Here is a 1145941-nt window from a genome sequence, read left to right as displayed (position 1 = left end):
GAGATCGTATCCTGTGCAGTCAGGTCGAGCTCCAGCATTTCCCTGGAGCAGAGCGGGAGCGCGCCACCATGGTCTGTCCTGGAACGGATAAATGAGCCTTTGCAGCTTAAACTCTCAGGCAACAATATAGGAACCAGGCCTGTCAGGTTACAGCCTCCACTGTCTGGAATTCCAGCCCGTGTTTTTTATTATTTTTAGTATTATTATTATTATTGCCTCTCACCTGACTGGGTTGCCACAGGCACTCTGAGGGAATCCAACAAACTAAAACATCAAACATAGGATGGAGACCAGCATTGTGCTACGACCAGCACAGTGCCATTCTTGGGGGTGCTCTAGGGCTGCACAACATCGTTTTGCACTGAGGTCAGCCAAGCACTAAGCAATGCACGCAGTTGTGATGACCATGCGAAAGGGCAGGCTGCAAGGAAGGAGCATTTTGCAGCCTGCATTGCATCCTCAAGCAGAGCCCTTTCAGGGTGACCCAGAGGCTGCTGACTCCCACAGAGGGGAAGGACTCCTGGAGCCCTCGAAGGATCTGTGACCAACTGATGACACATTCTGAGGGCAAAGCCATTCAGTTTTGGAGAGATCAAGATTCTGCAGCAGTTGCAGCCCTGACCAAAATGCCCAGGGCCACAGCCTGTGATATCCACAGGGACCACTTTCAAGTGGTGCAGCCTGATTTCTGTCCCTCTTGGCTTATTAAATCTAGGAAGGTTAGTCGACTGGTTGGGACCAGAGCATGGTCAATGTGCCATGGCTGAGTGAGTGGCCTCTGATGCCTTGAAAGAAGTGGTTGTATTGGCCACATTGTATGGGAGGGGGGTGAACAAACTACTGACCCAAATGTCCCCTATGCCAACATTAATAAAATATGTTGGGGCAGGTAAGTCCTTCCCTGCATAACGAATCACATGACATGGTAGACACACACCATTTGAATGGCAATGCCCACCAACATTTTTGGGAGGGCAGCCCCCTCAAATATTTTATTGGGGTGGGGCAAAGGGACCTTGGTCCCTAGGAGTTGGCTCCTATGCCCACTTTTTAGGGAGGGTGGTGGTGAAGTATCACGAGGGAGTGTTGAGCGAGTGTCTTGGAAGGGATGTGGTCAGATCCAGAGGAGGAGTGGGAGGAGTTCTGTGAGTTGGAATCAGAGAATCCCAGGGAGGGTCCAAGCAAGGTGGAGATGGCCTATTCTGGGCCACAAGAGATCTCTGACCCCCAAGGAGGACCCGCTCCTGTGCCCACTTACCTGAGAGCAAGTCCCATTAAACACAAAGGGACTTACTTCAAAATAGGTATGCATACTATTGTAGGGGTAATTAACTATACCCCCAGGTCCTGCTATGCAAACGCATACAAAATATCACTTATCCAAACATCAAGAATTTGTGCCCTGACCTCACCACAAGAACATCTGATTCAGATGTCCAAACAGCAGGACCTGCCTGTAAACAAATCTCTCAGCGGAAAAGCAGCAAACAGCTTTAAAGAAATCCATTTGGTCTTTTCCTCCCTTGTTAGCTTTTTTGCTGGCTGGAGGCAGCCATTTCAGGTGGCGCTCTCTCTGCTCCCCAGCTCCTTTCCTCAGGGGCAACTTCATCCCCCCGCCTCCCCAGCTCTGGCTGCCAGCTCTCCCCTCCTCTGCCTCTCTTTGCAGGATTGGACCCCATATCCTCCAACATTTCTCTGATGAAAATAGAGACGTACTATTCCATAACAATAATTTTACTATTTATACCCTGCCCATCTGCAGGGCTTGTCCCAGCCACTCTGGGTGGCTACCAGCATAAATGGAAACATAATAAAACATTCAACATGAAAAAAAACCTCCCTATACAGAGCTGCATTCAGATGTCTTCTAAAGGTTGTGTAGTTACTTGTTTCCTTGGCTCATGGTCAGTTAACTCCATACCCTCCAACATTTCTCTGATGAAGATAGGGACGTCCTGTTCAATAATAATTGTTGTTGTTGTTGTTGTTTATTCCCTGCCCATCTGACTGGTTTGCCCCAGCCACTCTGGGCAACATCCAACAAATATAAAAAAATAATTAAGCACACTTAAAAACTTCCCTATGCAGGGCTGCCTTCAAATGTCTTGTAAAGGTTGTGTAGTTATTTATCTCCTTGGCTCTGGGGTCTCATAACTCCATACCCTCCAATATTTCTCTGATGAAAATTGGGAAATCCTAAGGAAAAGCAGGATGTTCCAAGATCAAATCAGAAACAGGCTGTCATGGAAAATAGGGACACTTGGAGGGTATGAATATTGCTTTCTATATGTTGCCATATTTGCTAACATGTTGTTTTCTTAGGTTAGGTTATGAAATTCTTGTGATGGCTAATTTGAGAAGTGTTTCTGTTTTTATCTTGTGAGTTGCTTTGAGCCACCCCAATATCCGAGCAGCAAGACACTCAAGCCGTGTGTGAGCTTTCCCAGGGTTTGGTTTCCTTGGAGCGAAGGTCAGCAAACCCTGTGGGACAGATGGTTTCTGTGAGGTGTGTGTGTGGTTGCTCACAAAGATAACAGCCAGGACTCCGGCCTGTCTTTTACAGGTTTTATTGGGTGCAAAAACTATGGATGGTGCAGAAGTCCAAAATCCATGTCTGCCTTAATCGCTAGCAGATTCTATTGTTCTTCTCAGTGAAAGGGGAGAGGGAAAGGCCTTCCATGTAGCTCTTGCAAGCTCACTCATTCTTTGGGGCGCTGATGGGAACTTAAGTGGCGAGCCGCCCCCTTGACAAAGGAACCGGTTTACCCTTACTGGATACAGGATCACAGGCTGGGAAGGATATCATCCAGACTGACACCCAAAAAACCCCCATAACATTATGAATGAATGAATGAATGAATCCTGATAGTGAAAGGTGGATGAGAAGGAAGAATGGCAATAAATAATGCCCTGACTGGCTCTTCATAAGCTTTTGCCAGTGGGTCTGCTCTCAGCTAAAGTGAGGAGGACCACAATTTATAACTTAATCCCCTCTTGCAGCTAAGACAGAAAGGAAGCAAGGCTACAACTGCTGCCATTTTGACCCGAAAGAGTAAGGATTGCTGCTGTTGTGTGTACACATGTTTTAAAATTATGAGCCACTGTTTTCACAAAATGCAAAGCAGTCCTAGTGGCCACAGGGAGCTCTAGGGCTCCATATTAAATTCCCTGCTTGCCCCCCACCATGCCCATCAAAACCCTTCAAAAGGAAAAGAAACTCAGGTTGTTTCCCCATCCTTAAAACAAAACAACCACCGTTCTTTCATTATTGCAGATTTCTGTGTGACAAAACTAAAGACAGGTTAAATTATCTTAAATGCAACAATCACATTATTTATGTTAATTGTCATTCTTTTGTAACAGGAGGAAAAATTAACCTTGCACTGAAAATAACTAAAGCTCTATGAGAAAGGATTTGCTGGGGGCTCCCTTTGGGGAGTGACAGGCAGGTATAATGAGTGCATGTCTGTGAAGCAGAGATGGGGAAGGAGAGAAGATGGATGGTGCCGGATCATGGTAGTTTGGGGCATTTTGTCAGTCTATTGTGGGTGCAGGCTGAAATCATAAGAAGGGACCCAGAAGATGGCCTCAGGTCCATGGGGCCCTCCCTTTTCAAGCTGCGCCCATCAGCCCATTCACACATTATGCAGAGACCAGGTTGACCTGGGCCAGGTAGACACACCCAGCAGGGCAGGTGCTACCAAGTCTGGGACCCTGGAGTGGGGGTGGGGAGCCCGATATGGGAGCCAGGAAGCTCAGGTTCATCACTTTCACCTTTTCAGCCTTGACAGGAAGCAGCCCCATCCCACTCTCTAGGAAGAAAGAGAGGTAGGGGCTGGTTCCCTTTGAGGTTGGGGAGTCTGAATGAAGGGTGGGGCGGCAAACTGCTTGAACTACTAAAGCAAAAGAAGGGCAAGAGGGTGGGGGGGAGAGGAGGAGGCTAGCAATTGCAGGGGTGGGACTGGTTACATTAAAAAGTTTTTAAAGCTGCTGGCCTTGTTGGCTGTTGGCAAAGTGTTGCATGAGATGCAAGTGAAGGAAGGGGGGAAGATAAGAAGAGGAGGCGTGGGAATGAATATGAAAATAGGGGGCTGTGAAATAGGAAGGGGTAGTTGCTTCAAAACTGGAGGGCAGGTAAAAAGGATGCTTAGTAGTTGAAAGGTGGGAAGGTCCAGGGGGTAACCTTGGGGGGTTGTAGGATATTGGCGGTGGGGGTTGGTGGGAAACACAAGCAGCTTTGGCATCCCCTAGAAATCTATATCTCTGTCTTTGTCTCCATCTCCCAACTGAAGAGAGCCATTCACACATTTGATAGAGTGAGCTTTATCCCTTGGAAGCAACCAATAGCCTTTGGATGTTTTTAGTGGCAGCAAACCGCCATGCCCAACCCTGTGGTAGTTTTTAAAATCAAGGGAGCAGCCGCAGACAGATTGGGGGAGGAGCCTCCCTTGGTGTCAACCACTTATCCAGTGAAATCACTCTTTGCTGAAGGAGTGAATCATCATCATTCTTGACTTCCACTGTTTTCTAAGGCGGTGGATCAAGGACACCAAAACCCAGATGAAATGTCCCCATCTTCTCCACATTCGTAGATTTTTTAACATTTCTGTAACCTGCCCTGGACCTAATGGGGAGCTGAACCGCCAAAAAAAGTCTCCCTTCCCCAACCTGCTGCCCTCACCCCCAGCCTGCATGGCTTTCTGAGGCTGGGTGGGGGGAAACACCCTGCTGTGGAAGGTGGGTGGGACCTGCCGCCCAGAACACCTGGAAGCCGGCGGGTGGAAATGGGCTCTGCTGAGCTGCTTTCCAGTGATTCCAGGAAAGCAGCAGAATTTGAAATCACACGTTGTCAGGTGGGTGACATCCAGGCTGCTGAACCCCCCCCCCCGCTTCTCTTCTTTCATTTCTGCCCCCCTCCTGAGCAAAGCTGGTCACCAGCCGATGCTCTGCTTTCTCCTTGTGATTTCCTCTGATTCGCAGCTCAAACAAGGCGGCATGAATAATGGAGGGAGCTCCCTTCTTCTCGTCTTGCCTTCAGATCCTCAGAGGATGAGTGAGGGCTCTTGTCTGCCTCATTAGTGGCTGTTCAGCCATTTGATTTTTGTAACAATGAGGCTCTCTTGCCAGAATTTTCATACCTATTTGCGTCACGGAGTCAACACCGAGCCGGGTTTTTTCCTGGATCCCCATGAAATTTTAATGGCGTAATCTGCATACTTCTATATTTCAGTGCCGCTCGCTCGCTGGCTCGCCTGCCTCGCTTCGCCTTCCCGACAAAAAACGGGGGCATAACGACCACGAAGACCCACCGACTGCACGGCAGCGAGACCCCATCAAAGGGCCCATTAATAACAAATGGGGGTGTAATGAATAGGAATTGCCTCCAGCATTTGGTGTTTTCAGAGAGCCCCAGATGGAGACAGAGAGGAGAGAGAAATCCAAAATTGTCGGTGCCCAATTAGGGAGAGCCTGTTCATTATTAGTAATCATGGCTTGTCGTGCGGACGGGAAAGGAGAGCAGCCAGTGAGCTGCGCTGTTGCTCGGGTGCCGCAGCAGCCCCCCTTCAGAGAGAGAGGAGGGGCAGCCTCGGAGCGTGTCCTCCCTTGGCAGGGAGCGGAGCCAGGGGCCCATCTAGGGCAGCATCCCCAGTGGGAAACCCACAAGCAGGATGCCGCCGGCACAAGAATGCTCCCCCACTCTGCAGAAGGTGGGGTTCAGTGATGTCTCTTATGCACTGACCCTGAGAGTCCATCATCTCCTAAGAGCACCTTGTCATGATTTCTGTTCACCCTGCCCAGAGGACGTTCTGGTGGGTGGCTGTCCCTCCCAAAAAGTATGGAACTGCAAAAAAGCCCAAACCAAAGGGACACCCAAGTGGATCATTGTAATACCTGTAGGACCTTGGGGGGGGGGTTTCTAGGGGCCCATCTCATCCAGCTTCATCTTCTCACAGTAGCCAACCAGGCAGCCACTCTCCCCGCTAGAGCTCCCCAGCAACATGTGTGCAGAGACTTGCAACCTCTGAGCACCCAGCCACATGGTCGTTTGTCCTGTGGCTTCTAGAATTTTATGTTGATCTTTTATATTTTATTTTATTTATGCTTTATTGAAAATAAAGAAAATATTACCAACAAGCATATATATAGTAGAAACAAAGATACAAAAAAGTTAACAACATTTGTTCTCTATACATTCTTTTTAATTTCCCAGTGACTTCCCGCCACTGATATCTGTCTGTGTGTTCCCACTCATCTTGGAAGAGTCCTGGCTCCTTTTGTATATGTCTAATGTTTGTCTGATTCTCAGGGTTACTGGTTCTCCAATTTTCTGACTCTGTGCCACAAATGGGCAGGGCTGAAGAGGGAGACAATACAAAAAGTGGGCTATTGATTATAGGAACGGGAATGGGATTTCAGGGACCTTCCCCCAAGTAAAATCTGAGCAAAAATCACAAGTCAGAACACCCAGCTCCAGACCAAACTGAAAACAGGGCAAAGAAGTACAGACTGAAGGGAAAGTTTGTCTGGGCCCTGGCAGTGGATAGATAGCAATCATGACTACTGCTGCTGCTGCTGCTGTTAAATTTATTACGAATCCTTTGCCAGCAGTTCCCAGGACAAGTTATAACAATTAAAATTCAGAATTAAAAACATTTGAAACATATGGATTCACAAGAATAGGGATAGTTCCTGAAAAAAACACATCTCAGGTGCCAAACACCAGAGGAAAGAGGTGCATCTTCAGCATTTGCCAAAGGTTGTATAGTGAAGAATCCAGATGCACTTCTGTGGACAGGGAATTCTACTTGCTTTGGGGCTGGTGCAGAGAAGGCTATGCCCCTAAAGAAGAACCTGCCCTCTCCCAGGCCATCAATCCCCCAACTTCTGAGGGAGCAGAAAATACCAGGAGGCTCCCCATTTGTGAGATGCTCTCCTCTGGGATATTCACCTCCTGGCTTCTTCGTTGCTTACCTTTAGGTGCCAGGAGGCGAAAGCATTCCTCTTCTCCTAGGCCTTTGGCTAATTAAACAATCTTAAACTCTTGTTGGGGGTATTGTTTTTGTTTGTTATTCTGCCACTTGTAGGGTTGCCATATGTCCTCTTTTCCCCAGACATGTCCTCTTTTTCAAGACTAAAATTTCTGTCCGGGCAGATTTTTAAAATTTGGTAAAATGTCTGGGGTACCCGGCTAAGCTAGTCTGCAGCAGAGAATCACAACAGAGCAGCATCTTAAACTAGCTGTATACTGTATAAATCCCTTCTCTTGTGGCTGAACTAAAAGAACACTGGCTCAGCTACAAGATCTTGGAGAAAGAGTCTGGAAGGACAGGAGCTAACACCCCCTGCCCTTAAGAAGAGTCCATATATACATGTTAAAACAGTTTAATAAATTGTTCTGTGCACACTTATGTTCACAAAGAAGCGAACATGAGCCCAAATAGTTTCATGTGGCAAGTGAGGGCAATACTGTACGTGTTATTATTATTTCAGACCCTCCAAGTGTTCCTATTTTCCAAGGACGTCCCTGATTTAGAAAAGCCGTCCCGGTTTCTGATTTGATCCTGGAATGTCCCACTTTTCCTTACAATGTCCCTATTTTCATTGGAGAAATGTTGGAGGGTATGAATTTATCCAAGTCCTGAGCCGCCTGAAGGCAATCCTCTATAGGGAAGTTTTTAAAAAATGCTTAATGTTTTATTATGTTTTTATATGTGTTGGCAGCTACCCTGAGTGGCTGGGGTAACCCCTTAAGATGTGTGGAGTATGAATAGTAAAATTATCTTTACGGAATGGGACGTCCCTATTTTCATTGGAGGATGTGTTATTTTGTTTTTGAAAGTTACGAACATTGCTGCTAGCAATATATCACAGCTTCTATAGCCTACATATAGTAGGGATATTTAAAATGAGAGTCGTCAGAGCAATCCATAGTTAAAAGTAGAAGTCAACAAATGTGTCCTCTTTTTTGCTCTTCAAAATATGGCAACCCTGTGTGTGGGATGTATAGCTAGAGCCATCAAGTCCAACATTACCTGTTTGCTAGAATGTGGCCCCACACAGGGAGGAGTTCCTGTCATACCTGTTGGAAGCTACTTCCCCCGAGTGTGACCAGGTTGATAGGCAGGACCCAAGTAAAGCCCAAATACAAGGGCTGGGCACACAGCAACCTCTCTTTGATGCCACACCTCCCTTGCTCCTTCTTGATCCCAGTGTGCATATGCAGCCTCATCCGTAAGAAAGGATGTAGGGCACAAGTTCTCAGCCTGAGACTTATCTCAGAAATCACTTCTCTACATGATCCTGTAACTGCAACTTAAGCCTGCCTTCAGTTTGCTGCTGAATGTGAACGGTGAGTAAACCTTATCCTTATTTGAAGAATACTGTTTTGTGTTATTAATATTTTAAGAGGGAAATAAAGTGGAAATGACTAGGAAGAATCCAGTCTGCACAAAGGGTGATTGTTTACCTAATTAATATATCCTCTCCTATCTTCCTGGTGGCGCTGTGGTCTAAACCACCGAGCCTCTTGGGCTTGCCAATCAGAAGGTTGGTGTGCTTTTGGTGCATTTCCCAGAACGTCACCTAACCCACCCAAGCTGTTCACCTCAGCACAGCTTCATTAGTGTCAGATCCAGTTCTGTGTTCACCCCCGGGACGTTGTCTTTACCCCATGCCTGCTCTCTGCATCCTTGTGACATCACCTTACAGCACAATCCTAAACATGTCCTACTGAATTAATGGGACGCGGGTGGCACTGTGGGTTAAACCACAGAGCCTAGGACTTGCCAATCAGTAGGTCGCCGGTTCAAATCCCCGCGACGGGGTGAGCTCCCGTTGTTGGGTCCCTGCTCCTGCCAACCTAGCAGTTCAAAAGCACGTCAAAGTGCAAGTAGATAAATAGGTACCGCTCCGGTGGGAAGGTAAATGGTATTTCCGTGCGCTGCTCTGGTTTCTCCAGAAGCAGCTTAGTCATGCTGGCCACATGACCCGGAAAAACTCTGCGGACAAATGTCGGCTCCCTTGGCCTATAAAGTGAGATGAGCACCACCACCCCAGAGTCATTCGCGACTGGACTTAACGGTCAAGGGTCCCTTTACCTTTACCTCCTATCTTCCTAAACATTCCTACATCATGTGTTTTGATGATAGAGATGATAGATGATAGATGATGGATAGATAGAAGATATAGATAGATGATTAGATATAGATAGATGATAGATAGATAGATAGATAGATAGATATAGATAGATAGATAGATAGATAGATATAGATAGATGATAGATGATAGATAGATAGATAGATAGATAGATAGATAGATAGATAGATATAGATAGATAGATAGATATAGATAGATAGATAGATGATAGATGATAGATAGATAGATATAGATAGATAGATAGATAGATGATAGATGATAGATATAGATAGAGGATAGATATAGATGATAGATAGATAGATGATAGATGATAGATAGATTAGATAGATAGATAGATAGATAGATAGATAGATAGATGATAGATAGAGATAGATATAGATAGATAGATGATAGATAGAGATAGATAGATGATAGGTAGATAGATGATAGATAGATAGATAGATAGATAGATAGATAGATAGATAGATAGATAGATGATAGATGGTAGATAGATGATAGATAGATGATAGATAGATAGATGATAGGTAGATGATAGATAGATATAGATAAATGATAGATAGATGATAGATAGATAGATAGATATAGATATAGATGATAGATAGATAGATAGATGATAGATAGATAGATATAGATAGATAGATAGATAGATAGATAGATGATAGATAGATAGATAGATAGATAGATAGATAGATAGATAGATAGATAGATAGATAGATATAGAGGATAGATATAGATGATAGATAGATAGATGATTGATAGATAGATAGATAGATAGATAGATAGATGATAGATAGATAGATGATAGATAGAGATAGATATAGATAGACAGATGATAGATAGAGATAGATAGATAGATGATGATAGATAGATAGATAGATAGATAGATAGATAGATAGATGATAGATAGATAGATGATAGATAGATATAGATAAATGATAGATAGATAGATAGATAGATAGATGATAGATGATAGATGATAGATGATAGATAGATAGATAGATAGATAGATATAGATAGATAGATAGATAGATAGATAGATAGATAGATAGATAGATGATAGATAGATGATAGATAGATGATAGATAGATATAGATATAGATGATAGATAGATAGATAGATAGATAGATAATGATAGATAGATAGATAGATGATAGATAGATAGATGATAGATAGATAGATAGATAGATAGATAGATAGATAGATAGATAGATAGATGATAGATAGATAGATGATAGATAGATAGATAGATGATAGATAGATGATAGATAGATATAGATAGATGATAGATAGATAGATAGATAGATAGATAGATAGATGATAGATAATAGATAGATAGATGATATAGATAGATAGATAGATAGATAGATAGATAGATAGATAGATGATAGATAGATATAGATAGATAGATATAGATATAGATGATAGATAGATAGATAGATGATAGATAGATAGATAGATAGATAGATAGATAGATAGATAGATGATAGAAAGATAGATATAGATATAGATGATAGATATAGATAGATGATAGATAGATAGATAGATAGATAGATAGATAGATAGATAGATAGATAGATAGATGATAGATAGATAATGATAGATAGATAGATGATAGATAGATAGATAGATAGATAGATAGATAGATAGATAGATAGATAGATAGATGATAGATAGATACATACATAGATACATAGATAGATACATAGATAGATAGATAGATAGATAGATGATAGATAGATAGATAGATAGATAGATAGATAGATAGATAGATAGATAGATACATAGCTACATAGATGATAGGAAACCACCCTGTGATCCTCAGATGAAGAGTAGTATAGAAATGGTTTTGTGAAATTGACTTTGTTTGTCTGAATCATTAGTTCTTTGGCATGCTTACTCAAGAGTAAGTCCCATTGAACTCATCCTGGGGCCTCCTTCTGGCTGCACTGCTAAACTTTTATTCCCATCCACCTCTACCCCCATGGGCATACAAAGAACATGGGATACAAATTAAACCTTCATTTTGAACCTTCAAATAAAGAATGAATAGAATGAACTCAGGCTTGCTAGAGAGGTTAAAAGCAACAAAAAAGGCTTTTATGGGTATGTTCGTAGCAAAAGGAAGAACAAAGAAACAGTGGGGTCACTCAGAGGAGAAGATGGTGAAATGCAAACGGGACACAGAAAGGGCTGAACTCCTCAATGCCTTCTTTGCCTCAGTCTTCTCTGATAAAGAAAACAATGCCCGACCTGAAGAATTTGGAGCAAATGATTCAGCAGAGGAAACACAGCCCAGAATAAATAAGGAGATAGTACAAGAATACTTGGCTAGCCTAGATGTATTCAAGTCTCCAGGGCCAGATGAACTGCATCCAAGAGTATTAAAAGAACTGGCAGATGTGATCTCAGAACCACTGGCAGTCATCTTTGAGAATTCCTGGAGAACAGGCGAAGTCCCAGCAGACTGGAGGAGGGCAAATGTTGTCCCTATTTTCAAAAAGGGGAAAAGAGAGGACCCAAATAATTACCGCCCAGTCAGTCTGACATCAATACCAGGGAATATTCTGGAGCAGATCATTAAGCAAACAGTCTGTGAGCACCTAGAAAGGAATGCTGTGATCACCAATAGTCAGCATGGATTTGTGAAAAATAAGTCATGTCAGACTAACCTGATCTCGTTTTTTGACAGAATTACAAGCCTGGTAGATGAAGGGAACCTTGATTTCAGCAAGGCATTTGACAAGGTGCCCCATGATATTCTTGTAAAGAAGCTGGTAAAATGCGGTCTTGACTATGCTACCATTCAGTGGATTTGTAACTGGCTGACTGACCGAACCCAAAGGGTGCTCATCAATGATTCCTCTTCATCCTGGAAAAGAGTGACTAGTGGGGTCCCACAGGGTTCTGTCTTGGGCCCGGTCTTATTCAACATCTTTATCAACGACTTGGATGATGGACTCAAGGGCACCCTGATCAAATTTGCAGATGACACCAAACTGGGAGGGGTGGCTAACACCCCAGAGGACAGGATCACACTTCAAAACGACCTTGACAGAACAATTAGAGAACTGGGCCAAAACAAACAAGATGAATTTTAACAGGGAGAAATGTAAAGTATTGCACTTGGGCAAAAAAAAATGAGAGGCGCAAATACAAGATGGGTGACACCTGGCTTGAGAGCAGTACATGTGAAAAGGATCTAGGATTCTTGGTTGACCACAAACTTGACATGAGCCAACATGTGACGCGGCAGCTAAAAAAGCCAATGCAATTCTGGGCTGCATCAATAGGAGTATAGTATCTAGATCAAGGGAAGTAATAGTGCCACTGTATTCTGCTCTGATCAGACCTCACCTGGAGTACTGTGTCCAGTTCTGGGCACCACAGTTCAAGAAGGACACTGACAAACTGGAACGTGTCCAGAGGAGGGCAACCAAAATGGTCAAAGGCCTGGAAACGATGCCTTATGAGGAACGGCTAAGGGAGCTGGGCATGTTTAGCCTGGAGAAGAGGAGGTTAAGGGGTGATATGATAGCCATGTTCAAATATATAAAAGGATGTCACATAGAGGAGGGAGAAAGGTTGTTTTCTGCTGCTCCAGAGAAGCGGACACGGAGCAATGGATCCAAACTACAAGAAAGAAGATTCCACCTAAACATTAGGAAGAACTTCCTGACAGTAAGAGCTGTTTGACAGTGGAATTTGCTGCCAAGGAGTGTGGCGGAGTCTCCTTCTTTGGAGGTCTTTAAGCAGAGGCTTGACAACCATATGTCAGGAGTGCTCTGATGGTGTTTCCTGCTTGGCAGGGGGTTGGACTCGATGGCCCTTGTGGTCTTTTCCAACTCTATGGTTCTATGATTCTATGACAAGAATCTCTGGCAGGGTTGAAATATATTTTTCCTTGTAGTCGAGGATTAAAAAATAAAGCTGCATGGTACAGCACACTTTATATTTTATAGCAAGCCAGCTTCAGTTGCTGCCTTTTCTTGGGAAGGATGTGTAGCTCAGTTGGGTAGAGCATTGTGGTGATAACGCCAAACTTGCAAGTTCGATCTCCGTCTGGGACAGCTGCATATTTCTGCATTGCAGGGGGTTGGACTAGATGATCCTCAGGGCCCTTTCCAACTCTGCAGTTCTCAATGACGGGGGTGAGCGTTAGAAAGTGCTGCAGCGGAGCAACCCTGCAAGGGGAAGGGAAATGGAGTGGGGCGGGGAAGCAGGTAAGTGATCTCCACCAGATAACTAAGTGCAGGTGAAAGGTGCCTGGCAAGCGTTGGGTGTCATTACTGACACTCTGGAGTTATAAACATGCTGACAAGGAGGCGAGCTGGCCTTGTCAAGGGTGGGGAACAATCTGCAAAGGCCTCATTTTTAAGGAAACTTTGGCTGAGCTTTAAAATATAAGGGCCGATTGAAGAAGGAAACCAAGGAAGTCACAGCAGTAGCTGCTGCCAAGAGGAGACTGAGAAGATCCAAGGCGAAGGGAAAGAAAGAGCCCACATGCCTGTCAGGGATGTTGCTCCTTCATCCCAGGATCACAGGGGTCTCTTTCTCCTTAAACCCCAAACCCTTTCCCACCCTCCGCGTAACAAAAGGGATTTCGGTGTCTCTACCAACATTGCAGAGGGCTGTCTGGCTAAGCTGAGCAGATTCCTCAGGAAGACTTTGTTTGACCAAAAGTAGAGCAAAGCGTCTCCCTCAGAGGGAGCCTGTGAAGAACATGCTCCAAGGATTCCTTCTCAACTCATAGTGCAATCCTATGCATGCCTACTAAGTAGTCCCATTAGGTTCAGTGGGACTTGCTCACAGGTGGGCACATATAGGATTGTGGTCTCATCAAGATCTGTGTCACCCTGAAGTAGGGTACAGCTTGGCTCACTTGCTTGAGCCATGCTAAGAAATTAAAGCCAGCTAAAACATCATGCTGTTCCCCTTATTGCCATGAAATGTTACCTTGGAATTAGCCCTGGGTTAACTCAGCACTGGCACAACTCCCAGGGAACCTTCCTGGAAAGTTCCTATTTATCTTTGGTTGTCCATACCCCACTTCTCTTTTAGGGGTTAAGAAACTCAGCTGTGCTGTGCATAAATCTCTGTAACTGAGAGCCACTTGGCAGGGGGCCTACAATTATTATTGACTGCTTTTCATCCAAAGGTCCCAGGGCAGGTTACAACAATTAAAATGCAGTGTTAAAAGCAGTTTAAAACACTTTACAATCACAGAAGGCAGGTCCAATATACTTCTCAATCATTTAAAGCCAGCACAAAGAGGCACATCTTCAGCATTCATCAGAAGCTGAATATTGAAGGAGCTATGTAGATGCACCTCAGTGGGGAGGAGTTCCGCAGCTCAGGGGCTGCTGCAGAGAAGGCCCTCTCCCGGGCTACCAGCAGCCCCGAACTCCTGAGGGATGGCCCCTTCCACCAATCCCAGCACCTGAGAGGGTAGGTAGAGGTGTTGTTCCAAGGGGACGTGGGCTCCGTCTGGGAAGGCTGTTTGGCAGACAAGTGCCCAGGCGCCCAAGACACTTGATGCCACTCTTCCCACCTCTGCCTGCTCTGCTCCCGTGTCGCTCCCCCCTTGCCTCCCCCCCACTCACGCCTTTCCCAGGCAAATGAAATATGGTCCTTCGATCTGAAACGCTGAATGTATCCCTTTGTTTTTAACCTTATCCCACCTTGTTCATAAATTGTCCCCATTTAAAACTCTCCTGGCATCTTGTGACATCCAGCACTAATAAATTTGGGCGAGGGAACATAAATGTCACATGTCATGAATATTGACAGGACCCTAAAAGTAAATTTGGAAAGGGTTCAGGAAACATAAATTAGGACAAATCACATCCACTTTGTGTTGGGAAAAGGGGCACCAAACATGGAAAGCGGGAGTCCCAAGTCCAAGAGGCGCCTTCCAGGAAGCCTGAGCTGCCAGGAGGGACCGTTGCCGCTGCCTTCATTTCCAGGAGGTCAAGAAACAAATCTCCCCAGCCCAGAGGCAGAACCAAGGAGACTCCACAGCCAGCCAGGCAGCTGCCCCTGCAGATGGGCTCCTCTGAGGCGGAGGGGCTGCTGCAGGCATGGCCGGCATTGACGTGTCCGGCTGCGTCTCTTTGCTTTTTACGAAGCACCTGCCTCAAAATGCGATGTGCGCATGTGACAAACAGGGGTCTGAAAACAGGTGAACAAAGCAGGTACCCTCAGCAAAGAGATGGGATTGACCACTGCCCCTTGGTTTGGGGTTTTGTTTTTTAAAAAAATACTGTTTTTATTTATTTTCAAGTTACAGAAGATAAATTTTGAGAAAACAATTGTTACAACGGTAAACAACAAATAACTTGTTCTGATAAAATTACACTTTTGTCATTCCATGAAGTAGAAAGGCTTGAAGAAGAAGCCTTAGTAACTCTGCCCCAATATTCAGCTGGGAAGCCCACCTGCCTGATGCCTAACAGAGCGGGAATTGGGGTGCCTCATTCTTGGGTAGCTTGAGAGGCTGTCAGTGTTTTTCCGCCTCCTGCCTCACGTCTGTGAAGCCAGCACAGCTGAGTTTCAGCCGCTGGGTGAGCAACGCCAGCAGTGGGCTTAGAAGAATGCAAAACTGCAAGCAGCCTTGAACCAGTGGGCACACAGACAAGCCTCCCCCGCTGCAGGGGGTGCCTGGACATGAGGAGCTCCCTCGGCTGGTGGGATGGGTGCTCCGGGTCCTCCTCTGTGGACCTTGGGGGCTGTGCCTGTGCAGCTACTTGCGCTTGTTCCGGGATGCACAGATTGCTTCTCTCCCACAATTCCTGTTTATAAGGGAACAAGTTCAGTTAAAATCAGCTTCAAAATTTAGATTTTGTATGTGTGATTACCAAAGCAACCAGTAGACCACACTAGCCAATCAACTAATACTTTCAATTTTAAGGCATGATTTAGCTTTTTACAAATATTTTGCAATATTTTTGCCATCTCATCCCCTCAATCCACCCTCCCTAAAAAACCAGCAGCAGATAAATTGATAAAGGAAACAGAATGCTGCTGTACCACCTGGAAGATAAATTCTTCTTTTGCAGGAAATGACACTCCTAACCTTTACTCCTGGTGAGGGGATGTCAGGGGTGTGCAAGGGAAAATTTCTTGTGGTTGTTATTTAAATACTCATTTTCAGGACTTTTTTCCAGCTGGAACTCAGTTCCAGCACCTCTCAAGTGAGGGCCATTGCCATTCTAAGAGAACAAGCGTTTGTGGTGAGTTCTGGCACCTCTTTTTCTATCCAGTCCAAATAACTTTATTGTTCTATCCATTGGCCATGACAAATTTGAATCAGAAATAAATACAAGCAAAAGGGGTGTTGCACCACAAATAACGGTCTCTCTTTAGATCTCAGTCTCTCTCTTACAGTTCACTGCTATATTGTCCAGGGTTTTCTCTCTGATCTTTTGTCCACCAAAGCAAAAAGGGCGACTTTAGGAGTCACTGAAGCGTTGACATTGGTAAGAAGTCATAGGACCTTCTCTGCCAGGGAGAGACATCTTTCCTGTATGGATGGTGAGATGTGAAATTGCCTCCTGGGTCCAAAGTATAGTGGGCAATGTAGTAAAGAATGCAAGATGTCTTCCCCCTCTGGTCAGGGCTGTAGCTGGGGGGTGGGGAGGAAGGCCCCTGCCTGGGGCGCAGGTGAGGAGGGGGAGTAAACATGGCTAAAAAAATGCCCATAAATATGTCTGTAAATTAAAAAAAATTGATTACTACCTCATAAGAAAAGGTTTTTAATAGCGGGTCTCTATATATGATATGCGGGCGCCCTGTTTTCCCCTATTTTTCGTCGCTAGGGGGTGCAATCTGGACGGTTCTGCCAAGGGGGCAAGATCACCTGCCTGCAGTTGCCCACATATAGAGTCTGTCTTCGTACGGTACCCTGTTATATCGTCCATCTAGGATGGCAGACCGCATAGCTTGAAAACACAGCTCAGCAAAAGCAAATCTTAGTGAGGTAGGCTGGTGATTCGACAGGTAAATGGGTCTAAAATGGACCGTTTTTAGAAGGACCTGTTTTTCTAGAAACATAGCGCTGCTCATTTTGTTTACTTATCTTTGTGAATTGTGCTTGTTTAGTTTTTCATTCATTCAGTTTATACTTGTTTTGCTCTTCCCATTTGTTGTCATTCTCTTTTCTTTTTTAAAACAATTGTGTCAGATAATTAGGGCCATTGGGGTAAAAGTGGGGGGAGGCAGATGCCAGAGCACCCGCCCACATCAAATATGCTCTCTGAGTCTGACACCCACCCACACTCACAATGCACATGGGAGCAGGCCCCATGGGCCCCTCGGAGCCCCCTCCTCAGCCAGCACCTCTGGGGGGCACCTTTGGTCCAGTCTTGCACTGATGCCGAGGCAAACCCCTCCCCCGCCCAGTGAATACCAATCAGTCCCCCAACACTAATCATTAAGCAATCCACTTCACAAAGGGTGATGGGATAGCCGCTGGAACAATCCTTCAGCAAGCTGCAATAAATATCCAGGGAATCACCTACATTAATTCTGAAAAGGCGTTTTAAATGTGTTATAACACTGTGACACCAGGTGGCACTGTAGAGCCCCCTTCTTTCAGCAACACGATTCCCCATTATGAGGTTTACGATGTGTTTTCCTAAAACATTTTTTGATGTGTCTAGATTCAGCCAAGGTCTCACTTTAAAAAACTGACAGGGAATTTCCCAACTCCAGCAGTTGTTGTTCTGCCTTTTCCCCATACAGGGACTCAAGGGGGCTTAAGTAAATGAAACCTCACAGATAAAAACATAGAGAGAGCCAGTGTGATTTAGCGGTTAGGGAGACAAACTATGAAACCAGGGTTGAAATCCCCACTGCCTCTCAGCCTGCGGGTGGTTGTGGGGATTCAGTAAGGAGGGGGAGAGCCACATGTGCCGCCTTCAGCCCTTGGAGAAAGGGGGGGGTATAAATGCAATCAAGCAATCAATCAACTTTAAATGATGATCGTTACAAAGCAATTAAACTGTAAAAGAATTAAAGCAAAATGAAGAACAAATCTATTAAAATACAGATAATAAAAACAGCACAGCACTATTAAAAGCCCTTCCCTAAAAAAAAGGGGAAAAAGAACACATAAGAGGGAAAGTGTGTTATTTCCATGTCACTCCTGCATGTCTGGTTAGATCCTTCTTACAGAAACCTGAGGTTTGTGTGCATGCACATATGTGCAGAGTCCCAAGGTAGCTGCCTCTGTGTTTTCCAGCTGATTTGGGTAGAAACTGCCTCCTTGACTCTCAAGAGCTGCCTGTGAATACTGAGCATGGAACAGCGAGATTATCGCAAGCTGATGTCAGAGCAAAAGGATTATCGGCCCGGTGATGGATAGAGCAGGACTGATAACAAAGCCAGCCAGCAACTCAGGCAGCATCTCCTGACGATGCCACCAAGGGGAAAGTCAAGATTATGCTGGCTGAGAGATGATCAGAACAACGGATTATAACCGCTTTTGCAATCAATCTGTCCTCCTCTACCTCGGATGGCTTTTTAATTGATTGATTGATTGATTGATTGATTGATTGATAAATAGGTGTGGGGAAATGGTGTGGCACTCTGGGCTCGGGCCAAGCACGAAAAGGTGCTGAGCCGCTCCACATCCAATGCCTCTGCCCCCCCCACGCCCTTCTGCCACCAGCTCTTGAGCTTAGAGTGTGGAACAGGCCCTCCCCTCGCTGTGTTTCATGCATACAAACATGTCAGTCTGCTTCCGCCAAGACTCAGCATGGCAGGCTACATACGTGCCTGTCTGTTAACAGCATGTTAGTCTGAAGGGCTGTTAAGACATCCGGCATGTCAGCAGCTGCATCTCAGGGAAGGCTCTTGCCTCAGCAAGCGAGGGCGGCGGGGGGTGGGGGGGAAGAAGCGGCTGTTTCTGAAGGCCAGAAAGAGATTGTTCTGTTCCTCTAGTTCCTGGCAAAAGTCTCCTCCTTTAACAGTTGAACGGCTGACCAGCAGAAAAATGAAGGCTTCTTTCATTTTCCCCCTCGAGGTGCAGGCAGAGCATTATCAGAAAGAATAGAATGCTACCAATTTAATATTAAATGCCAAATGTTTCCCTTAGATCCTTCTCTGTGGGGGGGGGGGATGCTTCACATCCATATATTTTTTTATCTTCAGGTAGAAGGGGCTGCTTATTTACGGTACTCTGGTTTGGGGCTATCCAATAGTAAAAGGTTCTTAGGCAGCTTATAACAAATGTTTAAACCATCAAATATACCAATGAAATCACGCACTGTTTGGTTTTGAAATGCATTTGTTTCCTTTGCTGTAAGCCACTTTGAGCACATTTTTTTCGTGGAAAAGTGGCATACAAACACAGAATGAAACCACTGAGAGTAGAAGGCGAGTTTGCTCAGGACTCACAGCCACAACAAAAGTTCAACAGATCTTAAAACATCAATAAATATCTATAATCAGTGGTTTTCTTCTGGGGGGGGACGCAAGGGTACACATACACCTAAACATTTTCTGAAACTAAATTTGGCTTCATTGAGGGTCAGTATTTCAATATGAGTAGGAAAATGAGAGTACCCCTAAACATTTTTGTTCAGGGGAAAAGCACTGTCTGTAATCATTAATGATGAAGATTCGGAGATTTAAAGCTTGGGGGAATCCAAAGGTCTTCTTCATGTGAAGTTGACAAGACGGCCATGTAGGTCCCTGGGGAGCCCCTCTTTGGGTCAGGGAGGGCATTCCACGACTGGGGCACCACCACCAAAAAGTCCCTCTCCCCAGGAACTGCCACCACATCCGTCTGCTAGGACTCAGGTGAAGTTCTTGAGGCCAGGTAAGTACAGGTGAGGAGACATCTGCCTTCCCCATTCATTCGTTCATTCTCCACATGCCCCACACTCCTGAAGTGAATGGGGAAGGAATTGCCATTGGCACATGTGTTTATGGGGTGCCCCACACATGCAAAGAACCTCTGGGGATCCGTCAGTCACTGAGTTACAAGGGTCTGCCAGTGCCACACTTAGTTGGGGGCGGATTAAGCTGGACAACAAAGTGTGGGCTCTGCATGGCATGCTCCTCCTCTTCAGGAGCTGGCCCTCCTAAGGAATACTCCGTTCCATTCCCCCTCTCCAGAGTTTTCTGTCCTTCCCACCCCCAGTCCATCAGCACTGAGTGGACACTGAGTATGCTCAGCCCTCATTGGGTTTTCTTTAGTGGACTCTGCCCCCCTCCCCTGTTGCCATTGGTCTCTTAAACGTTTCTTTCTGGGGTGGAGGCATTTTCCAGACCTTGGGGTTCCCCTGAGCCTGCTCAGACTCCCCCCTCTTTGTCCCAGGACGGAGAGGTTTGGGCTCCATCTGGACCAGCCCAGTTTGCTCTTTGTCTAGACACCCTTGAGTTAGCTTGGTTCACTGTGTGACCATCTCCTCCTGGCAGAGAGATTGCTCCAGCCTTGCCACTTTGCCAAAGAGGCCGCCAGTCAGGAGTTTACTGCTTGTGGGCTGAGAGGCTAAGGAGGCCGTCTCGCCTCTCTATGTTCTGTGTTCTAAGCAGGGCCATCAACCATCTGAAGAGTCCTCAGCTGACCATCTGCCTTTGCTGCATAAATCAAGGAATTAACTCCTATTGCCAAACTCTCGGTATATTGAGAATCAACGTCTCAACAAGGACTCTATACTGGCAGGCTCTGTTGTTGGCATCCGCCTGTCTCAAGAGACAATGGAGTGTGACTCCACTGCTTTAGCAGCATGGAGCTGAGCTGCCCAGGGCGCAAGCCCGGCTAGAGCCTATGGAGGTCCTGGGCTACCCATGTGGTCCAAAGGAAAGCAGAGCAAAATGTCTGGCACCAGCTCAGATTTGCACACACATATCCCAAGTGGGCTGTGACTGCCCCTTCTGCACTTTACATTCAAAGCAGTTTCATACAACTTTAAATGGTCAAGGCTTCCCCCAAAAATTCCTGGGAAGTTTAGTTTGTTCAGAGTGGTGTAACTGTCAATCCCTCTTTTCAGGGAATTCTGGGAACTGTAGTTCTGTGAGGAGAATAGGGGGTCTCCTAACAAGTCTCGGCACTCTCAACAAGCTACGCTTCTCAGGAGTCTTTGGGGGGTGTTTGACGTGCTCTCGTAGCACTTTAGGTGCAGGTGAGTTGAGCTAAAGCTTGGCGTGAGATGGGAAGCCCAGAGGCCTGCGATGCTGCTTCAGTCCCGGGTTCTGCCACACCAGGTCACTGAGGGATTGTTAGAATTTCGCATACCATTCTCTTAATCATAAATATTTACCACTTATGACATGCAACGCTGGGGCCATCATCTGCAAAAGTCTGTAGTAAAATCCTCTAATAAATTACCAGGGGCGCAAGCAAACGCGGGTGATTTATAGAGTGGCGTTTGTCTTTAATAATGTTTTGTCTTAGATTTTGTCCTAATTATAAATCATTTGCAAAGACAGCTTAAAATATAAGCAAATCTTACATCGCATTCTTATTATCTACTTTATATCTCAGAACGCAAGATTTACTGGGGCGCATTCTGGGAATTAAGCAAACTCAGAAACTAAGTAATAGAGAAACACAGCAAAAATTATAGTTTTGTCATAAAAGTTTGATTGATCAATGATTATTGTAAAACTGTGGTAACTACGCAGATGCCAGCATAAATCTGCAGTGGGACACGATTTATTACACAAAATACTATATTTCCCCCAATTTTGACCATCGCATTAATATGGGCCTGACAGATTTACTGTGGTTTTAGCTTAATTAACTCTATTTGACTATATGTACCCTTATAATGCATGTTTCCCAAGGTGTTTGGCTTACAGAGGCTGCTCCCCCTTTTTGATTGTAGTTAAAGAAATATTTAATCCTTGCTATAATTCTAAGCCTTTTTTTCCCTTTTGGCCTCAGAGGGGGCTGCATATTTGTGCTGTGTTTTTTCAGGGTGGGGAGCAGGCGCAGGTGCAGGAAGGGAACGGGAAGCAGGTAGATCCTGCAGTTTTGTATTAGACAAGAAGGACATCCTTCTTCTGCCCACAGCTGACTGCACACACCTCAGAGGGTCTTGGGGCAGCCATCTTCCTCCCTCCCTGCCTCCAGGAAGGGGCTACAGCCTGAGGACTTTCTGTCCTGCAAGCAGATGATGATAGATAGATGACAGACAGACAGACAGACAGACACACACACACACACACACATATATATATACTGGATGCTCTGAGCAGATTAAAAATGTTTAGAAAAATAGAGGAGAAGGAAGGCAGCCCTAAATGTTCCTGTGGGTCTCTTCTAAACCTGCAGTCCCGTGTCTGCAGACCTGCTGAGCCGACCAAGCCATTTCCTTTGTGAAGGTGTAAGGCCGCAGCTGACCAGTGAAGTACAGCCATTTATACTGGAAAGAGGCTACCTTGTTGCCATAGAGACAAATGGGGGAGGGACCCCTTCACCTGACTGGAAGCAACATCACCTGGTAAGATGTATAGGTACATACATACATACATATATGTATGTATGTATGTAATTTTATTTTATTTGTATGCTGCCCTTCGACAGTCAAAACCATGCTCAAGGCGGTTTGCAACATGGAAAAAATAGGAACTACAACATAACAAAAGTAGTCATTTATTAAACACTAAAAACAAAACAATTTGCACATAACTCACAACAAAATCTAAACTAAAGATACAAAATACCAGCAGCAACAACTCCCCCCCCCCCAAGACCTCAGCTAGAAGAAGAGCCGGTGCCCCCAAGTGCAGGCACTGCCTGAGTTTTGGGATGCGGGGGCTCCATGCCAGGGGGAAAGAGGCATGTTTTGCTGTGTGCGGGACTCAAGAGCTGTGACTAAGGCTCCCCTGCAACCCTGATGGGGAGGCGAGATCTGCTGGGAGTGTGGGTGCTGTAAGCTCCTCCATCATATTGTGTCTATAAATGAAGCCGTATCTCCTCAAGACACTACGGTCACCACTGACCTCAATTCTAAAGAAACAGAACCCTGAGTAAGAGCTGGAACTTCTGTAGTCTCTCATCGCTCTGAGATTGGGGAAAACAAGTGTATTCTGTCTGCAATATATGTAAAAGTGTGTGGATGAAAGCAGAACAAGAACCAGACGGAGAGAGGCTGACCGGCTCTTCCCTGAGCAGGTGAAGATGCTGCATGGTCACGTGTCTCATGTAACAAGCTCCCTGGGAGAAGGGCTCATAATTGTTCTGCCTTCTATTGTTGCCTCCTTGTCTAGAACCGTCTCGGCATGTGCTGCATCTCCCGGCCGAGATTCTGTGTCACCGGTTTGGAAAGTTTTGAAGGCTGCTGGCAGCCCCGTTCTCTTTGCCAGCTTAGGCTGTCCCAGCCGGGGGGGTCAGCTTCATGGCCTGACCAGGCTGCCCTTAAGCACACTCCAACAAGTCAGGATGCTCAGATAATAATAATAATAATAATAATAATAATAATAATAATAATAATAATAATAATAATAATATAAAACTGCTTATAATTGTGACAGTAACTCACTAGGCCCAAGCTGACATGCCTCTAATTGCTGCTAAAATTGTCACTGTCTTCTAAAGTGCAAATTATCACCCGAAATGACAGGAATAATGAATGAGTAACTCTGATGTAATGCAACAATTAGCCCTTAAAGACACTGTCTAATATGCTAATGCTGAACACCCACTCCTCATTATTAAGTGGCTGATAATTATTTAATTATCTATCTGCCAGGATGATTTACGTGGTTTGTTTAGCTGCAGATGCAGGGCAGCCGCACTCCCCACCCGAGGTCGAGGCTGGCTGTCCCTTCCATTGGGCAGCATGTCCGATTCCTCACCTTGTGTCCAGCTGCCTGGCACTCTCCCTAATCGCTGGTGTCAAGCGAGCCTGCAGAAAAGCAGCCGGGCTCTACCTGGGCGCCCAGGGCCCCCGCTGCGTCCGAGCCGGAGGCACGTCAGAGGTGGCAAGGCCTCTCCTTTGTATTCCGTGCTGTCAGGGAGATGTCCCTCTCTTGGACGGGTGAATCCCAGGAAGTTCCAGGCAGCTGCAGCCGCAGCCCAGCCACTGGGCTGTTTCCAGGCTGGTGTTCTGAAGCTCAAAAAGCCTCGTTGCACTCGGGATGTTTTCCTTCCCTTGATACTCCCGCCACCGCCTGCCTCATATCACGGGTAGAGTCAAGAATGACGGTGGCAGCGTTGGCAGCTATGGCTTCCCTTCCCAACACCCTGAAATTAATTCATGCCAGGCAGGGGGAGGGGTAGTTACACTGGTGGGGGCAGAGTTGCAACCAGGACCCCCCACACACAAAAACCCAACATCCAGATTCTGCACTGAGGCCAAATCTGAATTCTGTGTGACCTTGTGTATATTTCAAGGCCTGAGCTAGGGCTGCCATACGTCCTGATTTTCCAGGACATGTCCTGGAATTCACCTCTGGATATGGTGTCCTGGGTTATTTTTCGAAAAATGGGCAAATGTCCTGGAAAACCAGCAATGGGGTTAAATCATGCCGGAAATGCCTTTAAAAAGCTCCAAAACTCAAAAATTATTGTAGCTTTTACCAAAATCTGATGGTTTCCTTTTTTTAAAAGCTCATCGATTTTGGAGTCTTCTTAAGGAAAAAGTTCAACAACTTTTAGGGTGTCCTGAACTATGGCAACCCAAGCTGTGTCCTGCCACTTTCTTCGGGGAATGGCCTGCTTTGGCTAGTCCTGGTGAGGGAAGGCTTTGGGGGGCAGCAAAGGGGAAACCTCAAATTCACCGGCTATATAGTACATTCAAGCATGCAGCTCTGTGTCCACAAGAGCTAGAAGCTGCTCTTTGGGATTTAAACGAAAGCAGAGATTACAGGAAGATGGATAGCGGAGTCTATTTTAAAAGATTGGAGACCCTTCTACTGACCCAACCCTGCTTCAAAGCTATTTGCAGGTCAATATGCAAGTTAAGTATTTGGCCCTTGGAGGCTGCACACCAAGAAATCTGTTCTGTTCCTCTTCTCATTTCACTGAAGACAAGAAACACCAGAGAAAAAGACAGATTCCTCCTCTTCAAAGTGGAACACGAAGTATTAAGTGTTCCACGGGTGTGTTGCAACCTTTGTTGAGTTGAGGAGAGTGTCAGCCTTTCAGGAGAGTTCCTGCAGGCAGGAAGGGAGGCTTGCAGAAGTCTGCCTGGACTATGTGGTCCTGTTCCTGGCAACTCTGGCACCCATCCGTTTGCTGCGTGCTGTGGCTTCAGATCAGAGGGCGCTGGGCTTGGCTGCCTTGGGGGCAGTCTGCCTCCATTCCCTGGAGGAAGTGATAAATCTGTCAATTTAGGTTTCTTTCACTTTCTCATTTTCCCAGTCTTAAATTTGCCATATTTTCACATCCATTTCTGGGGGTTTTTTTAAGTCCTCACAAAAAAATTATCAGCCTTTCAGTGTTCTTTTCATTAGCAATTTTGTCTTATACACATTTCCCCTGATATAATTCTTAATCTTATTCTCACCAATGCATGAATTTTTAAGGCACAATTTCCTCCCAATATTGACTCTTTGTTGGCTCTTGGCGACAGCATGATAGCAAAAGGCAAGAGACTATGGCCCTGATCCAAATCCCAAACACCCCCTACTCTTTTTGGCCCTAAGGTAGATGCCTGGGTCATCTCCCCAGGCAGAGTAAGGGCATGAAGGGCAAGTAGGAAGACCAGGCAGCCAACCCCAAAGTGATTCTGAACGTTGAACCTGTTGAGGTCCCAAAGTCAATGTGAACTACAGACTGGAGGTGGGGAAGGTGAGGATCACCAAGGGGGCAGGGAGAGAGGCAGCCTCTCTCCAAGGACCCAGGCAGCGGGGCCTCCAAAGTCCCGGTTCCGTGCACTGCTGGAAAAACACACATATTTTTGCAAAGATTTAAATCTTTTCCCCTCCTGCATCTCAGCCTGATGAGACTATATTGTCATGAGTTAGTGCATACTTTAGCAGCCAGGGGCTTTTTAATTAGCAGGGAGCTTTGATACCTTTTGAGATAAATGGACAAGCTTGCCTCCCTTTCTATGACGAACACCCCGAGCATCCCAGAGCCGCAGACCGTAACTCTGCCTGCATCTTCTCTGTGTTCCTCTGACTTCTCTTTGCCTTGCTTAATGAAAGCTCTGTTGAGGGAAAGGGCCAGGGAAAAGCCGGGAGCTGCCTTCTGCCAGGACAGAGGAGATGCCCTTCTAGCTCAGTCCTGTGTACAGTGGTACCTCGGGTTACATATGCTTCAGGTTACATACGCTTCAGGTTACAGACTCCTCTAACCCAGAAATAATACCTCAGTTTAAGAACTTTGCTTCAGGATGAGAACAGAAATCGTGCGGCAGCGGCAGTGGGAGGCCCCATTTGCGAAAGTGGTGCTTCAGGTTAAGAGCAGTTTCAGGTTAAGAACGGACCTCCGGAACGAATTAAGTACTTAACCCGAGGTACCACTGTACTTCCAATGCATTGTTCTCCAGGGCTGGCGGGGACTTCCTGGCATGCTCAGCCAGAGTGAGGTCCCTTCCCTCTCTCCTGCCTCCTGGCCTCTGCAACTGAGCATGCCAGGGACTGAACCTCCGGTGGCCTTCCACATGAAAAAGGTTCATCCCACCACTGAGCTCCCCCCTAGAGAGAAATTCATTGTTTTCTGAATTCTGTTTCCCAATAAGGGGCAGAAAATCTTCGGGAGAGACCTAGTTACCAATTCAGATTGCATCCCACCTGGGCAGCCAGGAGGCAGAAAGAACCCCCCAAACATCTAGTCCAACCCCTGCAATGCAGGAATCTCAACTGAAAGCATCCATGGCAGATGGCCATCCAGCCTTTGTTTGCCAAATTTCTACATCAGTTTGCAATTATTATTATTTTAGCAAAGATTTCGTGAAAATTCACCAGTATTTTAGTGGGCATATCTCCTAAGAGACAGTTTTTGGATGCATTTTTGCCCACAGAGACATTTTTGCAAACAACTTTGTCTAATATGATGCATCTTTGGCATGATATCTTTGACCAGTAGCTGCATCTTGAAGCTCACTTTACCCAGGATGCATTTTTGTTTTGTTTTTTAATAATAATTTTTAATGATTTTCAAAACATACAAAATACACAAAACACCATACAAAAAAAGAAAAACACATACATCAAAAACAAACATCAACAAATAAAATTTGACTTCCCCATACCTCCCTTCCACCACATCCTTGTTTTATCCTTATTCTTTAACAACCCTTCGATCAATTTTCTAATCAACTCTCTTTTGGATCTTCTTAAGATTAACATTTACAGCTGTAATTCTCCATTTCATACCCCTTGACATCTTATCAGTCCAGAATTTTACAACAATTTTTAAGATATACTCTAAATTTCCCCCAGTCCTCCACCGTGTCTTTCCTCTGGTCGCGGATTCTGCCGGTCATCTCTGCCAGTCCCATATATTCCATCACCTTCGTCTGCCATTCTTCAAGAGTAGGTAGTTCTTGCATCTTCCAATACTTTGCCAACAGGATTCTTGCTGCTGTAGTTGCATACATAAAAAATGTCCTGTCCTTTTTTGGTACCAGTTGGCGGTTTCTTTACAAATGTCCACTTAAGGACTTTCTTAATTTCATTATAGATCATTTCCCAGTAGGCCTTAATCTTTGGGCAGGTCCACCAAAGATGGTAAAAAGTTCCTTCAGATTCTTTACATTTCCAACAGTTATTATTGGGCAAGTGATAGATCTTTGCAAGTTTGACTGGGGTCATGTACCACCTGTAAATCATTTTCATTATATTCTCTTTCAAGGCATTACATGCCGTAAACTTAATACCGGTGGTCCATAACTGTTCCCAGTCAGCAAACATAATATCATGACCAATGTCCTGTGCCCATTTAATCATGGCTGATTTCACCGTTTCATCCTGTGTGTTCCATTTCAGCAGCAAGTTATACATTCTAGATAGATTCTTAGTATTGGGTTCTAACAATTCTGTTTCTAGCTTTGACCTCTCCTTCTGAAAACCAAGTTTCCTGTCTTGTTTAAATGTCTCATTTATCTGACGATAATGTAACCAATCTTGAACTTTATGCTTTAGCTTCTCATAACTTTGAAGCTTCAGCTTTTCGCCATCTTGTTCTAGAATTTCACAATATTTTGGCCAATTAGAGTCCATGTTAAGTTTTTTCACTGCCTTTGCTTCCATTGGTGACAACCACCTGGGGGTTTTACTTTCCAACAGATCTTTATATCGGTTCCAAACATTGTACAGTGCTTTCCTCACAATATGGTTTTTAAAACTTTTATACACCTTTGCCTTGTCATACCATAGATATGCATGCCAGCCAAAGTTATTGTCATACCCTTCCAGATCCAAAATATCTGTATCTTCAAGAAGTAGCCATTGCTTCAACCAGCAGAATGCTGCTGATTCATAATAAAGTCTTAAGTCTGGCAGGGCAAAGCCCCCTCTATCTTTTGCATCAGTTAAAATCTTAAATTTTATTCTGGGCTTTTTGCCCTGCCAGACAAATTTAGATATATCTTTCTGCCACTTCTTGAAACAGTCTATCTTGTCTAGGATCTGCAACGTCTGAAACAAAAACAACATTCTCGGCAATACATTCATTTTGATAACAGCAATTCGGCGTAACAAGGAAAGTTTCAGCCTAGACCATATACAGTGGTGCCCCGCAAGACGAACGCCTCGCAAGACGAAAAACCCGCTAGACGAAAGGGTTTTCCGTTTTGGAGGCGCTTCGCAAAACGAATTTCCCTATGGGCTTCCTTCGCAAGACGAAAGCCCATAGGGAAATCTCCAGGGACAGCGGGGAAGTGCAGCACGTCTTCCCCACTGTCCTCGGACCTCCTCCGAAGCCTGGCGATGGGGCGGAGAGCTCTCCGCCCCATCGCCAGCCTCCTCCGAAGGCTTGCGGTGGGAGGAGGGCTTTCCTCCCTACCGCCAACATTCAGAATGCTCCCACCGCAAGTCCCGGGAACAGAGGAGAAGCGCTGCGCGCCTTCCCCTCTGTTCCCGGACCTGTCCTGAAGGCTTGCGGTGGGAGGAGGGCTTTCCTCCCCACCGCCAACATTCAGAATGCTGTTCTGAATGTTGGCGGTGGGGAGGAAAAACCCTCCTCCCACCGCAAGTCCCGGGAACAGAGGAGAAGCGCTGCGCGCCTTCCCCTCTGTTCTCGGACCTGTGCTGAAGGCTTGCGGTGGGGAGAAAAGCCCTTCTCCGCACCGCCAGCCTGGCAAGCGGTCTCCATAGGAACGCATTAATTGATTTTTAATGCATTCCTATGGGAAACCGTGCTTCGCAAGACGAAAAACTCGCAAGACGAAAAAACTTGCGGAACGAATTAATTTCGTCTTGCGAGGCACCACTGTATCTAGATCTTTCTTTACTTCTGACCAACATTTCTCATAATTATCTTTAAATAAGTTCACATTCTTAGATGTTAAATTCACCCCCAGGTACTTAACCTTTTTTGTTATTTCCAACCCAGTTTCACTCTGAAACCTATCTTTTTCTTCAGTTGTTAAATTTTTTTCCAACACCTTTGTTTTCTGTTTATTTAATTTAAATCCTGCTACCTGACCAAATATCTCAATTAACTCTAAAATTCTTTTGGTACTAGCTTCTGGCTGTTGCAAAGTTAACACTAAGTCATCTGCAAATGCCCTTAATTTATACTGTTTGGCTCCGACCTGTATTCCTTTAACCAGCTGGTCCTTTCTGATCATGTTTAACAAAACCTCCAGGACAGATATAAAGAATAGAGGGGATATTGGGCATCCCTGTCGTGTGCCTTTTTTTATTGGTATTTCGTCCATCACCACACTGTTCACAATTAGTTTGGCTCTTTGTTCAGAATATACTGCACCTATACCGTTTTCAAACCCTTGACCTACCCCCATCCCTTGGAGATTCTTCTTCATAAAATTCCAAGAAATATTGTCAAAGGCTTTCTCCGCGTCCACAAAGATCAAAACTGCCTTTTTGTTAATGTCCACCTCCAACAGTTCCAAAATATCTATAATGTTCCTCACATTATCTGACATATGTCTCCCTGGGAGAAAGCCCGTCTGGTCCTTATGAATCTCCTCAACCAATACTTTCTTAAATCTCTTTGCTAAAATGTCTGCAAATATTTTGTAATCCACATTTAATAGTGATATTGGGCGGTAGTTCTTTACTTGATTTTTCCCTTCTTCTGTTTTCGGTACAAGTGAGATGAATGCTTCTTTCCACGATTCGGGAGCCTTTTTCCCCTCCAAAATTTGGTTACATACTTCCTTTAATGGTTGTATTAACCATTCCTTCAGTGCTTTGTAATATTTTGCAGTCAAACCGTCTGGTCCTGGTGATTTCCCCAATTGCATATTCTGAATGGCACCCTCTATGTCTTGTTCTGTAATTTTCTCATTCAAAGTCCTTTTGTTTTGTTCTGAAATCTTTGATAATCCATATTTTTTAACAAATTCCTCTATTTCTTGTTCATTTGATGGCCCTTGTGCGTACAATTTTTTGAAGAAACTTTGAAAACAATTACTTATCTCATTTGGTTTGTTAATAAGTTTCCCATCTACTTCCAAGGATGTCACAGTATTCAACTTTTGTCTCTTTTTCAATTGCCATGACAGCAGTTTCCCACATTTATCTGCCGATTCAAATGTCTTTTGTCTCATTTGCTTTATCTTCCATTCTATTTCTTGATTCATCAGTTCCATATATTGCATCTGGTAATACTTTATTTCTCTTAAAATCTCATGAGACTTTGGTTTAGCTCTCAATTTCTTCTCTCCCTCTTTCATTTGTTTCATTATCTTTTCTTTTCTCTCATTTTGTTTTTTCCTCTTTATAGAATTCTGCTGGATTAGGAAACCACGCATCACGGCCTTGCTTGCGTCCCATACTATTCTTCTCTCCACTTCTGTTCTCATATTTATCTCAAAATAATCCTTCACTGTTTTTTGGGCCTTTTTATAAATTTCTTCATCTCTAAATAGGGTGTCATTCATTCTCCATCTGAAGGTTCCAGCTGTTGTTAATTTCATTTCCATCTTTACTGCATTATGGTCGGAGCAGGTTTTTGGGCAGATTTCTGTTTTTTTAACTCTTGGTGCCAGATTGCTAGAAATCCAGATTTGATCGATTCTGGTCCAGGTCATTTTTGCTTCAGAGAAGAAGGTTCCCTCTCTTTCCAGAGGGTTCCTTGTTCTCCAGATATCAATCAAGTCCATGGTATCAGTCATCTCGAAAAAGGTCTTTGGTAGTCTCCCTTCCTTAGATATTACAAGCCTCTGTGCCTTGTCCATGTTTGTGGAGACAACTCCATTCATATCTCCCAACATTACAATTTTATAATCCAAAAAGTCCATTAAAGTCTCATGAAGCTTCTTGAAGAATTCGGCCTTCCCTTCGTTGGGTGCATAAACTCCTACTATCAAAATTTTTTCTCCTTGAATTTGAATTTCCACTGCCAGGTATCTTCCTTGTTCATCCTTAAATATCATTTTCAGTTCTAATTTTACTTTTACATAAATCACCACCCCTCTTTTCTTAACCTTATCAGATGAAATAAATTCTAGTCCCAATCTCTTGTTTGTCAAAAGCTTCCTGTGCACCCTGGCAATGTGGGTTTCTTGCAGACATTTTAAGTCCAACTGTTCTTTCTTTAAAATATGAAAAACTTGATTTCTTTTTCTGGGAAGGTTCAAGCCATTGCAGTTCCAACTCAAAAGCTTCAGAGACATTTTTGTTACTGGGTGTCTTTTCCGCCGACTGCTCCAAGTTCTTGTTCCTCGTCAGTCGGTGCTGGATTTAATCCAAATGATAGGTTTGCAATATCAGTTGGTTCTCTCTCCCTCACAGTTCCTTTTTGTAAATCCTCAAAATGTCTCTCCAAAAAGTGTTCTTTATCCTGAATTGTTTTTATCTTAATCTTCTTCCCCTTGAAGGACAATCCTTGTGGGAATTCCCACCTGAATGGGATGTTGTTTTCTTTCAGCAGGTCCACTAAGTTTTTAAAGTAGGTTCTTACCTCCAAAATGTATCTAGGAATATCTTTGAAGATCTGTATCTGAGAATTTTTGATAACAAGTGCCTTTTGAAAGTGTAGGTTCAATATTTTATCTCTCTCTTCCTTGGATCTCAGCGTGATTAAACAGTCCCTTGGTTTTTTCCCTTGTCTTCTGCCGAGCCGGAAGGTTGTAGTTATCACAAATTCCTCTTCTTCTCCTTCCAAGTCATCCTGCCAAAATTCTTGAAAATTCTCTGTAAGAAATTCCCCGAGGTTGTCCCCTTCTTCTTCAGGTACAAGTCTTAACTTCAGATTTTTACCCTTTCTCTCCAGTTCCATTAAGGCCAAAGTTGCATCATGTTCATTCACCTTTTTCGCAATTGGCACAAATTTTTCTCTTGTTTCCTCAGCAGTGCACTTAGCACTCTCAGCAATTTTCCTTGTCTCTGCACCTTGCTGTATTAGTCTATTTATAGAGTCTGTATTAGATGATATTGTCGTTGTGTTCAAGTCCAACCTTGCTGTCAGATCTGTCAGTTTCTTTGAATTCTCTGCAGACTGCTTTGTCAAAGTCTCTAAAGATTGATTTATTTTAATCAGTGCCTGTGTCATAGATTCCATTGATGCTTGAGTTATTTTTTCCTGTGCAGCTGGTACTCCTGATATGGAGCCTCTTTTCTTTTGTGCTTGCTTTGCTTTTGATCTTGTTGCAATTTCGTCCACTGGGGCGCTCATAGCCAAGGTCGTTCTCACAGGAAAAGTTTACAAGTGGAAAATCCCACTCTTTCCTCCTTAACAGAACTGTTTCCCTTGTTGTCCCCTAGAGGGGGTAAATTGTATCCATTGGAAATAACTGAAAGTATACTTAGCATGCAGCAAAACAAAGTTCCAAAAGCCTCACATCGGACCCTTACTTTGTTTCAGTCCCAGATGTAGAAAAGAAGTAGCAGTTTAAGTCTGTCGGTATTTGTATCCACTAAAGTCCCGTTACTTTATATTTGATAAAAGGTCTTACTCTGTATCCAATCTATTTGACATCTCACTTTCCAGGCGCCGCTGTTCAGGCAGCCTGACCAGAGGATTAAGCAGTGCAAGGTTCTTTTAACGTACTCCTTTAAAGCAGATTTATAGTCCAATTTTCCTCCCCCCTTCTTCTGCCCGATAGGGGGGAGACCCACTTCCGATGTCAGGTTTCACTAAATAAGAAGTATTTTCTTTTAAAAACAGCTTGCTTTCACGTTGTTTATTTTATCATGCAGTTCCGGGAGGCAGACTTCCTTAATTTTTGCCTTTCCCGCTTTCCGCCAAATGTCAAAATTTAAAGTTCCCTTAATTTATTCCCTTGTTCTTACTCACGGGTGTTGTTGCCAATCTGTAATTTTCAGGAAGGAATCGGCGCTCTCCGTTAATGGCGACACGGCTTCGCTCCGCGGGCTGGGTAGCGATTCTCAGCACCGCGCTCACACCCGATGCCGCTCCGGAGCCTTTAAAAAGGCTCTTTCGCAGTACCGGGGGGCGCAAAGGTGCCCGCCGAATCTCCGTGTTCACAGGCTTCAGCGCCTGTGATTTTAGGGGTCCCCCGCTCGCCGTAGTGGGTAAGACCCGAACTCGCGGAGCAGTCCTGCTTCGGAGCTCGAAGCAAGGACCGCCATTAAACGCTGGCGCCGACCGGAAGTCCCAGGATGCATTTTTGTACTCCCTGTGATTATTTGCTTAGAGACTTCCACTGCAGAATTCAAGGATGTGCAAATTTGAAAGGTGATATGGATTTCTGTTCATGTATTGTTTTGGGGAGCATGAATTGGGTGTTAAAATGGGAGCCGAACCAAATTTCACACACTCTGTGCCTCCTGCGGTGCCAACTTGAATCTCATTGTGTTCTGATTTGTCTCTCTGGGTGAATGTGGGTGGGTGGGTGGGGCATGGATTGTTGCTTCTCCTGCCTGTTGAATGCCATAAGTCTCAGTGTCCTCTGGGCAGCGAGCTTTGTGATATTAAATCATGAACCAACTTTCTCCCCTCCTTGCTATGATATTTTTATATATATATATAATTTTTTATTAAGTTTTTCTTTAACAAATAATTTTGACAACCATGTTTACCAATTTACAGTTTTTGAACTTCCATTTTTCATATCTTTACACATTTTCTATGTAGTATTGCCGATTTGATAATAACCTTCCATCTCAGTTTCTTTCTTACAATATACCTTGGTTTATCACAAAGCCTCTTTAAAACCCACTAGCGTTGTCTGTTCATCACATACAGTTTTCAGATATTCCGTAAACTTTCCCCAGTCCTCAATGAATTTGTGATCTTTCTGATATCTAATTTTTCCAGTCATTTTATCCAATTCTGCATAATCCATAAGTTTCATTCTCCACTCAGTCAAGGTCGGTAGTTCCTCTTGCTTCCATTTTTGGGCCATTAGTATTCTTGCCGCTGTAACTGCATATTGAAACAGTTTATAATCACATCTTTTTATCTCTCTTCCTGTTATTCCTAACAAAAAGGCTTCTGGTTTTTTAACAAACGTATATTTAAACATCTTTTTCAATTCATTGTATATCATTTCCCAGAAACCCTTTACCTTCTTACATTCCCACCACATATGAAAAAATGAACCTTCTTTTTCTTTACATTTCCAACACTTATTACATGTTTTATACATTTTTGCTAACTTTACGGATGTAATATACCATCTGTAAACCATTTTCATAATATTTTCCTTTAACGCCGTACACGCAGTGAATTTCATATTATCATTCCATACCTTTTCCCAATCATCCAGTTGTATATTATAACCAAAATCTCTGGCCCATTGAATAATGACCGACTTTATCTCCTCATCTTTTGTTTGCCATTCCAAAAATATTTTGTACATTTTTGACAATATCTTAACATCATTATCAATTATCTCCGTTTGAAATTTCGATTCTTTCTCTGTAAATCCCCTCTCTTTGAGGTCCATTTTGAACCTTTCATTTACCTGAAGATAATGCAACCAATCATACACATAGTCTTTAACTTGTTCATATGGCTTCATTTTCCATTCCCCCCCCCTTTCATTACTAACTCACCATAAGTTATCCAATTTCCTCTCATATTAATTTTCTTTACACTCAATATCTCTAATGGTGACAACCAGTGTGGAACTTTAGGTTCCAGTATATTTTTGTACCTCTCCCATATTTCTAATATGGAGCTCCTGAAAATATGATTATCAAAACCCTTATGAGTTTTCTTCTTCTCCAACCATAAGTAGGTGTGCCAACCAAATCTATTATCGATACCCTCTAGGTCCAATAGTTTGTTGTTTTTTAGTTTTATCCAGTCCCTTAACCAACAGAGACAAGACGCTTCATAGTATAGTTTCAAGTCCGGCAGGGCAAAACCGCCTCTTTCTTTGGCATCTGTTAGTAACTTAAATTGTATTCTAGGCTTCTTGCCCTGCCAGATATATATTGAAATCATTCTTTGCCACTCTTTGAACACGCTTGTTCCCCTGATTATAGGGATCGTTTGAAACAGAAATAGCATCTTTGGAAGCACACACATTTTAATCGTTGATATTCTGCCCCAAAAAGACAGTTTCATTCTACTCCAAGTTTGTAAGTCTTTCTTAATACCGTTCCACACCGGTATATAGTTGTTCTGATATAAGTCGATATTTTGGGGGGTCAGCCAAATTCCTAGATATTTTATCTTTTTAGCCACTTCAATCCCTGATTCTCGTTGCATTTCTTCTACCAGACTTTGATCTATGTTCTTAACCATTATTTTGGTTTTCCTCTTGTTTAGCGTAAATCCAGCCACTCTACTGAATTGGTCAATTTCACTTAACACCTCATTTAAGCTATTTTTGGGGTCTTCAATCGTTATTACTAGGTCGTCGGCAAAGGCTTTAACTTTATATTCATTTTGACCGACTGTTACTCCTTTTATTATTTCATTATTCCTTATTGAGCACAAAAGGACTTCCAGGACTGTTATAAATAACAGTGGCGATAGAGGACACCCCTGTCTGGTACCTTTTCGTATCTTGACTTCTTCTGTGAGAATATTATTTACAATCGTTTGGCTCTTTGTTCTGAGTAAATTGCCCTTATTCCATTATAAAAGTCATTTCCGACTTCCATCATTTCCACATTTTTTAGCATAAATTCCCACGATATATTATCAAAAGCCTTCTCTGCATCCACAAACATTAGTATAGCTTGTTTCTCATTCCTGGCAGACAGATATTCCAAAATATTTATTATATTTCTAACATTATCTTTCATCTGTCTGCCTGGAAGAAAACCTGCCTGATCTGCATGTATAACTTCCTGCAGAATCTTTTTTAATCTTTTTGCTAATATTCCAGCAAATATCTTGTAGTCTGTGTTCAGCAGAGAAATTGACCTATAATTCTTCACTTGTGTCAAGTCGGAGTCATGCTTGGGAATGAGTGTGATAAAGGCATCTTTCCACGTTTCGGGGATATCTTGTTTCAACATACTATTCATAACTTCCTTCATTGGTGCCATCAAGGTGTGCCTCAATTCTTTATAATAACTTGATGTAAAACCATCCGGTCCTGGTGCCTTTCCTTTTTTCAATTCTTTTATGATCTCAATTATTTCCTCATTTTCGATTGGAGCATTCAGTCTGTCTTTCTTTTCTGTCGGGATCTTTTGCACCTTTTTTTCTCTTAAAAATCTTTCAATTTTCTTCATGTTATTCTTTTCACTGTTATTGTATAAATGATTGTAAAAGTCCAAGAATCCTTTCCTGATGCCCTTTGGATTTTCTACTTCTTCTCCATCCACCATAATTTTGTTAATTGTTTTTTGTTCCTTCCTTTTCTTAATTTGCCATGCGAGCCATCTGCCTGATTTATTGGCGAACTCAAAATTTCTTTGTCTTAACCTTTTAATATTCCATTCCACCTCTTTGTTTATGATCATTGCAAATTGTGTCTGCAGGGCTTTGATATTCTGTTTTATTTTCGAATTATTCGGTTTCTTAATTAATTTTTGTTCATTGTCCATTATTTGTCTTAAGATCTCCTTCCTTCTTTTCTCTCTGTTCTTGTTTTTAATCGCATTCTGTCGGATGAAGAACCCTCGCATTACTGCTTTGCTTGCATCCCAGACTATACTCATTTTTGTGCCTTTATTCATACTGTCCATGAAATATTCCATCAGCTTCTTCCTCGCCTCTTGAATGACTTTTTGGTCATCCAGGAGATAATAATTGAGTCTCCATCTGAAAGATCTTTCTTCATATCCTTTAATCTCCATTTTTATTGGATTATGGTCTGAGATTGTTCTTGGTTGAATTTCGATTTGTCGGATTCTTGGAGTTAATTCATTAGAGACCCAAATTTGATCAATTCTTGACATTGACTGATTTGGTTCTGAATAAAACGTGAACTGTTTCTCCAATGGGTGTCTAAGTCTCCAAATATCGATTAGGTTGCAGTTTTTTGTCATAGAAAAGAAAGTCTTAGGTAATTTCCCTTCCCTGCTTGCCTCTTTTTCTCTTAATCTGTCCATTTCCAATGAAACTACACCGTTCATATCACCCATCAGTATCATTTTCTGATCCATATAATCGAACAGCTTTTCTTCCAAATTTTTGTAAAAATCAGTCTTATTTCCATTAGGTGCATAGATCCTGACAATTATTAATTTTTCGCCTTGCCATTTGACCTGTATTGCAATTATTCTTCCATCTTCATCTTTGAAAATTTGTTGAGCTTCAATATTTTTCTTTACATATAATACGACCCCTCTCTTTTTCCCTTTGTCAGAAGATATAAATTCCTTTCCCAATCTGTTATTGATCAAAAATTTTCTGTGTTTCCTTGCCACATGTGTTTCTTGAAGCCCCTCCTTGCTATGATAAAGAAGAATATTAGATTTGGCAAGGAGCTTAGCTGACTTTAGAGATCCCACGTTTAATGCAGCAATCATCTCTCTCTTTCCTTCACACACAACCTCTCTTTACTTCCTCACAAAGCAGTTCATTATCTGGGCTCTGTCTAGAAAGGATCTTTATCATTAAATTCCTGCAGCAGGGTCAGAATTTAATCTCTCCACAGTAGCTAAGCCAAGGTCACCTGACACCCCCAGCCCTAGAAAGCCCAGCCCAGCTTCTACCACGAATGGAGACACCACATAGTCTGCCTGAAAGTGCAGAGGAAAGCCTTGGAGAGCCAGAGGAATGGATGAGCTGAATGGATGAGCTCAATGGTCTTGGCTGGGCATCTTTTGGGCCTCATCTAGTGCTGTGCCAAATCTGCCTTCCAGATTACTGAACACTTTTTTCCAACATTTCTTCAGAATGTCTATAAGCGATTTGACGCTTACCTTATCATTGCAAAGGGGCAGAGGATGCCGATGATGTGTTCTTGTTTGTTGACTAGCTTTTGACCTGTGCTTCCCATGGGAGCAGGAGTCATTTTATTATTGTTATTATTTATTAGACTTGTATACCACCCTTCAGCAAAAGATCTCAGGGTAGTTCACAAGATAAAAATACACGCTAAAAGCACAAATAGTTAAAACAGAAACAAAACAACCCCCCTCCCTACAAACACATTTAAAAGACTGTAGAATATTAATCAGCCCAAGGCCTGGTTGAAGAGGAACATTTTTGCCTGGCGCCTAAAAATATTTAATGAAGGAGCCAGGGGAGCCTTCCTGGAGAGAGCATTCCACAAGTAGGGAGCCACCACAAAAGGCCCATTTTCGTGTTGCCACCCTATGGACTTCTCATGGAGGGTGCAAAAGAAGAGGACAATTGCATGGTCTAGATCCGTTCATATGGAGAGAGGCAGTCCTTGAGGTGTTTCAGTTCTGAGTCATTTAAGGCTTTATATGTAAAAAACCAGCACTTTGTCACACGAGCTCTTTCTCTGGGCTTCAACTGAAGGGCAGGCACCCAGGAAGGCTGCAAAGAGCCAGCGGCTGGCCAGGTGATTTTCAGAAGGAAATAAAGGGCTCCCCAAAGCACCCATTGGACACTTTCAAAGTAAGGTAAGCATGACAAAAACTCTGCACACCCCCCCCCCAATAATGGCACTGAATTTTTCTCTCCCTTTTGGTAATTATTGACTTCATTTTCTTCTCTTGGAGAATGCAGGGGTGGAGGTTGAGATACAGTTTTGGCACATCCCTCATTTCATCTTCTTCCTCCATCCTTGAGCAATAACCAAGGCCAGAGGCTGTTTGATTTGGTGGCCCAACCTTGGGCAGCCCCCAAAGCGCCACCGAAAAGGAATACAAAAGAGGCTAATTTACATGTACAAATGCAAGCCAAGAAATAATCACTGTAATTACATACATGATTGTATTCTGGCCACTCTTCATTCCACATAACACCAGGGAGGAAGGGAGTGTGATGGGCAGAGTGTCACCACAGAGGAGGCCCTGTCTTGCCTCACCACATGAGGGGCTTCACCCACTGGGGGTGGGGGTTGCTGGGGTCCAGTCTGCTAACTGTTGCTCTCCCTTCAGATGGCTCTTCATCTTGATCCTTTGGTCTGGGAAAGGCCTCTCCCTGCCTGTCCTCAGCTAGATGGACCAAGGATCATCTGACTCAGGATCAGGAAGGGACCCCTTTTTAGTTTGGTGGATCCCCCCTTGTGTCTTTGGCCTGAAATCCACATTTCTCGAAAAGATGTATTTCCCAATTCCAAGGCGGGAGGAGGGGTGGCGTTCTTTTTCTCAACTTTTACCAAATCGATCCTGACTTTTTCTCCCAAGGTTTCCCCCCCCCTTTCTTAATTAACTTAAAAAATAATTAATTTCAAGGAGAATCTTTGAGAGCTCTCCCTGCGTCCGTTCAACCCTTCATCTCCAACAGATCTGAAATGATGGGCAAAATATCAAATGCTATAAGTCAAAAAAACTTGACAGAAATAATAGGCCCAGTCATTCATCTTAGCCCCTCAAAGTGATAACAATTAACTTTTGGACAGCCTGGATTTTCCACATTGAGCATTAATCATGCAGCCACACTTGGAAGGAGGTGGCGTTGCACAATCTTGGCTAAGGAGTGGGAGAAATGGAGCAAGAGAATCGGGCTGGACTGGGGGAGCAGGGGCTGAAAAGTGTCACCACAAGTCCCTCGAGAGCAGGAGCAGCCCATGAGGTGCCTCCAGATGTTGCTGCCCTGTAGCTTCTATCAGCCCCAGCCACCATGGCCAACATCTGGAGAGGGCCAACAGCACCCCTACAGCAAACGAGTCAAGAGAGGCCTGGTTATACCCACCTTTCCCAGCCTGGTTTCCCAGCCCAGGGGTTTGGGACTGGGTCTGAGAGGAGTTGTGGTCCAGTACCAGCTGGGACCCCCCTGCTCCAGCAACTGAGGCTGGGAAGGAGCACCTACTTCACACATAGAAGGTCCAAGTCTGCCTCCATTTAAATGGAGGGCAGAGGGCCTGGTTATGACCTATAAACCCTACCCAGCTTAGGTCCAGGCTTTCTGAAAGACCCTCTTCCATCATAAGAACTTGCCCCAGGCTCTGAGACCTTTGGGGGAAGCCCTTCTCTCAGTCTCAGTCTCACCACCCTCCCAGGCAGGCTGGGTGGGGACGCAGGAGAGGGCCTTCTTGGTGGTGGCTTCTGCCAGGCAACTTTGAAACTCCCTCCCAGGAGAAGCTGGACAGGCTCCCTCCTTGCTGTCCTTCTGACAACAGTTGGAGACTTTTCTTGTTTCAGCAGGCTTTGGGAACTGAATGCTTTTAATGAAAGGGCTGGTGCCGTGCTGTTTCTATTGTAATTATCTGTATGCGCGCGCTCTCTCTCTCTCTCTCACTGTTAAATTGTTTTTAATAATTGTGTTCTCCCCCCTTTTTAGCTGTTCTTTTATCTGTAAGCTGCCTTGTGTCCCTGTCAGGGGAAAGGGTGGGGTATAAATAAATAAATAATAATATTTCTTTTCCAGCCTGAGTTCCACATTCCTTCCTGGGCAGGGATAGAGGCAAAAGAGGCAGAGCAGCAGCAGCAGCAGCAGCAGCAGCTTTTGAACAGCAGGCTACCTTTCAATCCCCACCCCACAAGTCAGAGGTTTCTACACACAGACCTGCATCTCTCCATCCTCCATTGAGGCAAAGAGTCCAAGGGCACATTCCAGGCAGGCCAAAGCGCCTGAGCACAAGGGTGTGCAGCAGGGCCAGAGAGGGCTGGAGAGAGAAGCTTGGAGGCTGCAGGTGGCCTGTGGGCAGAGGTTCCCCCAGCTCAGATTGCAGGAAAGGCTCCTCTCTCCCCCCCCCCCAGACCCTGGGAGCCACTGCTGCTCTTCAGTCACCAAGTTTTCCGGGCACAGGCATGGGGGGAAATCCTGGTGGGGCTGGGAAACAGGCAGGTTGTGTACTGCTGCAGGAAAAGCATGGACCCAGGAGGAGCTGATGGCTAGTCCCATGGGCCAGAGGCTAGTGTGTTGTCAGCTTCCCATCGAGCACATCCTTAGGGATCCTGCCTTCTTCCCTTCTGTGGACATGACCAAGGCAGCGCAGACATCGCAGAAACAAGAGTGCCAACCTGCTGGGAATGTGGGCTTGGGCGTGGGGGGCATCTTTGCTTGAGGCCCTGTCCTGCCATGGGATGCCCAAAATCGTCCTGATGCAGCACATCAGCTTTCTGCAAAATGAGATGCAGGAACTAAGGGTGTGTTTGGTTTCTGTGGGAATGTCGTGGAAGCAACACACCACCTGGGGTCCGTTGACATACAGTTGAGCCTGAAGAAGGGCTGGCCACTTGAAGTCTTGAAGCAAACAACTTGTGGGGGTCAGGAGGTGGCCAGAAGTGCCTTTGGCCCTGGCAGTTCCTCCCCTCCCGTCTCCCTCCCCTTTTTTATCTCCCTGCAGCTACCTTGGAAGCCTCTGCCGTCAGCTGGAATCAGCTTCCTCATGCGTGCCCACTAATAAATTGGAAATGCCACCTTCTCCCAAACTGCATTATTACCGTTTATAATTTTGATTGTTCATTTGCATACGAAAATTAGTCCTGTGACATGCGTGAATTTTATTTTATTCCTGAACTAATTATAAACAAGAATGCCACATTATTTACATAACTAATTATTGTTCCTTCTGTTCTCTCTGCTTCCCCCCTTTTCAGGAAGCCCCCCCCCTTTCTGTGCTGCTTAACGATGCAAATGAACAATCAGAAAACATTTCCAAAGTTTCTGAATTTCTTCTATTTGCATCAAATACAAATTCTTTTGAATGGGAGATGATGTGCGTTTCCATTTTAATGGGCCTAAATTGGCTTGATCTTAATTTGTAGTTAATTGGAATGAATAATTCTTGTCTACCTGGGTAGATTTTTCCCAGCCACTAATTGTAGATACTTATTAACCCATAAATCTGGCGTTCTCTTAGAAGGAAAAGCCCATTTGGTCCGAAGGAAGCGGCTTCCTCCTTGGACGGGGCTCCTCCACCGCCACCGCCCCCCCTCCTTGCACTCTCGTCCAGCTCCTCGGGGCTTTGGCTTCTTCCCTTGCCGGTGCATTTTGTGTGACAAACGAGGACTCCTGTAATTTATTATTTAGATTGCGGCAGCGCCCCCAAGTGCGCCGACCTGTCATTCAGGCAGAGGCTTTCGCAGCGAAGCTGAGATGAAAGGCCCTTTTCAGGCCTTCTTTGTGTCTTTCAGAAAGACAGGGGTGTCCTCTGGGCGGCGGGGGGGGGGGGCTCCAGATGAAAGAGCAGAAGCAAAAGGGTTGGTTTCTGTACCCTTTTCATGAAAATTTATCCTGGAACGGAAACAAACGTGCAGCCATAGACCAAGCACTTCATCCCTGCGTTGCAAATTGTATTCTAGTTTTGCTTTGTTTTGATATGGAAACCCCCTAAGATGGGTGCCCTTGTGGGTTGTTGGCCACAGGAGCGGAGTCTGGATCTTTTGCACAAGGGTGGGGGGAGGCAGACCCCTGCTCCTCCCACTTTTTAAACAAAGGGGGCTTGGAGGGGCCTGGGCTTGCTGCAAAGGGCACTGCCCCTCTGGATCCCAAAGTCCACCACCAGAACACAGGTCCCGGGTCTGGGTGTCCCGGGTCTTTTAAATACCTAATGAATGAATTTACTTTATTCGGTCACAGATCAGCATAAGCAAAACATCTAAATAAATAGTGTAACAGTATGAATCTAAGCGAATAATTATTAAATAAATGGGAGCAAGAACCAATTGTAGATTAAAACATATACATAGAATATTTGATTAAGCATAAATAATGGATGAATAAAAAATAAGAAGAAGAATTTTAAAAGACCCATTAAAACAGCTATATGGGGTGGGGCTTCAGTGATACAGATCTAACGATATGGGCCTTCATTTTAGGACTGATTTGTAGCATAGACCATCCTCCAATGAGTATCATGGCAGCGCAGAATCTGGCAACTGAATATGTGATTTCTGGGCTTTCGTCCTGTAGTAATAGGAAGATGTTGTTGTTCTGAACGCCCTGGGAATGTATATAGGATGGGCTGGATAAACCTGGCTCAAATGTCTATATAATACTGGCAGTGAAGAAGGGTGTGCTCCATTTTCCTGCTGCCCAGAGCCACATGGTCATTTCCTCTCCTCGTATGGTATTTTCCTATAACGGCCTTCCTGAATTGCTGAAGGGAGGGCCTGACAACGGGCCAAGGTGAAAGCCCTTCACTGTTTTGGTTTTGTCCGCTCCCGGTCTTTATGCCAACATCTCCTTTCCAAACATGCCCTGTCTTTTGTGAGAGATCAGCAGCCAAATCTAACAAATACATATTCTTGCTAGTTGGCATGAGAAGGGACTAATGCCACAGAGCTGCATTGCTGATGGGCTGATACTCAGGCCATAGAAATACAATTGGTAGAGAGGGTTCTTTGTGATGTCATTTCCCCTCCCCTCCTGGAGAGGAAGGAGCATGTAGTACTTCCTGTTCCTCCATCTCTCTCTTCCTTTGGCCAGAGTTGGATGCAGACACACATGAGCTTGCTCCGGCTTTAGGCACATGCCCGAAGCTAGTTATAGTGTAAATTTAAGTATTTTGCCTGCATGGATTCTATTGCTGCTATTGCTGTGAAACAATGCAAGATTGTAAGTAAGTAAATTATATTTATAAACTTACTTCCCAAGTTATTGCCTGTAAGAAAGAGGTGCCAGCTTATTTCATAGCTGGAGTTGCTCAAAACAAGGCTTTACAGCCTAATTTATGGAATCATAGAGTCATAGAGTTGGAAGGGACACCAAGGGTCATCTAGCCCAACCGCTTGCAGTGCAGGAATCTCAGCTAAAGCATCCAGGACAGGAGGCCATCCAACCTCTGCTTAGAAACCTCCAAATGTCAGTATAAAGACAAGGAAAAGTTTCTTACAGTTCTTTTTTATTTCAGACCTTACAGAGAGAGCCTCTTGGATAATGGCGCTGTCCCGAGTGGCTCTCCGCCCCCTTCTCTCCCACTTCCTCATTGGTCATCGTCTCCTCTGTGCCCTCTGCCTCTGAGCTCTTTGCTCTCCTACTTTTAAGGCTTGCCGGGTTCTGGGAGATGAAGGGTCTGGAATGCTTTCTAGTGACAATGTGTCAGCCAACTGCTGCTCCGGCTGCCTGCTCCACCTCTCCCGTCATTTCCCAAATTTCCCCTCATCTGCCTCTGAGCTGTGACCTCCCGCAAACCCCTTTGTAAATCTATACTATCTTCCTCTTCCTCCTCCATCGAAGGGTCAGGATGGGGAGGTGGTCTCCACCACTCCTCCTCCTCTGTCCAGCACCTGACATCACCCCCCTTCAGTGTCCTCTTCTGCCCAGTCCCTGACACCAAGGAAGGAGAGTCCACCACCTCCCAAGGGAGACTGTTCCACTGTCGATCAGCTGTTATTGTCAAGAAAGTTTTTCTGAATGTTTAGTTTTAATCTCCTTCCTTGAAACTGGAAGCCATTGGTTCAAGTTTTACCCTCCAGAGCAGGAGAAAACAAGCTTGTTCCCTCTTCCATGTGACAGCCCTTAAGATATTTGAAGATGGCAATCATATCTCCTCTCAGTCTCCTCTTTCGCAGGCTAAACATACCCAGTTCCTTCAAGCGCTCCTCATAAGGCTTGGTTTCCAGACCCTTGATCATCTCTGTCACCCTCCTCTGCACATGTTCCAGCTTGTCAAGATCCTTCTTAAATTGTGGTGCCCAGAATTGGACACAGTATCCCAGGTGTGGTCTGACCAAGGCAGAAGAGTGTGGGACTATATCTTCCCTTGAGCTGGACACTAGACTTCCGTGGAACAAGAAGGAGACAAATTGAAATTGCAGAGTTTTGAGAAATTAAAAGATAAAGTGTGAGACTGGCTTCATTATTATCAAATAAGAGAGGCCTATAATTTGGACAAAAAAATATGGCTTCTAGGTGGAAAAATCAAAATTGGAAACAGAACTGTTAGACCCCAAAACTAAGATACTTTCAAGAATGTATAACTTGCTGTTAAAATGGAATACACAGGATGAAACGGTTAAATCAGCTATGATTAAATGGGCACAAGACATTGGTCATAACATTATGTTTGCTAACTGGGAACAGTTGTGGACCACCGGTATGAAATTCACGGCATGTAATGCCTTAAGAGAGAATATTATGAAAATGATATACAGGTGGTACATGACACCAGTCAAGCTCGCAAAAATATATCATTTGCCCGATAATAAATGTTGGAAATGTAAAGAGAATGAAGGTACACTCTTTCACCTTTGGTGGACGTGCCCAAAGATTAAGGCTTTCTGGGAGATGATCTATAATGAAATGAAAAAGGTATTTAAATATACCTTTCTGAAGAAACCAGAGGCCTTTCTCCTGGGCATAGTCAGCCAATTGGTGTCAAAGAAGGATAGAACTTTCTTCATGTATGCAACAACAGCAGCAAGAATACTTACAGTGGTGCCTCGCAAGACGAAATTAATTCGTTCCGCAAGTTCTTTCGTCTTGCGAGTTTTTCGTCTTGCGAAGCACGGTTTCCCATAGGAATGCATTGAAAATCAATCAATGCATTCCTATGGAAACCGCCTTCAGACCAGGTCCGGGGACAGTGTGTCCCCCGACCTCTTCTGAAGGCTGGGGGGGGACAAGGGCTTTTCTTCGCACCCCCAGCATTTTAAAAAAAACCCGGGACAGCAGAGGACTTCTCCGCTGTCCCGAGGTTTTTTAAAATGCTGGCGGGCGACAGCGCTGCCGCCCGCCAGCATTTTAAGATCGCCCCGGACAGCCTCCGCTGTCTTTGCTCCCCCCGCCTGCCTTCAAAAGCCGTCCGGGGGCTTTTAAATCGCCCAGGGACAGTCCCGGGGCGATTTAAAAGCCCCCGGGAAGGCAGGCAGGGGGGACAAAGACTTTTGCCCCCCGCCCGCCTTCGGAAGAGGTCCAGGACCTCTTCTGAAGGCTGGCGGGGGGCAAAAGTCTTTGCTCCCCCCCGCCTGCCTTCAAAAGCCATCAGGGAGAGCGGAGAATCGCAGCACGTTTTTCCGCTCTCCCAGGAAGGCAGGCAGGGGGGAGCAAAGACTTTCGCCCCCCCGCCGGCCTTCAGAAGAGGTCCAGGACCTCTTCCGAAGGCAGGCGGGGGGGGCAAAAGTCCAGGACCTCTTCTGAAGACCGGCGGGGGGTGAAAGTCTTTGCTCCCCCTCCGCCTGCCTTCAAAAGCCGCCTGGGATAGCGGGAAGCGCTTCCCTGCTATCCCGGACCGCTTTTAAAATGCTGACGGTGGGGAGCAAAACCTTTTGGCCCCCGCCGGCCTTCCTGGACCTCTTCTGAAGGCCGGAGGGGGGGGAAAGGCTTTGCTCCCCACCGCCAGCATTTAAAAGAGGTCCCCGGAGATTTCCCTATGGGCTTTCTTCTTGCGAAGCAAGCCCATAGGGAAATTCGTCTAGCGAAGCAACGCAAAAACCGAAAAACCCTTTCGTCTTGCGGGTTTTTCGTCTTGCGAGGCATTCGTCTTTCGGGGCACCACTGTATTGCAAAGTATTGGAAGACACAAGATCTACCCACTCTGGAAGAGTGGCAGATGAAGGTGATGGACTATATGGAATTGGCGGAATCCGAGACCTGGGAGAAGAGTTGGTGGAAGAAGATTGGAAGAAATTTAAAGACTTTCTGCAGAAACACTGTAAAATTAATGAATGCTAAAATGATGTTGGATTGAAAATAAGTGGCATTAGCAACAAAGTTAATAAGAATATGCAAAAATGAATTGATAATGGATGAAAATATAGAGTTATAATATGTTAAGATATAGAGTTAAGATAAATGAAAGAGGGTAAGGATTTGCTGATTTGATTATGTAAACGTGAATACAAAAAGGGGAGGTGTGAGGAGGTCAAAGAAACAAGCAAATGAGTCTAAAGTTATAAAAAATGGATTTGTTTTTAACTTCTTTTTTATTTTTCTCGTTTTCTGTATTTTGTATTTTTCTTTTTCTTTTTTCTTTTTGTCTTTTTATGCATTTTTGTATCTATGACTTTGTAAAATCTTAATAATAATAATAATAATAATAATAATAATAATAATAATAATTTATTATTTATACCCCGCCCATCTGGCTGGGCCTCCCCAGCCACTCTGGGCGGCTTCCATAAAAACCAAAAATACAGTAAAATATCACACGTTAAAAACTTCCCTGAACAGGGCTGCCTTAAGATGTCTTCTGAATGTCAGGTAGTTGTTTATCGCTTTGACATCTGCTGGAAGGGCGTTCCACAGGGTGGGCGCCACTACCGAGAAGGCCCTCTGCCTGGTTCCCTGTAGCTTTGCTTCTCGCAATGAGGGAACCGCCAGAAGGCCCTCGGCGCTGGACCTCAGCGTCCAGGCAGAATGATGGGGGTGGAGACGCTCCTTCAGGTATACTGGACCGAGGCCGTTTAGGGCTTTAAAGGTCAGCACCAACACTTTGAATTGTGCTCGGAAACATACTGGGAGCCAATGTAGGTCTTTCCAGACCGGTGTTATATAGTCTCGGCGGCCGCTCCCAGTCACCAGTCTAGCTGCCACATTCTGGATTAGTTGTAGTTTCCGAGGCACCTTCAAAGGTAGCCCCACATAGAGTGCATTGCAGTAGTCCAAGCGGGAGATAACCAGAGCATGCACCACTCTGGCGAGACAGTCCGCAGGCAGATAGGGTCTCAGCCTACGTACCAGATGGAGCTGGTAAACAGCTGTCCTGGACACAGATTTGACCTGTGCCTCCATGGACAGCTGTGAGTCCAAAATGACTCCCAGGCTGCGCACCTGGTCCTTCAGGGTCACAGTTACCCCATTCAGGACCAGGGAATACTCCACACCTGCCCGCCTCCTGTCCCCCCAAAACAGTACTTCTGTCTTGTCAGGATTCAACCTCAATCTGTTAGCCGCCATCCATCCTCCAACCGCTTCCAGACACTCACACAGGATCTTCACCGCCTTCACTGGTTCTGATTTAAAAGAAAGGTAGAGCTGGGTATCATCCGCATACTGATGAACACCCAGTCCAAACCCCCTGATGATCTCTCCCAGCGGCTGCATGTAAATGTTGAAAAGCATGGGGGAGAGGACAGAACCCTGAGGCACCCCACAAGTGAGAGCCCAGGGGTCTGAACACTCATCCCCCACCACCACTTTCTGAACACGGCCCAGGAGGAAGGAGCGGAACCACTGTAGGACAGTGCCCCCAGCTCCCAGCCCCTCAAGAAGGTCCAGAAGGATGTTATGGTCGATGGTATCAAACGCCGCTGAGAGATCCAGCAGAACTAGAAAACAGCTCTCACCTTTGTCCCTAGCCCGCCGGAGATCATCAACCAGTGCGACCAAGGCAGTTTCAGTCCCATGGTGAGGCCTGAATCCCGATTGGAAGGGATCCAAATGGTCCGCTTCTTCCAGGCATGCCTGGAGTTGTTCGGCAACCGCTCGCTCTATGACCTCTTAATAAATATTCTTTAAAAAGAGAGAGAGAGTCAAGCAGCACAGCCAGCCAGCAAATTCAGAGCTGAGAGGAGAGTGGAAACCTGAGCCCTGCATGATTTATATCGGGAAACATTTGCTTTGGGGTTTTCTTTTTGCAACTGAAGTTGGAGTGTTAAAATGCCAAACACGTCCACAATTACATACTACGAGGTCCCCTTCTCAAACAGCTGCCAGTGTCTCAGGTTAGGAAGTCCTGGAAGCTCTTGGCCATCTAGAAACACCTGTGCTTCTTTGATGGGGCTCTGATAGAGAATGACCCTTCTGCCTGTATGTTCATTCCACTCATAGATTTTTAAATTCTGCTTTAAAGGAAACCTCACAGAATACTGAAAACCCCCATCGGGAGCCTCTCTCTCAGACACATGCAAAATAACTGGCAAGCCCAGCCTACCCACAACGGCACGCTATACGGAGGGCCAGCTAATTGGCTGTAATGGGATTAGGAACCTAAAATGCTAATGTTTGAATGAGAATTTAATAAACTCTAATGTGATCGTGAAGAGGAGACCTCGGCTTCAAATTTCCTGGCCTGCCAGTGGGGAATAGGCAGCTGCGATTATCCAAACAAAATAGGCTCATTATTGTGCCAGGTACTTCGGCAAATTTGTAATCAAAATATTCAGATACAAAGGGGAATCCATTTGCAAAGAGGCATTGGGCTGAAGGAAGCATGCGGGGGATGCCTGGTTCACCCCCCCCCCAATCTGCACCCGGGGGCCCAGCCTCCCTGGCTCCCCCATGCTCTGCCCTGCTCTGCCTCCACAGTGGGAGACAGCAAGGCTTCTGCATCCCAGCTGGTGGAAACCACAGGAGGGGTGGGTGCGCTGCCCTCAAGTCCTGCTCCTGGTCTACCTGCGCCCCATTGCCTGATCCAAAGGGCTCTTCGTACATTCAGAGATCATGTAAAGAAAGGCAGAAAAGCAGTCTCCTTCAGTCCTTCATAGTCCTGATACTTACAGCAAAATACCAAAACAAAGAAGAAAAAAGGGTTTGCTGACCTTTATAAATGACACCAAGCAAAAAAGAACAACAAAAAACCTTAAGTATATGCAGTTTCACAACTTTGATGACCGACTCACAAACTCAGCCTACCTCACAGGGCTGTTGTGAAGATAAAAGAGGGAATGGGAAAATAGGCATGAGCTCCTGGGATGAAAACCAATACACAAATATACAAGCAACAATATGTGCAGATTAACAATTCTCTTTTTTAAAAATATATTTTATTTTTCATTTTTTAAACAAAATTTGTATATATTCACATCATTTTCAAATTTTGCACTCCTGGGATTACTTAGATACCTCGGACTTCCCCCACCCCCCACCCCTGGTTTCCAAATTTCCCCCTATTTCTTTGCATCTAATTACATTTTTCCAGTTCATTTTTTCACTCTCCCCCCCCCCACTTAACTAATATTACATTATACGTGTTACAATAATCCTGCTAACATTTTTAAATATACACAGTGGTTTTTAAGATATTCTATAAACAATTCCACTCTTGATTGCATTTCTTTTTTTTTCCATATAATTTTTATTAATCCAGAAATAAAACAAAACAAAGTGCATAAATTTCACATCTTTTCCCTTACTTATTTCTCTTTTGTACTTCCCTCAACTGTTCCGTAAATCATTCATAATCGTAATTATAATTACACATTTCTCAAATTTGTATTGACATTATTTATCTCTTTTTTTCTTATTCCCTTTAGACAATACTTCTTACTTTTCTTACAGTGCTTCTTTAAATCCCTTAAGCGTCATCTGTCCTTCACTTAAACATTCCAGATATTCCACAAATTTCCCCCAGTTCTCGATGAACTTTTGGTCTCTTAAGTATCTAATCTTCCCTGTCAATTTGTCTAGCTCTGCATAATCTAACAATTTTATTCTCCACTCTTCTATGGTCGGTATTTCTTGCTGTTTCCAACTCTGGGCCAGTAACACTCTTGCGGCTGTGATTGCGTATCTAAAGAATTTACAGTCTTCCCTTTTTATCTCATTTCCTACCATTCCCAACAGAAAGACTTCTGGTTTTTTCGTAAATGTGTATTTTAAAATCTTCTTTAACTCATTGTATATTTTCTCCCAGAAGTCTTTCACTTTCTTACAATCCCACCACAAATGGAAGAAAGTACCCTCTTTATCCCTGCATTTCCAACACCGATTGCATGTCTTGTACATTTTTGCCAGTTTTACCGGCGTCATGTACCATCTATAGAACATCTTCATCGTGTTTTCTTTTAACGTCATACAAGCAGTGAATTTTAATCCCTCATTCCACAGTTTCTCCCAATCTTCGAATTGTATATTATAACCCACATCCCTGGCCCAGCTGATCATCACCGACTTAACTTCTTCGTCTACCAAATTCCAATATAACAACAGTTTATACATTTTAAATAAATTTTTGCCATCATTATCAATAACCTCACTTTGAAAATTCGATTCCTTATCCGCAAAGCCTCGTTCTTTACCGTCTTTCTTAAACATCTCATTTGTTTGGAAGTAGTGTAGCCAATCGTATACATGTTCTTTTACCTGCTCATACGGTTTTATTTTCCACTTTCCCCCTTCTTTAAATAACAATTGGCCATATGTTATCCAATTACTTCTCATATTGGTTCCCTTTACGCTCATAACTTCTAGAGGTGATAGCCAACGTGGTGTTCTAGGTTCTAATAGATTTTTATACCTGTCCCAAACCTCTATTAAGGGACCTCGGAAGATGTGGTTCTCAAAGCCTTTATGGACTCTCTTTTTCTCCTGCCATAGATAGGCATGCCATCCAAATCTGTTATCGAACCCCTCTAAGTCCAACAATTTGTTATTCTCTAACTTAATCCTCTCCTTCACCCAGCAGAGACATGATGCCTCATAATACAGTTTCAAATCTGGCAGGGCGAAGCCTCCTCTTTCTTTTAAGTCTGTTAATAATTTAAATTGGATTCTCGGTTTTTTGCCCTGCCAGATGTATCTAGAGATCGCTCTCTGCCACTCTTTAAAAATCTTATTCCCCTTAATTATAGGGATAGTCTGAAATAAAAATAATATCTTTGGAAGCACATTCATTTTGATTGTAGAGATCCTTCCCCAAAATGACAATTTCAGCCTCCCCCACACCTCCATGTCCCTTTTTATTTCCTTCCACGCTGGTTTGTAATTGTTTTTAAATAAGTCTATATTTTTGGGAGTTATCCATATTCCCAGGTATTTCACCTTTTTAACCACCTCTATTTGTGTTTGTTGTTGCATTATTTCTATTTGATCTTGATCCATATTCTTCACAATCATTTTTGTTTTTTCCCTATTTAATTTAAAACCTGTCACACTTCCAAACTGTTCCATTTCCTCCAGAACCTCTTTTACCGTACTTATTGGCTCTTCAATCATTATTACCAAGTCATCTGCGAATGCTTTGATCTTATATTCGTTCTGGCCAAGTGTCACCCCCTTTATTTCCTTATTTTGTCTAATCGAATTCAAAAGAACCTCTAATACCGTTATAAAAAGTAGCGGTGAGAGCGGGCACCCCTGTCTCGTTCCCTTTTGTATCCTTATTTCTTCTGTGACTACATTATTTATAATCAATTTGGCTTTTTGTTCTGTGTAAATTGCTTTTATTCCGTTAAAAAACTCTTTGCCGATTTCCATGTATTCCAGATTTCTCAGCATGAAGTCCCATGATATGTTGTCGAATGCCTTTTCGGCATCGACAAACATCATTGTGGCTTGTTTATCAATCCTAACAGACAGATATTCCATCATATTGATTATATTTCTTATATTGTCTTTCAGCTGTCTGTTTGGAAGGAAGCCCGCCTGATCTTTGTGTATGATTTCTGATAAAATCTTTTTCATCCTCTTTGCAAGGATCGCAGCAAATATCTTGTAGTCTAAATTGAGGAGTGAGATCGGCCTGTAGTTTTTGACTTGGGTTGAATCTGAGTCCTGTTTTGGGATAAAAGTAATAAATGCCTCCTTCCATGTTTCCGGGATTTCTCCTTCTCTTAAGATGTTGTTCATCACTTCTTTCAGTGGCGTTACTAAAATAGATTCCATTTCTTTGTAGTAGCAAGCGGTGAATCCATCCGGTCCTGGAGCTTTCCCCCTTTTTAATTCCTTAATCGCCTCTTTTATCTCCTCTATCTCAATTGGGGTATTCAATTGCTCTTTTTTTCTAGTCGGGATCTTTTGCACCTTTTTATCTCTTAAGTATCTCTCTATCTTCCCAGATTATTTCTTTCTCCTTTTTTGTAAAGTCTTCTATAGTAATCCAAAAACCCCTTTCTGATTCCCTTCAGATTAGTTACCTCTTCTCCTTCTACTATGATCTTGTTTATTGTGCTCTGTTCTTTCCTTTTTTTTATTTGCCATGCAAGCCATTTTCCTGATTTATTCGCAAATTCAAAATTTTTTTGTCTCAGTTTCTTTATATTCCATTCTACTTCTCTATTAATTATGATAGCAAACTGTGCTTGTAGAGCTTTGATCTTTTCTTTTATCTTCCCATTGTTTGGTTTTTTAATTAGTTTTTGTTCATTGACCATTATTTGTTCCAAAATTTCTTTTATTCCTTTTTCTCTATTTTTATTTTTAATTGAATTTTGCTGAATTGATTTGCATTTCTTGTCCTCTTGGTGTCTGATCCTCACGGTCATCTTTGCCATTTCGGCATAGTCCATCATCTTGGTTATCCACACTTTTTCTTCCTTCCACTTCTGGGCAAGTAGCATTCGTTGTCGTGTACATAAATAGTCTTTTGAATTCTATTGGTAATTCATCTCCTGTTAACCCTATAGAAAGGCTTCTGGTTTTTTGATAAAAGTTATCTTAAACATTTTTTTCAATTCATTATATATAATTTCCCAGAAGTCTTTTACTATTTTACATGTCCACCACATGTGGTAGAAAGTACTGGTACCTTTCCAGATTGCGCCTCTTCCTTCCTTCCTTCCTTCCTTCCTTCCTTCCTTCCTTCCTTCCTTCCTTCCTTCCTTTTTCTTCTAGCCAAGCTCTTGTACCTTGACTGGCAGAAATTGGCCTGGTGAAGCTTTTTCTGGTCTGCAACACGACCTCCCCCTGGGCTGACCTCTGAGCATCCGTCGGTCACATTCTGTCCTTTTGCCTATCTGAGGACTGCGGGAAGCATTTCTTCGACTCTTGTTCCCAGAGCAAAGCCCACTTCCCTCAGCTTCTCCATAGCAGTTTTTCCTCTGCATTCCCTTCGTCATCTTTCTTGCTCTCTTCGCATTCCCCCAGTGCCTTCCCTCACACAGAAGGCAGCAGTTCGTCATCCCAAGCACCCATGGATAATGCAGTCAGTCAGCTGCAGAATCTATATTTTAAAAATCAATTCCACACTCAAAAGGCACAATAGAAAAAAGCAGAACACTATTTGGGCACCCAGCCTACATGCTTTTGGACACTGGGTGTACCGTTCAGTGTGCTTGTTCAACTAAGTGTTTTTGTCGCTTCGCAGCTGGCTGCATTACTGACCAAGCTGGGGCTATGAAGACCAGTACACTTCCAGACTTGATTGTCTTTGAAGGGTTGCAGCATGCCCTATAGCCTAGGGTCACAGAGGTAGCTTTTGGAGTCCATCAGATTTTGCTTACATTGTCACTTATAAATGGACCTATCAGTTCCTAGTAATTTGCATAATAAACTAGTGTAGCTGGAAACAGCAATTCATAAATCTGCTCTCTCAGTGGGCACAATTGTATTGATGGTAAAAGGATATCTCTGTGGTATTAGCAACCTGGGAAGCTGCTGTAAAGTCGTGTAAACTTGCATTATCTCTGTAAGACACTCCACATTCACCCACTTTGACTGGCATCATTTGAGGGCTGTATCTTGGGAAGCATTTTCAGAGTTTGCTGATACATAATAATACACATTTTGAAAGATGTTCTGCAAACAAATGTGTGGCTTTTATAAAAAGAAAACCTCTAAAAACATTATCTGATAATCTCAAAATTGGCTCCCAAGGAGCCGTTATGTTCTGTGGTAGAAAATATGAATTTTAAAATAGATCCTAAGTAGAGCTTTTAGATGATAGAATGCCACAGCTTACAAAGAGCCGTCAGGCTCCGGCTGGCAGATAATGTGCATCTTCAGCATCATCTCCATGCTGGAGTGATAAATATTGGCCCCGGCTGGTGGGAGAGAGGGGTGGCAGGCTTGGCTATACAGGGGAGGGTGACAGTGGCAACGAGGCCTCTGGCTGAAGAATAGGCAGGGCGAAGGGAGAAGGAGCCCCAGGAGCAGTGGTGTAGCGTGAGGGGTGCAGGGGGGGCCGGCCGCACCGGGCGCAACATCTGGGGGTTAGGGTTAGGGGGTGCAAATCCACGGGTTAGGGGGCGCAAATTACTTGCCTTGCCCCGGGTGCTGACAACCCACGCTATGCCACTGCCTAGGAGCCCCATCAGGGAGCAGGTACTGTGCATGCAGAAGGCCCCAGCTTCAGTTCCAGGTAGGGCATACCCTCCAACATTTCACCAATGAAAATGTTGTTGTTGTTGTTGTTTAGTCGTTTAGTCGTGTCCGACTCTTCGTGACCCCATGGACCAGAGAATGATGTTGAGCTTCAGACCATATTTTGCGCTCTGCTCTTTCACCCTCATTAAAAGGTTCTTTAATTCCTCATCACTTTCTGCCATCAAGGTTGTGTCATCTGCATATCTGAGGTTGTTGATATTTCTTCCGGCAATCTTAATTCCGGCTAGGGATTCATCCAGCCCAGCCTTTCGCATGATGAATTCTGCATATAAGTTAAATAAGCAGGGAGACAATATACAGCCTTGTCGTACTCCTTTCCCAATTTTGAACCAATCAGTTGTTCCATATCCAGTTCTAACTGTAGCTTCTTGTCCCACATAGAGATTTCTCAGGAGACAGATGAGGTGATCAGGCACTCCCATTTCTTTAAGAACTTGCCATAGTTTGCTGTGGTCGACACAGTCAAAGGCTTTTGCATAGTCAATGAAGCAGAACTTTCTGGAACTCTCTAGCTTTCTCCATAATCCAGCGCATGTTGGCAATTTGGTCTCTGGTTCCTCTGCCTCTTCTAAATCCAGCTTGCACTTCTGGGAGTTCTCGGTCCACATACTGCTTGAGCCTGCCTTGTAGAATTTTAAGCATAACCTTGCTAGCGTGTGAAATGAGTGCAATTGTGCAGTAGTTGGAGCATTCTTTGGCACTGCCCTTCATTGGGATTGGGATGTAGACTGATCTTCTCCAATCTTCTGGCCACTGCTGAGTTTTCCAAACTTGCTGGCATATTGAGTGTAGCACCAATGAAAATAGGCATATCCTATTACATAACAACAGCAACAAGAACAACTCTGGCTGGCTTCAAACATATAAAATAACATAATAAAACATTCAACTTTAAAAAAAAACCTTTCCTATGCAGGGCTGCCTTCAGATGTCTTGGGGTTGGATAACTCCATACCCTCCAACATTTCTCCAATGAAAACAGGGAGGTCGTAACGAAAAGCGGGACATTCCGGGATCAAATCCGAAATCGAGATGGCTGCTGTAAATCTGGGACTGTCCCTGGAAAATAGGGACCCTGGGAGGGTCTGCTAGGGCTGGGAATGTGCCCTGCCTGAAAAACTGGGGAGCCGCTGCTGCCAGCCAGTGTAGGCAATACTGTGCAAGATGGCCAAGGGTCCAACTCAGGATAAGGCATCTTCCTAGGATCCCATGTCCCGTTGGAGGGGAATCATCTCAGTGTTTTCCCCAAAACAACCAGCAAAGCAACTAGCTTTTAAAACAAAAAAGACAAAAAGGTGCCTGTATTTGCCATGAAGTTGTTACAGTACACACTTTTAACATGTGGGAGGGAGGAAAGGGGCCGGTGCTATGGACCCATGAGGACCCCCCCAAAAAGCACTGCTAATGGGCCACAACAATCAGGGCAGGCATTGGTAATATTCAGTAGTAGGATGCCCTGAGCATGGCCAACAACTGATACCCCTAAATGGATCTTCTTCGTTATGGGTTTTCTCAATTTTGCACCCCCTCAGGCATCTGAAGCCACAGACCTACTCAGAAGCTCAGGAAGTTCTTCACCTGGAGATGCCTTGTCAATGGCATGATCTGACTCAGAAGTAGGAGCACCTTCCCACAGAGCCGTGTGTTCCTTTATAACCAGGCCTTTGGTAGATTAACATTATATGGCCGTGTTTGTGGGCATGGGGGGGCAGACATTCTTGTGTTTTTTGCTTTTATTCTTGTTTTTATTATGTATTTTGTGTTGTCGTTTTGTATTTTTATGTTGCAAACCTCATTGTGATCTTCAGATGGAGGGCAGTATATGTAATTGATATCATCATCATCATCATCACCAAGCCAAATAAATCCAAAAAAAACAAGAACAATACACCCATGAATATGCCAAAATCACAATGCCCACCCTAAGAATGACAAATCATCAAGAATAGCCAACTAGCATGAAGACAATATTTAAAAACTGGTCCGACACATCCCATGAACGCTTTCACTTGGTGCTGAGAAGATGAAGATGCCCGTGCCTGATGTGCCTGGCTGGGAGGCCAGCAGTGAAAAGACCCTGCCCCTGGCACCATGCGGAGGCTTTGGAAAGGGCTGGCCTGGGTCTCCCTCTGGTCAGGGTCTGGCTCAAGGAAGGGCAGGGGAGAAGCCTTTCATCAAAAGGAGAAGAAATCTTGCTGCTGAGAGACAGGCCTTTTGTGCTTCAGAGGAACTATTTCCAAGCTAGAGCAAGGCAACAACATTGCAGCCCATGAGATATGTTCCAACCTGTGAAACGTGGTTTCGAATCCCTGTTGCTGCTGTGAAGAGATCTGCATCTCCTTGCCCCTGCCCCGATCAGCTGTTGGCTCAGCAGAGCTCCGCGTCCAAGACTGCAGGGTGGTGGTGATGGAAGAGTGCTCCCCACCCCCATATCCAAACTCTGGGTACACTCCAGTAAGGGATGATTCTGCTTAAATGCTCTTGAAGGTGCTCATCTTTCCTATATGCAGAACAAGATACTCACCAAGAAAAGAAAACAGAAAGTGCCAAGTGGACAAAAAACAAACAAACCTTGCAGTTGTTTATGCAAATCAGTGTTTAAAGCAAGCCAAGTATTTTGCATATGGATTTGCATAACCCTATAAAAATTCATGGGCTGAAAAACTGAGCACCATCCGTGGTTTGTGTTTCACGGGTCATCCATTGGGTGGCAAGTTGTCAGGTCTCATTTAGGCCTTTGTGTTTGCTACCTGGACAATGATGCACGCTGCCCAAAGGACATTGAATGTCTATTAATAAAGTATTTTCAAGATGGCTTGCGGCATGTATTTATCTGTTCTTCACAGATAAAATTGCTCAGATTCGGAGGGAGATAGACTCCACTGCAGGGGCAGGGCTGGGGCAGGAGAATGCCAGAGTTCTGTCTAGTCAGGTTGTATGGGATCAGTTCCAACCTGTCACCTCCAAGGATGTGGACAGGCTGCTTGGACGAGTGAAACCAACCACCTGTCTCCGTGATCCTTGCCCATCCTGGCTCATAAAAGCAAGCCGGGAAGGGCTGGGCGATGGGCTCTGCAGGGTGGTGAATGCTTCCCTCTGTGAGGGGGTCTTCCCAGACCTAATTAAAGAAGTGCTTATTAAACTGCTTATTAAAAAATCATCTTTGGACCCAGCCATTATGGCCAACTATCGTCCAGTCTCAAATCTTCCATTCTTGGGCAAGGTGATTGAGCAGGTGGTCACTGAACAACTCCAGGCAAGCCTGGAGGATGCAGACCATTTGGATCCCTTCCAGTCGGGATTCAGACCCCATCGCAGGACTGAAGCTGCCTTGGTTGTGCTGGTCCTCCGGCAGGCTAGAGACAGAGGTGAAATCTGTTTCCCAGTTCTGCTGGATCTCTCAGCAGCTTTTGACACCATTGACCATGGTATCCTTTTGGACCATTTAGAGGAGTTGAGAGCTGGGGGCACTATAATGCTGTGGTTCCCAATACAGGGATTCCTTCAGATGCATTCTAAGAGCTGTGTAAAAACAAAAACAAAAACAAAATGGCAGACCAACACGGCTGCCTATCTGTAATAAGAGCTGTGTAGTTTTTTATCTCCTTGACATCTGGTGGGAGGGCGTTCCACAGGGCAGGCGCCACTACTGAGAAGGCCCTCTGCCTGGTTCCCTGTAACTTCACTTCTCGCAATGAAGGAACTGCCAGAAGGCCTAGGTGTAGCCCGGAAGCCCCAAATCTGAACCTTGTTATCTGCATGATATTTGAGAGAGGAGGGCACCCCCTCCCCCCATATATTTTCTCTCTCCTTCACAAATTTAACATGTGGAACAAAGCTCATCCCAACATCCCCTCATCAGAATATGCCCATTCATCCATTATTTGTTTATTACCCTGCATTTACAGGCAACCCCCAATTTGCATGGTGGTTGCGATCATTGCTCGCTTGTGTGATACCTTGTGCAATTGAAACACTCACTGCCCCCCACCACCACCCCTGCTCCACCCCCACCCCAGGTTGTACATTTAAGCTCTAGGTAGCAAAGCAGAGACAGATTTACAAATTCCTGTGTATGTGTGTGCGTTTGACAATCTCCAGAGGGGCCATCCGGTTATGCTGCAATAGATTGTAACGGATTGCTTTGAAATCATTTCAGAACCGGGGGCGGGGGGGGGTTGCCTCCCAACTCCTCCCACCTCCATTCTGTGATGCAATTTGCCAGAAAATGGTGGTAACCGTAATGGGGCACGAGCCTCTCAGGAAAACCGATGCTGCTTGTTTCTCTCACCATGATAAATGTTTGGCATCCTTTTATCACATAGGTCAATGCAGTGGTGCCCTAACTTGGGGGGGGGGGCATCCTGTCCCTTGGTCCAATTAACTCATCCCCAGTGCCTCCTACCTTATAAAAAGCATTACTCAGAATAGCGTACTGCACAACTCACTAAGGAAGATAACAACGCAATAAAATTCAAAACAGTAACAATTAATTGCACTTTAGTTCAAAATCCAATTAAAACTATTTAGTTCAATTAATTCAACAAAACGGATGAACTTGATCCAGTGATGCCCGCTTTTCAAAGTCTGGTCGTCATTCACACTACATTGCCCACCAGGGGGCATGGCCAGCCACTTTTGGACCCACTGGGTATCGGATCTCGGCCTTGACTTTCCACTCCCCTCACTCAGATTTCTTTTTGGCCCGGCTCATTTAGACAACCAATGATTTAAATTACTATACAAGTGGCATTTGTTGTACTGCAGACTTGACTGTACTCTGTTCGGTTTTCTTGTAGAGGGGTGGGAACTAATGAAATATATTTTAAAATAAAATAAAATAATAAAACACAACAGTAAAACCCTGCAACTCACCCTTGAGAATTCTGGGCCTTCTCGGTAGTGGCGCCTGCCCTGTGGAACGCCCTCCCATCAAATGTCAAGGAAATAAACAACTACAGTATCTGACTTTTAGAAGACATCTGAAGGCAGCCTTGTTTAGGGAAATTTTGAATGTTTGATGTTTTATCGTGTTTTTAATATTCTGTTGGGAGCCACCCAGAGTGACTGGGGAAACCCAGCCAGATGGGCGGGGAATAAATAAATTATTATTATTATTATTATTATTATTATTATTATTATTATTATTATTATTATTATTATTATCAGTACAGTCTCTTTTCTCACACTACCAGTGATGAAGAAGAGCAAAAAAATGCAGGGAAAATTTGGGGCACGGACACAGTACTAATTGGCACCAAAAAGGAGACATTCGGTCAGATCACATGAGCAACATGGTACATGCAAGCTGACAGTGCCAAGCCCCACCGATCTCTCTTTTGTGTGGCAGAGGATGAGCAGTGCATGCTTGGAACAACATTTTAAAAAATGTATTGAAAGTGTTTTGATATATGGTTTTCCACATCCCAAAGAAGAAAAGAGGCATCAACTGAGACTAAAAACTATTTTGTGGGATGGGGTTGGACTCTCTGAGCAAATTGCATTCATCTGATAAAGATGAAGCTCATTTGTTTGGAAATTGATATCTATCAAATTAGTTCTTCAATCAAATTAGCCTATGAAGATAAATAAATTTGGTGGGGTGTGTGTGTTGTGTAGCATGTTTCACTAAAACAGTTGTGGATAGTTAGCTCTATTAATCATTCCCAGTAATTATTTCGGCTTTGACAAAATCATATACACTTTCCTTGCCTATTAATTACCTCAAACGCATCATTTGCTTAATTATAAATGACCCACCATACCCCCTCTCCTCCCCCCCCATGTGTTTGCATCCTGCAGTCAGGACAGGAGTCTGGAAAAGGGGCTGTTTTAAGGCGCATAAACACCTCCCAACCCAGTTTCAGTGTTGTGAGTTTCCTAATTCTGGGCTGACAATTCTATTTAGGAACTTTTGACTGAATTGTGGGGGATGTAACATGCAAAAGAGGGGTAGAAATTCCCTCCCCTTGTTAAAATTGAAGGGGCATGTTGAAATGGAAATTCCACAAGTCTATGCACACTTTCTGCATGCACACACATAGACTACACAGACAGTAGGGTGGGCCTCTGTGGTTGGTGGGGAGGCTTCAGAAAACCAGTTTCTCTACCCCACCCCCTTCTTCTGCAAGTTCTTCATTGCTTGTTCTGTCCTGCAAATAGTTCTGGGGTGCTGGTGGAGATTGGAGGACAGTTGTTGGTATTTTAAATATGCTGATGCCCTCAACAACCACCCCTATGCAGTTCCTGGGGGCAGAGGAAATGGCTGAAGAGATTCTGAAGGAGCGTCTCCACCCCCATCATTCAGCCCGGACACTGAGGTCCAGCTCCGAGGGCCTTCTGGTGGTTCCCTCACTGCAGGAAGTGAAGCTACAGGGAACCAGGCAGAGGGCCTTCTCAGTGGTGGTGCCCTCCCTGTGGAACGTCCTCCCATCCGATGTCAAGGAGATGGGAAGTACTTACAGGTTTGTTGCAATACCATCAGGTAAATGATATATTTAATGGAGATAAAAGAAATCTTGGTTTTGAAAATAAAAAATCTAGATTACAAATTGAATTGCTGGAGGGCAAAGTTAAATTATTGACAAAGATGTACAATTTGTTATTAGAATGGTACACAAAAGACGAGGACACTAAAGAAGTGATGATAAAATGGGCTATAGACTTTGGGTATAATACTATGAATCTTGGTCAAAGTAGTTGAATGAAAATTTAAAATTTACTGCGTGTACAGCCTTAAAAGAGAATGTCATGAAAGTGGTGTATAGGTGGTATTTGACACCAGTGAAACTGGCCAAAATGTATAGAATGAGGAACAAATTGTGTTGGAAATGTAAAGAGAAAGATGGAGATTTTTATCACATGTGGTGGACCTCGTGATAAAGTAAAAGCATTTTGGGAAGCGATTTACAATGAGTTGAAAAAGATTTTTAGATGTAACTTTCCCCCCAAAAAGAAGCATTTTTGTTGGGTTTGATGGGAGAGGAAATTGCAAAGGTTGACCAAAGACTTTTTAAGTACGTCACGACGGCAGCAAGAACTTTCTTAGCTCAAAAGTGGAAAGTGCAGGAATTGCCAACGATTGAGGAGAGGCAGACGAAGATGATGGACTATGCGGGATTAGCCAAGCTGACCGGTAGAATCCGGAACCAAGACGACCAAAAATTTCAAAGAGACTGGAGTAAATTTATTTGGTTTATAAACAATTATTGTAAAAATGTGAAGACATTAGCGGGACTGAAATAAATCCGGCAACGATAAACTTTAAAACTTTTCAGACCAAAGAGACAGAGTTGAGTACAAGAATATTAAGGTCAGAAATTGATAATTTAAAGTGCGATATAAAGCTTTGAAAAGAAAAAAAAAACAGCTGAAAGGACAGAGGGTGGGGTACAAATAATTTCTTCTTCTTCTTCTTCTTCTTCTTCTTCTTCTTCTTCTTCTTCTTCTTCTTCTTCTTCTTCTTCTTCTTCTTCCCTGCCTCCAAGGCAGCCCCTTGCCTCCCCACCCCACTCAGCTTGCCAGTAGGTTCAAGAGGAGAAGGAGAATTGACAAAGGCACTGAGCGTTTGTGGCATATCGAGAGAGGGGGACTTGGATCATTTCCCTGAGGCTCCCAGAAGACAGGAAGCTGCCTCTTCATCCTGAGCCAGGCTCTTGGTCCTTCTTGCAGCATAATGTCTGCTCTGCTGCAGCTCCCCGCGGTTTCAGACCCCGGGGTTTCTCCCAGCCCTGCCAAGAGATGCTGAGGGTGGCCTTTCTGCATCCAAAGCCACAAGATTTGTCCACCAATGCTTCCACAATGGCTCGAGTAATTCTCCTTCTTTACCACCTTGATCTCACTCAGATTTTGCAAATCCCCTGCGAACATATAATCTCATTTTACAGATGGAGGACTAAAGCTTCCCTAACCACTCCCCACAAAGATCTTTGAGGTGGTGGAAGACAAATACAGGAGGCTTAGTGCTCAGGGAGAGTCCCACAAGTGTTGTGCACTGCCGAGGCTTCCTTTGTTGCTTCACGCAGGGAAGGAGCTCCCCACTTTCCTGCAAGGGGAGGCAGGTTTAGGACAATTTCTTACAACCCAGTAGGAATGGAAGCAGAAATTCAGTTTGTATTTAAAGGCAAAACTGTCATATCCACACTTTCTGAAACCATGTGAGGACTGAAACACAGAATCATCCTTTGAAATTTGTACTGAATTTTGTACAGAATCATCCTTTGAAATTTGTACATCTGAATTTCACAATGCAATTCTCCAACCAAACAAGGTTTACAAAAATGCATATATCATGGGGAAGTGTGCATAAAAATATATATTAGTTAAATTAACATACAAAAAAAAGATTGCATTAGGGGAAACTGCTTGGCAAAATGTGCACGTTAGTCGAAACTGCATGCAAAAAGGTGTTTATGAACAGAAATTTGCACTGATATGCCAATGAATTTTCATGAGGATTAAAAAAAGAATCCATGAATTGTTTCAGAAATGTGGAGAACTAAATTTGTGGTTGGAAGAATGGAAAACCAAAAGGACAGAAACTAGCAGCTCCCTTCCATCCTTACAGCAGAGACCTGCTGTCAGGGCCTGGTCAGACTCAGATGCCAGAGACTGTTCTGCCTCTAAAGATGAAGGAATGCAGGGATAGACAGAGCAGCCTCTGACAGAAGAAGAAGGGGAGAGTTTGCCCCCCTCCTTCAACTTTCCCAGTAGTCGATTCAGAGATGGCACAGTCGGGGGAAGAGCTAGATAACTCTGAGTCAATAGCTAGGCAACCAGGAGGGAGTGAGTATTTGGGAGACTCTTCATTTGAGAGCAGCGGGGACTTTCCTCCCAGCCCTCGTTACTAGGAAGTCTGAAAGCATTACAGTTCAATGGAAGTACAGGGATGGGAGAGCTGGATAGTGGCGCACTTCTTGCTGCGGAAGGGGCGGGGATTCAGAGTGAACAACTGAGCTCCTAAAAGGGGGTGGCTCAATGTCGCTCTCTGTGTGTTGTTGTAAATAAAATGGACTATAAACCTGTCAGAGGCTTGTTAATTCTTATAAGAACCTCCCAGAGAGAAGGGGAAACTCCCCTGCCGCATATCTCACAACTTGTTCATTTTGAAACTCCTCACATCAAGTGCCAGAGAAGTATTCAAGGATGTCTGTGGAGCAAGGAAAGGCAGCAGGAGCTCAAGGAGGGACAGGAGAGTGCTGGAGCCGTAAATAGCCAGATGCAGGTACTGTTCCAACAGAATGCCGTGCTAAAGACCCAAGTGGATCAGCTTGTTGGGACGCGTCCGGGGAGGCGGGGGCATTTGGAAGGCCTCCAGCTGGCTCCAGCCACTGCCCGGCAGCCGGGCGAACTCCAGTTCTCGAAACAGCATCACTCAGTGACTCAAGCCTCAGAAACCTTCAGATACTGAGCACGCTCTAATCAGCTGAGTGAATAACTCTTCACAACAGAAGTGGCGCATAGAAGCATATGTAAGCATATTTACAAGCGTTTATTCAGCATCGGGACAAAAGAAAAACATGTCTGCTTCCCTTTGTGTCCAAACAAAAAGCAGCATAGACAAAAGCTATATATAACGGAAGTTCCCAGCAGACCGTGCTGGAACTAAACAGACATGTGACGTACAACAACTCCACATGCCTGTTCCAAAGGTGGAATGGAACTATATCCTAACATCCTCCTCCTTTCCATGTAACCTGTATTACCTGTGGTTCAACCCAATTGCAACCTCTGTACATAAACCTTAAGTTGTTCTCTGTTAACAACCTTAGACAACAGATCTGCAGGATTTTCATTTCCTGGCATGTAGGACACCTGAATGAGTCCTTTCTGAATACACTCTCTTGCATGATGTAACTTAATCTGCAAGTAGAAGTGTGTGTCTCTTCAGCTAGGCACCCAGAGATGAACGGTAAATCAGAGAGGACCAGTGCAATGTTGCAGCAGTACCTTAGGTGTTATGTGAACTATCAGCAAGATGATTGGGTGTCAAAGTTGTCACTGGTGGAGTTCATGTATAATAATGCCCTTCATGCATCTACGCAGCAGACCCCCTTCTTTGCCAGTCATGGGCGACACCCACGTACCTTTCCTTCACAGGCAGACAACCTGTCAGTACCAGCAGCGGAAGAGTTCGTTGAAGAAATGGCCACTATTCAGAGTTTGCTGAAAGAATGGTTGGACTTGGCCAAAGAGGCATACAAAAGGGTGGCAAATGCCCACAGACAACCAGGTAGTGAGATAAAAGTGGGGGACCAGGTGTGGCTGTATACAGAAGATTGGCCCCAGAAAAGTAGATGCAGAAAATTGGATCCACAGAGGGTGGGGCCATTTGAAGTAATAGAGCAGATGAATCCCGTAATGTTCAGACTTAAGTTACCAGCCTCCGTTAAAATATACCCTGTATTCCATAGAGCTGTGTTATCCCCAGTGATCCCTGCACACCCCTACCAGACTCCTAGGGAAGCACCCCCTCCTCCTGTAGTTGTAGAGGGAAAGGAGGTGTTCGAAGTGGAGCAGATGCTGAATTTACGATGGAGGCAGAAGAAGCTGCCATATCTCATAGCATGGAAGGGGTATGGGCCTGAAGATAGGTCATGGGAATATGCAGAGCACGTTCATACCCCAGAGTTACAAAGGGAATTTCACAGTAGCCATCCCAACAAACCTAAACCAAGAGGGTGGAGGGAAGACGAGGAAGAGGAGGAGAGTTCTGGAGAGGGGGGTGATGTCAGGGGTTGGTCAGAATCAGATGCCAGAGACTGCTCTGTCTGCATTTCTTCATCTTCAGAGTCAGAGCATATGAGCTATGTGCTGCCAGTGTATCTCACACCTGTCTATTCCAAGGTTGCATTTATACTGACACCCCTCACAGACCAGCTGCAGGGCCAAGAGGCTTCCAGAACCGTTTGTGTCTCTGCCCTAAGGTAGGATCCTGCCAGCCAGCAGAGGATCAGAAAAGCCCTGGGGGCTGAGAGGGCCCAGGGTGGTGCGCTGCTACCATGAAGCTTCCATCAGAGGCCCAGAAAAGGCCCAGGATGTTCATCGTTCAGGCCCAGGTAAGGCAGTCCTTGGCTAGGATGATCCAATAAGCATTTATTTAAAGAACTCACTCCGGGTGGGGGTGGCAGAGAAGAGGAGGAGGTTGATTATTGCATTTGCTGCCTGTTCCCCAAGGAGCTGAGGAGAGGCAAAGGTTACGGTGCTGTTTACACTCAGTGACATTTCTGTGAACGACTGTTAATGAGCAATTTTCCTTTGGCCTGTATTTCTCACCTCCCCATCTCCCCTGCCAAGGGCTTTAAGCATGCTCCACTCCCAGAAGGCATGCAAAGGGTGGCCCAAATGCAGTTAGCTGTGGTCTGCAGAATGATGTACCTGGCATAAGGAGAGCCCTGCTCCTCTTCCCCTCTTCTCCCAGCCCAAAGCAGGACCCGAGTTCAAGAGCACTGCCCTCCTGCGGCTCCCAGTAACTGGCATTCAGAAATATGGCTGCCTCCAGCTGTGGAAGCAGAGCAAAGCCATCCTGGCCAGTAGCCCTCAAGAGCCTCCTCCATGAATTTGCCTCTTCTAAAGCCATCTGGGCAGGTGGCCATCTCTGCTTCCTGTGGGAGTGAGTGCCATGGCTTAACTATGAGCTGCATGAAGAAGTCCTTTCTTTTGTCTGTCCTGAACCTTCCAAAATTCAGCTTCATTGTTTTCCTCACAACTCTAGAACTTGTAGACATACAAGGAAGCACAAAGAAAAAGGCAAATCCCTACCCATGAACAGCTTATGTTTTTGAGAAGCCCTGTGGGTTGGGCGAAGGTGGGTCTATCCAGACCTGCATCCTGTTTCCAACTGCAGCCAGCCAGTGTCATGGGCTAGGAGTCAACTTTGCCTGCTGAACAGCAGCCTGAAAGGGGGAGAAGGAAGAGTGACTCCACCTGCAGCTGATTAGCCTTCAAGGACGCAGAGGAGAAGGCACTGATCAGAACCAACTGACTTCAGCCTTTTTAAGCAGAGCTTCCAGTAGCAGTCAGATGCTGAAAACAATGCTGCTAGTTCCTGACCCAACCTTACTGCTTCCTGCTCGTCGTGACCCATGACCATTGGATTCTCTGACCTCTGGACTGTCTTGACCATGTGGATTGCTATTCGCCTGACCCTAGGACTGGTCCTGCCTTTGGATACTGACTCTGCCTCCACCAGTACACCTCAAAGGTTCTTCTGGTTGGCGGGCCTCCCACTCCACGAGCTCTGCTTGTTGTTGCTCAGCAGGAAACCACGACCAACAGATGCTTCCAGGAAGCCCACCAGCAAGGCACAAAGAAGACTGCCCTCATCCATTCTTTGTCTTTAGCACCTGCTACATTGAGGTAGACTGCTCTTGAAAATGGTGGGTCCGGATGGTTCTCATGACGCCTAGTTGCTGACACCTAGTAGCTCTCTCTCTCCGCCCCAAGAATGTTCTCCCAGACCTTTTAATATATGTGGCTTTAGAGCATTTAGATTCCTTGAACTTGTTGTTACCCCCCTCAGTGCTGCTTTAATTGGTTCCGATTCCACGATGGCTTCATGGTGGTTTTGTGCTTGGCTTCTGCAGGGCTGTTGCTGTTCTTATGGTTATTCTTTGATTGTTTTCCTTTCTTTTATTAATTTAGATTTGTAAACAGCCCAGAGGAAAAAAAGCAGGCAGCTATTCATCGGGTGGTCAAAATAATAATTCAGAAATGAATAAGTAGATGTCACTCTAAGATGGATGGTTCCATTTAAAGAGCAGGAGACCTTTGCATCATGCAGTTTGGGGTCACAGAACTGGAGGATCAATCATCATAGACCAGGTGATATAACTAGGTAGAGTAAAGCTTTCAGATGCAAAGGTGGCAGAGGGATCTGTGCCCCCAACAATTGCTGCTGCTGCTGCCGCTTCTGAGTCCAGCAAGTTCAAACAGCCGTCAGTTTCAGCATTTGGGGTGTTTTGTAGCAGAAAAACTCAGCACAATGGTCTTCCCTTTTTTGACAAATGAAGGGGGGCTAAAACTTAACACAGCTCCCAGTGGGATGGAATTAAATCAGTTCTATTTCCATCCCCTTTAAAATCAAAGTTTTCATTTTAGTAAATGAAAACTCTCTGGCTCCTGGTCAAAGTGCATTTGTAATCACACAATTATCATTTTGCTAAATTAATATATAAAAATGTTCAAACATTAATTAAACAGATATTTGAGGGAAGCACAGGATTTTTATTTTATTTTAAAAATTTGTGCAGCTCCCCAGGATCTGCCAACCTTTTGCCTCTTCCCCGCCACTGCTCAGGCAGTGCAAAATCAGTGGGATAACTGGATGTTTCATGTTTCCACAAAAGCATCAATGTGTGAGGAGGACCGAGTTGCCCAAAGTTTGTACTGAACTGTGCTGCATAGCTTTGTTAATTAGATGTCTCTCTCTTCCTCCACTCCTCCCTGTGCAGGCATAGCTGAAATGTACAAAAATTGTTGTCAACAAAAATTGTCAAGGTCGTCTCTTGACCTTGGCAGCTCCCTTGAGATGCATGTCTTAGTCTTCATTAGACGAGCCTTTTGACAATGGAACCAGCTACCTAGTGGGGGTGGGGGTGTCCTCTCTCCTTCCCTCCCTCCCCCTTCCCTGGATGTCTTCAAGTGGAGGGTTGGCTCCCATCTGCAGGGGATGCTCTCACGCCGGACTTCCTCAGCCAAGTAGAGGCTGGATGGAGCAGCTGAGTCCAGGATCCTAGCACACACCTGCCAATAAGCCCTCTTGCTACCTGCTCTCACACAGGCAATTACCACCCTGCTAAAAGTCTAGTTGCTAACAGATTTCCTTTCTTTTTTAAAAAAAAATGTTCTCTGCTACAACAAGGTGCGGGGAGGGGGAGGGGTGAGGGAAGGAAGGACTTAAACTCTCGTTGTCCCTCACGTGGTTGTAATTCTGAAGAATATCCAACCAACCAGACATGGCTTCATGTTCTAAGTGATTTAAGGTGTAGCTGGGTTCTTGGACAAGTCTGAAAGGGAGATGACAGTTTCATCAGGGAAAAGAGCTGCAGTGGGGGGGGGTCCATCTCCAGAGGCAGTTTACCTTTGTAACATCTGTTTCTGGGCAGGAAACAGCAGGAGGAGAGTGAGAGTGCCCTCCTCCTGCCCTGGAGGCAGAGGACTGGGCGGGGCCAGAGGCAAAGGTAGGCAGAGCCACACAGGTGACGCTTCAATTTGTACTGCCACTTACACTCTAGCTCTGCAAAACACTGGAGGCTCTCCCCCCCCCCCCAGGCCAGCAAGAGCCCTTGCCACTGTGCAAAGACACCTTCCAGCCATGACAACAAAGTCAAGGAGGCGACACAGCAGAGCCAGCGAGGAGGAGTGTGGCCAGTGGCATAGCATGGGTTGCTGACGCCGGGGGTGGGACAAGTGTTGCACCCCCAGGGGCCTGGGTAGCTGGGGTGGGGGCATGTGGAGGGTGAACGGAGCCTGCCTCCAACAGGCGCCTTGCCCACTGCCTCCATTTTATTTATTTATTTATACATACATACATACATACATACATACATACATACATACCCCGCCCATCTGGCTGGGTTTCCCCAGCCACTCTGGGCAGCTCCCAACAGAATATTAAAAACAGAATAAAACATCAAACATTAAAAACTTGCCTAAACAGGACTGCCTTCAGATGCCTTCTAAAAGTCAGATAGTTGTTTATTTCCTTAACATCAGATGGGAGGGCGTTCCAAAGAGCGGGCACCACCACCGAGAAGGCTCTCTGCCTGGTTCCCTGTAACCTCACATCTTGCAGTGAGGGAACCACCAGAAGGCCCTCGGAACTGGACCTCAGTGTCTGGGCAGAAGGATGGGGTGGAGACGCTCCTTCAGGACGCTCCATCCACCTGCCCGCTAGACCAACGCACCTGCTGCCACACCTGAGCTACCAGAGCTCTATGCCTGTGGTGGGGGCACCTGATTGTGCCCCCAACAATGTGCGCCCAGGGCCCTGGCACCCTGGCCCTACCCCACGCTACACCTCTGCATGTGGTTTGGGTCCAGAGTCTTGCAGGTTGGGTAGGCTGAAGGGTCGGGGGGAAGCTTCTAAACCCTAATGAGCAGCGCACCTCCTTCCTTCTCCACCTCCCCTCCTGCATGCCTTCCACCACTTTTTGTTTGCAGCCTCCTCAGGGCAGGGACTTGACTGTTTGCTGTCACTTGATGTAGAGCCACATCTGAGGGAAGTGCAAGAGTTACGATAGTAGTAATGTTTTTTAAGATGCTGCCTAGGTTTGTCATTGCTTTTCTCCCAAGAAGCAGGCGTCAACACACATTTTCCAATCCCCCTGACCTCCGTTGACTTCCCTTAACTACCATTTCTGGTTTATTACATCAGATGATACATTCTGCTGTTTATATGCAATGTTATGTTATCACATTGTTATACTTCTTGTTCTCTGTAAATAAAGTTGTAAATGTTTATTTAAATCCTGCCAACGAGACCTTTTCTTTCTGTTATTTCTGCACATATATTGTAAAGAGTTCCCATTCTTTTTCAAAGTCACTATTGTCCTTTTCACACAGTTTGTCCGTTAACTTTGCTAACTTTTCTAGCCATTGTGCTTTTGGTGCTACTTCTCCTGTCTTCCAATTTTGAGCTATTAAAATTCTTACCGCTGTAGTAGCATACATGAATAATGTCTTTTTTTCTTTCGACAACACTTGTCCTAAAATACCTAACGATAAAAGCTTCTGGTTTTTTAACAAATGTTATTTTAACCATTTTTTAAAATTTATTGTATATCTGTCAGGACTGCCTCCAGGTCCCAGCTCACAGAGGACCAACGCCCAGTTGATTTAATGTACAAAAGTCTTTATTGAAGTTTAGTTTCCATTTCAAACCCCAGAGCGTGCAGTCCTACGTCTTGACTTCAGATCGGCGAAGTCCCCTCTGAATCACTACCCCTTCCGCACCAGTTTAAGATCCTAGCCCGGCTCCACCTCCTGCGCTGTTCCTTCCTCCGCTGGGTCCTTCTGCCCCCTGGGGTTTCCTCCTTCCTGGACTCTTCTGACGCTGACCCTCCTGAGTCTTGCCCTTCCTTCCGGCGGGCTTTAGGACCTGGCTCCCCATCCGGGCTACCTGCTGTGCCGCTCGCCTGTACATTTGAACTTGGCGCGCGCGCCCAGCCGGTAACCTTCCTCCTGACCGTTCCCCCGCTCTCCGATGTGGGCGTGGTCAACCCTGACTCATCTCCTCTCGCTGGTGGCGAGAACACTGTTCCTGATTCCTGGGACTCCTCCCCCCTACTGTGCTCTGGTGGGGAAGCTGGTCCTGATTTCCAGCTGCTGCTCAAGGAGTCCCCGCTGGTCCCTTCCTTCTGGGGCTTCCCCTTTGGCACCCCCCTTGCCCTGGCCATGGGCGCTCCCTTCTGTGAGTCTTCCGATTCGCTGGTGAGACTCGTGGAATCTCTCTGACCACTGTCACTGCCTACTCCCCCCTCGGATTCCTCCTCCTCGCTCTCCATTTGCTCCCTCTCCTGTGTCTCTGCTCCTGAACCCCTGACAATATCATTTCCCAAAATTTTGTAATAATCTTACAATCCCACCACATATTATAAAATGTACCTTCCCCTTCTTTACACCTCCAACAAGTCTTTTGTTCTGTTCTATACATTTTTGCCAATTTTACCGGTGTAATGTACCACCTATACATCAGGAACAAGCTCTTTCGCAAGGCTGCTGCTTGGCATTGGCTAGCCTGGAGTGACAATCAGTCAGATTTGGAGGGAAGGGCGGGTTCAGCTGCCTAAGCAACAAGCAGTTTGGGTGAGCGCACAAATGCCAATTTTTATTTTTATGACTCCAAAAATGGGAGTGTCCTGTATTTTAAGGGATAGGTGGTACCCCCACGGCCCTGCCCCACTATTGCCTGTAAAGGCCCTTCCCTCCAATGCACACACAAACCCCACCTTCCCAAATGGCCCTTGTCTTGTTTGCAACGTGCCGCCTGGGCCCACAAGCACAGTGGGGTGGAATCCTTGGGGAGCCATCCGAGTTGCTTCTCCACGCTGCCTCCTGTTTCCTCTGTGGTCCTTTGCATGCAAACAGGCTTGTCATGGGCCATCTTGATTCTTCACCAAGAATGGAGAATGAGAACTTTGATATCTTGTCCATGGAGAACGGGGGCTCTGCCAGGCCTTCTCCACTGCCGCAGCACTGGCACTCACAACTCCCCGGCTGGGGCAGTGACACAGGGCCCTACCCTAAGCATAGCTGGAGAGGGCATGGTGGGGGGACGGGCCAGGAGACTTCAGGAGAAAGAACCACATCAAATTCCCAGCAGCAGGAGGCTGTTCAGCTTTAAGAGATAAACCAAATTTGCCGGAGCCCACATTTATGATGACCCTGTTCTGAAACCTGTTTTGATAGTACCAGAACAAAAGGATTCATTGATAAGGCCCCCACGTCCTCACAGAGCAGCTTCCCCCCACCAGTTAGGCCACCCATGCAAGATTTTAGGTCATCCCCCATGGGGGGCCCCCTCCACCTCATTTTAGATATTAATTGCGTGGCAAGTCCCCTCCCCCATGTGAAATGAAGACACTGGACACATTATTTAAGGTTAATGGGCATAAAAAGGCCACAACTTTATTGATTACAGAATTGAAAGGTATAGGCCTTAGGCATTGGCTCCTATTGACTACCCGTCATGGGGACTGGGAAGGGTTATCCACAAGCTGTGGGAGTCCTGTTGAAGTAGGCCAACTAGGATCCCACAGGTGTCACCGCTCGGGGGCATGCCAGAGGCCCTTACCTCCATAGGTTTCGGACAAGGCAACGCCCCCCGGAGTCCTCTACCGGACTACCCTTTTCATTGGGGGAAGGTGATGGCGCTTCCTTCCCCCCATTCATTTGCATAACAATTAACCCCTGCCAATGCCTAACCGCCAATACCACAGAAGTTGTGATGTTTGCTACGAGGTAGGCGAAAAAACCAAAAGGCTAGAAGTGCGCCAAATTGGAAAAATTCCTACCAGGCCCCTTGCGGCGACTAACCGGAGTCCATAGCAAGGTCATATCTAGCTAAGCCTAAAGGGTGGGTGGGATGGGAAAACCGCTCAGCTGGAAGGGGAAAGAGGGATTCCCTGTTCTCGCGGGGGCAAAAGCCCAGCCCCCGCGTGTGTGGGAGGGGGTAGCCTGCAACCCCCTCTCCTCTCAAGCTCGGAAATGGCTCTGCTGAACATGAAATGTTTGCTGTGGTGCACTTGCTGTATATAAATATATATTCGTGAATTTGTTGGGGATATTGGTCAGTTGATCCCAGGATGGGTTGCAACATCATTTAAAACCATTTAAAGCAAAAGTTTTAAAAAATAAAATGAAGAATTCCAGCACAACAATTTGCAGCAGTGGGTCAAAATCCAAAAATGCCCAGGTGAAAAAGGCAGGTTTTAACCTTGTGCTGAAATGTCAGCACCATTGGTGCCAGAGGTAATTCCAAGAGGAGGGCAATCCATAATTAGGGCGCCACCACAGAGAAGGCCTTACTCCCGTCCCCACCCAGTGAACTTCCCCCTGGAGAGGGGGCAACAAGAATGAACACCTCACCCAGAGCTGAGGACTCAGGCTGCTGGGTTCCTTCAGGCAAGTGAGCCCCAAAGCCATTCAGGGTTGTCTAAGTCAGCACCTTGGATTCAGTCTGGAAACAGGCAGCCAATGAGAAGTCTTCAGGGTTGGTGCTCCGCGTTCCCTGAGGGGGCCCCCAGCTGGCATTCGTGCCAGAGCAGCCCCTACTAACTGCCACTTCCAGGTTGTCTGTCAGGGCATCTCTGCACAGAGCACAGGAGGGTCATCCAATGGGAGTTTACGGGAGCAGGACTCACTGCAGACAGGCTCTTTCTGTCCCAGCAAAACAAGGTGAGCAAAGCCCTCCAGGGACTCGCGTGGCTCAAGGAGCACCCTCAGACTCTGCCCCTGGGCTTTCATGGGGAGGACAACCCCATTCAGAACATGCCAGCTAGCCAACAGCTAGAGGGGGATGACTCTGTCTAGTTCTTCTCTTCTTTGGTTCTTCTGTTTCTCCATTTTACTGTCTTAAGCTCAGTTTTCTATCTTTCCACACTTGTACCATTTTAAAAATGCCTCATGAAAATTCACCAGCATTTTAGTGTGAATTTCTCCTAATATAAACATTTCCTGTGTGCAATTTTGCCCAATATGTATATTTTTGCAAATCAGTTTTCCATAATACAATGCAATTTATGTTTTATGCATGTTATGCACATTTTACCCTACTGTTTTTATTTTGGGGTACATTACTTGCCTGGAAAACTGTTTTGCAAAATTCGGAGAAGTGCAACTTTTGAATCATGAAGAATAGTTCTGTGTTTTGGAAAATGAAAGTTAGGGAGGTTGACCTTTGTATGTGAACGGAATTGAATTCTTTCCCCAAGTCAACGTGCTGCTTTGGATTTACCAGGATCCAGACTCAGTTTATTGGTCCACATCCAGTCCATCATTACCTCCAAGTACTTGCTGCTGCTGCTGCTGCTGCTACACATCAGTGGCTTCTGGAACCCTTTGCCACGGGAGGGAGTAATAGCCACCACCAGTGAATTAGAGAAATGTATCCTTTGCAGAAAGGGATGCGGGAGGTGCTGTGGTCTAAACCACTGAGCCTCTTGGACTTGCTGATCAGAAGGTCGGTGGTTCGAATCCCCGTGACGGGGTGAGCCCCCTTTGCTCGGTCCCAGCTCCTGTCAACCTAGCAGTTCAAAAGCACACAAAAAATGCAAATAGATAAATAGGTGCCGCTCCAGCGTGAAGGTGAATGGTGTTTCCGTGCGCTGCTCTGGTTCGCCAGAAGCAGCTCAGTCATGCTGGCCACATGACCCAGAAAAACTGTCTGCAGACAAACACCGGCTCCCTCGGCCTGTAAGGTGAGATGAGCGCCACAACCTCAGAGTCATCTGCGACTGGACTTAACTGTCAGAGGTCCTTTACCTTTTTACCTTTTATCCTTTGCAGATGCACATTTGTGGCCGTAAAAGCTGGATTGAAAACAAGCTGGCTTTCTAGGGGTGCCACTTTCTCTGGTGGAGACCCACGCTCTGCTCGGCTGGCAGAGCTGCCAACTGCTGAGTGCATCAATGGGATTCAGAGGGAAGCAATAGTCCCACTCTATTCTGCCTTGGCCAGACAACATCTGGAATACTGTGTCCAATTCTGGGCACCATAATTTAAGAAGGATGTTGACAAGCTGGAAGGTGTGCAGAGGAGGGCGACCAAGATAGTCAAGGGGCTGGAAACTAAGCCTTACAAGGAGCGCTTGAAGGAGCTGGGTATGTTTAGTCTGGAAAAGAGGAGATATGAGGTGATATGTGGCCATCTCCATCAATTTTATTAATAGGACAACTCTGACCAACACTGAATTTAACCAGAATTCTGTGCTAGTTGAGGTTTCTGAGCTGTCTTCAAGGACAGTTCCATGAATTACACACCACGGTAATCCAGCCTGGGCTCTACCAGAACCTGAGATTACCCCCCTCATTGCCTGTTGGTGCTCTGTACTCATTCCCTTTCACGTTTGCTCCAAGACGCTTCTCTTCCTCTCCCTTGGAACTTCAAATGCTCAGTCACTGATCTGCAGCTGGTCAGGAAGCCCGGTCTCTCCCCTTTGTTTAAAACTTGTGAGGGGGGATGAGGAGGCGCCCTCCTCCCATTCTCCACAGATCATTGGCACAACGCAGAGCGCAACAGCTTTGGTGCCGCTGGCGCCGGGCTGTCAATGTGTACTGAGGGAGCCCTTAATCCATGGGTCGCTGCCGTGATAAACAAGAATGTCTCTTTTGGAGCTGTTATAACTTATCATGTTAATGTGCGGTTTGGGAGCCTTTAATTGGTGATTTGTGCATGGACTGTCACAAAATTTTAAAACACATTTGCCATCATTTCTGGGGCGCTTGAGCAGCAACTGGCTCACGACACCAACAGGGAGCAGCAAACACAGTCACACCTCCAGCTTCCAGAGTCTTTGACTCCGGCAGGCATCTGCGCCCAGCCCTCTCCCTGTCTCTCCATATTCCCATTATGACAGGATTTAGACCTCCCCCTGCTCTGCAGCCCAGAGATGGGACAGTGGCAGCCACACGTGTGAGAATCAGGCCACTCTTTTATCCCAGTGACACTGGATGGAGAGGCAGTTTAAAATACAGGCTTTTACACGTGTTCAAGTGCACTTGTATGGTGTCAAGCCTGGAAGTAGTGCGGAAGGGACAGAAACACCTAAAAGAAGCCGAAAAATCATTTGAAAACAGCTTTTAAGTGGAATCCCGGTCAGAGCCGTCTTTCCCATAGAGCTTAGGGGTGTGTTGCGCCAGGGCGCCGGCCTCTCAGGAGTGCCCCAATGAGTGGGGGAGCTGAGTGGCTTTGCCGGCGGCCTCCCCTTTCCTTGCACGCACGCCAGCTGCACGCCCACCAACCATAAGGCTGGTGGGCGTGCAGCTTCCCTCCCAAGCTTCTGCGGGGATCACTCTCCTCCCGAGGAGGTTTGGGAGGGAAGCTGCGCTCTCCTCCCGTGGAGGCTTGGGAGGGGCGCAACTTCACTCCCAAGCCTCTGCAAGGATCGCTGTCCCGCAGCGGCATGGGGGAGAGTTGTTTCCCCCCTGGATGGCTGGCAGTGCGCAGCTATGGCCACCCCAACACTATGTGTGGTAATTTGGGGGGGTGCTGGGCGGATATTTGCACCCCGGCGCCACATCTGCTAAAGATGGCCCTGATCCCGGGAGCCCTTGCACCAACCTTTGAAGCCTGTGGAGAGTTGGAGTTTGAGGGAGGGAGGAAGCAATTGTGGTGCAATTTGGCAGATTATTGGCGGAGTTTGGAGGAGTTTCTGGAGGAGTTTTTTGAGATTTTTTTTGTTGTTGTTTGGAGAGGTTTTTTTTAAGAGGTGTTTTGTTGTTGTTGTTGTTGTTGTTTTGAGATGACACCTGAACACACGCATCGTCGTCTTCCTCAGGTGATGACAAACCCAAAAGGCAGCGAGTGGTGCCCAGACTGGAGGAGAAGTTGGAAGTACTGGACTGTTTACAGGATGGCATGAGCATTTGTGCTGTGGCACACAGGTTTGGCAGGAATGAATCCATCATAGGTGCCACTAAGATATGGGAGAAATAAATCTGGGCATCAGTGGCAGCGAGTACACCTACAACTGCCAAGGTCCCCAGGTACGTGCGAGACGAGGCCATGGGGAAGGCACATGAGGCCCTGAACCTGTGGCTAGAGGACATGACTCTCCAGCGTATCCCCATTGATGGCAGCACCTTGCGCAAGAAGACTCTCAGGCTGTATGCACACTTCAAGCAGCCTGCAAAGGAGTTCGGAGCCAGATTCAAATGATGTGTCAATCTGAAGAACATTGGCGACCATGTAGAAGCCGCATCCGTGGACCAGGAGGCTGCCTAAGCATGCCCTGACCAGCAGAGGAGACACCAAGTGCGCCCTGACCAGCGGAAAAGACAAAAGCGCCAGCTGCCCATGTTTCTCAGTGAGACACCACCAGCCCCACCAAGTGCATCTGACCCACAGCCAAGCACTTTGGGGTACTGGTCTACCCTGCTTGTCATTGTTTGCAGAATGTCCTCCAATGATGAGGAAGACAGAGCCACCATTGCCCTTGTGTGATGGCTTCCCCGCTGAATTGTGAAGGTTCCATGACATCACAGCAGATCAGCCGATCAGGTACATGTCAAGTCCTGCTAGAAGCAAGGAAGGAAGGATGTCAGCATGTCAGAAAATAGGGATGAGTTCAAACAGACTTCCCCAACTTGGTGCCCTCTGCCTGCTTAGAGCTGTCTGCATGGTGTCTGGGGCTGATGAGCGTTGCAGTCCAAAACTGCCAGAGGGCTCCAGGTTGAGAAAGGCTGAGTTGGAAGGAGGTGTTATTGCTGCAATAGTTCCCAAGGATTCTGCGTATTTCCTTTTTAAAATTCTGGAACTATTCATTATTAGACTAATGAAGGGAAGGAGAGAACAAATAGAAAAGAATGGAAGGCGAGCTGAGTGCTGCCAGGGGTTTGGGGCGGAGGGAAGAAGAGCACAGAGTCCTCCTTCTCCCCCCAGGTTCCTTGTGCTGGTTTCCATCGAAGCATTAATTAAGAGCACCTGCCCTTGTAGTCAAGTTCTTCTTCATTAGGAATAGAGCGTGTGTCAATGTGTAATTAAAATTATGCACATTTTTTTAAAAATAGCTCTTTTGAAATAGAACCCTAGTCATCCATACCTATTAATTTAATCAGCCAATTGAGCTCAGGTGAATTCATCGCTCCTCTCTGTCCCCCCTCCCTCCCTTAATGCTAACAGGAGTGAATTGAGCAGGAGGATTTTAACTGATTAAGTTACCATAGCAATGCAGCTCATCTCTCTCCTTATCACCGTTTCAAGCTTCTCAACCCTGTTAGCCACGGAAACTGAATTCACACAACCAACCTCCAGGTTCCTTCTTCCTTGCAATTTTTCTTCTGCAGAGGAAGTCGTGCCCCATTTTCAGGCAACAGTGAGCCCTGCTCCTGAATTCCATCCGTGAAAATCATTTTGCCATTACCGTTATCTTGGATGGGTTGCAAGTTGGCACTTTCTGTGTACTGAAAAGTAGGAAAAGAGGGAAATTCAGTTTGGTTCACATTTTTATTTGAACCTACCTTGATTCACACTTCTTGAAACAACGTGCACATCAAAATGCAAATTATCTTTTGAAAATCACAGTTGCCAGATTTTGTACCCAAACTGCATATATTAGGAGGAAGTGTGCATAAAATGCAGACAGAGTGAAAATAAAATAGAAATAAAGTATTATACAAAGGGAAATTACTTGCAAAAATGTGTACACGGTGGAAAATTGTCTACAAAAATGTGATTATTAAGAGAAAGGGCATGTGAAGAAAGGGGAAGAGCAAGGAGAGCCTGCTTGCAGTAACGGCCTTGCGCAACCACCTTGCAAGGTGGGCCAGTCATGTCCCAAACTATTCAGTACTTGGTGCTCCCCTTCATGGATCACTGCCTTGCTGTGGCGAAGGGGCTTGAATAACTCAGAGAAGCTATGAGCTATGCCATGCAGGGCCAGCCAAGATGGACAGGTCATAGTGGAGAGTTTTGACCAAATGTGATCCACCTGGAGCAGGAACTGGCACTCCAGTATCCCTGCCAAGAAAACTCCATGGACAAAGACAACAGACATATAAAAGTTATGACACTGGAAGATGAGCCCCTCAGGTCGGAAGGCGTCCAACATGCTACTGAGGAAGAGCGGAGGACAAGTACAAGTAGATCCAGAGCTGATGAAGCGGCTGGGCCAAAGCCGAAAGGACGCTCAGTTGCGGATATGCCTGGAAGCGAAAGGAAAGTCCAATGCTGTAAAGCTTGGAATGTAAGAACCGTGAACATTGGCAAGTTGGATTTGGTCAAAAATGAGATGGCAAGAATAAATATTGACATCCTGGGCATCAGTGAACTAAAATGGACGGGAATGGGCGAATTAAGTTCTGAAGACCATCATATCTACTACTGTGGGCAAGAATCCCATAAAAGAAATGGAGTGACCCTCATAGTCAACAAAAGAGTGGCGAAAGCTGTACTGGGATGCAATCTCAAAAATGATAGAATGATCTCCATACGAATCCAAGGCAGACCTTTTAACATCACAGTAATCCAAGTTTATGCACCAACCACTCGTGCTGAAGAAACTGAAATTGACCACTTCTATGAAGACTCACAACACCTTATAGAAATGACACCAAAGAAGGATGTTCTTCTCATTATAGGAGATTGGAATGCTAAAGTAGGAAGTCAAGAGATAAAAGGAACAACTGGCAAGTTTGGCCTTGGAGTTCAAAACGAAGCAGGGCAAAGGCTAAGAGAGTTCTGCCAAGAGAACAAGCTGGTCATCACAAACACTCTTTTCCAACAACACAAGAGACGACTCTACACATCGACATCACCAGATGGGCAGCATCGAAATCAGATTGATTATATTCTCTGCAGCCAAAGATGGAGAAGCTCTATACAGTCAGCAAAAACAAGACCTGCAGCAGACTGTGGCTCAGATCATCAGCTTCTTATAGCAAAATTCAAGCTTAAACTGAAGAAAGTAGGAAAAACCACTGGGCCGGTAAGATACAATCTAAGTCAAATCCCTTATGAATACACAGTGGAAGTGAGGAACAGGTTTAAGGATTTCATAGAATCATAGAATCATAGAGTTGGAAGAGACCACAAGGGCCATCGAGTCCAACCCCCAGCCAAGCAGGAAACACCATCAGAGCACTCCTGACATATGGTTGTCAAGCCTCTGCTTAAAGACCTCCAAAGAAGGAGACTCCACCACACTCCTTGGCAGCAAATTCCATTGTCGAACAGCTCTTACTGTCAGGAAGTTCTTCCTAATGTTTAGGTGGAATCGTCTTTCTTGTAGTTTGGAACCATTGCTCCGTGTCCGCTTCTCTGGAGCAGCAGAAAACAAACTTTCTCCCTCCTCTATGTGACATCCTTTTATATATTTGAACATGGCTATCATATCACCCCTTAACCTCCTCTTCTCCAGGCTAAACATGCCCAGCTCCCTTAGCCGTTCCTCATAAGGCATCGTTTCCAGGCCTTTGACCATTTTGGCTGCCCTCCTCTGGACATGTTCCATCTTGGCTGATTAGGGAGTGTCCAGATGTTGCGCCTACCCCCCTGGTTGAAATTATCAATTTGTCCCTTGACACGGGGACATTCCCAGGGGAACTGAAGGAAGCAGTGGTGTGTCCACTCTTAAAAAAAACTTCATTAGATCCCTTAGACCTATCCAATTACCGCCCAGTTTCAAATCTTCCATACCTGGGTAAGGTAATTGAGAGAGCGGTTGCCGAACAGCTTGGTAGGTTTCTGGAGGAAACATCGGCATTAGATCCATTTCAGTCCGGTTTCCGTCCTGGTTTTGGGACGGAGACGGCTCTGGTTGCCCTAACAGATGATCTCCGTAGACAACTGGATCGAGGCGGGTCAGTACTGCTGATCCTTTTAGATTTGTCAGCAGCCTTTGACATGGTCGATCATGATCTTCTGGACCACCGCCTTGCAGACGTGGGGATACAGGGCATAGCCCGTAACTGGTTGTGCTCTTTTATCTCTGGTCAGGGACAGAGGGTGGCACTAGGGAGGGAAATGTCGTCGCGCCACTCCTTGGTGTGTGGAGTGCCGCAGGGCGCAATTCTCTCCCCGATGCTTTTTAACATCTTTATGCGCCCCCTTGCCCAGATTATCTGGAGCTTTGGGCTGGGCTGTCACCAATATGCTGATGACACTCAGCTCTATCTGCTGATGGATGGCCACACTGACTCGGCCCCGAACACACTGACCAGATGCTTGGAAGCTGTTGCTGGATGGTTTCATGGGAGCCGATTGAAACTAAATCCTTCGAAGACAGAGGTCCTATGGCATGGGGATTAGTGCCATTGCCTTCCGTTAAGAGTTTCTGTGTAATCCTTGACGCCTCCCTTTCCATGGAGGCGCAAGTTACAGCAACAGCAAAGGCGACATTTTTCCACCTTCGCCGCATCAAGCAGTTGGTCCCTTACCTTTCCCGCCCCGACCTGGCCACAGGGATCCATGCGACGGTCATCTCCAGGCTTGACCACTGTAATTCGCTCTATGCGGGGCTGCCCTTGAAGCTGCCCCAGAAACTCCAGCGGGTACAGAATGCTGCAGCGAGGCTCCTCACGGGGTCTCTGCCATGGGAGCATATTCACCCAGTGCTTTTCAAGCTGCACTGGCTCCCGGTGGAGTACAGGGTCAGATTTAAGGTGCTGCTTTTGACCTTTAAAGCCCTTCACGGCCTAGGACCCTCGTACCTACGGGACCGCCTCTCCCGGTATGCCCCACGGAGAGCCTCAAGGTCCATAAATAGCAACACCCTAGTGGTCCCAGGCCCTAAGGAAGTTAGATTGGCTTCAACCAGAGCCAGGGCCTTTTCAACTCTGGCTCCAGCCTGGTGGAACGCTCTGCCTCATGAGACCAGGGCCCTGCAGGATCTGATTTCTTTCCGCAGGGCCTGTAAGACAGAGTTGTTCCGCCTGGCCTTTGCTTGGAGCCAATTTGATTCCCTCCCTCTCTCTCTCTTTTTCTTTCTTTCTTTCTTTTCCTTCTCCTCCTGCGATGAGGCTACATTTTAATATTTTAATGTTCCATTATTTTGATGTTGTATTTTATTTTTGTTTTTAAGTTGTAATCATTCGTCTTGTTTTTATTATTGCTTGTAAGCCGCTCTGAGCCCGGCCTTGGCTGGGGAGGGCGGGGTATAAATAAAAAAAATATTATTATTATTAATCTGTCAAGGTTGTTTTGAAGTGTGATCCTGTCCTCTGGGGTGTTAATCACCCCTCCCAGTTTGGTGTCATCTGCAAATTTGATCAGGATGCCCTTGAGTCCATCATCCAAGTCGTTGATAAAGATGTTGAATAAGACCGGGCCCAAGACAGAACCCTGTGGCACCCCACTAGTCACTCTTCTCCAGGATGAAGAGGAACCATTGATGAGCACCCTTTGGGTTCGGTCAGTCAGCCAGTTACAAATCCACTGAGTGGTAGCATAGTCAAGACCGCATTTTACCAGCTTCTTTACAAGAATATCATGGGGCACCTTGTCAAATGCCTTGCTGAAATCAAGGTAGGCTACATTCACTGCGTTCCCTTCATCTACCAGGCTTGTAATTCTGTCAAACAAACGAGATCAGGTTAGTCTGACATGAGTTATTTTTCAGAAATCCATGCTGACTATTGGTGATCACAGCATTCCTTTCTAGGTGCTCACAGACTGTTTGCTTAATGATCTGCTCCAGAATCTTCCCTGGTATTGATGTCAGACTGACTGGGCGGTAATTATTTGGGTCCTCTCTTTTCCCCTTTTTGAAAATAGGGACAACATTTGCCCTCCTCCAGTCTGCCGGGACTTCGCCTGTTCTCCAGGAATTCTCAAAGATGACTGCCAGTGGTTCTGAGATCACATCTGCCAGTTCTTTGAATACTCTTGGATGCAGTTCATCTGGCCCTGGAGACTTGAATACATCTAGACTAGCCAAGTATTCTTGTACTATCTCCTTAGTTATTCTGGGCTGTGTTTCCTCTGCTGAATCATTTGCTCCAAATTCTTCAGGTCGGGCATTGTTTTCTTTATCGGAGAAGACTGAGGCAAAGAAGGCATTGAGGAGTTCAGCCCTTTCTGTGTCCCCTGTTTGCATTTCACCATCTTCTCCTCTGAGTGACCCCACTGTTTCTTTGTTCTTCCTTTTGCTACGAACATACCCATAAAAGCCTTTTTTGTTGCTTTTAACCTCTCTAGCAAGCCTGAGTTCATTCTGTGCTTTAGCTTTTCTGACTTTGTGTCTACACGTGCTGGCTATTTGTTTGAATTCCTCTTTGGTGGTTTCCCCCCTTTTCCATTTTTTGTACACATCCTTTTTTAATCTCAACTCAATTAAAAGTTCTTTAGATAGCCACCCTGGCTTCTTTAGGCATGTAGTAATGTTGCCCCCAACCACTTGCCCCTCCCTTCTCCTGTCTCTGCTCTCCGGCCAGACTAGGACGCCCAGGGCAAGGTTGGCAGACGCATTACTTTTTGCAAAACAGAACAAACACGACCCGGTAGGGCTGCCAGCACTCCCTTTTTTCCAGGGGACCCAAAATCACAACCCAGGGAGAAGGCTGCGACCCGTTATCCTGGCTGTCCCCCACTCCACAAGCTGCATCCACAGACTTGCAGACAGAAGTTCTACGGTATAGCGTAACCAAGCGTAAGGCTAGGACTTAGCTATTCCCCCGGGAAGGCACACAAACTAAAACAGTTTCATTTCTTAAAAGTTTTATTTTAAAATAACATAAGAAACATGCTAAGATAGCAGGCACATCTTTTGAACGTTACAGATAAGAAAATAAAGACATTGCATAGTATAGCTAACTCTACATACCCACAAGACTAACATAAGATAGGATAGTTGAAGTCCTTTAAGAATCTGCAAGTTGAATGCTTTTGAAGATCTCCATTTCAAAAGACGAACGACGGCTATTAGGATGGAACATCAGAGCCGGGCATCTATGCGGATTGCAGAGCAATGGCAGAGAGCAAATTCTCAAACAATTCCCTGATCTTTTATTCACAATTTGCACTTGGCGTCGTAACTCTCAAGCCAATCATAAGACCTAAATTATTTTCAAATACACCAATGACCGGCTTGCTGGTCAATCAATTTACCTCTTGACAGCTGGGTCAATTTGGAATCCAAACTTTAAATCAAAGGGTTTCCTCCCTTCCGTGGAAATTAGCCAGATACACATTCCCAAGCAATTCAAGGACAGATAGCATCATTGGGGGGGGGTGTTTACACTCTCAAACCCAGGTGTTAGATCTTTCATTAAATCAGGCTTCCTTGGTTCTAATAAACCTTTCACGCCAAGGAGCCAGCTAGTCTAGAGTTTAAAGAGACACAACTTCCTTCCCAGGGTCCCTTATGGCTGATGGAGTTCCCATAAGGCTTCACTCTTTTTACTTGACCAAAGAATGATTTCTAAATAACACTAACTTTACTATAAGGCACCTTCCATGTTTCCGTCTCATTGGTATTGCCTGAAGTTGTGCTTTTACTATCTCCCTCTTAACAAACTCCCAGCCATCATGAACTCCCTTTCCTTTTAGTATTACTGTCCATGGGATCTCACCCAGCACTTCCCTAAGTTGTATGAAGTCGGCTTTCTTAAAGTCAAGAAATTGAGTCCTAGTATGCTTGGCTGCTCCTTTCCGCTGTATAGTAAACTTCAGAAGAGCATGATCACTCGTGCCTAATGATCCTTCCACTTCTACCCCACTAACCAGGTCATTAACATTGGTTAGGACCAGATCTAAAATGGCTGTTCCTCTTGTTGCTTCTCCCACTTTCTGGACAATGAAGTTGTCTGCAAGGCCAGTGAGGAATCTGTTTGACCTTATGCTCTTGGCTGAGTTTGACATCCAACAAATATTCGGGTAATTGAAGTCCCCCATTACTACTATCTCCCTTCCTTTTGCATGCTTGGCCATCTGTTCCAGGAAGGCATCATCTATGTCTTCCGTTTGGCTTGGGGATCTATAGTAAACTCCCACAATGAGGTCACTGTTATTCTTCTCCCCCTTAATTTTGACCCAAATGCTTTCACTTTGGCTTTGAGGTTCTAAATCTTGGATCTCTTCACAGGTATACACATCCCTGACATATATATACAGACACTGAAGTCCATTAATCATTCGCCCGTGTCTCTTATTTAAGGATTTTTTCCTCCCATCACTTGGTCTGAGTGCTGTTTGCTCCATTTGGTCTATGACATTTGGATGATCATCTTCATCAATTGATAGACTCCTACCTTCAGGAGCACTGTCTCCCTCCCCCACATTAGTCAGTTTAAAGCCCTCCTGATGAGGTTTCTGAGATTTTTGGCAAAAACATTCCTCCCAACCATTGTGAGGTGCAGCCCATCGCTTGCCAGAAGTCCATCTTCAAGAAACTGCAGTCCCTGATCTAAGAATCCAAACCGTTCCTGTTTACACCATTTGCGAAGCCAGCTGTTCACTTCCACTATTTTCCCCTCTCTCCCTGGGCCACGTCGTTCAACTGGGAGGACAGATGAGATGACAATTTGTGCATTTAAGTGCTTCAATTTCCTACCCAGAGCCTCGTAGTCTCTTTTGATCTTCTGGAGGCTATTGCTTGCAGTGTCATTGGTTCCCACATGAACCAAGAGGAAGGGGTATTTGTCAGTGGGTTTTATGATTCCTTGCAGTCGTTCAGTTACATCTTGGATCTTAGCCCCAGGGAGACAGCACACTTCCCGAGACATCTTGTCAGGCCCACAGATCACTGCTTCTGTTCCCCTCAGTAGGGAATCCCTTATCACCACTACACGCCACCTCTTAGGTCTGGTCGGGGTTCTTCCGTGAGCTGTCGGTTCCAAGGTCGCCTGCACATTCCCTGAGGACTGACTTTGCTGCTCGTCTTCATATACCTGATCGACTGTAATGAGGGAGAGATCCTCAAATGGAGTCTGCTCTTCGTCTTCCATGCTAGGGGAGAGGACCTCAAAGCGATTGTGTATTTCTAAACAATCAGAGCGAACCCTGGGCCTCCTACTTCTTTGAGTCACGTTTCTCCATATATCTGGCTCCTGTGTTGGTGATTTAGACTTGGTGGACAGAGTGCCTGAAGAACTATGGGTGGAGGCTCGTAAATTATACAGGAGGCAGCAACGAAAACCATCCCAATGAAAAGGAAATGCAAGAAAGCAAAGTGGCTGTCCAACGAAGCCTTACAAATAGCGGGGGAGAGAAGGCAAGCAAAATGCGATGGAGATAGTGAAAGATACAGGAAATTGAATGCAGAGTTCCAAAAAATAGCAAGGAGAGACCAGAAGGCCTTCTTAAACGAGCAATGCAAAGAAATAGAGGAAAACAACAGAATGGGAAAAACCAGAGATCTGTTCAAGAAAATTGGAGATATGAAAGAAACATTTCGTACAAAGATTACCATAATAAAAGACAAAAGTGGAAAGGACCTAACAGAAGCAGAAGACATCAAGAAGAGGTGGCAAGAATACACAGAGGAATTATACCAGAAAGATATGGATGTCTCGTACACCCCAGGTAGTGTAGTTGCCAACCTTGAGCCAGACATCCTGGAGAGTGAAGTCAAATGGGCCTTAGAAAGCACTGCAAATAACAAGGCCAGTGGAAGTGATGATATTCCAGCTGAACTAATTAAAATTTTGAACAATGATGCTGTTAAGCTGCTACACTCAGTATGTCAGCAAATTTGGAAAACTCAGCAGTGGCCAGAGGATTGGAGAAGATCAGTCTACATCCCAATCCCAAAGAAGGGCAGTGCCAAAGAATGCTCCAACTACCGTACAATTGTACTCATTTCACATGCTAGCAAGGTTATGCTTAAAATTCTACAAGGCAGGCTTAAGCAGTATGTGGACCGAGAACTCCCAGAAGTGCAAGCTGGATTTAGAAGAGGCAGGGGAACCAGAGACCAAATTGCAAACATGCGCTGGATTATGGAGAAAGCTAGAGAGTTCCAGAAAGTCATCTACTTCTGCTTCATTGACAATGCGAAAGCCTTTGACTGTGTCGACCACGGCAAACTATGGCAAGTTCTTAAAGAAATGGGAGTGCCTGATCACCTCATCTGTCTCCTGAGAAATCTCTATGTGGGACAAGAAGCAACAGTTAGAACTGGATATGGAACAACTGAATGGCTCAAAATTGGGAAAGGAGTACGGCAAGGCTGTATATTGTCTCCCTGCTTATTTAACTTATATGCAGAATTCATCATGCGAAAGGCTGGGCTGGATGAATCCCAAGCTGGAATTAAGATTGCTGGAAGAAATATCAACAACCTCAGATATGCAGATGACACAACCTTGATGGCAGAAAGTGAGGAGGAATTAAAGAACCTTTTAATGAGGGTGAAAGAGGAGAGCGCAAAATATGGTCTGAAGCTCAACATCAAAAAAACGAAGATCATGGCCATTGGGCCCATCACCTCCTGGCAAACAGAAGGGGAAGAAATGGAGGCAGTGAGAGATTTTACTTTCTTGGGCTCCATGATCACTGCGGATGGTGACAGCCAGTGGCATAGTGTGGGGGATGCAGGGGGGGCCGGCCGCACCGGGCGCAACATCTGGGAGTTAGGGTTAGGGGGCGCAAATCCATGGGTTAGGGGGCACAAATCAATGGGTTAGGGGGCGCAAATTACTTGCCTTGCCCCGGGTGCTGACAACCCACGCTATGCCACTGATGACAGCAGTCACGAAATTAAAAGACGCCTGCTCCTTGGGAGAAAGGCGATGGCAAACCTAGACATATTAAAAAGCAGAGACATCACCTTGCCAACAAAGGTCCGTATAGTGAAAGCTATGGTTTTCCCAGTAGTGATGTATGGAAGTGAGAGCTGGACCATCAAGAAGGCTGATCCTCGAAGAATTGATGCTTTTGAATTCTGGTGCTGGAAGAGACTCTTGAGAGTTCCATGGACTTCAAGAAGATCAAACCTCTCTATTCTGAAGGAAATCAGCCCTGAGTGCTCACTGGAAGGACAGATCGTGAAGCTGAGGCTCCAATAATTTGGCCACCTCATGAGAAGAGAAGACTCCCTGGAAAAGACCCTGATGTTGGGAAAGATTGAGGGCACTAGGAGAAGGGGACGACAGAGGACAAGTTGGTTGGACAGTGTTCTCGAAGCTACGAACATGAGTCTGACCAAACTGCGGGAGGCAGTGGAAGACAGGAGTGCCTGGCGTGCTCTGGTCCATGGGGTCACAAAGAGTTGGACACGACTAAACGACTAAACAACAACAACACTTGGTGCTACCTCCAGCCCTCTTTGTAGCTACAGCTCTTGGATGGGGCATAGGGAAAGAGAATCTGAAGTTGTTAGGCAAATGTGCAAACAGGGACTTCAATATGGAATCCAGTTTCCTGGCTGCTCCCTGGGGTGAAAGAAACCTGCTTTTTTTCTACTGCAGTCCCTCCTGCAGAGATTCCAGCAGCCTGTCAACCCCAATCCTATACCTCTGTGTAGCATGAACCAAGCATCTTAGGCTTGTGGGGGGTCCTCCACTAACCTTGTGAGTTGCCAACGATGCACACGAGACCCGCCTGTCAAATTATGTCAGGTTTATTAGGAATAAAGAAGACAAGGGAGAGGACAAAGAGATAAAGCAGAATATGGAAAACAAAAGGAGCTCTTGAGCTCAGGTCTAGCTTATACTGAACAAATTACTTACTAGCAGGCTTCTTGCCTCAAGGCAGATGGTCAGTTGCAGGTTTTCTGATGGTCAAGTAGGGCTGAGGGGCATTGGTGGGAGGGGCAAAGCACTGCATGGCCTCCGTCTTTAAGGTTTTCCCACCAATGCTGTGGAAAGTGACAGAAATCACCACCAGGATTTTTCAAACTTCCTACCAAACAAAACCTGTCCTGCATTTGTGAATTTGGGGAGAAGGGTATGCCTGGCTCACTAAGGCGAAAGGGTGGGCAGACAAACAGGGGTTTTTTGCTACAGGGAACACAAAAACATTGGTGAATTTGTGTGAGGATTTTACTTTTAATTTCTCCTCACAGGAGAAAGAGGCGCATTTGAACTATGTGGGTGAACAGGAGTAGCAGAAGACCATTCTCTAGGAACAAACATTAGACAGGCCACCCTGAGCCTAAACAATATATCCTCTCCTACCTTCCTTAACATTCCCACAGAACTGGGGTTGGAAGGTTTTGGCCCAACCTGGCTCAGCTGGAATGAGAGATCAGAAGAGGAAATGAGGCTTTGCAAGAAGAAACCCCCTGGCAGCCCAGGGTCAGTGGCAGGACACTTGGCTAGGCTGGTGCTCAGAGCCAACTTTTGAATATCTGTGGGGTTGCTCCACACAAGCAATGTTTCCTCTCATCTGAAGATCAGTTTACAATGTCAGCAGCAGAAACACACAAGAGGAAGGCACATTTGGCAAACCCTCACCGTGATCAACTCCCAGCCAGAAACCTCTATCCCCACTGTGGAAGGATGTCTGGATCCAGAATTGGCCTCCGCAGTCACCTACGGACTCACTGTTAAGACCGTGTTCATGGAAGACAATCTTACTTGGCTACGAGGGATGACCAAAGAAGAAGAAGAAGGAGGAAAAGAAGATTGGCAGGTTCATCAAGTTATCATCAGTTTCAGGGAAGGACCATAGCTCACCGCACCTGATTGATTTGCAGAAAGTCCCCTGGCTCAATCCCTGGATGAGGGGAAAGATGACCCTCCTCTGCCTGAGGAATCCCTGGAGAGCTGCTGCTCTAGGCATTGAACTGGGCTACAGAGGAATCTCTTTCCTGCACATAGAAACGTGGAAGGACTGAGCCGGCACTTCTCCTGGTGTGCTCTTTTCCCCTGCGTGGAGAGACTCTGCCCAGAACATGCAGATACACATCTCCCCCAGTGCACAGCAAACTGGTCTTGCCTAGGAAAGCTGCTTCATGTAGTCTGCAGAGGGCATAAACTGGTCCTTCTTAGATTGTTTCCCTTTTACCAGGGAGCTGCTGGGCAGCATCACTGCCTACTATAATCTTTTTTGTTAGTAAGGAGAAAAGAACAGCGGCAAAATGCTGAACGGGCCCCTCCTGCTCCTCATGAGGCTTCTGCCAGCGGCACACCCTTTCCAGCCAGCCTGTCAGACTCCCCTGGGCAACTTAATGCCATTGAGAATTGGGAAATGGCAGGTAATACAGAGAACAAGAAAGAAGCTCTCTCCAATTTGCTGTGTCTAAGCCGTCCCCCACAAGACAGGCATGGTCCCACAACCCACAAGCAAATGATCCCTAGATGCAAACCAATTTGATACAAAGGTTCCCTCCTTGACTCCAAGGTTGCCCCCCCCCCCGGGTGCACAGTTATGCCTGGGCGGGTCCCACTGAAATGAGCAGGGGATTATCTGTGGCTGCCGGCATGGAAGAGTGTAGGGAATTTGATGGGACTAGAAAGGCGGGCAGAGGTGGCAGAGCAGAGGTGGAGGGCAAGAAAGATGAGGAAATTGCCTTTGAGAGTATTCATAATCTAAGCAAGCATGAAATGAACCCTACCTGGTGGCGGAGGAGGAGGGGAGAGGGGCGTGCCCAGCAGAGGCTCCTGCAAGACGGGCAGGAAGGGCAGGCTGCCGCCGCCTGTCCCTGCAGCTCATTAGGAATGCGTGGCACATTTCCCTCTAGTGGCGCATTCTGCTGCAAGAAACCCAGAAAAAGACAAGAAAAATGAAGGCAGGTGCAATCTCATTTTCTGAGGGCTGCAAGTCAGCCAGGAAACGGCTATTATTCCATCGACTCTGTCGGCATTAAGTTATTTCCTTCACTAAATACGGGAGTGTTCATGAATATCTATTGAGTTCCAGGTAGTGGCGTCTGGCTGCACGGCGCCTCACTGATTGTAGCTTTATATTCCTCCGACAACACACCTCAATCTCACACTGAAGTGAAAGACAATAGTATTTTAAATTGGTTAATAAATCTCTAGATGGATGCTCCTGAGAGGCCGGGCGACTTCATCTCTATTACATGAATAAAAGTGATAAGGCCTCAGCCATGGAGGGGTGTTTCTGAATTGGGGAGGTTCCTTCCAGAACGCCCCCCATGTGCCCTTCAAGGCAAGCTGCCTCCTTCTCCCACTCAGCTCCAGGAAGGTCTTTGGGTGGAGCAGCCAAAACAAGCTGCCTTCACAGAGGAAGGGAAGGGGTCAGCCAGAAAGGTCCTCTGTTCCCAGAGTCAGGATGGAGCTGATCACACCAGGAAGACAGTATTCCTTTTTTTTTTATAAATATTTATTAGAATTTTTAGAAAAAAGAATACAATAATAATAAACATTATTGCTTTGTTTTAACAAAATTTCATGATATCCTTGAACTTCCTCACGTCTCCCGCTCCCATTTACATCTTTAATAAATTTTTGTCAAGCAAATTATCATCTTATTTCCAAATCTATAACCACTTGCTTAAATACAATAAAATAATTCTCCTACTAATTGTTTCTCTTAATCTCTCTTATCATCAATTCTTAATCTATTTTAGTGATGGCCAATTATTTATAACCAAGCATCCTTCTTAACATTCTACTAAATCACAATATTTCTGCAGGTAAGTCTTGAATTTCTTCCAATCTTCTTCAATCCTTTCTTCTCCCAGGTCTCGGATTCTGCCAGTCATCTCCGCCAGTTGCATATAGTCCATCAGTTGCATCTGCCATTCTTCCAGTGTGGGTAGATCTTGAGTTTTCCAGTTCTTAGCGAGTAGTATCCTTGCTGCTGTTGTTGCGTACATGAAAAATGTTCTATCTTTCTTTAACACCTTCTGGTCGACAATGCCCAGAAGAAAGGCCTCTGGTTTCTTAGTAAAGGTATACTTAAATACCTTTTTCAGCTCATTATATATCATTTCCCAGAAGGCCTTCACTTTGGGGCAAGTCCACCAGAGGTGGAAGAATGTTCCTTCATTTTCTTTACATTTCCAACATTTATTATCAGACGAATGGTATATTTTGGCAAGTTTAACTGGGGTCATGTACCATCTGTATATCATTTTCATTACATTTTCTTTCAAAGCATTACATGCAGTGAAATTCAACCCAGTGGTCCACAACCTTTCCCAGTCCTCAAACATAATGTTATGCCCAATGTCCTGTGCCCATTTTATCATAGCCGACTTAACCATTTCGTCTTGCGTATTCCATTTCAGCAGCAAATTATACATTCTTGAAAGTACCTTAGTCTTAGGTTCTAACAGTTCTGTTTCCAACTTCGATTTCTCCACCTGGAATCCTAGCTTTTTGTCACTTTTAAAAATTTCCTTAATCTGAGCGTAATGTAACCAGTCTCGCACTTTATCCTTCATTTTCTCCATACTCTGCAATTTCCAATTATCCCCATCTTTTTCTAACAGTTCCCAATATTTTGGCCAGTAGGCTTCCATATTGGGTCTTTTCCAAGCCTTAGCTTCCAAGGGTGAAAGCCACCTTGGAGTTTTATTTTCCAATAAGTCTTTGTATTTTGTCCAGACATTAAACACTGCTTTTCTGACAATATGGTTCTTAAAGGCCTTGTTTATCTTAGCTTTGTCATACCACAAATATGCATGCCAACCAAAAGCATTGTTATAACCTTCCAGATCTAACACGTCAGTGTCTTCGAGAAGTAGCCAATCTTTTAGCCAACAGAAAGCTGCGGCTTCATAGTACAGCCTTAAGTCTGGCAGGGCAAAGCCCCCTCTTTCCTTTGCATCTGTTAATATCTTAAACTTAATTCGGGGCTTTTTGCCCTGCCAGACAAATTTGGAAATATCTCTCTGCCACCTCCGGAAACACTCCGTTTTGTCCACAATTTGCAATGTTTGAAACAAGAACAACATCTTTGGCAGCACAGGAAGACAGTATTCCTGAGCAGAACGGGAAGGGAAGGGAAGGGAAGGGGGACCCTTCCTTGGAGGAACAAAACAGAAATAAGCTTGCACAACATTAAGAGAATCATAGAATTGTAGACTTGGAAGCAGCACAAGGGTCATCTAGTCCACCCCCATGGAATGCAGGAAACCTTTGCTCAACGTGGGGTTCAAACCCACAATCCTAAGATTAAGAGTCTTATGCTCTACCAGCTGAGCCATCCCATCTATTTCTTTAGGCTTTCTTCGTTGCTCCAATTCCTCATTCATTTCTACTCAGCATGATGCCTTCTTTGAGGCAGGGCAATTTCACATTTCTCCTGGGTCAAGGATTCCCCACCCCCACCCCCACGCTCATGCAACTCCACAGTGTAGCAGGAGCACCCCACCCCCACCCCCCATCATTCAGTTTGTACAAACTTCACACACACTCACACACTGCATACGCTACGCTTCTGTATAAATTCATAGAAAATCAACCATACATCGGATTTGCACTGTTCCACTTTTATTTTACTCCATGAAGGAAGGACTACAAAATGGGGAAGGTTTGATACAGGCCAGCCATAATCCCTTGAACATCCCAGCACATCCACAGGAGCCCTGCCCAGTGGCTATGCCAACCCTGATGGTCCTAGACAGAAGACAACCAAGATCACAAAGAACTTCCATATGGCAGTGGATTCAGCATGGACTGGAACAAAGGACAATGATCAGATCTTCCCTCAGGGGGCAGGAAACTGCGACTACCTTTTGTCTTCTGAAAATGACTCATGGGGAGGGGGAGAAGGGAACCAGCCAGGTGACAGGACACTCAGGTTACCACCACAACTCCTCCCTCAACCCCTCCTTTCTGTAATGTATGCATGATGTTTCTGGGGGTGGGCTTGACCTAGAGGATGGGAATTTCAAAAGTTTTTATAAGGTCCTGCACACCATTTTTCTGTTACAGATAGGTAGCCGTGTTGGTCTGCCATAGTCAAAACAAAAAGATATCTGAAGAAGTGTGCATGCACACGAAAGCTCATACCAAGAACTAACTGAGTTGGTCTTGTTACGGCAAAAATCTGGGTGCGAGGCTGCTCTGCCACCCAGCTCATCGGACTAAGTCCGTGGGTCCCTGCGGAGGAAAATGAGCTCAGCCGGAGACAGGAGCAAACTGCAGAAGATCCAAGTTTATTGCGCAACAGGTTCAAGGCGAGATTGAACAGCGAGAAAGGGGTGACATGAGTTTTTGAAACTCCCTCCATGTCCCAGAATACAGCGCAAAACACGTCATGAATACATTAAAGAGAGGTTTGGTTACACAGATTACATCATGAATATATTAAAGGGAGGTTGGGTTACACAGATTAACATATGGAGGAGGGAGGGGGGAATATGCAGAGCTGGAGATATGCACAGATAAACACTTCCTGGGGATGAGAAAACAATGGTCCCAAATATGCATAGTCTGCCACCTGACATTGCCTGGAGGAAAGGCTGATCAGAGCAATTTGAAAGGATTAGGGTCTTGACACCTTGCTTGAGGGACCATGCTGGACAGGGGAGGTGCGATGGAGTCCCAGAGCAACCGAGCAAACTGGCACGCTGATTTTCCATGAATTTTATAGATTTTAGTCCCTTTTGACATTGACAATTGGAAATAAATTGATATATTGTAGCGAAGAAGAAGGTGAAGAAGACATGCCCCCCCCCTTCCGTAACAGTCCCCCATTCGGAGATAGATTTGCATTAAAGTTCTGTAAGAACTTGCAAATCTTTTCTCTGTACCCTAAATCTCGGTGAAGGTAGGGGTGCCGTGTGAGTGGGAATAGGCCCTAATGGAAAAGGAGGTTGGTTGAGCAGGGCAACAAAGGAGGGAGCAACACGGACCAATACAATGTATGTTTATGTTATATAGATATGCACTAAATAATAACTTTGTATCTATCGTACTAGATGTGTGGGTTTGTGCAAACCTGAAGGGGACTTGCAAATCATGCCTCTTAAGGCCATTTGCAAGTATAGTAGTGCAGATAGCTGGATATAGGATATCGCATAAAGGAACACCTGTTGTATTTTGTTCAGTAGTGGTCTATGCTTTACATTTAGCAGGAAGGTCCACTATTGACTGGGAAAAAATGCAGTTTGCTTTGCCCCCCGCCATTTTGTGTTCTCAAGTGCCAAGGTAGCTCTTCTGTGGTCTCACGTGTCACAGTAGTGGCAATCCCTGGTGAATCCACTTAGGGCTTTCATATTAGCCATGTTGCCTGGCACCCATCACAGCTGGCACAGGTTTGGACACGTCCTGAGGGAAATGTCCTTGCCTTGGCTTCCTATGGGGTTTTATTATTGCTCTTGCAGTCATGGGAAGTTGCTCACTTGCACTTTAAGGACCAAAAGCTAATTGCAGCCTGGATACACTTGCCCAATTCAAACTGAGTCCAATTTGAATTTATCTTGCCCCATGGTTCTCAACTCTTCAAACCAATCTGTTAAAAGAAAACCATTCTTAAAAGGGCACTTGTCGAAATAAGTCAATTTAACTGTATAAGGGATCATTCCTGCTAAACCAAAGCATATCCACCTTCATGTATCTTAGAAGCTTCTCCTTGGTAAAGTGAGTTTTAGCACATTTTTTAAAATGGGTAGGGAAGTTGGCAGTAGTGCCTGGTGAAACAACGAAATATGGTAATAAATTTATCTAAGTCTAAACATTGGACTACATAATAGCCTGATCTGTTAAAGGTATAAAATGTGTGAGGATCCTCCACTGGGGTGTAAGGAATAAGACATTAGACATAAAACACTTACACACAAAAATAGCCACAAAATAGCCCCCCCATTTGTGGAAATGACACACTGTCAGACACATTTCAACATTCCTACGTAATAATACATAATACAAAACAAACTAATTAAATATCAGTTGCATATCTTGAAACAATTGGGATATTTTATATATGTATCTTGAGGTTCAAAAGTCAGAAAATGTCCTTGCAATTCAACTCCACCCCCCCTTGTCAGCCCCACTCCCCCGGCAGTCTATATCCTTTGAAAGAGATAGCTGTGGCCACTTTGAAACTTTGGTGTCTTCTGTTGTGGTGGCGAAGTACTAACACACTTGTAGAAGTGATATCCTGTAAGGGCAGGGTGGACTTAAAAGACACAGTTAAAATAATAATAAAACACACACACACACACACAATGACCTATGAGGAACCAAAATAAATAAATGCTAAGACACAGAATTTTAAGAAATCTGAAGTAACAATGAAAATAAAAGAGTGTTTCTTGATGTGACAACATCGGCTAGAATGTTAATAGCAAAATACTGGAAAATGACTTAATGGCAATTTAAAGTTGTGCAAGTACCTTGAACTAGCCAAAATGACAGAATTAATAAGAAATGCTCAGGCAAAAGGTAAACAAATACCATTCCACAAACAATGTTTGGTTATGCTTCGATTAATTTCATAGACATCATGGAAAACGGATTAAATAAATGGAAACAGATTATTTGTAACTTTAAAAGTGTCAAAGCCACGAAGAGATGGAAGTCACTAATACAGCAGGGATTTCACAGAACAGAAAGAAAGTTGTTGTGGGAGAAAAAAAAGGGACAAACACTTTGTTATCGGGGTTCACATATCCTGTTAAAAGGGAAAATTATTTCATGTGAGAAGCCTGTCAGGAAATGCTGTTCCTAAAATGCACACAAAGTCTGTGATTTAAATCCCATTGAGGGGTGGAATTCTTTGATATTTACCTGTGAAAAGAATTTGGCATGTTAAGATTTCAAACTTGGGACACATTAAGGGTGATTTCTCTCAATGGTTCCAAGTTTTACATAAACCTCATTCCTCTCTCTCTCTCTCATTTCTTTTCCTATCCTTTTTTTTTTTGCTGATCTAGTCTCTGTGCATGTGTGGAGTTCATGTCTCAGCAAACCTTTTATACTATTGAAATGTTGCATCTTTTGGCAAAATTAGAATTTGAATAAGGGAAGGGTAAGGAGTAGATTTTAAAAGAGGGTTAGATTTAAAACAAAAGAGAGAAACTCAGCAATTGAAGTATTCACCAACAAAAGCTAGCAATTTCAGCCCAAGCAAAGCGACTGCTTCCTTTATGTACAGGAAAGGGCTAATATCCCTCTGGCCATTCGTGGAACAATGCCGCGCCCTTATATATGGGAAAAAATGGCCAGAGAGTCAGAATTCATAGGATTTTTTAATTTAATTTTTTTTAACATTCTAAGTTTTTCGGCCTTACCATTTGCAGACAAAAATTTTCCTGCCCCTTTATTTACAGGATTGGTCAAGGCCCATATGTATTTGTCTGATTTTCAAATAGTAGGCAAAATGATAAACAAAATGATAAACACTGTAATCACTCAAATGCTTGATATTACCAGTTGTGCTTCAAAACATCACAGCTTCACCTCTCACCTTTTTAAAACTAAAGAGCAAAGCTAGGCTGAATTTCAACTCCATCACCACACCAGAATTTAAGAATTACCCTGCAATGCTTGCGGACACATGTCCTTCCACACAGCCACAAATTGGGAGAGTTGAAAGGGAACCTGGGGTCATCTAGTCCAACCCTCCAAAATAAAGGGTTCACAGCAAGATTTCACAGCAAGATTTGTACTACACACACATACTTATGTACACAGGCACTACTGGGGAAGAGAGCACAATCAGTGCTCCTATCATGTACTAAGGAAGAGGAAAATAAAAATTCCCAACTTTATACAGAACCCTTTAGCAGATCTTGAGATTAGTTTGAGTTTACTTCCTTAGACGTGCAAGTTCCTTAGAGTGCAAGTTCCTAGACAAATGATCTTTAAAGAAAGATTGAAGTGAACATTTTCTTAAGATAGGGAGAGGATCTCTTATAAAGCATAGTTAAAACAGCCATAGATTTGATTTAAAGGGAATACAAAAGTGACAATTTTTCCTGAATTTGCAGAGGAATAGTAAGCCTAATCTGAATTTGCAGAGGAATAGTAAACCTAATCTATGCCCCCCCATTTGCAGTTTCCTTTAAAGGAAGCTTACTCGGAAGTAAATTTACCTGGCACAGAAGAAGAGAAAAAAAAATCCTGAAAGAGACAGAATGAAACAAGGGGGGGGCATTTTCTAAGAAAAGAGGCCTGATATCAGGAGCCTTACAATAACTATTCTGTCCAACCAAATAAAAGTTAAAACTGGCCTCAGATATTTTCTTAGAAGGAAGACCATACTTTCATAGGCATGTGCTTCATGAAATAAATACACTGCATTTTAGCTTGAGAGAGCAGTTGTGCTCACCTACGCTTTTGCAGCAGAAACATCTAATTCACATTAGAAACATTCACATTCCAAAATAGACTGTAGACTCACGATCTGAAAAGTTGCGGCAAAGCAAGAGGTGGGGTAAACATTTGCACCCTTCATTCTCATTTTGTCTTATTTAGGACTGATAAGGTCCAGCATAGCTTCCTTAAATTTAAAATTTTGAAGCAAGCTTGCAGTTTAAACTATGCGCGCTTAAGAAAGGCAGTCTGTCAGAGATGGAAGGAACAGACAACACACATCACAGACAACATGTAAACACACATATTCTCATATATGTATTAACACACAACACACATAACAGACAACATGTAAACATATATACTCTCATCCTTTAGTTGGTTATTGCAAGGAGTTGGGCTGCTTCCTTTAGCTTCATTAAGTGAAATTAGTAGGAAGGTCCCACATGGTTTTAAGAGCCTCCTTGCCTCTTCAAACACCACCAGTTAACCAGCCGGCCAACGCAATTCGGGCTTGGCGGAGGCGGTGCTGGCGGGCCAGATTTCAGAGCAGAGGTCCTCTAATTTTGTTTCGATAATAATTTGTGGCCAGGAATCGTCTTCCAATACGTGATGACAAATTGGAGAGGAGAGTCAGGGTCCTTCTGAGACTGAGATGGCTTTCTAGAAGCCTTCTTCCCAGAGTGAGCCCGCTCGCGTTTGGAAGCCTGGGTACCCATTTTATGTTTTACGCGTGTCTAGACAGAAAGAGGGAAGAGAAAGGGCGGTAAGAATTGGTATATCTAGGAGATTGATATACTTAATACGGGATTTATAGTAAAGAGGGGTCTTTAGTCGCTTGGCAACTTCCTTAGAGGGTTTTTAAAGAGCTCTAGCTATCCGGTATTCCTTCCTATTTCCTTAGTCAATAACCTGGGGTCCTTTTCCACTCTGCCGATCCCGCCCAATTCCTCATGGGCTATCCCTCCTGGCAACCTCCTACCTATCGTCAATCTCACGAAAAGGGGCCCTACTGAACGCCCGCGCCGTGCGGTGCCAGATCGGGTGATCCCTGGATAGAGTTTCGAACCGAAAATCCCCCTTGCTTTTGGAAGCGGGCTCACGCACGATACACGTGTTACGTGGCACCGACCAGTGCGGCTGGGATTGGATAGAAAGCCAGACCCCTTCCTGCCCCCTCGGTGAGGACGCTCGGGAAGTTCGGAAGAAGAATTCCAACGCCTTGCTTTCAACTGGGACGTCCGTTGCGGAGAGTCGGCTGTTTTTCAAGTCGGGTCTCTCCGTCTTACTTTCGGACTCCCAATTGGTGCGGCTGGCTGGAGAGGTTTTAGAGAAAGAGATAGAGCTCAGAACCCCCTTTCGGGTCGAGCAGCAGTCCACGGTCTCTCTCACCAACTGGACCAAGAGACAGGCGAGAAGGAGCGATAGAGAGGAGGGCAGAGAATTCAGCTGCCAGGAGATTTCCACCCCTTTCCCACCAGTGCACTGGATTTTCCTTTTCCTTATACTCACGTATCTTCTATGATGATCCCGGGATTGATGAATAAGCTGGCTGGATCCCTCTTTGCTCCCCGGCTGAACTCCTGGGGCTTTCGATTACCGCCCGGAAGATGGCCGGGGGTCCAAAGGATCTTCCCAGGCAAAATGGCCTGGTGCCGGCTGAAGATTTCGGGGGGCCCGGTCAGCAACGCGGGAGAACCGCATGCCCCACGTTGTGGGTGCCAACTGTTACGGCAAAAATCTGGGTGCGAGGCTGCTCTGCCACCCAGCTCATCGGACTAAGTCCGTGGGTCCCTGCGGAGGAAAATGAGCTCAGCCGGAGACAGGAGCAAACTGCAGAAGATCCAAGTTTATTGCGCAACAGGTTCAAGGCGAGATTGAACAGCGAGAAAGGGGTGACATGAGTTTTTGAAACTCCCTCCATGTCCCAGAATACAGTGCAAAACACGTCATGAATACATTAAAGAGAGGTTTGGTTACACAGATTACATCATGAATATATTAAAGGGAGGTTGGGTTACACAGATTAACATATGGAGGAGGGAGGGGGGAATATGCAGAGCTGGAGATATGCACAGATAAACACTTCCTGGGGATGAGAAAACAATGGTCCCAAATATGCATAGTCTGCCACCTGACATTGTCTGGAGGAAAGGCTGATCAGAGCAATTTGAAAGGATTAGGGTCTTGACACCTTGCTTGAGGGACCATGCTGGACAGGGGAGGTGCGATGGAGTCCCAGAGCAACCGAGCAAACTGGCACGCTGATTTTCCATGAATTTTATAGATTTTAGTCCCTTTTGACATTGACAATTGGAAATAAATTGATATATTGTAGCAAAGAAGAAGGTGAAGAAGACATGCCCCCCCCCTTCCGTAACAGTCTTTAAGGTGCTACTGGAAGGAATTTTTTGTTTTGACCATTTTTCTGTGTCTTTCCTCTCTCCTGCAAGTGAGGGGAGCACTCTGTTGCAACAGTTCAATAAAGGAAAGGCCAAGCCTACAGGCTGCTGTTTTGCTCCAAGTTATCCTGGTTGGTGTCTTTGTTTTTGTCCAAGGGAGCCCTCGGATTTTTCCGGTAACAACAGGAAAAAGCTCTCTCCTGTGCACAAGCTCTCTGTGGCTCCCCTTCCTGTGAATGCCTGACAAAGAAGAATCTAATCGGGTTTGCGGCTGTGACAATCAGATCCTCCACTTGAGAGGATTCCCACTCTTCAGGGCACCTTGTCCAAGTTGCCACTTACGCCCTGACTTGTAATGCGTTTCCTTGGCCTGCCTTTGGGCATTGTCCACTTTGAGAGCAGCACTTCTTATTTCAGGAGAGTGGCCATCCTCCCCAGGCAGCCGGCGTCATCTGCAAAGCGCCTGACCTCTCCCTCCGTGCACTCAGGAGCAGGCCTCAGAATGTCATGTCAGCCCACAAAAGAGACAGCCAAGATGGCAGCTACTTTTCGCATGCAGCACAAAGGGTGGCGTGAGGGGGCACCATGGGTTAGGAGGCCACATATTCATTACTGTTAGTGTGATGCTGACAAGGCTCTTGACAGGCAAGCGTCCCTGACTCAGCACATGGCCCAGCTCTTCCAGCCCACACCATGACTTCCCCCTGAGACACAACCAAATAAAGACACCACCACCCCTTTGGCTTTGCTGCAGCTCTGGGGTGGGGCTCCTCTGGAGTTTGGATGCAGAGTGAGACCTTTTCCAGAATGGAAGGAGCTAATCAGAGGGAGATAGGAAGAAACTGAGATTAACTGAAACATCTCTGAGGTGAGAAGAGCTAACAAAAGGCAGGACTGGGAAGAGATTGAGGACTCCTTGTAGCAAAAGTGGGGGGGGGACAATTCTGAATTTGACAGGATTAGGGTCTTGACACCTTACTTGAGGAATTAGGGGGGACAGGGGAGGGGTGATGGAATCCTAGAGAAATTGAGCAAATATATTGTAGTGAAGAAGACATGCCCCCCCTTCCGTAACACCACCTTTGGGACTTTTTAGTTTATAGAAAAGGCAAGTAAGAGGCAGCATGAGAGAAGTTTATAAAATGCCAGGCACAAGCATGGAGAAAATGGATGGAGAAAAGGTTTTCTCCCACTCTCATAACACCAGAACACATGGATAGCTAAGGAAGCTGAATGTTGGAAGATTCAGGGCGCATAAAAGAAGGTACTTCTTCCTGCAGCACAAACTTTGGAACTCCCTCTCGAAGGAGGCAAGGGCTGGTTGCCAACTTCAATGACTTTAAAAGATGAGACAGATTCACGGAGGAGAAGGGCTCTCTCTCAATGGCCACGAACCACAAGCTCTGCCACCAGGGCAGAGGCAGTAATGAACAAAGGGATTTTATAGATAGGGATGAGCAGATCTGATAATATCACTTTCTCTTGGGTTCTCATTTTTCCAACCTGAAATTCAGTTCTCCACATTTCCACATCAGTTTGCATTTCGATGCAATATTCTCTTTATAGGCACATGTTTCTATGTAATTTCTATGCAGTGACTCCTCATTTGACAAAGACTTAAGGATCACCTTGCCAGATCAGAATAAAGGTCCATCTAGACTAGCATCAGGTAGTGCTGAAGGGATTTGATTTATGGGGGTTATTTTATTATTATTTTGCATTTTACAATATTTCAACAGCAAAAATTAAATCTAAACAAATTAAAGCTACATTTCCTTTTACTCCCCCCCCCTGCAGTTCCTTATTTTATATCGTAATCTTACTGCATAACCAATTCAAGCCTACTTACAAGTTTAACCTTTTTACTCCCTTTAAGTTATTTCTTACTGCTCATGTTTAGGTGGCAATCCTGCTTACGTTTTTAATTGTTTACAGTTTTTCTTCATGCATTCAACAATTTTTCCCAATTCTATTTTTAAAAGTCTCTCATCTTAATCTCTTATTCTTCCAGTAAATTTCGCCATCTCTACGTATTCCATCAATTTTCTCAAGATTCTTACCAGATCCTTACCTTCCAAGATTGGAATACTGTGTGGATTGGAATGCTGTATAATTATCCTGAGGATCCTTTGAATTTTGTGATACAGCCCTTATATCACAAAATTTACTCAAACACATCAAAAATGTATATATTGTGATAAAAATTTTAGGATTGGCAGATACTAGGGCTCTCATGAAATTTTCTCTTGGCCACACTTTCAGAATAGCAATTTGCTCACACCGCGTCAATTGTTTTCTTTATCAGAAACATGTTGGAAAACAAAAATAGTGCTACAACACCTTCATAATATGACCATGGGACACCCAGAAAGTATAAAGCAATGTAGCTATAAAAGAACATGAATCATTCCCAAAATACAATTATGAACGAGCCTCTGACATATGTACCTTAAGGTGTGAGCTTGCTTTTGCCAGGCAATCCCATTTAGATCAGCTCTATTTTGAGACAGACAAACTAGACTACCCTGAAATGTTTCAGTGTTTGTGTGATTGTCCTTGAACCTTCCCTCTACACCTGCCATCCTCTCCTGCCACACCCTCTGAGAAGCACGAGACCTGGCTCTTGGGTCTTGTCAGTGGTGGTGTCCTGGTTATGGGATGCCCTCCTCACAGAGGCTCACCTGGCACCTCCCTTGTGTTCTTTTTGACATCAGAGAAGGAACTTCCTGTCCCTTTTATTACAATCCATTTGGGGACTTTAACTTCTGCACCAAATTCACCTGGGTGTTTTATGATGGTATTAATGGTTTTATTTTTATTTTTTTATAATTTTTTATTAAAAAATTTTCATACAAATAAATATTTAACAAACAAAATAAATTTTATAACATCTTTTCATTCTACTTTGGACTCCCTCACGCCTCCCGCTTCCACTTGCATCATTAAAAAAAGAATTTTTCCAAGCAAATTATCGTTTTGTTTAAATCTTAAATCCAATAATTTAGGTTAAACTCTAATATAAAATATAATTTGATGGTAGACAGTTGTTTCTACTCTGGCATCTTTGTTAGCATTCAGCCAAATTACAGTACTTTTGCAGATAAATCTTGAATTTCTTCCAGTCTTCTTCAACCCTCTCTTCTCCCAGGTCGCGGATTCTGCCAGTCATCTCGGCTAGTTGCATATAGTCCATCAGCTGCATCTGCCATTCTTCCAGTGTGGGTAGATCTTGAGTTTTCCAATTCTTAGCAATGAGTATCCTTGCCGCCGTTGTAGCACACATAAAAAATGTTCTGTCCTTCTTTAACACATTCTGGCCGACAATGCCCAGAAGGAAGGCCTCTGGTTTCTTAGTAAAGGTATACTTAAACACCTTTTTTAGCTCATTATAAATCATTTCCCAGAAGGCCTTCACTCTAGGACAGGTCCACCAGAGGTGAAAGAATGTTCCTTCATTTTCCTTACATTTCCAACATTTATTATCAGACGAATGGTATATTTTAGCCAATTTCACTGGGGTCATGTACCATCTATATATCATTTTCATTACATTTTCCTTCAGAGCATTACATGCAGTGAAGTTCAACCCAGTGGTCCACAACCTTTCCCAGTCCTCAAACATTATGTTATGCCCAATATCCTGAGCCCACTTTATCATAGCTGATTTAACCATTTCGTCTTGTGTGTTCCATTTCAGCAGCAAGTTATACATTTTTGAAAGTACCTTGGTCTTAGGTTCTAACAGTTCTGTTTCCAATTTCGATTTCTCCACTTGGAATCCTAGCTTTTTATCATTCTTAAACACTTCTTTAATCTGAGCATAATGTAACCAGTCTCACACTTTATCTTTCATTTTCTCTAAGCTCTGTAATTTCCAATTGTCTCCGTCTCTTTCTAAAATTTCCCAATATTTTGGCCAGTTGGCCTCCATATTGGGTCTTTTTCGGGCCTTAGCCTCCAAGGGTGACAACCACCTCGGTGTTTTGTTCTCCAATAAGTCTTTGTATTTTGTCCAGACATTAAATATTGCTTTTCTGACAATGTGGTTCTTAAAGGCCTTATTAATCTTAACCTTATCATACCATAAGTATGCATGCCATCCAAATGCATTGTTAAAACCTTCCAAATCCAGCACATCCGTGTCCTCAAGAAGTAGCCAATCTTTTAGCCAGCAAAAAGCTGCGGCTTCATAATACAACTTTAAGTCTGGCAGGGCAAAGCCCCCTCTTTCTTTCGCATCCGTTAATATCTTAAACTTGATTCTGGGCTTTTTGCCCTGCCAGACAAATTTAGAGATATCTTTCTGCCACTTCCGGAAGTACTCCGTTTTGTCTACAATCTGCAAAGTCTGAAACAAAAACAACATTTTTGGCAATACATTCATCGTGATGGCAGCTATTCGGCCTAACAATGAAAGTTTTAGTTTTGACCAACTATCCAAGTCTCTCTTAATTTCAGACCAACATTTTTCATAGTTATCTTTAAACAGACTCAGATTTTTTGCTGTTATATTTACCCCTAGGTATTTCACTTTCTTCACCACAGTTAATTCTGTCTCTCTCTGAAACCGTTCCGACTCAATCTCTGTCAAGTTTTTTCCCAACACCTTAGTTTTTTGTTTATTTAGTTTAAATCCCGCCACCCGACCAAAGTCTTGAATCAGTTGTAATACTCTTTTCGTACTAGATTCTGGCTCCTGTAATGTCAAAACTAAGTCATCTGCAAACGCTTTAAGTTTATATTGTTTCGCTCCGACCTGTATCCCTTCCACCAACCGGTCCCCTCTAATCATGTTCAGGAGCACTTCCAGGACCGAAATAAATAATAACGGGGAGATCGGGCAGCCTTGTCGTGTTCCTTTTTCAATTTTAAACTCTTCTGTAACCACATTGTTAACTATCAATTTAGCCTTTTGTTCTGAATAAATTGCATCAATCCCATTCTCAAACCCCCGGCCCACTCCCATTTCTTTTAAATTTCCCTTCATGAACTTCCAGGATATGTTGTCAAAGGCCTTCTCCGCATCTATAAAGATTAAAACTGCTTTAGTGTTTATGTCTGTTTGTAAAAGTTCCAATATATCTATAATGTTCCTTGTATTAGCAGACATATGTCTACCTGGGAGAAAGCCTGCCGGGTCTTTATGAATTACTTTGTTTAAAACCCTCTTAAATCTACTTGCCAAAACATCTGCAAATATTTTGTAATCCACATTTAAAAGGGAGATGGGACGGTAGTTCTTAAGTTGTGTCTTTTCAGTTTCCGATTTTGGTATCAATGTGATGAAAGCTTCCTTCCACGATTCTGGCGCCTTCTTCCCCTCCATAATTTCATTGCTGACCTCCATCAGTGGTTGTATCAGATAATCTTTCAGTGTCTTATAATACTTGGAGGTCAGCCCGTCTGGTCCTGGAGATTTGCCCAATTTCATGTTCTGGATGGCCTGCTCAATCTCTTTTCGTGTTATTTTGCCGTTCAAGATTGTTCTGTTTTCTTCTGACAACTTTGCTAGTCCATTTGTCTCCAAAAATTGTTTAATCTCAGTTTCGTCTTGTGGCCCTTGAGTATATAATTTTTTGAAATATCTCTGGAAACACTTTCTAATCTCTCCGGGGTTCTGGATACATCTTCCTTCAATCTCTAAATTTGTCACTGTATTTAACTTTTGTCTCCTCTTCAACTGCCAAGCTAGCAGTTTTCCACATTTATTAGCCGATTCAAAAGTTTTTTGTTTCATTAATTTAATTTTCCATTCTATTTCCTGGTTTATCAATTTAGAATATTGTGCTTGGTAAAGTTTAATTTCTCTCAGAGTCGGCTGAGACTTCGGGTTGGATCTTAGCTTCTTCTCTAACTCCTTGATTTTTTCCAGAATTTTATCTTTCCTTTCATTTTGTTTCCTTTTCTTTACAGTGTTCTGTTGTATCAGGAACCCCCTCATCACGGCCTTGCTTGCGTCCCAGATAGTTCTTTTTTCCACTGTAGTGTTCATGTTGATCTCAAAGTAGTCCTTTAAGGCTTTTTGGGCCTTCTCAATAATCTCCTGATCTCTAAGCAGGCCATCATTCATCTTCCATCTGAAGGAACCGGTTGGGATCAATGTCATGTCCATTCTCAGTGCGTTATGGTCGGAGCATGTCTTTGGGCAGATTTCCACTTTTCTAATCTTGGGTGCCAGACCTCTAGTTATCCATATTTGGTCGATTCTTGTCCAAGTCAGTTGGGCTTCAGAGAAAAATGTTCTTTCCCTTCCCAAGGGGTTTCTCACTCTCCAAATATCAATCCAATCCATATTGTCTGTCATTTCAAAGAAGGTCTTTGGTAGTCTCCCACCTTTGGTAATATTTTGGTTCTGTGACTTATCCATGTTGGTTGATACAACTCCATTCATATCTCCCATCATGATGATGTTGTTGTAGTCCAGATAATCCAGCATAGTCTCGTGCAATTTCTTGTAGAATTCCAATTTCCCTTCATTTGGAGCATAAATTCCTAATATCAAGATTTTTTCTCCTTGGTATTGTATTTCTATTGCCAAAATTCTTCCATGTTCATCTTTAAACAGAAATTTAGGTGAAAGGCTCTCTTTTGCGTAAATCACCACACCTCTCTTTTTTACTGTGTCCGAAGATATAAATTCCTGACCAAGTCTTTTATTTATTAACACTTTTCTGTGGAGCCTAATCACATGTGTTTCTTGTAAACAGATAATGTCCAAATGTTCCTTATTTAATATGTGAAAGATTTTTCTCCTTTTTTCTGGAATGTTGCAGCCATTTATGTTCCAACTCAAAAGTTGCAGAGACATCCTGAATAAATCTGTTTATTCTTGCTGTGGAGGTACCTTATTCTCCGGTTCTTGAGGATCCGAGGGTGCAGGTTCCCCTGAAGGTTCGGGCCCTGGAGGTAATCCGAGTCCTTTGTGAAGGTGTTCTCCGTGTGCCGCCAAAAACTTGTCTCTGTCCTCCGGCGTTCTAATTTTAATCTTCCTCCCTCTAAAAGTAAACGATAATCCTTGGGGGAACTCCCACCTGAAGATAATTGAGTTGCTCCTTAGCAATTTTGCTAGTTCCGAATAATCAGATCTGAGATCCAACAGTTGTTTAGGAATATCCTTGTAAATTTCAATTCTTTTGTCCAAAATGTCCAGTGACTTTCCGTAGTGCAGGCCCAAAATCTTGTCCCTTTCCTCCTTTGATCTCAGTATTATCAAACAATCTCTGGGCTTCTCTTTCCTTATAAGTCTTCCAAGTCTGAAAGCAGATACTATTTTAAAATCTTTTTCTTCCAGGTTCCAGAACTTGGAGAATTCTTTAGTTAGGAACTCAGTTAAGTTGCCTTCTTCCACTTCTGGTATTGAGCGTATCCTTAAGTTGGCCTCCCTGTTCCGAAGTTCTGTCATAGAGAAGTAGATCTGATGTTCTCCTACTTGTTTGCTGAGTGGTCTTACTTCTTTTTCAAGCTGTCCCAGTCTTTGGCTAGTATCCTCAGCCAATTTCTGATTCTCACCTACAGCCTCCTTCAATTCTCCGATAGATTGAACATTCTGTGCAACTTGTCCAGTTAATCTGTTCAGACTTTCTGTATTTTGATCAATTTTAGCTGTTTGCTGGTCAACCTTTCTGTCCAAAGCCTCCAATTTTTCAAAGATTTTCTCCAAAATAGAGCCACTTGCTCCTGAGGCCATATCTTCCAATTGTAATTCCTCAGTCTCTCCCTCCCCTGACCGTAGCAGGGAAGCCGCTTCTATCTCAGGAGGCAAGGTAGAAGGCAAAGCAGGCACAGATGATCTACGCTGTGAGGCTGCAGATAAAGTTAAAGTTGTTTGGTTCTTCCCCTTTTTCTTGTTCCACTCATTCCAGAGTTATCTATAGACCAAGGTCAAACTGAAATGTTCCCATGAGAAAGCAACGGACCAGATGGTAACAGTCAAACAGGAGGCCGGGAAAGAGAAAGTAAAACAATGTCACTTCTGTAGGTCCAAAATCCTCTAGGGGGAGCTTAAAATGTCTTTAGAGAGGAAGACAAGTCCAATTCAAATTAGTAAATCTAATTCAGTGTCCAAAGACCTCCACAAATATAAATTTTAGCAGAGTTGATACTTAGAACAAAACAATGTTTCCAATAGTGCTTAGACAGCAAGTGTTTCAAAGTTGCAGGTTCAGACTCAGAATATTTCAAAGTTCAGATTCAAAGTAACCAAGTTTGCAGACTGACTGCTCAGTTGCTCTAGCAGCTCCAGCACCTGGGGTTCTTACTTTAATTTGTAATCCAATATCTCAGCAGAAGAAAGGTATCCTTGTCTCAATATAAGTCCAAAAAATCAGCCACTTAAAGTCCTTAATCCGCCCAATAAGACAGTTTAAATAGGTGCCAGGTCAGTTAGTTAAAACGTTACTCTTTGTCTCCACTCCTCCTGCTCTTTACTTTCAAGTTCAGTGTCAGCGGAAGACGGACTTCCTGTTTATCGTCACTCCGCTTTCAGCCAAATTTACAGTCTTAAAAGCCTTAAAATTTGTAGGATCCAAATTACTCACGGGTTGTTACTTTCCAGATTTGGCAGTTTCAAGAAGAAAGGTCGGCGCTCACCGGCAACATGCGAAATGACCTGATACAAAATAATCCTTCCAACTCAGCAGCACCATCCCATTCCCAACAGCAGCCGATATCCGGTGTGTCAGAGGCTTAGTGCTGTCCAGCTGGCCATAGATAAGACTCCGAGCTCCCAGCCAGTTCCAAACAATTGATTTATTTGACAAAGTTCAAACGTACATCTCCAGCGTTTCCATTAACCTCCTTCCCCTTGTGCGCAGTTGCTCCCTCTAATGTTACTTCCTCCTTTTCTGCACCCAGCATGCAAGTCTGCAAAAACTCCTCCCCTTACTTCCTCTGTGTACAGCATGACTTGTCCCAGGCTCATCCTCCTCCCCCTCTACGTCAGACTGACTGTCAGACGACAAGCTGCTGATAATCTCTTTAGGCTCTCTATAATTGCTGGTTTCTGTCCTTTCATCTTTCCCCTTTTGCCTCTCCCTGACACGGTGGTAGAATGCCTCTGAACTTGGAGGTTCTACTAAGCATGATTTGCTAAGAATGTTCATCTTGCTTTCTTGTATCAGACCAGCATCCTGATTCCCACATGGTGAGCCAGATGATGCCTTGGAAGAGGCCCCAAGCAGGACATGGTTCTCCAGACAAAGACTGCAATGCCTCAAGGACTGCCTCTCACCATATGAACCTGTGGTCATCATCTGAGGCCTTTCTTCAGGGGCCTCCTCCAGGAGTGGTCTGGAGGTGGCAACCCTTTCTGCTGGTGATCTAAATCGAGACGCTCGTTGTTTTGATCCTGAGCTCTCAGGGGAGCCAGCTGACCCATGCCAAAGCGTGAGACCAAATAACAAACATCTTTTGGTCTGGCGCTCAGACATGGGCGTAGCCAGGATTTGTGTTATGGGGGACAGCACTTTGTTAGGGTGCAAGCCAAGTGATTTGCACTAGAGCATGAGACCAAATGACGAGACACTCTGGGACCCAGGCAGAATCCGGGAATGGCTTCTATAATTCCAGGATGTCCCATTTAAATGAGGATGGGTGAACAATATTCTGTTGCTCCCCGTTTGTAGGATGCTCCCAAGGAAGGCCTGCCTGGTGCCTTCATTACATATCTTTCTGTGCCAGGTGAAAACGTTTCTCTTTGACCAGGCCTTGGGCTGATTAACAGTCTATGGCCTTCTATTTTTGTTTGTGGAAGGGGGGCTAGTTTTTTATTTTGTGTTTTGTTTTAATAATATTTTTATTAATTTTCTCAATAAACAAAATCATTGCATTAAAGAAAAAAAGAAAAAACATAAAGTAAAAAAAAATATTTTTTAAATGATATTTATTAAGAGTTTAGAGATTACAGAAGAGAGAAAAAGAAAACAAACAACAAAAAAATTAACAACATATACATTACAATATATAAAAAATAGAAAGAAAAATACAGCAATAGTAATAAAAAATTAAAAATAAAACACACATCCAATATTCCATCTCTTTGTCTTTCATTTACTTGTTTCATCGACCTCCTCACACCTCCCTTTTTGTATTCTAGTTTAATTATTTGTTTCAGCAAACTCTTTCCATCTTTCTCAATTTTTATTGGATAGTTTATCTTAACAGTCTAACCTATCAATTAATTCAGCAAATCCTTTTCATATTTCACAATATTCTGTCATTCAATTTACCTTAATTTATTTTAACCTTATCTTACGATAAAATACCTTAAATCCTAAAACTTAATACTTATTTATACATAACTCCTAATATCATTTCTACTAAAGCCAAATGATTTCATTCCACCATTTTTCCTAATTCCCAAAATAAATTTTACCCTAATTCCCAAAATAAATTTTTAAGGCTTTCTTCCAATCTTCATCCGTCTCTTCTTCCTGATCTCGGGTTATGTCAGACCTTACTGTCCATTCCATCTAGTCCATCAACCTGGTAGTCTTATGTCCGAGGCTCTTAAGTCTTTTCCATGTCCCTTCTGCGATTCTTCTTCGTGTTTATACCAGCACTTTGCCTTGTCTTTTGTTGGTCTCTTTCTTAATTTCTTTCCTTTCTCATTGAGGAGTAGGTCTCGGGAAAACTCCAACCCAAAAATATCTCCATCTCCCCTCAACAGATCAGCCCATTCCCCACAGTCCCATTCCCCACAGTCAACCGGGTAGTCCAGAAAATATTTAAATGCATGTTTCAAAGTCCCTCCAAAATTAAGGACCCCCACAACTCCAGACACCCCCCCCCATGGCCCACTCCAGGTTCAATCTTCAAAAACAGCGGCTTATGCTCCTGCAGGGCCTCGGTTCTATCCATTTGTGTTACTTGAGGTCCAACAGCAACCTCCTCCATTATCTTCTGCATTTGCACTTGCCCTGTCAAAACAGGTTCCTGGGTTGGGTCCTGAGTGGTTTCTATATAAGTATTCACTGTTTGTCCAAAATTTTGAACTGCAACAGTCATCAAATTCATCTTCTCATGCATCTGCTCCAGCAAAGCGTTTGTCTTGCAAAAAGCAAGACCAAAACTTCTTCTATATCCATTTTTTTTATATAAAATTTTTATTGATTTTTCGAACACATAATAAAAAACAAACACATCACAAAACAAAAACATACACAACATTAAACATATATCGACTTCCCCATACCTCCCTTTCGCTGCATCCTTATTCCAGAGTTCTTTAGCAACCCTTTAGTCAGTTTATCTAATTAACTTCCTTTTCATTAAATTTCCTTAAATTTATTAGTTACAGCTGTTATTCTCTACTTCTTACCCCTTGACATCCTAGCACTCCTCAATTTTACAACAATTTTTAAGATATATTTTAAATTTCTTCCAGTCCTCTTCCACCGTCTCTTTCCCCTGGTCGCGGATTCTGCCGGTCATCTCTGCCAATCCCATGAAGTCTGTCACCTTTGTCTGCCATTCTTCCAGAGTGGGTAGTTCTTGCATCTTCCAATACTTTGCCAGAAGAATTCTTGCTGCTGTAGTTGCATACATAAAAAAAGTCCTATCCTTTTTTGGCACCATTTGGCCAACCATGCCCATGAGAAAAGCCTCAGGTTTCTTAGGAAAAGTCCATTTAAGGACTTTCTTAATTTCATTATAGATCATTTCCCAAAAGGCTTTAATCTTTGGGCAGGTCCACCAAAGGTGATAAAAAGTACCTTCAGTCTCATTACATTTCCAGCATTTGTTATTGGGCAAATGGTAAATTTTTGCAAGCTTGACTGGCGTCATGTACCACCTGTAAATCATTTTCATTATGTTTTCTTTTAGGGCATTACATGTCGTGAACCAGTGGTCCATAACTGTTCCCAGTCAGCAAACATAATATCATGACCGATATCCTGTGCCCATTTAATCATAGCTGATTTCACCGTTTCATCCTGTGTATTCCATTTCAACAGCAAGTTATACATCCTAGACAAATTTTTGGTATTGGGTTCTAACAGTTCTGTTTATAACTTTGACCTCTCCTTCTGAAATCCTATTTTCCTATCCTGCTTAAATGTCTCATTTATCTGACGGTAATGTAACCAATCTCGAACTTTGGACTTTAGTTTCTCATAACTCTGAAGTTTAAACTTCTCACCATCTTGTTCTAGGATTTCACAGTATTTTGGCCAATTAGAATCCATATTAAGTTTTTTCACCGCCTTAGCTTCCATTGGTGACAACCACCTGGGGGTTTTACTTTCCAACAAGTCTTTATATCGAATCCAAACATTATATAATGCTTTCCTGACAATATGATTTTTGAAACTTTTATACACCTTTACCTTGTCATACCATAAATATGCATGCCAACCGAAGTTATTATCATACCCTTCCAAATCCAAAATGTCTGTATCTTCAAGAAGCAGCCAATGTTTCAACCAGCAAAAAGCTGCTGATTCATAGTAGAGTCTTAAGTCCGGCAGGGCAAAGCCCCCTCTGTCTTTTGCATCCGTTAAAATCTTAAATTTTATTCTGGGCTTTTTGCCCTGCCAGACAAATTTGGATATGTCTTTCTGCCACTTCTTGAAGCAGTCCATCTTGTCTAAAATCTGTAACGTCTGAAACAAAAATAACATTCTAGGCAATACATTCATTTTAATAACAGCAATTCGGCCTAACAAGGAAAGTCTCAATCTAGACCATATTTCTAAATCTTTTTTTACTTCCGTCCAACACTTTTCGTAATTGTCTTTGAATAAATTCACATTCTTAGATGTTAAGTTCACCCCCAGATATTTCACTTTTTTTGTTATTTCCAACCCCGTTTCACTCTGAAATCTCTCTCTTTCTTCCATTGTTAAATTTTTTTCCAACACTTTCGTTTTCTGTTTGTTCAGTTTAAATCCTGCTACTTGACCAAAAGTCTCAATTAATTCTAATACTCTTTTGGTACTAGTGTCTGGCTGTTGCAAAGTTAACACTAGGTCATCTGCAAATGCCCTTAACTTGTAATTTTTGACTCCGACCTGAATACCTTTGACCAACTGGTCCCTTCTAATCATATTTAACAAAACCTCCAGGACTGATATAAAAAGCAAAGGGGATATTGGGCATCCCTGTCGTGTACCTTTTTCTATTGGTATTTCCTCCATTACCACATTGTTTACAATTAACTTAGCTTTTTGTTTAGAGTATATTGCACCTATACCGTTTTCAAAACCTTGGCCTACCCCCATCCCTTGGAGATTCTTCTTCATAAAGCTCCAGCAAATGTTGTCAAAGGCTTTCTCCGCGTCCACAAAAATCAAAACAGCTTTCCTGTTAATGTCCACCTCTAATAACTCCAAAATGTCTATAATGTTCCTCACATTGTCTGACATCTGTCTCCCTGGGAGAAAGCCTGTCTGGTCTTTATGGATCTCCCCTAACAGCACTGTTTTAAGTCTTTTTGCCAGAATGTCTGCAAAAATTTTATAATCCACATTCAGTAAAGATATAGGGCGGTAGTTCCTGACCTGGTTTTTTTCAGTCTCTGTTTTCAGTATAAGTGAGATAAATGCTTCTTTCCATGATTCGGGAGCCTTTTTCCCCTCCAAAATTTCATTGCATACTTCCTTCAGTGGTTGTATTAACCATTCCTTCAACGCTTTGTAATATCTAGCAGTCAAGCCATCTGGTCCTGGTGATTTCCCCAGTTGCATGTTCTGGATGGCACCCTCTATTTCTTGTGCTGTAATTTTCTCATTCAGGATCATTTTGCTTTGTTCTGAAATTTTTGGTAGTCCATATTTTTTAATAAATTCTTCTATTTCTTGTTCATTTACTGGCCCTTGTGCATACAATTTCTTAAAGAAGCTTTGAAAACAATTACTTATCTCGTTCGGCTTGTGGATAATTTTTCCATCCACTTCAAGACATGTCACAGTGTTCAATTTTTGCCTCTTTTTCAGTTGCCATGACAGAAGTTTCCCACATTTATCTGCCGATTCAAAAGTCTTTTGTCTCATTTGCTTTATTTTCCATTCTATTTCTTGATTCATCAGTTCCATATATTGCATCTGATAATATTTTATTTCTTTCAAAATCTCTTGGGACTTTGGTTTGGATCTCAATTTCTTTTCTCCTTCTTTCATTTTCTCCAAAAAAAATTCTTTCTTCTCATTTTGTTTTTTCCTCTTTATGGAGTTCTGCTGAATTAGGAAACCACGCATCACGGCCTTGCTAGCGTCCCAAATTGTTCTTTTCTCCACATCTGTTCTCAAATTTATCTCAAAATAATCTTTCAATGTTTTCTGGGCCTTCTTATAAATCTCTTCATCTCTGAATAGGGTGTCATTCATTCTCCATCTGAAGGATCCAGTTGTTGTCAGTTTCATCTCCATCTTTACCGCGTTATGGTCGGAGCAGGTTTTTGGGCAGATTTCTGTTTTTTTAACTCTTGGCGCCAGGATACTAGTAACCCAAATTTGGTCAATTCTTGTCCATGTCATTTTTGCTTCAGAGAAAAAAGTTCCCTCTCTCTCAAGAGGGTTCCTTGTTCTCCAAGTATCAATAAGGTCCATAGTTTCAGTCATTTCAAAAAAGGTTTTTGGTAATCTTCCTTCCTTAGAGATCACTTGTCTCTGTGCTTTGTCCATGTTTGTGGAGACAACTCCGTTCATATCTCCCATCATTACGATTTTGTAGTCTAAGAAATCCATTAAAGTCTCATGCAACTTCTTAAAGAATTCAGCCTTCCCTTCATTTGGAGCATAGACTCCTACTATCAAAACTTTTTCTCCTTGAATTTGAATTTCAATTGCCAGGTATCTTCCTTGTTCATCTTTAAAGATCATTTTTGGAACCAATTTTTCTTTTGCATAGATCACCACTCCTCTTTTCTTAACTTTATCTGATGAGATAAATTCCTGTCCCAGTCTCTTATTTGTCAATAATTTCCTGTGTATCCTGGCAATATGGGTTTCTTGCAGACATATTATGTCTAATTGTTCTTTCTTCAAAATGTGAAAAACTTGGTGTCTTTTTCGGGGAAGGTTCAAACCGTTACAGTTCCAGCTCAGAAGTTGCAGAGACATTTTGTTGTTATGTACCTTTTCCTCCAACTGCTCCAAGTTTTTGTTCTTCCTCCGATGGTATTGAGGTGAGTCCAAATGATAGGTTTGCAATGTCAGTTGTTTCTTTCTCTCCTACAGTTCCTTTCTGCAGGTCCTCTGAGTATTTCTCCAAAAACTGTTCTTTATCTTGAATTGTTCTTATTTTAATCTTCTTTCCTTTAAAGTTGAAGGACAGTCCTTGTGGAAACTCCCACCTGAATGGGATAGAATTTTTCTTAAGCAAGTCAACCAGATCTTTATAGAGGGTTCTCACCTCCAAAATGTATTTAGGAATATCCTTGAAGATCTGTGTCTGAGAATTCTGGATCACCAGTGCCTTTTGGTAGTGTAGGTTCAATATTCTATCTCTTTCTTCCTTAGATCTCAATGTGATTAGGCAGTCTCTTGGTTTCTTGCCTTGTCTCCTGCCCAGCCGAAAGGCTGTGGTTATTACAATCTCTTCATCTACTTCCAGTTCCTCCTGCCAGAATTCCACAAAGTTCTCTGTAAGGAATTCCACAAGGTTGTCCCCCTCACTTTCAGGAACTAATCTCAATTTCAAATTTTTCTCCTTCCTCTGCAGTTCCATTAAGGCCAGAGTTGCATCATGTTCATTCACTTTTTTTGCAATCGGAATAAACTTTTGCCTTGTCTCCTCTGCAGTACTTTTGGCACTTTCCGCAATTCTTCTTGTTTCTGTGCTTTCTTGAATTAATCTATTTATAGAGTCTGTATTAGATGTCACAGTTGCTGTATTCAAATCCAATCTTGCTGTCAATTCTGTCAGTTTTTTAGAATTATCTGCAGACTGCTTTGTCAGTTCTGCAGACTGCTTTGTCAATACCTCCAAAGACTGGTTTATTTTAAGCAGTGCCTGTGTCATAGAATCCATTGATGCTGTAGTTGTCTTTTCCTGTGCAGCTGGTGTTGCTCCTGATAATGAGCCCCTTTTTTGTGTGCAAGCTTTGCTTTTGATCTGGTTGATATCTCATCCACTAGGGCGCTCATGTCCTCAAGGTCGTTCTCACAGGAAAAGTTTACAAGTGGAAAATCCCACTGTTTCTTCTTCAGTGAAACTGTTTCCCTTTAAACCCTCTAGAGGGAGCATTCAATTGTGTCCAAATGGAAATAGGAAACAAAGAAACAAGGAAACATAGAGCGATGAAAAAGTTCAAGAGTCAAACTGTAAAACCTTACTTTGTTTCAACCAAAAGTTCAACAAAGTAATTCCTCTAAAGTCCCGTAGTTTTATTTCAGATAAAGTCCACTTTGTATCCCAAATTATTCTGACAGCTCACTTTCCCGGTGCCTTATTTAGGCAGCCCGATCCAGGGGGGTTTGGCAGTGAAAGACTTTTTTCCTTCCGCTTATTTTAAATGCAGGTTAACAATGTCCAGTTTCCTCCCCCCTTCTCCTGCCTGATGGGGGGAGTTTAAGTTCAATGTCAGGTTTGACAGGTTAAGAACAAAATTTCCTTTTAAATGCAGCTTATTCTTTCGTTGCTTTGTTTGTCATGCAGTTCGGGGAGGCAGACTTCCTTAATTTAAGCCGTTCCCGTTTTCAGCCAAATGTCAAAATTTAATGTCCCGACAGATCTTTCAGTCTTACTCACGGGTGTTATAGTTGGTCCGTAGTTTCAGGAAGGAATCGGCGCTCTCTGTTGATGGCGACGCGGCTTCACTCCACGGGCTGGGTAGCGACTCTCAGCACCGCGCTCACTCCCGATGCCGCTCCGGAGCCTTTAAAAAGGCTCTTTCGCAGTACCGGGGGGCGCAAAGGTGACCACCGAGTCTCCTTGTTCACAGGCTTCAGCGCCTGTGATTTTAGGGGTCCCCCGCTCGCCGTAGCGGGTCAGACCCGAACTCGTGGAGCAGTCCTGCTTCGGAGCTCGAAGCAAGGACCGCCATTAACGCTGGCGCCGACCGGAAGTCTTCTTCTATATCCATTTTTGTTCAAGATCAGATCTGGACTCACGATCCTAATCTCCACAGCTGTGAAATCCCCAGATCGACTCCAGCAACAATTCAACAAGCTCCCTCTAGAGGGAACAATTTCCATTTGTATCCATCTTTTAAAGGCAGGTCCAGCAAAAGAAAGTTACTTTCATTTTTCAAATTTTTGTTTCTTTTAAATGCAAAAGGTAACTTTGGAATCAATTTGTTTCTCTTCTTTAACTATCTGTCAAAGAACATTCCATTCACAGTTGATGGGCTTCCCCAAAAGTTTCTGTCTCTGACACCCCGTTCCCAGGTTTGAGACGGTGGAAATTTATCTTTCTTTACACTCTCTCCGCAGGCTTAAACAATCAAAATTCCCCCTCTTTTCCCCTGCTTCCAAGAGGGGTTTTGATGGTTAAAAATGAAGGAAATTTAGGTCTTTATATACAACTTTCCAGACTTTGGCTTGCACAATTTTTGCTTCAGTCTATATACAAAAAGCGGAAGGCGGACTTCCTGTTTAGACCTTCCCGCTTCGATGCCAAATTAAAGTGTTTCTTAATCCAATTTTCCGTTCTACTCACGGGTACTTGTTTAGAGTCCAATTGTCCACAGGAAAAAGTCAGCGCTCTCCGGCAACGGCTGTGCGGCTTCACTCTGTAAAAATAGCGGTCGATTCAAGACACCACGCTACTCACCCCACGTCGCTTCGGATCCCCGAAAAAGGGGTTTCCCTGCAAGTAGGGGAGGCGCTCCTGGTGTCAGCCAAATCCCACATTCCCAGGCTTCCTCCGCCTGGGATTTTTAAGGGGTCTCAGCCTTCACCGCGGCGGCAAGACCCAATTTTCACGGAGCGGGTTACTCTGAGTCAGAGGAATTCCGCCATTGCCAATGGCGCTAACCCAGAAGTCCATAAAGTAAAAAATTTAAAACAACTGTATGCACACTTAATATTAGATCCACATTATGGGATGACTTCCCTCCACTCCCTCCCATGGTTCCTTTGTATTATCTTCATTTATGCATATCAATAAAGTCTTTATCTCTAATTACCTCCAAATTTAAACATTATCCATAACATTACAAGTGTTTTAAAATCCTGCTAATGTATTAACTTCCTTACAATGCTTTTGTAAATATGCAATAAACATTTCCCATTCTTACTATATTGTTATGTTATGTTTTATGTTATGTTATGTTTTTTTTATTTTTATAAAATAATATTTATTAAGAATTTAAGAATTACAAAAGGAAAAGGAAAAGAATTAAACATAACAAAACAATACAATACAGAAACAAAAACACTTCACATACATAACAAAACAAGACAAAAACAGTTAAAAATACATCCAATACTTTCATTATTATTATCTTTCATTTACTTGTTTCAGTGACCTCCTCGCACCTCCCTTTTTTGTATTCCACTTCAATTAACTGTTTCAGCAAATCCTTTCCATCTTCCTCAGTTTTCTGTCCTATAATTTATCTTAACACATTCTAACCTTATTTTTCCCTTTAATCCATTTACAATCTATTGTACTTAATTCTTTATAGCATTTCTGCTAAGGCCATGTAACTTCATTCCAACATCTTTCTAACATTCATTAATTTTACAATATTTCTGTAGATAATCTTTAAATTTCTTCCAATCTTCTTCCACCGACTCTTCTCCCTGGTCTTGGATTCTGCCAGTCATTTCCACCAATTCCATATAGTCCATCAACTTCATCTGCCATTCTTTTTTTTAAAAAAGTAATATTTATTGAAGTTTTAAGGTTACAAAAAGAAAAAAGAAAAAACAACAAATTAAACAAAAACAAGACAACACATCACAATAAAAAAACAGATACTCTGGTTTCTCTTCAGATCGTATAAATCTTTCGCCTTTTACGAAACTCTGAAGTTTTAATCTGTCTCCCTCTTGTTCCAAAATTTCCCAATATTTCGGCCATTTGGCCTCCATATTGAGCTTTTTCTGAGCCTTCGCTTCCATTGCTGACAATCACCTTGGGGTTTTATTTTCTAACAAATCCTTGTATCTCATCCAGACATTAAACAGTGCTTTTCTAACAATATGGTTTTTAAACGCTTTGTGTGCTTTAACCTTGTCATACCACAAATATGCATGCCAACCAAATACATTGTTAAAACCTTCTAAGTCCAGCACATCAGTGTTTTCAAGAAGCAGCCATTCTCTCAGCCAGCAAAATGCAGCTGATTCATAATAAAGTTTAAGGTCTGGCAGGGCAAATCCACCTCTTTCTTTAGCATCAGTTAATATCTTAAATTTTATTCGAGACTTCTTGCCCTGCCAGACAAATCTAGAGATATCTCTCTGCCACTTCTTGAAACAGTCCATTTTGTCCAGAATTTGCAATGTTTTTTTTAATAATGATTTTTTATTGATTTTCCAACACAAATTAAAACAAAACAACACAGTACATAGACAAACAAAACATATAAACATGTATAATTTCAAAACCTCTTTTTCATAAACCTTACTTCCCAGACTTCCCCTTACCTCCCCTTTTCTGCATCTCTGTTTCAAAATTTCTTCAACAACCCCTTGCTCCAATTAACTAATTACTCATTTTCTTTTTTAGTTTCTTCTAATACCTAATCAATTACAGCTGTAATTCTATATTTTTCTTTCCCTTGACATTTTAGCACTCATTAATTTTACAACAATTCTTGAGATATACTTTAAATTTCTTCCAGTCTTCTTCCACCGTCTCTTTTTCTTGGTCACGGATTCTGCCTGTCATCTCCACCAGTCCCATGTAGTCAATCACCTTCGTCTGCCATTCTTCCAGAGTGGGTAGTTCTTGTGTCTTCCAATACTTAGCTAAAAGGATCCTTGCTGCTGTAGTAGCGTACATAAAAAACGTCCTATCCTTCCTTGCCACCAATTGGCCGACCATGCCCAGGAGAAGTGCCTCTGGTTTCTTATGAAAAGTACATTTAAGTACCTTCTAAATTTCATTATAAATCATTTCCCAGAAGGCCTTAATCCTCGGGCAAGTCCACCAAAGGTGATAGAAGGTACCTTCAGTCGCATTACATTTCCAACATTTATTATTGGGCAGATGGTAGATTTTTGCAAGCTTGACTGGGGTCATGTACCACCTATAAATCATTTTCATAATATTTTCTCTTAAGGCATTACATGCCGTAAATTTTATACCGGTGGTCCATAACTGTTCCCAGTCAGCAAACATAATGTCATAACCAATGTCTTGTGCCCATTTGATCATAGCTGATTTAACTGTCTCATCTAGTGTATTCCACTTCAACAGCAGGTTGTACATTCTTGACAAATTCTTAGTATTGGGTTCTAACAGTTCTGTTTCTAGTTTTGATCTCTCCATCTGGAAGCCCATTTTCCTGTCTTGTTTAAACACCTCCATTATTTGATGGTAATGAAGCCAATCTCGTACTTTAGACTTCATTTTTTCATAACTCTGTAATTTAATTTTTCCACTCTCTTGCTCTAAAATTTCACAATATTTTGGCCATTTAGATTCCATATTAAGTTTTTTCACCTCCTTAGCTTCCATTGGTGACAGCCACCTAGGGGTTTTATTTTCCAACAAATCCTTATATCGGGTCCAAACATTGTATAGTGCTTTCCTGACAATATGGTTTTTGAAACCTTTATGAATTTTTACCTTGTCATACCATATATATGCATGCCAACCAAATCTGATATCAAACCCTTCCAAATCCAAAATGTCTGTATTCTCAAGAAGTAGCCAGTCTTTCAACCAGCAGAAAGCTGCCGATTCATAATACAGTCTTAGGTCCGGCAGGGCAAACCCCCCTCTGTCTTTTGCATCAGTTAATATCTTAAATTTTATTCTGGGCTTTTTGCCCTGCCAGACAAATTTAGATATATCTTTCTGCCACTTCCTGAAACAGTCCATTCTGTCCACAATCTGTAATGTCTGAAACAAAAATAGCATTCTAGGCAATACATTCATCTTGATTACAGCAATTCGACCTAACAAGGAAAGTCTCAAATTTGACCATATTTCTAGATCTTTCTTTACCTCTGTCCAACATTTATCACAGTTATCTTTAAATAGGTTCACATTCTTGGATGTCATGTTAATCCCCAAATATTTCACTTTCTTTGCCACCATTAATCCAGTTTCACTTTGAAACCTCTCTTTTTCAGCATTTGTTAAATTTTTCTCCAAAACTTTAGTTTTTTGCTTATTCAACTTGAATCCTGCTACCTGACCAAAAATTTGAATTAGTTCTAGAACTCTTTTCGTACTAGTGTCTGGCTGTTGTAAAGTTAAAACTAAATCATCTGCGAAGGCCCTCAATTTATATTGTTTGGCTCCGACCTGAATTCCTTTAACCAGCTGGTCCCCCCTGATCATATTTAACAAAACCTCCAAGACAGATATAAAAAGTAGAATTTGCAATGTTTGAAACAAAAACAGCATCCTTGGCAATATATTCATTTTTATCGCAGCAATTCGGCCTAACAATGATAACTTCAAATTTGACCATATTTCTAAATCCTTTTTCACTTTAATCCAGCATTTTTCATAGTTATCCTTAAATAAATTCACATTCTTGGAAGTCATGTTAACCCCTAAGTATTTCACTTTCTTAACCAATGTTAATCCTGTCTCCTTCTGAAACTTATCTCTCTCTCTCTCTTTTTTTTATAGAATATTTATTAAGGTTTTTAATAATAATACAATAAAGGTAAAAAGAAAATAAAAAATAGTAACAAAAATACAAAAGTAAAAATAATTAAAAAAAAGAAACATGCAGATTTTCCATTTCTCATTTTCCTTTAACATGTTTCCCGGACCTCCTCATACCTCCGTTTTTTGTATTCCGATTCAAATTGTTAGTTCAGCAAATCCTTGCCATTAATTTTTAACCTGTTTCTAAGCCTGTTTCTCATATTCCCTTAAAGCATTACAGCTGGAAACCACTTAATTTCTATCCAACATCATTCTAACATTCATTAATTTTACAATATTTCTGTAGGTAGTCTTTAAATTTCTTCCATTCTTCTTCCGCTGACTCTTCTCCCTGGTCTCGGATTCTGCCGGTCATTTCTGCCAATCCCATATAGTCCATCACCTTCATCTGCCATTCTTCCAGACCGGGTAAATCTTGTGTCTTCCAGTACTTTGCAATAAGTATTCTTGCTGCTGTTGTAGCATACATAAAGAAAGTTCTATCCTTCTTTGGCACCAATTGACCGACCATGCCCAGGAGAAAGGCCTCTGGTTTCTTCAGGAAGGTATATTTAAATACCTTTTTCATTTCATTGTAAATCATTTCCCAGAAAGCCTTAATCCTTGGGCACGTCCAATTTAACTGGGATTGAGAGAGATAAATTTAAACTGAAACTTATCTCTCTCAATCCCAGTTAAATTTTTCTCTAAAACCTTAGTTTTCATCTTGTTCAACTTAAAACCTGCTACCTGACCAAATTCTTAGATCAATTCCAATACCCTTTTGGTACTAGATTCTGGCTCCTGTAAAGTCAATACCAAATCGTCAGCAAAAGCTTTCAGTTTGTACTGTTTAGCTCCCACTTGTATACCTTTAACCAATTGGTCCTTTCTAATCATATTTAGCAGAACCTCCAGGACCGATATAAAAAGCAATGGAGAGATTGGGCAACCTTGCCGTGTTCCTTTCTCAATCTTAAATTCTTCTGTCACTACATTGTTCACAATTAATTTTGCCTTTTGTTCTGAGTAAATTGCACCTATACCATTTTCAAAACCTTGACCTACCCCATCCCCTGTAAATTCTTCTTCATAAAACTCAAAGAAATATTATCAAAGGCTTTCTCCGCATCCACAAATATCAGAACTGCTTTAGTATTAATACTCACTTGTAGTTTTTCTAAGATATTAATTATGTTCCTCATTGTCAGGGAACTGCCATCGGAGCCAGAGGCGGAGGGAAGGCTCCAGAGGGATGCCGGAGAGGGTCCCAGTAGGGAGAGAGGCAGCCCATCTTCTGGGGAAGGAAATCAGCGTAGCACCAGTGCAGAAGGGGGGCAGAAGGGAGAATCGGCGAGGGGGCTCCAGGACTCCTCGCCAGAGACCAGCGGGGAGAGCACAGGTCCTCCACTGCCCACACCCTCCCTGCGCAGAAGACTTCCACGCAGGGAGAGTAGGAGGAGACTAGGCGTCAAATAACTTCTTTGCTGGAAGAAGTTCAAGAAACGTCCACTGACGGATGCTGCCAGCGATTGAGACAGCCACGGGTGAGTGGCTGTCCGGACAGAAAGGGTTCACCCAGGTAACCTAGCCAGGAGTGGCGATAACTTACACACGAGCAACCCCTAGAACCATTACAGCAATCCGTCAGTCACCGACGTTGCTTGTGCGCAGCCCCAGAGAGGCAGCACGATGAGCCAAACCAGGACAGCCAGAGAGACGGAGCAAGCAGCTGGAGTGCAAAGTCTGGTAGAGAGGAACCGAGACTTGGAACAGCATGTAGCTCTCCTGACTGCGCAGCTGGACAAAAGACGGGCTCAGGATGCGCAGGTCAGACCCACCCCCATCGCAAGGAAAGTACCGGAGCTGGTACACAACTACAATGCGTTCCGAACAGAAATAGAGTACGCTTTGGAACTGCAGCATAATGACTTTGCTGATGACGGGGAGAGGGTAGCTTACATTGTGGGGCATCTGGAGGATGGGGCACGCGAATGGATCAGGCCCCTAATGGCGACGCAAAATGATGCCTTGAAGGACCTTAAGAAATTCTTCCAGGCAATGAATGCGATGTATTCCAGTGAAGTGGAGCAAAGTGTGACTCGGCGGGAACTGATGGGGTGCAAGCAGGGGAGCCAGTCAGTTAGAGACTACTGGTCGCACTTTGCGATGTTGATCCACCGGCTCGGCTGGAATCTGGACTCTGAACTGAGACAAATGTTGTTTGAGGAGGGGTTGTCCCCAACTGTGAAGGATGAGTTGTCCCGCGCGCCCCACCCACAGTCGATGGATCAGCTGACCAAGGCTGTGCTTGCGATTGGAGTACGGCAGTAAGCGCGGGCTCAGGAGAAACACGAAGTGAGAGGGGAACGTTTCCATGACTACCGCATTCCTGAAATACCGAGACAGCTTTCCCAGGCGGCTGAGCCAATGGAAATTGATGGCGCGCGTGCGAGGTTTCAAACTCCAGTGAAGGTCGCAAGAGGGAGGGGAAGGATTGGAAAACCACCAAGAAGTGTTTCCTCTGCCAGCGGCCAGGACATTTTGGCAGGGTCTGCCCTCAAAGAAAGGCCTGGCAAGGGATGGTGGGGGCTGCTGGCTGCGAGGAGAAGGGGGAGGAAGGGCAGGTGCAGGGAAATGACAACGCCTGACTGCCAACCAGCAGGGGCAGCAGCCAGGCCAGCAACCAATAGAAGTGCCCCAGCCTGACCCTCCCAAGGCAGATATAGCCATAGAAGTGGTGCTAGAACTCCCGAATGGGCACCCAGTCAATATTGAGGGGCTGCTGGATTCGGGCAGCTGCTGCAATTTCTTCAGCAGGGACTTCGCTCTGGAGCACCAACTCCACCTGCTGCCCCTGGATTTTCCCTTGCAAGTGACCACCATCGATGGCAGGGAACTTCGGGGGGGAGGAGTGACACACCAGACCCCGCCAATGTGAATGAGGGTTGCCAGGCACACGGAGACCATTGCCTTTCACATGGCCACACTGGCAGGACCCCCAATAATACTGGGGATGAGCTGGCTGGCACTGCATGATCCAGTAGTGTCATGGCATCAGCGGTCAGTCACCTTTGGGTCAGCTTACTGCTTGGAACACTGTCTGGGGGGGAGAACCCAAGAATGACAGTGGCCAGGGTGGCTGGGCTGGCTGTGGAACCAAAAGGGGAGGTGCCACCACAATATGCTGACCTAAAGGAAGTCTTCAGTGAGAAGGAGGCGGATAGACTACCCCCCCATAGGCCCTTTGACTGCCAAATCAACTTACTCCCAGGGGCTCAGCTGCTGGTGGGTAAGCTGTATGCCATGTCTGACCGGGAGATGCAGGAGTTGCGGCAATTTATTGACAAGAACCTGAAGAGGGGGTTCATAAAGGAATCAAAGGCTGTGGGAGGCAGTCCGGTGTTCTTCGTGGACAAAAAGGAGACTAATCAGCCCAGGCTAGTCGTGGATTACAGGGCCGTCAACCTGGTGTCAGAAACCGTGACCTTCCCAATGCCCAGGATTGACGACATTTTAACACGGGTGAGGCAGGGGAAAATTTTTACCAAGCTGGACCTCAGGGGAGCGTACAATTTGATTAGGATAAGGTAGGGGGACGAATGGAAAACTACCATGTTCACCCCCCTGGGGGCTTTTGAGTGCTTAGTCATACCATTTGGATTACAATCGGGTTCTGCCTGCTTTCAAGCATTCATGCACCATGTGTTGGGGCCCCTGCTGTACAAGAACTGCGTAGCCTTTTTGGATGACGTCTTTTTTTTATTATTGATTTTAATTCATTTTGCTACATCAAACATTAAAACAAACAAAAGAAACATACATAACACATACACACAAAAAAGAAATACATAAAAAAGAGAAATAATAATAACGAAAACAAAAGAAAAAACATCTCCTAACATAAGATACCAACAAATTAACTTACATTTACTAAATAACACACAACACTCATTGACTTCCCTTCATCTCGGTTTCAGAATATATTATATGATTTTTTATCTGCAGTTTCTTTTCCTCAAAAAACTCTTTACATCACAAGTGTTACGTCACACCTACTGTGATTTTTAGATTTTTTACCTCTGTTTCCATGTATGTCATAAATTTATTCCATTCTTTGTTAAACTTTATATCTTTTTGATTTCTTATTTTCTGTGTCATTTTTGCCAATTCTAAATAATCAAATAGTTTGGATTGCCACTCGTTTATAGTTGGGATTTTTGATGTCTTCCAATTCTGCGCTATTAGAGTTCTGGCAGCCACTGTCGCGTACTGAAAGAGTGTTTGATCTTCCTTTTTGATTTCCTCTCCAATTATCCCCAGCAAAAAGGCTTCAGGTTTTTTTATAAAGGTATATTTGAAGATTTTTTTTTTAGTTCATTGTAAATAGATTCCCAGAATTTTTTGATAGGCTCACACAACCACCACATATGATAAAAATCGCCCTCCTTGATCTTACACTTCCAACATAATTTATCACCAGTTTTATATATTGTTTCCAATTTTACGGGCGTCTTTTTGGATGACGTCTTAATCTATTCGGACAATGAGAAGCAACATGTCAGAGATGTCAGGGAAGTGCTAAAGAGACTGCAGAAGCACCAGTTGTGGGTCGATGGTGGAGAAAGATTGGAAGAAATTTAAAGACTATTTACAAAAGTATTGTAAGATCAATGAATGTTAGAATGATGTTGGAATGAATTTATGTGACTCTAGCAGAAATGTAACAAATATTTAAGAAAAATAGACTGTTAATCGGTGAAAGGAAGGAAAGTAAACTTATATTAGTATTAAGAAAAATTCTCAGGACAAAAATTTGAAAAGAGGGAAAGGATTTGCTGAAATGGATAATTGACTTAGAATACAAGAAAGGGAGGTGTGAGGAGGTCAGGGAAATAAGCTAATGAAAGGAAAGTAATGGGAAGATTTGTTGTATTGTTTCCTTTTTTTCTTCTTGATTCTTCTTTTTGCTTACTGATTTTTCTTTTTTCCTTTTTGTATTTTATTTTTTCTTGTCTAAAAGGATGTTTTTTTATTTCTCTTTTTGTACTTCTAAAACTTTAATAAATATCTTATATAAAAAAAAGAAGCACCAGTTGTGGGTCAAGCTGGAAAAATGCCAATTTCACACCAGAAAGGTCGAGTTTCTGGGGTACAAGTTGTCAGACAAGGGCCTAGCTATGGACCCAAGCAAGGTGCAGGCAGTGCTGGAATGGAAGGCCCCCAAAACCCGGAAGGATGTGCAGAGGTTCTTAGGGTTCAGCAACTTCTACAGGAAGTTCATCAAGAACTTCGCCCACTTGACAGCGTCCATCACAGATTGTCTCAGCAGCAAAAAGAAGTTCGCATGGACAGAAGGTGCCCAGCAATCCTTTGAAAGACTGAAGAAGGCATTCGCTTCGGAAGAGCAGATCCTGCACGTTGATCTGGAGAAGCCCATGAGACTGGAGACGGACGTGCCCGACCGAGCCATTGGAGCGGTCCTTTTGCAGCCAGGGGCCAAGCAGGGCTGGAGGCCGTGTGCCTTTTTCTCGAGGAAACTGAGCAAGTCGGAGCAAAACTATACAGTGTATGACCGCGAACTGCTTGCAATCTATGTGGCGTTTCGCCGATGGAGACATCTGTTAATAGGGGCACAGCACAAGATCCAGGTTTGTACTGACCACAAGAACTTGGAATACTGGAGGACCGCGCGAGTACACAACCAGAGACAGATTCAATGGGCTCAGGAGTTCTCCAGGTTTTCCTTCGAGATCCGATACGTGCCGGGAGAGGAAAACGTAAGAGCAGATGCTCTCTCCTGGAAGCCAGAGTACATGGAAGGAGAGGGACCGCCGGAGATCCGACACGTGTTTCCTGAGAACCGATGGCTGTGTGGGGGAGCGTTGGTTGGGAAACGAGAACTGGTCGGGCTTACTAGAAACGACGCGTTCGCTCAAACGAAAATCAGGGAACTCCGGGATGGAAGGGAAGACCATGGAGGGTTTGAGGAAAAGGAAGGGCTACTGTACTATAAGGGGGCACTGTATGTACCGGGGGAGACCTTGAGGGGGAAGGTACTCAAACAACTCCACGACAACCCAACAGCTGGGCACTTTGGACAGCACAAAACCATGCTGCTCGTCACCAAGCAGTTCTGGTGGCCAAAGGTGAGGGAAGACGTACGGGAATATGTACGGGGGTGCGACCGCTGCCAGAGGGCAAAGGGGGAGAGGACTGCCCCCACAGGGTTACTGGAACCCTTACCCACACCAGGAAGATCCTGGGAGGTGGTGTCCATTGATTTTATGACAGATTTGCCCAGGTCAAGGGGGAAGACAGCAGTCATGGTAGTAGTCGATCTACTGATGAAGATGTGCCATTTCATAGCTTGCTCACATGCGGTGATGGCAGAGGAGACAGCCAGGTTGTTTGTGGATCACATCTTCAGGCTGCATGTGGCTTCCTCGAGGGTCATCTCGGATTGCGGGAAACAATTTACTTCCCGGTTCTGGAGGAAGCTCATGAGCTGGCTGCAGGTCGAGGTGGGCTTCTCAACGGCGAGGCACCCGGAAACCAACGGACAAGCAGAAAGAGCGAACAGTATACTCCAGCAATACCTACGCTGCTACATCAGTGAGAGACAGAACGATTGGGTAGAGAAACTAGCGTTGGCTGAATTTGCGTACAATAACGCTGAACATGTGTCCACGGGAATGAGCCCAATTATGGGTGTCACCCCAGGGCTTTCCGGGGAGGGGGGAGGAAGCATGGAGTGTACCCGCGGCAGAGCAGTTTGTAGAAGAAATGGAGGCCTTGCAGCAGCAACTCAAGATGAACTTGGAGCGTGCCAAGGAAGTTTACAAGAGGCAGGCGGACAAGCACCGTCGGGAGGGGGAAGCCATACGGGTGGGAGACCGGGTGTGGTTGTCAACCCAAGGGTTGCCCCTAAAGGGAGGGTGCAAAAAGTTGCAGCCGAGGCGGCTGGGGCCTTTTGAGGTAACACAGCAGGTGAACCCCGTGGCATTCAAGCTCAAGTTGCCTGACAGCATGAAGATACATCCGGTGTTCCATAGGTCCCTACTTTCACCGTACAGGGAGGGGCGGGAAGTTCCGGGGCGGGAGGGAGGAACACCGCAACCAAGCCACGGAAATACTCGATTCAAGGTGGCGAGGTCGCCAGGTGGAGTACTTGGTAGCTTGGGAGGGAGAACCCAGGTCAGAAAACATGTGGGTCCCCGCTGAATCAATCAAGGACGGCTATCTGGTGGGAGGATTCCACAGTTTGTTCCCGGATAAACCAAAACCACTAGCGAGATTCTGGGGGGAAGAATTTGGGACCTCAGACGACAAAGGGGACTTTCTGGGTTTTCCTGCCTCCGAATAGGAGGAAGGGGAGGTGTCAGAGGGAAAAGAATCAGACTGGGAGGCCCACCCTGCGGGAAGAGATCGGAGCGGGTGGGAAGCGGCTTTTGAATCCTCAGAGGATGGTGACAGCTCCTTCAGGGGATTCCCCGCATCGTTGGCCAAGGCAAGGGACGAGGTTGAATCGGAAAATCGGGCTGGGGGTGGAGGGGGTCCTCTGGGGGAGGTGGTTGTCAGGGAACTGCCATCGGAGCCAGAGGCGTAGGGAAGGCTCCAGAGGGATGCCGGAGAGGGTCCCAGTAGGGAGAGAGGCAGCCCATCTGCTGGGGAAGGAAATCAGCGTAGCACCAGTGGAGAAGGGGGGCAGAAGGGAGAATCGGCGAGGGGGCTCCAGGACTCCTCGCCAGAGACCAGCGGGGAGAGCACGGGTCCTCCGCTGCCCACACCCTCCCTGCGCAGAAGACTTCCACGCAGGGAGAGTAGGAGGAGACTAGGCATCAAAGAACTTCTTTGCTGGAAGAAGTTCAAGACAAGCCCACTGGCGGATGCTGCCAGCGATTGAGACAGCCACGGGTGAGAGGCTGTCCAGACAGAAAGGGTTCACCCAGGTAACCTAGCCAGGAGTGGTGACAATTTACTCACGAGCAACCCCTAGAACCATTACACTTGTGTTGTCAGACAAATGTCTGCCCGGGAGAAAGCCCGCTTGATCTTTATGGATTTCTTCTACCAGCACCTTTTTTAATCTCTTAGCCAAAATATCTGCAAAAAATTTATAATCCACATTAAGCAGCGATATGGGGCGGTAATTCTTAAGCTGTGTCTTTTATGTCTGTTTTCGGTATAAGTGTAATATAAGCTTCCTTCCATGACTCTGGAGCCTTTTCCCTTCCAATATTTCGTTACAGACTTCTTTCAATGGTTGTATTAACCATTCTTTCAAAGATCTGTAGTATCTTGAAGTCAAACCATCCAGTCCTGGAGATTTACCCAATTGCATGTTCTGTATGGCCCCTTCCACTTCCTGATCCGTTATTTTATAATTCAACATTAACTTACTTTCCTGAGATATTTTCTGTAGTCCGTTTATTTTCAGAAATCGATCAATGTCCATCTCTTTCTGCTTCTCAATTGCCCAATTAGGTTTCATATTCACTTTTTTCATGGATATTGCTTCCAGTGGGGAAAGCCACCACAGTATTTTTTTGTAATGGTTGTTAGGGGTTACTTGTGCGTAACCTTACTTCAGTTCAGTTAGCTTGCTTGCCCCAACCATGCCCAGGGTCGGAGCTCGCCCTCCGTGACCTGTTAGTCACTTGCAGAATCTGAGAGTGGGCGTCTCTTGAACCTCTTCCAGCATATGTTTTCTTACTGTTTAAACAAAATTTTAATAAATATTATAATAAATATTATTATAAAAAAATGCAAAAAAATAATGAACCTCTTCCAGCATAAAAGCTGTTTGACCCCGAGTCTCCTCCTATGTTCTCTGCGCGGAACGCGTCTGCGCAAGTAAGGGGAAGGCAGGGGCGTCCCAGCGCTCTCTCCACTATCGTCGGGGGAAGGGTCTTGGAGCCCTGTCACCAATTCCTCCATCTCCCTCTCTTCTCTATGGGTGTTACGTTGAAATCCTTCCCCCCTGCTCGTCCCCTCTCCGGCATCACTGGGTGGCCCTGCCTCCGTCTCTCATTCTGATGGCAGTTCCCTGACATCCACCTCCTCCCCAGGACCCCCTTCACCCCCGGCCTGACCCTGTGACGGGACCTTGTCCCCTTCTTCAGCCAACGATGCCGGGAACCCCCGAAAGGAGCTGCTGTCATCGTCCGTGGACTCAAACACCGCTTCTCACCTGCTCCTATTTCTCACGGTCGGGACTTCCCCATCTGACTCCTCCTCTCCTGACGATTCTCCTCCTTCCTCCTGGGAAGCCGGAAAACCCACGAAATCCTCCTCCTCGTCGTCGGTGGTGGCAAATTGCTCCTCCCAGAATCTCCCGAGGGGTTTGGGCTTCCTCGGATACCTGTTGTGGAACTCTTCCACCAGATATCCATCATCTATTTCCCCTGCAGGCACCCACGTGTTTTCTGACTCGGGTTCCCCCTCCCAAGCCACTAGGTACTCCACCTGCCGCCCTCGCCAGCGCGAATCCAGGATCTCCATTACCTCGTGGTGGCGTTCCCTCTCTTCCATTAGTGGGTGCGTGAGCCCTTCCCCTCCTGCCTCCCGGACCCTCCGCTCCCCTCTGTACGGTGAGAGCAGTGACCTATGAAATACCGGGTGGATCTTCATGCTGTCTGGCAACTTGAGCCGGAACGCCACCGGGTTAACTTGGTGGGTCACCTCAAATGGTCCCAGCCGTCTTGGCCTCAGTTTCTTACACCCGCCCTTGAAAGGTAAGCCTTGTGTGGATAACCACATCCGGTCCCCCACCCTAATGGTCTCCCCTTCCCGGCGGCATTTGTCTGCTTGTCTTTTGTACACTTCCTTGGCCCTATCCAGGTTCATCTTAAGCTCCTGGTGCAGAGCTTCCATTTCTTCCACAAACTGCTCTGCGGCGGGCACGCTCCACCCTTCCTCCCCTCTCCCAGGAAAAGCCCTGGGGTGCAACCCATAATTAGCCATGAACGGGCTCATCCCCGTGGACACATGCTCAGCATTGTTATACGCAAACTCCGCTAGTGCTAGCTTCTCTACCCAATCGTTCTGTCTCTCGTTGACGTAGCAGCGTAGATATTGCTGTAAAATGCTATTCGCCCTCTCTGCTTGCCCGTTGGTCTCCGGGTGTCTCGCCGTCGAGAATCCCACTTCCACCTGCAATAAACTCATGAGTTTCCTCCAGAACCTCGAGGTAAATTGTTTCCCCAGGTCGGAGATAACCCTCGTCGGAGCCCCATGCAACCTGAAAATGTGATCCACAAACAACTGGGCAGTTTCCTCTGCCGTTACTGCATGTGAGCACGCTATAAAATGGCACATTTTGGTTAGCAGATCTACTACTACCATGACAGCTGTCTTCCCTCTAGATTTGGGTAAATCGGTCATGAAATCGATCGACACCTCCCCCCATGGTCTTCCCGGTGTGGGTAAGGGCTCCAGTAACCCCGCCGGGGCCGCCCTCTCTCCCTTGGCCCGTTGGCAGCGGTCACACCCCCGTACATACTCTCGTACATCTTCCCTCACCCTTGGCCACCAGAATTGCCTCGTAACCAGTAACATGGTTTTGTGTTGCCCAAAGTGCCCCGCTGTTGGGTTGTCATGAAGCTGTCTGAGAACCCTTTCTCGCAGGGCTTCCCCGGGCACATACATTGCTCCCCTGTAATACAGCAGTCCTTCCCTCTCCTCAAAGCCTCCCTGATCTCCCCCCGTTCCCCTGAGTTCCCTGATTCTGGTTTGGGCGAATTCGTCCTGGCGAATCAGCTCGGTTAGTTCTCGTTTCCCAACCAACGCTCCCCCGCAAACCCATCGTTCCTCAGGAAACACGTGTCAAGCTTCCGGCGGTCCTTCTCCTTCCGTATACTCGGGCTTCCATGAAAGCGCGTCTGCCCTCACATTCTCTTCCCCCGGCACGTACTTGATCTCAAAGTTGAACTTGGAGAACTCCTGCGCCCATCGAATCTGTGTCTGGTTGAGCACTTGAGCTGTTCTCCAATATTCCAGGTTCTTATGATCCGTGCAAACCTGAATCTTGTGCTGTGCCCCTATTAGGAGATGTCTCCACTGCCGAAACGCTGCATAAATAGCTAACAGTTCGCGATCATACACCGTGTAGTTATGCTCTGATTTGTTCAGTTTCCGTGAGAAGAAGGCGCACGGCCTCCAGGTGTGTTGGCTCCGTCCCGGCTGTAGCAACACTGCTCCAATAGCTCTGTCTGATGCGTCGGTCTCCAGCCTCATCGGCTTCTGCAGATCCACGTGCAGGAGCTGTTCCTCCAAGGCGAACGCCTTCTTTAGTTTTTCGAAGGACCTTTGGGCACTTTCCGTCCAGACGAACTTCTTCTTGCTACTGAGACAATCCGTGATGGGTGCGGTCAAGTGGGCGAAGTTCTTGATGAACTTCCGGTAGAAGTTGCTGAACCCGAGGAACCTCTGCACATCCTTCGGGGTCTTAGGGGCCTTCCATTCCAGCACTGCCTGCATCTTGCAAGGGTCCATGGCAAGTCCTTTGTCCGACAACTTGTATCCCAGGAATTCCACCTCACGGGCGTGAAATTGGCACTTTTCCAGCTTGACCCACAATTGGTGCTCTAGTAGCCTCTTCAGCACTTCCCTGACGTCCTGGATATGCTGCTTTTCATTGTCCGAATAGATCAGTACGTCGTCCAGAAATGCTACACAGTTTTTGTACAGCAGGGGTCCCAGCACATGGTGCATGAAGCTTTGAAAACAGGCTGAGCCCGATTGTAGTCCAAATGGCATGACTAGGTACTCAAAGGCCCCTAGGGGGGTGAACATGGTGGTTTTCCATTTGTCCCCGTTCCTTATTCTAATCAGATTGTATGCTCCCCGGAGGTCCAGCTTGGTGAAGATCTTGCCCTTCCTCACCCTAGTCAGAATATCATCAATTCTGGGCATTGGGAAGGTCACGGGTTCCAATACAAGGTTCAGGCTTCGAAAGTCAACTACAAGCCTCAGCTGATCCATGTTTTTCTTGTCCACAAAAAACACAGGGCTGCCCCCACTGCCTTAGATTCCCTTATGAACCCCCTCTTAAGGTTTTTGTCAATAAAGTCTCGGAACTACTGCATCTCTCTGTCCGACATGGCATACAGCTTACCCACTGGTAGCTGCGCCCCAGGGAGCAGGTTGATCTGGCAGTCGAAGGGCCTATGTGGCGGCAGCTTGTCCGCTTCCCTCTCACTGAAGACTTCCTGTAAATCCATGTACTGTGGCGGCATGTCCGCTCTCTGCTTCAGTGTAGTTGCTGCCACTCTGGCCAACCTCACCCTGGGTTTCACCCCTCCTAGACAGTGTTCCAAACAGTGTGCCGACCCGAAGGTGACTGTCCGTTGGTGCCAGGCTACCACTGGATCATGTAGCACTAGCCAGCTCATGCCCAGTATTATCGGAGGTCCCGCCAGTGTGGCCACATGAAAGGCAATGGTCTCTGTGTGCCTGGAAGCACTCATTCTCATAGGTGGGGTTTGATGTGTCACTTCCCCTCCCAGCAGCTCCCTGCCATCTATCGTGGTCACTTGGAGCGGGAAATCAAGTGGCAGCAGGTGGATCTGGTGCTCCAATGCAAACTCCTTACTAAAAAAATTACAGGAGCTGCCTGAGTCCAGCATTGCTTTCACCTTGACTGGGTGTCCATTTGGGACTTCTAGCACCACCTCTATCGCTATAGAAACCTTGGGTGGGTCCGGTTGGGGCACTTCTGTTATCTGTTCGCTTGGCTGCTGCGCCCCCCTGTGGGCAGTCAAGCGCTGTCGTTTCCCTGCACCTTTTCCTCTGCCCCCTCCTCCTCGCTTCCAGCGGCTCCCACCATCCCTTGCCAAGCCTTTCTTTGAGGACAGACCCTGGCAAAGTGTCCTGGCCGTTGGCAGAGGAAACACTTCTTGGTGCTTTTCCCAGCCTTTCCCTCCCTTTTGCCTCCTTGGTTGGCGCCAGAAACCTCGCACGCCCGCGCTCCATCGATTTCCATGGGCACTACGTCATCGGCGGGCAGCTTAGGCATCTCCGGAATGTGGTAGTCAGAGTGGCGCTCTCCCCTCCCTTCCCGACTTTCCAAAGCACGCGCTTCTTGGCGAGCGCCTATCGCCAGCGCTGCCTTCGTCAGCTGATCCAGAGTCTCCGGGCGGGGCGCGCGGGAGAGCTCATCTTTAACGGTTGGGGACAACCCCTCCTCAAACAGCATCCGTATGGGAGGGCTATCTAGAGCCCATCCGAGCCGGTGTATTAGCATCGCAAAGCGGGACCAGTAGTCTCTCACGGAAAGTTCCCCCTGCTTGCATCTCAGCAGCTCCCTTTGGGTAACGCTCTCCCCCAATTGGCTAGAATACATCGCGTCCATTGCCTGAAGAAACTTCCGAACGTCCTTCATGGCGGGGTTCTGCGAGGCCATTAGGGGTCTAATCCATTCCCTCGCGCTGCCCTCAAGGTGCCCCACGATATACGCCACTTGTGCTGCCTCGTCAGCAAAGTCATCATGCTGCAGCTGCAAGGCGTACTCTATTTCTGTTCGGAATCCATTATATTTCTTGGGCTCCCCCCCAAATTTGTGTACTAGTCCTGGCACCTTCTTTGCCACTGGGGTAGGTCTAACCTGCGCGTCCTGGGTTCGCCTCTCGTCCAGCCGCGCCATCAGCAGTGCCACATGCCGTTCCAGCTCCTGGTTCCTCTTTAGTAGGTCCTGCGCCCCCGCAGCTGGCTCCGCTGCCCCGGCGCCTCCAGTCTGGCTCATGTTTCCACTGCTTGCGCACAAGTAACAGCAGAGACTCTCAGATTGCTGTAATGGTTGTTAGGGGTTACTTGTGCGTAACCTTACTTCAGTTCAGTTAGCTTGCTTGCCCCAACCATGCCCAGGGTCGGAGCTTGCCCTCCGTGACCTGTTAGTCACTTGCAGAATCCGAGAGTGGGCGTCTCTTGAACCTCTTCCAGCATAAAAGCTGTTTGACCCCGAGTCTCCTCCTATGTTCTCTGCGCGGAACGCGTCTGCGCAAGTAAGGGGAAGGCAGGGGCGTCCCAGCGCTCTCTCCACTATCGTCGGGGGAAGGGTCTTGGAGCGCTGTCACCAATTCCTCCATCTCCCTCTCTTCTCTATGGGTGTTACGTTGAAATCCTTCCCCCCTGCTCGTCCCCTCTCCGGCATCGCTGGGTGGCCCTGCCTCCGTCTCTCGTTCTGATGGCAGTTCCCTGACATTTTTGTTCTAACAAAACTTTAAAAATCGCATTTCTTATTATGTGGTTCTGGAAGCTTTTATGTACTTTTGCCTTCTGGTACCACAATTACGCATGGCCAATCAAATCTATTATCATGTCCTTCTAAATCTAAGAAATCTGTGTTTTTTTAATATTATCCAATCCCAGATCCAACAAATGCAAGAAGCTTCATAATATAATTTTATATCTGTTTTGTTTCTGTTTTATTCACTGCATCTGAAGATCACTGCTCTGTGATCTACAGATGCAGGCAGTATTCAAATTTAATAAGTAATAATAAAGTCATACCTCTGGTTACAGACGCTTCAGGTTGCATTTTTTCTGGTTGGGGACCGCCGAAACCCAGAAGTACTGGAACGGGTTAAATCGTGCTTTGTGCATGTGCAGACACGCTGAATCACAATCCACATGTGTGCAGATGAGCCGCTGCGGGTTGCGGACGCTGCGGGTTGCGAATGTGCATCCCGCACGAATCACATTCACAACCTGAGCATCCACTGTACAGCAATAATAAGATATTCCGGGGTGTCTACTTTTTAATGGCACCATTGAAGGAGTCACTGTTATGTGGTATGTACGACAGACAAAAATGAGGTTTTGCTGCAGTGAATTCATATAAAAGTTGGAGAAAGGTAGTGAGCAGCATTCACTGCTTCAGATGCAAGGAGTGTCGCTTTTTTGGAGGGGGTGCCTTTTTCTTGCCCCCCCCCCCCCGGCCGCTCACAGATAGTGCCTGGGAGATGATTCCTTAGTGAGTCTACAAGTGGAATACACAAGAATCTCCTCACGTGCGGATGTTGTTCCTGTTTTCATTCCAAGCAAAGCAGCCTTTGAATTATCTATCTGGGAAGTAACATGAAAGGGAAATTATTCACAGACAGAAGAAGGGGAAAGGCACAGAATTCAATTATGCAAAAAGCGAGAGAAAGCATGAGGGAAAGTGATGCATTTTCCTTAATTCCTCCACATTCAAAGCAGCTGTAAGTGGAGATGGCAAGAGGAGGGTTTTGGTCAGGTTAGCTCTCACATCTCCCCCCCTCCCTCTCTCTCTCTCTCTCTCTCTCTGTGTGTGTGTGTGTGTGATCAGCCCTCCTTGCTTTCTTTAGAAAGGGCTCTTTATCTCATCCTGCTTGCAGTTCCTGGCACCAGGCTGCCACATATGAGGCGTGGGAAGTCCATCGAAGCCCACTGTCCCTGCTGCCCCAGGGTGGCTTTCCCTTCCACCTCCCTTTTTGCCCAGGAGTAACACCTCTGGCTCAGTGAGAATCCAGACAGAGGTTCTGTAGTTTGGCATTCTCAACACTGGGGGGGGGGGCGTTCCCAGGGTTACCAAACTAATATGTTCCTGGCATGGCAACACCTGTGGAGATCCTGAATCCTGCTGGACTCGAGGACATCAGAAGACCCCTGCCTCTCTCCAATAGTCCAGGCCCCAAATAAACATGGCCCTTAAATGAGCCAGGCTATGGTGTCATACAGCTGAGGAAGAACCCCTGGGTTGCTCATAAGTAAGCAATCCCTACTGCTCCTTCCCTGCCACCAGCTGCGGTTCAGGTGTGGCTAGGGTTTCCACCTGTTCCTTGAAAAACTTGATCATCCTTTTTTGGAGAAAAGTGTCCCCTGCCCTGTTTGGCCATCATGAGGCCTGGGGCAGCTGAAAAACTTGGGGCCAACTGTCACAGCACCTTGTGGGAGTGGATTCCATGGTTTATTGATGTGCTGTGTGAAAAAGACCTTTTTACCTGTACTTCATGTTGCACAAACAACTGGCTCTGGCATCTGCACATGTGTGGTCCAGTGCTGGAGGGCTTTGATGTTCCAAGGATCTCTGTCATCCTTTTCTATTTGGGGGTGTTGGGTAAGGTTTAAAGGGGGGTGGATGGAGAGCTCTTACCAACAGTGTGCTGCTCACTTCTAGCTTGGCTCAACGCTTGTGATGCAGACATCAGCTACAGGCACAGAAACTATGATGGCAACTTCAGAACTATGGTTTCTGCCCATACATACAAATTTGATTAGAATCATAGAATCATAGAGTTGGAAGAGACCACAAGGGCCATCAAGTCCAACCCCTGCCAAGCAGGAAACACCATCAGAGCACTCCTGACATATGGTTGTCAAGCCTCTGCTTAAAGACCTCCAAAGAAGGAGACTCCACCACACTCCTTGGCAGCAAATTCCACTGTCAAACAGCTCTTACTGTCAGGAAGTTCTTCCTAATGTTTAGGTGGAATCTTCTTTCTTGTAGTTTGGATCCATTGCTCTGTGTCCACTTCTCTGGAGCAGCAGAAAACAACCTTTCTCCCTCCTCTATGTGACATCCTTTTATATATTTGAATATGGCTATCATAGCACCCCTTAACCTCCTCTTCTCCAGGCTAAACATGCCCAGCTCCCTTAGCCGTTCCTCATAAGGCATCGTTTCCAGGCCTTTGACCATTTTGGTTGCCCTCCTCTGGATACGTTCCAGTTTGTCAGTGTCCTTCTTGAACTGTGGTGCCCAGAACTGGACACAGTACTCCATGTGAGGTCTGACCAGAGCAGAATACAGTGGCACTATTACTTCCCTTGATCTAGATGCTATACTCCTATTGATGCAGCCCAGAATTGCATTGGCTTTTTTAGCTGCCGCATCACACTGTTGGCTCATGTCAAGTTTGTGGTCAACCAAGACTAGATCCTTTTCACATGTACTGCTCTCAAGCCAGGTGTCACCCATCTTGTATTTGTGCCTCTCATTTTTTTTGCCCAAGTGCAATACTTTACATTTCTCCCTGTTAAAATTAATCATGTTTGTTTTGGCCCAGTTCTCTAATCTGTCAAGGTTGTTTTGAAGTGTGATCCTGTCCTCTGGGCTGTTAGCCACCCCTCCCAGTTTGGTGTCATCTGCAAATTTGATCAGGATGCCCTTGAGTCCATCATCCAAGTCGTTGATAAAGATGTTGAATAAGACCGGGCCCAAGACAGAACCCTGTGGCACCCCACTAGTCACTCTTCTCCAGGATGAAGAAGAACCATTGATGAGCACCCTTTGGGTTTGGTCAGTCAGCCAGTTACAAATTGATTGCTTGATTAGTCCAGCTCATGGGATTAATCAGCTAAGGATTCTTTCACCATGCAATTGCCTTACGTCTAGCTTTCCACAAGTGATTTTGGGGACAGAAGTTGTGGGAGGCAAAAGAGTTGCAGGGTGGGGAGAGAATGGTGGAAGAATCTCTACAGATGCAAAAGGCCAGTCATGTAGGGGAAGGACCAGTTGAGGTTAAAAAGCCAAGCTGTGAGCCAGGAAGCTCCCAGTTCCAATCTTGCAATGGTCCTCCTTCCTTGGAGGTTTTTAAGCAGAGGTTGGATGGCCATGTGTCATGGATGCTTTAGCTGAGATTCCTGCACTGCAGGAGGTGGACTAGATGACTCTTGTGGTCCCTTCCAGCTCCACAATTCTATGATTCTATGCTGTTTCCCCAACAATCCCACAAACATTTCCTTTTTTATATATAATATTTTTATTGATTTTCCAACACATATTAAACACAATACAATACACTATACAAAGACAAACAAACACATAAACACACACAAATATAATTTCAAAACCTTCTTTTCATAAACATTGCTTCTCTGACTTCCCCATACCTCTCCTTTCTGCATCCCTATTTCCAAATTTCTTTCAGCAAATCCTCACTTAATTTAACTAATTACTCTTTTTTTCCCTTCTCTCTTACTTAATCATTTACAGCTGTAATCCACTTTTTTCTCTAACCTCGACATTTTAGCACTCATTAATTTTATAATCATTCTTAAGATAAACTTTACATTTCTTCCAATCTTCCTCCACCGTCTCTTTTCCTTGGTCACGGATTCTGCCAGTCATCTCGGCCAGTCCCATGTAGTCAATCACCTTCGTCTGCCATTCTTCCAGAGTGGGTAGTTCTTGTGTCTTCCAATACTTTGCTATAAGTACCCATGCTGCGGAAATATGCAGGGTCACTGATTTTCACCAGAAAAGAAATCTTACCAGCAGCACAGAAGTGACTGCCATTTTCCCTTGAAGCCCCCATTCTGACACCCCCTGCAACAGAGGTCTGGCCTGCCAAAGCCTCTCCAGGTGAAATCCCCAGAGTGTAGATAATAATGGAGCCAATCTCGTACTTTAAACTTCAGTTTCCCATAACTCTGTAATTTCACTTTTTCACCCTCTTGTTCTAAGATTTCACAGTATTTTGGCCATTTAGATTCCATATTAAGTTTTTTCGCCTCCTTGGCTTCCATTGGCGACAACCACCTTGGGGTTTTATTTTCCAACAGATCTTTATAGCGAGTCCAAACATTATATAGAGCTTTCCTAACAATATGGTTTTTAAAACCTTTATGAATTTTTACCTTGTCATACCATATATATGCATGACAACCAAACCTAGTATTGAACCCTTCTAAATCTAAAATGTCTGTGTTCTCAAGAAGAAGCCAGTCTTTCAACCAGCAGAAAGCTGCTGATTCATAGTACAATTTTAAGTCCGGCAGGGCAAATCCCCCTCTTTCTTTTGCATCCGTTAATATCTTCAATTTTATTCTGGGCTTTTTGCCCTGCCAGACAAATTTGGATATATCTTTCTGCCACTTCTTGAAACAGTCCATTTTATCCACAATCTGTAATGTTTGAAACAAAAACAGCATTCTAGGCAAAACATTCATCTTAATAACAGCAATTTGGCCTAACAAGGAAAGTCTCAAATTTGACCATATTTCTAGATCTTTCTTTACTTCTGTCCAGCATTTCTCATAATTGTCTTTAAATAAGTTCACATTCTTAGATGTCATATTAATCCCCAAGTATTTCACTTTCTTGGCTACAGTTAATCCAGTTTCATTCTGAAACCGCTCCCTTTCATTAACTGTTAGATTTTTCTCCAGTACTTTAGTTTTTTGTTTATTTAACTTAAATCCTGCTACTTGACCAAATACTTGAATTAACTCTAAAACTCTTTTCGTACTAGTGTCTGGCTCTTGTAGGGTAAGTACTAAATCATCTGCAAAAGCCCTCTGTTTATATTGTTTAGCTCCGACCTGAACCCCTTTAACCAGCTGGTCCCCTCTTGTCATATTTAGCAAAACCTCCAGAACCGATATAAAAAGTAATGGGGATATTGGGCACCCCTGTCGTGTCCCTTTTTCTATCTGAAATTCTTCAGTAACCACGTTATTTACAATTAACGTTGCCTTTTGTTCAGAATATATTGCACCGATACCATTTTCAAAACCTTGGCCTACCCCCATCCCTTGTAGATTCTTCTTCATAAAACTCCAGGAAATGTTATCAAAAGCTTTCTCCGCGTCCACAAATATCAAAACTGCCTTAGTATTCATATTAACTTCTAATAGCTCCATAATGTCTATTATATTTCTCACATTATCTGATAAATGTCTTCCTGGAAGAAAGCCAGCCTGGTCCTTATGAATCTCTCCCACCAACACTTTTTTCAATCTTTTTGCCAAAATGTCTGCAAAAATTTTGTAATCCACATTAAGTAATGATATAGGGCGGTAGTTCTTAATCTGGGTCTTTTCAGCCTCTGTTTTTGGTATAAGTGTAATGTACGCTTCTTTCCACGATTCAGGTGCCTTTTTCCCCTCTAAAATTTCATTACAGACTTCCTTCAAAGGTTGTACCAACCATTCCTTCAAAGCTTTATAGTATCTGGAAATCAGTCCATCTGGTCCTGGAGATTTTCCCAACTGCGTATTTTGAATGGCACCCTCTATTTCTTGTTCAGTTATTTTCTGATTCAAAACCATTTTACTTTGTTGTAAAAAATTTTGTAATCCACATTTCTTGACAAATTCGTCTATATCTCCTTCGTTCACCGGCCCTTGTGAATAGAGTCTTCTGAAATAACTCTGAAAACAATTTCTAATCTCATTTGGTCTATAAATGTTCTTTCCATCCACCTCTAAACTTGTAACCGTATTTAATTTTTGTCTCTTCTTCAATTGCCATGCCAGAAGTTTCCCACACTTATCTGCTGACTCAAATGTCCTTTGTCTCATTTTCTTAATTTTCCATTCTATCTCTTGATTCATCAGTCCCATATATTGCGTCTGATAAAGCTTGATTTCTCTCAAGATCTCCTGGGACTTTGGTTTAAGCCTCAATTTCTTTTCTCCTTCTTTTATCTTTTCCAAAATCTTATCCTTCTCATTTTGTTTCTTCCTCTTTATAGAGTTCTGTTGTATTAAAAAACCTCGCATCACGGCTTTACTTGCGTCCCAAATTACTCTCTTCTCCACCTCAGTTTTCAGATTTATCTCAAAATAGTCTCTCAAAGTTTTTTGGGCCTTTTTGTAAACCTCTTCATCTCTAAATAGGGTGTCATTCATCCTCCATCTGAAGGAGCCAGCTGTTGTTAATTTCATCTCCATATTTACGGCATTATGGTCGGAGCAAGTCTTTGGGCAGATTTCCACTTTTTTTATCTTTGGAGCCCTCCCACTAGTTACCCATATTTGGTCAATTCTTGTCCATGTCATTTTTGCTTCAGAGTAAAAAGTTCCCTCTCTCTCGAGAGGGTTCTTTGTTCTCCAAATGTCAATCAAGTCCATGTTTTCGGTCATTTCAAAAAAGGTCTTTGGTAGTCTCCTGTCTTTGGAGACCACCTGTCTTTGTGCTTTGTCCATGTTTGTGGAGACAACTCCATTCATGTCTCCCATCATGATTAAATTATTGTCCATATAGTCCATTAAAATCTCATGCAATTTCTTAAAAAATTCTGACTTCCCTTAATTTGGTGCATAAATCCCTATTATCAAAAAATGTTCTCCTTGTGCTTGTATTTCGATTGCCAAAAATCTTCCTTGTTCATCTTTAATCCCACAAACATTTCAGGACAAATCCTCCTCTTCATCACTGCTGCAATGCAACCTGCCACCTTGGCATTCTGTTAGTTTCGCAGTCTGTTTACTCACCCCTGATAAATTTGTCTTCAGCACTCATGGGGGGGGGAGTGAGGGGGTGTGTATCTTCCCTGGGCTGAATGACATGATTTTGACCCAACCCATTAATTAATAGCTCATTAGGAGCCCAAATTTGTGATAGATCAGCAGTGGACTTGGCACACTGGCTTAATTTAATGATTTCTTGCATTACTTTGCTAATCATCTTTAGTCTGATTCAATTCATCTCAATGTGACTATGCTAATTTCTAATTAGGGCTGAAATGCCAATGATGCATATGAACTGCAGGAAACCGTCTTAAGGCAACGGCCGAGGATCCTCTTTTGCCGGCCAAGTTCCTCTCTGGCAAGGTGTATTTGCGTGCTGATGGTGCAAGCAGCCCCCTCTGGCCGCTTCCTTCCTTTCGCTCCTTGCTTGCCGCTTGTCTTGGGAGGGGGGGGAATGTGCAAATGGGTCTCAGCTGCTGAGCTTCTCAGGGAAGGCAGGAAACTTTGCGAGAAAAGTACGCCTGCTAATTCAAAACATTTATGTTAGCCGATATAAATTTATTTAGTGCCATAAATTACATAATTGAATTTTTATTTCCTTCATATATTTGAGTGAAATAACTAATATTTTGAGTCGGCTTGGCCTGCAGATGTCTTTCACAGGAACATATTTCCTGTAATATTATGCCTGTATAAAGCTGACATTTAAACGGTTTAATAAATGAGCAGTTGTTTGACTTGTTTCAGATTCAATACATTCTGGAATATTAATAAAATATATTTCATAAGGCAGCTCAATAGACCATCGTCATACAAAGACCATGATTTATTAGTGATACTTTTGCTATTAGGGAGGGACAGATACTCAAAATGTCATTAAGGTTAAAATAATAATCAATCACACTAATTAGACCCTATTTTTCATATGCAAATATAATTAAGCATACACTTCCCAATAACTTTAAAGAGAATTATTGGAGCGGCGGAAAGGGAGAGAGGGAAGGAGAGAGGGGTCCCCTTTTGCACTAATGGAGCAACCGTTTCCCCACTTGAACATGCAAACAAAACCACTTTGTGTTTTTCCCATAACTCAAAAAAATTCAGGCAGCATCAGGGAATAACGAGGCCTTCGGGGGAAGCTGCTGTGGGGAAGCAGAGGTAAATTCTGAAGTGCAAGAGCCATAATGAGAGGCCCCCACAGCAGCCACAGAACCATGGAGAATGCAAAAATGCAGCCAGCTGCTCCGATCATGTGTATAACACCCACACACCCTAAAGAGCAGCAACACCATAACATCCCAAGATCACAACCCTACACGTTGTTTCCGGGGAGGAAGCTCAACAGACCTCGGATGCATTGACTTCTGACTGCTAAAGTGCAGCTTGTAAAGCACATTGAGCTTTAGCAAAAGATCTTCAGCTAGCTGAAATGTAACCTTTAGCTCTTAATTAGAAGTGCAAACAACCCAGCGAACATGTGTTAACCATTAAAACTGCAAGCATGAAGTAGGAACCCCTTCAAAGAAAAGAGGGGTCCAGCCTCTATCTGACTGTCTTCCTCATCCTCCTTCCATGCTAATCAGTCATAAACAATAGTAAAGCTTAAAAGCCTCATCAAGACCTGATTCACACAGCCAGGAGGGTCTGCGAGGCAGCATGGCACTCCAGCAGATGACACCATTACCCCCGCGCTGAAAAAAATCCCAGACCTGCTCTCCTGCGCTGCACAAGAACATGACAGAGGTGGCTAAAAATCAACAGGGAGAGATAGAGGACAACAGAGGAGGAAGCTCCCAACAAATAAACCAATCCAAGCTACTGTTCTTCAGGGACAAAATGGTTTAATCCATGGTTCAGAATAGAACTGGCACGGAAAACTGCTGGAGTTATCCTTTGAATGGAGTCATCCATATTGCCCCTCCCCGCCCCATTTGCAAGACTTGTAATGCAACATACCAGGTAAAACAATCCCCAGTTCCACTTCTTTACTCTTGGCCGTACCCCCTCTTCTTTCCTGCCTCAGTTTTTTTTGTTGTTTTGTTGTTTTGTTTTTAAATTTCCACTTAGAGAATTAAATAGTCATCCTCGCTGGGTGATGATTTGCAGTGAACAAGGATACTTCCACTCTCTTATTCCATTGCTGCACACCATCTCTGAGTGTGAATAAAGTGAGGACATCCAAAGTCATCAACAGAGCTCCAGCCCAATGATTTAGGATGGCACATGTGATATTAAGGCTTCCCTCCCAGTGGCGTAGCGTGGGTTGTCAGCACCCGGGGCAAGGCAAGTAATTTGCGCCCCCAAACCCATGGATTTGCGCCCCCTAACCCGTGGATTTGCGCCCCCTAACCCTAACCCTCATATGTTGCGCTCGGTGCGGCCGGCCCCCCCTGCACGCCCCACGCTATGCCACTGTTCCCTCCTAATCACATAGGGACGCGGGTGGCGCTGTGGCTTAAACCACTGAGCCTAAGACTTGCCGATCAAAAGGTCGGCGGTTCGAGTCCCTGTGACGGGGTGAGCTCCCGTTGCTCGGTCCCTGCTCCTGCCAAACTAGCAGTTCAAAAGCACGTCAAAGTACAAGTAGATAAATAGGTACCGCTTCGGCGGGAAGGTAAACGCCGTTTCCGTGCACTGCTCTGGTTCACCAGAAGCGGCTTAGTCCTGCTGGCCACATGACCCGGAAGCTGTACGCCAGCTCCCTTGGCCAATAAAGCGAGATGAGCACCACAACCCCAGAGTCGGTCATGACTGGACCTAATGGTCAGGGGTCATGATGGCCAAGATTGCAGAATCCCCATCCTCAGGGTTTAGAGGACCTCTCAGACCAAGAGGAAGCTGTGCCTTCAGTGTTCCTCTCCCCTTCTAGTCCACCCCTGTGCAATGCAGGAATCACAGCTAACCTTTTGAGCTGAGTGAATTTTAGCTTCACCTCTTCTGCAAATCTTGGAGCACCTAAACAGATGTGTGAGTTCATTTTCCATCCTGACTATTCCCCATTATAATTAAATAACTGTGCATTTCCCTACAGAGCAGGGGAAGCCATTCAGAAGAAGCGGCTTAGCCATCTCAGGTTGGAACTTTCCACAACAGATTGTCTGGGTTTTGGGATGCTGGGACTCATGCAAAAGGTTTTCTTCAGTTTTGTGGCAGAGAAGGGTTAATAAGTGATGTTTATTTATGAACTTGGAATATTACTGTTGCATAATTTGAATATAATGCCTGTTCATAGATGTGCATACTCCCCCCTTTATTGCATGCTATAATTTCATTTTTAAAGGTTCCTGTGTACCATCCTTTAAAAATGATATCACAAACAAGAAATAAATTCTTTTCTGCAGCTGTGCTAACTATATGTACCCAAGGGATCCACCGCTCTGTCCTTGACACAACCCTCTGGGGATTTCACCTGGAGAGGCTTTGGCAGGCCAGACCTCTGTTGCAGGGGGTGTCAGAATGGGGGCTTCAAGGGAAAATGGCAGTCACTTCTGTGCTGCTGGTAAGATTTCTTTTCTGGTGAAAATCAGTGACCCTGCATATTTCCGCAACTGCAGGACCAGTTGAGGCAAGACAAACTATGGAGGAGAAAAGGATTTTTCCCCCTTGTTTTTTTGTCATGGAGTTTACTTCTAAATGGGCAGAGGCCACTGCACACACAGAACAGGGGTTCCTCATACTTGAATTGTCACTAAGATCCTTTTCTGTGTAAAAAGTACTATAGCTTTCCTTTTTGTGTTTTCATTTTGTATTCTTCATTTTGTATTTTGCAGTTTTTTTATATGTCATTTTGTATATTTTGTGTTTTTTGTGTTTTCATTTTGTATTTGTACACTATAAATTGCTTTGTTTGGCATGAATGAATGTTTGGAATGGAGGGCAGTATATAAATTTAATAAATAAACGAATGAATGAATGAATGAAGACAGGAAACTGCCACTGCTGCTGCTGCTGCTGCTGCTGCCGCCACATTTCCCGGGGACATTAGTTGAAATCTGGGGACATTCCGGGATGGAATTTGTCCAGGGACAAATTTGCAAATCCAGGGACAGTCTAGTAACCTTCTAGTTTAGCATCCTGACCTCACATTTGCCAACCAGGTGTCACTCTAAAACAGAATAATGTGTGTGCCCGGGAATTCCAAAGCATCCTGTTCACGAATCCATCTCTGCCCACTGCCTTAGCAGTCCCGGCCCAGCCTTCCTTTGGAAATGGCTCCTCATTTTGTATATCTAACTTGGGCACCCCTCCTTTTCCCAACTTCTCCTTGCAAAACTGACACCAGGCATCATGATCATCGCCATGAGAGGAGAGCGCTGCCTTGGTTGGCACAGATGGTGGGAAGGAGGAGACTGCCTTCAGGGCTTCCCCAAGGGGCTCGGCACGTTTTGTTGCTGACGTTGTCTTGTTAGATGTACACCAGCAGCAGGTCTCAGTGTTTTGGAGATGGGTGGCATCTTAGCTGCCCTAACAAGGTGTAACATCGGGAGGCGTGGGATGGGGCGGAACATGAGATGCAGTGGAACAGCAGCCCCCTCAGGGAGCCGGATTAAAGTGAAGATATGGAAATGGGGGAGGGGAAGGAAGATAGGGAGAGGAGGTGGGGAGAGGTTGCATCTGATCTTTCGTGCACATCCATGCCTGAAGATTCAGGCTGGGCCCTGTCTGGATCTGAGCTAGCAAAATACTAGAGATGGGGTTGTTTTCCTGCCTTTAACCATGAGGTAAAACACAGCAGCTTTCCAAGGTGTGGTGAGGTGGCTTTTGTAGAGTGAATGAGCACAGTCTCCTTCAGCAGTGCATCACAGGGTGAGGTTCGGGCACTCATGGGCTCCTTCCCCAGCCTGGTGCCCTCCAGGTGATTTTGGACTGCAACTCCCATCATCCCTAGCTAGCAAAGTTATGCTTCCATTGGCCCTGGCATTATGTGGCTGTGACGGTCGGGGAGCTGGAAGAAAACATTGTTTCAATGGTCTTGGGTTCCACACCCTTGGTTTAAATCAGCCTTCCACAACTTGGGGCTATCCAGATGCTGCATGGGTACAGGAAGAGACCTGGGTTCAAATCCCTACTCAGTAATATAATCATAGAATTATAGTTGGAAGGGACCCAAGGGTCACCTAGTCCAACCCCCTGTTAAAGCATCCATGGCAGGTGGCCGTCGAACTTCTGCTTAAAAACCTCCCAAGGGAGACCGTTCTACTGTGGAGCAGCCCTTGCCATCAGAAAGATTTTCCTGATGTTGAAAAACTCCTTCCTTGTAAATTGAAGCCATTGGTTTCCCTCCAGAGCAGGAGAAAACAAGCTTACTCCATCTTCCATGTGACAGCCCTTAAGATATTGGAAGATGGCTATCCTATCTCCTCCTTCCAGCTTGTCAATATCCCTCCTAAAATGTGGTGCCCAGAACTGGACACAGTATTCCAGGTATGGTTTGACCAAGATTTTAAAGCATTGGGATTGTTTTGCTGCTGCATAACGCTGTTGACTCATGTTCATCGTGTAGCAATCCAGGTGTCCCCCATCTTATACCTGACTCTCCGCAGGCCAGCTGTAACAGGGGATTACACAAATCAGGGGGGGGGGCTTAGGCTGTTAGCTGTGACAGCTCAGTGGGGTTCCTGTTGCTGCTGCATTTGGGCTGCAGACGGTGAGCAGGACACAGACTCCTTCTGACACCTGAAGTGGGGGGGGCACAGTGTGTGGGTGTCCAGCATCACAGCCTTAACTTCCACCCGCGCCATGGAGAGGCTCCGGCTTGCCGTGTTTGGGCCCCAGGGAGCCTCCATGGCTAAAAGACGCTGAACCAGCCCTGCTGCAAACGAGCCTATTAACCTGACTTGCTCTGGGCCTGGGGCGAAGCCAGCGGCTCTGCAGCTCTCAGGCAAGATGAAAGGCGGGCAAGACATCCTCATCTGCAAGTAACGCCAGCCATGAAGCAATCCGATCTGATTACGAAAGGGGAGGGCCCGGCTGGCCCAGGAGAACCAGGAGGTGCTGGGGGAGCAGAAGGCACAGAGGTTGGCCTCCTCCCTTGGAGCAGAGCTGGCCCCTGTGCCCACGTGGGAGTGCAGGATTTGCTTGTTAGCCTCCACTGCACAGGAGGGGGAGGGGGAACCCTGCAAGCCTGGGGTGGCCCTGGCCAGTCTTGTGTGCAAGGTTAATTGGAGGAGGAAGCCTGGGCCAGGTGCAATTACGAGTTTCCTGCCTCTGGTGTCACCTGGGGCCATGTGGATCTGCAGCACAGTGACAGGATGGGGCCCAGATCAGCTGCTGGACTCAGCTAACAGCCGAAGAGGCTCCTTCAGACCTCACTTGCCGCTTCCTCCATTAGAAAGCTTGCCACGAGAGGCTTGAGGAGGTTCAGCTGCAAAGCAGGCAGGAATTCAACACATGTGGCTTTCTCCCTTGCTGCATTTCCACAACAAGCGATGGGCAGGTCCTCCACATGGAGGAAGAGACACTCCTCTTTCTAGGACTATCTTAGAGCACAACCTTCATCAGGTCAGTCAAGATAATTGGGAAATAGTGCGCAAGCTTCTGCGTTCTCTATAGTTCTTCACCTGGCAAAATAGGATGGCGGGAGGAGGAAATATTGGCTGGTGGTAATGGCACATTGCCATTCTGAGACAGAATTTGAGAGAACATAGCGGCCCTTCAAATAAGGTCCTTTTTGGGAGTCATGGAAGGATTTGTGTGACTGCTTTTAAGGATTCCCAGAGGAATCCTGAGGCAGCCGCGGCAGTCTGCTGCAGCAAAGGCCGCCCCGAGCTTTGTGGCACCTGAAAGCCTAGCCCATTATTATGGCATAAACTTCCATTGGATTAGTCTTCCCCAGTCTCCTCCACCTGGAAAGCCAATGGCAGCGGGTCTCTGCCCCCGACCCACCCCACATCGCCCTTTGGCCAAGTCTGTGGCAGCAAACATGCCAGACTTCCCCAAATCCTAGGAATTGTTGTTTGTTAAGGGTGCTGGGAATTGGACCTCTATGAGGGAGAAAGTGCAGTTCCCAGGATTCTTTAAGGGCCAGAATGACCTTTAAATGTCTGGGGTGAGCAGACATCAGGTTTAACACATCTGCTCTGTTTTTGCGAGATTCTCAAGTTCCACCAACAACAGCCAAAGGAGAAGACCTTTTGAACATCTGGGATAGAGCTAGTGGTTTTTTTTTCCAGCCAGAACTCACCTGAACTCAACTCCAGCACCTCTCAGGTAGGCGTCATTGCATTATAAGCAGCATGTCATCAGCAGGCATGAACAATTCCGTATTGGAAAAACTACATTTTTGTGCAACAAACTGTCTGCAGCCTACGTTTGTGTGCCAGCAATACAGGCATGTTTTCTTCTGTCCCTGCTTACCCCCTGCCCCACTTTCCATCCCCCTTTCACTGTTGCCAAACATGAATTGTGTTAAGTTGTGGGTGAACATAGAATAGAATCATAGAATCATAGAGTTGGAAGAGACCACAAGGGCCATCGAGTCCAACCCCCTGCCAAGCAGGAAACACCATCAGAGCACTCCTGACATATGGTTGTCAAGCCCCTGCTTAAAGACCTCCAAAGAAGGAGACTCCACCACACTCCACACTCCTTGGCCGCAAATTCCACTGTCGAACAGCTCTTACTGTCAGGAAGTTCTTCCTAATGCTTAGGTGGAATCTTCTTTCTTGTAGTTTGGATCCATTGCTCCGTGTCCGCTTCTCTGGAGCAGCAGAAAACAACCTTTCTCCCTCCTCTATGTGACATCCTTTTATATATTTGAACATGGCTATTATATCACCCCTTAATCTCCTCTTCTCTAGGCTAAACATGCCCAGCTCCCTTAGCCGTTCCTCATAAGGCATCGTTTCCAGGCCTTTGACCATTTTGGTTGCCCTCCTCTGGACACGTTCCAGTTTGTCAGTGTCCTCCTTGAACTGTGGTGCCCAGAACTGGGCACAGTACTCCAGGTGAGGTCTGACCAGAGCAGAATACAGTGGCACTATTACTTCCCTTGATCTAGATGCTATACTCCTATTGATGCAGCCCAGAATTGCATTGGCTTTTTTAGCTGCCGCGTCACACTGTTGGCTCATGTCAAGTTTGTGGTCAACCAAGACTCCTAGATCCTTTTCACATGCACTGCTCTCAAGCCAGGTGTCACCCATCTTGTATTTGTGCCTCTCATTTTTTTTGCCCAAGTGCAATACTTTACATTTCTTCCTGTTAGAATTCATCTTGTTTGTTTTGGCCCAGTTCTCTAATCTGTCAAGGTCGTTTTGAAGTGTGATCCTGTCCTCTGGGGTGTTAGCCACCCCTCCCAGTTTGGTGTCATCTGCAAATTTGATCAGGATGCCCTTGAGTCCATCATCCAAGTCGTTGATAAAGATGTTGAATAAGACCAGGCCCAAGACAGAACCCTGTGGCACCCCACTAGTCACTCTTCTCCAGGATGAAGGGGAACCATTGATGAGCACCCTTTGGGTTCGGTCAGTCAGCCAGTTACAAATCCACTGAGTGGTAGCATAGTCAAGACCGCATTTTACCAGCTTCTTTACAAGAATATCATGGGGCACCTTGTCAAATGCCTTGCTGAAATCAAGGTAGGCTACATCCACTGCGTTCCCTTCATCTACCAGGCTTGTAATTCTGTCAAAAAACGAGATCAGGTTAGATGACACAGCGATTCTTCAAACATCTCTTGTTTATTCACAGGCCAGAACAGAACTGAACTGAAGGGGTTAGCCAGCCTGCTTATATAGAGCTCCAGTATAATGTAACTTCAGTACATAACAAATTGAGTTTCAAAAAGCAAGCCAATTTGGGCAGGACCCCTGGCCTCTGGTCCTTTGCAAAGCACCACACACTGTGGGGTTCCTTCCCAGATCCACAAGGAACCAACTAATCCTCAAGGCAACTTCTGTGTCTTGACTGCTTCCGGTGGCAAACAGGTCTGTTATTTTTTAAAATCTGCTGGAACATAAGACAAACATACTGGATCAGGCCAATGGCCGATGTAATCCAGCATTTTGTTCAGTGGCCAACCAGATGTCCCAATGGGAATCCTTTAGCAGGATTTGAGCAAGAATCCTGCATCTTCCAACGTTCAGCTTCACTGGATTACCACAAGTTCTAGTATTAGGAGAAAAGATTCTCCCTGTCCACTTTCTAAATGCCATGCGTAATTTATAAACCTCTATCATGTTGCCTCTGACTCCCTTTTCTCAAAACTAAAAAATCCCAGGTGTTTGCAACGTTTCCTCATGGAGGAGCTGCTCCATCCCCTCGATCATTTTGGTTGCCCTTTTTCTGAACCTTTCCCCACTCTACAGTGCCCTGTTTGAGGCAAGCTCAGAGCTGCCCCCCCCCCCGTGCACAGTGACCCCCTCCCCTGCCAGCACACCCTGCTGCCATCGCAAGAAGCTCCAAGGCATTTCCTGGCCTCTATGCCAGGGAGAGTGAGGCGGGAGGCGCCCCTTTGGGTCCATTGCCAATGAGCTGAGATGCTTACAAATCATGGGCCCCGATTCCCTGTCCCGCTGTGCCCCCTGACCTTTCCACCTTCCTCCTGGCAGCAAGCAGAAGGTCAGAGCCTTTGTGTGCCAAGCAGCAAGCGCAGTGAAGTGGCAGAGCAGGTGGGTGTTGTGTGTGCGTGTTCGGAGCCTGCGCAGGTGGAAGGAGCACAGAGTATCTCCCGGCTCGCTCCCAACCTGAATAATTCAGCACGGCCTGGTCTCGGGGGCCCCATCGTCTTCCACGAAGGCAAATGAGCAGCCCGGACAGCCTGTTAAGAGGGCCCCAGCCTGCTGCCACTTTCGGTAAATCAGGATTAATGAGACGGTGGAGGAATCTCAAAGCCCAGCACAGCTCCGACTGGCAGCTTTCTCGCCACGGCAACCCGGCTCTGAAGTGGCTGCTGCTGACTGGATATCCTCAGGCAGTCTCTGAACTACCTGTCAGCAACAGGATAACTAGATATCACCGGCCTCCTCTCTGCCCCGCCCTCCCCACTGCCAGTCCAGGCTCCTCTCCAGAAGTGGCCTCAGGCAGAAGCCCCCAGACTACCCCACTTTTAGGGGGAGATCATCCCAGCCACCTCTGACATCCAGCCTGCCTGCTTTTCCAGATGAGCAGCAAATGACCCCGCCTTGTCTGCACAGTTCATACTGGGGGGGGGGGCAAGGGGATTAGGTGGCTGGTGTTCCTACCCGCTCCCCCCCCCCATGATGGAAGTAGTGGCTTATATGTGCTGCTTGCATTGAGCAGGCCAGGGAGAGGCTGCCTCTGAAAGGGACACCGGCCAACTCTTTGTGCGCAGGAAGTGGCAGCACTCCAGAGTCTTTTGGGTGGGAGCTGTTGGTTCAAGGAAAAAATGGGTACGTAAAAGGATAAATTCCTGGATGCCAAGATCCAGGTTTGGATCTTTGGTGAGAAAAATCACAAAATGAGGGCACTGTGCAAGAGCTAGGCTGACCTTGCTATATTTGAATTGGCAGGCAGTTAAGCATGGAAATATAGGCTGTTAGACTTTGAAAATGTGCCCTTGGGAGTTCCAAAACTTCCCTCTTCCACTAGCATAGAGAAAGACCAAACATTTGGTATGTTTAAAATGGTTTACTTACAAACTCTTCAATGGTCAGGTTAATGGCAGTTGGAGGATGGATGGCGGCTAACAGATTGAGGTTGAATCCTGACAAGACAGAAGTACTGTTTCTGGGGGACAGGAGGCGGGCAGGTGTGGAGGATTCCCTGGTCCTGAATGGGGTAACTGTGCCCCTGAAGGACCAGGTGCGCAGCCTGGGAGTCATTTTGGACTCACAGCTGTCCATGGAGGCACAGGTTAAATCTGTGTCCAGGGCAGCTGTTTACCAGCTCCATCTGGTACGTAGGCTGAGACCCTATCTGCCTGCGGACTGTCTCGCCAGAGTGGTGCATGCTCTGGTTATCTCCCGCTTGGACTACTGCAATGCACTCTACGTGGGGCTACCTTTGAAGGTGACTCGGAAACTACAACTAATCCAGAATGCGGCAGCTAGACTGGTGACTGGGAGCGGCCGCCGAGACCATATAACACCGGTCTTGAAAGACCTACATTGGCTCCCAGTATGTTTCCGAGCACAATTCAAAGTGTTGGTGCTGACCTTTAAAGCCCTAAACGGCCTCGGTCCAGTATACCTGAAGGAGCGTCTCCACCCCCATCATTCTGCCCGGATGCTGAGGTCCAGCGCCGAGGGCCTTCTGGCGGTTCCCTCATTGCGATAAGCAAAGCTACAGGGAACCAGGCAGAGGGCCTTCTCGGTAGTGGTGCCCACCCTGTGGAACGCCCTTCCAGCAGATGTCAAAGCAATAAACAACTACCTGACATTCAGAAGACATCTTAAGGCAGGCCTGTTCAGGGAAGTTTTTAACATGTGATTTTACTGTATTTTTGGTTTTTATGGAAGCCGCCCAGAGTGGCTGGGGAGGCCCAGCCAGATGGGCAGGGTATAAATAATAAATTATTATTATTATTATTATTATTATTATTATTATTATTATTATTATTATTATTAATGTGCTTTTCCATGCAAACTTGCACAGGCAGTAAAACCTGGCTTAATTACTACACAGTGCAAGTTCATAAATTATTGCTATAGGAACTCAAAAGAGTGGCTTGTGAGAGCCATGCACTGAGCTAAACAAGTTGAGCTTCTCAGGTAGAGGAAGGGGAACAAAGGCTTGATTACCTAATCCCTTCCAATATGAGGTAAACCTGACAGGACAGCTTACTCTATGGTTTTAACCCCTTCATACATTAATTAGACTGAAGCATGTTGGTTATATGAGGCTGGTTATACCATGGGAGCTGGGAGCAATGATTCAATTGCAAGTATTGCTTGTTGGTGACAATAAACCTTATACACAAAGAACACTAAACTGCACATGTGGACACATCCCATTCTTAGCCACTGGTGCAATGTGGCATAAATTTTGACGATGATCCTCCACCACTTGCTGCAAGAAGAGTCCCAAAATTCAGGCAGCTGTGTTGATCTCTCTATATATACATCCATATTCACCCAAGGAGCACTAGCACACGGCATGACAATACCCAGTTTATGAGGACCAGCAGTCTCTCATAGAAACTGCTCTGAGGGTTGGGGGGGTATTTTACAACCAAGTGGCATATAAATTTCATGAAATAGATAAATATAAAAGATGAAAGAGGGATATACAATTTGCAAAGCATGCTGCGTGCTAGTAAAAGCTCTTTCACCAGGTGAAATGCAGCATGTCACTTTAAATTTGAAATTCCAAACTAGCCTTGCAAAGAAGTTACCATTTAGCCTGCTGGTGTGAAGTAGAAACCTCCTCAAAAGATCCAGCCGCTCCCTGCCCCCCACCCACATTCTCAGACTTTATCTATGTTAATTTGCAACCCATTATAGGAACATTTGAAAGCCTTGTTATCACCTCATCTTCTTGCCAGAGCAAGGAGGGTCCGTCAGCTATCCTGGTGACATCATGGCTCCAGCCCTACAGCTGAGCTCCCCTCCCCATTGCCCCTCCACTGCCAATACTGGTTTCGGCTTCCCAGCTGGGCTGTGTATACGGACCCAGAGTCATGAGGAAATGCTCGTTTGCCAACTCATTTCGTCTCCATCAAAAATGTGTCCAGCCTGTCCTTCAGCCACTTGTTCACTATCCGTCATCCTTCATCTCCCCCATCACCTTCATCGCCAGCTCCAGGTGATTCATCTTATGGTTAATAAACAAATAAGTTTCTCTCACACGCTGCTGCTGTTTTCAAGCAAGACAAATGGAGAGCAGACCAAGAACCTTGTGCGGAGATGCAGCGGACTCTGCATTTGGTGTAGAAAGCAATAAGGAAAGAGATTGGAAACAATTGTCACTGGCAGATCTACAACACAGGGACGGGGGAAGCGGAAGGAAGACTGGAATTCACTGGAGATGCCAGGCAGAGATGGCCAAGCTGCTTCAGGCTGGCAGGAAGGATGGATCCCAGGGAGCCTTGGGACACTGGTGGGTAATGATGCTCTGGGCACCTGTGCCAGCTGCACAGGGGAGCCATGCCCAGCATTCTTCTTCTTTATTATTTATCTATACATGCATACCTTTCCAAATACAATGTGTTCTCAGGAATACAATTGTTAGGCAAGCGTGCACATAACGAGTCAATGATTTCCATTGATCCCTGCGGTGAAATCTCTCATATGATCACGACCACAGAAAGGACTGGAAAACCTGGGGAAACCCAAGAAAACATTGCAAAAGGCAAACAAAGGGAGAGAAAAATGTTCTCTTATACAGTGGTACCTTGGGTTACAGACGCTTCAGGTTACAGACACTTCAGGTTACAGACTCCGCTAACCCAGAAATAGTACAAAAGGTTAAGAACTTTGCTTTAGGATGAGAACAGAAATTGAGCGGCAGTGGTAGCGGGAGGCCCCATTAGCTAAAGTGGTGCTTCAGGTTAAGAACAGTTTCAGGTTAAGAACGGACCTCCAGAACGAATTCAGTTCTTAACCTGAGGTACCACTGTATGTCTGATCTCTTCTGCTCCCTCCCTACTCCCTCCCACCATGGTTTCTGGTGAAATGGCTGCCATGGACCAGCATAACACCAAAAAGTAAGGCTTGCTTAAGGCTACTTATTTCTTTACAGTATTATACACAGGTTCAGCTGTTTGGATATCTGAATCTGCAGTGTGCGTTGTGAGATTTGGGTACTAATTCCTTATGTTTGGATAAGTGAATTTTCATATTGTGAGCATTTGAATAGTGAGACCTGCATGTACAGCATAGAAATTAAAACAATTCTAAGAATTGCACAATACAATGCAGATTCCCATAAGTGCAACAGCATTAAAAGTGGGGGGGGCAGGGTATCTGAAATACAGAAGACTATATGAATCCCAGATGGTAGCTCTTAATCCTGGCCACCTGCAGAAAATGACAGGCCCTCCTGGCTCGCTCTTGGGAGATTCCCTTTCCCCTCCCAGTCTCTCACCCTGAGAGCTCCACTTCCCTGTTTCTCAATCAGGGTCCTTCCTTAATCTACCTGCCACTTCTGTAGGGGTGCAGCCCTTGGCTCCAGTGGCATCCAAGAGGGGTTAAACCCCCCCCCCGGTCTTCCCCTCAAGATGACACTCACTGGCATTGGCTCACTGCTCTAGCATGGGCCCCCTGAGGGGTTGCAATCTTTGGGTCCAAATCCCCCCTTCCCATGAGGGAGCTATTTCAAACTGCTAACTTCTGTGAAATGAGGAGGAATGAAAACTCCCTTCCTTCACATTTGGAGGCTCTTCAACTCCACACATAACACTTTCTCAGCGTACATTTACTTTTTTAAAAAAAAAGCAATCAATCCCTACACTTAAAAATGCAGGATGTGAACAGAGCAATCTGGTTTTTGCAAGCCACGTATCACACAGCTGTGCTCATCGAGGGAGCCAGGATCTGGGAGTGGCTCCTTGCTGAGTGTACACTCTGTGGGAAATACAGCTTTGTTTCTGTGCAAATGGGTGGAACAGCCCCCTGTGCCGGGCAGAAGGTGGCTACCACTGAGGAGCAAAAGATGGAATGAAGTTTCACAGTTTCAAAATACAGCATAGTTTTGTAATTCAGAAATGTTGAATGCCACTTTAAAGCTTGAATTCAGAGGAACTTTTGACATACTCTTTCAATGTTTTGACTCTTAAGTAAAAAAAATATATTCAGCAATGCTATGCATACATGTGCCAGTGCTTTTTTCAAGAAAAAATAGGTGCCAGTATGAAGTTATTACACTCATTAAAAACAAAAAAAGAGGCTTAGGTGGGCAGGAATAAAAAAGAGAGCAGGAAAATGGGGGGGGCAGAGGGTAAGGAAGTCTAACAAAATTCTGGTTTTTTTCATGATGACTTAAATGCTTTTTTCTTTTTCTTCTTTTTTGAAATATCGAATGCCAAATTCTTTCCCCCAAAATTCTTTTTCTTTTTCTTTTCTTTTCCCATCCCATCCCATTCTTTGCACTTAGGGCTCATCCACACTTTCGTTTGACCTGTATTTTGATTGCATCATGTCCTGATTAATTCTCTCATATCTAATAGCTTTCCTTTTTGCTCCAGGGCTATGCCTTGTGAAAATACCATCTTACCCGCGGAATGAGATCTTATCAGATGCAAGGAAAACCCAGAGAGAGATTTTGCTTAACTGAGCTTCAGTTCAGCTGGCAAGATCAGATTTCTGCAAGGCTGAGCTGCCGAACAACAAGAAAAGCTCTTGGATCCGGGGAAACTAATTGTTACACTAGATGAGCAACATACAGATGAAGTGAAGGTGTGGATGAGCCCTTAGTCTGCCTGTTAGGTGATCCAGCCCTGGGCCAGATGCAGCAACCAGGTTCTCCGTATGCCCAGGTGTGGCTCGTGCTGCAAGGATCTTCTCCTCCCTCCTCGGAAGTGGGGAGCATCTGCATGCAGAAGGCTCCTGCAGGACTAACTACAACCCAAAGGTGTGCAGCAAGGCAAGCTGGAGGGGCAACCCCTCCTGAGAGGATGCACAGTGAGCCACAGAACCCAACCGTCTCCCTTGGGTGGGCAAGAGCTCCACACAGGCTGTCACCTCCCCGCCTGCCTCCCCCCACCCCGCTTGCTGGGTGACGGACGCCGCAGCAGCTTGATTGGGATGCAGAGCCTCGCTTCTGCCTCGCTCCCTAATGAGACAAAATAAATTTACGCCCATGTCGTCGCCAGGCCCCCCTTCCCCAAAGCAGAGGCAGTTTTTACGCTAGTTTAGACAACCTCCGATCTCGCCCGCGCCATGCTTGCGAGCTGCCTGCATTTTTATGAGCTGACTTGTTATATGCCAGCAGAGTATGCAAAATATGTCAGGCCCAAGCGGAGATTGGAATCGAAATGACTCTAATTATGTGTAATAATTTTTGCATTCCTGCATAAAACAATGTTTGGCTTTTTATAAGAGAGAGAGAGATAGAAATAAGGCCTGTGCAATAGTTAAAAGACAAATCATTTAGCAAAGCTCCGGTGTGGAGACTTTATTAGAGCATCTCCTTCCACAGGCAGCCCTGGCAGTCCTTTGGCCGTGGCTGCCAAGCTCTTTTCATCCTAGCACTGGAGGAGGAAGAAGACTCTGGGACAGGGAGTCTGCTCTTGTGCTTGGATCCTGCTTGTGGGTTTCTCACAACTGGCATTGGATTGGCTGTTGTGAGAAGAGGATGCTGGACTCAATGGGCCATGGGCATGATCCAGCAGGCTCTTCTTAGGTTCTTACAGTGCAGGGCAGCCCTAATGGTCAGAGCCTTTGGGTGCTGTTGCTCTTGCTGCATCCAGCAGGGTGCTGCTCCCTTGGGGTGAGACCAATGGCTTGGTTCATTGACTGGTTCCATGCAGGCCAGGCTGCGCCCAGCAGGAAAGGCAGATGTAGCATTTAAAGCCCCTTTTCAGGGGGCAATCAAGGATACGCAGTACCAGCACCTCTTTTTTGTTGTTGTCAAAAAGTATGGCATTTACTGTTAACAACTTCATGGTGAGTAAAGGTAAAGGAACCCCTGAGCATTAGGTCCAGTCGTGGCCAACTCTGGGGTTGCGGCGCTCATCTTGCTTTATTGGCCGAGGAAGCCAGCGTACAGCTTCCGGGTCGTGTGGCCAGCATGACTAAGCCACTTCTGGCAAACCAGAGCAGCACACAGAAACGCCGTTTACCTTCCCGCCAGAGCGGTACCTATTTATCTACTTGCACTTTGACGTGCTTTCGAACTGCTAGGTGGGCAGGAGCTGGGACCGAGCAACGGGAGCTCACCCCATCGCGGGGATTCAAACCGCCGACCTTCTGATCAGCAAGTCCTAGGCTCTGTGGTTTAACCCACAGCACCACCCGTGTCCCTCATGGTGAGTACCGGCACCTATTTTTCTAGAAAAATAGCATTTTTTAAGCCTATAACTCTGTGCTGGAGCACACAACTGTGCTGTGAGTGGGGGGAGCTGGGAGCTTGCAACAAACGTAAATTAGCAACACAGGACACCTTCACCCCGGTGTGACTCCCCTTTATCACATGTACAACTCAACAAGACAATGACCTCTCCCCCCCCCCCCGGCATATGAATCAATATAGCTGATCTGACCCACAAGACACCAGCTTCACACATACAAACAAACAAGCTGTACTGCAACCAACTGAAAGCTCTGGACCCTCTAATCTCTCACAATGCCAATAGCAATATAAATAAATAAATATATAAACAAAGGACCTACCCAAGTGCTGCCGACGTAAACCCCCATATAATCGCTATGCAATAGAATGAAGGAACATTACCCCCCTCCCTCCCCCCCAACCACATGAGGTCTATGACAATATTGTCTCATACCAAACATAAACAAACCGTGAAAAAGGCTCTATGAATAAAAAATGGAGATGCTATGTGTACTTTTCCTTGTTTATTTTGCTTGTTTTGTAACACAAGAAAATCTTCCAAAAAAACCTAATTAAAAGAAACGAAATTATTATTTTTAATCTATAGCTCCATCCATCCACAGAAGACGTTGCCTGTCCCATCTCTGTATGATCTGTGACTTTGGCAGCCCAGATGAGTGATTTAACCCTGAAGGACACAAATAACACTTAAGTGTATACAGTGGTACATTGGTTGTTGAACGTAATCCGTTCCGGAAGACCATTTGATTTCCGAAATGTTCGACAATCGAGGCGCAAAGTCAATGAAAATTGAAAAAACACAGTGGAAGCCATTTGACTCCTGAGGCACGTTTGAAAACGGAAGCATTCACTTCCAGGTTTTCAGCGTTCAAAAACTGAAATGTTCAGCTTCCAAGACGCTCAAAAACCGAGGTACCACTGCACATTCAAAATTAAACCGCAGCCTGGTATTCTTTTTAAAAAATAAAGAAGTCAATGTAGTTTGGATCCATAGACTAGAGAATCCCAAAATCTTCAAATTCTCATCCTTTTCTTGTAGTAGGTCAGCAAGGTCTTTCAATAATCTGGGCAGGGAGAAGGCTTGGAGAGGAGGCCTACGCCCCTCTGGGTGCCCTGCTGCATGAAACGCTTCAGGCTTTGCAGAACCTCTGATAACTCACAACTAAGGGGCCCCAAAGGGATGAGGGTGGCGCTGTGGGTACGGCCAGTAAAGCGAGATGAGCACCGCAACCCCAGAGTCGGTCACAACTGGACCTAATGGTCAGGGGTCCCTTTACCTTTAAGTGGCCCCAAACCAAACCTCAACCCATAAGCAGGCCCTCTCATGTTGTCATTGCCATGGAGATAGCTCAGTCGCTGGAACATGAGACTCTTAATGTCAGGGTTGTGGGTTCGAGTCTCACATTGGGCAAAAGATTCCTGCATTGCAAGGGGTTCGACTACTTGACCTTTGTTATATGATTCGATGATCAATGCCTTCTCTTGAGAGTAAGACTTGCTGAATACAGTTGGTGGAGCATCTCAGCTGATGGGCGGTGGGCAGGGGGTATAGAGACAAAGAATGTGCACTGGAAAGGATCACAGATATGTCATATTTACATAAAATATTAATTTGAAAGCCCAGGTCTGTTTCCTTGGCATCTTTTTGCTAATCCACTATTTACAGTAATGGCTAAGATGCTTGAATTGTTTCAATAGCTAGAGAACACTTTGGCAATTTTTAAAACAAGAGATGCGGCACATTTATGGCACAATATCTCTGTCGCTGTGCATAATGCATGCTCACAATATGCACTGAATTGTGTTTAGATTACGACGCGGGTGAAATATTGCTGAACAAGATGAGCATTATAGCATTATGATGCACATTTGATTAGAGGAATTTGCACTTCAGTGGGATCCAAGGCTGCCTCTTGATGTTTCCCAGGCTAACAAAGGTGCTCCTCCAGTGAGCGGCTGCGGTCTCTAGTATGGGAGCAGCGCAGGCCCCGAGGCAGACTGGGCTGCCTGCCTGCCCTTTGCCCTCCAAACTGCCAGCCCCAGCAAGAAGGCTGCCTCCCAGATGCCTCTTCGCAAACCCAGCTCAGCTCCACACAGGCTGCTTCCAGGGCTCCAGCATCAGGCAGAACACAGTTAAGTCTCCCTCATTCTTGTTCTTGCTCTCTCTTAATGAACATGATGAGTCTGGTTCTGCTGCTAATGAATGCTAGGAATTTCTGCAGCTAAAACAGCCATTAGGTAAAGGTAAATGTACCCCTGCCTGTATGGGCCAGTCGTGTCCGACTCTAGGGTTGTGCGCCCATCTCACTTAAGAGGCCGGGGGCCAGCGCTGTCCGGAGACACTTCCAGGTCACGTGGCCAGCGTGACGAAGCTGCTCTGGCAAGCCAGCACCAATGCAGCACACGGAAACGCCGTTTACCTTCCCGCTATAAAGCAGTACCTATTTATCTACTTGCACTTAGGGGTGCTTTCGAACTGCTAGGTAGGCAGGAGCTGGGACCGAAAGACGGGAGCTCACCCCGCCACGGGGATTCGAACCGCTGACCATGCGATCGGCAAGCCTGAGGCGCTGAGGTTTTACCCACAGCGCCACCCGCGTCCCTAAAACAGCCATTATTTGCTGAAAAAAATTACAAAAAGGCGAAGAGCTGATAACTAATTGCCCTGGAACAGCAAAGAGCATAATAAAATCATTCTCTCTCAAAAGGAGTTTATGGAGTGTGAGTTAAGTATCTGATGAAAGGGGGTTAATCGCCTCCCACTATAATGCATAGCAGTAGCTTGTCCATTGGGGTCAACTAGCCAGTCCTGCGGCCAATCCCACAAGCCTTTACCTGCAGAGCCTGTTTCTCGCTCTGTCTCTCAGTCTCCGCTCTTCGCAGGCATGCCCTGTGTAGGCTGCCCTGCTCATTCCCAGGGTGGAACTGGAGCCAATATATATAAAGGTAAAGGTAAAGGTACCCCTGCCCGTACGGGCCAGTCTTGACAGACTCTGGGGTTGTGCGCCCATCTCACTTAAGAGGCCAGGGGCCAGCGCTGTCCGGAGACACTTCCGGGTCACGTGGCCAGCGTGACATCACTGCTCTGGCGAGCCAGAGCCGCACACGGAAACGCCGTTTACCTTCCCGCTGGTAAGCGGTCCCTATTTATCTACTTGCACCCGGAGGTGCTTTCGAACTGCTAGGTTGGCAGGCGCTGGGACCAAGCAGCGGGAGCGCACCCCGCCGCAGGGATTCGAACCGCTGACCTTTCGATCGGCAAGTCCTAGGCGCTGAGGCTTTAACCCACAGCGCCACCTGTGTCCCTAAATTCTGCCAACCAACAGAAATATATATACCAATATATCTGCCAATATATATACATGCAAATAAATGTACACAGAGATTTCTTTCTGTTGGTTGGCAGAATCTGGGAACCCCATAAGGAATAAATATTAACAATAACCCTTACCACATCTGCAAATGTTTTTGAGTGGCCAAAGCGCTTTCTGAGCATTATCTCCTTGCAATCCAGGGGTGGTAGCCAGAGGTGGCTGGGCTCCCACCCTCTGACCACTGGCCACACTTGCTGGGGCTGGCAGGAGTTGGGCACCCGAGAACCAACATTAAGTTGGCTGCTGTAGTCTCCATCTGGTCATTGCCAAGAAGGGTGGACTATAAGTGACTGATGAATGAATGAATGAATGAACGAGAGTATTATCACACCCATATTTCAGAGGGAAAGACAGGATGAGAGTGAGTGACCGGGCCAGACTTTTGGGACACATGCCATGAAATGTTTCCTGATCTGTTTCAACCTCCCCGCAACTTGTGCCGACTGTTCACGGAAGCATCAAGTTCAGGGGTGGAGAACCTCAGGCCCAGAGACAAAATTCCCCCCTGCCTGCCCCTTGGGACTCCGCCCCACTGTGTCCTCAGATGATACCTCTTGCTCATGTCAATGGAGGATGGAGAGTGGGGTGTGCCCACAAGGAAATGTGGTCTGAGGCTCATCCCAGCCTACTCCAACCACAAGCTTCCTACTGGGACATTAAGGGAGAGATTGTCGCCCCCCCCCCCAGCAGCTGTCCAGTTGCTGTGTGGCAACCTCCAGCAGGGAAGATCGTGCCACCCCTGCAAGTCATTCAAAGGCCTGAGCAATGGAAATGGCATCAGGCTGGGGTCTGGCAGAGCACACCAGAGAGGGCATTCAGCATGCAGGGCACCACAGTGAAGCAGGCCCTGCCACTCGCCAGCCACCCCCTGCAAAGGCAGGGAGCGCACAACAAGGCCAGAAGACCACCCCACCCCTGGAAGGTCCACACAGAGGAAGGCAACAGGCCGGAAGGTCTCGTGGGCCAGGGCTGCTTCCTCTCCAGGTGCCAGGCACTGGCTGGAAGGCTTGCTGCCTGCTCCATGTTGGCAATTGCCAGAGAATGCCCAATACAGCCAGGGCTGCCAAGAAGCCCAGAGTCATCTCCGCGGCAAGGAGAGAGAAGTGTCCCCCCTGCCCCCACCAGTGGAACGTGTTCCTTCTGCAGTCAGGGGTGCCAGGAGTGGGGAGGGTCCACAGCTCATGGGCTGGTGAGGGTGAGGAAAGGGGAGCCAGGGTGGGGCGGAGGCTGAAGCCCATGGCTTATGGTTTGTGACCTGGTACAGATGAAGGGGCTTAGCTGGCCCTCCAGGCTGGCCTAGCTGCCCTCGGCGGGTGGGTGGGGCTGGGACCTTCCTTGCCAGGTGTTAACAGCCCAGCTCCTCTTTCTCCGGAGAAGGAGAGGGCTTCCCCCGCCCCAGCGCCCAGCTCCAGACGCGAGACGCCGGCCAAGCCTCCACCTGGGAGCAGCGGGGAGGGGCGGCAGCAAACTCCAGCGCAGGTGAAGGGGGACCCCGTGTGGAGAGTCCCTGCTTCTGAGCCAGCAGAGAAAAGAAGGCTCCTGGGGAGCGGGGGGGGGGGGCGCAGCTAGCAAGCTTTGCTGGAAGAAGGGGCTCCGTGCGCAGGGATGTTTCCTCTCCCGACCTTTGCTGGGCTGGTGGCTTACGGCTTGACTTTCGCTTCCTCTTGGAATTGTTATTGAAATGTGGGCATTAGGTCATTGAATGGCTCCTGACTGAAACGCACGCTGGGTCCTTGTTTTTAATGTCTGGTGTTCTTGTTGTTCTTGTTGCCCCAACGAAACACAAGTTCTTCTCTAGAAAGCTGCGATTTCCAGGTCGGGGGTGGGGCAGTATTAATTTATTGACTGCATTTACTCGGTGCTTTGGGGGCCAAAGAAAAGATGAGGTGGCATTACTGACATGGATAAAAAGTGCCACAGGTGCCCATACAAAATAACTTTTATGGGGGTAAAAAAAAAGAGGTGCTGCTACCTTGGACCATCACCCCCCAAAATCCCTGCATTTAATCCACATTTCCCTTCACCACAGAAAATCTGGTGAGTAAAAATAATGGGCAGTTTGTGCCATATTTGGTGATGTTTCTTTTTCCTCCTCTCCTGGGCACAACCTCCTCCTTTTGTTTCTGGTGACCGCAGTGCCAAACAAGAGGCTGAAGACCCCCCTGAAATTCAGCACCTGGGTTGCGGGAGCTCATCTCTCAAGGTCCCTGTTGTGTATTGAGTCAAAGGATTTTATATCTGTATTATTATTGTCTGTATTTGCATTAGGGTAAAGTAACTGCCTTTTGGTTCCAGAGGGTACAGCTACTATTGGTTCATTTAAGCTGCTGTATTTGGATCCTCTGTCTTACTGGTTTCCTCCAAAAGGCAGGACTGTGATTGCCTGATATTGTTCCCTCCAAAATGTATCCTTTCTAGCTAGTTCCCTGTCCCTATAAATGTAGCTCTCCCCTCCTCAGTCTCAGTCTTGTTTGCTTGAATAAAGAAGTGTTACTAGAGAACTGTCTCCAGCATATTATGTCAAGAGAGCTGAAATCACAAACCCCACGTCACAACAGTCCCCACGTGGTAAGTGTGTGAGGGTCTGGCCTTAGATGTAAGCAGGGTCCTGTGCATTTGACTTAAAAATAATGCTGATGGTGATCTGCACAAGACCTTGTATTACGATTTCAGTAATTCATTGTTGCTGTGGGTTTTTAGGTGGGGCAGAATTTAGGGCTGTGCTGTTAATGGTAATGGGGACCTATGGGGTATTTCCATATATATATATATATATATATATATATATATATATATATATATATATATATATATGTTTTGGTGTCCTCGGGTGTCTTCCCGTGTAAAAGTTGGGGTGTCTAGGCGACGTTTCGACGAGGTCTCACTCGTCATCTTCAGGCTGGTGCTTTCGGCTTCTTGTTACTGGAACAGAACAAGAAGCCGAAAGCACCAGCCTGAAGATGACGAGTGAGACCTCGTCGAAACGTCGCCTAGACACCCCAACTTTTACACGGGAAGACACCCGAGGACACCAAAACCTGCATTCCTGTACCCGTGAAAATCTACGAAAGCATATATATATATATATATATATATATATATATATATATATATATATATATATATTGCCATACACACCTGCTAAATCACAGAGCAGGTTGATATAGCCAAATATCACTCTGGAGCAAGAACTCAGTATCAAAAATCAAATGGAAATGGCCCTCCTCCTCCTCCTCCTCCTCCTCCTCCTCCTCCCAACAGCACACAACCCCCCCCCCCCCTCGCCCCGCCGCATTATGCTTATTGTGAAATGCAAGAACAAGGGCTGCTAACATTCGCTCTTGTGCACTTCTGGCAAAAAATCTTCTATGTGTTTTTTTAAAAAAGTTTTTTTTGAAGGTGGTACTCACACAAAAAAAGTTCAGAAACACCAGTCTGGAAGCCTGGAATGGAAAAGGCGGTGGAGGAGGAATGATGGTGGGGAAGGCTAGAAAAATGTCCCTCATTCTCCACTCGCTGAGCAAGCAAACAAACAGCTGAACAAACTGAAAGAACAAACCACAAATGTGCAGACATTACTGTGCAGATTGCACAGCTCAAAATATTGGTTCCAAATGGCCTGTTTGTGACAAGAAGCTCTAGCTGCGAGTTCCTTAAGCCATATTTTTATTTAAGTATTCTTTCTAATTATAATTCCCAAACTGTGTATTATTGGAACACTACGTTCCAGGGCTGGGAAAGAACAGCTAATCTTATGAAGAAATGAACTAAATGATTAAAGGGCGCCTGTGACCATGGGCATAGCCAGAATTTTTGTTGGGGGGGCAGACCTTTTGTTAGGGGGAGGTATTTTTACTGATTCTTATTGATTGGGGGGCAACTGCTCCTCGCTGCCCCCCTTGGCTACACCCATGCCCGTGACCCAGGGCACACGCACCCCTCCACTCCAACAAAGGCAGCAGAAGATCCAGAAGGGAAAAAATCCATCCCAATGGATCCATTCCCTTCCAGGGCCATTTTCAACCACAGCAGAGTTTAGAGATGCTGTAACAGGCCCTACATGCGATTACACATCAATAGACTTGAGTTAATTCCAATGTACTTTGACACACAGAATGGAGATGGCCGTGAGGTGGGGGGGGTTGCCAGCAGCTGTATCTGGGCCCCTTCTGACCCATTGCATTCCCATTCCCACATTCATCTGTGATTTTTAAAAGCCCACATGGAAGTCCACTTTTAAATACACATGTAAATATATTTTTAGACTTGTTTTCTCACAAAAGTCACAATCTGATATATCAGGAACTACATTGAAACATTTGGGAAACAGCCAGAGCCTTTGGACAATGAAGTTCTGACCCCAGGCGCAGCGGATCAAGTCCACTGGTATCACAAAGATCAAATTCCACAGTTGTTGTTTAGTTGTTTAGTCGTGTCCGACTCTTCGTGACCCCCTGGACCAGAGCATGCCAGGCCCTCCTGTCTTCCACTGCCTCCCGCAGTTTGGTCAAACTCGTGCTGGTAGCTTCGAGAACACTGTCCAACCATCTCGTCCTCTGTCGTCCCCTTCTCCTTGTGCCCTCCATCTCTCCCAACATCAGGGTCTTTTCCAGGGAGTCTTCTCTTCTCATGAGGTGGCCAAAGAACTGGAGCATCAGCTTCAGGATCTGTCCTTCCAGTGAGCACTCAGAAATGGGTCCTGGAACTGCGGCAATGCCCCTTGCATTCCTGGAGGGAGGGCTCTGCGTGTGTGCCTGACTTCTGTGAAGGGTCACACCCATGGCTCCGCCCACTTGCCCTAGCCCTGCTCTCGACCGCCCCACAGGGCCCAGAGACTTCTCAGGAGTGAAAGTGGCCATCAGGCTGAAAAACATGCCTCACCCTGACTTAGAGTTCTGTTAGTATTAGCTACCAATCTGCTACCATAAGTGCTAGTGGCCCCTGGCTGTGACTGTTGTCCCTCACTGCCATTCAGCTCCCACCTGACCCTTTTCTCCTGCATATTCCTGCCTGCTACGATTTCGCTTGCTGCATTCAAGGTCGCCCTTGTCTGCATGAGCCCAGAGAGCTTGTTAGGTCATCCTCTGTTGATTTACGGTGCCACAAGACTCTTTGTTCTTCATGGTAACATTTATGCTGTTTTTGGGACTCAAAGCGGCCGAAAAGAAACTTTTAAAAACTGCTGCAATATGCTTTGTGGTGGATGTGCCTCCTTCGTCCTTGCACACTTAGCCACAATGAGCTTTCTACAGACTTTGATTCTTTGGAGAATTTGCAAACAACAGAATTGAGGTAGAGGGAGAAGCCGTGTAGGCAAGGCAGGGCCCGTCCCCCTTGGGGCTGAAAGCTTTGCCAGGGACTCTGACCAGCCCGACGGGGGGGGGGGGGGGAGATATTTCCTGCTCCTCAGCTCCCTGCCAGTACCACAATCCACTTAATTGCTGTGTTCATCCAGACTTCTTCTTCATACCCAACAATAATGAGCATATTAGATACGTAATTATTACTATAATAAATGTTCAAATGACGAAACAATAGTAATTGAAATGAAGCCTCCAAAGATGATTCACTGCTGGTATTAATCCTGCTCCCTTCACTCGCGAAGCAGATGCATCGTGCTTTAAAACAAACGATGACATTGCACCAGGGGTAATAATACTGAGATGTAATAATAATTACTGCATGCAATAATTAAAAACTCTGGGATGAGTGTAGGCCACCCTAAAAGAAACACCCGCTGTCAATGTGATGCTGCTCTACATACATTGGGGAGCTCAGTAAAGTTTCGTGAATGGCGGTGAGTGGAAAAGGAAAGTGGGTCTGGAACTGAGCAATCTAGGAAAGTTTATAAACTCTCCTGGCAAATCAAGAGGTGGTGTCAAAATGCAGCCCATCAAACTGGTTTGGGCAAAGACCATTTCAGGTACAGGTGATTTGGAAAAACGAAAGCAAAAACTGAGTAGAGTTCTGAGTCTGCGCTGTCCCACCAACAGGACTCCTGCCCCATGTGTGATCACAGGACAGACAGAAATCCAACAGGTGAAGCCCACCCCATCGCTGGAGGAGGACGCTCCCAGTGGCTTCTACAAGCCCTGCTGGTGATGTTCTGCCTTCGCTGTCAGAGGCAGGATGCCTGAGGAGCAGAAGTGGGGAGGATTCCCTGGTAGAACACAAGGCTTAACCAGCTGAGCCCCATTTGGCCTGATCCTGCTACTCTGCAGCAGGGCTGGATCTCCATTCACGAGCATTCTCAGCCTTCTTGCTCCATTCCCCACCCCCACTCCAGCCCCAAAAGGCCAGAGGCAACACACACACACACACCCCACCGATGCCTCCTCCTTTGTTCTTAAGGACCTTCAAGCCCAACTAAAAACAGCTTGCCTCTCTTTGTGGCTGACCTGAGCAGGAGGCAGAAGAGACTTCTCCAGTGCCCACCTGGTCCACAAGACAAAGCAGGGAGGGCACGCTAGCCTGAAACTTTGCCAGAAGATCCAGTGCCTAGGCCAGCCACCAATGCCCGGCTGATATTTGGAGAACACAAATGGCTGCCCGCCTGGGGGCCTCCCAGGTGCTTTGGATCTGGACCTGCAGCCAGCTCCCAGGGCCCTGGGCCTTGTGGCTCTGGGCACCAGGTTGGGAAAGGCAGCTGCACAACAAGGAGGCTCTTCTTAATGATCCAAGATGGCTCCCAGAGGACCAAGATGGACTCACTGTTTCTCCTCAAGTTGCCTTGGGCAAGAGTGTGGCCATCTTTGACATAGGAAAGTGAGAGCCTCTTAGAGCAGCCTGTTGTGTGCAAAGAAGAAGACAGGCATATTCATTAGTTCCCCTTGAAATAAAGTTGTCGTTTGGCTCAGGACATTTTTGAATGCTCTGTTATGTTAACATTTGTTTGCCACAGCAGTGGGGGGGGGGTTAGTTTTGCTGCATGTTACTGCTACCAGCTTCCACACACTCACACAATGACTGTGCCCCCTACATTGGGAGGGGCAGCACCACTTTCTCAGCCAATCAGGTGATCTACCCTCACATTTGTTTGGTTCCAACTTAATTTTCCCACATGATACAAAATTTCAGCCCATCACTCACTGATGAACTATCGGTTGGAAGGTGCTTGATTCAACTCAGTCCAATTACAAATTGTAATCTCTGTGTAGATAATGGTGAACAAAGTTCCCCTGTAGAATAGTCACTAGCAAGATGATTATTAGCACCTCTTTAATTGCTGTCAATTAATCTTTGCAAACAGCAGGAACCTGGGAAGGTGTGTGAGGAACTATGAGGATGGGATTAGTTCAGCAGGCTTTGGTGTGGGGGCAGGGAATCCAGCTCATCCATTCCCAAAAGCAAACGAAATTCCTTTAAAGGTTCTGATTTATTTGTGTAATTTATTTATTTGTATGATTTCTAGGCCACCCATCGACCAAAGCCCCTCCAGGGGATCTACAAAAGTAAGTTAAAGCTACAAAGATACATTCTAGGGCTCAAGGTTGCAGAAACCACATGCCTAAGTCCCAGACAGGAGGCTTTATGCTATAATTACTCAGTAATGGGGGAAATCTAGTCTGCACGTGGTCAGAGGCCCTCTCAGTTTACCCTCAGCTGGCAGAAGAACAGAAATGGGTGGACATAACACTGTTCCATTCTCAACAAAAAATGTGGGTCCTTGGCAAATGGGTGAGGCTGAGACTGTGTCAGTGGGGAGAATGAAGAGCGGGTTTTGACACATCAAAGAGCCTAGTTGAACGGGAGGGAAAATAAACTCCTGGTCTGATTCTACCAAATAACTGACAGCAAGCCTGAGGCAAAAGACCCAAGTGGGCCATTCAAAGCTCCCCTTGGCACAGGGCAGCTGGAGGAGGTGCAAAGCTGCAGGCTGGAGGGGCTGGCAAGCCGGGGTGGGGGTGTGCCTGGCAGCCAAGCAGATTTGCAGGCCTGGCGGGCTGGTCCTCTCCAGCTGGGCTCTATCCATCAGCCACTAAACAGTTCACTGCTGTAGAGAGAATTACCTTTGCTGGCTTTAAAGGTCAGCCATAATGGAGGCATTATTACCAATGGGAGCTGTAGAAGGAAAGGCAGGGCCAGCCTAGTGACTCCACTTAGTTCTCATTTATGGAAAGGTTGCAGTGTGCCTGGCCCTCGTGAACGGGGACCATTGGGCCATCAGGGTCGCTTGGGTCTTTGCCGATCTCAATATCTCCAGAATGGTGGCAGCAGAGGCAACCCCCAGAGGCTCTCCTCAGAAGGCTTCCAGGCAGTGGTGCAGTGGGGGGGGCACAGGGGCAGTTATGCCGGGTGTAAAATTGTTAAAGGTAAAGGTAAAGGTACCCCTGCCCGTACGGGCCAGTCTTGACAGACTCTGGGGTTGTGCGCCCATCTCACTTCAGGGGCCAGCGCTGTCCGGAGACACTTCCGGGTCACATGGCCAGTGTGACATCGCTGCTCTGGTGAGCCAGAGCTGCACATGGAAACGCCGTTTACCTTCCCGCTGGTAAGCGGTCCCTATTTATCTACTTGCACCCGGAGGTGGTTTCGAACTGCTAGGTTGGCAGGCGCTGGGACCGAGCAGCGGGAGCGCACCCCGCAGCAGGGATTCGAACCGCCGACCTTTCGATCAGCAAGTCCTAGGCGCTGAGGCTTTAACCCACAGCGCCACCTGTGTCCCAGTAAAATTGTTAGGGGTGGATAATTTAACCCCCGGTGCTGCCTCAATACAGCTGCATGCTTCCGTCACTGAGCTGTGTTGAAAACAACTTCTCCTTGCGAACCAGGAAGTGACCTTTCCAGACAATGGAAAGACTCTTCTTTTCTCTGTGGCTGTGATCTCCTGGGTGATGTGGATGTCATTAGACTGTTGAATGAGCATGTGTACTCCATCCGTTTCCCTCCCTTCTACCCCCACCTCTGCATGGCCCCAGGCCCTGCCAACCCACACTATGCCACTACTTCCAGGCAGCAGGACTGGGGCACCTCTGGTCCCACGCGGCCCTCCAGGGCTTCACACAGGCCACGCCCTCCAGCAGACCTGTTCTGCACCCTCAGGTGCTCTTGCTCAACTGGAATAGGCCCTTGTAATATCTCATAGAATCATAGAATCATGGAGTTGAAAGAGACCACAAGGGCCATCGAGTCCAACCCCCTGCCAAGCAGGAAACACCATCAGAGCACTCCTGACATATGGTTGTCAAGCCTCTGCTTAAAGACCTCCAAAGAAGGAGACGCCACCACACTCCTTGGCAGCAAATTCCACTGTCGAACAGCTCTTACTGTCAGGAAGTTCTTCCTAATGTTTAGGTGGAATCTTCTTTCTTGTAGTTTGGATCCATTGCTCCGTGTCCGCTTCTCTGGTCTCGTGCTCACCTGGATGGAGAGAGGGATATGTGGGTGTGTGGGAACCTCTGGCATTTGTGTTTGGAATGTAGCACACTGCAAAGGTAAGCTACACATCCTTTGTTCCACCAACTCTTGCCTCTTGTTCCACCCACCACTGGCTGGTGGACCCTGCAAGGTTACCCAGGTGGCCAACAGGTTGGAAGAGGTTCCCCCACCCGCATCCAACAGGAAAAGGGGGAGAGCGGAACTGCTCCTCCTGCAAGATGTGCTCACATTTGAAATTGCTCTTGTGAGGAGATGCCAGGGAGGAGGAGGTGGGGTAGTACAGCCAAGGCAGACAATTGCTGAGTCTAGCAGAGTCTTGTCTATTCTTGAATCACAGCCGCTGTCCACCCCAGAGACAGCAGCGCTTGAACCCAGAACCCTCTGCATGTTAGGCAGGCTCTCTACTTTTTGCCTATTATTTTTATTGATTTTCCAAATTTTAAGCCAATTATGCAAATTATGCTAGTTATTTACATATTAATACAATTTTGTTAAAGTGGTTTCCCATGAGTTGTTTTGATGTGTCTTTATAATCCACTATTGCTGTGTTTCATATTCTTATTTACTTCTGGTTCCATCCATTTTACAAAAGTATAACTTAATCCACAGCTGCATTCTTAATGATTTCTATTTGTGTTATTATATTATTTAACTTTCCATATAACATCAAGTGAGGAGCAATATTTATTTTCTTCTCAGTCTGCATGTAATCCAATAAATCCAAGCACTGGCATTCATTGGCCTTGTATGTTTGCAACTGATGTTTTTAAACTGCATTCTTCATTGGCTAGTCACAATATTATGGTTCCGTTGTGATTTGGGGCGGAGCTGGTTAGCTCCAATCCTCCTCAGTTCTGCTCTTGTCCCTTCCATCCCATAATAGTTCTTTCTGTTTGTCAACTAGATCAACAAATTCCAGGAAATTGCCATTTTCTCTTCTGTCTGAGGGGGACCTCCTTCCCTCTTCAATCAGAAGCATCAGCACCTCTTCACACATACTGTATTACAATCTAAACCTTCTTTGATGTCAGTTAACATTGACATCACCGACTCCTCAAATTGTGGAGCTTTAGAGCCACGTCTCACGTCTCAGCCTTTCTGAACTCATAATAGCTTAAGAATGTCAAGGTCAGTCTCACAGTCTGGCACAATAAAGGAGAAAAACAAGTTCCTTCCACCAGCCCAAATGCAGCTTCTTTAATCTTCCAAATTAGCTGGATGCCAAAGACAAAAATGGCAAAGAGAAAATTTTCCAATTCTCCCCTTATTCTGAGGAAGGGGGACACTTTTTAGCCAATTCAGAATGTAGACAGGCAGCACAGAAAAGTTTGTAACCAAGTCAGTGGAAACGGAGATTGAATGTTTCCTCTTCCATTGTGACATCACAATGGAGACTAGTCTTCCCTCCCGGGTGGTCCACTGCCAAATGGGGAGGTCTCAATCGTATTCACAGACTTCATAAAGTGATATCCAAGGCACAAATACCCCCTCTTCCCCTGAAGTGGGGGGGTCAAAATTGCTTGCAGGATTTTAAAAGTTTTTCATTCCTTTAAGGCTTCGGTCTTTGTGCACCAATTTTTGCCTTCTCCAACAAAGGGGACCGACCTCCGTTTTTAAGTCTCCCTTTTCTTCCCAATCTTTTCCAAATTAGTTTTTTTAAGTACTTACAGTTCCAAATAGTTCAATCTTTTTTATGAAGGAATTGGCCCCTCACAATCACCAGTCTCGGAGCTTTGCTGCTTTGAAGGAAGCAGTCGTTTCCGCTGTGCTGTGTCTCCACCCCGCTCACTCCCGGGGCTCTTATGAGCTTACCAGGGAGCGGGGGAATCGCTGGAAGGCACCTGCCAGAACACCAGGTCCTCAGAACGCCCGATCTGAGGTTTTTAGTGGGGAACCATGATGCTCTCACGGTCTCCCCAACTTCAAAGAGCTGGGGCTCTTTCAGCCGAAAGAGCTCCCGACTACCATAACCGGGCGACCAACCGGAAGTCCCTGAACCTGTTCTTAACTTGAAGCACCACTTTAGCTAATGGGGCCTCTGGCTGCCGCCACGCCGCCGGAGCACGATTTCTGTTCTCATCCTGAAGCAAAGTTCTTCACCCGAGGTACTATTTCTGGGTTAGTGGAGTCTGTAACCTGAAGCTTATGTAACCCGAGGTACCACTGTACTTTGCAAAATTCCTCTCACCTTCACAGTGACTTTTAAACATAAGTTGTATCTTAACCTTTCTTTAAGCCCAGAGTCTCATTCTAAGTGGAGGGGGATAAGCTCTAGTCTCCAGCACATCCCTAAGCACAACAGAGCTCTCCCCTCCTTCCTTCCTTCCCATCCACACAAAGCTTTAAGTTTTCTTTTATGCAAGTCCGTGGTCTTTAAGTCTTCTTTTAAATATCCAAGTTACATCAAGCCATCCTCACTTGTATCTCTTTATATCTTGTATTTGGAGAGGGCTGCCCAATCATGAACTTAGGGACTTCCATAATATAAAATATAGCAGAGACTGCCCCCCTTCTCCATCCACCACCAACACAGACTAAAATCTTCCCATTTCAAACCTCAGTTCCATGCAGCTGGGTCGTTTGCAGGGCAAGTGTCCGCATCTCTTCCAGTGTGTACCTTTACTTTATGCCAATTATGACCCAAATATTAGGAGAACCTCTGCTTTCGATGGCAGTTCGGGGGGAGGTGTGCATCATGGCAAAGGAGCTTAGCACCAGGCCCTCTGCCCCCCCTTGCTGATCTGCGTGGGAATGAGCCATTGAGGCAACCGAGTCAGCCTGCTCTCCTGTACCTTGGGAGATTTTCAGGGAATGCTTCAACCCCTTTTGTTCCCTTCCCCTTCACCTGTGCCCCTCTCTGATGTTGACGGAGCCACCGCCACGGGACAGGAACCGGAAGCCTAGGCTGGCCCTCTAACACAGAGATATGCTACACAAACTACTGCTGAGGAGTCTTGTCTACTCTAAGGATGGAGGGAAAGTTTGTCTGAGTTCACATGTAAAGGCAAAGTCAGCTATTCCACACTTTCGCAAACAAGAAGCAAAACAAAATGCAGCCACCCTTCAGAATCTGCACTTCTCCGAATTTTGCAGTGTGGTGCTTCAGCCATGGAATGCATTCGAGAATGTGAATGCTGGTGGGAAAGGGGTTGCATCAATGCATGTATTAGTGAAAGTAAACTACAAAAATCACAGTGGAAAACTGAATTTTAAATTAGAAAAAATGAGAAACCGAGACAACCAGAATCAACACATTTCCCCATCTCTAGCCTATTGGTTTAATCTGCTGCTCTCTGGAGAGGCTCTTTGGAAGAGCAGAAAGAAATTTTCAGGTGCTAGAGGCAAAGGCCATAGGAATGCTACTTCTTAAGAGAGCTGAAAGTGGTTTAGGGTTTGTTTTGCTACATGTAATAGACACACAGAGATTTTGACCCGTTGATCTTTTTGATCAAGTCGATTTTTGAAATAAAACCTGTGCAATCTGTTCAGCAAGAGGGCCCAAAGTGGAAGGCGTGTGCATAAGTCAGATGGCCGGCTTCAGTTCTTGGGGGGGGGGCTACAGGAGAATTTTCCTCCACCTCTCAGGGTGAAGCTCCTCACAGCTGTCTCTTGATGAATTCCAGAGCCCAAACTAAGTATACAGACATACTCCACCATCATCCTGAGCAGCTGCCTGTCTTCCTCAGTGCAGCACGTGGAGGGATTCAATTTGGAGTCAATTTAAATTTCAATTGTCTGTGAAATCAAAATCAATAGGCTATAGTTCAACGGTGCTTTAATAAAATAAGGCATAACTGAGGAATTGTTGGGGGATTGCATAGGGTAAGAGACCGCAGAAAGCGGAGGCAAGGTAATCACGGTGGGCCATTAGAGAATTATGCTGAACATTAACAAGTAAACTACAAAGCCTTTGCTCTTCGGGAGAGCAATGAGCAGAGGGGAGTGGACAGTGGGCCCCAGGAAGGACCATCTCTCCACCTTGGGGTGGAGCAGCAAAGCCCAGGGAAGTGGCAGCCAGGGACTTTTTCTGCTTCTTTTAAATATCAGAGTATCTTATTCCCACCTTGTAGGGAGTTGGACTAGATGACCCTCAGGACCCAAATGTGAGCACAGCCTCCTGCTTTACAATCCCATGATTTTATTATCTGTTCTACAGCTTATGTAGCCAGAACAGCAGCACCCATTCCAGACAGGAGCAGCAAGGTAGGCAGGTGGCAAGGTTTGTGGCGTAGGGTGGAATGGAGTGCTCTGTAGAAGGGCATGGCTGATCCACTGTGCGTTCAACATAACAGGATTATGCTAGAGCTGAAATCAAAATGGAAAACTGGATCCCTTAGAAAAACCCGAATCACAATTCTTCTCAGTTCTTTGTTTCAACTTCATTTTTGGGATGCTTTTGAAAGCTCTGATTCTTTCAAGTCTTGCTGATAAAAATAGTATGACTGCTGCATGAGAATGTGTATTCTTGAAGTTCCTCACCTGACAGCATGTCCAAATGGGACCCATGCGAAAGCCTATTTGACTCAGACTGTGTACACACATTTTATTCCAGAAACAATGGGAATCTGCTTGTTTTTTTCTATGTAGCCCCACACAATCTAGAGCAATACCCTTTTCTTTTCTTTTCTTTTCTTTTCTTTCTTGGATTTCTGGGGCAAAAGAACTCAGGGTGGTCCCCATGAAATAGTCCCCCCAAATCACAATGCACCCATAGTGAAACTTCCTGCGGTGGGGATGCTTGCAGAGTAAGGAAAAAGGAGGTGTCATCTGCTTGTCTCCATCGGAGGCAAAGGAAGACTGTGGAGGTGAAATCTGCCAAAGGCCATTGCAAGACTTGGGGCCTGTGAGCTTTGGCAGGTGCCTCCCAGCCCTGCTGGAGGGGCCAAAAGACCATCTCATTCAGCACCCTCCACCCTAGAGTGGCCTGCCAGACACCCTCCACGATACCCACAAGCAAGACAGAAGCACAATCACATTCTTCTTCCCCAGCAACTGGTATGCAGAGCAAAGCCACACCTTTTATCGTGGAGGAAATTCATAGCCATTGTGGCAAATGGTTGTGGGTGCTTTCTTGTCCTCTGTGAATTTGTCCAATCCTCTTTTAAAGCAGTCCAGGTGGGCAGCCATCACGGCCTCTTGTGGGAGCCAATGCTATAGTTTAACTCTGCACTGTGAAGAAGTCCTTCCCTTCACCTGTCCTCCTGAATCTCCCAGCCTTCAGCTTCTCCCCACCATGACTGGCCTTGGTGTCAGACATCAAACAGGACACCCCACTCACCCAAACCTATCTGGTTCCACTTTAGGGTTCAGAAAGGATTCCCCCCCCCCATGCAGAATCCTTATGCAAGCTCCCATCAAGCTCCCATCACACCCAGGTCGCAGAATTGTTTTAATCCCTCACCTGGGGTATAGCAAACAGGCCTCCCCCTGCAAGAGAACCCATATCCAACAAGGCGGTTGTTTCTCTTGATGGCAGCTGACACGCTGCAGCCCTGGGGGGATGGGGGACCCCTTGCCGGCCGGCTGGCAGGACCAGGCCTTAAGAGACGCTTAACTACTCTCACCATGATATATTATCTGCAGTTCACATCTCTCCTCCTAATTTATAGCTTTTCTGTCATTTTCAGCAGCTCCCAAACAGCATTATTTAACTTTTATTTGCATTTAATAATAATTCACTTTTCCTCAGCGCGTAGCAAATTATCATAATCAGACTGGAGCTGAGATTGAATTTCATCAACAGTTGGAGGGCTTTCGTTCCCCCACTCCTCTCTTAGATTAGAGAGTCATCTACATAGAAATGGCTCTTGCGCGATGACAGAAGAGAACACGGCTTATTAACTGGGGAGGGAAGAGGCAGCGTTGCGGCCAGAGCAAAGGGCGGCTTTTGCACGGAGCAATCCAAGAATGCAGAGAGAAGGAATCTGACTGTTGTCTCTGAGGAAATTGGCTGTGGAGTGAAGAGGGCTGCAAGGGTGCAAGGAGGGGTGGATCTGTCTCTTCCAGGTTTGGAGAGTCCAGTTTCTGCAGCTCCAAGGAACCTTCATACAACCTTTGCAGCAGGGCTGTGCACCAGGGAGACTGGGGACAGACCCCAATTCTGGGCTTCAGAAAACAGCCCAATTCAATCTAAAACCCTTTAGTCCAATTCAACTTTGGGTGGGGCCAAAGCCAAATAAGAAACTGAAGCTTTCTGCCTCCATCATTTATTGTTATAGGGTAATCCAGAGAGAGAGAGAGAGAGAATCTAACATAGAATTATAGGGTTGGAAGGCACCCTGGGGGTCATCTAGTCCAACCCCCTGTAATGCAGATGTCTGGAGGGGGGCAGCACAAGACCGAGCCTTTTCTGTGGTGGCTCCCCATTTGGGGAATGCTCTCCCCAGGGAGGCTCACCTGGAGCCTTCCATTACATATCTTTAGGCACCAGGTGAAAATGTTCCTCTTCAATCAGGCCTTTGGCTGATTAACACCCTATGGGCTTTAAAATGGGGGGATGGGAGAGCAGAGGCATTATTGGATGGTTTGTGGTATTTTAATATTTTTTAAAAAATCATTTTCTGCATTGACCATTTGCCTGGAAATTCATTGCTGGGATCAAAGCTGAGGGCGGAAATCCTTTTCCCCGCTGGAAAAATAAAAATGCCAGCCTGGTTGTTTTGCTTCTTCCCTTTTAGCCAAACAGGCTCCAGAGTCTCCTAGAGTCAAATGAAACTTTTAAAAGTCTTGTTCTTACGAATGGCCAGGGATCCTCCAGAGCAGGAGGAGAAATACGGCCGGCCCCATGCTCAGACCTAATGAGAAAAAGAACAAGGCAAGACGGAAGCTTAACAAGAAATACTGGACAAGTCCCCCAAGAAAAACTACACACTGCGATGCAGGGAGGGAGAGAGCGAGCCTGCCAGCAGCCCCTGCCTGGCCGTATTGATCTGGTCCCAAGAAATAAGAGGAGAGGCCTCCAGGCGAGAGATAAATGGCAAGCGATAGCAAGCACCAGGCCTGATGAAAACCCCTGGGCAGAGAAGGGTGGTGGAGATGCAGTTTAAATCAAAGGGCAAATCCACCCAAGGCAATGCGATAAAAGGATTTGTGCTTATGGTTAAAAGGAAGGAGGGGCCAGGAAGGGATGGAGGAGGGAGCCTGGGGTTCCTTGCAGGGGAGAAGGCAAATGTGGCAGAATGCAGCAGCGGTGGGCTTGTGCAGAAGGCAAAAAGAGCAACAGTAAGGTGCAGTGGTTGGGACTTCTGAGACCGGGGTTCAAATCGTCTCTTAGGCCTTAAGCTTGCTGGGCAGTTCTGGGCCAGTCAGCCTAACCTACCTCACAGGGTTGCTGTAAGCATAGATGAGAGAACCATAGGCGGTGGAGAAGCCAAGGCAACCATCACACACACGGGGTGTGGGAGAGAGAGAGAGAGAGAGAGAGAGAGAGAGAGAGAGAGAGAGAGAGAGAGAGAGAGAGAGAGAGAGAGTCTGGTTTCATTTTAAATTAGCTAGTTACAGGTTGTTCGTTTGAGCACAAGCCTGAATTTCAGAGCACGTGCAGAGTTCCTTTCAGAAGAGAGGATCCGAGAGAAAGCACCTTTGGTCAACTGGCTGAGTAGTTCCAAAACACCAAGCACAGAGGCAATGCTTTACCTACTTATGAGAATCTTAGACCAGGAAAAGCTGACCTCTGAATGGGGACAGATGGTTCTTTTGGCCAGCTGTGGGAAACATCCCATGTCGGATGTCAAAGCTCTAGGTCAGGGGCAGGCAAACTAAGGCCCGTGGGCCGGATGCAGCCCATTCGCCTTCTCAATCCAGCCCGCAGATGGTCAAGGAATTGCCGTGTTTTTACATGAGTAGAATGTATGCTTTTATTTAAAATGCATCTCTGGGTTATTTGTGGGGCATAGGAATTTGTTCATTTTTGTTTTTCAAAATATAGTCCAGCCCACCACATGGTCTGAGGGACGGCTGAAAAAGGTTGCTGACCGCTGCTCTAGGTGGCCAAACAGCCATTCATCTAGAGGCTGGGTCCACTGCTTTAAAGGCTGTGCCGTTGCATCCATTCAGGCCAGCTGGGGGGAGGGTAAGGGATTAAAGGGATTAAAGTCCAGGATGTGTGCATGTTCAGGGCTCACAACAACATGGGTGGAAGATCTTAGACACTCAAAGGACCCCTGTGAGTCTGTTCCAAAGATAAGAGTTCACCACAGGTGGAATATAGTCCACCTTTTCTTCCAAGGGAGTCAGGGACATCCTGTTGAATTTCAGGACCCTGTTCAAGACCACAGATGCGCGAGAATCTTCACACAGTGGCCACACTAACTGGAACAGGGCAGGCATCGGGTCCGTGTGGCCCAGAAGACCCACAGCCCATCCTGCCCCCATCCCACTGGGACCCCCTGCCCGGCCACTCACCTCCCCACGTCCTCTGGCCTTCTCTTCTGGCACATCCTGGTTCCACTTTGCAATGGGAGCTGAGCACCAGCTGGGCTCCTGTTCCCCGGTGCCACCTCCCACCAGAGGATCAGGTCTGAGGATGGCAGGAGACTGAGTGGGTAGTGGTGGAAGCAGCCTCAGGAGCAGGGGCCTGATGGGCTAGTGGGGGAGGCAGGTGTGCTTGGGGGGGGCTGTCCGTGGCCTGGCACCGATATGGCCTTTGTGTTAGGCTCGGGTGTGCTTGAGGGACATGGGGATCAGACAAGGAAAGGCAAGTTTTAAGAGGTTAGTGAACACTGGGATAAGTGATCCATCGGTCTTTAACAACAACAAGAAGAATCAGCAAAACTCTTGCAAAAACAACTGCTTGGATCTTGTTTCCAACACAAGGAGGCAGCTTCCTCAAAGGGTGCCCATTTGTGTGCTCTCTCTCTCTCTCTCTTTTTAAAGTAATATTTATTAAAGTTTTAAAGGTTACAACAAGAAAAAAGAGAAAACACCAAATTAAGCAAAAACAAGACAACACATCACAATAAGGAAAAAGAAAGAAAAAGAAAGAAAAAACAGAAAAATAGAAACAATTAAAAAACACAACGAACCTTCCCATAACTTATCTTTCATTTGCTTGTTTCCTTGACCTCCTCACACCTCCCTTTTTTGTATTCTAGTTCAGTTAGCTATATCAGCAAATCCTTTCCATCTTTCCCAGTTTTTGTCCTATAATTTATCTTAATATAATGTAACTTTACTTTCCCTCCTTTCACCAATTAACAGTCTATTTTTACTTAATCCTTTATAATCTCTCTCTCTCTCTCTCTCTCTCTCACCCACACTCACACGCCATCCTTTCAGGTCCCTGTGCCATAAAACAGAGTGCAAAATCACTGAATCTGTGGCTCCCTGGCCCTAAATCGTTCCCATCTGGGAGATGCAGCCAAGAATTATGAGCCCACTCTGGAGAATTTGTAGCTGCTCTTCCGCAGAGACAGTCTGTGCCAGAAGCAGCCCGTGGCAGCACAGGAGAGGGGTCTGGGGTGACACCAAAGGGTCGCAGTGTGCGGCAGGCAGCGCCTTAGATGTGGCCCACTGGCAGAGGCTACAGGGCTGGCAGGCCCCACCGTGAGAAGGAGTGCAGCAGGGGCAGGAAGTGGGCAGAGGTGGGTGTGCCACATGGCCTGCCCTGTGCCCCTAAGTTGGCTTGTGCTGGCCCATTGGCAGTGTCAAAGCAAAAGTGGCATTTTCCAGGTACGTTTTAAAATCTAAACGCACATGCACAAGAGAAAATGCCTGTCAGGTGGGAGACGAGGAGACTTGGTTTCTGCTGGCCCGTTTTCTAGGTGGGGTGGCCTTGACGGAGCGCAGTTACAAGGGCAGCGACTGCAGGAGCCTGCCTTGCTGTGAGTGCTTGTTTGCCTGACCTGGGACAGGGAGGTGCCTGGCAGACTCCAGCTGCTGCTCAGGCGGCCCAGAGACCATTGGTTGCGGGCAAAGGGAACTTTGCTTAGGGGTTCTTGCTGCGGCAAGATGCATCTTTCTTTTGAATACTGTTTTAATTGTTGTAATCTGCCCTGGGACCTTATTATAAATTATGAGGATTAATTTTATGGTGTGTTAATATGAAATGTTTTCTTGCTTATATGATTTAAATTTTGTTATGTCTTGCAATGCTTAGAGGATTTGGACAACCGTCTGATAGACAAGGACTTGATCTCTCCTCTGTTGGCTGTGGCCCATTTGGAAACAGCCCAAGAGGGCAGCCTGCAAAGCAGAAGCTGAAGCTGGAGCTCATTATAAGGGTTTGATTAAACACTTGCAACTAACAAAACAAACTAACAAAATAAATGTAGAAATAGAAATATGAGGTTAGAGTGATAAGACAAGAGTAATAATTATCTAAAAGAATAAGAAATATCCAATAAGCAGGGTGAGATAAAATGCCAAAAAAACAGAAAAGGTAGTTGAGGGACGTCCTGGGGGGATTTATTTTCTATTTGGATTTCTTTTGTGTGAAATATGATGATAAAATTGAAAATAAATATCATTTTTAAAAAGTTGAAGCTCATTATGAAAGGTATATTATTAATAGCAGCTGGTGTTGGGTGAGGAGGACCCAGCCTTGGCAAGTCAGGATCCATCAAGCTGAATGACTCTCTTGCAGTTAGGAGGCGGATAAAGTGCCCCTCCCCTCAGCCTCCGGTCTCCGGACTGGCACAGAGGAACCCTGAGGAGCATCGAGAAGCGAGGGGGGAGGAAACAAATGGGGAAAGAGGCCCCCTGGGGATGCATTTCTTTATTTACTGAGAGATTACTAGACTGCCAGGCAGGGGACACAACTTTCTTCACAAGGTGACATACAAAATTCCTAAAAACAAACAAACCCATAATATATAAAACCATCAAATAATAACCACATTACCCTCTTTAAATAAACAGTAACAATGGAGCCCTAGGACAGCTGTTTAAAAAATGCTAATTGAAATAAAAACACATTGAGATTTCTCTACAAAACTCCCAATGACAGAAGCATGTGTATTTCACCAATATGAGGCCACCACTGAAAAGTCCCTGGTAACCGTCAGTCTCAAGCCTTGCATACTGGCAGGCCAGATGGCAGCCTCAGCTGCTGGCTTTTTCAGGGGCAGATGGTACTTCAGATAACCTGCCCCAAATAATTGAAGATTTTGAGGTCCAAAACCAGCACTTGGGATTGTGCCTGGAAACAGACAGGCAGCCAACAACATAGAATCATAGAGTTGGAAGAGACCACAAGGGCCATCGAGTCCAACCCCCTGCCAAGCAGGAAACACCATCAGAGCACTCCTGACATATGGTTGTCAAGCCTCTGCTTAAAGACCTCCAAAGAAGGAGACTCCACCACACTCCACACTCCTTGGCAGCAAATTCCACTGTCGAACAGCTCTTACTGTCAGGAAGTTCTTCCTAATGTTTAGGTGGAATCTTCTTTCTTGTAGTTTGGATCCATTGCTCCGTGCCCGCTTCTCTGGAGCAGCAGAAAACAACCTTTCTCTCTCCTCTATGTGACATCCTTTTATATATTTGAACATGACTATCATATCACCCCAAACTCCTCTTCTCCAGGCTAAACATGCCCAGCTCCCTTAGCCGTTCCTCATAAGGCATCGTTTCCAGGCCTTTGACCATTTTGGTTGCCCTCCTCTGGACACGTTCCAGTTTGTCAGTGTCCTTCTTGAACTGTGGTGCCCAGAACCGGACACAGTACTCCAGGTGAGGTCTGACCAGAGCAGAATACAGTGGCACTATTACTTCCCTTGATCTAGATGCTATACTCCTATTGATGCAGCCCAGAATTGCATTGGCTTTTTTAGCTGCCGCGTCACACTGTTGGCTCATGTCAAGTTTGTGGTCAACCAATGTAGCACCCTGCTTGTGGTTAACGCTTAGCTGGAATGAAATATTCAACGCAGCAATAGAGAAATTAAAATAATAATTTATTTGTCGGACAAATAAATGAGAGGCTCAGTGGTATATGGTTACCAAGCTCTGGCCTGGGCTCCTGCCATTATGGCCAGCACTTATATTCCCTCAGCCCAGCCTCCTTGCTCCTCCTTTGGCTGCCTCTGTCCAATCAGCCTGGTTGAAATTCCCATTGGCTGTTTGCTAGAACCAATCACAAAAGATACACCCATTTCATATTACCTTTTATGGGAGACAAAAGCTATATATTCTTCTATCTATAAATGACAAATAAGTAGTCATTTATCTTACATTTATCTCAACAAGGAACCTTAATTACCAGCTCACCTCTTGCCCTCCTTGCCCTATTGCCCTCCAAAACAGATTGTTAATAGTTTTAAATTTTTATCTTAAACAGATGTCAAGGATCTTGAGTTCACATTCTCATGCATCATCAATGAAAGATCTCCTTTTGGAGGTCTTTAAACAAAAAGCCTGACAACCATATATCAGGAGTGCTCGATGGCGTCTCCTGTCTGGCAGGGGGCTGGACTCAATGGCCCCTGTGGTCTCTTATAACCATGATTCTATGAAATAAGAATCTAGCATAAGGTTTTAACATTTCTTAGTTTCTAAATCCTTTGCATAATTACATTTAAGCTAATATATTTATACATTATAATAGGTAGCCTTTAACAGAATAAACCTTCTCAAAGTAAAAAGGAACAGTTTACAGCCTCAAAATAAAATAGGAAGAAATCTCTTCTTCTGTTTACACCCCCCTTCCAGCCAGTTGCTTTCTTTTCCATTTGCTCTTGGCCTTTTTAACCTTAGGAAGAAGATATGGCTCATTTTACTATTTACCAATGCTTAATTTGTAGGGTCAGTGTAACCTTGCTCTTAGCCTGTAATTCCCTTTTTACGACTTTGAGAATTGTTTTCTGCTATAAATCAAGGGGCCCCTTGTCCAGGAGGATAAACATCTTGCCAAGGTTTTTAGCCAGCCTAGTTCCTGCCTGGCATGATACATTTATGAATTTGAGCTCATTTTTAAGATACAACCTTGATCAAAATATAAGCTCTCAAGCCAGGTGTCACCCATCTTGTATTTGTGCCTCTCATTCTTTTTGCCCAAGTGCAATACTTTACATTTCTCCCTGTTAAAATTCATCATGTTTGTTTTGGCCCAGTTCTCTAATCTGTCAAGATCGTTTTGAAGTGTGATCCTGTCCTCTGGGGTGTTAGTCACCCCTCCCAGTTTGGTGTCATCTGCAAATTTGATCAGGATGCCCTTGAGTCCATCATCCAAGTCGTTGATAAAGATGTTGAATAAGACCGGGCCCAAGACAGAACCCTGTGGCACCCCACTAGTCACTCTTCTCCAGGATGAAGAGGAACCATTGATGAGCACCCTTTGGGTTCGGTCAGTCAGCCAGTTACAAATCCACTGAGTGGTAGCATAGTCAAGACCGCATTTTACCAGCTTCTTCTTTTTTAAAAAAAAAGTATTATTAAAATTTCAAAAAATTACAAAAGTAAGAAAAAGATAATAAAACAAAAAATTACAAAAAACTGAAAAATAAAAACAATTAAAAACAAATCAATTCCATAACTTGTCTTTCATTTACTTGTTTCCTTGACCTCCTCACACCTCCCTTTTTTGTATTCTTGTTCAGTTAGTTAATTCAGCAAATCCTTTCCATCTTTGTTTTTATCTTAATCATTTATCTTAATATATTATAACTTTACATTCTCACCTGTTGACAACCCATTTTTACATACTCCTTTGTAACATTACTTCTAAAACCACATAACTTCATTCCAGCATCCTTCTAACATTCCTTAATTTTACAATGTTTCTGTAGATAGTCTTTAAATTTCTTCCAATCTTATACTACCGATTCTTCTCCCTGGTCTCGGATTCTGCCAGTCATTTCCGCCAGTTCCATATAGTCCATCACCTTCATCTGCCATTCTTCCTTGGTGGGTAAATCTTGTGTCTTTCTTTTTTTTTAAAATGATATTTATTAAAGTTTCAAAAAAGATTACAAATACAGAAAAATAAAAACAATTAAAAACAAATCAATTTTTCCATTTCTTATCTTTCATTTACTTGTTTCCCTGACCTCCTCACACCTCCCTTTTTTGTATTCCAGTTCAGTTAGTTAATTCAGCAAATCCTTTCCCTCTTTGTTTTTATCTTAATCCTTTATCTTAATATATTATAACTTTACATTTCACCTGTTAACAATCCATTTTTTACATACTCCTTTGTAACGTTACTGCTAAAACCACTTAGCTTCATTCCAACATCATTCTAACATTCATTAATTTTGCAATATTTCTGTAAATAGTCTTTAAATTTTTTCCAATCTTCTTCCACCGACTCTTCTCCCTGGTCTCGGATTCTGCCAGTCATTTCCGCCAGTTCCATATAGTCCATCACCTTCATCTGCCATTCTTCCAAGGTGGGTAGATCTTGTGTCTTCCAATACTTTGCAATGAGTATTCTTGCTGCTGTTGTTGCATACATAAAGAAAGTTCTATCCTTCTTTGACACCAATTGGCCAACCATGCCCAGGAGAAAGGCCTCTGGTTTGTTCAGAAAGGTATATTTAAATACCTTTTTCATTTCATTATAGATCATCTCCCAGAAAGCCTTGATCCCACATGACATGGACGCGAATCGACCAAATATGGATAACTAGAGGACTGGCACCTAAGACTAGAAAAGTGGAAATCTGCCCAAAAACCTGCTCCGACCACAATGCTTTGAGAATGGAACTGAGATTAAACACAACCGGATCTTTCAGATGGAAAATGAATGACGCTTTGTTAAGAGATCAGGAGATTGTTAAGAAGGCCCAAAAAGTTTTAAAGGATTATTTTGAAATAAATTTAAAGACAACTGTGGAGAAAAGAACAATCTGGGACGCAAGTAAAGCAGTTATGAGAGGGTTTCTAATACAGCAGAACACGATCAAAAAAAGGCTCTGGAATGAAAAGAAGGAGAAGATTTTGGAGAAAATAAGAGAAGGAGAGAAAAAACTGAGATCCAGGCCTAAATCGAAGGAAGTGTTGAGAGAAGTGAAGTTTTTCCAGGCACAATATTCGAAATTGATAAATCAAGAGGTGGAATGGAAAATTAAACAAATGAAACAAAGATCCTTTGAATCAGCTAATAAGTGTGGGAAGCTGTTGGCTTGGCAGTTGAAAAAGAGACAAAAGCTTAATACAGTTACAAATCTAGAGATTGAAGGGAGAATGGTTCAGAAACCTGAGGAAATTAGAAAGTGTTTCCAGAGATATTTCAGAGAACTTTATTCACAAAGGCCACAAAAAGATTCGGAGGTGGATCAATTTCTTATAACTAATGGATTACAAAGAATACCTCAGGAAATGAGAGCAACCCTGAACTGTAACATTACGCTCCAAGAAATTGAATGCGCCATTCAGAATCTTCAACTAGGCAAGTCTCCAGGACCAGATGGACTCACCTCCAAATACTATAAGGTATTGAAGGACTCTTTGATACAACCACTGTTGGAAGTTTGCAACCAGATTATGGAGGGGAGGAAGGCACCGGAAACGTGGAAAGAAGCTTTCATCACGTTGATACCAAAATTAGAAACTGAAAAAACTCAACTTAAAAACTACCGTCCTATCTCACTCCTAAATGTGGATTACAAAATCTTTGCAGACATTTTGGCAAGTAGGTTTAAGAAAGTATTAAATGAAGTGATCCATAAGGACCAAGCAGGCTTTCTCCCTGGTAGGCATTTATTTGACAACACAAGAAACATCATTGATATTCTGGAATTTTTACAGACAAATTCAAATACAAGAGCGGTGTTGATCTTTATTGATGCGGAGAAAGCCTTTGACAACATTTCTTGGATGTTTATGAAGAAAAATTTGGAAAGGATGGGAGTAGGGCGGGGGTTTGAAAATGGAATAGAAGCAATCTATTCAGAACAAAAAGCTAAATTGATAGTGAACAACGTGGTGACAGAGGAGTTCAAAATTGAAAAAGGGACACGACAGGGGTGCCCTCTGTCTCCTCTGTTGTTTATCTCAGTCCTGGAGGTGTTATTGAACAAGATTAGAAATGACCGGTTGGCACAGGGAATTGTGGTCGGAGAGAAACAATATAAACTGAAAGCATTTGCAGATGACTTGGTATTAACACTACAGGAGCCAGCCTCTAGTACTAAAAGAGCGTTAGAATTAATTTCTGACTTTGGTCGGGTGGCGGGATTCAAGCTGAATAAACAAAAAACTAAAGTTCTAGCAAAAAATTTGACAACCAATGAAATAGAGGAGTTCAGAAAAGAAACGGAATTAAATGTGGTTAAAAAAGTAAAGTATTTGGGGGTGCACTTGACCTCCAAAAACTTGAATTTGTTTAAGGACAATTATGAGAAATGTTGGTCAGAGATCAAAAGAGATTTGGAAACATGGTCAAGACTGAAACTTTCCTTGTTGGGTAGAATAGCTGCTATAAAGATGAATGTATTGCCGAAAATGCTATTTTTGTTTCAGGCCCTCCAGATCGTGGACAAGGTGGAATGTTTTGGAAAATGGCAGAGGGATATTTCTAAATTTGTCTGGCAGGGCAAAAAGCCCCGAATTAAGTTTAAAATACTAACGGATGCGAAAGAAAGAGGGGGGTTTGCCCTGCCGGACTTGAGGTTATATTATGAATCTGCAGCCCTCTGCTGGTTGAAAGATTGGATTTTATTGGAGAACACCGATGTCCTCGACCTGGAAGGATTTGATAATGCTTTTGGGTGGCATGCATATTTGTGGTATGACAAGGTTAAAGTTCATAGATCATTCAAAAACCATATTGTCAGAAGGGCAATTTTTATGGTCTGGTCAAAATATAAAGACTTATTGGAGAGTAAAACTCCGAGGTGGCTCTCACCGATGGAGGCCAAAGCACGGAAAAGACTCAATATGGAGGCCCACTGGCCTAAATATTGGGAAATAATTGAAAAAATTGGAGATAATTGGAGGCTGCAGAGTATGGAAAAGTTAAAAAACAAGGTGCGAGATTGGTTACATTATGCTCAAATTCAGGAAGTTTTTAAAGCGGACAAAAAAGTGGGTTTCCAGGAGGAAAAGTCGAAATTAGAGACAGAGTTGCTTGAGCCAAAATCTAAGTTAATTTCGAGAATGTACAACTTGTTGCTTAAATGGAATACACAGGATGAGATTGTTAAATCCTCCATGATAAAGTGGGCGCAGGATTTGGGGCACAACATTATGTTGGAAGACTGGGAAAGGTTATGGAACACCGGAATGAAATTTACGGCATGTAGTGCCCTGAAGGAAAATATTATGAAAATGACATACCGGTGGTACATGACCCCAGTCAAGCTTGCAAAGATATACCACCTGTCTGACAACAAATGTTGGAAATGTAAAGAGGAGGAAGGGACATTCTTACACTTCTGGTGGACCTGCCCGAAGGTGAAGGCCTTCTGGGAGATGATACATAATGAACTAAAAAAGGTGCTTAGATTCACCTTACCCAAGAAACCGGAGGCCTTCCTCCTGGGCATGGTGGACCAGAGGGTGGTAAAGAAAGATAGAATTTTCTTTATGTACGCTACTACAGCAGCAAGGATCTTGATGGCAAAGCACTGGAAGACACAAAATCTACCCACATTGGAAGAATGGCAGACGCAGCTGATGGACTATATGGAACTGGCTGAAATGACTGGCAGAATCCGAGACTCGGGAGAAGAAGAAACGGAGGAAGTTTGGGAAAAGCTCAAGGATTATTTGAAAAAGCATTATAAGTTGTATGAATGTTAAAAAATGCTCCTTTTTAGGAAATTACAGCTTCAGCATCGGTTAATTTTTTGAATTGGAAAATAAGGAACAACAAGACAGAAGTGGTGTAATGAAATAATTTTATTGTGTTGAAACTAAAACAATGGAATTAGATTGAAATGTTTAGAGACCAGATATCACGATAAAATGGAAGATATATTATTATGTTTAAAATAAGTTAACAATTTGCTGAGGTTTTAAATTTACAGAGAATGCAGTGTTCGGAAGATGGGGGGAGTCCACTAGATTTATGGAAATAAGTGTTTGGAAGTTGGATTTTGTATACTATAAACTTAATAAAAATTATATTAAAAAAAAAAACAGAAAGCCTTGATCCTTGGGCACGTCCACCAAAGGTGAAAGAATGTACCTTCAGTTTCTTTACATTTCCAACATTTATTATCGGGCAAATGATAGATTTTTGCAAGCTTGACTGGTGTCACGTACCACCTGTATATCATTTTCATTATATTCTCTCTTAAGGCATTACATGCCGTAAATTTCATACCTGTGGTCCATAACTGTTCCCAGTCAGCCATCATAATGTTATGTCCAACATCTTGTGCCCATTTAATCATAGCAGATTTCACCGTTTCATCCTGAGTATTCCATTTCAACAGCAAGTTATACATCCTTGACAGAATCTTAGTTTTGGAATCTAACAGTTCTGTTTCCAATTTTGATTTTTCCACCTGAAAGCCAATTTTCTTGTCCAAATTGTATGCCTCCATTATTTGATAATAATTAAGCCAATCTCGCACTTTGTTTTTAAGTTTTTCAAAGCTCTACAATTTCAATTTATCTCCCTCTTGTTCCAGAATTTCCCAATATTTCGGCCATTTGGCCTCCATATTGAGGTTTTTCTGAGCCTTCGCTTCCATCGGTGACAACCACCTTGGGGTTTTATTTTCAAGTAGGTCCTTATATCTTATCCAGACATTAAACAATGCTTTCCTGACAATATGGTTTTTAAATGCTTTATGTGCTTTGACCTTATCATACCACAAATATGCATGCCACCCAAATACATTATTGAAACCTTCTAAATCCAAAATGTCTGTGTTCTCAAGGAGCAGCCATTCTTTCAGCCAGCAAAATGCAGCTGATTCATAGTAAAGTTTAAGGTCTGGCAGGGCAAATCCACCTCTTTCTTTTGCATCAGTTAGTATTTTAAATTTTATTCTGGGCTTCTTGCCCTGCCAGACAAATCTAGAAATATCTCTCTGCCACTTCTTGAAACAGTCCATTTTGTTTCAGTGTTTGAAACAAAAACAACATTCTTGGCAATACGTTCATTTTTATTACAGCAATACAGCCTAGCTATGAAAGCTTCAAATTTGACCATATTTCTAAATCTTTTTTCACTTCCGTCCAGCATTTTTCATAGTTGTCTTTAAATAAATTCACATTCTTAGTTGTCATATTAACTCTACCAATATTAAACCTGTCTCCTTCTGAAACCTCTCTCTCTCAATCACTGTTAGATTTTTCTCTAAAACCTTAGTTTTTATTAAATCCTGCAACCTGACCAAATTCTTGAATCAGTTCCAATACTCTTTTAGTACTAGATTCTGGCTCCTGTAATGTCAATACTAAGTCATCTGCAAATGCTTTCAATTTGTACTGTTTGGCTCCGACTTGTATACCCTTAACCAATTGGTCCCTTCTAACCATGTTTAAGAGGACCTCCAGGACCGATATAAAAAGCAATGGGGAAATTGGGCAACCTTGTCGTGTCCCTTTCTCTATCTTAAATTCCTCCGTCACCACATTGTTAACAATTAGTTTGGCCTTTTGTTCAGAATATATTGCACTTATACCATTTCCAAAACCTTGACCAACCCCCATACCCTGTAGGTTCTTCTTCATAAAACTCCAGGAAATATTGTCAAAAGCTTTCTCCGCGTCCACAAATATCAAAACTGCCTTGGTATTAATATTCACTTGTAATTTTTCTAAAATGTTAATTATATTGTTCGTGTTATCAGACAAGTGTCTGCCCGGGAGAAAGCCTGCTTGTTCTTTATGTATCTCTTCCACTAATACTTTTTTTTAATCTTTTAGCCAAAATATCTGCAAAAATGTTGTAATCCACATTAAGCAGAGATATGGGGCGGTAATTCTTAAGCTGTGTCTTCTCAGACTCAGTTTTCGGTATAAGTGTAATGTAAGCTTCCTTCCACGACTCTGGTGCTTTTTTCCCCTCCAGAATTTCATTGCAAACTTCCTTTAGTGGTTGTATTATCCAATTTTTCAAGGATCTATAGTATCTTGAAGTTAAGCCGTCCGGCCCTGGAGATTTACCCAATTGCATATTCTGGATGGCACCTTCTACCTCCTGTTCAGTTATTTTATAGTTCAGCATTAGCTTGTTTTCTTGAGAGATTTTTTGTAGTCCATTTACTTTCAAGAATCAATCTATATCAATTTCTTTCTGCTTCTCCTGTGTATAGAGTTGTTTAAAATACCTCTGAAAGCACTTCCTAATCTCCACTGGGTTCTGTATATTCTTTCCATCCACTTCCAAATTTATGATAGTGTTGAGTTTTTGTCTTTTTTTCATTTGCCAGGCCAACAATTTTCCACACTTATTTGCCAATTCAAATGTCTTTTGCCTCATCTGTTTAATTTTCCATTCTATTTCCTGATTCACCATTTTCATATATTGTACTTGATGTAACTTTATTTCTCTCAAAATCTCTTGCGACTTTGGTTTTGCTCTCAGTTTCTTCTCACCTTCCTTTATTTTCTCCAAAATTTTGTCTTTTTTCTCGTTTTGAGTTCTCTTCTTTATTGCATTCTGTTGTATCAGAAACCCTCTCATAACCGCTTTGCTTGCGTCCCAGATTACTCTTTTTTCAACAGTAGTATTCATATTTATCTCAAAATAATCTCTCAAGGTTTTTTTGGGCCTTCTTAGTCACTTCTTCATCCCTAAACAAGGTGTCATTCATCCTCCATCTGAAAGAGCCAATTGGTGTTAGTTTCATCTCCATTTTCACAGCATTGTGGTCGGAGCAAGTTTTAGGGCAAATTTCCACTTTTCTTGTCTTTGGAGCCAGCCCTCTAGTTACCCAAATTTGGTCAATTCTTGTCCATGTCATTTTGGCTTCAGAGAAGAAAGTTCCCTCTCTACCCAGGGGATTCTTTGTTCTCCAAATGTCAACTAAATCCAAGTTGTCAGTCATTTCAAAAAAAGTTTTTGGTAGTCTGCCGTCCTTAGTAACTACCTGTCTCTGTGCCTTGTCCATATTTGTAGATACCACTCCATTCATATCCCCCATCATGATCATATTGTAATCCAAATAGTCCATCAGAGTCTCATGCAATTTTTTAAAGAAGTCTGATTTTCCCTCATTTGGTCCATAAACTCCTACTATCAAAAAATTATCTCCTTGTAATTGAATTTCAATTGCCACAAATCTTCCTTGATCGTCTTTAAATATAAATTTCGGTGATAGGCTCTCCTTTGCATAAATTACTACTCCTCTTTTTTAACTTTGTCTGATGAAATAAACTCTTGGCCCAATCTTTTATTAATCAATACTTTCCTGTGTAGCCTTATCACGTGTGTTTCCTGTAGGCAAATCAAGTCCAATTGTTCCTTTTTTAATAAATGAATGACTCTTTTCTTCTTTCAAGGGGAGTTAAGTCCATTAGTATTCCAGCTTAATAGTTGCAGAGCCATGATGTAGTTACTCTGATATTCCTCCAACTGCACCAAGTATTTGCTCTTGTTCTGTCGGTGGTATTATTGTCACTTTCTCTGGGCAGTCCAATCCAAAAGATAATCTTGTTATGTCTAGTATTCCTCTTTTTAATAATCCTCTGTCCAGTGCTTTTTGTTCTGGTCCTCTGTCTGTCGGATCTCTGTCCAGTGCTCTTGGCTCTTCTCCAGATTCTTTCTGCAAATTTCTCCGTAATATTTCAAGAATTTTTCTTTATCGTCCACTGATCTTATTTTTATCTTTCTTCCTTTAAAGCTAAAAGATAGGCCTTGAGGAAATTCCCACCTAAAGATAATTCTATTCCTTCTCAGCAAGGCAACCAAGTCTCCATAATTGGACCTAAGGTCCAAAAGATGTTTCGGAATATCTTTAAATATTTCCACTCTTGACTGATGTATTTCCAGGGTCTTCTGAAAGTGCAAGCTCAAAATTTTGTCTCTCTCCTCTTTTGTTTGAAGGGTAATCAAACAGTCTCTCACCCTGTTCTTCTTTCCCCCTCTTCCAAGTCTAAAAGCACTCACTATCTTAAATCCTTCTTTCTCCAAATCCAAATCCCAGAAGTCTGCAAATTCCTGCATAAGAAAGTCTGTCAGACGGTCCTTCTCTAATTCAGGCACAGCTCTGATCCTCAAGTTAGTTTGTTTCTCCTTAAGTTCAATCATAGAAAGCATAAACCTGTGATCCTCAACTGGTATCTTCTCTACGGCAGCTGCTTTTTCCTTAGCTTCTTCTGCGGTCTGTCGGGTCAGAGTAGATTCCTGTAGCAATTTCTCTATAGTTTCTGTATTGGTATTCACCTTTTGTCCCAAATTGTTAATGCTTATAGTGTTTTGATCAATTTTAGTTGATGCTTCAACCACTTGTTTACTTAACTTTTCCAGTGATTCGTTTATCTTACCTAATGCAAGTGCTAAAGCTTCTTCAGATGACATACCTTTTGACCTAGATTGTATAGATGCAGCCGCAGATGAGGCAGAAGGGCCAGATGTTGATGCTCTTCGCTGCCACGATTTCCCAGACCTCGTTGTTTTGTCTTGGACCCTCTGACTCCGAGGGACTAGCTCTGCAGAAATCGGGTCTGTACCGCTACGGCGAAGCGGAGACCCTTTAAAAATCACAGGCGGGTGAAGCCTGTGAGCGTGCGACTCGGCGGGCACCCTTTACGCCCCCCCCAAATCGTGAGGAAACCCGACTACGGGCTCCGGAGTGAAGCGGGCGAGTGGTGCGGTGCTGTGAGTCAACTGCTTCTTCCACGGAGCGAAGCCGCACAGCCGTTACCGGAGAGCGCTGACTTTTTCCTGGGACAATTCGACTACAAAAGCAACTACCCGTGAGTAGGATTAATTGAAAAAGGAAGATAAAAAAGGCTTAATTCGGTACCGAATCGGGGAGGCATAAACAGGAAGTCCACCTTCCGCTTTTTGTAAATAGACTAAAGCAAAGAAACTGTAAGCTAAAGCCTGGAAAGTTGATCGGAAAGGACTAAAATTCCAACACCAAAATAAGTGAACTCCCCCCTTGGCTGCAGGAGAGGAGGGGGGGGGAGGCTTGAACTATATTTGCCTGCAAGAGAGAGGGAAGCAAATAAAAATCTACTGCTCAAAACCTGGGAACGGGCTGCCAATGGACAATAAGACTGCCGCATTGTGAAATGCACTGTTTGTGAATAGAGTACTTTTTGACAGCTAGCTCTGCAAGGGAGATACATTGTTTCTGACTGTCTTCTCCTGATCTTAAGTAACTGAAAAGTAACTGAAATTGAAACTGTCTTTCACTTTGTGAAAGGGGGGCTTAAAAAGTGCTATTTTTTAATGCAACAAATACAGACTGTTACTGTGTCCCCCTAGAGGAAGTTTTTGAAATTGTTACAACAAGTGAGCCAGGGGAATTTTCCACTTCAAAACAAATTGTGGCCATGGGATTGACCTTGGGTATTCAGCTAAAGTGTTATGGCAGATGGAAAAGAAAAAGTAAATCTAGTGTCTTCCAATACTTTGCGATGAGTATTCTTGCTGCTGCTGTAGCATACATAAAAAAGGTTCTATCCTTCTTTAACACCGATTGGCCGACCGTGCCCAGGAGAAAGGCCTCTGGTTTCTTCAGAAAGGTATATTTAAATACCTTTTTCATTTCATTATAGATCATCTCCCAGAAAGCCTTAATCCTTGGGCACATCCACCAAAGGTGAAAGAATGCGCATTTTACCAGCTTCTTTACAAGAATATCATGGGGCACCTTGTCAAATGCCTTGCTGAAATCAAGGTAGGCTACATCCACTGCGTTCCCTTCATCTACCAAGCTTGTAATTCTGTCAAAAAACGAGATCAGGTTAGTCTGACATGACTTATTTTTCAGAAATCCATGCTGACTATTGGTGATCACAGCATTCCTTTCTAGGTGCTCACAGACTGTTTGCTTAATGATCTGCTCCAGAATCTTCCCTCATGATTTCCCCCAAGACTGTTTGCAGTCATAAAAACATGAAGGCATCCCCTCTGCAAGACTGTTTGCTCTGAAAGGTGTGAGTATGGACTGCCTCTTGTCACGTAAAACTTTCTGCAGACTGTCTCGGACATGCTGAGGAAAGAAAGACGACAACCTGGGCTAGCCTTACATCGGAGAAGGCTGCTTCCCCTGCATCTCCATTTGGAAATAATGTCTATTGAAGACAATACATCTCACTCTGGTGGGGGCGTTTTCCTCCTCCTCTTCCTCTCCTTGGTGATGGTCCTTTACCTTGGACCAGCCAGCCCTTGCAACAGGATTGCCCTCTGGCAACTCTTCAGACAGATACTAAGCCTGATACTTCCCCCCCCTCCACCGCCCCACAGGTGATGCTAAGGGAGCTCCCCAGTAGCAGCTGCCCTTATATCCTTGGCCCATCTAGCTCAGAATGGTCAAGAGCTCTGAGATCTCAGACCAAGAATCGCTCCCAGCCCTCCTTGGTGATGCTGTTGAGGACTGAACCCAGGATTGTGCAAAGGCCTCCTGGTAAAAGGATGCCGTGTGGGTAGACGTTAAAAGCTGCCACCTTTATTGCCCCCCCCCCCTTGTGTCCTGGAGTCTCATTATTTCCTCACAACTCACCCAGTACTTATCAGCTGAAACTGCCAAAACCAAGAGGATGTAGAACATGCTAAAAATATTCATCTCCAAATGAAAATGACTGTAATTGGATTCCACCTTCGGGGTCGGGTCACCACCACTGCTTTCTCAATCAGGCTTGTCCAGTCAGCAGGGCGTCCCACAAAGCCTTTTCAAATTGAAATGGCGATTGGCTGGCTGAGGTTAATAGGAGTGTTGGAAAATAAATAGGTTATTGATTGATAATAACAATACGCTGACTGCAGACTTACCTTGCTGACCTTCCCTCACCCGATATTACAGAAAATCCAGTTAGCATCTCATTACAGATGGCTGGTTGGCTTGGCAGCGTTGGGGATTAATGAGCAGGTGCAGGTGGGGGGAGGAGGGGGAGGAGAAATTGGGTGCTGCCCACAGGGCACAGTCTTGGAGGGCCAGAGGGCAGTAGCTCAGACCAGGCTCCACTCAGACAGGGCTTTCGGCCTTTGTAACGAGAGCTTTGCAGCAGCTTGTCCAGGAAAAGGAGGCCGGAGGATCCCTGGTCACTGCAGATTCACTGTCAAGACAAAAGCAGTTTGCTTTGTTTAAATTTGCGTCCCAATTTTCTACCACAACAGCTGAAAACAGCAAAATACAAAGTAAATACAACAGTGAACGCATAAAAGCAGCTGCACAAAATATCAATATGATTGATAAAACTGATTAAAAATAACTGCCCATTGGCCCAACGTTTACATTTGCAGTGCTGTCCGCACGAGGGTCTGAGGCCAAAGGGAGGCAATGGGAACAAGAGCCCCAGGGCTCAGCCATGGAGCACATCTGCCCCTCAGCCTACCCTCCCTCAGAGGGTTGTTGTGAGAATGAAATGGCCTCAGCAGGCCACTGTGATTTCTTGGGAGTAAGTCCCAGCTGTAGTGGGCTATGCTGAGCCCCAATGTTTCCTTTTTGCAGGGGGTGCAGCAGGGGGTGGAGCAGACAGAGCAAGCAGGGCTGGCCATGGAAACCACAGGAGAAGAGAGTGATTGGCTCCTGCTTGCTGGACCAGATGGGCCACTGCCATGATCCCGCAAGGTCTTCTTCTGTTCTTATGAAGACTTGGGTTCAAATCTCAGTGCAGACATATCCAGCCCACTATTCTCCAGACTCCGATAGAGGCTAAATAGGAGAGAAATTAAATAAATGGAGGGATGCACATTCAGAAATGCGTCGCCCACTACACAGGTGGTACTTTGCACTGGGCTTGCAAAGGGCACCTCTTCTGAGTCACTCCCATTTCTGGGGGATCATCCAGATTTCCTTTTGTGTCATGTTTCTAGGCAAAGCACACTGAGTGCTGCTTCTTTATTCCTCCTTTTGCCTTTGCCTTTGTGCTTTCTCTGCAAAAACCCACTCTGTTGAAAACCTGAATTCAGTGTTAAAGAGTGGTTTTCCTGGGGAAAGTGAAAGTGGTGGGGGAGCACTCTCTGGATCTCACACTGCTCATCTTCAGAGGAACCAAACAATCCTCTGCTTTTCTCTTGGTCCTCCTCTTCCTGGCCTCTCCTGTGCAAAGCATCTGCTACCAGCAAATCCACATCCAGAAATTTGCACAGCCCCTGCCTGCCTGCCTGCCTGATCTGTGCCAAAGAGAACAGAAATGAAACTCTCAAGTGCAGGAAGGTGCCTAAGCAGTTTCCTTGTGCAAGAGCACCATCTACTGCTTGGTCAGTCTTTTTGAAATTTTGTTTTAGACCAGTAAAAAGCTGTGCCTGATCATCGCTACTGTCATATAGGAATGGAAGCATCAGCCAAAGTCTTTTATTATTATTACTTTAAATAATTTTATTGAACAACAAAAACAGACAATAAAGAATTCTCCCTTCCCAAATCCAGGGGCAAAAATTGTAATTGTAAAACTTAGGTGTATATGACTGATGCCATTTCCCTCTGGACTCGCTGCAGAAAAAGATACTTAAAAGCTGTCCCCTTTTAAGCATTGTGTCCAGCTCAAGGGAAGTCATAGCACTATTCTGTTCTGCCTTGTTCAAACCCCAGCTGGAGTCCTGTGTCAAGTTCTGGGCACCACAATTTAAGAAGGGTGTTGACAAGCTGGAAGGTAGTGGGCAGAGGAGGGCGACCAAGATGATCCAGGGTCTGGAAACCAAGCCTTATGAGGAACGCTTGAAGGAGCTGGGTATGTTTAGCCTGGAAAAGAGGGGACTGAGAGCCGTCTTCAAATATCTCAAGGGCTGTCATATGGAAGAGGGAACAAGTTTGTTTTCTCCTGCTCTGGAGGGTAGGACTGAAACCAATTGTTTTAAGTTACAATAAAGGAGATTCCAACTAAACATCAGGAAGACCTTCCTGATGTTAAGACCTGATGTGACATTTTCGAGCACAATTGAAAATGCTGGTGCTGACCTTTAAAGCCCTAAACGGCCTCGGCCTCAGTATCCCTGAAGGAGCATCTCCACCCCCATCATTCAGCCCAGACACTGAGGTCTTCTTCCAAGGGTCTTCTTGCAGTTCCCTCACTGCGAGAAGGAAGTTTCAGGAAACCAGGCAGAGGGCCTTCTCAGTAGTGGCACCCACCCTGTAGAACACCCTCCTTCAGATGTCAAGGAGATAAAGACCTACACAACTTTTAGAAAACATTTGAAGACATTCCTGTATCAGGAAGGTTTTTAATTTGTAATGTTTTATTATGTTTCTAAACATGTTGGCAGCTGCTCAGAGTGGCTGGGGCAACCCACTCAGATGGGTAGAGAACAAATATTAAAAGTATTATTGTTATTGTTATTATTACTTGGAAGGTGGGGGACTCTCCTTCATTGGAGGCTTCTAAATAGAGGTTGGGTGGCAATCTGTCAGGGTTTGTTTAGATGCCTCACAGTTTTTCTTGTTGGAATTGTTTGTGATTGTGTCTTCAATATCGCACCTTTAAGAAACTCCCATCCTTCATAGATTCCGTTCTCTGAATATTACTGACCATATGATATCATCTTAATTTTAAAAAAACCTTAAGGTTTTTTAAAATCAGCCTTCTTAATGTGTGTGTCTGACTACACTCTGCTTTCCCTTCTCCGTATAATGAACCCCAAAAGCACATGATCACTTATTCCCAAGGTTACCAGTACTTCCACTACGTTGATCAGTGCCTCCTTGTTGGTGAGGACCAGGTCCAAGAGAGGTGACCCCCTTGTTGCTTCTTCCACCTTTGGGGAAATGAAAAGTTCAGTGAGGCAATGGAGAAATTTCTTGGACCTTACATTCTTGGCAGAGTTTGAGTTCCAACAGACATTGGGGAAGTTGAAGTCTCCTGTGGCTACAATTTCTCTCCTTTTTGAATGCTTGGTAATCTGCTCTAGGAAAGCATCATCCAAGTCTTCAGTCTGGCTTGACGGTCTATAACAGACACCCACAGGAAGGTCACTGTTGTTTCTCCCCTTACAGTCTTGATCCATAAACTCTCAGTCTGCCTTCCATGCTCCTCCTGCTGCTTCCTTCTTTTTTTCCTGCCCCATTGCAGATTCCTGCAATAAGGTTATTATCCCTGGTATGTGTCTCTCTGTCCTCTGAATCCTGCCCCTCAGAGTTCAAATTAAAGCTCTACTAATCAGGTTCGGGAGACTTATTAAGTGTATTTGTTTGCCACCCTGAGCTCCTTGGGAAGAAAGGGATATAAATTAAACAAATACATTAAATAAATAAAGTGGTGGGAGGCAGAGCATCTGTGGAATGCAATGTTAAAGGATTTCAGCAGGAAGTTACAGGGGATGCACTGGTTGGAAATGAAGCCGTGTAACCACCCCCAAAACTTTTGCAAACAAATTTAGAAGTGGGTTTGTGTGTGACCATCCATAAAGCATCACGAGCATCAATCAGGAATGCACAATGAATAGATTGCCTAGAAGGGCTCACAGTCTTTAAGGCATCTTGCATGGCTGCTTCTGCTCTGGAAATAGATGCAAGGCATAGCAATTGGCAGACGTCACCGAGTGGCACAGCAGCCGTGTGGCAAGGAGCAGTAGGCCTGCCTGCAGAAGCAAAGCCTCCTTCAGAGTTGCTCAGGTGCCCCCACCTGAGTGTCACCCCCTTCCTGTGGTTTGCAGCAACTGGTATTAAGCAGCTTTACTGAAGAGCTTTCCCAACTGTGTGTCACGACACGTTAATGTGTCAGAGGCAGTGTGTAGGTGTATCACGTGAACGCTCCCTGTGCTCCTCCAGGGGCTGGAAAGGGGTTAATTTGCTAGTAAAACTGAATTACCATGTCACAAAATGATGCATTCTTTAAAAAGTGTGCCACCAACATAAAAAGTTTGGAAAGCTCTGCTTACTGCAACTACGGAAGCAGAGCAGAGCTGGAGGAAGCAATGCTTTTCAGTGCCAGTTTCTGGGAATCACAGGAGTGGAGAATGTTCTTGCATTTAGGTCCTGCTTGTGGGTTTCCTATAATAGGCATCTAGCTGGCCACTGAGACAACAGGATGCTGGACTAGATGGGCCATTGGCCTGATCCAGCAGGCTCTTCTTATCTTCTTATGGCAGCCAGTAAGAATATCCAACGAGCCAGACTGCTGAATCTGGCCTGCAACCAGATCCCTTGAGGCAGTCTTATTCCAAAGGGCTAGTGCCTGTCTCCTGCTACACAGCCATCCTCATGGAGGTGGACCAAAGAAGCGACTCTTCATCAGAAGAGCACACCTGAGCGCAGGTGCTCCAGAGGGTCCTCAGAGGGGCTAAGGCCCCAGAAAGATCAGCTTCTCTCCAGAGTCCATCCCAGCAGCACAGAGCTTGTATTGCAGCACAGTCCAGAATCCACAGCATCATATCATATCCATATAAGCCATATATGGTCCAGAAACACTCATGACAGCGTAGCCCCCCCCCCAGGTACAAGACCACCAGGAGGCATAATGAGGGACAGGGGCAAGTCAACAGGGAGACAGATGTCAGGAGTGCTCTGATGGTGTTTCCTGCTTGGCAGGTGGTTGGACTCGATGGCCCTTGTGGCCTCTTCCAACTCTATGATTCTATGATTCTTCTATGATTCTATGAGATGCCGTTGTCTCTTGCAAGAAGGAGACCAGATATACTATGGCCTCCTAGACCACACCTGAACCCCAGCTAGTGGCAGGGAAGGAGCAGTAGGGATTGCTTACTCACGAGCAGCCCACTGACTTTGAGTTGCTGCTCTGCAGCCTGGCCTTGAAGCTCTTTGCTCTCCAGGATTGGGGGTGGCAGCTCCCACTCCCACCTGCCCTCAGAGGTTCTTCCTCAGTTGTCCAAGTGTGACACCATTATAATTAGCTGTCATTAAGTTACAATCACAGCCTGACTCATAACCCTTTTCTTCTTTTTTTAAAATTCTTTTTATTAAATTCTTCACTGCACAGAAAAAGACATAAAACATTAGAAATAAAACATAACAACACACAAACGAAAGAAAGACAACCAAAAAGAAAACACCAAAAACTAACACACATTACAATTAACAGACAAATCTACTTTAAAACTATAATTGACTTCCCTCCATCTCAGATTGGGCTGTTCAGACCCCATATCTCTCTGCAGTCTATTTCACTAAATCTTTATGTCGCAGGTTTTATATTTCACCTACTGTGGATAAGAAAACAATCTGGGACGCAAGCAAAGCTGTTATGAGGGGGTTTCTGATTCAACAAAATTCTATTAAGAAAAAACTCTGGAATGGGAAAAAAGATAAGATACTAGAGAAGATACGAGATGGTGAAAAGAAGCTTAGACTCAATCCAAAGTCAAAAGAAGTGTTAAGAGAAATTAAGTTTCATCAAGCACAATATGCCAAATTGATAAATCAAGAAGTAGAATGGAAAATTAAACAAATGAGACAAAGATCGTTTGAATCAGCAAATAAATGTGGAAAATTATTAGCATGGCAGTTGAAAAAGAGACACAAATTGAACTTTATCACCAACTTGGAGGTGGATGGAGAAAGTATTCAGAAACCAGAAGAAATTAGAAAGTGCTTCCAGAGATATTTCAAAAAACTATTTACTCAAGGCCCACAGGCGGAGGTTGAGATTATTCAGTTTATAAAAAGTAATGGACTGGAAAAATTATCTCAAGATAAACAAACAACCCTGAATTATAGAATAACACAGCAGGAAATTGAAAGTGCCATTCAGAATATGCAATTGGGGAAATCTCCAGGCCCAGATGGACTTACCTCCAAATATTATAAGGTTCTAAAAGACTATCTGATTCAGCCATTAGTGGAGGTTTGCAATCAAATTATGGAGGGGAAGGGGGCGCCGGAATCGTGGAAAGAAGCATTCATCACCTTGATACCAAAACTGGAATCTGAAAAGACTCAACTCAAGAATTACCGTCCTATTTCACTCCTGAATGTGGATTACAAAATTTTTGCTGATATCTTGGCAAGTAGATTTAAAAAAGTCCTGAATGAAGTAATTCACAAAGACCAAGCAGGCTTTCTCCCTGGTAGACATTTGTCTGACAACACTAGGAATATTATAGACGTTTTGGAGCTATTGCAGACAAATATGAATACGAAAGCTGTATTAATTTTTATAGATGCAGAGAAGGCCTTTGACAATATATCTTGGAAATTTATGAAGAGAAATTTGGAAGGGATGGGAGTGGGAAGGGCGTTTCAAAATGGTATAGAAGCAATTTATTCAGAGCAAAAAGCTAAATTAATAGTGAACAATGTGGTGACAGAAGAGTTTAGAATTGAAAAAGGAACACGACAGGGGTGCCCCCTATCACCCCTGCTATTTATTTCGGTCCTGGAGGTATTGTTGAATTTGATTAGGAAGGACCAGTTGGTGGAAGGAATACAGGTCGGAGGTAAACAATACAAGCTGAAGGCTTTTGCAGATGATCTAGTTTTAACACTACAGGAGCCAGAGTCTAGTACAAAAAGAGCTTTAGAATTAATTTATGAGTTTGGTCGGGTGGCGGGATTCAGGCTGAATAAACAAAAAACAAAGGTTTTGGCGAAAAACCTGACTTCTTCAGAAATAGATGGGTTTCAGAAGGAAACGGAGTTAATGGTGGCTAAAAAAGTGAAATACCTGGGGGTTAATTTGTCTGGGAAAAATTTGAATTTATTTAAAGACAATTATGAAAAATGTTGGATTGAAATTAAAAAGGATTTAGAAATATGGTCAAGATTAAAACTTTCCTTGTTGGGAAGAATTGCAGCTGTAAAGATGAATGTATTGCCAAAGATGTTATTTTTGTTCCAAGCCCTGCAGGTCGTGGACAGAGTGGAGTGTTTTGGAAAGTGGCAGAAGGATATCACGAAATTTGTCTGGCAGAGCAAAAGGCCCCGGATAAAACTTAAAATACTAACAGATGCTAAAGAAAGAGGGGGATTTGCCCTGCCGGACTTAAGGTTATATTATGAGGCAGCATCCTTCTGCTGGCTGAAGGATTGGTTTCTACTAGAAAACACTGATGTCCTAGATCTGGAAGTGTTTAACAACGCTTTTGGATGGCATGCATACTTGTGGTACGACAAGGCAAAGGTCCATAAATTGTTTAAGAGCCATATTGTCAGGAAAGCTTTGTTTAATGTCTGGACTAAATATAAGGACTTACTTGAAAATAAGACGCCGAGGTGGCTATCACCAACGGAGGCTAAGGCCACCAAATTACTTAATATGGAGAGTGGTTGGGCAAAATATTGTGAGATAATAGAAAAAGTTGGAGACAATTGGAGGCTGCAGAGTTTAGAAAAAATAAAGGACAAGGTGCGAGATTGGTTTCACTATGCCCAAATTCAAGAGATCTTTAAAAAAGATAAAAAGATTGGTTTCCAGGTGGAAAAATCAAAATTAGAGACAGAATTACTTGAACCTAAGACGAAAGTGCTTTCAAGAATGTATAATCTGCTGCTTAAATGGATTACACAAGACGAGTTAGTTAAATCAGCTATGATAAAATGGGCTCAAGATATTGGATACAACATCATGTTTGAAGACTGGGAAAGGTTATGGAACACCGGTATGAAATTCACGGCATGTAATGCCTTGAAAGAAAACATTATGAAAATGATATATAGGTGGTACATGACCCCAGTCAAACTTGCAAAGATTTATCATTTGTCTGATAAAAGGTGTTGGAAATGTAAGGAAGCTGAAGGAACATTCTTTCACCTCTGGTGGACATGCCCGAGGGTGAAGGCATTCTGGGAAATGGTTTATAATGAGCTGAAAAAGGTATTTAAGTATACCTTTCACAAGAAACCAGAGGCCTTCCTCCTGGGCATTGTGGGCCAGAGAGTGACAAAGAAGGATAGAACTTTCTTTTTATATGCAACTACAGCAGCAAGAATTCTCTTAGCTAAATACTGGAAGGCACAGGAGCTACCCACGTTGGAAGAGTGGCATACACAACTGATGGACTATATGGAACTGGCCGAAATGACTGGCAGAATCCGAGACCTGGGAGAAGAGGCAGTGGAAGAGGACTGGAAAAAATTTAAGGACTATTTACAAAAACATTATAAGTTATACGAATGTTGAGAATTTGTTAAGTTTTTAGACAACAAGCTTCAGATATCAAACTTTGATTTTGCTGGAACTTAAGTTATGATTGTGAAATGACTAAGGTCTAGGGTAAAGTTTTTATTTTTAGGACTGTTGGAAATGTGAACTAATAATATTTACCCTAAATCCAAAATACAATTGATGAAAGTATAAAAACACAGGAAACAAGGTATTAATTTGCTATTAACTTTCTTTATTGAAAAAGATGCAGGGGATGGAGGATGTGGGGAAGTCCAGTAGATCATGAAAAATTGTTTATAAAGCATGATTTCTTTCTTGTCTAACGACCTTTCTTTTCTCTTTCTGTAAAATCGCTTTTGTTGGATTATTGACGATGTATTTGACCTTGGAAAAAAGCAATAAAATATTATTTTTAAAAAAAATAATAAAGTTAAATCGAAAGAAGGGAAACTACCAAAAACTTTTTTTGATATGGCGGAAAACTGCAATTTGGTGGACATTTGGAGACTGAGGCACCCGTTAGAAAAACAATTTACTTTCTATTCAGAAGTAAATCAAGCGATGTCTCAAATTGACCAGATTTGGGTTTCTGGTGAACTAACTACAAGAATATTGAAGATTGAGATTCAACCCAAAGTATTATCAGACCACAATGCGGTTAAAGCCATATTAAAAGGGAATGAAGAAAGATCTTTCAGGTGGAGACTAAATGAAAACCTTCTGGATGACCAAAAAATTGTGGATAGGGCTAAGAAATGTTTGGTGGACTATTTTGTGAACAACTCTAATAAAGGAACGAAGACGAGTACGGTTTGGGATACCAGCAAAGCTGTAATGAGAGGATTTTTTATTCAACAAAATTCAATTAAAAACAGAATGAGAGAAAAAGGGAAGAAAGAAATTTTAAAACAAATAATGGAAAATGAAAAGAAACTGACTATAAGACCAAATGATGAAAGGGCTAAGCAGAGTATAAAAATGCTTCAGACACAATTTGCAATGATAATTAATAAAGAAGTGGAATGGAACATAAGAAGAATGAAGCAAAAGAATTTTGAATCCGCAAATAAATCTGGAAAATGGCTTGCGTGGCAAATTAAAAAGAGGAAGGAACAAAGTACGATTAATAAAATTAAAATAGAAGATCAAGAGATAGAGAATCCAAAGGGAATAAGGAAAGGATTTGTGGATTTTTATAAAGATCTATATAAAAGAAAAGAGAAGCTTAATATCAAGATAATAGAAGAGTATCTGAAGAAGAAAAAGGTGCAAAAAGTATCAGAAAGTAATAAAATCAAATTGAATGAACCAATAGGATTGGAAGAGATCTCAAGAGCAATAAAGGACCTAAAAAGTGGGAAGGCACCAGGGCCGGACGGATTCAGTGCAAGATATTACAAGGAAATGAAAGACATCCTACTTGTACCGTTGAAAGAAATAATGAATAGGATACTGGAAAAAGGTGAAATACCTGAAACTTGGAAAGAAGCATACATAACGTTAATTCCCAAACAAGATGCGGATTTAATGCAGGTTAAAAACTATAGGCCAATCTCATTATTGAATAATGATTATAAAATGTTTGCAAATATTCTAGCAAATAGGATGAAAAAGGTGTTAAATGAAATGATACATAAGGATCAAGCAGGATTCCTTCCTGGTAGACAAATGAAAGATAACATAAGAAATGTAATTAATATAATTGAATATCTGTCTAGCAGGAAGGATAAACAAGCTATGTTGATTTTTGTGGATGCTGAGAAGGCCTTTGATAATATTTTTTGGGAATTTATGTTAAAGAATTTAGAATATATGGATGTGGGTCAATCCTTTTTGAGTGGTATAAAGGCAATATATTCAGAACAGAGAGCAAAATTAATTGTGAACAATGTTATAACAGAAAATATTGCCATTACGAAGGGTACAAGACAGGGATGTCCGTTGTCTCCGCTGTTATTCATCTCGGTCCTAGAGGTTTTCCTAAGAACAATAAGAAACAATGAAAATATAAAAGGTTAACAGTAGGTGGTAATCAATACAAGGTTAAAGCCTTCCGGAGGCGGCGCGAACGGCAATGGCTGCCCTCTTCTAACCGGGAGAGGGAAGCTCCGCTGAGAACGGGTCGTCCGCTGCGGCGAAGCGGAGACCCATCCCGAAAACCCACAGGCAGCAGAAGCCTGTGGTCCTGAGACCCGGCGGGCGCCAGGAGCAGCCCCCAAAACGTTGAAGGGACCCCGTAAGGGGCTCCGGATCGCGGAGGGGGTAGCGGCGCTGAGGGTCGTTTCGCAATCAACGGAGCGAAGCCGCGTTGCTGTTGCCGGTGAGCGCTGACCTTTCTTCTTGAAACTATTGAATTCGGAAAGCAACAACCCGTGAGTAATTTGGACCTTACAAATTTTGAAACTGCAAAAGACTGAATTTGGCTGAAAGCGGAGTGACAATAAACAGGAAGTCCGTCTTCTGCTGACACTGAACTTGAGAAGTAAAGAGCTGGAGGAGTGGAGACTAAGAACAACTTTTTAACTAACCGTTCTGGCACCTATTTGAACTGTTTTTCCTGGGTGGATTAAGGACTCTGAGTGACTGACTTCTGGATTTATACTGGGGTAAGGAAACCTTTCTTCTGTTGAACCATTGGATTACAAATTAAGTAAGAAACCCAGGTGCCGGAGCTGCCTGAGTAATTGAACAGCTAAGCTGCAAATTTGGATACTTTGAATCTAAACTTTGAATAACTCTGAGGGAGACTGAATTTGCTATTTTGAATCATCTGTTGTCTAAGCACTGCCAGAAACATTGTTCTGTTTCAAGTACCAACTCTGCTAAAATCTATTTGTGTGGAGGTCCCTGGACATTGATTTAGACTTATTAATTTGATTGGATTTGATTGGATTTGACTCCTTCCCGAAAGACATTGTAAGCTCCCCCTAGAGGATTTTGGACTTACAGCAGTGACATTGTTTTACTTTCTATTTCCCAGCCTCCTGTTTGACTGTTATTATTTGGGCCGTTGCTTTCTCATGGGAACAACTCAGCTTGACCTTGGTTTTTAGATAACTTTGGAATGAGTGGCACAAGAAAAAGGGGAAGAACCAGACAAACAACTCAATGTCTGCAGCCTCACAGCGTAGATCATCTGTGCCTGCTTTGCCTTCCACTTTACCTCCTGAGGAAGAAGCAGCCTCCCTGTCAAGGGCAGGGGAGGGTGAAACTGAGGAATTACAACTGGAAGATATTTGCCTCAGGAGCAAGTGGTTCTATCCTAGAGAAAATTTATGAAAAATTGGAGGCTTTGGACAGAAAGGTTGACCAGCAAACAGCTAAAATTGATCAAAACACAGAAAGTTTGAATAGACTAACTGGACAAGTCGCACAGAATGCTCAAGCTATTGGAGAACTAAAGGAGACTGCAGGTGAAAATCGGAAATTGGCGGAGGAGACTAGCCAAAGACTGGGAGAGCTTGAAAAAGAGGTGAGACCACTCAGCAAACAAGTAGGGGAACATCAGATCTATTTGTCTATGACAGAATTGAGGAATAGGGAGGCCAATCTGAGGATACGATCAATACCAGAAGTGGAAGAAGGCAACCTAATTGAGTTTTTGACTAAAGAATTTTCCAAGTTCTGGAACTTAGAGGAAAAAGACTTTAAAATAGTATCTGCTTTCAGGCTTGGAAGACTCATAAGGAAAGAGAAGCCCAGAGACTGTCTGATAATACTAAGATCAAAGGAGGAAAGGGACAAGATTTTAGGCCTGCACTACGGAAGGTCACTGGACATTTTGGGTAAAAGAATTGAAGTCTACAGGGATATTCCTAAACAACTGTTGGACCTTAGATCTGACTATTTGGACCTAGTAAAATTGTTGAGGAGCAACGCAATTATCTTCAGGTGGGAATTTCCACAGGGATTATCCTTTACCTTCAGAGGTAGGAAGATCAAAATCAGAACGCCGGAGGACAGAGACAAGTTTTTGGCTGCACACAGAGAGGACCTTCACAAACGACTTGGACTACCCCCAGGGCCTGAACCCCCAGGGGAGCCTGCACCCCCGGATCCTCAAGAACTGGAGAACAAGGTACCACCCCAGCAAGAATAACCAGATATATTCAGGATGTCTCTACAACTTCTGAGTTGGAACATAAATAGCTGCAACATTCCAGAAAAAAGGAAAAAAATCTTTCACATATTAAAAAAGGAACAATTGGACATTATTTGCTTACAAGAAACACATGTGATTAGGCTCCATAGAAAAGTGTTAATAAACAAAAGACTTGGTCAGGAATTTATATCTTCGGACACAGTAAAAAAGAGAGGTGTGGTGATATACGCAAAAGAGAGCCTTTTACCTAAACTTCTGTTCAAAGATGAGCACGGAAGAATTTTGGCAATAGAGATACAACACCAAGGAGAAAAAATTTTGATATTAGGAATTTATGCTCCAAATGAAGGGAAATCCGAATTCTACAAGAAGCTGCATGAGACAATGCTGGATTATCTGGACTACAACAACATCATCATGATGGGAGATATGAATGGGGTCGTATCAACCAACATGGATAAGTCACAAAACCAAAACGTCACTAAAGATGGAAGACTACCAAAGACTTTTTTCGAAATGACAGACAATATGGACTTGATTGATATTTGGAGAGTGAGAAACCCCCTAGGAAGGGAAGGAACATTTTTCTCTGAAGCCCAACTGACTTGGACAAGAATCGACCAAATATGGATAACTAGAGGTCTGGCACCCAAGATTAGAAAGGTGGAAATCTGCCCAAAGACATGCTCCGACCATAACGCACTGAGAATGGATATGACACTTATCCCAACCGGTTCCTTTAGATGGAAGATGAATGATGGCCTGTTTAGAGATCAGGAGATTGTAAAGAAGGCCCAAAAAGCTTTAAAGGACTATTTCGAGATTAACATGAACACTACGGTGGAAAGAAGAACTATCTGGGACGCAAGTAAGGCTGTGATGAGGGGGTTTCTGATACAACAAAATACTGTAAAGAAAAGGAAACAAAATGAAAGGAAGGATAAAATTCTGGATAAAATTAAAGAGTTAGAGAAGAAGTTAAGATCTAATCCGAAGTCTCAGCCGATTCTGAGAGAAATTAAACTACAAGCACAATATTCCAAACTGATAAACCAAGAAATAGAATGGAAGATTAAACTAATGAGACAAAAAACCTTTGAATCGGCTAATAAATGTGGAAAACTGCTAGCTTGGCAGTTGAAGAGGAGACAAAAATTAAATACAGTGACAAGTTTAGAGATCGAAGGAAGAAGTATTCAGAACCCCGGAGAAATTAGAAAGTGCTTCCAGAGATATTTCAAAAAATTATACACTCAAGGGCCACAAGATGAAACTGAAATTAAGCAATTTGGGGGGGGGGAATGGACTAGCAAAGCTGTCACAAGAAAATAGATCAATTCTGAACAGTAAAGTAACACGTCAAGAGATTGAAAGGCTATCCAGAACTTGAAACTGGGCAAATCCCCAGGGCCAGATGGGCTGACCTCCAAGTATTATAAGATATTGAAAGACTATTTGATACAACCGTTGATGGAGGTCAGCAATGAAATTATGGAGGGGAAGAGGGCGCCGGAATCGTGGAAGGAAGCTTTTATCACATTGATACCAAAATCGGAAACTGAAAAGACACAACTTAAGAACTACCGTCCCATTTCCCTTCTAAATGTGGATTACAAAATATTTGCAGACGTTTTGGCAAGCAGACTTAAGAAGGTCCTGAATGAAGTAATTCATAAAGACCAGGCAGGCTTTCTCCCAGGTAGGCATATGTCTGCGAACACAAGGAACATTATTGACATTTTGGAACTTTTACAAACAGACATAAACACAAAAGCAGTTTTAATTTTTATAGATGCGGAGAAGGCCTTTGATAATATATCTTGGAAATTTATGAAGGAAAATTTAAAAGAATTGGGGGTGGGACGGGGGTTCGAGAATAGGATTGATGCAATATATTCCGAACAAAAGGCTAAATTGATAGTTAACAATGTGGTTCCAGAAGAGTTTAAAATTGAAAAAGGAACACGACAAGGCTGCCCGATCTCCCCGTTGTTATTTATTTCGGTCCTGGAGGTGCTCTTGAACATGATTAGAGGAGACCGGTTGGTGGAAGGGATTCAGGTCGGAGCGAAACAATATAAACTTAAAGCTTTTGCAGATGACCTAGTATTGACATTGCAGGAGCCAGAATCTAGCACGAAAAAAGTGTTACAACTGATTCAAGACTTTGGTCAGGTGGCGGGATTTAAATTAAACAAACAAAAAACTAAGGTGTTGGGAAAAAACTTGACAGACATAGAGTCGGAACGGTTTCAGAGAGAGACAGAACTAACTGTGGTTAAGAAAGTGAAATACCTAGGGGTAAACATAACAGCAAAAAATCTGAGTTTATTTAAGGATAATTATGAAAAATGTTGGTCGGAAATTAAGAGAGACTTGGATAGTTGGTCAAAGTTAAAACTTTCATTGCTAGGCCGTATAGCTGCTATTAAGATGAATGTATTGCCAAAAATGTTGTTTTTGTTTCAAACATTACAAATTGTAGACAAAACGGAGTGCTTCTGGAAGTGGCAGAAAGACATTTCTAAGTTTGTCTGGCAGGGCAAAAAGCCCAGAATTAAGTTTAAGATATTAACGGATGCGAAAGAAAGAGGGGGCTTTGCCCTGCCAGACTTAAAGCTATATTATGAAGCCGCAGCTTTCTGCTGGCTAAAAGACTGGCTACTTCTAGAAGACACGGATGTACTGGATTTGGAAGGTTTTAATAACGCATTTGGATGGCATGCATATCTTTGGTATGATAAGGTTAAGATCAACAAGGCCTTTAAGAACCATATTGTCAGGAAAGCAGTGTTTAATGTCTGGACAAAATACAAAGACTTATTGGAAAATAAAACTCCGAGGTGGCTGTCACCCCTGGAGGCAAAGGCCCGAAAAAGACCCAATATGGAGGCTAATTGGCCAAAATATTGGGAAATATTAGAAAGAGACGGAGACAATTGGAAATTGCAGAGTTTAGAGAAAATGAAAGACAAAGTGCGAGACTGGTTACACTACGCTCAGATTAAAGAAGTGTTTAAGAACGATAAAAAGTTAGGATTCCAGGTGGAGAAATCGAAATTGGAAACAGAATTGTTAGAACCTAAGACCAAAGTACTTTCAAAAATGTATAACTTGCTGTTGAAATGGAACACACAAGACGAAATGGTTAAATCGGCTATGATAAAGTGGGCTCAGGATATTGGGCATAACATCATATTTGAGGATTGGGAAAGGTTGTGGACCACCGGGCTGAACTTCACTGCATGTAATGCTCTGAAGGAAAATGTAATGAAAATGATATATAGATGGTACATGACCCCAGTTAAACTGGCCAAAATATACCATTCGTCTGATAATAAATGTTGGAAATGTAAGGAAAATGAAGGAACATTCTTTCACCTCTGGTGGACTTGCCCTAAAGTGAAGGCCTTCTGGGAAATGATATATAATGAGCTGAAAAAGGTGTTTAAGTATACCTTTACCAAGAAACCAGAGGCCTTTCTTCTGGGCATTGTCGGCCAGAATGTGTTAAAGAAGGACAGAACATTTTTTATGTATGCAACAACGGCAGCAAGAATACTCATTGCTAAGAATTGGAAAACTCAAGAACTACCCACACTGGAAGAATGGCAGATGCAGCTGATGGACTACATGCAACTAGCTGAGATGACTGGCAGAATTCGTGACCTGGGAGAGGAGAGGGTTGAAGAAGACTGGAAGAAATTTAAGACTTACTTACAAAAGTATTGTAATTTGGCTGAATGTTAACAAGGATGTCAGAGTAGAAATAACTGTCTACCATCAAATTATATTTGAGTTAAACCTAAATTATTGGATTTAAGATTGTAAACAAAATGATAATTTGCTTGGAAACAATTTTATAACGATATAAGTGGAAGCGGGAGGCGTGAGGGAGTCCACAGTAGTAATGAAAAGATGTCATAAAAATAATGTGGTTTGTTAAATATGCACTTGTATTAAAAAACCTTAATAAAAATTTACATTTAAAAAAAAGCCTTTGCTGATGACTTGGTCATAACTATAGAAGATCCTATACAGAGTGTCAAAGAGGTGTTAGAAGAAATTGAACATTTTGGTCAGGTGTCGGGTTTTAAATTAAGTAGGAAAAAACCAAAATAATGGTTAAAAACCTAGATCAAGAAGTTATAGAAGAAATACAGCAACAAACAGAAATGAACGTGGTAAAAAAAGTAAAATATTTAGGAATTACGTTAACTCCCAGGAATATTGACCTATTTCAAAACAATTATGTACCAATCTGGAACAAAATCAAATGTGACTTAGATGTATGGGCAAGAATGAGATTATCGTTTTGGGGGAAGAATTGCAACGATAAAAATGAGTGTGCTACTGAAAATGTTGTTTCTGTTTCAAACGATACCAATAATTAAAGGTGTGACAATATTTAAAGAATGGCAAAGAACAGTGTCAAGATATATCTGGCAGGGCAAAAAGCCAAGAATTAAATTTAAGATATTAACAGATGCAAAAGAATGAGGAGGCTTTGCCCTGCCAGACCTAAAGTTATATTATGAAGCTTCGTGTCTTTGCTGGTTGAAAGAATGGATAAAATTAGAGAACACAGAATTATTGGATTTAGAAGGATATGAGAATAGATTCGGGTGGCATGCGTATTTATGGTGTGATAAGAACAGAATGCATAAAGGTTTTGAAAACCATATTTTTAGAGGAATGTTAATCGAAGTGTGGAATAGGTATAAAAACCTATTAGAGCCTAAAATTCCAATGTGGTTATCGCCACTGGAAATAATGAGTATGAAAAAAGTCAATATGACAGGGAACTGGATTACATATGAAAATCTGATAATTAAAGAAGGAGATAAGTGGAATTTGAAACCATATGAAGAGGTTAAAGAAAAGGTGAATGATTGGCTGCAATATTTCCAATTGAATGCAATGTTTAAAAAAGAGATGCGAGATATTAAATAACGATTATAAACTGTTTGCGGATGTAATGGCAGAAAGATTTTAAAAAGGATTAAATAACAGAATCCATAAAGATCAAACGGGCTTCCTTCCAGGGAGACAATTGAAGGACAACGTAAGAAATGTGATAGATATCATTGAATATTTGGAAACCAGAATAGACAAACAAGCCGAAAAGGCCTTTGATAACGTTTCTTGGTGCTTCCTGACAGAAAATCTAAAAACGATGGGGCTGGGTGAAAGATTTAGAAAAGGTATAGAAGCTATCTATAATGAACAAAAAGCTAAGCTAATAATAAATAACATCAGTATTTTTTGACATATCTAAAGGGACTAGACAAGGCTGCCCCCTGTCCCCTCTGTTATTTATAACAGTACTTGAAGTACTTACTAAGAGACTGAGAGAGGCAGCGGAAGTGAAAGGGATTAAGGTAGGGACTAAAGAACATAAGATAAAAGCTTTCGCGGATGATATGGTATTAACTCTAGAAGACCCGAAAAATAGTATGAAAGAAGCCTTGCAAAAATTTGAAGAGTTTGGAGCGGTGTCAGGCCTCAAGATTAATAAAAATAAGACCAAAATGTTGACTAAAAATCTAACTAAGGAAGATATTGTAGAACTAGAACAAAAGACAGGAATTATGACAGCAAAGAAAATGAAATACCTTGGAGTGTGGATATCAGCGAAAAATATTAACCTATATAAGGATAACTATGAAGTCACTTGGAAGAATATTAAGAAAGATCTTGAAATCTGGGAGAGATTGAGGTTATCTTTTTTGGGGAGGATAGCGGTTATCAAAATGAACGTTCTCCCCAGAATGTTATTTTTGTTCCAAACCATTCCGGTACTAAAAGGTCTAAAGCAGTGTAACGAGTGACAAAGAGCCTTAGCGAGATACATCTGGCAAGGCAAACGACCATGAATAAAAATGAAAATATTGGTGGACAAAAAAGAAAGAGGGGGATTCTCTCTACCGTATCTAAGTTTCTATTATGAAGCGGCGTGTTTATTGTGGCTGAAGGATTGGATAAGATTGGAAAATAGGGACATCTTGGACTTGGAAGGTTTCGATAACAGGTACGGGTGGCACTTGTACCTGTGGTACGAAAAGGTGAAAGTTCATAGAGGCTTTCTAAATCATATTTTTAGGGGACCACTATTCCAAGTATGGGAAAGAAATAAAAATATATTGGAAAGGAAGACACCTTGGTGGATTTCACCAATAGAGGTGTTAACTATAAAAAAAATAAACATGGAAGGGAAGAATGCCACTTATGAAGAACTAACTTGGAAGACAGATCAAGGGATTAAACCATATGAAGAGATCAAAAATTTATTTACAGGGTGGTTGCAATACCACCAAGTAAATGACCTGCTAAAAGAAGACAAAAAGAAAGTAGGATTTGAAGATAAAAAATCTAAATTTAATGTAGAAGTTATAGAAGGTAAGAACAAAACACTGTCAAGGATGTATGATATTTTGCTGGAGTGGTATACAAAAGATGAGGAGGTGAAGGAGGCCATGACTAAGTGGGCGATAGACATTGGATATAACATCGATTTTGAGAGGTGGTTGGAACTATGGAACAAGAATATGAGATTTACGGCATGCACGGCACTAAAGGAAAACCTGTGGAAAATGATCTACAGGTGGTATCACACACCAGTGAAATTAGCGAAGATTTATAAGTTGAAGGATAAAAGATGCTGGAATGTAGAGAGGTAGAAGGTGACCTCTAACATATGTGGTGGTCGTGTTGCAAAGTGAGAGGCTTTTGGGAATTGGTTTATAATGAACTTTAAAAAATCTTGAAATATACATTTCCCAAAAAGCCAGAAGCTTTTTTGTTAGGAATGGTCGGTAAAGAAATTAAAAAAGAAGACAAGATCTTGTTTCTATATGCTACGACAGCTGCAAGAATTATGCTAGCACAAAATTGGAAATTAGAAGTAATACCCAACATAAGTGATTGGCAGGTTAAAATGATAAATTATGCTGAGCTTGATAGAATATCAGGAAGATTAAGGGACCAAGACGAACAGAAATTTCATGATAATTGGAAGAAATATTTAACGTATATGGAATCTAAATCTCAGGTGACACTGGCGGGGTTGAAATAACTCTAACAGCGGGAAAGGCCTATCTAAAAGAGTTAAAAAGTACGTGACTATATAATTTATTCGATACTTACCAAAGGAGTGGAGGGAAGTCCAAGGCTCAGTTGAGACTAACTCAGTTATGTATTTTATTTATGATTTGTGAAGTGGATATAATTTGTATAAGGTATGTGGTGGATTTTTTGTTTATGTTTTTCCTGTATATATGTGCAATATGAATAAAAATTTATTTTTTTAAAAAAAGAGAGAGATGCGAGAAAAAGGTTTTTTTAGGGGGAAAATCAAGGTTTCATCAAGAAATTTTGAATAGTGATGTAAAAATATTGTCAAAAATGTATAAATTATTACTTGAATGGCACACAAAAGATGAAGAAGTAAAAACGGTTATGATTCAATGGGCCAAAGATTTTGGTTATAATATACAATTAGAGGAGTGGATAAAACTATGGAAAGAGGGAATGAAATTCACCGCATGTAATACGATAAAGGTAAATGTCATGAAAATGATATATAGATGGTATATAACTCCAGTGATGTTTAAAGTTAGTAATAAATGTTGGAAATGTCAGGAGAAAGAAGGAACATTTTATCACATGTGGTGGGAATGTAAGAAAGTGAAATGCTTTTGGGAAATGATTTATAATGAGATGAAAAAAATGTTGAGATATACTTTTGTTAAGAAACCAGAAGCATTGTTACTAGGTATATTAGGGAATGATGTTGAAAAGAAAGATGTGAAGCTATTTAGATATGCAGTAACAGCAGCCAGAATTTGTTGGCCCAAAAATGGAAACAGGGAGAAATGCCAACGAGGGAAGAATGGAGAATGAAACTGATGGAATATGCAGAAATGGACAAATTAACGGGGAAAATTCGAAACCAACGCGATCAGAGATTCACCGAGGACTGGACTAAATTTACAGAGTATATGAAAACTGTGTGTGATCAGGAAATAACGCTTGTTGGTTTCCAATAAGCTCTGTGAAAAAATAGACTGGAATGTCGCTTAAAAGAGAAGATAAAATAAGGATTGTTAAAGCGCAACACAAATTTAGGAAATGTGAGAAGTTGTGATAAATATGAAAATTGTCAGATAGGCTGATGGAAGTCTAAAAGAATGTATAAGTTAAATTGAATGTTTAATCATAAACGGAATGGTTATTGGAAATTTGAATAAAAATTAATTTAAAAAAAAGGAAAGTCTTTCGTAAAGGATTAAATCTCCATCGGTTAAACTATTAAACCCCCCTTGGAAGCAGGAGAAGAGGGGGGAAACTTTGGATCTAGCGAGCCTGCAGGAGAGAGTGAAAAATTAAATTACCACTGCTCTGAACCTGGAAACGGGCTGCCAGCAGAATAGACGTTTTGGGAGAGTTCATTGACTGTGAACAGAAAGCATGTTGACAGATGGCTAAATAAGAGAAATATATTGTTTCCATTGTCCTCTTCTGTGTTTAAAAAGGAGGAAAAGTAACTGAAAATTGAAACTAACTTTATAATTTAAATTGTGCTTGAAAGGATTGATACAAGTGGAGACTGTTTCCCTCTAGAGGGAGCTTTTGAAACTGTTACAAGAGTGGAGCTGGGAGTTTTCCAGGTGCAAGATAAGAGCTGTGAGAATCAGAGATTGACCTTGGATTTTAAGAATGTTGACAGAAGGAGCCTTAGTGACTGTTTTATGTAAGATAAGCTATTTGTTGGAACAGCTTCACAAGAGGACGGATGTTATGAATACCAAACTTGAGAACTTGGAACAAAAAGTGATAAATTTGGGACAAAAAGTGACCATCAATACAGAAATTGTTCAGGATTTGACACAGGAACCTACTTTGACAGGACAAACGGGAGAAGACGAAGGAGAAAGTTGTTGTTGTTGAACCTAAAGTAATACAAGTGGAAGCCCCAGCCTTACAGAGGCAAATCGAGGACTATAAGTCGAAGCCTTTTATGAATGAATATAGAAAAAGTCAGAATTTGAAGATTGGAGCCCTGCTTGGACTGGAGAAGGAAGGTTGGATAGACTCTTTCATGCAGGGATTTACTGACCTTTGGGTCCTGAATCTGGGTCAGGAGGTGATTGGAGTTGTGGGGGCCTTTGGATCTGGAGGAGCCTATTTGAGATATTGTATGGACTTTGGTTCTAGCTGTGGAGAGTTGGCTGGCCTGTCAAGAGGGAATTGGGGCATGGTTGGGTCGGGCCCCCCCCCCCGAGACTTGCTCTTCAGCATCTTCAGCATCAAAGAATATGAAGAAGAATTGCAGAAAGGACTTGGAAAAGATTTAAGAGCCTCAGACAGAAGATCTCCAGGTTGATGAACTATATGGAATGGACGGAAATGACTGGCAGAATCCGAGACCAGGGAGAAGAGATGATGGTAGAAGATTGGGAAAGTTTAAAGTTTGTATATAGAAATATTCTAAAATTAATGAATGTTTGAAAATTGTTGGAATGAAACTTTATGGCTTTAGCAGAAATGTTATAAGGAGTTAAGTATAAATAAGTACTTTAGTATTAATGGAAAATAAGGTTAAAAATATGTTAAGATATTCATAATGATAAAAATAGAGAAAGATGGAAAGGAATTGCTGAAACAAGTAATAGAAGTGGAATACAAAAAGGGAGGTGAGAGGAGGTCGATGAAATAAGGGAATGAAAGATAGAATAATGAAATGGTATGCTATATGTTTTTAAATTGTTGTTGTTTAGTTTAGTTTAGTTTAGTGTTAAGGTTGTGTTTTGTATTGTTTATTGTATTGTTTTTTCTTTTGTTCTTTTTTCTTGTCTGGTCTATTTTGTCTTTTTCTCCTGCTTTTTCTCTTCTTTTTTCTTTTCTTGTAAGTTTGAAAAGTAATAAAGATTATTTAAAAGAGAGAGAGAGAGAGAGAGAGAGAGAGAGAGAGAGAGAGAGAGAGAGAGAGAGAAGGAATAAAATCATCTTTAGGTGGGAGTTCCCCCAAGTTTCAAAGGAAGGAAAATAAAAATAAGATTAGTAGAAGATAAAGTAAAGTTTTTGTATAAATATGAAGATCTGCAGAAGCGACTTGGAAAAGAGCCAAAAGCATTGGATAGAAGATCACCAGATAGAGGACTAGAGCAAAGAGCATCGGATAGAAGATCACCAAATAGGGGAATATTGGATATATCAGCATTATCCTTTGGATTGGATCTCCCAGTGAACGTGTCACCACCACCACCAACAGAAGAGCAAGCATTGGGTGCAGTTGGAGGAATATCAGTGTAACTACACCATGGCGTTTCAGGTTTTGAGCTGGAATGTAAATGGACTGAATTCCCCAGAAAAAGGCAGATAATCTTTCATTTATTGAAAAAAGAACATTTGGACTTGATTTGTTTACAAGAAACACATGTGATAAGGTTACACAGGATGATATTGAGTAATAAAAGACTGGGCCATGAATTTATCTCATCAGATAAAGTTAAAAAAAGAGGAGTGGTCCTTTATGCAAAGGAGAGCCTATCAGCGAAATTCATATTCAAAGATGACCAAGGAAGATTTGTTGCAATTGAAATTCAATCACAAGGAGAGAAATTCTTGATTGTAGTTATTTATGCACCAAATGAAGGAAAATAGGAGTTTTTTAAGAAGCTACATGAGACTCTGATGGATTATATGGACTATAATATGATTTTGATGGGAGATATGAATGGAGTGGTGTCTACAAATATGGACAAGGCACAGAGACAGGTAGTCACCAAAGATGGTAGACTACCAAAAACCTTTTTTGACATGACTGAAAATATGGACTTAGTTGACATTTGGAGAATGAAGAATCCTCTGGGAAGAGAGGGAACTTTCTTCTCTGAGGCTAAAATGACATGGATAAGAATTGACCAAATCTGGGTAACTAGGGGACTGGTTCCGAAGATCAGCAAAGTGGAGATTTGCCCCAAAACGTGTTCTGACCATAATGCTGTGAAGATGGAAATGAAATTGACGCCAATTGGTTCCTTTAGATGGAGGATGAACGATACTTTGTTCAGGAATGAAGAAGTGACCAAGAAGGCCCAAAAAACTCTAAGAGACTATTTTGAGATAAATATGAATACTACAGTGGGAAAAAGAGTAATTTGGGACGCAAGTAAAGCGGTTATGAGGGAATTCTTAATACAACAGAATGCATTTAAGAAGAGAACTCAAAATGAAAAAAAGGATAAAATCCTGGAGAAAATAAAGGAAGGAGAGAAGAAACTGAGAGCAAAACCAAAGTCACAGGAGATCCTGAAAGAGATAAAGTTATATCAAGTACAATATACGAAGCTGATGAATGAGGAAATAGAATGGAATATTAAACAGATGAGGCAAAAGACATTTGAATTGGCAAATAAGTGTGGAAAATTGTTGGCCTGGCAAATGAAAAAAAGACAAAAACTTAATACTATTATGAATTTGGAAGTGGAAGGAAAGAATATACAGAACCCAGTGGAGATTAGGAAGTGCTTTCAGAGGTATTTTAAACAACTCTATACACAGGAGAAGCAGAAAGAAATGGACATTGATCGATTTTTGAAAATAAATGGACTACATAAAATCTCTCAGGAAAACCAGCTAATGTTGAATTACAAAATAACGGATCAGGAAGTGGAAGGGGCCATCCAGAACATGCAATTAGGTAAATCTCCAGGACCAGATGGTTTGACTTCAAGATATTACAGATCTTTGAAAGAATGGTTAATACAACCATTGAAGGAAGTAGGTGGGTTCAGGTGGGACAGGAGAAGTACTGAGGGGGCTGGGCCCCCAGAGGAAAAGAATTTGGGTACCCAAGTCCCATAGAGTAACTTGGCACATATAGTTGAGAGTTTTAGTTCCTCTTTCCCCTCTTTCCTGCTTGCTTCTGCTGTAGCAAATAGAGGTCCCGCCTGAGCCTTACAGCTGTGCCTGTCTTCCCCGAGGTGAGGAAAGGGCCTTCTTGGCAACACTAGTAACACCTTGTGATCCTGCACATGTTCTGCACTTGCTCAAAAACTCTCTCCTTATATTAGGACAAAGGGGGCCCATTTATTTCAGCATCCTGGTCCCACAGTGGCCAACCCGGGGCTTCTGGGGAGCCTACAAGCTTGGCATGAATGCAACAGTGGTCCCCACACTTGCCATTCCTAGCGATGGACACCCAGGAGCATTCGCTGCCTCCAGCTGCAGAGGTATGGAGGCAGATCTGAGGGACAAGTTACCTGTAAGTATATTAAAGATATGAGCATATGTGGAATTGTAATTAACTTTCTTTTCTTTTGTTCAATTAAACTGTTCTTTAAAAATAAAATAAAATGATTTTTTGAACACCAGGTGTCCCCCATCTTGTATATGTGCAACTAGTTATTCCTGCTCAAGTTTGTCTCCAATGAAATTCATTTTTTTTAGTTTTGGCTTCATTCTCCAGTCTGTTAGTCATCTTGAAGTCTAATTCTGTCTTCTGGGGCATTAGCTATGCCTCCCAGTTTGCTGTCATCTACAAATTTGATGAGCATCTCCTCAATTCCTTTGTCCTAGTAGGTTATAAAGACATTGAACAACAAGAAGCCAGGACAGAACCCTGGGGCACCCCACTTGACACTTTTTTCCAGGATGATGGGGACCTATTAGTGAGCTCTTTTCGGGTTCGGTCAGTCAACCAGCTACAAATCCCCCTCAGTTTACTCATCCAGTGCACGTTTTACCAGCTTCCTCACAAGATCATGGGAGACTTTGTCAAAAGCCTTACTGAAACCAAGACACATTACGTCCACACAATTCCCCAATCCACCAAGCTCATAACCCCAGCCAGATGGGCGGGGTATAAATAATAAATAACTACTACTACTACTTTAAAAATGATTCATCTGGCATAATTTGCTTTTGAGAAACCCATGCTGGGTCTTAGTAGTCACAGCATCCTTTTCCAATTGCTCACAGTCTGACTGTTGAATTATCTGTTGTAGGACCTATCCTGGTATCAATGTCAAACTCACCAGTTGGTAGTTACCTGGGTCTTCTTTCTCCCCCCCCCTTTTTTTTATATGAATATTTATTGGAATTTCTAATAAAAGAAATACAGAAATAAAGACAGCATTACTTTGTTTTTACAAGGTTTCATAACATCTTTAGACTTCCTCACATCTCCCGCTCCCACTTACATCATTAATGAATTTTTATCAAGCAAATTATCATCTTATTTTAATTTTATAACCACCTCTTTAAATACAATATAATAATTCTCCTACAAATTTAGTTTCTCTTAATCTCTCTTATCATCAAATTCTAATCCAATTTAGTGATGGCCAATTATTTATAACCAAGCATCCTTCGTAATATTCCACTAAATCACAATACTTCTGTAGATAAATCTTGAATTTCTTCCATTCCCCCCCCCTTTTTGAAGATGGGGACAACATTTGCCTGCCTCCAGTCTGCAGAGACCTCACCTGTTCTCCAAGAATTCTCAGAGCTGAGAGGCTCTGAGATTACATCCTCAAACTCTTTAGCATCCTTGGTGCAGCTCATCAGGCCCTGGAAATCTGAATTCATTTAAAGTAGCCAAGTATTCCCTTACCACCTATTTTCCTATCTTGGGCTTCAGCTCCTTCCTGGCATCATTAATTCTGTTATCAGCAGTTTGGGCACTGCTTTCCTTTGGGGTGAAGACAGACAAAGTAGGTGCTGGGTTCTTCAACAACTCTGAGGTGGATGCCTTTCTATTTTGTCTTCAGGGCCCAGAACTTCGTTTCTCGTCCTCATGTGGCTCAGTTCCTCGGACTCCCTTCTGGCAAAAGTTAGTTCAGGCACAGGGATCTGTCCTAGAGCTTTCATTGTGCAGACAGGTGCAAAGGCAGCCTTCCCCTTCTCTGCAGTCTCCTCACTCTTCTTTAGTACACCTTTGTGTCCAAGGTCATCCCAAAGCCCAGCTGCCTCCCTAGACCGTCTCCTGAAACTAATATATTCCCATTGGTGATCTTAAATGTTTTTTAGCAAAGTGTTCCTCAAGTTGTTGGGTTTTTTTAAGCATCCCACACTTTCTTGCTTTCACTTCTTTTGCCAAGGTTTGTGTGCCTTTTTGTTCTCTTCACTTGGACGTGACTTTTATTTTTGAGTGAAGCCTTCTTGCTTCTAAGGGTGCTTTTGACTCCAACTGTTAACCATACCAGTGTCCTCTTGGACTCTGTAATACCTTTCCTGATCTGTGGTATATTTTCTCACTGAGCTTCTAATCCTGTGTTTTTAAACAATTCTCAAGCACCTTGAAGAGATCTGACCCTCTTGACTTTGCCTTTCAACTTCCTTTTTTAAGCAATACTCTCATATTGGCTAAGTTTCCTTCTTTCAAGTTAACTGGTCAACTCTGTTGATTTTCCTGGCAATTGTCCATTTACATATAGATTAAATCTGGTAACACGATGGTCACCACTCCCAGTTGGTTCAACCGCATGTCTCACAGCAGGTCCTGGGCACAAAGTGCTGTGCCAGTGGCTCCTAGTCTGCTCCATGGCCCCCTGTTCTAGGCCACTTCTAGGTCATTTAGGGTATCTAGAACTGTTACTTCTTTGTCAAGACTGCAACACATGCATAGCCAGTCTGTTTACAGATAGGTAGCCGTGTTGGTCTGCCATAGTCAAAACAAAAAAAATTCCTTCCAGTAGCACCTTAAAGACCAACTAAGTTAGTTCTTGGTATGAGCTTTTGTGTGCATGCACAAGGAAGCTCATACCAATAACTAACTTGGTTGGTCTTTAAGGTGCTACTGGAAGGAATTTTTTTTGTTATAGCCAGTCTATGTGAGGGTAACCGATGTCAGCCATTACTGTCATTTGTTCCCCTCAATTCTTCTCAACTCCTTCTCACAATCAGCTCTGGGTTTCCTGGCCCCATTTAAAGCCAAGGCCTGAAAACTGCTGGAAGCATTAGATGTAAGCCAGGAACCATCTGTGTGGGGTAAAACAACTCCTGTGTTTGATTGAAAGCACCATTTGTATAACTGATTTCTGTGTCCATTTCATTTCTCATTGCCTCAGAAAATGAAGCTAGTAATTAAGATACAATTTTGATCATGCTTAATAAACTTTGGTGTCTTTTATTACATTTCACATGTGTGAGAGACTATTAAAGACACCCCTAGGTAATTCAGACAGCTAATTTTGTTACTAAAAAAAATCTGTTTTACATTCTTTGCAATAAAATGTAATTGCATTTTCTTCTGCCTGTGCCTAGAATATGTCTCCTACACAGACATCAGCAGAGGAAGCTGCTTTCTGGATAAAGTTACTTCCAGTCCACCAGCCCAGCATTTTACAGGAATTGCTACTTTAAAATACAGGTTCAGAAATATCACATGTTCCCACAGAGACAGTGAGAGCAAGTCAAGGGCTTCCGAATGAGAAAGGAACCAGGGAATGACTCCAGCAACAACAACCTTGTGGCAGGGCAAGACACAGACCTTTGAAAACCACCAGGCAACTGGGGGCAGGTGTTTGAATGTGAGGGAATTTCCCTAGGAGCTTGGGGGCTGGAAGGTGTCGGATCTTGTCCCCAACAGGAGCTGGGGCTGTCAAGGGAGCAGCTAGCCCAAGGATGGAGAGCCTTCCATCCACCAGGCTGTTTTTGCCAAACCATGGCCACCTGCCCCACATCTGATACCACGTGTGGGATAGGCATGGGTGTAGCTCCAAGGTAACCATTCAGAGCTTGAAGTGAACTCTCCACAGTTCCTTTGCAAGTGGGATTCATTGATGGAACACTCAGGATGAAACGGTGAAATCTGCTATGATTAAATGGGCTCAAGACGTTGGACATAACATTATGATGGCTGACTGGGAACAGTTATGGACCACAGGTATGAAGTTCACGGCATGTAATGCCTTAAGAGAGAATATAATGAAAATGATATACAGGTGGTACATGACACCAGTCAAGCTCGCAAAAATCTACCATTTGCCCGATAATAAATGTTGGAAATGTAAAGAGACTGAAGGTACATTCTTTCACCTTTGGTGGACATGCCCAAGGATTAAGGACTTTCTGGGAGATGATCTATAATGAAATGAAAAAGTTAGATAGGTAGCCGTGTTGGTCTGCCATAGTCAAAACAAAAAAAATTCCTTCCAGTAGCACCTTAAAGCACATGTATCTGAAGAAGTGTGCATGCACACGAAAGCTCATACCAAGAACTAACTTAGTTGGTCTTTAAGGTGCTACTGGAAGGAATTTTTTTTGTTTTGAAATGAAAAAGGTATTTAAATATACCTTTCTGAAGAAACCAGAGGCCTTTCTCCTGGGCATGGTCGGCCAATTGATGCCAAAGAAGGATAGAACTTTCTTTATGTATGCAACAACAGCAGCAAGAATACTTATTGCAAAGTACTGGAAGACACAAGATCTACCCACCTTGCAAGAATGGCATATGAAGGTGATGGACTATATGGAACTGGTGGAAATGACTGGCAGAATCCGAGACCAGGGAGAAGAGTCGGTGGAAGAAGATTTAAAGTTTATTTACAGAAACATTGTAAAATTAAGGATGGTTAGAAGGATGTTGGAATGAAGTTATGTGGTTTTAGCAGAAATGTTATAAAGGATTAAGAAAAAATAGACTGTTAATTGGTGAAAGGAGGGAAAGTAAAGTTACATTATATTAAGATAAATTATAGGACAAAAACTGGGAAAGATGGAAAGGATTTGCTGAAATAGCTAACCGAACTAGAATACAAAAAGGGAGGTGTGAGGTCAAGGAAACAAGCAAATGAAAGATAAGTTATGGGAAGGTTCGTTGTGTTTTTTAATTGTTTCTATTTTTCTGTTTTTTCTTTTTTTCTCTTTTTCCTTATTGTGATATGTTGTCTTGTTTTTGTGTAATTTTGTGTTTTCTCTTTTTTCTTTCTGTAACCTTTAAAACTTTAATAAATATTATTTTTTTTAAAAGCAAGTGGGATTCATTGAGCGCTTGTGAAGGCGGACTACCCATCCATTGCTTCTGTTCATTTGAGGTGCAATTTGGTGAGCAAGCATCAACATTTCATCATAACAACACCCCACCCCCTCCTGGCCCTCCAAGTGCCTTTGCGTGTGCCAGGGGCCAGAGTGGCTGCCCTTGCGAGAACAACAGGCAGCTTCCAGTTCCCCCTTGCTCAGCCTGGGGCTGCAACACAATTTCCCAGCAGAAAGCACCCCTGGAAGGAGGAGCTGGGAGAAGGTCTGAGTGGGAGTGGAAGCAAGCGGCTGGGCTCCTCCCAAGAGGGGCCCCGACATCTGCCTGGCATCCTGTTCAATGGCAGAGACATGAAGCCCTCTTGCATCTTGGAGAAGGAAGCCCATGCTGGGTCAGAGGGAGAGGATGAAGGAAGGGGTGGGCCCCACAAAGTCGAGGTGCAGGACAGCCGTGGCTGCCACTCCTCACTTCCAGCTCAGCAGCCAAAGCTCCCCCCCCCCCTTTGTGCGCTGCTGGGGAAGCCAAGAGCCAGTTATGTCAGACAAGGAACACAGGAGCTGAGAGATCTCATGCTTTAATAGACACAAAGGAAATCACAAAGGAGGCGGCCAAATGCCTTAGGAATTGCAATAAAAATATGAAATTCTTTTTACATGGTAAACTTCGTAATATAAAAAGTTTAATGCTGTCTGGAAACGGGAGTTTTAATTTACAAAAAAGTCCATATAGGCCAAACATGGCAAATGCTGCATAAAGATCAGAGAGTGCAGAGGACCAGCCAGCTTTGGACAGGCAGGGAGGCAGCATGTGTCTTTGTGTGTGTGTGTGCCAGGATCCTCCCCTCAAGGGAAGAACACATGACCAAGGGGCAGAGCAGATGGACCACAAGACCCCCAATGGACACAAGCAGGTGGGGGAGGGGCCTCTGGAAACCACCCTCCCCCAGACCTTTCAGTTCTCCAGCATGACCCTAGATTGGGCGAGGGCCTTGGCGCAGGAGGGGAGCGGGCAGCATGCTCTGGCCAGCTCTGGGCCCCACAGAGACCAAAGCCCAGGTGGCTCGGGGACCTCTGCAGCCTTGAGTCAAATGGAAGGGCCCTCTCTTGGCGAGGGGTGTGTGTGTGTGTGTGTGTGCGTGTGTGTGTGTGAGAGGGGAGGGGACTTGTACGTGGCATCACACTGAACGCTTATTGCTCACTGTGAGAAGCAGTGTTGTCACTCAGACATGCACAAACACGACAAGGAGGACGACGAACGAGGAGGGGCTCCACAGGGGAGAGATTCCTGGGGTGCAGAGATATGATCCTTCCTGAATTTCCCCTTATAAGCGACAAACCTGGTCGATTCCTCCTCACGGGGAGCAGAGGAGTGAGGTGAGAGCCAGGGTGGGGGCAGAGGGGTGAGGCTTTGCTGAACGTGGAACTTGAGGCCAAAGGGGCCCTGCAGGGAGCCCCCTCTTCCCCCCTCAAGGGAAGAACTGGCATTCTGAGAAGGCTGGAGGCTGCAGCACCTGGCACCACCAGGAAGCGGGTGGAGGAGGGCGGCAGCCCATGAAAGCACCATTGCTTAGACTTCTGCCTAAGAAGCAAGCAAGGAGGGAAGCACAGAAGCTCTGCAGGCTGCAGGGGGGGCGGGGCTACAGGCCCTCCCAAGATTTTGCAGAAAACCTCCTGCAGCTGCCTGCAGAGTGGCTTTGCATAGAGTAGACGAAGACCAAGAGGTGCTCCCGAGAGCTCGCACCCACGAGGGAAGAGGCTGGGCCTTGGGGGGCAGGCCCACCACACCCACCAGCCAATGGGCAGGACCCCCCCAAGGGTTGGGATCCCACTGATGGGCAAGCGGCCTGCTGGGACCTGCCCTGTCTTCCCACTCTCTGGCTTCCGCCTGCGTCTCCTGGCCTGGACGAAGGCTCCGCCCTCCCCTCGCAGCTGCATAGCTTGGAAATGTGAAGAAAGAAAACCAAAGAAAGGAGAGGAACCCCAACACTTGCTCCCCATGTGGCAGCAAGCTGGGCAACTCCTGGCAACCCCCACACTCCTGCCTTCAGAAACCCAAAGCCCCTGGCACAGTAATAGGGATGTGGGGGAGGAAGGTGGGGAGAGGAGCAGGGGGACCTCTCCTTTGTGCTTGGGACGCGGAGCCTGGTGTCTGACCCAAATCAGGTGAGCAAGGGAAAGCCCCCAGGAGGAGGCAAGGTGGCAAAGGGAGGCAGGAGGCCTGGTGCCAGATGGGGGGCCCTGGACCTCCAGGCCAGCAGCTACTGCCCCAGAGCAGAGTCGCGTCAGCGTTTGCAAAGGACAGAGCCTGCTGTGGTTTGACTCTGCGCCAGCGCCAGCACCCAAGGGATCCTCCTGCCTGTCCCAGCCAGACAAGGTCTCTAGGCGGGGTCTAGTCATTCCAGAGAAGACCCCTGGAGGGCAGGCGACCACAAGACCACACTTGCATCTCCCAGAAAAGGGCAGTGCCAACCCACTTCTAGCAACCCACCTCCCCAGAAGCATCAAATAGAGGCTTGTGCCTCTTCGCCACAGAGAGTTGTTTGTGAATCTTGCCTGCTAGAACACCCTCCTCCCACTCCAGTCCTTGGTGACTCTGGAAGCTGGTATCCGGCACCCGGGGGGGGGGGCTGAGAGGAGGCAAGCTGCCAGCTGGCACCAATCCACAGCTCTGGCCTCTGCCCAGGCAGCTCACTGAGTGCCTGGATCCGCCTCTGCCCACCCCTCCCAGCTCGTTGCCCGAGGTTCTGCCCCATCCAAGGCCCTGGGCTCCTGACCAGCACAGCAGGTGGCCGGGGGCTTCAGCACTTAGAGGAGGGGAAGAACCGTCCTGGCGACAAGAACTTGTAGCCATTCCCAGAGGGCAGCCGGGTGCTGGTGGGGGCTGGGGCCTGTGCCGGGGGGGCCAGGGGGCTGGTGTGTCCATTGGGGGCACCCCTCTGAGGGGAAGAAAGTGGCCGAGGGGCAGATAAGTCCTTCAGCTCCAGTTTGTCGGCCCCTTCCTCCTTGCCGTGCCGCGGAGACAAGTTCAGCAAGCTGAGGACGTCCCTCCTCCCCGAGGAGCTCCGGAAGATCTTGAGGGGCCCCGTGGGGTGCTGAGGGGCGTTTTGCCAGAACATCTTTAGGTTGTGGATGGCCTGCACCTTCTCATCGATGGCGGCCATCTTGAGCTTGTCGAGGGAGGGGGCGTCGGCGGGGCTGGAGCGGGCAGAGCTGGCGGAAGAGTAGGAGAGAGCGGGCGAGGGGGTGCTGCCGGCCGGGGAGTGGTGCCCTGAGCTTGGGGAGGCGTTCCTGGGCGATTTGGAAATGTGGGTGCTGTAGGGGGAGCTGGGGTATTTGAGCCGGAAGGGTGAGGACGACAGAGGCTGCTGCTCCCCGGGCAGGAACCCCCCCTGAGGCTCGGAGGTGGGGGACGGCTGGCTGCTGTGGGGGCCAGCCCCTTCCTCTCGGTGGGAGGCCTCGGAGGTGGTGGGGCTGCTGTAGCCAGAGCTGACTTTCTGCAGGGAGGAGCTCCTGGCAGGGGGCTTTGGCCGGAGGGGGGCAGGGGAGGCCTGGCCCTTGTGGCTGGAGCACCGAGGCCTGCTGAAGGCGCTGGTCTCTGAGGAGCGGAAGGAGGAGGCGCGCCCCGTGGGCAGCAGGGGGGCTCTGGGGAGGGGGTCCAGGCTGCTGCTGCTCTGTGCCAGCTGGCTGCTGCGTTGCAGCTGCTCCACGGCCAGCAGGTGGCTCTGCGTCTCCTCCAGGATCTTCTGGGCCAACTCGCGGGGGTCCAGTGGGGGCGCGCTCTCCTCCTGGGACTTGACGGTGCTGTCTGTCTCAGTGCTGGACTGGTCCGACTCGCCAGTGTCCGAGCTGGCCAGTTTCCCAACCTTTTGGAAAGGGGAGTTTGGGCTGGGAATAAGAGCCATTTTCACAGGGGAGTTGGGAGAGCTGACACTCCCCTTGGAACTGACCGAGACCACAACGCCTCTGCCTCTATGAGTCCGGGAGGGATTGTGGTCAGGGGAAAAGCGCCCCCGCCTGCTGTCCTGGTAGGTCGCCAGAGGCTCGTTGCTGATGATGGAGAAGCCTTCATACTCCTCGTCGTCTTCCTCCTCCTTGCTGGGGACAGCACTGCCTGGAGGCGAGAGCTGCCCGTGGGGCGGGGCAGCCCTTTGGGGATAGGCATTCTTGGGCCTCTCGGGGTCCAGGCGCCCCCTGGAGCCGCCCCCTTCCGCCACGCCACACTCGGGCTTGGAAGCAAAGCTGATGGAAGACGTGATGGAGTTGAGGCTGTAGACGGAGATGGCGTCGGAGCCCAGGCTGTCGGGGCATGGCGGGGAGAAGGGCGGGTTCTGGTAGCCCAGCGGCCCAGGGTTGGAGATGGACTGAGCAGAGGCCAGCGACTCGAGGGAGGAGGAGCTGTCCAGGCTGAGTCGTTTGGGGAGCTCCGTGGAGTCTAGAGAAAGCAGAGAGGGGCATGAAAGCCAAGGAGGCAGCAGGGGGGCTCTCCAGGGCTCAGAGAGGAACAGCCTCAAGCGCTCTTACTGGGGTTGACCCCTTGGAGCCAAGCTGTGAGTCCCCACTGCTCAGCACTCAGGAGCCCCCCGAGGGCCACATGCTGCTGGCTAGCACCCCAGCCCAGTATCTCCAGCTGCTGCCGCTTGTCCTACCGGCCACCCAGGCATGGTTGCCATTTGCCAAAAAGACCAGGCGAAGTTCCAGAGCAACAGCTGAGCAAAGGAGCGGTGGCACCCAGCCCTCCTTTCCCAGCCCCTTGGTGCCCCCGCCCAATCTCTTGGGCAGCTGCTAGAGGACATTCCCCGTGCAGGAAGCTTGTGTTCCCCTGCCCACCATCCCAGCCACAAGACGCCCCTTTCCCAGGCAGAAGCCTCACCAAAAAGCGAGAGAAGCGTCTGCAGAGCAAAGTGCATCGTCCGGCGGCTGGCCTGCTTGCCTGTCTTCAGGATCACCTCCTCCTGGCCAACTTCGCACAGGTCGAAGCCTGCAAGCAAGACGTGGCTTAAGGCCGGGAGCCCACAGGGAGGGGCCCAGTGGGCAGCCCCTGGAGCAGGACCTGTCCTGCCCTCTCTCCCGGCTGGCACCCCAAAGACACACCCCCTGCCTTACCTAGAGCTGCCAGGAACTCGTGGCAGCCTGGCAGTCGCCAAAGCTGGACGCTGATGGAGACCTGGATGGGGGCCAAGGAGAAATCTTGCTCCTTCTCTCCCACCTGGAGCTGCACCAGGACTTGATGGAGCTGGAGTGCAGGAGGAGGAGGAAGGAGAAGCAGTTAGAGGCAGGCCAGCCCAGCTCGACTCTCCTCCCCCTCCCCTGCCCCCTTCCTCTCTGGAGGCCAGCCAAGGGAGGAGCAGGAGGAAGGAAAGAGCAAGGAATGCGCTGCTCCAGGGGACAGGGAGGAAAGCAAGGCTGCGGCTGCTGCTGCTGAAAAGGACACAAAGGAGGGAAGCAGAAGGCTGCCCCCCCACCCCAGAACTCAGGTGCAGGATGGGAGACGGGGGTTGAAGGGAGGGTTCTGATACTCACCATGCCTACCATATTTTTAACAGCCTTTGGGAAGCAGAAAGGAGGAGAGAGAGAGAGAGAGAGAGAGAGAGAGAGAGAGAGAGAGAGAGAGAGAGGGAGGTGTTTAGAGCCAGGAGAGGGCGTGCTCAGGCAGCAGCCTGATGGTCTCCCTTTGCAGCACGCTGGGCGTCAGGCAGCGCTCCTTGTCTGGCCCCAGTGATCACTGCCAGAGGGGCCTGGGGGGGCGGGGTGACACGCCACTCACCCTGCTGATGAGCTGCTCTCCCGTCTCAGAGGCGGTGATGAGCTTGCAGAGGGCCTGAAGGGCAGCATTGGGCAAACCTGCCATGGAGAGAGGCAGAGAGGTCCCATCACTCTGGGGAAAAGTCCCGCCCTCACCCCCACCCCAGGCCCTGGGTGCCCCAGAGGGGCCCAGAGGCTGCCCTGCCCAGCCTCTGCCCGAGCCTCACCCAGCAGGGATTGGAGCGTGGTGCTGCACTGCTGGAGACGGTCCCCGGGGTCTGCGGTGGGAAAGAAGACAGCTGCGGGGAGCCCGCTGGCTGGGGGGTCCAGCCGGAAGCCCACTGCGGTCAGGAGAGCCTGCCAGCCTGGGATCCCGCCCACTTTGTTCTCCACACTCTGCTGGGAGGTGTACATGGAGTTGTGCTGCCCGCTGTGGATCCGTTGCAGGGACTTCTCAACCTATGCACAAAGCAGAGTGTGTGAGCTCCCTCCCGCCTCCCGCCCTGCCCCACCCCAAGCTAGAGGAAGGCTCCTGAGGGGCTCCACATGCCCCGCATCTGGCGAGAGCCCCAGAGAAGCTCAAGGCTTGAAGTGAGCACAGCCAGCCCCTTCCTTGCCGCTTCTCTCGCCACCCACATGCTCAGCTCCTCTGAGGCAGCGGCTGCACCCTCACCAGGTGGAGTAGGACCCGCAGGGCATCGCGCGCCCGCTCTGGGTGCTGCAGGATGTCAGTCAGGGCTTGGCCAACCAGAGAGGAAGGGCTGTTCAGTTTCACGTCGCTCCCAATCAGCATGAAGCCTGCAGCGGGGACAAGTCTCACTCTCAGGGCCTGCCCAAGGCATTTTGGCACCCAAGGCAAACCACAAAATGCTGCCCCCTCCTGCCAGGGAACAAAGGGGGAGTGAAGGTGATCTGCTTTGGGAACAAGGTGGGGCTGCAAAATCACTTGAAGTGGGAATCAGAGGGCATTGTAGGGGCAAAAGCGGCCCACTTTCAATCACGCCGGGCCGGTGCTGAGACTTAGAGACCCCCAAAGGCAGCCCCTGCCACCTCTTCCCAAGGGGTGCACAGATACCAGCAGTCCCTCCTACTCGCCAAAAGGCCACTTATCGAGGCGGCATGGGTGGCACATCCAACCTCCAAGGAATGTGCCATCGTTGCCATTCCTTGGAGGTGAGATCTGCTGTACCTGTGGATCCTGCCGCCTGAGGCAGGCCCCTCACCTTGCCTTATAGGTGGGCTGGCCATGCTTGCCTTGCACATGGTCTCAGGGGTAAGAACCACCCTCTCTGACCCGCGGCAAGGGCAGGGCAGGGGGAGCACCCAGCCCCCCAAGCTGTGCCAGTGCCACCTTCGGCTCATGACATTCACAGCCGCAGTGACCTCCTGGTCTGGGGTGGGCGCCATGTTCAGGAGCCTTCCTCACCTGCCCAGTTGGAGGGGTGGGCAAACTGCTTGCTGCTCTGCACCATCTTCATGGCCTCTCCCAGTGCTGCGCTGGCCTTGAGGCCTCCAAGCAGCGCCGTGTAGAAGCTGTGGACAAACACCTTGGAAGCGGCCGTGGGCACCGGCCAGAGGGAGACCAAGACACAGTGGGCGCCAGCCGCCAGGAAGGCTCTTGTCAGCCCAATCACGCCGTCGGCCGTGACCTTGCCGTTGGACTCCTGGTAGGAGCCCAGCACCACCAGCTTGAGAGGCAAGCGCAGGTCCAGCACGTCGGCTGCCGTGAGCAGAAACTCCTGGAGGGGCGGGCAGTCTGAGATGCTCTCTGCGTCGCTGGTGTCGTCCTGCATGCGCAGAGACTCCGGGATGGTGTAGGAGTTACCGAAAGCACCTTTGCTGCTGGCCGCCAGGCTCTCGGCGTTGGGCGTCAGGACCAGGGCGGCCAGCTTCCACGAGACGTGGGTGGCAAAGTGGGCACACTCGGCCTGGGCCAGGGCGCTCATCACCCGCTCCTTGGTGGCCATGCTGCCCACCAGGGGCTGGCAGCCCAGCAGCTCCGCAACTGTGTAGGCCTCCTCCTCGGCGGAGGGCATGGGCCCCCACAGCCAGCGGTCCATCACCGAGGGGGGCAGCTTGGGGTTGCCGATGACGGCAGCCATGGCAGGGGAGCTGCCGTACGCCGAGGGACCCTTCTTGGCCTGGCTCTGGAAGGGCAGAAGGAGAGGCTGTGTCACCTTCCCCGGGGCTGGACTGCTCACACCAGCAAGCCCCGCACAGGGAATGCCTGACCACGGGGCCACCCCTGCTGGTCGGAGGACCAACTCCCTCGCCCCCTCACTGCCTCCCAGCTGGGCACTTGCACCCTCTACGTGCTGCTGTGGCTTGGCAGGTCCTTGGTTGGTGCTGTTGGCATTGCAAAGTGGGCCAGGGAGCTGTGGGGTGGAAGGGGGAAGAACAGGGGGGCAGACCCAGGGCTATACCTTCCTGCCACTGGAACAAAAGTGGCTTGGGGGTCTTGGAGGGTCACAAGAGGGAGGCAGGGGTGGGGGGTAGGACTCCCTGCCGCTATGGGACAGCAACGGGGCGGCTCTGCCCCACCAGCTTCCCAGAGCCCAGAGGACGCGGAGGAGAAGTGGGGGACCAGGCAGCCTACCTTGGCACTGGGGTTCAGGGCGCGGAGGGAGGGCACTGCAATGAGGCTGAAGCGCTCGTACAGGTACTCGTTGGAGGAGCTGCCCTTGAGGAGAGCAAAAGGGATGAGGTACAGCTCCCCTTCCAGCACCAGGACCAGCTGCCGGTGGCGGCCGACCGGCCCACTGGAGTGCATCAGGCCCTGGGAGGGAGGGAGGGAGGGAGGGAAGAGGGAGAGAGGAGGAGGCAGAGATCTTTTGGAACACACACACACAGAACACACCTGCCCTGCCTCCCAAAGGTGTCTGGGGTGGCACAAAACAAACCAAAGCCATTCAGAATTATTAAAACAGCACCCTCACAGCCAAGTTCCCCAACTGCCAGGCTGAGCTGCATTTTCCTCCTGCACACGCCCCCCGCCACTGCCACCCAGGGAGCCCAGCTGCCCACAACAGAGCAAGGCAGCAAGGCCAAGGGGAGAGGGGACCCAGGTTAGTGGCTAATGAAAGACCCCAAGGCCCAGGAGAAGGAGGTCTGGGGAGAGAGGCAGAGCCACCCACTTCTCCTGCCTGCCTGCCTGCCTGGGACTCTCTCGCAAGCGGCCGAACCAGGACTCTCCCTGACAAGACGTCGCCACCACAGCAGGTGGCCAGGAGGAAGAAGGCAGGAAAGACTTCAGCTCCGTACTTCTCCTTTCTGGAGTGGGACAAAACTGGTGGCCAACCAAGGTTTCATTTACCCTCACATCAGGCCAAAGAGAAGGAATCCCATAAAGGGAAGCCACCCCACCTCGCCCCACCAGGACCCTCTTGCAACCCCCCTCCTGCTTCCCAGCAGTGTCCAGAGTCTTGCAACCCCCCTCCTGCTTCCCAGCAGTGCTATTCCAAGGGAGGCACTGCCCAGGACTTACCCCTTCCATGGGCCCAATCAGCAGGTCATAGAGGGAGCGCAGGGGGGACTTGCTGAAGGAGCTGAGCCGGCGGGGCAAGGAGGAAGAGGAGGAGGCGGCTTCTTTGGCTGGGGACGCTGGGCCTCCTCCGCTGAAGAGGCTGTTCATGCTCTGGCAGCTCCTGTGGAGAGCGGGGAGAGGGAGAGCGCTGCAGGTCTAGAACCCCAACCTCTCTGGCAAAAGCCCAGCAGAAGTGGAGGGCTCTGCTGCCCCTCCTGAGGTGCCCATGGGCACTGGCTGGAATGCAACAGGGGGCAGGGGCTGGGGGGCAGATCAGCCCAGTGCCAGGACCTCCTGGCACCTGCTTCTTCTCCAGAAGCTAGCCCATGCCCCACGGCATTGGCACAACCTCCAGGGGGGAACATTTTGCAGCTGAGCACAAGTGGCTGAGTGAAGCAGCGGTCACCACCTCTGACCTGGGGAGAATGGCATGGGTCCACTTCAAGGGCAGCTGAAGCCCCAGTTGGTGAGAACCCGCAGGATGGAGGCAGCTCCCTCTGCGCCCATGCCAACCACAGCCGATCCCTTCAGTCTGCCCCAAGAGCTGAGCGACCTTGCTAGCTGGGGGCAGGGAGGTGGTCCGTCTCCTAAGCCTGGCTGGAGAGGGGACACCGGGCACTGCCCAGGGAGGCTCCCTCTCCCTCTGCATCTCCTTTCCCAAAGGGCCCAGACTTCATGGCTGCTCACCACACAGAGACGAGTTTGAGATGCAAGAGGAGGAAGCAGCATAGGCTCTGAACAGCCAGCAGGGGGCAGCAGCTCTCCACCCTCCTGCCTTGTTTGTGAGACCAAGAATTTATCCCAGGGACAGGTTGGGGGGGGGGGACAGCTTAATGAAGAGCAAGGGAGGCCTGGCAGGGCGCAAGGCAAGCACGCTCTTCCAGGCCCTGCAAGGTGCTGCTTCCCTCCCCACGGAACGTTGCCGCCAGGAAGACACACGCAGAATGGAGACCTGGACGGGCCCCTTTACTGCCGGTAAAACGACTGCATTTAGTTTTGCCTTTTTTTTGTTTTGGGGGGGGGGGTTCTCTGTTGTGAACTGCCCTGGGATTTGCAGGTGAAGGGCAGTATGTAAATTTAATAAATAACCAAAACAACATCGTTGTAAGAATGTTTATTTTTTGCGTTTTAAATTTTTAAACATTTACTTCATTTTTGTATGGTAACACTGTGAGTCTACAAACTACTTCTAAACCAGATAAAAAACCTTCTTCCATTTTACTGCAGCACTGATGGTTTCTGTTCCCCTTATTCTCCCAACCTCAAAACCTTGGAGCTGCCACCGAAGTTCCTTCAGACACAGCTGCTCTGTCTCAAACACCTGGATAGATTGTTAATTACCCTTTGAACAAAATGAAGCCTTTTATGAGTAGATCACATCTTTCGCTGATTTAACTTTTTGGACCCTGGAGGCTGAGAGGGAGGGTGGGTCAAAAGGAAAATGAATCAATGCGGATTTATATATATCAGTACCTTTGCATTAAGGTAACATTTCTCTACATAGTGGTGTATTTTGTAATATTATTTTGTTTAAGTTGTCTGTTGTTGCTTCAGTTTTCTGCACACCAGTCAGAGATATTTTTGATATATTAAGAAATTAAATAACTAAACAATCAACTTTCACGATCATAGCTTTACACGGATTATCAAAAAATAAATAAATTCTTAGCGGGGGGGGCACAGCTGGCAATCCCAGCAGCCATTGCAAGAGAGTTGTGGTGTGGCTGGAGAGTCAGAGGAGCGTGGTGGAGTTTGCAGCGAGTTGCAGACTGCAGAAGGGCCCCCAAATGCAAGACATCACCATTAACCACTGCTGGGAGAGGGCCTTCTTGGTGGTAGCTGCTCCTAGACTTTAGAACTCCCTCCCTAGAGAAGCTGGACTGGCTCCTTCCCTGCTGTCCTTGCACCGGACAGTAAAGACCTTGTTCCATCAGGTTTTTGAGAACTGACTGCTTTCAATTAAAGGGCTGGTGCCATGTTGTTTTCACTGTAATTACCAGTATGTTTTAAATCAATTTTTTAATGTATTATATATAGTTTAAACTCTATCAATGTTCAATTGTTTTTAATGACTGATTTTCTCCCTATGTTTTTAGCTGTTCTAATTTTATCTGTGAACTGCCATTGGTCCCTGTCAGGGAAAAGGGTGGTCTATAAAGAAGTATAACAAGAACCACAACCAAAAAAGCAAAGAAGCATTGTATGCGTCCAGCATAAGTGCCATCGAGGTGCATGAGAAGCAGATCTGTGGGGCTGTGGCAGCAAGCACACCGCTCACTGCAAAGGTGCCCAGACAGGCCTGGGACAAGGCTTTGATGAAGACAGAGAAGGCACTGAACGTGTGGTTGGAAGACACGAGCCAAAAATGCACTCCTAGGGATGGGAGTGCCTTGTGGCAAAAGGCTCTCAGCCTCCATGAGCACTTCCAACCTTCCACCACAGATGCAGACTAGCCTGCCAAGGACTTTGGAGGCGGCCCCCGCTGGCTTTACAGCTTTGAGCATTGCTTGAGCCTAAAAAATGTCTGCACGACTGGGGTAGCTGCATCTGCAGACAAAGAGGCTACGAACGCATACCCTGAGCAGCTAAAGGGCATATCTTCCAGAGCAAGTCTTCAATGCAGACAAGACAAGGTTCTTCTGGAAGAAAAAGAATCTCCTTCTTGTGCTTTGGCAATCCAACAAAAAGGCCTGGGTGACTTCTTCATCCTATCTGGCCTGGCTCCACAAGTGCTTCATTCCAGAAGTGCGGCATTGCCTTGAGGAGGAGAAGCAGGAGGTCAAACAGCCGCTGCTTGAGGACGATGCTCCTGGGCACCGCAAGGCACTCTGCTGAGCATACAGCGAGGTTGAGGCTGTCTCTCTCCTCCGGCCAATGAGACCTCCCTCATCCAGCATCTGGATCAAGATGGGATTTGCTGCTTCAAGTCTGCTTACACAAAGCTCACCTTCTGCTCCAGATCTTGATCTCATGGCATGCTGGAAGTCCATCAACATTGCCCATTGCATTACTTACATCAAAGAGGCCATGGATGCAGTCGCGCCTGAAACAGTGAGCGCACGCTGGAGGAACTTGTGGAAGGAATGCACACACATTTCAAGGGATTTCCAGGTGGAGGACACCGTGCAGATGGCCAGGGGATGGCCTTCTTGGCCTAATCCAGGAAGAAGTGGAAGGGCTAACTGAGCACCAACAGGCATCAACTGTTGAAGAGCGAGAGGAGCTGGTCAGATCAGGTTCCGAATGTGAGGATGAGGTTGAGGATGGTCAGCAGGATGAGCCAGCGTGTGGGAACCTGCAGAAATTTTCTCACCTCTTCCAAGTCATAACGCAGGCAAATGATCTGACTTGCAGTGTTTGACCCCCTCCATGGAATGCAGTCTGAAGATAATCCGTGGGGTTGCATACTAGGAATTGTTTGACAAACTCAAGAGACAGCAGCAGCAGTTGCCAATCACCCCGTTCCTGGTCAAGAACCCAGCAGCACCATCACCAAATGAGCCAGTGCAACCCACCTCTGGATCTGAACCACAGCCAAGCACTTTTTCTGGCTATCGGTCAACCCTGAAGCAACATCCAGCGAAGAGGAGGAGGGGAGGAAGATGAAGAGCCACATTCACCCATAAGTGCAGCTATTTCTTTTCTTTTTTTACTGTTTTCTAGACTTTATGTGATTTTGCATATACACACAATACTCGTGTAAGAGGTGATTTATGGTATATCTTTAAATTTCATACATATACTAAATGGTTGTTTTCAGGGATACATTTCATGTTCTTAAAGTAGTGAAGCAAGCTTAGCTGTGTTTTTGTTTTGTTTTTAAACAAAGATTGCACTGTGTATGTTCAGCAACTGTCTAAAGTAACTGTTGTTCCTGAATGGGCTGGAATGAGGGGGAAAGCCCAATCCCCACCCATGTGGCTGCAAAAAAAGCCCCAGGAGGTTTCACTTTTCTGCCCAAGCCACGTCTGAATGCCTGCTTCTGCCCCCACCCTGGACAGCGAAGTGGGGGGGGGTCTCAGCAGGCAGAAACCGAGAGGCTAGATAGAAGGAGGGTGGCTGGAGAGAGCCCCACAAGGAGGGCAGGGCAGGGGCCCCCGGGGCTCTCCTCTTCCCTTCACCCTACCTGTTGAAGAGGTTGTTCCTGCTGACCATCCTCAGGAAGCCAGTGGGGTCCGAGGTGGAGTCCAGCTTGTGGCTCATCATCTCAAACTGCTGGTCCATGATGTCTCCTGCCTCACTCTCAGTTTCGCTGCTGGCCGAGGCTCTGGCAGAGGAACAAGAGGCAGGAATGTCAGCAGGAACTGAGAGAACACGGGGGGGGGGGCATCTGTGGTCCCAGCAGCAAGCAGGGCCCAGAGAAATAGCTGGGCAAACAACACAAAAGGAACAGCTGTGGTGAGTTTTTGCTTTTCAAATTCCAGCTTGTTCTCTGCTCCCCCCCCCCCCACAAAAAGCATGATGCTTTCAATCAGTCACAATTCAAAACCTCCCCTTCAGCACATTTGGGGTAATTTCAACTGCAGCTGCCCTTCTCAGAATGCAGCTGGCTTGACCGCCTTCATTTGGCCAGTACAGATCAATTAACAGAGCCCATCTGCATGCTACTCTCCTCCCAACACAGATTTCAGGGCAGCCAACACTCCTGGGGGGTCTCAGAGGTCTGGCCTGCCGCCCCCCCCCCCCCGAGCAGGGGCTGCTGCCAGCCCTGCTGGCATGACTGGGGAGCAGCAGAGCCACCAGCAGCAGAGAACTAGGAGGCACATTGCAGGAGAGGGTGGAGGAATCTTCCTGCTGCTGCCAGAAAGCTCAGGGTGGGGGCTTGGAAGGGAGCTCTGTGTCTGCTGCAAAAGGGAATGCCTCCCCCTCTTCGGCTGGCCATGGAGAGCCCAAGCCCCCACCGCTGCCCCCGATGAATGCAGCTGGCTCAAAGGCCTATGCATGCCAAGGCAGCAGCCTTCACAGGCAGGCAGAGGCTCAGGATGGAGCAGGATCCAAAGAGATTTTCCTGCTCTTCACAGGACAGGAAGGTTCTGCAAGGACCAGGCTGCAGCCTCTGCACTCCAGGCAGGCTCTGACAGCAGCTGTGAGGAAAGGAATCCCATTCACACTCTGCTCACAAATCTCCCCAATTGCCAGGAATCCTCCAAAGAGGCTTGCCTTCCTCCCAGCTGGAATGCCGGCTGTGTTCCTGGGCTCCCTTGGCTCAAATCCTCACAGGCAGCGCCCCCACCCCCTGGCAGCCCCAGGACCTCCTGACGGACCTGCTGGAGAATTGCCTCAGCCAGGAACAATCCCCTCTGAGCCTGCAAGGGGAAGGGGCACTCTCCTGGGCGGTGGCTGCCGGGAGAAAGCTGCCCCCTCTTCTTCTCTGTGGTTCCTCTGCCCCTGAAGCCCCCCCCCCTTACCGCATGTAGTAAGAGTCCACGCCCAGCGCTTCCCGCACACTGGCGCTGAGGTGCTCGAGAGCTGAGCTGGTGACTGCCTGGAGGCTGGCGGTGTTCTCCTGGAAGTCTCCGGAACCCTCGGCCGGGCCCTCACCCAGGTAGCATTCGTGGAACTTCAAGATCCCTGAAAAGGAGTCCCCACATCAGGAGAGCCACAAGGGGCCAAAACCTCCTCCTCCTCCTCCCCAGACCTGCTAGATGGGCCCTGCTCCATCTCTGCTGCAACTGGGCGTGCAAAGGGAAAACGGCCTCTGCTCATCAGCCTGCAAGTGGGAAAAGGCAGGAAGATTTAAAGCCTCAGTTATTCCCAACAATGAACAGGCAGTCAGACCCCCCTCCCCGCAGGAAGGTCACGCTGAGAAACGGCCGCCTTCCCTCTTCCTCACCTCCTGCATCTGGAGAGAATACGAGGAACTGCCACTGACATGGAAAGAGGGTTCTCCAGGGCGCAGCCAGGACCCCCACCCCTTGCTTTGCAGCAGACAGCCTTCCATGAGGAAGCTGAACGAGTGCTGCTAGGAGAGGAGCCTCAGATAAGCCAGGCGCATTCTGCCGGAGTCACCTGTGTCTTCAAGCAGCCCATAAAGAAGGTTTCTCAGAACCCAAATACAGGGTGGTTCTATCAAAGGCTCCTCTGTCTGCCTGACAAATGGTCCTGGTCCAGCTTCCCCAGGCAAAACCACACAGAGAAAGGGAGGGATGGAGGCCAGGAAGTGGTGGCTCAGCAAGGTGTGGCAGGGACCTCCACCCGCTCCACCTCCTCTCCATGGACTTTAAGCTACCTGCAAAGGTGAACCACAGAAAGGCAGGTGAGCGGAGGAGAGCCAGCTTGTAAGTGGGGAGAGCAGAGCCTCTCAGCAATCCTGAGAGGGGGTCTCTCATCCCATGAGGGGAGGGTCCAAGCAGCCAAGGCAGCTGGGGAAGGCATCAGAAGACCCAGAACCAGACGGGCCCAAGCGGCAGCTCAGAGGGGCAGAGGTAAGAAATCAGAGAAGAATGGCAAACGAAGTTTATGGACTATGCTGAAATGGCTAAAATGACCAAAAGAGAGAAATCAGGAAGACCAAAATTGTAATAATGGGAAAACTTATCTTAAAGACCATTGTAAACAGTTAAAATTGTTAGTAGGGTTGGAATAGCACTTGTAGTTTAAGGCCGATTCTGGACGTAATGAAATAATTTGCCCCCTGACACAACAACCAGGGGCTTTCCTCCTCTGCCCGCCAGTGGGGCAGATCAGCTGCAAGGAGGAGGCAGTCACAATTCACCAGCCAGAGAACGCCTGCCCCTCGCTGGGTGAGCCCAGGACACGTGTGCCTACACGGGAGGAGGAAGGGAGGCCTTGAGTCAGCCAAGGTGTGGGGGGGGGTGGAATTCTCCTGGGAACAGGCAGCTGCCCCATGGTGTGCTTCCCTCACCTCTGTGGCATCCCACCCAAGATGGCTGCCACCAGCCTCAAAGAGCACCCCCAGGAACCTCCTTCCATCCAGCCCTGCCAAAAGAAAGCTGAGCACCTCTAAGCAAGGACCCAGGAGGCCCTAGGGCTGGGTGATATATCAATATAAAATCCAAAACCGATTTGAAGTCCATATCGTGATAGCCATTTCATAATTTTAAACCTGGCAATATATCACAAATCTTGATGTGTGTTTGTGTGCGGTATGCAAAAATCCCAATGCGATGTAAACCATGAAGCCAGCCAATGCCTCTCCATAGCTCCATCCTTATTTCAGATATTGTGATATATTGGTATATTGTGATATATTGGTGGTTTCTTCGGTGATACTCATAAATGAGTAAGATTGTCTTCCATGAACATGGTCTTAACAGTGAGTCCGTAGGTGGAGGCCAATTCTGGATCCACACATCCTTCCACAGTGGGGACATAGGTTCCCGGGTGGGAGTTGATCACAATGAGGGTTTACCAAATGTGCCTTCCTCTTTCGTCCTGAGTTCAAACGTTTTCAAAGTCCGTGACACCTTTGGTAAAGGCTGTTCTCCAACTGGAGCGCTCGCAGGCCAGTGTTTCCCAGTTGTCTGTGTTTATACATTTTTTTAGATTTCCCTCGAGAGTCTTTAAACCTCTTTTTTTTACCACTAGCATTACACTATTCATTTTTAAGTTCGGAATAGAGTAGTTGCTTTGGAAGACGATAATCAGGCCTCTGCACAACATGATCAGTCCAATGAAGTTGGTGTTGAAGAATCATTGCTTCGACACTGGTGAGCTTTGCTTCTTCTAGTACACCAAAGTGCTGCACCAACAAACACAAAACAATCCCTCTGCAGCACCACAAATCCAACTCAAAGGTGTAACACTGGAAAATGTTGATCACTTCTCCTACCTGGGCAGTTATCTTTCCACACTGATGCCGAAATCCAGCATCAACTGAGCTCTGCGAGTGTGGCTTTCTCCCAACTGAAGAGCAGTGTGTTTGAACTGGTGATATATCACGATGTTGAAAAGCAGATATATCGCCCAGCCCTACCTGGCACACACACCCCCCCCCCGCCCCTGTGACTTACCTGCCCCAGGAGCCAGGAGCCAGCTGTAAAGGTGCCCTGCAGCCAAGGAATAGTACAGAACCAGCCCCCGCTGCCCGTTCACCACTTCCAGGACCTGATCAACCGTAACAGGGGAATAGGGGTCCGACTCCTGCTGGCCTGTCTGGCGCTCCACCAGCAGGTCAGCAAAGGCTCTTGTGCGGCCTCTCTCTGCCACGGCCAGAGCCTCATCGTGGTGCCCTGTGGGGAGGAAGGAGGCGGAGCCACACGTGAGGCTCATGCTGCCAGGGGGAGGGGTATCCCGGAGCAATGCACCTGCCTGACACGCTTGTGGAAACGAGAAGGTAAGGAGAAACCTGCCCTCCCCACTCACAGCACTGCTAAATCTGCAGCACTCTTCCCCCCGGGCCCAGGGCAGAAAGGTCTGTCCCAAATGCCCCTCCCCCCAGGTGCTGCCCTCTCTTACCTAGACTCACCAGCACCCGCTGCAGGGCCTGGTAGGAGGACGTCTGGAGGTCAAAGAGGGAGAGCTTGTAGTCTGTGCTGAGCTGCACCTCATGCCGGATTGTCTCAAAGAGGGCGGAGGCCCGGTAGAGCTGTGGGGCAAAGGGGAGGGGGCAGCCCATCAAGCGGAGGCAGAATCCTGAAGCTCAGCTGCCAGGACTGCCAAGGGCAGATGGGGCACCACGGAGCATGGCCCATGGATCCTCTGAGATCATCTGCAGGGGCTGAGGGACCTCCTCGCCCGCTCCCTGGTGCTCACCTGGTGCTGAGCCTCCTCCAGATTCCCACTAGCCCAGAGCGAAAGGCCCAGGCCGTGCCGGATCCTGGCTTCATCCTCCCTGCGGCCCAGCTGCTCCGCCAGCCTCAGCCCTGCAGGAGAAAGGAAGGGCAGGGTGAGCCTCGCCCCCTGCTGCAGAAGGCCCCAGCAGCTGTGGGGCTCTGATCTCTGACTCATGCAGATTCTTGAACCAGCCAGACCCAGAAGCCACCCTCCTTGCTTGGCCCCTCCAGCCCCCTTGGCCCAGCTGGCCTCTCAGGAACTGGGAACCTGCCCCTCCCTCTTGTCAGCCACAAGCGGCGGGGCCCCAAGAGCCAGAGGAGGAGCAGGAGCAGTCTCTCCCACAGGATGCAAGAGGTGCCCACAAATCCTGGGTCCCAGCTCCAGCGCAGGGCAGAAAAATGCCCCCGCCCCTCTGGACCCCCAGGAGCCAGGCAAGGGCTCCATGGAGAACAAGACCCGCCCCCCTGCCCACCAGCACTTCCACGCTGCCTCCTGGGCAGGGAATCTACTCAGGGGTCCCGCAGGTAGATAGGGAAGGCAACACCAGCTAACTTGCCAATAGTCATTTTATTAAGGAATCAGAATAGAGGTTGAAGGAGCAGAGGGGAGGGGAGGGGAGGCGGAGGAAGAAGCGGAGGACACGGGATCGGGGGAGGAAGAGGAGGGGGAAGACGTGGAGACTATTGGAAACAGAAGTACTAGAATTTAAATCAGAAACTAGGATAAAGTGTAGTTAGTTATAAACTGAAATGACTCTTAAGTTTTTGTCTTGGAATGTGAACGGCTTTAACGAAAAGTCCAAGAGAAATAAATTTGAGAAAATTATAAAGAAAAAAAATATTGATGTGATTTGTTGCCAAGAAACACATGTTGCCAAAAAACACAAACATATTTTAATAAATAAAAAGTTGGGAATAGAATTCATCAATTCAGATTCTAAGAAAAAAAGAGGGGTAGTAATTTATGTGAAAGAGAAATTAGAACCTAAATTAATATGTAAGGACGAGGAAGGAAGAATCTTAGGAGTACAAATTAACTACCAGGGAGAAAAACCTAACGTGGTAACGGTCTATGCGCCAAATACAAATAAAACGGAGTTTTTTAAAAAATTGGAACAAGTTTTACTAGATCTAGAGAATAACAAATTGGTCCTACTTGGAGATCTAAATGGAGTGCCGATACCAGAATTAGATAGAAGCTCGAAAAGGAAGAATTTAAATCAAGGGAAACTTCCGAGATCGTTTAATGACCTTGAGGAAAATTTAGATTTAATAGATATATGGAGACACAAAAACCCTATGACAAAACAATTCACTCACTTTTCAGAGCCACATCAGAGTTGGAGTAGGCTGGATCAGATATGGATATCAAGAGAATTAACAATAAGTGTCGAAATGTGAGATACAACCCAGAACACTATCTGATCACAGCTCAATAATGTTACATTTAAATTGGAAGACCCAGGGTATGTACAGATGGAGAATGAACGATTATTTATTTGAAAAAGAAGAAGTGATTGAAAAGGCTAAAACCACCTTAAAAGACTATTTTGATTTAAATACCAATAAGGAGACAAATATGGATATAGTTTGGGATGCCAGGAAGGCAGTGCTAAGAGGTTTTCTGATACAACAAAATAGTCAAAGAAAAAAGGTGAGAGAACAAAAAAAAGAAGAGTTAATTACTCAATTAAGAGAATGTGAAAAGAACTTGATAGAAAAACCGAATGATGAAGGGAACAAGCAATTGTATAAGATGTTACAAACACAATACTCAATATTAATAAATCAAGAGGTAGAATGGGGAATTAAGTTAATGAAACAAAAAAAATTCGAATCGGCAAACAAAACTGGAAAATTTCTGGCGTGGCAATTGAAAAAAAGGAGAAAACAAAATGTCATCAATAAAATAAAAGTAGAAGAACAAGTCTTGGAGGATCCTAATGAAATAAAAAAGAGCTTCCTTAAATTCTATGAAAACCTATATAAAAGAGAAGAAGATGCAATAGAAATAGGAAAATATATAGAAGAAAATAGAATTAACAGCATACCGGAAGAGGAAAGAAGTGCATTAAATAAACCCATAAAAGCAGAGGAAATTCAAGAGGCGATAAAGAGGATGAAACTATAAAGTCCTAGAAGAACTTATAACACCGGTGCTATGTGAAGTAATGAATGAGATTTTAAGAGGAGGAAGAATACCAGCGTCCTGGAAAGAGGCATACATTACGCTGATACCGAAACCTGACTCGGATAGACTTAATATTAAGAACTATAGACCGATTTCATTATTGAATAATGATTATAAGATCTTCGCAGACGTAATGGCAAGCCGACTTAAAAAGTGTTTAGTCAATCTTATCCATACTGATCAGGCTGGTTTTTTTACCTAATAGGCAAATAAAAGACAACATAAGACATACAATAGACATCATTGACTACTTAGAATGCAAAAATGAAATTCCCGCAGTTTTAATGTTCATTGACGCCGAAAAGGCTTTTGACAATGTATCCTGGCGTTTTCTTATAAAATGTTTGGAAATGACAGGGATAGAGGGCACATTCCTGGAAGGAATAAAAACAATTTACTCACAACAAAGTGCTAAATTAATTATTAATAATAATTTAACAGAACCCTTTGAAATTTCGAAGGGTACAAGACAGGGGTGCCCTCTGTCACCTCTTTTGTTTATTATGATGTTAGAGATAATCACAAATAAGATAAGGAAAACTCCAGAGATACGCGGAATAAAAATTGGAGTGAAAGAATACAAATTGAAAGCATATGCCGACAATCTTATTTTGTCTTTGGAGGATCCAAAAGAGAGTGTCGGTAAGGTGTTAGATTTGCTAGAAGAATTTGGAAAACTATCTGGCTTTAAATTAAATAGAACAAAAACTAGAATGATGACTAAAAATGTGAAAGAAGAGGTAAAAAACCATCTTGAATCTCAGACTGGAATTAAAGTAACTAAAAAAGTAAAATACCTTGGAATCTGGTTAACGAGGAAGAATGAATATAAATCTGATGGAAGATAACTACACAACCACATGGAAAGAAATAAGGAAGGACCTGGATACTTGGAACAGAATAAAACTTTATTGGTCGGGAAGAATGGCGGCAATTAAGATGAGTTTACTACCGAAATTGCTATTCCTATTCCAAAATATACCGATAATCAGGGGTAGCTCAGTATTCAAAGATTGGCAGAAAATACTCTCTAAATTTATTTGGCAAGGAAAAAGACCAAGAATTAGATTCAAATTACTTACAGATCAAAGAGATAGGGGAGGATTCGTGGTTCCAAATTTAAAGTTGTATTATGAAGCCTCGTGTCTTTGTTGGGTTAAGGATTGGATTGTTATTAAAAATAAAGACCTGTTAGATCTAGAAGGATTTAATATAAGATTTGGTTGGCATGCTTACCTATGGCGTAATAAGGGAAAGGTCCATAAAGGATTTTCTAACCACATTTTTAGAGGGCCACTGCTAGAAGTGTGGGAAAGAAACAAAAAATTACTGGAACAAAATACCCCTTGGTGGTTATCGCCAATTGATATTCTGACAATAAAAAAAACAAACATCAAAGGAGAAAGATGGACCTACGAAGATTTGCTAGTAAAAACAGAGATCGGTTGGAGGATTAGGCCATATGAAGAAATAAAGAAAAAATTGACAGGTTGGATCCAATTTCACCAAATTAATTCTATATGGACTGAAGATAAAAAGAATGGGATGAGTGAGAAAAAATCTAGATTCCAGATTGAAATATTAGAAAGTAAAACCAAACTCCTATCGAAAATGTATAGCCAGTTGCTTGAATAGGACACCAAGGATGAAGAAGTAAAGGAGGTAATGGTGAGATGGGCAATGGACTTTGGATATAACACAGAGTTTGATAAATGGAAGGCATTATGGAATAAAGGTATGAGATTCTCGGCATGTACAACACTCAGGGAAAATATGTATAAAATGATGTACAGGTGGTACATCACGCCTGTAAAATTGGAAAAAATATACAAAACTGGTGATAAATCATGCTGGAAATGTAAGATCAAGGAGGGCAATTTTTATCATATGTGATGGTCGTGTGAGGTAATCAGAAAATTCTGGGAATCTATTTACAATGAACTAAAAAAAATCTTCAAATATACCTTCACAAAAAAACCCGAGGCCTTTCTGCTGGGGATAATTGGAGAGGAAATCAAAAAGGAAGATCAAACACTTTTTCAATACGCAACAGTGGCTGCCAGAACTCTAATAGCGCAGAATTGGAAGACATCAAAAATCCCAACTATAAACGAGTGGCAATCCAAACTATTTGATTATTTAGAACTGGCAAAAATGACACAGAAAATAAGTAACCAAAAAGGCATAAAGTTTAATAACGAATGGAATAAATTTATGGCATACATGGAAACAGAGGTAAAAAAATCTAAAAATCACAGTAGGCGCGATATAACGCTTGTGACGTAAAGAGTTTTTTGAGGAAAAGAAACTGCAAATAGAAAAAAATTATAACACATTCCGAAACCGAGATGAAGGGAAGTCAATTATTGTTGTGTGATTCAGTTATTTAGTTAATGTAAGTTAATTTGTTGGTGTCTTATGTCAGGTGATGCTTTTTTTTTTGTCTTCTTTACTATTATTTCCTTTTTTATGTATTTCTTTTTTGTGTGTCTGTGTTCTGTATGTTTCTTTTGTTTGCTTTAATGTATGATGTGATATAATGAATCAAAATCAATAATAATAATAAAAAAACAGAATAGGATCCACATGGAGGCTCCAGAGATACACTCCTAGTTGCTCAGACTGCCTTGCACCTTCCCCTTCCCTCCCTTCCCTCTGTGTCGAGCCCCTCCCTCTGTCTACAGTGAGCCCCAAGGGACCCTCTGTCTGCTATGTGGAGCAAAGGCTGGATGTGCGAGTGCAAGGAGCTGGCAGGGGGTCTCTGTGGTGAAGCTGCTAAGCCTGACTCCGGTCTTTGGTCTGGGCTGGGGCACCTGCTTGCTTCCTCCTTTTCCTCGCCCTCCAAGCTCCCAGGCTCCAGTAGCTCCCAGCTCTTTCCCTCCTCTGGGTGTGCCCGGTTGTCCACCACCAGGAGCCCAGACCCAAACCCTCTTCCTCTGCGCTTTCCTTGCATCCTGCCCCCAAATTGGCTCTGGGGAGGTCAGAAGACCCCCTCACACACACACACACATCAGCGTGCAAGCTGAAATGCTGGTCCTGATGGAACAGCTGCCACAGTACGATGCTGAGCTCCTCCTCTGCTGCCTCTTCCTCCCCACTGTGGACGCCCCTGTATCCAGTCAGGGTTTCTCAAAGGAGCTCCCTGGACACATACAGGCTATGGAGGGACTACCCACAAGGCCTTGGTTCTCCTGAATATTTCCAGGCAGCCTGGCCTGGCCTGGCCGTGCTGCCCCCCTCCCCCGCCAGCTTGCTCACCTTCCTGCAGGTACATCACGGCTTGGGAGTAGTTCTGGAGGGCATGGTGGGTCCTGCCCAGGCTGCTGTAGGAGGCAGTTTTGGCCACCAGGTCATTCATCTGGGCCGCAATGCTCAGATGCTGCTCCTGGTAGACCACTGCTCTCTCGTAGGTGCCAAGGGACTCGTAGGTCAGGCCCAGGTTGCCGTAGGCCCGGCCCTGGCTGGCCGCATTGTGGGTCTCCTCGGCAATCTGGAGGTCCAGCTGGTGGTACTGCAGGGCCGTGTCGTATTCAGCCATCTGTTGGTAGATGCTGCCCAAGCCGCAGGCGGCGCTCCCCTCCAGGGCCGGATCCTTCATCTCCCGCGCGATGCCCAGCTGGCGCTCCAGGCAGGAGATGGCCTGCTCCGAGTTGCCCAGCTGGCTGTGCAGGGCGCCCAGCTCCCCGTAGGCCTGGGCCTTGTCAAACGCCTCCCCGAGCTCGTGAGCCACCACCAGCCTCTTCTCAAAGCACACCAGGGCCTGCTGCAAGCTCCCCATTGCCCTGGGGGAGGGGGGATACAGCCAGCATTACTCTCACTAGGGCTTTGGGAAGGAAGCTGCCGGGGGCAGGCGGCTTCTGTGCCAGCCTCCTCCCACCCGCCACTGAGCCCTGAAATCCACCCCTTGGGCTCCACGGCAACGGAGGAAGGCAGCCCCTTTCTTTCTATGGGACAGAGCCGGGACCTCCATCCCCCCTCTGGAAAGGCCACATCACCGCCCAGAGCCTTTCCCCCTCCCCTGACCCCTAACTGGGGAGCTGCTCATGCATCCCTTGGGACTCCCCTCCCCGCTGCCTCCGCCTTACCTGTGCCCATTGCCCAGGCCCCGGTAGGCCTTGACCTGGTCCTGCACACGGTTCAGGCTCTGTGCCACGGACAGGTACTGCTCATAGTATTTGACGGCCTCCTCAAAGTCGCCCAGGGCCTCGTAGCAGTCGCCCAGGCTCCCGAAGGCCCTTCCCCGGTCCAGCATGGCCTCCGTGCCACTCAGCTGCTGCAGGGTGGCCAGCTGCTGCTCAAAGTAGCCGATGGCCTCCTCCATGGCGCCCATGTTCATCTTGGTGATGCCCATGTTGCCGTAGACCTGGGCCTCAATGCCGGGGTCCTTCAGCTTCTGCCCCAGCTCCAGCTGCTCCTCGTAGCACTTGAAGGCCATGGTGAACTTGCCCAGGGCCATGTAGACAGCGGCCAGGTGCCCGTGTGCGCGGCACTCGCCCAGGGCCTCGCCCAGCTCCTGGTATACCTCCAGTTCCTGCGTGTGGTAGCCCAGGGCCTTGTCGTGCTTCTGCAGCAGGCGGTAGGCCGAGCCCAGGGCTGCGTAGGCGCTGGCCTCCAGCCTCCGGTCCGTGGCCTGGTGCGCCAGGCTCAGCTGCTGCTCGTAGAACTTGACGGCACCAGCCACGTCCTTCTTGCAGATGGAGAGGTCGCCCAGGTTGCCCAGCGCCCGGAACTTGGCCTGGGCATTGCTGAGCGACTGGGCCAGGGACAGGAGGTACTTCTGGCACTCCTCAGCCTTGCCAAAGCAGGCCAGTGCCTTGAAGGCCAGGCCCAGGTTGCAGTAGGCTTTGGCCTGGCTCAGCTTGTCATGCAGGTCCTTGGCGAGGGCCAGGTCTTGCTCGTAGTACTTGACGGCCTCCTCATAGTTGCCCAGGCAGTAATGGGCATAGCCCAGGTTGTGGCACACCTTGCCCTCCCCCTCCATGTCCTGCAGCTCCGGGGACAGCTGCAGGTACTGCTCATAGTAGGGGGCTGCCTGGGCAAACTCCCCCCGGGAGCAGTGGAAGTTCCCCAGGTTGCCTAGGGCCCGGGCTTCACTCTGGATGTCCCGCAGCTCCCGGGCAATGTTGAGGTGGTTCTGGTAGTGCTGCAGGGCCCGGTCGTGGGCACCCAGGGCTTGGTAGGCCACCGCCAGGTTGCCGTGGGTGGAGGCCTGGGAGGCTCGGTCGTTCACCTCCATGGAGATCTGCAGCTCCTGCCGGTGGTACTTGACCGCCTGGTCAAAGAGGCCCAGGGCATTGTAGGCGTTGCCCATATTCCCGTAGGCCCGACCCTGCGCCGCGTAGTCGTTCAGCTCCTGCGCAATGGAAAGGTGGACCTTGTGCAGCTTCAAGGCCGCCTCGTAGTCGCCCTTCATCTGATGGATGATCCCTGCCAGGAAGGAGCACAAACAGGCTGGCAAAGTTGTTTTTGTAGGCCAGCACAGCAGCTAGAGGACTCTGGGCACCAAAATGGAAAACCCCAGAAATCCCAACCAAGGAGGAAGCTCAAGCTACTCTAGCTACTGGAGTGCTCAGTCTATAGAAGAAGACAATAAAGCCACATAAAATTTCAAGCAGGCATTGACTTACGAGCAATGGAAAGAAAACAGAAAAGATTGTAATATAGGATTTCGGTAAATAGACAGGCAGGAGGGAACCAGAGAGAGAATTAGACCATCACAGAATAAAGGATGGAAAGTCACCAAGGTAAATAAATAAATTTTGATGTAAATTGTATGCCATTTGATCTAATCAGTTTAAAATAATAAATATATTTTCCAAACCAAGAGAAAAGAGTGCAGGTGGGCTCACAGGCTGGGAGCCTCCCTGAACAGCAGGGAAGCACAACCATGAGAGGTGCTGGGCCTTCCTTCCTTGGAGGTTTCTAAGCAGAGGTCGGATGGCCATCTGTCGGGGATGCTTTAGGCCAGAGTCCTGAATTGCAGGGGGTGGACTAGATGATAGCCAGGGTCCCCTTCCAACTCCATGATTCCATGATTCTAGGTCTGTTTTTAAATTCCAGGGAACCCCAAACCCTCCTTAGAAACATCCCAAACTAGGTGCTCCTCTGCCAGCAAATCTGGAAAATTCTGCACACATCCAGAACCTGGTGCTGAGCAGCAGAGGGGGCTGGGGGGGGCTGAAAAGGTCTGATGTGTTCCATGGCTGCCCAGAGACACTCCCCTGCTCCTGCCCCACGCCCAACCCATGGCTGGTGCTGTTGCCTGGAGAAGGGAAGGAGCAGCCGAGGGTCTCTCTCCTCTCTCTCTTGTTCCTGGTCTTCTACAGATGTGAGGATGAGGGGCCACCTCCCTTCTAATTCCCCAGCTGGCACATGCCAATTTCATGCAAATCTGCATCAGTCCTTGAAGTGCCTGTCAAATGGAGCCCCCACATCACAGACCAAGCTCAACAAGCCCCCCGGCCCCCCCGTGGAGCCTTCTGGACAGCCCCACATTGCCCGCCTCCTTATTTTCCGAGGGAGCATCGCTCCCTCCTGCCACCACCTCTGCCCCACAGGGCCCCCTCCTCCTCACTGGGCTGGGGTCAGGCAGAAAGGCAGAAGCAGCTCACCCAGGTTGGAGGAGGCGCGCCCCTGGGCGGCTCGATCCTGCAGGCTCTCGGCGATGCTGAGCTGCTCCCCGTGGTACTGCTTGGCCCGCTCCAGGTCCTGCATGCAGCGGGCAGCGTGGCCCAGGCCGGCGTAGGCACGCATCTCGATGGACTTCTCCTCCAGCTCCCGGGCCAGCTCCAAAACGTGGTTGTGGTAAGACATGGCCTTGTCAAAGTTTCGGCGGTAGTGGTAAGCGCTGCCCAGGTTGCTGTAGGCACGGGCTTCCTCCCGCCGGCAGCCCAGGGCCTTGGCGATGTCCAGGTGCTGCTCGTGGCACTGCACGGCATTCTCAAAGTCGCCCATGGCAATATAGACGGCCCCCATGTTGCCCAGCTCCCGGGCCTCGGAGAGATCGTCCTTCCCTTGCTTGGCCAGGAGCACGCACTGCTTATGGCTGGCCAAGGCGTTGGGGTAGTCCCCAATGGCCGTGTAGACGTGGCCCAGGCTGCTGAGGGCCGAGGAGGCTGCCTGCAGGGGAGAGGCAGAGGGAGCAGAGAAAGGGGTGAGCCCCACAGAACCACCAGGGCTCCCTGCCCTCCAAGCAGCCCTTGCAAGCCCAGACGCGGGGCCAGCACAGGGCAGAGTGGGCAGGAGACAAGGCATGCTGCGGGAAGCTCTTCACAAGCCCATGGAGAGGGCAGCAACTGGGGCGCTGTGCTGCTCCCCTGGCACACATGCACAAAGCCACAGCAGGCCTCCCTTTCTTTCTGTTATCATGGCTAACAAAGCCTCCCGGCTTGGCTGCACTTGGGCAAAGAGGCACCACGTCGCATTCCTGTGCGAAGGACAAACTAGCCCAGCTCTGCTTCTGCAACTGGCGGAACATGCAAATGAGAGACTTCGTGCGAGGAGAGCCAGTGGCAACCCACGCCTGAGGGAAGACCACACACAGCCCTGCAGACATGCCCCCCCCCAAGGACTTGCAAGCGAGTCAGCAACTTCATGGGCTCTCCAGTTGCTTTGTTTTTTGACAGAAGGCGCTGGCGGAGGCAGCTCCCGAGTGACTCAGAACTGAACCCCCCTGGCCAGCCAAGGCTGTCGCTGTCAGCGGCACGGCTGTGCCTCCCCCCTGGCACAGAGCCCCGTGTGCCAAAAGGAGTCAAGGCCCAGCCATCCAGGCCACCCCTGGGGGAAAGTCCCTGGGACAGCCAACAGTGGCGAGGGGCATCTCACGGAGCCCTGGGGGGAGGAGGTGGACCTCTTCTCACCAGGGGAATGTTTATTTATTCCATTTATAAAACATTTGTATACCACTATTCATAAAAATATATACTGATAGCAGCTTATAACAAACCTGCCTAAATACAATAAAAACCATGCAAACATTTAAAAGCAGAGATCAGCTATCATAGACAGGCATTTTCTTAATTTCCTGCATTTCAGAATCCCTGCCAAGCCCAGAAGAGGCCGCCTTAGCCAGCTGGGCAGAAGGGTCAGATTTTTCACCCTGGAGCAAGACCCACCCAATGGTTTGCAACCCGGGGCTGTCCTGGGTGCTGGTGAGACTGAAGGCCAAGAGCAGAGGGCAGGGAGCCTCTGGCACACCCTGCAGCACATGGGCCTGCAACTGACTCCATGTGCCCTTAGAGAAAGCATGGCTCTGGCCGGGCAAACCCTCTGCGAGGCTCTCTCTCTTGGCACTCGCTCCTCTGGGAAGAAAAGGTGCCCCCAGAAGCCCTCCCACCCTGAGGCCGTGCCAGCCTCCATTTCCCTCCACCCCTCGGAAGAGAAAAGGGGGAGGAAGGCAGGAAGGGGCTGGTGGGGCAAAGGGGCCTGTCCACGCCCAGGTGGCTTCAGGTGTGCCCTTGGAGAGGCTGGTGTCTCTGCTTAATCAGTGGCCTCCCTCCGGCATCAACCTCATCCCCCTCCCTTTATCATGTCAGCCCCACACAGGGGGGAAATCCAGAAGGAGGGGGAGGAACCCACTTCAGATCTGCTCCAATCCTGAGGGATGGGAGGGGGGATGCTGTGCAGCGCTGCTGTGCAGTGTCCTGAATCACACACCCCGCCTCCACACCCCCTTGGCCATGCAACTGACTGTGAACAGGTTTCTTTAAAAATAAATAAATAAAACCCTGCTTCCTGCAAATTAGTCATTCAAAGCAAGCTGTTTCCTTGAGGAGCAGGAAGGGGAAGCCAGCTCCGTCTACTGCAACCACCCTCAGCCCACCCCCAAATCAGAGGTGAGTGGAGCGGGGAGGGGAGAGCAGATCTGGCCCTGCTCAGACAGCCTGGGGGTTTTTTTTGGGGGGGACAGAATGGGGAGAGGGGGCGGCTAAGCAGACACTGCCAGGAAGGAGCCAAAATGGCAACACCTGGGGCTGTGAATGGGAACTGGAGGCTCACAGTTCAGCGATTCAACTGCCGTGTGGATGAGCACCCCATGCCCTACAAAAAAAGGTCTCAAGAGCAAATGCTTCCTTGGAGTGTCCCCTCCACACACACTGAATTTTGCCAAAATGCCTAACGCCGCCCTGCCCTGAGATTTCATTTCCTGGTCTGGCTCACCAACTTGCTGACCATCTTCAACCTGTCACCACAAACAGAGAGTGAAATAATGAAGATGCAGGGAGAGTCTCCCCCCCCCGCCCGCCCCCCGCCGCCGCCAGCCAGCAGGGGAGTAAGCTGCAGAGATTAGCGCATGATGGATGCACTTCTGATTGCTCCCTTTGGGGGGCTGAGCACAGCTCTCTCGCCACTCGTTCCTTCCTCCATAGCAGCGCAGAGGGAACCCAGAGTTCTTCCTCCTGGCAGCCCAGACAGAAACCCAACTGGGGAAGCCATGGGGGCAAAGGCAATGGTGAGCCCCTCCCTCTGCAAGGCCTAGGCCTAGAGAAAGGGGTTTCTCTAGGCAGGGACCCTTGCCATTGTGCTGGAATGCAGCAGGCGGCAAATCCGCTCCCCACAGGGTTGACCACAAGGCGGCAGGCCGGCCGGCCAGCCTCTGGCACCTGCAGGCTAGCCTGGGGAGGCCATCACTTCCCCAGCCCCCTGCTCTGTCTTCTCACAGGGGAAGTGCAGAAGAGCCCTGGAGGCCTCCTTCCTCAGCTGTGGTGGTATAAAGGGGGAGCCATTCAGACCTCACACAAGGAAATTTCTGTGGGCACCAAGAGGCCAAGAGAATTTCCCAGGAGTTTCTCTCCTTTTGAATTTTCAGCCAATGCTGAAGGGAGATGGGGGTGGCAGCCTGGATCCTTCGGTCATTCCATCCTTCTCTCTGTATTTTATTTACAGCAAAATGTCACTGGAGCAAGAAGCTCCCTCTTAAAAATTCTGAGCATTTGAGGTCTCAGAAGTGTTTGGCACCCCCCAGAGAAGCTGGCTGTGGGACAGCCACACACAGCTGGTTCTTTTCTGCCACATGCCCCCAGTAAAGGCCCATGCCAACTGGGAAGAGACACATTCACCGCCAAGGCTCACCCCCCCCCCCGAAACACACCCCAATTCTGCAGAGGTGGTAGGTGGCAACCTCGCCCACTGGTGCCAGCACTCCCCTGAAACAGCTGCCTTGGCAAGCGTCAGAGAGGCGACTGAGAGGAATGCCATAACTTTCAAGAGAAAGGAAACGAGCAGCCTGCATCACATCCCCAGAGAGCAGCGGGAGACCGAGTAGCAAAGCAGAGGGATCCAGAGAGAAAAGGCCCCGGATCATCACTAGCCAGGAGGCTCAGGCCTCCTCCCAAGGAGCAAGAGAAGAGCAGGCTGCTCCACCACAGCGGCAGAGCAATTAGGCGGCTGCCAAACTCTGGTGCCGTTCGTCAGGCTCTCCAGCCTTCCCCCATGATTAATGTGCAACACGATGGCCAGACAATGGAGGGGAGAGAGCAGGATTTGCGGGGAGACAGCTGAGCCGAAACAAACAAAGCCCTCCTTCCCTTCAAAATTCAGGGGGCTTCTCTTCCAGCACAAGGCAAGCCTGGCAACATCAGACCCCGCCTCCCTCCCCCCAGCACCATGGCCACACAATCCGTGTGGGGCCCAGCAAGGAAGGGGGCTGGGGGGAGAGGGTGAGGGGGCCACCGCTGCCACCCACTCCAAGCTGCTGCAGGATGCCCCTGCCTTCATAGGCCAAAGCTCCCTCCAAAGGCATCGCAGGCACCGAGAAATGCCCTTGTCCCTCGGACAAAGACGCCATCGAGACTGCAAGGCAGAGAAGTGAGCCCTGCTTGAGATCCCTTTTGCCTAACAAGACCAAAGAGGGTGAGACAGTCAATGTCCTCTGGCAGGTGAGCACCTGGCTCTCACAGCCCTTTGCCCAGAGGCAGCCATCGTCTTCCCCTCAAGGGCCCAGTCCTGCTCCATCCAGACAGGCCTGTGCAGCAGCCAGGGCCCCTCCTCTGCCACCCGCTTCCAAGTAACCCCCTATCTCCGCAGAGCCAGGCTCTAATTCCATCTCACTCTCTTTGCTATTATTAAAAGCAGGGCATCCTGTAATCGGAGCATCCAAAGTAAGGTTACCAGACGTCCCCCTTTCCCAGGGACAGTCCCTGGATTTGCAAATCAGTCCCCTGACAAAATCATTCCTATTGAAGTTGAAAAGTGTCCCCAGATTCATTGAAAAAAATCTGGTAACCTTAGAAAGGCCTGAGAGCTGGGAGAGCTGATTATGTTGCAGCATTTCTGTGGTCTCCGCAGCCACTGTGAGGCAAAGGTTCCAGCGATCTGAACGCTTTGTTTCTGCCACCTCTGGACTCCTGTAGCAGCCAAAGAACACTTCCCAGATAATGGGAAGGGGCATCATTAAGAGCCACCCCCGCCACAGGCCAGTCCTACTCCACCCCCCGATGGAAGCAAGAGTGCTGAGGGGCAGAGGGGGCCATGCCATCGCCCGCTCCTCTCACAGGGCTTGCCTCACCGATTTCCAGCAACTCTGGGCTCAGAGCCTCTCTGATCCCAAAGGAAGCTGGCACAGAACCGTGCCCTTCCTGCTCTCTTTGCTCATTCTGTGGGTGAGGGTGGCCTCCAAACCAGCTTGCACGCTGCTGGTGGGACCCAGAGCCCTCCGGAAACCTCTTCCACATGGCAGAGGGTGCCCAGGAAAAGGCTCTTCCGGGAGGAGCTTGGCCAGCGTTCAAGCTGTGCTTCTTCTTCCTATTCCGGGTGACCATTACCTCATTCCAGGCCAGCCCAGAACAAGCCCTTCTGGTGGAATTCACATCAGCACCGTTGCAACATTATAAGAGTCTGCGTGTTACAGAGAAGTCTGCAGAGGGGGCCAAGAAAAACAGCTGTGCATTCAGAGGAAGCCCTGTGGTCAGGGTGATGTCATCAGAAAGCGCCAAAGCAATTTCCTGTGGTTACATCCACAGGAAATCCAAGAGGCTCGGGGTTCTCACAATCCAAGTAGCCGTTTGTTGTCAATAGCTGCTAATTATGTGCCCAGATGGGCCATAAATGGAAAAAATATTGTGATCAAGCAGAATCCAGATCCACCGGCCTGCACCAAGCCCAAGCAAGCTGGAGATGCACAAAACACCCATCTCCCCCGCCCTCCCCCCCCATAGGCAGTGGGGCGAAGCTGTGCCGTTTGCCAAAGGCAGCTCCCCGTGTTGATCCTGGCTTGCTCAGTCACGGTGCCGGGCGGCCAGCCTCCTCTTGCACAGACACAAGCAGTCAGACTTTCCACTGCTGGCCTGCGCCTGGTCTCCACCCCTGCAAGGATACTTTCCCAGCACCCAAAGGCAGCTGTTCTCCCATGTCCCAAAGCCATTTGGTGAGCGAGGGATTTGTGGCTGGCTCTTAGAAACACAATTCAGAGTCCCCACCCCAGAACCAAAGGCCAGACGTGCCCACTGGGCCCCTTCAGAATCTGCTCTGTTGGCATGGCTCATACATAGGGTGTATTCCAGGGCAACACCCCCAGGCCCTACCATGTCAGCCGCCTCTAAGCTGGCAGAAAGAAGCGGCAGAGACAGCTGAGCCCAGAAGAGCTGCCTCCCTGGAAGTGCAGGACACCCCCAGCCCAGCCAGCACAAACTGCTCCCCCCAGCCCCACCTACCTCTCTGTCCTTGAGTTTCATGGCAAGCATCAGCTGATGTCTGTGGTTTGTCAAGGCCTCCCGGTAATTTCCTTTGGAGAAGAATGCAGAGCCCAAATTGCCGTGAGCTCGGCATTCACCCATCTGGTCACCTGGATGGCAAGCAAGCAGAAACACAAGAGTGAGGAGCAGCCAGAGAGAGACATTTATGCAAATGCATGCAAATTCACATCTAATACCCATGCTCATCTCTTCTCACAGCAAACACACACCCCAGCAACCAGGTGTCTTTCGCTTTCTCCCAGCCCAAATGCCCCAAGAGAGGTGGTCTGCCTGGAGACAAGCGGCACCCCTTCAATGCTCCCCTGCCTGGCCACTACACTTTCAAAGCTAACTGCTGTGTAGGGTGTAGAGGCACAAACAGGATGCCCCACCGCTTGAGGAGGGGGGGCAGCTGTTCCTCACCCCGCTCTCTAGAGACTACAGATTCCGAGGGAGAGGCAGGGTGCTTGGCTGCTCCAGAAAATGAGCCACCCTTTCCACACAAGAATGAGCATGGGTCCAGCCTCCTTGCAGTGTGGGGGGCTATGGAGCAAAGACCCCCTGCAGCCCTCTGAGGGCCTGCTGACACCCCAAGAGAGACCCGGTCGTCACCACCTGCTTCTATGCTGCTGAACATGCCATCCTCCTCCTCCTCCTCCTCCCGCTTGCCCTCTAAGTCGGGACGGGTGGTCCAAACGGCTACCTAAAGTCTTGGCCACGTCCAAGTCCTGCTGCATGTAGCCCGCACTCTTCTCGGTGTTGCCCAGGGACCAGTAGGCGCTGCTCAGGGCTGAGAAGACAGAGCCCCTCAGTTTCAGGCTGCATGTCCCAATCTTCAAGGCTGCTTCCAGGACCACCACCGAGGCCCCGTGGTGGCCGGCCGTCAGCAGCTCCTGGCCAACCACAGAGACCACCACAAAAGGGCTCTTGTCCAGCTTCATCTTCTGCAGCTGCTGGTAGGTTGGCTCCAGGGACTCTGCGAGAGGAAGGGAGACAGGCTTGGAGAAGCAAACACACCCACCCAGGACAGCTGCAGCTGAGGGAAGACTGAGGAGTCTCAGGTTCACACCTGATTCCCAAGAATCCTGAGGCCTTTCTGTTAGGTATAACTGGTCCAGAGCTGCCAAAGGAATTAATTTGTTTACGTATTCTACAACAGTGGCAGGAATAGTCTACGTACAAAAATGGAAAGAAGAACTCCCAACCAAAGAAGAACTGCTCGTGAAGATTTTGGAATATGCTGAGATGGCTATACTAACTGTGAGAATTAAAGAACAAAATGAGGGGGAAAGTCTTGAAGAATGGAAATATTTGGGGGAATATTTGGGGGGAAATACCATGGTTTGGAAGAAATGGATTTGCAAGCCAACTTAGTTAGACCTTCCCTCACCCAGTGGACCAAGATTGGGCTGTGGCCTGGATGTTCCCCACCTCTGATTTTTAGGAAAAGGCCGTGATTCTGAGGCAGAACATCTGCTCTGCCTACAGAAGGCCCCAGATTCAATCCCCAGCAGCATTCCAGGTAGAGTCATAGCATGGGAGAGTTGGAAGGGACTCCTAGCACAGTGTTTCCCAACCTTGTGCCTCCAGCTGTTTTTGAACTACAATTCCCATCATCCCTGACCACTGGTCTTGCTAGCTAGGGATGATGGGAGTTGTAGGCCAAAAACATCTGGAGGCACAAGGTTGGGAAACACTGTCCTAGCAGTACTAGGCCAGGCCTGGGCAGAGTGAAAACCCTCCATCCACAGCAGGAACACACCTGAGAGGCTCCCCAATCAGAGAGATGGACAGAAGACTTCATTTCAACCTCTCTTCAGGGCATCACCACTCAACTCACAAAGAAGGAGGTGGCTGGTGCAAGAGAATATGGAAGGAGGGCAAAAGGACTATTGGGGAGGTGGGAAAACAACCGTGGTAGCCTGGCAGTGCCCCGCATGTCTCAATGCAAAAGGGAGCCCCTTAGGTGGCCGCACTTGTCATTCATGAAGCTGACAACACGGGGGGGGGGGAGGCTGCCCCTACCGACTGCGCTGGGTCCTTGTTTGCATTGGCAAGCACAGTTCCCAAGTTCTGCTGGGGCCAAACACAGGGGAAGCAAGGAAGCAAGCAAGCATGAACCCGTGGGACCTTCCGCATGACACAGTGTAGCCGGCGCTGGGCAGGAATCCCAGGGGCCCTCACTCACCTCGCATGGGAGACTTCATGGCGGCTTCCACCATCCCCACCAGCAGCTGCAGACTCTTGGGATCTTGAGCCAAGCCAGAGGCAAAGGCTGCCAGGGCATCGGCATGGCGCCCAAGGTACTGGAGGGCAACACCCTGTCGGAAGTAGGCCTGCAACAACACAAGGCAAAGGTCAGCAGGGAGCAGCCCAGGAGCCTCAGGGGAAGAGCAGCCTCCTAACGCTCCCAACTACACTCCCCAGCATTCCTTGGGGGAGGCCAGGGCAGCTTAAAGGGGCATGATGCTGCCTTAAGCAGACCATACAGACGGGGCCCTCACCTCATGGGAACGCCATCACGGAAGGCCATTCCATCATGTTTTGTGCTGATTTCCATGCTTAAACTTTGTACACTTACTTAACATCAGATACACACTTATTAAATGGGAAATGTGTGTCTCTCACAAGGGTTTCAGCACATTCATCCACAAAGCAGGCGTAATCTTTTACATGAAATAGTATTTCTATGAACAGAGTTTGCGGCATTTCCCAAGCTGCTTCTATAGCCTGGATGCAAGGCATGTGGCAGGATGCTCTTGCGCGTGCTCTCTCTCTCTCTCTCTCACACACACACACACACGCTTTTGTTGTTACCCAAGTGGAACAGATTTGCAATTAATACCCAAAGTGGCTGTCCATTAGGGCATTCAGGCTTGCTCAGGAGCCAGTCCACGGAGGCAGAGATTAAGAAAAATCAGAAATGACACGGGAAATTTATAGACATGAATTTTTAATCTCTTTTCCATTAGCAAGCGTTGATTGTAGAACCATTTTTAATGAATTGGATGGAAGCAGAATTCATTTCATTAACCTTTAGCATAAATGTGTTATTATTGAACCAAACAGGCCACTGTAGTACAAATCCAGCAGCAGAGCAATTAGATTAGGGCCAGAGGCTTTGACTCGTGAGGAGCCCACTGGGCGGAAGAGGCAGCAGAGAGAACAGAGAGATGGGGAGGGCAGAAAGGCAGCCGGACGGAGGGTGCCAAGGAGCTCACCCAGCCCAGGCTCCAGACCCCTTTGCTGGACCCAAACTGAGCTCACCACCCAAGAGAAGGGCTGAGGACCCTGGCAGAGACAGCTGCTCAAAGCGCTGCCACACGCAGCGTGGAAGACATCTTGGGGCAGGAAAGGGGCACTGCCCCCAGCACAGAGAAGGGAATCAGCTGACCCAGCTCAGCCACATGCTACCCAAACACCCCACCTGCCAATGTCAGCGCGGGTGGGCTGGGCCAAGATCCTCCCAGGCACACCCAAGACCCTAAAAGGCAGCAAATCCCCCAACTCCCCAGCCTTGAGGTGTCACAAAAGATCACCCATCAGGCGTGATTTGACCCCATCCTGTGCCCGATACTGGCAGGGGGGCAGGACGCAGAGTCACCCACAGTGGAAGCAAAGGGCACCAAGCAGGCAGCGCAGGCTGGGCTCAGGGAGAACAATGGCGGACACAGCCCAGCTTCCTGCCAGCAAGGCATGCCTTGTGAGGACGCAGGAGGAAGATCAGGCCGTCCAGGAATAGCAAGAAGGCTCTCCCCAACCCTCCAGGAACAGGCAGTGCGGCCGGGGTGACTCAGGCCTCTTTCCCTGGAGCAGAGCTGGTTCGGAAGGCCCCAGCCCCTGTCTTTGGCTCCAGCAGCAGGAAGGGGACGGGAGAAGAGAATCTCTGCAAGGTGCCTCGCCTTTTGGAAGCACACAAAGCCCAGGAGCCCTTGCCAAGGGGGCTGCCCTCTTGGGCCTCCTTGGCGCTTGGTGGTTCCTTCTCCTTGCCAGCCTCCGGGTCTGACTGGGAGGAAAGGCGTTTGGAGCAGCTACTGCTGGGCATCAGGCAGAGGGAGCCCAGAGGGAAGAGCGGCCCCTCAGCAGCCGCCCACAAGAAAGGGAGCCAAGCTGCAAAACGAAGGGGCGGGGGGAGGGAACACACGCCCCTGGGCACCCCCCTCTCACCATGGGGCCACAAGCGGCAGCAGGAGTCCCCACCAGAGGCCGCTCATCCTGGCAACCATCACTGCATCTTGAGGGAGCGCAGAGAATTTCGTCTCCACACCCCATCTGGCTCCCCAACTGCGGCAACCTTTCTTCACGGGGAGCTACACCAACCCCAGGACCCCCCCTGCTGCCCCTTCCAGAACCTTTTCCAGCTCCACAACATCCTTCCTGTGGTGAGGCGACCAGAACTGTATGTTGTATGTATTCTAAATAGATTTGCACAATGGCACTTTTATTTCCCATTCCTTTCTTACGGATCCCTGGCGGGCATTCGCCTTTGGCACAGCTGCCGCATGCGGGGTCAACGTCTTCACTGAGCTCTCCGCTGTGGCCTGCAAGGTCCTCTTCCTGGCCAGGCTCTGCCAGTTCTCATAGGGGGGCTGGTGGAAGGGACCTGCTTCCAGCCAGGCCATTTTGCCATCTAGCCTGCATTGTCTACTCCACCTGGCATCAACACAGAAGGGCTCATCGACTCCCACACGACTGGGAAACACCAAAGACAGGCGCAGAATCTGGGCTAGCAGCCCCCCCCCCGAGAGTGCCCAATTTGGGCTAGTGGAAAGCGCCCCTTCTCCACCACAGCTTCCAGGCCAGACCCACCAGCCAGGCTGGCAGTGGGAGCAGGAGGAAGCCCCTTTTGCCCCAAAGCCTCTCACAATGTCAGAGTTTCACGTAGGTAAGAGTTCCCAAAGTTTCACTGTTCTTGTACCTCCCCATCTCCCTCCTAAATGTGGATTACAAAATATTTGCAGACATTTTAGCAAGTAGATTTTAAAAAGTGTTAAATGAAGTGATTCACAAGGACCAAGCAGGCTTTCTCCCAGGCAGACATTTGTTTGCTAATACAAGGAACATTATCGATATTTTGGAACTCTTGCAAACAAATATCAATACAAAAGCAGTGTTGATATTTATAGATGCGGAGAAGGCCTTTGATAATATTTCATGGAAGTTTATGAAGAAAAACTTGGAAGGAATGGGAGTGGGGCGGGGGTTTGAGAATGGGATAGAGGCAATCTATTCGGAGCAAAAGGCAAAATTGATAGTGAACAATGTGGTGACGGAAGAGTTTAAAATTGAAAAAGGAACACGATAAGGTTGCCCTATTTCCCCTTTGTTATTTATTTCGGTCCTGGAAGTGCTCTTAAATATGATTAGAGGAGACCGGTTGGTGAAAGGTATTCAGGTCGGAGCAAAACAGTATAAACTCAAAGCATTCGCAGATGACCTAGTATTGACCTTACAGGAGCCAGAGCCAAGTACCAAAAGGGTATTGCAACTGATTTACGAGTTTGGTCGGGTGGCGGGATTCAAACTTAACAAGTAAAAAACCAAGGTTTTGGGAAAAAAATTGACCTCTTTAGAATCAGAAAGGTTTCAGAAAGAGACAGAGCTAAATGTGGTTAAAAAAGTAAAATACCTAGGGGTAAATATAACAGCGAAGAACATGAATTTATTTAAAGACAACTATGAAAAATGCTGGTCTGAAATTAAAAGGGATCTAGAAGTCTGGTCAAGACTGAAACTTTCCTTGTCAGGACGTATTGCTGCTATTAAGATGAATGTATTGCCAAAAATGCTGTTTTTCTTTCAAACTTTGCAGATTGTGGATAAAATGGAGTGTTTTGGGAGGTGGCAGAGAGATATCTCTAAATTTGTCTGGCAGGGCAAAAAGCCCAGAATTAAGTTTAAGATATTAACTGATGCTAAAGTAAGAGGGGGCTTTGCCCTGCCAGACTTAAAGTTGTACTATGAATCAGCAGCTTTCTGCTGGTTGAAGGACTAGCTGCTTCTTGAAAAAACAGATGTTTTAGATTTAGAAGGATTTAACAATGCTTTTGGATGGCATGCATACCTGTGGTATGACAAGGTTAAAATACATAAGGCTTTCAAGAACCATGTTGTCAGAAAAGCAGTGTTTAATGTCTGGACAAAATATAAAGACTTATTGGAAAATAAGACCCCAAGGTGGTTATCACCAATGGAAGCTAAGGCCCCGAAAAGACTCAATATGGAGGCCAAATGGCCGAAATATTGGGAAATAATAGAAAAAGATGGAGATAACTGGAGGTTGCAGAGTTTGGAGAAACTAAAGGATAAAGTGCGAGATTGGTTACATTATGCTCAGATTAAAGAAGTTTTTAAGTCGGACAAAAAGATAGGATTCCAGGTGGAAAAATCAAAGTTAGAAACAGAACTGTTAGAACCCAGTTCTAAGATACTTTCAAGAATGTATAACTTGCTGCTAAAATGGAACACACAAGATGAAACGGTCAAATCAGCTATGATAAAATGGGCACAGGACATAGGGTACAATATCATGTTTGCTGACTGGGAAAAGTTATGGACCACCGGTCTGAGATTCACGGCATGTAATGCCTTGAAAGAAAATATTATGAAAATGATATACAGGTGGTACATGACCCCAGACAAGCTTGCAAAAATATACCATTTGTCTGATAATAAATGTTGGAAATGTAAAGAAACTGAAGGAACGTTCTTTCACCTCTGGTGGACCTGCCCTAGAGTTAAGGCTTTCTGGGAAATGATATATAATGAGCTGAAAAAGGTATTTAAGTATACCTTCCCTAAGAAATCAGAGGCCTTTCTTCTGGGCATTGTCGGCCAGAGGGTGCAAAGGAAAGACCGAACTTTTTTTATGTATGCTACAACAGCAGCAAGGATACTCACTGCTAAATACTGGAAAACCCAAGATTTGCCCACACTGGAAGAATGGCAGATGCAACTGATGGACTATAAGGAACTGGCGGAAATGACTGGCAGAATCCGAGACTTGGGAGAAGAACTGGTGGAGGAGGACTGGAAGAAATTTAAGGACTATTTACAAAAACATTGCAAATTGTATGAATGTTAAGAAAGATGTAAGATTAGCAACAACATGGTACCAACAAATTAGTTAAAAGGAATATGAATCTAAATGCAATTAAAAGAAAAGACAAATTTTGGATAAATATTATGTTAAAACTAAGTCTTTAAAACTGTGATCTAAATTTTCTAAAATTTGAGATTTAATATTGGAAAATTATACTATAAGAATTGAAACAAGTTAATAAATTGCTGGTAAAATTTAAGAGTTTGGAATGCAGGAACAAGAGTTGTGAGGAAGTCCAATGAGGAGAATGAAATGTGGATATTGGAAAATTATATGTTACTCTGTATGTTTTTTACTGTTTAAACAAAATTTTAATAAATATTATTATAAAAAATAAACAAAGTTTCACTGTTCTTGTGACAGGAGAGCCTTTTGCAGGAGACACCAGGATCTAATCTGGGGCCTCCAGACATGGAGAGTCGCCAGCTGTGCTGCATGATGGGCAGTGCCTTGACACTGGAAATCGAAAGGGTTCTCTTGTGAGGAGCATCTGCTGCAGCTGCACAAGGGGCCTCCCGCTACCTGCCGGCTGCTCATTGATCCCAAGGGGGGAGCAAAAACCCCTCCTCCCCCTGTGAGCAGTGCCTTCCCTCCCTTTGGGAAGCAGGGGGGCTGTGGCCACAGCAGCTTAATTGGTGGCAAGAAGGTGACCAGATTACAGGGTTAATCCTGGCAGGAGCCAAGTATAGTTGGCTGCAAAGTGATTGTAGAGCAGAGGCTTAGAAGCTGCAGCTCCCTGCGGAATAAGCTCCACACAAGAAGGTAATGGAACGGATTCAGGGCCCAGCCTCTTCATTAGCATTCACCCTGTAATTTTGTCATGAAAACTGTGCTAGCAGAGTGTGGATCATTTGCATAACAAATTGCTGGCCAATTTGTAAGCAGGCAATGGAGAAGGCAATGCATTGCCAGTACCATACAAAGACAGTCTCAAACCAGCAAGGATTGCTGCAGAGCTTGGAGGGGGAAGAAAAGGCACAGCTCTGAGGAGCTGCTTCCACCATGCAGGGCCTGCACAGCGAGCACCGTGCAATCCAGCCCCTTGCACCGGCTTTGTTCAGCGCTCCTCTGCCGGCTGATGGACGCAAGCCCCACACCTGATACGGTCAAGGTGCATCGCCAGAGAAGAGGACCTGCAGCAGACACTGGGGCCACCCTCTGTGCTGAGCCTTCCTCCTCTGGGTGCAGCACTCCCTGCCATGAAGGGCCAGGCTGCCACTGCAGTGCTATAGTTGGCTCAGGCCTTCGCTCCCCGCTTTCCTGGGGCCAACTCCTCCTCCTTTCCCAGCTTCCAGGTGCTTTAGCTGGGTTGGCTGCTTTGCCTGTGTGTGCCCTGACCAGACACACCTGGAGGTCTCCTTGCTTCGACTTAGGAGCCCTTGCTATGCCTCTTGGGGAGGGTCCTGGAGAGGAAGGGGCACACTTGCCTCACATGTGCCAGAACATGCCCTGTTGTGGGCCTGAGGCTGGCAAATGCTAGGAAGAGGCTGCAGGAGGCCCTTCCCTCAAGGCTCAGTCCAGCCACCCATTTCCATGCAGAACAGAAATTGCATTCTGTTTGCAAAGAGCCTTGGGGTGGACCACCCTTGCCTGTCACTCTTGGTGGGTATCTCAGAATCTCAAATAAAATGTCAGTCCTGCTGGACTAAACACTGAACCATTGTGGTGTTTCCATCAGACAAAGAGGAGGAGAGGGCAGAGGAAAAACCAAAACATCTCTCTGAAGCACTTAATGGTCCAAAAAGCACACAGCCCCACCCCCTGCTTGGCGCACCCCCACATTCCCACCCATTTCTCACTTCCCTTTCCACAGGTGCTCTTCACAGCTCAGAGCCCTTGCGGTTTGACGTTTGCTCCAATTCAGCAGCGGATTCCACCAGAGGGGACGTGGCATGGCAAATGGAAGTGTGGGTAAGCCCCAAGTGAGAGATCCTGGTCAGGGACCAACAACCAAGCACCTCAAAGGCTGTCGCTTCCTGCTGCAAGCCTTCCAGAGGGTTTTCCTGCAAGGGACAGGCAGGAGGCCCACAGACCCGACCGCAGCTGCAGCCGTTTCGCTGTGGCAGAAATAAAAAATGGGCAGCCAAGTACATAATTCCTGCTCAACAGCGTCAGCAAGATGGCCCTCTCCAAAAGGCATGGTGAAAAGCCTTTGGGTGCTTATTATTCCATCTCGAGAGAGCCACTCTGTCTGCCTTTTTAAGAATAAGCCAGCAGCCGAATGCCTGAACTCCAAATCTTTGGAGTTTCCAGTGAAGGAAAAACAAAGGAGGCCTGCTTCAGAGAAGGAAGTCTGGCTTCAAAAGCCACAACATCTTTTACTCTAATTAACATCTTTCTTCCTGGTTGCCTCCTTGCAAGGAGTGATTAAAGATTTCTTCTTGTCCTAAGATCAGTTGCAGCCAGCAATATTTCATTCACATCCTGTGAGGATCAGTTCTGGACCCCTGTCCCCAGGTTGTCCCCTTCTTTGCCTTGATCCTCCAGGCACCCAAACACTGCTGCCCCAGAATGCAGGCACCTTTCCCAGGGCCACGTAGCTCAGGCCCAATTCTGGCATGTGGCACAGAGGCCATTTCACAAGCCCTCGCACTGAAGGGAGCAGCCAAAGCTTCTGCTCATGCCGCTTCTCTCTGCCCAACCATGGCCGCACAAAATCAAGTCTGACGACTCGAGGAGTCCAAAGGGAGGCAATGCCTGGCCCCAGAGACAAGGACCTGAGGCAGCCTGGGAGGCATCAGCCAGGAAGGTTAGCAAAGGGTTGTGGGGTGCCGACCCTCAAAGGCATCACAATCAGTCCTGCAGGGCAGGTCTTGGCCAATCACTCTGTCTCCGCCTTCCTCCTCCTGCGGCTGAGAGGCAATCCCCTCACTACAAACACCAAGGCCCCCTGCCTGCCTGCCTGCCTCCACCACAGGGGCTCCTTACGCCCAGACCCTGCACCACGCAGCAGCGTCTTCATGGACTCTCAAGCCTGCAGCACAAAGGGGAGGAAGGCCTTCACCATGTGCTGCTTTCACTCAGCTCTCCTCCTTTATCGCAAATCTCTGAAGCACCAAATAATGTGGTAGTTGCTATGGCAACTGCTTGTTTTTATTGAACTGTTCTAAAAAGGTCAAGAAACATCAGCTTGGCTGATCCTGCGCAGACCCCTCCTAGCAGAACATCTGCTTTGCTTTAGCTGCCTGCCCCAGAACAGCACACGAGTCTGCAAGAAGCCTCACCGCCCCTTGACCCGGTCCTGCAAGGGGCAACTTGCCTGGGGAGCTGCTCTGCCCACCCAAGGTCCCATGGCCTCAGCCCCTTCCGGTGCCCAAGCCTTGGCAGGGGGTCGGCTGGGGGCTCTTTCAGGAAACCCCCGGCTGACAGCCCTAGGGAGCGTAGACAAAATGGACAATACATCAACCAGCACAGTGACCAAAAACGGAAGCCCAACTCTTCAGGGCTGGGATAGCTCAGTTGGTAGAGCACGAGCCTCTCAATCTCAGGATCGTGGCTTCAAGGCCCACGCTGGGCAAAGGATTCCTGCATTGCAGGGGGTTGGACTAGATGACCCTCATGGGTGACCCTTTCAACTCTAAGTCTCAAACACAAGAGTCACTCTAATAGGATCAACTTTCTGTTCGCTGGTGAGACAGGACCAAGTCTTGGTCCTGCAGCAAAGGTGGGTGGTAGAACAAAAACAGCAACCCCCCCCCCAACGAGGATGCACCCCTTCACCTGAGCACTGTGGATCCCTGGCCCAGCCTTCCTCCTCGGCCTCCTGGGAGCTGCCATGTGCTGCTCCTGAGACTCATCAGAAGCCAAGTGGCAGGTGGGCCCTGGGTGCAATCCGAGGGCAACGGGACCCAGGCTGGCAAACAAATGTCTCAGGTCAGAGACACATTGGCAAGAGGCCAGAGCACACAGGGCCTCCAGATGCCACAGCTCAAACCGGCTGCTGTGGCTTCTTCACTTGCCCCCCCGTCCCAGTGCCTCCCGCAAAAGGGCTTCCATGCCACTCGGGGAACTTTTTGATCGAGTGGTTTCTAAATGAAGATACTCAAGGCTGCAGGTCCTGCCGCCTGACAGCAGCACATCTGCGGCTCCTGCACCCATCGCCCCAGGGCACCTTCTTGTGAATAATTTGCTGCGTGCTTACAGCATGAAGGTGCACATCCATTGAGAATGAAGTCACCGCGTTGAATGGGGCTTGCTCCCAGTTAAGTGGGCACAGGGTTGCAGCCCAGACTTCGGTTTAGGATGACATGGGGGGGAAGCATGGTCCTTTCACCTGCGTGGCAGGCAGGCATTCTACAGGTTAAGCCTTTCCTCATGTGGAAACGCCATTATAGGAAAAGCTTCACCTGTACACCTTCTGTCTGTCGTAAAATTACATGTGTGGATGTACACTCTTTTGAGGCCCTCCACTCCATCTGCAAAAGAAATCCACAAATCTGCACATGACAGAAAGCGCATGCAAATCGTAGGCTAATCTGTGAGTGGGCCAGAGGGCCCGACCCACATACAGTGCACATAAGAACACAGTAAGAGTCATTGGTCAGGCCAATGGCTCATCTAGTCCAGCATCCTGTCCATCGTGGGAAAGCAGGATTTGAGCCCAAGACCCCTCTCTCCTCTTGGGGGCTTCCAGCCACTCCAACAAAATGAAGCCGAACAAAACCAGCAGGATTTCAACTGAGAGCGGCAGGCCCAGTAAAAGCCTCTCCATCGACCGCCATCCCAGTGCAGACACACACACCCGTCAATACTCATTCTCCTGGCCCGCCAGGCATAAGTAATTACCTCCCAGTTCATCCTGTAAATTACAGAAGAATTCCTCATAGTTGAGCTGTCCCATGGGCATCTCTTTCGAGGGAAGGGGCACTTTCTCGGGGCAATGAATGCCCCTCTGCGGCACACCTCAATTAATTACCATATTAAAATACGCTCACATTTATATAGCAAAGAGCTTCTCAACTGATTAGCGGGGAACTGGAGAGGGTTTACTCAAATCCCCAGCCCCCAACTCCCCGCTGCCATTTGCTGCAGGTTTGAAGCCAAGAGCCTCTGATTTCTTTCTGGCAAATGGAAATAAGGACCAAGGAAAAGGAGGCAAAAGGTAGATTCCACAAAGGCTAGACCAGCTGCCTGCTCAGATATCACCCATTCCCCCTTCCAATCTCTCTGCGACTCAAGGGTCTCTTCTTGACAGGCATAAATGCGTCTTCTGATCCCAGACAAAACTATTTCCTGGATTCTCTCTTGGAAGAGAGGTCAGGCCATCCCTCTCCTCTGCTCTGTGTCTCCTGCAAGGGCAGGACAAGGAGCCAGGGGAGAAAGAAGAAAGGAAACCCTGGCCTAATCTGCCCTGGCTCTCCCAGGTGCACCAAAAGCATTCAGAAAAGGGACAAAGACTTAGCTCCTCACCCTACACAGGAGGAAGAGAGATCAGCAGGTGGCTGCTCTAAAAGCAAGGAGCAGGAATGGTTCATGTGAGACCATCCTTTGCGCTTGGAAGGGAAAGGGGAGGCCGGCTGCACTAGGAGCCAATTCTCCAAGGAGCTGAGGAAGAGGAGGCCAGAATACGTGGCCAGCCTGCCGGAAGGGAGCCTTCGCCCTCACCCAGCAGCAGGAGAGGCAGGGAAGAGGCAAGGAGGACACCAGAGCCAGCAGGCCTGGCAATGGGCTGGAGAGATGCTCAGCCAAGGCTCTCTTCTGTTTGGATCCCTAGACAGCAGAGGAATAGCCGAACTCCAGCCTTGGCTTAGAGACATAGCAAGAGGGGGTTGGGGGGCTGTGGGGTGGATTGTTCTTGGCCCCAAAACACATGGAGTTTGCACTGTCCTTCCCAGGGGGCTCTGAGATGGGAATAAAAGAGGGGGCTGGTGGGGAGGGGTTGCAGGAGGTTGCAACCAAGTATGTACTTCACAGATTTGCAACACACCAATTACCGTATTTTTTGCTCTATAAGACTCACTTTTTCCCTCCTAAAAAGTAAGGGGAAAGGTGTGTGCGTCTTATGGGGCAAAATGCAGGCTGCTCAGCTATTCCAGAAGCCAGAACAGCAAGAGATATTGCTGCTTTCACTGTGCAGCGATCCCTCTTGCTGTTCTGGCTTCTGAGATTCAGAATATTTTTTTTCTTGTTTTCCTCCTCCAAAAACTAGGTGCATCTTGTGGTCTGGTGCGTCTTATAGAGCGAAAAATATGGTACTCATCTGCTTGCTAATTCCCTTTCTACCCCACGCAGCAGATGAAGGACCAGCAGCAGCAGCCCACCCTCTCCTTTGGCATTGGGGAAGGGGGTGGCAATGCCTGGGGGTGGCAATCCACACTCTCCGGATCAGTCCCCCCTGCCTGCTGCCCTGGCCCCTGAAGAGAAGGTGCTCAAGAAATGGGATTCTGGCCCTGGAGGCCAACAATCACCTGCTGAAACCTGGAACCAAAGGAGATGGGGGATCCTCTGTGACAGGAATCTTGGTTGCTGCCAATGCAGAATGACAAGATCACCCATCTTGGTGAGATGGACTTAGTTGTGCGCTCATCTGCTCCTCCCAAATGAAGAAAACAGAGATAGAGGACAGCAAGAGGGCTGCAACTTCCACGCAGATGGACGTCCCTGGAACCTTCTGTGGTGTTTGACAAACACAAGACCTTTCTTCTCTGTATGAAACATTATGCTTGCCCACATGAAGAAGGCCTTGCATGTTTCAGAGCTCATCTCTCGTGCGTGAGGAGGACCATGATCCAAGTCTTCTGCTAGGAAAGAGGTGCCTATTTGCCAAATCTGGCTCCACCTTGGCTTTGACAGGAAATTGGCTTGACGCCTTTGGCTCTTGCAAATTAAAATGCTTGTTTTATACAGAGCTCTTCAAGAAAGAGTCTGTGCAGAAATCACATTGCCAATCCCTCACCGGAGAAGCTTTTTGTTTCTTCCCAACTGCAGCTCCAGTTGCTGCCTTGGATTGCTCTGCCATCGCCAGCTAAGCCAACCTGCCTGCCTTTATCTTGTTGGCTGTCTTTAGACTTCCATTGTACTTTATAAAACATGCATTTGCCAGGTGGTTTCTAAGTATCCCTAAATCTTGTGGGCCACAGCTGAGTGGTAGAACATCTGCCTTGCATACAGAAGGTCAAAGGTTCAATCCCTGGTATTGCCAGGTAATGCTGGGAGAGCAATGCTGCCGGAAATCAGGGAGAGCTGCTGCCAGTCAGTGCAGACAAATGCTGAATTGGATGTAAGGCAGCTCCCTGTGTTCCTAAATGCCAGGGCTCTGTGCAGAATTTCAGGAGTGGTCTGGGAGAAAGGAGGGGGTCCCTGAGCCCCAGGATCACACAGTAATGGCCCTCTGGTGATTCAGCCCTCACTAGCTTTAAAATCAGGGGCCCCTGCCAGCTAAAGGCTGGAGAGGGAAAACTGGCTGAGACACCTTTCACCTCTTCTTCCTGCCCTCTTGCAATGACCTGGATACGAGCAGGAGGGAAGGAGAGCTACCTTCCTCTTGGACCAGCCTTGTCCCAGCCCCCCCCCCCCGCCCCCTCAACAGAGGCAGCTGCTAACATGTGGTGTGTTCTGCTCCAGAGGCAGGAATTCAGGGAAAGCCCCTGCCGCCCTGAGATCTGGCAGCTCAGAGGGCTGCATGTAGAATCCACTGCTTGCCCCACTTAGATGGTGGCCTGGAGGAGCTGGGAGCAGGATCCTTTCAGCAAGCCAAAGCACCTCCCTGCGTCCCCAAAGGCTTCTTAGTTGAGACCCCCTGAAAAGCTCCCCAAATAATCTGCCTCCCCCCACCAGAAAGAGCCTTTGACATTCTGCTCCTGCAAGCGAGACATCTCACCATGGCTTAGTGCAGTGATGGGGGGCACATGTGGCCCTCACCCCTCTCTGTCTGGCCCCTGGGACCCTCCCAGGCCACACCCCCACTAGCCTTGCTTTGCCCCTGCTCCTTGAGTGTCCTTGACTAGCTGGGATGGGTCTTTGGACACAGATAAATCTTCCTGCTTGCCTGGGGGAGGAGGGAGCATGTGCAAATCCTGGACTCCTGCACAAAGGTCACCTTCACATGTATTGCTCTGCCCACCTGTGGCCCCTGGAAAGCTGCCCAGAAGGGAATGTGGCCCTCAGGCTGAAATCGCTTCCCCACACCTGATAAGACTAACAGCGAGGAATATTTTCTAAGCACTGGTTTAATCTTCACCAAGAAAGCATGTCTGGGGAACAGCATAAGCTTAAAATAGTACAAACCAGTTTCACAGCAACAAATCCTCTCCCCGGAGCTGCTAGGCGATGCTGTTCAAGAACCTCTGCTTAAATAATTTACTTAAGTGGAAGATATAAAATATTCACTGCTATCACTTGAAGAATCTGGACTTTAAAAGCAGTCACATCCCAATGGGCCCAGGTGTCCTGTGGGTAATGCCGAGGGGTCTAACCTTCCTGCTTTGCCTAATCTGAGGTTGCAGCCTTGAATCCCAAGTGCTCCAAACTGCACCCCACTTCTGTTTGATCCTGAGAAGAGTTGGTGGGAGAGAGGCATTGCGAGGACCAAGCCACAGAGCTCCCTCCATCCCAGAATCCTTTGGCAGTAGAAGTTAGCCTTGTCTAACTTCAAGGGTCATCCAGTGCAAGATTTGGCCCTTGCCCAAATTCTGCTGTGTGATCATGTGAGATGCAACAAGTCTCATCTGGCCCTTCCAGCCAGCAGCCTGATGCGGTGAGGAGGGAGGTGCTTTGCTCTTTGACAATGGTGATACTGCCATCCACCTTCAAGCGGAAATAAGTTTCCACCTGCTTCACCTGTCACAAGGATCTCTGCTCTGATTGGAAGAGTCAAGAGTTTCCCTTCCAACTCTACAATTCCATGATTCGACACTGAGGCCAAACTGTGGGAGAGGCCATCAAGAGAGACCTGACAGACACAAAACGGCCACCTTCCCATGAACGGCTCCTGTCTCAAACCCAACTGCTGGTTGGACAGCAGCGAAACTCCTCTGAAGCTGATTGGTCAAGGAAACAGACTGCAAACACCACCAAGCCAGCTGGAAGAGTCAGCTTTCTATGCAAAACACACACAGAACCCCTAAACTATTTGATACTGATTGAAAAACAAAGCCATGAAGAACATGCCCCCTTCCCCTGGATTCTCTCTGGAGGTGCTCTGAATGTCTTGTGTTTACCTGATTCAGCTACGGATTGTTAAATTTAGTCCAAGGAGGCTGTAAAAAGAATCTACACAGCAATTACGAGCCCTTCCATTAGGCTGGCAAGCAGGGGAATCTCCAGTTGATATAAATCTGAAGGAACGTGGCTCATCCTCCAGGGGAAATCACACCTCAACCTTCACACACAAGTATTTGCCTCTGAAACTTGCTCTGAAACCAGTGAGCACCTGTGACTTCATTCTCCCAAGGAGACCCCACCCACCCATGTCACAGCTGTGGGGGGCCATCTGCTTCCCTCTCCTACAGGACCCCCTTTGTCCTTTCATGGGGGTCCACTCAAAGGAACTCTTCCGTGAGGGAGAGATGCAAACCCCGAAACAAAGAGGGGAATGAGTAGAGCCTGCTCCACTCTTTCCTGGGACTCAGCTTACTTCTTGCAAGGAGCCCGTCTTGTCACAAAATCTCTGCAGACCCCTCAAGTTCCTGCTGGAACCATGCAGCAAATGTAATGCAGCTTCCTCTGAGTGAATAAATGAGGAGGAATAAGTGCAGCTGCCCCTCCAAGGAGGCTACTGGGGGATTGGGTCAGAAAGGCAGAGGGGAAAGGCAAGGGGGGCACCAAGGAGGCACAGGAGGAGGAAGAGGAGGAGAGAGGAATCAACAGGAGCCTCACTGAGGGGGCGGCGAGTGAGGGGGGGAGAAATGCAAGGACGGGCATAGGTGCCATCCACCAGGCAGGGGAGAAGGTGACATCCCCCCACCTCAGCCTGCGATCTGGAAACATGTCTGAGCAGACTATGGAACCATCTGCTCCTTGCTATGGGCCAAGGGTGGGCAGCAGCTACTGAAGCAGGGAGCCAGCAATGCTTTGGCTCATTAATGGGAAAATGCAATGTCAAACTTCCAAGGCGCATCAAAGCTGCCCATCTCCCCTGGCAGGCGTACAGATTTGGGGTCCAGCAATTGGCCATCCTTGCCCCAGTCTTGCTTTGCCTGTACACACAAGCATTTTGTTGATAGCATTTTGTTGATAGCAAGGGAAGCTCTAGAGGAGATGAGAGGGCTGGATGAGAGGGTTGGTTTTATTTCATATGTTAACAGATCTACTCATACCATAATTCCTGCATCCACTCATGGAGACTTCTGTACCCTCTTACATTTCTCTGATGAAAAGAGGGGTGTCCTAAGGAAAAGGATATTCTGGGATCAAATCAGAAACCAGAACGGTTTCTGTAAAACCGTGACTGTCCCTGGAAAATAGGGGCACTTGGGAGGGTCTGTTCACAGCGATTGATATGACAGATGTGCTATGATTCTGTTTTATATTGGTGTTTCTTATTTGTATGTTCAAAAAACCATTCAACAAAAATATTTACAAAAAAGAACAAGGGGCCTTCTTTCCAAAACAGACAGGATCCATGTCCATAATGTTATCCATTGTTAACCTTGAAATGCACAACACATAGCTTTTAAGCATTCAACAAGATGTCCATTAGGGCTGGGCGATACCAGCTTTTCAACATCGCAATGTTGTCGTGATATAGTGATGCGCTGCGATTCTGAAAAGCAGAGGGGGAGAAGCAGCCCCTTGAGGCTCCGGGGTGAAACCACCTCAGCTCCCTCCCTTGGTGGGAGTGGCAGCAGTTTCACCCCAGAGCCTCACAAGGCCGATGCAGCTTGTTCCTCCCTGTGGGCACTGGCAGCAGAGGGACTCAGGAGCAGGCAGGCGCCCCCCGTGATATACCGCTGGGGGAAGGCGCCAATGTGCTCTGGCCCTGAGAGTGATCCTGGGTGATGGATCATCGCCCAGGCCTAGTGTCCATCAGACTACATTTCTGTTTCTAAGAACATCAGAAGAGTCTGGCTACAGCTGGATCCGGCCAAAGGGGCCTCTAGTCCAGCATCCTGTGCAAACAGTGGCCAAGCAGATGCCCACAAGCAGAACCTGAGCACTACAGCAGCAGCCACCGCCATCTCCCCCCACTTGGAGGCCCACTGCCTCCAAGTAAAACGCTACAAAGCTGCCGACGTTGGGCCAGAAAGTGAAAGAGACCACCTGTTAAGAACTGGACACTGTTAAAAGATCGAAGGAGAATCCATCTAACAACCTGTGGGTAGTTTGAAAGTGAAACCAAAAGAACCACCTCTTGAAGTCATGGTTGCAAAAGATAAAGAAAAGAATATTGATGCCCCCCCCGCATTGAAAGCGAAAGCAGAACTTAAGGCTGGAGAGAAGAATTGGGATGGACTCATAGTCGCTGCCCCTTCATGGATCACTGCCTTGCCGTGGCGAAGGGGCTTGAATATCTCAGAGAAGCTATGAGCTATGCCGTGCAGGGCCACCCAAGATGGACAGGTCATAGTGGAGAGTTTTGACCAAACGTGATCCACCTGGAGCAGGAACCGGCAAGCCACTCCAGTATCCCTGCCAAGAAAACTCCATGAACAAAGACAACAGGCATATCAAAGTTATGACACTGGAAGATGAGCCCCTCAGGTCGGAAGGTGTCCAACATGCTACTGAGGAAGAGCGGAGTACAAGTACAAGTAGATTCAGATGAGCGGAGTACAGTGGTGCCCCGCAAGACGAAGGCCTCGCAAGACGAAAAACCCGCTAGACGAAAGGGTTTTCCGTTTTGGAGGCGCTTCGCAAAACGAATTTCCCTATGGGCTTGCTTCACAAGAAGAAAGCCCATAGGGAAATCTCCGGGGACCTCTTATAAATGCTAGCGGTGGGGAGCAAAGCCTTCCCCCCCCCTCCGGCCTTCAGAAGAGGTCCAGGAAGGCCGGCGGGGGCCGAAAGGCTTTGCTCCCCACCGCCAGCATTTTAAAAGCAGTCCGGGATAGCAGGGAAGCGCTTCCCGCTGTCCAGGACGGCTTTTGAAGGCAGGCGGGGGGAGCAAAGACTTTTGCCCCCCGCCCGCCTTCAGAAAAGGTCCTGGACCTCTTCTGAAGGCTGGCGGGGGGCAAAAGTCTTTGTCCCCCCTGCCTGCCTTCCCGGGGGCTTTTAAATCGCCCTGGGACAGCGGAGAATTCCTCCGCTGTCCCGGGGCGATTTTAAAATGCTGGCGGGCGGCAGCGAAGGCTTCGCTGCCGCCCGCCAGCATTTTAAGATCGCCCCGGGACAGCGGAGAAGTCTCCGCTGTCCCGGGAAGGCAGGCGGGGGGGGGAGCAAAGACTTTCGCCCCCCGCCGGCCTTCAGAAGAGTTCGGGGGACAGACTGTCCCCGGACCTGGTCTGAAGGCGGTTTCCATAGGAACGCATTGATTGATTTTCAATGCATTCCTATGGGAAACCGTGCTTCGCAAGACGAAAAACTCGCAAGACGAAAAGACTTGCGGAATGAATTAATTTCGTCTTGTGAGGCACCACTGTACAAGTACAAGTAGATGATGAAGTGGCTGGGCCAAAGCCGAAAGGTCGCTCAGTTGCGGATATGCCTGGAAGCGAAAGGAAAGTCCAATGCTGTAAAGAAAAATATTGCATAGGAAGAAATATCAACAACCTCAGATATGCAGATGACACAACCTTGATGGCAGAAAGTGAGGAGGAATGAAAGAACCTTTTAATGAGGGTGAAAGAGGAGAGCGCAAAATATGGTCTGAAGCTCAACATCAAAAAAACTAAGATCATGGCCACTGGACCCATCACCTCCTGGCAAATAGAAGGGGAAGAAATGGAGGCAGTGAGAGATTTTACTTTCTTGGGCTCCATGATCACTGCAGATGGAGACAGCAGTCACAAAATTAAAAGACACCCGCTTCTTGGGAGAAAAGCAATGACAAACCTAGACAGCATCTTAAAAAGCAGAGACATCACCTTGCCAACAAAGGTCCGTATAGTTAAAGCCATGGTTTTCCCAGTAGTGATGTATGGAAGTGAGAGCTGGACCATAAAGAAGGCTGTTCGCTGAAGAATTGATGCTTTTGAATTATGGTGCTGGAGGAGATTCTTGAGAGTCCCATGGACTGCAAGAAGATCAAACCTATCCATTCTTGAGGAAATCAGCCCTGAATGCTCACTGGAAGGACAGATCCTGAAGCTGAGACTCCAATACTTTGGCCACCTCATGAGAAGAGAAGACTCCCTGGAAAAGACCCTGATGTTGGGAAAGATGGAGGGCACAAGGAGAAGGGGACGTCAGAGGACGAGATGGTTGGACAGTGTTCTCGAAGCTACCAACATGAGTTTGACCAAACTGCGAGAGGCAGTGGAAGACAGGAGTGCCTGGCGTGCTCTGGTCCATGGGGTCACAAACAGTCGGACACGACTAAACGACTAAACAACAACAACATAGTTGCTGAGAGACCCTGAGAGACCTGTCCTCCACAAATTTATCTCATCTTCTTTTACAGCATACAAGGGCTGGCGCCCATCAATATTTATGTGGGGATCAATAATTGCACCACTCCAGCTTCCCCCATGAGAACCAGAAAAAGAAGATGTGTGGAGCCCATCCATGACATCCTCCCTGCAAAAATGCCAAGCAGGCTGGTGTTGTGAGCTTGACAGATACTTCACCCTGAAGAAAGTAAGCATGGAAGACAAGTTGAGGCCCCTCTGCAGCACCTCTGCCCCTCATGAAGCAGCCACACGGAGCCAAGCCACTAAGAGACAGCATGCACACACTCAGCTAAGACCATGTTTCATGGTTTTATTCTTTTTGTAAATCACCTTTGTGTCAATTTACTCCAATAAATACTACAGTCCACTCCACCCCACCCCACGCAGCCTATCTACCAAAATCACCACCCACAATGGCTAACTATGGGGAGTAGAAACATGGCAGTGCTGCTCAGGGGTTCTTCTGGAGGCAGGGTGCTGACTAGTGGGCCCGGCGGGTGCCAGCCAGTGGCCACCATGGTAGATCACATTCTGTTCAATCTTTCCAGTCCTTCCACCCTTTTGTGATCCCAATTCTCCCAGAGATGCTGCCCAGTCCAAAGAGAGGCCTAACGTCCCACCAGAGTGAGCAAGGACAGCTGGTGTTGTGGCCCGCTGCTTCCCAAGTACTCCAGGTCCAATGCCAGTGCCCTTTGGGGAGCCAGCTCCTTGGCTAATGGAAATGGCCACATCCAAAGCAAAGGTGTCAGTGGCAAAGGTTGTACACTTGACCGCAGGAGCACCTCCACACAGCAGAGTGTTTTGCATTACTGATCTGTCTCCTGTTGCCAGGACCCTGACCCAGAGTCCCATCTAGCCTCATGGAAGATGCAGCAAAGGCCTTCCCTGATCCTGCAGCAAGCCGGGGAGTCGGACTGCCCCCAGCCCCAGCAAAGGAATGTGCGACTTGTGGGACCCCAGGCTGCTGAACGGACACCAGTGTTTTAGGGAAGCACCAGAGTGCCGTCCAACTGGCTCCACTGCAGCCCATAGTGGCCCCAGCAGCAGCAGTTGCTAAGAGCAGCTCTTGCCCCCAGTAGAAAGCCTCCTTGCAACTGGCGCATGGCCCTCCACGTTCCGGCTTCATTATTCATGACTCTGGAAGAGCTGAACCTCTCCAAAGCCCTGCAGGGGGCAGGAATCACTTCCAACCCGCCAAGCGCAATTTATGCTGCTGTTTGCTCATGCTGCTGCCGCCACCGCTGCCTTCCTCCTCCAGCCTCATATGCCTCCAGTGCATTTACTACCAAGCAAGGAAATAAAATTGCAATTTCGAAAAAGTCACGTACACAGAGGAGCGGAAGCGTAAAAGGCAAAGGCCTCCTCACAGCCCCACACCCTCCCCTCAAAATGCTTGGGGCAGGCTCCGGCTCCGGCTCCGGAGCAAGCCACTGCAACTCCAGGAGGGCAGGAGACTCCTCTGCACAAGGCAGCGACACCCAGAAGGCTCGCAAGCACCTTTCCTGGCACATGAAGAGGGGGCCCCTTTCCTTCCTCACACACAGGGGAAAGCATCCTCACAATGGAGACCCCTCCAAAACAGAGAATGCAGACCCCGGGGAGGAGAGGCAGCCTCAGATGAAGCGCCTTCTTGGAGGCTGCAACCAGGAGGGGGCTCTGAACCTGGGAAATAGAGGTTGGCTGCAGTCTGGACCCCCTTGGGTAGAAGAAGGGGCTACAGAGGAGCAGGCGGCCTAACTCCACAAGGCTCAGACAGGGCCCTCCAAAGACTGGAGCAGACCAGAAACCCCTACACACCTCCCCAAAGGGTGGCCAACACAAAGGAGGCTGTTCGGGCATGAAGCCTCTTCCTGCAGCTAGGGGGCCCCTCTGACTGCCAGGTCCACATTCCTTCCCCTCCTGCAGTAACAGCAGCTGGCTGAGTGCTGGCTGTAGAAGCCTGCCTGCCGCCCCCCAAGGCCCAGCATCAGCTCTGCCTCTCGAAGGGGTGCCCAGGCAATGCCCAGGGGTGCCCAGGCTGGGGGCACAAGACTCAGGGGTTCTCCACACTTTCTTTCCCTTCTCCCTCTCTTTCTGAAGGTTTCCCTGCAAAAACCTGCTCTTTGAAGCTGAAGTGCAACAAACAGCTATTTGGGTTTTCTGCAGAATTGCAGTTTTCCCCACTCGGACACTGAGCAGTGCAGAGCATGAAAGCACATGTGGATAAGCCCTCAAATGCACACATCACTTTTAAAGGACAGCTCTCACCTGTCAGCCCACAATGGTTCTAAGTGAGAACTCTGTAACTTCTGGCAAAACTGTGGAAAGCTGGGGGCGGTGTCTCTTTTTCCCCACAATGGACTGGACGGTGGCAGACTGGACCCCTTGTCCAGACCCCTTCCCTTCCGCAAGGAAGCTGCCTTCCAGCTCCAAGTGAGGCTCCTGTCCCCATCCACAACACGGCAGGGCAGCCTCTGAAAGGGGGGGTAGGCAGCTATTGGGCAGGCAGGCAAAGGGCTCTTCAACAGCCTCTGCCCTTTGAGGCTATTCCTGCTGCCAAGGCTCCCCCCCCCCCTCCAGGCTGGGCTCCTGCCCTTCAGCCACAAAGGCTGCCTGCGCATTGCACTCTGGACCTCCTTCCGACCACACCTGATGGGCACTCGAAGGTCCCAACCTGATCTTCACGGTCTCTGACTCAAGAGCAAAGCCAGTGGCCCCAAAGCCAAGGCCATGGGAGGGTGGAGCACTTCACTTATTGTTGAGGGTGTGGCTTGGGAGACCTTCCTGCTGCTCACACAAATCCGAGGCCTCTCCTCCTCCTTCTCCAGCAGCTCTTCTCAGGATGTGCACGAGTTCCAAGGAAACCAAACCTCCCAGGCTTTGTGGGCGCTTGGGAGGGGAAATGCCTCAAAATCCTGTAACTGGGCCACTGGATCGCCTTCCCCATAATTACTGGAGGCTGCCCATTAACTAGGAGGAGGAGGAGGAGAGCACGCCTGGCTCTGAGCAAAGCTACATCAGCCACACCAGCTCCATGTGGGTGCCCAAGAAATGCTGGGAGCAGCACATCTGGGAGGTGCATCCCTAGGAAGCCACCCTGCAATTGATGGGGAAGAAAGTGCTGAGCAGGTGGAATCCGAGAGCCACTGAGGCAGAGTGAGCAAGCAGCCAGCAAGAAGGCAGGCTTGGCTGACGATGCAACGCTAGTCCCCCATGAGCCCCCAACCTCATCTTGCCCATCTGAAAACTTGAGAGGATGAAGAGTTTCCACTGAAGGACCACAGCTGCCTCACGGTGGAAGGAGCTCCCTCGGCCCCCGTTCTTGCCTGCTGAGCCACTTTGACTCCTCCTCTGCCCAAGTGCAAAAGCAACGCTTCCCCAGGGACCATCTCTCTCCTGGGTGAGAACTTCCAAAGCATGTCTGGAAACAGGAAGGCTTGTTGAGCCGCTTTGTTGAGTGAGATCCTGCCTTGTGAACTGGGCCAGCTCCTCAGAGGCTCCAGCAACTGTTTCCACCAGGAAAAGGAGCCCCCTTTCTTTGCTGTGCCTGGTCTGGAGGCCTCAGGGCTGTTGCCGCTCTCAAAGTCCTCATGGGTTTTGCCCAGTTGCAACTGGGTGTTGAAGCCACCCGCTGCTCTCTGATTTCTTGTGGCAGAGGGGGGAGCACCAGCCAGGAACAGGCTTTGTAAACAGCTTGCCCAAGACTTTGGCACACACGTTCCTTGTTAATTGTGCGAAAAGTGGGGTGTGAGGAAAGAAAAGCAGAGGAGCATGGTTCAGAATGAAGCATCCCGAAATCAGCCACACTTCATTTCCTTGTCTTCTCTGATCTCTCCCAAAACTGGTCGCAGAAACAAAAGAAAAGAGGTGTGAGGAACTGAGAAGCATTCTTGGCTTGTCAGGCACTTTGAGGGAACCCTCATGCCCCCTTCACATGAAGTCAAGCCCCATGTTAGAGGAGTGGAGTGGAGCATCGAAGGAGCCCATCACCCAACAGCTGGGAGGAGCACCCCTTCTTCAAGGAGCAGGGAGGAAGCGTTTTCCATTCAATGGCAACCGCTCCTCCTTTCTGCCCCTGACATTGGAGAGGAGAAGAGATGGCAAGGCTGGAAAAGGGCCTTGTGAGCCCCACACCCTTCCCTTTTCTGCCACCCATGTTGGGAGGTTGGCAAAGCGCCTGGCACTGCGCTTCCTAAGCTTGGCAACCCCACGCAAGGGTTGCGGAAAAGCAAGTGGTGCAGCCCACCTGTCAATCACGTGGTGACATAGCGCCATCATGCAACAGACATCTTGGTTGCCCTGCCCAACCATCAAAGCTGGTTCCCAGGGTCAAAAGGGCTGCCCACCTCTGCCGTGGAGACTCAGCTCCTCAAGCCCTGGAGCATTCCTGTTGGATTTGGGCCAGACGAAGGCAGAAGGGGAAAGTGGCCCTGGCACTCCTCCTTCCTCGCTGCCTCCACCACCGGGCAGCTCCTTCCCACACAGAAGCCAAGCACCTCTGCCATCCCCATATCACCATCTCCCCACGGAAATGAGACGGGCATCGTGGAGCTTCACAATACGAATCAAAATCCACTTGGTAAGCAGTGGCTGCTTTTCCTGCTCTCACACAGCTCTGTGAGCCCAGAGGATGCGAAGACAGAAACCCAGCACAGCCTTCAAAGGAAAACCCTGAGCAGGGACTCCACTGGCTTCTGCTGGGCAGCACATAAAACTCACACCCACACCCACACCCACACACACACACACCCATAAACACACATCTCCCTGGCTGGAAGGGCAAGGACACTGCTGCTGCTAAGAGATCTCATCTTCACAGAGAGTTTGGGGTCATGGCAGAACTTGCTTTTCCAATGATTTCAGAGCTCTGCTGAAAGATCAGAGCAGGGTGGTACAAAGCAGTAAAAAAGCAGCAGACCTCTAGATCACACCCTGAAGCCCCAAGATGGACTCTTCTTGGCTTTAGGTGTGGACTGGGGAGGTTGTGACACCCCCCAATGTGGGAGATGGAAAGACTAAGAAAAACAGGAGGGGGTCCCAGTGGCAGGGCCAAAGCTAGGAGGTGGTGAGGTGGGCCCCCGCCAGGGTCGCAGGCGAGGGTGTGTGTGCAAATGGGCTTTAAAATATGTCCATAGATATATCTATAAATAAAAATATTATTGCCTCATAAGAAAAGGTTTGAAATAGTGGGTGAATTGAATGGGGGGGTTGGAGGAGAGGCGGAAAGAAGAGCTAATTTGTTAGTGGCTAGGGGGTGCAATCTGGACAGTTCTACCAGGGGTGACCCTGAAGTGGGTCCAGGAGGAAGCAGGACCCCCCCCCACTTCCACCACCTCAGGGGGAGGATTTCCAAGGCTGCATCCAAGGGGCAAAAGCCAGCCATCCTGGAGGGTCTCAGAGCTGGAGCTCTGCTTTGCGCGCCCGTTTCACTGATCAAGAGGAGCTTACAAACCAGAAAGCCAAGCAGAGGAGGAGGAGGAGGAGCCCCCCCATCTCTCTCTCTCTGGCATCCGGCCTGCATGGAAGGAGCAAGAATTCAAAGCAGCCCAACCTTCAGACTGTGCAGCATCTCAGCCCACATTCAGGCTCAGCACCTGCCCCACTCTTCCTCCTCCTCCAGCCCCCCGCCCCCCCCCCCCCGCCCCGGGAGCCCAAGAGAAGGAAGGGTTGCATGACAGTATCATTTCAAATTGTAAGAAGCCACCTTCCTGGTATAAGAATTCCTTTCATTTATTATTTTGAAGCATTTATCAGCCACCTTTTTGGGTAAAACTCTCTCACAGTGGTTGACGTAACAACCGTGTAAAAATACAGCTTCTGCAATAGTGAAATGTAAAAGAATACAAAATACTGAGCAATTTCTGCAAGAGACCCACAACTTTTATAAAACACCAATACTACAAAGCCCCACATTCCGCCCAGAATATAAACACAAAATTCAGCCCAGCCAATAGTGAAAAGGAGCAGCATTAAAAAACGATCCATCCCTCCTGCTTAAGCCACCCCAAACAAACTGGTCTTCAAAGCTATTCTAAGAGACAGGAGCTTTGCAGAGATCAGCTGGCAGTGAACTATGAAGTTGTGGGTCCACCACAGAAAAAGGGCCCTCTCCCCAAGTCCTGCTCACCCATTTCACCCAGGAAAGCCTCCAGCAGGGATCTTAATGTACAGCCAGCCTGATGTGGTTCCAAGGAGCCTTCCTGTAACTTGGGTTTAAACCAAAGTGCCAAGTCGAAATCTCTCTCTAAGTAAGTAAAATCATAGAATCATAGAGTTGGAAGAGACCACAAAGGCCATCGAATCCAACCCCCTGCCAAGCAGGAAACACCATCAGAGCACTCCTGACATATGGTTGTCAAGCCTCTGCTTAAAGTCCTCCAAAGAAGGAGACTCCACCACACTCCTTGGCAGCAAATTCCACTGTCAAACAGCTCTTACTGTCAGGAAGTTCTTCCTAATGTTTAGGTGGAATCTTCTTTCTTGTAGTTTGGATCCATTTCTCCGTGTCCGCTTCTCTGGAGCAGCAGAAAACAACCTTTCTCCCTCCTCTATGTGACATCCTTTTATATATTTGAGCATGGCTATCATATCACCCCTTAACCTCCTCTTCTCCAGGCTAAACATGCCCAGCTCCCTTAGCCGTTCCTCAAAATAAAGGGGGGGGCCCACTTTTCCCACCTGGCTGGAATTCAGGTGTCAGGTGCTGTTAGCCTCCACTGGGAATGGACCCCAAAGAGAAATGACGCCTTTAAGTATTTCATTCAATGGCTGCAATTATGGTTCTTAACAGGAACCAGTTGGGGTGAGGGAAGGAGTGCCATTATCGCAAGCCATTCTTGTGCCCTCCAAAATTCTCCACCATGGCAGGAGGTCAGAGCTTGGTGTCGCTGTGGGGTCAGCAGCAGGGCCTTTGCTCATGAATGCCCATTGCTGGGTGATACCTTCATCACTCTTCCATCTCTGTGGAAAAAAGCCCCCCCCCACTCCCCACAACTCAGCCCCACCATTACAGCCGAGTGGGGTGGGGAAGCAGTCCCCCCCTCCCCTAAGCCCAGCACAGCTCCCCCCTCTCTGTGCTAGGAGTGTGCAATGCCTGAAGGCATTTCTCCTCCAAGGGGCTCTTTTTTCTGAGGGCAATTAGGGAAAACATGGCAACAGCTGTTGCAGAAGCTGCTCAAAGCCAAGCAAAACAGTACAGAGAGCACAAGAATGACCAATGAGCTGCGCCCATAGGATTCTTGGTGAGCTGAAGGGAAAGGCAAGCCAAGCCCCACAATCACCGCCACCGCTTCCCCATCATGGCTGCACAGCCACCCTGGCTAGGCACCCAGCAGCACCCTCCCATCTCCTGCTTCCTCCTTCAGTCTGGAGAACAAGGAGGAGGGTCCCCCCCCAGGCCAGCAAGCAGGCCCAGCAACACGGCACTTGAGAGCCAGCTGCTGTTCTTGGCTGGCTCCAGCACATTTTCAGAGAGGGATGGCTCTGCCCTACATTCAGCACCAAAATGCACAGCCCCCCCCCAGCTGCTGACAGCACAATGATCTGAAGGCAAGGTGACATGCTGCTAGAGGAGTCCATCATCTGCAGGAGAATCTCCATGGAAGAAGATCCCTCCGGCAGCAGAAGACATGGAAGTGGAGAGAGAAAGCCAGAGGGAAGGCACTGCCAGCAGCAGAGAAGACACAAGAGACTTCCCTCCCCCAGCTCTGCCAAGGCAGCTGCCAGACACCCAGCAGGTGCCCTTTGCCCTCCTCCCTCCCCAGCAAAAGCAAGACAGGGATGAAGTGACACATGGCGCTCTCGCTCCCTTCCCTTGCTCTCCGTCTCCCTCATCAGGACCAGGAGAAGCCCAGGTGGGCAGGCAGCCTGTGGGCCTGCAGACAGAAACGGGAACCAGGCAAGATGGACGTGGGGTAGGTTCCCAAGTCCCAGAGTTATTATTGTTATTGTTATTGTTAATTAATTAAATTTGTATACCGCCCTATACCTGCACGTCTTAGGGCAGTTCATAGGATAAAATCAGAATATAAAACCACAAAATACATAATGAAAACAAAAACAACCCAATAACACCCCCCAACACATTTTAAAAGGGCATTGGATGCCAGTCACCCAAAGGCCTGGTTAAAGGAGAGTGTTTTTGCCTGGCACCTAAAGGTGTATAATGAAGGCGCCAGGCGAACCTCCCTGGGGAGAGCATTCCACAGATGGGGAGCCACCACAGAGAAGGCCTGTTCTCGTGTTGTCACCTTCCAGACCTCTCAAGGAGGCAGCACACGAAGAAGGGCCTCAGAACTGGCGGAATTACCTGTTCTTAATGGGGCTGCACCCTGCTTGAAGCAACAGGTACTTCTGAAACCATCTTGACACCTAAGGCCAAGGTGACCTTGGTGACTAGGAGCCTTTATGTCTGGCTTTAGCTAGCCAAATGCAGCAACTACAGCCATTTCTGGACACGGATAGCCTGGCCAGGGATACTCATGCTCAACTACTGTGATGTGCTCTCCATGGAGCTGCTCTTGAAGGCAGCCCAGAAATGCTGCTGCAAGACTGCTGATAGCGACAGCATATTAGCTATCATTTTCTGGGTCCAATTCAAGGTGCTTACTTTGACACTAAAAACCCAAAAAGGCTTGAGATCTAAATAAATATCTGCAAGAACACCTTCATCCATAGTGATCAGCCTGTACTCTAAGATCTGCTCTTAGATCAGTGTGTACAGAACAATTCCTGCTACTTCCCAGAGAAGGAAGAGACGTGACTCCCTACAGAGGGGGACAAAAGCAGCAGTGTGCAGAGGTTTCAGTTGTCTCAACACAAATGCACAGAGTATGGGAAACAAGCAAGAAGAACTGTTAATACAGGATGGCAAATATGACCTAATAGGCATTACTGAAACCTGGTGGGATGAGACCATTAACTGTAATACAGAAGTTGAGAACAGTCTGCTCAAAAGAAATTAACCAAAAAGAGAGGAGTAGCAGCATTATATATAAAGGATGTGCAAGGTGGATGTAGCACTATATAGAAAGGATGTGAAGAGATCCATGACTTGAAGCATGGAAGGTACATCAAGAGTATACAGGTAAAAACTGTAAAAGAGAGAAACACAATGACCTTCCTGTGGGTGCAGCTATAGACTCCCCAAGCCAAACTGAGGACTGGGATGATGCCTTCCTAGAGCAGATTACCAAACATTCAAAAAGGAAGGATAAGCCATGGGAAACTCAAAATACCCCCAATATCTCTTGGAACTCAAATTCTCCAACAAATTTCTCAGTTGCCTCACTGACAATTTCACTTCCCAGAAGGTGAAGGAAGCAACAAGGGGGTTACCTCTCTTGGACCAGGTCCTCACCAACAAGGAGGGACTGATTGATGAAATGGAAGTATTGGGAACCTTGGGAGGAAGTGACCAAAGCCTTTTGGGTTCCATTATACACAGGCAAGGGAAAGCTGATTGTAGTCGGACATGCACTCTGGATTTTAAGAAGGCTGATTTCAAAAAGTGTAAGAAACTACTGGATGTAGTATGGTCAGAGATACTCAAAGATGGATGGGAGTTTCTTAAAAGTGAAATATTGGAGGCACAAAGGCGGAAAGAGGCACAATAAAAGAGAGAGGCATCTATGGCTGCATAGGAAACTTGAAGATGAACTGAGATTTAAGAGCGACATGTATAAGAAATGGGAAACGGGAGAAATCATGAAATAAGAGTATATATGAGTCGCCAGCAATTGCAGGGAGAAGGTCAGGTAGTCCAAAGCTCAGAATGAACTCAGATTTGCAAGGGAGGTTAAAAATAAAAAGGTTTCTTTGGCTTTGGTTCAAAGTACAAGCAATTAGTCGGTCTCTTCCATGAAGACAACAGAGAAATGTTATTGGGTGTCACAGAGGAGGAGGAACTGTTCAACAGCTATTTTGCCTCCGTCTTCACCCCAAAGGAAAGCAGTGCCCAACCTGGTGATAACAGTATAAACGATGCCAGCAAGGACCAGAAGCCCAAGACAGGAAAAATGTGGTAAGAGAACACCTAGCTACTTTAAATGATTTCACATCTCCTGGGCCTGATTTGCTGCACCAAAGGGTACTATAGAGTTTGAGGATGTAATCTCAGAGCCTCTACGCTTTGAGAATTGTTGGAGAACAGGTGAGGTCTCTGCAGACTAGAGGTGGGCAAATGTTGTCCCTATCTTCAAAAAGGGAGGGAAATACCAACTGGTCAGCTTGACACAGATACCAGGAAAGGTCCAGTCTGTCTGTGAGCACTTAGAAAAGGATGTTGTGGCTATTAGCAACCAGCATGGGTTTCTCAAAAACAAGTCATGCCAGACAAATCTCTCTTTTTTCCCAATAGAGTTACCAGTTTGGTGGATCAGGGGGATGCTGTGAATGTAGCGTATCTTAATTTCAGTAAGGCTTCTGACAAAGTCCCTCATGATATTCTTGTGGAGAAGCTGGTAAAATGTGGCCTGGACAAGGTAACTGTTAGGTGGCTTTGCAGCTGGTTGACTGACTGAACCCAAAGAGTACTCATTAATGAGTCCTCGTCATCCTGGAAAAAAGGGACAAGTGGGGTGCCCCAGGGTTCTGTCCTGGGCCTGTTCTTGTTCAACATCTTTATAAATGACTTGCACAAAGGAACTGAGGTGATGCTCATCAAATTTGTACCTGGCACTGAACTGGGAATGGTAGCCAATATATAAATTTTATGAAATAAATCTCACTCCAACCTTGAAGTTCCAGCCTGTGGCCCACGCAGAAAGAGACAAGGCCTCAGAGCAAGGGGGGAGGACGTGCCCAATTCTGCTCTCCCCGCAAAGAAAGCAAGAACTTGCTCCTCCAAGGGAGCAGAACTGCTGTCAAAAGGCCCATCCGAGAGAGGCCTGCCACTCCCCAGACAGACTCCCCACCCCCAAAGCACACCTTTTCTCCTTAAGGAGCAACAGCAGCGCTTGCCCCCAAATCGGAGGAGGCTTTGCAGAGAAAGAAGGGTGCCACAAGGAAGCCTGGGTGCTGCCTCAGTTCCTCCCCTGTTGGCCAGAAGGCATCCCATCTGATTTCAGCCCTGAGCCTCATCACAGCTGTGTGACATGTGGGAACTTCTGAAGGTGGCTTTGCACAGTGTTGATTGGATGGTATTTGTGTCAGTCACAAGGCCACTCCTCACTTAGAGCCAACATCAACATGACATTTAAACAAGGTAGAGAAAGCCTTTTTGAATCACCACCATTATCCTCAAGCCTGCCACAAAACCATTTGGCAGGATAAGGATTCCAAATTCTTTGAAAATTAAACACCAAATGATGGGGGGGGGGGGCAAACAGGGAGAGAAACAGGTGGGGCAGTAGCCAGGATTTGTTCCACAGAATCCAGAATGCGGGCAAAAGCAGGGACAGTGGGAAGCTCCACAGTCAGAACAAAGCAAAACTCAGACCTCCTCCAGTTCTCAGGTAGGCAATGAAGCTCAGTTTACTCTGGAGGCACAGAACAAAGACCTGGCAGAAGAAAATCTGCTCCCAGGTTGACCAGCCCTAGAAAAGACAGTCTTCCCCACACCAGACTCCATTGCCTATCTAGATGTCAAGCCTCCAAGACCACCACCAGCAGCAGCCTTCATGGGTCCCAAACCCCCCTCCCCTCTCCGGGCTCATCATTCGCACACAGGCTTGACTTTCCTTCAGCCCCCAGTCCAATCTCCCTCCCCTTATTTGGCTTTTTGCAAACCCAAAAGCCCCACCCGCAGCTGACAGGAACAAACGAGGAGCCGCCTGTTCAGCCACCCCCCCCCCCAGCCATGCCAGTCGCAGGGAAGCAGAGCAGGGTGTTGCTCAGCCCCTCCACTCTGAAATCTCCACAACACTCAGGAGCCACAGCCATTTGCAGGATTCAGCTTCCAATACACTACAAGGCAACGGAGCCAGAAACAAAATCGCTTGACCTCCTCTCAGCATTTCTGGCTTTTCTGTTAACCTAACTATCCAGAGATTTTCAAAGCACAAACCAGGCTGGTGAATCTTGGGCCTGGCAGGAAGGTGAGGCAGCCTAAGCAAACCTGAACTTCACAGAAAGTGGAAAGCAGTCCAAAGGGAGGCCTCCTGAGATCCTTTGGCTGCAGCTCTGAGCCTTTTCTATGCTGGCTGGGAATGAGGGGAGATGGAGAGCAGGGCTACCTGTGGGGGAGCCAGTGTGCTGCACACAGAAGGGAAAAGAGAGACATGGCAGAATCCATGCCCATACCAAGCATTGTCTATGCCACAACTTCACACAACCGTTTCCCTGAGGACAAACGGGGAGCCCCAGGGATGGCCTGGACCCACCCAGGAGGACATATCGCTGCACCCAAAAGGAAGGAGGCACAACAACCCTGTGCCCTTCTGGCAGGTTTCCCATAATAAGCACCTGGTTGGCCTTGATGAGAGCAGGACTAGAGGGGCCCCCTTTGGCCTAATGCAGCTACAAGGTTTTTCTTAGCCTCTTATGTAGGTGCTCTTCTTCAGGGAGAAGGGGAGCTCCCTGATGGAGGTGCTCAGAGCTTCCATCATGATGGGGCAAGGCACGGCTGGAGCAGCCAGAACCCTGGGGGATGCTCAGCAGAGGCAGGTGGCACCCACAGGGGTTTTGCAAGAGGGCCACACATCCATGCTACCTGCATGGCAGAGGGGTTGCCACTGGAAGCAGAAAGGGGGCAGCATCCCCTCCAGCCGCCACAAGGACTCCTCTTCCTGCTTTGCCCCCACCCATCTCCTGGCAACTCAGCTCAAAGCCAGCAGCAGCTCTCTCCAAAGCTGTCATCTCAAGAGGAAAGAGGTTTTGAAAACAACCCAGAACTCTCCAGCCTGCAATATTTCACAAATGGTGCGAAGAGGAGTCAAGGTGTGTTGCCTCCTGCTGCACAATCCCTGGCAAGAAGAAGGTCAAGCAAGAGATCCCATCTCCTGCTGTTGAATAACATGTCGAATAACATGTTAGTTGAATAACTGCAGCCACAGGCAAAGCAGTGGACAGTCCCAATGCACTGTCACAACTCTGTCCGCCTCACCACAAGGCCCCACATATAGGCAAGGTGAGCTCTGGGGACTCTGGGCAACTCCTTCTCTCACAAAAGAATCTGGCTCACACACTGAGAGCAAACACACATCTACTTCGCTGGAGCAATGAGGCAGCTCCCGATCAATAACCCTTCTGGGGGCAGATGCAGAACTTGCCTGTAAATAACCAAGCTCGGCTAAGGGCAGCGGTGCAAGATGCTGACAGGCTGGCCCTTGGGACCATCACAAGACACTTCCCCCTCCCCTGCCTGGAGCAGAATTTCAAGAAGGGAAAAGAGGGGCTCCTGCGCTTCCTAAGGATTATCTTAGTTTCTAGGATCCTTAGTTTATTTAGTTTAAACAGGCTGTGGTGCTTTTGAATTATGGTGCTGGAGGAGACTCTTGAGAGTCCCATGGACTGCAAGAAGATCAAACGTATCCATTCTTAAGGAAGTCAGCCCTGGAAGGACAGATCCTGAAGCTGAGGCTCCAATACTTCGGCCACCTCATGAGAAGAGAAGACGCCCTGGAAAAGACCCTGATGTTGGGAAAGATGGAAAGCACAAGGAGAAGGGGACGACAGAGGACCAGATGGTTGGACAGTGTTCTCAAAGCTACAAACATGAGTCTGACCAAACTGCGGGAGGCAGTGGAAGACAGGAGTGCCTGGCATGCTCTGGTCCAGGGGGTCACGAAGAGTCGGACACGACAAAATGACTAAACAACAACAACAACAAAGAAAACTAAGAAGAACAAATCACCAGGTCTTGGCCAATTACCTCCAGAATATTATGAAGTATCTGGAGATGTTGCAGGTCAAACATTGCTTAATACCATGGATGAGTGAATGTCAGCCAGGGTAATCCAAGGCTTTGGAGCAGACAAGGACAAATATTGATCCCAAAATCAGGTAGGAACCTAAATGCACATAGTTCCTAAGTACAATTGCATTCTTTTCCAAAGTACCATGGGCATCAGTTTTTAAAATGGCTCCGGTGGGGCATGGCATGACACAAAATGGCAGCCAAATCAAAAACAGAAGGGTGCATCCATGCCTCCTACCCACTGCCACCAGTCAATGGGGGGAACCTGCGTATATTAGCCACTGCCACACAAACAGAAGCCTTTTGCACCTCTCCTCTGTTCAGAATGGGTAGGCTTGAGACTACAGAACCTTTAGTTTATATCAAGGGTACTCAATGTAGTCCAAAACATATGGAGGGCATCACATAAGAGCGTAAGAAAAGCCTGCTGGATCAGGCCTAAGGGGGCCCATCTAGTCTAGCATCCTGTTCTCACAGGGGCCAACCAGAGGCCTATTGTGGAAAACCCACAAGCAGGATCGGAGCACGACAGCACTCTCCCCTCCTGTGGTTTCCAGCAACCAAAATCCCCAAGAGCCTCAGCCAGCATGACTAATGGTCAAGGATGACAGGAGCTGTGGTCCTGGAGGGGGGCACCCTGTTAACCCCAAACAGATTACCGTATCAAATGATGAAGGGACCCAGCCCCCTGCAATGCAGGAATATGCAGCTGTCTCTTATGGGGATCAAGCCTCCAATCTTGGGTATTAGAAGCACCACACTCTAACCAGCTGAGCTAACCAGGATAGCAAATAACTAATAACTAATCAAGAAGAAGAATTTGTCTCCCTGTTCTTTTTCTTATTTATAGTTGTCGGCAGGAGAGGGGAAGAAAAATTCAAGGCAGGAACCTCCTTGAATTAGTGCTGGATTCAGAGCTCTCCCCACACACACACCCCAAAGCAAAACCGCAAGACCCTGTCAAGGGAAAGAAAGACTTGAGAAGGGTTAAGATGAGCCAAAAGAGGATACAGTGGTACCTCGAGTTAAGTACTTAATTCGTTCTGGAGGTCCGTTCTTAACCTGAAACTGTTCTTAACCTGAAGCGCCACTTTAGCTAATGGGGCCTCCTGCTGCTGCTGCGCTGCCGCCGCACGATTTCTATTCTTATCCTGAAGCAAAGTTCTTAACCTGAGGTACTATTTCTGGGTTAGTGGAGTCTGTAACTTGAAGCGTATGTAACCCGAGATACCACTGTACACCTTCTGTGCCTGAAACCCCCCAGAAGCTACATGTACCACAAGGAGGGGCAACTCTGAAACAAGACCACTCCTTTTTCAAGGCCAGCTCCCCAGGGGCCATCTTGGGGGCAGGGGGTTGGTGCCCATCTATTCTTGCCTTTAAGGGATACTGCATGGTGTGGTATTGATGAAAGTGGCATAACTGGTTACAAACAGAAGAGGCGTGCTTTCCATAGGGTGCCCACGCCAGAACCACCAGCTCCAAACGCATGGGCATTTACGGTACACTCTCCCCACCTGCCAGCCTTCCCTTGCCATCCCCGCCCCCCAAACAAAGAGGCTCCTGTAAAACTATGGAGAGCAAGCAACCCACAAGAGGAGTGGGGCAGAGAAGACAGCCCTTTGGAGCAGCTCAGAGCTGACCGTGTTTGGGCTTACCAGGCAAGCGTCTGGGCCTCACCTCAGAGCCAAATGGTGTGGGAACAACGGTCAAGTGCTATTGGTTGGCATCACAGATGGCACCGTCCTGGCACCACTCTTAGTCTGAAGCCGAGCAGGCAGCCCCTTTCACGCCACAAATGCCGCGGGGGCTGCCAACCGCCTGTGCCAGGGAGCTCTTTCCTGCTGTGTCTGAGCAAATGGAGAGGGAGTGTTTCCATCATCTCACAGACCAAGCAGATTCAGGAGACATTTGATAGCCGAGGCCAAGAGCAAAGTGATCTTTCTCCGGCAGAGGGTGGAACCAGCCCTGGTGAGGATTGTGGCTGAGACGTGAGCACAAAGAACAAACTCCAGCCTCTGGTTTTGTGATTAAGCATCGCCTGGGTGAACCGATCCTGCAGAGAGAACCCCGACACTTCGAAGAGCCTCTTCCAGCTGCCAAGAATAATATTTCAGCAGTTTGAGTCAAGGCTTCTGCAATTGCAGCCCAAAGGGGGGGTCCAAAGCGCAAACCACAGGACTTGACTCGGCCAGCTCCACCGAATGACAAAAACAGGCTTTGACAAACATGCTGGAGAGGTGGAGAGGGCACTGCCAGAGGAGGGTGGGTGGGAAGGCAGGCAGGCAGGCAGGCAGGCAGGGTGTGTGCATGGGTGTGAGAAAGGGCGCCCGCCCGCCTGCCCCTTCCCAACTCCCGCACTGAGGCAAAAGGCAGGAAGACCCTGGCAAGCAAAGATAGGCAATGGCCCTGGTTGCGCCAGCTCCGTGGCACAGCAGAGTACCAGGGAAGAGCGATATCTGGTGGCCAGCACAGCTGCAATATGCAGCACAGGGGACTGACGGGTCCTGTTGCTCAGCGGTGAGCCATCCAGGTAAAGCAGCGAGCCGCCCTGGGAACCCCAGGAGCCCCCATCACCCACAGCAGCCGTCCCTTCCCCACCCAGCGCCACAGTTGGCTGGCGCTGCCTGCAGAAGGACGATCAGCTTAGGAAACTCTACTTCCAACAAAGCGGCCATATAAGGAAATGGCCTGAAAGAGGGAGATTTACTGCCAGCTGAGACGTGAGCTCAAAGCAGCAGCAGCAGCCCAGCACAACCGCAGTGGCACACAGAAGGGCAGCCGCCTGGCACGTGCGCAGCGGACAAGGCTGCACCGAGACGGGTCCAGGGGGGCATCCGCTCCCCACGTGGCGGGGCAAAGCGCCTCCCCACCCCGTCTCCCCGCAGGGAAGGAAGGAGCACCGGCCAGCGGATGACAGGACCCTCCCAGCCAGGCGCGGAGTCCGGGCAGCAGGGCCCCCCTTGCCGCTTTAGCCACCTCCCCACACCAGCCCCCCCCCGGGGGGAGATGCCCCGGGACGAGCCCCCTCCCCAGTCTCCTGCCGGGGCCGCGCGCGCTCACCTTCTTCCGGGGCTGCCATTTCATCATATTTGTACAGCCGGGCTCCTGAGCATCAAGCCGGGACGGGGCTGGCGCTGCTGGCGGCGGGCTCAAGGGCTCGGGCAGCGGCACTCATGCTGCCTCCTGCCTGCCCTCGGGGCGGGACAGCTCCGGCTCACGGCGCCCGGGGGCCGGAGCGCGCCGCTGGGCGGCCGCGCGGGGAGTCCGGGAGGCGCGGCATCCTCCGCAGAGCGCCAGGCAGGCCGGAGGGCGAGGGGCGGCGGCCGCGCCGGGAAGCCGCCCTCCCTGCCGCGGCCATGCAAGCCCCGCCGCCGCCGAGCCCGGCCCGCAGGAAAGCCCCACGGACCGCGCGCCCCCGCGGGGCTCCGGGCCCTGCGCGCAGAACAGCCCCCAGCAGCAGCAGCAGCAGCAGCGCCCGCCGGCCCGAGCCCCACATCCACGCCCCGGCCAGCCCGCGGCGCTGCCTCTCCTTCTCCGCCGCCGCCGCCGCCGCCGCCGCACTAATGACTTCCTTCCCTCGCTCCGCGCAGCCCGCCTGCTCCAGCTCGGGAGCGGGGCGCCTCCCGGGCCCTAGTGCTCGCCGCTCCGGAGCCCTCCCTTTGCGGAGTCGGGGAAGCCGCCTCGCCGCCTCGGGACGGCGCCCAGCCGCGTCCCCGGCAGCGCCGCCTGGGCAAGCGGGGCCCGCGCACCCGAGGCTGCCTCCCGCCCAGGTTCGCGCCGGCTTGCCAAGCGCAGCTCCCGAGGGGAGCCCGGCATCGGGGCCGAGCCGAACAAAGGAAAGAGTCCGGCCCAGCACAAAAGAAACCTCTTTCGTCTCCCTAGCAAAGCCACACGTTCCCACTGTCTAGTTTTCCAGGGCTACGATGGCTGTTGTGCAAACACCTCCTGTAAAAGCAGAGCGGGCAGCCCCAGGGGGCTTCCCCAAGGCAGCTTCTCCCAGGCCCAGGCCTGGCTTCTCCGGCGCCCACCTGCCCACAAGGACCTGCCCCCCCGCCGGTCCCCTTCCAGCTGCCCTCAGAGGCCAGGATGGGGAGCCAAGCCCCAGCTGCTCCCCGCAGCACAACTGGGTGGGGCTCAGCCCCCTTTGTATAGCCGGAGCTCCTTGTGTCATCCTCAGCATCAAAGTGGCAGACAGCACTTTCCCCCACTAAATCCGGATTTTCCCAATCTATGGATAATCTGCTAAAGTAAGAAAATCCCATAGAAAAGTGCTGCTGAAGCACATGGAGTGGGCGGGGCTTTTTCCATTGGGGGTGACAGTTTTGCTGGGTGCCATCTCTTGCCCCGAATCCTGCAAAGAAAGGGATGCAGGTGGCTCTTCATGGCCCATTGTTGGTGAAGGCACATTCATTGTGCTTTTATTTTTAAAACAGCTCTTTGCACAGAAGTGCTTTTGCACAAAACAGCTATATTAAAATTAAAAGTAACAATTTCTCCTTGCAAGCACAGGAGGTGGGAAAGGAAGAGACCACATTTCGTGCAAACAATTGCAAAAGCTTGCCTTTCTTGGAGCAACACGTGTTTTTGACCAATTGTTCACTGCTGTTTTGTGCAAATCTGGTATTTCAAGAAATGTGTATTTTAAAAACAATTAAAAGTGTTTTCAAGGTGCGCATGCCAAGCTAAACAAGTCCCCATGCATGCATGCCCTAGCAGCACCTTGTTCCAACACTCAGCCTGTCAGTTTCTTCATCCATTTTAACCCATGACTTACCACCCATTCAAGTAAAAAGTGAGGCCCAGCCTGTTTTTTCAACATTGCTTTAAAGGCAAGTGGGAGAAGGGGCTGCCTCTCCCTCCAGCTCCCCATTGGCCATGAAGCCTCTGTCTGGCTGCACAGAGGCTATCTGGGCTCTGTATAGGGTGACTCACTTCAAAAGGCTGCAAATCACTTTGGAAAAAATACTTTGCTTATCCAGGCAGAATAAAGCTCTTTTCTCAGGGGTATAATCCAGAGACAGGCCTTTGCAAAATGAGGGTCAGTTTATCTGGAAAATTCCCCATCTGACAGGGCAAGAGAGGCTGGGGAAAACTCCCCGCTTAGCACTAATTAGAGAGATGTTGTGTCACTTGGTTCAAGGAGGTGCAGAGCACCCTGCCTGGAGATAAAAGTTGTGCCAGCAGCATTTATCACCAACTGCCAGGCTGGTGGGCTTGAAGGGCTGCTGCAGGGGAGGCTGCTCACTCTCTCACATGCACTCACACACAGGATTATCACAGGGCTCCAGGTGCCTGCCATTAATTGCAATTTATTCAGCTGGGCTGCAAAATGATCAAATAGGTTAATGCAGGATTAAGCTTAATCTTGTTGCAATAGAGAATCGCCTCCCTGCTTGCTACTGATGATGCCCCTGGAAGAGGAGGCAGGGGCTGCCACAGCACGGCGCAGCGCAGCACAGCACAGCCCTCCCTCCCTCCCCTGCAGCTAAGAGAACAGGATGGGGAGGTCTTGGTCGCTGCAGCACTCAGAATGACCCCAACAGATGCGAAACACACAGAGAAAGAAAGATTTGAGAAAGAGCTCTGGGAAACTCTGCCTCTCCCTGAAAGGGTCACTGTACAACATGGAAAGCGAAGAGAAGAGAAACGACCTTGTGGATCCCCACTTCTGATCGTCCCTTCTGCTAAGACCATTTTAGAATCACAGCCAAAACAGGAAGGGCAGAATCCTATAAACTCCCTGGGTCTCATCTCTATCCTGCTTTCAAGAGAAATGTTCACAATGGTCTTTGGCTTTCTGAATTCCCTCTCCTTGCAAAGCTGCCCTGACCTGCCCTTGAGTCACTCTGGGCTTGCAGGAAATCCTGACGATCTTCTGAGCAGATCAGAGGCCAGCCAAGAGCTACGGGGTGCAGCTGACTCCGGGGAGGAAGGAGGGCAGATGAGCGCAAGGCCACAAGAGGCCACCACAAGACCTTCCCATGGGGTAAGGTCACATCCTGCTCTTGCACTCGGTACAGCCATCCTGGAAAAGCTGAGGTTTGGGTGCAACCAGGGATGGGCTAGAATCCAGCCTGAGAGCCCTGGCAGAGAAGGCCAGCTGGCCAGACCTCAGAATACCCTGAGGAAGGGCTGGAGAGGTCTCAAGGCACAAAGGCACAGCTGGAAGGCCTTGGGAAGCTGCCGACATGCACAAGTGAACAGAGCTAAAGAAGTTGGGAAAGCTCAGTTTGTTGAGCATGAGACTCTTAATCTCAGGGTCATGGGCTTGAGCCCCACGTTGGGCAAGAGCCTCCTGGACTGCAGAGGATTGGACTAGATTGGCCTTGCATGACCTTCCAACCCTACCATTCTATGGTCTGGGGGGAAAGCCACTCTGGGAGAAGCCCCATGCTGGCAGCAATCTTGCCCACGGGGACTGAGGGATGGCGGCTGACCCTGCGGTCACCCAGGTAGCCACACTGACCAATGGGAGTTGGAATTTGATGGCATCCAAGGGAGGCTCAGTTCCCTGCTGCCCCAGAAGGTGCTGTCCCGGCAGGGTGGAGCTGTTTTCTGGGGAGCGAGGGCCAAGAGGGACACCCTCCTTCATGGCCTGTAGGGTAAGGGGTGCCCTCCTGCTCCCTCCCACCGCAGCAGTCTCACGACCTGCCTTGAGAGGGCTTCAGCTTCAGGAGAGAGGCTGGAGTGGGAAAATTGGAATTTCCTGGCCGGTGAGGGCTTGTATCCTGAGCTCAGCAGCATTATTTTAATGTGATGTTGTGCCTGTGAATTATTTATGGTAGAGTCCCCAGGCACCCGGTTCATTCCTGCGGTTCACTTGACAGGAAATGGATTTTAACTTCTGTTTTCATTGGAGGCCCAAAATGCGACATCTTCGGGGAGAAGGCGATGGATTTTATGAGCCACATTAATTGTGACCCCATTTTTAAGAGGCTTTGGTTACCTCGCTGAAATTTTTAGGATGCTGAACAGAAAATGCATTGTTTGGAAGGACTCCTTCCCTCCCCCCAACCGCCCCATCATAACTGCCCCTCTCCTCCATTCCTAGAAAGCACACATCCTGTTGCCATGGAAACATTTAATCTGATCAAGATGTGGGTCAAGAACCACTCCCAGTGCAGAAACTCCACCTGACCCCATGGAGCTTCTGCCCTCATGCACGGAGAAAGAGGCTTTGGCTTTCAGCCCAGCTTGGGTCAGTCAAAGGGTCAGACCCCAGGGCTGGGCAGTCTCCACAGAGCCCATGGTTATAGTGAGGCAGTTGTCAACACCCACCTGAGGAAACCTAAGCTCAGTCCAGGAAATGCCACATTATGGGGTGGACAAGCAAAGGTCACGAAGAAGCAAGAAATGAAATTCACAAATGCAGCTTTCACCACAGTGGGGGTGATAGGAGCAGGCCCCTGGTGGCACCAGAAAAAGTGGGGGGCAGCTCTGCTCCATGTGGGTGGGATGGAGGTGGCTTAACCATGCAGGGACTCCTTCCTTCCTTCCTTCCTTCCTTCCTTCCTTCTTCTGCTGCTTCTCTCTCTCTCTCTCTCTCTCTCTCTCTGCTACAGCTCCTCCCTCCCTCCTCCTAGTTCTCCCTGTGGTTGCCAGGCAACCCCAACCCCATTGCTTTAACTATCAACAGAGAGGACCACATCTAGACATGCAGAAATGTATAGTCTGAAACTGTAAAGATCGGGGATGTTCAAAGACAAGGGGGAAAGCCTTCCTTCCCCCACCTCTGTGCCTGCAACTGCAGGCAGACATCAATGTCTGTCTGTCTGTCTTTCTCTGCATCTTTCTGTCCGTCGTCTGTCTGTCTGTCTGTCTGTCTGTCTCTCTCTCTCTCTCTCTCACACACACACACACACACACCAGCTCTTAGCTGCCTGGGGGGCACAGCTTCTTCCAAATGCCAGAAATAACACCACACCCAAACCCCGTGCACAACCACTCAGCCATCAAATACCTGCATTGTTCAGTGGACAGACAATAAGCTCCACCTGCTGCAGGACGAGAGGGAAAGCCGCTCAGCACTGCCACATGAATGCATGCGCACACGCATCCAGCGACACAGCTGCATGTTTCCCACCTGTGCTTCTCCCAGACCTTTGCTGGAAAACGACACATCCATTTTTGTCCGTGCAGACAACAAGGAAATGTGGCTTCTTCTACTTGCACAGCATCTCTGAGGCATACCCAGGGGATCCATGGGGCTCACGTTTGTGCCCACCACATCAGAAAGCTTTCAGTGGCCAGAAGGGGCTAGATGAAGAAGACCGTGGCAGCCCTTGCCAGGAGACCTGCTCCATTTGCTAGGGGAACCTCAGCAGTTAGCAACTGCAGAGGCCACCAATTCACTTCCAGTCAAAAGTCCATAGCTGACCCCAACCATTCATCAGGGGATCAACCTGATCATCAATGGTTTCAGCATCAAGACTTGACAGCCTCTGCTGGGCGTTGTGACAGCTAGATCCTCAGGGCACATGGTCCTGTCAGTTGCAGACTCTGCCTTTCTCTGCTCCGTCTGAAGACCGTTCAGTGCCTGGTTCAGTTTCCACTATGCCTTGAACCTCCATCAACAAAGCGACATGCCTCCTCCTCCTTTAATGGACTTGGGGGGCATTTGGCCAGTGAGGAGGGGCCGAGAAAGAGAGCCTGCTGCCAGCAAGGGGAGGAGAGAGACCTGAGAACTTGCCAAGCCATCAGCCTCATGGCTGGGAGCTGGCCCTGGAATGACCCTTCCCACACATGGCCCCTTCCAAAGGAAACAACCCCCCCCCCGCCAGCTCTTTCAGGCACCCAAGGGAGTTAGTTGGAAGTGTGTGGGTGATCAGATAAAAGTGGCCACCCACAAGTGAAACTGCAGAAGAGAAGAAACCATTTGAGAAAGAACAGCAGGGTGGCTGGCATGATGGCAGACCAGGCCTGGGAAGAAGAAGAACCGGAGATCTGGGTAGGAAGACAAACGGCATTAATTAATTCCCTTTAAGAAACACGACTGGCTGCACTGTGAGATGAATAGTCTCATTTGCAAAGAGCCCCGAGTGACAAAGTCAAACAAATAACTCCATAATTCTTCATTAGCACTTCATCAAACTTAACTATTTCACAGGCTGCACAGGAGAAGGGCAAGTCACATCTTTATATGTTCCAGAGATGCCCCTCTTCCTTGATGCTCTGTTGCTGGGATTCTCTGAGGAAGGGCGCTGGGCTTTGTCCTGCCTAGAAAAAATGGAAAGGAGGCAGTAGAGGGGTCAGTGGGCCTCCAAGACCCTCTTCTGGCAGACACGAAGCCGGGAGGTCAAGATGCCTGTCCGTGGAGAGCGGGCAGCCCCCAGCCAAGGGCAAATGGAGATTTGGAAGAGGAAAGCTGCCTTTATCATAGGGGATCTCAGACTTCCCAAAAAAGAAAATGGATGGAAATTACCGAGGCCCGCCAGTCTCAAAATGGGGGCAGGTGGGTGGAATCAGAGCTCTGCAATTACCAACATTTTCTACTGGCATCGGATCCATCTTTGTAAATTTCTAAATTCTTTGCCACACCATTTCTAGCTCAGCTTTCCTCAAACCTAACTACAGACATTTTGCTTTGGAGGTATTTTGGCCCACCTCTTTATGCAGAATTTGTTCATTCAGAGGCTCTGAATGGAAAAGGTTGACTCTTTCATACATTTCCCTTCCCACCCCATGTGCCTCTCAAAGTATTTTGACTTAGCTCCTTCAACAACTTCTCCCCCGTTATCCTTTCATACTTAACTTGCACTTTATCCTTTCTTTCCCCCAAATGGCCAGGACTCTTTCCTCACGCTCACCTGTAACATCTTTCCTCTATCTATCTATCTATCTATCTATCTATCTATCTATCTTATCTATCTATTTATTGATTTATGTTTGATAACAATGTCAACCTTTTATCTCACTTTCTAATTTCCTTCTCCTTTAGGAGACCTCCCTCCTCCCCACACCCTAACACCTGAAAAGAGGACCAGGCCCAGGGCCTTATCAGACCCTGAACAGGGCAACAAGGGTCACCAAGCGCCTCTCTTGGGGAAAGTATTGCCAAGCTGACAGGGAACGTCCCAGCATCTGCAGCATTTTTGCCATGTGTGCCTTGAGTCCATTGGCATTTACTGAAAGTTTAGGCATAAGCAGTTTAATGCCACAGAATATGGGACATGCCAATGATCTGTCTCCCAGCCCCTTCTACGCAGCGTGCAAGAGGTGGCGGTTGCAGCTGCTGGGATGGGTGCAACAAGGCTGTGGTTGGCCTAGAAAGTGGGGCTGCTAAACGAGGAGACATCAGGCAGGCGGAGGCCCAAAGCCCACCGGGAAGCCGCCCAAGGTTCTCTATGGTTGAGAAGCACCTGCTTGAGCATCCTGCCCTACCTTGCCTTTATCCGCTCTGCAAAGGTGAGAGGGAGTTCTCTGGCTGTTCACTAAGAATCACACAGGTGAGTAGGTACAAATAACCAACAAGTGCCACTCCAGTCCTCGGAGAGAGCAGCAGTCCACTCACTCACTCACTCACTCACTCACTCCCTCTTAGCCTCAAAGAAGTGGGTCTGCAGACCCCAACAACAGCACCCACTCCCTGACACCTGGCTCATTCAAATCCGCCCCATTTGCCCATTAAACCCAGTCCTGCTGGCATCTCAGAGGGGTCGTCTGCAGAAAACCCAACTGCCGTTTGCTCTGATTCAGCAGTAAAATGCAGTTTCCCCAGGGTTAAGCTTCATTAGGGGGAAAAACCCAACACTGCTCAGGCATGGACAGACCTGGAAAGCCCAGAGGTGTGCCTACAAAGCACAGAGCAAAGGTAAGTGTGGATGAGTCCAAAGTGAGGCAACTTTCTCCAGAAACAGGAGTAATGTCCAGGGATACTGAATCACATCTGCTGGCTAAAAGCAGGCAAAACCACCCCATGCTCTGATTTTTTTCTCAAGGCCTGTCCACAATGGAGCATTGTTTAGCTATTATTGTGCTTCTCCCCACATTCAGATTGGACTCTAGCAGTCCAAACCCGCTCACTTTGGTACACGAATAGGAACTTCCAGTTGGGCAGAGACAGCTACACCTCAGGTGTGGGGGGTTGTTTTTTTAGTTTCCCCCATCCAACAAGTGTGTAAAAGCACACAGTAAGGCAGCTATAAATTCTCAGTAAACATTTCTCGGATTGTTGTGCAATATCTGCTGGAGAAATGTAAAACATGGTTTGCTTGTGCAGTTTTCTGGTTTTGTGTAAATCTGAGAGATCCAAAGAAAACCACAGGGAAGGCAAAGCATACTGGAAAGAGTTGCAAGCACAGTGGGAAAAGAAATGAAAGTGACAGTTGAGCCCCCTCCCCAAACGCCTAAAACTAATCACCTATGACCTGAAGTGGAGCAATTTGGAGCCCACTTTCCCACAACTCCCCCATATCAAGTAAACCCAAATTTACAGGGGGGAGTACTAAGATGGGTGTGGTTTGAGGGCCATACGAAGTACGCAAACACAACTGCAAGCCCACAACATACTCCCTTTGCTGAACAAGCCTTTGATGCATCTCTGATCCTCCCAGTGGCCATTTCGGTTCTTCATTGCTTCTCCCCAATTGAGCAGCTGCAGAAATCTCAGCCCTCACAACTGTGGTGAGGAGAACATTCTCCATTCACATGGAGTGTCTGAAAGGAGAACACAGCAAAACGGAAACCTAAGAGCAGAAGGCCTCCTCCTCCTCGTCCTGCAGGTGGGCAGCTCCCTGTAGTTGCTGTGGAGCTGGGCTGCTTGTTTCCAATGCAAATGGACTGAAGGAAAGGTAAGCTTTGCTCAGCTCTCCCTTCCTCAAAAGGCTGCACAATAAAACTATTGTATTGCAAAAGATCTGTTTTGTCTATTCAAAATTCTCCTCCACGCTCTGGAAACATATGGAGGTTACAACATCCATTCTGCTCGTCCTTCCCCAAGGGGTTCTGCACAGGATCCTGTAACAGCCAGCAACCGTTCTCAGGCTCCTCTGCTGCAGAGTCTTCTCTTACTGATCTGCAAGGAGAAGCAAGGTGGCTAGCTGCAAGCTAGGAAGGAGAAAGTGCCCGCTGTCCGCCTGCAGACTCTGCTGGGAAGACATCAGGAAGATGCGAGTGACCACTGCAGCGCCCCATTCATCCCAATCCACATGAAACCTCCCTCCTGTCCATGGGGGAAACTTCTGTGCAGTAGCCATGGCTAAACACTCTGCCAAACCAGTCCCAATTTATACAGAAAACCACGCTGAGAGCAGCTAGCTCCCCCTATCCTCACTAAGGAGGCCATTCCTAAGAAGCAGCTGTGGGTGCAGGGCAAGAGGACTGGTGCCCTGGCCTGTGCCCCCCCCTCCTGAAAAGAGGACCAGGCCCAGGGCCTTATCAGACCCTGAACAGGGCAACAAGGGTCACCAAGCGCCTCTCTTGGGGAAAGTATTGCCAAGCTGACAGGGAACGTCCCAGCATCTGCAGCATTTTTGCCATGTGTGCCTTGAGTCCATTGGCATTTACTGAAAGTTTAGGCATAAGCAGTTTAATGCCACAGAATATGGGACATGCCAATGATCTGTCTGTCCATCTGTCTGTCTCTCTCATGCACAGATCCAAGCTTGCGGAAGACGTCTGCTACCCTTTGGCAGATGCTGCTGCTCCTGCAGCTACAGCCTCTGAGCATTTTCTCTTGGAAGAGCCACCCAAGGGGAGAACCCTCACCTGCTGCCCAGGTGCACAACAGGGCATGGCCCCTGCATTACCTCCAGACACAATTCAACCCAACACTCCCCACTCCCTCCCTGACCAGGTTTGTGGTCAAAGCTACGCGGGTGGCACTGTGGGTTAAACCACAGAGCCTAGGACTTGCCGAACAGAAGGTCGGCGGTTCGAATCCCTGCAACGGGGTGAGCTCCCATTGCTCAGTCCCTGCTCCTGCCAACCTAGCAGTTCGAAAGCACGTCAAAATGCAAGTAGATAAATAGGTACCACTCTGGCGCGAAGGTAAAAAGCTCGCCAGAAGTCATGCTGAGTCCTGCTGGCCACATGACCCGGAAGCTGTACGCCAGCTCCCTCGACCAATAAAGCAAGTTGAGCACCGCAACCTCAGAGCAAGCTTATTTTCTCCTGCTCTTGAGGGCAGAACTTGAACCAATGGCTTCAAGTTACAAAAAAGGAGATTCCGACTCAACATCAGGAAGAACTTTCTGAAGGAAGAGATGCTCCACAGTAGACTGGACACCCTCAGGAGGTGGTGGACTCTCCTCGCTTGGAGGTTTTTAAGCAGTGGTTGGATGGCCACCTGTCATGGATGCTTTAGTTTAGATTCCTCCACTGCAGGGGGTTGGACTAGATGACCCTTGGGGGTCCCTTCCAAATCTACAATTCTATGATTCTATAAGCAGCCTGGAAGAGAAGTAATACTGGCTTCAATCGCTCTGAGATCTTCAGAGACGGAGGCAACACACAGGACCCCTTCCAAAATGAGCAAAGAAGGGGGTGACGGTGGCATCTGCCCAGGGGCCCTCAACACACACACAACAGCCTCTTCCATGAATGCCTTGAAACACCCATATGGCTTCCTCAACCAGACACCTTCACCATCCAGGGGGTGCAGTGCTGGACAATCCAAACACTAGGCCTCCTGTACAGATGACGAATTAAGACTCTGAAAGAGTCAAGAATGCAAAGGGAGGGAGCGGGTGGGGTCCACAGACTGGCCAAAGACACTGTGCTCTGCCCCTTGGCCCCATCGCCACAACCTGTTTAGTCCTTCTCATGACATGGGCCAGCGGTCAGTTGCTGCAGCCCCAGATCTTCCTGCCTTCTCTTCATTTCAATTTAACAGGACTATTGCCTGGAAGCTCTCTTCCTCTCACCTGCAGACAGAAACCTGTCTTTGTTCAGGATGCGCAATTGAAGAATCAAGCAAACTCAGACACTCAGGCCCAAGTCCTGACTGGCATGGGCAGCTTGGCAGTGACCCAAGAGGTCCCCTGGTGTAGTCCTTCCAAAAGCAACACACACAGGAACCGCCTGGCAGGGCCAGAGAAGCCCAGGCTGTAAATCACCCAGACAGAGAGCAAAATAAAACAGAGTTTTGCTCTGTCTTGTTCCCAGAGCGACGCAGGAAGGAGAACAATGCTGACTCAGGTCTTCTGGACAGACGACTCCCAAGCGCTGAACTGACACAGCAGCAGCAGCAGCCCCAAAGGCTGGAGCATCAGGAGGGAGGAGAAAAGGCCTTGGCAGCTGGCTGGGAAGGAGACTGATCCCGTTTCCCTTCCTCCTGCCTTCCCAGGGATGGCAGCTCCCTTCCAGCACATATACATCTGGCTGCGAACAAGCTTGCGGAGCCTGGGGACAGGGGGAGGGATCTTCTGCCACTAGTGACATCATACCCCTGCCTGCCAACCAGTGTTCAGCCACTCTTGAACAGACCATGGAAATAGTGGGGCAGAAACCACTGGTGCCTCCCCCCCTCCACTGGAGCCCCAGTGCTGCTCCTTCACCACTAGATCTTCCCACAGGTTCTTCCAGCCCTGGTTTCTTTTCATTTGTCCAGAAAACACCATTTTCCTCATTGCAAAGCAGTTATTTGCCACCCTGTGCCTTCCTTGGGGCCTCCACACACCCTTTTAAGGGTTCATTTGCCTCCCAATGCATCTCAAAGCCCTCAGAGAGGAACCACCAGGAACTCCCCCCTCCAGTTCATCTTTTTGCAACAAGTGAGCTGTTGGAGGGACCCAGGCGCCTCTTCCAATTTCCAGTCCTGGGTCTAGTCAGAGGATGGAGTTCCTCCTTGAACAAGGATAGGTTCTTGTTCAAAAGGATCTAGGAGTCTTGGTTGACCACAAACTTGACATGAGCCAACAGTGTGGCGCGGCAGCTAAAAAAAGCCAATGCAATTCTGGGCTGCATCAATAGGAGTATAGTATCTAGATCAAGGGAAGTAATAGTGCCACTGTATTCTGCTCTGGTCAGACCTCCCCTGGAGTACTGTGTCCAGTTCTGGGCACCACAGTTCAAGGAGGACACTGACAAACTGGAACGTGTCCAGAGGAGGGCAACCAAAATGGTCAAAGGCCTGGAAACAATGCCTTATGAGGAACGACTAAGGGAACTGGGCATGTTTAGCCTGGAGAAGAGGAGGTTAAGGGGTGATATGATAGCCATGTTCAAATATATAAAAGGATGTCACATAGAGGAGGGAGAAAGGTTGTTTTCTGCTGCTCCAGAGAAGCGGACACGGAGCAATGGATCCAAACTACAAGAAAGAAGATTCCACCTAAACATTAGGAAGAACTTCCTGACAGTAAGAGCTGTTCGACAGTGGAATTTGCTGCCAAGGAGTGTGGTGGAGTCTCCTTCTTTGGAGGTCTTTAAGCAGAGGCTTGACAACCATATGTCAGGAGTGCTCTGATGGTGTTTCCTGCTTGGCAGGGGGTTGGACTCTTACTGTCAGGAAGTTCTTCCTAATGTTTAGATTATGCAAGAAGAAGAAGAAGAAGTCATCTTGAAGTGCATGAATCACTATGGCCAGATCATCTCTGCCCAAGGGTGGCCATAGTTGGCATTCCCGCTGCAGCTGGTAAAAGGCATTCCCAACCATTAAGAAAGAGCACAGCTCCATCCACCATACTGTCCAACATTTCTCCAGTGAAAATAGGGACATTCTTTTCCATAATACCTGGCTCATCTGACAGGGTTGCCCCAGCCACTCTGGGCATCCAACATATATAAAAACATAATAAAACATTAAACATTAAAAAAAACCCCTTCCTTATACAGGGCTGACTTCAGATGTCTTCTGAAGGTTGTATAGCTCCTTGGCTTGGGGGTCAAATAATTCCATACCCGTCAATAATTCTCTGATAAAAATAGGGACGTCCTAAGGAAAAGCAGGGTATGCCAGGATCAAATCAGAAACCGGGACAGCTTCTGTAAATCCAGGACTGTCCCTGGAAAACAGGGGCACTTGGAGGGTCTGACATGTAATGGGGACACATGCAAGGATCACTCCGACAACGACAGGAGCAAGATCCTCACATGGGAGATTCTGGAACAAGCAGCTGGAGGGAGAAAATGCACTGAAGACCAGAACACCACTGCCCCATTCAATTCAGCCCCCAGACCAGAGCCAGTCAAAGTACCCAGAGATCCCATTGTGGAAGCCCTCCTGCTTAAAGCATCATTTGGCCTTCAGCCTAGTCCCAATGGAAACAATCTTTGCTTTAGATTTTCACTGCTTAAAATCACTGAACAGATATTTTGTCCTAATATAGCTGTGAAATCTCTTGCCCATGTACCAACCTGTCAACCCTCTTTCCACAATATGATGCTTCAGTTGGGGAGGAAAATGCCATGTCCCTCCAGCTGACCCTCCAGGAAGCAGTAGGGCCCCTGTCTGGTTGCCCCAGAGGTGTCTCCAGCTTATGCCCACCCTTCCTTTGTGGGTGCCAGTTTCTCATTTGCAGACATGCTATCTACTTTGTTATTTTTATTTTTTAAAATGTATCCTGTATCTGTGCTGCCTCCAAAAAGAGCCCAGGGCAGCAAACACACAAAGAATAAAGCATTTAAAAATGTGTTTAAAAGAATTCTAACACAGATGCTGGCTAGGAAAGAAAGAGCTCCATTGAAAAGGCTTGCTGGAAGAAGGAGATCTGCAGTAGGTCCTGGAAAGGTAGCAGAGACAGCGCCTGCCTCACATCCGTGGACAGGGAGCCACCAAGGGGAAGAGTTACAACCCGATATCCTTTGTGGGAAAGTCAAACAGAGACCCTGAAAACGAACCCATTTTTACATTCTTATACAGTTACATGGAAACACCAGGACCAGATGATGGGAACATGAAATGGGAGTGGGTTGGCCCACGCAGTCTGGCCTGGTCTGACTGTGCTGCCTAGAAGCAGAAGGCTAGAAGGCTGGCTGGCTGGCTGGCGAGGGGATCAGGCTACTGGACTCCTTGATGGACCAAGCTTGCCCTGGGCCACAGGGCTCTTCTGCGGTCCATTTCTGCCAAGGAAGATGCCATTATGTGGTTTGTGACTAGGGGACCACAGCTGGACCACCACTAGGCTGACTTCACATGCAAGACTGTAAAAGCCAGGAGAGCTTCTATTAAGAGCAATTAGAGCAGGGGTCTGCAACCTTTAAGACAAAAAGAGCCACTTGGACCCGTTTCCGAAGGGAAAAAAAACTGGGAGCCGCAAAACTCGTCATTATAAAAATAACTTTTTTGTCACTTTTTTATTATTTCTTTGTTTGACCCCTCAGAATTACTCCTCCTCATAGAAATAAACGTTAAATTAACAAGTTACCTTTTGTGTGTGTGTGTGTTCTTCACTCCCCTTCAAAACAGTGCCCAGCGTACATGCCCCCTTTCAATGCAGTGACCAGCGTACATGCCCCTTACAATGTAGTGGGCGGGTGGGTGGGAAGGTGACGTCGGGACGGTGCGTGACTAACGCACGCACTGCCCCCATGCGACATCACAGCCAGTACACCGCCTGCCACAGTGGGGAGTGTCAGGGCGCACAATGCGCCTCCTCCCCTCGCTAGTATCCACCCTGGAGCCACGGCAAAGGTGTAAAAGAGCCACATGCGGCTCCGGAGCCGCGGGTTGCAGACCCCTGAATTAGAGCATGGTGCTGATCACCCCAAGGTTGCAGGTTAATCCCCATATGAGACAGCAGCATATTCCTGCATTGCAAGGGGTTGGACTAGATGACCCTCAGGGTCCCTTCCAACTCTACAATTCTATGGTTCAATGTGGGGAGCATCAACAGAGGGCTGCAGGGCAGATGAGAGGTCTGTAGAGCTGGTGGCAAGTGGAGTTTGCTGCCCCATATAAGCTCTCCCTCTGCCACCCCATCTCTGTGGGCCCTTTGAAATTAAGCTGAGGGTGGGCCGCAGGCTCCTCACCCCATCTCTAGGACCTTCTGGAAACAAGACATTGCATCTGCCAACACAATATTCTCACTTGTAGCAGGTGATCCAGAAGCTGTGAGACTTAATGCCTAAGAGGCCAAACTTTTACTGGCAATATCCCAGCTGCCGCACTTGATCTCTCCTGGTACATCCTGTGCTCCATCATGAACGCTCTGCCTCCCCCAACCCCAATTCCAGCAGAAAGTCACATCTTGGCCGTCCTCTGCTGAGAGAAAGGGCCTTTGGCTGCCAGCACTAAGTCACCCAGGCTATTGTTAGTGGTGCCCTGGTTTACGCAACCTCATTTAATGGGACGGAGGCACACAAGGGCCTCTTTGAGGCTTAGGCAGGCTGGCCAGAGGACAGCTCCAGCAGTGGCATCCAAAGTCCCCCCTAACTGGCCCACTTTATGCTCCGGCAACCTGAAAGAGCCCTTTGTGGGTCTTTGTATTCTTCTTCAGAAGTACAGGGGTACCTCGGGTTAATAACTTAATTTGTTCTGGAGGTCCGTTCTTAATCTGAAACTGTTCTTAACCTGAGGTACCACTTTAGCTAATGGGGCCTTCCGCTGTGCCGGTGCCACGCGATTCCTGTTCTCATTCTGAAGCAAAGCTCTGAACCTGAGATACTATTTCTGGGCTAGTGGACTCTGTAACCTGAAGCGTATGTAACCCGTATGTAACACTGTACCTGAAAAAGTTAAATTGGAGAGCAAGGTGAGGAGGGGAGAGGAGAGAGAAGAGATCCCTGAAACAAGAGGTGGGTGCCCACTTTGTATTACATGCTGTTTCTTGATGTGTGTGATTAACAGTTGACAGGTTCTCCTGCTCCAGAGAAGCGGACACGGAGCAATGGTTCCAAACTACAAGAAAGAAGATTCCACCTAAACATTAGGAAGAACTTCCTGACAGCAAGAGCTGTTCGACAGCGGAATTTGCTGCCAAGGAGTGTGGTGGAGTCTCCATCGTTGGAGGTCTTTAAGCAGAGGCTTGACAACCATATGTCAGGAGTGCTCTGATGCTGTTTCCTGCTTGGCAGGGGGTTGGACTCGATGGCCCTTGTGGTCTCTTCCAACTCTATGATTCTATGATTCTATGATTCTAGGTTCTGTGAAGTATTTCTGCATTACAGGGTATATATTGATTCTTTTAATTTCTTTAAACCACCTTGCTTCTGACAAGACAGAAACTGAGCTTTCAAAGAGTCAGTCACCACGTCACACATTTTCTTGGCGGAATGAAGTATTTTGGAAGAGTTTTCTGCAATGTAGAGCAATTCAAGGAGAGAGGGAGGTCTTTGATTATAAATTCATGAACTCTTCAGGGGTTGGACGGATTTTACTTTCTGGCGGAGAGCACTGTTAATGCTGCCTTTCTAGGTCATAAGCAGTCTGCAGGGATGCCCTTCCTAGAGGAGAATTGTTTGGCATAACTTCCTTTCAGCCATTAAACAGTGTTTTAATAAGGCGGCAGGATATGAAAGGAAATGCAAGCCATACATATCAGTTGGGACCAGCTCGGCCATGACTCTTCAGAAACACGTAGAGGGCTTTGCAAACAGGATGGAGGCAGCAGGAGATGCCACCCGTAGGTGGCTGCAGGCTCCGCTCTGCCAAGGGCCCTGCTGGGGTCACATCAGAGCCCCGAGAGCTGCAAGTGCAGCTTGTCTGGGATAGGAAAAAGCAACCAGTGGGGAAAGGGAAGCGCTGCTCAGAAGGTTCAGTGCTCTTCCTTTATTTCTGAAACATATTGAGAGGACTACCATGGTCACAAAACACTCTCAAAACTAGGATGGAAAGATCTCTCCATTTCAGTTCTCATAGAATCAAAGAATTACAGAGTTGGAAGGGACTCTGAGGGTCATCTAGCCCAACCCCCTGCAAGGCAGGAACTGCTTCATACGTGACAGATGGAAAACCAAACTCTGCTTTAAAACCTCCAAGAAAGAAGAGTCCACCCACTTCTCATGGGAGTCTGTTCCCTTGTCATTCTTCCTAATGTTTAGTCATAATCTCCTGTCTTGTAATATTGGTTCGGGTCCTACTCTCCAGAGTAGCAGAAAACAAGCTTGCTCCATCTTCCATCACATCACTGTGCTGCACACTTCCTCTTAATACATGTGCTTTTGTAAACATAGTTTGGCTGAAGAACTGCATCACAGCATTCAGGCAACTATGAATTTCAAAGGACGGTTCTGTGTTTCAGTTCACATACTGTTTCAGAAAATGTGAATTTGATCTATTCGGCTTCAGATGAGAATAGAATCAAATTTCTCCCCCACCTGGCTCCAAACCTGCCTCCCCCTCTATGCAGGGCACCAGTCATCAGCTCATGTCCTGAATCAACAAAGCCACTCATCTTTCAGTCCAATGGAGCCTCTTCTCTCCCTGAATGGATCCAGTTCCCCTTTCATCCGGCCCAGACGTCTCTCGCCTGCCCCCCAGGGCAGTGTGTTGCCTTGAACCTCTGCACATGGCACATCTGAAGGCAGACTGTGGCTCAACAGAGCATAGTGAAGCAATGCAATGTTTTTGTAGGATGCCTCACAGAGGCACCCAGATTGAGATGTAGCCTCCTCACTCTAATTAATTACTTGTTTCCCTCTGAAATTGGTTCCAAGAAAATAGAGGGGTTAATGAGAGCTGCTTTTAATAACAGCATGTCCGCCCACCCTATCTCTCCACGGTGCTTCCTCCTGCAACATATGCCACCACCACCCCTTCACAGCATCTCTTCCGACTGTCGCTGCAGCAGCTGTGGGCCAGGGCAGCAACCAGCCAGCACCTCATATCTCTCCCGCTTTGGCAGTTCTGCTCCTCTCTGCTGAAACCAAGATCAGACAGCAAAAGCCAACATGGATCTTCGTTTTTAAACAGTCCTCTTCTTGTTATGTAGAGCTGGCTGCACAAAAGGGGTTCAATTCTTGCAATCAAGGCTGAAGTTCACCCCAACGCTTCACATTCCCCCTCAGAAACACTGCTCCGCCATACGCAGAGAGGGAGGCCAAACCATTTGCTTACAGGAAATGTGGCCAACTGGTGATGGAAACACAGGCTCTTTTCTAGAGCCATGAAATGCTTCCCGGGCAGATGGCACATGACCCTGCTAGCCATGCTTGAGATGCCCCAAACTTGTCCTCCAAACGGTCAACTCTCTGAAAAGACGTCACCAAGAGGCAGGCATGGGAAGCAGAGGCAGCTCTGACCACAAAGGCATCCTGCCACAGCAACCCCGTCCTTGCATTTGCCATTAAGATAGAAAGGGGGAGTTCATTTGTCTTTGACAAGACTTCTTCCATTCTTTGTTCTAGGTTTCTCCCCTGCAACTCTATCTTACGATGCATCCCATAGGTGCCTACTAGAGAAGCCTCTGCCTCTGTGGTGGCTCCCTCCGCCCCACCCCACCCTGCCCCAGAGGCAAGACCCCAGAGGCTGCTTTTCCTCCATGGAGCACAATAAGAGGGGGAGGGGCTCCGTCCCCCAGCCCACCCCTCCACGTCACACCAGACCAGCCACTTAAGGAGGCAGATGCATTTTGTGGGAGAGGGGCAAGGGAGCATTCAGTCCTATCCCCCCCCAAAAAAAACCCCCAATGGTGTGCTCCAAATTCCGCCACACTGGCCGAGCTCACTGCTACACACATGGTTTGGTGTAATATGTACCTTGATCCAGACCAGCTGATGACCAGCTGGGCTATAACTTACTTGGCAGGACAGAGGTCATTTTCTTGGGCACATCTGCAAACTAAGTTTTTCCCACAGCTTAACCTCTGCAAATTTTCCACCAGCCGCCTGCTCCAGTTTAGTGCTAAAATGCCAGAGCGCAAGTGGGAGAAGCTTTGAGGCAGATGCTAGCTGATCTTGGCACCCAGCGGAACAGGTGGCGCTTCCTTCTATTTCAAGCACAGAGAACCCCCAGTCTCAGTCAAGCCTGGGCTCCCCTTCCCAAGAAGGTCCACCCACTGTCTCCTCCTCTCAGCAGCGGAGGAGGTGTCCCAATTCTAGGGAATCAATTGTATGCATGCAGACATTCAACCAAATGGGGAGCTCTTGCCTTACCTGGCACAGATGGAGTCATTTCCTGAGCTCTACGGAGCAGGAGGCATTGCCAGGCCAGACCCAGCCTTTCCTCTCTTGAACAAGCTCCCCCTCCTTTTCCCAACACCATGCAGTAACCAAGGTGAAAAGGACCTTGGGTATGTTCCCAAATGAAGCAACACTCTGGCCTGTGGAACTCCAGACCACCGTAGAATCATAGAATCATACAGTTGGAAGAGACCACAAGGGCCATCGAGTCCAACCCCCTGCCAAGCAGGAAACACCATCAGAGCACTCCTGACATATGGTTGTCAAGCCTCTGCTTAAAGACCTCCACAACACTCCTTGGCAGCAAATTCCACTGTCGAACAGCTCTTACTGTCAGGAAGTTCTTCCTAATGTTTAGGTGGAATCTTCTTTCTTGTAGTTTGGAACCATTGCTCCGTGTCCGCTTCTCTGGAGCAGCAGAAAACAACCTTTCTCCCTCCTCTATGTGACATCCTTTTATATATTTGAACATGGCTATCATATCCCCCCTTAACCTCCTCTTCTCCAGGCTAAACATGCCCAGCTCCCTTAGCCGTTCCTCATAAGGCATTGTTTCCAGGCCTTTGACCATTTTGGTTGCCCTCCTCTGGACACGTTCCAGTTTGTCAGTGTCCTCCTTGAACTGTGGTGCCCAGAACTGGGCACAGTACTCCAGGTGAGGTCTGACCAGAGCAGAATACAGTGGCACTATTACTTCCCTTGATCTAGATGCTATACTCCTATTGATCCAGCCCAGAATTGCATTGGCTTTTTTAGCTGCCGCGTCACACTGTTGGCTCATGTCAAGTTTGTGGTCAACCAAGACTCCTAGATCCTTTTCACATGTACTGCTCTCAAGCCAGGTGTCACCCATCTTGTATTTGTGCCTCTCCTTTTTTTTGCCCAAGTGCAATACTTTACATTTCTCCCTGTTAAAATTCATCTTGTTTGTTTTGGCCCAGTTCTCTAATCTGTCAAGGTCGTTTTGAAGTGTGATCCTGTCCTCTGGGGTGTTAGCCACCCCTCCCAGTTTGGTGTCATCTGCAAATTTGATCAGGATGCCCTTGAGTCCATCATCCAAGTCGTTGATAAAGATGTTGAATAAGACCGGGCCCAAGACAGAACCCTGTGGCACCCCACTAGTCACTCTTCTCCAGGATGAAGAGGAACCATTGATGAGCACCCTTTGGGTTCGGTCAGTCAGCCAGTTACAAATCCACTGAGTGGTAGCATAGTCAAGACCGCATTTTACCAGCTTCTTTACAAGAATATCATGGGGCACCTTGTCAAATGCCTTGCTGAAATCAAGGTAGGCTACATCCACTGCGTTCCCTTCATCTACCAGGCTTGTAATTCTGTCAAAAAATGAGATCAGGTTAGTCTGACATGACTTATTTTTCAGAAATCCATGCTGACTACAGAAATCCATGCTGATCACAGCATGGCAAGGGGCTGATCACAGCATTCCTTTCTAGGTGCTCACAGACTGTTTGCTTAATGATCTGCTCCAGAATCTTCCCTGGTATTGATGTCAGACTGACTGGGCGGTAATTATTTGGGTCCTCTCTTTTCCCCTTTTTGAAAATAGGGACAACATTTGCTCTCCTCCAGTCTGCCGGGACTTCGCCTGTTCTCCAGGAATTCTCAAAGATGACTGCCAGTGGTTCTGAGATCACATCTGCCAGTTCTTTGAATACTCTTGGATGCAGTTCATCTGGCCCTGGAGACTTGAATACATCTAGACTAGCCAAGTATTCTTGTACTATCTCCTTAGTTATTCTGGGCTGTGTTTCCTCTGCAGGTCATCATCTAAAATGGCTGTTCCTCTTGTTGCTTCTCCCACTTTCTGGACAATGAAGTTGTCTGCCAGGCCAGTGAGGAATCTGTTTGACCTTATGCTCTTGGCTGAGTTTGACATCCAACAAATATCCGGGTAATTGAAGTCCCCCATTACTACTATCTCCCTTCCTTTTGCATACTTGGCCATCTGTTCCAGGAAGGCATCATCTATGTCCTCCGTTTGGCTTGGGGATCTATAGTAAACTCCCACAATGAGGTCACTGTTATTCTTCTCTCCCTTAATTTTGACCCAAATGCTCTCACGTTGGCTTTGAGGTTCTAAATCTTGGATCTCTTCACAGGTATACACATCCCTGACATATAACGCCTCTCCTCCTCCTTTCTTGTCTGGTCTGTTTCTCTTTTTTTTATAATATTTATTAAATTTTCCATTATGAACATACAAATACTAAACAAAACAAAAACAAACAAACAAAAAAACAACAAGTATAATTTCCATTCTTATTTTCCAACCTATTTTTCCCGACTTCCTCATACCTCCCCGTTCTGTTTTCTAATTTAATTATCCTGTCAGCAAATCCATTCCCATATTTCCGCAAATTTTTCAATAAATCCATTCCTTTCCTTAATCAAGGTCTCTGAAAAAGCCACAATGTTTTTAAGACCCCTGTCTATCTAACATTCATCAATCTTATAATATTTATTAAGATAGATTTTAAATTTCTTCCAATCTTCTTCCACTGTCTCCTTCTCCTGGTCACGGATTCTGCAGTCCATGATCTAAGAATCCAAACCGTTCCAAGGCTGATGTTTCTATTCCAGACTATCCCTATAATCAAGGGGAGCCGAATCTTTAAAGAGTGGCAAAGAGTGCTCTCAAGATACATCTGGCAGGGAAATTATTAACAGATATAAAAGAAAGGGGGGTTTTTGCCCTGCCAGATGTGAAATTATATTACGAGGCAGTTTGCCTCTGTTGGATAAGAGATTGGGTAAAGTTAGTGAATAGGGAGCTACTCGATTTGGAGGGCTTCGATAACAGATTCGGCTGGCACGCCTATTTATGGCAGAACAAAAGAAAAAAGTACACAAGGGATTTGAAAATCATATTTTCAGAGGGCCACTAATTGAAATATGGGAAAAATATAAAAATCTGTTGGAATCGAAAACACCACACTGGCTTTCACCCCTGGAAGTAATGAGTGTAAAGACTATTAATATGAGAAGTAATTGGGCAACATACAGTCAGCTACTAACTAAAGAAGATGGGAAATGGAAGGTAAGACCATACGAACAAGTTAAGGAGCATGTTTATGATTGGCTACACCACCTTCAGGTGAGTCAGATGTTTAGAAAAGATATTAAAGAAAGAGGTTATGCAGAGAAAGAGTCCAAATTTCAGACGGAGATTATAAATAATGAAGAGAAAATCATATCTAAAATGTATAGGATGTTGTTAGATTGGAACTTGGGAGATGAGGAAGTCAAATCCGTGATGATCCGCTGGGCAAAGGATGTAGGACATAGTATACTATTTGAGGATTGGGAAAAACTTTGGAAGGATGGATTAAATTTTACGGCGTGTATAATGATAAAGGAAAATGTCATGAAGATGTTCTATAGGTGGTATTTAACACCTATGAAACTATCAAAAATGTATAAGGTGGACAACAAGTGCTGGAAATGCAAGGATAAAGAGGGCTCCTTTTACCACATGTGGTGGGAGTGTGGAAAAGTGAAACAGTTTTGGGAAAAAATTTACATTGAATTAAAGAAGATCTTAAAATATACGTTCACAAAGAAATCAGAAATTTTCCTACTTGGGATACTAGGCCAAGAGATAAAAAAGGAAGATTGTAGATTAGTATACTATGCAGTCACAGCTGCAAGGGTAGTGTTAGCCCAGATGTGGAAACAGCAGGAAACACCAACGGTGGAGGAGTGGAGATCAAAGCTGCTAGACTACGCGGAATTGGATAAACTCACAGGAAAAGTCAGGTATATAAGAGACCAAAAGTTCATCAAGGATTGGGGAAAGTACGTAGATTATCTGGAATCTATTAGTGAGGGAAAAACAACGCTAAAGGGATTCAGAGACGCACTGTGATAGACTAGGAGTTATTGTGTAAAGAAAATAGGAGATAGAGAAAGGTACAATGACAATATATGCTAAGAAATGTGTAACCTAAATCATTACTTCGAATGATTTTCGGGCAAGCTAAAGGAAGCCTCGAAAGGGAAGATTATGTAACACTGTTGATGTGAAAATTTTAATTTTGTGTATCTTCTTTTTATCTTTCTTTTCCTTTTCTATTGTTATCTGTTTGTGTAACATTCTTTTTTGTTTGACTGTGTCTTAGTCTTTATCTCTTTTATGGAATGAAGTAATAAAAAGAATTTTCAAAAAAAAAAAAAAGAATCCAAACCATTCCTGTTTACACCATTTGCGAAGCCAGCTGTTCACTTCCACTATTTTTCCCTCTCTCCCTGGGCCACGTCGTTCAACTGGGAGGACAGATGAGATGACAATTTGTGAATTTAATTGCTTCAATTTCCTGCCCAGAGCCTCATAGTCTCTTTTGATCTTCTGGAGGCTATTGCTTGCAGTGTCATTGGTTCCCACATGAACCAAGAGGAAGGGGTATTTGTCAGTGGGTTTTATGATTCCTTGCAGTCGTTCAGTTACATCTTGGATCTTAGCCCCGGGGAGACAGCACACTTCCCGAGACATCTTGCCAGGCCCACAGATCACTGCTTCTGTTCCCCTCAGTAGGGAATCCCCTATCACCACTACACGCCTCCTCTTAGGTTTGGTCGGGGTTCTTCCGTGAGCTGTCGGTTCCAAGGTCGCCTGCACATTCCCTGAGGACTGACTTTGCTGCTCGTCTTCATATACCTGATCGACTGTAATGAGGGAGAGATCCTCAAATGGAGTCTGCTCTTCGTCTTCCATGCTAGGGGAGAGGACCTCAAAGCGATTGTGTATTTCTAAACAATCAGAGCGAACCCTGGGCCTCCTACTTCTTTGAGTCACGTTTCTCCATATATCTGGCTCCTGTGTTGGTGAACTAGCCTCCTTCTCAGGGGAGTCCCCTGTCTCCTCCTTGGTGGAGACGGTGTGCTCTGTTGCTTCCAAGAAGAGCTCCAGCTCTCTAATTCTTTGGAGCGTAGCTACACGTTCCTCCAGTTGCTGGACTTTGTTTTCTAAGAGGGCAATCAACATGCAATTGCTGCAGGGAAAGCTGCCTGCAACCTTTGGCAAGATGGCAAACATTGCGCAGGAACCGCAGGCGACTGCAGCTGTTCCCTCACCCTCCATCTTGAGAACGTGTCGTAGCGCATGAGCAGAATGAGGCAAGTTCCCACCAACTTCGTTGGTGCCCACTGCTGCTCCCCCATGCAACTGAGGATTGTGCCTGTGTGAAGAAGGTGGACCTCTGCCTCTTGCCCCCCCCACCTCTGTCCGAAGGCGTGGCATCCACAAAGGAGGCCACGCAGTGCTCTAGGAGAGGGAGACACCCCCCTCCTGCAATACCTTCACCTCTTCTCCACCTGCCACCTCCAAACCATCACCGCCTCCCTTGGTTGCAGGCACATATTTAGAGTGCAATCAAATCCAAGAAGCCGTCATTTTTTATTTAGTATCCAAGTGCTAGTCATGAAAAATTTACTCCCTCAAAAACAGTTGCTTGCATTTCATGACCAAAAAATGCAGGATAAAATGTAATTTCCTCGAATGCATTTTGCAAAGGGAGGCAAGAAAACCCAAAACAAACATCCCCTAGGTATGCAAAGAATGTCAGTCCTGGCAGTGAAAGCGCTGCCTGGCAACTCAGCAAGCGGAGGAGCACAAGGAGGGCAGCTCTCTTGAGTGCTGGCACACAGAGGGGCACCAGCAGCCCCTGTCCCTGTGGGCTGCTCCCTTCCTCCCTTGCTCAAAAGAAACAGCCCAGTGGGCCTTTGTCCCTCCCAGTCCCCAATGTGGATCAAGTGGGCAACATCTCCCCATAAGCCACAGGGGGTGGGCCAGCCAGATGTTGACTCAAGCAGGAGTCTTTGGCCCCAGAAGAGCTGGGGTGGAGGGATGCAGGTGCCCATGAGACCTTGTGTGCGGGGGGGGGGGGAGAGCGTTGTGCTAAATGCAGATATCACTTAATCATCAGTGGGCAGAGAGAAAGCCATCAGAGCAGCAACAAGAATGTCCTCAGCTCGGGATTCCCCGCTCCTGGAATCCCAGCAGCAGCAGCAGCAGCAGCAGCTGTGCCAAATCAAATGCAACCTGCCTCCTGACTGGAAGGAACAAGAGGTGACTGCAAAGGGATATTTGCATTCTGGGGGAGGAACAACTGCTGAACAAGAAGAAAGACAGTCGTTGTGGACAACACAGAGCTAAATGGACCAATGGTCTGACTTCGTATAAGGCACCTTCCACTCTTGCCCATCCCCTGACAGGAGGGGGGCCACCCTCAGGAGTCCCCGAAGGCACCTGTGCCTGTGAAAAGTGTACCTCTGGTGCCGAGTGTACCTCTGGTGCCTTTGTTCCACCAAAGGAGACACAGGCAACTTCTGGAACAAATGCTATCACACAGAACAACACACACAAACCCCCTTGTACTTCTGATGAACTGTCAGCTTTATTTTAACCATCTTAAAGCATTTGCCTGGCACTTTTTCTAAATCAAATCTTTCTTCTCATTTTATAAACTATCTTGGAGAAGTTGCAGTGAGCTGGCTTCATCACTGACACAAGGGCCTGCCAATCAACACGGTGCAAATCTGACTTCTGCTAAAACTCCACACCAAGATCAGAACGGTGGGAAAAGTTGCAGGAGTGTCCCAACAGTTATCACTGACATTCCCTATGGCTGTATGATGAAATTCTTGCTCAAAACAAAGGCCAGGGCAGGGGCTTAGGGAATGTCCAGCCTCCTATCCTTTCCTTCATTATCTTCCACCAGCAGGAATGAGCATCGGTGAAGTCCTACATCTCTTTAAATCGTTGTGGCCTCCTCTCTGTGACAGGGGCAAAGTTGATGAGCATTTGCTTCTTATTACATTTATGAATCTTCCTTGAAAAGGAACCCAAGAGAATACTTCTATCTTAAAACTGTTAGGAGAAGCAGAGGGAGGCAAAAAGCTCAATTTTTGCCTGTTCAAGCATACACGTTTCATGACAGATGAGGAAGTCACCTGAAAGCCTGACTGTGCCACCATGGATGCCACCTTAGGTTCCTTTGGATGAATAAATCCATAAAATATGCTGGGAGAAGGAATAAGGAGGCCTCCCACAAGCAACAATTGCATTTTGATTTCTCATTTGCAAGGAAGCTGGCCATGGTCCAACTCTGGCTACGGAAATGGCTTGCAGAGCTCTTCCCAAGGTCATGGTGAGGAAACATTTCCCAGCATGCACCTCAAGGAGTGTGGGTGGAGAGCAGCCCATGAGCCAAGCCACACGTTTCCTCGGATACAAGATCTGCAGCAGCCATGGGGGACACCTCAGCCTCCCTCTCAGTGACAGTCCATGCAGGGACACAACTCACAGCAGCAGCAGCAGCACCTCAGGCTGAAAGAGGAGCGGGGGTGGGGCCCTCCGTTGGCCCAGGAAAGGCCAGGCCCTGCTGCTCAAGTGCAGCTGCTAACAGCTGCTTAATTCCTCCCACTGCTGGAGACCAGAAACTTTTCCACCTGGCAATTGCTTTGCTAGCAAAAACTGATCGCTTCACAGTCCAAACTCAATGTGAGTAGAAGACAACTGAGGAATTTCACCCGCCTTGAATGCAAGCACCAGAATCCCAACCTCCTCATGCTTGTTTTTCAGCTGCACCTGAAGGAACCCCAGAAAGCAATGCCCACCCACAGACCCAGGCACCTCTGACAACTTGCAAAAATGATTACTCACACTCAGCATTTATACAACAACAGTGAATTTTCACAGCTCTCCTGACCATCTGTTTGTAAGGTGGGCTGGGATTAATACCCCACTTCTGCCAGCGGGCAGAACAGAGGCCTCCCTAAGGTTGCCCAGCACAAAGCTGGGCTGAGTTTTCAACCTGGGGCTTCCTAGGCTTGAGTTCAGATTCTTTGCCATTACACTACAGAAGAACCCCAGAAACCTCACAATATTAACCACACAGTTAATGCTCATTGTTATGTTCTTGAATCTGTGGTTCCTGCTGTGCTCCAAGACTGCATGCTCAACAAAGCAGTCTCCAGGATCTCTCTCAAATTGCTCCAAGCCCCAACTCCCATCTCCCAAGTCCACGGCCTTGCCTGACTTCCACCGGAAGCAGCAGGGCCTTCTGGGCTGGGCTGCAGGCTGAGTCCCAGACCCCTAGAATGGCCCCCGTGGGTGGATGGGCAGGCAAGACTGCTGCCCATCATTCTCCTTTTTCTGGACCTCAGGGAGTCTGGCCCTCCTGTCAGGGCCATTTACCCATGCTTTTTCTTCTGACTGCTTTGTACTGACATTTGTTGCTTAAACATGTGGTTGATGTTTCTTTTTATTGGGAGGGTTTGCATTTCACTTGGAGACCACGTGTTAAAAAGCAGTATATAAAAGCTATGGACAAAAAAAACAACCTGTATGAAACTGCTTGAGAGCTCAAAGCGACTTCAAGCCTGCTGATCAGCTGCACCTCTGAGCACTATGCAGGGCTCTTTGTATGACGTTAGGTGACTGACAAGTGGGCGGCCCCACCCACCTGTTCCATGTGGCCCCTAAGGGTAGGAGAGATAAGGGCCCCCCAGCCACCGCTGAATTAGCTCAAGCACCTGAAGTGAGCAGTCGCAAGCAAAGTGTGATGATATTAAGATTGCTCCTGAGCAGACACAAGCAATGCATCTTCAAATGCATCCCCTCCCCATGTGAAGTTAACTCATGCACCATCCTGGCCACAAAAATCAAGTTCTGAAGCCCAGAGGGCTTAGCTATGCCTGGAGAGCAAGGCTAAAGATGCATCTGCTATCAGACACAAGCTGCTGGCCAGCACAGACCTACAGTGAGTTTGCTCCATGAAGAAAGAACACTCTTGTGCTCATGTTTTGCTACTTGAAGGTCTCCCAAAACTATCTGGCTGACTCACTTTGGTCTGATCCAGCAGCAGGGCTCTTCCAACACCAGTCCCTACAAAGCACCTGCCTCACCTGATCAGCCTGCCCAGCCACAGGCGGAGGAGGGTCTGCCTAGAATATGGCTCAATGCTCCTGGTCCTAATCAGGTCAGGAAAAATTTGGTTAGGACACAAATTTCATTTAGAGCACAATACTTCCTGGTGCCCCCAGAGCAGTGCCAAAGGAATCCACCACCTGCAGAAACCAGCAGGAGAATTCTCGACAACTGGAGTATCATCAAAGAGGATTCCTTGACCACAAGTCCTGATAACACTTTTTAAATCCATGACTATTCATACAATCCACCATCCACAACCTGGATCCCAGCCAACAATTTGTAAAATCAAAGCCTGAAAACCACAACCAAAGTCCAAAACCAGGAGAAGGAATTACAGTGTCTCCTCTCACATTTCAGCAATTGCATTTTGGGACAGGCACAGGTAATTTAGACTTCCAGAGTACACAAAACATTTCAGAGAAGGGCGGGCAGGAACCCTAATAGCACCAGGTGAAATGGAAGAACAACCACAACTCCTGGAAGAGGCCTCCTTCCACTGTGCAGCAGGAACAGCTCCCTTGGCACATCCCTCACTGGTGGATCCCGAGAAGACGTTCCACTGGGGAGCATGGAAAGGCAGCTTCCAGAAGCCAAATCCCTTAGGATTTCAAAGCAAACAAGATTCCTCTCATCCCTGTGATACATGTTTGGTCACCCTTGAAAACTAACACCAGTACAAGAGGCAGGAGCCAATTCCGTGCACCCTCCTGATGTTTAACAAAGCTGCTCTTCGCATCCCAGGAGCAGAACCCAGCAAACCATTCCGTTCAATGGCAGCAGCTACCACGTCAGCCTTGGCCATCATCTCCATTCAGGAGTGACATGTTGAATGAATACATTTTCTTTTCATTTGAACTGTGATTCTGGTTTTGGGGCTTTCTTTTCTTTTCTCTTTACGCCTGCACACAGCAGTTCTGCATAAAACATTGCATTTCCAAGCTCTGCATTCTTCTCTTCCCCACTTTAGCTCTGATTTCATGACACAGAAATGCAGCTGGAGGAATGCCACTCTCTGAAAAACACACACAAAGCAGCACACAAGGCTATTAAACCTGCTCCAGGACTAGCCCAGAGTTGCCAGATGGCGGCTAGAAAGGCTGTGCAGCGACAGTTTGCTGCAGAGCAGGAGGCTGCAGAAATTGCACACTGGACTCCCACAATTAAGCTGCTAATCAGTGTCAATTCCACACTGATTTGGCAGCTCCTCCTCCCCACTCGTGCCTTCACTTTTAACTCTTTGCCACACATGCTCACAAATAACCTGGAATGCTTCACTCCTTTACAAATCAGCAGGGAAACAAAAAAACCAGGAGACCTGAACAGGTTGTATTACTTTTGGTCGCCCCAATGCAAGCAGGCTCCTGAGAGTTTAGAGTAGTCCTGCCATGGCAGCTTCCTGTTCCCGACCCAAGGCTCACTTCCTATCGCTCAGCAACCACCTCAGTTTTGTACTGAATAAGCAGATAGTTTCTCGAGAGAGAGAATCACTAAAACTGTCTTTTCCTTAATGTGACCTTCCAGGAATCATCCCATCGTTATTTCAAGGACCACAAGATCCGGCCCCTCCAGCCACAGGAGGCCACAACCAGGGTACCTTCTGCTGCTGCTGCTTCCTGCCTTCCTCTATAGTCTACGCTTGAGGAATGAACAGCTCAGTCACCTTCCAAGCATTATTGCTTTAGGAATTAAGGAGGAGATCTTCAAAATATGCTCCACCAGGCAGACAGAGAGCCATGGCTTCTGTGCTCCACCCAGGGCGCCTTGGCTTTGTAGCATAAGACCATAAGAAGAGCCTCTGCAGCATGAGGCCAAAAGGGCCCCCCCAACCCCGCCTCTTGCTCTCATGGTTGCCAACCAGATGGGTCACAAGCAGGACAGGAGCAGCCCCTGTGAGACTCAGCAATGGGGATTTGGAGGGTCTGTTGAGTCAGCTTCAGGATTTGTTATGAAAACAGATTCTTCGTCAAAAAGCACTGCTTTGCTGAGTTCCTGTGCAACCAAATAGAGTACAGTCATACCTTGGGTTAAAGTTACTTCAGGTTAAATCTTTTCAGGTTGCGTCCCGCGGCGACCCGGAAGTAACAGAACAGGTTGCTTTCGGGTTTCGCCACTCGCGCATGCGCAGACATTCAAAATGATGTCACGCACATGCGCAGAAGCAGCGAATCGCGACCCACGCACACGCAGATGCAGGTTGCGTTCTGCTCAGGATGCGAAGGGGCTCCAGAACGGATCCTGTTCATGTCCAGAGGTACCACTGTGTACCTCACGTTAAGTACTTAATTCGTTCTGGAGGTCCGTACTTAACCTGAAACTGTTCTTAACCTGAAGCACCACTTTAGCTAATGGGGCCTCCTGCTGCCGCCGCGCCACCAGAGCACGATTTCTGTTCTCATCCTGAAGCAAAGTTCTTAACCTGAAGCACAATTTCTGGGTTTCTGTAACTGAAGCGTATGTAACCTGAGGTACCACTGTATATTCATGCATACAGATGGTGACCACCTTAAGCGTGACCAATTGATGTGTGAACACCGATGTGCGGGTCCTTTTGGACCTGGAGGAGAGCAGAAGGTGGGTGGGCATGCTTCTATGTGCTTCGCTGACATGCATGGGGGCCAGGAACAGAACTCCCATGCAGAATGGTCACTGCCTGTATTTTCTTCACAGAGAATTCAAACATAAGCAAAATGCACACTCAAGGGAATGGGTTGGCAGGAGGTCCAATCTTCCCTGAGCCAATATTTTATCGATATCATTCCTCATATTTACTTTTTCATGGCAACATGCCGCACGTGTTCCCCATGGGCAACCCCTCTCTTGCTTCCTCTCTGGGCAGCTGAGGATGTCTAAAGGCAGAACAACACAGAAGAAGCAGAGATAGCTGAGTTGGTGAGAGCACAGTACAGTACTAATAATGCCAACCCCGCAAGGGACAGCTGCATATTCCTGCCTTGCAGGGGGTTGGACTAGATGACTCTCAGGCTCCCTTCTAACCCTACAGTTCTACTGGAGGCCAGGCCAGGTGGGAGGGGCCTTCAAACTGGTGTAGCTCACGCTCCCTAGGTCAGCATGAACCACAAACCCAAATCAGCAGTTTCTTCCAACAACTTCAAAGTGTGAATTAAAGCAAACTAGGGTTTGAATTCAGCTCAGTTAAGGTATCGCATTAAACGCACATAGGCGCCGACTCCATGGGGCTTGAGGGGGCCCGAGCCCCCTCAAAAATTCGTTTGGGGGGGCTCCGCCCCCCCAATAATCTCCGGCGCCCCTCCAGCAGAGCGCCATCGCCGCCCCTCCCCCAGCCCAAAATGCACAGGGAGGGGCGGGCTGCATGCCTCCTGCCCTCCCTCCCGAGCAAAAGCTCCACCCAATTTCCTTTGGAGCTGATTAATAGGCGCAGCACGCTCTCCCCTATTCGCTCACGAGGAGGCGGCGCCACTTTATTTGCATATTCATGAGCTTATTTATTATTCATGAGCTTTCCCGGGCCCCCCCAATATTTTTTATAAGTCCGCGTCCCTGTAAACGCACCTAGCTCTAAAAAAGGGATGGGGGGTGTTCAGGCAAAAGAAGAACACAGGGGCCAGCAGAGAAACCTAAGGGCTGCTCCCAGCTGTGAATTTGTTACCCCTCATCCCCACTGAGCCCCCTTATCTCTCCCTCTCCCTCTCCCTCTCCCTCTCTCTCTCTCTCTCTCTCTCTCTCTCTCTCACACACACACACACCCCACAGTCTCAGGTGCCAGACCCAAAGTCTTGAAGCCACAGGAGCAAAGAAGGCACTGCAAGACAGTGCACTGCAGGTGCCGCCTGCAACAGAAGCCAGTCCCATCTCCCAGAGGAAAGGCACGGGGGCCACACAGACTGGCCACCGAGAAAGGCATCGCCAAGGATCAACAGAGAGGCCAGAGCAGCCTGAGAGGCACAAGCTTATTGCAGACTATTCTTAGTGGGGCTCACTCAGCTTTGGAAAAGAGGCTGGCTGGTCAACCTGTTACCTCCTGCAGCAAAAGAGGAAAAACAGGCTACCAAGGGATCTGGCAAAAGGTCTCCCCCCAAGTCTGCCTCGCTGCACTGTGGGAGGAGGAGCAAACATGCGCAGTCTCAGGGTAAACTCTCGCAACCAGCACTCAGGAGGAGCCAAAAAAAACCCATTAAACAGTTTCATGTTTGAAAAACTGGAATGCATCTCTCTGCAAATTAAAGACAGATTGGAAAGAGAGGGACAGACCTGGAAAGTTCTCTGCTCATCAAATTAAAAACAAGAGCCCTATTCATAAAAAATTCTTCAGTGGTCAAGTCACATTCTTCACTCTTGTGTTTTTATGTGCCACAAGGGGGAGCAACATTCTGCCGGTGAGGAGGGCCACTAGGACCAATGTCTTAGCCCCCCCCCCCTTCAGGAGACTAGGCGGGGACACCCATCCTCAAGCCATCCCAAGGATTCTTCACGTGGCCAACAGCTGGGCCCAATTAGCAAGCAAGGAGAAAAGTAAATAGTCCTCCTCAGTATTTTGTTGCATCCTCCAAAATTCACATGACACAACAACAGCAGCAGCAGCAACTCAGAGTGAAGATCAACCCGCCCCTTCCAGGCAATATTCCCAAATCTACAAAGCCAAAAGGAGATGAGAGGATAGTAAACAGTGGGAACTGGAGAAATAAAGCAGAGCAGAGATGCTGGGGAGAGCAAAACCTAGGCAGGCCAGAAGCCACAAGGCGGAGCTTCGCTCACAAGAGGCACTACTTGGCCATCCTGTTTTGCTCAGAGACAGCAGGATGCCAGGCAGTCATACACTGCCCCCCCAAGCTCTCTTTCTGGGTCACTCTATAAAAGCTGGACTTCTGAAAGCCTCCACTTTTCACATCGCTGTGCAGGGTCTCCGAAGAGCTTGTTTTGCCGCAAGAGTGACTTCTGCATCAAATACCAAGGGAAGTGCCCTCATTGCAAATGTGTACATTGCTGGGCTCTCACACGCTTGAAAGGCATCTCTGAAGCAAGCAAGCAATTTCTGGGAGGGAAGGGTGCACCCCCAGAAGACGAGACCAAGAGCAGGAGATGAGCAGAGCATGGCTTGGCAGGGGACCATCTCAGCCAGAATGCCATTTGCACTGGCCAGCCGGACACATCCTGAGGGAGGGAGGGAAAGTGCCCACATGCAGGGAGCCAGGAAAACTTCCTTTTATTTATTTGTTTTGTTTTTATAAATAAAGTAACATGCAGCAGCAGCAGCCGCCATCCTAGGCCTCCTGACATTTGAGCAAAGAGCTCCTGTGCTCCACTTGCTGCCCATTCTTTCTAGAGCTCCTTAAGCTTCCACTTTCCCCTCACTGGATTCATGAGGAAAAGGAGGCTGAGGCTTGCCAAGGCCATCCTCGGAAGCCAGGTCTGCCACGTTCAAGCCCAAACTAAAGAAAACATAGCCTAACAACCCCTCTCTTCTGGGACGCAATGAAAGCAGCTGCCAGAGGAGCATGTATAAAAGAAAAAAACATCCCTTCGAGCCCAAAGCCCACCACTGCACTGCTGCCTCCTGTCCACAGGTGTGACAGACACTCCTTGCACTGACGGGTCACTCAAACAGTTTGGCAAGGCACACGGACCTCAAGGTGCGACCCACAGATCCACAGACTGAAGCGTGGAAGCCACTCGGAAGCCAAGGCAGGAAGCTTCCTCCCCCAGCTCTGCAGGAGCCTCTGGGATGCGGCTGTCTCCACGCCCAGCTGGAGTTTCCTTATTGCAGATGCCTGGAAAGGAAAGCCCAGCCCAGGATCAATGGGCAAGAAAATGCTGTCGTTGGCTGGCAGGCAAAAGGCAACACCGGCTTCTCAAGAGATGCCGAGAGCTAGGCCTCCTTCTTCCTTTTTGGCTAGGATCTGCCTTTGCCCCAGGGGCACGCCCAGAGGTGTTGCTGGGCCTCCACAGAAAAGGCAAGGTGGGAGAGGGAGTCAGGGAAGCCAAACTAGTGTGCAGAGAGGTCGTCCCGTACTTTGGACAGGTGTCAAATCAACATGCAGGTGTGGAGGTGGAAGCAGCGCTGCCTGAGACGTTCTAGAGCCCACCAGGCCCAGAGGATGCTCCAGACAGGATCAGCTGTGCTCCTAACCGCAAGCAGGCGAGGTGGGTTTAAGACTCCATAAGACTCCACGACAGCCTGCAGCCTTCTCCTCCTCAGTGCAACACTGCCTCCCACAGACACAACGCAATTAATGCTGCCCCAAACCCCTCCACTGACCTTGATGGAGACCTGGTGATCAAGGCAAAGAGACCATCATTTGGTGGCTCTGTCTGGGCTGAGCTGGAGCAGAGAAAGACCCTCTGTCACCTGCTTGATCTGAGCAGAAAGCCCCCCGCCTCTGCTTTTTGCGCTCAGGATCCTGATCATCTAGAAACCCCAATGCTCAGGTGGAAGCAAGTGCCAAGTGGCGCTGGGCTGCAGCAGAGGCAAGCATCACAGACCCTCCTTGAAGGCCGCAGTTTGGCTGAGTTGGGGGCAAAAGGAAGACGTTTCTAGAGGGGTACACAAAAAGAGGCACCGAGCTCCCAGGGATGGAGCAACACTTGCTCTGCCACTTGGAGATCACTTCATATCTGCAAAAATACTTTTTGCGCCAGTCTAAGAGACATTCTGGCAGACAACCAAAGCAGACCTCTTAAAACAAGCACCCACCAAGCAGGTCCACTCCGAGGCTCCCGCTGGGCACAAACAAACATGTATGATGTAAGAGACAAGTTCCGAAGCAAGACAGGAAATCTATGAGCAGGTCTGTGCCTTCCCTGGTTGTTTGTTGGGGGGGGGGTAGGTTGCTTCTAAAGATGTTTCTCTGAGCATGTGCAGAATTTATAGCAAAGGCCAGTAGTTTTCAACTGGTGCACTGCTAAACCCATCAGCACCTTTAATGATGGTCAGGATTGTACCACTTATCCCACAAGGGAGCCACAGAAAGAACGTTGTTGGTCAAGGGAGCCGTGGATTCAAAAAGGTTGAAAACCTCTGTATTAAGGTGTTCTGCAAATTAAAATACAAAAATATATACTAGAACCATCCATACAAACTACTAAGAGCAGCAACATAAAGTACAGAAATACAGCAATAAAGCATTACAATATACAGAAAACCAAAGTCTCCAGAATCACTAACAGCAAAAAGGTATCTTTTTGAAAGAGCAGGGAAGGAGTTTGCCAAAGGTCCTGAGAGAGGCAGCACCACACCAGCAGCTTCTCTGGGAATGAAATGCAAAGAAGGCCAAGGATGCTGAACCTCTAAGAGCTGGATATCAAGCCAAGCAGGGACCAAGATGGAGAAACCTCTTGGTTTCATAAGCCCATCTTATTTGAATCCAGCCTCAGCTTCCCCTTGAGCATTCAGCCACCAGCAGCGTCTCTGAACGTGAGACTTTCCAACATTCTTGTCTGGTGTGCTTGGACACCTCGGTGGGCCAGAAAGGCTTTGTTCAAGAGGCCTCCATCAGCTGCCCTACAAGGCAGGAGAGCGGCATCTTCCCCACCCACAAACGCCCAGAACTGCCCAGCCTTCAAGGCTGGCCACCAGTGGCTGCCCTGGCATCTGGCTGACAGCTAAAAAGCTGCTTTCCTTCTTGTGTCACAGGAGCCCTGCTCTTGCCAGAGGAGGCCCCAGTCCTGCGGGAATGACCTGTGTGGTACCCAGCGCAGGGGGCATGACACAGCGCGTCCAGGTCTGTATCAGCTCTGGCCTCAAAGGCCTCACCACATCCACTCTCTGCCTATGGGACTTCAGGAAGGCCTTGCTGGTCTCCTCTGCTTTCCCTGGGAACAGCTGGGGGTCCTGGGGGGCCCAGTCTAGTCAAGAAGCAATACGAGAAGACATGTGGAGAAGCTATTTGCTTCCTCCTTGTCTGAATGCCACAGCAGTACAAAGACCAGCGTTCCTCTCATCACTGCCCTTGCAAAGACCCTCCAAGTGACCCTATTTTCCAGAGACAGTCCCAGATTTACAGAAGCTGCCCCAGTTTCTGATTTGATCCCATAATGTCCTGCTTTTCCTTAGGACGTCCCTATTTTCATAAGAGAAAGTTTGTAATGTATGGCATTCTCCAACTCCCCAAGCAATCTGAAGGCATCCCTGTATAGGTTAGTTTTTTAATGTTTAATGTTTTATTTTGTTTTTATATATGTTGGAAGCTGCCCAGAGTGGCTTGGACAATCCAGTCAGATGAGTGAGGTATAAATATTATTATTGTTCTTATTGAATAGGATGTCCCTACTTTCCTTGGAGAAATGCGGATGGCATGCCCTTAATGGGAAGCAGAGCAGAGCTCAGGAAGGCTCAGACTATGGCTGGTCTTGAGCAAAACAGCTCTCCTTTCCAGCTTCTCCCTTCATCCATTTCTCTCTGGTTATCTGCAGCAATGTATGCACAGAGGATACGGCCCCATCTCAGGCTGCAACCGTCTGGCTCCTGCTGCTCTCAAGCAGCCGTAAACCACCAGGCAGATTTTCTAAAAGGCTGAGGCCCTCGGAAAGGAAAGTTAAAACCTGCAATTTGCCACTGCCCAACATACAGATGCCTCACTGGGAGGAAACAAGCCAGCTAAAAACAGGGTTGAAAAGCGCAGTGCACTGTAACTAGTCCCACATCGAAAGCACCCCCTGGCCTGCCCCACTTGGGCAAACTCACGTGACCTGTTACAGCAGTGAAGCAGAGAACACAGACAACATGGTTTTGGAAACAAAATGGAAGCATGAAAACCACATTATTACTGGAAAGAACCCTGCATGCATGTGAGCAGCAGCCAAATAAATAAGGGGGAGGAAAAATGAGGTGATGTTAAGCTAGTTCTAGGAAGTTTGCAGGGAGGTGTGAGTACAGTGAGAAGGGAATTTGGAAGGGCTCCGCTGTGTTGCCTTTTTGCTGTTAGCTTCTATGTAGAATGTAGATTTTTTCAATTTCGTTGTTCTGTATGGGACAATGACAATAAAGATTATTGTATCGTATCATATCATTCTACCCATCTCTGCTATTTTGCCTTGTAAAAACTGTTTTCTGTTTACTTAAACCTCTGCAGTTGTTTAACATTACCATTTTCCTCTCAATGTCTATATGCCCCTGCTTTACTCTAACTTTTGCCATTGTTTAAAACAGCAACTTTTTTTCCTTTCACTGCTTCTCCCTTTTCACTGAACTCAAACTTCTCCCTCTTCCATTCCTCAACCCCTTCATGTGAGAGAGATAAGGGATGTGGAGTCCTCAAATATTCCATAGCACCATCACATAATGTATTTCACTCCTGGTGATTACTAAATGTAGTAATGTGGAACAGCGAATTTAACAAGCAGAGACCAGTGACATAGCGTGGGGGGTGCAAGGGGGGCCGGCCGCACCGGGCGCAACATCTGGGGGTTAGGGTTAGGGGGCACAAATCCACGGGTTAGGGGGTGCAAATTACTTGCCTTGCCCCGGGTGCTGACAACCCACGCTACGCCACTGGCAGAGAGCCATATATGTAGAACAAGCAAGAACAAGGCATGGAAAGGGGAGCAATATGTGTGTGCAAGGAGGAGCTGAGAAAAGGGGGGGGCATGGACCAAGGGATGAAGGTGAAAACTGGAGCACAGCGTGGCTGCAGAAGGGAAGAGAGAGATGGGGTTGGGAAAGTGGAAAATGAACTCACCAATTGCAGAAGGCAGGAAACTCTTGGGGGTCAATATGGGAGAATGAGAGGGAGGCTGGTGAGGGGAGCAAGCGCAGCCCCTACTATCATCCTATTTGTTACAGATCTGGAATCAATACCAATTTGGAGCCTCTCCCCTTCGGAGTCAATAAAAGATGATACAGTAGTGCCCCGCAAGACGAATGCCTCGCAAGACAAAAAACTCGCTAGACGAAAGGTTTTTTCGTCCGCGATTTGCCTCGCAAGACGAATTCCCCTATGGGCTTGCTTCGCAAAACGAAAACGTCTCGCGACTTTGTTTCCTTTGTGTAAAAACCGTTAAAACCAAGGGTGCTTAGCTTGAGCAGCTGCAGTTGCGACTTGACTTCGAGGAGCAACTGTTAGCACGTGGTTTGGTAGCCTTTTCTCAGACTTTGCTCACTTTTGAAGCTTTTCCAAAACTTTTCCAGAACTTTTCCAGAACTTCTCTTTCATCCATTTGGTAAGTTAAACTTTTAAAACTTTTTTGGGGGGTTTTGGATTTTGGGTTGGGGTGTTTGGGATTCAAGGACTTGGTGTTGGGAAGGGGTTTGCGATAATCTGGGGGCTTGTGGGCCTTTTTTGGGAATTTTTATGATTTTCTGTGACCATTGGGCCAGGTTGTTTTTTTTTTGAAAATTTTTCTGAGTTTGAATTTCTGAGTGCTGGCTGGCTGGGGGAACTGTTGGGGAGGTTTCTGCAGAAATCTGGGACCATGTGGGGTTTTGGGGGAATTTTTATGATTTTCTGTGACCATTGGGCCAGGTTGTTTTTTTTTGAAAATTTTTCTGAGTTTGAATTTCTGAGTGCTGGCTGGCTGGGGGAACAGTTGGGGAGGTTTCTGCAGAAATCTGGGACCATGTGGGGTTTTTGGGGAATTTTTATGATTTTCTGTGACCATTGGGCCAGGTTGTTTTTTTTTGAAAATTTTTCTGAGTTTGAATTTCTGAGTGCTGGCTGGCTGGGGGAACAGTTGGGGAGGTTTCTGCAGAAATCTGGGACCATGTGGGGTTTTTGGGGAATTTTTATGATTTTCTGTGACCATTGGGCCAGGTTGTTTTTTTTTTGAAAATTTTTCTGAGTTTGAATTTCTGAGTGCTGGCTGGCTGGGGGAACAGTTGGGGAGGTTTCTGCAGAAATCTGGGACCATGTGGGGTTTTTGGGGAATTTTTATGATTTTCTGTGACCATTGGGCCAGGTTGTTTTTTTTTGAAAATTTTTCTGAGTTTGAATTTCTGAGTGCTGGCTGGCTGGGGGAACAGTTGGGGAGGTTTCTGCAGAAATCTGGGACCATGTGGGGTTTTTGGGGAATTTTTATGATTTTCCGTGACCATTGGGCCAGGTTGTTTTTTTTTGAAAATTTTTCTGAGTTTGAATTTCTGAGTGCTGGCTGGCTGGGGGAACAGTTGGGGAGGTTTCTGCAGAAATCTGGGACCATGTGGGGGTTTTTTGGGAATTTTTATGATTTTCTGTGACCATTGGGCCAGGTTGTTTTTTTTCAAAAAAATTTTTCTGAGTTTGAATTTCTGAGTGCTGGCCATGTTGTTATTTTTTGAAATTTTTTTTGTCTGGGTGGGGAAGCAGTTGGGGAGGGGTTTGCAGCAGTTGGGGAGGGGCTGGGGGAGCAGTTGGGGAGGGGTTTGCAATTTCTGTGTTGTGGGTGGGTTGGTGCGTGTCCGTGGGAGCAGTTGAGGTTTTTGAAGACATTGGTGATTTTTGAAGCTTTTCCTAAACTTATTTTGCAGCCATTTGAGGTTTCTGAGGACTTCGGTGGTTGATTGTTGAAGCTTTTCCAGAACTTCTCTTTCATCCATTTGGTAAGCTAAACTTTTAAAACTTTTTTGGGGGTTTTTGGATTTTGGATTTGGGGTTGGGGTGCTTGGGATTCAAGGCCTTGGTTCTGGGTTTTAATTTCTGTGTGGTGGGTGGCTGGCTGCTTTTGTATTTTTTGGGTTTGAAGCACATCACTGATTTTTTTTTCTGTTTCTGAGTTTACGAAGGTAGGAGCTGTGCTGCCATGGGACCCAAGAAGACTGCTGCTGCGGTGGCCGGCGAGAGGAAGAAGGAGAAGGTGACGCTGGAAATGAAGAAGGAGATCATCTGGAAGCACGACGGCGGAATGCGTGTGACGGACATCGCCAGGGAGTACGGCAGGAACCCATCGACCATCGGGACCATCCTGAAGATGAGGGAGAAGATCCTGGCGACTGATGCAGCCAAGGGAGTCACCAGGATTGTGAAGAACCGCCCAGCTGTCCTGGAGGAGGTCGAGAAGTTGCTGCTCATCTGGATAGAAGAGAAGCAGCGTGCAGGGGACACAGTGTCTGAGGCCGTCATTTGTGAGAAGGCCAAGGCCTTGCACGCTGACCTCATCCGGGAACAGCCAGGAACCTCAGGCGAGCCAGAAGTCTTCAAGGCTAGCAGAGGTTGGTTTGACCGGTTCAAGACAAGATCTGGCATCCACAGCGTGGTCAGGCATGGAGAGGCTGCCAGTTCTGATGTTCCTGCGGCTGAAGACTTTGCAGCGGAGTTCCTGGAGCTTGTGAAGACGGAGGGCTACGTTCCGCAGCAGGTCTTCAACTGCGACGAGACCGGGCTGTTTTGGAAGAGGATGCCCAAAAGGACTTTCATCACTCAGGAGGAGTCCAGGCTGCCTGGCCACAAGCCCATGAAGGACCGCCTGACCCTGCTCTTCTGTGCCAACGCAAGCGGCGACCTGAAGATCAAGCCCCTGCTGGTGTACCACTCGGAGAACCCACGGGCCTTCAAGAGACACAAGATCGACAAGGAGCGGCTGAGTGTCATGTGGCGATCCAACAGCAAGGCTTGGGTCACACGTGTGCTGTTTGTGGACTGGGTCAATCTTGCTTTTGGCCCTGCTGTCAAGCAGTACCTGCTGGACAACGACCTGCCGCTGAAGGCTTTGCTTCTGATGGACAATGCTCCTGCCCATCCTAAAGGCCTTGAGGTGGACTTGTTGGAGGAGTTCAGCTTCATCAACATCATGTTCCTGCCGCCTAACACCACGCCACTGCTCCAGCCGATGGATCAGCAGGTCATCGCCAATTTCAAAAAACTCTACACCAAGGAGCTTTTCAGGCGATGCTTCGAGGTGACTGACTGCACCACCATCACCCTGCGGGAATTCTGGAAGGACCACTTCGACATCGTCACCTGCTTGAAGATGGTCAACACGGCCTGGAAAGGGATCAGCCAGAGAAATTTGAATTGCGCTTGGCGCAGCCTGTGGCCGGACTGTGTGGCACCAAGTGACTCTGATGCACCAGAGTCAACAGTGGTGCAGGACATTGTTGCCTTGGGGAGGACCATGGGCCTGGAGGTCACGGAGGAGGACGTCTGCGAGCTGGTGGAGGGGCACGACGACGAGCTGACCACCGTGGAGCTGGTCGAACTGCAGGCAGAGGCTGCGCAGGAGCAGGCCTCACTGGAAGAGGAGGAAGCAACTGAGGAACGGCTGTCCTCCAAAAGACTGAGGGACATTTGCCAGAAGTGGAAGGAGGTGCAGACTTTTGCAGATCTACACCACCCTGAGAAGCACGTGGCACATGACGCTGGGAACTTTTATGATACGAGGGTCATGTCGTCTTTCAGGGAGCTGCTGAAAAGGCGGATAAAGCAGCAGACTATGGACAGGTTCTTGACCAAGAAGCAAAGAGTGGAAGAGGAGCCTTCTTCGAGTGGTCCCCCAGAGTCTTAGAAAATGTATGTACTGTGCACTTTGTTGATTTTTAAATGTTTTTCTGTCATGTTTATAAAGTTAATTTATTTTCCCTTCAATTTTTGAACTGCTCTTTACAGTATGTGTGACTTTAAAGAGCAGTTAATAAACTGTTGTTGTACCAAATTTGGCTTTGTTTGGACTTTTTTTGACCATAGGAACGCATTAATTGATTTTCAATGCATTCCTATGGGATTTCGTGCTTCGCAAGACGAAAAATTCGCTAGACGACAAAAATTGCGGAATGAATTAATTTCGTCTTGCGGGGCACCACTGTATAAAGCATTGGTAGGCAAACTAAGGCCCAGGGGCTGGATCCGGCCCAATCGCCTTCTCAATCCGGCCCGCAGACGGTCTGGGAATCAGCATGTTTTTACATGAGTAGAATAAATGCATCTCTGGGTTATTTGTGGGGCATAGGAATTTGTTCATTTTTTTTTTTATTTTTCAAAATATAGTCCAGCCCACCACATGGTCTGAGGGACGGTGGACCAGCCCCCTGCTGAAAAAGTTTGCTCAGCCCTGATATAAAGGCAATAGCAGGTTCCCAAATGGGGAAGGATCATAATCATTTCAGGGTTAAAGCTCTTATGACTCAACGTTCAATGATTCCATAGTTAAAGACTTTGGAAAACTAAGTATAAAGGCCAATAGGCACAGATACCAAAATCTTAACCAGCCTTTTATAAAACAAGATACCAGACCTGAACAAGTAAAACAATATCTTATGGGCATAGACTACGGGCTGGGGAGTAATCCCCTTAGAAATCTGGGGAAAGCTATAGGAAACTGCATATAGACTCCTGTCAGGAAATTGCCATCGGAAGAACAGGTGGCGGTAGGGCTCCAGGACAATAGGAGAGACTCTGCAGCAGAAGAGGGAACCAGTAGGGGGGGAGCAGGAGCTCCAAGGGGAAGGGAATCGGAGGAGAGGCTCTGGGACACTTCCAGTGAGAACAGCGAAGAGGTATCAAGGCCCCCTTTAGGAACCCCCACCCCTCGCCGGAAACTGTCACGCAGGGAATCCAGGAGACGTGTTTCCGTTAAGCAGCTTTTATGCTGGAAGCGTTTCCGCAGGCGCCCACTGTCGGATTCTACCAGCGACTGACGGAGCCATGTCAAAGGGCTCCGCTCAAGGCAGAGCTTTGCTACGCTGAGCAAACTCTGAGGGACCAACCCTTTACGCACAAGTAGCTCATTGTCCCATCACAGCAATCCGACAGTCCCTGAAAGCGCTTGTGCAAGGAGAGGCATCATGAGCAACCCAGCCGAAGCCGGAGATGGGGGAGCAGCTGCAGCCGTTCCAAGCCTGGAAGAAAGGTACAGGATGTTGGAGGTTCAGTTAGCCATGCAAACGGCTAGGCTTGAGGAGAGGAGGGCTCAAGATGCAGAGAAGGGAAAGGCCACCCAAGTCTCAAGGAAGGTGCCAGGACTGGTGCAGAAATTTGGGGGTGATCCCAGGAACTATCAAGCCTTTAGGACAGAAATGCAATATGCCCTTAATCTGCAGTTTGATGACTTTCCTGATGAGGAATCAAGGGTGGCGTTTGTGATTGGCCATCTAGAAAGGGGGGCGAGAGACTGGGTGAGACCCCTGATGGCAGCCAATAACGAAGTCCTAAAGGACACAAGGAAGTTTTTTCGCGCCATGGATCTGATGTTCTCCAGTGAGATTGAGCAGGGAGTGGCGCGCAGACAGCTAATGGCGTGTAAGCAAGGGAGCCGATCTGTCCGTGAGTACTGGACTGAGTTCACCATGTTGATTCATAAATTAAGTTGGGATTTGTCAGCGGAACCGATACAAATGCTATTCGAAGAAGGATTATCTCCAGCAGTAAAAGACGAACTTTCCCGGGCGCCCAGGGCAGAGTCTATGGACCAGCTGACTAAATCCGCGCTGGCCATAGGAGCACGGCAGGAGGCTAGAGCCTTGGAGAAGCGGGAGGGGAAAGAGGACCGTTGGAGAGATTTCCGCATTCCCGAGATTCCAGAGCAGACTTCCCCGCCAGCAGAGCCGATGGAAATTGGAACAGCGTGCGCGCGCGCAGTTTCAAACCCCAGTGAAGGGCGGAAGAAGGAGGGGAAAGGCGCCAATAAATGTTTTCTCTGCCAACAGCCAGGTCACTTTGCCAGAGTTTGTCCGCAAAGAAAGGAATGGCAAGGAATGGCGGGAGCTGTTGGGGAGGAGGCGGAGGGAGTCCAGGAGACAGTAAAAGCCAACGCCTGGCTGCAAGCATCGGGGCACAGCAGCCAGGCCAAGGAACAGTGAATGTGCCCACGCCGGAACCACCAAGACCAGCGCTAGTAATAGAGGTACTGCTAGAACTGGCAAACGGACACCCGCTAAAGGTTAAGGCGCTATTGGACTCAGGCAGCTCCTGCAACTTTATGAGTAAGGAGTTTGCAGCCGCACACCAGATACAAACCATCCCCTTAAATAACCCGCTGCAGGTGACCACGATTGATGGGAGGGCGCTGTTGGGAGGAGAAGTTAACCAGCAGACTGTTCCCATGACGATGAGGGTGGCACGACACACGGAACTAATAGCGTTTAATATAGCCACCTTGGGGGGAGCGCCCATTATTTTGGGGATGAGCTGGCTAGCACTGCATGATCCGCTCGTGGGATGGCACCAGAGAGTGGTTTCCTTTGGGTCAGCGCATTGTCTGGCACATTGCACGGAAAGGGGGAGCCAAGTAGGTACCCAGGCCACGTTAGCAAAGATAGAAGTTACAGACCAAGGAAGGGTACCACGACAATACGCCGATTTGGCTGACGTCTTCAGCGAAAGGGAAGCAAATAAACTACCCCCGCACAGACCCTTTGACTGCCAAATCAACTTACTCCCAGGAGCACAATTGCCAGTGGGCAAGGTATATGCAATGTCAGACAGGGAGATGCAGGAGTTAAGGGAGTTTATTGACAAGAACCTCAAGCGTGGGTTCATCAGAGAGTCACGGGCGGTGGGGGGTAGCCCAGTGTTCTTTGTGGACAAAAAAAATACAGATAAACCGAGACTGGTCATGGACTTCCGGGCCCTCAACGCAGTGTCCGAACCAGTGGCTTTCCCTATGCCCAGAATCGATGACATTCTGACCCGGGTGAGAAAAGGGAAAATTTTTACCAAGCTGGACCTAAGGGGGGCGTACAATTTAATACGTATGAGAAAGGGAGATGAGTGGAAAACCACTATGTTCACCCCTTTAGGGGCCTTTGAATATCTCGTTATGCCCTTCGGCCTCCAGGGGGGGTCGGCCGTTTTTCAATCGTTCATGAATCACGTCCTAGGGCCATTGCTTTACAAGAACTGCGCTGCGTTCTTAGATGATGTACTAGTGTACTCAGAGGATGAAGAGCAGCATGTGCGAGATGTACGAGAGGTACTGAGCAGACTGCAAGAAAACCAGCTGTGGGTGAAACTGGAGAAGTGTCAGTTTCACACCAGAGAAGTGGAATTCCTGGGGTACCGGTTGTCAGACAAGGGGTTGGCCATGGATCCTAGCAAGGTGCAAGCGGTACTGGAATGGAAACCACCGAAGACTAAGAAAGATGTGCAAAGGTTTTTGGGGTTCGGAAACTTCTATCGGAAGTTCATCAAGAACTTTGCCCACTTAACAGCCCCCATCACGGATTGCCTCAGCAGTAAGAAGAAATTTGTCTGGACGGAAGAAGCGCAGCGAGCGTTCGAAAGTTTAAAGAGGGCGTTTGCTTCGGAAGAACAACTCTTACACGTGGATCTGCAACAGCCGATGAGAGTGGAGACCGACGCGTCAGACAGAGCGGTGGGCGCCGTACTCCTACAGCCGGGAAAGGATACGTCAGAATGGAGACCATGTGCCTTTTTCTCGAGGAAGTTGAACAAATCAGAGAGGAACTATACCGTGATTGACAGAGAATTACTCGCCATCCATGAAGCGTTCAAGAGATGGCGACACCTGCTGATTGGGGCACAACACAAGGTCCAAGTGCGGACAGACCACAAAAATCTAGAATACTGGAGAACAGCCCGAGTACTGAACCAGAGACAAGTGAGATGGGCGCAAGAGTTCTCCAAGTTCAATTTTGAAATTCGCTACGTGCCAGGCGCAGAGAATGTCAGAGCGGACGCTCTCTCCCGAAAACCTGAGTACTTGGAGGGGGAGGGAGCGGCGGAAGAAAGACACATCATCCCTGAGGACCACTGGGTTTGTGGGGCAGCATTGGTGGGGCAAAGAGAACTGGTAGAGGGTACTGAGAACGATTGTGCTGGTCCCAGGGGGGATGAGGTATTATTACCGTAGGCCAAGATCAACAGGGAGCTGGGCAGGACAGCAGGAACGGAGGTAGGGCAGAAGCAGGAGTCCAGGTGGGGAAGCAGGAACACTGGTAAGGCAGAAGCAGGAATCCAGGCGGGGAAGCAGGAACACTGGTAAGGCAGAAGCAGGAATCCAGGCGAGGAATAGGCACACTGGGAGTGCCAAACAAGGACTGGGTAAAGCAGATACTTCACAACGACGTTGCTCCCGCAACCTGAGACCGGGCTGCCTGACCTTTATCTTCTTCTAAGGCCGGGGGCGGTCCCGGCCCCCAGAAGCCCCGCCTCTCTTGGCCTTAAGGCGAGCACTCCTCCTGGGAGACACCAGTTCCCTTCGCCTCTCTGCCCTAAGCCTCTGCAGATCAGGAGAGGCCGAAGGGTTACTGGGTCCTGGAGGAGGCTCACCTGTAGCCACTGAGTCTTCCAGCACCTCTGGGGCCTGAATGATTTCACCTGGTGCCTGCTCTTGAGTTTCCTCAGCAACTAGGCCTTGCCCCAGTTCAGCCGGCCCTGGAGGCGGGGACTCCTGTGCCGGCTGGGGTTCCTCCGGATCGCTCTCAGACTCGGAATCCCAGGCCATCACACCATCCCCCCTCCCAGGCCCCCCCCTCACTTGAGGGCCCGGACCCGGCTTGCTGGGGTACGCTGCATGAAACTCCCGGATGCAGGCAGGTGCGTGGACGTTGACCGCTGGTTCCCAGGAGCGGTCCTCTGGCCCATACCCCTTCCAGTCAATGAGATACTGCAGCCTTCCCCTGCGGTATCGGGAGTCCAGAATGCGTTCCACCTCGTACTCTGGCTCTCCCTGCACCAAAACTGGCTGCGGTCGGGGACGGTCTGGGTGGAACTCGTCGGGTGGGGCCACCGGACTCAGAAGGGACCTGTGGAATACCGGGTGAACCTTCAGGTTTGCTGGCAACTGGAGACGGAATGCCACAGGCGAGACCTGGTCCACAATAGGGAACGGGCCGGTGAACCGGGCGTCCAGCTTCCGCGAAGGTCGAGAAGGGTGGAGGTGGCGAGTGGAAAGCCATACCAAGTCACCGACGTGAAGTTCCGGCCCCACCTGGCGGTGGCGGTCGGCCTGGACCTTGTACGCCTCCTTGGCCTGGCGCAGCTGCTCCATCAACAGCTGTTGCTGGGACTGGAGCTCCTGAAGCCACTCTGTCACCGCAGGGACCGCAGATGCCGGCAGCACATCCGGAAACAACCGTGGGTGAAGGCCATAACTGGCTTGGAACGGGGTCTGCTGGGTGGACGCATTCACCGCGTTGTTATAAGCGAACTCCGCCAATGCTAGGTGGTCGACCCAGTCGTCCTGCTGGTAGCTGCAGTAACACCGGAGGTACTGTTCCAGTACCGCGTTCGCCCGTTCTGTCTGGCCATCAGTCTGTGGGTGGTAAGCAGATGAGAGACAGACCTCTGTTCCGAGGGCCTGGTGCAAAGCACGCCAAAACCAGGACGTGAACTGAACGCCGCGGTCGGATACTACACGCTCAGGTAGGCCATGCAGGCGGAAGACATGCTGAAGGTACAGCTGCGCGGTTTCCTTAGCTGAGGGTATGGATGGGCAGGGGGCACAGTGCACCATCTTCGTGAAGTGGTCGGAGAAAACTAGAAGGCAGGTGCAGCCACGAGACGGGGGTAACTCCACTACAAAGTCTAGAGAAACTGTGTGCCAAGGACGTGGTGGAACCGGCAACGGCTGAAGAAGGCCGGGGGGTCGCCCGGTAGGCCCCTTGGCCCGCCTGCAGACGTCACAACCAGCGACGTAGCGAGCCACGTCAGCCTTCAAGCGGGGCCACCAAAACTCACGGCTTACCAGATGGGTGGTCCGATACCGCCCAAAGTGCCCCGCCGCTGGAGCGTCATGGGTCATCCGGAGAACCTCAGCCCGCAGCGGCCCTGGTGGGATGTACAGGCGCCCGTGGTGCAGCAGAAGACCCTGATGCGAAACCAGCCCTGGATACTGAGGGCATGATCCTTCGGCCAGTTCCCGGAGTCGTTCCTGGGCCCAAGCGTCGACCCGTTGCTGTTCCCGCACCCGAGCCTGCAGTGGCTCAACCTCCTGGGTGGCCAGGAATGCAGCTGGTGGTAGGATCGTGGTGGGTACTGCTTGCTGAACCGTGTCTGCGTTGTCTTCAGGTTTCCGGGACAGGGCATCCGCCTTCTGGTTTTGGGAGCTAGGGATGTAGCGGATCCGGAACTGGAACCGGGAAAAGAACAACGCCCACCGGATCTGCCTTTGGTTCAGCTTGCGGGTGGTCTGGAGGTATTCCAGGTTCCGGTGGTCAGTTCTCACCTCCACCGGGTGTCTTGCTCCTTCAAGATGGTGGCGCCAAACCTCAAAGGCCACCTTGATGGCCAGCAGTTCCCGCTCCCACACGGTATAGTCACGCTCCGCTGGAAGGAGCTGGCGGGAATAGAAGGCGCAGGGTAAGAGTGGCACTTCCGGTTCGTGCTGCTGAGACAAGACGGCACCGAGAGCCGTACTGGAGGCGTCAGTCTCTACCACAAAGGGTCGAGAAGGATCCGGATGCTGCAAGATTGGCGCTCTCTGGAAACAGGCCTTCAACCCTTGAAATGCCTCCTCCGCCTCCTTGTCCCAGGAAAACGGCGTCTTGGGGCGCAGAAGCCGGGTCAACGGGGTGGTGCGGTGAGCATAATCCGCAATGAAGGTCCGGTAATAGTTGGCGAACCCCAGGAAACGCTGTAGGTCCTTGCGGTTCCGAGGTGCCGCCCATTCTCGAACCGCTGCCACCTTCCCAGGATCCATCTGCACCCCACCTGGTGAGAGTCGATGACCCAGGAAGTCCACTGACTGCTGATGGAACTCGCACTTGCTGAGCTTTGCATACAGACGATGCTCGCGCAAGCGCTGCAGCACGGTCCGGACATGGCCCTCGTGGCACGCCGGGTCACGAGAGTAAACCAGAATGTCATCCAAGTACACCACCACGTACTTGTCTAGCAAGTCCTGAAATACGTGGTTGATGTACCGTTGAAACACAGCGGGCGCGTTGCACAAACCAAAGGGCATAACCAGGTATTCAAACTGTCCGTACCGGGTCCCGAATGCTGTCTTCCACTCATCCCCGGCGCGGATCCGAATCAAATTGTAGGCTCCCCGGAGGTCTAGCTTGGTGAACACCTGCGCCCCTTGCACCCGCTCCAGTAACTCCGAAATAAGGGGCAAGGGGTGCCGGTCCGGGATGGTAATCTTGTTCAGGGCCCGGTAATCATGGCAAAGGCGGAGCTCCCCACATTTCTTTTTAACAAAGAGCACTGGCGCAGCAGTGGGCGAGGTAGAAGGTCTAATGAACCCTCGCTCCAGGTTCTTGCGCAAGAAGTCCTGCAAAGCCTCGCGCTCTGGCTCTGTTAACGAGTATAAGCGACTCACCGGTAGAGGCGCTCCGGGCTGGAGGTCTATGCCGCAGTCAAAGGACCGATGCGGCGGCAGCTGGTCTGCCCCCCGTTCCTCGAACACGTCGTGATAGTCCCGGTACTCCGCGGGGAGCGTTGCAGCAGCCTCCTCAGTGGGCGCAGCTGCTAGCATCTCAGTCTCAGCAGACGAACTGGGGTCTGGGAAGTGTACAGTCCGTTTGACCCAATCAATCTGCACATTGTGATCCTCTAGCCAGTCCATCCCAAGCACCAGGGGGAACCGGGGCATGGAGGCAATATCCAGAGTTCGCATCTCACGGTGCTGCTGGAGGCACAGGACCAGGGGCTGGGTCTCTCGAGTGACGGCGCCCGAACGCAGTGGCCGTCCGTCGATTGCCTCCACCTGTACCGGTTCTGGCTTGTTCCGAAGTGGCACCCGATGCTGGGCAGCAAAAGCAGCGTCCATATAAGAGCGGGTTGCCCCTGAATCCACCAGGGCATGGGTAAGAATCCATGGCCCTCCTGGAGGGTATAGATGTACCGGAACCATAAGGTGTTGTAATTCGATTGGTGCGGTCCCATTCTGTGCTGTTTGGGACCCCAGGGAGCCAGGGCCATCAGCTACTGGGGTTGGCGGTTTCTCAGGACAGGATCGTGCATAGTGTCCGCTTCCGCCACAATAGAGACATAGATTCCCCTCCCGACGCCGCGACTTCTCTGCGGGGGAGAGGCGTGGCCGCACTGCCCCAAGCTGCATGGGTTCCTCCAATGACTCAGCTGGGCCTATGGGGCTGCTGGTGGACCCCGGGGCCGAGAACTGGAGGTGCCGGCGGCCCCGAGCCTGACGCCGGTCCTCTAGCCGATCGTCTATCTGTAGACTCCGCTGAATAAGAGCGTCTAGCGTGGTGGGGCGTTCCATTGTGGCCAGCTAGTCCAGTATCTCATCTGAAAGCCCCTCGAGATACTGGTCCCGAAGAGCAGAGTCGTTCCAGGTCAAGTCCTGTGCCAGCAGCCGGAATTCTGTGGTGTATGCGGCCACCTTGGACTTGCCCTGTCTCAACCGCCGAATCGCCCGGTTGGCTTGACTCCCCTTCAAAGGGTTGCCGAACGCGGCCTCCAACAGATTGCAAAACCCCCCGTAGTCTGCCAGCAAGGGGGAGTCTTGCCTGAGCAGCGGCAACGCCCACTTGGCCGCCTGGTCCTTTAACAAACTAATCAAAAAATGCACCTTGGTGCGGTCGTCGGGGAAGTTCCGGGCGCGCCCTTGAATATACAGCTTGGCCTGGGCAAGGAACATGGGAAAGCTGGCCAGAGCCCCATCAAACTTCTCAGGCAAGGCCACTGGGTACTTGCCAGAAGCCGGGGCGTCGGCCCCAGGAGCCGGTAGGGCGTCCAAACGCTGCTGTAGTGCCGCAACCACGTTACTGAGCTGCTGCACGGTGTGCGTCAAGGCCTGGTTCTCCTGGGCTATTGCCAACAATGTAGCCGCTTGGTCAGCCATGGCCTCTGAATCTTCCCGAACGCACCCCAACAAAGAGGGAGTGCGGGTGTGGCGGGAGCAAACTGTGCTGGTCCCAGGGGGGATGAGGTATTATTACCGTAGGCCAAGATCAACAGGGAGCTGGGCAGGACAGCAGGAACGGAGGTAGGGCAGAAGCAGGAGTCCAGGTGGGGAAGCAGGAACACTGGTAAGGCAGAAGCAGGAATCCAGGCGGGGAAGCAGGAACACTGGTAAGGCAGAAGCAGGAATCCAGGCGGGGAAGCAGGAACACTGGTAAGGCAGAAGCAGGAATCCAGGCGAGGAATAGGCACACTGGGAGTGCCAAACAAGGACTGGGTAAAGCAGATACTTCACAACGACGTTGCTCCCGCAACCTGAGACCGGGCTGCCTGACCTTTATCTTCTTCTAAGGCCGGGGGCGGTCCCGGCCCCCAGAAGCCCCGCCTCTCTTGGCCTTAAGGCGAGCACTCCTCCTGGGAGACACCAGTTCCCTTCGCCTCTCTGCCCTAAGCCTCTGCAGATCAGGAGAGGCCGAAGGGTTACTGGGTCCTGGAGGAGGCTCACCTGTAGCCACTGAGTCTTCCAGCACCTCTGGGGCCTGAATGATTTCACCTGGTGCCTGCTCTTGAGTTTCCTCAGCAACTAGGCCTTGCCCCAGTTCAGCCGGCCCTGGAGGCGGGGACTCCTGTGCCGGCTGGGGTTCCTCCGGATCGCTCTCAGACTCGGAATCCCAGGCCATCACAACGATGAATATGCCCAAGAAAAGCTTAGGGAACTCAGGGAAACAGGGGAGAACACAGGGGGTTTTGAGGAAAAGAATGGAAAGCTGTATTACAAAGGGGCACTCTACATACCAGATGGGGAACTAAGAGGGCGAGTGCTCAAACAGTTACACGATAGCCCCACGGCGGGGCACTTCGGGCAGCAGAAGACCATGTGGTTGGTTACCAGGGAGTTTTGGTGGCCCAAGGTGAGGGAAGACGTGCGGGAGTATGTCCGGGGGTGCGACAGGTGCCAGAGAGCTAAAGGAGAGAGGCTGGCGCCAGCGGGGTTATTAGAACCCTTACCCACACCAGAAAGGCCATGGGAGATGGTATCCATAGATTTTATGACAGATCTACCGAAATCCAAAGGGAAAACAGCTGTCATGGTGGTAGTAGATCTACTAACTAAGATGTGCCATTTTATAGCTTGTTCACACGCAGTCACAGCGGAAGAAACCGCAAGGTTGTTTGTAAAGCATATTTTCAGGTTGCATGGCGCCCCCTTGAGGGTTGTGAGTGACCGAGGGAAACAATTTACTTCCAGGTTCTGGAGGAAGCTAATGAGCTTGCTGCACGTGGAGGTAAGTTTTTCCACCGCCAGACACCCAGAAACAAATGGGCAGGCAGAAAGGGCAAACGGGGTTTTGCAACAATACCTGAGGTGCTATGTAAAAGACAGAGAAAATGATTGGGTAGATAAGTTACCTCTGGCAGAATTTGCCTACAACAACGCGGAGAACGTGTCCACAGGGATGAGTCCCTTTCTGGCCAATTATGGGTGTCACCCCCGAGCATTTGCAGGAGAAGGAGGGGAGAGCTGGAGTGTACCGGCGGCGGAACATTTTGTGGAAGAAATGAAAGCAATCCATCGGCAGCTCCAACTCAACTTGGAGAAAGCCAAGGAAGAATATAAGAAGCAAGCAGACAGAAATAGAAGGGAAGGTGAAACCATAAGGGTGGGAAACCGGGTGTGGCTATCCACCCAAGGGCTGCCGTTCAAGGGAGGGTGTAAGAAATTGAGACCCAAACGGTTGGGACCCTTTGAGGTCATACAACAGGTTAACCCAGTAGCATTTAAACTCAGATTGCCCAGTCACATGAAACTGCACCCAGTATTTCACAGATCATTACTGTCGCCGTACCGAGAGGGACGGGAGTGGGGGGAACGTGAGAGGGAGGTCACCCAAACACCCGTCATAGAAGAGAGAGAACGCAACATGGAAGTGGCAGGAATCATCGATTCCAGGTGGAAGGGGAATCAGGTGGAATACTTGGTAGAATGGGAGGGGGAGGAAGAGTCAGAAAACACGTGGGTGCCGGCAGAAGAAGTCCATGACGAGGTTTTAATAGAAACGCTCCATCGGTGTTTCCCAAGAAAACCGCAGCCTGTGGCGCGATTTAGGAGGGAACACTTCGGAACCACCGATGAGGAAGGGGTGTTTGAAGGGTTCCCAGAGTCAGGGGTTGAGGAAGCAGCATACTCAGACGAAGAAGAGGAAGAAGGGGAAGGAGACGGAAGGCAGTGGCTAGAAGTGTTTGAATCCTCTGATGACGAGGAGAGCTCCTTCCGAGGCTTTCCAGCCTCACCGCCTGCAGGAGAGGAGGCGGGAGGAGGGGGGCCTGGGGGGGAGGTGGATGTCAGGAAATTGCCATCGGAAGAACAGGTGGCGGTAGGGCTCCAGGACAATAGGAGAGACTCTGCAGCAGAAGAGGGAACCAGTAGGGGGGGAGCAGGAGCTCCAAGGGGAAGGGAATCGGAGGAGAGGCTCTGGGACACTTCCAGTGAGAACAGCGAAGAGGTATCAAGGCCCCCTTTAGGAACCCCCACCCCTCGCTGGAAACTGTCACGCAGGGAATCCAGGAGACGTGTTTCCGTTAAGCAGCTTTTATGCTGGAAGCGTTTCCGCAGGCGCCCACTGTCGGATTCTACCAGTGACTGACGGAGCCATGTCAAAGGGCTCCGCTCAAGGCAGAGCTTTGCTATGCTGAGCAAACTCTGAGGGACCAACCCTTTTACGCACAAGTAGCTCATTGTCCCATCACAACTCCCTTTAAATACTGTATGGAGTAAGAGAAAATTTCTCTAAGATCATTGTCCCAATGAAGATAAAAATTACCCACCCACTTGTTGAAAATGCCATACACACACACACACACACACACACACACACAGTGGAAATGCGAGATGTCAAAAATACTGCAGGAAAATTAAACATTAATTAACAAGGATTATAGGCTATGAAGTCCCATTTCATCCAGCATTTTTTTTATTACATTATATGAAATGATCAGTTAGACCAGAACATAAAGAACGAGCCCATTAGACTTCAGCTGTAGCCAGAGTACTTTTTGCTAATGACTGGATAGAATCAACAGTGTCCACAACCCAAAAATGGCTGGATGGAATCAGGGACTTTGCAGCACTCGTGAAGTCAACACAGTCCCTTAGACTTTTGGAACACAACTTCTTGATAATGTGGCAGAATTTTATTGAATTATTACCAAACATAACTTAATGGATCCACAATGTTTTATTCATTTAAAGTTGGCTGTGTTTTTCTGATCTTAGATTAAATGTTATAATGTTCTAAAAACTAATGTGGCACAAGATACAAAATTCCTTTTTTTACTACAGGTGAAACTCGAAAAATTAGAATATCATGGAAAAGTTCATTTATTTCAGAAATTCAACTTAAAAGGTGAAACTAATATATGAGATAGACTCATGACATACAAAGCAAGATATGTCAAGCATTTATTTGTTATAATTGTGATGATTATGGCGTACAGTGTACATTGCTTTGCATGTCATGAGTCTATCTTATATATTAGTTTCACCTTTTAAGTTGAATTACTGAAATAAATGAACTTTTCCATGATATTCTAATTTTTCAAGTTTCACCTGTAACTATAATTGCATTATCAGGCTGCTTGCTGGTGATCAATGGTTAATATTTATCGGAATTACTAAGAATGGACTTCTCTCTGTGTCATTTTATTTAACAGATTTAAGAGAATTGAAAAGGATGTGCCTATTTTCTTGGAAAGCCTGGCCTTTTCAGAGTGTCTCAGGAAGCTCAGCTCCTGGCAAGCATTTCTAAGACAGTTGCATGAGGCTGGGAGGGAGACTCCTGCATTGCAGGGGTTTGACTGACCCAGAAGACCCTCAGGGTCCCTTCAAACTCTACAATTCTATGATTCTATGATCACAAATGTATCAGCAGCCTGGAAGAAGAGGCAGCAAAGGAGGGAAGGAGGGAGGATTTGCAATTTTCAAACAATTAATTACCTATGTGGCAGAAATGCAGGAAAGGATAAGTGTCCCACTGGTTTCCAGAAACATTGTGTTTATCCTCCTCCTGGCAGCAGAGCAATTATCTTTTGTGTAAGGCTCCCTATGAGCTACCTCTGGCACGCCTGTGCGTGGACCTGAGCTTCCGTTGCAGTGTGGTGCTGACAACGCCAAGGTTGCAGGTCTGAACCCCATAAGGGACAGCTGCCTATTCCTGCATTGCAGGAAGTTGGACTAGATGATCCTCAGGGTCCTTTCCAGCTCTACAATTCCATGATTCTCCATTAGATTCTCCTTGGCGAAATCTGGCCCTGGAAGACGACATGAACAGAGAGGCAGGATCGGACCATCCACAGCAATCTCACAGGAAGATGCCAGACATGGAGATGCACAGGTGTGGGGCAGACAGGAGACCCCCAGTTCATTCCCCAATGGCACCTCTGTGTAGGCGGGCATAGCCCCACCTGAAACCTTGGAGGGCTGCTGCCAGTCAGTGGGGACAGTGCTGAGCCTGGTAGACTAACGGGCTGCCTCTGTCTATGTTCCATTCCTATTACAAATCTGGTTTTACAAAGGCACTGCCAAGCCCAGAACCAGCCTTGATGGGGCTTTGTGCCCATGAAACATGGGAAGAAAGGGGCTGGGGAAGGCCCTGCAGTGTCTCTGAGAAATCACTCTGAAGTCTCACACTTACAGAACAAAGCACACACGCCACATCTATTTTCCCTGGGAGAGTACAAAGCACCAATGTGTCCGGCACACCCCCACCCCCACCCCCACCTCATTCCAAGCCCAGTGCCAATTGGTGGAGTGTCTGCAAGGGATCGGTCTCACATCACAGCAAGAGAAAATCTAAACTCTTTGGACAAAGAAAGCGGCTTATCAGACTCTTCTCTGGCAGACTTGCTGTCAGACTGACAGGATGGAGACCAGCTTGGGGGCACAATTGGATCAAGCTGCAAAATGAGGCCTGAAATGTGTGGGTCTCACTCCCCTCCCTGCGTCTCTTCAGTGACACAGCAGGACAAAGGGAAATGGAAAGATAATGCGCAGAGAGGCCTTGGGGACTGGCCCCTCGCACCGGGGGAGGCTGAGAGACCCTCCTGGGCCAGACTCCTCCGTTTCCTACTATTTGGAGCAGATTAATAGCCTTCATATCACCAGAGTCAGCGGAGTAAAACTCGGCCCTTGTTGCCATGGAAACAGAAGCACAGCCTCAGACAAACATTTATGGGAAACCTGCCATTTCCTTCAAGAGCAAAATAGAAAGGAAGCAAAAGCCGCCGCCCCCCCCCCAACCTATGGCAGAAATAAATTGCCCTTGCTTTCTCCAGAGAGAGAGCTAAGAAGAGCCCGTCCGGGGCTTCTCTGCTCAGCAGCCCTGGGCACGCAGCCACACATGCAGCCAAGGAAAGAGAGGCTGCCTCTCTTGCACAGCGGCCTCAGGGGTGAAGAGCCTCTGGTCCAAGAGGAAGGCAGGCTGCTTCTTGCCACGCACTGGCCCTTTCACAGCTCGTGCTGGCAGCTCAAGGCAGGCAGGGCGGGTGGATTGGCGGACGGAGGAGGAGTCCTCCTAACACAACGTTCCTCGCTGCCTCTGGAGCAAAATCTGAAGCCGAGAAAACCCTCGTTGTGTTTCGTCCCACTATGAAGGCATCACAATCCACCCGGGACAAATTCCAATGCCCGCCAGAGCAAGAGAGATGCCCCAGCCTTGCAAAGCAGCTGACGGCATGGGAGAGTCCACACCAGGCATTTATTCCAGAATGGCCAGGCTTCGTTCACTTGCTTTTTATAGGGCAACTACACATGGTTGTCAAGATACTGTCCTTATCCTGTGCTTTTGGGCCAAGGGGGCTCCTTTTAGGAGCTCAGAACATCCAACTTTTAGGGGGAAGGGGAGAGAACAAAATTGTGATTCCTGTAGCAGGCCATCCAAAGAGGTCAGAAGAGTGGGGCTGAGGAGATTCCACTTGCACCCAGAAACCCATTTCACACATGGCCTGAGCCTTTCCTACCTATCCTCCCTGCTTCAGGAGCCACCAGGGCAGGCGCCGGGAGATGCTGGGTTCTGGGTACTGGAGGGGGTCACAGAGGCACGGGAGCCACAAGATAAATGCTTGCATTCCCCCACCCAGCCATGAAGAAGGACGATGGTGGCCAGGGAGTCAGAGCCAGCAGGCTAGGGAGGAATGGGAAGGCTCCGTAGGCAGCAAAGTCAAGAGAGAGAAAGGCAGGCCCCGTGCACCCAGGTGTCCGTGTTAATTGCTGGGTAAAGACAAGGGTAATCTCACTTCATTTTTGACTACTGCTGTTCATTCAAAGCAACAGCACAAATCTGCATGTGTGTCTAGAGCAAGGAAATGGAAACCAGAGCAAGGTCTCTCTGATCAAGAGCTCAACCTGGCAGTGAGCCCCCTTGGCGCCATGCTTTGTAGGGGCTGGAAGGGAGAGCAAGGGAGAGGAATGGCTAGAGGGGGGAGCCCTTGCCCACTGTGGGCCTGGCTGACCCCCACGAGCAGGAGCAGGACCCTCAGGGGCCCAAGTTCCACATGGTGAGCAGAAAGGCAGCATAACCTAAGAGCCCAGGAAGTGGAGAAATGGCTTCTTCATTCAGCAGCTAAATAGAATTCCATGTACAGTGGTGCCTCGCAAGACGAAATTAATTCGTCCCGCAAGTTTTTTCTTCTTGCGAGTTTTTCGTCTTGCGAAGCACGGTTTCCCATAGGAATGCATTAAAAATCAATTAATGCGTTCCTATGGAGACCGCTTGCCAGGCTGGCGGTGCGGAGAAGGGCTTTTCTCCCCACCGCCAGCCTTCGGACAGGTATGGGAACAGAGGGGAAGGCGCACAGCGCTTCTCCTCTGTTCCTGGGGCTTGCGGTGGGAGGAGGGTTTTTCCTCCCCACCGCCAACATTCAGAACAGCATTCTGAATGTTGGCGGTGGGAAGGAAAACCCTCCCCCCACCGCAAGTCTTCAGGACAGCCTTCCGAAGGCTGGCGCGGGGAGAAGGTCTCTCCGCCCCACCGCCCGCCTTCGGAGCAGCCTTCCAAAGGCTGCCGGTGGGGCGGAGAGACCTCCTCCCTCCGCCCGCCTTCGGAGCAGCCTTCCGAAGGCTCGCGGTAGGGTGGAGAGACCTCCTCCCACCGCCAGCCTTCGGAGCAGCCTTCCGAAGGCTGACGGCCGGAGGAGGTCTCTCCGCCCCACCGCCAGCCTTCGGACAGGTACGGGAACAGAGGGGAAGGCGCGCAGCGCTTCTCCTCTGTTCCCGGGGCTTGCGGTGGGAGGAGGGTTTTTCCTCCCCACCGCCAACATTCAGAACAGCATTCTGAATGTTGGCGGTGGGAAGGAAAACCCTCCCCCCACCGCAAGTCTTCAGGACAGCCTTCCGAAGGCTGGCGCGGGGAGAAGGTCTCTCCGCCCCACCGCCCGCCTTCGGAGCAGCCTTCCGAAGGCTGGCGGTGGGGTGGAGAGACCTCCTCCCGCCGCCAGCCTTCGGAGCAGCCTTCCGAAGGCTGACGGCGGGAGGAGGTCTCTCCGCCCCACCGCCAGCCTTCGGACAGGTACGGGAACAGAGGGGAAGGCGCGCAGCGCTTCTCCTCTGTTCCCGGGGCTGGCGGTGGGAGGAGGGTTTTTCCTCCCCACCACCAACATTCAGAACAGCATTCTGAATGTTGGCGGTGGAAAGGAAAACCCTCCTCCCACTGCAAGTCTTCAGGACAGCCATCTGAAGCCTGGCGGGGGGAGAAGGGCTCTCCGCCCCACCGCCAGCCTTCGGAGCAGCCTTCCGAAGGCTGGCGGGGGGAGGAGGTCTCTCCGCCCCCCCCGCCAGCCTTCGGAGGAGGTCTGAGGACAGTGGGGAAGACGCGCTGCGCTTCCCCGCTGTCCCGGAGATTTCCCTATGGGCTTTCGTCTTGCAAAGGAAGCCCATAGGGAAATTCGTTTTGCGAAGCGCCTCCAAAACGGAAAACCCTTTCGTCTAGCGGGTTTTTCGTCTTGCGAGGCGTTCGTTTTGCGGGGCACCACTGTACACGTTAGTCATGACCATGCACACATAGCGCAGTCCCCTTCGCAAGACTCTGCAATGCGGGGGCGGGGGAGGTGAGGGCCCTTCCCCCAAGGCCTGAAGGCAAACAACTAGCTCAGCAAGCCGAGTAATGGAAACTTTTTGGAGAGCAGCACGCCCAGGAGCCTGATGGAAAGCGTACCAAGTGTGACTCTTAGAAGGACTAGCAGATAGTTGTGAATGTCCTAAATACAGACCGGACTTGGAAAAGCATGGGAACTATCCACAGGAACCTCAGAAGCCAGAGGGAAAGGTGCCAGGCAAAAACCTTCCTCTTCAGCCAGACCTTTGGCTGAACAACATCCTGTATCCTTTTAAATGTGTTTGTGGAAGGTAGGTTTATCGGTTTGTTTTGCTCTTGTTCCTGTTTCTATTGAGTTTTGTGTTTTTATCTTGTATTTTTATGCTGTGAACACCCCGAGATCTTCAGATCAAGGGCGGTATACAAAATGAATAAATAAATGAAAATTACAGGGGCCAGAGAAGGTGAGGAGCCACCCTCCCTCACCCCTGGGCAGAGCACACAGCCCTGCTCTCTCCCTCTGGCAGAAGGCAGCAAGCCAGGGAAGGCATCTGGCTCTCACAGACCTTTGCTGCAGGAGCCTTAGGTGCCCAGTTGGGCGGACGCTCTGCTGCACAGGCCGGGTGGACCCACAGGCGAGAGCACGTCAGGGGGCCTACCTTTGGCCACTTGGGGTTCAGGAGGCGTGCCTGGATGGCGTCATCGAGGGCTTGGTCGTACTGCTGCGTCTTCATGTACGCTGCTGAGCGGTTGCTGTACAGGATGCAGTTCTGAGGATCGACGGCCAGAGCTTCACTGTAGAGCACAATGGCCTTGTGGAAGTTGCCCTCGTGGCAGGCCTGGTTGCTCTGGCGCACCTTCTCAACAAACTCGGCCTTGCTCAGCACGGGGCCATCAGGGCTTCTGCTCTCAAAGCGCTTCAACCCAAACAGAGAAATCTGCAAATAGACAGGGAGGAGGAGGAGGAGGCATTTATCCAATTTATCAGCTAGAACAAGCAGCACTTCCTGCACTTACTAAAATGCTGTTTAGTAATAGGAAAGACACAATGGCTTCCACCCTGCGAAGTCACTGCAGGTTTTCATTATTCAGTGCTCCGGCCCTGTGAAAGTCTCTGCCAAGTCCTCAGCAGCAGCAGAGTAGAAGGTCCTCACCTTCCCCCGAGGCTGACCTAGGAACCACAGTGAAGATCCTTTCACTATACTAAAACCAACCCCGGCTAGTGGGATTAGCCACACATCACAGATCACATCTGAGGGTGGTGGCTTTGTACGCACTTGGATTAAATGCTCTGTCTTCCTCCTCCCAAACGGACCTCCCCTGTAGCTGCTCAGAAAGGAGCCCTTACCTACATTTATCAGAACTGCTGATTCAAGGAATAGTAATGCTTATTTCTTGCCACCCCACCACCCTCAGTTATTTACTGAACATCCTTTCATCCGTTTCCAGTGCAGTACAAATACTTTTCTTGGAGGAGAAAGTAGTCAGCTGTCAGGGCAAAACATGTTCTCTGCAACGCCACAGTAACACTCCCCGAGAACAACCCCCCGCATTTTAGCAAAGTCAAAGTCAAGGAAGCTAAGGGGCAAGCAAACTGGCACACACAGGTTGGACTGGAAGTGGTGCAAACTCTGAGGCTGGGGGCATTCCTGCATCCGCGAGGCCAAGCTCTCATTTATGGCTATGATAGAAGCCTACAAGCTGCTGAAGGAAGATCATCTACAAGGAGATAATGTGTTCCTTGAAGAAGGCATCACTGTCTTCCAGTACCTTTTCTTTAAGGGGTGTAAGCAAAGCTAGCTTCAAACTGTCCCAACGTGCGGATAATTCATCCTCCTTCCTATCATTCAGTCTCCTCCTGCTTTCCCACCCATTGCCGGCATCAGTACCTGGTGGAATCAGGTGGACAGCATGAGGACAGCTGGCCCAACGTAAGTCAGGTGCTGGGACCCAGAGACACTTTGCACAGAAGCCACAGCTCCTGCAAGCATCTCAGAAAGCCTAGGAGTAACTCAAATGGCCTGGAGTAACTGCTAATTGGCAGCAGGACCCAATAAGGAAAATGTACTGTCTGCACAAGGCCAGTCTAAGCCAGCGATGGAGACAGCTGACTAGTATGGAACCTGCAGCTGCCTGATGGGCCGCACTAATTCTACTACTTTTTATTTAGGAGGCAAGGAATAAATCTGCCCTCTCGCTAGGAAGCTTCACGCTCAGCCCTTAGGGCTGCATGTAAGGACTGGAAGAACAGCAGGATCCCTTCATACTTGATGCAAAACAAGCAAGGCAACAACAGCTTTGCTGCTCTTCACCTGCTCATCATTGGCCCATGTAAGAAAGGGCAGGCCGGCACCTGGTGCCCTTGCAGCTCCCACTCAAGAGCATCCACAGCCCCAGCTCCTCCAAAGGCCTCCCAAAGACAATGCCGGATAAAATGGTCTCCTTCAGGGGGGAGCCCCCCCCCCCCGCTGTGAAGTGAAACAAGCTGAATAGCAACTCTTCAGGATTTTCAGCTTCTGGCACTTTCTCCCCTCTCACCCCAGGAAGGAGAGAGCATTTTCTCAACCAGCTCTTTATTAACCACTTTAGTGCCAAGGCATTGATACAGACCTCCTTGCAGGACACCCTCCCTGAGCCAGCCCTGCTTTTCATATATATGCGAAAACTGCGCAATCATGTTACCCCTGAAGCCACCCCACAGCCAGCCAGCCAGCCAGCCAGCCTTCTGTAAGGCAAAGAGTGCTGGGGAGAGAGCATCCCTACCAGGCCCCGAGCAGCCACCCCCAGGGAGCAAGGCCTGAGCAGCACAACAGCTCTGGGAGTGCTGGGTGTGCTCTCGTGGGGCAAGCATAGCTGAAACTGTGCAACTTGGATGCCTCCAGTGTGTGTGTGTGCGTGCGTGTGTGTGTGTACTCATGCACACCTATATTAAGGAGCAGATGAGTGAAAAGCCTTTCTCTGGCACTGGAGCTGGAAGTGCATTACCAAAGGAGATGAGCCCACGACCTGGTTTGGCGCAAGGCAGCTCCCTGGATCTGGAAACTCTGCTCTGCTCAACTCAGTTACACCAGGAGCTGCCTCCGCCAAGCTGGAGCTCTCCAGATGTTTTGGACTACAACTCCCATCCTGCAAGGGAAAGGCAAGGCAAGGAAACGGAAAGCAGGCAGGCCAGAAGGGGAGGGGAGAGAGATCCATACCCATCTGTATAAAAACTGCACAAACACTGGAAGTGGGGGGGGGGCTTTTTATACTCAAGGGGCTAACAAACAAGCCCACCTCACAGTGTGCAACTATCACCCAACCCTCCAACTTGCCTCAGCGCACACGCGTCAAGTTGGCTTAGTTTCGCCTTTAGTTCCCCCGAGCCAAGCTGTCCGAGCGCCCTTACCCCGGCGCGCCGGAGAGGCAGCCCCGAAGGAGCGGCCAGGGCGCCAGGGGGCGGCGGCGGCCCCCGGGGCGCCCTCGAGAGCGTGCTCGCCTCCCGGCAGGGGCTGCCCCCAGGCACGTCGGGGCTGCCGAAGGGGCGGCGCCCGCCTGCCCGCCCGCCCCGGGAGCCCCATCCAGCCGGGACGTGGCGCTGGGCGCGGCCAGAAATCGCCGCCTGCCCGACGACCCGCTCCTCTCCCAGCGCCCGAATCCGGCCCCCGCTTCGTCGCCCCGTCCCTCCAGCTTCGCCCGGCGCTCACCCCGGCTAGAAGGGGCCCGCGAGGATCCCGCTCGCCGCCGCCTCCTCGGCGCCAGCGCCTGAAGCTCCGCGGCGCCTCGGGCTCCATGGCGGCCCCGCTTCGGCTCACCGCGGCGGCTGCGACGCCCCCTCGGCCCGCCGGCCGCCCCGCGCCCGCCCCGCCAGCGGCGGCATCGGCGCCATCTTCGGGCTGTGCGCTGCTCCGCCCCGCCGGGGGGGCCGGGGGCGGCCGCGCCCCTCCTCCGCTCCCTCCAACTGCAGGCGAAAAGTTGCAGAAAGTCCGGGGCAGGACAGGGACCGACGCGCGCACGTCGGAAGGGATCGCTTACACTCGCCCCCCTTCCCCAGGTAGGGCAGGCACGGTATACACAGTGGGAGTTTTTCACAATTAACCAGGTCAGGCTAGTCTTAGAAAGCTTTTTATTTACCAAAATATTCATGTACTACAATTTAAAAGAACTTCATAAACTTATAAAATTTTCTTTTTAAAAAAACAGCCCTTAAGAAGCCATCTTCACTTTTTGCACCTTGGAGGGACCAGCCTGCTCCTGCGAGTGGCGCCGTTTCCTCCTGCTGGTGGGTGGCTGAAAAAGAAAGCAGGAGGGTTAACCTGTGGAACCTCCTGCTGCAAGGCCATGGAAGGGTGCAGCAGTGCTCCAGACCCTCCGTGGTGCCTAAGAAAGCCCCTCGTATGATTGGAGAAAACATGGTTTGCTGTCCACAAGGCAAACCAGCAACCAAGTGGGTTTGCAAACCATGGATTGCTGCCAACTGTGGCTGGGCAGGGGCCCTGAACTGGCACAACCCGTCATTATAGGCACCACTCTGCCTCCAGAAGCGACTGCATTATCTAGAAGAGGAGGATCAAATGAAACAGAGAGAGCAAGCAGACCAGCCGCTCTGAAAGAGACACCGCCTATCAAATATTCCAAAATATTTGGAGGACTTTTAGCCTCAGTGAGAAGTCCATTTCCCACCCGCTTTGGAAAAGTTGCTTCAGTTTATTCCATCTTATATCTGGTGACCATTTTATGTTGCTTCCATATAGATTTGGCTGGTTTTAGCATACGGTTGTAGGACTCTGTTCTACTTCTTTAAATGCCCATTGTATTTGTGCCTTCATGGGTAGTCAATGCACTCCTGTAATACAAAGCCATTATACTGCACTATTTTTGTTTGGGGCTACCACCCCCCTCACTCTTCATCTTCCCCCCACAAAGCCCTCCAGTGGTCTATCTACGGCTTCACCTGTCAGAACCCCTACCCAAAGCCTCAGGTGACCCAAGGGCTCTGGCTCCTTGCACCATGCAGCAGCGCTCCCAGATGCCTGTGCTTGCTTGAGCACAAGCCAGTGTTGAATTAAGTTATTTTCCCATTTTAAAAAAAGGAAAATCCCCCCAAAGTTTTCTAAAATCAATTCACAAGTTCTTCAAGCAACCCGTCATGAGAAATAGATACCAAAGTTGAGGCCTCTGATGCAGGCACCGGCTCCTGAGTTTGAGTGATTAACCGTTGAAAAGTGTGCTTCATATTTTCATCCTGTGGAGAATATGTATTTGCACATATATTTAAAATGAAATCATAGGGTGGCATAATTCTAGCAGTTGATTAACAGTGTGAAGCAGCCAAGAACGAGGCTGGGCCACAAGGCAGGCAATGGGAGGCAAGAATCGGGATGGAGGGGGCGCAAGGAGCAGACTCCAGCCTCAGGCAGGCAGCATATTCTGGGGTACCTATTGGAGGGCATCAAATTGTCAGTTTATTAGTAAATTCCCTCCCCACTACAGTGGGAGGAGTTATTTGGATTTTCTGCCTCAGACACTTTTCAGGTTGCAGACGGACCCCCAGTCCACTATATTTCAGAGAGAGGGAAATCTATCTGCAGGATTCAGCAAGCAGAAACGTAAACAAGGTGGAGTGCGGTCTTTGGCCTTGGCCAAAGGTACAAGCCCCTGCCCCTCAGGGGGCTATACATCCAACTCCCCTTCTCCATTCATATTGCCAAGGCATTATCTTCACTGCCATGGTGTCCCTGTGAAGACTCCACACACTGACCATTTGCTGTCTTTCATTGACATACAAAGCGCTAAGAACATGTCCCTCCATCAGCAGGTAAAGAGCTTTTCGCTCCAACAGGCTTTTGGGAACTGACTGCTTTTAGTGAAAGGGCTGGTGCCATGCTGGTTTTATTAAAATTATTTGTATGTTTTAAATAGATTTCATTTATGTTTATTCTTTTAATTCTATTAATGTTTAAGTGCTTTTTTAATTATTGACTTTTCTAGGTTTGTAGCAATTATTGCTTTTATTTGTAAGCTGCCTTGGGTCCTGTCAGGTAAAAAGGTGGGGTAGAAATATATTTTAAAAAAATAACAACTTGGAACCTGTATTTGTCCAATACAGACCATTCCATACACTAAAACTGTTGAAGGAGGTCATCCTGGCTGTCACAGCCTGTTCAGGTCTTATCATGTCACAATTTGAAGAAGGGACTTTTCAGTTGTGGCACCCATCAAATGGAACCACCTCCACTTCAAAATAAGGGCTTTCAATGCTTGTTAAAGTCCTGCCTGATACAGTGGTGCCTCGCAAGACGAAATTAATTCGTTCCGCAAGTCTTTTCATCTTGCGAGTTTTTCGTCTTGCGAAGCACGGTTTCCCATAGGAATGCATTAAAAATCAATTAATGCGTTCCTATGGAAACCGCCTTCAGACCAGGTCCGGGGACAGTCTGTCCCCCGACCTCTTCTGAAGGCCGGCGGGGGGCGAAAGTCTTTGCTCCCCCCTGCCTGCCTTCCCGGGAGAGCGGAAAAGGCAGCGCTGCCTTCCTGCTCTCCCAGAAAGGCAGGCAGGGGGGAGCAAAGACTTTTGCCCCCCGCCCGCCTTCAGAAGAGGTCCTCTTCTGAAGGCTGGCGGGGGGCAAAAGTCTTTGCTCCCCCCTGCCTGCCTTCAAAAGCCGTCCGGGGGCTTTAAATCGCCCCGGACAGTCCCAGGGCGATTTAAAAGCCCCCGGTTAGGCAGGCAGGGGGGGACAAAGACTTTTGCCCCCCGCCCGCCTTCGGAAGAGGTCCTGGACCTCTTCTGAAGGCTGGCGGGGGGCAAAAGTCTTTGCTCCCCCCTGCCTGCCTTCAAAAGCCGTCCGGGGGCGATTTAAAAGCCCCCGGTTAGGCAGGCAGGGGGGACAAAGACTTTTGCCCCCCGCCCGCCTTCGGAAGAGGTCCTGGAGGTCCGCCAGCATTTAAAAGAGGTCCCCAGAGATTGCGAAGCAAGCCCATAGGGAAAATCGTCTAGCGAAGCGTCGCAAAAACCGAAAAACCCTTTCGTCTTGCGGGTTTTTCGTCTTGCGAGGCATTCGTCTTGCGGGGCACCACTGTATATGGCTGGTCTACTGTGGATTGTGATGCATTTTGTTATGAGGGGCCGCTGAGAAACATCTTCAACAAAACAAATGAACAAAATCATCCTGTCCTGTTCTACCTAGATAGGACAGCTCAGGTGAGCATATACCTGAAGCCAGGGATGTTCTAAAGCCTCTTCTATTTTAAGACGCTTCCGTGGATCCACCACTAGCAACTTCTGCACAAGGTCAAAGGCTGAAACAACAAAGCAAAATGTGCTGTAGTTCAGCAATAACAGAATGAAACCCTCATGGCCCCTCTAGTCCAGCCTGCCACACCTGCTTCTTTGCTTGGAGAAAACATCTGTGGCCCCCACCTGTTCTGGCTCCCTCCCTGTCCTCCTCCTTTGCAAAGGAACAGCTGATACATAAACATTGTAGTTAGTACTCAATGTTTAAGTACCTTACCTATATTCAGAAGAGGCTCCTGCTGTCACAATTTCTAGTGTGGGTTCAGGCCAAAGAAACTGTACATTACTCAAACATAAGCTTCATTTAATTCCAAGGGGATTGCTCTGTGATAAGTATGTACAGGAACAAAGCCTGAATCGGTTAGTCTTACAGGGGCCAAAAAGGACTGTTAACAAGGGACCCCATAAATTTCCAAACCCATGGGAAAATATTGTTCCACTCCTACAACTTACTCACTTCTACATCTTTTTGGAATGCAGAATACAGTGGTGCCTCGCAAGACGAAATTAATTCGTTCCGCAAGTCTTTTCGTCTTGCGAGTTTTTCGTCTTGCGAAGCACGGTTTCCCATAGGAATGCATTAAAAATCAATTAATGCGTTCCTATGGAAACCGCCCCCGACCTCTTCTGAAGGCTGGCGGGGGGCGAAAGTCTTTGCTTCCCCCCCCCGCCTGCCTTCCCAGCGGACAGCGGAGATCTTAAAATGCTGGCGGGCGGCAGCGAAGGGTTCTCTGCCGTCCCCCAGCATTTTAAAAGCCCCCGGGACAGCGGAGACTTCTCCGCTGTCCCGGGGCGATCTTAAAATGCTGGCGGGCGGCAGCGAAGGCTTCACTGCCGCCCGCCTGCATTTTAAAATCGCCCCGGGACAGCGGAGACTTCTCCGCTGTCCGGGGCGATCTTAAAATGCTGGCGGGCGGCAGCATTCCTCCGCTGTCCCGGGGCGATTTAAAAGCCCCCGGTTAGGCAGGCAGGGGGGACAAAGACTTTTGCCCCCCCGCCCGTCTTCGGAAGAGGTCCTGGACCTCTTCCGAAGGCGGGCGGGGGACAAATGTCTTTGTCCCCCCTGCCTGCCTTTCCGGGAGAGCGGGAAGGCAGCACTGCGTTTTCCGCTCTCCTGGGAAGGCAGGCAGGGGGGAGCAAAGACTTTTGCCCCCCGCCAGCCTTCAGAAGAGGTCCTGGACTGCCTTCAGAAGAGGTCCCGCCTGCCTTCAAAAGCCGTCCGGGGGCTTTTAAATCGCCCCGGACAGTCCCGGGGCGATTTAAAAGCCCCCGGTTAGGCAGGCAGGGGGGACAAAGACTTTTGCCCCCCGCCCGCCTTCGGAAGAGGTCCTTTTTTGTTTTGACTATGGCAGACCAACACGGCTACCTATCTGTAACTGGAACTAATAGCATTGTAGAATTGGAAGGGATCTCAAAGGATATCCCTCCCAACCCCATGCAATGCAGGAATCCTGCCCACAGCTGTTCCTGGAGAGGCTGGAACCACCAACCTTCTGCTTGAGTCACAATGATGCTTAAGTCTTTTAGACAGCTCTCTCATTTAAGGAATGCTGGTGCCTCTATGGTCAACAGACACACCTCTGTCCTGTCAAGCAGGGTCACACCAATGCCTTACCCTCCTCTGACACATGCTGCCATATTTCTGCACAGTAGTAGTATTCTCCCTGGGCGATCTGCTCCCTCAGAGACAGACGAGCATTTTTATCAGAGAAGGGTGGATATCCGGAGAGGCTAATTGAGACAAACAAGAAGAAAAACATGGCAGCCCTGCAGCCAAAAACCCACGAGGGGCAGAGGGACAATGTCTGAAGTGGGAATTGGAGGCTCAACTCCATGGCGACAACAGCGCTTGGAAATGCAACCCTCACTCAGCCTTGCAGGATTCTTACAAGGTTAACAGGCAACTAAAGCTTGAGCCTACATGTGCAGAAGTCAAACTAACTTTAATGAACTCACATCCAAGTAAGTCTTGCACAGAATTCAGCCTTAGTTCTCCATGGAAGGGCAAGAGACAAAAATTAAAAATAAAAAGTATTCAAGTCAATATGTTCAAAATTTCACCCACAAACAGGTACACTTTATGGGAGGACACAAACCTTTGTCACCCTTCCTGGGCTTCTTACCAAATAAAGAGAATGACTCCCAGACTCCAACAGTCCACTGAGCGCCCATAACCTCCTGTCTCAGCAAAATTTTGAACTTCGGGAGCAAGATAGTCAGGTGTACCGCATAATGTTTTCATAAGGGATGTTTCTCCAAGAATTTTGGATTGACCAAAATCTGTTATCTTGTACAACAAGAAAAGTAACAAGAATAGATTGATCAAAACTTCAGAAGTCATTTAACCTGCTTCTTGCAATGAAGGTCTGCATGTGTCCCAAGCCACCTTTGCCTAGGTATGTAAAAAAACTGCTAGACAATAGTTTCGTCTCCAAAGCAAAACCTTGGAAGGCAAGATTTTGCAGAGGGAGAGACAAAGAGGGCCTGGGAGACCAAGCAGAGTCACAAGGTCTTTCACAAACACACCCTGCACTCATGGCCTCTGTCTTAAATATTTCATTCCATGATAACTGAGTGGCATGCACTGGAATGCCATCGACATCAGAGACCTGGGTCAAAGCATCTCGCAGAGCAACTTTGTTTAAAGCACATGATGTGGATTGAGGAGGGGAGGGTTGAATTCTTAGACAACTCCTGCTCACCTTTATAAGGCAATTTGCCTCAGGAGATGACAACAGCACATTCTCCAGTTTCAGGTCCCGGTGAATAATGCCTTTTTCATGAAGATACTTTGCACAGCGCCAAAAAGAGAAAGAATATTATGCAATTAACAGATTGTTGTGGCTCACACACCTTTGCAAGTGGCATCTCCGCTCCTTTTAGAGTACCATGTCCTGCCTTCCATGCCTAGTCAACCCCCCTCACAGGCACAGCCACAAGCACTTCATAAACAAAAACAACTGACAACTTTGTGTGTGTGTGTGTGGTGTGTGCTCTATATTGCCCAGAATGTAGCAGAACAATTCAACATAACAAGTCTACATTGCAAGTTCAATGCTTAGAACTGATCTTGAAGAAAATAAACCTTGAACTCCCAATCTCGAATAGAAAAATCTGAAGAGGATTCCACAGTGGAAACAACATGATGATGATGATGATAATAATAATAATAATAATAATAATAATAATAATAATAATAATTATTATTATTATTATTATTAAATATTATTATTATTATTATTATTATTATTATTTATTATTTGTACCCCGCCCATCTGGCTGGGTTTCCCCAGCCACTCTGGGTGGCTTCCATAGAAACCAAAAATACAGTAAAATATCACACGTTAAAAACTTCCCTGAACAGGGCTGCCTTAAGATGTCTGCTGAATGTCAGGTAGTTATTTATCGCTTTGACATCTGATGGGAGGGCGTTCCACAGGGCGGGCGCCACTACCGAGAAGGCCCTCTGCCTGGTTCCCTGTAGCTTTGCTTCTCGCAATGAGGGAACTACCAGAAGGCCCTCGGCGCTAGACCTCAGCGTCCGGGCAGAATGATGGGGGTGGATACGCTCCTTCAGGTATACTGGGCCGAGGCCGTTTAGGGCTTTAAAGGTCAACACCAGCACTTTGAATTGTGCTCGGAAACGTACTAGGAGCTAATGTAGGTATTTCAAGACCGGTGTTATGTGGTCTTGGCGGCCGCCCCCAGTCACCAGTCTAGCTGCCGCATTCTGGATTAGTTGTAGTTTCCGAGTCACCTTCAAAGGTAGCCCCACGTAGAGCGCATTGCAGTAGTCCAAGCGGGAGATAACTAGAGCATGCACCACTCTGGCGAGACAGTCCGCGGGCAATTAGGGTCTCAGCCTGCGTACCAGGTGGAGTTGGTAGACAGCTGCCCTGGATACAGAATTGACCTGCGCCTCCATGGACAGCTGTGAGTCCAAAATGACTCCCAGGCTGCGCACCTGGTCCTTCAGGGGCACAGTTACCCTATTCAGGACCAGGGAGTCCTCCACACCAGCCCGCCCCGTCCCCCAAAAACAGTACTTCTGTCTTGTCAGGATTCAACTTCAATCCATTAGCCGCCATCCATCCTCCAACCGCCTCCAGGTACTCACACAGGACCTTCACCGCCTTCACTGGTTCTGATTTGAAAGAGAGGGCTTTCATCTGCATATTGATGGACACCCAGTCCAAACCCCCTGATGATCTCTCCCAGCGGCTTCATATAGATGTTAAAAAGCATGGGGGAGAGGACGGAACCCTGAGGCACCCCACAAGTGAGGGCCCAGGGGTCTGAACACTCATCCCCCACCACCACTTTCTGAACATGGCCCAGGAGGAAGGAGCAAAACCACTGTATAACAGCGCCCCCAGCTCCCAGCCCCTCTAGACGGTCCAGAAGGATGTTATGGTCGATTGTATCAAAGGCCGCTGAGAGATCCAGCAGAGCCAGGAAACAACTCTCACCTTTGTCACTAGCTCACCGGAGATCATCAACCAGCGCGACCAAGGCAGTTTCAGTCCCATGGTGAGGCCTGAATCCCGATTGGAAGGGATCCAAATGGTCCGCATCCTCCAGGCGTGCCTGGAGTTGTTCAGCAACCACGCGCTCAATCACCTTGCCCAAGAATGGAAGATTTGAGACTGGGCGATAGTTGGCCATACTGGCCAGGTCTAAAGATGGTTTTTTAAGAAGCGGTTTAATGACCGCCTCTTTCAGCGGATCTGGGAATGTTCCCTCGCAGAGGGAAGCATTCACCACCCCGCAGAGCCCATCGCCCAGCCCTTCCCGGTTTGCTTTTATTAACCAGGATGGGCAAGGATCAAGGAGACAGGTGGTTGGTTTCACGCGTCCAAGCAGCCTGTCCACATCCTCGGGGGTAACGGATTGAAATTGATTCCATGCAACTTGACCAGACAGAGCTCTAGCACTCTCCCGCCCCAGCCCTGCTCCCATGGTGGTGTCTAGCTCCTTCCGAATATGAGTGATTTTATCTGCAAAAAACTTTGCAAAATTGTTGCAGGAGATCTTGGGGTCTTTACAAGGCCCTGGTGGTAAAGGTGGTTCCGTTAAATTGTGAACCACCTCAAAGAGTCTCCTGCTACTATTTTCTGCAGATGCAAAGAGGCGGCGAAGAAAATCTTCACCGTCGCTATCGCCACTTGGTAGGCTCGATGTTGAGCTCTAACCTGTGTCCGGTCAGATTTGGAGTGAGTTTTCTGCCACCGGCGCTCTAGCCGTTTCAGCGATTGTTTCATCGCCCTCAGCTCCGAAGAAAACCATGGGGCTGTCCGGGTTCCATGCAATCAGAGAGGGCGCTTCGGAGCCAGACAGTCGATAGCCCTGGTTAACTCCGCATTCCAGCGGGCCACCAAGGAATCAGCTGAAAGGCCATCCACATGGGATAAAGCATCCCCTACCACTCTCTGGAAACCATTTGGATCCATTAAGTGGCGGGGGCAGACCATCTGAATTGGTCCCACCTCCCTGCAGAGGGGAAGGGTCGCGGAGAAGTCCAGTTGCACCAGGAAGTGATCTGACCATGGCACTTCTTTTGTTTCACTTTTACTTAGTGTCAGATCACCCACGTCACTAGAGGTGAACACCAGGTCTAAGGCATGTCCATGACTATGAGTTGGGCCAAACTTATTCAGGGACAGCCCCATGGAGGCCATGCTTTCCACAAAGTCCCGAGCTGCCCCTTGTAAGGTCGTGTCGGCATGGATGTTAAAATCCCCTAGGACAACCAAACTAGGTGTCTCCAGGAGAAAATCCGCCACGACCTGAAGCAGCTTGGACAGGGAATCCTTGGTGCAGCGGGGAGGTCGGTACACCAAAAGGAATCCTGTACTGCCCCTATTGCCCAACTTCCAGAACATGCACTCAGAGAACTGGATCCCAGGTGCAAGCTAGTGACTTCCTAAAAATCACTGCAACCCCCCCTCCCCGCCCACATGACCTGGGTTGCTGTGCATAAGAGAAACCTGGTGGACAAGCAGCGGCAAGGACAGGCCCATCTGCTTCCTCCAACCAGGTCTCTGTCACACATGCCAGGTCAAATCCTCCATCCACAATCAAGTCGTGGATGGCAGTGGTTTTATTCATCATTGACCTGGCATTGCACAGCAACACTTTCAGGTCATGTGGGTTTCCCCTGTTGATTCCAGTATCCATCCGGTCAAGGCCAGACCCAGAGGCAGGGATAGTCTTCAAACAATGACTAAACCTGCCTCCTTGGTAATGACATGGTCTGGTCTTAGCGTACCTCCGCCTCCTGCCCATGATCACCGAGATTGGATGTCCCAGTGCTTCCCCCCCTGTGGAACTAGTCCCAGCCATCGTGTTGGCTGGGGCCCCACTCCCAGGCAGCCCTGATCCCGCCCCTTAAAAACAAAACACAAACTATAAAGAACCAATAAAACAACAACAAAAGAGTACAATTATACTAAAATTAATCCCCAACCAACTATACATCCCACCCACCCACCCCTAACAAAGGAAAAAAGGAAATAAAGAAATAAAAATTTAAATTGCCACCAACTGCTTGAGGACATTTTAAAGCACATTAACCACCTGGAACAGGGAAGCAATGGCAGAACACTTCCCACACTTCCCCAAAAGTTTGTTCCAAAAATTTGTTCCTGGGCCACGCCCCCTGGGCCAGTTGGAGAAGGCCCTGGAAGGGAGCAGGCCCTGCAGTCCTCACCCAGCCGATGAGAGCAACATCATGGGAAGTGTGTTTCCAGGACTAAGGTGAAACTATGAGGCTCCCTTGTTATTTTTGCTATTGGATGCTGCATGTTGTTTATGTAATCTTGTTATATTTATAGTACAGTGGTACCTCGTTTTGAGTCCGGGATCTGCTTGACGAAAGGGACGCTCGACAAAGCGCCGCTCTGCGCACATGCGTGGAGTGGTTTTATGCTTCTGCGTGTGCAGCAAACCCAAAAGTAACCCGTTCTGGCACTTCCAGGTTTGTCACAGACATTCCATGAAATGGATGCTAAATGGGGCGGACTCAAAACGAGGTACCACTGTATTGAAATATGGGGGCTTTGTACATTATAATTACTATTGTTTTGCTATGTTATGCTATTGTTTTGCTATGCTACTGTTTTTGCTATGCTGTCTTGCTAACCTTTTAGTGTTCTTTAAGAATGTCAACAAGCTTATAGACGTGACCCAGCCGGCAAAGTGTACTTGGAATTTCACAAAGCTTGTCACAAAGGACCTCGTCCAAGACTCTGGTTGCTTTTAAACACCTGCTTTAACTGTCTCTTATTGATAATTGTATTTTTAAGTGCTTAAAGGTTTTATTATAATCAAGCAGTATATAAATTTTGTTAAATAATAATATAAAAAAAACTCTTGAGAAAGCTTAGCAGTCGTGGCATAAAACTAAAGGCTCTCTTTCATGGAGAATAAGGTGAGCAATGGCTTCTAGCCCTGAAGGCCATGTTCCACCTCCACAGTCCAAGGCAGGCAGGCAGGAAATGTGGGCTCTTGTGCTGGGGTCATGCTTGGCTTCCCCAGGCATCTGGTTGACTTCTGTGAGAACAGGATGCTGGACGAGATGGTCCACCAGCCTGATCCAGCAAACTGCTCTTATCTTTTCTGTCACTGAGCTGTGGCACTTCCTCAGGGTGCAGAGATATAATGTCTTTCTGTGAATTCTCCAAGTGATGAAGAGAGGTACACTTCTGTTTAGAGACATTGCATGGTCTATGCAGTAAATGTTTCCATGTGCTACATCAGGGGCAGCTAACCTGTAGACTTCCAGGTTGGACTCCCACTTCCCATCATCCCTAGCCAGCCAATAGTCAGGGATGAGGGGAACTGCAGTCCAGCAAGGTTAGTTAACCATATTTTGAAGCAGCTACACAACAGCCTTTGCTCATCAGAAGGTTTAACAAAAGAGGCTGTTGCATCCATGTGGTGCAACAAACAAAGCAGACTCCAGATTGTACCAGTGAATACATTAACAGTCATCAAGCCAAGCTCACCCTACATTACCGGGAGACAACCAGTTTTGCAGAGTTAAGGGGTACCTGCACAGCCAAAAGCATTTGATAAAAATAAAGTTTGCACGTTGCTTCACTCAGTCTTGCTGGGCGCAGAACCTTGTCAAATAGCTCTCCACCTTCCATCCTGAAAGACAGAGCAGAGTAAACCCATGTTTGAAGGCAAAATAAAAATGGAAATGGTGTTCATGATGGAAAGTAGCAACTATTTTTCATCACTGGATACAAAATTCTTCAGTGTAGCATGCAAAGATCTAGAATTAGTTTTCCAAGACTAGCCAAACACTAGCAAGGAAGCCAAGGGGAGAGACAGTCTTTGTATTCTGAAATCTCTATGACCAAGGATATCTTCCAAAATGACAAGAAAAATTCTGAAGCAGCCTGGAGCCTAAGAGGCTTGTTTGTGATCAAGAACCTCCTTCATCAAGTGAGCACGGTTGTCTCTGAGATGAGAACCTCTACACACAGGGATTATTTTGAGCACTAAACATGGAACAGTCTGAACAACAGCTGAACGAGGAGGAAGAGGGCTGGTTCCAATACAAATCCAGCCCCTGAGAAAGGCTGCCTAGATTGTCCATCCATTCCATCTCCTTAGCTTCTCTTTCCAGCAGTCATCACCTGAGGTTTCTTCTTCTTTAATTATAGCCACATTGAACTGCTCATTTTAGACACTGCCACTCACAGACCTGAGGCACAAAACCGCTCCCTCTGCCCCAAAGAGCACAAAGAAGAATAACTTACAATTCCAAAACAATGTAAAAGTCTTCTCCTTCAAAGAAGTCTATTATCTTGATAAGGCAAGGCTGTAGCAAGGAAGGAAAGGAAAACATGCAAACATTTGCTAGGAAAAAGCCGCTCTCGGAGAAAGCAACACCCTCCAAAAGCAGCTCTTTTTTCCTGAAGCCAAAGAACAGCACAGAACTCTCAGTTCAAAGGAAAATGCTTACAAATGTGAGGACAAAGGGCAAGAATGACATCTCCACCATAGGACCTAAATATACCGCCACACTCCACTGAGTAAAAAAATAAGTGGGAACTGCAATAAACTGTTGCAGCATGGTATGTTGCTGTTCACCGTTCCAGCCTGCGTTGCCCTCTCCCAAGGTACTTCAAATTAAATTACTTTTCCTCCCTGCCTTTCAACAGTCAGTCAGCCAACACCATTCCCTGGCCTCAATTCCTCCCACGTTTAAGCGATTTCCCCCCTAAGATTTTTGTTGTGCTTCTGAACACCTTTAGGTTCCTCTGAGGCTGAGCCCCACAATACTCTGCCTGTTGGGCACAGTGGATTCCATTTTGCAGACATCAGAATCTGCCCCGGGAGAATGGGCTTGCATATGAGATAAATTAGAACCACTGTCAGGTCTTTAGTAGGGCTGGACAATATATCGATATATCGTCCAAAACCAGTTCAAGTCCGTATCATGATATCAGTTTCATAATTTCTGACCTGGCAATATATTGCTAATCATGAGTGTGCGTGTGTGCCATGCAAAAATCACAATGTGGAAGCAACCATGAAGCCAGCCAATGCCTCTACATAGCTCCATCCTTATTTCAGACATTATGATATATCAGTATATTGCAATGTTTAGCTGGTGATATATCACTAAGTTGAAAACCAGCTCCATGCTTATTTCAGACACTGTAACATATCAAGATATCACAATGTTTAGCTGGTGACATATTGTGAAGTTGAAAACCAGATATCACCCAGCCCTAGCCTTTAGTGAGAAGAAGAGGGGAGGTAAAAATAATTTTAAAAGCTGCCTGGTTTAAGGGCCCACTTACATGGTCAATCTTCTTCAGAATCTCCACTTCCGTTTCCACATTAAAAGGCTTGTCCTGCTTTTAGACAATGGAACATCAAAGCGTAAAGGTCACTTGCACAGCTTTAGTATGAGCCCATCTGCTTAGCTTGAGGGTGTTTGACGGTGCAAGAGGACAGCGAAACAGAAGGAAGCTCACACACTGACAGAACATCAAGCCTCCTGCCCTCAGTAAAAGTGCTGAAGACAGCCTGCATTGCTGCAGCAAAAAAAGCAGGAAAGCCAGACATAAGGCACTCGGCTCAGCTGGCAGAAGAGTCCTTGAAATTTCACAGAGTTGTAGAACCGCCTGATTTGTATCAGGGAGATTGTTTTGAGAGACAGAAAAGGAAACTAGGCCAGCCTTCCTCAACCTGGTGCCTTCTAGATGCTTTGGGTAAAGATGTCCATCAGCTAAAGGCAACACAGCCCTGCTGGCAGAGGCTGATGGGAACTGTAGTCTAAAACATGCACCCTGGGGGAGGCTGAACCAGTCAATGCTTTTCTTGAAACAAAAGCTCACATAGGCACAATCAGGTAACTTTACAAATTCCACTAGGGCCACAAACCTCAGCACATGCCACAAAAGTTCCACTGATTCTTCCATGCTATATGTTTAGGACTGAGATGTGAGTCATTTAAGATTGTGAGTTATCCACAATTTGTTTAGCACAAATAAATTTGCATATATCATCTTAATCAGCAGCAGTCAAAGCAAACAATGTTTAATCATCTACAGAGCACAGGTGACAACCTAAGCTACTAAGGTAATATTTCCCTCCATCAAAAATTCCCTGCCCAGAGGACAAAAACAAAGAGATACTTACATTCTCCGGCAAAACATCTGCCATAAACCTCCGTTTATTTATTATTTTTATGGCCACTTTCTTACAGGTGTCCCTTTCAAAGGCCAGCTTCACCTCTCCACAGGCACCACTAGCAGAAAAAGGAGGCTACTTCAAGATTAGGGTTCTAACATTTAGATGGTGAAACTGTGAAAGAAATGCCTGCAGTGCCCCAGTTTTAAACAGAGCTTCAGAGGACAGTCCTCTCCTCTCTCATCCCCTGATGTGGGAGCAAAAGACTGAGGAGGCTGATTCACCTCCACTGAGGGCTACCATTGAAACCTCATGATGCCCACTCCCCCACCCCTGGCCCACAGGTGCAACTCTCAGTGGTCTTCCCTAAAGACGGCATTGCAGAAAACATGTAAGATAGGCAGGCAGAAAGACTCTAACTTACGTGCCCAACGTTTTTGATATGATATATTTGTCTGTGAGCTCCTTGGGATACTCCAGCTGATGATCACTTTCCATGAGGTCAGAGAATACAAATACTGGAAAGCGAAAGGAAGGAGAGGAGGTCCCAGTCCAATAACTACTATTGCAAGGAAAACATACAACTTTCTTCCTGATCTCCAGTGCTCAGTGTTGTGGCCAAACATAATGGAAGAGATCAGAAGAACAATGTGTTTGTGTATGTAACAATGCTAATAATGCTGACAGAATGCGATCCCTTTCCAAATTGCTTTGCTACACACCAGGAAAGTCTGCCTTCACTGCAGAAGGTGGAGGGCAATATGGGAACCCCATAAGCAAGACACGAGCGCAACAACCCTCTTTGGGTCATGATCTCCAGCAGATATTATTATATTTGAGATAGTACAACCATCATGACTAAAAGCCATTGACAGCCCTGTCCTCAATGCATTTGCTTATTCCCCTTTTAAAACCAGCCAAGCTAATCAACTGCTCCTTTGTTTTGGAAGATATACGATGTGGCTGATTAGAGATATACCAGATTATACATTTTCTAAATCAGCCAAATATAAGATTCAAGCATTACACGACTTAAATAGTTTTGAGCAACTACGCAACTCAACCAACCCACTGGGAAAGGGAATCTCTCCCAACTATAGAAAATCCTCACACATAATTTGACTCACCTTTTTCTTCTTATATGTGATAAGTGTACGCGGCGTTGCACTCTCAGTTGTCTCCCAGTTATCCCCTCCCCTATGTATTCTCATTTTATTTTTCTACTTGTATTTTTACATTCATCATTCTTACTGCATTTTGTATGTGCTTATGTCAATAACCATTCTGTATGAAAATGACAGGGACGCAGGTGGCGCTGTGGGTTAAAGCCTCAGTGCCTAGGACTTGCCGATCGAAAGGTCGGCGGTTCGAATCCCTGCGGCGAGGTGCGCTCTCGCTGCTCGGTCCCAGCGCCTGCCAACCTAGCAGTTCGAAAGCACCTCCGGGTGCAAGTAGATAAATAGGGACCGCTTACCAGCGGGAAGGTAAACGGCGTTTCCGTGTGCGGCTCTGGCTCGCCAGATGCAGCTTTGACCCGGAAGTGTCTCCGGACAGCGCTGGCCCCTGGCCTCTTAAGTGAGATGGGCGCACAACCCCAGAGTCTGTCAAGACTGGCCCGTACGGGCAGGGGTACCTTTACCTTTACCTTATGAAAATGACAATACAGTAATAACAATAAAGTTTCTTATTGAATAAAAAGTAAAATAAAATAAAATCCACACACAATTGGCTACTCTTCCTCTCACTTCATTAAGACTAAAATGGGGGAAAGATTTTGAAGAAGAATTAGAGGAACAAATTTGGAATAAACTACCATGTGGATCTATCTCAATTAGAACTCAATAACATGCTTTTAAGATAGCACATTGATGCTACATACAGCTAGATTATACAGAATTAATTATAACACATCCAACTTTTGCTGGTGGGAATGCAACTTACCTGGCTATCTAGTGCACATGTGGTGGTTCTGCCCAAAAAAATTTCCCTTGGGGAAAGTTTTTCAAACAATTAATCAAACAATGGGACAATCACTACTATAAGACCCCAAATTGGCCTTCCTATCTTATTTTACCCCTCAGTTTAAGAACATAACCAATAAAGACCTCATCCTCAATTTATGAACTGCAGCTAGATTAGTGATCACAAAAATATGGGAAAACTGCAAATGCAAATCTTTTTGAAGCCTGGATTTCGCAAATATGTGACATTGTGCTTCTGGACAAATTAATTATGTCACAAAAGGAATATCAATAGGCAGGGACTGGACTTATGGAGAGACACTTTCATTGGATTGCCTTTATTTAAAGGTCTAAAACTACAACCATCAGACGCTGTTTTTATTTCCTTCCTGTACTACTACTAAACTGCTTTCTTTGTATGGGTTTTTTTTCTTACTTGAAATTAAAAATCAGTTAGAAAAACAACAACCATCCAAGATAGTGTCCATCCCTACATGTTGGGCCAACAAATTTCGTTGTCTACCTGTGCACTACCACACAACAGCTCCAAGTGCGTCACTCTGAACAGCAGCCACTGGGGAATAGGAGTAGAGGGAGATTATCACCCACAGAGAGCGAGCCGTTTCTTCTGATACAGACTGCCTCTTACATTACATTCAGGGTTAATTTTGACACTATTTCATCAAGCTGTGTCACTATAAAACCATGAAGGTTGAAAACTGGATTACACTCACTACCCAAAATGCCCCTGTAAGCCAGGGAGTTTGCAAGGAATCTTACCTTTGTTGTGGGGCAGGGAGAGCGAGATTTCAGCAACATTTGCCAAGGGAAGCTTCTTGCTCTTCCCAAGGAGCTTTCCATTGATGAAAGTCCCATTGGCACTTTGGTCTTCAATATAGGCCACATGGCAGCTTCCGGGCCCTGGTTCCTTGGAGGAAGGACAGTGAGCTAGGAGAGTCCACTTGGCAGGGTCTCCCTCACAGCAGAATCACAAGCGAGGAAATAGGAAGGGTTCAAATTCTGCAGAAAGAGCCCCACATAAACCTTGCAAGCCAGAAGGGCACACAACCCAGGCACACCCATTCACTGCCACCAGAAAACTTCCTCAAAGTGGAACTTGTTGCCCAGAGCAGAAAGCAAGAAGGAATCTCTGCAGTACTTACTCTGAAGATGCGGAAGTGCCTTTTGCTGTACTGTTTATAGAGCTCTGTCTCCGTCAGATTCAGCTTAGCAAAACTGTAGTCGCAACTTGGGTCTCTCCCAAACCAGTACTCATTTTTCACGCAGTCTAGGGTGGGGAAAAAGAAGAGCACAAAACCCAAGTAAGGAAACAGCATGTGGAAAACACACCTGCATCCTCTTGCGGGTCTGAGAAGAGCAAAGGAGGCTCAAGCATAGTAGGCATCTCCCCATCTGAATCAAAAAGCTTTGAGAAATTAAAACCTACCAGAGATTTATCTGACATGGGTTTATAAACAAGCTCTCCTTTTACTTTTATTCACCAGAAGGGCAATTGTCTGCTGGCATCAAAGACCAGAACGGTATTAACAGAAGGAAAAGGTGATTCCCAGCAAAACCCCTGTCCCTGATAATGAGGAATCATCCAAAGAGACAAAGAAGGAAGCAAAAAGTATAGTGAACTGCTGAAAATAATGAACAGCAGTTCAAATATAGAGGAAGACCAGAATTGCTGCAGTTTGGCCAAGATGTAGATGAATTCCCGATACCTTTTCCTTCTAACACAAGGAACCGCCTTAGCAAGTAGCTGGGCTGGGAGCCTTATTCCCGAGTGCTCATATAAAAGAAAAGGGTACAAGATCACATCCCAGCTGGACCAGCAATATCCCAGTTGGATCTGGTTCTTCTGGAACTCCAGAGCGGAGGATGCTGGCTGCACTGAGTTTTCCCACCTGGTGTAAAGGAACAGGCTCTCTGGCTGCCACGGCGGATCTCCCTTAGAGCAAAGGCACCTCTAGAACAGGCACAGGCAAACTCGGCCCTCCAGATGTTTTGGGACTACAACTCATCCCTAGCTAACAGTGGTCAGGGAGTTGGAGGGCCAGTCTGCCTGCGCCTGCTCTTCCCTCCACCCAGCTGTGATTCTGAAGAGGCAACAGCAGCGTATTTTCCCGAGCCTGAAGACGCACTATATGCTGTGCTTGATTTGGGCAGAGGACCCTTCCTCTGGTCTGAAGGCCGCGCAGGGGAGCCGGCGCGAGAGGGCCGCCTGCCGACGCACCGCAGCTGGGGAAGCCCCTGGCCAGGCTGAAGAGGCGGCCCCAGGGCTGCGGCGAGGGCTCCTGCGGGCCGGGCTCCGGGTCCTCGGGGATGGGCGGCAGGTCCTGCGTGGGCAGCGTGTCCAGGGAGCTGAGGGTGCCGGAGCTGGACGACGACTGGCTGGCGCCCGGGGTGCCGCTGGAGCTGCTGGAGCCTTCCGCCGGCGGGCGAGGAGGCGGCGGCGGCTGGGAGGCGCTTCCGGGCTCCTGGTGGGACATGGCGGCTTCCCGGGAGAAGGAGCTGCCGGCCGACGCGGCAGAGCGAGGGGCAGCGAGCGCCGGGCAGGGGCGCTTTCCTCCGGCCCAGGCCTTCTCCGCAGCGACCCTCCCGGCGAGGAGACGCGGCCCCGGCGGCGCACCTGGCGGCTCCCTCCCGCCTTTTCGGCAGCCCCGCCCCCGGAGGCCTACGTCACGAGCCTGAGCCAACCGCGGGCGAGCCGGCGCGCAGGGCCCGCCGGGAGTTGTAGTCCGGGCCGGATGAGGTGGGACGCGCTGAGCCGGAGGCTTCGCTGGGCGGCGGCGGCGCCGCGGCGGCGCCTCCTCCTCGACCCCCGGGCGCCCCCCTGGGCCGCCGCCGCCTGGCCTTCGCCCTCCTCGTCCTCGCCGTCGTCTCCGGCGTCGTGCTGGAGCTGCGGCCTGGCTCTGCCGCCCGCCTCGCCGCCGCCGCGCTTCTTCTGCCCCTCGTGCCGGGCGCTGCAGCCCCCCGAGCCCCGCGCCGACCTCTTCCGCCTCCTGGGATGGTGCGTGGCCTGCAGGGCGGGCGGGCGGGCGGGCGGGGGTCTCTCTCCGCGCCCCCTCCTCACTCTCTCTCTCTCTCTCTCGTTCGCCTGCAGCGAGCGCAGCTTCCAGGTGGACGTGGGCCTCGTCCAGCAGCGCTTCCGGAGCCTGCAGCGAGCGCTGCACCCCGACTTCTTCAGCCAGAGACCTCAGGTCAGGCGGGCAGGCCGCCCCTCGCCCACCCCGGGGGGGGCCTCGCAGACGCGCGGGCGCCGAGCCACAGACGTCCCAGAAAGACACCCCGTGGCTCTTTAGGGGGGCGTCCCTCCGCTTCCATATTGTTACGGCTAAAATCTGGGTGCGGGGCTACACTGCCACCCAGCTCGTCGGACTAAGTGTCCGCGCGCCCCGCACCCAGATTTTAGCCGTAACAATATGCAAGGCCTAGGCCGGGTGCCTCCTTCCCTTCTGCCACCCTCTCTTGTCATGGGAGGGAGCAGATCAGTAAATAGATTATACCTCTTGTGCAAGCGAGTCAGAGTAGAGTTAAAGTGTAAGGTAAACACAGTTGTTTGGGTTCTCTGTGCTTTTCTCCCAGTGGTGGCTCAGGAGTACTGGTGAGCTGATCTCCCAATGCTCTTTCAACAGGCGGAGCAGAATTTTTCCAAGCAACACTCTTCTCTGGCTAACAAAGCCTACCGGACGCTCCTGAGCCCCCTGAGCCGTGGGCTGTACCTGGTAAGATACCTGCTGTGTTCCACAGGATGGCACACTCACATGTGGCCAAAGTGCCTCACACCACCCATGTGAGAAGCAAAGCCCTGCTGGCTCAGGTCAAAGGCCAATCGAAGCAAAGGGGAGAATGCAGACCCCTAGCTACAGATGAAGCCTCCAGAGGGATTCCATTGAGTCTCCCAGCCCGTGTGTTTGTGTACACAAATGCACATGGGGGGTGCCAAGTGGGGTCTTTGACCCAGGTGAAATAAAGCCTAGTTTGGCCCCTGGACAAGGACAGGCTGGGAGAGATGATAAGGACAGTTTAGAAAAGAAGAGGATGTTGGTTGACAGTAAGCTGCTTCATTAAAGAAAGACTAAGGAGGGATGTATCCCTACTGCCGCCACTTCTCATTCCGTATCATCTCCCAAAAACCTTTAGCTGCTTTGCATGTTCACCACATATGATAAAATGTACCTTCTGTTTCTTGACAGAAGCTACCTGATTCTGACTTATACATATTTGCTAACTTAGTGCCAGATACCTTCTATAAATCATTTTCACATCTTTCAAAGCATAACATACTGTAAATTTCAAACCAGTTTTCCCCAGAGGCTCAATTCTGTATTATGCCCTACATCCCTTGCCCAATGAATCATAGCAGATTTTACCAAGTCATTATTTGTTTCCCATTCTAACAAACTCTTATGCGTCCTAGAAATTAATTTTCCTCTATTTTCTACTGGTTCCCTTTCAGATCTGGAACTTTGGTCCATAAATCCACACTGCTTATCTTACTTAAACACTTTGTTCAGTAGGCGGGTAATGTAGCCAGTCCGTCACCTGGTTTCTGATGTCTTCTAGTTTCTTCAATTTTACCTCTTGATCTAAAATGTCCAAGAGGTCTCTGTATGTTGTCCACTGTTGACCCATATTCTTTTCAGTGAGATTGCTTCCATAGGCAAGAGCCATAAGGGTGTTTTCCTTTCTAGCAGATTTTTATGTGTCCTCCATACCCTATCTAAATTCTTCCTAATTACATGGTTCAAAAAGTTCTTTAAAATTTTAGCTTTACCATACCAAAAGCATGCGTGGCAACCAAATTTAATATTGTACCCCTCCAAATTTAACTGAATATTGTTCTACAGTATCCAAGCTTTTAACCAACATAAACAAGCAGTGTCATAATATAAAGTAAGTTTGGCAGCGAGAACCCACCTCTTGCTTTAGCTTCTATCAGAATTTTATACTTTATTCTCAGTTCCTTCCCCTGCTAGACAAATCTAGAAATTTCCCTTTGCCATTCTTTGAAGCAGCCTGTATTATTAATTACTAGAGCAGTTTAAAATAAAGGTAGCACTTAAGCTAAAGCATTCATTTTTATGGATGATTTCTTCACAAGTTGGTACTTTTTCTTGGCTTCCCAGCCTTCTATAAATCACACTCCTGAGGCTCCTCTATTAGTATGACAGACCAGGGGATCACCACACCCCTCCTGACTGGTTTGGGATTAGTTGTCTCCAGAAGATCTATCCCCTTCTTGCTGAACTGAAACCTAAGTGGAGTGAGGGGACTTCCGGGTTGGCGCCTCCTCCCGATCGGAGGAACCGGCTCTGTGAAAAACAGGGTCTGACCGCCATGGCGAAGGCGGAGACCCTTAGAAATCACAGGTGGAGAAGCCTGTGAACCTGGGATTCGGCTGGCACCTTTTGCGCCCCCCTACTCGCGAGGAGGCCCGATATCGGGAATCCGGAGCGACGTGGTAGTGAGCGGCGCGGTGCTTTGAATCGACCGCTTTTTGCACGGAGCGAAGCCGCATTGCCGCTGTCGGAGAGCGCTGACTTCTTTTTTTGGACAATTGGATTTTAAACAACAACCTGTGAGTAGAACGGGAAATTGGACTCTTAAAATAATTTAATCTGGCACCAAACGGGGAAGGTTTAAACAGGACGTCCACCTTCCCTTTCTGTAAATAGACTGAAGGTTGTTAACTAAGGTCTTGGAAAGTCTTTCGTAAAGGATTAAAACTCCACTGATAGAAACTACTATTACTACTCCCCTTGGAAGCAGGGGAAGTCTGCAGGAGAAGCTGGAAAATTAAAAATCGAAGCACCACGTCTCTGAACCTGGGAACGGTCTGCAAAAAGTCAATCGACGGTAAACAGGATAAATTTGACAGCTAGCTGTCAAGACATAAAAGAAGACATTGTTTCTACTGTCCGCTTCTGCGTTTAAAAAAGAAGAAAAGATAATTGGAACTGTTACTATTTTACTTTTGGAACTGTGCTGGAAAGGATTGACAAATGGAGACTGTTTCCCTCTAGAGGGAGTTTTGGGACATTGTTACAAGAGTGCAGCTGGGATATTGGCTTTAAGATAAAGATAAAGACTGTGAGAAACCAGTTTTGACCTTGAACATCTCAAGAATGTCGGTTAAGGAAGAAGTAGTGTCTGTACTGAATAGGACATTTTATCTGTTGGGAAAGCTGCATAAACAGATGGGTGCCATGGCTACCAGTATTGATATTTTGGGAACAGAAGTGGGCATCAGCATAGAAGTCGACAAGAACCCGACACAGGAATCTTTCGAACATATTGATGAATTAGAGAAGGAGAAAGCTGCTGTTGTGGAGTATAAAGCAATACAAGGGGGAGCCTTAACCCTACAGAGGCAAATGGAGGATTACAAGATGAGGCCTTATATGACTGTAATTAGGAGAAGCCAGTCATTGAAGATGGGAATCTGGCCTGATCTGGAAAATGAAAGGTGGAGAGACCCCTTTATGCGGGGATCAAATGACTTTTGGGATATGAATTTGAGCCAAGAGGTGATTGGAGCTTTTGGGGCCTGTGGATTTGGAAGAATTGTGAAACAAGATTTGGAATACTTTATGGGCCCTAGCCTCAACTATGGAAATCTGGCAGACCTGTTAAGAAGGAATATGAGCATCGTGTTGGTTTCTGCTTTCTTCTCTGTGCAGCGAAGTGCTTGTCACGAGACAGGTTGTTTACATTCCACAGAGTCTGTACTGTTGGAGGTTTTCCCACGGGAACGGGAGACTGGATATGACGTATACTGGTTTCCTGTTTTTCCCTGCTCTTTGCAGTTTCAGTTTGTGTGATTCTCTCCGTGCCTTAGAGGAGAGATGACGCTTTCTCTGCTCTGGCAGAGGGAAGATGTTTTTCTGTAACTTACCAGCTTTGAACTGTAAATAAAGTAGTATAGAGCATGTTGGCTCATACTTCTCATCATTCCGCTGTGCACTGGACACTGCTTATCAACAACATTTGGTTTCGGGCCCAGAAAAATGCAGTGTTTTGAGAATGGTCTTCAGAAGTCGGGCTCCTGGCATAGGAACAAAGGAGCAAGAAACGAAGTGCCAGCAAAGCATCGGAACAGCGGCAGAGACACGGATCGCACGGTATCTGCTCTGCGCGTCAAGATGATTGATGAAGGTATGTGCTACTGCTCCGGGCAGCCTGCCAGCTTCTAATTAATGGCTTTATGGCTGGACTTTGAACTTTTAATAGCCGGTTTTGCCGCGGCACAGGCAATTGGCTCAAAGGGACGCTATGCTGGGGGAAAACGAAAGTAAAGTGCTGTTGTTTCAAAGCAGCTGCAAATGTGACGCAGCAAAAATTAAAGGGCAACATTGAGAAAGCACTTGGGGACTATCACTTTTGAGCTTGCTTTTGGAATGCAGTTTGAAACAGCTGCAGATAAGCAACGCGGCATACAGAAAGGCGCAGGCTCAAAGGCAGAGGCTGTTTTGAAATTGCCTTTGGATTAAAGCAGCTTGATTTAAAGCAGCAGCAGACAAGCAGAAATGGCGACTGCAAAGCTAGCTGATGCTTGTGGGATTCCTAAGCTCAATAAGAAAAATTATGCGGACTGGGTTTTGTATGCAGAGGCAATTCTGCGGAAAGAGGGTCTGTTTGAGGTGATTACAGACAACCCCCCAGCTCCAGTTACAGATGAATGGAAAGCTAAGGATTCCAAGGCAAGGGGAACTCTTACATTGATAGTATCCCCAGAAGAGCTCTGTCTATTGCGTGATAAGACCTCAGCCAAAGAAATTTGGGATGCTTTGAAAGAGGCTCACTTGAGGACAGAAGCTGGGTCCACTATGTTTTACTTCAACAAGCTGCATAATATGGCTCTTGCTGAAGGTGGAGATGTGCGTATACATCTGATGGAGATGCAGAATCTGAGACATGAGACATGAGAATCTGCAACAGAGAGGACTCAACTTTCCAGAGGCTGTGTATTCCTTCATGATACTACAATCTTTGGGTTCAGGTTGGGAGTCTGTTGCGACTCAGATTGCTATACAGCCAACTGCTCAGCTGACAGTGAACTATGTTACTGCCGTGATATTGAATGAAGCGGATCGCCGCGGTGCTAGCTGCATCAACAAGGGGGAGACTTCACAGTCGTCATCCCGCAGTGCAGTGGAACCACCAGATGGCGCCAAAGCTTTGAAGGCAGTGAAATGCTACTCATGTGGACGTCTAGGCCATATGAAGAGGGATTGCAAATATCCCAGGGCCAAGACAGAGCAGCGCAGCGGAAGCTCATCGCGTGGAAAAGGCCAGAGCAAAGGCAAAGGTCCGGTGTCCAGGACAACGCAGCACAAGGCAATGGTCTCACGCTTCGCTCCAAAGGTTGCAAAGGTTGCAGAGGTTGCAGAGGTCCAGAAGAAGTCTAGATCTTTCTTCGTTGTTGATTCAGCTGCAACGCATCACATGTGCAACGATAAGCGACTGTTCGTGTCTTTTACACCGCAGGAAGGTGCGATTCACCAGGCGGATGACCACACTATCCCCAGTAAAGGCTACGGAACTGTTGTTCTTCACAGTTTGGACTTATCGATACAGGACGTGCTTTATGTGCCGGACGCGAAACATAATCTGCTTAGCGTTGGACAGCTGATGGAGCGGAAAATAGACGTTTCCTTTAAGAACAATAGATGCATCATCACCAAGAAAAATGATTATCAATTGTATGCTGAATTTGTTGATCGTTTGTTTGTTTTGTATTATGATGATGTTGTGCAGGATGACACTTGTTGCATTGCAGGTTCTAACAAAAGTTTGCATGCAGAATGTATTCACGATTTTCACAGGAAATTTGCTCATTTGCATTTTGAGGCAGTATCTAAAATGCCTGCCTTGGTTGAAGGTATGACTATTAAACCCTGCAGGTACCACATGAAGTGCAAGGCATGCGCAGCAAACAAGGTAAAAATGGCTGCGAAAGGTAAGGTGTCTAGTAGGCAAGCTACAGAACCATACCAGGTTGTTCATGCTGATTTGGTTGGACCACTAGCGCCCTCTTTGGGTGGGAATAGGTACTTCATGGTTCACATTGATGCATTTTCCAGGTATATTTTTGTGTACAATCTCAAGCAGAAATCAGAGGCTTTTCCTAGGTTCAAGGAATTCTGTGCTTGGTTGGGAAATGTGCATGGTAAGAAGATAAGGATTCTTTTCACTGACCGGGGGGGAGAGTTCACTTCTCAGCAGTTTGAAGCTTTTCTGGCTGAGAAAGGAATTCAACATGATTTGTCTAGTCCTCGCTCGCCATGGCAGAATGGGCTTGCGGAACGAGCAAATCAAACATTGCTTCAAGGGTTAAAAACCTTGCTGCATGATGCAAATCTTCCAGAGAGTTATTGGGCCGAAGCTCTCTCATGTTTCACTTACAGTTATAATCGCAGATTGTCTTCAGCGATTGGTTGTACCCCCTATGAGAAGATGTTTGGCAAGAAGCCATACATCAAACACATGAAAATTTTTGGTTCTGACATGTGGGTTCGCTCACCACAAAACTCCAAGTTAGACAAGCGTGGATTGCATGGTATCTTTCTAGGTTATCAGAAAGGGTCTTACAGAATAATGATGAGTGACTCTAAGGAAATTAAGCTCACAAGAAGTGTTGAGTACAATGCCAAGTGGGGGGAGAATGTGGGAATTTTCCAATGTTATCCTGATGACAGTGATGAGACTGAGGATAGTCAAAAGCAACCGCAACAACCCACACCCACTGATGAAGGTTCTGATTCTGAGTCTGAAACTGAATCAGATGATTCAGAGGATTTCAAGAGTGCGAAAGCCTCTATGCGACCCTCTGAAAGCTCTGATCAAGAATTGGAGGAACCATTGTTCACAATAGGTCACTTTTCTCCTAAGAAGGAAGAGGAGAGTGTTGAAGACTTAAGGCTAATTCGCAGGTCACAGAGAGCCACAAAAGGCAGACCTCCAAAGAGATTTGCTGATGAATTTGCTAAGATAGCAGTGACAGCTGTTAAAAGCTCCAAGAAGGTTTTTGAACCTTCAAGTTTCCAAGAAATCCAGGATTTGGATTCAAAGGAAGCTGAGCCATGGTTAAATGCCATGAAGGCTGAGCTTGATTCCTTGGAAAGGAACAAAACATGGGAACTTGTTCCAGTAGTTCCAGGAATGAAATTGCTTGGAAGCAAATGGGTCTTCAAAGCGAAGACTGATCAAAATGGCAAGATAGTCAGACACAAAGCCAGATTGGTAGCCAGAGGATTTGCACAGGTACCAGGTGAAGACTATCACGAGACCTACTCACCCACAGTGAGGTATGAGAGCATTAGGCTTATGCTCAAGCTAGCTGCAGAGGAGAATCTACACATTAGTCACCATGATGTCAATACAGCTTTTCTGTACGGATCTCTAAATGAATCACTTTATATGCTTCCACCTGATGGCGTACAGGTAAAACAGGGATTTGTTTGCGCTCTGAAAAAAACCCTTTATGGTCTCAAACAAAGTGCACGGTGTTGGCACACAAAACTCACTGAAGTATTGTTTTCTCTAGGTTTTAAGCAAGGGAAATCTGATCCATGTGTATTTGTCAAAGAGGAGGGGCAAAAGAAACTGTATTGTTTGTTTTATGTTGATGATCTTTTATTCTTTTGGAAAGATGTCACAATGTACAATAACGCCCTAGCTCAACTGAAAGAGCACTTTGACATGAAAGATCTTGGTGAGGTAAACAACTACCTATCTCTGGAAATAGAGAGAGATCAAGATGGTAACATTCTAGTACACCAGTCACGGAAAATTGCTGATGTGTTAAGCAAACTAAACCTGATGGACGCTAACCCTGTGGACACACCGATGATAACAGGTTATCAGGTAGATGACACTGAAGAAGCATTTTCTGACACTACACTGTACAGAAGTGTGCTAGGCAAGCTAAACTTCATTGCCAGATGTTCAAGACCAGACATTGCTGTTAGCTGTAATTTGCTAAGCAGACAAGTCAACAATCCTACTGTTAAGGATTGGAAAGCTCTGAAACGCATAGCGCGGTATTTGAAAGGCACTATGCATTACAGACTGAGATTTAACAATCAGAAGTCTGGTGGTCTTGAGATATTTGCAGATGCAAGTTTTCGAAGTGACACTACAGACAGGAAAAGTACGTCTGGAGTTTGCTATAAGTACAATCAGGGTCTATTTGATTGGTCGTGCAAGAAGCAAACAACAGTTAGCTTAAGTACTTGTGAAGCTGAACTGAATGCACTGTCTTATTCACTTAAAGATTGTGAATGGTTGTTACAATTGTGCAAAGACATGAAAATTCCTGTCAAATGTCCAATCCAGGTTTACCAGGACAACAAAGCATGTTTGGCTTTGCTGAATTCTGAAGGTTGTAAGCAAAGCACGAAGCACTTGCAATTGAAGTTGCAACATGCTAGGGAACGTATTCAGAAAGGACTCGTAACGGTGTCCTATATGCCAGGTAATGAAATTCCTGCTGATGTATTGTCCAAGATTGTATCAAGGGATCAACACTGTACCTATGTGCAGAAGTTGGGTTTGTACTGATATTGTACGAACACGCTGCCCAGAGATGTTCACAGAAAGGGGGAGGATGTTGGTTTCTGCTTTCTTCTCTGTGCAGCGAAGTGCTTGTCACGAGACAGGTTGTTTACATTCCACAGAGTCTGTACTGTTGGAGGTTTTCCCACGGGAACGGGAGACTGGATGTGACGTATACTGGTTTCCTGTTTTTCCCTGCTCTTTGCAGTTTCAGTTTGTGTGATTCTCTCCGTGCTTCAGAGGAGAGATGACGCTTTCTCTGCTCTGGCAGAGGGAAGATGTTTTTCTGTAACTTACCAGCTTTGAACTGTAAATAAAGTAGTATAGAGCATGTTGGCTCATACTTCTCATCATTCCGCTGTGCACTGGATACTGCTTATCAACAACACATCGATGGGTTGGAGCTCCCCCGAGATCTGCTTTTTAGTACCAAAGATTATCAAGAAGATCAGCAGATGGGACATGAAGAAGAGTTAAGAGCCTCGGACATAAGATCTCCAGGTTGATGGACTGTTGGAGGTTGATGGAACTGACGGCAGGGGCCGAGACCGGGGAGGGGGCACGGTGGAAGAAAACTGGGAGTTTAAAATGTATATATGGAGATTTTTAAAAAATAAATTGATGAGAGTTGGAAAAATCGTGGAATGAAATTTTTATAACCCTAGGGGAAATGTCTTAAGAGATTAAGTTTAAATATATCAGTTTTAAGGAGAAGTAAGATTAAATAAAGTAAAAATGGATGCCTAATTGGTGAAAGATGAGAATGTAAAATTACAGTATATTAAGATAAATTACTAGGATAAAAACAAAGTTGGAAAGGATTTGCTGAAATACTTAATCGAATTAGAATACAAAAAAGGGAGGTGTGAGGAGGTCAAGGGAATAAGCAAAGGAAATAAAGCTATGTAAAGGTTTGAGCTGGGTTTTTTTTTAACTGTTTGTATTTTTTCTGTATTTTTTCTTTTTTTATATATATTTTCCTTGTAATCTTTAAAATTTGAATAAATATTATTTTGGGGGGGGAAATGAAACCTAAGGGGAGTCTTCCCTCACAACTCCACTTTTCCTTTCTCAAATTCAGCTTCCCAGTTCTCATTTGTCTGTATACTCCACTGTCTTTAAATCTGACACTCAGTTCAAAGACTCCTTTCTCTGGCTGTAGATCTTTCCCTCAGGGTGGATGTTACACAAACAGCCAAAAGGCTATCCACCTATCCAGCTGAGTGCCAAGAATACCAACTCTCAATTCCTTTTCTTTTTCCCTCCCAAAGTGCTGAACCCACCCTCCTCAGGCTAGCTGTACCTGCAGCCAACCAGAGTGAATCTCCAGCCCAGCAGTGGCATTGCATCTCCATGCTCCAGTCTACCTCAGCTTTCCATAGGAAGTAGCTACTGCCTTTTGCATCAACAGGTGCTGATCAATTCTCATGGTTCACAGGCTGCCTTCAGAGTGAAGTGAGGAAGTTCTTAAAAGCCATTATCATTCTTTTCTAGCTGGAGTTGAATGGAGTAGAACTGGAGAAAGGAACAGACACTGAGGCAGACCCTGAGTTTCTCTCAGAAATCATGGAAATTAACGAGAAACTGTCAGATGCAAACAATGATGCTAAAATAGAAGAGATGGAAAACTTTATTGCAGGTAAGATGGAGAATTGTGCCTGAAGAGGTGTCTATGCTGTCTTTCAGTGGGGTGAGGGGTGGGAATCTATCAAGGAGTGAAAGCACAGTAATGAAAACCTCCACAGAACAACATGAAGCAGTATTTAGAATTATAAAGCCACCTCAAAGGTCACCCTGTTGATGAAAAAACACACGACTCCTGTCTCTCTGCTTCAAACCCTAACAAATGAGGCTTTTTGAATTTAGGCTCCCCTGTGGGTTTTCATTTGCATCTTAACTCTTTCTTCCTTTCCTCAGTTTAAGTGTCCCACTCACAGAAGCTGCTGCTATTACTTCTGGGCAGACCGCTTGGGCACAACAGATGCTATATCTGTCATTTCCCCACACCCCCTTGATAGGATTGAGAGTTTCTGAGGGTTGGGAGTGTAGATTGGGGAAAGTTCCTGATCTTGACGTTCAATACAGCTGTGTGAGGATGCATTAGCTGATCTTCATTGAAGTGTAAAAACGGATCAGTACATAACTATGGGCATCATTAATGCAAAGCCTTGTTCTTAACCACTCAGTGTGCAATCCAGTGCATCTGAACTCTGAAGTCAGTCCCATTCAGTTACATTCTAGTTTGAGTGTCCATGTCTAAATAATTCTAGCCAGCTGTGTTGAAGAAGCACAATAAAGGTAAAGGGACCCCTGACCATTAGGTCCAGTCGTGACCGACTCTGGGGTTGCGGCGCTCATCTCACTTTATGGGCCGAGGGAGCCGGCATACAGCTTCCGGGTCATGTAGCGAACCAGAGCAGTGCACCGAAACACCGTTTACCTTCCCGCTGGAGGAATTTATTTACTTCCCTATTTATCTACTTGCACTGGTGTGCTTTCGAACTGCTAGGTTGGCAGGAGCAGGGACCAAGCAACGGGAGCTCACCCCGTTGTGGGGATTCAAACCGCTGACCTTCTGATCGGCAAGTCCAAGGCTCTGGTTTAACCCACAGGGCCACCCGCATCCCTGCCACATTATTGGGGTCTGAATAGGCTATAGCACAAGAAAAGTGGGACAAAAATAAACCAGACTGCCCCAATAGCACAGATAATCATGAATGTGCAATAAAAAGCAATGGAGGTGGGCAGGAGCAGGGACCAAGCAACGGGAGCTCACCCCGTCGTGGGGATTCGAACTGCCAACCTTCTGATCAGCAAGTCCTAGGCTCTGTGGTTTAACCCACTGCGCCTCCCGCATCCCTAAGAAGCACAATACCAGTACCCAATTCTATGCAGAAACTACAGCAAGGGGCTTACGGTGTCATTTCTAGAAAGACTAAAAGCTCAGCTTTGCAATATATTTTCCACTGGAGCCCAAGCAATTTCCCCTTTGTCAAGGGCAAGTACAACAAGGAAGAACTGAAGGGGGGTGGTTGTGCCGTGCTTGACATGGAGTGAGCTCAGTCACAGATCAGATGAATCAGAGAGCACTTTCTCATTTCTAGAGACATTTTGGGAAAATCCATTTGTGGGTGTGGCTAGACTTTCAATAAGACATCTGCTGCTTCCTGACTCAATAGAGCATTCTTCCAAGCCAACATGGTTCATAGGTGGGCATGATGGGAATTATAATCCAGAACAGTAAGGACAATGGGCCCGGAAGGCTGCTTTAACATTTGCCCTCCTAAGGACAGTATCCATGGTCATGACATCTCATGAACAGGGGTGAAGGCACATGTAGATAACAGCTTTGTCTTAAATGAAATCAATGCCCTCTCTTTCCCTTCCAGCTAAACAAGAGGAGCTGATTAAGGATGTGAGCAGAGCGTTTGAACATGGTAGGAGTATTTCCTTCCTACTTTCTTTGGGGTGTGACCTGCTTGCAAATGACCTCTTGTGCTCCCAGCTGCATGTGGCACGTGCCATCCACATGGCTTAGAGGGCTGAGTGCTCATCAAAAGCCATTCTGGATTGTAAGGACTTGCTTAAAGCCTACCTTTCAAGGAAAGCTGAGCTGTTCAGAAATAGAATACATTTACTGGTTTTATTGAGGCTCATTTCTCTACAGACATTGATCTTAAGGCACACAATGGTTAGTCCTCTTAGGAGATATTAGTACTAAGTTCTGCAGGATGGCCCAGCAGCAGAGCAGCCTATTTTCTTGAAGTCACTTGACTGACATATTGCAAAAACCTGCTGTTCTTTGGGTTCCTGAATGCCAGGAGTGTGCTGATTCTGATGGTGTAGCCATTTCTCAGTGCTGGGAGCAAAGTTCCCACTGGAGTACAAATTTGCTTTTTCTTTGTTTAATTGCAGATGATCTTCAAGAAGCCAAAAAATATCTAGCCAAAATGAAATATTTTGCAAACCTAGAAGAAAAGCTGAAGAAGAAGAAAATCCCTTCCTGACTTCACAGTATTTCCTAGGATGAGTGGTTCCCATCTGAATGTTTGATAGGTAACTCAAAGCAATGAGGCCACAGTGCAGTGCATTCTTTGGCATGACATGGAAGAGAATGGGCATGATACCTGCTCCTCAACCTGTGGAAAACATCTCACTGCTCCATTGTCAAGATGCTCTCCGATAAACACTTGAGTGCAGAGACCCTGCTTTGGATGAGGCCATACTTAGGAACTGCCTAATTTAGCCCTGCTTGTGTCTGGGAAATACATGTTATGCGTTGTTTTGAGCTCCCAAGCTTATAAATCAAAATAAATGTGTGGCCTCTGGATACACTTCAGTTTAGAATTTTAAAGAAATGTGGTTAGGCTAGATGGTGACATGCTGTCTTGATTTGGTGAGGGCTGAGTTGGTCTAAGACTGTTCTGTGAGATGCGGCACAGGGAAAGACAGGGAGTGATACAAACTAGGTGAGGCTTGTAGAAGTTCTGAGGAAACCAGATCTTCTGGCACTTAAGCAACTTACTGTTTAGCATGTCCAGTTCTGAATGTTTCCTGCAGGGGGGGGGGGCACTCCAACTTGCATGGCTCAAGGGAGCCCCAACACCTGGAGAGTGGAAGGTTCCTCATTCCAGTTGAGTGCAAAGTGGAGCTCTAGAAGGACTCTTAGGAGCAACTGGTACACAGCCCACTAAGAAGAGCCTTGCGGCTGGACCATTGCTGGTGGAGACCCATTGACTTCTGCATCCTTTTCCCTGTAGTGACCAGCCAGATCTGCCCCCACCCCCCTTGACAGCCCACCAGCAGGGAGGGGCATGAAAACAGTGGCCCTTCTCTGGCAACTAATGCCTCATCTTCCCTCAGTGTGTCTAATCCCTTTTTAAAACCTATGCGCTGTTGCATAAGTAGCAGGATGGACACTGTACAGGGCAGAGACTGATGTCAAATTCTTCTTTCCCTTTGCAATCCTTTCCCCCCAAGGTTTGTAGGTTATCATCCATAGTTTATGAAGTACCTTGCATACATGTTTCAAGGGACTTTATAACAATACAAAATGAACAACTAAAGGTAGTTTTTTAAAAGTACCAAAAAGGTTACATTGAAGGGGGTGTAAAGGGTGAGGTCTCTGTTTATATTTCCCTGGGCACCATTCCTTTCCCCCCTCCTCCTCCAAATATTCCGTCACAAAAGATGCCCACTGGGTATCTCAGCCCCCAAGATGCTTTCCTTGCTGAGCTGGTCAACTTTCATTTGGTTGTCCTACCTTGATTTTGCCAGGCTGCATCTCACAGCTTTGTGGCTCAGCAGTAAAGACAGTCACTTAGATGAACAGCTGACTTTATTGAACTGAGTCCTTGTACAGGATACAAAATGTGTTTAAGGAGGGACAGGGTGGGGGGAGAACAAAGTCCTGGCAGCAAGAACAGCCTACTTCTCTGTAGCCAGGGGGGGTGGTTGCTAGTGTTGGGGAGCAATGGTTGGCCTGCTAACAGAGTCGGTTGGTATGAATGTTCTCTGGCGCAGCTGACAAGGTCCTGCGCCTCACAGCTGTGTCCCACCCTTTAGAACTCATTGCTAAGATGTTGTCTCTCGCACAGTTCTCCCTCTTGTTCCTTGCTTCTACCAAAGTTGAGCTTGTGGAACTCTCTCTTAATTTCCAGGAAGGTTTTGTTCTTTGTCTCAGGAATAACAAAGGAGATGAAAATGACAACCAAGCAGCATTCTAGCAAAAACACAATGAAGCAGTACTGCTTGAGGCCTTTCTGGAAGAAGGAAAGAGAAAGCATGTCACGTGGGGGGGACACCTTCTGTGCCCCTCCAGGCACTGCTGGATGGCTCAGCCTTCTCCATTAATTTCTCTCTCAATGGCTACAAGTTAGTGGGAAGAGTGCCGTTGTATTTGGGCCCTGCTTGCAGCCTTCCCCAAAGAGGCTGCATCTGGCCAGCCGCTGTGAGAGCAGGATGCTGTGCTAGAGGGGCTCCTTTGGCCTGATCCAGCATGCCTCAGAAGGAGATCCTGGACCATGAGCAACACCCCAACCCCCACCTGGAGTGGCTTTATCTGCTTAAGCTGGTCATTTGAATTCTTGCATCCACTATCACTGGCTAGAAATCTCTCCTGCTTAGTGAACTGGAATCATTGCACATCTTAGAAATTCTAGGAATTTGAATTAGATGCATTTTCATTTTTTCATAGAATCATAGAGTTGGAAGAGACCACAAGGGCCATCGAGTCCAACCCCCTGCCAAGCAGGAAACACCATCTGCTTGACAACCTCCTTTTTGGGAGGCAAGTTCTAAATAGAGGTCATTAAAGGCTTAGAAAACATGATCTAAATGCATTTCTGAGCTGAACAGGCTGTTTTACTGGCAGCTGTTTCTGCTCATTCATGTACTTCTCAGCTCCCTTCGCAGGGGGTTGCTTCTAAAGGTATTAAGAGCTGGAAAGGAATTAGTGAAGATTTGTCCCTCGTGCATGAGGCACCTCCCTGATTCAAGGGCAGCTCATCATACAGAATTGCCTCCAATTGCACTAAGAGGTGAACCGTCTTTCTCGGGCTTTACTGAAAAGGGGCAGCCAGGGGTGCTGCTGAGAGAGCCCAGCCAGGGTTTGGTGCTGTCTCATCAGAGGCCAGCTTCAGTTTATTTTGCATTGATGTCAAGCGGTGGGGATGATGACGATGACGATAGAGAAGGGTGCTCTCTGGGGTTCCCTCTATTTTATATCAACATTTATGAGCCCCTTTTTTGATGTGAAAGTGGACAGAAGCCCAGCTAGGAAGATAATAATAAAAACAACAAATGTCAAATGCAAAAACCAGGGCAACGGGCACAGCAGCGCCATCTCCTGATGAGTCCCCCTGAGTGGTGTCTTGCAGGAGCAGCCAGGGGAGGTTGTGTGGCTACAAACTGCCAGTTTACCTACCACAATGAAGGGGAAGAGCATCCCGATAGTGAAGAAGCTGAGCCAGCTCACCGAGCCTGCAATCATGTAAGCAGCTGGGCGCGAAGACTGGGTGAATAATTCTGTGGTCAAAGTGTTCGTCACCCCACCTGCAAACCAATTTTCAAAAAAGGTGGTGCTATGCTGGGGGAGTATTTCAATAAACAGAAAATGAAACAATTTCCCTTCCTAGATTAGGAAGCTGCTTGCATATCCTTGAGGGGGAGGCTAGCAGCTAGGTTTTGTTGGAATCTGGCTACAGAGCCATATGCTAAGAACAAACGGACAGTTGTAGCAACTCCCTCTTCTTTTAAAGCATGGCAACTATTGTCATCCTTGGGTCTATGGAGGGAAGGCACGTCAGTACAGAATAGTAGTATCTGATGCCCATAAAATGGAGAGAATGCACCTAATAACAGCTCCACCTCTTGACCTAGGATGCTTCCCATCCCCTTCATGCCTGCCCTGAGCTTCTGGGAGAATCCAATGGTGCTTAATCTTGAGGAACAGTTGATGGGAAACGCAAGTGGGAGAGGGTTGTTGTCCTCATGTCCTGCTTAGGGCTTCCTGGAAGAGGCAGCTAGCTGGCCACCATGGGAACAGGAGGCTTTGTCCAGCAACCTGGTTCTTCTTGGGAACTTAGGATGCCTCCATGCATTTCCTGCACTTGCCCTCAGCAGGTGGGCTGTTTCAGTGCCTTCAAGCAGCCTGCTTAGCTTTGGCAGCATCCTCTTGGTAGCCCCGCTCTGCCTGTTGGTAAAACCCTGTGGCTCCAAAAGCCCCCAACTTAAAATCCAACAACTGGTAGTTGAGGGCACACGCAGTGGCTGCCCCAAATTCATCACTGGGAAGAGGTACCTGGTCCAAGCCCAAAACTCAAGATGAAGGCAAATATGCAGGCCATGCTCAGGTAGGGTGCCCACGAGTACACCTGGGGAAGAGAGAGCACATGGGAAGGCTTGGCACTGGCTGCAGCCACATCCCCCTCCCTCATGTAACCACCCTGAAGGGGATCAGGGCCAAGCCGGGGGTGGGAATCCAATAGCAGAGGGGCCAAGTGCAGCGTGCTGTCTCCTGGTTTCCTTCCTGCTGCGCGGAAGACTCCTGAGACCTGCTGGCCTTCAGTGACTCCTCTCATGGTGCCTTGCTCATCAAGATTCAGCACCCATGCACACCACATGAGCAGGCATCATGTTGAAAAGCTGCATTGCAGCTGACCCACATGCATTCTGAACAAGACTACCCAGCCTACCTGGTATGTCAGGGAAAAAGTCAGCACTATGCACCACAAGGTCATCAGGGAGTAGCCTCCCAGGATCAGGACCCTTCTCCCCATAGACTCAATGAGCAAGCCCTGCGAAAAGAAGAGAAAAGCATTCACTCACTCAGCAGCAAGGAAGATTCCCTTTCTTGCCTCAGAAATTCAGACGGGCGCAATTGGAACACTCATCACTTACGCAGGTGAGGGCAGTGAGGCACTCGCAAGCCCCAGTGCCAAGGGTCACGTAAGGAATGTTTTCTCGGGGGATCCCAGCTTCCTCAAATACATAACTTGCATAGAAGTAAATCTGTGAGTAAATACCAAAAACATAATGCATGGGAGGCAAATCACCAGGCAAAGCAGGCACAGCCCAGGCCTGTGCAGAGTTAAGAAACTGCTTAATGTTACCACCTTCTAAAAACTGGTGTGCATAACTTGCCCACTACGGGGGCCTGGAAGCTCTGCATTCTTCCCTGGGAAAGTGAGCTGGCTGTGAAAGGGCTGGTCAAGAGTGCCACCAGTCATGCCCTCATTGCTGAAGTTCAGTGCAAGGGAGAGCACATGGAGGGGAACAGTGTGGGGTGGGGAGAGGGCCTGGCTGACATTAGCTTTGCTCTTCATAGACAACTGGACCAGGCAAAGCTCAGTTTAAGAAGCAGATCAGCCAGCCAGCTTGGGTATGTAAAATGGAAAGCTGGACTTGGACATGAAACTGGCAGATAAACAACCCCACTCTGGTTCTGACAGTTGCTTCGGAACAAAGGATGGGTTGGAGTTTCTCCCATAGTGAATGACATTCAGACACTTCCCTGTCACCCCAGTTCCTAAAAAGGCTGGCATTTTGCCCCCTTCCCAGTCCACCTTTGAGCCCAATGCACATTTCCCTGTTTGCATAACTTGCCCACTACGGGGGGCCTGGAAGCTCTGCATTCTTCCCTGGGAGGGTCGCCCTCCACATTTGGTCACCCACCCACATTTCCCTAACAATGGGAATAAATGTCCTTTCACATGTGTGCCCTTTGTTTGGACACATCTACACTGAGCCAGCTCCGCACCACCTTCAGTCTCTCAGCTCCCAGCCAAAGAATCCTGGGAACTGTAGTTCTATCAGAGAACAGAGCACCTAACCCGGGGTCAGCAACCTTTTTCAGCCGTGGGCCGGTCCACCATCCCTCAGACCATGTGGTGGGCCAGACTATATTTGGGGGGGGGGAATAAAAATGAACAAATTCCTATGCCCCACAAATAACCCAGAGATGCATTTTAAATAAAAGCACACACTCTACTCATGTAAAAACACAACAATTCCTCGACCATCCACGGGCCAGACTAAGAAGGCGATTGGGCCACATCAGGCCCATGGACCTCAGGTTGCCTACCCCTGACCTAACTATACTCAGCATTTCCTCAAGGAGACAGCTGCCAGGAATCTCTTAGAGAAGTCCCAGCAGCTAAGCCATTTCCAAGTTGGCTGATGTTTGTTTGGAGTGTCCATGCATGTCCTTGCATGGCAGGGGGGAAACTAGGCAGCAGGCAAATGAGCAATGCCTAATGGAGAGCTGCTCTTCTCCTGAGTGGGGAGTGGCTCAGTCCTGGTACTCACCGCATTGATCCCGCTGAGCTGCTGGCCCATTGTCAAGAGGATGATGGTGATGAGCTGCCATCGGATGCTGCGGTCAGTGAAGAGTTGCCAGGGTTTCTTGGCTGCCTCACCACCAAGCGCAAAGCGCTCCTTCTGGATGTCCTCCATTTCTGCCTGGTAGTTCAAAGGGCCATGGAACCGTTTCATTGCTGGGAAGGATAGAGGAGAGCTTTTAGGGCCCAAGTGGGCCTTTGAGCGCAGGAGATCTTCGTGAGGCCGCCAAGAGCTGCTGCAGCTCGAGAGAGGGACAGGCAAGGGGCCTTGCAGTTTGGATCATAGAAACCACCCTCCCAACCACCCAATGGGAGAGGAGTCGGGCTGGCTACTTCACAGGTGCACCTGGACTGGGCACAAACTGGCTTGCCCAAGGCCCCACACCAAGTCCTTGGACACACAACTCTTTGGAGCAGAAGGAAACAACCAGCAGTGGCTTGTGGGGTGTGAAACACAGAGTAGTCAAATACAACATTCCTAGAGTGGAAATAAAAAGGGGGTGTCTGGGCCCGCCAGTCAGAACTTCCTGTTTCCTCCTGGGCTAGGACAAACTTCCTCTACATGTGACCAGAGGTGGGCGTGACCTCACCTGTGCAGGTAACAAAATAGCACAGGGGAGGCACTCATCTCTCTCTCTGACTCCATTCCTCGAAGAAGCAACATCTCTATCTCCTTATGGGATAGATTCCACATGTGTATATATTTTGTAACCTAAGTCTGCCTTCTGGGAAACTTCTGTGAACAGAATGTGAGTAAACTATTTTATATACTTTTATACAAGACTGTGTCGTGTCTATTCTTTTAAGAGGGAATAAAGGGGAATTCCCAGGAAACTTGTTTTAGAGGCTTATGCAAGCCTGGCAAAGACGTTATCCGCTGTGCAATTTTTAAAAGGGGGAATGTTACTCTGCTAAATTATAGAACTTGTTAACACAAGTTGGGAAGGATATAATTAAACAATATATCCTCTCCTGCCTCCCTGAACATTCCCACGTGGCTAAAAACCTCTCTGGGGAGGTAAGCAACCTTTTGGGGAGCAGGGCGTCTGGGGCTGAGAGCGAGGGGGTGGGGGAAGCAAGGAGCAATGGATGCTGAAGGGCAGACTTCACCTTTGATGCATTTCATCTCATCCCCTTGGTCAATGAAGAGAAACCGGGGACTTTCTGGAAACCAGGGTAGGGTCAAGAGTTGGATGAAGGCTGGGAAGCAGCTGCTCGAGAGCAGGAAATGCCAGTAGGCCTCTCCGCCAAGTAACTCCCTGCAGGAAGAACAGACAATGCTGAGACAAGGGGCTGCCAGCTCCATCCTGATCCTGGGACAACAAGCCAGGCCTGAGCTGAGCAGCCTTCATCTGGGAGATGAGGGCCCTGGCACTCACCTTAAGCCAATAACCTGTCCTGTTAGAATCCCCCCTGTCAGGAAGATGGAGCTGCCCATGACCATAGCGCCTCGCAGGTGCTTAGGGGCAGCCTCACCTATGTAGAGCGGCTGCACACAGAGACCGATGCCTGGAAATGGAAGAGGAAATCAGTGGCCTCCCTTCTTCATTGCAGGATCCACACACAGGGGAGCCTCAGGGGCTGCAGGTGGCCTTTCATTATAAGTTGCTAGTGGTGTCACAGGGTGTTCAGCCTCAACAACAACACCAGAAAAAGAAAGCAAAGGTTCACAAAATAAAACTACATAAAGGCCCTTTGCAGTAGGATGTGCCCACACAAAGTAAGACCACTGGCTGATCATTGATGAAGTCACAGGTGCACAAACATATCCCGCATGTGCCCTTAATGCCCCTGAAATCCCACCAGGTGAATTTTCCCAGGTGCAAAGTTGAGTGTTACCTGTGTTCATACCAATCAGAAATCTCCCAACAATCAGCAATTCATACAATCCGGCTGGAAAGCTAATTCCCATGAGGATGGCGGCCAGGATGGCAATAAAGTTGTTCATTAAAAGGGCTCCTTTCCTGCAAAGGAGGAGGGTAACAGGATTGCACCCTTGAGGGACAGAGAATTTTTTGTCACAGACCCTGACGGGCTCCTGGACAAAGTTGGCACAGCGGTCAAGGTTCTCCAAGAGAAACAGGCAAATTTAAACATCTTAGATAAGCTGGTTGGAATCCACAAGGGCCTCTTTCCCACTAAACCACACAATGGAGAGTCACCCCTCTGGAGACTCCCCGCCCCACCCCCAACACTCCTATTTTTGCTGATAGGGTTGTGCTTGGCTTTGAGTGCTGGAAGATGAGCTGAAAGACCCACTCAGTAAATGCCCTGGTTATTCTTGGGCAAGTCTCACTCTTTCAGCCTCACAGGGTTGTTATGCAGGGGAAATTAAGTTGTGGACTACGTACGTCGCCTCACTTCTTTCGGATTAAGCAATGCAAAAAAATAAAGAAAGCAATACAACCATTTTTCTTCTTATGATAAGAAGCATCCTGCAGAAGAGTGAAGCTTCTTCTGCAGAAGCCAGAAGTGTTGCTCTTCCATCTTGCTCACCTGCCCAAGCGGATGGCCAGGCTGCCTCCAAGGTGAGCCCCAAAGAGCCCTCCCAGGGAGAAAATGGAAGCAATGGTGGACCAGAGGAGGGTCAGCATGCTGGAACTGAGCTCCGCCTGGTATCGCCTCTGCCAGGTGTCATTGAGGAACTTGTGGATGTGCTGGAAGGACAAAGTGGAGAGATCATTTAGCCCATCCAATCAAAGCCTCCCACCTGGACCAGAAGCATCTCTTTCCTTGCCCAGCTACACAACAGCCTTTTTGTAGCAAATGCCAGAGGAGAGAGAGAGAGCAAGCCAGGGCCTGGTGAATGCAGAGTTTACTTGAGGGGTTGCTCCCCCCCCCCAGGTGCCTCTCGGCAATTTAGTCCATGGACCTTGAACTCTTACAAGGACCATATGATGTTCACCTCACATTTGTGAGGAACTGGTACCTGTGCTTTGAGGCTCCTTGTGTCTTCATATGAGGCAAACACCCAGCTAAAAAATTGCTCAAGCAAACCTGGCAAGACTAGTTGTGTTCACTTGTTTTTAAATTTTGCTTGTTTTATTTGTATATTGATAATTGCTTGTATTGTTTTCATGTATACTGCTTAGGCTTTTAAAAAGTAGTTTATAAATTCTTCTAAATAAATTGGCAGGTGCTCAGGGGTTTTGTGGTCCTCGCCCCCTCCCACCCTCTAACCTATGGACTTGGGCAGGCTGTGGGGCATCTTGTTAGTTTGAAAAGGAGATTCACAGTGTGAGGTAGAAACCTTGCAGGGGGTGTGCACCCTAACAGCAAGAAGCAGGAAGTAGCAGCAGGAGTCAGGACATGGTAATGCTTACATTTGTTGGTGAACAACTGATCAATGACTTGGCAGAGCCGCTAGGACTTGCTAGGGCAATCACACCCAGTGCTCCATTCACTGAGCCACTGCCACTCTTCAAGGCTGTGGGCACCTTGCCTCTGCCCCTCTCTATGCAGAGAGAGGTGGCTCTGTTTCCATGGCAACAGCTGCCTAACCCTCTTATTGAAGGACAGGCATATTCCCATTGCCAGGCCACCATGAAACCAGAGGGGCTGGTGAGAGGGAAAGTGGGGAGGTGTGGGGCTTGGCTTTCCCAGATTCCCAGGGCCAGCAGGGGGCCCCCGGTGCCGATTCCTGACAATGTCTCCAACTATGCTCCCCTCCCCTCCACCACCACTACACACAGGCACTGGTTGTCCTCTAAGAGATGCTTCATTGTCTCACTCAAGAGTCTGGGAGGGGGGGATCCCTCTTTCTGAATGCTGGGTCATGGTGAGAGGAAGGGCAGGCCATTTTCTCTTCAACAGACCAAAATATACCGGCATCCTCTGAACTCTGCTATCCGTGCAGCCCCAGGCTCTCAACCCATGAGACATCAGCCTGTTTGTCTCACTCTTTTTTCAGTCTCGTGCTTTTATCTCTCCATGGTTACTTTGTTTTAATTATTTTTTAAATGCACGAAATGTTTTGGTAAATCAAGATTGCACTCTTTAATCAGAAAGGGAATCAGCTGATGATGGGTGAGGGCAGCCGCCTGCCTCCCTCCAGACTTGCTCAGTTTTACGATCTATAGCCTTACTGTTGATTTATGACAGCACAATGGAGCCAGGCTCCTCATCCTCAGGGGCAATTGGGGCGAGGCAGGACAGGGAGGAGGAGATTCTTCTGGTTGGCCCTTGTGGCCTCCTGCCCAATGATGGCAGCCAAAGTAGCCCTGAGAGAAGGGAGAGGGACAAAGCCCCCCTGTATCTGGGGAGGGCAAGTGGCCCCCGTTCCTTGACACAAATCTGGGGTGGAGTGTTCACTTAGTTTGGACTGCATGAGTCAACTGCATGATGCAGATATTTGAACGATGGTGCGTTCAAAAACCTGACAGCTTTTTATTTGTCCTCATGGCTTGATAAGAAGTGTTTCTGGGGAAGAGGTTTACGAAAGCAACAGGCAGCTTTGCTCCAAGCCTTTGATAGGTCAGAGAATAGTGTAGAGTAACCCTCCCATCTCCAGCAATAGAAAAGAGATTAAAAACAGCATCTCACCTCGGTGGGTGCATTGATGACTGAAACATTGTACCCATATTGAAAGGTGCCTCCGATTCCTGCCGCACAAACAGCCAAAAGGAGCGTCCAAGTCGGGAGCTAGAGAAAGAAGCCAGAGACCCTCATGGTCCAGAGAGTCATGCTACTTGGAACAGACTGGAGCCTTCCCCCACAACTTCTCATCCCAAGAGCCTTCCTTCAGAGAATGGGATCTCTCACTTTTGCAGATTATAACTGACATCTAAGCAGCCTTTGCCAAGCTCTGCAGATGTTATGGATTAGCAGTCCTATCAGTCCCAGCCAACCAGCGTGGCTGTATGATGCGGAGGCAGATGACAGTGGCAGTCCAACATATCTGGAGGGTAACAGGTTGGGGAAGGCTTCCCTCAGGCCCAGGGGGCAGGCATTTTATGCCACCCTCCTCTCCAGCAGAGAGGCTGCCGCAGAGGTGCGCTGATGCTGGACTACCTGTAACACCCACAGTTCTGAACTAAGGGAGAAGCGGATTTGTACTCACACTGGAGTCAAGCATAATAAATGTGAACAGATGGTTTATAAACTGAATCAAGCAATTAATTAAGAAGCATACCAATGAATTAAGAACAAACACAAGCAAGCACCATTGATTGCATGGCACAGTGGCAGCAATTGGGCACCCGCTGAACAGCAGGTCTGCTATTGCCCTTTGGCCTGTGGGTTTCTGCTCCTTGTGCTGCCTCTGCTTCCAGGTGCCCCATCCACCTGTCTTCTTCTCTTCCTCTTCCATTTTAAAGCAGAGGCAGGACAACTCAGTCTGCGGGGTATGAGACTCTTATTCTCAGGTTGTGGGTTTGAGTCCCCCGTTGGCATGGGCATAGCCAATGGGGGGCAGGGGGCACCTAACCCCCCCTCCAGATCAAGTAAAACAATAGAAAGTCCTGCCCCCCCCCACAAAAATCCTGGCTACTCCCATGCCCATTGGACAAAACATTCCTGCATTGCAGGGGGTTGGGGCTAGATGACCCTCGTGGTCTCTTACAACTCTACAATTCTAGGATTCTAGGATTCAGCTTCTCCATTCCCCACCTGCCTTGGATCTTTCCCAGCACTACAGAGGTGTTGGCCTTCCTTTTCCTGAATGCAGTTCAGCTTCCCAGGGTCAGCACCAACAAACTTCAGATGCTGGTCGCTAGAATCCTGGCAAAGCACACAGGACCTGACTAGCTACTACCTGATCCAACAAGACAATCATTGTGACCTTTAGCAAGAGTTGCAGAATCAGGATCCCTGAGCACAGCTCACTCTTGCCCATCAGAGCTCTCCTCTTTGTAAGTTTGCATTCTTGCTTTGTGAATTTAAAAAAGTGGCAGACAACAATTTCTAGCAAAAAATTGAAAACAAGGAGAGCAGGCAAGTTTGGGGGTGGCTCATGAGGTTTGAGCCTGCTGCAGAACAGTGTTTGCTGAGTGGCCCAACTGTTCAAAGCGAGCTTTGCCGGGTGACACCTCATTTGACCCACAGAACTGCTGCCCTGTTTGATGGAGGAATCCTGCTCCACCAGGCAGCAGAGGCATGAGCTGTTTGGCATCTGTCCCCACTTGGAAACCTGCCCATTGGCCTCCCGCCTTGGTCCTCAAGTAGGAATATCCTCTTTGCCAGGTAATCCCTTGGCATGTGACCCAGGCTGATCAAGTCTGGCTTGAGCACAAAGGAATGCACACACACAAAACTACCACCCCAACACCAAAGTTACTGGCTACATCATGACTCACTCTGGACTTTTTGAATCGTGAGGAAATCAAAGCCCCAAACTGGAAAACAAACAAACCCTTTCCCACTGCTCACTATAGTTCTCTGGGGCTGCTGTGTTTCTTGACTTTGTCCTGCGGGAGGGGGCAAGGTGGAGAGGACTTCCTTGGGACACAACCGCCAGTGCCTCGTTGTTTCCCTTTTGTCCTAGACTGGGCGGTGGGCGGGCCTTGGCTTCACCTCGAGGCTGGCAGACAAGGAGATGACCAAGCACTCGCGCAACAAGCTGCGTGTGCAGAGCAGGGCAGCCACGCAGGAGAACCATCCCCACCACTGCTGAGAGCCTTGTGACTTCCTGCTTGTGATGCTGATGTGGAGGGATTATCTGAGGAATTAATCACTTGACAGGATGAGGAGCTGTCATTCATTATGCTCTTAGCTTTTCGCATTCCTGCTTCCTTTCCTTCACTCCTGACATGCCACAACATTAAACTGACCCACCTTGAGACAAGCAAATGGGGGCTGAGGGATGGGAGAGGTGTCTGTTCAGGGACATGGATGCTCCAGCACAGTTGGTTAGACTCTTCACCCAAAACAGAGTTCAGTGCGGTCACTTGGGCCATCAGTCTCTTGCCAACAGCAGCAAGTATCAGAGCTCAGCACATGCCTTTGCCAAAGCTGAAATGATGGTGAAGCAGTAGCTGCAGCCATACGCCCCCTGGAAGCCATTCCAGACTCTGACCCCACCCCCATTTATTACTTACAGAATTAAACTCTGCTTTTATTTCTCTGTTCTGCACCCTGAGAGAGAGAGGACAATTCTCTACACGAGTCACCAATATATAAATATTTGCTCACTCACTGACAGTGGTGTCCAAATGGTTGAATTGCAGTGGGTAGAAAATTGAAATTTAACAATCAAAACAAATCCCCCCTCAGGTACCTACCATCAACTGCCCTGTAAAAAAGATGCTGTTGACTTTATTTATTTATTTATTTATTTATTTATTTATCGAATTTATTGCCAGCCTTTATCAACAGGTAGCTGCACAGCTTGCAACAATATTACAATCACTGGAAATCATTTACAATCGGAATAATAGGGTGGGTCCTGAAATATATATTTCATAGGTATCAAAGGCCAGGATGAAGCGGTGCCTCTTCAGCATAGGATGGGAGCCGAATGACAAAGGTGCCAGATGCCCCTTCTCTGTGGGGAAGGAGGGATGACACAGCTAGTGCCACCAGAACTATCAAGAGCGCGCACACACACACACCCCATCAATCTGAACACCCAAGATGGTCTCTAAGGGTATTGGGGGGCTTTTAAGAAGGTAGTGTAATCTTACCTGCAAGCCTCTCTAGAAGAATTTGTATCCTAAAAGGCTGGGTAGATAGATAGTCAGGCAGATACTTCTCAAATTCATGTTGCAATTTCTATTATCAGTTGCCTCATGAAAGTATTCGCACAACCCACCATCTGTTTGTTAGAAGGGATCTCCTCTAAAATCAGGGTATGCAAATCTGCATCCTCATTTCAGTTGCCTCTACAACGCACACACACCCCCTCCTGCATTACGAGACTCAATACTTCTGCCTTTTCCCTGAAACCTAAGCCCACGGCCGCCTTGTCGCCTCTGACTCTGCAAGCTTGCTTACCTTGCTAGGCTGTCCAGCACCTTTCAGCAGCGGCTGGTGCTCCATTCTCCACACCTGACAGGTGGCCTTCTCACCAAGGTGGCTGAGCTACAGCCGAAGGAGGCTGAGAGGTGCCACCGTTGGGGTGGCAAAGTGCTGTTGCAGCAGACCCCAGAGCCTTCATGCCAAGGTACTCGGCTGTCTATGGAGTTTTATGGGCTGGGACTCATCACAGCCTGCCAGCGAGTCAAAGCATTTCGGGGGTCACCCCACAAAGAACTTTTTCACCAACTGTGAAAAGTCCATTCGTTTTGGTTGCTCAGGGAAACATGCACATTAGTGACCAGTTTGTTGTGGGCCCCCATTTGTCCGTGAAGAGAGAGATATAAAGAAGCAAACAGAGAGCTGGGAGGAGACAATTACCTTGTGATTTTCCCTCATTCCTCCCTTGGACCTCGAGCCTCTGGCAGGACACCTGGAGCAGTCCATGGAGTATGGAGCAATGCGCAGAGGTGATGAAGCATCCGAGGGCCCGTCTCTCACATCTCAGCTCTTCCACCTAGAGGCCCCTTGAAGCGCCAATAAGAAAGACTGAGCCCCTCACCTGACTGGCTTTCACATGTTTCTGGCTCAAAAACTTAAGCTGGCTTTAAACTACAAACTCCGTCCGGTGGGGAGGGAGGGCTCCCAGCTGAGTGCTGCTTACACAATGCGAGAGAAGAGACCTGGGAAGAAATGGGGCTGTCAGAATCCCTTGGTGTCTCCAGGCTTCACGTCTGCCTGGAAAGAGCGGGTCACAGTCCAGAGCTTTTCAAACTAGCCCCCTTTGGGCAGAATTCTGTTGGAGATGCAGCAAAAGCCTCCAGATTATGGAGCTGGCGACACCAAAGTGGATGCAGAAAAAGAGCCAAAGGAATAGAATTATAGAATCATAGAATCATAGAGTTGGAAGAGACCACAAGGGCCATCGAGTCCAACCCCCTGCCAAGCAGGAAACACCATCAGAGCACTCCTGACATATGGTTGTCAAGCCTCTGCTTAAAGACCTCCAAAGAAGGAGACTCCACCACACTCCTTGGCAGCAAATTCCACTGTCGAACAGCTCTTACTGTCAGGAGGTTCTTCCTAATGTTTAGGTGGAATCTTCTTTCTTGTAGTTTGGAACCATTGCTCCGTGTCCGCTTCTCTGGAGCAGCAGAAAACAACCTTTCTCCCTCCTCTATGTGACATCTTTTTATATATTTGAACATGGCTATCATATCACCGCTTAACCTCCTCTTCTCCAGGCTAAACATGCCCAGCTCCCTTAGCCGTTCCTCATAAGGCATCGTTTCCAGGCCTTTGACCATTTTGGTTGCCCTCCTCTGGACACGTTCCAGTTTGTCAGTGTCCTTCTTGAACTGTGGTGCCCAGAACTGGACACAGTACTCCAGGTGAGGTCTGACCAGAGCAGAATACAGTGGCACTATTACTTCCCTTGATCTAGATGCTATATTCCTATTGATGCAGCCCAGAATTGCATTGGCTTTTTTAGCTGCCGCGTCACACTGTTGGCTCATGTCAAGTTTGTGGTCAACCAAGACTCCTAGATCCTTTTCACATGTACTGCTCTCAAGCCAGGTGTCACCCATCTTGTATTTGTGCCTCTCCTTTTTTTTGCCCAAGTGCAATACTTTACATTTCTCCCTGTTAAAATTCATCTTGTTTGTTTTGGCCCAGTTCTCTAATCTGTCAAGGTCGTTTTGAAGTGTGATCCTGTCCTCTGGGGTGTTAGCCACCCCTCCCAGTTTGGTGTCATCTGCAAATTTGATCAGGATGCCCTTGAGTCCATCATCCAAGTCGTTGATAAAGATGTTGAATAAGACCGGGCCCGAGACAGAACCCTGTGGCACCCCACTAGTCACTCTTCTCCAGGATGAAGAGGAACCATTGATGAGCACCCTTTGGGTTCGGTCAGTCAGCCAGTTACAAATCCACTGAGTGGTAGCATAGTCAAGACCGCATTTTACCAGCTTCTTTACAAGAATATCATAGGGCACCTTGTCAAATGCCTTGCTGAAATCAAGGTAGGCTACATCCACTGCGTTCCCTTCATCTACCAGGCTTGTAATTCTGTCAAAAAATGAGATCAGGTTAGTCTGACATGACTTATTTTTCAGAAATCCATGCTGACTATTGGTGATCACAGCATTCCTTTCTAGGTGCTCACAGACTGTTTGCTTAATGATCTGCTCCAGAATCTTCCCTGGTATTGATGTCAGACTGAATGGGCGGTAATTATTTGGGTCCTCTCTTTTCCCCTTTTTGAAAATAGGGACAACATTTGCCCTCCTCCAGTCTGCCGGGACTTCGCCTGTTCTCCAGGAATTCTCAAAGATGACTGCCAGTGGTTCTGAGATCACATCTGCCAGTTCTTTTAATACTCTTGGATGCAGTTCATCTGGCCCTGGAGACTTGAATACATCTAGGCTAGCCGAGTATTCTTGTACTATGTCCTTAGTTATTCTGGGCTGTGTTTCCTCTGCTGAATCATTTGCTCCAAATTCTTCAGGTCGGGCATTGTTTTCTTTATCGGAGAAGACTGAGGCAAAGAAGGCATTGAGGAGTTCAGCCCTTTCTGTGTCCCCTGTTTGCATTTCATCATCTTCTCCTCTGAGTGACCCCACTGTTTCTTTGTTCTTCCTTTTGCTACAAACATACCCATAAAAGCCTTTTTTGTTGCTTTTAACCTCTCTAGCAAGCCTGAGTTCATTCTGTGCTTTAGCTTTTCTGACTTTGTGTCTACACGTGCTGGCTATTTGTTTGAATTCCTCTTTGGTGGTTTCCCCCCTTTTCCAGGACCAGATCTAAAATGGCTGTTCCTCTTGTTGCTTCTCCCACTTTCTGGACAATGAAGTTGTCTGCAAGGCCAGTGAGGAATCTGTTTGACCTTCTGCTCTTGGCTGAGTTTGACATCCAACAAATATCCGGGTAATTGAAGTCCCCCATTACTACTATCTCCCTTCCTTTTGCATGCTTGGCCATCTGTTCCAGGAAGGCATCATCTATGTCCTCCGTTTGGCTTGGGGATCTATAGTAAACTCCCACAATGAGGTCACTGTTATCTTCTGGAGGCTATTGCTTGCAGTGCCATTGGTTCCCACATGAACCAAGAGGAAGGGGTATTTGTCAGTGGGTTTTATGATTCCTTGCAGTCGTTCAGTTACATCTTGGATCTTAGCCCCGGGGAGACAGCACACTTCCCGAGACATCTTGTCAGGCCCACAGATCACTGCTTCTGTTCCCCTCAGTAGGGAATCCCCTATCACCACTACACGCCTCCTCTTAGGTTTGGTCGGGGTTCTTCCGTGAGCTGTCCGTTCCAAGGTCGCCTGCACATTCCCTGAGGACTGACTTTGCTGCTCGTCTTCATATACCTGATCGACTGTAATGAGGGAGAGATCCTCAAATGGAGTCTGCTCTTCGTCTTCCATGCTAGGGGAGAGGACCTCAAAGCGATTGTGTATTTCCAAACAATCAGAGCGAACCCTGGGCCTCCTACTTCTTTGTGTCACATTTCTCCATATATCTGGCTCCTGTGTTGGTGAACTAGCCTCCTTCTCAGGGGAGTCCCCTGTCTCCTCCTTGGTGGAGACGGTGTCCTCTGTTGCTTCCAAGAAGAGCTCCAGCTCTCTAATTCTTTGGAGCGTAGCTACATGTTCCTCCAGTTGCTGGACTTTGTCTTCTAAGAGGGCAATCAACATGCAATTGCTGCAGGTAAAGCTGCCTGCAACCTTTGGCAAGATGGCAAACATTGCGCAGGAACTGCAGGCGACTGCAGCTGTTCCCTCACCCTCCATCTTGAGAACGTGTCGTTGGGGGTGGCTACAGTGGTCCTCCATCATAAGATGCATGAAGACAGGACAAATAACTCCCCCCCCAAAAAACCCTAGGTCTCCCCCAACAAACGTTTGAGACTAGCTCCCCTAAATCTAAAAGATGGATCAAACTGCATGCGCCGCTAGGTGCCGCTGCTGCCCTGCAAGCTCTGATAACCTCCTCCCACCTCCCTCTGACCTTTGCACAGGGAGAGCAGCTAATCAGCCACAAAGAAACACACACACACACACACACACACGAGAAAACCCTTTTTGCTCTTTCTTCAGCTGCTGCCCTGCAAGCTCAGGAAAGATGGCCGCAGCCAGCCAGAGACCCAAGTGGATAGGCTATCAAAGGAATCCTCTTCACTGGGAGAAGAGGCAGACAAACCCAAGGAGCTGCTTCCAAGAATGTGCAGGGGGTCCAAGGCCAGCAAGGAGAAAAGAGGATGTCAGTAGAGATAGCCCAGGGAGGGAGGTGAGAGGAGAAACCTGGAGTTTCTGTGGTCCCTCACCTGAGAAACCTCCATTGCAGATCCCTGCATCTCGAGCCTTGGCCAAAGGAACAGGGGGCAAGCCAAGGTCATTCCTTCTGACCAGTCAGCAACCCTTTAGGCCAGGCATAGGCAAACTCGGCCCTCCAGATGTTTTAGGACTACAACTCCCATCATTCCTGACCACTGGTCCTGTTAGCTAGGGATGATGGGAGTTGTAGTCCCAAAACATCTGGAGGGCAGAGTTTGGGGATGCCTGCTTTAGGCACTCAGGGTAGGGTGTTGTGTGAAGAAAAGCACCCCAACTCTTGGAGTGTAAAGGTATTTAAGGCCAAAGTAGCCCCCAAACTCCTCTATGGCATCCCATTATCCCACTGGCAGTTAACCAGTGGTTGGAACGCATCCAATCCAAATTCTTGCACTAAATCCTGCCAAATTGTGTGCCACATGCAGCTATGTGTCTGGAAACTGGACGAGCTGCTGGAAACCAAAGCGTACTGACTCCGCCTACATTCCATGCCCGAATCTTCCTCTTTAACTTTCCACATACTGGCAGAATCCCACCACTCTGAATGGCTAGCTTGCATTGAGAGCAAAATCAGAACCTGTGGCCTATCGCTCAAGTCACTGCTTATGTTCCCACAATTGGAAGCATTCTAAACAATCAAGCACAGAATCCTAGATATTTAATTCCAAACCCTTAGCAGCGTAGCCAGTAAAACCTGTTTCCCATTGGGGCTGAGAATTCCACCCTCATTTGGCCAGGACACTCCATATTTACATCAGCTTTATGATCCCCACCTAGGGAGAGCTCTTTCCCTTGCAAGATTTAACGTCTTACCATATGCAGTTTTGCAAGGTGGATTTTTTAAAAACCCATCCTATAAGAGATACTGCCCTTGTGGCACAAAACAGGTTGAATCCATCACATACATTTTCTTTTATTGCCCATTTTATACAAAAAATATATGAAAAGTAGAAGAAGGGGATTTATCGCTCTGACTCTTCCAGGATGTCTTATTTGTTGAACCATTGTGTCGCCCCAGCTTCTTCAGAGGAGAAAAAAACTTAAACATGTTGCAGAGCTCCCAAAAATAGACCAAAGGCAATTGTACTGTACTTCATCCAGCAGAGCTTTACTGCTACTGAAAGCAAATGAGCATAATGGTCACAAATCCAGTACATTCAAAATCCAGTTGTAATAAGACCAAACCTTAACACTACAGCATACAGAATACCACACAGGAACAATGAGATAAAAGGAAAAAGTGAGACCCAGCCTCCTCCTGGTCTGACTTTAATAGTCAGCACAACCTTGACAGAAAGATAACAGAACTAGTTTAAACCAGCTGTACTCAGCTTCCCAGAATAAATAACCCAAACAATAACCTTCTGCCTGTTTCTTTCACATAGAAAGAAAACTTTCCAGAACACTCTTGAATTAAGTAGAACAGGAAAAATCTCTACACATAAACCAACACTTTCTTTACTAAGAAATGCAGACTGACAAATTGTAGGAATGACGTTGTGGAGAATGTGGCAAGATTTTTGAATAAAACCATGAAATTACGTCACTATAGGTCCTAAGAGCCATTTTCATACCTCACGGTGTCTGGACAGTTTTATCCTAAAGTATCTCCTACTATGTTCTGTTAACAGTGTTGTGTTCTGATCCATGTAAATGATGCGCGTATTATATGCCAATATAGGAGACTAATTGATTGAAGTGGATTTGTTGCACCAGGACAATGGGGCACTTTAATCCACTTTAATTGCACAAACCTAAATTTCCAGTGTGCCCTCAAACCTCTCCCATAAAATACAGCCCTGGAGGTGACGGGAGATTTTTGGCTTGACTTTAAGCCTTCCCCACTGGCTTCCCCTGGTGAAGGGCTGCTGCTGCCACCACTTCATGGTACCTGGGATTTAAGTGCAGCTGCAACTGGGGAGTGGTGTGTCACAATCCTTCTCATTTAGGTTTTCATGCCAAAACGGGAGGTGATTTTCTCCTGAGTTTGTAAGCATTTTTAAAATTACTCTGTTAGTACCAACGTAGATGAAGTCTGTGATTATACCCCTATTGCATGGAGCAGGTTTTCAAGAATGTGCTTTAAGAGCAGAGAGAATGTGAGCTATGCCAGCCCTGCAGAACAGCCCCCTGTTGTTAGCCCCATTTTGCTGAAGGGAGGCGGGAAGAAGTGAAGACAACCCTGAAGAATAGCTGGATGTTGTTAGCCTAGTACTGGTATTTCTTTTCTTTCTTTTTTTGGGAAAAAGAGGGGCGAGGGAGCTGTAAAGTTGACTGCAGCAGCAGAGTGGAAGTCAGGTGGAGAGCAGGTTTGGTTGCAATCCATCTGTCTCGAGAGACAATGGAGTGTGCCTCCAGGGGTGAAGTCAAACCGCAGGGGAATCACAGTGCCTGCTGTGGCTGCAGAGACTGGTCACTTGTAACTGTTGCCATTCTGCATTGTTTTTTGCTGTGTTAGCAGCACCAAAGTGACCTCTCTGGGCAAGCCTGGGCAGAGTGGGGGGCGGGGGTGTCATGGGCTATGCAGATGACAACACCCCCGTCTCGGCCTCGCAGGTGTGGGGCCAGTCAAAGCCATTATGCAGGGTGTGGCCACTGTCCCATGCTGGCCACTGCTGCAAAGAGTTTTGCAGGCTCAGGTTGAAGAGTCAAGCAAAGAACATAGCCAGGCTATAGAAGCAAAACAGCAGCCAAGAGGCCTGATCTTTATTGTTGCAACAATGACTCCAAACTACAACATAAAAGATGCAGAGAGAAGCCCCAAACAAAGGGTGTCACTCTCTTTTAAAGGTTTTCCCGAATTGCCCATAACACCACATTGAAATCGTCACACATATGTCACAAGCATGTCATAAACTAGGAGTGGCATCTTGGCTGAAAACTGATGCCTTGTCAGTCAGGGATATTTAGCATTCCTGGCACTGGTTAAGGCAAAAGGTGATGCCCGCAATCTCTGACATCCAGGCCAAGTCCAATATCCCCCTTTGTCTGAGTCTGGAAGGTGAGACCTAGCACCTATTGGGTATGGGCAGGGTTTGCAGGGAGTACGTGACCATTCCCCTTGGGGATTATGGCTCCCCCAGGCCTGACCTCCCTCCTCTGGTCGCCATCCTTTCCCTGAGCAAAACACCACTGGAATGATGAAAATCCAGGGACTTCCGGGTTATCTGGGGGCAGATGTCATAGATGAAGGGGATCGAGATACGGATATGCTCGTACCCCTTCCAATCTGCGCCCCATCCCGAGAGACGAGGGTAGGGTGAGCAAGGATTACTCACCTCCATCACTGGTGCTGTGCAATGCCAGGTCTATAGGCAACAAAACCGCCACCCTGCGAGACTTCTTCACCTCGCACGGGGTTGACCTGGCTTGTGTGACGGAGACCTGGGTGCGCGAAGGGGAAACTGTTACCTTACGAGAGATGGCGCCCCTGGGTTTCTCTGTCCTCCACCAGTTGCGGACTGTGGGCCGGGGGGGAGGGGTGGCACTATTAATCCGAGAAGACTGTTCTTTCAGGGCTCTACCATCGCCATCGATCCCCGGCATTGAATGTGTTGGCCTAGTGTGGGGCTCCGAGGTGAGCTTGGCTGTCTGGCTGGTGTACCGGCCACCTAGTACACCAGCAGCCACCCTGTCAGGCCTGCTGGAGGCGGTGGCCGGCTGGGCCTTGGAGTTCCCTAAGCTATTGGTATTGGGGGACTTCAACATCCATGCTGATGCCACTCCCTCCTCACAGGCTCTGGACCTGGTGTCTTCCATGGCGACACTACGGCTCTCCCAGTTTGTTTCGGGCCCCACACATCAAGCAGGCCACACGCTGGATTTGATCTTTGGCATAGGTATAGATGTGATCATGTTTCCTTCGATGAAGGTGCCATGGTCTGATCACTACGCACTGAAAGCCAGGATTGATTTTCCACCCCCACCCTGCTTAGGTGGCGATTGCATTAGGTAAGATAAATGAATCTTTGGAACAGCTGACTTCCGGGTTTGCGCCATCGATTAATGGCGGATTCCCTCCGAGCTCCAGAGGGAATCGGCTCTGCAGAGACTGGGTCTTACCGCTGCGGCGGCGCAGGGACCCCTAAAATCACAGGCGCAGAAGCCTGTGAACATAGTGACTCGGCGGGCACCATTTGCGCCCCCCCCAATCCGTGAAGGAGCCTTTTTTAAAGGCTTCGGAACGGGGATGGGGTGCGGCGCGGTGCTGAGAGTACTCCTTCATCTGCGGAGTGAAGCCGCAAGCCATTATCGGAGAGCGCTGACTTTTTCCTTGGAACATTTGGACTCTAAAACATCAACCTGTGAGTAATACGGAAATTGGAATTTTAAAGAAAAATTTGGCGGATCAGGAACGAGCGGGGAAGGGTTAAAAAGGAAGTCCACCCCCCTCTTTGTAAACAATTTAAAGCAAAGGACCTGCTAGCTAAGGTTGAGAGAATCTTTTCTTTTTTTTAGTAAAAGACTTTAATTTCACGGTTTTGATATTATAAGAATTTTTGCTGGAGGATAATAAGATTAATTTTGGGAGCTGAAGTTTCACACACACACACACCCCCGGACCCGGGAGTGTCTAACGAGAGAGCCTGTTGATGAAAGACTGAAAAGTTTGACAGCTGTCAAGTTGGCTGCCGAGATAGAAAAGGAGAACCTTGTTTTTGTTGCCTCTGTTGGTTAATTTGTAATAATTTGTTGAAAATAAGGAAGAGCTGATAGAAAATAACCTGATTTTTGGACTTGAGCTGAAAGGAATACTAAGGACCTAAAATCCCCCTAGAGGGGTTTAGTGACATTACAGGAATGGCTGGAGGAAGGAAAATCCAGGCTGAATTGGACAGAGCATTTGTTCTCTTGGGAAAGTTACAAGGCCAAACTGATGTTTTGGCTTCAAATGTTACAACTCTGGACTTAGCAGTAAAGAACATTGTTGAATCTGATAAGGACTTGAAACAAGGAACCTATCCAACTGAACAAATTGAGAAAACGGAGAGCTTTGACAATATGGAGCAGGTGACATATGTTGCCCCTGAAGAAAAGGAAGGAGGAGCTGAAACTTTGCAGAAGTTAAAGGAGAGCAGCATTTTGAGGCCTGACATGATGACAAAAAAGGAAAATAAAAATCGGATGTGGAGAGCCTGGCCTGAATTGGAGGTGGAAGCTGGAGCTTGGGGGACATTTGGACCTGAAAGGAGTATAAAACAAGATTTGAAGTACTCCATAAGCTTTATTTTTAAATATGGAGGTATGGCTGGTAGAAACATGGATCCTGTTGGGCCGGAGCTTCTTCGAGATTTGGAGTTTAACATTAAAGACTATCAAAAAGACTGGCAGAGAGGAACTGAGAGAGAATTGAGAGCCTCGGACGTGAGATCTCCAGGCTAAACAGTATATTGAGACTGATGGATTTTGTTGAGGACTGAAACCGGGAAAAGGGTGGGTGGAGTTTGGGAATCCAAAGGGTATATAAATATAGTTTGTTTTATTTTTACTTTGCTTTGTTATTGGTATGGAAATTGGGAAAGACGTGGAAGGGAAATTTTGGTCGACTTTAGGAAAAATGTTTAAGAAAAAATAATGAGGTATAAATATTGATGTGTAAATTTGGATAAGTTAAAATTGGTTTTTAAAATGGTCTAAATTAAATTAAAATAAGGTTTGTAAATATAAATTGAGGAAATGGAAGAAAGAAGAAAAGTAAAATAATAACATGTTAGAATAAATTAAATTAAGTTAAAATGGAGAAGTAAGTTAAGGATTTGCTGAGCTAATAATTTAAATTGGAATACAAGAAGGGGAGGTGTGAGGAGGTCTGAGAAACAAGTTAAAAGAAAATAAGTATTTGAACTTTTAGGTGTTTTTAATTGTTTTTTTAAGTTTTGGATTTTTGTATTTTTTTTTTGTTTTTTTGTTTTTATATGTTTTGTCCTTTTTTGAAAATGCTAATAAATATTCATTAAAAAAAAAGAATCTTTGGAACAACTTAGCAGGAAGGTAGATGCGACAAATGCAAAAGTGGATGCGTCAAATGCGAAGGTGGACGCTGCAAATATTAAAATTGATACAAATACAGAAAGTATAAATAGTTTGGGACAAAAGGTGAATACTAACATAGAAACCATTCAGAAATTGATACAGGAATCTACTTCGACCCGACAGATCGCAGAGGAAGCCAAGGAAAAAGTTGCTGCTGTGGAAGTCAAGGTAACACAACTGGAAACAAAGAGAGTCCCAGATATACAGAGACAAATTGAGGACCATAAGTCGATGCTTTCTATGATTGAGCTTAAGGAAAAACAGACAAATTTGAGGATCAGAGCTGTACCTGAATTGGAGAAAGGTAGTTTGATAGACTTTCTCACGCAGGGATTTGCAGAGTTTGGGGATCTGGATTTGGAACAAGAAGGAGTTAAAATCGTGAGTGCCTTTAGGCTGGAAGAGGAAAGAAGAATAGAGTAAGAGACTGTTTGATTACCCTCCGATCTAAAGAAGAGAGAGATAAAATTTTGGGTTGGCACTATCAGAAGACCTAGGAAATATTACAGTCAAGAGTGGAAATATTTAAAGATATCCCAAAACATCTTTTGGACCTTAGGTCCAATTATGGAGATCTGGTTGCTCTGTTGAGAAGGAACGGAATCATCTTCAGGTGGGAATTTCCCCAAGGCCTATCCTTTAGCTTTAAAGGAAGGAAAATGAAAATAAGATCAGTTGAGGACAAAGAAATTTTTTTGAGTAACTACGAAGAGGATCTACAGAAGGGACTAGGAAAAGAGCCAGGAGCATCGGACAGAAGATCACCAGATAGAGGACTAGAGCAAAGAGTACTGGACAGAAGATCCCCTATAGTGGACATAGCAAAGCTACCTTTTGGACTGGACTGCCCAGGGAAAGCGATACTAACACCACCGACAGAACAAGAGCAAGCACTGGGCGCAGTTGGAGGAGAACTAAAGTAACTACATCATGGCACTGCAAGTATTAAGCTGGAATGTCAATGGACTGAACTCCCCGGAAAAAAAGACGAAGAGTCTTTCATTTACTAAAAAAAGAATAATTGGACCTGATTTGTTTACAAGAAACACATGTGATAAGGCTACACAGGAATATATTGAGTAATAAAAGACTGGGACATGAATTTATTTCATCAGACAAAGTTAAAAAAAGAGGAGTAGTACTTTATGCAAAGGAGAGCCTATTACCGAAATTTCTATTTAAAGATGACCAAGGAAGATTGGTGGCAATCGAAATTCAATCACAAGGAGATAAATTTTTGATATTAGGCATTTACGCACCAAATGAGGGAAAATCGGAATTCTTCAAGAAGCTACATGAGACTCTGATGGACTATATGGACTATAATATGATCTTGATGGGGGATATGAATGGAGTGGTGTCTACAAATATGGACAAGGCACAGAGACAGGTAGTTACTAAGGATGGTAGACTACCAAAAACTTTCTTTGATATGGCTGACAATATGGATTTAGTTGACATATGGAGAATGAAAAAACCCCTGGGAAGAGAGGGAACCTTCTCTGAGGCCAAAATGACATGGACAAGAATTGACCAAATTTGGGTAACTAGAGGGCAGGCTCCGAAGACTAGAAAGGTGGAAATCTGCCCTAAAACCTGCTCCGACCATAATGCTGTGAAGATGGAAATGAAACTAACATCAACTGGTTCCTTCAGATGGAGGATGAATGACACATTGTTTAGGAATGAAGAAGTGACTAAGAAGGCCCAAAAAACTCTGAGAGACTATTTTGAGATAAATATGAACACCACTGTTGAAAAAAAGAGTAATTTGGGACGCAAGCAAAGTGGTTATGAGAGGATTTTTGATACAACAGAATGCGATTCAAAAGAGAGTCCAAAATGAGAAAAAAGATAAGATTTTGGAGAAAATAAAGGAAGGAAAAAAGAAACTGAGAGCGAAACCAAAGTCGCAGGAGATTCTGAAAGAGATAAAGTTATATCAAGTTCAATATATGAAAATGATGAACCAGGAAATAGAATGGAAAATTAAACAGATGAGACAAGATACTTTTGCATCAGCAAATAAATGCGGAAAACTGCTGGCTTGGCAAATGAAAAAAAGACAAAAACTTAATACTATTACAAACTTGGAAGTGGAAGGAAAACATATGCATAATCCAGTGGAGATCAGGAAGTGTTTCCAGAGGTACTTTAAACAATTATATACACAGGAGACGCAGAAAGAAATGGACATTGACCGATTTTTGAAAACAAATGGACTACAAAAAATCTCTCAATAAGCTAATGTTGAATTGCAAAATAATGGAGCAGGAGGTAGAAGGGGCCATTCAGAACATGCAATTAGGTAAATCTCCAGAACCGGATGGTTTGACCTCAAGATATAATAGATCCTTGAAAGAATGGTTAGTACAGCCATTAAAAGAAGTTTGTAATAAAATATTGGAAGGGAAAAGGGCACCAGAGTCATGGAAGGAAGCATAGATTACACTTATACCGAAAACAGAGTCTGAGAAGACATAGCTTAAGAACTACCGCCCTATATCTTTGCTTAATGTGGATTATAATTTTTGCAGACATTTTGGCTAAAAGATTAAAAAAGGTGCTAGTAGAAGGAATTAATAAAGACCAAGCTGGCTTTCTCCCGGGCAGACACCTGTCTGATAATACGAGGAACATAATTAATATTCTAAAAAAACTACAAGTGAATATTAATACTAAAGCAGTTTTGATATTTCTGGACGCAGAGAAAGCCTTTGACAACATTTCTTGGAGTTTTATGTAGAAGAATTTACAGGGGATGGGGGTTGGTCAAGGTTTTGGCAAGGGTATAGGTACAATTTACTCAGAACAAAAGGCTAAATTAATTGTGAATAATGTAGTGATGGAAGAATTTAAGATAGAGAAAGGAACACGACAAGGTTGCCCAATCTCTCCATTGCTTTTTATATCGGTCTTGGAGGTTCTTTTAAATATGATTAGAAGGGACCAAATGGTTAAAGGTATACAAGTCGAAGCTAAACAGTACAAATTGAAAGCATTTGCCAATGATTTGGTATCGACATTACAGGAGCCAGAACCTAGTACTAAAAGAGTACTGGAACTGATCCAAGAATTTGGACAAGTAGCGGGATTTAAGTTGAATAAGATGAAAACTAAGGTTTTAGAGAAAAATCTAACAGTGACTGAGAGAGAGAGGTTTCAGAAGGAGACAGGATTAACACTGGTTAAGAAAGTGAAATATCTAGGGGTTAACATGACCACTAAGAATGTGAATTTATTTAAGGATAAGTATGAAAAATGTTGGATGGAAGTGAAAAAGGATTTAGAAATATGGTCAAACCTGAAGCTATCATTGCTAGGCCGAATTGCTGTGATAAAAATGAATGTATTGCCAAGGATGCTGTTTTTGTTTCAAACATTGCAAATTTTGGATAAAATGGAGTGTTTCAAGAAGTGGCAGAGAGATATCTCTAGATTTGTCTGGCAGGGCAAGAAGCCTCGAATAAAATTTAAGATATTAACTGATGCTAAAGAAAGAGGTGGATTCGCCCTGCCAGACTTAAAACTTTATTATGAATCAGCCGCTTTTTGTTGGCTGAAAGAATGGATGCTTCTTGAAAACACTGACGTGCTGGATTTAGAAGGTTTTAACAATGTATTTGGGTGGCATGCATATCTGTGGTACGACAAGATTAAAGCACATAAAGCGTTAAAAAACCATATTGTCAGAAAAGCTCTGTTCAATGTCTGGATAAGATATAAGGACTTGCTTGAAAATAAAACCCCAAGGTGGTTGTCACCAATGGAAGCGAAGGCTCAGAAAAAGCTCAATATGGAGGCCAAATAGCCGAAATATTGGGAAATTTTGGAACAAGAGGGAGACAGATTAAAACTGCAGAGTTTTGAAAAATTAAAAAATAGAGTGTGAGATTGGCTTCATTATTACCAGATAATGGAGGCATATAATCTGGACAAAAAAATTGATTTCCAGGTGGAAAAATCAAAATTGGAAACACAACTGCTAGATTCTAAAATTAAGAATCTGTCAAAAATGTATAACTTGCTGTTGAAATGGAATACTCAGGATGAAACCATGAAATCTGCTATGATTAAATGGGCACAAGATGTTGGACATAACATTATGATGGCTGACTGGGAGGAATGGCAGATGAAGGTGATGGACTACAGGGAACTGGCGGAAATGACTGGCAGAATCTGAGACCAGGGAGAAGAGTTGGTGGAGGAAGATTGGAAGAAATTTAAAGACTATTTACAGAAACATTGCAAAATTAATGAATGTTAGTAGGATGTTGGAATGGTGTTATGTGGCTTTAGCAGAAATGTTATAAAGGATTTGAGAAAAACTGTTAATTGGTGAAAGGAGGGAAAGTAAAGATACACTATACTAAGATAAATCACAGGATAAAAATTTGAAAAGATGGAAAGGATTTGCTGAAACAGATAATTGAATTTGAATACAAAAAAGGGAGGTGTGAGGAGGTCAAGGAAATAAGCTAATGAAAGATAAGTTATGGGAAGATGCGCTGTATTCTTATTTTTTGCTTTTTTAATGGATTTTATTTTTTCTAGTTTTTTCTTTCTTTTTCTCATTTCTGTTTTTTTTCTTTATTGTGATGTGTTGTATTGTTTTTGTTTAAAATGGTGTTTTTTTGTTTTTTCTTTCTGTAACCTTTAACATTTTAATAAATATTAATTCAAAAAAAAGGAATGATGAAAATCCATCACAGATGTGATTTTATATTGAATTTTTTTTACTGTAGAAAATGAGATCACGGCTCTACTGGGTAAAAAGTAACAAGGCTGGATACAATGTTGCAAGTCAGTTCCCCACTTTCCCTGACTCCGCGGGGTTCCTCGGCGAGGAGGCCTGGTTTACACCTGCAGTACCGGGGGTCCTCGTTAGGGGGCGCTGCCTCGCAAGCAGCCGTCAAAATAAGAGACGCCCCGCGATCCCTTCGTCTCCCGGCGGCGCTTAAACAGGGAAAGGGGGGGGAATGGGTCGTGTGTTTCTTACTGACGTTTCCGGCTGCCCCGCTTCCCGGAGCCGAGGGCAGGAGGGGAGCCCCGCAAGGAGGCGGCCGGGCGGAAGGGGCTTCCGGAAGGGCGGCGCCCCGCCTCCCCGACGGAACTACCGCTCCCGGCATGCCCAGGGCGCCGCCGCCGCCGCCGCCTGCCATTCCCGGCGTCCTCCGGGAGCGGAAGCGGAAGCGCGGGCGGCCCCTCAGAGGACGAGCAGGCCCCGCGCGAACCCGCGCCTGCCTGCGCTCCCCGCCCGGCGCGCCATGGCGGCCCTGCAGGGGGCCTTTCCGGGGGGAGGAGCCGCGCCCCCGCCGGCCCAGCTCCTGCCCGGCCTGCTGGCGGCGGGGAGCGCCATGGAGGGGCTGGGGGCCCGCCGGGCCGGCCTCTGCGCGCCGCCGCCGCCGCACAGGATCCGCGCACGGTAGGCGGCGGGCGGGGGGCGGGCGGGGGGCGGGCGGGGTGGTCCGGACCTGGGCGCCCTGGCGGCTCCCGCTGAGCGCAGCCTTCTCTCCCCCGCAGGCCGCCCGCCCTGCGCCGCCGCAGCCAGAAGCGCCGCCTGGACGGGGAGCCCGACGGGTAAGCGCCAGCCGGCGGGGAAGTGGGGAGGGGGCGCGGCGGGGAGCGGCCCCCGGGAGCTTCGGCCGCCGCGGAGCCCCGTCTAAGCTGCGCCATTCCTTCGCCAGCTGCCCGGAGGCCAAGAAGAGGCTGGCGGAGGCGGTGCCTGCCTTGGGAGAGTGGCTGCTTGTCACGGGCCAGCCGTGCGGCCCGGGACTCTCTCCGCAGGGCCAGAGCCACCTGCCTGGTCCGCTGGACGTTCCCTGGGAAGAGATGGAGCAGTCGGCGGGGGAGCTGCAGTGCGAGGCGGCCCGCAGGAAGCTGCAGGAGATCGAGGACAGGTAGGGGCCGGGACACTTCAGCTCAGGAGGGGGGAAGGTGCCTCCTTTTGCAACCCCCTGGACTGGATTTGCTGCTGCTGGCCTGGTGTTTGCTTGTTTTTTGTTTTCGCACTGGTATTTTCTCTACTTTGGCTGAAAGTGAGTAGGTGCAGAGGTGAATAGGTGAGATTGATAGACCTCATCTTCTCCTCCCCCCACCCATCAATGATTCCATCAGAAATTGCCCAAACACTTCCAATGTTGCCTTCACAGCAGCGTTGGAAACTTTGAAGTATAAGCTAATTGCCAAGCAGCACCTTAAATTTGCAGTTGCCGCAACGGAATGTCTAGCTGCTTTTTCTTTTTTTGTGGTGACATCATTATTATTTTTTCATTTCATTTCTATACAGCTTTATATTTGAAAGAAAAAAAATCATATCCCTGCCTTTCTGTTGCTAGAATAATTGACGAGGATGAAGAAGATGAGAGCGCCCTTCCGGCAGGGGGTGTCTGCACCCTTCCTACCTTGGTTCTTTCTGACACCCTGAAAACAGGACTGAAGAGGGATTACGAGGGAGACCTGACAAGGCAAATGATTGAGTCCATGTAAGGAGCTGCCAGAGCAAAGCCTGGCTCATGGTGGTGCTTGGGAGGGGGCCGCACAGTCCACTGAACTAACAATGCATTTGCCAGTCTCACACACACCCTGCCCCCCGGGGCCATAGCAAGGCAGGCTGGGACAGGATCTTCCTGCTTGGCTTGAGGAGGGGATTGTTGAAGGGACCAAAAATAGGCAACTGTGGGGATGAACTCCAGAGCAGCAGTAACACTGCAGGGCTTTGGCTAGGGGTTGATGCAACAGGATTCTCTGTTGTGATTCATGTGCTGTCATCCATGCAGGAGCCGCCCCTCCATGGAGCTGGTGCTTTGGAAGCCTCTCCCAGAGTTCCTCACTGAAAGGACGCCTGTTTCTGTGAAAAACTTCAAGCCACTGATCACAGGAAGATGCCCCACGAAGCCAGCAGCCCAGGAAGATGCCTTTTGCCCACAGACGGCAGAGTTTCCTGAGCAGCCTCAGCAAGAGGAGATGCCTTCGGACCTCTATGGCCCCCTGGGGCGCCCTGCAGGTGCAGACGAAGAGATGGAGTTGTAGGCAAAGAAGAAGGGGCTGAGGCAGAGTTCTCCAGACATGCTGAGACTGGACTTTTCGGGGGAGGGGACTGTGAGGACCATAAAGAGTCTAGGGTGGAATAGTAACATGTCTGGAACATGGAGCAGAAGACGCTTTCAGAGTCCTTTTAAAGAAACGTGATGGGTAGGGTTCATATTTTTCCTTTTGGGTGTGACTTTTTTCTTCCCTTTTCATGGAGTAAAAGTCAGGAGCTGACAGTGTAGTTTTGGCTCAGACCACCCTCTATGCGCACTGAGTTACAAGTGTTGTTCTGTTTGGAACTTCAGTGGAGGATTTTCACCTGCTTTAAAAGGAGAGTCTCAATCTTGAGTGTTTGGTTGCCTGCGTTCGCTTTCACTGCTGCTCCTTGAGCCGTGTGGCTTAAGTGTTGCTGTGAGGAAAGGGCACCTTGCAGGCATCCTTGCCGGCTCAAGTGTGGCCTAGAAATTGTCAAGAGGTGGGGCGGGATAGAGGCCAAGCCACAGAGTCAAGAGCCATTTCTGTTGGCTGACTCCTGCTTACTCTCCCCTTCATCCCAAAGATTGCTCCATTGGGTTGAGGGAGTCAGGACACAGTTGATGGCTTTGGGCCAACCATTCCCAAAACCAATGTCATACAAGTATCAGCCTGCCCAAAACAGCAGCTTTAACGTTCATTTCACCTTGTGCCTGAATCTGAGCCATGGCTGGTGCTGCCAGTCCTCCAGTGACAACTCTGAATGCCATAGAACACAAAGTTGCTTTCCTCTGGAACGATACCTCGTGTCTTTATTCAGAAAAGCCATTTCCTGGCTGCCAGGAAGCTACAAAATGGTCCTTTCATAAATCTAGAATTACCAGGAAGGGCAACATCAGCAAAACATCCTTTTGACATCCTTAAAACCACACTCATTTTCCCCTGTTCTTGCTTCATTTCCTGGATGGTCACTTGACTTTATGTATATGTCCTTTTTGTTGGTGTTTTTTAGTATTATTAATCCTCCCTGCCCACACTCCTTGTCTTCTTCAAAACGTTAGAACAATTGTACCTAAACAGTTACATCTTAATTCAGAGTGGAAACCCTGTGCATCCACCCCCACTCTCCAATCTTGTTAAGACTAAACTGTCATCTGCAGCCAGCAGGGCTAGTGGTCAAGAGATTGGTGGTGTAGCCTGGCAACAACTGGTGGGCCAAAGAAGTATGAGAAAAGCATTTATCCCATTGTTATTTTCCTTTCTGGTAGTCCTCTACATGCAAGCAGAAGCGGCTTTTAAACTGCCCAAGTTTCAGAGGATGGAGGGAAGGACACAAAGCGGTTAGAATCTGCTGGTTCCCACTCTGGTAGCATGTGGAAGGGCCTCCACAGCTGATGTGAGAAGATGGTGAAGGCAAATGTCTGGCTCTGGCATTGGGTTTTCCATTGGCCCACATGTCAGAAGGAGTGAGTGGTGGTTCTTTTTCAGATGTTGCAGTTACCATTCATGCTGGCTAAATGCTGTTTAATGAAGACTACTTCTGTTGGTGGAAGGATAAAATAGGTATATAAAGAAAGAATTCCTGAATGCCAGGATCCAAGTTTGGGGCAAACACTCCATGGTGAGGACACAAGCAAAGTGTGGGAATACAGACCTTTAGAATATGCCCTTGTGTATTCTAAAGGACAACACATTTGGTAAGCTTAAAATTGTCTAAAACTCTCCAAAGGTCAGATTCATGTGCTTTTCCGTACAGCAACAGCACTCAGAAAGTTGCACAGGCTGTAGAACTTGGCAAAGTGGTGAAAGTTCCTAAATTATTGGTATAGGAACTCAAGGGAGGTTTGTTAGAGCCATGCGGCTAAGCTGGAACACATGCTGAGCTTTTCAGGGAGCGGACAAAGACTTGATTATCTAGTCTCTCAAGGTGAGCTAAGCCTGGCAGGACAGCTTATGTAAGCATGTTGGTTATGAGGCTGCTTATCCGACAAATACTGGTGAGAGAAGGGGAATTCTTCTGATTCCAGAAGTAAATAGATCACTTTAATTTATTTTCCAATTCATTTTTGTCATTGAGACCTGTCTCGGCTTCCCCACAGGAAGACAGTGCCACACAAGTATAGCTCAGAGGGGGAGTTCTCCGAGTGTGTGTGCTGGTCCATCCGTTTGAAATAAGCAACATTGGATTGTGGTCTGTCTTTGGTTGGACCAATTTGTATGTCAATAAACTTTTTTAACGTTTGTAGTATGCTGTGGGATGGTCTTGCTGTTTTGACCACTGAAGAGGTGGTGGAATAGTTGCAAGTTTCTACTGGCCACTGGTGATGCTGCGTTAGCTAGCTGCCATGAAAAGCTCCTTTGGACTTTATAGTTCAGCCTTTGCCCCTCCAGAAGGCCCTGAAAAATATACACCACCGAGCACTCGCAACCTACTGAAGTGATCAAACCATCTCCCTGAACAAGCTGTGTTGCAAATCAGCAAGTGACATTCGCTAAAGCAATAAAAGCACCTGCAGTTGCTGTATAAGGTGGAGCAGGTGTCTTGCATCTCAAGCACTAACAGCGGCCTAAATGCGACCCCCCCCCCAAAAAAAACACTGCCTTGAGGGACACATTACCACATTGCACTTTCAGTGTTTTGGTAACTTTATCTGGCTCTCCCCCTACAACTTCTAGTGGCACCCTTGGATTTTGAGTCATGTGCAGTTTTTAGCCTATGATCCCTCAAAGTGTTGTGACTTCTGTGTCAGCTGAAATGAAACTGCAGGTCAATACAAGAGCTGATGGAAAGGCACCATGTACTGTGCCTCATTACATAACATGGACCTGTTTTGTGCCTGCCTGCTCCTTGTCTAACAGGATTGCTGGGGCAACCCAGTCAGATGGGTGACATCAAGTTCCGCTGTTATGAGATGTACACCGCTTCTGCTCAGCTCTCTCAGAACAATATGGGGAGTTTTGGGGCTTTCACAGCTGCTGCTTTCATGCAACTGCTATTTTTATCAGCCAGAAGTTTTTGTCCAGTTTACTAAGCCCTCCTCCAAATCAGAGGTGGGCCTATTTTCTTGCTTCCTGGTCTGGATCAAAAGCAGTTTCACAGCATTTAATAGTACAGTGGTACTTTGGTTCTTAACTGAATCCATTCCGGAAGTCTGTTCCAAAACCAAAGTGTCCAGTAATGCAAAATGGATTACAGTGGTACCTCTGGATATGAACGGGATCCGTCCTGGAGGCCTGTTCACAACATGAAAGGAACACAACCCACAGCGGCGCATCTGCACACGCACGGGTTGCAATTCGCCACTTCGCATGACGTCATTTTGCACGTCTGCCCGTGTGCGAGTGGCGAAACCCGGAAGCAACCCTTTCTGGTGCTTCCAGGTTGCTGCGGGATGTAACATGAAGTGGATGTAACATGAGGTATGACTGTAATCCGGTCCAGACAATTAAAAACAATCCCTAAAACAGCAATTTAACATGAATTTTACTATCTGACGAGACCATTGATCCACAAAATGACAGCAATAGACCAGGCTGCAATTTACTACCAAGTATATTGCCATTGAAGGAACGAGTGTGCAGGGCTGTTGCTGCGGTCGGTGCTGCCGTCGCCCCCACCCTGGTGCTGAGTTCCTCTGCTGCCTTTGTCACTGCAGTATCAGCCATCCCCTCACCGCTTCCGGGTGTCGCCAGTGTCCGGCGCTGGCACCGAGTAAGGGAAGCCCAGGTCGGGTGAACTCAAAATGGAAGTGCAACCCCGCACAGAGTACGTTCGGATTTTGATACCTTGTTCCTTTCAAGATCTTAATGTGAATGCCATCTTAATGTGAATGCCATACTTTCTGTTCTGACTGCCCAAATAATAATAATCTTTCTTCAAACCCTAAACCACCTTATTGCCAGCAATTGTGCAATACTGTCTATAGGAAAAGTATTTTACACGTTTAATAGGGTGGGGAAGGCAGGCAAGAAATCACTTCCATTTTTTTAATTGCAGATAATTGTTTAAATATGCAGCAGAGGAAAAATAATTATTACATTTTTTTGTTTTACAAAAGATTTCTATCCCAAATTGCCCCATTATTTACATAAATGAAAGGGGAAAACCCACCCACCCCTCATAGGGCAATGTCTTACTCAAAGAGCACAGGTGCCCACTTCAAACCCTGTAAAATGTCAATTTCTTAGATCGCCTCATCTCTGCATTAGGCAAATGTTGGGTAGATAAAACATACAAATGAGAACAATACTTAAGGTTCTGCTGAAACACTTTCAAGAGGAATGTTCTTTATAAGTAGCCCTGCTCTCCTTTTGGCTGTGAGGGCAGGGGCTCACTGGGGGGAGTCAGAGACTCTTTTACACACTGATCAGCTGCGGGAAAAGTTCATTGGCAAAGGCCTCCTCCCAGCCATACTCTGCGTCCAATGGGGAGGACAGGTCACTGAAAGGGGAAGGGGAGCCCTCGTAACCTGAATCACTGGAAGCATCTAGCAGACATGGGGTGAGCTGAGGCTTCTGGTCTGAGGTGAGCAGGTGGGAGACGCCCAGCTCAGGTAAGAGAACATTGACAGGCTCCTCCTTGACAGAGATGGGGTATTCCAGGGGAACGCTTTCAGAGGAGGGAGGAACAACTTCCTCTATTCTCACTAGCATATTGGCTTGGCCCTCCCCCTCCGCCACAATCTCCAGGAAGAAGGGTTTGGTATACTCATGGTCAAACCGTATCAGTTCATTAATGGCCTCCAGCTTGGGTGTTGTGGACCCCAGAGAGGAACTGGGGGAGGCTGGTAAGGAATCTGCTTCTCCACTCGCTTCTTGGTGCAACTTCTCCACACAGGCTGGTTCTGCACTTCCTCCATAGTGCAGGAACAAGTCTGGATCCAAGCTGTCCAGAATGCCCAAGAGGAGATCAGACTGCAAAAGGAATAAGTCCTCTCATTAGCACAAAAAGCATCCCATTCCAAGATGTCCCAGTCAGCTCCCCAGCTCCTAACAACCTGCCTAACCTGTTGGTGAAAGTAAGGTGGCTAGCCGTTGCTGTGAGAATGTGAGGAAATCAAGGCCGTTCTTTGTGGGATGAAGCCCAGTCTGAGCTGTGCTCTAGGAAGCCAAAGGGGTCCATGTTCCATCTGCATTTGTGCACAGCAGGCCAGAAAGGGTTGCAAGAGAACTCACCTCAGAATCTGAAGAATCAGAGTTGTCTGGATCCAAGTGGAGGCCACCACCAGCAAGGCGAGCGGCTGCTGGGCCTGTCCCTGCTGCAGAGGAACACGTAGTCTAAGTGCTGCAGACTCAGCGGACCCGGCCGTTGCCCCAGTGGTGCTGCCCCTCTCGGGCTGCTCCCCCTCATCTTCTTCCAGCATCTCCACCTTTGAGGGGGAAGGAGAGAGAGACTCAGGTGAGCGCTCGAGTTCAGGGAGACAGGTGGGGCCTCCTGGAGCTGCTCTCTTACCTTGAGCGCTACTGCCGTCGGTGCTGCCCCTCCTTCTGCTCCCGCGGGCGGTGCCGCCGCCGCCGCCGCCTCCAGAGCGGGGAGCCCGAGGCGCAGGCGCAGCTCCCGGTTCTCCCGCGCCAGACTGTGCGTCCGCTCGCGAAGCGCCTGATTCTCGGCCAGCAGCTTCTGGTTCTGCGGGGAGGAGAGAGGCGGCGCTGAGCGGCGGGATGCGGCCCCGGGAGCCCTCTCCGGCCCGCGCTGCCCTCCGCGGCCCACCTACCTCCGCCTCCAGCTCGACGGCCTGCCGCTCCAGCTCGCCCATGCGCGCCTTCTTGCGGTCCCGCGCGCTCTGCGCCGCCACGCGGTTCTTCAGCTTCCTGCGGAGAGAGGCGGCAGGCTGTCAGCGGCCAGGCCCCTTTCCGGAGCCCCCTTCCCGCCCGCCCGCCCGCCTTCCCCGCTCCCCTCACCGGCGCAGCGCCTTCTCCTCGGGGCTGAGGTGCGCCAGGCGCTGCCTCTTGCGCGGCGGCGGAGACAAGGCCGCGCCGGGAGCGGGCGGCGCGGCTGCCGAGGAGGCGGCGGCCGCCGGCAAGAGCAGCAGCCGCGCGTGGGGAGGCGGAGGCCCGCTTGCGGGGACCGGCAGGGGGACCATGGCGGCGGCGGCGGCGGCGGCTCGTTCCTCCTCTCGGCGCGGCGGCTCCTCTCGGGTCGCTCTCGCTCCGGCGGACTGGCTCGCCAACAGACCCTTCCGCGTAGCTAACGTCGTGGCTCGCGCTCATTGGTCAGCGTGCGGCGACACCGCCGCAGGGAGAGCGCTCATTGGTCAGCTGGCGGTTGCGTCAGCCGGAGGAACTGCCCGCGCTGCGCATGCTCCCTCTTCTCGCCCTTCCCCCCCAACCAGCGCCACGTTGGCCGCCCTCGCCGCGCAGCCGCAGAAGCAACGCAGAGGGCGGACGTCTCCTGCGCAGCCGCTTCTGTCCGCGCCGCTCGCTGGGCTCTGCCCCGAGGCGCCCGCACGAGGGCGACGGCGGGGCCGGAGCGGCGGGAGGAGGCCGCCGCGGGCTCCCTCGCCCAGGCCGAAGAGGCTCGCTCGCAGCCTTCGCTGCCTCTGGCCCCGGAGCCTGGGGCTCCCGCGGAGGCGCTTGGTGGTCCGACCAGGCAGGAGAGCTTCGCTTCCCCGGTCGCCCCCCTTCCAGCTTCCAGGGTTAGGGAACATTTTGCACGGTCCCTCATGTCCCTGTTACTCCTCTTGGCTCTAGAGTAAACAGTCCCCGATGCTGGCGGCGTCCTTCACACAGGAGTTGCTCCGTCCCTTCTCCTGGGAGAAGCCATTCTGAGGCAGCAGTGAGCCTGGGCCAGGCCTTGTGCAGATGGGCAGCGCTCCTGAAGTTCAGGTGGGGCCAGACCTTTGCAAAGGACGCTCTCCCTATGCTTTGTGGAGAGAAAAGCACCCTTGCCCCTCTTCCTGGCCCTCCTGGCATCCAGTTCTGCAGACTGCAGAGGGGGCGCTGTGCCCTTCTTCAGCATGCCACAACAGCTACTCTGCCACGCACCCCTCTCACAGGGAGGGGCAGGGATGGCGACAGGGACTGGTTGCAGTAGGCAGAGCTCAGTGGGGTGGCTGGATTAAGCCAGAAACAGATGGAAGGTAGCAAAGGAGAAAATCAAGTGAGGCTTTTCCACCAGCTCCCTTGAGGGGCTAGCAATTGTCTTTGGCTCTCCTTCAACTTGTTCTCCAAGATCTTTGGCTCTCCTTCAGCTGTCACCTAGTGACAACTATGTATCATGACTTGGATCGGTGGTTCCCGGAGGGTATGGCACTCCGCACTGCTGTGGCAGGAGAGGATGGCAAGCAATCAGTGAACTGAACAGCCTCCTACAGGAACATCTTGCAACATGGTAGGAAGGATTTAGTACTTTGCATCATTGTCCACATAAAATTTTGACTGGCTTATAGACTCCTTTGCAAATCGCAGCTGTTCAGGATGAGGCAATGACATCCATTTCCAATGATTGCACCTTGAAAATGTCACTGGACTCTTTTTTTGATATACAACCAGAAACAGTATCCATACCTCTGTTCAAGACCACTGACTATTCTTCTACAGTCTCTCCACGACACAGCATGAACGGGGATTTTCAGTTCTGATACATACGAAAGATCAGAAAAGAGAATGGCTTCTTTGTGTTTATGAAGGGATCAGAGTTTGTCTCAAATTATACCTACCGGTAATATAAATGAGATTTTCCAGCAAAAGCAAGCTCACACCTCTCATTGAGTTTGTATACATATTTAAGGCACATAGGTAAGGGGCTCATTTATAATTATATTTTGGGAATGATTCATGGTCTTATGTAGCCACATTGTTTTGTACTTTCTGGCTGTCCCATGGTCATATAAAGTAGTTGTGTTCTACTTTACAAATCAATCACTGCTACTTGTAGGTTTTTCCAATAAAAAGATTTGGTGTGACATGAGCAAATTTTTGAGAAAAAAGTTTGAGAACCACTGACTTAGATAGTAAGCTTGAGAGCAATGACTGACTCTCTAATTGCAATGAAGAGTGGGATAAACAGACTTTAAAGGAGAAAAACAATATCTAGGGGAAGTGAATTAGCAAAGGAAGCGGAGAGACAGGATGAGGATTTCACTTAAGTGTGGAGAGAAGGGAAGAAAGAAGCATTTTCTCTCCAGATTAGGTCTAGGTTTTCTGGGAGGGGAACTAAGCAAGAAGATGACACTCAGAGGAGCTGTCCCCCCCTTTTTTAGTTGCTCATGAAACAGGGCAAGTAAAGCATTTAAAATTTCTCCAAGCATAGCCATTGGATTTATTTTTTAATTTTATTTATTACATTTGTATACCACCCTTCATCTGAAGATCACAGGACGATTCACAACATAATACAGGCACACACCCGACATGTGTGCATTCTGCTTGTGCATGACCATGTATACAGATGGTGCTGGGAAATAATAAATAAATAGAATCATACCAGGAAATGGCGGAAGAGAGATTCCTCATGGGTCGCAAAGAGACCCTCCCCAGAGCCCGAAGAGGATGTCAGTGAGGCTGGAGAAAGCCCAGAAGAGACCGGAGGTGCAGCAGGGCTTTGACGAGGCTGCTCAGCCCTCTCCTCCCCCACCTAACAGCTGACTTGTAGGGTAGTGCAGCAGCAGCCGCCGCCATTTTCCCGTGAATCCTCTGGCCTTCTGCCGACCCTAGAGCTTCAACTCTAGATATTTTGATCTGGATTGGAGAGAGCAGAAGAGAGAGCTGGACAGTAGTAAAAAAAAAAGACATTTAGTGGCTTTTTAGATGGAGCTCCCCATTTTATGTGATTTCACTTATGCACATGGGGGGCTGGCTGAAAGGACAACTGCAATTCCCCAGGTTGGAGGAGGGGCTGGCACATGGCACAGTCACTACCTTCCTGCGCCATGTGTGCCCCTTTCCCAGCCTGCCCCCCAACATACCTTTCCCTACCTTTGTAAGGCATAAAGGCAGATGCAGCCACCAGCTCCTATGGTGGCATTTCAAATGAGTTTCTGTTTTGTGGGTGGGATTCAACTGAATGCCGGCAAATTCAGGTTACTCTTGCACAACAAAATCAGCCTTCTTTGCAATACGTAAAGTGATCCCTGGACAGTGTGGAATAATGACTACTTGTTGTGGCATCACCATATAACTTCCTCACAGACAACTTGGAATGAGTGCTCAATAAACAGCCTATATTGTGATATAATCTCCCCACAAACTTTGTGCAAGAAAATCAGATGGAATGCTCAATAAACTGGCTGTCTAGATGTGTCGATGACGGGACAGTACCCACCAAAGCAAATATGGATCCTCCTGGGAGCATTTGAGTGTGAAGCGCCTAATAAGTGAGCAGCCACAATCCCATAGGTTTTCAGCAGCTGCTAGCCAAAAGAAACTGGGCACATTTAAAAACATAACAAAACTGAGTGACAATTTCAGTAAGAAGAGACTCAGTTCAGCCTGGACCGCTCCCTCCCTTCCACAGTATGTTGCAGAGTCATTAGCATCCTGTGTCTGAGACACAGCTTGCATCAGGATTCTTCCTGGGCTGCAGAAAGTCAAGTCTTGGAAATAGTAGTCATTGGGAGCCTGGCCACATGTCCCAAAGGGAATAGTTTCTTGGCAAGCCCTTGGAGTAGCAATTGCCAGGGAAGGCCTATTTTTCAGAGTTCAGCTTTCCCTCTTCACAGGAAGCGCCCACCAGGCAGGTCACATCCAGAAAGGACCTCACAGCAGTCAGCTGTGTGCGCCTGCCCTTGAGCATTTTGGACAGGAATGCTCCTTCCTGCCCCTGCTGAAGGACTGGCCCACTGCTGCCCTAGAGTCCCCCGCCAATAGTCAAGTCTTCTCTCTGTGGTGGAGCCAGCCTCATCTTCTTCACGGTTTGTAGCAAAAAAACTCCGCAATGCTACTGCCATGTCTGAACTGCATCAGGCACTTCTGTGAAGGATGTAAAAAATCAGTGATGAGCTGCTTATTCCATTAAGGGTCACTTCCCATTTTCCAGTACAGTGGTACCTCTTGCAAACTTAATTCGTTCTGGAGGCCCGTTCTTAACCTGAAACTCTTCTTAACCTGAGGTACCACTTTAGCTAATGGGACCTCCTGCTGCCGTTGTTCCAGTGGCACACAATTTCTGTTCTCATCCTGATGTAAAGTTCGTAACCCGAGGTACTACTTCCAGGTTAGTGGAGTCTGTAACCCGAAGTGTTTATAACCTGAGGTACCACTATACTAGGAGCATCTCCACCATGCCAACATTGCTACCATTATACTCCTTAAATAGGGTTGCTACTGCTATCAGTTATTGAAGGAAACTGCCTTCTTTCTTTCTAGCCTCAGAGGTGCATTAGATTTGGCCATTCCGATTTGGCCATTTTGTGTCTATCAGGCCTCTGGGGAAGAAGGCTGAGGGTCTGAGCTGACGGGCACTCCTCCTCTGCTGCCTCAGGCTGGCTGTGCTCCAAAGGCAGCTGGTTGAACCGGCTATCATGGGAAACTGCCTTACAGATCTTGGCAGTCTCCCTTCCCGTAAGCTGCTGCTTATTTGCATATCCTGGTTTGGAGCAGGAATTCCTTCCTGTAACTACCTGTGAAGTCCGGGTGCTGCTCACCTCTCTCTTGTTGAGGGAAGAGCTGGGGTGGAGAACAAACAAAAGCCACTTGCTGATCCAAAGCCTGCCTGCCTTTCTTATGCTTGCCTTGAAGCAACTGAGCTACCTCCCCAGCCCAGGGGAGGCAGGCAGATGGTCCTCTCGTTGGAGCAATCAGGCCTAGGCGCCTTTTCAGGGTCTAGCTCCACGCAGGTCTTTGGGAGATTTCATTGGCATATGGACCCATGGGCTTGAGTGGGCTACTTTTGCCACTCTTTTTCTGAGCAGACTGTTGCCAAGCCAGTCATGCGGCTGTTCTCAACTCTACAGCATAACTTCCAAAACTAGAGCATTGGAAGCCAAAGAAGACTGTTTCTCCGCCACCCACCTGAATTCCACAATGTCTGACTGAGGCTTTTGAGGGAAAGACTCTTTGCGAATGCCCAGGGGAATTATATTATGTAAAGGGAGAAGGCAAAGGTGAGCCCTGCCTTGAGCCTTTCTTGTGCTGGGATGTGAGTAGCATGGCACCCAACACTGCCAGTCTCGTCCTTGGCTTCCTCTACCTTCAAAGATCAGCCGTGGGCAGCCACAAACCCAAGCCAGCTGGTAGTCCATGCCCTGGAGCACAGCAGCAGCCTCCTGGGGTTCAGGTTGGCTTTACAGTGGTACCTCAGGTTAAGTACTTAATTCGTTCCGGAGGTCCGTACTTAACCTGAAACTGTTCTTAACCTGAAGCACCACTTTAGCTAATGGGGCCTCCTGCTGCTGACGTGCCGCCGGAACATGATTTCTGTTCTCATCCTGAAGCAAAGTTCTTAACCTGAAGCACTATTTCTGGGTTAGCGGAGTCTGTAACCTGAAGCCTATGTAACCCGAGGTATATTGTTCTTATCTCATTAACATAAGAAGCAGAGCAGCTTGCAATAAAAAAGAAAACACAAGAAGAACAATAGCACAGCATAATATGGAAGTACTAAATAAAAAGGGGGAAGTGGCTTTGCCTCCAGCCTATGAATCCAGAGAACTGGCAGCAGTGGCGGCAAGGGGCTGGAGAGGCAGGGATGAGCTAAGCCTGGCACTGCCTTAGGCCTGGCCCTATGGACCCCCAGGGTGCCCTTTAGGACACTTATGCGGCAGGTGGCGGCGGCAGCAGCAGTGAGGCTGTGTGGGCGGTTCTGCCACTTGCATTCCCAGCAGCAGCCCTTTTCCCAGCACTGAGAGCAGCTGGCATGTGCTTTTCTGAGAAGTCCTGGCCCACATGGCAGGTTTTGCCCTTATGCACATCAGGGAGGGAACAGTCGCTGCCAGTTATCTGAGGAGATGCTTAGAGGTTTCCCTGAACCAGCTGGGAACATCCCTCCTTGTTTGCATGTAGGAAATCCTCAGCCCCTGCATCATAAGAACAGCAGGCACTGCTGTCCTGTCCGTGGGCTTCCCTGAGGCATCTGGTTAAATGAAAGAAAACATGAAGCCCCGCTGACTTAAAGCAAGGGACTAGCTTCTAATCCAGCATCTGTCTGTCACAGTGGTAGCCAACCACACCCCTAAGGGAAGCCCACAAGCAGCCCATGGCTGCCCTAGTATTCTGCTGCTGCTGTTCTGCAGTGCAAGTATTCAGAGATATGCTGGTCGTATGCAGCTGTCTACCACAACCCCAAGATAGTGGGAGACCTTGGGGTCTAAAATTTCAGCAGCAGCCTGTGTGACAACAAAATTTGGTGCCCCTCTGCCTCTCAAACTCCATTCTAAATAATAGTTGTGGTGCCCACAACAGTCCCTGCAAGGTGCTACACCCAGTGCAACTGAAATCCGCCTCTGCCCAAGATCCCTTTCCCCCTCCGACCTCCTCTCCAATGGCCTTGTATCAAAACACTTTTGAATACTGAATCCCTTCTATGTACACCAGCACAAATGGGAACAAGAAAGTTTCGTTTGTAAAAATAATTTTCAGCAGTCTGAATTGATATTTCTGTGGGATTTGAGCAGGCAATATAGGCAACACCAAGAGCCCTTTTCAGTCTTTCTAGGGCAGTAGTTCTCAAACTTTTTTCTCTGGGCCACGCATTCAGAATAAAACTTTGTGCACACGACACCAAATTGTGTATTGGTAAAATTGCATTGGAAAACAAAAAGAAACATCTCCCAGCAGTGTGTGATTTATAACATGGAACGCAGCTACTTTATTATATGATTGTGGGACACCCAGAAATTATAAACAATACAGCTAGAGAAAATCATGAATCATTTCCAAAATATAATTATAAATGAGCCTCTTAAATATGTACTTTAAGGTGTGGGCTTGCTTTTGCCGGGCAATCTTATTTATATCAGGTCTAATTTGAGACAAACTCTCCTCTCTTCATCAACACAAATAAGCTTTTCTTTGACCTTTCATATTTGTCAAAGTTGGAAATCCCTGTTCACAACCATCAGTTGTGGAGAACTGTAGAAGAATAGCCACTGTTCTTGAAGAGAGGTGTAGATACTCGTGTGTGTGTGTGTGTGTGTGTGTGTGTGTATGTAAAATTATTTGATACTATACTGTACTGTACCATGCTGTACTGTACTGAAATGTTCACATAATTGGCCTTCAATCCTCCTGCCGCCCTTGGCTTCTTCTCCTGACATGCTTGTGTGGCACAACACACCCTTTGAGGACCTCTGCTCTAAGGCCTTTTCCCCTTACAATTTCCCCACAATGGTATTCTCTCTGAAGGTAAAGGCATGTAAACTAGCCCATATATACCTTACTGCCGGAAGCAGGTGGACTGAGCCACTGTTTGACACCCTGCACAGCTGCGCACTTTTGGCAGGAAGAATCCCTAACTGTTCATCGCAGCTGGAGGCAGGAGGTGTGACTGTGCAGCAGCAACTTTGGGCAGACCAATCCTTTTCTTTTTGCTAACAGCAGAGGGAGCTGATTGCTGTCCTATGTCTGGGCATGCACAGAATCACTCCCATCAGAATAAAGGAACTGAGGAAAACTGGGATTCAGAATGTCTCAAGATCCTACATAGGACCAGGAAGCTGGAAATGAAGTCATCTGAGCATTGCTGGCATTCCCATTCTGCGGATGTTACCAGTGGTCCTGTTCCTCTCCATCTCTCTGGTCGTGCACCAGGATGACAAGACTCCCCCACTCCTCTTTCCACAATAAAGTTAATAATCAGCACCCCATGGCATATTCAAGGACACAGTATGCAAAATGTCTGACTTTTATACCTTGCCTGATGATTCACAGGCACCAGGCTTCAAGTCGGAGCAGGCAGTGAAGGGCAGTTGTCACAGGAAACAGATTCAACCATAGGGGTCAGACAAAGTTGTTTGCTGGCTGCCTCTTTGTTCAACAGATGTGCAATGCAAAGAACAAATTGGTCAACCAGCTGATAAATCCAACTTGTCAACATTCATATTTCTCTGTGGATTTTAGATTTTCCCTTTAAAATCTGCAAGGAGGTGGGGCAGGAGACTTAGTCCTGTCCCCATGAAGAATGGCAGAACGGATCAGCCTTGAATGGCTGCTTACACCTCCACATTGCAGCCACACATTTGGCCAGTGGTTTCAAGCTATTCGCTATGACCTCACAACCCCTTTACTGGCTGGACACTGCTAATTTAGGTCCTGTCAGCATCTACAGAATGTGCCCCAGAGCACCCTACAAAAGAAAGCAAAGGAAACCTTAATGCTGCCAAGGGTCACTGTGGCAACTCCTTCATCTCTCCCCCTCCAAAAATTTGCTATATGTGAGTTCTGTGACCTGCCTGACCTGTTATTGCTAACACGCTTGAAACAGAAAAAAATCAGAGATGACATAAAACGGTTTTTTGTTATTGTTTTGCAATTTATCAGCTAGCCTAGAGGCTTATTCCACCAGTCTGCTATGGGATACACTGAAAGCAGTTTTGAGGGGCACCTTTATATGAGAAGGGAGTTGGCTTAATATCGGACAGGAACAGAAGCAGCCTTAATTACAGTAATTAAGAAATAAAGAATTCAGAACTTAGACATTAAAGGTCTAGGAGCAAGAGGATGCACTGAATATTAACTGGGGAGGAGGTGAAACCCAGAAATAGATTTCTTAGAGGTAAATAAAACTGCAGGACCCCTCCAGTATATTAATCAGAAATATTATGAATTTGATACTGAACGATATGATTGGCTTACAAATGGAAACAAAAATGTAAAGGACATGCTATTTCCCCCTTTAAAAACAAAACAAAACAGGAGACTGTATGAACCAAGAAAAAAAACCTAACTGGAATTGTAATAATTGTTTGGAAACCTGTATACAGTACTGAGAAATAATCAGACCAAACACCAATAAATACACATCTAGGCAGGACAGGGGTGCAACAACTAGATGAGGATCAAGTAGCTCACTTAAGCCAACCAATCACATTCAGCAATATAAACCGAGTCATTAAAAATGTACAGCCAGGCAAATCCCCTGGACAAGATGGATGCGTAGGTGGATTTTAATAGTTTTAAAGAAGAACTGATTCCTTTCTTGTGCCTGTTATTTAATGACATTAAATCTTGAATGCTTATTCCAGAACTGTGGCAAGATACAAGAGTCATAGCTATACCCAAACCAAGCCAGGAGAAAGAATAGACTCATATAGACTGATACTTTTAAAATAGATGCATATTTTTTACAAGTGTAACAGCCAGAAGGCTGAAAAAGATTGAGGAAACCACCCAGTGAGCCTCAGATGAAGGGCAGTATAGATTTAATTTATGATGATGATGATGATGGAAAAGATCTACAGGTGACCCAGTAAGATTCTGAATGTTTTGTACCACAGAAAGAAAGAGATATATCCCATTATCAGTACTGTGACGATGGGGGAAAAGTATTTTGCAAATTATATTGCCTTTACTTTTTGAAGTCCTTAGAAAAATGATTTTGGAAACTTAATAGAGCGTCTCTCTGGAGGGGGAGGGGGGCAGGGAAACTGCCATAGCCCTCTTGCCCTTTATCAAAAAGGGAGATGCAACCTAAGCCATGGGACCCTTATTAAGAGCATGTATAAACTGAACCACATAGTACGTTTCTCTGCAGACGAAATGGCCTTTACAACAACCATTGCAGAGGTCTAGATTAGTTTAGGTATAATGAGCTGTGCTAACATTTATGGAGCTTTATCTGATCTCCAAATTAATTTTCAAAAACTGGAAATGCTCTGTCTAAATATACCACACACACCACAACACCAAATGCAACAAACTACTACTGGACTTATACTCGTCAATTAAATACCTGATTATCACAATTCCTAAAACTTGGACATGACATCTTAAAATTAATTCTTATTCACTTCTATTATATATAAATAAATAAATAAATAAATAAATAAATAAATAAATAACTTTTTCAACAAAATAAGCTTAAGCTATATTACCTAGGTAAAATTGCAGTAATTGAAATGGTTGGTATTCCTGAGCGGTTACTTTTATAGCAAGTAATTCTAATTGCAACAGCTGAACCAAAACTGAAAAACTGACAGATACTAATCAATAAATTTATTAATGAGGGAAACCAAGAATCAGAAATTCAGCATTTTATAAAGAAGTCACATGAGCCCTGGGTGTTCCAGATGTGCTCTGCTAGAACAATGTCTCTCATATAAAATGTCTTTTTGCACTTATTGAAGATGAATATCCTAAAATCCAGTTGAGTGTGGAATACCCTGAAAATTGGGAACAAATAAAAATCAAAAGCATTGCACTCCTAATTCATACAATGGAAAAAACTGAACACACTAGACAACCTATTTTTAATAGAAATTTTAAAATTTGGAAGGAATTGTTGATAAAATTAGTCCCACCAACATCACCACTCATTCTGTTCCTGTATCACCACATATTTTACTGTGAGGGTCCATTACAACAATTAAATTCATAGGGCAAAGTGGGACTCAAAACACATACAATATTTATTTAGAACTTAACCCTTAACTGCTGCACAGATTTAAGACAAAATCACTATGGTGTCCTTCAGCTAGCTCCAGGTACGCCAGAAGCAACACTCCCATTCACTCTTAGAGGTAAAAACATAGGCTACATTGGCACTAACACTTTTTGAAACGAAGTTCTAACATCTGACATATATGAATTTCCATATTTTTCCGTGTATAGGACGAATCCAATTGTCTGGATTTTCATTTCAATTTTAGGGTTCTGGTGACTCTAAAATATTGTTTTCTTAATTTTGGGTTCCAAAAAAATAGGGGTCATCATATGCATGGGGGGGGTCTTATACATGGAAATATGCAGTACTAAGGAAAAGTACTAAAGGTTCTACTGATAGCCTGAAGTAGCTATGGGAACAAGATGTTGCAACCAGTATTGATCAGGATAAATGGGAAGGCATTCGACTCAATGTCCACTCGATTAAAAAAAAGCCTTTCAGGTAATAAGCAGATGCTACATGTCTTCCCATACCCTAAGCAAAATAACCAAAATAACCATGTAGCTGAAGTAGCTTTCAATTTCTTAATTCTGTTTCATAGAATTGTAGAGTTGGAAGGGACCTTGAGGGTCATCTAGTCCAACCTCTGCAATAAATAAACTTTGTTTTTTATTTAAAGCAAGGACTCAGTTGCTATTGGCTCTTCCTCTTTGGGGTTTCAAAGCTAGTTGTCTCAGCCAACCTCCTTGTCTCAGTCGGCCTCCTGTAGCCTTGCAAGCTCCATGACAGACTGCTGTGCCACAGGTGACGTTGCTCTTAACATGACTCAGCTGAAGCCACAAAGTTGGCAATCTCATGTGTCTTTCTGTTTCAGGATCCACTCCATCAATATAGGATTGGACTTTGCCAATTTATTTGTTTCTTGTTTGTAATGTGGTTTTTATTCGTTTGCATCTTTAAATTGTTTAACATGGTTGCATTGAGATATAGTTTTGTTTACACAGAGCATATGGCATACAACAATCACATAAAAACAAAAAACAAAACGCAGATAAACGTTTCTGAATATATTAACAAAACTGTGTCAGTGTATATACCAAAATTATTAGTTATTACAGATATGAAATAATGTATTGCTTAGATTGGAGACCATAACTATAAGGTATTTTGTATCAATATCAATTATAATTTATAGGAATTTATAGGAAGTGGGGGAGGGCTGAAAGGGAAAAAATTAAAATATCTACTTCATGCATGCCAGTACTTTGGTTACTGTTCTACCATATGCCTCAATATTTGTGTAATCAATAATGTGACACCAGATTGCATTAAAATTGTCATTTTTCTTTTGGCTTCTTACTAGTTTTAATGTTTTTGTGTTAGTTTTTCCAATAATGCTGTTTACCAAATTGCATTATATCATTGGTCCATAGTTAATAATAGTTGTTCTTGCAGTAACTGATAGATGTGTTATGAGTTATTTGTTTCTAATTGCAACATAACATGAGTATATTAGTAGCACCAGTCCTGTGGTCACGGAGACTATCTGCCTTGTAATCAAAGATATTTTTGTAAATACATTTTTCCAGAATGTTTCTATTTTTGGATATTCCCACCACATGTGCCATTATGTCCCTAGTGGGACACCATCTCCAACACATGGGAGATCAGTTCAGTTTTATATAGGCTAGGTGTCTTAAGTGTTAAGTGCCTACCCTGCACAATTCTAATGGCCTGTTCTCTGTTGTTGCTAAAATGGATTTGTATAGTGTTTTGCCAATTTATTTGCCTCTGGTAGGTGGTTAATGGGGACCCCTTTCCCACACTTCCTATCAGGGAATTTGATAGGCTCCAGAGCAATGACCTCTCCTTTCTCTGTTCACTTGGGTTCCATAGGACGGAGAGGAACAAGTCCAGGGGTGGATTTAGGGGCAAGCCAAGTATGCTGTTGTGGTTGCTCAAGAGTAGCCAGGCAGGACTCCGACCTGTCTTTTACAGGCTTTATTTTTGATGCAAACTATTTACAGTGAAGTGCGTCTTAAGTTCATGTCTGGCTCAGTTGCTAGCAGAATCCGGGAGCGGTCTGTTCTTGTACCTCCCCCAACATAAAAATTTCATCACCCCAGCCTTTTCCGCCCCTCCTTGCGCCTCAAACTGCTGCGCATGACGGGCAATGGCAGGAGTGTGCTTCCCTCCTCTCCGGCTTGCTCAGGCACGGTGTTAAGGCTGCATCCTCTGGTCCCTGCACCTCTTCTCCACTGGAGGTGGGGCTTTCCTCTTCTCCGGAAGAGGAACTGCTTTGCAAGATTTTCAGAGGCTCCCGGTAACACAACTCTCCTTGTCTCTCGCCTCTGAGCTGATGGCAGTTCCCCGACTGAGTGGTTCTCAACCTTTTTCATCTGGACCACACTTTCAGAATAAAAATTTTCTCACAAAACGCCAAGTTGCTTATTGATAAGAAATAGATTGGAAAACACAACTACGATTGTCCTCAGTATCACTTGATGCTCTTACTCTCATTTTGAAAATATATCTATCCATATTCTGCAATAAAATACTATACTACACTGAAATGTTTCTGATGGTCCTTGAATCTTCCCACACTTGCCATCCTCTTCTGCCACACCAGTGTGCTGCCCCACACCCTTTGAGAACCACTGACCTAGGGCCTTACATCATGAGTCTGCGAATATGGAAAAAAAAATTCCCCGTCCGGGATATTGGGTCCAGCAAGCTTCCCAGTTTTAGCTCTGAGCTGGCCCAGCAGAGTAATGCAGCAGTCCTGAGTCCATGTGAGAAAGGGATAAAATCAAGTCCAAAAGACAGATCGGTTCTTATCTCTAGAAGCGTTTATTTACAAGCCATAAATCAGTCCATCGGAAACCTCCGCCATTCCGGCATCTCTCCGTGCTTCCAAAAGCACACTGACACAGCCTGTCTGTTTAGCTGTGTCTTTCAGCGTCTCTCAGTGAGAACTGAAAGTAACTCACAGACAAAGCCTGTGACGCCTGGCCCTGCTTCCGGCCCCTCCCAGATGCAGGGCACCACGGAGTTTTAACCCTGTTTGTTCCAAACTCCACACCCCCTCTTGTCCTGCATCTAGGGACAATAGCCAACAGTGCTTTCCCCATACACAAACCCTCGCAGAACTCCTCGTGCTTCTGGAAGGTTAATGGTTTTGTGAAACCATCGGCGAGGTTCTTGGTTGAGGGACAGTATTTCAGAGCAACTAGCCCCTCACGAACGCTCTGACACACATTTTGAAAACGTATGTCCAAATGTTTGGTCCTCGCCTTGAATTGTCCCGTCTCAGCCAATTTAAGGCACGGTTGATTGTCTTCATGCACCACAACGGGCAGACAATCCTCTCCACAGATTTCCTCGACCAAACACACATAAAACTCCAATTCTCTGCAAGCATCTGATAGCGCACTGAACTCAGCTTCAGTAGATGAAAGCGCTATGAGACTTTGCTTCCGGGACCTCCACCCTATCACTGAGTCCCCAAACTTCACCACTAGACCTGACACTGATTTGCGATCCTCAAGATTAGCCCAATCCGAGTCCACCCAAGCAGTCAGCTTGACATCTCCTTGAGCTGACAACTTCAGACAAAAGTCTTTGGTATCTTGCAGGTAACGCAGCACCCGCTTTATACCATTCCAGGCCTGCACACTAGGACTTGAGGCCTCTCTACTGAACAGATTGACAGCAAACGCTATATCTGGTCTGCTCCACTGTGACAGATACAACAGACTACCTAGAGCTGACTGAAAGAGCTCAGTGTTTTCGAACACTACACGTTCTACTTGCTGACACTCCTTTACAAAACCAGCCTCCATGGGTGATCTGGCACCTGCACACTCAGACATCCTGAACTTCTCAAGCAACTGTTCAATCTTACCTCTCTGGCAAAGCAAAAAGCTTCCATCGCTTGCTTTTGTGATCTGCACACCCAAATAGGATTTGACATCTCCAAGCTGCTTCAGCTTGAACCGCTTTCCAAGCTCTCTAGCAAACTTTTCCACCTGTTTACCTGTCTGTGCCATCACTAAGATATCATCAACAAACACCTGGACCACTTCCTGTTTTAAGCCTGACTCTTTAACGTAAAGACAACTGTCTGCAAGAGATCTCTTAAAACCTAGCTCCTCTAAAGCTTCATGTAGGCACATATTCCAATTCCTGGCAGATTGACGTAATCCATAGATGGATTTGTGCAATCGCCACACAACACCTGGCTCACTGACTTCAAACCCTGGAGGAGGAAGCATGTACAACTCCTCCTTGAGATCTGAGTTCAGGTAGGCGACATCTACATCAAAATGGTTCACCTTCCAACCTCTTTGTGCTGCTATCGCCAAAAGCATTCTCAGAGTTTCCGCTCTCGAGGTTGGCGAATATACCTCTGTGAAATGGACACCCTTCCTCTGTGTGAATCCTCGGGCTACTAACCTCGCTTTATACTGTGGTTCTCCTGCTTCTGTGGGTTTCAAACGGTAAACCCATCTGCAGCTAACAGCTTTTTCGCCCATCGGCAACTTCGTGAGAGAAAACACACCTAGAGACTCCATTGAGTTCATCTCCTTCTGCATCGCCTCATGCCATTTGCTAGCTTCTTCCTGAGGCAACTTCTGAACATCCTCAAAGGATTCAGGCTCACATCTAGCCACACCAACCCAGACACTAGTGGCTTCATACCTTTCAGGTGGCTTTCCCTTGGTCGATCTTGCTGACCTCCTCAGCGTGAATTCCGGAACTGCGCCTGATTCACCTGGATCAACCCTACTATCCTCTGTGTCAGACACATCCCCCTCTGACCTGCTGCGCCGTTTCAGGCGTACAGCTGGTTCTGCTGGTGAGGATGGTGCACTCCTTAGCTCAGACTTGACAGTGACCTGTGGAGGGGTCCTAGGACTCCCTTTTGGAGAAACTGGCGCTGGACCCTGTTGCTGTGGACCGCGCGCATCAGCAGCAGGTTCAGCTTCACCTTCCTTCTCTTCCTCATCTGAGTCTGACAAAACATCTGGGTTCCCGTGAAGACGCTTCCACCCACTCTGCTCGCAAAACTCAGCACTGCCGCTAATAAGCAGCTTAGACTGGTTGCCAGTAGGGTATGCGAAACGCCACGCCTTTGAACCCGGCTCATAGCCCACAAAGATCATCTTCCTAGACCTTGGCTCACCCTTTCTGCGCATGGCCTTTGGAATGAGAACAAAAGCCTCAGACCCAAAAACATGAAGAAACCCCACCTTTGGCTTCTTCTGATGCAACAAGTAATACGGTGTGTTGCCTACACTGGAATTGTACACCCTGTTCTGTACAAAACATGCTGTCCGATAACTCTCTGCCCAAAAGCGCTGTGGCAAACCTGAGTCTGCCAGCATTGCATTCGCAGCTTCCTGCAATGTGCGATGCTTTCTCTCCGCAAGCCCATTCTGTTGCGGAGAGTAGGGGGCCGTCAATCGATGATTGATACCCTTCTGCCTGAAAAACGATTGCAGCGCAGAACCTGTAAACTCCCCCCCCCCCCGATCAGATTGAAAGGAAATCACCCTGGTAGAGAACTGTAGCTCTATTGCAGTGATCCAATCCCTGATCAATGCAGCTGCTTCTGACTTGCATTTAAGCGCAAAAACCCAAGAAAACCTTGAAAAATCGTCAATTAGAACTAGAACCCACTTAGATCCAGCTAAAGAAGGTGTCGGCATGGGTCCTGACAAATCTGCATGGACAAGTTCAAAGGGTTTGCTAGTCCTTCTCTCTGATCTAGGATATGGGCAAGTTGTGACTTTCGACTGCTTACAGGCTTGACAATCTAGGTATTTGTCACAAGCCTTGAACCTACAACCAATGGTGTTTTCGGCAGCCTTTCACACAAGCGACCACCCCGCGTGCGCAAGTTTCCTGTGCCATAAGTGAATACAACCATCGTGTGGTGGGACATTTGCACACTTCACATGGGCATCTTCAATGGACTCTCCACTAGCCCCATTTTCCACCAGCCCCATTTTTCCACCAGTCCCATTTTCCACTAGTCCCATTTTTCCACCAGCCCCATTTTCAACAGGCATCTGCACCAGAAAGAGCCTGTCTGTTCTCTCAACGCTGTAGATCTTCTTGCCATCCCTGTAGAAAGAGCACAATTTGTTAGAGAACCGAACATCGAACCCTTCATCATTTAAGGCTGTTACACTTAAAAGAGAGTGTGCAAGCTCTGGGACAACATAAGCTTGCACCCAACAATCCAAGAAAGAACAATACAAAGACCCAGATTCAGTCAGCGGTCTCTTTGATCCATCTGCCAACGTGATATTTTGTTTGGCTTTTACTGCCTTGCAGTCTCTCAGGAACTCTCGAGAGTTTACTAAAGTGTGGGTCGCTCCAGTGTCAACAACGAGAGATAAAGTGTCTCTCTGGCTGTCTTCCAAAGCTGCCATGGCAACGCTCGTACCCCCACCGGGGTCTGTGTCAAAGCCAGTGTCCATCCTGGTTGCCATGGTTACTGCCCGGCTGCTGCTGCTGTTCCCAGGCTCTGTTGTCTGCGAAATGCTGCTTATCTGCCTTCCTTGCAGGTGGCTGACCTTGGCAGCCTGGGCCTCAAGCGGATGCTTCCCAGCGCTATTGGACGTCGCAGCAAAGCACAAACAACTTTCGGAGACTTTCGCTTTCTCAGAGCTCTTGGCACGGCCTGCACCCCCACTCTTGGGTGCACAGCAGCCTGAGGAACAGCTTGTCACTGCTTTCCTCCTTTCAGCTCCCAGCATCTCTCCAGCACACAGTCCATCACACAGACGTGTTGAAGCATCACAACAGCTTTCCAACACTGTCCCAGCCCCCACTGGGCTTTCTGGGCATCCTTCAGCCTCTCCTGGGCTTCCTCCAGCCCCCTTTGGCCTGGCTCTCGCTGAGCTTTCACACACACTCCTCAGCGCCTGGCAGGCGGCTTGCTGCTTGCAAAGCTGCCTCTGCTCTTTCTCCCTCAGCATAGCATTAGCTGGTGTGGGTGGGGCCGGCTCCTTCTGGACTGGACTCCAGAGCCCTGTGGCCGCAAACCACCCCCTGGCTCCTCTTGACCAGGCCTCCCAATTGGCTCCATGCAGCCTTTCACCGGGGTAGCTCTCTTGGCTCTGCTGTGCCTGTGCAGCAGCCATTCTCCTCCCCCCGGGGCTTCAAACGTACTCACTCTGCCAGCAAGCTGGTCCTCCGAAGCAGCAGCCTCTCTCTTGGCCTTTGGCTCCGCTCACCAGCATCTCCCACTGCCCTTCCTGGCAGGAGATCACAGCAACTCAAAGCTGGCGTTCTTCCCCCTTCTCACACTTATCAGGAAACACGTAAGACCCATAACCTCTGCGAATATGGAAAAAAAAATTCCCCGTCCGGGATATTGGGTCCAGCAAGCTTCCCAGTTTTAGCTCTGAGCTGGCCCAGCAGAGTAATGCAGCAGTCCTGAGTCCATGTGAGAAAGGGATAAAATCAAGTCCAAAAGACAGATCGGTTCTTATCTCTAGAAGCGTTTATTTACAAGCCATAAATCAGTCCATCGGAAACCTCCGCCATTCCGGCATTTCTCCGTGCTTCCAAAAGCACACTGACACAGCCTGTCTGTTTAGCTGTGTCTTTCAGCGTCTCTCAGTGAGAACTGAAAGTAACTCACAGACAAAGCCTGTGACGCCTGGCCCTGCTTCCGGCCCCTCCCAGATGCAGGGCACCACGGAGTTTTAACCCTGTTTGTTCCAAACTCCACAATGAGGACCCACTAAATATATTGGATGTTACTAAGACTTATTATAATTGAATCATAGAATCATAGGATTGGAAGAGACCACAAGGGCCATTGAGTCCAACCCCCTGCCAAGCAGGAAACACCATCAGAGCACTCCTGACATATGGTTGTCAAGCCTCTGCTTAAAGACCTCCAAAGAAGGAGACTCCACCACACTCCTTGGCAGCAAATTCCACTGTCGAACAGCTCTTACTGTCAGGAAGTTCTTCCTTATGTTTAGGTGGAATCTTCTTTCTTGTAGTTTGGATCCATTGCTCCGTGTCCGCTTCTCTGGAGCAGCAGAAAACAACCTTTCTCCCTCCTCTATGTGACATCCTTTTATATATTTGAACATGGCTATCATATCACCCCTTAACCTCCTCTTCTCCAGGCTAAACATGCCCAGCTCCCTTAGCCGTTCCTCATAAGGCATCGTTTCCAGGCCTTTGACCATTTTGGTTGCCCTCCTCTGGACACGTTCCAGTTTGTCAGGTCCTTCTTGAACTGTGGTTCCCCAGAACTGGACACAGTACTCCAGGTGAGGTCTGACCAGAGCAGAATACAGTGGCACTATTACTTCCCTTGATCTAGATGCTATTGATGCAGCCCAGAATTGCATTGGCTTTTTTAGCTGCCGCGTCACACTGTTGGCTCATGTCAAGTTTGTGGTCAGCCAAGACTCCTAGATCCTTTTCACATGTACTGCTCTCAAGCCAGGTGTCACCCATCTTGTATTTGTGCCTCTCCTTTTTTTTGCCCAAGTGCAATACTTTACATTTCTCCCTGTTAAAATTCATCTTGTTTGTTTTGGCCCAGTTCTCTAATCTGTCAAGGTCGTTTTGAAGTGTGATCCTGTCCTCTGGGGTGTTAGCCACCCCTCCCAGTTTAGTGTCATCTGCAAATTTGATCAGGATGCCCTTGAGTCCATCATCCAAGTCGTTGATAAAGATGTTGCATAAGACCGGGCCCAAGACAGAACCCTGTGGCACCCCACTAGTCACTCTTCTCCATGAAGAGGAACCATTGATGAGCACCCTTTGGGTTCGGTCAGTCAGCCAGTTACAAATCCACTGAGTGGTAGCATAGTCAAGACCACATTTTACCAGCTTCTTTACAAGAATATCATGGGGCACCTTGTCAAATGCCTTGCTGAAATCAAGGTAGGCTACATCCACTGCGTTCCCTTCATCTACCAGGCTTGTAATTCTGTCAAAAAATGAGATCAGGTTAGTCTGACATGACTTATTTTTCAGAAATCCATGCTGACTATTGGTGATCACAGCATTCCTTTCTAGGTGCTCACAGACTGTTTGCTTAATGATCTGCTCCAGAATCTTCCCTGGTATTGATGTCAGACTGACTGGGCGGTAATTATTTGGGTCCTCTCTTTTCCCCTTTTTGAAAATAGGGACAACATTTGCCCTCCTCCAGTCTGCCGGGACTTCGCCTGTTCTCCAGGAATTCTCAAAGATGACTGCCAATGGTTCTGAGATCACATCTGCCAGTTCTTTTAATACTCTTGGATGCAGTTCATCTGGCCCTGGAGACTTGAATACATCTAAACTAGCCAAGTATTCTTGTACTATCTCCTTAGTTATTCTGGGCTGTGTTTCCTCTGCTGAATCATTTGCTCCAAATTCTTCAGGTCGGGCATTGTTTTCTTTATCGGAGAAGACTGAGGCAAAGAAGGCATTGAGGAGTTCAGCCCTTTCTGTGTCCCCTGTTTGCATTTCACCATCTTCTCCTCTGAGTGACCCCACTGTTTCTTTGTTCTTCCTTTTGCTACAAACATACCCATAAAAGCCTTTTTTGTTGCTTTTAACCTCTCTAGCAAGCCTGAGTTCATTCTGTGCTTTAGCTTTTCTGACTTTGTGTCTACACGTGCTGGCTATTTGTTTGAATTCCTCTTTGGTGGTTTCCCCCATTTTCCATTTTTTGTACACATCCTTTTTTAATCTTAACTCAGTTAAAAGTTCTTTAGATAGCCACCCTGGCTTCTTTAGGCACCTTCTCATTGGTATTGCCTGAAGTTGTGCTTTTACTATCTCCCTCTTAGCAAACTCCCAGCCATCATGAACTCCCTTTCCTTTTAGTATTACTGTCCATGGGATCTCACCCAGCACTTCCCTAAGTTGTATGAAGTCGGCTTTCTTAAAGTCAAGAAATTGAGTCCTAGTATGCTTGGCTGCTTCTTTCCGCTGTATAGTAAACTTCAGAAGAGCATGATCAGTCGCGCCTAATGATCCTTCCACTTCTACCCCACTAACCAGGTCATCAACATTGGGTAGGACCAGATCTAAAATGGCTGTTCCTCTTGTTGCTTCTCACACTTTCTGGACAATGAAGGCTTTACCTTAAATAATGAAGGCCTTTACCTTAAATAATTGAAAAGGCTTTACCTTAAATAATGTTTCATATGAAATCCACCACCCAGATTCCAACCTTGACCCATCAAGTTCCCTTCCAGGGCTGTGGGACTACTTGCATCACCCACAAGTTGCCAACCCTTCCTCAGACCTATATAGATGTGTGTACCATAGTGGGAATTACAAACAACCAGAGATAAGGGCTGGAAACTTCTTTATTTCAGGAGCGGCGCAAAACTGAAAACTAGCCCATTTAGCCCCACTCCCACTGCCTTGGCTCTGTCCTCTTCCACCTTCATCTTCCTCTCAGACCATTTCCATGCCTCTAAATCAGGCATAGGCAAACTCAGCCCTCCAGATGTTTTGAGACTACAGTTCCCATCATCCCTGACCACTGGTCCTGTTAGCTAGGGATGATGGGAGTTGTAGTCCCAAAACATCTGGAGGGCCATTTGCCTATGCCTGCTCTAAATACAACTCAGGACATGCAGCTCACCCACCGCAACACCACAGGAACCTATTTATCTAAGCTGAAGACCATTTTAAAGACTACATTTAACATATCACTGGCCAAGCAACTCCATTTAGCTTTCACTATGAAGAAAATTTTTGAAAGTGGGTGTCAGAAGGGAAAAACAAAGCAGCAGCTCAAAGGCCAGCTAAAACTGTAACAAAACTTGGCAGCTTCTTCATGACAGCTAAGCCTGGTCCACAGCCCCCACTCCACCTGCTGGGGTGGTTTATACATAGGAATCAGAACGCGACTTGTCCACATGAGACTGTCTTAAGAGCCTGAAACCACAGAAGGAAACAGACACGACAAGCAAGCCCCTTGCTCAGGGCGAGAGGGAGAGACTGAGGGGGGAATGTCACCCTGGACCCAGAAAGGCCCCTCCATGTGTCAACATTTGAGCATCTGTGAGGGGCAGGGGCTCCTGCCTATGAACCCCAAGCTGACCCACCCAAAGTCAGGGATCCTCCTGCAAGTGGGTCTTCTTGAGACAGTGGGCCGGGAAATGCCTTGAGAAACATGGGCGTAGCCTGGATTTTTGTTGGGGGGTGCAGAACGTCAGTTAAGTATTTGATTTTTATTGATTTGGGGGGCAGCTGCCCCCTTGACTGCGCCCATGTTGTGAGGGGCCAGCTTCCAGCTATTCTGTGGCATTTGCAGTGGGAGTCCCATCCATTTGTGGCCAGGGATGGCACACCCGAGTTGGGCCATTTCAGAACAAGGGTTCAAATCTCCACTCTGAGACATAAAGCTCACTGGGTGACCTTGAGCCAGTCCGTCTCTCGATCTAACTTACTTGATGGAAAAACAGGGAAAGCGATAACCACACCTGCTACTGAGCTCCTTGGAGGAACAAAGGTGGGATTGGACTTCCTGCTTCTTAATCCCATGCCATTTGGCTAGGAGTTACCTTGAATGGCATTTAAATTAAAATGCTTGCAACAAGTGAAAATTTGGCAGATCTTCTGGGGCCTGAGGCAAAGGCCAAAGCCCCTTCCTTGATGGACTGCAGTGGGGGAAAGGGGGCAGGCACATTCCGGAAGAACAAGGCTGGGGGTCCTTCTCACCTTCCAAAAATGAGCAACATGATTAAAATAGTGCTCTCCATCAGCCTTTGGAGAGCAAAGGACAACAGCATTTTAAACAGGCCTGTGAGTTTGGCTTTTGCTGCCCTAAGAGAACGGCTGAACTTATCCCTCTTGATGGTTCTTCATGTTAAGTGTTTCCATTTTGTACCTCAAGGGCCTTTTCAAAGGCTACATGGGAAGATATAAGCAGCATACCTACATAAAAAGAAAGAGTGAGGCGGCCACAGCAGGAACAGTCAGCTGCGCCAGGAACAGGGAGACTCCAGGTGCGTGGCAGAGGCGTAAAACAGGAAGTTCCTTCCAGCCCAGAGGAAGAAAGGAAAACGGCCAGTCTAGGCCCCTTTGGGGGGAACTCTGTGGTGCTTTGGGCTGAGAAAGTGCCCAAGGGAGGTTGCTGTATGGAGAGCCTCCTGGGGGAAGCCATATCCACCCACAGGCCAGGCAGGCTGGCTCTTTCTATTTCCCCTCGGGTGGCTGGAGAGGCGGAGGTCTCTTCTCGCAGGTAATAATAATAATAATAATAATAATAATAATAATTTTTATTTATACCCCGCCCTCCCCAGCCAAGGCTCAGGGCGGCTAACAAGAAATAATAAAAACAAGTTGAATGAATACAACTTAAAAACAAGATTAAAATACAACATTAAAATGTAGCCTCATCGCAGGAGGAGAAGGAAAAGAAAGGGGAAAAAAGAGAGGGAGGGAATCAAATTGGCTCCAAGCCAAAGGCCAGGCGGAACAACTCTGTCTTACAGGCCCTGCGGAAAGAGATCAGATCCCGCAGGGCCCTGGTCTCATGAGGCAGAGAGTTCCACCAGACCGGAGCCAGCTCTGAAAAGGCCCTGGCTCTGGTTGAAGCCAATCTAACTTCCTTAGGGCCCGGGACCACTAGGGTGTTGCTATTTATGGACCTTGAGGCTCTCCGTGGGGCAGACCGGGAAAGGCGGTCCCGCAGGTATGAGGGTCCTAGGCTGTGAAGGTACACCTTCTTAGGCACCTGCCCACCCTCATCTCTCCACTTCCTTGGCTGAGGAGCAGCCAGGTAAAGGGGCGGGATCTGCAGTGGCCACCTGGGCCACACTGAAGCCCCTGGGTGCCCCCCCCGTCATGGGGGAATTAGGCCGGGGTGAGGTCTGGAGGAACCTCTTCTCCCAAGCTGGAAGCGCTGCAGATGCGGCCTTCTGACCCGAGATGCCTCCTCCTCCAGGGCCAAGCAGCCACCCCAGGCGAGCTGGGTCCCCAGGTGGGAGCGCTGGAGGGGTCAGGGCTTAGCACTGGCCTCCCCCTGGCGCCCCTTGCGGGCCCGGGGACGCTGCCCCCCAAATGCTGGCTACGCCCAGGGACGGTCCCCGGGCTCCTCGCGGCCAGGCCGCCTTCCCCGACGCTTCAGGAAAAGGCAGGCGAGCAAGGGACGCTCGAGGCCCTTCCCCGCAGCAGCCCCCGGGGAGCCGCCTCGCCGGCCTGGAGGCGTCCCGGCGCGGCCGGGAGGCGGCTCGCTCTCTCTGAGCCAGCCGGCCCAGGCCGCAGCCGCGGCGGGGAGGGCTGCGCTGGCGAGCAGCGAGGCGGGCCGGAGGCGGAGATAACCCCGCGGTGCCCGTCACGTGGAGCGGATGAAAGGGAAGCGGCTCGGCAGGGCGGAGAAGGAGAGCGAGGCGGAGGGAGAGAGGGAGAGAAGGAAGGAAGGAGGAGGAGGCAGCCGCCGCCGAGAGAGGGACGCGAGGCGAGGGAGCCGCAGGACGGGAGGCCAGCCCAGCCCGGCCACCAGCAGCAGGCGCCGCCGCCGCCGCCGCCGCGCTTTGGGGTCGGAGCCGCCGGCGCAGGCAGGCGGGCGGGCGGGCGGGCGGGCGGGCCAGCCGCAGCGGGAGCGATGCGTGGCCTCCACCGGGCGCCGCCGCCTCCGCCGCCGCCGCCTCCTGCGCTGCTGCTGCCCGTGGTCGGCGCGGTGGGCCAGGCGGCGCGATGAGGCTTCTCGCGGGGCCGGCGCTTCCCTTCTCCCCGCCGGGGCTGCTGCTGCTTCTGCTGGCGCTGCTGGCGGCGGCCGCGACGAGGATGGCGGCGGCGGCGCTGGCCAAGGAGACGGCCTTCGTGGAGGTGGTGCTCTTCGAGTCCAGCCCCGGCGGCGACTACACCACCTACACCACGGGGCTGCAGGGCCGCTTCTCCCGCGCCGGGGCCACGCTCAGCGCCGAGGGCGAGATCGTGCAGGTGAGCCGGCGGCCGGCCGCCGAAAGGGGGCTCCGGGCAGGCCGCGCTGGGCGAGAGGCGGCCCTCCCTCGGCCTTCCCGCGCGGGGAGGGGCCTCTGAGCATCTGCAGAGTGCCTGGTCCTGGCGGGCGCGGGACGTGGGAAGGGTGCAGAGGGCTGCTGGCGGGGCTCCTTGGCCAGCCCTCCGGGGCTCCGGCGCCGCCGCCGGGGGAGGGGGCCGGGCGGGCTTGGGCAGGTGCTGCAGGTTCCTGGCGGTCGGCTGCTGCGCCCCGTCGCCTTGGCCTGCGAGCCGAGGGTGCTGCGCGGGACGCCTTGCGGGTGGCGGGGGGTACTTGCTAAGTTGGGGGGGGGGCATCCCAAACCCGCCTCGGAGCAGGGCGAGGAGGAAGGGGCTTTGCTGGGTGGACGAGGCGCCCCAAGCAAGGTGGCTTTGGCTCTCAGCGCCTGCGTGTTTTAATGAAAAATGCCTCATTCCTCCCGTTAGTTTCTAAACATGCTTTAGTCCTAACCTGCTAAACAGAGAGGCTTTGTCTCCCAAATCGAAGTGCCCGGCAAGAATTTTTTTGTCCAGGATGCCCTCCCCAAGCCAGTGCCCGCCAGATGTTTTGGACTTTAGCTCCCATCAGCCTCTGTGGGAGGTTGTAGTCCAAACATGTAGAAGGCTGCTTTACTCAAAAGCGCAACAGCAGCTCAGGTGTCAAAAGCGTACATGTTTCTAACTTTGCGGTTAATGAAGTCCAGCCAGTAGTGGCCCTGTTTTGGAGAGGGGGGAACCTGCTCCCCGGAATCTGGCCAGCCTGCAGAGAAGGAGTTTGTCTCATCCCGTCCTCTGCAAGCTCCTGGTGCTGTAGTGAATGCTGCCAAGGGCCTTGTCAAGCAGCTACACAGGACTGAAAGTGTTGTGAGAAACTCGCATCTCTCTTAGCAGCTCTTGAAGGAATTGTGGGCACCTGCTCAGACGCATCACGCATGTTGGACCTCTGCTGAAGTTCCCTTCCACATAGGAGGCGCTTGGTCAGCCATGTAGCTCTTCCGGCAAGGAAAGGCAGGGGAAGCATCCATCTCCCAGGGCTGGGTCCCAAACTGGCTTTTGTTGTACTAATGCAGGCATCCCCAAACTTGGCCCTCCAGGTGTTTTGGAACTACAGTTCCCATCATCCCTGACCACTGGTCCTGTTAGCTAGGGATGAGCAGACTTGTAGTGCCAAAACATCTTGAGGGCCAAGTTTGGGGATGCTTGTACTAAGGGCCCCTCCAGACACTGTTTTATGGTGGGTGTATCTTGCAATGTGTTACTGATGTTAGTGGTGGGTTTATTCTGCTTTCTTAGTTGCTCTGTACTGCTCTGCAGTAATGAAAACCTCCACAGAACAACATGAAGCAGTATTTAGAATTATAAAGCCACCTCAAAGGTCACCCTGTTGATGAAAAAAACACACGACTCCTGTCTCTCTGCTTCAAACCCTAACAAATGAGGCTTTTTGAATTTAGGCTCCCCTGTGGGTTTTCATTTGCATCTTAACTCTTTCTTCCTTTCCTCAGTTTAAGTGTCCCACTCACAGAAGCTGCTGCTATTACTTCTGGGCAGACCGCTTGGGCACAACAGATGCTATATCTGTCATTTCCCCACACCCCCTTGATAGGATTGAGAGTTTCTGAGGGTTGGGAGTGTAGATTGGGGAAAGTTCCTGATCTTGACGTTCAATACAGCTGTGTGAGGATGCATTAGCTGATCTTCATTGAAGTGTAAAAACGGATCAGTACATAACTATGGGCATCATTAATGCAAAGCCTTGTTCTTAACCACTCAGTGTGCAATCCAGTGCATCTGAACTCTGAAGTCAGTCCCATTCAGTTACATTCTAGTTTGAGTGTCCATGTCTAAATAATTCTAGCCAGCTGTGTTGAAGAAGCACAATAAAGGTAAAGGGACCCCTGACCATTAGGTCCAGTCGTGACCGACTCTGGGGTTGCGGCGCTCATCTCACTTTATTGGCCGAGGGAGCCGGCGTACAGCTTCCGGGTCATGTAGCGAACCAGAGCAGCGCACCGAAACACCGTTTACCTTCCCGCTGGAGGAATTTATCTACTTCCCTATTTATCTACTTGCACTGGTGTGCTTTCGAACTGCTAGGTTGGCAGGAGCAGGGACCAAGCAACGGGAGCTCACCCCGTTGTGGGGATTCGAACCGCTGACCTTCTGATCGGCAAGTCCAAGGCTCTGGTTTAACCCACAGGGCCACCCGCATCCCTGCCACATTATTGGGGTCTGAATAGGCTATAGCACAAGAAAAGTGAGACAAAAATAAACCAGAACATTTGCAGCAGAGTGGCTGCCTTGAACCTTTTATAGGTGCAGCCAGCTTTGAAAGTGGGGCAGCATATGACTGCCCCAATAGCACAGATAATCATGAATGTGCAATAAAAAGCAATGGAGGAGGGTTGTCTTCCAGGTGGGCCCAAAATGTCATCTTCTCTTCTCGCTGCTGAAGCTTGAGTGAGATGAGTGCAGCTGCCTGCCTGAGGTGTCTTACTCACTCCTGTATGTGTCAAAGGAAACCCTTGACTCTTCCTGGCAGGCAGGCAAGTGGCGAGGAGATGATGCTGGGCAGCACGGCTGTGCAAGTGACAAGGAGGCTGGGTGTGGCCCCTGGTTTTGGCAGCTCTTTGGGCTGCATGGAGCGTCTGCTTCCCCCACGGTGTACACTTCTTCCAGTTTTGAGGCTAGGTTCTTGGCGGGGAAGCCTTGGCCATCTGTGAGGGGGGCAGGAGTTCACCTGCTCAGCCTGAATTGCAGCCTGTGGCGTGGTGTGTGAAGCACCTTAGGAGTCCTGGCCCAGAGCATGTTGACTGTGCAAGTGGCAGAGTGCAGAATTGCTGCTCTGGGGGGATGTCTGTGCTTCTTGGGTCAGACCAATTACTTCCACAGTTTGTCATTGGCGTGCCTCAGATGTGGGTTGTGCATATCTGAAGAGGAGGATAAACCATGGCGGCGAAACCTTTAAGCTTCTTGCAACTCCCAGGTTGATACTTTTGTTTTAGGAATATGTTTTCAAGCAATTATTTAGAAATGTTGGTGCAACCTCCTTCAATGCTGCCTTAGTTTGCCATTTGCAAGTCTTGATCACAGGCTGCTATGGCAGTATACGAGGATTGTTGCCTGTTGGATGACAGCTGGGGGGCCTCTGATGTGGAAACCTCTGTGCCCTGTTTTTCTGCACACTGATGGTTGGTCCTGCAAAGTCCGGCATAGCACCTCTATGCTCAGTAGCCCTTGAGCAGGAATTTTCCTGTTCCGCTGGGAATCCTGCAGCTTAAGTTTGGCTTACAAGAGCAGTTAAGTGTGAGTGAGGTCTACCAGTATTGACATAAGCATGGTGAAAAAGATGCTCCTGAAGAGCTAGATCCTCTCTTGGGTGCAGAGTTGGGCATTCTGCCACAGTGTGGCTTTCTCAAAGGTGATGCCTTACTCAGAGGCCAGTGCTGGAAAACAGGGGCTCAGCTTCAGAGTGCTGCCTATGTTTCTAGTCCTGCAGCGGACGTTGGGGCTGGCTGGACTTGATGCTTTGTTTTGGAGAGAGAGAACCAACTGACTGGCCTACAGTAATAGTGCCCCTGTATTCTGCTCTGGTCAGACCTCCCCTGGAGTACTGTCTCCAGTTCTGGGGAACCACAGTTCAAGAAGGACCTGACAAACTGGAACGTGTCCAGAGGAGGGCAACCAAAATGGTCAAAGGCCTGGAAACGATGCCTTATGAGGAACGGCTAAGGGAGCTGGGCATGTTTAGCCTGGAGAAGAGGAGGTTAAGGGGTGATATGATAGCCATGTTCAAATATATAAAAGGATGTCACATAGAGGAGGGAGAAAGGTTGTTTTCTGCTGCTCCAGAGAAGCGGACACGGAGCAATGGATCCAAACTACAAGAAAGAAGATTCCACCTAAACATTAGGAAGAACCTCCTGACAGTAAGAGCTGTTCGACAGTGGAATTTGCTGCCAAGGAGTGTGGTGGAGTCTCCTTCTTTGGAGGTCTTTAAGCAGAGGCTTGACAACCATATGTCAGGAGTGCTCTGATGGTGTTTCCTGCTTGGCAGGGGGTTGGACTCGATGGCCCTTGTGGTCTCTTCCAACTCCATGATTCTATAATTCTATGATACCTGGTTGAGTGGCCTACCTGCGGATGTCTGTGGCTTTGCATGCCAGGATGCCTGTACATTCCAGGTCTTTCTGTCTTGCTTTTAACTGGAAAAAGGACGTGATACTTTGATGTTGGCACTGTTGGTGCTGCATTTCTGATGATCAGCAAATCTACGAGTTGCTCCTCTTGGGACCAGCCATGGCTTGGTCTAGGGGTGGCCCTTACAGCCAGAGCAGCAGAGGAAGAAAGCATAAGGGGGAGATTCTTTACCAGCCTCCTGGTTCATTGAACTGGACTTATAAACTCCCAAAGCTGGCCCATTGCTTTTTTCATCCAGTCCCTCCGCCACCATCAGGCAAAAAGATGAGAGCTGCAGTGTGGGAAGAAGAGGGTGTGATAAATGGTTGAAGAGGGTGAGCTGGTTTGACCACCTGGCCTCCTGAATTGCATTTACGGTACCAGTCTGACCTCAGCACTTGCCTTTTTGGTTTATCCAGGTTGAAAGGAATAGGCACCTGCGAACTGAACTCTCTCTTCATTTTCATCCTTCTGGACCGTCTTGAGGGGTTGGGAGCTGGGGGCACTGTCATACAGTGGTTCCGCTCCTTCCTCCTGGGCCGTGTTCAGAAAGTGGTGGTGGGGGATGAGTGTTCAGACCCCTGGGCTCTCACTTGTGGGGTGCCTCAGGGTTCCGTCCTCTCCCCCATGCTTTTTAACATCTATATGAAGCCGCTGGGAGAGATCATCAGGGGGTTTGGACGGGGTGTTCATCAGTATGCAGATGACACCCAGCTCTACCTCTCTTTTAAATCAGAACCAGTGAAGGCGGTGAAGATCCTGTGTGAGTGTCTGGAGGCGGTTGGAGGATGTATGGCGGCTAACAGATTGAGGTTGAATCCTGACAAGACAGAAGTACTGTTTTGGGGGGACAGGAGGCGGGCAGGTGTGGAGGATTCCCTGGTCCTGAATGGGGTAACTGTGCCTCTGAAGGACCAGGTGCGCGGTCCGGGAGTCATTTTGGACTCACAACTGTCCATGGAGGCACAGGTCAAATCTGTGTCCGGGGCAGCTGTTTACCAGCTCCATCTGGTACGTAGGCTGAGACCCTATCTGCCCGCAGACTGTCTTGCCAGAGTGGTGCATGCTCTGATTATCTCCCACTTGGACTTCTGCAATGCGCTCTACGTGGGGCTACCTTTGAAGGTGACTCGGAAACTACAACTAATCCAGAATGCGGCAGCTAGACTGGTGATTGGGAGCAGCCGCCGAGACCATATAACACCGGTCTTGAAAGACCTACATTGGCTCCCAGTACGTTTCCGAGCACAATTCAAAGTGTTGGTGTTGACCTTTAAAGCCCTAAACGGCCTCGGTCCAGTATACCTGAAGGAGCGTCTCCACCCCCATCGTTCTGCCCGGATGCTGAGGTTCAGCGCTGAGGGCCTTCTGGCGGTTCCCTCATTGCGAGAAGCAAAGCTACAGGGAACCAGGCAGAGGGCCTTCTCGGTAGTGGCGCCCGCCCTGTGGAACGCCCTTCCAGCAGATGTCAAAGCGATAAACAACTACCTGACATTCAGAAGACATCTTAAGGCAGCCCTGTTCAGGGAAGTTTTTAACGTGTGATATTTTACTGTATTTTTGGTTTCTATGGAAGCCGCCCAGAGTGGCTGGGGAGGCCCAGCCAGGTGGGCGGGGTATAAATAATAAATTATTATTATTATTATTATTATTAGGCGGCTCTTGAGGTCTGGTGGTGTAACAGATTCTCGGTCTCTGCCTTGCAGGGACATCCATCCCTTGTGTCTCCAGGTGCCCCTTCCCAGGACAGCCATGGCTTCCTGCTTTGATAGGGGGTCCTGCAGCGCTGCAGCTACGTGGCTGGGAGGCCATACGGCTGCTGTGGCTGCGTCACATTCTGACTTGGAAGGGGCCTGCTGGAGCCTGGAAAATTGCTAGTGCCTCCTCCTCTGCGAAGCCCTGAGGCTGCCTTGAAAGAGTTAAGTTTCTAATAACTTGCGTATAAGCTATTTAATATCCTTATTAAAACTCATCTGCTGGTGGTGAAATTCTTTTTCCACTTTCCTTTTTTCCTTTTGGTGAATGCAGCTTCTTGGGGCGCTGATCCTCTCTCTGCCTCAGATCAGAGGCTCGCATGTTGCAGCCGGCAGTGCTAGAGGCTAGTTCCTATCTGTGTGACAGCATTTTTAATTTAACAGGACCGGCTTTGATCTTGCATATTTATAGGCAGCTTCAGATCACTCCAGCTTGCACTTCTTTATACTGAAACTGAAGTTCTTCCTTTCATCTTGTATCCTTTGTGGACGTGCTGTTTATTTTGGGCACTGTGGAAAATGGGAAGGGGGGGAGGAATAAAATGAGGCAAGAGGCCTCTTGGGAGCTGCAGCCCCCTCCCCTCCCTGCCTGCAAGTGGAACTGTAGTCCTGTGTGAACACCATGTTGCTGGTTAGCCTGATCTGAGTTGTACCAACTTCAGTGCTTGAAGCTGGTCCAACATTTTGCTGGCCACTCCCCAAGTCAGAACGACTCAGGGTGAACACGAAGCAAGGCAGGGGGGTGGAGCGGGTGGGAGGAGGGCTGAGGGTGTTTGTGTGAGGGGAGTTGGATGCCTGAACCTTGGGGGAATCCCAGGGAGGGCCAGCCCTAGCAACACCACAGGAGAACTGCTGATGGCGCTGGAAGCTGCCCCAGCTAAAGGAAAGGGAGGGTGAGAGACATGCCCCCTCCATATGAGTCTCTCTTTAGAAAAGGTATCTAAGAAGATTAATCAAACTAAACTAATTGCCAAGTCTAGAAAGAAAGGCAAGTAAAGTAAAGGGGAGAGACAAGATTGTTGTTGTTGTTGTTTAGTCGTTTAGTCATCTCCGACTCTTCCTGATCCCCTGGACCAGAGCACGCCAGGCACTTCTGTCTTCCACTGCCTCCCGCAGTTTGGTCAGACTCATGCTGGTAGCTTCGAGAACACTGTCCAACCATCTCGTCCTCTGTCGTCCCCTTCTCCTTGGGCCCTCCATCTTTCCCAACATCAGGGTCTTTTCCAGGGAGTCTTCTCCTAATGAGTTGGACAAAGTATTGGAGCCTCAGCTTCAGGATCTGTCCTTCCAGTGAGCAGTCAGGGCTGATTTCCTTAAGAATGGATAGGTTTGATCTTCTTGCAGTCCATGGGACTCTCAAGAGTCTCCTCCAGTCTAGAAATGACCCTATCCATCTTGCCACCTGAAGCTGGTCCTAGCCACTGAGTGAGGTCACCTGTGTCTCTTATGATGGGCATAGATCCAGGGGCATGCACAGACTGTGGATCTCCTCTTTCAGGGGGTGTATGACTCCAAACAAAGCAGGCAATTGACCCATCATCTAGACTCTGGAACCCTTCAGCACCTCCATATTGCAGGATTCAGAGCTGGCTTTTTCGCCTTCATTAAGTCCAGGCACTGTGGGATTTTCTTCTGCAAAATGTGGCACTGGCACCTACTTAGAGAGAATTAGCTTTATCTTCCATGAATTTGTTTATCAGTGTTTTACTAGCCATGATGGCTGTATTCTACCTCCAGCATATCAGAGGCGGTGTGGCTCTCAGTACTCGTTGCTGGAAGAGGGTGCTGTTGTGATCAGGCTCTGTTTGTAGGATTCTCAGAGGTATTTGTTTGGCCACTGGAGAGCAGGAAGTTGGACCAGGTGAATGTTTAGCCTGGTCCAGCAGCCAGGCTCTCATGGAGGCATTGGCAGTCCTGATGCTGGGCTGGAGTGGTGGTGGTGCATAGCCCTCCTTACCTGCAGAAGGTGATCTCCCTTTCCTCAGCCAGCTGCTGCTGCTACTGCTGCTCCAGCTTCAGGAGGGGCAATTTCCCCTTTTACTTTATTTTATTTACAGTCTTTTCCACTCTTCAGTCAGCAGGTTCTCAGAGCAACCCACGTTTGACTAATTTACAAAAAATACACTGAAACTCTTTCAGGCTGATAGATCTAAAAGTCCTGGGCAAATAAAAAGATCTTGACCACCAGGTCCCAACAGAAAACTGGTATAGCATGAGAGGAGCTTCACAGGGGACAGAGCCCAAAGATTGGTGGGCCCCTTCTCTAGTTCCTGTCTGCCCTGCTTCTGATCTGAGAGAGACTTGGGAAAGGCCTTGGAGGCTGATCTTGATACTCAGGGAAGTAGAGAAGGTCATTCTATAAGGGCACAAGTGTGTTCTACTGGTGAAGTGGAAAATAATTGTAATTCTAAGAAATTAGAAGGTAGAAGGTGAAAGAGAAAGGACCTTCCCCAGAGGTGAAGCACGGGAGATAGAAAAGTGAGCTTTTGCATTAGCAATCCTGTCCAGATTAGTCCTCCACACCAGGTAATACAGTTGTGCTAAACTCACCTGTAATGGGTTCACAATTCACCTTGTAATTCAGCAGCCTTGATGTGCTCTAAAACAGCACTGACAAGTAAGAGGAAGGGCAACGATGAGGAAAACTCAGGACAGCTTGGCTTGGCAGGAATGTTGCCTGGATTCTCCATAATGTGTGAGCAAGTTGTGTCAGTAACAGGGGCGGGGACGGAGGGCTATTGTGGCAGGCTCATTTTGAGTTCTTGTGGAATAACCATGGTATGGGCAGCCAAGAATAAACACTGCAGTTAAAAACAGAGCATATCGCACATAACCACTTTTAATTTCCTGCTTTCGCTGACATTTGAAGCCAAATGCCACTTCTGGAACAGCCAGGCTGTGTCTGAGCAGAGAGCACTTTGAAATGCGTGTAACTGGGAGTTGCATTGAGGCTACTGAGAATTGCATGGAGAGTGAGGCCAGAGTGTCTGGTTGTGGAGGGAGTGGGCAGGAGGACCAGGGACCAGGAAAAGGCATTGGGGCTGGGTGGGTGGGGGCGGTATTAGGTTAGCGTGTGGAATGTTATAGCAGAACATTAAGCCACAGCTGTGTATGGAAATCAGGCACAACACGAATAGCCTGTGGACAACTCAAGGACATGGAAATTCCCTTGCCTTGCCTTTGCAGAAAAGTGACAACGCTCTTCCCACCATAGGTGTGCTGTGTTGTGGTCTTGGGTGGTTCAGCGGCCACCACTCCAGATCACCCACTTGTTCCATTCTTGTTCCGATGATGGTACAGTGGGACCTGGTCATGCAACGGTGGCAGATGCAGGCGTTGGGGACTGTCCTTGGACTGCAGGTGCCTTACTGAGAGCTTTGTGGGTGACTCCCCCCTTCTTTCTCTCTCTCTATCCCCACAACTCTCTCTGTTCCCTAAGGGCATTGAAGATGGCTTCCAGGACTCTGCAAGTGGTCTTGTCGAGGCTTCTGAGAGCTGCTTTCGGGCCTAATCCAAATCGGAGTGCCTGAACCCGAGTCAAGGGTTTGTGATGCTAAGGAAATATTTGCTCTCCTCCTAACTGGCTGCTGGTGACTTATGAGTGGGCACACTTCTAGTAAACAGATCCTTGGCTCCCAGTTTAGCCAGCATTGGGTTGCGCTGCCTGGGAAGCTGAAGCATCCTTTATAGTAGAGTTTCATTACTGCTCTGATGATACAATTTGGAATATGATCATTGTAAGTTGACTCCCAGAAGAAATGAGCCCTGCAGCAGCAGCAGCAGTCTTGGCTGCCAGTTGCAGAGTCTTGGATATGTGTCAGATGTCTCCTAAAAAGACAGACCCCTGGCCCAGATTGATGGGTGTTGTGCTGAGAGATGCCCCTTATCCTGAGCCAAGGAGGGGAAGGACAGGGGTGGTCAGGGCATTCCCTTTCCTACTGACACTTTCTCTGCTGCAAGACAGAGAAGGGCAGCTACTGAGGACAGGTCAAGCATGTCCTGACAGGCAGGTGAGCCTCCAAAAGCCACAGAGTTCAAGATCCCTGGTCCTGGGTAGGAATGCAGCACTTGCACACATCATTTTCTCTCTGGGGGAGTGCAACAGGCTTCTGCTTTCCTCAGCTGCCCACCTCCTCCTTTCTTCTGGGAGCTTTCACACATGACCCATTTTTTGTCTAAGTTGTGGGGGGAAAGAACAAGTTGGACAGCTGTGGGTGAAGGTCGTGTACAACTCCATTTGAAGCCATGTGCTGAAGTTGATTCCTAAGATGTGTACTCACAAATATGTGATATGGTGCCTGTATTCCCCTCCCCTTACACCCTACACCAATTCAGCTTTGTGTGTGAAGCCATCCTAATCAGAGAAGGCTAGGGAGACCCTCTTGCTATCTCATGATGCCACCTCCTTGAAGAACCCAGAGCTCTGTGACCATCCTCCCCTTTTTGTATGCCACTAAGGTGCACCCAGGAGAAATTCTGTGAGCAGTGCCAGTGCTCTGGGGCACTGCCCTAGGCACACTGGTTGAGGGTGGTGAGAGCTGGAGGGGCAGCTGCCTTCTGTGTGGGTTGCCTCACCTAGATGTTGCACTGACAGTCTGAGGACTAGAAGAAGCAGGACTCTGATCCACTTTGGAAAGAAAGGTGTAGAAGAAAGCACATGTGTAGTTGAAAGAGGGGCCCTTGCAAAACGGGGGTGGGCTGTTCCAGGGCTGCCACCAGTATCTGTGCAGGAGCAGGAAAGAATGCAAGAAGAGAAGACAATGGGCATGTACTGGCTGTGCCTGGCCCTCCTGTTTGGAGGAGGCTGTCAATACTGGGTGCTATTTGGAACAGCCAGTCCCTGCTAAGCTGGCCCCATGCATGCGAAGTACAAAGCATGTGATTCCGGGTAATAGGGAGGGAGATGTTATGTATTTGTTGCATTAGTATTCTGCAACCTTCTGCTTGATGTCTCCTTCCCTGCCCTTGGGTTGTGTGAACAGCTTCTCTTATATCCGTGGACTTGGGAGCACACTGTTAACTCCCAGGAGGCTTCTGTGTCTTTGGAATGCGAGCCCCTTCCTCTGGGTGGGGTCCTGGAGGGGTCTGCCTCTTGACTTGGCCTCAGACATTTCCCTTTCCCCAGAGACTCCACACCTGCTTTTGGTGTACTGTGATGAAAGCATCTCTTCAAGCCACGTCTGCCACTCAGATAAACAGATCATGGCTGATTAAGTGCACACATTGTTTAAACCAATCAACTTAATCTGCTCTGCATATGAGTTAAAGCACTAGTTCTGAATTAAAGCACAACATTTCTTGATTTGGAAATGATTCTTGGGGCACCATCCTAGCAGAGGCTGCTAGCCACCAGCAGGGACAGTTTTGCTGCTTAGTGGATTAAAAAATGGTTTTAATTGATTGGCTTGATTAATGAACTACTGAAAACCCTTTGTCTTATTTGATTGCACAATTACTTCTGAGGCTGCGTACGGGATTAGACTGATGCGGCCTGGAAGCTGAAGGCACTGGCGGCAGGTTCAGTTGGCCTCTTTCTCCTGGGTGGTGAATGAGAGAGGGTGCCCTCTGTGTTGCAGGGGAACTGCAGTCCAGCAGCATTAGAAGAGGCCACAGGCCTCCCTGCCCTGGCGGATTCTGAGGGAATCAAGGAGAACCAGAAAGAGCAAGGCTGAAGGGTCACGAGGAGAGGAGCAGCAGGCTCCAGCAGAGCAGGTGGAGGGAGGGGGACGTGGCTGGAGGCCACCAGAGGGTGGCTGTTGGGGCAGCTGTCACCACTTCAGAAAAATGGTTAGCCACCTTGAGCTCCTTGGGGAAAAAGGTGGGATATAAACGCAATGTACAAATTAATAAAAACTAAGCACCCCTCTCCTCCTCCTCTCTGCATGTCCCTTTCCTCCTACCAGGTAAGGTGTTGAAAGAGGTTAAGTTGTTCCTTTCTTCTTCCCCATCTGCCAAAGCCCCAGTGACTAAAGCAAGACTTCCTTCTGAGTATACTTCTTGCAATTCCATGCTGTCCATAAACAGGCTGGTAAGTTATGCAACCTTGTTGGCAATGTTGTGGCAGGAGCCCCCCCAGCCCCGCCTCCAACAAACCATTTTTCTGAAGAGGTGATAGCTGCCCTCTTGGCTCATTAAATCCCCACAACATCCCCATCAGATGGGTTTGACTGAGGCTGTGACTGAACCATGGTCACCCAGTGAACTTCATAGGGCCTTCTGGGGATTTGAACCCTGATCTCCTCCATATCCTAGACTGACCCTTGAGCCACGACACCACCCTGGCTCTCCAGTGGTTAGCCCAGCCTTTGTTCTTGAAATGTCCACTTTTTGACCACAGCTAGAGGGATCTCCCTCTGCACTGCTCCTGCTGCTGCTGTGCTGCAGCCTTCCTTTTCCTTTTGGGTTCTTGCTTCTCCCAGGCTCCCTTTGTTCTGGACGGAAGAGTGATTGTCATTTTCTGCTGCCGGCTCCTTTTGGAGGGCAGCTCTTGCATCCGCAGGTGTACCTTGCTCATCTGCCTCCCCTCCTGCCTTGCCTTCTCCCCCTTGACCCCTCCAATCAAGGGGCCGTTGGTCCTCGTGCATGGCAGGTGCTGTTTTTGTTTTGCCCTGGGGGGAGGCCATGACCACCCCTGTGACTGCGTTGCTGAGTGGGAGAGAAGAAGCCTTGGCAGCTAGCCCCAATTCTGGTCACCCGGATCTATCTATTCCTCTCATCCACATGGAGCTCTCTGTCACATGTGGAGGCCAGGCAAACATTTAAATGCAAAGCTGTCTTACAGTTCCTATCCCTTCCCAACACTTCCCTCAGTCAAGGCAGCCATAGCTCTAGAGAGCCCATTTCCCCACCTGCACCTTGGCACATCTTTGCTAAGACACAAAGATAAATACTCCTGGCCTGGCAGTGCCCCTTTGGGCTGAGGGAGCCAAATCCTGCCTTTTCCTTCTCTCCATTCTGAGGAAGAATTGGATTAGCTAAAAGGTGACCGCAAGCCCCCCTTGAAACAGCCTGGAGAGAGGGAAATGGGTGACTCAGCTGTTGGAAGGAAGGGGTGGGGGGCTCCTTTGCAGGGTAGCAGCTGAGAAACTGCAGGGCCTTCTGCACGCAGCCCCTTCCATGGGACCTGTCTTTGGTGGTAGGGCCAGTGCAAGCCTTCCTTTCCACTTTTTGAGAGGGCTTGGATTAGTGACACCAGAGTGGATCTGAGGGGCATTTTCCATTGAAGTGGCAAATTGCTAAGGTCCTTTGAACCTCCAGCCTGTGAGGAAGCTATTTATAGCTGCCTACTGGCATTGCTAGAGGAACGGAGGACTCTGCCTTAGTCACTGAGCTGGCTTTCTGAAGCACAACATGGAGCTGTCTGGAGGTCTGGTGGTGGTGCTGGGCAGTCCTGGCTGCCTTGCTTTCCCCAAGTTTGTCAGCCACATCAAAGATGGCTCCCCGCTCCTCCCCCAGCTGCCCTCCCTCTTCTTGTTGCTGGTTGGCTCTCAGTGATAGTGGAAGATGCTCGCTGCTAAAGAGTTAATTTCCTGCGCTTTGCAAGCAGCTGGCCAGTTTACACTCCTTGCTGGGCTGCACAAAAATACTTCTCCTTTGAAGTCTTGGGAGCGAGCAGCGGCTGAGGGGAAAACCTGGACTGGGAGCTGACTTGACTTGGGCTGGGTGCAGCAGTTCTGCTGGTTGGCTCTTCTCTCTTGCCAGAACTGGATGTAGGATATGAGCTGGGACTTTCAAAGGGGCAGGTTGGGGCTCTTCTCGTTTCCCTTCATAAATGAGCATCTCCATTGAAGGAAAACAAACTAGTGACTGCCAATTCAATGTCTCCAGGTGCTTCTGAGCCGTCTCTCATAGGAGGATGCAGGTTACAAGGCCTTGCAAGAAGGGTCCGTGATCCATTTTCTCCTGGTGGGTGATAGATCTGGAGGGTTTTCTGATGACTGGAAAGTTTCCAGCTGAATCTGCCATGTGTAGCAAAAACTTGTGTGAGTGCAAAAGAAGTGGTTAAAAAGGTAAAGGTACCCCTGCCCGTACGGGCCAGTCGTGTCCGACTCTAGGGTTGCATGCTCATATCGCTCTAGAGGCCGTGAGCCAGCGCCGTCCGAAGACACTTCCGGGTGACGTGGCCAGCGTGACGAAGCTGCTCTGGCGAAACGGCACCAGAGCAGCACACGGAACGCCCTTTACCTTCCCGCTATAAAGCGGTACCTATTTATCTACTTGCACTTAGGGGTGCTTCGAACTGCTAGGTGGACAGGAGCTGGGCCCGAATGACGGGAGCTCACCCCGCCGTGGGGATTCGAACCGCCGACCATACGATCGGCAAGTCATAGGCACTGAGGTTTTACCCACAGCGCCACCTGCGTCCCTAAAAGAAGTGGTTGGTCTTCCCCATTTGTGCCTCCCAGAGTTCTCACCACCGCAGTAGAGCAAGCTTTAGGGTTGAGAAGCGGTTGCTATAGGAATTTGAGTTCTCCCTCTGTCCAGGCTTCTTTTCAGTTGGGTGTCTGTACCTGGCATTGGGCACACAGGGCAGAGTAGGGGTTCTGCTGATGTATTGCCCACCTCACTGCCTAGCAGCTTCCCTGCTTGAGCTGATAGAGATGGGGCTGAGCTGTTGCCAGATATATAAGCTAATCGCTGAATGGCACCTTAAACTTAGGTTACGGTCACCATAACAGACTGTCTACTGTGGTACCTCGGGTTAAGAACTTAATTCGTTCTGGAGGTCCGTTCTTAACCTGAAACTGTTCTTAACCTGAGGTACCACTTTAGCTAATGGGGCCTCCCACTGCTGCCATGCCAGTGACGCATGTTTTCTGTTCTCATCCTGAAGCAAAGTTCTTATAACCTAAGGTACTATTTCTGAGTTAGTGGAGTCTGTAACTTGAAGCGTCTGTAACCCGAGGTACCACTGTAGACAGCTTTTTTCTTTTGCCTGACTGGATTTTCTTATTCTTATTATTTGTTTCATTTCTATACGGCTTTCTGTTTTAAAGAAAAAAATCTCAAAGCAGTTTACAACACATTAAAACATCAAATAAAACAATCCAGAATTAAGCAGTGACAAGACATCTCCCCAGATCAGCAGGCTGGCTGGTTGGCATGCAGCAGCTCCTTTTGATTGGGACCTGCAGCAGCAGAAACCTCTGCCGTGTGCCAGCCGGATAGTGGAGATGGTGATCTGCAAACCTGGCGACAAGACATCTTCACTTAGTCACAATTGGACTGTGCCAGTCCTAAAGTGCACCTGGTGCCTTGAGGAATTTCGGATTCTGACTGGTGCTGAGGTCCCCCAAGCTTTCAGACCTGGAGGATTTCTCATTCACGCTGAGGCCACCAGCTCTGGGGTGGCTCAGCACTGTGGGACTGTCACAACATGTTACTGGCTCTCTGCCTTGGCTTGGAGGCATTTTGCCCCTGGTTTTCTCAATGGGGCAAGAAGGAAGATGCGATCTGAAGGTGTGAGGATCTTCGTACCATTCTCTTGTCATGGTCAGGTCACTACTTCTTGAGGGTTAAGCTTACAACAACTGTTCTCTGCAGAGGCAGGGGAAGCCCTGGACTCCAGGTGGCTCTGGGGGATTTCCCAGCTGGTAGAACTGATTCTCCTGTTGAATCCCTGGCTGATTGAGGGAATGCAGAAATGACCCAGGCAGTTGCTGCCTGTACTCCTGAGTGCCCCTTCCCACTGGGCGCGTCTTGGGCGGCGCTGCAATTGCTGCAGTAAAACAACTCAGGTGGCAGCTAGAAAGCTAGTGGAGGCAAGCTGCAGGTGGAGCAGCCGAGTTCTGGGTGGTCTCATTTTGATAAGTGCCTCCTCGGTGATGGTGATGAGGAAGAGTTGCTTCTCTGCTGCCATTGCTTCCCCTCTGGAGTCATGTGGGATGTTTTACTTACTGGCCCCCAAAAGACTAGTATCCTTGGCGATCTGCTGCAACTTGATTGCAAGGTGTTTGGAGGATAGAGTTGCTTGTAACGGCAGGGACCCTGATGCTGCTGTTGTAGCAGATCACCCTCACGGGGTGTCCAGAGTATTGCCTGGTCCAGTGTTAGGTAAAGGTAAAGGTACCCCTGACCATTAGGTCCAGTCACAGATGACTCTGGGGTTGTGCACTTGTCTCACTCTATAGGCCGAGGGAGCCGGTGTTTGTCCGCAGACAGCTTCTGGGGCCTGGGGCCAGCATGACTAAGCCGCTTCTGGCGAACCAGAGCAGCGCATGGAAACACTGTTTACCTTCCCGCTGGAGCGGTACCTATTTATCTACTTGCACTTTGATGTGCTTTCGAACTGCTAGGTGGCCAGGAGCTGGGACCGAGCAACGGGAGCTCACCCCGTCACAGGGATTCGAACCACCGACCTTCTGATCAGCAAGCCCCAGGCTCTGTGGTTTAGACCACAGCGCCACCTGCATCTGTGTTACTGGGCAAGTTTCAGTGAGTGTGGCTTGAGGATGTGGACAGGTTTAAGTGGCCACTTGCATTCTTCCCCTCCTGGCCTCTCAAATTAAGCGCGGAGGGAAAAGCCAAGAGGACTGGGGAGGTGCTGGTGGTGATCTTAATTTAAATACTGTTTACATGCCAAAATGACTTCTCATAACATCGACCCATAATTACAATACACAATAACATTAAAACACCATTACTTAAAACAAACAATTATAAAGCATAACAATTAAAACACTTAATGAACAGTTAAAACAATAAAATCACCAATTCAGTTCAGAGGAATGCTCACCCAAACAGGTGTGTCTTCAGGAGCTGGTGGAATGACAGCACTGATGGGCCCTCTTGCATTTCAGCAGGGAGGGTGCTGCACAGCACTGGTAGTGCCAGTGGAAAAGCCCACCTCCTAGTTGCCACAAGCCAATAATCACCAGGCTGTGACAAAACTAACCAGGTTCCATGAGCATCGTAGGAAGAGACGACGAAGAGGAAGGTTTTTTCGGACCTTGAAACTGGCTTGGTGAATCATAGGGGGGTGCTTTGAGGTTGTTCCTTACAGTCGAGTGGGGTATAAATTTTATGAAAGAGGCAGCCAGCGCCAGTCCCTCAGCTTTGGCGTGATATGTGCCTGATAAGTGCCATCATCCACCACTCTCCTTAGTGCCTCATTGTGAGAGGAAGCAATTCTGGGCCACCTGGAAGTGGCAGCATTGACGCCACTTTGAAGACAGGTTGATGGCCTTGGAATACCCTCTTTCCGCTGAGCCCCTTGCCAAGTCTCTGCAGAAGGGAAAGCAGTTTGTATTCAAAGTGCTTCCGGCACTCCAAAGGCAAACTGCTTTTACAGACTCATAGAATCGTAGAATTGGAAGGGATCAACTAGTCCAGCCCCTTCAATGCTGGAATCTCAACTGAAGCATCCTTGTTCCTTTTTTGTATCTTGAATCCATTGGTATGGATCCTACCCTTCTTTCTGGGGAAAGAAAGAAAAAGCTCATTTTAAAAAGGTATTGAGAGGCGCACTGCTGCCTCTTGACAGCAGAGGAGGAACGTGGCCTCCCCAATGCAGCAATCACCCCCAGCCCTCATCCGCATGACCAGGTATTGTCCATTGACACCTGGAGGGCATCACATTAGCTGCCTCTGTTTAAATGATGGGGGTGGGGTAGCCAGCAGCTGTGGGGCCCTCCATATTTTGTTGTAGTGCCCTTTCCATCAGCCCCAGCTAACATGGCTAAAGGCTGGGGGGGGGGTGATTATTAATTGCACTTGTTCATCACATCATGCAGGAAAAAAGGTCTCAAAGTGGCTTAACAACAGTATGAAATACGAACAAAATCAATTAAAAGGCAGCCAAAAGGAAAAGAACAAAGTACAACACAAAAAAATCCTAAAATGGACTGGAGGTGTTTCTCCTCCCGTTCTCTTAGCGCCAGCAATGACAATTTTATTATTGAGTCTCAGTTGCCATACATGGCGACAAGACTTTTCAAAGGGCTCACTTTCTGACAATCCCCAGTCACAAAATGTACGTGGCTAATTTTGAACGCTGCTCAAGGGTGTGGTCACCAATGCCGATGCATGGAGTGCTGATCCAGGATGTTGGTCTTCATCAGGCTGGTGGAAAGGCCCAGCTCCAAGCAGGATTAGGCAAAACTGTTGATAGGCCTCTGTAGAGTTTCCTCTAAGTGCGCTGTCTAGGCTGCACCACCTGCGAATAACATCTTGCAGATAAGAACCCACCACACTTTTGTCTTGGAGTGCAGATGCACCAGGTTGAACAGAACCTGTCACTCCTTGAATGGAGTCTTCAGTCAAGCTGAGAGTTGGGGCCAGGTGTCCAGGGATAGACTGTCCTACTGGATGGAGGTGATGTTCTTGTATCTTTCAGTCCCTATTAATGGCCTCTTTGCCCCATTCTTTACTACCTCCTAGCCCTAACGGTCAGGGGTACCTTTACCCAAGTACTGCAGACCCCCTGTTTTTCAAAAGCCAAGCCATGGACCCTCTTGTTGTTATTGGCACCCAGCTGTCTCTGGAGACAGCAGAGGAGTGCATCTGTTGGAAGGTTGCAGTGCCTGCTGTGGCTGTAGAGACTGATCAGGGAAAGATGTTTTGTTGCAGCTGGGGCAGACGAAGGCGTCTGGTGGTGCTGATGCAGATCTTCTCCCAAAAAGCATCTCTTATTTTGATCCTGCATGCATTGCTCTGCACTAGACTGTTTCATTGCAGTAATGCAGCCAGCACTGTGGCTGGCCATTGTTCTCTGTGGTGGCAGCCACCAGGCGAGGGGCGCCTGGCTCCATCATCCTCTGATTTCAGGCTGCACACAGAGCCTTTTTGGCCGATTATTCCAGTATTTGGTGGTGCCGGAAGATCACCCTGGTTTTATTGGTTTTCATTGTTGTTTTATATATGCTCCCCTGGCAAAAGGAAAGCAGTGAGGCTTCTTAGGGAGCTGAATGGTGCCTTGCTCAGCTTTTCGCCAGAGGCGTCCTATAAAATGCAGTGGTGGCATGTCAGTGTACTGCATATTATGTGTATGCATTTGAGCCAGAAGGTGGTGCCACCCTGGGGTGACCTCCCAAGGCTCACTATCGTCTGGCATATCTCTGAGGGGTCTTCTGTGGGTACTTTAAATAAGGGTGTTCTGATGCCACTGTTAATGGTACATAAACGTACTTAAAATATTTTTATCCCACTCATCAGCTAAAAAAAGGGACTCCCAAAACAGTTAACAACATTCAGTGATATTATAGTTGTTGCCTTCTTGGCTGACACAAAAGGAATTGTGGCTGCGGGAGGGGAAGCCAACTTAGGCATGATTCCTTAGTTGCAAAACTCATGTGCTGACCAACTGGAATTGGAGTTGCGGCATGTCCCCCCGCCTGCCCCAGCGTCAAAAGATGCTGCTGCTGCATGCCAGCCAGCCAGCCAGCCAATCTGGGGAGATGTCTTGTCACTGTTTAATTCTGGCTTGTTTTATCTGGTTGGTTTAATGATGGTAAACTGCTTTGAGATTTTTTTCCTTTAAAATATAAAGTGGTATAGAAATGAAATTAACCAACACAACAAATCTGCCGAGCCCCCCAAAAGGCTCCTAAACAGTCTGCTGCAGTGACCACAACCTAGATTTAAGGTGCCATTTGGTGATTAGCTTATATACCTGAGTTTCTAACACTGTCTGCAATTTACCAAATACTACTCCACAACACTACAGGCCCCATTACAACAATCAAAGACCAATGGGAACATGACATAGGATACGAAATAAACTCAACCCAGTGGTCAAAACGTTGCTCCAAGCCAGTGTTCGAAACCTCTCAGGCATGTTTTGCGACTGGTGTGGGTCCAATTGGGACCACATGGAGATCTCTGGATGCCAGGTTGGTGACTGAGATCTCCATCTGGCTAGCTCCTCCAGCTTTCTTGAGCAGTAAGAAGAACAGCTTATTTATTGCATTTATACCCCATCTTTTTCTCCAAGGAGGACATGGCTTACCTGCCTCCTTAGTTAATCCCTACAGTGACCCTGTGAGGTACTTTAAGAGGCTGTGACTGGCCCAAGGTCACCCAGTGAGCTTCATGACTGAGTATGGATTTGAACCCTCAACTCCCAGGTCCCAGTCCAACACTTTAACCACTACACCACACTGACTTCATAAAGTACTTCTGCTATAAGTAGGTCAAACAATCTGGGGAAAGCAAAATGTCACGTAGGGAAGGATCTGGAATATTTTCCATGAAGTTTGAATTTATTGTTTTTCTAGATTGTTTCATTTGATGTTCATCATCATCATCATCATCATCATTCCCCCCACCAGGGTAGGGGACTGGCACCTAGACATTATGTTGTTGTCACCATAACCTAGATTTAAGATGCCATTTGTTGATTAGCATACATATCTGAGTTTCTTTAAACCCTTTAGATCTATCTCAACCAAAAGAAGGGAACTCACTCTGAAACTTATCTATAGATGTTACCTAACACCACAGTAGCTGGTGATGATACATCCAGGAACTTCACCTAAGTGCTGCTGAGGTAGCTCCTCCATGGGCACATTCTTCCACCTGTGGTGGGAATGCCCCCAAATTCAATCCTTTTGAATATCAGTCTCACAAGAAATCAGCAAAATAACAAAACTGGTAATAGAAGCAACTCCAGAACTGGCTCTACTAAATATATCCCAAGGCAATAATGTGCACTCCCATGACACAAAAACTCATAAGCTGCTTACTCTGCTAGAAGCATCATAACTAGACCCTGGAGAACAGTTGCTGCCAGGCAGCTGCCTTGCTCAACTGGGTGCTCTTCATGACCACCTCCTAGCAGACCCAATAGGCAGCATTGACAGTGGTCACAGATGATGATGGGAGTTGTACTTCAATAGCATCTGGAGGGCACAAGGTTGGGGAAGGCCACTGTAGACAGTACTGAGCCAGCTGAAGCAGTGGTCTGACTTTGTGTGCGGTTCAACTTTTATGCGTGAGCAAATAGTGTTTTTTTTGTTTTGTTTTTTAAAATAAAGAGCAGGTTATAAAAAGATGATGGGATGAAGCTAGCTCCCTCGATGCAGCCCAGGGCCATTCGGCACCTGCTCCTGCAGGTTCATTGTTGTTGCTGTGAAGGGGAGCACTGACACTTAGGTTTGGGGCCAACTGCACCACTGAGGGGCAGGCAGATTCCCAGCATCTGTGCCGGCTGTGCAGATGTGGCCAGGGGTTGGCAGGCAGGAAGCCATGTTCGGCTTCTGGAGCTAGATTGGGGTGGGTGGACTTGTGCGCAGAACTGCACCCTTGTGCACATGTGCCTCTTGTCCGCTCCTGCTCCTCCAGTTGATCTAGCAAAACCTCAGCTAGGCAGGAATGGGTGCTGCTGCGTTGCCCTAAACTGTGCAGGCAAAGCAGATGCTATCAGCTCCTCCGGCCCTGGAGCAATGAAATGGAAAGATCAAAGCGCAGAGCAGCAGCACACAGAGGCTCTTCAAAGCCTGAGTAAGGCAGAACTGATACAAAAAACCAGAAGGCTCTTGGCTGATGTAATCATAGCCTGTGAGACAGGTTTCAAAGCTTTTTTAAGAGAGAGAGAAAAACAAAGGCACCCCTTGTTTGCTCAGAGAGGTGAAGCGTGTATGGTGGAGGCAGGGAAAGAGTACCTGCTTGGTTGAGAAGTTTCCTCAAGCCTGGTGTAGAAGGAAGCAGGCAGCCTTGTTTTCTTTCATTGTTTAGAATGGAAGTTTAGAAGAAGATGCTGTGATTATTAAGACCCAGCGTGGGTTTCTCCAAAACAAGTCATGCCAGACTATTTCTTTGATAATGTTACAAGCTTGGTGGATCGGGGAATGCTCATACTGGAAAGATGGACAGGTTGTTGTGCCACAGGGTTCGCCCTGGGCCTGGTGTTGTTTAGCATCTTTATAAATGACTTGGACAAAGGGACACTCAGCAAATTTGCAGATGACACCAAATGGAGAGTGATAGCTAAAGCCTCAGAAGATAGAATCAGGATTCAAGATGTCCTTAACCGGTTGAAGAACTGGGCCCAAATGAGTTTCACTAGGGATAAATGTAATGTGCTGCACTTGACAGGAAGAACGAAATGCACAAATATAAGATGTGGGACACCTGGCTTACTAGTGGTAGATGTGAAAAGGATATAGGGGTCTTGGTGGACTCTCTTCTAGGTTGCATCTGCAGAATTGTCTCCAGATCAAGGGATGTTATGCTCCCACTATATTCTGTCTTGGCTGGACCACACCTGGATTTGTGTGTCCGGTTCTGGCCATCACAGTTTAAGAAGGATATTGTCCAGCTGAAATGTGTGCAGATGAGGGTGACCAGGATGGTCGGGGGTCTAGAAATCAAGCCTTATGAAGAAGAGTTGAAGGAGCTGGGTATGTTTAGCCTGGAAAAGAGGAGACAGAGAGATATGATTGCTGTATTTGAATATCTGAAGGGTTGTCACCTGGATGATAGAGCAAGCTTGTTTTCTGTGCTCCAGAGGCTTAAGACACCCCACTGAGAGGAAGTTTTCATTCTATAGTCAAGTTCATAAAAATTGGACATTTTCTTAATAACAGTGTCCCTGCACTATCAAATTCAAGACTGGGACATTGCTCACAGAGCAATAACATTGGGTTGGAGATGTCATAGTACAACTGAAATATCAAGAAACTAGCATCTTAACATCATACTTAATGATGAACTATTCATAAAACAAAAGAAGGCTAAGACTAAACAAGTCTTTGACTTAAATGCTGAGACTTTGACCACTAGAATGTATAAATGGGAAGGATATAAAGCTTTTATTTGAGGTCAAATTACAGCATACACATCACATTTAGAAATTTAGAAATAAACTTAGAAATAGTCAGGAAAAAATGAAAAGAGGAATTAAAAGATCTATGCACATTAATAGTTAGCAACCTAACTGTACAGTAAGCCACAAAAGAAGAAAATTGAACTAAATAATTGTCAGAGCTGCCTCTAGGTCCCAGCTCACAGAGGACCAACGCCAGCCGGTGGTAAAGTACAAAAGTCTTTATTGAAGTTCAGTCTCCATTTACAAGCCTAGAACCTAGACCGGCGAAGCTCCGTCTGAGTCTCCGCCCCCTGTACACCAGTTTAAGACTCTAGCCTTACTCCACCTCTTCCGTTGTTCTTTCCTCCTCTGGGTCCTTCTGCCCCCCGGGGTCTCCTCCTTTCTGGACTCTTCTGACGCTGACCCCCCTGACTCTTGTCCCTCCTTCCGGCGGGCTTTAGGACCTGGTTCCCTATCTGGGCTACCTGCTGTGCCGCTCGCCTGTACATTTGAACTTGGCGCGCGCGCCCAGCCTCCAACCTTCCTCTCGACCATTTCCGTGCTCTCCGCTGGAGGCGTGGTCAATCCTGACTCATCTCCTCTCGCTGGTGGTGAGCAGCCTGATCCCGATACTTGGGACTCCTCCCCCCCACTGCGCTCTGGTGGGGAAGCTGGTCCTGATTTCCAACTGCTGCTCTCTGAGTCCCCTCTGACCCTTCTTCCTGGGGTGTCCCCCTAGGCACCCCCTTGCCCTGGCCATAGGCGCCCCCTTCTGTGAATCTTCCAATTCGCTGGAGAGACTCTGGGAATCCCTCGGACCACTGTCATTGCCTACGCTCCCCTCGGATTCCTCCCCCTCGCTCTCCATTTCCTCCCTCTCCTGTGCCTCTGCTCCTGAGCCCTTGACAATAATATATTATCCCAACAAGTAGAATTCATGTTCATGTGTATGGGACAAAAGCATTGGGAAACAGGTGAAAGGGTGGGTAGGATTCTGGCAAATTAACCAGAAAGAAAGGAAGGAAGGAAGGAAGGAAGGAAGGAAGGAAGGAAGGAAGGAAGGAAGGAAGGAAGGTCAACAAGCCCACAAATTAGAGAGGAATCAGATGAAGTGCATATATCTTCAACAAATATGAACAATCAGTGTTAAAATTTTACTCAGTTCTGTATAGTAACCCAAAAGAGCTATCTGAAGAGGTTATGGAGAACTTAAAAATTAATAAATCTACCAGCTCTTGAGACAATGCACAAACAACTATTAATGTCTCCAATATCAGAAATGAATGAATCCTTATTTGCGTTAGCCATTGGCCATAGTAGTAAAACAACAATACAATATACAAATAATAGAAATAAAAAGTCAATTATATGAAATACATTTTTGGGTTTTGAATCAATAGTCAGATAGTGGATCTTATTCTAATTGCCCCAGCTAGAAATCTTGCAACCTTTGCTGTCACCTGGTCATCTTGATCTGCTAAGAGAAAGGACATTGTGGCACTGACTGGGCGACCCGGGATGGACATTAAAAGAGGGGTGATAGCCTCATTCCTCAAGTCTTTATAAAGAGTGGAAGCCAGAAGGGCATGCACCACCAATTTGGTACTGCCATCTCCACAGCTACATAAGTGTTTTTCATGTGGAATCTGTTGGAATCGTCCCTCAATTATAGCCAAGGGCAATACATTCAACCTTGCGAGAGTAAAAGCGCACCTATATTTTAGAATTGCTAGGTTACGCAGATGGAAAATTGTCATACCATGGGCAAAATTTCCTTATTGTGGCCAAGCTGTTCTGACGCTCGAAATCATTTAGGCGCTGACAAATTAGACTGTTTGCTTTACTAAAACCCTAAGTGAGTAGCTGTTGTTGTGATAAACCACAAGAGTGAAGTTTTTGATAGACAATTTTAGTCCAGGTGCTCTTGTGACAATCTTGCAGCACTAGGGATATTAGACTGGGGGGAATCTGAGTTTAGGCGAAGCCAATAGTTAAGTGTCCTATGCCAAATCCGTAAATCTACTGAGGGAAGATTATCTCTAGAGGCAATGAGGCGTTTGGGACATAGGGTGGTACAGAGAAAATTTGCCTTAAGAAATTTGTTTGGACAGCTTCCATAGATCCAAGGTGATGTCTGTCCAAATCTGAGCCCCATATAATAATTCTGCTAGTGATTTAGCCTGGAACACTTCCAGGACTGATGTTACAGTATATGTTTACCACCTTTTGTGTAGAAAAAGCATGTCAAAATTTTGGCACTTTGGAATGCTTTTTCTTTTGCACATTTCTGGTGTGCTCCCCATGACCCCGTAGACTGGAAAATAAGGCTAAGATATTTGAAAACTTTAAGCTGTTCTATTAGCTGATTGTCCATGTGCTGTCTATGGGCCCTGTAGTTTCTTGAGAAAATCATGACTTTGGTTTTCTTGTAATTCACAACCAGATGTTCTCTCTGGCAATATCCTGAAAATGCCCTCATCAGTCTTTTTAGGCCTGCTTTTGTTTGGGATGGACACGGGTGGCGCTGTGGGTAAATCCTCAGCGCCTAGGGCTTGCCAATCGCATGGTTGGCGGTTCGAATCCCTGTGGCGGGGTGAGCCCCCGTCTTTCGGTCCCAGCTCCTGCCCACCTAGCAGTTTGAAAGCACCCTTAAAGTGCAAGTAGATAAATAGGTACCGCTTTATAGTGGGAAGGTAAACGGCGTTTCCGTGTGCTGCGCTAGTGCTGGCTCGCCAGAGCAGCTTCGCCACGCTGGCCACGTCACCCAGAAGTGTCTCTGGACAGCGCTGGCCCCCGGCCTCTTAAGTGAGATGGGCGCACAACCCTAGAGTCTGTCAAGACTGGCCTGTACGGGCAGGGGTACCTTTTTTGTTTGGGATAGAAGAACCGCATCATCTGTATATAATAATATTGAGATGGGTTTTGAGGCCAATTTAGGGGCATGATACTCTGGAGACGTTAGACACTAGACAATATCATATATGTATAGGTTGAACAGTGCGGGGGCTAGAATGCACCTTTGCTTGACTCCCTTTGTGGCTGGTACAGATCCTGTAAGTTGTCCATTTGTGGAGCAGCGCACTTTCAACACTATCGTCAAATAAGCATTTGATCAAGTACAGTAGTCTTTTGTCTATACTTGAGGAGTTCAATTTATCCCAGAGTCTTACTTGCGAAATTGAGTCAAATGCAGCTTTCAAATTGATGAAAGCTGCATAAAGCACACCACGAGGTTTCATAGCCTACTCGTCTATGAGATGTGCTGGGAAAAAGCAATGATCTAGGGTGGATCTGCCTTGCCTGAATCAGTATCACAAACTGAGATTAGGGGGAAAATCTAAAACATGGTAAATGGTAAAGCACCAGGGTTAGAGGCTTTCCCAGTGGAATGGTACAAACATATATTGATATTTTGGCGCCTAGGTTATGCCCATTATATGATGAGATATATAAAGAAGGAATTAGCTCAACATTATTTAATCAGGCATACATTACTATTATTCCCAAACCCGGCAAATGCAATGCGCTAGCTATAGCCCAATTTCTCTGTTTAATATTGATGCAAAAATCTTAACGGCAATATTGGCAAGAAGGCTGCAAATAGTAATACTGACTATTGTTAAAAATGATGAAACAGGGTTTATAAAGACAAGGCAAGCTGCAGATAATATCAGGGTGGTTGTGGATTTGAGAAATATGAGCAAATATGATTTAGCTATATTATCTCTAGACATGGAAAAAGCTTTTGATAAGGTCCATAAACAACACATGGAAAAAGTACTACAAAAATTTGGCTTTCCACTGGATTTTATAAAAGTTTTTTGAATGTGCCAGACACAGTAGAACATATTATTTTCTACTGTCCATTGTACAACCAGCTATACAAACACATGCTATCCCCCTTTTTTGGTAGTTGACATCATGGCACAATGAAAATATCAGATTTTATCCGTCTGACATTAACCCGGAAGTAACTCCAAGAGTGGCTGAATCTTTAATCAATACTATCTCTTAGAGTGGTGAATGGTGAATAGTATCTCTTAGAGTGGTGAAGAAACTCCAATGAAAATCCTTGTTATGACTGTACAATTTTTACATGGCTGTTTATTTGTACATATTTTAATTTTTTATATATGGATGTTTTATGATGGCCTATATTTCGCTGTGGGTTAAACCACAGAACCTAGGACTTGCCGACCCCCTGCAACGGGGTGAGCTCCCATTGCTCGGTCCCTGCTCCTGCCAACCTAACAGTTCGAAAGCACATCAAAGATAAATAGGTACCGCTCTGGCGGGAAGGTAAACGGCATTTCTGTGCGCTGCTCTGGTTTGCCAGAAGTGGCTTAGTCATGCTGGCCACATGACCCAGAAGCTGTACGCTGGCTCCCTCGGCCAATAAAGTGAGATGAGCGCCGCAACCCCAGAGTCGTTCACGACTGGACCTAACAGTCAGGGGTCCTTTACCTTTTTTTAACAAAAGAAATCTCCCACTATCACTTTATATAAATGTTTATTAGCCACCAACCAGTTCGATACACAGATTGGTCTCAATCTCAACCAAGCAATGAGAAACTGTTAAGCTCTTTAGCAAGGGTGTCACTGGACCTTAAGCTCAGACTCATGCAACAACAAAGATAAAATTTAGAACTTACAGGACTCCATTGCGCTTGTTTTTAAAGGGCTATCCAAGACATCGAGCTGCTGGAGATGTATCAGGGATAAGCCTTCTTTAAAACATATGTTCTTACAATGTCCTATATGGATAATTTCGGGGCCAGTACATGAAACCTATCAAAGGGTCAGTATGAATAGACTCTCTGCACTCTATGGCAAAAAGACAGGTATTGAACTGTAAAAATAAAAATGTTGCACCCTTCAATGAATGGATAGAAGATATGTACAAGCTTGCAATACATGAAGCAGTTGCATACAAATGTAGATTCACCATTGACAAATGTAATTATATTTGGAATTCATTTTTATAAACACTGTAGAGTGGTACCTCGCAAGACGAATGCCTCATAAGACGAAAAACTCGCAAGACGAAAGAGTTTTTCGTTTTTTGAGTTGCTTCGCAAGACGAATTTTCCTATGGGCTTGCTTCGCAAGATGAAAATGTCTTGCAAGTTTGATTTTCAATGCATTACTATGGGAATCCGTGCTTCGCAAGATGAAAAATTCGCAAGGCGAAAAACTCGCAGAACGAATTAATTTCGTCTTGCGAGGTACCACTGTATTAGGGTAAGTTTAGCTTAACTACAATAACAATCATGAAGAGTTTATAGTTTTTTATAACGTGGGTGTTATTTTATTTTATTTCTATTTGTGTTTTATTTTACCTTGCACACTTTTAATTTTGTACTTATTTTTAATAAAGAAAAGAAAAAAGAAAAATACCAATTTGAATAACAGGTTTAAACAAAAGTTCCCAGGTTTCTAATTCATATATTGCTATAGGAAGTGTGTAAGATGCCTGTCTGCCAACCTTTTGGAATGGCAGAGTCTTTTTGGTGAGCAGGAACATCTTCTGAACACATTTTTCACTTTTGTGCTAAGAAAAAATAGCTTTTGTTTGGTGTGCTGCCCTTGGGCACAGGGTGGTAAACTGGGGGGTGTAGGTGGGGACTGGCAGTTAATGTTGTATTTTAAATTATCGTTACCTCCCTGGAGCCTTAGAGTAAAAGGTAATAAATTAAATTAGTAATAATGCAAGCTGGAGAGGACTTCTCTATGTTGATGGAAAGCAAATGACTCTGTTAGTATTCCTTGCTCAATAATAAATGCTGCCTGCAGCCTTTGTTCTGCTTCGAAGGCCCATCCTCTTGCCCCTAGTTTGCTCCTTTACACAGAAAAGTAGATTTTTTACTTTCTGTGTTTGACAGAAGGTTGTGCATTCCATTTTCAGAGTATGCATGTCAGGCAGCTTTCTGTTTCATTCAACTTTGTTTTTTCACCAGGTTATTTTTAAGGAGACATTTTTGTAAGATTGACTGTTCTTTAAAAAGAAAAGTCTGGAGGGGAGACACCGACTGAGGCTCCCTCTGCTTGAGCAGGACTCTCTGGAGCTCAGCGGCTGAGAGAGAGCCCTGCCACAGACTCTAGTCTTTCAGATTTCCTCTTGTCCACCATCTTGCAACTGGCAGTCTGGAAATGCAAGAGCAGAATCCTAAGAAAAGGGGGGAAACCTTGGGAATGTGGTTCCCAGCAATCATTTCTGGAAGGCCGGGAGGCTCCCCACATCTCCTGACAGGACTGCCAATGCCACCCCCCAGCCATCTATACCCACAGACTGGATTTCCAAGGTGTAATGATGGGGGAGAAGAGCTGAATGAGGCCACAGCCCCTTCTGCAGGAATGTCCAATCCTCCTTGAGAACATCCATTTTGATTTCTGTGATGAGGCAGAGACTGTGGGGACCAGTTTTTGGTACACAGAAAAGGAGGCCATAGTAGAGACAAGTCCCCTCTTTCTGAACATTGTGGTCACCCAATGAAAGTTCAGGGTAAAGAGAAGGAATCCCTTTGTTACATATGACATAATATGAAATGTAGCTAAGATGGCTGTTAAAACGATGAGGCAGGTTCCTTAGCCCTACTGGCTGAGTGGAGGCCCCTTCCCTGCCCCCTGCTTTAGAGCCAAGCACCCTTTCTGATTTTGTGCTCCTTGAATCCTGGGGGGGGGGGTGCCTGGGATATTTTCAGAAAAAGGAAGCTTCCTCCTTAGGAGTCTGAGAGAGCTTCTCTGACTTGGTGGTGTGGGATTGGCGAGCCTGAGATGGTGAAGAGACAGCATGGCCGTGCACTGGGTTCTCTTGACTGCAGGCATAGATGAGTTTCCAGGCAACTCTCAACAAGCCAGAATTTAGGGTCCCTGGCATAATGTAGATGGGTGCTTTGGGAAACAGCAGGCACATGGCTTTGGGTGTGTGGGAAAGATGCTACAGCTGGGAGACCACTGATCTGATCAGATATCCTGCTCTGGATGTAAGTCCAGCTGTATTAGGCAAAGGGGGGGAGGGGTGCTGTTGATGGACATGGCTTTGGACTGAGCCTATCTGGGAACTTGCATGGGATGCTCAGAAAGGGAAACTTTCTCTGAGCCTGCTTGGTGCCTAATCCAGGCCCTGGAGGCTCTTCCCTTGGGTGCTCTGAGGCTCAAGGCCTTCTGTGTCTTTCTGAAGTGTCACTCAGTGGGCATGGCTCTGGTACAGTGCACTCTTTGGGATGCCTCCCAGAACCATTGGCAAGGAAGCCGTAGCTTGAGCATGAACTCCACAGCGGCTGCTATGACTGTTGAGTCTTGCTCAGAGTCTGACTTTCTTAAGAGAGAGAGTGCAAGGGAGAGGAGAAATCATAGAAACCATTGAATTGTAGAGTTGAAAGGGATCATCTATTCTAACCCCCTGCAATGCAGGAATCTTTTACCCAATGTGGGGCTTAAACCCCCAGCCCTGAGATCAACAGACTTATGCTCTACCAACTGAGCTATCCCAGGAGCCAAAGTATGAGTATGAGTTGTGGGCCCGACTGTTTGGTTCCCTCCAGCTCCTCAGAACAGCAGGATGCTGCTCAAGGATGTTCCAGAGTGATCATATTGGTAGCCTCAGTCATCTCCCTATTTCAGGAGAAGATCAGGGCCCTAGCTGGCTTGCCAGCTAAAGCCACGCCCTGAAGAACCTTGGCAAGCCATCTGGATCCATTGGTCTCTGGGCCAAGCCATCACAGTTGATGCTCTACCCCTTCCACAAGATCCACCTACGTCAGATAATGTTCTGTGCAGGAGTAATGGAGTCACCACTGCCTTGCCCACCCATAGATCCTCCCCTCCCCCATTCTACTACAGAAAACCAGATCCAAAGTGTGTGGCAGGCCAAGATATACTGTAATTTTTGCTCCATAAGACACACTTTTTTCCTCCTAAAAAGTAAAGGGAAATGTCTGTGTGATGAAGTGAATGCTGCGTGGAGGAGGGATGGACGGGAGCCATGGCTCCTGTCCATTCCTCCTCCGCAGCTCGCTTTAAAGCAGCAAAGTGGGAAAGGAGCCGCTTACACAGGTGTAAAGCAAGCACAGTGGGGGCCGTGTAATCCTTCTCCTCCTGCGCTCGACTGCCCCATTGCGATTGGTTTGCGCGCTTGCACCACCCCCTTAGGACGACGCTCGCATGGTCGGAGGCATTCTACGTACAAGGATGATAAAGCAGAAAAGATTAGCATATAAGATTCCTTTTAAACTAGAGGTAGTAAAATATACTAAGGAGCATGGAAACAGAGCAGCGGAGAGACATTTTGGGCCACCTCCAACTGAAAAAATGGAAAGAGAGTGGAGGAAACTAGAGGATCAGCTGCAAAAAGCAGATAAAAGTAAGCAGACTTTTCGTGGAAATGCTGCAAAGTGGCCACAGTTGGACGTGGCCATGAAAGAATGGATCACAAATCACCGGAATAATGGCTTCTCAGTCTCTAAAAAAAATGATAATATATGAAGCCAAACCCATTGCTGTAGAGAAAGGCATTCACGATTTTACTGGATTACCATCGTGATGCGATTATGAAGCGATATGGCCTTGCTACGCGCACAAAAACTAGAATTGCACAAAAAATGCCAGAAGAATATGAATATAAGATTTTGTCTTTTCATAAATTTGTAATTGATGCTAGGAAGAGAAATAGGTTTGAAATTGGCCAGATTGGGAATATGGATGAAGTACTGCTAACCTTTGATGTGCCATCTAATAGGACTGTTGATCTGAAAGGTGCCAAAACTATTGCCGTGAAAACCTTCGGACATGAGAAAACCCATTACACGGTTGTGTTGTCTTGCTGTGCAGAGGGCCCCGAATTGCCACTCATGTTAATTTTCAAAAGGAAAACATTTCCAAAAGAAGTGATTCCAAGAGGAATTGCTGTACATGTTCATGAGAAAGGATGAATGGACAGAAATGGAATGAGAGTATGGGCTGAAAAAGTGTGGTCCAAACGTCCTGGAGGGCTTTTGAAAAAACCTGCCTTATTAGTACTTGACCAGTTTAGAGCACATTTTAGCAAAACTACAAAAAAGTGCTTTAAAGAAATGAAGACTCATCTAGCTGTAATTCCTGGAGGTCTTACCAGCCAGTTGCAAACTCTCGATGTTTCCACTACAAGCCATTTAAGGTCTTTATGTGAGAAGAGTGGAACAAGTGGATGGCTGCTGGTAATCATGAACTGACACCTACTGGACGAATGAAGAGGCCCAGTATCACTCAAGTTTGTGAATGGGTGAAAACATCATGGCACTCAGTGAAGGAGGAAATCGTTGTACAGAACGATAAAAAAATGTGGCATTAGCAATGCTTTGGATGGAAACGAAGATGGTATCTTATAGGAAGATAGTGAAGAAAGTGATGTCAGTGATTGTGAACAACTGAGCTTCATAAATTCTGACTCTAGCACTGATAAGTTCTTGGGGTTCACAGAAGACTAGAAGAGTACTCAAACCTTAAAGTCTCTCTTCATTTGTTAATGACAGAGATGATGGTTCTTAATGCCACTGTTAACAGCTGTTCACTTTACATGGTTGAAATATTATTCTGATATACCAGTAGTTTATTAAGTAGTTTAGTACAACATTTGATTCAGAATATTTTTTTTCTTAGAATCATAGAATCATAGAGTTGGAAGAGACCACAAGGGCCATCGAGTCCAACCCCCTGCCAAGCAGGAAACACCATCAGAGCACTCCTGACATATGGTTGTCAAGCCTCTGCTTAAAGACCTCCAAAGAAGGAGACTCCACCCCACTCCTGGGCAGCAAATTCCACTGTCGAACAGCTCTTACTGTCAGGAAGTTTTTCCTAATGTTTAGGTGGAATCTTCTTTCTTGTAGTTTGGATCCATTGCTCCGTGTCCGCTTCTCTGGAGCAGCAGAAAACAACCTTTCTCCCTCCTCTATGTGACATCCTTTTATATATTTGAACATGGCTATTATATCACCCCTTAATCTCCTCTTCTCTAGGCTAAACATGCCCAGCTCCCTTAGCCGTTCCTCATAAGGCATCGTTTCCAGGCCTTTGACCATTTTGGTTGCCCTCCTCTGGACACGTTCCAGTTTGTCAGTGTCCTTCTTGAACTGTGGTGCCCAGAACTGGGCACAGTACTCCAGGTGAGGTCTGACCAGAGCAGAATACAGTGGCACTATTACTTCCCTTGATCTAGATGCTATACTCCTATTGATGCAGCCCAGAATTGCATTGGCTTTTTTAGCTGCCGCATCACACTGTTGGCTCATGTCAAGTTTGTGGTCAACCAAGACTCCTAGATCCTTTTCACATGTACTGCTCTCAAGCCAGGTGTCACCCATCTTGTATTTGTGCCTCTCATTTTTTTTTGCCCAAGTGCAATACTTTACAGTTCTCTAATCTGTCAAGGTCGTTTTGAAGTGTGATCCTGTCCTCTGGGGTGTTAGCCACCCCTCCCAGTTTGGTGTCATCTGCAAATTTGATCAGGATGCCCTTGAGTCCATCATCCAAGTCGTTGATAAAGATGTTGAATAAGACCGGGCCCAAGACAGAACCCTGTGGCACCCCACTAGTCACTCTTCTCCAGGATGAAGAGGAACCATTGATGAGCACCCTTTGGGTTCGGTCAGTCAGCCAGTTACAAATCCACTGAGTGGTAGCATAGTCAAGACCACATTTTACCAGCTTCTTTACAAGAATATCATGGGGCACCTTGTCAAATGCCTTGCTGAAATCAAGGTAGGCTACATCCACTGCGTTCCCTTCATCTACCAGGCTTGTAATTCTGTCAAAAAACAAGATCAGGTTAGTCTGACATGACTTTTCTCCTCTAAAAACTAGGTGCGTCTTATGGTCAGGCGTGTCTTATGGAGTGAAAAATATGGTAATTTGACAACAGGCCCATCTGTGCTTATGGAACCTCTGAACTCCAGAGTCACTCCCAACAAGTGTTTACGTTAAAACCCACCAAAACCAGAATCCTTGAAGCATTTGAATGGATGACTTTAGTTTTTCTTAATGCACTGTCTTTATTTTTATGTCAGCTGAATGGCAGAGCCCAGGCTTTGTGTGCAGAAGGATCCCGCTTTAACCCCAGGCCTCTCCAGGGCATGGAGGGAGACTTTTCTTCCCATCCCCGGTACCTTATCCTGGAGAGCTGCTTGTGCCGGTCAGTGGAGGCAGTCCTGGGACAGATGGGTCAGTGCCCTGGCCTGGCCTGAGGCAGTCTGTCCCCCCATTTTATTTGATACATTTTAAGGCCTGCTTTTCCTTACAGTATTCTTCCTGTCCCTATTTTATCCTCATGACAGCCCTGTGAGGTAGGCTGGACTGAGAAAAAGTGACTAGCCTGAAGTCATCCAGTGAACTTCATAGCTGAATGAGGGCTTGAACTTAGATCTCTGCAGTGCTATAGCTAGTGCTATATAACATGACCCCATACTGCTGACTAATTATTATTTTATCCTTTATTTGTTTGTCAGTTGCTTACTACTAACAAATAATCCATTCAATATGAAGCACACAAAAGATTAGAACAGTGAACACCATCATATCCTGATTGTAAGAACAGCAAGGCAAAACCCCAACTACCCCCAAAAGCAGATAAATCAACTAGAAATCCACCAGAGCAGACTAGATATTGACAGTCAGATGAGTGGGAGAAGTGGAAAGTCTTTGCCTGGCACTGAGAAAATATTGATGCTAGCCAGACTCTTTGACAGATTGGAGCGCTGCTACAGAAAAGGGGTTTTGGTGTGGAGCCCCTATGAGCAGTGAGAAGGTTTGATCCTCACATAAGATGCAGGGTTCGAAATTAGCAGGGCTCCAGGCTCATTTTGCACCTAAAGATTCTCCATTTGCGAGAATCTCAAAAAGTCTGGGTGCCATTTTTTGCACCTGGCTGACATTCAAGGATTACTGAAATGTATGTGCTTTGAAGTCTCAAAAGTATATGTTAAGGATAGACAATATGTTAAGGAGTTTAACAATAAAGAGTAGAGTGTTTTGAAAACTGAAGTATGGTACCAATCTTTTTATTGTAAACACCAAATTAAACATGCATTAACAATTTCTGCTAAAAATGTGATATCAACAACGTGTCAAGTATGTGAGTTGTGTATTAGTTCATGCTTCTCAAAATAATAAAGTGTTGCTGATACCTCCCCCCCCCAGTGGTGACTAGATAACATTCCGTTTTGGCGCCCACAACCCAGATCCCAGGATACACTGGGCTCCTAGCTTTTCTATCCCAGTTTCTAGTAAGTAAGTTTCTAGTGAGCAATAGGTTGCAGAGGAGAGGTGAAGACGTGGGGCTCTGCAGGTGGATTTGCTGGCCGTGTCTGACACAAGGAGGACCAGGCAAAGGCACCCTGGGAGTATTTGTGAGTGAAGCTGGGGGAGCCCAGTGGTACTGGGATCATGCCCCTTCCATCACCACCTCTGCAGCCTCAAGTAGCAGAAGCATGCAGGCCAGGAGGGCCACTGTCCTTAAATGCTTTAGGGTGTTCAGACTTTTTCAGTTTTCCTTAAAGCAGTCTTGCAGTGTGAGCAATATTATTGCAGTGTGAGCAATTGCTTTGGCACCTAGAAAGTTTCCAGGGTGAGAGAGAAGCCGCTCTGTGCTCGCAAAGGAGTGGGGTGTCTTTTCAAGCTGTCACCTTGTCTATGTGGTGGTTGGGGGTCTTTCACCTTGGAGCAGTTTTTGTAAGGCCCATTAATCCTTCTGGAGAAGACTGGTGTGAGAGTGGAGGAGGTGGCAATGCTTTCTGCCATGTGTGTAAATTGGAGATTGCTGTCACAGGCCAGTTGTGAGCTTACCACACTTGTGTCCCCACGTTGTCTGCATCTTAACTTGTTGGTGGCAGTGTACGTTCCTTGTTGACCACCAGAAGGGGCCAAGCCGGACCTGCACTCAGTGGTGTGGAAGCCACTCCAAACAGAGGGAGGATGTTGATTTTTTTGTATAGACCCAAGTGTGGTGACGATGCCCATTGGCATTCACACTCTCACTTTCACGCTGCCAAGTGGCATGGGATTGCACCCCAGGTACGTGGTTCCCATGCTGCAGGTGTGTGTGATTGGGAGGAGGTGGTGGGAGAAGCCTTGCATCCCTCCTGAAGCTTTAACTACAGCACCTGTGTATTTCAGGCTATTTTCCTTTCAGATAGTGCCAAGAACTTTTGGCTCTTGGAGTTACTGGCAAATCTCTTCTGCCAGAATAGTCTGGACATAATATTGTTCACCTCACTGTCTTTTCTTTTCTCTCCTTGGGGGCCATGTGCCATAAGCCTTTGGCCAGCATTGGAAGAAGACACAACAGTGCTGTGGCCAGGTCTTTTGATGTGTTGTGGGTGGGGTGGGGGGGACTTATTCTACTTGCAGGAGACCAAATGCTTATGGTTATCCTGTCTAATGGATGCATTATAAGTTGGGAGGGAGTGGAAGAACCCATAATCCCATGGTGTTTCTTTGGCCTTTGGAAGATCACTCCCTGGCAGACTTCCAGGCTGACTTATTCTGGGTTCTGTTCAAGCTGGGTGAGAGTGTGGCCTGGACCTATCTGTGAGTAATCCCCACTGCCTCAGGCATGGAAAACTTGGGAATTTGAGGTTTTAGCATTTATAGATCCCATACTAAGATAAGATGAATATGGTACTCTACCAAGGTTACTGTTCAGTCATGACCAGAAATTGTATAAAGGTTAATGGATCTATGAAATCTTCTCACTCGCATTTGATGGCTAGAATTAAGGGGTGTTTTTTCCTGAGTTACATGTCACACTGGCAGAGAGACAGGAAGGAGGGGAATCACGGCCTGAGCCTTTTCCTGGGCAAATGGGAGCCTGTGGATGGGACTGCAGGGCAGACTCCCAACTTTGCTTTGTAAATTAGAGAAAGGAGGAGGCTTCATAACTTGGGCAGTTTACATCAGTAGTATATTCAAAAGTCAGCCTGACTTTTCCTCATCCTATGAGGTCTTCATGCCCACAGTGGAGTGTTGCTGAGCCAAGACTATGCTTCTAAAACAAATTGGGGTCATTCGCAGAAGCATATCCTGGCCTTGAGTGCATATTGCCAGGATTATCTCACTTGTTTGTAATCTCATCAGGGTAATTAATCAGTATTGTGCAGTAAAATTCTTATGAAGAATTTGTAGCCTCTAGGCATAAAGCCCCCTAAGCCCACAGCACAAAGAGGATTGGTCCAAATCAACAAGAAGAAAAGACTGGTGTAAGAGTTCTGTGTCTGGACCTGACATAAGATGAGCCCAGCTAGGTCAGGTCACAGTGTGTCTGCTTAACTCAACATCTTGCCTCTGAACATACATAGACTGAGGAAGAAGAGAGTAGGACTAACTGGGCGGTCTCATGGTTGAAGCGTATAAGAAATGAGGTCTTCCCAAGGATATTACATTGGGAGAGAGGCTTTTCTTTAGCTTGTTCAGAAATGTTCTCAAGGCAGAGGTGGGCAGTGAGGCAGCCAGGTTTTCAGATGACAACAAATTATTCAGGCTGGCAGATGCTCAAAGTGATTGGGAATGAGCTCCAAAAGAGTCCAAACTTGTTGAATGATCATTACAGTGGAAAATGTATTTTGGTCTATTGAAGTGAGACTGATGCATGTTGGGGCAAAAAATTCTAACTTCACACAGGTGGGAACTAAACTCACGGTGAACTAATCAGGGAAGCGATAGTGGGGCTGTGGCAGAAAGCTCTGTGAAAGAATTGGTCCTAGTGTGCGGCAGCCATGAAAAGGGTGACTTCCATGTTAGGAATCATTAAGAAAGGATCAGAAATTAAAATGCCAACATCATAGTGCCTTTATACAAATTGATATTGTGGCCACACCTGTATGCTCTTACAACTGCCACAACTTGTAAAGCTGGAAAAGGTGCAGTAAGGGACAACCAAGGTGATGGGGAGGTTGGAGCAGACTTGCCTGTAAGGAGAGACTACACAGTTTGAGACTAATTAATTGGGGGTGAGGAGAAGGAATTGAGGAAGTGGGAGAACTGATGAGAGGCTTATGGAATTATGGATGGTGTGGAGAAAAGCGAAAAGAGAGAAGTTGTTCTGTCTCTGTCATGTGGGTAAAGCCCATTGAGGCCATCCGGTGAAACCAAATGTTGGGACGTTTGGGGCAGACGAATGTACATGCTGCTTATCACAGCACATGCTTAAACTATGGGATTTGCTCCCCCACCCCTTGGGTAGCTCTAGAAGAGGATTGAAGCAATTCATGGAGGAGAATAAGGCTCTCCATGGCTGCTAGTCATGCTAGTTCAGGGACCCCATTGCTTTGGGCTTCCCTGTGGCATTCTGGGGTGTGACACTTTCAACCTGAGCCAGCAGTGATTTTTCAAAAGTATGCAACAGATCCATGAAGGATAAAGCAATTGATAGAACTGTTGACTGTGCTAGAAGGATAGTCTTGTATCTTAGGTATGCCAAGTTCTGAAAGCCCTTTTGGATCAGGCCAAAGGCCCACATAGTCCAGTGTCCTGTTCTCACAGTGACCAACAGATTTATGAGTTCTGGCCTTTCTGTTGCTGCTGAAGAACAACAGTCTTTTTCTCACATTGGAGATGGAAGGAGCAGAACAGAGGCTGTTTCTCTCCCTTCCAGAAGCAGTTTCATGATCTTCCTCACTCTTCCAGTGTCTGCTTTCTCTCCCCTCCCCGATATCTCAGATTGTGTCTTGCATGGAGACTCTGAAGTCACAGAGTTTACAAATAGGGAGCTTGAGGATCAGAGTCCCAGAAGCAGAGCACAGGAAGAACCTGCCTCCACTGCCCCCAGCCTTGCCTCCCGGAGTGCCATGAGCCAACCCCTGCCTTGCTAGCCCTCCCTTCATAGGAAGCCTGAGCCCCAGGGTGGAGTCTCCGTAGGAAGGTGGCAGCCAACACACTTCTACTCAGAGTAGGTCTATGAATGAGTAATGAATGAGGCCACTCTGAGTAAAACCTTGTTGGATGCCTTCCAGAAGGTTTCCTTTTGTGTCCTGGCTTCCCTGTGCAAGTGGGGTCACTTCCCCTAAGAGGAAAGGGAGCCTGTGATTTAGAGAGGACTTGGTTTGGGATTTAAATGGTGAAGTTGGTTATTCTGCCTTTTTAAGATTGGGAGCTTTATTTGCTAGAAGGACAAAAGAGAGGAAGTTTCTCCCCTCTGAATCACTAAGCCGCTTTTTTTTGGGGTGGGGGGACTGTTCTGCACTCTTCCTCCCAGTCACGTTGGGCCTGCTCTGTAACAGTAGCCCCACTTAAGTTGTGCGGTCCTTTTAGAAGTTATTTTAAACCCTTGGGAGTGTGTGCAGATACTGTGACCTTGGATAAAGGCAGCAGCAGCCCCCTTTGAGCCAGGCTGTTTCAGACATCTGGGAAGATCTCTGCCCACCCCCACTCATTTATTTCAATGATTTTATTTAAAGGCAAAAGCTTGGTGGTTTAAACGGCTGGCTGATCCTTCACCCCCAATTTGGCTCTGCTCTGCTTCTTGGAGATGGACTGAAGAAGGAAGAGGAACTCTCCTAGTTTAGCTGCTGAGATGGCAACAGAGCAGCCTATAAATTGATGGCTTGGGGGAAGCTGAAGCAGGAACATCCATGTGTGTGGTGGGGGGCTGGAGGAGGCTGAAGCACAGGAGCTTAAAGATGTCTGTTCCAAATACAGTTGAAGAGAGACACTGTACTGTAAGTGTACCTACGCGAATGCCTCACTCTCTACATCAGCAAAGGCGTTGAGTCCAACAAGCTAGAAATTCCCAAAGGGTTAGACACCCCCACTAATCCCCAAGAGTAATTTAGTACTGGCAATGTGCTATCATGCCCCTGACCCAAATGCTCAGGAGAGGATGGGTTTTGGATCCTAAAAACAAGGAGGCACCCAAAGACAGAAGTGCTACATGGTAGTGGATGACTCCAGTTATCCCCTCCTAGGCAGGTCCCATAGAATCATAGAATTGTGAAGTTGGAACAGGCCCTCAGGGTCATCTAGTCTAACCCCCTGCAATGCAGGAATCTCAACTAGATGAGATGGCAGACTTTTGATTCATATTCTTTTTCACAGTTTGTTTATATTCAGCATGAGACACTATTGTCCTAGACATGAGGGGGGGGGGGAGAAAAGGGAGGAGGGAGAGGGTTGGGGAGGAATAATGATTTTTTTCATTCAGTTGCATAGTGTTTGTGCAGGGTTTTTGTGTCACCATATCGTGGGTATGCCCTTTATTTACCATATATAGTTATTTGTTTTTATTTGCATTGTGAGAGAGAGGGGGGTCCAGAGCTTGGTTAGTTGCGTTCAGTTGATTGCAGTGTGGCTTATCAGGGGGAGGGGTGGTAGGTTGTGGTGTCTGGTTAACCACATTGATTTGTGTGCTGTTGTGGGGGATAGTTTGTTGTCTTGTTGGTGCTGTGCATGTGATGAAGGGGAACTCCTTTGCTTGTTCCTGTGCTAGTTGTAAGTTTGTCGGCTAACTTTTCTAATTGGGCTGTTTCATGTATATTTTGGTACCAGTGGTCCGTGTTCACTCCTAATAGGTTCTTCCCGTGTCTAGTTACAATATTTCTAGCTGCTGAGAGCAAGTGACATGAGTTCCTTGTCATGTGCATGTGTGTTGTTGACCTGGAATATGTTTAATAGGGCTAGTTCTGGAGTTGCTTCTATTACCTGTTTTGTTATTTTGGAGATTTCCTGCGGCAGTGATATCCAAAAGGATTGAACCTTGGGGCATTCCCACCACAAGTGGAGGTATGTGCCTATGTAGGTGCAGCCTCTCCAGCATTTGGATGAGGTTCCTGGGTGTACCAGCACCAGCTTACGTGATGTTAGGTACCATCTATAGATAAGTTTCAGAGTGATAGTCTACCACCTTTTGAGGGAGTCTGTTCCACTGTCAAGCAACCCTTACTGTGAGAAAGTTCTTCCTGATGTTTAGTTAGAATCTCCTTTCTTGTAACTTGAAACCAAAGGTCCTAGACTCTGGAGCAGGAGGAAACTATGTAGCTTGTTCCGTTTATAGATATCTGAAAATGGCTGTCACATCTCACCTTAGTCTCCTCTTTTCCATGCTAAACATACCCAACTCCCTCAACCGTTCCTCACAAGGCTTGGTTTCCAGACCCTTTATCATTTTGTTTACCTTGCTCTGCACATGTTCCAGCTGGTCAATTCTGCACAGAACTGGACACAGGATTTCAGGTGTGGTCTGACCAAGGCAGAATAGAGTGGGATTATAAATTCCCTTGATTGGGACACTATACTTCTGTTAATGCTTAGAATAGCATTAACATTTTTTGCTGCTCCACACTGTTGACTTATGTTCCACTTGTGGTTCACCAAGACTCCTAGATCCTCTTCACATGGACTGCTAGTGAGCCAGGTGTCCCCCATCTTATATTTGTGCATCTGGTTCTTCCTGCCTAAGTGCAGCACCTTACATATGTCCCTATTGAAATTCATTTTGTCAGTTTGGGCCCAGTTCTCCAATCTGTTAAGGTCACATTGAATCCCGATTCTGACTTCAGGGGCATTGGCTTCCTCAATGATGAGTTGATAAGTATCTCCTCAGTTCCTTTGTCCAAGTCATTTATAAAACATTGAACAACAACAGGCCCAGTACATGCGTGTTCCGGTCACAACAAGCAGGTAAAATTTCTAGATGTATTGAATGCCCTAGAATAGCTGGCAGTGGAACAGACCAGCAGGTCACTTCCCTGGACTTAATCCAAATGGATCCTTGAAAATTATTCTAAGGTGCTCAAGTGTCCTCTGATAAAACATAAAATTCTGCCCACATGAGGAAATAAGGTTGCCAGGAGAACATGTTGAAGTCTACTTTCCGTGTAATGTCTGTGAAGAAATGCAGATGACGTAAAAGCTGTGTTTGGGGAGGCAACAGATTCTTGCAGGAAATGAACCTGACCGCAAACACAAGAATGTGCCATTTCTATGCCCCTTCACCACCCAGGAACTCCAAGCAGGCAGTGAGGGGTATAGGAAGATCCTTTGGGAATGCTGATGGGGAAAATGATGGCTCCGTCTGCTGCACCATTTAATGCAGTTGTACACCTTGCCTTTGGATAACGCAAAGAAGGCTGCTTCAGAGCATGAGGAAGAGGCATGCAAAGTCAGGCAAGCGCTTGATGTCTCTTCTTAAAGGGAAGAAACAGCAATATGGTTTTGCTTTAAAAAGAAGCAGCCATAGGAAAGGAGAGATGGTTAGGGACCATCCCAAGAATGAAACAAGAATGAGAGTGCACCCAATTAAATGAAAACTCTGCTTGCACTGCACCTAACCATGGCCACAAGCTTTGATTCAGCAGGCTCAGAGAAATGAGTGAGATGTTGCTCTTTCTGTGGCTGTTAGCAAACCACTTTGAGACATCTCCCCTTTTGCCTTGGCCATTTGCCGGCTGGGAGGAATGGGGATGTTCCCTCTGAAGGGATATCTGCTTTGGCAGTATTTCATTTTGTAGCCATTTGCTTCAACTGCTTTGACCTAGAACAGTCCCATGTACAGACACCCACCAAGACTTATGCATTTTTCAGTATTAATGCTGTTCATCTCCCTTCAGTCTCAAGGGCATTGGGACTTTGCAAATATGTCCCAGCAGGAGACATGACTTCTGGATTTTCTCTTGGTCACAGCATTAGTAGGAGCAGGTTGAGAGGCCTGCCTGGAGTTGTGCTCAGCAATATCTTTAGGACCATTCTATGGGAACCTGAGGATGTCTTGATGGGCGGGGCGCCAGGGGCACGGATGCTGGTGACCTCGCAATGAAAAGCAAATAAGATGAACCTGTTCATCTGCTTCATGGTGTCCTTTCCCTTCCTCCTCTTCTAGATGCATCCCTTGGGACTCTGCAATAGCAATGATGAAGAGGATTTGTACGAATATGGCTGGGTTGGAGTGGTGAAGCTGGAGCAGCCGGAGGTGGAACCCAAGCCCTGCCTGACAGTCTTGGGCAAGGTAAGAAGACCCTCCCTGATGGTGCAGAGGGCCATGCCCTTGCCCCATGCCACACCATGCTGCCAGGAGACTTGTTTGGCGGGCCTCTTCATTGTGCTGGTTGACTCCCAGGTAGATGTGAGCTTGGTAGAGCACACACACGATCCTGGCAGGAAGTTTACTCCTTGATGCCCCTTCTCCAAAACGTGCTTCCAGGCTGCCGTGATCTCTTGGTGTGCTGCATCATGGAGACCTGATCCTGCACCAGTTGCTGCAAAGCCAAGTAAACAATAGGAGATTTGGTGTGCACTGCACAGTCCAAATGGGCAATGAATGTTCACCCAGAAGGTGCAGATTCAGGGCTTTTATGCTGGATGGTTTAGGGCTGCCACATTGTAATCTGTTTCCCTTCCTTCCCAAGAACATCCTTTCCTTCAGACTCAGAGTGAACCCTCACTCCCACCAGATGCTGGGTGTCTGTCTAAAGCCAGGTCTATTGCAAGGCACTAAGTGCCCCAGCCCACTGCTGCTCTTAATAATGTCCCTCCTGGGCCCTCCGCTCCCCTCCCATTGACAGCGTAGAGCTCCTTCTGCCTTGGTCAGGCAGAGGTACCTGAGAGTCTCCCTCCACTGGAGAATGACCCTAGTCCATGAATAACTCTTCCTTGCCAGAGAGGCTGTTCAGCTTTCCGTTTCCATCTCCTGATGTTGCTCTTGCCAAACTTAGAAGCTGGCATATTTCCAACTCTAAGTCTGTGTTTTGTGGCAAAGGTCAAGCTGGATGCATTCCAAGGTAGCCCCTTTTGGGAAGACAACCGCAGGCGTCACTGCAAGGGAGCCATCGCTGCCCCCCCCTGCCTCAGCTGGGGCTGCAAATGGCTGCTGGCAGACCAAGAGCTGTGGTGGTCAGTGAGGCTGAGGCCAGGACAGCCTTTGGGAGCAGCACCAGGCAAAGAGTGGGGCGGGGTGGGGGGGCGGGGGCAGGGAGTGGCAGTCTTGACTCTTGCCAGAGGGCCATTGGCAGGGCTGAGGCATACCTTTAAAAAAAAAAATGCTTATGAGGTTCCTACCCACCTGGAAAAGTGTGAGAAGTTGATACTGGTTTTTCTTAGCACTGTGCAATGGGCAGCTGAGCCAGAAGGGCTTGAGTTGTGGTCCTGTTGGGTATCTTCACTTAACCCAGGTGGGGGCAGATGTTCTTCCGAGCAGGTTGTTGTTCCCCTGGAGAATGTGGGCACCCTCACCCAGCAGCTCTCCAGGGAGCAAGGGCCCCCAGGGAATACCTGCATTAGTTCAGTGATTCCTCAGCCCCACCCCCGCACTGTTCATACATACACACACAGTTCATTTTGGCAGACTGGTGTCCACTGATGGAAGAAGCTGCCTTACTGTCTGACTTCTAAAGTGGAGGACTTACCCCCCACAGCAGTGAAGAGTACTGGGTAGATACCTTTGCTGCCTCAGACTGATGTTCCTTTTGGGCAAAGTACCATTCCTCGTGAGGCTGACCAGGCCTAGTTGGGGCTAAGGACACCAAGAGAGCATGCAGGGAGCACCCTGGCTTCCAGCTGCAAGGGCCCTGCTCCTTTCCAGGGTGAGGAATAGGATTCCCCTAGGGCAGGACTGAGGAACCTGTGGGGGCCCTCCAGGTGCTGCTGGTGCTCCCATCAGCCCTGACCATTGGCCATGGGGGCTGTCGGGAGTTGTAGTTCAGCGGCATGAGGAGGCCAAGAGGGCATTCCTGTGATGAAGGCAGGTGGCTGACGGTGGCTGGTTGTGAGAGAGGGCCTAGTGAGGTCAGAAGAAGCTGTTAGGACAACTGTGAAGTGGCACTATCCATCTCCTTGCTTTTATTTCTGGGATGGGGGCAGAGGAGGGCAACCAAGATGAAGCCTTATGAGGAACGGTTGAAGAATGAAGTATGGGTATGTTGAGCCTGGAAAAGAGGAGACTGGGAGGAGATATGCTAGCCATCTTCAGAGATCTCAAGGGCTGTCACCGGGCCATTTGTCAAGGATGCTTTAGTTGAGATTCCTGCATTTCAGGGGGGTCAGACTAGATGACCCTTGGATCCCTTCCAGCTGTACAGTTCTATGGTTCTGTGATTTTGTGTTTGTGCTCGGGTGCTACCTTGAGCCTGAAGCATTGTGCAAGAAAGGCAGTGGTGCTATTGCTGCTTTTCTATAGGGAAGAGAAGATCCCATCCTCTCCGCACCCCATGCTCTGACTCCTCTGTTGAACTCTTCATTTCCAAGAGGGCGCAGCAAGACAAGCATCCTCCCCTGCCCTTCTTTCTAAGGACTTGGCTCTGCTGGTGCTGTGGCAGGTGGGGGTGTTTGGAAGGGATGCCGTGGAAGCCTTTGCAGAGGGTGTTGCCCCTTGACTGATCAAGGCATCTTGAGGGCTGTTCTTGACTGATCCGATGATCTTCTGAATAGAATGGTCAGTCTGGGGGCAGAGAGGGGAGAAGAGTCGAGAAGCCCTGGCCTCATCTGGAGAAGATTTTCCTTCCTGATGGCCAGCTTGTTTCTGCTAGGCTAATCCTGCCCCCTTCCTTTGGAGGTGGAGGGGGGGAGGAGGTTGCTTTGAGCCATGGTGGTGCACAGGCTGCTGTTTCTGCTGCCTGGCTCCCAGGCTGGGAACCCACTGAGCCTGTTTCCATGGCCACCACAAAAAGTGTCTGATGCCGGCTGCTTCAAAGAGACACCCACTCCTGCCACCAGGCCTTCGTGTTGTGGGGAAAAGGAGCAGAGGCTGCCTCTCTGGAGTTGTCAACACCAGGTTGCTCCATATCAGTCCTCCCTTTCCCTGGAGATTTTGGCGAAAGGACTGGGAGGCTGGCCAAAACCTCTCCATGAAGGAGACGGGTTTGAGGATCCTTAGCTGAAGAAATTCTTCCCAGATTTTGTGAGTCAGAAATACCTGACCTTGTCTGTGGAGAGATGTTTCTCTGCATTAGCAGTGATCCCCCCCCCCACTGGGGTGGGGTGGGATTTTGGCTCATTTTGGCTAACAAGATTTGCAACTTTCACTCAAGTTGGGCTTCTTGGAAAGTGAGCGATATGGCCAATCGGGTGGGGAGTGAGGAAGCATGTGAGTTCTTGGACTAGCAACACTTCTGGGCAATAAATAAGTGGAGAGCATGATCAAGGAGAATCTGTAAGCGTTATGAATAAGCAAATGATAGCAAGGTGGTCAATGACTTCTAGTCACAATGGCTGTGTTCTACCTCCACTGTCAGGAGGCTGCAGGTCTCTGATACTCGCTGGGCATTGCGGGTGTGTGTGGGGGGGGGCCTTTTATTGGAGCATCTTGTTGGCCAGGGTGGGAAGAGGATGCTGGACTAGATGAGCTGCCTTGGGCCTTGGGCCTAGGTTCTTTAAGAGGGTTTGCAAGCCTCTGGACAGGGGTGTAGATACTGGGCACTTCCCCCCCTTTGTTTCCCCTGCCCCCCCATGTATTTCTCCTTTCCACATCCAGCATTGGGGGGGGGATAAGAGGCTTTGTTATCCACCCTGCTTCTCCTTTGTACACATAGAAGACAAAGGGCTTTCAAAGCCTTCCCATGTGTCTCCTTTTCTTCCCTGATGTTGGAGGTGGAAATGGAAAAAACAGGTGGAAATAGGGGCAGCTTCAAAGAGAGAAGTGGTCCCCCCCCCCCTTTGAGCAAGGGGTGCTGGTTGATAGACAGTGGGAAGCATGCCTTGCTCCAGCAAAGGAGCAGACAGGAGTCCGCTCCTTTAAAGTCCCACCTCCAGCCCACGATGCCATGTATGACTTCATGTGTATAATAATAATAATAATAATAATAATAATAATAATAATAATAATAATAATAATATAAAAAAAATTATTTAAACCCCGCCCATCTGGCTGGGTTTCCCCAGCCACTCTGGGCGGCTTCCAACAAAATATTAAAATACAATAGTCTATTAAACATTAAAAGCTTCCCTAAATAGGGCTGCCTTCAGATGTCTTCTAAAAGTCAGGTAGTTGTTTTTCCTTTGGCATCTGGTGGGGAGGCCTAGTGGGCCAAATTTAGCCATTGGGCCTGAGGTTCCCCACCCCTGAAATGAACCATAACATCTGGTTCCACATGGGCAACTTGGGAGCTTTCAGTCAAAGTGTCCAGAGTGGCCGAGGGAATCGCCGGTGTTCTTGGATTCCAGAGCAGAGCTGAGGTGCAATTCCAAACTAAACACGAGCTACCTGTAAAGTCGAAAAGGAAACCCCTCCCCTCCCTCCTGGTTCCTCCTTTGCGAGCTAAATAAATGGAAAGACCTAGCATTGGGGAAGCAATGGCTGTGGGTCTCTTGCTCCCTTCTTGCCATAGTGTCAGGCATGGAGGAATATTAGGAGTTCCAGGGGGCTTATGGACAAGCTGCTCTGTTTGGGGTGGGGGTCGGGAACTGACTTCAAACTCTCCTCGCAAAAATGCTCTCCACGTGGGCCCTGCAATATGACTGGTGCCAAAGCCTGCAACCCGCCCTGAGACTATGGCATTGGCCTGCTTGTCTACAAGGGACTAATGAGCCTGCCTGCCTGTTTATTGGCAGTGGTTAACCTCTCGCAAGTTAGCGCTCCCTCGCAAGCCATGGCCGCAACCGCCAGCAACGCAGTGTCCGTGGTGAGGGGGCTGGGTGCCAGGTAAATAGGCACGGCTGGCAGAGAGGGCAGAGGAGAGAATGCCCACGCTGGAGAGCATGCAGGAGAAAATGGGTCTGGCTTTCCTAGTCAAGATTTTTATTCCTGCAATGCAAGGCCAGGGGGAACAACCCGCAGGCCCTTTCCCTCTCGGTCACCAGAAACATTTGCTTGGAGCAGGCTTCCCAAAAGGAGCCGACCTGCTGGGAGACGTTCTCCAAGCAACGCCTTCCATCTCAGCTGGTCTGCTGTGGAGCGGCTTTGGCAAATGAGACCCCTAATCAGAGGTGGAAGGGTTTCTGTTTTTGTTTTTCTGTAATCCTTGTCCCAAGGCTTCTGCAATGCAACTCTGTTCCTCTGATTGTGTGGAGAGAAGTTTCCAGTTTTGTGATAACTCTTCCTTTTGAAATGAAGCAACATGTGAATTTGGGACGCAGAGTGGCATGGCCTCCACAAGAGCTGTTGATTTGCATCTGCCTGGTGGAATGGTTCTTGCTCTTATCCCCACCCCCATCTCTCCCAGTTGGCCACTCTGCAATGTTAGAGGAGATGCACACCTCCTCCTCAAAGCACAGAGGGAACCAGGCAGAGGGCCTTGTTGGTAGTGGCGCCCGCCCTGTGGAATGCTCTCCCAGCAGATGTCAAACAGATAAACAGCTATGCGATTTTTAAAAGACATTTGAAGGCAGCCCTCCTTCAGGGAAGTTTCTAGTGTGTGATGTTTTGTTGTGTTTTTACCATTTTTGTTTGCCTGGAGTGGCTGGGGCAAGCTAGTCAGATGGGCGGCATGTAAATTATTTATTATTATTATTATTATTATTATTATTATTAGAGCAGCACCGTCTTTCAGGGGGCCCAGCACTTGCCAGGAGATGAGCAGCAGAGGCACCTGCTCTGTTCAGTGTCCGCTTGTTTTCGTCAGGGTCATCTTCGTTCCCATCTGCACCTATACATTTGCAGCAGCTTCATGCCACTTTAAAGCAGCCATGGCGTGTCCCAGAGAATCCTGGAAGGTGTAGTTTTCTCAGGGTGCTGAGAGCTGTTAGTGTTACTGTGTGCCTGAACATGTATGTGTGTCACCACTCGTGGGGAGATACACATCCTGTCAAAGAGTTTTGGATGCTTTTGCTGGAGCTATAGCCTGCTTTCTATTTATGAATACATGTTTTACCCTTAACCCTTATGCCAACAAAAAGTTATTATTACACAAAAGGAAAAGAAGTTTGTTTTTTACATGAAATGAAATTGACAAAATAGATATAGGTGTCTCCCCACTTCTGCGGGGGTTACGTTCCCAGGTACTGCGCTTACATGTGAAATCACATATAGTGGGGAGCACCATCTAAAAAGCAAAACTCCACCAAAAATCTGTCGGACTCCAGCTTTCCACAGGCCTCAAAGGTTGGTGCAGAGCAGGGCTGTAGCGAGGGGGTGGCGAAGTGGGCGGCCGCCAGAGGCGCAGGCGAGAGGGGGGCGCTAAATCAAAGTCGGTGCCTTTCCTGAAACTGGCACCCCAGCGCTGCAGGAGGCTCCGGGCGGCTTCTGGCATGCTCCCAGCGCTGCTCCGGCACCATTTTCACCCTCGGGGCTGCGCCGGGGTGGTTGGCTGGTGCTGGAGGAGAGGAGGGCTCATGCCCGGCAACCGCCGGCAACCACCGCTCCATCCAACGCTACTCAAACCCATTTGCCACTGCAACCAAACCTGGTGGCCGCCTCTGCGCCGGCTCCGCCTCCCCACCATCATGCTTGGTTGTGCCTGCTCTGCTCTTAGGCGCATTTGGAGCCCTGGTGACACTGGGGAGTGATTGCGAGGCTGGGCGGGTGCAGGCGAGGGGGCGCGCAAAATCATAGGGAGAGGCAGCCCCCCCACCACACCCCTTAATAACCCCAGATTCTGAGGGAACAGGCTGAGCTCTCCAAAGCGCTGACTCTCCTGGGGTGGGGTGGAGCGGGGGAGGCAGTTGCAGCCCCCACAGAGTTTGTGCGCAGTCACCGGGTGCTCCCTTACCTCCCCCGAGGAGGAAGGTGGGATCCACACGGCTGCCCCCCTCCCCAGGTGCGCACCAGGAGGTGCCCACCACCTGCCAGTCCCATCTGCTGGCAGCCGCCGCCAGGGGCTGAGCCCACCATCGCCCCATGAGAAGCAGAGGACTGGCGGAAGCACAACGGGCTCAGGAAGGCGCAAACGGATTCTCACACCCCTCGCATTTAATGTGAACTTAAAACAAGCGAGCAGCAGCCTTGCCGTTTCTCCCTTAATTTCGTAGGTGCTCTTCTCCCTTGTAGGAGGGCTGCGAAAGGGGCCTGTGGCCTGTGCGGATTGATGCCATCCTGAAGGGCTTTTGGGGCGGGGAGAGGCCCAGCCTCTCTCTCCAGGGACTGCCTCTCATCTGCATGGAAGAGCCAAGTGCCGCCCGCTGCTCTGGATCACGGAAAATACGGGGAAGAGTCTTTCCCACCAGGGTAGGACTTTTGAGACAGAAGCCAGGTCACCACCACTCGGGAATAAGCAAGAGGGTCCACATAGCTTAGAGAGTTGCTTCAAGATATAAATTTTACAAATAACAACATTTTGTTTGTTTGTTTTTTTAAAAAAACTGTTCTCCATCAATTACCGGTACAGTGGTACCTCGAGTCAAGAACTTAATTCGTTCTGGAGGTCTGTTCTTAACCTGAAACTGGTCTTAACCTGAAGCACCACTTTAGCTAATGGGGCCTCCCGCTGCCGCCGCCACACGATTTCTGTTCTCATCCTGAGGTAAAGTTCTTAACCCGAGGTACTATTTCTGGGTTAGCGGAGTCTCTAACCTGAAGCGTCTGTAACCCGAGGTACCACTGTAATGAGAACTGAACTTTCCATTGAGAATTATCAAAGGGGTGAGGTAAAGGCTTACCACCTGTCCTGTTTAATATAGGATTGTTCCTTATTTCAAAGTTGTGTCCTGTGTTGATTCAATACAGAACAGTTTGCCCTGTATTTCTCCTATTTCTGCTCTGCTCCTGTACTCTTTCTCTCTCTCTCTCTTGTGTGCGAAGTTAAGGATCCTCTCTCATTGCCTGCCTCTGCTCTTACAGGAAAGACACTTTTTCCGGCTTGGCTGGAGAAACTCTCATCTTTCCTTTTTCCCCTTTCCCTTTCTTTTCCTTTTTCCTTTCCTTTCTTGTCCTTGTTCCCTCTCCTCATTCGAGCCCCAAGGAGGAGCAAACCTGGGCAAGGCTTTCATGTTGTCTCTTTCAGTTCCCTGAAGCCTTGGCTGAGTTAAGGTGACCATCTGCAGAGTTGCAGCCTGGGAGCACTGGGCCCCCTCAGGCCATTTTACATCATATTTTCTTCTTCTTCGACAATCCCTCGTAGCCGAGTAAGATTGTTTTCCATATACACGGTTTTAACACAGTAAGTGACTGTGGAGGCCAGTTACGGATCCACACGTCCTTCCACAGTTGGGACAGAGGTTTCCTGGCAGGAGTTCATCATGGTGAAGATTTGCCAAGCGCGCCTTCCTCTTAGCACGTTTCTCCCTTGCGTCCTGAGTTCGAGCATCTTCAAAGCCCATGACACCTTTGGTCAAGGCTGTTCTCCAACTGGAGCGCTTGCAGGCCAGTGTTTCCCAATTGTCGGTGTTTATACTCCATTTTTTAAGATTTGCCTTGAGACAGTCATTAAACTTTTTGTGTTGACCACCGGCATTACGCTTTCCATTTTTAAGTTTGGTATAGGGTAGTTGCTTTGGAAGACGATAATCAGGCTTCCGCACAACATGACCAGTCCAGTGAAGTTGATGTTGAAGAATAATTGCTTTGACACTGGTGAGCTTTGCTTCTTCCAGTACACTGGCATTAGTTCGCCTCTCTTCCCAAGTGATGTGTAAACATTTTCGGAGACACTGTTGATGGAATCTTTTGAGGAGTTGGAGATGGCGTTTATAAGTAGTTCATGTTTCACAAGCATACAGTAAGGTTGGTAGTACAAGAGCTTTGTAAACAAGCATTTTGGTTTCCCTGCCAATGTCCCAGTCTTCAGACACTCTGCACTCACAGAGCTTAGGCGATGTTGGATTTCGGCATCAGTGTCTTTTTTAAAAAATAATTTTTATTAACCGGCCAATCAAATCAAATCACATCACATAAATTCCGAATTACAAAGCCGAATTTTAAATTTTGTTGAGGGGACCCATATTTCAAGATCCGAAGGGGGATTCTGATCATCTTCTTGCTACTGCGTTAATGTCCAAATCAGTCCAAACAAAGTTCATAATTCTGATTTCGGCATCAGTGTCGGCCCTTGTGGAAAGATAACTGCCCAGGTAGGAGAAGTGACCAACATTTTCCAGCATCACACCATTGAGTTGGATTTGTGGTGCTACAGAGGGATTGTTTTGTGCTTGTTGGTGCAGCACTTTGGTTTTTTGGGTGTTGAGCGATAGCCAAGCTTTTCGTAAGCTTCTGCGAAGATACTTAGGATAGTTTGGAGGTCATTCTCTAAGTGTGTGCACACTGCGTTGTCATCAGCATGCTGAAACTCTATGACTGAAGTTACCTTACTCTTTGCTTTCAGCCTGCTCAGATTAAAGAGTTTTCCATTTGTTCGATATATGATTTCTACTCCAGAGGGGAGTCTCCCATCGACAAATTGTAGGATCATGGCAATGAAAACACAGTGGTACCTCGGTTTACAAACACTTCAGGTTACAGACTCCGCTAACCCGAAAGTAGCACCTCAGGTTAAGAACTTTACCTCAGGATGAGAACAGAAATTGTGCCGTGGTGGCGCGGCAGCAGCGGAAGGCCCCATTAGCTAAAGTGGTACGTCAGATTAAGAATGGTTTCAGGTTAAGAATGGACCTCCGGAATGAAGTAAGTTTGTAACCAGAGATACCACTGTAATGAATATAGTTGGGGCGATAACACAACCCTGTTTAACACCTGATCCCACTGTGAATGGTTCACTTTGGGAGCCATTGTTATCTGCGATTGTTGCTGTCATATTATCATGGAGGAGCTCCATTTTTATTTCTTTAGACCTTTCAAATCTGGATGTCCCAAATGTTCCCACTTCCAACTTTGTCCAGTTCTTGTTATTCTTGTTGTTCTTGTTGATCTCTCTCCTCCTTTTTTTCCTGCTCTCCTGCACAAATGTTCTAATTCCAAAAGCTTCTAATTCCTCTGCAGAGGCTTTGTTATTCAGGAACAAAACATTACGTCAAGTCCCTTCCATTCTTCAATAGATAAATCTATTGTCTCCTTTAGTGTATAGACCTCTGTAGACAAAATAGTGTTCCACTTCTGCAGTTTCCCAGGAGATAAAAAGTCCTATTCCAATTCCATTGCCAGCAATACTTGTAGTGTCCCACAGCTCCTCTAGAGGGATTATAGTAACTCTGTTTCCTTCCAGATCACACCCAACAGTCAAAGTAACTTGTTATTCCTTGTTTTAAACAATTTATATCCAATTTGTAGCAAATGTAACCGGCAAAGTCCTCGTAACAAAGTTCTCTTTCTGTTCTTCCGCTTTGACAGCTCCTTTGACAGCTGTCAAAACCTCTCTTTCTCCTCTCCCGGCGCTCTCACGGATCGCTCCCGGGGTTCCCGGGGGGGGTGCATTTTAATTCACATTCCACTTTTCTCCTCCAGCCCAGTCTTATAATTTTCCATCGCGAAATTTAATAACTTTATCAAAATATCAAAATTTAATAACTTTATCAAAATAAGGTTGCACTCGATCTTAGTTGTCAAATCCTTTGCTTTAACTCCTCTACAACAGGGGGGAAGCTGACTTCCTTTTTGCACCTCCCCTGCTCGCTCCGAATTTTTTTTTAAAAAAATTCCCCTTTTTAATCCGAGTTCCAATTACTCACGGGTTATTCTTTTAAGTCCCAATTTTCAATGGAAGTCAGCGCTCTCCTTCGAATGGCATGCGGCAATCAATCAATCAATCATGCGGCTTCGCTCGGCAGGAGAAGCGGAGGACTCATAGCACCTCCCCCCCGTCACCCGCTCCGTAGCCTTTAAAAAGGCTCCTTCGCGGGTCGGGGGCGCAAACGGTGCCCGCCGAGTCACCATGCCCATGGGTTTCAGCGCCCATGGTTTTTGAGGGTCCCCGCGTCGCCGGCGCGGTAGAACCCAGCCCCTGCCGAGCAGGCTCCCTCCGGAGCTCGGAGGGAGTCCGCCATTCGACGATGGCGCCAACCCGGAAGTTATGTCATTTTTCTTCCCTATGCCATGATCCATAGTAATAAACTACAGAATAAGTTCAGATTCACACACAGCCCTATTCACCTTAGTCCCCTCACAGAGCTATGGTCCCTCTTCCCAGGGTTTGTTGTTGTTGTTGTTGTTTTGGTGTGTTGTTGTTGTTTTGGTGTGCATTTTGTCTTCTCATTTTGCATGTTTAGGTTGTGTACTGCCCTGTGATCTTCAGATGAAGGGTGGAATACAAATTTAATAAATAAATATAATAAAATAAAACTCTGGGAGTTGTAGCTCTGAGAGGGGAATAGGGGTGTTCTAATAACTCTCAGCACCCTGAAGAAGCTGCAGTTTCCAGGAAGCAATGACTGTTTAAGGTGGCCTGATCCTGCTTTCAGATGAAGCCTTGGTCAGGTGTCGGCACTGAGCCTTGCTCACAAAGCTGCCAGTGAAATTGGCGCTGAGGAGGAGGAGGAGGAGCCGCCTTAGACTCATCACTGCCGGCTCCCTTGTTCTTTTTCTCCCCCTCTCTCCTCCTCTCTCCTCCTCCTTGTCCGTGCAGCATTTGGGGGACCAGATGCTGCCTTTGAAAAGAGGGCACCGCTTTTGTCCAGCCCATCCGTGCGCATGGCGCGCAGCCCAGGGTGCAACTGCCCCCCTTTCCTTTTTTGGACCTGGAGCAAAAACCTGCCAAGCTGCCCCCCCCCCCAGTGCTGCTCTGGAGGTTGCCAGGGAATCTCCTTTGCCCGAAGCAGCAGCAGCAGAAATGGATGGCATTCCTTCCAAGGCTCGGTGTCTTGTACCAGGTGGCAGGTATCTCATGCGAGCTGAGGGGAAACTCTGGAAATGCTGCTCTAAGAACTGCCGCTGCCCCTGGTATAAAAGCAGAAAGGGAATCCTGACCATGAGTCAGTAGCCCTGGGGAGCTGGCTGTGTGAGGGCCGCAAGCACCCCCTCCTCTGCTCTCACTTATTTGGGGTCCAGGATCCTCATAAGGCCTGGGGAAGGCAGTTTTCCAAGCACCTCTGTTTGAAGGCTGGCCAACCCAGCTCCTCTTTAGAGGGGGGTTCACACACAGCCCATCCACAGGGAGCCCTGGGCCGCAGGCAGAGGAGGAGAGCAGCCCCCCTCCAGGGATGGAAGGTGAAGGACCACCACTTGCCTGTCTTTCTAGGGATTCAGCTGGGGGGCTATCAAAGGCCTCTTTGCACTTCAGTAACCCTGCCAGGGAGGGGAGGGGAAGGCCTTCACCTCTTCCTATTCTTCCTTCTTGCGTGGGGCAGGCAGGCAGGCAGCCACCTGTGTAGTCCCGTCACCCCCCCCCCCCCAGCAGGTGGTGGGCTGGCGGAGATCCCTCCTGCCCCAAGTTGCATGGAGGAGGCTGAGGCTCCAGCCTGCTCCATGCTGCTGCTGCTGCTGCTGCTCCTGTGGCTTCAAAGCTTGCCTGAGAGCAGAGCAGAGGAGGAAATGGAAGAGGGAGGGAGGGAGGAGGACTCTGCATTCTGTGGTGTGTTTGTGGCTTCTCTGCTTTGATCTCCTGCCAGGGAAACCTGGAAGGTCAGGCCAAGTTGCAGCGAAGCTGTGGAGCGCGGAGCACACTGGAATGCAGGAGTGGAGCCTCCCCGCCTGGGCAAGCCACCCAAATCTCTCGCTCTGGGGTGGGGGCTCTCAAGCCGGGCAAAGGGGTTGGGTGTGTGTGTGTGTCATCCTGGCTTCCGTTCTTACTCAACAGAGGAGCTATCGTTGGGGTGGCATCAGCCTTCGCATAACTGCCCTGGACTGTTCCAGCAGCAGACCCAAAGAGTTGAAGATGGGTGGGGTGCCGGTGTTGTTTTATGAGCAGGGGCGGGGTGCTCTGAGAATGATGTGCTTTGAGATCTCCTTTTTGCACCCCCCCTCCAAGTAGGTTAGGCTACTGTGCCCATACAGGAGGGGGTGGACAAGGATGAGGTTGTTGGGCACAGTTTGTGTGGTCAAAACTACACAAAAGGCCGGAGAGGAAGGGAAAGACTGCATGCAGCACTGCAGAGGGTTGAGTTTTCCTTTGAAGAGCAGCGGCCTTTGTGGCCTTTGTGTCGGATGACATGGGATTTGAGGGGCAGTTCCTGCCACTGGAGATGATCTGCCCAAGGCTTTGGGGCATCAAGTGGAGGCTTGTCCAGCTCATGGCTGACCTCTTGTGGCCAAAACAAAAAGAATTCCTTCCAGTAGCACCTTAAAGACCAACTAAGTTAGTTCTTGGTATGAGCTTTCGTGTGCATGCACACTTCTTCAGATACCTGGTATCTGAAGAAGTGTGCATGCACACGAAACCTCATACCAAGAACTAACTTAGTTGGTCTTTAAGGTGCTACTGGAAGGAAATTTTTTTGTTTTGACTATGGCAGACCAACACGGCTACCTATCTGTCTCTTGTGGCCAGTGCAAGGAGCTGCCTTTCTTGGGAGGGGAGTTTTTCCTCCTCTTTGAGCTGCTGTTGACTGGCTGGGAAGGCAAGCAGGGCTTGAGTTGATTCTCTTTCTGACTCTCCCTCCGTCTTTCCCTCTCCACTTCCTGTAGGCCAAGCGGGCAGTTCAAAGAGGGGCCACAGCTGTCATCTTTGACGTTTCTGAGAACCCAGATGCAATTGACCAGGTATGCAGTATCAAGTGTGTTTGTATTGTGAAAGGGGAGGGTGCTCATCATTTGTTTGTACAGTTGTTGGTCCTCTGCTGATGGGGGACTGGTGTTTCCTGGTGAGCCTGCAATCTGCTTCTTTGCCAGAGAAAGGTTGATTTGCAGGGAGTAGCTTAACCTTTCGCCATTTTGTTCTAGTTGAACCAGGGCTTGGAAGACCCCCTGAAAAGGCCCATTGTGTATGTGAAAGGAGCAGATGCTGTCAAATTGATGAACATTGTCAACAAGCAGAAGGTTGCCCGTGCCAGGATTCAGCACCGGCCTCCCCCGGTAAGGCGACCCGGCAGGCCCCTCTCAGGGCTTTCTGTGGTCTGCTCCCCTTCTTTATTGCAGCCTGCAAGCCTAGCTGGGATCTTAGTATTTAACCTTAAGTTAAGAAAAAATAATAGAAATGTTTAGGAAATTAATCTTCAGATTAAAATATAATTCCCTCCCCCAGTTGAATAGACTGCAGCATGCTCCAGAACACCTCCTCCATCTTTCTTTCTTTCTCCTTGCTCCCTCTTCTGGTTGTTTGGCTCTCGCCTCTTGGCCCAGGTGCTGATCAGGCTCCCCCAAGGACCCACTGACCTCATGGCATCGGTGGAGGGCTGGTCTTCTTAAGCTAGAATTCTGCCTCTTCTCTCACTTCCTCTTTTTTGCAAGTGGAGCTGAAAGTGTGTAGTTTGTCAAGGTCATTTTTAGGGATTTCTTGGCGAAGCTGAGCTGTAAGATTCTGACCCAGTGGCACTCTGCCTCGCTCCAGGGGAAGGCTGAGCATACAGATATCACTTCCGGCTGGTTGGAGTGAAGCCTGCGCTTCCAGAAACATGTTTGGGTTGAGTAAACATTCTTCAGGGACTTTCACCTCTTAGTACTAGACAGTTAAAAGCAGCCAAACCCTCCCCTGCCTTCAGAAGAGCCTAATGAAATCCAAGCAATTGCTTTCTCGTGGCTCTTGCAGTTAACAGCTGCATGGGAAAGAAGTCTTGTCACCTCCAAATGAAGAGGGCACAGTTACCAGCGGATGCCCTGAAGCCAGTAGCTAGTGGAAGAAAGAGTCGCCAGCTCAGACAGAGGCTTGTGGAGCTGGACATAGCAATTCCTAGTAGGAGGCTGGGCAGGGGGGTTGGGTCTTGGTGGGCAGGTGGGTGATGGTTGCTCAAAAGGCACTTGAGTGAATGTGCAAAGTCCTTGTATTGGGGGGGGGGGTCTTTGAAAGTGCCTTTCCATGAAAACTAATCTCACAGGAGCAAATCACTTCCCAATGAAAAGTTGAGGCTTTCATATGTGAAAGCCCTCTTCTAAAGCTGGCTTGATTCAGTCATGAAAATGTTTGCTCAGAGATTTTAGTAATGGGGAAGGGTGCTGATTTCAACTCTTGATGCATCACAGAACAGAAATGGACTGAATTAGCACCAGGCTTTGGGATATAGAATTCCCTTTCACAGAGTGAGAGCACAGAGAATTATTTTATGCAGAGTCAGACCTTTGGTCTATCTAGTTTAGTATCATTGACGCTGCCGAGCAGTGAGCTTCTCTGCCATTCTTCAAGCCACAGATCTTTCCCAGTGCTACCTGAAGTTGTCAGGAATTGAACCCGGACCTTTTGTGCCCAAGGCACATTGCAGGCAAGGATTGTGAACCAGGTCTCTGAGGTGGGGTTTCACCTGGCATTCAGCTCACTTCCAGCCAGGGACAAATCTTTGCAAACAGCAAACACACACTTGTCAGAGGAATAGGAAACAGGTTCTGTGCATGCACAAACCCTGGAGAATTTCTTATGAAAGCTTTCAGCAAACTCTGAAACCTCGGGATTCCTTTTGGAGTCTTTTGGGTGTGGCCTACCTCAAACTTTAACCGTTCCAGTTTAGTTCAACATGTTAGCTGCTGCTGCCAGCTGAAAAATCTCTACCTGCTTTGAATGTATCCAAAAGGTGTATGCCATTGAGCTGGAAAAAAGCTAACCCTACTGATCTTTGTCCATCTCTTGCCTCCTCCTCTCCCTGATTTTTCTTCTAAGCAACCTACCGAATACTTCGACATGGGGATTTTCTTGGCCTTTTTCGTGGTGGTCTCTCTCGTGTGCCTTGTTCTTCTGGTCAAGATCAAACTGAAGCAGCGCCGGAGCCAGGTAAGAGCGAGCTGCCTGGGCCTCTAGCCGTGTGTTGCTGGGAAGGTTCCTCTGGAGGTTCCACTTCCTCTGGAGAAGAGGGGCTGCTCTGGAAAGGGGGCAGCAGGCAGCTTTCTGGCAAGAAATGCTTTGGCCTCCGCTGGCCTTGGGGTGTGAGGGGCCTTCTGGGCAGACCTGCCCTACTGCTGCCTCTGGCTTTGTGAGGTGGGCCGAGAGTCTGCCCTGATTCTTGGGTGCCCAGGCGGGAGTTCTTGGCTTCCTCCTTGCCATGACCACCAGCAGCCATTTCAACAAAGCCCGAAGCACCAGTCCTGTCCTGATGGAGGCTCCTGCAGTGGGAAAGCAGGCTGCAAAGAGACAAAAAGAGCTGGAGAAGGTGAGGGATTTAAAAGGGAAGAGGGGAAAAGGCACCTTCTGGAGGGAGCGGGTAGAAACATGCAGGGTTGCTCAAGATCCCTGGGGTAAACAGTCTCTGGGTGAAAAGAAAAGTGGCTCCTCTTCTGGCTTGGGAACTGAAGGATCACCTCTGCTTTCGTTTGGCTGGTCAATGTAGTTTGGAAATGTCCTAGGTTATGTTTTGGGAGTTGGTTTAATTAGCACAGGCAGGTTTATGGCATTGTTGGCAAATGCATTTGTAGTCATTTCAAAGCCTTCCTGACGTGCTAATGTCCATTGCTTTTGCTCTTGCATTTCCTGGAGGGTCCCATTGGCAGCCATGCCTGAGTTGCTGACAGGGACAGCCTCATGGCATGTGGATCCTCAGTGAGTGCCAGTCAGTGTCATCCTAAATGTGGAGGGAGGGAGGGAGGGAGGCTTGCCCCAAGTGCAAATGCAACCAGTGGGGGCTCACGGTGCCAGGAGGGGTGTTGCCCAGATCCTCCATGCTTCAGGATGGGCTCTCTGCAGGCAACAGGCCCTGCATTGTGCTACTTTGAGGTGGGGAACAGCTCCACCCCCCCCCCCAATGTTGGCCTCAGATCCCCATTGTCTCTGGTCGTTGGCCATATGAGCTGCTGCTGAGGGGAGCTGGGGCTCAGCAGCGTGAGATTAGTTGTGATGGCCCTTGGGGGGTGCCTTCCATCTGTACCATTCTGTGATTCCGTTAACATCTGGAGGAAGTCCATACTGTGGCCCGGTGGAAAGGAGGAGATAGGTCCATTCCCACTCCCTTCACAGCATGTGTCATCCCTGGGGAGACCCCCAGCCATTGCTTCACCCCTGGGCCTGACCCTGGCGCTGAGAATGTGATGCAAGGGTTGAGTGAACGGGGGCTGCCACTGTGGGGCTGCCCCGCTTCTGCTTCCCAGGAATGCCCTTGTCTTTCTCCTCTTGCAGAATTCCATGAACAGGCTTGCTGTGCAGGCCCTTGAGAAGATGGAGACGCGGAAGTTCAAGTCTAAGCTGAAAGGGCCCAGCCAAGGCAGCTGCGGTGCCCTGGACACGCTGAGCAGCAGCTCCACCTCTGACTGCGCCATTTGCCTGGAGAAGTACCTGGATGGGGAGGTGAGAAAGAGAGCAGGTGGCCTTTCTTTGCCATAGAAAAAGCACACGTTCTACTCATGCGAAAACACCAGGCAGGCCCCACAAATAACCCAGGGATGCATTTAAAATAAAAGGACACATTCTACTCATGTAAAAACACGCTGATTCCCAGACCGTACATGGGCCAGATTGAGAAGGCGATTGGGCCGGATCCGGCCCCTGGGCCTTAGTTTGCCTACTCCTGATCTAGGGTGTTAACACTTTCTGCGCTGCTTTTCATCAGAAGCTTCTAGCAAGGCAGCTGGTCTCCCTGTTGCTGTTGGTGGCTGTCTTGAGGAGTGTGCTGGGACAAGAGAGCCTCTGGCATCTGTTGCAACACAAGAGTCTTCCTGGCTGCATGGGGGGGGCTTGTTCTGCAAGGAAAAGGGGCTCTGGGCCCTATTCATGCCATTTGCTGCCCTTCAAGGGGGCACCTGGCTGAGCATCTCCCTGTCACCTGAGCTTGCCAGGATGTGTGCCTGGTCCTGGTTTGAGAAACCGCATCCAGCCCAACCTCTGAGCTGCTCTGAATGAGCCAGAAGCCAGCTAGACAAAGGCCCCAACCATGGCTGCTTCCACCCCTTCAGCTCCCCTTTGCTTCCACAGGAGCTGCGTGTCATTCCCTGCGCTCATCGGTTCCACAGGAAGTGTGTGGACCCGTGGCTTTTGCAGCACCACACCTGCCCGCATTGCCGCCACAACATCATTGGTGAGTCCAGGCACCTGCCGTGTTCTGTAGCATTGCATGTGTCCCAGGGGAAGAGGAAGATGAGGTCCATTCCTGCCCACCAAGGGAGATGGCTCTTGCTCTCATCTCCATGGAAGGCTAAATGGACAAATACTTGGGAGTAGAGCTGGAACGGGAGGGGAAATGCACCTTCCAGCATGGTAGGAAATCTTTGTTGAAGTCTCCCCCCCCCCGGAGTTCTTTGGGTGGTCTGTAGGGGCGTCTGATGGGCAGATGCCCCGTGCCCTTGCTGCAAGAGCCTTCTCTGACTCGTCTTTCATCTTTCTGCACAGAGCAAAAGAAGGGTGCCACCGGCCAGGTGTGTGACGACCTTGCCAATCAGATGCGCAGCCGTCAGCACCAGCAGCGCATGATCCTGCCCGTCCATTACCCGGGCCGAGTGCACAGAGCCAGCCAGGTCACCACTTACCCCACACGAACCAGCATGGACCCCCACGGGAACCCTATTACCGTCCTGACGGTGGACCGGCACGGGGAGGCCCCGGCCTTCCTCCGGAGCTACCAGCCCATCCACTTGGACCATGCTCTGAACGCACACCAGTGCGGGGTGGAGCACAGGGCCTACCCAGCCATTCACACCTTCCGAAGGCCCAAGTTCAGCAGCCACCACTTCTCCAAGCCAGCTTGCTTCTCCCAGTACGAGACCATGTTCCAGCACTACTATTTCCAAGGCCTTAGCTACCCAGAGCAGAACGGACAGCTGCCCCTGGGCGTCGCTGCCAAGGGCCCCTCGCGTGCCTTCCAGCCTGTGGGCGGTGGGGGCGGCAGCAGCAGGCTCTTCGCCCCTGTGGTCCACGTTGCGCCTTCCTCCCGCCTGGAGAGCGGCAGCACCTCCAGTTTCAGCTGCTACCATGGCCACCGCTCCGTCTGCAGCGGCTACCTGGCCGACGGCCCTGGGAGCGACAGCAGCAGCAGCAGCGGCAGCAGCTCGGGCCCCTGTCATTGCTCCTCCAGCGACTCCATGGTGGACTGCACCGAGGTCAGCAACCAGGGAGTCTATGGGAGCTGTTCCACCTTCCGCAGCTCCCTGAGCAGTGACTATGACCCGTACATCTACCGCAGCAAAAGTCCCTGTCGGGGGGGCGAGGTGGGTGGGGCAAGCAGAGGGACCGTGGTTCTTCTGGAAGGCCCCCCTGCTCCAAACGTGGTGGACGGCGACTGCCTGCCTGTGCTGGCCACTTCTGCAGGGGACCAGCTCTCCAACTGCAGCCTGGAGATGAACTACAGCAGCAACTCCTCGCTAGAGCACCGGGAGCCTCCAGGCACCATCCCCGAGGGGGGAGGGCTAGAGGGCCTGGCGGGGGGAGCCAGCCGGACCTGCAGAGGACTCCGGGAGCCAGCTTGCGCCTGCTGCTTTGAGGCCCCTCCTGCACCCCGGGAGTCGCTGGGCAGGGCAGCTGAGTGCAGCATGCTGCTTCTTGGGCCGCCTCTTTGGGCAGGGTGTGGCTCTGGGCGAGAGCCGCAGGCAGGAAGAAGCCAAGATCTGTACAGTATTAGGACAGAGGGGGGGACATGCGAGGCTGTGCCCTGTTGCTTCTATGAAGAGAAGCAGGTGGCCAGCAACAGCTGCCTGACTCAGCCTGGCTGCTATGCCGCCGAGGACTATGCTGTCAATGTGCAGTACACGCCGTGCCCAGAGGACTCCTCTGCCTTGCCAGGCTGCTACGTGGGGGGATGTGACCTGGGTCAGCGCATCTCCATAATTCCCGAGGACCGGGACTGTGAGCTGCCCCTGCCTCACACGGATTGCCACGGAGGCAGCAGCCGCTCTTGGGAGGAGCCACGTGGAACAGCAGCCGCAAACCAACTCTGCCTGGGTCCAGGGGAGGCCCACAGAGAGCTGTTGCAGGATCAGCCGGGGGACTTACTGCAAGGGGAAGCCCTGGGGCTCTTTTCCAGCCCCCTCCTGAGCTGTCCTGAGGCAGCTGTGGTGGCGGCGGCAGCAGCAGGAGGAGGCACCCAGATGGTGGGTAAGTCAGCAGCTCCAGCAGGTGTGCAGGAAAGGTGTTGTAGGTGGGACACCAGCTCTTTAATCTGCATAGATGCTTCATGAGGGATGGCGAACTCTGAAATGTGTTCCTGCTGGACGTCGGGCAGAGCAGCCTGCCAGGCTCATACCTGGCCCTGCTGGGAGTGTGCTGGCTGTGGGGCGGTGGGGTGGGGTGGCGTGTCACTTTGACACCTGCCTTTGTGCATGCAGGAGCACAGAACCCATGGCAAGGTCCCAAGCAGAAAGCAGGAATGGACGCTACTGCACAGGGTGTGGGGCTTCCAGGGAAGCAGATTTGGCTAAACTGGGGGTTGCTACATTTCAGCCGCTTGTAGTTGCTGTGGAAGCCCTCCCCTGTGGCTGCCTACTCGAGGCACTTCCTTTGTCTTTTCAGGCTGTGATCCTCCAGGCCCAGGCCAGGTTGGTGACTAATGAGAGCAGGAGCCTGTCTTTGTGCCTCGCGATCTCTGCTGGACTTCACAATTGTCTTTAGCTTTTGCTCACCCATTGAAGTGGTCAACTGGAGAAGGCACCTTCCGCAGTGTGCATTGCAGCCTCTATGCCACAAAGTGTTCGTAACAAGCCACCGTGCCACTTCTGCCACCTCCTGCAGCTGGGCAGGAGCCCAGAGAGGGCCATCAAGCCCCGCTGCCTGCAGAGATCATCTGGGCCTGCCTTAGAGAGCAAATGGCACCTTGAAGCAAAAGAAGTCCAAAGGAGTGGCAGCAATGAGGATGGCTGCGAGGGGGCAGGGAAAGCAGGCTGGCTGCGGAGTGCCCCTTCCTCCTCACAGCCAGTCCAGCACCAGTCACGGAGTTGGGGGCAGCAGTCAGGAGCGTTCTGGAGCATAGCTTCACCTGCCCCCAGAAGGTGAGGGGTCGGGGGACCAATGAATGTTTCCAAGGAGCACACCTGCTGCAGCAATCTCAGGGGCTCTGCTGAAACAGGAAAGGGCTTTTGGGATGATGCAGGAGCTGGTGCTGCTCTTCCTAGGGGTGTGTTGGTTAAGGCTGGACCTAAGCCCTGCCTTGTGTCCGCTGCTGCAGAGATGGTTGCTGCCACTGCTCTGAGGCCCGTGCCTTGTGCCTGCCTGCGCTCATGCCCCGGCAGGCAGAGATCCCTCCCTCTTTTTCTGTTGATGCATGTTGTCACTTGCTTCCAATTGTTAATCGTTTCCTGTGGAAACAATGGCTTCTGTCTCCCATAGGCATGATTCCAAAGGGCACCTGGTCTGCGTGGGCAGGACCTCAGGGAATGCCACTGTTTGGGGTCTGTGGATGCATGCTGTATGCGGGCTGCTTCTATCTTCTCTGTGATGTCTGTGATGGACATTTTGCTAAACTGTGTCCAAAATGTGGATTGTGGGAGGAGGGTGTTTAATGTTTTCTTAATGGAATGTGCCTAGAACTCTCTCCCTGCCCCAGCCTCAGTTTAATTTACTAAAACCAATGGCACTGTGTGATTCAGAAAGGTACCTAACCTCTCCATTTGTGCCCAGCTCATGAAAATAAAAAGAAAGCTTGAATAGTATAAATTTCAAAGAGCTCTTAACCTGTTCTAGGTTAAACGAACAGACCCTAGTGTTTTACCCGTCAGTAATTATTAACTCAGCATCGTACACGTTCACCAAGTGAAGTTCCCTGGTGAGCCGCAGTCCCTCCTCTCAGCCGTGTGTTTGTGTGTGCAAGGGGAGCACAGGGAAGGAAAATGGGTTCTGTTTTGATTTCTGCATCAAAGCCAAGGTGAAGGCCTGGCCCATGGGCCTCCTTGCCTTGTGCTCTTATGATCTCTGTGCTGTGACGTAGGCGGGATCTGCAACCACACAGCAGCATTAGAAGAGCTTGCAGCCCTGTTCCAGAGTGAGGGGACCCCTGTGCCGGCTGACTTCCTCAAGTCAGGGGCCTCCACTTTCTCCTCAGTTTCTTTTCAAGCAAAACTCCCTCCCTCCCTCCCTCTCTCTTTACAAATATTTATCCTCAAAATATATTTCATTTCACTTTATTTCCTGTCATTGAAGTTATGTGTGTCATCCAAAGCGAGAGAGGAGAGAAGGAACTGAATTTGGAAACTTTCCTTTTTGAGTACCTCGGTTTCTATCTGCTTTCATAGAATTATAGAGTTGGAAAGGACCCTCAGGGTCATCTAGTCCAACCCCCTTGCAATGCAGGAATCCATACTTTTGCCTTCATTTTTAATGTCCAAAATTGTGGCTTCTGCACCTTACAGGGTGCCACTTTCAAGTGGGAACACCCCCTGTGCCTGACAGAAATGTGCTCCGCTGAGGTCCATCTCAGGAAGGTTTTTCAGAAGGGAACATGGCGCTCAGGCTGAACCCTGTTGTGGCCCATGCCCAGCCACAGTTCTCTATGTTGGGTGACCATCTTGCTGAAGGCTGCTTCCTCAACTCCTGTTTGTATCCCATCCAAGTGCTGCCAGGTTTGTCAATCCCCAAGTTTTGTGATGATACCGACTGGGGCCAACAGTGTTTGAGCTCAAAATGGCACAAGGCTGATAGCAAGAGCTGTCATATCCCCAAAACTGCACAATGATCGGTTCCAACCTCTGTTTTTGCCTCTGCAGTCGGCCCAGCAATCTGGTTTTTTTGGATACTCGAGACACTTCCATTCACAACTCGTGCTTTGGGCAGCCTAGAGCCAGTGTGTCATCATTTCCAGTGATGACTGAGACTTCCATATCCACCCTCCTCAGCTTAGTGCTGAAACACATGTGCAGCCAGCCTCACACTCTGATCAATCCTCAGTAACGAGCATCCTCAGTACAGACAATCTTGATACCTAGGACACTCTGGTTTCCTCTTTGTTCTTGAGGCATGTGGTTTAAATGCAGGCATGTGGTTTAAATGCAGGCACCTTCTTGTCTCTCTGAATGGATGATAATGGAGTCCTGGCATTTCATCCAAGTCTTCGTACCAGGCAGAGATACAGATTTATTCCCACTACAGGTTGCTTGTGGTCTTGGTATACTAACCCCCTGGGTGCCTGGACACACAGACTTTGTGTCCAGCACATGCAGTATAGATGTTTTAACACAAAGGACATTGTCTGGATCTTGCACCTTTATAGATGGCATCTCAGTGCATACCAGGAACCATACAGATGCATCTTGCATAAGGGCAGTTTGTAGCCTAGATGCATATCTAGCAAACATTACTGGTTTGTGGGAATGATCTAGCCTGGGCCTTGGAACCCAGCACACCTGTGTAGATAATCTGGTGGACTTCTGCAAACAGCAGAAGATCTGGTCCCTGCTCTAGAACTTAAATGAATTCTGCAGTCTTGGTACCTGGGTCATTTCTGAATGATTAATATCTATGAGATGGGAGAAGAGGTGAATTCATTTCACTATGTTAAAGTTTGTGGGTCGTTAATCCTTTGACACACTGAGTCTGCTGCAACGGCCCTGCAATAAATTTGATTTATTGCCACTACGACAAACTCCAGTGGCACCCACACGCTTGCACTCGCGCGCTGCCACTCTCCTCAGTTGCCAGATAATAGCAGAGTTCATTCGCAGTGTAAAATGGCTTGTCTGTGTCAACGTGGTGTCTTCGATAACTCAGCTCGACACCAGTGCTTCTATTCTAACACTATTTAGAAGCATAACAAACAGAAAAGAAAAACCTGCAGAATCTAGCTGCATGCTTGCAGCTTCTGCCTCTAACAAAAACAAAACTACCTTGCTCACATTCTCAGACAGAGGCAATGCATTCTCATTCTCAGGCAATGCACCCAGTTGATAAGAACGCTCCTGGAGTGTTAACTCTTAACTGTCCAGAACCATAACACACTACCCAGCCGGCAGCTTAGTACCAGAAGTTTTAACAGTCTGCATGCTAATGATGTGCTGGGTGTCAGCATCTGATGCCAAACTCTAGCCTCCATTTTTCACACTTCCCTTTGTTTGCTAGCAATGCTAAGGCAGTGCCTCTGATCCTTAGCAGTCATTGGGTAGATCCATTTTGAGTGCCTTCTACTACCCTTAAACAGGTTCAGTGGTTGTTACCCACTTTTCTGTCTTGCACTGATTTTCTGTCACTAGCACTTTCTTAGAATCTTGTCCATGAGGTCTGACAATCTGGCATCTGTCTTCTAGCAGTGTTTCAGCTCCCAAGCTATGAAGGATACACAGAATTAAGGCTCAAAGCACCAGACAACGAACAGATCTTTTCTGCTCAGTGTCCAACCTGAGCATGTTTAAGCCCTTCCAGGCTTGTTTGGACCACTTATTTGCATTTCAGAGACAAACTTGAAAACCCCCTGGGGTATTCAGGCCAATTTCCAATCCTCCAGAGCCTGGGAGTTGATTACTTTTTGCTCATCTAGTCCAACCTCCTGCAATGCAGGAATGTTTGCCTAATGTGGGCCTCTAACACATGACCATGAGATTAAGTCTCTCATGTTCTACCAGTAATTGAGATTTGCTTTTCTGTGGGGGAAGTCTACATTGGCAACTTTAGGTAACTGAAAGCTAACCCTCATCGGACAAAGGGCATGCTACAAAGTCCAGTGAGCTTGCCTGCCCCACTTGAGCAATGATTAGTTGGTCTGATGTCTTGCCTTGGTGTTTATCAGAAGTGGCCTTTTCCTTTCTGGAACATTCTATGTTGATCCTCATTTTAGATCAATCTTCAGGACTCACTCCAGAATCCGGCCTTCTCTTTATACTTGGGTACTGGTTGATAGCAATCTGTTGTTGATGGCAATGGAGCCTCTCCCTAAGGGCCTCATCGCCTGACTTGCGTGACAGGGGCATCATCTTCTCTCAGGATGCCTGCCTACAGATATGAAGTGCCCTTCACAGGACGCACCCTCTCTGAGCTCACCCCTGAGACTAGGCCGCAGAACCAGCCAAGTTTCATTCCGGGAGGAATCAGAACTCTTTGGAGTGGCCATCTATGCACCTCTGCACCCACTTTCCTTCCCTGTTGAATGAAGGCCAGGCTCTTATATCGGGGCTGTGGCTTGCTCCAAGGAATGGCAGGAGAGGCCGGAGGTGTGCAGTGGCCATGGAGCTTCCCTGCTTGAGAGCAGGGGCTGCAAGCTCTCCTAAGCCCTTCCCAAGTGCTTTCTGCACAGGTGAAGATCCCACCTGTGTGTGACAATGCGGGGAACCACTCAGAAAGTGGCAACAGGTAAGCACCCTGGTTATGGGGCGCTTGTGGCCTCCTGCTGATGTTGTTGGTCTCCTGCTTCTTCCATCATCCCCAGCCAGGACAGCCAGAGGTCAGGGACGAGGAGAGGGTGTAATCCCAACAGCAGGTTTCCCAGCCCTGAGCTCAGTCTCAGGACCAGAAGGCAGGAACAGGCTCCTCTGTGGTTTGCGTGCCTTGGACGCTTTGCAGTTGGACCTGAAGAGCTGGGTTAGAAAGTCTCTCTCCTCACTTGCTCCTCACCCCCAGCAACAAGGGTGCTTCCAGTTTCTGCCTGCTGTGTATCTTCATTTCCTTGTCCTAGAGCTTCATGACAAAGGTTTTGTAATGGTCAGTACAATAGATGTTTTTAATCCAAAATGCCTTCCAATTTAATTAATTGTTGCCATTTTGATGGGCTCATGGGGCACTATTTTAAAAAAAACTTTTTTAAGAAAATGAAACTTCTGTAGCACTTAAAACAGTTTTGTATAAAATGTACTGTAAAGATTTGTAATATGGTTAAAGGGCTCTTTCTCCATTACTATTTTTAATGTTTCTAAGGCTAGGAAACAATTTGTGTACATTCTGTATATGTATAGCAGCACATTTCATTTATGGAAAGATGTTCTCAGAATATTTATTTACTAATATATTTATCTTAAGCCATGTCCTATGTTGAGTGTGTGATGTTATTGTCTAAATAATAATAATAATAATAATAATAATAATAATAATTGAAAATCACTAACAGGAAGCCTGTAAATACACAGTAATTGCACACAAAGATTTTGCAATGTTTGCCGACCAAAAAGTGATTTTACAACAAATTGTAGCTCTACAGTTTTGTAACAAAAGTGTACAAATGTCTGTTTAACCCCCCCTCCCTTCAATACAGTTTTATTGTCTAACTTGAAATACATCTGAAATACAGTTTTTGTCATGTTCTGATCCCAGACTGGGATCCCACAGAAAAAGAGGCATGTCTGGTCAAAGGTTGCTGGGCTGAGGGAAGCACGGAGGGAGCAGCTTGCTGCAGCAAAGGTTGGGAGCAGAAAGGCAGACAGACACCCACCTTGGATGCCTCTGGCACCAGGCTCCCCTGCTTTGAGAGCCTTCAACCTTGAAGAGCAGCCAACCTGTGGCCTTAAGGCAGGCACACTGCAGCCTCCCTTCTGAAAAAGCCCTGGCATTGCCAGACTGGTCATGGGTGGCGGGAGGGGCTCTGGTCCTTATAGACCCTGGTAGTCTGGGAGGCTCCTGTCCAACAGCTCAGGTTGGGGGGGGTCACCCTACGTCCAGCAGCAGCTCTGAGCCCTGAACCAGCTTCTCCTCTGATGTCACTGCAGCTCCATGTCTGATTGCTGCTAGAAGCAGGACTCAGGACATTAACTTGAAAGAGGTCTCCATCCTCTCTTCTTTTACACTCTGTGGATGAATGCACCAGAAAGGGAGCTAGTCATGTTACGAATTTCTCGAATCTTCCAGATGCTTAATTGCACACCGGGGGGGGGGGGGACCTCAGCCATGTGGCCATTTTGGAGTCTATTCTTGGCCGTGAGTCTCCCTCCAAAAGAGAAAGAATTATGTTAAATAGCATAGAAATGGCAACATAAATTTATTCAGTGTGGAACAGAGAGATGTTGGAAGTGACCTCTCTCACCCCATCCAAATGGGCTCATTGTCCGGCAATATAAGAACATAAGAATTGGTCACACTTAAGCTTTCTGTTTCTGTCTTCTTCCTTGAGGTTGGGGCTGTTTTGGGCTGGGATTCCTTTGCTGAGAATAACTTATTTGGCTCTCTAGCCTAGTTGAAGAAACCATGATACTGGGGGACGAATGTAGAGGACAGGTAGAAAGCAATATTGGGATAAACGTCACCTGAGCCTGAAAGTTTCCAGGCTGATCTGGCCAAGCAAGGGGGCCTTAGAAGAGCTGAAAATCTGAGGCCTGACCACATATGTCATAGTGTCTTGTAGCAATGGAGAACGCATCTCGTTTGCTTGCCGTCCTTGAAGTGCAAGGCTTTTTCCAAGCAAGGTGGAGGTGCTCTTAAATCCACTGCAAATCTACCCTTATGTGCAGGCAATAACAAAGTATCACATATTAGGCAGAAAATTAAATTCTACTGAGTAGACAGTTGTACCTCTGGTTATGTACTTTATTTGTTCTGGAGGTCCGTTCTTAATCTGAAACTGTTCTTAACCTGAGGTACCACTTTAGCTAATGGGGCCTCCTGCTGCTGCCATGCTGCCACCGCACGATTTCTGTTCTCATCCTGAAGTTCTTAACCCGAGGTACCATTTCTGGGTTAGCGGAGTCTGTAACCTGAAGCGGATGTAACCTGAAGCATAAGTAACCCGAGGTACCAATGTATTTCAGTGGTTCCTCAAGCCAATGGACTGAAAACCAGGAAAAAAGAGAGGCAACTATATTTTTTCAATAGCTAAGGGAGAAGCCTCACAAAACCTGAAAAAGTACAAGTCCATATTGTAATTCCATCCAGCGCAAGGCCTTGTGCACTGTTGCTGCACCAAACAACAGCCTGAAGCTTGGAACTGCTGCTGCAGAGATATCTGGTGGTATGTTGAGCAGTGCCCAGGGAGCAGGGCTTGGGGGAAAGTTGACTCTGCCATCTTGAAATGACAGTGGAATTACTTGGGTGGGTGAAATACCCCTTAGCTTGTATCAGGTTCGTGACAAAACACTGTGGTTGCCATGTTGGGGTTTAATGTCAGATTTATCTGCACTAGAATAAAAGCAGTTTAAAAACAGTCTTGATATCAAAGTATCATAGGATTTGCAAATAATTTCAAAGTGCAACAAGGATGCAGTAATTCCCTGAAACTTAGCGCTGCCTTGATTTTAGGCAAAGTTTCTCTTCTCTCTTCATAAGCAGAGAAATCTCAAACAAGATTTATAACAGTTGTTTTTAGTGAATTTTCGGTGCAAATTAAATACAGAGCCAAGTAAAATACAAAAAGCATAGCTATACAGGATAATGAGACCTCATAAATGGCTTTCTGCATATATATGAATGACAAGACTTCTACGCCAGCTCGTTGAAGTACATCTGAAGGAAGAAAAAGAAATTACCAGCCACTCAGTTTTCTATAAGAAACAGAATGTGTACTAAGTATGTATGTTAAGGTAAAGGTACCCCTGCCGTACGGGCCAGTCGTGTCCGACTCTGGGGTTGTGCGCCCATCTCACTAAGAGGCCGGGGGCCAGCGCTGTCCGGAGACACTTCCGGGTCACGTGGCCAGCGTGACGAAGCTGCTCTGGCAAGCCAGCACCAATGCAGCACACGGAAATGCCGTTTACCTTCCCGCTATAAAGCAGTACCTATTTATCTACTTGCACTTAGGGGTGCTTTTGAACTGCTAGGTGGGCAGGAGCTGGGACCAAACGACGGGAGCTCACCCCGCCGCGGGGATTCGAACCGCCGACCATGCAATCGGCAAGCCCTAGGCCCTGAGGTTTTAACCACAGCGCCACCCACATTCCTTAAGTATGTATGTTATTCTATGTCTATTAGACATTTGCATCTGTTAGGCGGCTTACATAAAACAACACAGATAAAATACAAAAAGATAAAGCATATTATAAAAGACATTTGTTTAATTGCTTTTTAACTATTTTTAGCTTTTTGCATTTTTATCTGTGTTCTTTTAATTTGTGTAAACCACTTTCTGTGCCAGGTCTGGAGAAAATGCAGGCTATAAATAGATATAATAATAAAAATGTTGATAATTCATTAGTTACTGAATCTTAATTTTCAGACTGACAGTTTTGTTTCCTGCAGATGCACACAAAATATGGCCTAACATGTTTCAGCTAAGATGCTCTCAGACTTTGTTCAATCATTTTGGTTGATGCTCTTGGCTCCTTTGAAACAAAGGTCAGGATACAAATTTAAAACTCAATACAGTGGTACCCCGCAAGATGAACGCCTCGGAAGACGAAAAACTCGCTAGACGAATGAGTTTTTCATTTTCTTAGCCGCTTCGCAAGACGCATTTCCCTATGGGCTTGCTTCGCAAAACGAAGCTTGCCCCGCAAGCTCCGGGGATAGCGGGGAAGCGCAGCGCGTCTTCCCCGCTGTCCCCGGACCTCTTTTGAAGCAAGGGGCGGGGAGAAGATTGCTTCTCCCCGTTGCCAGCCCCGCAATCTCCGGGGGCAGAGGGGAAGGCGTGCGCGCCTTCCCCTCTGTCCCCGGACCCCTTTTGAACCAAGGGGCGGCAACGGGGAGAAGCAATCTTCAATGCATTCCTATGGGAAACCGTGCTTCGCAAGACGAAAAACTCGCAAGAAGAAAAAACTTGCGGAACGAATTAATTTCGTCTTGCAAGGCACCACTGTAGATAGAAAGCGTTTCAGGAGAACTAATGGTGGGTTGACTTTTTTTTAACAAAACTTTTATTACCTTCACAACATCTGAAGATGTCCTGTCCTCTGGAAGAGGAGTTCTAGATGTTTTAAGATACCCTTTTATTAGGGCTGCTGCATCATCCATCCTGCATAAAACATATACACGCAGTCATTAGCAGAAAACAAATCAATATTTTTGAACTATGCAAAAAAGAAAAATGCATACTGAGAGAAGAGAGGCAAGTGTTTTCTAAAATTACAATACCTGTAGAGGTTTTTTTGCAGTGGGAGTGCAGGAAGAGGTATGTATTCATTTAGACAACAATCCAATGCAGCGTTTGTTGCATATGTCGTACATGGCAAACCACTGCATGAAGCATAGCATGCCAGGGGGGCGGGGCAGCGGATCTGGACCTCTGGAGGGGCGGTGGATCCACCCACTGCTGTCTGTGCCATTGCTGGCTCCTTCTCCACCTGCTCTCCTCCTGCATTGCATACACTCTCTGCTCCCTGATGCTTATTTTCGCTCCTGGCCTTCTCCACGCCCATCATCTGCCTCGGGAGAAAGAGTGCTCAAGCTGCCCACCAGCTTCCTCCTCCTCCACTGTGTGCCTGCTGCTCCCTTGCTTTGCCCAGGAAGCGACAACGGAGCTACAGTGTCTTGTTTACACTGGATGCACACGAGGGTCACTGGTACTGTAAATGAACAAGACCGCTCCCTTCCACATATAAGCAAAGGCTTGGGAACATCCTTTGGCACAGTTGTGGAGAATTAACTTGAGAATTCTGCACTCACTTACCTATTCTTTTCTACAAGTTTTTCTACCAAGCTTTTAAGTTTCCCAGGGTGAATCTCCTGCAACTTCAAGAATGGAATGTATTCTGAGGTTAGAAACTCTTCACACTTCTCATTTATGATGTAGTCTAAAATCAGACATCTAATCTGCAAAGCAGGAGAAGAGTTATTCTGGTTAGGTCCATGGCTTACGAGAAAGAATCAACTGTGTCTTTGTCTATTTTGTCCCAAAGGGCTGAAATTGGGGTACCTGTATGGCAAAGCCAGCTACTATACCCTGGTTCATGTGCTCCTCTACTTGCAGTAACACAGTCCCAAGCTGACATAAGGATAGGAAGCCCTGGTGGGGAAAAACAGGATCAAATCTTTTAAAGCATCTGAGAACAAACAAACATTACAGAAATATTCTTGATTCTTACAGCACTTTTGTTCAAAGAGGTTGCAAAGGATAATAGCTTCACAAACTATGAAATCCTATATAGGAGCTGTACTGAATATTGCAGCAAAAAGTTTTGCAGGGTCTTCTTCTTTGCAGTAGAAGCTTTCATGCAGAAGAGGCATTTTTTTAAAATGCCATCACAAACTTGGTGGATCAGGGAAATGCTGTAGACATAGTGCATCTTAATTTCAGTAAGGCCTTTGACAAAGTCCCCCATGATATTCTTGTGAGAAAGCTGGTAAAATGGGGGTTGAACGAGGTAACTGTTAGGTGGATTTGTAGCTGGTTGACTAACCAAACCCAAAGAGAGCCCATTAATGGTTCCTCGTCATCCTGGGAAAATGTTACAAGTGGGGTACTGCATGGTTCTGTCCTGGGCCCATTGTTGTTCAATGTCTTTATAAATGATATAGACGAAGGAATTAAGATGCTCATCAAATTCGCAGATGACACCAAACTGGGAGAAGCTAATGCTGCAGAAGACAGAATCAGAATTCAAAATGACCGTAACCGATTGAAGAACTGGGCGCAAGCTAACAAAATGAAATTCAATAGGGACAAATATAAGACTCTGGACTTAGGCAGGAAAAAACAGATGCAAAAATATAAGATGGGAGACACCCGGTTTACTATCAGTACATGTGAAGAGGATCTAGGGGTCTGTGGACCACAAGCTTAAGATGAGTCAACAGTGTGATGCAGCAGGGGGGAAAAGCTAACGTTCTAGGCTGCATCAACAGAAGTACAGTGTCCAGATCAAGGGAAGTAATAGTCCCACTATATTCTGCTTTTGTCAGACCACACCTGCAATACTGTGTCCAATTCTGGGCACCACAATTTAAGTAGGGTGTTGACAAGCTGGAACATGGACAGAGGACAGAGGACAACCAAGATGATCAAGGGTGTGGAAACCAAGCCTTATGAGGAACGGTTGAAGGAGCTGAGTATGTTTAACCTGGAAAAGAGGAGACTGAGAGGAGATATGATAGCCATCTTCAAATATCTGAAGGGCTGTCACATGGAAGAGGGAACATGTGTTTTTCCCCCTCCAGCTTTGGGAGGCAGAACTCGAACCAGTGGCTTCAAGTTACATTAAAAGAGATTCTGACTAAACATTTGGAAAAGCTTTCTGACAGTAAAAGTTGTTTTGACAGTGGAACAGTATCCCCCTCAGGAGGTTGTGGCCTCTCCTTCCCTGGAGGTTGGGTAGCCATCTGCCAGGGATGCTTTAGCTGAGATTCCTGCATTGCAGGGGTTGGACTAGATGATTCTTGGAGTCCCTTCCAAGATTCTATGATTCGTGACATCATCTTCGTCACAAGAGTGCTCTCCTAAATTGATAGGCACAAAATAAAACTAGAGGAAGGAAGGAGTGCAACTTTTTTTAACAGAAGTAGGCCAAAGTCAAAGAAAATAGAAGAGTAAGTGTTTCATTTGTGTACAGAACACAAATACAGTGGTACCTCCTCTACTTAGGTTCACCTCCGGTTATGTATCCTTTGGGATACATATGTGGCAAACCCGGAAGTATTTTTCCGGGTTTTGCCGTGCACACATGTCAGAAGTGCTAAACCGTGCTGCACGCATGCGCAGAAGCGGCACCTCCGGATACACACACCTTGGGATCGACTGGAGCTCCGGAACTGATCCTGTGTGCAACCGGAGGTACCACTGTAAATACAAAATCTACTCAGGGTGGATGTGACCTACTCCCAACCCAGAGCTACTGGTGGTTTTTTTTTTAAAAAAGCACAAAGGATTGTATAAACGCTTGAAGTGGAACACATAAGGCCTGTGGTTGGAATTCCTGGGTGCACGTGTGACTCCATGTGTTGGACTCTCACTCGCATGATCCCATCAGCCCCAGCTAGACTGGCCAGTTGCCAAGGATGATAGGAGTTGTAGTCTAAACTTATGGAGGGCCACAGGTCCCCCAATCCATCTTTAGTCTAGATTGATACTGTAGAATTTTAACTCAGGGGCTTCACCAACTGATTGTGAAGTACACCAACTATTTGTGTCTGTTTTCACTCACCTGAATCTGCTGAGCTCTTTTCTCAGGTTGTGGAATCAGCAACAGACACCCCAAGGCCAAAGCTGGCAGGTCTAATTGGGCATACTGATTTGCAATCCCAGTCAGATCTAGATCAGCCACGAGAGGACACCTTTGGGAAGTAGCCATTAAGTGGAGGAAACAGTAATCAGCTAGTTATTTTATGAATTGACAGAGTAACAACCTTCCTTCAGTGGCCTAACAGCTTGATGCATAAGTGTACACACTAATTCCATATTTTAATCATTCAACTTTTTCATGATTTAGTTGTTCCTTTAATGCTCTTATCACCAGTGCTTTTCCCCCCTAGAAAAATAGGTGCTGGTTCTCACCATGAGGTTGTTACAGTAAGTGCCACACTTTTTAACAACAACAAAAGAGGTGCCAACACCTTTGAGGACCCCCTGAAAAAAGCACTGCTTATCACAGACCTGGTACACACACAAAGCCATCTGAAATTGTCAAATAAACTGCAAGAGCAGCAATGGAAAATTGCTTTCACACACTAAAATTCCTGCAACTATAAAGCCAGCAAAGCAGGAAAAAGGCTAGCTTTTTTAATTGGCAAGTACTTTCTCCATGATGTGCTAGGTTTTTGTTTTTACACATAGGAGAAGTGTTATTCCCCACCTGTAGCTTGAGGTCCATTTGGCCACCTCATTCTGCTCCATATGGAGAGTGCTGGAATTTTTAATTCTTAAGGAAACATTGTGTCTCTTTCTCCCACATGAGATGTTTATTTACCTCAATAATGTTCTGAAAGACTCATAGCATGCTTCAAGCTGATTAGCACTTGGTGGCTGTGAAGCTTTAAAAACAAAACAGACACATAGTGAAAGGATTTCTACACACTGAATTTTTGATTTACAGAGAGATTGCTTTCAGCTCTGCAGATGAGCTTCTAGTATCCAAACTACCTCTGTGAGGGCTGTGAAGCAGAGCTCCCTCCCCTGGCTCTGCTGTGACAGGGCAGCTCCCTCAGGCCTCCTCTCCCCACAAGTGCCATCTGGGGCAGCCATCAGTGGGAGAGCTTTGCTGGAGGCCCAGCTCCTTCAGGCACCTCCTGCCCCTGAACTGGGCCAGCTGGTCTATACAGGAACAACTGTTTAAAGATTTGTGACTGAGATTTGATCTTCCTCTTCCCTCCCTGCCCCTTTGCCTGTGGGTAGGGACCATCTTGCTTTGATGGTATAGAAGTCGTCTTGTTGGCTGAAGAGCGAGATACAAATGCTCCAAGTAAATAAATCTCTCTATACACAGAATAGAAAACTAGTGATCTTTGTAATGTGTGACTATTGTAGTAGGATGGCCAGATACCACATAGTATTTAAGCAAGAACAGAAGACCAAATAAGTGAATAAGGCTAAATTGGGGGTGGGGGATATGCAAACATGAATTACAAATTATGTGCTATAAGAAACTAAGAAACCTCCTGCTGGGTCAGACCAAAAGCCAAGAGCCTTTCTTCCTCCAGTAGCCAATCAGATGCCTCCAAGAAAGCCAACAACAGCCCTCCCCAGTTGTTGCTCCCCAGCAACTAGAATTCAGAGACATACTGCCTTTGAACAAGGATCTATCACTTCTCCTTTGGGCAGGCCTCTCCTCCATGATTTTGTCTGGTTCTCCTATAAGCCAGTGACCATGAGCACATCCTGTGGCTTTTTAGTACCATGCATTCATTATGCACTGTATGAATAAACACTTTGTCCTATTCTGCTGCCCACTCATTCCAATCCAAATTGTACATTTAAAAAACTTCTCTATAAGTTAAGAATGCACATGATTTGCAATGCATGTTTATTCAGGAGTAAAACTTAAGTTTAGTAGGACTTGCCTAGGAATGTATATAAGACTACAGCCATATTCTGCTTTTGTTGGTCAAGGGGAAATGCACTGAACTATTGATTCTATATGGATGCTTCAGTTGCGAATCCTGCACAGCAGGGGCCCCTTCCAGCTCTACAGTTCTATCTTTCTATGAGCCCCTCCCCATGGTTGCTGGGAATCCCACTGAGCCACTTTCTGGTGCCTGAGATTTCATCAGTTATTTTGCACACGCTTTGAAGGCTCTTCTTTTGCTACCAAACAGGCTAGAATCCTTTGGTTGAAATGAAACCTGAGGTTACCAAGATGCTGAATTCCACATCCACCCTCCAAATTTTGATGGCTTTTCCTTCACTTTACTTGCTCTACCTAAAATGCACAAAAGCATCGAGTGATGATTTGGTAGCATGATTCAAGAGCAAAGAAACAGAACTAACCTGAAAGGCATGGCGCCAGGATGACATTCTGCCAAGCTAGGATGAAGTTTGGAATCTGCGGAAAGTTAAAACAAATCTTCAAATGCCTGAGAGAATGCCCTACTTATTGGTTAGTGGATCCTGTCAAGAATATAGGTTAACGCTCTCCTGATCAGATTTGTGAGACTCTTAGCAAACATTCTTGCCAACTGCTGTGATGTGCAACCCAACTCTTGCCAGAAGTCCTTCCTCAAGGAACTGGAGACCACAGTCAAAGAAGTCAAATCTTCCCTAACAAAAACCACTGTGCAGCCAGTGGTTTACTTCCAGTGTTTTCCTCTCTGTTGCTGGGCCATGACCTTCAACAGGAAAGAGTGATGAAAAAACCACCTATGCCCCAAGGCCCTTCAACGTCCTGCTCAGATTCTCAGAGTCCTTTTCTATACATTAAAGGCTGTGTGTGTCAGTATTGTTTGTACCCACATGAATCAGAAGGAAGGGGTTGTGGTGAATGGGTTTTATAAGACATGGCAACCTCTGTTACATAGTAAATCTTTGCACCTGGAAGACAGCACACCTCCTGGGACATCCTGTTACCTCCACCCACTGCGGCTCTGTCCCCTTAAGTAGGGAGTCACCTGCCACCACTCAGCGGGGTAGCATGGGGTGGGTGGGGCTGAGGGGCCGTTGGCCTGGGCATGGTTTGGCGGAGGGGCGCATCACGGCGCCTTGCCACGTTGTAAGCTGTTGCATCCTTCTCAGCACCCTCAAGCTGGAGGGCAGCTGAGAGGGACACAACAGCTCACAGCGCCCCACAAGCCCAGTGCCATTTTTGCAAGTCTCACAAAGCAGTACTAGGCTCACAGGGCGCCATGAATTAGCAGCAGTGGGCAGGGGACCCCATCTGCAGTCAGTGAAATAAAAAAATTAACATCAAGCTGCAGGAAAGCAATGAAGAGTGGATTAAAAAGCTTGGGGGGAAATTAAAGTATTTTTGCCTTGTGTACAAATTATTTCGAGTTAACTGCCCAGTAAGTCTCCCTGCAAAGTGTAACCCAGTTATGCTGCCACTGCCAAGTCGGGCTCTTTGCTGCATCTCTGAGGGCAAGGGCATTCAGGCAGGGCCTCTGCTGAAGGTCTGAAGAGTCTAAGGCAGTGTTTTTCAACCACTGTTCCACGGCACACTAGTGTGCCGCGAGATGTTGCCTGGTGTGCCGTGGGAAAAATTGAAAAATTCGAAAGATTTTTTTTTAAAAAAAATGTCAAATTTTCGCCCACTAGGCGGGCACCGGACTGTGTCCACCCTATTTTCCATCCGTCCTGGGTGGGGATCAGATCGGATGGGATCGGATGAGAGCGGACAGGCGGTCCACTCTCATCCGATTCCCCATAGAGAGCAGCGGGGCTCTGACATCTCCCTCTCTGCACACAGTGCGGAGACGGAGCTGTCATCAGCCAGCTCAGCGGGGATCAGCGGATCGATCCCCGCTGAGCAGAGAACAGTCCGCAACGTTTTTGTTTGCCATTAAAGAAAAAAATATTAAACATTTTCTACTGGTGTTGTGCCTCGTGATTTTTTTCATGAAACAAGTGTGCCTTTGCCCAAAAAATGTTGAAAAACACTGGTCTAGGGGGACATATGTGGAGAAAAGTGGCCCTTCAGGTACAGTGGTGCCCCGCAAGACGAATGCCTCACAAAACGCGCAAGACGAAAGGGTTTTTCGGTTTTTGCGTCGCTTCGCAAGACGATTTTCCCTATGGGCTTGCTTCGCAAGACGAAACGTCTTGCGAGTTCTTGCCTTTTTCTTAAAGCTGCTAAGCCGCTAATAGCCGCTAATGGCCGTGCTTCGCAAGACGAAAAAACCGCAAGACAAAGAGACTCGCGGAACGGATTAATTTCGTCTTGCAAGGCACCACTGTACTACAGTCCCAGTAATGAAATATTTTACACCTTAAAAATGAGGACATTGAATTGAACCTGAAATTGAACTTGGAGCCATTTTAGTGGGTAAACCATTAAGTGCAATGTGATCTTAACTCCTAACCGGAACAACTTTGGAGCTGCATTTTGGACTAACTGCAATTTCTGAAGAGTTTTAAAAAGGCAACCTCACATATAGTCTAGGTACATAGATTACTAAGGCCAACCAGGCTCCTCCTGTCCAGGCAGGGCCACAGCTGGTAGAAAGGCACTCAGTGCTTTGGAGGCAATCAGTAACATTAATGACCTTTTAATATTAAATTAAATATTAAATTGTCTGCAAATAAACAAATTACTACACTCATTTCTTTTTAAAGTTGGGCAAATATTCCAGCTTGAGAGGGAGTGAGAATTCACGCACCTGCCATAAGGAATAGATCCCAGTAACCTCTGTCAAAACCTTCTTCAGATAATGAACCTGAAATACACAAGGCATTTTCAAGGATTGTATAAGCATAGCAAGAGGATACTGTTAAGATGCAACTTTAATGGAGGGCATGGCGTTGTTTAATTCTCTCCCATCTTTATCAGACAATAGAGGATAACATGCACCTTTGAGTTTTCTAGCTTGTCTATGAAAACCCAAAAGTTAATAAACAAACATTGACATGGAATTCAAGACGTCCCCCAATGCAATCTTCCCCCATTAATTGGTCTGAGAATGAGACAAATAACCAAATGAGAAATGAAATGAGGCAAATGAGAATAACCTAAATAGAAAAAAGGATGAATAGTGAATAGTTTTGTTTTTATCATTATTGTTTTTTAAATTATCCCACCTTTCCTAATACATACAAGGTGTCTTATAACATAAAACATCAACATCAATTCTGACCAGGTGGTGCTGGGATGCCCACAGGTGGAACACAAGCACAGCAGGCCTCTCCCAACTCAGGTGCTTTGGCAAGAGTTATTGAGAGCCACACAGCTGCTGATTCTGGAGGCAGCACACAGCCACCATGATTAGCAGCTAATGGGAGCCTCATCCTCTGTAAATCTGTCTAATCCTCTTGCAAAGCCATCCCAATTTGGTGACCATCACCACGTCTTGAGTTGGTTAATTAAATGATGAAGACAGCCCCTTCTGAAAATAAATAAAAATAAAAATAAAAAATTGTCCAGTAGCACCTTAGAGACCATCTAAGTTTGTTCTTGGAATAAGCTTTCATGTGCATGCACACTACTTCAGATACTTCAGATACTACTTTGTGTGCATGCACACAAAAGCTTGTACCAAACTGCGTCAGACCAACACGGTGTCAGGGAAGAGTTAGAAGTTTCCAGTTTCTCAGAGGGAGAAAGCATTCCCCAAGGGGGGAAGGAGAGCAGTGAATATAATAGAAGAGAATAACAGGGAGGGACCGGCTGTTCCCAGGAAAGGCAAGGGTTCAGTTCTAGCTCAGATTCGGAGGAGAGGAGATACAAGGCAGCTCTAGCCAGGAGGTTAGGAAAAAGAGTGGGAAAGCGAAGGGAATTTTGAGGGTGGCTGGTCACGGAGAAGCAGAGCTCAGTAGGTACCTGAAAGAAGTGACTCTGAGGAAGAATAGTTAAGAACCGTTTATAAGATTGCTTTGTTAATACACAATAAAAAGTTATAAAAGAACAAGAAGCGTTTGTGTGGTGATCTGAAGAGGACAACGACCAGGCCTGACACACGGCTACGTACCTGAATCTATAAAATTTAACTAACTAGAACCCAAACCTGCACTAGCACTAGGAAGCTTTTCTTGCAGGACACCAAAACATAGAGGGACCTTGCCCTCTCCAAAGAAGTCTTACCTTGTTGAAACTAATTAGCTTCTGAAGCAAACCATTCCAGAGTAAAGGATCGTGCACTTTATATTCCAAGCTAAGCTCTGCCACAAGTTTCACTGCCTGAAACCAATGAGTAAATTATTTTATTTTTTATTGAACTCCATGTTACTGTGAATCATTCCAAAGCAGAGAAAACTTTTGCTGTTCATCAGTAACGGAGGAGTTAAACACTTCTTACTCTTCTCTGTGGACCTGATAATGTCCTGAATACCGCTGTGCATTAAAAAAGATACAGCATGAGGAAAAAGATATGTGTTTTGTCCCCTCCAATCTCCATCCCCCTGCCATATTACCATGGGTTCGTGGCTATGGTTCTTCCACAAGCCTTTGATCATTCCTTCCTTGGGAGTGCTATGAAACGTTGAGTAGGTGTATGGGATATTCAGAATTTCAAACTGAGCAAGGAAAATTAAGCATTTCAGGAAATTCCTATTAAAAAGAAATGTGCTTTATTGTAGAGGTTCACAACAGGGAAACCAAAATGCTACAAACTTCTAATAAAGACAGCTGTGCGCAAACAGTCTGTGCAGCCAAACTGAGCTAGATGAGGAACGGTGTGTTTTCCTCCCCTGATCCAAAACTGTGCATGCAGGGCCCTTTTCCAAATGCTAAAATTTCACTGAGTTGTTGCATGGAATTCAGGACCCAGCTTTTGTCCATGCACTGGCTAGATCTTAGCTTCTTAAATCTGCCAGTGTGATGTGGTGGCTCTGGTTTAAATTCCTGCTCAGCCCTGGGTGATTGATCTGCCTGCCATCTCACAACACATTCCACCTTGAGTTCCTTGGGAGAAGGGTGGGGGAGGCACTGTCAGCACTGCACATGCTGTGGATGGGAGCCAACAAGGTGTTTGGGGAAATTGAATGAAACTTCATCACTGGTTGGCATTTTGTATGTCTGAAGGAAAACAAGACTCTGCTTACCTCACTTCCTCTAGGGGCTTTTTGAAGAGGGTCTCAACAGCACAAGGGTCCGCCAGGCAGAGCAGACACTTGAGAGCCCGGCTTCTGTGAGCAAAGGTCAACTTGTTTACTCCAATAGGCTAAAATAGGGAGGGGGTGAAAATAATACAGAATTATTATTTTTAAAGCACTAAACTATACAGTATCTTTTCCCCAGTTTATTTGGCTTTTTTAATATAATGGTGCTGGAGGTGGAGGGAGATGCTATTCCTGACTATTTGCAAAAAGTTCCATTCTTCCAAAGGACAGCTGCCGAGTGAAAATATTGCTGAAACTAGCCCTGTAAGAACCTGCTCACTGAATGAGAGGATATTACAGTTGAAGTAAACTGCCACATTGATGCCACTGAAGACAGTTTAGGATACCAAGTGGGCTAGAGCCCCAGCTCCTGATTCACAGACCCAAACTGGCATTGACCTATCCAGCAACTTGCCTACCAACTGGTTTCAGAGTTCAATTCAAGGTGCCAACTGAGGCCTTTGCCCATGTATGCCTCCCCCAAATTACACAGCAGACGAGGACTTGCTTCAAGTTCCAAGATTTAGAGAGGCCAGGCTGCAAGCTACAGGATGCAGGACCTTTTCTTCCATGGCCCTGAAATGATCTTCTGAAGGATGCCCATTCATCTCCATTGTGCTTTTAGAAATTACATTAATTCAACCTACTCTACCGCCTTCAGTTGCTGCTGCAGCTAGTTTAAAACCATCAAAATAATGTCTAAACTTGTATGTTATTTTGTGAAATTGTTTTAAATTGTCTTTCATACACTGTCAAGTGTTCACTCCCAAAGCTAACAGCATTAAAATTTTCAAAAATAAATAAAATAATTGAAACAAAACAACTTAGGGATTGATAAATTTGCAAAGTTATGGAGCCAGCAGCATTTGTTTTTCACACCAGACCACAGCTTAGTAAAAGGATAGGAACAATTTGGTCTTCCAGCTGCTGTTGAACCCCAACTTCTATTTGCCCCAGTCAGCCCGGCCAATGGTCAGGGGTGATGTGAGCTGAAGGGCTGGATGCCCCATCCTTGGCTTTGTAAACTTAAGGTCCTGGGCTTAGTCCCCGAAAGCTCCTGCCAGTCAGAGCTGAGTATGACCAGGTAAAAGGCAGCAGTCTATATTCTTTCTTTGCAAGTTACTGGAAAATGCAGGAGGCGAGTGCTCTTGTGTTCAGGTTCTGCTTGCAGGTTTCCCACAGGAATCTGCTTGGCCCATTTGAGAACAGGTTGCTAGGCTTGATGGGCCATTGGCATGATCTGGCAGTCTCTTCTGATGCTCTAGCTGAAGATATATTTCAGAGCTAGAATCCAGTAGTTATGGGCCAAGAATAGTTTTAATTCCATGCACTGAAGGGGATTTAGGGCTTTTGTTTCTCAAACAATAGCCTGCCATGCTGCATGGCAAACCTTTTTTGAAGGTTTCAAGAGCAGGTAAGTGTTATGACTAGGGGTAGTAGGTTCTGTAACAGCAGCCACTGTGTTCAAATTCTAGCTCAGACTTGGGACTCCAGTGCCACCCCCCCATCAATTAGTTCTGAAGTAAGAGAATTTGCGCAGCATAAAATGTCCAGTCACTGCATCTATAATACACACTCAAATAGCTTACTGAAGTTGTGGATACTGTACATTCATAAAGGATTCTCAAGTGGTTATCCACTGGGCCATGCTGTAAGAGATAGAGAACTCTGGAAAAAAATAAAAAAATTAATGGCAACTCCAGATGGCCTAAGGTGGTTTGTTTTACTGTGTGTAAAGCTGACATTTTAATTCCATCGTATATGATGAAATCAATAACTTACTGAAGAACAAGTCTTTAAAGGAAACCTGTAGTCAGTGCCAGGGGTGCTTGCTAAAGCCCACAGCACTACAGAGGGCCCACCCCCAACCTCTGAGGCCTCCTGGTCCTGCAGATCCATTTCCTTGCTGTTGCTACCTGTTCACCTGCCCCCTCCAACATGCAAGAGTGAGGGAGACATAGCAGCAACTCCCTCTGGGAAGTTGTGCAGATTGGGCACAGAAGAAGAGGTCCAGTGAGTGGGGGTTACACTTCCTTGGCAAGCCCCTACTCACATTAGGATATATTCCCCCAGGGCTCCCCCAAGCCTGAAGCCCAAGGTAGAATGAACCAACCAACCAACCAACCAACCAACCAACCAACCAACCAACCAACCAACCAGAGGGTTGCATCAGAACAAAGTCCTACCTCTTAAAGTCTTCATCTTGGATATTTTCAAAAACCTTTAAAAAAGATATGGGAAAGTAAATGGAAAGTAGAAGAGGGTGGTTTTGGAAAACTAGCTTTCAGTGACAAGACTGAGATGTGCGGTCAGGCCAAAGCCCAATAGTTTAATGTACCATGGGGGTGGGGAAGAGAACCCGCTTAGCAGGTGAGATATTTTGCTGCATTTTAACTGGGGCTCTGCCTTTCTGGCAACTTCCAAATACTGTGTGCATTTGAGCTGAGTATATCCCACCCCAAACATACATTTACACTTGCAGATGCAGATTATTCCCCAACTGACTGTGTTGTGTTAAAACTAGAAATTGGCACAGCTACGACTGGGTTGTGATTTGCAGATTACTCTCCTGAACACACAGAAATCTGGAGCTGATCTAAGAACAGAGAATCCCAAATCTTGACATCCTAATCCTCAAAGGTGACTTTCTATGTTTCTATGTTTCCTGAGTCAGACCCCTGGGCTTGTCTAGACTGTCTGGCTGCTGCTCGCCAGGCTTTCAAGAATAAAGTCTTTCCCAGGCCTACCTAGAACCTCTGCTTACAAAGCAGTCACTCTACCACTGAGCTATGGCTCTTCCCAGCAAAGAAAGAGGAAACTTCCAAATAGTCCTGGAAAGTGTGTAGAGTTACTCAGGAGTATTCCAATCCAAATGTCTTGCATTTTCCATAGCTCAAAGACATCATGACCACACCTGGGCAGTTTACTCTAAGGGTTTGCAGCTGCATATAATTGACTATGTGGTTTTTAAAGCTTAAAGGTAAAGGTAAAGGGACCCTGACCATTAGGTCCAGTTGTGGCTGACTCTGGGGTTGTGGCACTCATCTCGCTTTATTGGCCGAGGGAGCCGGTGTACAGCTTCCGGGTCCTGTGGCCAGCATGACTAAGCCGCTTCTGGCGAACCTCTTTCCTCTTTCTAAAGGGGAAAACTTACGTCTGTTGGTGGCACACTTGGACATAGCCATTTTTCTAATAGCATATTCCGTATTTTCTCCATATCCAAGTTGTTAATTTCAGCTATTTCTTTAGCCATTGCATGGATATCTACACAGAGAGAGACACAGTATTTTTATGGCAAAATCCTCATTCCAGCTTGTATACACACTGTTCAGAAGGCACCAGTGCCCAACATAAATAAAATGAGAATGCGTCTTACACTTTCCTGTGAACAGGCATCACAGAGGATAATTGGCAGTTGCAGGCAAGCCATATTTCAAGGAAGCTGCTTTGCCTGGTAAGATGCTGAGGACTTCTCCCAGGCCTTTGGCTGATTTAACAGTCTATGGCCTTTTAAACTGGGTGGGGGCAGTTATTGTTTTTGTTTGTTACTGTTACGTATTGTTGTGTTTTTATATTGTAAACTGCCCTGTGATTCTCTGATGAAGGGCAGTATAGAAATTTAATAAGAGGGGAGGGGGGAGTCAAGTTTCCAGGCACAGTTTTTAAGCCATTGCTCTGCCCAGGTACCACTAGTTTGTCAGGGAGCCAGTAGTAAAAGCTTTAGTCAGTGAAAGGGGGGGGCACAAACAAAACACTATTATTTCATTTATTAATGAAAATATTAACAGGCCACCTTTCTGACAAAGGACCTTAGTCAAGCCAATTAACTGTGGAGAAAGGTGTGCAAACGGAGAATCCTTGTGTTGCCTCTAGCCTTTTTTGGTAGCAGAGTGGGAGCAGTAGTGTCTGGTCCGCAGGAGCGCTGCTTTAATAAGGGTCCCAGACAAATGTAGGCTCTTACAGAAGGCAAGAGAGGTGTGACCTAACCTGGGTAATTTCTGCCAGATGGATTCTGAAATCTTTCGGATATGCTGCTGTGCTGATAAAGCAAAACAACCAGATTTGCAGGTTTTCCAATGAGCTTCTGATGGCTCTCAGAGTGCAGCTTGTGCTCTACAAGTACAGCCTCAGTAGCAGATCTCTGGCGTTGCATCTGCAGCTTCTTCAGATGCACTCGGGCCTTTTCACGAGAGTCATCCTTTATCGGAAGACAGAACATTTTATTTACAAGCAGAGCTAACAGGCTGCATCAACAATCAAATGGAAAAACGAAAACAATAAGCTAATAAGAATGGATTGCCAGTAAAACCTGTAAGTTCAACTGCTGCGTGCAAAGCTTGCATCTTACTGTGACAGCTTATTTCAGGTTATTACATATGTTCTTCTCTTCCTGAACTCCCTGAATGCTGCAGAAGGCACAACCCCACTTCACTGCCTCAGCTGGGCCAAAATACCCCATGGCTTCTCTTCTCCTGGAACTTTCTCCATCTCTCTTGTGTCAGTAATGAAGGGAAGGGTTTGTGCCCTATGGCACCTATACCCACCAGTACCGTACTCGACTTCTGACCATAGGAACAAATGGGGAGAGAAAGTAAAGTTCACTCCCTGTCTCCAGTGATCCCAACCACTTGGAATCAAGCCTCCTCTTATCTGCAGAGCCACAGCCCCTGGTTCTGTTTCCTGGTCTCACCAGTGGAGCAGAATCTGAGAAACGGCATGTTATTTTACTTATACACGCACATATGTGTAATTCAAACTTGTTCTCTAAATATTGATAACAGGCTTGTGGTGCAAGAGTTAATACCGTCACATTTGTATTCTTCAGCCACGTTTCAGTTAAACTGCAACAGAATTTCAAAGTCTGGGCCTTGGTGGATCCTGAAGGGGAAAAAGAAAAGACATTAAAGCACTCTCGGTCACTTTCCCCTTCCTCCCTGCTTAGATCTCAAAACTGTTTGAGCTGGCATTCATCAGAAAGTCTGGTTGCAATGACAAAGCTTAACTCTGGAATGTGGAAAGTAACCAGGGGCCAGAAGATAAAGGAGTCGGTCAAGACAGGAGGCCTGGCCTGCTCCACCATATTCCTGTACAAGAGGCTCAAGTCAATGGGAGAGTTTTAACGTTGTGCAACAAAGATTCCATTGCAACAGTTGTACAGTGGTACCTCAGGTTACATACGCTTCAGGTTACGTACGCTTCAGATTACAGACTCCGTTAACCCAGAAATAGTACCTCCAGTTAAGAACTTTGCTTCAGGATGAGAACAGAAATCATGCTCCGGCTGCGCAGCAGCAGCAGGAGGCCCCATTAGCTAAAGTGGTGCTTCAGGTTAAGAACAGTTTCAGGTTAAGAACAGACCTCCAGAACGAATTAAGTTCTGGGTTAAGTCCTGAGGTGCCACCGTACAGCAGATTGTGGAATCTGTTGTGCAACAAAGTTCAGTATGCGCAAAACATTTTCCAGCAGAAAACAGTGTACCACTAAGTAACATATTGGATACAACCCTTAGCAACCAATGGAGTTCAAAAAGAGCAAGGACTGGAGCCATGCAAGCATGTCATGAACTTTCAGGAAAGAACATTCACTTAAGAAGGGCAAACAGGTGGGGGTCTGAAGAGGTGGGAGTGTAGGAATCACTCGTCTGCCGGCGCATAAATAATCAACAGGCTGCCTTAAAGAAAATATGGAGTGCATTTCACATTCTAAATAAATCAGAACTAGAAGGCATATTGGGAAGTGGCAGTCCCAGTTTCAACCCCCAGCATCTTCTTGCAGAGCAAAACAGCCTCATTTGCCTGGGATCCTGGAGAACTGCTGTCAGAGTAAACAATGCTAGGCTAGACAACTAATATGGTCCACAATAAGGCAGCTTCCTTTATCCATATGGGCATCAATTCAAGTACAGTGGTACCTCTGGTTACGAACTTAATTTGTTCCGGAGGTCCGTTCTTAACCTGAGGTACCACTTTAGCTAACGGGGCCTCCCGCTGCCGCCAGCGTGCAATTTCTGTTCTCATCCTGGGGCAAAGTTCTTAACCCAAGGTACTACTCCCAGGTTAGCGGAGTCTGTAACCTGAAGTGTTTGTAACCCGAGGTACCACTGTAACTGATGTGCAAAATGCCCTTTTAAAAAGACTATACTCCCCGCTAACCTGCTGGAAGTTCTTGCAAGATCTTGTAGGCAAGTGCTGTAGCCCATTCTGGATTAGCTATAGACAACAAGTAAGACTGAATGGTCTGCATGGTCTTGGCAATTTCCTTCTTAGATGTCAGCAAATATCCTCTTCTTGCCAGTTCCAGCATTTTCGGCTTCAGTTTTTCTTGAAACAGGTGGTTAGCTGCGGATGTGTAGAGGGTATCCAGTGAAACCTTGAAAAAAGAGCACAAAAACTGAAAGGGCAGTGTGAGATCTTTCTATCCAACAAACTAAAGGGTATTACAAGTGGGATGCGCAACAAAATGCTTAAGTGTGGGGTTCCCTTGCTCAGATTTCCAACACTACGTTCCATTCTCCCTGTCCCCTTTTCTACTTCTCCCTCCCCCTGTCAGCTAGCATTTCACAGCTACTGAACACACCCAGTCCTCCTTTGGCTGTTTTGGTATTCCTCCATATATCTACCTACCTACCTACTGCGAGTCTTGGCCCCCCCTCCAAATATGCAGATACCTCCCAAACTCTTACAAGCAGATGCTGGCTACAAATAATAAAAATAATTATCTATCCCACCCTTCCTCCTAAAGGAGTCCAGGGTGGCAAACACACCAGCCTTAAAACAATACAACAAAAATAAAACGTATCTAAGAACAATCACAAGATTACCAGGAATAGAAATCAAATGCCTGGGTAAATGGGAACATTTTAAAACTCCTCTAAAAAGTTATAAAGAAGGGAGCAAACAACAGGGAGGGTAGACCACAAACAGGGGACCACCAAGAAGACCCTCTCACAGGTTAATGCCAACCAAGCAGCTCTTTTAATTGCCAAGGGAATAGCTTTGCTGCCTCTTTGTCCACAGTCATGTGCACAAATTTGAGGTTGAAATTTGAGGTTGAAGCTGCCTTATGTTTGGTGACCATGCTCAGATTGAACCTCTGCTTTCTTTCCAACCACCTTCTCCATGCTCACTGACCAGAGCTGCAAGTGCTCTCCAACTACCTCCCCATTGCTCTCCGTGCTCTCGCTCAGCCCACTCTCTGTCTGACCACACTCAAACACTCTCCTGGGGTGAATGCAATGGCTGATAGGCTTGCCAATAATTTTTCCTGCTCTTCCGCCCCCTTTTGACATTTTTCTTCTGTCCCCCCCCCCCCATTTTCCCCACTCTTTTCTATTTGTTTGTTTGTTTTTCAGGCATGCACGTAAGATTACAATTGTGTTAAGTAAATTGAGTGTAAATTGCAGGCCTTGGCTTCCAAGCGTTTTATGGCTTAGTGCACTAATACCTTGAATTGGGGAGATGATGTGAAAAAAGGATCTTCTAGATATGTCAGTTCTATACTTTCTGCCTCACTCTCTCACCATTTGGTCATATTCTAATGTAGCCAAGGAATAAAAGACCATAGATGAAGGGGCTGGCTTGAGTGTCTGGGGATACCATTGGTTTAGACCCCATCTGAATGGCATCCCTGAATGCCCTTGCCACTCTCTCCTGTGGGGAAGGAGTAAGTCTGCCCCAGCAACTGGTGTTTAGAGGTAATTTGCCACTGTGCATGGAGGGTCCATTTACCTATTATGAGCCACTTTTAATAGCTGCTGATATGCCTGCCTTTCATGAATTTACCTAATCTGCTTTTAGAAAGATGCCCCCTAAATTTGTGTTGCGTTCATCTCATCTTGCAACAAGCTAATTCCACAAGTTAAAACAAGATCAAAAGTATGTTCATCATTACCTTCAAAAGTTTGGAGATCAAGAGAATTTTTGGGAATGATTCCTCACTGAGCTCTGGATCTACAAAAAGAAAAGCCATAAATGATTTTCCAAATGCTATCAGAAAACAGAAAATGGCTCTTACCATGGATTTTGAGAAGGTTTGAGAAGCAGAATCAAGGATATTCAATTGACGGGAAGACTCCTCTTCCCACTGACTCAGACAGGCTGAGCTCTTTCACACGTTTCGTCTCCCCAACCAGGGGGAGAAGTAATCTTGCCTCCAGATCAGCTGGCAGGGCTACGGATGACCCCTCAACGCCAACATCTTTATGGCACAGCACCACAGAGCCATGACAATTAATAATAATAATAATAATAATAATAATAAATAATAATAATATTTATTTATATCCCGCCCTTCCCAGCCAACGCCGGGCTCAGAGCGGCTAACATCAAATGTATAATACATTAATATAAAATCAGACAATCAATTAAAATACATCCTCAAATCAGATCAGGATCAGAATAAAATCCAATCGGATGGCAACCCGCAGATTAGGGTGGGGGACCTTAAGTGCACACCAGGCCCAACTGTTTGTTCTGAACTTATATTGGCCTGCGAGAAAAATTGGGAGGCCACTTTCATGCAAGTTCTTATGAAAGGGGAGAGGGGGTCAGACTGAAGCCCGACCAAAGGCCTGGCAGAACAGCTCCGTCTTGCAGGCCCTGCGGAAAGATGTCAAGTCCCGCAGGGCCCTAGTCTCTTGTGAAAGAGTGTTCCACCAGATCGGAGCCACTGCTGAAAAAGCCCTGGCTCTGGCTGAGGCCAGCCTAACCTTTCTGTGGCCTGGGACCTCCAAGATGTCTTTGTTTGAAGACCGTAAGGTCCTCCGTGGGACATACCAGGAGAGGCGGTCCTATAGGTTTGAGGGTCCTAGGGCTGTGAGAAAAATTGGGAGGCCACTTTCATGCAAGTTCTTATGAAAGGGGAGAGGGAGTCAGACTGAAGCCCGACCAAAGGCCTGGCAGAACAGCTCCGTCTTGCAGGCCCTATGGAAAGATGTCAAATCCCGCAGGGCCCTAGTCTCTTGTGACAGAGCGTTCCACCAGTTTGGAGCCACAGCCAAAAAAGCCCTGGCTCTAGTTGAGGCCAGCCTAACCTCTCTGTGGCCTGGGACCTTCAATATGTTTTTATTTGAAGACCGTAAGTTCCTCTGTGGGACATACCAGGAGAGACGGTCCCGTAGGTACGAGGTATAGCACTGGGTGAATGTGATCTCGCAGCGAGGACCCCAGTAAGGAGTCTCGCCACGGCATTCTGCACCCGCTGGAGTTGGGGGAGCTTTCCGCAGGGCCCCATAGGCTTGCCAGTGCAGTGCTTTTTTCTAGAAAAAAAGGTGCTGGTACTCACCATTAAGTTGTTACAGAAGTGCCACATTTTAAACCACCCCCCCTAGAGTGCCAGTACCGCGTACCTGAGTACCCCCGGGGGGGGGAGCATGGGGTGGGGAGACAGAACACATCAAAGAACCCTGCCTATCTGAGTCAGTGGGAGGAGTAATCCTGTCAATCAAATATCCTCTCGTCCACACCTGCAAATGTACCTTTACCATCAGCTGCAGGGAGCTGGCTCTCCTGCCAGAAAGAAGACTTGCAAACATACTGTGTGCAGTTCTGCCTGCCTCACCTTAAAAAAGTAGAATTGGAAAAAGTACAGGAAATTGCAACCACAATTATCAAGGGGCTGGAGCAACTCTCCTATAAGGAAAGGTTGCAGCACTGGGGACTTGACAGAAAAGGAGAATAAGAAGTAGCATGATAGGTTATAAAATTATGCATGGCACAGAGAAAGTGGATAAAGAAAAGTTTTTCTCCCTCTCTCATAACACTAGAACTTGTGAATGAATGAAATGAAGCTGAATGTTTGAAGATTCTGGACTTTTCCATGCAGTGCATAGTTAAACTATGAAACTTGCTCCCACAGGAGGCAACGAGGACCACCAGCACGAGGGCTTGAAAAGACAGCTAGACAAACTCATGTTGGATGAGGCTATCAGTGGCCACTAGCCAGGAGGGCCATGCTCCGCCTCCCCACTTGGACACAGTAATGCTTCTGCATACCAGTTGCTGGGAACTCTGAGGAGGGAGAGTGATCTTGGGCAAGGGTCCTGTTTGTGGGTCTGCCACAGTGAGAACAGGATGTTGGACTGGATGGACCAGCGGCCTGATCTTGCAGGCTCTTCTTATGTTCCATGCACAGAGTGCTTGAGTTCACTTCTCCCTGCCCCACATTCCTTCCTACTCCCTTTTCCTCTTGTGTCTTGTAAGACTGTAAGGCTGAGGGCAAGCTACTTTTAAGTTAATGATTGCTGCCAGCTGTTCTGGGAACTTTTTTCAGCTGAGGAAAGCAGGGAAAATTCTTTAAATGCATCTCTCTTCATTTAAGTTTTAAAAGTGGTGTTTTGTTATTTTTTGCAAACTTACAAATGATTTTCCAGAAACACTGCAATGTTCTAAAGAAGATCAAGTGGAAAGGCAGCCTGGTTTGAGCAGCTGGTGATAAAGGAATAGCCTGTTCAAAGGCATACTGATGTTCCAGATCTCCAGGAGTGGAAGTTCTTTTATAGGATTTCAGGAGTTTTATGAGCTTCAGGGCCTAGAGGGACGAAGACAAAATGCTCATTCCAGAGCTGGCTTTCAAAAGATAAATATACACACCTGGATTAAGATTCAGGCAGGGCGACTGAACTAATGTCGTTACTTAACAAATTATTTAAGAATAATGCCTGTAAAGTACAAACTTTACAAATGGACTAGCAGTACTACTTGTTTCTGGTAACAAGTATTACTTGAAACTTCTAGGTGATTCTAGAGGTTCTCTTCAAAATGGATTATATATGCAGCAGTGGGTTAGAGTAATCCATAGTTCATCAAACAGATCCCCCATTTAAAAGCCAGATTGCAATTCCTTAAGTCAATTGGCTCAGTTCATTATCTTACCTGATTCAGAGAGATGCCTGCTGCTTCCACACCAGCCTTTTCCATGATTGTCAGAAGACTTTCAATCCTTTCATAGTCATATGGATCAAGCTGTTCCAGGGATTAGAAGCAAACAGGAAACAAAAACACAGAACAAACCAAAAGGAATGGATAAATCCCAGAAGATAAAGTTCATAAAAACAAATACACGTCAGGCTGCTGAGGACAGAAACAAAGCTCAGCCTTTGGTCATGCTCCCTCCACTCAGTGACTTTGCTGTCACAAACATGAATGGCTCTTGCCCTTCTCCTGCTGACCTTAACCATGGATAGTGATAACCAGGTTCTCTCATAACCAGAGTTTGCTAACCAGATACAAACCCTGGTTTAGATGGAACAAAGTTAAATACTAACCATTCCAAGGTCAAATTCACATGCAGCTATTAAGTGCCTGTAATGATCACATGTGGCAGGGACAGCAAATTGAGCACAACTTGTGACTCTTGGAGACTGTAATGTTGGGCATCTATCTTCTGTAATGAAGTATTAAATAAAAGTTAGTTGCTCTGGAGGTACTTTCCTGAGATGGGTCTAGCGGGCTGTCATAATCTAGTTAAGTGCAGGTTGGTCTGTGGGTGGCCTCATCTTAAAAGCGGTGGGGTTGAAACTAGACAGAGTTTCAGCCTCTTCCTTCTAATTAGTATGAAAAATTATTTGCAAAAAACTGTTAGGCTTAATCAGTCCATCCTTCTAATTAATACTGCCCTATTCCATGCAATGGAATAGAAATTGTGGAATTTAGGTTTGGGGGATAAACATAGCCTGTAAGTTTTACCTTGTGCAACATTACACCGAGGCTTGTAACCAAGTCAGTAGTGCTTTTCAGAAGAGGGATTGTTTCTGCAGCTCTGGCCACTACCAATGCCTGAGTCTGATTCCCAGAATGCCCCCCCCAATACCCTTCAGCATGACTCATGCTAGCATTCTGGAGTTGTGTTTCAATGCAAAGCTGCAAAGCTGAATCAGTATCCAACTGGAAAGTGCTGAAAAGAAAAGAAAAAAGCACATGGAACTGGAGGGATACAACAAAAAATATGTATCTTTATTCATAAAACCAATGATTCAGTCAGGGAGGATGTTTTGAATACAGTAAGAGTTGGGAATATTTTTCTGGGGGCCTCTCCAAACATCTTTTCTATTGTACATTCATGATGATTTGATATCAGAGCAGTTATACATAATTCTATTTATTTATTTCTTATTAAAAAGTGAATTTCACTTATATAAATAATTAAGTTAGAAATAACAGCCAATCACAAACAGCTTACATAAATCAAATTAATTTAACCACATCCAAAATTAATAAATTAAATCTTAACTTCCAGTGCAATGCATACAGAACAAAGAAATGTTCCATTGACTAAAAAAATACTTCTGGGACGTTAAGCTTAATTACAAAAAAGGAGGCAGGATGTTAACAATGGAATCAATAGTCAACACACAATCTGGAAGATGGTGTCTAGCCTTAAAGTTCATTTTATCAAAGATGTATTTAATATGGAGAATTAGGTAAAGGTAAAGGGACTCCTGACTGATAAGTCCAGGCACAGCCGACTCTGGGGTTGCAGCGCTCATCTTGCTTTACTGGCCGAGGGAGCCGGCATTTGTCCGCAGACAGCTTCCGGGTCATGTGGCCAGCATGACTAAGCTGCTTCTGGTGAACCAGAGCAGCGCACGGAAACACTGTTTACCTTCCTGCCGGAGTGGTACCTATTTATCTACTTGCACTTTGACGTGCTTTCGAACTGCTAGGTTGGCAGGAGCAGGGACCGAGCAATGGGAGCTCACCCCATCGTGAGGATTCAAACCGCCGACCTTCTGATCAGCAAGTCCTAGGCTCTGTGGTTTAGACCACAGCACCACTTGCGTCACATGGAGAATTGGCACAGTCCAAATTTTGCATTTTCAAAAATTACTAGTCTGTTTTAACTTTAATCATGTTTCTGGTGAAGTAGTCAAACTGAAAGAGAAACTCAGGTGATATCAGATCATCATACAACTCATGGTTAAAAGGCTACATCTAATCTGTAAGCAGCATTACAGTGGTACCTCTGGATACAAATGGGATCCAATTCGGATCCCCGTTCACATCCTGAAGCGAACGTAACCTGCGTCTGTGCGGGTCACGATTTGCCGATTCCGCGCATGACGTCATTTTGACCGTCTGCGTATGCGCGAGCAGCAAAACCCAAAAGTAACGCGTTCCGTTACTTCCGGGTTGTTGCGAAGCACAACCCAAAAGCGCTCAACCTGAAGCACATCTAACCCGAGATATGACTGTACAGCAATTCCAGAGAAAGGATATGATAGTAATGAAGTTCCGTTTTCAATACCTTTTGCGCCTGCAAAAGTTTCAGGATGGCATATTGCTTCATTTATCACTGCATGACCTGTAACTTCCTGCTGAAATCCTGTCTTTTTTTAACAACAAATCAATTTTTTTAATGGGGGGGGGTTGTGCTGCTTTTGTTGTGCTAAAGTGCAAGAGTGGCCCCTCCAGATGACAATAATACAGTAACACTGAGGAAGCTTTGCAGAGCAGGTAGTAACATGGAAGGATATGTGGACAGTCTAGTATAAATCCAGCACTAATGAACATACACAAGAGCATAAGAATAGCCCAGATGGATCAGGACAGGGGTCCATCTAGTCCAGCGTCCTCTTCTCACTGTGGCCAACCAGATGCCCGTGGGAAGGAAAATCTGAGCCCTCTCTCCTTCTGTGGTATCCAGCAATTGGTATTCAGAAGCATGACTGCCTTCGACCCTGGCCAGGAGCCATTGATAACCTTAGCTACCATGAAATATCATTGCGCTAATGATGTGTTACAGAACACATCTCTTTAAAAAAAACCAGTTCAGAGGGCCTATTAGGCAGACATTTTATTTATTTTATTTCATAAAATTTATATACCACTTGATTGTAAAACACACATACCTCAGAGCAGTTTGCAAATGATATTTCTAAATTATTTTAACAAACGTTTATGGAATAAAATGGTGCTTTTATAGCAAGAATGATATTTAGCTTTCTTACCTGCAGTATTTTAGTATGAGATCTGTATCCACATTTGGATGCTGTACCAAAGTTTTTAGAAGCTCTTTCTTCCTTACTGAGGGCATTCTAAATAAATCCTGGAAAGAGATCTATAAACATAATGCCGAATTTAAGAAAATGGAAGTGGTGGAAACACCATTGCCTGATGAATAACAGAATGTCTCTCTCCCCTCAAGTTCTTCCTCTGGAGCAGCTCCTTCTCCACTACTTGTTTGAGCTTCACACATCCACTTCTCTTTTGGCACAAAGAATTGATCTAAGCTTCCTTGTCTGGAGTGGAATGCTGTTACGGACATGCCTTTAGGCAGAGGGAGTCTTAGGAATCAGGTGGGTTTTAGCCAAATTTGGCACCTGGAAGTGGAAGCTCTGTTCTAAGCGGCCCTATCTCTCCAATTTAAAATTATATCAGCAGCAAATGCTGCAACTCATTTACTCTGGAGCATGCACAAGGACTTAAGCAAAACAACTCTAGAGTAAGTGTACTGAAGGGTATAGTAAATGTTCTTACATGTTTCTGGCGTTTGTGCAGCAGTAAGTGGTCCAGTCACTCATTTTACTCACGTCATGAGCAGATTACAAAAAGTCACCAAACTTCAACAGAAAATGTGCAGCAGCAAGGTTTGGAGGAATATTTATCATCATATATATGTGCAAATATTCTCTGGTCAAAGAGCCAATTTAAGAATCAGCTCCCAGGAAATGTAAATAAACCATTTGATCCAAATTCAAACGCAAAAAAGCACTCACACCAAGTTTACCAAGCTGAATACCCCATTCAGCATCTGTGATTAATTCTTCAAATGCTTGTTTTTCGTTTGTCTCTTCATAGTGACTGGCTAGCTGCACTCCAACAAGACCAACTGCCTGTTTGTGGGGGAAAGAAATTGTAATGAAGAAAAACACAAGTGTACTTGCAATCATTCACAAACCCTTCAGGTATTTTTAAAAAGGAGCCTCCTCATGCTTTTGTATCTTATTGCTTATGCTATCATTCAATCAGACTTTTCTCATATTATACTGGTTTTATTTTTCCTTAACTATCTAATCAATGAATAAAAACAAAAAAGGGGAAAAATATATCTCTGCAACAGATCACATCAATCTGTAGTGCAGTATCATATGCTGCAAGAGTAGATAAGTCTTCCAACAAATGAACAATTAGGGGAGATGTAAGTTCCTTACAGTGTCATGACGCCAGAATTTTGGTCACCAACAGAGCACACAAAGCCCACTAAACTATGGCATGACCACTAGGTGGTGATAAGAAGCATATGTTTTCGCTTTGAAGTGACGTTGCCCAGTACATTTAAACTTGGGGAACGCTGGTTCATTAAAATTAACCAGAATTCCTCTTTACATCCATTCTCAGGGGAACCCTGATTTAAACAGTCATTTATGATCTTGGCTAAACAAATAATTATTTACAAATGGAAGCAGATTCTTCAGATCTCATCTTTGCAACTGTGCTGGAGAAGGGGAGGGAAGCACAAGAACACAAGAGCCACCTCCTGCATGTGGCCAGAGGAATCCTGTTCTCACAGTGGCCAACCAGACACTTATGGGAAGCCCAGAAACAAGGCATAACTGAAAAATGTTTTAAACAACTTACCAGAATCTTGCTGTAATTCTGTGACATGTTATTTATGACGTCCCAGAGCTTTTTAAATACATCATCTTTGGACAACAAAGTGCAGTAACCCAGTGCAAGGTTGTGGTCTATCAGGTGGCTGTTGAAAACCTTTGGAAGTAAAAATACTTTAAAGTAAGCTCTTTTTAAAAATAGTCTGCCTCAATTTAAATTTTCTGTAAATAAGGAAAGGACATGGCACTTGGCAAACAAAGGGCACCAGCCCCCAAGAAAGTTCTCCTGCACAAGTATCAACAAATGAACGGGAACTGCAAAAGAGCTAAGGAGAGGAAATCGGGTGCCCTGCAAAGCCATTTCCTCCTCACAATACATGCTTACCTTGTGCAATAGGCCCATAATGATGCTTTTAATTAGTGAAGCAGATCTTTGAATCAGTGTTAAGAAGAATGTTCTGGCATCATCCAGTGTCTTCCGGTCATACAGCTGATGGACAGAGAATAATATGCTGGAACAATTTTGTTGCTATGAAGTCATGTGTCATATACATTACAAGCATCACAAACAAGATCCAAACATGGCAAAGCTGTTTGGCTCTTAGGAGCAGAGCCTGAGCTGTAGTACAATTGGACAGCAGCCCAGTCAGATCACTGCACCCAGCTGCTTTAAGTAAAATCTTGCCCTCCACTCACACACTCTGCAAACACCTTCATAGGCAGGGAACTAGGAGGAGTAAAACTAGACATAACCCCACTCACAGACTCAGCAATTACATTAATGTCATTTCTATGATGTAAATAGCAAGTGTAGGGGAAGGGGTCTTGATATAGATCCTCTGATCCTCTTGATATGCCTCCTCTGCAGTGTTGATCCAGATAGAAGGCCCCATGTCTGCTATTTGCATGGGAAGGAACACTTATGGATCACAGTTATATAATGGCTGCCACTGGCACAAAATGTAAACCTTACTTCCCATGCAAATAGGATATTACCAGGTGCTTGATCCAAGACTACAGCTGGGGCAGAGAGTCCAAGCCTCACTACTGTCACTGTCCCCCACCTGCTATGTATATTCACACAAATGCTAATCGAGTAAATGGTGTCCTATCCAGTTTGGCCTTAGGCACAGGCCTAAAGTAGACCTCACTGGAGTAGGTTCCTTGCAGATCTGGCACATACCTTTTCACACATGCTAATTTCCACGCTGTTTGATGTCATATGCTGCAAGAACGACCCAAAAGCAGAGGCAATTAGCCCCAAAGCCAACTCTAATTGGCCAAATTCTTGTAAGCTGCTGAGCAAAACAAAGATGGGATTCCTGCATGATAGGAAAACATCCATTCCTAGAGGGGAAAGTTACAGAATGTTGTAAGAATGACAATTGGGCTTATATTGGAAATTATGGATTTGTAGGGCACACTGTAGGGAGCTAACTTGGCAAGGTACCCACTGAAAAATAAACGGGGGGGGGGGGGATGGCAGTCAGTGGTAACACTCCTGATTGACTTCAGCGGATCTGAAACCAGAACCAAAAGATGGCCTGCAAGACAGAGGAAATAAAGTGCAAACAGCAATCAACCAGTAGGCACACTCTGATCAATGTCTTCCCAGAGGTCCAGCCCGCTGAGCATACACACAGGTATGTGTGTGTAGGATTGTGGCCTAAAGCTACTCCCACCTGGACTACTTCAATGCGCTCTACGTGAAGCTACCTTTGAAGGTGACTACAACTAATCCAGAATGCGGCAGCTAGACTGGTGACTGGGAGTGGCCACCTAAACCACGTAACAGCAGAATTAAAACACCTAAATTGGCGCCCAGTATGTTTCTGAGCACAATTCAAAGTGTTGGTGCTGACCTTTAAAGCCCTAAACGGCCTTGGCCTCAGTATACCTGAAGGAGTGTCTCCACCCCCATCGTTCAGCCCAGACACTGAGGTCCAGCTCTGAGAGCCTTCTGGCAGTTCCCTCACTGCGAGAAGTGAAGTTACAGGGAACCAGGCAGAGGGCCTTCTCAGTAGTGGTGTCTGCCCTGTGGAACACCCTCCCATCAGATGTCAAGGAAACAAACAACTATCTGACTTTTAGAAGACATCTGAAGGCAGCCCTTTTTAAGGACATTTTTAATGTCTGGTGTTTTATTGTATTTTTAATATTTTGTTGGAAGCCGCCCAGAGTGGCTGGGGAAACCCAGACAGGTGGGCAGGGTATAAATAATAAATGATTATTATTACTACTACTACTACTAACAAGCATCCATGCCAGGATTCAAGTAACTGAGCAACTATCTCCCCATATGCAAGGGCACTCTGGACTTGTATTTTAATCTATAGGCAAATATAATGACATTTGCACTTAGAAATGACATTTGCACAGACATTTTGTTATAATGCAGAAAGGAACACTTTTCTAAAGCTCTGCCAGCTTTAAAACAGGTTGTAGGGGCTAGGGCAATCTGTGCTAAAAAGGGGTTTAAAAATCCTCCAGGTCATATTGAAGCCCCTGAGCATATCTAAAGTAACTATTTTAATAGTAACCTAATCATTTATTCTTGAACAGATTGTGTGAGTCAAATAACTAGTTAAAACTCAAGGATTTACAACAGAAAAGGAAAAAAGAAAAATGTGTTAAGCACCACTATGCCTTTCTACTTCTGGACCACTAAGGATTTAAATATATACTTTTGTCCCTATAGCTGTAACCATTTTTTCATGCAATACCTTGTTTGAATGGACAATATGCCAAACTGTCTGAGTCCAGAGGATACATCTTCCAGTCTGCAAAAGAAAGGTAGCAACTGTATCCAAATACTTTGGTACACTGTCAGCAGTTTAGATAATAATCCTCCTCCAAATACAGTGGACGCTCAGGTTGGGAACGTGATCCGTGCGGGATGCACATTCGCAACCCACAGCAGTGCGTCTGCGCATGCGTGGGTTGCAATTTGGTGCTTCTGCGCATGCGCGACCACCAAAACCTGGAAGTAACCTGTTCCAGTACTTTCAGGTTTCAGTGGTCCGCAACCTGAAAAAACGCAACCTGAAGCATCTGTAACCCGAGATATGACTACAGTGGTATGTTGGTTTACAACTACAGTGGTACCTCGCAAGACAAATGCCTCGGAAGACAAAAAACTCGCAAGACGAAAGAGTTTTTCGTTTTTTGAGTTGCTTCGCAAGACGATTTTCCCTATGGGCTTGCTTCACAAGACGAAACGTCTTGCGAGTTTGTTTCCTTTTTCTTAAAACCGTTAATACCAGGTTGCATCCGTGCTTCACAAGACGAAAAATCCGCAAGACAAAGAAACTCGCAGAATGAATTAATTTCGTCTTGCAAGGTGCCACTGTATAATCCTTACCGGAGGTTCGTTCGTAAACCAATACAGGTTGTAACCCAAGGCGCACTTTTGTCAATGGGGCCTCCAAAAAAAAAAGTTCATAATCCAAAAAAATGGGTTGTAATCCAAAAAAAGTTCACAAACCAGGACACGCACTTCCGAGTTTGATGTGTTTGTAATCCAAAACGTATGGAAACCAGACAGTTTGCAAACCAAGGTACCACTGTAACCATGTTAGCAAACCCTGAAGCTTGGATGAATTAGATTGGAACCATCACTTACAGTTTATGGAGTTCAAAGGCTTTATTCATGCAGAAACTATTTACAGGATGAGTGGAAATAGATGAGAAATATCAGTAAATCACATTGTGCAAGTTGGAGTTAACTCTTTATTAGCAAAACCAGATGTGCACAAGAGTGTCGGGCCTAATGAGCACAGCAACACATCTCTGGCAGGTCCTGCCCCTATGAAGCAGTTGCAGAGATTGAAGATCCCTGCCTCTCCACAGCTGTCGAAGTCCCCTCCTCTCCAGGGTCCCCCCCCCAAAGAATCAGAGACTACATCTGTGTGTCGCCAACCTCACCTCCACCCTTTTTCTGCCTCTTCTGCTTCTGGGAGACAAGGGTGGAGGGGAAGACACCTGTCACCAGCCAGCCTCATCTCTGCCTCTTGGTCTCTTCTCCCCTGCTTCATTTTCTGCCTCCAATTCTGAACCTCTCTGCTAGCCTCTCCCTTCTCACTAAGCCATGTTACCTCTTCAGCTTCCGACACCTCCTTTCCCCAGTCTTCCACATTTGACAACCCATTGTTGCCCTACCACCAACCCCTGGACTCTGAGCCTTCTTCTCTTGGGGGTTTCCCAGGTGGTTCCTCCATTACCACCAGTTTTATTTTTTCTTACTTTCTTCAAGGGGGGAGGGAGAGAAAGCGCTTCTGCATTTGCACATCACAAGGCCATCAATTGCTACCACTAATGACAACTGTGTACCATCTCCATAACCAGAGGCAGCATGCCTCGGAATACAAGTTGCGCATAATCACAAATGGGGAGAGTGGTCTATTGCGCTCATGTATTATCTGTGGGCTTCCCATAGGCATCTGGTTGCGAGAACAGAATAGTAGACTAAATTGGCCCTTTGTCTGATCTTCTTATGTTCTTAACAAGCAATCCTGTCTTATCATAGCATGTGAGGGTGACTGCAGTACTATTTATTCAGGTTATTTATAATCAGCTCTCCAAATAAAATCAATCCCAGAGCAGGGTGCAACATATAGACAGACACACAAGCACTCCACACACTAAATAAAGCCACAACAATAAATAAAGAACACAGCTCCACAAGATCAACAAAGCATCTCCTCCAGTTAACTAACCAAATGCTTGTGTCACTATTCAGCCACTACTATTGACTAACATGTCCGATATTTTAACCCTGAATAGCGTAAAGGTGAACTGTAGGGATCTAAAGGGTTTGAATATTACCAATTTAGCTAGCACAAAAAAAGAATAACACAGAGTGAGATGAGGCATTGGAGAGACAGGGAAGGGGGGTGGGGAATAAAGTGCCAGAATTCCCTAATTCATATGAGAAAAGATTGTGGAAATAAGTTTAAGCCACCAAAGGTTACCTGCTTGGGTCACTAGAGATGTAGCAATTTCATATGCAGAAGGAAGCACAGAGGGCAGGTCCAGAAGTGCTCCATCTTCAGTGAAAAAGTCATTGAACATCCATTCTACATAAGAGTCTTTATCAGCTCCAAAATAGGTTGTCTAAACAAAAAGAATTAGCTATCATTTTTGTCAAAGCTCCACAAGAAAAGCAAGATGAATGAAGTAGGGAGGGCACAGATATCTTGCTGGGTCCTTAACTGTCCCTCCCAAGGTGGAAGGGGGAACACACAAAAAGGAATCAGACTAGTGTGTGGAAACACCTGCGCTTGGCTCTTGTTGATAAGGTTATAAATGGGTGGGGCTCTGAGCACACAAACACACAGCTGAAAATTGTTAAGTGGGAATCCATATTCTCCTCCTGTTTACCCCTGTGTCTGTTGTTTCTACTGAAAGTCCTTGTGGGTAAGACCCTGTCCTGTGCATAGCTGTCAACGTTTCCCTGATCTTAAGGGAAATTCCCTTATTCCGAATAGGATTCCTCGCAAGAAAAGGGAAAAGTTGTGTGAAAAGTCATGTATTCAAATATTGCTATACAAAGCATCCAAACACATCCTTACTGCTTTTATTTTAGTACAACAGGGACAACTTTGATTATTAAACTGAAGAGCAAGATACCATGAACAGCAAATACTTTATTCTGCATTACCACTTTTGATATAAATCCATAGTCCTCAATTTGGCACTTTCCATAAATTTCAAGGGCAAATGAGGTGTATTTGCAAAGCTCCAATGCATCTAAGATCTGATCTGTGAAGAGAGTGTGAATGTTTTAAATATATTTTACCTTTAAAAAAAATACAAGAGCTCAAACAATTTTTAAGAACTCTTACTCATTTAATGTAAAAATGAATGGAAAAACCCATATTTTTTTCCAGAAGATAACAACATGTGAAGTTATTCATTACCTGGACTGCAAATAGTAACTGCTTGACATGCCATTTCATTGACCACAGCTGGAAGATTTAATCCTTTTGGCATAACCATCAGAGTACTAGAACCCAGCATATGACAAAGTTTTTGACATGCTAAGAACAGCAACTGTCCTGTTTGTTCATTAGGATGATCTTCATGAAAATCTCTTTAAGGACAAAATTTTAAAGGAAAGGATTAAGGTAAGTACAAACAGACGTAAGATGTCAAAAAATAACCTCAAATAAATATAGTTAGTTAATATAGCATGCAAAACTCCAGATTGCACAGTGACTGGTAATGGCTAAGCCCAAATGTATTTTTTAAACCTGCATATATTTAGTGCCTCTTCAACTTTTCCAGCATCTAATGCTCTCAGAACCAGTTCTAAGGCCATCTCATGCTTGCTCCTCTGCAGAAGCAAAGCCAGTTTGTCAAGCTTCACATGTGACAACTGTTTCTTCATGCTGATATCTTGTAAACTGGACGCTTTTCCTTCAGTTTTCTCAAGGAGCTGAGATACTAATAATTGATTCCAATGACCTCCGACCAAAGTACAGGTATTAAAATTCTCCTAAACAAAAAGATAAAATAAGAGGGTGAAAGGAAAAATATGAAAATAATAGAATAATAGAATTGCGTAGCTGCACGTCCAGCTTCGCCCCCATAGAAACTGTGTTTATTTACAGAGCTAAACACATACTTGCGCTCAAGTTCATTCAGAGGTGATGAAATGTACACAATCCACTGAGAAAATAAATGAGCCACCGCATAGTGTGCAGAATAGAGCTCCATCAAATCCAGTTCTGACTCTTATGGAACTAGCAGTGATTCTCCAAGTATGCCCCCCCCAAAGCCCTGCTATCAGAGATGCTTTGACTACTTGATGAGGAGCCTGTGGCACTGCAGATGTTGTAGGACACCAATTTCTTCCAGCCCCACCCAAGATGTCCAATGGTCAGGGAAGATGGGAACTGTAGTCCAGCAACATCTGGAGGGCCACAGGTTCCTCATCCCTGCTTTAGGGAAGTACTGGAGGCTGAACCCGGAACCATGTCCATGGGAGCTTGCAATCTTACTACTCAGCAATGCCATTCCCCAAACCCCTCAGGTTAGAAAGTGAAGAGGTTTGGTTCAATCATATTCAGTGATTTTCCCCAAGGGGGGACTCAAGGGTACGCAGTACCACCACCTCTTTTTTGGGCTGTTAAAAGTGTGGCACTTACTGGAAAAACTTCATGGTGAGTATCAGCACCTATTTTTCTAGGAAAAAAGCACTGATCATATACATATATATGAAAATGATGAATTCACATATATGTGAATGATGAATGTGGGTATTTTAAAGAAATACACATACATGATTACATTTTCCCTCTAAATAATTACCGTATTTTTCGCTCCATTGGACGCACCCGACCATAGGGCGCATCTAGTTTTTAGAGGAGGAAAGCAAGGAAAAAATATTCTGAATCAAATGTTGTATAAACTACTGTATTTAATAAACAACCGGTATATCAGAATCACATTACAGCCATGTAAAGTGAACAGCAGTCAACAATGGCATTAAGAACCATCATCACTGTCATTAACAAATGAAGAGAGACTTTAAGGTTTGAGTACCCTTCTAGTCTTCTGTGAGCCCCAAGAACTCATCACTGCTAGAGTCAGAATTTATGAAGCTCAGTTGCTCACAGTCACTGACATCACTTTCTTCGCTATCTTCATGTAAAATACCATCTTCATACCCATCCAAAGCATTGCTAATGCCACATTTTTTCCTCTCAATCCTCTTCTTCCCCTCTCTCAGCGAACAGCCTGCCAGCTGCTTGCAAACATTCCCTTTACTTGAATTACAGTCAAGAAACAGCCAAGCAGAGCTTCTCAGCGGCAGGCTTGGGAGGCTTTCCTTTTCCCCACTTTTTTCTCCCCCCCCCCCAAGCAGAACAGTCCCCTTTTCCAGCCTCCTCCTCTCCATTCCTTTCACCCAAACTCCTCAGGGGACGTCTACAATTTCTCCCCTTCACTGCTCCCTCTCCTTTGCCCTCTACCATGACTCTCCACTCATGGCAACCTATGGTACCTCATCTCCCTTCACCCAGCTTCTTGGTCCCCCTCCTCTCCGTCCTCTTCCTCCCCTCTCTCAGTGAACAGCCTGCCCACTGCTCCAAACCTTGAAGGGAAGGGCAGGCTGCTGGCAGAGCAGCACCCCCTATTCAGCAGCCCAGGAGTGTGGGGCATGGGCGCACAGCCTGCCCGCTGCTCCAAACCTTGAGGGGAAGGGCAGGCTGCTGGCAGAGCAGCACTCCCCACCCCCATTCAGCAGCCCAGGAGTGTGGGGCATGGGCGCACAGCCTGCCCACTGCTCCAAACCTTGAGGGGAAGGGCAGGCTGCTGGCAGAGCAGCACCCCCCACCCACATTCAGCAGCCCAAGAGTGTGGGGCATGGGCGCACAGCCTGCCCACTGCTCCAAACCTTGAGGGGAAGGGCAGGCTGCTGGCAGAGCAACACCCCCACCCCTATTCAGCAGCCCAGGAGTGTGGGGCATGGGCGCACAGCCTGCTCACTGCTCCAAACCTTGAGGGGAAGGGCAGGCTGCTGGCAGAGCAGCACCCCCCACCCACATTCAGCAGCCCAAGAGTGTGGGGCATGGGCGCACAGCCTGCCCACTGCTCCAAAGCTTGAGGGGAAGGGCAGGCTGTTGGCAGAGCAGCACCCCCCAACCCCATTCAGCAGCCCAGAAGCGCGGGGGATGGGCGCACAGCCCTCCCGTTCCTCCAAAGCTTCCCGGGGCTGCAGAGGGAAGCCGAGGCTGCCGGCAGATGAGCGCGGCCCCCCCACCCCCATTCAGCAGCCCAGGAGTGCGGGGCATGGGCGCACAGCCCTCCCCTTGCTCCAAAGCTTCCCGGGGCTGCAAAGGGAAGCCGAGGCTGCCGGCAGACAAGTGAGGCTCTCCCCACCTCCCCCATTCAACAGCCCAGAAGCGCGGGGGATGGGCGCACAGCCCTCCCGTTCCTCCAAAGCTTCCCGGGGCTGCAGGGGGAAGCCGAGGCTGCCGGCAGATGAGCGCGGCTCCCCCCGCCCGCCCCCATTCAGCAGCCCAGGAGTGCGGGGCATGGGCGCACAGCCCTCCCCTTGCTCCAAAGCTTCCCGGGGCTGCAGGGGGAAGCCGAGGCTGCCGGCAGGGGAGCGCGGCCCCCCCACCCCCATTCAGCAGCCCAGGAGTGCGGGGCATGGGCGCACAGCCCTCCCCTTGCTCCAAAGCTTCCCGGGGCTGCAAAGGGAAGCCGAGGCTGCCGGCAGACAAGTGAGGCTCTCCCCACCTCCCCCATTCAACAGCCCAGAAGCGCGGGGGATGGGCGCACAGCCCTCCCGTTCCTCCAAAGCTTCCCGGGGCTGCAGGGGGAAGCCGAGGCTGCCGGCAGATGAGCGCGGCTCCCCCCGCCCGCCCCCATTCAGCAGCCCAGGAGTGCGGGGCATGGGCGCACAGCCCTCCCCTTGCTCCAAAGCTTCCCGGGGCTGCAGGGGGAAGCCGAGGCTGCCGGCAGATGAGCGCGCCCCCCCCCATTCAGCAGCCCAGGAGTGCGGGGCATGGGCGCACAGCCCTCCCCTTGCTCCAAAGCTTCCCGGGGCTGCAGGGGGAAGCCGAGGCTGCCGGCAGGGGAGCACGGCTCCACCACCACTACCAAAGACCAGTCCAAGAGTGTGCCGCACTCCGGCAATTTGGCTCCAGGGACCACACATTCGCTCCATAGGACGCACAGACATTTTCCCTTACTTTTTAAAAGTAAAAAAGTACGTCCAATGGTGCGAAAAATACGGTACATTCACCTCAACCTAGAAAGCACATTGAAAAAATTCAATGCCTTATGATCCTTACCTGTAAGGCTGCAAGAGTTTTAAACAATTTAAAGTTTGTTTCATATTCCTCTTTTTTCAAAATATTTTCTGTCAAAAAAAAAAAAGAGTGGGTTGGAGTGAATAAGCGTGGTTATTGAATGGTTTATTACAAAACCTAAAACACAATAAATGCAAGATTTACCTTTCTGACAACAACCAAGTAGGAATTCAAGGATCTCCCCAAGAATTTTTTTAATATACAGCTGCATTTTCTGTTGACAGTGGAAAGGGGACAGGAAAAAGAAAATGTGAGAATACTCCCATCAACCTCAAAGAGCAAGATTTTACTGTTAACATTTGAGAACAGCATTGTGCTTTTAACAGGGAACATGTTTGTTTGACCTCTCTTGGGGGATAACTTACACATTATCAGCAGCAGTCAGTTTCTTGGAAGTTACCTTTTCTTCAGAGTCATCTGCTTCTTTCTCTAATGTCAGTCTTCCCCATATCAACATTTTATCTGCAATTTCCACAGCTTCAACAGGAGGCAGCTTTTTTAATAAACTTATAATATCATCCCCCTGAAAGCATACATAAAATGTATTAATTCTATGTTCAGTTCACAAACAGCTTGCCGTGGGGCACAGAGATCTACTGTTCAAAAAACACATCTGGAGACCCCTTTGGCAATGTGGCACCAGTTAAATTCTAGTTAAGTTAGATCCAGATACATTGGCAGCTGCCTTATATTAAGTCAGCTCTTTGGTCTGTCTGGTTCAGTACTGTCTATACTGATTGGCAATATGGGGGTTTAGATCCTACTTGGAGATATCAGGGATCAAACCTGTGCTCTACCACTGAGCTATGGACCACTAAGTAAGATTGTGTTAACTATGTGAATTATTTCTACAATAGTTGCTAGTTGTAGAACAGCTAGCTGCTGTAGAGCACATAACCTAATATAATTAAATATGAAGTATTTCTAATGGACAGTTTGGATATTTAAAGAAAAAAATGTAAAGAATGAGTATGTTCACCTTTTCTTTATCAATAAGTTCCACAATCCTCCAGACATAGACATCTGCAGTGGGCAACATATATGCATTTACAATTTTCAAAGCATCTTCTAAAGAAGTATTTGAGTCTTGTTGTAGAATGTACTTTACCAGCATCTGGAAAAAGACACAAATCAGTACACTATAATACATAATACAGGCTTCCGCAACCTCGGCCCTCCAGATGCTTTTGGTCAGGGATGATAGGAATTGTAGTTTCAAAAACATCTGGAGGGCCAAGGTTGAGGAAGCCTGACATAATATATTCATCACAGAACATAGTATCTTGCATATAAAGTTAAATTTTAATATGCATAAAGCAAAATTGGCATATGAACAAAGGCTGTAATCTTGCAAACAATGACAGCATTCTTCAACTCAAATGATTGGGACTTATTTCTGTACATTTTACAAAAAAAGGACCCCACTTACCATCATCACTTGTTTATCATTTAAAAGATTGGTGTCTCTTATACCATAGCTCCGCAAAAGTTTCTTCATTTCCATCAGCCTATAACCTTCTTGCAGAAGCTTCACCCTGCAGATAAAGTGTGCCTGCACTTACATTTCAGCTTCTGACAAATTGGCAGACCAATCTAATAAGCTGTTTCAGTTGCAGAAATACCACAAACAAAAGCTTGTGCCAAAGCAGCTAGAACATTCCCCAAAGGGGGCCAACCCCATCTATTTCTGTCCCACTTGCAGCTTAAGCCATCTTCCCTCCACCTCTCACAAATAAATTATTCACAACAGTGCCAGGACAGGGAACCATTTCGCATGGGCATACTTCATGAGACCATATGCCACCAGTGGGCAGGGCCAGGGCAGAGCAAATGCCTGCAATGACAATTAGCTATGTACTAGCCATGCAAAAGTTGGGGGCTTCTGCACTCTCCCTCTGGCCATCTCTCATTTCCACTAGGCAAAAGTCTGTGAGTGTATAGTCTGGAGAGAAGCACAAGGCCTGGTAGACCACATTTGTTCTCTTGTCCTGAACTTCAACACCCCTGTATAATGGTACAAAATTACCCATATGAATTATAGCTAAAACCTAAGGCTGCTCTAGCAGCCTCTCACTCCTGTCTTTGCACAGCTAAGCTGTGTAAGACATGGGAAAAAGTAAGTCCAAATGGCTTCTGTTCTACCAACATTCAGGGACAGGATTTAAATTCAATTCCCTCCCCACCCAATTAAAAGTTCAGTCCTGGGAGAGCAAGCATGAAGATACTAAACCAGTTGGGCATCTGAGAGCAAGAAGAGTATGTGAGCTATTCAGTGAGGGCCCACAGCTTAGTGAGAGAGTACATGTTTTGCACGCAGGAGGCCCCACATTTGGGCACGGCATCCCTAGTGTATCCCTAATGGCATCAGGGCTTGGAGAGAACTCCGCTAGTAAGTGGAGACAATACTAGCTGGGTAGACTAATGGACTGACAATAGAAAAAAGATATTGCCTGTTTACTGATGTATGAATGTAGTGCTCCTCCTTATGAGGGGGGGGGCTCCTGATTGATCCCAGGAATCCCCTTAAGAAACTCCCCATGTGTACATTAGTAGGGCCCCTTGACACACAGGGCTAGCCAATCACAATGCCATTCTCACCACGAAAGGCAGCTCATGCGTGAAAGATTCTTATGCATTTGCAGGTGTTTTAAATAGCACTATAATACTGTTTACCCAAAGGGGGCACTGAGTGAAATTTAATATAATGACCCAGTTGGGTATCTAGCAGTCCAATGCTATGAGAGGCTTCAAGAGGCCCAAACCATCAATGCTGGCCCACTGACTATCCAACCGCAGTAAGTCATTATTTTAATGTTATACAGTTTTCAAACTTTAACAAAGAGAAAAGTGAACAGTTAAGTCAAACAAACAAGGAACAATTCCTGAAGTCACTAAGTGTTAGAGCAGAAGTAGCCAACTTGGTGGTCTTCAGATCTTGTGAACTACATAACTCTCACAAGCCCCATCCAGCTTGGTGAAGACCAAAGGACGATGGGAGTTGCAGAGGGCATCATGTTTGCTACCCCTTGTGTTTAAAGGCTAAGAGGTACATATGTGTTTGTTCTCTTACTTGTCATGGTCCATGTCCAGGTACTGTTGAATCAGCTGTTCCACTCCTGGATTCCAAGGAACCACAGCACTGTATGTTACTGCTAGCACGCCTTCAAAGATCAACTATAAAAGAAAATTTCTATGACTTATGTGCCACTGGCCTCTTCTTTCCAAACCAGAGGCGTTTCTCATCCCGCATGCATTTCAATATGAAAAGAGGGATCATTGGAACATTGGCACACTTGTCCTACTCACATCTATGTTGGACATGCAGCTCAAGACAGCGATGGCCTTTGCTTCCCATGTAGTGTCAAAGACAGAGGTCGACTGTTTACAATACCGCTCCAGGAAGTCCTAAAGAGTATTTTAAGAAAGTTTTGAAAATGTTGTGGCAAAAGTATTAAAAATCAACCTTCTTAAAAATAGATGCCATTCATTAGTATAATTCATATGCAGTTTTTAGACTAGAGTCCTACACACACTTACCTCGGAAAAGGTGTTACTGCAATCTGGTAAGAAGACAGGAAGAAATTGAGGGGTACAACCTGCTCAAAAGAAATAGATCAAGCAGGAAGGGAGATGGAGAAAACGTACACTTGTGAAGAGACCCAGGACTTGGAACATGGAAGATTGAGAGTATATGGGTAAAAACTGTAGAATAGGGAAACAGCAAGTGGCCTTGCTGTGGGTGCTGCTACAGACCTCCAAGCCAGACTGAGGACTTGAATGATGCCTTCCTACAGCAGATTAACAAACATTCAAAAAGGAGAGCTATAGTAGACATGGGAGACATAAACTACCCCAATATCTCTTGGAACTGTAAGGTCCAATAAATTTTTCAATTGCCTCAGTGACAATTTCATTTCATGGAAGTAGCAACAAGAGGGTCATCTCTCCTGGACCTGTTCCTCACCACAGGGAAGAACTGATTGACAACGCAGAAGTACAGGGAATCTTGGGAGGAAGTGATCATGTCCTCTTGGGTTTCATGATACAAAGGCAAGGGAAAGCTGAGTATAGCCACACATGCACTCTGGACTTTAGGAAGGATAATTTCAAAATGCTTAAGGAACTACTGGTTGAAGTCCCATGGTTAGAAATTCTCAAAACGAAGGGATTCCAAGGTGAATGGAAGCTTCTTAAAGGTGAAATATTGAAAGCACAAAGGCAGACAATTCCAAAAAGAAAGAAAAGTGGGAGGCACCTAAAGAAACCAATCTGTCTGCATAAGGAACTTACAGATGAGCTGAGTATGTAAGAATGGGCATTTATAAAAATGGAAGAAAGGAGAAATCAGTTGTCAACTGTTGCAGGGAGAATGTCAGGTGGGCAAAACCTCAGAATGAAATCAGGCTTGAAAGAGAGATTAAAAATAATAATGAAAGGTTTCTTTGGCTATTTCCAAGCAAGAGGAAGAACATGCAAGTAGTAAGCCTCTTGAGAGAAGACAGAGAAATACTACAGGGTGACAGAGAGAAAGTGGAAATGCTTAACACAGACTTTGCCTCTGTCTTTACCCCAAAGGAAAGCAGTGCCCAACCTGGTGGTAACAGAATAAACAATGCAAGGAGGGAGCTGCAGCCCAAGATAAGAAAAGAAGGGAACACCTGGCTACTTTAAATGAACTCAGATCTCCAGGGCCTGATGAGCTGCACCCAGGGATGCTAAAGGAGCTTGCTGATGTACTCACAGAGCCTCTGTCTATAATCTTTGAGAATTCTTGGAGAATAGGGGAGGTCCCTGCAGACTGGAGGCGGGCAAGTCTTGTCCCCATTTTCAAAAAGGGGAGGGAAGAAGACCAAGGTAAGGAAGAGGGAAACTCCAGAAAGAACTTGGAAGGGCATATTTTAAAGGTCTAAGAGCCTAAATTTCCACATTTTACTTTGCTGCATATTTTGTGATTTTGACTCTCTGCTGGGGTTCTCTCACCAAAGAGTACTTGCCCCAAACTTGGATCTCCTTTATACCTATTTTTCCTAGAACCAACACTTTCCACTGTAAATAAAATGCCGCCACAGTTTACAATACAAGGATTTAAACAATGCAATTACTACAAAACAAATTTAAAAAGAAACCAAGTACTAAACATAGGGCTGTGTATTTGTTGACAACTGTACTAGGGCCGGGCGATGGATGGTTTTCAGCATCATGATACATCAGCAGCTAAATACCACGGTATACTGATATATCACAATGTCTGAAATGTATCTGGCTGCTTCTTCCTCCCCACCTTAGGGGAGGAAGAAGCAGCCAGATAAATTGCCCAGCCCTTCAGATGAGCAAGCCCCCTTGCCATACCTCTTCAGCTCATGGAAGCCAAGGGGGTAGGGTTGCTGGGGCTTCCTTAAACAGCTCAGAGGGAGGCAGGAAGGCTCCCAGCTGTGCAAGACCAACTGCTTAGGCAGCTCTGGTTGCCTGCCTGCCTGGCTGCCTGTTTGCCTTCCCACAAGCAAGTGAGATAGCTGATCTCTTTCTTCCCTGTGGATCACTCCAGAGGAAAGAGACCAGCCACCCACCCCATTTGCTCACATGGAGACAAACATGCAGCCAGCCAGGCAGATAAGAGAGCAAGCAGTTTGTGCTGGCAATACACGGCTCCGCAGGCAGGCAGACAAGCAGGCAAGAGTGAAATGTGTTGTGCTGGTGGTGTAATAGGAATTTTATGGTCTTAGATATATGGTAATGTTCATAAGTGTACCAACCAAGCACATACATAGATCAGCACAGGAAGGCCAACCCGGAACCATTTTGATTCCTAAACTGACCAAATCTTTTCTCTGCAAGGTCAAAATGGAAAAGCCTCCCCATTGTCTTTTCCTTCACAAAACCTGTCTGTGTTTGAATAGGGTGAGCCTGTGACCTGGCTCAGGAACTAAGTATTTATCACTACAAAAGACTAGCCAGGCTACCCAGGAAATCCAATCAAGTAACCTGCCAGACAGGAGATAAACAAGAACAAGAGAAAAACACATTTAAATTTCTGTTTAGACCACCTTTTCTATGATGTATGTATGATGTTTCTGGGGGTGGTCTTGATCTACAGGATGGCAATTTCAAAAGTCTTTATAAGGCCTGGCACACCATTTTTCTGGGTCCTCCTCCTTTCCTGCGTGTGAGGGGAGCACCCTGTTGCATCAGATCAATAAAGATCAAGCTTACTAGCTGCTTTGCTTCTCAATATTCTCTGGTTGGCCTCTGTTATTTTCTCCTACCAATAGGGAACCTATGTAAGGACTCTATATGGGCTCCTGGATACCGCATAAGGGAAAAGGGCATTTTTTTGTTTACAACAGTGGTGGCTGGGGAGCTGTGATTTATTGCCAGCTCAAAAAGTCTGAAATTGATATCAGGATCTGAATGTCATACTAGTTTCAGACACTAAATTGAAAAATCACCTAACTCTAGAATGCACAGGAAATTATTTACAGCTACAAGCCAATACAGTTAGGCTGTATAGACAGTCTTTCATTGGGTGTGTAGTGTGATAAGAATTTCAAGGTCTTAGATATGTAATGTTTATAAACGTACCAAGCAACCAAAATGGTCAAAGCCGTTCCTTATGAGGAACGGCTAAGGGAGCTGGGCATGTTTAGCCTGGAGAAGAGGAGGTTAAGGGGTGATATGATAGTCATGTTCAAATATATAAAAGGATGTCACATAGGGGAGGGAGAAAGGTTGTTTTCTGCTGCTCCAGAGAAGCAGACACGGAGCAATGGATCCAAACTACAAGAAAGAAGATTCCACCCAAACATTAGGAAGAACTTCCTGACAGTAAGAGCTGTTCGACAATGGAATTTGCTGCCAAGGAGTGTGGCGGAGTCTCCTTCTTTGGAGGTCTTTAAGCAGAGGCTTGACAACCATATGTCAGGAGTGCTCTGATGGTGTTTCCTGCTTGGCAGGGGGTTGGACTCGATGGCCCTTGTGGTCTCTTCCAACTCTATGATTCTATGATTAAGCAAACACGTACATAAATATATAAACCACATGTCTGAAAACCCCACAGAAAAAAAGTCCTGAACAAATGGATCTCAACTATTTCTCTGCAAGGTCAAAGTGGAAAACCTCCCCATTGTCCCTTTCCTCACAAATCTTGTCTTAAGGGCACATTTAAAATATGAATAGGGTGTGAGCCTGTGACCTGGCTCAGAAACTAAGTATTTATCATTACAAAAGACTGGCCAGGCTCCCCAGGCAATCCAATCAAGTGACCATTAAACAGGTAACCTGGCAGACAGGAGGTAAACAAATCACTCAGATTTCTGCTGTAGACCGCCCTTTCTGTGATGTATGTATGCTGTATGGAGGGGTGGTCTTGGACTCCAGGGAGGGAATTTAAAATGTCTATATAAGGGCAGGCACACTTTTGTTCTGGGTTCCTCCTCCCTCCTGCGTGTGGTGAGAGAGGACCCTGTTGAAACAGATCAATAAAGATCAGGCTTACTAGCTGCTTTGCTTCTCAATATTCTCTGGTTGGCCTCTGTTATTTTCTCCTACCAATAGGAAACCTACGTAAGGACTCTATATGGGCTCTTGGATACCGCATAAGGGAAAAAAGGGCAGATTTTTGTTGACAACAGAAGGAGGCTTCCAAATAGGGGACTTCCTCCTCTTTCTGCCACTACTCTGTTGCCTCCTGCACACCAAGCCATGAGGATTCTTCACTGTGGCAATCTCATTTAATCTCTTTATATTTTTCTCCATTTGCTTTAAGCTTCACAGTCAAGCAGGTATTTCGGCAAGACTTGCCCAGGTGAACTCCAGAGTAGACAACAAATCCTTTTCCAGGTCTGACACACATTATCACACTGTCTCAACCCAGCAACCTACACCCATAGAACTCCCAGAGCTACACAAGTGGAATAAATCACGGGAGAGCACTCTAAAGAGAAGTCTTGGAGTGCTTGCCCATACCAAGAAGCTACTCTTCCTTGAATCCAAACAGCATTGTCCCAAACAGAAAATTAAGAATACATCAGACTGGTGAGGAAAAAAACGAAGTATTTAAATGCTGAATATTATGCAAATTAGCCTAGTTCTTTGTAAATTCATACTTTTCTACCTAAGAAAAGAAGCACCTGGCTCCCTGTAGAGGGAAATAAAGTCTTTAGTTATTTAATACTCAGAAAAGATTTTGTATTGATCTTGAATAGAGAAAAGAGCATACCTTTATGTACTGCAATAGAATTTCATCTTTCTCCAGATTATGATGGTGCATGTATGGTTCAATATACTTCTCTAAGGTAGCTGGAATGAGTTCTGCTGCAAGTACTTTATCAAGCATACGAAACACAGTCCTATTTGCATTTTCCTATGAAACAAACAAAATAAAACAATAGAAGAACTAGCTATGTAGCAAGATGAGTGGAACGTATAATTGATTGTGATACAATAACCCACCTTCTGCTCTAAAGCAGGGTTACCAAAATGTGGTCCGTGAGCTTCATTCAAATGTCCACAGTGTGTCCACACTAAATATTCATATTGATTTTTAATTGCATTTTTATTGTTTTTAATTAATTATATTGCCTTTTATTGAGCTATAATTTTAATTTTATGGAATGAAAATTGTAATACGATAAAATAGAATAAAAAGCACTAAAAATTGGCTGCTTCTAGCAGAACAGGGAAGCTGAATCCAGCCCTAAGTGGTCTATCAAGAGACCAACAATTTTTAAGTACAGTGGTACCTCTGGTTGCGAACAGAATCCATTCCGGAGGCCCGTTGGCAACATGAAAATAGTGCAACCTGCAGCGGCGCGTCTGCGCACACGTGGGTCGCAAGTTGCTGCTTCTACGCATGACGTCATTTTGTGCATCTGTGCACGCGGCGAAACCCAGAAGTAACCCTTTCCGGTACTTCAGGGTCACCATGGGACACAACCTGAAAGAACGTAATGTTGTAAACTAAGAAGGGAAAAGGGCAATTTTTGTTTACAACAGTAACATGAAGCGGACCTAACCAGAAGTACCACTGTAGTTCATATGGGGGGGGGGATGGAGTTTAGGAACAACTGCTCAGAGGATTCATTATCACACAAAAGCCCCAACTCCATCCACCAACAGATCCATTTGGTTTTGATTTTAAAAACAAACTGGTCTTGCTGGTATCAGACCAAAGGCTCATCTAGGTCAGTACATTGCTTCCAACAATGACAAGTCAAACACCCTGGGAAATTCACAAGTAGCACCTGACGTACATACTATCTTCTCTTTTAACACCAGCTAATAGCCATCTTTAATGTCTAAACATTTCCAAAAGTGTATCAACAATCAAATGCAGGAACAAGAGAGTCTGCACAAGCTATACCTCAAAGGGGAGGGTATTCTACAAGCGGCAATATGGCTCAAGGACTGCCTCTCCCCATATAAATCTCCCCATTCATCATCCGAGGTCTTTCTTCATGTGCCTCCTCCATGTGAGATCTGGAGGGTGACAAACACAAGAGTGGGCCATTTCTGCAGTGGCCCCCTACTTGTGGAGGTTCATCTGGTGCCTACAACTTTAGGCAAAAATGTTCCTCCTCAATCACACCTTTGGCTGATTAACATACTACAGCCTTTTAAATACGTCTGTGCAAAGGGGGGGGTTATTATTTTGTTGTTTTTGTTTTAACTATTTATTTATGCTTTTGCCATGTATTTTTATCTTGTGAACTGCCCTGAGATCTTGTGATAAAGCAAGGCATATGAATCTAATAAACAACAACAACAACCAGAGAGCTACTCTGAGTCACTGTGCAACAGACAGCTCCTGAGGAGGGCTGTGCAATAAATTGCCATATACTGTATTTTTTGCTCAATAACATGCACCTGACCATAACACGCACATAGTTTTTAGAGGAGGAAAACAAGGGGAAAAAATCTGAATGAAACAGTGGATGTATCATTTTTGTGCTTCATGCTGTGGCCACAGACATGTGATTTGACGGTGAGTTTGGGGTAGCCCAATGCAAAAATCCTGAGAATCCATGTCGATCTGTGCTTTGTAACCACGTTTTTGCACCATTGCAGCCCCAGGCAACAGTGGGTGCGTGATTTTTTTGGTGCAGGCTGTAGCCATGGACATGCTATGTGATCTGATGGTGAATCTGGGGTGACCCAGTGCAAAGATCCTGAGGATCCATGTGGATCCGTGCTTTGTAACCACGTTTTTGCACCATTGCAGCCCTGTTTTTGCATCAGATCATTGCTATGTGATCTGATGGTGAATCTGGGGTGACCCAATGCAAAGATCCTGAGGATCCATGTGGATCCGTGCTTTGTAACCACGTTTTAAGTGGGGAGGGAAGGAAAAACATAGAAGGGACAAGGAGCACGAGAGGGGTGCGTGGAGAAGCAGCTGGCTAAGAATGCAGGAGAGGGGTTTAAAGGGGGGGGAAGGAAGGCAAAAGCCCCCCCACCCAAGCCAGCCCCCCACTCTCCTGCATGTTTTCCGCTGCCTGCGAGTCCCTAGACGCAGCAGCAGCAGCAGCAGCACCGGAGCAGGAGAAGAATTAGAGGAAGGACGCTCTGCTTTCCCCTCTGCTTGCCTGGAGGGGAGGGAATTTGCCTGCTCTTTGTTCCCTTTGAGCAAACACAGTAATGAAACAGAAGAGGGTGGGCAGTAAGACCCTGAGGCAGAATGCAGGAAAGCAGCAGCCTCCTCTCCTCCGTGATGACGCAATATAATTTTTGCCCTGTACTTGGGAGAGTCAGCTCCAGGGACCACACATTCGCTCAATAACACGCACAGACATTTCCCCTTACTTTTTAGGAGAAAAAATCTGCGTGTTATAGAGGGAAAAGTACGGTAGTTGAATACTGGTATTGAAATAACATTGTGATACGTGTTTCAACAAGGCAATATACCAGTGAACAAAAGGTGGAGACTTAACAGCTTCCATCCATGACTTGATCATGGATGACTTGACCTGGCATGTGTAACAGAGACTTGGTTGGATGAAGCAGATGGGCCTGTCCTTGCCGCTGCTTGTCCACCAGGTTTCTCTTACGCACAGCAACCCAGGTCATGTGGGCGTGGAGGGGGGGTTGCAGTGATTTTTAGGAAGTCATTAGTTTGCACCAGGCGTCCTATTGGGAAGACCCAGTTTTCCGAGTGCATGTTCTGGAAGTTGGGCAATAGGGGCAGTACAGAATTCCTTTTGATATACCAACCTCCCCGCTGCACCAAGGATTCCCTGTCCGAGCTGCTTCAGGTCGTGGCGGATGTTCTCCTGGAGACACCTAGTTTGGTTGTCCTAGGGGATTTTAACATCCATGCCGACACGACCTTACAAGGGGCCGCTCGGGACTTAGTGGAAAGCATGGCCTCCATGGGGCTGTCCCTGAATAAGTCTGGCCCAACCCATAGCCGCGGACATGCCTTAGACCTGGTGTTTACCTCTATGGATGTTGGTGATCTGACACTAAGTAAAAGCGAAACGAAAGAAGTGCCATGGTCAGATCACTTCCTGGTGCAACTGGACTTCTCTGCGACCCATCCCCTCTGCAGGGAGGTGGGACCGATTAGGATGGTCCGCCCCCGCCACTTAATGGATCCAAATGGTTTCCAGAGAGTGGTAGGGGATGCTTTATCCCATGTTGATGGCCTTTCAGCCGATTCCCTGGTGGCCCACTGGAATGTGGAGTTAACCAGGGCTATTGACTGTTTGGTTCCGAAGCGCCCTCTCCGATTGCATGGAGCCCGGAGAGCCCCATGGTTTTCCACGGATCTGAGGGCAATGAAACAATTGTTGAGACAGCTAGAGCGCCGGTGGCGGATAACTCATTCCAAATCTGACCGGACACAGGTTAGAGCTCAACGTCAAGCTTACCAAGTGGCGATAGCGACGGCAAAGAAGACTTTCTTCATCGCCTCTATTGCATCTGCAGAAAACAGCAGCAGGAGACTATTTCAGGTGGTTCACAATTTAGCGGAACCACCGGCAACATTGGGGCCCAGTACAGGCCACATGTTCTCCTGCAATGATTTTGCAAATTCTTTTGCAGATAAAATCGCTCAGATTCGGGAAGAAGTAGACTCCACCGTGGGAGCAGGGCCGGGGCGGGAGAGTGCTAGAGTCCTGTCTAGTCAAGTTGTGTGGGATCAATTCCAATCTGTTACCTCCGAGGATGTGGACAGGCTGCTTGGATGAGTGAAGCCAACCACCTGTCTCCTGGATCCTTGCCCATCCTGGCTTATAAAAGCTAGCCGGGAAGGACTGGGCGATGGGCTTCGTGGGGTGGTGAATGCTTCCCTCCGTAAGGGAGCCTTCCCAGACCCGCTGAAAGAGGCGGTTATTAAACCGCTTCTTAAAAAAACCATCTTTAGATGCAGCCACGATGGCCAACCCAGTCTCAAACCTTCCATTCTTGGGCAAGGTGATTGAGCGAGTGGTTGTTGAACAACTCCAGGCACACCTGGAAGAAGCGGACCATTTGGATCCCTTCCAGTCGGGATTCAGGCCTCATCATGGGACTGAAACTGCCTTGGTCGCACTGGTTGATGATCTCCGGCGGGCTAGGGACAAAGGTGAGAGCTGTTTCCTAGTTCTGCTGGATCTCTCAGCGGCGTTTGATACCATCGACCATAACATCCTTCTGAACCGTCTTGAGGGGCTGGGAGCTGGGGGCACTGTCCTACAGTGGTTCCGCTCCTTCCTCCTGGGCCGTGTTCAGAAAGTGGTGGTGGGGGATGAGTGTTCAGACCCCTGGGCTCTCACTTGTGGGGTGCCTCAGGGTTCCGTCCTCTCCCCCATGCTTTTCAACATTTACATGCAGCCACTGGGAGAGATCATCAGGAGGTTTGGGCTGGGTGTTCATCAGTATGCAGATGATACCCAGCTCTACCTCTCTTTTAAATCAGAACCAGTGAAGGCGGTGAAGGTCCTGTGTGAGTGTCTGGAAGCGGTTGGAGGATGTATGGCGGCTAACAGATTGAGGTTGAATCCTGACAAGACAGAAGTACTGTTTTGGGGGGACAGGAGGCGGGTAGGTGTGGAGGATTCCCTGGTCCTGAATGGGGTAACTGTGCCCCTGAAGGACCAGGTGCGCAGCCTGGGAGTCATTTTGGACTCACAGCTGTCCATGGAGGCACAGGTCAAATCTGTATCCAGGGCAGCTTTTTACCAGCTCCATCTGGTAAGTAGGCTGAGACCCTATCTGCCTGCAGACTGTCTCGCCAGAGTGGTACATGCTCTGGTTATCTCCCGCTTGGACTACTGCAATGCGCTCTACGTGAGGCTACCTTTGAAGGTGACCCGGAAACTACAACTAATCCAGAATGCGGCAGCTAGACTGGTGACTGGGAGCGGCCGCCGAGACCATATAACACCGGTCTTGAAGGACCTACATTGGCTCCCAGTACGTTTCCAAGCATAATTCAAAGTGTTGGTGCTGACCTTTAAAGCCCTAAACGGCCTCGGTCCAGTATATCTGAAGGAGCGTCTCCTCCCCCATTGTTCTGCCCGGACACTGAGGTCCAGCTCCGAGGGCCTTCCGGCGGTTCCCTCACTGTGAGAGGCCAAGTTACAGGGAACCAGGCAGAGGGCCTTCTCGGTAGTGATGCCTGCTCTGTGGAACGCCCTCCCATCAGATGTCAAAGCGATAAACATCTACCTGACATTCAAAAGACATCTGAAGGCAGCCCTGTTCAGGGAAGTTTTTAATATGTGACATTTTAGTGTATCTTTCATCTTTGTTGGAAGCCGCCCAGAGTGGCTGGGGAAACCCAGCCAGATGGGCGGGGTACAAATAATAAATTATTATTATTATTATTAGTAAACAAATGTTCCGTGAGGGTGCTGTAGCTACATCAGCCAGATCCCCTCCCTCCTAGTTTTAATGTTTAATCTGGGTTAAGGAAGAGTGCTGCCCTTGATAAACCTGGGCACAGTGAAAAAAGCATCATGCTGGATTTCCCCTGTGTGGTTTGAATAGCATCCAGCCTCTGTGTGTGTGTGTGTGTGTGTGTGTGTGTGCGTGTGTGTTTTGCAGAGGAAGTCGGGTCACTTTTACCTGCTGTGGTCAACCAGCTGCTTTGAAGTCAACCTGTCTGTGAATCATTAGCCACTTAGAACATTGCAAATAATTATTTGCATATATTCTGCAAATAATTACTTGCATGCTATAGCCTGCCTTTTCCTCCAAAGAGCTCAAAGTTGCATGCATGGTTCTCCTCTGCCCATTATTATTATTATTATTATTATTATTATGGGCAGACTACCAGGAAAGGCAATCAGATAAGGCATTATCAGATAACCTGGCAGACAGGAAAAACAACATTCAAATTTCTGTTATAGACCACCTTTTCTGTGGTGTAGGTATGATGTTTGTGGGGGGTGGGTCCTGGGTCACACCCCTTCTGTGATGTATGTATGATGTATAGAGGGGTGGTCTTGGACTCCAGGGAGGGAATTTAAAATGTCTATAGAAGGGCTGGGTCCTTTCCTGCGTGTGAGGGGAGCACCCTGTTGCAACAGCTTTAATAAAGATCAGGCTTACGAGCTGCTTTGCTTCTCAATATTCTCTGGTTGGCCTGTTATTTTCTCCTACCGATAGGGAATCCATGTAAGGACTCTATATGGGCTCTTGAATACCCCATAAGGGAAAAAGGGCAGATTTTGTTTACAACAGAACCACCCACCCATCTTTTCCGGTTGCTGGCCGGCTCATGTAGCCGCCCTGCATGCGGCTCTCTATCCTGGCCGCTGGCCGGCTCGTGCAGGCGCCCTGCGTGCAGCTCGCTCTCCCACCCACGGGCTCTTACAGCAGGCTGCCAGCGGGCACTTGCAACGGCTCCCTCTCCCTCTTTGAAATACTCTTGCAGCCGCTCTTGCCTGCCTATCTATCCCTCGGAGAGCAACAACCTTGTGGCAAAATCCTAAAAAAAGTCAACAACTTCAATCCTAAAAATCTGGCCCTCTTTGAAAAAAGTTTGGACACCCCTGATTTAGTTGAACTCAGTGGAGCTTATTCCAGCACAGATTCCACTTAGACTTCTGAGTAGGGAAGCAGATGCAACTTGACCAGTAAATCACTTAAACTACCGTATTTTTTGCTCTATAAGACTCACTTTTTCCCTCTTAAAAAGTAAGGGGAAATGTGTGTGCGTCTTATGGAGCGAATGCAGGCTGTGCAGCTATCCCAGAAGCCAGAACAGCAAGAGGGATTGCTGCTTTCACTGCACAGCAATCCCTCTTGCTGTTCTGGCTTCTGAGATTCAGAATATTTTTTTTTTCTTGTTTTCCTCCTCCAAAAATTAGGTGCGTCTTGTCGTCTGGTGCGTCTTATAGAGCAAAAAATACGGTACTCTTAAATTAGTTGAATATAAATTAGTTGAAAATATATTAAATACAATACATGGACGTTTATTTAACATTTTTATTAAATCTACTACTTCCTTACATTTTAAGACCCTCCACCATCGCAGGAAGCCTCATCAAGGCCCTCTGCCGCTAAAGGGAAGCACAGTTCACCCTCCACCGCTGTGGGGAGGTATGGCGGGACCCTCTGCCCCTGCGGGGAGGCCCAGCAAGGCCCTCAGCCATCGCAGATATATATCATGATATATAAGATACTGTGATATTTAGCTGGTGATATATTGTGATGTTGAAAACCAGATATCGCTCAGCCCTACTCCTGAAGTAGAACACCAAGGAAGATCTCCCTAGATCTTAACCTCCAGTCAGGACAATGGGAGCGGGAGCTCTCCTTCAAGTATTTTGATTCCAAGTCTTTCTTTTTTATTTTGACCCACCAGTAAATTGGGAGGGGGACGCGGTGCTATGAAATCTGGCCTTTCTCCTCACCACCTTTTTATTTCACCATAATGTGTTTTTTGTTATGATTATACTTGAGGTATTGATGTAAACTAAAGTAAAATTCAATAAGATATTAATAAAAACAACCATAGTTTGTCCGTTAATACATGACTACTTAAACCAAACTATGCATTCAAAGCAGCCCACTCCATCTGTTCCAATTTACTCCTCACATTCACCCCCCCCCCTTTCAAGGAATGCATCGGCTCCCACAGGAGGAGAGACATCAATTTGGATGGCTTTCAAAGAGGATTGGGCTAAATGGCTCCTAGCCAATTATGGCTCTGCTCTGCCGCCACAATCAGAGACAGGGATGCTTTAGAATACCAGCTGCCAGAAACCACAAGAGGGCAGAAAGCCCTTTTCCCTAGTTCAGGTCCTGCATGCTTCTGGTTGGCCATTGTGAGAACAGGCTGCTGGTCTAGAGGGGCCATTGGCCTGACCCGGCAGGCTCTTCCTATGTGACTATCAGATCATAGCCTCACAACAACCTTTGAGGTTGAATGGCTTAAAACCAGCCAGTGCATCTCATGGGAAGCAGTGATTCAGATTCTGGTTCCTTCATCGAGTCCAATATTCTATCCACACTGGCTCTTCCAACGGCTTTTCAGAGATAATTCTTCTGGAGGCTGCAGCTGGTGCAGGACATGACGGCCAGGTTGCTTCCAAGGGCAAACTACCGCCAGCATGTAACACCTTGCTTGGGGAATTTGCACTGGCTTCCAATCTGCTACCAACCCAAATTCAAGGGATTGGTTCTTGAGAGACCTCATTATCCCTTATACACTCAGTAAATCACTGCAGCCATTGGGAGAGTTTCTCCTGAAGTTCCAAAGATCTCAGAAGCCTGGGCACTCCACAGTAACTTGGAGCAGGCTTTTAGTGCAGCTGCCCATGTTCCACAGAATAGCATTTTTGTTGAGATAAAACCCACTATCTGCACTTTCCAGAAACAGCTGAAGACATTTTTGTTCTGTTAGGTTTCCCCAGCTGGATCGTTAGGATTTTAGTCTTGTTTGGTATCTATTTGTTGTTTTTGTGTTTTTAATTATCTTACATGTAAATCATGACTCAGTGGCATAGAATCCCATTAATAAATTAAATGTAACAGTAATCTTTCATTCTTTCTTTTTACCAAAACACACTGTCAGGGAACTGCCATCGGAAAGAGAGATGGTGCAGAGGCTCCAGCAGACTCGGAGAGATTCTGCAGCAGAGGAGGGAACCAGCAGGGGGAGAGCAGAAGCTCCGGCAGAAGGGGAGTCGGAGGAGGGAGGGCTCTGGGATACTTCTAGTGAGAATAGTGCAGAGGTAACAAGACCCCCGTTGGCAACTCCCACCCTTCGCCGGAAGCTGTCACGCAGAGAGTCACGAAGGCGCATGTCCGTGAAACAACTTTTATGTTGGCGTAAATTTCGTAGACGCCCACTGTCAGATTCTACCAGCGACTAACGGAGTCACGCCTTGGGAGGCTCCGTTAGTGCCTCGGTTTGGTTGACCAGCCAAACACCAGAGGGATCAAGCTTTTACGCACAAGCAGCTCATTATCCCATCACACACACACACAGGCATCTACACAGAGGTTTAATGCCACAAATTTACTGTACCTTTTCAAAGTCACAGAGGGCCAGCCTGCAGTTGTATTTCTTGTAGAGGTCCACCAAGCCCTGCAGAGCACTGACTAATTCTGCTAAACCACGTACCTCCTCACCATCATGGTCCTGAAACACAAAACAGTGAAATTTTCCTGCATCAAAATTATCCTTCTGCACTTAACAGAAACATAAAAAAGGAAAACTACTAAATTCTGGAAAATTGTGTGCTTTCAAAATTTTTCATTAATTAAAATAAATGCAATGGGGTAATTTGCTTAACAGGATAAATTAAGAATATGCTGCCCCCCCCTCAAATTCTAAACACATGTGCATCTGCACAAGTATAGGCTCACACTTTCCCAAACATGGGTTTCATGAAAGCAGAATCCTCACCAAGGAAACTCCAGGCCAGGAAGATGCAGATCCCATTTCACCTGGATCTTTGCTGATAAAAAACACCTGTGCCATTTCAAGTCCATTTTCTGGCCAGTTGGCCTGTTTTGAAAAATGAAACATTAGTGACATTTTTGGAGAGAGGCAATATGCAGGGTTTTACAGGAGAATTACTAGGTTACCTTGTCAATTAACTCAAGGTTTCGTGCTCTTTGTTCCAGCCACTTTGCTATTTTTTCCTGGAAGATAAGGATCAAACCAGATGAGAGAGAGTGACAGAGAGAGAGAGAGAGAGAGAGAGAGAGAGAGAGAATGAGAATATCATAAAACTGTAGAATTACGATGTACAGCTGCTACCTGGATCATTTAAAAAGGCATCTCACTCAGTGCTGTGCTTGCTAGCTGCTATAGGCAGCTTGAAAATGTAAAAAGATTTAAGGAAAAAATGTGCCCCTCAGACCACCTTACAAGTCATAACCTATTAGATAAGTTGTAAGAAATTCATTGATACGCAGACAACTCCCAGTACCTATGTTCCAATCAAAGCACTGGTATGAGAACGGCAAATGCATAGTGAACAAAATAAACCCCTATCCCTAGCAGAGATGGATTACCCAGAGCCGTGAGTTCAATTGCCTGAGCACCAAAACAGAAGTAGCTTTTCCACTCACACACCAGGTAAAAGCAAGGCATACAGAAGGGCAGGCCCATATGACCATCGTAGCTTTCAAACTATTTTGTCTTGTGAAAAATGCATCTAGCACCAGGGTGAACAAAAATGTATTATGTATTTTGATTTAGGTATCCACATCTGGACTTGACTTAGGGCATTAAAAAAATGTACCGTATTTTTCGCTCCATAAGACACACTTTTTTCCTCCTAAAAAGTAAGGGGAAATGTGAGTGCATCTTATGGAGCAAATGGCACTGCGCAGAGAGGGAGAGCTGTGCAGCACCCCTTCAGCAAAGCGGGAGGAGGAACGGAGCCCCTTCTGTTCCTCTTCCTGCTTCGCTGAAGGGGCGCTGCGCAGCTCTCCCTCTCTGCGCAGCGCCTGTCCTGCGAAACCAGAGGAGGAACAGAAGAGACTTCACAGTGACGCGCCTGTCCTGGAAGCTGGAGGAGAAACAGAAAGGTCTCCTTCTGTTCCTTCTCCAGCTTTGCTGAAGGGGCGATGCGCAGAGAGGGAGAACTGCGCAGCGCCCCTTCAGCGACGCGCCTGTCCTGGCTTCTGCCTTAGCCGTGCGCAGCCTCTTCGTGCAGGGGGAGCTTTCATCCCGCTGCCCTGAAGAGGCTTGGTACGGTTATCGCAGAAGCCAGAACAGCCACATGGTATCCCAGAAGCCAGATCCCTCTTGCTGTTCTGGCTTCTGAGATTCAGAATATTTTTTTCTTGTTTTCTTCCTCCCAAAACTAGGTGCGCCTTATTGTCTGGTGTGTCTTATGGAGCGAAAAATACGGTAATCCACTTTCAATTCACATTCTTTTCCATAATTTTATATGCTAAATTTAGTACTTTAAAAACCCAACAGGTATTAACTTTACTTCAATGTCCTTTAAATATTAAGAAGTATTTGGACAAATTTATTGCAGCTGTTTTCTGTCACAACTGTTGTGCAACCTGTTGTGCAATCTCCACCTTTACCAGAGCTTAAAATTACCAGGGCTTAAAAATAAATAAATCAGTGCATCTGCCTATTCACCAATCTTCACTAACTGAGATCTTAAAAAGACAGAGGATGAGAAATCTCCCCAACCCCCCCATAGGGACTGCATGCCAGTGTCAGGCAGACCCAGAGCACATTAAATTAGACCAAGGACAACATGTGGCTCCTGAGATGTGGGTTCTTCACCCATATTTTATAAGGACCCCCCTTGTCTCCCATTAGACCCTACCTGTCCTTTGGGTACAACACGCCTTACAAAAGGAATGATAACATCCTTAAACCACAGGCATAGTTCTTTGAGGGAAACTGTTGTAGGGATTGTATTAAGCAACTTGTCCAGCATTTTCACATTAAAGTCACCTTCGAAGTCTTCCTGGAGAAAAGGAAAGAGATTTTCACAACCATCAGACCAATAATTGTGGTAGTTAGTGTATGGCTTGTGATTATATGCAGCTGCTTTCTTAAATCAAAGACTATCAGGTCAATGTGGCTCAGTATGGTCAACTCTGACAGCAGCTCTCTGAGGCATCAGACAGAGGGTTTTGCCAGTCCTGCTACCTTTGTATCATACAAAGGGGATACAAGCCAATCTAATGGACGTGCAGTGGAGTCGTAAGAGCTCTTGAGGAGCTGCAGCCAAGATCAGGCAACGCATGTAGCAAGGTATCTCATAGATACTTCAGGAACACAAAACAGCAGTGAGGCAAGGACAGAGAATGGTGCTGACCACTGGAAATATCCAAAACCGTTTACCTGATGCCTTAGCCAGAGGTACTGGGCAGACATGAGATTTCCTCCTTTTATCTGTAAAAGGATATCCCTGAAGAGGTCCTCACTGTTCAGAAATTCAAACCAAGCAGTTCCACTAGAACCACAAAAATTGAACATTGAACCATAGCCCAACAAAACATAAATTACAAATACGAAAACAGGTGCAATTAAGATACAGAAGATTCTTCCTCCAAAAATGTGTTCAGCTTTGAACTTTGTAACCAACCTTAGGTTTTGGATTAGATAACACACACACACAAAAAAGGCTGGGGGGGGCAGCTCCACCCACAGTTCATCCAATACCTGCTGCCCACCCAGAAGGAAGAGGGGGCAGGGGGCGCTGGGTGCAATGCACCACATGTTTTCGGCAACTCTCCAAAGCTGTCGCCATGAGCAGAGGAAAACAAGCCCCCTTGGGAGAGGCTGGCCCCCCTCGTCGGTTCCCAGAGCTTGTTTACCGGTGATCTGCCCTGGCTGGCATCCCTGCAGTCAAGGAAGATCTTGATAGGCGACATTTCCCAGCGTGGAAAATGCACACCCCCTCCCTCCTTGCTTCCCTAGCAGGGAAAGGAGATAGTCAGAAAGTCTATTTACATCTCTTTATTTATGACTTTGCAGCACTACAGAAAACATGACCGAACAGCTCAGTCTTCAGCAAGCAAGTGGCAAAGACTTCCTTTACATACGCAACAGGAAGGTCTCATATTACACACACAGCAAAGACTTTTGAAGCCTGTGAACTTCCGGGAAGAGTCTTTCCCACAGCTAGTCACATCATGCAATGTTTTCACCAAGCTGCAAGTTTGCAGCTGCGTTGCTCTCATATCGTAACAGTTTTCGGCAACTCTCCAAAGCTATCGCCATGAGCAGAGGACACCTGATTTTTAAAAATGAAATTTGGACTTAATTAACAGGCATGCTCTGAACTAGGGGAGACAAAGTACTCTGCTAACTGATTCAGCCACTGTGTACCAAGGATTTGACCTGGAGAAGGATTATCGTCGCAATTGGACTGGTATGTCGGAACAGAGGAGGGATGAGCCTCCATTATTCTTTTTGATATATTTTGCATCTGCTGTTTTATTTGGCAAATTCCCCTTGAAAGACTGACTGCCTGATTGTTTGAAAATGCAAGTGGAATTGAAAGAGTATCTTGCTATCGTTATGGTTTAACTACAAAATTGACTGTGAAAATTTGACTAAGGTTTTGGCAAAGACTCTTAATGGAATGATAAAAGAACTTAGGATGGGAGTAATGGTGTTCTTGTTGAAGCAGTAGCTCGTTAGCAGCTGGAATGAGACCAAAGAAGGGAAGTTTGGATATATGCCTGGCTCTAATGGCGGAAGGCCAGTCTCCCTTTGTCTTGGCTGTGACGCACTGAGAATTGTCTGTGTGTGCAGAAAACGAAAGTGAAGGGTCGCCAAAGAGAATGTTGGATTACAACAGGAAGAGAAAGAAAAGAAAGAAGAAAAAACTGATATCACACAGAACTACATAGGGAGGTTCACCTGACGCCTGCATTATATATTTTCAGAAGCCAGGTGAAAACCTTCCCCTTCAACCTGGCCTTTGGCTGATTGATATTCTATAGCCTTTTAAATGTGTCTGTGGGAAGGCGGGGTATTGTTTTGCTGTTTTGATCTACTTATTTACTTTTTATCCTGTATTTTAACTGCCCCAAGATCTTAAGATTAAGTGGTATATAAATCTTAATAGGGTTTTTAAAAATTCAAATCCCCATTATTTTTGTCTTCTGTAGTCTTGCAAAATAGAAAAAAAAAATCTACTACAGTTAATATACATCATTCTAGAAAATGTTATAATTTACACATGCACAAACCCAAAATCAACACAAGAAAAAAACAAGATAGACCTGAACATCTCTGATCCAAATGCTCCACAAAATGTAGTTAGCTTTGCTTGTGCCTTCATCACCTGGAGGGGAAAAAAACCACTGATTTTTGACAAGAAAAATACTTGGATGCACATTTAACAAGAGATCTGCCAATAGACTGACAGATTCTTCAGAACTGCCAACTCAATATTCCACTGTGCACAATTACCGTACTTTTCGCACCATAGGACGCGCTTTTTCCGTCTTAAAAACTAAGGGGAAAAGTCTGTGCGTCCTATGGAGCGAATGCAGGGGGGAGGCAGGCAGGAAAAGCCCCCAAGAGCCCCACACAAGCTTCACGCGGCTCTTGCGGGCTTTTCCCCAGGAGGGAGAAGGGAGAGACACCACCAGTCAGTCCCTTCTCCCTCCTCTAGAAAAGGCTTGCGCAACCTCTGCAGCCGGGGGGAAGCTGCGCAAGGCTAAAGAGGAAGCCGGGGCAGCGAGCGCGATCCATCCCGTTCGCTGCCCTGGTTTCCTCTTTAGCCTTGCACGCCCCTCCAGCCGGGCGGGGGAGGCTGCGCAAGGCTAAAGAGGAAGCCGGGCAGCGAGCGCGATCCATCCCGTTCGCTGCCCTGGTTTCCTCTTTAGCCTTGCACGCCCCTCCAGCCGGGCGGGGGAGGCTGCGCAAGGCTAAAGAGGAAGCCGGGGCAGCGAGCGCGATCCATCCCGTTCGCTGCCCTGGTTTCCTCTTTAGCCTTGCGCGCCCCTCCAGCCGGGCGGGGGAGGCTGCGCAAGGCTAAAGAGGAAGCCGGGGCAGCGAGCGCGATCCATCCCGTTCGCTGCCCTGGTTTCCTCTTTAGCCTTGCGCGCCCCTCCAGCCGGGCGGGGGAGGCTGCGCAAGGCTAAAGAGGAAGCCGGGCAGCGAGCGCGATCCATCCCATTCGCTGCCCTGGCTTCCTCTTTAGCCTTGCGTGCCTCTCCGTGATCCACCAGAGGTAGATCTTAACCCTTGCCTCACCTAGGAGCTTCTCTGGGCAGAAATTCCCTCAGCTTAAGTGGGGTGGGGGAAGTGTGGCAGGTAGGGGGGTACCTACCTAGACACTGAAGCCAGTGTCTCTCTGATGAAAATTGGGAGTGGGCATTGTATGAAGTGGCTTGGATCTCCTGCCGCAGAACTATAGGACTGTATAGAGTTGGGGGGGCCACCCGAGGGTCATCTAGCCCAGCCCCCTCACAATGTAGGAATCACAGCTAAAGAACGCCAGGCAGATGGTCCCCCAACCGCTGCTTAAAAGCCTCCAGTGGTGGAGACCCCCAACACCTTCTGAGGTCATAGAATTGCAGGGTTGGAAGGGAACCCCAGGAGTCATCTAGTCCAGCCCTGGTGGACAGTGGGCACGATCCATCCCGTGGCGCAAGGCTAAAGATGCTGCGCAAGGCTAAAGAGGAAGCCAAGGCAGCGATGGATCGCGCTTGCTGCCTTGTCTTCTTCTTTAGCCGCGCTGGAGAGGTTTAGCTCCTGGCTGGAGAGGCTGCGCGGCTATGGATCCCGCTCGCTGTCTTGGCTTCTTTGCTCTTTGGGGCTGGGGGGGTGGAACCCGGGCCTCCCCCGCAGCCCCGAGAAGCTCTGGGAGAAGCAGACAGGCTGCGCGCAGCCTGTCCATTGCTCTTTGGGGCTGGGGATAAATTTTTTTCCTTGATTTCCCCCTCTTAAAACTAGGTGCGTCCTGTGGTCCGGTGCGTCCAATAGAGCGAAAAATACGGTAGGTTAGAGGGTATCAGGGATGGGCTGAGCCTTTTTAGCCTTTTCTGGAACCTCCTCTGAAAATGCCACTTGCTCACATCTTGTGGCATTCTAAGCAGATCCTAGAGGGGCTTTTGCTTTAATTCTGCCAAAAAATTTTTTTATTGGGGAGGCATTTTTAAAATTATTAATCACCTTTTACATATATCTCTCAAGTCACAAAAACAGCTAAAATATTTTGAATAGCACGTCACAAAAAACAGCTAAAATATTTTGAATAGCACAAAAATGACTGGAAAAACTTGAAAAACAATACAAAATGAACACCTAAGCCTTTTCATTCAGTTGGAAAATAGCTTTTATATGTTGCTATTCTTTACTATGTTATTCATTAATTGTTTCATTACTATTCTCATTATAAACTACCTTGTGAAGGTCTGCCCTAAAAAGTAGAGCAGAAATGTATTAAAATAAATTTAAATGTTTCACTCCCTTGTGCCCTTGACAAGAAGACATATGAGTGCCCCGCCTCACAGCCTCTATACACTTGCCAGAGTGTAGAGGCCAAGGTTCTCTTTCCAGTTCCTCATTTCACCCAGTAATAATTTAAAGGTCCAGGATTGTTTGATTTTCATTACCTCTGTAAGAGATGCTGGGTCCCCAGTCAAGAAAGGAGCAACAGTTTTGTCACCTCTCTTCAGGATCTGAAATGATAAGTGCTAAATTAACTTGCAGTCCAATGCAATCATTGTAACAAAAAAAATCTACACGGGTAGCTGTAAATTAGGTTTGGTTCTGGATGTCGGTGACCAATATCTAGTGCTGGAGCAGGGCCTGCGCAAGAGAGCTCTAGAGGGAACTCAGTAAACAACTGTTAACCCAGCTAAGAATCTCCCTGCCAGCCCCTGCCCTTCTTGGTCATCTCCTGGGCCATTGTTCTCAGCTGCCATTTTTGACTCTTTCGTCCAAAGAGACTTCATCCTACAGAGACATCTGCTGATAACTTCCCAGAGGCTGACTCTGGGGCTTCCCACCAGATGCTCTGCCATCTTCACTCTTAAGGTCTGGGTGAGCGAAAAGAATCAGGGTTTGAGGCAAAGCCAGTAATGTGGCTGGAGAGGTTGTCAGCAACCCAGGTGACACTAGGTACTTTACACTGCTTTAGAACTGTAGCAGGTTCTTCCAGGCCCTCAGCTAAGCTTCGATTCTCTATGGGGTCCCACACCTCTGCCTCCAAGATGGGTCTCCCAAGGCCCTCGTCGAGTAGGATGTGTGAAAGCACCTATCAAAACCTACCCTGCTTCTAGCATAGTTCAGCATTTCCCGAGCACTTTCATATATTGGCCATGGTGTATTTATGCAGTACTCAGTCACAAACTGGTTATCCTATTTAGAAGGAGAAACAATTAAAAACACAGAATAAACTTATCTTCTAAACAGCTTAAAAGAAAAACTTATCACATACACCCATGTGCAAATTATCTACTGCAAGAGAGCTACAGATACACATGCACAAGACACGCATAGAGTTTGGCTTCTCCATAGAAGGTGTAGCGGTATAGGCTCTGAACCTGGTAAGGGCTAATAAACTGCAGCTGAATCCTGGTCAGATGGAGATCCTGTGGGTGAGAGGTACTTGGATCCAGAGAACAGGTGAACTGCCTTTATAGACAAAATTGCACACCCTCTGAAGGAACTGGAGCATAGTGTGGGAGTACTCATGGATCCATCATTGATCATTGGAGGTTCTAGTTGTCTCTGTGACTATGAGTACCTTTTACCAGCTTTGGCTGAAATGCCTACAACAGCTCATTGAAAGGGATATCCTGGCTATCAGCAGCCTTGAGACTGGATTGCTGCAGTGCACTCTACGTAGTAGGTCGCTTAGATATTTTGTATATAAAGTGGTATAAAAATGCTTTTAAATATAGTAGGATAAATCCATACCTTTATTTTATCCAACGTTTCTTTAGCTTGAGCCACAAGTTCTAGCCAGGCTGACTGGCAATCTCCGGCAACAGACTCTGAAGCCAATCTCTCCAAAATAGAGCTCATTTTCACTTTGTAAACGTTCTGTTGTTTTTTAAACACACACATAACACATTATTTCCCCTTTGGGGAAAAAATATTCTTTATTTTCAGAGTAGCAGGCTTGTCTAGTATTGTCAGAGAAAAATTTGCAGAACATTTGTTTATTCTTTACCAGTCCCTTGCCTCCATTAACAATTTTGAAATTTACATTTAAAACTCCTGCTGTAGTGGGTAACTGGAATGAGTAGGCATGGAAGCTACCAGAGAGAGCTTCATTGTCTACTTATTTCATTGTGGTTTTGCAGTTGACAGTAAGTGATGAGGTACGATTTGCAGACAAAGTCCTTTACCTCAACATCCAGTCCAAACTGAACAGCAAAATTCTCAGCTTCAGTAAATTTGTGCTTGTGAAGTAAACGGCTCAGTCTAAAAAGGGGGAGAAAACGAAGTGCTGTTGCCTCCCACTTAAAAATGGTCACAGCCAGTTAAATCTATTCATCTAATTACTTACACTCACTTTAGTTACATGATCACAACCTTGGGCCAGTGGGAGGGGGATAAATAAATAGAGTGGGAGAAACCCACTCTTCATTATACACCTTTAGGCACCAGGAGAAAATGTTCCTCTTCTCCGAGGCCTTTGGCTGATTGACATCCAATCCCTTTTAAAATGTGTTGCGGGAGGGGGATTATTGACTTGTTTTTGTTCTTATTTTTATTATGTATTGGGGGGGGGGGCTTATATTGTAATTTTATGTTGTGAACCACCCTGAGATCTACAGGCACAGGCTGGTATGCTAACTAAACAATTTTCCCACCACCAATGCACTCAGCAAGGCTTCTCCACCACAGAAAAAGCCTTATAAGGAACGGTTCAGGGAGCAGGGATTGTCAAGACAGGAAAAGAGGAGATACGACAGCAATCTTCAAATAGGTAAAGGGCTGCCACAAGGAAGATGCAGCAAGCTAGTTTTCTCCTGCTCTGGAGGATAGGACACAAATGAATGGTTTTAAGTTATAAGAAAAAAGATTCTGACTTAACATCAGGAAGAACTTTCTGACAGTGGAACAGACTCCCTTGAAGGATGGTGGACTCTCTTTCCTTAAGCAGAGGTTGGATGACCATCTGTGACAGATGCTTTAGTTGTGATTGCTCCATTGCAGGGAGTTGGACTAGATGATCCTAGGGGTTCCTTTCAGCTCTACAATTCTACAATTAAGTAACTGAGGACTGCCTTACAAAACCACCACCTAAGGAAATATGACCAAACCTCCTCACACTCTCTCCAGCAAGCAGCTGTGGTAGCTGAAATTATCTGACATTAAGACAAGAAAGAGGTGCTATCTATGCAATCATTTTAGTGATTATTCTCTTAGATGTAAAAAAACTGATTTCAGAGGTTTCTTGGTCCAAAGCCCATTTCATTTACCTTTAGGGATTTCCATCTGGAGACAGGTTTCTCTTCCTATGTTCTTACCGGGAGAATGAGTCTGCAATTAACTCAATAGGACTTAAATCTGAGTGGACACTTATAGGATTGTAATGTTAAGCATATGTTTAACTCTTTCACTTTGAAGTTAATGAGGCTTACGACACACTTAACTTTGGCTCAGCCATATCACAAGTACCAAATTTTCTACATAAGCAGTAGTAGAAGTCAAAATATATGTATACCTGTTCTCAGGCAAGGCTTCAGTTAAGCATCTCAATACCAGAAGTGAGACTGGATGGTCTGATGCCCTAGAAATGAGTGTGTGGTTTAAAAAAGAGCTTTGATAACCATCAAAAATAAAGCAGCAGCTTTTTATTGTATTTTATTAAAGTGCAAACTTACCTTCGGTTATTTTCATGCATTCCTTCCAAAAAGTAAATTGTATCCTGCATGGGAAACAATATGTAGCATGTGCCATAACTGTACAAGATGTCAAAGAAATAAACTACTATTGGACTTTTAGAAGACATCTGAAGGCAGACCTGTTTAGGGAAGCTTTTAATATCTGATGAATCACTGTACCAAATCCTACAATACTTAAACTCTGACTTGGATTTCTTTTTACATCCCCCCTCGTCAGCCTTACTTAGGATTGAAGAAAAGAGAAAAACATACCGTATTTATTCCGCTCTGAATCAATGAAGAAACATTAGTAGTTTCCAAAGAATAGAGCTGGTGCATAGCAGGCAGTGAAAACACCAGGATGTTCCTCATCTACAGAGAAATAGTGCAATTAGGATAATCCTAAAGGATGCTGCCAAAATACAGGCAGAATGTTTTGAAGCTTTTCTTTGATAGAAGACAATTACCTGTTTGCCATCATCAGGGTTTGTCAAAGCAACTAGCTTAAGACTGGCAATCCCCTGTCTTAACAAAAGAAGGGAAATGCATCAACTAATGACAAAAGTTATCAGCCATCACCATTTACATTTTATTTCAGTACTTTAATTATTTATTACGTTGGTATCTCACCTTTCCTCCAAGGAGCTCAAAGTGGCATAAATGATTCTCACTCTCCCCATTGTATTCTGTGATGTAGGTTAGTCTGAGAGACAGTGACTGATCCAAGGTCACCCAGTGAGCTTCACGGCTGAGTGAGAATTTTAACCCAGTTGGATACTCTAACCACTGCACCATGCTGGCTCCATCAGGAGGGGGCACCAAGTTGCCTATCCTTGCCATATGGGGACAAGAAACCTGTGGCCCTGCAATGATTATGGATTCCCAACACCCCTGTTTTTCAGCATGGAACATGGCTACTGGCCAGAGATGTAGTTCAATAACAACTGATTAGTCACACAACACATACACACAGCCCATTCCCGTGGATGTCTGCTCAGAAATTAGGTCCTTCTTTGTTCCCAGGGGCTGATTCTGAAGTCAGTGAATACAAAACTTCAAGAAAGTGTGGGCATCAGCTCTGGTAAGAGGCTAGGGGAGGAGCCATTCTGCTGTGGCACACCCTTTCATATTTCTCAGCAAGTATGCTATAATCCTGAATTTACCCTGCAGCTGCTGAAAAATCCGATTCTGAAATCAGAAGAAATTCTTCAATGTAAACAGAACAACAGCTCCAAATCATGGTAAGAGTGCAAATATTCCACAAAGACAAACCATTCTACAAGAAAAAGAAAACAAAAGTGTCATTATGATGTAACTAATTAAGACCTATTACCATGAAAGTATACATTTGTAATACTTAGATATTTCATACTATGAAACAAACATTTCTATTTTGGTGGATAATTTGTCATGTTCATTAATCAGGGCTGTCAATGGCTTCTGTCCCTTCATCGTTTCCTTTTTTTCTCCACAGTGCACATCTTCTCTCACATTGGTCCCACATGACAGGATGTGTTGCTAGTCAACACATCAGTCAAGTTCCAAGAATCCCTAGGTATGTACCACCAAATGGTGGAGACTTCAGGCACTGATAGCCAGGTGCAAAATGTGCATGGCAAATTTTGAACACTGGAAATCCTACTTGTGGACAAATTAATCATTTCACAAAAGGAGTATCAATCAGGGTGGGGGGAGGAGGCTCACACCTCAACATGGTAGGTATCCTTTTACTGACTTTGTTAAGACAATCGAACAAGGTTTTCACCCTCCATCAAGTCATGGAACCTTATTGAGAAAAACTTTCATTTGACTGGCTTTCTTGAAACATCTAAAACTAAAACCATCAGCTGCCATTTTTCCTTCTTTTCTACTAAACTCTATATTCCTTGTATGGGTATGCTTTGTTACTTGAAATTAAAAATCAATTAAAAATATAAGTAGTCTTTATCTTAAACATTCTTAAAACATAACCAAAGTTTAATATATTAATTAACCATTTAAATAAGAGCTCATCATGGTTATGAATGCCCTGAATTCCACTAGTGGAAACAAAATGTTTTCTTACTAATTGTCCATTTGCCAAATACTGAAACTATGGAACATAACCTTATCCAGGAGCAATCTGTAAAACTGGGCAACAAATAAATCAAAATAGCACTTGCCTCATTATCCAAGACAAACAATAATTCATCTACAACCTGAAGCATTTTTGCAGCTGTAAAAAATGTAAAAAGGAAAAAAGGATGTAAGTCTGTTGATTTCTTGCTTTAAAAAGTTGCATTTGAAATAGAAACTGTAAAATAGGGGTGTGGAACCTGTGGCCCTCCAGATATTACAGGACTCCAATACAGCCCTAGCCAGTAGGGCCAGCAGTCAGGGAAGTTTTTTTAATGTTTAATATTTTATTATGTTTTATATATGTTCAAAGCCGCCCAGAGTGGCTGGGGCAACCCAGTCAGATGTGAGAGGTACAAATAATAAAATGATGATGGCATTGGCAATGATGAGGATAGTAGCTGCAGTCCAGCAGCATCTGGAGCGTCACAGGGCTCCCCGTCCCATCAGTAATACACCTGGGGTCTCTGAACAGAAGCTCTAGGGTCCTGAGGCCCTGAGCGTTGCCCTGGGGATTTACCCTGGGGATTTAAGATGACCATTTAGGAAACAGGGTCAAAGCTAATAAAGATTTCAAGAGACAAATGTACCTAGCTGTCGTAACCTGGGACCCATAACTTGGGACAGATGTCAAGACCCTCAGCTCAACACAGCACAGCATGCACCTATGCTCACATTCTCTATCGCAGTACATGTTTCTCAAACACAACTGACCTCACTAAGCTTGCTAAATGCTAAGTCTGTATACGCACATTCTCACAGTCACAACTACAATGTATCTGTGCCATTGTCTTCTATTGGAAATGTACTGGAAAGATAGGCATCTCTCTCTTTCCACACATGTAATGCTCATTAAATCCCAAAGCCAGACATGTCCAGTATCAATCAGATAATCTGTCAATTGAGTAAATGAAGGATTTACACTGTAGAGTAATAGAATCATAGAGTTGGAAGTTTAAGCATTTTCTCCCTGCATCCCCACCTGAGAATATTTCTGTCTTTTTCCTAGCAAGCAGGGCCTCTTGTTTTCTTATCAGCTTAGCAAAACACACCAAGAGCTCATTGCCCTTCGCAGACTAGAAACTTCAAAAGCATTTGTATGAGACAGAAGAATAGTGAATCTATTAACTTTGCCCAGAACTATCTGTTGCCACTGTATTGCTGGTAGATAGGAGCATAATTTTTGTAAACTAATCAAGCTGTTCATGTTCTGTTATCCAATTGTATTGCTGAAAAGAATCGATCACAAATTAATCGTGTAAAGCAAAAGCTATAAAGAGGTTTTGAAATGTATGCTCGGAGTCCATAATTCCTCTGGATCATTTATTCTTACAACAGTCTGCAATAAATCTGAACCTTTTCCAAGATGCTGCTTGCCTTTATTTGGCTAAAAAGGACTGGCTATTTCCAGACCCCCTTTGTAGGGTAACACACTTAGGCAGGCATAACCAGCTGCACAAATATAAGATGGAGGACACCTGGAATGTCAATAGTACATGTGAAAATATCAGGTCTCTAGGTGGTTGCTTGGAAGTAAACAGCCAGGACTCCAACCTGTCTTTTCCAGGTTTTATTTAGTGCAACTATGTACAGTTCAGAAATCCAAAGTTCATGTCTGTGTCAGTCACTTGCAGATTCCAGGAGTGGCTTTTTCCGCCCCCCCCCCCCCAGCATAAGAACTTAGAAAAAGACCTAAAGGTCTTAGTAGACCACAAGCTGAACATGAGTCAACAGTGTGATGCAGCAGCAAAAAAGGCTAATGCTCTTCTAGACTGCATCAACAGAAGTATAGTGTCTAGATCAAGGGAAATCATAGTATTGCTCTATTCCACCTTGGTCAGATCACGCTTGAACTGCTGTGTCCAGTTCTGGGCAGCACAGTTTAAAAAGGATATTGACAAGCTGGAAGAGTATGGAAACAAAGGCTTTTAAATAAATATCAAAGGTCGTGGGAAACTAAGTCTTTGGGGGAAAAAGAGTTCTTTAGGATGCCTATGTCTGGAAAACATACCTTCAATCAAACTTGAATCAGCAACACTTTGAATGCTTATCTGCCTTTTGTTAGGATTCACCTCCCACACAGACATCACACAGTCACCTGTACCCTTTTAAGAAAAGTATTTGTATCAGAAACCTGCATTCTGTTTCACAACAGACCTAATCAGTGATTCTCAAGATATTTACTTCTTATGAAAATCATTATAGGCACAAAGATTTTAAAATTGTAATAGCAAGTTGGAACCCTCTCCCACCCCAATTTCTGGGCTCAGCATCACATTTTTGGAAGACTCTGGGCCACCAGTTGCTGGTGGATTTTTCCAGTGCTGCTTTGAATTGCAACTGCTACACACATTACAAAATCCTTCTGGGCCATCTAGAGGAGTTGGGAGCTGGGGGCCCTGTTATGCAGTGATTCTGCTCCTTCCTCCCGGGCCATATCCAGAAAGTGGTGTTGGGGGATGAGTGTTCAGACCCCTGGGCTCTCACTTGCAGGGTGCCTCAGGGCTTAATCCTCTCCCCCATGTTTTCAACATGACTATGAAGCTGCTGAGAAAGATCAGGGCTGGGCATTCACCATTATGCAGATGATACCCATCTCTACATCTCTTTTAAATCAGAACCAGTGAATGCAGTAAAGGTCCTATGTGAGTGGCTGGAAGCTAACTGATTGAGGTTGAATCCTGACAAGACAGAAGTATTGTTTTGGGGGGAACGGGGTGGGCAGGTATGGAGGTCTCCATGATCCACTAGTATGATCTTCACTAGTATGTATATTTCATTGATAATTATTCACTGATGAAGACTTTATTCCGAAACAGTTGAACTATTCCGGATGCACTGTCTTGCAGTTACTTGTATATTTTGTGAGATGTGTTGTATGATATATATATTGTTTTGAAGTGGCTTATTTGTATATTTTGAATGACATCATACCGATTATATATTTACTAACAGTTATTAGCCAGCGTGTTGCGTTTGCTTTTGTAGACTGTTACAGGGAACCAGGCAGAGGGCCTTCTCGGTAGTGGCGCCAGCCATGTGGAAAATCCTCCCATCAGTTGTCAAGGAAATAAACAACTATCTGTCTTTTAGAAGGCATCTGAAGACAGCCCTGTTAGGGAAGTTTTTAATGTCTGATACTTTATCGTATTTTTAATATTTTGTTGGAAGCCGCCCAGAGTGGCTGGGGAAACCCAACCAGATGGGTGGTATAAATAATAGAAATAATTAAATTATTACTACTATTAAAATCCCCTTTATGGAGAAGGTGCTTGGAGCCCAGCTGTAACCTGCATGTAGATCACTGCGCATATCACATTAATATATCATCACATTAATGGGTTGTCGTCATCGTCCCCCGAGGATAAAAATGCCAGGAAGCTGAAATTAGCACTTCCAGTGCCCATACATCCGAACAGGAACTAGACATTACTTCCATGCCCCCGCTCGCCAGACCTATGTAGTGTTATAAGAAAAACTGCTCTTTTTCCCTTATGGGGTACCCAAGAGCCTGTATAGTCCTTATGTAGGTTCCCTATCGGTAGGAGAAAATAACAAAGGCCAACCAGAGAATACTGAGAAGCAAAGCAGCTAGTAAGCCTGATCTTTATTAAACTGTTGCAACAGGGTCCTCCCTCACCACATGCAGGAGGAAGAGGAACCCAGAACAATGGTGTGCAAGCCCTTATATAGACTTCTTGAAATTGCCACCCTGCAAGCCTAAGACCACCCCCCAATACATCATACATAAATCACAGAAGGGGCAGCCTACAGCAGAAGCCAGGATACCAGTAATGGTCTCTGATTGCATTACCTGGGCAGTCTGGCTACTCTTTTCAAACACAGATACACCCTTAAGACAGGATTTGTGAGCAAAGAGACAATGGGGCTTTCCCCATTTGCCTCCCTTGCTGCAGAGGAATATTTGAGGTCATTGGGAAAGTCAAAAAGGCTTCAGGACTGCTTTCCTGCACTGTTCCAGACATGTGGTTTATATACTTATGTATGTGTTTATGTGCCTTGTAAGTTTATGAACATTTAATTTATATATTTGAGACCTTAAATTCTTATAACACTAGGGATATTCAACCATGATGTTGCCTGTCTCTGCAACAGCTAGCAATGAAGTGGCTGGGAAAAGGAAACAACCATCACATGACACATTTTGTGGCCTTAGACATATGAAGACAAAAAGAGCAAAACACACCTGGGTACAAAATCTCTCAACAGAGAGATGGGAACACAGAAGAGGGACTACAGAAGCCAAATATTTTGCACACATCCTGAAGTCAGCACAGATTGCTGCAGATAAACCCACAGGAAGTTCACAGACAAAGGTATTCAAATAATACTTACCCCTATTATCAAAGTGATCTTGTTAGTTGTGTGCTTAGTTGTGGAAGTCAGGCAGCCAATGGTGTGATAGTCTTTTGTAGAAATAAAACATGTTTCCACCTGTCCTTGTAACTGTAAGGTAGACAAATAGCCACTCACAGATTTTACTTTTTGTTAAAGTGGTAGAAATAACTCACAATCGCAAGAAAAATGATAAATTAATTTGGAGGAGTAACTTGATTAAAAAAACCTAATGAGTTATTTAGCCAAGTAGTTTTATCAATTACATTTCAGATATTTGGATATGGATAAAAATAGCATTTCTAAAGGAATAAGCATGTTTGCTTTATTTATTTATTAATAAGGTGATGCACGCATGTGTTGCAGCAGGCATCATCTTAGAAGAGGCATTCCCTCCTGCCCATGAGAGAAGTTGGTGCTTGCCATCTGCTTTCATATGGGGCATACTTTTTCATCAGGGTCAGAGATATCAGCCTTGAATCTGGCAGCTATCCTTATAAGAATGTTAGCAAAGCTCTATGAAATCTCTTCAGCTTCCTGGAACAGGGGAAGGTCTCTCCTTCCATCAATAGAGTGATGCACAAAGTTCTTTGCATTGTCCTGTTCCTGAGGTAAGTGGAAAGAATAAGTTACTCTCCTTAATCTCCATCACAGAAGAGCAGTGGATTACCAATGTGATATATTAATTCATTTTTAATGTGGCAATTAACATTTTGCATCCCTAGTAGATCTGTACACACACCCAGTACTGTACTATGAATCACAACCAAACTATTTCAAAAACCAATACACAATATATAAGATATAGGAATGCTCCCACTTGCCTTCTTTGCAGAATTGAAGTCCAGCTTGTCAATTGCTGCATAAACATAAAATGTGTGTTGAGAAAAGCAACATTATATATCTATTTTTTTTGAAGTTCTATTGGGCTGTTGTAGTCACAGATTCAGAAGGCAGATTTGATTTCTGTAAACTTTTTACTGATCACACATTTATTAGTCTGGCCTCTTTTTTAGTGTATACTTCAGGAAATTTGCAGTTGCAGTAGCTTACTACAATAACTTATAGTATACAAACATAAAGAAAGAGTCTTGGAAGCAGTTTAAGACTAACAGATTAGTGTAATTTAAGCTTCCATGGACTAGTGTCTGTGCATCAATGAAATCTAATACCATGATATATCAGTCTTTGAAAAAGTCTCATTACAGCGGTACCTACAGTTACGAATGGGATCCGTTCCGGAGCCCTGGCCGCATCCCAAAAACTTCATTTCTGGAGGCACCCTTCTGCGCACGCAAGCAGAGCGATGGAGCAATTCAGCGCCTGGGGCGAAACCCAGAAGTATACACTTCCGGGCCATAACCCAAAGATTACATAACCTGGAGGCTACGCAACACGAGATACCACTGTATACTTTTTCCTTGCTGGTTATAATACTATTGCAGCACAACCCTAACCATGTCTACTCAGAAGTAATTCCTAGTGAATTCAATGAAGCTTCCTCTCAGGAAAAGAGGTTAGGATTGCAGCCGGATAACTCATCTACTCCTCTGAATTTTATCTAATAATTAAGCAATAAATATTGATACTGTTATTTAAAATAAAGATAGACAATAACATTCAGTTTTTGAAAATCTGCATGATCAAGAATATAAAACAAAACACTTTGGATAGATATATGTTGAACAAAGAAAGAAAAATATTGTCATAAATACTAGATTTAGAACAGATCAAAGGAAAAATCCACCACTACCACCATCACAGATCAGTTCATACAATCCAGACTAGAGCATGACACAAGTATGCTTACAAGGCAGGTAGCTCCAGATGACTCAATGGCCACATTCACATGCAAAATTAATCCACAATTTAAAACCACATGCAAGAGTTGAAACAAAACTGAACAACCCACCTGCACACACCTCCCTCTGTCTCTCTCTCTCTCACACACACACAATTCTCCTCTGAAAAGATTGTGAGGATTTGGTAGCATTTAATTTCAATTTCACAAAATCCCAGATTATAATTGTGAAGAAACCAAAAATCTCAGTTTACAACAAACTCTGGTTAGTTTCAAAATAAGCCAACATCAAGCCATGGATTATGAAGACAACTTGTTAAACTAACCAGTTAGTTGCAAACTACAATCTCTGGTTAATACACCCCAACAAGCTGTGATACTGTGAAAGTAACACTAAATGTTCCTGAAGTCCTGCTCAAGGTCATGTGAAAAGTATCCTGCATTCATTTATAAATATTACAATTGCAGCAGTTGTGTGGTTATTGTTGGCTCTCTAAAGCAAACATATTGAAATTGGTCTGCATTGAATACTACAAACCAATAAAGATTATCAAAGCCAGTGCAATTCAATTAATACACATAATTAATTACCACTTAAACAAAATCTCTTGCTCCTGCAGTATTAAGATGTTGGTGCTCAGCACATTACAAACCTGAGATTCTAATCATTACAGAAAGCAGAAAGAAAAACTCCATCTCTTACTAAATGTTTACATGCAATGATGCACAATTAGGCTTTAGATCTAAAACAACATTGTCCTACCTTCCTGAGTTTTGGCAAATGGGAGGTGCGTAATGTAGAAGAAGCCACTGTTTGTGAGAATAAATGCATGGTAGGTTCCTATCAAAATAACCAAAGACAAGGTAAATATCAAGAAGTCTTCCCAGCAAGGGTTATCAAATTGTGTCCATGTGATCTTCTTCAAGTAAAGGAACTGCCACCTGGCATCTCCAAACATGAGCAAATAAAGGAAGAAAACTTGGTTTACACCAAGGTAATTGAATTCAAAGTAAATAAAAATAATCAAGGGTGCACAAGTTGAAATATGATTAAAATTCACAGAATCAAGTTCAAATCAGCATCATATAAGTATCCTGTATCAGGCAGAATTCTATGGCATTACATTTCCTCCCCTCCCCCACTCAACCTGATCTTACCTGAGAAAAACCTGAGCTTATTCAGAAAAAATATCGTACCTGTATTTCCATTATCTTTTTCTAGAATAAGATTCAGATAAGTCCTGTCATCTGAAGATCTTTGAACCAACATCTAAAAACATTTTTAATTTAAAAAAAGGTTATTAGAATGAGTTTCAAAAAAAGCAATGTAATTTACACCACATATTAATTTAATCCTACTCAAATCATGAATTTTGTAAATTACATTAGTATCTATTATAGTTTAAAATCAGTCAGCACATCAACAGCAGAAATTCACCAGGATACCAAAACTAAAGCATCTCTAGTGAAATAGACCTCTGATAGCAAAGCAGGAAATTCAACTGATTTGATGACACTGGACTATTGATGTAACTGAGCTGGAATGGTTCAGAAGTAACATTGAACTATGGTTTAGTATTACATACCAAGCCTCAGGGCTCACACACTCTCCCACACCTCTTATCTACTATGGTTACTTGCTATGTTTAAATCCAGACAAACTATGGTTAGTACTAACTACGGTTTAGAGAGAAAGCCAACTTCAAACAATAGTTTACAATCCTACCTTATTTCCCTAAACTATATTTAACCCTAACCACAGTTCTTGGACAAAATGAGTAACTACAGTTAGCTGAAAATATAAGCAAAAGCTTCCAATCTCTTCCTTGCAATCAGCAAAAGGAGGAAAAGGAAGGAGGCAATACGTGAGCCAAAGCTCACCTAGGTTTATCCCTAGGGTTTAGTGTCACATATCAATGCAACCAGTATGAGGCAACTTACACTTCATATATTTAAGAATGTCTGAGGCAGCTGCATATAGTTATATAGAAGCAAAAATGAAATAAGCTACATACATTAGTTAACAAGGTTTGCTTTGTTGATACATGAATCAGATGTAGGTTTCCACTTCTCTCCCCAATCACAAGAAACTGTGCTTCTTGACACAATCCAACAACTTCCACCTCAGTCTCTAAAAGGTTTTAAAAAGAAGTATTCAGATACCACAATGGGTGACTATATTCAGAAATGATGATGTATTATTACATAACGAGATGCAGTGAATTTTTGCCTCATACACTCCTCAGCTGTGGGAAATACTAGATACCGGTAGTTATTACTGTCTTAACAACTCATAGGTCAAAAGATGGCAAAATTATTTTGATAAACGTTTAAAAATTTGGGCTATGTGTCTATAATATACCAACATTAATACTGAGAACCACTGCCCTGATCAAGTGATTTTATAAGGGCATGACAACACCAGGCTGATCTATTTCCTTCAAAGGGGAAAGAGTTCCTGTGTTCAGGACTTCAAAACCATATCACAGAACATGCAAAACTCCAGATCAGAGCACAGATTTTAATTAAGAAAACAAACTGAGGTACACTACGTTGAAAGTTCCAAGTATTCAATTTATGGCTGCTTTAAGATACAAAATGGTAAGCTCACCAAACTGAAGAAACATCTTAAGAGACTGGCAAATATTATCAAGCACCACCACTGTTCTGTCAGCCACCAACACACATCCATCACTGGAGGAACAGCCATATAACTTTGGGTTAGAGAAAACCTGACCAATAAAAGAAAGCATCTGAACGTAAACAGAACTTATTTACAAATACAAACAGATAAGCAGCCTGTCCAGATTAAATTGTGTGTTGTAACTTTCTGTGTGTATCTAGCACAAAATCTAGCATCTGACTGGACCGATGTCTTGTCTCGGTCGTGGACCGGATGAGAGCCAAGAACAGGGTGGATTTGATTTAAATAAAATCTATTTAAATCACAATTTAAATCACTAGTCAGTAAGACTTGATTTAAATCACTATTTTACAGAAAGGCTCATTCTTGCTGGTGTAATCTTAATATTTACAACCAGATTAATGTTTCATTTTTGGAATAATAAATTTTCATAGTGGTTTTTACAGTTATATAAAAAATTACTGATTTGGTTATACTATTAGAAATACATAGACCGATAATTATGACATTATTGTGAGGTTTAACAAGTTAACTTCATATTTGGACAACTTTTCTGCTGTACTTTATTGGAAGGAGGGAAAAAACCAATTTCCTTAATAGCAATTTAAATAATTTATTTAACTAAAATGATAACATAGCATATGTATCCATGTTTGTTAACTGATGTGGTTAAACATTTTTTTAAAAAAAAACTTAGACCTTACACACAAATGTAATGGAATCTAAAAGGGGCTATATCTCCCAGCAGCTCTGGCTTAGGAGAGGCTGGCCTTTCTTTTTCTAGAGTGCGGGGGGGAGGCGGGAGATACAGGTGGTAGGCCCAGGCTGGAACAGGCTTGCAGAATGAACAGCTGGAAAGCTGGAAAAGGGGAGCAAAGGATTGGAGCAGAGAAGTTCAGGGATTCCTGCTGCAGGACTGAAGTTCCAGGTAGACTTTATTGTTTGGACAATGTCAGGCAAGCTCTGGGAAGAAGGACCTGGAACCAGCGAGCTCTTATTAGTTGTCTGGCAAGCAAGTCAAAGTCTCACCAAGGACCTACAGATCCCAGTTACTATTCCCACCACCACCACCACCCCTCTTTAGATTTGCTTTGGATTCAGGTGTGTATTCTGTACAGTTAAGTGTTGGTGCAGTTGTTGGAGCACAGTGGGATTGGGAAGAGGTTGCCAGCCCTGAAGAGCCTTCAGCACTTGCCTCAAGTCTGAGTTGCACAATCATTACACAAAGATCCCAAGATTTGTGGAGTATTCTGCTCACAAGGTTTGCACTTTCATTTTTACTGCTTCACACTTAGCTACTTGTGCAGATCTATTCCACTATTCATTGAACCTCTTGGAACTCAGCATTTAAGAGGTAAGGGGTTGATTCTGTGAATATGAATTTGCAAAGGAACAATGGGATTAAGGTTTTTTCCTCAACTCTGTATGTTTATTTTATAACATTCTTCCTGTGAAGAAAAGGCATGTCATCTCTGCAGACACAAATTCACACTTTTGAGAACTGCAAAAACAAGCATATGTGATAATATCTTCTCATTAGAAAAACTGCCCCAAATAATCTTACAGAAACCTCTGGAAGAGCATGACATTGTGAATGGATTAATGGAATTCATTTATCAAAAAATTAAAGTAAATCCTTATTTTCTGATGAACAGCCTTTGGACTACAGTGGTATCTCTGGTTAACAACTTAAACCATTCTGGAGGTCTGTTCTTAACCTGAGGTACCACTTTAGCTAATGGGGCCTCCTCCTGCCACCATGCCGCTGGAGCACGATTTCTGTTCTCATCCTGAGGCAAAGTTCTTAACCCGAGGTACTATTTCTGGGTTAATGGAGTCTGTAACCTGAAGCGTCTGTAACCCGAGGTACCACTGTATAATGTAGCTTAAATAGAAAACTATCTGTAGAAAGATTTTCCCTCCAAAATAATTTTATTTTAAAAAATCATTTTTTTAATTATTATTTTAAAAATCATTGATTTTTATCCACCCTGGCCAAGAAATTGAAGCTCAATCCATGTAAGACAGGGGCACTGTTAATGGATGCTTCCCTAGACAAGATAAATGGGAGGTTGCCTGCTCTTGATTGGGTTACTCTCGCTCTGAAAGAGTAGGTACCTAGTTTTGGGCGTACTTCTGGATCCATTACTGTTACTTGAGGCTCAGGTGGCCTTGGTGGCATGGCATGGCTCAGCTACGCCCCATCTGGATAGCCGCCCTAACTTCTGTTGTCTACGCTCTGGTAACCCCCGGGTTAGATTACCGCAGTGCCTCTGAAAATGGTTTGGAAACTTCAGCTAGTACAGAATGCAAGTCAGGTTGCTCACCTAGGCAAGTCGTTGTGAGCACATAACACCAATCATAGCCCAACTGCACTGTACCAAATAATTTCCAGGAGCAATTCAACGTGTTGCTCTTGACATATAAGGCTCAGGACCCCAATACCTCAATGCCTCCCCATTTGAACCAATCTAGACCCTGGGATCGTCATGAGGCCCTTCTTTGTGTGCCCCCTCACAGGAGGCCAAGGGTGGCAACACAAGAACAGGCAATTTCAGTGGTGGTTCCCTGTTTGTAGAACAAGGAGGCTCACCTACAAGAAAGAAGATTCCACCCAAACATTAGGAAGAACTTCCTGACAGTAAGAGCTGTTCGACAATGGAATTTGCTGCCAAGGAGTGTGGCGGAGTCTCCTTCTTTGGAGGTCTTTAAGCAGAGGCTTGACAACCATATGTCAGGAGTGCTCTGATGGTGTTTCCTGCTTGGCAGGGGGTTGGACTCGATGGCCCTTGTGGTCTCTTCCAACTCTATGATTCTATGATTCTACCTAACATAATCAATATATATAATTAGGTGCCAGGCAAAACCTTTATTTGGCATGTCCTTCCCAAGCCTACGACCCTCGTACCGACAGGACTGCGTCTCCTGGTACACCCCGCAGAGGACCTTGTGGTCCACAAACAATAATACTTTGGAGGTCCCAGGCCTCAAGGTTAGACTGGCCTCGACCAGGGCCAGAGCCTTTTCAGTCCTGGCCCCCATCTAGTGGAATGCTCTGTCGCAAGAGACCAGGGCCCTGTGGGATTTGACAACTTTCCGCAGGGTCTGCAAGACGGAGCTGTTCCACCTGGCTTTTGGTTTGGACTCAGTCTGACCCCCTTCTTTCTATGGGACCCTGTATGTAAGTGGCCTCCTTGGCTCTTACTATTGGCCCATATGGAACCAGAACGGGTGGCTGGGCCTGGTGAACTTTTAATTCCTTACTCCTACAGTTATGATTTGTGGGTTCCCACTTAATTGTATTTTGATTTTAAATGTGATTCAAATTGTATTTTCAACTAATCGTTTGATTTTGTGTTTTTAATGTAAGTATTATGTATTTGGTGCTAGCTGCCCTGAGCCCAGTCTTGGCCGGGGTATAAATAAAATTTATTATTTATTACTATTTATTATTTATTATAATAATGTGGCCCTCAGGAAGATCTAGATGCTGACCAGATACTACAGTCCATAATGCCACAGTAGTTTAACCTAAGTTATAGTCCCATTTCAACTGACAGGACAAATCATAGTCAATGGCACCTTTGAAACACCCGTCAACATGATTTTTAGTTCAGCTTTAAAGTTATTCATTATACAGGTCTTTACATAGTCTTCTCTTGCAGTGATGCCACAAAAAGAAATTCTACCTTTTCGGACGAGGTGATTTTAACAAGGGTGTTTCTTTGATACAGGGCACCACTCCCTGTATCATCACCACCCAACAGCTCCACAGTATCCCACATGGCTTTATAACCTGGAGAAAATCAGAAGAGAAACTAATGAACAACATAGACCAGCAAAGTGAGGATTTGAACCTTTGTATTAAGGCAAAATAACCATGCTGTGTTTTTAAGCAATGTCCCCACAGGCAAAAAATTGAAATGCATTTATTTAGCTGGTAGAAACGGGGGGGGGGGCGAATTTAACTTTTAAAAATTATTATACTTCTTAAAGCTCCCGAGCAGCCAGAAGTCCCACAGAAGAAGCCCAAAGGCCTGGCAGCTCTGGAAGGCAGCCCCAAGCCTCGCCTCCCCGCCCGGCTCCAGCCCCACTTTAGCCTCCCCCCACCCACCCACTAGCGCGCACCTCTCCCCGCAGAAGCCGCCGCCGCCGCCTCAGACGCTCAAATTGGCGCGCGCGCTCCTCAGTGGCAGTCGGCTACGGGACACAGCGAGGGTCAAATATAGTCAGCGCACAGGGGGCGGGGCTGCTGGGAAACCCCCGCCCGGCCACTAGAGATAGGAACGGCAAGAGAGATGTTTGGAAACCGACTTCTTGGTTCCTTAGAGCTGCCGCCCCCTTGGAAGAGCGGGGGAGTTGAGAGTGATCGGCCGAGACCCCGGGGTCGCTCCCCGATAGGCGTGCGCAGCGGGCTCCTGGGAAGATGCCCCGGGGGGGGGCAAACTGCCGGGCCTCTTGACCCTCCCGCAGCTTCCTCGCTTCTGGCCTTTCTTCCAGGAAGAAACAGGGCCGCTACTGTGCACCCCTGGAGGCACCCATTTTATTTATTTCATACACCACTTGATGGGGGGGGAGCCTCAAAGTGGTTTACAAAAAGATAGAACAAGGAAAGTTAGAAAAATTCACAAACCTATTATAAAACATACAAAACTAAAACAAAATAAAAGTTAGACTTGTCTAAACAATAATATTTTTGGCAGGCACCAAAAAATAATAAAGCGAAGGTGCCTGCGAGATCCCAACAGGCAGGGAGCTCCAAAGTCCAGGTGCTTCCACGCGGAATGACCGAGTTCTTACAAGTACGGAACAGGTATGTGGCACGTGCAGTAGTCCCAGTTCTGGGGATCAAAGCAGTCAAGTGGGCACATGTGGAGTAGGGCAATCTTGCAGGTGAAGTGTCCCAAGTTATGTGCCAAACTGTTTTAAAGTCTTTTTATCCTCAACAACCCTGCAAAGTACAGTAGACCACAGTGCAGTTTAAACAAAACATTAAAAAGACCAGCACTAGGACCTTAAAGACTAACAAATTTATTATGGCATAAGTTTTGGGGTCCTAAGGTCTACTTAATCAGGTGCATCATTCTTGGTAATTCATGAAAGCTTATGGAATAATACATTTACTAGCCTCTAAAGTGCCCATTTGGCTATTGTTTCATTTCCACTGTGACCCATGGTGAATTGATAGAAAGTATGCACCCATTACCATACTATGTGACAGTGACAAAAAGAGGATTTTAGCTCTCAAGATCTACTGGTGTGTTTATTTTTTAAACATATTGTTATGAGTTTGTCTGAAGCCTGGACCCCTTTTCAATTCCTGCATGACAAAAACTGAATTTAGCATGTTAAAATCCGGAGATTGTCTAGGTAAGGTAAAGGTAAAGGACCCCTGGACAGTTAAATCCAGTCAAAGGCGACTATGGGGTGCAGCGCTCATCTCACTTTCAGGCCAAGGAAGCTGACGTTTGTCCACAGACAGCTATCCGGGTCATGTGGCCAGCAGGATAAAACCGCTTCTGGTGCACAGAGGAGCGTGACAAGTGCCAGAGCACACGAAAACACTGTTTACCTTCCCACTGCAGTGGTACCTATTTATCTACTTGTAGTGGTGTGCTTTCGAACTGCTAGGTTGGCAGCAGCTGGGACAGAGCAATGGGAGCTCACCCCGTTGTGGGAACAGCCAACCTTCTGAGTGGCAAGCCCTAGAAGCTCAGTGGTTTAGACTCGGCATGTCCAACTTCAAATAAGCTGCAATCTACTACCCAGTATAAAAAACTGGCAGTGATCTACCCATAGTCATTGGGGGCAGAGCTTTTGCCACTTCTTTAAGTGTTTCATCTTGAAGCGCCACCTGAATAAAATATGGCCTGCTATGCTCCAGAGGTAGTATTATAATAATAATAATAATAATAACAACAACAACAACAACAACAATAATAGTTATACAACAAATTATAAAACTACAGTAAAACATGAGCGTCAGCTTCTTCGCTTTAGAGTAAGACAACCAACCATGTAAGCATTGCCATTCCTCAACGGAGTTGTATCCAAGGCATTGCAATGAGCAGTACAGCCTAGCTAAAAGGGTATTTGGGAAGAGAGTAAAGCCAATGAACTGTCTGAGAAGAAAGCACAAAGTCTAGCAGGATCCTGTCCTGGAGAAAGTGTAGGATTGGGTCGCCAGCATCGAGTTCCGTCCAGCACTGCCTCACCAACTTGCTGCTGTCTCTGGTGCAAGGCAGGGAGAAGCTGCCCTTGCAGTTAGGTCACTGGCTTTAAAGGGCTTTTACAAATACTTGTGGTACGGTGGCCTTTTTTTACATCCCACATGATGAAAGAAGTGTGCTCTTCTGGTGGCACTGAGGAGGCCATGATTGTTAAATTTGGTGGGAACCATGTACCAACAGTTGGGCAGAGCGTTATGCTTTATGCTGTATGTTTTTCTTCTTCCAAAGATGTACTCCTTGCTGTCTGCCTCTTGTCACGTTGCTCTGCCTGGCTGGGACAAAAAGAGCAACCCAGAGCTTTGGAACAAGCTGTGACCCAACGACCAGTACAAGTTATGGTAGGAAATACTTAACTAGGGTTATGATGCTGGTTATCTTACAGGCCAGGGATGGGGAGCCTGGTGTCCAGCAGGATGTATGTATGATTTGCGGGGGGGGGGGTCTTGGGGTACAGGGTGGGCAATTTCAAAAGGCAATATAAGGGCTTGTGCCCCATTGTTTGGGGTTCTCCCTCCTGCATGTGGTGAGTGGGGACCCTGTTGCAACAGTTCCTTTAATAAAGATCATGCTTACTAGTTGCTTTGCTTCTCAATAGACAGTGGTACCTTGGTTTACAAACGTAATCAATTCCGGAAGTCCGTTCTTAAACCAAAGCGTTCTTAAACCAAGGCGTGCTTTCCCATAGCGGCAGGGGACTAAATTTACAAATGGAACACACTCAACAGGAATCGAAACATGTTCTGCTTCCAAGGCAAAGTTCACAAACCATAACACCTACTTCCAGGTTTGCAGTGCTCTTAATCCAAGTTGTTCATAAACTAAGCTGTTCTTAAACAAAGGTACCACTGTATTCTGGTTGGCCTCTGTTTTCTCCTACTGATAGAGGACTCTATATGGGCTCCGGAATACTGTACCCCATAAGGGAAAGGGAGCAGCTGTAGTATGCAAAGAAGAGCTGGTGGCAGCAGCGGAGCTAGACGCTCGGGTACCTGGAGTGGCACACATGCACCTGGGGGGGTCAATCCCCCCAGGGGGTGGTTGGTAAGGCAGCAATCTGCCCGGGGGAGATTTTGTCAACCCCCCCCCGGGATGACACCTGGGGTGGTTCGCCCGCCCCAGCCCCCCTTCCTACACCCCTGGCTGGTGGGGCTAATACTCGATCCCCTCAGGCTGCATCACACATTGATTGGGAATTGTTGGTTTCTGCTTCCTTCACTGTGCAGCGAAGTGCTTGTCACGGGACAATGTTTTGCATTCCACAGTCAGAGTACTGTTGGGTTTCCCACGGGAATGGGAGACTGGATGTGACGTACACTGGTTTCCTGTTTCTCACTGCTCTCTCGGTGTTCTTTGTTTCCGAGGAGAAGGAGTTGCTTCTCTGCTCTCGCAGAGGCAAGATGCATGTTTGTAATCTCAGCATTGAAGTGTAAATAAAGTAAAGTTAAGTATGTGGCACGTACTGCTCATCCTTCCGCTGTGTACAGGAGTCTGCAAATACAACATTTTTGGTTCCGGGCCCAGAAAAACGCAATCAAACTGAAGGATGGACTCCAGAAGCAGAGTCGGAATGCCGGCAGAGGAACAGAGAAACGGATCGGTGTTGTCTGCTCTGCGCGTCAAGTTGATTGATGAGAGGTATGTGCTCATGCTCCGGGCAGCCTGCCAGCTTCTAATTGATGGCTTTATGGCTGGACTTTGAACTTTTAAAGCCGTTTTGCCGCGGCACAGGCAAAGGCTCTAAGGAACAAGCTCACAGGCTTGGGAGGCTTGAAAACCGAAAGTACCTTTAAAAGTGCTTTTGGAATGAGGTTTGAAGCAGCAGTGACGCAGCTTGATTAAACGCCGCAGATATGGCAAATGCAAGGCTGGCTGATGTTTTTGGGATTCCTAAGCTCAATAAGAAAAACTATGCGGACTGGGTTCTCTATGCAGAGGCTATCCTGCGGAAAGAGGGTCTGTTTACAGTTATTACAGACAACCCCCCAGCTCCAATTACAGATGAATGGAAAGCTAAGGATTCCAAAGCGAGGGGAACTCTTACATTGATAGTATCCCCAGAAGAGCTCTGTCTGTTGCGTTATAAGACCTCAGCCAGACAAATTTGGGACGCTTTGAGAGAGGCTCACTTGAGGACAGAAGCTGGTTCCTCTATGTTCTACTATACCAAGCTGCATAATATGGCTCTTGCTGAAGGTGGAGATGTGCGTACACATCTGATGGAGATGCAGAATCTGAGACATGAGCTGCAACAGAGAGGACTCACCTTTCCCGTGGCTGTGTATTCCTTCATGATACTACATTCTTTGGGTCCAAGTTGGGAGTCCATTGCCACTCAGATTGCTGTTCAGCCAACTGCTCAGCTCACAGTAGCCTATTTTACTGCCGTGATTCTGAATGAAGCAGACCGCCGGGGTGCCAGCTGCATGGGTAAGGGGGAGTCTTCACAGACGTCATCCCAGAGTGCAGTGGAACCACCAGATGGCGCCAAAGCTTTGAAGACAGTGAAATGCTACTTGTGTGGACGTCTAGGCCATATGAAGAGGGAATGCAGATATCCCAGGGCCAAGACAGAGCAGCCCAGCAAAAGCTCATCGCGTGGAAAAGGCCAAAGCAAAGGCAAAGGTCCGGTGTCCAGGACAACGCAGCACAAGGCAATTGTCTCACGCTTCACTCCAAAAGTTGCAAAGGTCCAGAAGACGTCTAGATCTTTCTTCGTTGTTGATTCAGCAGCGACCCACCACATGTGCAACGATAAGCGACTGTTCGTGTCTTTTACACCGCAGGAAGGTGCGATTCACCAGGCGGATGACCACACGATCCCCAGTCAAGGCTACGGAACTGTTGTTCTTCACAGTTTGGACTTATCGATACAATATGTGCTTTACGTACCAGATGCCACACACAATCTACTCAGTGTTGCACAGCTGAATGAACGGACCATTGACATTTCCTTCAAGAACAAGAAATGCACCATCACAAAGAAAAACGATTATGTATTGCATGCTGAATATGTTGATCGTTTGTTTGTTTGTTTTGTATTATGATGATGTTGTGCAGGATGAAACTTGTTGCATTGCAGGTTCTAACAAAAGTTTGCATGCAGGATGTATTCATGATTTTCACAGGAAATTTGGTCATTTGCATTTTGAGGCAGTATCTAAAATGCCTGCCTTGGTTGAAGGTATGACTATTAAACCCTGCAGGTACCACATGAAGTGCAAGGCATGCACAGCAAACAAGGTGAAAATGGCTGCGAAAGGTAAGGTGTCTAGTAGGCAAGCTACAGAACCATACCAGGTTGTTCATGCTGATTTGGTTGGTCCACTATCGCCCTCTTTGGGTGGAAATAGGTACTTCATGGTTCTCATTGATGCATTTTCCAGGTATATTTATGTGTACAATCTCAAGCGGAAATCAGAGGTTTTTCCAAGGTTCAAGGAATTCTGTGCTTGGTTGGAAAATGTGCATGGTAAGAAGATAAAGACTCTTTTCACTGATTGCGGGGGGGAATTCACTTCTCAGCAGTTTGAAGCTTTTCTGACTGAGAAAGGAATTCAACACGATTTGTCTAGTCCTCGCTCGCCATGGCAGAATGGACTTTGCGAGAGAGCAAATCAGACATTGCTTCAAGGGTTAAAAACCTTGCTGCATGATGCCAATCTTCCAGAGAGTTATTGGGCCGAATCTCTCTCGTGTTTTCGTTTACAGCTATAATCACAGGTTATCTTCAGTGATTGGTTGTACCCCCTATGAGAAGATGTTTGGCAAGAAACCATACATCAAACACATGAGAATTTTTGGTTCTGACATGTGGGTTCACACACCTCCAAGCTCCAAGTTAGACAAGCATGGATTGCATGGTATCTTTCTAGGTTATCAGAAAGGTTCTTACAGAATAATGATGACTGACTCTAAGACAATTAAGCTCACAAGAAGTGTTGAATACAATGCAAAGTGGGAGGAGAATGTGGGAATTTTCCAATGTTATCCTGATGACAGTGATGAGACTGAGGATAGACCACAGCAAAAGCAGCCGCAACAACCCACACCCACTGATGAAGGTTCTGATTCTGAGTCTGAAACTGAATCGGATGATTCAGAGGATTTCAAGAGTGCGAAAGCCTCTATGCGACCCTCTGAAAGCTCTGATCAAGAATTGGAAGAACCATTGTTCACAATAGGCCACTTTTATCCTAAGAAGGAAGAGGAAAGTGTTGAGGACTTAAGGCTAATTCGCAGGTCACAAAGAGCCACAAAAGGCAGACCTCCAAAGAGATTTGCTGATGAATTTGCTAAGACAGCAGTAGCAGCTGTTAAAAGCTCCAAGAAGGTATTTGAACCTTCAAGTTTCCAAGAAATCCAGGATTTGGATTCAAAGGAAGCTGAGCCATGGTTAAATGCCATGAAGGCTGAGCTTGATTCCTTAGAAAGGAACAAAACTTGGGAGCTAGTTCCAGTAGTTCCAGGAATGAAACTGCTTGGAAGCAAATGGGTCTTCAAAGCGAAGACAGATCAAAATGGCAAGATAGTCAGACACAAAGCCAGATTGGTAGCCAGAGGTTTTGCACAGGTACCAGGTGAAGACTATCACGAGACCTACTCACCCACAGTGAGATATGAGAGCATTAGGCTTAGGCTCAAGCTAGCTGCAGAGGAAAATCTACACTTTAGTCACCACGATGTGAATACAGCGTTTTTGTACGGATCTCTAGGTGAATCACTTTATATGCTTCCACCTGATGGCGTACAGGTAAAACAGGGATTTGTTTGTGCTCTAAAGAAGTCCCTTTATGGTCTCAAACAAAGTGCACGGTGTTGGCACACAAAACTCACTGAAGTATTGTTTTCTCTAGGTTTTCAGCAAGGGAAAGCTGATCCATGTGTATTTGTCAAAGAGGAGGGGCAAAAGAAGCTGTATTGTTTGTTTTATGTTGATGATATTTTATTCTTTTGGAAAGATGTCACAATGTACAATAACGCCCTAGCTCAACTGAAAGAGCACTTTGACATGAAAGATCTTGGTGAGGTAAACAACTACCTATCTCTGGAAATAGAGAGAGATCAAAATGGTAACATTCTAGTACACGAGTCACGGAAAATTGCTGATGTGTTAAGCAAACTAAACCTGATGGATGCTAACCCTGTAGACACACCGATGACAACAGGTTATCGGGTAGATGACACTGAAGAAGCATTTTCTGACACTACACTGTACAGAAGTGTGCTAGGCAAGCTAAACTTCATTGCCAGATGTTCAAGACCTGACATTGCTGTTAGCTGTAATTTGCTAAGCAGACAAGTCAACAATCCTAGTGTTAAGGATTGGAAAGCTCTGAAACGCATAGCGCGCTATTTGAAAGGCACTATGCATTACAGACTGAGATTTCACAATCAGAAGTCTGGTGGTCTTGAGATATTTGCAGATGCAAGTTTTGGAAGCGACACTACAGACAGGAAAAGTACGTCTGGAGTTTGCTACATGTACAATCAGGGTCTATTTGATTGGTCATGCAAGAAGCAAACAACAATTAGCTTAAGTACTTGTGAAGCTGAACTGAATGCACTGTATTATTCACTTAAAGATTGTGAATGGTTGTTACAATTGTGCAAAGACATGAAAATTCCTGTCAACTGTCCAATCCAGGTTTACCAGGACAACAAAGCATGTTTGGCTTTGCTGAATTCTGAAGGTTGTAAGCAAAGCACGAAGCACTTGCAATTGAAATTGCAACATGCTAGGGAATATATTCAGAAGGGACTCGTAACGGTGTCCTATATGCCAGGTAATGAAATTCCTGCTAATGTATTGTCCAAGATTGTATCAAGGGATCAACACTGTACCTATGTACAGAAGTTGGGTTTGTACTGATATTGTACGAACACGCTGCCCAGTGATGTTCACAGAAAGGGGGAGGATGTTGGTTTCTGCTTCCTTCACTGTGCAGCGAAGTGCTTGTCACGGGACAATGTTTTGCATTCCACAGTCAGAGTACTGTTGGGTTTCCCACGGGAATGGGAGACTGGATGTGACGTACACTGGTTTCCTGTTTTTCACTGCTCTCTCGGTGTTCTTTGTTTCCGAGGAGAAGGAGTTGCTTCTCTGCTCTCGCAGAGGCAAGATGCATGTTTGTAATCTCTCAGCATTGAAGTGTAAATAAAGTAAAGTTAAGTATGTGGCACGTACTGCTCATCCTTCCGCTGTGTACAGGAGTCTGCAAATACAACCCATTTTCCTTTATATTGTCACAAGCCACCGAATCTCTGAGTGGTGTGAGAGTCCAGGGGTTCCAGGCACCTTCGCAAGGTCTAAGTTTCCTTTTGGAAGAGTACCCCATCCGTATGCTCCACTATCCCTGCTGCATATCCTTTGATGACAAAATAAAGGACTCCCATTCACAGTAGAACATGCACACACACAGTGACTTCTATACATTTCTCTCCATTAGACAACCTATACTGGGTTCCCAGTGCCATAATAAAGCAAGGAAACCCCACTTTCTGAAATATATAAACTCACCCAAAATTAGCCAGAAAAATGGTTTTTTTTTGTTTCCAAAAGGTGGTGATCCAGGGATGGAGGAGAGGGGACCTGACTCATGGCAGAAGGAGCAGGGAGGCCATAATCCTCAAGATGTACCATCACATACTCAGGATTAGGGTTGTCATATTTTGGAAACAATGTCTGGGTGAAAATCAGCTAAATGTCCGGGGAAATCCGGCAATTGTTGTTGGCAGTGTTGGTTTTCCTGATTTCCCTCAAAATAGCTCAAAAATGTCCAATTTATTTGGAATTTTGCAAAACAAAACAAAACAACTAAATTTTTCTGTCTAGATTTTCACTTTTTGAAATATGGCAGCCCTACTCAGGATACCCCTCCCAATTTCGCAAACAGGTGCCAGCAGCTATGACAAAGGGACCAGACTAGGTGTTGTCAGAAGGATACGAGACCAAGGAAGAAGAAATAAAGATGCTGAGGGAGGCCTTCCTGACAAAAGGATATGTAGATATTTTCATTAACTTGTGAGAAGTGAGTACTTGAACCATGCATGATTGACAGGGACATGTCTAGATCTCAGATTTCTGCCTGACACCATACCTTTTCTGTGACATACCTATGATGTTTTGATGATGCATGTTTTATTGGAAATATATTGTTGTTTAGCCGTTTAGTCGTGTCCGACGCTTCGTGACCCCATGGACCAGAGCATGCCAGGAAATATAGGGAAAGAAAGGACTTTAAAAAATGATGTAACCACAATTCTAGGCATCTTGCTGTTTTGTCTTTGTTGTAGTCAGAAGTCTAGTTCTAAGAATAAAGTGATCAGGCCTGCTGGCTGCTGTTTTTGCTTCTGTCTCTTGGCTGAAGTCTTTTACTTGTGACCTCCGATCTAGACCCGGATTCCCTCTAACAGAAATGAGGCACAGCAGAGACTGTGCTGTCTTTAGGATATATGGTTTATTTACACACCCATATAAGACTACAATGGAGTTTACAGCATTGACACCCCACAATATTCTTGCTTTTCCCATAATCACAGCATAGGGTTCAAACAGAGATCAAACATGCTCCAAAATGTGGCTGTGACCCTCTCTCCAGCTTGATGATTTTTACAGACTGCAACATTTCTGGAAAAACCCAAGCCTAAACTCTCTGAAACTCCTTCCTTTTGTCTTCTAACTAACTCTGTGCTGAAGGAGGGGCCTCTCTCTCTGGCATACCTAATGCCTCATCATTTTCCCTTTGTTCTCCTTAATGGCCTATCCTAGGCAATCTCCAGGGATGCAGGTAGGTAGCACTGTGGTCTAAAATTTTCAAGCATGTCCAACCAGTCCATCACGATTGACCAGTAGATCGTGGGATTGATCTTGGTCGATCATGGGATTAAATTAAAACCGCAAGTGGAAACAGGATAGATCTGCTTGGCTCTTGTTTTATTTAAACTTGCAGTGGTGGTGTCCAAACATTTTTCAAAGAGGGCCTTTTTTTAGGATTTAAGTTGTTGAGCTTTTTTATGGTATTACCCCAAAGTTGTTGAGCTTTTTTTAGGGTTGAACTTGTTAGGATTTTACCCCAGGAAATAATTTATGATTAAGGACTCTATTGCTTGTTTTAATTTGCCAGTCTAAATTGAGAGAGTGTATGCAATATGATCCGATTTGCATAAAAATAAGTTGGAAAGCTTTTATCAAGTAAGTAACAAGTGTCAAAACCTGATGACCCCCCCCCTGCAACGCATAAGCACCCCAAGGATCTCCGTCGCTGAACAACCTGGATGTCCCCTCTGCTCTTTTCATGCCTCTGCGTCTCTCGCGTTTCTCGCTCGCGCAGGCGCTCTTCCTTTCCTCCCTCCCGCCAGGGGCCCGGGTTACATCCGGGAACCCTGGGAGGTGGGCGGGGCATCCCTGACCGCTCTCCGCCGCCGAGCAGCCGAGGCGTCGCGGGCGTTGGAGCCGCAGGGAGGAGCCGGAGCTGCCGGGCCGGCCAGGGGCCGCCCTTCCCGACCCCCGACATGGCGGTGAGCCCCTGCCGCTCCTTCTCGGGGGCCGCGGCCGAGGGGGAGGCCGAGCCGGGCGGCGGGAGGCGCCGTCGTCTTCGCCAGCCAAGATGGCGCCCGCCTCCCGCTCGCCGCGGGGCCGGGAGGGGCGGGGGGGGGAGCTGCCTGGGCCGCCTCCGCGGAGCCCCTCCGCCTTCGGGCCCTGGCCGCGTCCCCGAGTTCGGCATCTCCGCTTCCGCCTCACTTGGGGTTTTGGTGTTGATGGCGCGAGGGCGGCTCTTGGTTTGCGAGTGTTTTCCCTCTTTATTATGTACTTTCCGTTTTTAGCCTGCATTTCTATGTTGTGAACCGCCCCGAGATCTGTGGTAAAGGGTAGTATACAAATTTAATTAGTAATGATATATTCGCACATGTTTCTAAGAGGTTTCCTCTCCTCTCCACACTCCTGCTGACTGTTTTAGATCGCAAGGTAGTGGCACCGTCTCTTTCCCTCCCTTAAAAAAGTCTGTATGAGTGGTACAATATTTGATATTAGGCCCTTTTATAAGTGTGGCTGTGATTTGATGGCTGGGTTCCATGTGTTTTTGCACAGAAAGGCCCACTATGTTCAGTTGGTCTTCTTTCCAGGTAAATGCAAGAAGGTTCTCACGGTTCATGCTCACCTATATATAATGTTTTTATTAAACACTTTGTAAATAAGGAAAGCAGGGGAGAGCTAGTTAAATTAACAATGCTAAGTTAAATATAGAGTCTGAGGAAAGGGATTATTTTGAGGGTGAGGGTATATGGGGCTTTGGGGAGAGCCCTAATGTGAGTTGGGGTGGGAGAAGGAAATGTGCCATTATGTGGTAACTTGAAAAATTGTGCAACTTAAACCTCAGCAGAACTGACAGAATTGTTGTTATTATTGGATCGCTAACAACTTGATCCTTTTATGCTTAATAACATTACTGAGTTCAGTGGATCTCACTCCAGCTTTGTAAGGAAGCCCCACAGAAGTTAGTAGTCTGGGGGTTGGTGGGGACGTGGAGAAGTTGTCCCCACCCCCTGCTGCTGATCTCTCTTGGACCTGGAGGGAGATTCTTGTTTCTTGTGTTTCCTGCAAAGGAGGGGCAGAGTGCTCTCACTCACTGACCTGCCTGGAATTTCATGTGCTTGCCAATATGTGGCTTTGTGTCATCTATGTCTATCAGGCTAGTGCTGAAGCACAAGGCTGGCATCATACACAGCAAGGGTTCTTAACTTGAGGTCCATGGATGCACTTCAAGAGTCCTGTGAACCAGGCACACCAATATGATTTGTTCCCAATTTAATAAGATAAATTGTATGCAAAACTTTGTGCATGTTTATGGGTAGGGTGTCCATAGCTTTCACTAGAATCTCCAAAAAGGATTGTAACCACATACAGTGGTACCTCGGGTTAAGTACTTAATTCGTTCTGGAGGTCCATTCTTAACCTGAAACTGTTCTTAACCTGAAGCACCGCTTTAGCTAATGGGGCCTCCTGCTGCCGCCGCGTCGCTGCTGCGTGATTTCTGTTCTCATCCTGAAGCAAAGTTCTTAACCCAAGGTAATATTTCTGGGTTAGCGGAGTCTGTAACCTGAAGTGTCTGTAATCTGAAGCGTATGTAACCTGAGGTACCACTGTATATAGGATTACGTCACAGCATGTCCCATCAGAACATACACTGGGACTTGCTTCTGAGTAAGCATTTATAGGGTCTAGCTTCCTGGAACCAACTTCCAACAGTGCACTCTTCCAACGGACACACTAACCCCTGCACCACAGTGGCTCTCACTGGGGTGAACCTTTTTTCTTTCAGTTTGCAAAGTCATAGCTTCTGTGATAGGTGGAGCTGCCGGTAAGGGACATTGTCTCACTCTGTCCATTCATGCCCACGTATTGTGATTATTTTAAAAATTCTAATGTTTTTATTTCTGTAGAGGAAAGCATTCTCCTGTAAATGGTACAGGAGCACTCATGCAAACATTTAAAAAAGTAGGGGGATGCTCCACCATTTCAATATCATTGGTTTCTTTGAAGGTTTGCCCCCACCTCAAATTACCATTGCAGTTATAGTGTGTTACACATTCCCAAACCTAAATCCCACTGTGCTCTCTATACAACCTGTTTTGCTATGGCTGGTTGCAACCCTCTAAATACCACTAATTTCAAAAAGAACGAAATACATTCTCTACAATTATAAAAATAGAAGGTGGTGCTGCATTGGGGGGGGGGCAACTAGCTTTTTTTTCCTATCCCAGTTTCTAACACTGCTGCCCTTCATCAGTAGATCTCAGGGCAGTTCACAGCATAAAAATACAAAGTATTATATATTGGATTTAAATGTGCTTAAAATAAGACTCTATTTGGAAAGTGCATGTTGTAGGTAAGTTGCTGTAATGCATTAAAATATGCCTCTAACTGTGCTGCATTGACTTCTATTGTTGGGAGTAAAGACCACAGTTGCTGTGCCTGGTGGCGATAAACAGATGGAAAATTTAATAGGCCAAGGATTGATGTGCCATTCTCTTTGAAAATTTACTAATCAAAACATCTAAAATCACCTGAGGTACAGAAAAGAAGCAATTCAAAGAAGGAACTATGGGTTTCTTTATCAGTATCTGTTGACATAGATGTCACTGAGGAGGAACATCATTTTTGGATTGGATAAAGAAAATCCAGCTCATTCTTCTGCAGTAGAAAACATTGTAGTGCTTGAATTTGGGTATTTTAACACCCTATCTAGTGGCTGTGGACTTGATTTCCTACTAGTGGAATATATAGCTTTGACAATTCAACATTAACTAGTTTCTGGATGTTTGTGATGATTAAAAAATAGTGGTCTAGAATGCTTCAGGCAGTTAAGTTACTTTGCGATAGAGTGGTGGTGAACTATGTAATAACAACAATATTTCATTTCATCATAGGCTAGTGATACAGAGCGAGAGGCAATAGCCCCAGAGAAATCATCTCCTGATAGAGAAAAGAAAAAAGATGCATCTAATTCTCCTAGAACTTCAAAACATCATTATTCAAGGTCACGTTCACGATCAAGAGAGAGAAAACGAAAGTCAGGTATGGAAGCCTCTAGCTGTTAAGTGTTTTCCCTATAAAAACTTGCTGGTGCATAAACTTGTGATTTAGTGGTAGTGTGTAGTTAGGCTGCTAACCTAAGCATGTTTACTTAGAGGTAAAATTGAATTCAGTTCAAATTATTGCAACTTCCAAGTAAACAATAACGTTTTAGATTTGTGTGCATGTCCTTTTGAGTTCTATGTTTCAACCTCTTAAAAATGTGAAATTTCTCAACACTTTAAGCTTCAGCATCATGTTAAGGGTTGAGAGTTGGAGTAGGTGAGGAGTAGAAAGGTAACATAGATGTGAAAATGCTATTTCAAATAATAATTATATTATAATAATTTATTATTTATACTCTGCCCATCTGGCTGAGTTTCCCAAGCCACTCTGGGTGGCTCCCAATCAAGTGTTAAAAACAATACAGCATTAAATATTAAAAACTTCCCTAAACAGGGCTGCCTTCAGATGTCTTTTAAAAATAGGATAGCTGCTTATTTCCTTGACATCTGATGGGAGGCCGTTCCACAGGATGGGCGCCACTACTGAGAAGGCCCTCTGTCTGCTTCCCTGTAACCTCACTTCTTGCATTGAGGGAACCGCCAGAAGGCCCTCAGCGCTGGATCTCACTGTTCGGGCTGAACGATGGGGGTGGAGATGCTCCTTCAGGTATACTGAGGCCGAGGCTGTTTAGGGCTTTAAAGGTCAGCACCAACACTTTGAGTTGTGCTCAAAAACATACTGGGAGCCAATGCGGATCTCTCAGGACCGATGTTATGTGGTCCTGGCGGCCACTCCCAGTCACCAGTGTAGCTGCTGCATTCTGGATTAATTGCAGTTTCCGAGTCACCTTCAAAGGTAGCCCCACGTAGAGCGCATTGCAGTAGTAAGTGGGAGATAACTAGAGCATGCACCACTCTGGCGAAATAGAAATGTAAACCATTGAAATATTTTAAGTACTGGGTATGACTGGGAATGGCATGTCTGTAAAGAATGAAAATCCTTTTCCAAGCACCTTTACTTGACAATAAATAATGTTTTATTCCTTAGATAATGACGGGAAAAAATACAGAAGTCGGAGCAGAAGCAAAGAGGTAATTAATACTTTGTAGTGCTTAGGTAATTGTACAAGATGTATTTAAAAGTACATCATAGCATGTGTAAATCTTAGTATATAAATTTCTTAATGGTAAGTACAAAAAATGATAATTCAGAAAAATGTGCTTGGAGAGAGAAGCATGACTGAAGCCATCATTATGACAAAAAGGTAACAGTTGACAAAAGTTCACTGACAGATTAACTGTGGAAACAGCCACAATAAACATTTCTTTGGAGAAATAGGATTGGAATATTTGATTCTCACAGAGCTTCCATTGACCAGAGTTCTCCTCACTAATTTGCAAAGGTGTTCTCCCTGCCCCCAATCTTCTCCACTTAGTTCTGAAATACCCACTTAATATTTTAAGTTCTCCTATGGTGCCAGTGCATTTGGCAGGGTTTGTAAAAGTAAATCAAAGGCAAGGGCACTGAGATGAGGCAGTGGTAGTGATAACATTGTTAGGTAAGCCAGTTGCCTCCAGTGGTGAAGTAATATCAGTGGAGGAGCCCTAGCAGTAACCAGAAGGGGTAGTGTTAGGCTAGAGAGAGATGGGGCCAGTTCTAATGTGGGGCCAGGGACCTTTTTCTCTTTACCCAATGGAAGCTCTGTTTTAAAAAGAAATTAGAGTATTTGTGAAATTGATTATATTGTTTAGATCACATGATAACATTTCTATAATAAATCATACTCAGCGTGCTAATGCGCGAAGAGACTGAACTGAAGACGCTCCAGACTCAGATAGCAAAATTATAAGCCTACTTCATGATAAGGTAACTATTAGTCATTCAAACTCATATTTCCCTTTAAAAAGCAACTTAAATCGGTTATGGGATATTATGGTGGTTTTAAATACAAAGTGTATATTTAGAAGACTGCTCCATTATGTTAAAGTAAGAAAATCTTTCACTAAACTTAAAAAATTATGTGTAGAAGGAGGATTACATGTTAAAAGTTTGTTTTTAAAGGCTGGTTTCTTTATGTACAAGTTCTTTATGTACAACCTGTACACATTAGCTTTTAAATTCAATGGGGAGTAACTGGTGGTGATATTTGAAACTGCTGTGGATGTCTTAAAATCTGTAACATTTAAATAGCTGTTGAATTAATGCACTGACTTTTATGGTTCTAGTGAGACAATTGAAAGGAAGAAGGGCAGAAGGGTATGGGCATTGCACCTGTGTAGAGGCATGCCCACCGCAGGAAGCTCACAGATTGCCTCTACCTTGTGGAGGGTTCATTCCATGTTTGCGGGCTGGCTTGCCCATTTCCTGTATATAATAAGTGGACTCTTTGCACTGTTTGTTTTACAACAAAATTCTAATGATCTTTCTTCAGTGGTTGTACAAGTGACTGAAAAAGTAGCCCAAATGGATCTAATTGATGTTACGAACTACTTGAAACAAAAACTCACCACCTACTATGTCTAAGATGAACAAGTATTAAAATCTCTATAGAGTAGGAAGGTGATATTTCTTTGCGTAGCCAACTCTCTTTGGCAGTTGTTGATGGGCAGTATTGTCTTTCATGTGCAGTATTATCTTTCAGTGGGGTTAGTTGCACCTGGAAGAAACAAAGTAGTAGTTGAAGCACCTAGGATTTACCTTTACTTCTACCTTTGGGTGTGGGTTTGGGGATTTAAAAAATAATAAAGACTCACATGGTCTTTAGAGTAGAAATCTATCCATATACAATTAACTTACAAAGAAAGAAAGTTACTGAGATAATAAGAAATTTGGGTAAACTGGCCTTAATACGGTAAGAGATTTCTTCAAAGAAAATAGCACACAGACTGCTGCAGATTCAAAACATTACAGTTGGTCTTATTGGACCTCTATAGTGTAAGACTTTAGGGTGGAGATACTTATTTATAATACTTAGAAAGTTGGCCAGTGCATGTACTTCCAAGCTTTCTTAATTGCTGATGAGCTTGTACGTAAAACGTTTAGACAGTTCTCCTGTGTATGCCTATCCCATCCAGCTTTTGAGCATATGGGTGGAAAAACATGGCCACTATGCATGAGGTAATCAAACACTAGAGAGGCTGTTGCTCTATCTAATGCTGTGAAACTGGTAATGGTGTGAGTTGCTTTAACAACACGGTACAAAAATGTTTGAAAAGTGTGGGATGGGAAATGGGAGGAGGAATGATAGCGAGGATCTGCAACATTGTGTAGCTGATGGTGTTAAAAGCCATCACAGTTGTCTGGGCCACACTCCTAAGGTTACTAATGTTGCATCACAACATATCATTCTTTATCTGCTGATGCCCATACTAACTCTCTTTGTTGCACTATTTTCCTGAAAGAACCAACTTCTTCTTAAAACAGGCAAGAAGACATGGGTCCAAAGAGAAGTCCTCGAAGAAGCACAAATTTGAAGACCATAATGACAAAGAACACTCTTCTGATAAAGGAAGAGACAGCCTGGGCACTTCAGAAAATGGTGAGGAACGGCATAAGCGCAAGGAGAGGAAATCCTCAAGGGGACGAAGTCATTCAAGATCTAGGTCTCGTGAAAGGTATACTTAACAATTTCTACTTTGGAAATGCTTCAGTGTTCTTTATGCTCTTGTTCTGTTAGACGTGCCCAGCTACACCTTCATCCTTTGTTCCAGCATACCTGGTGCAACATCACAGATGTGCCAGATCGGTTTTTTGTATGGGTTGGTGTTACTGTTTGTAACTTTTTTGATTTTGAGGATCAAGTGGCCAGTGTTTCAGCTCTTTTTCCTCCCCATATGTAGGATTTGTTTACTGTAACCCTTTTGCCAAACCTTTAGGTTATGCCACAAATTTGTTTTCCAGAATGAAAATACTTAGTAGTGTTCAGGCCACTGACATCATTTGAAGTGAAGTTACACTATTTGTAGATGAGCCCAAAACTGACAGCTTTTTGTGACCTCTCAGTAGAAGATAATGAGCAGGTTTCCTTTGCATCTTGTTGCTTTTAAATGTGAATAATAAAGCTAGAAAATGTTACCAGAAGTTTGGGATGTGTTTGCAGGCGTCACCGTAGTAGAAGCCGTGATAGAAAAAAGTCACGATCTCGAAGCCGAGATAAAAAGCGACGTGTAAGATCACGTTCTAGATCAAGATCTAGACACAGGCATCGGAGCAGGAGCAGAAGCAGAACTAGGAGCAGGAGCAGGTATGTTAAGTTCTTTCTTTTTTCCTTGAGATAAAAATTATAGGGTCGGTGCTAGCAGTTGGAAGTTGCACTCTGAAGAGCAGGTAGATACAGTTAATTTATGGTCAAACAGTCAAATAATTACATGATAAAATACCTTTACCTGCAGAGAAAGAAAGAAAAGACCTGAAAAGCCCAGAAGATTCAGTAGAAGTCACAGCCGAACTCCAAGTCCACCTCCTTTTAGGGGACGAAACACAGCGATGGATGCACAGGAAGCATTAGCTAGAAGGTACTATGATTTTTTTGGCCTTAAGTTTATAGAAGCCAAGAACTTACTCTGTTTACCTTTTACTGACTTAGAGTAGAAGCACAGCATGCAAGCTTTGAGGGGGGGACCATTGTCATTCTCAACACACCCCTGCACCAAATTTTAACATATTAAAATGTGGAGAGCTATTTTAGGCACTGATACCTAGATGAAGTCAAAAGCATAGTGTACTCACAACATTTTTGCTTGATGTATTAGCGCTTTTATCAATACACAACTGAAAAGTACGTTTGCTATAGTGAAAGCTAGAAACGTACAACACAGAACCACTCCGTTAGGTTCTTTGAGTTGGAGGGTTCTATGAATGCCCTTCAGGAATAACATAACAATTGTTATGTATAAAAAACAAAGGGGAAAAGAGATCAATGTGGGGGAAAATAATAACTTTTGATCAATTGATTTATTTTGCATATTTCCTAGATTGGAAAGAGCAAAAAAACTGCAAGAACAGAGAGAGAAAGAACTGGTTGAAAAACAGAAGCAACAAGAAATGGCTGCTGGTAATTCTGTTTTTATGAACTGCTAGAACATAATGAATAGTAGTGGAAATATTTATAGCTTCATATTGGAAAGCTATAAAAAGAAGAAACCTCATTTGTTTTAAAATAAAGCAACAGAAACTTCTCTATTCAAACTTTTCTCTTTTTTTGACAGTCCCTAAAAATAGTTGCATCACCAGACAAATGCTTAGAGAACTAGCAAAGGCTGTCTAAGGTCTTTCAATTGCTAGCTTGTACTTAGTGCCCATAGAGATGAAACTTTTACTTAGTCCATGTTTCTGAGATTAAAAAAAAATCTGGAAGTTTCTTCTTGTATAACATGTTAATGTTTATTTTAGCGGCTGCTGCCACCGGCACTTCTGTCATCAATGTTGCAGCTCTTCTGGCTTCTGGAACACAAGTCACTCCTCAGATAGCTATGGCAGCTCAAATGGCAGCCCTGCAAGCAAAGGCCCTGGCAGAGACAGGAATAGCTGTTCCAAGCTATTATAATCCAGCAGCAGTAAATCCCATGAAGTTTGCTGAACAGGAGAAGAAGCGGAAAATGCTGTGGCAAGGCAAAAAAGAAGGGGTATTTTTCTTTGTCTAATTATTCCACTTTGTGCCTTGGGAATTGTTGACAACAAGGACATAACTTGTGATATTCCTGCATTGCAGGAAGTTGGACTAAATGACCCATGGGGGTCCCTTCCAGTTCTGTGATTCTGTGATACAATGGGCACAAGCCACATGTCAGCAAGAGGGGCCTCTTAGTAGCACACAGAACATTTAGCCATCTAATGGTCATACTTGGCAGTGTAACCATTGTTTTATCTTTTAAAAGTCTGGTATGTTCAGAATTCTAACGAGCATCTGCCATCGTAATCTCAAGTGTCTTAAGGTCTACAGAGCCAGTAGGTGGTCTAGTGGACATGTTGAATAGCTGTCAAAAAAGACTTTCTATGAGAAGTTCAGAAGGGGCACTCGTCCTAAGGGTGCTGGGATTAAAAATATTTGCTTAATCTTCACTAAACCAGCAGTCCTGCAACATTCTTATTTACATTATTGAAAGTTTTAGGCTTGCAGCTAGATTGTTCGTTTCGAGTTCCAGTTCCAAAGGAAACGTGTTAAAACAAGAGTGTGAGAGAAATACTTTAGGACCTCTTGCTTATTAGTATATTTAAACAGTTTCCCCCATTGTATCATCAGATCTATAAATCAAAATGAGTTGCAAATTTACCTATGTGTTATATATGTATGTAATAAATCACTTTGTGTTTCTATAGGATAAATCGCAATCTGCAGAAATCTGGGAGAAACTGAACTTTGGAAACAAGGACCAAAATGTCAAATTTAGAAAATTAATGGGTATTAAGGTATGTGAAATGTAGAAAAACTCATAACCGAAATTGCTTTCAAGTAAGAGCTCAGGTTAAACGACTCTCTTGAAGCGGTTCAAATCAGCATATACAGCAAGACACCATTCACCGCAGATTCTGGCCCAGAACTAGGTGGTCAGTTTAATACATTGCCAGTTCAGTAGGCCTCCAGTATAATCAGGGGAGGTATATGAGCCCACAAAACCTAACTTCAAAATAGAAATTTAATTAAGTAATAATTAAGAGTGAGCCAGCAATAAATCACACAGATTATGTGCTATTAAATGTAATACACTTATATGAACACAAGTGGAGTTAACTCTTTATTAGAAGAAACAGTAACTGCTCAGGAGTACCAAACCCATTGAGCACAGGAACTCTTCTTCGGAAGGTCTTCCACATGAGACATTTGTGGGGACTGAATGTCCTCACCTTCCCATAGCTGGTTAAGTCTCCTCCTCTCCCAGATCTTTCCGAAGCAATCTGAGATGGTGGCGGTGTGCTGGCCTTCATTCCGCCCACTTCATGTCTCTCCTGGTGCTGGGAGACCGGGGGGGGGGGGGAGATGGGAGCTTGTTGCAGCAGGAGGGGGAGATCCCCCCCAATACTTTTTCAACAGTGACTCAGATGAGTCTGCTGCTTCTGATTCTGCCCTTCTCTCTGCCACAGATTCCCTTCTCACTAAGCCCTGTTGCCTCTTCAGCTTCCATCATCGCACCACCACTAAACGGGGGGTTTAGTTTGGGGGTTCCCCAGCTGGTGCCTCCCCCTATTCCTCTGCATCCAGCCAGTCCATGACAAGTACTAGATAAGCTGTAATATTCCAAGGAAAAGTAAAAATGTGTTGGGTTGACCCAAGGGAGATTACATCTTTAAACGTTAAATTCTTGGCAAATTCTTTTGCAAAATGTTTCTATAAACCTACACCAAAATGAATTAATGACGGTTACGTGTGCTATATATCCTTGAAACTGATAACATATTTCCCCAGGCATTTGCACTCTGCATTTACTTGCTCTGGAAATTCCAGCTGTAGAAAAGATGCTTTTATGAATGAATTGCCAGAATAATAGATGACTAGTTTAGAGGACATATCTGTTAACATATTTTAATAAAAATAATAATATATTATTTCAATTCTAGAGTGAAGAGGAAGCTGGTGGTAGTAGTTCGGTGGATGAAGAAAGTTACAAGACTTTGAAACAGCAGGAAGAAGTATTCAGAAATCTAGATGCACAATATGAAATGGCAAGGTCACAGACACACACCCAAAGAGGGATGGGATTGGGATTCACATCTTCGATGCGAGGAATGGATGCTGTTTGAAAGAACGTGATCTTAAAGCCTGGGACTTTGTCAAAGATTATTGTTCAGATATTGGGTCCTTGTTCACCAAAGGCTAGCATTCTAGCTTGCATGGGGTGTTGCATTGACTTTAATTTATTGACATTACAATTTTTGTAAATATCAGATCAGTGATAACTGGTGTTCCATGTTGTAATCAGGTTATACTCACTTCCATTATACTTGACAGAGCTGTAGGAGGACATTTTTAGTTCTGTATTTCAAAACAGAACAGGTGAGGATAAACTCATACATGGATATTTTGTGTCCACTGTCTTGTGTACTTTTGTACTTTAACCTTGTACAGTTATTTTCAACTCTTGAAACATAAAACACATTGTGTAGGTGTTACTCCAGCAGACTGGGCCAGTGGGTGCATAATGCAGTGCAAAAACCTGGTTAATAAAAATGTTTTTTCTCAAATAGTACTGTTTTTAAGTTCAGTGGATGAATTGCTCAGAGCTTAATTTTGTACAATTCATTATAACTTTATCTCTAGAAAGAAGCTTACTTCAACATAACTAGAGCAGAGCAAAATTGAGTTTTCACGAGTTCCTGCATTATGCTACTGCAAGCCCTTGCTCAGGAGATACTCTCCTCTAGGCAGAGTTCTCACTGGGCTCACTCTAGTCTTATTCCAACCTGCCCAAACAAGTGGAAGTAAACCATACCATATCTAACAAGATGAATGTTACCATGTCCCGTGCCTGCTTATTCTAGCAGTAGGTTTTGATAAAAGCTTTTGGCAACTTAAAACTATCACCACAAGCTCAACATTTGCAATGTGACCTGTATGAAAAACATGTTTTTCATAATATGCTGTGTGGAGGCTTTATATCTTCTAGTTAGGCTGTGCAATGTAATAAAAAAAAAGTTGCATAGCAACAGAGTATGTTGCACTGCAACTTTCGAACTGTAACTTTTGTTGCATGTTAAGATTCTAATGCCCATGTAATGTGGCATGTCTCCTCAGTTTTAGTGAGTAAAATGTTTATTATTAAATAAGATTAGGATAGCTGTTGAAGAATAGAACTGAAACTACCACTAGAAGTGTTGTAAAATCAATAGGTAATCTCTTTGCAGAATCACTTGTCAATAATTCTTGTTTAGTTATTGAGTGCTTGTTCCCCAAAGCTAGCATTCTAGTTTGCATGGGTGGTCTGGAACAGTAGCAGAATTTTGATACTGTCTGCCCCAGATTGAATTCTCATGCTCTTTTTCTCAAGTGGTACTCTTGCGATAGTTCCAAGGGCTTCATATGCTATAGAGTTACAAAAGTAAGTTTGATTAAAATTGAAATTGAAGCCCACAGACTTCTGTGGAATTTATTCAAAGGGAAATAACTGAAAGAGGTAGGGAGTGCTTGGTGATGGATTGTGTCAATGGACTACTGTATGCTTTTCTGTACCCAGAAATATAGATGTATTGAGTAATTTGAATGGAAAGTGGCTTACAAACATAATTGTAACATAATAGTAACATAATAGAACACAAGTACAGCGTAAGTCATATCATGAACTATTAACCAAAAAACTATTAACCTGTAAAACTATTAACCAAACAGCAACTAAAAAGTAAGCTAAACACGTTTTAAGTGGCTTGCCACTTAAAACTTTTTCTACCTCTATCAGAACATACCTTTTCTACCTCTATCAGAACATACCTAGTGATTGAACCTGGATGGTCTGTTGCTGCCCTATGCTTTAATGAGAGAGACCTGACAATAATGGAAGAAGAGGAGGGTCAGTTGCTTGGTTCCTGCTTGTGATGTAACCAGGTTCTTTGAGCTTTTTGCCACTCCTGAAAGTGGTGATGCGCTGGAAAAATGAGATTGTAGCTACTCTGTTAGTGAAGACATCTGCTAGTACGTTGGAGAGCATGGATAAAAGGGGGACTCGTTTTCCTCCTAGCTGTACAAGTTAGTAATTCCTACCCAAGCTACGCAAGTATATTAGCCGAGCTACCAAGAAACCTCTGCAAGAAAAAGCACACAGGAAGAGGCTGAGCAAAAAGAGCTGCAGCTCCCCCCCCCCCATTGCGAGTCAATCTCCGCCAGCCTGCGCTGCCGGAAGCTTGAGGATCGGGCGGAAGTGCTTGGCCAATCCCAGCATGCATCGCTGCCCCCAGCCGCTCTCCCAGTGTGAAGTTGGGGCCTCGGGGCGGCGGGTACCGTCCGGCCTCGCGGCATTGTGGGAGTTGTAGTCGCCTGCCGAAGAGCTCTGGCGACTGAAGGCCTTGCGTGCAACTGCGGCCCTTTCCGAGGTGAGGCCGGGGCCTCTCGCCGCCTTTCCTCTCCGCCCGGCGGCAACTTCTTCCGCAGCGCCTGGCTGTGCGCCCGGCGGGCCACGCGCGCCCGGCGCCTTCCCTCCCCGACCTAAGATGGCGGCCGAGGTGGACTTCGGGGACCAGGAGCTCTTCCAGCAGCTGGACGCCGGCGAGGCGGCGCCCATCCCGGCCGCGCAGCCGCCCCACGCCCGCTTCGAGGAGGAGGCCGGGGCGGAGACGGAGGAGCTCCGCCAGCGGCTGAGGGAGTGCCAGGAGACCGTCAGGGAGCTGCAGGCCGAGAATATCCTGGCGGGGGAAGCAGGCCGGCCGGGGGCGCCCCCTCCCCTCAGATCCCGCCCGGAGGCGGCAGCCCTCGAGGCCTTTGGCGTTGCCCAGGGGCGCCTCCCGGCCGTTACGGGGCCGAGCGGAGCTCGGGGTCTATCTTCGCAAAGGGGTCCCAGCCCTTGTAACCCCCTCCCCACCCCATTTGTAATCTCGAACTTGCGGTGGATTCAGTTCCGTGGGCTTCGGCTGTAGTTGCAGAACGTGTCAGGGACTACTAGCCTCTTGCAGCAGCGACACGGTCCGGCCCCTGGAGCACGAGAGCTTATTCCGCAAGTCTCTGTTTTCAGGGTTGGCCCGGCCCAAGACCTTTTGCTGCCTGAGCGGGGATGAGGTTTTTTTGCAAAAAGATACTTAAGTAAATGCTCAGGTACTTTGCATTAGCAAATGTTTGGCTGCGCTGTGTTGGGAGTTGTAGCCCAACAACATCTGGGCACCAGGCAGGCAAAGGTTGCTCTAAAGAGTGATCTAATTGTGTACATTTGTTTTACTTTTATTTCATAAGCTGCTTTGGCTGTGTGCAGTAAAGCTAACCAACTGAATATATTCTATAAGCAGTGCTAAGAAGGTTGAAGCTGCCAGCCTTACCTAATAATGTATTTGTAGTTTGCCTCCATTCACTGTTACTGGAGAAATCATTTCTGGCACCCAAAAAAGTTTCCACCCCACATCACTGTGCTTCAGGGAGAGCAGGAACAATGAAACTCTCACCCTGTCCTGCTCCTGTTGGAGTGTATAAGACACAAGACTGGCAAAGTTATGTTGACACTTTGGACAGAAACTCCCACAAGCATTTCTTCTCCTTTATGGCAGTAAAAATGCCATAAAGTGAATGCCATAAATTGAATTTATTCAATTTGCTGCCCCCTCGAGTTGATCAGAATTCCACTCTGCTGATCCTGTCTGTGTTGTGTTTGCTGCAACATACTGCTATGCACTTGAAAAGTTGTCTCTTGGAACTTTGCTGTGGTTTTTTAAATTTAATTTTGTACTACTTCATCCCATACCACCCCACCTATTTTATCTTCACAACAACTTGTGGGATAAGATAGACTGCAAGAGAGTGGCCGCCCAAGATCACACAGGGGCCTTCATGGCTGAGTGTGACTTTGAATCTGGTTCCTCCCAGTCCTAGGCCAGTACTCTGAGCAGTATGTCATGCAGTCTACCTCACTGACTTTTTAAATTCCTTCCATTCAAAGTGGTGTATGGTTCTCCCCTGTCCCCTTTTCTCCTTGGCTACAATCCTGTGAAGTGCATGAGGTGCTGAATTATCCAGGTTCACCTAGCAAACATTGTAGCTGAGCATGGATTTGAACACCCAGCACTCTTAGATTACACTGGCTTGTCATCGTCCCTCTGCAAATTATTTTGTGGTCACACACACACAGAGGACACATGACAAAGCTGGGGTGGGGAGAACAGCACCTGTTGAATATATCACTTGTCCAGCTTTTTAAAGGGCACAGGATACCAGATTTCAAAGAAGAAGGCACTGTTCATAAGCATGAATTGTACCAGGGAGGAGTACAGTTCTTCTTTTAGCAGAACTGTGACATAAATGTCAGCAGCCCTAGAAGGATGTGGCCTGAAGCGTTTGACAAGGTATTCATTCAATTCTGCCATCTTCAGGCTTCCCTTGTGATGTCTTCCTTCCTTCATGTACATTGAGTACCATGAGTGGGTTTCAGCAACTGATTCACAAGTGGGGAGGCTAATGTACTTTCCTTTAACTTTCATACCTACTTTTTATATGTCAAATAAACTTACATCTGGAGCTCTGGTTCTAATTATTATTACTGATTGAGAGTGCAGAACAGGGGCAGTCATAAATTATTCCAGAGTCATTATTCTGAAATAGTAGCATGACTTGAAATTCCTTAACAAATAATTAACATCATGAACTCAGAAGAAAATTGAATATGCTGACTCGACCAAGGTATGTGTAAATTGCTTCATCTGTGATTTTTAGTACATTGTTTAAAAGTAGGTAGGCTCCAAAGAGGCACTTTAGATATGTGTAAGGATTTGGGCATGCCCTGTGTGATTCCAACCCACCCACACAATGCCAAAGCATAAATTGCTTGTGGAACCCCTTTCAGGTTCCAAACTGGCTTGCCATGTTTTAGATGTATGATGTAATTCATACTTTATGTTAGTACTTTTAAAAATGTTAGGTAGTTTTTAAAACGTGGTTTGACCTGCTCCATTTATGGGGTGGGGCACAAAGCCTCCTTGAGCATGTTAAGCTAGCAGCATGGTTTTATGGATTCTGGGTGTTTGCTTCAGATGTAGCAGAAAATACCTGTTATTTGTTTGTATTGAGTGGTCACGAGGGAAGAGTGCATACACTTCTTCACTAATATTAAGCTGTAGAATCTAATAATAATAATAATTTATTATTTGTACCCCGCCCATCTGGCTGGGTTTCCCCAGCCACTCTGGGCGGCTTCCATAGAAACCAAAAATACACTGAAATATCACACTTTAAAAACTTCCCTGAACAGGGCTGCCTTAAGATGTCTTCTGAATGTCAGGTAGTTGTTTATCGCTTTGACATCTGATGGGAGGGCGTTCCACAGGGTGGGCGCCACTACCGAGAAGGCCCTCTACCTGGTTCCCTGTAGCTTTGCTTCTCGCAATAAGGGAACCGCCAGAAGGCCCTTGGCGCTGGACCTCAGCGTCTGGGCAGAACAATGGGGGTGGAGACGCTCCTTCAGGTATGCATGTAATCAAAAGAAAATAATTTTGGCTTAGTATGCACTATTCTTAAACTGTGGTAAGGAGAGAAGTTTATTACTAAGAATGGGGGTGGGGGAGAGAAAAAGATAAATATACATATTAAGGTAAAGGACTCCTGGATGGTTAAGTCCAGTCAAAGGCGACTATGGGGCTGCAGTGCTCATCTCACTTTCAGGCCAAGGGAGCCAGCGTTTGTCCACAGACAGCTTTCCGGGTCATGTGGCCAGCAGGACTAAACCACTTCTGGTGCACAGAGGACTGTGACAAGTGCCAGAGCACATGAAAACACTGTTTACCTTCCCACTGCAGTGGTACCTATTTATCTGCTCACGCTGGCGTGCTTTTGAACTGCTAGGTTGGCAGCAGCTGGGACAGAGCAACAGGAGCTCACTCTGTCGCGGGGATTCGAACAGCCAAGCTTCCAATTGGCAAGCCCAAGAGGTTCAGTGGTTTAGACCACAGTGTGACCCGCGTCCCTACATATATTAAAGTATCTTAATGTGGTCAGAATACTTCCAAACTATGTCAAAGGGGCATGTGGGCCTGTCTGAACTGCTACTACCTAATGTAATGGTAGCTTTATGCTTTCTTTTTTTAGTGGACTTACCATTGACGACTCTAAACTTGATGGGCCTTTGTTACAAATTTTATTTATGAACAATACTGTTTCAAAGTAAGTATATATATATTATATTGGTTAAATTCAGAATGCTTGTATCGTGGGTGCCTTCTAGAGTATTGAGCTTTGAGTGGTGGGTCAGAACCCACTAGTCTACTGTCCCCCAATATAAGGTGTGTCATGTCTGTAGCTGTGTACCCCAATTTTTTGGGGGGGGGGTTGTGTGTATGTGTGTGTTCAAATGAGAACTGGAAACATTGGGTGGCTGGGTAAATATGTCATATGTGGGTTTTTTTAAAAAGTTAAATTAAAGTTCCCACATAGTAGGTTGTAGTCCCTAGTCTAAAAAACGTTGAACGCTATTGCCCTACAGATATTTAAAGAAAATGTGTGCAACATGAAAGGAATTTTGAATTTCTGCAGTGCTACCAAAACACTGGATAGGACAAATGCCTGTACCTTTCCCCTCAAAGTTTGATCTACAAGCTCTTCCTTCTGCAGAATTGCAGAACAAAATCCTCAGCTTGAACAGTGTGTAAGAGCAGTCTGTGAGAGAGATGCTTTATAACAAAACAAGACAGCATATCTATTTTGAAAATTCTTGTATAGGCAATATCATCAAGAAATAGAAGATTTCATATCTTGTTTAGTTCAAAAATATGAGGAGCAACAAAGTGCTGAATCTGACAAGACCTACTTCAATGTTAAGCCGCAGGTATTTATATATTAATGAAATGATCTAAACCTTTTCTTTTATTGGTATCCATTGTTACTATTGTAGTAGACTAGCCCTAATAGCCTTTGTTATTGATGAAAAGTGCACCATGTTTCCTTAAAAGCATAAGAAGAGAAGCACATAAGCTACATTTTCGAGAAATAACATGTTTCTATTCATATGACTGGTCTGTCAAAAATGTCCTGCTGCAATGTGCTAACTGGTCATGTTCTTCAATAGCACAGTGTATGATGCCACTGCTCCATGTGAAGATAGGCAATACTGAGTCAAACCATTGGTTCAATACCTAGCCCAGTATTGTCTATTAGGACTAACAGTAGCTTCCCAAGGCCTCAGGTAGGAGACTTTCCCAGCCCTGCTACCTGAAGTCCTTTTTGCTTGAGATGTCACTACATCCAAAGCAGCCACTGAGCTATGTCCATCCAGTGTGCACTCAGAGCACCTGTGCACACAAGGCCTTCCCTGTTCACTTTGTGGAAGAGGGCACCGCTATGCTTATAGGAGGTTAAGGTAAAGACTTCAGAGAAAGCAAAGAGAGTGGGTTTTTAGCTGAAATTTGAAGGGATGGTGGGGATGGGGGAAGAGTTTCTTGATGGAAGAAAGTTAGAATATAAATGCATGAATTTTTTAAAGAATCCTGTAGGCTGGGGAACTTGTTGCCTTCCAGATATTGCTCAACTCTGGAGTTGCCCATCATTCCTGACAATAGGCCATGCTTGCTGGGACAGATGGCATTGGAATCCCAACAGCCTCTAGAGGGCACAAGGCTCCCTATTCCTGATACAAATGTTCTGGAAGTGAGTTCAGGCATAATGAGTTATATAGGAGAACATTCATAATTATATACTTTGTTGTTTGATAAATATAATCTTAGTTTCGCAAACTGTGATTTGTCTTTCTATTAGCCTTCTAGTTTTATGTTGGAAGAAGACCATAAAGTGACTATCTCAAATACATCAAAAAAAATCAAGGAGGCCTTTAGTGTAAGTTACGCCTTTGCTCTGTGGTGTATGTGCTTGAATCCTACATTTTAGATTTCCGAACCATAGCATTAGAAAAGGGTTGACAAGATGCTTAAAGAGCCATGTAATTCTCACTGTATTTAATTATTGTTAAGTTGTTGTAACTCATATTAATTGGCTGGGCTTTTTTTAGTTATGGGTGTGTAAGATATAAGATCTTGTTTGTAAAACCTTAAAACAGGAGAACCTTTATTGTAATGTACTTAATTATATCAATATATATATTTGTGAAATATTTAAGTACATTTTTAAAAAGGAATGTTGTCTTTCAATCTAATGAAATGCTGACACTTTTTGACTCTTTCTACAGGTTGTAGGAAGTGTTCTCTATTTTACCAATTTTTGTCTTGATAAACTGGGGCAGCCTATATTAAATGAAAACCCTCAGCTGACAGATGGATGGGAAATACCCAAGTATCCTATTTAGTTTAATGTCCTCCTCTTTTCCTGCTAACAATGCAACTTAATCCAATCAGTACTAAACCAGATTCAATCTATATATTTTGAGTCTATTAACTACGTAATTGTGTCATACGTTACAGGGCACGCCCTTTCTGGTGAAACATTATTTCTGGTGATTGGATTTCCTGCTCTGCTTAAAGATGCTATTGGGCTTCCATGCTATATTTCTCAATAGTGGAGTCAGGCAGCTGACACGCTACACTGATCAGGCTAAACCCTACTATTAAAAGATAGCATGCTTTCAACAATGGTGGAGCCATCCTTTCAAGCGGAATCTTGCCTTCATGGTATTGATTATGAGTCTCATCTTACCTTTCTTAAGCAAAAAACAAACAAAACTAAACTTTGTAATAACAATTTATACCAAAACACTTCTGGGTCATAGCCATCATGCACACACAGACACGTAAACCTCAGTTCTGTTTTCTACAATGGCAATTCCTTATTGAACTCTTAAGATACCAGCAAGTTTTCACACAGATTCTTTCTCTAGATGGACAGGAGATACAAGTAAAGCCTAAAAGGTTTGTATTTCTCTAAATCTATGAAAATTTCTAGTTAAAAAACTGAAATGTGCTGTGATTGATAAGTAATGGATATGACTTAGAATGAGAGCAAAGTGCAGATTAAATTGCTGACATAAAGAGCACCCTTCATGATGTAACAGCTTGCCACTTTTAAAGCATTTTGTGATATTAAGTGTGAAGTGCAGCCTCTTATGACCAAAAGTATAGGGGAAGAGGGAGCTGGAATGTTCTGGGTGCTTTGAAGACCTTATTCAGGCACATCCAAAATAACTATAGCAGCCTTTGCCAACCTGGTGCCCTCCAGACGTTTTGGGCTACAGCTGTCATCAACCTCAGCCAGCACAGCCATGCTGGAGGACACCAGGTTAGCAAGAGCTACTCAGACCTCGCTGTCCATCTTCCTGCTCATAACTCTCGTAAAACTCCATTCCCCCCCCTTTAATTTGATAGAAACACAGATACAATCTGCTAGGAGACAGGCTTATTAACTTTCATTAAGAATTAACTAGATGAGTCCTCAAGTAGGGCATTAGAATAATAGATTGAGCCAACATTTCATGAACAATTAAAAATAAAATTTTACTCCTCGGCTTTATAATTGGAGAGGGCCATGTGCCTTGACATATCTTAAGATAGACTTTTAAGTAGTTCATGCAGTGACCCGTTCAGTTTCCTCTCACACTTCCTGATTCTCACAAACCATGGTTTCCCTTCAAACCTGAATTGGAAGCCACACTTTAAAATGGGCTTCCGTGGTTCAGGCACACCATTTCCACCTGCTTTGGGTGTCATGGCAAATTGCGGTCTGCTCTGTGGGAGGCGTTGCAAGAGAAAGAAGGAGCACAAAACCACAAAGTCCATAACAAGAAGTCCAACTATTATGTCTTGGATCAGAGCACTTTTTTTCTTTTTCTTTCCAACATCCAAATTTCCACTACATACTACTTTATTTATTTGTCAGGCTGTTGTAGCATAGTCACAAAATGTTTAAAATATTAAGATGGCATTGCTGTTAGTATACTTCCTCCTGCATTCTTCTGTGCTGACACAACTGGGTTGGGTATATTAGGCATATGGGTGACATTTTAAAAAGGCTGTTGGAAATATGTAATGGACCCACATTTTGTTAAGTCAGTATTAAATATTAGTGTTATAAACTGTTTACTTTTATAAAGCAGGCCAAAATCTCACTGCTTCAATTGTGGCTCTGAAGACCACCAAATGAAAGATTGTCCACAGGTAAAATATTCCTTCTGATGTTCTGTCCTCAGAGCACATTGATAATCAGATATAGATTAATTTGAACGGATTCAGTTGGGTTTTGATAAAGCTGTATAATCCATTTGAATATTGTTGATATGTTTTATATCTTAAGACACATATTTTGCTACGTATGTCCCTATTAAAATATTCTAGGGTCTTTTAAAAAACAAGTTTAAACAATTGTATTCAGCAACATATATCCTCTGGAAGGCCAAAACTTTTAAGTATCAAATAGTCCAACTCTGTATAGTACTAGGCAGACTGTTATTCAACAGGTGAATCAAGGGAATTTGTATGTGTAACTTGGTAGCTGGTATTGTCCTGATTTCGCCCCCTCTAACTACATTTTAGCCACGAAATGCTGCCCGTATAAGTGAAAAAAGGAAGCAGTTTATGGATGCTTGTGGGGAAGCAGGAAACCAAAACTTCCAACAGCGGTACCATGCAGAAGAAGTTGAAGAAAGGTTTGGAAGGTTCAAACCAGGAATAATTAGGTATTTTCTCTCTCTCACTGAATATAAACCATCCTTTCGCAACCTGGTGCTCTTTGAAAGCTTTGGACTACAATTCATATCAGCACGGACCAGCATGGCTGTGCTGGCTGGTGCTGATGGAACTTGTAGTCCAAAATATCTGGAAGGCACAAAGTTGGAGAAAGCTTAAAACATGGGGGCAGGGACTGGATGGCTCAGAACTCCTGCCCTCAGGTACCTGATTTTTACTAAATCTAACCGAATATTGAAAAGACCTTTAAAATGTTTTGCTCACTCTCATTTCAATATTTGCTACTAGCACCAAGATCTGCACCTGCAGTGGCTCCACCCAGGTCTGCACCTAAGACTTCAAGGCCCACTGCAGCGGCCTCATGATCACATTGCACCCAAGACAAGGTGCTGAAAGAAAAAGCAAGGTGTGGACTACAAGTAAGGTGAGGTGCCTGCCCCACCTAAAACAGTTGAAGCTGCAGCAGGAAAAGACTTAGACACAATACTCATAGAGGAATTTGCAGCACAGCATATTTCACTTAAAACCATGATTATGGAGACATGGAAGGAGCTGATAACCCCTTTGGAAAGAATGGTAGATGCAATAGTGGAGAAATTTGCTGGCACCACCGAAACCATCTCAGCAGCAATGGATCTGGTACACTTAGATGAAAAAAATTGAAGCGGCTCCTCTGAGAAAATAAGGATACAAAATCTAAGCTAGAGGAGGTGGAAAACAGAGCCCGAAAGCTTACTTTACATGTGAGAGTCATTAAAGAGGGGGCAGAAGGAGACAGTATTATGGACTTCATATTTCAGTGATTCAAAAGTGTGATACCCACCTAAGAGCTACTCAGTGCTTTTTTTCTGGGGGGAACGCAGGGGTATGCATACCCCTAAACATTTTGTGAATTTAAGTTTGGCCTCATTGAGTGGCAGTATTTCAATATGAGTAGGAAAATGAGAGTACCCCTAAACTTACTATCTATCTATCATCTATAAAAGCACTGGAGCTACCTTTGGGGGCAAGAGAGAGCTCACAGAGCACTATCAGTCTGTGAGGCACTGTTAAGTGCTTTCACCAATTCAAAAAGGACAAGATTTGGATAGCTTTTAACAAATGTGAAAGGAAGAATATGAAAATCACCCAGTTACAGTGCTTCAGGATTTATCTCTGGAAACAGAGAATAAAAGAGAAATGTGTCCAGTAATGTTCAAGTTGCAAGAAGCAGGAATATGATATTACTGGGCTTTTCATTTCCATCTGGTAGTCACTACAGGAAATTCAACATTCTCAGCAGCAAATCTCAGAGAACAAATCTACCGGCAGCATTAGTTCCTGAGATAGCTGAATATCTAGAACAACAAGATAGTGCGAAATAGGAGAATGGGCCAAAGGAGGAGCGGCAGTGTTCACCCATCAGAAAGATCTCTCCACTGTCAAACAAACAGAAAAAGAACCAAGAAAATAAAACTGCTTCAAGGATTGCAAACTGTTAAAAATGAGTACTTGCTCTAATTTTGGAACCCTTAGCAATAAAGCTTCATCAAGACCTGGCTAGTATGGGAGTAACATGGGGAAACCCAGCCAGATGGGCGGGGTATAAATAATAAATTATTATTTTTATACATTATTATAACAATGGGGGGAAAACATACTCATGAAATTCATGAAAATCAGTCACTTATATGTAACAACAGGCAAATATATTGAAGCTGGACACAACTCTGCAGCTTTCTTATATAATTCCAGCGTGACCTTTAGTTTTCCATCAGGATACAAATCTCTCTTGTTTGTTTTCTTAAAATGTAGCAGACAACTTCCCCAAATAGGGTTGTTCAGCCCCTTCCTATTTCTAACAGGGTGTCATTTGTCCTATTGCAGTGAGGAACTTCAGGATGCACTTGGTGTCACTGATAAGACTCTTCCTCCTTTCATCTATCGAATGCGGCAACTGGGCTATCCCCCAGGTTGGCTCAAGGAGGCAGAAATGGAAAAATCTGGACTAACACTCTATGATGGAAAAGGTAAGTTTAGTGGTGAGAACGGCCCTCATTACCTTACTGCAAATGTGTTTTATTTTTTCGTAATAAGAGGATATCTGTCCATTATTTGGCTTTTGACTTCGAAAAGTGTTCCACCTTTCTGGTTTCTGCCTGTAAAGAAAATAGTTAAAATAGTGTTGCTTATTGTTACACCCTGTTATATGAGATGTTTGCCTATTGATTCTTTCCAATAATAATTGAAATTCTGTAATACCATTAGATTATCTGGACCCAGTTCAATTCAAGGCATTGAAACTACCTTGGCCAGCCTGGTTTCTTGGGAAAGGAACTGGGTAGTGCAACCTTGTTGATTCTTTTTGACTTCAATACCATTGACCACAGCATCCTTCTCAAACGACTTGTGGGTTGGAAATTGGGGGCACTCTTGTACAGTGATTCCATTCCTACCTTCAAGCCCGTTTTTAGACAGCAGCAATGGGGGACTATTACTCAGTATTACAAGTCCAAATACGATAATAAACAGTTATTATATGTGTGATAAGACGAGTGTGTGGCTTAGGGCACCCCCCCCATGTTTTCAGGAAAAGTTCCATTGTTACTAAAATTCATTGGAACAATCTGGATGCATTGATTGAGATTCCTGCATTGTGGGGACTTGGACTTAATTGCTAGATTTGTAGTCAATGAAGTCCTACTCAGAGTAAACCTGTTGAAATGAGTGTGCCTAAGTCATGTTCATTAATTTTAATGGGTCTTTTCTGAGTAGGACTAGCATTGACTACAACCTTAAATAAGTACCGTAACCCAAGCTTGGGTGGCTTATCTTGGGGTTCTGGTGGAGTGGTGCTAAATTTTTCAGTTCTGAATATGTGGTGCATAAAAAATGACTGGTTATTTCTTTTGTGATTAATTATACAATGTTGTTTTGCTTCTTATCACAGAATCTGTGCATTCCAGCACCCTGTTGTCAAAGTGGTTAGAAGCAACAAGCGCTCACCATTATATGTGCCAAGTCCTCTTTTGTCAATAGTATCAGTAACTATTTGTGGTGTTTCGTTACAGCATCTCCTGGTGGTGAAACAGAGGCAGAAGAATATTACCAACAGAATTGGCGTGTCACTTATGATGTCTCTAAGTTGATAAACTATCCAGGTTTTAATATGTCCACTCCGAATGGAGTAACAGATGTAAGTGACTAGTTTTACACTTTCATCACCTCCTTCCTCCAAAGAGTGACATACAAATTTCTTTTACACGTTATCTGTATCTGACAGTCCTTTCAAAATTTATTTGGAGGGACTCCCTGCTTCCACATGAACTGCCCTGGCCTGTATCTGAAGAAGTGTGCATGCACACAAAAGCTCATACCAATAACAAACTTAGTTGGTCTCTAAGGTGCTACTGGAAGGAATTTTTTAAAATTTTGTTTTGACTACGGCAGACCAACACAGTTAACTGCCCTGGCCTTGAGTTGGTCCTCAAAGGCCCTCTCCTCTGGCCCACCATTAATGCAGATCTGGTTGGTGGGTACCATGGACCGGGCCTTTTTGACAGTCGTTCCTCAACTTTGGAACTCCCTTCCCGAGGAGGGGTTTCCTCTTTGGTTTCTTTCATACAGACCTTTCATGTGCATTTTAGTCTGTTCTACTTTTTAACACTAGCTTGGTATTTCAGCTCCCAATGTTTTTATATTCTAAGCTGTATTGTCTTGTTTTTTAATTTGTATTGATATAGTATGTCCTCACCTGTTGTAAATTCTGTGTTTGGAATACACATTTATTAAATATTTTTCTTGCAGTTCATTCTTTGCTTTCTTCCTCTTTTTGCTAAACACATATATGCAAGCAAGTTTTCTAGTCCTGCATGTTGATCAGCATCTTCTTTTACTGTATTTATATTCCTGCAGGAATGGAGGATGTTTGGTTCCGTACCCCTTCAGCCCAGTCAGCAGAAGGATATCTTTGCCCACTATCTTTCTACCTATCTTTCGGTGACTATATTTAAATGTGCTTGTGAAAGCTGTGTGTATTGATGTTTCCAGTTAACAATCATATTTCTAGTTCTGCATAGAATTCTCTAACTTATGATAGTAAAAAGCATACATAGGTAAGAGGAACATGTATAGGTGTACATTTCTGTAGATTGTTGCCATGTTTGATACTTGTCTTCTGGTGTCTTTATGTCATATTTTGCTCATTAGTTTCAATTAGTTACTTTTCCATTAGCCTGTCTCTAGGAACCCTTTCAGGGTTGAAGAGTGCAATAGGAGTTATTGAAATCTGTTAACATAAATCACATAAGAGCTAGGGTCCCTGATGGGAACATATTTTCAAGATATGGCAGTTGGTTGCTTTGAACTCTTTCAAACCATTTTAACCACCTATGATAATGTGAATAAAGAGTGTGCAGTTCTATAACCAGAAATATTAGTGGGCAGATTTAAATTTAGGGTTGTATCCAGTGTAGTGGAATCCAGTGTAGCATAAGTTAGAGGAATACTTGTTCTGCTGATGTAATGTTTTGCACCAGCAGAATGTTGTGCAAGAGAGTGCTCAGCAGGTTGCTGATAATGTGCTGCACAATAGATTCCTTAGTTATGCAACATTAAAACTTGCCCATCTGCTAGTGCAAGAGCTTTATGCTAGCAGACAGAGAATGCTGGAGGCAGTTATTAGTATTTATTTTGCAAAATAGCAATACATATATACATACATTTTAAAACAAACCTAAATCCAAGCAGTGTAGAGTATATAAATTTCCAAGTGACTTTCAGTTCTTTTGGTACCTTTAGAATCATTGGCCAGACTTCTGGAAGTCAGAAGCAGTAAGGAAAAGGGATGGAAATTGCCTTTGTTTAAATGCTTAAAAAAATAAACATTGAAAGCTCAGAGAAAGTGACCCTGTGAGGCCTTCTTCTCCATGGCTGTGGCCCACAGAGCACATGAGCACCTTCCATGAATGTATCTTCATAATTATGTTGAATACTCTTAATCTCTCTTGTTCCTTTGTGATGCTTCTTTAGTCAAGCCCAAAGTCCAGCAATAAAAGATCTTCATCTCACCAGAATGCTCATCATCCAAAAAGACAGAAAGGAAACAGTGCTGAAGTATCGTCAGCTGACATGGAGATGGATTCTGGTAAGCCTTTCAATACTAATAAACCTGTGCAATAAATATAGTTCATAAAATAGCTGTAAAACTTCCTTCTTCCCATCCCTATTAAAAATTATGATCCACCACACCTGTATACCAGCTTCCATTGAAAACAAGATAGGGATAGGGATGCTTACTAACAGTTGCTCTTTTTCTGATTTCAGACTTTGAAGCTCCACACAGTTCTCCTGGTTATGATAGCTTCCAGTTCCAACCTCCACTGCCTCCAGGGTCACCACTGAATGCCACTCCTCCCCCATTGCCACGTGGGACCCCTCCGTGTACTCCCCCCAACATTACCCCTCCCCGGCTTCCTCCATGTATTCCCCTACCAGTTACCCGTGATACTCCACCTTTGACTCCTTCCAGTGATTCTGCTCCACTGAGAGCAGAGGGCTCTGCTATGGATGAAGACACTTTGACTCTGGAAGAGCTTGAGGAGCAGCAGCGCCTCATTTGGGCAGCCCTGGAGCAAGCAGATAGTGCAAACAGTGACTCTGACATACCTGGAGAGAATCCTTTAACAGGAAACTCTGTAGCCTCATCACCGTCTCGAATTGAGTCAGACATTTTCCCAGAAGAAATAACATGCAAGAAGCTGGATGTATTGGAACTTGGGACTTCAGACACCAGTGAACAGGTACTCAAAGCAGAAGAGTCTGAAAAGAAACAGATTTCAGGTGACGAACTGATTGATTTGACAGACACTGAAGAACCGAATCCCATGGATTCTGAAGGCAGTGTTGAGAACTGCTCCTCAACCTCAGTGTCCAGGGTAAGCCACAGTGACTCTCCTGTGGTCATCAGTGCTGAGGTGTCCAAAAATGCCAGCCCTGTCCCTGACATGAGCAAATTCGCTGCTGGGATAACACCTTTTGAATTTGACAATATGGCTGAATCTACTGGGATTTACCTCCGAATAAGAAGTGTGCTAAAGAACTCTCCTAGGAACCAGCAGAAAAGCAAGAAGGCTTCCTCCTAGGTGTCCTATTACTACTGCAGCACGGTTGCACCCAAAAGAAACCGACTGGCCAATTAACTTTGGATACTACTCTGTACTTACTTTATAAATAATGACCAAGTAAGAACAGACACATTGAAACTCCTGCTTTGTTCCTCCTATAATTATGTTACTTGTTTTAAAAAGTGCAGTGTACAGAGCTTCCATTTTGACTTCAGGGCCTGTTGCTGCCTAAAACCAATGTTTCTGCTAATACAAGAAAGTGCTACCAAGTGAGTTAACTTTTCTGAAAATGTTTCCTGAATATGAGTTAATCTTTCTGACCCTGTTTGACTTGTGAAGTTAGAGCAGCGGCAACTGGAGGATTTTGTCTGTGCTTTCTGCATCACTGTAAACCAGTTTATTCTCAGTAGTTTTTGAAAGGTTCTCAACCTTTTATATGGTTTCCCCTTCATTTAAAATAGAAAAATTGTAGCAATGAAATGGGAATAATCAGGGGTTGTTTCCCTCCCCTTTTTGAAGAGTTTTATAAGTAATTTATGTGGGTCAGATTTTTTTTAGTACTACCTTCTTTCTTCTTTCTTTTTAGTAATGTCCCATATTTGAACTTGCTGTACATACATATTGATGCTTCTGTACAGAGGTTTAATAAAAAAAATTTCATAACTTTTTTGTATGTAAACGTTTAGGTAGACTAGAAAAACCTACCGCTGGAAAACTGAATATGAAAATCCTGTTGTGGTTGAATCTTATACTCCCCTTTTCTGCCAATAAATAAATAAATAAATAAATAAATAAATAAATAAATAAATAAATAATAAAGCAGAAGTGGGGAACCTTAGGCCTGGGGGGTCAGTTGTGCCTTCCCAGGCCTCGGCCATTGGGACTCTACTCAAGCCACGCAGCCCTCCCCGTTCCACATTTCTCACCAGCTCTGCTGCACTCCCTCCTCAAGTGCTTTTGCATGTTCTTGAATGGTAAAAATCAGCCTCTTGCTTGCCTGGATGCAGAGCTGTGTGGTGTAGCCTACTGTACAAATGTAAAAATCACACTGTTTCTCACCTCCTTTGGCCCTGCCCACCACAAGTAGCCCCCAGGTGGTTGCTCATGAGGAAATGAGGCCCTCAGCTGGAAAATAAGTTGAATGCCCTTCTCTAAAGTTGCATCCATACATATGGCAAAAAATTAATGCATAATTAGCTGCTTGTACATTTGCATGCTACCTTTCTTTTGCCCTGAAAATGAAGGTGTGGCATTGCATGGATAGTCTCTCAGGAGCACACTGCAGGTTTGTGTGCAGCTGTCCCGTCGGTGCCCTTTTTCCTCCTTGCACAAAGGCTCCAATGCAGGCACCTTGGTTATTTGGAAGACTGGTGTCCTCCTGGCCCTTGGAGGAACCTGCCCTATGGTTCAAAATATAGCTGAGCTAGCTGTTTTCAAATATGGACATGCTGTGCCATGTCAAATTAGTTTTCTACTTCACTTGCTTAAAGGATTCTCCAATGATGTGTATGGTAATTCTCAATGGTATGTGTGAGGCCTCCACCACAACCATGGATTAGGCAAGACGGGGCCTAGAATCCGTGGAAGTGCTGTATTCTTCCTACTCTTTCCCCCTCCCTTTGCCTGCCTCGCTGAGTAGAGATTCCTTCTTCAGCTAACATGGTTTTCCTTCATCTATTTTCTTACTCTTTATTTCAGCCTTTATAGGAAATTGTTCTCCATTCCTTTTGCCCTAAGCCCACTCATCCCTCTGAGAGGGCGAATACAGTCTTGGGGAAAAAAAGTACACCTTCTTTGAATTCTGAGGTTTTACATAGGACATAATAACCACCATCTGTTCCTTAGTAGGTCTTCTACCAGAGCTCCAGCTGCTTCTCTCATCTTTTCCACTAACATCTCCTTGCTGGAAATCCACTGATGGCTACAAAGGCTGCTCCATCTCCTTTCTCCAGGCACTATAAAATTGACATATGCCTCAGCTGAGGCAGCATTTGAAGGAAGGCTGCTCCAGAGAAGGGCCCAATAGATACATTTTACATTTCTATCACATCTTTTCCTGCAAGGAGCTCAAGGTGGTATACATGGTTCTCCGCTCATTTAATCCCCACAACAACCCCGTGGGGTAAATTAGGCTGAGAGGCAGAGACTGGCCTGTGTGTGCTTCATGGCTGAGTGCAGCTATGACTCCTGGTCTTTCAGATCCTCGTCTGACACTCAGCACTATCCTCTAACAATCCACGTACCATGAATGCTCCTCCTTGGATGAGAGTAGGACGACTCCAGGCCTGTCCTGGGCGTGTCTTGGGTTTGTGCCATACCTTCCAGTGTTTTTTTCCAGGGTGGCAGGTAGCTCCTTCCATTTACCTCAGTGTCTTGCATTTGGCACTTCTGTTTCTTTGGCATTCATCTGGGGCTCTGAACAGGGAATTGAAGATGTACTAATTAAGTATTATTAATAAGAAAGTACATAGTTTTTAATTGTATCCATGTTTAATTGTTTTTCAGATATTGTTTTTCTTTTGTATGTTTTTAGTGGTTCTTGTTTCTATCTGTAAGTTGCTTTCATTCCTGTCAGGGGAAAATGGCTGTGGGGTATAAATAAATATATTCTTAATATCATGCATTCTAGGTTACATGACCGACCTATCACTGAAAATAAAATAAAAAGCAAACTCTGAGAAGTGCTTGCATCTGAAGGGTTAATTGGCTACATTACAGGAGATTTTAAATGGGTGGAGCAGTTCTAACTTTGTTTGAACTTGCCCATGCTATCACTGGTTTGTGTCAACTGTGGCCTACTTTTGATTGGCAGCCGCTTTCTTTGGTCTCCAGTGCAAGCTTTTCCCATAGAATGCTCTAAACTGGAGATGCCAGGGATTAAATTGAGGAATTGGGGGCGTTCACTCTTTGATGGAGTTGCTCAGCTAGCAAACACAATGCTAGGAAAGAGGCCTGAGAACCATGTAGCGTATGTGTGTTTGTGTGTTCCTGCAGATCTTTTGAACTATGCTTCTCATCATCCCTGGAGAAAGTTTTCTGCATGCAAGACATACGCTCCACCATTGAGTTACTACCATTCTGTGCTAATCTTCATCTCATGTCTGAACCTGCAAAGTGCAGGAATTAAAATGTTGGCCTACTTTGTAGCATAGCAGTTGCTGCAAAGGTTATTTGAAAATATATACAAAATTATTTGAGTGCTTGAGTAATTAGCATCCCTATAGTTTCATTATTGCTCCAAGGCAACTTAAATTTAGATATTAGGGAAATTAATTTCTATCTGTTGCCATGTATGTGTATGTTTATTTTTAACATTCTGTCCAGAACTCTTAAATAGTATATTACCAAAGCTAGACTTTGTTACTCTTTCTGTGCACATACATAATAGTACTGATATTTTTTCTGGTTTCATTCCTCCTGTCTTTTCTTGCTTTTTAAAATATTTGTTCAGTTTCACATCTTTTACAGTTCTCTATTACATAATGAACCCTTGTCTATTGCAGTGAGAGACCTTCATGGCTGACTTTATTAACAAGTGTGTATTTTCTCCCTTAGGCTGTGGGTGTGTTCTATGGCAATCTAGGCCAGGTAATTAAAGTGAGTGAGTAATAATGCTTGATCTAAGTAAAAGTGATGTGAGCCTTGAAGCTTTCCCACACAACTTTTCTAATGCCATTCATACCTGGCTGATAGCTCTCCTACCACATAAACTTGATGGTGATTTATGCAGACCTGTTGGACTACTTTAAATGATTTGAGCTGTGAATGGCAAAGGTTCCAACCCAGCTAAAGTGGTGACTTAAGTCCCTTGGAAAGAAAGGGGGATTAAGTTACGGTCCATCCACACTTTTGTCATGTGCTTTCTACTATTTTGTATTGGATCTATTATCACAGGTCTGAGAACTGTGGTTTTTTCCTCCACCGCTGAATTGCATCTTAAGAAATCCCTGAAAAACAGCAGAAAAATAAAAATCAAGGAACACTACTATTAAAAGAGGCAGCATAACACATGATGGGAATGGGAGGGCACCAGGTTGCCAAAGGCTGGGCTTTGTGTTTTTTCAGCTTGGAAAAAAAGATGTCTACAATGGGAATTAACGGGTTTATAAATTTATGTGTGGTGTGGAAAAAGCCAATAGACATTCCTCTATCCCAAAGAACTAGAACTTGGGGTCACCCAGGGTAATGAATGGTTTGGAACAGACAAAAGAAAATAGTTACTCAAACTACAAAATTAATGGATTGAGTTGCCCCATGGAGTGGCAATGGCCATTAACTAAGGTGGCTGGATGTGGAGAAAGAAACAACTATATAGAACCTCTTGAAGGGGCAGGCTTTGGACTCTCAGGCACTGGTTAGCCACAGCAGACATGGCCTTTTCCTTTCCTGCCCTTGATGCCTTCTGATTAGCTTTTCTTGGGGAAGCAGGATGCAGTACTGTTGTTGTTTAGTCGTGTCCGACTCTTCGTGACCCCATGGACCAGAGCACGCCAGGCAGTACTAGATGAACCTTTATTTAGTCTGATCCAGCTGGGCTCCTTTTATGTGTTCTTGAAACTTCCATTTTCAGTAGGCTTGCTCCCAAGTCAGAGGGTGTGCAGGATTGTAACGCAAATAGCTTGCAAAAGGTGTGCGTGTTGCTGATCTATATTTTATTCTTCTAAGTCCATTGCATGTGTTTATTCACCCTTTCAAAGCCTCCAAGTTTCCCTTTCAGCTTCTTCAGGGATGAAGGCATTCTGTCTCGTTGCCAGGAGCATAAGAATGAAGCCTGTGCTGTGCATTGTGGAACAAAGAACTTTGCTGTCCTGGCCTGTCAATGTGGCCGCACTTGCCAGTACCATATTGACTCCAGGAGTGAAAAGAACATCTGCTGAGGGTTGCATAATATCATTCACTCCCACTTTTGCTGAAGCGCTTACACAGTGCAGATGTAACCAATATTTAACAACGCACATTAGAAAGCGCTCGCTGCATCTTTTAGAAGAAGGAATTGCCATGTTGTTCGATCAATTTATTGGCAATGCCAACTTACTGCTTCTTTGCTGTGCACAAGGTCATAATGTGCTTTTGAATGCAATCAGTGTTCTGGCTCCCTTTTTACCAAAAGATAATGGTGGGTGCGTGCGCACACACGCGCGCACACACATCAAGAGCAAATGCTTTGAAGCAAAACTGCTCAAATTTATTTTGGAAGTGCTTATCCTGTTTTCCTCTTAGAGGCACAAAGACCCATACAATAAATAATGCAGTTCCTGGTGTACTTTGAAACTCCTCTCATCTTTCTGCTGTTGCTCTGATCCAGTGTTTCTTTTCCCCATGGCTCTGCTGCCAGCTTAATTTGTTTTAGTTTGAGCACCTCTGGAGATTCAGAGTCCAGCTTTGCAAGCATCATCTGGCTCGTGAGGGGTTGTTTTTTTGCAAATGACTAACAGAATGTGTGTTAACTACTAAAAACATTTATGGGTCCATAACTTTTGTGGACTTCTTTGGAAGGTTGCCCTGAACCAAGTAATTTTCTTAACTTCATGCTATTGTTCTTCTATATTTAGTAATGTCAGACAATTAAATGTGTTACATTTTTCTTACTTCTCTGTACACACTAAATAAGAATATTTAATTGTTGCACAGATATCTATAGAGAAGTGGCTACTTACTGCTTTGTCATGAAGATGGTGACTACCTGGAAAGATGAAGAAACAAATACATTTTGTCTCAAGAAAAAAAATCTACAATTGTTGCTGATACAAACAGGTAAAATTGATAAACACAGTATGCTGGTGCCCCTCTGAAACTGTTTAAAATGGACCAGCAATAATGATATTATTCTGTGGAGTTGAACATTTTGAGAGTGTTACAAGAGAAAAATAATGAAGATTTAAGCAGCATCCATATATGTACTTGCTTGAATCTTAGTCTCCCATAATTACTTTATTTTGTCCAAAAAGTACATAATCACACCCCCCCCCAAAAAAACAGACAGGAATAAACCTATCCTGATCCTCCTTTTGTTTGTGTGTTGAAGAATTGCACTCTGTAAACTCTTGTTGCTTATGCTAGTTATACAATATCTGTAGGCAAAAAGAGGAACAAAAGGTGGCAGAAGGTAGTTGCATTGCTATGGGGCTTGCGGGGCGGGGGGGGGCGATTCTCAGTCTTCAGATTCTGCTTGGCCAATTGCAGGGGGAAAGAGCAGGGGGTGGTGATGTATATATCTGCTCAAAGAGCGCAAGACACAGGAATTTCATGGCCATGTGGCCACTGAGGATAAAGAGACTGCTCCCATTTTATCTGTAGCTGTGGGTTTTCCATTGTTGTAAGTGACAAAGAGCTGCCTCCCTCTGAAACTGTTTATTACATATCTTCTGCGTTTTCACCATCACTACTATAAATAAAAAGCATACTGTATTGATCCTACTCATTGTCACTGGTGCAGATGAATAAAAGGAAAGCATCCCATTAAGGTGTTTTTCTTAATCAGCCCAGAACCATATTTAGAAGAAAAAGGGTTAATTTAAAAAACCCTTACTCATGGTGTCTTCATGTGGCATGAATTTCCACGCTAACTTGAATTCTAGTGCTATAGTTCAATATGGCACACCGTAGCTCATGTCCCTAAAGACCAGTTAAATAATCAATTTTGCCATTTTCTTTGACAATGTTGCAAATGTTTTCCAATAGCACTTGGTGTGTTTTAAGGTGGGAATTCTGGCTGATGAGTCCTCCTGCCAATTTCTCCCTGAAGAACAAAGTCGTTGCTTTTATTTAAAAAACCAACACCTACTATTCTGCTGCCTTACACGTAAATCAGTGGATTTTTGCAAAGAAATGTGCCCACCCTGCTATGTTCTGCTGTCCGCTACTTTGCTCTGCTACTTTGCTTCAGCTCAAATAAGCCCTATAGAATTCAGTAGGACTGACTGCAGGGTAAGTATGTGTCAGATTCCACTTGTTAGCCAGCCTGTCTGCGATGAAAATATTCCATTCAAATCAATAGGATGTACATATGGCTTGCTGATTCGTTGTGAGAAAAGCAGGAATGGATGCTTTACAAAAAGAGGTTGTAGGGGAAACAGAAGCCTCACCGAAATCAATAGGATGTGGCTAGGGTTGGTTGTTTCTCTCTGAAGGAAAGTGGAAATGTAGGAATTTTTAAAGGGGAAGAGAGAAAGGGTGGGGAAGAAGCTATATTGATATAGCTAATTAATTTATGTTAAGGATTGGGTGGGCCTATGAGGAAACAAAGTGGGGAAAAGAAGGGGATTTTTAAAAAAGAGAACTTCTACTGAAAGAGGATGTAAGCATAAGTAGCGTAAGGGGCGCTACTCTGGGGAAAGGGGAAAGCGAGAGAAGGCCGGCCGGCCTCTGGCTCCGGGAGAGGGGCTGCTGCCTTGCAGGCTGAGGCCCAGAGAGACTTGCTGCCAGTTGGTGTAGACAGTCCTGGACTAGGTCTGACTTGGCCGAATGAAAGAAGAGCCTTCAGCTGGATCAGGCCGACGGCATCCTCCTCCCCAGAGGCCAACCAGACCTCTCTTCTGGGAAAGCCGCAGGCGGGACCGGCTGCGAGAGCCCTCTCGGCTCCTTCGCCATGAGTTAGCCGAAGCCTCTTGTCAAGCCGCCCAGCTTCCTGGCCCGAAACATTCCGGCACCTGAGGGAGCCACAGAAAGGCGCCCCCTCGGGGGGAGGATCGGCACCCGAGTAACGGGGCCCCGGCGAGCCGGAAGGTGGGCTGTCCTTCCCGGGGGACGGAGGGAGGAGGGCCTGGCGCGCCTGCGGCAGAGAGCGGCGGAGCCGTCGGGGAGGAGGAGCCGAAGGGGGCCGAGAGCCGCGCAGGGCGGCGCGCGCAGCACGTGAGGAGGCGGCATCGGCGGGGCTGGCCTGGCTCCGCGTCTCCGCCCGCCCGCCCGCCCGCCCGCCTTGCGGAGCCCAGGCAGGAAGGCGGAAGAGCCGGGAGGGAGCCGAGGGCGCTGCCGGCGCGTCTGGCGGGGTGAGGCCGGGGGGGGGGTCCGGGCTCGCCTCTCTCTTCCCTCTCCGATACGCGGGCGCGCGCGCGGGGGGGGGGTCCCCTGCTTTGTCTCGGCTTGGAGGAAGGGGCCCCACCGCCGCCTCCCCGTCTGCTCCCTGCCTGCTTCGCCCGCACAGGGACCGCGGCGTTTGCGGGGGGGGGGGGTCTGTTGCTCTGCCGTCTGGTAGCTGTGCCTGCCCCCCCCCCCGCAGCAGCATCGCTTGCATTCTTTCTTTCTTGGCTCTTGGGGGAGATCTGGCTGCTCTCCGCTCCGCTTGAGGGGGGGGGTGGAGCAGGAGGGGCTCCCCCTTTCTGGGCAAGGGCTCCTCTCCGCCCAGGTGGGCGAGGGATGCGCTGCGCGAGACTCTTTGTCAGGAGTGGCGGGGGGGGGGACTTGGGGGATCCTCGCCCCCCTTCTGTGGCAGCAGCCTGTATCGCTTTTGCCAGGCGTCGCTGGACGGGATAACCTGCTCATTTTGCAGCCCGGGGGTTGATTGCTTTGTTGGGGTAAAATGTGATATTTGAGGCGCGGGGAGGGGGCCGACTCTGCTTTCCAGCTTGGACTCTTATTTGTCCTGGGAGGATCGGGATGAGAAGCTTTCTTTGCCCCCCAGGTAGCAGCTGAAGCCGATTTCAGCCTTCACTAAAGGGTTAATTGGTAGGTGTTGAAGGCTCCTTTGCAAGCTTGGGGGAGTGGGGGGTGTTTTGCATTTAGAGCCCCTGATGTTTTAATACCTGTACTCTTAGGTTAAATGTTTAGTTCGTAAATGGGGATCTATTTATGGTTTTCAGTTGGCACGGAGGCTTGCGTCTATGGCTGTTGAGCTAATAGGGTTGCAAAAGGAGTGTGGCAGAGGTTGAGCACAGGTCGGGCTCTGTATCTGCTTCTCCAGACTGGAGTTGGAAAGGCCCTGCGGTGCCCCTTCGCCAGCCTTGTTCTCCATGCAGACTTTCGGAATGTGTGCCTGGAGGGGTGTGGGCTTCAAAGCTGTCAAGTTCTCCCTCTCAGCCTGCCATAAGGAGGGTGGGAGAAGCAGGGCCAGCCCAAAGCATTTTGGGACCTGCGGTGGACCCCAAAATGGAGCCTCCCTCCCTCCCTGCCAAGGCAGAAGGGGCGAGGGAAGAGCTACATCAGAAACAAGGGGTGGGAGATCAACATCGAGATCTGCTGCCCCGTGGATCCTGCCACCTAAGGTCTGGCCTCATGGTTGGGCTGGCTCTGAGAAGAAGCATTCCTGAGCTCTGCCTGTCAGTCTGCTAATGGAGTCACACAGACTGTGCTCAGTCATCTGATCTGCTCTTGCCTCGGGTGACAGCAGCAGGTTTCCAGATCTGGTACCCAGGCAGCGATCTGGCCTGAGAGAGGGAGACGACTGAGGTAGACCAGCATTGGGAGGTGGAGGCCGTCTGCTTTGTGCTGGAGACCCGTAAGGGTTCCAGATTACTGCTGTTAGCAAGGAAGGTGCTTCCTCCTTGATCCCCTTCCTTCCAACACAAAAGCTCTTGTAAGCCGAGAGGCAGGCAGTTTCATTTGAACTGGGTGGAGAGATGCAGCAATCAACTGGTGAGCAGTCTGCTGCATGACATCACTGGTTGGGTGGAAGTGTCATTGGCCAAACGAGCAGAGTAAGTACAGAACTTCCTGCCACGAGTGTTGAGATTATAGATTTCCTTATAGAGCAGCTAGGAATGTATGCTTTTACAATTGGAAATACCTTGATTGCAAGGAACAGCATGTTTAGAATGCTATATTACCCTTAAGTTGTTTCTCAGAGACAATGTTTATTACCAGAGACTGATTTTTCAATTTTCAGATTCATTTTAAGCGATTAATCACCTATGCTTGGTGTGTGAGAGAGATGTGTGTAAAGTGAAATTAGCACATGACCAGGACTTTGTTGCATGGGCAGCTGGCTAGAATAGTTATCCTTACCAAGCATTTGGTGGTTTAAGAATCTTTCCGTTGCTGATATGCATCTAGAGCTTAAATATCCTGTGATTAAAAAAAATTAAGAGTGGCATGCTTCTCCCTCACTCTTGTGCATGGTGCAAAGAAGTTTCTTCATGCCTCCGTATATATAGCTTTTGTGCAAGGGGAAAATATCAAATAACTCTGATTAAGTTCAAGTACGTCTTGTAACTTCTGCTCTTTGAGGTTTTGTGTTTTAGCATCTTTGTGACTTTTAAAACTACAATATGACTGTGAATCCACATTTTAGTAATAAATGTAGGAGAACTAGATTCTGTAGTAAATAAAAGCAGGTAAAACATACCGTATTCTGCCATCATGTAAATTTAGCCTTGTAAAAAAATGATCTAGCAAATTATAATCCTGTGTGTGAATGTGAGAGAAGTCGAAACAAAATAAAAAAATTATTTATTTTGCTTTGACTACAGCAGACCAACACGGCTACCTACCTGTGAGAGAGAGTGCACATGAGAGCATGCACATGTCTAGTACAATGAAAGGGTTGTGTTTTGTTTCTGTTCAAGTTTGAAATGGAATTGTAGGTTACGTAAATGGGAGCATATTAAATGTCCCTCTCATATTGCCCTTAATCCTATAGTATCTTAATCTTTAAAATGTGTAAATACTTAAATGCTGTCATACCTCTGACTATGTGAATGCACCAGAAATGTGCAGTGACCCAGAGTTGGAAAGTAAGTAAGGGGACTTAATTTCCTTTAAGATAGTATTGTTTTCCTACTGTTGGAAGGGTTCCCTCTATTTGTACAGTGGAACCTCAGGTTACGTACTGTCCTCCTTACAAATGCTTTGGGTAATAAGCTCCCGGAAGTAGATGCTCCTTGTTGCAAACTTTGCCCCAGGATGAGAACAGAAATTGCGCGCTGGCAGCAGCGGGAGGCCCTGTTAGCTGAAGTGGTACCTCAGGTTAAGAATGGTTTCCGCTTAAGAACAGACCTCTGGAACGAATTAAGTTCGTGACCGGAGGTACCACTGTACTTCTTAAAGTAACAGTAAAATGGCAGATCATGCAGCCTGTCAAAATTGTTTTTAGTGTCCCAAGCAGCATCAGATGCGTAATAGCTTTTCATTTTAAAAACAAACAAGGGCCACATTTTTGTTCTACTGAGGGTTGCTGGATCTATTATTGAAAATTAAAGTGTGGAAATAAGGGGATAAGCATGATCTCCATGGGACTGTGATGCTGTCAGGGGTCAGTCCTAACCAGGCTTATGACCAAGGCCTGCTTCGGTATGCCTGTATCTGGGGCCAAGAGATACCATACTCATAACCGGCTCTTCTAATTTTATGTTTTGATACTTGAGTCCAGTTGAATAAAGGAAGGATGCATAGTTGACTTAGTACAGTATTTCTAAATTGCCCAACTAGAATAATTGGAAGAGAAACACATCTAAATAAAATAATTGCACACTGTTTTCAAAGTAGGGTTAATGTAACCAAAGGCATTCAAAGCTTTGTATTTTACATATAGTTTAACTAGTAGTTTTAGGCAAGGGAAGCTGATTAGGGTTCTATCTAGTCAGTCTGTTTCTCCCTCTTCCTCCTCCCAGTTTACTCCTCCATGCCATGGAATAACTAGCATTGTTTAATCCTTGAGCTGGTGAAATCATGAGTGTAGAGTTTTCTTAATAAGCTGAATCCCTGATGATGGTATGTGTCATGTTTTCATGAATGGTATTAAAAATATACAGGGCAAATGGGCATTGACACATAGACCCACTTCTCAGTACCAGGTAATTTCCACCCCGCCCAGCTAATGAAGGTCTTGTAACTCCTGATGATCCCATTATGCTACATGAAAGGGGGATGGAATTCAGATTTAAATCCCCTTTATTGTACAAACAAGAAAAGTATGATCAGTAAATACTAAGGTATGATTCCAAGTTAATCAGGACAAGGGAAGGCAGACTTTGAAACATACAAGGCTTGCTTTTTACTAGAAAAATGTGTTCAGCAATACATTTTTAATTTATCAAAATGAATGCATAAAAGATCAGGATCTTTTAATAGTTGAGGAGAGACTACAGTACATTTTCTAAGTCAGAAGTGGGTGGCTTGCTGGACCATCCCAAGGCCCACTCAGTCCCACCTCCTTTGCAAGAATCCCAGTAACCAGCTGCTGTTAGGTAGTCCACTAACAAACTGTGGGCTACCTTCTGACCCCTCTGCATTAAGACATCTTGGAGATTTCTAACATCCTAAAGGCCGTGAATAAGATGCCAAGAAATACAAGATGCCGTACAAACATCTCCTATCATTCTTCGTCTTAACTTTAAATAGCCCATATCTGGCCTATCATATCTCCTCTCAGTCTTCTCTTTTCCAAGCTAAACATACCCAATTGCCTTGTAGCGCTTGGTTTCCAGACCATTGAGTGATGAACGTCAATGAAACTTGCTTGTGAGTAAACCTGTGTAGACATGGGTTAGCTGCCCTGGAGTCTTTTCACATCTGCAAGTGGACCCTAAAAAGCTAGATACAGAAAGTGTGTGGGGGAGTTAAACTATAGGTATATTTTGGGACCTCATTTGTGTCTAATTTACTTGAGTCTTCCTTGGGGGTTTCATTGGAAGCAGTGATCTAACACAAAGAGGGCTTGGCACACAAGCCAAAAAATGTCAAAATGGCCAGGCTTCCCTTCCCTAAACTGAAGTGTTCACCAGCCAAACAGTTTGTCTCCTCTTATGCTATTCATTTCATCCTGCTTGGTGGTGGCTGAGGAAAAAGCATCGTGTTGGTTCCCTGTCAATAAACTTGTCTTGTCCCTTATTTTGCTCTCCTTTCCTTGTATATCCTGCTTGAAAGGATGAACAACGTTCAGCTCAGTTTAGCTGTTAAAATGAGGGTGCAAGTTCTCTAGTGCCTGGGAAATGGCAGAGGGAGGTGTGTGACTCATGAAAGCCACCTTTGTTTATACCCTTGGCGTTTCTGTGGGGAGTATTTCCTAAGTTGTTGGGTTAACATGTTTCCAGCTGCCTCAGCTGGAAAAGGGCTTTTGGGTATTTAAATGAAGTGTTTGCTTGCAGCACATGGGCGATGATCTCAGCTTCTCTGAGGCATTTTTTCGGCTAGTGGGGGAGTTAACTGTGAACAGCACTCTTAGCTTGCCTGATAGTGGTGTTTCTGGAGCATGGAAGCCAGCCCTGTTTCTTGCACTGCTCAAGGGGCTGGGAGCAGAGCAGGAGAGTATTGGAAAGGCAGTAGAACACAGATCTCCTTCATCCCCCCCCTTCTCGTTCTTCACCCTTATTAGCTGTTTCAAGTTCTAATTAAATTGGTTGCTTGCTCTGCATCTTGAGTGGTTCCTGACGTGTTCCAAACCCTTCAAAAATTGTGCTGGAATATTAAATTAGAAACAGACATTATAGATGCAAAGGAAGCCTGAAGAATTAGAAATTTTCTTTTAATCTTTAAGGGACTAATTCTTCCCTGTTGTTCATAACCTGAGAAATCTGGATCTAATGTAAGGGGGTAGGTGCTGTTTTTGCACTTTGCAGAGTGTTTTCTCAGGGAGGAAATGGGAAAGGAATTTAAAAATTCACCCTAACTAATGGAGCTCTTTAGCTATTTTTATTAATAGAATATGTTCTTAAAATCACCTAGGAGAAGGCTTTGGATTCATCCGGAAATCAGTATGTTGGGGTTAATTTGATGCAGGGTGCCTGAGGGCTTGGTTCAGCCTACTTGACCCTGCTCTCTGGGAGCTGCAGGTCAGTGTCAGTGTGGCCACATCCAACTCTTTTTCTCACATCCACACACACACACTTCCTGAGCTAATGCATATGCAGATCAGATCAGGTGGCAAGGTTATGGAAACATATATAATTTTATTTGAATGTAACCTTTCCGCAGTTCAAACCATAGTCAAAGTGGCTTACAGCAAGAAGAAAATAAATAACTACCACATAATGAAAGCAGTCAGACAATAAATAAAACATTAAAAGATACCCATCCAAACTGAACAATTTCCACATAAATCACCCCCCCAAAAAAAAAAAAAACCCCAGCCCAAGAGTCTGTTCAGCAGCTTCAGCTTTCTTAGCTGGAGTCAGTCCCAGGCCAGGCAGAAAAAGACCTGCAAGGCAGGGAACAAGCAGGTTTTCCAGGACTCACAGCCAGGATGCCATGTCCTCCCTCCTGGCTCATCAAATGATTGATTTTATGACTGATAGGAATGAGATACGCATTCCCATCAGGTTTGGGAATTCATATCCTCAGCACTGTGTCTACTTTTATCTTTTTGCCATGCCACCAAAATGAGAGGGCAGGAGCTTGCTGTTGTTTAGTCATTTAGTCGTGTCCAACTCTTCATGACCCCATGGACCAGAGCATGCCAGGCCCTCCTGTCTTCCACTACCTCTCGCAGTTTGGTCAAACTCATGCTGGTAGCTTCGAGAACACTGTCCAACCATCTCGTCCTCTGTCATCCCCTTCTTCTTGTGCCCTCCATCTTTCCCAACATCAGGGTCTTTTCCAGGGAGTCTTCTCTTCTCATGAGGTGGCCAAAGTCTTGGAGCCTCAGCTTCAGGATCTGTCCTTCCAGTGAGCACTCAGGGCTGATTTCCTTCAGAATGGAGAGGTTTGATCTTCTTGCAGTCCATGGGACTCTCAAGATCTCCTCCAGCACCATAATTCAAAAGCATTAATTCTTCAGCGATCAGCCTTCTTTATGGTCCAGCTCTCACTTCCATACATCACTACTGGGAGAACCATGGCTTTAACTATACGGAAAACAAGGACCTGCAGACAAAAACCATGCAGGGCTGGCCCAGCCTGTTTCGCCTCCGGAGGCTGAAGCCCCCCATGCCTCCCTTAACGGTTGTGTGACAGCATCCACAAAGCAGCAACAGATTCTGGCAAATTGAACTGGTGTTAGCAGGTCACACTTTACTTAGACTTTTAAAAACATCTGCTTTTTTACCTCCCCTGTTAATTAAAGGTAGGAATTTTCTCAAGTTGCTGTTTTGAAATAGCACAAAGATTACTTTACAGGCCCATCATCAACCATCTACAGCAGTTCAAAATGTTTTGTTTTTTAAAAACACACACACAAAGTGGAGGCCTGCAAAGAAGTCTTCTCACAAAGAAGTCTGTCTGACTTCATTAACACTTGCTGATTGGGTTAGGATTATAATGTCCAATATACAACCCAGGAAGTGTGCCTGCTTAACTTGCTTTTACATGTTCTGTTACAGAGGATGATGAGTGGTTCCATCACACCTTATTACCCCTGATACCACACTTGGGTCTAGCTATTCTACATACCGGTCCTAATTAAATCCTAACTAATCAGACACAAGAATTTAGCACCCACGGATATGTTCTATTGAGGAATAGTTAATAGCAAAGTTTTGCAAACAAGTAAGTTTTGAGCATGCTGTGTTCTGCATATTCTTGCACTGTGTGTCTCTATCTGTTGCCAAGATCAAGTTTTATTCGTCTCTGGTTTGCACATACCTAACCCAGAATGCCATATTGTGGACCCATGCACATTGTATCTGGGAGGGGTGTGGGAAGAAGTATTAATAGAAGACAAGTACAACCTGAGTTGGATAAAAGTAGGCCACAGCTTTCTTAGGGTAGGCATTGGGCATGAATCCAAGTTATCTACCAGCCTACCTGCTGGTTGATGAGCTTTTTCAACAGCCAGGGTTGATGGTTGCTGAGGTCTACCACAGCAAGGATATGATGAACCTCCCCTGGCTGCTGGGGGGGGGGGGCGGCCTATCCGACTCTGGGCTTCAGGACAGAAAATGCCACCCACCCAGAGGGTATCCTATATATTGGGAAGGGCAGTAGCTGAGTGGCAAAGCAGAAGGGCCCAACTTCAGTCCCCGGCGAGGCTGATTGGCTCCCTTCTGTTGCCAGCCTGGCTGCAAGGCATGCAAAGCCCTTCACACCAGCCATAAGTTCCCCTTGCAGCCGTTTGGGGCTACAATGGCTGCTCCTGGGTGCAAAGCAATTGTGTGCCACTGGGCTCTCCATGTATGTTAGCATTGTAATAGTAGTCCTAGATGGGTAGCTGAAAGGCAGGCAGGAGGTTGATAACCTCAAAGTTAATTTTTCAAAATTAATTTAACACCAGTATCAAAAATTAAGTTAAAACAACAACAAATCAGGAGAATAGTTCCTACATGGGGTAAAAGTGCATTTTATTATTTTTTCATAATTTTTCAAGTGCTGTTGAAAATAATATTCTACTTTAACTTTCGGATTCTTTTTTTCATATCATGTATAAAAAAGAAAAGAAAAGGATTTGTTCAATGCTCAGTTTTTGGTTTTCCAGATACTTGTATTACGATGTGTGTTTTAAAATGTGCCCAAATAGGAATGCACATTTCGACGAAAAAAAATGGTCCTCTCATGGAAGGCAGTGGTGTCCATGTGCATTCCAGTAAGCATCTCCTGATCCATCCGGTGATATGAGAACAAATCTTTTTAATTTAATTGGGGTTGTAAATGTAAGATGTAGGCTGCCTTCAAATGAGAGTGTTTCCTACTCAGGCCCCTCAATGATAAATGGAACTTGAGCAAAAACCAAACATTTGAATGAATGAGCCATTTTTTTCAGTGGGGCTTGCATAGGAGAAATGCTTGGTGGATTGTTCCCATACTTCACCTCTCTAGTTCAGGAGTCTGCCATGCTTTTGAATGTCTTAATGCCAGTGGCGTAGCGTGGGGGGTGCAGGGGGGGCGGCCGCACCGGGCGCAACATCTGGGGGTTAGGGTTAGGGTGCGCAAATCCACGGGTTAGGGGGTGCAAATTACTTGCCTTGCCCCGGGTGCTGACAACCCACGCTACGCCACTGCTTAATGCAGGCATTCTTAGATGTACCATGAAAAAGTTTTAATGTTTTTCTATGACTTAGAATATATCTTTTGACGGTACATTTTAAAGAGTTTGCCTCTTTGAGATTTCTCTTTGAGATTTCTCTCTTTGAGTTTGCACAGGGATTTAACACATAGCAATTTGAATATAGGGACGCGGGTGGCGCTGTGGGTTAAACCACAGAGCCTAGGGCTTGCCAATCAGAAGGTCAGTAGTTTGAATCCCCACGGCGGGGTGAGCTCCCGTTGCTCAGTCCCTGCTCCTGCCAACCTAGCAGTTCGAAAGCACGTCAAAGTGCATGTAGCTAAATAGGTACCGCTCCGGCGGGAAGGTAAACGGCGTTTCCATGCGCTGCTCTGGTTCACCAAAAGTGGCTTAGTCATGCTGGCCACATGACCCGGAAGCTACCTATTAGAATATATATGTACTGTATCCTTGTTTGTCCCAAAAAATAGTTCTTGTACAAGCAGGTCTAGGGTGACCTATGGTGGCATAAAACAGTTTCAGTATTAAGACTCCCCCCCCCTATCTTTAGCAGACAGAAGCTTGCACAGTAAGCTGGATATTTAAGAGTGGCTTTGTCTGCTCAGAATTCCCATTTGGAGGCAACATGCTGGGTGGATTCAGTGTATGACCACTTTCTTTGTTGTCCGGCTCCACATATGTTTTTACCTTATATGTAAATCCTCCAGTTACTCTGTGGTTTATATATAATGAACTACAGTTCTAGCAAGAATCTGGAGGTTCCTGCTTTGGAATAATAGCAGAAGACATATAATAAATGGAAACCCTAACTTACTAACAAGCATGTCAATTAGTTGTGGTATTATTACTGGCTGTTGCTATATCAGCTGTTAAAAATTTGAGTTTTAAAAATGGAGAAGTCCAATCTTTTCTCCTGACTTCATTTTTTTGGTCCTGTGCTGGTGCTCAAAAGTCTGCTCTTCACTCCTTTCCTGCTTCTGTTGCTTCCTCTGCAATGGGGAGAAAACAATCCAGAGTCTGGCTTGTTGTTTCATGGAATTTGGACTCATGGTTTCCCCCCCCCCTGTCCAGATAAACCTTGGCTTTCATTTGTGGTTTGTTTGGAGAGAAACAAACCACAAGCTCATATTCCACATAACAACAAATATAACATGGTGTTTGGGGCACCAGCATGCTGCTTGTTCACATTATACCATTATTTTAACTGTACAGTGGTGCCGCGCAAGACGAACGCCTCGCAAGACGAAAGGGTTTTCCGTTTTGGAGGCGCTTTGCAAAACGAATTTCCCTATGGGCTTGCTTCGCAAGAAGAAAGCCCATAGGGAAATCTCCGGGGACCTCTTTTAAATGCTAGCGGTGGGGAGCAAAGCCTTTCCCCCCCCCCCCGGCCTTCAGAACAGGTCCAGGAAGGCCGGCGGGGGCCGAAAGGCATTGCTCCCCACCGCCAGCATTTTAAAAGCAGTCCGGGATAGCAGGGAAGCGCTTCCCGCTGTCCAGGACGGCTTTTGAAGGCAGGCGGGGGGAGCAAAGACTTTTTGCCCCCCGCCCACCTTCAGAAGAGAAATTAATTCGTTCCGCAAGTCTTTTCGTCTTGCGAGTTTTTCGTCTTGTGAAGCACGGTTTCCCATAGGAATGCATTAAACATCAATTAATGCGTTCCTATGGAAACCGCCTTCAGACCAGGTCCGGGGACAGTCTGTCCCCCGACCTCTTCTGAAGGCCGGCGGGGGGGCGAAAGTATTTGTCCCCCCTGCCTGCCTTCCCGGGGGCTTTTAAATCGCCCCGGGACAGCGGAGAATTCCTTCGCTGCCACCCGCCAGCATTTTAAGATCGCCCCGGACAGCGGAGAAGTCCTCCGCTGTCCCGGGGTTTTAAAATGCTGGTGGGCGGCAGCGAAGGCTTCGCTGCCGCCCGCCAGCATTTCCAGCATTTTAAAATCGCCCCGGGACAGCGGAGAAGTCTCCGCTGTCCCGGGAAGTCAGGCGGGGGGGAAGCAAAGACTTTCGCCCCCCCGCCGGCCTTCAGAAGAGGTCGGGGGACAGACTGTCCCCGGACCTGGTCTGAAGGCGGTTTCCATAGGAACGCATTAATTGATGTTTAATGCATTCCTATGGGAAACCGTGCTTCGCAAGACGAAAAACTCGCAAGACGAAAAGACTTGCGGAACGAATTAATTTCGTCTTGCAAGGCACCACTGTAGTTTAGTGTAATGCATAAACCAAGCTGTTGTGTCCAAATCTGCATGCCATAACTCATAGGATATAACAGTGTGTTGTGAGCTGTTGGCTAATGCAGTGTGCAAATTGTACTGCCTTAGACCAGTGATCTCCTAAATTATCTACCCCCATGGAATTCTTTCCACATCAGTTTGCTTGTGTACATCTGTTGCAGCATTCCTGCAAAAAGCAGGGGATTTCAAGACATGTTCTGTCTGAGCTGTGTTCGTCTTAGAACTTGCTCAGGATCCTGTTTGCAGCTATTTGCTGCAGGGGTTAGGGTTAGGTTGTGATCAAGCTATTTTTAAGAGGAGCTTTTAACCATGACTTGTTTCTACACTGAGAAACCCCTGGTAAGCTTCTGAGGAGCTCTTAGAGGGATAAAATTTGTAGCTTGTGTAGCTTGTATGAAAGATTCATGTTATAAAACCATCCAAATGCCATTTATTTGTGTTGTACTAAGAAAATTAATTTTGTAAAGTTCTTTGAGGATTTATTACAAAAATGTTTATCAAATTTGTTTTTTTAAAAATAAACATTTTAATTTCAGTTACATCTTTTTAAATTTCTGAGATGCATAAAAACTTTTATGTTAGTTACTGAACTAGTAAATAATAACTTTATATTGTGAATTTTCCTGCTGTCACGCTGGTTACGTTAGGATTTTTAAAAAATGTTTTAGTGCAAAGGGGAAAGGTTTTGAAAAGCACTCAGTTTTTCTTTGATAAACTTAGGAAACTGCACGCCACTCCTCCCGTGAGGAGGAAAGAGGAACAGAAAAGGGCAAGCACCTCTTGCAAATAAAGGAAGTGAGCTGATGTTAATTCGTTTTTAAGTACCAGAAGAGTTGACAGCATCAAATGGGGGGAACTATTCAGAACCTAAGGGCAGATGCTGAAATATCAAGTCACCTTTAATATTGGGGAAAGAACACCTAAACTGTCTCTAAAGGGCAAGATCTGATGAAAGTACAGTGAGGGCGGCAGCTCAGGTGTGTAGATAGCTGAGTATAGATGGCTTACAGGTGAAACTCGGAAAATTAGAATATCGTGGAAAAGTTCATTTATTTCAGAAATTCAACTTTAAAGGTGAAACTAATATATGAGATAGACTTATGACATGCAAAGTGAGATATGTCAAGCCTTTATTTGTTATAATTGTGAAGATTATGGCATACAGCTGATGAAAACCTCAAATTAACAATCTCAGAAAAATAGAATATTAAATGAAATCAGCAAAACAAGGATTGCAAATAGAGCAATATTGGACCTCTGAGAAGTAGAAGCTACTGAGTAGATATGTACTCAGTACTTGGTTTGGGCTCCTTTTGCATCAATTACTGCCTCAATGCAGTGTGGCATGGATGCTATCAGCCTGTGGTACTGCTGAGGTGTTATGGAAGACCAGGAAACTTCAATAGCAGCCTTCAGCTCTTCTGCATTGCTCGGTCTCATGTCTCTCATGTCTCTTGGCAATGCCCCATAGATTCTCTCAGGGGTTCAGGTCAGGCGAGTTGTTGGCCAATCAAGCGCAGTAATCCCATGGGCACTGAACCAGGTTTTGGTACTTTTGGCAGTGTGGGCAGGTGCCAAAGGCCTGCTGGAAAATGAAGTCAGCATCCGCATAAAGCTCGTCTGCGGAAGGAAGCATGAAGTGCTCCAAAATCTCTTGGTAGACAGCTGCGTTGACCCTGGACTTATTGAAGCCCAGTGGACCAACACCAGCTGATGACATGGCTCCCCAGATCAACACAGACTGTGGAAACTTCACACTGGACTTCAAGCATCTGGCATTGTGTGCCTCCCCATTCTTCCTCCAGACTCTGGGCCCTTGGTTTCCAAATGAGATGCAAAAGCTGCTCTCATCAGAAAAGAGATTTGGGGAGCCTTGTCATCAGCTGGTGTTGGTCCACTGTGCTCAGGCTTCTGTCAGTCATTCAGTTGTCATTGTCTACAGGTGCGTACCTCCTTGGGCTCACTGACCCCTCCCTGTTCCCTCCCCTCACCCTCCCCACTCCACCCATCGGAAGGTCTTCATCCTTCCTCTTTCTACCTCTTTCTGCCACTTCTGTGGATTCTGAGGCCAACTGGCCACCACTTTTGGAGGCCTCCTCCTCTTTCTGCCCTTGCCAACTCCTCATGCTAATTGGTGGTGGCAGTGGATCCCTAGGTTGGCTGAGGAGGAAGAAGGTAGCCAATAGAGGCACTGGCCAGCCTGTGGATCTGGATCCCAGGGACAGGGCCCCTGAGGCTGGCAGGGGAAAGAGCCAGCAGACTGCTGCAGCCACCACTTTTCACGCCGTAGTTCACACTCATGTGAATTACTGTGTGACGACAGGCAAGAGCAAATATATCGACATCATTATGGCAGAAGTTATAGTAGAAGTGCAGTAGGTTTGACTTGTTTCCCTCTGTCAGGAAAAAATAATTTCCTGTGTTATAACCATACACAACAATATTGTATAACCGTTTATTTATTTTAAACATTTATATCCTGCTTTTTAGTCAACAAGCCCCAGACTCGCTTTCATTAATACTGCCTTTCTGTCAAGCACTCAAGACATAACACACTTTAAAAATACTTATGTAGAACAACAGAGTCCTCTCAGGCCAGCTGATGATCTTCAGGAGCTGATGACACAAACTCACCTGGGCTTCCTATCTTCTGCCTTCCCTTAGGGCACGCAGGTTTCAAGTTGCCCCTGGGAAGGTAGGGGAGGGACTCCTGCTCTGGAGGCTAGGACCCAAACCACTGGATTCAAGTTACAAGAAAGGAGATTCTAACGGAATCCCTTGGGACGGTCTCCTTTGGGATGTTGTGGACTCTCCATCCTTGGAGGTTTTTAAGCAGAGGTTGGATGGCCACCTTTGAGATTTCTGCATTGCAGGGGCCCTGGGCTCCCTTCCAGCTCTACAAGTCCATGATTCTATGAATATATAAGTAATATATTGGGAATTATAGCCCCTGTTCTTCTAAAGAAAGCAGTAACAAGGCTGGCATCGAGGAGCTTTTCCTTCCTTTCCCTGCAATGGCAGAAGCTGGAGAAACATTCCCCCTCTCGTCTCTACTGAGCCTGACCAGCAGTGGCATTCCAAGGCATGTTCTTGCAGACATTCCTGAATGCTTGGCTATGAGGTCAGAGACAATGAAGTCATAATACAAAAGGCAGGAGTGAGGAGAGAGCCCACCCCCTCATGGACTTAACTGTGCACTAATTAAAGAGCACAAGCTGAGGGAATTTCAGGCTGCAGCACTTGAAGCTTTCCCAAGCCACTCAAGGATTTGATCCCCTGGAAGCTGTCTTAGATATTAGTGTTGTGAATAACAGAAATAAAGCAACCATATCTCAGTTTGGGTAGGTAACTTATAGAATGACCAGAACTTCAGGCTTTAAATAGACTTTTTGTTATTTCATATCTCTGCATATTGTTCAACTGTTACTTCCACAAAACATCGCCTTGTGGCAGAAATCCTTAAAGGTTGCAACTTTTTACCTGAATATGACCTGCTGCAATAATTCCACTTCTGCTCTTTTGACACCCTGGACTCTCTACTGCTTTCTGTATCAGAGAAGTTCCATCTGTCTTATATTTTCCTGTGCATGTAATATGTTGCTGGGCTTAAAATTTAATTTCCCAATAGTTTGCTTCCACTTAGCGTTGCTTTTGACTGCCAACCTTACTGTATTAAGACTGACAAAAATTAGGTGCTCACATATTAATGTACAAGCCCACCAAGCAGTTAAGATCTGGGGACGGCCTGTTTCATGTGCCTCTTCTGCCTGGCGTAAGAAGGGGTGGGGAAGCAGAATATGACCTGCCTGCTTTTTGAAAATAGTGTGAGAACCTCAATGGGGAGTGGATCCCTTTCCCTTAAAAACAGCACCTGGTGGGCATTTGATACCTTGGACTTGACAGACTTGTGGGGAGAGGACTCTGAGGCTGCTCCCTCAATTTAGGAAGCTGCATTATTTTCTAAGCGAAGTCAAAGCTGGCTTGTATGGCTGTAGTTTTTATTGGTGTTCCTGTCTTCTTTCAGACATGTTAGGTGACCTAACATGCATTTGTGAAAGTGTATTTCACATTTTTTCCACCTTTTGAATCCCTCTTTTTCGTATTAAATCAGTTTTACTCTCAATGCATTGTTTAAATGAGCTTCATGCAATTCTTTTTCCTAATTGCCTAGGAGATGTTGAGCTATCCTACAGTTTATGGAGTTGATGACTCCTTTGAGAAGACAATACACAGAGTTGGTTTAGCTCCTGGACTAGTTATCATTCAGTACTAGCATTTGAATGAAGAAAGAGTGGGTGAAGGGAAAATTGGTGAGTGGGAAAATCCCTAGTACTCTGCTGGCATGGAAGGAAATCTGTTCCAAGGCTAAGGAGATGAGACATTCCCAAAAACAAACCACCCACTTCTTATCATCACAAAGAAATCAGCTGAATCTGAACTGCAGCATTACTTCCTCTAACCCCAGGTATCATGTTCAACATAAGTGCTCAAGGTACCTGAATCAAACTGTTTTCAGTGATCCATTTGGTGCATTCTGTTCTTGTGGGTTTGACAAGCAAAACTGAGATGCATAATTCTATAATTCTGTGAAAAAGCTAATGAAAGTGACTTCAGCTCGTAGCCATCTGACCCTTCTCTGGACAGGAATAGCCTAACTCAGGCTTCCTCAACCTCAGCCCTCCAGATGTTTTGTGACTACAATTCCCATCATCCCTGACCCCTGGTCCTGCTAGCTAGGGATCATGGGAGTTGTAGGCCAAAAACATCTGGAGGGCCGAGGTTGAGGAAGCCTGACCTAACTGCTGTTATCTTATGCTCTGGTGATCTCTAGGTTAGATTATTGCAATGTGTTATATGTAGGGCTGCGTCTCAAGATGGTTTGGAAACTTCAGCTAATGCAGAATTCAGTGGCCAGGTTGCTCACTGGCACAAGATGGCCTGAGCATCTTACATTGATCCTAGCCTGACTGCACCGGCTACCAATTAGTTTCTGGGCCCAATTCAAAGTGCTGGTTTTGAGCTATAAAGCCTTAAATGGCTCAGGACCACAATACCTCTCTCCATATGAACCTACCCAGACCCTGAGATCATCCTATGAAGCCCTTCTTTGTGTGCTCCCACATGAAAGGTCTGGAGGGTGGCAGCATGAGAACAGGCCTTCTCTGCAGTGGCTCCCAGGGAATGCTCTCCCCATGCAGGTTCAGGCACCAAGTGAAAACGTTCTTCATCAGCCAGGCCTTTGGCTGATTGACATCCCATGCCCTTTTAAATGTGTTGTGGAAGGGGGAATTACTGGGTTGTCTTTGTTCTTACTTTTGTTATGTATTTTGTGTTTTTTATATTATACTTTTATGTTGTGAACCATTCTGAGACCTATGGGTGTAGGTTGGTATACAGATTTATTAAAGAACAACAACAGCCTAACCCCCACACCAGGCAGCCTGCTGAAAGATTTTGTTGGTGTTTTGCTTGCTGTGCTGATCTCTATGTTCAGCAAGATCACTTGGCAAAGCTCGCCTTAGACTGCATCATTCCGGACTGCCAGGACGGGGTGGCATTTCTAAATGTTACCTTATGTTTAAACAAAAAAGCAGGCTTATTGCATGTAAGAAAACTAGCAGCTTAGTGAAAGTGAGATGGTGAGGGAGAGAAGGCAAACATATGAAAAGAAAGCAGAAAGGCAAATAGGCAGTTTGGCTAAATGATGCAAAAGCAAAGCTTTTGGCAAAATGGCTTTGATTCTCTTGCTTGTTTTGGATGGTATAGTAAGGTAATCTTTGCGGGCAGTGTGTTGTAGTGGTTAGAATATTGGACTAGGTAGGGGTCAGCAAACGTTTTCAGCAGGGGGCCGGTCCGCTGTCCCTCAGACCTTGTGGGGGGCCAGACTATATTCTTTTTTGGGGGAGGAATGAATGAATTCCTCTGCCCCACAAATAACCCAGAGATGCATCTTAAATAAAAGGACACATTCTACTCATGTAAAAACACGCTGATTCCTGGACCGGCCACAGGACGGATTGAGAAGGTGATTGGGCCGCATCCGGCCCCCGGCCTTAGGTTGCCTACCCATGGACTAGGACATGAGAGGCTCAAGTTTGAAGTTATTGTCTACTGCCACTGGGCAGCTGTGAGGACAGGAAGGAGGAGACCCGTGTACACCTCCTTGGGCTCACTGAAGTGAAAGGTGGGATATAAATGTATTAATAATCAGTCCCTGGTCTTGGAGCTTATGTTAACCTTTGCTCCTTTTAATATTAAATACCGTATTTTTCGCTCTCTAACACGCACCTGACCATAACACGCAAGTAGTTTTTAGAGGAGGAAAACAAGAAAAAATATTCTAAACGAAACAGTGGGTATATGATTTTTGTGGTTCATGCTGTGGCCACAGACGTGATCTGATGGTGAGTTTACGGTAGCCCAATGCAAAAATCCTGAGGATCCACGTGGATCCATGCTTTGTAACCACGTTTTTGCACCATTCCAGCCCCATGAAACAGTGGGTGCGTGTGTGTTTTTGGTGCAGGCTGTAGCCATGGATATGCTATGTGATCTGATGGTGAACTTGGGGTGACCCAGTGCAAAAATCCTGAGGATCCATGTGGATCTGTGCGTTGTAACCATGTTTTAAGTGGCGAGCGAAGGAAGAGCATTCAAGGGACAAGGAACATGTGTGGGGTGTGTGGAGAAGGATGCTGCTAATAATGCAGGCGAGGGGTTTAAGGGGAGAAGGAGCTCGCGAGGGGTGTGTGGAAAAGGAGCTTTTCGGCGAGCTGAGCGGAGAGGGGGGAGGGAAAGAGCACTGTTGCTTTAAAGGAGCCAACCGGACAACAGCCACTTACAGCAGTGTAAGCAGCTCCTTTCCTCTCCCGCTTTCCTCCTTCTCTCCCTCTTTGCTGCTTTACGCAGCTAATGGCGAATCCCCTGCAACCCAAGTCCTGCTCAGCGGATAAGCTGAGACGCTGGGAGAATCGTAATTTCCCCCTCTCCCTCATCCCGTGCCCTCCTGTCCCCAGCAGCCTTTTAAAAAACTTTTTTACTGCTTTTCACTGCACTCGTGGCTCAGAGCCCTCCTGTGCCCTGCCGTCCCTCTGCAGCCTCACGGCTCCCGTCTGTCCCTCCTCGCGTGTAAGCGGCTGCTGCCCGCTTTGCTGCCATGGCTCTCCTTCCCTCCCTCCTCCTGGCTGTAAAGCAAGCAAAGCCAGAGCGGGACAGGAGCCCTGCAAGCGGCTCCCGCTTTGCTTGACTGACGGCAGCCATGGCTCCGGTCGAGTGCATTCGCTCCGTGACACACACAGGCATTTCCCCTTACCTTCTAGGAGCAAAAAAGTGCGTGTTTTGGAGTGAAAATTACGGTAATACTGAGGATGTGAGGTAATGTGTAAAAGGGCTGCAAGGAGGGGTCATGGGAAATGGGACAGTGCATAGAGATTTATGTCTAGGCATGGATGGTATTTGAATCCTCTTCAGACCTTTGATTCTGTTATGCTTAAACAAGGATTACTGGGTTTGTTCAACATGTCCCTGAACTTTGGATTTCTCAAAGCTGCACGGAAAGTGTATGGAGACAACTGCTTTTTGTTTGTATCTGGTGCTGGCTGCTGATTGTCAGATGGCCTAGAGAAACCCTTGGCCTGACTCCATAGGATTTCTGCTGTGCTCTTAGAACTAATGAGATAGTGAGGGGCATTTATCCTGAACACTGACATTCAATTAAAACAATGCTGTAGAAAGCGGGTTACCATGCAGAACATCTAAAGTTTGGACCCTCTAAAGGGAATTTGAGGGGAAAACCTGAGTTTCTGAATATAAGGTTTCATTTTAGCCCTGTAATTTCCTTGATAGCCATATAAGCATCAATGGAAATCAATTGCTGTTTAAGTTCCTCCCCTTTCCTTGTGACTGGGCTATGGTTTATTCTCTTGTTGATTTCCCTAGCAGATGAACTGTTAATGCTCTGCATGCCAGTTATTCTCCTCCCCCCTTAACCACTTCTTGTGGTCAATCTGTTGGAATTATCATTTGAAGGGTTTCAGGGGGTGTTTTAGCTCAAGGGATTTACAGCCCTGGCATTAGACTAAATGAATTGTGGCTTTTAAGGGCCTGTGAAATACCAGGGACTAGAAGTGCTTCCACATGGAGAATCTGTTCTTGGGGACCATCTATAAATTCTCTTATGCTTTTAAAGGACTTTTTCATCCATTTCCCCTTGTCACTATGCACTCTATTAACAAGTGGCCTATCTCACAACTCACCCCTTGACTGCCTTCTTGCAGTAGGGCAAGCCAGCGCTGCAGGATTGTTGGAGCTTAATGGGCAGTGTGCTGGTACTTGCTGCTTGAGTGCGCCCGCTGTGCTCCTCCCCTGGTGTGAGGGGGAGAAATGGACCAGAGAGCTGCCATTAAAACTAGGCTACCTACCTGTGATGGCCAGATCCAGTACCCTGGTTTGTAGCTCCCTAGCAAGCCAGCATTCATAAACCAAGAACACACTATGGTCAGAGGCAGGGGCAGCACAGTCCATTTTGCCACTGTAGGTGAAATAGGAAGTTGCCCCTCTCTCTCCCCCAACCGCCCCACCAAAGCTGGGGTCCTGGCTGCTGCTACTTTTCCTCACTTCTTGTTGTGGTGGGGTAGGAGGCACCTGTGGAACTCTGGCGCCACCGTAGGCATCTCCTGCCCCCCTGCTCATCACCAGGTCATCCATGCACACCCAAGCCCTGACTTTAATATTATTTTGTATAGGGCTTTCTCAGTATATGTGTCACTTCACAGAACAACATAAGCAGAAGAAGATGGGTCCCTGCCTCCAAGAGCATACAATTCAGTACTAAGGCAAAGCACAAAGCAGGGTTGGGGCGGGAGGCCTTGCCTTCAAACTCTGCTAACATATTTATTTTTGGTATATAAATTCCATTATAATTTATCTCAGGATGATTTTACAGCATACTTAAAACAAAAAAATAGAGTAAACCTATTAAAAGTACCAAATAACAATCAATGCAACACACAAGTAAAGTAGCAAAGTTAAAAACTTCTTTTCCATTGTTTCAAAATACAAAATGCCTTGGGGAATAAAGAGGTTGGGCACCAGGCGAGCCTCCTCCAGGTGAGCCCACAGCCCCCTCCTTTGCTGCCCCCTGAATGGCACCTAGTCAGGATGGCTAGCCTGCCTTGCTAGCAGCCGAACCATGGGTGGCCAAAGCAGTCTGGTTTTTTAGTTTTTAATGTGCTGTCTCCTGATCTCTTACCTTCTGAATTTCTTACTTTAACTCCTATCGTAAGCTGCCTCAGGCATTTTAATGGAAAGGCAGGAACTAAACGTTTTAAATAAAATAAATGATAAGAGAGGTAGCACTTTACAGTTAGCTTTTGGCGGTGGGCGTATTGCTATGGAGGACAGCAAAGAGGAACAGGGTCATCTTAAGAAAATAGGGCAGCTGAAGGCCACAGAGTTGACGGAGTGAGGGTCATGCAGACAGATATAATGGGAAATAAGGGTGCAGAGAGAGGAGGGGAAAAGTCCCAGGACGGTTTGGGAGGCTCTGATCCAGATGTTGTGCTAAACAGCAGCAAGTCCCTGAACATTACACAAAATGGTAAAAGAAGCTGCCTGTTTTTGTTTCCCAATAAATATTCAAACAAAAGTTTGAAACGCATCTGGGGGCAAGAGGAGTGGAAGATGTGTGCAGAGTTTGCTTCTGTTCCTACTGAGGAGCGTTCTGTCCTCTTATAATACATCATTTCCATGCCAGGCCAGAGTACTGCTAGCAGTCCTAGAGGATGACCTAAAAATGCTGCAAGCTCAGAGACTTGTGCTGCTGCCAGGACACTCTGCTGTGTACACTGGAGACCAGGATCTGCATTCCATAACCTGTATGTCAAGTTCTGAGAAAACAGTTGAGCAACCAAGTTGCTTTTTCGAAACCATTTCAAAACTTCTCTGCCTCCTCTAAGTGCTCCTTGTAGGTGATTTAATTGTTCTCACCGCCACCACCTGTAACCACTAGCACACAAATGATGCCTCTCTCAAGGACCTTTTGGCGTAAGTTGTGTGTTGACAAACAGCCAAAGATACATTTAGATCCCCAGTGCATTGTAAGTTTTAAAAAGAAACAATCCGCTGCCTTCTTGTTGCAGTTAAAGGAAGCCAGTCCTCAACACGTAGTGAGGAATGCTTGATTAAAATTGATTTAGGAAAAATAATATTGCCACTTGTTTCCTTCTGTAAAGCCTTAGTGGGCCTCTAAATCAAAGCCATTCACTTTTCCTAGAAACTGGGAAGGAGGAGGAGCCTCCTTTATAACTCTGGCTGCAGTGCTGGGGGGCTGCATGGGGGCCTGTAGAATGTCTTGTGATCTTCAGCCAGGAATTCCCGGAGAGAAGAGGGGGGTTTCTCTTCATTAGCTGCCAAGGGATAATGCTCTGCTGAGCAACGCATCATGAGTTTTGTTGTTGCTGTTGTTCAGCTCTCTAGAAGCTTTGATTCCTCTACAGGCCTCATGTGCCATCTCCCTCCCCCCCCCACCCTCACTCTTTTACTCCCCTTTGCTTGCTGGTGCCTTTTGCTCTGCAATGTCACAGCACTTTATAAATACATAGAATTGTCTGAACATCTCAAATAGCTGAATATTTTCTATGGTAATGTTAGTAATGTCATAAAGGGCTCTGTTCTCTCCCCCCCCCCCCGCCCCCCAGCAACCTTTAGATGAAATGTGGAAATTAAGTTTCAAAAAAATCAACTTGTTTTTAATATGAAATAGGCTTCCAATGTGGCAATAGCCAACCTTGCCCTGCAAATGTTCCTTTATTCTTCCTGAGGCTTGTGGGCTTTGTTCCCAGAAGTTTCTTTACAAGTTCTTTAAGACCAAAAAGTACATTTTATCTTTAATTTTTTGTTTCTCTAATATATACACAGGTTTAACTTGGAGGCAAACGGCGTAGAAATCCATATTGCATCCATGTTTGGGAAAAGATAGTTACTGCAGACAAGAGGGGATCAAACGCTGACAAGAAGATGAGTATGTTAAAACCGAGTGGGCTTAAGGCCCCCACCAAAATCAGCAAGCCTGGAGGCACATTGCTGAAAATAGCTGCATCAGCTGCTCCTGGTAAGGACGGTGAGGGATGTGGCTTTTCCTTTTTTAACATTTTCTGATAAAAATGTAATGGTGCACATTTCTGATGCATGCTTAATTTTTAATAGCTGCCATGTGGTGGGGTGAATTTCTGAAGATGTTTTGCAAAATCAGGAGTCAGTTGGATGTTTGGTTGTGTGTGTGTGTGTGTGTGTGTGTGTGTGTGTGTGTGTGTTCTCCCAGCTCCCCTCCAAACTTTTGGGACATGATATCCTCTCATTTCACAGGGAGGTGGGGGGTTGACCTCCAGCCAACACTGCATTATACTGACCTGACTATATAAACTGGTCCTTATTGGTCTGATGGGACTAGAAACTCTGATTAGGTGATGTGACTGAAGTGTGGATACAAAAGCAGACATACATAGCTTCAGAATAAATATGTCTGACTCTCTCTGCTGTGTTTGGTTCTAGCCCCGTCAGAAAAGACAGCAGCCTGTGAGAAGACGCCAACTGCACCCACTTCAGAAGCACAGGATGAGTTTGTGGATGACTTCAGAATCGGGGAGCGTGTTTGGGTCAATGGGAATAAGCCTGGTTTTATCCAATTCCTGGGAGAAACACAATTTGCTCCTGGACAGTGGGCAGGGATTGTTTTGGATGAACCCATTGGCAAGAACGATGGCTCTGTGGCTGGAGTTCGCTATTTCCAGTGTGAACCTCTAAGGGGAATTTTTACGAGACCCTCTAAGCTAACACGGAAAGTAGTGACTGAGGATGAAGCCAATGGTACGCAGGCCTCTTCTGCTTCCCGGGCGACTTCGCCAACCTCTGTGTCAGCTGCTAGCCTCGTGTCTTCACCTTCTGCAGCAGCGCACCTGCCCCCCACAGGTATTCCCCACAAGACATCACCTCCTACTGCTAAGGAACTCCCCACTTCTCAAATTACCAATCTTTCCAAAACGGCAAGCGAATCCATATCAAACCTTTCTGAAGCTGGCTCTCTGAAGAAAGGAGAAAGAGAACTCAAAATGGGGGACAGAGTTTTGGTAAGTTTGTTTTCTTTCCACTAACCAACAAACTGTGCCTCCATGTCAACCTGCCTATTCACTGCCATCATTGTTGAAAGCTTTCCTCTGTAGGCCATCAAGAGCTGAGGCAGGTGGCTGCTGCGGGGAGAGACTTCTGGGTGGCGGACGCTGCAGGTGCATTGCTGTGTTCCCTACCCAGAGTGGTTGCCAGGGGCCAGCTCTGTTGTTTAGGACTCACGTGAAGATCTTTTAATTTATGGGAGATTTTTCTCATATATAAATGAAACAGCCATCTGTGGCCTTTTAGAAGTGGGTGGGATAAGTAGGCAGCCTCCACAAAGGACAGGCAATTAAGCAACATCTCTTTGTCAGGAGAGACTGCATGATCCAGGCTTACCAAATGCAGATATGGCAGGACCACCTGCCTGTCCAGCAGAGGCTGGTTGGAAGGAAGTAGGATCATGCAGCAGGCAGCCTCTGAGTTGGGCAAAATCTTTGGGTTGTATCTGTTGTGTCTCCTGCTCAGAGTAGATCAGTTGAAATTAATGGAGATGACTAACAGGTCCATTAACATCAGTGAAACTGCTTTGCGTAGGTCCAAGCATTGGATACAACCCTTTGGGCTCACAGGGACCTTTTGATACTTGAAACAACTTATTTGCAGCAGCACAGTTTGAGAATTGCAATCTCGTGCCTCCCCTGCATTTCACATCTTGTAGCTAAGAAGTCAAGTTCAGGTGATTCTGTGGCTAAATGGCAGGGATTTAATCAAACCATAGAAGTCGCTAGAATTAAACCAAAGGTAGAAGGACCATAGGTCTATGGCGTGTAACCCGCTAGTTCAGAAACTTGTCAGAGCAAAGTCTTCTCCTGGGTCTTAAAAGTTTTCCCCGCTCTCATTCAGTATCCTGTGACCCAGACATTCTCCAGCTGCATTTGCTGTTCATGCTTGTGGGCAGCTAAGGCCAATTGGTGTTGGCAGTTGCTGGGGAAGACCAGCCCAGGACCTGCTGCTGCAAGTCTGAATGACGTTCTTCCTCAAGGCAACATAAATGCTGTTGGGCTTGCCCAGTTCAAGTTCCTTGCGCACACTGACAGCAGGAACATTCCATGAACTCTGTCTACAGTACTTCTTGTTACTTTCTTAGACAAGTTAAGTGACTCTGTTTGCCTGCTTGTCACAGCTCTGCAGACCTGGCAGTTTCTCCCCAAAAGGCACAACTTAATCTGAGACCTGTTAGATACAAGTAGATGCTTTGACTGGGTTGTCAATGGGAAGAGCAATCTGGAAAGCCTTTCAGGGCCTGTCATTTGGGAATCATTTTGGTTATCATTCTCATCATGGCCTTGGCCTGTCAAAAGCAGTAAGGATCCATCCTGTCTAGAATTACAGCTTTTGTTTATATAGGCTCTTGCGATGGCACCATATTTTAGAATGGAAGTAAGTGGGTTTGAAATGAGAATTTTAATGTCTGAATTTTAACACATGTATAACCTGAGCAAGAAAAAATCCAGTTTAATCATTGAAAGTGATCCTATACATATCTGCTCAGAAGTACGCCCCATAAAGGTCAATAGGATTATCTGCTACCAGGTAAAAGTGTGTAGGATTGCATCCTTAAGTCCAGTTTCCCACTGGTACTACTACATAGATATCTTAACCTTTTATTATGAATGGCTAATATCTGTCCTTGTGAGTTGTGAATTGTGTTATACTATTTGTGGTTTGTACGAGTCCGCTGTTTTATTGATTTGTTTTGTTGTGTTTCATGATGGGCGTAAAGCCGAATGAACATTTTGATGTTGATATCTTAACCAGTGGTGTAAATCTGATCATTTTAATTTGCAGTTAAATTGCTACATCGTTTAGAATAGGATACTTTGTTTAATTTTTTGAGATAACATGATTTCTTTATTAGTTTTCAGTAAGAAAATAGTTTCCAGTGCTTTGATAGATAAGTTTGCTGGTTAGCTTTATTATTTGAGCACCTTCCCCACCAGAGCAACTGTTTCATCTCCTATTTGTAATCTTTAACTTGTAGTAGCTGTACTCTCTCTCTCTCGGTGATCCTGCGGTCTTCCATGAACACAATCTTAGTGGTCTGTCCGTAAATGACTGTGGAGGACGGTTCTGGATCCGCACATCCTTTCATAGTGTGGGCATAGTTTACGGCTGGGAATGATCATGAAGACGATTTGTCAAATGTGCCTTCCTCTTTGCTTGTTTCTTCCTTTTGTCCTGAATTTGTGCTTCTTCAAAATCTACCACACCTTTTGTACAGGCTATTCTCCATGAGACTTTTTTTTAATGGGTTTTGGAAGACGCCTGTGCGCTAATTTGTTTTATGTGTGGAGATCAGTGCACACTGATCCATGCACAGTCTTTGCAGAAAGGCTCTTTTCCAATAGCATGAGTATCACAACGATTGGTATGTTCTTACTGCTGCAGCCTTCATGCACCTTCACAGCCGTCATAACATACCGCTAGTTATCTTTCACCTGTTTTGCCATTGAGGGCTTTTGGTATACTTTGGGGGGACTGCTTGTTGCCCACACCTCACTCCCCTGTTACAATGAACACAGAGCAAACAGCCCAATGAGATGGTTCTCATTTTTCAGTTTCCATTAAGGAGGATATTTGATGACAGATGTGAGCCTAAGCATTTGTGGCTTTCCTTCAGAGTTGGTTCTTGTCAAAGGAAGAGGGATGCTTCTGACCCAATTTGGTGAATGTACTTAAGTTCTCTTAACGTGTGCTTCTGTAGTCAAAATATAGCTCACCTGAGAGGACCTTGCCTTAAATGGTCACACTGAATATTGTGTAACAAGAGCTATCTTAAATGATCCTGGTACACAAAGGCTGAATCTGCTTTTTAAAAGTCGGTGGAGGTTGTGGCTTTCCTTGTACAGTAAAAGGGTTCTGAGAATATTGTTGCTTCAGGGTGTATGGAGTTCCAGCCAAGTGATACTCTTCTAGAAGATAAGGAGCATAGAAAAGTCAGTGATATGTCTGCTTTTGCATTCAGCAACCAGATGAAGCGTTTGTCCTTCTTAGAAGCCAATGGGCACCCATATTTGATTAAAGCATGTCCAAATGGAAACAATCTAAAACATTTGCCTTTCCTGCCATTGTATCACAAGCACTTCAGAGCTTTTGAAAGGAATAACTCTTAATACTGTGTGTTTTTCAACATCTTGTTCAGATGAAGTTTCTGTAGTTTGCAGAAAGAAATGGAACTGGTTTTATTTATGTCTGGAGGTGGGGCATCCAGGAAGGGTCATGCACGGCCCAGAAGATGGTGTGATGGTCCAGAGCAGAAGTTTCCACTTAGGGATGAAAGAGGGATAAGGAAAGTGTGCAGCTATGCACAGGCATTTGATTCCCAAATATATTTTTGGGTAGACAACTAAAATTTCTTAATATTTTGAAAGGAATGTCTAGCCCTTGTGGTTGCATCTATAAGTTAAGAATAAAGGCAATAAAGGAGCAAGTCAAAGGATCACAACTGGAATTAAGAGCCTAAGAAGAACTCTACTGGATCAAGACAAAGGCATCCTATGGCAAACCAAGTGCATTGGCTACCTCACTGCTATCCCCGAATTCTAGGCTAAGGAACTGCTTTTCACTTCAAATGTTATTTCAAGCTCTTATATCACTGTATGAAGACTGAACTGAACACATTAAATCTGCAACCAGGCCATAGTGCATGTGTACTTCACATAAGGTCTTGTTGCAGAAGCTGGCAGGGCAACAGGGAATGAACAGTTAAATCATTTTCTGGCTTGTTGGATTTGGATACAGTTCTGTGGTCTCTAAACAAGATTGCTCCCAATGTAGGATTTACAGTTGGGTCTTGTATGGCTTTGACATAGCTTGATAAAATCGCCCATTGCTACAGATGAGTTCTAAAGCAGAAACTTGTGCTGCCAGATGTTCACAAAATGTTGCAAAGCAGATTTTCTTGCTTGGGTGGGGCTTAAAAAGAGGCAGCTTTTGGTTTTATTGTGAATTGTTCAGCTCATCTCTCATTTTATTGATCTTCCTCAGAGTATGGATAGATAAGGCAAAGTCCGCATTAAATTTCACAGTTGTCATGCACAGCAAAAAAGGTGGTTTATATACAGATTAAAATATAATGGAGGTTTGGCAATAGTAACTAAACAGCAGTAACATTTGTACTATAGTATCACATCAAGCATATAATTTTTAGATCAGTAATACAGAAAAAAATAGCTGTTACAGGATAATTTTGGTAATGTTGAGTGATGAGTGACGTTTTCTGTTGTTACATTGATTGATTGATTGATTGATTGATTGATTGTTAAATTTGTATAATGCCCTTCACCTGCAGAACTCAGGACAGATCACAACATAAAAATACAGTACAAGATAAACACTCTGGAGGCTTAAACCACTGGTGTGTGTGAGTCCACCCATCCATTCGCTAGTGCTCTAGTATTTACGCATTCATTCGTCATTCTCAGCTCAGTCCATTTTGTGCTTTAGATAAAGTTGGTTCTTGTCTGTGAAATGCATCATGCCCCAATAAACCCATCTGTAAATCTAGCATTTTCTTGGTTTAGATGTTTTGCCTGTGCCCTGTTTTCGTGCATGGGACTATTCCAAAAGCCTAGGATATAGGCTTCAAATTTCTGAGCTCCCTGGATGCCTAGGGCCAGCCCAAGACATTTTGGCATCTCAAGCAAACCACAAAATGTTGTCTCCTTCCCTGCCAGGGAAGATTTGGTGAGTGAAGATCTACATCAGGAAACAGAGGGAATAAAGATCTACATTGGAATCTGCTGACCCTGTGGATCCTGTCACCTGAGATGGCTGCCTCACCTTGCCTCATGAGTGGGCGGGCCCTGCTAGGATAGTTCTTCTCTCTCAGCCTTGTTCACTCTGAGCCAGCCTTTGAAATTTGGCAGGTGCCAGGCGCATTTGGCACCTGACTGTCATCCACTTGCAACCAAGATGGCACCTGACGTCTCCACCATCAGAAGGTGCATCCCTGGGGATCCTTGGATCTGGACTGTTTTCATTGCCTTCTTGCATTCTGCATACCACACAGTCAGTTTTGTGTTCTGCAGGTGAAGAATTTTAAAGACACTTGTTTACATTGCTAGGCTTGTTCATGCCATCTGTTCTCCTCAGGAAGCCTTTTATGTGCTTGTAGAAAAGAGAGATCGAGTCCACATTGTGGAAAATATAGGCTACTTTTGAATTTGACAAATGAAGTTTAATCATGGTGTTATCCATGCTTGTGATTAAAAACACGACTGAGTACCAAACTAAACTCTTCCTCTCGTCACCCCAGGCTGCAAAATAGTCCCAGTGATTTGCCAGATCAGCTGCTTTGGCTCATTACTATTTTATATCACCCTTTCTGAATTATATGGGGTTGTCATGCTCTGCTAAAAAAAGATTTGGCAGTTCTTCTTATGCTCTTCATTTTTTTAGCACACTCCCTCCATTTGAGTGAAGGACACCAGTGCAGCTATTTTAATCATGTTGCAACATTGCCCTTGTTTTTGCTAAATTTGTCAAGTGGACTTTCTAGAAAAGGGGAATAATAACAGTTATTAACAATAATAACTTCCCGATACAGGGCTATGTGGTTCGGAACTAAGTTTTCCCATTCAGCAAAACTAAAGCATAGTAGCATGTCAACCAACTATACTGTTTTTGAGCTAAGTACTAGCAATAGATTATGTTTCGTAATTTTTTCTGCAAAAACTGTTGAAATTTAATTGACATATTTCTCCAGGGCATGCTGCAGTCTGAAGGCAGGCTCCTGTGGTTTGGGCTCTGGCCTTTTCTTCTAGGGAACAGGCAGCAATGTTGTGCTGAAGTGTAGACAGGACTCTTGAATTTCCACGAGATTATCAGATCCTCTTCCCCCCTCCCTGGCCGGTCTGTCTTCAGGTTTGTCATAAATTCCTGTTCCATACATTGACCACTTCTGCCTTATTATTTCTTAAGGTTTAGAGCATAAATTATACCACCCGTATCAAGGGTGAGAAAGCCATAACAACAACAACAACAACAACAACAACAACAACAACAACAACAACAACAACAACAACAACAGCTTATTAAATAAATAAATTTGAGGATTCATCTGAGGATCACATGGCAGTTTATAACATAAAAACACAAAAATACATAACATAGCAGCAAACAAAAACAATACTCGCCCCCCCAGCTTAAAAGGCCATAGATTGTTTAATTATCCAAAGGCCTGGGAGAAGTTGTAACCTGAATCAAATTGTGCATATAGTAGGTGCTGTGAACACAAAGTGCTCCCGACACCTTAATTTATTAAAAATAAAACTTAATTTATATTTTTGTGTATAAATTTATTAGAAGCTCTTAGTATTAGGAAAGTTTGTGTTGGTGGGTTGGCCTTCAAATTTCCTGTCAAGGTTAAAAGGGCCATTTCTGGTCTATTGTGCTTGTTGGCAGTTGTAACAGGTAGCTTCCTCTGCCAAAAAAAAGAAATGAATGAAATATATTTCTTTGAGGAACTAGTTACTATTTTGAATTTGACATGTGCTGAGAGTGGCAGTTCCTGACAATTTGTTGTGGGCGCATCTGCAGTGGTTCAGTCTTGTCTCAGTTGTGCAAATGTACAATGGAAGCTTCCAAATATGCAAGTGGGCATTTTGCTTCCATCCCTGCTACAGTTTTGTTTCTATGGCACAACAGCCTCTGGAGGCCAAACAATGGTTTACAAAACTTGAATGTAAGCCAAACCGTGGTTTCTAATTCTGGTTGCTGGTTGATTGAAAACCTGGTTTGCCAGTTTGGTCGTCTTACCAAACCAAGATGCCTAATCTGTTGTCAAAGTCTCTGAGGAGTTGTGTGAGGAACAAAGTAACCAATTTGGAAGAATTGTTGGGTGTGCATTGGTGAATGCATGGTAGTAGGTTAAAAATTAGCTAAATATGAAAATGCAATGAAAATGATTAGATATGCAAAGTAAATCTTGTGCTTCCAATTTAGTTTTGGTACTTCTTTTTTAAAAGGAAATTTCTTTTGTTAAAAAATCCTTCTTTCTCCTTGCAATCAGGTTGGTGGAACAAAAGCTGGCGTAGTCCGTTTCCTGGGGGAGACTGACTTTGCGAAGGGAGAATGGTGTGGCGTTGAATTAGATGAACCCCTAGGGAAGAACGATGGTGCAGTAGCTGGAACAAGGTTAGTTCAAAATCCAGGAAGCCCCGGGAGGGCATATCACTGTCTCTGCTTTCACACAAGGGCTCTGCACCTGTGCTGAGCCAACTTCTGTCTGTTCCAGCATCTTAGCCAGGGAGCTTGCACTCACTCCACGTCCTACTCAAGAGAAATCTCTTTTTATAATAATAATAATAATAATAATAATAATAATTAATAATAATAATTTATTATTTATACCCCGCCCATCTGGCTGAGTTTCCCCAGCCACTCTGGGCGGCTCCCAATCAGTATTAAAAACAATACAGCATTACATATTAAAAACATCCCTAAACAGGGCTGCCTTAAGATGTCTTCTGAACGTCAGGTAATTCTTTATCTCTTTGACATCTGATGGGAGGGCGTTCCACAGGGCGGGCGCCACTACCGAGAAGGCCCTCTGTCTGGTTCCCTGTAACCTCACTTCTCGCAATGAGGGAACCGCCAGAAGGCCCTCGGCGCTGGATCTCAGTGTCCGGGCTGAACGATGGGGGTGGAGACGCTCCTTCAGGTATACAGGACCGAGGCCGTTTAGGGCTTTAAAGGTCAGCACCAACACTTTGAATTGTGCTCGGAAACGTACTGGGAGCCAATGCAGATCTCTCAGAACCGGTGTTATGTGGTCCCGGCGGCCACTCCCAGTTACCAGTCTAGCTGCCGCATTCTGGATTAATTGCAGTTTCCGGGTCACCTTCAAAGGTAGCCCCACGTAGAGTGCATTGCAGTAGTCCAAGCGGGAGATAACTAGAGCATGCACCACTCTGGCGAGACAGTCTGCGGGGAGGTAGGGTCTAAGCCTGCGTACCAGGTGGAGCTGGTAGACAGCTGCCCTGGACACAGAGTTAATCTGCGCCTCCATGGACAGCTGTGAGTCCAAAATGACTCCCAGGCTGCGCACCTGGTCCTTCATGGGCACAGTTACCCCATTCAGGACCAGGGAATCCTCCACACCTGCCCGCCTCCTGTCCCCCAAAAACAGTACTTCTGTCTTGTCAGGATTCAACCTCAATCTGTTAGCCGCCATCCAACCTCCAACCGCCTCCAGGCACTCACACAGGACCTTCACCGCCTTCACTGGTTCTGATTTAAAGGAGAGGTAGAGCTGGGTGTCATCTGCATACTGATGAACACCCAGTCCAAACCCCCTGATGATCTCTCCCAGCGGCTTCATATAGATATTAAAAAGCATGGGGGAGAGGACAGAACCCTGAGGCACCCCACAAGTGAGAGCCCAGGGGTCTGAACACTCACCCCCCACCACCACCTTCTGGACACGGCCCAGGAGGAAGGAGCGGAACCACTGTATAACAGTGCCCCCAGCTCCCAGCCCCTCTAGACGGTCCAGAAGGATGTTATGGTCGATGGTGTCAAAGGCCGCTGAGAGATCCAGCAGAACTAGGAAACAGCTCTCACCTTTGTCCCTAGCCCGCCGGAGATCATCAACCAGCGCGACCAAGGCAGTTTCAGTCCCATGGTGAGGCCTGAATCCCGATTGGAAGGGATCCAAATGGTCCGTTTCCTCCAGGCGTGCTTGGAGTTGTTCAGCAACCACCCGCTCAATCACCTTGCCCAAGAATGGCAGATTTGAGACTGGGCGATAGTTGGCCAAATTGGCCGGGTCTAAAGATGTTTTTTTAAGAAGCGGTTTAATGACCGCCTCTTTCAGCGGGTCTGGGAAGGCTCCCTCACAGAGGGAAGCATTCACCACCCCGCAGAGCCCATCGCCCAGCCCTTCCCGGCTCGCTTTTATCAGCCAGGATGGGCAAGGATCAAGGAGACAGGTGGTCGGTTTCACTCGTCCAAGCAGCCTGTCCACATCCTCGGAGGTAACAGATTGGAATTGATCCCATGTAACAGGACCAGACAGAACTCTAGCACTCTCCCGCCCTGGCCCTGCTCCCACGGTGGAGTCTACCTCCTTCTGAATCTGAGCGATTTTATCTGCAAAAAACTTTGCAAAAGCATTGCAGGAGATCTTGGGGTCCCTACCAGGCCCCGGTGGTACAGGTGGTTCTGATAGATTGCGAACCACCTGAAAAAGTCTCCTGCTGCTGTTTTCTGCAGATGCAATGGAGGCGGTGAAGAAGGCCCTCTTCGCCGTCGCCATTGCCACTTGGTAGGCTCGACGTTGAGCTCTAACCCGTGTCCGGTCTGATTCAGAATGAGTTTTCCGCCACCGGCGCTCTAGCCGTCTCAACTGCACATGCATCAAGGAGCGGAATGAGCAGCTACCCACATGGTACTGCTCCAGCTGCAGCTTAGGGAACTTGCTTTCTGTGAGTCACCTTCAAACTCCTATTTTGTTAGTGAGCCTTTCCTTTTTCCTTAGTTTTCTTGTTAGTAGGCCCCCCCTCTTTTTCCACCTTTCCCGTTTCGTATCTTGTGCATCTTGTGTCCCACATTCCCCCCATGACACAGCAAGTAACTTTTTCCATAGATGCGAGGCAGGGGGAGTGTCAAGGGAACATGACCATGGGTGAAAGCTGCCATTTCAGACCATTTGATGGCTTCCCATGCGACAAAAATATATGGCACCCCTTTGGAATAAGCATGCATAAGATGTAGCAGCACATTAAACGGATACCAAAGTAAACAGGAACTGATATTTGGCCCAGTTCCTAAAGGAGGTAATACTAGAAACTGTGGGGTTAACAGAATTTTCACAAGGTTTCCCAACTCCTTCCACTGTACAACCATTCCACCTGCCTCCTACACAGGGGCCATCTGCCCCAGGTGGAAGCATGGGCACTTACTCCTTACCCATTTTCCTCACTCCCCTTTTCTGGTACAAATGGCTTCTTCAGAAAATATTTTTGTGGCCACAAACCACCCCCAAAACTTGCCTCCTGCATGCAGATCGCTCAGAAGGGTCTCTTAAAATAGAAGTGTATGAGAGGTTATGAAAAGTGAAGGAAGGAGAGTGCAAACTGTTCACTAAACATTTCTGGAAATGCTGAATAGTGAGCATCAAGGTGATGCTAATTTTCAAGCTCTCCCCCTAAGTCGTGCAACGCGGAGTCAGTCTTATGTAGACAAGGAGGACCTTTTACAACAACAACAACACTTTCTTACGACCATAGACCAGCATAAGGAGGGGTACAATCATTTAAAACCTTTTTTAAAAACCAACAACCTAAAATGTGTTAAAACAGAATATATATATAAAATCTGCTGAATTAAAAAAATAGTCTCTCCAAGCCATACCAGAGCAATTGCATTTCTGCATATACTGCTGTAGTCCTATTGACTGTATGGCAATTTAACATGTAAGCATCTTACTGAATTGCTTCTGACCAAAGGTATTTATGACTAGGGCTGACGTTTCTTTGTGAATGTTTGCATGCACAACATATTTTTACAGACTTGAATAGAACTATACATTAGCAATTATGTTTCTCTGTGGAGTATGGCTTTCATTAATGGTGTTCTCCCCTCCCCCACAGGTACTTCCAATGCCAGCCCAAATATGGTTTGTTTGCTCCTGTCCATAAAGTTACCAAGATTGGCTTCCCATCAACCACACCGGCAAAAGCCAAGGCAGCGGTCAGGAAAGCCATCCCAATGCCCTCCAGCTTGAAACGCAGCCCAAGTGCCTCTTCCGTCAGCTCACTGAGTTCTGTGGCCTCATCAGTAAGCAGCAAGCCGAGCCGTACAGGACTAGTAAGCTTACTTTCTGACTGCATGCTTTACAGAGATTGGCATTGCATGTGGCCTGTGCTTGGCTCCTTGGGAAAGACACGGCCCATTTTCCATGGTCCATTTTCTTCTGTTTTGTCTTCGCTTAAAGCATGCATGAAAAGAATCTTAGCTAGCCCTGGAGAATAGAAGAGTTAGATTATTTTTAAGCTCATAGACTTAAGGTTTACCTCAAACTAACAGTTGCTACTTAAAATAAGAAAGAGGCAAATGCTTTAATTATGAAACAAATGGGTTTCTGAATAACCTGCCTGGGATCTACACCATAACTTCCCCTGGAATGCAGTTTGTGGTAAAACTGGGCTGAAAGCCTGAATGCACCTACTTGGAAGCAGTTCCTGCTGGAGCCAGTAGGGCTTACTTCCAAGTAACAGACCTAGGCTTCAGTCTTGAATGCACTTATGAGCCAGTTAAGTCCTCTTGGACAACTGGACTCAGATGCGCAATGGGGCTGCACTGTTAAAATGGTACCATGGCTTCATTCATTCCTGTTTTCAGTTCTGGCCCTCCTTAGTTTAAAGAGGAAATTATTGGGGTGTGTGTGTGTGTGTGTGTGTGTGTGTGTGTGTGAATGGTGTGTCTTTTTCTTTTTTGTATTTCCACACACTTATTTTCAACACTGTTTTGAAAACAGTTTTTTCCGCCTCTTTGTTACAGTAATCATGGTTATATGTAACTTCCCAGTTGCTGAGTACGTATTCAAGTCAGAAGTATTTTTGTGGGCTGAAGCCTCTTTCTTTAGTTTCTAAACCATGTTATCTTATAAGATCTGGACAGAAGAAAAGTGTAGAGTTTGTATTATGTTAAAATCTTATATGCTGTAGATGAAATGCTTAACTTTAATATCTAACTTTTAATATTCTAACCTTTGGTCACCTGCAGCAAATGGAAATTTGCAGCTCTGCCAATTAGTTTATACTGATGGATTAAAATTAGGCCAAACATCACAGAAAGTTTTGTTTATGTTTCATATGACCATTCTTAATAACTTGGTAACAATGATCTATTGCAGTTTGTTATTCCATGCACTATTCCATGCCAGCTATTAGAACAGATGGCATTGACAACATATGGTTTTTAAAAAACCATTAGAACCAATATATTTTGGTTAATAAGATGGATAGAATTGTTAATAGAACTAGCATTTAGCCAGTTACAGATAGGTAGCCGTGTTGGTCTGCCATAGTCAAAACAAAAAAAATTCCTTCCAGTAGCACCTTAAAGACCAACTAAGTCAGTTCTTGGTATGAGCTTTCGTGTGCATGCACACTTCTTCAGATACTTCAGATGTGTATCTGAAGAAGTGTGCGTGCACACGAAAGCTCATACCAAGAACTGACTTAGTTGGTCTTTAAGGTGCTACTGGAAGGAATTTTTTTTGTTTTAGCATTTAGCCATTCAGCAAAGTGAATGTGACAAAAAATGAGAGTTTTTAATAAAAGGGTAAGGGCTCCCTAATCATAAATAATTCCTTGCTTCTCTGATTCACTATCTGCTGGGATTTGTGGTGATGGAATCTTCTGAGCAAGGGACAACTGTTAACTAATCACAGAGCCTACTGAGTCAATTTGAGCAGGTTAATTCCAATTTCCACCAGGATCTTAAAAATGGCACTCCCAAAAATTCTATTCATTAGTCCATTTAAGATTCCTTCCAATTTTGGTAGGGTAGATGTTTCAATAAAGACAGCAAGAACTGGTGATGCATATTTTCTGCCCAGAAGTGGGACCCAAGAATATTTTTTTCCACAAGGCCTTGGCAAACTGCTTTTTGCTGCATGTGATCCTAGGTTGACTTGAATAAGTGAGAGAATTCTTTGGCTTAACAGGAGGACACTCTTTATATTTAGCCAGCAGCCAGGCCAAAGAATGCTTAGCAGCTTAACAAGCTAATCTGCTCTTGAGGCTCGCATCTTAGGTTGAGACCAGCCCTTTGTTTCCCTTTGAACCCTCTGCTTCCTATCTTCCCCTTGCTGCATTAAGATTCTAGCTGCACAGGTATGTTTGCTTCCTTTCTTGAGCTACTAAAATGAAAAACTGAACAGGAAAGTAAATACTAGCTTTCTCAGGCAAAAATTTCCCTATAAGGTATACCTCACTGAAGCTGGTGAGCTGGCGGCCAGGTATCTTCCTCCCCCCACTGTCTGGTTCCACGGAGTAGGCACACCCTGTCCTAGATCTGCTACTGGTGTGAATGACCCTTGAAGGGCTGGCATGGAGCTATAGCAGTTTCGTAGAGCTGGTTCCACTGGGTGCCAACGGCATGCCTGGCCGCCTTGTGTGGCTGTTATGACATCACTAGCAGAAGACTGGTGCCAGTGTCACATCTCTCCACTCCGTCAGCCTCCATTCCAGGGCCACCACAGCACATTCATACTATGTTATGTTTACACAGAACAGGAATCTGGGACAGATAATAAGGTCCATTTCCCACATTACGTGCCAAGGAAACACTGCATGCAGGTAGCTGAAGGTCACAGCCCGTCCTGCCCCTCTGAAGAGTTTGGCTGTATGATATATATATTTTTCCATACTTTGTTTTCAGCCCCACCCACCCCCAAAACTATATGCTATACCTGTTAAGACTTCATGCATCTGGTAAAGCGGACTTTGGTTCACAGAAGCTTTTGATATAATAAAATTGTTGATGTTCAGGGTGTAGCAAAACTTGTCATTTCTGCTGCAACAGACTAAGACTCTTCTGAGAAATGGCGTACCCATAAAAAAGTAGTCACAAGAGAGCTTCAGCTCTGAATTTTCTCTGTGTTCTAGATATACTTGTTTGATGCAGCAAAGTCCCAGTGGTCAGAAGCCATCTATGCAAACTCAAGCTTGATTTTTTCTCTTTCCAACATGCCACACCCACCATGTCCACACAGCATTGATGTTGATGATGATGATGATAATTTATTTGAACCCCGTCCATTTGATTGGGTTGACCCAGGCACTCTGGGCGGCTTCCAACATGTATAAAAACATAATAAAACATTGAACCTTAAAAAGCTTCCCTATACATGGCTGCCTTCTGGTGTTTCCTAAAAGTTACATAATTACTCATCTCCTTAACATCTGATGGAAGGGTGTTCCACAGGGTCGATGCCACTACCAAGAAGGCCCTCTGTGATGGAAATCATGTGCTGATTGGACAAAGAGAGGCAGTGATGTTGGCCCCACGGCCGCTGCTCCAATGCAGACTTCTCTGCTGCTCTTGCTGTTGGTAATCTATCAAACAAAGCACATACCAAAAGCCAGGGAAGCATCCTGTATAGGCATGCACTTAGGACTGCTAATTAAGCTGTCCACTTCTTTGGACTAAAGTTGTACCCATTGCAGAATGTGCTATCTACCCTCTTACTTCAGACCAAATCAGTCCGTTTGTACTGTGGTGGTCCTGAATGACAAACATACACATGGGTTGGATCCTGTGAACTGTTTATAATCTAAGGGTGGTTCTCCTATCCCTCACTTCACCTCCCCATTGCCTGTTTTTGCCCCATGATGGAAGATCTGCCTGTAAACGTATGCATACTCATGCTGCTTATAGAGGCTGGTGCCCCTCCTTGCGTTGCTTGCCAGTCCCACCTGCCCCCACCTCACTTACCTTTACTCACTCAAGCCCCATATCCTCACAGCTCCTCTGTCTCCCTCCATTCCTGTTTTATACAAACCTCTGCTATTGTTTAAAACTGACATTCTAAAACATGCCTTTTCTTTTGCTCCCCTCCTCTTCCACTTTTAAGATTGTGGTGAAGCACTACAAATCCTCCAATTGGGGCTGCATGATGACAGTCTTACATTTTTATGTATATAAGAAGAAATGATAGATTGACTCTGTATGCTGAGTTAGTGTGCTTTTAATGCTTTTTAAGGTGGTAGCTAGGCTCTTAAAGATGCATGTCTTATCTTTGAAGTTGACAGAAACATCTTCACGATATGCAAGGAAGATTTCAGGCACCACTGCTCTGCAGGAAGCACTGAAAGAGAAACAGCAGCACATTGAGCAGCTCCTGGCTGAGAGGGACCTGGAGAGAGCAGAGGTTGCTAAGGCCACCAGCCATGTTGGGGAAGTAGAGCAGCAGCTGGCATTGGCCCGAGATGGCCATGATCAGGTAGGCCCTTTACCCATTGAAATGTGGATTGTTCTGTTTCCTAGTGCAAGAGGATGGATAAGTAAAAAGGCTCTGCCAAAAACTGAGAGAGAAGTTTTGCTTGGGTCTGTTAAAGAGACTCCATCATTAACATGGAAAAAATGACCCTTACCATCCAACCCCAAACACTTTCTGCACTGGCCAGGATAAACACATTAATTCTGCATTAGCTCAATTTTGATAAGGCATGTTGTTACTTTCTTGATGCAGGCAAATTCAAGGCGTTAAACCACATATACTGATTTTAAGTAAATGGGTGGCTTGTCTAATATGCATCTTTGTTCATCAGCGAATACTGGAAATGGAGGCTAAGATGGACCAGTTGAGGGCTTTGGTTGAAGCCGCTGACAGAGAAAAGGTGGAACTGCTTAACCAACTGGAGGAAGAAAGAAGGTATGCTAAATTTGTAATTTGAAGGTATGCAGAAAGATGTATTTTGACATTTTAGAACAAATTATAATTCTTGGTACTCATTGTGTGGCATTGAGTAAATCATCCTTATAAGTACTTGATGGTGATGCTGATGGAGAACAAAAAGATTGTGGGGTTGGTGAGGAAGAAGAGAAGAAACGAGGCTGGCTAGGTTCCTTTTCCATCTTTGCTGTTGATTTAGTGTGTAACCTCCAGAAATTTCCCCTCTCTGTATCTGTACTACAGGCTCAAATCAGTTTTATTCCACTTTTAGCTGTAAAGGCCTTCCTCAGATCATCTTGGGAATTGCAGCTAGATTAGGATGATTATTTCTTTAGAAATCTCTTGTCTGTCTTCCTTGGGAGGAGGGAATATGCTGTCTAATCTCTGTTCCTCATTTCTGTAAAAACTGGGAATATTAGCATAGCTAACTTTGCAGGGTTCTAGAGATGAACCAGATAAAGGTGGGAGGTAATTTTGCATCTGAAAACAGTTTTGTAAATGTACTAATACTCTTCAGAAAGTTTTTGAGCAGACTTACTGCTTTATATTTATATTGTACAGCAGTAAGGCATAAACTATTGCAAGTCATGGAAATTCCAGTTCAGTGACTGCTTTAACTTTGTCCCTGGTTGGCCTTGAGCAAGTTGCCAAGCAACCTAATAGTACCAGTGTACTTGGCTGGTACACATTCACTGAACTGGCATTTTGCAGCTCAAGAAATACTCAGGGCTTTGGACGTCTAGTATTTCCTCCACTTCCACATACCCTTGTAACTTGTAACTGAGCAGCCTCAGAAGCAGAAAAAACTATGGAGTCATCAGAAACTGCTGATAAGTGCAGATTTGAAATTGAGTCTCTCTGCATCCCACTGACAAACTAGTTGAGATTCCTGCATTTCAGGGGGTTGGACTAGATGACCCTTGGGTCCCTTCCAACTCTATGATTCTATGAAACCTCTAGAATTCTGCTCCTGCTATGGGTCTTGCAATAGTTTATGCCTTACTGCTGTACAGAATTTTGAGTAACTTCAGAGATATGTCATGCAATGCTCACACACGATGTAGTAAATAGGATTTTCATCACATGCAAGGGCTTTCCTGTGGGAGGTATTTTGGTGCCCAGCGCAATAAGTTCATATGGCTAATTAATATAGAGAACAATCTACTGTGAACTCCTGTGAAAGACAGTTTGAAATGAATGAGTTGATTGTTAGTGTTTTTTCATGGCCTTTGCTTGTTTCCATGATGGTTCAACAAGAAAACTTCCCGGTGGGTTACCATAACAGTCTAGGGAGCCATCCATTCTAGCATTCTGCTCTCACACTGGCCATACAGTTGCCTTTGGGAAGCCCACAAGGACGACATAAGAGCAATAGCAAACCCCACCCACTTCTGATTCCCAGCAGTTGGTATTCAGAGGCATAATGCATCCAAAAGTGGAGACAGAACACACCCATTCCAGTAGGTTGTCAGTTCTCCATGTGACTAATCTCTGCTCATAAAGGTAAAGGTAAAGGAACCCCTGACCATTAGGTCCAGTCGTGGCCAACTCTGGGGTTGCAGCGCTCATCTCGCTTTATTGGCCAAGGGAGCCAGCGTTTGTCCACACACAGCTTCCGGGTCATGTGGCCAGCATGACTAAGCCGCTTCTGGCAAACCAGAGCAGCGCACGGAAACGCCGTTTACCTTCCCACCAGAGTGGTACCTATTGATCTACTTGCACTTTGACGTGCTTTCAAGCTACTAGGATGGCAGGAGCAGGGACAGAGCAACGGGAGCTCACCCCGTCGCGGGGATTCGAACCGCCGACCTGATTGGCAACCCCTAGGCTCTGTGGTTTAACCCACAGCACCACCTGCGTCCCAATCTCTGCTCATAATGGCACCCAACATGCGGTCTCCGCCAGTCAGCAGCAGCTTACCTCTTTTCACCCACTTCACCCTTTGTTGAGGCTGCAGCAATGAAGAGCGGTGTTCTCATCGGAGCTGCTCCTTTCCTCTGGAAATGTGTTGGCTATGAATTTCACTGTGGTTAAGGTTAAGAAGATATATTTTCCCTGCGAACTCCCACATGCTTCCAGGGATTGCCAAAGACATAGATAAACATTTCTCTATATTTAAATGGTTTTGAGTTGTATAAATTTCCAGAGGTGTAACAACAAAGATGTGCTGTGTATAGACCAGCTGTGTAATACAATCCACTTGTTAGCCTCAATGGCCTGTTTTGGAGGATGTAACATATACCAAGGGAAGAATTATATCTAGAACAGTTGAAAGAACTGACACACCTTTTAAAAATAGCATGGTCTCAGGCACTTGGATGTGTAAACTGGCAAGTCCTTTGAGCAGTTAGGTGGACACCTGGCATCCAAGAGGAAGCACTAGATGTTCTCCTTCAGCAACAACCTGTGTTTGAAGAGGGCATTGACTGTTCATAGAATCAGTGTTTCCCAACCTTGTGCCTCCAGCTGTTTTTGAACTACAATTCCCATCATCCCTGACCACTGGTCTTGCTAGCTAGGGATGATGGGAGTTGTAGGCCAAAAACATCTGGAGGCACAAGGTTGGGAAACACTAGTCCAACCCCCTAAAATGCAGGAATCTCAACTAAAGCACCCATGACAGATGGCCATCCACCCTCTGCTTAAAAACCTCCAAGGACGGAGAGCCTGCACCCTCCCGAGGGAGACTGTTCCATTGTCAATCAACTCTTACCATCAGAAGGTTTTTCCAAATGTTTAGTTGGAATCTCCTTTCTTGTAACTTGAAGCCATGGGTTCGAGTCCTACCTCCCAAAGCAGGAGAAAACAAGCTTGCTCCATCTTACATGTGATAGCCCTTAAGATACTTGAAGATAGCTATCATATCTCCTCCTAGTCTCCTCTTTTCCAGGCCAAACATACCCAGCTCCTTCAAATATTCCTCATAAGGCTTGGTGTTATAAGACAGTGGAAGAGGATTGGCCCTCTGAGGTCACCTGACATCAGATGTCCCCCCAAGGCTGCAGAAGTAATGGATGCTGTGTGCTGTATGCTGTATGCCCCAGCTGGAATTGCCTTTGTTTTCCATAGTGGGAGCAGGGATCCATTGCCTCCTTCTAATTTTATAGTGCGTCTAGTCTGTACCTTTCCATGGCCAGGAGACTGTCACTTGGGAATGACAATACAGAAGTGACTTTCTCGGTGGTAGCACCTACTCTTTGGATTGTGCCCCTCCCCCTCGGTAGCTTTAATTCTTAATTCTTAGACTTCTTTCTTTTGTGTAGTGCTCAGTTTTAACCTATGCTATATAGTTTTATTCTTTTTTTAGTTAGTTTCTTTTGATAGTTTTTTTTATTTGATAGTTGTATACTTTATGTTGACCACCTAGAGCTCTTTTATTACATGGTATATAAATTTGAATGAGTAAAATAAGGTAGCTGTAATGCTTTATTACCTCCCCCTCAAAAAAGTGAGCAGACCTGTTTCCTTCTCTTCTTCCTTGCAGGAAGGTTGAAGACCTCCAATTCCGTGTAGAAGAGGAATCTATTACAAAAGGCGATTTAGAGGTAAAATGCCTCCAGCTCTGCAAAGTTGATTGTATGGGTTAGGATTATTCTAGCTACAACTATTGCAGATTATAAACAGACGAAAATTACAGGATTTTATGCTTGACAGTCCAGAAATTCACAAGACAAATAGAGATACTGTTATATTCTTTACTGGAATATATTCTAAAGTTGTGTAGCTTGTAGGAGTACTGATGGTTTTTTTTCCTAATTCTTCATCCTGCATCTGAACAAGTAACTTAGTTTCATTCATATGTTTTTAGTTCCATCATTTATATATTTTGCAGGCACCACTCCAAAATATTTATTACAATTGCAAACTAAAAATCCAATGCTAAAGTTTTTAAAAGTTGCAGTGAATAGCTATATCCTTACTGAAATGAATGCTGAAGTTGGTATATTTTGGTATGTACATTAAGGCGCCAGTAAATAGCCCAGTCCATCATTTATAGTAAATATCACTCTGCACTTCTAGACAACGGCTTTAGTTTCTTAGACTATGTTCTATTCAAGTATTGGATAAAATGTGGATGCTGAGCATCTTCTTGCTTCATTGCCAATACACGTATTTTACCAAAATCTGTAGGCACGTTGATTTGCATGTTGGGCTTAAGCAGAAAAGCTCCGTGCTTACATTGCTGTTTTGGCTCTTAATTTATAACCTTGGCTATCTTGAAGCTTCTTTAACATGTTCTTGCTTAGTTTGAAAAAAACAGAATGTTTAGTCGCTGCCTTTCCCCCTGTAATATGTGCAATGCAAAATTCAAAACTGACTTGCAGAGCCGCAAGTAGTTTCAATCTGGAAATGCTAGCCTTGTATTGAGATGTCCATTTCAAATCTTTTTTTAGTTCAACTTTTACATTAGTCTTTCATACACTTTATCTAGAATTCATGGAACACTCATTTACTCTTTTCAGACTATAGTCTTGTGTCCTTTTTGTGTTATCAGTATATACAAAACCCCCCAATAATTTTATTATTTATTTCAATAACTTCTTCCCATCCTTACTTTTTGTGGACTTAGGTAAATAAAGGGTGGAAATGTATTAACTTTCTCTCATTGAAAAGTGGCTGCTCCCTCCCCATCATCACCACAGTGAGAAGTTTTAAGTACAGTGTTATATGAAGTTTACCTTGGAAAAGTCTTAGAAATCAGTTTTGTTGGAAAACACATTGGCTACATGCCCCCTTTATATTCTGGACATAGCATACAATTCAGTTTATGTATAAGTTCTAAGAAAAGATCACACTGTGAACCTAGCCCCCCCCCTTGTGCACGTGTACACATTTGCACGCAGGCACACCCCCCAACAGCCTTTGGCAACCTGTGGAACTTCCGTATCCAACAGTTTCCATGGGTGGGTGTGCTTGTGAACAGTCTCTCAATTTCAGGTAATTCTTGTATTATGGGGTCACTGGGAGAAGAGGAAAATCATTTCAGAGAGAAAGAGGTGCAATTCTATAAATCTATCCCAGTCTGAAGAGTCTGAATGTACCAACTTTTTTCACTGTATTTAAACTGTAGTGTTAAGCATTCCCATGAATTTTCTTTGTTTTAATTTTGCTGATAGCAAAAGAGGCAGATTTCTGAAGATCCTGAGAATGTAAGAGGACATCTGAATGTGTGGAGATACTCCCCCCAACCCATTTTAACACAGACAGTTTACCAGTAAAACTTCTTTTTGATGATGATGTATTTAAACCACTAATGAAATAATCTGCTGTTGGGGCCTAAGCTTCCGTGTTTGTGTGCATGTAGTTGTGAGAACCACGGCAGCATTCTAAATGTAGGATCTTGTGTAATTCTTGTTAAAAAATAATGCTGTATTCATAGATTTGGTTTGTGTTTTATACCCAGTCCTCAAGCTTCACACAGTGCTCTTAATTCTAAAGCCTTGTGATCTTTTTTTGTAGGCAGTTAATCCTGGGTTCTGTTTAAAACCAGCAGAAGGCTCAGCCTCTACCAAAATTCTGTTGGCCAGCCTAGGAGCTCTGACATATGTTCAGTGGATGGCAGGTCAGGAGATGAGACTCCCATGTTCCATGAGAAGAGAGAAAGGCAAAAAGGAAAAGATAAAAAATTTATCCTTCAATTAGCATATCTCCCACCTGTTCAGTTTTAAATCTTTCAGAGAAATAGTTTCACTTCATCACATGGAAGATTCTCTTCCCTGCTTGACTTGTTTTGCTTGTTGCAAAAGGAAAAAAGTTAGTGGCTTTTCTAAGATCCCCAGGGACGCAACCGAAACAAAATAGAAAGATGAAGCTTGTTTTCAGCTGTGCGTTCTTCCATGTTCCATTTGCCCAGAGCTAAGTGTAGCAAACTTGGTCTCTTCTGTTCTTCAAAATCAGGCCATAGTGTGTTCAAATAAATCTGCATGCAATCTGTCCCTTTCCCCCTTTTCTTTTTTTGGATACTTTGTGCTTTCCTCATGCTCTGATATCTTTTATATGCTGGTTGCCTCCTTTCACTTTTAATGTATGGTAGCAGGCATCTTGCCGCATAGGCATCTTTGTTTTTCAGGGAAGCTTGCTGAAGTGCTAGCTGTTGGCTTTTTATTTGAGCGTTTGCTAAAAGGTTGATGCCACATCTTCTAGGGTTCTCAGCCTCCCAGGACAGGGGATTTGGAATGATCACCACCCCATTTATTCCAGTTTGTACCTGTAGAAAGGTGCTAGAGCAGAAATAGTTTTCCTAGTTGTCTGATGCTCCTTTGCATTTATAACATCATAATTGTATACATTTAGGGTATGAAGGTTTTCATGGTATTGAAAGGGAAAACTGCCTTGTTGACTTACAATGTCTGAAGGCCAAACTGCTATGAGAAGCACAAGGCAACAGCTAGTAAAAAGCTTGTCAACTCTACGCAGAAAGAAGAAAGAGTCCTGGAGTCCACTTTGCATGATGAAACCTTATTCCAAAATAAATTAGTTAAGTTTTTAAGATGCTAAAGGACACTGATTTTTCCCCCTGCAACCGACTAATGCAACTGCCCCTCTGGGAGTTTTTATGCAGAAATAAAGTTATAGATTTTATACTGAGGGCCCAAAATAGTGGGTGGGATATTTTTTGTAACTGCAGAGATGCAGGCCTCACACTTCAAAACTAGAGTGTATTTTTTAAAATTATCTTCTTCCATACTCCCAGTTTTGTGTGTGTCCATATTACTTGCAGCAGGTAAGACACAAGGGCAGCTGCTGCTTTTCTTCTAGAGATTTCATCCCTGCCTCTTTCTGATTTGTATCATATCTGGAGAAATGGGAGCCATTGATGTAAAACTGAAAACAACACCTCAAAAAATTAGCTGTCTTGAGAAACATCCCTTGGAGTAAAGCATAATTCAGCATAATCTCACATTTTCGTGAGTAAAATAAAAAAACTGTACAGCTATTATTTGCCTACAGGCAATTTTAAAACAGAATTTAGAAGAGAATGCCATACATGGGACCAAATTCCACCCCCACCCCCCAAAAAACCCCAGTAGAACAAGGTGATTTCTTCTTCACAGTTCTTGGTAACTAATTTTTGGATTTTTACCATGGAAGAGTTTGATTTTCCCAGGGTGCTTTTGTGCCTGTCTGCAGAGTTGCCTTGCAAGCTCAGCAGTGTGCGTATGAAGAAGGAGAAGAAGGACTGACCCAGTGACTCGTTTAGATCCCCTTTTTCTTGCTCCTTTCTTTATCTGGGAAACTGAAGAGTCAGACGCTGCAATGATTTACATCTAGTCCAGTGATGGTCCTATCGAGAGGACCATCTTTTTCAAGGGGAGACTGTTGAAGGAGGGATCCCGGACCAGGTTCCCTGAAGGGCTGTGTTGCCCATACGAACTTGCCTGAGTCCTTAAGCAGCTTCAGAGGCACTCTTTGGTCCCCTCCATGGCCATACCATTGGCACATACTAAGGACAGGGCATTATCAGCAGTGGCACCACAATTATGGAATTCTCTTTGGAGAGCTCAAGTCAGCCACTTTATTTCCTTTCCTGCCTTTAGATCACGGTTGAGTAATCTGTGGCCCTCCATATGTTGTTGGAGTCCAAGCCCCACCGACAGTGGGAGTTATAGCTCAGCACCCTCTGGAGAATCATGGCTCAGCCACCCCTACTTTAAGTGAGCTGTTAAGAAGTATTTATTTTAGTAGGCATTTAGAATTTAAAAAAAACTTGCCTTAATTGTTCTGTTTCTACCTCCTCTTTAGTGTTACTGGTTGTAATATTGTTTAAATTAATTGATTTTAATGATATGTGGCTTCTTCATTAGTTATACACAGCTGCAGAAAAGTGCTATTTAAATGGCAGGTAATAAAAAGAAATACGTCTCATCCAATCTTTTGGGTATACTTGGAATGGGTTGAGACTGACTGATCTTTTCTAGTTGGTATACTAGAGATGGTGACTGCTGGTTATCATGGCTGTTATTGTCCCATCACCACAAATTGTCCCTGCACCGCAAATGCAGTATGGCTGCTCTCCGGTGAAACTTTTCAGAGATGCTCCGCCAACACCGTGTTTTACTCACTTTCTAACTTCCGTTGGTTGAAATATTCTGTGCTGCAAGTGGTAAAAGGTTAGCCATACCTCATTGTTAGCCATTCCTCATTTGTTTTTTACACATAAAAAACAAGTTCTCTATTAATTAATTGAGCTCTTCAAATCAATTTATTTGAAACATTTATACCCTGCCCTTCTGGTGTAAAAATACCACTCAGGACAGCTTATAAAATAAAATACTGCTGTTTCATAAAATAATTACAAAAACGGGACAGCGTCAGCTGTTGAAAAACCAAAGAAACATTGTCTGCCTCATCAACAAAAAAGCCTGTTTAAGAAAAATGGCATTTGGTAAGTGGGGAAGAACAGGAGGGGACCGACTGCCCGTTACAGGACCTGCTGTTCCGTAATCTGGGTGCAGCCACTGAGAATGGCCCTCTTTTGTCTCACCCAGCTGTGCCTTCAACAGCACGACACCCCCTTAGCCCCCCTCGGGACCTGTCCCCCAATCCCCACCTCATTAGCTGCATGTTCAGGACTGGCCTTAGGTGCTCACAGCGAAGGCACCTTCTCTTGGATCTGGCTAAGCCTGCCAGGCCTTCAGAGAGGGCAAACTCCAACCAGACCTTCCAGATTCACACCCAGTAATTAATTCTGGAGGTGACTCCTCTACCTGGCATGCTAGTCATGAGGTAAATAACTGCTAAATACTTTTGTCATCTATATATAATGCAGGGCTTTCTTGGAGAGCTCTCTTATGTTCCTTACTAAAAGCAGATACAGTGGTGCCCCGCAAGACGAATGCCTCGCAAGACGAAAACCCGCAAGACGAAAGGGTTTTTCGGTTTTTGCGACGCTTCGCTAGACGATTTTCCCTATGGGCTTGCATCGCAAGACGAAAGCCCATAGGGAAATCTCGGGGACCTTTTTTTAAATGCTGGCGGTGGGGAGCAAAGCCTTTTCTCCCCCTCCGGACTTCAGAAGAGGTCCAGGAAGGCCGGCGGGGGCGAAAGGCTTTGCTCCCCACCGCCAGCATTTTAAAAGCGGTCCGGGATAGCAGGGAAGCGCTTCCCGCTATCCCGGACGGCTTTTGAAGGCAGGCAGGGGGAGCAAAGACTTTTGCCCCCTGCCCGCCTTCAGAAGAGGTCCTGGACCTCTTCCGAAGGTGGGCAGGGGGCAAAAGTCTTTGCTCCCCCCTGCCTGCCTTTCCGGGAGAGCGGAAAAGTCTCCGCTGTCCCGGGAAGGCAGGCGGGGGGGAAGCAAAGGCTTTCGCCCCCGCCAGCCTTCAGAAGAGGTCGGGGGACAGAATGTCCCCAGACCTGGTCTGAAGGCGGTTTGGTTTCCATAGGAACTCATTAATTGATTTTTAATGCATTCCTATGGGAAACCGTGCTTCGCAAGACGAAAAACTCGCAAGACGAAAAGACTTGCGGAACGAATTAATTTCGTCTTGCGAGGCACCACTGTATTGCTTACAAGTATTCTGAGTTAAATGTCAGCAACTGAAGGCTTCAGGGCTTCTTAGGATGCTGTCCAGCCATTCATTTGTCCACCTTGCAGCAAAAGAGGTGAGCAGAAAATGGCTTCTATAGGCAAAAATAACTTCAACAAGGAGTTTGGTACTTGTTTTGACCCAGCAACTAGGTTTTCCTTGCAGTCCACTTCAAGGATGGTTATTGATGCCCTAGTACATCACCCCTCACTGGTGCTGGTTCCAGGTTTGGAGGGGCCCTTGGACAAGGTGCCGTGTAGTGCTCCCCTCCCCAAATCAGCCTGCCTCCTCCTGCTCACGGCTGCTGCCACTATGCACTCCCATGTGCCTCTCTGGGCCCAGAAGGAAAGGAGAAGGCGTGTGGGGGTTGCAAGACCCTCCTGGAGGGAACCTGGGACTTATAGTGTCAGTGTGAATGTTTTGATCTTCCACAGATGGCAGCACCTGTTTATGGTCAGGATTCATAGGCATGTCACATGATACCTGTTCAAGGCAATTGTGTCTCTTCACACCACAAAATCCCCAAATCCTCCTGCATCACTTTTTGGTTTGAAGCAATTTCCAGCTCTCTGCCTTGGGGAAGGGGGCCCTACCTTTTATCACTTCTGATCAATTTTGTAGCAGTTCTTTTTGGTGGGCATCCTGTGGTAATTCACTAATAAGATGCCCTGAGAAACCCTAGATCAATCTTTGGAAGGAGTCCAAGTTACCTTTAGTCACCCCCCACCCCCCACCCCCGCTTAGATAAATCTGGAACTTAATGCCAATTCATACAATTTCTGCGTTTTGGGTGACAAGTGAATCTCTAATCTTCTACTCTTCTCTTAATAGTAGAAACTATTAAGTACAGCAAGACCATGAGCAGAAAAACTTGTAAGTCTCTAGGGATGCATTCAGACTTATCCATAAGTGAGTGGATCTTTTGCCTGCTACCACAAGCCTTTATTTATTTTTAAAAGCCAGTCAGCATTTCCCAGTGAGCACCAGCAGTCTTGCAGTGGTGAAGAAGGGCTTCAGAGAGTTGAAGGGCCATCAAGTCCCCTGCTTGATGTAGGAAATCCAGAGCAAAAGCATCCCCAGCAGATGGCTGCCTAGCCTTGTCTTGAAGAGGTCCAGCGAGGGAGAACCCCACGTAGTTCATTAGTTCCATTGCCCAACTACTCCTGCTGTTTAGAAGTCCAGCCAAAATCTCTTCTCCAATAATTTAGGGGAGGCCATAGATCTAGTCCTGCCCTCTGGAACAGCACAGAACAAGTCTTTGCCCTCAGGTATTTGAATCGCATCTTACAAAGCATTAACTATTCTAATTTGTGCTGATAATTGTCACACTGATAAATAACTTTGGCTGCATGACTTTACCTTGCCATTTCTTCTTTTTCTTTTTCTTCTTCTTCTTCTTCTTCTTCTTCTTCTCCATGCTCCTTTGTCTCTCTGTGTGCACATCTTTTCTCTCAACATATCAGCCATTTGTCGTCACACACTTTCAAGTCGGTCTTTCTCACCTGCAACATCACCTTGTTTGTTTTTTCTTTTTTGGTTTTGTTACCCACGTGCCTCTTTTGCTGCTCATCACTGGTAGAAGACAACTGGTGGCACATCCTGCATGTAGCTCCTCTTTCCTCTTGTGCTGGCATGTGATGGTGGCACTGTTGTGTTCTCTTCCTTTCCCTTTTTACTAACAGACGCAGACCAAACTGGAGCATGCGCGCATTAAGGAGCTTGAACAGAGCCTGCTCTTTGAAAAGACCAAAGCTGAGAAACTCCAGAGGGAGTTAGAAGACACTAGGGTAATGAACTTCACTGTTTTAAATGAACAAGACCTGATTTTGGTTTTGGGTTTTTCCGTGATGGGGAAGGTTCCTGAGGCTGAAGCTGAATGGGCATAAGATGTCTGGGGAGAAGATTGGATATGTCACCCTGTCTTCTACTGCCATTACACTGTTAAGAGTACAGTGGTGTTGGGTACAATTAAACATACAATTAATTTCTTAAAATGGCTTTCTTACTGTAACAAAATGCAGGTAAGATACTTTCAAATGAAAGAGTAGAGAATAACACATCCAAAAGCACATCCACAGTGAGTGAAGACCTTGCAATTCTACACAGTCGTTCCTCAGCTGATGATAAAATAGTTTGTTGTGAAGACTAATTTTGATGTTTTGGTTCAGTTTAGTGGTGATTCTTCCTGCAGTGATTGGTGTTGTAAGGAAAGGGCTTTAAAAGTTCTTGGATAGCTCAGTGGCGCTTTGGTTACTTGTGGGGCTTGTACGGAAACGTGACCTTTTGTGAAGAACCTGAGGGGATGGAGTTGTATCGTTATCCATTTCTACACCTGCTGCCATTTGTCTTGCTTAGAAGCAGCATCCCCAGTCCTTAAGCTGTTTCCAGTAAGAGCTCTGCTGAAGACAGTAAAGTTAGATGAGGCAAACTTTCCCCCTACACCCTTGGTGCTTCATCTGAATCTGGATCACTTCAGACAGTCAGGGTTTGAAAATATTTGTAGCTGTGCCCTGAACTTCTGTTTTGTACTTTTTAGCAGACATAACACAACTTTTATTTGAATATTTTGCTTTGAAATGGAATAGTTTGTGGCCAGAACCTGAAGCATTCCTTTAACTTTGAGCCTCTGTCAGTTAGACATCTCACTTCTGGAGGTCAAAACCTGATTCTTAACTTCAGGCACGTCAACTTGCTGCATCCTGCTCCAAAACGTACTTGCAGCTTATCAAATCATCTTTCTTTTGCATCTGATTAAGACTCTTAACCAAATGGATCATTTTCATCCCAGTCGGGAATGTGCCAGTGTCCAGATATTAGCACATGACACTTGTTCAGAGTCTCTTGGGGGGGGGGGGGAGACTTGACAAAGTTTAGAGTGAGCTTGGGTTTGGATGGAGGTAGCTTTGTTTATAGGACTGGGAAGGGAAACTCTTGTCTGTCTACCACAGCCAGGATTTCATGAAAAGCTTGTTTTCATTTATTCTAGATGCTTTACATCCTTCTTCACCATCCTGGATGATTTGGACTAGAACACTTAATCAGTCCTATCCAGCACGTACAGTCATACCTCATGTTGCATCCGCTTCAGGTTACGTCTTTTCAAGTTGCATCCCATGGCAACCCGGAAGTACCGGAACAGTTACTTCCTGGTTTTGCCGCTCGCGCATGTGCAGAAGTGCTAAATCATGCCACTCATGTGCGCAGACATGGCACTTCTGGATGCGAAAGCTTTGAGTTGTGGACGTGCCTCTGGGACGGATAACGTCCACAACTCAAGGTTCCACTGTATACGTTTTTAGTATAATCCTAAAAATGTAAAGGAAATGTTAATCTAAGGCCCCTTTTAGTACGGTTGAAAGGGCCATGACCACATTCTGCCTCCAGTTCCAGCCAGAGCTAGATCTGCCTTGTGCTTTACAAACTGTCAAAATGTGCTGCCGTTCTAAGCTTTTGACTTAACCTGTTTTGTATTATCACTAACTTCAGTCAGATAACCTACAGATCAGTTGGAGCTAAAGTGTAATTTTTAATATACCTGAGAACTATGTGCTTTTGGAGGCAAAGACTTTTTTAAAAGAACAACTAAATGATGGTCATGAAGCTGTTATAGGCACATGTTCAGTAGGTTTTAATTTATCATTCCTTGACTTCAATTTGCAATATCACCAAAGGTGGAAATTTAAAATACTGTATTTTTTGCACCATAACACTCACTTTTTTCCTCTGTGCGTGTTATGGAGGGAATGCCTATGGGTGGCATGCCTACGGATTTTCCTCCTCTAAAAACTACGTGCGTGTTATGGTCGGGTGCGTGTTAGAGAGCGAAAAATACGGTAGATTGCCAAGATTTAGTTAACCTTCCAGAAACCCTCCTGGGAAGTGCTAGAAAAGCCAAGTTACTGTCCTGAGGAAGTGATCAGCAAACCTCTCCACTCTTAAATGAAATCCACTGTTTTAACCATTTCTGCCCTCCTTTGTTTTTTTTTAATGCTTCTGATGCTAGGTGGCCACTGTATCAGAAAAATCTAGGATAATGGAACTGGAAAGAGATCTAGTACTGCGGCAAAAAGAAGTAACTGAGTTACGAGCAAGATTAGAGTCCAGTAAGCCAGTCAGCAATGTGGACACGTCTCTCTCACTGCTGCAAGAAATCAGCACACTGCAAGAGAAGATGGCACTGCTAAGCAAGGAGCATCAGGATGAGGTGAAGTCACTGAAAGAGAAGGTTGGAATCAGTGAAGAGTCATTCCATAAGGAAATTAAAACCTTGTTGGCATCCAATGAAAAGATGTTGAAAGAGAACGAGTCCCTGAAAATGAAGCTGGATGCTGCCCACAAGGAGAATTCAGATGTGATTGAGTTATGGAAATCCAAGCTGGAGTCTGCCGTTGCTTCACATCATCAAGCAATGGAAGAGCTGAAGACCTCTTTCAGCAAAGGAGTTGGGGCTCAGACAGCTGAATTTGCAGAGCTCAAGACCCAGATTGAGAAGATGAGAGTGGAGCATCAGCGCGAAACATCCAACCTGAAACTAAAGCAGGAAAACGAGAGGCTGCATCTCCTGAAGGAGGTTGAAACTCTGAAAGAGAAGCTGCTGGAAGTCACAGAGGACAAGGAGAGAAGCTTGGAGGTCTTGAACACCAAATTAGAAAGTGCTGAAGATCAGCATTTGGTGGAAATGGAAGACACGCTGAACAAGTTGCAGGAGGCCGAGATAAAGGTAAAGACGCTAGAGGGGCTCCAGGCCAGGTGCACAGAACAAGCCAAGGAGATTGATAATCTTAAAGCAAAGATCAAAGGCACTGAAACAAAGCTCTTGGAACTAGATGCTCTTCAGATGGCAAGTTCTGAGGGTAAACTGGAGCTGGAGAAGCTTAGCAAGGAGCTTGAGGCAGCTGAAAAAAAGATACAGAGTTTAGAGAATGACAGGAATAATGAAAGTAGCCAGGTTTGTACCAACATCCATCCATCCATTTATTTTTTTCATTTTTAAAAAAACTTTTATTTATGCTGTTTTGTGGTAGTCTGTTCTTAGAGAAAGGGTGTTATGAAATATTATTTAGTGATGGGTTTTTAAAAATCTGGACATAAAACGTATCTATCAGTGGGCAGACAGAACAAAGTCCTTCATGCAGTGCATAAACTATGTCGTTGCTGCCACAAGACGGCTGTCAGGGCCACAGCTTAGATGGCTTTAGATGGTGATTAGGCGATGTCTTGAAGGATAAATGTCAATGGCTACTAGTCATGATGGCTAGATGCTGCCTGCTGGTTTGAATTCCAGTTGCTGGGAACCAACAGCAGGAAAATGCATTTATGCCCATGTTTTGCTTATGGGCCTGCTGTGGGCTTGTGGTTGGCCACTATGGAAAAATAGGATGGTGGGCTAGATGTGTTTTTATTTTGAGTACTATTTTGGTATATGTGTTAACTATTCAGGCAGCAATGAGGACACTTCCTGTTTGTATTGCAACCTACCAGAGTTTTAATCCAGTCTAGAAATCTGCTTGTTGCAACTCCAGAGTTCAGAGTCTGCCTGAACTGCTTATTGGCTCCTGGGAATTCTGCCCAGGGTGAGATGCAGAGGAAGTGTTGGGCTCCAATGCTCCCTCCATCCTCTGCCTTGACCGAGAAGCCATTTTGGCATATAAGCAGTATATAGAATAATATTATAGCAACAACAGAAATACTATATTTCCCTATGAGAGAGGTGAAAGATCTTTAAGAGAGAGAGGTTGTTTTTCTTGAATTAGGAAAAAAATAGGTTTTGATTTTCCTAGTTATTTATTGTTCTTAGTTATGCAAGGCTCCTAGTGGTGCTTTGTGCAGCTACTGAGCATGTGGACACCTGCTTAGCTTTAGCAGTGCTGTAGCACCAGGTGCTCTCAGGATTTACAAGTTCCAACTAGAGCAAATAGCTAGCAGGTTTCCTTCTTGCACAATTAAACACTGTGATAATAACAGTGCTTGTAATGCCCTATCACAAAACTTCCTCACATGATAACTTAGATACTAGCTTTTACATATTTCCTTTCAGGCATCAATTGTTTTTTAAAGTCCTGTGGAATTGCAGGTTTCCTGCAAGTTGAACAGTTAAACCTTTATCATGAGAAGGCTGTTCATGACCTCTGCAACTGACCATAATTTCAATCATGGGAATGAATGTATGTCCAATGTCACAAATGCTTATTGTTTCACAGTGTGATCAAAGCAAATACTTGCACAATCTTAAGATCAGAAGTAGGCCCCATTAATTTCAGTGGACTAGCCATTTAGTATTTAGTATTTACTAAGACAATTTAAAAAATTCAGTAATCATGATTATATTCCTAATGCAAAAATGAAAATATACATGATACTTCTGAACACAATTCTAATTTAGTTTACATACCATTTTCTGTTTAGTTTATATTCATGCATTTTGTTTATTTTTATTATTTTTAATACTTTTTATTATTAATATTAACTCCTTTTTATTATTATTTAATACTTCAACAAAATCCTTTGTTTTGTCCTTTTGTAACTCTTTTATTTTCACACAACATAATAATCCTTGCTAGGCTGTTAGTCTGGTCAAAGAACTACAAGCGAAAGAGCAAAAGATTCTTGATCTTGAAAATCACTTGGGTGAAGTAAATCAGCTTAAAGATTCTTTGGGAAAGGAGCTTGAAGATTTGGTAAGTAGCTGGTGGAAATTTCACCTGCACCCCCTGAGCTATGCTTTGCGGCTTTTATAATTGGGATTTATTGGAAGTTTCAGATCTAGTCATCTTTACATCCACCTGTGTCTTTGGCAAAATTGGACGGGAAAATATTAGCTCTCTTGTTGATTAAAACTCTGTGGCTTGAAATGTTGCCTTGTAGTAAATCCTAAAAACACAATGAAGTGCCTTTCTGCACCATCTATTGGATTCCACTGGTATCTTTGTATCTGGGCAAGAGCCATGTCTTTTGTTTCCCACTCGTTGCTCATGGTCCACATGTTGCTGGTCTGCCTTTCTCAGGGTCACTGCAATTTTTGGAGTATTAAAAGCTCAATATTTTATTAACCTAGGAAGCTGCATTGTATAGAGTAGGACCACTGCTCTTTCTATGCAGTCTGCAGCACAATTAGTTGCATGCAAAACATGGGTCCCAGTGCTGGGCTGCAGCCCTTATGAGCATCTGACAGAAAGCAAAGACATATCCATTAGTGGCTGACACTCCACACAGACACTTACATCTGAAAATAGAAGCAACGATGTACTCACTCCTCGTGCCTCCCGGTCTATTGTGCACTTATTGATAAGTGTGATGTTGGACTAAGTGGCAATTGCCACAGACCAAGAAAAGTGTTATAACAACACATGGTCCATAATGTTTTTTTCTTTATAACAGCACATCATTCAATAGGGTACAGGCATCTCTCTGTGCAACAGCCCACATGTTACAGATTTGGGAAAACCCAAAGCTGTTGGTTTTAACATAAACTAAGGAGGAGTTCTGCTTCCCAGATGCTCTCTCAGACTCGAAATACACCAAGTCAGAGTTTTCTCCATTGGTCTGTAGCAAAGGTCATTCTGTTGTCCACAGTTTTCAGGTGACTTCATGTCCTTTTCACATGCCCTGTAAAGAAGAATGAGGTGCTGTGAAGATCCTGTGTTGTTGGCTTAAAGGTGTATTGAACCAATTACAGTATATCTTTAAAAAAATCAATGTAGTACCTTACCATATTAAGCCAAATGGTTAAATGTGATTTTTTTTCCCCCTACCTCCCAGAAAGAAAAATTTACTGAGGCTGGTGATGAGGCAGAAAGTATACAAAAATCTATGCAAGGTATGGTTCCTAAGAATGCAATTAAATCTTTTTAAATGAGTGTGGCAGACAGACAGAATTGCTTCCTTTTATCATACATGCCTTATTCTAAATGTAATGTGACATTGTTTAAAAATCTAACCAGTGCTAACATTTTATTCCCATAGAAACTGTTGAAAAACTAAACCAAAAAGAACAACAATTTGCACACATGTCATCTGAACTGGATCAGCTGAGATCTAACTTGGCAGGTAAGAGAAGGTGACTAGGTTGAAATATTGGGGTTTTTTTATAGTACATTTTCATGTGATGTTCCAACCATTACATGTGGCACATTTTATTTTATTCATAAATTCTAGACAAACAACAGGAATGTTACAGGTTTATTTTTGGTAATTTTATCCTACCTTTAATGCAACCTGAAAGACAATTCTAAAAACAGCATCAAGAAATCCACCACAGGGCATGTGACACCTGGCCTCTTGAAAATGAAGCCTAGATCTTGAAGTTTAGCCTCCTGGCTGCTTAGACATTTGTCGCCACCCTAGATCTAGACAACATTGCTGGAAGGTCAGATCCCCTTCCCAGGACCCCTCGTCTCTGCCCACTTTCCTCAGCCTCTGGACTGGACTTGCTGGTACTCCTCTCCTTCCTAGTGGTCGGCTCCCATCCACCCTCTGAGACGGGGCTTTGCAAACTATTTTTCATACTAGCAGAAGCCCCTCTCTGATTCTGTCCTGCCTCCACTGAAAAAAACAAGTTTTTCTTTTGCAGGATTTCTCCAGAGTTGCTTAACTCCAGATAGACTTTTGCTTTTGTGCTATTCATCCTGTTGGTCAAAGCTTTTGTTGTCGTTTACATTCAATTCCAAGTTTGAAACTCCACATGTAACTTTCCATTTGAAGTCAGCTGCATTCTTGGAGATTAGATAGACAGATAGATCTTTACTTTACATTAAAGTTTTTGCTTTCCATCTCTTATGTCTTCAGGGCATGTGGTTTGTTTTTGAATATACTGTTTATGTACTTGGTTGATCACTTTTCTTCCTTGTTCAGCCATGGAGAAGAAAATGAAAGAAAGAGAAGAGAGAGAGCGCCAACTGATCGAGGCTAAAGCCAAACTCCAAAACGATATAGCCGAAATAATGAAATCCTCAGGAGACAGTTCTTCACAGCTTACAAAGATGAATGATGATCTCCGGCAAAAAGAGAAGTAATTTACCTTTCCTGGCACTTTCTGCTATCCTTGACCTGGTTGCCAGGAGCTGTGCATTTTCTCTGATTTCGTTTTGAGGAGGATGAGTTCATCTTACCAAACTCTCTTTAGTTGTGCATCTGGCTCTTGAGTTATAATACTTCTAAACTGTTCCTCATGTGTGGTCTGTTGATTTCAACCCAAGGAATGTGGGCAACATTAACCAAGGAATTTTGTTTTGTTTTGTTGCATGTGTTTTGGCTAGTAAGCAAAGCAAACCTTAGAGCAAGGTGGGTGGGGATCTCAGTGGCAGATCACCTGCGGAAGTCAGTTCTTGGCATCTCAGGTTCAGAAAGCTTCCTCAAGTTGAAGGTCCTTCCCAGCCCTGTCTGGAGATCCTGGAAGCAGAACAGTCTGCATGCATGTCATTAGAGCTGGGTGATATTTCAGTTCATCGTCTGAAACTGGAATGAAATTCAGATTGCGATACTGGTTTCAGACATTTTGAGCTAGCAATATATCACGGCTTCCTAGCCACTGCCAGCACAGTGCATTTAACTCCCAGCTGTCTGCCTGCCTGCCTGCCTCTACTGTGCTGGCAGCGGCCGGTGAGCCGCAATTTATTGCCAGTTCAAAGTGGCTGCTCACCTGCCTGTGTGTTTGCCTTTGCCTGAGCAAGTGGGCTGCCTCTTTCCTTTCGGTTGGTTGCTCTTCCTGCAGCCAGCCAGGAGGGAAGAGGCTGCCAAAGGTGCAGGCAGGCGGATGGAGCACCTTCTCCGGCTCCCCTCGGCTGAGGCCAGGCTGCAGAGGGAGGGAGGAGGAGCTCCTTCACCCGAGCAAGCAGGCAACCTCCTTCCTTCCCTCCTGGTCACTCCTCCCTCCACAGCCCAGCCGCTTTTTCAGCCCTTCTCAGTGTTATTTCAGACATCATGATATATCACTATATCACGATGGTTAGCTGGTGATATGTCACAATGTTGAAAACCAGATATTGCCCAACCCAATGTGTTATGTACTCTAGCGCTGGGCTACATTCCCTCCCAAAGATGGAGTTAGAAGGATATTCAGAAGCACAGATGGGGAAAGACCTTTGGATCAAGACCTGTAGAGCGGTATTGGGTTAAATGGACAAATGGTCTGCTTCAACAGAAGAAATATTTATCGCTCTGCCCCCAGCAAAATAGGTGTCCCTTGTGCGGACATGCTGGTTGCCAAGGAATCTAGGGTATGGCCAGGAATGATTTCTGCATGTTTTTAAAGTATTGTTTCAATATTGTTTCAATATCGTATTATCACTTCTTGATTTTAATTATCACTTGATTTATTCGTATTCCATACTGTCCTGCAAAGTTCAGTCTAAACTCATCAAAGCATTTAAATTTTAACAATATATCTGTAAATACTCTTTAAAGACATTCCATTCTTTATTTAATCTCTATTTTGAATCATCTCTAAAACTTCCAGTCATTTTGGCTAGTTCTATATATTCTATCATCTACACTCTGCTTTTTAAGATGCTGTCTAGGTTTGTCATTGCTTTTCTCCCAAGACGCAGGTGTCTTTTAAAATCTCTCACTACCTCCATTTCTTCCCCTTCTATTTGCCAGGAGGTGATGGGCCCAGTGGCCGTGATCTTCGTTTTTTGATATTGATCTTCAGACCATATTTTGCGCTCTCCTCTTTCACCCTCATTAAAAGGTTAATTCCTCCTCACTTTCTGCCATCAAGGTTGTGTCATCTGCATATCTGAGGTTGTTGATATTTCTTCCGGCAATCTTAATTCTGGCTAGGGATTCATCCAGCCCAGCCTTTCGCATGATGAATTCTGCATATAAGTTAAATAAGCAGGGAGACAATATACAGCCTTGTCGTACTCCTTTCCCAATTTTGAACCAATCAGTTGTTCCATATCCAGTTCTAACTGTAGCTTCTTGTCCCACGTAGAGATTTCTCAGGAGACAAATGAGGTGATCAGGCACTCCCATAGTTTGCTATGGCACTTGCCATAGTTTGTTGTGGTCGACACAGTCAAAGGCTTTTGCATAGTCAATGAAGCAGAAGTAGATGTCTTTCTGGAACTCTCTAGCTTTCTCCATAATCCAGCGCATGTTTGCAATTTGGTCTCTGGTTCCTCTGCCTCTTCTAAATCCAGCTTGCACTTCTGGGAGTTCTCGGTCCACATACTGCTTGAGCCTGCCTTGTAGAATTTTAAGCATAACCTTGCTAGCGTGTGAAATGAGTACAATTGTGCGGTAGTTGGAGCATTCTTTGGCACTGCCCTTCTTTGGGATTGGGATGTAGACTGATCTTCTCCAATCCTCTGGCCACTGCTGAGTTTTCCAAATTTGCTGGCATTTTGAGTGTAGCACCTTAACAGCATCATCTTTTAAAATTTTAAATAGTTCAGCTGGAATATCATCACTTCCACTGGCCTTGTTATTTGCAGTGCTTTCTAAGGCCCATTTCACTTCACTCTCCAGGATGTCTGGCTCAAGGTCAGCAACCACACTACCTGGGGTGTACGAGACATCCATATCTTTCTGGTATAATTCCTCTGTGTATTCTTGCCACCTCTTCTTGATGTCTTCTGCTTCTGTTAGGTCCTTACCACTTTTGTCCTTTATTATGGTAATCTTTGTACGAAATGTTCCTTTCATATCTCTAATTTTCTTGAACAGATCTCTGGTTCTTCCCATTCTGTTGTTTTCCTCTATTTCTTTGCATTGCTCGTTTAAGAAGGCCTTCTTGTCTCTCCTTGCTATTTTTTGGAAATCTGCATTCAATTTCCTGTATCTTTCACTATCTCCCTCGCATTTTGCTTGCCTTCTCTCCCCCGCTATTTGTAAGGCCTCGTTGGACAGCCACTTTGCTTTCTTGCGTTTCCTTTTCATTGGGATGGTTTTCATTGCTGCCTCCTGTATAATGTTGTGAGCCTCCATCCATAGTTCTTCAGGCACTCTGTCCACCAAATCTAAACCCTTAAACCTGTTCCTCACTTCCACTGTGTATTCATAAGGGATTTGATTTAGATTGTATCTTACCGGCCCAGTGGTTTTTCTAAGAAGCTGATGATCTGAGCCACAGTCAGCTCCAGGCCTTGTTTTTGCTGACTGTATAGAGCAGTGTTTCCCAACCGGTGTTCCGCGGCACACTAGTGTGCCGCCGGACGTTGCCTAGTGTGCCGTGGGAGGGAGGCGGGCGAGTCGGGCTAATCCTCCGACGAGCTCCACCTCCAGACCCATTGCTCAAATCCTTTAACCCAGGAGGGCGGGGGGGGGGGGGAGAAAGAGAAAAAAGAAAGGGTGGGGAAAAAGAAGAGGAAGAGAATTTTTTTTTAAAAAAAAGGAAAGAGAGGGAAAAAAGCGAGGGATGGAGGAAGGGAAATAAACAGAAGGGGAGGACAATGAAGAGGGGCGGGGCTTGGCAGGCAGCAGATAACTGGGGAGGGGGGCGCGGCTGGCGGCGGCTCAAGGCAGGAAGGGAGGAGCTGCCTCGCGGAGAGTCTTGGGCTGCAGAGATTTCCCGATCAGGAGCGCGGGAGGCCACGCCGTGGATGGGAATCTCCTCCTCCTCTTCCTCCTCCAGGAGAGAGGGTGGTCCGCCCCACCGAGTCGGGCGTGCTCAAGCGTGGGAGCCTATAGTTAGAGCTCAGCTCCTTTTCTTGCCTTCCCCGCCCCCCCACGGAGCACATTTTCCTCGCCCCCCCAACCCCCGCATGTAGAATAGAAGCCCTCCAGCCTCCACGGTGCACAAACTCTCCCCTCTGCAACGAAGCGCTTTGTTGCATTTCTTTGGTGAGGTTTTTAGGCAGTCTTGGTGCACCTTAAATCAGCGCTAATTGCGCCTGGACGCAGTATTTACTTCCGAGTAGGCCCCCTTCTCCCCCCCCCCCCGGTAGCACCTGACGTTGCTATTCGTATCATCAGGTTTGTTTGTTGATAATTTAATTGTTTTAAAAGCATCATGCTAAAGAGCTCTCTCCCACCCCCAGACCCTTGGGCAAAACAGAAACACACACATACACAAACACAGAGATTGAGCCCTGCAGGTTTTATGAAATGAATGGATTCTGAATGCCTGTTTCAGTGGCTTGTCTGCCTTAGGCTGCTGGGCCAGACACCTGTTACACGGTGCAGTCCGTAAGCTGTGAGCGCTGCTACCTGCCGCCGAGACCACGTAATGACAGTCTTGAAAGACCTACATTGGCTCCCAGTACCTTTCCGAGCACAATTCAAAGTGTTGGTGCTGACCTTTAAAGCCCTAAGCGGTTTTGGTCCAGTATACCTGAAGTAGCGTCTCCGCCACCATCGTTCAGCCCAGACACTGAGATCCAGTGCCAAGGGCCTTCTGACAATTCCCTCACTGTGAAAAGTGAGGTTACAGGGAACGAGGCAGAGGGCCTTCTCAGTAGTGGCGCCCGCCCTGTGGAATGCCCTCCCATCAGACATCAAAGAGATAACCATTACCTTCTATGCTGTTACTATTTTTTTAATTTTTTTTACATAAGTAAAAAGTGGCCTTTCCCCCTCTGTCATGGTGGTGTGCCTCGAGATTTTTTTCATGAAACAAGTGTGCCTTTGCCCAAAAAAGGTTGGGAAACACTGGTATAGAGCTTCTCCATCTTTGGCTGCAGAGAATATAATCAATCTGATTTCGATGCTGCCCACCTGGTGATGTCCATGTGTAGAGTCGTCTCTTGTGTTGTTGGAAAAGCGTGTTTGTGATGACCAGCTTGTTCCCTTGACAGAACTCTCAGCCTTTGCCCTGCTTCGTTTTGATCTCCAAGGCCAAACTTGCCAGTTGTTCCTTTTATCTCTTGATTCCCTACTTTAACATTCCAATCCCCAATAATGAGAAGAACATCCTTCTTTAGTGTAACTTCTATAAGGTGTTGTAAGTCTTCATAGAATTGGTCAGTTTCAGTTTCTTCAGCACCAGTAGTTGGTGCATAAAGTTGGAGTAAAGGTAAAGGTAAAGGTACCCCTGCCCGTACGGGCCAGTCTTGACAGACTCTGGGGTTGTGCGCCCATCTCACTTAAGAGGCCAGGGGCCAGCGCTGTCCGGAGACACTTCCGGGTCACATGGCCAGTGTGACATCGCTGCTCTGGCTCGCCAGAGCTGCACACGGAAACGCCGTTTACCTTCCCGCTGGTAAGCGGTCCCTATTTATCTACTTGCACCCGGAGGTGCTTTCGAACTGCTAGGTTGGCAGGCGCTGGGACCGAGCAGCGGGAGCGCACCCCGCAGCAGGGATTCGAACCGCCGACCTTTCGATCAGCAAGTTGGATTACTGTGATGTTAAAAGGTCTGCCTTGGATTCGTATTGAGATCATTCTATCATTTTTGAGATTGCATCCCAGTACAGCTTTCGCCACTCTTTTGTTGACTATGAGAGCCACTCCATTTTTTATACGGGATTCTTGCCCACAGTAGTAGATGGTCATCCAAACTGAATTCACCCATTCCCGTCCATTTTAATTCACTGATGCCCAGGATGTCAATATTTATTCTTGCCATCTCATTTTTGACCACATCCAACTTACCCAGGTTCATGGTTCTTACATTTCAGGTTCCTATGCAATATTTTTCTTTACATCATTGGACTTTACTTTCGCTTCCAGGCATATCCACAACTGAGCGTCCTTTTCGGCTTTGGCCCAGCCGCTTCATCAGCTCTGGATCTACTTGTACTTGTCCTCCGCTCTTCCTCAGTAGCATGTTGGATGCCTTTTGACCTGAGGGGCTCATCTTCCAGCATCTTAACTTTTATATGCCTGTTGTCTTTGTCTATAGAGTTTTATTGGCAGGGATACTGGAGTGGCTTGCCGGTTCCTGCTCCAGGTGGATCACATTTGGTCAAAACTCTTCACTATGACCTGTCCATCTTGGGTGGCCCTGCACGGCATAGCTCATAGCTTCTCTGAGTTATTCAAGCCCCTTTGCCATGGCAAGGCAGTGATCCATGAAGGCGCTTTCTTTTATACAATTTGGCTGATTTGGCCGGAGTCAGGTACCATTGGTAAAACATTTTAATCAGATTTTCTTTAAGAAATTCTTCCAGAAATTTACATGCCGTGAATTTTATGTCTACCTTCCAAAGTCTTTCCCACGCCTCCATTTGGATATTATAACTGAAGTCCTGGGCCCATCGAACCATAACTGATTTTACCTCCTCCTCCTTGACTTCCCACCCAATCAAGGAGGCGTTTATACATTTTGGATAAAAGTTTTTCTTTCGATTGAATTAAATCTTTCTCTAATCTTGATAGCTCTGTTGCAAAACCTTTTTGTTTGTCTTTTCTAAATATTTCATTATGTTGAAAATATTGGAGCCAGTTAGTTGTGCTCAGATCTCAAATTTCTTTAGGCTTAATTTATTATCTTTTTCTTCCTGAAAGGTTTTATTTCGGTTTTTTCCTCTGGCCCCATATTTTTAACTAACAAATTTGTGGTTTTTTTACAGTTAATTTGAAAACCAGCCGCTTGTCCAAATTCTTTTGTTTGATTTTTATTTATCTCAGTCACTTTTGGTAAACTTTCTTTGGGGTTTTCCGTAGTAATGATAAGGTCGGCTTGTCTAAATAAGAATGGCTGAAGAACAACAGTAGGATGGGACTGACTTCCTGCTCGTGGGCTTCCTAGAGACATCTGGTCAGCAGCTGTGAGGACAAGATACTGGACTGAATGGGGCCCTTGGTCTGATAAAGCAGCCAGGCTCTTTTATTTTGTTTGCTTCTGTTTAGCTCGAGGCTTGAAGCTTCCTTGAATTCTTTGTAAACCTGTATCTAGTTTACATCTGTAAATTACGGCAAGGGAATGCAGAGGGAGGTAGAAAATGGAAGCATATGCTTCTCTTTGCTCTACTGCTCCTCTGCAAAACATTTTCACATGTCCACTTGTATGATCAGTGGGTAGTGATACCTGCACTGTCTGCTGCCATTCGACCTGAAATTCAAAAGTGTGTAAGCAAAATTCAAATTGTTTTTGTTCTTTGCACCCTAAAAAAGCAACATGGTCACAGTATAAAAACAACAACCTGACCCTGCCCTATGGACTTTGCCATCTATTCTTGGAGGGGAAGACAATGGAGGGAGGAAAGGGAAAAGCAAGGGTAAGAACAGACACATAGGGACACGCAGGGCTTTTTTTGCAGCAGGAACTTGGGGGAACTCAGTTCCGGTACCTCTCAGGTTGGTGCCATTTTTTAAAGGAAGATAATGCTTTTGTGCTATGAAGCACAGGCTTACAAGAGTTGACTCTTTCTTTTTGGTTATGATTCATTTTAGGCAGCTAGAGGAACTTCAGCTTCAGCTCACCAAGGCAAGTGAGAGAGCTTCTCAGCTGCAGGAAAATTTGGAGCAGGCGACACGTAAAGCTGAAGAGGAGCAACAGGAAGCGCACAAGAAGCATCAGGCTGAACTGCAAAAGATGCAGGACAAATTAAGCAACCTGGTAAGAGCAGCTGCATGGGCATTTCTCCAGAGCGGCCAGGAAGCAACTATAGGCCAGCACAAGCATTCTTGCTCTCTACTGATGGCTCAAGTAAATAGTGATGCTGGGAATAAATGCATCACTGCTCCTGCTAACTCAATTTCTCTCTCTTTAGAACATTCAAACCTAATTAGCCGTTCTGTAGCTTGAGATATTTATGTTGCAAAACATTGCTGCTTTACCACTGATGCTGACTCTTCATCTCTTTGAAACCATTACACCAATGTTACTTACTTCAAGCTCTCTCTCTGTCACGCGCGCACACACACACGCACACACACAACCTATTTTACACCTAATAAACCACAAGGCTTCAAAGACACTGCTTACGCTAGATTTAGCACAGCTATTCTTTCAACTCTAATTCAAGAAAAATGTGCTCTTACATGATGAGAAAGCAATTGCAGAACACCATGGCTAGCTGTATAGGAAGGGAGCAGGACACTCTGCTGAACTGTATTGGCTCTCTGTATTCACAGGAGAAGAAAATTTTGACTGGCCAAAATCAGTATAAAGATCTGCAGACAACGCACAAAAAAACACATTCAGAGATGGCTGCCAAGCATGATGCAGCCATCAAGGAGCTTAAGCAACAACTTCAGGAAACGCAACAGCTATTGACAACAGCACAAAAGGTGAACAGTGACTTAGAAAAACAGACCAAGGAGCTGAAAAAGGAAGCAGAGCATGCAAAGGTGTGTATTTCTCTGAAACAGGTAGCCAAAGTTTGGACTTTTTTGGTGGCTCAATTACACTGTCCCAAACTCTCTGCATTTGCTTGATGGCTCTTTTAAGTCAGTATATGTCCATAGCTGACTAGCCCATCGAGCTGACATGGGAAAGGCATCAATTTTTGAGCCACTCACCCATGAGGGAGCTGTATGACTGGTACCTTGTCAGACTGAACTTTGGCTTCCCAAGCCTAATGGAACAAGCAGGGGCGTTGCAAGGGGGGTGCGGTCTGCCCCGGGTATCAAGCCGGGGCAGGGTGTGACAAAATCTCCCCCGGCGGATCCGCACCAGGTTGCACCTCCTGCTGGGCCGCACCAAACAAATCCTGCCTCCCGGCCAGGCCTCAACACCAGATCATGCCCCCCGGCCGGGCCGCTGCACCGAACTTTGCCTCTCGGCCTGGCCACAGCGCCAAATTGCACTTCCAGGCTGTGTCGCAACACCAGATCATGCTCCCCAGCCAGGCATGATCGCCCTGCCCCCTGGGTCGGGCGTTGTGGGATGGCTGGAGGAGGCAGGCAAGCAAACAACGGGGGGGGGGGATGGGCGCCATGTGCCCCATCCCGTCCGTTCCTATGGGCAATTTGCCCCCCCCATGGGCGGTTCGCCCCACCCTCGCCCCGCACCAGGTGCCTGAGAGGCTTCCTCCACCACTGGGAACAGGAACTCCTGTACAGTTTGCAGAGAGGCTTTGATGTTGACGCTTCCAAAATGAAGCCTGACACTGCCTTATGGGTCACTAAATTGCATAAAGGTCAATGCTAATTAGCTAATTCATATCTCAAGAGGTGACCAACACTTGAGCATTAGGGTTTTTGTATTTGTTCATCAGGCCAGTGTAATTCTCAGGTGTTGGCTACAGATTTTATGTCCTTTCTTTAGAAAGAGAAGCTGCTCGGAGGATGCAATATGCCCAGTATTATTACTTTTAAAATTTTCAAGAAGGACAAAGTCTTCCCAAGAATAAATTTAAGTGCAATTAGGCCCAGTTCAATGACATAGGAAGTAAATGTATTCTAGATCCTTTGTAGTCCTGTAATTTCTCATTCCCTTATTCTGTAGGTAACTGACTTTACTTTTTTAAAAAATTCTTTTCATTGGATGCTTAAAAATCCCTTATCCCATTTGAAGTGGCAAAACAAGCTTTAGAGGTGGTGGGTTTTACTGGCATTTCTTACTGCTTGATACCCTGCAAAATGCTGTCCGTGTTCCACATTGTCCTTAGTGTGACTTGAATAGCCTACATTTTATTTTTTGCATTTCCTTGACATTGTTCCTTGCGTTCATCTCCTATGCATTGCCTATGTGCTTTGAGCTTTACGTTTTATTACACTGGTAGCTGCATATGTATATGTTGACACACAGGCCAAAGGGCTATGAGCTGAGGTCCAAGACTATGTGGTTATTTGCATTTAATTACTACAATAAGATACATATAAAATGCTCTCCACATAGGGGAGAAAAACTTGAAATACAGCTGTAAATTGCCATGTTCTAAAGGATGGATTTGCATTGTCACCAAAGCTGATATAAATTAAACTTTGAGACTACTGAGCTTTCCCCCTTTATTTGACATTTCATTAATACCACCATTGTAGGACTTTAACACCTCAGAAAAAATCATTTTAAATTGGAGCTGAGTGAATGACAGCCAGCTCACAAACTGGTGAAAATGCCTTTTAAAGATGGGACACTTTTAACATTAGCTATCATAACAGAATCATAGAGTTCGAAGGGACCACGAGGGTCATCTAGTCCGCTCCCTGCAGTGCAGGAATCTTTTGCTCAAACCCATGGCCCTGAGATTAAGAGTCTCATGCTCTACCAACTGAGCTATCCCCTTCTCCTTATGGAGCAGTTCAGGGAAGTTTCCCCTGTCAGAGTGCCATCGGTCAGTGGTTGTGCCCTCGCTCATTCACCAGCTCAGCCTTGTTTCTTTGGGTTTCATGTTCATTGACAACTTGTCCAGGCACAACATGCAGAGTTCTTTCCTCTCAAAATTGGAAGGGGGGGTTATATTTCAGCTGCAAAGAGTAGGCCAAAGATTGTGCCATCACTACTGCTCATGTTGAAATATAAATCTCATTTTGACATTGCAGCAGATGTTGAAACTGAGCAAAGGATCTAATCTTGCTGCCTTTAAATAAGTTAGACTTTTACCTGCCTTGGCAAACACATGATTACAGCTTTTTGTCTAGCTAGAATCCCCTTCTATATTCCAGCTGCTGCATTGCCTTAAGCACTCATTTGATAGTTGGGCTGTGTGATCATTTGTGAGCTCAAAGGTTTATTAAAGACCATGCAACTTGTGAGCTTAAGACATTTCAATATAATGGCATTTGTTTAGCATTCAAAAGGATTTGGAAGTATTCAGCAGGGCTGCGTGTGTGTCATTATATACTTTTGTTTTTAAAAAACAACAGTAACGCTATTTGTCTTTAATCCACACTTTGCACTAGTCTGCTTGACTTCATTTTTTGTTTTTTGTTTCCCTATTCCCCATCCTTTGTTTCTTTAGTCCTTAACCTCTGTGTTAGCAGCAGCCAGAAAAGAGATTGAACTAATGTCAGAGGAGATGAGGGCTTTGATATCAGAGAAAGAAACCTTGGCACAGGAGGGGAATGCTTTAAAATTAGAAAAAGGTTCCTTGTTATCAAAACTTGTAGAGTTGGAGTCCAAGATTGGGTTATTAAAACAAGATCAGGAAAAGCTTTGGACAGTGAATGAAGAACTTAACCTGGAGAACAAAAAAATCATAAAGGAGAAACAAGAAGCTGAGAATAAAACGCAGCAGGAAAAAACTAAAAATGATGAATTAATTTCTGAGAAAGGAAAGTTGCTCTTAGAAATAGAGGCAGCCCAAGATGATCTTCTTAAAATCACTAGAGAGAATGATGCTCTACGCACCTCAAAGGTGGCTCTCCTTTGCCAGGTGGATGAGCTCCGGACCCATAGAGATGCCTTGGCACAGGAATGTCAGAAGCACGTCTGCCAAAGGGAAGAGCTCCAGGATTGTCAGAGAAAGCTTTCTGAGGAAAATGCTGCTCTTCTCAAAGATAAGGATGACGTCATTCAGAAGCTGAAGAGTTCTTATGAAGACATGGCCAGGGATCAAAAGGAGCTGCTTGAAGAAGTCACTTCCCTGGCTGCTGAGAGGGACTTGCTTCTGGGGAAACACTTGGATCTCGAAAACCAGAATGTGGCTTTGAAAAGAGAAAGGGATAATCTATTGCAGACTAGCCAGGATCTACAGTCAGATAAGGAGGCTCTCCTGAAAAGCCAGGAAGAGCTGCATAAAGGCTTAGAGCAGGCTCTAGATGAAAAGCAGAAGCTTGATGTGAAAAGTGAAGGCCTGCGCACTGATCTAGAAGCAGCAAATAAGGAGCTGAAAAAGGTTAGCAAAGACAAGGTTCAACTGCAGGCTGCTCATGCCAGCCTTTCGAAGCTCCTAGAGGAGTTCAAGGCCAGTAGGGAGTCAACAGACTCTGAATGTATTCAGTTGCTGCAAGAGAAGGAAGCCTTGTTTTCTGCTGAGAGGAGACTTTCAAGTGAAAGAGAAGAGCTTTTGAATGAAAACAAGGCCCTTTCTGAAAAGCTGGCTAATGTCTCTGAAAATGCCACTCTTACCGAGAGGATGCTGAATGAAAAGCTAAGCCAGATGAGCGCAGAGAAGGAGTTGGCTTCTCAGAAGTCCTCAAAGCTCAAGAAGCAGAATGAGAACCTTCTGAAGGAAAAGGCCATTCTGGAAGCAAAATGTGCTGAGCTTCTGGCAGAGAAGCAGTCTGTGACCAAAGCCCTATGCGACTTGAAGAGGAAGCATGAATTGGACATCTCTGCAAAGAGGATGCTCACTCAAGAGAAGGCCAGACTCCAGGGCAGTGTTGAAACTTTGAAGCAAGAGCTTGACCAAAAAACGGAAGAAAACCAAGAGCTTGCCAGCTACAAGTGTGAGCTGTCCAAAATCCTGAAAGAGACCCAGAGTGCCAAAACAGTGTTAGAAAATGAGTATTCTGCTTTGCTTCATGCCAAGCAACTGTTAGCAGCTTCATTTAAAAGCAGTTCTTCTGAGAAAGAGCTACTGAGCCAAGAGAAGGTTCGGTTGCAGGAGGAATGTCAAAAGTTGAATAAAGAGTTCAAAACAGTCCATGATAATCTGATAATAGAACGGGACAGTAGGAAGCTGGAAAAAGAGTCCTTTGTGGTAGAGAACACACAGCTTCATAACAGTGTCAGCCAGTTAGAGAGTGAGAAGGAACAGCTAACATCCAAAAACAAGGAGCTGTTGGCTGAGAGGGATAAGCTGAAACAAGAGAAGTTAAAATCTGAATCTAAGCTGGAGGAAATTATGAAGGAAAAGGAGATCCTTAGGGTCGAAACAGATCAACTCGCATCCAATATTGAGAAGTTGAAGGGTGAATTTGTGGCATTGACGAAGTCCAAAGCTGAGCTCCAGGAACTGCACAGCTGCGTCTCCAAGATCCTAGAAGATCTCCGTTCCAGCCATGAAACATCTGAACTGGAACGTGTTAAACTTCTTCAGGAGAATGAGATTCTGCTTTCCGAGCAGAAACATCTGATCACAATAAAAGAAGAAATCTTGAAAGAGAAAGAAAAGTTCTCTGAAGACTACTATAAGCTTCATGAGGAGGTAACACTTCTAGCACAGGTCAACAGTGAGCTGTCAGCCAGCCTCTTGGCATCTCAGAATAAAAACCTGGTGCTCCAGAAAGAAAAGGATGAGCTTATCTTGAAACTGAAAGAATTCGAGAATCTTCAGGCACATGCGGTAATGCAAAGATTTGAGGTATCAAGACACTGATAAATCAGTCGAGTATAGTTACTAACACCCAACACTAACTCCAGTTGTTTCGGTGTCTGCACTTAATTTTGCACGATCCAGCACCTTGGCTCAGTCTGAACACCCTCCTTAATTATCTTGCTCACAGAGAATTTACCTCTTTGTGAATATCAAAAAAACCTCTCACCTGCTGTAAGAATCAGGCAGGGGAGGAGAAAATATCACACCCAACTTTCAAGGGCCTCACAGCTATTGAATGTTGCAAGGCAATTTTTCAGTTGTGAATAAAAAGGCAGGTTTCCAGATCTGCAGGAGCTTAAAATTACACACACATGTATTGGCACATGTAACCTTCTTAAATTGTTAACTCAAATTGTTATCCAAAAATTAGTTGTTAAAACTTCCTCCAAAGCCTTCTTACTCTTAATTGGATAAAAGGCAGCAGGACACTCACTGTCCAAGCAGAATTGCTTCTGTGACAAAGGATTTGGCAATGTCTGTTATCTTTTTATTCACAGTAGGCTTTGCATTCTCTACCAACTGAGCACAAAATGGAATTTTGAGACCTTCCTCTCTGGGCTTCATAAACCATAAAGTTTTTATTCCAAGGACTATTTCAGATCATCTTTCTTGGGTCTGAAGCTTTTGCTTTGCTCCCCAAAAGGCATCACAGTACTAAAAGTTTGCAACCATATATTTGCCCCATCTCTTAACTTCAGTGTTTTCTACCAAATTCAGATGCAGGGCTGCTGTCCTGATATCTCAGTACTATGAAAGTGCAAAGAGGACAAATGACAAATCCGTTGGTAGTGAATATTGCTGGAACTACTTTTTTTTTTTTTACAAAATTTAAAAGGATGGCATAATTAGGGCTACCAGTCTCACCTGAAGACTGACACTAGCATGGGACTGTAATTTGTGCATGGAATAAGATGACTGATAGATTTAATTCAATATATTTTGCAAAGTTCTGGGATGCAAACACAGGTAGAAATGGAGTGCTTGTGATTACAACTAGCAAGCGGCTTGCAGTCAGTTTATGTGGCCTCTACATGCTGCTAAAGAGAAATCCCATTGGCTTGAGGAACAATCTGTGGAGTAGGCAATCTATAAATTTGTATCCAGAGTCTGCCATGGTTTTGCACAGGATTTGATGTGGCTTTTTATCTCGTAGACTGCACAAACAGCAGAAGATGCTTTGCAGATAGTTGAGCAGGTGACCAAAGAGAAGGAAGTCCTTCATAAAGAGAAGATGGAAACTTTGACATCCCTGGAGGATTCCAGGCAGGCTAATCAGAAGCTGCAGAAGGAGGTAAGCAAACCCAAATCCTGGCTGTTTGATAAAATGTGTGTCACTCAAAGCCGGAGAGCCTGGTTCTTAAATCTCTCCTGCAGATAGCTGGGTATCCAAGGGCAGGTCAGTGAAATGTTTCTGAATAGTGCATCCAGTCACCATGAGATGGAAGGGGCCGTAGCTCAGTGACAGAATGGGTGCTTTGTTTGCGGGAGGTCCCCGGCCCAGTGTCTGGCATTTCCATTTTAGAAAAGGGGTCATATAGCAGATGATAAGGAAGAAGCCACTGCCATTCAGAGCAGATGTTACTGGGTGGACTGCCCCCGGGCACAAGGCAGCTTCTTCGTTATCAAATGACAAATGGCCAGAGCCTAAATCCTAGTAGCCTTTGGTAGAGGGAATGCCACTCCCTTTTCCCTTTTCTTGCCCCAGTGTGCTGAACATTATAGAGAATGTGTATCTTCTGGTGGTATCTGTAAATAATTTTACCTCGGAACAAATGAAGCTGGTTTATGTAGAGTCAGACAGAGGTCTCCATTCTGTTTACTCTGAGTGGTGACAATTCTCCAAGATCTCAGGCAGTTTCCCATCCATGTCTGGTTCTGGACCCTTATCCTGGGAGCATGATGTAGGAAACCCATAAAAAGGAAAGCAGTGCACAGCCTCCGATTATTTTATTTACAGTCTGATTTCCTTCAGTATTGTTAATTGGCCACAAACAACACTTAAACTTGAAAGCCTCCCTATTACTCAGTTCACTTTCTGGACTGTGGAGGGTGTGTCAGCTGCCCTGGACGGAAGAAAGTCCTGGAGCTGCGTTTCCCCAGCCTGGTGTTCCCTGTTCCCTACAGCAGCGCCATCAATGCTACTGGAGATCATAGAGCACTCAGGACCTTGAAGTCAGCTAATGCCAATGGTTGATTGCTAGATAGCTGAAAATTAAAATTAAAATCCAGCAGCTCTGTAATTCTTACAGAGCATCTGGAGATTATCTGTTACATAATAAAACACAGTGCTGAGTGCATGTGAACAGACTAGGCTTACCAGCTGCTAGCAAGCTCTTACAGGGAAAATGAAACCGCCATAAATAAAGGCTCGAGGTCAGTTTGGACCAGAAACATCAGATTCATTGAAAGGATGGTAGTCTCAGCACCGCCAGCTCAGTGCTTCTCTCTTTGATTCCCTCTGTTTAAGGTACTGTAGCAGCTCAGGGTAGAGGGCTTTCTTTTGTCTGGGCACACTCCATCCGTCATCTGCTGCTAAATGTGTAGGGATGTCAAATTAGGGTTGTCTGCCTTTCATCGTTGCTGCCAATTAATGTTTGATTAATATCTCTCCTTTGATGGGGCTCTTAATTCACATTAGAAGTTTTATGGTAAAACTTCTTTGCAAGATGGTTTATCTAATTATAAGCTAGCTGGTTTGCTAGTTTGGTGGAACTTGTAGCTTATTAAGCTTAATACATTTTACTTTTGGAAGGTGCCAGAAAGGATTATACTGCCAATACTGTACTGAACCTGTTTTAAAGCAGACTCTGAGGTGTGTCACAACTTTAAAAAATGGAAAAGTAATTGAAATACCAGTGCACTTTGGGGTGTACAACCCTCTTGTTTTCTGACAAGTGTAGCTATATTAAAATGATCCCAAGCAGGCATTACTTACCTTAGATTCAGATTAAAACTATAATTCTATGCCAGTAATGCTTATGTAAGTTTTATCCTGCTCCCCTAGCAATGTGTTGGGACTTTGATTGCTTCACTGGATTAATATATTTCCCCATTTGCCTTTATGGTCCTCTCCTTTGAATCATATTTAAAGCATTCAGCAACCCTAGATTTTGTTCTCCCTTACTTTTGATGGCCTGAAAAGCAGCCCTGTTCTGTACTGTTTAGTATTTACTGTTGGTTGTGCCTTAGGCAGAATATTGTTGTATGGCCAGATTGGGCAAGGTATTGAACAAGGCATTGGAAACACATGACACAGTCTCCCGAATCTTTCAGGTTTTTAAAAAAGAAGCCACAGGGTTCCTAATTGGCTGAAGATTGTTACACTGTGGGACGCAGAATGCAGGGTTAACCTCTTTTCTTATACTAGTTCCCTAAACTAACACACACACACACACCCTAGACTGCTATTTTCACCATTTTGAAAAACAAGTTGCTTTCTGTAATGTGGTAAATAACAACTTGCAGTTGTTGTTTTTTAATAATAAAAAATGCCTCGCCTATTGCTACAGTCTCAGTCCAATTCATGTAATCCTCCAGCTGCTTTTAAAAGAAAGCAAAATAGATGAGAGCCCCTCCTCTGGTACAGAGCAAGCCAGTCTTCTGTAGAGATCTGGTGGTCGAGGGATGACCAGCAGATTGTCATTTAGTGACAACATGAAAAGAGCCCCCTCCCCGCAAGGCCCTCCCTCAGGTAATTCATGGCATGGAAAGAATAATGGCCTTTAAGCGCCTCTTTAAAGCTTAAATGCTTACCAGTCTTTCCTGGATTCTCCCTGTTTAATTTGTTTTGTTTTGTACACAGATCAGTTTTATTTGTGCAACAATGTTGTGTTGTGTACTTTACCTTGTTTTTATCTAAAGAAAGTGATACTGTTTTTTGTATTTTTATTTTTCTGTAAACTACTTAGCAGTTTTTACTATATTAAGCCGTATTAAAAATGGATAAATAAATGAAATGAAATGCCTCAGCCCCCTTGGTCCTTTCAGTCCCCCAGAAGAGGAGGCCAAGTCTCCTTCTTGCTTTCTTTTCTCTTCCAAGTTGGATGCCCTTAAAGGAAGCGCCGTGAAGAGCAAGGAAGAGCTGAGCAAGTCTCAGGAGCTCCTCAAAACCGAGAGCAAGAAAATGGAAGAGATGAGAAAAGAACTGTAAGTGTTTAACTCTCTTACTCTTTATGTGAGACTCCGTTTATTATTCGTGAAAACAAAATGTTTGTTCGTGGTGTATGAGGGATATTTTCAGTTGTTTAAGAAATAGTGGAGAAATTGTGTAGCGAGAACCATTCTTCCTTCTGAAACTTATGAGGATAACAAAGAATGACTAATATCTTTATTTAAAGGCACAAACTTTTTTGTTTTTAACGAGGGTCCACTTAATCAGATGCATGGTAACAGTTCCTGCGTCAGGAGACAGCAGTCCACAAAAACCAATGTTGTCTTTAAAGTGCCACAAGACTCTTTTAAAAAAAGATACAGTGGTACGTACGCTTCAGGTTACATTCGCTTCAGGTTACAGACTCTGCTAATCCAGAAATAGTACCTTGGGTTAAGAACTTTGCTTCAGGATGAGAACAGAAATTGTGCTCCGGCAGCAGCAGGAGGCCCCATTAGCTAAAGTGCTGCTTCAGGTTAAGAACAGTTTCAGGTTAAGAATGGACCTCTGGAACGAATTAAGTACTTAACCCGCGGTACCACTGTAGTGGTAAAAATTATGCAGTTATGGGTCACTGAAAGTTACTGGGCGATACCGATTGTTAATACAAATCATGTTATGTCGACTGCTGTGTTTGTGTTTACTGATTTGAAAGTATGCGTAGTTTGGCCACCTGGGGGCATGAGCACTTTCCAGATAGGGGCTTTTCCTCTCTCCCCACACACAGAGCTGATCTCTTTCTTTTTTTCATTGCTCTGCTTGTTACTAATCCTGATAACAGCATTACTGGTATTGCCTTAGAGGAACAACCCCAAGCATGGATACCAGAGAATGTGGAACGCTTAATGCTAAGTGATAAGGGATTTTGTTTGCAAAAAAGCCTTTATTTTTAATTTCCAGCAGGGTGGTGATGATTTGTTTCATTTTGTGTGGGATTTCCCGCCGCCCCCCCCCCCATTTTGCATGAGCAGAAACAAACATGTTGGTTTTTCACGACTAGCTGTGGGAGAGATGCAGGTTCAGCCAAGTTTTGCAGTCTCTGTGGGCAGAGAGAGAGGCAGGCTCTGTCACGCAAAGCACTGCATGCTTCAAATTCAACTCACAGTGGTCCCTCGTTTCTCTTTAAAACCAAGCCAACCCCATATTTGCATATTTGAGAAGCTATTTGATGGTGGGGAGCTCTTGATTTCCAAACCAATTTATTTGCTCTCAGGAGACATCAAGAGGAGATAATTATTTCCAGGGTTGTGTATGGTTCAAAAAGAGCCAGGAATGAATGCTGCTCTGGATTTCAGAAGAGAACAAGTGTGATTGAATCAGTCAGGGTTCAAAACTATATAGAAAAATGTTATTTAGATTTTATTGCAAGATGCTGAAGGTGGGAGATTACTATTGAGTTGATTGATGCCTGTCCTAGAGTTATCCTTTATCTATGTGGTCAGATTTTTGGTAGAAGTGGAAAGAAACCCAGGCCACAGAATTCTCAGGAATGTACTTAGAGGGTGCTCCAGAGTCTTCTTTTGCACCAACCATCGATAGAACTTTCCCATGCTGAATGACATATTTCAGACCCATGGATTGGAGGTTCTCCACTACCCTGTTAAAGCATCTCTAGCTGCTCTACACAGAACTCTTTTGACGTGTTAATACATGCAAGAAATTGTTGTTTGTTGTTTAGTCGTGTCCGACTCTTCATGATCCCATGGACAGAGCACGCCAGGCACTCCTGTCTTCCACTGCCTCCCGCAGTTTGGTCAAACTCATGCCGGTAGCTTCGAGAACACTGTCCCACCATCTCGTCCTCTGTCGTCCCCTTCTCCTTGTGCCCTCAATCTTTCCCAACATCAAGGTCTTTTCCAGGGAGTCTTTTCTTCTCATGAGGTGGCCAAAGTATTGGAGCCTCAGCTTCACGATCTGTCCTTCTAGTGAGCACTCAGGGCTAATTTCCTGAAGAATGGATGTGTTTGATCTTCTTGCAGTCCATGGGACTCTCAAGAGTCTCCTCCAGCACCATAATTCAAAAGCATCAATTCTTCGGCGATCAGCCTTCTTGATGGTCCAGCTCTCACTTCCAAACATCACTACCGGGAAAACCATGGCTTTAACTACACGGACCATTGTTGGCAAGGTGATGTCTCTACTTTTTAAGACGCTGTCTAGGTTTGCCATCGCCTTTCTCCCAAGGAGCAGGCGTCTTTTAATTTTGTGACTGCTGTCACCATCTGCAGTGATCATGGAGCCCAAGAAAGTAAAATCTCTCACTGCCTCCATTTCTTCCCCTTCTATTTGCCAGGAGGTGATGGGCCCAGTGGCCATGATCTTCGTTTTTTTGATGTTGAGCTTCAGACCATATTTTGCGCTCTCCTCTTTCACCCTCATTAAAAGGTTCTTTAATTCCTCCTGACTTTCTGCCATCAAGGTTGTGTCATCTGCATATCTGAGGTTGTTGATATTTCTTCTGGCGATCTTAATTCCGGCTTGGGATTCATCCAGCCCAGCCTTTCGCATGATGAATTCTGCATATAAGTTAAATAAGCAGGGAGACAGTATACAGCCTTGTCGTACTCCTTTCCCAATTTTGAACCAGTCAGTTGTTCCATATTCAGTTCTAACTGTAGCTTCTTGTCCCACATAGAGATTTCTCAGGAGACAGATGAGGTGAAATATGCCTTTACAATTGCATGTTTCACACAGCTACAAGTGCCAAGGAACTGAAACTGGCCTTGGCTCCCCACCCAGTGGTAAACATGCTTGCTACCACATAACGTTTGGAGTGACTCTCCAGGTTTTTTTTGGGGGGGAGGGGACACCTGTATCTGAATGCTGGTCTAGCCAAGCCAGTCTTGGCCATACTGGGCACAACTGATCTGGCTCAATAGAAGGCATGGGTTTCTCAAAATCAAGTCATACTAGATAAATTTCATTCCTTTTCTTGATAGAGTTACAAACTTGGTGGATCGGGGAAATGCTGTGGATGTAGTGTATCTTGATTTCAGTAAGGCTTTTGACAAAGTCCCTCATGATATTCTTGCAGAGAAGTTGGCAAAATATGCACTGAAGGAAGTAGCTGTTAGGTAGAATTGTAGTGGGTTGACTGACAGAACCCAAAGCATGCTCACTAATGGTTCCTCATCATTCTGGAAAAAAGGGAAGGTGGGGTACTGCAGAGTTCTATCCTGGGCCCGTTCTTGTTCCATGACTTAGATGAAGAAATTGAGAGGGTGTTCATCAAATTTGCAGATGACACCAAACTACGAGGTACAGCTAATGCCACAGAAGACAGAATCAGGATTCAAGATGACCTTAAAAGGTTGGAGAACTGGACCCAAACTAACAGAATGTATTTCAATAGAGACAAATGTATTCCTGCACTTGGGCAGGAATAACCACAAATATAAGATGGGGTACACCTAGCTCACTAGCAGTACATGTGAAAAGGATCTAGGGGTCCTAGTAGACCACAAGCTTCACATGTGTCAACAGTGTGATGCAACAGCAAAAGGGCTTAACAGAAGTCTCGTGTCCTGATCAAGAGAAGTAATCGTCCCATTTTATCAGACCGCACCTGGAGTCCTGTGTCTAGTTCTGGGCACCGCAGTTTAAGAAGGATATTGAGAAACTGGAACATGGAGGGCAACCAAGATGGTGAAAGGTCTGAAAACCAAGCCTTAGGAGGAGCAGTTGAAGAGGCTGGAAAAGAGGAGACTGAGAGGAGTTCTGATGGACGTCTTCAAGTATCTAAAGGACTGTTACATGGAAGATGGAGGAAACTTGTTTTCTCCTGCTCTGGAGGGTAGGACCAAACCAATGGATTCAAGTTACAAGAAAGAAGATTCTGACTCAACAGTTGGAAGAACTATTTGACAATAAGAGTTGTTTGACAATGGAATGGATTCTTCCGCCTTCTGAGGATTTTTAATCAGAGGTTGGATGCTCATCTTTCATGGATGCTTTGGTTGAAATTCGTGCGTTGCAGAGGATTGGACTAGATGACCCTTAGGGTCCCTTCCAACTCTACAATTCTATTATTCTTTCTCCAAAAATGTCTATTAGTGGGCCTCATTCTTACTCTCCAGCAATCCAAGCATCACTCAAGACCACTTACAGAATAAGTGCATGGTTGCTTTTTGAGGTGACAAACCAAAACAGCTAGAAAACTCTTAGATGTTGGAACTCCTAATGCAGATGATCTCAGGGCTCTTCAGTGTTGCTGACACTGATCGTTCACCATAAAACATTTTGAATTTGAGCTGGGTGGCTGAGTCTTTTGGTTATGACCCCTCTGTGGATGGAAATTAACATAGGAGCACACTAGATGGTGTGCTGCTTGCACTGTGCTGATTCTTGATGCTTCCTGCACTGCTTCTCTCTAGTTCAGTGGTTCCCAATTAGCTAATTACTGAGGACTCCCTATTTATCAAAAGCCAAGCCACAGACCCCCTGCTTTAGAAAATTTTGGTAACTGTGGTAGTTACCTCTGCAAATCAATTTTTTGAACAAAATATGAGGTGGCCCCTAATAAGCAAAGGATTTTAGGTACATAGTAAAAAACAAACAAACAAACAAAACCCAGGGCTGAGCGATATCTGGTTTTCAACATCGGAATATATCAGCAACTAAACATCACGATATTCTGATATATTACAATGTCTGAAATCAGGCGTGGGGGTGAGGGAGGGAGCAGCCATAGAGATGATGGGAGGGGAGAGGAGAGGAAACGGAGGCACCTTCATCACATGGTTTGAGTCGGAGGGCAGCCAGTGAAGATGCATGTCCTCTGTGGCTGCTGCTGCTTTCCTGCTGACTGAGAAAAGCTGCTCTACCTCAGTGCTAGGGGAAGGTAGTGCCACTGTGTCTTGACGTGAGGGCGATCAGCTGTCCTGTTCTCCGTCAGCATAAGGGGAAGATAGTGCCTCGCAATCGGTTGCCCTGGTCTCCCTCAGCATGAGGGAAGGCAGCTCAGATCAGCAGCGTTATCGGCTGAGATCATCATGCAATGTCGGCGGTGCCTTGGAATTGGCTGCCCTGCATTATTCATATTGCTGTGTCATTTTGCCGAGTCAAAATCGTTAACGCGGTGTGATTTCAAAACCAATTTTGGCCGATATATTGAAAAATTGCACAGTGCTAAAACAGACCATAAACATCATGATATTACCATGCAAAAATGACAAAAATGTAGTTCAGGGGGATGCAAGAGATGGAGCTGTGGACCCCATGGGTGCGTTCGGTGGACCTCCAGGGGGCCCTGGACCCCTAATTGGGAACCACTGCTCTAGTTGTTTGCCACTAGCAATGTCGTAGTGCAAGCCATAAATGTTCTCATATACATGCAGAAGGCAATTTGTGGGCTTTTGCTTCTTACCCTCCAAGGTACCTGGTTGATCTTGTAACACAACTGACTTAGTTTATTTTATTTTCATCTCCCTCTTTCTTCTGGATGGCTGTGGAATGTTTGCCATTCACAAGCAGCAGAGAAGCAAAAAGCTGGGAGAGGAGGGAGAGAGTTAGGAGTGGGGAGTAGAAAGCGCTGAAAACCCACCAAAATCAGCCCTAAAACAAGTCTTGACAATAACATAGCTGCCACTTTGTGAGTTGTCTTTATATATAATATACCGTATTTTTCGCTCTCTAGGTCTCACCAGACGATAAGACGCACCTGGTTTGGGGGGGAGGAAACAAGAAAAAAATATTCTCTAGCTGTTCTGGCTTCTGGGATAGCCGCTGAAGCCTCTCCCGGGCAGTGGGATGAAAGCTCCCCCTGCCCGGAAGAGGCTGCCCGCGGGTAAGCTACCCTCTGTACCTTGCCCCATCTCCCACAAGAACCGCACGCTCTTTAAAGGGAGTGCGGTTCTTGGGGGCTTTCTGGGAGGTGGGGGAAGGGACAGAGTCGCACGTTCTGTCCCTTCCCCCCACTTCCCGCAAGAGGAAGGCAAAGCCTTCGCAGGACAGCAGGGAGCCTTCGTCCCACTGCCCTACGGAGGCTTCATGGGGGCTACCCAAAAGCCAGAATAGCTAGAGGGAGCGCTGCACAGCGTTCCCTCTATCTAGTCTAGCTTTGCGCGAAGCCTCCGCAGGGCACGGGGAGCAGCGCTCCCTCTCTCTGTTCTGGCTTCTGGCTTAGCCTGCATTCGCTCCATAAGACGCACACACATTTTCCCTTACTTTTTAGGAGGGAAAAGGTGTGTCTTATAGAGCGAAAAATACGGTAAACCTTATTGCATATTTCACCCGCACCTATTGCAAGATTGTTGAGCGGGGATTTAATTAGAAACAAATTGCTGCAACACCTGGGGGCTGGTTGTGTGTGTGTTGTTGTTGGGGGGGGGGATTGTGGCAGTCTGCTGCCTGAACTCTTCTTCAGTCTCTCTCAGCTCACACCATTCAGGAGAGAAGAATCTTAACACGGTTATACTTGACCCAGCCCACTTACAGCTATGATAAATGTGTGTATTTGCTTTTTTAAAAAATGTTTCAAATGGCATGGAAAGTAATTCATTTAAAAAGAAGTGATTCCACACCTAGCATCCACTGCCTTCCTTTCAAAGATCGATGCTGGACAGAGGAGGGCATTTGGGATGTGGGTCGTCACCTTATTAAATATCTCATCAAGCATGAGATTTTCTCTCCCTTCCTTTTTTTTTGCAAGCTGCAAAGCTGATTTCTCTCCCACTGTTCCCCTCCCTTGCCCTTCTTGTTCCTATGGTAACCATGCGCTCTCTGTCTTCACAGAGAAGTACTAAAGCTGGTAGAGGCTGAGAAGTCCCAGCAGCTTGCCGTCTTGCAAGAAGAGAACATTAAACTTGCCGAGGAGCTTGGCAAGGGGGAAGTCACCAGTCACCAGAAGGTATGTCCTTTCACGTTGACTTTCCAGGGGTGGAGTTTGCTGTAAGCGAGTTTTTAAGAGCTAGCCATGCTCTTCCATTTGTGTGTGTGTGTGTGTGTGTGTGTGTGAGAGAGAGAGAGAGAGAGAGAGAGAGAGAGAGAGAGAGAGAGAGAGAGAGAGAGATATTTCGGCACATGCTGATGATTGAGGGAAATTGTCTTTCAGGGTATAAATGCCAGGAAAGCAGCAGCAGCAACAAGGCAACGAGAACTTAAAATGAATTCAGTGTTTATTGTGGTGTGATCTCTTGTGGGCGGCTGAAGCTAGCAAAAGTCCACCCTGACAGGAAAGCCAGCCTATCTCCAGGGTGCTACGTTTGTGGCTCTTCCATTGGGTTTTAAAGTATTTGAGCATAATATCTTCAAACATATCCAAGAAAGGGGGGAAATTGCCTAATGCTTTGCAGGAGAGAGGAGGTTTGATGGAAAGAAGTGTTGCTTGTTAGCAGGGGTCAGCCTTTCTGTCAGTGGCTTTTCTTACATTAATATCTCTATAATGGGGTTTTCATCACTGTGACCTTCTGAAGCTGCTTGCTGAACCCCCCTCCCCCCCGCTCCCAAACCGACAACACACCCCAGCACTAATTTGTAAAAGGGATGTTTGAGCAAGTGAGCAAAACTGTTTTTAAGTATTGAAAGCTGTGTTTGATGATTTTGAATTGGAATGTGTGCAAATGAGATTCATTGTGCTTGCTGTGAAATTTGCTTGGGATAGATGTGTGGTCATTTAGTAGCTGTATAAAATCTACTTCATACCATTTATTAACATATACATATAGTATGGGCCTTTCACGCACAATCTCTGTTGAAATGAATGGGAGTTGGCCAGGATCACACACTTGGTGCTGACTCGAGGGATCTGTGTTCTGCTTCAGCCTTTGCACATCACACACAAGCAACTTTCAGCTAACTTCTAAGTCAGGGATCTAAGAAAAACTCTGCAATGGCCCCAACACCTTAGAGAGCCTATTATGTTCACACAATCTGTCATCATCTTTTCATTCTTCTCCTCATTGGGTAGTAAGTGTATTCATTGCAGAGGTTACAAGACGATCCAAAACCTATAGTCAGAACCAAGTATCTGGGTACATCTACTTAATATCTTTCTAATTTTGCCGCCATGCATCATGTTTTGAAGTAATTTGCAATTTGAAGTAATTTGATTTGGGTTAGGGTTTTTGTGCGAGAGGAATGAGTAGGAGACAAGCATGGATTCATCTACAAGCTTTTATTTGCAAATATGAGGACTAGGAACTTGGTTATTCAAAAGAGAAGCAGATGTCCTCAGCAACCTAGGGATATGCAAAATGCCCAAGCTTTGTCATTAGTATCACTTTGGGCTTGAAAACTATATGAGCAGTAGTTGGGAAGCTGAGAAGAAACTGGGACACTGAGGAGGCAGAGAGCCCGGGCATTACATTTCAGCCTCTTACAGCAATTCTTGTCCTTTTGTCTCTTGGGGAAACCTGCAGGGGTCCCTGGACTAATTAATGTGAGCTAAAATAGTATGTAGACCTTATTGCAAGCACAGGCTCCAATGCTGGATGTGTACCAACAAAGCACTCTGGGTATGGCTTGCAGACATACATTTTTTTTAAAATTGAATTTTAAATTTGATTTGTAAGCAACTTTAAATTGTTGGATAAAGAGGGGGCACTAATAATGGGTGTCTGCCCAAGGCATGGTAGTCATGGAGCTAAATACGTGATAAAGCCTAATGTAGCTAATTAGCCCAGATCAGCCACTTCTGCAAGGCATCCCAATGCTCCCTTTCAATACAGGAGCACCCCCAGCCCAGCAGAAGCGAGTAGCTTACCAAGTTGGTGGGTAAGGATTGCTGAAGTGGAGGCAGCCTAAATTTACCTCTCTAACTTCTTAAAATTCAAAATCACACCAGGAAACACAATTTGCCAGTCCCTTCTCCTGCACAGGCCCTCTTGCAATAAAAAGAAGTTGCTCACCTATCTGCATTTCCGTTGCCCCCATTACATAAGGCTTCGGAAGGGGCTTCCGGGTGGGTGAGTGTTGTGGAAATTGGTTAAGAGAAAGAGCTTAACCCAAAGTTAAATCTGGTCCAAGGACTTTCTGCCTCTTCTTCACCTTCCCTTGCTGCATATGACAGTTGTTGGCAGAGAAGTCCTAGAGTAAAGAAATCTGGTAACTGGAATTGGAGTGTTAGCCTAGGAAGAATATCCACCTACCAAGTTAGGGTGCCAAGGAATGTGAATTGGCTAGCCCTAAAACGTAAGTGACACATGTTCATTTGCTAAGGTTTTTTCAACAGTGTTGTGAGCAACCCTGGATGTTCCTTGGAACCTTATCAAAAAGATCAGTAATGGCAGCCAAGTCCATTGGTTTATCATTACCACTATAACTCAGCAAGATGTTCTAGGGCGCACTGTTAGCTCACACAGAGCAGTGATGAAACCTGACCAGCACCCATGTAAACTGAGTGTGTGTACGGTTGTCAGGCCCCTTGGGCCTGAAGTCTCCAGGTACACCCACCGCCCCCAGCTAGCAGGCTTGAATCTCCATGTGGGGCTGCCCTACCCAGGCTGCCTGAGCAGGAAAGGAGTGACTCCCTTACTTCAGCTGGACCTGGGAATACAGTGGTACCTCGGGTTACATACGCTTCAGGTTACAGACTCCGCTAACCCAGAAGTAGTACCTCGGGTTAAGAACTTTGCTTCAGGATGAGAACAGAAATCATGCTTCGGCGGCATGGCAGCAGCAGGAGGTCCCATTAGCTAAAGTGGTGCTTCAGGTTAAGAACAGTTTCAGGTTAAGAACGGACCTCCAGAATGAATTAAGTACTTAACCCGAGGTACCACTGTACCCCCTTTCACTAAGATTTCTGACTTAAATTCCAATGAGTGACCTATTTGCTCATTTGTTGGACCTTGTGTTTTTTGTTTAAAAATAACAACGACTGTGCTTAATGAGATCACTGAGGCCTGATCCATGACATCTCCAGGAGCCGCCCCCAGGTCTCAGGTTTGGCCCTGAAATCTCAGGAAGTGGGAGGCTCCTGCCCTGGCAGCCATGCATGTGTGCCCTAAAAGAACTCTCTGGTTCTATGGCGGAGAAGCCAGTGTGGAAAGGGTCCCTGAAGACCTCTGCTTTAGAATGTACGTCAGAGAAGGGCTTGCATAAAATTCAGATGGCCAGCCTTTCTTTGTCCAGAGGAAGTTAGAAAGGAGTAAATGAAAGCTGTCCAGAATGAGCTTATTTTTCGGAGTGAGATTTAATGTCTTTAAAACTAGCAAGATGACTCTTCCACTTACCTTGCAGGTATTTTTGATTGGTACTGCTATGATAACAATATAAATTCTGGCCAGTATCTGTTAGTGAGTCTGTATATGCCTGAGGCATTTTGCAGATTTAATTGGTATTGTTTCATCAGTGTTTTATATTTACATCTGAAGTTTGTGTATTTGAGTAGAGGAAATATGGGTGTTCTCTTCATGGCTGCTTAAGTAATTAGCTGCTTTGTAATTAATTAAAGGATATTCAATCATATATTAGACCCTTACCTTGGGGAAATTTTCTGACTTGCAGTATTTCAAATCTTTGTGTGGCAGCCCTTAATTTAAAATTAGGAAGTTTTATTACTTAAAAAAATTAATCCTCCATTCTACGTATTTTTTGCTGAAAGAATTTCCCATAATCCATTTGGTCCTGCAGGGGGTAGCATATGCAATTTTTTTCAGTTGATGGGGGCAGGGAGAAGGGCTACTGCCAGAAATTCTCAGCAAGAAGCAAAGGTCTTTTCTTGGATATATTAAAAATAAATTGTAAAATAAGTATGTCATATTCAGAGCTTTTGTGGTGGTTATTTATATCACATAATATGTAGAGATGTGGTGTTCCTAAGTGGTAAGTACATGTAGTCTGGCTGCACCATTTGGGTGGGAGAGAGGGAGTTGATACTTTCTCATCAAACACTGTGTATAGCAGACCTGTTCCTCCATGAATACTGACCCAGCTCTAGGGCATTATGAGGATTTTCAGACTGTGGTGAGGTTAAACTGGCAGATTATTATTATTATAGTTAGTAATTTATTAATATTCTTCCACACAAGTGCATCAGAGGAGAGGCAATGTACAGTAGAAAGAGGAAAACAAATACATGGTTTTTTTTAAATCGAAAGAATACAAAATAGACACCAATGGCAGAGAACCGTTCATCTAGCTGGGAAAACCCATTGGAAGAATTGTCTTCAGAAGGTGCAGTGGGGGTGCCTGTCATCTCGCAGCATCCCTCTATTCTGAGGAAGTCTGCTGTCTAGAGGAGACCTCTGAGGGCTCTATTGCCAAAGATGCCCCTTGAAGTCAATTGGGGGGGGGCATGGCATTGGTGGGTGGAGCAACAAGTGTGAATTTTACCTTTTTGCAGTAGGTTACATCTCTGCAGCTTGCAGGAAGGAAATTTCATGGGCTGCCCTTGTTTACCTCCGATTTAAGCCCTTGTATCCTCCATCCTTCAGAACAAGAGCACTTTTCCTTCCAAATTCTTCTCCTTCCACCTCTGGAGTTTCAGTTTTCTTGCCTCTACAGCAAGCCTTGAAATTGAGAGCAGTAGCATGTGCAGCCTGCCTGTGCGGGGGAGGCAGATGAGCTGTCCTCTGAAGCTGTCACTGAAAATAGCTATATTAGACTTCAAGCACATTCTCGGCACAATATGATGTCTGTTCTAGGCCAAACCTCCCATGGTTTGCACTTTCCTTCTCTCTCTTGTGGTCTAAGAGAGAGAGAGAGAGAGAGAGAGAGAGAGAGAGAGAGAGAGAGAGAGAGAGAGAGAGCGCATCAACCTCTCTTGGGAACCGAGGGCCAAAGCTCAGAGCTGAGAGACATGGAGGGGAATGGCTATAGCTAGGGAGATCTGGGGGCCGAGGGGGGGGATGTATGTGTGATCTGGCTGGCTGCTGCTGTGGGATTAAAAGGGGCAGAGGAGGACTCTCCTGTCAGGATTCAACAAATCCCTCTGGTCAAAGAGAGCATGTGAAGAGGGGAGAAGGAGTTGGGGAAGAGGCAGCGTTGCCTCATGCGCCTGCTGAAAATAACAAATTTCTGTGAAAATGGCTTAAGTTGCAGAGGATCCCCCCTTTTTTTTCCACCTCTGGAGAGAAGACAATCTGCAAATTAGGGAAAGTTGCAGGATGTTTGAATTAGAAGGTAGCACTGTTTGATTCTTAAATGGTAAATGAGACTGATTTTCTCTTTCAGCTGGACGAAGAGAGATCTGTCCTTAATAACCAGTTGCTAGAGATGAAAAAGAGGTAAGCTTTCTCACGGGGGGGGGGGTGTTTGGGTGTGCGCACCTACAGACAATTGGGGAAAATAGGACTAAATAAACCCATAGTGAAGCTGTTTGATTCCATCTACCCTTCTTTAGTTGAAATAACCCAGGACTGCACCCTTCAGCTGTTGACAATGCATGTGGAATACTAAATACATGCAAAAAATTTGTGTGAAAAGGCTTGACCTTAAGAAGCATTTAAGATTGCTTAATCTAGCATGTACCATACTCTGATAGATGTTCCCTTCTATTCTCTGCATTTCAGCACCTAGATAATTGTGCCATTTTTAGCACTAGAGTTTTGAATCACTTTAACAGATCTGGAAACTGCGCAAAGCCTCCCTGTGGATCAGCTTCAAAAGTCTTCATTAAGTGGTTTTGTCAAAATATTGCTAAACTCTATACCCACTTCAGGCAAATAACTCTAACAGTTTGACTTTAAACCTCCCCACCCCAGTGGCACATTTGTCCATTGTCTCTGTAGACAGACAGAGGCCAACAACTTAAAAAGCTGGGAGTGAAACATCTTAACATTGACATTTTAACACCTTCAGGGGATAACTAATTTAGAAAAAAAAGCATCCTAGCAAACATGAATATTCTGGCTTACTGGTGCTTTCCTTTTTCAACTTATGCTATGCAGTTAACCCTCTCAGTATCCAGCAGTTACACTGGTAGAATTCAGTATTGTAACAGTAAATATCAAACTTACTGCATAGAAACATGAATGAGTTTTGTTTCTGAAGTATGCTTACAGGGTGCCTTGTAGTTTATGTATCTTTGTAGTGATTGAGACAGTTAAATTAACCAGGGACTTTCCAAACAGTTCATTTTCATGGCTCAGGAATTAGCAGTAGGTTTTCTGCCTAACCTCTCAGGTTTTGTGATGTAAAAACAAGAGATCTTTGGTCAGTTGATATAGAGAGACCTCATGGAGTCAGCAGTCTTGCCCATCACCATTTCACCCACAATAATTATTATTCTCCTGCCCCCAAAATTGTCTTTGTGAAAGTAGGTATTAGAACAGCCTTTTCCAAGCTGGTGCCCTCTGGATATTTTGGACTGCAACTTCCATCTGCCCCAGCCAGCGCAGCCAAGGGTCAGCAACAGGGAGCAGAGCAGCCCTCAGGGGACCGGGAGGGTGAGAGGCGAGGTGGCAGCGAGGTTGGTGCATGTACCACCTGAGCCCCTGGGGCGCTCCCCCTGGCTTTGCCCCTTTCCCTCTCTCCCTGGGTAAGCCAAAGTGACGCACGTGGTGGGAGGTCAGCTAAGTGCCACTGATTCCTATTGGTTGTAGTTCAAAACCTCTGGAGGGCACGAGGTTGATGAAGGCGGAGTTAGAGAATTTTGGGACTCTCTAGCTAAAAGGGGGCTCAGTGTTGCTTCAGCTCATTAGATCCATTGTGGATTTGCTAACTGTCTGACTTGTCTCTGAGCCTGCGCTATTTTCTCAATACTCATTTCACTCCTCTCTCTCCCCTTTCCTACCCTTGCTTCCTTTGCTATATCTGTGTGTCTTTAATGGTAAGACTAAAGAAAGTCTATCCACGTTACAATAAATAACTTTTTTTTCCTCGCCAATAAAAATTGTTGTACATATTTTTCGGCTGCCTTTTTGTTTCCTTAGTGTCTTGCTTTTTGTTTCGTTTTTCGTTTCGTAAAATACTCAGCAGTATTAAATCTTTTTTTTTTTTTACAACAACAACAGAATCCACTTCAGTGCAAATTTAGTTCTTCCTTTACTGTATTTTGCATTTCTCTTCCATGTTTCTAACATGTGGTTCTTGTTATCTTGCATTTTTAAAGCTTGCCCAGTATCACTTTAAGGTACTTGCTTCATTATTTGAATTTCTTGGTTTCTTTTGTGGCAAGCGAAGAATCTGGGTGTGCTTCTAGCTGGGGGTTATTGGAGTCACCCATGTGATCTGTTTAGTAGCTGCTTCTGGGCAAACCACTAAGAATGTCTCCTGCACAAATCTACTTCACTCAGTGGAGCAAATCCCATTCATTTCAGTGGAACTTGCTCAGGAGATGCTTCTGGTGGGGTGAGCCCCTTGCAACATAAAATGTTTTTAAAAAAATGGTACAAAACATGGGAATTACCGTACAAAATGGTCATGAGCCCTGCCCTAATAAACCAATTGGAAACTGTTGTTAAATGGGTCTTTTGAGCCATGAAATTATACTTTTCAAGTTGATAATAACTGTGCTCCCATCCTACAAGAAAACGGATGAGGTTTCTCAGCATGACTGAGCTTTCAAATTGCTGGGTGTGGGTGTGTGGGTGTATACATACATACATATACACACAACTACATAGAAATATATATAGTTTGTCATTCAAAGCACATCTTCCAATTTAACCATAGAATGGCCACATTTTTTTAACCCAAGGATAAATATTGGCAGAGGTTTTCCAAGCATTTTGGTGCCAAGGCAGAATTTCCAAAAAACTATTTTCCCTAATGTTAGTAAAAACATAATAAAATGATTATTTGCTGTGCCTTACCTTACTCCTGCCGAGGGTGGACTGTCTCATTTTGCCTGATGCTAAGATGGGACGCGGGTGGCGCTGTGGGTTAAACCACAGAGCTAGGACTTGCCAATCAGAAGGTTGGCGGTTCGAATCCCCGCGATGGGGTGAACTCCCGTTGCTCGGTCCCTGCTCCTGCCAACCTAGCAGTTCGAAAGCACGTCAGAGTGCAAGTAGATAAATAGGTACCGCTCCAGCGGGAAGATAAATGGCATTTCCGTGCACTGCTCTGGTTTGCCAGAAGTGGCTTAGTCCTGCTGGCCACATGACCCGGAAGCTGTACGCCGGCTCCCTTGGCCAATAAAGTGAGATGAGCGCTGCAACCCCAGAGTCGGTCACGACTGGACCTAACGGTCAGGGGTCCCTTTACCTTTAAGAGCCCAATGGTTCTAGGCCTCTGTTATGTATCATGGGGGTTCTGTGCTGGCAGATCCAGTTGAAGTGTCTGGAGGTGTATGCAAGAGGCATTTTTCAAAGTCATGGTGGAAGAGAACAAATGTGAGAGGTGTCTGAGAAGAAAGGGCATTTGAAATGTGTATCTATTAGGCCTGTCACCTGATTTGAAATGGTTTACCTAATTAATTATTTGGGTTCTAGTTAATTGCTTAAATTTGCATATGAGTAAAGAAATGCTCTGATGCAGAAAGCATGCTTTTTAGATGATGTGTGCATGCATTGTAGCTGTGAATCATATATTTGCCCTTGTCTCTCACATTAGAGAGAGACCCTCAGTTAGGATGGCACTTGCCACTTCCATAAGTAGTTGCATTATAAATAATAATATAAATTTGTGTGTGTGTGTACTGGTCATGTGCTTTCCCACTTGCAGAAGGGCTTGTGAAATGTGAAAGTGTGGAATGTCACTGGCCAGAAGAACAGTTTGTATGATAAGCTGTGAACACCTCCAAAATTAGGTGCATTTCTCATACACACCTGAAACACAATGTTTTCTGTCTAGTGCAAAGACTGGCATCTTAATAATCCTGGCTCTTCTTTTCTGCTTTTCAATCAAGTTCCTAGTCCCCATGGTTGTCAGGAGAAGCTTATGCTCTTCTCTGTGTCCTCCTGCCATTTCCTTTCTTCTCAAATTGTGTAAGCCAGTGCAAAAATGATGCAAACCTAGCCCAATATTGTGAATACAACTTGCTTTTTTGTGTGTGCAGAGTTTACCTATATGGACACACTTTTACTTACACTCAAGCACATACCTTGAATGCACACAGTTCAGCGTTATAGCCAGTGATGCACAGACGGCCCCAGTAATTATGCAAGGCATGCTGCTGTTAGTTTTAGCAGAGCAGTGGTCAATGCTTGACATATAGGAGCTGTCACTCATGTGCTCAACAAGCATTCTGCAGAATCAAAGGCAGACTTAAATGCCATGGAGCTTTTCTGGAACAAAAGACAGCCTTTCTGATATTTAGAAGAGACACTCTGGGTAGCTGTTCGGGGCTGTGGCCTGATTCTGTTCAATTCCTTCTCTGTCTTAAAAAACAACAACCCTGACCCAGCTGTGGTGTGTGCCTTCATGTCTGTACATCCCAGATTCTCCAGTTGCTGCTTCCATGACTAAGACTAAACATCTGCATAACTTCAAATAGAATTCTGTGATGTATTATCACTGTTGTTTGTTTGTTTGTTTTTGCCATATTTCTTGGGCTCCTGCAAGGACTGTGCTGTATTTCACCCGCTGGTTATCGTGGTTCTCACTAACTGTAGATACCATGGACACTTAACAACCTTTGGTTTAGGGCTATTGATTATCCCTTTCTTCAGTTTGCATTTTGCTCCATCTGGATGTGCATGAGATACTCTCTTGCTCTCTCTTTCTCTGGCTACCTCTGCTCGATTTTAGTTTCCTCCAATAGCAATTGTTGGCTGTCTTTCAAAACAAGAACAAAAAACAGGCCTACTCTCCAAGTAAAGGGATTGAACCAATTTGTAGTGTCTCCCATTCAGGCCCTATTTAAATAAGTAGGAAATGCACAGTAGCATCCCGTTATTGTCAGTGCGCCTTTTAGAGGCCTTGTTTTCTGTGACTGCGTTCAGAAAAGTAACCGGGCCCTGCCTCAAGGGTTGATATTGTTGGTCATCTGCTGAGGGCCCAGTATGAACCCATTAACACGAGCCCCCTTGGCTCTTCACCATTGCAGCCTTCTTGGCAGTTCACCTGCCTCTTCCTCTGGCCCCCTCAGCCGTGGGGATGAGAGGCGGAAGGAGCCTGTCAGCCGATTAGGCCTCTTCCGGGCAGGCAAGCAGGTGGCAGAAAGCAGCAGCCAGGAGCAGCCCAAGCCATTTTGCTGCCTGAGGCAAAGGGCAAGGGGGTGCATTCCCCATTCTGTGCACAAAACCTGACTAGACTGGTAGTTGGCTCTTACTTCAGCATTCATGGTGGAACCGCAGAGCAGCAAGCTAGCTTAGGGGCCGCTGGGCAGACCACAGGGCACACATTTAAAGCCACCCCCCCCCCAGCAAATGCCTCACTCTGCCTCCTGGAAGGGCCAGTCCTGGCAGCAGCAGCTGCTCGCTGTGGTGGTGAGAAGGTCAGTGAAGGAGCCCTGCGGAGTCAGCTTGAATTGTCGGGGGAAAGAGAGAAGAGGCCCTTAATGAACTGCAGAAAGTGACTCTTCCTCTCTTCTTCGCCAAGTCATGGTCCTGGCCTGTGGCCAGGGGCGCCGACTTATAAAAAATATTGGGGGGGGGCCTCCAAACCGCTGCTGCTGGGGGAACGAAAGGGGCGAGCCCCGGGCTGCCCCAACCTTAAGTGAACCTTAATATTCAGTGGGCGGTGAATATTAATGAGCTAGGGGGAATCCCCGCTTCTCGCCAGCCCCCCCGCGCGTTTGTTGATGGGTCGAGAGCCCGCAACCCCACCCCCTCTCTAGATCGGGAGTGGCTTTGTTTTAACTCATTACTGAATGTATTTTAAAAGGTAACTATCGTCAAACAAGGAAAATAAAAAATACCAACATAATTTTGTGATTTTACAAAGCATAATATAACTAATAATTTTCTTAAATTATTGGGGGGGCGGACCCCCCCCAAAGGAATTTTTAGGGGGCTCGGGCCCCCTCGGGCCCCATGGAGTCGGCGCCTATGCCTGTGGCCTTCTGGGGCTGTCAGAACTGCTACGAAGGGCAGGGCCCCCTGTGATTCACGCGTGGAGTCAGTGATGCAGAAATGTTGGAAGGCCAAGGCATTTAAATTCTTGTGCTTCAAGTGACTTAACAAATCTGAAGGCAACTTTGTTTTCTCCACCAGTTCCCTGTTTAGTGGCAGCTCCCTTAGTAAACTTAGGCTACGTCAAGTGCTTGTGCCTGGATTTTCAGACTGCCTTCTTCATCTTTAAAAGTTTCTTATCAAAACTAGTGGTTGTCAAATGTTTAAGAATAAAGTCTTAAAAGCCTCAGCTGCCAAGCCTTTCCTGAATGCCTCATTCAGGTATACATTACCACCACCACCATCCAAATGCTACAAAACCAATTTTAAGATGCAGGCAAATGTAAATAGCTTCCAGCCACACAGCTGGGCAAGTGTGTTCTGAAGGCCCCTCAGCCAACTCCTTGGTGGGTTTTTCCATAGCCATCTATCATGCTGTTTGCTTAGGAAGACACTTGTTGCGATGCAAGCAAAAAATAGAGGTGTTTAGTGTTTTTACATGCTGAATAATAATAGTTTACAACCCTTTGAACTGTACATTTGTGTTTTAGTTTGTTACAGACCAACCAACCCTCTGTTAATGCGCTCCCAGTTACTCTGGGTCAAAAAGTTCATTCTCTGGAAATTTGGATGTTAACAGAAATTAGTGAGGACCAGCTGATAAGTCCAGCTTCACCCCTGCTTTGCATGACAGCTGTGTACCTGAGCTTTGCATGCACTTTTCGTTGCTTGTTAATAATGGTTCCAAGAAGTAACAAAAGTCTGAAATTAGGCTCACTCTATGCAACCTTCCCCCTCCTTTTCAGTTTTCTATCTCCCAATCCTATTAACATTTTTCTTTAAATTCAAATGGATGCAATGATATGCAGATTCTGGCATGAATCTACATAGGTAAAACTTTTCACTTTATTTCTACTGCTGTAAAATCCCAAATAATTTTGCCAAGTATTAAATCTCAATAAGCAAAGCTAGAACTAAAACTTCTGATAAGAACCTTTTCTACTTCTATAATAGTTTTTAAAAAATCAACCTTCCCCCCCCCCGCCCAACTTGGCCTTTTAAGCAATACTAATGGAGCAAGTCTTCACCTAACTCATGAAACCGTTTGACTCTCTCTTTTAGAGAATCTGACTTAAAAAAAGAAATTGATGAAGAGAGAACATCCTTGCAGAAATCCATCAGTATTACTAGTGCCTTGATCACAGAGAAAGATGAAGAACTGGAAAAGCTCAGAAATGAGGTACTATTTTTAGAAACACCGTCTGCTGACTTTTAGCTGGTTTGCAAAATATACCCTTCAGTTCGGGTGATGAGGTGGGCTGGTATGGGATAAGACATATAAAAATACAATATAAAAAAACCTTTCAAATACAGTGGTACCTTGGTTTACGAACTTAATCCATTCCGGAAGTCTGTTCTTAAACCAAAGTGTTCTTAAACCAAGGCATGCTTTCCCATAGAAATTAATGCAAAATGGATTAATCCATTCTAGGCTTTTAAAAACAACCCCTAAATCAGCAATTTAACATTAATTTTACTATCTAACGAGACCATTTATCCATAAAATGAAAACAATAATCAATGTACTGTACTATAACATACATAAAACAATATTGTAGATGATAAAAATGAAAATTAAAAAAAAAAATCTTACCTGCACTGATGAGAGTCATTGTTTGGTTGGAGGGCTTTTATCCATTTCCGCAGTCAATCAATCAATCAATCAATCAGTTGCTGAACTGGGTTCCACACAGTTCCCACCCACCCCCCACGCTGCTGTGGGAAATGCTCCCTAGAGCGTGCGTCTCCCACAGCAGCTGGAGGGCAGGGAGTTGCCCTACCCAAGATGTGTGCAGAAACACCCAGTCAGGCAATTCTAAATTTTCTTGTACAAATCTGAGGGATCAGAAGAGAAGAATATTCATAAAAGTCTAAGCTCCTGAAACACCTGAAGGAGCGTTATACCTGAAAGATGGTCTCCACCCCCATCGTTCAGCCCGGACACTGAGATCCAGCGCCGAGGGCCTTCTGGCAGTTCCCTCATTGCAAGAATGAGGTTAGAGGGAACCAGGCAGAGGGCCTTCTCGGTAGGACGCCTGCCCTGTAGAACGCCCTCCCACCAGATGTCAAGGAAATAAGCAGCTATCCTATTTTTAAAAGACATCTGGAGGCAGCCCTGTTTAGGGAAGTTTTAAAAATTTAATGCTGTATTGTTTTTAACACTCGATTGGGAGCCGCCCAGAGTGGCTGGGGAAACTCAGCCAGATGGGCGGGGTATAAATAATAAATTATTATTAATAATAAAAACAACAACACCCTTACTAAAATGCTGAAAAAGAAATGAAAGCGATTGTAAATTCTCAGCACACACTTTTCAATACTTCTGGTGTATATTTTTTTTTACGTAGTTTCCTTGTGCAGTGTTCAAATTTTGCTCAAATCTGAGGGATCAGAAGTATGTATATATTCCTCAGTTCAGGTGCATTCCGTAAATATTTATGCGCACAGCCAGAAAAAAAAAGGAGCGCAGAGGAATTTGTGGGCATGGAAAGGGAAGTAGCAGAAAGTGCTTATGGCTCCTGAAAGGTTCCCCACCAAGGAATGTGGCCCTCGGGCTGAAAAGGATTCCCTCCCCTGAGCCGCCGCATCCTCTCTTTGTTTAACTTTTGCAGGTGACCGTGCTCCGTGGAGAGAATGCCACTGCGAGGAATTTGCATTCCGTAGTTCAGTCTCTGGAGTCTGATAAGTTGAAACTTGAACTAAAAGTAAAGAACCTGGAGCAGAAGCTCAGAGAGAGCCAGAAACAGCCACGTGGCTCCTCAGGTAAAACCAGCTCTGGTCTGCTGGCTGTATCTTCGCTGTGCAGCTCACTGAAAGTGAGTTGGCTGCAGGGTATATTGCATCTCGGATCCCATCGGATGACAGAGTTAAGTCCCTTCATGTGGTGGTAAAAACCTGCATCACTTAAGTGACTTGTTAGTTCAGTTAGGGGTGAGATGCCACATTACGTAGGGGGTTGGTGTTACCGCTTGATAACCTTTGGGATGTGAAAGGGCCATCACTGGATTCCAGCAGCAACAGAATCCTAAGTAACTGTCTTATATTCTGTAGTACTCAAATATGTTTCTGTATCTTTGGAAACAAAGTAGGAGAAGCCCTTTGGGGTTGTAACTTTTCAGGGGCCCTTTGAACCTAATATTGCACTCAACAGTGAGAATGTTACCACATGGTAGTAGTTTAACAGCTTGAGTGGATGTGTAATTTATAGACCTGAATTCCCTTCCCTCCCAGATGTCCACTCTGCAACCATGACCATCTCCTGTTCTAACTGGAGAGCAAACACAGATTACCATTCTCCCAAGGGTTGCCACAGTGAGCATGTAATCACGGAATAAACTGCTCAGAATGTGTGGTTGTCACATGTGGTGACAATCATCTTACTCTGTACATTGGCATAAGGATACTGCTGGTCAGTTCCCTGCCTTAGAAAAGTGGGGCTACTTCAGTTGTTCATGCATGGATTTTCAAACAATAGGTTTGCAGGCATTTGGTTTCAGATTTATAACTTGCAGGCTTTGAAACTCTGGAACCTGAAATAATGGTCCCCATATTCATTTATCAAAGCACCCTCAGAAATAAGCAAGGCATTTCAATAGTCAGAGACTTTGATTATCAGTTTAATGCTGATATTACCATACTGTTAAGTAGCATGAGACTCCATGCACCTAGTAAATTCATTTAACAGAGAGATGGGATAATATGGTTTCAGATGATTGGGGAGGAGTGTTTTTTCCTCATATTGCCATCCAATGCGTCACTCCTGTTGCATGTCTGTGTTTAAGACCTTTCACCACCACACCACCCACCATGTAATATGCTCTGCAGTACTAACTTGTAGACCAACTTGGGTTTGCATCAAGAGTATCACTTGCAGCCGGAACTGTTTTCTGGTTCAACCATGTTCCTTTTGCAAAATCACTCCAACTTTGCTGCATTTGCTCCTTTGTTAAAAGGAATATGGGATTTGTGTGTGGTTTAAATTGCTGCTTTTACTTTTCCTTGAACAATCAAGTTCACTTATAACAAAAAATGTATTTTATTTATTGTTAACTCACTCTAGTAAGCTAATCACTTTGAGATCTGATTATGATTTCAAAATACTTTGAAAAATAAGTCGCAGAATGCAGCATTTTATAGCTGAGGAATCAAATAAAAACATATGGAGCACCAGGTTTAAAAAAGATCTAAAATAAAACCTTGTAAAGTCTTTACATGGTTCAATAAAGATGGCAGAGTATTCCCTGGTCACCCCAGACATCACTTCCGAAGGTAAGAGATTTGGAGCAGGGTTTTCAAACATTGTCCTAATATATGGGCAGGTTCTTGCAGAACCAAGTATCCTAGTCCCTTCATGCCATTTTGAGCTTTAAAGGTAAGAATGAGGAGCTTGAAATGTGCTCAGAACCAGACCAGTAACCCACACTACAGTTTCAAAGCAGGCATGAAGATTTTCCAGGGGCAGTCTTAGGTACAGCTCACTACATTACTCCAATCTGGAAGTTTTAATCAGAGTATAGATATGAGGCCAGATTTCCTTTTCTTTCTCTCCCTCTCTCATATCTCTCCATTTCTCTCCCAGCCCCCCTGGTTCTCTCCTAAATTCCAGTTGTATCAGCACATAAGTAATGATTATTTGCTGGAAATATTTTCATATGTGTTTTTTTCTTCTTCTTTTCTAAGATGACACAGCCAGTGATGCCCTCCAGGATGAAAATAACCAAGAAAGCCAGGTATTTCTTATACCCTTGGCCCCATGCAGAAATAGACTGTTGGCTGCAAAGCAGCATTTCACGGGTTGGTTACGCGTACGATTAACATGGGATGACTCCTACCTCATTTGTTTCTGATGGGGAGGGGGAAAAAATGATGTCTTAATTTGCGTAAAGAAAAGCAACCTGTGAAAGAGTGATTGGTAGGGCAGCATCCCAGAGATGGTGGTGCCTGACTGGCTGAGTGAAGGATGAGCCACTGGTGGGGGGTGAATAAGGTATGACTGGATATAGGAGCTGCTCAGGCGTACTTAATTTCTGGTAGTGGAACCACGTCTCTTCCCTTCCGACCCTTCTCTGGGCCCAGTGACTTAATCTGTCTCTCAGGATTAAGAGCTGGGCCTAACATCAGCAGTGAGATTTGTCATTTCTCAGATCAGAAAATATTTGAGTAGAATTATTGCATTATCAGACATTAGAAATTGCCTCCAAAACCAAATAATAATAATAATAATATTTATTTTTTTATACCCCGCCCATCTGGCTGGGCGGCTTCCAACAAAATGTTAAAATACAGTAATGCATCAAACATTAAAAGCTTCCCTGAACACGGCTGCCTTCAGATGTCTTCTAAAAGTCTTGTAGTTGTTCTTTTTGACACCTGATGGGAGGGCGTTCCACAGGGCGGGTGCCACTTCCGAGAGGGCCCTCTGCCTGGTTCCCTGTAACTTGGCTTCTCGCAGTGAGGGAACCACCAGAAGGCCCTCAGTGCTGGACCTCAGTGTCTGGGTAGAACATATCCATATCAGTTTCTAATCCTGCCCCATAATATGCAAAATCACTGCACCCTGATTCCTTTTATGATGGATCCTTTCCACCCATACTGGAATGGGGAGGGGCTGCAGCTCAGCAACAGACCACTTTTGTGGCATGGAGAAGGTCCTGGGTCCAGGTCCCTGCACCCATCATTGGCTTAGGCTCTGGAGAGCTGCCTCAAATCAGAGCAGACTGACTACCAAGCATCTGTCTTGGGTAAAAGGCAGTGAGTAAGCCTGGGTAATATATTGACGTATTGCCCAGGACCAGTATGAGGGCCAGACTGCGATGGTGACTTCACTCAGTGGTATATGGCTGGTGAAACTGCCACTACTCCTGAGCCCCTCCAGCACCCAGCACAGCAAAGGAGAGACAAGCTGTAACCGGGTGCTGGAGGCAGTGGGACTCAGGAGCCACGGCGGTTTCACCAGCCATATACCACTGAGTGAAACCGACATCATGGTTGGTCCCTCATACCAGCGCAGAGGGAGAATCAAGCTGCATCGGTGAGGCTCCAATACAGCTTGTTCCTCCCTATGCGTCATTAAACTGCTTGGCTGAGGAGAGCCAGCTGTCCTCTCCTCACTGGCTCTCCTCAGCCAAGATGTTTTATGGAGCCCTCGACCCGCCACCAGCTCGCACGATACATTGGTGGGGTAGGGGCGCTCCTTAACTGCTCCCACTCCCCAGCTGCTAGTGCGCAAGTGGGAGAAGGACTGGGGCTCCCTCAGCTGGTGGGGGGCAAGCAAGCGGCCTCTTTCTCCAAGGAGAAGGAGGTTGCTTGCCTGTCCCCTTCCCATTGCCAGCAAAGGCAAAGGAGCCCTGCTGGCGGAGCCTGTCTGGGCTCCCTCCATCTTGGGGCGTGGTCTGGCTCACTCGGCTGTCAGGCGGGAGCCTCCCCACAAGCTGAGCAGTGGACTTAGGCCAGCTGCATTGGCCCTGACCTGCAAGGCTCTGGGGTGAAAGAGCCTCAGCTGCTGTGATGAGAGCTGTGGCAGTTTACCCAGCACCTCAAGGGATGGGGCCAATGCAGCTTTTTTTCAGCATTGCGGTATATCGCCAAACCACAATGTTTGACTGGTGATGCACCGCAACGTTAAAAACCTAATATCACCCAGCCTAGTGATGAGTTTCATTAGGAACTGATAGCTACCAGCTCAGCAGATTTTACAGGCTCCTTTTTTTGGGTACAGCAAGAGTGACTGTATCCCACTGTCTCTCTCACACACACACCCCCCCACAAAGGCCGACATGCACACACAGACTCAGGACTCACACACACCCTCCAACATTTCTCTGATGAAAATACGGACATCCCATTCCATATAATCTTACTATTTATACCCCATGCATCTTACTGGGTTGCCCCAGCCGCTCTGGGCAGCTTCCCATATATAAAAAAACATAATAAAACATCAAACATTAAAAAAAACCTCCCTTATACAGAATTGCTTTCAGCTTGGGGGGTCACATATCTCCCTGCCCTCCAACATTTCTCCATTGAAAATAGGGCCATCCCAAGGAAAAGTGGGACATTCCGGGATCAAATCAGAAACCGGAGCAGCTTCTCTAAGTCAGGGACATCCCTGGAAAATAGGAACACTTTGAGGGTCTGACACACCACGCAAGAAGAATGAAAACACACACAAATAAACCGATACACAATGATCTCCTGCTGACTCAGGGACAAAGAGCACACTCGTCCCCTTCGGTGTGGAAAGTTAATTGAACCTTTAGAGAAGCCCGCCTCTGCAGAGCAGAGAGAGAGCAACTGTGCTGGGAAGAGAGGCTCCTGCACTGGCCCTCCTGAAACCCCTGGAAAGCCCCTTTTCCAGGCTGCAGCTTCATCACCCAAAGTGGGGTAAAAGGCTGGAAGGGCAAGCTTAGATATTGTATCTGCCAGGACTTCTTCAGTGTAATACACTTCACATAGGCTTAATTATAACTATAGTATAATTAACATACTAATGCTTGCTTGCTTTTTCTCCCCCCCCCCCACCTTCCCTTGCTTTCATCTGCCTCTGGGAACGTTTTTCTCCAATCAGCATATGGTTTGTTTCCACTTTCTCTCCTTTTTTAAATAGCTTTGTCAGTTTCAAGCTTTTTGCTGTGGGCACTTCTCACTGTCTTATCCCTTGTGCGGCTGCCCCATAGTTCTCCTCTGCTTTGCCTTCTGTAAGAGGAATAGTCCTCTCTTTAGTGCAAAGAGACAGGGGGGTGCTAGCTATTCAAGCTTAGGGGCACAGGCCCATGGCACAAGGTTGCAGAAAAATGGCATATGCTAATTGATATGGATAGATGCATATTTAGGGCCACTTTCAGGGTGGGGGGTAAACCCCAGCTCTGGCTTCCAGAGCTTACCCTGAGCTATGGGGTGCCCACAGGATTTTCTAGACCCAGTGCAGGTGCACCCAGTGGTCCTGCAGAGCAGCGTAAACTGTATACAAAACAGCCCAGAGAGACAGGACCCATGCAGAAGATCTAGGGTTTTGTTCTCCTGGACCACCCCCTTGATTGTACCCAAGTAAAGGAGGAAACCTGCACTATTCTAGGAACTTTTACATGAATAAATTGACACCTGTCCTAGAAGGATGCCCTGGGTGTTATGAGCCAGCCTTTTGGATACTGAACCACCAGGGTTAACTATTAAGGAAATCTGCCAGAGGACAGTACTTGGGGGTGTCATATATTCAAAGAGATATCATGGGGGGGGGGGAAGACCCATCGGAATAAACAAGGGGCAGTTTTTTTAAAAAATTGGGAATTCTCCGACACAAAAAGGTTGCAGCTTTGGGGGCTTTTAATTTAAGCAAATAGATTTTTTGGCCCCAAAACAAAAATTAGTCATTTTTTAAAAAAAATATAAATTACCTTCTTAAAGCCAAGTTTTGACAGCTTTTAGTGCTCCCCTGCTGTGATGCCAAAAGCCTTGTTCTGCCCCACAAAGACTCCAGGTACACACACACACACAGGCACTTTTCTGTTTTTTTCTGGGTGCTCCCACAGGTCCTCTGATGCGAAACACTTTTCTTTTTGCCCCCAAAGCATCCCAGTAATTAAAAAAAGAAAAATCATTTACATTTTTCTTTTCTATTTTGCTGAGTGCTCCCATAGTTTCTTTGATGCCAAAAGTTTTTTTTGTGGCTCGCCAGTCATACAAAAATAAAAATTGGCCACATCCACTTTTACACTTCAGCTCTCAGGATTGTTGGTCAATGCTGCTTATGGCCCAAAAAAGTTTAGCTCCCCCTGGTTTAAAGACAAGGTGACTAACAGAAGATGTGACAGAGGTCTGTAAGTTTATGTATGTTGTGGAAAGAGTGAATAAATAGTGTGTGGGGAAAGGGATCCTCCATGGTCCATAAGATTTGAATATGGGGTAACCCAATAAAATGAATTGGCAGTAGATTTGGAACAGACAAAAGAAATTACATCACACACTGCAGAATTTATGGAAGTCACTAAATCAAGACACAGTGGTTGTCAGTGACTTGGGTGACTAGAGAGATTTGTGAAGAGCAGGAGCAGCTCCTTGTCATGGTGGCTCCATGGAGCCTCTGTGTCCCCGGCTGATGCCTTCATCCCTGCTGATGTGCTGCTCAGAGGCATCTGGTTCTCTAAGCATATGGAGTGTGTACTGGAAGGTTTGATCAAGTCCCTCTCCAAAGACTCCCAAGTGAGCTTAGCTATCACAGGATAAGTTGACAGGTCTCCTTAGAAAAGACCCAGAAGCAGACAACCAAAATGTTCCAGGGGGCTGGAAAAATCCCCCTTTATGAAAGGTTTTTCGTTTGGTTTAGAAACAAGGGAGGGAGCATAATAGGGGAGTATAAAATTATGCGTAGTGTTGAGAAAATGGAAACAGAATCTGTCATGATACTAGAAACAGGTCATCAGAGCAAAACATGTTTATCTAAGAGAATTGCTATCCTGTGCATTACGGTTTTCCAGCTCTGACAATTCACTCCTCTACATACCATGAGGTTTATTAATATTTGTTTAATGCTTAAAAATGTTCTATGTTTAAAAATAAAAGTTACAAGCATTCTATTTATGAATAAATTAAGTCAGCACAATTTCTTTCTGTGCCCAATTTCTGCCCTATTCATTGCTTACATCACATGCTGTATTTTTTAAAACCTTCAGCTTAAATATTCTGAGTTTATAATCCTGTCTCTTCTTTCTTCCACCATGTACCCTTCAGATTGACTTTCTAAATTCAGTGATCGTGGATCTTCAAAGGAAAAATGAAGAACTGAAATTGAAAGTGGAAATGATGTCTGAGGCAGCACTCAACGGCAATGAGGAAGAAGCTATTAATTATGACAGGTTGGTTACTTACAATATCAGCTGGAAATCTTGGTAGCATTTTAGAATTGAGGCTGTTGAACTGGCCTCATCAAATGCCAGCCAGAAATTCCTGAAGTATTACTGTGGTTTTCAAACTGTATACTTGCAAGTAACCCTATTGAAGAACCTCGGCACTGCAGAGGATCCTGGGCCATCTGCAGAGTGCACACTCCGTTCATGGGGCTCACAGAGTGAGCATTTTAGACCTCCCCATGGCCACTAGGTCAATTGAGAGATGACCTCAGACACCCCCAGGGACTTCCTGCAACTGTGCATCACACAGTTATGGTGGACAGGCTATCTTTGGGGAGTTATTTCACCAGTATTGACCTTCTAATTGACAAACACTTGGTAAGCTTCTGAGGAACCTCTGAGTGCCCAGAAAGGATTTTAAAATGCTATGGCTATGTCACTACTAATTCACATCATGCACCTTTATTTACTGTTCATCTTTACTAAGCTGAGTGTCATGATTAAGCCACTGTTTTCATGGTGCCAGTGTGGATAGAGCTTTGACTTCCTCCACCCCAGTGAATTTGATTCCCACATACAGATGGCAGGAAGTGAGTTAACAGCTACCCCATCTGAGACTCGCTGAAACTTTGACCCACAATTGTCAAGGATATAGACAAGTTAAGATTTTAACCCTGTTTCTCTTTAGTGCATGACTCCCAGACTAGTCAAGGACACGGGACAATCCTCTTTTTAATTACTCTAAAACCTTGGTGTGAATTTCAGACTGTTTGTATCCCTATTCCCCCCCCCCCCCGCAAATACGTTGAGATACGAGAAATCTCTGCAGTTCACAACAAGCAGTAATGTATTTCTGTGTAGGTTTCCAAGGTAAAGTGTGGAAAGCTTCTGCAAAAGGCAGATGATCTTGCCTGCTGGCCCAAACCCTCCCAAATCAGTACAAAAACAGGAAGTGTTTTGATCTGAAGGCAGCCCTGCTGAAGGAAGTTTTTAATATTTAATGCGGTATGGTTTTTAACACTCAATTGGGAGCCGCCCAGAGTGGCTGGGGAAGCTCAGCCAGATGGGCGGGGTATAAATAAATTATTGTTGTTGTTGTTATTTTATTATTTCCTATAGATTTCCTGTCTCTTTAGAATCACTGTTCTCCGTAAAAACATAATGAAATTCTAGTCTTACTTAGCAAATTTTGATCTTGGCAGTGAGGAAGAAAACCAAATCAAGAAGAAGCCTCGCCTTTTCTGTGACATTTGTGACTGTTTTGATCTCCATGACACTGAAGATTGTCCAACTCAAGCACAGGCGTTAGACGAACCTCCACATTCGACTTACCATGGCAGCCGAAAGGAAGAGCGCCCCTATTGCGAAATCTGCGAAGTGTTTGGGCACTGGGCTACAAACTGCAATGACGACGAGACCTTCTGATGCAGGAGAGGACCAGGGAAAAGAAACTTTGCTCTGTGCATTAGTCGGACCATGTCCACCCCCAGCCATTGAGGGGCTGATGGCGCCGGAAAGAAAAGGACAGCCACCCTTGCCCTCACCAACCTCTTCACAACCAACAGACATAGAGATATTTTGGTCTTCCATAGCAAAATAACTTTATACCGCCCTAAGTTAAATGAAAATAGAAATAAATAATTTACTAGGCAGATTGCTGCCATTTTCTTTTCCAACTTCTGGGTTTGCATTATCTTCAAAGAGGAACTTCCCATATGTCATGTTGTTTAGCTGTAAGGGGGAAACAGCAACACTAGTTATGTTTTAGCTTATTTAAAGACCTTAAAATTATGCTGTTAATTTTCATATTTGCACTATGCTCTTAAAGCTGCAGTTGTACGTTTTTAGATTTTGTAAAGTTTTCAACACTGGAATGAGTTAAGAGATGAGCTCTTCTTTATTATTTTCAACTGCTCAGTTATCTCTTGTTCAAAGAATACGTGAGCTCTGGTGCACTACCTAGAGATCAGTAGTGCCTTTATTCAGCAAGATTTCTTAATGGTGTGAAATTTTGTTTAGAAAAATATCATGAAGCAGGTAAGCCAACAAGCTACTGTGCAGAAACTTTTTATAACAAAGCCTCTAAGCTGCGCACATGGACGGACCTCCCTTTCCACGTTCTTTCAGCTTCTGTAGAGTTGTACATAATAAGTACATATATAAATATATTTAAGAAAAAGGTTTATATTTTGAAAAATTCTTGTTGTCTTTAGTGCTTCTTTTCATCTGAACTCCTCAGAGGACCTTTGTGCACAGCACAGTCACTTGATTTAATAACTTTAGATAGCCTCAATCTTGGGAGATTTTTTCTGACTGAGTTTATTTTGTGTGTGTTTGCAAAAAAAAGAAAAAAAAATCAGCAAATTTGTATCCTGTAAAAGGTTTTTATTAAAGCCCATTCACAAATCAAGACTTTTTAAATGAACAAATAATTTATTTATTTGCCCCTTGGTCTGAATTTAGTTCCAGATGAATGTATAACAGAAAATTCAATATTTAAGAATTATGGATTTTCTAAGAAGCAAAAAAAACCCTATATGAAATGAAGAAAATGTAAAACCAACAGGCTTGTGCTGTTATGGGTGAAATCGTGCCATGCATTGAAGTGGATGTAAAATTTCTGATGGAGTTAATGCTGTGGGTCACTGAACCCAAGTCAAGGTGACACCACTTAAGCTGGTTTAGGTCTCTCTTCTTTTGAATGTCTCAAAAACAAATGTAAAAAAGAGAAGCTATATGTTCCCTGCTCTCTGTACATTAGAGGAATTTAACTCTTGTATAACTTTGTGTGTGTGTGTGTGTGTGTGTGTGTGTGTGTGTGTATATATATATATATATATATATATATATATATGCGCACCTCTGATGTATTTTTCCTCCAGATTACAGACAGTATTTGGCATATGAGTACAATTTAATGTAATTGTTGGAAATTTGGAGTAATGAATGTATAAAAGGGTTAGGGAAAAAAGCAGGGAAATCAGTATTAAACTAAACGGAGTGTACTGTAGCTTTAATAAAACGGTTATTCTCTTGTCACCTGTGTTGTTTTTCTTTTTCTTTGAGATTACAAAACCCAGAATGCCAAACTGCTTACAAGCCATTTAGGCATATAAGTGGGTAAGTAAACAAATAAAAATTCTGCAGTGCGCAGGTTGAACTGGGACCAGGCCCAAGAAAGTGTTAAGTCGGCTCTGTGACAGGTTCTGCTCTTTTTGTTTGTCGTCATCACTTAATGCTAAACAAGTTTTTTATCATCTTATTAGGGTGCAATGGTTTTTCATCAGGTTTGCTAAGAGGAAATTTGGGTGTGAGAAGCAAGAGTTCTTACTTGTGTCTCAGGCAGATGTGGGTAGCCAGGTGCCTTCTTTTTTTATAATTATATTTTATTAATTTTCCATCAAAAAACATACAATCACACCACAATACAACTTCTATTAATTTTTCCATTTTTTTACTTCCTTCAGCCTCTCTGCCAATCATCCAAATTATAACTTCTTTAATTACACATTTCCAAATTTTACTATTGCCTTTATGCCTACCCCCATTTCTATTTTCCCTTTTTACAATATTTCTTATGTTGTTACAGTGGTGCCCCGCAAGACGAATGCCTCGCAAGACGAAAAACCCGCAAGACGAAAGGGTTTTTCGGTTTTTGCGACGCTTCGCTAGACGATTTTCCCTATGGGCTTGCTTCGCAAGACGAAAGCCCATAGGGAAATCTCCGGGGACCTCTTTTAAATGCTGGCGGTGGGGAGCAAAGCCTTTTCCCCCCCTCCGGACTTCAGAAGAGGTCCAGGAAGGCCGGCGGGGGCGAAAGGCTTTGCTCCCCACCGCCAGCATTTTAAAAGCGGTCCGGGATAGCAGGGAAGCGCTTCCCGCTATCCCGGATGGCTTTTGAAGGCAGGCCGGGGGGGGGGAGCAAAGACTTTTGCCCCCCGCCAGCCTTCAGAAGCGGTCCAGGACCTCTTCTGAAGGCGGGCGGGGGGCAAAAGTCTTTGTCCCACCTGCCTGCCTAACCGGGGGCTTTTAAATCGCCCCGGGACTGTCCGGTGCGATTTAAAAGCCCCCGGACGGCTTTTGAAGGCAGGCGGGGGGGAGCAAAGACTTTTGCCCCCCGCCAGCCTTCAGAAGAGGTCCTCGATGAACTTTTGATCTCGTAGATATCTGATCTTCCCAGTCAGTTTATCAAGTTCTGCATAGTCCATCAGCTTCATTCTCCACTCCTCCAACATTGATATTTGTTCTTGTTTCCATTTCTGGGCCAGTAATATTCATGCCACTGTTACTGCATATTGGAAAAGTTTATGATCCTTTCTATTTATTTTATTTCCGACGATTCCTAAGAGAAAGGCCTCTGGTTTCTTAACAAATGTATATTTCAACATTTTTTTCAGTTCATTATATATCAACTCCCAGAAGCTTTTCACTTTCTTACATTCCCACCACATATGATAAAATGTACCATCTTTTTCTTTACATTTCTAACACTTCTTACATGTTTTATACATTTTTGCAAGTTTTACTGGTGCAATATACCATCTATATATCATTTTCATAACATTTTCCTTTAATGCAGTATATGCAGTGAATTTAATACTTTCATTCCATAGTTTTATCCAATCATTAAATTGTATATTGCCAGGTGCCTTCTAGATGTTGGACTCCCAACTCCCAGCAAAATCTGGATAGTCCCAGGTCAGTTATCCCTGCTCTAAGACAAACCTTTGAGAGTTTTAAACTGCAGTCCTATACACACTTACCTGGAAGTGAGCCCCATTAATGCAGTAGCACTTCCTTCTGAGTAGACATGCACTGATAAGAGGTGGGAAGAGAGAGGCGGGAAGCTAGCCGCTTAAGGTTCCAGTAGGAGCAAGAAATACCACGATGTGAACCCTTTATAAGACATCTGAACCTAGAATCGGGAAAATGTTTGCCTGCTCCAATACCTGATGACTTCCCAAAAGTAGCCCTATATCATCCCCTCCCCTACAATGCACATGTTGACACCATTTATGACTCAGGCATTCTATCCAAGCCCACCAATGTTCCCAGCCCTTATTTTATGGATATACCAAACTAGTGTATCTTCTTGGCACTGCCTTAGACAATTTATCATACTTCTGTATCTGTTTAATAGCAGGTAACTACACTCACTCTCCCTACTACTGCTGCTGTCTTCATCTATGACTTTTCAGTACATGCCACATGGAAAAAAATGTTGTGTTGTATGCATGGCAATTTTCTTATCCTTCCAAAGAAAAACAGATTTTTTCAGAGAAGCAACATTAAGAAAGTAAGGTTGAAACCTAGTTGCTCAGATGCCCCAATCCAATGAAAATAGCAGCAGATCTTTTAAAAAAGAATAAGGTTATTTCTAAACTTTGTGTGCGAACATATACACTTTATAATATATATAGTTTATATATTATAACTGCACTTTATAATATATATATAGTTATCTTATTGAGTTGATTTTATATGTGTATATTTTTTCATTAGAAAAATAACCACTCCAGTGCAGTTGAAGCATCTGACAGCTGGGGAAAAGTTTTTTTTATTTCCCTAGATACCCCCAAAATACATTATTAAAACCTGAATTCTCGTATTAAAACCACAACTTGCAATGGTACACATCTTCTTTATTAAGTGATCCACAAGTTAGTTTAAACCTTTGAAACTGGTCTTCGGTTTTCTGGATAATTTGTAAACAAAATGAAGCTCTACCCCTCTCAGGCAAAGCTATATTTGTGCTTCGTTCCTCTGCCAGTCTTACTTTGTGAGTCAGCTTTTCCATGAGGGCCATACACCACATTCTTATCCAGCATTCAAGTTCACACCTTTAAGTCCTTCCAGAATGTGGCTATAACTCGTATGTGCTGCCACTAAAAGAAATCCAGTTAGTGGTTTATCCACCAAGTCCTGGTTCTCATTTAGACACATATTCAGTAACACAAGCTCTGGAGACTTTGTGAGATGCTGAAGGGAGAGGTTTCTAATACTTTTGCTTCCCCAGTGCCTTCTGCATCTGCCACCAGCACTACAGGCTGTAAGAGACAACATCTGTGCAAGTTCTCTTGGGTTTTAAAAAATAAAACTGGCTTATAGTTTATATAGCAGAGTTAAAAACTTGGAAGCTGGAACTAACCAATCCTTCCTCCACCACTTCTGTCTCATTCACACATCACTATCATTGCTTAAAAGAGTAAATAAAAGACACGTCCCATTGGGAAGCAGAAAAAAAATGGTTCTGTACTTACATTTTCTTCATATTTACAAATATGGCTTTGAATTCTATGCCTTACATGGGGAGCTAGTTTCTCAAGCCTGCCTTGTGTGTGTGAAAGAGAGACCACAGAGTGTGTTGTTGTTTAGTTGTTTAGTCATGTCCAACTCTTTGTGATCACATGGACCAGAGCACACCAGGCATTCCTCTCTTCCACTGCCTCCCTCAGTTTCGTCAAATTCATGTTTGCAGTTTCGAGAACATTGTCAAACCATCTCGTCCTCTGTCGTCCCCTTCTCCTTGTGCGCTCAATCTTTCCCAACATCAGCATCTGTTCTAGGGAGTCTCCTCTTCTCATGAGGTGGTCAAAGTATTGGAGCCTCAGCTTCAGGATCTGTCCTTCCAGTGAGATCACAGAGTGTATTCCCCCCATCTGTTAGCCTCAGCTCACCCTCTGCTGACGGGAGGTGTGACAAGTTCTGCCCACGAAGAGACTCCTGGCCTCTGGGGTCTAACATCTGGCTGCTTCCACAGCCAGTTCCATACCAGGAGTTTCAACTGCAGATGGGCAGGGGGGTGGTCCTGGGTGGCAACGCATCTACCTGTGCAAGTGTACACAGGCACATAGATTGTAGCTTTATTTGTGCACCACTTTTGCACAGTGAACATGTCCATCATCCCAACAGCATTAGAACAGCAGAGCATGGTAGGGCAATAATGTGCAATAAAACAGTAAATCAATCTCTGTGTTTCCAAATATATTAATCCTTTCAACAAAAACCACAATAGTCTTGTGGCCCATTCTCTTGCTGCCAACCTTCAGGTGTTGCGGTCCAGAGTTAAATTTAAGGCTTTATAGGTCAAAAACAGCACTTTGAATTGGGCTAGGAAGCTAATTGGCAGCTGGAACAGTCGGGCCAGGATGGGTGTTGAGATGCTCAAACCGTCTTGCCTCAGTGAGCAATGTGGCTGTTGAATTCTGCACCAACTGAAGCTTCTGAACTGCCTTCAGAGGCAGCCCAGAAAGAGGTCCGCCTTGAGACCTGTGGTCAGATGTGGTTCTTCAACCCTGCCTACCTCGCAGGGTTGTAAGTCTGGGCTGACAAGGAAGGCTTTGGCGCATCTCATTGGCACCTTCGGTTGAACCACTGGCACCTCTCAGACTATGTAATTGTCTGAGCTGAAGATCGCCGTGATGTGCTCCTTACCAGAGCTATGACGACTGCTGACGACTGATCACCGGTTATTATCGTATTTTTCCCTCTATAACACGCAGATTTTTTCTCCTAAAAAGTAAGGGGAAATGTCTGTGCATGTTATTGAGCGAATGTGTGGTCCCTGGAGCCGTTTGTCCCAAGTGCAAGGCAAAAATCAGGCAAAAATCATATTGCAACCTCACGGAGGAGAGGAGGCTGCTGCTTTCCTGCATTCTGCCTCAGGTTCTTACTGCCCACCCTGTTCTGTTTCGGTTGCTGTTTGCTCAAACGGAACAAAGAGCAGTGAAATCCCCTCCCCTCCAGGCAAGCAGAGAGGAAAGCAGAGCCATCCTTCCTTCTAATTCCTCTCCGTGCTCCCTCTCCGTGCTCCGGTGCTGCTGCTGCTGCTGCGTCTGGGGACTCGGCAGGCAGCGGAAAACATGCAGATGAGAGGGGGGGCTGGCTTGGGTGGGTGGGTGGACTTTTGCCTTCCTTTCCCCCCCCCCTTTAAACCCCTCTCCTGCATTCTTAGCCAGCTGCTTCTCCGCACACCCCTCTCGTGCTCCTTGTCCCTTCTATATTTTTCCTTCCCTCCCCACTTAAAACGTGGTTACAAAGCACGGATCCACATGGATCCTCAGGATCTTTGCATTGGGTCACCCCAAATTCACCATCAGATCACATAGCATGTCCATGGCTACAGCCTGCACCAAAAAAATCACGCACCCGTTGCCTGGGGCTGCAATGGTGCAAAAATGTGGTTACAAAGCATGGATCTACATGGATCCTCAGGATCTTTGCATTGGGTCACCCCAAATTCACCATCAGATCACATAGCATGTCCATGGCTACAGCCTGCCCCCCCAAAATCAAGCACCCACTGTTGCCTGGGGCTGCAATGGTGCAAAAACGTGGTTACAAAACATGGATCCACATGGATCCTCAGGATCTTTGCATTGGGTCAGCCCAAATTCACCATTAGAGCACATAGCATGTCCATGGCTACAGCCTGCCCCCCCAAAATCACACACCCACTGTTGCCTGGGGCTGCAATGGTACAAAAACGTGGTTACAAAGCATGGATCCACAGGGATTCTCAGGATTTTTGCATTGGGTCACCCCAAATTCACCATCAGATCACATGTCTGTGGCCACAGCATGAAGCACAAAAATGATACATCCACTGTTTCATTCAGAATGTTTTTTCCCTTGTTTTCCTCCTCTAAAAACGATGTGCGTGTTATGGTCAGGTGCGTGTTATAGAGCAAAAAATACGGTATGCTCCACAATGGCTATCCTCAACGCAGGCTTCAAGGAAGGAAACCAAGGTGCAAAACAAACACTCAAATGAACAAAATGTGCACAAACAGCTTTCTCTGGATCTTGTCCGCTCCATCTGCCGGAGCCTGTCTTCTGACACAGGGGAAAGTCCCTCACTCACCGAGGGTTTGAGACCCATTGGCTTCCCTCCCCTGGTTCCCCGGCCTCTTCTCCCTCTGACTACCTCCACTACCTGGGCTCTGAGACGTCTTCCCTTCCTGCTTCTCCAGCTGCTTCCTCCCACCATTCCTCTGTGCCCAACCAGTCCATGACACCGTTCCACCCCTTGGCCTCTGGCCCCACAAGGCAGCTTTCCCCTACCTGATCTGGTCCCACAGCCACTGCTTCCCTTCTGCTGCCATAAAAAGATGGAGAAGGAGGTCTTGCCGGCATCATTCTGTCACCTGCAAGAGAAAAAAGGTAAGCAGGTCGCCAGGAGTGCCTGCTTCTCTCACAGGTGAAACAGGGCATCTCTAACTACAGATGGGCTTTTGAGAAAGTCTTACCTGCTGAGTGCATTTGGATGTTGGCCTCTCTCGGGTGTCCAGTGGAGCCCAAGGTCTGCACTATGATGATGTCATCTGGATGGAAGAGAATGAGAATGAGAACAGAATGAAAATGAAAATGAGATTTCCCCACAGGCCTTTAGTCAAAGGTCGCTGTCTCCAAAGTGTGGCTTACCTTCTTTTGGCTTCAGGCAGAAGCAAGCCAGGTCCGGCTGAACTATTGTCATCTGCAGAGGAAAGAAAAATCAGGGTCAGATGGGAGCAAGAGAACACAGAAGCAGTGGCAAGTCTGGAAGGACGGGTCTTCCTCTGTCTTGGGCCCAGTCCCTTGTTCCAGAGGACCTCCCTGGGTCCTGGGCCCTGCAGCCTCCTGGGCAGAGGTGGAAGGGCAGCAGAAGGAAAGGGGGCAGGAAAAGCCTCTGGCCTCATCCTGGCCCCCAGGGACACACCCCACATCATCTGCGCTAAAGATCACTTGGGGGTGTGATCTTGGGGGGGGGGGAGGTGAAATTACCCAAAGAAATGAATAGCAGAAGGCAAGGTACTTACTCTGAGGTTGGGGTATTTCCGGGCAACGCCAGCAGCAAGGAAATGCTGCTGGCCGCTAGTTCTTGAGCCTCCCCACTTTCCCCAGGGCATATCCTTGGAGGTCCTGCAGGAGGAAAGAGCATCTCAGAGTCAGGGGCCAGTCTGGGCCAAAGCAGCCCCCACTGCCCCCACCACGGAGTCCCTGGCACTTCTGGACCCTGAGGGTTTGCCAGCTTTGGTCTTGGACCAAATTGGGGGCCAAAGAGGCCCCAGAAATGGGGCAGTCCATTGGGTAAGGGATGGGGGGGACAACCATAAAACCACCCCTGATGCCATCGGGACACTTACATTGAGAAGGTGGAGGAGGGTGCCAGGGTTGGGGGCTTCCATAAGGAGACTCCCCAGCAGGAGCCGGAAGTGCCGCTTCAGTTCCTGCGGGAAAAGAGAGAAGAGAGTGTGAATGCTGGGTTGGATTCTGCAAGTGTGTGACAAAGAAGAAGAAAGAGCCTGTGAAGGGAAGTCAAAACCAAGGACATACTTCTCTCTCCTCCTCTTCCTCCTCCTCGGCCCCATTCAACACGGTCTCCAACGTCCTGTGCAGGATGGCACTGATCATATTGCAGCTGAATTTGGGCCTCATGGTGCTGCAGAAATGAAAGGGACAGGGTTAGAGTCTCCCCTGCCCCCTTCTCCCTCCCGCCTGCTCTTTCCCACTGGAGTTCTGCCCCACCCCCACCCACAACCCCATCCACGCCAAAGACCCCACTCACCTTAGCTGGAGGAGGGCCTCCAAGGCAAGGGCCAGGGTCAGGGGGCGACCCCTGAAGTGCCCCAAGGGCCCCAAGATGTCCTGGAAGAGAACAGAGGAGGAAAATCAGCTCCGACCCCAAACACCAGGCTTGGCTTTGCAGGGGAATGGCAACCCCATGCCCTAAGCCGGCAGGGTCCTCCTCTCCGCAGATGCACAACCCCTTCCCCCCACACCCCCCATCACTCACCAGAATGGCTTGGGCCGTCTACTGCTTGGAGCACTTCAGGGATCGGAGACCCCTGAGCTCAGCTGCCTGGCAGCTCTGGATGGCCCCCAGGAGGTAGAGCTGTTCATCCTCCAGCAGCTGAAATGCAAAAGTCAGGCTGTCAGTTCCTCGTGAGGGGAGGGCTTCTCCGCATCTGAGAGTGCAGAGTGGGGGGCAAAGGGGGGGCAGGTCTGAGGGATCCAGTCCTTGCTCTTCTTTTCTCCAATACTCACCCCCTGGGGCTGGGATGCGGAACCGCAGCAGAACTGCAAACAGAAGGACAGGGGAAGAGGTGAGTCCTCTTTTGCATCCTTGGACTAGTTGCCCCCCCATGCCCATTCCTGCCCTCCTCTGTCCAAAAAAAGGAGGGCCACTGGCTCACCTGGCACCACAGGCTGCTCTGGGTCTTGCTGGGGGGCCACCAGACGTTGCATTAGACGTGGCAGCGTCTGAACAGGCGCCTTAAGCACCTGATCCTAGAAGAGATGAGCGGAAAGAGCGACTCAGACGCCGGCCGCTCCAATTCTTGGGGGGGTGTTTGTGTGTGAGGAAGGGGATCTGGAGAAAACAGTGAACCACTGCCGAATTTGCAGAACAGAAATACATATATGGAGCCTAATCAATCCTTGTCTGCCCATCACGACCAATTCCTTCCATCTCTCTGCAGTTCAGTGACCTGAAGGGGCATCATCAGAGCCTGAAAGAGGCAGCCCAGAGCATGAAGGGCTGGCAGAGAGAGAAAGGAGGTCCCAAGCGCTCTGGGTTCAAGAGCTACGGCCATGCCAGGACCCAGAGGGCCTGGCCCCCTCATTCATGCAGTCAAGCAGTGTATAAATTTCATGAAGCAAATGAAATGAATAGGGAGAGGGGAGAGCTTTGGGTCATTCTTAACATTGTTACCGGAAGTTTTGGAAAAGGTGGCGGGGGGTTTCCCCCTCCAGCAGGCACCATACCCCCCTCCGACTGTACCCCAAATCAACATCTTCACTTCTGCAAATTTCCCCACAAAACACATTCTGACAGTCCTTTCCTTTTTCTATTCCAAAGGCTCCCATAAATAAGGGTAGAACATTTGCCCTAATGAAGGCCTGAGCCTTTCGCTCAACCAATCTGCTCAGACTATCCAAAGAACTGTCCAATAGCAACCAGTGAGTGCCACGAAACAGCACCTGTCAGGGATCTGCCATCAGAGCCAGAGGGAGAGCTCCAGAGGGATTCCGGAGAGCGTCCTGGGAGGGAGAGAAGCAGCCCATCTTCTGGGGAAGGAAATCAGCGTAGCACCAGTGGAGAAGGGGGGCAGATGGGGGAATCGGCGAGGTGGCTCCATGACTCCTCGCCGGAGACCAGCGGGGAGAGCACGGGTCCTCCGCTGCCCACACCCTCCCTGCGCAGAAGGCTTCCACGCAGGGAGAGTAGGCAGCGACTAGGCGTCAAAGAGCTTCTTTGCTGGAAGAAGTTCTAGAAACGCCCACTGACGGATTCTGCCAGCGATTGAGACAGCCACAGGTGAGTGGCTGTCCGGACAGAAAGGGTTCACCCAGGTAACCCAGCCAGGTGTGGCGCCGATTTACGCATGAGCAACCCCTAGAACCATTACAGCACCCTCTAGAACAAATCACTGAGGGCACAAGGAGAAGGGGACGACAGAGGACCAGATGGCTGGACAGTGTTCTCGATGCTACCAGCATGAGTTTGACCAAACTGCGGGAGGCAGTGGAAGACAGGAATGCCTGGCGTGCTCTGGTCCAGGGGGTCATGAAGAGTCAGACACGACTAAACAACTAAACAACAACAACCACAACAACAGAACAAAGCACACAGGCACTGCAGCTGTGGCCTCTGCTCTACAAGTAGGAATTCCTACTGGGAAAAGGGGAAAGTCAGAACCAGCCATGAAAACCATTCTTGGTCCATTGAAACTAGTCTTTTAAGTTTCAGTCTAGGCTCTTGAACTACCAACCCAGCTGTACGCTTGTGAAACATGCACCACTTATAAACACCATCTCCAACTCCTTGAAAGATTCCAGCAATGGTGTCTCCAAAAAATGTGACACACCACTTGGGAAGAGAGGCGAACTAATGCCAGTGTACTGGAAGAAGCAAAGATCACCAGTGCTGAAGCAATGATTCTTCAACACCAACTTCGTTGGACTGGTCATGTGGTTCGGATGCCTGATTATTGTCTTCCAAAGCAACGACTCTATTCCAAACTTAAAAATGGAAGGTGTAATGCTAGTGGCCAACAAAAGAGGTTTAAAGTCTGTCTCAAGGCAAATCTTAAAAAATGGAGTATAAATGCCGACAACTGGGAAACACTGGCCTGTGAGAGCTCCAGTTGGAGAACAGCCTTGACCAAAGGGGTCATGGGCTTTGAAGACACTCAAACTCAGGACGCAAGGGAGAAACGTGCTAATAATAATAATAATAATAATAATAATAATATTTATTTTTTTATTTATACCCCGCCCTCCCCAGCCAAGACTCAGGGCTCAAGGCGGCTAACAACCAATAATAAAAACAAGTTGATTAAAATACAATTTAAAAGATTAAGATACAACATTAAAACATTAGGATGTAGCCTCATCACAGGAGGAGAAAAGGAAAAAGGAAAAAGAAAGAGGGGGAGGGAATCAAAGTGGCTCCAAGCCAAAGGCCAGGCGGAACAACTCTGTCTTACAGGCCCTGCGGAGAGAAATCCGATCCTGCAGGGCCCTGGTCTCATGAGGCAGAGAGTTCCACCAGGCCGGAGCAGAGTTGAAAAGGCCCTGGCTCTGGTTGAAGCCAATCTAACTTCCTTAGGTCCGGGACCACTAGGGTGTTGCTATTTATGGACCTTGAGGCTCTCCGTGGGGCATACCAGGAGAGGCGGTCCCGTAGGTACGAGGGTCCTAGGCTGTGAAGGGCTTGAAAGGTCAAAAGCAGCACCTTAAATCTGACCCTGTACTCCACCGGGAGCCAATGCAGCTTGAAAAGCACTGGGTGAATCTGCTCCCATGGCAGAGACCCCGTGAGGAGCCTCGCTGCAGCATTCTGCACCCGCTGGAGCTTCTGGGACAGCTTTAAGGGCAGCCCCGCATAGAGCGAATTACAGTAGTCAAGCCAGGAGGTGACCGTCGCATGGATCACTGTGGCCAGGTCGGGGCGGGAAAGGTAAGGGACCAACTGCTGGATGCGGCGAAGGGGGGGAAATGTCGCCTAAGAGGAAGGCGCGCTTGGCAAATCTTCACCATGATGAACTCCTGCCCGGAAACCTCTGTCCCCGCCGTGGAAGGAGGGGGGGGGATCCGTAACTGGCCTCCACGGTCACTTACTGTGTTAAAACCGTGTTCACGGAAGACAATCTTACTCGGCTACGCGGGATCGTCCAAGAAGAAGAAGAGGAGGCGCCGGCGCCGGGCTGGAGGAGGCGGAGGAGGCGGCGGCGGCCCCGTGGTCCCTCCCCGTCGGTCCGGGCTCCACCTGAGCGGCGCTGGGCCGGCGGCGGGCGGAGCGAGAGGGCGGCCATGGCGGCGCACCTGAACTCGGGCCGGGTCAACCTGATGGCGCTGCGGGAGGCCGGCCGCAAGGAGCTGCGCGAGTTCCTCGACAAGTGCGCCGGATCCAAGGTCGGCCGGGAGGGGGGAGGGAGGCCGCGCCCCGCCGGGCCTTTCCGCCTGGCTCTTCCCCTTCCTCTCCTCGGGAGTCCGCTGCCAGGCGCGGGGCCTCGGCCTGCTCTGGGAGCCTCACAAAAGGCCCTTTGCGAAGGAAGGAGGGCAAACGAAGCGCGCGCCTGCTAGTCGGCAGCACCCCAAAACCCGCGGGCCGAGAGGAGGAGCCCGGCTTGGGCCGGGGGGGGGGGCCGGGGCGGCGCGCAATGGCTCCCTCGGAGCTTCTCCCGGGCTGGGCTCGGGGCTCTTTTCCCCCCGGGAACCCTTCGGGAGCGAGGCTGCTGCGGCCTCTGGGCTTGGGAATCCCACATCGGGCCTCTCCCTCCCTCGCCCCCCCCGGCCCAGGCCTTGAAGCTGCCTCCACCTTCCCGAGAAGTTAGATCAAAAAACAAAAGGCTTCTCAATTAAAAAGAAATATTCCGAGCACACACCGTTTTGCATTTTAAATTCACTTAAATTGTCACTAAAATGGGCTTTATTTCTGTTGCCCTAATGCTGAAAACATTTATGAAAAAATTTAAAATTACCGTTTTAAAGCCCCCCCCCCCCCGGTAAAACCACTACATCTGGGGTCTAAAAATACCACTGTCGGTAAATTCTAATGAGCCTAGTTAGCTTTATTTCTTAAAAAACATGCACAGAATTCGGCTGTAAAATGGTGCATACATACAGACATGCACTAGCCTTCTCACAGGGCCTTAAGACCTCAATGAAGCTTACTCTACTAAGGTTATAGATTCAGGTAGGTTGCCATGTTGGTCTGACGCAGTAGAAATATATAAAAATACAGTAATAATAAAATTGTCCAATAGCACCTTGGAGACCAACTAAGTTTGTTCTTGGTATGAGCTTTTGTGTGCTTGCACACTTCTTCAGATACACTGAAACAGAAGTCACCAGACCTTTATATATATATAGTGAGAGGGAGGGGAGGGGGATTACTCAGAAGGGGGGTGGGAGATGGGTCATTGCCTGATAGGTAAACCTGTTGACGACTGTTAATGACTGTAATTGGTCTTACAGGAAAAAGCAAGGGGTGAGATGACCAAGAATAGCTTTATACAGTGGTACCTCTGGTTACAGACGCTTCAGGTTACAGACTCCGCTAACCCAGAAATAGTACCTCGGGTTAAGAACTTTGCTTCAGGATGAGAACAGAAATCGTTCTCCGGCGGTGCAGCAGGAGGCCCCATTAGCTAAAGTGGTGCTTCAGGTTAAGAACAGTTTCAGGTTAAGAACGGACCTCCGGAACAAATTACGTACTTAACCCGAGGTACCACTGTAATGTGCTTTGTGTAGCTATTTTAGTATTATTATTATTATTAAAAAATTATTGCACCCTGTACCTGTAGATCTCAGGGTGCTTCACAACATAAAGCTACAATATAAAAAACACAAAATACATATTAAAAATAAGAACAAAGACAACCCAATAATTCCTCTTCCACAACACACTTAAAGGGCATTTTAACTAACAGGATGTCACTTAGTCAAAGGCCTGGTTAAAGACGAACATTTTTGCCTGGTGCCTAAAGGTGTATCATGAAGGCACTAGCTGAACCTCCCTGGGAAGAGCATGATCTTTCAGATGTACTTTCAGAATCTACTGCTTAATGTTTTCATACATGCCCACGCAGTGATGATGGGGTTTGCACATAACACTAAGCCAAACCATGACTTGGCACAACCAAACCAGCAGGTTTCCAGGGAGAAGATAGCAGCTACTTTGCTCTTCCATCCTCTGCTTCAGTGCTGTGAGCTAAGCCATGATTTGGCTTAGCGCTTTGTCTGAACCTGAGCCTATAGTTTATTTTGACAAACCATAAGCTATAGCAAAGGTTTGTTCTTGGGCAATCGTAAAAAAGCAAACAAAACCCCAATCACCTGAAAATTGCTGTCTGTCTTAAATGATTTTTCTGTCTGTTTAGCAATTCGAATGCACTGGGCTAGATATTATATATGGAATTCAAAATTGTATTACCTTTTGTTTCTTATTGTATTACACTGTATTAAAAATACAATTAAGATCAATGTGAATATTGATGTGAAAAACATAATTAAAGATCAAAATGGATATTTCAATGTGATGGGTGTCATGGACCTCCTGAATGAACTGTGGATCACAGTTTGGCAGCTCCTGTTCTGTAGCTTACCTTCAAGGGAGAAATGAAGCAGGAGCCTAGGTTCAGAGGTGTAGATGAACGGCAGTCTAGAAATACAAATAATGAAGTTTCTCTGCATAGAATTGTCAGAGACTTTCCCTCTACCCCACTCACTTCTGTATATTGGATGTAGCTTGAAATGTCAGCTGATTCTTTGCTTTCCTCTTCATAGGCCATTGTGTGGGATGAGTATCTTACAGGTCCATTTGGGCTGATTGCACAATATTCACTTCTAAAGGTAGGATTGGGCAAGATTTTAAAAAAATATTAAGTCTGATTTTTGCCATAAAAAGTGTGTTTTCCTATTGAGAGTTTTATCCAGTAGGTGTGAAGAAAATGTTTTTGGTGTCCTAGGTGAGTAGTTATTCCACCTAAACACCAAGTTTACAAAACACAAGGATAGATGCTCCCAGTAGTGAGTTGACCATAAATCCATTCTTTTCTCATATATATAAACTTCTAAAGACTAAAATAAGATTGCACATTATTATTACTTTTGTCTCCTTCCAGGAACATGAGGTGGAGAAAATGTTCACTCTCAAACCAGGCCGCCTCCCACCTGCAGATGTCAAGAATATTATTTTCTTTGTCAGACCAAGGCTAGAACTCATGGACATAATTGCTGAAAATGTGCTCAGGTAGAGTAGCTCTCCAGACCTACCTTTTTGCTTTCTGCAGTCTGAGTAGAAACTTCATGGTTACCTTACTTGTTTTCCTTGACTGAAAAGTTACACCTGAACTCAGGTGACATCACTTATGAACTTGGTTCAGAATATTGAAGGCCAACTTCTCACTTTAACTGGTAGTTTCTGTATTTCTTAAGGTATCTCCTTGTCTCCTTTCTAGTGAAGACAGAGTCCGTTGTCCACAGAGGGATTTCCACATCCTGTTTGTGCCACGCCGCAGCTTGCTGTGTGAGCAGCGACTGAAGGATCAAGGAGTTCTGGGCTCCTTCATTCACAGAGAGGAGTACAGCCTGGACCTCATTCCATTTGATGGAGACCTATTATCCATGGAGTCTGAAAGCGCCTTCAAAGTCAGTATTGGGTTTCTTTGCATAGGGTAGCACAGTGTGGGGTATATTTCTAAACTGGCTGCTGATAGCCCCCACTTGGCACCCCAATGCTCAGTCATAGGAGTCATTAGTTGGCAGTGGCTTTGGCTTCCTACTGACTTGAGGTCTAGACTGGAACCAGATCTTCTGCATACCCCACCACCTCAGTGCTATAAGGAAAGCAACTGTTCTCTGTGTTGTACGTCAAGGTCATGAGCTTCAACTGCAAGGAAACAGATCTAGGTTTCATATTAAGAGGGTCACTTCCTTCTTCCCACGCATTAAGAACTGTTTCAGAGGCCCTTCTCTTGAGTTTTGGTAACCAGGAAGAGAGCTGCCTTCTGAGTGTTGATTATTGGTTGATCTTCCTAGAGCCATAGGTGAAAATTTCACCTAGGCCTTCAACTGATTTTAGTGCTGCTCTGTTAAGGTGTGTTAAGTGTTTTTTTGGTCATACTGTTTTTTTATATAAACTGATTTGAAAAAATTGATTTAAAAGTGGGGTATGTATATTTTAATATGACAAATACTATGGAAACCCTCTTCGACATTGACGATTAATTAGCTGGTGGCTGCCTTCTGCTTGGAGGTTTTTAAAAGGAAGCTGGCCAATATATATAGTACAGTATATAGTAATCAATTACAGCTAATTTTACCACCTTGGGGGTGTTACAGTATGTGTCTGAACTCACATGCGTGTCCACTACTCCCATGTATTCATACACACACTGTCAAAGAAGATTTGGATCTTTTGCTAGCATCATGATGTGTGTCTGTTTATGAACATTTGTTTGCCTCCATTCCTGCCTAAATAAAACTGACACCTGATACTTTTTGTTTGGGGCTGGTGTTCCTAAAGACCTGTTAACTGCCAGATGGGCAACCCAGTAATTCTTAGAGGCAAACAGATGGCTTTACAGTAAGATTATTGAGAGACATTGACAAAGAAAGCTTGCTTTATTATATGAAATGAAATTGAGAGAATATATAAATGCTGTTTCAGACAGTAAAATTACAATTTAAGCAGGCAGCAACTACTTAGCTTACGCACCTTGTCCCTACCTAGTCTCAGCCTACAGAAGTGAGTGTGACAATTTTGGCAGCAGGACCCACACTGCCAGTAAGGGAGGGGAGAAAGAGTATCCCTGTCCTTAACTGTCCTTAATACGTGTGTGTTCATTTCTTGTGATCACTGAATGAAGGTCTTCTGTGGAGCTAGGAGAGCCAGCAGAATAAATTCCGTTTGACACACACACCCATTAGCACAAGGAAGCACTTTGTCATCTGTGCCAGTTTTCTGATCCTGTTTATTTAAAGTACAGTGTTTATAGGATGCCTTTTTATTTTCAGCTTATTGCTGTAAGCTGAGGATACCACCTGCATCCTAAGTTTCTTATCATGCTTTCTTTGTCTTTTTTTAAAATATAGGAGTGTTACTTAGAAAATGACCAGACCAGCCTCTATCACGCAGCAAAGGGGCTCATGACACTCCAGGCACTTTATGGAACAATCCCACAGATCTTTGGGAAAGGGGAATGCGCAAGGGTAAATATGATCTAGAACGCCTCCCTTGTCTGCCATTTCACTGTGTGAATGCCTCTTTGTATGAACAACAATCGCTTTGGAATTGCTCTACTTTTTTCTTTCTTTTCTTAACCCTGCTTATATATAAAGAGGCATGTGGTCTTTAATGTCTAATGAATCCACACACTCTGTGTTATAGTGAATGGGTGTGTGGGTGTATGAGGTGTATATGAGAGACATGAAGAAGATGAGGCTGCAGATTTTGGTTATTCTGCCCCTGTCCTTGGAGGTTGAGGAGCAGCAGTCAGTCTGGGTCTGTCTCTTGCACAAAGGGGATGACAGAACACCAATCTAGAGATTGCCTCACCACCGCAGGAAGTGAGAAGTGCATATTCAAAGATGTCTGCAATGTTTGATGTGTTACTTGCTGCTTGTAGCCTGAGTCATAATCTTCCAAACGCTTCTTTCTTCAGCACGTGGCAAATATGATGATCAGGATGAAGCGGGAGTTTTCTGGGAGCCAGAATCCAATCTTCCCAGTCTTTGATACCCTCTTGCTGCTTGACCGCAACATAGACTTGATGTCACCTCTGGCCACACAGCTGACCTATGAGGGGCTTATTGATGAGATATACGGAATTCAGAATAGTAAGTTAGCAGCTGTGACCTGGATGTAACAAAATTTCTGAGTAATTGGTTCTCAGATGGAAAAAGACCCTGTCTTAGACCAGTACATACTGTATTTTTCCCTCTATAACACGCAGATTTTTTCTCCTAAAAAGTAAGGGGAAATGTCTCTGTGTGTTATTGAGCGAATGTGTGGTCCCTGGAGCCGTTTGTCCCAAGTGCATGGTAAAAATCAGGCAAAAATCATATTGCGCCGTCACGGAGGAGAGGAGGCTGCTGCTTTCCTGCATTCTGCCTCAGGGTCTTACTGCCCACCCTGTTCTGTTTCGGTTGCTGTTTGCTCAGACGGAACAAAGAGCAGTGAAATCCCCTCCCCTCCAGGCAAGCAGAGAGGAAAGCAGAGCGTCCGTGCTCCGCTGCTGCTGCTGCGTCTGGGGACTCGGCAGGCAGCGGAAAACATGCAGATGAGAGAGAGAGAGAGGGCTGGCTTGAGTGGGTGGGTGGACTTTTGCCTTCCTTTCCCCTCCCCTTTAAACCCCTCTCCTGCATTCTTAGCCAGCTGCTTCTCCGCACACCCCTCTCGTGCTCCTTGTCCCTTCTATATTTTTCCTTCCCTCCCCACTTAAAACGTGGTTACAAAGCACACGGATCCACATGGATCCTCAGGATCTTTGCATTCGGTCACCCCAAATTCACCATCAGATCACATAGCAATGATCTGATGCAAAAACAGGGCTGCAATGGTGCAAAAACGTGGTTACAAAGCATGGATCCACATGGATCCTCAGGATCTTTGCATTGGGTCAGCCCAAATTCACCATTAGAGCACATAGCATGTCCATGGCTGCAGCCTGCCCCCCCCAAAATCACGCACCCACTGTTGCCTGGGGCTGCAATGGTGCAAAAACGTGGTTACAAAGCATGGATCCACAGGGATTCTCAGGATTTTTGCATTGGGTCACCCCAAATTCACCATCAGATCACATGTCTGTGGCCAGTAACAGGTTTTTTCTCAGCTTCCTCATGATATGCCAATTGGTCTTTCGTTGTCATTGTCCCCTTTCTTTTCCCCCAGCCAAGGCAGGCTACTCCTCTTCCTTGTAGGTCTTCTGCTTTTCTTTCTTTCTTTCTTTCTTTCTTTCTTTCTTTCTTTCTTTCTTTCTTTCTTTCTTTCTTTCTTTCTTTCTTTCTTGAGGATTTTTCAGGGTCTCCCCCTCTCGTGCCCTTAAGCAGCATTTTAGAGACACTGGAGATGAGAGAATGACCCCAGTTCTCCTCATCTTGTCTATTGCAGAACCTGTGGCTCTCCAGCTGTTGTTGGACTGCCCCAACCGGGATGGTCCAAAAGCACCTGGAGGGCCACAGGGCCCCCATCCCACCAAGTTTTCTAACAGCAGTTTAGTAACTCTCATTTATTTCACCTGACTTAATGGGAAAGTATTTTGCTCTTTTGTCCAGTGGTATTATCTGGTATGGAAAGTGTTCCACAAGTGGGCAGCAGAGGAGAAGAGGGGAAATAAGATGCTTCTCCTGGATCAGTTTCAGTTGGGAAAAATGAAAACTGGTGCCCCTCAAGAGCCAGCTTGGCACTTGCCAAGTGACAGCTCAGTTTCCTTATTTCCCAGTGTTTATTCCTCTGTGTGTTGGAAAGCCAAGTCAGCTCTGTTTTCTTTGGCTTGTATTTTGGCAGCTTACGTGAAACTCCCTCCAGAAAAGTTTGCCCCCAAGAAGCAGGGGGAGGGTGGCAAGGATCTCCCCACAGAGCCCAAGAAGCTGCAGCTGAATTCTGCTGAGGAGCTTTATGCAGAGATCCGGGACAAGAATTTCAATGCTGTGGGCTCTGTGCTGAGCAAGAGAGCCAAAATAATCTCAGCCGCATTTGAGGTAATCGACCTGTGTTATCTTATCCCCACAGATGAGTCCAGATTCAACTGGCTTGTCCATTCAGCCTCAGAAGTGTTCCATATACACCTTGCAGTTGCAGGATGCTGGTCAAATCAGTAGTCAGTTCTGCACTTTTGCTTCAGCACTAGTCTTGATCAAGGCTGTGTGTTCTGTAAAAACAATGAAAATTTGTGCCTATGCAATCCAAACCCCGCACCAAGAAGAAGAACCTGAATCAGCACATATATGTGTTATGCATATAAGTATATAGATCTACGCAATCTATACTTCCACATTTTGTACCCTTCTAGTTTTACTGCTTATGAAGAGAGACAATAAGTTATGGAAGACACTGAAACCCTCCCCATTAGCTTCTGAGAATTCAGAAAGCACACTTTTGAACATGTCATTACAGTCATAAGACATGGAAACTTGCTTGTATATTAATGAAAGCTGAGATTCTTAGGGAACTGAATCCTACCCCAATTCCATACTACTAAGGCATACATGTGGACTTTCCTACGGCATGTTGGAATCAGATGTATCTTCTTGATGTCACATATCTCATGGGATGGTGTAGCCATATAATAATTTGGGCAAGCAGCTTTGTCCTTGCAGTCACAAATGTGTGTGCTTCCATGTTGTGCAGTTTCAGGAAATTCCATCATGCCTGGCCTAGTATGATAGTACATAAAAGCATAGATGCCTTGAGTTCTGAGCTGTGTAATCTGGTCATATTTTCTGCATTTCTTTCTGCTCCTTTAGAAGGCCAGACCAGCTGCACTTGCCTATTGAAAGAGGAACCATTTAAAATTGAGTGCTATAATTGGCACTTTTATGTTGGAAGAACAAGAGAGAGTGCAAGGTTGTCAGATATAATAGGTGATAATGAAACAGCAGCTTGTGGGTAGCAAAAGGCTTGTTAATGGCATATTCATTATTATCTTCCTGCCTGGGCTTGCCATTCATATAGTTTACACTTCAACCAAATTCCACTTTTCAATAAATGTGTTTGGATGTGTAGATCTTTCTTGTTGGTCTGATAGAAACTGGAAGTGGAATACATACATCTGGATTGTCCTTATTAATAGGTCATTGGACACCTCTGGCAATCTAGTCCTTAGAGTTAAGCTCTGTGCTTTTCATCGTTACTGAGATAACAAGATTTACGTCTCTTCAGGAAACATCCTTATGGACTCAGATAATTTCTCACTTCATTATGTTGGACCAATTTCTTTATTTGGATCATTTATAACCTGCTTTTCAATCAGGGTTCTCAAAATCAAAAAGCAAAATTTAGAAACAAAATAAACGTAAAATGTAAACGTGCAAACAAAGGGACAATTTGTAACCATGAGAGTGCATGGTGGTCATTAAAGAAGGCACGTGTGTTCTAGTAATTTGGCAGGGGCGCATCTTGGACTTAAATAGAGATTTTCTTTCCACTCTGTCATGAGCTCGGTGTGAATTACAATGTCTCCTGCTGGTTTCATATTTGAAGTTCATTAGGTTAGAGAAGAGTTTTACTCTGCTGGGTCACACTCACCCCAGGCAGCTCCTGATTCAGCACAGTTTCCACTGCCCCACAGGCTTTTTTGGTGTTAGAAAAGGAAGAATGTTTTTATGATGTGTAAAACTGCAACATGCATGAAAAAATGCCAGTTAGTTAGAAATGGTTAGATAGGAAATTGCTCATGCTGCCAGAGCTTGCCATTCATTTAGCAGTTTTACACTGCAAAACTGATTATGCAACAAAGAAAGATTATTGGATGGGGAACTGGGTATTCTCTCATCAGCTGCGTAACTATTTTTTTCCTTAACTGAAAATAGTGAACATTGTAAAGGAGACACATAAGATTTCCATGTTCTCTTGGGGATTGACTCTAAACTGTTATCTGCTGGGTCTGTTTTCCTAGGAAAGACACCATGCTAAAACTGTTGGAGAGATCAAACAGTTTGTCTCACAGCTGCCGCACATGCAAGCAGCAAGAAGCTCTTTAGCTAACCACACTTCTATTGCGGAACTCATCAAAGATATCACTAGTGAGTTTTTACTTATTCATTCACTCACTCACTGCCTTTCCCCCAGATGGGACTCAAGGTGGCTTGCAGAATATTCCAGCTATAGCTTTAATAAATTCCCTGTGGATAAGCTGCCAGTGGCCAGATATCAGCACTGTTCTTGACTGAAAACTATTTTCAAATGCAGCGTGTTCATTTACTGTTTTTTTATTATTTATTTAAGCATCAGAAGACTTCTTTGATAACTTAACAGTGGAACAAGAGTTTATGTCAGGAATAGACACTGATAAGGTAGGTGAAAATGCTCTTAAAATAGTCCCCCCCCCCCATTGTTATCTAGTATCTCTTGGAATAATGGTGGGTGTCGTTTTTGCTAAATGGAACCTGTTTCTGTTCCACTGAATCTTCTGGAAGCTAAACTTCCTTGGTCCAACGTCCTCAACTGCAGCTGCAGTCCTTCTGCCCCAGATTGCAACCACTCTTATTGATGAAGAAAAACTGCTCACCAAAAATTGCATCCTGTTTTGTGGCTGGTTTCACTTTGATGCAAATTGTTCTTGACACTGTGATGGAGAAGGTTCCATGTCCACTTTTACATCCCTACGAATAAGAGCTAAACATTTTGTTTCGCTACCATTTCAAAAGTTGGTGTAGTTTTGTTGGTTTGATTTTTCTGTTTAGGTCAACAACTACATTGAAGACTGTATTGCCCAAAAGCATCCCCTGATCAAGATTTTAAGACTTGTTTGTCTGCAGTCAGTGTGCAACAGCGGACTGAAACAGAAGGTCCTGGATCATTATAAGAGAGAGATTCTCCAGGTTAGCCAAATCAAATATAGATCACTCTTGGGAGAACTTTATGCACGATTGTTTAGTGGGGAAACTCAAGTCATCGGGCCAGCTGCTGGTTAACTCATTTCAGTAATTAAAACCTAATGTCAAGGTTGATGCATTTATATTCTATTGATAGGGTATATTTTGTATTTGCAAAGCATTTTTTTAAAGGATAATAATTAAAAAGAGAAACAAACATGGTTAATAGTTTATTGAGATTTTGCAGTCTGCTAGTTCATGCTGCCCTTTTCCTCCCCTGGAGCAAGTGAGAGCAACAAGCCAGGCAACCTTGACTTATCAATATATGAACCATGGTTGTGGTTTTTTCCTTTTGTATAAACCATGGTTGCAAAAGCAGGAACAGTGGCTTCATGTTCGTTGTTTATTCAGGAGAAACAAACCACAATTCCGGGTTCAGACATAATGATAACTTAAGGCTTCATGGCTCACACCGAGGAAGGAGCAAAGCAAGAACTTTTTGGGACTGTGTACACTGCTCGATCCTGACATTGCCATTGACCCATGACTTACTGTTACATGCAGATGAGGGCATTGCATTTTTAAATTGAATGTTACCTCTGCAGGATTGGGTGGCACAGAAGAAAAACTTCTTAAAAATATCAAGAAATGTTGTTTTGGCCCAATCTATAGCTATCTATCTTGGTTCAATCTAGACTTGCTCAGCTCCTGTTTTTACTTTTCACTGTGCTCTTAGCTTTAAATCAAATGGTTTATTGATTGAAATCTTGGGCTACAGCACTATGTAGACTTACCTTGGAGGAATTCCCTTTGATCACATTGGCTCCTACAACATACAGTCGTACCTTGGATCCCGAATGCCCTGGAACTCGGACGTTTTGACTCCCGAATGCCACAAATCCAGAAGTGATTGTTCCAGTTTGCGAACATTCTTTTGGAACCTGAACATCCGACAGGCTTCTGCAGCCAATCAGAGGCCACAATTTGGTTTTTGAACGTTTTGGAAGTCAAACAGACTTCCGGAATGGATTCTGACTTCCAAAGTACTGTACAACTGTACACATGATTATACTGTCAATGAACCCAAGACTGGTAATGCTAAATCAGTCCATGGTTTTGAACAACCTCACTTTGCTTTCTTGCAGATAGACTGTGCATCTCTTAAGCAGGTCAAATGACAATCCATACATATTATATAAAATACAATATGGTATAGTATCATTGACACTCCCCCCAATGCTTTTCAGTACCACCCCCTTCCTCTATTCTCTACTTGCCTCAGTTCCTTTTCTGTGTTTTATTAAATAGTAAGATAGACCTATAACTTGTAACTGCTACCACCCTCATGACTTCCACCCCCCCCCCCAAGCATCACACTGAACATAGTGGAATGACAAGTACTTTCAACTGTACAACTGGGATAGCATCTGTAATACTTTTCCCTTTTAGTGTGTGATGTCTTAGTCCTCGCAACTTGTTATTGTTTATACTCTTTCTTTTCTTCTTTTTAATATCTAATTCATTTGTAACTGAAAATTCATAAAATATAAATTTAAAAAGAACATTTTTCTAAAAAAAGAAAATTACAATACCTTCTTCTTCTTTGGCGAGCCCTCGTACACGGTCTTAAAAGTGAGTCCGTAGGTGACTGTGGAGACCAATTCTGGCTCCACACGTCCTTCCATGTGAGGACATAGGTTTCTGGGCAAGAGTTGATCACGGTGAGGGTTCCTTCCTCTTAGCACATTTCTCCCTTTTGTCCTGAGTTTGAGTGTCTTCAAAGCCCATGACATCTTTGGTAAAGTCTGTTATCCAACTGGAGTGCTTTCAGGCCAGTGTTTCCAGTTGTCAGGGTTTATACGGCATTTTTAAATATTTGCCTTGAGAGAGTCTTTAAACTTATTTTGTTGACCACCAGCATTACGCTTTCCATTTTTAAGTTTGAAATAGAGCGGTTGCTTTGGAAAACAATAATCAGGCATCCGAACAAGTTTACCAGTCCACCAATACAACCAATACTAAGCAGCACACATAGGAGCCAACTCCTAGAGGCTATGAGGGCTCCCCCCCAAAAAAATATTTGAAGAGGTGGGCCCTCCAAAGTTGATGGGCACTGCTATTCACATGGTGTGTGTGCACTGTGTCATGTGATTGACAGGACTTACCTGGGCCCTCACAATATTTTATTCAAGTTGGTACCCCTGACAACACATGTTCTTGTTACAGACTTATGGCTATGAACATATACTGACTTTAAATAATCTAGAAAAGGCTGGACTCTTGAAGACCCAGTTAACCAGTAGAAACAACTACCCAACAATTCGGAAAACTCTGCGTCTGTGGATGGATGATGTCAATGAACAGGTAAGTGCTTCATCACACAGTTACAGCATTGCTAAAAAAATTATGAAATGCACTGTGGTGAGAAGCTGCTCTTCATTGATCCCACTTCCTTCCATCCTTCCTGCAGAATCCCAACGACATCTCTTATGTATACAGTGGCTATGCTCCTCTAAGTGTGCGCCTGGCACAATTGCTTGCCCGTCCAGGGTGGCGAAGCATAGAAGAAGTGTTAAAGATGCTTCCAGGACCACACTTTGAAGAGAGGCAGCAATTGCCAACAGGGCTTCAAAAAAAACGTAGGTATCTTTGGACACACAATTTGTGTTGTAATAGTGTGCTTAAAGGCTTGCTAATGACAACTGCAGCTTCGCCCGCAGTACAGTGGCTTCTTCTTAACACTGGAGCTCCAGTGCAAACAAAGGCTCCCTTGTTCCTAGAGGGTGCAAGTTTGTATGGACTTTTTAAAAAAATGGCCATGCAATTTCAACCACTCTTCTTGCATGTTGCAGCTCATATATGGAGCCCTGGATCAGATGCATGGGTTCAGCCTCCCACAACTCCCACTGATTTCAATGCAGTGTAGGCATTCCCAATGGGCTGGGCCTTGTATCTGAGTGATAAATGTTGCATATTTAGTCGCTGTTGCTTCAATCTCCCTAGGTTAGCTTCCCTCTTCCAAACTGCAGCATAGAAACCTTCTTGTCAAATAAACAATCTAAAACCAAGCTTGGGGAAGTGAGGGCTGGGTAGGTGTTGTGTGGCATAAAAAATAAATTCAAAGTCAGTTTTCCACTCTCTACCTTGTAAACAATCCAGGTCAGCATGGAGAAAACAGAGTCACTCTGGTATTTTTCCTGGGTGGAGTGACGTATGCTGAAATTGCAGCTCTCCGCTTTCTGTCTCAAATGGAAGATGGGGGCACAGAATATGTCATTGCAACAACTAAACTCATCAATGGAACAAGCTGGATCAAATCTCTAATGGAGAAGTTGGAGCCTCCGCCCTTTTAGAACGAGAATCTGCACAACGATCAAGAGACACCATAACTTGATGGGTGTAATGATAAGAAGCAGAGAAGAGGTATCCTGGCAGTGCGAATGGAAGCTGGCCTTGCTGCTGGATACAGGGCAGAAAGCGTGGTGTTCTTGCAGACTCTGTCCATAACTTTGCAAGAGGCTGATGCCTCTCTGAAAGAGGGAACGATAAAAGAAATGAAATGCCTTGAAGATGGTTCCTTACATTGCTTTCTGAAAAATAAGCTTGGGAGGAAACTTAAATAATGTGGCCTGTGCTTTGACTGGGCCCTGCAGTGCATCCACTATCATTATTCCCAGGTTATCTATCTATCTGTTTATTGCCGTTTCTAAGCATCTCTTTGGGAATTAACATATTCCACAATTCCATACATCTCTCAGGAAGATTTCCCTGATACTTCACTTCACCCCCTCCATCCTTTGTACTGTCACTTTATTTTTTGAGTTCTGCCTCTTAATGCCATTCTTAAACTTTCTCGGCAAGCGATGTTGTATAACGTTTGTAGACCTGTACATGGCTATGTCTCCTCTTAGGCCACCATTCTGCAAGTCCTATTGAAAGCATGTTCTAAAACCCTGAATATGTAAGTTTACAAATGGCTTCAGTTCTTTGGTCTCGACCATTTATATGATGCTGTTGGTAACACCTCCATTCGCTCAACCCATGCTTTTCTTTCCACACATCCTGAGACATACAGCAACAAAATCTGATTCCCCCCTCTCCTACAATTCTCTGCAGAAACGAGGGAGTTCTCAGTTTTTCTTGTGTGCTGTAAATGTATCTAGATCTCTGTCAGCTTTTCCTTAAAAACTTACTTAAAAGCTTTACATTAAGTATGTTTGTAACCTATACAGTGAATGTAATGGGTGGGGATTGCAAAAAGATCCGGGATCATTTTGGTGTGCCTCCAGTTTTTACTGGTTCTCTCTGAAGACAGCAGTGGCCAGATTAATGCTGATACCTTTTTGAGGGTGCTGGAGTTCTACATGTGTAAATTCAAGGAGACAAATGTTGATTATAAAGATGCAGTTCCAACGGTTTTCCGTTGTGTGTATATGTTGTATTAGACATACAAATAAGTATTAAATTGTCTTTATTATTCATCGAAATAAGTTCTCCAGACAAAGTCATCTCGGATATTTAAATTTCAGGGCACTGCTGTTGCAGAGTGTTGTGGTCAGACTTGTTTAATCTTGGTAAAGATACACAGAGAGATGGTGGAACATGTAGGAACTTTTGCACGTCTTGGGTTGTGGAGGGACAATGATGGGTCATGACTTTTGTCTCTGACAATTACGGGATAGTGGAGAAATTTGATTCAGTTTGTATTTAAAGGCAAATCAACGTAATTCACACCTACTGAAACATAACCAACCTTTGAAATTTGCACTTCTCCAGCCCAAGTAATGTGTACCAAAAAAAAAAAAATGTACTGGTGGAAAATGTGTATCAAATGCATATATTAGTGAAAATAACATACAAAAACTGCATTAAATTAGGGGACACTGCTTTGCAAAAATGTGTATATTACTCAAAATTGCATACAAAAAAATTATATTAAGAAGAATTTGCACTAAATGCTGACGAAATGTCATAAACACTTTTTTAAAATCCTCAAACTGATTGTGAAATGTAGAAAACTGAAGATGGGAAAAATGAGAACTGAGAAAAGCCACAATTGATGGATTCGCCTTTCTCCTGATAGTTCACCTGAACACCCAGGTGCTTTTCTCAGTCATTGCTCCTGGAGACTTGCTCGCTCTTAACTTTTAAGTTGTGTTGCATGTCAAGTTCTAGCACATTCTCTTGGGTATTCCAGAGGGAGAAGCATTCTCACAAAGCAAATCCAGTGTTGTAGCACTGTTCCATCAACTCAATTTTTGTATGAGCTTAAAAGTTCCCTAAAAGTAATTTTTGTGTGCCCTGAAACTAAATTAATTTGGTTTCTTTTGCTTTCCATGGAGTCAGGATTTCCCAGTAAAGAATGGGCAACTATAAAGATAAACAAGAAAAGTAACTACTAGAATTTATAATTCAAGCAAAACATGCAAGTGCCAAATTCGCAAGGAAAATAGTTCTTTCTGCAATTGTTAATGTGTACTAATTGTTCTGTATCAGAAGCACAAGTAAATGAATCTCCTTCAGAACAAGTACGTGATACTTTCACATTAAGCTTCAGTTATTGCTGTAAAGGCAATCGTGTCCTTCATTGCTTTCTTCAAATTTCCAGGGTCAGTTTATAGATTTGTACATGAGGAAGAGCTTGCATGTTTCTTGGGAAAAGCTGACATTTTTCACCATATCACTGGGGGAGTAATTGCATCCTAAATGGCTTCCTGAGTAGCTTGATTTTGATCTGTTTGTGGGGAAGGCCTTGCTTATCCCAAGGATAATAATTCGATAATGAGGGTGCCTGATTAAATTTAGAGTCCATTTGCTAAGCTATAATGCATCTCAGTGAAACATGTCACTTTAAATAGAGATGCTTTCATTTGAAATAACCAGAAGGAGGCAGGCAGCATTAAGGGTAAAAAATAAACTTTATTTTTAAAGTGTAGGTGAGTGTGGTACTTATCTGATAAAGGGTGTGTACAGACACAATTTGAGCAGTAAGCCTGCTGAGAAGGCACTTGCCATGTGGTGTTTAGAGGAAAGATATCTTGGACTGAGCTCAGGAAACCAGACTTGTGTTTACAGCAGAAGTCGCCTTTAAATGTTGCTGTAATGTTCTGGAGAAGCTGTGACAATTTTTCTTCTGTGCAAAATGGACTTCTAAGTGTGATGTGTATATAGAATCATAGAGTTGGACGAGACCACAAGGATCATCGACTCCAACCCCCTGGGGGTAGAAGACTCTGGGTCTGACACTTATAATAATTTATTATTTATACCCCGCCCATCTTTCTGGGTTTCCCCAGCCACTCTGGGCAGCTCCCAACCAAATATTAAAAACACAATACAGCATTAAACATTAAAAACTTCCCTAAACAGGGCTGCCTTCCGATGTCTTTTAAAAGTAAGATAGTTGCTTATTGCCTTGATGGGAGGCATTTCTACAGGGCAGGTGTCCTACCGAGAAGGCCCTCTGCCTGGTTCCCTGTGACCTCACTTCTCACAGTGAGGGAACTGCCAGAAGGCCCTTGGCGCTGAACCTCAGTGTCTGGGCAGAATGATGGGGGTGGAGATGCTCCTTCAGGTATACAGGGCCGAGGCTGTTTAGGGTTTCAAAGGTCAGCACCAACACTTCGAATTGTGCTTGGAAACGTACTGGGAGCCAATGCAGATCTCTCAGGACCAGTGTCACATGGTCTTGGTGGACATTCCCAGTCACCAGTCTAGCTGCCGCATTCTGGATTAATTGCAGTTTCCGGGTCACCTTCAAAGGTAGCCCCACATAGAGTGCATTGCAGTAGTCCAAGCAGGAGATAACCAGAGCATGCACCACTCTGGCAAGACAGTCTGCGGGCAGGTAGGGTCTCAGCCTGCGTACCAGATGGAGCTGGTAGACAGCTGCCCTGGACACAGCATTGACCTGCGCCTCCATGGACAGCTGTAAGTCCAAAATGACTCTCGGGCTGTGCACCTGGTCCTTCAGGGGCACAGTTACCCCATTCAGGACCAGGGAGTCCTCCACACCTGCCCGCCCCCTGTCCCCCCAAAATAGTACTTCTGTCTTGTCCGGATTCAACCCCAATCTGTTAGCCACCGTCCATCCTCCAACCGCCTTCAGACACTCACACAGGACATTCACTGCCGTCACTGGATCTGATTTAAAAGAGAGAGCTGGGTATCATCCGCATACTGATGAACACCCAGCCCAACCCCCCTGATGATCTCTCTAGGTGGCTTCATATAGATGTTAAAAAACATGGGGCAAGAGGATGGAGCCCTGAGACACCCCACAAGTGGGAGCCCAGGGGTCTGAACATTCACCCCCCCCACTTTCTGGACACTGTCCAGGAGGAAGGAGCAGAACCACTGTATAACAGTGCCTCCAGCTCCCAGCCCCTCTAGACATTCCAGAAGGATGTTATGGTCAATGGTATCAAAGGCCTCTGAGAGATCCAGCAGAACTTGGAAACAGCTTTCACTTTTGTCCCTAGCCCGCCAGAGATCATCAACCAGCGCAGGCAAGGCAGTTTCAGTCCCATGATGAGGCCTGAATCCCTATTGGAAGGGATCCAAATGGTCCACATCCTCCAGGCGTGCTGGGAGTTGTTCAGCAACCACCAGCTCAATCCCTTAACTTCCTTCTACAACAGATGCTGCATTAAGGGGAGAATTAGCCTCCTGTTTTTAGCACACAAAAATTGTAGGTTGAGAAACCAACCTCAGGCTAACAAGTAGATAGATACATTCCTTTACTAAACAGAACTTAAGCAAGTACAGTATTACATTCTCTTTCCCAATCTGTTTAGAAAATATGTCAATTTTCAGGGATAAACCCCGAGAAAATAAGTTATTCAAATTAGTTGATTTCAAGTAACAATTTACTACATGTATGCCTTTACTATAACTGATGGTTTTATTGTTTGCAATTTATGTGTAGTCGATCCAAGGCATGTGTGTTTAAAAAAAATCTTAATGTGTTATTGGTTTATGGCAGGAAACATAAAGCTGTTGGCTTAAAACCACATAATTTATAATATAGTTTTTTGAAGATCAGACGGGCTTTCTCCCGGGCAGATCAATAAGAAACAACACAAGATCTATAATTAACATCATCGAATATCTTTCAGACAGATACGACAAAACAGCTAGTTTAATTTTCATAGACGCGGAGAAAGCCTTCGATAATGTAACCTGGGACTTCATGTTAAAAAATTTGGAGGTAATGGATGTGGGACAAGAATTTCTGAATGGTATCAAGGCAATTTACACCGAGCAGAAGGCGAGGCTGATAGTCAATAATGTCATTACCGAGAACATAAATATATGCAAGGGAACGAGACAGGGCTGCCCGCTCTCACCGCTGCTCTTTATAGTGGTGTTGGAGGTCCTATTGAATGCAATACGACAAAACAAAAAAATCAAAGGGGTAACATTAGGCTTAAATGAGTATAAAGTTAAAGCATACGCGGATGACGTAGTGTTAACGGTGGAAGAACCTATAGAAAGTATAAGGGTGATCCTGAGTGAGATGGAAGAATTCGGGAAGCTCGCAGGTTTTAAACTGAACAAAAGTAAGACAAAAATGATTGTTAAAAACATGGATCAGGACATGGTGGTAAGAGTGCAACAACAAACTGAAATCAAGGTTGTTAAAAAGATAAGATATCTGGGAATCTGGATTACCAACAAAAATATTGACTTATACCAAAATAATTACATCCCGGTTTGGAACAAAATTAAAAAAGACTTGGAGGTCTGGGCCAGAATGAAACTATCGCTCTGGGGAAGAATATCCATGGTAAAAATGATGCTGCTACCCAAATTGCTATTTCTGTTCCAAACATTACCCATACTAAAAGGATATAAAAATTTTAAAGAATGGCAAAAAGCGATCTCCAGATATGTTTGGGAAGGGAAGAAGCCCAGAATCAAATTTAAGTTGTTAACCGATACAATAGAAAGAGGGGGCTTCGCCCTCCCAGACATGAGACTGTATTATGAAGCATCCTGTCTGTGCTGGTTAAAAGAATGGGTTAAGTTGGAAAACAGAGAATTACTAGATCTGGAAGGATATAATAACAAATTTGGGTGGCATGCGTATTTATGGAGCGATAAAAAGAGGGTACATAAGGGGTTCACCTGTCATATCTTTAAGGGTCCATTAATTGAGGTTTGGGATAGATACAAAAACATACTGGAACCGAGAACACCACACTGGCTATCCCCGCAGGAGTTAACAAGCGTCAAGAAAGTCAATATGGAAGAAATGTGGGGGAAGTACGGGGAGATGGTCATTAATGAAGGGGGAAAATGGAAAATCAAACCATACGAGCAGGTAAAAATGTTCACACAGGGTTGGCTTCACTATTTTCAGATAAACGAGATGTTTAAAACAGAGGTGAAGGAAAGGGGGTACGAGGAGAAAGAATCCATATTTCAAAAGGAGATAATAAATAGCGAACACAAAAATCTCTCTAAAATGTACAAAATCTTATTAGAGTGGCATACGAAGGATGAGGAGGTGAAGTCAGTGATGGTACAATGGGCCAGGGACTTCGGGTATAACATCCAAATGGAAGATTGGGAAAAACTGAAGGAAAATGTGTGGAAGATGCAGTACAGGTGGTATATGACACCCGTTAAACTGGCCAAGATGTATAAGACAGACAACAAATGCTGGAAATGCAAACAAATGGAAGGGACATTTTACCATCTATGGTGGGAGTGTAAGAAGGTTAAAAGTTTTTGGGAGGAAATATACAACGAACTGAAAAAGATCTTAGGCTATACCTTTGTTAAAAAACCAGAAGCCTTTCTACTATGTATTATGGGAAAAGATATTAGGAGAAAGGACCATAAACTCTTTCAGTATGCGGTGACGGCAGCCAGAATAGTAGTAGCCCAGAGGTGGAAACAGGAAGAAACCCCAACCGTGGCAGATTGGAGAGAAAAAATGATAGAATATGCTGAGTTGGATAAGTTAACAGGGAAAATTAGATATTTAAAAGATCAAAAATTTATTGAAGACTGGGGAAAATTCGTAGGATATCTGGAGAACAAATGTATGGTAAAAACAACGCTTGCGGGATTTAAAGAGGCTCTGTAAAGAACTAATAAGTGTTGCTTAATGGAAACAATGTACTAAAGGAGTATGAATGGCAATATGTAATATGAAATGTGTATCTAAGATTTAAACACGAATGAAGATTCAACGACGCCGAAGGAAGTCCAAAATGTATGTATAAGGTTGAAGCGTGGATATAGTGTATATAAAAGGATATCAATAAAAAATTTTAAAATGCAAAAAAAAATTTAAAAAATTATAATATAGTTTTATGGTGGGAGGCATGGCTGTTCTGAGATGGGAGGTCTGTGTGCCCTGTCTCACTGCTGTCATGAGATAAGATGCCTTTTATTCTCGATTCAGCAATGCAAATTGAGCTATATTAGGACTCTTAATAAAAGAATCAGCCATGGGCCCTGTGCCAGTCTCTCTGGAATCAACCAAGAAATGAGATATTTGTGATGGGAATTGTCATCCAAAACATAATGGAGATGCCTTTGCTCTGATGCAATAGGGTGCTGGGTGGTCCTGTCATCTTGAGAAAATCAAAATGGTAGCAACGTCACAATCACACCATCATCCCAAGTGGAAAGAACCAGGCAGCTGAGTGGGCCAAATTACAACAACTTTACCATCACGGGTCACACACTCGTTTTTCTTAAACAAGGGGATTTGTGCCTTTGGTGTTAATCTTCAAGACAGAGGACCGGGGTGCCAACTTGAATAAAATATTGTGGCGGCCCAGGTAAGCCCCACCCTGCATAATTGATCACACAATGCGGTGTACACACACTATTTGAATGGCAATGCCCATCAACTGGGGGGGGGGAGCATGGCCCCCTCAAATATTTTATTGGGGAGGGCAAAGCCCCCTAGGCTCCTAGGAGTTGGCTTCTATGCACAGGACCATTAAAAAGATTGTAACAGGAAATGTGCAGGAAATCATAAGCTTCCTGAAACATTGGAGCTGAGGTGGAGGTATGAGGCACCCTGATAGTTATCTTTCCTTCTCCTTACACCTGAGCCCACGGCCAATAGTTGTCAATACGTATTAGAGGACTTTTTAGTTTGGATTATGCATACTTGTTTTCCTTCTACAGGGTTGGTGAACCTGTGACCCTTCAGTTGCTGTTGAACTATGACTCCCATAATCCTTGACTGCTGGCCATGCTGGCTAAGACTTAGGGGACACTGAGCCCAACAACATGTGGAGGGCCACAACTTCCCAGCCCTTGCCCTCCTGGTTTCTGTGCCTGTCTGAAGCAGCTGCAGTATATAACTGAAATCATACACACAACTGTTACTGAAAATTGTGGACGGGAAGAACCAGAAACAAAAGCACAATTGTAAGTGGTGGGGGGCGGGAATGACAGTTTATGAAATACAGTACAATGCAATTTTTAAGACACCCAGGCTGCGTGCATTAAACTTTCACTTAAAAAACCCACTAGGGATATTTTTGTGTGACAATGAAGATGAACAAAGGAGTTCTGTATATCCTGCGGTCCTGTCCCTGACCACACCTAGTCCATTCCTACTTAAGCTGCCTTGTAAATACAGCGTCATTATGCCTGCCTCTCCAGATTAACAGACTCGAAGAAGATCCAGCTACATCACAAGCCTCCCACAAGCCAGACGCTAAAGGGAGAGACCAGAAACAAAGGTGCAGAGCAACTTTAAGTAAATGCCGTCATTTGCCCAGGGTAAGAAACTTCTTCTAAATTAGTTTATATCATGTAAAATATTTTAAACTTGTGGTCTGATAACTATATTGTTTTCTTCATATATATAATAAAACCTTGCATGAGATCAGCAGACATATATTGATATTAAGAATAATTAACAGATTATTTAACAGATAATTAACAGATTATTAAACACAGTTTTACAAATTTATTCGATCATTGCTTTTAATAATTATTGCAGGTACTTGGCATTATGGAAACTCAGTTCACTTCCAACAGCTTTCATATTGTGTGAGAAAAATAATCTTCCTGGATTAGCTTCCTGGCTTTATTTTTCTGTTGTTGAGACAAACGTGTGTTTCTTTAGTCTGTGACCCTCTCAATGTGTGTGTGCCTCTTAAAAAAAACCCTTCCATATACAAACACCCTGAGAAAGAATAGGATTTTTTTATCTTTATACTGAATTGGCTCATCAAATCTTAATAATGGCAAAAATGTGCAGTATGGAATAGGGCAGCCAAGCATATAAGCTCCAAAGCCCTGGGAACTGAAAGGGTGCAGCGCCCTTACTTCCCCAAAGTTTAAGGACCACTGCAGATGGCTATGTTGCAGTAGTACTGTATATCAATTTTACCACAATGGATTTCCCACTTTAATGCTGGTTATTTGGGGCAGATAAAAAGATGCAAGCTAAACAATATGTACTCAACCCTAAATCAAAGCAAAAGTTTTCTGCCAGTCTGTCCATTAGATGCAATTATAACATTAAATATTAAAGGAGGCTCCCTCCCTTTGGAGGAAGAGACTGCTTTTTATTGGTGCATTTAGGTGGTATTAATGCATTATCAGCTATATATTGAGAGGTTTTGTTCTCCAACTGCACACAATCCATTTGTGGGGTCTAATTTCCTCATGTTTGGCTGACCCCTTTGTGTAGTAATCATTTGTGTAGATGACATATTACTTGGTCTCAAACTCCTAATTTAGATTTTGCAGAACCACTTTCAAATCTGCCCAGAGTACTGCGACCATCAGCGGCCTGAGCACAGATTTCTAGCCATTAACCAACTTAGAGTGTGGTCAAGCCCCCTTGAATTCAGCAAAACTTACTTATGAGTTAACGTGTATGTGATTGCTCTATTATATATATCGGCTTAGGTCACTGTTGTATATCACAAGATCAGTTTCTGCTTTACAATACAACTTTAATCCTACTTTTGTTTTGTCTCTGTCTCCCTTGCAGATCAGACTATTCCCATGCAATTATTTCCACCACATTGCAAAGCCAGAATCATGCAGGAATCGTTTGCTGTCCATTTCCTGAAGGTGCTGAAGGAACTCCTAGCTTTTGTGCTGTTCAGTTACACAGTGCTGTTAGGGGCGCTGCTGTTGGCTGGCTGGACCACTTATTTCCTGGTGCTTAAGTGACAGCTCATGTTTTCCACCAGCAGCTTACAGATGGAGCCCAGATGCACTGTCTATCCAACACCCAATCAATAAACACAATTCCATTTCTATTCTAGAGACTCGACAAGTTTATTTTGTTACCTGCTTAATTATGCACCTTTTAGATATATAAAATGCACGGCAAATTATTTTAATTATTTTTTGGTTGATTGATTGAGGTTATTTATATGCTGCTTTTCCACAATGAATTGTACCCAAAGCAGTTTCACAGCAAACATTAAAGAACACTGAAATGAAGAGCGTTGGAAATATACAAATATATAAAATACAGAACATGTGAGTAAATTCTATCAAAATAACAAAAACAAAAAACAATTTGGCAAACATTACCAAAATAATAACAATCTCCAAACAATATAGGCTTAAGTACATAAATACATGCCTGTTGCCTTTGTCCATGGAGTTTTCTTGGCAACGATACTGGAGTGGCTTGCCGGTTCCTGCTCCAGGTGGATCACGTTTGGTCAAAACTCTATGACCTGTTCATCTTGGGTGGCCCTGCACGACATAGCTCATAGTTTCTCTGAGTTATTCAAGCCCCTTCACCATGGCAAGGCAGTGATCCATGAAGGAGGAGGAGGAGGAGGGGACAGCAGAGGACGAGGTGGCTGGACAGTGTTCTTGAAGCTACCAACATGAGTTTGACCAAACTGCGAGAGGCAGTGGAAGACAGGATGGCCTGGCGTGCTCTGGTCCAGGGGGCCACGAAGAAATACATAGCAAAACAAGTTAACCAACAATAAAGGTTCTGGTCTTGCTGCACTCGAAGGAGCCTGGCTTAATTAAATACAATTCAAATGGCATACTGCTGGCTTTCAGGCTACAGCTGCCTCCCATTTCCTTACTCCAGAGGAGGCTGACTGCAGCAAAAGGCAAATATCAGGGAGGGCAATGATGGTAAGTCTCTTCTCTAACCTTTTGGAAGTATAGACTGCTGGTGCAGATCTTATTGTGCTTTTTGCATATTGTTTCAGGAGTCAGTATTTCAGTTAGAAGATCAATTACAAATTTATCCTCTGAAATTCACCTTCTTTCTCTTGTCTCTCCATGGGAGTACTACTATAAAAACAGAAGCTAGTTGATCAGGCTGTAACTAGGTTCAGATGTTGACTTTTTAAATTATGATTTGTTACCTCGCTTGGAGCACACTCCAGGTTTTCTGCTTTTAGTTTCTCTCTCTGATACAAAATCTCTGGCACAATGCTGTCTGGAGAAGGATTAAACCCCAGTGCAATTGTTCTCTTTAAAAATAAAAGCAACCGAGTTACCTGTGGGTCTTGTATAATTTATGTTGTTCAGATTGGGATTGTTTGCATTAAATCCTCAACAACTGCAGAGCAGAACATAAGATAAAAACGTATCACTACACCTTGTAACAGCAAAACAAAAACAAACACAAATAATAGGAGGACTTAAAAAACAGAATGTTCTGAAAGTATCTACATGGGATACCTGAAGTAATCAATGCAAATTGATATTAAAAATATTTTTAGGAAAAAGTGACAACATTTAACCTTTCTGTTACCTATATAATAGTTTCTCAACTGCTACATTGTTTATCGTGGTAAAAGGTCTGCTAAGATTGTTACCTTAAACCCTGAAAGAAATTATATTTTGGGATACAATCTATGAGGAAATGAAAAAATTACTAAAAATTACATTTCACACAAAAAACGGAATCATTCCTTCTTGGGATTCTAACTGACAATATTCCAAAAGAAAGATTAAAATTATTTTTCTATGCAGTGACGGCAGCTAGGATATTAATGGCCAAGTACTGGAAGGGTAACCATATACCAACTAGAGAAAAATGGCTACAAAAGCTGAGCCAGTACTGGGAACTCGCTAAGTTGACTGAAGCCTTAAGGAGCAGGTCAAATAAAATAGCCCAGAAGGAATGGGAATGCCTAAATACCTACCTATCAAGTCAAGGTTCAACAACCAAGATTTGGTTGTGTTTAGAATAAACCCGTAAGTGGGGAAATGTCTCCTTATACCAAGATGAGGAATTTATTGAAATATAGAGATATTGTTTTAGTTATAGGAAATGAACCACCGTGAGGTTGATGGAAGTCAAAAAACCAAAAGTATAATAAAAAGAGATTTACCCCAGAAGGGTCAGTATCTCAGTAGAGAAATGAAATTCTGGGATGCCTATTATAGTTGTATTATGCTTATGTTCTTACTGTGAGAAGGAGTAAAACAAGGTGTGCCTCGAACTCAGTTGTAAATTCCAGCGTTGGGCTGTTGTAAATTCCAGCGTTGGGTTCGGCTGCAGGGGAGCCAGGTCAACAAGATAAGGAAGTAGAAAGAGTCTCTAAATAAGGTTAGGTTTAGAGAGTGTAGAATGGATGATGTATTAGTACCATGTCTTTGATGATTAGATAGATTGTAAGCCAAGCTTCGAATGAAGGGCGGCAGCAATAGGGATAAATACACTTGCCCGTCCATTGTTCGGGGCTCTTCGTACCACCCTGGGACGGGGAGCCCGCCTTTGCAAACGCGTTATAATAAAAGGGAAGTAATAGACCTTATCTCGGTGTCTCCTTGTCTCATTGTAAGTCCACGTAAGTAACTTCTCACATTACTTTTTGCGTTTGCTCTGTTTTCTTTTGTTTCTTTTATTCAATCGAAATGTTTGTATACTTTGTTTCGTTTGTATCTGCATAATAATTCAATAAAATTTAAATTAAAAAAGTAGTATTTTAAACATCTAATTAAATATTGTATAAATCTGATCACCATGAAACTAACACTTAAAGTTAGCTATTCTACTATAGGTTTTAATTTGCTTAATGTTCATCAAACCTTTCAGTTTATATTTAGGGAAATGTTCATTATGATTGTAATGGTGTATAATGTATATGTGTTTACAAGTTAATGTTTCTGATGATCAGAAGGGCTGAGATCTGGTCTAGATGCCATTTTATGAAAAGTTACGTTTATTAAAGTGTAATACTGTACCTGCAAGCAATGCTGGAAACTGCAGCTGGGCAGTGTGCTGTCCTGCTTGCAGGCTTCCCACAGGCAGGATCTGGCTGGTCACTGTGAGAACAGGGTGCGGGACTAGATGGCTCTTCTGATCTTCTTAAAGCATCACACAGGCATGTGCAGAAGGGACCTTTATGGGACTGCAGGTCCAACTTAGCTCCACTCTGTCTGAAAGACTGTATTCCCCCATGCAGTCCTGCCTGGGTGGAGATCATCAGAGAAGGTTCTCCTCTGGGCGCTGCCACCCTCACGGGCACACAGGAGAGGGCCTTCTCAGTGGCTGCCCCCAGCCAGAATGTGGAACTCCCTCCCTGGGCAAGCGAAACTGGCTTCCTCCTTGTTGACCTTCCACCGGCACTTGGAGTTTGATTGTTTCAAGGGGCTTTTGGTAACCAACTGTTTTTAAGGAAAGGGCTGGTGCTGTGATGCTTTTGGTGCAATGATCTCTATGTGTGTGTGTTCTATTCATGTTTAATTGTTTTTCATGATTGCTTCCTCCGTTTTCATCTGTTTTCTCTGTAGATGTGTTTACTCTTGTGAGGGTTTTTGCTTGTTGCTGATTTGTCATGCTGCTCTTCTGCTTCTTCCGATTTTTCATATTATTTTTTTCATTTGCGTGTGCTTTTTCTGTTTTAATATGCCAGCTCCTCTGGAAGTCTGAGACCGAAATATAGAGAATAAGCTTCAGGCAAACTCTATTCAACATAAAAGACACGCAGACAAGAAGAAACCCGCCTCTGGCAGCGCGAAAGGAAAGGCGCGCTTTTCCCCTCAGGGCGCAGCGAGGGCGGGGGGGGCGGGGGTCTCTCCCGCCAAAAGGATCACGTGCCAACACGCAAGCGGCCCCCTCCCCCCCGCTGCTGAGCCCGACGCATGCGTAAAAGCTCGTCCAAGGGCTTCGGCTTGAAACCTTCTAGAGCCAGAAAAATTCTGGAGCCACAAGGACTCAACTTCCGGTAAAGAAACCGCCGCTGGGTCATTTAAACAGAAGGACTCTGCAGGACCAGACGAAAGGACGCTCCGTCCCCACAGCCGTCGACGCCAATTCCATCTCGCTCAGGATTTCCAGCAAGTGGGACTGGGAGGCGCGTCGTCGCCCGTGGCGGCGGGCGGGTAACAAGCTTGCCGTGTCCATAGAGGAGCGCCACTCTACACTTTCGCATCTCTGCAGCGCGCACGTTCTCCTTCCTGCTCTGCGAAGACATTAACAGAACCAGAGCCGTTCCAGAGCGGAAGTGACGATGGAAGGCGGCGGCTTCCTAATAATGAGGATTTTTGTCGTCGTTCTAGCTGTATAAATCCCTCATAGACCCAGCCGGGATCAGTCTCTGAGGAAGGCAACGGCGCGAAGCGTGAAGACCGGGACTCGCGCGGAGGGCTACGTCCCGCCTTACGAAATATCTCTATGGCATGAGCCGTGGCGCTGGTGATGACGTGTTTCGGCTGCGCCTTGACTGAACCAAGATGGCGACGGCCTTGAGTAGCCGGTGGCTGCGGAGCTGCTACGCTTTCTTCAGGTATCTGTGGGAAGGAACCAGCTTCCTCCACTTCGCTCTGCCGCCCCCCAGCCGCGCCTTTTGCTTCAGTCACTTCCATAGCGACGTCTGCCTGGGATGAATTCGCTCCCGGAGGTGCTGCCGCCTCCTATAGGAGCGGCCCCTGCAGTGAATTAGTAAATCCTCGGTAGATAATTGAAGCGAAATTTGATCTGGACACCCAACTAAGTACAACAGAACCCAGTTTGTATTCACTGTACAAATCTCTCTTTTAACTGTTGCTGTTGTGATTTTTAACTGCTCGTTCTGGACGTAGTTTGCCTGTATTGTTTTGTTTGGATTATTTTGCTTGTATTGCACCGTGAGCAAATAAAGAAATCAATATCTGCATATTCAAAGGTACAAGGTATCTTTGAAAATGTTTTATAGTCTAAATCCTGGAGGAGGTAGACTGTTTTGCAGTGACAGATGTACAGTTGAATTGAATTTTATTATTATGGTCACAGACCAGTTCCAGCTCACTAACAATATCAGGAAAATCATAAAACACAACAGGAATACATTGATGTGTATAGTTAAGGAGTTCCTGCTCAGTTTCCTAACAGCCTGGCTCTTGAAATGAGAGGACTGTAAGCAGGATTTGGCTGGCAGTGGACTCCAAATATGGAGGATCTTTGCTCATTCGTCCTCCAGAATTCATATTGTTTATAGCACTTGTACCTAAGATGGATATGTTTTTCCCCCTAGGCACAGTTTTCCCATCTTGGCAAATGGTAAAGCTCGTTGCATGTCAGGATTGAGGGGACCATGGAGCAAAGTGGTAGCACTGGGGTTTGGAGTAACCTTGTCTGCAATTCCTATTACACAGGTAACCCTCTGGGAAATATTTATCGGTTTCAATGCCAGGACCGAAGGTTCAACTTAATTTTTAAATTCTTTGGTAGTCTCTCTTTTTAAAAACAAATCATTTCCCTTCCATTTGGGGTTGAATTTTTCTTCTATTTACACCTCTAGCCTTTCTTGTTACTCTTTTATCTGGAACTTGCTGCCTCCTGACATCTGTGTCTCTACTTGTTTGCAGCTGTTTAAACAGTATGTGAAAATGTGGCTATTTGTCAGGGATGGGCAGGAGCCAGAGGAACGGGAGGGGGGTGATATGTGAGCCGAGGGAGGCAGAGACTGGTGGTGCAGGAGGAAAGTCAGGAAGAGGAGACAGGGCAATGAGAGACAGAAGAGCTGCAGGAGGCCTCGGATATTGGAGAGACCGGGGTGCTTCTAGAGACAGTCATGGTTTTGGAAACCCCACTTTGTTGTCTCCACGCTCAAGGAGAGGCGTGTAGTGCCTGGAACAGCTAGAACTGCTGTTGAGGAGGATCCATGCACTTCAAGTTTCAGACAGGAGGGGATGGGGCCACACTGTAGCTCCAACTGTCCAAGACAGAGCACGGGTCTGCTAGTCGTAGACAGCATGAGTATTCTTGTCATGTAACCAAGTGCTTTGCTAATAAAGAACTAAAAATTCAGTTGCTCATCCTTGTTGGTCTGGTTCAACACTGTGCTCTGCCTCCACAGTTGGAGGCATAAATGCTTCTGAATACCAGTTGCTGGAAACTACGAAAGGGGAGTGCTCTTGTGCTTGAATCCTGTTTGCTGGTTTCCCACCTGCATCTTGTGAGCCACTGTGAGAACAAGATGGCCCATTGGCCTGAACCAGCAGGCTTTTCTTAGGTTCTTATTATAAGCATACAGCACCTAGCTGCTAAGGTATCATTACGGCTTTATTTTTTCCTCATATAATTAACGGAGAAATCACAACAGTTGGCTTTTCCCAATGCATTTTCTAGTTATTTTATTTGGTTATGGAAAGGTTTTAGTTTTACCAGAAGGTAAAGAACTAACAGTTCATCTGTTGACAGCTGCACAGATCGCCATTAGTTATAACTGGGGGAAACCCAATGCTTCAGATGAGTGGAGAGCTAAGGTGTTGAGATATTGGACATATGATAAATCTGACAAACTCAGAACAAAAGAAGAAAAGCCTTGGCAGTCTGTTCAGTGAAAAGTAGAGACTTTTTAATTATGTAAAAATGGGATAATGTCGAGCCACATACTTTATTAGGAATTGCCTGAGGATAAGTAAACATTGTACTAGGTTTCAATAATTAGTTAACAGGTTTTACTCACAGTAGACCTACTGAAATTAATGGACATGTCTAACTTAGGTCCATTAATTTAAATGGGTTTTATCTGAGCGAACACTGGTTTTACCATTCCAGTTGTTTTAGGTCATTTTTTTCCTATAAGTAACAGATAGTATTATCATTTTGGTATCATTTTATATATTTTACACATTCGTATATATATTTATACTTTTGATGGGTGTACTCACTGTTACGCTAATAAAATATTTTTTAAAGTTAATGACTTCTGGCTTTTTTCTTTTTTGCCGGCAGCCATGTCAGGTTTCCAGATTCTGAAGAGCTATTATTTTGAAAAGCAAGCTGGCAAACGCATAATATTTGTCTTTCAGAAACATGATCCAAGCTCACTTAGCAATGAAGCGTTAATCCGAAGAGCTGTGTCTTTAGTAACCGATAGCACTGGTACCCTTCTCTCTCAAACGACATATGCGTTAATTGAAGCTCTAACAGAGTATACAACGGTAAGGTGCTCTGTCTCTGAACTTCTGAATTCTGTAGCATAACACAAACTTTTAGTTAACTGGGTGCTACTGAGTATGGGTTGTTTCCTGTTGCAGGCAGTTTACACGTTGGTGTCACTGTACCAGAAATACACACACCTCCTTGGGAAAATGAATTCCAATGAGGAGGATGCAGTTTGGCAGGTGATCATCGGTGCTCGAGTAGAGGTAAGGAACCAGCAAGAAACCTGGGCTCAATGCATCTTTTTCAGGAACCAGTATTCCAGCATTGATATTCTGGATATGGACCCCAAAGCCCTGATTTCAAATTCCTTACTCCTTTCTCACTTGAAACACAGCTTTTTTTAAAAAAAAAAAAAAAGAAAAAAAAGGAGGCTTAACAGTGATCGGATATACAGCTGTAAGTTCAAATGAGAGTGGTTGTAAATGATTTGTGCCAAATCAGAAGTTTGCTTTTATTTAACCTAACCTGCTTATAAAATGTTTATTTTTGGTGGAATAAGCAAGTTCAGATGCTGTTTCTCATTGTAGCTTTTGTCTTTAGATGACTGCGAAGCAACAGGAGTACCTCAAGTTAGAATCCAGGTGGATGACTGCATTGCGCCTTTCAGAGATGGCAGCAGAAGCAGCGTATCAGTCTGGTATTATTCACTGAAGCATATCCCCATCACTGAATAGCTCCCCACTGTTGTCCTTTCCAAGGCATTTGCATCTTAGGACAAGTTGTATTCACTTGAATTGTCTCTCAAACACTTTGGTCCAGAAGAGTGTACGTGTAGGGGTGTTCCTACACCTGATTTTGGAGTTTGGGTTGTACCATAGAAGCCCTGCCCCACTTCCAAAAGCATATTGGAGATGTTAAAAGAAAATAGCACAACATGCATATATGTGTTTCATCAAATGCAGACTATGTTTGGAGAGATCTTTTTAAACCAGCCTCAGGATTTGTTGTCCTGTGATGTGGTGAAAGAAAATAATGGAAGGAATTCTGCAATACGGGTGCAAGGAAAGTCTGCATCTGCAACTATGTATGTCTGCACGTTGCTGTCATATGACAGCCATGTCTTCATGTGAATGACATGTGCCCATCCATGAACACCCTTGGATCTGTGCCTGGACCCAAGTCCGATCAGTGTTGTGGTGTAAACTGCTGATTTTAACCTTACTTTTTCAGGAGCTGATCAAGCATCCGTTTCAACACATAACCACATTCAGCTGGTGAAAACCCAAGTGCAAGAGGTGCGGCAGCTGTCGCAGAAAGCAGAGACTAAGCTGGCGGAAGTTCAAACTGAGGAGCTCATGAAGCTGACAGAAGAGCCACCATTGCTGCCAGCCGGTCGACAAGCCAGCGTGGAGGAAACCGATGAAGAAGCCTACCTGCGTGAAGACTGAAGTGTTGCTAGCCTTGAGGATTTTGCCCCCAACTTTGATGGGGGAAGGAGGCACTAAGTTGAAATACCAACCTTGTTAGCTGCAGGTCTTGGACATTGGAAGTTGTGTTTCTGATTTGTGGGAAAGTGTTTCTATTTAAATCAACTATGCAAATGTGAAGGTAGCCAGCTGAGGGGTCCTTTCTTGGCTGTGGAGATCTATTGTTAGAATGGCTAATGAAGATGATTCAGTAACAGGTCCTCAAACTCTCAAAAGCCTGGAGCTAATTGTACCTTCAATTTCAAAAGGGTTGGGTTTTTTCTTTGAAAATATTTACTTGGGTTGTAAAGGAAATGAAGTCATGCCAACTATTATTGCACCTGAAATTTCACAAGTAAGTTGCCAGAAAGTCAGTTTAAAAGATAAATGTCACTTGTGTGTGTATATGCTCCCTCCTAATTATGTGAACTTTAGCAACCTCTTTTTAAAAATAAAAGTTAGCAGGACTTCTTTTAACTGTAGCTAAAGGCAGATTCTTAATAGTGGACTGTGCAGACAATCGTCCCAATATGGCACAGGTGATCTACATGTTAGCACACAGTAGCTGAAGTCACACAAGGGTGTCTCATTACATAACCACAACCAACAACAGCAATAATTTAATCACTCAATTCAGATAGCTGCACCCAGCAGTGGGAATAATCTGTTGTCCTAACATTATGGAGTAAAAAATTCAAAAGGTGATGGGGAGAATAGGTTGTGCAGCATCTATCACACCACTAAAAGGCACCTTTCGAGACAAGTGATTAAAATTTTCAGTGCAATCTTGCACATTCAATATGACTTACTCCTAAGTGCATTTAATCTAACTCCAACAAAACTGCGTTTCAAATCAAATATACCTCTGTATAGCTTAGAGCTTATAAGATATAGAGGTGGGTTTTATCTTGCTCAAACACAAAGTGAAGAGAACCCTTTGGAATGCTATGTGAGCCAGGCAATGCCAAAAGTGAAGAAAGAAAGGCGGGCTAGGCTTTTTTGTAAAGGCAAATCACTTCCTGTGGTCAGATGGAACTGTTGCACACAAACATTCACTTCTCACTGCTGCACGCATCATGGCTCGAGAGACACACCACAAGTGTCCTTTCACCTCCTTTTTCATACCACCATAATTGAATTCCCCTTGCTATCAATTACAGCCCTGCATGAACACACTAATTGTAAAAATAATAACACATCTATGGCTCCCCAAGAAAGACACCGTTCTCATAGATTACAAACTAAATTTAATGTTCTATTCTCCACCCACCAGCTCCCAACTTTAGGGAAGCATAAATCAGATTGCATCAGAAAAGAAAGTAGTCACAGTTCTTTTTTAAAATACAGGACCCTGACCATTAGCTCCAATCGTGACCGACTTTGGGGTTGTGGCGCTCATTTCGCTTTATTGGCCGAGGGAGCCGGCGTACAGCTTCCGGGTCATAGGAAAGGTATGCTAAAAGGAATAGTCAAGACGTGGGCCTTGTCAGCAATGATTTGGATTTCTGCTGTTTGACAATGCATGATGCTTTTTTGGAGACAAGGCAGTCCATCAAAACAAAAACTGCAGCATGGAAGGCCCAGAGATTTTGAGGAGTGGAGAATGCAAAAGATGCAGCTTGAGAAAATGTAAGAAGGGGAGAATCCAACTTAGCTGATAACACTGCATAATAATAATTTTTAAAAATCAATACAGAAATTTGAACTAGGATTTTAATTTCAACAATAATAATATTAAAAGATGTGTCTTTGTGTGCTTGTAATGCACATTACAAGCGCTGTGGCGCTGTGGGTAAAAGCCTCAGTGCCTAGGGCTTGCCGATCGAAAGGTCGGCGGTTCGAATCCCCGCGGCGGGGTGCGCTCCCGTTGCTCGGTCCCAGCGCCTGCCAACCTAGCAGTTCGAAAGCACCCCCGGGTGCAAGTAGATAAATAGGGACTGCTTTCTAGCGGGAAGGTAAACGGCGTTTCCGTGTGCGGCTCTGGCTCACCAGAGCAGCGATGTCACGCTGGCCACGTGACCCGGAAGTGTCTTCGGACAGCGCTGGCCCCTGGCCTCTTGAGTGAGATGGGCGCACAACCCCAGAGTCTGTCAAGACTGGCCCGTACGGGCAGGGGTACCTTTACCTTTACCTTTAATGCACATCACCCTTACAACTAAGCCCAGGAAAGTTACCTGCCCATTAACATCTTTACTAGCCTGTTCACTTGCCCTATTTATGTAAATTTATGGAGCTGACAAGACTAAAAAATGGGTGAAGGGGAGAAGAGAAAAAATACTGTTTTCCTATTTATTAACATCTCCCCCCACCCACCCACCCACCAGCTGGTCACCTGGAGACCACTTCTCACATGCAGGTGATCAGCTGCATTGCCCATTTTCTATTCCCCATCTCCCTGCAATCTTTAATTTTAAATGCTGCATAGACATTTCTTCTATCCATTTTTCTCTGTTGTCACATGGGAGTTCAACCACTATTCTTCCAAATGCTGAGTCCAACTACCCAGGCCTAGTGAAGCACTCCACCTGCCTTCCTCCAGATGCTTGACTACAGCCCCATCTTCCTTGACCCCTGTCTACTGCTAATGAAGAAGAAACATCTGGAGGGCCCTCAAATTGGGAAGAGAAGCACCTGAGTTTGGAGAACAGCTCAAAATACCCCTGGACCTTACGCCAAGGCCAAGGTGGCTTGCTGCTGTAGGAGACTCCAATGGTCTAGCAACACTACACATTTTAACAAGTTTAGCTGTTGTGGGTCCTCTCTCCCTGAGAATTATGGGATTTGTACTTTTACAAGCTCATCCCTCATCGGGAAGTCATGAAAATGATTAAACATGTTTTAAACTGATCTAAACCTGTGTAGAGGAGACATGTCTTGGTGCCAGATTAGAAGAAGATACACCCTGGGTTTAGTCTGATGGGGAATGTTATTAGTTGTGCCTTTTCTGTTAAAAAAACATCCTGCCTTTCACCATCATGTAACCCAGGGTATCCACTGGTGCTCTCTGCTTATATGAAGAGTCTGCTGGACCAAGGCAATGGTCAGCATCCTGCTCTTCTGGGAAGCCCATGAGCAGAACCTGGGTACCATAGCAGTCTCCTCATCTGTAAGTACCAGCAACTGGTGCTGAGAGGGACGTTTCCTCTGACAATAGTGGAAGAACATAGTCACTATGGCTGGTAGTCTTTGATAGCCTTATCAGGTACTGAACAGACTGAACCTGCGTAGCTCCATTTTGTGTGCCCTCAGACCACATCCTGCAACCGACATTCCACCAGAATATTTGAGACTTCACATATTCACTAGTGAGACATTTACAAAGACTGCCAAAAGTATTACACTGGTTGCTTTACCTTTGACTGTAGTGCTTCAACAGAGAAAATACGATTTTTTAATGTTTTCTCTCAGGTTGAAGTTTTTTCTCTTTATGAACCAATGTACTCCTGATGAGTGCTTCCAGTCAAGGTGAAGCTGGTGCAGAAGAAACCAAAGAAACAGAAACAAGAGATGACTTTATTTTAGGATGCAGGGAGAGCCTGGCCACAGCCATTTACTCCAGTACCAGGGAGAAGATGCTACCAGGAAAAGCATGAAAGCAACCCCCCCCACTCCTCCTCCTCCTCCTCCTCCGCTGCCTCTGGGCATGGCAGGCTGCTAACTTTTGAGGACATCTGTAAACAATTTCGAGGGTGGGGGTGGGAAATCAGTGCAATAAAGTTATTCTGCAATAAACAATCTAAAAAAAATGAAAGATATCTGTTTATATCAATTTAAGCCAGCTCCTATCAAAGTCTCAGTCTGGTAGTTTTACTGCACCAGACACATCCTAATCTATCCTATAGTTTCTGAGTTACTGACGTGGCACATCGGAGGTTGTCGTCTTTCAGCAACGTCCACATGACCCAAAGCTCCGTTGGGCTCAGTTTGTGTATAATCATCAGTTCTTTGTACAGGCAGGGATCAAAGGGATTAAAGGGCCTCTGGATTCCAAAGGTCCTAAAGCCAGGATGGTGCATTGGGATGATCCCCATTTTGGCCAAGCACATCCCAACAAAGACATCGTCTATAGGGAACAACTCAGTGTCCTCAACCGTCACCTGCAGCTGCTGCACCATCAGCCGTGACATGACATAGCCGCCGCCACCAACATAGTGTGGATAGAAGGGTGCCGGATACATTGACTCTGGGATGAAATACTTGGTGTTGGTGTTCCTGATTGGCCGGGCTTTGCTGATGACATCCCCAGCAAAAAGGTATTTGTCAGGGTCCAGATGCTCAAGGAACTCTACAATGTTGTAGGTGTTCACAAAGACATCATCATCGCCCTTCAACACAAAGCAGGCATGGGGGCAGTCCTCTGCCACCCACCGAAGGAAATGCAGCTCCTTCAGTGTCAGGTTGAAGAAGTTATCAACAAAATCCCACTGGAGGATATCGTCAAACTCCAGGTTTTCGTAGGCCAAAAGCTGGCGGAGGGAGTGAGCCTGAACTTTGATCTCTGAGCGGCCAAGCAAGAACAGGAGCCTCACCAATTTCCCACCAATAATGGCCTCCTTCCCCCAGGTGCTCCTGATGGCTGCGCGGCGGTCTATGTTGACAGGGGTGGACTTGATTGCTAGCAGGAGGAAGGTCTTTGCAGCACATCTGGAGGGCTTCAGCAATGTCGAGAAATTCCGGCAGTGTTTATAGGTTAAGAAAACACGGTGAACCTCAGGGAGGGAGGGAAAGGAATTCGCGACCATCATGTCTGGCAAGCATTTGCTTGACTTCACCAGCTTGGGAATGCTCACGTTTGGCCTGCGCTGTTCTCTGTTTGCCAAAGACGCAACCAGCTTGGCATCTCTCCTTAAGTAGACCAAGTATGCAAGTAATAGAGCTGGTAAGAGGTATACCGAGAATCTTCTCATCCTGGTCTGCATCTCAGCTAATGTCGGAGAACTGAACCCCTACATGAGAAAGATGGAGGACAACTGTGAGGTTACTTTTCCATGTGCTCTGTATTAAGTTAAGCAAGTGAGCACACAATCTGTTCTGTTTGAAATATTATGAGCACAGGTGGGATTCCTACTACCTTGATAAAATCACACAACCCCACACCTGATTACTTGGGCTGTCAACCCGATTAAAGAAATCTTAGCAAATAAATAGTATGAGTTTCAGCAAATTAATTGAACAAATCGGAATCTGAGCAAAAATAATGCTGAAACAACAACACAGTTCCTTGCTGAAGAGAGGGAAACAGTAGTTGCCAAATTCAGTTTTATGGGTACTTCATATTGTTAAGATTATACATATGTCAAATCTGCTGCAGATTACCGGTAATCAAAGAGCACTATGTAATCAAAGGGGTTTTTTTAATTGGTTAGATTAATCAATTAAATATTTCAGACCTGCTTATTACCTCAGCACCCTTGTCTTCCTGAAGCCCTTGCTATTGTTTTTACCAGGACATAATTTCTCAGTGTTTCTACACTAAGCGGGGCATTCATTTTGGGTGAGGCAACATGACTAGCTCCACGCAGGCATCAGATTCCAAGAACTGCCACTTTCATTGCAACCCACCACACCCATAAGAAGCAAATGAGTAGTTCTCATGTCTGTAAAAAGACACAACTGAAGACATAGAGGCAGTTGGCTCAAAACTAGGACTCTTAGTGGGATGGAGCGGAATCCAATTCACAAACGGTGTTTCGTGCAAGTGAGGTTATACCTATGATTTCACCATAGTGTAATACACACCGTCCATGGCTCACATGGAGCTGTGCCTTGCAAGTAAAATCAGTGGGAAGACTTACTTGCACAAGAGCTCCATCTGTGTACTGCAAAAGACATGAAGCTCTGGATCAGAATCCCTCTCTCAGAGGCACACGCAAGCTCCTAGTTCTGCTCCTATAATCTGCACTCACTTACCCCCTCCCTCAGCCACCACTCACCACAACTATGTTCTTTTCTCCTTAGCTGACATTTCTCTAACTATTTCTGCCCCAAGAGCATCGGAATAAAGGCAAGTGGCTGCCCAGCTACCTAAACATTTGCTGATGCAAACTGACACGGATGCCTGCAAGTTGCCAGCTGGTTGAAGAAACTGATGGAAAAGAAAAATGATGAAAATAAGCAAGAGGCAGTTACAGATCTTCAGGTTTTGAGTTTTCTGGGTGCAGAGCAGAAGAGCTCCTTCCCCCAGCTGGCGTGGTGCAAGTTCAACCACAGCTGCTGTGGACCACACAAGAGTCTCATTGTGAAACCAGGTGGTCCACGGAGGGAACCTGCTCCCAACAGCCAAAGGAAGTCTCAATTAGCATCCTTTACAAGCAGCTGACTATTAGCAACAAAGAGCAGGGATTGCCTGAGTACCACCTAAAGGGGCGTTGGTCAGCTGATCTAGCACCTGGGCAGGAAACCAGGGTTGCTGTGTGGTGGCCTACTCTGGTTAAAAAAGAGGCAAGCCTGACTTCAAAACCCTGTGGCTGAATGTGGTTCCTAGTTGCTTATTAAGCTTTAATACAGAAGTGTGCAGACTTCTGCCCCATGAGATGCCCCACCATCACCTCCACCCAAAAGTTCATTTTTGTGCAAGTAACTACAAAGTTTGATGCCTCATCGCCAATCCTGGCTCACATACTTCTAAATAAAGGTCTGGTGCTCCTTCCCTGGAGACTGTGCTGTCCTACATGTCCTGCCTTGTCTCTTTTAGACTGCCCAGTACAGCAATCCATAAGGAAGTGTCATTGGCCCAGTCCGGTGGAACTCTCTGTCACTGGAGAGTCAGCAGGCACCTCCTGTGCCAACTTTTAAACACCTGCTGAAAACTTTTCTGCCAGGCCTATACAGATAATTAACAGCATGACTCCAAGCATGGGCTACTGGTGTCTGTTTTTAATTTCCTTTTGTTTTTAACTTGTTCTAAATTTTTCATGATGTATTTTTATAAGAAATAAATAAAATGATAAATCAGTGTTACCTTTTTGCAAGCTGTCAGCCAAGCCTAAATTTCCCCAGCTGCTTCCAGGTGAGCAGGCTCAGGACAGAAAAACAAAACCCTCGAAAAAACCTGCGAGAAAGTCTCTGCGCCTCCCGGGTGGGCCGCTGCAATCTCCGAGGGCGCGGAGACCGGAGGGCAGCAGAAGGCGGCGGCGGCGGCGGCGGCAGGCAGGCAGGCAGAAATCCGCCAGGTCCCCGTCGGCCAAGACACTCCGCTTGCCTCGCAACCCGCCGCCCGGAGCCCCTCGGGAAACGCCTCGGGCGCAGCCGCCCGCTGCCTGGCCCTTCCTCCCGGGGGCCGGAGCGGGAAGGATCGGGGAGCCGCCTTCCCCGGCCAGGGCGGGGGAGTCCCGCGGGACTGGAACCAGTGCTGGGGGGGGGGCAGAATTGAATCCCCCCCCCACATCCCTAGGCTATGTACCCATTATGCCTTTAAAGAATATTCAAAGTACATTCTTTCCCTGAAAGAATTCTGGGCAGTAAAGTTTACCCCAAGCTGAGCTACAATTCCCAGTGACTTAACAAACTACCAAATTAATGTGCTATTCCATATTTGCTAGTTAATAAAATCACAGTGCTTTGTAAATGCCAGCCATTTTGCCTGAATGATGAATACAGGTACGTTTAAGAATGCTGGAGAAGGAAGTGGGGGTGCAGGCTTGGGAGGAACTTGGTCATGGGCAGGTTTGTGGAGGTGCAGCGAGATTTCACAGCACCCTGGATGCCCAGGCAGGAATACCATTTGCATGGGCCAGGGGTGTACTCAGCACCTCTCTCTTTTTGGAATAGTTTATTGATTTTATAATAAAATGGCATTGGTCAACTTCCAACAAAACCTGCAGTCTTACATGCATAAATTAGAAAATATAGAAGGGACATTGTCAAAACTGAATCTACTCCTCTTTTTCTGAGCAGTAGGATTGCCCACAACTGCCATCACATTGCAAAGGTATCTCACCTTTGAAATTAAACACGGACTTATGGTGTCTTTATTTGCAATATTAGGGTTTTTCCAGACTGGTGATTTTTGTGGGGGTGCTGTGCAGCAAAAATAACTCACGAGTGCTGGATTTAAGCAGGAGAGTGTGCAAATTATTCCATTTTATTAGTTGTTCTGTGATACTGCTGTAGTGTTACTGGGGTCTGGAGAGGCAACAACATCAGGACACACACAAAAAGCAACCCCAGAATATGTATTCTCTGAAAAGATACAGAATTTCAGGAGGAGGTTATGGGACACGCACTGATTGGAAATGAAACCATATGCCTGCCCCAAAGCATTTGCATGTGCCAGCGTTACTGAAAGCAGAATCATGTATAGCCACCCTGACAAATCATGCCCAATAAAGAGCACTTGCTCAGTTGGTTACAGTGTGGTGCTGATCATGTCAAGGTTGCAGATCTGATCCCTGTAAGGGACAGCAGCCCAGTTTATTATGCAGCCTCACTTTTGCCCCCCTTCTCAAGGCTCTGTGATGAAACCTCCTTTCCTTCTGCAAGGACAATGCAATGCCTGCTTCCGGGGCCTCTGAATGTGTGGTGGGCCTGGAATGGAGAGAATCGCCTCCATGGAGGACAGAGAAGGGAGCTTTGAGTGTGTGGAGAAACTGGCCTCCTGTACGGGGCAACATTTACGTTTCTTGCTCCACCCACTTTTGACTGGCCCCACCCACCACCAGCACATGGCCCTCAGAAGGCTGTCCAGGAGGGAATGTGGCCCCCAGGATACAAAAACAAAACCCTGCCTGGACGAGGAGAAGCAGCAGTGTGGAGAAGCTGAAGAGGAGGGAAGAAGGGAAGAGATTGTAGAGCAGAAAGGAGAGTGGAGGCTCTGAGACTCTGAAAAGTCCTACGACAGAAACTGTTATTAAACTGGCGACAGTTAACCGACATTATTCATTGAGTCATCAAACCCCCAGTTGCCAGGAAACTAGCAGGAGTTTCAAGTTGGGTCAAGTGTTGTCTAATTTTCCCATTAAATGTTACATAATTGTTCCTGAAGTGGCTCACAGCGTTTAACTCTTACAAGGTAAATAAATATTGTTTTATTAGACTTCTGAGTGATTGGAGGAGTAGATTTCAAATTTATCTCCCCTACACACCTGTCCATTGTAGCCCTGAATCCCCAAGTGTCCAGTTCTCCCCTCAAAATAATGTATATTTCCCACAGGGTCTCCTACCGCTTACAACCAAACCATAGCAATATATCCAACATGGCAGGTTGTAGGTCAGCCCCCTTGGCGCCTAATTTCTAGTGCCTGATTTTGACTGAAAATGAAAATATTTCCCCTGCATTTTCAACTGTTTACTTTAACCTTTGCTTGGACAGTTAGTTATTCTGTTCCTGCGGCCAGTTCTGTGCCAACAAAATACTCAAGACGCCAACTTTTGTTCAGTTTTTGTTTCAAGGTTCTGTCACCAATCTTTCCTGATATATTGGCTTCAAAAGCAGGGTGGGGTGGGGATGGTTTTTAGCAGCCATTTAGAATTACGTCCACCATCTTGAACTCTGATGAGATGGGAATGTCCTGTAAGTCAGCCTTTGCCAACACGGTGCCCTTCAGATGTATTGGGTGATGGCACTGGGTTGGCAAAGGCTGGAGCAACCAAGTTCCTGGGACCAATACACAATAGGTATAAGTAAAATCCCAGTATATATGTATGTACATAGTTCTTTTAAAAAGTGGGGCTGCCATAGAACCTATGCCAGCAAACGCTTTTGGATTTACTGACCTCTGCTCCTTACAAAGTAACACTAATATGATCAATTCACTCCACAATAAAGATGAGAATTTATTCTGCAGTTTTATTAAGTTTAAATTCCTTAAAGCATCACTGAGATCACTCAACGTGATTTTAAAAAGGGGGGAGGGATCCAAGACAGAATTTGTTCACCAATCATTCCAAATAACGCAGGAGTTTTTGAAGCACCAAACCTTTCTTTCTTGCCGAGTTCACACAACTACATCTTCCATTATGAAAAACACAATGGACCATAAAAAATCTGTTTAGTTGTTTTCCATACACAAGTAACAATTTGTTTTATTAGGGGGGAAATCCCTTTACAAAGCACCAAGAAACAGTTCCTTCCACCTCCCCCCTCACGCCCCCAAAAGATCACACAGTAGGGTTATTATTTTAAAGAAAGGAAGTTACTCATATTGGCCACCAAACACAAAGGTCTTGGGAGTTTCTGGGACACAGGATAGGCAGCCGGCAGCCTGTATACTCAATCCAGCCCACGAAAGGGCTTCTCTTCTGGCCCTGGTGTTAAGCCTTAATCTCATGGACTCTCCACACCTATTTTTCTCTTCTCCCGCTTTCTCCCACGAAAGCCAAGGTCACAACCATTTAAAGCTCATGGCTTCTCTCCAGCTCAAGTAATCCCAGGAGCATTGACATACTCCCCCTGCAAAGCTACAGTTCCCAGAATTCTTTGGGGGAAGCCATGTGATTTAAACAGATGGTGTGGTTGTGACCAGATTTTAAGATAAAGGGCTCTCAAGCTTCCTTTCCAAGTCCACCAGCAGCTAATGGAAGAGAGGTTCTGCCAGCACTCTCCTGCTTACACACCCAATTTCCTGGCCCTACTTGTAAACCAACACAGGCAAATGGGGACTAAGTATCCAAAGTCTCTATGGGATGTGCTCTGCCAAAGCTACCATTGCTGTTGGCAGTGTGGAAGAAAAGGTTCAAGAGCCAATGTGATGCCCTCCAGATGTTGCAAGGACCACAGCGCCCATCACCCTTGACCACTGGGCTACGCAGGCTGGGCTGATGGGAGCTGGCATCCATCAGCACCCAAGACCTTCACTGGTGACAATGTCCTCCTTTAGCCCACACACAGTTAAAAATGGGGATGTACAAGATCAGTGACTTTGCCGTTTACTTCCACGCTCAGGATCCGCAATGGGTTGTGCATGAAAATCACGTTGACCTGCTTTCTTCAGATCTGTATAAAATTTTAAACCAGGAAAACTGTTTCAGGAAACTAAGTGCATAGTCATGCTTCTAATTCCAGCATCTCCCCTTTCTCCAAGACTGTTTGAGGGCTGGGAAGATGAGGCATTGAAATCCTGGTGCCAACCCAAAGTCCTGGGGAACTGATGGAACTATCTGCTAGTCACTGCTAGTTCCACTGGTTGCAAGATGTGTCTAAATGAGGGCTGCAACCTTTCATATTTTAGCAGGAAAGTCAAGTAATATTTCAAACAGTGGCAGCAAATCTGTGCTCTGTTCCAAAACAGACTTTGCCAAACTGGTGCCCTCCAGGTGTTTTTCTGGCTGGTTCCAATGGAAGCAGTAGTCCAAAAGTAGTCTTAAAAGCTAATCTTAAAAAGAGGTATTTCTAAAAAATAAAAAAAGTTTTAAACACAGACCCAGAAGTCAATCTCTTTATTTAAAAAAGAATAAGTAAAAATAAAGTGAATCCAGGTGTTGTGAGCACTTCCTTGCATCTGGGAAACCTTCCCACATGCAATTGTCAGTGACAGATCAATCCCCTGTCTCCTGTTGAGGATTGGGGGATGTGGTCTAAGGAAAACACCCCCAGTTCTTCAGAATGCTGCTATCTAAGCCTACTGGGCACTATCACCACTGAGAATGCACTCTTTCTATCACACTCAACATCCCCATTGCCTAAAAAACCTCAAGTGAAGAACAGTGGCAAGCATGAGAAACATGCCCACAGTCTTCTAGTCTTCCCACTGAAAAGTCACCAGTAGTTTCCTAAAATCTTGAGCAGTTTTAAACCATAACCAGGAATGAGAACATGCAGCCCTCCAGATGCTGCTGAACTACAATTCCTATAATCCCTGACAATTAGCCATGCTGGTTGAGGGTGATGGGAGTTGGAGTCCAACAACATCTTGGGGGAAACAAGTGCCCCACCTCCAACCATAATCAAATGGTATATATGCCTACCACCCTATTTCCTCGATTTTAAAAGATAAAATTCAAACCAGAAGACACTTTTTTTAGTGTAGATCATTTAAAAAGTCTCTGTACCCAGCTGCATCTAAAAAGAGGCAAGCTAGATCTTCTAGGCTGGAAGGAAAGCAACGCCGATACACCAAAATTTGCAGGGCTGCCCTTCCAGAAGCCTTTTCATGAAGCACTTGGCAAATCAAAACAGTGTTTCTCCTTTTTCAAAAGAAACACCATTGCTTAAATAGTTTCTTTTGCATACAGCGTCCATATACATATTATATACACAGTACAAAACCATACACGCACACACACGCACACAAACACAGAGATGGGGAAAAGGCAGGTTCCTTCAGAAGTTCTGGAGCTCAGGAATGTCTCGGTAAAGGTCCAGGGTCTCTGGATTGGAGAAGATGCCCCGCTGAGCCACTTCCTTCCCGGCGATAACGTGTTTGACAGCAACTTCAACTTTCTTCCCATTTATTGTGTACTGTGAAATTAAGCAGATAAGGAAATAAGAATTGCCTGCTGCCTTAGGCCAATGGCCCTCCTAGTCCAGCGGCCAACCAGATGCCTGGGGGAAACCAGAACATGACCACAAGAGCCCTCCTTCCTTCTGCAGTTTCCAGAAACTGGTATTCTGAAGCATCGCTGCCTCCAGCTGCAGAGGGAGAATTTGGCCATCATGCCTAGCAGACACTGCTAGGCAAACGGTGATGCTGTGCTCATGACTCCAGGACACCAAATCACAAGTTAATATATGTAACTGAGTTACTGTAATGGTATCATTTTAATTATACTGTATTATGGTTCCAAGTGTTTCGTAATACCTATCGCATTGCCTGTGTATGCAAAAGGCCTGACTGGCTAACCAGCAATAAATGTTCTTCTTTGGGATGCAGACTGTTAAAAGTTCTGCATCCCACATCCAGTTCTCTCCCAGTCACCATCCAGATGCCTCTGGAAAGTCCACACTCTTCCTACACACTGGCTCACGAAGAAACAGTAAGCTCTCTGCTCCCAAAAAGGAGGTCAGTGGCAGGTAAATACTTTTTTGCAGTTCCAGGAGTTATATTTGACAAAAAAAGTGTAGGTCAAAGGAGAGAGGCAGGAAACAAAACAAACAAACAAAAAGAATGGGAGGAAGGCAAGAATGCAGTTCTGAGTGCTTTCTTGTAGGGACATATTTTACCTCAAAATGTGATTAGAATTCAGTTATACATACCTTCAGAGTGTTGGCTACTTAATGATCTAAACTAGGACTCCTAGGTAACCAGTTGTCATATAAACACCCCAAAGCCGCCTTTTACTTTTTTGTTTCAGTTTAAGGAGCCATTTGAAGCTGATCTTCCATAGCTTTTTTTGCAGAGGGATGGGAGCATACAACCAGAGATGAGGACCAGACCCACCCCACACACTGGGCCATATGCTACTGCTTTTCAGGGAGGCCGGCTGGGGCAAAGTGTGGCTTCTATAATGTGGGTGAGCGATTCTGCCACACTCATCAGCTCGCCCCAGGCTGGCAAGACACTATAAGAACCCCATTAAAGTACCTACTGGCTAGACCAACGTGGTGCCCTGCAGAAGTTGCTGGATCACCAAGATCATCTTGAGGAGTGCTGCTAGTTGCCCTCCATGTTAAAGAGGCCCAACTGGCCTCAACTGGAAGTGGGGCCTTTGGTGCTGCTGGCCTCATGCTGTGGAACACGCTTCATGCAGAGATGTGGCAGGAGGCATCCTGGCTTCTTTGACTTCCAGGCCTCTATTGGAGACTTTTTCATACTGATTAATTAGCCAGCCACTTTAATTATTATTTATATTACTTTTAAATGGCATTTTGTTTGTTGTACACCAAGATCTTTAATGATATGGCAGTATAATAAATGCTTCTATAAGCGAACAAACTTACTCCATGGGCCAATGGGAAGGCAGGATGCAAGCTGCAGCCCAACAACTTTCCAAATGCAACAGGTTGGGAAAGGCAGGGAAATTCAGCCATGTGTGAAAAGGGGTCGTGTGTACACAGCTTGAAATTTGGGGCCATCCAATGAAGCTGAATGTTGGGAGAGTTAGGACAGGCAACAGAAGTACTTGTCGTACAGTGCATAATTGAAACTACGGAATTTGCTTCCACGGGAGGCAGTGATAGCTTGGACAAAGTCACGGAGAACAAGGCTATCACTGGAAGGGGCGTAGCTCAGGGGCACAGCATCCACCTTGCATGCAGACGGTCCCAGGTTCAATTCTCGGCATCTCCAGGGAGAGCTGGGAGAGACTCCTGCCTGAAACCCTGGAGAGGAGCTGCCAGTCTGTGCGGAGAATACTGAGCTTGATGGACTAGTGATCTGACAGTTTCCTATGTTCCTGCTCATGAAAGTCAGAAGTAGATCAAAACTTCCTTCACGGGCCTTACTTGTCTCTGTGAGCCTGCAGCTGTGAAAAAATTAGGTCACAAGCTTTGCAAGATAGTTTGACGTTGTTGGTATTTTTTAAGCGAGACTTCTTGCAAAACAAATCAAAAACCTATCATTTTAGAGAACAGAACAATCCAAAATGCTTGGATTGGATTGATCTTTATTACGGCCATTGGCCCATCACACGACAGTTTCCCATACCACCATAATGTACTTGAACCTCCAAATTTAAAACCTCCAAAACTTACAAAAAACTGACAAGAACCAAAGAAAAACAAAAACAAAAGACCAACATCATACATTACAAAATTTGTAACATAAACATCGCCCACTGCTCATAAATTAATAGAAGACATCAATGGTGATAATACCTAATTACATCCTAAAACATAGATCATGGTTTAAAGGGATTATCCGAGCCACACAAGAGTCCGTTTCTCTTCTTTAGGGATAGGACGCTGATCAAGAATCTGGCAACCATGAGTGATCTTAGGGGGTCATCATCATTTAATAGATATCTCAGTTTGGCTTCAGTTGTATCATCGGCAATTCCCTTAAGATATTGAGCAAGAAACTTGCTCCTGGCCGATAAGTGAAAAGCACAATCAAGAATTATGTGATGCAACGATTCCGGTGCCCCACAATTACAATCACATAAGAGCGATATCTGTCCATTGGAGAATCTATTTCTCAGCACGTTTGATGGGAAGGTGTTGAATCTTGCCTTTACAAAGGCATATCTATGAGCCGAAGAAGTTAAGGAATTCAAATAGTTTGGGAGCCTTAAGAGGGGTAATAAACCAAGGTTTAGAGGTGAGCAGGTACCGTTGCCCAAGACCATTTTCTGCTGCAAGTCCATCTCCTCTAGTTTACAGGTTACTGTTCTTTTAGCTGGAACTATGTCCTGCTCTAGTAATTTGGATGGGGAGATTCCCAATGCTGTAATTTTCAGCTGTAATTTTTTTACCCATGGGCTCTGGAAATCATCTCTCCACATACATTGTATCAAGTACAAGTTTGGGAGATTGTGCCATAGAGATAACCAATGACAAAGTATGTGCTTCCACAGAGCGTTTTCCAGGGATACAGTGTTAAGTTCCATGCGTAACGCTGTATTACTTACACAGTTGGGCAGTTTCAATATCCCTCTTAAAAACTGATTTTGAATAACCTCTAGGTGAGATAGATTGACAAAAGTCCCCCAAATTGAGATGGCATAAGCAATTGTCGGAATCACCTTAGCCTTGAAGACTTTCAACGCCGATGGGATATGAAGGGCCCCATCGGTGAAGAAGAATCTCAAGATCGCCAAGGAGATAGCTTTGGCTCTATTTGTAACATAGGCTACATGGGCCTTCCATCTAAGGTTATGTTGTAACCAAACTCCCAAATATTGGAATTTATAGACTTGTTCGATGGCTCTCCCATCAATTTTCCAATTATGGAGTTTCCGGCTCTTTGAGAAAACTAGTATCTTAGATTTCCCATAATTAATTGTAAGGGAATTTGCGTTACAATATGATCCAAAAATTTTCAAGGCCCTCCTGAGACCTACTCTAGAAAAGGAAAGGATGACTGCGTCATCCGCATATAGTAACAAGGGGCAGCGATAAAGTGCTAGGCGGGGTGCATGAATCCTTTCTTGAGCCTCTATTAGGGGAGTCCTCATGTCGCTTATGAACAAATTGAACAGGAATGGAGCCAATATACAACCCTGTCGGACACCTCTGTTAATGGGAATTGAATTGGTGAGATCACCCTCCGGGGTGAATCTCACTCTAGCCGCTGAGTTCTCATGGAGTTTGATTATTAGCCAGAGAAGCCTTCTGTCGATGCCCCAGCGGGTGAGTTTTTCCCAGAGGATGTTCCTGGGGATACTATCGAATGCTGCCCTTAGGTCAATGAATGCCACACAGAGTTGGCCACCCTTTGGGGTGGAATATTTCCAGGCAAGATGCTGTAAAATTAGAATATGATTAATTGTTGACTGTTTTGGGCGGAATCCAGCTTGTTCGGGCCCAATTAATTTTTTCTCTTCGGACCACTGGATAAGTCTGCTCAGCAGGAAGCGGGCATACAGTTTCCCCACTATTGAGAGCAGACTGATATTTCTGTAATTCCCCGGGTCATCTGGTGAGCCCTTTTTGTGGATTGGAACGATAACAGCGTCCTTCCATACTTCCGGGATCATTCCAGAGTTGTTAACGGCATCGAAGATGGTCGCCAGGACTTTGGCCCACCAGTCCGCGTGGTATTTTATAGCTTCTGCCGGGATCAGGTCTGGCCCAGGTGCTTTCCCTGTTTTGAGTTTAACGATCAGATCATGGATGTCTTCCGGATCGGTGGGGGGCCAGAGGGGAAGCTGATCTTGGAATTCATCTCTTGTGTTAGCAATACAGTCAGTTGTGGCAAAGTAATTTTTTAAGTAAGATTCCCAAACCGGGGCAGGAATAATAGTCAAAGGGTATTTTTTAGTTCTTTTATTTACAAGGAGCCAAAATTGTCTGGAGTTCCGTGATGATGAGGCTTCTATGATTGCCCGCCATTGATTCGCTTGCCATTCCTGTCTGGCTTCCTTTTGAATTTGCTTGTAGGCCGATTTTGCTTGGAAATATTCTTTTGGCAAGACCGTTGCCCCGGAGGCTTTATACTCTTTGTAGATGTTACCAAGAAGTTGTCTAGCCTGTTTACAAGCACTGTTAAACCACAATGCACCTATCTTCCTTTGTGTTCGGTTTATTTTATGCGTCGGGACAGAGAAAAAAGACCTTAGATCTTCCGACAAATTCGAGAATAGTCTTAGAGTTTGGTCATAATCATCATAATCCTCGATTAAGCCTGAATATGCTTGTTTTAGTCCTTGTTGAAAATATGCTGAGTATTTTTGGGCCTGTAGTTCGGACCATTTGACACTTTTGATTTGCAATACTGAGTTCGTAATCAGATGTGTTGGGTGTCTGTCTCCATCTGGGGTCCAGTCTATAGTCATTATGGCGACCAACGGTAGGTGGTCGCTCAATTGAATATTTTCAACTTTAAAATGGGAAAATTTGGGGAATATATCATGAGATACTAACATATAATCCAGGACACTGTTTGCAGAGGAGCTTATGTGTGTAAACTCACCCGGTACGTCAGGCGGGCAATTCCCGTTTAGAATCACTAGGTTTAGACGTAGTACCAATTGGTAAAGAAGGGTTCCTGCTTCATTTACCCTTTTGTCTTTGGAAAGTCTTTGATTATGGAGGGAGAGGTCATTAATGAATTCTGGGCTTATCCACCATTTGGCTTTGATTAAAGACTCCCAGTTGGTTGCAATGCGAGCATTGAAATCCCCTGCTATAACATTGGGTATATTGGGGTATTTGGAGTGACAAAGAGTAAGATGTTCCTCCAAGATTCCCCATTTATTGTATAAATCTGCAATGTTGCCTCCAGGAGGAAGATAAACATTTGTTATAACAAGTTCAAAGTTTTTCCCCGTAACCAGGGCTGTAATTGCAAAGGTGGAAGCGTTTACAAGCGTGAGTTTTGCCTGTATTTTCAAGGAAATTGCTATAACTAATCCTCCACTAGGCCGGCCTCCTTTAGTAGACGGGCATGCCGGTAATGATGTAACATCAAAACCATTAATATCTACTCTCCCCTCTTCCCATGTTTCCTGCAAGAGAATTACTTGGTGTGAGTTTATTAGTTTTACAAAGTCCGGGTCAGATTTTTTTCCCTTCCAACCTGCTATATTCCAGCTTAGAAGGGAGAACGGGGGAAGATTTGACTGAGGTTTGGGTAGTCACAATGGAGAAGGGGGGAACGCTGATCTTGGTGGGTTGTCAAATTTAAAGAAGTCAGTAATTTTCCTTTGACTAATGGTAGATGACTTCTCTCCTTTTGGCGCAGGTGTGCCTCTTGAGCTATTGTGAATAGAGATAATATTTGACGTTTTTAGCTGTCGGGCCCAACTAGGCCCTGAAGAGGCTCCTGCCAAGTCCACTGGGTCCGTCCTCTTTGGGGATCTAACCAATCCACTTGTGATCATTTGGTTTATATGTCCTGCTGGGTCTTCAGTCCACTCTGTGGTGACTCTCGGCATTGTGGTGTCTTCCTCACATGATTGTTGGATTTTTGGTGCAGAAGCCTGGCCTGAGGTGGCCACTGCCGTCTCAGGACGTGGATGGTCTTCGATGTATGTTGATTCCAAGTCCGGCATGGAGGGGTGAAGGGACAACAATTTATCCAGGGGGGTGTTATCCTGAGTTCCATTCTTGGATTGGTTATTCACGGAGGGAACAGATAAGTCTATTAAAAGCAGGGATGAGTTACCAGCGTGAAGGGGAGGAGAAGAGTCTGCCTCCAGCAGTGGGACCTTCCCATCCACTGCAGAAGGCACCTTATATGCTGGGTATTGGGGAATTGTTGTTTCCACCTCCATTGGGCATGGCACTGCTAAATTAGAGTGGGTATCATTCGTAGGAACTCCGTTGCAGGCGATCCTTAGGAGCTGAAGTTTAAGTAAATCCAGTCTATTTATAATTTCTTGTTGCTCCATCGCTGGTAACTCTCCAAAGGAGGCGATAAGCTCTCTTTCCTCCTGGGGTGTCAAAGAGTTACCGGCACACTCGTAGTGTTTAGTTGTAGGAGTGGGGGTACTATGAGACTGGCCCAGACATGGGGTGTACAGCTCAGCCCTCTTTTGTGGTTCAGGGCGGGAGGGTTGTACCGTCTCCTTGGTTAATCCCTCTGATAGGAGGGGTCTAATTTTGGAATCCATGAAAACTCTCGTTGGAAAAATACCAAGATTATTCAAAAAAACTTTTTGCTTAATAATAAGAGAGGGGATTTTTGCAGAGTGGAAAGCCAGCATCATTCTCTGATATCTGTTCTGGCGGACTAAGGGAAGCACAGCACAAAGATCTATTTGTGATGCCTCGAGTTTTAGAAGCCATCTGAGGTGCTCTTTAGTCCCATGTAGCGTTGTCCAACTTAGGTCCCTTTCCCGGAAGGTTAAGGAAATCTTCCTTGGATGTAGAATCAGGGATTGGCGATTCAGTGCAGGGTTGAGATTGTATTTGCAGTTCTTCATACGATCAGTGTTTGGTGGAGCTTTCTGCCGGCGCAATGGAACATCTACTGCCCCATCTTGGGCTGTCTGTGCCGGCAGGTCATCCAGTTTTTGCTGAAGGCTATGCAGCTGAAGGGATAGGCCGTCAATTCTCTTAAATATACAGTTTAGAGTTCTAATTATTAGATGGAGTTGCTCGCATCCTGTGCAGTCCGATTCAGCTACCAACTCCTCCTTCGGATAGGGACCATCCCCATTTGTGTTACCATTAGCGTTTCCAATTTGTAACGTCTCAGGGGCCTCATCTTCTGATGTTGTTTGAAGTACAGTTAGAGGATCGAAACGATTTTGAGTTGCTATTGAGTAGGTACATTCCTCGGGGCCTCTCCCTCCTTTAGGTGAGCCCTTTCTTAATTGCTTAGGCCTCGGAGAGGATAATGCCTCGTCAGAGTCTCTTGGACGTTTTCCATGACCCATAAATCAATTTTGCAGGAGAACTGTCGTGGGCACTGTGCTGGGGAGCTCCTTAAATCCTTTAGTCTTCCTCACAAGAATACTACCACTTCCAGGAGAGTGGTGCCATAAAATTACTCACAGTAAGGCAGTCAGTTCAAGCCTCTTCCTTCCCCTCTTCCTTGTTCCTAGGGTTTTCGAGAAAGCTCGGTTCCAGCAGTCGGGCAAAATTCACTTCGTAGTATGCAATAAACTAAAAGCTAAAGGAAAGAGCTGGTCGACAGGGCAGAGGATTTATGCCCAGGAGAACCTTTCACTTATCTCTCCCAGTTAGGGAGGCGGCGGCAGCCGTGGCAGCAAGTCTGGGCGTCAGAGCAACCCAGATAAAAAGAAAACAAAGATAAAACAAGTAGCGGGATACTAAAAGATACTAAAAGACAGCCAGCACAGCCAGCAGATCATTAAAACTCACGGATAAAAACAAGGGAGGATAAAAACCGCTTAAAACCACTTAAAACTTTGATAAGGGTAAGCGAAATTACCCGGAAACTACCTTCGCCGCCATGTTGGATCTCCCACCCACTGAGATTTCCTTCATCCAAAATGCTTTTTGCAGGGAGCAGCTTTTTGGCACACCAGAAAGGCAATCATCTCATTTTATACTTATCAACAACGCCCAAGAGTTCTCAGTATATCAACAGGACGCCTGTATATTTATAAACCAAACAAAAGTGTTTATTAGGGGACTCATTTTTGCTGTTTAAAAAAAGGAGGAAAAAGAGGAAAAGGCTTATTCAGGAAGAAAAGCACACACAAGTTGCTAAGCAACACAGACAAACTATAAAACTCCACTCCACTTTTTAAATTAAAAATTAAGAGACTAAAATTTCCAGGCATGTGGGGGTTTTGAAGAGAGATGACAAGTGCTCCTTAATGACTATTCCAAGGTAACAATGAAAAAAATATATAGCAGCAGTGAGAAGTAAGAAAAAAGGATTGTGCTGACATACCGGAATGCCTTCAGTTTCCAGAATGAGGCTGGGAACATGCCGGGCGGAGAGTGCGACGCGGATTGCTTCCCTGATGCGTTTCACCAAATCTGGGCTGAACTCCTGGTTGGTGGCCATTTTTAGGAAAAGGATCACCCTTTCTTCGCCGTCTTTGTTGTACTGAGGGACGCAGAGGCTGTCCGAAACCTCCTCAAAAGCTTCCACTGAAGAGACAAAGGAAATGTTAGCTTAGACTTATTTGCGCCCCCGCGGCAGGGAATAGTAAATATGTGCCCATTATCAAGCCAGACCATGGTGGCTTGCAGGGGCAGCTGGCACTCTTTAGCCAGGTAGATGGCACCAGAGCCAATGGCAGGCACAGCCAACTTGGTCTAGTTTTGTCCCCATTTTCCTTCGTATAGAGGGAACGGATGGTCTCAGCACTCTTAACTAACTGCAGTTCCCAGGATTCTTGGGGAAAGCCCTGACTGTTCAAAGCAGGATAGTACCTCTTTAAATGTATAGGGCAGATGAGGCTTTAATACTGTATTCTTAATTGGTGTGGAGTAGTAGTTAGAGTGTCTGGTTAGGCCTGAAGAGATCCCACTCGGCAAGATTACTGGGTGGCCTGTGGCCACTCACTCTCTCTCAGCCTAAGTTACCTCACAGGTTTGTTAAGAGGAGAAAATATTCGTGGGGCAAGGGGAGAAAGGAAATCATGTATGAGCTCCTTAGAGGAAAAGTTGATTATTTTATGAAATAGACCCCCATTACTTATGTAAACCACGCAATGAACTTGATTGGTTGGGCAGAATACAAATATGATTAATTTGCTGGTCATAGGTGCAGTATGAAATCCAGTGGTAGAATAGAAGGCATTTATTTATTTATTTATCCATCCATCAAGATTTATATACTGCTTAATATTTTTTAAAAGTGATTTACATAAAATGCTGCCTTTATTAATAATAGCAGTAAAGGCAGACTTTAAAAACAGAATTGAATTCATAAATTATAACACAACTGAATGCCAAGCCATACAAGCAGGAATTGGAAGTAGGAGCTTCTTTGATGCTTATCCTGCTTCCTCTTAAAGAATCTCATAATACCTCAGATGAGATTCCCACTGGGCAGCTGGATAGAGGAGGAATGGGGCACTCTGGGCATTGCTGGAATCCATATCCCATCAGCATAGCCAGTGATTGTGATAGGAAACGGATATTATCTTTTCTCAATTGCCGTTTCTCCTAATCATCTCCCCTCTCCAAAGAAAAGGAGGGGGGAGCCAAACAGAGAGACCATTCCAAGAAAATAAAGGGGGATGTTGAGAAAGGAAGGCTGTTAAAGTTCATCTGCTGCCCACATTGGAGGGCCAGGCCTGCAGCCAAACAGTCCTTTGCTTCACTCAACTGCTGATTTTTCTGCCCTCCCTCTTGCCCTGCCCTCGTTACTGCAGACCCTCCACTGACTTCACGGACCAGGCTGGCAACCTCTTTTGTGATCATGCAAGAGTTATGACGGTGAAGCGCCCTCAGAGGAATCCATTGACAGGGCATCACCAGAGACAACCGGGCCGCTGTGGGCGCTGGGACTCTTGCAAAGAGCAAACTGCCTCGGGACCAGGCACGCCAGATGGTTCGAGACAAACCTCGAAATGAGGATTTGCTACACACATTTGCTGATAAAGACATCAACCACAACGTGTCTCTGTGTTTTCATTCCATGTGGCTTAAAAGGAAAAAAAATGTGGTTGAAAAAAGGACTCAGTGTTGCTGAATGGTGGCTGCTACCCATTGAGACTGGTAGGGCAGAAGCAGGGAGACTAACAGCAGGTGGCGCCAGAGGCAACAGCAGGCAGAGACAACCAGTTCTAGATTTGTCCCCACCTTCTTTCTCCTCCCTGCTGAGTTCTCCAAGGGCAACACTGAGCCCAGGAGGAGGCAGCTGTCAGGCAGTGCCAGCCCTCTGAACCGAATGTAGCTAAGAAAGCAGGCAGGCCGGGGGGGGGGGCGGCGGCGCTGGGAGCAGACTAGCCTAGTGGGGCCCCATTCACTGTAATGGAGCAAGCCTCCTTTGATGTTCTTAAGAGCCTCCTTTAGGAGTGCCAACTAAAGGAACAAAGTAAGGCTATTTAATTCTGGACCTTAAAACCATGAGCATTTGGCTGTGACCTGCCCTGGGATCATTCTATAAAGAAGGGCAGGGCACAAACTTCACAATAAATCATGAAGCCTCTCTCATTTACCCAAAACAAGAGTTTTCCTCAAGCAATTTTGCAAATTATCCTGTGCAGCCCAGTGGCTTTCAAACCCAAGTTCCAGCAGACCTTGGAAATGTATCTCAGGTGTTCCTTCATGAGATACTCTACAATGGCATCTCCAGGTAAAAGGTTTAAGTAGCAAATGAGGAGAAAGAATGTCTGTCTGAGATATGAAAGAGCCTTCCCCAACCTGAGGCTCTCTAGATGTTTTGGACTGCAGCCCCTCATCAGCCCTGATCTTTGGGTCAAGCTGACTGGGGGTGATGGAAGCCCAAAAACATTTGTAGGGCAGTATTTCCCAACCCACTGCCTTCAACACTTGATGCCAGTCAGAACAGACAATACAGAGATGGTGCCAGTTGTGCCTTCAAATCCTACAGCACCCACACACTGCTCTCTACCTCACAGGGTTGTTGTTGAATGAAGTCAAGACAGAAAAATGAGAAATCAAGTTAGCCAATACTGTAATTAATGGGAGGAAGAAGAGTGGATAAATGTTAAATTGCATACCTATGTTATAGATCTCAGAACTCCCAAACCTCACACCACTTGGATTCAGTGTGCCATCACTGGGGGGCGGAAACAAGTACAAACCACAGAGGAAAAGCATAATCATTAGTAAAGCATCATTAAAGCATAATCACAGTCTGATGAAAAGAGACAAAACATAGGGAATTTATCATGATTCTCAATAAAACAACTGTGTCAAATAGGCAACAAAAAATGATCCTTAGGCTGGGATTCCAAGAGGCCGCTGTTTGTTAGAGATTCATACCCATTAGAACGTTTTATGCAGACATAAACAACAAACAGGCCCACAAGAACTGTAAAGATCTAAATAGGCTTAATGACTGTGGGTCCTACCCAAAGAATTCTGGGGACTGTAGTACAGCAGGAGCAAGAGATGCAGCTCCCTGGCACAGCATCTGCCCCGTACTCCGAAGATCCCAGGGTCCATCCCAGGCATCTGCAAGCAGGACGCAGAAGCACTCTTCCCCAAACCATGGGAAGCCACTGCCAGGATACAATACTGTGTGTGATGGACCAGTAGCCTGATTCACTATAAGGCAGCTGCCTACACTCCTACACCCAAGGGCCTTTTATAGACAGGATGAGGAACCTGCGGCCCTCCCAGATGCCGTTGCACTGGGAGGGCCACAGCAGACTAACGGCTACCCTGGCTGGGGCTGATGAGAGTTGGGAGCCTGCCTTAGATGCCAAAGCAACTTGCTTGGCACTGGATTGGGTATCATGCAACTTGACATGGGGGAGAAGGAGGCATTTGCTGCTTTGCCTCGGGCAGCCGTATGCCATGGGCCAGCCCTGCATCAAAGGAAAGGTTGTGCCACCTGACGAAGACTACGGGATGCTGAAACAGAGGAGAGGGGGAGAAAAGAGTGGAGGGAGTCTCTGAAATTTCCTGGCCCAGCCTCAGAAACGCCAGCCAGTCAGCAGAGCCAGACTGACAATGTGTCCCTATATTCCCAAGTGCGCAGCAGCCCCTCTGCTAACTGCCACGAAGCATCCCTCACATATGGACACCGCAAAGTGATGGGCATACCTGCGGCCAAGCATGACGATGCCTCCTGTCTTGGGGTTGATCTTGCAATAGTCGCCGTGAGCCCAGACACCTGTCCAGAAAAACCCACATGGAGGGCAAACAGGTCAATTATCAACAATCCAGGCCTGGATGGCACACAAATCTGTTTTCACATTCACAAGAACAGTGGAAATTGACGGAACAGATTAATAAACTAAACAATACAATGTTTTGGGTATAGGGCGGTGTATAAATTCAATTAAAAAAATATTTACAAGAACACAGAAAACTAGAATGGTTGTAGGGGGATACAAGTGACCCACCTTTTAACTTATTTTGTTTACTGAATAACCCATTGATTCTCAAACCTTTTCCTCTGGACCACACTTTCAGAATAAATATTTGCTTGTGCCACACTGAATTTTTATTGATAAGAAATACATTGGAACACAAAAAGAAGAAAATCGTAGCAGTGCTTGATTTATAACACAGAACACAACTACTTTATAATATGATCATGGGACAGCCAGAAAGTAAAAACCAAGGCAACTGCATAAGAACACAGGTCATTCCCAAAATATACCGTATTTTTGCAGGTATAAGATGAGGTTTTTTGCTTTAAAAAATTAGTAACAAATTGGGGGTCGTCTTGTACATGGAACATTTAAGCATATGTCTGGGATTGTGGCTTGGGTGGGCTGAGACGGTCCCCCCTTTCTCCCTCCTCCCCCCCGGCTGCATGCTGGCGACTGGCTCACCTGAAGCCCCCGCTGGCTCAACCACCGGATTGAGAGCAGCTGCCACCACCGCAGCTGAGCGCTGCCTTAGCTGCCTCTCCTTGCCTTCTTTCCTTTTCCCCCTCTTCCCCTCTCAGACTCCCACCCTGCCCCCACCCCGCTCACCACCTTCCTCAGCTGAGTTTGCTGGGCGGCATGGCCCAGAACAGAGTGGCCGCTGCCTTCGCCCGGCTCTTCCTTGGCATCCGGCTTGGGAGCCTGCCTCCCTGCAGCAGCAGCTGCCACCACGGGGGAGCGTGAGGTTCCCCCCCCCCCAGTCACTGCCTTTGCTTCTGCACCACGGTGCACTGCATGCTTCTCATGCTGGAAAACTTTGAGGGCAATCGCCCCCAATAAGATCAACAACTTGCTGCCGCCAACCAAGATTTTCACTTCTATTTTATGGTTTCATTTTCTTAATTTTGGGTTAAAAAGACAGACAAGCTCTTATCTCCTCATCAACACAAATAGGCCTTTGTCTTTTCTGATCTTTTGCATCTGTCAGAGTTCCTGCCACACCCTTTGAGAACCATTGGAATAACCTTTCAGGCCAGTGGTCAGGAACCGTTGGCCCTCCATATGTTCATGAAATCAGAGTTGGGGAAGATGGCAGACCTGGGGGAGCAATCTCAAGTGCTCTTCCAGGCCACCCACCGATGAACAGGACCCAGGGACATGGTATCGCACCAGGAGCCCCCAAAGTGAACGGCTGAAGGGCTAGAAAGTCCACCCCAACTCCTGGAACAAACAAGGGGACAGACAAAGGGGTAGGAGAACCGCTGAGCCCGGGGGAGAGCGCTCCATGCCAGCTTCCAAGTGGGGCCTAGGGAAAGTAGGGTGGGAGCCAAGAACCAGCTCCAAATATTCTACAGAATTATATAGGAAAGGAGGAGAAAAAGGGAGATAGACCAGTATTTGAAGGCTAGTAATCTGCCAAGGATAACAGAAGAAAAATGAGCAATTTTAAATGGCCATATAACAACACAGGAAATATTAGATGCAATCAAGCTGGCAAAAACAGGGAAATCGCCAGGACCAGATGAATTATTAGCAAAATATTATAAGAAATTAAATAATCAATTGGTGAGACCATTACAGGATATAATGAATGAATTTTTAATCTCAGGGAAAGTCCCAGAGACATAGAAAGAGGCATTTATAACTTTAATTCTAAAACAAGAGGCCAACGTGTTAGCAGTTAATAATTACAGACCGATTTCAGTATTAAATAATGATTATAAATCATTTGCTAACATAATGGCCAATAGAATGAAATCAGTATTGAAAGATTATATACATCATGATCAGGCAGGATTCCTTCCAGGCAGACAGATGAAGGATAATAGAAGAAAGGCCTTTAGGGAGGTGTTCTTATGTGCAACGGCCGCAGCTCGGACTTTGGTGGCCAAGGGGTGGAAGGAACAAGAAGGAAGAAGAAGGAACAAGAAGCCCCGACAATAACGGACTGGCATTACAAGCTACAGGAATTTGCTGAAATGGCGCAGTTCACAAATACCCTGAGAAGCAATTCAAAACAAAAATTTATGGAAAAGTGGGATAGATATAAAACATATGTTCAAAAATACAGTAAAGGGTCGCTATCTATGCTAGCATTTGAATGACGGAGTGAGAATGAGTTGAGAAATCAGACTAAGAGCACATATTGATATAGGAATGTATTAGATATTAATGTTTTATGTTTTATTATTGTGTGCGCTGGAGGCTGCCCAGAGTGGTGAGGGTAACCCAGCTAGATGGGTGGGGTATAAATAAAAAAATGGTATTCTTCCTCTTATTAAAAACCATTTAGAAAATCCGACTTCAATATAAAATCAAGCCAGTGTTAAAAGCCAGGATAAAAATGCAGCAACCCCTGCTCAAAAACAGGTGAGATGCTGCAGCAGGAAAACTAAGGACATCAATAATAAGCTAGAAGATGAGCTCAGGAACTTCTGATGAATGATGGCAACTACACACAGGATGCGTACAGCTAGGATTGGAAAGGGAAAAAGCTTTGGGTCACTGGAATGCAGGCAGTGAAGGAGACTGAAGAATTTTTGCAGTGAAGGAGCAGAGAAAAGGGGAAAGCAAAGGAAAGCCATTTTAAAAGGGTGTTTTCTGCCACTTCCTTTTTGAGGAGCCCTAGGAGCTGCTGGCAAGAAGGTCCTGCAGTGGAGGGGGTTGTCCAGCCCACTTGGCGGGCCCTTTCAAAGAGTTTGACTTCCTGCCAGCGGAGAGGTGGGCAGTGACACCCCATGCAGGACCCCCTTCTTCCCTATAGGAGAACCTGAAGATATTTAAATACGTGTGTGTCAGAGACACCCCTGACAGTGTGTTTTTTTTTAAAAAAAACCCTAAGAGTCTTGCACATTTGGTTAACAGACTAACACAGACAAGCCTCTAAAACAGGGGAGGGGACTTGTCACCCTCCAGATGTTGCTTGACTTCTGCTCTCATCATCCCTGACCATCGTCCTTGCTGCCTGAGACCAATGGGAGGTGCAATCCATCAGCATATTCTAGAACGCAGCAACAACAGAACCCCAGAAGACCATTTTTGTAGCACTCTGCTGTTTGTGGGTTGTGGGCACAGGATTGCAGCCTCATTTATCAAATCAACAATGAAGACCCCTTTTTAAAAAGAAATCAAACCTGTTTGTGATCCCTGATGGTTTCTGAGGTTGTGAGAAAGGAGCACCCCAGAAAGACGAAGAGGTCTGTCCTTGCCCTTGCAGAGAGCAAAGTGAGGGGGTGGGATGGTGGGCAAACAAGCAGGAACCCCACAACATTCACACTTTCGGGCTTACAATTTCGCAAGCAAATACTGGTACCCACAGCAGTTCTCAAATGCCATGCTCAAATATTAGTTCTGCAGGCTTTGTAAGTGCAGGACCAACAATGTGCCCCCACAACACACACAAAAAGCACCACCTCAATACATACCTGGAAATCTTGAGAAATAAGCCTTTCTGTACTTGTTTCCATTCTCGTCGTTCCAAAAGTGCGTTGGCTGGCAGGGCATGGGCTTGGTGCAGACCAGCTCTCCGCTTTCCCCCAAAACTGGCTTGCCTGTTGTAAGGATCAAGAACAAAGGCGGCTTGTTTCCCTCTCTCCAGCCCTTGGAATGCACAGCTCAAGTGTTCTATCGGGCAATTGATCAGTTCTTCCCTGTTGCAGCTTCTTTGGAGGTGGGATAAGACCTGGTCTGTCATCACCCAGCCCAGCCCTGCCCAACTTGGCACCCTATGGATGTTGCCAGGCTAACCTTCAACATCCCTGAGACCACAGGCCACACTGCTGTAGCTCAACAACGTCTGGACATCTGAAGGTCAAAGAAGACTTAGCCTAGCCACTGTGGCTCCATCTGCACTATACTTAGAAAGCAGGGTCATACAACTCTAAAAGAGTCACGGCATCCCCCAAAGAATCCTGGGAGTGTCTTTTTTTAAGGGTGCAGGAGTTCTTAGACCCCTCTTCCCCTCACAGAGCTACGACTCTCACGGTTTCCTGGGAAGGAGGCTTGTTAAGCTCTGGGAGAGGGATAGAAGTCTTCTAACACTGTTCAGGAGCACCCTTAACAAACTAGTTTCCAGGAGCCTTTGGGGGGAAACCACAACTGTTTAAAGTGGAATCATACTGCTCCAAACATGTAGTGCAGACGGGGCCTTGGATCCAGCAAAGGCGAAATGGGAGAACTCCTTTCTCTCTACGTTTCCCACAATGAACCCCAAGCTTATTTTGCTGTACATTATTTAAGCTATTTATTGGGTGCTGCTCAATCAAAATCCTTGGAGAAGTTTGCAATGAGAAAAAGCAGTAAAATGAAGTAAACAAGCAGTGGGTGGATTTTTTTTTCTCCCACCCTCACCCCCTCCTTAGTTTAAATGTACCTATGTGGGGGGTTTTATTTGGTTGGTTGTAAGCTGCTTTTGGTTACTTTGGGCAAGATAAAGTGGCTAACAAATTAAATAAATTAAATAAAAACGACACTTTCCCTTGTACACTAGGATTCACTCCAACCAGAGGGTGAAATGCACCCCCCCTCCATGCAGCCAAGCAAGAGGCATTACAGGTGCACCTTGGCTCCCAAACGCCTTGGGAGTCAAATGTTCTGGCTCCCGAACAATCAAAAACTGGAAGTGCATGTTCCAGTTTTCAAAGGTTCTTTCGGAAGCCGAACATCCGACGGGGCTTCCACGACTTCCAATAGGCTGCAGGGAGCTTCCTGGAGCCAATCAGAAGCCATGCTTTGGAAGTTCGTTTCATTTTGGAAGTCGAACAGACTTCCGGAACAGATTCTGTTCGACTTCTGAGGTATGGCTGTATCGTCATCCCAGGACACATTCCAGCCAGGCAAAAACACCCAGAAAGGGAAGAGAAGGACAAGTGAGGTGGGCAGCCTTGGGAGAGTCCCGAGGGCCAGAGAGGGCCACACACAGGCTCCATCCCTTCTATAAGGCTCCCCATAAATTCTGGTGATACTTTTTCTTTTTTAAACCCACATTAAACTACGTGGGGGTCTGCAAAGAACCTTCCCCAGCCCAACCCCTTACAACCGACAGCGGGGATAAGAAAAGGGCCCCCATTTGCCCTGAGATCCTGAAGTGGTCTGTGCTGTCAGAAGCCCTTCTTCTCCAACCACAGTTCTGACTTGGAAAAAGTGATAGCAAGAGCTTTGGCTGGGGGAAATACCTTCATCGTTCCAGGCTTCCACTGCCATTCCCAGATTCCGTGCCTGGATCTCACCTTTGTAAACCGGAATGGACACATTCTGACCCATAAAGCAGGAAACTATATCTGTGCCTCCTGAAACGAGAGGGGGGCAGAACAGGCTTCCATAAGGCCATCTCTCAGATGTTGCTGAACTGCAACTCTCCTGAAATGATGGTTCAATTATTATCAATCTGCATACGCTTGGAATTGACCCCATTCCCAGGTCACTGAGACTGTGAAAGTGTGCTAGGCCTGCAGCCCAGAGGCTGACGGATCAGAACTGTCCTCTGCTGGGCTGGTAACTTTTGATGGACTAAAACACAGTGGCAGATAACCTGGTTTCCAGAGTTTAAAATAAATAAGCAGATCAGAGAGTAGATGATGGCTTAAGACTCCACTCCACTCTACTCAACAGCCAGCAGCCAGTCAAGGGAAGATAATGAGCAAGATGGATCAATAGTCTAACACTGGTTTAAGGATACAGATGCAGACTGTATTTGCACTGGATATGAAACTCTGTTTTATAGACAAAACTGTCTGTCATTGTTTCTACATAAGGAGCTGTTTCCTTAATTGTTTCTATCGGTGTTCTCACTGTGAAATCTCTCTGAAGTGCTTTAGTGGGAAGTGATCCGTAAGTGGAACCAAGTAAATAAGGAAGCTTCTGTTTCTCACATCCACTAGCATGGGCTGGCTTCAGTAGACAGCACTAGCAAAGAGTACCGGCATCACCACCCCCAGCCCACCATGACAACTGGCCCTGCAGCCCAGATGAGGTGAGCATTCAATTTGAGTAAATACAGTGAAGGTGAAGGACCCCTGACAGCTAAGTCCAGTCGCAGATGACTCTGGGGTTGTGGCGCTCATCTTGCTTTACAGGCCGAGGAAGTCAGCATTTGTCCGCAGACAGTTTTTCCAGGTCATGAGGCCAGCATGACTAAGCCGCTTCTGGCACAACGGAACACCAAAACCAGAGCAGCGTACGGAAACACCATTTACCTTCCTGCTGGAGCGGTACCTATTTATCTACTTGCACTTTGGGGCGCGTTTTTGAACTGCTAGGTTGGCAGGAGCTGGAACTGAGAAACGGGAGCTCACCCCGTCGCAGGGATTTGAACTGTTGACCTTCTGATCGGCAAGCTGAAGAGACTCAGTGGTTTAGACCACAGCGCCACCCGCATCCCTGAGTAAATACAGTACTTTCTATCATATATGGTGGTCTTGTAAGAGAGTAAAAGACTTCTGGGAAATGATTTACAATGAATTGAAGAAAATGTTGAAGGTAACAATAAAAACCAGAAACTTTTCTTACAGGGATAGTAGACACTGAGATACCAAAAGACCCCCCCCCCCCAATTGTTTATGCATACTGTTCAGTTTCTGTTAATTGATTCTCATGGGAAACTTGCAGATTCTGGCTTCAAACAATTAACTCAAGGCAGTGTCAATTTACTCTTGGCAGAAAGCCCAGGTCAGCTTGACCTAGAAACTGCTTACTCTGATTGGTTAACGACCAGCATTCAACTCTTAACTAGGGATTGCTAGCTCAGTTTGATGTGAGGTGTGTTAGGAGTAGAAGTGCTGTGTATGGTTTTGAGAGAGAGAGAAAGAGAGGATTTATTTTGCTTTTATTTGTATGCAGAAACTCTGCTGGTTTTATTTGCTCCTTTTTAATAAATCCTGTAAATAGTTATTCTGAGTCTAGCTGACTAGTCATTACTGCCGCAACTAGCTTCTTCGCTGTGCAGGAAAACTCTGCTACGTTTGGGCTAAAGCCAATAGGGCTATGCCTGACACTTCAAAGTTCCAAGACTAACTGCCGCTAGAATGGTTTTTGCCCAGAGATGGAAAGAAGATGTAGTACCAACCAAGGAAGAGTGGCTAATTAAATTAATGGATTATGCCGAAATGGAGTATAAAGAGTAAAACTTTAAAATAACCACAAAAGGGGCAGGGAGGGAAGTCAAATATATGTGTATTAGAAATGTATGTGATTTGTGTTTTTGTAATTCATTTGTCTGTAAATTTTTGAAAAACTGAATAAATGTAAATGCTCTTTGCCCCTCAAATCTTCTTCCAAATGCTGCTGCTGCTGCTGCTCTTGTTAAAACAACTAGGAACTGGGAATCCTTGTCGATCAACACACAGATCTACTGGCAGATCCACATCCGCCTTCTGCCCACCTCTGGGCCACACAAGACAATGTAAGAGATGCAAATAGTACCCAAAATGGTGACTGCTTAGCCACCACTGCATCCTCCTCCCTCTAACTTTCTAACCCACTAAACATTCAAGGGCTCAAGTTCAGAAAACCCCTACCTGATATGGATCCCAGCAGAACACTGCTCTTTATGTGCTTGTAGACGTACTCGTAACTTTGAGGCTTGAGGGGTGAGCCAGTTGACAGGATGGTGTGGAGCGTTTGGAGGTTATGAGTTTCACCTTGGAACAACATTACCAGGCAGAGTTACACTGTTATTTCCTGGCCAATTATCAACACCGCCCCCGCCCCCCCCGAGTTTCCTGTTAACTTCTAGAACATGGGCCACCAACACAGGCAGCTGCACTACAACTCCCATGAAGCCTTACCATGGGCCACACTGGCTGGGGCTGCTGGGAGTTGGAGTCCAGTAACATCTGGGAGCGCTGCAGGTTCCCCACCCCTGATGCAACGGTACTGAGCTAAATGGACCTACTTCCTGCCTTGGTGTAAGGTTGCTTCCTGTGTTTCCACAATCCATGGGCAAAGTAACAACTCCCAGCACATTTCCGAGCACAATTCAAAGTGTTGGTGCTGACCTTTAAAGCCCTAAACGGCCTCGGTCCTGTATACCTGAAGGAGCATCTCCACCCCCATCGTTCAGCCTGGACACTGAGATCCAGTGCCGAGGGCCTTCTGGCGGTTCCCTCACTGAGAGAAGTGAGGTTACAGGGAACCAGACAGAGGGCCTTCTTGGTAGTGGCGCCTGCCCTGTGGAACGCCCTCCCTTCAGATGTGAAGGAAACAAGCAGCTATCTTATCTTTAAAAGATAACTGAAGGCAGCCCTGTTCAGGGAAGTTTTTAATATTTAATGCTGTGTTGTTTAAACACTTGATTGGAAGCCGCCCAGAGAGGCTGGGGAAACTCAGCCAGATAGGCGGGGTATAAATAATAAATTATTATTATTATTATTATTATTATTATTATTATTATTATTATTATTATTATTATTATTATTATATTGGGGAACAATAATGCCTTTGTGGAACTAATTAGAAATGGGAGGGAAGCAAAGCGGTTCAGTTCCAGAGGCAAACAGAATTCAAAGAGTATCTTGGTGCTTACATGGTTTAAGGTTCTTCTCTTCCAGCACCGCCAGCCATTTGGCACCTGTCCCAAGGATGGTGATACTGCAAGTAAAAAAGGAACAAATGTCACTCACTATGGTCATTTTGCTATTTCTTATTTTACAATAATGGAGAGTGGCAACATGTGATCAGACCCTCTCTCGGGATCTCAAAGCATGGAATCCCTTCTCTGGAGATGCACCTGGTGCCATCTCTATTAACCTTGAGGTGCCAGGCGAAGGTGTTCTTATTTACCCAAGCATTTTGCTCTAAACCCGAGTTCATCTTTTAGCTGGGTGGGGTAGGATGTGTCCTTATTATGTTATTGCAATATAAGCACTATTAACTATTCTTTTACAAATCTTTTGATGTATTTTAATTTAGGATTTTTTAATCATTGTAAGTCATTTTGTAGTAAGCAGCAAATAAGCATTTCCTGGGTCCATAAATAATAGTTCCTGTACGCCTGAACTGGCAAACGATGGTTACTGGAATCAGAACAACCTGGGTTTTAAAAGCTCTGGCTTTAAGCTCTTCATTCCAATCCTGGCATCCATAGTTTGCTAGTTCGGGACTTAAGAAGCTATGATTCAATAACTCAGAAAGCACTGAACTGTGGTGGGCCAAGAAACTATGCCAAAATGTGTACTTTGTCAAAGTATCCATAAAATAGATGAGACAAGAGTAAAACGCAACCTAAAAAGAGAGCGCTGAAGAGGGTCAAACTGCAGTAGTTTAAACTGCGAAGCTACAAGGTTTCACAATCTGAGAGTCTTCCTAGCCACCCCATACAAAACCTGGCACACCACCTTGCTTCGGAAAAAAATATGTTACCAGTCGTCAGCTTTTGACTTTTTGTGTGTGACTCACAGGGTCTCTTTCTCCACTAGCTGGCAGAAGAATCTATGCAAAAACAGTTTCAGAGACAGCCATAAATTGTCCTGACAAAGGCCTGACCAGACCATTATTTTATTTCCTTTCTTGCTTATTTTGTTTTGTTTTTTAAATCCTTGCTTCTAGCTTTTATTTCCTGTGTTTCAGACACAGTATTTTTAGCTATTTATAACAGTGAATAGATGTATCATTATCTCTCGGAAGTTCATATGAAGTTTTGCAAACACCATTCGCCATAAGCAATCAATGTTTGACCTGACCTTGACCAGTAATTTTAATAACAGCAGCAGGTGAAATAAAAGCCACCATTGCAATGAGGCTCTGCTGCCTCTACCATCTGCCTGAGGGAAGTCATTCTCTTCTTAGGAAGTGTGTTGGCTATGTCCCAGTCTCTCCTGGCCCCTACACTTCCCACATTAGAGCGCTCTGCCACCACCAGACAAAAGGATCATTATTCACCAAGCTGCCCCTTATCCAACAGTCTCAAAGAGTTCTCTGGGGTCTTAGGGGAGTGCAATGCTAGAGCTCTAGGCATGGAAGCTCCACCAGTTCCAAGCTCAATCGGGAAATCACTTCTCAACCACTACTGCAAATCAGCACTACCCAAAAGCTACATTTTATTTACCTTTTGCTGAAGATGCATTCATACTGAAGAGCACAGACATGTGTGGGTTTGCTTTTGTTTGCACACTGGAACCATTTACTAAACCAAAAAGTTATGTAAAGGAGTGTGTGCAGAAGAAGCAGTGTGACTTTGAAGTAACGTCACAGCATTGTTTTTTCACGGGTTCTTATCAAGTGGAGCGAAAGCGGAACGAAGGCACAAGAATGTTCCCATGCAACCATTAAAAAGGCTTTGTCAAGTTATCTTGGAGCCACCTGGAGATCAAGGCTAGCACTCCTTAAGTATCTCACTTTCTGCATACTTCAGCAGTTTACGGCACTGTTTCCCAACCAGGGGCTCCAGGATATTCCAAGGGGGCCACAGGTGAAAATCTCGTGAATGGGGGGGCATAGCATGAGGCATGGGGGGCCCAGAGGGAAGTGAGAAGAAAATCAAATTTTTAAATAAAGAAAATCCTGATTGGCTGGCTATCCTCTTGGCCAATTACAAAAGGGTAAGGGGGCAGCCCACCAGGGGCTAGTGCTCCTTTTCCCCATGTGCGTTTCCTTGGAGCAGTCCTGGTTTGTTTCTGGGGGAAGAGGGCGATTGCTGAGACTCACGTTTTGACTGTCAGTCCATCATCCAGAACCCCCAGATCAGGTAAGTGGAGTGGTGGGGTGGCAATGGGTAGGGTTGGGTGAGGCAGAGCTGCTTGTTGTTGCTGCCAGTGCTGGGCCCAGTGGCAGCCTGGGCCTGACTCTGCAAGGTGCAGGATGCAAGCCACCCCAGCGCCTAGCCAAGTGGGGTCATCTGGTGCTGCTGACTTGCATCTAGTAAATAACTAAGTCTCTATTTGGGGCCTTACTCCCAAATAAGAGTGTGTGAGGCTATAATGTTTTATCTAGGGGCAGCCAGGGCTCCTCCGGGTGACAAGATCTTTTTGCACCAGGTCAGTGAGGACCACTTGCTTTTTAAAATTCTCCCTATGCTCTATACAGAACTCCCTATGCTCCTTTGGACTGTATCTGTACGTTTCCCCCTCTGTGTCAAATAACTGGGGTCAAATAAGTGTTGTTCTAAACTGCACACATCCATGTGCTGCCAGGTGAGATGCTCCCAGTCAGGCAGGCTAACCCCCCAAATCATTGCCAACAAAGGGGTAAAACAAGGTTACTTCTTAGTCCTGTATTTATTCAACCTTTTCTTAAATGACCTGGCACCCTGTTTACATGGGGTGGATGGCCACTGCCCAAAGCTCAGCTCCATCCACGTTCAAGGACTGGCTTGAAGCGACTCCTGTGCTGCTGCCAGGAATATTGTATAGCCAACAGACTGGAACTGAACTTTGCAAAACCTAAAGTGTTTGTTTTGTCATGATCTTGGAAGCCTCATAGGTGGGAGATCAGTGGAAACCCGCTGGAACAGGTTAAAAACTTTAAATACCTAGGCATCCACTTCCAATATAACACTTCCTGGAATTACCATTGTAAGCTCTTATTATCTCTCCCCCATGTTTCTGCTGCATCAAACATTCTGGTTGACCTCTGGAGCATCTTTTTTAAACAAACACACACACAAGTAGTTGTTTCAGGATAACTTATGGGTGCTTTTTTGTCTAAAGCAGAACTCATGTCTACCTACCCTAGTCGGTCAACCAAATCCCAGAGGACATTGGGGGATGGAACAAGCGGCGATCCGTCATACAGAACCACAGATGCACCAACAGCGAGAGCAGAAACCAGCCAGTTCCACATCATCCAACCAGTCTAGGGAGTGTGGGGAAATGCACGTTAGCTTTATCCTAGATAGTCACCTCCCTCACCTATTTCCAGACATGTGAAGCTAATCTCGCACTTCTTCTCAAGGACGCAGGTATGTGCCGTCATGAGACCCTGCCTACAGGTAATATTCCAAGTGCCATGCAAAGCAGGGTGCACTCCAGACTGGCCGTGCCACGCTCTGACATTTCATCAATTAAGTCTTTCCCCCAATAACCCAGTCCATGGGGAGGGCCGTGGTTCAGAGTGTCTGCTTTTCATGCAGAGGGTCCCCCAGTTCAATTCCAGGTTTCCCCAGGTAGGGCTGGGAATGTCCTTCCTGTAAAGCTTCATTAACTAGAAACCCCAAAATGTGGGATCCCCTCCAAAGCTGTGCCAAAGATTTGCAGTCATTTTGCAGCGAAAAACCCTGCATTTTGCAACAGCACCCAATCTGAGTAACTGATACATCAAACTAGGGTTTATAGTTAACACCCAAAAATCCAACACTGTTAGTCTGGAGTGAATCAGACGATGTTGGGTTTGGGGCTGATACCTATGCCCCCTGGTTTGAGTATCAATTACTTGGGTTTGGGGGGCACTGCAAAACGCAGGGGTTTCAGTGCAAAATGCAAGGTTTTTGCTGCAAAACAACTGCAAAACTTTGGCACTAGTTTAAAGTTATTTGGAAAATTTTGGAGTGTTAACAACAAACCCTGGTCTGATATACCAGATTTGGAGGGTGCTGCAAAACGTGCTGTTTTCACTGCAGAATGACTGCCAAACTTTGGTACAACTTTGGAGGGGATCCCAAATTTTGGGTTCATAGGTAATGAAGCTCCCCTGAAACCCTGGAGAGCCGTTGCCAGTCAGTGTGGACAATCCTGAGCTTTCTGGCAGCTTCCAATTTCGCACGGGATGTAGCTCAGGGGTAGAGCAACTGCTCTGCGTACAGAAGGCCCTGGGTTCAAACCCTGGCATCTCCAAGAAGGACTGGGAAAGATTCCTAGACTCTGAAGAGTTGCTGCTAGTCAGTGTGGGCTGCACTGAGCTTGGTGGGCCAGTGTCTAACTCAGTATAAAGCAGCTTCCTCTGTAACCAAAAAGGTGCCTCCATTCATGGGGCAACAGCTCACATGCTGCAGGAGGCAAATACCATTTTAGGAGGCAAATACCATTTCTCACAAGAGGGAATGTCCCCCAAATGCCTGCTTTTTCGCTTGTCTGAGCTGCCCTTCGCTCATATGCAAAGGCAATTGTTAATGGATCAAATCGGTCAAAACTCAGAATCAGTCAAATCATACAAAATAAGACTGTTGCTTGATTTTAAAAGCGAACTTTTGGGATTGAAAGGTTAGCCATGCCATGCCAAAGCAATTTTATCCGGAGCATGAAGGATCAAAAGGCCAGGTGAACGTTCCCCACATCTGCACTCCCCTGCCAAATAAATTACCTAAAATAAGCCCATTTATGCATACTTGCATCATTATTGTTTATCTGGGTCATAGAAGTCATGCTTTTCTTCAAGAAAAGAATAAACATGGCAAACCCCATGCAGGCTGTGTTGAAAGTCTTGGCAAAAATACAATTAACAGCACTTACTGTTGTGTAGTACATGATGTTGTCACTGCTGGACATGTTACCATGGAGGAGGTGCTCTTTCAAATGCTGAATTAACGTCCCCTGGTTTAAAAGAAAAAAGACGGACATACAAAGCAAGGTGTAATGGTTAGACTGGGTGAACTATCAACCAGCCACCATCTCTCAGCCCAACCCCCACCTTGCAGGGCTGGCTTTATCCAAAGGAAGCCTCAGGTGCAGCTACAGAGCTTGTGCAACTCAAACTCAAGCTGGAGACCTGGGAGTAGCATCCAGCCAGGCCATACTCAGAGTAAGTCCAGCAACTGCTATGGGTCTACTCCAGGTATGGCTTAGTTCAATATTGCCACTGAGCATGAGACTCTCAATCGCAGGGTTGTGGGTTTGAGTTCCACATTGGCCAAGAGATTCCTGCATTGGAGGGGGTTGGATCACTGATGTATGGGGGGGTGCGGGCCGCCCCGGGCGTCATCACTGAGGAGGGTGAGAAAATGGCAAAAATATGTGTTTTTAAAATAAATAAAAATTTGGGGCTCACAACACTTTTTTTTGGAAAAAAACATTTAAAACTAGTTTAATAACTTCGTCTGACAATTAATTAACCTCAACAAGTCAACATAATACATATTGAAGCTTTTTAGTTCAGTCAACAAACGCAACGCAATGGGCCCCGTTGCTGGGGTCAGGTTTGAGCTGGTGGCAGAAAGCAGGAGAGTCAGCGGCCCGGCTGCTGTGTACACACCCTGGCATTGGCGCTTCGTGCCCAACTGTAGTAGCTCCACCGCCGGGCATGTCTGACCCAGCAGCGAAGAGCAGGGGGCGAGTGAGCAGCAGCTTCCCCGCCCGTCTCCTTCCCTGAACTGTGGCGTGTGGGAGGGCATCTTCTGCCCCTCCCCCCTCAGGGGCGCACCCCATGCACCCATCCCAGGCAGCGCAAGCATATGCTCCACCGCTACGTTGGACTAGATGACCCTCGTGGTCCCTTCCAACTCTACAATTCTATGACTCTATTATATCCAAGTTCTGCTTCCTACCTATCCTCTTTACAACCTCGCCTCTGATGGAAGTATTGGGAGAGGATTTTAAGCAAATCCAAATATGCGCTGGTAAAAATAGCGTCTACAATGATTGCCGGGGGGTGCAGTGTGAGGACCTTTTTCAAACAAAGAATGTAAACTGTGCAAACCACAGGGATGGGGAGAACGAAGTAGCAAACAAGGAATGTCCAGAGTCTAAGGTGGTACAGCCTGTACTGCCACCGCAGGCCTCTTACTCCTCAGTTCTCCCAGGTGTGCAGATGCAGCCCAAGTACCTTAGCAAAATCCACCAAGCAAATTCAGTCTGTTGGAAGGTGGGGGGGAAAGCCTCTCCTGTCGCTTGTTAACCGACAACCTAGTGTGCAGAGCCTCCACAAGCCCAACCAGCCACATGACCTACCCCTGCGGAGTGAACCATGCATTTTGGAGCTCCTGTTGTGCCAGATGAATACATGATGAAAAGAGGATGGCTGAAAGGAAGCTGTTCGAACTCTAGCTGCGGGGCTTGATCTCCCTTCCCCGCTGCAAGAAAGTCTTCTAGAAAGACGCTGAACAAAGAAGAAGAAAGACATGGAGGGGAGAGAGAGAGAATTAATATCACTATCAAACCTTTGTGACATTTATTTTGTATTTATTAATTTATTATTACTTTTCTCAAAGTGGCACCCGTGCTTCTCCTCCTTCCCCCCTGGATCATCACAACCACCTGTGAGGGAGGCCAGACAGTGGCTGCCCAAGGTCACCCAGGGCCTTCCACGGCTGAGAACAGATCTGAATGCTGGTCTCCCAGGTCCTAAACTGACACTCTAGCCCAGGAGGGGGGAACCTGCCTCAAGCTGAGGGCCTCATTACCTTCTGGGGCCCATGGTGTATTTTTAATCATTCTGTGTGTTAACAATACTGTGCAGCTGGTTTTCATGTTTTGTAAGCCACTCAGAAGTCATCTGGATCTGGGCATTAAGCTGTTAATAATAATAATAATAATAATAATAATAATAATACTATGTATATGCCAACAGCTACTCTGGGTGGCTTCCAACACATTAAACATCAAACACTAATAAATAATAATAATAATAATAATAATAATAATAATAATAATAGCAGCTTATTATTTATATAACTCACATTATATAACACACACACTCTTTCTCTCAATTTCTTGGCAAATTAAGTGCCACAACCCCGGTAATGAAAGAAGCCAAACTAGCCTTTTGCTGCTCCAAAAAGCACTTCTAACGAATCCATTGTTTTCTACTCTCTCTCCAAAATTTGAGCAAACACTCAAGAGCCTGTCCCTTCGGCAACCCTTGCCTGTTGGCTTCTGAGTGGGCACACAAAATGTATTTGCAAATATCTGAGAAGCCCACCAGTCAGAGTCACAAACAAGAAGACTAAATTCCGCAGCCTCCAATTAAATATAAAGTAAAATATATTCTGGATTCATTGACACCAATTGCTTTAAAAAACAGATAGATAAATAGATGTACATTTGTCCAGTCCACTTTATACCTGTGCGAAATTTTGGAAATGTCTATAGATTCTCTCGAGGAAACATATGGGATCACCACAACTTTTTTTAGATCTGGGAGTCCTGAAAGAAAGCAAAAATTCAATGGTTAAATGGAGAGAAATGACAGCCGTTTCCACTTTTAAAGTGTCTTCCTATAACCATAGTTTGCTCGACAGTGACCCAGACCACACGTTAAATATTACTGGAGTAGTAATGAATTTAGTTTCTCCTTTTCCGCCTCTCATGTCCTCTTCAGTGGAGAGTCCCTTGTTTGTTGAACCACAGTTTTCCCTGGTTTCAGAACTGGGAAACCGATTTCCACACTCCCTACCAACCATGATTGCCAGCTTGACCTAGTTTGCTGTTTCTCGACTCTTGATGTCACAGGGAACTCAGGTTTAACAAACCAGAAAATGTCTGCTGAAGCCAGACACGCAAGAGGGGCAAGGGAAGAAAAGTGGGGAGCACCTGTGATTAAGAACATAATAAAAGCCCTGCTGGATCAGACCAAAGGCTGAACTGTATGGGAAGCCAACATACAGGATGCAAGTGCAATAACTCTCCTCCGCTGCTACCTTGCAGCAACTGAAGATAGTCATGCCTGATCCCTTTCTAAAGCAATTTAAGTTGGTGGCCATCACCACATCTTGTGGAAATGATTCCACAGTTTAGGATCGCTCCTTCCCAATAGAGGAAATGGTTAATGTTATTTAGATTCTACGGGAGGCTTGTTGCTGCCAAGGGCACAAGCAGGCACTGCTCTGCATGCCCATCTGCTTTTGTGAAGCCCACATTCACCCCCTTGAGCTCCCCATGCTGGCTGGGCATTTGGCCGCGCAGCTCTAGGTGGTGTAAACCCCATAGGCTTCCCTTGTCACAGCCTGCCATGCACAGCTCTCCCAAGCTCTGACCCACCAGTGGGCCAAAGGACAAACCTGTCTAAGGTCTGCAGTCCAGGTGCTGAAGTCCGTCAACTCAGGCAAGGCATAAGAAACCAACCAGGCAGGGCCGGCTCAAGACGTTTTGCTGCCTGAGGCAAAGGACAAGATAGCACCCTCCCACAAGGCACATGCAGAAACCAACTGGATTGGCAGTTGAACCTTACCCCAATACTGGTGGCAGAAAAGTATATTTCCCTGTGCCTGAGGGCAGCCAGGTTGTGTAGGCAGCACAGGGCAGGCCCCAGGGCACTCACAGCTCTGTTCCCTTCCTGTCCTTCAGCATCTGCTGCCTGAAGCAGCTGCCTCACTCTGCCTCATCATAGGGCCGGCCCTGCAACTAGGACTTTAGCAGTGGTACCTATGCAGCCACTTTCAGGCACCAGAGGGCTGGGCAGTGTTGTATACCTCAGGCGCAAAGCTATTAATCTCCATTAATGAAGGGATGGAAGAGAGAAGCAATGCCCCAAATTCAACAATTCCCACAAGTGTGCAAAGCAGCCAGTACCCTTTACGACGTTCTGAAGCTTTTCCAAGTGATTGTGTTTTTTCCCGTTGTAAATGACAGCTTCAACAGAAAAGATCAACTTGGGCTGAATTTGGGAAAATCTGTCCAGCACACCCTGAAGGAGACAGACAGACATTAATACAGCCATTAACAGGAATAAGTGAGAACACTGGTTTCCCCCAGATTGCAAAATGCTGGGACTCTTTAAACATTATCCTTGTCGCAAAAGAACTATTTTCTTAGCCCTTTCAAATATAACATTAAAGCAGGAATAACTAACATGGCGCCCTCCACTTGTGGACTATAGATCCCATTCTCCTTCCCTGGTTTACAATGATGTGCATGAGCAACAGCTGATTTTCTCCCTCCTCTGCTGCCGTGCAAGGAGAAAATAAGAAGCCTTTGCTTCTGCTTTTAAAATAACAAGAGTTCCTTGCTACATACAAATGTGGATAAACCCTGGTTTGTTCAAAAGGAGAAAACTGTGGTTCATGGCAGCTTGTTTGAGCAGGCTGCTTAACCCAAGAGTAGCAAACAGGATGCCCTCCAGAGGCTGCCGGACTCCCAACTCCCTTTAGCCTCCGCCAGCCTGGTCAGTGGTGATGGGAGCTAGAGCCTGTCTCCTCCCCCTGGTTAAAAAGATCCAGGGCTGCTTCTAGGCCAGGGGGGCACAACCTGCGGCCCTCCGGAAGTTTCCCATGAGCCCCTGATCAGGATGAAGGGAGGTGTAGTCCAACAACACCTGGAGAGCCACAGGTTGTGCTCCCCTGTTCTGGCACCTAAAAAGTTCTATGGAGAAAGTTGAATTCACAGCCTCAGGCAGGGTGGGAAGAGGATGATTTTGTGCTTTGCTAAATACTGGTGCCGTGAAAAAGTGCCTCTCTTCTCGTTGAGCTAAAATAAAAATAAAATTGTGCAGCAGGAGGGGAAAACAAAGCACTGCAGAATTTGGGGGGGGGGGAGAGAAATTAGTCACCATAAATTATCTCCTTTAAGTTAGTTTCTTGAACTGCCTTTGGTTGATGAAAATGGGGTTATGCTGCCCCCCAGTGGCCAACTTCAAAAAGTAAAGAGTGTTTATATTATTTAATACTGTATAAATAATTTAGTCATACCTCTTCTTGCAAACGCTTCATGTTGCGTTTTTTCGGGTTAAGAAAGCGGCAAAGCCGGAAGTGTTTACTTCCTGGTTTCACTGCACAGTTCGCACATGCGCAGAAGCAAAAGCGCTTCATTGCGCTTCGCACATGCGCAGAAGCCACGCTCTTGCTGCGGACTTTTCGGGGTGCGAATGGTACCCTGGAACGGATCATGTCCACAACCAGAGGTACCACTGTAATACAAAAAATTCTGGCTGTAATTAAGATTACATTTCCCATCCAAAGTGTTCAGTGCAGCACATGTTATCTCATTTCTATCTCTCAGGGCTTTTGTGTGGTTGATTTTGTGTGGCAAAGGAAATGAGAGATTCAGGACTCCCACCTGGCAGGGATTGAAAGCCAGGCCTCCTCAAACCAAATTTTTTAAAAAGTGCTTTTTATTGAAGTTTGTGACAACACATAAGCACTCAAAACATAAACAAAAACAAAGGAAAAACAAACTAAAAAGAGAACACACACAAAAATAAGTTACAAACATATAACCATAAATCCTAAAGATCTTACAAACGGACTCGTGTTATCTCCTTTTCTGTTCCCAATCCTTATTCTGTTCTTACAGACTTCCTTCCTCCTCAATGCCGTTCTGATTTTTCTTTCTTGGTAAACTGCTTCTTTCTCACTTCATCATTACTATCTTTCTCCACTTGTAACCCTTATTTTATTTTGCAAAAATTACTCAAAGCAAGTCCAGGTTTTTATTTGAGGACACAGTTTTTAAAGACACTCTTTATACATTCCCCACTCTTTTTGGGATTTTAACTTGGACTGTCCCCTAATTGTGTCTGTCATTTTCACCAGCTCAAAATAATTGAATAATTTATCCTTTTTTAGTTGGTAATATATCACTTTTCCAATTTTTGGCAATTAATATTTTATGCCATGGTTGTGTATAAGAATATTTTCTTATTTTCATTTAAGATATCTGATTCTAGTATGTTCAATAAAAAGGGTTCTGGTCTCTCTATAAAAGTTTAAATATTTTTTTCAATTCTTCATACACCACATCACAGAAGTTCTTAATTTTTTTGCAGGACCCCTCCGCCTGATTACACCTCCAACACATTTTAGAGCTTGCTTTGTACATTTTGGATATCTTACTAGGTGTTATAAAGGTAAAGGTAAAGGTACCCCTGCCCGTACGGGCCAGTCTTGACAGACTCTGGGGTTGTGCGCCCATCTCACTTAAGAGGCCAGGGGCCAGCGCTGTCCGGAGACACTTCCGGGTCACGTGGCCAGCGTGACATCGCTGCTCTGGCGAGCCAGAGCTGCACACGGAAACGCCGTTTACCTTCCCGCTAGAAGGCGGTCCCTATTTATCTACTTGCACCCGGAGGTGCTTTCGAACTGCTAGGTTGGCAGGCGCTGGGACCGAGCAGCGGGAGCGCACCCCGCCGCAGGGATTCGAACCGCCGACCTTTCGATCGGCAAGTCCTAGGCGCTGAGGCTTTAACCCACAGCGCCACCTGCGTCCCTACTAGGTGTTATACAGCATCGGAAAAACATCTTTAAAAGATTTTCTTTTGAAGATTTTCTTTTAAAGCAGTGAATTTCCAATCTTTGTTCCATAACCTTTCCCAGGCCAATAATTGAATAATTTCCCCAAAATCCATTGCCCACTTGATCGTTACCTCTTTCATTTGTTCATCAAGAGGAATCCATACATTTTAGAAATTACTTTCCTCTTATTCTGTATTAATTCTTTTATCTATCATTGACTCTTCTTTTGCAAAACCTCTTTTTTATCTAATTTGAATATTTCATTTAGTTGATGGTATTGAATCCATCCTGTCATAATCTTTCAGTTCCTCATAATCTTTCAGTTTCAATTTGTTACCTTTTTCCTCTAACAGGTCTTTATACATAGCCCAGGTTGTTTCCATATTTTTCCTCTTGACTGCTAAGGCCCTCAAAGGCGATAGCCACCAAAGGGTTTTAGGTTTTACTAAATCTTTGTATCTTTCCCACACTTTAAAGGTTTCCTTATAATATGGATAAGGAAGCCTCTATTGACTTTCACCTTTTCATAACCCAACTACGCATGCCACTCATAGCAATTGTCAAAACCTTCTAAATCCAATAGGCCAGCATTTTCCAATGTTATCCGTTCCTTTAACCAATTTAGACAGGCTGAATCATAATACGTGGTACCTCGGGTTAAGAACATAATTCGTTCTGGAGGTCCATTCTTAACCTGAAACTGTTCTTAACCTGAAGACCACTTTAGCTAATGGGGCCTCCCGCTGCTGCGCGATTTCTGTTCTCACCCTGAAGCAAAGTTCTTAACCCGAGGTACTAATTCTAGGTTAGCGGAGTCTGTAACCTGAAGCGTATGCAACCTGAGGTACCACTGCACAATTTCAAATCAGGTAATGCCATTCCCCCTCTGTTTTTACTATCTATTAGTAGTTTGTGTTTAACTCTCAGTTTTTTATATTGCAAATAAATCTTGATAGGTCTTTTTGCCAGCTTTTAAAGCATCCCAATCACTAGTATCATTTTAAATAAGAACATCATCTTGCAAAGTACATTCATCTTTACTGCTGAGATTCTACCGTGGAATGATAATTTCAACCTGTCCCAAATTTCCAACTATCGTACTTTTTAATTTATTTCCAAATTTTTGAATAATTGTCATTGAAAAAAATACTGTTTTTGTTTGTTAGCCAGATTCCCAGATATTTAACCTTATTTTCTATCGTTAATCCTGAATTTATTTGTAATTCTTTTTTTTCTTTTTTTTGGCTAACATATTGCTTTTATTTTTTTCCTTTAAAATCCTGCCACTTTCGCAAATTCAACATTTTTTTCTAATATTTTTTGTATACTTTCTTCTGGATTTTCTGCAATTATTATCAAATCATCTGCAAAGGCCTTTATTTTAAAATAAAATAAAACAACAAATTCATCACTTTTGGACCAGTGTAGCAGAGTGCCGGTTGGGAACAGAAGATGACGATGATCACCCTCTGTTATTCACTGCATGTGCTGGTCACTTTATGCAGAAATAAAAGTCTCAAAGTGACCTAACCTCAAGTTAAAATACAAGCAAGCAAAATTAACTAAGAGGCAAATTAAAAATAAAAGACCTGCCCTCAGCACTCTTATGGGTGAGCAGTACAGCAGATTTAACCACCAAAAGTTTGGCAAAATAAAAATGTCTCAGACTGGCACCTAAAAGCTGGTCACGACAGCACCAGGTGCCTTTCCCCGGGAGCAGCATTCCGGAAGGGGCGACGGTTCCTCGGAACAAGAGCTGCAAGGAGTTACTTACGTTGATGCCAAAGTCCGGCGACGTTGCGCTCCAGATGGCGCCAATGCTCGCTGCGGCCAACATTGCTTCTACTGCATGGATGCCGTTGGGCAAGTAGCCTAGGAGAGGTTTAGGAGTTGCAGTGGTTACAACACTGGAGGAAGCCTGCGCCCAGGAGGCATGACGGCAAGCAAGCCCCCATTCAAGGAAGCCCATCGTGCTAGAACACTTCTTGTCATTTCTCCAGCTTGGTGAATCAGATTCCCCCACGTGCAGCCGGTGGGCAGGAGGGGGAGCCAAGGCGGCGTGTGAAACCCAGAGCTCCAGCAAGGGATCTTGGCCAATGTTTGTCAAGCAAGAGGCAGGTTGGCCCAAGAGGCGCAGATCCCAAGCTTTTCCTCTCCTCCTCCCCTCCTTCCACAGCCTAGCCCTGCACCTCAAACAGCATAGCATGCAAAAAGGCCACAGATTAAAGGCAGATCATCTGCTTTACATGCAGAAGGTTCCAGGTTCAATCCCTGGTATCTCTAAGAAGGGCTGGGAATGTCCTTCCACCCAAAACCCTGGAGAGCGGCTGCCAGTCAGTGTGGACAATATTGAGGGAATTTAGCAAAGGATGCTTGTTTTCCAGTCATTCATTTCTGAGCTGCACCATTAAGTTTCATTTTATTGTTGTAATTTCAGTCGCTTTAATATTGCGTGAATAAATAACTGCAAAATATGCTACCTGGCCAAGTTCAAGGTGTTGCTATGGATATATAAAGCCCTTAATGGCTTAGGAGGGACGCGGGTGGCGCTGTGGGTTTAACCACAGAGCCTAGGACTTGCTGATCAGAAGGTCGGCGGTTCAAATCCCCGCAACAGGGTGAGCTCCCGTTGCTCGGTCCCTGCTCCTGCCAACCTAGCAGTTCGAAAGCACGTCAAAGTGCAAGTAGATAAATAGGTACCGCTCCGGTGGGAAGGTAAACAGCGTTTCCGTGCGCTGCTCTGGTTTGCCAGAAGCGGCTTAGTCATGCTGGCCACATGACCAGGAAGCTGTACGCTGGCTCCCTTGGCCAATAAAGCGAGATGAGCGCCGCAACCCCAGAGTCGGTCACGACTGGACCTAATGGACCTTTAGCTTTACCTAATAACTTAGGGCCAGTTTACTCCCGGGATCACCTCTTATGTGCCTGTTCTACCACCTCTATCTGAGGAACTTTCACTTTTGCCAGGGCGACAGGTGCTCATCTTGCTTTTTGCAAGGAGTCATTTCTTTAACGTGGCAGACCCTGAGCTCTGGAACTTCCAAGCTGGTAAAATGCGGTCTTGACTATGCTACCACTCAGTGGATTTGTAACTGGCTGACTGACCGAACCCAAAGGGTGCTCATCAATGGTTCCCCTTCATCCTGGAGAAGAGTGACTAGTGGGGTGCCACAGGGTTCTGTCTTGGGCCCGGTCTTATTCAACATCTTTATCAACGACTTGGATGATGGACTCAAGGGCATCCTGATCAAATTTGCAGATGACACCAAACTGGGAGGGGTGGCTAACACCCCAGAGGACAGGATCACACTTCAAAACGACCTTGACAGATTAGAGAACTGGGCCAAAACAAACAAGATGAATTTTAACAGGGAGAAATGTAAAGTATTGCACTTGGGCAAAAAAAAGGAGAGGCACAAATACAAGATGGGTGACACCTGGCTTGAGAGTAGTACATGTGAAAAGGATCTAGGAGTCTTGGTTGACCACAAACTTGACATGAGCCAACAGTGTGATGCGGCAGCTAAAAAAGCCAATGCAATTCTGGGCTGCATCAATAGAGTATAGCATCTAGATCAAGGGAAGTAATAGTGCCACTGTACTCTGCTCTGGTCAGACCTCACCTGAAGTACTGTGTCCAGTTCTGGGCACCACAGTTCAAGAAGGACACTGACAAACTGGAACGTGTCCAGAGGAGGGCAACCAAAATGGTCAAAGGCCTGGAAACGATGCCTTATGAGGAACGGCTAAGGGAGCTGGGCATGTTTAGCCTGGAGAAGAGGAGGTTAAGGGGTGATATGATAGCCATGTTCAAATATATAAAAGGATGTCACATAGAGGAGGGAGAAAGGTTGTTTTCTGCTGCTCCAGAGAAGCGGACACGGAGCAATGGATCCAAACTACAGGAAAGAAGATTCCACCTAAACATTAGGAAGAACTTCCTGACAGTAAGAGCTGTTTGACAGTGGAATTTGCTGCCAAGGAGTGTGGTGGAGTCTCCTTCTTTGGAGGTCTTTAAGCAGAGGCTTGACAACCATATGTCAGGAGTGCTCTGATGGTGTTTCCTGCTTGGCAGGGGGTTGGACTCGATGGCCCTTGTGGTCTCTTCCAACTCTATGATTCTATGATTCTAACTCCCTGCCTATTGGAATTAGGCAGGCATCGTCCCTGTACTGTTTTAGATGCCTGCTGAAAGTTTCTGTTCAGTGGGCCTATCCAGACCCACAATTTGGTTACATGTGGTTTTAAAGTTGTTATGGTTTACTCTGTTTAATTGTTCTTAAGTGGTCTTGGGTACCTATTTTTGTTTTAAATATGTTTATTTTACTTTATTTTTAATGGTACTGTATTGCTCACAGATGCATTTACCGCCCCAGACTCCTTAGGGAAGAGGGCAGGATACAAATTTAATAAATAAAATAGTATTTAGTGTACATGGTTCTCCCACTCCCCACACAACAACCCTGTGAGGTAGGTTAGGCCGAGAGACGGTGATAATAAACCAACAAATATATTGGTTTTAGAAGGAAGTGGGGGTTGTGGGCAAATTTATGCAGTTTTGCAAGTCAGTTCATAATTCCATTTTTGGGCTAGTTGAATTAGGTGGAAAGTAGAAATCTGTCTTACACCAAGTAATTCAACACCCTGAGTGAGGACAAAATCTGGGGTGGGTGGGTGTGCGCCAATATTTCTTATTTTCACAGTAATTCCTTTTAGTACAGTTGCTTTCTAGCGGGGGAGAAAATGGGAAAGTACCGTTTCCTGCACTTCCAGTTTAAAGTTCAATCGCCAAACCAGTTGCACAGTGAATTCATTTGCAGGACTTCCTTTTGTGAGATTTCAGGCATTGGCAAAATTGCTGCCTAGAGCAGGAAGAGACTGCATTCAGTGAGGGTATGTGTTGTGCTTAAGGGGTAAATATGCAACAAAACATGTTCTTTCAGGCCCCAAGGTACATTTAAACACTTCTATAATCTGGGGAATTAGCCTCATTGGGGAGGAAGTGGAGCTGGTAGGCACGAGAATCCCCTTTCCAGCGCCTGCTTTTTAGTGTGTCTTGTCAGGCCCGCAACTGCACAGCTTCAGCAATACAGGTTGGAAGTGGCCTCAAGAGTTTGGAAAGTTGTGCACACGGCTGAATGGGCGAGGTCTTTGAAACGGTGCCCCTGAACGCTTGATGCAGATGTTGCAGAAGGGGTACGTTTGACACTACACAGCCACCAGCGTCCCATATACCATGTGGAGAGGATGCATACAAAGCAAATCCTGAATGATGATTGTCAACATCTGTGTATGGTGTTAATAATAACTCATGCTCTTTTCATGCTCAAATGGTACTCTAAAAGGGTTTTGGGAGGGGCTTGGATCTTATTGGTGGGGTTGAGAAATAAAATATTGATAAAATAATATTTCACGCCACAAGAGACACCTGGGACTTCCTGCCTGCCAAGCTCCTGTGGGCCCCTCTCCTCCTACTCCCTGCCACCCCACCAACACGCAGGGCAGGGCAGTGGAGTCTGGTGTTACTTTGGCTCAGCCCCAGTCACTCCTGGCGCTCTCTCCCTCTGGGCCAGTAAGCAGCAGGGCAAGAGGCTCTGGGGGCCAGGAGGATGCCCCTTGCTGAGGGATCAGGCCCCACTCAGCGCCCGATGGTGCCAACCCCCGTTGCTGGCCCTAGAGCACACTGAGTACACTTCTGGACAACCTGTTTGTTGACTCTCCATCTTTACCGGGGAAATCAGATGCAAGATGTTGCTTTATATCAATTCAGAACAAAGGTCCCTGTAGCTTAGCAATGCCTACACAGACTGGCAGTGGCTGTCCAAGGTTTCAGGCTGGGCTCTCTCCCAGCCCTGCCTAGAGATGCTGCTGGGGAAAGCACTGGGAACATTCGGCAAAGCAGCTTCTCTGCCACTCAGCCGTGACCCTCTGGCTATTTAAGAAGCAGCCACTCTTCTTAGTTTCCAGGAAGGTTAAACAACGTTGCATCAGAGCAAGTGTCACCCCACACTCCCAAATGCATTCCTCCATATATATATTTTTTGGGGGGTTGCTGCTGAAGACCTCCCAGTCAACTATAATTGTGCAGCCTGAATTTGCCAGTATGTGACAGAATCCCACCCCAAAATAGCAGTGGTCTGGAATCGCTTGCGGCCGACAGCATTTATAGGCAGCATTTGATGCAGTTTCCCATGCAAGAGAAAAGACCTCCTCTTCTCATAAAAGGTGTACTCATTAAAACCTGACCAAAGCTGCAATAAGATGGGTATCTTATGGATTCTGTGCCATCCCGTAAAAGAGGTTACACAATGATGTTCTCAGGATAACATCTCCAACTTACCATTTCCCTAAAAGTTACCGTATTGGTCTGAATATAAGCCTCATTTCCCCCCCAAATTCTGACTGTGAAAAGTTAAAGTGCGGATTATATTCGCGACCTTACAGTATGCAGCCAGGAGCGTGGGGCAAACAGCACCAGGAGTGCGGCAAAGTGGCGCCAGCCCTGTGCATAGTCCCTCATCCTCTCCCCCAAGGCTGGGAAGGGAGAGAGGAAGGAAGGGGAAAGGCCGCCGGCAACGCAGCGTCCCCCCCCCCCCAGTACGCAGTCAGGAGCAGCGAGGAATAGAGCAGCTTATATTTTTTTGGGGGGGTCGTCTTTTTCTCTCCCCCACCCTCCAATTTTAAAGGTGCGGTTTATATTCAGGTGTGACTTATACTCGGGCCAATAGGGTATTTCTGTTTTACTATATGCAAACGCATATCTGTCCCAAACAAAAGCAAGTTTGAGAAGACAGCTGAAGGCGTTTTCTGAATACTGTTTAAAAGCACACCTTATGGTGAATTAAGGCATGGTAATGATATAGACCCCCCAAAATGGTATTTGGGTGAATGGCTCATTGAACTTGTAGGTTTTTAAACTCTTTGGGTGGAGCTTTCCAGTCATCTGGAACAGGGTCAACTGAACAAGAAACGTGATAGAAAAAGCTATGCAGAGTACTAAAATGTTAACACAACTTGCACACTAATCCAACTACTGTAGCGGTAAAAATGCAAACCAACGTTTCAGGCAATTACTTGCATTTAAGTTATGAATTTCTGTATGGAGATTTCTCTGTGTTAAGGTAATTGGCAAGATTGCTGGAGGTCCAGTACTTTGCATTCCAGATCTAGGGCCCCCTCCCCACAAAAGGCACTAGGCAAAATAATGTAACCCCACCCCAGTTGTGAATCTGAACGATTAATAAACTTGACCTGGGGGTCCAGACTGAAAGGGTCCCAAGTCATTCAGCCGACCTCCCACCCCACATCAGGACCAAGTTTAGAGCTTGGTCAGAGGATAAGTGGATCCTGAGAGCACTTGTGCCTGCCATGATACTTATACTTCAAGATTAGAGGGATAAACACCCACCATCCATTTCTGAATGGTGCTTGGATATTTATTTGGACACATGGTCTCTGTATGATTCGATTCAATTCAGTTGGATTGGATCAGGGGTCAGCAAACTTTTTCAGCAGGAGGCCGGTCCACTGTCCCTCAGACCTTGTGGGGGGCCAAACTATATTTTTTTGGGGGGGGATGAACGAAATCTATGCCTCACAAATAACCCAGAGATGCATTTTAAATAAAAGGACACATTCTACTCATGTAAAAACATGCTGATTCCCGGACCATCCGCAGGCCGGATTAAAAAGGCAATTGGGCCACATCCGGCCCCCGGGCCTTAGTCTGCCTACCCATCGATTGGACTGACAGGTCATTGTTGATGTGACATAAAACAGTTTCTTTTTTCTTTCAGTAATATTGGGAATTAAAAATAATGTGTCTTAAGAAGGAGGAGGAGACAAGTTGCAAAACCTTTTCTGCGCAATCAGAGAGCACTGTGCAACTGCGCTCCTTTTCACCCACCTGCATTGCTCAAGAAGTGTTGCGAGGGAGGCAGGTAACAGCAGAAATGCTTGCAGCACTGGGGCATCGAAAGCCACGTTGCCTCACACGACACAGGACATTTAAGCTGGCTTTTGCAACAGGCATGCCAGCACCCCAGGTAGAACAAGGGACAAGATGGTGACGCAACCTTCGCCTTCCCTGGTGTTCATATGCTGCTTGGAGTCAGGTCCCAGGTTCTGATATTAGTTTACAAAACCCTTTGTAACTTGGGTCCAGGATACCTTAGGGACCGCCTGATGCCATCTATCCCTACCTGATCACCTAGTCGTCACGGGAGCCACCGTTAGTGGTCCCCCATGGCTCAGATGCAAGGCTCAAAATCCACCGGAGCCATGCATTCAATGCTGCGTGTCCAGTTTTAATGAGCTGTATTTTAATGAGCTGAACTGAGTGGGTCATTATGAGGCATGAGGGTGTGGAGAATGCGTGTATGAACTTAACAGCACTTAGTTTAATTTTTGGCTGCTATTTTGTTAATATTGTTTTATGGATTATAAACACTGCCTTGATTTGTTAATCAGATAATATGACTTGCTTTAATTATGCTGTTTCACTTATTTTTTAGTCATTGCTTTGTTAACAGAGTAATTGTTTCATGGATGATTTGTTAATTATTCTATATGATTTATGCTGTATTTGTGATGTTTATTACATGTTCTAGCTTGTTATTATTATTTATTGTTTGTAAGCCACTTTTGGATTCATTTGAATGAAAATAAATGTAATAAATCAAAATCAAATCAATTTTTTGGAACTCTCTTCCAGTTGATCTCAGACAGCTTCCCCTCCCTGTTGAAATTCCAGCACCTACTGAATATTTTTTTAAAAATCCAGCAGACATTCTAACTGAAATCTGATTTTATAGTTTTAACAGATTTTTGCCCTTTTCTGCATTGCATCTTCTTGGAGATGGTTGTAATTAAGAGGCATATTAATTTCTTAGATAACCCAAACAAACATCTGGAGGACACCAGCTAGGCAGAGGCACATCTGTAAGAGGCTACTGTGATGCTTTGAGCTCTGCCAAAGGGCTATTTTGGGGTTTCTTCTGCAAACTTAGGGATTCATCCAACTTTGCTGATACCTCCCTGCTGCATGTGGATGGTGCTGTTTTGGCTACATAAGGTTTAGCACACAGAGGCTGAGGCTGTTATTCGTATATTATACAGCAAAGACCTTTCTTTGTGGTCCTCCACATGTTGCTGCACTACAACTCCCATAATCCGCAATCCACTAGGCATGCTGACTGGGGCAAATGGGAGTGGGGAGTCCAGTTGCATCTAGTGGGCCACAGGTTCCTCAATCCCTGCTGTATAGGATAATAAACAAATGCAGCTGTAATGGTTTTAGTTTCCACGCTTCAAAAAAGGAGGGAGTGGGGCAGGAGAGAAAGGGTGCCTATTCTGAGAATTGCATAAGATGAAAGTTAAGAGTCGGCAAGACTTTTAGTTGATCTTTGTAACCCAGTCAACAGTCCTGTTTCATGATGAGAAATTTTGGAAGTGCAGACAGATTTGTATGGTCCCTGGCCTTGTCAAGAGGGGTCAGGTTCTGATGCAAAGAACATGGCAGGCAGCAAAAGACTGTGATTTGTCAAATCATCACTATCTTCCTCTATTGCAGGGATGGGGAACTGGTGGTCCTGCAGATACTGCTGGACCACAACTCCCATCAGCCCCCAAGCACTGCCCACACCGGCTGGGGCTGATGGGAGTTGGAGTTCGTTAAACATCTAGAGAGCTGCAGATGCTGCATCACTGCTCCATGCTGGTTTCACTCTTTTCCCCTCTGGAGCTGGAAGTCTGGGAACCCTCCAAGAGCCAGGGCTCCAAGATTTCACTTTATCCCAAGATAAACACAAGGCATAAAAGGTTCCTTCATATGAATGTATGCACAAAATCAGGGGGGCCTGCGGCTTAGCATCCCAGGTACCCAGCCTCTGTTTACCTAGAGGATGGGCATTTGAAAAGGGAGGCTGACTCACCGACAACTCTGTCTCCTGTTTGCACACCCATCTTCCTCATGGCTGCTGCGAAGAGAGCGACCTGCTGCCTCAGCTCTTCAAAAGTCACCTTCACGATCTCCTCCTTGCCTTCCTCTGTGGAAGGAGAAGGGGAAAGTTGGAAGGAGGCAAGCCCCATCATTAGCAAGTTTACATTAGGATGCAAAGAACACCAGGCGGGCGGGCGGGAGGCCATTGCAAGGAAAGAGTTTTCTTTTGCAAGACTTGGGCAGTGTCCAATGGGCAGCTGCAAAAGGCTGCCAGGGAGGTGCAGTGGTTAGAGCGCCGGTCTAGAAACAGAAGAGGGTAGTCACTGATTGTCTCACCACCCACGGATTTGTCTACTCCCACTTTTAAAGAAGTCTAATTTAGTGGCCATGGCATCACCTTGCAGAAATGATTTCCCTAGTTTGGGATTGCTCCTTCTCACTTGAACAAACTGAAAATATTATCTAGTTTACCTAAGAAACTGCCTTGTGCCCAGAAAGGACATTGGTCTATCTAGCTCAGTATTGTCTACACCAACTGGCAGCAGCTCTCCTGGGCTTCAGTCCCTCCCAGCCCCACCTGGAGATGCCAGACCACACTGGTGGGGCAGGAGAGGAGGGCATGGGTGGCAGGAAGATTCAAGGACAATAAAAGAAAGATTTAAGCATTTCAGTGTAGGGTAGTCAGGACTTTTTTTTCAGCTGGAGGTCACCAGAGCTGAACTCCAGAACCTCTCAGGTGGGCACCATTGCCATTCTAAGAGAACAAGGGAGAAGTTCATGGTGAGCTCTGGCACCCCTTTTTCTAGAAAAATAGCACTGAGTGTAGTATAGCACAGTATCAAAATAATTATACCGTTTAGTACAGTATAGTACAGTACAGCAGTGGCTTTCAGTCAGTGTGCTGTGGCACCCTGGGGTGCCCTGAATGATGGCCAGGGGTGCTGTGGGCAATGCTGGCCTCTGCCCCTCTTTCCTTTCCTCCCTCGCTTCTCTGCCTCCCCAAGGCTTGCACAGCTGCTTGTTGCAGCAGCCCTGGCTACAGGCTCCCCAGGTGAATGGTGCCTCTGGGGCTGGCCAGGGGGTGCTGATTGCCAGGAGCTGAGGCAGCCTTGGAGTAAGCAAGCAAGCGGACGAGGGAGCCCAGCCAGCCATTCTGCCAGCCCTTGTTGGGAATGGACAGACTAGTGGGAGGCCGGGCAGGCAGGCTCTGCACTGGTCTTTCTTGTGCTTGCTGTGTGCAAGGCCTGCCTGGGAGCCTTTCCACCTTGCAAGCCCAGCAGTGCCCGCTGCTGCCTCCCAAGGTAAGGTGCTGGCCTCGTGTTCACTTTTGGCCAGTCTCTGTTAGGCCACTACGGCTGGGGGCATCCTCTTCCCAGGCCCCTGTGGGGCAGTGTGAGGAGGCCTCTCTTTGGGGGAGAGGGGGGCAGCTCAGAGACCAGGGATGGCGGCAGCGGCTACCTGGAGGACTCCCAAGGAGAGGAGGGGAGGCTGAGGGAACCCTCCACAAGGGAGGGTGTTTGAAAAAGGGTGAGAGGCTGCCAGCTCTGCTGGCAAAGGGTGACCTAACTGGGCTCCTGGGCTTGAATGATGGTCGGGGTGCTGATCCCACAGCATGCCGCAGAAAGGATGTAGTTGGTCAAGGGAGCCATGGACTCAAAAAGGTTGGAAACCTCTGCAGTACAGTATAGCATCAAAGTATTTTTTTTTATTTGCAGAATAAAAGAGATACATTGGCCAGGTCTACTCTGGTTTTGGCAGCCATTACACCAGCCAGAGTGCAGTAAGGAAGGAGTTGGGAGAGTGGTGACCTTGCATGGGCCCTTGGACCCCAGCTCCCTCCAGCTCAGAGGGCAGGCTGGGAAAGGCTGCGAGGGGCTGAGGTGAAAGCGCCTCAGCTCCCATGGTCAGGGCTGCTGCACTTTCACCCGGCACCTCACCGGCTGGGGCCAATGCAGCTTTTTTCAACAGTGCGGTTTATTGCCATGATGTTGAAAACCCAACACTGCCCAGCCCTATTCTGGGCAGCTTCCAACACATATAAAAACATAATAAAACAGCAAACACTAAAACTTCCCTATACAAGGCTTCCTTCAGGTGTCTTCTAAAAGTTGCATAGTTATTTATCTCCTTGACATCTCCTGGATGATCTCCTTCATCTCCTGGATGATGTGGGTGGAGATGCTCCTTCTGCTACAAAGGGCCAAGGCCATTTAGGGCTTTAAAGGTCAGCAGCAACACTCTGAATAGTGCTTGGAAACCTTCTGAGATAGCCCATTCCACTGCCAAACAGATGAAATACAGCTCCCACCCTCCCTGACCACTGGCCACGCTGACCAGGGCGGGCAGAAACCCCTGGAGGGTCACAGCTTCCACACGCTCAGCCCCAAAGCCCAGCACAAGCTGCTGTTCTAACCACAAGAAGGACAGAGCACCAGGAGTGCTACAAAAACCTTGGTTGTGCAGCATTTCAAAGGAAGTGGTGGAAGCTGCTGCAGGTCTCCAGCTTTCCCAAAAAAGGGTCTCAAAACACTTGGCAAGGACCGTCACTGGTCCTTCTGGGTGCCAGACTGCTTAAGCCCTGCTCCGACATTAAACCTGGAGCTATAAAAACCCCACGCCAGCTTAGCCCTTAAATCTCCTTAAGCAGAATAAAGAACCAGGAGGTGGAGGAGGAGGGGAACGACGCAGCCTAGCGATACACCCCTGCATCTTGCACACTTCGAGGAGGGATGGTACATCTGGCATCAAAGAGAGCCTGTGGGGAAATCCTGTTACCCGCTCATGATGCAAATCTGTACACACCCAGCTCCTTTAGCAAAGCTCCCAGTTTCCCCTGCCTCTACACAGCACACTTAAAGCACATGGCTACCTGTCACAACCCCACCCAGTAATCCTGGGAACTGTAGCTTGTTACAGGTGGTGTGAGGGGTCAACCACAGTTCCCAGGATCCTTTGGGGGGAAGCCGCATGCTTTAAGTGTGTGATGCGGAGATGACCCAAGTCCCACAAGGCTGCGTGACTCCACCTACCACCCCAGGAAGTACAGTCTCCTGCTCCCACTGGGCTCCTGAGCCAGCAGGGAGAATTGCCAGCAGCAGCACCAATAGGGTGGCAACCAAAGTAGCATCCAGGACCAGCCCAAGTTCAGAGTCCAATACTAAAGGTCAGGCAAGAGGCAGAACAGTCCACAGTCAGGGTCCAAGCTAGTGACCAAAACAGAGGACTGGGCATTTCTCCAGATGGGGCGGGTTTCCACCTTCCCTCTGGCTTGGGACCCATTTGGCCTTGATGTCAGAAGCCCAACCCATCCTGGCTGGGGGTGGTCCCTCATGGGCCTCGTCAGAGGATCCCAGCTCCTCACCCCCAGGTGGCACCTGTCCTAGCCTGCTTGGTCTTTCTCTCAGGAGAACCCCCCTAGCTGAGACATGACATATGGCCTGACTGCCACCAATTGCCCCTGTGAAGTAGGATCGCTGAGTTGGAAGGCTCCTCAAAGGCCATCTAGACCAAGCCCCCGTGCAGAAAGGCCACCGTCCCGCAGCAACCTTGGTAAGTGGTCATCTGCTGGGCTACAACCCTTAAAAGATTCGGAACTGGCGTTCCTAGGCAGGTTTCATGGGATTATTTGCAAGTCTGCATTAAGATGAAGACTCAACCAAAAAACCTGTTGCCATACGTGATGGGTTAATGGCAGCCTTCGCCAACCTGATGTGCCCTCCATTGCGCAGCTGGAACTGGTGGGAGCCAGAGTTCAGCAGCACCTGAAGGGCACCAGGCCGAGAAACACAGAGTTACAGGAAGGAAAAAGGAAGCAGTGCCCCCAAGAAAGTGTGGGAACTAGGAGTTCTGCAAACAGGCTGGTTACTTAAGACAACCAGTCTCCAGCAGGTGGGAGAAAAAGCCCCGAGGGGAGAGCAGGTTAGGCAAAGGGCTGCCTGACAAACTAGTTTGGGACGATTGCAATCTCTCTACAAAGCCTGCAGGGCAGGAAAGAGTCCCTATGGCAGTAGGCAGAAGCGTTTGGCAACAAGGGGAAGCCCAGAGCAAGTCTGCCCAACAGACACACTGCCAGGCTAATCAATATACCCCCCCCCAAAAAAATTGGCCTGATTATTTCAACACTCCACAAAATGGGCTGCAAGTCAAGCAGATAAAAAGAGAGAGAAAAGGGAGTACAAATTCAACTAAGAAGAGTCTTCCAGAGGCAAAAATTACAGTGGTACCTCGGGTTAAGAACTTAATTCGTTCTGGAGGTCCATTCTTAACCTGAAACTGTTCTTAACCTGAAGCACCACTTTAGTTAATGGGGCCTCCTGCTGCGCTGCGCCTCCACCGCACAATTTCTGTTCTCATCCTGAAGCAAAGTTCTTAACCCGAGGTACTATTTCTGGGTTAGCGGAGTCTGTAACCTGAAGCATCTGTAACCTGAAGCGCCTGTAACCCGAGGTACCACTGTATAGAAAGAAGTGTTTTGCAATGAAGAGAAATATTGGTAGAAGCACAAGGTTGACGGCTGCAAGTGATACTTCTCTGGCTGACTGTTGCTAATGTGTAGTTTACTGTTCTTTAATTGTATGAATGTGCGTGTTATTATAAATAAAGCACAGTAAAACGACAGGAGCAGAAAAGAGAGAGAGAGAGAGAAGAATCACAGGTGTCACAAGAGCAAAGATTCGCAATGACTACTTACGTGCAGCATAGAGTGCAATTTTATCGTTTTCTTTGTGCTTTAAGAGGTTTTCTGCATAGTTCAACCTGCTGCCTTTAAACCACTCTGGAACATCTGCAATGCCCTTGGAAGGATCAATCACCTGGTGGAAAAAAGGCCGGACATCCTTAGGAAAGAAGAGCTTCATGGTCCTATCTGCTCCTGGGGTGGAGAATAGTTCCCACACTCCAAAATCCAGGCTGGCTTGTTTCCCCATTACCAGAATCCCACATAAGAGACCACCGTGCCTCAAGGCCCACACTGCTTCAGGCATCTTCACTGCTACACAGCCTCTCTCAGTCTGTGGCCTCCCTGACACTGGGGGACTCCTGGCAGCCCCAGCCAGCAAAGCCAACAGGACAAAGCTTTATTTGCCTAGTTAGCAAGTTTTCTTACCTGCCCTTCACACGAGGTCTCAGGCCAGCTTAAACAAAAACTACCATTTTAAGACAGATTATTAAAAGAATACTGCTTCTATTTTAAAACACACAGAGCGATATAAATTCCGCAAGGGATGATGGGAGCTTCACTCTGACAGCATCTGGAGGTTGACAGGTTGGAAGAAGGCTGGTCTGGGGTTGCCTCATCCCCTTAAAAAGTCTCGTTCCAAAGTTGCCCCTTTTTTATTTCGCATTCAGTCATTTGGCCCCAACCATGGAAATGGTTGCTTGCCCTGCGGTGGGGGGATAGCAAGCAACCATTACAAAAGCCCCACTCTTGCCCTGATTCCGCCTTCAGGGCTGTGAACTGGACACTAACAGCTTGGGCCCCATACTCACTGTACAGTTAAAAGCAGTATTGTGCCGTGTTAAACTGTCATGGCTTCCCGCCACCGACCAGGCAAAAATCCTGTCGTTTGTTCAGGGTGCTGAGTGTTGTTAGAGGACCCCCATCCTATTCCCCTGACAGAGTTCCATGAGAAGAGGGCAAGGCTGTAGTTAAGGGGGGGGGCTAGCCATGTTCTCAGCCCTGGGTGAAGCCTCCAGAGGGGCACCGGTGAGGCTCCCAGCTTGCGGGGGGGGGGTGTCCTCTGACCATGCCCCTCCTTGTGGCTGCTGAGCACCAGAGGGACGCTCATTTGCAAGGGGGAGCAGGAAAACCTTCCTCTTCCCCCCCCCCGTCTGTTTCTGGAACTGTGTGTGAAAGAGAAATCCGAGAGAAGGTGGCTCTCCAAGCAAAGTTGAAAAGGGAAAGTTTTGTGGCTTTCTTTCTTCTTCTTCTTTTGCTTCCCTCAACATCTCAGAGATCAATTAAAAGTGGTGAAGAGATCAGAACAACACCTCCTGCCCTTTTTGGGAACAGAAGCATTTTGGAGTATTGCTTGCTTGTGTCGTGTGTGTGTGTGTGTGTGTGTGTGTTTGGATCTAGAGGACAACATACATGTTTACACCATGAGAATACATAAAGAGGGCACTGCTGCATACAATCAGCTACAAAAACTGAGTCCACTTTATACTGAAAATAAAATACCTGTAATGAAAGAAATATGATGCTGAAATATGAAGCACTTTGTATTTATCCCTTCTTGTAATTTGGAAGGAAAATGTAGCCAATCCACGTCAAATTCTTTAATTGCAATGGCTCAGCAGCCAGCATTTTTAAAAGAAAACTTGTTAATTCCCATCATCCCTGATCACTGGTCCTGTTAAGATAGGGATAATGGGAGCTGTACTCCCAAAACATCTGGAGGTCCAAGTTTGGCCATGCCTGCGAGTCTAAGGAATAAAATGAATAAATACTTAACAAGTTTTCTTTAAAAAAGAAGTAAGTCCCACTGAATTCAATGGAGTTTACTCCCAGGTAAGTGTGTAAAGATTCTGCAATCTTATACTGCAATCTTAAGCATTTTTACTTAGAAGTAAGTCCCACGGAGTTCAATAGGACTCTCTAGCATGTGCCTGATAATTATCAGACTTTCTATTATTTATTTATTTATTTATATTATTATTATTATTATTATTATTATTATTATTATTATTATTATATACAGTCATAATGCTTCTTAGAATTCATCAAAGATCTATTACTCTCTGAGAAGATCTACTTAAGGTTGAATGATATATACACAGACAATTTTACTATTTGGAGAGACTATCTCTTCTCCAGCCTATTTCAAACTACTTTGTATGCCCTTTATGAACAAACGTGTTGAGTTTGTGTGTGTGTGTGTTTGTGTGTGTGTATACACACACAAACACATGTGGGGGTGTATGACAAACTCGGTCTTTTGCCCCAGGTGACAGAAAGCCTAGTTTCAGCCCGGGAAGAGGGGCTGACTATTAAGCCATCACTCTGGGAACTGTAGCTCTTGGAAGGGAATAGGGGCCTCCTAACATCACTCAATACCCTTAAACTACAACTCCCAGGATTCTCTGAGGTTATACATCTGTGCTTTAAATGTATAGTGCAGAGGGGGCCCCAGCCTCCAACTGAAAGGCCTTCACTTCAGTTTTCTTTCTCCTGCATAAGCCCAGAAAAGGGTTCCCCATCTCTCCCCAATATTCTTGTGTTTCACTTTGACGTGGTGGACCGGATTGACAACTGGCATTTCTCCACATGCAATGCACCACCTAATCTTGCTGCCAGCGCAAGCCAGGATTGCGCTGGTGCTTGAGACAGAAGGATGAACTTGACTCCATTCTTAGTCAGGCAAAAATCTCTCAAATCACTTGCTACAGGGCATCGTTTTAACTCAAACTGCTCACTGGCCCACCTGCAAAACCAGTTCCACAGACATGACTTTCTCACCTACATGTCCTCCTTCATTTTGGGAACTCAAACCCTGTCCCCAAAAGAATAGAGGACTTGCCCCATATGTCCTGTTTCTTTCTTTTGTTAAACATTTTTATTGGTTTTTAAATACAAATACAATAACCGATAAACACTTAACCAGCAGTACATCTAAGGGTGCTTGTTTTAACCATTGTCTTTACACATACACATTCAACATTCAAACATATTACTTAATGTAACCTCTCCACTGAGAAAAATATCCCATTTATTAAATGTGGTTTGAAGATCCACTTGCATCAGATTGCTTGTAGCAGATCTGATGCTGTTTTAAAATTAAAAGTCACACTGATTTTTTTAGTATGAGTGGTTACTTCACTGCTGCTTTTAAACTGTGTTCTTGAACTGTTTAATTAGATTCTATAGATTGTTTGGCTTGGCTCAAAGATATTAAATTTTCAAAACTGTATCATGAACGCAATATAAAATATGAAAAAAGAAAGAAAATTGTACAAAACAGAAAACCAAGGTTCACATCCATTACCTCATAAAACAAAGAACATTATCAAGAGGCTACACAATGAATTAGATGCTATAGCAAAAAACCAACCTGATACAGAGAGAATACCAAAAAAAATTATAAATACCAAATAAAGCCATATTTCAGCAGTACTTGCCATCCCTGTGCTTGGCCTGTCATATAAGTAACATATGGTTGCCAAATGGAGACAAAATCCAGAAGTTTAGTTGTACCCAAGATACATGTAATTTATGAGTCAAACTCTCAGAAATGAGAATAAACTTTACATTATTGAACAAAATGTTTACAGAAAAGCCTGATTACTTCTTCTAGACCTGTGATATGGTCAAACAAGCTAATAGAAAAAAATAAGAGGTTTATATCTTAAATCCATATTTGATCCATCAAAAACTGATAAAAGACAGTTTTTTAACTACTGTTTTTAAGCCCACGGTATATTATTGAAATGTGCATTTTGATGCAAAGCACCTAGAGGGTGGTTGCTTTGAAAGGCAGCCATGAAATGTTTTATATACGTAAAACACTGCATGAAAAACTTGTTCTCTGCCACTGATCCATGCATGCCCCACTGTCACTGCTGGTCTCTTTAACCTCAGGGGCAGGCGGGGAAAACCTTCGGCCCACAGGTGCTGCTGAACTACAACTCCCACCAACAGTTTTCCCCTTGTGCTTTGATTTGCAGGCACAGCTCCAAGCCTTTGCCCCACCTGGTCTTTAGCACTAAATCAGAACACTCCGTGGAAAAGCCTATTGCCCTTTGCTCCAATTCAGCGCTAAACTGCAGGTTTCCCCAGTGGAAAGCGGTGGGGCAAATGGGGGTATGAAAGAATTCTTAGTCACTTAGCAAAATACTTGTTCCACTGGTGAAATGTTTTGCACTTGTGGAAAACTGTTGTACAAGTAGGTTGTGGTTAACTTTATTACACAATGTGTTTCTACTGTTGTGCAACTGTTGCACTGGATTTCTCTGTCGTGCAGCATTCAGACTCACACTTGCACTAGCAGAGAATGCAGGATGCAGTGCAAAATATTTGAAATTAAAAACTGTGCTTTAATCATTACTCCAGTGTGTGTGTGTGCACGCGCGCACACACGTGTATGTCTGTTTGGTGTATTTTAGCTGTGCTTTAGCTACAATTTTATTATGTGCACTGCTTCTAAGAGCCTTTAGACGGAGCGGCTTAAAAATCTTTCCAAATAATAATAAATAAAGCAAGAGGATCATATCCCTAATGGCTTACCTCATCATAAAGGCGGGAGAAGACAATTCCACTAAACTTCCAAAATTCTGCCCAGAAATCTGCATAGTGATTCACCGACCAATGGTACAATTCATTGTAGTTGGCTGTAGGGTAAATATAGACATCTTTATTTCAATGATAATCTATAACACAATGTGCAAGTGATCTGCAGCCTAAGATTTGGCTGCCTAAGGTTAATTGTTTCAGATTTTGCCATTTTGTTGTTATTGGGCTGTTTCCAATTTTATTCTGTTTCATTTTGATAGGACACAAAAATAATGTGTGTGTGCCCTATCTTCTTATAAACCGCTTTGGCTATCCTACAGAAAAGCAGGATATAAATATGAATCTTACTTCTTATTGGGACGTATGAGGAGTTAGGGGAGGAGTAGTACTATCTGGTGGGGGGCATGCCATGCTCCTTCTGGGGTAGTCTGTCCACCCTGGTGTAGTTTATTTAGTTCAGTATTGTCTCTACACTGAACAAACCTCTGGTCCCCACCCTGCACTCAGCTCTCACCTGTGGCTCCTAGAAGCTTGCAACAGTGGCCACCACACCCTGGGAAATGGCTTTGACTGGCCAGCTAATCCGGGTGTGAGTAGCTGATGGGTCTCAAACCCTCAGTGACTTAGGGACTTCTCCTGCATAAGAAGACAGGCTCTGGAGGATTGAGTGGACAAGACCAAGAGTAGGTTGAATGGTCAAGAAGGCGGTTTCTGCACGTGCTGTAGAGGGAAATGCGGGGCAGATGGGGCTCATCAACCACCTAGGAGAAAGAAAGCTCTGATCCCAAACCTCTGCTGCCTTGTGGGGTATCTTCGGGTGAAGAAAAGGCTCAGGAACAAACCCTACACAAATCCCAAGTGCTCATACTGTTTTAAATGTATGCGGTTAGTGAGAAGGTCCTTTCCCTGCCCAACTCAGGGCCAATCGATATAATGCATTATGCTAGCCCCCAATAACTGGGCAATTAGTCAATGAGAGAACAGACTGAGGTGCTAACTGTCTTTGGGCAAGGAGTCACATAGGAAGTTACCTTATGCTACCTAAGAACACTGGTTCATCTAGGTCCATGGTGTCTCCAGAGTTTCAGACAGGAGCTTTTAGCCAGCCCTAGCTGGAGATGCCAGGCCACCACAAGACTTCACCACTTCACAATTCCAATCTTGGCTAAACTGGGAAAGCCACCTGCTTCTTTCTCTCTTCTTCAATAAGTCATTAGCTCCCATATTTGCTTGCTGAGAAATGCCTCCTCCCGTCAAGACACCTGAGGATCTTATGGAAATCAAGCAGGACTGTGTGTCCTTAGCCATTATAAAAGGTGGAGGTCAAACAAACAACCCTTTTGCTGTTTTCCCAGGGAGCAAAAAGCTAGAGAAGGTGGACTGTGGGCGGGGGGGGGAGCAGGACAATTAATCTTTGGCTCTGATGGTCCGGGAGATATGCCCCAGGTCCGCCAAAGAGCCAATCTCCACATTTGTGGGCCTTCAACTTACTAAATATGAAGCACAAACAGAAGGTGCTAATTTACTCAGTGAAATGAAGAGGAAAGATGCTACAGAGATGAAAAAGCAACAGGGTTTTGAGAAGTGGGGCTCAAAATGAGCTCATCACCCAGAGGCCACCAGACTGTCCTCCCACTGCCTGAAAATGACACGACAGTTTTAACTTAGTTGTAAGGCCACGGTTTAATGGAGAAGCAGAGAGAAACAACAGCCCCCCACTTTGGATGGCAGGTTTTGGGTGCCATAGCACTGGCTCTTGAAGACATACCAATTTAGACAAGCATTCTCCTGACCCAAACTTCCTGTTTTAATTGCTGCTTTACCTGTTTAACTGTTTTAATGGTAGTGTGCTATTGCACACTTTAATTGTGGGTGTTTATTTTAATGTTCTGGTGGAACTGCTTTATTGAGTATTCTAATTATGTGTGCTTATCTTTCTCGTAATTGGTTTTAAAACCAGTAAACCTCTAAAAAGCCACTTTGGCAAGTAAGCAGTATATGATATACAGTGGTACCTCGGGATGCAAACAGGATCCATTCCGGAGCCCCGTTTGCATCCAGAAGCAAACGTAACTAGCGACAGCACGTCCGCGCATGTGTGCGTCGCTTTTGCCACTTCTATGTATGCTCATGACGTCATTTTGAGCATCTGTGCATGCGCGAGCGGCAAAACCTGGAAGTAACGCGCTCCGTTACCTCCGGGTTGCCACGGAGCGCAACTCGAACGCGCTCAACATGAAGCATATTCAACCCGAGGCATGACGGTAACACAAATGCCATAATGTGGCATATGGACAGATCTGGACCAGGGCAGAATCCATTGCAAAGCCCATTGGAAGAAGAGCAAGTTCTTGTCCGATTCCGCTCACTTTAAAAGGGCTTGCACAGAAGAGCTTCCCACTAGATTGTGAAGGGAAGGGCTGTAGCCCAGGGAGAGAGCATCTGCTTTGCACGCAGAAGGCCTCAGATTCAATCCCCAGCATCTTGAGGTAGGGCTAGCAATATCCTCTGCTTGAAACCCTGGAAAGCCCTGCCGGTCAGTGCAGGGCCACTGTGAGTTGGCAGCCGTCCGTCTGGAGAGACAAAGAAGTGCACCTCCAGGGATGAAGTCAAACTGCTGCAGTAGCAGCACCCAGGTGACCTATCCGGGGCACAACCTGGGCAGTGTGCATGGAGGTCCTGGGCTGCCAGATGACAAGCCCCCCCTCCCCTGGCCTGGCTGATGTGGTCCAAAGGCAAGCAGAGCAATGCATTGGACCACCAGCTTGGCTGTTGGAGCTGCTGGAAGGAGGAACGCAAGATGCCATCCAACCGCCTTAGGGACTCCACTCCAGATTTCTGTAGGGTTTACTCACTAGTCTATGCTACTCCCGAAGATATCCCGCAAGACAGTAGAGGTTTGGGATCAGAGCTTTCCTTCTCCTAGGTGGGCTAAGCTTCCCAGGTTGACAAGCCCCATCTGCCCCGCATTTCCCTCTACAGCACGTGCAGAAACCGCCTTCTTGACCATACAACCCACTCTTGTTAAATATTTATTTTATGTATATCCCACCTTTCCTTCAAAGGTCTCAAGGTGGTGTACACACCTCTCCTCCTTTCCATTTTATCCTCACAACCTACCTGTGAGGTAGGTTAGGCCATGGGGCAGAACTGGCCCAAATCACCCAGTGAGTGGGGATTTGAATCCAAGTCTCCCCGATCCCAGTCCAACACTATGGGTGGGTGGGGGTGCTGCCCTGCCATGACAAGATCAGCCACCTTCCCCCACGAAAGCTAACGGAGCAAAGGTGCACCCACTGAAGCTTAGGAGACTTAGACCTTCCCTCCACCACGATGACAAAATCATTGTTGAATCTTTGGCAACTGTACTACTATGACCTTCAATACTGTGCCCCCCACTTTAATATCATGTTTATATTTGTTGGTTGCTTTTCTCACAGAGCGACCCAAAGCTGCAGCCAAGGCTGAGCAAGATGATCGTTTAGCCAGCAGCTCCCGTTAGGACAGCACCTTCAGCCAAACTTGGCTCAGCCCAAGAGGGCAGCAAAAAAGCCAGGGGAAGAGCCAGGGAGGGAGGCCACAAGCTTACATGGCCCTCTACACCACAGCTCAGGTCTCTATACGGGGGGTGTTCTTGGCTTGATTTGTTCTGGTTTTTATTATGTACTTTGTGGTCTTATTCTGTATTTTATATGCCATGAACAACCCTGAGATCTTCAGGTGAAATACAAATTTAATAAATAAAATTAAAATTAAATATCACTGTTATCAGATACTGAAAATGTTGGCCTATGTATTATGAGTCCCTTCAGTACAGGCAAGGCCATTGGTGACTAGAGTTAAGTTGCCCATCACCAGAAAAACAGCACAAAACTGTTTGCCCAAGAAAACTCTCTTTTCAGTTACCTGGTAACATGGTTGTCACATCTACATTTATCACTGTGAATCTTATTTAAAAAAAAAAATAAACAAATCTCTGGGGGAAATTGTTCCAAAGAAAATTGGAGAGGGAGACTGAATACCTGAATAAATAAATATTTTCGGGTGCCCAGCTTCCCTGTACTACACCCTTTATTGGAGCCAACAAATGCAGACAGGTACAGGGTTCACTGAACAAGACAGGAGAACCGCTGCAAGTCAAGGGCTTGGGGTGGCTTTTCAACAATGACAGGTTCTCAGAATCTGTTGCCAGGCCTCACTCAGGCCTACATGAGGCACTGAAGTGCAAGGGGGCGGCTGCTCAGCAGAAATGGGAAAATACTCTGCACATGCTCAGAGCATTATAAGCCCCATTTTTACTACTTCACAACGGTTTCTTTAAAAGGGCCATGGGTCTGAGCTAGGAACAGAGATGCTATGTTAGCACATTAAAGTGAAACTGTCACGGCCAAATGCAGAAACGTCTCGGAAGGGAAGAGCACCCCCAACCAAGTGGTCTCCCGGCCCGCCCTGAGATGCTTTTGGGCTGCGCCTCGCCTCAGCCCCAGCCAGCCTGGTGGGAGTTCTAGTCCAAGACATGGGGCGGGCACCAGGTTGGCGGGCACTGCTCTGCCCAGCAGCTCACCGAAACCCCCAAGCGAGGCGTCGAGGCAGCAGTCCGCCCCCCCCCCCCCCGCCAAGCCCAGCCACCCAGAGACAGGCTTCCCCTGAACGCGGAGGCTCCATTTCGAGACCCGGCGCCCGACCAAGGAAAGATGCCCCGGCCACCCGCCCCGGCGACGCTTCCCTCTGTCCCTCCGGCGGCAGCCCCAGGAGCCAAGCCTCGCCGCCTGATGCCCAAGAGGGCAGCTTGCGCCCAAGCGCCGAGGCACCATCCCGGCAGCAGCCCCGCCAGCAGAGACTCACCCAGGGGAATCCCGTAGGCAGCAGCTACCGCCGCCCGGAACTGGTCCATATTGGTGTTGCGCTTGGAGTCCGGCTCCCACATCACCTGCGATTCCATGATCTCCGGCGCCCCAGACATGGCGAGTCGCGCTCCGCTCAGGCAAGGGCTGGGCTGCTGCTGCGGCTGCTGCAACGCACCGGCTTGAAAGGCTGCTGCTTCCTCGCTGGGCGAGTGACTGGGGGGCTCCGCCTCCTGCAAGCGGCTTTTCAGGGACAGCTCACCTCCCGTTTCCCCGGTAAGCTTCCGCCAGGGCTGATGATGGAGGAGGAGGAGGAAAGAGTGCAGGCACGGAACTAGGTCTATTTGTCAATGCTAAAAAGGGCGGGGTATGGAAAGCAGTAGCTGCCAAAGGGATTAGCGTAAATCTATCTATATGTATGTACGTTTATAAAACCGGATCTATGACTGTAAGTATATAAATTGTGCAATGCAATGTGTATATACACGCATATGCCTGTGCATCTCATGCACCTCTCTGTATGTGTGATGTATGCATATACACACACATCTACAGAAAAAGAGGGGCAAAAGATTTTAGCTTACACCTACCTCAACTTCTCTGTTGTTAATCAGAGACAGCTACAGCCAAAGTGACAGTAAATACGAGCAACCCCCCCCCCCCAGTTGGGGAAGTTGGAATTAAAGGCAAGGGAGCTTTATTTAGGGCAAGCATAGGCAAACTCGGCCCTGCAGATGTTTTGGGACCACAATTCCCATCATCCCTGACCACTGGTCCTGTTAGCTGGGGATCGTGGGAGTTGTAGTCCCCAAAACATCTGGAGGGCTGAGTTTGCCTATGCCTGATTTAGGGCATTTCTTCTGCACTCCATGCTTACATTGGCTTTGGACCAGTTTAACTGATCACGGTTCTATCCCCAAAAGAATTATAGGGATTGTAGTTTTGAAGGGATGCTTAAAGGGCTCAGATGGAGGCAGCCACCTTGCTGAAGTGAAACGCCTGGATGGGAGACCACCCTTGAAAGATGGAGCAGAAACAGAATTTCTAAAAATCCTATGAAAATATGCTATGTGGGATCAGTGGCAGCCTGGGTGGTGAGGCAGAGCCAGACGCCTGGCACCGGGGTCACTGCTGCTTAGCTGGACGGGGTGTGGTGGGCCAGGCAGGAGGGTGTATTCAATGCTAGTTCTGCTCAAAGTAGACTAAGCTTACCTGATTTTTTTTCAATGAATCCGGGGACACTTTAAATAAACACTACATGTTCAGGACGTTGATGCTGCAGCGATGGCACTTTTACCCCTCTGGAAATGACTCCTAAGTAAGTGCAGCTTTAGAGATCTCAGAGTGTCCCCTTTCCCTTGCAAATGCATCTCCCAGTTTCCTCCTCAGATGCAAGAGTGACTTCAGGAGTGACTCAGCTGTCCTGCAGGTGCGCCCTCAGGCTCCAGGCTGGGGAGCAGCCAGTGTAAAGGTGAAGCAATATTAAGAAATAGTGTGTCTCTGCAGCTGCCAACTCTCCTGAAACCCAAATCCTTGACCACAGGGAGGTGAGATTATGAGCACAAGGATGAGCACACTGAGAGAGGCAGCAGAGCCTGGTGGCCCCAGTAATTTAATAGATATTGAGCCTCTTCCTTTTCCTGATCTATTGTACTTTCACTTGGCCCTACAGGACAAAGTGAAGTGTGCTGAGAAATGGGGCGATTCAAACTTGAAAATGGGGAGAGAATCATAGACTCATAGAATTGCGGAGTTGGAAGGGACCCCGATGGTCATCTAGTCCAACCCCCTGCGACGCAGGAATCTCTACTACAGTGGTACCTCAGGTTAAGTACTTAATACGTTCCGGAGGTCCGTAAACCTGAAACTGTTCTTTACCTGAAGCACCACTTTAGCCTATGGGGCCTCCTACTGCCACCGCGCCGCCGGAGCACGATTTATGTTCTCATCCTGAAGCAAAGTTCTTAACCTGAAGCACTATTTCTGGATTAGGGGAGTCTGTAACCTGAAGTGTATGTAACCTGAAGCATATGTAACCCGAGGTACCACTGTAAAGCATTCACGACAGATGGCCATCAGCCATGGATGCAAAACTCATGAATGGGGTCTGTGACAAAATAGCTTACGCCAACTTTTGGCTCCTTTCTATAAGATTTAACTCCTTCCCCTGAAGAACCTGAGGAAGATGCTAAAGCCCTGAGATTTTATGTTAAAACCAAGACCTGGAGACCCAGCTTCTGAGCATTCACAGAGTATCATTCCTACACCACAAATATGTACCTTTTCATACACATCTAAGTGGTTTGAGTGGGGAGGGTAATGAATGTAAAGGCAGGGAATGAGGTTTCCAGGATGATTTGACAACTCTCTCCCATGCTCCTCCTATTTGCTGCAGAATACCGGTAATAGTCAGACTGCTCTTCCTCTCTAGGCAGCAATGCTCTATGGTAGTGGCACCTAGACTATAGATGAAATTTTAGTCAATAATTACAAGGGATATGGAGTGAAACTGCAGCTAAGAACTCTAGAAGCTTTTCATGTGACCTAGCTGGATTTTAATGTGTAGTTTCTCCTACCATGGTTGGCAGCCATCCTTCATGTCACCCCCGCATGTGATGCCTTAGTACACAGATGTGCAGCAGGGCAGAAAACACATGCAGAAGAGCAAAGCGGTTGTCTCAAATACCCCCCTTGCTCCAATTCTGACATTTGGCCAAGAGGATATATTTCTGGTTGGCCCAGTAAAGTTCTGACTAGGTAACAACCTCTTCTAAGAATGTGGCCAATATATTTACCTGCTGTTTGACAGATCAGGCTTTTTCTTGCACATGTCATGATCAAAGTGATCATCTGGTTAATTTTGTTATTAAATTTGCTTTATCTTGTTGTTTTATGGCTTGTGTGTTTGAATCACTGCTGACTGTGATCCTTTTAGCACAGTTCTCTTAACAAACAGCTCAGTCATTTGGTGGGAGGGCAGATTAATCCCCTGCTTCAGCACACCACAGTCAGATTAAGCAGCCATTGGCTGACGCTTGACTGGTTCCACATCAGCCCAGCGCCAGGAGCATGGCAGAAGCTGACACAAGACCTGGCCAATTGCCTGAGATGTTGAAGAAACTCACCCCGGGAAGACCAATGAGCTGGAAAGCTGAAAGGAGGTGTGACCAATCAGAGAGGCAAGCTTGATGGCCGGGCAGAGGATGGTAAGCGCATGTATTTTGGTTCCCACATAGGCGGATGTGAAAAGGCAAGGCTGAGCACTCAGGGAGGTGTTTGCAATCACTTTGGCAGCAGTCACTGATTGCTGCAAAACACACACAACCCACTGCAGGCAGAGGAAAGCAATGGACTTTTATTTCAACACAAGTCACACAGGTGGATGGATGTGAAAGGAGTACAGTGGTACCTCGGGTTAAGAACTTATTTCATTCTGGAGGTCCGTTCTAAACCTGAAATGGTTCTTAACCTGAGGTACCACTTTAGCTAATGGGGCCTCCTGCTGCCGCTGCGCCTCCGCCACATGATTTCTGTTCTCATCCTGAAGCAAAGTTCTTAACCCGAGGTACTATTTCTGGGTTAGCGGAGTCTGTAACCTGAAGCGTCTGTAACCTGTAACCTGTCTGTAACCTGAGATACCACTGTATTTGGGGCCAACAGGGTATTAGCAAACACTCTTCAGTGGCTACAGATTGCAAGTACAGCCAGCTGAAGTCAAATAAAGAGAAACTTTATCATAAAGCAGGATGACCAAGGTTGTGCCTGGCAAAGGAACAGAGACAGTATGACATAATGGTTGGAGCTTTAGACTAAGGTCAGAGAAACACAAGTTCTAATCCTCATTCTGCCACAAGCAAATATTGTATGGTGGCCTTGGAACTGTCAGTATATTTCATTCTAGCCTAACTCACGGGGGCGGGGGGGGGGGTTGGTTGGTGAGAATAAGATGGGAGGTCAGGGTAGAGAACCATGCAGACTGCCCTCAGTTTCTTGGGGGAAAAGTCCTAAATAATAAGAACCTTGGTAGTTTACTGCCCCAGCCTATACTTGTCTACTCAGAACTAAATTCCATTAAATGTGGCTTACTCTCAGGGCAGTGTATATACGATTGCAGTCTTAGGCTTTATTCATTCCATTCATTAGTGCCTTCAGGTTCAAGCTCTCACATCACAACTTACAGAGATAAATAAAAACACTAGAATATCAGACAGAAAATGATATGTTGAATGGATACAGGCAAATAGAAAAAACGGAATGATATCACCTAGGCTCCCTTAAGGTAAAGCAATAGCCAAACATTTTTAAGGTTCTTTTAGAATCCCGATCCAAAGCGAGCGGACTTCTACAGGCAATTATTTTATTAAATATGAAATGGAACAGAATTTTGTTTTGTTTTTAGATCCTATCTTTCCTCCAGTGAACTCAATACAGTACAGATGGTTCACCCCCAACCTCATCTGGTGACTGGATCAGGGTCACCCAATGAGCTTCATATGGGATTTGAACCTGTGTCTCTTTGGCACTAATCAAAATATGTTAAGCCTTCCAAGGAACCCTTTCCACATATCTTTGACTGCTGAGGAACAACTCTGCACCTGTCTGTTTAATTCTTTTTACAAATTGCTGCCCATAAAATATATTGAAGCCATTACTTTCTGTACACCCAAGCAGGGTTTTACTACATATAGCCTGGTGCAGACTTTGTAGAATTGCAGAAAGGTTGGCTGCAGCTCGTCTCAAAGCGGACATCTCCTGAATGGTAAAAACATAGCTACTACTACAGTATACTGTTGACAATTTCCTACCTTTCAATTGCTGGAGTACTATTAAAATGCAGGAAATTGTCAGTAATCTAGTTTATATTTTTTATCATCATGAGAGGGCATATTTTGATATATAATATTTTAGTATATAATATTTTAAAATATACAATGCCACCTGCATCTGCTTTGGAATAGTTTTAAAGATGCTTTTATTATTGTATTGCTTGTAGTGGCTACCCTGGGCTCCTTTGCAAGGCCAGGATATAAATTGAATAAATAATAAATCTGTATCTCACATGTATCTGTTGCACTTGAAGTGCGAAGTTGTTATGTACTGAATTGAATAGGATCCAAACTGCAGCAGTCTGATTGGTCCTAGAACAATAGGATTCAAAAGGCAGCAGTCTGATTGGTCCTAGAACAATAGGATTCAGAATGTAGCAGTCTGATTGGTCCTAGAACAATGCAGCAGTATGGTTGGTTGGCAGGAACCACCCAATCATGCTCCAGATAGAAGTGAATCCACAACCTGATTGGCTTACAGTAGAATTATGGAATTAGCCAATCATGTGCAGCCCATTGTGTAAATAATGTATATAAAGCAGATACTTTGAGGGGACATTCATTCATTCCTGCTCACCACTATGAGCTGAATAAAGAGCATGAAATCACCTTGCAACTCTGAGTATATTTCACTGGCGACGAGGATGGGATCCCGCTGAGCTGACTGCCACACACAGCACCGCAGCACCGCCACCTGCCGCACCGCTGCCTCGCACCGTGTATCCAGGCTTCAGCTCCGGGACCCAAGGAACTCAGAATGGCAACCGACAGCAGCTTCTCGCCGTTCAATCCAGCATCTGGAGACTGGGAAGCGTACGCCTCCCGTTTCACCTTCCTCCTAGAAGCCAAAGGGATCACCCATGAAGAAGATGCCAAGAAGAGGGCAATATTCTTCAGCGTCTGCGGAGAGGACACGTTTGAAATCGCCCGGGCTCTCCTTGCGCCTGAAGACGTTGCTACTGTTCCATACAAAACAATATTGGAACAGCTGAAGGGGCACTTTTCGCCACAGCCCTCAGTGGTGGCTCGTCGAAATGCCTTCTACGCAAAGTGGCAAGCCCCTGGGGAAAACATAACTGGGTTTGTGACCTCTCTCCGCCAAGCTGCCCGGTTCTGCAACTTCTCAGAGCTGGAGAACATGCTTCGTGACCTCCTTGTCGGTGGCCTGAAGGATGAGAAGCTGCAACGACGCCTTTACGCTAAGAAGAACCTAACGTTCCAGGTCGCTCTGGAGGAGGCCCTGGCAACGGAAGCTGCCGAGAGGTCGACGTAAGAGGCACGGCCGAGCCAGCTGTCCCAACCGAGGGTCCACCACGAAGACCTCACCGACGACTCAGGATCCAACAGGGAGGAGGTGCACCGAGTACAGCAGCGCACTCAAGCAGCCCACATACCACAGCTGCCTCGACAAGAAGGAGGGAACTGTGCAAGCTGTGGAGAAAGTCACGAGAGGAGGACCTGCCGTTTCCGCAACGCAGAGTGCAGGCAGTGCAGAAAATTGGGACACATCGCCCGGGTGTGTCGGGCTCGGCCCACCCGACGCCAGGCATCAGATGACCAATCCAAGAGCCCCAGGTCCCGGGGCCCAACGCACCAAGGCAACTCAACGGAGCTCACGGACTTCCAGGTATACCAGTTGCCCCACCCCAACGTAGAGAAAATTTATGTAGTGGTACAGATAGAGGGGGCCCCATGCCGCATGGAGCTTGACACGGGTTCAACTCTATCCATAATCTCGGCAAGGACCTTAAGGAAACTGTGTCCTACTGGGGGTCCCAAACTCAGGCCGGCCCCATTCACCCTCCAGGACTTCCAGAAACAATGGGGGTGGGGACCTTCAGGGTGCAATACCGAGGGCGGACACGGCAACTGGACTTGCTTGTGGTCAAGGGCCCCTACATTAGCTTACTGGGATTGGCATGGTTTGGACCACTGGGGTTAGCCGTCACCGGGGTGAACCACACCAGCTTACAAGTGGACGTGGACGCCATATGCAAGGAATTTCCGGGGGTTTTCGATAGGAAATTGGGACAGTATACGCCCCCCCCATTGCTCTACAGCTTGACCCCACAGTACGACCGGTCAGGCTCAAGGCCCGCCGGGTCCCGTTCGCCCTGAAACCCCGTATAGACGAGGAATTGGACCGGCTTGTGGAGCAAGGAGTGCTGGAGCCGGTGCCTAATGCCCCCTAGGAAACCCCAATTGTCACACCCGTCAAGCCTAATGGTTCGTTCCGCATCTGCACAGACTACAAATGTACCATAAACAAGGCCCTCACGGCCCATGCATACCCAGTGCCAGTGGTCAGCCATGTCCTTGCCACCCTGGCTGGGTCGAAAATTTTTGGCAAGCTGGACTTGGCACAAGCATATCAACAGCTGCCAGTAGATGAGGCCACAGCAGAGGCACAGACGATTGTGACGCACAGAGGAGCGTTCAGGGTAAAGCGGCTGCAATTCGGTGTCAGCGTGGCACCAGGCATATTCCAGAATCTAATGGACTCTCTCCTTAAAGGGATTCCTGGCGTCACCCCCTTCTTCGATGATGTGTTGATTGCCGGGCCCACACCAGAGGAGTTTGAGGACCGCCTCCGCACTGTTCTGCACCGTTTCCAGACAGCGGGTCTCAAGGTGAAGCGGGAAAAAATGTCTACTAGGAGTGCCTCAGGTAGACTTTCTGGGATTTATGGTGGACGCAGAAGGGGTCCACCCGACTGGGGACAAGGTACGGGCCATTTGTGATGCCCCAGCGCCCAAGAACAAGACTGAACTTCAGGCCTTTTTGGGACTATTGTACTTTTACCATTCCTTCCTTCTCCGCAAGGCGGCGGTAGCAGAGCCCCTACACAGACTCCTGGACAAGCGGGCCCCTTGGGTGTGGGGCCAGCCCCAGGAGGCCGCATTCCAGGCAGTCAAGGACTTGCTTGTTTCAAACTCGGTCTTGGCACACTTCGACGAGAGGCTGCCGGTGGTGCTAGCATGCGATGCCTCGCCCTATGGCATCGGCGCTGTCCTGGGACACCAACTCCTGGATGGAAGAGAGGTACCAATGGCATACTTTTCCCAGACACTCAACGAAACCGAGCGGAACTACTCGCAAATCGACAAGGAGGGTCTGGCAATCGTGAAGGGAGTAAAAAAATTCCATGATTTCTTGTATGGGCGGCCCTTCACCGTGGTGACTGACCACAAGCCATTGCTTGGCTTGTTTGCCCCCGAAAAGCATACCCCCCAAGTGCTGTCTCCTCGCGTCCTCAGGTGGTCAATTTTCCTTGCCAGCTACCAGTATGCACTGATTCACCGCCCTGGAAAGGCGATGGGCCATGCGGACGCCCTCAGCAGGCTTCCACCACCGGAAACAGGCCCCGACCCAGCACCTGCACAAGAGGTTATGAGCCTGGAGTTGCTTCCCGACCACCCCATTCAGGCACAAGAAGTTGCACACCATTCCAAGAAAGATAGGGTCAACTCCCGGGTCTTGGACTGGGTGTGGAGGGGATGGCCCAGCAGCAGCCCCGGGCCAGAATTCGCCGGCTACACAACCCGCAAACACGAACTGTCGGCCCACAAGGGGTGCCTGTTATGGGGAAGCAGGGTCGTTGTTCCCCAGCCCCTCCGCAAAAGGGTCCTCACAGCCCTACACGAGACACACCCAAGGGTAGTAAGAATGAAGGCCCTTGCCAGGAGTTATGTGTGGTGGCCGGGGATCGACGGAGAGATAGAGGCCTGGGTCAAACACTGCCAGGCCTGCCAAGAATCCCGCCCAGATCCCCCAAGGGCCCCAGTCCAGTCCTGGGAGTACCCGAGCACCATGGTCACGCCTGCATGTGGACTTCGCTGGCCCCTTTCAGGGGAAAACATTCTTCATAGTGGTGGACTCCTACACCAAATGGCTGGAAGTCGAACTGGTACCGTCCACTTCTACGTCCGCAGCCATCCGGGTACTACGCAGGCTGTTTGCAACCCACGGGCTCCCTGACACTCTTGTCTCAGACAACGGGACTGCATTTACGTCAGGAGAATTCCAAACCTTCACAGCGCAGAACGCCATCCGCCACATCCGTTCGGCGCCATTCCACCCTGCCACCAATGGCCAAGCAGAACGCATGGTGCGGACCACCAAGGACACCCTTCACTGCATGACGCAAGGGGATTGGGAGTACCGCCTTGCCACATTCCTTCTAGCACAGCACAGCACCCCCAGCTCAACGACTGGCCGGAGCCCCGCTGAACTACTAATGGGTCGGCACCTTGCAATCAGATTGGACCGCCTTCACCCCGATAGAGCTCAGGATGAGGTAGTGGTGGGGGAAGGCAGGAACCCCCGGACCTTCGAGGCCCAGGACCTAGTGTACGCAAAGAATTTTGGGGCAGGCCCTGCATGGGTACCCGCCACAGTCACCAGGGTCACTGGCCCCGTGTCGTACGTAACAGATGGGGGGCAATGCTGGCGCTGCCACTGCGACCAGATATGGCGACGATTCCCGGGAGAAAACCAGGAGGAGGAGGACAGGTCAGAGGAGTCCCAAGGGAACAGTGGGGCAGTGAGGCCCATAGAGCAGCAGGGGCAAGCAGGAGAGGCAGAATCAGTAAATACAGAGAGGACCCATGAGGCCGAAAGGACACCGGAACCAGAACCACTACTGAGTGAGCCGGTTGCGCCAGACCAAACAGCCCCATCACAGCCAGCATCCTTGGAACACGAGCCAGAACCTGAACCCCGGACCAGGGAACACCCCAGGCCGCAACGCACACGTAGGCCACCGGCATACCTTGAGGACTATGAATGCGACCTCCTGGGCAGGACTGGAACTTAGAGGGGAGGGGTGTTATGTACTGAATTAAATAGGATCCAAACTGCAGCAGTCTGATTGGTCCTAGAACAATAGGATCCAAAAGGCAGCAGTCTGATTGGTCCTAGAACAATGCAGCAGTATGATTGGTTGGCAGGAACCACCCAATCATGCTCCAGATAGAAGTGAATCCACAACCTGATTGGCTTACAGTAGAATTCTGGAATTAGCCAATCATGTGCAGCCCATTGTGTAAATAATGTATATAAAGCAGATACTTTGAGGAGACATTCATTCATTCCTCCTCACCACTATGAGCTGAATAAAGAGCATGAAATCACCTTGCGATTCTGAGTATATTTAAGAAGTATAAAATCCTTCCCTGCCCAAAGCAGCAGGACATTAACAGATGATCAAGCATAGCTTTTAACCTCCTGAAAGTAGCTTTGTCAGTGTGTGTGCAGCCAAGAGCATGTGTGCATGGTTACGCATTACTATTCTACCCCACATTGGGCGATGCTGATAGGGGATAGAATGGTAAAACAGTTCCTTGTGATCAGGACCCTAAACAGAGGTGGCACATCTCATGCAGCAGATTTTTGACATTTGCTGCTACAATAGCAAGCCTTCTGCCCACATCAAGGTGCATAGTAGCCTAAGTCAGCCAAATAATTTTGGCAACTGAGATAGAAAATTTCAGAAGTCCCTCTCTGGACAGTAGCACCACAAAAACAATACATTAAATCAGCAACCATCTGCTGCCTGAAGCTTCACTTTGCCTGATTTGAGGGGGTGTTTGAGATATTCCACTGTTTGAAAATATCAGTACTGTAGCAGAAAACCTGCTCCTGCACATCTACTTCTGAGCAGAGGTGCATAGGATTATACTCTTAAATTGCAATCCTATACTCACCTAGGAATAAATAGCACTGAAGCCTTTTCACTTACCTACCACCAGCTATTTTGGTAATTTTATTGATATCTTATATTCTGTTATATTCCACACACTTATTGGTTTCTTTATGGACTTGTTTTGTTTGATATGATCAATGTTATTACTGTACAGGAAAACTCAATAAAACATTTAAATTAAAAAAGCTATAACTGAAGTATAATTCTGACCTTTGAGCAGACATGTTTAGAATTGCACTGTTAAGATGAAATCCTGCATGTACTTACCTAAGAGTAAGCCCTGATTAAATCAGTGAGGCTGACTTCTGAGTCATGTAAGATTGCATGGATTGGCTGCAGTCCTATACTCTTTTATCTAGGAATGTGTGTCAATTAAGACAGTGAGGCTTACTTTTGAGTAGACATACAAAGAATTGCACTGAAATCCTGTACTCACTTGCTTGGGAATAAACCCTGAATATTTATTCAGGTTTATTTCTGATAACATCTGCTGTATTCACTTACCTGAAAATAAGTGTCATTATTCTGAGATAGGTATAGGTTTTGTATTTAGGAAGGGCTGGAACAGGCACCCAACCTTTGGCCCTCCAGATGTTTTGGACTACATTTCCCATCCTCCCTGACCACTGGTCCTGTTAGCTAGGGATCATGGGAGTTGTAGGCCAAAACATCTGGACTGCTGAAGGTTGGAGATGCCTGGGCTGAAGCTCAGTGATGGAGTATCTGCTTTGCCTGCAGAAGGTCCCAGGTTCTGTCCTCCTGGCATCTCCAGGTAGGACTGGGACTGTCCCCCAAGGTTGGGTGGCCACCTGTCATTGGGAGGGAGTTGGGCTAGATGACCCTGAGGGTCCCTTCCAGCTCTACAACTCTACGATCCTAAACACTGGAGAGCTTCTGCCTTTCAGTGCTGACAATACTCAGGTAGGTGGACCAAGAATCTGACTCTGTATGAGGCAGCTTCCTATGTTCCCAGGACTGCAGCATATCAATAAGATCCTGTGCTCATTTACCTGGGAATATTTGGGTTACTTCTGAATAGGCATGCACAGGACTGCATGTTAGGCTGAAATTCTAAGGCCCATGGAAGTCAATATGCAGGGCCAACTAGGCCTGCTAGGCAGCAGCTTACAGCTCAAGACCTCAGAGGACGCAGTACTGATCTTTGAGGGACACAGCTTTATACAGAATAGTTTTTATTGTGTCTTATAAATAACTTGCAGATTTCAGCACTTGAGCTGAAGGAATTAGTAACAAAATTAGTAAAGGAAAAGGCACGCACAGTGAGATTTCCATGAACCTGAAATCTTAACTTTTAAGAGACTTAAATTTTAACATCACAATTCACAACATTATTCAAAATGATTTGTGTTCCAAAAACATTTTATTTTGTATTTGAAGAAGATAATCAAAGATTGTTGTGTTACATATTATTGAAATTTAAAATAAACTTTGCAGTTTTAACCTTTGCACTTTTCATTTTTTTTACAAGGCATCCGTTTTTGAAAACTGGAGTTGTTGTTGTTGTTATTATTTTGGTGGGGTGCAAGTAGGTAGCCTTGCCTAGGGTGCAAAATAGCCTGGCCCCACCAGCACTGCCCACAACTCCCTTTTTAGTAGTTAGGTTGAATTTATTTACAGTTCCCAGGAGGTAAGCCCCACAGAAGATAGACTCCTAGAATGGTAGAGTTGGAAGCGCACCCAAAGGGCATCTAGTCCACCCCCGGCAATGTAAGCTGGGGAAACCCTGGCTGGTGGCCGGTTATAAATGACACATTCAAACAACAACAAGCAGGGGTTTGGGTGTGAAATGAACCGTAAAAAACGAGCGTTGTGAAGTAATACGAGGCCGGCTGGACTCCAGGTCGGCTCCTCTCTGAGGAAGGAAGCCGAGGCGACGAGAAGGCGGCCGCCATGAGGGGGCGCTGCCCCGCCGGGAAGGAAGGCGGCCGGGCCGCGAGGCGGGGGGAGCGCGCCTCTGAACGGCCTCGGCCGCCCTCACGCTCGCCTCGCCGGCGCTCGCCGCTACGAGTAGGCCGCGGCTGGTGGCCGGCGGCGGCGGCGGCGCGCGCGAGAAGATGGCGGCGCGAGGCGGGCGGCTGCTGCTCCTTTTCTGGCTGCTCTTGCTGGCGGCGCCCGGGGCCTGGTCGGCGCGGGGCCGCGGGGCCGACAAGCAGAACAGCCTCCGGAGGGCCGCCAGCGGCGTCTACCAGGGCGTGAGCGGCCTCTTCGGCGAGGAGAACGTGCGCGCCCTGCAGAAGGTGAGGCGCCGGCAAGGCCCGGCCTGGCGAGGGGCGACGCGGATTCCGGTTTAATTTCAGTGGATAAGGAGGGGCAGGGGCCTTGCGATGGGGGCGCGGGGAGCGAGAGGGGCGGGCAGGCAGGGCCCCGGAGAGGCAACCTCCGTGTCCTCTGGGTTTCTGTCAGGAAGGATAGTGGCTTCTCTCCTGGCAAGATAATACTACTGTAACGGGAAACCCCCAGCTTTATACTTGCCGAAGAAGGAGGTGGAGGGAATGTCCGAATGGGTTGGGGGAATTTGGTCCATAGCAGCCACAGTTAAGCGGACTCCTTTGCAAAAGAATACATAGGAAACCAGCCTGACGAACAGTAGAGAAAGAATACGTGTAAACGGGGCTGGGGGGAGAGGCAGGTGTCTTAGCGCGCGCAAGGAATTCAGTGGCAAATGCTGCTTTCAGCCTTTCTGTCACAGTATTTGTTTATGATCCTCGTATTTGGTTCGTTTTTGTAGGCTAATAAAATGCAGTTTTGTTTAAAATGGTAGCAGTAGTGATGGGTAGGGGTGATTACAGTATTGGAGTTGGAGCTTGTCCTTGGCAGAATATAGTAAAAATAGGACTGAGGAATAGGAGTAAGGAATAAGAATGCCTTTATGATACCATCACTGATAAAATAATTGACTAATAGCAATGGGAATAAGGAATAATGAAAGAAGAAAGGACCCAGGAATGTTTTTCGACCTTGTTGTTTTCACAAAATAATAATTGGAGTAGGCAATAGGAATGGAGTTATGGCCCTGTGGTTTTGACAAATGAATTGAACTGAAATAGTAATGGCGAGACTTAAATATTCATAAGAATAGGGCTTGGGGGGGTCCTGAAGGGGTGTAAGGTGGATTAGCAGCCCAGCCCAGCCCAGCCCTATCTCCTATACCTGTATACCTAGAAGAAAGCCCTGTTGAGTTCAATGGGACTTGCTCCCAGGTGAAGGGGGGATAGCACTGCAGCCTATGTATGTAAATAAGTATGTAGCAAAAATCATATTTACTGTTGGACTTTGACACGGCAGCACAAATATTTGAAATTAATAATGAATGTCTTTATTATATGATTTATTAACTGCTTAACCCATTTTTTAGTTGTGTGTCCGTAAGGGGAATTTTAAGTATTTTTATTTTTATAAGTTTTGTTGCTGTCCAAAACATGTTTTGTGGGCAGCTTAGAAGAATATAAGACATAATCCTATTTTTTAATGAGACCTCTGGCTTTGACAAACACTCAGAACTGAAATGAGTAGCAGTAGTAATAATTTTATGACCTTGTGGTTTTGACAAATAAGTTAACCTGAACCAATTATGATAATGATTTTAGTAAGTGCTTTTATAACAGCAGTAAGGGGAAGGGGGCAAAAGATAAAAGAGGAATTGATACTGCAATCCTATACAGAGGTACCTTGGTTTTTGAATGTTTCAGAAGTCAAATGTTTCGGTTTTTGAACATTTAAAACCCAGAAGTAAATTATTCAGTTTTCGATCAAGCCTTGGAAGTCAAACATGCTGCAAGGGTGAGTGCAAGATCTGGAGACCTAGCTGTTGCCTATTGAGTCTTGGTTTTCAAATGTTTTGGAACTCAAACGGCCTTCCGGAACAGATTACGTTTGAAAACCGAGGTACCACTGCAATCCTCAGAAGTAAACCTAAATAGCTGTGCATAGGATTGCAGCCTGATAAATGATAAATAATATTTTCTTAGTGACCTCTAGCTTTTTACCTAAACGGATCTGAAATGATTTCAGCATGGTGCCTTCAATAGATTAATTGAGCTGAAATATTTGTTGTGAAGTGCATAAGACAACTAGATGTTCTACACAATTTACTGTACTAGATAAATAAAATCCAATGATTTTATCTGAATGACTGCAGTCCAGTCTAATAAACAAATCATTATACTGTAATGATCTCTTATAAAAGGTGGGGAGGAGATGCTATGTGTTTCTACATTGAAAGTGGTCAGGACTCAAGAGCTGGTAAATGGTGGACCTTACAAGCCAACTTCTTCTGGGTCACCAGCTGGTTGCAGGTTTGTTTGTTTTTTTGCAGAAGATTGTAAATTAGGCAAATTTCAATCTGATTGAGCAGAATATATTTAAAAATCCATTCAATTGGTGCAACTTTTCTTCACCTCTTTATATCAAGCTACACATGTCAAAAATTCCCTCTTGCACACAAATAATCTTCCACTGGTTTGACCCGTGTATTGGTTGGCTGTCAAAATTCCTTTTCCTATCCAACTCTTATGGTGCAGGGGCACTCTCCTTCCTTGCAATTCATGGGAGCGTGTTAGTGGGACATCTCTCTGGGCTGCAGAGACCAAAGAACACATTGCTCACATATTGCAGGAGCCCAGTGTTCTTTTTTCCCCTCTGCTGGAAGAGCTCCTTGGGGTTTGAGTAGTGGAAAGCAGATAAATAACTGTGCAGAAGTGGCCATTTTCCCTGGCTTTGAAACCTGGGGAGGAGGATTCAAAATGGGAAAACTGAGGAAGATTTTGGTATCCTCCCCTGCCTCAACCATTTGCCCCCTCCCAGCAGCTTCTCTAGGAGAAAATATATCCCTTAGACTACAGTTATGGGTGGTTGCAGGGCCGTCTTTAGCATATGTGCCACTGGGGTGCAGAGATCCGCCCAGTGCCCCCAAATTAACTTTTGTTATGCTTATGTCAGACACCACACTTACGCCTTATGTCTTGTTTACAAAAGAAGGGAGGAAAAAGAAACAAACTTTTGTATTTGCTCATTTATTTGCAATACACTTATACTCAAGTATACAATACCACCACACTTAGATTTATAAGTATTGTTTTGGCGTCTACTTAGGAGAAACATCAGTCGTGTCAAAGGTGCTGCTGACCCCACTGCCGCATAGTAGCACAGCTGTGGCAGCTCAATACAATACGTAACACAATATTTTGATGTAAGAGTTAATTTCGTGTGCACAGCACCATTGAGAATGACAAGCGCCACTGCTGGCGTAGCGCGTCTTTGGTAAATGAGCGCACAAAGTCGAAAGTCCTTTAGTGAAACAGTAGTTATACATTTTGGTAATATCTAGGTATATATGTATTTTGTTTTTCTAGCTTGATCAAAATTAATTACTATTTTGTAACAGGTAGATAGTTAAGTGCTTAGGCGGCTTCAGTGGGGGGTGCCTGCTAGAATTCAGCGCCTGGGTGCCCCACACCCCTTGCACCCTGGGTAAAGACGGCCCTGGGTGGTTGCATCCATGACTTAGTCTTAGAGATTGAATTGTGGAAACCAGAAGCATTGTTACTAGGTATATTAGAGAACGATGTTGAAAAGAAAGATGTGAAGTTATTTAGATATGCAGTTACAGCAGCCAGAATTTTGTTGGCCCAAAAATGGAAACAGGAAGAAATGCCAACGAGGGAAGAATGGAGAATGAAACTGATGGAATATGCAGAAATGGACAAATTAACGGGGAAAATTCGAAACCAACGCGATCAGAGATTCACCGAGGACTGGAATAAATTTACAGAGTATATCAAAACTGTGTGTGATCAGGAAATAACGCTTGTTGGATTTCAGGAAGCTCTGTGAAAAGAATAGATAGGAATGTCGCTTAAAAGAGAAGATAAAATAAGGATTGTTAAAGTGCAACATAAATTTAGGAAATGTGAGAAGTTGTGATAAATATGAAAATTGTCAGATAGGCTGATGGAAGTCTAAAAGATGTATAAATTAAATTGGATGTTAAATTATAAATGGAATGGTTATTGGAAATTTGAATAAAAATTAATTTTGAAAAAAAGAGAGCTTGAATTGTGAAAGGCAGACAGTAAAGCTCTGTATCAGTTCTCTGTAAGAATGGAGAATGTAGATGCAGCTTTTCTCAGCAATGATTGCTGAAATTCCTTCCTCGGCTGCTACTTTAAGGAACCAATGGAAATCTCTTTAACTGGAATGTGCTTTTTTAAAGTGAAATTGCACATAAAGGTTTCTCCTCCTTCAATTCCTTTTCCATTTTTGTCATGCCTTTTAGGTTGTAAGCCTAAAAGGGGGGACTTTATTATCACTGACAATTTTTGTAAATCATTCTGGGGGACACCCCCCTTTTATTTGCTGAAGGGCAGGATATACTAAGTCCCTTAAATAAATACATAGGTGGAGGCATTGAACATCCAAGCCTGCTGCACCTATAAGAAATGGAAGGATTCCTTTGAGCTTGAACCTGGAGGACAGGAATTGAAGTGTTTCGGACACTATGGAAAAAGGGAACCCCAACTAATGACCTTGCCTCAATCTAGAAGACTTGTTTCTGTCTTTGACATATACCCACACTATTTGTATTTTTGCTCCTTGGCAGTACTTGCCTGACATCCTGCCAAAGCAGCACAGAAATTGATGCTTTTCCTTTCGTGACCTCCCTTTCTGCGTGATAGTGCTGTTTGACTGCAAAGCTTAGCATTGAAGCCGAGATGCTGTCACCATCTCTTTCTCTTGTCCACGGAAACCACAGCAGAAAGGTCATGTTTCCAAAAATGATACCTCTTTATGGGGAAGGGAAATTAGATAGGCAGAGGGTAGTGTGTATAGGAAATATTATGAAATAAGGGATACTTTTTATCCTGTAAACGAAATTGTGCTTATTGTTACATGAGGGAACGCACTGGTTCATTTTCCTTCAGTGCCTTTAGAAAAATGGAAAATGTGCCGCCTCCCCTTCCTATTCATCATAAGCTGATACCTGAGAGTCTCTTCAAAGTGCAGGTTTTGAAAACCAACTCACAGAATCATAGTTACAGGTAGGTAGCCGTGTTGGTCTGCCGTAGTCGGAAAAAAATAAAAAAAAATTCCTTCCAGTAGCACCTTAGAGACCAACTAAGTTTGTTATTGGTATGAGCTTTCGTGTACATGCACACTTCTTCAAATACCTGATATCTGATGCTTAAAAATTAAACCCAGAAAGCAAAATTTTGTTGGAGTTGTCCTACTTCTTGCTGATTCTGAAGAATTGCTTATCAGACCCACATTGTTTTATTTCTTTGGCAAGGAATTCCTGTGTATTAATCCCATGTAAGGCATTCTGCCAGTTCTTGTGGGGTACTATCCAGGCATCTCCTCTTGGGCAACTGAGTGTATACACAGAATGTTCTAACACTTCCCTGTGATTGTGCATTGCAGGGGAACATCAGAAATTGTTTGGCAGGGGGAGCTTGTTAGCCATAGCTGATAATTTCACCAAGGAGCCCCAGGATTTAAAAAGCACTGCTCTGTAGCTTGCAATTTCTGGCATGTTCTATCTGAAGTCGTGTACTTTTATTATTGAGTAGTTATTGTGCAACATGGTTATATTCTGCCAGTGGCATGGTGGATAGATGTAGGGATTATGCAGCCCCTATCCACAGGACTTTGCAGTCTTCATAGACAGCAAATTGAGGTGTAATATGGAGAGCTCAAAGATTTAAAAAATGAGTTGTGTGGTAAGGATGGAGAAAGCTGAAAATGAAGAAGGCAGTAAGAGAGAGACATCGTTGGAGGAGGAGGAGATGCTGCAATCCTGGGAACATAGGAAGCTGCCTCATAGCGAGTCAGATTCTTTGTCTATCTGGTGGAGCAGAACAGACTTGGGATACATGCAGTTTATAAAATGAACATTAAAGGGCGGGATCTGTGATAGATCTTTGCATGTGGAAAGTCCGAGATTTGGTCTCTGGGTAGGGCTGGAAACGGCCTATGTCTGAAGGCCGCTGCTGATCTGTACACAATTCTCAGCTGCATGGAGTTGCACAAGTGGGAAGGAGGAGCAAACAGTAGTGGAAATTACAGTTCGTTGGTTACCATCCGTCTGTCTTTGGAGACGATGGAGGAGTGCGCTTTTAAGGGTGAGGTCAAACTGCTAGAAGGCTACAGCACCTGCTGTGGCTTTAGAGACATGTTTTGTTGCAGTTGGGGCAGATGGAGGCATCCAGTTGTGCTGCTGCAGATGCACGACTTGACTGTCTCCAAGCACTGTGGTCTGCGAGGGATTCCCACATGGTGGGGTTGATGATGCCAGCCTTCATGTCATGTTTGCAGAAATCTTTATATCACAGAGTAGAATACGGCAAATGAGCTAGGGCAGAAGAGGGCAATGGAAATTGGGCTATGAGGGAGGAGCTAAAGGCCTCTCCTAGGTTAAAAAATGTTTTTCCAGATCTGGAAAAAAGCTAGTTTGGACACCTTTTCCTTGTTGCATACAGTAGTTGTTTGTTTTTACTTGGTGAGTGGTTTTTTTTAAAAAAAAAGCAGCCTGAATTGGTGCCAGCTCATCTTGCATATGTGGACCAGTCCATAATCCAGACATGGGAAGAATACTAAACAATCTTCTGGTATAATTGATTCATCTAACAGTAACATAGGAGCAATAGACATTGAATACTTGGTTAATTTTCACAAGGCTTTCTTCTAGCTCATTTACCAGGGTCATGTTTGAGCAGTACTAGTGTGCACAGAAGGGTTCTTTTTTTAAAAAAAACCACACACTCTAGGAGAGTGGTTTAAGTGAAGCATAGTGTAGCCCTTACAAGAGAAATCTTGAAGAATTGTGATGGAAGAAGTAAAATCAGAGGCAAGATTTTGTGGCATGCAGGAAGCTTACCAGCCATTGTTAGTTGTTCATTCATTTAATCTCCACCATAGGTCACAAGATACTGGAGACCTTGATGACACATATTTAATTCAGAAGAATGATGGGAGTCCATTGGGTTGGGTTGGTAATGAATAAAGCATGTTTATAATTTTATTTCACTTTCCCCCACTAATATACTTAACAGTTTTGTGCTGTTTGCCTGAAATTGCTGTCATTTGCAAAATAAAATAGTGACATGTGCATATCATTAACCTTCCTTAAAAATCTTGACAGTTGCACATTGGAATGTCAGGTATTTCTGTGAGTGTGAGAATCCCAAGAGTGCATATTTCTCAAATTACCTGTAATGAATTGGTTAAAAGTGTTTGTTTGTTTGTTTGTTTGTTGTTAGTTTTTTTTAATTGTTTCAGTTGTAGACTAGAAAAAGCAAATATTTAAAGCCTAATCTTAGCTTTGCTTCAGTCCATTGTAATCTACAGATTTCAGCATGCCTAAGTCATGTATAGCATAAAGCTGTTAATGTGCAAAATATTGATCAGTTATTGTCTCCCAACCCTGTGAAGTATCTCACTTCTGGGTTCCTGTCTCAGTGGCACATGCTAGCTTGCATCAGGTCCTAGGTTCTGTCTAGAGCATCTCCATTTAAAAAAGATCTCAGGTAGCAGAACCAGCTAAGATTTACTTGCCCAAGATTTGGGAAATCAGCTGCCAGTCAGGGAACACTACCTTTGGACTAGTTTGATCAACAGTTTGACTCTATGTAAAACAGCTTCTGGATTCAGCCCCAGAACTTATTTTCAGAACTTGGGTCCAAACCTAGAATAAGTGTGCCTCTGATCAAGTGCAGAGAACACTTCTCCTACCACTTTCAAATACTGTGCCTGCCTTTGCATCTGTACATTTGATTTAAGGTTAAGAACTGTATGTAAGAGCTGGGATGATAAATTCTTAAAGTATTGTAAGTGGAATAAAACTTCTAAGGTTTGTCTCTGCTCTGTTTTTTTCAGTTTTTCTCCAAACTGACCGAGCGATTTGTATATGGTGTGGATGTTCTAGTAGATACATTTTGGAGAATATGGACTGATCTTCTGGATGTCCTTGGGATTGATGGTACGTGTGAAATGCAGAGTTGGTTTTTCCTTCATCAGTGCTTCTGTTTAATAAACTCATAGGTTCTGGAACAACTTTAAGGTAGGTTTTCTAAATATGAAGTAGTTTTGAAGCAAAATGGTATGTACAGTTCCTTAATTCGATGGAAGAAACATAAATAGTTTGATTCTCAACAGTGGTAAGTATGGGCACCAACATGTTAAAGTTGACCTGCTGGGGTGGGGGAAGGTAGGGATCTGGTCTGCCAGGTGGAAAGGTTCCCTTCCCCTGCTGTAAGGCGATTGTTGTTCTCACTCAGGCATTAACCAGGATGTTTGAGGGTCAAAAGAGCTGAGGGTGAACCTTCACATCTCCTTAGGTCCTGTCCACACCATCATGCTGCGCATGATGAAAAGCATCCATAAGATATCTTGTTTGCCACCTTGATCTTCTTTGGGGGAGAAGGCTGGGATAATAAATAAGTAAATAAAAGGGCAAGCAGAAACCAAGGTCATCTCTTAAGATATCTAATTTCATCCCCTGAAGGCATATGCCAGATAAAAGTCATTGATGGTATGGGAGGAAAGTGGGCTTGTGGCTTAGGTTGCAATACTTAAATGGGCCCTGTTGGATTCAAAGGGGGCTTGCTTCTAAGTAGAAATTTTAGGATTGCACTGTCAGTTATACTATGCCTAGAGATGGATTCTTGCCTAAGATGCAGGATTGAATACATTCTCTGAAAAGTTAGCATAACTCAATCAGACATTAGGCAACATCCTTTTTCCCTCTGAAAGGGGCAAAAGAAAGAAAACTGCCTTGTGGTTTATTTGCTTCTTGTAATTGCTCAAGGGAAAAGAGGAAGAAGCCCTTTAAAAACCCTTTCCCCCTTACTTGATGAAGTAAATTGATGTAGTCCCTACAGAATAATTGTTGTGATAAAAGTCATTAAGATATATTTATGTTATATATATTCCCTTCTCCTAAGACAATGCGTTTTGTAGGTGCAGTATGTCAAATTGCTTACTTGGAGCAATGGGGGATTTTAATAATAATGCACTGGTGTTGGGGTGGGGGAAACTTATAGAAAGTTCATCCGCTTCTGTCTCGGTTATTATACATTCTTCTGGGTGGACCTTTCCCAGCAAACCTTTGCCCAGAATTCGAACTTCTATCTTCCCCTGTTTCCTGAACTTTCTCCTGGGTTGGGACATTTTGCATGCTTCAGTTAGCTGGGCAGCCAGTCTTTCTGTCTAGGTAGCTTTAGTCCTAGTTTATCTGCATTTGTTGGGAAGTAGAAAGTGAGCAAAGGCTTTTACTTGTGCAATAAAACCATCCTTTGAGGCTGCCTGAAGGGTTTTGTGTCATAATTTGAGCCCCAAGGTCCCCAGTTCTTTTATTGTAATGCCTGGATTGTTCCAGTTATTGTCTAAATATAATTTTCTAACTATGTACACTTCTGATAATTCTTTCTCACTTTGCCGTACTGTGCAAAAAGCCACCTTGTTCCCCTGTTAATTATTGCAAGATCCAGGCAGTCGTTGCCTTCCCTGGCTTAGTGTATGGTCTTACATTTTTGAGAGCCTGGTGCTCTAGCTATTAGCTTCCAGCTTCCAATCATCATAAGTTATTTCTGGATGCTGTAACATCGTTGTCACTCCTCACACATTAATTCGTTTGAAGGGGGAAAGAGTGTTAAAAGGAGCCCTATTCTCAACATCAAGCATAGGCTGCTCCCATGGGCTCATGGTTTCAGCTGAAGTGGGCAGCCTCCACGTGTTGGGGAGGCTTTTCACTTCAGACCTTTCCCCAGTGCATGGACAGCATGGAGGCAAGGCTGGCAGGAACAAGGGAAAAGGGCGTGCAAATTTAGCTTTAAAGTTCCTTCACGCATGAAGAGAGAATGCCTGAACAGGGCTCACTGGAAACGCTCTTCTGGGTTTGTTGGCTTCTTCTCTGCTACATTCTTTATTTCCTATGCATTCAAGCCCTTCATCCTGGTCTGCTGAGAGATCAGCTCCTGCAATATCCCTCCTAACTTTACTCTGTTCTTCTACACAGCTAACCTTCATTTACCACTTCTCATACTTGGGGTAGGAGGGGAAGGACTTCACCCTAGTCTTCCTCAGAGCATCTCCCTCCCTCAGTCAGCCAACTCTCTTCCAAGGATTGGGACAGTTGGTTCTGCCAATATTTGAACAGGTAGAACCACTGAGACCCCATACCCAGCTCATCAACACTTCCCACACACTCCTCCCTGGTCAATGCTGGGGCTGCTGGAATTGGGACGTTGCCTGGCCCAGATGCCATGCAATGATCAGCAGTATTGCTGCAGCTTGTGGAGGCAGCTGCCCCAAACCATAGCATGAACCTCTGTCATCCTGTTCCTTGGACAGTTACAGTTGCTCCATTCAGTTGTAGCTACATTCATAGTTCACAGCTGAACCAGGGACCACACAGCATTCTCCAAGCTCTCTCAAGTTTTATGTGTGAAGTTTTAGTAGAGCAGCAGTAGTAGTAGTAGTAATTTTCATCAGAAAAAATATAAAGTGGTTTGCAAAGAAAAATATGTAAATTAATAAACATTAAATGGAAAACATCAAAATCTATAAATAGTGCAAACTATAAAATGTCAAATTCCATAACAGAATTTCCACTCACTTAATATACTTTTAAGAACTCAGCTAGATTGGTAAAGAAAAAGTGTTTTATATGTGATATAACGCTGTGACACCAGATGGCGCTGTGGAGTCCAGTCTTTCCCTACCAGATTTCCCTGTATGAGTTTACAACAAGTTTAACTGAACTGCTTCTTTGACATGTCTAGATCTAGCCTAGCACTCACTATCCACATCTACTAACACACCTGTACATCTGTCAATCTGAAGACAGCTACCTACACTCCTTGACAGTTATAGATCCAATTATCCCCTGAATACATATACAAAGACTGCCTAACGCTAGAACTACACAACCTGTACATATCGGTACAAAATATAAATCACAGTCCTTATCTGGTATAGGTGTTAGAAACAAAATACAGATGTTGTGGGATGGGGTGGGGATCACATAGTTAAAATATGTAGCTGGGATAGAAGCCTTAGCAGTTCAATCATGTGCCTATCCATTCAGAAGCAAGTCCCATTAAGTTCGCTGGAGCTTTCTCTCAAGTAAATGTACACAGCAGCCTAAATAAGCTTTCTTATAAGAATGTTATTTTATCTGACTTCCTCCTTCAGGAACTATGGGCCAGTAGTTACAACTACCCGTGTAACAACAACAACTCCCCGTCAATGATAGTGTACAAGTAAGCGACTTGAATAGGACTTTATGGGAGGGATTCAGTTGAGCTATGGCAGTCATTCCATCAGAACAAGCTTTTCAGCTTGCCGGGTGGAACAATTTCCCCTCCTCCCCACACACTGTTCTGGGGGTTCCCCCGACCCCCACCTCAAGCTAAGTGCAGGCAGGGGGAAAGTCCATTTGTGCTGGCTTCCACTAGTGGGACCCATTACTTTAATCCCATCCTGTGTAAATGCAAATATTACACAAGAAATTCTCTTGGGGGGTGCAGAGTGCTGCTTGCAACTAACGCCAGCTGTAAATGCATCTCCTTAAGAGATTGATTATGCCATCCCATGACAGGGTTGGAGGAAGGGCATTTTATGTTTGCCCTGTCGAAAATTAGGAAATTTAGTTTCCTGGATTGCTTCAGTGGAAGGAGAGTACCACCAGGGAAGTGGGAATAGGTTGTATCTCAGTCGTAGAGAACATTCTTTGCATGCTGAAGGTCCCAGATTCAATCCCTGGTATCTCCAGGCAGAGATGGGAAATACTTCTCAGGCATTGTAGACAGTAGTGATCTAGATCAGGCATCCCCAACCTGTGGCCCTCCAGATGTTTTGGCCTACAACTCCCATGATCCCTTACCACTGATCTTGTTAGCTCGGGATCATGGGAGTTGTAGTCCACAACATTTGGAGGGCTGAAGGTTGGGGATACCTGATCTAGATGAACCAATAGTCTGACTTGATGTAAGGTCCCTTAAGATCCATCCCTTCTCCCTCTCTGGTCTCCATTCCAAGAGGTCTTGCCCAGAATACCTCTTTGCTCCCCTTCAAATCCTTCCTCAAACCTATTTTTCTTGTGAACTCTTTGGTTTTAATCCTATAGTCCTTTCCCTTCACTGCAAAAAACAAAACAAAAACCCAGCATTTTCTTATCTTTATCCTTGCTTTTCTCCCTCCTCCACTCACTCATTCTGTGTCCCTCAGTATCAAAAATTAGAGGGAAAGCTCCTTGTGGCAGAAATCTGTCTTTTTATTTTCCTCTTTTTAAAATTTGTTTCCTGCAAGGTTTTGGTGTATATAAATAGTAATTTCTTTTGTATCGTTGGTAAGCATTACAGGAGGTGAGGCAGTGTATTATTCCCCTGCCACCATCTTTAGAAACTACTTTATATGTTCAACTCTTTCATTCTTCTGCTGAAATAGTTTTCTGCTTTTAAAGCAGCATTTAGGAGTTTTCTCCTTATGCTTTTAATTATGGTATTATTCATAGCTGTATCTACAAAGGTAGTGATTATATCAAATAAAGCTTTCTCTGTTTGAATTTTCAGGTTCCAACTTGACCCATTATTTCAGCCCTGGGTCCCTCGCCAACAACCCCACCCGTGCTCTTTTGCTGATTGGCGCCATCTTGCTTGCTTATTGGTTTGTCTCTCTCCTCCTTGGGTTCTTCTTCTATCTCTTACATGTGCTGTGTGGCCGCTTCTTCTGGATCGTGAGGGTCGCCCTCTTTGCACTTTCTTGTGTGTACATCCTTCAGAAATATGAAGGTGAGCCAGAACATGCTGTCCTTCCGCTGTGCTTTGTAGTTGCTGTCTATTTCATGACCGGACCTGTTGGCTTCTATTGGAGGAGGAACAGCCACAGCACCCTTGAGGAGAAGATTGACCATCTCGACAGCCAGATCCGACTCCTGAACATACGTCTTTCTAGGGTGATCGAAAACATGGATCGAGGAGGTGACCAATGAAACATGGTTTATCTCACTTTCAACACCAGCTCTCTAGGAAATCACCAAGCACTGTCTCTAGTTCATGAAAAGTTAGCGAAGCAACAAGCCAACATGGATAAATCAATGTGCAACATTAAGCCGTTAAATGTTAACATTAGTTTATCTAGACAATATACTGAAAGAAAAAAATGCACTTGTAAGATAAGATTCTTTAGCTGTATATTCAGAGATTTTCCTCCATGAGTAGAATTTTATCCGCTTACTTTTTTCCAAGCATTTAGAACATATTTTGTAAAAGGTTTTTATAAAGGCATATTGAGTAGTCTATTTAAAATTAATTAAAAATTAAAATAAGGTTTATGCAGATTTGACATTTTGAAGAGAGAAAGCTTAAAGAATTCTATCAAATGCTTTCGTTATGAAAAATGTGGGGGTCAGCTTCTCATTTTTATAATTTAATTCCCCCCCCCCCCGCTCTCACCAATGACTTACTTTCATTACCTCAAGTTGCCTTTTTATATGATTGCAGTGGAAGGAATTTCTTCTAATTAGAACAGAAGATCACACACCATGGGTCTTAGTGGCAAAGGAGGGCATCTGTGGGACACAAAGTGCTCTTTAAAGAACTTGTGGGGTTTTCTGTGTTTTTCCCTTAGCTGGCCAAATTGAAGCAGGGATTGGGAACGTGTGGTCTTCCAGACTTTGGTGGGCCGTTGACCATGATAGTTGAGTCTGGTAGATATTAGAGTCCAGTAACATCAGCAGGGCCACAGGTTCCCTATCCCTGCTGTAAGAGTTTCAGCAGAGAGAGCAGCTCACGCAGAAGGCTGCATTCTTGCTCCTTTGTAGTGAATGCAGTGAATCCACTCATGCAGGATCTCCATTAGCAATGTGTAAAGGTGCACACCTCCAGAACCTCTTGCAAAAGCCCTCTTGCCACAAATACAATGGGAATTAAAAGCATTCCTAATACTCCTCCCCAGTGGTTTTTTTTGAGGTGGTATGTGCTGGTACAGCATACCCTGATCTCTGTTTCCCAGCCGCCATCTTGCCACTGCTGCCGCTAGCCCACCCCCACCCCATCCCCGCTTGTTTGCTCGCTCGCTCGCTCCCCGCACCTGCCTGGCTTTGGGAAGGAGGGAGCAGGACACCAGGATCCTGACAGCCTTGTGACTTGTGCCTCATTCCCAAGCTGGGCAAGCGCTTCCTGGGCTTGGGGAATGAGACACGTGGTTCTGTCAGCATCCTGGTGCCCTACTATCTTCTTCCAAAAGCCAGGCGGACGGGCTTTAAAAAGGAAACTGGAGGGCCTTTGGACCCTGTCAGAGCCTCCTGCCTCTGTCCCAAAGCCAGGCAAGTGCTTCCTGGGCTTGGGGGAATGAGGCACAAGGTTCTGCCAGGATCCTGGAGCCCTGCTGCTTCCTTCCCTTAGCCCACTTGACTTTCCTTCCTCCAGCTATTTCTAGGCAGTGAGTACCAGCACGTTATTCTCTAGGGGGGGAAACACTGCTCCTACCTAATCCCCACCTATTTTAATGCCACTTAAGCTGGAAGTAACTAACAACAAAAAACAGCTTTAGTAAAATAAAAGTGACTGGAAATGAAGGCATTGTGCACAGTGGTGGCAATGCAGAGTTGGCTTTTGCGATAAAATATTTTCCAAGCAGAAGGAATGTTAAACAGAAATTATGCACCACTGTCTTTAAAAGGGGGGTGGGGTGGGGGATCACGTCAGGACCCTCTACATCAGGCTTCCTCAAACTCAGTCCTCCAGATGTTACTGACCTACAACTCCCATGATCCCTAGCTAGCAGGACCAGTAGTGGTCAAGGATGATGGGAATTGTAGTCTCAAAGCATCTGGAGGGCCGAGTTTGAGGAAGCCTGCTCTACATGGTTTCTTTATTTGTTGGGGGAGCAGTGTATAAAATGATATTGCAAAGACATTGGCTGCTGAAATCTTTCTCAGGACCATTAAGTGGCAATAAATTAAATAAAATAATAACACTTTCAGGAAGATCTGGTGCTTTTTCACTTGAAATCTGCTTCTACACAGTGGGTCTCTGATGAGGATGCTTGCATTCAGACTGCTAAGATCATAACCAAGGGATCAGCAATAGTTTGTCCAAATAATGATATGGGGTTTGTGCTGTGAAACATGCCTATGAAATAGTGATGCGGCAGTCAAGTGCTCTACAAAAAAAGTGACCTTCTGTTGCCTCAGAACCAAGTTCTATCCACTGACCCTTAGCATTTGTTTGTAAAAATAGTATTTTTAAATAGCATGCTAGACAAAAAGCAGGAAAGCTTGGAAAGTGCTTTGCCAAATTCTGCCTACATGTGTCCATTCATAGAATGCATATAGAACTGAGTAGGATTTGGCTAAGCTACCCTATTGCTTTAGCTGGATAATACCAGAGTTGCTTAAAAGTTTTGTATGTAAACAAACTGTGATGGGACGATGAGCTGCTTGTGCGTAAAATGCAAGTCCCTCAGAGTTTGATCAGGTTTTCAAACCTCTGCCTGTGACGGAGCCCCTCCAGCATGGCTGCGTCAATCACTAGTAGAATCCGAAAGTGGCTGCTTTCGGAATCGTTTCCAACATAAAAGCTCTTTAACGGAAACACGTCGTCTGGCCTCTCGGCGTGACAGTTTCCGGCGAGGTGTGGGTGTCACTATAGGAGGTCCTGAGACCTCCCCACTGTTTTCGCTGGAAGCGTCTCTGAGCCATCCCTCCGACTCACTTTCCCTTGGAGTTCTTGCTCGCCCTCTACTGGTTCCCTCTTCCGCTGCTACTCCTCTCTCAACCTCAGTGAGCCTTTGCGCCCCCGGCGCTTTAGATGGCAGTTCCCTGACACAAACTATACATGATATATAGATATTTAAAAATCTTGCTGTTTATGTTGACACAATTATTGGCATTTCAGATTTTGAAAACCACAAAGAGCCACCAGATAATCATTAAAAAAAAAAAGATTTTGCAGCTTATGCCTGTAAGTCAACTATCATTATTTGTTTCTTCCCTCCCCATCCCTTGCTGATTATTTGCTCTGGAGTAAGTGTCACAATGGAACTTGATTCTGAATAAGTATACAGAGGACTGCAGCCAGTCTCTGCAATCAAATGCTCATAACTACTGTTGGAAAAATATACCCTTGGTATAAAAACTGGATTTCTTTTTAACTGAGAAAACCTCTATAAAACCCCTATTACCCCTATTGCTTAAAATTAGTTCACCATGGCTATAGTAAATGCAAGAAGAATGTATATATTTTTTTACACAAAAACATTTCACTGTATAAGGTTATTGTTGAGAGAAATACTGATGTACATAGTTTGCACACTATGCTTGGACAGTATAAGTAAAACTGGGTGTGTGTTTTCCTAGCTTCCCCCTTCTCCATTTATGTATGGTCTGTTTTTAAAATTAGAGAGGAGCACAAACTATTGTCCAGTGTACTTGAAAAATGTTCTGACCATTATTACAAAATGCAGCTATTACACTTTTGAAGGTAAATGTGATGTTATATTAACAGTTTTCTCAAGTTCTATAGGATACAAGCATTGTTCTTCCTGTAATTGGCTCCTTTGTTCTGTTTCTTCGTAATCTCATCTCATGGGATGAGTCAGACTTCTCTGCTTTGTGCTGCTGTTATATCTAGAGGCACTTAAGAGAAGAGAAAGCACCTATATCCTCATTTAACCAATGTATACACTGAGAGACAAGAATGTTCAAGGGGCAAGCAGCAGGGCAAGGCAGTCAGTCACTGGCAGGAATAAAATCATAGGCTTAAATACACATAATCACTTTTCAATTACCACTAACACTGCTTTGGTATTGCTGCCTACTGTGATTCCTTCAGCATGGATTTGGGTTAGAATTGCTGGGCTGCCTTGCTTATTCCTCTACAAGCTGTCTTCTTGCATTCACATCAAGAAGTTCCGCACAAAGGAGCCTATTAGGGTCAAAATTAAAAATAGCCAAAACCATATAAAGTCATAATGAGTAAGTGTAGGGAGAACATTCCAGATGTCTTAACTAGGAGGCTTGCGTACGTCCTCTCTTTCCTCACCCTTGTTGCACTTCTCTGGTGTGTTAATATTCTTTTCCCTTCCAATACTGTTAAACTACATCTGTGCTAACCATGTGGTTCAAAGGCATTCCTGGTTAGGGCCAAGGGAGACAAAGCACAGCGCCAGGGATGGGGAACTTGTTGCTTGCCAGATGTTGCTGGAGCACAACTCCCATCATCTCTGTCTGCTGGCCATTCTGGTTGAAGCTGATGAGAGCTGGAGAACAACAGAATCTAGAGGGCCACATGTGCTACATCATGGCTAAAGCAAACTGCAGAAGGGAGAGGGCAATTCACACCCTGGAGCAAATGATGAGTGAAGGCGGCACTGTGGACTTCTTGCCTGTGGTTAGCCCAGTGAGACACAACACAATGAATGTGAACGTGTGTTGAGCTATTTGCACTCCCAGTGTGGAAGAAACTATTGTGCATGTGTCCACCTTTGATTTCAGCTTGATAAATGAAGTAACTTAATTCCTTGGAAGCTGCTACTTGAGAGAACCTCATGCTTTATTCTCCCAGTGGTTCACAAATGTAGTGGAAACATCAATCTGTGTATCAGCTGTGGTGATAAATAGAACAGAGTTGCTGTTTCCTGAATGTACTGCTTTTTAAGAAGTGATATTGGATGTTTAAGTACTGTGTACCGAAACTACTGTAGCTTAGTGGCATATTCTGCCCTCCCAAGATGTAATCTGCTTAATGTGGACAGTTTCTCTGCTTCTGCTGTAGCTTTGTTTTGATGAAGGTAAATATTTGTTTCCTTGTGACTCATGGACCATCCCAATAATCTGTATTTGGCAGCTAGTGATCTATCTTGACCTATCTATCTATTTTCCCCCCTTTTGGAGAACATGAAGTTATACTGTGTTCTGCATGTGAATTTAAACTTGGATGATTCCATTGAGCTATGATGACAATTGCCATGTTAGAAATCTTTTTCTGTTGTAAAGCAAGGGAAAAAATGTTGATTGTGACACTGTTTATCAGCACTGAATATAGTGACCTTGTATCCTGTTTGGACTTCTGATCTTAAGTATTAGGTAGTTTTTAAAAGTCTGTATACCAAAACTGTGTGTTCTGGGTTTTTTTTTGTTTTTTTAAAAATGGTCTGAAGAAAATGTGTGTATTATTTTAATTATGATCTTTAGGGAAACACTAGGTTTTGCTCACAATAATGTTGAGTAGCCATAATGATCTCAAGCTTTTTTCCCTCTTTTTTTTAAAGAAACTGCTATTCATGTCCTTATTTATTAACTGACCACCAGCTCAGTATACTACTATTTAGTGGACTATTTGTAGACTGATTTCACAACTGAATTATGGTGTTGTGACCAATTAAACTTTAAATGTTTACTGTAACTTTGCAATGCAGTGGTTGGTCTTGTAAGATTTTATTCCCATGATTTTGGGGGTGCATTGAAGAGAACCCAGGGGCACTTTGGAAGCTTATCATGGATTCATCAGTAAAGGTGGGCATAATTATGTGACAGGTGACCAATGCCCATCATTGACCTTCCTTCACGGTGTCTAGTTGTAGGAGAGTCTGGTGCATTCTAGTGTGCTCTTTCTTGATGGCAAGGAAAGGAGTTGAGCACAACAGGTCTAGTGCCTGTTTTGCATTAATATGCAACATAGAACATGTTCCAGAATCCTTTGCCACATGTGGGCTTTGTGGAGAAGGTTCCCTGAGGCTTTTAAGACACAACACAAGGGTTATTGTGTTTCTCCCATCCTTGGTATAAAAACAACAAGCCACACACTAGATTAGTAGCATCCTAGAACTTGAATTTTTGAGAGACAGATTCTGTTCCTTGTGGAGGTCAGATCATGTCTATCTGGCCCAGCCCTCATTGGCCATACAGTTTCCCTCAAAACTCACAAGCTAAATGGGATGGCAGTAGCTACCACCAATCTGTTTTTCCAGTGTTAGTCCTTCTCAGAATATGGACATGACTGAGCTCCCGTTGCTCAGTCCCTGCTTCTGCCAACCTGGAAAGCATGTCAAAGTGCAAGTAGATAAATAGATACCGCTCTGGCGGGAAGGTAAATGTGTTTCTGTGCGCTGCTCTGATTTGCCAGAGGTTTAGTCTGCTCTGATTTGCCAGAGGCTTAGTCATGCTGGCCACATGACCCAGAAGCTGTACGCTGGCTCCCTCGGCCAATAAAGCAAGATGAGCGCCGCAACCCCAGAGTCGGCCACGACTGGACCTAACGGTCAGGGGTCCCTTTACCTTTAACTTAGATTCATTAATTTCAGTGGGTCTACTTAGCTGGATGCTATATATAATATCCAGTTTCTGGTAATCCAAGATACAGAACCTTTGAACCTGGCCACTTCCTTTTAACTAATCTCTGCAATGACAACTTCTCATTCTCTCTCTGCCACCATTTATGAATTTCATAAATAAGGAACTATTTGAAAGAAATGCTTTCTTTGTGCAAGGAAAGTTGTTTGCTCTCCTGCACCACCTTATGCCATAATCACGCACCCAAATCTTTGACTGTATTAGGTAACTATTCAATGTCTCTCTTTTATAGGTTCTCCAAACCATAATTTTGGAGGCTGTAGGCATGGTTATGTCTGCATCCTTGTTAACACCAGATCATTCAGAAAGCTAAAGTTGCAGGAGGCTTGGGGTATCTGCACCTTGAGTTTTATGCTGCTTCCCCATCAAGGAGTAACCATTATTGCAGCAGAATAGGATTTGCCAGGTAGTTACCTACCATCTAACCTTCCCCACTCCCAGAGCAACCTTTGACAGGTGGGTAGAGTGTAGGCAAAGTGCAAAGGCATTAGTTCCTCCTTAGGAACCAGGACCGTGGCATCAAAATGGCAACTCAAATTTGAACAAAAATAGAACTTTCCTCTTCATCCAGGACATTATGTAGACATCATAAAGGCAGTACCTTATATATTAATTTTTGCAATATTGGCAGGTCGGGGAAAAATGGTTGATGTTTGTTAATTTATTAAATTTATATCCTGCCCTTCCTCACAAAGGAGCCCAGAGCGGGAAAAGGTGATAAAAACAATAAAAACATATTAAAAACCATTCCAACACAGGTGGAGACTGAGAAAGCTCTCCACTTAAAAGGCTTGCTGGAAGTGGAAGGTCTTTAGTAGGTGCCAAAAATACAAGAGACTTCACTTGTCTAAAATTCAAGGGGAGGGAATTCCAAAAATCAGGCGTCACAGCACTAAGCACCTGACTCCTACATCGTGTGGAACAGACCTGATGAGACGGTATCTGATGAGTTTGGTGATCGATTGGATATACAGTATAAGGATAGGATGATACTTTACTGACCCACCCAGAAATTGCTTGATGATGAAGGGCAGTATATCGTATACAAAATAAGTAAATAATATAATAATCTTTAAATGAGCGCTTATTCCTAGTGTGCTCTGGATTGCAGCCGTAAGCGGCATTCCCACTAGAGATGCAGATCACAGTGGTTAACAGCTAACTCTCAGTACAAAGCCCCTTCACCTCAGAAGGCCCTTTCAGACTCTTGTTATTTTCTAGTGGCTTTCAATCACATGCTGACACATTCAGGTTGCACAATTACAATTTTATTTAGAGTTCTTGCAGGACAAACCTGCATCTCCACAAGGTTGGGCTTTTTCCAGTAAGGAAAGTGACACGACAATAACTTGCTGGACACAACCTCACTGTCAAGCCTTCCTATGAACAAATCGGGACAAATGCTCAAAATAAATAATAGGCATAGGTGTGCACAGCACATTTCATTAGCAGGGTGGGGATGACAAAACAAGCGAGGAGGTAAAAAAGGCAAAAAGCTAACACAACAACCACGAGAATTAATCAAGAAGCCAAAACGAGATTGTTTTCCTGCAGAAGAAAAGACTTGTGTCAAGCTAAGCAGAGGGCCAAGGGCAGAATGAGTCCTCCTTGCTTGTGAACTATAAAACACAGCCCCTAACCACCTCAGATCTATTTTCACAAAAGGTGGTGAGCAGAGTTTGGAGGGAGACAGAGCCATGAGACAGATGCAGGCAGCATAAGAAGGTTGGGGTGAATGTACAGTTTTGACCACTTACGACCACCACTATCCACCCCGCCAACCATGACTTCTAGAGACAGACACAGGAAGAAGCAGATTTATTCAAGATCCATTCCAGCTTTTTTATTCTGCCCGTGTCTTTCTCTGGCTGTTTGTCTTGATGCCTGGTTTTTCTAAACATTAGGATGTGCCTGGGCACTCCTGCGCATGCCTGTGATAGCAGGTTGTCTGGAAGTACTCAGATTATCTTTTATAGTACTTTATTGATCATTGAGGCTCGCAATCTTAAAAGTGTGTACAAGACGAACCAGTCACAATGATTATGAAGAGTCAAAAGTAAAGGGGAAAGATTGCTTGTCTACATGTATAGAAGAACTGATTGTATACATTTGCTAGTGCAATCCTACCATGTCTACTCAGAAGTAAATCTTATTGAATTAAATGAGGCTTATTCCAAATTGAAGGGGGCTAGGATTGCAGTTATTGATTGAACACAGTGGGGCTTAGGCTGCAACCTTAACTTACCTGGGAGTCACTCTTATTGAATTCAACAGGGCATGCTTCTCAGCAGACAGGGTTTATAGGACTGCTCTATTACTACTGAGCAAAGATATGAACTCATTGTCAAAATATATTTGCTGAATTCTGTCCTACATATACACAAGCCCCCCCAAAAAGTATTTACATTTGACTCTTCCTAATAATTGTGATATTTCTTGATGTTTGCTTGTTTAGAGATTTACCTATTATGCTACAGAAATACTGTATGGTTAAACTAAAGTAGTTCTCAAAGGGTGGGACAAGGGGGGTGGCAAGTTTCAGAGTAGCATTTCAGAGTACCATTGTGTATACCTGTAGATAGATATATGTAGATATATGATCTGCAGGAAATGATCGTGGTGATTTACGTATACCCTGCCCACCTGGCTGGGTTTCCCCAGCCTGTCTGGGCAGCTTCCAACATATCGAAAAACATAATCAAACATTAAACCTTAAAAAGCTTTCTTGTATAGGGCTGCTGTTTAAAGGTTATATAGCTGCTTATTTCTTTGACATCTGGTGGGAGGGCGTTCCACAGGGCGGGTGCCACTACCAAGAAGGCCCTCTGCCTGCTTCCCTGTAACTTGGCTTCTCGCAGTAAGGCTTCTCAGTGGTGGACCTCAGTGTCCGGGCAGAATGATGGGGGTGGAGATGCTCCTTCAGGTCTACTGGGCCGAGGCCATTTAGGGCTTGAAAGGTCAGCACCAACACTTTGAATTGTGCTCAGAAACATAGGTAAAGGTAAAGGTACCCCTGCCTGTACGGGCCAGTCTTGCCAGACTCTAGGGTTGTGCGCCCATCTCACTTAAGAGGCCGGGGGCCAGCGCTGTCCGCAGACACTTCTGAGTCACGTGGCCAGCGTGACAAGCTGCATCTGGTGAGCCAGCGCAGCACACGGAAACGCCGTTTACCTTCCTGCTAGTAAGTGGTCCCTATTTATCTACTTGCACTTTGACATGCTTTCGAACTGCTAGGTTGGCAGGAGCTGGGACCGAATGACGGGAGCGCACCCTGCCGCGGGGATTCGAACCGCTGACCTGAAGATCGGCAAGTCCTAAGCTCTGTGGTTTTACCCACAGCGCCACCCGCGTCCCTCCGCTCAGAAACATACTGGGAGCCAATGTAGATCTTTCTAGTTGCCACATTCTGGATTAGTTGCAGTTTCCGGGTCACCTTCCAAGGTAGCCCCACGTAGAGCGCATGGCAGTAGTCCAAGCGGGAGATAACCAGAGCATGCACCACTCTGGCGAGACAGACAGCGGGCAGGAAGGATATATAACATTTCAAAATGAAGGCAAGAGCATCAAGTGGTACTGAGGAAAATCCTAGTTGTGTTTTCCAACGCAGCTTCATCAATTGAAAATTCGGTGTGGCGCGCATGTGCGGCCCAGGAAGAGAGTTTGAGAAGGACTCCTCCAGCAAGATTAACAACAAGCAGCTCCCCGGCGAGCATCGCGGAGGGAGCAACGGGCACCCGAGGCTGGGCCTTTATTTCTCTACGGCAGAAAGCACCACGCCACGCGGTGAGGAAATCCCGCCCTGCGCGCTCCATTGGCGCCCTCAGCGAGGCCCCGCCCCGTGAGCTGGTGCCCGCTCTCGCGAGACTGGCGCCCCGTGGCTCGCGGGAGGCGGAAGCGGCGCGCTGGCTGGGCGTCTGGCGGAGCACGTGGCCAGCTGCGCGCCCCGAGTCGCCCCGATGGGTAAAGCGCGCCAGAGGCGCAACTGGAAGGCCCGCCGCCCGGAGAGCCGCGGCCCGCGGGGCCCCCCGGAGCCCGTGCGGCTGGAGCTGGGCGGTGAGTCGGCGCCCCCGCAGGGAGGGGCTCCCCGGGAGGCTCGCCTGGCGCCTTCCTCACATCGGCTTAGTGCCAGGCAAAAGCGTCCCTCTTCTCCCAGGCCTGCGGCTGGCTAAAGAATTCTGGCCTTTTGAAGCAGCCTTCCCCCCCCCCCCGGGTCATCCCAGACCCCGCGTCCTGCTCGCTGGGGGTGGGGCGTGGCTGTTGTTGTTTTGCACTGGTACTGTGGCGTATATGTTTGTGCTTTTGTATTGTAAAGCACCCTGTGATCCTCAGGCGCTTAGAAATGTAATAAATTATTATTAATAATACAGTGGTACCTCGGGTTACATACTTAATTCGTTCTGGAGGTCCGTTTTAGGCCTGGAGTGAGAAGCCTCAACCTGAGGGTGAAATGTGACCCTCCAGGTTCCTGTCTGGCCCTTGGCTCTCCCAACCCCGTTACTGGTCTTACATCAGACACTCCTGCTGGAGTGTCTTTGCCTGGCTGGACTGCGTCCTTGAATTCTGATAATGCGTCTTGCTTGTCTGGTTGGGAGGATACAAAGGGCTGTGTGTGTAGAAAGTAGCCAACTGTGCAAAGGCTAAATTTGCATTCATTGCTACACCCACCTTTAAAACTACAAGAGGGGAGAGTGGTGTTGTGCTCAGGTCCTGCTTGCGTGCTTCCTGCAGTAATCTGGCTGGTCACTGTGGGAAAATACTGGACTAGATAGATCACTGACCTGATCCAGGAGGCTGTCCTGATGTTCTTATGTCACTAAGCTGAACAGGGCACACACTGGAGCAAACATGCACAAGATTGTGCTGAAAATACTTCAAGCTGGGATGGGGAACATGTGTCCCACCAAATGCTGCAGTCCCAGCAACGTCTGAAAGGCCACAGGTCCCCCACTCCCCGTTTCAATATTGTGGTGACCAAAACAAGCCCTTCTTTCTGTTGTTCCAGATGAAGCCATTTCAAAAGGGGTGGATGAGAGTAACGCCCTGGTCCTCCCATCACAGAAAATCAAGGATAAAAAAGTAACTTCTGAAAAGGCCCCGGAAAAGAAGCCGCTGACCAAGAAGCAGAAGAAAATCCTGCAGAAGGTTTTGGAACAGAAAGCAAAGAAGGAAAAGGTATGTTTTGGAGTGTGGAGGCCACGAGAACACCAAGGAGACATGTGGCCCGCGGCATCCTTTGGGAAGGGCTGGGAGTATCCGCTGTCTGAAACCCAGGAGAGCTCCTGCCAGTCAGTGTAAACAATATTGAGATAGATGGACCAGCGGTTTTAGGATCATACAACATAAAAGAAAAATAGGATAAGGCAGGAAAAGGAAATTCAAGCAAACACTGGTATTGGTTCTTAAAGATGCAATTTTTAAAATAATGCCCTGCTAGAATGTAAGCAGTTCTGGGTGAGGAGGAACCCAATGGAGCTGGCATCTCAATCGAGCCCCTCTGCCGGTCTCTCCCTCTGCTCCACTTTTTGCAGGGTGAGGGAAGTTCTGTGTCATCACAGCATATACAAGGCACTCTTCATTTTGCTTCCCACTGTATTTGAACTGTTAGGAAAATCTTACACACCACCCAGTATTAGCGAGGCCTGTAGTTACACCGTACATTTGAAGTATATGATACCGCTTGGCTTTCCCCAAAGAATCTGGGGAGCTGTAGTTTTTTAAGAGTGCCGAGAGTTGTTAGAAGACCTTCTTCCCATCTCAGAGCTACAATTCATAGAGTGCCCTGGGAAGAGGAGTTAACTCTCCTCTTCCATTTTTGAGAACTGTAGCTCTATGCAGGGGGGTCTCCTAGCAACTCTCAGCGCCCTTAACAAACTACAGCTCCCACAATTCTCTGGGGGAAGCCATCACTAAGCAGTGCTATCCTAGTGTGAACGCCTCCTAGGGCAGGCTTGCTTCATACAACTCTTTCTAATCCTAGCGAGCGGAGTTGCTGAGGAAGCTGAGTGAAGTCCAGGCTTCCGAGGCCGAGATGAAGATGTTTTATACCACGTCCAAAATAGGGACAGGGGACCGGATGTACCAGCCTAAACGGTAAGTTCTGGGTACGTCCAGATTCTTGCTCTTGTTGCAGTGTGGACATATTCTTTCCTTCTTTGGCCTTTTTGTGATTCGCAGCAGGTGTGGGGTGTTCTCCCCCTGTAGCTTCCCTTGAGATCTCCAGCTTTCAGAGTGCATCTTCTTAGCTGGTGTCTCTGGTTCTATAAAGCAGGATGGGCAGCCTGTAGCCCAGGGGCTGAATGCAGTCCCTGCCTCATTCCATATGGCCCTCCAAATGCTGCAGAGAGCTGGAGGGGTGGGGAACAGAGAGAAAGTGAGGGATGGGTAGGGTGGAGAAAGATGGGGACACAGAGAGAGAGAGAGAGAGACGGAACAGAAAGAGACGGGTGAAGTGAGAAAGAGTATGTGTATGAGAGGGAGATGGCACAGAGGGTGTGAATAAGAGAGGGGGGACTAGAGAAAGAGTGAGAGAAACAGACAGGGTGGCAAAGAAAGTGAGTGAGGGAGTGGCAGAGAGAGAGAGAGAGAGAGAGTGCACTGTGCAATGCTGCAAACTCCACCCACTTCTTGCTCCAATTTCCTCCACATTTGGCTTTGGCTTGTGGCCCCTGACAGAAAAATAGTTCCTTATCCCTGCTGTGTTGCATCTCAGGATCTTAGATGTGCTTTGGGGTGGACTTGTCTCGTGTGTCAATGTGACATGGGTTTTTCAGGGCAATCCAAGAAGTGAGTGCCATTCATCCAGAAAAAATTAAAAGTGTTGGTGGTGCAAACAGAAAAAGATGCAGACCTGAACTGGAGTCTGAAGAGGAGTCTGAGATTTCCTCAGAGGAAGAGGAGGAGGAAAAGGAGCCAGAAGAGCAGGCAGAAAAGGCAGCCCCAGAGGTTCCTAGCACTATCCTGCTGCCTGCGGAGCCAAAGAAAGCCATTGCATCTCCACCCAGCACACCGAAGCAACATTTTCATGCTCCCAAGCCATCATTGGGGCCTACTGTGTTCATCCCAGTGGACAGATCCCCCGAGATTCAGGTCAGTTTTGAATGCGAACAAGCCAAAAATGCACCCTGTTGCATCACAAGCAGCAGCAGCTACAGTGGGTCACCCATGTGAGATTCATGACACTTTTCTCTGCAGAAGTGCATGCAAATTGCATGCACAAAATGCCTTTTAGTATTTGTGTTAACAATAAACGGGATGTTTTGAGATGTGGAATCTTTTGATTTAATTGTTCTTGGGCACATGATATTTGTGACCTTGGAGGTGGACAGATAGGTGCTGAAGAGGAGGTCAACATTTGGACCTAAAGAGCTCATATTTATTTATTTAGTTCAGGTGCTCTCCAAAGTGTTGATGGACTCCAGCTCCCATCAGCCCCAGTCAGCGTGGATAATTAGCTGGAAAGATGGGAAATTGTAGTCAACATGATCTGGAAGGCACCTCAGTGGCTACTGCCTGTATTGGTGCATATATATTCAGTCATCCATCCATCCATCATGAAGCTCAGGGTTGTGGGCACTGGGTTGCCAAACTGTCTCCCATCCAGGCACTAACCAGACTAGGCCCTGCTTAGCTTTATCAAGGTGTCTACATCACGTGCCCTCAGACTTGCCCGTCTCACCATTCAGTATGGTGAGGGAAATTTTTCAACTTGTGCATACAGATGTGAGGTGAAATTCTCCTCATTACATGGTCAGACAATGCTGAAGACCAGCTTGCCAAGTGGTTATGCCCACCCTCTCAGAATGGCATGCCCATCTTTGGCCTCTTAAATTTCTTGTCACAGAGAGGAGAATTTCCCCCTTCACACTTCAACCCCTGGCAGAGATATAGAGAAACAGGAAAGCAGTTGTTGTTTTTTTTAAAAAAGCCTCTCTGAAGGACGGGACAGGCAGCTGTTTCACCAAGTGGTTGTGATTATTGTTTATTTCATTTAATATATGTCTCCCACTTTTCACCACGGAAGCTTACCACTTGTGTATTCTTTGGTAACACTCTGCCAAGTAATGAGGTGAATTTTACCTCAGATTTATGCACTTGCCTAATGTCAGAAATTTGACATTACCCATGGTAGTGTTTAAAATTCTTGGGCATGGCAAAAAAACTAGATTACTGGTTTCCTTAGAGGATTAAATTCCCATTGCAGTAAGATACTGCTTATATGTTGATTCGTAGGGCTGCAACCCTAAACACACTAACTGATAATTAAGCTCCACAGAACACAGTGGGACATACATCTGTGTTAACATGCAGAGGACTGCACCCTAAGCTTACACCACTGGAAGTTAGTTTAAATTAATTGTTTGATGCCATTTTAATTCATTTTAGATCAGTAATTTGACCCTTTGCCTATGTAAAGATGTAACTTTGCTTTGAAAGGAAGCCAGGCTGAAGCTCCCAATCCTTGCCGAAGAACAAGTCATAATGGAAGCCATCAATGAGAACTCTATTGTTATCATATGTGGAGAAACTGGCAGTGGGAAGACCACGCAAGTCCCTCAATTTCTCTACGAAGCAGGATATGCCAGGTATTACACCTTTTAAAAAAACACCACTTATTTTATGCCAAGAGGAAAAAATATCATTGTTCCTAGATTTTGGTGCTTTGACAAGTTGCCTTCTCCTTTGCCATGGAGTTCCCTCCAAAAACAATAATTGTACCCTGACAGTGATTGGCTGAGCTGGTGTGATGGCACAGAATCTTCAGGTGTTCAGGGGGAGCTAGTAAACCCGTTTGTAGCCCAGCTTCTGTGCTGGAAAAGAAAGTTGTCTGTTAGGTTGGGATTATAATCTTGCACACAGGAAGATTGCAAACTACAGTGGTGCCTCGCAAGACGAAATTAATTCGTTCCGCAAGTTTTTTCGTCTTGCGAGTTTTTCGTCTTGCGAAGCACGGTTTCCCATAGGAATGCATTAAAAATCAATTAATGCGTTCCTATGGAGACCGCTTGCCAGGCTGGCGGTGCGGAGAAGGGCTTTTCTCCCCACCGCAAGCCTTCAGCACAGGTCCGAGAACAGAGGGGAAGGCGCGCAGCGCTTCTCCTCTGTTCCCGGGACTTGCGGTGGGAGGAGGGTTTTTCCTTCCCACCGCCAACATTCAGAACAGCATTCTGAATGTTGGCGGTGGGGAGGAAAGCCCTCCTCCCACCGCAAGCCTTCAGGACAGGTCCGGGAACAGAGGGGAAGGCGCGCAGCGCTTCTCCTCTGTTCCCGGGACTTGCGGTGGGAGGAGGGTTTTTCCTCCCCACTGCCAACATTCAGAACAGCATTCTGAATGTTGGCGGTGGGGAGGAAAGCCCTCCTCCCACCACAAGCCTTCAGGACAGGTCCGGGAACAGAGGGGAAGGCGCGCAGCGCTTCTCCTCTGTTCCCGGGACTTGGCGGTGGGAGGAGGGTTTTTCCTCCCCACCGCCAACATTCAGAACAGCATTCTGAATGTTGGCGGTAGGGAGGAAAGCCCTCCTCCCACCGCAAGCCTTCGGAGGAGAGCTCTCCGCCCCATCGCCAGGCTTCGGAGGAGGTCCGAGGACAGTGGGGAAGACGCGCTGCACTTCCCCGCTGTCCCTGGAGATTTCCCTATGGGCTTTCGTCTTGCGAAGGAAGCCCATAGGGAAATTCGTTTTGCGAAGCGCCTCCAAAACGGAAAACCCTTTCGTCTAGCGGGTTTTTCGTCTTGCGAGGCGTTCGTCTTGCGGGGCACCACTGTAGAAGGAGGTCCCAGGATGCAGGATATCTGAGCAGCAAGGAGGCCAGAGCAAGGGTGATAAGTAGGCCGTGCCATGGGAAAGAGGAAAGGGAGAGAAGGGCATGCAGAGAGTGAGGCTGAAGGAAACTTGTGAAGAAGAGGAGCAAGTGAAGGGACCAAGCAGAGAAGGGGCTCTGAAGGTTTATAGCACTTAAAGACAGGAGAGGCTGTATCTTTGGAAGGGAAACAGGAATGCTAGGCGATTCCAGAAAAGGCTGCTTCTGCATGCAGAAGGTTGCAGGTACAATCCCTGGCACCTCCTGGTAGGTGTTAGAACCCAGCCTGAAATCCTTTAGAGCTGCTGCCAGTCAGTATAGACATCACTGAGTTCAGTGGACCTTTCTTAAACATAAGGCCGCTTCTTATGTTTTCTTTGCTCAGGAAGCAGACTGGTTTAACTTGTTGCCCTGGGACTGCACACACTGGTCTCAGCTCCCAGGAACAGCATCATGGCAAGGGCGAGTGGCGCAGCCAGCGAAGGAGCAGATGCCACAACACTTGCTCTTGTCTTCTCTCCCCATTGCTTTTCTCTTTTGTGTTGTGCCTCTTGGATGTTGAGTCTGGACAGGGACTGTCTTACCTTTAAATATATGTATATCACTATGAAGATTTCAGTTGCTTTTATAAATGGCCTGGGGCAAAATAAGCCTGGAAAGCAGGGAGCAGAGGAAATAATATCTGGTGGGTTCATGCAGTTAGAAAGAAGCGGAGAAGCCAAAGAGAAAAGAAGCCTGGGGCTGTGCACTGTAAGCAGAAAGGAATTGCGCAGGCAAAGGGTGGCAGAGGGGCATGGTCCAGGGCAAGAAAGCAGAGCATCACTGTGCCTAGACAGCCTGGCCCAACCAAGTGCCCACCAGATGATGGTGGATGACAACACCCATCATCCCTGACCGTTAGCTGCACTGACTAGAGCTGATGGGGGTTGTAGTCCAGCAGCATCAGGCTGGACAAAGGCTGGTGTTGGAGAATGGAACTCATCAGTAGTGGCTTCTACTTTTGGCATTGTGACCTACCAACATTTTTGTGCATTTGTGAGAGTCAGCGTGTCACAGCCGTCAGGGTAAATCTCAAACATTAATTTGCACTAGTCAGCCAGCAGTTGTTGCTGTTTTGTTTCTATCCCAGCCTTCCTCCAAGAATCTCAAGGTGGCAATTACATGCCTCTCCCCCTCACTGTTTTGTCCTTGCAACAACCTTGTGAAGTAGGTTAGGCTAAGACATTGATGGCTGAAGATCACCCTGTGAACTTCATGGCCAAGTGGGGATTTGAACCCTGGTCTCCCAGGCCCTAGCCTGACACTAACCACTGCACCTTCTTTGGGTTCAGGCTGTTATTAAGATAAAATATAGTTCTTCCCTTGGATTCTTCTCAGTTCTGTGGAAGGAACTGAAGGAACAGGGGTTGTGTTGCAACATGATCTCCTCCCCCCCCCATTCCTTTTTTCTTTCCTTGCTGACAGTAATAATCTTTCGTTCACTGCTCTTGTAGGCCTGGCGGCATCATCGGAATCACAGAACCACGGCGTGTGGCTGCAATTTCTATGTCCCAGCGTGTTGCAAAGGAGATGAACTTATCACATAGGTAAGCATACTTGCACAGACTCCAGAAAGTGTGTTTTAGATCAGCCTTCTCTCCAAGTGTTTTGGCCTACCAACTCCCCTTGGCCCCAGCCAAGGTCTGTGCCTTCAGCCAAGTGATGGTTGGGGGAAGCCTCTGCTTCAGATGACATCAGAAAAGGAGTTGAGAAACCGGGAACAAATGTTGGCCAGCCCACTGTTGGGACGTGTTCAGAACTCAGGAAAGTGAGCTGTCACAAGGTGGAGCTGCTCATTCACTGCATCCCACTTCTGATTATTCCCCTGCTCCTTGACCAAGTAATAAAGTCACCCCATATCCTGACATCAATCACTACATGTTTCCCCTTCTCCACTGCATGTCATTGGCTGGTAGAGTTGGGACATTGTGAACAACATGGGGCAAGTCTCAGCATGCCTACCAGAGTACAGAGATGCTGTCCTGTGTGAGATTTGTTGCCACCAGCGGGTGTTTTTACTGGGATGGTTTTTCTCAGGGCAGACCCCAGCCATTTAGGAGTCGGGGTCTGAGCATGCATAATAGGTGCTTTCCTTCCTGGCTGGAGTTCTTACTCTGGCTCAGTGATCATCACCTGACCCACCTCTAACTCCTCTCCTGCCACATGGGACCCATGCTCACATACAGTACTTGCTTTGATTTATACATAATAGTGCTGATAGGGCACATTATTAGCTGTAAAATGGCAATCCACAGAAAAGTATACCGTATTTTTCTGTGTATAATGCTAGGTTTTCCCCCTAAAAAATAATGTCAAAAATTTGGGGACATCTTATACACAGATACATCTCCCCCCATTTTCTTAAATCAGAGTCCCCCAGAATAGGGGGTGTCTTATACATGAGGGCGTCTTATAGACGGAAAAATACGGTATATGGTGTTTTCTTAGCATAGCTAGTAAATGAAAACTGGTGATTTGTATACTTGTTCTTAACCAAAGAGGCCGAGGAGCTATTGAAACCCAGTGAGTTTTTAAAAACAGACTCATAATGGCAACCGCTGTGCAGTTGAGCTTCCCACCTCAGTAGACACTTGTGTATTCTAGTGCCCAGCATACTTCCATTCTAGAAGTCTAGAAAGCCTTAGAATGTGAATGGCTGTTCCTGCTTCATAGAGGACTCCCATGAAGGTGGGACACACAACAGGCCAGAAATACATTTCATACTGGAAAATGCTCCTGCCTTTCTCCTACCACTTTGCAGCGCCCAGGGAGACTGATAAAACGAATGTCTCGCCAGAAGAATTGAGTTCCAACCCAGGCAGTGCTCCTTTGGTTCAGTCAGCTTTAGCTGGGGTCTGATGAAGCAGCAACAGCCTTGCTGCAACCCACCTGGGATGGCCTTGTGCCCCATCTGTGGGCCCCAACCCACTGGCTGAAGGCCTGTGGTCCAACTCAAAATGCTTGGCTACACAGTGGGATGTGTTGTGGGGTGGGATGTTGTGTCCATGGGGCAGGCAGATGTAGCTATAAGGAGGAGTGAGTTAGAAGGGGGTTGTAGCCAGGTCCCAGCGGTGTAACAATTCTCTTCGATGTTGAAAATGCAAATGCCATGGTTCTAAAGTATTTTAGTGGGTTATACTTCCAAACACTGGAAAAGAGGACAGAGAGGAGTTATGATAGCCATCTTCAAATATCTTAAGGGCTGCCACATGGAAGAGGCAGCAAGCTTGTTTTCTGCTGCTCTGGAGGGTAGGACCCAATTCAATGGACTCAAGTTGCAAGAAAGAATCCGACTAAACATCGGGAAGAACTTTCTGACAGTAAGAGCTGTTCAGTGGTCCAGACTCCATCAGAAGGAAGTGGAGCCTACGTACTTCACTGGAGGTTTTTAAGCAGAGGCTGGCTGGCCATCTCTCATGGGTGCTTTTGCTGAGATTCCTGCATTGCAGGGGGTTGGACTAGAGGACCCTTGGGGTCCCTGCCAACTCTACAATTCTGACTGTGTGTGGTTCTAGAGCAGGGGTCAACCACCTTTTTCAGGTGTGGGCTGGTCCACTGTCCCTCAGACCTTGTGGGGGACAACTATATTTTGGAAAAAAATATGAACGAATTCCTATGCCCCAAAAATAACCAAGATATGCATTTTAAATAAAAGGACACATTCTACTAATGTAAAAACACGCTGATTCCGTGGGCTGGATTGAGAATGCGATTGGGCCGCATCTGGCCCACGGGCCTTAGGTTGCCCACCCCTGTTCTAGAGTGCTGGTTTGTTTGATGTTGGTTTGATCCCAGAGTTCCTTTCATCCTCTGTCCTCAGGGTGATTTCATACCAAATCCGTTATGAAGGAAACGTGACAGATGACACCAAAATCAAATTCATGACAGATGGTGTGTTGTTGAAGGAAATCCAGAAGGTATGGTGGTGGTTCTTCCTTTCAGAAACGAAATGCAGCTGTGCCTATGTAATGCTACTTCTTAACATGTTGACATACTTTAGACGCAGCCAGTTCCCAACCTGCTGCCCTCCAGACTTTCATTACTCTGGCCATCTCCCATGCTTACTGAGGCTGATGGGAGTTGGAGTCCAAAAGATGTGGAAGGCACCAGGTTGGGTTTAGGGTGACTAAGAGATAGCTCAGGGTGGAGCTGAACTGGTTGGGTTGTCACTAGGCAACAGGTCCCCCCCCCCCCAAAAAAAACAAACCCGAATTCAGATTCAGGAATGAGAGAAGGGTTTTGCACTTCCTTGTGAGGTCCTCAGAACCATGTTCAGTTTGAAGAAGTGGCTTAGGGGCATAGATGTTTTTGATTGCCACTCCCATCAGCCCAGCCTGCTTAGACCCACATGCAGGTTTTGAGCCACAAATTCCCCCTTAAAGATCAAATCAGTTGATAAGTCTGGTTGAATTTTGATGTGTGGTTGTGGTATTCCTCATACACCCACCCACCCTTTTGGTCTTCCCAGGATTTCTTGTTGTCCAAGTACCGGGTCATTATTCTCGATGAAGCTCATGAAAGAAGCATCTATACGGATATCCTGATTGGTCTTTTATCACGCATTGTGCCGCTCAGAGCCAAGGTAAGGGGGGAAAGGGGGGTTACGTATCAATAGCATTCTAACATTCCATTATTTTGGTTTTTACAATTACAGTCATACCTCGGTTTACAGACGCTTCAGGTTGCGTGTTTTCAGGTTGCGCACTGTGCCAAACCCAGAAGTACCGGAATGGGTTACTTCTGGGTTTCAGCGCTTGCACATGCGCTGAAGAGCCAAATTGTGACCCACACGTGCGCAGATGCGGCACTGCGGGTTGCAAATGTGCCTCCTGCACGGATCACATTCACAACCCAAGGGTCCACTGTAATCATATGTGCTTGATTCAGGCATTGAAAATACTAGGACTCCAGTGCTCCTTAAACTGATGTTTCACAGCTGATATTTCAGTTTCCATTTGGTTCTTACTATTTTAATACTTCTGTGCAAACTTTGCATGAAAAGAAGGCACATTGATGCTGAAAGTAAGAGAATGAATAAATAGCAGCACTTTAAATTTGGTCCAGGAACAGATAAGGTAGGGTTGCCAAAGTTGTTGAGCTTTTTGGGGGGAAATCTCAAAAATAGGTTTTGAGCATAATATGCTCATAGGCCTAGTTAATTTGTCATTCAGCTGCTAGAATACTGCGGGCAGTTTCTGAACAGTCTTCAAAGATCTTACATCAAGTTCCTCCAGATTTGGCTACATCTAATCTCCACCAAGCAAAGCTCCTGCCTTCTTGCCTGTGTTTTTGTTCTTACATATTGACAGAAAGGACATCCGCTGAAGTTGATCATCATGTCTGCCACACTGCGTGTGGAAGATTTCACCACCAACAAGAAACTGTTTGCCAGTCCTCCTCCTGTTATACAGGTAACAGTGTGACATTCAACTGGTGATAGTGGTTGGATTGGGTGTCACGTTTTGTTCCAAGACCAGAGGCCCCAGGGAAAGTGGCAAGCCTGGAGAGGGGAGCAGGGCTGGTCAAAGGATTCTGGACGGCATCTGCCTTTGATGCCTCCTGTCTCTGGACTGCATCCACCAGACTCCATCCCCTGGAGAGAGCTGCTGAGCACGGGCACTCCTCCTCCTCCTCCTCCCATAGCCTCCCTCCTGGCATGTATCAGGGCGGGTGAGGGGTGAGGGGAGGGACCTGGTTCTTCAAGGAAGGGTCCGTGTCTGGCCTGTGGGCCCTGGCAGCCTGGGAGGTTCCTGTCTATACTTGTGGGTATAGGGCAGTATAATTTTTTAAGCAATAATTCCCTCAGGCACAGCAGTCCCCAGCTCAGGAGTGGAGATTGCAGCTTTCTCAGAAGCGCAGCTCCTGCACTTCTCCTGAGAGTGGGCAAGCAGCAGGGTGGGATGCACAAGCTTAAAGAAAAACACTTTTGAGAACCATTTTAAAAGGGCTCCCATCATATTCCTGTTTCGAGAAGGCTTTAATCTCTGCTCATTTAAGAGCAGAGATTAAATCCTGCTGCCTTGGCTTCATGATCCTGTTCCCTGCTGGAGGCATAGAGCCAATGCAGGATTAAACCACATCTTCTTGCCCGTTAGCTGGCATCACAGGTGGGTGGGTGTGGTTTGGAGGAAATGGCCTCACAGGCCAAATTGGAGCCCCTGGCAGGCCAAAAGGGACCTGTGAGCCAGAGGTTCCCCAGGTCTAAATAGACATGCTTTGTCGTTCTGGGCAACTGCTCTTTCTTTACCTGTATTGTTTTCTCTGTAGGTGGATGCCAGGCAATTTCCTGTGGCAGTTCATTTTAACAAAAGGACCCCACTGGATGATTATAATGGAGAATGTTTCCGGAAAGTCTGTAAAATTCACCGAATGTTGCCATCAGGTCAGCTGACTGGCACAGACATTTGTCTGTAATAAAAACCATAAAATTAGCTTTCAAATAAGGAACTGGAGTGATTCTCTTTTATGTCCTGGAGCAGGTTCAGAAAAGGGCAGAATGATCAGGGGGCTGAAGACAACACTCCCGGGAGGGAACTTGGCCACATTTGGGGCTTTTTAATTTAGATAAATAGTGAGCCGGAGGCGTATGATTACATACTTAAAGGTTAAGAGGTGGGTGCAGGAAAGAACACTTTATGGTTTCAGTACGCTGAAATTCTTTCTGAATTGCAAGAATATTTTAGTTGTCCCAACCAAATTAGAGACTTGCCTGAACTGGAGAAAATCCCCTGAGGAGAGGGATTGGCAATTCAACCGCTCTGTGAAGGGCATAGAGGGCCTCCTAACAGCCCACAGCACTCATAAGAAACTATAGTTCCCAGAATGCTATGGGGGAAAGCCATGACTGTTTAAAGTGGGATGACACTGCTTTAAATGTATAGTACAGATGTTGCCTTGATGTGACAAAATTCTGTGACTTAAAAAAAATAAATTGTGACAGTTTTTATGAAGAAGACATTGAATAATGTTTTATTTCAAAGCATGGACACTGGTGCTTCTTGCCACATTTCCCGCTTCCACAATGCCTGTGGCCTAATTTTAAGATATTTTATCTTCTTGCAGGGGGCATCCTGGTGTTCCTCACTGGCCAGGCTGAAGTACATTCACTGTGTAGGAGGCTGAGGAAATCGTTCCCTTTCCGCAAAAATGCACCCCAAGGTAACTGATGCCCTCAGAGAAACACATTGGTATTTCTGTATTAAAATCCCAAATAATTGGCATGGTACCAACTCAATAAATGCAGTCTTGCAACTCTTCCAAAAAGCATATTTGTTAAAAGCATTCTCCAAGCCTTTGCACGTGGCCTGCCTCAAGTCCTCGAGGGACAGAATTTGCGTGAGAAGTTACTTCTCTGACAGCCACTGCTTTTCCTTGTCCAGTGGCAGGGAAAACAGCAATCCCAGAGTTGAATGATTTTGCGCCCTGGGTGCAAAGCATGCATTTGAGCAAGAGTCAAGTATAGCACCCTGGCAGGCCAGACCAAGACTGGCTGTTAACCTGGCAGTGCCAAAACCTGGCCTGGAAGCTTGCGGAGGTGGGTGAAGCCACCCTGAAAGTCTGGGAGGACACCTTCGGCCAGGGAACTTTTTGCGCTGCAATTCTCCATGGCTCACCACCAAGGGCAGCAAAGCACAGATCTAGACATTTATGCCAGTTTCACACAGCAAACTTGTTTGGAGCTGGCTGCACTTCCCCTTTACATTGCTCTATTAAAAATAAAACTGCCAATATCAAAATGCTGGTGACCACAGTTTGAGTCTCTGTTCTGGCCGGCTCAACTCAAAGAGGGTATTCTAGAGCTGGAAAAGGTTCAGAAAAAGGCATCCTGAATGATCAAGGGGTTGGAGCAACTCCCCCATGAAGAAAAGCTGCAGGGTTTCGTACTTTTTAGCTTAGAGGAAAAATGAGTGAGAGGCGACTTGTTAAAAAGTTCATAAAATTCTGCATGGCATGGAAAAGTGGATAAAGAATATGTTTTTCTCTTAACTCTAGAACTTGCAAACATCCAATGAATTTTCTTGAAAATTCCGAATATATATAATTTTTAAGTACTTCAGAAATTACTGTGATGGAAGGCAGCCTAGCTTGACTCCTCACAATATCACTGGGGAGAGATGTAATTTTGTATTTGGTCTGTAACTTGGTTTTTTTGCCTCCTCCTTTGGGCTCTTGCTCCTCCTCCTTTGGGCTATTGGACCTCCTCCTTTGGGCTATTGCTGTTACAGTTGCCACATAACACTCATCCCACAGTTGTGAGCAATGGATCTTTCAGTTTGGCTCCTCACTATACTTTGACAGGTGCTGTCACTGTACTGTTTTCAGCACCAGCTTGAAACATACCGTATTTTCCCCTCTATAACACGCAGATTCTTTCTCCTAAAAAGGAAGGGGAAATGTCTGTGCGTGTTATTGAGCGAATGTGTGGTCCCTGGAGCCAAATGGCACGAGGGGAGGCAAAAAAGCAGGCAAAAATCAAATCGGGTCTCAGAGAAGGGAAACCTGAAAAGAGGAATCGGCTGCTTTCCTGCATTCTGCCTCAGGGTCTTACTGCCCACCCATCTCTGTTTCCTTGCTGTGTTTGCTCAAACGGAACAAAGAGCAGGGAAAGCCCCTCCCCTCCAGGCAAGCAGAGGGGAAAGCAGAAAACATGCAGGAGGGAGGGAGGGAGAGAGAGAGAGAGAGCGCGGGTGAGCTGGCTGGCTTGGGTGGGTAGGTGAGGGAAAACTTTTGCCTTCCTTTCCTCCCTCCCGTTATACCCCTCTCCTGCGTTCTTAGCCAGCTGCTTCTCTGCACACCCCTCTCGTGCTCCTTGTCCATTCTGTGTTTTTCCTTCCCTCCCCACTTAAAATGTGGTTAAAAAGCATGGATCCTCAGGATCTTTGCATTGGGTCACCCCAAATTCACCATCAGATCACATAGCATGTCCATGGCTACAGCCTGCCCCCCAAAAATCACGCACCCACTGTTGCCTGGGGCTGCAGTGGTGCAAAAATGTGGTTAAAAAGCATGGATCCTCAGGATCTTTGCATTGGGTCAGCCCAAATTCACCATCAGATCACATAGCATGTCCATGGCTACAGCCTGCCCCCCCAAAATCACGCACCCACTGTTGCCTGGGGCTGCAATGGTGCAAAAATGTGGTTACAAAACATGGATCCTCAGGATCTTTGCATTGGGTCAGCCCAAATTCACCATCAGAGCACATAGCATGTCCATGGCTACAGCCTGCCCCCCCAAAATCACACACCCACTGTTGCCTGGGGCAGAAATGGTGCAAAAACGTGGTTACAAATCATGGATCCACAGGGATTCTCAGGATTTTTGCATTGGGTCACCCCAAATTCACCATCAGATCACATGTCTGTGGCCACAGCATGAAGCACAAAAATGATACATCCACTGTTTCATTCAGAATGTTTTTTCCCTTGTTTTCCTCCTCTAAAAACGATGTGCGTGTTATGGTCAGGTGCGTGTTATAGAGCGAAAAATACGGTATTTGTTTAGGCAAACCTAAAGGTGTTTTAATCATTTTTACTGTCAATTTTAGTTATCGTTAAATGTTTTTAATTATTTAAACTCTTTTCACTGATAATAAATACAGTAAACTGCTTAGAGGTTTTACTACAATCCAAAAGGTGTGAGCCTTTTTCTTAAGTAAAAATATTGATGTAGATGCTGCTTCCTTTCTTCTTCCCAGGCGGTGGTGAAGACAAGGAGGATTCGGTTGAAGAAATACGAAGATTTAAGAAATCCAAACGGAAAAAGAATGTGGTATGCTTTCACTGAAGGCTCCCAAGTGGAACCAACCCTGGCGGGGCTTGCATTTGACACCAAATTTAAAAGGCACCGAGGAGCAGTTCAAGGCTCCTTTGCAGCCATCTCTTTCGCTGCCACACACACTGGGAAAACTGTATTGCAAGCCAAAATAGGGGCAGATTCCTCACCTCTTCCCTGCTTCACAATAGGGTCCCCCAGATTAACAGCCTTTTGATCCAGACGCATGAACATGCTCCTTATTTCCAATACATTTGCCTCCTCCCCAGTCCCAGACACTTATTGGGGTCCCAGGTTCTCAGGGCTGGGTCAGATGCAGGTCAGCACTCAAGAAGAAGGCGCAAGCAGAAAAGTTAGCTCTTCATTGAAGAAAGCAACATACAAGGCAACAATGCCAACACACAGGACTGGCCCCTAGTGAAACAGATGCCAGGACTGAAGCTCTTCACCTTCTACTTACCTCTAAGTCTTCCCCCCAGCTCCTGGGATGCTGGTGCAGCATCTGTCCCTCCTCTGCTTCATCAGCAGAGTCTTCACTGCTTTCCACACCTCTTGCTGTTGCCTTTTCAGCATCCAACCATTCCTCCCCTCCTTCCCCCTCTGATCTGTCCTCAGTGTCCCACCACCACCCTGGCTCTGAACCTTCCTCCTCAGGCTTCCCTCGGGTTCTCCGGCTGCTGCCTCCCACCACTCCTCTTCATCCAGCCAGTCTCTGACACAAATCCAAGTCCCATCCCACTTGGACCCTCCGAGGGTCTTCCAGCTCTAACTCTCCAAGCTCCTCACATTCCTCCTCAGGATCTGACCATCCCCTCCATGACACCTCCATGGGCCTCATGTCAACCACAGGGGACCAGGGGACCGTGGCTGTTTTGCAATGGTGTTTCAGAAACCACTGCCTCTCTGTGCCTGTATGTCCTCTGAATTTCAGCCTTCGAAAGCCGTGATCCCTTTGTGCATTTCTCCTGATCCTTTCAGGTGCTGCCCAAAATAGATCTGGATAACTATTCTGTTATGCCAGTAGATGAAGGAGATGAAGACAGAGATGCAGGAGCTGAAGAAGATGCTGACGCTGCTTGCTCAGATCTCGACCTGGAATATGGAGATGATGGGTTGGAAGAAGGTTTGCCTCTTGGGAAATATGCTAAGGCAGTGTTGGTTCAGTTTCTGCAGGGCCTGTGGGCAAGACTTCCTCAGTGAGCCTTCCTCGCTCCTGTCATCATCTGCTGCTGCCCCACTCCTCCTCATGCATTTCCCCACCCTGCCACTAGCTTGCCAGGCAGAAAGTCAGTGAGCAAGCGGGTACTGGCATTTTCTGCTCCTCCTCCTCCCCAACGCAGTTGCTCAGGCCAGAGGAAGAGGCTGGTGAGGAAGCGAGTGGGTTGCAGTGATGAAGAACAGGTGCAGGCTTAGGGGGGTCCCTTGCCAGAGACGTCCCTCGCTGGCAAGATGCCCAAATATACCAACCCCTGAGGCTGGCTTGTGTTTATACATGTTGGGACCAGACTTTATCACTGAGCTGTCATGGCGCATAGAATCATAGAATGAGAGTTGGAAGGGACTGGGAGGGTCATCTAGTTCCAACCACCTGCAGTGCAGGAATCTTTCACCCCACATGGGGCTCAGTTAAGAGTCTCATGCTCTGCTGATGTGCCCTAATTTATCCTGCTCTGTTCTGTTTGTTGCATTTTCTCTCTCACTCCAAATAAATCACACAATTTTTGCAAAGTTTCCCCAGGGTTCCCTGTGAAGAGAAACTGACAGTTAATCCACTCTGGGAATTGTAGTTCTGGGAAAGGAATAGGGGCCTCCTAACAGCTCTCAACACTTTGCAAACTACAGTTCCCAGGATTCTTTGAGGAAGCAAGGACTGTTCCAAGCGTTATGATACTGCTTTAAATGTAGAGTGCTGGTGGGGCTGTTGATTCAAATGGTGAAGTCAGTTGGACAGCCAGCAGACTGTTGCTTATTACTGTTGTGTGTGTTTTTTAATTTTGTGTACAGGTGAGAACCCAGATTCCTCCCTCCCACTTTATGTTCTTCCACTTTACTCCTTGCTGGCACCAGAAAAGCAAGCCAAGGTAATGGTTCGTTTCCCTGGCTCCTCAGAAAATGTACCCATGAGCTCATTCTCCCAGTATGGATCCTTTATAAAACATCCGTAAACCCATACACAAGAGAATGGTCTGGGCAGGTTTGCAGAAGCCCAAAAAACACCTGAGAACCAGCCCAGTGAGAATCAAGCACGCTCAGTGGGCACAGAATGCTGAGTAGTAGGAATTGGCAGAAAGCTGGCAGAGAGGGGAATAAAACAGAATATCCTGGAAGGAGGGCTTGGCTGGGTAGAGCCCTGAGCCCTGGATGCTGCATCACTTTGTTGTATGCCTCACTTGCAGAATTTATAGGTTGTGGGCACCAGTTTCCATATTCCTGGGTGATTTTTCTAGGATCTCCCCCCCCCCTTTTATTTCTGTACTCCAGGTTTTTAGGCCCCATCCTCCTGGAACCAGGCTCTGTGTTGTAGCAACCAACGTGGCTGAAACATCCCTGACCATCCCGGGCATCAAGTATGTGGTGGACTGTGGGAAGGTCAAGAAACGCTTCTATGACAAAGTCACTGGAGTCTCATCTTTCAGAGTCACCTGGACGTCTCAGGCATCTGCCAACCAGCGGGCCGGCCGAGCTGGGCGCACAGAGCCTGGCCACTGTTACAGGTCAGCTGACTTCCCTTCTCTGTAGGAACACAAGAAGCTGCCTTCTGCTGAGTCAAACCGCTGGGCCCTCAAGATCAATATTGTCTGCACTGACTGGCAGCGGCAACGCTGATCATTGACTGTAACGACAAATATTTGATTTGACTGGCAGTGGCTTTCCAAGGTTTCAGCCAGGAGCTGTTTTGCTAAATGCAAGTTCTTTTGGATTCAGCGGCAGTAGCACGAGTGGAGGGAAGTTCCTCACTTTTATGAAGTAGCAGGCTTGGATGCAGAATAAAAAGCAGCGAAACAGTCTTTAAGCAGAATAATATAGCATATGCAAGTTAAAATACTTCCCCATTCAGCTATCAGGGAATGATAAGGGGGAGGCTCCAGCAGCACAGTACACAGCACCCAACAAGATCAAAGCTTGAAGATCAGACCCCACCAGGGACGCTTATACCCCTTAGATCAGGCATAGGCAAACTCGGCCCTCCAGTTGTTTTGGGACTACAACTCCCATCATCCCTGACCACTGGTTCTGTTAGCTAGGGATGATGGGAGTTGTAGTGGCCAAGTGCTGGCTGGCCTAATATCTAAATTCCTTCCACCTGTTAAGCTAGGCAAATACACAGGGCCAGGGTTGTTAGTTGATCCTGCAGCTGCACCATTCCTGACAGGCACTCAAGCTTCAGCTACAAGTGGATCTTTCCACATACCAGAAGCCCAAGCAGCAAATCAAGAGCATAAGGCAAACCAAAAACCCTTGACAATAAGCATGGGGGAATAATTGTACGAACCAATTAACCTGTCTCCTCAGAATACAAAATTCTTCAGCATTAGGTTTCCTCTACAGGAGCCCTTCTCAGCCCTGTCTAGAGATCCCAAGGATCGAACCTGGGACCTTCTGCCCTCAAAGCAGATGCTCTGCCACTGGGCTATGGCCCTTTCCCAAAGTAAAAGGGCTGCAATTTCAGTGGGTAATGCAGAAGATCCCAGGTCCAGTCCCTGGTGGCATTTCCAGGCAGGGCTGCAAATGACTCCTTACCAGAAACCCCAGAGAGCCTCTGCCAGTCCGTGTGGACAGTCGTGAGCTAGGGGGACCCATTGGTCTACCTCAGTAGAAGTTCGTTTTCTATCTTGGTGTTTCCTGCTTGGCAGGGGGTTGGACTCGATGGCCCTTGTGGTCTCTCCCAACTCTATGATTCTATGATCTCCCTGTGTAAAAGAGCCCCCAACTGTTTACATTTTAGCAGGACATTATTTTAAAAAATTGCATCTTTAAGAACCAATACCAGTGTTTGCTTGATTTCCTTTTCCTGCCTTATCCTATTTTTATTTTATGTTGTGTGATCCTAAAACCGCTGGTTCATCTATCTCAATATTGTTTACACTGACTGGCAGGCGCTCTCCTGGGTTTCAGACAGCTAGAATGCAGCACCCCTGCACAATCCAGGAGGCTCACATCTCTAGCTGGTCTCAACAGTTGGGAGCAAAAGCTGTGTAGTAGTATATTTCTGAAGCCTTCTAGGCAGCTGCTAATCCCCCTGCCCCCGGCTTCCTCTCTTGTTTTGTTCTAGGCTTTACTCTTCGGCTGTCTTCAGTGACTTTGAGAAGTTCACTTCTCCTGAGATTACCAGGCGACCTGTTGAAGATTTAATCCTGCAAATGAAAGCGCTAAACATTGAAAAGGTGGGAGTCAATTTAGGGCAGCCTTCCTTCTGCAACATGGATTATGTCATTCCCGTCTAAGTTGGCCATGCTGCCTGGGTTTGATGGGAGTTGTAGTTCAAAACCGGAGGGCGCCGCATGGTGGGGAAGGGCTTCGAACTAGATGGGACACCAACATAGGAAGCTGCCTTATACTGAATCAGGCCATTGATTGCTCCATCTATCCCAGGGTTGTCAACACTGACTAGCAGCTTTTCTCTTGGGTTTCAGGCATGGTTCTCTCCCACCCTGCCTGGAGATGCCATTGGGGGCTGAACTTGGGATCTCCTGCATGCAAGGCAGACACTCTGCCTCGGAGCTACAGCCCTTCCCCACCAATCACCCGGCTCCTTTTTGAAAAATAGATGGCAGGTGTGGGGAGCGTTAACCCACTATGGGAGCTTTCCCACCATGCAAATTGCAGGTGCAAGGATCAAGTCAAAGGGTTAAATTAGCCTATCGTCACCAGTGGTCAGGGAGGAAGTAGACCCCCACAGATTTATGTTCGATTGTGACTCTATGTGGGCCATCATTCTGAAACCTAGAAACTGCCTCGGAGACAAAGCCTTTTTAATGATTTTGTGTGTGTATAATATTTAATTTTCTTTTTGTTAGAAAAAAAGAAAGCTAACGTTCGAAAGATTGCTATTCTAATTAGCACAAGAAAAAGGTTTAAATCTGGACTCCCTCGGGGGGGGGTGGCCTCTCCTTCCTTGGAGGTTTTTAAGCAGAGGTTGGATGGCCATCGGTCTTGGATGGCCCTGCATTTCAGGGGGTTGGACTAGTTAACCCTGGGGGTTCCTTCCAACTCTATGATTCTCTAATTCCACAATTCTGTGATTCTGCTGAAACCCCCAGGTAACATTGGCCCACCCTCTAAAATAACTTGCTCAGCAGCCTCTCCCCCCCCCCCCGCTCTTTGGTCAATTCCAGCACTGCTGAAGTTGGAAGGTGGCTTGCAGACAGATGGGGTGGGCAATTGTTTATTAATAGCAGCAAATCCCCCCCTCCCCTTTTGAATTGTGCTGCTGGGAAGAAGAAATCTGTAGTGAGGTTAAGGTAGGAGTTCGTTGGGGTGGGGGAAGAACCAGGAGTGGATTTTTGTGTCGCAGGAGCTTATGCTACGTTCTGGTACTAAAACCAAATTTCTGCACTGGGCATGCATGCGCGCGCACTGAGGCACCCCATTTCTTAACCAGTGTTCTGCACCTGGGTCTGGTCAGTGGATCTCTGGGTTCTAGTGGTGGTGATGATGTGAGTAGACCCCACAAGCCTGAAGTTATTCCATGCCCATCTTACTCAGTTCTTGGGCATCTCATCTGTTCATGCCGGGTGTGTCGTCATCTTTGTGTTTGCAGGTGGTCAATTTTCCCTTTCCTACACCCCCGCCGCTGGAAGCGCTCGTTGCTGCTGAGGAGCTGTTGATAGCCCTTGGAGCCTTGCAGGAACCCTCCAAATCTGGAAGGTAGACTTTTTACTGATTGTTGCTGTCTTTGTTGCTTTTTTGAAAAACCAAGTTGAACTATGCCAGTTGGTGGATTGTGCTTCCTCTCTTTTCTCCCCCTGTGCAGAGCCATCCCTCCCATTGGATAGAGTGGGGTGGCCATCTTGCACAGTTCCTTTGAGCTGCCATGAAAGAGCAGAAAAATTATGTTTTTGTTTTACAACTGCATAAATCATACCATTGCCTGAGACCATCAAAGCAGTGAACAACATGATAAACGAAATACCGTATTTTTCGCTCTATGAGACGCACCTAGTTTTTAGAGGAGGAAAACAAGAAAAAAAATTCTGAATCCCAGAAGCCAGAAGAGCAAGAGGGATCGTTGCGCAGCGAAAGCAGCGATCCCTCTTGCCTGTTCTGGCTTCTGGGATAGCTGCACAGCCTGCATTTGCTCCATAAGACGCACACACATTTCCCCTTACTTTTTAGGAGGGAAAATGTGAGTCTTATTGAGCAAAAAATACGGTAAATAGCACACCAAAAATACAAATTCTAAAAGCCACATTTGGAGGGCAGTAAGTCAAGAGAGGCCTGCTCTAGGAATTACCTCCTGTTCCCTTCTTCCAGGCTGAAAAAGTTGCAAGAAGCAAAGCTGACCTGCCCCATCAGCCCCCTGGGGGCCACAATGGCAGCCTTTCCTGTGGCTCCCCGTTACGCAAAGATGCTTGCCTTGAGCAAACAGCAGGACTGCCTCCCATATGTCATCACCTTAGTGTCAGCCCTGACGGTTCGGGAACTCTTTGAAGAGTTTAACAGGTGAGCGTTCCCCCAACAGAAGTGCTGGGCGTTGGCTCCATGTCTGTGTCTGCTGTTTGCTGCCCTGGACTCCTTTGGGAAGAATGGTGGGGTGGAAGGAAACAAACAAACTTGCCACTCTCTGAACTGGTGGCCCAAAGGAACGATCCCCTTTGGTGTGGTCCCCTTGGTGGTAGTTCATTGGCAGTAAAGAATTGCACCTCTGAAAGTTGTTGCAATTCCTCTCACTGTGCTGCTGAGGATACACAGCCCATGGTCACCCTGTGATGAATAATGGTAGCCTTCAGCTGAGCACATAAGTTGTACATAAGTTGCTTCTGTTTTTTTAGTACAAGTCACAAATTTAATAAAACAAGTATATGTGGTAGAGATTCAGCACTGCAATCCTATGCATGTCTACTCATAAATTTGGAAAGATGTATCAGTCTATTTCTGTTCAGTGTCAGTTCTGCATGCACCCAAGCATAGTTCTGTCCTTTTTTTGCAGCTTTTAAAAAGCATGCAGGAAAAACTTGCATTTAAATTGTACACAGTTCCCTTAAAGTGCACACTTTGTATGCATTCTTTCCGTAAAGTAATGCACTTTGTGGGCTTTGTCATTGCACTTCCCCCTAAAATATGTATTTCCGATAAAATACTGATTTTCGGATGCATTTTTTTGAACCTTAAACTAATTTTTTTGCATCGCAAAATTTGGAGAAATACTGATTTGATTGATAGCTGTGCTCCAATCCACTTATAAGTCTGGGGCAATTGAATTCGTGAGTTTGTGTCTACCAGATTTGCCCTCCATCCTTATTTGATACCAGGCGCTTATTCCCAGGAAAGAATGTATAGGATTGCAACCTTAGAAAGTATGTGCACAGCCAGCACTCATGTAAGTTCATATACACCCTGCCCAGAGGCTTGGGATCTTCTGCTTGAGTTATGCCACGCTCTTATTTATGGATGTGTGTTAACGCTTGACCTTATGCCCACAAGAAGCTCTCTCACAAAGAAATGAAGAAAGCTTGGTTTATTATATAAAACAGGAGTAGCAGAAAATATATAAAAATGCTGCTTTAGGCAGCAGAGTTACAGCCTAAACAGGTAGCAAAAGACATACATACCTTAAAGAGTAAAAGATTCCAGGACTGGATACCTTTTTATTAGTATTTAAACAACTATTATAGCAAGATGAAAACACAATCAGGATTTGAAATATGAGCATCAGCATTAATTATTAAGATAAATACAGTAGATCAAAATGGATGCATTGAATAGTATATGTGAAACATGCAGCATCTAAGGGTAAATATTGCAACCATGGAAGGGAGGGTGGGAAGTTCACAGATAAAGTAATATATGGTCCTTTTTGTTTTGTTTGGGATTTTTTGTGTGAAAAATCAATAAATAAGATTTACCCAAAATAAGAATAATAAAGAGTAAAAGATTCCCAAACTATTCTAAGAAGCCTACAGATGCACGGGCAGGACAGTTTTGTCATAAACCCACACTAGAAGGGGGGGGGGGAGTTTACCTGTCCTTAAGGCGAAGCAGACAGGTGCTGAGTCCTGGGAGTGCTGGGCAAGTTCTGTCCTGTTGGAGGCATGCAAGCTAACGAACTTTGAATCGTTTTGCCAGGCATGCCAGTGGAAAGGGCAGGGGGCTGTGGACCGAGGGATTCCTACAATTTCCATAATGCCTTTCAGACTACGTAGTAAGAAATGGTTAAAACTGGCCATTGTGTTTGTTTAACCAAAGGCTGAAAGACAGAGAGCCATTTTCTGAACCTGGGCATCCCTGCTACCTGCCCTCCAATCACACAACCATTGAGGACCATTGAGGAGTATCCTGTACTTGAAAATAAATTTGTATGTGTTAACCTTTAAGTCAGATGTGTGAACTCAGGATATTCCTGAATGCTTTTCAGCAAGCGGCTGGAATCAGGCTTGATTCATGGTTACTGGAGTTCATCAGAGAGTCTCTCATGTCATATGAGAGTCCTGTCAATCTTATATTTATGCCATGATCTACTGAGATAAACCATGTCATAAGTTCATGTTCACACACACCTCCTCGCAATGGGAAGTGAGTTTTCTGAAATTGCCTTTGCTGAGGGATCCGGGTGCATGCTGGGTTGTGCCTTACATTTCCTGCAGGCCTGCCACTAGCGAGGAAGAGCAGGAGACGCTCAGGGGGAAAAGGGTGCGCGTGGTCCAGATGCAGCGGATCTGGGCTGGACAAGGGCCCTCTCAGAAACTGGGAGACCTCATGGTCATGCTAGGTACGCTCTTCTGCTCTCCCTTTATCTTTCCGTATTTTTTAATTGTGCCTTGGTTTTGGCAGAATTCCTCACATGATGCTGCCCTTCTGTTCCAGGAGCTGTGGGCGCCTGTGAGTATGCTGGGTGCACGCCCAAGTTCTGTGAGGCAAACGGCCTACGCTACAAAGCCATGGTGGAAATCAGGCGCTTGCGTGGGCAGCTGACAACTGCAGGTAAATACCCCGGGAGCCAGTTGTTGTTTTCTGCCTCTACGGAATAAGCCACATTTGTCCTTTGTCGGGGGGACGCCAAAGAATCAGCTCTGTTCTTCCTTCCTTCCTTTTTCCTTTTCTTAACATTTAATAATTTTTATTATGCTGTTTTACAATAAAAAACATGCATGAAAACACAGGATTTTGGGATGTCCCATTCTTGAAAGGCCTTCCACTTATGCAGTGGAACTTCCCTTCTCCATGTCTCCTTCCTGTTTCTCCGCGTCTGCTATGGAGGGCTGGGGAAAAGCCCAGAAGAGATTCAGTGGGCACTCTGGTGTAACAGAGGCAGGGAAGGTCCATTGTGCAAATAGGAAGAGTTTGTGGGGTAGGACCTTTTTTTTCTTTCTCCCTAATATAACACTGTATATATCTTAAGCATGATAAGTACAGTCGTACCTTGGATCCCGTACACCTTGTGACTCAAACGTTTTGGCTCCTGAACGCCGCAAACACGAAAGTGAGTTTTCCGGTTTGCAAACATTTTTGGGAAGTCAAACGTCTTCCGCGGCTTCCAGTTGAGTGCAGAAAGCTGTTGGGGCCTAACGTCCAGAAAAATACTTCTTGAAATGTTGCTTTCCTTTCACTCATTTTCCTTGCATTCCTTGTTTGCGATGTTCAAACTGAGCCAAAGTGTTTTGTGACACCTTAAAAAGACTCACTAATTGATTGTGACACTTAGTTACTCCACATGTGCCCATCCAATTGGCAGAATAGTCACTACTGCAGGCGCCACGTAATAACTTTCCCGCATTTGTAATAATTTGATCATGTGGCAGCCCCTTCACTTTGCAACTCCCTGCCCGTTGAGACCAGGCAGGTGCCTTCATTGTATTATTTTCAGCACCTGCTTAAAACATTCATGTTTAGACAAGCCTTCCCAGATGCTTAGAAAGTTGAGGTAATTTTAATCTGTTTTAGTATTTATACTTTAGGATGTTTTAAAGTATGGTTGTGTTTTTTTCTTTTTCTTTTACTGTTTTATCTCTTGTAAATCTCTTTGAGTGTTTTTTAAATAATTAAGCGGTGTATACATTTTATGAAGTAAATATATTTTCCCCATGGGATATCTCCTCCCCTGAGAGCCTCCCCCAATTTTGAAAACAGGTCTTGCTTCAGTGCTGGGTTGCTGCATAAGCTGTTGTGAGCTAATGTTGCTTTTCCTTCAGTTGTCCTTTGCTTTTGCCCATTTGTTATTTTTCTGAGTTTTGTACAGAGGCTGCTCCTCAGTCACAACCTAGGCCATGTTAACTTAGCCTGGCCTCCTGGTTTTTGACCTCTTTCTTCCCTTTGCTGCAAGTGAATTCAGTCTGCTCGGACACCGGCTTCTTTGTCGATCCCAAAATGAAGCCCCCATCAGAAGCACAGGTGACTTTCCTGAGGCAGATAGTCTTGGCCGGCCTGGGAGACCACGTTGCCCGGAAGATCCAAGCTGAGGAGCTCCTAGATGAGAAGTGGAAAAATGGTTACAAAGTACGTGCAGCTCAGTTTATTCCCTTTGGAAGAATTGGGAACCCTTTTTGGTCTGAGGGCCACAGGCCAGTGGTGGTCAGTTCTTCTCCTGACCAAGCACCTCAGACTGTGTCTCTGTCTTGGTGGCTTTCCTCTGATGTGAAGTTCTTTTTATTATTGGCCTGCTTTTACTATTGTCTTCAACCATATCTTAGTAATTTTGGGTGGACTGCCTTTTTCATTAATCACAGGCGCCCCATAACTGTTGGTAGAGTAAGAGTCAACAGCTAATCCAGTCAGCTTTGCATGTTGAATTAGCAAGGGATTGTGTGCGCGCTCTGCCTGACCAGATCTACTTTTGTGGCTTTATTTGCTAAAGCCCAAAGGTCTGTCCCTTTAGAACCAAGTACAAAATAGTGCTTGATTTGACAAGAGGCGAGGGCCAAACAGCGACTCGTGCAAAGATGCAGCCAGAGAAGCTGTGCTGTTGCATTGGCCACAGGGGCTTGATCTGCCAGTGTCCGGGCAGAAGAACAAAACGTCTTTTGTTCCATTAATGGACCTTGTGCCTTCCTGCCTGTGGAACCTTCCTGGTCTCTAAAGTATTGAGTTTGTTTTTATTTGTTTTGCTTTCTTCCTTCTCCACACACTGCCGTCTCTTGCTGCACCGCACCAACCCAGACTCCTCTTCTGGACGATCCAGTCTTCATCCACCCCAATTCCGTCCTCTTCAAGCAGCTCCCTGAGTTTGTGGTGTATCAGGAGATTGTCGAAACCACAAAAATGTACATGAAAGGTGAAATCAACTCCTTTCCCCTTGCTCTCCTCTTGAGACTATCCCTAAAGAATCAGCCCAAAGGCCCCTTTATCCCAGCAGCCTCTTTGCCTCAGTCCAGCCAGATGCCTCTGCCAGAAAGCTCCCTGCTGTTAACTGCCTGGCAACTTGTTCTGGAGATAGACTGCCTCTGAAACGGAGATTTATTTACCTATCATGGCTCAATAGTTATTGATAGGTTCCTCCTCCTCCTCCTGGAGTTGCTCTAATGCAGCTGTGGGAAGCCTCTGGCCCTCCAGATGTCACTAAACTACAGTTCCCATCATCCCTGGCCATTGGCCATGCTTCCTGGTGCCTATGGGAGTTGTAGTTCAAGCAACATCTGGAGGGCCAAAGGATTCCCATCACCTTACTTGTGTGTCACATAGCATGCCTACAGAAATGAGCAGTTTAGGGTGGGCTGTGAGAGCTTTGCAGTGGCTTAAATGCACTGACGATTATTTTTCCTTTTAAAGTTGAGATTGTATGAAGTACAACTTAGTGGCTTTTATGCAGTGTCCCTACAGACTCTTAGAGGAGCCTTAGAAGTTTTATCATAGGCTCTTCAATAAGAGAGATCAGTGGGAGCAGACAAGTCCCAGCACATAGCTGTGAGAGAGTGCTCGCAGGCCTGGACTCAGCACTTTACAGCTTTAGGCAACAGCCAGGGACCTTAATGGGGCCTACTGCGTTTTATTATTGTGTTTCTCTAACAGCAAGGTTTTAAACTGTATTTTAAATTGTGGTAACCTGCCCTGGGACCTTAGGATATTACCTTAGGGCAGGTAATACAGTGGTACCCCGCAAGACGAACGCCTCGCGAGACGAAAAACTCGCAAAACGAAAGGTTTTTTCGTTTTCGAGTTGCCTCGCAAGACGAATTTCCCTATGGGCTTGCTTCGCAAAACGAAGCTTGCCCCGGGGACAGCGGGTCTTCTCTTTTGAAGCAAGGGGCGGCGGGGAGATCGCTTCTCCCCACCGCCCCTTGCTTCAAAAGAGGTCCGGGGGCAGCTCTTCCCGCTGCCCCGGACCTCTTTTGAAGCAAGCGGCTGCGGGGAGATCGCTTCTCTCCGCAGCCGCTTGCTTCAAAAGAGATCCCGGACCTCTTTTGAAGCAAGCGGCTGCGGGGAGATCGCGTCTCTTCGCAGCCGCTTGCTTCAAAAGAGATCCCGGACCTCTTTTGAAGCAAGCGGCTGCGGGGAGATCGCGTCTCTCCGCAGCCGCTTGCTTCAAAAGAGATCCCGGACACCTGCCCCAGCCGCCGGGCTTCGTAGCGCTGCTGCGAAGCCGGGCGGGGGGGGCGGGAACACCTGCCCCAGCCACCCCGCTTCGGAACGCTGCTCCGAAGCGGGGTTGGGGGGCGGGAACACCTGCCCCAGCCGCCGGGCTTCGTAGCGCTGCTGCGAAGCCGGGCGGGGGGGCGGGAACACCTGCCCCAGCCGCCGGGCTTCGTAGCGCTGCTGCGAAGCCGGGCGGGGGGGCGGGAACACCTGCCCCAGCCGCCGGGCTTCGTAGCGCTGCTGCGAAGCCCGCGCCCCCCAGCCTTCAGAAGAGGTCCGGGGACAGACTGTCCCCGGACCTGGTCTGAAGGCGGTTTCCCTAGGAACGCATTAATTGATTTTCAATGCATTCCTATGGGAAACCGTGCATCGCAAGACGAAAAAACCGCAAGACGAAGAGACTTGCGGAACGAATTAATTTCGTCTTGCGAGGCACCACTGTAAATGGGATAGGGGCTAAGCAATAATAATGTGGGGAGCCCTACACCAGGCAGGTGGCTCTGAGATACTGCCATTTTAAATTTCCCACAATGCCCTGGGGTGTTTGGCGTTTCTCCAGGGCATTGTGGGAAACGCTAACAGCAGCTTCCTGGACCACCTACCATTGTTGCCAGGTAAACCTGCAGCACTTAAAAAGGCAGTTCAGTAAAAGCCACTCATGGCTCCCCAGAACCGTCTTTAACAGGTCACTTTTGCTCTCCTTAAGGTGTCTCAGCCATTGAACCAGAATGGATCCCGCTCCTTTTGCCTCCATACTGCCACTTCGAAAAACCTCTGGAAAGCCCTCCTCCTTTTTACTGCCCTGAAACGGGTAGGGTTCGCTGCCACAGACCAAGTGTCTTCTGTAAGTTTCTCAAGAACAGCTTGGCTTTGATGGGAAGCGGATTTGTTACTAAATCCACATTAGGAGAATACTGTCATCATGGCAACCGCAATATCACAAGCTTTTGCATTCTCCAGGAGTCTTTGGGGTTGCAGCCAGTGTTAATCCTACTGAAACCTACTGAAAATAATGGACATGGCATAGCTTAGGTTCGGTATTTCAGTGTATCTACTCTTGAGTAAAACAATCCTTTCTCAGGGTAGGTCAGGGATAGCCAGTGTGCTGCTCCAGCTCCCATCGGCCGCATCCAGCATTGACAGGGGTTAGGGATGATGGGGGTTGGAGTCCAACAGCATCTGGAGGGCGCCAGATCAAAAAAGGCAGGTCTAGGAAATGGCTCACATTCCCATCAGGGTTTCTTAATATGAAAGCCCCAGAGTCTACATCATGTCACAGTCTTCAGACATAAGGGGGTGGGGAGCAGGGATAGGCTAGCAGACATTCAGGGGGGACTTGTGTAAGGATCAGGTTGGGAACAAGAAGCAAAATAATACCTGAGCCCCCATCGGTGAAAACACAGAACTGGCTGGCACTCACCAGGTTTATTGCTGTTGCACAAAAAGCACCTGTGCTACAAAGGTTTTGCTAACAATATACACTTGAAATAGAAGTTCTGCTATGAGGATTCCCACTTAGGTATTTCTAGCTGCCATTCATGTCCTTCAAACCTCACCCATGTGTAGGAGGGGATGAGTGCCAGGGCTGGCCCACCCAGGAGGCAGCAGCCTCAAACAGCAAGCTCCACAGGGGCAGCGGGTCCAGCCTCCAAGGAAGGCATCTCCCGCTGCAGCCACCACAGGGGCAGCAAGAGCTGCAGTGTGCTGCTTGGAGGCCGGAGTTGCCTCTGCCCCTGCTTCCTCTAGAACAGCCTCTCAGCAAATAGCAGGGGCTGCTGGTCTCCCCCCTTTCTCCTCCCCTGCCTAGCATGATTCAAAGCAGGGTCCTTCCCTGCAGTGCTCTTTGATTCCCACTTCAGCCATCAGGTAGGGTTGGTTTGATTGCTCCCCTTGTAAATCTTCACTCTGCCCTTGTTTCCTGGCAGTGGTGCAAGGGGGGCATTTTGTGGTTTTCCTTAGGTGCCAAATGTCTTAGGCTGGCCCTGCACACAAACAAGAGCCAGCTTGCAATCTGGAGACTTCACCGCCCTTCTCCTTCCTCTCCTGCCTACTCAGCCTTCTGCTGAGAGAAGCAAAATGAAGAGGATGAGTGTGGATTAGTGCCTTAACAAAGTCTTGTAACCTCTCTGCAGATCGGGTAGGCTGGCAGCTTCCTGCTGTAGAAGTGGATTACCCAGAAGGCCTTGAGTGCTACAAATATTTCACCAAGTTCTTATTGGAAGGGAAGGTAAGAACATTTTTCTCCACCTAATTCCTTGTGTTTATATATCTATGTATATTACAGTATTTTCATTGCTGTTGATAGGATTCTTAATGTATAGATTTTGTTAGTTAAACAACTCCTTGCTTGGAGTACACCTTTAGCTGAAATGTATTCAGACTGAGACTTGGCATAAAATAAGAAAACTTAGTTTATTAAAGGAAGTGCATTACTGGTAGGAAGCAATTATATAGTCCTAGCTAGGTTTCTCCAACTAGGTTGGAGGCCATGCTTGCCTCTTTGCTCTCAGAAGACAGATCCAAGATGACCTCCCAGAGTGAGAGGAAGAGCAAGTGCAGGAACTTGTAAACAGGATGCAACCTAAGACTATCAGTATAAACATCAAAGAGATAATGAGAAGTCAGCATAGTGATGAAGGTATAGGGGTAGTTTGGGGAGCTGTCTTAACCCACACAATCCCCTCTGGGTGCTGAGTTGCACCTAAATGTCCAACGAGGATTTTGCAAGACATCCTGCAAATTATATTGAAAGGTGGGCTGTGAGTACCTGAAATGAAACAGTGAATTCTAATGCCCATTTTCAACAAGCAAATTAATCAGAGCCTCGGTGTTTTACAGCTCATTGCCTTAAGGTTCCTTGAAACGCATGGTGGCTCTAAAATTGAATATAAAGCTTGTTCCTTCTTTTAGGTTGTTAAAAAACTGGCTGCTTACAGCTGCTGCTTGTTGTCCAGCCCAGTGACAATGCTGAAAACATGGTCCAAGTAAGTTGTTGTTGTCTGTACTGCTTTATATTTTTCAGGAAAAAACCACCTCATTAAAGCATTCAGTAAAACAATTCAGAATAAAGCATTACTGAAGAAAGTCAAATAAAAAGTACACATTCAAAGCAACATAATTAACACAGGACTTGGTTTGCCGCAAGGGGAAAAGGAAGCCAGTGTTTCTACCACAGCGAACCAGCTGCTGTTTTTGGGTGTCAAACTGCAGCCCATGTTTTGTTAGCCCAAAAATCGAAAGTGAGCAAGGTCCCAGCTAGAGAGGATTGGCAACTTAGGTTGACGGAATATGCAGAACTTGCAGACTTAACACATAGAATAAGAGAGCAAGAAGAAGACATATGTAAAGAAGAGTGGGAAACATTTATTGAACATATGGAAAATAGCTATACTATTGTTTGCTTTGCTGGGCCCGTTAGGCCACCCCCACCCCACCCCCCATGCAGGAACACGCTGGCTTAGCAGCCCCCAGCAGAACTGATTGCTGCTCTTTGCAGTGCGACTGGGTGGAGAGAGCGAAGGCAACACAGCATCTCCTTCCCTGCCCCCTCCCAACCAGACAGGATTTTAAAAACCCTAGTTAAACATTTCCCACCCCAGTCGATTTGGGGCTGGATCTGCGTAAGGAATTCCTGAAGTCAGCTCAGATTGGGGGGGGGGAGTGAGGGGTGTACACAGCCATAGAAACTAACAAATTGCATTACCTGTTTATAGAACTCAGTATTTTTTGGTTTCTTAGAATAACTGAACAATGCTGGGTACTTTCATATAGTCTTCAATGCATTTCTTTGTCAGTTCACTATGCATTTGGACACCTCTTAAGATAATGCAATCTAATTTTGCATTATAGTTCCCAATGTCAAGGTGCAGATTATCATCTGTTTGGCTACAGTTAGACATTATTTTGAATCAAGATAGCAGACTGGACCTTTCAGAACTTCACTGATTTAAAACGCACTGTTTTGGGGGGAAGGCAGGTTGCTCCTGGAGAAACACGGCACAGATTTCTTCTGGGACCATATTTTATCTGAGCAGGGGGAGAGTTTTACTGAGAACTGAGCCATTTTGAGTTCCTTCAGAATTTTGAGCGTACATTTAATCTATGTGCTGATTTTTGCCTGTCTGCTTTGGGAATTCCTGCAGGCTGCAACCAAGGACAGAGTCACTGCTGCAAGCTCTTGTCTCTGAAAATGTGGATAACAGGGATGCTTTACTTGCTGCCTGGAAGAAGAACCCAAAATGTAAGCTGTTCAGATGTACGAGGAGCACACTTCATTATTCTTGTGGATCTATTTTAACTTTATTTTTGAGCCACATCAACCTTCTACCCAAACTGTGTGTGAGTGTGTGAGTGAGAGTTCTCCCTTGGAAGTATGTCGCAACATCCTGGGCCTCTAGCCCCAGGAATGTAGACCTGTGGTCCTGCAGATGTGCTGGAACTACATCTGCCCTCATGCCTGACCATTGGCCCATGGCGGCTAGGGTTCTGGGAGTTGTAGGCCAACAGCAACTGGTTCCCCCTTTGCTGCTTGCAAACAAACAATCCAAAACTATTTCCTCCCAGATATTTCTGTGTCCAGTGTTAGAATTTCTAAAGCAACTTTTAAGAATAGCTCATGGAGGTAGGTCACCCACTGTACTCTGCTATGGTGTTTGGAGTCCGGGTGACGTCGCAGTAGCAATCAGTTACTTGTGGTTTTGAAGATGAGCACAGGAATTTGTTACCTGTCTGCCTGGAGCAGGCCTTCATAGTTTATATGCGACAGTAGGGTTCATCGCTAGATATGCCACCATACTAGACGATGGGGGCAGAGACTTGGTGTTTGGCCCTGGCATGACCTAACTGTGACTATCCAGCCAGCAGCATTGTTACGTCTGCCGCACACCAGTTGGATTTTGCAGAGTACAGGACAATTTGCTCTGTGGCTTCAGGGTTTTTTTGATGGTTTATTTATAATATTTGTTAGCCCCCACTCCTTCCATCAGAACATTCCAAACTGGATTATAGAAGTGTGTAAAACAGAACAATCTGCACACCAACACTCGGACACCTATGAAGCGTCATCTGTTAGTTGCTTCAGATGTCATGTGAAGACTTACCTCTTTTTGTCCAGACTTCCCTTGACCCATAAGATTGCACTCTGTTTCTGAAATTCTGTTTTTTAAGTGTTCACTCTTTGATGGTTGCCCCCCTGCCCTTCTCTTTTTAAAGATTTGTTGTCAGAATATTGCCAGTGGATCCCGGAAGTTACACACCAACAGGTATCTAAAATCTGGCCACCCTTGCCACCGTGATCTTTCATGCAAGCTCCTACCATCCACCCTGTCCTGGAACCAGCGCCGGCTGTGAAAACACAAGGAAAACCGATGTCTGTATTTGAATGGAAAGAGAGTTCATGCTCAAGGAGCAGGAAGCAGGATCAGTTTCCTCCTAAGGAGCACCCCACCCATGATCCATGCAGGCCCACTGCATTTTGGACTCCCACATGCAAAGGATTGGGGGTTGGATTGACTGTGAAGCTGTCATGGGTGGGTGTGTTTGTTTGTAACAGGAATTACCAACCTATGTTGGCCCATGGGCACATTTTGGAGGCAGTGCTACCCCCTCCAGTCACTTCTCTCTTGTCAAGTTGCCTTTCCCAGTCTTTCCCTGTCCCTTCAGGAAGCTAGTGGTCAGGGATGGTGGGAATCAGATATCCAGATGTTTCTGGACTTGTAACTCCCATCATCCTTGGCTGCTGGTCATCCTGGCTGGGGTGGATGGGAGTTTAGCATCCAGCAGCTTTATACCATAAACCACCCTGTGATCTTTGGATGAAGGATGGTATAGAAATTTAATATATAGCAACAACTACCACCATCCTGGGTAGCTTATTTGGTTAGAGGGTTGGTGGTGCTGATAATGCCAAGGTTTCAGGTTTGCTCCCCATATGGGACAGAGGCATATTCCTTCATTGCAGGGGGTTGGACTAGATGATCCTTAGGGTCCTTTCCAACTCCACAATTCTATGATTCCATGACTCATTTCTGGAAAACTGCTGAGCCACCATTACTGTGCCTTATTTCTGTTGAACTCACCGTCGTGGGAGCTTCGTGTGCGTATGTGTTATATATATATATATTGCCCTGTGTTTGTAAAAAATAACAATTGTATAATAGTGATATCAATGAATTTTTCTGGAGAGAAAGTCTGGCCTCATTATTGGTTTTTCTACTCCATTGTGTTTTGCCATCTCTGGACTCTGTCTCCTCTCTCTGTTTCCTGATGCTCAGGGCGTCTTCCTTCTCCAACCTGGTGCCCTCCAGGTGTGGATACAGCTCCCATCAGCCCCTGCTAGCACAGCCAATGGTTAGGGGTTAGAGGAGTAATAATCCAAAACATTTGGAGGGCAAGGCTAGTTCAGGCTGTGAGTGCTCATATAGCCAAAACGGCACCACCCCCATCCAGGAAATAAGTTATGGGTAAGTGTGGGCAGGAGAGAACCCTGTGTGAAGGGTTGAGGGACAATCCTCAGACCATCCCAGTGAGGATTAAGCGTTCTTAGCTACAGAAAGCTAAGTGACTGAAGGATTGGAACGGAAAAGCAGGTGGGGGTGGTGGAATGAAATGTCTGAAATACTGAGCAGGGCTTCAGATCCATGTTACAACATTTTCTTGTAGGTTTCCCTATTTGCTCCTCTTGTTTCTGATTCTCAAGTCTGCAAGTGCTGTTCCTTACGTAGGCCAGAACAGCACACAAGAGGTAGCTGGAGCAGCCTGGAGAAGAGGAGCCGGTTCCCCTTCTCCAAAAAACAATGTTCTTAATTACCACAAAATGCTGAGAAGTGAAAGTGGGGAAAATAGAGAAACCGCTGAGAGAGAGACAGGGGTATTGTGGAGGAGGCTGTGGCTGGCTGGGACACTGAACAGCAGCTGTTCACACAGCTAAACAAAAATGCAGGAGTACAAGTCCTATCTCACTAAGAGGCAGTTCCTTTCAAATTAAAGGTGCAAAGTTGGGGCAGCAGCGAGGGGGGAGAAGTACTTACCTGGCTTTTATACATGCAGGTCCTGCTATCTTAACTCAATGCATTCTCGGGAAATTGTTCGTTAGGCAAATATTCATGAAATGAGTCAATGATTTCCATCAGTTCCTGTGGGAAAATTTCTAATGTGTTCCTGACACTGGAGTTTTGACCCCCCCCCCCAAATGATGAAACTTGGGGGAACCCTCTGAAACTTTTCAGAAGGCAAACAAGAAAGTAAAAAATGCTCTTATTTGTCTAATCTCCCACCATAACTTCTAGTGAAAGGACTGCCATGGACCAGCAAAACACAGGAAAGTAAGGCTTATTTAAGGCTGCTTCTTTCTTTACTATGCACAGGTCTGACTGTTCAGCTGGTCTGGGCACTAGATCCTCGGCTTTGGATAAGTGAATTTTCATGTAACAAGCATTTGGCTGGCGGGACCAGCATGTAAAGATGATTCCATGCGTGCCTCCCTGGGGAGAGAAGAGGACGCTGAAAAGGCCTATTTCGATGCCTTCCCCCAAAGCCTCCCCTGGACACAAGGAGGACTTGAGCCCAAGGTCTTCTGCGTGAAAAGCAGATCCTCTGCTTCTGAAGTACAACCTCTAGCAGGATGTCTCATGGTGCTTCTGCTGTTACACTTGTTTTATACATGCTGAGAGCCACTGGAACCACATTGTGGTGAAAACTATTTTATAAATAAAACACCAGAGTCAGGAGAAAAAGAAGCTGGCAAATATGTGGAAACGGGCTTTCCAGATGCTGCAGGAGTACAGATCCCACCATCCCTGACCGTATGCCATCCTGGCTGGGGCATCTCCTGAGTTAAAAAAAAATCCCAATCCCTGGATTCAGGGAGTGCTCACAGCAAAGACAAGTCTCCTACTCATGCTTGGGGTTTTGTGAACTTTTATGGTGCAACTGTTTGAAACCATTATTTCCTGTCTCCTCTTAAGTTGTCTGCTAAATATTATGGGCAACCCCAGCAAGAGAAACTAGGTAGTTACGACAAAAAAGATTCCTTCCAGTAGCACCTTAAAGACCAACTAAGTAAGTTCTTGGTATGAGCTTTCGTGTGCATGCACACTTCTTCAGATACCTTCTTCAGATATCTGAAGAAGTGTGCATGCACACAAAAGCTCATACCAAGAACTAACTTAGTTGGTCTTTAAGGTGCTACTGGAAGGAAATTTTTTGTTTTGACTATGGCAGACCAACACGGCTACCTATCTGTAACTGTAGGTAGTTACGGTATAGGTAAAGGACCCTTAGACAGTTAATTCCAGTCAAAGGCAACTATGGAGTATGGCGTTCATCTTGCTTTCAGGCCAAGGGAGCCGGCGTTTGTCTGCAGACAGCTTTCCAGGTCATGTGACCAGCAGGACTAAACCACTTCAGGAAACCATGGTGGAAACCAGAGCGCACGGAAACACCACTTACCTTCCCGTCACAGCAGTAACTATCTACTTGTGCTGGTGTGCTTTCGAACTCCTAGGTTGGCAGGAGCTGGGGCAGAGCAATGGGCACTCGCCCTGTTGAGCTGATTCAAACCACCAACCTTGTGGTTGACAAGCTGTGGTCTAAACCACTGAGCCACCCATGTGTCCTCTCTGTGCACCATACCTTTAAAGCACATAACTTCTCCAAAGAATCCTGGGAACTGTAGTTTCTTATGGGTGATAATAGCTATTTGAGGTTTAAACTACAGTTCCCATGATTCTTCTTGTTCTTAATTGATCAATTAATTGACCTGCACTTCACTCTGAGGTTCTAGGGCAGGTTAGAACATGAAAACATTTACTTTAAATGTATGGTGTATGTACAGTGTATATTCCACTATGCAGGGGAAAGATGGTCTTGAAAGCATTGAACAAAATACATATCAGTATATCAATACTTTTTTAAAAAATTAAGATTGAGACCAATAGAGTGGAGTTGTATCTGCCCAAGTAGACGTTTGTGATTTGGGTAGAAGAATTTGACCACTTTTCTGCAGCATACAAACAATGAAGCAATACTATGCAAAGGTTTGTTTTTCTTTTACTGTGCTCTTTAATAGTTGAGTATGCTAATGTTTAATTTCTCTGACAGCCCCCCATCCCTGAATCCTTTGGCACACCATCAACCTTGAAATGAAAATGTATGGTTCTCTGCAGGGTTGGGCAATCTCCAACTGGGCTCCTCCTCCCAATAATTAAGAAATGATTAAATCAAATGGAACTCGGGTTAGCTTTGCTCTTTAGGGGATGCCACAAGTTCTGCCTTGTTAGGCTCTGGTAAACCACCTCATTGTGGCAGCACACTGGGGAAAGATGCAGGTGGCATGCTGCCAGGAGCTGGGCAGAGGAGGAGGAGTGGAGACCACCTCCCCATCCTGACCCTTCGATGGAGGAGGAAGAGGAAGATAGTATAGATTTACAAAGGGGTTTGTGGGAGGTCACAGCTCAGAGGCAGATGAGGGGACATTTGGGAAATGACGGGAGAGGTGGAGCAGGCAGCCGGAGCAGCAGTTGGCTGACACATTGTCACTAGAAAGCATTCCAGACCCTTCATCTCCCAGAACCCGGCAAGCCTTAAAAGTAGGAGAGCAAAGAGCTCAGAGGCAGAGGGCACAGAGGAGACGATGACCAACGAGGAAGTGGGAGAGAAGGGGGCGGAGAGCCACTCGGGACAGCGCCATTATCCAAGAGGCTCTCTCTGTAAGGTCTGAAATAAAAAAGAACTGTAAGAAACTTTTCCTTGTCTTTATACTTTTCCGGCAACCAGCCAGGAGCCACTGACAGCACCTTGACACATGCTAGGATGTGCTCTGTGGCTTCCATGGATAGAACGTACACAAGCTGTAGAGAAATGTGTGGCAAAGCTAATAAAAATAAAAATACTTTTGATGCTGATTGCTTTATGTTTCTTTTTTTAATGACTTGTCACCCAGAGCCCTTGCAAGTCGTGCATCTTGGCTTCATTATTTAAGTCTGCATGCTGCTGTTACTCCTGCCTTAACACACTGTGGCTGTATTTTGTGCTACCTAGTGACCAACACCCATTATTTGCCCATAATAATAAAAGAATAAGAAAAGATTTAAATCTTTATAATGATGTGGGTGTTCTTAAGACCCTTTTGGGTTGCCTCAGACTGCATTTTAATTTCCCTGGTTTAGGGGATGGCATATTTGCAGCATTGCCAAAAGAAAAAACAAAATAACATGAGAGATAGTACTGATAGAAATTGAATCCACTGCGTGCAAAGAAAGGCAGAAGACCTATTCTGTTTCATAAATTAAATGTAACAAATGGAAGGGAAAGAAAAGTGGAGATGCCGGGGATTGAACCCGGGGCCTCATACATGCAAAGCATGCGCTCTACCACTGAGCTACATCCCCGTGACTGGCGAAGGGGCCTCAGGAAGGTTTTACAATGTAAATTGGACTATTCCACCGGTCTGTTTCCCTCTTCCAAGAGGTTCCTCTTTATCTTTACTTTTTTCGTTTCCTTCTTTCATTTCTGGCATTTCAATCTGAATCAGAGGCCCGGACGCTTCATGCTACGCCCTTCTCTAACCTCGAAGGAGCAAGATGGAATCTAAAGCTGCAGAAGTCCTGCACAGAAGGAAGCTCCAGCGCAGACGCAGCAACGGTTCCCTCCTCCTCCTCCTCCTTTTAATACAATCGATGCCAGTGCTTTTCGAACGGCTTCCTGTCTTTGCAGGCTTTGTTGTTCCATGTTACTTACAACCAACCAGCCAACTGCATATGGACCGTAGGCAGCTATATGCCACGTCGCGGTAACTTTCTCTACTTTGCAAAGCTGCCAAAAGAAAGAAAAAGACTTGGAAATATTCTTGCTTGTTTTATCAGCGATTTGTGAAAGCCTTTGTTTCGGTACTTCCTCGTTAGTATAGTGGTAAGTATCCCCGCCTGTCACGCGGGAGACCGGGGTTCGATTCCCCGACGGGGAGGCTGCGATCTTTTTCCTCCCCTGCAACATGTTAAGGATTAGGGTGTTTCTCATCTTTCTCCTCCTCTCTAGCCATAAGTACCGGTAATATTACAGTATTGTTATTACTGAGTCGTGCTTTTCTTCTAATTTTCTGTAGGAAGCATTGGCTTGCAAAATAGATTATAAATGCAGAAAAATTGAAAAAAAGGATTGCTTAATTTGCAAAAAAGATAAAAGTAGTAGATTATGGGGGCATGAAATCATAGTGTGTTGGGTTTCTTTTATTTTGTGTGTGCATTTTGTACTTAATCCTGGGGAATTTATCTGCAATTTCTTTCCAGAGTTATTGTTACTTATTTGACCCTGGCAAGACACTTCTGGTAATTTTAAATAATCTATAATTATTTGAGCTAGGGAAGGTGCTCATGCATCAGAAATTTTTCCTCTTGTAATTGCTGCTAATTAACAGCTTTTAATTATTGTGCAAGTAATAAAAAAGGTTTCCTGCCCTGTGTGTTAATTTGCTTAGCACACCATCACTCATTTCCTCCTGTTGTGAAAGTTCTGTGCTGCTTCTGGGATGAATATGATGGTGGTTAATTAAACTTATTATTTCCCATCTATTCTCCGAGAAGCTCAAGGTGGTGTACATGAAACAATCCTGTGATGTGAGGGAGAGTGACAGCTCCAGTGTCACCCGGTGAGCTTCATGGCCGAGTGCGGAAGATTCCCACCTGGCTCTGGGCCCAAGACCCCAGGGGCGCCGCCTCACCTGGCATAGGGGGGGCATCAGACTGAGAATCGTCTGAGGTTGAATTCTTCGACACTTTGGCCAAAGTGGAAATTGTAGCACTGTGGACCCTCTTTTGCCTTGAGACCCTGGCAAATGCCCAGCATTACCATCCTCTGGTGCCAGGCCTGTGAACAGTCACTGTCATAGTCATAGAATTGTAGAGTTGGAAGGGACCCCAAGGGTCATCTAGTCCCACCTTCTGTAATGCAGGAATCTCAGCTAAGAATCCAGGACAGCTGGTCATCCAACCTCTGCTTCAAAACCTCCAAGGAAGGAAGGTCTACAACCTCTCAAGGGCGTCTGTTCCACTGTCAAACAGCTCTTTCCTGAGGTTTAGTTGGAATCTCCTTTCCTGTAATTTGAAGCCATTGGTTCAAGTCCTACCCCCCAGAGCAGGAGGAAACAAGCTTGTTCCTTCCTCCATGTGACAACCCTTAAGATACATGAATATTTTCCAGGCTAAACATACCCAGCTCTTTCAACCGTTCCTCAATAAGGCTTGGTTTCTAGACCCTTGGTCATCTTGGTTGCCCTCCTCTGCACATGTTCCAGCTTGTCCACATCCTTCTTAAATTGTGGTGCCCAGAATTGGACACAGTATCCCAGGTATACTTCTGTTGAATCAGCCTAGAATAGCATTCACTTTTTTCCCTGCTGTCTCACACTGTTGACTCGTGTTAAGCTTGTGGTCCACCAAGACCCCAAGATCCTTTTCTGCTATTAAGCCAGGTGTCCCCCATCTTATATTTGTGAATCTGGTTCTTCCTGCCTAAGTGCAGAACTTTATATTTGTCCCTATTAAGATCCATTTTGTTAGTTCAGGCCCAGGTCTCCAACCTGCTAAGGTCATTTTGAATCCTGATTCTGTCTTCTGTGGCATTAGCTGCCCCTCCCAGGTGGTGTCATCTGCAAATTTAATGAGAATCCCCTTTATTCCTTCATCCAAGTAATTGATAAAGACATTGAACAACAATGGGTTCAGGACAAAACCGTACAGCACCCCACTGATCACTTTTTCCTAGGATGATTATGATTATTTATTGAAATGATATGTCACCCAATACCCAGCAGTCTCAGGGCAGTTCACAGAATAAAATCACAATGTAAAACCACAAGATACGCAATCAAAACAACAACAACCCAATAAACCCCCCACAACCCAATAACCCTCCCATTAATTAGTACTCTTTGGATTCTGTCTGTTAACCAGCTACAAATCCACCTAACAGTTGTTCAATCCACATTTTTACCAGCTTCTTCACAAGAATATGATGGGGGCCATTGTCAAAAGCCATAATGAAATCGAGATACACTACGTCCCCAGCATTCCCTTGTTCTCCTTTTGCATACATTTAACCTTTAATTTGTCACAGACTCAGATTTCATTTTCATTTGACCCCAGTGTTTACATTTTTTCTCCCTCTACACACATGCCCATCTATCTATCTATCTCTCTCTCTTGTTGGTGTCCGCCTGGGAGACAATGGAGGAGTGCGCCTTTGGGGGTGAAGTCAAACTGTTGGGAGGTTACAGTGCCTGCTATGACTGTGGGACAGAGGTGTTCATCCTTTCGGAGTCCGCGGCTCCCTTGGCCATCCTTTTTGCGGCTCCCCTGTGGCGCTCAGGAGCCCAGGTATGCACCCCTTGCCTGCAGAGCTGGCAGCCTCTCACCCTTTTTCTAACACCCTCCCTTGTGGAGGGTTCCCTCGGCCTCCTCCTCCCCTCCCCTCTCCCCTCTCCTTGGGAGTCCTCAGCTGCCCCCAAGAGAGGAGCATCCTCACCCTGCCCCACAGGGGCCTGGGAAGCACCCCTGGCCAGCCCCAGAGGCCCATTCGCCTGGGGAGCCTGTAGCCAGGGCTGCTGCAACAAGCAGCTGTGCAAGCCTTGGGGAGGCAGAGATGCGAGGGAGGAAAGGAAAGAGGGACAGAGGCCAGCATTGCCCACAGCACCCCTGGCCATCATTCAGGGCACCCCAGGGTGCCACAGCACACTGACTGAAAGCCCCTGCTGTAGGGACTGATGCGCGAGAGGCGGGTTTTGTTGCAACTGGGGCAGATGAGGGCACCCAGGTGTGCTGCTTCAGGCGTATCCTGGCGTTTCTTCTGCACTGCAGAGTTGGACTAGATGACCCTGGTGGTCCCTTCCAATGCTACAGTTCTGTGATTCTGTGATTCTGTGATTCTATTATTCTCCCTGCGCTCCTCCCAGCGATCATTCCTCCTGCGGTTACTGCTGTGAGCTGTCTCTCTCCAGGCACTGCACTCATCTGAAAAGGATCCCACACAGCAGGGTTGATGTTGCCGGACTTCATGTCACATTTGCAGACATTTTTGTGTCCTTCTACCAGAACCTGGTGCAGGATGATGGCTCATGCTTGAATTCCTTCCCTATAAAAGAGCAGTCTGTCTAGACCTCTATCTATATGCATATCTGCCAGCTGAAAATAATATTTTTTGCATCTGATCAAGCAGACTCTAGTCCAGTTGACAAAAGCTTAAGATCCATGATAAATTTGTTAGTCTAGGTTGTGCAGTAAGCCTCTTAGAGACATATCCAGCTAGCAGTTTTATAGCACAATCCTCTGCCAGAGTTAAGTCTCGCTGAGCTCAAAGGGACTTACTCCTGTGTAAGGCTGCAGTCTGATACTCACCTGGGATTATGTGCCATTGAATTAATTGAGACCAGACCCTCCAAGTGTCCCTATTTTCCAGGGACGGCCCTGTTTCTGATTTGATCCCAGAATGTCCCACTTTCCCTTGGATGTCCCTGTTTTCATTGGAGAAATGTTGGAGGGGAGACTTTACTCTGAGTAAACACGCCCGGAGCAGTGTGTTATTAAGGGAATCCGCACCCCCCCCCCTTTTGCTGCCCAGGGCAAGGGAAGGGCGACTCCTCCCGCCATTCAGGTACAAAAAGCGGAGCCTTCCTTTCCTACCCGCCCCTGCAGCTGAGCTGAGACTTGCATAGTTGGTGCGGCATATGCTGCACAGAGATGTGAGCAATAGGCTTAGACTTTCATTTTACAGCAGAATATATACAAAGTTATACCCCTCCCCCCGTGGAGAGACTAAGAAGTGGGCCAATTAATACTAACAAGAAAATAAACTTTAGGCAAACACATCATAGTGAAGTAGTACCAGCCGGATAAAAGCAACGTTTATCTGCCGAAATAGCTCAGTTGGGAGAGCGTTAGACTGAAGATCTAAAGGTCCCTGGTTCGATCCCGGGTTTCGGCAGACCTTGCTTTTTTTAAAAATACCTCCTTGCCTCCCCAGCTGGCATTTTCCTGCGGTCAGAAATGTCTTGTGCAGCGCAGCGCCTGGCCTTGCAAATAAGAAAGGAGGAGCTGGATGTTACAACTGCATGTTTTTCACATTGCATCTCATTGCATTTCAGGTTGGCCGGAGCGGGAGCATTAAATCCGCCCTCTGGCCGCCTTGCAATGCTTAAATTAACTAAGGACGTTTTCCTGGGACGGCGGGGTGAACAGCCTTAACAAAGAAACTGGTGAGATTTCGATTTTGCAGAGGCTTCGTGAACCCAGCAACTGACTGTTTCATCCTTTCGTCTGCTAGGAACTAACTGTACCTTTTGTTTGCGTGAATGAATGAATGAACGAACGAATGAATGCAACTAAAACGCAGGTTTTGCATTCGCGGCTCCTAAGCCGCTCCTCGTGTTTGCAACCCGCTCTGCTTGCCCTCGGGGCCAGGCAGCGGCGCGCAGATCCACCCGACTGTCGCCTCAAGTGACGTTTTTCTGATCCCTGCGCCAAGCTCTTCCTCGTTAGTATAGTGGTGAGTATCCCCGCCTGTCACGCGGGAGACCGGGGTTCAATTCCCCGACGGGGAGGTTCTACTTTTCCCCCTTCCCAACACTCTTCGTCACCTTTTAAAAATTAAATGGGGGAGAGGTGTTCAATATTCGGTGAAATGCAGCCTTTTCGCCCTTTTTACAGTTAAAACATGCTGTTTGCTGGAGTGCGTGCTTTCTTCCTTTGCCTCCACTGCTCAGTCCTGAAATGCTACCATTTGCACGCGCGGACACGAAGAAGTGACACGCGCCAGGTGCAAAGGTGTGCAAGCACATCTCTAGCTTTCTTGCATGAGCGCTGCTTCGTGGCCCTTCTTGAAAAGGGCTTTTGTGCAGCTAGTGTGCTGCATGTTCTGCACTGCGCGGCAGATGCGCTGCAATGCGTTGCTTCTCTTTAGCGTGGCACAGCTTGGGCGCACACAGGGAGCGCTTAAACTTTTAATTCGGTTATGTACTTTTTTTTCCCTCCGCCGCTTTCACCCCCGCCCCTTCATTTCTCGACATAGTCTTCTTCACCACTACCAAATCCTAGGCGCTTTTGCGATTATGTCATAAATTACAGCTGGTGATATTAAATTATTCTGCTATCCCATTTCGTAGGAAGTGACTTTGCCGCCCAGGGGATGTAGCTCAGTGGTAGAGCGCATGCTTTGCATGTATGAGGCCCCGGGTTCAATCCCCGGCATCTCCACTTTTTCTTCTCTTTTAAACTTTCCTGAAAATGCTGCTGATTTCCTGCATTCGCAAATTTATCTAGAGGAAACAAGTTTGGCAACATTTGTTTTGATAACTGGACACTACTGAAGCATATTTACAGTGGTGGATATGTGAGGCTTCTTGCTCTTCCATAAATGTTTTGTGTTGATTTTTTTAAAATGCCAGGTTCAGGCACAATACAGAACAAATTGCACTAGCAGACTGCAAACTTCTGAAATGCAAAAAAAATGTATTTCTTGCACGCACACCCACCCACCATATATTTAAAGCATGCCTGCCATTTCTGATCTTCTTGTCAGTAACCCCTTAGGAACTTCAAACTGTTACGGAAAGGGGGGGGCATGTCTTCTTCACCTTCTTCTTCGCTACAATATATCAATTTATTTCCAATTGTCAATGTCAAATGGGACTAAAATCTATAAAATTCATAGAAAATCAGCGTGCCAGTTTGCTCAATTACTCTAGGACTCCATCACACCTCCCCTGTCCAGCATAATCCCTCAAGCAAGGTGTCAAGACCCTAATCCTGTCAAATCGCTCTGATCAGCCATTCCTCCAGGCAATGTCAGGTGGCAGACTATGCATATTTGGGACCATTGTTTTCTCATCCCCAGGAAGTGTTTATCTGTGCATATCCCCAGCTCTGCATATTCCCCCCTCCCTCCTCCATATGTTAATCTGTGTAACCCAACCTCCCTTTAATATATTCATGATGTAATTTGTGTAACCAAACCTCTCTTTAATGTATTCATGACGTGTTTTGCACTGTATTCTGGGATATGGAGGGAGTTTCAAAAACTCATGTCACCCCTTTCTCACTGTTCAATCTCACCTTGAACCTGTTGCGCAATAAACTTGGATCTTCTGCTGCTTGCTCCTGTCTCCGGCTGAGCTCATTTTCCTCCGCAGGGACCCACGGACTTAGTCCGATGAGCTGGGTGGCAGAGCAGCCTCGCACCCAGATTTTGCCGTAACAGAACAAACAAACAAACAAACAAACAAACAAACCACACCTCCTTGGCTGACATTTTAAGAAAAGCCAGGAGGTTGGGAGACGATCACTTACAATCTGGGGTGCAAATCTAACTTGATAAGAAGGTTGGCATTTGGGACAATCACAGAAGGCTCCCAATGCCTGTTTAAGTGCTTAAGAAAAGCATTTTGCAAACTGGATATTATCAGCTTTATTGCCAGCGTATGGTAGAGCATTTGATTTACACCTGAATAAACAAGGCTTTGGGGCAGAGAAAAAAGAAAGTTGGCATCCATCTGCCTTCAGAAACAATGATCTCCAGGGGTGAAGTCAAACCACTGGGCAGGCCCCACCAATTACATGACCAAAGCAACCCATTATGTAAAGCTGTGACTCCTCTCTCAGTGCCATAATTCAGCACTATGCATGCAGGCCAAACATGAAATGACAAGCAAGTCATTCAGAAGCTTCTATAGTCTATTTTTTTGGGGGGGGGGGGACTTCTGTCCTTGCAGATGTTGCTGTACTCCAACTCTCATCTGCCCCAGTCAGCGTGGACAGTTGAATAGTGTGTTTCTAGAGATATGTAAAATGCTTTAATTAAAAGCTATGTTCAAAAAGTTAAATTTATAAGTATTTATATGATTTTCTATTAAACTAACACACGTAACAGGTTAGAATGCTGAGACTCAAAGATAATAACAACTAGGTAGCCTGGATAAATAAAAAGGTAGGCCAAGACCCCTCCTGACCCTCCCTAAAATGAGTTCTGTTGGTTTTGATGGCTGGTGGCTGCTATATTCTGGACGCATAGCATATGCTTTGTGGAGGACCCAGAGATAAATAGTTTGGGCCCTGGGACAGTCACCCACACCATAAATTTAAAGAACATTTATATACAAAAGAGAGCAACCAAGATGATAAAGCATCTGAAAACCAAGCCTTATCACGAATGGTTATGAACTTAGGTATTCTTAGCCTGTGGAAGAGAAGTCCAAGAGGTGATATGATAGCCATCAGAAGGACTGTCCCGTGGAAGATGGAGCAAGTTTGCATGGATTGTGAACCAATGGATTCAAATAACAATAAAGGAGATTCTGACTAAACATGAGGAAGAACTTCCTGACATAAGAGCCATTCAACTGTGGAGTGGAGTACCTGGGAAGGTAGTGGACTCTCCTTCTTTAGATGTTTTTGGACAGAGGTTGGATGGCCATCTGTCAGGGGTTCTTGAGCTGGGATTCCTGCATTGTGGGGGTTGGACAAGAAGTTTCTATGATTTATCCCAAACAGTCATGACTTCCCCCAAAGAATATTGGGATACTGTAGTTTACCCCTCACAGAGCTATAATTTCTAGCATCATTTAAACTACAGTTTGTTGTAAATAAAAATATGCCCTTTTCCCCTTACGGGGTATCCAAGAGGCCAACCAGAAAATATTGAGAAGCAAAGCAGCTAGTAAGCCTGATCTTTATTGATCTGTTGCAACAGAGTGTTCCCCTCACTTGCAGGAGAGAGGAAGGACCCAGAACAATGACGCGCAAGGCCTTATAAAGACTTTTGAAATTCCCCTCCTGTAGATCAAGACCACCCCCAGAAACATCATACATACATCACAGAAGGGGTGTAACCTAAGACCACCCCTCAGATACATCCCACCTACATCACAGAAATTTTAATATTGTTCTTCTCCTGTTGTTGTTTATCTCCTGTCTAGCAGGTTACTTGATTGGATTGCCTGAGGCGCCTGGCCAGTCTTTTGTAATGATAAATACTTAGTTCCTAGCCAGGTCACAGGCTCACACCCTATTCAAACAGACATATCCTTAAGACAGGATTTGTGAGGAAAGAGACAATGGGGAGGCTTTTCCATTTTGACCTTGCAGAGAAAACATTCGCTCAGTTTAGGAATCAAAATGGTTCCAGGTTGGCCTTCCTGTGCTGATCTATGTATGTGCTTGGTTGGTACACTTATGAACATTACCATATATCTAAGACCATAAAATTCCTATTACAAGTTCTCCTCATTATTTGGCAAAATGTGCTTTAAATGTATGGCGTGGATATGACTGTAGCTAGTGAAGGAGACAAAAATCTTGAGTTTTCGCAGGTGGGACATGGTGTTAGCATTTGGGGAAACTGGTGCTGCATGCTCAGACCTAGACCCAAACCTGTATTTGTAAATGAGCAAATGTCAAAAACATGGTGAGAGTCTTATGCCACCTTAAAGACTAAACTGTTTGTATGTTTACTGTAACAAGCCAACATGGCTAGAATTTGTCAACAGGAAAACAGTTTCAAAACCAGACGTGTCTGAAGCTCAGTTAGTCTCAGAAGTATTTTGGGTTTTTTGTTGCAGCTTTGGAAGGTTGCATCTGCTTTTGTTAATACAGCCCTGGCCTCCAATTCACAGAGGCTCCAAAGGGAACCCCCATGAGCTACAAAGAGAACAATACAACCAGCCATGTGAACTTTTCTTTGGCCAGGCCTCAATCCAATCAAACAGCTGTTGCTGGGGCTGCTGCTGATCCTGTTTTTCAGGTTATTGGTGGCTTAGTCAGCTGTTCAGGCAGCTACTTCCTTTCGGGCATAAACAAAAAGGAGGCAAGAGGAAATGGCTTCTGCATGAATAAGAGGAGGAGTAGATCCTGTTGTAAATAAAAATATGCCCTTTTCCCTTATGGGATATCCAAGAGCCCATATAGAGTCCTTACATAGGTTCCCTATTGGTAGGAGAAAATAACAGAGGCCAACCAGAGAATATTGAGAAGCAAAGCAGCTAGTAAGCTTTATCTTTATTGATCTGTTGCAACAGGGTGCTCCCCTCACACGCAGGAAAGGAGGACGACCCACAAAAATGCTGTGCAAGGGCTTATAAAGACTTTTGAAATTCCCCTCCTGTAGATCAAGACCACCCCCCAGAAACATCATACATACATCACAGAAGGGGTGTAACCTAAGACCACCCCTCGGATACATCACAGAAAAGGTGGCCTTAAAACAGAAATTACAATATTGTTTTTCTCTTGTCCTTGTTTATTTCTTGTCTGGCAGGTTACTTGATTGGATTGCCTGGTCAGTCTTTTGTAATGATAAGGCTCACACCCTTATTCAAACACAGAAATACCCTTAAGACAGGATTTGTGAAGGAAGAGACAATGGGGAGGCTTTTCCATTTTGACCTTGCAGAGAAAACATTTGCTCAGTTTAGGAATCAAAATGGTTCCAGGTTGGTCTTCCTGTGCTGATCTATGTATGTGTGGTTATGAACATCGCCATATATCTAAGACCATAAAATTCCTATCACAATCCAGACTCCGTTCTTCATGTCTGAGTCTTACACATGTGCAGCAACATGAAATGGTTTAAATTGGAGCCCCACATTTTCAGGAGATAGAAGATCCTTCTAGGATCAGAACAGAGGCCCATCTGGTCCAGAATCCTGTTTTCATAGCAGCCAACGCCAACCTAAGCACAGAAGCAGGGGATGAACACAACAGCGTTCCCTGTTTGTGACTTGCAACAAATTATATTGAAAGGCGCACTGCCTCCAATAGCGGAAGCAGTCCATAGGTGTTGTGGCTGGAAGCTTTCAATAGCCTTACAGGTAAAAGGTAAAGAGACCCTGACCATTCGGTCAAGTCGTGACCGACTCTGGGGTTGTGGCGCTCATCTCGCTTTACTGGCCGAGGGAGCCAGCATACAGCTTCCGGGTCATGTGGTCAGCAGGACTAAGCTGCTTCTGGCAAACCAGAGCAGCACACGGAAATGCCGTTTACCTTCCTTCCAGAGCGGTACCTATTTATCTACTTGCACTTTGACATGCTTTCAAACTGCTAGCTTGGCAGGAGCTAGGACAGAGCAACGGGAGCTCACCCCGTCGCGGGGATTCGAACCGCCAACCTTCTGATTGGCAAGTCCAAGGCTCTGTGGTTTAGACCACAGTGCCACCCGCGTCAATAGCCTTATCCTCCATTAATACGTCTAATCCTCTGGCAAAGTCATCCAAGTTGGTGGCAATTGCTGCATCTTATGGAGTCAATTTCTGTAGTTTTAACTGTGCACTGCGTTTCTGTCCTCAATCTTCCTCCAACATTCAACTTCCATCGGCTGGCCCTGAGAGTGGGAGAGAAACTTATCTCTGTCACTCAAATTACAAACAGGAAAATTAGCTTTTGAATGCCTGTTCCCGCAACTAGAAATGTAGGGTGCCAGGGACATAAAAACATAAGGAAGAACCCTGTGGCTTAAACCAAATGCCAATCTAGTTTAGCACACTGTTTCCTCAGTGGTCCAAGTCACCTATGGGAAGCCCACAATCAGGAGAAGAGCATAATGATATTTTGCTGTTTGTCATCCCGAAGGAGAAAGAGTACTGGACTCAGCACAACTCAGTAGACAGTTGTGCTGGTTTTTTGTTGGCATGGAGATTTTACAGAAGGGAAGAATTCAAAAACATGATCTCAACCCCATGATCTCTGAAAAAAGGATCAGCAGTAGTCCCAGCAACAGCTGTTTGATTGGATTGAGGGCTGGCCAAAGAAAAGTTCACATGGCTGGTTGTATTGTTCTCGTTGTAGCCTAACACTCATTGCATGAAAGGAAAAAGGAACTGGGAAGGAGGAGGGAAAGCAAAGCACTGGAGCAAGTGACAGATGGATGAGGGCCTTCACTTGGCTTATGGTGGAAGCCAGATTTGTATGGTTTTCCTGGGGGGAGAGGAGGTGCAGCAGAATGCGATATTCGTGTGAACCTCTATTCACAACTGTGACTGGAGAAAGGAATGAATTTTGAACTTTGCGTTGGAAGGGGGGGGGGGAGAGAGAGATGTCCCCTCAACTACTCCCTCCTTCCTCTCTCGCTTTTCCTTGAGGGACGAGGGAGATGGTGGAGAGGCCCGTCTTTTTCCTGTGTCTTTTTTCCTCCACAAACCTCCAAGGAAGGTTAGGCTGAGGCCATGGGCCTAGTGGGGGCATGGCTGAGGGATGAATTATTTGGCCCAACCTTGCCCCTCCAAAAGTGATCAGACTCTTGTGCTACTGACATTCAGGCATAAGTTTATGTATATAGTTTTAATTTTATCAGGGTTTAATTGTGAATTTTTTAAATGAACTGATTTTTCTGTTTTTGGCAGTTTTTTTAAATCTGTACATTGCCTTGAGTCCCGTCAGGGGAAAAGGCAGGGTATAAATAAATATGTAATAACAAGAACAATATTATTATATACAGTATTGAGTGCAAACCATTCCAGGCTTGCGAAAAATACCCCACTCCGGGTTTTTGCCTCAGCTTCTTCCTCACACCTTGTTTTCTTTGCCCCTCCCCCAACCGCCAATTATAACTTAGCGCAGCTGAGGCGGTTTTATCCTTCCGCGTTGCCAGTTAAAAAAACCCCCGACAAAGGCGGGGTCAAAGCTCCTGACGTCACCTCTGTTGCTTTCCCCCTTCTCAGCATGCGGGTTGACAGAGCGCACGCGCGGGGCGGAAAAATAGTCCTTCTGACGTCGGCTGGCGGGTGGGGTTTTTTCCTTTTGGCGGAGTGATCTTATTGTTCAGCGAAAAACCTATATAAAAGGAGGTCGCGGGCAGCTGCGCAGCTAGAACAAATCGCCTCTCCTCGCCTGGAATTTGCTGTCTGCTTGGACCGGCTCGAGCTCTGCGGTGAGATATTTTTCGTTGGGAAATAGGGCTCATTTCTCTCCTGTTTCCTCTGCCGCTTGGCTTCTTCGTTAAAGCTGCCTTCAGGCTAGGAGGAAGGGCTGTTTTCTGAAGGGTGTTTGGGCTCGTGAGGGATACTTTGGAGCGGCTGAGGGGCGAAAGCGGAGGGAGGCTGGAAGGGAATTCGGTTGGTACTTGAGGGGTCATCAGCCTTTAAGCGAGGGGGCACAATATGGTCCTCAAGAGTTGCTGTCATTTCGACGTGTACGGATGCCAGTTCGGGTACGATTTACCCAAAAAAGCCTAAAGGCGCCGCCGTCCAAAATGGCCGCCTCGAGGAAGAGACGAAAAACAACACGGCGAAGGCCGTTAACGCGCCTGCGCTTGTGACGCAGCCAGGCACTGTGACGTCACGTAGCCAGGCGTCGGCTAGGGGTGCGCGCGCATCCTTGCTCTCTTTATGCCTTGTTGGTGTGAAGGGGGCGGAGCTCGTTGCCTTAGGCAAGCGGAGCTGGTATTTTTTGGTCAGTGGGATGATTGCTGGCTTCTTGTTTTAAGTCGGGGCATCTTAAATAAAGTGAGACTTTTTCCAAATCTGAATTGTGCTGCTTCTCCCCCCCTTGCAGAGAAAATGCAGATCTTTGTGAAGACCTTGACTGGCAAGACCATCACTTTGGAGGTGGAGCCAAGTGACACCATTGAGAACGTCAAGGCCAAGATTCAGGACAAAGAAGGCATTCCCCCTGACCAGCAGAGGCTGATCTTTGCTGGCAAGCAGCTGGAAGATGGCCGCACCCTGTCTGACTACAACATCCAGAAGGAGTCCACCCTCCACCTGGTGCTGCGCCTGAGGGGAGGCATGCAGATCTTTGTGAAGACCTTGACTGGCAAGACCATCACTTTGGAGGTGGAGCCAAGTGACACCATTGAGAACGTCAAGGCCAAGATTCAGGACAAAGAAGGCATTCCCCCTGACCAGCAGAGGCTGATCTTTGCTGGCAAGCAGCTGGAAGATGGCCGCACCCTGTCTGACTACAACATCCAGAAGGAGTCCACCCTCCACCTGGTGCTGCGCCTGAGGGGAGGCATGCAGATCTTTGTGAAGACCTTGACTGGCAAGACCATCACTTTGGAGGTGGAGCCAAGTGACACCATTGAGAACGTCAAGGCCAAGATTCAGGACAAAGAAGGCATTCCCCCTGACCAGCAGAGGCTGATCTTTGCTGGCAAGCAGCTGGAAGATGGCCGCACCCTGTCTGACTACAACATCCAGAAGGAGTCCACCCTCCACCTGGTGCTGCGCCTGAGGGGAGGCATGCAGATCTTTGTGAAGACCTTGACTGGCAAGACCATCACTTTGGAGGTGGAGCCAAGTGACACCATTGAGAACGTCAAGGCCAAGATTCAGGACAAAGAAGGCATTCCCCCTGACCAGCAGAGGCTGATCTTCGCTGGCAAGCAGCTGGAAGATGGCCGCACCCTGTCTGACTACAACATCCAGAAGGAGTCCACCCTCCACCTGGTGCTGCGCCTGAGGGGAGGCATGCAGATCTTTGTGAAGACCTTGACTGGCAAGACCATCACTTTGGAGGTGGAGCCAAGTGACACCATTGAGAACGTCAAGGCCAAGATTCAGGACAAAGAAGGCATTCCCCCTGACCAGCAGAGGCTGATCTTTGCTGGCAAGCAGCTGGAAGATGGCCGCACCCTGTCTGACTACAACATCCAGAAGGAGTCCACCCTCCACCTGGTGCTGCGCCTGAGGGGAGGCATGCAGATCTTTGTGAAGACCTTGACTGGCAAGACCATCACTTTGGAGGTGGAGCCAAGTGACACCATTGAGAACGTCAAGGCCAAGATTCAGGACAAAGAAGGCATTCCCCCTGACCAGCAGAGGCTGATCTTTGCTGGCAAGCAGCTGGAAGATGGCCGCACCCTGTCTGACTACAACATCCAGAAGGAGTCCACCCTCCACCTGGTGCTGCGCCTGAGGGGAGGCATGCAGATCTTTGTGAAGACCTTGACTGGCAAGACCATCACTTTGGAGGTGGAGCCAAGTGACACCATTGAGAACGTCAAGGCCAAGATTCAGGACAAAGAAGGCATTCCCCCTGACCAGCAGAGGCTGATCTTTGCTGGCAAGCAGCTGGAAGATGGCCGCACCCTGTCTGACTACAACATCCAGAAGGAGTCCACCCTCCACCTGGTGCTGCGCCTGAGGGGAGGCATGCAGATCTTTGTGAAGACCTTGACTGGCAAGACCATCACTTTGGAGGTGGAGCCAAGTGACACCATTGAGAACGTCAAGGCCAAGATTCAGGACAAAGAAGGCATTCCCCCTGACCAGCAGAGGCTGATCTTTGCTGGCAAGCAGCTGGAAGATGGCCGCACCCTGTCTGACTACAACATCCAGAAGGAGTCCACCCTCCACCTGGTGCTGCGCCTGAGGGGAGGCATGCAGATCTTTGTGAAGACCTTGACTGGCAAGACCATCACTTTGGAGGTGGAGCCAAGTGACACCATTGAGAACGTCAAGGCCAAGATTCAGGACAAAGAAGGCATTCCCCCTGACCAGCAGAGGCTGATCTTCGCTGGCAAGCAGCTGGAAGATGGCCGCACCCTGTCTGACTACAACATCCAGAAGGAGTCCACCCTCCACCTGGTGCTGCGCCTGAGGGGAGGCATGCAGATCTTTGTGAAGACCTTGACTGGCAAGACCATCACTTTGGAGGTGGAGCCAAGTGACACCATTGAGAACGTCAAGGCCAAGATTCAGGACAAAGAAGGCATTCCCCCTGACCAGCAGAGGCTGATCTTTGCTGGCAAGCAGCTGGAAGATGGCCGCACCCTGTCTGACTACAACATCCAGAAGGAGTCCACCCTCCACCTGGTGCTGCGCCTGAGGGGAGGCATGCAGATCTTTGTGAAGACCTTGACTGGCAAGACCATCACTTTGGAGGTGGAGCCAAGTGACACCATTGAGAACGTCAAGGCCAAGATTCAGGACAAAGAAGGCATTCCCCCTGACCAGCAGAGGCTGATCTTCGCTGGCAAGCAGCTGGAAGATGGCCGCACCCTGTCTGACTACAACATCCAGAAGGAGTCCACCTTGCACCTGGTTCTACGTTTAAGGGGTGGCATTTAAACTTGCTACTTACAACCACCCAAGTAAACCTCACTGCACTTTGTTTCATTAAAGCTGTTGCATTCCCAAATGTACTTGTTTCATCATTTTAGGTGGTTGGTGATTTAGCATCAGTATGTTTCGGGGGGTGTTTGTGCTGAATATTCCATTGAACAATATCTGGCAAATACTTGGCTGGGGGCATAATTGAGTATCATGTCAACAAACTTTAACTTACATAATTTCCTTAAGCCAGAAGCTAAGGCAGCCTCAGCAAACGGGATTGCATTGCTGAAGTCATACATGCAAGCATTAAGAGTTCACTAACGACTGAAAGGCGAGAGGAGCACTGCTTATGTGGAGTGGTTTTATTTCAGCCAAAGTGGAGAACTGTTGACCGTTAAATTGAATTTGAGATTCAGTGCTATTGAAGCAGGCAGTGGTTCTTGGCACTTAACAGCTATCGGCTCCTATGGTGGGATTGCAAATAGCTGGTGTAAACTGGGAAACAATTGGAGTTATTCGCTTGTTAAATTACAGTTGTGGTTAGTTCAACTCTAACCCTGCCTCAATGGAAGTAAATTGAAAGCTGGCCTTTGGGGAAATGCCCCAAACTTGTATTTCAGTCTATTTAATAAACAGCAGTGACACAATAGGTTTTTTCCTCCACTTAGCTGAATGGTTCCTTCACTTAGCTGAATGGTACCTTAAATTGCAATCTTGAGGCACTAGCTCAAAGTGGAGTATCTTTTATTCCAGTTGGTAGGTTCTCATCCCCTTGTTCGTCACCTGTGCACTACATATGTCTCTAATCCATTTAGCTAACTTCTATGACCTTACTAGTGCAGTAAAGTAAGCTAATCCAGGAAAGCTGGTTCATATGCCTGTCTGGGCACTCTATAAAATGGCTCCAAGGAGGTACAGAAACTGAAAGCTGAATATGGTGCCTTATGATCCAAAGCAAGACATTTTGGGCTTGGAAATAATACCAGGTGAAATGTTAGAAGCTCTCAAGTTGACAAGTTTTTATTGGTTTGGAGTCTCTAAGCCACTTGGGTAGCAGGGGGGAAACTTTCCAAAGCAAGTTTGCTTACCACTTAAAGTTACACTATTTTCAAATCATTTTTCTTGGATATCTGGATATACTTATTATAACTGACACTCTGCAGCTTCCTGACTGAGCATATAGGAGTGTCAGGATGCAGTAGAGGTCTTGCTATCAGAACTCTGACAAATCGTAAGTTACCTATGGTCGTTGTAGAGTTTTCCTGCAGTTGTCCCACCCAGGAGCTCTTGCTGCAGTCAGAATTGTAGAGTTGGAAGGGATCCCAGGATCATTCTAGTCCAATGCAGGAATCTCAACTAACTAGATCATAAATGACAGATGGCCATCCAATCTTAAGTTCTTACTGAAATTTGGTCAGAATCTCCTGCACCACAGACATCAACATTTGATACCTCATGAGCAGTCCAAATTTTGTTCCTGGCCTGAAATACTGAATACAGCAATGAAAATCATTTGCCTTGCGTTTGGCGCTGTGTGTTTAGGTGCTAACATCTCACAGGCCAATTCTTTCCTGTGCTGGAAAATAGCTCTTTGGTAATGTGGGCTGTTGAGCTCTAATACGGTTTGACAGTAATCTGCAGATAAAACCTTTTAACAAGTGGTAAACATACATTCAATGGTGTAAAGGTAAAGGGGACCCCTGACCATTAGGTCCAGTCGTGGCCGACGGGTTGATGTGCTCATCTCGCTTTATTGGCCGAGGGAGCCAGCATACAGCTTCCGGGTCATGTGGCCAGCATGACTAAGCCGCTTCTGGCAAACCAGAGCAGCACACAGAAACAGTTTACCTTCCCACGAGTGGTACCTATTTATCTACTTGCTTCAAACTACTAGGTTGGCAGGAGCAGGGACAGAGCAACCGGAGCTCACCCTGTCGCGGGGATTCGAACCGCCGACCTGATTGGCAACCCCTAGGCTCTGGTTTAACCCACAGCGCCACCCGCGTCCCTATATTCAACGGTGTGCAGCTCCATTAAAACATTATATAAAGTGGCTTACAACAACAAAATCAGAAAAAATACTTTAAAGGGGGATCCTGGTTGGTTCAATGTCTCCCAGGGAGCTTTATGTGGAGGGAGGAATTGAACCCTGGTATCCCTGGTCCTATTCCAAGCACAACACTAATCAGTGGAGGAGTTAATGCACCAATCGCACAATATTTGAGACTTGCTAAAGATGGCAGCAACAGCTTGCAGAAAGTGCCAAAAGAGTGAGGTAATGGGTATGTGAGGATCCTTGACTGTCTGGCCTGTGTTCTTGATTCCTCTGGCTTGCAACACAAGGTCACTTGTCAGAGGCCACCTAAAGTTTAGCAGCTTAAAGTTACTGCTAAACCCTTTTTTACTGCAAATCTCCCATGAATCTACCAATGGATAATACGGCTGTGATAAGGCTCTTTCAAGCTTTATATTTAAATCCTAGTATCATGTGAGCTTGAAACCTTTAGACATTGTAGCCAGTCAAGTGAATGAAATCTTAACCAGTAATGGTGGTAGCTAAGTTAATTTGTGCTATCAAAAGGACCAGTGAAATAATGTGTTGCTTAACAGGCTCAAGGGTAGACTGCATTTAAGAGATAAAAGTGATAATAGCCCCTGGAACATCATAAAAGGTAACCAAGATGTTACAAGCTTTGCAAGCTACATTAAGATGACCCAGAAAGTTCAGCTGATGTAAAGGAAGCCAATTCCCTCTTGATTATATTAGGAGTTCTACAAACACTGTGTTACAGTTGCTCAATTCAAGGTGCTGGTTTTAACACTAAAGCAGGCATAGGCAAACTGCTCCAAATGTTTTGAGGCTACAACTCCCATCACCTCTGATCACTGGCCTTGTTAGCTAGGGATGATGGGAATTGTAGTCCCAAAACATCTGGAGGGCCAAGTTTGCCTATGTCTGCTCTAAAGCCTTTTGTGGCCTGTGACTAGGATCGAGAGCTAAAGCCCTCCAAATTTAGAAACACTTCATTTGATTCCATTTATAAATACCTTTAAAGTGATTTAAAATATACCGGTACTAAAAAAAAGTAATAACATTTTCAAATGTAATAAGGATAACATTTGGATAGCCAATTAAAAGGCTTGTTGAAATTTTATTAAATATGTATACTGCCCTTCATATGTCACAACATAAAAATACAAAATGAGAATACAAAATACATAATAAATAAAAACAAATCAATCCCCCTCCCACAAAGACATTTGAAAGGCCACAGAATTTTAAATCAGCCAAAGGCTTGGTTACAGATAAATGTTTTCACTTGATACTGAAGATATGTAACCAAGGTGCCAAGCAAGCCTTCCCAGGGAGCTCATTCCACAAACAGATCTACTGCAGGAAGGGCCCGTTCTTGCATTGCCACCTTCCAGACCTTTTGTGGAGGAGGCACACGAATGAGGGCTGCACAGCATGATCACAGGGTCTAGGTTGGCTTGTATGGGGATACTGTAGGTGGTCCTCGAGGTATTGTCCTGAGCTGTTAAGACTTTATAGTTCAAAATCCGCACTTTGGATTGGGCCTGGAAACTAATTGGCAGCTGGTGAAGTCAGGCCAGGATTGGCGTTATGTGCTCAAAACGTTTTGCCCCCGTGAGCAACTGTCCGCTGAATTCTGCGCCAGCTGGAGTTTCTGAACTGTCTTCACAGGCAGCTCTGCTTGCTAACCTAGAGGTTACCAGAGCATAGACAACAGAAGTTAGGCTATCCCTGATGGAAGGAACTCTGAGCCACTGAGGCTGCCTGAGCCTCAAGCGACAAAGGATCCAGAATAATTTGTAAGCTGCGTACCCACTCCTTCAGAGGGAGTGTAACCACATCAAGAACAGGCAACCTCCCATCCATGCAGTCTAGGGAACCACCCACTAGCGTGCCTCATTCTTATCTTGATTGAGCTTCAGTTTTTTGGGTCTCATCCAATCCAGGCAAGACAACAGTCCAGCATATTCATTGTGTGTGTTGCTGACGAGGTACTCTAAAACTCTGGATAACCCCCCTCAGTGGTTTGGTGCTAAGCGACATACGGGACGAAATCCAATCCTGAGGAACCCCACATGGAAGGCTTCACAGGGCTGAAGAGCACTCACTAAGCATCACTCTCTGGAAATGACCAAGTAGGCCCACAATGCAGTGCCATCCATCTTTAACTTGGGCAGCTGCTTGATTAGGAGACCATGGTCAACAGTACTGAAAGCAGCTGAGAGGTTGAGGAGAATTAACGGGGGCCCATTTTCGCTGTCTTTTGCAACAGAGGTTATCATACAAGGTGATCAAAGCAGTTTCTGTGCCAAAACACCAATTGAAATGAATCTAGAAATTCAGTTTCCTCCAAGAGTGCTCCAGAACCTTACCCAAGAAGGGGAGACTGGCCATTAGCTACTTAGATTTTCTGAATCCAGGAAGGGTTTGGCACTAACAAGATAACAGAGGCAATACTTGCTAGATGTGTAATGGGACAGAGTTCCAAAGGGCAGGTTGCTTGCGCCCTAGTGGCCCAGTATGGAAGAGGTATTGACAGGAGGCCCTCTTCTGCAGAATGCAGCAATTGATGGGGCATGTCTGTTCCTGTGTATAGATGTATGCACACTTAGCACAGATACTTCCTCTCTTGTCTATAGTAAACAGTTTTATGCATTCCATATACAGTCTTCCAATTTTTTCAGGGTGGGGGGAACCATAGCTCTCATACCCACTTTTTCCACACCTCTCTGTCTTAGCTTCTCAAGGCTCAGCTACTCTCCCCCTGCAATGGCAATGGGCAGTTTTTGGCTCTAAAAGCAAGCATGCAGGAAGTTGTAGTCCCCTGCCCAGTGAAGTCTGCTCTATTGCAGGGTTGAGGGCTGATCTCTAAACCAGGTGTGAGGAATCTTTGGCCTTTCAGATGGTCCTGAACTACAACTCCCATCACCCCTGGCCACTGGCCATGCCTTGCTGAGGCTGATGAGTTGTAGTTTAGCAACACCCCGAGGGCCAAAGGTTCCCCCACACCTGTGCTAAGGGCCTGCAATCAGGAGCAGCTGTGTGCACCGTGCCCTGCCCTCAGAGTCCAAAGTAACATTGAAGGAACTTGCTCTGTTTATTATTAAGGAACTTAATAATAATAATAACAACAACAATAATAATAATTGTAAGTTTGCTTGTTACCTAGAAGCCTACAAGCAGCTTCTGGTATATTAAAAAACATAAATGTAGTAATGGGCTCCTCCAAAAAAACACAAAACAGCCACCTCATAAAGGCAGCAGTAAGTTTTGGCAGCCGACAAACTGGACAAATACCTGACCCTCCAAGTGTCCCTTTTCACCAGGGACAGTCCCAGATTTTAAAAAGCCACCCCAGTTTCTGATTTGATCCTGGAATGTCCAACGTTTCCCTATTTTCATTGTAGAAATGTTGGGAGGGTGTGCTACCCTAATCTACCCAAACCAGGAGGGGGTGGGGAGGTTGGCTTTGCTATCCAAGAAGGCTCCTTCCCCTTAAGGAGCTTGATAAGTCAAAACTGGGCTTGGAGGCGTGCAGGCAGCTAGCGAACTCCTGTTCCCTGCTCTGTTTACCACCAATCCGTCCACGTGTTTACACGGCACGTCCCTGTGCTGCTTTACTCGGAAGGAAGCGCCGCTGCGTCCCAGGGCACTTACTCGCCGGAAAGTGCGCGCAGCACGTTTCCTCGCGAGTAAGCGCGTCCCCCCCCCCCGGCAGCCCGCCCGCCCGCCCACGAGATCCCTTCCCAGCGCCGCGTCGGCGCCTCCCCCGCCCGGCTCCGAAGGGCGGCCCTTGCCGGCCTTTCTGGGCGCGACGGGGCGGTCCCGCGGGGAGGGCCCGGCCTCAATCCGGGAGCGTAAATGGGGGCTAGCGCGGCGGCCGCGGCGTCTTCGCGGCTCCTTCTGCGCTCGCCATGGCGCGCTGCTGCTCCGCCTTCCGCGCGGCCGTGGGGCTGGCCATCGCCGGCCTGCTCTGCCTGGGCTTCGGGGTCTTCCTGGTGGTCTCGCTGCCGGCCATCATGGAGGAGCAGGTGGTCAAGGTAGGGGCGAGGCGGGCACGGCGCCGGCAGAAGGGGCGCCGGCAGAAGGGGCACCTGGTCCCTTCCAGGCGGGGGGGGGGCTCCTTGGAGGTGCTTTTTAAAAATGCGACTTCACATCTTACTTGCCGCTCTGGGGGGGGGGGGAGAACCTCCCCCCAGTCCTAAAATCATTCACATCAAACTAACAATTTCCCCTTTCCAGAAGTCTGGAAAGTCTGGATTTGCCAGCTGTTGCAAATCCGTGCTTGGTGGGTCCAGCAACCTCCAGGGATGGTCCAGCGCCTCTCCTCTCCTTCAGGGGGGAGCAGTAGCACAGCAGGAAGATCATAGCAAAAGTTTTCCCTGCTTTGAAGTTGACCCAGCTACTCTCCTGCTGCTACGATCATATGGTCCAGTTCAGTATAAGGCAGCTTTTGTGGTTTTTTTTGCTCCTTCTGCCTTCAAAACAGAGTTGCCAGTTGGCCTGGGTTGGGGCTGCAGAGGGAAGAGAGCCTGACCAGCATGCACCTGAGGTGGCTTGTTTACCTGTCCTGGGAAGGAGGCTGTTAATTGTCCCCATCTTATACATCCTGCGCATTTGAATGGAAATTGGGACAGCATTGTTAATTATCCTAAATGCACGTTAGTGACTATGCATGTGTGTTAAGGCTGATTGCAACACTGAATCTTAAAATGTTTGTTTAAAATGCTCCTAATGACTGCCTCCTCCCCACAAAGGTTTGGTGTTTGTGTCTGTGGGGGAGATTTCTGTTCGGATCACAGCTCAGGAGGTGTGGTGAACTCTATAAGCAGACCAAGCATATCTCTTTCTGTCAGGAGCGAGCCAGCAATAAATCGCAGAGTAAGTGAAGTTAACTCTTTATTAGAAGAAACAAGGTCTGCTGAGGAATGCCAGGTGTAATGAGCACAACAAATCTGAGAGGTCTTTCCCCATGAGGCAGTTGTGGAGACTGAAGGTCCCTGCCTTCCCACAGCTACCTAAATCATCTCCTTTCCTGGGTCCTTCCCAAGCAATCCCTCTTCATACCTCTTCTGGTTCTGAGAGACAAATGGGAGGAAGGGAGCTGGTCACAGCAGGAGGGGGAGACCCCCTGGCTTCTTCACCATCCTATCTCATCTCTGCCTCTTGCCCGCACTCCTCTCCTGCTTCAGCTGGACTGCTCTCTGCCACAGACTCCCCCTGCTCACTAACCCCCGTTGCCTCTTCAGCTTCCAACACCACCTACTCCCAGTCTGCTCTCTCTTCTCCCTCTGACCACTTATTGTCATCCCACCACCATTCTTTGGCTCTGAGCCGCCTTCTCTTGGACATTCCCCAGCTGGTGCCTCCCACCATTCCTCTGCATCCAGCCAGTCCATGACACTTAATCTGAGAGAACTGTTTTAAAAAGGTTACCCTCAATAGGGGAAATTTCCCCCAGATCCGTCACAGGATGGAAGGAATTGAGCTCATTTCCTCATGTGCTCCAGGCCCAGTGCAAACTGATTCCCCTTGGCACCTAGTAGTATTATCTTTTTAAGCATGTAGTTATTCAACTGCACATTTTGCATAACCTCTAGTTCAGCTGTATTTGCAATATAGCCTTTGAAGTGAACTGCTTACGAGACCTTCCTCTTAAAGCCCTTTCTCCAAGATCTAAGAAATTCTGGTGCTTATTTCTGTTTGGGATGTGTGATGAGGGCAGGATTTGGCTCAGCATTGCCTTCACAGACTGATGGTTATTCTCCAAGGTTTCAGGCAGGAGTTTTCTTCCCTTGCCTGGAGATGCCAGGGAGATGCTCTACACTGAGCTGTGATGTCCTTAGTAATGAGGCTGGCTTGTGGGGCCCACCTGCTATGGGCTATCCACTCAACTCTAAACTCAGCAGCTCGTCCAAATAGAATAGACAGTTCCTTTTCACTCTGGATATCTGGCACATACCTCATGTAATTGTTCCTTTAACTGTGGGGGAAAGGCACACCCTGTAGCATTGTGGGTCTGTGTGATTTTTGCTCTGCTCTGTGCATGCAGCTTGGGCATCGTGCATGAAGCAATAAATCATGGATGCAAATCAGCATCAGGCTAGGAACACCACCTACCATTGAAATTAATAGGATAAAATAAGGTGATGCAAATTTGAACAAGTAGAGGGGATGTGGAACGGGTTCCTTACCTAGAGCACAGTTCAGCCCAGGTGAAAAAGAGACTATGTGTGCATGTGTGTGTCTCTTTATTCCTTTACCAGAAATTGGGTTGAAGCAAAATGCTGGAGGAAGATTTATAATGAGCATCTCATCTGGTGCAGAATGTTGCAAACTAATTGGGTTGTATGCCAGTTGAATGTGTGTTCGTATATTTGCTTTTTAAAGGCCCCTGCACAAAGCATATACTTGCTGACTAGGATACAATTATTATCCTGTGTATAGTTCTTGGTATGAGCTTTCGTGTGCATGCACACTTCTTCAGATACAGTACAGTGTATTCTTCAGTGTATCTGAAGAAGTGTGCATGCACACGAAAGCTCATACCAAGAACTAACTTAGTTGGTCTTTAAGGTGCTACTGGAAGGAATTTTTTTTTGTTTTGACTATGGCAGACCAACACGGCTACCTATCTGTAACTGTCCTGTGTATGAATGACTAATAGTGAGTTTGAATGTCCTGTTTGCTAGATAATTATATTTATACAGCTACTTGTATTGTGCTGTTGATTAGAGTATCCAGACTGCCAAAAATGCCTATCATAAGGTGCTTTGCAGGGCTGTTGTAATTTATTCCTGTTTGATAGATTGAAAGGTGGGAGTTTGTGTGTGTGCGCATTTGCAATTTGGGGCCAAGGCAGAGAGAGGCAAAGCACAGCGCACCAGCCCTCAAATCCCCATGGGGTTCTCGGCTGGTAAGCAGCAAATGCTGTGATTTCACTTGTGCTGTGAGGGAGGGCGGGCTAGCATGGGTATCTGATGCAGGTCAGAGGGCAAGCTTCCTCCTTTGTGAGCATCCTCTCACTAAGCTTCTGTTCACGCCTCCCTCATGTTAATATCTCCTCAAAGGAAATCTATCCACTCTGCAAAAGCATTCATGACCCCTCATTGGCTAATTCAGGAAGAAGCAGGAAGCAGTAACTCTTAGGAAAAACATGATTATCCAAAACTTTCAGAATCTTGACTTTCTGCTGCAGAATTGGGGTCCTCATTTGCAGAAATAGCGCTGAAGATAGATTTGAAAAAAAAAGAGGTCATGCTTCTGTTCTTTCTACTGCTGCCTCCATTTTCTGGGAACAGGAAGTGTTCTGTCTCTGGGTGTTTTTCAGTTGTTGGTCCAACAAACTTGCACAGCAGAACTGTAAGAATTAAATTGCTGTGTCAGGTCACCGAGGAAGAAAACCCACATACAAGGCACTCCAGGACACTGTTTAGTCTTGTCTGGTGTCAGCTGACAATTCTTCCTCCTACTCTTGAGAATTACAAGAGGTTTAAGGGCAGATGGGGACCAGTTGTTGACCTGAATGATACCCTCCGAAGATGTTATGTAGTTGCAATGCGCAATGACTGTGTGCAACAAAAGAGAAGAAGAGCATTGGGGAAGTTTCCATAAAGACACTTGTGGTGTGAAGTGTTGTTTGGGAAGGGGAGAAATCGTGAAAAAACTTTCTGAGGTAGATTGAACACTCCCCTGTCCTCTTGGAACTTTTATTTTTATATATGTGTGAAGAGTCAATGCCAAAGTTTGTTTTACCCCAGAATCGTCTTCACTATGTATTTGAAGCATCATCACACCACACTAAACAGTCATGGCTTCCTCCAAAAATCTGGGAGCTGCAGTTTTTAAAGGGGGCTGTGAGTGTTAGGAGACTCTATTCCACCACAGAGCTACAATTTCCAGAGTTCCCTGGGAAAAGGGATTGAGTGTTAAACCAATCTGGAGATTGCAGCTCTGGCAGGGAATAGGGAGCAGGGCCATAGGCGCCGACTCCATGGGGCCTGAGGGTGCCCAAGCCCCCTCAAAAATTCGTTTGGGGGGGCTCTGCCCCCCCAATAATTTAAGAAAATTATTAGTTATATTATGCTTTGTAAAATCACAAAATTATGTTGGTATTTTTTATTTTCCTTGTTTGACGATAGTTACCTTTTAAAATACATTCAGTAATGAGTTAAAACAAAGCCACTCCCGATCTAGAGAGGGGGTGGGGTTGCGGGCTCTCGACCCATCAACAAACTCGCCGGGGGGGGGGGCTGGCGTCAGCCCTGAGAAGCGGGGATTCCCCCTAGCTCATTAATATTCACCGCCCACGGCGGCAGCCAATCGGCTGCCGCAAAGGGCGGGCCCTCACAGGTTTACTTAAGGTCGGGGCAGCCCGGCTCTCGCCCCTTTCGTTCCCCCAGCAGCAGCGGTTTGGAGGTCTTGGGCCCCCCCAATATTTTTTATAAGTCGGTATGGGCCCCCGCCCCCAATATTTTTTATAAGTCGGCGCCCCTGAGCAGGGCTGAAACTGGGCTTCCTGCCACCTAGACTCAGTTTGGCACTCCCCCCCATGCATATTTGTGTACATACACATGCATGCATCCAAGCACCCCCCCTTGAAAGATTTATTCGTAAAGGACATTAAAGCAGGCACAATATCATTTGAATACAAAGGAATCCTAAGAAGTATTATTACTGTATGAACAAAGGGAAAATGAGTATCTCTTCCACTAAAAACAAATTGTTTGTCAAAAGTAGAACTTCTGTGTGCAGCAATTGTCTATTTGGTCAGGTTTTGAATTGGATTATTTGGTCACAGGATCATTAAAAGACTGCATTTCCATAAGATCAGCCAAGACCCTCTGGTCTTTCCTTTTTTTAATTTTTTTTCCTCTTTGAGGAAAAAACCCAACCCTCTTTGTTCTGTGTAAGGAGTTTTGACATGTAAATTTACTCCTGAGTAAGTTTCAACAAGATTCCTTTCAGTTTTTTTTTTAATTACTCACTTTAGGAAATGATAGTTTTGTAGTGATTTTAGGTTCCATATGAGGTGAAGAAATGCTTTTTGCAAGTCTAAGGTAATATAATAATAATTTATTATTTGTACCCCGCCCACCTGGTTGGGTTTCCCCAGCCACTCTGGGCAGCTTCCAACAAAGACAAAAAATACACTAAAATGTCACACGTTAAAAACTTCCCTGAACAGGGCTGCCTTAAGATGTCTTCTGAATGTCAGGTAGTTGTTTATCTCTTTGACATCTGCTGGAAGGGCGTTCCACAGGGCGGGCGCCACCACCGAGAAGGCCCTCTGTCTGGTTCCCTGTAGCTTTGCTTCTCGCAATGAGGGAACCGCCAGAAGGCCCTCAGCGCTGAACCTCAGCGTCCGGGCAGAACGATGGGGGTGGAGACGCTCCTTCAGGTATACTGGACGAGGCCGTTTAGGGCTTTAAAGGTCAAAACCAACACTTTGAATTGTGCTCAGAAACGTACTGGGAGCCAATGTAGAAAGGTAGAAAGTGCCTATCTATTACATTCCTAATGCAGCCGGGCTGACCAGAGCTTGCCAGGGAACTGCCTCTGGCAGGGAAAATGTTCACACACACCCTTTACTTTCCTGTGTGCAGATCATGTATAGTCTGTAAAATCCCTCAACCTTAGCTATTTAAGCACATTCAAAGTTCTGAAGGTATCATAGAATCATAGAATTGTAGAGTTGGAAGGGACCCCAAGGGTCATCTAGTCCAACTGATTCTCTTCCTCAGCTTCCTGTCCCTCCCTCTGTCCCTCAGAATTTCTTTCTTACACCGTAGCAGAAACCCACAGGGGGCTTCACTGGATCAGAAACTGTGGCTAGACCCGTCCCCCAGCTACTGCTGTGATAGGGAGTTTCCTAAAACTCACCACTCATAACAAACTGTAGTTCTCAAGATTCTTTGGAGGAAGCCTTGACTGTTTAAGGTGGTGCGAGTGCTGCTTTAAATGTTTAGTGCAGGTAGGACTCAGCATTTATTTGTCCTCAAGACCCCTTCAATTAATGTAGGATTCACTTGAGATCAGGCTACTCCCTGCACCACCCTCAAAAATGTTAAATTAGCATGGCAAAGCTATGTTAAACAGGTTCCTCTTTGGGCCCAAAGAAAATCTGGGTAGATGGCTTGAATATAGCAGTAGCGAAGTCTGTCTGAATGAGTGGATAGAAAACCAATTTAAATCTGTGTCACCAGGTATTTGTGAAATGTCATTGAAAATATTGCACTGCTGATACAGAACTTAGGCACAGCTGGTAGATATTAGACCTGCTTGTAACCTTGTTTCCTGTTAAAGGCACATACTTCCACCTTTGATGGGAGTGACCTTGTATTTCTTTTTGGTAAAGTTGTTGTTGTTGTTTCATTTTATAGTAAGAATAATATATTTCTTGTACCCTTCCCATCTGACTGGGTTGCCCCAGCCACTCTGGGCGGCTTCCAATAAAGTATACACAGAGATAAAAATCTTTGGAATATTGGAGAAAGTTGCTCCCATGTACAACTATTACAAGCGAAAGAGAAGCGGCAAACATTCAAGCTATATGGTGCAACTTTATTTCATATGCCAATTACGCATTTGCTACGTAGAACAGAGATTGGATTACATTATTTTTTTTGTCTATAAATGCAATTTGTCCTTTTACTTATTTTCTCTTCCTCTTTGTGCCAAAGTGCCAGCATAGTGATTTATTCTAGACCTTATACCCATCTTATTTTGGGGAGATATTTAAAGGTTGTGTTTCTTTTTCTTTTGTATATATATATATATTTTGAAAACTCCACACAACCACACACAGTCACACATGAGATGCAGCAGCAAAAAAAAGTTAATGCTATTCTAGGCTGCATCAGCAGAAGTCTCGTGTCCAGGTCAAGGGAAGCAACTGTAGCACTCTGTTCCGCCTTGGTGATGCCACACCTGGAAGGAATATTGTGTACAATTCTGGGCACCACAATTTAAGGATATTGATAAGCTGGAATGTGTGCAGAGGAGGGCAAGCGAGATGATCAAGGGTCTGGAAACCAAGCCTTGAACGGTTGAAGAAGCTGGGTGTGTTTAGGCTGGAAAAGAGGAGACATGATAGCCATCTTCAAATATTTTAAGGGTTGCGAGTTGGAAGATGGAGCAAGCTTGTTTTCTCCTGCTCTGGAGGGTAGGACTTGAACCAAAGGCTTCAACTTACAAGAAAGAAGATTCCAACTAAACATCAGGAAGAATTTTCTGACAGTAAGAGCTGTTCGGGAGGTTGTGGACTATCCTTTCTTGAAAGTTTTTAAGCAGAGGTTGGATGGCCATCTGTCATGGATGCTTTAGCTGAGATTCCTGCATTGCAGGTGGTTGGACTAGATGACCCTTGGGGTCCTTTGCAATGCTACAATTCTATAAAGCAGAGCTGTATTAAATTGTTGGTACCAGTTTCAGCTGCTGTGAATGGAGCCACTCATCTTATCTAGTATACACTTGAGCTTTGCCTTGGAATGTCACAAGCTGTTCTTGTGTTTTATGGACCCCTGACTCCGCCACAAGCAGGCGTGATCTCTGGAGAGCGGGGTGTGTGTGTGTGTGTGTGTGTGTGTGTGCTGGACTGCAGCTCTCATCACTGGCTGTGTTAGCTTAGGGCTGATGTGAGCTGGAACACAACAATCTCTGCAGGGCCACAATTCCTTGGCATATGAGTACGTGTACATATTGCAGCAGGCAATACGCCCCTATGCATCTTTACTGAGAAGAAGTCCCACTGAATTTTTGAGTGGAATGTGATACTCCCAGGTAAATGTACATAAGTTATAAGACTGCAACTTTATGATGACATTTCTTACTTCTATTTCCAAAAAGAGCTTATGCTATAATGATTTTCTACATTGTTTGGTACAGAATAATAAATGTATCCAGCTCTGAGTGGTTTACAAAGTTAGACAATTTACTGTTTTAAATATGGCCACAATAGTTTCCCAATAAAAGAGGTTTGGCAACTGTAATTAAAGGAAACTCCAACTCCAGGGCCTAAGTCAGGCATGAGGAAGCTGTGGCCCTTCAGAGGTGCCTGGGCGCCAGCTCCCACCAGCCACCACCAGCGTGGCCAAGAGGTTGGCCTGAACCATAATTTGCCAGGGGGACTTCAGTTGAACAGTCCTTCAGCCTTTGGAAAACCACATGAGGCAATGGTGTTTGTGGAAGGAATAAGCTGTAGGTTTAATATAACTATACAGTAGTCCAATTATTGGCAACCCTATCCTTTACCTCTGCTTTTCAGGAAATAAACAGGAACTGCCTTAGTCAAGCCCTAAATAAATACAGTAGGGGGGGGACTTTTATGAAAAAGTATTTTGCAACTGCCTAAGGGACATCTGAAAAATGGAGGTACAATGATAGGGAAAGCTGCAAGACTCAGGCAGGTGGTGCATTAGACCATGGGTCCAGCTGTGGTCAGAAGTCTCGTGTTAAGGCAGGAGGCTTGGGCTTGAGCAGCTGACATTGTCTTACATAAGCATCAGATCAGCAGAAACACTTCCTGCTCTAATGCACAAATAGGAGCCTCATTGCAAAATATTCCTAAGAGTAAGGGAGTGGGGTTGGTTTCCCCCTCCCTCCGCCCTTTCCTGCCTTCTCTTATCTGGATCTTATCTGCTGAGGCTGTAGAATGAGCAAAGGGATTAAGCCCAAATGAATTTGGTCAACGTTAAGAAAAACATTCCTGTGAAGAAGGGAATTTGGGGACACAGAAACATAGAATTGCAGCGTTGGAAGGCACTGCTGAGCTATCCCAGTGACCACATGACTATGGCTGATCAAATATTTTCAGTTGTGGTCTATTTAAGCACAACCAAATATTCTAGGAATCCAAGAATGGCCTTGTGCGGGTGGTGCTTGCCTGTCTCCTGGCAGGAAACCCTCTCTCTTGTTCTGCCTGCCAGAGTCTCTCTCCACTTAGCAGTAGACATTCCTTGCCTTGCATTCAAGCCACTATTGCATCTACACTTGGGAAATAATAACACATCCTCGATTTAGATAGGGGACCTGTGGCTTTTCGGACACAGTTGGACTACAGCTCCCATGATCAGTGTTAGAAACTCAAATATATAACTAGGCACCAAAGGGCTCCTTAAACCAAGGCTACAGTCACCAAAACGGAAAGTCTAGTTGGGGGGCAAGATGGCTCTAAAAAGTCTTATTTTTCAAATGATGGACTGTCTCTGATTGATTCTCCGTTAAACATGCGGCTAGTTCAGATGACAACCTTAAGCCAGGTTGAGAACTTTGAAAACTTAGAGAAGGAAAGTCACTTGATCCAGGGACAGCCACATATATATTGGCCTATTCTGACCTCTTTTTCTTCATGGTGACCTCTTCCACAGGATGGGGTATTGGTGTGTGCAAACAGTCCCGATCCAATGATCCCCAGATGGTGGAAATGTCAGGTGCCATTCTGGGCCCAGGCATCTTCACTTGCTCACAAGTGGTCAAAAGCAAGGTGCAAAATGCACCTGGCACCTAGCTAATTTTGAATGCTTGCCCATGATACCTCACCATTGGGCATGCTGGCTGGGGCTAATGGCAGCTGGAGTCCAACAATATTTGGAGGACCCCAAGAACATAGGAAGCTGCCTTATTCCCAGTCAGACCATGAGTCCCTCTAGCTTATCATTGTCCACTGGTCTTACTGGCAACAGCAACTCTGCCGGGGTTCCAACTGGGCCTTTCTCTGCTCTGCCTTGGGACTGAGCCTGGCACCTTCTGCATGTATCTAACCCTGTATTAAAACAACTATGAGAGGCAAGAAACCAAAGAGCAACAGTAGCACAATGCCTTTTAAAAGGACCAACTACATGGTCACAGGTGTGTCTTAGGGGAGAGGTAGTACCTCTGGTGGGGGACATGCCATGCTCCTTCCACCTTTGGTCCCCACCCTGCACTCAGCTCTCACCTGTGGCTCCTAGAAGCTGTCAGGATGCGACAGTGGCCACACCCTGGGAAACAGCTTCAACTGACTGGCTAAACCAGGAGGAAGCTGGTGGGTCTCAAACCCTCACTGAGTTAGGGACAACCCCCTGCATGTGAAGACAGGCCCCGGCGGATGGAGTGGACAAGACTAATAGTGGGTCCAATGATCAAGAAGGTGGTTTCTGCACATACTGTAGAGGGAAGGGAGGGGCAGATGGGGCTCATCAACCTGGGAAGGTAAACCATCTAGCAGAAGAAAAACTCTGATCCTAAACCTCCACTACTTTGCAGCTATGCTCATTTGTGAGAAAGGCTTTGGGAGTAAATCCTGAGGAAAAATCTGTACCTGCTGCCTTGTGAGACATCTTCAGTAGCAAAAAAAGACCAAGGAGAGGAGTTCCTAAAACGGTTGGATATTACTGCAGAAATAAATAGAATGTCTCGTAAAAAGCATGTTGTATCTTGTGAACATTTGTTTTAACAATACAGCAACGTTCCAAATAAAATCCAAACGGGATTGGAGTTTATCATCGTGGTCAAGAGTGTGACCTCTTCAGCTATGTTGGTTCAGTCCCCCCCCCCCTTTTTTGCTATTAGTCTAATGCGCATCAGTCTTATAAAAGGTGCTTGGTTAGGTTACCTAACCGTGAAGTGGCAGCTTATACAATTACTTTTCCTGAGGACCAAATCGTTTTTGTAATCCTTGGTTTCTGAAGCTTTGTTAATACTTTCCCAACATCACACTTGTATATTACATTTGTTCCCTCTAATAAAATCTTTTGCAAGTTTAAATGATACCTTGATGGAAGACACACTACCTTTGTGATTAAAATGTCCAAGGCAACATCACGCTCTGCATCCATTGGGATGACTCAGATTAAAACCTATTGCAGATAGAACCAATTTAAGAGAGTGGCTTTCCTGGGGCTGCCTAATGAGTCCATAGCAGACAAATTTCAAGTTGGGGAATTCATAATTTGTAGCTCAGTCCCTTTGGTCTCTATGTTATACCAACTCTTACTACTGCATTCTCTCTGGCTCCCTGCCCACTCAGTCGCTGGGCCCAATTCTTAAACTGCTTTGATTCCTGCTGTGGTTTTTGATTCATCAATTATCCGAGTATCTTCTGAGCCAGTGTGGTGTAGTGATTAAGAGCGATAAGACTCGTAATCTGGGGAACCGGGTTCGCGTCTCCGCTCCTCCACCTGCAGCTGCTGGGTGACCTTGGGCCAGTCACACTTCTCTGAAGTCTCTCAGCCCCACTCACCCCACAGAGTGTTTGTTGTGGGGGAGGAAGGGAAAGGAGAATGTGAGCCGCTTTGAGACTCCTGAAGGGGAGTGATAAAGTGGGATATCAAATCCAAACTACTACTACTACTACTACTACTCTTCTTCTTCTTCTTCTTCTTTTTCTTCTTCTTCTTCTTCTTCTTCTTCTGATAACCAAATGACTGACTCTAAAGGGAACCAGCTGCCTCTCCAAGCTCTTTCTGAGCTGTCACACTCTCAAGAAACCTCATTTTGACAGCACTACAAACAATTTCTGTTTTAACTGGAGCATATATAATGAGTTCTCAAAGTTCTTCTCGCATCTCAAAAGATCAGGCTTCTGCCTCAAGTGGTTCTTGCAACGTGTTACATCCTAGAAAACACCCTTTAAAGCAGAACTTTGTTTGAAGCTGAGGATTTAATATGGTGTGGAGAAAGCCCGCAGTAGCATCTCAGGGTAACATGTCCATTTTCAATAGGCTGTTTGTTCAATCCCCTGCACTGGCTAGTTATGAACCCTGACAGAACATCATGTGCTATTATGGCACATATGCCAGAAAACGTCTTGTGATTGGCACCGTTGGGAGTCTGAAGTGTTCTGTGGAGGTTGTAGCTGGGGGTGGGGGGAGGATGTCCATTGGTGAGAGGAGATGGGGACGTCCTAACAACTCTCTGCACCCTTAAGCGATGACAGTTCCCAGAATTATTTGATGGAAGCCATGGCTGTTTTTAAAAGGGGGTACATTACTGCTTTAAATGCACACTGCAGAGCAGGCCTTACTTGCAGAGAAATAAGTAGAATGATACAGGCAATATTTTATCCCACTTGCTTAGAAGTAAACTTTTTCTCCCAGTGAAAAGGTTTTCTAGCCATTTAGTACAAAGGCACTAGGATAACTGATGTGAATTAGACCCTTATTTTTTTAAAAAAAACCAAAAAACCTATAAATACAATTATATATGGATATTGTTAGTGATTCAGTAACTTAGGGTTTCTGTATTCCCCTTGTAGCTCTGTTTCTTCTTTGCTGTGAATGATCACAGGTGGGGGGAGTTCCACGCAGGTTCTTCGTTTGGACTTCCCAGAGGCACCTGGGGGGCAACTGTGAGACCAGGATGTTTTGGCCCGAGCCAAAAGGGCTTGTCTTATGTCCTTAGGCATTTCTTCTCTCTTCTAGCATGGTTCCTTGCTCCCTCACCATGACATTTCTTGCAGCAGCCCACTTACGACCACCCTGTAAGGCCTGACCTAGGCAGGCAGATGGTGCCAAAATGGCTCTCTAGCAAAGGATCCTGCATTTGCAGAGTTGTTCAAACATTGATTTAAATCCACTCTAACTAAACTGATAAGCGAGCGATGTAATTTTGCATTCTGGTTCAGGGACAGGGAACATGTGGCTGGACATTGGTCAGGCTGCCCAACATCTGGATGGCCACTGGTTCCTCACAGCTGGTTCCAAGCAGCCTGGCCTGAGTTGGACACAGGGCCTCAACACCAGCTCCCGGGGGTGGAGGGTGGGCGACTGGCCCTTCAGGGTTCAGAGACAAAGTTACTCATTAATTACAGAATTTCGAGTTGTGGCTTGCCTCATCTCAAGGGTACAAAACTTGGGCAGTGCATTCCTCTTATTTTTGAGATTAGATCAGATGCTAGCTCAAAAATTCCCAGAATATGTGCCAAAGAATGTAAATATAACGCAACACATGCTCTGCTGATGTGTTCCAGGAGAAATAAACAACTGTATTCTCTTTTACTTCCCTTTTGTCATTCTTTGTTTTAATATCCCCTCCTTTCTGTATTACTCAATTGCCCTCATTTTACAGAAACTGGCATATCTGCCTAATTCTCTGCTACTTTTTGGTTAAACGCTATATTGACTATGTGGCGCATAAGATACACACACTTAGTGCTTTTTTCACAGCCATAGAATTTTTGTTTCTTTTTATTACTACTTTTTATCTTTACTAAATGTTGTTTTTCATGTTTGTATTTTTTTTGGTAATTGTAAGGTTTTAAAATTTGGTTTTAATGTTGTCTTTTAAATGGTTGCCACCCACCTTAGGGAGAAGTGGGAGTAATAAACAACAACAACCTCTGATGAAGCACATGTTTGTCATTACAGAATGTGCGCCTTGATCCCAGTGGCATGGCATTCAACTTGTGGAAAGACCTCCCGGTGCCATTTTTCTTTTCAGTCTATTTATTTGAGGTGCTGAATCCAAAGGAAGTTCTTCAAGGAGGAAAGCCGGTAGTGTCCCAGCGTGGCCCTTATGTATACAGGTTTGAGCTCATTTCTGTCTGCTTCATCCCATGTGACAATCTTATTTTTTTTCTTGTCAATTATCCTGTATGTTGGGCATGAGGAACCTTTGGCCCACCACATCTTGCTGAACTACAACACTCATCATCCCTGGGCATTAGCCATCTTTGCTGGGTTGATGGGAGTTGTGATTCAGCAACCTCTGGAGGAGCAAAAGTTTACCACACGTGATTTTTATGTAACTGGTGGTGAAGAAGCTTTTTTTAGCCTGCAGACCACATTCCCTGATGAGCAACGAAACCTGCATGCGTGGTTAAGGTGACACCCCCAGAAACTAAAGAATGCAAAGCAGGCTGGTCAAGAAAACTCTGGTCCATTGTTTAAACCAGCCTGAATGTCTGCTTTTAGGGTAGAAGTGTCTCTTGTCTACTGGAATATGAGAAATTGGGAGGCTTGGAGAGGCTTTAGTTCAGCGGAGATTGTGTGCCAGAGTGAAAAAGATACAAGATTTGTTGGCAGCTCTGAGTAACCTTCATGAAACTCCTTTCACTCTGCTTAAGCTTGAGACTATGTCCCTCCCCAAAAACAGCTAAGAAAAAGATAAAGCTCATTTTATAGGAGCTTGGCCCTGACATAATTTACCATAACAGAATTGTTTAAGTGAGAAAAAGGGTGTGTGAGAGAGAGAGATAAGAGCAGACGAGAAAACAGGTCTATTTGGAGGCGCCAGATCAAAAAGCAGCTGCACCTCAGTCTCGGCCTGAACTTACTGCCTATTTGGGCCATTCTGGATCACCTTTCTGACCTTTGCCCCTTAGTCCACAGAAGCCAATTCCTTGGGACTGGTAGTTATAACCCAGTTTTCTTATTAATCTTTAGCTTCAGCTACTATAAGGCTGGGAATTTAGAAAACTTGTAAATAGTTTGGACTGGTGGAAGATTTAGGAACATGATGTTCAGGTTTTACTGATTTTCATGCTTTATTTGTAGCTGCTTAACAATTAAAAATGATTAGTCTGTCTAATTCGCCCCACCCCGTACGTTTATATATTAATTCAAACATTCCCTTTATTATTATATTTCACTTATTGCCAAGCTTGCATATGCTAATCATCTCTGAGCTTTGTTTTAAAATAAATATTTCCAGTTTATTTTGTTTGTGGTCTGACCCCTGTCCCATTCTGACTGCCAGCACCAGCTCAATGGAGTGAAATTAAAAAAAACCTGTTTTCACGAGCCAGAGGCACTCCCAGCCCTACCCAAAGATGCTTCTGCTTTTGAAGGAGATGCTGTGCCACTGATCTGCCGCGCTTCCCTAACGCATGTTCCCCAGTACACCTCCTTACTCACCCCAAAGCCCAGACCATTTATAATCAACTCAGGCCTTTTGGCTCTTGTGGGCAGAATATGTGTCCTAGACCTAGAGTGTTCCTAGTGCCCCCACCAGCTGCCCTTTAATGGTTGGTAGCAGTGGCCCGGCTGTCTCCTTGGGACATGTTGCTTCCCATTGGGGAGGGATCATTGAAGGGCCGTGGCTCAGTGGCAGAGCACCTGCCTGGCATGCATAAGGATCCAGGTTCAGTCCCTGCCCTCTCCCAGTAGGGCTGGGAGAGGCTTTTGTCTGAAACCCTGGAGAGCCGCTGCCTGTTCATGGGGACAGTGCTGAGCAAGAAAGACCAGTGGGCTTTCTGTATAAGGCAGCTTTCAAAGTGCCTCTAATTTGGAGTTCCTTTGATTTGGAGCTTCCAAGCCAAGAACGGAGTTTGAAAGCCACCAAACAGGTCAGTGGAGGGAGTGATGGAAGACCTTCTTGAAAGCTTATCCAAATCTTTTGCCCAGCACTCAGCAAGGTCTGTTGCCATCTCATGCACAATTCCCCCCCCCCACTGGGCTTAGCTGCCAGCATAATGCCAAGCTTGTCCTCTGCGTACGTTGTGCCTATAGTCGCTCCCTGGTGCACTTGCGGGTGCTGAATGTATGCATTGTGGCTCTGTGCAAAGGGAATGAAGCAAAAGCCTCTTAGCACAAATGTCTTTGTTTCTCCTTTGCCCAAGATTAGAGTCCAAGCGAATGGGGACTCTTATCCCTTCTCCTGCTCCGGCCCCAAGATTGGATTTAAATGGCGCATAGCAAGCAGGGCTTTCTGCTGAGCTGCCTAATCCACCATCCTTGTGTCACCCGTCTGGGATTGCCAGCTTCCCTTGCTCTCGGAGGTTCCAGTTCCTTTTAAGAACTACTGGGCAGCTCTTGGCAGGCTTGGTCAGCTGCATGATGTGAGGTCAGGAGCCCCCACCAGCTGAATTGATCTTTACTGTTCAAAGCCTCTGTCAATCCACCAATGCTGACAGGTGGAGCCCCTGCAAGCATCTCATTGGCCTTTCAATGCAGTGAGTGTTCATGTTCATGCAAAGGGTTGCACACGACTGGCACACTTTTCTGTTAAAACTAACAGGTGGCTCTCATGTGCAAGAGCGTCAGAAGCTTCTGAGGATTTGTTGTAGTCTGAACGGAACACTTCTTCAGAAGTCTTGAACCATCATCCTCTGTGAAGTTGGTGGTTGAAATATATAATTGGCTTTTCCTTTTAGTTCTCCGCCCTTGGCCTGTGGATTATGCTGGGCCACTTATTAAAGGTTACATGATTGCTCCTTATTTGTTTCAGTATCAATGACTCCTTTTGTTCGAGGTGTTGATCTGTCCCTCTGTTGAAATAGAAAGTGTTGGGAGGCCAGTGAGAGAAATCTGCACCCATTGCTATGTCTGCAGCACACCTAGGATTGTTTTAGAAGTGTCAGGGCGAGAAAAGGTAGGATTAATGGATTAATGCCGACATCCAAGGGAGGTTATGAAAAAAGCCTTGCAACTTACAAAGCAGATAAATAGCGCTTTTAGCGCTTCATAACATTAAAAATGGTGCTAAAGAACCAGTGTAGTGAACTGTAGTGCTGGGGAAAGACCTAGGAGACTAGGGTTCGAATCCCCACTCAGCCAGTCACTGTGTCTCAGTCCAGTTTCCCTTACAGGGGGATTGTGAGGATAAAATAGGAAGGGTGGGGGAAGAACCACCTTGGAGGAGAGGTGAGAACAATGATGATAATCATGAAGTTTGTTATAATGGTGCTATCCAGCCTTCTTGTCTCAAAACACTGTAACTCCTAAGCCAGGGAGATCAGAACATGACACTCTTAATCTCAAGATTCTGCGTTCGAGCCCCACATTGGACAAAGGATTCCTGCATTCCAGGAAGGTAGACTAGATGATCCTCATGGTCCTTTCCAGCTCTACAGTTCTATGACTTTTACGGAGTTTCTCACTGGGTTTTTTCTGCTTTGGGCCAGGTTTTCCCAACCTGGTCTGCCCTGCAGAGATTTTGGGCTGGTGGGCAAATGAGGACACTTTGTATGTGTATAACTCTTAAAAAAACTTTCAATAAAATCTTAATAATGAAAAAATGTTTTGGAGTAAGAAACACACTCAGTTTTTAGATGCAAATAAGTATTGTATAGTCGTACCTCGGAAGTCAAACGGAATCCGTTCTGGAAGTCCAATCAACTTCCAAAACGTTTGGAAACCAAGGCACAGCTTTTGATTGGCAGGAAGCCCCTGCAGCCAATTGGAAGCCGCGTAAGCCGTGTCGGATGTTTGAATTCCAAAGAACGCTTGTAAACCGGTTTGCGGCATTTGGGAGCCAAAATGTTTGACTCTCGCTGTGTTTGGGATCCAACGTACGACTGTATCTGGAAGCGTCATTCCCTCCCATGTGAGAAAAAGCAAGAGCGCCTCTTAAGACTCTGCTTACAGTTTTTAGGAGTACTTTTGCTTGAAAAACCATGTTGTTTTTTTAAAAAAATCTGTTGCCCAATTGGAAGACACTTTAAAAAAATGATTTAAAGGGGTTTTTATTCGATCGACATAAATAGTGATTCAGTTTTTAAATGAACATAGGAAGCTGCTGCTGATGCTGCTGTTGTTATCATTAATTGTTTGCTAATAGAAGATCTCAAAGTGGTTTGCAATACTCATACCCTCTCCACACAAACATAATAGATACATAAACACAAATACATGAACATTATCATTGTACCTAAACGTCAGGGCTGGCCCACAGAATTTTGTTGCCTGAGGCAAACCAGAAAATGCCCCCTCCCCAAAAGCATCATTCCCACAAAAAGCAAACAGGCTTTCATGACTTCATCCCATTCTTAGCTATATCACAAGCCCTTCAGAAAACAATATGGATAACCCCTCTATCCCAGTCAGCCATAACTTGGGCAGTACTGTATAGCTATGTTACAAATTCCACGTAAGTGTGACATCACCACATGCACCCTCCCTGCAGTCACCCCCAAGCCGCTGGGAGGGGAGACCCACGCTCAGCCATCAACCCAGGCGTAGCACCAGTAGCCTCTGCCAAGCCTCCATTCGGCCCCCCTGCTTCCACGGGCAGTGGCAGCCACTGCTGCTGTCGGTCAAAGTGAGGCACACACCACTACCATCTTCAGCCGCTTGGAAACACTTGACAAGTGTACCCACAAACCCCCAAGTGTACCAAAGAACATGGTTTGTGCAAGCGTCTGGAGGGGAGAGGCGCATGCCCTTGCTTCCTTTGGAGTGGGCCCTAGACCGTTCCTCAGGGGCAGATCTGCTGGGCAGGTAATGAAGCTCCCAGAGGAGCCCCAGAAGCGACTTCAGTCCACATTGCTTTTACATTTTGGGTCAAGTGGACCCAGTTTTTGTTGCATGACTCAAACTGATTACTTTTTTGTTGCATATATTTCAACAATCCCAAAGTTTGAGAGTCAGTAGCACAGGTGTTGTAAAGATGCAATGTTGTGGTAAGTAGACTGTTTTGCTGAAGAGCACTTAAATTCTTTATGCATATTGTCTCTAGAAAATGACATTGCAAGAAAGCTTTCATATGACAAAACTATGGGGTGTCTGCAACGTCTACAGCCTATTATGGAGGAAAGCCTTCCATGGTGGAAGCAATGCAGGTACTGATTTAGCCTGAGTCTTCCTGCCTCTCTCTTCTACAGGGAGCACAGAGAGAAAACCAACATAACTTTCCATGACAATGATACCATCTCCTTCTTAGAGTATCGGAGTTTCTACTTCCGGCCAGAGCTGTCAGTTGGGTTAGAATCTGACTACGTTGTTATACCAAATATCTTGGTGTCGGTAAGTGGACTCACAGTTGCTGTGATAATTATTTCTAGTTTCTTCTAGTTTCTAATTGTTTTTGTTTACCTGGGTTTAAACATATGCTATGCAATGGGAGGAAAGGGAAAGGGTACAACGTGGTTATAGGTTTTCAATTCCCTGAATACTGGCTTTCCATCTTTGTCTTTTAAAACAAGAAATAAAAAGAAATACCCAAACATCTAGTGCTTATGGTTGAGAAGAGATGCGTGAAAGTATGTAGGCCATTCAGAGCAGCGTGTTGAATTGATTCATTGCTTACTAAGGGCTGAAGGAATTTTGATAATCCTACACTGGAAAAAGTCAGAAATGCCGCCAGCTACATGCAGGGAAATCAAGGGATAGTCATGGATTGCATACTTAAAATTGATTTCCCCCCTTTCCCCATTCCCTGCCCTCAACCTTTCCTCCCCCTGAACTAATACCAGAGGCACACTCCAGTCTTACATCCCATAAAATTTACTTGTAGGTTGTTGAAGAGTAAGAATTATCTGCTCTAAAGGTAATATCTCTGAATGAGTCACTATTCTGGGTTTCCTGATTGAAATGAGATGAGCCAAGAACACTGACTCATACAGAGATGTGACAAACTGCCTCTTCTGAGGTCGGTTTCCCAGTTAATGTTATTTACTTTATTTTAAATTACTTACTATTCTATACATTCCAAGTATAACATATAAAAGAACAAAGCAATACAAACACATCATTTTAGATCCACTAGTAAATTCAGAGACACTTCCTGTCACACATTAAACCTCTGCCTTAAACAAAGTTAACATCCCCTCTTACACATTTTTACCACATACCCAAATGATTTAATATCTATTTTAATTTTTATATTTCCTGGATTGGTGACTATAAGTTTCTGTTCATTTTATATCTATACCGACTGTCCTCATATATACATACAAATTGCAAAAGTCTACAGTCCTAGCTTCCCATACTTGGAAATAAGCCCTGTTGAATTCAGTAAGACTTGCTTCTGAAGTAGAGATGGTTAACATCGTGCTGTTTCCACGGCACGTTTAGCTGTTGTTGGGGTGTGTGTTTAAATATGAGACATATATAGAAGGTGATTCTTGTATGAGAGAGTTTGCCTGGGGATCTGTTCCCAGTACTAGCCAGCAATATGTATCCGTGCCAGACAACATGAGCGCTTCTTAGGAGCATCAGTGCATGATAACCTCTTCTTTCCATCTTTCACAACCAGGCTGCAGCGGTGATGCTGGAGGACATGCCGGCGGCCGCTCAGATGCTTGTCAGTGCCACCTTTGCTGCCTTCGGACAGGGTGCTTTTGTGAACCGGACGGTGGGAGAAATCTTGTGGGGTTATGATGAGCCGCTCATCGACTTCCTGAACAGCATCAAGCCTGGCTTACTTCCCTTCAAAGGGAAATTTGGCTTGTTTGCTGAAGTAAGTAAAACCCTTGGGAGGGAGCTTGGGTCTCTGAAGTTAGTGGTGGAGGGGTGCGGTGGAAGTTATGAAGGGCAAGGCAGAAATGAGAAGCAGATAGGTGCAACAATTCTGTAGCAGATGCCAAGAGAGAGGCGTGGGAAGCTGCTCCAGATCAAACTATCTGCCTGCCCTGCCCAGCCTCAAAGAGAGCTCTCCCGAGTCACCTCCCAACTAATCCTTCCAAGCAGAGGTGTCAGGAATTTAAGGCAAAATATAATTGGGCACAGTTTCACGCCTATGACAAAACCAAGTAGCTTAAGAGGAAGTCTCCTTCCATGTACCAGCATTTGTAGGGCTTGCCAGTAACATGTAACTGAAGAACTGCTTTCTGAAGCAGTCCAGGGCAGTGTGTGCAAAAGTAAGGCCAGTTTTGCAAGACATCTCCAGATAAGGAATTTCTGGAAAGCAGGGTTTGCTCCTAGCTTAGGGTTACCAGAAGCTCCTGGTTCCCAGGGACAGTCCACGGATTTTCAAATCTGTCCCTGGGAAGCATGGCGGCAGCAGCCCCAGCAGCCCAGAGCCAGCCTGGTAGCGCAGTTGGCTCTGGCTGGCTTCAGGAGCTGCTCGCTGCCGTGTCACAACACATCATATGGGGACTTCTGGCGAGGAAAAATGGCTGGCGCCATGGCAGCAAGCAGCTCCTGAAGCCAGCCAGAGCCAACTGCGCTACCAGGTTGGCTCCAGGCTCCAGGCTGCTGACTGCTGCTGCCGCCGCCACTGCCGAAGGGGGACCGGGGACATCCGGCAGTACAGATCTCCTGCCCCCTTCCCCCTTTGTTTTGAATGATTGGGGGAGGCTCGGGAGTCATGGCTGGCTGGCCGTTGCCCAGTTTTTAAAAAACTCTGGGCATTTATGTTTCACAGGGTGTGAAAGAAGGGCTTTGCACCTTTATACAATATGCATGTGTGCTTGGGCCCAGGATCTTTTGCCTCACCATCCCTACTACTGACTCCCTGTTGCCACTCAGCTTCAAAAAAAGGGGGGGGGAGTGTCCCCGGATACATTGGGAAAAAAAAACTGGTAACCATATCCTGGCTACTACGCCTTCTGTTGGCTGCTATGGCGTGTATCAGTGGCAACAATGCGGTGACTGGTTCAATGTTTCCGTCTAGGGTGCCTGGTACAGAATCAGACTTTTGGTGCATCCAGCTTAGCAGTGTTTCTTCCAGTTTCCTCAAAGTGGTGCCTGCCAGATGTTGGATAGCAGTTACCGTCCACCCCAGGCAGCATGGCCAACCTTGGGAAATGAGGTCAAAATGTCTAGAAGGCACCAGATTGGGGAAGGCTGCTCTGTTCACAGAGGCATCATCCAAACTGGGTGCTAGTGTGGCAGAGCAGCTAGAGTGTCGCGCTCGCACCTTGGAGACTGAAGCTCAAATCCCTGCTCAGCCATGAAGCTCACTGGGTGACCTTGGGCCATTCGCCATATCTCAGCCTAACCTGGGTTACAGGATTGCTGTGAGGGCAAAATGGAGAGGAAATGTGGAGTGTAAATGTAATGATAATGATACTGTCAAGGCCTAAGGTCAAGATCTCGCCCAGCCCAGCAACCTGAAATCGTTTTTGCTGGTGGTGTCAGGGATTTGTACCTTTATTCAAGGCTCTGAGGTGCAGCATATACTCTACCTCTGAGCTATGGCCAACCTTCCTTGCAAACCCTTCTTAAGAGGGCAAGGTATGAAGTGGCCTTCCTCCCTGTTCTCTGCCCCCTGATTTCCCTAACCCCAACCCTTCTGAAAAGCACGTGAGCAAGGCATGTTAATAATATATCTTCTCTTCCACTGCAGTTCAATAATTCAAATACAGGGCTGTTCACGGTGTACACAGGCATGAAGAACATCAGCAGAGTCCATATGATAGATTCTTGGAATGGACTGAAAGAGGTAACTGCAAACTGCTCTCTTTGTGGAAACTCCTCTTCCATTGTCTCTCTTTAAAGGCAGACAGAATCAACCCATTCACATCCTCCTATGCAGTCAAGATGTTTTGGCTCTGCCTTTGTCTTCCCAGCGCTGTTTGCTGCCCCATCAACTCATAACAGAGTCTTCTTTTAATGTGGAAGACTTGGCACAGCATAGGATTAGCCATTGATTCCTTCATTTTTTTCCTTTTGTAATCTCACCTGCTCCCATGTGCATCACATGTTGGGAATAAAAAACGTCCATGGAGACAGCTCAGATTCAGCCACAAGAAAAAGTTGAATTCTTCGGTTGCTGTAATCCAAGTGTGAGGAGCCTTTTTCACCCCGAGGGCCACATTCCCCTCTGGGAAGCCTTCCAGGGACCACATGGCAATGACGGGCCGGGGCAGAAACGGAAGCTGCAATTTAAGCACATTCTTAACTTGTGGACATTCAGCTTTACGTGCATGACCATTAATTAATTAATTGATTGATTAAAAGATAGTGGAAAGGTGGTGGAGTTCCAGGAGAAATGACTTTGGCAATCCCACCTGCCATTGAACCCAATGTGTTTTGACTATACAGTGGTACCTCGGATTACATACACTTCAGGTTACATACGCTTCAGGTTACAGACTTCGCTAACCCAGAGTGCTTCAGGTTAAGAACTTTGCTTCAGGATGAGAACAAAAATTGTGCGGTGGCGGCATGGCAGCAGCGGGGGGCCCCATTAGCTAAAGTGGTGCTTCAGGTTAAGAACAGTTTCAGGTTAAGAACGGACCTCCGGAACGAATCCAGAGGTACCACTGTACATATTTTTGGCTTTAGGCGCAATCCTCGGAACATAAGCCCTGTATAAGTTGTGGGCTTACTTTATGGTCAATTATACCTTTGCACAGTAGGCTAGTTTCTGCACAATATACTCACACACCCCTCTCTATCCTCCGTCCGGACTAAAAAGAGTCATTAATCAGAGTTCAAAGATGCATCCTAGCCAATCTAATGTACTTGTGGTGTGAAGTGGAGCCAGTGAGGCTTGGGGAAAGGGGAGGAGTTGCAGGGGCCAAATGGAGAAGTCTGGAGGGCTGCGTTTGGCCCTTGGGCTGGAGGTTCCCCACCCTGGTATAAACTATACAAGTGAAGAGGGTCTGCATTTTTTAATATAAAAATATAACAGTGCTTTGTGCAACACAATCCTCTGGAAATCATCTCAGACACAAGTCCTATTTGTGTGTTCAGTGAGCCATGTGGCCAGGTAAGTGTCTCTCTTTTAAAGGCAGACAGAATCAACCCATTCAGATCCTCCTATGCAGTCAAGATGTTTTGGCCCATGTCAAATAATAGATTTAAGTCCTTTGCACAATCTGAAAAGGGTGCCTTCCACATTGATAAGACTGCAGGTTCTTAAATGGATGTATTCAGCTCAGATAACTTGAGATTGGCTGCTTTAGTTTTACACAAGCTAAGAAAAAAAATTCTGCACTCTTTTTTTTACAGCTTTTGTATGGTACTTTTAATCAGAGACCTTTTGCTTCCTAGTGATTCAGACCTCGGAAGAGTTTCCTGGTACAGTTTGTGAATGGCAAGGAAAGTTTCAAATCAAGTTGTGTAACTGAATTAAAGGAAAGGTTGTGTGGCAGAAAGGTCTGGAGAATCCCTCAGGATTGGGGATGGGGAAGACGAGGCCATGGTTTGTAATGAAAGCCAGGCTTAACCTGTTTGGCAGGGAGGGTTTCTTGCTAGACTCAGCCCAGCTTCTGGCTATTCTTAGGGATCCATTTTCCCTCTAGGTGTCCTACTGGAACTCTGATCAATGCAACATGATCAATGGAACATCTGGACAGATCTGGCCTCCATTTATGACCCCTTCCTCACCTGTGGAATTGTACAGCCCTGATGCCTGCAGGTAAGCTGAGAATAAATCCCTGCTTGCCCAGCAGGGACAGTGCATACGCCTCCAGGTATTGCTGGACTCCACATCAGCTCCAGCCAGCAAAGCCAGGCCTTGGAGATTATGGGAGCTGTTGTCCACCTGGAAAGCCACAGGATCCCCCCCCCCCCAGTTCTAAACTGGAAGCATAGGAATCTGCATTCTATCCTGAGCTCAGTAGATAGACTTGTCAAGAGGACAGGCCATGACTCAGTGGGAGAGCACCTGCTATGCATGCAGAAGGCCCCTGGCATCTCTTGGTAGGCCTGGAAAAGACCCAGCCTGGAGAGCCACTCCCAGTCAGTGCAGGCACATTGCAGTGTTTTTCAGTTGACAGAGACCAAAGCTTGCTTATTTTTTGCGGGCGCCTGACACTCCCTTGCACCCACCTCTAGTCTGCTTGAGTTTCATCCTCCATCTCTGTATTATATCTTATAATCTCTCTCACCCCCCCCCCACTTTCCCCCTTTTAGAGGAAGCAGTGCAGAGGCTGACTTGAGGCTTCTGGTGCAGGATCCCTGCCTCTGGCTTGTTTAGAATATATATCCTGATCAGGACTGGCTCGAGACATTTTGCTGCTGTAGTTAAAATGCCCTGCTGCTGCCCAGCTGCTGCTGCCCCCAGCCCCCAGTGTGCCCTCTCTGCCACAAGCCTTGTCATCGCAACTGTACCCTCACCTGCAGCCGCACCTGTGCTGCTACCATGACGCAGCAGCAGTGGCAAGGGCAACAGCACTGCGTTGGCAGCATGGTGGGGATTGGAGTCACCATCTGAGGCAAATGGCTTCACCTTGCCTCACCCACTGGCTGCCCCAATCTTGATGTACCCTTACTGCTCTGGGCACTGGGTGAATACATACATAATTGCAGAACTTGACGCTCTCCAAAAAGGCAGAAAGTGATTAAAAACATGCCTTGAATCATCCGCAAATGGGCTTTAGGCCTGTCAGCAGCTGCCCATGGGAAAAGTTGGCTAAGTCGGAGTCTCTGCTGGGAAGCAGAGGCATGGAAACATCTCCTGGCCGAAATATGAGGTCAGCGTGTTCTTTCAGGGTTTGCTTTTTGGGGAGGAAATCCTTTGATGAGGCTGTAGTCTCACACAGGAGAAGGTACAGTCCCTGCTCCTACCTGGCAGTGTCCCTCTTGCAGCTGCTCTCAGAAAAGGCTGCTCCTGTGTGAACGGTTGAATCAGGTGCAGTCCATTGAGGATGTTGAAACTGGATTCTTGGTATTCCCAGTGGCCTATTAGGGGCTGCTCTGTATGGGACGGACCAACATCCTAGAAGCTTGGTTGGCTGTCTCTACAAAAATAAATGACTCAGCATTCTAGCTTGTTTACAGGCACAGTTCAAAGTACTGTTTTTGTAGTTTTTTGCTCTCTTTATTTTTGAACATAAAGCACTTTATTTATTACATTCATTGCATTTATTTATATATTTATTATATGATTATTTATTCTGTTCCCATTTGTCTGATTCTTTAGAGTTTACATCACTAATACCAAAACATCTAACATGAAGTAAGAGGGGAGAAATGGTGTGTGTGTGTGTCAGACAAAACTAGAATTTGTTAGTTCTGCCTGCATTGGCTTTGGCTCCACTTCCTGTGAGCTTCTCTGACCTCCGCCTTATCAGTCCTACCAGTCCAAATGGGCACCAGACACCATGACTCACTTCTGTTCAAAAGTGGCAGATAGATAGTACTAGAAAGCTGTACAAAGGGACCCGTTTCAGCAGATGCTGCAGTGGGCCTCAACGTATTCAACTTTCATCTCTGAAGTATGTCTTCTGGTGCTTGGATGCCCCTCACCTCTTGAAACCCCTGTTTTCAGGTCCATTAAATTAAACTACAGTAGATCCGGAGACTTCAAGGGAATACCAACGCTGCGTTACGTGGCTCCAAAGAACTTGTTTGACAATGGTACAGACTATCCTCCCAACGAAGGCTTCTGTCCGTGCCGCCAGTCTGGAATCCAGAATGTCAGCAGCTGTCAATTAAGTACGTCTAATAAGTATTTTGGTCCCTGCCCCCAGCAGTCATCCGTGTTGTCCAATTTGTTGGGTTGGGGGGCTAGAAGTGTTTAGACATCTCTTTCATTGTTCTGTTGCTGTTTGTTTTGCAGGAAAATCTGGTACTATAACCCAACCTTTGCTAGCCTGGTTCTCACCAGGTGTTTGGGGGATTCCAACTCCCACCAGCCCTTTCTAGTATGGCCAGCAGTCAGGGTTGATGGGAGTTGTAGTTCAGCAACAGCTAGAGGGTGCTAGGTTGGGAGACAGCTGCCATAGCCTCTCACATGAATGTGGAAAGCCTGCCTGATGTGGAACTGGACGCATTGCCAATCTAGCTCAGAGTTCGTTTTGCCCATTCATCTCGGCCAGACTCCTTTTCTAGCCCTCCTGCCCTAGATTTCTTAAGTGGAGTTGCCAGGGTTTGAACCCCTAACATTTGTATATAATTTATTTCCCAAGATTTGGTTGCAATAAAATCCCCAGAGCAGTTTACAAAAGCCAAGTGAGTGCAACAGCAGCTTCCTGTAAGATGAAAACTTGGATTGTTCCTCTGCCTTACAAAATGCTCAATATCACAAACTGTTATGGGAGAGAACAATGGCAATGCTGTTCTCTGTGGGGATTGTGTAATACGTAAAATGCTGTTGGGCAGACTTCATTGTGCGGACGTGTTCTCTCAGTGTCGTATAATTGTTAGCACCTCTTGGGGACATACAGGCTCAGAGGCTGACTTTGGGCTACTCTCTCTCTCGGCCTAACTCACCTCCATGGGGCTGTTAAAATAAATTGCAGTGGAAGAAGCCATATTTGCCACCATGAATACCTTGGAGAAAGGGCAGGATATAAGAAGAGCCTGCTGGGCCAGCCAATGTCACATCTAATCCAGCATTCTGTTCTCAGAGTGTCCAGTAACAGAATCATAGAGTTGGAAGAGACCCCAGGGGTCATCTAGTCCAACCCCCTGCAATGCAGGAATCTCAACTAAAGCATCCATGACCAGTGGCCATCCAACCTCTGCTTAAAAACTTTCAAGAAAGGAGAGTCCACAACCCCCTGAGGGAATCCGTTCCACTATGAAACAGCTCCTACTGTCAGAAAGTTCTTTGTGATGTTTATTTGTAACTTGAATCCAGTGATTTGAATCCTATCCTCTGAAGCAAAAAAAACAAGCTTGCTGCATCTTCCATCTGACACCCATTCAGATATTTGAAGATGGCTATCATATCTCCTCTCAGTCTCCTCCTTACCGGGCTAAACATACCCAATTCCCTCAACTGCTACTCTTGAGACCATTTATCATCTTGGTTGCCCTCCTTTGCACACATTCCAGCTAGTCAATATCCTCTTTGAATTGTGGTGCCCAGAATTGGACAAATGACTCCAAGTGTAGTCTGACCAAGGCAGAATAAAGTGGTACTATGTCTTCCCTTGATCTGGACACTAGACTTCTGTTGATGCAGCCTAGAACAGCATTAGCTATCAGATGCCTATAGAAATAATCTCCCCCCTTGAGCCTCCCACCAGCCACTGGCCCTCAGAGGCATTCGGCCTCCAACAGTTGAGTTAGTCATCATAGCCAGCTAGCTAGTCCTCCTTTTAAGCCATCAAACTTGGTGGCCATCTCTGCTTCTTGTGGGAGCAGTCTCATGAGAAAAGGCGGTGGCTGAGTGCCAGAGCTTCTGCTTTCCATGCAGATGGCCCCACATTCAGTCCACAGTGCCTTGAGGCAGAGCTAGGAATGTCTCCTGCCTGAAACCCTGGAGAACCTCTGCCAGTCAGTGGTAGACTGTTCTGAACAAGATGGATGACCTCGGGTCCGACCCCATGTATGTCAGAATGAGGTTTCCAGGGGCCAAGAGTGTCTTTTGTTGGCACTTTTGCCTTAGCTAGCAGAAGGAAAATACATTTCTCATTTGCACAATTCATACTGGTAGCCTAATCTGGATGGTGGGTTTTTTGTGTTTGTGTGTTCATGGATCTTTGGTTAACTTGTGTTAATCAGTGGCTTTCCATTCACAGCCTCTCTCTTGGAAATATCACCCATTATTTACCCTAATCTGTAATGCTCTTCAGAATTAGGACAAGTATTTTCAAGCTGCCGTTAAGAAGTGGCCCAGTCCAGCTGTGTTAGGTGCCAAGTTGGTTAAAGAGTATGTAATACAGAGACCCCCTGTAGTGTGTGGGATTCTGAAATTTGTGGCTTTACAGTTTCAGGACTGATGTATAGGTGTGCAAAGAATGTGTTTTTTCAGCTGTTGAGTCTTGGTCCTCACTCATGCTTCAGGTGAATCGTTTCCTTTTAAGCAAATGTCTGCTTGCATTTTTTATTTGCTTATACATTTATTTTCCTTTAAAATGGGGGCAGGGGAGGGGGCTGCTCCAGGAATTGGTAATGAAGTTGCTGTCCACAGCCAGCTTTTGCTTCATCCTTGGAAAACCAGCCCCAGCTCAGCCCCAGGGAGGAAAAGCTGCAATCCGTATTGAATGCAAGGGCTATATTGAATGCTGTGGGTTAAACCACAGAGCCTAGAGCTTGCTGATCAGAAGGTTGGCGGTTCGAATCCCCACGACGGGGTGAGCTCCCGTTGCTCCCTGCTCCTGCCAACCTAGCAGTTTGAAAGTACGTCAACGTGCAAGTAGATAAATAGGTACAGCTTCGGCGGGAAGGTAAATGGTGTTTCTGTGCGCTGCTCTGGTTCGCCAGAAGCGGCTTAGTCCTGCTGGCCACATGACCCGGAAGCTGTACGCCGGCTCTCTCGGCCAATAAAGCGAGATGAGCGCCGCAACCCCAGAGTCGGTCATGACTGGACCTGATGGTCAGGGGTCCCTTTACCTTTATATTGAATGCAGTGAAGGCTGTTGCCTCTGGGAAGCCTACAGGCAGAACGCAGGGGCACCAGATGGCCCTGCTGTGAAAAGAGTTTGCTGGACTGGAATTTACCTTTGGTGTGAATCCACAGGGCTGCTCCTACATTTTATGTTGTCTTCCTGAAGGCCCCCACTGCTCTAAAAACATAGTCTCTCTGTATTTGCTCTCCAAATATGATTTTTGGCACTTTTTTGCTGTGGTCAAGGCTTGCATTCGGCACAGAAGATGCTATTCACAGTAATGTCTGATGTTTGTTTGTCTGCAAAATCATATATTTTTTCCACCCACTTGCGTGTCACACAATCTCCGTCCTGCAGCTTTGCATGCAGAAGATCAATTGTTGTGATTGTTTTTTAAGTGACGTTTCTAATCTTCATGATCATAAAGGGTGTGAAATACTGTTCATCATGTCAAGTTCCTGGCTGAAATATTCCAAAGGCTAAAAATTAAAAAAAATCACAGGATCAGGGATGAGTACAGGTAGCGAGATGATTCTATGCCTCAAACAGCTTTGTTTTCATCTGCTTTTCTTTGCTGCTTCTTCTCTAGATGCCCCAGTATTCATGTCCCACCCACACTTCCTGAATGCTGACCCAGAACTGTTAGAGACAGTGGATGGCTTGCATCCCAACGAAGAGAAGCACGGGCTTTTTGTGGATCTGCACTCTGTGAGTGAACCATTCATCCACTAACTCTGATGCTTTCTTGCTTGTTTAGTGGGTGTCACTGTGGTGATGGAACCGGGAGGGGGGGCTTTTTAGGTTAGAGAACAGGCAAGTCAGAGGAGGCGTGATAGAGGTGTATAAAATGATGTACGATGTGGAGAAGGTGGACAGAGGGAAGTTTTTCTCCCTCTCTCATTTTACTAGAACTAGATTGGGCTTGGGAAATGACACTTGCAAACCCTGCTGTATTTAACGTTATCAGGCTCTTAGATGTAAACCTTCTGGTTGCCTCTTGATTACAGTAATATTTTATCAGCACAATGAGGACCCTTATCTGTGACCCACAAATATGGCCTGTTGAATGGAAGAGTAGATTGCATCACTTTAGATTATGGGGAGGCGAGGAGGGATACCATGCTTTCAATGCACCATCCTGTTAAACATAATGGTCTGTAAGTAGAAAATTAGCAACATTGGTGGGGGTGAGGAATTCTAGCCTGACTTTCTTCCTGCAGTTCTAGTTTTCTACATGCAAGGAGGGAGCGCGGTGTTCACGTTTTCAAATGTCCACATATGCAGTGATACAGTCCATTTACCATCACATTGTACTACATGGGTGGACCAGGGTTATTTTTATGATGATTATTGCTACCGCTACCACCCACCCTTCACCAGCAGGCAGGTTACAACAATTACAAATGGAAAAGTTGAAACAAATATGCTATTCCAATAGTCATGAACGTAACTTCTGTATTTTCTGTTCTTTTGAAATTGAACTGGGAAGTTACTCTTGGTACAAACCCAACAGCCTTTCCTTGATCTGTAGAAGGCAGTTTTACAATCTCGCCTGCTTGCACCTATATCTAATCTGCTCTCCGTGTCTGTCATCTGTTTGCGGCATATGGCTTGCCATGGATTCCATAGTACAAGGATATTCTTTATTATTGCACTGATTAAGGTAGCTTTAAAATCATAAATCAATTAGTGCAGTGATTTGTCTCAAATGGTGGGGGCTGGCTCTGTCTCCTTGTGGGAGTGTGGGCAGGACACCTGAAGGTGAGGCATGTGGCGATACGGGGTAGCGGAAGAAAGATCTGTGGCAGACAAAGCAAGAATTGCTTTCTTCCTCTTGGCAGAGGTTTGAACATTGCAGTCATCCAACCTGTAGCTTTCTTGGCATGTCCAGCCAAAACAAGTATGGGGAACCTTTGGTCCTTCAGATATTGCTCAACTACAACTCCCATCACCCCTAGACATCGGCCATGCTTCCTAGGGCATGTGTTTAGCAACACTTTGACAGCCAAAGGTTCCCTACTCTTGAGTTAAAGGGACGTCAGGTAGTGTCAGGGACTGGCTGGACCCTGATGAGTGGAGGCTGGATAAGGAGGATAAAGGGGGTTGGAGACTGACTTGGAAGAAGGGAGCAGTGATCTGGGGGAGCTTGTAACAGCCAGGAGAAGAGAATCAAAGACAGGAGACGCCTCACTGGGTGCACACCTAGGAATAGCTGAGGGACGAAGGATTGAGGGACGTACCTTGTCCTAACGTGTAAGTGTACTTTTGAGAATAAAGAGTTAATTCTTCCCTCTGGACCTTCCTTGGCTGACAGCACTATGGCAGGTAGTCCATCAGACTCAGGATGGCCTATGATGGCCAGGAGCTTTCAAAGGCACATGGATGGAGCACTTACAGCTTCCAGATGTTGTTGTACTCCACCTCTCCTCAGCCTCAGCCAACAATGCCAGAGGCCAGGGATGAGGGGAGTTGTAGTTCAGCAGCATCTGGAGAGCGGCAGGTTCCTGACACCTGGTGTACATGGTGCATGCAAAATGTGTATTTTGTTGTTGGACTCCATCTCCCATCAGTCCAAGGCATTATGGCCAAGCAGCAGGGATGATGGGAGTTGCAGCTGGAGTGTTGCAGCGCCTGGAGGAACACAGCCCCCCCTTCCTGGGACTAATGGTGCAACTCAGCTTTGTCAATGTTACTTGGCAACCAAGGTGATAGCATTTTTAATTTCACCCAGTGTTGCAATAAGATGGTTAGGAGAGAACTGGAACAGTAAATGTGTAGATGAGAGATTACAGTTAAAAACAAACCAATAAAAAACCTCCTAAACATCTTCCTAAGTGGGGAAACAGTTGCAACACAAAATCTGTTACGTGCAACACAATTTTAAAAACACAGAGAGAGAGAGAGAGAGAGAGAGAGAGAGAGAGAGAGAGAGAGAGAGAGAGAGGACAATAGTTTTATTTAGTTTTATGAAACTAGCTTAAGTTATTATTTAAATCATTTTTATGTTTTATTTTTATAAGTAACAGAACAATCGCAACACAAACACAGCTACATGTTGTACACAAAATAATTACATCAGCCATCTCTCACTTGAAAAGAAACTAAAATGGCCTGAACACACAAATTCAAACAGAAGCAAAAAAACAAAAACAAACCAGCTTTCCTTTTGCCCAGCAGGTCACACGAGGCCGAAGAGCCTCTCCCAAAGGATCTGAGGATTAGGAGGTCTGGGCTCCTTTGGACTGCTTCACATTTCCAAAAAAACAACAACCCCAACCTCTAAGAAGTATATAATCTAGCTCAAAATATCAATTAGAACATCACCTTAGTTGGTTAGAACATGTTGTTGATAAGTCCAGTGTTGCAGGTTCAATCCCTGTATGGACCAGCTGCGTATTCCCGTAATGCAGGGGGTTGGACTAGATGATCCTCAGGGTCCCTTCTACCTCTACAGTTCTGTGATACAGTAAAGACCCACATTTAAAGCAACATAATTAATAGAAGAACAAAAGAGTATTTTAAACATAAAAAAGAAAAAGTTTTTAAAAATACAATATAAAAATTCCACATAAAAAGAAAGTAACACAAAGAAATGACAATGTTACTGGTGGTTACAGTGTTGAACCCATGACCTGCCGGACCAGGGTTCAAATCCCCACGCAGCCCTGGGCCTCTCAATATCACTCAGCCTAGCCTACCTCACAGGGTTGTTGAGGACAAAATGGGGAGGGTAAGAATTGTGTTTGCCCCCGCGCTCTCTAGAGGCAAGGTGCAGTATAAACATCGCAATAAATAAATGAAAGTGCAATATACCCCTACTCATAATTTGATATTGCATTAGACCATCTCAGGTATGTTGGATCTTGAGAAGAATGGTGCTTTATTCAGCAAACATTGTCTCCAATTTTACATCCTAGATTTTTACTTTCCTTCTTTTACTCTAAGACCCATCTGCACTATACATTTTAATGTAGTCTGCTTTAAACAATCATGGTTGTCCCCGCAACGCAGAATCCTGGAAACTGTAGTTTATAGAGTTTAGTGAGAGCTGTTAAGAGGCCCCTATTCCCCACACAGAGCGACAATTCTCAGAGTAATTGAACAATCAATCCCTCTTCCTAGTAAACTCGTTTGGGAGAAGCCATGGCTGTTTAAAGTGGTATGATACTGCTTTAAATGTATAGTTTTGTCATAACTGCATATTCAGAGAGCTATAGCAGGTCTCTGGTGGAACTACATTAAGCCTAATCTTTGAGCTTTTACACTGGACTAATATAATAATATAATAATATAGATTAAAGGAAAGATTGTTTTTAACATGCTTCTGATAAGTTGTTTGATTTTTTAAAAAAACTAAATGATTTATTACACTTTGCACCCCAAGGCACTTGAGATAGCATTTTTGTCTCGTAACAATTGTTACCTCATAGTTGCAGAAAAGCCAATGGTAAGGGCTATTTCCTGGGCCTTCTGCACTCCAAGCATGTTCTCTAAAATGGCAGGTTTGTGTTCTTTGTCAGGTTAGAAAGACCAGGGGTGGTGACAGTCGAGTAAGTTGTATTTTTATGTGTATTTCCAACAAATACATAATTTTGTATGCCCCTTTATATTCTTTTGTTCTACCCCAAAGGGATTTCCCTAAAGGGATACAATTGTAAAAAATAGCTAACTTAGAACAGGATATACAACAGCATAAAAGCAGCCAGGGCCAGCCCTGTCATTAGACAGAGGGAAGCAGTTGCCTCAAGCAGCTGGTTTTCGAATTCCAGAGGGGCAGTAAATTACGTATAAGTTAATGGACTGCTGTATTCTACTGCCAAGGGCAGGCACTTCACAGGATTGTCTGCTTCAGATCCCAAAATATTTAGGCATCCCTTTTGCTGTTCCTCCTCAGGCAGCATGATATATTGGGCCCTAAATGAGGGTGTTTCAAGCCAGAGCTGGACAAGTTGACAGCTCTTTATTTGAAAGAATATTGAAACCTGGACAAGGAAAAACATTTCCACCCGGCGCATCACAGAGATTTAATAATGGCCACAGACTTGGACAACTTTAGAAGGGGGTTGGACAAACTCCTGGAAGATAAGGCTTTCAGGGGATTCTAGCTACAGAGACGGTTCACTGGTGTCTGTGGTGGTATCCTTCTGGATACCAGTTGAGACAGATGTGGAAGGCCGTTAATAAGCAACAAAGAAAAGTAGTTGTTGCTGGGGAGCGCAAGTGAGGAGAGTGCTGTTGCGCTCTTGGCCTGCTTTGGGGCTTCACTCAGTTGGGAGAGCATGAGGCTCTTCAGGGTGGTGGGTTTGAGCCCCACGTTGGGCAAAAGATTGCCGCATTGCAAGGGGTTGGACTAGATGACCCTCAGGGTCCCTCCAAACTCTACAGTTCTATGATTCTATGAATTGTCGGTGCCTGGCATCTGGTTGGCTGCTGTGAGAATAGAATGCTGGAAGGGGAGCAGGGGACTTTGGTCTGATTCAGCATGGCCCATAGTGTTCTTTGGTTATCTTGTGTCAAGATAACAAAAAAACCCTCTGGTGAATGACCTGTGTTTTCTTTGCCCCTTACAAATTGTGACAATTTGCTATGCAGCAGGCAAAAACCAAATGGCACCAGCCAATCAGCCAAATGGACAAAATTCCTACCGGGCCCCTGCCCCCAAAGCAGATGATCCCATGACAGGCATAGCAAGGTCACGCGAACAACCCTGAACATAGGGAGGGAGGGTGGGTGATCCGATGCGCGCAGTGAAAAGAGGAAGCTCAGTGCTGCGCGCAGGGTATTTAAAAGCTATGGCTGTCAATCTCAAAATGGCAACATATAAATCTCCCCAGCAACAGATAGAACCCAATTGTAATGGTGGCTAACATTCTTTTCCCGCCCAGCAACAGTGGGGTGTCTTGTTAGCCCCCACCGCAACATGTGCTCTCCATGAAGGAGAACGCGCTTTATCAAACTGCCATTATAAAAATTGATTGTGAAACCACACCTGGAACACTGTGTACCATTCTGGTTGCCCCACCTCAAAAGGAAAATGGCCCAAGGCATGTTGGCCAAGGTATGCTAAGTGTGCTGCAATATTTCAGTTAAATAAAAGCCCTGATGGAGTCAGGGAGGTTGCCTTTGGGAGAGGCATCTTGTCATATATGAGTCACTGATCACTCTTCTCTTTAAGAAGGCAGATCTGCAAGGCAGCTCAGGTAGAAATGCCAGCACTAGCTTCCTCCTGACAGCAGGTAATTCTTATACCTGGACAGAAGTGGGAGTGTGAAGAGTTATGGGAGTCCATCAAGGATCAACAAGTAGATGTCTAGATGGTTTTTGCAGTAGGCTGGCAAAGGTTTCAGAAATGCTCTTAGCTCCAACAGACCCTCCAAGTGGTCTGTCCCTATTTTCCAGGGATAGTCCCGGATTTACAGAAGCCTTCCCGGTTTCTGATTTGATCCTGGAATGGTTTTTGCTTAGGACATCTATTTTCATCGGAGAAATGTAGGAGGGTATGCATAGCTCACCTTGTACTAATTTCTTCTCTCTCTTCCTCATTGTTCCATACCTGTAGAATAGGAATATTAATAGGTTGTCTTTGATGAGTTCTTTATGACAGTTTTTGTATTTACATCCTTAATCTGTACTTAATCAGAATTAGCCTGGTTAGGACACTGAACTAGAATCATAGAATCATAGAGTTGGAAGAGACCACAAGGGCCATCGAGTCCAATGCCCTGCCAAGCAGGAAACACCATCAGAGCACTCCTGACATATGGTTGTCAAGCCTCTCCTTAAAGACCTCCAAAGAAGGAGACTCCACCACACTCCTTGGCAGCAAATTCCACTGTCGAACAGCTCTTACTGTCAGGAAGTTCTTCCTAATGTTTAGGTGGAATCTTCTTTCTTGTAGTTTGGATCCATTGCTCCGTGTCCGCTTCTCTGGAGCAGCAGAAAACAACCTTTCTCCCTCCTCTATGTGACATCCTTTTATATATTTGAACATGGCTATCATATCACCCCTTAACCTCCTCTTCTCCAGGCTAAACATGCCCAGCTCCCTTAGCTGTTCCTCATAAGGCATCGTTTCCAGGCCTTTGACCATTTTGGTTGCCCTCCTCTGGACACGTTCCAGTTTGTCAGTGTCCTTCTTGAACTGTGGTGCCCAGAACTGGACACAGTACTCCAAGTGAGGTCTGACCAGAGCAGAATACAGTGGCACTATCACTTCCTTTGATCTAGATGCTATACTCCTATTGATGCAGCCCAGAATTGCATTGGCTTTTTTTAGCTGCTGTGTCACACTGTTGGCTCATGTCAAGTTTGTGGTCAACCAAGACTCCTAGATCCTTTTCACATGTACTGCTCTCAAGCCAGGTGTCACCCATCTTGTATTTGTGCCTCTCATTATTTTTGCCCAAGTGCAGTACTTTACATTTCTCCCTGTTAAAATTCATCTTGTTTGTTTTGGCCCAGTTCTCTAATCTGTCAAGGTCTTTTTGAAGTGTGATCCTGTCCTCTGGGGTGTTAGCCACCCCTCCCAGTTTGGTGTCATCTGCAAATTTGATCAGGATGCCCTTGAGTCCATCATCCAAGTCGTTGATAAAGATGTTGAATAAGACCGGGCCCAAGACTGAGCCATGGTTTGTTTTATACCGTGGCTTAATTGTGAATGTGCCTCCACCACCCCATGGGTAGCACAAACAAGCGTTTGTGTAGCTTATGTGCAGTTTGTTGTGCAAACCTGAGTAGTATGAAACAACACATGAACACTAAGCCTGAAAAAAGCTGAGCTTAGGTCTTAACTCATCGGTTGTAGCCTGTCTGAAACAAACCATGATTTGGGGTTACATGACAAACCAGGTTATATACGTGGTACCTGAGAAGGGTTGGAAGATGGAGAGGGGAAGAAGCATATTCACAGTGAAGTCATGGTTTGGCTTAGCATGTCACATGAACAAGGCTGCTGTGTGACTCCTGGGGTCCATCTGGCAACTGACTCTACCCCTTCTGCCATCTTTCTGGCTTGTCCTCCAGGCTGCCATTTTGCACCTGGCGAGTTGGTGGCCCTTGGGGTTCTAGCTGAGAAAAACACCACGCAAATCCCAGAAGCCTTTGGGAAATTTGCTCACCCATGGAGGTAATGAGTAATCCATGGGAGGTAATCCAACTGAGTTTTCTTTGGCGTATACCCATTGCAATGAACAAACTGGTCCTTAGTCATGGTCCTTAGTTTCAGTGGGGCTCCTCAGAGTGGGACTAACATTTTGTACAACCCACTGGCTTCATTGCAAACCCTCTAGCTTTTGCAAGCCACAGTCATGGTGATGGGCCACAGGTGAGTGTCATTGTAACATCAGGAGCACCTCCCTTGACATGCTGGATTTTCTTATCTTTATGAGTGCTGGAATCTAAGGCATATATAAAAAAGGTAAAGGTACCCCTGACCATTAGGTCCAGTTGCGGACAACTCTGAGGTTGCACGCTCATCTCGCTCTATAGTCCGAGGAATTCAAACTGCTGACCTTCTGATTGGCAAGCCCTAGGCTCTGTGGTTTAGACCACAGCGCCACCCGCGTCCCTAAGGCATATGTACTTTGTGTCATATTGAAATAAAAAGAATTGTGCTTCTCCCTGCCACACACCCTGGTTGTGTCAACCATAAAACCAAGCACCACAGCAATAAATACTTTATCGAAGTAACTGTAATTAAGGAGATAAGATATTTAGTGGCTGGTGCTAGGAGGTATATTGCTTCAACAAGATAACTACTAGGCATAAAATGATTTTTTTTGGGGGGTGGGTTTGAATTGTGTCTTGACTACTCTGGGTCAATGAACCTGGCCAGTCCTGCGGCAGAAGTTTTCCTCTGGCTGTCCCCACTGTCAGAGGTGACATGTCTGGCAGCCAGGGAGGGGCGTTTTCAGTGTTGGCTCCTCATTTCTGGCCCATGCTTCCCAAACAAGGGAGGGATATACCTGGAGCCACTGTGATGTAGCTGCTCCTAACTCCCATCAGCAAGCATGACCAATGGACAGGAACAATGTGAAGAATAGTTCACAACTGGAAGGCACCACATTGGCAGTGGAGGCTGGTCTATCAGGGCAAATGGGGCACTGCCCCACAAACTGGCCCCCACCTGCCTGCCACCCAGTGCAGAGGGAGGCACAGCCTATTAGCTTCCTCCTGCTTAGTCCAAGTGTTGCGCTTGTACTCCGCAGGGAGGAAGATTAGGACAAAAGTAGAATAGCAGGCTTTGTCTATCATTAGCTTTGGCGCCACCTAATGGTGGGCTCCCTGCCTCTCAGCCTGCCGGTCCCCGTGGCCAGCGGCTGCCACTGCACATTCACTGCCTGTGGGGTAGAGGACCAAAGATGGGAAGCTCAAATTCGTTCTCAGCTATGAAGTTCAGTGAGTGATGTTGGACCAGTCAGTATCTCTCTGCCTGACTGACTTCATAGATTTTCTTGTTTTTACAAGTGCTAGAATCTAGGGTAGATGTGCTTTCTGCCATGTTGTGTTTCTCCCCCACTTCACTCCATGCCAGTTGTGCCAGCCATAAAACCAAGAGCCCTGGAAATAAAGACTTTATCAAACTTTTGATGGTTGCTTTTTATTTTGCTATACTGTGACTTCTTTTAAAAAGTGACTTAGTGTTTTGCTGCTGCTATCTCATTTCATTGCTTTTTTAAAAGGCTTTCATTTGGTTTTGTGTGCTGCTGCTGCTGCTGTGAATTGATTTTTTTAGGCTGTCAATCCTGGAAGAGCAGTGTAAAAGTACTTAAATGGGGGAAAAGTTTTTAAAAGATAACATCCATCTCTTTCCTCCTAATGCAGTTGACTGGCATTCCTATGAATTGCTCCATCAAGTTGCAGCTGAATCTTTTCATGAAGAGAGTCCCCGGCATCTGGTAGGTAGCAATGTTCTCCAGGTGCCCTGAGCCTGCTTGTTCTCAACCCTGTGACCCTCTGCTCTCTCCATCTTGGCTGTTCTTCTCATCCAGATCCACCCCTTCCTCAGCCAGCTTTGGCCAGATCAGGTTAGCGCAAGGATGGATAACATTTATCAGCCTGAGGGCCACATTCCAATCTGTGCAGCCTTCCAGGGCCACATGTCAGTGTAGAGCAGAGGCAGAAATGGACAGAGCAGTGAATGTAAATTTTATCTGTGTACACTAGGCTAGTTTTTACACACCCACGCACACGCACACCCACCCCTGTATCCTCCATCCAGACAAGCAAGAGGCATTATCAGAATTCAGGGACCATATTCCAGCCATGCAAAAACAGTTGAGGTGAAAAGCAGAGCAGTTACTGTGGGTGTTTCTGGAGTGAGAGGGCGGCCTGGGAAAACTTCTTAAGCCACGCAGGGCCATATCTGGCTCCCTGGTCTGAGCTTCCCCACCAATGAGCTCTACAAAAAAACCAAAGGTTTTGATGAGCGCATGCGTGCATGCAAGCGCACACCTCCCCTCTCTACTCATGCAAGCAAGAGGCATTAATCACCGTTCAAGGCCATGCTCCATCCAGGTAACAGCATTCAAGGAGGGATGAATGCCTGGAGGAGCATTTTCCTTAAAACTATAAGATCAACTATAGCTTGCCTATACAGCAAAGGGATGTGGCTAGGGAGAGCTCCAAGGACCCAATACAGAGGCCTGGAGGGAAGCATTTGGCCCCTGGGCCTGAGACCTCCCACCTCTGCCTTCGCATGGAACATTCAGCTGGGCCCTAAATCCAGAAAGGAATGTTGAAGCAGCGGTCACACCATCAAAAGTTCTTGCAATTCTCATTGTTGTCCCCTAATCTTTCAGGCAAACAGGGTCAATCAAGACAGTTGTGTTACCTCTCCTTTGGTTCTCAGAGGTGAGTTGTGAGAAGCTTGCAGTGGGCTGAATCAGGCCAAACACTGTTACTTCCTCTTTTATTTTTTATTTTTTAAAAGTGGGGGTGTTTAAACGTTTGTTGGTCTTGCGTAAGCCAATTTTGTAATGGCTTATTCAACACTTGGCTTCAAGTTTTAAATCTTTTTGCCATGAATCACGCCTCTGTCCAGAATAATCTCTTCTAGAAAAAGCTCCCCCACCCCACCCCTTTGTGAGAATGCAACTATTTTTGCCACTTTTGATACCGTCTGGATTAGGCTCTGCAAAATGAACCAAAAGAGGCTGATGTGCATGTAACATTGTCTTCCCTGCCAATCTGGGGCCACCCTTGGAAATGCTGCCTAGACCCTGGAGCCCAGCACTACTACAGCGTGTGACAGGGGGACCTTTTCCAATCCCCAGGCCTCCTTTCCTCTTGTGCCACCTTCCAGGGGCCGCCTGCTGGTGGGGAGCAGGGCCAGAGCCCTGTGTGCATCCTCTGAAGAGGGTGGCAACACAAGAACAGGCTTTTTCAATGCTGACTCCCCCTTTAATTAATGCTCTCCACAGGAAAGCAGGCCTGGCGCCATCCATGTCAGCTTTTAAGCATCCTAGAGTAGCATTAGCTTTTTTTGCTAACTCCCTAGATACTTTTCACATCTACTGCTGGCAATTCAGGTGTCCCCTGTGTTATATTAGACACATTGTGTGCCTTCTGGGGTAGCTTGTCTATCTTTGGTCGCCACCTTGCACTCAGCTTATCACCTGTGGCTCCTCTAGAAGTTGTCAGCCAGTGACAGCAGTCCCATTCCGGGAATGGCTTTGCCAGGCCAACTATACCAGGTGAGGGTAGACAATGGGTCTCAAACCCTCAGTGAGTAAGGGACTTTGCCTGCATGCGAAAAGAGGCTCCAGCAGATTGAGCAGACGAGGCCAATAGTGGATCCAAAGATCAAGAAGGCGGTTTCTGCTGTAGAGGGAAGTGAGGGGCAGATGGGGGTCTTCAACCCCATCTAGGAGAAGAAAAACTGATGCTAAACCTCCGCTGCCTTGCGGGATATCTTTCGGAGAAGAAAAGGCTAAGGAGTAAACCCTACAAAATCTTGGGTGGAGTCCCTCACAGGGTTGGATAATGCCTTCTACACCTCCTTCCGGCAACACCTGCAGCCAGACTGGTGCCTAACGTATTGCTCTACTTTCCTTTGGACCACATCAGTGAGGCTGAGGGGGGAATCTTGTTGTCCGGGCAGCCCAGGAACTCCATACACAGGCTTGCGCTTCACCCCCAGAGGCACACTCCATTGTCTCGCAGGACAGACGGATGCCAGCAAAAGTAGTTATTCTCAACTTAAATGAAGAACCTGACATTTGTCCCTATTGAAATTCATTTTTTTAGTTTTGGCTCAGCCTTCCAATCTGATATAGTAAAGATTAATCAACAAAAGCTATTTTGTGAGTTGGAGAAAGAACTGGAATTCTAGAATTCCTAATCTATCTCTTGGTGTGGGAAAATACCCTACCCCAAATTGTAATTATACTACTAAGCATTCCGTTAGTTGTCCCATCTGAAATACTGTCAAAATACTACTACTACCACAAATACTACTACTACTACTAATTTATACCCCGCCCATCTTGCTGGGTGTCCCCACCCACTCTGGGCGGCTTCCAACAAAATATTAAAATACAGTGGTCTGTTAAATGTTAAAAGCTTCCCTAAACAGGGCTGCCTTCAGATGCTTTCTAAAAGTCTGGTAGTAGTTCTTCTTTTTGAGCGGGCGTTTCACAGGGCTGGTGCCACTACCAAGAAGGCCCTCTTCCTGGTTCCCTGTAACTTGGCTTCTCGCAGTGAGTGAACCGCCAGAAGGCCTTCAGCGCTGGACCTCAAGTGTCTGGGCTGGACAATGGGGGTGGAGACGCTCCTTCAGGTATACTGGACCAAGGCCATTTAGGGCTTTAAAGGTCAGCACCAAGACTTTTAATTGTGCTTGGAAACATACTAGGAGCCAATGTAGATCTTTCAAGACAGGTGTTATGTGGTCTCGGCGGCCACTCCCGGTCACCAGTCTAGCTGCCACATTCTGGATTAGTTGTAGTTTCCAGGTCACTTTCAAAGGCAGCCCCACATAGAGCGCATTGCAGTAGTCCAAGCGAGAGATAACTAGAGCATTCACCACTCTGGTGAGACAGTCTGCGGACAGATGGGGTCTCAGCCTGAGACAGAGATGCTACAGTATTTTATATGGAATGAAAAAAATCACCTAGGGTAGCAGCCAAAACTCTGTATTTTTTAAAAAAACCAACCAGTGGTGGTATGACAGTACGTAGCAGAAAGGGTACACAACAAAATTGACTAAGTTAAAAGAATGTTTTAAAGAAAATCCACTGTTGGAGGTGGAAGAATTGATAAAAAAGAGATATGCTTAAATATATGCTGTGTTTTAAAGTAAAGAATTGGGAATCTAAATTTGAAATTCTTCTCTCAGTATTAGCTACTATAAGAACCTCTTCCAATATTTTCAAATTAGAGGTGCGACCTCTCTGATATGGGGAAGTCAGGAAAGAGGGAAATTGGAAATTCTATTTATCTCTCATTTGGATAAAAGCATAATTCTGTAAACTTCTGCAAGATTCTGTAAACTTTGGTTTACAGGATACATATGTTAGAAAATGGGTGTGAGGTTTGGATCAAAGAATAACCAGGCAACAATGGAACTTTATTTGGGACAATTTCCATTCTAATATAATTCCAGCAAACCTAAAGGAGAACTATTTTTAAACCCTCTGTCAATGGTATGTAATGCCTTTTAAATTGAATTTAATATACAAATTAGGATTGGATAAATGTTGGGATATGTGGATCAAATAAAGCATATCTTTTGGAATTCTTCTCAAATAGAAGCATTCTAGAAATTTGTTCAGGCGAATATCTCTGATATGTTAGGAAATCATATACGCTAGGAACCTAAAATATTTCTGCTTGGTTATCTAAAAGATGCCATTCTGGAAAATGATCAAGAACTAGTGCTCAACCTTATAACTGCTGTTGTTTATAATATCTAAAAACTGGGGGCAGAGGGAGTATATATCTTACTGTATATGAATAGACTGAAAAATATTGGTCCATAGTAACTGTGATTAAGCTAACATTACAAAATAATACATATAAACCAGCCAAACAAGTTCATGGGGAAATGAGTATTTTTTGTAATGTTTTGGAGCCACAAGTCCAACCTTATGCTGCTTACAGCCTGATGTATCAGTATTTTTTATGCTCTTTATCTTTGGTTTATTAGGTTTATTCATAACCTTATTTATTTTAAAATACGGACACCCATTTCTTCATTTTGCGCAGAGCGGAGAGATCGAAGGTGATGTATTCACAATGTACCGTACCTTTATGGTGACTATCCCTGCGGTGCTGAACTATGCTCAGTATATCCTGGTTGCCCTGGGAGGTTTACTGCTTGTGACTGCAACTCTTCTTGGGCTCAGGAGCAAGGTAGGAATAAAACGACATCATTATTATCGATTGAATTATGTAAATTATTATTTCACTTTTCCATGTAAATATGCACTAAGCTGTTTATGACAAAAATCCAAATTGGTGCATAATTACAACATCAATAAAATAATAAATCAAATCAAAACTGAACCCCTGAAATCTTTGCTCCTTAAATCCCATGATTGACTTGCTTTCAAACTGGAAAATTCATATTTGTTTCAGAATGCAGGTTTTGGCTTTCCTTTTTATCCTCTCACATTTTATAAAGGAAGGCCAAAACTCAGAGCCAGGCTGTACGATCTGCAACAACTCTATGGCGTGACTCTTGATGGATTTGCATCACCAACTGAGGGGGCAATGCTTTCATTCCCATTTCCAATATGGGAAGTAGAATGGCAAGAAGAAGAAAAAGTCATATTTACATCCCCCCCCCCAAAAGACTAGTTTTCTACAAGTTGGGAGGTTTCTTGTATTTAACATGGTGTGCATTCAAAGATGCTATTTCTGCACCGGCTGCTGAAGGTGGTACATTCCTTGAACAGCTGTCTGATGTGATTCTGTCACTCTTGAAGTTCAGCTGTATGTAGAAAGCTTTGCTTTTAAAAATGAAATAGGTAACCTGGCAAAGAAACAGAAAGTGCCGGTAGTTGTTGTAGAAAGCTTAGAGGGAGATGTTTGAAAAGAACTTTATTCTCTTTCCAACCAGGAAGCATAGACCCCGAATACTCCTGATTCCACCCAAATACATACCTTGTGACTAAACTATATAATGACACTAGACAGGCAGTAATGAGATCTCAACTTTTTAGAGGCTGGAGAAGAGAGGTATAGAACCACACATTTCAGCCCAGAATTCTGCAGTTGAAATCTGCAGTATTTTTTAAAACATTAAATTAAATTAAAGGAAATGCCTGAAGTCTTTGTCCTATCAGTTTTCATTCCTTATCTGCATTGAAGTGATTTGTCAAAAGGCTTGTGCATACCCTGACTTGAAAAGGCATCTCCAAGGATCTTTTGACAAGACACTTCACTTCCTGGATTTCTCACATCATGTGCATCCACACTTTTTTAAAGTGCGCGGGAGGGAGCAAAGTTTGAGTGGCTTTGCTTAGAACGTGACTTGGAATTTTGTGCTGTACCAAAATAGTTACCAAATCTGTAGGGTGACGTAGCAATGAGTTTTCCCACTGGTGCCTTCTTCACTGGCAATGTTTTAAGCAGGGGCAGAGAACCCAATGTTTATAACTCCCATCACCCCTGGAAATTGGCAATGCTTGCTGGGGCTGAAGGGGCTGGACTAGATGACCCTCAGGACCCCAACTTTACAATTCTATTATTCTGTGACTTGTGGAGGGCCACTGGCCCCCCACCCCTGATTTAAAGGTACTCTGTAAATCTCCTGGTCACCATCTGCCAAGGTTGGTGGTGCTACATTTTGAGCGTTGAAAGACGGATGACCAGTGATGTGAGTTCTTGCTGTCAAAGGGATATAGGTGTGCGCTAGATGTTCCATCTGATGCATGGGACGAAGTGGACTCTGGGCAACCATCAGTTTGTTTGGAAGGCGCTCCAGTGATTTTGGCTGTGAGTTTTGAAGATAACACAAACAACTATGTTAACGGGCTATTGGAGTAGGACAGCTTTCTCCAACCTGGTGCCCTCCAGATGCCCCTTCCCTGACCACTGGCCAGGCTGGCTGGGGCTAATGGTAGTTGCCATCCAAACATTCCCACACTGGGGAAGACCAAGAGCGGGGCTACTAAATCAGCTGCTTGCGACGGCGGACTGAGTAATTTTACAACAAATGTGATTCCTATTAGTAAGCAAGTATATTTTCTCGCCCCGTGCTACTAGAAATTATTTTCCTGTTTTTGAAAACAGGAAAAACCTGTCCCTTCAAAAGCTTGCAAATGTTCACAGCCATGAGAGAAATCAGTTACCAGTTGAGTTGAGTTCAACATTGCTAGGATTTCCTTTTGGAATCCTTTTCATGTGTGGCAATAAAAATAATTGCAATCTTTATTTGAGGTGACCAGGGGGTTGGGGAGCTAGTAACAACAACAACAACAACAACAACAACAACAACAACAACAACAACAACATACGGTATTTATACCCCGCCCTCCCCGGCCAGAGCTGGGCTCAGGGCAGCTAACACCAGTAAAATTACAGTAAAAACATAATGGGGGGCAATTTAAAATACAGGTTAAAGTGCGATTTAAAATGCACCCTCATTTAAAAGTAGCCCCTAGTTAGAAAGGAAGTTGTTATTGCCCCTCCCCCATTCTTTGAAGCTGCTTGAAGGAGCCTCTCCTGTCTGCTCTGTGCCGCTTTGTCTGTTCAGTTGCAAATCCCTTTGTTGCAAAATGTTGCAGGAGGCAAGCTTAAGCAGCCTGTTCTGACAGACTCTTAAAACCATTTAAATTGATAGCATTGTATCTACTATTCATTAGGTTTGCTTTGAAGTTGGTCATGCTCCTCGGAAGTTGAAAAGTGTGTTAGAATCACAGAATCGAAAGGGACTCTGAGGGCCATCTAGTCCACCCGCTGCAACGCAGGAACCTTTTGGCCCAATGTGGGGCTCAAACCCACGACACCAAGATTAAGAGCCTCATGCTCTACCGACTGAAATAAACTTCAGAACTGTATTAATTTAATCTTACCCAGTTTTCGCCAATTTAGGGAATCTAGGCACTACTAGGATTGAATGTGAGGAAAAAACAACATCCGAGGAATGTTAGGAAGTAATAAAATAATACATCTTATTCTAATTGCCCCTGCTAAAAAAATTGTGGTTTTTGCTGTCACCTGGTTATCTTGATCTGCTGGGGAAAAAGACACAGTAGCAAAGGTTGAGCAATCTGGTATGGATAGTAGCAGAGGGGTAATAACCTCACTCCTCAAATCTTTATAAAGAGTGCAAGCCAGAAGCACATGAGCTACTGACTCAATACGGCCATCTCCACAGGGACATAAGGGTTTTCCTAGTGGAATTTTTAAAAATCGACCCTCAAGTACAGCTGATGACTTTGGGCATTCCCATCCATTCTCCCTCCATGGGTTCTGGTGAGGTCTGGCATGGCTGGTAGGATCAAATTTGGCAGACTCTGCCACCACCTGACCAGTGCTGGAAGCCTGGCTTGCTGCAATAGGGAAGGACTACTCGGAGGAAAGGTGTATAGCTCAGTGATCCAGGTTCAGTCTCTCGGGTGCTGTAGTCTTTCCCCTTTGTTGCCTCTAACGTTTGGCAGCCTCTGAAGTCAGAACAGGGACTAGATGGGTAGATATGTTCCTTGTTTAAGATCAAGAAGTGGTGGTGAGGATTTCAGCTCAGGATCAGAGTTGGGATTTTGATGTGTTTGTGTGCTCTTGTTTTTCTTAAGCAGCAGGTCCCCAGGTTGCCTGCCCAAATACTTTCAGGCAGGAATGGGAAAAAAAGTCAAAAACAGAATGAAAAAGGCTGAACTTTGTAGGGGGAGGAATGAAGAGTTATTGAAACAAGCAGGGTGCTCAGTTCTTGGGTCAGAGACTATACTGAGACCAGTCAGAAACACATTACAGTACTCATTCCTTGTGGTTTTATTGTTTGTTTGGAATGCCTCTGGTCATGTGCAGTGTGCCTTTGAGTTAATACACCGGAGGGGGATCCTGGCTGTTTTGCAGGGAGAAGGGTTTCCAGGCAGCGGGGGGGGGGGATTATTTCTCTCCACCTGCCCCCAACCCCCACTTCTCTTTTCACGAATAAAACACTTAATTTGGTTCCAAATAACTACTTGGTGGGTGTACAAACTCTGAGTAGGTTCATGCAGGCATAGATCACTTGATTACTGTGTCTTTGACAAAAGGCAGCTGAATGTGTAAACTGACAGTTTTTGAAAAGTGGTGTGGTAATCATACGTATGATTGGCTTGGGGTCAGAAATGGCCAATTTCAGCAATTCCCAAATCACATGCTCTCATGATGACACTGGGATTTCCCCCATATTTATCACCAGCCCTCACTCTTCTGACAAATTCCTTATCCAAAATACCATATTTTGTGTTTTTTATATTCTAATTTTATGTTGTGAACCACCCTGAGATCCAGGGGTATAGGGTATACAAGTCCATCCTCCAGATGTTGTAGACCCCAATGCCCATCTACCCCAGCAAGCACAGCTCCCCTTCCCCCCCCCTGAAAATTTGGGGAAATGCTGGCCCATTAGATTCACGTCATCCTTGATATGAAGAGATGAGTGATGAGTAGACATAGAAGTTTGGACCAAACTATACTTCTTTACAGGGTTGGGAATCTGTGGCTTGTCAGCAGTTGCAGGACCACAGCTCACACCTCATCTGGCCATTGGCCATGTTGGCCGGGGGCTGACGGGACTTCTTAAGCTCAACAATATTTAGTTGACATTTATCTTGCACCTTTCTTCCAACATGTGATCAAAGGCAGCATAAATGCAATTTCCAGGTGACACCCATCCCAGGCACTGACCAGATCCAAACCTACCGTATTTTTCGCTCTATTGGACGCACGAGACCACAGGACACACCTAGTTTTAAGAGGGGGAAATCAAGGGGAAAAAATATTATTTTCCCCCCCAGCCCCAAAGAGCAATGGACAGGCTGCATGCAGCCTGTCCGCTTCTCCCAGAGCTTCTCGGGGCTGCGGGGGAGGCCCATGTTCCCCCCCCCCAGCCCCAAAGAGCAAAGAAGCCAAGACAGCGAGCGGGATCCATAGCCGCGCAACCTCTCCAGCCAGGAGCTAAACCTCTCCAGCACAGCTAAAGAAGAAGACAAGGCAGCAAGCGCGATCCATCCCGCTTGCTGCCTTGGCTTCCTCTTTAGCCTTGCACAGCATCTTTAGCCTTGCGCAACGGGATGGATCGCGCCCGCTGTCCACCGGGGCTGGACTAGATGACTCCTGGGGTTCCCTTCCAACCCTGCAATTCTATGACCTTGGAAGGTGTCGGGGGTTTCCACCACTGGAGGCTTTTAAGCAGTGGTTGGGGGACCATCTGCCTGGCGTTCTTTAGCTGTGATTCCTACATTGTGAGGGGGCTGGGCTAGATGACCCTCAGGTGGACCTCCCAACTCTATACAGTCCTACAGTTCTGCAGCAGGAGATCCACAGCCACTTCATACAATGCCCACTCCCAATTTTCATTGGAGAGACACTGGCTTCAGTGTCTAGGTAGGTACCCCCCTACCTGCCACACTTCCCCCACCCCACTTAAGCTGAGGGAATTCCTGCCCAGAGAAGCTCCCAGGTGAGGCAAGGGTTAAGATCTACCTCTGGTGGATTGCGCTCGCTGCCCTGGCTTCCTCTTTAGCCTTGCGCAGCCTCCCCCCGGCTGGAGAGGTTGCGCAAGGCTTTTCTAGAGGAGGGAGAAGGGACTGACTGGCGGTGTCAGTCCTTCTCCCTCCTGGGGAAAAGCCCGCAAGCACCGCGCGAAGCTTGTGTGGGGCTCTTGGGGGCTTTTCCTGCCTGCCTCCCCCCTGCATTCGCTCCATAGGACGCACAGACTTTTCCCCTTAGTTTTTAAGACGGAAAAAGTGCATCCTATGGTGCGAAAAGTACGGTACTTAGCTTCAGCAAGCTGGTGGCCTCATGTACCAAGATCCATCCTCCAGGACCCATCTTCTACCCATATGATGTTGCTGTTGTTCACAAATCAGCCAGTTTCCTTCCTCCTTCCAGTAGTAATAACAGTTACTGGTTGCTGATCAAGAAAGTTATCAAATGTTCTGCTGTCCTGACTACACTCTAAATTTAGAGTTTTTCTGTCTTCCTCCCCACCCCACTGCTATTACATTTTAAAAAGTTATACATTAGCTAATTTGTGAATAATGTGTCCAGTTTGGTCCTGTGCAATACTGATTCAATGGACAAAATTCCCCTGTGAAGGCATAGTGCTGGTAGTTTGCTCATTAAGGGCTGTTAAGTAGCCTTGCAGCTCCAACTTGCAGCTCCAACTAGAGTGCATTCCTTGATTTCCTTAGCTGATCGTTTTAATATTCATTAAACTTTTAAGCATGATTTTTTTTTATCAGCTGGAGTTCTACTGAGATGCTGCCACTGTTGGGCAAAAACGTGTAAGAAGGTTGAATCCTGATTCTTTAAAGCCCACTTTGTTTTAAACAATAAGAATTCCTTCCAACTCAATTGCACAGCTATCTGTGATTCATAGCCTGGATTATCAAGTAAAAAATATGACTATAGTAATTAAATGAAGCTCTAATCTCACTCAAGCCAGTTGAGAATGGTGTTCGCGTGAAATCTTCATTCTCTCAACAGACATTGAAAGATGGGCCCACTGAGATGCGGACCCAGTCTGGCACAAAATTTTCTAATCCTGGATCCGGCCCTGGCTATAAGTATCGGGGCCCACAGGTAAGAGCCCCCTAGATGGGAAGCCTTATCCTGAAAAAGCCGGGCATGCAAACAGAGAACTCTCTCTCTCTCTCGCTGCTTCTTGCCCCATTGGGGAATCTGAGCAAAGTGAATGTGGCAGAGGGACAAGTAGAGCCAAGCACTTTGCCTGGACCCCAAGACGTGCAAATGCCTGAGCCAGCCGTGATGCATGGCCAAGTTCTGTCTGTTTTCCTCTCTCTCTTGCCGTTGGGCTGGCCGTCTATAATAGTGGCCTACCTTGTAAGTTGGTTGTGTGGATAGACAGATTGAAAAGCCCCCTGTGAACTAAAATAACACACAGGGTGTGTGTGTGGGTGTGTATAACTCATAGGGGAAGCTTGCAGACTTATAACTCTTGCCTTAAATTTCCAAAGGGAGAAGATTTGAGTTTTTAAAGCATTGCTTTAAAAAAACAAGAGAGAGAGAGATGTGAACAAACCATTTTTGAATCTGGCTTGAGAACCAACTAAAAAAAAAAAATCCTAAGTAACACTTGACATCTCTTAATAAATCTAAGATGGAAATCATCTTGTATCTAGAAAACCAAACCTTTTCTACCAAACATTGAATAAATTAGACTCCATAAATTAGTTCCAGTGATTACTTTGATCTTATTCTTCAGATGAAATTATTATTTTTTAAAAAACAAAATCATCCCTCACTTAAATGATAATCTTCTCCTTTCTTCAGATAAATAACCAAACAGACCTAGTAGTAGAGCATAAAACACTGCTTAAACCAGACTGATTGTTTTCTAGGGAAAGCTCTTTTTATTTTGGAGTAGTAATAAGGGGCCAGGACCTAAAGGGACCGACCCCATTTCCAAAGAAAAAAACATCAACTCAGCAGCTCGGAAGGAAGCGAAACTATAGGTGGATACATGAAAATAAAAGGTAATGTTAACTATTGTAAAACCAAAGTATCTTCATTCTGTTTAAAAACCTTCTTGGTTTTAAACGGCTGCTTCAGTGGTTGGGTGCTTTTAAAATGACGTAGGCGCAACAGTGGGCATCTTGAGTTCCACCCAGGTAATCCCTCTTGATCACAACAGCCTCCTGGGATCCCCTTCCTCCAGCAGCCCATACCCTGCTATTGCTCACCTCATTTTTCTTGAAAATAATAATGATGATGATAAAGCTGGATCCAAGTTCATGAAGGCCTGCTTGGGATTTTGGGAAGTAACTCTTTGCTGTAATTCCAATGTAAGAAATACATTCCGGATCAGACATCCTAGTCCACATTGTTTTTGAAGGTGCCTTTTGAAACTATCTACACACAGCTCCCGAAGTTTGGGAGCTTTCTGCCTCCCAACATGGGGTTTTTGTTTTAGTTACCAACAGCCTTGCTAAGATTTCTTCTCCAGGAATTTGCCTCAATGTTGTTGTTTTTTAATGCCATCTAAACAAGGTCCATTATCTTACAACGGTGAATCTTATCAGGTATGTATTGTGCTAAGAAGTTGCCTACTCTTGGTTTGTCTGGAATTACCGCCTTTTGGCTTTACTTAAATTCTAGCGTTATTGGAAAGATGAAATATAAGGCAGCGAAACAGAAAAAGCTGTTGGTTAATTCTGACCAGCTGCTGTAGTTGGGAAGGTAATGTGAGCTTTAGATATTTGTGCAGTTTGCATATTCTCAAACAGATGGAAATTAGCCTGATGGAGGGATGTATCAATTCTGCCTCATCAATATCTTGTTCAAAGGTGCCCTTGTGTGGTAAAGGTTGGTAATGTGAGGGGAAACTTCAGTCACCTCAGTGTGGTAAAAGATTGAGGCTGTGTTTGGATGTAACACTGGTCTATGGTGAAGTGACTGGGGCTCAGGCTTGTCTACTCTTCCCCTTTCTCCTTTTCCAGCATGGCTAGGTGGAAACTGGAAGCTTTCACTTCTGTGTTTAGCTGCAGCTTAGCATCATGTCCAAACCTGGGCAAGCCAAGGCTAGTCAGCTGTGGCCTACGTCAGCCTTTATCACCCTGGTGCCCTACAGAATTTTTGGATGACAACTCCTATCATCTCTTACTACTGGCTATGCTGACTAGGCATGATTGGAATTGTAGTTCAGAACATCTGAAACAAGCAAATTTTAGAACTGTAGTCTTTGAAGCTGGCATGTTGTTTTGTTTTTAAAAAACAGAATTAAAATTAATCACAGTGTCCGGACACAACACTAAACTATGGTTCGTTTAAAATGGAAGTGACAGCTCATAGCCACACTGAAGAGGAACAGAAAGGGCCCAAGCCTGAGGCTCTTGCACATGAAAACTTAGCTAGCTGTGCTGTTAGTGTTGCATGTGAAGCAGGCCAGATTCCTGCTGTGTGGAGGTGGGTTCTGGTAAAATGTTCACTTTCTGCAATGGATGTAGTACAGTGGTACCTCGGTTCTCAAATGAAATCTGTTCTGGAAGCCCATTCGGCTTCCGAAATGTTCAAAAACCAAGGTGCAGCTTCCCATTGGTTGTAATAGCTTCTTGCACTCAGCAGACGCCGCGTCGCACGTTCGGGTTCCGAAAAACGTTTGAAAACAGAAGCATTTACTTCTGGGTTTTTGGCATTCGGGAGCTGAAATGTACGATAACGGAGGCGCTTGGGAACCGAGGTTCCACTGCAAGCCGACTCTCCACACCAGGATTTATGAGAAGGATCAGCCCAACTGAAGCAAATGCAAACTCTCCTTTATGACAGTCCAGGTTCTAACTAGACTTTTCTTCTTTCAGAGAGATGCTCGAGCAAAGACTCCACAGATGCCAAATTTACCAAACCGCCAAATTCAGGATTCAGAAACTACCCCTCTTCTGCAAAAGGACTCAAACACAGTTCACTCCAGCATTTTTCCTGATACTTGATACCTCTGTTCCTCTTCGCCAAGGATCCTTAATGACCAATATATGTGGCCTGGGTGTGGTGTGGGTGGGCCCAGCAGAACAAACTCAGGTGTATTTGGACTGACTCTGGAAGAGTGATAGGTGCACGTGGTTCTTCTCTTCTTACACTAAAGTAGCTTTCCAGAAAGCTGACCCTTTTGAAAAAGTAAAGGTGGTTATCTCCATGCCCTGAGATTTTAGTGCCTTCACTCCCACAGCACCACCTTCCCATTACAACCTACCAAAAGTTTCATGTAAGAATTAAAATTGGGTGGGTTTGGAGAGCAGGGTGGAATTTGCATCTGTGGAAGCCACATAGGCAAGATGTCAGAGTCTCCCCCTGATTTTATCCTGAGCCCAACGCCTTGCACTCCACAAGCAATTAAATGCTGTTGTCATTTTTGTATGTTTAAACCCAGCTGGAAACATGATGCATCCTTCCTTGCTCATGCGCGCACAAACAACACTTGGTTTTCAATGCGCACAGCATTACAGAAGAAACACTCGGTTCTTCTTCACATCAGGGTTGCTGAGGGCTGTAACAAGACGGTGCTAATTTTGGGGTGACAGAAGGGAAAGTGCCTTTATTTTAAGATTATTCTGGGAACCAGAGTGGCACAGTATCCTTGACTTAACTCACCACCACCAAAGTGTTTCCAGTTTCAGACTTTCCACCTTATCCCAGCTTTGCTACTGGAAAGGACCTGTTTTTAACAACTGTTGCCAAATACCATTTCATCCTATTTTCCATGCCATGGTATACAGAGAATATTCCAGATGTGTGTCTTTTTTCAAGAGAAAAATTAAAGTACTCTGAGTCTTTCATTAAGGTGGTCTCTTAGTGTGTCAATGCAGGGTTGGGAAGAGGGGAAGAGGGAGAGAAGCATTTTAGTGTTGGCTTGTCAAAACAGTCTTTGCGTGTGTGGTGGGGGTAAGATTTCATAAATGATGAGAAATTTTTATTTGTTTATTTATAGAAATGTTTATAAATCACAGTTTTGGGATGTGGAAGTGCTATACAATTATTATATATACAATACAAAACCTCATAAAAACTGAAATCTCATATCAAGCAGCCAACTTATTACAGGAATATTTTTTCTTATTAGTCTTCATAAGCCCTGACAGTATAGAAAAGTTTTCAGCAAATATTTAAACATTAATACAGAATGTGCCTGCTGAATCTCCATTGGTGAAAATGTTGGGGCAAAGTGGGGGACAAATGCTTGGCCTTCCGGTGGTGTTTGACTCCAGTTCCCATCGTGCCTGACTGCTGGCTACATTGGCCAGGACTGATGGGAGCTAGATTCTAAGAAACGCCTGGAGGGGACCCCCACAAATTCCCCATTTCTGTGGAAGAGGATTGGGAGCATTAGGAGTAGCACTTTAGCACTTGGCCACTGGGCGGAGATATTGCTACATGGTAGTAAACAAATGTTCCGTGAGGGTGCTGTAGCTACACCAGCCAGATCCCCTCCCTCCTAGTTTTAATGTTTAATCTGGGTTAAGGAAGTGTGCTGCCCTTGATAAACGTGGGCACAGTGAAAAAAGCATCATGCTGGATTTCCCGTGTGGTTTGAATAGCATCCAGCCTGTGTGTGTGTGTGTGTGTGTGTGTGTGTGCGTGTATGTTTTGCAGAGGAAGTCGGGTCACTTTCACCTGCTGTGGTCAACCAGCTGCTTTGAAGTCAACCTGTCTGTGAATCATTAGCCACTTAGAACATTGCAAATAATTAATTGCATATATTCTGCAAATAATTACTTGCATGCTATAGCCTGCCTTTTCCTCCAAAGACCTCAAAGTTGCAGGCATGGTTCTCCTCTGCCCACAGTTTTTTCCCTCACAGCAAATCCTGTGATGTAGATTAGGCCGTGATGGGCCCAGAGTCCTGGAGGGAGCTTCCCAGAGGCGGACTCTGCTTTGAGCCTGGTCTCCTCTAATCCTAGTCTGCATTCCCACCATACCTTTAAAGCACTGTGAAACAGCTGCGGCCTCCCCCAAGGGATTCTGGGAGCTGTAGCTTGTTAAAGGTGATGAACATTGTTATGAGACCCCCTATTCCCTTCATAGATCTGCAGTTACCAAAGTTCGTGACTAGAAGCCTTGGCTGTTAAACTACTCTGGAAATTGTAGCTCTTTGAGGGGAATAGGGATCTCCTACAATGTTTACCAAACTATAGCTCCCAGAATTCTTTGGGGGAAGTCATGACCGGGCGGATGTGGCCCTAGCCTAACACTCCCAACTAGTGTATCACACTGGGAAGATTTGAGTCTTCCAGCAGCTACACTCTTCGTACACAATTGCATAGTGTTAGCACCAGCCATGAACTAGAAGTACAGACTGTATTGTTGTTTATCTTTGTTTATCCCTACTTGAAGGCAATGGCTGTCAGGCTGCCATGCAGAAACCTGAAGATCCTGTCTTTTTTGTTCCAGAAAGCTGCACAATATTACAATATTTTGCCACTCCTTTCAATGAACCCAAGGTGTGACGTACAAATTGGTTCTCGCCCTCCCCAGCAACCCCAATTTAGCTCCAAAATAACCCTGGAGTAGTTTTTATTTTATTTATTGAGGGTTAAAGGTAAAGGGTAAAGGGACCCCTGACCATCAGGTCCAGTTGTGGCCGACTCTGGGGTTGCGGCGCTCATCTCGCTTTATTGGCTGAGGGAGCCGGAGTACAGCTTCCGGGTCATGTGGCCAGCATGACTAAGCTGCTTCTGGCGAACCAGAGCAGCGCACGGAAACGCCGTTTACCTTCCCACCGAAGCGGTACCTATTTATTTACTTGCACTTTGAATTGCTTTCAAACTGCTTAGGTTGGCAGGAGCAGGGACTGAGCAATGGGAGCTCACCCCATTGCGGGGATTCGAACCGCCGACCTTCTGATCAGCAAGCTCTAGGCTCTGTGGTTTAACCCACAGTGCCACCCGCGTCCCTGAACTTGTACCAACTGAGTTCTACTAGGTCTAGACCCATTGATGTTAACTGGCCCAGGTTAGTCATCCCGACTTGAAAGCCTTGCCCTCATTCACTTGCCAGGGCAGGCAGGGTCCAGCACTTACGCTGGCTGCACTTATGCTGGCCACCCCAGCAGATGATGTCATTGCTCCTGGTCTGGAAAAACTCCTGGAGCTGCACTTCTCTGCATTCCTCCTCCCATGCTCTCTCTGGCCCGAGGGACACAGCCATTCCTTTCTCCGGGGTCCTGCCAATGGACCATGGCCAGTGTACTGTTTGAATCATGACTATTAATGAAACTCCAGTTATTAATAGGATGCAAACACTTCTTTGTTTTGTTTCTTCCTGTGATATGGACAAAAGAAAGTTGTCCTCTAATCTCTCTGCCCCCAGTCTCAAAAGCTTTGGCATGAAAGCTAATGGCTCAAACCAGCCTGGCACAGCTGCTTGCAGCTGGCATCTCAATGCCACCTGCATGCGATTGGCCTTCAAGTCAACCATTAAGCAACCCTGGAAAAGTGCACCTGACCGAAGGTGCTGGTGCAGGCCTGTAAATCATTGAAGCAGGCCACAGGTTTGTCGAAAGACTGCCAGCAGCCTCAAAGGGTCTCCGCAGCCCTTTTTATACTTTTGCCTCCACTCGCCTGGTGCTTTCCGACTGGGGGAACAGATGAGGAGGGGTGTGCAACAAGCTCAGTATGCAATTGCATGCATTTAAGTGCAAAAGAAAGGCTCGGTTCTCCTGTCAGTTCTGGTCTGGAAACAATTTGGACCTACTGGATTATTTCACACACACATCTGGAGTGGCTTTTCCTAAACTTCTGTTGTACTCCATCTTCCATCAGCCCCAGCCAACATGGCCAACAGGCAGGGATGATAAAAATTGTAGTCCAGAGATAGCTAGAGGACACCAGATTGTCAATGACTCTTTTGTGTGCACACATACACAAACATGTAATAATATAATATATAATATATAATATATAATATATAATATATAATATATAATATATAATATATAATATATAATATATAATATATAATATATAATATATTAATGGATCAACATAGCTGCCAGCAGTTTTGGACACTCCTTGTGGAGGAGTTGCGGCTGTCGTGATGAGCTCTTGCATGTCAACATTCACCCCTGCACCACAGCCACTGAGCCATCATTTTGTAATGAGCTTTGTTCCCTGTGCCACTGTTTTGGATCTGGCTCCCACTGGCGAAACTCAAGTTTCTCGGATCTACTATCCCCCTGCATTTTTTTACTAGAACCCTGAAGTCTGTCATCCAGTTTTTGAGAAAAAGGAATTCTTCCCTGCCAACCCCCATACCCCAGCTCTCTGAAACAGAGAGATTTCTAATTCCACTATTTCCTTCTGCTCCTCCTCCAGCTCCTCCTGGTTACATAATTCTCATTATAATTTTGAGATAATGAAAGTGGTGCAAAACAGCGTCTTGGGATAATGGTCTCCTGCTACTACCCAAATGTCAAGGCGAAGTCAATGCAGTAATCAAGGCCGCTTGTTAAAAGGCAAAAGGCAAAGAGGTGCTTGTTTCCCTAGCCAAAGGCATTAATCTCCCAGCTGATGTCCCCCAGTGCTGGCTGATTGATCGGTTTACTGCAGTGTCATTTTGATCAGAAGGAATGCCAGAGTACAATGCAAATTTAGAAACACAAAGCAAGTTCAGTCCAAAATACACACACACACACACACACACACGTAAAATGCAACATATCTCTTCACATTAATATAGAATGAAAATGCATAGAGTGACCCAGTGGCTCTTTAATAGCAGTGGGACACTCATAAAGACCCAGGCAAACAGGTAAGTCTTTGCCTGGTGCCAAAGTGGCACAAACGGTGCCAGTTGCACTCCCAGGGTGAAGTCGCATCCACAGTCTGCAGCAGAGGGTCCAAGTTTCTGGCCCCATATTTATCGAGAATTGCTGACGGACCTCAGGAAGCCCAAATAATATACTTATTAAACGACGAAGATACAAGTAGATCCCTTGCAGTCGCTAGGTACCTGATTAATGTTTTATTTCAAATGGATCACTGTATGACTCTGACAGCTTAGCTAAACTTAAGAACCATCAATAAGTGCCAGAACTAAGACGCATACCCCCCAAAATCTGAGGGATTTGAATTGCGGTTTACATAGAGGGAGCTTATTGTGTATAGTGTTTACTTAACTGAAGTAAAATTGGTCTTATATGGGTGTTTTAACTTGGAACTGTTTAAATTGTATTGTTTATGGATACATTTTGATGTATTGTTTTCGATATGGGCCAATGGCCGCAATAAATAAATAAATCGAAGTCTGCAGCAGAGGGGACAGTCACTTGCCTCTTATACCTCAGTGTTCGTACAGGATGAAGGCAGATGAGGCTGCCTCCTTCCCAAGCCATCAGTGGCCACTAGGCATGATGCCTGTGTTGAACCTCCAATGTCAGAAGCAGTAAGCCTCTGTATACCAGTTGTTGGGAATTGCAAGCGAGGAGAGTGGTCTTGCATTCTGGTCCTGCCTGTGAGTAGACTGCTGGATCAGGCCAGTAGCCCACCTGGTCCAGCCTCCTGTTCTCCCAGTGGCCAACCAGACGCCTGTGGGAAGCCGGCAAGCAGAACATGAACCCAAGAGCAGCCTTCTCCCCTCCCACGGTTTCCAGCAACTGGACTTCCAAGGGGCCACTGTGAGAAGAGGGTGATGGACTAGGTGGCCATTGGCCTGAACCAGCATGGTTGTTTTTGTGTTCCGATGTTGAGACTGGCTACTGGCTCCCTGGCTTCCATAGCAGGAATCCCACCCAGTCCAATGCAGCACACAAGCTGTGTATTGGGGGTGAGACCCTCTCCCTCTCCATTCTGGCAGACTTGCCCAGACCTCAGCAGGCTGCCCTAGATGGCTGGTTTGCTGATTTAGCTTGGCAGGCCACTGGTTATAAAGTGAACCCATTCAAAATGCATCCAAAATACCATAGCAAGGGGTTAATGGACTAAGTGGCATTTCTGCAGCATCTGAAATGGCAGGCATGCAGTTCATTTAACTGCTTCTCGGTGGCAGCACCCAGTTCTCGGCTAACCTTTCCGTTATGGGGCTGAGTTGGACTTTTGATTAATTGCTTTCCGCAACATCCAGCAACAAAGTGCACAGAGGCTCTTGCTATAAGCTCGAAAGTGAAAGACAAGTAGCTCAGAAGAATGATAAAGCACAACAAAACTATCATCTTATATATATTTGCATAGGAGGAACCAGTAGACTCTCTACAAAAGGCTGTAATGTAAGGATCACACACACATACACAAAATAAAAAAAGGACGAGTTAGCTTTTTGAGGAGGGAGAGAGCTTTAATTGCTAGACTACTGTTGGGTTGTTTTTTTTAAGAAAAATATTTGACTTTGCCAAACTGGGAAATAAAACCTAAGTTTGCAAAATTGCAAGTCATTTTTTTCCTCATTTTTGCACAACTGCAAGTAACTTTCTCCCAGTTTTGCAGAACTGCAACTAATTATGTTCCAGTTTAACCAGAAGCCACATGAAGGTTGCTATAGAAGCCAATTTTCTGCTTAGCCTTGGTTTCAAAGGTTCTTAATGTTTGTTTTCCTACACTGTGAAAAAGCCTTTCAATTGTTAAAATATTTTGTATATTGTTATTAATACTTACACAGGGGTTACATTCTGGGGATCGTGCCTAAAGGCAAAATCGCGTGTAGTCAAAACACATTTGGTTCAATGGCATGTGGAATTGTCGAAGTCTTTTTTCATGGGTGTCTGCCCCCTTTCCAGCCTATTTTTATTTATTTTATTTATTTTGCCAAGTGTGTAAAGTGTGCAAGTTAAATATGCACAAGTTACAGACTTACTGTATTTCCATTTATAGACCACTTACTATCTGGTGATGTCAAAGCGGTTTACAATAGATAAAGTTACCTGTTAATTCATTAGATGTCTAACTTACGCCTTCCTGCAAAGGAGCCCAGGCAAGTGGTATGCAAAGGTCTGCTTATGCAGGATTCACTGCTACTTGGCCCAAGAAACTTTCTACAATATAGGGCTTCGTCTACTATATAGACCAAGTCCTGATGCAGCTTGGCTCTCCCTCCCCAATAAAAGCTGGCTAGTTTTTAAAAAGCAAAACAGCTACACCAGAGAAAATCTTGTGCCATTTGGCCAAGTGAAGAGTGACAGTGGTGAGGAGCAAGTGCAGCAGCCTCCCCTGGCTTTGACCCTTTGCTCCTCTGGAGCCAACAGAAAAGGACAGTGAACTGGTTTGCCTGCAGAAGGTCCCAGGTTCGATCTCTGCCATCTCCAGGTGGAGCTGGGTGCGCCGCCTGCCGGAAACCCTGCAGAGATGCAGTCAGTGTAGAGACAGTACTCAGCTGGATGAACCAATGGTCAGACACAGTGCACAGGTGGCTTGGTTCAGGGGCAGCTCGTGGGCCGGTAAAACAGTCTTCGTGGGCCGCATCCAGCCCACGGGCTGCATGTTGCTGACCCCTGATCTAGTCCAACCTCCTGCAATGCAGGAATCTCAACTAAAGCGTCCATGACAGATGGCCATCCAACCTCTGCTTAAAAAACCTCCAAGGGAGACTGTTGAACAGTTCTTACTGTCAGAAAGATTTCCTGATGTTTAGTCAGAATCTCCTTCCTTGCAACTTGAATTGGTCCTCTAGTGCAGGAGAAAACAAGCTTGCTCCATCTTCCATGTGACAGCCTTTGAGATATTTGAAGATGAAATAAGTGATAATGACAGTAATAATATCCTTTGCACTCCAATTTTGTTCTCGTCACTTTCCTACGTGGAAGCAATTTCTATTGGCATCTTTACAATATCAGTGGTCTTATGACTATTTTTTTGGGTGGGTTTCAACTACAAACCAGAAAAATCAGATTGTGCAATTAAAATCAATTTGGAGCTCATTTGTAACAACCCCACCTACCCCCCCTCCAATTTTTGGTGATGAGTGATGAAGAAATGCACTGGAGAGTGTGGAATAACACTTGGTGCGATGTCGTTCTAACCTCCCTGCATACTTACTAAATAACCATTGTTGTCAAACTTCCTTCAAATTTTAAGTGAAGAAATGAGGATGAATGATTGGTGCTCAATAAACCGTCTGGAAACACCCTTAGTGATTGTTATGTAATATTGCTTACTAATGAGCATGGCAAGCCCCCAGGCAAGCCCCCAGACATGGTGGACTTATACAGCAACATCAGTTGGATCAAGAGCTAACTGTATGCTGTCAGTGCTCATCCCCCCCAAACTGCTTCTTGTACTCTAGTTCCAAAAAGTCAGATTACTGTCTCCTTCACTAACTCTTAATACTTAAAGATCTCAGGAATGGGTTAATACACACAAATGACATCAAATATGCATTTTGCTTACATGTATATGCAGAAATTTAGATTTTAAATGTCACAGAAGTCAAGCCCTATCCACATCTCCATAAATAAATAAATCAACTAATTTGTACTTCAACACAGATCACACCAAATCAGTTCCTCTTCAATATACTTGCCCCACCCAATTAACTTCCCAACAAATTCTGCTCCAAATCAGTTCAGCTCCCCTTCAGTTACCCCAGTCATTAACCTCAGATCATCTTCAGAGAAAGTTATCTTAAATCATTGCCCCAAATTAAGATCCTACCAGTAATTCAATTCCCACCCCCAATTTATGTATCCACTCAGGGAAAAAGTGGGGAATCTGTGTCCCATGGCCCATATCTAGCAGCACCCCTTATCAAAACCAGCAGTGCTCACCATTTACGTAACTACTATGGTCACTTTCACACCATACATTTAAAGCACTATGATACTACTTTAAAGAGTCATGAGTTCCTACAAAGAATTAGGGGACCTGTTGTTTAATAGTTGTTTGGAGACATCCCATTCACCTCACAGCGCTACAATTTGCAGAGTGGTTTAAGAAGCAGAGTTCAGAGCAGGATCAGGCCAAAGCACATTCTGGTCTCACAGTAGCCAACCATGAGGAAGACATGAGCACACCTCTCTCTGACTCGTAGGTCCAGCAACTGGTAGCCTCTGATCAGGGGTGGACTTTTGTCATCATTCATAATACAGCGCCCTGTAAAAGCCCAAAATTTGGTGCTCCCAAATACTGTAGAACTTATCAGTTATGGATCTTCTCAATTTTGTGCCCTCTCAGCTTGGGGCACTGTGTGGGGGAACTGACTACAACTCCCTAAAATCCAGGTGGTACACAGCCTTCATAAATAGGAGTCATTGGTAGCCCTTCATTGCTGTTTTTCTTATTCAGAACCTCCCTCCTCCTCCTCCTCCTCCACGAGCTTCTGTAGAGACTCTGGTTTCTCCAGAACTCAGCTGGCAAACTGCTGAACTAGACAAAGAAATCAGGAAATGTAAAGAAGTAGAAGGCACTTTTTATCATATGTGGTGGACATGCAAAGTGGCTAAGGACTTTGGGGGGGGGTGATTTATAATGAGATAAAAAATGTTTAAGGTGACATTTTTTAAAAAAAGAAAAAACCCTCTTAGGGATAACTGGGTCAGAGTTTCAAGAAGACAGATGAACCTATTCTTGTATGCCACAACAGCAGCAAGAGTACTTTATGCATAAAAATGGCAGAACCAGGAGATAGCTACTGTATAAGAATGGCAGTTAAAACTGATGGAATATGCCAAACTGGCAAATTTAACTATGAAAACTAGAGATCAAGGAGAGGCAGATTTTAAGGAGGAGTGGAAACCTTTTGTTCTATATTTAAATAATTATTGTAAACATGTAAAAACACAGGTAGGATTTGAATAAAGAACAGCAGTTGAATATTTATTGGATTACAGTATGGAAAAGATGAAGTATAGAATGTCTATAATATGCAGCACATTTAGAAATGACAGGGAAACCATGGAGGGGTGGAGGGGAAGTCGAATGTGACATGAATGTGTCTTTGGGGAAAATATATTAATTTGTAAACCTTTGAAACTCATAAATAAAATTATTTTTTAAAAAGGAATCAAAGGTGTAACCTTTCTTCAAAGGTATTTAGAAGAAGATAAATATGTTTTGGTTTGTTGGGACTCCTTGTCCACGACAGATGGCTGTCTTGCATTTCCCATCTGGATAGACTAGATCTTTGCCATTTGCAATTTTGGAAAGAGCCCCCCCACTTGAAGCAAAGTGATTCAGAAGGATTTATCCTCTTGACAGAGAGGGCCCCTGTCATTGCAAGATGGCACTGCGACGCCTTGTGGGTTTAATTTCTTAAATGCTGGCGCATGGCAGTTCCCTTTGAGCCCTCAAGTGAAGGGCAACCTGTCTGTAGGAACCTCTCCTGTACCTTTGTCAAAGCAGCATTCCCTTCCCCGCCCCCGACACGCACTTCGGAAATGCCTTTTGATTGATGACTGGCAGGCTTTATTGGCTCGCCATCTCCTGGTTTAATGTGGTGAAGCAGGAGATTTGGCTTTCCTGTTAATTAGCTGTCTGCTAGATTACTGAGGAAGACTGTCCTGCTCTGAACCCTAGTTGGAAAAGTTTAGAGGCAATCCTGTTCTCTTCTGGTGCAGAGATTGCTAATATCTAATCAAGGCTGTTATGAGCAGTGGTAAATTTCGTTCATTTTACACCCTGCTTAGGCTGAATAGTGTTACCCCCTCCTCTCGTCTTTAGACCAGGGACGGCCCACCTCAGGCAGCAGAAGCCCAAGAGGCAATGTCAGCTTTTGGCAAGATCTCACCAAAATTTTACAAGATCTTTTGCACTGCGCAAGATCTTGCCAGGACCTGGTGTTGATGCCATTGCTTTGTGGGTGCCAACACACAACCCAGCTAAGGAGGCTTCGGCGAAGTAGTGGCAGCTAGGCAGGATAGCACCTTCCTGTTTCACTTCAGGTGGCAAAACAGGATGTGCCACCCCTCCTTCAGACAGCTGCCAAATTATTTCCTGGCCCAATTCAAGGGGCTCCGGCTAGTGTTTAAAGCCCTAAGTGACTTAGGCCCCAAATATCTGAAAGGCCGCCTGCAGGATCAGCAGTGAGTGGCAGGGAGCTTGGTAGATCCGCTGCCCGCAGAAGTCCAGAAAATGGCAGCTCGAGTGAGGGCCCCTCCTAAGCTTGTGGAAATCCACAAATATAGTGCTTTTGCTGTATGCTGAAGACGCACCTCTTCATCCTGGGCCTTCAACAGTTAAGCGGTTTTGTTCTGTGGAATCTACCTCTTTTGCTGAAACTATATATCATTCTGTTTTGGTTATAATAGTTTCCTGTGTTTTACTAGTTTTCGTAAGTATACTAGATTGTTGTAACCTGCCTTGGGACTTATAAATAAATAAGCAAGCAAGCTCTCTATGATAAATATCAGCCTGATGCAGAGGCTGAATTTGGATAAAATTTGAAAGGTGTGTGTGTGTGTGTGTGTGTGTGTGTGTGTGTATTCTTGTTCCAAAAACACTGAGGTTCTTTGTTTTTTGCAAGTAGTTTAAGGCTTACTTCAAAACCAGATTCAAATCTGTTACACTGTCTCAACTCTCACTCAAGAACCCCTGGAATTCGTTTTTAGAACAAATTTGGGTTTTATACATACTTTCCCATGTGTGTTGTAGTGTGCAGAGTTCAAGGATCAAGGAGATAAAAGTTCAAATCCCACACCATTCATACAGTTCACTGGATGAGGATCTCTCGGCCTGATCTCACAGAGTTGTTGTGAAGATAAAATGGGGAGCAGGGAAGAGCACCTCCACCTCCATGAGTTCTGTGAATGAAGGGTGGGGTACATATGCCATAAATCCTATTTACCTGTAGTGGGCTCAGTTCTGTGAGGGCAAATCCTTATGTGGCCAAAACACCACCATATGCACCTTAGGAGGAGATGTCAGCAGGCTTTGGGAGACCTACAATGCATCTAAAATGACCAATTGGTTGGAGTAACCCTGCTATGAGCAAAGAATACAACATTTGGGAATTTTTAATTTAGCAAAAGGGCTAAGGGAATGGGAACATGATAGAGGTGTTTACAATTATGCACGATGCGGAGAAGGTGGATAAAGCCTTTCTCCCTCTCTTACAACAGAACTGCAGGCCGTTCCGTGTTGGAAGTTTCAGGACAGCACTTCTTCACATAGGACATCGTTCAACAAGGTGGCTTTAAAAGAGTAGAGAAATTCATGGAGAATGCTTACAAGCCGCAATGGCTGTGTTCCTCCTCCACGTCTCTGTGTACCCGGGAATCGCAAGTGAGGAGAGTGGTCTTCCACACAGCTGTTGGGCCAGATGCAGACCCTCCAGCATTCAGACTCACGTCTTTCACTGCCTCTCTCCTGCGGGAGACGGCTGATTTGGATGAGCGTGTGGGACATTCCAGGATCCCATCAGAAGCCAGGTGGCTTCTATAATTCTGGGGTGTCCTGAGAAAAACAGGATGGTTTCAGGCTATGTAGAGGGGCCTTTGGCCTAATCCAGCAGGGCTCTTGCGTTTTAAGTTGCAAGGTTTGCAGAAGTCCCCCCCCCCAAAAGAGAAATTGCCATCTCAGGAAAAGATTACTTTTGAATTTTGGGGTGTTAGCTTTCTACCAGAAGCAGCTCCATATCCAGGACGGCCGTGGATTGCAGCAGGCTGTTTTGCCGATGCTTTTCTGCTCATCTAGGCCCACTGTTATTGAAATCCCTCCCTTATTAGCCGACAAAATATTTTACAGTGGGTTTATGCTATAGGTTCTGAGGTCATTAGAAGTACAAGCTGAAATAACACGCTCCCTTTTATCTTCCTGAGCATGAAAAATGGATCAATAACTCATTGATTTAAATTACAATGTTTCCCTCGCAGGATGCCCGGGAACACTAATGTCTATAGTCCTGCATCATGCAGTGGAGAGCGGAAATCTGTATCCTCTATAAAAATAGGGACTTGTCAGCTGCTTCAGTGAAAATTAATTTTAATGGGGGTTTGGGTTTTTGACACTCCTGATTCAGGGCACACTTCCAAGAGGCTTTTCTCAGACCCTCCCAGTGATCCTATTTTCCAGGGACAGTTCTAGATTTACAGAAGCTGCCCCCATTTCTGATTTGATCCTGGAATATCCAACTTTTTTTTAAAGGGCATCCCTATTTTCATCAGAAAAATATTGGAGGGTATGGAGATATGCAACCCCCGAGCCCAGAATATAAGTAACACTACAACCTATAGAAGACATCTGAATGGAGTCCTGTATAGGGATTTTTAAAAAATGTTTACTGTTTTAGTATGTTTTTATATATGTTGGAAGCCGCCCAGAGTGGCTGAAGCAACCCTGTCAGATGGGAGAGGTATAAATCACCATCATCATTATCATTATTAAATAGGACATCCCTATTTTCATCAGAGAAATGTTGGAGGGTATGTGTTCTTTTGTCCCACTGCCTTCCCTGGGGAAACCTGCTGTTTGCTGCTGAATTGGAATAAACATTCTGTAAAAAAACCCCAACTGACGCGTGTTCCAATTCAGCAGTAAACAGTGGGCTTTCCCAGGGAAAGCTTTGGGACAAAAGAAAACTCTTGAATCTGTGCCTATAAATCACAGGAAAAACAGAAGTGAGGATGAGCCCAATATATGGGAAATGAGGCCACAGGGAGGTTAGGCTGGCCTCGACCAGAGCCAGGGCTTTTTTGGCCGTGGCCCCGATCTAGTGGATATCTCTGTCCCAAGAGACCAGGGCCCTGCAGGACTTGACATCTTTCTGCAGGGCCTGCAAAACAGAGCTGTTCCACCAGGCCTTTGGCCAGGGCACAGTCCTTTGGTAATCCTCACAGAACTCTAGCCCAATGGTTGCCATTCATTTGATTCTGAATTGATTTTAGAATGTATTTTAATTAATTGACTGTGTGATTTTATGTACACTGTGCTATTTTTACTTGTTGTTAGCTGCTCTGAGCCTGGCTTTGCCTGGGGAGGGCGGGATATAAATGAAATTATTATTATTATTATTATTATTATTATGGCAATGGGTATAAACAGGTGGGAAAGGCTAATGGGGGAAATTTAGGATTCGAACTTGACTTGGGAAGTGAGAGCATATCTACATCACAGACTTAAGTAAGTCTCTTCGCAGGGAACCATTGTCTCATTGGAGGGTGAGGATCCATAACATCTGTAGTCTATAATGACATTGACGGCATCAAAATCCTCACTGAGCTACGCTTCCCAGATAACCTTATTTTTATAACTTTGCAATCCTGTGCACACGGTGCAGTACATTCATGGTGGCCCACCATGTTCACTCAAGAGTAAATGTGTTCAGGATTGCAAACCCCTATATTCATTTTTTGAAACCATTGTTTTCTGCTGTAACAGTTGTGAAGCCTTATTATATTATAGGGACCCTGAGCCAAGGCTCATTTGCCCGCTTCCCCAGGACCTCAGAGGAGACAAACTCACCAGGGACCAGAGTTCTTCGGAGAAAATAGTTTATTGAGATCTGCGCAGAGGCTTGCCAGTGGAATCACTTCTCAAAGACTGGCCGCAAATACATGGCATTTGGCAGGCATTCTTATACTGTAGGTACACCTTTCCCCACCAATCACCAATTGCCAACCTATAGGTACACCTTCCTTCCACCAATCACCAATCGCCAACCTAGCATCTTCCCTTAGGAAGATAATTACATTAAGCAAGTTCCTCACCCATTTCCTTGTCTTATTTGGTAAGCCTTTTCCTTGTGCCTACGTGGCTTCTACTTGACCAGTGTCCCAAGCCAAACCTGTTTAAGCAATCTATATTGGAATCTAAAGCCAAAGCTGCTCAGGCAATCTATATTGCAATCTATATTGCGACAGAGCTAAACTCTCCCTTCCTTCAGTTGGAATATAATCAATTAACTGCATTTCAATTTTTTGTTTTTTCTGGATTTTTTCCTGGCATTTGAGGGGAGTGGGGGTCATGAGCAATGTACCTGAGTGAAGAGTGTGCCACTCATTTAAAATACTAACTGATGCAAAGGAAAGAGGTGGATTTGCCCTGCCAGACCTTAAACTTTACTATGAATCAGCAGCATTCTGCTGGTTGAAAGATTGGCTGCTTCTTGAGAACACAGACATTTTGGATTTAGAAGGTTTTAACAATGTTTTTGGATGGCATGCATATTTGTGGTATGACAAGGTTAAAGCACATAAAGCATTTAAAAACCATATTGTCAGGAAAGCATTGTTTAATGTTTGGATAAGATATAAGGATTTATTGGAAAATAAAACCCCAAGGTGGTTGTCACCAATGGAAGCGAAAGCTCAGAAAAAGCTCGATATGGAGGCCAAATGGCCGAAATATTGGGAAATTTTGGAACAAGAAGGAGATAGATTGAAACTGCAGAGTTTTGAGAAATTAAAAAATAAAGTGCAAGATTGGCTTCATTATTACCAGATAATGGAGGCATATAATTTGGACAAGAAAGTTGGCTTCCAGGTGAAAAAATCAAAATTAGAAACAGAGCTGTTAGAACCTAAAACTAAGATTTTGTCAAAGATGTATAACTTGCTGTTGAAATGGAACACTCAGGATGAAACGGTGAAATCTGCTATGATTAAATGGGCACAAGATGTTGGACATAATATTGTTTGCTGACTGGGAACAGTTATGGACCACAGGTATGACGTTTACGGCATGTAATGCCTTAAGAGAGAATATTATGAAAATGATTTACAGGTGGTACATGACCCCAGTCAAGCTGGCAAAAATTTATCATTTGCCCGATAATAAATGTTGGAAATGCAAAGAAAATGAAGGTACATTCTTTCACCTTTGGTGGACGTGCCCAAGGATTAAGGCTTTCTGGGAAATGATTTATAATGAAATGAAAAAGGTATTTAAATATACCTTCCTGAAGAAACCAGAGGCCTTTCTCCTGGGCATGGTTGGCCAATTGGTGTCAAAGAAGGATAGAACTTTCTTTATGTATGTCACAACAGCAGCAAGAATACTCATTGCAAAGTACTGGAAGACACAGGATCTACCCACTCTGGAAGAATGGCAGATGAAGGTGATGGACTATATGGAACTGGCAGAAATGACTGGCAGAATCTGAGACCAGGGAGAAGAGTCGGCGGAAGAAGATTGGAAGAAATTTAAAGACTATCTACAGAAATATTGCAAAATTAATGAATGTTAGAATGATGTCGGATAGAAATTAAGTGGTTTCCAGCTGTAATGCTTTAAGAGTATATGGGGGGGGGGAAGGTTTAGAAATACAGTAGGTTAAAATTTATTGATAAGGATTTGCTGAGCTAACAATTTGAATTGGAATACAAAAAAGGGAGGTATGAGGAGGTCTGGGAAATAAGTTAATGGAATAAGTAATGGAAACTTTATGTGTTTTTAATTATTTTTATTTTTGTATTTTTGTTATTCTTTTTTCTTTTTGATTTTTATTGTATTATTATTGAAAACTTTAATAAATATTCTTGGGGGGGAAAAAACAGTGTGCCACTCATTTCGATGGAGCTCATGAAAGGGGGCCTCCTGGATAACTGCATTGTTCTCTTTTATCAAAGATTTGAAGGGAATGCATTTAGTTTAGATTTTTTTTTCATGCAAATACTGGCTTTTAGAGTGTATTGCTATATATACCAGTATATTGGCTCCTCCCTACCCACCAGGTTGTATGAAACCTACAAGGCAGGACAGCCACTCAAATATATAAGCCTGGCTAACTCTAAACGCTTTTGACATTCTTAAATGACAATCAGGTCGTAAAGACATTATTGCAAAGCTATTTATATAGCTTCATAAATTTTTGCAATGCTTTGTCATGCCTGGGTACCAAAACACAGGGCTGGGGCCATTCAATTGTTCAGTTGTAGAACATGCAGACCTGCTGAGGACAATCTGGCTGGTTTGCCTAATCCACCAGCCTCTCTTGTTTACCTCTCATTCCTTCACTGGAGAATGAAGGCTGTTCTCCTAGCACAGCTTGCGATGGGCTTTTAAAAAACATTTATGTGCACAGCATGATGTAAACCACTCCCAGTGCTGCATAGAACAGCCATTTCCCTAGCCATGGCAGGATCCACAGATGAGAAACAGCATGGCGTACTTGTCAGGGCGGGCCTTCTGGGGATTGCACAACAGTGGTAGCAGGGGTGCCAACTATAGGAGGAGGAAGGGGCTTAGGCCCCTCAATATTGGTGGGCAAGAGGCTGAGCCCCACCCCAGCATTAAGGGGAAACATCCGTTGCCGGGTGCCATCCCATGTCCCAGCCTCTGCCCAGCAGCCCAGGAGCTGGGCAGGGCCTGGGACGGACAAGGCGTCACGTGGCCGAACCCCCTTAATGTGGGGGGAAATTGGTGCCCTTGAGTGGTAGGGATGGCCAGGGGCAAAAGTGAGCAGAGCAACAGGTGTGACCTTATGACTGTACAGTAGGCTATATTCCAGCTACACCAAGGGTGGCAAAACCTTTTCAGCCATATTGCCTTCTGGGCAACTTGGAGAGTGTGGGATAACCATTGCTTGGTGCAACATTGCAGACAATCCTTTGCAGTGCCTGGAGACATATACTCAGGTCATGTATCCACAGCAGTGACCAGAGAAGGCATGGGAGAACTGCAGAGAGAAGAAATGCCATGGTGCATCTGCCCCAGCTGCAACAAAACATGTCTCTCCCATGTTGGTCTCTCCAGTTACTGCAGGCACAAACAACAGTTTGACTTCACCCCCAAAGGCACATTCCTCCATCGTCTCCCAAGGCAGATGGATGCCAACCAGGCACAACTTTGTAGAACCTCCTCACAAACAAAGCTCAATAAATAGTTGCTGTTACCTGATCTCCCTGCAAACTTTGTGCACACAAATCAGGATGGCTGTTCAATAAATGTCTGGAAGCATCCTCATCTCTTAACCACTATACTAAGCCAGCTCCTACCCCAGTACCAGCTTAATATCTGTGTGGGAACATGTTGCAGTGTGAGTACTTCAGCACTGGACCTGTTATGATTCCTTTAATTGCAAAAGTTAGTTCATTTGTAATCCTCTGCAATCCTTTGCAGCGCTGGCTGTGGCAACAATGGCATTTACCACTCTGACAAAACCAGCCTCCTGAAATCTGATGTATTCATCACTTAGTACCCCAGTCACTGCTCCCTGACTTCCTTGTCTGCATTATTGAAATTGTGAGGCTTCGGAGAATGCTTTGGTTATGATCTGTGGCCTGACCAGCATCCCTAAAGCTTTTCAAGGTTGCACTTCCCAATGCAAGGCCACAGCTCTTTGCTATTCTGACAGAGTGCTAGGACCTCTTCCCCTGACAGAAGCCTCATACTTGTGGTCTTTAAAAAATAGAATAGGTGTTCTATTTAATGCCCGCCAACATCCCACTGATTGAAATGTGGATGCTTGTTTTTTGGTTGAGCGCTCTGGCTGAGCACTGGACCAAAAAACTGGACATTCCAGGATTCAGTCAAAAACTGGGGTGGCTTCTGTAATTCTGGGGTGCCCCGCTTAAACTGGGACAATTGAGTTACATGCTGTTTTCAGTATTAATGCAATGCACAGGAGAACATGAGTAGGGCACTTCTCAGCGCATTCCCTTCTCAGCAACCTTTTGAGGGCCCCATGTCAGTGCTGGTCAGGACCAGAGGGAAAAGTGGGAGTAGCAATTAATGTGAATTTTATCTTTGTGCAGCAGGCTAGTTTCTGCACACATATTCCTATACTCTTCTCCATTCCACATCCAGACAAGCCAGAGGCGTTCTCAGAGCTCAAGGACTCACTTCAGACCAGTATGAGCATTTGGGCTGTGAAGCATGGCCAATGAGGGGGTGTGGCCTGCAGAACCACATCCGGTCCCTGGCCCCCTCCCCATTGTGAGAGAGCTGGGAGGAAGCCACAAAATAAGTGACAGAATTAAGCACCTGGAGTCAAGAAACAATAGCTTGTGCATATAGCAGCATCAGATTATAAACTTTCACTTTCCATAGACTTTTTGAAACAGTGTTTATAACAAAAAAACCCCTCTCTTACACCCTTTATCTGGCCTGCAAAAAGAACTCAGTAGAATATTCAGAACAAGCCTTGCCTTACAGCTATTCAAAGCCACAAAATTCAAAATGCAATTGTATCCTGAAAATTGCATGCATGAAATTGAAAATTCCATGGACACTTTTTGTATATTTGCAATCCTGTCTCTGCAGATAGTTGTTTCCCCCTCTCCTTTGACCTTCTTGCAGTGGATCTTATGCTGCAACTGCACACATTGCGCAACAGCATAGTCATTTCCCCCCTTAGCTGTTCTCGACTGAACAGCTGGTGGGTGGGAAAGGACGCCAAGAGCCAGGTGAAACAGGCTGTGAGCCAAAAGTACTGCCGAGTCCCTGGATAACATCACTTTTAGCTGCGGGTGCAGGGAGAGAGGTAACCCCCTTTTGTGCCAATATGGCTCTCACAATTCAGATACCTATCCAACGATTTCCTAATAGTCACTTTAGGCCAATCAGCCAATCTTCCTAGCAAAGGAACTTCAACAGGACAGTCAAAGCAGTCTCCAGGAAACAGGAGCAGAAGTTGGCAATGTTTGCTTATTTGTCCTACGTCCAGAACAGAAATCAATCCAGTGAATATGATCAGTGTTCACTGTTGTTGTTGCTTTCAGTATACAAACCACTCATCATTTATTGTTTCCCCTGCCTACAATTTGTTTTATGTTTGCACTGGAACAAATGATGTGGGATAACATAATGACAACATGATTTGCATAAATTACATAATTACACAATTTTGCCAGAGATGACAAACATAGGTTTTGGAAGAAGATGAACTGCAGAAGAACAGAAGCAATGCTGCAGAGCAGAATGGAAAAGAATTTCACCTTACATCCCTACTCATAACATTATGAAGCAGTGATCATCACACCTCAAGAGAGTCTGTCCTCACATGTTTGGCTGTGAGAAATCAAGTTTTGAATCATTTACTGCTGTGCATGAGTCTGTGAATGAGTTCTCAGCAACCCTGGAGCTTGCTGATAGCACAAGGTGCGCATTGTGGTTCAGAGCAGCTTCTGAAAGGAGATGTGTCAGAGATTTCTTTCAAGCTCCCTTTGCACTTTCTCAAGAAACACCTCTCTAGTCTTTTAAATCTTTAATCTCTGCTGTCGCTGACAGGAATTTTATCTTAACTCCAGTCCTTTAAAGAAGATGTAATCACTTGTAAGATTAACAGTGGAACATTTTATTCTGTTGTTCTCATAACTCTCTGCTCCACCAAACTTTTGCCTGGTGCTACAAAGCAGTTGCCATGAAACACATCATTCAAAGGATGTGACATACTGAGCAAAGGAATAAAAAGGGGAATCATGTTTTTAAAAAGCAAAGAGAGACAATAACCTTCCTAGCTGGCAAACTGTACAAAGAAGTTCTAAACAAAAAGTGCTTGTGTTCATTAAAAGAGTAAGGCTGCATACTAACCATAGTTACCTGGGAGTAAGGCCCGTTGAATTCAACAGGACTTACTTCTTAGTAGACATGGTTAGAACTGCAACCTTAACTTGTCTCCCCCCCCCCCCTATTTCTTTGCCACACAGGACCCTGGTCTCTTGGTCCCACCATTTCTCTAAGCCAGGCTTTCACTTATTTCCCGCCAGTTGTATTAAAATGTACTCAGATAACCTGCTTGGGAGATGTGACCTGACTGAGTGACTCTGGCTCTTGTTCATCAGGAAGAGCTGCAGGACACAGCCTCCAACAAACTGGGGAGAAAACCTTTAAAGACTGAGCTGTCTTTGCGGCTTTGGTTCCTATCTTACCACCAGGAATCTTGGCAATTCTCAATTTTGGCCTACTAGTAAACAGACTTACTTAGGAATACCACATTTGGGTCTTGTCATGTGGGCAGCCCAGGACCTCCATGCACTCTGTCCAGGCTTGTGCCCCAGAGAGGTCAATATGGTCTCAGTGCCAGATTACCAAATAGGCAGAGTAGGCACCAGTCTATGGGCCCCACAGCTTTTTAAGGTCCCTGCAACAACAGATCAAAATCATACTGATTTGATCTTGAAAGAAAATTACAAAAATGTATTAGGAGATAATTTGCGAAAGGTGCCCTGAGATTTTGACTACCCAGGGGCCTCCACAGGGTTTAATCTGGCATTGATGGTGCTGCTAACACAACTGTTTGATTTCACCCCTTGAAGCACACTCCATTGTCTTGCAAGACAGACGGATACCGACACCAATGCAAATAATTCCTCACTGTATGATCCTATTTCTGTACATTATCGTGCAGTCCTGGGTACCCACCACTTCAATCCAGATAATTCTTACAGCTGCAGGAGACCTGATACATTGTGTGCATGCTGGATTCCTCATGCACAAAAGGTCATCTGTTTCTTTTAATGATAGGGCCTGATCCGCTCGCACACTACTCTCTGCATCAGCAAGATGTTTCCATTGTGAAGGGATAGAACAACCTGGGCACCCAAGAGGTCCATGGGAACATCATGGATGCACACAGATTTTGGGATACGGTGAGGTTGCCATATTTCAAAAAGAGAAAATCCAGACACAAAAATTGTTGAACTTTTTTGGGGGGGTTTGGAGGGTTGGGGTTTTTTTTTTTTTACAATTATCGGCAAAAACAACACTGCTTACATGGGTTGCCATATGTCCAGATTTTCTGCTCGGACTCTGCTTCCGACAGCAGTATTCCAGGTATGTCCAGGAAATTCTAGATGTATGGCAACCCTGTATCAGGTTGCAAGTGCAGGGAGAACATTTTTCTCCACCCCCTTTCTTACTGGTAATCCTCGGCTTAGTTCTTTATGGTTCTTAAGCAGACAAAAGCCTTGTATACCCATCAGCTTCATTTTTCACTCGTATACTATCTCAGCTTCAGCATAATTTAATCAAAAATTTGCTTTTCTCTTCTCCCCCTCAGAGAGATACTTTCCCTGAAATTAGAAAGTTTCTAAGCACCGACCTATTTACATACAGTTTTAGGAAAAGCAAGATCTGAATATTCTGTGGAATTACTATTTCTGTGAGCCTTGCTGTTCCATTGTGTAAAGCCTCCCTAAACTTGATGTGGATTGTATCTTGACAATGGACTTTGATGGGCAAATTAGGATGCTTTGTCCAAAGACACCTTGAAACACTCACTAAGTGGCACCCATTTGCAGGACTGGCTTAAACTGGTTTGTCCTCTCTGAATCCAGGGCGTGTGGGCTAGAAAACACACTTGTGTACTTCTGTTTGCAAGAGAACTCTGGTTCCAATCTAGGAAGAGAGAGATTTCAGGGCTCCCCCCCCCACCAAATTTGTTTTTGTTTCTTGAAGGCTCACCACTCCCTCTAACAGCAAACTCAGGTGGTTGACTGACAGCAGGATTGGAGTCAAAGTTCTGCCAGTGAAAAGCAAGAGGGAGGCATTGCATGCTCAGCGGAATCAGTGGAAGGGCCGTAGGCAGAAGGTTCCAGGTTCAACCCCTGGCCTCTCCATGGGGGACCCTGCCTGAAGTCCTGGGGAGCTCCTGCCAGTCAGTGTAGACAACAGTGAGCTAGGCGGACCAAGGACTCCAGACAGGACAGCTTCCACTCTTGAAGTTTGCAAAATAAGAAAAAATAGAAAAAAATAAAATAAGGGGACAGCCCCTCAAAACACACACAAAACAGCCAGATGAGGACTGTGCATGGGATTTAGAGTACCAGTATGAGCACAAACCAGGAACTGGTGGAGCAGAATGGCATCCTCAGGAAAGCCATGCTGGGCTGGAAGAGGAACACCCATTTTACAGTGTTCCTATTCCATTCTGTTGTGTGTTCCACTTCTCTATCATAAAATGTATTGGGGACATTTTAAATTGTGAATGCAGTAAGCAACTTATTGGGGGGGGGTTACTTTCCAGGGATCGTACCTAAAGCCAAAACACCTATAGTCAAAACATATTGGGTTCAATGGTGGGTGGGATTGCCAAAGTATTTTTTCATGGATGCTCGCCCCCTGTCTGCCCCCTTTTTATTTTTGCCAAGCACTGAAAGCTGAATGTGCACAAGTTAAACGCATGTAAATTGCAAGCTTATTGGACCCAAATGTAGTCAGAGAGTGTGACTTGGATTGGCCAATAGGCTGCCTTCCAGTTCTTACGATTCTGCCTACATGATTTGGCTAGCAAGTGTACGCCTCCTTTCCTCCTTGTTGCTCTGGGAAGTGAATCTGTTGGGTTGGCAAGTCAAGATGGCCTGCAACTACTGCTCACCAGATCTCTTTGGCCACGCTTTGGTCTTCTGTGCACTGGCGGAGGAAGGGGGGCGATCTGCCATGGGTGCCACAGGGCTACACAGTGAGAGGAGCCCTGCTGCACTGCTCTTCCTCCCCCCCCCCCATCATCTTTGGAGCAATGACAGTGGCGGCGGGAGAGTGTGGGCCTGTGCCACCACTCCCTGAACCCACTCAGGCTCAGGCAGCACCCTAACAGCCCCCGCCCGGAGGCAGAAGCAGGGGTTGGGAAGAGGTGAGAGCGAGCCTCCCCACCGGCGCTTTTGAGCTGCACAGAGCTGCTTCTCTCTTGGCGGCAACGCACTCCATAGCACGTAAGCACTTCCACTCCTGTATTCATGAGTTTTGTCAGGGACTGGGCAGAGGAGGAATGATGGAGACCCCATCCTGACCCTTCCAGGAGGGAGGAAAAGGAAGACAGTAAAGATTTACAACAGGGGCTTGCGGGAGGTCATAGCTCAGAGGCAGATAAGGGGAAAGTTGGGAAATAATGGGAGAGGAGGAGGAAGATGAGGAGGAGGCAGAACCGGAGCAGCAGCTGGCTGACACAGTGTCATTAGAAAGCATTCCAGACCCTCCTTCTCCAGAACCCGGCAAGCCTTAAAAGTAGGAGAGCAAAGAGCTCAAAGACAGAGGGCACATAGCAGCACCCGTAGAGGAGACGGTGACCAATGAGGAAGGTGGAGAGAAGGGGGGTGGAGATTCACTCAGGACAACGCCATCTCTCTAAAGATTGAAATAAAAAAAGGGCAGTAAGAAACTTTTCCTTGTCTTTATACTTTTCTGGGCAAGCAGCCGGGAGCCACTGACTGCATCCTGACATCCTGATGTGCTGTGTTTTTGAAGTATCTCAAGGCTCTTTGTTATGCTGAGAACAGATTAACAGGGTGACTCTTTCTCTCTCTGTGCTGTCTCCCACCTTTCCACCTCCCTGCTTAACTCCTGCCTCACTTTAAATCCTTTTTCACCCTGGAAAAATACCTTTGGGGACAGTTCTGATGGGCTCCAGCATCACTGCAATTCAGGGATTTTTTAAACATGGATTTTTGTGAAGCACTTACCTAGATTTGGGAAGGTTTAAGATGGCAGCCCTCATCTGACCACACCGCTCATAGGTGCCATCTTCCTATGGCTGAGAGGACCTCAGCCCCCCCCCCCCCAAATTGGGATAGGGAAGCACCCCCAACCTTGAGGGGCCAGGCCTTGCTGGGCTTTCCCACGCCTGCAGCAGGCCGCGAGAATGCCCAAGGGGGGGTTGTTGCAGGGATGGGGGTGCCTATGACATGACCTAAATCCACCATACTTGAGCAGTATTATAGCTGTCCACAAAAGCAGCATGCAGGTATGAGAGGTTACATTCTCCCTTGTTGCTCCTTCTTTGCACTATTTTTGAGAAACAAATAAAATGATGAGGCAATAAGTAAAGATAAGAAGAGGTGGAGTCTGAGGTGACAGGAACTGAGTTCCTTCCCACCCCTTGGAAAGTGGGATGGGAGCATAGCTGTCAACTTTTTTCTTTTTTTAAGGGAAACCCTATTCGGAATAAGGGAATTTCCCTTAAGAAAGGGAAACGTTGACAGCTATGGATGGGGGGGGGGAGAAAGGAAGGATAGTTGGAGCAAAGGGGAGGACCGTGGCAAGTTGGCGGGACTCCCAGATGAGGAAGAGGGGAGGGGCAGCAAATTCAGTGACCGCCCCAGGTGGCAAAAGCCCTAGCTATGCCACTGCTTCTGTCAATTAGCAACACGTGCTGGTTTTCTAGCCCTCTATGTTCTACGAAACGGAGCGATAAATCTGTCTAGATTAATGTCAGAAGCTGTAATTCAGGGGAAGCTATTTAAATTCACAAAAGGATGTTGCTCCAATTATAAGCGGCTGACGCGGATTATTAATAATTTCTCTTTAGTCACGGCTATCAAGGTTTCTTACAGACATTTTTTGGTAAGCGCTTCTATATTGGTTTGCTTTCCTGATAATAACAATTTGGGTCTGACTTTCCAACTGGATAATACAGGGAGAAATATACCCCCACCCCACTTACCAAAAAGTAAAACGAAAAACAATTCTCAACTATGAATCAATAAACGTAATAGCTTATAGAATTTTGCTGGAAAGGTTTGTAAACCTTGAGTAGTTTAAATTCATGTCCTCTTTAATCGGGGGGGGGGGGAGACACACCTGTGGTAATATATGTTTTTCCCTTCCTGCCTCCTCCACCCGCCTCTTCCATCCTCTCCATCGCCCTTGGACTCTTTCCATAATAACATTGTGATTTGTGGCAAAGGTAGTTGATTTCTTGCAGCATTGCCTCAGACTTAAAAGTTAATGAAAGCTTAAATCAAAAGCCTGAACATTAATGGCTGTTGCTCAGAAATGAGGCCAATGCGTAGCACTTTGAGAAATATCTTTTATAAGAATAGGAGCTGGTGCTTGATGTGAACTTGACACTTGTTTTGGAGTTAAATTGCTTCAAGGCAAGGGTGCTAAGTGCAAGACCCTGGGGGGTCTTACCAGGCTGTTTTTGTGGTTCCTGCCACACACTTGGGCGGCCTGTTTAGTCAACATTGAATTGGAGCGCTTCTGTAACGCGATTGGAGCGTTTCAGTGTAAGGGAAGAAATACTGTGAAGGGCCAAGTGTGAAAAGCACAGCCATGTCTCCCTGGTTCACATGTAAAGTGCACACTGTCAGACCCTCCAAGTCTCTCTGTTTTCAAGAGACATCCCTGGATTTACAGAAGCCGTCCCAGTTTCTGATTTGATCCTGGAATGTCCTGCTTTTCTATCAGAGAAATGTTGGAGGGTATGGTAGGATGTCCCTATTTTCATTGCAGAAATGTTAGAGGGTATGGAGTTATGAGAATCCCAAACCAAGGATATAAGTAACTACACAACCTTTAGAAGACACCTGAGGTTTTCCCCATGTGTCACTAGGCCTCCCCTTTCGTACTTGACCTCACCTTCTCACTGGCTGATTCTAGAACGTTGATACATTACTAACAGGGCATGTGCACAGATAGTTGTACCCCAGCCAGGAAGTGTTCAAAAAGCACACAGGATTTCAGGGGCTGGCTAGACAAGGAAGAGTGGTGGCAGGGAGAAGTCATCATCGGCTGTACTTAAGGGTCAATTTCAAAAAATTCCACTGGAAAAACGGTTATGTCCCTGTGGAGATGGCAGTATTGAGTGAGTGGCTCATGTGCTTCTGGCTTGCACTCTTTATAAGGATTTGAGGAGTGAGGTTATTACCCCTCTGTTATTGTCCATGCCAGGCAGCTCAACCATTGCTACTGTGTCCTTTCTTTTAGCAGCTCAAGATGATCAGGTGACAGCAAAAAGCTGCAAGGTTTTTAGCAAGGCAATTAGAATAAGATCTAGTATTTGGTAACTGAAGAAGTGTGCATGCACACAAAAGCTCATACCAATAACAAACGTAGTTGGTCTCTACGGTGCTACTGGAAGGAATTTTTTTTTTGTATCTATTATTTGATTATTGACATAAACCTCCAAAATGTATTTTGTACAGTTAAGTTTTTACCTCTATCTTCAGTACATTTTATTTTATTGCTTTAGCTAGTGGCTGATGCAAATAAAGATTCTTCTGATTCTGAATTCTGCTTATCTGATGGATGTGCCGTGTGCTGACTGACTCCTTGATTACTGAGCAATAAAGTTAATTACTGCAAGTACTGTGCCTGGTTACAGCTTCAGACAAAAGACAAAAGAGAAAAGGAGGGGCTCTTCTGGCAACCTGACACAGTCAGGCAATTGTAAATTTTTAGTGCACACAGTTTTCTGGTTTTGTGGGACTGAGGGAATAAAATAACGTATGTGCACACATGTCTGCATGTCTGCATGTCCAGGCTCCTTCGTTCAGGAATGCACTGGGAATCGCAGCAAGCATGGCTGGAAAAGAAAATAAAGCCCTGAGGACATCGGGGTCATACAAATAGCCTGTGGCCCTGAGTGCCCACGGGCACCACATTGGCGACCTCTGCTTGAAGCACAGGAAGAGGGTCCCACTCCCTTTACACATACGCCACTTACTATATGAAATGTATATGTGAACGGGGCTCACACACTTCAAAACATTCCCCGAGGCTTCTCGCCTGGCACCCAGTCTGAACTCAGCTATGAAATGGATGGGAGTTAGTGGAGAACTGGGCCCAAACTAACAAAATGAATTTCATAAGGGACAAATGTAAGGTTCTGCACTTAGACAGGAAGAACCAGATGCCCAAGTAGAAGATGGGGGGGGGGGGAACCTGGCTTGCCAGTAACATATGTGAAAAGGATCTTTAGGTCTTAGTGGACCACAAGCTTCACATGAGTAAACAGTGTGGTGCAGCAGCAAAAAAGGCTAATGTTATTCTAGGCTGCATCAACAGAAGTCTAGTGTCCGGATCAATTATTATATTATCATTACACTGGTCAACAACAAATTTGTTGTCTGCGTTTTTTCAGTTGATTCAGGACGAATCTGATGCGCTGAATCCAAAAATCACATTAGTTTTGCTCAAGCAGGTCAAGTTTTTGAGCTATGGCCACATGGTTTTTTTTACGTTTTTGTTCACATGTACGCTTGTGTGGAGCATTTTAGAAGAAGTTGGTGGGGGTAAAATGCCATATCGAATAATTGTTTTGATTGGAAATGATTATTTTAATGACCAGAAGTATTCAGGTCCGATAGTTCTGGGTGATTATGTCAAAAAGGGATCAGTTTGAAGTCATAAAACCTTGAAATCTTCCATAAATTGGTGTGGCTGGGATCAACAGAAAGAACCGGAGCAGCCTCAAGTATCCTTATCTTCAATCAGCTCGTCGTCCTGTAGCTCATTGTGATGAAATTCCAGTGCATATCTTCGGAGAACTTCCTGACATTAGTGACGAAGATGCCTCCAGTGTTGAAGGACATGAAGAAGAATAAGTGATTCTTGAAGATGATGCTCCACATCCATTTTCCCAAAAGGAGTTTAATGATCTAGTTTGTGACCTCAGCTTGTCAAAGCACTCTGCTGAACTGTTGGCATCCAGATTGAAGGAAAAAAACCTCCTCTCTGACAGTGTTCGCATCAGCTTCTTCCGCAACAGGCATCAAGAGTACCTCCGTTTTTTCTCGGAAGAGAAGGACTTGGTGTACTGTGCAGATATTGCGCAGCTTCTGCTCAAGCTTGGAGTGCCACAGTACGAACCCAAAGATTGGAGACTGTTCATTGACAGCAGCAAGCGATCACTGAAATGTGTTCTGCTACACAACGGCAACCAGTTTGCCTCTATACCCCTGGCTCACTCGACTACACTGAAGGAGAACTATGAAGTGGTGAAGTATATGCTGAAGAAAATAGGTTATGATCAGCATAAGTAGTTTATTTGTGTTGACCTGAAGATGGTGAACTTTTTGATGTGACAACAGTCTGGCTTCACCAAGTACCCATGTTTTCTGTGCATGTGGGATAGTAGGGACCGTGCTCAGCATTACATGAAGAAGGACTAGCCTGTGCGGGAGGAATTGGTGCTTTGCAAAAAAGGAACGTCATCAACGACCCTCTGGTGGACAGAGACAGAATACTCTTCCCACCGCTGCACATCAAACTCGGCTTAATCAAGCAGTTCACCAAGGCTCTGGACAAGGATGGTGACTGCTTCACTTACTTGTGCCAGGCTTTTCCAGGATTGACCATGGAGAAGTTGAAAGCTGGCATCTTTGATGGTCCTCAGATCCGTCAGCTCATAAGAGATCCAGAGTTCGAAAACTCAATGAACGAAGTGGAACTGGAAGCGTGGAAGGCATTTGTTCTGGTAGTGAAGAACTTTCTTGGCAACAATAAGGCCAGAAACTACGCAGAACTTGTCAACAACATGCTGACTGCTTTCAGAAACCTGGGCTGCAACATGAGCATCAAGATGCACTACCTATTTTCACATATGGACCGGTTTCCTGAGAACCTGGGTTCAATGAGTGACGAGCAGGGGGAGAGATTCCATCAGGACATGAAAGAGATGGAGACCAGGTATCAGGGTCGCTGGGATGCAGTCATGATGGCTGACTACTGTTGGACTCTGAAGAGAGACCTCCCTGCCGCTGAGCATTCCAGGAGTTCCAAGAAACGGAAGTTCAAGCCCTGAAGTTTGAAAAATGGTGAAGCAACATGCAATTTACGTGTACTTACCTTTATCAATGCCCACCATTCAGTTTACAGTAAACCTGACCTGATGGAGAGAAAAGGATGCCATTTCCTGTTTCAGCAGTGCAAAAATACCCTAATTCAGTTGTAGAAATCTAGACAACATTCAAAAAGTGAAAAATTGTTGCCCAGTGTTATTTATTGAATTTATATACCGCCCTATACCTGCAGGTCTCAGGGTTCGGCAGGGCAGGGTATAAAAAATATTCATTATCATTATTATTATTATATTAGTTTATTATTCAGAGGTCAGATTCATGTGCTAGTCCATACTGCTTCAACAATATTTCATTATGTTCCTACCATTTTATGTAACTGCATTTTATATAAATTATAAAAATTATTAATAAAACATGTTGTATTTACAAACAAAAGATTTAAACAGCTACCTCCTGTAGTGTTTTTGCCTGGCTAGATCTGACTGGTAATGCTTCCTGCTTGCCTGGACGGATGACAGAGGGGTATGCCAGCGCCTAATGTACACGTGGCAAACCTGGTTGGATCTTCTGTTGTTGTTGTTGTTTACCGTTCCTGCTCCTGGGCTCTTCATACTAGACCTGATGGTGCTCACTTCTGTGCCTTGAAGAGCTTCATCTGCTGATTCCTACTAAAGGCACAGTTGCAGATCCCATTTTCACACCTCTTGTGGGGAATGGGAAGCAGGATTGCAATGAAAGGGAGCTGATGACCTTCTCTCCGCTGCCAAAGCTTAGTCTTACTGTCAAGCCAAATTCAAAAGAACTGCAGCCCTATGAAGATGGATGTCAGGGATATGCAGACAGCGGAACTGGCATTGCCATGGTAGCAGACTCTGTCTGTTGGGTAACTTCCTCCCAACCAAACTTCTGAGTAGTTCAGCTCCTGAAGATGCTCCAAATTCACACAAGGCCATTGGTGTTAATGGCCCCAGTATTTGCCCCAAGTGCCCCCCCCCAGTTTCACTGCAATTGTTACAGGAAGGATTTCTGCTGACTCTTCTTCTTTTATTTTCTTCCTTTCCTTCTTTGTGTCTGGGTGTACATGCACCAATGTCACTTCTCTTTTGAGATTGGGGGTGGGGGAGACCAGACAGACATCCTTATCTGGTAATTAATTTCTGAGCCATTGTGCTTCCATGGCAGGTTTCTGATTTATTGCTCAAGGAACAGTTTGGGGTTCAAAGGGCACATCCGCTGTGTTTAATGCTCCATGATCTTTTACTCCACGGAGGAAGTAGCAGAGAATAAGGGCATTATTACCACCAGACTGGGCTCTTGGTATTAACATGATAATGCTTATATGAATTAGGTGTGCAGCTCACAACAGCACATCTGTTTCTTTGCCTCCTCCTAAATATTTTATTCAGAAGTTGAACTCTTATTTTATTTTATTTTTGCAGTTGTAGTGGTAAAGCTTTTGGTTGGATTGTAGGCTAGAAGGGCTTTTTTTATCTTGCCTTCATTTGACAACTTTAGAAAGGTTGCCTCCTAGTGAGGGTTTGCCAATATGCACAAATATTTAAATACAATCAGCAAACTGGTTCAGAGTCAGATTTTCCATCTGCTGACAAGGTTTAAATTGGGTAGACAGCTCAATGGAAAAATGGAAATTAATGAAGCAGCACTGTAAACATACTACTTCACATCATAATTTAAGCAATAGACAGATCTCTGCCCTGATCTGCTTACAGTTTAAGTACTGTTGCATGTCACCCCAATCTCCACAGTGGTGTGAGATTCCAGGGGATCCAGATGCTTACCTAAGGTTTGTGTTTCCTTTGGAATATGGTGTCTTTATGATATACGGTTTATTTACATATATATACAACCTGGGCCTATCTTCAAAGGAAGAGGAAAAACAAGAAAGTAAAAGGTCCTCTTTGTGGAGAAGATGGAGAAATGCTTTTGGGTGACAGAGAGAAGGCGGAATTGCTCAACACCTACACTGCCTGTCTTCACTCAAAAGGAAAGCAGCCATAACAGAATAAACTTGGTGATAACGGAATAAACAATGCAAGGAGGGAGCTGCAGCCCAAGATAGGGGAAAAGCTGGTAAGGGAACACCTCTCTACTTTAAATGAATTCAGATCTCCAGGGCCTGATGAGCTGCATCCAAGGGGACTAAAGGAGATTGCAGATGGAATCTCAGAGCCTTTGAGAATTCTTGGAGAACAGGTGAGGTCCCTGAGCGCTTGAGGTGGACAAATGTTCTCCCCATCGTCAAAAAAGGGTAAAAAGAAGACCCAGGTAACTACCGACCAGGAACGGTCGTAGAACAGATAATTAAACGATCAATCTGTGAGCACTTAGAAAAGGATGCTGTGATTACCAAGAGCCAGCTTGGGTTTCTCAAAAACAAGTCATGCCAGACAAATCTCGTTTCTTTCTTTTTATTAGCTTTACAAGCATGGTGGCTCAGGGAAATGCTGTGGACATATTGTTTCACTAAGGCTTTTGAAATAGTGGAGAAGCTGGTAAAATGGGGCTGGGCGAGGTAACTGTTAGATGGATTTGTAGCTGGTTGACTGTCTGAACCCCAAGACTGCTCACAAATGGTTCCTCATCATCCTGGAAAAAAGTGATAAGTGGGGTGCTCCAGGGTTCTGTCCTGGGCTCCTTGTTGTTCAACATATTTATAAACAACTTGGGTGAAGGAATTGAGGGGATATTCATCAAATTTGCAGGTGGCAGGATTGGCATTCAATATGACCTTAACAGGTTGGAGAACTGGGCCCAAACTAACAAAAAAGATTTCAATAGGGACAAATGTCAGATTCTACACTTATGCAAGAAGAACCAGTCACACAGATATAAGATGGGGGGTGGGGCACTTGGCTTGCCAGTAGTACATGTGAAAAAGACCTAGGGCAGTGTTTCCCAACCAGTGTTCCGCGGCACACTAGTGTGCCGCGAGACGTTGCCTGGTGTGCCGTGGGAGGGAGGCGGGCGAGTCGGGCGGCGAGAGGCCTTAGGCGCCCTGCAGAAAGGCGTCCTCTTTGTGGGTGGGTTCTCCCCCCTCCCTTAGCGCATCGTATTTAGTTGGGGATTCTGGAGAGGGGGGCGGGGGCGCGCTGGCCCCGAGCGGAACAGACGCGCCGTCGTCCCCACCTCCCTCTCCTCAGTAGCTCCGAGCTGACTGACTGAGGGTGGGACGCGGCCAGCGGCGTCCTCTCTCTCTCTCTCTCTCCGCCTCCCAGCACCGCTTTTCCCGAGGCGGGCGTGCGCCTAAGGCTGAATGGGAGCAGCCTGGAGGCTTGGCGGCCTCTCAGCAGCTCATGACGGGCATCCCCGAGGCGGGAGGTGCTGAGCAGGGGCTCTGCGAGAGGGCGCGAGGGATGCGTGGTGGTGCCTGCGCGCGCGTGACTTAAGAGGGCAACCTGCTGCCTCTCCTCTCTCTCCCCTCCCTCCCCTCATGGGCACGGAGTCCCCGGCACAGCTTGGCGCTACTACAGCTACAGCTGCTGCTGCTCCTGCTTGGATGAAGGCGACTGCTTCTTCCTAACGCCCAGCCTGAGGGACCGCAGTCTCCCGCCCCTTTTTTTTTTTTTGGCGGGATGCTGAGGTAAAGGATCCCCTCGCGCGCGGGTGGGCATCTCTTTGGGCAGGGCGCGTGTGGAGGCTTAAGGTGGGGAGTGTGGAGGGGAGGGTTCATATTGTATTGGGCTGCGGTGTGGGCGTCACGGCTCTCCAATGGCCAGCCCGCGGAGGAACATTGAGTTGGAGCATTTCGAGGAGAGGGACAAAAGGCGCACTGAATAAAGTATTTTATAATTTTTCATATTTCTGTTTACTTACTATTTCATAATAAAGTAATTATAAAATACTTTCTTTGTGTTTATTTGATTCCTATTAAAGAGAGTTACTTTATATATAGTCAATATAGGCACAGAGTTAATTTTTTAAACATTTTCTAATGGTGGTGTGCCTCGAGATTTTTTTCATGAAACAAGTGTGCCTTTGCCCAAAAAAGGTTGGGAAACACTGACCTAGGGAGCTTAATAGACCACAAGCTTCATATGTTGTCGGCTGCAGCAACAGAAGTATAACATCCTGGTCAAGGGAAGTAATAGTGCCACTGTCTTCTGCCCTTGGTCAGACCCCATTTAGAGTACTGTGTCCAGTTCTGGGCACAACAATTTATGAAGAATACTGACAAGCTGGAAGGTACTCAGAGGGGGGTTACCAAAATGATCAAGCAGAGATTGGGTGGCCATCTGTCATGGATGCTTTAGTTGTGATTCCTGCATTTTAGGGCGTTGGGCTAGATGACCCTAGGATCCCTTCCAACTCTACAACTCTATGATTCCATGGTATGTATGCAACTACTTTCTCTAAACTTGTTTTTTGCTATGACCTATCCAGGTGTCAACTTCACAATCCTCTTTCGTCAATTTTGGGCCAGTGTGCAACTGCAATGCCACAGAAGGAAGTGACAGGGTACATTAAGAGAAGAGACTGATGGCCTCCAAAGGTCACATCAGCTTTGGGGACAGTGGAGTAGTACAGTCTGATGAGTAGTACTTAGCCGTAATGACATTTTGCACTTAATGAATTAGTTTGTAAATTGGAAGAAAGCAGTTAACCATTAAGCTGATCAGTATGGCAAGGATGGCGATGGCTGGGAACGGGAGCGGGTCACTTCATCACAGAGTTGTGCAAAATATTGCACAAAGCAGGCTTGAATAGAAGCTAAAAACACAACCTTTTATGCACTATAAAGTTTTTCAAGGCTGGGTTCTCTTCATTCTTGTAGTCATAGAATTGGAAGGGCTTCAAGGGTCATCTGGACCAACCCCTGCAATGCAGGAATCTCAGTGAAGGCACCCATGAGAGATGGCCATCCAAAGTCTGCTTAAGAACGTCCAAGTAAGGAGAGTCCACCACCTCCCAAGGGAGATCATTCCACTGCCCAACAGCTCTTACTGCCATAAAGCTTTCCCTGATGTTTAGCTGGAATCTCCTTTCTTGTAACTTGAAGCCATTTGCGTTCTCCCCTCCAGAGCAGGTGGGACGCGGGTGGTGCTGTGGGTTAAAGCCTCAGCGCCTAGGGCTTGCCGATCGAAAAGTTGGTGGTTCGAATCCCCGTGGCGGGGTGCGCTCCCGTTGCTCGGTCCCAGCGCCTGCCAACCTAGCAGTTCGAAAGCACCCCCAGGTGCAAATAGATAAATAGGGACCGCTTACCAGCGGGAAGGTAAACGGTGTTCCGTGTGCTGCGCTGGCTCACCAGATGCAGCTTTGTCACGCTGGCCACGTGAGCCGGAAGTGTCTCCCGACAGCGCTGGCCCCTGGCCTCTTAAGTGAGATGGGCGCACAACCCCAGAGTCTGTCAAGACTGGCCCGTACGGGCAGGGGTACCTTTACCCTTTACCTTTACCTCCAGAGCAGGAGAAAAGAGGAAGTTCCCTCTTCCATGTGACAGCCTCTTCATGTGCCTATCTGACAAAACATGAATTGTTGGTATGACTGCAATAATGTCCCACACGGAGAATGTTTTCTGTGTTTGCTTGGTGGATCAGTGGAATATTGCCTGCCATCCCTGAGCACTGAGAGCACCGAGCTTGAACCACCAAGAAGAAAAGTCTAGGAAGAACTTTGGTCAGTGCAGGGTGTCAGTTGATCAGGAGCAACCATCCACTAATGCTTGTCAGAGGCAGCCAGCATGGCATATTGCCGATTGAGGGACTCCAACTCTCAGTGTCCAATGCTGGCTGGTGACCAGTGGCTGATGGGTGCTCTCATTCATCAACATCTGGTGGGCACCATATTGGCTACTCCTGCCCTGTGAACCTGCAAACATACCTAGCAAAGTTACTTTGGCTGGTTAGAGACCATCAGACTCCAGACCCTCCAACATCTACACATCTACATCTGTCACCTTGAGCCAATTACAACCTCTCAGCTGAACCTACCCCACAATACCTTCTGCAGATAAGTGGAATGAAATTAAATGTGTAGCTGTAAGCTGCCTTGAGCCTGGGGGAGAGTAGGATGATATAATAATGATAATGATAATAATAGTAATAGAAACTGTGAAAATGTTCAGGAACATACCAGAGAGTAAATCCTATTGAACTCAGTGGGACTTAGTAAAATGCTTAGGACTGCAGTGTAAGGCTGCCCAGCGTGGTGTAGTGGTTAAGAGCAGTAGACTCGTAACCTGGTGAACCGGGTTCGCGTCTCCGTTCTTCCACCTGCAGCTGCTGGGTGACCTTGGGCCAGTCACACTTCTCGGAAGTCTCTCAGCCCCACTCACCCCACAGAGTGTTTTTGGTGGGGGAGGAAGGGAAAGGAGAATGTTAGCTGCTTTGAGACTCCTTAAGGGGAGTGATAAAGCGGGATATCAAATCCAAACTCTTTAAAAGAACAAATATGGAAAAGGGTTGGCCAACATACCAACAGTTATTAATAAAAGAGCACTCCTTAAAGGGGAGTGAAAGGCGGGATATCAAATCCAAACTACTCCTCCTCCTCTTCTCCTCCTCCTCCTGTTACCTGGGAGTAAGCTGCATTGAATACAGTGAGACTTACTTCTGAGTAGGCAGTGAAAGGCTCCATCCCAAATAAAGGAATCAATATTCCACAAGTTTTCTAAGAAATGGCTTGCTGCTGAAGCATAAGAATGAAATAATTTAAAGTTTATTGGTGACATTTTCCTTCAAAATGATGGGAAGGACTTTGTATGTCAGCTTCACCATTTCTTTCAATTGATGCAGGTATTTTCTGTAGAAATAGGACTCTCTTTTTGCACATATAGACATCCACCTACCCACTTTTAATTGTTCTCCAAGACATGCAGGAAAAGGAAAACCGGGACATTCCAGAATTAAATCAGAAACTGGGATGTCTTTTGTAATTCCAGGATTGTCCCTTAAAAATAGGGACACTTGGAGGGTATGAGACTCTTACCTGTCCCCTGCAAGCTTCTGCTTCCTAGGACAGTCACTTTTCTCTGCTCCGGCCTCGCCTTGATGGAGACAACATCTTGAACTCCTTGAAATAAGGTGCTCTTTAGAAGCATTATTCATAATGCTTCACCCCATCAGACATCTAGTCTTGAACTATAAAGCTGAGGCAGCTCAACGCTAATGTAATTAAGTGCCAAGTGTTACTCCAGACTGAGAGCTTCCTTAAAAGCTTCTCGGATGATAAATATCCTAAATGTACTGCAGAAATGTGTCTGTAATGTGTCTTAGTGAGTTCCAGAAAGTTGACCCAACCTCTCCTCCTGCTCTGGCTCCAGGGCAGCTCAGTTGCTGGTAACATTCTATGGCCATATCATGTAACACATTGCCTGTCTCTCTCTCTATGTGTGTGTTTTTAAACCTACCTTAGTTGCTCAAGTTCTAAACCTCTCTTCAAATGGAGGCTAAATGGGACCCCAACCCCAGAGCCAAACATACTGATGTGAAATATAATTTTTTAAAAAATTAATTCACAGGAACAAGTGTTTATGATCTGTAGTATTGTCCTACTACAGAAGATAGGATAGCAGATGTCCTAACAAGACCTTTACCAGGGGAGCATCACCATAAGCTATTAAGCAAAATAAGCCCAGTTGGATAATTTAATGGTTAATTTAATGGTTAATTTAATTTAATTTAATTTAATGCTTGTGGAGAGGTGCATATCCTCCAACATTTATCTGATGAAAATAGGGATGTCCTATAATAATAATAATAATAATAATAATAATAATAATAATAATAATAATTTTACCCCACCCATCTCATTGGGTTGCCCCAGCCACTCTGGGAACTTTCCAGCGGTGACACCACAGCTGTGAAATTATCTCTTCTGGAAGGTCCAGCAAACTCATTTTTAGATACCCGCTTCCTTGAAGTGTTTTTTGTTGGGTTTAATGCTTGAGTTTTTATGAAAAGCACGGTATAAAAAAATGTAATACAAATGGGTGGGAGGGTCAGCCTGGAAGGAAGGCTGTTTTAGCCCCCCCCCCAGAGTGGTGTCACTCTGGTCATTTTGACACCAGCCATTGTGGAGGCCACCAAAACTGCAGCCCACCATGCCCTTTCCAGTGGCCCCTCTGAAGACAGGCCTCCCCCTCCTGCAAATTTGTAAAATGAACAAAGAAAAGGAGGACCCCCTTTTCTCCCCCCCCCCTCAGAATTGCCTTTCCTGCCTGTCAGCACCACTGGAGGGTGCAGAGAAAAACCAATAAACAACTCTTTGAGGTGGAGAAGGTCAGGGGAAGGTCGCTGCAAGATATCCCCACAAAACAAGGCAGACTCAACTTGAAACTCACACAGAGTGCCAGAATTGTGCTGTCTCCCTCAGCTGTGCTTCCCCTGCCCTCCCCACAAAAAAAGAGGAAACTCTCAAGAGGGGACAATTTCTCTCTTGTGTTTCCCTTCTTTTGCCACATCTGAGAATTGCGCTGGAAGAAAAGACGACTAAAATATAGATGCAGAGCTGAGCCAGCAGCAGCTGTGCTCAAGAAATATGGTGTAATCATCTCCATTCCTAGCCTGCCAAGAGCTTTGGCAAACAGCACATCGCTGGATGCGCTCTTTTTCTCTTTGAGTAATTGCGTCCCATGTGTGCCCTTCCATGGAGTGCGTGTGAAAGAGAGTGTGTTGTGCATGTGTGTTTCTGCAATGGGAGCTCTGTAGGAGTTGGTGCCAGCCTAGGCTTGCTCTGTTGCAAAGAGATGGCCGGGAAGTGAGGGCCAGTTTCCCTGCCGCTGCCACGCCCCAAGCGCTGCACTTCCCCAGATGGCAGGAAGTTTCTCTCCTTTTAAAGGATCAATTTCCTTCTGAGGAGCAAGAAACAGTGACACGACAGAATATTTCCCCATACAATAAGGAACGAGATGGGGTGCACACTCCCCCCCCTCCTATTTATATTAACACTGGAAGTATTAAATGAGGTTATAAGAAAAGAAGAGGAAATAAAAGGCATAACATTAGGGAGAAATTCATATAAAATTAGGGCATTCGCAGACGATATGATAGTGATGGTGGAGAAGCCAACAGATAGTATAAAGAAGCTGTTAGAGATAACTGAAAAGTTTGGAAAAGTGGCGGAATTTGGGTTAAATAAAGAAAAAATGAAAACAATGGTTAAAAATATGGATGAACAATGGAAAAAGAATCTAGAAAGAAAGCAGACTACAAATTGTAAAAAGAGCAGATAAAGAGATTACAGGTGTAAAAACTAGGAAAAGTGAATTCAAGTTAAAAGCGTATGCAGATGACCTAGTGATAACAGTGGAAGAACCTAAAACTTCACTCCCTAAAGTAATAGAAAAAATTCAGAAATTTGGGGAAGTGGCAGGATTTAAGTTAAATAGGAATAAAACTAAATTATTAGTTAAAAACATGAAGGAAGAAGAAAGAACCGAGTTAGAACAAAACATTGAGATTGAAGTCCATAAAAAGGTTAAATATTTAGGGATTTGGTTAACATCAAGAAATATAAACCTATTTAAAAATAACTATGAAAAATTTGGCTTGAGGTAAAAAGAAATTTAGAAATATGGAGTAGGAAAAATATCGGCGATTAAAATGAATGTGTTGCCAAAAATGCTATTTCTTTTTCAATCAATACAGTCATCCTGAAAGATGAATGTTTTAAAAAAATGGCAGAAAGAGATTTCAAAATTTATCTGGGGGGGGGGAAAGGCCAAGGAAAAAACATAAAAGACAGATGTAAAAGACAGAGGTGGATTTGCCCTCCTAGACCTTAAATTGTATTATGAATCTGCTTGTTTGGTATGGATCAGGGACTGGATGAGATTGGATAAGCAAGAGGCATTAGAACTAGAAGGACATGACAACAGATTCAGCTGGCATGCATACTTATGGTATGGGAAAGGGAAGGTTCATAGAAGTTTTTACAACCGTATAATCAGGAAATCACTAATGAGAGTATGAGAGAGATACAAAGACTTATTGGAACCAAAGACCCCGTGGTGGCTTTCACCACATGAAGCATTACTGCTCAAACCACTTGGAAAGAAAGGAAAATGGCTCACATATGTTGATTTATTAAAGGACCGTGATGGAAAATGGAAATTCAGAGATTACGATGAGATCAAAGGCCACTTTCAGAGTTGGTTGCATTATCAACAATTATATGAAACACATGAAGAAGACAGCAAGAAAGGATTCAGTTACACAAGATCTTGGTTTCAAACGGAAGTGATCGAAGGGAAAGTGAAATTACTGAAGGCTGCATACAGCACATTATTAGAATGGGAGACGAAAGATTAAGAGGTAAAATCAGTTATGATTAAATGGGCACAAAATGTAGGTCACAACATTATGATGGAAGAGTGGGAAAAAATATGGAAAACTGATTAAAAATTTATAGATTGTTCCCTATTGAAGGAGAATTACATGAAGATGGTGTACAGATGGTACACGACACCAGTGCAGTTAGGGAAAATGTACAAAACTAGTTCAAATATATGTTGGAAGTGTAAGGAAAAGGAGGAGACATTTTATCATATGTGGTGGGATTGTAATGTAATTTTAAAAATTTGGGAAATGATATACAACGAATTGAAGAAAATGTTCCATTTAACATTTGTTAAAAAACCTGAAGTATTTTTGTTAGGGCTTGTAGGGAAAGATCTGCCCAAAAAGCTGAAAAACATCTTCATGTATGCGACAATGGCCGCGAGAGTCCTAATAGCACAAGGATGGAAGACGGAAGAAACCCCAACTAAAGAATCATGGCAAGAAAAATTGATGGACTATGCAGAACTGGCCAAATTGACATATAAGCTACTGGACAAGGATAACTGTGACTTTAAAGATGAATGAGAACCTTTTACAAAGTATTTGAAGACGCAACAAAGTGAACTGGACTCCTTGGCTGGCTTTGAATAAACATTCACAAACTTTTTTATTGATGATAATCAGCTAAATAGTTTGAGGATCTATACAAATGTGTAACATGCAGAAAACAGCATTCAGACTGGAACTGAGGAAAGCTGGGGGTGGGGGGTTTTGTGGGGGGGAGCGAGGAAAAATGGGGGGGACAAGGATGATATGTTTCTGGATAATATGTTTGGTTTTAATTTTGAATAATTTTTTTTAAAAAATATGGATGAACAATGGAAAAAGAATCTAGAAAAAATAAGCAGATTACAAATTGTAAGAACAGTTAAATATTTGGGAATTTATATAACGATGATGAATATTAATCTGTTCGAGGACAATTATAATAAAACCTGAAAAGAAATAAAAAACCAATTAGAAATTTGGCAAAGGTTAAAACAATCAATATGGGGGAGAATTTTGACGATTAAAATGAACATATTACCAAAGTTACTGTTCTTATTCCAAATGATCCCGATAATCAGCAAATATGATATTTTCAAAAAATGGAGAAAGGGCTTATCACGATTCATATGGCAAGGAGAAAAGCCATGCATAAAATTCAGACTGTTAACAGACACCAAGGAAAGTGAGGGCTTTGGACTCCCAGACTTGAGACTTTACTATCAGGCAACGGGTCTTGGATGGATCAAAGTCTGGGTCACGTTAAATAAAACAGAGATTCTTGACTTGGAAGGATGGAACAACCGCTATGGATGGCACACCTATCTAATTTACAATAAGGTGGCTGTAAATAGAGACTTTCTGAATCATATAGTCAGGAAGTCCCTATACAAAGTATGGACAAATTACTGATGGCTCTTAGAACCAAAGATAAAGATACCCTGCTGGGTGCCTCCCTTGGAGGTAGTAGCGGTAAAAAGAACAAATATGGAAAAGGGTTGGCCAACATACCAACAGTTATTAATAAAAGAGCACAGTAATGTAAAATTAAAACCTTATGCAGAGATCAAGAATTATTGTAACAGTTGGTTACAATATCATCAGTTAGTGCAATTTTTTAATCAAGATAAAAAAATATGATTTGAACAGAAAACATCAAAATTTCAAAGTGAATTTTTGCAACCAAACATGAAAATTATATCGAGAATGTATAACTTACTCATCGAATGGGAGCTGAAAGATGAGCTAATAAAAGAGACAATGATTAAACGGTCACAAGATCTGGGCCAGACAATCTACTTAAACAGATGGGAAATGTTATGGAAAACTGATATAGACTTTACAGCTTGGTATTTGATAAAAGAAAATATAATGAAGATGTTCTATCACTGGTATCTCACCCCAGTAAAATTATCAAAGATTTATTAAAAAAACACTCAAACCTCTGCTGGAGATGTAAAACAGAGGTGGGGACACTGTGTCATATGTGGTGGGGGTACAAGGTGGTCAAACAATTTTGGACTATGGTACATGGAGAGCTCAAAAAGATATTTAAGAGCTCAATTCTTAAAAGCCAGAAGCATATTTGATGGCATTAATATCCAGTGACATCCCTAAGGACAAAATTCCTGTATGCAACAGCAGCAGCTAGAATTGTAGTGGCAAAAAGATGGAAATCAGAAAAAATACCTGAATTACTAGAATGGCGAGCTAAAATTTGTGAATTTGCGGAGATGGCAAAACTAATGGCATCAATTAGAGGCTGCTCTAATAAAAAAACTTACAAAGAATGGGAATGCATACAGGAATATATGATAAGATTTGGTTTCAGAGCTTAAATTTAACATGCAGTAGCCTGAAGTACGCAAGGATACAAGAGAATATTACAATACAAACAGAAAAACAAATTTAATAGCTGTCAACACAACAAGAAAAAACAGTGTGAAGAGAAGATGGCACATGGGTGAAGGGAAGTAATGGGTCAAGGGGGAGGGAGGTATAAGGCAGTACAGTGGTCCATTCTGGAGGCCAGTTCGCAACATGACAGGAATGCAACCCGCGTCTGTGCACGTGCGGGTCATGATTTGCCGCTTCTGCGCATGTGCGTGACGTCATTTTGTGCGTCTGCGCATGCACGAGTGGCGAAACCTGGAAGTAACCCTTTATGGTACTTCCGGGTCGCCGCGGGACACAACATGAAAACACGTAACCTGAAGCAAACGTAGCAAGAGGTATGACTGTAATTGGAAAATTGTAGAGGACAAATACGTGTTTTAGGAGGTTAAGAATAAGGAAGTAAAAGAACAAGATTTAAGTTAAAGAATAGTAAAATAAGGAAATTTGAGAAGAATTTAGTACAAATGAAAACATGAGAGTCACGTTATTGCTTCTGTCTTGGTTTATTTTGGTTGTAAAGTCCTCTGTTGTTAAGATTGTGCATAAAATCAATAAAATTATAAAATAACAACAACAATAACACCACCACCACCACAGAACAGCTGCCTGAACTGCCTGAACTGAACCTTGGCTGAACCGTGGCTTCTGGGCAAATGAAGATGACTCGTGAGCTGGCATCTCTGCAGCACTGGGCTTTGTACGGCACCCAGGGACTCTGCAAGGAAGGTAAAAACGTTTCTTAAGAGGAGGTGAGGGCCTGGCACGAGGGGTGGGCAAATCTGTCCATTTTGGTTTCTCTCTATTTCTCCTTTTTCTAATCTTACAATCACTCTCCACATTTCCACATCAATTTGTAAATTCATTTTCCCAGGAGAAAATTTGTCAGCATTTTAGTTAGAATTTCTAATTCCGGATTCACATGTCTTTCTGAAGCCATTCCACTTGCAGCTAGTACAGTGGTACCTCGGGTTAAGTACTTAATTCGTTCTGGAGGTCTGTACTTAACCTGAAACTGTTCTTAACCTGAAGCACCACTTTAGCTAATGGGGCCTCCTGCTGCTGCTGCGCCGCTGGAGCACAATTTCTGTTCTCATCCTGAAGCAAAGTTCTTAATCATCTGAAGCACTATTTCTGGGTTAGCGGAGTCTGTAACCTGAAGTGTATGTAACCTGAAGCATACGTAACCCGAGGCACCACTTAAACTGAGAGATACGTTGAATTCTTCCCAAAGCTCCTCAAGAAATGGCTTATATGTTTTTAAATTAAATGAAAATCAAGATTTTGGCAGCCGGTCAACACTTCTGAAATCCGAACTTGCTGCCCCTGAAAAGGAAGAGCTTTTTGACTTAGAAACTCACACTTGAGCGCATTGGCAACGCCCTGCACCCCCCCCTCTTTCCAGTGCTCTTTTATTTCTGTGTTTAATTCCTTCTTCCTTTTCAGATAAGTTGAGTGTTCTAGGGAAAATATTTATCCACATGCTCTGAACAAACAGATTTATGATCCCGTTTCAATGTATTCTTATTGTTAGTTTGGGATTCTTAATCTGTTGCTGATCTGCTGGCTTCCCCTTTCACCTCCTTCTTGATGAATCATTTCAGAGGAGCGTTTGGTGTGCTAATGATTCATAACAATGCTAAATAAAACTACAAAAATGTCATGCAGGTGGCAGAAAAACACCAGAATTTGGAAATGCACTGCACCCACAAGAGAACGTGGCAGGATGAGTCAGTGGAAACAGCTCTGCAGCGATAAATCTCTGGCCCTTCATTGACTTCTCAAAGACAAAACTGAGGCCCTGACTGTACAAATGGCTGTAAACTGGTGGTTTCATCTAATCTGGTGGTGGGGAATTTGTAGCCTTGCAGATGTTGTTGAACTCAAAACTCCCATCACCCCCAGGCAGCCTAGCCAGAGATCAGGGATGATGGAAAATGTAGTCCAAAAATACCTGGAGGGACCATAAATTAGGCACCCGATCTACGCCAAATCTGCACTAAAAAATTAAAGCAGTTCCATACCACTTTAAACAGACACCCTACAACATTTCTCTGATGAAAATAGGGACATCCTATTCCATTGTTAATGGAATAGGATGTCCCTATCCCACCCATCTGACAGGGTTGCCCCAGCCACCCTAGGCAGCTTCCAACATATATAAAAACATAATAAAATATTAAACATAAACAACTTCCTTATACAGGGTTTCCTTCAGATCGTTTGGGAGTCGGATAACGCCATATCTTCCAACATTTCTCTGATGAAAATAGCGATGTCCTCAGGGAAAATGGGACATTCCGGGATTAAGTCAGAAACTAGGATGGCTTCTGTAAATCCAGGAATGTGGCAGGAAAATAGGGATACTTCAAGGGTCTGAACAATCAAAACTTCTCCCAAAGAATCCTGGGAAGTGTTAAGGGTTCCTCTCACTGAGCTACAATTTCCAGAGTGGTTTAACAATCAATCCCTCTTGCCAAGGAACTCTGGGAGTTGTAGCTCAGTGAGGGGAACCGGGATCGTCTATCAATGCTCCTTACTGCTCCAATAGAGAACTAGCCATAATATAAAATCCTAAAGATAAGAAGGTATAGTATTTCAGGGAATCGGTACTCAGAGAAATTGGATTAATCAGTCTTGCCCTTCCCACAATTGCTGTTGCTGACATATATACAAGGGGTGACTGGAAAGTAGAGTGAATCACCCCTGTAATGGCAACTGCCGGTTTGGTGGAGACACTTGGGAGGCTTTCGGCCGTATCTCAGCTAACATATGCACACGTGTCTTGGCATTTGTTGACAGGCCTACGTTCATGCGGCAGTGTTTAGTAGCTGTTAATAGTGCAGTGTGTTGCGATTGAAAATGGAGCAGAGTCACAGTGGCGCAGCGTGGGTTGTCAGCACCCGGGGCAAGGCAAATAATTTGCACCCCCTAACCCGTGGATTTGCGCCCCCTAACCCTAAGCCCCAGATGTTGCGCCCGGTGCGGCCCGCCCCCCCTGCACCCCCACGCTACGCCACTGCAGAGTCAATATGAAATTCTATTTCAAACTGGGTAAATCAGCATTGGAACCCACAAAATGCTCACAATTGTGTACAGAGATGAAGCTGTAACTCAAAAGACATTGTATGAGTGGTTTAAGCATTTCCATGAAGGGAGGCAAACCATCGAAGATGACCCTCGGTCTGGCAGACCATCAATGAGCAGAACGTTGGCAAATGTTGACAGAGTTCGTGAGTTATTGATGTGGGATTGGTGTTTGTTCGTCTGAATGGTGGCAGAAGAATTGCATATTCTGCATGAAATTGTTACTGAGGTTACCGAGTTGTCTCGATCTGGCTCCACCAGATTTCTTTCTTTTTCCAAAACTGAAATCTGCACTAAAAGGGCACAGATTTTCCAACATTTCACACATCCAAGCTGCTGTGACAAGGGAACCGAAAACAGTATGAAAAGAGGACTTCTCCAGTTTCCAACAGTTCTACAAACATTGTCAATGGTGCATTGTATCAGAGAAGGCCTACTTTGAAGGCCTGTAAGGTATGTATGTTCAAATATTTCTCAATGTCCGATTTCTGTGACCATTCACCAAACTTTCTGGTCACGCCTTGTATATCAGCAAGATGCTGATATCATAAACTGAGAAGCAGCAAAGCCACTTGTTTTCCCCACCCCTCAGGATTGTCACCCAGAGAATGTTCTTTATTTTACAAAAACAAAAACAAAACACATTAATATTAAAAAGCTACACTTATCTTGCATTCCCCCCATAGAGAGTATTTTGCTTATGTCTAAAAGCTACAACTAACAACTACTGCAACTAACATTCAGAATACACTCAAGAGAGTTTTGCAGCAGGGGCAATTATTGCCAGGCACTGGAAAAGGTTTAGTGTTACTATGTTGGAATCTTGGCATCAAAAAGTCTGGCAAGTAGCACTTCTGGAAAAACTTCCGGAAGCAGTGTGTGGTGAATCAGAAGGAGCGCTGGTTGGGGAGCTCCATTGCTCTGGGTGGCAGTTGCACAAAAAGTTGGATTTGGCTCTAAAATTCTTTTCAACTGACTTCATGGAGCTATTGAGCCATCTGGCTGAGTGTGTCTCCAATTCACAGCCCCTGTGAGCCCATATGGGAAAGCAATCTCTCTCCTGGCTGCACAATGTGTACTGCAATTTGTACACACCAGCTAAGAAAGAAAGTCTGTGCAGCAACATTCACTACCTTTGTGAGAGAAGAATGTGGAATTGTGATGTGAATAATTTGTTAGCAAAATCACTTAAATAATGCGGATGGAGTCCAGAGAGAAGAGGAATCCTAGTAGCACTTTACTGAGGAAAACTGAACAAAACTGTGAGAGAACAAAGGAATGGCGGCTTTGTATTTCTTATTTTAGGCCTGGAACAGGGCAGGAAGACATTCAACTAAACATATAAAGGAAAAGTTCCTCAGAACAACCTAGCCAATCAGAGCATGTGCCACCTCAGTTGAGATCATGCCACTCTGGCTGGTTGCTAAGCAGCACTTCCACCCACGCCCCTCTTGGTTAGTTGGCTTACTGATAACATAATTCATCCTTAAGTTACACATAGAATGAGTTCTGCTATTACATTCAGACATAATTTCCCAAGGAATATAACACAAGGGAACTGTCTTTTTTCTTTCTCCACCCTCCATCTTCAAATGTCACCTAATAATGCTGAACTTGATAAATCCAGAGCAAGCACCAAGACTTGAGAAGGAGGAGCAGGGAGGGTGCTTTGCTGGGACCATGCTGGGACCATTCTCCACCTCTACTCCATGCAGATACAATAAAGCCAGATTTGCACATGCTTAGGGTTGAAGAACAAACAAGAGGACCCTATGAGGACTCTCGTTTTAAATACCCCTACTACAGGTATATGTAGGCTATAGAAGCTGCAATAAATTGCTGAGGGAGGCAGGAGAAAGAAAGAGGAAAGCAAGTCTTCAACCACCAGGTATGTCTATGTCTCATCCAGAAAGTATAGCCAGAGTTTTGAAAAGCAGTTTTCAATCAATGCACCATTCAAAGCAAATAAATACAGTTTGTCCCACAAGTAGAAGACTAGCACATTGTAGAGCAGAGTTGTACTGGGATTCTTTTAATGGTGGGTCAGACTCCTTGCAGCTAGAAGAGTAGCACAGCAGGCAAAGATCTGGGTTAGAACCTCTGCCCTTGCTGAGTTATGTTTCTGTATGGAGAGCTCTCTCTCTCTCTCTCTCTCTGTCAACATGAAGAAGCATTCAAAGCTGGACTCCCCACATCTGCAGCATGACCTTGGTAGGCAGCTGCATAGAATCATAGGATAGGACTCTTTTACGTAATGTGGAGCTTGAACCCACAACCCTGAGATAAAGGGTCTCGTGCTCTGCTATCCCATCCTCCCTGGGATGTTGGGTCTAGGGGTGGGAAGAGGTGGATTTGTTGCAGTGCCATTTGAGGAAAGTATACATATAAATGCCTATTGCTATGTGCCACCCAAGTCTCCAGGCCGTGAGAGACTCGGAGGGTTTCAGGGCTTACCTAGAGTTCAGTTTCCTTGGGATGAAGGTCAGTGGAGACTGTGGTGTTTTTTGGATATATGATTTTTTTACACATATATACAACCTGAGCATGGGATGGAGGGGCTCACAGCATTAACACCCCAGCAGATAGATGTTGCTTCTCCATTAGGTTTCCAGGGAATGCCCAAAGTCCAGCACAGAGCAAACGTATCTTAGTGACTCCTGCTTTCAGCTCACTCACACAATTCTGGCTAATATTCTCTTGCACGGGAGCTAGGTGAGACAGATGAGGGAAAGGCCCAGCCATTTATTCCATGGCACAGAGCAACTTCTTTATAATAAATCATGGCACTTAACTAGCCAATCAAAGCCACAACCTTGACAAAGGAACTGGTTTGACCAATTTCCCCAGGCTTATCCAGTCTACCTTCACAGACAGAGGATGACAGAGTCTGGAAAGGGACCAAGGGCGTCATTCAGATCGACATCACTCCACAACTCATAAAAATATATTACTGAAAATAGCATGGGGGGGATTCATTATATTACGGTAAAGTTGCATAAAAAGGTAAAGGTAAAGGATCCCTGACAGTTAAGTCTAGTCGCAAATGACTCTGGGGTTGCGGTGCTCATCTCGCTTTACTGGCCAAGGGAGCCAGCGTACAGCTTCCGGGTCATGTGGCCAGCTTGACTAAGCCGCTTCTGGCAAACCAGAGCAGCGCACAGAAAAGCTGTTTACCTTCCAGCCGGAGCGGTAGCTATTTATCTACTTGCACTTTGACATGCTTTCAAACTGCTAGGTTGGCAGGAGCAGGGGCTGAGCAAAGAGAGATCACTCTATTGCGGGAATTCGAACCGCCAACCTTCTGATTGGCAAGTCCTAGGCTCAGTGGTTTAGACCACAGCGCCACAAAATTGTGTACAAAAAATGTGTGTATAAGAAGAAATGCACACTAGAATGTTGACAGATTTTCATGAGGATTTTTTTTTTAATGCAGAATGCATTAAATGCAGGATGCAGAAATGTGGTGAGCTAAAGTTAAGATTGGAAATATTAGAAAAGAGAGAGAAACGGAAGTGGAGGTTCTATGAGCCGACAGACATCATTGCTTAGCGTGCAACTTTTAAAAAAATGTGACTGGTTTTGTGTTTGCTTTGAAATACACAGAAACCACACATGGCTTATTAAACATATAACTCATGCAGCCTTTAGGAAACCAATGGCTCTTCCCTCTGGGGCTGCAACTCATGAAGTATAGACTTTTGAAAAGAAATATTCCTTTGCTATAGGGTGGGTGTGTATGTTCTTGTGTTTAGAGGAAATGGGGAGTTTTTAAATTCTTTCATCATGACAGAATTTCCTCAGAGGAGAATAGGGCAAAAGAATAGTAATAATACGTCTTGTTCCATGGACAGGGTTGCAAGTCTTGACCTGAAATAAGCTCCACTGGCTAGCATTTTCAGAAGAGAACATGAGGAAAGCCTGCTGGATCAAGCCAGGGACTCATCTAATGCAACATTCTGTTCCCACAGTTTCCCCAGCCTGGGGGAAGCCTGCAAGCTGGACATGACTGCAAGAGCTCCCTCCCCTCCTGGTATTCAGTTGTTCCAAGACATAACACCTCTGGCAGTGAGGGGAGAGCACAGCCATCGCAGCTAGCAGCCTAGGAATCCATGGATTTGTCTAATGCTCTTTTAAAGCCACTCCTGTTGTTCACCATCACTGCCTCCTGTGGAAGCGAGTTCCATGGTTCAACTGTGTGTGAAGAAGTACTCCTTTTTCTCTGTCCTGAATTTTCTGGCATTCAGCTGAATTGAACGTCCACAAGTTCTAGTGTAGGTAGGGAGGGAGAAGAACTGATGAAGCTTGTGGCATTTATATTATATTATATTATATTATATTATATTATATTATATTATATTATATTATATTATTATATTATATTATATTATATTATATTATATTATATTATATTATATTATTAGGTAAAGGGACCCCTGACAGTTAAGTCCAGTCACAAATGACTCTGGGGTTGTGGCCCTCATCTTGCTTTATAGGCCGAGGGAGCCAGCCGTTGTCTGCTCCGCAAACAGTTTTTCCGGGTCATGTGGCCAGCAGGACTAAGCCGATTCTGGCGAACCAGAGCAGCGCACGGAAACACTGTTTATCTTCCTGCCAGAACAGTACCTATTAATCTACTTGCACTTTTCGGTGTGCTTTCGAACTGCTATGTTGGCAGGAGCTGGGACCGAGCAATGGGAGCTCACCCCGTTGTGGGGATTCGAACCACCGACCTTTTGATCAGCAAGCCTCAGGCTCAGTGGTTTAGACCACAGTGCCACCCACGACCCATTATATTATATTAATTATACTATGATATTATTATTATATTATATTATTTTATAATATTAATTATATTATGTTATGTTATATTAATGTTGGAAGCCAAAGTGGCTGGGGCAACCCACTTGGATGGGTGGGATATAAGTTGTTGTTGTTGTTGTTGCTGCTGGTTGTCTTCTCTTGCCCAGTCTGGCCCATTCTTTTGAAATGGTAAATACCTCAGCTCTCAAATCCATTGTACCAGACCTCATATGAGAAGTTCATCCATCAACAGTGTTTGAGGGAACCTGGAAGTGAAAAGAACGAATGGGAAATTATTTTCCCCAAGATCCTTCTACTGCAGAGAAAATATTCGGGGTCATTTAAGTGAGTCAATATGGCTTCCGGATTGCTCTCCTGTACTATTTCAGACATGTGGTTTATGTACGTATATATGTGTGTTTACCTTGTGCACAACATTGATGGCAGAAAGTGAGGAGGAATTAAATAACCTTTTAATACGGGTGAAAGAGGAGAGCGCAAAATATGGTCTGAAGCTCAACATCAAAAAAACGAAGATCATGGCCACTGGGCCCATCACCTCCTGGCAAATAGAAGGGGAAGAAATGGAGGCAGTGAGAGATTTTACTTTCTTGGGCTCCATGATCACTGCAGATGGTGACAGCAGTCACAAAATTAAAAGACGCCTGCTTCTTGGGAGAAAAGCAATGACAAACTTAGACAGCATCTCAAAAAGTAGAGACATCACCTTGCCAACAAAGGTCCGTATAGTAAAAGCTATGGTTTTCCCAGTAGTGATGTATGGAAGTGAGAGCTGGACCATCAAGAAGGCTGATCGCCGAAGAATTGATGCTTTTGAATTATGGTGCTGGAGGAGACTCTGGAGAGTCCCATGGACTGCAAGAAGATCCAACCTCTCCATTCTGAAGGAAATCAGCCCTGAGTGCTCACTGGAAGGACAGATGCTGAAGCTGAGGCTCCAATACTTTGGCCACCTTATGAGAAGAGAAGACTCCCTGGAAAAGACCCTGATGTTGGGAAAGATGGAGGGCACAAGGAGAAGGGGATGAAGAGGATGAGATGGTTGGACAGTGTTCTTGAAGCTACCAGCATGAGTCTGACCAAACTACGGGAGGCAGTGGAAGACAGGAGTGCCTGGCGTGCTCTGGTCCAGGGGGTCACGAAGAGTCGGACACGACTAAACGACTAAACAACAAAACCTTGTGCACTTATGAACACAGCCTAAAGAGCTGCTGGAAACGCACCAAAGAGGTGCCAGAACACACCTAAGTTCCAGTGAGTTTCAGCTGAAAAAAAGCCCTGTCTGTATGGAATTTTGCAGGTTAGGGCAGATCCCTGTTGGCACCTGGTGATTTGCGGGCAAGGCTTATCGAAACCTGGTAGGCGATGGGCAGTCTGGCAACATCCAACACAAGTCTCCTAGCTTTGCTAGTCACACCAGTAACTGGTTGGCCCCAGAAGGCTGCAACCTGTAACTCACAGCTTGCCAACTCAAGCTTGTCTCCTTCTCCCTTCCTATGCCAGAATGAGGTGGAGATTGCCAAGACCAAATTATTCTTGTCCAAACCTGAAGTCCAGGCCAGCTATGGATATGCAGATGGAGACAGAAGAGTGCTCTGTGTGAGTTATGTGGAAGGGGGATGCGAGAAATGACATTCCCCCTGGTTGTTAGTGGGGTTGCCCAGTGGGGTGAGAGTTGGAATGGTGAGCTTAGAGGCACAAATTGGTGTGTTGGGGTTTGGGGCAGGCACAGTGCTTTTCTTCTAGAAAAATAGTGCTGGTACTGTGTACCCTTGCGTATCCCCAGGGGGGGAAAGCACCGGGTGAAAAGGGGCAGCTTGGAAAGGCAGGTGTGCGTTGTGTGACTGGGATGAATTCCCCTTGCTTCACTCCTGAGACAACCCAAAATGGTCTGTGTCTCCCTCCTTCTCTTCCTCGAAGGAATAATCTGCTTGAAAAGATTTCATTAAGCACAAATTGGGGGTGGGGTGGGGAAAACGGTGCCAGAAATAACCCTCTTTTAACAGCAGCTGGCTTAAAAAAATATATTTTTCTCCATCGAGTCAAGCCTTTGACTAGCTTCCAAGAAGGCCTCTCTCTCTACACACACATGAATACACAACACCTCCCCCCCCCCCGCAACTCCACTTCTCACTCATGTGAACGGCATCAGGCCAAAATAGACAAGTAGGCGACTGACAGGGTGTGTGTGTGTGTGTGTGTGCGTGCTTTGTGGGAAGGTTTCAGCTGGTTTGCCTGTGGTTTCTGATTCTCTAGAACAGAAATGGGCTTCTTGTCCTCAGCTCCTGTACTTGTCTCATAAACATGTCAGGCTGGAAGAATGAGCGGTCCTGTTATGAGAAAAGATTATGCTAAAGCGATTCCCCCAGACCCATTCAGGAAACATGAAAATAAATGGCTCTCTGTGGAATTGGGTAAGTTCCCCCCTTCCCTTTCCTCATAATCAGCCAACTATTCAGAGACAACATAAAATGCAGGACTTGCAGCACAGAGACGGAAAAAGAGGGCGCATCTGGCCTTAAGGAAACCCAAATCTTGCTTTCCGAGTAGAGGCTTGTTCTGGCCCCCCGAGATGTCTGTTCTCACGCTGGAGCCAGAGGCTCAGAGAATGCACTGCGGAGCAGAGAGGGTCCCTGTGGAGGGTGGGCTGACTAAAAAATCAATCCTCCTGTAAGATTGGGAATATCCCTGCTCACCCAGTTGAGGATATTCCACCACTCTTCAGCAAAGGAAGCAGCTCATGTATATGCCAAACAAAATTTTAGTAATAAAGAAAACTGTAACGTACTGTCTGAGAGAAACTAAAAGAACATCATGAGACAAGAACGAGGCAAGAATGACAGTCAGTCTCTCTAACTGAACTTACCTAACTAAACACCCAAAAGGAAGGGCCAATTTGGGACATAGCTGTCAAGCATCCCTTATTTGGAGGGAGAATCCCTTATTCCAGCGCCATGTCCCGCTGCTGTCCCTTGTTGATGGATGTCCCTCAAATTTCCTGGGTTTCAAAGGAAGCAGCTCCTCTCCCTCCCTCCCTGCCGGCCAGGGAGGAGGGAGGCTCCAACTGGGTTGCTTGGCTGCCTGGCCCACCCCCCTCCAGCCTCCTCTCACCAGCCTCGGCCCCCAGGAGCCCCTCCCTGCCGGGACTGGCGGGAGCCTCGGGCCCTTCCGCCGCCATCCTCCTTGCGGCCACTGAACTGAGCGTCTCTGCCTGGGGCCTCCCCTCTGCCCGTCACCACCGCTCCCACTCCCGCTAGGCCATACTGCGGCTGTGCCGCCGAAGGACCCGGATGAGATGGGCAGCCTGGTGTGCCCTATGAATTGCTGAGGAGCCTTGAGAGGAGAGCGAGGGCAACCATAGAGAAAGCAGTTCAGAGAGAGGAGGAGGAGGCGGAGGCGGAGGCATGGGCAGGTGTTCCAAGGACTACAAGGGAAGGACCGCAAGCGCTTCTCCCATAGATTTGTAGTGGTAGACTAGCATAGATGGTCTGATCTGCAGGTTTACTTCGGGCACTATTTCCTCCCCCCCTTCCTCCTGCCCCGCCTGATGGAACTGAGAGCTGCAGATGGAGCACAAGAGAAAAGATACAGAACTGCAACAGCATCTTTGCAGCTTGGACTTTGTTTTGCGCAAAAAGTGGTTGCTGCTTGTAGTTATTTAATTGCAGTGTTTCATCAGCTGGTGTCTTGAGCAGCAACCTCTGGAAACAAGGGGCTAAAAATCAGTGCTGCTCTCCCAAATGATCTGGTCCCTTTTAACTTCGCATTTCAGCTGGATGACTAAAACCCCTTATTTTGGCTGCTGATCCCTTATTTTCGAGGCAGCTGGTCCCTTATTTTCAAATCTGTAAGTTGACAGCTATGATTTGGGAAACACAAAAGCCCTGCCCACCAGATGCCAGGCATTCTACTCATCACATTAGTGTTTTGTTTTCTTACACAGATCCCCTTGAGGGGCCCTTGGAAGTAAGGCTTGGGGACCCCCCCCCCAATAAGCTTTTCTGTCTCTGTGTTGCCAGAAGAGGAGACAGAGGCACCCCAGAGGCCTTGAGAGCCCAGGCCAAGAAGCTGAGAGGGGTGGGGAACCTCCGGCCCTTGAGCCAAATCTGGCCCTCTACTTATCCTTCTTAACTCTCTCCAGACCACACGCTTCCCTGGCTCTGCTTTGTACCCCTGAGTGTTTTTGTCTGGATGGAATGTGCCCAGACAACCGAGCGCAGGTGTGTAGAAACTGGCCTCCTGTACAGTGGCAGAGCGTTGCTAGCTGGGCAGGTGGGCATGCACCAGGGTGTGCATGGGGCACCATGGGGGGGATGCGGGCGCACTGCTGGAGTGATCCCCACCCACTGGAGCTAAGTGGGGCCACACTGTGCCACCTGCCTGGCTGCGCAGTGGGTGGCCCAGCCAGGCAACGCGACCGATGCTGCCCTGCTTTGAGGGACGTACTCATGGAGCCCTGCAAACTCAGCACTGCTTTTCAGGACGGACCGAAGAGGTGCAGGGCTGGCCGGGTGCGTGCCTATTGTATCCTTCTCAAGCTGCCCTCCAGCTACAGGGCATCATGAAAAGAATACAACAGCGCACAGCACCCTGTCAGCCCACTTTTGTAGGTTATCTTTGCTTTTTTGTTTGAATTACTGTGAACAATCACTGGCCATGTCTGCACCCTATGTTTAGAGCCCCATTACCCTGTTGCATGTCACCCGAATCTCTGAGTGGTGCAAGAATCCAGGGCTTCCAGGAGCTTACCCAGGGTTCATGTTTCCTCCAGAATGAGTAGTGTCTTTATTTAAACATATGCACAACCTGAGACTAAAATTGAGGGGCTCATAGCATTGATACTCCAAGATGGTCCTTGCTTCTCCCCTAGCCACAGCCTTGGATTCAAGCAGAAATCAGGCATGGCGCTGACCCTCCGCCTTCCCAGCCTGCGGCCTTGCTTCCAGCTTCTAGTTCACATCACTCAACTCTGCAGTTTGTCTTTCTAACTATTAGCAAACTGAGGGAGGGACCCCTTGTTCTCTGGTGCTGAGCCACTTTCTTTGTTATTTTAATGGCCCATTGCCTCACCAGGTAGCTAGCCTAGCTATTCCAGGAATTTGAATCCTTGCTTAGATTTTAACACAGAGCTTTCAAAACTGTGTGTTGCAACACATTAGTGTGTCAGCTGCAGTGTATAGGTGTGTCGTGCGAATGCTCCCCACATTCTCGGGCTGGAAAGGGGTTAGTTTTGTAGCTTTGCCCTCGGGTGGGAAAAATATTGCGCCCAGGAAAGGGAAAATGGGAGTCAACAGACACTCAAGGAATAATTTCAGAGAAAAAGTTTTATTTCTACCATCCATGAACTGGTAGAAGGAGCAAGTGTGATAACTCACAAAAACATGCACGGGTTCACAGTCATGTGCAAAGAGTATATATTCCCCTTCCAGTTCCCTCCCCTTTCTTCTCCTTTCCCTGGAGTCCTGCCCCATGAGTTCCTCCGAGCATGAACAGAAAGCTCCCCTGTATTGGGACTATTGGACTCTTGGCACCCTTCCCAGGAAAGGGGAATGAGAGTGGTTCAGCATGTCCAAGAAGTTGCAACTAGAATGAGATAAAAGTCAGTTCTCAGGCCTGCTCTGACAGAGTCTATTCATTGGCTTTTTGAAGCCTTCTCGTGCTGATAAAAACGGTTTTGCCTTGCAACAGCAGAGCAAATTAGCAGATGATTAGCTGCTGAGAAAATGATTTTTGAGAAGCTTTGAGCCTGCTTTGGGGGGTGGGTGACTTTGGGCCTAGGTGGGGTCACCTGTCCTCACCTTCCTTCAGTTTAATCTCTGGTTTGCAAGTAAAACTGAATTACTGTGTCATGAAATGAAGCATGTCTAAAAAGTGTGTCACCAGTATGAAAAGTTTGGAAGGTTCTGTTTTAACACTTGCTGGATTCAGGAATTAGAAGGGTCTTGGCATACAGGCTACCCCCCGCCCCCCGGCCAAACTCATAACAATACTATATCAATTCCCAGGATTCTTGCGGGGGGGGGGTGAAGGGGAGAGAGAGAGAAGCCATGAAGTTCAGTGGGATGAAACTGATATAACTTTTAGAAGTTTTTGTATTTTAGTATTTTTTTGTCTGACATGGCTGTGTGTACCTGGCTCAGAGAAGGCCCGCAAAGTAGCCATAATACTCAGTAGAGACCTGAATTTCAAAGCCACAACAGTCCTAAAACACAAAAGAGGCAGATTCATTTTCGCTGAAGGGACACTAGATGGCAAAACGAAACTGACAATCGGCTTCCATATATGCCCCAAACTCGAAACATCTAGAGTTCATTCAGAAAACACTAAACAAGTTCCTCTCCTTTTCCGAAGGGGAAGCAATCCTGGGAGGTGAACTCAACCTGAATATGAGAGGCATCTCCCTGAAAGACTCCCTATAGGCAACCTTCCTCTGAAGGAAACCCCCCAAAACAGGGGCCTCTATGACATTTGGGTGAAGAAAACCTGGGAGACACCAGCCAAACATTCCAGTCTGGGCGCCATGGCAAAGAAGCAAAGCAGCTAGTAAGCCTGATCTTTATTGATCTGTTGCAACAGGGTGCTCCCCTCACTTGCAGGAGAGAGGAAGGACCCAGAACAATGACGCGCAAGGCCTTATAAAGACTTTTGAAATTCCCCTCCTGTAGATCAAGACCACCCCCAGAAACATCATACATACATCACAGAAGGGGTGTAACCTAAGACCACCCCTCAGATACATCCCACCTACATCACAGAAATTTTAATATTGTTCTTCTCCTGTTGTTGTTTATCTCCTGTCTAGCAGGTTACTTGATTGGATTGCCTGAGGAGCCTGGCCAGTCTTTTGTAATGATAAATACTTAGTTCCTGGCCAGGTCACAGGCTCACACCCTATTCATATCTTAAATGTGCCCTTAAGACAAGATTTGTGAGGAAAGAGACAATGGGGAGGCTTTTCCAGTTTGACCTTGTAGAGAAAACATTTATTCAGTTTAGGAATCAAAATGGTTCCAGGTTGGTCTTCCTGTGCTGATCTATGTACGTGCTTCGTTGATACACTTATGAACATTACCATATATCTAAGACCGTAAAACTCCTATCACAACGTCCCAGTAGAAGTTACCTTTAAAATAGGAAAAGGGAAAAACCCTTGCTTCCGGTTCCGGTCGCGGCAGCGAGGAAGCGCGGAAAACCCCAGCTCGGGTTTTTTCGATCACCACGGAGGCTTGGGGTTTCGTAAGGGCTCTACGTACCCCAAAAACCCCAAGGGGGAGACCCTGGGGGGATAGGTCGCCTGGCAGCGCGGGGAGCGGGACCGCCGACTTTTCGGGCTTTTCGTCAGAGAGGTCACGAGAGTGGCGGATCTGCGAGCGCAAGCAGGGAAAGACCGACTCCGTGGTGAGAAGCCTCTAGCTTCCACTGAGAAAAGCGACGGACTACCATAGGATTTTGACGGATTCCCCAGTGTGTATACTTAGAAAAAGACGCTGGTTAAAGCTGGGAGAACCCTGGATGTCGTTGGATTTTATTTGTTTGGTGTCCTCCCGGCGGACGGATAAAATGGCGCTGATACGAAGTCGCAGGAATGAGGAAGGAGATACACGCCAGTCCGACTGAGTGAGTAGAACAAACCCACGACGAGAGAAGAGACTATGGATTTTAAATTTTGATTTAATTTAAAAGAAGAGGAGGACGTGGTTTGGTTACTTTATTCAGCATTCAGTCAAGCAGGGATTTTGTTCTTTGTACTTTCCGTTGAAGCGCCAGAAGACCTGCTGGAGCTTCTAGTGTACTAAGCCCAGTATTACTGGTGAAGAATTAGGAGAAAGAGAACTTTAGACTTAGATTTTGTGGCTACAATATCACAGACTGGTGCCATAAGGTGTACAGAGGTTTCTAGGTCAGCCCCCACAGCGCTAATGTTTCTTTTTAAACTGATGCGCAGGGGCTTATTAGCTGCCTTATTTGAATATAGACTTGAATACAGACTTGAATATAGACTCTCGGACATTCCTTTATATTCGGACAATCTATTGGACTGTATATCGGACATTCTATTGGATGTGCTACGGGACATACTATTGGAAAACTAAAGGGGGGTAGTTTATTGTTTTACTTCATTAATATTTTACTGCTGCTGGATTACCTCACCCCCTGGTGGACGGGTCGGCGTATATAAGAGAATTGATAAGAGACCTCCCGAAGACCCCGAAGAGTGTGGCTGGTGGATTCGGCGGGAGACGGTGATGGTACTCTAAGACTTTACCCATTAACCTTATCCACTAACAGCTACAGGGGGAGTTTATTTGCTAATCCTCCCCCCCCTCCATTCATTCAACCGGACGGGAAACACCCCACTTTACCCCATCCTACCCTCCCCTTCCTTGGGTTAATTCTATTGATCGCTGTTTAATTTTTTATCGGCCCTGGTCCCTCTTTATTGCACCTGGTCCCCGGCCCCTTCTCTCTGTAACCTATCCCTGCCTTCAACAGTAGTGGATTTAATCCCCCCCCCTCCCCTCTCCGTTACATGAGAGTAAAGAGTGTGAGCCCGATAAGGGAGAGATAAGGGAGAGATTTAGCGATGATGGGGAGAGATGGGAAAAGGGGAGGAGGGACTCCTGGAGATAGGAAACCCTCAAAACAGGAAGAGATCAGAGACTTGGACTGCCTCTGGATTAAAATTAAAGAGGAATTCAAACAAAATGAGGTACACATAGAAACCAATTCAGAGAAAAAGTTTTATTTCTACCATCCATGAACTGGTAGAAGGAGCAAGTGTGATAACTCACAAAAACATGCACGGGTTCACAGTCATGTGCAAAGAGTATATATTCCCCTTCCAGTTCCCTCCCCTTTCTTCTCCTTTCCCTGGAGTCCTGCCCCATGAGTTCCTCCGAGCATGAACAGAAAGCTCCCCTGTATTGGGACTATTGGACTCTTGGCACCCTTCCCAGGAAAGGGGAATGAGAGTGGTTCAGCATGTCCAAGAAGTTGCAACTAGAATGAGATAAAAGTCAGTTCTCAGGCCTGCTCTGACAGAGTCTATTCATTGGCTTTTTGAAGCCTTCTCGTGCTGATAAAAACGGTTTTGCCTTGCAACAGCAGAGCAAATTAGCAGATGATTAGCTGCTGAGAAAATGATTTTTGAGAAGCTTTGAGCCTGCTTTGGGGGGTGGGTGACTTTGGGCCTAGGTGGGGTCACCTGTCCTCACCTTCCTTCAGTTTAATCTCTGGTTTGCAAGTAAAACTGAATTACTGTGTCATGAAATGAAGCATGTCTAAAAAGTGTGTCACCAGTATGAAAAGTTTGGAAGGTTCTGTTTTAACACTTGCTGGATTCAGGAATTAGAAGGGTCTTGGCATACAGGCTACCCCCCGCCCCCCGGCCAAACTCATAACAATACTATATCAATTCCCAGGATTCTTGCGGGGGGGGGGTGAAGGGGAGAGAGAGAGAAGCCATGAAGTTCAGTGGGATGAAACTGATATAACTTTTAGAAGTTTTTGTATTTTAGTATTTTTTTGTCTGACATGGCTGTGTGTACCTGGCTCAGAGAAGGCCCGCAAAGTAGCCATAATACTCAGTAGAGACCTGAATTTCAAAGCCACAACAGTCCTAAAACACAAAAGAGGCAGATTCATTTTCGCTGAAGGGACACTAGATGGCAAAACGAAACTGACAATCGGCTTCCATATATGCCCCAAACTCGAAACATCTAGAGTTCATTCAGAAAACACTAAACAAGTTCCTCTCCTTTTCCGAAGGGGAAGCAATCCTGGGAGGTGAACTCAACCTGAATATGAGAGGCATCTCCCTGAAAGACTCCCTATAGGCAACCTTCCTCTGAAGGAAACCCCCCAAAACAGGGGCCTCTATGACATTTGGGTGAAGAAAACCTGGGAGACACCAGCCAAACATTCCAGTCTGGGCGCCATGGCAAAGAAGCAAAGCAGCTAGTAAGCCTGATCTTTATTGATCTGTTGCAACAGGGTGCTCCCCTCACTTGCAGGAGAGAGGAAGGACCCAGAACAATGACGCGCAAGGCCTTATAAAGACTTTTGAAATTCCCCTCCTGTAGATCAAGACCACCCCCAGAAACATCATACATACATCACAGAAGGGGTGTAACCTAAGACCACCCCTCAGATACATCCCACCTACATCACAGAAATTTTAATATTGTTCTTCTCCTGTTGTTGTTTATCTCCTGTCTAGCAGGTTACTTGATTGGATTGCCTGAGGAGCCTGGCCAGTCTTTTGTAATGATAAATACTTAGTTCCTGGCCAGGTCACAGGCTCACACCCTATTCATATCTTAAATGTGCCCTTAAGACAAGATTTGTGAGGAAAGAGACAATGGGGAGGCTTTTCCAGTTTGACCTTGTAGAGAAAACATTTATTCAGTTTAGGAATCAAAATGGTTCCAGGTTGGTCTTCCTGTGCTGATCTATGTACGTGCTTCGTTGATACACTTATGAACATTACCATATATCTAAGACCGTAAAACTCCTATCACAACGTCCCAGTAGAAGTTACCTTTAAAATAGGAAAAGGAACACAAACCACCCCATCATGGTCCTTCAGTCCCATCCTAACCACAAATATATTTTTTATTTTTTTATTAATTTTCAAAATTTATAACAAACAAATAGAAAGAAAACATCAAAACAACAACAACAAACATTTATCCTGGCTGTAATAATTCCATTTTGTTAACATTGTGGGGTGACTTCCTTGAGTCCCCCTGGCTGAGTTTCCATATATGTCATTGTAGCAGTTTTCCAAAAGTATTTTCACATAAGATTTACTTAGTCGATTAACATCTTTCTTTCTTTTCATTTTTTTTTACTGTAGTATTCTACAACATCACTTATCTAAATCGTAGGCCAATCTGATGCTCACAAGTAATTCTATTTAAGTTATCTTAACATATTTCGCTAAATAGTCTTTACATTTCTTCCATTCCTCTTGGTACTCCTCCTCCTTCTGGTTGCGGACTCTTCCGGTCAGGTCGGCTAGCTCCCAAAACAACGCTTCTATGAGTATGGAGGGAAAAACTCCAGACTATTAGCAAACAAGTGTGGGGAAAATCACTCAAAACAAGAATACATTGCATCACCAAAACAGACGGCAACATAACATTCTTTCCCAAAGAAATAACCTCAGAATTTGCAGGATTTTACTCCAAGCTATACATCTGCCCGAGGAGGAACCATGCCAACCTTAACTGATGAGGAAAAGGAATTAATGGACAGGCCTATTATCCCGGAGGAAATAGATACGGCCCTCAAAAACCTGAAGCCACACAAAACTCCAGGCCCAGATGGCTTTACATCAGAATTCTATAAGATATTCAAAGAACCCCAATGCCCTACATGCCCTCCAATATATTAAAAAACAAAAAAAAATTCTGTTGAAACTTTAGGGTGGAATAATTTTATTTTGTTCTGCTGAACTTCCCATCGTTCTTTTTGTAAGCAAAGCAACATCAGATATGTGCATTTTGGGCACATGTAACACAACTTTTCCTTGTGGTGTGTGTGTATGTGTATTTCATATATGAATGAAACAATGAAAACAATGAAAACAAGAACAACAACCACTGTAGCCCTATTGGGAAAGAAACAAATGCCTTTTATACCGTGACCTCATCCAGAGATCAGCAGCTGTGATCAGCTAAGGAAAGGCACAGGAATTTGTCAACAGTCATTTCTATTTCTAGAGGCCCTCACTCTTGCAGTTTTGCATCAACCTTGGAGTTCTCAAGCTTGGAAGCTGGACCCCTCTGGAAGAGACACCTGGTTGCTGTGAGAGGCCAAAGACTGGTAGGAACCGGAAGGGACCCCAGGCCATGAGATGCAATGCCCTAACTCACATGCTTTTCATTTAAAAAGGCTCCGTCTCCGCCGTCTCCAGTTCCAGTAGGGTTGCCATATTCTGAAGATTAAAAAAGAGGATACATTTGCCACCACTGGGGGTGGGAGTGGGTGCATGCCGGGGTGGCAGCAGCCAGAGCGGGGGGGGGGGGGGAAAGAGGTGTCGCCCTAGCCGAGAAAAAAGGCGTGTGGGCTAGGCAGCGACACTGGTGGTGAGCTGGCGGTGGCAGAGGCAGAACCCCATACCCCAGCTCCTACCAAATCTCTGGGACAACCAACCAAAGTGACCTCTAAAACACGGCACCTCCACTTCCGGGGCACAGCAAACAAACCCCCAGACATTGCCTGCAAAATGTAAAAGTCTGCCCGGGTGGCCATGTTGGCCTCAAAAAAGAGGACATGTCCTGGAAAGCTGAACATATGGCAACCTTAAAAAGAATATTGGAGACCGGATCTGGAAATGGCCTCTGTCTGCTTAAGATGCTAAGAGCCTCTCCCAGCTAAGGAAGACCGTGGCTGGCAAGCATTTTTTGGCCTTTGATCACTGATAGTTGTGGCCAAATAGGTCCCAACTCCTAGGGGTCCAGGTCCCTTCAGGCCTCCCAATAATATATTTGAGGAGACACCCCCCTCCGGAAAAAAGCTGGTGGGCATTGCTGCCTTTCTTTCTTTTCCACATTTGGACTTTGTTTCCCAGCAAGCCCCGTACACGAACTTGTAAAAGTGTTGCGGGATGGTAAGAGAGCCAGGCTTGGGCAAAAACCTCCAACATTGTTTCTTATGACCCTTGTGATTAGAGGAGAGAGAGAGAATGGAAACTGCTTGCTCCATGTGGCAGGTTCACAGAGGTCTGCTACGATGAGAGACGAAGTGGCTCCCGGCTGCTTATTATTACTTTTAAATAAACTAGGAGAACCTACTTTAGATGACTTGGAGAGTAAAACCTATTATTATTATTATTATTATTATTATTATTATTATTATTATTATTATTCACACTTTACCTAAAGTCGGGGGGGGGGGGTTACAACAATTAAAATGCAATATTTAAAAGCAATTTAAAACAACTGACTCTCACAGAAATAATATGGATCCTAAAAATATGCCCAAGTAGGCCAATGCATAATTTTGCAGCCAGCCCTCATTGATTTTGCTGGGTGGTGGCAGTGCAGAGGCCAGGAGTCTAGAAACTTGAGTTTGGGGAGAGTTGGGTTCAAGTCCCTTTTTAGCTTTAAGAATTCAGAGTAGTCCTGGACCAGTTGCTGTTTCTGAGACCAGTAAACCTCACATAAAAAGTGGGGTGAGGGGGGGAATAAACCATTTCACCAGCCCTAGGTATCTCTGTTGCTAGGATTGGGGGTGAGACTTATCTCCCCCCCCCATATATTTTATTTAAGTTGGTACGCCTGTGGCTGCCCTCTCTCTCACACACACACACTGGGGGTTCACAGTGGTTCTGCGCATCTAGCTGCATCTGTATTAAAGCTGTCCTGAGGTACTCCAAATTTGAATGCAGCTACAGCATTTTTATGAGTCGGATAGACACTTACCCACCTATACGGAGTTCCTGATCTAAATAATATCCTCCCCATAGTTGTTACCACTACTGTAGAAAAAAATGTGCATATTTTCCCCAGCAGAGCTAAAAGCAAGATTAGAGATGGTGGGGGTGAGGGGGACAATTTAGATCTGGGAAGTAGCCCTAAAAATGCTACTAAATTAGTCTGCGCCTCCAAGACTGTTTAAAAGTAAATAATCAAAAGACTGGGTTGATCTGATCCCTGGTGTCTAACTACATGTGTAGCTTGCCTCTGAAGCAGCCTCAGGGATGAAGAGTGAGGGGCTTGTTAGCCACCATTTTGAGATGCTGTGTCTTTTGAAAGGTGGAGCCCAAATCCCCCCTTCAGCTCCTCTAAGTGCCCCCTCCACAGATCTAATTTCTGGGCAAAGAAACCCTCCCCTTCCCCACAAAAAATAACCTCGGCTGTGGTTGTTGTTTAGTTGTTTAGTCGTGTCCGCCTCTTCGTGACCCCCTGGACCACAGCATGCCAGGCACTCCTGTCTTCCACTGCCTCCCGCACTTTGGTCAAACTCATGTTGGCCACTTCAAGAACACTGTCCAACCATCTGGTCCTCTGTCCTCCCCTTCTCCTTGTGCCCTCCATCTTTCCCAACATCAGGGTCTTTTCCAGGGAGTCTTCTCGTCTCATGAGGTGGCCAAAGTATTGGAGCCTCAGCTTCAGGATCTGTCCTTCCAGTGAGCACTCAGGGCTGATTTCCTTCAGAATGGAGAGGTTGGATCTTCTTGCAGTCCATGGGACTCAAGAGTCTTCTCCAGCACCATAATTCAAAAGCATCAATTCTTTGGCGATCAGCCTTCTTTATGGTCCAGCTCTCACTTCCGTACATCACTACTGGGAAAACCTTAGCTTTAACTATACAGACCTTTTTTGGCAAGGTGATGTCTCTGCTTTTTAGGTTTGTCATTGTTTTTTCCCCAAGAAGCAGGCGTCTTTTAATTTCGTGACTGCTGTCACCATCTGCAGTGATCATGGAGCCCAAGAAAGTAAAATCTCTCACTGCCTCCACTTCTTCCCCTTCTATTTGCCAGGAGGTGATGGGACTAGTGGCCATGATCTTCGTTTTTTTGATGTTGAGCTTCAGACCATATTTTGCGCTCTCCTCTTTCACCCTCATTAAGAGGTTCTTTAATTCCTCCTCACTTTCTGCCATCAAGGTTGTGTCATCTGCATATCTGAGGTTGTTGATATTTCTTCTAGCAATCTTAATTCCAGCTAGGGATTCATCCAGCCCAGCCTTTTGCATGATGAATTCTGCATATAAGTTAAATAAGCAGGGAGACAATATACAGCCTTGTCGTACTCCTTTCCCAATTTTGAACCAATCAGTTGTTCCATATCCAGTTCTAACCTCGGCTGTTAGTTTAGTGCAAAGTGTGAGGCAACATACGCATACTTAATCATAACTCTCAGCATGGAGGACCTGATTAAGTTCTCCAGGGAGCATCAGAAATTGGAGACAATTTAGCAGAATGGCTTTGCGTTGTTCTTAATGATTCCATTAGAGAACGGAGGTCGAAGAATTCAGTCGGCCCTTCTGTGTGAGTGTGATAATTTCACGGTCTAAAGGATTCAGAGACCACCTTCCTCCCACTTCTCCAGCAACTTCACTTTCACATTTATTGCACTTCTTTGAAAAAAGAAAAAGAAAGTGGTGCTGATGGAATTCTTTGTATGTTGTTTCCCAACTGCTATCCCAGACCCCCTAACTAAGAGAAAATAGTTTTTAATCATATCCCTGTGATCATCTTAGGTATAACTGATGCTTGTGGATAAGGACTCAGGGAACATGGGCTACAATCTCTCAACTTTTGTAATGGAATTGCTGCCAGGGAAGAGCAAAATAAAAATAATATGCTTCTTCTCATAATAGTAATGGTAATTTCTTCTACCACTCCCATCTGACTGGGTTCCCCAATCACTCTGGTGGACTTCCGACAAAAAATAAATAAAAATAAAACAAAAACAAACAAACAAACAAAAATGTACACTGGTTCAGACAGGTTTACCTCATGGCCAGCTCCTCCCCCCCCCCAAATGTATACATACATAAAGCTGCCCATGAGGCAAACAAGTTTAACCCCCTCCCTGCAAGCTGGTGACCTGCAGGACCCACAGATCCCAGGCAGGCACAGACATTGTGGCGCCCCTCCCCAATTGTACTTTAATAAGGGCGCTTTTTATGTACAGCCGAGGCTCCTCACCCCCCCCCCTCAAATTCTGGTGCTAATCCTCACTCCCCCTCTTCTTCACAATGCTGATCTTCACGTCCCATCCCCCCATTTTCCCAACATTGATTTTTCCTTGAAAAATATTGGAAAGGGCAGTGGGGAGTGAAGATCAGCATGGGAAATAAAGGGGGAGTGAAGATACACAGCAGCTGTGAGCCAACTTCCTTGAGAGCAGGTTTGGTTCACAGCAGCTGCATCTCCCTCTCTAGGGAAGAGGGAGACACGGCAACAAGAGAGGCAGGTGACTTTTCCATCAGCAGGTGGCAGCGGCACACAGTGGGTGGCACAGATCTGCTGCCCCTCATAACTCGCCAGAGCCGGTCACCTGATGGGACTCAGCTTGTTGTTGTTTAGTTGTTTAGTCGTGTCTGACTCTTCATGACCCCCTGGACCAGAGCATGCCAGGCACTCCTGTCTTTCACTGCCTCCCGCAGTTTGGTCAAACTCATGCTGGTAGCTTCCAGAACACTGTTCCACCATCTTGTCCTCTGTCATCCCCTTCTCCTTGTGCCCTCCATCTTTCCCAACATCAGGGTCTTTTCTAGGGAGTCTTCTCATCTCATGAGGTGGCCAAAGTATTAGAGCCTCAGCTTCACGATTTGTCCTTCCAGTGAGCACTCAGGGCTGATTTCCTTCAGAATGGAGAGGTTGGATCTTCTTGCAGTCCATGGGACTCTCAAGAGTCTCCTCCAGCACCAGAATTCAAAAGCATCCATTCTTCGGGACTCAGCTAGACAGTTGCAAATAAAACATTTTAAGTGTGTTTTAAGTGCACCATACAATGTGACACTAGATGGCAATGGTGAGCCCTATGGAAAATTAAATGTACTGTGGTACCTTGGGTTAAGAACTTAATTCATTCCAGAGGTCCGTTCGTAACCTGAAACTGTTCTTAACCTGAAGCGCCACTTTAGCTAATGGGGCCTCCTGCTGCTGCCATGCTGCTGCCGCACGATTTCTGTTCTCATCCTGAGTTAAACTGAGGTACTACTTCCAGGTTAGCGGATTCTGTAACCCAAAGTGTTTGTAACCTGAGGCACCACTGTATTTTTTAAAAAGCATTTTCAGAACAGTTTTTATATGCCTCCCTTGCCTCCTGGGTAGGCTGGCCCTGGCTAAGAGGGAAGATCAGAAGCAGGAAGTGGTCGCTTTCTGAGGCAGAGTTCCCACACAAAGGAAAGCTCTTCTCTCTGAAGAGCAGGCTTGGCTGCAAATGCTTTCTAGGCCCTGCTCTGTTTTTAGTTATGCTGTAAGCTGCCCAGATGTGTGGGGAATAATAATAATGATGATGATGTCTTAAGAGGAGGTCTGAAGGTATTCTTCAGACTGGAAGTGCAACCAAAGGGCGCCTGCTTTTCCTTAAGGCAGGGCAGGGGCAACCCACAGCCCTCTGGACGTTGTTGCACTCCCAGGTCCCACCGGCCCCAGACAGAATGGCCAACAGTCAAGGATGGTCAAGGTTGTGGTCCAGCAGTATCTTCAAGGGCCACAGATCTCCCTCTCTTGCTTGGCCGTAGGTCTGGGGTGTTGGAAGTTCTGGGATGCAGCACACATTTGTGTTAAGGTTGATGGGGTTTGCATGCGGAGGAGAAAGGAGCTGGCGAAGGCACTGAGAGGTGAAAAGCCACAGCCATCTCACTTTAACAGCTATTGCTGCCTCAATGTCCTGCCAGCTCCCTCAGCTGGGAAGTGTGAACAAGGGCAGAAGAGCCTCCACCTTGAACAGCAGAGTGACTGTGAAGAAAGAAAAAACAAAATTCTTTTAATAACTTTATAAGTGATGTGACCTTGTTGCACAAATCAGTCTTTTCACCTGGTTTTTTAGGTGTTCTAATTTTGCTGTTATTTTTATTGCAAATAATTTGGTAATGATTTGTTGTAATTGTTGAGAGTGAATTTTTGTTTAATTATTATGTGTTGATATTTTGAGAGTTGATTTTATTGTGCACCATTATATTCCAATGGATCGTCGAGTATGATTTTATTTGATATAAGCTGTTTATTTTAAGTCGTATTTATTATTACAACTTATTAGTGGTGCAAAAAGTCAGCACGCCCGACTGTTAACCAGAAGGTTGGTGGTTCAAGTCCACCCAGGGACAGCTGTGGGCAGGATTCCTACAATTCTATGATTCTGTTATTTCCATTGGATCAGATTGTTATAAGATTAATAATAATAATAATAATAATAATAATAATAATAATAATTTATTTATACGCCGCCCATCTGGCTGAGTTTCCCCAGCCACTCTGGGCGGCTCCCAATCAAATGTTAAAAACAGTACGATAAATATTAGAAACTTCCCTAAACAGGGCTGCCTTCAGATGTCTTGTAAAGATAGGATAGCTGCTTATTTCCTTCACATCTGAAGGGAGGGTGTTCCACAGGGTGGGCGCCACTACTGAGAAGGCCCCCTGCCTGGTTCCCTGTAACTTCACTTCTCGCAGGGAGGGAACCACCAGAAGGCCCTCGGCGCTGCATCTCAGTGTCCAGGCTGAACGATGGGGGTGGAGACGCTCCTTCAGGTATACAGGGCCAAGGCTGTTTAGGGCTTTCAAGGTCAGCACCAACACTTTGAATTGTGCTTGGAAACGTACTGGGAGCCAATGCAGATCTCTCTGAACTGGTGTTATGTGGTCCCGGCGGCCACTCCCAGTCACCAGTCTAGCTGCCGCATTCTGGATTAGTTGTAGTTTCTGAGTTACCTTCAAAGGTAGCCCCACGTAGAGCGCATTGCAGTAGTCCAAGCAGGAGATAACCAGAGCATGCACTACTCTGGCGAGACAGTCCGCAGGCAGATAGGGTCTCAGCCTACGTACCAGATGGAGCTGGTAAACAGCTGCCCTGGACACAGATTTGACCTGTGCCTCCATGGACAGTTGTGAGTCCAAAATGACTCCCGGGCCACGCACCTGGTCCTTCAGGGGCACAGTTACCCCATTAAGGACCAGGGAATCCTCCACACCTGCCCGCCTCCTGTCCCCCCAAAACAGTACTTCTGTCTTGTCAGGATTCAACCTCAATCTGTTAGCCGCCATCCATCCTCCAACCACCTCCAGACACACACAGGACCTTCACCGCCTTCACTGGTTCTGATTTAAAAGAGAGGTAGAGCTGGGTGTCATCTGCATACTGATGAACACCCAGCCCAAACCCCCTGATGATCTCTCCCAGCGGCTTCATATGTGACTTTGTATATTTTTTTGTTCCTTCAGCTTGTAAACCACCTTTTGTATGTAATAAGACAGCATGCAAATTAAAAGTGAAATGAAATGAAACCTCTGAACTTTCTAGACTGACTTCCTAACCTGTGTAGCTAAAGCGGGCCTCTGGAATTGGCCCATTCTGGGGTGGCATCACGGTTATAAGGATACCAGGAAGGTGTTGATTCCCAGCAGTGTGTGAGGCTTTCTTCTTCTCTTCCCCTTGCAAGTTCAACACAATTTCCCCAGCTGTATTTTTTTATTGTTAGGCAAGGCGGTGCTAATGTTCTAACGAGATTTCACACCTTGGCTGGTAAAGTGGCCAGTTAGATGTGGGGGCTGCATGCTTAACCCTACGCCCCAACCAAGTGGGCTCAGTTTTGAAGCCATCTTCATGCTGTTGTCCAGGGGTCAGCAAACCTTTTCAGCAAGGGGCCAATCCACTGTCCCTCAGACCTTGTGGGGGGCTGGACTATTTTTGGGGGGGGAGGAGAATGAATTCCTATGCCCCACAAATAACCCAGAGATGCATTTTAAGTAAAAGGACACATTCTACTCATGTAAAAACACCCTGATTCCCTGGACCATCTGCAGGCCGGATTTAGAAGGCGATTGGGCCAGATCCGGCCCCCAGGCCTTAGTTTGCCTACCCATGCTGTTGTCTGACAAAATAGCTGTTTGACAGTGGAACAGATGCCCACAAGTGGCAGTGGACTCTCCTTCTTTGGTGGCTTTTAAGCAGAGGTTGAATGGCCATCTGTCATGTATGATCTAGTTGAGATTCCTTCATTGCAGGGGGTTGGACTAGATGACGCTTAAGGCCTTCCAACTCTACAATTCTATGATTCTATGAATGTCCAGGGTACCTCAGTGGTGCCTGGTGTCCATTGGGATGGATAGGGCAGAAGGCAAGGAGACTGTGGAGCCAGAGCCAAGTGAAAGATGATGTGCTATTTATTTTATAGGCTTCCAGACTACTTTTATTTTGCTGCCTGCTGACAAATTGCACAATTAAAGGTTGTGAAGCCACCCCACCCCACCCCACCCAGACTTCTTGCAGGTATGAAAGTAATGGCGGCAAAATGTCCCAGAAAGGGAATGAATCCTTGACATGATGTCTGACAACCTCCATGCAAACAATTCTGAACAAACACTCAGGAAACTGGGTGTCACACCACCTCAGTGCTCAATAAACAGACTGTCTGGAAGTGACTGCATTGGCGCAGTGCCATCAACGTATCAGGAGTGAGGAAACTTCCACAGCTTGAGGGCTGCTTCTTCTCATCAGCAACCGTCTGGGGCTGCCTGCCGCTGGTGGGTGGGGCCAGAGACAAAAGTGGATTGTGCAAGAGATTTGACTTGCCTTACTGCTGTACAACAGGCCACATTCCACCTATGCAAGTCACAAACTTTCCTACACAAGCACATATGCACCTTATCTCTCCAACCTCCAATAAAGCAAAGAAGAAGCATTGTCATAGTTCAAGGACACATTCCCAGGGGCAGACCAAGGGTGCAGGGCCAGGGGTGGGGCACAAAAACCACACCTCTCCACTCTGACTAGGAACGCACCTGGCCATCTGTGTGCTCCCTGAGCTGCTCCTCCGCTGCTCAGGACAGGCAGGTGAGGCATGCAGGCTCCTCCGGATGCCTTGGCAGAGGAATCCAGTTGCTTCTGTAGACCATCACTGCAGCCCTGCAAGCCCCTCTCCCAAAAGTCAGTTGGAGGTGCTATTAGAAGTGTGATCCCAGTGGGGCTTGGAGGGAAGAAAGAGGGAAAGAGAGGGGCCAAAGGTAGGTGTAGATAAACCCAAAGCACATCCAACAGGAGTATTTCTCAAGAAGCTACAGGATACCTATGGATGGTGACTAACGTCATATGTGCGCAGCTTCCAACATCAGTGGTGGGAGTGTGTTGGAGGTGGCGTAAGTGGTATTTATTTTATCAAAGGCTGGTTTACAATATAAAAACACAAAATATCTTAAATAGTAACAAACAAAACCACCAGTCCCATCACAGTATTTATTTATTAAATTTCTATCATGTGCAATGTGCACACACCTAAGTCAAGTGTGTCTGAGCATATTAACAAAGCAAATGGATGGGGGTCATGCTGGCACTGTGATGTGTAGAGCGCCCAGTTACCCTGTAAGTGAGGTTTAAAATAAGTTTTTTTAAAGGGGGGGCCTAACGCTCCCATGTCATAATTCCCCTGCGGTTCTCAGTGGGCTGCTTTCCTTGAAGAACTGGTTCAAGCTTCCCCCTTTCTCACTCGATAGCTACGCCATCAAGAGATGACTTAGAAGTACAAATGTGGATCAGGGGGCGCATGGCACTTTTCATACCTGCAGCTGCAGACTGGCCTGGCTTCCAGAGAGAAGGGGGCGAAGGGGGTTAACAGAGTGCCTTTGTTCATTGGGACACAGCTGGCAGGTTGGAGTCTAGCGACTGCTCATCCAGGAGTGTGTGTCAAGGTGGCAGAAGAAAGGACTCAATCTGCTGCAGCACTCAGATAAAAGAAGCCTTGATACCATTATACCAAACATTTGCCACCAGACTTGCAAAGTTGGGCAAAAAATTGCCAAGAGGGATAGCCTCATTCCAGTTCTTGAAGAAGGATTGCTAGTATTCTTGTACCGGGAAGAGCAAATGTTAGGTGCAGGTAGGGGATAATGTTTAAGAGGGCTGGTGGGAGAATGCAAGAGCCAGGCAGTGTACACAATACCTGCTGTCTTTCATCCCATTCCCTTCTCTAGGCAAAACTGTTGTGTAGGTTTCTAAAGTGCTACAGTCTCAGGGCTGTAAAGATCAGGCCTATTTATTTACATTACAGTGGCGCGCAAACTTTTTTGGGTTTACACTGGATTACACTTTCAGAATGAAAATTTGCTGACGCCACACCAATTTTTTTATTTATAAGAAATAAAAACCTCCAAGGAAGGAGAGTCCACAACCTCCTCAGGGAGTATGTTCCACTGTCAAACAGCTCTTACTGCTCAAAAGTTCTTCCTGGTTGGAAATCACCTTTCTTGCAACTTGAATCCATTGGTGAGGGTCCTGCACTCTGGAGCAAGAGAAAACAAATTTGCTTCATCTTCTATCTTCAATCTGACAGCCATTTAGGTATTCGAAGAAGGCAATCATATCTCCTCTCAGTCTCCTCTTCACAGGCTAAGCCAGTGGCATAGCGGCAGGAGGGGGGCACAAGGGGTGGTTGCCATGGGTGCAAAATTGTTAAGGTAAAGGGCCATTAGGTCCAGTCGTGGCCGACTTTGAGGTTGCGGCGCTCATCTTGCTTTATTGGCCGAGGGAGCTGGCGTACAGCTTCCGGGTCATGTGGCCAGCATGACTAAGCCACTTCTGGCAAACCAGAGCAGTGCACAGAAACACCGTTTACCTTCCTGCCAGAATGGTAACTATTTATCTACTTGCACTTTGAAGTGCTTTCGAACTGCTAGGTTGGCAGGAGCAGGGACTGAGCAACAGGAGCTCACCCTGTTGTGGGGATTCGAACCACCGACCTTCTGATCGGCAAGTCCTAGGCTCTGTGGTTTAACCCACAGTGCCACCTGCGTCCCGCAAAATTGTTAGGGTCACAAAATTTCAACACCCAGTGCAGTGCTTCCATCACACTCCATTGAAAACATGCAAACTACTGGCTGGCTGGGCTCCCTCATCCACTTGCTTGCTTACTCCAAGGCTGCCTCAGCTCCTGGCAATCAGCACCCCCTGGCCAGCCCCAGAGGCCCATTCGCCTGGGGAGCCTGTAGCCAGGGCTGCTGCAACAAGCAGCTGTGCAAGCCTTGGGGAGGCAGAGATGCGAGGGAGGAAAGGAAAGAGGGGCAGAGGCCAGCGTTGCCCACAGCACCCCTGGCCATCATTCAAGGCACCCCAGGGTGCCACCACACACTGGTTGAAAACCACTGGCCTAAAGGCTTGCTGAGAAACAGGTCACATTTAGCTGCCCACAAACTTGGACAATGGGTGCACCAGTTGCTTACAGTAGTACCTCGTTGTGAATCCATCCCGTTTAGCATCCATTTCATGGAACGTCTGCTGCAAACCTGCAAATACCGGAACGGGTTACCCCGGGTTTGCTGCTCACACAAGCGCAGAAGCACTAAGTTGCGCTTCACGCATGTGCAGAAGTGCAAAACCGCTCACACACATGCACAGAGTGTCCCTTTCGTCGAGTGTCCGGGGCTCCAGAACGGATCCCGGACTCAAAACGAGGTACCATTGTATATGCAGCAGAGAAGGGGCAGTGATTTTTTCACACAATGCTCATTTCCTGTTGGTTTTCCTGAACCTGCACCCCTCCCCACTTCTATTCCTGAAGCTCTCATGTGAGCATATACTCTCATCTGACCATACGCAACGGCTGTCTCAAATGTACACACCTCAGCTTAAATGGGAAGTGAACGTGGCTTATGTTTTCAAATCAGGTGGAAGCTGGTTGAGAGGGGATGCATCCAATAACAAGGTTTCTCAAGAACCTACAGGATGCACACCCTCCAAATGTCCCTATTTTCCAGGGACAGTCCTGGATTTACAGAAGTCGTCCCGGTTTCTGATTTGATCCTGGAATGTCCCGCTTTCCCTTAGGACATCCCTATGTTCATCGGAGAAATGTTGGAGGATATGGTGTTATACAACCCCTGAGACAAGGAGATACAACCTTTAGAAGACATCTGAAGGCAGCCCTGTAGAGGGGTTATTTAATGTTTAATATTGGAAAATATATATGTTGACTATATATGAATATATATTGAAAGCTGCCCAACAGCAACAATGGGGTGTGACCTCAGAAACCAGGGTTCAAATCTCCACTCTTTTCTGAAACTCACTGGGGGGGGCCTTGGGCCAGTCTAACCGTCTTCTCAGGGTTGATGTGAGGATAAAATGGAGGAAGGAGAGAATTGTGTCACCTGGAGCTTCTCATAGGAAAGATGTCATACTATAAATGCAATAATAAAGAAAATCCCTGCTCAGCCATTAAGCTCTCTGTGGTGACTTTAGGTCAGTCCCCATCTCTCATCCTGACCTACCTGGCTATGGTAATGATCTAAGAAGGAGGGAGAACCATGTATGTTTCCTGCATAGGAGCCAATTCCTAGGGCCCTTTGCCCCCCCAAAAAAATGTTTGAGGGGGCCACCCACCAGGTCGATGAGCATTGCCATTCAAATGGGGAGTGGGCACTTCCCTGCGTTAACTAAATTGATGGGAGATCTGCACAGCTTTTCCTGAAGAGGCAGACTGACTTTGTCACTGGAGCTTGTTTTTGGTTTGTTTTTTCAAATAATTTTCTGCCTGAAGTTAATGTTTTCCGGGCCATTGCAAAGCCTGGGATTTCTGTTTATTCTCTTTCATCCCCTTCCCCTCTGTGTTAGGTTCTTTTGAGTAGTGGGAAAATATCTAACTCATTCTGGCGAATGATAAATGGTCCTTTCCGTATTCTAATTACGCTGCGCCTCAGTCACAGCGGAGTCTAGTAAATCTTCTCTGATTATACACACCGCCTACTGTGCTTTTTTGAAAGGGGAGAAAAGGAAGAAGTTCTTCATTAGTCTGTTTTCTTTCTCTCCACACACCCACACCCCACCCCACTCCTCAAGGACCATTCATATCAGTGGCAGCACTCCAGAGCTAGATATTGCTGCCTAGGGTTCTGAAAAAGTCACACTGATTTGAAATACTGAAGTGGTTACACCAATAGGGTTACCAATTGAGACAGCAGGTTCAGCCTTCCCTCTTCGTTGATGTGTTTCTTTCCTGATATATTTTCCTTCTCCCATTGTGTTGTGCCTCCCCCCCCCCAATTTCCTATCCATTGTGGGCATTTTTGTGCAGATCAGACTGTCTGCCTGCTTATCAGCCTGGCAGAATGAGTGGTACAACAGGGGAGCATAAAATTAGGCACCTGTTGGAGCAGTGTGCAGAGGAAGCCAGGGCCTTCTCCCATTTTTTGATGTTATCACACCCCAACTATCCAAGTGAACAAGAGCAACAAACTTATCAGCACCCCCAAAACAGTTCTGAAGGTAAACAAAATCAGCAGGGGTACAAGGACTCTCCAGTGCATTCCACATTCTGTGGTTGAATGAAATTGGACCAGTGTATTCCACACGGTGTCATGTGTGTCCCTGTTCACCAGATGGACAGAAGGTGTGTTACGTGCTCCATGCAATTTGCTCCTGGCTGTCGGAAGGAACAAGTTCATTCCCTTGAGGCTGAGGGCTTAGCCACTTCCTGTTGTCCTGCTGCTTCCCCACCAGAGAAAACTGCTCTTTGGTGCTCAATCTGAGGAAACAGCAGTTTGAGTTTTCCTCAGATGGCCATTTGCTCCAATCTAGCACTGAATAATGGGGAAAACTCTCAGATCTGTGCTTTTTAGGGACTGCACAAGCAGAAGTGGGAACCATCTCTAAGGTGATAAGGAGATCAGGAGAAGGTGAGAAAGGCAAGAGGTTTTGTGGAAGAGCCCTTGGCAATGCAGGGCTCATCCACAATTATCTTTTGTCTTGCATTTCCTAAGCACAGGTCTGCACTTTAAAACTCCATGTCCAAGTCCTTCTTTTTTCTGGTGCTTTCTCCAGGAAAACCTACTCTTTGATGCTGAATCAGAACAAATGGTAGGTCAGGCAGATTGCCATTTGCTCTGATTCAGCAGTAAAGGGTGGGTTTTTCAGGGAAAGTGTGGGGCCAAAACACTTTTTAGGGCACAAAATAAAGCTGGGATGAGCCTGCAGTCATGAGATCCCAATTGCAGGAGAGTGTAAGTTCACACAACACAGTGAACTAAACAGTGGCTTACCAGGACCCTGCAAATTCTGCAGGCTCCCAGAAAAGAGCTTGCAGCCATTTTGCTCCTCTCTGCTCCCTGCCAAGGCTTGTTACTGGTTATAGCTTGCGGTTACTGAGAAGAGAGTTTAACTATAAGCCTGGGTTCCGATGACACACTAAGCCAAGTGTTGTCTTAGATTAGTGTGAGGCAGGAATAAAAAGAAGCGGAGAGGAGCAAAGCATCTCTGAGCTCCTCTTTGGAAGATTACACATTTGTGTGAACCCGTTGAGTCATTGTTTTGGCTTACCATGCCAGGTGAAACAGGCCGCTGTGGAGATTCATCAGGATCCCTCCCATTCTGCTGTTAAAATGCATTTTGAAAGCTCAACTACTGAAACAAGCTTTTAATTTCCAATGGTCAGCTGCTCTTGAAAGTATTTTTGCCTAATTATTCTGTTGTATAGTTTTTAAGGTTGTTCATTGGGTATTATATTATCACTGCCTTTGTTAGACATAAAACAATTCATAGAAAATATGGGCATAAATTAAACACTAGTAATTGATGTTACTTTTCATCTCCATCTATCACTTAACTACCTAAGATCTTTTAAGTGGATCAAGGAGTTTGTTTTCACTGTACCTACTTGACTTCAGAGTGTGCCTAGGGGAATCCTTAACTGTGGCTAAATATGCACCACCTTATTTATTATGTAATAAGAGTCACTGCCCTGGAAAAGGGCTCTGCCCATGTTACACTACTTTAGCACAGTTAGGGCATCTGCTTTGGACATGCCCTCATGACCACCAACTTCCCTTTAGCAAGTTTGGGTGGGGATAGAATTGGCTAGTGGTTAGGTTATTAGTTTTATATATAGCTTCGTACTACAAAATGCCCCAAAGTGATTTACAACTGAAGTACAAATACAATAATTTAAACTACATAGGCGTGCTAACAACATATTCAAATTATTGTATCATAAAAGCATTCCTTCCATTCATAACCAACCCATGCAATTGAAGATGAACACCAAAAGAAGACAAACATCCAATCATGCGGCTGTCCAAATGCCCCCCCCCCAAGAAAAACATATTTGTGTAATGTTAGGTGGGCCTCCCTGGGGAGAGCATTCCTTAGAACAAGAAAGGCTCTCGTGTGTCGTCAAAACTCCGCTCCCAAATTCCATGACTCACTTTTGCACTTAAAAATGAAGTTTCTGTACTTTCAAAGATAAGGTACATTTTCTTTCCTGCTTTGTTTAATTGGAGAGTAAGGAAGTGCTTCAATAAAACATTAGAAAATCCTGACTTTCTGGTGGCACCATAGAATCATAGAATCATAGAAGGGACCCTGAGGATCATCTAGTCCATGGGGAGGCAACCTAAGGCCCGGGAGCCAGATCCAACCCAATTACCTTCTCAATCTGGCCCACAGACAGTCCGAGAATCAGGGTGTTTTTACATGAGTAGATGTGTCCTTTTATTTAAAATGCATCTCTGGGTTATTTGTGGGGCATAGGAATTCGTTCATTCCCCCCCCCCCAAATAGTCTGCCCCCCCAAAGTTCTGAGGGACAGTGGACTGGCCCCCTGCTGAAAAAGTTTGCTGACCCCTGATCTAGCCCAGCCCCCTGCAAGGCAGGACTATGCATACAGGGATAGGGGGACGGAACCTGCAACCTTGGCATTATCAGCCCAATGCCAGCCAGCTGAGCTATCCAGGCTAGATACAGTCTTGCCTTGTTTACCTCAGGCAAGTAATGATTTAAAAGGATTCAAACCAGTTTGTGCCAAAGCTGTGAGCACAACGAAGAGGTGTGAACTCAAATTCACAGCTGCACATTTGTGAAATGCAAACACTGCGTTCCTTCCAATGACCCTTCTGATCCTCGTATCCAAGACTGCCGCCACCACATAGAACATTTCTTCATCGTTGAGCTACAAATAGTCCTGTGCCTGCGGCAGGGCATTTCACGGGAGAAAGTGACTGCTGAGGCACACCATACTTTTCATACACAACACACGTTCCCAGTCCTGCCTGGAGATGCCAAAGATTGATCCTGGGAACCTTCTGCAGGCAAAGCAGATTCTCTACCGCTGAGCTACAGCTCTTTGGATTAAACCGAAGGTTGCAGATAGGCTCTGGTTCAGGTGACAGGGATGGGAGAATGGTCTCACCATCCCTATGTGCAGGGTATTCCATTAAAGGAATGCAGGGACTTAACTGGTTTGGTCAACCCCTGAGAGTCCAGGGGGGCATCTGGGTGGTGAACATAGTCTGTTCCCGGCTTTTCGCCTACCCAGGTATTCACCCTTGGCTGACCTATGCTGGTGCCCCGGGTCAGTGCTGCCTGCAAGGGTGCAGGGAGCTAGTCGAACCAGAGCCTATGCAACCGCTCACCTTCTGTAATCAATAAAGTTGTGGCCTAAATTCTGCCAAAAACCAAACTGTAATTTGAGTCAAGTGTGTTTTTAGGGGGGAGGTCTCTGGGTCTGAACATGCAACTTCTTTGCAATTATCTTCTTCACATTTAGCAAGAGTAGCTAAAACTATTTACACACCTGAGCAGCTGCTTGGGTTATTTGAGGGGTCAGGCCAGGTGCCCCTTCTCATCAAGCATTTGGGCTGGATCTAGACACATCAAAGAAGCGTTTCAGGAAAACGCATTCTAAACTTTGTCTGAGAAATCCTGTTGGCAAAAACAGAACTCCAGAGCACCATCTGGTGTCACAGGGTTATAATGCATATCCAACACATGAAAAACACTTTTTCTTTCCCAATCTATCTGAGCCCTTGGAAAGAAAGAAATACCCTTCCTTGGAGGCACATTTTCTGACAGAAGTGGGCTGCAAATGTATTGCTCCATCCTAGAATCCATGTTTTATCTTTGTTATTTATTGAGCTGGGAAGCACAACACAAAAGGCAGCTTGTCTGATAAAAAGGCTCTTTGTGTGTGTATGTGTGGGGGAGTTATTAATGAGTCAGACTTCTAAAGCCCTTGTCTTAACTCAGACAGAGAAAGATAAGGTCCTTCTTGTGTCAGAAGTTGGGCCTGTGGCACAGTCAGTACAAAGTCTCCTTTTGTCTCTCCTCTGCTACATCGCCTGTGCCTTCATTTGGGACATGGCAGGTCAGCACGGCCCCCTCAGACAGAGATGTCTTTCGGGAAGAAGGCCATGCACAAATGCACAAAAAATACCTTCTGTCTCATTTCACAGGTGGAAGAGAGGAGTTATTTTGGGAGAAAGCAGACAAACGGTTGGGGGATAATTCTATCAACAACTATAAACTGAGAGCTAAATGGAAGCACCACCTTCCAGAGCCAGTAACCAGGGTCACTTTCAGATGACCCGTTTATTGAGGATTCATCCTAAGTGATTTCCACATAGTTTGCAGGGAGGTTAGACAATGTTGGCTAGGTACTGATAATTTGTTCTGATTTGATTCCTTATTGCAAACAACCTGCATTTTTTTGTGGGGGAGGTAAAGCAGGTTTGTTGTACACGACCCTCTGGTCAGCTGTTATAAGATTTTTAAGGTCTCAATAATAAATATTCATAAATGCACACATATCTAAATATCTAAACCATGTGTCTGAAATAGTATAGGAGAGCCATCCTGAAGCCATTTTGACTCTCCCAATGACCTCAAATATTCCTCTGCATTAAGGGAGGCAAATGGTGAAAGCCTTCCCATTGTCCTTTTGCTTACAAATCCTGACTTAAGGGCATATTTGTGTATGAATAGGGTGAGCCTGTGAGCTTGACTCAGGAACTAAAATATTAACCATCACAAAAGAATGCCCAGGCAATGCAATCAGCGACTATTATCAAGTATCCTGGCAGACAGGATTTCTACTGTAGACCACCTCCTATGATGTATGTGTGATGATTTTGGGGTGGTCTTTGGCTAAGGGGGTTGGGCAATGTCAAAAGTCTTTAAAGCTTCCTGCACACTTTTGTTCATGGTCTCTCCCTCCTTGGAAGGAGGGGAGGAAACGCTGTTGCAACAGAAAAATAAGTGCCTGCCTTGCTTTCCCCTGGATTCTGCCACCACCCATTCTTCTCTGACCAATCATGGACTTAGGGGACTCAGAGTCCCATGGAGAGTTGCGCAGCAAATCAAACCCCCCAATTTTTATATCACTGTAATTCTGCAAATTGAATTTGGTAGTATATGACTGAATCCCACCCCAAAAATAGGAGCAATCTGAAAGCACCCCTGGTGTGGTGCACAAACAGAGTGAATGGGCCTTACGTGTGTGCCATGCTTGTGAGGTTTCCAGAGACCTCAGAAAGGCTACTATTGAAAAAGTATTCTGGATGAAGTGGATCTTTGGATGAAATGGACCCAAGAGGGCAGTTAGGAACATAGGAAGCTGCGCCCTGCTGAGTTGGGACATTGCTCTGCTTCGCTCAGTCGTGCTGATGCTGACCTGCAGCCGCTCTCTCCAGGATTTCCAGCCAGGGTCTTCCTATGCCTTACCTGGAGATGCCAGGGAGTGAACCTGAAACTTTTGCACACCAAACATCTGCTCTCCCAAGGATGTGTGGCCCTTTCTATCACCTGTAATGTGCACTCTTTTCCCTATTGACTCTGGTTACAGATTTCGCCCCCTGCCCAATGAGCAAATGAAGTTCCTTTATTCAGTGCCATATCTATGGGGTGCTAGCTGAGATTTTTTTGCCCCAGGGGAAGTCTCCAGAGGGGTGCCGCTGAGGCTCTCAGCCTGTGTGTGTGTACCCAAGAGCACGTGGAGGGGTGCCAACGTGGGTCTTTGACCAGGGTGAAATAAAGCCTAGTTTTGCCCCTGCCTTATTCTGTGTTAGACCATTGGTCCATCCAGCTCAGTGTCCCCAGGATTTCAGGATTTCAGAAAGGGGGTCTTTACCTAGTGATGCTATGGGGATATTATTCCCCAACCCCTCCCCTATTTATATATCTTTCTTACTTGACTGCATGCTTCTCTCTCAGCCTACATCTCCGATTTCTGCTAACTCCAGCTAAAATCTTCCTATCACTTCCTCTCCCCCCCCCCCCCAGACAGAGCTGACATTTCCCTGGGAGCTACAGGACTGTCCCATCCTCCAAGCTCTGAGGAGTATCTCATTTGAAAGCACAGTTCCCCAAGACTCCATTTCCTGGCCATTAGCTGCCACTGAGGAAACATTAGCAGCCTATTCTGCACTTTTAACTGGCAATCAGCCTAACAAAGGAATGGTCGGGGCAGTAGCCATAACATCATTCTTATGGTCATACAGAAACAAAATGAGTGCAGTTCTACCAGGCTTCTGTTTAGCTCAATAGCTGAAGATATTTCTTTAATGGGTACTGACAGTTACAAAAGGTTTGCTTAAAATGAGCATTGATGGCCATTGGGATGTAGTGGCTACAAAACACATCTGGGTAGGTACTGAAAGAAATAATTTTAGAATTAATTGAGATATTTGGTCAGGTAGCAGGATTTAAATTAAACAAACAGAAGACAAAGGTGTTGGAAAAAAATTTAACAACTGAAGAAAAATATAGGTTTCAGAGTGAAACTGGTTTGGAAATAACAAAAAAGGTCAAATACCTGGGGGTGAATTTAACATCTAAGAATGTGAATTTATTTAAAGACAATTATGAAAAATGTTGGTCAGAAGTAAAGAAGGATTTAGACATATGGTCTAGGCTGAGACTTTCCTTGTTAGGCCGAATTGCTGTTATGAATGTATTGCCGAGAATGCTGTTTTTGTTCCAGACGTTGCAGATCCTGGACAAGATGGACTGTTTCAAGAAGTGGCAGAAAGATATATCTAAATTTGTCTGGCAGGGCAAAAAGCCCAGAATAAAATTTAAGATTTTAACTGATGCAAAAGATAGAGGGGGCTTTGCCCTGCCAGACTTAAGACTTTATTATGAATCAGCAGCATTCTGCTGGTTGAAGCAGTAGCTACTTCTTGAGGATACAGACATTTTGGATCTGGAAGGGTATGACAATAACTTTGGCTGGCATGCATATCTATGGTATGACAAGGTAAAGGTGTACAAAAGTTTTAAAAACCATATTGTTAGGAAAGCATTGTACAATGTTTGGAACCGATACAAAGATTTGTTGGAAAGTAAAACTCCCAGGTGGTTGTCACCAATGGAAGCTAAGGCAGTGAAAAAACTTAACATGGACTCTATTTGGCCTAAATATTGTGAAATTTTAGAACAAGATGGTGAAAAGTTGAAGTTTCAAAGTTATGAGAAGCTAAAGCATAAGGTTCGAGATTGGTTACATTATCGTCAGATAAATGAGACATTTAAGCAAGACAGGAAACTAGGCTTTCAGAAGGAGAGGTCGAAGTTAGAAACAGAATTGTTAGAACCCAATACTAAGAATCTATCTAGAATGTATAATTTGCTGCTGAAATGGAATACACAGGATGAAACGGTGAAATCAGTTATGATTAAATGGGCACAAGACATTGGTCATGATATTATGTTTGCTGACTGGGAACAGTTATGGACCACCGGTATTAAGTTTACGGCATGTAGTGCCTTGAAAGAGAACATAATGAAAATGATTTACAGGTGGTACATGACCCCAGTCAAGCTTGCAAAGATCTATCATCTGCCCAATAATAATTTTTGGAAATGTAAGGAATCTGAAGGAACTTTTTACCACCTTTGGTGGACCTGCCCAAAGATGAAGGCCTACTGGGAAATGATCTATAATGAAATTAAGAAAGTCCTTAAGTGGACATTTGTAAAGAAACCGGAGGCTTTTCTCTTGGGCATGGTCGGCCAACTGGTACCAAAAAAGGATAGGACATTTTTTATGTATGCAACCACAGCAGCAAGAATCCTGTTGGCAAAGTATTGGAAGATGCAAGAACTACCTACTCTAGAAGAATGGCAGACGAAGGTGACGGAATACATGGGACTGGCAGAGATGACCGGCAGAATCCGTGACCAGAGGAAAGAGACAGTGGAGGAGGATTGGGCAAAATTTAAAGTGTATCTTAAAAATTGTTGTAAAATTGTGGATTGATAAGATGTTAAGGGGTAAGAAACGGAGAATTACAGCTGTAAATGTTAATCTTAAGAAAATTTAAAAGAGAGTCAATTAGAAAAATTGATTTAAGGGTTACTAAAAAATGGAAAAATAAGGATGCGGTAAAAGGGAGGTATGGGGAAGTCAATTTTATTTGTATGTTTTTGTGTGTTGAAATATATGTGTTTTCTTGTGTTTGTTATATGTTATATGTTTTGAAAATCATTAAAAATTATTATAAAAAAAAGAAAGAAATAATTTTACTATATTCAAGCTCCTATGGAGAAGGAAATCTGAGTTTTTGCAGCTAGTGCTCAAGAAGGAGCCAAGCTTTGGGAGAAGAGGAGACTCAGGAGTAAACCCTACGCAAATCCGGAGTAGAGTCCCTAAGACGGTTGGGTTACATGGTGCCTCATATGCATCCTTCTGGCAACTCCTGCAGCCAATCTGGTGCCAAATGTATTGCTCTCCAACCAGCGAGGCTGAGAGGGGGGTCTTGTTGTCTGGGCAGCCCAGGAAGGTCACTTCAGTGCTGCTAATGCAGCAGTTTACCTTCACCACCAGAGGTGCACTCCACTGCCTCTTCACCCTTGTTCTTTCTCCAACTCTTTTCATTCAGTTATATATATGCTCAGAACCAGTGGTGTAGAGGCAGATTCTGAAGGGGGAGGCCCATAGCACTGTAGCTGAGCATCTGCCTTGCATGCAGAAGGGTCCCAGCATCTCCACGTAGCACTGAGAAGGACTCCTGCCAGAAACCCTGGAGAGCTGCTGCCAGTCAGTGTAGAGAATACTGAACTAGATGGATCCAATGGTCCAACCTGGTATAAGGCAGCTGGCTATGTTCCTCACAGCCCTTACACTGTGCAGCCCATCACTCCTCTTGTACCCATACTCCGGTGCTACCACCCTTCGCAAAAGCTTGCATTTCTCATCCCAATCTTCTTCACAGGGCCATTGTAAAGATAAAATGAAGGGAGGAGGCAGAGATGCATTGCCCAGCCTGAGCCCATGGAACTAGGGTGAAAGTCTTATTGTACTGGTGGCTGTGCACTGCAACAGAGCTCAACGGGAAGTGCTCATGTGTGGACAAATGTGCACAAAAGTGCCCAAGGAAGAATTGAATCTGTGTGACCCACATGCATATTACGTGTGTATTAAATCAGTACATTATGTATGTACACAATGCAAGAACCAGGATCAACAGTGTTTCTAAGCCATGCCTTCTGGCACGGAAGAGGGGGTTGCAAATGCTCTGAAGGTTTAAAAATATGAAGAGAATGGCCTGTTTCCTTCCACCTCAAACAAGCATGTGATTGGTATATCAATTGCCCCCCCAATGGCCTGTATGGCCAGCGTGGTGTGGTGGTTAAGAGCGGTGGACTCGTAATCTGGGGAACCGGGTTGGCATCTCCACTCCTCCACATGCAGCTGCTGGGTGACCTTGGGCCAGTCACACTTCTCTGAAGTCTCTTGGCCCCACTCACCTCACAGAGTGTTTGTTGTGGGGGAGGAAGGGAAAGGAGAATGTTAGCCACTTTGAGACTCCTTAAAGGGTGTGAAAGGCGGGATATCGAATCCAAACTCTTCTTCTTCTCTTCTTTGTGTTGCCACCCCAAACTCCAAATGCTGTGAGCTTCCAGGGGTTCCAGAGTCCAGTTTCCTTGGAATGAGGGACAGCGGAGACTGTGGTGTCTTTATGGTATATGGTTTATTTACAAATGTATGCACAACCTGAGCCTACAATGGGAGGGGCTCACCCCAGAAGGTCTTGCTTTTCCCACAGTCACAGCCTTGGATTAAATCAGAAATCAAGCATGGCTCTGCCTCTCTGGCTTCTGCCTGCTTCTAGCCCAGCTCTCAAATGCAGCTCTGGCTTTTGTGTTCCTCACTACCAGCCAGTTGAGGGAGGGGGCCCACCCATTTGCCCTCTGGCACAGAGCAACCTCCTTTCTTATACTAAGGACCATACCTAGGGTGACCACCTCACCTAGAAGCTTGCCTGGCTAGTTCAACAACAGAATACTCCATCAGATTTTAACCCTTGCTGGATGCAGGACCCCAGGCCATCATGCAGGCTAACCTCTCCCAAACTCACAACTCTCTGGTTTGCAACCCAAACAGGAGTACATCCCGGCATCTCCAGTGTCTGACAGTCTCACTCTTGACTCACCTTGTATAGAATCATAGAATCATAGAGTTGGAAGAGACCCCAAGGGCCATCGAGTCCAACCCCCTGCCAAGCAGGAAACACCATCAGAGCACTCCTGACATATGGTTGTCAAGCCTCTGCTTAAAGACCTCCAAAGAAGGAGACTCCACCACAGTGGCGTAGCGTGGGGGGTGCAAGGGGTGCCAGCCGCACCGGGCGCAACATTTTTGGGGGCGCACTCGGAGCTCTCTGCCCCTACCTGGTCCTGGTGGCTCACTCTCTCTCACACAGTGCTGGCTGCGAAGGAAAGGACGAGGCTGCGCGCTCCCCAGCCCAGGCGCCGCCTTCTGTGCGCACACTCGCTTGCAGCTAGAAGCCCTGCAGAAAAGGCCGTCGGGTGCAGGAGCGGCGCCTACGTCGCGCTTCCCGGAGGGGGCGCGTCGCCCGGCATTGGCGCGCGTTTGGGCGGGCTGCGGAGGGCGCGAGCGCTGCGTGCGCCCCAGGAGGCCGGCGAGGGCGGGAAAGCGGGCGGCTCGCTCCTCCCGTGCGCCCGAAGGGGCTTTTTGGGCGGTTCCCCCGCTGCTATGAAGTCCTAAGCAACGAGAAGGAAAGCGCCTCATGAGCATAGCACTGGAGGGTGAGTCTCAACTTTTCTGGACGAGCACTCAATGTGTTGCAGATATTAAGCATAAGAAACGCTCCTCATTGTCCACACCCATAAAAATATTCATTTATTGTTTTATAAATATTTTATTAAATTTTCAAATACATAATACAAGATCCCTACACCAAAAAGCCAGAACCAAAATACCAAAGAGCCATATAGAAAGAAAGAAATAAAAAAGAAAAAAGAGAAAAATATAACCAACCATTCAGTACAACTTTTCTTATATAACTGATTGGACTTCCTCACATCTCCTTACCCTGCATTATTTATAATAAGAATGTCAGCAAATTATTACCTTGTTTCATACCTTATTTTGTACTTTCCAAATATTATACTTCTAAATTTAAAACAATTTTTATCAATTGCTCATACCTTAAAATTAAACGTAGTGTTGCCTTAAATTTCGACCTTTTCTTACTTATAACTTAATTTTCTATTTTACAAAGTCTATTTGCTGGAACTGATATTTTCTAAATCGTGCAAATACTTAACATTCATACAACTTATAATGTTTTTGTAAATAGTCCTTAAACTTCTTCCAGTCCTCTTCCATTGTTTCTTCTCCCAAGTCTCGGATTCTGCCAGTCATTTCAGTCAATTCCATATAGTCCATCAATTGCGTCTGCCACTCTTCCAGTGTGGGCAAGTCTTGTGTCTTCCAATACTTTGCAATAAGTATTCTTGCTGCTGTTGTCGCATACATAAAGAAAGTTCTGTCCTTTTTTAACACTTTCTGGCCGACAATGCCCAAGAGGAAGGCCTCCGGTTTCTTAACAAAGGTATATTTAAATCAGTGGCGTAGCGTGGGGGGTGCAGGGGGGGCCAGCCGCACCGGGCGCAACATCTGGGGGTTAGGGTTAGGGGGCGCAAATCCACGGGTTAGGGGGCGCAAATTACTTGCCTTGCCCCGGGCTCTGACAACCCACGCTACGCCACTGCTCCACCTCACTCCTTGGCAGCAAATTCCACTGTCAAACAGCTCTTACTGTTGCCTCTGAGTTCTGTCCAAAGCTTGCAATGACAGTGCAGTAAAAGACAAGAAGCAAAAGCCTACAAGGGAGAAGCCAGAGAGGATTTTCTTTCTCCCCTCATCTGAGTCACCAGAAGGAATTACAAACATGCCTGGCACTTATTTTATCTGGACGTGTGACCTTCTTCCAAATATTATTTCTCCCAAGGTTTCCTGGCCCCCTGAGAGCATTTTGCTTTCCACCCTTGTGATTTTAAAAATTACCACTGCTGAGCCAAAAGTCATCTTTCAACAGAACATTAGCCATGTCCTCGACACTCCCTCCATTCTTCTCAGAGTGTGGAGTGGAGAAGATACTGTTTCTGGCCCTGCCAAACTGGGGAAGGGAACATGCTGCTTTGATGCGCCTAGCTGCATTTTACAGTGACATAGCAGCCAAGCAAAGACCAGAGCTGCAACCTTCAGCCAACGAATCAGGTTAAAAACATTTATTTAAAGCACATTTGAAGTTCACTGCTTCCCCAAAGGTTCCTGGGAGCTGTAGCCAAAGGTGCTTGAAATTGTAGCTCTGTGAGGGGTAAACTGCAGTTCTCAGGATTTTTTGAGAGAAGCCATGCAGCATGTATGGTGCGGATGCAAAGGTGTCCCCTTGTTAATTTGTCAGCTGTTTGCTTTCACAAGGTTAATAACTGTAATATTTTTTCTTATGTGGGCTTTGGGGAACGCCTCTTTTAATTGGTGCGCCCGCTACCCCACGTGTGTGCAACATCTATAATCATGTAGAGCAGTGCATCTCAAAATGGTGGTCCACAGACTGGTGCTGGTCTGTGAGCCATTGGCTGTTGGTCTGCAGAAGCTCCACCACTGCCCAGGTTGAGTGGGATGCTTCTGGGACCAAATATGGAGCAGGTCCCTGGCACATTGAATGAGGAAGTAATTGCGCACCACCAAATCAGAAAGTCTGAGAAGCCCTAGTAAAAAACATGTTTTTATTCTGCAACTGTGTCATGAGGAATGCATGTATGGCCAGGAAGGACGGCTGTCTGGAGAGCCATTGCTGCCAGCCTGTGTAGACAACACTGAGTCAGGTGAACCAAAAGCCTAATTCATTAGAAGGAAGCTTCCTATGTTGAATGAGTAAACTGACTGCAAGTGACGCAATTGACCATCTCACCCTGCGCCCTGTGGTCCCACGGGATCCCAGGGCAGGGCAGGTCTCCATCTCTGGGGGCAGAGAGGAGGAGGGGCATCCTCAGAAAGAGACAGCTGACCTTGTAAGCCCCCTCTCCACTGCCATGGATATCCCTGCAGTTCAGCTGTAGCCTTTCCCAGGCTGTGTACACACTCCAAAGCCCATTCAAAACGCATTTCCCAACACAGATAATTCCAGGGTTTATTAAGGGTTGCTGGGAATTATAATTCTGTAAGGGGTAAACTAAGGACGCAGGTGGCGCTGTGGGTTAAAGCCTCAGCGCCTAGGACTTGTCGATCGAAAGGTCGGCGGTTCGAATCCCTGCGGCGGGGTGCGCTCCCGCTGCTCGGTCCCAGCGCCTGCCAACCTAGCAGTTCGAAAGCACCTCCGGGTGCAAGTAGATAAATAGGGACCGCTTACCAGCGGGAAGGTAAACGGCGTTTCCGTGTGCGGCTCTGGCTCGCCAGAGCAGCGATGTCACGCTGGCCACGTGACCCGGAAGTGTCTCCGGACAGCGCTGGCCCCTGGCCTCTTGAGTGAGATGGGCGCACAACCCCAGAGTCTGTCAAGACTGGCCCGTACGGGCAGGGGTACCTTTACCTTTACCTTTTAAGGGGTAAACTATAGGACGCAGAATCCCTTAAAGGAAATGATGTGCTTCTAATGTGTTTTAAAGGTACAGTTATAAGAATTCTAAGGTTGAATTCCATTATCTCAAATATAAAATAACTGTTCATAAATGTACAAGGCAAACACATACATAAGTATATAAACCACGTGTGAGAAATAGTATAGTAGAACAATCCTGAAGCCATTTCGACTCTCCCAAATTGACCTCAAATATTTCTCTGCAAGGAGGAAGGAAATGGGAAAAGCTTTCCAGTTGTCTTTTGACTGTAGGGCTTACACCTCCCTTTTCAAATACAGTCTGGCAAGTATCTGTTAGGCTGAACACACTTATCAATATGCAGAAGAGATTCAGGAACTAAGTATTTACCATCTCAAAGGAATGGCCAGGCTGCCCAGAAAAGGCAATCAGATAAGGCCTTATCAGGTATCCTGGCAGACAGGAGAGAAGCAACACTCTCATATTTCTGCTGGAGACCACCTCCTGTGATGTATGTTTTGGGGTGGTGGTCTTGGGCTGTTGTTGTTGTTGTTTAGTCGTGTCCAACTCTTCGTGACCCCCCTGGACCAGAGCACGCCAGGCACTCCTGTCTTCCACTGCCTCCCGCAGTTTGGTCTACAGTTGGTCTACATGGTCTACTCATGCTGGTCTAAAGGTAAAGGTAAAGGTACCCCTGCCCGTACGGGCCAGTCTTGACAGACTCTGGGGTTGTGCGCCCATCTCACTTAAGAGGCCAGGGGCCAGCGCTGTCCGGAGACACTTCCGGGTCACGTGGCCAGCGTGACAAAGCTGCATCTGGTGAGCCAGCGCAGCACACGGAAACGCCTTTTACCTTCCCGCTAGTAAGCGGTCCCTATTTATCTACTTGCACCCGGAGGTGCTTTCGAACTGCTAGGTTGGCAGGCGCTGGGACCGAGTGACGGGAGCGCACCCCGCCGCAGGGATTCGAACCGCCGACCTTTCGATCGGCAAGTCCTAGGCGCTGAGGCTTTAACCCACAGCACCACCTGCGTCCCTACAGGTCTACAGGTGGGCAATTTCAGAAGTCTATATAGGGGCTTGCGCACCATTGTCCGGGGTTCTCCTCCCTCCTGTGTGTGGTGAATGGGGACTCTGCTTCAACAGTTTATTTCCTTTAATAAAGATCAGGCTTACTAGCCACTTTACTTCTCAATATACTTTGGTTGGCTTCTGTTATTTTCTCCTACCGATAGGGAACCCACTTAAGGGCTCTATACGGGCTTTGGAATATCCCATAAGGGAAAGGTAGCAAGAGAAAAGAAATGCAGAAATGTGCTTAGCATGTGTGGCTTTCCATCCTGCTTTTCCTGCATTCCACTTGAACTAGGCGAATGTTCCAATTTTATTTCTGGAACATAAGCATACACTGTTTGTGCCACTTTCACTAATAGTCACACTGAATCTCACTTTGCAGCTGGTGGCTTTGTTTTTTGTTTTTTGTTTGACTGGATGGTGGTGATGAGGATTGAAAAGCTTCTTTCTTCTCCCGCATCAGGTCAGTAGCAGCTGAGGCCTAAGGCACATCAGAAAAGCTGAGAAAAGTTGTTTGCATTGATGGTGCTGGCACAATGACTCTCTCCTCAGCAGCCAGCTAGGAGACATGGCACTCAGAGCAGGGATTTGGGTATGCACGTTCAGCTATTTTGGGGCAGGGCTGCATGTTTCAGTTCACAAACTGGAAAACATGGAGTTTACACAGGGCCTGCTAAGCTCCATCTTGTTGACTGGAATCTGGAATCTGGAATCACGTCTACAATAGGCACTGAGGGCCTGGTGTTCAGGAGACCACTAAATCTGAAGCTGACTAGCAGGAGCCCACTGAACACAACCTCACAATACCAGGGACTCTCGCAGACACCTTCTCTGTGGCCTAAGAGTTTTGTTTCCAGAGGGGACATTCTATCATATGTGGTGGGATTGAAGAAAATGTTCCACTTAATATTTGTCTAAAAACCTGAAGCATTCTTGTTAGGGATAGTAGGGAAAGATCTGCCAAAAAAGCTGAAAAACATCATGTATGCAACAACGGCCGCGAGAGTCCTAATAGCACAAGGATGGAAGACTGAAGAAATTCCAACTAAAGAATCATGGCAAGAAAAATTAATGGACTATGCAGGGCTGGCAAAATTGACACATAAGCTATGGGACAAGGATAACTGTGACTTTAAAGATGAATGGGAACCCTTTACAAAGTATTTGAAGAAGCAACAAAGTGAATTGGACTCCTTGGCAGGTTTTGAATAAACATTCACAAACTTTTTATTGACAATAACTAGTTAAACAATTTAAGGATCTATACAACTTTGTAACATGCAGAGAACAGCATTCACAGAGAAACCCAAGACTGGAACTGAGGGAAGTGGGGTGGGGGCGGGGTGGGGTTGTGTGGGAGGGTGGAGGAAAATGGAAAAAAAAATTAAGGATGACATGTTTTTTGGAGAATATGTTTGTTTAACTATTTAATAAAAACTATTTTTTTAAAAAAGAGTTCCGTTTCCACACACCTTACATCAAGAGTCCAATGAGGCAGGGAGGACCCTGGAGTCCAGCAGTGGTGCTGATCTTGAGGCCAGATGGCTGGCCTTGGGAGGGACTCCGCTCTCAGGAAGGGAGACACTGGATTCACTTTGCATTTGAAGGTGAATTTACCTACTTCATGCTTTCCGAAGCAACTACAGTACTGGAAATCCCATTTGGAGATTTTACCAGGAATTTCCCCATGCAATTTGTATAAGTATATAGCATATTTACATCCATAAGTTCTGGAAAAATCCACACCACTTTGGAGTAATAGTACCACTCTATTCTGCCTTGGTCAGACCACACCTGGAGTCCTTTGTCCAGTTTGGGGCAGCACAGTTTAAGAAGAATATTGAGCAGTGGGAATGTGTGCAGAGGAGGGCGACCAAGATGATCAAGGGTCTGGAAACCAAGCCTTATGAGGAGCGCTTGAAGGAACTGGGTATGTTCAGCCTCAGAAAGTGGAGACTGAGAGGAGATATGAGAGTCATCTTCAAATAGCGAAAGAGCTGTCACGTGGAAGATTGAGAAAGCTTGTTTTCTCCTGCTGCAGTGGGTAGGATCCAAACCATTGCATTAAAGTTACAAGAAAGGAGATTCTGATTAAACTTTTTGACGGTAAGAGCCCTTCAACAGTGGAATGGACTCCCTTGGAAGGTGCTGGCCTCTCCTTAGTTGGTGATTTTTGAGCAGAGGTTGAATAGCCATCAGTCATGGATATTTAATTGAGATTCCTGCATTGCAGGGGGTTGGTCTAATGATCCTTGAGGTCCCTTCCAACTCTATAAACTCTATAAATACAAGCGGAAAGTGTGCACAAAGATGCAGATATTATAGGAAATGACATACAAAAATGCATTACATATGAGAAAACTGCTTTGCAAATATGTACATTTTAGGGAAAACTGCATACAGAAATATGTATATTGGAAGAAATGTAATATAGATTAGTGTATTCAAATAAATTGCAAATTAGTGTCCTTTTTGGTGTCACATATTTTGTGATCTGCAGGTGGTGACTCTGTAAGAGGAGTTATTCAAAGTTATTCATATTTGCAAATGTGTATGTGTCTACACACACACACACACACACTGCAGAATCCAGCTTTTCCAGTAGGGAATTTGGCAGTACACTTCGATGCCTATGCGTGGCTCTTAGCTGCACCATGGGAGTAAGGGCATGCTTGGAAGACTGGCAAAAGCAACCTGAGGGTGAAGCCATGCTTAGAGCAACCCTGCAAAGCATTTCTTTTATGCTCTTGCTCTCCAGGTTGTCAGGGGGAGGGGGAGCAACACAAGCACAAGAGCCAATCCCCTTTGTCAGTGGATATGATGAACAGAACCTAGAAATTTTATTTTAAAGAGGAACTAGTTCTCATTCAAAAAGGGACTAATTCCACTTCACAGGCATCCTTTTACAAAATGAACTTTTTTGGTTTGTGTTTAGTTCGCAGTTTAAGTTTATCCAAATGATCCTTGGCATTTTTTCTTTTTCAGAATTCAGAATGCTATAAGCTGCTGTGCTGAAGTATAAAATATACTTAAGAAAATCAAGAAAAAACATGAAAACACACACAGTGGCATGGGAATAGTTTATCTCCTTAAACAATTATGGTATATGGAGTATAAAGCCTACATAGGAGAATGAACTTGAAGATGAACTAGAAATCATCCAAATTTCTTCCCCAAAACAAATTTAATTCACGTTCAGTTCACCCAGCAGTTACAGAAACTAATTGCAGGGGTAGTTCAGAGATTTCTGAAGTAGTTCAGTCAACTTCGAAAAATTTAACTAGTACATTTGAAGCACTAACCATGAAGTGAATGGTCTCCCTCCCCTCAAAGGAGCTGTGTGGGGAATTTTGCTTCATGGTAATTGATCATGACAATGAAAGGGCACCACAGCGCTTTTCCTGCCACACTTAGAACACAGGGCACCTTCCAGTGGGAGATTTGCTCAGCCGTGTCAGTACTTCCAAAGGACATTTAGCTGAAACCAGGCTGTCTAAAAGCCTGCAAGGGGAGAATCAAAAACACTCACGATGGTCTGAAGGTTAAAAACGGAGCTCTTCACAGAGAGGCACACCAAAAAACTATTACAGGGCAGAAGATCAAGTTCTCTTTTCTGTTAGAATAATTTGATCATAAATAAAGGAAGGCATGTTCCGTTTTCCACTTTCCCTTGCTGTGAGAGGGTGTGGGGAGATGGAGATTTTAAACATGCACATTATGCCAGGGCTGACTAGGTGTTAATTTATCCTACAGGGATCTAGTAGGGATAGTTGCTAACTGAGGTGTTTGGCATGTTAGAGGAGGGGTAGCACCTCTGGTGGGGGACATGCCATGCTCCTTCTGGGAATGTTTTTCCACCTTTGGTCCCCACCCTGCACTCAGCTCTCACCTGTGGCTCCTAGAAGCTGTCAGTGTGTGAAAGCGGCCACACTCCAGGATCGGCTTCGGCTGAACAACCAAACCAGGTGAGGGTAGCCAATGGGTCTCAAACCCTCAGTCAGTTAGGGACGTTCTCTGCATGTGAAGACAGGCTCCAGTAGAGTGAGAAGATGAGACAGACACTGAGTCAAGAAGGCGGTTAGTGCGCATGTTGTAGAGGGGGAAATCTGTACCTCTTGCCTTGCAGGACATCTTCAGGAGAAGAAAAGGCTAAGGAGCAAACCCTACACAAATCCAGAGTGAAGTCCCTAAGATGGTTGGATGGTGCCTTGTTTGCCTCCTTCCACCAACTCCCATAGCCAAGCTGGTGCCAAACGTACTGCTTTCCTTTCCTTTGGACCACCTCAGTGAGGCCAAGAGGGGAGTCTTGTCATCTGGGCAGCACAGGACCTCCAGTCACGCTGCCCAGGCATGTACCCTGGGAAGGTCACTTCAGTGCTGCTAACACAGCAGTTTGACTTCACCTGCTTTGGACCCACATTCCGTTGCTTTTTGTTGAGAAAGATGGACTGTGGCCAACTAAAAGTCTGCTGACAGCTTGCTCTTTATCCAAAAGACAAACTGCTGAGACCATTCTAGACTCAGAAGTTTTATAGGGTCATGTGGGATCCCATCAGCCCCTCATATTACCTTATCCCTGCTGGACTGATAGCTGCACCTGAGGTTCCATGTTCTCGCCATCTGCTCTGGTAGCTGTAAAGTGGACCTGGAAAGTTTGGGTACCTGGACTTTGTTTTCTTCATCCCTCCCCATTCCCTTTCCTGTCTTTACTGTCATATCTTTTTGGTTGACCTGAGAGACTTGCACCAATGTGCATTTGTCAGCCACACAGCTGAACAGCAGCTACTTCACTATGTCAGAAGTTGTGTTTCTTGCCTTTGTGCTTGCATATGTGAGCCTGAAAAATGGGTAGTGATGAGCAATGCTCAGTGGAACCTCAGGCTCCAGACGGTAGCCAGGAGCGGGGGGAGCGGTCTGCACTGAGCGGGGGCTGGTGCATAGGGCAGCATGTTAGGAAGTCCTTCTGCAAAGAAACAGAAAAAGGTGCTTGTAGCTCAGTGCAGAAGTTTTCTTTAAAGGTTAGGAGTGACACTCTAGGCTGATTGGTTACAGCTGGGGATGAAAATAAAAAGGAGGAAGTTGCGGGTTGCACTTCCCTGCAGGAAGAAAGCGTACCCACATACTGTGAGCTTATACTGCGGTGGGAAAGTGTCCGTAAATAGTTTTGTATATAGTCACAACTAAAATGCTTGTGAACCAGCCAAGAAATAAGGTAACTCCTGACTGCGTATTTTGCACAAGTCTCTTGTCGTCTGCCACCAGGAAGAAACTCTGCTACAAGCTGTTTAAAGCTGTTTCATAGAGGAGCCACCACACCAGCAGCAAGCGCAGTGGAAGTGTGTGAGCAGCAACCTCCACTACGGCACAGGGGGTCTGCAATGTTTTACGCTTGCTGCCGTGCACCAGGGGTTTTGTTTACGGGTGGCAGGGGAGATTGCAGGAGGCAGTGTGGTTCCTTGGCTGCAGGGGGATGGAGCCACTGGACAATACAGTGGTACCTCGGGTTACATACGCTTCAGGTTACATACGCTTCAGGTTACATACGCTTCAGGTTACATACGCTTCAGGTTACAGACTCTGCTAACCCAGAAATAGTGCTTCAGGTTAAGAACTTTGCTTCAGGATGAGAACAGAAATCGTGCTCCAGTGGCGCGGCAGCAGTGGCAGCACCATTAGCTAAAGTGGTGCTTCAGGTTAAGAACAGTTTAAGGTTAAGAACAGACCTCCAGAATGAATTAAGTACTTAACCCGAGGTACCACTGTATAGCAGTGAACTTTAAGGGAGATGCAGAGACTGTTATTTGTGGTGCAATACCCCTTTTGCTTGTACAGTGGTACCTGGTACAGACTCCGCTAACCCAGAAATAGTACCTTGGGTTAAGAACTTTGCTTCAGGATGAGAACAGAAATTGTGCTCCAGCGGCGCGGCAGCAGCAGGAGGCCCCATTAGCTAAAGTGGTGCTTCAGGTTAATAACAGTTTCAGGTTAAGAACGGACCTCCAGAATGAATTAAGTACTTAACCCCAGGTACCACTGTACTTATTTTTGATTCAGATTTGTCATGGCCAATGGCTCAACAACTTTGGTCTGCCCTAGGTGTCAGTGGGGGTTGCTACACAGCTGTGTGCAGATGTTCCAATGGTCAAGAGGTGAGGCTCTGGATAGTTTGCTCTTCTCCCCCCCCCACATAATTATGCAAATACATGCAAATATGTATCATGCATGATGTATTGAAGCCTGAGAACACAAACTTTGTTACAGCATGTTTGTGTGTTTCATGCAAGATTGCTATTTCCCCCATAACCCTGCTATAAGGCAACTCCTGGTAAGCGAAAGGTAAAGGGACCCCTGATGGTTAGGTCCAGTCGTGGCCAACTCTGGGGTTGCGGCGCTCATCTCGCTTTACTGGCTGAGGGAGCCGGAGTACAGCTTCCAGGTCATGTAGCCAGCATGACTAAGCTGCTTCTGGTGAACCAGAGCAGCGCACAGAAACACCGTTTACCTTCCTGCCGGAGCAGTACCTATTTATCTACTTGCACTTTGATGTGCTTACAAACTGCTAGGTTGGCAGGAGCAGGGACCGAGCAACGGGAGCTCACCCCGTTGCGGAGATTCGAACTGCCGACCTTATGATCAGCAAGCCCTGTGGGTTAAACCACAGAGCCACCCGCAAGTAGCCTTGACATTGTCCAAGTAAGTTTTTGTAAACAGTGCAAGCTTACAGAATGGGCTGATCTTTGGAGCTCAGTCTTCAGTTTTTTAATTGAAATGGGATCTAATTCCCTATCCCACCCATTTTGTTGTATTTGGCCCAGAAAAGTAGGCTAAGTCAGGAGGATGCTGGAGAGAGCTTCAGTTGCTCTGCCCGCATTCCATTCATCAATGTAAGCCTTTCCAATTTCTGGAAAATTAATTTAGCATAGAATCTGGATGCTTATTGGCAGGGTTAGGGGCGGAAAACCATGACTGTTAAGTTTGGGAGTTTGGATGTCAGCCTAGCCTGCAGTGAGGGCCGGGGCAGTGTTGAGTTATTAATTTGTCCCGCTCCCCCTGGCCCAAATTTTTTTTTCTTCAGCTCACCAACGTGGAATGTTGAGTAATGCATTTGCTATGGAGAGTGTACATGTCCACATCATGCTTGCAAAGCTCGCAGGCTAAGAGTAGAGCCATGCATCACACATTTCATTTTTAGTGTGCACCCAACATTTCCATGCACATCTAAAAATGGAAAATGTGAACATTTGCTTGCAAACATGAGTATCATACAGGCATGCTCGTTATCAGTGTTGTGGCTCCCTGATAGTGTACACTCAAGCGTCGGTTTGGTGCTGTTTTTGTATAGGAAATGGCCATGAGACTTCTTACCTGTTGCCATGTGGTCTAAAGATGGAACCACGTGTTGCAAAGAACAGAAGAGTCCTGTGTTAAGTCAATCCCACTCACAAGGATAATGATCAGTTCAACTTGGTGGGCAGCTCTTTCCCTAAAGTACCAGATTTGCACATCATAATCACATCTTGCCATCTATCTAAAGCACATTTAAAGCACACACAACCAAAGACTCCTGTGAATTGTAGTTTGCTAAGAGTGCTGTAAATGGTTGCTCTGTGAGGAGTAAACTACGGTTCCCATGATTATTATTGGGGGGGCATACACTTCAAATGTATGTTGTTCATGTAGTCACAGAGCAAGATGCAAAACAGAAGTGATTGAAAACACCTAATATGGAGAGTTGTTGGGTTGTGCATGTCTGTTTCTGATTGAACATAATGTATGAACAGGAGAATAGCCTGCTGACTTAGCCCAATGACCATCTTCTTCTCACAGTGGCCAACCAATTGCCTGTGGGAAACCTGCAAGCAGGACCTGAGCACAAGAACACTCACCCCTTCTGTGCTTTCCAGCAGCTATTCAGTAGCACACTGCCTCTGACTGTCCAATGCATTGAAGCTATAGTGCTTATGGTAATGGATGTATATGTCTTCCCCAGGCCCCATTTTCCTGGCCTAAATTCCCCTTCCATCTCCAGACCTTCTATTAGATTCCCAAAGCTGGAAAAATGCAGATATCTGTATCATGTCTGTCGGTTTTCCAAGGGCAGGCCGAACAACCATGTTAGGGATGTGTTTGAATAGTAGCATGGAAGGGCTTGGGAACTTGGGGTATGCATATGGGTTCTGGTCCAGGGCTGTTTTATGTTTCTTTTATACAGTGCAATTAGCTAGTTTCAGAATTCTGTAAACCCTTGAGGAGTTTATAATCTAAATGTTGACAATCAAGGAGCCACCGCGGCGAAGATCTGAATGGGACAGACAAAGGTAGCAAACAAACGAATGAAGAGTGTAGCAGGAACCCCCCCACCCCAATCATTCTGTTTGTATAAACTTCACACACACACACACACACACACACACACACACACACACACACACACTACATACGCCACATTTCTGTTATAAATTCATAGAAAATCAACCATACATCGGATCTGCACTGTTCCATTTTTATTTTACTCCATATGACAAGAACTAACAAAGGGGGGTGGCTTAGTCCTGGTCAGCCATAATCCCTTCACCTTTCAGCACATCCACAGGAGCCCTGCCCATGCCAACCCTGATGATCCCAGACAGAAGACAATCAAGATCACAAAGAACTTGCATATGGGAGTGGATTCAGCATGGACTGAAACAAAGGACAATGATCAGATCTTCCCTCTGGGGGCAGGAAACTGCAAACTCCCCTTTGTCTCCTGGAAGTGACTCATGGGGAGGGGGGAAGGGAGGAACCAGCCAGGTGACAAGACACTCAAGTTACCACCAACTCCTCCCCCAACCCCTCCTTTCTGTAATGTATGCATGATGTTTCTGGGGGTGGGCTTGATCTAGAGGAGGGGAATTTCAAAAGTTTTTATAAGACCTTGCACACTATTCTTCTGGGTCTTTCCTCTCTCCTGCAAGTGAGGGGAACACCCTGTTGCAACAGTTCAATAAAGGCCAAGCCTACAGGCTGCTGTTTTGCTCCAAGTTATCCTGGTTGGTGTCTTTGTTTTGTCCAAGGGAGCCCTCGGATTTTTCCTGTAACAAGAGAGTGACACGGATGCACATATATGAAAGATTGTGCATGTTTATTTGGAAGTGAGTTCAGCTGCTTAGTGAGGCTCATTCCAGGTGACAGTGCAGAGGATTACAAACAGAACATTATCATAAGGCTGATATATACTTCGATGCACCCCTTCCTATGCACTTTTGATCATTCCTAACACAGAAAAGAAGACATTCAGCATGCAAATGAGCAGTGCTTTTTTCTGGGAGGACGCAGGGGTACGCATACCCCTAAACATTTTGTGAATCTAAGTTTGGCCTCATTGAGGGCAGTATTTCAATATGAGTAGGTAAATGAGAGTTCCCCTAAACATTTTTTTTAGAAAAAAGCACTGCAAATTAGTATTGTGACCAAAACAGTCCACTTACTCTGGCATGACAAACCAAATTGCCTCATGCCTGGAAATGCCCATGGGATTTATTTTGGTTGAGGATGAAGATTAAGGTCAAGTTTTGGGAAAGGTGGGTTTTCAGAAGGAAAGATTTGAGCTGAAAATTCTGCTGGCAGCCAACTTGGATGTGTGTGGTGTTGTTTTTTTCAGGCTGGAAGGGCAGATGGAGAAAGTGCTCAAGCAGGGGGTGGGACAGAAGTATCCCACCCCACCCCACCCACCATTTCCCTCTCCCCCTCTTTTCTTCCTAACCTAACACAGTATGTAGCACTAATGTCTCACAACAAATGAAACTGATCTGTAGAAAACACAACTTGAAAAAAGAGACAATGCACACACACACACACATGTTAAACATATTTTTTATTAAAGATTTATTGGTTTACAAAAGTATGTGCACTGCCTCTTTTTTCAAGTTACATTTTCTACAGATCAGTTTCATTTGTTGAGACATTAGTGTTACATTAGGAAGAAAAGGGGGAAGTGGTGGAGGGGGGAATGGTGGGTGGAGTCGGGTGGCAATGCTTCTATTCTACTTAGTGTATGTGTGGGGTTTTGTGTCAGCATCACTTGTGCAGGTTCTCTTTACTATTCGCTTGTAATAATGCACATATTTTTGTAAACTAAAATCTTTAATTTTTTTTTTAAAGTAGGGGGTGGGAGAAAGAAAGCAGTTCTAGGGAGATTTGTGATCCCACTCATTGATGGAATGCAGAAAAGGTGGGGTCTTGCTGGGAGGGGAACCTTAGTCAAGCAGCTGTTTAGTTCAGAAAAACATGCAGGCGAAGCAAATGAGGCCTCATTTTAAAAAACCTTGAAGTGGCCCTGTGTGGACGCCATGACTGCTGAGCCACAAAAGTGCTCACTTTGGTTCTGATAGAGAGATTGAAGGTGTCTGTGGAATGACAATAATGCCAGACTCCAAGTTTTGTAACATTTGTCAACTCAGCAGCGCCTGACGGAGGAAAAAGAAAACCCACGTGGAGTCCTGCCTTTGAAGATGAGGAGGCAGTGGTTTAAAAGGCAGGACTCCATATACACACCATCAGTGAAAATAGTTAGTTGCTAAATAAGTGACATGCAAGCCGTATGTGTGTGTGCTCGTCCCACAATTCTAGAAGAATGCATGCAAAAGTGCTGAGTTGGAGGCATAGCTTACAAGTTGCCAAGACTCTGAGCATTCATTAAACACACAAAATTCAAAATAAATGCTAAAGGATAAAGTTGTGCAGAACAAAGTAATATTGGGGTATGGCCTGTGATGGGCTTCCATTCCACTAGAGGACGCGACTAATAAACACAAATGAGGGTTTTTTTTGCCTTGTCTTGTATAAATAATCTGGCTTTTAAAAAACTATTTAGCATAATTTAGTCTCCTTAAAAAGAGAGAGAGAGAAAAAGGCAAGCAAAACATAGGGCCCTGCCTCCAGCCAGTGGATATTGTGTTAAGGTGTCTCTCTGCCTTCTAAGGTTTCAGAAGGTATCACCCACACTCAGTCTCAAGCATGTCTTTGTTGTTGTCATCAGGACTATAGATTACCTTTTAATTGGTTCCTACATGAAAGATGATGTTCCCAGGAAAGTGGAATCTATGCCAAGGATTACATTCTGTGGGTTTTCTGCAGGTGATGTAGGTAACTTCTGAGGATATCAGGTTTGGGGTGTGTGGACGCCTGCCATTATCAATAGCTGAAACAAATAGTTCAAACAGTTCACATGGCACAAATAAATACAGGCTTATTAGACAGGGATAAATCATGCATGCAAATCTGGCATGGAAATTGTTAAATGAGCTATATATACACAATTAAAAAGAATGTAATCAGAAGTTGGAGGGACTGCCAAAGACACTCTTCACCAGGGACACTGATGATGTGGGGCTGGTCCTGATTTTCTGCATTCTATTGGATTGCGGTCAACACACATAGCCCTGGCATTGGAGGAGGCTCTTTTGTTTGACAAGAATCGGTCAACAGTGGGATGGTGCACATCTGGGGCATTCAGCAAGCCTGTACCTTTAAAGCAGTGCCATGCCACTGTGAGAAGTTACTTACGTGGACTTACAATGAGACAAGGAGACACCGAGATAAGGTCTATTACTTCCCTTTTATTATAACGCGTTTGCAAAGGCGGGCTCCCCGTCCCAGGGTGGTACGAAGAGCCCCGAACAATGGACGGGCAAGTGTATTTATCCCTATTGCTGCCGCCCTTCATTCGAAGCTTGGCTTACAATCTATCTAATCATCAAAGACATGGTACTAATACATCATCCATTCTACACTCTCTAAACCTAACCTTATTTAGAGACTCTTTCTACTTCCTTATCTTGTTGACCTGGCTCCCCCACCGCTGGAATTTACAACAGCCCAACGCTGGAATTTACAACTGAGTTCGAGGCACACCTGTTTTACTCCTTCTCACAATCCCCCCTCTTTTTGTATCTTGTCTCGAACTCACATAATAATTCTTGGGCTGCTATTTCTGCTTCCTCATCGGATGTGGGTACTGAGGCATATTGCATCTTCATAAAATATGTGGATACCTTCCGTTCTGCTAGGAGGGACAAAGAATTATTGATAGTTCTAACGAAGATTGGCAAAATGCATGGAATTAAAACGCATCCTGCCGCAATTAACCCAATTAGGGCCACTATGGCCTGCAGACCAGGTAATTTAGGGAACCATGAACCAAACATATCCTTAAGGTTGCCAATACACATGAGCCGACCCAATTTAAAGGTAACCTATTGTAAGCATAGCTCTCACAAGCCCAGTAAAACCCATCGGGGGTTGTCCATTCTAGCATTCTGTTCCCCGGATCTAGGAGAAAGCTCATATTGGTAATATTTCCGAGGGGAGAGGGCCAAGTTTTATTATTATTCCCTTGACTCCACCACTGTTTGTCCTCCCATTGTCCTATACAAGGGAGTGTCCCCACATGCGTTCCATTTATTCGGCTGGTGTTCCTGGTGAAGCATTCTGTCCCAACTAGGTGATTAGAGATTTGCCATACCTCGTTACCCAAATGCTTATAAGTGTAATTGTTTTGTGTTTTATATACCTCCGTATAGTTTACTTCATGAGCCACCCATGGCCACTGATCCCCCATATTTGTTCCTCCACATACAAAACAATTTTTCACCGTTAATTCCTTGGCTATAGTCTCAGCTAAACTCAGGAACATATTATGGGCTTTAGGGGGTAGGGGAAGGGTATTTAAATGCTGTACTTCTTCCTCAAAATCTTCGAATACTGATATGGGTTGTCTCGTTACCTTAGTTGTGTGTATTTGTATGATGAGATATCCATAGGGATCTTTTCCAGTTCTATCAATGCCTATACCTATGTGCACAAATTTAGGCGAAGTAGAAGGTCTCTCGCTCGCCCATAGACATACTGGGTTGCATTTTCCTGTGGAGCAGTCGGTGGAGGCAGCTCCCCTAGTGAGATTTATTCCCTCAGGGCCTCTATAGGTGGGCTGCTTATTAACTCCCTCTGTGTACCAATAATTATATACCCCGGCCCCAGCCCCCACGTTGCTTCCTTTTATTCTCTGGAAAAGGTACTTTCTTTCCTGTAAATATGATTGTTCCCATCCACGATTTCCACACCAGACCCCTGCCCCTCCATTTGGGCCCTGTCCTTTATCTATTGCGATACAAGCATCAAAACAGACCATAATCCTGCCCTCTCCCCTTGTTGTATTATGTGCTATATAACCCTGTCGGTTTTGGGCCAAGGAACACATACTTCTCCCCTCACCAGCTTGATTAGCGGTTCCGCCCTTATATCCGTAAACATATATACTGGAAGTTATGGGTCCCACCGCCAGGGGTTCATAGCATTCCGTCTTATTTCCTTTTACCTTACATCTATAATATTGAGTTTGGTTGTGAACACAAGGATCTAACTGTTGAACACATTCTGGGGCTATATTATAATACATTAGGGTCTGTGTGATTCTATTGCCTGTTCGGGTTGTCTGGATGCATTCGGTGCACTGGGGTTCCGATTGGGTTGCCCATGAAGTGGCCCATCCTATTAATACTATTCCTAATACTTGCCAGTTACCTTTCATGTGTGGGGTTCAAATAGATTAAAGCTTGCCTCACCGTTGGGGTTTCTGCTAATTGGCACGTTACCTCCCCTCCTAATTTCACTTCACAATATTGGAGTATAACGTCCTCTATAAAGATGATGCTGCACCTTTCAGTACAATGCACACACTGCACACACCCTTCGCAATGTTGACAGCAACAGCACTCGAAAAAACACACACAGGTACAAAACAAACACATCACAGTCTAGGTGCGCCCTTCTGGATCCCGGTTCCTGATTTGGTAAGCGTAACTTTCAGCGGATTATTTGGACTAGTCACTGCTGTCCAATTTTCAGGTGGAGCTCTTTTCACCCGGTGGTAATGGGTCCATCCATGCTCTCTGGTCCGTACTGCTGATTCGGTTGTGAGCAGGACCTGGTATGGGCCTTCCCAACTCGGGCTGAGTTTCTCCGTCCGCCAAGCCTTTATCAGGACCAGGTCTCCGGGCTGAAAGGTGTGCTGTTGCTCCAGGAGCGGGGGCTGCTGTGCTAGTATGCCTTGTCTGTGGAAAGATAACAGAGACTGGGACAGTGACTGCAAATATTTCCTGATAAACTGATCCCTGAACTCGATTTGAGGGTTTCCTAACACTGCCAGATATGGGTGACCCATCATCATCTCAAAAGGGGACAGATCGGTGTCTTTCCGGGGAGCCACCCTCATCCTTAATAGTGCCAAAGGGAGATTTTTCGTCCAAGGCAGCCCATTTTCAAGATATAACTTAGTCAAATGTTTTTTATTTCCCCATTCGCCCGTTCCACCTTTCCGCTGCTCTCAGGGTGCCAGGACGTGTGGAAACTCCACATGATCCCCACAGCTCTCATTACCTCCTGCATTGCTTTTTGGGTGAAATGAGTTCCCCTATCAGAGTCTATGACTTCTATTATTCCATACCGACTTCTGCCCCCCTCTTTCTGGCAGTTCGGTAAAATCTACCTGTACTCTCTGGAAGGGCCATACCGCTAGAGGCCGCCCACCCCTTTCAGTTTTCCTTGCCCGGGCTTTGTTAACCTTTTGACATATCAGACACTTCCATGCGATGGCATGCGCCATCGGCCACATGTCTCTACTCCAATACACTGACTTCACCAAATTCACCATTCCCTCCGTGCCTAAATGACTTCCTTCATGTATTTTCTCCAATATATTTAACATAGTTGATTTTGGAAGGACCATTTGCTTTTCCGGAGTCTCCCAACTTTCTCCTTTTCTTTCCCATCCCTCCTTTTCCATCTATTCTTTCTCCTTTTGAGTGAACACTAAATCTTTTACATCCTGCGGGTCAATCACAGGTACTTGCAGGACACATTGTTTAAATATTTCCTTCCTTGGTTCCCCCTCCGCCTTTATGAAGCCCCTTTCTCTCCAGGTCCGACCGAAAGTATGCACCGCTCCCCATGCATATCTTGAGTCAGTCCAGATTGTCACATCTAACCCGGTTGCCAATTCCAGGGCTCGGGTTAGCGCCATTACTTCACATTTCTGGGCTGACCACGTGCTAGGGAGGGCCCCACTCTCTATCGTCTCCCCGTCTTCCTTGACCACTGCGTATCCCGACCTTCTTTTTCCTTCCCTCACATGACTAGATCCATCTACGAACCATCTTTCCCCTTCCGTTAGAGGTACCTCGCTTAGATCTTCCCTAACTTTGGCCATTAATTCTATATCCTTAAGGCAATCATGCTCCTCGAGTTCCCATTCTTGCCGCTCCCCTCTTAGGAATTCCGCTGGATTCAAATTTCTATCTGTCCCTATGGTTATATCATTTCCAGTTCTGAGTATCCCTTCATATTGCACTAGGCGCCTGTCCGTCATCCAGGTGGGTGCAGCACCTGTCAGTACTGCGCCTATCTGATGAGGGCTGTGCACTATCAGTGCTCCCCCAAAGGTCAATTTCCTGCTTTCCAATACTAATTCGGCCGCTGCAGCCACCACTTGAATGCACGCCGGCCATCCTCTAACCACTGGTTCTAAGGTTGCGCTTAGATAAGCTACTGGCTGATATCGCCCCCCTCTTTTCTGAGCCAGGACTCCTACTGCCGTCTGAGCAGCCACTGTCACATACAAGTGGAACGGCTGCTGTAGATTTGGCAGGGCCAGAGCCGGACTAGTTATTAAAGTTTTCTTAATTTCTTCCCACCTGGCCTTATCTTCCTCGTCCCATTGCACCTCCTCTTGTTTTCCTGTCAGTTTCCTATTCAAAAACTGAGTCAACTTTGAATACTGATCTATCCACAATCTGCAATATCCCAATAATCCTAACATTCTTCTTACATCAGTTTTATCTTTAGGTGGTCGTAGTTCCATGATCCCTTTTACTCTATCTGGGTCTAATTGCCTGGTTCCCCCAAGCCAACAAAACCTGTCCCAAAGGACTATTTGGATCTATGGGGTCCTTGGTCCCATTACTGGGGCCCCTTCTACATGTACTCTGACTCTTTCCCATACTCTATTATGTCTCTTTTTCGTTCACTCACACAATCACGCGGAATCGCCTGGCCGTTTCCCTCGCGGGAGAACGGAACCGCAAGCTAATCCTCCCGCCGGGGTCCCAGGCCCCCCGGTCCACACTCACGCGTCCGTTTGGAACCTCTCTTTCATACAGAGACCACACACCAACAACACCCAATATTCCCCTTCCCAGGGATATATTACCAAGATACTCACCCCCTTCAGTCTAGTGCCTCCTTCTCGGTGGCTGGTAAACTGGCAGGCGTCCCTGCAGGGCGAGGCAGTCCCCGACTGCGGCGGTCCCAGACCACCAGTCTTTCAGAATATCTTAAATCGGTTCTCCGTCATTTCAGCTCCCGGAGCCTGTCACCGCGGGCCCTGAGCAACAGATCTCTCCGAAAGTCGGAGTGCCGGCTGATCCGTTCCCCAGCCCCCGCCGAGCAGGTCGTCGAGAGCCCCACGTCGTTGGGCGCCAAAAATTGTGAGAAGTTACTTACGTGGACTTACAATGAGACAAGGAGACACCGAGATAAGGTCTATTACTTCCCTTTTATTATAACGCGTTTGCAAAGGCGGGCTCCCCGTCCCAGGGTGGTACGAAGAGCCCCGAACAATGGACGGGCAAGTGTATTTATCCCTATTGCTGCCGCCCTTCATTCGAAGCTTGGCTTACAATCTATCTAATCATCAAAGACATGGTACTAATACATCATCCATTCTACACTCTCTAAACCTAACCTTATTTAGAGACTCTTTCTACTTCCTTATCTTGTTGACCTGGCTCCCCTGCAGCCGAACCCAACGCTGGAATTTACAACAGCCCAACGCTGGAATTTACAACTGAGTTCGAGGCACACCTGTTTTACTCCTTCTCACACCACTCTAAAGGGTTAAGGGCACTGAGGGGTCTGAAGAGAGCCCATTCCCCTCACAGAGCTACAAATTCCAGAGTCGTTTAACAATCAACTCTCTTCCCAGGGAATTATGGGAATTGTAGCTTACTGACAGGTTTAGGGGTCCCATAACAACTTTCAGTTATCAAGAAACTACACTTCCCAGGGTTCTTTCGGGAAAACAATGACTGTCTAAAGTGGTAGCATACTTCTTTAAACTTACAGTGCAGCTGGGCCTGCTCTCTGGATCACAGCCCCAGGTCCCATCAGAAATAGCAACTGTCAGGGTGCAGAGTGCACTGTATTACGTCAGCTGTGAAAAGCATTTTAAAAAATACAATACAAGGCAAGCAGAATGAAGTGTTATTTTGACCAAGAGCGGCCTCCCACTGTGAGAAGCTCTGAAGTTACTTGAAACAAGGCGATGCAAATAGTGTATTTTGACATTTCTTAAGCAGTATCTTCAATACTGCAGATTCTTCCCTAACCCCAATTCTAATCCCACCCTGTTTGCTTCTATTTTTTGAGAGGTAGGCCTGTATGCATGAAAAGCAGCCATTATTTTTGTAATTTTCTAGAATTAGTAGATCTAGCAGTCACTCCCCATCACTCAGCCTCACTGAGGTCCAGCTCCGAGGGCCTTCTGCCTGTTCCATCACTGTGAGAAGTGAGGTTACAGGGAACCAGGCAGAAGGCTTTCTCTGTAATCATGCCCACCCTGTGGAGCACCCTCCCATCAGGTGTCAAGGAAATAAAAACCGATCTGACTTTTAGAAGACATCTGAAGGCAGCCCTGTTTAGGGAAGTTTTTAATGTTTGATGTTTTATTGTGTTTTTAATATTCTGTTGGGAGCCGCCCAGAGTGACTGGGGAAACCCAGCCAGATGGGTGGGGTATAAATAATAATTTTGTGTCAGACTCATGAGAACTAGTGTTCAAATCCCCACTCAGCTCTGAAGCTCACTGGGTGACCTGAACACCTCTTCTTCCACCAAGCCTTTTAAGGTAAGATCTTTCCAGTCTGCATCTGTATTAGAACTGCTTTTCAAACATTTCTAATATATTTTTATTGTTTTAGCACTTGTTTCCCACCCTGGGCTCCTTCGGGAGGAACTGCAGGATAAAAATTTAATAATAAGTAAACACAACGTAAGCTTCCACGGGCCAGAGACTACTTTCCACAAAGTGAGGTCAAAAGCTTAAAATAGTGCAAGGACAGCAGTAGTGTGTCACCGCACAGTGGGGTTGCTTCAGAAATGAGAGGCTGCGGACTTTTTAAGTCTATCCCCATTGACAGGGATTTGTAATTTGGAGTGCTCCAAATGTTATTTTGGGGTGAAGAGGTGACGGGATATGAGATCCTTTTCAAATTTCTTGATTCACGAGACTTTCCTTGTTAGGCCGAATTGCTGTAATCAAGATGAATGTATTGCCTAGAATGTTATTTTTGTTTCAGACATTACAGATTGTGGACAAAGTGAACTGTTTCAAGAAGTGGCAGAAAGACATATCTAAATTTGTCTGGCAGGGCAAAAAGCCCAGAATAAAATTTAAGATATTAACTGATGCAAAAGATAGAGGGGGCTTTGCCCTGCCGGACCTAAGACTGTACTATGAATCAGCAGCTTTCTGCTGGTTGAAGGACTGGCTACTTCTTGAGAATACAGACATTTTGGATTTGGAAGGATTTGATAATAGATTCGGTTGGCATGCATATATTTGGTATGACAAGGTAAAAATCCATAAAGGATTTAAAAACCATATTGTTAGGAAAGCATTGTATAATGTCTGGATTCGATATAAGGATTTGTTGGAAAATAAAGCTCCTATGTGGTTGTCACCAATGGAAGCTAAGGAAGTGAAAAGACCTAATATGGAATCCAAATGCCCAAAATATTGTGAAATTTTAGAGCAAGAGAGTGGAAAAATTAAATTACAGAGTTTCGAGAAAGTAAAGTCCAAAGTACAAGATTGGCTTCATTATCATCAAATAATGGAGGTGTTTAAACAAGACAGGAAAATTGGCTTCCAGTTGGAGAGATCTAAATTAGAAACAGAGCTGTTAGAACCCAATACTAAGAACTTATCAAGAATGTATGACTTGCTGTTGAAATGGAATACATTGGATGAGACAGTTAAATCAGCTATGATTAAATGGGCACAAGACTTTGGTCATGACATCATGTTTGCGGATTGGGAACAGTTATGGACCACCGGTATAAAATTTACGGCATGTAATGCCTTAAGAGAAAATATTATGAAAATGATTTACAGGTGGTACATGACCCCAACCAAGCTCGCAAAAATCTATCATCTGCCCAATAACAAATGCTGGAAATGTAATGAGACGGAAGGAACCTTTTATTACCTTTCGTGGACCTGCCCAAAGATTAGAGCCTTTTGGGAAACGATTTATAATGAAATTAAGAATGTACTTAAATGTACTTTTCATAAGAAACCAGAGGCATTTCTCTTGGGCATGGTCGGCCAATTGGTGTCAAAGAAGGATAGGACATTTTTTATGTATGCTACCACAGCGGCAAGGATCCTTTTAGCAAAGTATTGGAAGACACAAGAACTACCCACACTGGAAGAATGGCAGACAAAGGTGATTGACTATATGGGACTAGTGGAGATGACCGGCAGAATCCGTGACCAAGAAAAAGAGACGGTGGAAGAAGATTGGATCAAATTTAAAGTATATCTGAAAAACTGTTGTAAAATTGATGAATGCTAAAATGTCAAGGGAAAGGAAAATATAGAATTACAGCTGTAATCGATTAAGGGTTAGAAGAAACTTAAAGAGAAAATAAGTAATTAATTAATTGGTGTGAAGAGTTGCTGAAATTTTTTTAAAACAGAGATGCAGAAAAGGGGAGGTAAGGGGAAGTCCGAGAAGTAAGGTTATGAAAATAAGTTTTTTGAAATTATACATGTTTATATGTTTTGGGTTTGTTTTTGTGTGTGTATTGTTTTGTCTTTTATTTGTGTTGGAAAACTAATAAAAAAATTATATAAAAAAAATCAAATTTCTTGATTCACCTGTGGGACCTGCATCGAAATGTTGAAGTGTGGATATGGAGCACTCTTGTCCAGCTAGTCAGCCATGCCCCTTTCCAGGACACTCCATCTGTTTTGTCTTTCTTTCCACACACACCCTAGGAGTTGGCTGGTGTTCCTCCAGGCAAGTCATGAGCAAGAGGAGGGTGTGGGCATTGTTGTATCTCATATATGTTTGCATCTTCATGGTCTGAACATACAGTATCTTTAAAATGTCCTTGTTCGCATTATAACCGCTGTCTCTGGCTCCATCTAAAAAAAACAACACTGTCAGCCAAGGATGCTACTTTCCCCTCGCTTTATCTGATTTGCAGCTGCAGTGTGGGTTATGATAACATATATTAATGTTTGCTTTCCCTGGCATCTCCAGGAACATTTTTTCCATGGAAAAAACCTGCTTTCTCACCAGCACACTTTAACCATCACTACCCCTTTAAATAGTCTTCCACAAGCTGGTGCCCTCCAGATGTTTTGGACTACAGATCAAGAAAAACACACACTGGCATGGGAATAGTTTATTGTCCCCAACAATTATTATCTTTAAGTGTAAATGCCCAAAGAGTATAAAGCATACATAAGAGAATGAACTTGAAGTTCCATGCTGACTGGGACTCATGAGTGCTGCAGTCCAAAATATCTGGAGGGTACCAGCTTGGGTACCCTCCATCACTCCCACATACCAAGTTCAAACCAACACTTTTCAGAGAATGCCTTAATTGGGCTGCTAGAGTCAAGGGTTTAAAAAGCTGTTAACGTAATTATGAGACCATAATGAATTTCAGATGAAAGAGAATATAACCTTTAAATATAATAGATGGTTTTGGTTGGTTTTCTTTTCTTTCCCTCCAGAAGTTGCCAATAATTTTCCTTTGCCACATAATGTAATTAACTGGAAAGGGTGCTGCTAGCATTCTGATGAGGTTGGGTCATCAGGAGCCATTAAGCAAACGTTCCAATGCTTGCACTCATTCCCTATTATCTTCTTCCCAGTTCATTTAAAGGTGCTGGAGAATGCTTTTAAGGCTCTCAGGACATAAGGCCCAGCATGCCTGAGACCACTTAAATCCACATGTTTCACCGTGCCCATTTATGTTGACAGGGATCAAGGGCAGGTGCCCCCCTAAATCAAGTAAATAAACATACTTAACTAAAAGTAATAATAATAATAATAATAATAATAATAATAATAATAATAATAATAATAATTGAAATTGAAATGCTCGCTGAGCTCACTTGGATGATATTGTGGCGCAATCTAGCAATCTAACCGGCAACCCAATTGAATGATAGACTTCGACTCCAAAGCTATACTATTTTACACCCTGTGGAAGAAGAAAATCAGTGAAGAGCAGTTAAAAGAGCTGAACATAGCAGACCTAGTAAAAGAGGCAGAAATATTTTACCCTACGAAAAGGCTCTGCTCATCTCTTTTGCTCAGCCATGCAGCACTTGTGCCATAGAGCAGTCAAGACCTGGCTAAGGCCAATGAAGGCAGGGGAGCATCTCAATGGACCTGACAACCATATGTCAGGAGTGCTCTGATGGTGTTTCCTGCTTGGCAGGGGGTTGGACTCGATGGCCCTTGTGGTCTCTTCCAACTCTAGGATTCTATGACCATGTTACTGAGTGTGCACAGAAAAACTGCATTGGAAGAAAAGCGGGAATTTAAGAATGAAGTGCTGAAAAGGTTTTCAGCAAATCCAATAAAACTTGTTTTAGTTTACATTTTTAAAAATTAGATTAAAAAGGCGTGTTCTTTGTAATTTTGTTAAATATACTCATTAACCGCATTAAAGGTACTCCCTGATGTTAACTTTTTATTTAACTTCCTAGTTTTCAAATGACTGAACATTTTGACAGATTTTTCTGAGCCCTGGGGGGTCAAAAGAAAGTAATTTCAAACAACTGTTGTTGAGACATTTATTCCAAATCTGCTGGACAGAGCCAGACAGAGGATGGTGGCAAGTCCTCCCCCCTCAAAAAATAAATAAATCTACAGCAGTCTCCACTGCATCTTCAGTTCTGCAAATGAGCACAGACCCTGATTGAGGGCCAAGACCCCTGGAATCCTGCCCATGGCTTGGCAGGGATTGGGGCAGCCTGTAACAATACCAGCAGCTTGAATTTAGCCTGGTAGCAAATTGGCAGCCAGTGCAAATCCCACAAGCAAGGTGCTATATGCACTGGCAGAGGAGAGGAGTGCGGAGGGAGCGCACCGCCCCCGGCAGCGTGATCCTGGTGGGGTGCCAGCACCACGCCCCTGGGATATGTGCCAGCCCCACCCTGCCTGCTCTCCACCCCCTGGAGCATGAGGCTCCGCCCCTGGCTATATGCTGGCGCTAGCTTGCCCCCACCAGCAGCCAAGCTACTACAACCTGCACCAAAATCACCTGACGGAAAAGCCCCAAAGGCAACCCCACATAGAATGCATTGCAGTAATCCATTTGTGAGGTTACATGCATGGACAACTGTGGTAAAGCTATCTCAATCCAAGAACCATTGTAGCTCTCTTACCAGTTTAAGACACTGGAGTTACTGATCTCATTGTGGGGTGAGGCTTTTTAGAGAGATATATGCATTGCTTTACGTTTTCCAAAATGTGCCAAGCCAACCCAGTTGTGCTGTTTCTGCCGAGTGGGGCTCTGGATTTCTGCCCTATAGCCCTGCCCTGCCTTGGTTTCCCAGTACAGTGGTACCTTGGGTTAAGAACTTAATTCGTTCTGGAGGTCCGTTCTTAACCTGAAACTGTTCTTAACCTGAAGCACCACTTTAGCTAATGGGGCTTCCCGCTGCTGCGCAATTTCTGTTCTCATCCTGAAGCAAAGTTCTTAACCCGAGGTACTAATTCTGGGTTAGCGGAGTCTGTAACCTGAAGCGTCTGTAACCTGAAGAATTTGTAACCCAAGGTACCACTGTACAAAGCAGAGTATCTCAGGCAAAGGTGGGGCTTTTCTATCACCTACTGCCAAATCCTTCTTTAAGATGCCAGGGATTGACCCTGGGACCTGCAAAGTATGTGCCCTACCTCTAGGGACAGGAGAATAAATTTGATTCATTTGGATTTTAAAACAACCTATCGTACTTTTCTGTCTATAAGACACCCCCATGTATAAGATGCCCCCTATTTGGGGGGCCCTCAAATTTAAGAAAATGAGGAGATTTTGGGGCGGGTGGGAATGCCAAACCAAATATCACTCACCCAACTGGCAAACGCTAACAATTTCAAGTAGTGCTTGAAGCATCCGCTAATAACCCGCCTATTTGACAAAGCAGCAGCCAATCCAAAGTAGTGCTTGAAGCAGACACCATTCACCCACCCAATCGCTAGATCCTGCTCCCGGATGCAACGAATCACCCATTCCCCCCTCTGCACTACCCATGTATAAGATGACCCCCCCCCCGTTTTTTACTTTATTTTGGAGTAAAAAAACCTCTCATCTAATACACGGGAAAGTATGGTACCTAATTTGCACTTTCCAAACCAATGCAACAACCGAAACAAAGCCATCCTTAGAAATTCAAATTTCTCTGCATTTTGGAAATCAGTTCTCCAGCCAAGTGATGAGCTGAAAAATGCATATACTAGTGTAAAGTGTGCATATACCTGTTAGATCACCTTGCCCCATAAATGCCCAGTGTGTTGCTTCAATCTGCAGAACTGGCACTAATATTTGTTCCACATTTTTAAGAAATCAATTTTTAGTATGGCAGCACTCACATTTTGGAACTCCCTGCCTACTGACATCAGACGGGCGCCTTCACTGTACTCTTTGGGCACCTGCTTAAAACATTTTTGTTTCAAGAAGCCTGCACAAATGGAATGTTTACATGTGTTTTAATCTGTTTTTAGCTCATTGCTAATTTTAATTATTATTTGAACATTTTAAACAGCTGCATTTAAGTGTTTTTACTCATAATATTATTGTTTTACTCTTTATGTAAAACACTTTGAGGGGTTTTCTTAAACAATCAAGCAGTATATAAATTATATAAAATAAATAAATGATTTGTTGTTGTTGTTTAGTCGTTTAGTCATGTCCGGCTCTTCGTGACCCCATGGACCAGAGCACACCAGGCACTCCTGTCTTCCACTGCCTCCCGCAGTTTGGTCAAACTCATGCTGGTAGCTTCGAGAACACTATCCCACCATCTCATCCTCTGTCCTCCCCTTCTCCTTGTGCCCTCCATCTTCCCCAACATCAGGTTCTTTTCCAGAGGGTCTTCTCTTCTCATGAGGTGGCCAAAGTATTGGAGTCTCAGCTTCAGGATCTGTCCTTCCAGTGAGCACTCAGGGCTGATTTCCTTAAGAATGGAGAGGTTTGATCTTCTTGCAGTCCATGGGACTCAAGAGTCTCCTCCAGCACCAGAATTCAAAAGCATCAGCCTTCTTAATGGTCCAGCTCTCACTTCCATGCATCACTACTGCGAAAACCATAGCTTTTACTATACGGACCTTTGTCAGCCAGGTGATGTCTCTGTTTTTGAAGATGCTGTTTAGGTTTGTGTGAAAATATATATGCAAATATACAATACAAAAATTCATTGTATTAGGGGAAATTGCTGTGCTAAAATATGCATAGTAGGCAAAATATTGTACAAGTGTGTATATTAGGAGAGATTCTCACTAAAATGCCATTGAATTTTTCTGAGGACTCTTTAAAGAAAAAGTTTGCAAAGTGATGTGGAAATGTGAAGAACCAAACTCATTTTGGGAAAAATGAGAAATTGAAAGGGACAGATTTGCACAGCCCTCCTAACTGTTGAGCTACAGCCGCTCACAGAGCAACAGATTAGCCATGTGTGCCACCTGGCAACCACCCATAAGGGCAGATTCCTGTCAGGAGATGCCAGCTGCCACCCACCCCACAAAGTACGGTATACAAATACTAATTGCCACACACTGCCCGAGTACAACTGGTGTTTTTTCCAGACCTGTGGCTTTATCAATCCACATTTCTGCTCCTGTGGCCTGGACAGCTTGAACCACATCCCTCGTCTTTCATGCCAATGCCTCCCCCACCCGCCTGCTTTGCCTCTCCACTTAATGTTATTGCCAGTGACTAAGCCAAACAGAGATGCCTGCCTCATGCCTTATTGCTTTTCATGCATGCTGGGTTCATTTGGTGATAAAGTCAAAGAAAGGGAGAGCACTGCGTATTCCCAGAACAAAAGGTCATCTGTTTCCTGTCAGGGAATTCAGCTCTGGTTTCATCTCTTTTTAAATGAAGAGCAGTAATGCTTTTTTTTATCCGCCCTGTGGGGAAGGAGGAAGGAAAGTGGGGAGAGGGAACTACTAAATAAAACTTTTTGTGCCATGCCTCCTAAGATGGTAGGCAGTGAGGCAGTAACAAGTCCTGTGATGCACACACACCCCTGAAAACTTTGGGGTTCCCTTGAGCATGCTGATACCTTTCTCCAGGGCAGCCCAAGACATTTGGAGAACCACAACAGGACACCTGCCCCACCAGCGACGAAGAGGAGAGGGAAGATTTGCATCAGGAACAATCCAGAGGGAGGGAATCAGTGCTGAAGTGGGAATCCAAGGTCGTCATGTTGGAAAAGTGGCCCCCGCTGAGTGGGTGCAGAGCCCGGGAGACCCCAGAGGGCACAGGGCAGCCCCCGCCATTTCCTCCTTGGGGTGGGAGGAGACCAGCAGAGCCTCCTGTTTGCTGAGAGGCCACTGTGGAGGCAGCATGGGGAGGAGAGCATAGCAATGGCTGCTGGCCTTTCTTCTTCTAGCCTCATCTGAGTTTGCTGCTAGGAGTGATAATAATTATTAGTTAGGGTTGTTACTGTCATATACGTCGGGCATGTAAATTTGCTGGGTGATGTAGATCACTCAGTTAAACAGAAACGGATCCTCTACTGTTTTTGTTAACTTGTGCAATTTTATTTTTACCAAAGCTTTTGTGTGAGCTGGTCTCATAAATAATTGTTGCAGCGCACAGGCTGCACTAAGGACCCTCCAAGTTGCTGTTTAATTGCGGGTGGATTCTGCAACATGTTCTTCACACAATGACTGTGGTAGATTTATTCTGCTTTATTAGTTGCTCTGTGATGCTTTCCTGATGCTACCACATTACTGCTATTGGGAAGGGCTATGGCGCAATGAAAGTGGGACAGAAAAACTGTAACAGGATTTCATCAAGAAGTTGCAGGGTCCTTACTGATTGGAAATGAAGCCTTGTGGTTGCCCCAAAACTTTAGCAGGTGCAAACAGTGTGTATTGAAAGCAACATCATGTATGACCACCCTGATAGTACAAGGTTTGGAAGCTGTCTTCTAGTCCCACGTTTGCTAAACGGTAACTAAACCACAGGAATATGTAGTTATGGCAAAACTGATTATGTTAGATTCAAAGAAGCAAGACAAAATCACAACAGATTTCTTTGATAGATTAATAGAATCATAGAAATGTAGAGTTGGAAGGGACCCAAGAGGGTCCTCTAGTCCAACCCCAACTAGAAACCATTTATTGTATTTTGGCACAATAAGGCAATTCTTCAAGTGATGTGACTCATGTGTTGAATACTTTGCAAATGACCTCTGTTAATAATTACTATAAATTATAGCTCTTTTATCATTTGCTTGACGTGTGGATGATAAAGGTGCAGAAGATAAGCAAACCCCCGCAGGCAGTGGGCACGTTTCCTGCCTTATCTGAGGGGATTGGGCCACCTCAGGGATTGACATAAACAAAGCCAGCTGAAGGAACTGGATATTCTGAAGAAGAGCAAAAATGGATACTGGAGATTGCCACAAGCAGGATTGCAAAACAGAGGAGGAAGAAGCTGGCCCACAGATCAAATTCCGAGGTAAATTTTGAAATCAACAGCCTGGTTTTCCAATACCTGAAGGCTAGAGCTGACCTCGTACAGGCACTGAGCATCAGGTTTACGTCGGCTTCAAAATTTACCTCAGAAAGTGATGTGTGGGCTATAAATCCACAGGGCTGTGACTCCTTAATACCGTTTTGCCTGTTTTAGGCCTGAAGGGGAAAGAAACATATTAATGGGCTGCTGCTGGACTTTCCTCGTCCTTGGAGGAGGCAGGCACTGATTAACCTTTTTTATTTTTAACTTTGACTTTCGAATCTCATTCGGCACTGAGGTAAATGTGAAAATGACACACTTCGCTGCAGAGTAATTAGAATATGTTTGCGCACACACAGACATTCTGGCGCAGGAGGGCAGCCAGGCATCCTTTCCCTGCTTTTTTCCCTTTTGTATTATCATGATAATGAATGTTCTGACTGGAAGCTTGCAATTATGCTTCCTCCTTCCTTCCCTCTTCCTTTTTCCTCACCAAAGAAAGTCTAATTAATAATGAACAGAGCCCAGGGCTGCTGCCATATTTGTCCTGTGAATCTTTCCGCTTTGGGGGGGGGGCTTTTTCTGATGGTAGAGGCAGGGTCGAAGAGTAGTGATTAAAATCTTATTTTATGAAATTATAAAATGGTGACAAGACAAGCAAAGCTGTGCAGGTTTCCTCCTTTAATCACTAAACCTCTTTTTAAATGGATCTTGCAGCAACGTCTTTATAAATGTGCTGATGGATCATTATGTAACCCAGAAGATCTATGCAAAAGTGTTTGCATACTTTAATAGAGATGGGGACAGTATAAGATTCAGTTAAGTACATATTGCTGGCTTTAAAACACAGCAAGGTATTTTTTATTTTTGGGGGGCTGCATCTCAAATTGCATTTGCTTGTTGCTGTACAGAACAGTACGGCTGGATGTCTTTCCAAGTCACCTGCAGTCTGTCCACATCAGTGGGTGGAAAAGGGTCATGAATACCTGCATATTGTTTATGTTTTCAAATGGGATGGAAGCTAGTATGGAGGGGAAAGCATCAAAACACAAGATTTACCAAGAAACTACAGAATAGATGTTGATTATGGCTAATGCTGTGTGTCCACATGGCTTCATTAACCAGTGGTGAAAGTGCACTGCATGCAGAATAAATGGGAGTGGAGTGTTCATGCGTGTGTGTGCGTGTGTATAAATATGGTAACATACAGATCATTGCAATAAAAGCATTTCATAACCAGCCCGTTCCTTTAAAAGCGGTCAGTTCCCCAAAGCCTGTTTGGGGAGTCTTCACCTGCCAACTGAAAGACAAGGAGGGAACTAGTCTAGCTTGTCTAGGGAGGGAGTCCCAAAGTCTGGGAACAGCCACCGAAAAGGTTCCCCCCCCCCCACGTCCCCACCAAGCATGGCTGTGAGGGGGGCGGGACTGAAAGAAGCGCCTTCCCAAATATTTCATAGCCTGGGCAGGTTCGTATGAGATAGCCTGGACCTAAGTCTATAGTGCTGTATGTATGTATGTATGTATGTATGTATGTATGTGTGTATGTATGTATGTATTTAATAAAATTTATATACCACTTGATTGTAGAAAAAACTCAATAATTTACAAAACAGATAAAACAATAAAATTATCACTAAAATTTAATTTAAAACATACATACAAGTTAAAAGCACAATAGAATAGACTACAACAAATGAAAACTCACGAAAACTTTCTAAACATTTGAGAAGGCTTGTCTAGATAAGAATGTCTTCAGCAGCTGCTGTAAAGAATACATAAAGGCACTTGCCTGATATCAATAGGCAGGGAGTTCCAAAGTGTTGGTGATACCACATTAAGTGACCAAGTTCTTACAAATGTGGTGTGGGTATCACATGGCACCTGCAAAAGTGCCAGTTGTGCTGATTGAATCAGTTGAGTGGGCACATATGAAATAAGGTGATCTCAAAGGTAAAGTGGTCCCAAGCTGTTAAGGGCTTTATATACTAACAGTAACACCCTGAACTTGGCTGATCAGCAACAGGTGCAGACCTCTGGACACAGGTGTAACATGCTGACAAGGCCTCACTCCCGTCAGCAATTGTGCTGCAGCATTCTAACTGCACTAACTGCAGCTTCCAGATCAAGCATGCAGGGAGCCCCACACAGAGTGCCTTGCAGTAATCCAGTCTTGAAGTGACCAGGACATGAACCACTGTGGTCAGGCTCTTCCAGTCCAGGAATGGCCCTAGCTGTCAAAGTAGTCACAGTTGGTAAAAGGCACTTCTAGCCACTGAGGCTACCTGAACCTCCAGTGACAGAGTGGGATATCCAAACAATGAACCTGCTCCTTCAGGGGGAGCACAACCCCATCCAAGATAGGCAATGGGTCAACTTCTTGGACATGGGAGCTACTCACCCACAGTGCCTCTGTCTTGCCAGGATTTAAGCTCAGCTTGTTCTCTCTCCCTCATCCAGCTCACCACTGCATCTAGGCCCAGGGACTCCACAGCCTCTGCTGATTCAGATGTTATGGGGAAGTAGAGCCGAGTGTCATCAGCATACTGATGTCACCTCACCTGAATCTCCTAATGACTGCTCCTAGCGGCTTCATGTAGATATTAAATAGCACTGGAGATCAGATTGTCCCTTGCAGTATCCCAGAATGTAGCTTCCAAGGGGCTGAAAAACACCCTCCTAATTATACTTGGTCCTGAAGGTAAGGCTGGAACCACTGTATATGATGCCCCCAATTTCCATTCCCCACAGCCAGTTCAGGAGGATACCATGGCCGATGGTATCAAAAACCAGTGAGAGATCAAGAGGCAGGGGCAAGGTTGCATCCCAGCACTTTATAGATCATAAACAGCATTTTGAATTGTGCCCAGAAAAAGACTGGTAGCCAGCGGAGCTGTTGTAACAAGGGAGTTATATGCTCCCAATAACCAGCCCTGGTCAAGAATCTGGCCGCAGCTCTTTGAGCCAGTTGAAGTTAAATTTGTATACTGTCCTTCATCCATAGATCTCAGTATCTCAGTTTCATAACATAAAATTAGAATACACGGTAAAAACACAAAATACATAAGAACAATAAGAACAAAAACAAACCAATAATTCCCCCTCCCACAACACATTTCAAATCAAACAATTTAAAATGTCAGTCAGTCAAAGGCTTGGTTGAAGAGGAATGTTTTCACCTGGTGCCTAAAGGTGTATTCCTGCCAACCTAGCAGTTCGAAAGCATGTCAAAGTGCAAGTGGATAAATAGCTACCGCTCTGGTGGGAAGTTAAACGGTGTTTCCGTGTGCTGCTCTGGTTCGTCAGAAGCGGCTTAGTTATGCTGGCCACACGACCCAGAAGCTGTATGCCAGCTCCCTCGGCTAATAAAGCGAGATGAGCGCCGCAACCCCAGAATTGTCTGCGACTGTACCTAATGGTCAGGGGTCCCTTTACCTTTACAGGTGTATAATGAAGACACCAGCCAAACATCCCTGGGGAGTGCATTCAACTAACAGAGCCATTGCAGCAAAGGCCCATTCTCGTGTTGCCACTCTCCAGATGTCTCATGGAGGAGGCACATGAAGAAGGGCCTCAGAGAATGATCTCAGTGACCAAGCAGGTTCATACGGAGAGAGGCGGTCCTTGAGATATTGCGATCCTGAGCTTTTCAGAGGCAGCCCCACTTAGAGCATGTTACATTAATCCAAATGGGATGTATCTAAGGCATGTGCTACTGTGGCCAAATCAGACACCTCAAGGAACAGGCACAGCTAGCACACTTGCTAAGTGTGTTCACAGCCAGAGTTTGCTTCTTCCTTTACATCAGAGATCTGGAACCTGCAGTCCTCCAGGTATTGCTGGACTCCAGGTCCCATCAGCCCCAGGCACCATGCTCAGTGGGTTAAGGATGCTGGAAGTTGTAGCCCAACAACACTTGAAGGGCCAGACGTTATCCATCCCTGCAGTAGATCACTGGTCTTTAACTGGTGGGTTAACAGGTGGCAGCCTAACCTAAAGTGGGTTACAACAGCATCGCCTCCATGCCATTATATTTATAACAATTAAGGCTGCAATCCTAAACTTGGGCCTCGGAGCAAATCCTAATACTTGCTGGAAACAAGATCGGAGAAACACTCTGTATTCTTCTGTCCATTTCCTGATTAAAAAAAAAAAGAATTTATTTTTAAATGTTTCCCTTCCATGCTCTGCCATTGAACAAGGGTCCTTCCCTGAAAAAATAGTAGCCTTGCTAAAACCACCTGGTGAGGTTGTGGAATGTGGCCGTCTTGTCCGCTGGTCCTGCATCCCTTCTGCTGTGACTGCACTGTGGCTCCAGCGAATGAGTTAGGAAGAGAATAGACACCCCCTGTCTGGATTTGCGAAAAGCCCCAGACTGCTCTTGACACATCCATTTATTCCCTTGTTGTTTTTAATTAGAAGTTAATGAAGCACCAAGACTCTTCTCCTTCTCCAAATGCTCTAGCCTTTCTCCAGGCAGTTCCCTTGGTTGCTCCCTTGGTTGTTTTGGTACCTTTTTGTTGTTGTTGCTATTTTTCCTACAATAACATTTCACCATAAATATACCGGTACTCAGTGTTCTAAATACAGCCATGCCATAGATTTATATAAAGTTATTGTCCTTTCCCCAGTGTCTTCTTTAATAATCCATAACACACTTTGCCTTTTTCACTGCTGCCAGATCAACATTATAACTGAGTAACTGTCCGCCTTGACCCCACTATTTCTTTCTTTGACAATCCAGATCCCATCACTTGTTCATCTACACCCACAGCAACCGATTGCAGAATCTGCCCCACACTCTAGGTTTGCATTTACAATCTCAGCCCTCTTTCTTGTTTTGTTTCTTGAATTTATTTTCATCCTTCCCAAATCATATTCATTGTAACTAAATATGTGTTTACGCACAATTGTAGATTCGCTGGAGGAGATGCCACAAAAGGCAGATTCATCTATTTTTCTCCCCTTTCATTCAATCGGATGTGCCAAGTAATAGCTCTAAATGCATTTGACTTGCCATAAATAATGTCACTAAGAGGAGCAAATTTCTGTTCCTTGTTCTTCGCCTCCCTTCTGCTCCCCTGTTTGTCAGCCCTTATCTGTGCTTCCTTCTTTTTGGTACAATAACGAAATCAGAGCCTTGTCAGTTGAAAGTTTATATGCCCTATTTATAGCGCTCCAGTGTCTCTGAGCTTTTATGTTCTTGCATGAGGAGCTCTTGTGCGAGCCAGAATCCTAGTGTGAGTCAGAGAGGAATATGCGTCTCCATAATAGCTGCTTTGTATTCCCCCTCCCGCTTCAGAGGCAAAGCATGCTCTCCCCTTTGATAGACCAGACTGATGCAGATCAAATGGTTTGTACGGCTTTGGCACCAATCCATCAGAGCAGGAGAAGGCTGCCCTCGAGTGCCAATCTATCCAGCAATCACTTCTCCCCCTCCCTCCCTCCGCAGTAGTTCACGACCACTTCCGCCCTCCATGATAAAAATGGCTGAGTCATTAGCTGCTCTAGGCCTCAGGTCATAACCAGGCCACAGAGTCCAGCGGGCACATTCGTGTTAACACTTTTTAATATTATTATCTTTTGCACAAATGCTAATCCTTTTCTAGACCCATGCAATTACTGCTAGAACAAGGGCCATTTTATTTGTTACTCTCCCTGTGCACAGGCAGCTTTAAGTAATCTCTCAAGGTGGCAGTTATTGTGTGGGGAAAAGCGCTCATGATGCCATAGGAAACCCCACTGTTAGCTCTGCATTTGCAGAGGGTATTATTATGTGTCCCCTGCAAGCCCCCAACAGCAGCCCCATACACTGAATACAAACTGCTTTTGAAGCTTGAGGACTTTCCTAAGTTGTTTTGGATGTTGCACGTGGTCCCACTCTAGAACCTGCTGCATAAGCAACCCTTTACATTCACTCCAAAGAAGCTGTTCAGATTGTAGTCTAAACTTGAGAAAGTTTGGGGGGGGGGGTTATACAGAGACAGCTGCTAAGAAGGAAACTGCAAATTGCAGATGGCCCGTGGGGTGGCCTGTATCTCATACAGCCCACCTTTGAATAGCATGGTCTCTCAACCTCCTGCGCGCCTTTTAAGGCTTTTTGTATTGCATCATTGTTCCAAGATCCCCTCTTCTTCCAAACTCTGTCCCGGTTGCTTCTAACAGCTGCAGCATCAATATTCCATCTGTGGAATTTATGACTCTTCTTCCCCCAGTTTCTAAAGTACACAAAAAGCCTTTTCAATGCACAAGCTTATATATACAAACCCCCTCTCATAAAATGGGATTTCATTCATGACGTTAGTGGGTGTGGATTTGGAAAGCATTTTTCTCGCCTTTAGAAAAACTGGATTTTCCCCAGCGAAAGGGGCAGGAAACAATATGAGAAGAGAATTAATGTGCAAGCCAGGAGCAAGGCAAATAACTTGAGATATGAAGGCCTGGAAAGAAATGGGAGTGAAAATAGTTACTTCCTCAACCACCTGTCCTTCACACCCCTTTTTTGAAGGGGGGCGGGTTTAACGTGTGTTTTTTTAAATTTAATTTTATAATGTATATAAAACAGAGAACAATTATAATAACAGACAAAAATTAAAATATAAAAACAGTATCAGATTATCGAGCACAGTTCCAGATTTGCCAGGCTTGTGATGATGCTTGTTTTGAAAATGATGGTTCAGCTGTAAATGTCATAAAAGAATGTCAAATAACGTAAAATGTGTCTGGAGGTTCTAGTCCTTGATGAATTCTCAAATTATGCATAATTTTTCCCCAAACAGCCATATTCCAGAGTGGGTGGTATCAAACATCCAGTGCAAGATTTGGGCTGCTTCCCATGGTGTAGCAATTACTGTTCGTTCTGCCAGGATCATATATAAGTCCATCTTTTTTACCATATTGGTATCATCAAAAATATCCCCTAACATTAATGTTGGACAACAAACAATAGTTTCTTTAGTAATATTTATTATTTCTGGTCCTTCACTTCTCTAAGGGACCCTGCTGCACTATTTCTAACTATGAGACCATCTATAACTTGGGCTTACAAATGAATCCACATGGCTTTATATACAGGAGAGGGAGGTGTGGCCATTTCTTCAGGGTCATAGATTGAACAAAGTCTCCAAGCGTCTGATGGGCATCAGCTGCTGTAAATGCAGAAGCTATAACTAAACTGGACAGTGTTCTCAAAGCTACTAACCGCAGGAGGCAGTGGAAGACAGGCGTGCTCTGGTCCAGGGGTCAAGAAGAGTCAGACACGACTAAACGACTAAACAACAACAATAGCTGAACCGACCTGCTTTGACAGCCTGGCATTATCACTTCAGGTTGCATGGAGCTGCTGGGCTTGGTAAGTTTGAAGGCAGGTGACAGTGTCCACCTGGACAAATGGAATGGAATAAATGTGGAGGTATCAATGGTGTCTGGGTACGCTGCTAGCTCTAGGATTTTGAGGGCTCCTTAGCTTGAGATACAGGGCGTGCAAGTTCTTTCAAGTGGCTGCTGCTGGTCTTGGGTGCTCCCTGTGTTGGAACAGTAGGCCCTTTGCCAACCTTGAGGCCCTGGAAGTGTCCTCACCTTGCTACCTCCTGGGTCTAGCTTCTGTCCATGAGCCTTGTAATGGCTACAAAAAGCAGAGAACATTTCATTTCCCTAGATCTTGAGGGCCCCAGATAACTCAGAATGGACTTTGTCTTTCTTGCCCTACTCAGATCATTATGGCTTCCTCCCAGGCTGTCTGTACACAAGCAGCCTGGGGCAGTGAGGCATCAGGACTGCATAAGCACACAAACACTCTTGATATGCCTCAGTGAAAACAAACAGTAGCTGAAGTGGCTGTTTAATGTGTAGTAGCTTGCATCCTAGAGATGCCTTGAGTGTCAGGCTTTGTGATGCTTAAGGACTTGGGACCCCTCTTCCAAACCTTGCCAATTTCCAGTAAATATGATAAGATGACAGGACCGTGTTTGGAGATTTCCCAACACCACAACTTGCAGCTTATGAGTATAATAAACTATGCACTGCTGAGATGTGACCATATTTCTTGTTTGCAGTTATTAAGAAATTAACACATCTCGTATTTTTGTGCATGCTGGCAGCCTTGTGAACACATCTGAAAAGTTATTAAATTTTACCAGCCCACCTGCCCACTGCCTACACATACCTTATGCTAGCCATTTGTAATTAAAAGGGGGAAGACACAGAACCAAATTGTGGCTCCATACACACTATGCTTTTAAAACACATTTGAAGCACATTATTGCCCTTAAAGGATTATGAAAAGGTGGTATACCGCTTATAGGGTTACGATTCTCAGCGACCCTTTACAAACTATAGTGCCCAGAATTATTTGAGGAGGGAAATTGTGCTATAAATGTCCTTTGAAGGCGTTCACAGCCTACATTTATGCCTGAGTTCCTGAAATTACCGTATTTCTTAACCCACCATAGAAAACCAGGTAAACTGCCGCTGCTGGGCCTGGATTTCCAGATTGGATTAAATCTGGAAAGGCCAAGGAATTTTGAGGTGTGTGAAGGAAATCCCATACTTCTCCTCCTCTCTGCTTCAAATGTATCTTTTAATTTGAAGCCTGGACAAAAATGTAAGACAGACTTGTAAATGGATTACCAGCCATGCTTTATTAGCTCTCCTTAATTCACCTCACAGGGCTCAGGGAAAAGTTATTAGCAGATATATGGCCAGTAATAAGCTAATTATAAATCTGACAGATGGGAGGTTTTGAAGAGAGGGTAGTTTTGTATGTGAGATAGAACTGTAATTGTGCATTAAAGATTATGAATTAATATTGATTTAATAAAGCTGCAGCAATTTATTTATGTGTCAGGAGATGGTTATTTATTTTCTGGACTGGGCTCATCCAATAGGCGAAATGTCTTCTGTGACTCCAGACCTTTTAGCTCTGTGGGTTTCCACTAAATACCACTTTGTACTTTAGGCCATTCCACACATTACATGTTTGTTTTAAATGATAACCTGAGATAGATTAAGTGTGTCCCTAAATGAGCAGATGTATCATACAGGTGCACTCTTAAACAAGCTGGGATTGACTGGCAATTCTTGCTTTGGCCATAACCTTGATGGCAAACTCTGAGTAATATCCAGTGCGGCAATTATGTTTGCTGCAGCAACGTACGTTCTTTACGTGACAAACATATGAGCATCCAGTTCAGAGATAATGGTCAAAGTGTAATTTGGCCACAATGAACAGGCTTTGTGCTTCTGTACTCCCAAGTCTTTTCACACTCCAGATTTTAGTGGCGGAGCTGTCCGCGGACCGGATTTAGAAGGCGATTGGGTCAAATCCAGCCCCTGGGCCTTAGTTTGCCTACCCATGGGAAAGATCAACAGTTTGAAGAATGAAGGATACAACACCATATATGGTTGGGACAATATTATTGGGGGGGATTACCACATACAGGAAAGAACAATGATTACAGACTGAGTACCTCACTTGAAACTTTATAAGTTACTTAATATTAACACAAATTGAAACCATAAGATTATAGCTGTTGTATAAAGGATTACTATCTTGAAGGGAATGTAATTGAAATTATTAACATTTGGGAATGCAGTGGGGGGAAAAACACCCCAAAGAGGAACCCATCAAAACTAGCACATCAGGAAGTCACTTTAACTAAATTGTATAATTCGGTATATAACTAATTGGTTTTAATAATTGCATTCTTTTTATTATTTTCTTCTTCTTTGGTGATCACTTGTAGCTGAGTAAGATTGTCTTCCATGAACACGGTTTTAACAGTAGGTCTGTAAGTGACTGAGGAGGCCAATCCTGCATCCACACATCCTTCTACAGTGGGGACATAGGTTACCAGGCGGGAGTTGGTCATGGTGAGAGTTTGCCAAATGTGCTTTCCTCTTAGCACGTTTCTCCCTTTTGTCCTGAGTTCCAGCGTCTTCAAAGTCCATAATAAATAACAAAATGAAAGATGAAAAAATCTTTTTAAATAATTCCAGTGGCATGTTAAAGATCAACTAAATATAAGCTTTCAAGATATGAGCTTTCGTTTGTAATGCACACTTCGTCAGATACTCTGAAGCAGAGGTCAAAGTCCATGACACCTTTGGTAAAGGCTGTTCTCCAATTGGAGCGTTTGCAGGCCCATGTTTCCCAGTTGTCAGTATTTATACTACATTTTTAAAGATTTACCTTGAGAGAGTCTTTAAACCTCTTTTGTTGACCACTGCCATTACGTTTTCCATTTTTAAGTTCAGAATAGAGTAGTTGCTTTGGAAGACGATAATCAGGAATCTGCACAACATGACAAATCCAACGAAGTTGATGTTGAAGAATCACTGCTTCAACATTGGTGATCTTTGCTTCTTCCAGTACACTGGCATCTCTAGAGCTTTTTTTATCCACCAGGTATTCTTTAGTTCTCTGGTTCTTCTTTGAACCTCAGCCTTAGCATTGGCATAGGTTGTTTTTTTAGTGACGCAGTTTTTATCTTTTTTCCAGATCTGAAAGCCTTCCGTTTCTTGTCAATAATGTGTTCAGTCTCACCGTCATTGGTTTGGTATCCAATAGTTTGTTCACCGGCTGCAATAATGGATGTTTGTAGCTTGGTCCAGTGCTCCTCAATGTTATCAGGGAATTCCGAAAGCAGATGGTCCTTAAGAGTCGTTTGTAAGCAATCCCACTTAATAGGATCTTGAAGGGCTTGAGTGTTCATTTTGTGCTTTGGCTTCCTTCCTTGAAGCCAAAATTATATAATAGTATAATTTGGTATATAAATAATTGGAGAAAATTGGTGTTGTTATAATGAGGTTGTTATGGAACAATATTGAAAAATCAATAAAAATATTGATTTTTTAAAATGTGGTAAAATGTATGGTGCGGATGTGATGTTTGATTCCTGTTTGAAATCCTGTTCAGCACCGACAATATTCAGCGAGGTGGGCCATTGGTCTGACTAGCTATGGTGCTGATAACACCAGGGTTGCAGGTTTGACCCCATATGGCGCAGCTGCATATTTCTGCATTGCAGGGGGTTGGACTCAGGATCCCTTCCAACTCCACAATTCTGTGATTCTGTATGAGGCAGCCTCCAATGCTCTCTCCTTGGTGTCATGTGGGTGTGCAGGAGCCAGGCCATGTGATCAATAGGACTCTGCAGGACTAGGGCCTACTTAAGTTTGTTCTGGAGAGGCAAGGGGTGGCCACACAGGTGAGGCTGATTGGTAACCTGGTTGCAAGAGCCAGGAAGGGATATAAGATCAGCATTTTCCCTTCAGCTCTTTGCCACAGCAACACGTTCCCTGCCTCGCTGCGTTTGACTCCTTGCTTCTTGATCCTCAGACCCCTAACTGCTTGACTCCTTGCTTCCTGACCCTTGGAACCTTGGCTTCTTGACTTACAGCTATCTGGCCCTCAGACTCTTGGCTTTCTGACTCCTGGCTTCTGGACTCCCATTCCTGCTCCCACCCCGCCATCTTGCCTCCGGTCCCAACATCCCCAGCCGGGTCTTTGACCACCCATGAACCGGACCGTGACAGTTTGCTGTGGCCAACCTACGTCCCGGCCAGGGTGCAAGATGGACGGAGCCCGGCCTATTGATCTTGTCACAGTGCTGCAGAACCTCCACACGCAGGTAGCTATGCTCCAGGGGGAGGTTCAAGTGCTTCGAGTGGCCCCTGCTGGAGCCCCGGCCCAATGTGCTCCCCCCGTCCCATCGCCAGAGAGGTTCAGGGGGGAGCGTGAGGCCCTTTGAGGCTTTGTATGCCAGTGTTGGTTGATGTTTGCCACCTGTGCAGCAGACTTTCCCACCCCATTGAGCCAGGTGTGCTTTATGGTCAGCCTCCTTGTGGGCCTGGCACTTTCTTGGGTCACTCTAAACCTTGAGGCCGATCACCCTCTGCTGGGGAATTTGGACAACTTCATTGCCGCCTTAGAGGGCATGTTCGGGGAGCCAAATTGCGCCCAGGCGGCTGAGATGGCCCTGCAGAACCTCCAGCAGGGGGCTCGTCCGGTTATCGAGTACGCCTCAGAGTTTCGTCGGGGGGCTGCAAACACCCTGTGGAATGAAGCTGACTGTCAGTTTGTTATGTACTGAGTTGAATAGGATCCAAACTGCAGCAGTCTGATTGGTCCTAGAACAATAGGATCCAAAAGGCAGCAGTCTGATTGGTCCTAGAACAATAGGATTCAGAATGCAGCAGTCTGATTGGTCTTAGAACAATGCAGCAGTATGATTGGTTGGCAGGAACCACCCAATCATGCTCCAGATAGAAGTGAATCCACAACCTGATTGGCTTACAGTAGAATTCCAGAATTAGCCAATCATGTGCAGCCCATTGTGTAAATAATGTATATAAAGCAGATACTTTGAGGGGGCATTCATTCATTCCTCCTCACCACGATGAGCTGAATAAAGAGCATGAAATCACCTTGCGACTCTGAGTATATTTCACAGTTCCACTTCCGTCAGGGACTTCATCCCCGCATTAAGGATGAACTGGCGCGGGTGGGCCCCCCCACAGCCCTGACGGACTTTATCACGTGTGTTAACATTGACACGCGCCTGCCCGAGATTCCAGGATCAAATCAGAAACCGGGACAGCTTTTCTAAATCAGGGACATCCCTGGAAAATAAAAATAACAATTTATTATTTCTACCCTGCCCATCTGGCTGGGTTTGCCCAGCCACTCTGGGCAGCTTCCAACAAAAGATTAAAATTACATTAAAACATCAGTCATTAAAAACTTCCCTAAACAGGGCTGCCTTCAGATGTCTTCTAAACGTCAGATAGCTGTTTATCTCTTTGACATCTGATGGGAGGGCGTTCCACAGGGCGGGCACCACTACCGAGAAGGCCCTCTGCCTGGTTCCCTGTAACTTCGCTTCTCTCAGGGAACCGCAAGAGGGCCCTGAACCTCAGTGTCTAGGTTGAAAGATGGGGGTGGAGACGCTCCTTCAAGTATACTGGAAAATAGGGACACTTGGAGGGTCTGGTATTGGGCCAGCCCTGAGGAACACTTTAGGTTCAATCCCAGGCAACTCTACTTAAAAAGATCAGATAATCAGTGATGTGAGAGACAGTTGTCTGACACCTTTCAGAGTCACTGCCAATGAGCATAAACAATACTGGTCTCAACCAGGAATGGACTAAACTATCTATTCCAGCTCTTTTAGTTTCTAATTGTTGCAAACTTAATTTCAGTTCTCTACATTTATGCAGCAATCAGTGATTTTAAAAAATCATCATGAAAATTATTAAGTATTTCTCCTAATACACATTTTATGTATGGTTTTAACTAGTAAACACATTTTTGCAAGTAATTTATCCTACAATAATGCATTTTGTATATATTTTCACTGACATGTACATTTTCATACACATATTCTTCTAATACATGCATTTGTTTTACAGTATG

At 46.0% G+C, this 1145941-nt stretch overlaps 22 protein-coding genes and 11 long non-coding RNA genes across 66 annotated transcripts; 19 read left to right on the top strand and 14 right to left on the bottom strand.

The window, feature by feature from the left end:
* Positions 1-77366: 77366 nt before the first annotated feature.
* Positions 77367-91860, bottom strand: LOC309359373. Its single transcript, XR_014163822.1, has 4 exons — positions 91216-91860; positions 90345-90507; positions 79034-79181; positions 77367-78303 (listed from the first exon to the last, which is right to left on the bottom strand). It is a non-coding gene; the product is annotated as an uncharacterized lncRNA (long non-coding RNA).
* A 5592-nt stretch (positions 91861-97452) lies between these two features.
* Positions 97453-98623, bottom strand: LOC309359206. Its single transcript, XR_014163777.1, has 2 exons — positions 98557-98623; positions 97453-98526 (listed from the first exon to the last, which is right to left on the bottom strand). It is a non-coding gene; the product is annotated as an uncharacterized lncRNA (long non-coding RNA).
* Positions 98624-228438: 129815 nt separating this feature from the next.
* On the bottom strand, positions 228439-360732 carry TTC28 (tetratricopeptide repeat domain 28). 3 transcript variants are annotated; one of them, XM_081892871.1, is made up of 23 exons: positions 360539-360732; positions 357512-357790; positions 262930-263077; positions 261445-261717; positions 260721-260851; positions 254682-255189; positions 252156-253497; positions 251329-251852; positions 245860-245969; positions 245563-245692; positions 245118-245336; positions 242553-242715; positions 241271-241411; positions 237106-237265; positions 236218-236397; positions 235048-235768; positions 234295-234419; positions 233849-234080; positions 233644-233720; positions 233400-233423; positions 232983-233112; positions 232750-232857; positions 228439-232311 (listed from the first exon to the last, which is right to left on the bottom strand). In XM_081892871.1, exons 1-23 carry the CDS (start codon positions 360623-360625, stop codon positions 230678-230680), a joined length of 7446 nt encoding a protein of 2481 aa, XP_081748997.1. In that variant the 5' UTR covers positions 360626-360732; the 3' UTR covers positions 228439-230677. The 3 variants fall into 3 exon arrangements, with proteins under 3 accessions (XP_081748997.1, XP_081748998.1, XP_081748999.1); XM_081892872.1 differs by lacking the exon at positions 233400-233423; XM_081892873.1 differs by lacking the exons at positions 357512-357790; positions 360539-360732 and adding an exon at positions 298228-298353.
* Positions 335917-339652, top strand: LOC309359234 (tigger transposable element-derived protein 1-like). The gene is made up of 3 exons (XM_081892692.1): positions 335917-336250; positions 337533-337604; positions 337779-339652. The coding sequence occupies exon 3, from the start codon at positions 337805-337807 to the stop codon at positions 339503-339505; it is 1701 nt and encodes a 566-aa protein (XP_081748818.1). The 5' UTR covers positions 335917-336250; positions 337533-337604; positions 337779-337804; the 3' UTR covers positions 339506-339652.
* Positions 360733-360943: 211 nt separating the features above from the next.
* On the bottom strand, positions 360944-379415 carry CHEK2 (checkpoint kinase 2). Of its 2 annotated transcripts, none has more exons than XM_081892905.1 (14): positions 378979-379415; positions 377903-378027; positions 377520-377667; positions 375203-375296; positions 374788-374896; positions 373944-373997; positions 372894-372955; positions 372177-372276; positions 366828-366914; positions 366249-366412; positions 365741-365856; positions 364045-364130; positions 361996-362076; positions 360944-361121 (listed from the first exon to the last, which is right to left on the bottom strand). In XM_081892905.1, exons 1-14 carry the CDS (start codon positions 379232-379234, stop codon positions 361038-361040), a joined length of 1566 nt encoding a protein of 521 aa, XP_081749031.1. In that variant the 5' UTR covers positions 379235-379415; the 3' UTR covers positions 360944-361037. The 2 variants fall into 2 exon arrangements, with proteins under 2 accessions (XP_081749031.1, XP_081749030.1); XM_081892904.1 differs by having other exon boundaries at positions 373944-374000; positions 378979-379280.
* A 62-nt stretch (positions 379416-379477) lies between these two features.
* Positions 379478-392638, top strand: HSCB (HscB mitochondrial iron-sulfur cluster cochaperone). Its single transcript, XM_081892919.1, has 6 exons — positions 379478-379755; positions 379849-379945; positions 380381-380470; positions 389799-389943; positions 391694-391741; positions 392220-392638. Exons 1-6 carry the CDS (start codon positions 379493-379495, stop codon positions 392309-392311), a joined length of 735 nt encoding a protein of 244 aa, XP_081749045.1. The 5' UTR covers positions 379478-379492; the 3' UTR covers positions 392312-392638.
* A 986-nt stretch (positions 392639-393624) lies between these two features.
* LOC309359352 (solute carrier family 2, facilitated glucose transporter member 11-like) lies at positions 393625-406716 on the bottom strand. 3 transcript variants are annotated; one of them, XM_081892906.1, is made up of 12 exons: positions 406475-406716; positions 402686-402784; positions 400640-400800; positions 399983-400107; positions 399523-399652; positions 399254-399402; positions 398112-398299; positions 396705-396815; positions 396500-396601; positions 396106-396178; positions 395230-395357; positions 393625-394066 (listed from the first exon to the last, which is right to left on the bottom strand). In XM_081892906.1, the coding sequence occupies exons 1-12, from the start codon at positions 406538-406540 to the stop codon at positions 393866-393868; spliced, it is 1533 nt and encodes a 510-aa protein (XP_081749032.1). In that variant the 5' UTR covers positions 406541-406716; the 3' UTR covers positions 393625-393865. The 3 variants fall into 3 exon arrangements, with proteins under 3 accessions (XP_081749032.1, XP_081749033.1, XP_081749034.1); XM_081892907.1 differs by lacking the exon at positions 406475-406716 and adding an exon at positions 406073-406439; XM_081892908.1 differs by lacking the exon at positions 406475-406716 and adding an exon at positions 405763-405892.
* A 15273-nt stretch (positions 406717-421989) lies between these two features.
* On the top strand, positions 421990-425716 carry CCDC117 (coiled-coil domain containing 117). Its single transcript, XM_081892918.1, has 4 exons — positions 421990-422043; positions 422151-422363; positions 422802-422948; positions 423243-425716. Exons 2-4 carry the CDS (start codon positions 422296-422298, stop codon positions 423493-423495), a joined length of 468 nt encoding a protein of 155 aa, XP_081749044.1. The 5' UTR covers positions 421990-422043; positions 422151-422295; the 3' UTR covers positions 423496-425716.
* A 2450-nt stretch (positions 425717-428166) lies between these two features.
* Positions 428167-429566, bottom strand: XBP1 (X-box binding protein 1). The gene is made up of 5 exons (XM_081892844.1): positions 429370-429566; positions 429183-429279; positions 428921-429094; positions 428644-428837; positions 428167-428382 (listed from the first exon to the last, which is right to left on the bottom strand). The coding sequence occupies exons 1-5, from the start codon at positions 429549-429551 to the stop codon at positions 428193-428195; spliced, it is 837 nt and encodes a 278-aa protein (XP_081748970.1). The 5' UTR covers positions 429552-429566; the 3' UTR covers positions 428167-428192.
* Positions 429567-448223: 18657 nt separating this feature from the next.
* LOC309359375 lies at positions 448224-522483 on the top strand. Its single transcript, XR_014163824.1, has 2 exons — positions 448224-448253; positions 520292-522483. It is a non-coding gene; the product is annotated as an uncharacterized lncRNA (long non-coding RNA).
* On the top strand, positions 453591-520128 carry ZNRF3 (zinc and ring finger 3). Of its 2 annotated transcripts, XM_081892897.1 has the most exons (9): positions 453593-453880; positions 496434-496559; positions 509928-510002; positions 510183-510314; positions 512047-512157; positions 513493-513660; positions 514285-514387; positions 514699-516396; positions 516811-520128. In XM_081892897.1, exons 1-9 carry the CDS (start codon positions 453635-453637, stop codon positions 516846-516848), a joined length of 2697 nt encoding a protein of 898 aa, XP_081749023.1. In that variant the 5' UTR covers positions 453593-453634; the 3' UTR covers positions 516849-520128. The 2 variants fall into 2 exon arrangements, with proteins under 2 accessions (XP_081749022.1, XP_081749023.1); XM_081892896.1 differs by having other exon boundaries at positions 453591-453880; positions 514699-520128.
* A 683-nt stretch (positions 522484-523166) lies between the features above and the next one.
* Positions 523167-604063, bottom strand: KNTC1 (kinetochore associated 1). Of its 2 annotated transcripts, XM_081892891.1 has the most exons (63): positions 603936-604063; positions 600214-600334; positions 599618-599733; positions 598800-598872; positions 598366-598443; positions 596626-596660; positions 595802-595912; positions 593457-593550; positions 591493-591545; positions 590494-590606; positions 589798-589855; positions 589604-589702; positions 589331-589374; positions 589171-589236; positions 587846-587921; positions 587412-587537; positions 586761-586850; positions 586103-586168; positions 583760-583821; positions 581868-581979; positions 581344-581487; positions 579632-579688; positions 579450-579551; positions 579069-579182; positions 569826-569969; positions 564917-565015; positions 564681-564784; positions 563040-563145; positions 562590-562724; positions 562011-562133; positions 561755-561824; positions 561593-561660; positions 558041-558285; positions 557708-557880; positions 557449-557549; positions 556760-556901; positions 554513-554569; positions 552973-553136; positions 552175-552279; positions 551818-551946; positions 550956-551072; positions 550188-550297; positions 547927-548134; positions 547114-547203; positions 546598-546769; positions 544133-544191; positions 542395-542611; positions 541047-541120; positions 540230-540440; positions 539397-539506; positions 538429-538463; positions 537832-537910; positions 536186-536304; positions 535556-535691; positions 535227-535322; positions 533809-533865; positions 531488-531542; positions 529971-530034; positions 529209-529338; positions 526985-527074; positions 526739-526881; positions 525994-526084; positions 523167-524640 (listed from the first exon to the last, which is right to left on the bottom strand). In XM_081892891.1, exons 1-63 carry the CDS (start codon positions 604029-604031, stop codon positions 524617-524619), a joined length of 6558 nt encoding a protein of 2185 aa, XP_081749017.1. In that variant the 5' UTR covers positions 604032-604063; the 3' UTR covers positions 523167-524616. The 2 variants fall into 2 exon arrangements, with proteins under 2 accessions (XP_081749017.1, XP_081749016.1); XM_081892890.1 differs by lacking the exons at positions 523167-524640; positions 589798-589855; positions 591493-591545; ... (6 more) ...; positions 600214-600334; positions 603936-604063 and adding an exon at positions 525046-525488 and having other exon boundaries at positions 525924-526084; positions 590494-590600.
* Positions 604064-607365: 3302 nt separating this feature from the next.
* Positions 607366-613824, top strand: LOC309359229. The gene is made up of 2 exons (XR_014163789.1): positions 607366-607461; positions 613370-613824. It is a non-coding gene; the product is annotated as an uncharacterized lncRNA (long non-coding RNA).
* Positions 613825-614742: 918 nt separating this feature from the next.
* Positions 614743-626232, top strand: RSRC2 (arginine and serine rich coiled-coil 2). The gene is made up of 10 exons (XM_081892910.1): positions 614743-614993; positions 617904-618051; positions 619102-619145; positions 621478-621668; positions 622154-622297; positions 622446-622568; positions 623028-623107; positions 623446-623678; positions 624373-624462; positions 625609-626232. The coding sequence occupies exons 1-10, from the start codon at positions 614751-614753 to the stop codon at positions 625789-625791; spliced, it is 1479 nt and encodes a 492-aa protein (XP_081749036.1). The 5' UTR covers positions 614743-614750; the 3' UTR covers positions 625792-626232.
* Positions 626233-627923: 1691 nt separating this feature from the next.
* ZCCHC8 (zinc finger CCHC-type containing 8) lies at positions 627924-643053 on the top strand. Of its 2 annotated transcripts, none has more exons than XM_081892734.1 (14): positions 627924-628377; positions 630315-630355; positions 631757-631831; positions 632387-632492; positions 633419-633496; positions 633846-633949; positions 634456-634521; positions 635703-635763; positions 636139-636281; positions 638158-638300; positions 639342-639466; positions 640186-640269; positions 641302-641416; positions 641596-643053. In XM_081892734.1, the coding sequence occupies exons 1-14, from the start codon at positions 628189-628191 to the stop codon at positions 642411-642413; spliced, it is 2148 nt and encodes a 715-aa protein (XP_081748860.1). In that variant the 5' UTR covers positions 627924-628188; the 3' UTR covers positions 642414-643053. The 2 variants fall into 2 exon arrangements, with proteins under 2 accessions (XP_081748860.1, XP_081748859.1); XM_081892733.1 differs by having other exon boundaries at positions 635700-635763.
* Positions 636679-638159, bottom strand: LOC309359268. Its single transcript, XR_014163797.1, has 2 exons — positions 637997-638159; positions 636679-637592 (listed from the first exon to the last, which is right to left on the bottom strand). It is a non-coding gene; the product is annotated as an uncharacterized lncRNA (long non-coding RNA).
* Positions 640945-649649, bottom strand: LOC309359267. 2 transcript variants are annotated; one of them, XR_014163795.1, is made up of 4 exons: positions 648053-649649; positions 644639-644810; positions 641938-642090; positions 640945-641440 (listed from the first exon to the last, which is right to left on the bottom strand). It is a non-coding gene; the product is annotated as an uncharacterized lncRNA (long non-coding RNA). The 2 variants fall into 2 exon arrangements; XR_014163796.1 differs by lacking the exon at positions 648053-649649 and having other exon boundaries at positions 644639-648014.
* Positions 649650-650253: 604 nt separating this feature from the next.
* Positions 650254-755540, top strand: CLIP1 (CAP-Gly domain containing linker protein 1). Of its 15 annotated transcripts, none has more exons than XM_081892885.1 (28): positions 650254-650383; positions 672350-672542; positions 672983-673557; positions 680613-680737; positions 684196-684382; positions 688359-688556; positions 688885-688988; positions 692494-692554; positions 694127-694159; positions 700219-700323; positions 702540-703484; positions 705097-705213; positions 706295-706352; positions 706499-706582; positions 707387-707543; positions 714812-714977; positions 715496-715711; positions 718267-720552; positions 721721-721858; positions 724607-724713; positions 731450-731564; positions 736829-736881; positions 738708-738728; positions 743716-743833; positions 745266-745416; positions 747334-747383; positions 752383-752507; positions 753704-755540. In XM_081892885.1, the coding sequence occupies exons 2-28, from the start codon at positions 672449-672451 to the stop codon at positions 753924-753926; spliced, it is 6612 nt and encodes a 2203-aa protein (XP_081749011.1). In that variant the 5' UTR covers positions 650254-650383; positions 672350-672448; the 3' UTR covers positions 753927-755540. The 15 variants fall into 15 exon arrangements, with proteins under 15 accessions (XP_081749011.1, XP_081749002.1, XP_081749000.1 ...); XM_081892876.1 differs by having other exon boundaries at positions 684196-684412; positions 702540-703256; XM_081892874.1 differs by having other exon boundaries at positions 684196-684412.
* A 5740-nt stretch (positions 755541-761280) lies between these two features.
* LOC309359364 (uncharacterized protein) lies at positions 761281-765064 on the bottom strand. The gene is made up of 10 exons (XM_081892926.1): positions 764896-765064; positions 763676-764462; positions 763527-763559; positions 763276-763392; positions 763048-763127; positions 762816-762921; positions 762626-762709; positions 762299-762401; positions 761925-761976; positions 761281-761647 (listed from the first exon to the last, which is right to left on the bottom strand). The coding sequence occupies exons 6-8, from the start codon at positions 762915-762917 to the stop codon at positions 762354-762356; spliced, it is 234 nt and encodes a 77-aa protein (XP_081749052.1). The 5' UTR covers positions 762918-762921; positions 763048-763127; positions 763276-763392; positions 763527-763559; positions 763676-764462; positions 764896-765064; the 3' UTR covers positions 761281-761647; positions 761925-761976; positions 762299-762353.
* Positions 765065-766760: 1696 nt separating this feature from the next.
* Positions 766761-781516, top strand: VPS33A (VPS33A core subunit of CORVET and HOPS complexes). Of its 2 annotated transcripts, none has more exons than XM_081892902.1 (13): positions 766761-766898; positions 769275-769340; positions 769613-769740; positions 769949-770138; positions 771585-771701; positions 772154-772328; positions 773998-774191; positions 776108-776234; positions 776437-776504; positions 776895-777032; positions 779253-779390; positions 779497-779665; positions 780186-781516. In XM_081892902.1, exons 1-13 carry the CDS (start codon positions 766797-766799, stop codon positions 780377-780379), a joined length of 1806 nt encoding a protein of 601 aa, XP_081749028.1. In that variant the 5' UTR covers positions 766761-766796; the 3' UTR covers positions 780380-781516. The 2 variants fall into 2 exon arrangements, with proteins under 2 accessions (XP_081749028.1, XP_081749029.1); XM_081892903.1 differs by lacking the exon at positions 766761-766898 and adding an exon at positions 767294-767682.
* A 5823-nt stretch (positions 781517-787339) lies between these two features.
* On the top strand, positions 787340-790285 carry LOC309359366 (uncharacterized protein). Its single transcript, XM_081892929.1, has 3 exons — positions 787340-788426; positions 788664-788783; positions 790009-790285. Exons 2-3 carry the CDS (start codon positions 788765-788767, stop codon positions 790191-790193), a joined length of 204 nt encoding a protein of 67 aa, XP_081749055.1. The 5' UTR covers positions 787340-788426; positions 788664-788764; the 3' UTR covers positions 790194-790285.
* A 4135-nt stretch (positions 790286-794420) lies between these two features.
* On the top strand, positions 794421-799268 carry DIABLO (diablo IAP-binding mitochondrial protein). The gene is made up of 6 exons (XM_081892705.1): positions 794421-794740; positions 795467-795587; positions 797250-797381; positions 797478-797588; positions 797926-798022; positions 798556-799268. Exons 1-6 carry the CDS (start codon positions 794688-794690, stop codon positions 798771-798773), a joined length of 732 nt encoding a protein of 243 aa, XP_081748831.1. The 5' UTR covers positions 794421-794687; the 3' UTR covers positions 798774-799268.
* Positions 799269-802284: 3016 nt separating this feature from the next.
* Positions 802285-805861, bottom strand: B3GNT4 (UDP-GlcNAc:betaGal beta-1,3-N-acetylglucosaminyltransferase 4). 2 transcript variants are annotated; one of them, XM_081892703.1, is made up of 2 exons: positions 805753-805861; positions 802285-803737 (listed from the first exon to the last, which is right to left on the bottom strand). In XM_081892703.1, the coding sequence occupies exon 2, from the start codon at positions 803708-803710 to the stop codon at positions 802628-802630; it is 1083 nt and encodes a 360-aa protein (XP_081748829.1). In that variant the 5' UTR covers positions 803711-803737; positions 805753-805861; the 3' UTR covers positions 802285-802627. The 2 variants fall into 2 exon arrangements, with proteins under 2 accessions (XP_081748829.1, XP_081748830.1); XM_081892704.1 differs by lacking the exon at positions 805753-805861 and adding an exon at positions 804816-804836.
* Positions 805862-808558: 2697 nt separating this feature from the next.
* Positions 808559-867986, bottom strand: AACS (acetoacetyl-CoA synthetase). The gene is made up of 18 exons (XM_081892901.1): positions 867747-867986; positions 862896-862999; positions 858366-858486; positions 853668-853781; positions 845510-845607; positions 841079-841193; positions 839632-839713; positions 838520-838667; positions 837086-837166; positions 835369-835493; positions 832228-832292; positions 831221-831343; positions 828881-828994; positions 827132-827257; positions 823435-823504; positions 822384-822442; positions 819635-819837; positions 808559-811188 (listed from the first exon to the last, which is right to left on the bottom strand). Exons 1-18 carry the CDS (start codon positions 867862-867864, stop codon positions 811051-811053), a joined length of 2004 nt encoding a protein of 667 aa, XP_081749027.1. The 5' UTR covers positions 867865-867986; the 3' UTR covers positions 808559-811050.
* Positions 867987-880335: 12349 nt separating this feature from the next.
* Positions 880336-895270, top strand: BRI3BP (BRI3 binding protein). 2 transcript variants are annotated; one of them, XM_081892923.1, is made up of 3 exons: positions 880336-880533; positions 888167-888269; positions 892864-895270. In XM_081892923.1, the coding sequence occupies exons 1-3, from the start codon at positions 880351-880353 to the stop codon at positions 893280-893282; spliced, it is 705 nt and encodes a 234-aa protein (XP_081749049.1). In that variant the 5' UTR covers positions 880336-880350; the 3' UTR covers positions 893283-895270. The 2 variants fall into 2 exon arrangements, with proteins under 2 accessions (XP_081749049.1, XP_081749050.1); XM_081892924.1 differs by lacking the exon at positions 880336-880533 and adding an exon at positions 886459-887279.
* On the bottom strand, positions 895105-896237 carry LOC309359370. Its single transcript, XR_014163819.1, has 2 exons — positions 896126-896237; positions 895105-895711 (listed from the first exon to the last, which is right to left on the bottom strand). It is a non-coding gene; the product is annotated as an uncharacterized lncRNA (long non-coding RNA).
* Positions 896238-898695: 2458 nt separating this feature from the next.
* Positions 898696-902032, top strand: LOC309359379. Its single transcript, XR_014163828.1, has 2 exons — positions 898696-898808; positions 899878-902032. It is a non-coding gene; the product is annotated as an uncharacterized lncRNA (long non-coding RNA).
* Positions 902033-903567: 1535 nt separating this feature from the next.
* DHX37 (DEAH-box helicase 37) lies at positions 903568-938166 on the top strand. 2 transcript variants are annotated; one of them, XM_081892894.1, is made up of 27 exons: positions 903568-903698; positions 904654-904817; positions 905623-905735; positions 906416-906731; positions 908079-908227; positions 910934-911026; positions 913300-913396; positions 913948-914061; positions 914789-914890; positions 915747-915861; positions 916542-916637; positions 919177-919250; positions 920232-920376; positions 921258-921334; positions 921735-921967; positions 923527-923638; positions 925015-925121; positions 925728-925916; positions 928058-928182; positions 928278-928394; positions 929734-929906; positions 930567-930681; positions 932686-932823; positions 934112-934206; positions 934890-934963; positions 936122-936219; positions 937191-938166. In XM_081892894.1, the coding sequence occupies exons 1-27, from the start codon at positions 903602-903604 to the stop codon at positions 937271-937273; spliced, it is 3411 nt and encodes a 1136-aa protein (XP_081749020.1). In that variant the 5' UTR covers positions 903568-903601; the 3' UTR covers positions 937274-938166. The 2 variants fall into 2 exon arrangements, with proteins under 2 accessions (XP_081749020.1, XP_081749019.1); XM_081892893.1 differs by having other exon boundaries at positions 904648-904817.
* On the top strand, positions 917820-918982 carry LOC309359380. Its single transcript, XR_014163829.1, has 2 exons — positions 917820-918545; positions 918704-918982. It is a non-coding gene; the product is annotated as an uncharacterized lncRNA (long non-coding RNA).
* A 16555-nt stretch (positions 938167-954721) lies between the features above and the next one.
* On the top strand, positions 954722-958093 carry UBC (ubiquitin C). Of its 2 annotated transcripts, none has more exons than XM_081892730.1 (2): positions 954722-954881; positions 955505-958093. In XM_081892730.1, the coding sequence occupies exon 2, from the start codon at positions 955510-955512 to the stop codon at positions 958021-958023; it is 2514 nt and encodes an 837-aa protein (XP_081748856.1). In that variant the 5' UTR covers positions 954722-954881; positions 955505-955509; the 3' UTR covers positions 958024-958093. The 2 variants fall into 2 exon arrangements, with proteins under 2 accessions (XP_081748856.1, XP_081748857.1); XM_081892731.1 differs by lacking the exon at positions 954722-954881 and adding an exon at positions 955046-955379.
* Positions 958094-963927: 5834 nt separating this feature from the next.
* On the top strand, positions 963928-1017295 carry SCARB1 (scavenger receptor class B member 1). 5 transcript variants are annotated; one of them, XM_081892811.1, is made up of 14 exons: positions 963929-964083; positions 977389-977546; positions 982563-982704; positions 983936-984139; positions 985970-986065; positions 987873-987988; positions 989843-990009; positions 993442-993560; positions 1002675-1002748; positions 1003652-1003703; positions 1007058-1007204; positions 1013493-1013588; positions 1014368-1014502; positions 1016324-1016461. In XM_081892811.1, exons 1-13 carry the CDS (start codon positions 963958-963960, stop codon positions 1014479-1014481), a joined length of 1611 nt encoding a protein of 536 aa, XP_081748937.1. In that variant the 5' UTR covers positions 963929-963957; the 3' UTR covers positions 1014482-1014502; positions 1016324-1016461. The 5 variants fall into 5 exon arrangements, with proteins under 5 accessions (XP_081748939.1, XP_081748937.1, XP_081748936.1 ...); XM_081892813.1 differs by lacking the exon at positions 1013493-1013588 and having other exon boundaries at positions 963928-964083; XM_081892810.1 differs by lacking the exon at positions 1014368-1014502 and having other exon boundaries at positions 1016324-1017295.
* A 3185-nt stretch (positions 1017296-1020480) lies between these two features.
* LOC309359304 lies at positions 1020481-1023302 on the top strand. The gene is made up of 2 exons (XR_014163806.1): positions 1020481-1021357; positions 1021779-1023302. It is a non-coding gene; the product is annotated as an uncharacterized lncRNA (long non-coding RNA).
* An 85536-nt stretch (positions 1023303-1108838) lies between these two features.
* On the bottom strand, positions 1108839-1127186 carry LOC309359303. Of its 2 annotated transcripts, none has more exons than XR_014163804.1 (5): positions 1127122-1127186; positions 1125701-1125970; positions 1116757-1116905; positions 1113089-1113206; positions 1108839-1110686 (listed from the first exon to the last, which is right to left on the bottom strand). It is a non-coding gene; the product is annotated as an uncharacterized lncRNA (long non-coding RNA). The 2 variants fall into 2 exon arrangements; XR_014163805.1 differs by lacking the exon at positions 1127122-1127186 and adding an exon at positions 1126952-1127114.
* Positions 1127187-1145941: the final 18755 nt, after the last annotated feature.

This window comes from Podarcis melisellensis, assembly GCF_964234715.1.
Source record: "Podarcis melisellensis genome assembly, chromosome: 16".
Lineage (NCBI taxonomy): Eukaryota > Metazoa > Chordata > Lepidosauria > Squamata > Lacertidae > Podarcis > Podarcis melisellensis.
This window is presented reverse-complemented; position numbering and strand designations above follow the sequence as displayed.

Coding starts and splice junctions, on each gene's coding strand:
- RSRC2 (XM_081892910.1), top strand. CDS start 614,751: ATGTCCCCTCTGCTCTTTTCATGCCTCTGCGTCTCTCGCGTTTCTCGC. Junction 621,669..622,153: donor AGATCTAGGTCTCGTGAAAG/GTATACTTAACA, acceptor ATGTGTTTGCAG/GCGTCACCGTAGTAGAAGCC. Junction 623,679..624,372: donor GGCAAGGCAAAAAAGAAGGG/GTATTTTTCTTT, acceptor GTGTTTCTATAG/GATAAATCGCAATCTGCAGA.
- ZNRF3 (XM_081892896.1), top strand. CDS start 453,635: ATGAGGCTTCTCGCGGGGCCGGCGCTTCCCTTCTCCCCGCCGGGGCTG. Junction 453,881..496,433: donor CCGAGGGCGAGATCGTGCAG/GTGAGCCGGCGG, acceptor CTCCTCTTCTAG/ATGCATCCCTTGGGACTCTG. Junction 510,315..512,046: donor TTCAGCACCGGCCTCCCCCG/GTAAGGCGACCC, acceptor TTTTCTTCTAAG/CAACCTACCGAATACTTCGA.
- CCDC117 (XM_081892918.1), top strand. CDS start 422,296: ATGGAGCAGTCGGCGGGGGAGCTGCAGTGCGAGGCGGCCCGCAGGAAG. Junction 422,364..422,801: donor CTGCAGGAGATCGAGGACAG/GTAGGGGCCGGG, acceptor TTCTGTTGCTAG/AATAATTGACGAGGATGAAG. Junction 422,949..423,242: donor AGGCAAATGATTGAGTCCAT/GTAAGGAGCTGC, acceptor TCATCCATGCAG/GAGCCGCCCCTCCATGGAGC.
- UBC (XM_081892730.1), top strand. CDS start 955,510: ATGCAGATCTTTGTGAAGACCTTGACTGGCAAGACCATCACTTTGGAG.
- DIABLO (XM_081892705.1), top strand. CDS start 794,688: ATGGCGACGGCCTTGAGTAGCCGGTGGCTGCGGAGCTGCTACGCTTTC. Junction 794,741..795,466: donor AGCTGCTACGCTTTCTTCAG/GTATCTGTGGGA, acceptor TTTTCCCCCTAG/GCACAGTTTTCCCATCTTGG. Junction 798,023..798,555: donor AGAAGCAGCGTATCAGTCTG/GTATTATTCACT, acceptor TTACTTTTTCAG/GAGCTGATCAAGCATCCGTT.
- CLIP1 (XM_081892874.1), top strand. CDS start 672,449: ATGAGTATGTTAAAACCGAGTGGGCTTAAGGCCCCCACCAAAATCAGC. Junction 688,557..688,884: donor CCCGAGATGGCCATGATCAG/GTAGGCCCTTTA, acceptor TTTGTTCATCAG/CGAATACTGGAAATGGAGGC. Junction 706,353..706,498: donor TATACAAAAATCTATGCAAG/GTATGGTTCCTA, acceptor TTATTCCCATAG/AAACTGTTGAAAAACTAAAC.
- XBP1 (XM_081892844.1), bottom strand. CDS start 429,551: ATGGTCCCCCTGCCGGTCCCCGCAAGCGGGCCTCCGCCTCCCCACGCG. Junction 429,280..429,369: donor GAGGAGAAGGCGCTGCGCCG/GTGAGGGGAGCG, acceptor CTCTCTCCGCAG/GAAGCTGAAGAACCGCGTGG. Junction 429,095..429,182: donor CCGTCGAGCTGGAGGCGGAG/GTAGGTGGGCCG, acceptor TCCTCCCCGCAG/AACCAGAAGCTGCTGGCCGA.
- HSCB (XM_081892919.1), top strand. CDS start 379,493: ATGAGGTGGGACGCGCTGAGCCGGAGGCTTCGCTGGGCGGCGGCGGCG. Junction 389,944..391,693: donor GATGGAAAACTTTATTGCAG/GTAAGATGGAGA, acceptor TTTCCCTTCCAG/CTAAACAAGAGGAGCTGATT. Junction 391,742..392,219: donor GAGCAGAGCGTTTGAACATG/GTAGGAGTATTT, acceptor GTTTAATTGCAG/ATGATCTTCAAGAAGCCAAA.
- ZCCHC8 (XM_081892733.1), top strand. CDS start 628,189: ATGGCGGCCGAGGTGGACTTCGGGGACCAGGAGCTCTTCCAGCAGCTG. Junction 631,832..632,386: donor ATGAACAATACTGTTTCAAA/GTAAGTATATAT, acceptor ATTCTTGTATAG/GCAATATCATCAAGAAATAG. Junction 640,270..641,301: donor ATCTTTCTACCTATCTTTCG/GTGACTATATTT, acceptor ATGCTTCTTTAG/TCAAGCCCAAAGTCCAGCAA.
- AACS (XM_081892901.1), bottom strand. CDS start 867,864: ATGTCTGGGGCGCCGGAGATCATGGAATCGCAGGTGATGTGGGAGCCG. Junction 838,668..839,631: donor ATTTCCAAAATTTCGCACAG/GTATAAAGTGGA, acceptor TTCTTTGTTCAG/CGTCTTTCTAGAAGACTTTC. Junction 823,505..827,131: donor TTATTTCTCAAGATTTCCAG/GTATGTATTGAG, acceptor TTTTCTGGACAG/GTGTCTGGGCTCACGGCGAC.
- SCARB1 (XM_081892810.1), top strand. CDS start 963,958: ATGGCGCGCTGCTGCTCCGCCTTCCGCGCGGCCGTGGGGCTGGCCATC. Junction 984,140..985,969: donor AATTTGGCTTGTTTGCTGAA/GTAAGTAAAACC, acceptor CTTCCACTGCAG/TTCAATAATTCAAATACAGG. Junction 1,013,589..1,016,323: donor ATAAGTATCGGGGCCCACAG/GTAAGAGCCCCC, acceptor TTCTTCTTTCAG/AGAGATGCTCGAGCAAAGAC.
- LOC309359352 (XM_081892906.1), bottom strand. CDS start 406,540: ATGGACTGCTCCAGGTGTCCTGCCAGAGGCTCGAGGTCCAAGGGAGGA. Junction 402,785..406,474: donor GAATGAGGGAAAATCACAAG/GTAATTGTCTCC, acceptor TTCTTTCTCTAG/CTCCCGACTTGGACGCTCCT. Junction 396,602..396,704: donor GCCTCACTGCCCTCACCTGC/GTAAGTGATGAG, acceptor TTCTTTTCGCAG/GGCTTGCTCATTGAGTCTAT.
- KNTC1 (XM_081892891.1), bottom strand. CDS start 604,031: ATGTGGGATACTGTGGAGCTGTTGGGTGGTGATGATACAGGGAGTGGT. Junction 558,286..561,592: donor AAACTCTTGCAGCCTTACAG/GTAAGGATCATA, acceptor CTTTTTGTTTAG/GAGAATTTTAATACCTGTAC. Junction 538,464..539,396: donor CAAGTGTGCCACCAACAGAC/GTAAGTTTTCCC, acceptor TCTTTTTTAAAG/GTTTTTGAAAATATCCAAGA.
- DHX37 (XM_081892893.1), top strand. CDS start 903,602: ATGGGTAAAGCGCGCCAGAGGCGCAACTGGAAGGCCCGCCGCCCGGAG. Junction 915,862..916,541: donor TCACCGAATGTTGCCATCAG/GTCAGCTGACTG, acceptor ATCTTCTTGCAG/GGGGCATCCTGGTGTTCCTC. Junction 934,964..936,121: donor ATGCTGAAAACATGGTCCAA/GTAAGTTGTTGT, acceptor GAATTCCTGCAG/GCTGCAACCAAGGACAGAGT.
- B3GNT4 (XM_081892703.1), bottom strand. CDS start 803,710: ATGCAGACCAGGATGAGAAGATTCTCGGTATACCTCTTACCAGCTCTA.
- TTC28 (XM_081892871.1), bottom strand. CDS start 360,625: ATGGAGCCCGAGGCGCCGCGGAGCTTCAGGCGCTGGCGCCGAGGAGGC. Junction 234,081..234,294: donor TGCGGGTCCTACTCCACCTG/GTGAGGGTGCAG, acceptor CTTTGTGCATAG/GTTGAGAAGTCCCTGCAACG. Junction 232,858..232,982: donor CGAGTTCCTGGCAGCTCTAG/GTAAGGCAGGGG, acceptor TCTTGCTTGCAG/GCTTCGACCTGTGCGAAGTT.
- VPS33A (XM_081892902.1), top strand. CDS start 766,797: ATGGCGGCGCACCTGAACTCGGGCCGGGTCAACCTGATGGCGCTGCGG. Junction 766,899..769,274: donor ACAAGTGCGCCGGATCCAAG/GTCGGCCGGGAG, acceptor TCCTCTTCATAG/GCCATTGTGTGGGATGAGTA. Junction 772,329..773,997: donor GATATACGGAATTCAGAATA/GTAAGTTAGCAG, acceptor GTATTTTGGCAG/CTTACGTGAAACTCCCTCCA.
- BRI3BP (XM_081892923.1), top strand. CDS start 880,351: ATGGCGGCGCGAGGCGGGCGGCTGCTGCTCCTTTTCTGGCTGCTCTTG. Junction 880,534..888,166: donor ACGTGCGCGCCCTGCAGAAG/GTGAGGCGCCGG, acceptor TGTTTTTTTCAG/TTTTTCTCCAAACTGACCGA. Junction 888,270..892,863: donor GGATGTCCTTGGGATTGATG/GTACGTGTGAAA, acceptor TTGAATTTTCAG/GTTCCAACTTGACCCATTAT.
- LOC309359234 (XM_081892692.1), top strand. CDS start 337,805: ATGGGACCCAAGAAGACTGCTGCTGCGGTGGCCGGCGAGAGGAAGAAG.
- CHEK2 (XM_081892904.1), bottom strand. CDS start 379,234: ATGTCCCACCAGGAGCCCGGAAGCGCCTCCCAGCCGCCGCCGCCTCCT. Junction 377,668..377,902: donor GGCACTTCCGCATCTTCAGA/GTAAGTACTGCA, acceptor CCTTCCTCCAAG/GAACCAGGGCCCGGAAGCTG. Junction 366,413..366,827: donor AGGCAAATTGCCTTATAAAG/GTGAGCAGGAGT, acceptor TTGTTGTACAAG/ATAACAGATTTTGGTCAATC.
- LOC309359364 (XM_081892926.1), bottom strand. CDS start 762,917: ATGAGGCCCAAATTCAGCTGCAATATGATCAGTGCCATCCTGCACAGG. Junction 762,710..762,815: donor AGGAAGAGGAGGAGAGAGAA/GTATGTCCTTGG, acceptor CTTTTCCCGCAG/GAACTGAAGCGGCACTTCCG. Junction 762,402..762,625: donor CCCTCCTCCACCTTCTCAAT/GTAAGTGTCCCG, acceptor TTCCTCCTGCAG/GACCTCCAAGGATATGCCCT.